The sequence below is a fragment of the Ambystoma mexicanum genome, chromosome 8 (assembly GCF_040938575.1).
Source record: "Ambystoma mexicanum isolate Mex_15411 chromosome 8, UKY_AmexF1_1, whole genome shotgun sequence".
NCBI lineage: Eukaryota > Metazoa > Chordata > Amphibia > Caudata > Ambystomatidae > Ambystoma > Ambystoma mexicanum.
The window spans coordinates 1,445,172,604-1,446,326,036 of NC_090929.1; the positions used below are offsets into that span (position 1 = coordinate 1,445,172,604).

General features: G+C 45.8%; 1 protein-coding gene and 1 non-coding gene across 12 annotated transcripts; one reads left to right on the forward strand and one right to left on the reverse strand.

Moving 5' to 3' along the window:
* Positions 1–245,184: 245,184 nt before the first annotated feature.
* LOC138474934 (U1 spliceosomal RNA) lies at positions 245,185–245,346 on the reverse strand. Its single transcript, XR_011269152.1, has one exon. It is a non-coding gene; the product is annotated as a U1 spliceosomal RNA (small nuclear RNA).
* An 83,250-nt stretch (positions 245,347–328,596) lies between these two features.
* Positions 328,597–918,934, forward strand: LDB1 (LIM domain binding 1). 11 transcript variants are annotated; one of them, XM_069611602.1, is made up of 12 exons: positions 328,597–328,868; positions 741,115–741,217; positions 775,067–775,111; positions 806,523–806,598; positions 831,380–831,482; positions 831,691–831,863; positions 881,574–881,711; positions 882,302–882,385; positions 886,521–886,644; positions 910,843–910,869; positions 911,058–911,200; positions 915,955–918,934. In XM_069611602.1, exons 1-12 carry the CDS (start codon positions 328,844–328,846, stop codon positions 916,183–916,185), a joined length of 1,272 nt encoding a protein of 423 aa, XP_069467703.1. In that variant the 5' UTR covers positions 328,597–328,843; the 3' UTR covers positions 916,186–918,934. The 11 variants fall into 11 exon arrangements, with proteins under 11 accessions (XP_069467703.1, XP_069467707.1, XP_069467702.1 ...); XM_069611601.1 differs by having other exon boundaries at positions 328,600–328,868; positions 911,058–911,206; XM_069611603.1 differs by having other exon boundaries at positions 328,603–328,868; positions 881,574–881,696; positions 911,058–911,206.
* Positions 918,935–1,153,433: the final 234,499 nt, after the last annotated feature.

Genomic DNA, 1,153,433 nt, shown 5'->3' on the forward strand with positions numbered 1-1,153,433 from the left:
AGATGTATATGCCCTGCACAATTGTAGATTCTAGGGAAATTTATTTTGAATAAACTTTCACAAAGTTTAATTTACTGGTCCAGGCCCCCTTCTCAGAATTCTATAGTTAATGATATTATATTTAAATACAGTCGGGCATTTTGCACTTACATTTCTTTGGTTTGTTGAATTAAATCACATGTACAGGTCAGTCTCTCGGAGGTCTCAGGGCTTCTCTCTTGTTGGCATTGCCCACTGGTTGAAATGTGATGGCACTAAGTCTCCAGTTTATCTAATTCATGTGAGAAACCTGAGGGTGTTCTCATTCCTAAAACCCTCTTCTCAGGTGGCCAAGCAAAGGCCATCACTCTTTTTTTTTTTTAATAAAACATTTTATTGTTTTTCATAACATGGTCGAAACAACCACAAAACAAGAAAACAAAAACCAAAAGAGAATGACAGCAAAAGCATTTCAGAACAGCATCTCCAGTCAAAACTCTGCGAAGTATTAGTGTCACCGGCCCCCAACGTTCTTCTCCTCAAGCCTGCTCTCCAGCCGACCATACAATGATTACCAGCGTCTGGCCCTCAAGGCCCATATTCTTCCCATTTCCCTCATATTTTAGATGCTTTGGTTGGGCATCCTCTCGTACTGTAGATCCGTCATTCCATCATCATCCATATCCAGTACCCACTGCTCCAGTGTTGGTGGGTGCGGGACTCCCCACTTTTGTGCGATGTTACGTTTCATTAGGGCCGCCGCAGTATTCAAAAGCAGTTTTTCCCATTTATTGGAATCGGATTCGTCAGGCACCCCTAGGACTAGGACCCTCGGGTCCAGTTCGATAGAGCGAGTGAGTGCCCTGGACAGTTCTGTACAGCAAGCGTTCCAGAAGGCGCGGATCTGGGGGCATGACCAAAGGATATGAAAGAAAGTTCCTTCTTCCTCTCCACATCGGAGGCAGTTCGAGTTTGTTGCCCTCTTCCAGCCATATAGAGTGGTCCTGGGGTAGTACAACCTATGCAGGATCTTAAGCTGCACCGGCCTCAACCTGGAAGAGATGGCCACCTCCTGTGGGTGCATTAAAACCTGTACCCAGTCTTCTGGATCTATTTCACCCACATCTCTTTCCCATTTGGTCTTTAGTCGCAATAGTTTGGGGGTAGCAAAGGATGTGATGGCGTTATAGAGGATGGACGTGCATTTGGCGGGAATGTACGCTGGGAGTATATTACGTTCTATAGGTGTGTAGTCGGGGATTGCCTCCTCCAGAGGTATGTGGGTTCTCAGGGCATGGGTCAATTGTATGAAGTGGTACCGCTTGGTATTTGGCAGTTGAAATTTGTCCTGCAAGTCTTCGAACGAGATTAACTTCCCGTCTCTCAGGATATCTTCTACCCTCAGAAATCCCGCTCTCACCCAGCACGGCCACGGTTCAAAATCCTCTATTTTTTTTAGGTTGCTATTATGCCATAGGGGTTGCGCTGAGGTAATCTTGTTCCCCCACCCCACAAACACGTGTGCCTGCCTCCAGACGATGGTGGTGTGGGACCCAATTGTCGGGAGAGAGGGCCGCTGTGGGGACTGGTATAATAGATGTATTGGATCTGTACCTTGCATGGCATCCACCTCGGCTTTAATGTGAGGCAGTGCCCAGTCACCGTGAAGCAGGTCGTTGACCACTACGAGTTGTGAAGCCCAGTAAAAGTCTGGAGGCGGGGTACTCCTATCCCTCCCTCCCAGATAGATCTCTGCAAAGTGCTCAAAGCTATACGTGACTGGCCACCCCCCCAGATGAGTTCCCTGAGAAGGGTTTCTATACAGTTGAATTCGGAGGTGGGGATCGTAAGTGGGGCATTCTGCAAAACATAAAGGAATCGTGGAAGTGGCATCATTTTAAAGAGTGCAGCTCTGCCCATGGGAGTCAGGGGGAGAAGCTTCCAGTGACGGACGTCGGCAACAAACCGGTCCATAATCGGCTGGAGATTGTGCTTTGCGCAGGTGGTAAGGTCACTCGTTATCCAGATTCCCAAGTATTTAAAGCCCTGCCTTTCCCCCTAGTACAGGCAGTCCGGTGGGCGGGCTTGCTCTCCCCCTTTCACCGGGAAGAGTACAGATTTCTTCCAGTTAATATTCAATCCGCTAAACTCCCCGTAAACCACGAGCATCTGGGTTACCAGAGGGCGGTTCCGAGTCGGTTCAGCCAAGTATAGCAGAAGGTCGTCAGCTTTCAGGGATATTCGATCTTCGTGTCCTTCAGGCCATCTAAATCCCGTCCAAGGCCCGCTCTGATGGAGTCACACGGCCAACGGTTCAATCGCGAGGGCAAAAAGGAGGGGGGAGAGAGGACACCCCTGTTGCGTACCCCTGCCCAGGGGGAAGGATCGAGAAGTCCACCCGTTCACCCTGACCTCTGCCTGTATATTTGCATATAGCAGTTTCACCCATCCCAGAAAACCTTCTCCAAACCCCATGCGTGCCATAATTTCCCAAAGGCTGTCCCACCCTATTGAATCAAATGCCTTTTCAAAATCAATTGCTAAAAGGGCCAGTGGAGTGTCAAGGATAGGGGCCCGTTCTAACGCCAAGTGGAGTCAGCGCAGATTCATTCGGGTTGATTTATGAGGCATGAAGCCACATTGATCTGGGTGTATCAAGGTGTCCGCCACCGGCTGGAGCCGTTGGCTAAGAGCTTGGCCAAGACTTTGGCTTCACCATTAATTAACAAGATCGGCCTGTAAAAGGCACATTTCTCCGGGGGTTTGTCCGGTTTAGGGATAACTACAATAGTAGCCTTACATAGGTCCTGTGGGAGGGAACCCTGGTCTCGGGCGCTCAACAGTATCTGGTGCAGGGGAGGTTCTATGTTATTACTTCCTAATTTCTGCCAGATTTCGATCGGGAACCCGTTAGGTCCCGGGGTTTTCCCCGGTTGCAATTGTGCTAGGGCTTCTACTATTTCGGCTTCCGTGAGCTCGGAGTCCAGTACCTCCTTCTGTTGCTCTGACAGGGTAGGGATTTCTATGTTATCAAGGAGGGTTGGGTCAAACGACAAAGTCGGGGCCTGATATAATGCAGGGTAGATTTGGGCAAAGGCTTCTGCTATGTCAGTGTCTGACTGGCATCTCTCTCCCCTTAGGGTGAGGATCTCCCGGACACATCACTGACCCTCATCCCGCCTCTCCAGCCAGGCCAGCAGTTTCCCGGCTTTGTCCCCAACCTCATATATCCTTGCTCTGGATTCCCAATGGGCTTGCTTGGTATTGTCCAACATAAGGTCCCGGAGGCGTTCAGTGGCCCATGTGAGGGATGTTTGGGTCTGAGGGGTTGGGTCAAGGATATGGTCGTTCTCCCGTTGGGTCACTTCCTCCTCTGCCTCACCTATCTTCTGAAGCCTCTCCCTCCTCCTATTCACCGTCCAGGGGATTATTTCTCCTCGCAGCACAGTTTTATAAGCCTCCCACATCACTATTGGGTCGTTTTCGCCAGTGTTGTTAATCTCGAAATATTCAGTCGAGATTTCCGTGAGGTGATCCACCAATTCAGGACAGCCCAGATAATAGTTGTTCAGCCGCCAAGTCCTAAAGGGGGTTGTACCCTGCAGCCGCGTCTCCACCACCAGAGGCGAGTGGTCCGAGATTCCACTGGGAAGTAAGTCTGCCGAGATTATTCTAAAAAGCTCTGTATGCGGAACAAATAGATCGTCAAGCCTAGAAAGGGAGCCATGGGCTCCCGAGTGGAATGAGCACCCTCTGGTTCCCCGGTGCAATTCCCGCCACACATCACACAGACCCAAGGCAGATACAAAGTTGGACAGCCTCGTAGTGGTATTTGGGTTACGGTGTCTAAGGTGGGATCGGTCCATGGTGTTACACATCACATCATTAAAGTCTCCACCCAGAAACCACTTATCGGGTTGATACTTGCCCATCAGGGTGGTCAGCTCCTCCAGGAGTTCCTGCCCGGGACCCGGTGGGGAGTAGACCGAGACAAACCCAAAGCTCTCCATCCCGAGTGTCCCCAAGACCAGCACGTAACGGCCCCTAAGGTCCCTCTCCACTTCCTGCAAGGCAAATGGGACGTGCTTATGTATAAGAATAAGAGTGCTCCTGGATCCCATGGTATACCCCGCATGAAAGGCAGCCCTGTAGTTGGTCTGCTGGAAAAAATTACAGTGTGAACCCGCTAGGTGTGTTTCGGTAAGCAGGGCCACATCGGGCGAGTATCTACTGAGTAGTTGCTTAACTAAGCGTCGCTTAATCGCGGACCCCATCCGTTCGCATTCCAGGTGAGGACCTTAAGGGATCTGGGACGTGTAGTCAGAGGCAGTTGAGATTGGACAGGTGCCATCTAGCAAGAGTGTGAGAGGGACTGGCGAATGAATTACGGGGGTAGAATCCCGGTGTGTGCTGGTGTGGTGTAGAATCAACAATGATTGGTGACTGAGATGCTGTCCGAGTGTGCTATGGTCCCAACTGACCAGGAACCACGTAATTCCCTGAAACCTACAGGAGTAAACAGGCCCTGGGCTAACTAAAAACTCCTCCCAACTAGTCCCACCCTCCCCCTCCCCATACTCCGCCCCCCCTCCACATACTCCACCCCAACACGAAGTACCTGTCGCCCAAACATTGCTGGCAATTAAAAGGGGTAGGGTGCCAGCTTTAGTAGACCCTACTGTAGTTCTACTAACAAAAAGTTGGGAGGGGGTTAATGCCCGAGGTGTGAGGGTAGCAGCCCTCTGCCTACCGCCATCTTCCGTCGGCCACAGAGGCCCATATTGGTGTTGTCCATGAGTTGATTGCCTGCAGGCAGGAGGTTGAGCCATTGTCAGGAGTCAAGGTGGGGCCCTGTCTCCCTTGTCCCTCGGCGGGTCTGGTAGTGGCCGCTGATCAGGTTCCCGATGCCGCCCCGGGAGCGGTCCAGAGTTTTTATTGCTGTTACTTCAGGGATTCGACCAGTCCCCTTCAATGTGCTGTTCCGCCCAGCGCCATGCCTCACCGGGGTCGTCAAAGTGGACCGTTGTGCCTTTATAGTATATTTTCAACTGCGCAGGAAAGAGCAGGCCGTACTTGACTAGTGATTGTAGTTGTCTTTTCAGCTTTCCAAAGGATTGCCTTGCTTTCTGTACCTCCCTTTTATAGTCTGGGAAAAAGGCCAGCCTGGACCCGTTGAAGGTAGTTGTGCCCTTGGATCGAGCCAGTTGCAAGAGTGCGTCCCGGTCCCGATAGTTCAAGAACTTTGCTATTACAGTTTGCAGAGGAGCGCCTGGCAGTGGCCTACCCATGGGTATTCGGTGTGCTCTTTCTATAGAGCAAAATTTTGAAAAAGGTTGCAGGTCTAAGAGGTCTGTTAGTAGTTGCTCCAGGAAAAGTTCCATGCAGGGCCCCTCCTCTTTTTCGGGAATGTCGAGTATACGAACGTTATTACGCCTGGACCGTCCCTCACCTTCCTCAAACCTTGCTTCCAGCGTTTTTAGCTTGGCCGAGACCCCTTGGAGTTGTTGGTGCACGTTTTGTAGCCCATCCTCTGTATTTGAAATGCGCTGTTCCGCTTCTCCAGTGCGCGCAGACAGTTTCTGTAGGTCGTGCCTGAGTAGGGATACATCCACGCTTATTTGGTCTATCTTCTGCTCCATAGATGTACGAGAGTCTGCTATGGTGGCCATGACGTCCCTTAGGGAAAGAGCGTGCACGGATTCCATGTCCCCAGAGAGCTGCGGCTGGGGCTCGGCAGATTGCGATGAAGGAACAGTGTATTGTTTGATCCTGTTCTGTATGGTAGGTTTTTTCATTTTTTCCTTGCCCATGGTTGCACCCCGCCCATGCAGGTGTGATCTTATGTCGGATTCCCGCCCAGTGGAGTCGCCAAGTACCCCCGAAGCAGTCTTCCTTCCCCAGTGCAATGTCAAACCATCGGGGTAATCCCAGTGGAGGGTGGGGGGGCTGGAGTATCGCTTGCCACTTGTGGTTGGTCCTTGGATGCTTGCTGGTTTCGGGTCAAACCGCAACCAGCGCCATGCAAGCCGGTGTTTCCTTTATCGCGTGCTTGCCCGCCACTGGAGTTTCGGTATTTCCCAGATGTTTGTCCTCCCGGTATTGCTCGCGCGGGCCCCTTCGATGAGTTATTGACCAGGGCGTCTTGAGGGGATGCGCAGTGTGTTAGGTCAGGACACTTGGTCCCTTTCGTGGTACAGGTAGGGTACTGTCATGATGCCTACCCCCGGAGCACCAGGCCAGCCCCAGCACCCCCGGGAGCAGGCATCACACCACCGGGTAAAAGCCCAGCGGCCCTTTATAGGGGCTCTTTGGACTCTGTCCTGGCGCCGTTGGCACCAGGCTCATGTTGGGCATCAGTCCTGGCGCCATAGGCGCCAGGCTCATAAGGGGAAGTGTTTGGTGCACTTACCTGAAGCAGACCATGCTGCACACTCACCTGATGCAGACCATGCTGCATGAAGAACCAAGCCAAATGAGGCTTAGGAGGGACTATTTTTCTGAAGGAACTATTTTGTTACTTGGGTGGGGCTGTGGAAGAATACTCACCTGGAACTTCTTCCAAAGCTATTTAAGCCACGCCCGGACAGCCACACGTGCTTCGCGTCGTTCTGCATCCCAGCAGCTGAACGCTCACCGTGTCTGCTCCTGCACCTGGACGCCAGCCACGCCCGCCTCGAACCTGGAACACCTGTAAGGGAATAAGAGAAGAGAAAGGTGAAAACCAAGAACTTATTCAACCTTCTTACCTGCATCCGGAATCTTCAGGCGAGCATTCCTGAAGGAATACTTCCATTTAAAAGCACCGCGTTGCTCGCTGCAGCGCTGCGCTTCACTCACCTGTTCCCGAGACACCGCCCGGCTCCATCGCGGCTCTCAGCACCGGTCGCCACATCTCTGCACCTAGGGGGAGAGAAGAAGAGACAAAAGGTGAGCAAGGGAACACAAGAGGAAAGCCGAATTTGCAGCCATATTACTTACCGGCTTTTCTTGGTGAACCATTCCACATCTCGGGTCGGCGCCACATCTTTGGCAGGTACCGCACCCCGGCCCCTATGGGGAAAGGACAAAAGACATTACTGGGGAATTATAAAAACATTTAGAGGGGTCGCCCTCATCTCTAACTCACCTGATTTTACCACCGGCAATTTAACCCCTCAACGCATCGCCTTCGTTCTGCACCTGAAATAAAGGACAGAAAAAACAACATAAAAGGAGGCTCACACTTGAACTTTTGCATCTTCATACTTACGGCATATCGCTCAGAAAAATCAAGTGGATGTGCCAGCGCCATTCTGAAAACCAGTGAAGTAACTGGACGAACGCGCGCCCCTGCACCAGAAGCAGGATGGAGAATTCATCCTTCCAAACCATAAGGTGAGCTTAAACCGGGGGTTTTGGAGGAAGTCAGAGAAGAACGAAGGGGGAAAGAGCGGAGCAAGCACACTATTCAGTGGACAGTTAATCCCCTTTCTCATCTGCAGAAGGATATTCCTACGGGCCAGACAAGCAAGATTTGGGGGTCCTGTTCAATCGGTGGTCCGAATTCTGCGCATCACGCTTGAAGAGGCCAGAGCAACCCAGACCAGACCAGCGCCTCCGTGGGAGCCAGGTGAGCATTACAGAACGCAAAGCCTTCCTACAAATTCCCACCCAGGCGCTATGGAAACTTCCGAGATTGACCAGTTGGCCCAACTACTGGGGGAATTACGGGCCGAAGTACACGCCGCTCGTCAAGAGACTAATGCTCTCAGGAGGGAAGTGATTGTAACAAAGGAAAGAGCTGATGACCTGGCTAGACAGCTTTTGCAAGGTCAAGCTGGACAAACTCCTTTACCCGGTTCCGGAGGGAACCCCGCTCCTGTGCTTTCCAGTAACCCGGTGCAGATTAATCTACCTGGAAACATGCCGCTGGCCCCACCCGAAGGCTTTGCTGGGGACCCCAAACGATTCGCCGTATTCATGAATCAGTGTTGTTTGCATTTCCTGTGCAGAACTGGGGCCTTCCCTAACGACCAGACCAAGGTAGCCTTTGTATTGTCATATCTCAGCGGCAGTGCTGCCGATTGGTCAGTTCCACTGGTAACTCAAGATGACCCGATTCTTCGTGATTTCCAAGGATTTCAAGCAAGCATGGAAAGATTATTTGCTCGTTACTCCCAGGGGCAGGCTCTAGATGACAAACTTCTATCTCTGCGACAGGGCAATCAAGACCTCCTTTCCTACATTGCAACCTTTAATAGACTAATTGTGGAAACTGGGTGGCCAGAGGATAAAAGAATCACGTTATTTTATCGAGGTCTAAGCGGAGAACTTAAAGATGTCCTGGCCCAAGAATGCTCAGAATATATAGACTTAGTGGTCCAATTGGATCACAGACTGCAAAACAGAAAAGCAATCGGTCCAAGTTTGAGACGCGGGTGTTAGTCAAGACCCACGCTAACCTCAAGGGGGCTGAAGCCTCTGAGCCAATGCAAATCGGAGGAGTTAAAGGACCTTTAAACCAAAAGGAATGTGAAAGAAGACGGCAGATGCACTTATGTCTTTATTGTGGATCCTCTGGACACTTTCTACGAGATTGCCCGGCAAGGCCGCCCAGGCAAGTGGTAGGAGCCGCTGATAAAATCCATGAAACCTCTGTATCGGGAAACGACCCCGCCCGACAAGCGTAGGGGTCTGCTTGCCGAGCTTGAAAACAAACTCTCAGACCTCGCATTTCACTGTGCCAATGGTCCTCGTAGATCCGGAACAACCTAAGCGGTTGCATGCAATAAAGGCATACATCGATAGTGGGGCTATAGGAAACTATGTGGATCGTGAATTGGTCTCCAGGATTAACCTTCCCCTGCGTCCTAAAACCAGCAAAGATGTCATCACCACAGTTGATGGAACCGAAATTGCCTTGGGACCGGTAACACATTCCACAGCTGAGGTGACACTTGTAGGTCCGGACGGCCATCGGGAGGCAGTTGTGTTTGATGTAATCAAGGCTCCACAGTTTCAGGTTATTCTCGGAATCCCTTGGTTAGAGACACATAATCCTCGAATTGATTGGCGAGCGAAGAGAATAACCTTTCCGGAGTGTGCACGAACCTGCTACCCAGAAAATCTGAAGATCAGTCTAGCATCAGTAACCTCTGTCTCCATGCAACTACCTCCGGAATACCAAGACTTTCAGGACGTCTTCCAAAAGGAACAGGCCAACACGTTACCTCCTCACAGATTGTACGATTGCCAAATCGATCTGGTGCCCGGTGCACAACCCCCTTGTAGCAGGATTTATGCCCTTACTGAGCCGGAGAATCTGCATTTGAGACAATATTTAGATCAATACCGAGCCAATGGTTTCATTCGCCCGTCAAAGTCTCCGGCATCCTCGGCTTTGTTCTTCGTGCCAAAAAAAGAAGGCGATCTTAGAGCTTGTATCGATTACCGCGCATTGAACCAGATAACTGTTAAAAATCGTTACCCTCTGCCTTTGATCCCTGAACTCCTTGACCAGGTGAAGGACGCTTGCATATACACCAAGTTAGATCTCCGGGGGGCTTATCATCTGGTACGAGTAAAAGAAGGCGACGAATGGAAAACGGCCTTCCGTACAAAATATGGACTATTCGAATACCAGGTGATGCCTTTCGGGTTGTGCAACGCGCCTGCTGCCTTCCAATTCTTCATGAACGATGTCCTTCGGGAACTCATCGATGTCTGTGTTGTCGTGTATATCGATGACATTCTGGTGTACTCCTCTTCGGAATCTGATCACAGAAAACATGTCAGTGCCGTCCTAGAGAAATTGCGCCAGCACAAACTGTTTGCAAAGCTGGAAAAATGCGTTTTCCATACCACCGAGGTTGAGTTTCTTGGATTCATCCTGACACCTAAAGGGGTCCGAATGGACTCACGGAAAGTGGATGCCATCCTCAAATGGCCATCACCTAGTTCGGTGAAAGGTGTCCAAAGCATGCTTGGTTTTGCCAATTTTTATCGCAGGTTTATCCCGGAATTTTCACGGGTGGTGCAACCCATCACTGCACTCTTGCGGAAGAATAAATGTTTTGAATGGACCGAGGAAGCTGAACAGGCCTTTCAGGAATTAAAAGCTAAATTTACGTCCGCACCTATTTTGAAACACCCGCGTCCTGATCTCCCATATATAGTCGAAACCGACGCATCCAGCTTAGCCATGGGAGCTGTCCTGTCTCAGAGAGACCCCGAAACCAACCAACTGCATCCCATAGCATTTTGGTCCAGAAAGTTCTCGCCGCCGGAGATAAATTATGCAATCACCGATAAGGAATTATTAGCCATTAAGTCCGCCTTTAAGGCTTGGCGGCATTATCTTCTTGGCGCCAGGCATACCATCATCATGATCACTGATCACCGAAATTTACAGTATTTAAAAACTGCCAAGGCTCAGTCTTCACGACAGCTCCGATGGGCTTTATTCTTTGCTGAGTTCGATTTTGTAATCACCTACCGTCCCGGCTGTAAGAATGGCAAAGCGGACGCGCTATCTCGAATTGGAATGGGAGAAATGGACACAAACTCAGAACCTGTGCAGATAATTCCCGAACAAAGAATCTTGGGGATAACCACTTTACAAACCCTTGATGACATTCAAGCACGGGTAAAACTATTCCTGGACGCTTCAGCCTTGCAGGATTGGATCAAAAGGGGGTCTGCCTTTTCAATCAACGATGGCTTACCTTACTTCCAAGGACGTTTATTTTTGCCAGAAAAGGAATTGCAAGAACTGGTTATTTCCCGTCATCACGATACTCTGATGGAAGGACATCCTGGCATTGCCAAAACAGAGGAAAAAATTAAACGACAATTCTGGTGGCCGTCCTGGCGAAAGGATATTAAATCTTTCGTGATGTCCTGTGAAGTTTGCGACCAAAACAAAGGTCAAAAAACAAAACCCGCCAGTCTTCTTCAACCCTTAGACATTCCACCAGCACCTTGGCACACCTTGTCACTAGATTTTATCACGGACCTGCCCTCTTGTAATGGATACAATACTATTCTGGTTGTGGTGGATTTATTTTCCAAGATGGCCCATTTTATTCCGTTGAAAGGATTACCTTCAGCTTTTGTTCTTGCCAAGGAATTCCTCGAAAATATCATCCGTCTGCATGGATTCCCGTCCATGCTAATCTCCGATCGGGGAATCCAGTTTATTTCTCATTTTTGGAAAAAGTGTTGTCAACTGGCACAAATCGACGTAAGACTCTCAACCAGCCACCACGCACAGACCGATGGTCAGACGGAGAGAACGAACCAGACCCTTGAACAATATCTACGATGTATGTTGCACCAATCGGAGGGTAATTGGAAGGATATTTTATGGGTGGCTGAATATGCATACAATAACTCGATACACTCTGGAACTGGTCAGAGCCCCTTTTATACCCTATATGGACATCACCCTCATACTTCAGACTTGGACTCACCTTTGAGCCTCGAAATGCCCGCAGTGGACCATTTTCTTCTACGATTACTCAAGCCTTCAAGGATGCTAGTGCACACTTACAACATGCGAAAGGGAAATACAAAAAGAATGCGGATCTGCATCGAAAGGAGGCGCCTCCATACCAAATAGGGGATCAAGTATGGTTGGCTACCAAACACTTATCGCTCAAGGGACTTCGGACCTTTAATCCAAAGTATTTAGGCCCTTACTCGATCAAAGCTATAATTAACCCAGTGGCAGTCAAGCTAGATCTACCAGCTAAAATGCGGATTCACCCCGTTTTTCATGTGTCGCTTTTGAAACCAGTGCAACCAGGAGCCAGATTAGTTAAGCCACCAGAACCAATACAGATAGATGGCGAGCCTGAATTTGAGGTGAAGAAAATTTTGGACTCTAAGATCTCAAAATCAAAACTTTTCTATCTAATTGATTGCAAGGGGTACGGGCCTCAGGAAAGATCTTGGGAACCCAGCGACCACGTACATGCACCTCGGCTAGTAAAAAGGTTCCATCGGATTTTCCCGAACAAACCGAAACCTCCTGGGGAAACGACCTTGGGAGGGGCCTTGGGGGGGAGTGCTGTCATGATGCCTGCCCCCGGAGCACCAGGCCAGGCCCAGCACCCCCGGGAGTAGGCATCACGCCCCCGGGTAAAAGCCCAGCGGCCCTTTATAGGGGCTCTTTGGACTCTGTCCTGGCGCCGTTGGCGCCAGGCTCATGTTGGACATCAGTCCTGGCGCCATAGGCGCCAGGCTCATAAGGGGAAGTGTTTGGTGCACTTACCTGAAGCAGACCATGCTGCACACTCACCTGATGCAGACCATGCTGCATGAAGAACCAAGCCAAATGAGGCTTAGGAGGGACTATTTTTCTGAAGGAACTATTTTGTTACTTGGGTGGGGCTGTGGAAGAATACTCACCTGGAACTTCTTCCAAAGCTATTTAAGCCACGCCCGGACAGCCACACGTGCTTCGCGTTGTTCTGCATCCCAGCAGCTGAACGCTCACCGTGTCTGCTCCTGCACCTGGACTCCAGCCACGCCCGCCTCGAACCTGGAACACCTGTAAGGGAATAAGAGAAGAGAAAGGTGAAAACCAAGAACTTATTCAACCTTCTTACCTGCATCCGGAATCTTCACGCCAGCATTCCTGAAGGAAGACTTCCATTTAAAAGCACCGCGTTGCTCGCTGGAGCGCCACACTTCACTCACCTGTTCCCGAGACGCCGCCCGGCTCCATCGCGGCTCTCAGCACCGGTCGCCACATCTCTGCACCTAGGGAAGAGAAGAAGAGACAAAAGGTGAGCAAGGGAACACAAGAGAAAAGCCGAATTTTCAGCCATATTACTTACCGGCTTTTCTTGGTGAACCATTTCACATCTCAGGTCGGCGCCACATCTTTGGCAGGTACCGCACCCCGGCCCCTATGGGGAAAGGACAAAAGACATTACTGGGGAATTATAAAGACATTTAGAGGGGTCGCCCTCATCTCTAACTCACCTGATTTTACCACCGGCAATTTAACCCCTCAACTCATCGCCTTTGTTCTGCACCTGAAATAAAGGACAGAAAAAACAACATAAAAGGAGGCTCACACTTGAACTTTTGCATCTTCATACTTACGGCGTATCGCTCAGAAAAGTCAAGTGGATGTGCCAGCGCCATTCTGAAAACCAGTGAAGTAGCTGGACGAACGTGCGCCCCTGCACCAGAAGCAGGATGGAGAGTTCATCCTTCCAAACCATAAGGTGAGCTTAAACCGGGGGTTTTGGAGGAAGTCAGAGAAGAACGAAGGGGGAAAGGGGGGAGCAAGCACACTATCCAGCAGACAGTTAATCCCCTTTCTCATCTGCAGAAGGATATTCCTACGGGCCAGACAAGCAAGATTTGGGGGTCCTGTTCAATCGGTGGTCCGAATTCTGGGCATCATACTTGAAGAGGCCACAGCAACCCAGACCAGACCAGCGCCTCCGTGGGAGCCAGGTGAGCGTTACAGGTACGAGTAGTTATTGCCTCGGAGGTGCCCAGCGCCTCCCTTGTCCTCGCACCCCACTCCTTACAGCAATGTCACGGATGGTATGTGAGGAGTGGTTGCCCTTGATGCCTATGGGGCCACTTCTTTCCCCCTCCGTGACGGCTCCAGAGCAGCCTGGTGTGTGTTTCCTGTTGCCCTCCCAGGCGGGTTCAGATCTCTCGCACAGACCCCAGCTTTCCACCCTGTCCGAGGCCCCAGGGGACCAAGCCGGACCGCACCGTACCTTATGGCTGACAGGCCGCTTCTCCTCTGGGCATCGACCGCTTTGCCCTGCTGGGCCCCCGACAGTCTGCTCTGTTAGGCCCTGCTGTGTATTCCTCGTAGGCACCGAGCAGCCCTCCAGCTCCCCGGGCAGAGCATGGGCGCCGCAGGCGGTCCTCTCCAAGACCCCTTCTCCCTCACGGCGCTGTGGTCCTTTCCTCCGTCCTCTCCAGGCAGCGCCCTCTGGAGCGATCCGGAGGAGCCGCTGAGCACGGGCGTGGAGCGCACAGTCCGCCCGGTCCTTCAAGGGCTCAACCCCCCAGAGCGGGGACGGGCACCTCACTCCTCTCCCCTGAAGCACCTCGCTGGTCGCCTCGCTGGCCGCTGCACCCTGGACCGACCTGCAGGGTCACCAGGGCCCACGGATCACCTCCGCCGCTGGTCACAAGAGGGTGATGGCCGTCACGACTGTGCCTTCTCGTGGTGACGCTGCCTGCCTGGGTTTGCTCTTTTCCTTGACCGCAGCGGTCAACCCTGTCCCACTCCCCTGCGGTGTGTGGGAGGGCTTCCTCGGAGCCCCACTGGCTGCGCGAGGTCACTCTCAGTACGTTCGGGATGCTCGAGTCCCAGGCCAGCCACCGTTAACCAGGGGTAGTCTCCTTCCCAGCCGCACCTGACCGCTCCGGCGCGACTGCGCCTCCGGCGCCCCAGCAGCCCGATCTCACAGCCTCCGCGGCGGGCGCGAAAAACCACCAGCGGCCATCTTGTTTCAGGGGCACAGCTCACGTCCCTGAACTTCAGACTGCCGGGGTTCCGTACAGCAGGCGTCCACGGCGCTCTAACTTCACAGAGTTGTGCACAATTAGGTTAGCTTTCTGCAGGTCCCTTTTGGTGCAGATAGGGATCACAAATCAGGCTGTAGTTTCAGGATGTATGAAGTGGCAGCGGGAGCTGAAGAGCCTCACGTCTGCATCGCCTCGCAGTTGGCCACGCCCCCCAAGGCCATCACTCTTGTTTCCTGACCCTGGGGGTGGAGAAGCGAGGGAGTATCACCTGGGTGGAGGGGGCTGGGGAACGTGGAGACGGATACCCGTAGGAGATACATGGTAACCCCCTTATCCTGTTGAGACTTCAACAAATCCTTCCACAACTTTTATGGGTTATTGTAAGGCTGTTCCCCTCATTTTCCCATATATGACACTTGGCAGTATTGGGACGAAGAAGAGGCAACTAAGAGTAAGGAAGACTATCCCCTTTGACCACTTTGGCACTGGGACAAGGAAGATGTCTGCAGGAAGCTATAATTGTCAGGCATGTCCCTTTAACTATGGTCAGGCTTGTCTCATTAGAGGTCCACACCTGCAGCCTGTCAAGGGGCTGCAGGTGTAAAAAAAGAGGCCACTGGAGCAGAGCAGTGAGCAAGAAGCAAGCCTCTGGGGAAGAAACCAGCAGGGGAATGTGCTTCGGAGGAGGTAGCCGTGGTGGGACCAGATGAGGAGCCAGGATGCTGACATACTCCCCAGAAGACTTACACAGCCTGTAGCCAGTGGGCTGTGTAAGTACTGGCAGTCTGGAAACCTCTGTGAAACATGTTCAGCAGCTGGTGCTGCGAGAGGGCACTTAGAATAAAGCACGCTGTCTGCGTCCAGAAAGAAGCATTCTAGATGCCGGCGTGCAGAGGAAGGCACATGTCAGGCAAGCGATGCAAGACAGGGTGAGAAGCAGAGGGAAGCACCGGACAGAGATGCTACACGCTGGTGAGTGTCAGGGGAACACGTTCGAACAGCAGGGCACACCTACAATGTTTTTGAATGACGAATGAATGAAACTTTAAAAATTAAGCGAAGCAATTCTTATGGAATACTGAATTGAATGGAACTTTAAAATACAGTGAAACCAATGCTCATTGAATATCACACTGAGAGGAACTTTACAAATAAGCGGCATGAATGCTTATTGAATATTGAATTGAAAGAAACCGTGAAATTTATCATTCTAAGTGTTGAATGGAATAAATCAAGCAAACACAGTAAATAACTAAAATTCCCAAGTGAAAGCAAATTACAGAAAATGGGTATACAAGAGAGTCATAAGAAGGTGGGTGTGAGCAAACATCCTCAACTGAACGTTTACGAATGAATGCAGAGTGACAAGGCCCAACGATTAGAAAGGATGTGTGACAAGTGTGGCAAAGCCAAGAGACTGATAAGGAAAAGCCAGAAGATTGTAAAGCTACTCATCAAAGCCAAAGGGTCAAAAGTCAGAGCTCCTGGTTGCATGACCTGTGATGGTTGGACCATTTGGTCCGACAACTGTGCCTAGACCGTTGAGCCCTAAATGTTGAAAACCCAAACACATTGTGATGTTGAAGTGAAAGTCTAGGGGAAGGGAATCCTGAGACTTGAGGACCTATATTGTGTGGTCTTGAGAACAAAGCCTTAAGATCTTTTGTTTTCTGTGAACTGTGTTGCTTGGAACTTGGAAAAGGAACCCTGAGGATTAGTTTTGAACAATATTGAACTGTATTACTGTGAACTGGAGAAAGGTAATCTTGAGACTATTTCATGGAACATTCTTATACTTGGGGAAGGGTAGCTGAAAGGAAGCTGCAGCTTGAAGAAGCTCAGACCATTCAGTTGAACCTTATTTCTTTTGATTTTGACATCTCTACACATTGGTTAGCTTTAGTTGTTAGGGCAAGGATAGGTTTTGAATAAAGACAGACTTTTACGTTGAGCTCTTTGACTCGTACTTTCCTTAGTTTCATTCAGGTAGAGAAATCCCACCTTAGTATAGGGCAAGTTAAGACTTCTACCATCCTCACATTTGATTTAATTATAGTATCTCACTTTGGACTTTAAGTCTGTTGTCTGTGTCTTGCTTCATGATGCCTTCACATTCTCCACAGTCCCAGTGGATAAGGTTAGAATATATCATCTTCTTTGGTCCTTTTGGGGCTCAGTTGGGTAATCATTTTGGGCACAGCCTGCCTTGCTTCTGCCAATTTAGGTATCAGGTTCTTCAGCCAAATTGGGTGTATGTTGCAGGCGATGAGAAAATCCAGTCTGCCCCAATTTTGTGTGAAGTTAGAGCTTTGATAAGTTGTGGTTCCTACCTACCATAGCACCATTTGACACTGCATTTTGAATTGGGGATTCTATGTGATTGATTGGCTCCTGTCTCTTTCGCACACCCGGTGCAAGATCGAACCCTTTCTTGGATTGGTTCATTTGTACTTGATGCCTCGTAAGGTGATATTGTGGCTTAAATCTGATCCCCTCATTTATAGTAAAAACAATATTAAACTAGAATATTAATTTCTGAAATAATTCTATACAAGGACATGTGATAGTGATAACAGCAGCATGTTTAGATTTTTAAGAATATTATGCATCTAGAGATATATTTTATGTTTCAGTCTCTTCATGAATGGTGGAGTTATTATGCAAATGATCCACATTATTCATTTTAATATATAATTGTTCATATGAATATGTTCTGTGCTTTTTTGCTGAATTCAGATCTGTGTTCATTTTTCATTGAGGCAATTGGTTCAGAAACTACAAATGATAATGAAGTTCGATTGTCATCTGTTCTGCACCCTTTTTGAAGTCAACTTTGTACTGCTAATTGCATCTGTGCGTGGCTTGACCATTATCAGCACAAAAACATCTGTTGTTTTGGGAAAGACATTCCGTTGAACAGAGGATAATTTTAATATACTGTGATCCAGGCATACTTGATATAACATGCATACTTCTTTCTGAAACATAACATCCTCCAAGGTTAAGGGTTGATTCCTCTCCCTACACATCTGCTTCTTTGGGATTACACATAACTGGTTGACAAGGTGGCCATTAATCAATTCAATAGTTGTCTTTCAAATTAGCTAAAAAAGCAAGACCATGTTCTGGCATGAATTGTGAATATAATGCTTGCATCTAAGGGTATTTTTGAAGTTTGGAAACATGGCTCATTGCCTTAAATACACAAATCTGATCTTCCAATCTTTGATGCATTGATGTAAATGGTATGTTAATGGGATTTGGAGATTCTTGTAAAGAGCTAATCTTATGGTTTTGTCTGCATGAACGCATGGTTTCATGTGAATTAGAGTTCCCAGAATGTCAATGCAGCATGACAGGTATATGCAATCCCATGTAACAGAAACATTTGCAATTTAAACTATTTTTACTTATACTAGGTATCTGACAATATGTTGGTCTATCAACATATTCTATAATTGTTACTGTTACCGTCAGCTGTAGGTTTACCAAAATTATCTAGATATTATGCTAGGTAGACTTTAGAATCTATAGAATCAATAGACAGTTCACTGTATAAATTGCAGCTGGACTAGATTAGGTTTCTTGGTTAAACGTAACTATAGGCTTGTTGATTGCTCAGTAGCAAGCTTTGGTGGGGCCCACCTTTAAAATATGAGTTCCTAAATGATGTTGCATACATTGTTTCTTTTATATAGTGGTCCCAAGAGAGTTATCTTGTGTAGTACTGGTGCTGAAGTCAAGGTAACATTGGCTTCATTGTCAACAGGCTCCTTCAGTTGGAGGGCTAACAGGAAGTCAAACTGAATATTCTGTTAGGGGGTTGGAGCAAGTACTGAGGTCAGACCTTCTGGTCTGGCTTAGAAAAGGTCCCAAGCGAGGAGGTACTGTTGGTGTTACAGTTGGCTCCTAGCCAGAAAGAATCAGTATATAGGTATCATGGAGCAGTGTTGACCTTACTGAGAGATAACACCGGTGATAAAATAGACTTACACTATGGGAGAGGTAAGGGTACCACATTATGGTGTTCTTAAAAGCCTGCCCTGAACTTTTAGTGCAGTTGCAGGCCTCTAGCACTATCAGCCGTAGAACACTGTAGTTCTTGGCTGGTCCTTTCTTCTGTCCATAGGCTGTGGCAATGTCAGATGCCTAACCCCAACTTAACATCCAGAGAGGTCTCTGTAGGCCAGGAAATGTGGCCTTGACCATACCGAAGACCCAGAGAGAATTATACAGCCAAGGGAGCCAACCTACCACAGCCTTGTTGCCAGAGCCATGAACGACATAGAAGAGGTACAAGGTTGGCGTTGTACTTTCTGCTCATCTTATCCCTACCCCAGCGGCAGAGCTGGCAGTAGGTTTGGGAGTGGTCAACCACCCTGGGCCTCGTCCAGTTGTCCGATGCACTGCCCCACTGTCCACTTCCATCTGGCAATAAGAGACATTGCATTTAGCAGATATGTGCAGAAAGGTCTGTGTTTTTGAAAACTACAATGTATGCAAGGCTTCAATCCCTGTCCTATTCTTTCGTTTAATCTAGGAGGAGTGAGCAGGGACACTTTACTGTTGAAATGCTCAGCTTTACATTTCTCTATTTAAAGGCACCCTAAACTCCACTTGTGTTCTCCCTTACCCCCGCCTCAGGGGTACTAACTATCTGTGTGCAGGTGTGCTTGCTTGTACTGCTGGCACCATTATCTTTTATATAACATTCCATTTCCCCAGGCTCCTATGGGGCTCATTACAAGTTTGATGGTCTGGTAATAAAGTGTCTGCAATAACATATAATGGCACTATTACCAAACCGGCAAATCATTAGTGATACAGAAACGATTTGCCAGAATCACTGGTGCCAGTAACACAGGCAATGTAAATACCAGCAATGCCGGAAACATGAGTCGGTAATACCGGCAGAATGGTATTACTGGCATATTATGAGAATGGACTTGCCGATAATACAGGTAGAAAAATGCAGGTGTTACCGGCAAATCAATGCCGGAGACACCACCACCTCAGAGTTGACGGTAAATGGACCCGGTGGGGGAAATAAGGCCACAGGTGCACCCAATCCACCCAGGTGCACACAATACTCACAGAAACAGTACTAAAGGGCCACACCCACTCCAAGAACACTTCTCAACACAACCATGCTGCCACTCATTGTTGCTGTCATAGACCTGGTGGCACTGCATCCTGATGTGCAGCTAATGGAGCTGGAGCAGCAGCAGTGGTGATATGAGGACAGGGACAGTAGGAGGAGGATGATGATGCAAATGCAGGTGGTGAGGCGGGAGCAGGCTGTGATTCCACGCAAAAGGGCCACACCCTGGGCCGTCACAGACAGCCAGATACACACCCTGTACTGCTTAAACAGGGAGATGATTTTTGACCTCTTGACCCTTATCCAGAATGACATTGGGAGCAGGATTGGCATTAGGACAGCCATACCACCACCGTTGAAGCTGGTGCCAGTCCTGCACTTCCTGGCCACTGGCACGCTCCAGCACTCTGTGAGCCAGCTGCATGGCAGAGCGCAGCCTGCTTTCTCCAGAGTGCTGGTGAAGATACTGGAGGGCCTCCCTTGCCATGTGGGCCAGCACATCACCCTCCCAACCACCCAGGCACAGGTAAATGCCCCCAAGGCCCTATGCGATTGCGGACATGCCCAATGTGTTGGCAGCATTGGATTGCACACAAGTAGAGCTGATGGCCCCACACATCTCAGAGGAGCTCTGTAGGAACCAGAAGCAGTACCATTCTCTCAATGTCCAGGTGGCCTCGGACGCCGACCTGACCATCACTCACGGCTGTGCTCAGTTCCCAGGATTAACCCACAAATCCATGGTCCTGTGGAACACCATCCTGCCAGCTTACATGCCGCATCACATGCCGCATCACAGAATACAAAGGACCTGGATGTTGGGTGAGTACATGTAAATATACACCTACATTGCAGCATGTGTGACAGGCAAAGGGGAGTTAATGCCACTTATGCATGTCCATCATTCACCCTGCACATGCAGGACAAACCAGTGCATGCCTCAATTGACGGGTCACAACTCACAGGAGTAGCACATGACTGGAGAAGTACCAGTGACTCTCCAAGACATTTCAAATCCAAAAGGACATCCACATGCAATGCACTACAGGTACCAGAATGCAACACTGCCACCCCTCCAAAGCAAGTGTATCAGTACACTGTGCCCCCAAGGGCCATGACACGTATGTCCTAGTGAGACATGGGGCATGCCTGCACAGACTGACTGTTGAGATACTGCTATCACAGGCTACACCACTGCCGAGCATCATTACCCACACATGTAAATGTCAATGTAAACAGCAATGGGTCCTGTACCGCGCACTGTTAACACTTGCATAGTCTCTTCGTGCTCTGGTGGGTCTGCAAAGGAAGCATTGCTGAGCTGATTGTTAGTGGGATTGAGAGGGAGAAGAACAAGCAGGATTTGATGTGCTGTTGGCAGCTTCATTGTCGCTGGACCAGTCACTGAGCATTGGGGCCTTCTATGCTTTTTCGCTGTCATGTGGTGTTGATGCATGAATGTGTACGGTTTCTCCTCATTGAGGGTGTCTTGAAGTGCGTGCAGTCAGTGATGTGGTAGAGGCATGGTAATGTTCAGTTCAGACTATGAGGGTATGTCCTCACTATGGTCAGTTAGTGGAAACACATTTCCTACCCTCAACAATCCATCTCAGAGAGCAGAACCCAGCCTGATACAGATGAAACACAGTGCCTGTCTCAGGGGGCAGCAAGGAGCATAAGGCACAGCCATACCATTAGACCAGAAGCATGATGTGGCTAACCGACACAGACAGGCTAAGTGTAAGACATGGCAATGTTCTGCCACATGCAAGATAAGGCTAACCATGCGTCTTACCAGTTGCAGGTGACTCTGGATACCCACTACCTCCATGGCTGATGACTTCTCTGAGGGATCCCCAGATGCTGGAGGGAATGGCATGCAACAGGGCGCATGTGAGGACCATGCAGACCATCAAGTGGACTCAGATCTGGACATTCCTCCGCCAGAGGTTGATGATGATCATGACGATGTAGCACCAGCCGAGGCCAGGGATGGGTGCATGGCTCATTAAGAACTCATTGATAACTTCCTGAGTATCCCTTTCACTGTGCACTTCCATTGAACCTTACTGCATATGATGCATACCCAAAATAAGTAATGTCCACTCATTGCTCCAAGTGAAAACTAGTGTGCATTGATCAGAAAATTTAAACTGATAGACCCTGTGCCCCCACACACCCTGTCCCCACTGAACCCCCTCCATCTCCCAACATGCCATATCACCACTCAAGCCCCTCCCTCTCCCCACACACCCTGTCCACACATGCCCCAAACACCCAAACATCCCAGTGACAAACACAGAAGGGTCACTTCTTAGGCTTCTTTATCATGGGGCCCTTGGCTGGCCCAGATGTGGCTGTTTGCCTCTGGGAGCGGCGCCTCGGACTGCCCGGCTGCAAGCTCACTGGGGTGCTCACAGAGGAGGGCCGGTCAGACCCCTGCGCCCACAAGGGCTCCACGGTGACCTGCAGGATGTGGGAGAGGGACTCTGCCATTGCTGACACCCCCTCATTCCCCTCCCGGACCCTTTTGGCAAGGGTGACAAGAGCAATGGTGGTGCGCCCCAGGGCCTGTGCGCATCTGCGGCTGCTGGCTTGCACGCACTTCCTCATGAGGTGAGAGTCATTCAGCTACTACTGTACCATCTTGGCAATTGCCCCATGTCGTTCCTCCATGCCACGGATCCGTGCATCCATGTCCCGGATGTTGGTCATGGGTGGTGCAGAGGGGCTGTGTAGGGTGGCCGGGCTGAACCATGGTGTTGGGTAGGGTGTCTGCTGGTAGGAATCATCCTCATCTTTCTCTTCCACCTCTTCCTCCTCCTAGATATACCTGCCAGGATAAGGCAGTGACTGGTGTGGCATCGGTGACATGTAGCGCAAGGGAGGGACGGTGGGACACTGGAGATGTGTGTCGCCAGTCTGGCAGCTGGCAGTGGTGGTTGTGCAGCCTTCACCACAAGTGGAAGTGGTTGTATCACAGGTTTGGGCTGGGTCACAGGTGTTGGTTGTTCCACAGGAGTTGGCTAGGCCACAGGTGTGGGTTGTGCCATAGGAGTTGGCAGGGCCACAGGCGTTGGTTGTACCACAGGAGTTTTCTGGGCTGCAGGTGTTGGTTGAGCCGCAGGAGTTGGCTGGACTGCAGCTGTTGGCTGGGCTGTTGGTGGCGGTGCAGCCTTCCCGCCTGCCTCTTCCCAGCCAGGTGAGGTGCCAGCTGTGTCGCTGTCAGAGGATGTGCATGTTGGGGTGAAATGAGCATGCAGTTAGCCTTCAGCGAGTCATGTTTGCGGGCATTCATTACACTGATGCTACATTGTGCGTGTCCTGCTCCTGTCATGCTGTTTGGTTGGACGGTTTGCTCTGATGCATGCTTCTACATGTGGGTGGTGGGAGTGCACATTGGCTGTTGGTCTGCTGCAGTGGCTTGTTGTTGTGTGTGGGTTGGCACTATGCTTCCTGTCTCGTACTCCCTTGGCACACATGGGCACTCCTCATGTGTCCATGTGTGGGACAGTGAATTTTGTCTACGGTACTTGTGCATGGTTACCTCTGCCCATAACCCCTGGCATAAGTGTGTGAGGCTGGCCCATTTGCTGTGACTGATATGTGTCAGACCCGTTCCCTTGGCCATGTTTTGTTTCTCTGTTTGGGGATTCATTTATTTGGACACATGATTGGCATTTACCTGGGTTTTGTTGTACTCACCGCCATTGCCTTGTGTCCTGGCTCCAGCCTCTGATGCCCCAACTGTCTCGATGCCCTCCATGTGAGGTATGGAGCTGCACATCTCCTCCCAGGGTATCAGGGTCGGGGGTGGCACCGTCCCTCCTCCTGTGGCTGCAGATTCCCTGCGATGGGTGGCCAGGATGTTCCTCACCCACAGCCACAGGTCGTCCCACCGCTTGTGGCAATCACGGGGCGTGCGTGGGATGAACCCCACTGCAGTGACCATATCCACCACCTCCTGTCATATGGCTATCTTCCTCCTTTGGCTGGTACGATTATTTCTAGACCCAAATAGTACCTTGGCATGTGCAGGGCAGTAAGTTCTGGTTCCGTGAAGAGTGGCTTGCCGAGCCGGACCTCTGGCAGCTTGGATTTCTACTCCGTGGCATGTCTACAGTGTTGTTTGGGGTGGATGTCAGCAGGAAGTGGTGATTTTCAATAGATTCTGGCTTCGGAATTACCGGCAACAGTGATTCCGGCAGTCTGGCTGCAACTACCAGTTTTTCCAGCAGATGTTTGCTGCAATCATTGACATTTTGATATATTTGCCAGTAATTCTGGCATGACAGTAGTACCGTTTCTGGCAAGGGGGGGAGAGCATGTCCGCAGACCTGGAATATGCCAGTAATTCTGGCAGACAGTTTGCCAGAAACAGTACTACCGGCACAATGAAATTACTGGCATTTTACTGGCTGACTCGTAATGAGCCTAATAGTCTCCATCAGAGAGTGGAGTTCAGACTGGGGTAAGCAAGGACATTTGACCATCACAGGAAAGGTAAGTGAACCTGCAGGTCCTTTAAGACGAGGTAACACTCTAAAGGTTGGATGGGGATGCAGAAATTATTCAAGCATCAATAATACAATGGACTCAGGAAGTTGGAAAAGGTTTGGCTGTTTTATTAACAATTATCTAAAATAGGGAGTACAACAGACGTCAACAGATGTCTTGCAGTAAGATCTCAACGCATTTCATAAAAAACGCATACTAAAAACTTGTCATCCATGACGTCATACTACGTGGCAAACTAAGAAAACATATGTGGAACTGTGATTCGGTAACGGGAAACATCTTGGTATACTTCCTATGCGGTTTAGTTGTTGTGATTGGGCATCTACTGTCAGGTGGACAACTCTGCCCACCCCTAGTGCAAGTCATTGTGAGCGTCATCAAATACACAATGTCTCATTGGGTGTCTAACTATAGGGCTCTTATAGGGCACCGGGAAGTACAGCAAAGTGCTGTTTGCTGGGTGGAGACTGCTGGAGCTGAATCTCGCCTTCGCCGTGGTTGCTGAGGATTTTTGCCCGACGCTGTGTCGCGAAGACGTCTTTGTACGGAACACTCTTTGCCTGACTCGGAAGTGGAAACCGAGGTGACTTTTGCATGAACTTGTGTGTGTGAGCACCTGTTAGACTCTAGTGTTTTTGTTTTTTTCCACTTTGTGGACGGTGCGCTTTACGCACGCTGTGTTTGAGTTGCAGACGTATAACGATGTGCTGTGCAGGGTCACGCACAGGCTAATGCTTTGGTAGTTCCTGTCCAGAAAATGGACCACTGAAATCTGTATACAAGACTGCTTATATTTGTTTGGTACCTTTGGGCATACTAGTCTTTTACTGACTATCATTATCTGCTCTCTTTTAGGGCGTTAACGTTGTAAGCAGCCCCTCCCCTGCATCTCTGTGACATCATCTTGGCCTCCATAAGACCCGGGGCTCCAGCGCACCCGCACGCGCACCGGGAAGTACAGCAAAGTGCTGTTTGCTGTTCGCGGTGCGCGCGTGGGTGAGTGGTGCCGCTTTTATCGGTGGGGCAGCCTTGGCTTGTAAGTTGAGGGGCTTAGCCCTAGCGTAACTTGGGATGCTTGTCGGCAGCTTTACCAAGTTAAGTGATTCACCCTGATAGGGAGAGAGAATCCCGACTTTAGGGGGGCCCATAAGATAGCGTTGATTGTGTGTTAGTGGGTACTGTACACGAATTATGGATTCCACATTGAGAAATGGGAAAAAGAGGAAGGAGTGTCCTTCAAAAATGCTTCCCACGTTGGAATCCCCAAAAAACGCAAATAAAAAATAAAAAAATGAGGATATTAGTCCCGCTATTTTGTTGAATGGCAAGACATCATTCTTGTCGATGTCTCTTCACTCGGACGAATACCCACTACTTCCATGGCTGATGACCTCTCTGAGGGATCCCCAGATGCTGGAGGGAATGGCATGCAACAGGGCGCATGTGAGGACCATGCAGACCATCAAGTGGACCTTTGGCCTCTTGAAGACATGTTTCAGATGCCTACACAGGTCTGGGGTCACGCCTGGAATGAACCTGGCACCTGAAAGCCACCTGGTGGCATCGGACATTAAAGAACTCTGTTCCATAAAAGTAGCGAATGAAAACATTACTAACGATCCATTGGCTATTGATGAGCACACAAATGAAGTGCAAAAAATCATTGCTGACATCCATGCTAATAAATATTTGCCTATTTCGGATATTTCTATGCTGGCGCCGGTGATTATGTCCGACCTCGATAAAAGAGTTAGGCTGTCCTTGGGACCTTCAACACCGGTGTCCACTCATGGTCCATGGAGAGAGCATGTACACTTTCATAAACCTAGTGAGTTGCCTGCTGGACCAATTAGTCCCGACAGGGGAAATACTGATAATCTTGTTAGCCAAACTCCTGTAACCAGCTCTCCAGCTAAGAATGTAGCTGACATTAGTAATACGCAGAAAAATACATTGGAACAGAGACCCTTTAATACGTCTATACCTATATTCAACTTTTCAAATGTCCCTGATGTGCCCCCATCTCAAGACATAATTGAGGATGAAGGTACAGAGCAAAAATTTAACGACTTACCTATCTTTACGAGAGTTCTAAATTTGCTCGATCGCGGCCATGAATATTCACATCTCCTACTACAAGAGATGAAAAAGGAGCTTGCAAATAATAAGGCACAACTCTCAAAAATTGACGGTTATATGCTAGCACAAGAATCATGCCACGTATATCATTCAGAGAGCCACATCAGAGCAGCCTCAATAGTAACAAAGGATTTGCTCCATGCCACTCATCTTGTGGAAAACAAAAATGCCGCTTCTCAGACCTCAGATGAACAGTTTCTGTCCAATGGAATTCCGATAACTTTCACACAAATACTTCAGCGCAAAGACAACAGCGGAACCCAAAAAGCCAATTTCGTAACTTGCGACAACATGGACTATTTGGAAATAGCAAAACTCCAACATGACAGACTCTGTGAAATCGAATCAATTTTGCTTCAAGCCAAAGTGAATGAGAAGCTTGAGAAACCGCTCTCGGAACTTGAAGACACTGCATTAAATGTAAGCCTGCCTGTCAGTTCACCAGACAGTCCTTTGAATTTGATAAATCTGATCGAAAAAAAAAATCTCAATGAAACTGCACTGGAGCACATCAATGTTCAAGTAAAACTTTATTTTCTGTCTCGACGAGTCAAAAGAAATCATTTGAAAGCATTGAAAAGAAGACATAAAAATAAGGGGCACTCGGTAAGCGCGGGGATAAAAATGTGTGAATTAGCCTCTGAACTTGCAAACGATAATGTGGCAAAATCGTCATCTAACAAAATAATAATACCTCCAGAGCCGGTAGAAAAAAAGCTGAATTTAAATGAATTAATTGACGAAAGCAAGACCGCTCTACAAATTAGACCTACAAAGGCTCAGGAAATTAGCTTGCCAGTAAAGCCTAATTCACCAAAAAAAAAAAAGATTACACTGAAATCCCATATTCAAAAGTGCGTAGTGGTAGATAAAACAATGACAAAGGAAGCCGATCTACAGCCCATCATTGAAAATATGATTCAATCACAGGTAACAGTGTTCTTCAAAGATCTGTCTTCGAAAAAATCCGATAGCCTGTTGCGAAACGCCAAAAGCATATGCAATAATGGTAGTACAGATTATGCAGAGACAACGGAGATGGGCAAAGATTCTGAGAGAACGATTGTGCTGGACTCTGACATGAATGAAAAACTCAACGCATCAGTGGAAGCATGTATCAAAAATGGAGGAAACAAACCTGAGAGACAAATGCCACATGCCCAGAAGAAGGATCAAGAACAGCTGCAATTTATGGTTACCAGACATTTCATCGAAAAAAATTGGTCGACTGGACAAATGGTCGAACCAATTTCGTCGAAAACCAAATGGTCGAATTCTTTTATTTTTTATTTTTACCACCCTTTTTTTTTTTTGGGGGGGTTCCCCAACCCCCCTTTTTTTTCTGAAAAACCCTTTTATTCCCTAAACTACAACCTTAGAAATATATATATAAATTTTAAAAAAAAATTCGACCATTTGGTTTTCGACGAAATTACGTCGACCAAATGTCCTGTCGACCAATTGTTTTTGATGAAGTGTCCGGACACCGCAATTTATGCCATGTGTCTCATCTCTTGAGAAAGTGAAGCATCCACTGCAAAATCCATGCAACATGAATAACAACCCGGAACCATGTACCCTCTCGATAGATCAGCAGCAGGGGGAAGGGAGTGCCTCTAAAGGAAAAGACAAGGTGGAGACTGAAAACAAAACGCAAGATCTATTTAGGGAAGAGCAAGTCTCTCAGATAATTGTGCAATTTTACAACATACCAGGAGAAATGCAAAACATCATCGACTGGAGAAGCGATCCCAAGACCAACGGCATGGTTCGTATTAATCGATCATTTCTCATGAACTCACTCTACAAAATCCCATCTTTAAGAAGTTTAGTGACAAATGACATAGAATGGATTTGTCTACCAGCAACGAATAACAACAGAATGTTATCAAATATGATATCACCAATTATTATCAAACTGATCTGGGAGCATCGCAGTGACCTCGCGTTACTTGGGCTAGAAATGGTGGGGGTTGATCATATAAAGACAGCTATGGAGTTCATGGAATTCCAGCATCCACCATCTGTAGTGATCTCTGAACCCAATGCTTACAACCCGGGACAAACGAATTCCCAAAATGCCATGATGGAACAGCTCACCGCCCTAACAAATGCCCTTAATGGGCTGAAATGGCTAGAACCTTTGGTGAAAACAGGTGTTAACACATTTCCCCCTGTAAATACGTCATAAAATGATGATCTAGTCATCACCTCATGGAAGTGTTGTGGCATAGGTAACCTTTTAAAATGGAGAGAAAATCTTCATTTAGAGCAGGTTCCTAACATCGTGCTTGTCCAGGAAACTATGGCACTTAATAATGTGGAAATGTGGAAATTGAGGGACTCACTGTATGTTCTCATTGTGCAAAGAAAGGCACAGAAGGAAGACCCTCTGGGGGTCTTATGATTTTGATTGATACCAATTTAAAGTTTATCATTAATAATATATATCATACTGATTTATTTATTATATGCAATATTTCTTTGGATGTGAATTTACATGGTCACCTACTTCTGATCTCCCTTTATTGGAATCCCTCGCAATTTAGCATAGAAGAAGCATGGGAACTTTTTGGTGAGAGCCTCACCGTTGCCATTTCTAAGGCACCTCTGGCGGAAATATTTATTGGAGGAGATTTCAATGCAGCTTGTGCTTCCTGTAATGGCAACAGGAATGGTATTTGTCCTTACTTGCAGGGTTCAATTAGTAAAGGAAAAACATGGATCAAGTGCTTTGAAGCTTGGAACATCTATCTAGTTTCAGTGTCAGTATCTCATGGAAAATGTACGTGGAAAAGAAGTAATAGGCAGTCTTGGATTGATCACATGTTTGCATCTAAAGAGTTATCGGGTAGACTTTCCCCAGTTAACTCCTCTAAAATTGTATTTGGGGATCATTCCATGATTACATCGTCGATAGCAAACTATTTTACACACTGTTTACCTTCATCGCAATTGGCGCTCATTCAATGTGACAGACCAACGCTCTCTATTAACTGGTCTTTGAAAACATGTAGGTTGCTAACGGCACTAGAAAATAGAGACCTCTGGAAAACCTACAGTGGAGATTTGATGATGACCTGATTACGACTGCAGTGGAACTTCCTTATCTTGAACTTATTCTAACAAAAAATATGTCATTTAAAATAATTAAGGAAGTGTTTACTATCAAGGCAAATACCCTAAAATGTCAAATGAAGGTGCTCCAATATATGATCTGTAAATTTTCATTAATACCTCTGCTAGAGTTTTATCTAAAAAAGTAGAGGCAATATTGCTGTATGGCGCAGAGTTATATCTTTACGATTTGGGCCCGTTACTAGATCAATTGCAGGGGCAGATGTGGAAATACACCCTTGGTCTACCTGCGTCCACGCCAAACGCGATCGTTAGACATGAATTGGGACTGAATTCATTATCCGCCAAATATAACTGGAGATTACTTGTGAACTTTGCGAAAATTTTAAATCCGCCAAAGAATTCACTATACATAGATTTACATATTATGATGTTGAATAATAATCCACTCTCCATATTGCAATTCAAAAACACATGTTAGGGATTATGGAAAAGATTAACCAATCATGTGAGGATCTAGAACTCTTTCAGGAAAAGATCAAAAAATAATTGTTCCAATCTGATTGGGAGGACACTTGCACGAAGATTGCTTGTTATTCTTCGTTTGCAGAATACTATAAATTTGTGCACAAACAAATACCACGCATAGCGTATTTAAATCTATGTCCTTGTCCCAAGGCTCGCCAAACTTTTATGTTGTTTAGACTTGTTTAGACTTGATTTGCTTCATAAACGGGTTAGACAAAAGCATTGGTTTAAGCATTGGTTTAAGCAAGTTTCAGATGTTACTTGTGAAAGATGCCGCTTTTGTACGTAAACAGTAGAGTCCCTTAAACATCTTTTCTTATACTGCACTTACTTTGAAAATGCGCGCTGTAGAATGATAGAATCATTTGCAGATGCAAATACGATTGAAGGTAGGGAATGGATCTGGCTTAGATGCATGTGGGTGCTACAAACGCCTCGATAATTCAAACTACACGACTAGTAAAGACCATCGAATCTGAATTGACTCAATTCCTCAATATAATACCTGACAGATAAAAAAGTAATGCTAATTAAGTGTTTTTCACACCTGTATGTAGATGTTTTGTCTTGGTTTAATAGATCAATGTTTCTTGAGAGTACGTTATTGTAGGTTTATGGAGCCTCTCTTTTTATGACTTTTGTAGCTGTATTGTCCTGTTGATATCTAATTTATGTTCTCTGTAATAGGTGATTCTACCTGATTTATCTCTTAATGTGTGAACTGTAACGTGTGAATTTTACAATTGGATACGTATGTAAACACGTAATATTTGTAAAGGTCTTGATGTTACTTTAAAAAACAAAAATAGGGCTCTTTGATACGTGGCCCCTTATGATTGGTTGCCATGCTTGTACCCTTCTGGAATATTCCACTCGTTAGCAGCATGCAAGCTGGTACCCCAGGTGCTGGTGGGTCGGATCATACCGCCACACCCAATTAGCCCATCACTCATCATCACTCAAGCTGTCTGACATGTGAATAGTCTTATGAACATGGCCTTGCAAGTATCACTGCTCCTGGGAATAAAAGGGAGTGTGAGCATGTCCTTATCTTCTGGCCTTGGCGTAGCCTGCCCAAAGTCTATTTTCATCTGACCATGTGACTGGAGACCACGTTTTGAGCTCCTCACTTGTATTTAATGGTATTCATTTAATAAGACTTGGTACTCATTGTCCTTCCACTGCACCTTAACAGAAGCTCAGCTCTTCCCTCTCGTTCATTGTATCTTTCCTTGATAGATAACCAGTTTCTTGACTGCCCTAATCCTAGACACTGGGCTAGGCAGACCTTCTTGACTCTCCTTCCATCTCCAGCTGGGCGTATTCTACTGCGCCACACTGTAAGTTCTTCTATTTACAGGATTTTCAGTTTGCTAAAATACGATGTGGGACTTCCAGCTTCCCATGCATATATACACCTTGGGGGCACCGCCTGCAAACTAGTCACTACGTATAGCCAGCTTTCACAAATACTTAATATGCTTGCGTTACTGCATCTGTACAATTATAAAATGGTTGTCATTTTCTTCCGTGCTCTTCACACGTGTAATCTTCCTTTTGCATATGAAATTTTACTCAATTCTTAACTTCGTCATCAGATTCTATATGGTCTATTCAACTTCTCTTTTGTCATCTCTTCTTAGGTGAGTCACTTTGCCTCGTGTGATGTCACCAGTCCCTTCTTTCGTCCATCTTCTCATGCTCTTCAGGGAGCTTTCCCAAGAGATTATCAGCTTTTCATGGATATATAAAGAATGGTCATCTTAATGGATACATTGCTTCAAAGGCTGCTCGTGATATAGGCATCATTGCAGGTGTCACTTTGTTTTTATTTCCGGTTCCCAACAGATAGGTAGGTTAGGGGTGGGAATTCAGTAAGAGGCTTTTGGCTCCTCCTCTACATAAGTATACAAAAGAAAAGGGAAGATAAACTGTGTATGTGAATGTTGTGAATGCCGTGTGTGTGAATGTAAGACAGCTTCAATGAGTGTGTGTGAGTGAGTCAGTTTATGTATGTTAGTGATTTCAGATTTGTGTGTATGTTAGAGACACGTGTGTGTCCGTATAGGGGTGCAACTGTATGTTTGTGTGTGTGTGTGGGGGAGGGGGGTTTGTATATGTTTGAAGGGGGTACCAGCACTATGAGTCTGAGAGCCCACACTGCCACCATGAATGTGTGGGCCCTCACTGGCACCTTACAGTGACAATCATTGTGGGATCCATTTTGGAACGCCTTTACATTGACAATACTGGAGCATCTTTGGGCACAGGCATTTAAAACAGGTGCCTTATAGAGGAGGTGTTGGCATGTATTGTTGGGAACATCATGAAAGTGGTTCACAGTGAAAAGGTTGCCATATATTTAGACACAAAAAGTATGACTGTTTTACAGGACAATGCTGCTATATAGTATGAACAGGCATGATGAACATGTGCCTTACAATGGCTGTGCTGGCATATATTTTGGGCAAATTAATGAAAGTGTTTTACAGTGGAAACTCTTGCTGATATTGTGGCGACACGCATCATGAACATGTTATGCAATGTTCCTGTGTATTGTTGGTAAACTCACACCCATCTATTGGATTTGTGCATGTGTTACTCAAGAGAACCGATTGTACTTTTTTAGGTATCTTTACCCAGTTTTACTCTGATTTTGTAATAAATATGCATGTTTTTAATCCAATTTTTCAAAATGTGTTCTCAGTGCAGTAACCCTCATTCCCTGAACCACCCTTCATTGGTTCAGGCTCCCTCACTACACTCGGCCACATACGCTAACTTGGGGAAACTACTAATGCACATCAGATTGAACAATTCAATATCTGATACTGACCTAGAATTCTTCATATTAGAGGTGTCCCTGCAAAGCCTGCCACCGAAAGCTGCTTCTGCTGGACCTTTCCCCAATCAGAGCGACATAGTTTTAAGAGCTAAACTATGTAGATGCATATTACGCCTATTCTCAAAGGTCTATTATCTAGTAATACAGGAGGCCTTGGGAAACGGGTCCTAATGTCAGTGCTATCCCTAGGTTGCCAACTTGAAATCAGTCCACAACGGATCCCATCTTTTAGGTGGGGCCATTGCAGAAGTTGTATCCAAAGGAAACAGAAGTGAAGTTGAAAGACTATGTTGGTGTTGCTGCAGTTCATGTGCAACAGGGGGAACTTTTGTGGAAAAAGGCACAGAAGACCAGAGGACTGAGATGACTGAGCAGACCAAAGGACTTAGAGCAGAGACAGAGAAATATTGGACCAAACAGCTATGCTAGGTTCTGTCTCACAGTAGAGATCCTACTGAGACCTTACCAGACAAAGTGGAACATCTACAGTGCGGCGGGACAGCAATGTGACCAGAGACAGCAACAGCGCCCAAGAGCCATGAACCACAGAAACAATGCCAATTGAGGAAGGGAGGACTTCCACTGTGATCAAAGAAGGCCACTGAGGCTTTTCAAGCCTCTGGAAGCCTCAAACATGCATTGGGCGGAACAAATTAAGGAATTGAGGAGTCAAGCCTATCTGGAGGCCATGCACAACAGGAACAGCATTCCTACAAATCAGAGGCCTGATAGGGTCCATAAGAAAAAAGGCCCATATAAGCTTGTGGAAGAACAGTGGAGAGGGGACAAGCAGGATGGTGAGCACCAGGCAGACCTCTGGGAAAATTGACAGGTATTATTCTACTAGAAGAATAACACATAGCAAGCTGAGATCTATATCTCTGTGACTATGATTTGGGTAAAGAAGCAGTTCGGTGCTGTACCCCTGTAACTGTGATTTGTTGTGGGTAAGAAGAGGGACACAAACTCCTGTTAGACATTTCTTAATGTATGTTTTTTAAAGAAAAAAGGTAAACACCTATTTTTCCCTATTTCCATGGGGTATTCCCTACCTAATAAAACTAACTAAGGTGCTCACCAGTCATCAGTCTTTAAAAAATCTGTCCACTGTCCCAAACTAACCCTAGCTGACCCTACCACTATTGATAACAACTAAGAACATGAGAATGGCTCCAGAATCTTCAAATAGTTATTTGTGAGCTCTTTAATTAGTTCACACCATTTATTTTAGTGCTTTACCATTCATATCCTTCTCGAAATGGAACTCTCTTGATGTAATACTGATATCTCTCCTCTTATCATCTTATCAATGTCTATTCTTGGTTGATTACTTTCTTCTTTGATTCTATTTCCAATATTTTACTTTTTATTATTTAGTGTTTAATAGTTATTACATCTTTTCACACAACGTACACGTTATGAATAACATCCTACATATGATATGTATAAACATAAAACCATCTAAATGAGCATGTACAATCCAACTTAATTTTAAAATAACATATAATATATTCTAATAATGATGTTCAACTACTTCACTCCATACTCTATCGTAAACTAGTAGCCCTCAGATTCCTAAAACAATTGCCAAATCATCATCCACAACTCATCGATAACATTGTAGATGTTTCCATAGAGGCCTGATGCTCTAACACTGCTTACCTAGCCACCTGTACAATCTTTCACGCTGGTATATACCCCCAGTTTAGCCTCTACCATCTGCCACACTCTAGTGATGGCCAATACTAGGCAGAGGATATATCCAGATACACATTGCAACAACAAAGCTTCAATCTGAATAGTATTCAAAACCTCCACATGCTTCCCATAATATAATTCATAAGTATCTACCAATACATTACACTGCGTTAAAACATGCCTGCTGATTCCAGACAGTATGTGTCCTCACACATTCTGCACATTCGTTCTTCAATCAGCACACAAAGGCATGCCCCCCTAATCGCCAGAATGTTTAATTTATTCAACCTGATTAACATGAATATTCTCTTCAACACCGGTGCGGGAAATTGGTACAAATACTGCTGCGGTTTCCTATAAGCAAAGTGCAATAGATAGGAATTATATTTTCCCCACATACTCGTGATTAGAGGCCCAATCCCATTTTTTAGCTTGCCTTTTAAACATGTACAATAACACTCCAACACCATCTTGCCAATTTGGGAACCAAGCAATCAAATCAAAGAACCGTTTGTTACTGTCCCTGAAATCTCAAAGGTCGATAAATACCAGTAAAATTGAGTTACCTTCAGCAGTCATTATTTTGATATACAAATTTCCTCTACTGATCTTAATGTTCACTGCCAATGCAGCAAGCCCCAATTCTAATCTTATTGCCTTGATTGGGGTAGCGTTTGTTAAGGCCAAAATTCTTCACCATATTAATCCCTCTATCTTTTTTGCCCAGGTCTATGTTCGCATATGAGGTCTCCAGGGCACATATAAAGAATAGGACTGCAAGAGTTATCCTTGGCCTAAAGCCCAGGGACCGCATCTCACAAGCCCTAAAATCTCTCCACTGGCTCCCGGTTTCTGCAAGGATCAGGTTCAAGACCCTTTGCATCATCCACAAGGCCTTCTGGGGCCTAAGACCACGCTATATCCAACCCTTTCTCCCTAAACAACTCCCTGCTAGAACCCTTCCGTCTTCTAGCTCCAACTCTCTGCAGATCAGACGCTTTTTCAAGCAGAGAGTAGGGGTAGATCTCTCTCTTCCACAGGATCCTCCCTGTGGAATGGCCACCTTGCCCCTGTCAGACTTGAACCGCATCTCCTTAAGTTCAGGAAGCTTCTCAAGACCCTCATTTATCTTCTTCCTTCCCTCTCCCCCTCCCCTGCTAATGTTCCCTTCTCCTGCATTTTGACTGGCTGCCTGGTTTCTTCTGATTCATAAAGGGCACCAGGCCCCTCAACCAGTCTACCCATGCACCTCTGCTCCCCCGAGCTCCCCCCAACCTGCACATGCTCTTCAGGGCTCCCTCCCCCTGCACTAGCCTGGCTGGGCCTGCACTCACTTCTTTGCACTTAGCATGTGGACCTCATTCCCCTGCACTCTCTGCCTTCCCATGGCACTTATCCACCTGGCCTCCCCTTAGCAGTGGCATAGCCCAGGGGCCCATCCCGCCTTTCCTCCTTCACCCAGCACTTTCACGCCCTCCACTCCCGCCTACACTTCCTTTTCCCTCCTTAGCTTTAGCGCATTCCACTCTGACCGGCACACCTGTCTCCCCACTCCTCTATACTTCTTGTTACTGCACTTTCACTATCCAAATGTACGAATGTCTCAAGACCTAGTAGGACAGTTTTTGTTATTCTTCTTCTGTTCCCCCTGCCTTGTTGCGCCTTGAAACACCTTTTGCTGTATAGGCGCATTATAAATACCCTATTAATAAATCAAATATATTGTCTGTATCTCTGGACCCAAACCTATTAGAGAACTCATTTAGGTGTCGAAACATTCAGCAGCAAATTCTCAGTTAGATGGATCAAAAAAGGTGTTCTTAAATGTAGTTTTGATATGAAAATGAGGCGAGTTTGCATTTTGTTGAAAAGAATGGGTGCATGCTAGTGTGTAATATATTCTAGCATCCGCAGGGACAAGCCTGTTATGTTGAGATTGAAAAATAATTTGAGTATAAATGTAGAAGTGAGTTAAAGGGAAAAATCTATAGCTCAGATATTATTCGTAGTATAATGATAAAACGTGCACCAATTGATTTATGCCAAAGAGATACATATGATGAGCCTACTTGTAGGGAAATTACACATTTGGATTGTGGAAATATTTAATGCAAGAAATCTTTGAGATTTCATCACATTAAATGGGAGAGAAACTGAGTTTACAAGTTACACCTATCAGACTGCCCTATTCATTAATATGCCCAATGACTGTTGAGGTATAAGTGTGTAAACACTTGTGTATAGGCGTATTATAAATGCCATATCATATCATACTGTAATGTCATTTTTGGAACACTGTCCAATCACATACATTGACCAATTTAATTGGGAAATGTTTACACACCTCAACAAGGTGGGGGTTTCTATGCTATAAAAGGTCAAACACAGACAGACACAGGAACATTCACTCATGGCGAGACACTAAGAGACTCACTTGCTCACTCACTTACTGATGGAGAGAAAAAAGAATTGGTAGCAATGGGAAAGAGAAGGAATCCTCTCCTTTTTGGCCCATTGATGGATTATCAGCAGACACTGCAAGTGAGACTAGCGTGAGTTAAAGTCCCAGGCCTTCTTCAGTCGAAGAGAAAGCAGACAGGCTGTAGAAAAAAGCTGTGCCTATTTTACTGGATGATGCCCACCTGTTCCTGGGGGGGAGAATTGAAGCAGTCATTAAAAGGGTGCCCACCTGTCTGTGTCACATTCACCATTCGATATAACATCACCCGACTTCTCACCTGTATCAGCGGGACTGATGGCAGGATTCTTTTTCCTTCCGTAAGTCTTTCTTTTGATGAAGGTAAGGTCTACGACGAGAAGCCACCACCGTGAGTACTTATGGGACAAGTAGTCCAGTAGCGGATCTCCCGGGATAGCCAGCAAGGGGAAAAAGCCTTCTCGGCATAACAAAACCCTGATGAAGATGAGCACAGTCTACAGGTAAGCAGACTCCTTCTATAGAACGGACTCCAGATGACCCAATGTTATGGCAATCCTGTAGAGGGCCAGATGAATAACAGTAGCTCCAGACGAGGACTCCAAAGGTAGAGCAGTAATACCAGGCGTGGATTCCCAATGAAGAGCAGCAGAAGCAGAAGCAACGAGCCGACTGTAGTTTAATTTATGGTGCTTTGAAGTATAGCGCCTCACTGAATGTGATAGCATTCTATTGACAGAAATAATGTGGCATACACATATAGCCAGTCCTATGTTGCTAGCATAACATATGAGTATGCTGATGGATACAGGCTGCTGGTTTAAAAGTGCACCAGATTTCTTTTTCTTTATTTTTCTCTTCCTTGAAAGGCCTCATACACAGGAGACTACATTATTTATCTAACTGACTGACTTAATTAACAAGTACTAATCAGTAGTGCTAACGTCATTAACATTATAATGTAATCTCTATGTGAAAAATGAGGTGAAAGTACATGTTCTGAAATTCGTTTTCAAACGTTTATTTTTTCTTTCTGTTCACTGTGTTTGCAACAAGCAGAATCTGCATGCCAGGAAATTATTTTAGTTACAGTTTCTTACTTTAAAAATGGGCTATTGTGTGGAAGGAAGGGTGATGCGGCCTTTTTAATTTGATTGGTGCAAAGTATCTACAGTGGCCCCACGTAGGAAAAGGGGAAGGTGCAGAGGATTGCTGGGAAAAGTATGACAGAAGGAGTGGCAGTTTGCTTTTGCTGAGCTCGAGAGACGGATGATCTTGGTGTCTTAGCACTGGCTTGAGAACCAAACACACATCAGACACTGAGATTACGAAGGCAACCCATGTCGACTGGGCCACTCTTCTGAACAAGGTCGCCTGGGGGAGGAAAGCACAGATCTTTTGGTAAGCAGCCAAGTTCGAAGTGAGGTCATTTTTTATGTGATTGTTTGGCAAATGTGTTCTAAAAATACTAGGCAGTTAGGATAGCAAAGCAAAAGAAAATCAGTTGCATTTTTATTTGTCATGTGTTGAATCCTAGTTTTAAAAAAAAAGATTTTTTGCATTGTATCTGTGGTTTTGTTTTTCTCTTCCCATTTTGTTACAGGTAGAGATGAAATGCAAATGGTAAAAACTGTATCATGGCCTTGTAATTGTTTGCAATATAAGATATGTATATATACATGCCTCTGAGTTTTAATTGTTTTGGGTTTGCCTAATGTGGGGAAGATTCATGTTCTTTGTCACCCATTTGTTCATGCAGATGGAATAATAGCTAGAATTAGCGGTGATAAATAGATGTATGCGTGTGTTCCCCAGTGCATGGTGTCTCGGGGAATATAATATAATATATAGATTACTGGGGGTCCATGAACCAGTAATGAATCAGTAATGGGGCCTATGGAAGCATAGTTCACTGATGTCGATAAATCAATGATAACACCACATGTTATTGGTGATGCTCTATGTGAAATCGTGGTGTCTCTGAATGTAGGTCCAAGGCTCTCTATAGATCACAAGAATATTACAAGAATAAGGAAGGTTTTGTGTATGATGGGGCCATAAATAAAACAGGAAAGTTATGCTCACCACTAAGTAATTTACCACTAAGTAATTTACCACCAATAGTGTATATTACTAGATTATCCAATATAATGTAACAAAAATGATCACTGGAAGGAGGTAAGGTCAAACCCAATCTAGATGCAAGGACAAGTTATTACCAAATTTTTTGGCAGTAACAAAATACTGCCAGACCCCAAATCTATACAAAATATCCTACATATATGGTGCGTTGGCCGGGAAAGTGATCATAGGGCACCTACTGGGCGTGGCAAGTGTGTCTCACACTACCATCCGTGCATTAGAGGGAACCCATTTCATAATAGCAGTGTGACACTAAAAGTGAATTTCAGAATGTCTCAAATAGAAGCCACATTCTCAGAACAAGTGCAATATCTGGAGGCAAAGTTATATGCACATGGGACATGGTCATCAAATAATGCCACAGAATGGCATGACCGCATTTATGGTGAAGTACAGAAAGAACCACTAGACAGCGTTTTTGCAGAAGGCAGCATAATTCAGGTCTGTCTTCTGAGATTATTAAATGAAGCTGATAAACATGCAGAGAAAGATTGTCTGATACGGATATGCGTCAAGACATGGTTTATCTTGAATAGGCCCCTGCAAATGCAAGAAAATGATACTAAACTGATTAACAGGTTAAAAGCTGATCTAGATGGGGCAAGTAAAAAGGAGGAAATGTTAAGAGCAGAATTGGAGGTATGTCAAAAAGACATGCAGTTAAAATGTAGGGATCTTGATACTCAATTGTCTAAAAGCAAGAAACAGTTTGAGGATAGTGAACAATAATTGGTACATTTAAAAGCGTTGGTAGACCATATTAGACAAGACAAAGATGAGGTTGTTTTGGAAATGCAAATTTCACAAAAAGAACATTGTGAAAAAGAAAGTGATCTTCAAAATGCTGAACAGGAAATGGTTAAAATGTTTCAAGAAAGAGACAAGAGAAACAAAGAATTCAATGAATGCCAAATGCAAATGTGCAATTTGCAGGAGGTAATTAATAAAATGAGTGATGAAAACAACTATTTGCAAAAAGAGGCAGACAGGCTCCTTAAGAAGTGTAAGGATTTGGAACAGCAAATGTGCATTTCCAGGTTCCAGGATAGACGGCAGGGCACCACATTCAATGGAGTTGAGGTAAATCCTATTTCTCCCCAAAGAGCTAGTGCCCCAGTGAGTGGGCCGGTGACTGAAATTGGTTGCAGCGCCCTTGGGGGATTTTATACACCCATTGGAGGGCCGCACACCAATCCCATACACCTGAAACCAGGGTTGAATCCCCAAGTAGTGCAATTCCGAGCATTGCAACGAGTAGCCCCATAAAGATAATGAAATCCATCAAAGCTCTGATCAAACCATTTAAAAAGGGAGGGGAGTGTGTGCACCTCGAAGCGGTGCATGACATATTTAAAGCCCTCCAGATACCTAAGGAACAATACAGACAGTATTTTCATTTAACCCTAGATGCTCCCACAGCCAGAATCATAAGGGGATTAAATGAACAGCAGAATATGACATGGGCTGAGTTTGAAAAAGAGATTAGACGTCATTTTTCTCCTTTCCAGTAATTACAGGAGGCGAAGAAAGTTGCTTACACAATCACTGCTGGGCCTAATACATCCCCTCGCCAGTTTTTGCAAGACTTAAAAGGAGCTTTTTCTCATTTTGATGTATCTTTTGACCTCAATTCCAATGAGTTTAAAACTGCCTACTTCTATGGGCTACAGAAAGACATCATATCACAATTGGTCCGTGAATTTGACCATGACAAATCACTTGAATGGATTATGCACCAAAGCACAAAACTATATGAGGTACTCTATTGTCAGGGTAGATAAAATGATAAAATAAAAGACACTAGACCAAAATCTAAAGAACCCTCAGCAACAGCGAAGGAAATCAGGTCAGCCAAAATGTCCCTTGAGTCTGCTCAAAGTCCAGGTAATAATAATTTGACACCTGAACAAAGGGGTAATCAACAAAGGTCATCACTTCCTGCACCAATGTTTCAATCACATGATCCCAGTAATAGGGAGAGCTACATCAGTCCTAGGTACTTAGGAGATAGGCCCCGGGAATGCTATCGGCCTGATATGTCAGTTATGAATAATAATTAGAGACAAAGTCAGGATCAAAGAAATTATGGTCCCTACCAGACATTGGGGACACAGAGCAGATTTGATCCCAACACCATGATATATGGTAATCAGGATAGACCCCGATATGTGGATCGATTTACTGATAATGGGAATCAACATAGGGGTCAGTACCCACAACATGAGAGACATGACATGAGGCAGAATATGAATTACGCTCCACGTCAGTACAATGATTCGCCACCAACAGGGGACTACAACCAAAGGATGGGTGCACCCCGCTCCCCTCCACATATGAATCAAGAGTTCAGGAACAACCCCAATAGAATTCATTCCCTTGAGAGGTATCAGAATAGATCCAAACAGGGGGAAAACAACCAATATCGATCTAGGCCACACAGAGAGGATTCTAGAGAAATGGAAAGATTCCAGTGTCTCGAGGCCCAAGTGAAAATGTTGGCTGAGCAATTAGGAAAGCTCTGTACAGCACAAAAACAGTCATCAAAGGAGGGGGCAGATGGCCATAGCACTGACCGGGTGGTTTCTGATAAGTGACTAAGTATTAATGATACCTGCAATGCTAAGAAAACAGATTGCTCTGATATGATTTTGCATAATGTCTCTGAGATGTCTAAAGATTCAAAAATAAAGATACTGGTAAATGAACATGTGACAGAAAGTGCAAATACTTATAAAAAAGAAGTTCGGTTTAACATAGAGCTAAATCAAACATTGGAGATTTGTACAAATGAAACAGGAAAACCTGAAATTCCAAAAGAACAAAGAGACAGATTTAAGAAAAATGACTCATGCATGGGGAATACCAGTGAACAGGGAGTAAGTAGGGATGTATAACTCCTTCCCTGGGAAATCAGAACAATAACCAAACACGGGCAGAAAAAATAAATACTCAAAAGGAGGGTACAGTTCAATCACCCGAAGAATTCTTTGAGCCACATATTTTTAAAGAAGTTAAAAGCTCTAATACCATACTAAATATCTACAAATGCACAGAGTTAGACAATGACAAATTCCCAAGTGAGGTTGTTACACATGTTCAGGTGGAGGATTGTAATGTGACCTCTGATGATACCTGGATGGATAGGCGAACAGTGGCCACACTCCAAAAAACCTCTGAACATGGGGAAATGAATAAAGTCTCTCACACAGAAATGGACAGAAAGGAGGGAAAAATGTCTTTCCATTTACCAATGTGCTTAGCCAAAAGTGAAAAGGCCTGAGAAAGGTGAGTCCTGAAATCAGTAAGAATTTGCACTTCTTATGTGTATTAGAGGAAGTTGAAGACAGGTGTTATGCTCCCATCACTGTGGAAGAAGAATGCAATACATTTGCAATGATTGACACTGGCGCACAGGCCACAATTATGTCCAAGGAATTGGTAAAAAGTATTAATGAGGGGAGATCTCCACAGAATCAGATCACAGTAAGGCAAAATGAAGATCCCGTGCATAATTTTAACGGGGAGGAGATGCCTATTATAGGCGTTACCGAGGTTGACATAAAGATAGGAAAACACAGAATGAAACAGGAGATATTGATCACATCTATTTGTGAAATTACATTTCTGATGGGGACAGATTGCCTGAAAAGATTGTCTCCTCTCATAGATGGGGTGAATGGAGTACTGTGGTCCTTAACCAAAAAACCATTGAGACCTAAGAAACTAAAATCACAAAACAGCAATATAAATGAATGCCATACCATTGCCAAAACAAATGATGCAGTAAAGGTATATCTCTAGAATAGCTGTATACCTAGCGTCACTGTTATCTTGATATGTCAAGATAAAATGCAAAGTGAAAATGAGAAACAATCTGTACAAATTTATTTAGACCCTAGGAAAAAATGTCAAACTGCAATAGATGAGCACACATTACGTTTTTATTTAAAAGAGAAGACATGCAAACAGAATACTACTCCTAAAACAGGCACAGAAAAACACATTACTACTCTTGCTGAAATACACATGGAAGATGAGCAACCATGGGTTCACATTGGCATAAATGACTGTTCTAAAGTAGTAAAAGCCATACTAGCGCTTGAACAGGAAAGAAGCTTTATTAATGAGAAATTACTGCAGAAAATAATGGAGATGGAGGAGATCCCAAAATTTAGAATTGAAAACCAATATGCCTCTGGTTTGGACAGTCCAGACTTTGAAAATCGAATTGCAGGCAGCTGCATGCTGAAGATTAGTATTGGACAGAAAACAATTCACCATAATGTGTGAATAGTGAATGGGACACAAAATGACTTTTACATGGGCAATGATATCATGCGCAGAATGTGTATGGTGTTAGATTTTCTTAATCAAAAAATATGGTCACGGCTAGGTGGGCCTCCACCTGAATTTGAAGACAAAAGAAGGGCTTATCATTGCGCACAGCTGCTCCCATATGCAATTGAATTACAGCTGAGGAAGAATACCATTATTCCTGCATTCACCAAGCAGGTTGCCATAACACTAAAATGCAAAAATGGACAACAGGTGAAGGATTCTGATGCATTTGTGTGCTTGAATGAATCCATAAAACAGCAAGGCCTGGATTATGAATACATTCCATTAATAGATGTTGGTAAAGGGTCTGTAAAGATTTTGGTGAATAATAAAGGGTGTCAAGATATTCATTTAGAGGAAAATTCTTCATTAGGAATGGCCATACAAAAATCACATTATACTGCAGATCTAAATAACATGGTGATTGGAAATATCCCTGAAAGGTATGTGGATGCCAGGGGTGTGTTGCCAGAATACCTGGATTCTCAGGCCAAAGGAATCTTTAAAATTCAATCTGAGTACCCTTATGATTCAAATGAGACAGTGTGCTGTCATCAAAAGGATTATATAGTATTTGACTTAAATGAAAAGGAAACAGAAAATCAGCACATTGAAGTGGAAGCTGATATGCCAAAATATTTAAAAGTGGCAGCTTTACAGAGAGACACAGCCACACAGTTAGAAGAAAGCAGAGAGATTCCTCCACTGGAAGATTTCCCTGAATTTTCAAAAATGGTAGAGGAGCAGATTTTATCAACGCATGCATGCGATAGCGATGAAGATAAAAATATTTATGAAGTTTAAAGATGTCTTTGCTAAAGATGCTTATGATTGCGGCCTAACTAATTTACATTTTGCCATACTACCGGAAGGGTGTAGTAGAAGCCCAGTATTTGTGCGCCAGTATAGATTACCACTGGCATGTTTAGAGTCATTGGCAGAGATCATTAAAAATTTGGAGTTTCAGGGAATTATCAGGCCTATTTATAGCACATCCAACACACCTATTTTAGGTGTGTTAAAGCCAAATGGTCAATGGCGTCTATGTGCAGATTTGCGAGAATTAAATAAAAGAGTGCCAGTGTCCAGATGGCCACTGCCATTCATTGATCAAGGCCTGGCTCAGGTGCATGGGTCAAAAGTGTTTACTACATTATATCTCACATCTGGATATTGGTTCGTGCCATTGGCAGAGGAGATTCAGAATTTATTTTCATCTTCATTTGATAAGACCCAATACGCATGGGTTAGGGTTCCATTCAGGTACGTCAATAGTGGGAGTGAATTTGGAATATTTTTGAGAAAGGCTATGCCTGATGCAGCGGAAAGAGGAACCATAGTTTACGTGGATGATGTCCTTATAAAAAATGAAAGCTTGAAAAGCCATTTTGATGAAATAAGACATGTTCTTGGCCAATTGCAAAAGGCAGGTGCCAAAGTATCTTTACAAAAAGCACAATGGTGCAAGAAAAAAGTGAATTTTCTAGGCCATGAAGTGACTGAACATGGACTAAACCCACAAAAGAAGAAGGTAGAGGCCATACAAAAGCTAAAAGATCCTAAAAGTGTGAAAGGATTAAAAGGTTTATTAGGAATGACGGGCTATAACAGTAAGTTTATTGAAAATTATGCTGAAATTACTCAACCATTGACTAAACTACTAAAGCTGAATACACCATGGAAATGGGAAAAAGAGCAGTCTGAGGCAGTGGCTAAATTAAAGGAATGTCTTATAAAGGCACCATGTTTAGCATACCCCATAAAGGATAGAGGTTTCTTTATAGAAATAGGTTTCTCTGAACATTGTATGTATGTCAGCAATGTTATCACAAAAACATGATTTGAATCACAAAACCATTGCCTATGCAAGTAAGGCATTTTCCCAAGTTGAAATTAAATTCAGTGAATGTGAAAAGGCCCTTTTGACCACTGTGTGGGTGCTACAGCATTTCCGCCCCATTGTTCAGGGAGAAAAGGTAATTATTGAGACAAATCATCAACCTTTGCAGTTTTTAGAGAGCAAAAGAATTAGGTCAGGCAACCTAGCACAGTCCAGAATTAATTCATGGACACTGGCATTGCAAGGTTTTCCTGTAGAAGTGAGGCATAGCCAAAATAAAAAGAGCTCAGTTGCTCAAGGTTTGGCAGATCTACATGACTGTGCAGCTGAACATGTATCAAATGAAGAAGAAGTGGAATCTAGTTTACAGGAGTTTGGGCAATCACCACACAAAGCTTTTGATGAAAAGACATGCAAGGATTTGCCAACTGTATATGTTGACGGTTGTGCTTTTCACATTGAAAATGACAGTAATAAACAATTGGTGTCAGGAATAGGAAATGTCTGGTTGAAATGTGAAGGCATTCCCAGTATAGGGATGGGAATTGGGGCTAGGAGCAGTCAAGTAGCGGAACTGGCAGCCATTTATAAAGCAATTACTACTGCAGTTGATAATACATTTATTGAAATTGTCGTGGTGACTGATTCTGATTATGCAGGAAATAGCTTTGTGGAATATTTGCCTGGCTGGAAAGCAAGAGGCATGATTACATACAATAAAAAGCCCCTTAAACATGGAAAAATGATACAAGCCATAGACAAATTGGTGTCAGAGAATGATTTGACAATATACTGGAGGAAACTTCGTGGACATTTAAAAACTCCAGGAGAGGATAAGGAGGGAAATGATGAGGCAGATCATTTAACTAAAATTGGGGCTGTGATGGGAGAGTCGCTACCTATTGAACATTTACTTGGTGAAATACAAATTGATGCAGTTACATGCTCTAACGCTCCAAAAGAGGTGGATCAACCAGTAGTACAATGGAGTTATGATACACCAGATCAAGATCTGATTAAGGCACAAAAGGACGATCCAATTTTGGGAATCTATTACAATCATTTGATAGACCCTGAACAAAATCCTTTAACAGAAAATAATTGTGTGGGAACAGAAGAGTTGAGGGTGCTATTAAAGAATAAAAAACGAATTAGACTACAGGATGGACTCATGATTAGGGAGTCCATAACCAGACAAATACAGTGGGTGGTACCCCTTTCATTCAGAGGGCTAATGCTACACCATGCACATGATGCAATAACTGCAGGACACAGAGGTTCAAAAAAACATTAGAGCTACTGAAAGATTATGCTTACTGGCCACATATGTCCCAAGATGTGGAATTCTATACTACGGGATGTCTAGTATGTGCCCAATTTAAACCTGCTTCACCAATGCATAGAGCCCCATTAATGAAAAGAGGCTTAACTATTCCATGGTCATATTTACAAATAGACTATGTAGGGCCTGTAAAAAGGTCGAGCAGGGGGAACCGTTATATTTTGAGTGTGATTTGTTTAATGTCAAAATGGATAGAGTGTATTCCTGTACCAGATTGTAGGGCGCAAACAGCAGCTACATTACTGATAAATCATATATTTTCAAGATTTGGGTTACCACAAAGAATAGAATCAGGCAGAGGAAGTCATTTCACAAGCGCTCTAATGAGTAAGGTGTGGCAAATACTGGGAGTGAAAAGAAAACTACATGTTGCATATAGACCCGCCTCTTCTGGTGGAATTGAACGTTGTAATAGGTCTGTTGTGGATATATTAAAGAAGTTTGTAGCCGAGGCAGATTCCAGTTGGGATTTACGTTTACCTCTGATTTTGATGGCAATCAGATCAACTCCTGCCAAAGCCACAGGCATCAGCCCTCATGAAGTAGTGACAGGTAGGAAAATGGTGTTGCCGCAACACCTGCTATACAGGACACATGGGCAGACACTTAGCGCATCTACAGTTCATGATATATGAAAGAACTGAGGAAGCATTTACAACATGCATTTGCTTTTGTGCAGCAGAATTTGGAAAGGGCTGCTGACAGTGCAAAGTCATATTATGATAATAAGACATCGGTGAAAGAGTATTGTGTGGGGGATCAGGTGTATAAATTTCATTTTGGAAAGGGTAAACAGAAAAATGCTAAATTTCTGGCTGCCTGGCAGGGGCCATTTCAAATTATAGATAAGGTATCTCCAGTGGTTTATAAAATTTTGAGGACTGAAAGTGAAACGGTAACAGAGCAATTTGTTCATGTTAATCAAGTTAAGCCCTGGCATCCCAAACATGAGGTGAGGAGGCTTGAGCGTATAGAAACAGATCAGGTCCCTTAAATACATGAAAGAAAACACATGAGTCTATTTATAGGGCCCCATAACAGAGAAATAAAAATAGAAGTGATTGTTCTAATGGAATAGATGTGAATAAAAAGACTATATGTGATGATCATTAAAAGGGGGCTGAAACTAATGAAATTATTTTATTGCACGGTTGAAATATGTTAAATGATCAATGATGCTTTATGTATGTTTGTTTTCTCTCTAACATGTGCTTAATTTCAGAAAGCGAAAGAGAAAGGGCGACATACATTTTATTTTTGGTAAAGGGGTGAAATTAGTATTGTGCCATGTACTTAATCTGTTTCTTTTCTATTTGATTTAGAATCACTAACCTGTCTTTTGAGGTCGGCGGTCACAGGACCGCAGGACACGGGAGATGATGGAGTCCTGGAGTCCACGGGATGAAGATCAAGTGATGCCTGCCTCCGGGTGGAGGTGAAGACAAAGTAACCAGGATGCCAAAAGAGATGACTCCTATGGAAAAACATCCAAGAGTGCCAGGATGAAAGATTTCACCGGATGAAGCAGATGATGTGTTGTTGCTGGTCGGGACGTATCAGAGGTGGACATAACTATTGAAACAATATTTGACTGAATCAACAGCGTTGTGGGTGCATTAATTCGGATGCATCCTGGAAGTATGGAGTTCCACATCTTTATTATTTTATTTCATTATTTTAATTTGTTATATTTATTCTTTGTTTTAATTATTTATTTTATTTCATTATTTTATGATTGACTTCAAGTATTGATAAAAAAACATTGGACTATGGACACTTCAGTTGAGAAAAAATATGTACAATATTTTATAAGAACTAATGGACTCATTTGAGATGAATCTTGATTTTATGGTGGTTAAACAGTAATTTATTGTGAACAATTTGAACATTCATATTTTTGAGTTTCTGTAATGGAAAGAAAAAGAGGAGCGTAAATTGGGTTTCCTCCAATTGTGGCTTGGACCACTGCCAAATTGTCAGAAAAGGAGGGATAATGTAGTATAATTTATAGTGCTTTGAAGTATACCGCCTCAATGAATGTGATAGCATTCTATTGACAGCAATAATGTGGCATACACATATAGCCAGTCCTATGTTGCTAGCATAACATATGAGTATGCAGGTGGAGACAGGCTGCAAGTTTAAAAGTGCACCAGATTTATTTTTCTTTATTTTCTCTTCCTTGGAATGCCTCATACACAGGGGACTACATTATTTATCTAACTGACTGACTTAATTAACAAGTACTAATCACTAGTGCTAACTCATTAACATTATAATGTGAAAAATGAGGTGGAAGTACATGTTCTGAAATTCGTTTTCAAACGTGCACTAGGATATTTATTTTTTCTTTCTGTTCACTGTGTTTGCAGCAAGCAGAATCTGCATGCCAGGAAATGATTTTAGTTACAGTTTCTTACTGTAAAAATGGGCTATTGTGTGAAAGGAAGGGTGATGCAGCCTTTTTAATTTGATTGGTGCAAAGTATCTGCAGTGGCCCCACGTAGAAATAGGGGAAGGTGCAGAGGTTTCCTGGGAAAAGAATGACAGATTTTGCTGAGCTCGAGTGACGGATGATCTTGGTGTCTTAGCACTGGCTTGAGAACCAAACACACATCAGACACTGAGATTACGAAGGCAACCCATGTCGACTGGGCCGCTCTTCTGAAGGAGGTCGCCTGGGGGAGGAAACCACAGATCTTTTGGTAAGCAGCCAAGTTCGAAGTGAGGTCATTTTTTATGCGATTGTTTGGCAAATGCTAGGCAGTTAGGATAGCAAAGCAAAAGAAAATCCCTTGCATTTATATTTGTCATGTGTTGAATCCTATTTTTTTAAAAAAGATTTGTTTGCATTGTATCTGTGGTTTTGGTTTTCTCTTCTGATTTTGTTACAGGTAAAGATGAAAAATTGTATCATGACCTTATAATTGTTTGCAATATAGGAGATATATATATACATGCCTCTGAGTTTTAATTGTTTTGTGTTTGCCTAAGCGGATGTGGGGAAGATTCATGTTCTTTGGTAATATAGTCGCCCATTTGTTCATGCAGATGGAATAATAGATAGAATTAGCGGTGATAAATAGATGTATGCGTTTGTTCCCCAGTGCATTGTGTCTGGGGGAATATAATATAATATATAGATCACTGGGGGTCCATGAACCGGTAATAAATCAGTAATGAGGCCTATGGGAGCATAGTTCACTGATGTAGATAAATCAGTGATAACACCACGGGTTATTGGTGATGCTCTATGTGAAATCGTGGTGTCTCTGAATGTAGGTCCAAGGCTCTCTATAGATCACAAGAATATTACAAGAATAAGGAAGGTTTTGTGTATGATGGGGCCATAAATAAAACAGGAAAGTTATGCTCACCACTAAGTAATTTACCACTAAGTAATTTACCACCAGAAATTACCACCAATAGTGTATATTACTAGATTATCCAATATAATGTAACAAAACATGGTCACTGGAAGGAGGTAAGGCCAAACCCAATCTAGATGCAAGGACAACTTATTAACAAATTACCACTTTTCTTTTGTCGTTAAGAAAATACCGCCAGACCCCAAATCTATACAAAATATCCTACACGACCCAGGAAAAGGACCGGGAAGCAGGAGGCTGCAGAGGTAAGCAACAGAATGCAAAGACTGGCAGAGAAGAGCAAAGTGAACACGAAGAAAATAGGAGGTAGAAAAAATCAGGTAAGAGAAAAAAGCCTGCTGAGAATAACCAGAGAACGCTAGTGGAGAGAAGAAAAGGGAAAGGGACTGAAAGAGATCTGCATGAGAGGAAGAGTACAGTAAAAGTGAGGAAAGGCAAAGAGAGAGAGCAGGAAGGGGGATTCAAAAACGGGACCACCGGAAAGCAGAGCAGCGGACGCCGAGAACAGAAAAAAGGAAAAGAAAGATAGCAAAGAAGGGCCCAGCAGAGCCAAGAGAACACTGGTAGCGTTGGACCCAAAGAAGACAAGGAAATGACCGAGTTGAAAGGCGCCAACCGTCGGGTAGTACTCAGTAAGTACTTTGCCGGCGGCGGCGGCGATGTTGGACAACAGCTAGAACGCTGAGTATGTTCCAAGAAGAACGTGATGTCCCAATAATGGCGCCTAGAGTTCCATCTGGCCCACAACCGCTAGGAGCGGCGGAGCATGACAGTCTGTGATTCAGCTAAAAGAAATCCTGATGTGAGCATTATCTAAAAGGGGAGTCATGCTGAGGAGAGAGATCCTAAAAAGGGGACTAGATTAGATCCTGGCCCTGTTCTTTGTTAGTAATGAGGGATGGGAATGTATACATTGATTGTGCATCCCAAGAAGTTAGGGAACATTTCAAAATGAAAAAATTAGTCATGGCCGCCCCACTATGAGAACGAACACAGCAAAAATGGCCTGTTTTATGAGATGGTACCCACTCTAGAGTCTGCAGCCACATTCTAGCTCACTGTACCTTTCACAGATGGGAAAAACACATTTGCATATCAGTCTTTGTCCCACCCACATGGGCAGTCCAGCACTGAAATGCCATGGCAATTCCCTTCTGAACACGAGTACCAACAGCAACCCCATACACGTGTTTTAGCCTTGTTGGGCATCATCAGTGAGGTGGAGCTGTGCCTCTGTGAGCACTCTTAGCAAGGGGTCCACGTCTGGATGAACCTAAGACACTTAGGGTGACTAAACCTAAGGCCCTTGAAAAAAATAAAAAAAATAGTAATGGGCGCCCCTCTATGAGAACGAACATGCCAAAAATTGCCTTTTCTATGGGATGGTACCCACTCTAGAGTCTGCAGCCACATTTGAGCTCACTGTACCTTTAACAGATGGGAAATATCCATTTGCATATCAGTCTTTGTCCCGCCCACATGGGCAGTCCAGCACCGAAATGCTATGGCAATTCCCCTCTGAAGAAGAGTACCAACAGCATCCTCATACATGTGTTTCAGCCTTGTTGGGCATCATCAGTGAGATGTAGCTGCGCCTCTCTGAGTTCAGTGAGCGAAGGGTCCACGTCTGGATGACCCTAGGACACTTAGGGTTACTTAACCTAAGGCCCTTGAAAAAAATCAAAAAATTAGTCATGGGCGCCCCTCTATTAGACTGAACACTGCAAAAATGGCCTGTTCTCTGGGATGGTACCCACTCTAGAGTCTGCAGCCACATTTTTGCTTACTGTAGCTTTCACAGAGAGGCACAGCTCCACCTCATTGATGAGGCCCAACAAGGCTGAAGCATGTGTATACGGTTGCTGTTGGTACTCTTGTTCAGAAGGGAATTGCCATCGCATTTCGGTGCTGGACTGCCCGTATAGATGGGACAATGACTGATATGCAAATGGATATTTCCCACCTGTAAAAGGTACAGTGAGAATTCCTGGGTATACCATGAAGCAGAATATTGTGGTTTATGCAAGGTTGCTCAAGATCAAAGGTAGAAGGTGCTTATTCGCTGTCCATTTCTTTCTGCTGTTCAAGTTGCCTATTGAAAGGAAGAAAGGTACATTTTACACAGTAATTGAATAGCAACATCCCTGAAGGGAATTTTTCCAACATACATGTAGAACATACATTTTCTTTTCTACAAGCCATTCACATACCCGAAGGTCCATTCGTTTTTTGCAATTGAGTTTAAAATGCTTTTGAAATTCTGACATGTTTATCGGGTAAACAGGCTGTTTTTAAATAAAGGGGAAGTATCTATAAGTAGATAGGCAGGGATATTTTAACAAATTTGTTGTTTTCACAAAAGAACGATTCCTCCTGGACACTCATGCAACACACCTATGGTGCCTGCGTGCTCATGGTGAATGAATTGCATAGATACTTAAGGTGATGTTTGTATTACTAAGTCTCTATTTCCATAACTGAAACACTGACATCTAAAGTGACTAGTGTGTTTATTATTTCTCATCATTGGCCTTTGAAACAATTTGTTTATCTTTATTCTGATGCCATTATTTCTGTTTTGAGACCTTCTGTGCAATCCTTTGTTTCGTTTCTCAAAAGGGGAGGGAAGCTGTAAGGAATCCATTCTATTAAATTGGGCATCCCAGATTCATAAAAAATAACTTTATTAAATAAAGGAGAATTGTGTGTACCTGGTTTGGGGTGGGAGGAAAGTTCCCCTGAATTAGATATCGCCTGGTTAAAACATCCTATAGCTCTTGAAGTGTTGTTAGAGGCTCTTTAGGAGGCTTCTATTCTTCAGGTCACCTTTGTCTTCCACTCAGCTGCAAGTAAGTGAAGAAGGCCTTTCATGCATGAGCTCTGCCAGGATATGCCAACACCTAACAGACAAGAGAACCTCCTTGCTTCAAGGGTTCCCCTTTAGCAAATCACAAGCCTTTCATATAACCACCCATAGATTAATTTCAGTACTTCCCGATAAGTATTACAAATTGCCCACATAGGTATATGCTTGTTCGCAGGATCATTAAGCATTTGCCTTTTTCTGATGAATGCTGTGCTTTCATCATTTTACGCTGACTTTGTAGAGTAGCACAAACTCCATTGCTACCCAACCCTTCATTGCATGAGTTTTCAGGTTTGCAAACTAGCACAAACTCCATGCCCACCTCTCACTCCTGTTCTTATGTGTACAAATGTTTCTTGTGCTTTTTCTTTTTTACTTTATTTTTGGTTTTTATATAACACAAACTTAATAAAATTGCACCGTTACAGTCCTCGACCCCCCCGCATCACCAACCCACACCCTCTGGCCCCTCAGCGATCGGGTCCGCCAGGGGTGCATTCACTTTATGTTCCGCAGACAGTGGTTGTGATGTTTCGGTGACCTCAAGGGGCTGGCCCAGGAAATGGGTTCTGTGATAAGATCGAGTCAGTAGTGGACATCAAATATGCGATCTATGGATCCCAAATATCTGGTGGCTGTGCGTGAAGCGGCAGTGTCTTTATAAAGTTTGTTTCTGTATACTGGCAATATGTTACATCCTTTAGCCAGTTTTGTAGGATGGGAGGCGGACCCCGACCCCATGTCATTGCAACTATTCTCTGTGCTAGGACCAGTAGCAGGTCTGCCAGTTTGCGGCCAAGGGGCAAAACCCCAGAAGCGCTAGGGTTGGGTCTGGATCTAGTTGGGTTCCGATTATTGCTGAGATTTTTCCTAGCACTAAGTTCCAGAATCTCGATATGCTTGGGCATGTCCACGCTAGGTACAGGAAATCTGCCTCTGGTATCTTGCATCTCTCACACACTGCTGGAGTCGCTTCTCTTTGCAAATGGAGTTTTTCCGCCATGCAGTATATCTGGTGAATGAATTTGAAGTGGATTTGTTTATAGCGTGTGTTGAGCGATACTTTTTGCATTTGATGTACAATATACAACTAGTCTTCATCTGTTATTGAGGTTTACAAAAGTTCTTTCCCATCATTTTTTTGGTGCTTGGGGCGTAGGTGCTGTGTCGGCTAGGAGCGACTTGTACATTTCCGATACTAGTCTTCCATTGCCTTGCGATTGGATTACTCTGTGGAGCAATCGCCATGTCTGCGGGAACGTGGGTAAGATACTTTGTAGTGTGTGGAGTAGCCTAAAGTATGTGAATAGGTCCAGGGCGTTGTCGCCTCCTTTGTCTCTGGCTTGTTGTGGGGTGATGAATGTACCATCGGTAAAGAGGTCTTCTAGTGATTTTATTTGCAGCTTGTCTGTCCACCTTAAGTAGGTTCTCTCGGTGGTAAGAGGAAGTCCTGTTATAAATCTTGCTGGAATTAGGGGGGAGAACCTGATCTGGATGTTGCTTTTTTGTGCAATCTTTTTCCAGATGTTGTATGTAACATGAACAATGTTAAGTGTGGTATGGGGTACGCAGAGATTCCCTAAAATTGTTGTTCTGAGGAGGAAAGGGGATGCCAGTGCTCGCTCAATTTGGACATGAGGTCTAATGAAGTCTGTAGCGTACCAATGTCCCAGGAACTGGGCTTGGGCAGCCCAGTAATAGCGTTCTGGGTCTGGAAGTGCAAGGCCCCCTTTTTTTACATGTTGAATAAGTGTGGAATATGCCACTCTTGCCACTTTGCCCGCCCACACTAGGTCCATTATCACGCTCTGGATGTGTCACAAGAATTGTTGTGATAGCAGTATGGGGATGTTTGTAAAGAGATATAGAAGCTTGGGAAGAATCACCATCTTTACTAGGGAGACCCGGCCCCAAAGGGTAAGTGGGAGGAAGGAGTTTCCATCTGTTTATTTTACTTTGTAGTGTCTCGATGATCGTCCCGTAGTTATCTTGCATAATGTCTGAGTGGGATCTGGACAGTGAGATACCGAGGTATTTGACTTTTGATGGTTGCCAGCTAAATCCGAAGTCGTCTGCAAATATTGTTGTTCTTTCGGTTAGGGGAAATATAATGGATTTGCAATGGTTGATCTTCAAACCTGAAAATTTGCGGAATTTGATAACCTCTCACATAATTGGGTTTAGGTTTTCGGCAGGATTGTGTATAAATAGGGCAATGTAATCTGCATAGAGGGAGATTACAAATTTGTGGGGTCCAATGGAGAGGCCTCTTTGAAGGTGACGTGCGCGAAGATCAGATGCTAGGGGTTCCATCACTAACGCAAATAGAATTGCTGATAGTGGGCAACCTTGTCTGGTCCCCCTTTGTAGTTGTATTTCTGAGGATCTGGTGTTTCCCATGGTAATGGTGGAGGTTGTGTCTTTGTATAGAAGGGCAACCAGTTTGAGGTATTAGTTGCCTAGTCCCATACAGCGTAGAACTTCCAAAAGGAAGGCCGATTCTACTGAGTCGAATGCCTTTCTGGCGTCTAGCAGAGCTGCTATTGCCTGAATCTTGGGGTCGAGTGCCGCCATAGCTCCAAACATTCTTCTGATCCCAAAGGTGTTGCGTCCGGGTATGAAGTCCGCCTGATCCGCTAAGACTAGGCGCGGCATGAGCGGGAGGAGTCTGGTGATTAGGATTTTGGCGAGTATTTTGTCCAGATATATTAAGGAGATCGGCCTGTATGAGGCACAGTCTTCGTGTGTTTTTCCTGTTGTATGAAGGAGAATCATGTTCGCCTGACGAAGGGTTGAAGGCAGTGTTCCAGACTCTGTTGCTTCTTCATACACCTGTAGTAGGAGCGGGACCAGAAGTTGGGCATGGGCCTTGTAAAATTCAGCTATCAGACCGGCAGGCCCTGGGGCTTTGGTGTTGGGGAGACACTTGATCGCTGTGAGGATTTCTGCGAGGCTGATAGGGGTAGTCAATGGTTCTCTCAGCTCGTTGTCCATCCAATATAGTTCAATGTTGTCTAGGTATTGGGAGAGTTCTGTGGGGTTAGCTGCGTATTTGGTGCTGTAAAGTTCTTGGTAATATATGCGAAATGTTTCGACGATTTCTTCTTCTGTGTAGTCCCCTTGTTGGTTTTGTATCCTTTCCACTTGAGTGAGTTTCCTCTCAGCCGCTATTAGTCGTGCTAGTAAGGTGCCAGGTTTCTGGCTTTCGCCATATTGGTGGATTTTATGGCCTCGGGATAGGAACTTTATTTCCCTTTCTGTTATTGATCTGAAGTTATCGAGTTCTTCTAAAGAGCAGCCAGGGAGCAGCGGTCTTTCCATTGGGTGTGTTTTCATTCCCATTCTTTCACTTTGGCTTTGTTGGAGGTTAATTCCCTTCTGATGAGCTTCAATATACCTTGTTCTTCCGCTAAGCATATTCCTCTAATGTAGCATTTCATTGTCTCCCAGAGCGTGCCGGCGGACGTGACTGATGGTTGGTTTATCTCCAAGAAGGATGTTATTTCTTTACGCAATTCGTCTGCAAAGACTTGATCTTGCAAGAATCCATGTTTGAACCTCCATTGCGATCTGTTTTTCCTGTTGTTGTCTGGGTTACATTCAAGGGTGATGGTGGAGTGATCTGAGAAGGTCCTCGGATGGATTTGGCATTGAACCCATTGGAATTGGGCCCGTGTAGATACTAGGAAGTAGTCCAAACGTGAGTCTGTATTGTGGACCCATGAATGGAAGGAGTAATCATGGGTTTCCCAGTGGGTATGTCTCCAGATGTCTCTGAGATTGTAGGCGTTGCAGATTTCCTGAATCTGGAGGCTGGCCTTGGAAGGTGAGGTCTTCACACTCTGTGATTTGTCTTTGTGGGGGTCTAGTGGGGTGTTTAGGTCCCCACCCTAAATAATTGTGGCTGATCCTGTGGTTGCCAGGGGCGCAATCACCCAGTCGAAATTGTTAGGGCTATCAGAGTTCAGCCTGTATGAGTTCACAAGAACGACTTCTTTTCCATCTAGGATTCCACGTAAGAGGAGTGCTCTGCCCTTCGTGTCTTTTTCTGAGGATATTAATCTGAATTTTACTCTTACTTATTAAGATGGCAACTACTCTTGCAAATGAAGAGTATGATGAAAAGTACCTGTGACATCCCCAGTCACGAGTCCAGCTGTTTTAAGAGCTGGGGAGGAGGTGAGTTTCTAGGATCAGGGCCACATCTATCTTGTGTCTCCGGAGGTATTGAGATATTTTTCACGTTTTAGCTGGTTGATTGCCCCCTCTAATGTTCCATGTAGCTAAGTTAACCATAGGCGTGTGATGACTTCACTCTTCTGGATTTGTTCTGTGTTCCTAGTGGTTGTGGTGATTTTGGCATTTTTCCTCCACTGTCTGCTGGGTAATGGTGGATGGTTATGCTGGCGGAGCTTGGGATGGTCGGCTCCATGTGGCCCGAGGTGGAGGGCAAGGGTAGAACTGAAGGGCTGGTGTCGGTACTGCTTCCTGTGCTGCCCCATAACTGTATGTAACTTCCCACCCTCACACAGGCAACCCCCAAGTTGCCTGTAAATATACCCTCCCTTTTAGTCATGTTAAAATAGAGTACTGTGCTTGGGGCACTAGCACCTGCGCGAAAGCCACGGCTCCCGTTTAGGTCAATTCTGTTGCTGTGTTCCGGTGTGATATCTGCTTTACAGGAGAACAGCGGTGGGTGAATGCATCTACGCGTCGCGGCAGATTTCTTCTAGCTCAATCCCTTCTCGTGATCCCTGCAAGTTTTCTGGTTTTCTGCAGCCAACTCCGTCGAGGAAGGAGTTTGCCTCTTCAGGTGAATTGAAAAAATTGCGTTTTCCCAAACTTTGCTGGATATAGCATGGCGTAACTCATATGATTGACTTACAGACATCGTTTGACACCTGCAAAAGATCTTCTCAATGTTTGCACCGCCGGAGAGAAGTCAAGATAAAGCTGGATGCTGTCTTAGTCGTATTGCAGGTCTCCCTTTTCTCTTGCCAGTCGCAATACAGTGGGGCTCATTCCGAGTTGGCGGTAAGGGTTAAAGGTCACTGGTAAGGAACCTGGTGCTGGTAAACCCTTACCGCCCAATTCAGAGTTCCCTTAGTAGGACCCGCAAAGGACGTGTGACCACACGTCTTTTGCGGGTCCTGCTAAGGGACCAGGGCGCTAATAACGGGCCTGTAATTTACAGGCCCGTGATTAGAGCCTTGCCCATTCCCATTGAGCCCTATTGGGGCTCAAATGGGAATGGGGAATGGTTGGTTGAATGGGGACTTACTGGGTCTGCACTGGTAGGAATGTCCCGGTAAGTCCCCATTCAACCAGACCGGGCACGGACCCGGGTTTGGAGGCAGCCATGGCGCTAATAGTGCCATGGCAACCGCCAAACTCGGAATGAGGCCCAGTGTCTCTATCTTTGTAATTGAGGAGCCGGGCAATGATTGGGCGTGGAGTTGCACTTGGAATGGGCCGGCCGGAGGGCACTCTGTGGGCTCTTTCCACTACGAAGAGTTGGGACAGGGCTGTGGCTCCAAATATTTCTGTGCATAGTTTCTCCACAAACTCCTCCATCTTCTCAGGGAGTTGTCTTTCTCTTATTACAACCAATCTAATATTGTTGCGGCATGAGCGGCCTTCAAGGTCTTCGTTTTTGGCTATAACTGTCTTCATCTGGGTTTCTAGTGATGAGACCCTGGCTGCGAGTGGGGTTGCACCGTCTTCTAGGTCCGATACCCTTTGTTCGGCTGTGTCTAGCCTATCGCCGTGCTTGTCAAGGCTGTGTTGTAAAAGGTCTACTTTGGACGATAGTGTATCGAGTTTGGAGTCTAGGTTACCTACTCCTGCTTTCAGATCCAGTAAGATTTCCCTGATGTCTACGGAAGCAGGAAGGGTCTCGTCATCTTATCCTTCTTCCATGATTGGGGGATCACTTTGGTCAGTCATTTTGGGGGTTTTACTCGTGGTTTCTGAGTCGAAGTTCAGCTTCCTTTGGGACTTGTCTGTTTTCCCCATCTCTTCTTGGTTGTGTATCAGGTTGGATGGGTGAGGAGGATTTGAGCTGGTGGGGGAGGTCCACCATGTCTGCGTTCGGGCAGGGGGCCATATGTTGCGGTGGTATTTAGGGGAATTCGTGGCCGGGTCCGAGGCCAGGTGTGGGTTGGTTTATGGTCTCTTACTTCGCAGTTGTTTGTTACAGTTGATTGCTCCGGACTGGGCGTAGGTGAGGGTCTATCTCTTCTGCTGTTCTGTAAAGGGTGTTCGCAGGCGGATTCTGCAGTGATTTGGTCTGGCTGGTTATTTGTTAGGTAGAGTTCCAATGGATCTCACCCTTTGTCTCGCAGGGGGATCCGGCCCAAGGGATATGTCTTGTCTTTGGCTTTTGCGGGAAGTTTTTGGGATCTGTGCTCCTTCTTATGCTGGGTTCTTCCGGTGCAGCGTTCCCGATCTCCAAGGTTTTAGAGGGGTGCTGATTGGTGCCCTGCTATCTCCTGGGGAAGGTAATTGTCCTGTTTTGCAGCGGCCGGGGGTCTCCTCAGAGACCGTTCTGTGTCAGTGATTAGGTCCCGGGCTCGTCCCAGCTTGATGCAGTAGGGTGCCTGTTTGCGGGTCCCTCTGTGGATGCCTTGGGGCCTCATTAGGACCCTGGCGGAGAGGGTATTACGCCAGCGTAGTGCATGGCGTACCTCTCCGCCATACTACGAGTTCCCGTAGCGCCATGGAGGTTTTCTCCGCCTGGTTTTACCAGCCAGAGAAAACCATGGCGCTACGGGACCTCGTTGTTAATTACGCCACCGTATTTTACGGTGGCGTAATTAACTCCTTCCCCACTCCCATTATACCCTATGGGGCGAAAATGGGAATGGGGAAGGGCAGAATGGGGATTGGGGATTTACCGCTCCGCCGAGGTCGGAATGGGGCGGTAAATCCGCCAACCCCCATGGCGCTATCGGCGGCTTTCCGCCATGCTTCGCGGTGCATTTAGCACCGCGAAGTCCGCCTGGGTCGTAATGAGGCCCTTGGTATAGTGCTCTTGGCTCGTGTGGCCTTGAGTTGTGGATCGGCCCGGTCCTGGGGGGCTCTGAGCGTCACATGGGGAACACCCGTTGCTGCTGCCAGAGAATTCATTGTTGTGGGTCTATGTCCGAGCCAAGGGGTCTGTGCACTCTGTTGGTTCTGTTTGTTGATGCTGTTGCTCCATTGAGTCGTTTCGTGGGTGCTCTATTGCCCTAGTGCATTTGCCGGTGGGTCTTCGCCGTGTCCTAATGGCTATCTGTCTCTTCTGTACTTGATGAAGTGCTCGAGACCCCCAGGCCACGGTGAAAAGCAGCCACACTGCTTTATATTTTGGGTGCCCCGTTCGCCAGGTCCGGTGCCGGTCTGCCCAGTTGGGTCTTGTTGCTAGTACTGTTCCCTGTTCCTTCTCACAAAATCTTCCTGTCGCCCCAAGGGGATCTGGTGTAAGTGGGTGGGGGGGTTAGCCACCCCACGTGATTGAGTCTATTATTGTGATCAGAGGCCCTTCTTGCGTTATTTATGGTATTGTTTTATGTGAGGGGGCGCAGGATGAAGCGGACCTGGGGTCTGGATCGCTTCGAGGAAATGGGCGGCAGGCCCTTTGTTCTCTGCATCGTGGCTGCTGGGGTGCTCCCTTTCCAGTGGGGGCCGCAGCAGGGGTATGGTTATGAATGATGGGTGATGGGGGCACCCCCATTGGTGGGCATGGCCACCCCGTCTCACCGCCGCTCTGCCCAGAGTCCCAGCTTCCAGACTACAGTGCCGCCACAGGGCAAGGGCCGTCGCCGCAGGGCAGGGAGGCTCACGCACTCACATGCTGCTCTGTATGTTGGCGCCGTGGGTTTCTGCCTCTTCTCGGATGCTTCTGGCTATGTCCCACGATCCGATGGAGGTGTCTGCTGTGAAGCCTTCTATTCGTGATCTGCTTCTGCACCGCGACCGCTGCTCCTCCTCCCCTGCTGCAGGGTCTGCCGCGGGGCTGTCGGCGCTCTTCCTTCTTGCGCAGCCCGCGGGGGAGTACACCATCCTACACGGGGCCTTTCTCTGGATCTCCAGCTAAATGCGCAACAGTGAGCCTCAGGGGGTGTTTCTGGGCCAGCGGGGAACTGCTCTTAGGTTGAGAGTGGTCTCAGCGCTACCTTCTAGGTTCCCGGCCTGTGACCCTGCTCCTCGCCCTCCTCGAGGGCAAGATGGCGTCAGCCCGCGGCGATGGGCAATCTCACCGCAGGATGGGCCTGCTCTTGCTCATTTTGGAGTGTTTGTTTGCCCCCCCGCTCCTCATTTTGGAGTGTTTGTTTGCCCCCCCGCTCTTCACAGCTGCTACTGCTGATCTTGACGGCCTTATCCGCCGAATTAAGTACAAATGCTCACTTGAGGAACACTCGGATGTCAGGATTCATTCAGGAGCCGTGGCAGCGCTCACAGGGGAGCAGCCATCGTGGTCAGCACTCTAGCACCCTCCATGTTTCTTGTGCTTTTAACCTTTCTCCCCATTGGCACTACCCCTTCTCTGCTGTCCTCGTCTATTCTTTCGCAGAGCAAGATCTGGATACCCCTGGCAGGAACAGAACCTCATTCCAACCCAGGCGTTAAGGGTTTAACAGCACCGTCGGCGCCGTTAACCCTTAACGCCTGATTTCCACCTTAACGCTTGCTTTTAGCAGGCGTTAAGTACCAAGGCGCTAAGCATCCTTAGCGCTAATTACGGCACCGTAATTTACGGTGCCATAATTAGCGCCTTCCCCACTCCCATTATGCCCTATGGGGCAAAAATGGGAATGGGGAAGGGTAAAAGGGTAAATCTTTTTTCCCATTGAGCCCTATGGGCCAAAAATGGGAATGGGGAAGGGGCCATGGTGAATGGGGATTTACCGCCCCGCCAACCTTGGAATGGTGCGGTAAATCCGCCATCCACCATGGCGGAATCCGGCATGGACCATGGTGCTAAGAGCACCATGGTCCAACGCCAGGGTTGTAATGAGGCCCAATGTGTTTTTGTACTGCACTCAGTCACCACTGTAGTAGTTTCAAAGCACTGATCCTTGTCGGTGGCGCATTGCGGACCCGCCTGGGGAAATCAGACTTTGGTCTGCAGGAAAAGAGAGCAAGAGTGAAGTGCGAGGAGAAAAGCGGGGAAGGTGGTTGCCGGCGTCAGGCGGGATTCATTCATTCATTCATGCATCCACACCTAAAATAAGAGTAGGAGTTAGAGTTTCTCAAAGTGGATGCTGCAGGTCTTCGTGAATTTCTCATTCATGCAGAATGGTGACTGCTAGCAAAGTCTGGAATCAGCTGATAAAGCTACACATGTGGGACACATGAAGCAATTAACAAGCCGAGTTGCAGCAGGAAAAGGGTGGTAGGTAGCAGGTGGCATGCGTTCTCGAGCTCAAACGTCTCTGGGGATGATAGAAGCCTACCGGGATGTCAAATTTAAAGCCTATTTAAGTGATGTTTTATTGCCTTTGGAACACTGGTACAAATTCACTTCAGCAGCCTCGCTTTTTTCCTGTGGAAGATGAGGTGTGGTTTCTATTTACCCCTGAAAAGGCTCTGATAACATTAAGTGAACTCATGAAAGAAAGCCAACGGAAGCATGAAAAAGGGCTTTGCAATTGTTACATAAGAATTCATAACTGCTAATTAGAGAATTAGTTCAAAATCCCCACAGCTGTTTAATATTACACTGCTGTAGCAACACCAGTAACTAGATGCCAGACGTTGGCACGCCCTGATACACAAACTCTGTCCTTGGACAATACTCTTATTCCTCACTGGTAATCCTCATTACACCTAGTGCTAATCTCTCTCATTGCAGAGTATACCTTTTGAGGTGTACCAACAACCAGAGCTCAGAGAGGGATAATTCCATCATCAGCCATAATCTGTCTGCTTAATTACCTATATAGTTACCAATATTTAAGAGACAAACCCACCCCATTGACAGCAGGTAGATGCCAGTGTAGATACTGTGACGAGGAAGCATCGGAGAAGGAGTAATGAAGAGAACCGGCAGATAATCAGTCCTTACCTCCACATCTATCTTTACCGTCCTAGTCCTTACTTTTGTTTCCATGCCAAAGCCCAGGTGGATATAAGCTTCACAAGGCACCATCGATCAGGCCATCCTACTGTAAAACTGGGGCAATTCTGACGAATCCTTTGGGCACTCCCAACGGATGCAGCTTGCAATAGTTTTAACTGAATGCTTTAGAGGGTTGAACCAGTTAGCTGAAGAGGGTAATGAAGAAAACTAAAATTGCATAGAGGCCTCACTGGGTCAGAGTCCTGCATACTGCAAAGCAAAGCATTCTAGTCCCTATAATTTAATCTCACCACACTCCCAATAGAGCTGCCCTAAACCTATGGAGCCAAAGTGGAAAGAAGATACAGTATGTTTATAAATCAGTCAGTTAGACACCCCCAAGAAGTCTGCCCCCTTACTTAAGGAGTAATCTCATCTAAGAACTTATCACACGGAGAAATACTTCCGTAAACAATAAAATGTGCATGCAACACATTCCATCCCTAGAAAATGAAATAAATATCATTCAACTCTCTGAGCTTGCAGATGATAAAATCACTGACAAGACAGTAACAGCTATAGGTATGCACTGAGTCCGAGAGATGAAGTGTGCCCCACTCTAACGAACAAGCACGAGGAGGGGAAACTCAAACCAAAATGAATCGTCAATTACAAGGCGAGGTATCAACAGAACAATTCTAAGTAATATGCCCACCATAACTACTTCATCAATGCCTCCTCCTCGGACTTTCGAATGCACTCAACTGCAACTCCCTAATATATGAACCGGAAGAAAACTGCTCAAACCAATCAGTAATCACCTTGAAGAAGGTAAGCATGACAAAGGAAACAACGCCCTTGATATCAAATCACAGCAAGAAAGAAATCCACAACTTGACTCTATATGAAACACAGACAGCCATCTTGACTGAGGCAGCAAAAAGCCATTGTCAGAACCTACTTGGCCCGTTCTTCCTCTGTATCCGCATGCCAGCCAGCACCACCTGTTGTCCTGCAGGAAATGAGTAACAACATCTAAGACAACATTAGGGGATCGCTAGAGCCATAGCAATTCCCTGAATAAACTAACTGCCCTGGACTTTGGATGAAAAACAAGGGAAAGCAAATCAAATCAAGCCCCATTGTTGTTTGTCCATGGTCATTCCAAGTAAGGGGGATAGGACCAGGGGTGGACTGGCCTATAGGGAACTCTGGAGATTTCCCGGTGGGCCTCTGCACCCTGGGCCTCTTTTGTGTGGTATTTCCACATTTTCTCATAGGAAAAGCATTGGGCTGGCTGGAAATGTGTCATATGGGGCCACTTTGAACGTTATTTCCAGGGCCTCTTTTAGTTCCCAGTCCAACCCTGGATAGGACCCCTGCTTATATGAGGGGTGTTCCAAAACCTGGCGCAGAGGTCGAGGAGTAGCTCATTCACCTGAAATGCTAAAGAAACCATAAGTACTTGAACACATTTCAGTTAGAACTGATGAGAAAACACTGGCCGATGAGGCATCTCCTAAAATTCAGGAATATAGTAGCCTCCTTCTTCCCAGCTGAAGATCATTTAGTCTACCTGGATACCTCTCCACCCTGAATTACGCATCTTGGCGTATGCCCCTCAAACTAAAATGGTTAAATAGGCTGCAAGTGTCTGAGGCAGGGTAGCATAGGACAGGGGACCCTAGTTATGGGTATGCTGAAATGCAACCAGCACTTGGAGAATCTTGTTTGTGAGACGGCAGAATGAAAATCTGCAGTCAGAATTCCGTGAACCTTGGCTTTTAGCATCCCAGAGCTACAACACATGGCCCACCGAGAAAAGAACCCGTAAGGGAAGAAGTAAACAAATTCATAATATCAAACTGGTTTACCCAAGTCAAAGAGGTTTTTTTATACCTGTATTAACTGGTACGTGAAAGTTGCATAAGACAGACTTGTATAAAAGTAAAAATCATTCCCCTTCTTTCTTCCTGACACTTGACATCAGTCCAGATGGAAACCCCATAAGCAGAACTTATGTATTTCTATTAAATATAGGAATTGCATCTGAGGGTATAGGTAACAAAGTTCAGTACCCATTTGAAAGGAGCAAAGGAGTTGAGTGGGAGACCGATGAGGTGGCTGGCGCAGCAAAAGGTGACATGGGGGCAGATTTTACCAATGTCCAGTAGGTTAAAGGTAATTAAGTGCTGAGGTTTGAGCAGAGAAGAAGACTCAGAAACAATGTAGTCATAATTGTGAAATGTACCATTTACACTCAACTGTTGAATGACTGTAACAATGACGTGGTTAATAGATGATGTGATGTTCATGCGCCAATTTAAATAAAGTTTTTTTCTTTTTAAAAGAGAACCTCCAAGATTGTGAGCCTGGGTGGATGGAGTTATGTGGTCGGGGGAAGAATAAAAGTGAGTTGGGAAACTAGTGTTTGGCATTGGAGGCTGTTGGAAAGATCACATCAGTGTGTTAGGGGAAGGAAGTATTAAGTAACTCAACCCTATTCAATGACAGTAGAAAAACGGGGATTTAATAGGGCTGATTAGGGGTGAACAATGGCAAGGAGAGAGAAAGAGATGTGAGCGCAAGCAGCAAATAGATGCTATCTGTCGCCAGAGAAGGAGACAAGTGTAGAGGAGCATCCAAATGCCTCTGCAGGAAGGCCCTCCCCCTTACTGCCTGTATGCTGGAAGGCTGAAACTGCACCATGCTTGACACCAGTAGTTGTGCCTATTCCACGGAGAGTGTTCGAGAAAAGATATCCATTAAGAAAGTCATACCTAATGTATCCCTGTAGAGATGACAATCTACTGGAAGAGATCCCCGAAGAAATATACAGAGAAGCTGATGACATCACACGAAAGGAGCGTGACACACTGAGAAGAGTGGCTGAAGAAGAGGATGTATGGAACTTATAGAAACTGATGACAAAATAAGGAATCGATTGAACATCCTTATGCAGAAATGAAGATTGCACGTGTCAAGAGCACTGCAGAAAATGCAAACCGTTTAATAACTGTACAGATGCAGCAACGCAAGTAGATCAAGCAATCTTAGAATCTAGCTATACGTAGTGAATGGACTGCACACAAGGCTGCCATCATATAGTGTCTGGACATCAGTGCCGTCATTTTAGTAAGTACAAATCCACAGAGAAAGAAGGATCGAGAGCTGTGTGTGTCGCAGCAAAGAATTAGCTGGAGATCGCAGACTTGAAGGGTGAAGCTGTTTGGCCTGGTGTAAAAGCTGAAGCAACCAGGAACTGGTTATCTATCCATAAAGAACAGAAACCATGAAGCATTGAATCATCTCATGTTAAGGTGCAAAGAAAGAAAACCCTGATTGCCAAGTTTATTAATTAAAGACAATTAAATGCTGCAAAACAGGCCAAAATACGGTCTCCTGTAACATGAGCCAAGGATGGAAATAGGAGTTGGGCATGCAAACCAGAACAGTGATAAGCGTGTGCCTGTACTCCCTTTTATTCCCAAAAGAAGAGAATCTACTGCAAGGCCAAGTTCAAAGACAGTCTGCATGGCAGAAGGCATGGGTGATGAGAAATGAGGGGCTAATTGGGAGGGAAGCAAATGTCATGCCCATGTCCTGGCACCTAGGTATGAGCTTACGTGCTGCTAAGGAGCCAAATGTTTCAGATATGGCACGAGCGTGCCAACCAGTTATAGAAGGTGGTATAACAAAGGGCCTTAAGGTTTGAGAGCCAATAGTATTCTGTGTACTTAATAAGTGTTGAAGATTACTTGCACTAGGGGTGTGCATAAGTTGTCCACCTGACTGTAGAGACCCAATCACAACCCGTTCCTATATAGAAAGTTTACTTAGATGTTCCCCTTAAGCCAACCGCAACACCCTGTAGGTTTCTATTATTTACCACGTAGTATGACGTCACTTATGACGAATTTTCAGTACTTAAGTGTAATTTTTAATGAAATACGTTGAGAGCTTGAGTGAACGTCCATTGATGTCTGTTGTAACTCCTTGTTTTAGACAATTGATATTAAAACAGTCGTATGAGACTTTTGCCAACTTCCTGAGTCGGTCTGATTATTTGGTGTAAGAGTTATTCTGCATCCCATCCATGCGTCACATGTTAATGATTAACGACCTTATGTTCAAGTCGTAGCAATGGCGGGCGGTTAAAAAAGACCTATCGACCTGTTGAGCTCCAGAGCGCCGGAAGATTAAACATCCTCCGCCATCTAGCCAGAAGATCACAGGGTTTCCTGTGGAGAGCTGCCAAATAGAAATCTTGCAAGAAATTGAGACGGTGGGCAGGGTACCTCTTTGACAAAATCCCTACCTGGTTTCCAAAGGTGCTTTGCGGACAAAAGGCGAAAGTGATCGGTTGGAGGGGGATACAATACTGAAGGCCTCGAGCAAAAATGACCGAAAGTGGAGTAGATTGAGGGGAATGGCAAATTAAGGCAACAGGGTTATGGTCATTTTAAAAAGTAACGAAAAAGTAACAGGACTAACGGGAAATTGTGTATGAGGAAAAGAAATAGTGCCTAACAAATCCTGATTCAAGGGAGTTCTAGAAGAACTAGTCTTATACTCCAGTCAGAATCTCTAGGAGACGTATGAACAGGTTCTTATAAGAAGACAGGTTAAACTCTGTTATAGAGTATTGAATAGAGTATTGATTAGAGGCAAAGAGGAAAAAGGGTGATCACCAAAGTTTTAAATATGAAGAGTCGACTAGTCTGTCTGTTTGTGTATTTGTGTTGAATTAAGGTGCAGAGGAGCGACACAGACAGTTGTGAAGGAACTAAGAGAATAAGTCAAGAAGTTACATTGTCTATCTAGGAAAGTGGTTGATACCAACATAGAGGTAGAAAGAGGCTTGAGCGGCGATTGTTGGAGCATGCTCATATTTGTTGTTTTTGGTGAAGATAGTTTTATAAGATCTAGTATTGACAGTCAATTGAGACTTGTTACAATGGGAGATGTCACTCCTCTGATGCATTTATGTAAGACATTGCCAAACACATGCCCAAGCTCAAACAGTATAGTGCGGAATGGGTGAAAGGTACAGCAGATAAGATGTTCATGCCATGACCACTTGGGGGTCGCTGTCAAAAGCAGTATTGCAACACATAACACATACTTGCACGCTGTGTTCAAGGGGAAGAAGCTGGAGAAAAGGTTAGCTATTTTAGAGCTTTGGAAAATGTATCAGGAAGAGAGGGAGGATCCGCCACCTGAAGAGTGGATGCTTAGTCAATGCAATGAGGAAGGTGTCCTTGCCTGAAGTGAAAGGCATTGATATGGAAGACGTAGTGTTATATCCATTAAAGGAACTGAAGGCGATGGCAGGGTATAGTAACCGATGTACGAACCGCCTACTAATAGCAGTGATGATAGCCCAGAGGGAAGTAAGAGAATAGAGTAGATCTTTAAGATCATACAAGATAGGATAGCTCAGTGGCAACATGCTCACCTTGGAAACAAGATGACACAACGCAACACCGGTTCGATCTCCCGGTCCACGCTTAGAAACGTCTGGGTGTTAAGTGCTTTATAAGTAGGCAACTAAGACATATTCCTGTAACAGCGCCTCGACGCCCCCGGACTGTGTGAGCGCTTTAAAAACAAAAACAAAAAAAAGATACGGTAGAGAAAAGTGAGCGATCAAATATATCAACAGAAATAGAACAAGAGATTAAAAGATGTAAAGGAGAGAAAGGTAAAGCTGACGAGGTAAAGCTCGTACAGAATGAATGGATGGGAGGGCAGATATTACTCAAGCTAGATGCAAAAAGCATTGAGGAAGTAAGACAAAGAGAAGATAAAGACAGAAAAGACAGGGAACGGAAAAAAGATTGAAGAAAGACAAGCATAAGAGAAAGAGCAAGGAGCGACGAGAACAGATGTATCAGGAGGAAGAGAATAAGCAAGAACGGGCAGAGGAGCAAAAGAAATATGACAACAGGCAGAGAGCAATTGAAGATAAGAACAGACAAGAAAAGAAGAGAGAAGATGAAGAAGCACAGAAATTAAGGGACAAGAGAATACAGAGAAGAGGAAGAAAGGAGAGCAGAAGTAAGGAGAGAATTAAAAGAGAGGCAAGAAAGCGAAGAGAATTAGATGAAGAATTAGAATGTAAGAGGAGACAATGGGAGCTTGATATTAACCGCATTCAAAATGAGCTAATGGAACTAAGTCCAACAATACGATGGGACAGAATAGAAGAGTTTCTTCCTATGAAGAAGGCAATGTCAAGAGCCTCTAAAGAAGCGTTAGATGAAGAGAATATGGACATAGGAAGCATCGGAGATAGGATTGTTGAGGCGTATCAAGAATTAAGGAAGGTAGCAAATCGTGAAGCCGAGGGAAGATATCATTCCCTAGTATTTCAATTACAAAACAAAGAAGAAACTCTATTTCTTCTATAAAGTATAGAGCCTTGTCCTTGAGCAGGCTGAATCTAGACCAGGGTGAAGGGGATGAGAGTCACACTAGCATGTCAGACGAGGAAAGAGAATCATTCTGTGGGGAAGAGGGAGGAGGTGCATGTGCCCCAGAGGGAAGCCTGCAGATTGACAAGGAAGTAAGATGGTCTGGTCTAGAGCAGCCTAAGGAAAGGACACCAGATCCCATACTATATGCAGAACGTCCCAGAGGACAATCGTATAGCGAGAAGGGAGAATCACCTCCATATGTGAGCAGGTTAAGATCATTGCCAGGAAGGAGAAGGTCAGAGATCATTGTCCTTGTCCCTATCATGGACAGGCAGACGATGGAAGCGTATTGCGGGTTCGGGTTTACATATTTTCCCGTATTGGAAAAAGGGGGAGCAAGACTGCAGTATATTCCATGGCCACAGATGGATAAGGATAATTTAAGATGCAAACTGCCCAGTTTGACATCGGTTGTGGGAAAATGGATTTACGAATTAGAAAAAATGACAGGAGGATCTAAGTTGGCCATTGGGGACATTGGGTGTCTTCTGGCAGTCATTTTTGGGGAAAGAGTTGATGACATATGGAGGAGAGCAGGCTATTCAAGTGTGACAGCACAGAACACAGTGCACAATGGAGCACTGTTTAATAATTGTAGGGCAGACGTGTGGAGGGCTCTCAGGGTGCAGTATCCTGACACGTCAGATATGGGTGCATCACTGTCGGCTATTACAGGAGAAAAACAAGAAGAAAGATGAGGCTAGGAAAACTGGGGAAGCTAAATTAGTTAAGAAGAAATTAGCAAAATATGCCATAGAAGGGGCGGCATTGACTAGCGGAGAAGGACTGGGAATACAGCAAGCAGTGGGTACATCGCAGGCAAATAATCAGCACCCGATGGACCAAGGAGGGAATGGGTTCATGCCACGAGGTAGATGTATGGGATATAGAGGGAGGGGTGGATTCCAAAGCAATCAAGGTGGGTTTCAAAACACACAGAATGAGAATCAGAATGTGCAAGGAGGATTTAACCAAGGGGGACTAGTCAGACAGTCTCCCCCTTTATGTTGGACCTGTCGGATGACAGGGAACATTGCACGCCTATGTGGGAGCCATGAAAATGTACAGAATGGATAATTCACTAGAGGGGGGACAGCTTATCCTCCACCATATAGCACACAAACTAGGGAAGGTTTTGCCCAAGACCAGACAGTGTATCTGACACAAGCACCACAAATGCAACAAGCACAGCAATCACAGCAAGTACAAATGAATCCACGCAAGGGCAGTCGCAACATTCCCCCATGCAGACACAGCAGTATGCAAACACGGGACAATTATTGACACCTAGAATAGGAGGTGCCACTGTAGTGGGAGGGAATCCTTTCACAAGTACAGGGGTATGCATATACCCACAATAAGACAGCTCATAGAATGACTTGATGTGTTCAGTACTATCTGTGACACCAGGCCCCCAAGAGGAACCAAGGGTCGATGTGACAACAGGAGGCACATCTTTTTCTTTTCTAGTAGACACTGGTGCTACACATTCATGTATATGAGAGGGAAAATACCCAATGTCGGGAATTGTCATGATTGCTCAAGGTTTCTCTGGAGCTACAAGTCGAATTCCTTTTACTGTTGAATTACCAGTCTCTGTAGGAGAGTGTGACATGTCTGTTCCATTATGTTATTTACGGCAGACACCAGTTAACATTTTGGGAAGAAAGATATTGGATGACAAAACTTAACGCAATTAATTTATTTTACTGAAGAAGGGATAGTGTGTTCCACTCCTGGGATACACTACATGAATGTGGCTGAATTTATACTGTCGTTCACAGGGGAAGTGGCTCTGCAAGGTGTTCCAGTTGAGCCAGAGATTTTCCTTTATGGGATGAGCATTCTATTAACATGGTTGCATGGCTTAGGGGGAAAGATTGGGAGAATACCTGACAAATGTGTGTTTAGACCACAGATACCTATGGGCGAAGAGGGGACCAGACAATCCCTATAGAACTAGAAGCAGACATAGTACGAAGGGAAATGGCAATGCTCAAAGGAATGGACGATGAGGGTAAACCATGGAGGACAGTGATAGCTATCGAAGAATGGTATAGACTGACTGACATAACTGACAACAATATGTTTAGAGATGACCCAACAGACGATGAAGTAGTGGTCTTTATGAGCATCACATACTGGATAAGGATAGAGAAAAGGGAAGTCCCACAGAGAATGGCTATAGTGCGACAGAGGACAGCATTTTTTGATGAAGACTTGGAGAAGGTACAAGTGTCTTATGGACCACAGGCCCTTATGATGTAGGTTTATTGAAGGGGATAGGAGAAGTTAAAATAAAGGTGAAGCCAGGGGCAATTTCACCTCAAGCAAGACGGTACCCCATGTATCGAGAGGCTGATGAGGGTATATTCAAGACTATATCAGCACTGACGGAACAAGGTATTTTGATACTGTCAGAATCATTGTGCACCACCACAGTGTATCCTCTGAAAAAATCAAAGGGAGGGCGGTGGAGATTCATACAAGATATGAGACCGATTAACCAGATTGTAGAGGCAGAGTTTCCTTTACTTCCTAACCCGGCAACGATACTATGAAATATCCCGGTAGAAGCACAATATTTCACTGTGATTGATTTGAAAAATGTGTTTTTCTCAATCCCGTTGCACAAGGACTCACAAGACTTGACTTCATTTATGCTCTGTCAGACTCGTCTGAAACATACTCGTTTTCCCCAAGGGTACTGTGAGTCTCCATCTATCTTTAACAGAGTCCTCCAGATGGACCTAGGCAATATTGATTTGAAAACTGCAGTGATACAATACATAGATGACATTTTAATTTGTATCACTACAGAAGATGAGAGCAGACAAGACTCGATTCGATTAATGACTATCCTAGCTGACAAGGGATACAAGGTAAAGAAGGAAAAATTGCAGTACTGCCAAGAAGCAGTGGTGTACATAGGACAGTTGATTTCACATGAGGGAAAGAAGGTGACACCTGAAAGGGCTGAGGCACTTATGAAAATCGCAAAACTGCACACGGTAAAGCAGATGCAACAGTTTTGGGGATTATGTAATTGTGTTAGAGCCTCGATTACAGTTCATACACAAGACCCATTTTGCAGGCTTTAAAAAAAGGCACAGGTAGATACAGTCACAATAGAATGGACTGAGGAAATGGAGGAAGGATATGAAAAGTTGAAAAAAGCAATTTGTACAGCTCCTGTTTTGGGAATCCCCAATTATGCTGAGAAGTTTTTCTTATTTTTGCATACAAATGGGACAGTCATGACTGCAGTGCTTACACAGAGGACCACATTAGGGTACAGGCCTCTAGCGTATTACAGTGGGATTCTAGACCTAGTTATGAAAGGACACTTTCCTTGCGAACAGTCAGTGGCAGCCACCACATTCACAATTGAGAAGTCTGCACGCATTGTAAAGGGTTGTTCTATGTCTCTTTTTGTGGAGCATGCTGTTTGCCATTTTAGAGAAACCCAAAGTTACATTGACTTCTCAGAGAGCTCCTGCTTACGAAGTGATGATTTTGAACCCACTGATTAAAATTGTCAGATGTAAAATAGTGAATTCTGCCACGTTTATAGCTGAGCCAGTGACAGAGAGTGACCATGTGCATGCTTGTGCAAACTACGTTCAGTTCTATGATATACCTTGCATCAAAGAGAGCGCTTTATCAGGAGGGGAAATTCTCTTTATTGATGGTTCTTGGAAAATTGATAAAATTAGTTTAGAAAGGCATTCTGGTGCAGCTGTAGTGAGGCATAGAGCAAATAGCGAATATGAAGTCTCACTTTTCGGCACAAGCAGCAGAATTTGTAGCACTCATTGTCACGCTCGAGAATCACGTAGGGCAGGTGATGGTATACAGTGACTCCGCCTATGTGATTTCAACTGTACATGCGGGGTTAGCACGTTGGATAAGGAGGGGCTACCTCCGAGCAGATGGCACTCCAGTGCAGCACGCATCTTCATTGGACAGGCTTATTAATGCACTATAACTCCCAGTCGCCATAGCGGTCGTTAAATGTGCTGCTCATACTAAACGAACAGACTTCATTTCTTGCTGCGGGAATGACGCTACAGACGCAGAAGCCAAGAGGGTTGCATATTCTCCAGATATTTCAAGTTTTGATACCCCCTAATATAAAAGAGAAGGTAGTCACAGTTATGGTGTTGCAAGAAGGGTTTAATAAATTGCCAATGACCCAATTAATGGAGATTGAAGGAAGTGCACCACACGAAGAGCAGGAATTATGGAAACGAAGAGGGTGCTCCTCATCCCCACAGAAGCATTATGGCAACAGGACAGCACTGAAAAGCCATTGATGCCAGTAGCATTATTAAAGATTGTGCTTAAACACCCGCATTATCCCACACATGTAACTAGGGAAAGTCTTGCTGTGACAATTGCGGAAGACTGGTTTATTCCAAATGTGTTAGAACACATTGCATTTTATGTAGTAAATTGTATCGTATGTCAAATGATTACTGCTGATCATACACTGAAAACAATCAGAGGAGTAATTCCTCGACCAAATGGTCCTTTTCAGATTTTACATATTGACTATGTTAATATGCTGCAAGTGTGTAGTGGATACAGGTATTTGATACTGGCAGTGTGTCCCTTCTCCAGGTGGATCGAAGCAGGTCCGTGTACACACCCTGATCACAGTTTTTAGTATGTGAAGTATTTCCAAGATGCGGTGTGTGTCAAGTGCTGAGATCCGATAATGGGCCACATTTCGTCAATTAAATATTTGAACAGATAGGGCTGTTATTGAACATTAAATATAGATTTTCTTCTACTTATCACCCGCAAGCAAACCGGTTATGTGAGAGACTCAATGGCCTCCTTAAAGAAAGGATTGCCAAGATTAAGCTAACTTTGAAGAAGGGATGAGTAATCAGCCTGGTTCAGACCATCACCTCACCCCCCATGAGCTAGTAACAGGGAGGCGAATGAGAATGCCTCTTACTCTTCCATCGAGGAGTAGAAGTAATGCCCAGAGTACAACAAAAATGTTAGGAAATTAATTGAATTAATATTTGACATGTATGACATCTAGCATCGCTCTTATTTCAGATCAACTCAAGCATCAAGGAGGACAGTCTCAGAACACAGATGAAAACCATTCACCAGCCGGATCAAATGAACTATTATCGGCACCTAAACTATTTATTGGAGACACTATATTAATTAAAAATGTTACCCGAACATGGCATGAGCTACGATTCCATGGCCCCTTTATCATTGAAAACATAACCCCATCAGCAGTAAATGTTCAAGGCAGGGGAGCGTGGCTTCACTTAATGACACTAAACGATATACGGGTGAGACTATACCTCCCACCATTGCCGATTCAGAAGCAACACAAGAAGAAGCATTTCAGCATGTGCAGACTCGATCGATGACGAGCAATAAGCACAATAAAGCTACTAGTTGATAAATGCAGATTTGCATTTGGACGGTGACTCCCCTTGGACACGCCTTATAGATATTATAGCAGGCGTGCAGTTCTTTGCTAGAGTCACAGCAATCTTTGAAAATGAACTTTAGAGAAATGCTGATGTATCACAATTATGCGTAAACGACAACACAACACTTGATTAAAAATTGGAAACGAGAGCAGTACCACGACTTGTTTCTTACTGAGCATTTATTTAGCTAGCCCTATGGTCCTCTCAGACAGTGATGTGCATCGTCTTGTGCTTGCTATTTTGTATTTATCCTTCAAGCTTATCCTGCTCTTGTCAGAAGAAACGTGGACTTTCGAACTTTTGTACAGGATCCTAAAAATGGGTCAGTAATAAGAAGACTGTTATTCGCAATAATTGAACATGTGTTGCAGCTTTAGGAGTAAAGTGTTTTTTTCCTTAATAACTGAAGCAAAAATGAGGAATGTTGAAGCTAGTACGATTTCAGAGAATGAGCAAGCCCAAGAACTTCCAGAATGGCACAAGTGGTGGGGATGAATATGTTGGTTTGTGATATACATATCCACAATTATGCTTTGTGTTTTTCTGTTTCTTCTGATTTGCCTTTTCTATTTCATTGATCCAAACAAAGCAGATCTCCCTTTAATCCTTCCAACTCCAGGAACTGCTGTTGATTTGCCCATTACAGACGAGACAAACCCCCTTGTGTTTTCTTCCTGTAATAAAGCTGCTTTAGAGTTGTTTCATTGTGCTGAAACCATTCTGTTAGGGAGACACAAGAAAAGCACAGAGGAAGATAATGATGGAATAAACACATATATAGATAGTACAGCACACTTGGGTAATAACATGTGGTACCAGCACATGAAAAAGGAGGTATAGAGAACATCTAAGGAGGGTTGCTATTTATGTCCCCTCATACCTTATGCTTTAGAGATCATTGCCTGACGCACCTTGCATTCTGCATGACAAGAGGACAGTTCCAGGGTCAAACAGCATCCATAGTGTGGATGAATAAGGTGACAAATCAAAGAGAAGATAATTATGTGCAAGATTTGAAGACAAGAGAGAGGCCAGAAACAAGGCATCTAGTAATAAGATATGAACAGCCTGGAATGAGTGGAGCAGGAATCAGGATTGAAGAAAACAAGATGCTAAATTGCCCAGGTAAGAATGAAGAAGAAATACGGATATGTTGGGAAAGAGGACAACTACACATTAAAGGAAAAGTACTCACTAATGAAGGGTGGGCTGATGGATTGGTTTAATGCAAAGCATCACAATGTTGCACGGGTCAAATGTCAGGTTCTGGAAGTGATTGAAGACAAAGGGCAACATCGAGACAAAAAGAAAATAAGACAACAAACAAAGGGAAGCCTTTTGGATAGACAGATTAGACAAAATGATGCCCAACGGCATGAAAAAAGATTGGTATCTTAACTGTTTTCTGTATGTCATGATGCATGCCTCCAGACATCAGGATCAGACCAGCCTTCCCCAGTTGCAGGGTCCCATGGGGACCTTTAAGGCCCCAAAACGTTGTCTGAAGACTTCCTGGAGTCAGTCCTGGCACCGCTGGCGCCAGGCTCATATTATTTCCTCATGTGAACAAGGATTCAGTGGACATGGAGGCACACATAGCCCAGTCTGGAGGAACTGAGCCATACAGTCTAGCTTCCAGGGTCTGGCTGGGCTTGGGACTACTTTACCTGGGACTACTTGTTCTAGGCTATAGAAACCACACCCAAAGGACAGAACAAGCTTTGCGTTATTCTGCGCTCCTGCAGCGTAACGCTCACCGTGTCTGCTCAGCTCCAGTTACCCGGTCTTCAGCCACGCCTCAGGAACCACAGACGACCAGCACCTGTCAGAGAAAAGGAAAGGAAAGAGAGAACAAGCAGAAGAACAGCAGTTGTATTCTTACCTGAGAAGCTGTCCATCCGAAAAGGCCTTCTCTTCTGCTGTTCTCGGGAACCACCGCAGCTGCAGAAAGAACAAGAAAGGAGAGCTAATACTCACCCGGAGGCTACAGTCTTCCAGCAATCCATCAAAGCGGTTCACGCGATCGCCACTCCGGAGTCACACCGCACCTGCAGAATAGAAAAAGAAACATCAGGTTAGTCGCGCAAGAAAAAAAGAACAATTTCTAAATACATTTCTGCGCTGCGCTCTCGCGCTAAAACTCACCTGCCAGAATACTGCGCAGCTTCGTAGTGAGGAGTCTAATTCTTCATCTGGCACCTCCAAAACCGCACCTGCAAAGGAATAAGCACAATATTGAAAACTTTGGCAACAAAAGAACACTTGAGCAAAACTGATACCAAGAATCGATTGGTACAAAGACTTACCTACGGAGTCACAGCTGTTCAGGACTCCTCTACAGGCCGCAGGATCAGTGACGCAACTAGATCTAGAGAAAAGCCTATGAACATTAACGCGCCCCTGCATTGAGACGCAGGACGGAGAGTCCACCATTAAAACACCCATACATGCCAACATTGTGTCATATACCTGGGAGGGAGATTTCCCCAAGGAAATCGGGAGACATGCATTTTCCCATAGGAATGCATTGGGGCTAAGGATATTTTAGGCAGGAGAGCATGAAAAATAGCAATATTTTTCACTGAAAAATCGGGACTCTCCCGCCTAAATCGGGAGGGTTGGTGTGGTGTCACGTGTCATCCGCTGGGGCACGTGCGGATGTACGAGGCAGAGGCAGGGCCTCGGGCCGATGCTCGCGCTGATACACGGTGCGCGGGGGCGGCGCAGTACACAAGACGCGACCACTTTCTTGGTTGCTTAAACCCGGACTGGCGTTACCCCGCCAGTTCCGGTGATACCTTTATTTATATTCTTCGCGCGCTGTGTCACGTGACTCTGTCCGTCCGGACACGTGACACCACATTCCTCCCCAACTTGGAGGCAAATTTACTACGGCTAACAACAACACAATTCACTATGGTTAACAACAGCACTAATGCTCAGTCTTACTTCTGAACAGGTAGGTGTCTCTGCTTCAGTCTTTTACGACGTATTCTATCCACCACGTATTCTGGAGGCGGGATGACGGCTTGGGTCTTTCTCTCAGATTGTATCGGGTGTTTCTCTCCCGGGGTGGCTCTTCGGTGACAACCTCCGCTTCTATCTCTTCTTCTTGCGGTGCCTCTGCGCTCCGCTGTGGTGTGAGTCTTTGGGGTGTGCGTGTTACTTCTCTTCTCTGGGGTGACGGGTATTCTTCCCACATTTCTTGGGGCACTTTCCTGAAGTGGGAGACGTTCCTGGTTACGGTTTCTTCTCCTCGGGTTGCTGTGATCATGCTATGGTTGGTGGTCTTGACAGTCCATGGGCGAACTTCGAAGTTGAGGGACATTTTCTTTGGCGGTGCCCGGTTCCTGACGAGGACTGTATCACCTGGATTTAGTTCTCTGTGGTAGGCTCGTCTGGCGATGCTTTCTCGTTCATTGTGTCTTTCTCGCTTTGCATCCATCTCGAGGATGTCTGGATCTGGCGTTGTCCAGTTGGGGTGCACCGGTAGTTCCGCCTGTATAGGCACTCCAAACATGAGGGCGGCTGGGCTGACTCCGGTGGCTGAGTGAGGGGTTTGCCGGTGTGTTCTCAGAAACCGATACACAGTCTTCAACCAAGGGTGTCCTTGTTCTTTGGCAATCCTGATGACTTTGTTCAGTGACCCCATGAAGCGTTCAGCGTCACCATTTGCCTGAGGCCATCTTGGGGTAATGCGTTGATGCTTGACGTTTACTTCCTTGAAAAATTCACACAGCTCTTGACTGGTGAATGATGGCCCGTTGTCACTTTTTATTTTCCTCGGGATCCCATGTGTTTGGCGAACATTTTCTCTAGTGTGAGGATGGTGGTCTCGGCGTTGGTCGAAGCTACATGTTCCACTTCGGGGTATCTGCTAAATTCATCAATTACTACTAGCAGGTATCCTTCCCCTGCGATGGTGCAATGGTCCATGCTAATGGCGTCCCACCGTTTTTGGCTTCGTGGGGCGTTGCTGATTGGTTCTGGGTTTGCTGGTCTCCGTGATGCTTGGCAGGCTGCGCAAGACTCTACGAGCTCGGTTATCCTCTGGTGCATGTTTGGCATCCACATTCTGGATTTTAGGTAAGCTGTTGACTTGACGATCCCTTGATGTCCACTGTGGGCCAGCTTGAGCGCTCTTTCTTCTAGGGATTCTGGTAGTATGATTCGGTGTCCCTTCAATATCACTCCTTCTGGGGCTACTGAGAGTTCGTGTCTAATACCGAACAGGGCCCTGAGTTTGGCTTGGGCTGTGGCTGTTCGGTGAGTCATTGACATGAGGTAGTTTTTCCAATTTCCTGATTGGATGGCAGCGGTCGTGTGTTGCAGGACGGTGTCTTCTTCTGTTTCTTGCACTACTTCCTGCAGTGTCAGGGCTCGCGGTCGGGCACACGCTATTACATGACAGACGTGCTCGTCTGTTTCTGTTGCATGGTGTTGCTCTTTGTCTGTGGCCGGCCGCGGATGGCGGGACAGGTAGTCTGCCGGGTTGTCTGATCCTGGGCGGTATTCTACCTCGATGTTATAAGGTTGCAGTTGCAGCATCCACTTCTCTATGTGGGCTGGAGGATGCGGGGCAGAGCCCCGGAATATCGGGATTAGGGGCTTATGGTCGGAGAAGACCTTTGCTTGTTTTCCTAGCAGGTATACTTTGAAATGGCGACACCCCCACAGGATTGCCAGGGCCTCTATTTCGATGTGCGCGTAGTTCAGTTCGGGTTTCGTGAGGGCTCTACTGGCAAATGCGATTGGGAATATTCTGCCATCTCTATCTGTTTGGGTCAGCACTGCTCCCAGGCCAACCGGGCTGGCGTCGACGAGAAGCTCGGTCTGTCGATCTATGTTGAAAAACGCCATGGTGGTGGAAGCGGACAGGGTGTCTTTTATTAGTTGGAACGCCTGTTGGTGTGTCTCCGTCCACTCCCACTTTTGGTCCTTCTTGGTTAGTTCCCTGAGTGGGCTCGCAATGCTTGCGAGATCAGGAATGAAGCGTGAACAGTAGGTGGCCATCCCCATGAAACTTCTCACTTCCGAGGCGGATTGTGGTGGTTCAAATTCTTTTATGTCCTGTACCTTGGACGGGTCAGGGGATACACCTGCTGCGCTGAATATGTATCCGAAGAAACATAGTTCCTTTTTGTTGAATTCGCATTTTTCTGCGTTGAGGGTCAGGATTGCATCTTCGAGCCTCTTTAGAACCACTGCTAAGCGTCGATGGTGTTCGTCCTTGTTCGATGCGTATACTAGGATATCATCGCTGATGTTGGTGGTCCCTTCGAGCCCTGTGACGACTTTGCGGATTTCGTGCTGGAACACTTCCGCAGCAGACGATATCCCAAAGTTGAGTCTCTTGTACCTCATCAGGCCAAGGTGGGACGAAAATGTAATGTATCTGGATTCTTTGGATAGTTTCAGCTGGTGATAGCCAGACCTTCCCATCCTGGTCGCCAGTGTGATGTTCTCATCCGCTGGGGCACGTGCGGATGTACGAGGCAGAGGCAGGGCCTCGGGCCGATGCTCGCGCTGATACGCGGTGCGCGGGGGCGGCGCAGTACACAAGACGCGACCACTTTCTTGGTTGCTTAAACCCGGACTGGCGTTACCCCGCCAGTTCCGGTGATACCTTTATTTCTATTCTTCGCGCGCTGTGTCACGTGACTCTGTCCGTCCGGACACGTGACACCACATTGAACATCACAGTTGGCATGTATGAACACCTAAGGTGAGGCATAAACACAGAGGGGAGCGCGAGGAGGCTAAAGGAGGTGGGAGTCTTGCCTGTCCAACGCAGCAGGTTAACATCTCCATTCAACATTCTAGGCAAACGCCCACTCGTGAAAGAAGTAGTGCGACAGAGAAGGACACGTGCAGACGTTCATCGCTCAGCTTCATGCGATGCCCCCGTGGAGACCAGGTGAGCGTAACACTGTAGCTATGATAAATGTTCCTTGGTCTATGGACTTTGGAGTCCAGTGAAAAAATTATGCACAAAATGAAGAATATGAACATGGTTCTAACAGGACCTGCATGTATAGTACATAGATCACTATAAAGACTGTTTCCATTCAAATCATCTTTATATCATCCAGATTAGGCCTTTGAATTAAACAACAGATGAATATGAGCTTGAGAATTTGAGAAGTATATAGGAGTTAGAGCTAACTCTGCCAGTATTAGCACATTCACCTAAGCTAGATGCCATGAAACATAATATGCACAACGGTACGGTGTAGACATACAGACACATTAAAGATTAATCAATACCATATTTTGGCATAATTATCTCCTATTATGTCATTGAAATGCACACGGATAGCATAGCAATTCACCTAAGAGTCATATTTACGGGATTACACATCGTACCACCCTAAAATGGCCGCCACTGTCTAAGTTGAACTGCCATATTGTCAGGCAATGCAGCGTTTTCATTTCCATGACAACGCAAGTACCCAAGTAGGAGCACACATGACAGCTTGGGCTGCTGCAATGTAGTCTGTCGTGCTGCGCGCGTTATCGATCGAACACTCAGGTAAGTTTAGAGGCATACATAGATGATGAACCGACCGCTGGGTCTGCATCTTACACAAACATATTTTAAACAATTATGTTTTCTATAGATTGAGTAGCACGAAGAATACGAGACACGGGCATCATACTGCAGTACGCCGGTCAGTGCTTTTAAGTCATCAGCAAACCATGTGCTTTATAGAACATTAATAAAAGCCACTGGCACGAATATTTGAGACACTCACAGACAAGCATACCTAGTTCAGAACATACAGGAAATTTCGGATGCCGCACAGTGAAACAATGCCTAACCACCTTTATGAGTGGGCAATAGGACGAATACTAACTAGCATGTTCTTGATGTATTTTCTTTGCCGCGTATTGGCTCAATTGACACAATTTGGTGAAAGTAATACAATTTGGTGAAAGCATCACAGTAACGTATGAGCTACCTGTATAAGCATTATTAACTAATGATGGCAGAAACGAACATGACTGACTGTGTTTATTTGCTCTGTTATGTTTATATGTAATATGTGTTTACCTATTTTGTTCCACGTTGTGGGCGCCCTGTAAATATTTTTGTTGTTTGTAATGTACCTTGATACCTGAAACTAACACGCACCATGTGCCGCTGTATTGAATAATAATATGACAAACGGGACAATTGTTTAACAATATGTTGATAACATTTACTGTTGGTTTTACAAGATGATAAGGATTGTCGCCCCATCAATCATTGGTTCGAAATGCATAGGCCTTTTTCTTGCCCTTTGCTTGAGAAATAAGCACCTGATTCTTCGTGTAATTGATTTTGATTAAAAATAATGACTTATTGGAAAAAAAGATTTTGAAAAGAATTTCATTTGATTAATCTGAGATCCTGTAAAAAATTGGACTAAACTCAGACAAAACAGATTAACCATATTTGGGCATAAGGGTGTGCGATCCACACCGATGGTTCATAAGCCACAGGGCCTCATCACGAGTTTGGCGGTAACCCTTAAATCCGCCGGTCGTGCTATTACCGCCGGATTTAAGGGTCCGCCAAATCCGGGCTTTGGCTGATTTCTCCCCAGCTCTGAGCTGGGGGGAAATCCGTGGCAAAATTGCCAATTTTCGGCACGATTACCGCCGGCGGGAAATCCGCATATTTTCCCCATTGGGCCCAATGGGGAATGAGGAATTCCGAATGGGCCCAATGGGGAATGGGCAATAACCCGGTAGGGCTATTAGCGCCCAACTCGTGATGAAGCCCACTGTCTGGTGTTAAATGGGAAACAATTCATGTCACTTTCAGATGCAATATCCCTTAAATTGGAGCCTTCATTCTCTCTAATTGTGAGGGCAGTGTGTCTTGAACAAAGCCCGAATGGCCTCTGCAACCCATTGGCCTAAACTGAATGCCTGCCATATGTCTGAAAAGGAATTTGCAAAGACTGAACCCACGACTTTGTCATCATTTGTTGGACATAGTCAAGACTTCCAGAATGTCCAGAAAGTGTGTGTAACATATATTTTTACTGGTACACTAGAGCTATAGTCCCCATCATACAGGCTATAAAACGTTCACTTTCCAGCAGGGAAGGCTGAGCTTTTCGAGGGATGTCAAACACCTAATATTACAGGATGCACAAGAGGAACCTGTCAGGACTCCCCAAGAGTTCAAACATGCATTGTAACCATAGATGACCTGAGAACCCCTTACCTCATATGGACACCAAATGTGCCCTGACTAGGTAGCAATGCATTTCTCAGGGTAGCATTCTTAGGGAGAATGGACTTTATGGTCATTATCGGTGGCCTTTGGTTCTAATTAGCAACCCACATCTGTTGAATGCCAAAATAGAAGAAACTCTTCCTCCTGGAATACGACTTCCAGGATAGGTTCATAGTTTGTGCCCTCATCGATAGAATCATAGAAGTGAAAGACCAAAACTGGGAGGCATAGTTAGCGTACATGGTAATTCCATTTAAAGGTAGCGCCACATACAGAGTCTGCTCCAGGGTAGTGCGACAAATGCCAGGAGTTTCTTTCTTCTCCCCAAGGAGGAGCCACCCCCTTTTGGACTCGGGAGTGAGCCACTATGCAATACCCTTCTTTGTGGACCAGACAAGCAGGATCCCACTAGGACTCCCCCCCGCCCCCTTTGGGCACAAGGAATTCCCTAATGACACCAACATCCCCATCCCCTTTTCTCATAGTCTGACATGTTTGTGCGGTGTATGGGAACTGATCAGGACCCTCATTTACAAGGTCCCTTTAAGGTGAGAGGCTAGGTTTCTGATCTGCATATGGTGCTTCCTTTTGCAGAACGCCAGGACCAACCAGATTGTTCCTTCCCTTCTAGGGAGGAACTTAAAGCCAGCTGGATGACAGAAGGAGACAAGAGTATCCTCTGAGGAGCGTGAAGCATAAGTGTGCTGATCCGTGCCAGGGAGGAGTCCCATTCAGGACAGACACTGAGGTGGGAGAAGACCTGAGGTCTCAGGAAGGCAGGGTCCCCAAGTACTACGGGGCTGCTGAAGCAGTAAGCACCACGACCAGAGGTGAAAGGAAGCTCAGTGCAGCTACCCACATGGGGAGGTAACAGAGAGGCAACAGACACTGATAGCCCACAAAGGGCTAACCGAGAAACCACAATAGCGAGGGGAGCCCATAGCCCAAAAAATGTAAACCGGGAAGCATGTAGCCCAGTAGGGACCAACGAGACAAAGAGAGTTAATCATGCTGGAGAAGCCTGTTACCTACCCGAGGCCCAAGAACCAGAGAGCCCAGAAAGTTTCAAAGACCAAAAGATGGGATAAAAATCAGGCACTGATCACAGACCTTACTGAGAGAAATTTTTTATTACATTTTTGGTTTGGGGAAAAACTGTTTCCTTTTCCTTTGGGACTTTAAGAAATCTTCTGTTGGTTTTAAGAAACCACAGTTATGAACTTTTAGGGACTTTATGCATCATTGGATACGGGTCAGAAACCAGACTGCATCAGGTTCCCTGGGTGCAGTAACCCCACTAAGCACATGCACAGGATTGTTTTCTATCTTCTTTCTACTAAAATAGGTTAGTGATAGGTCAGCTTAGGATTTGGACCCAGCCTGGTGCTTGTTTTGTGACATGACGCTATTATTGTTTTGTAGCATAGGGAATCCATCTTAGTACTATGGAATAAAGAAAGTTTTTCTTTTTTACATTTACCAACAAAAAGCTGGTTGAATCATGTCTTCGTGTTTGTCTCTTATGTCTGACTTACCTCAGTACACTCTACCTTCCAGTCCACAGCATCACTCAGGAAGGCATTCTCCATTGCCATTGATGGATGCTCAATCAGATCAATCAACAGGTATGAAATAGTTAGAACCTTTAATATGAAAGATTCATCATACAGACACTGTTCGGAGTTGGGACTTTAGTTCCCAACTCCGACGCGGGGTGCATTGTTTAGTGCATAACGTGGAGGCGCCACAGGGCTTAACTGACTCGCATCAGCGCAAAGTGCTGACACGAAACCTGTTTAGACCTGTTTGCAGCCGTTGGCGGAAGTCGGCAGGTCACACTGCCAGATTGAAGGGTGAACTGTGTGCCTGCAGGTAGGGAGCAACAACTCTATATTGGGATATAAGTATGAGAGGGCGAGGATATCCTGCCCAGGCTTTAAAAGAACTAGAAAATGAGATGGGTTGTATCACCCTTAGAATACTGGACAGGATACGATCTATGGGAATTTGCAAATCAATCCCGGAGGACCGAGTGCTGGAGGTGGACAAGAAGATGGGGTCATCCAAGCTCAGAGCAACACTGCTCAATGCCCGTTCAGCAGCGGCCCATGCGGTGGAAGTGGCTGAATTTATTAATGTTCATGACTTAGACCTTTTATTATTAACTGAAACCTGGCTGACTGGCGTGTCTCAGACATTGTTTCATTAAGTCCCCGAGAATTATTACATACAGGTCATCAATCGGGTGGGCAAAAGAGGGGGAGGCATAGCAGCAATCTACAGATCTTAATTGCACGTTTCCCATCTCGAGCCCCTATAGAGGCCAGATGATTCCCAGATGGGTCAGATGTCTATTGAACTGTCCCCATGCGATCTGTGAAAGTTATTCTAGGTTATAGACCACCAATACCGGCTGGGAAATTTTGGAGAAACTAGATGTTTTTCTTACTCTAGCTAGGAGCAGATACAAGGAACTCTTTTGTCTGGGAGACTGTAATATCTGGCTGTATAGTACCACACATTCCGACTCTAAAGAGCTATCTGACCTATTGGGAACCACGGGCTATCAATACCGATGACTGCCCCATCGCATTTCAAAGGGCTCTGTTTGGACCTGGTGTCGGCCAGGGGGTGGTGCGTGGTATTTAATGAGGAAAGTGGATGGGGGAGGAGCCTGCCAGACCACCTGCCCTTACTCGTAAGGTTAGTGATCTAGCTAAGATTCTAGGCGAAGAAGTACAGATGAGGTTGGCAAGTGTCGACAATATGTTGCTAAGCAAGGAATATTTTAACATGGGTACCTCAATATTGGAATAGATTTGTTCCAATTATGCCCCCTGGAGGCCCAAGGGCATTCGGGTCTCCAAGCCCTGGTTTACTCTCACGCTGGTCCCACTTTGAAAGCAGATGCGGCTAACTAACAAGTTATGGAGAAATAGTAAGTTAGCAGACGACGCTAACAAGGCTAAGATGGCGTTGAAGACCTACAAGCTAGCCATCTTTGGGGCTAAAAGGGATTTTCTCCATGGTGAGATTGATCGGGTGCGGAACCAGCCAAGGGGAGTGTTTTCGGTGGGTTAATAACTTCTGTAAACCAAATTGCATAGCAGCACCTCTTGGTCCCTCACAGATACAGGCCAACGCTTTCACTCTCTTTTTCAAGGAAAAGATTGAAGCATACAGAAGAGTATTGGGGCATCGATGGGGGGATAGTGCCGCCAAACCCACATGTAGATACTGTAGCACCTGTGAGCCGGGGGGCCGAGGGTTTTGAGTTCCGACCGGTGTCAGAGGAACTGGTATATTCCCTCATAGAGAATCTTAAGCCAACCAATAATATTGCATATGTTTGCCTGCCTGCACTGCCAGGCGGTTAGCCCAGAATATTGCACCCTGTGGGATGTTTTAACCCACTTTTGCTCTGCTAGGCGGCATCACTGTGTTATGATGGTGCCGGAAACATCAAAATGGCCGCAAAACCCTTGTGCGTGCCAAAACCTCTGAAAATCGCGCTTTGTAACGCACAAAAAGATGGCTGCCCAATCTGCTACGCATGTTGTCAGTGGTGGAACAGAGATCTCACTCCTGAAATATGTCACTGGGCCCCGCAACAATTGAAAATGGAGTACAGAAAGAGAAAGCAGTGCTTTGCTAAATGAATCTTACTTTAAACCCCTTTTTCTTTGTTGCTGAACTGCAGAATGCCGGTACAAAACACCCTCAAACATCCAAAATTCTTGCTGGGTGCTACAATTCACTTAGTCTAAGAAATCATTGTGAACTTGCAAGGTCCTGAAAAGCTGAAAGCATAAAGGGATTTCCACAGCAAAAGTGGCCTGTCTGTGGATGTCAAAAATCTCTGTGCAGCAGAGGACTGCAGGGATGACAGCTGTCAAGAGCCTGCCGGATTAAACTTTAAACATGTATAAACTGAAATCATATGTTTGCAATCTAAGAGGCCTGTTGCTGATAGTAACCCATCTTGTAATTGTTTTGATCCCATGGTTTACAATCTTGAATGAGAATTATAGCTGCTATTTTGAAATCACAAGTTTGTTTTAAGCTAAGGGAACATGCAACAGAATTAACAATTAAATCAAGCATGGCTAAAAGCTACCAAACTGGAATATCAGGTTTCTCCACAGAATGATGGCCTTTCCCCTCACTGGGAAATCACACCCAAGCGGTAATTATAGGGTTTGGAAAGAACTTGCCTACAGAGGCAAAAGGGAACAATGAACAGCTGCTGCTAAGGAAATGTGAGGTGTGAGGACAGTCGTAAATGGCCTCTGCCAACAGTAAACAGGGAGGAGACTGCTTCTGGACTGCAGTGAGACAAAAAGACGAGGATTCAAACAACCATCTGTGGCTGAACCTTCACAAAGAACATTTTCTAAAAAGACGGATAACTTACTGTTTAAAATTGTGAAAACTATGAAAATAACAGATTTGTGAATCTAAATTTTGGCTGCACGTTTCAAGAGGCGGCAAAATTGTGTTACATGTTCTGGAAAGAAATGGCAGGAAATGTGATTTTACACAAAATTTATTTCTGCTAGAAGCATGAAACATTATACACTTATGTCCATGTTAAACATGCACACTTGTAGAAATTGGCTTAAGAATTGGACATTGTGTTCCGGATGAAAAGGGCAAAATTCTGTGAAAAGCCGAGACAAGATCCCACAGCTATGGGGTTTTGAGGGATAGCTGCTATATAAAATATGTAATCTGCATATGTGATTGTTATAAAGGTTGCACATGTGTAAATATGTATGATGCCAAAAGTAGATTTTGTGTGCAAGGGGCCAGGGTGGATTCTCAGCCTCATAAAATCACACCATAAAGGTGACACACTGTTTCTCTCCTCCTATCAAGGCAGAGAGGAGACTCTGACCCAATCACCTGTCAAAAGGGGCAAGCTTAGGTGAAACGAGCCCACACACCCCCTTTATCATAGCATAAATAGAGACAGCTCACTACTTAGAAAAACAGACAGATTCACTCACTATCCTGATACTGGCTGAGCACCCTGCTGCTGAACACTACATCTTCATTGCTCCAGACTCCAGAAACTTGGCAAAGCAGAAACCCATTGCATAGCTGAACCATTTTCAGCTAGGCCTCAAATTCCAGAACCAGAACCCCATAAACCTAAGGGGAAGCATCATACTACCGCCGTGCTGTGCTGTTGCTTGCCTGCTGAAAATCAAATTCATCCTAACCAAGAAGGGCAGATCGAATCCAGTCCTGTGCCGTGCTGTGACCAGAGTGCTTTGCAGATCCAGTCCAGTCCTGTGCCGTTCTGTGACCAGAGTGCCTTGCTGATTGCAGATCCAATCTGATGTGTCCGGCTGTCTGTCCTAGAACCAGATCCAATTCCCTGACCAGAATTTTGACGGACCAGAATCCTGACGGTTCCGTTTAAAAAACATATCTAGTGAGTATCTATAGATAGAACTGTGTCGTAGCATATGCATCTTGCTTTGTTAATCCCTATATTAAACCCATCCTATCTTGTATTCAGAACCTGTGCTGTTAGGAGTATTTTTGAATTGTCTGAACACTCTATCCAAACCATCTATCTTCCTCTGTACTAGTATTGCTAAAACTATCTTTGCGCTGATCTTTTCTCATCTGAAGAAGGCGACTTCCTCTGCAGGCAGTCATTCTGATCAAGTGGCTGTGTTCCTGTGGGGTATTCATTTGGTTCATAGTCATCCTCTAGTGTAAGAAATCCATTTGTCATTTTAAAAGTGCATTCCTGTTTTCCATTCTTGCGCCTAACTCGAAAAAACGACCTCCTCTAAAACGTCTATAACTCCCTCCGTTTTTGTGCTAGAAACAAAATGTCAACTTCTGCTTGTATCTAACATCCACAGCTTCAAACCACATCTAAATCCATACAGTTCTCCCATTATCGCGATTATCGTGCAGTGAAAAGTTTGCCGTGAATTTCGTTTTTGAGAAATTCTTACACTTGTAAAACTGCTTTTGATTGCTTACGACTTGAATTTGAAGATTTCAAATTGTTTCTTGGTATCAAATCATTGTTTGTGCTTGTGTTTGTGTGCAACTATCCAAAGCGGCTCCCATAAGAATTTATAGCAATTTCAGCAAATGTAACCATATTGGTGTTTTTGCCCAGTCCATTCTAAGGATAACTTTAAAAGCTATTCTGACAGCTTGACAGTCATTTCAGTTTTTCTCTTGTGTTTGCTGGGGGAAAGTGGGATTGATATTCTGTTTGAATTCTGCCATTCCTGAATACCTGCTCTCTCCTCCTATCTCTTTACATTGCCTATTGGGGTTGAGGGGTGTGCAGGGGGAGCCTTTAACCACAGTGCTATCTGATCTGAAAACACACGCAAAAGTATTATATATGTGCGGAATTGCTTTGCTCACTACTACTTCTTGTGTATTAAAGACATTATTCAGTGTTACATCACCCCATTGGTAATTATTGTGCACCCATTAAAACATAGTGTGATTAAATTGTAAATACATAAATAAATATTTTAACTTTGCAAACCAGCCTGATTCCTGGTTCAGTGTGACCGGGGGGGTTCCAGGAGAGGGGACTGATATGAGTGGTATATCGTTCAGAATAAATAACTTTTAGACAAAAATACATGAGGATTTCAGTTGTGCATTACATGCTAGGCATTGACTTGGGTGTGTGCCGGATTGAAATCACTTACAGCTTGGGGGCTCATCCGGGATCCTGAATTAGACATACCACTTGTGACAGTCTAACACAGCGTGCTAACTAACAGGGTACGTACACCTTGTTGGGCTACCACGCTGTGCTACACTGTAAAAACACCCTTCAATAGAAATACTCAAATGAGTTGGACCTGTTTTGCAAAAGTAAAATAACCCTGAGATAAGTCAGAAGGAAATTAATATTTCCGGAATGGCGACCTAGTGGAAATCAACATTGCAAAGGAACACCTACTGCACACATTTTTTGTCAGTGGTGAATGGGTAGAGCAGGATGAGAATGTTTGGCTGCAGGAAATCAAACAACAAATCAATGCCATAGAATTAGATATATGGCAGGACCAAGGTCCATTACACCAGGCACTTAGTGAATTGCATATGGCCCCAAAAGTAAAAGAAGAGCAATGTTAAATTGCCAAAATAGCGGCTTACCTATACCTCCACATTGGAGTAATACAGGAAAAATATGCCGAAAACCTAGATCTGGCAAAGAGGCAAGTACAATCCCTAGAGAAAACCCAAACTGATTTGGACTCTGCAGAGCAAAGGCTACAAAAGAGCCAAGAATCAGAGAGAGAAACCAGACAGTACCTGACAAAATTAAAGGAAGATCTGGATCTCCTGCAGCAAGAGAAGGTAGAGCAAGATACCAAATTACTGGCATTGCAAAAAGAGTGCCAAGAGTGCCTCTTTAAAACAGAGCCAACCGAAACTGGCGCAACAATTAACTTTTAACAGAGTCTGTGCAAAACAGCTCCACGTCTTACAAGACCAGATAAACCAAGTAAAGGAGGAAAATAATAAATTAATAGTGAAGGACCTCCACACTCAAACAGATTTTGATGAGGAGTGCCAGAAATTATGTGCCATTAAAAAACAAAGGGACGACCTGGCTGCACAGAGGGGTACTCTAATTCAGGAAAGGGAATCCTTAGGCCAGGAAGTCAGCCATTTAAAAACTAAGGTGGAAGAAAATCACTGGGCCCTCAAAATGGACTACTAAAAGCTGGTAGAGCACACCAGGAGGGTGGAATTTGCTCTGGCAAAGAATAATCAGGTCAATAAGGATCAGACTCAGGAGGTGAGTCTCCTGCAGCAAATTGACCCAATACTACCAAAGCAGATAGGAAGCACAGAGAGACAATGGTGCTTTCTGTGAAAAGAAATGACAGGCTCCATAGACAGATAGCCATGCAGGAACAACTAATAGAGACCAATAAGGCCTTAATAGAAGAACAAAAGGGTCAGATTCTTGCAGGCCATCAGGGAGTAGGGGCTGAGAGAGATGAGGTCAGATGGGAGAGGGAAACCCCTGAGCATAACCTCAGGAACCCTGGCGCCATAGACGTTAATCCCTTCAATTCCATGGACTCTACCACCCCCATGTCCACTGGCTCACATGAATCAAGGGCCACGGGATGGTAGACTTCAACCCAATGGGAAATATGGGGCTAATAGGTCAGCGCCTCCCAGAAATGGATGGGCGGGCATCTCTGTACAGGTTCCCAAGTGCTAGGGCCATCTTCTCTGATCAGGGAGACTCCAGTGAGGAGAGAATCAGAGAAATGGATCCTCAGAAATATAATTTACCAAGAGATTAGACAGTGAAATTTGGTGGGTAATTCCACGAGCCTAGGCCCACCAAGAGCATACTAAAAACCTCTCCCCAGCTAGGACCGTGGGGGGGTACTCAACCAATCCTGGGAGCAAGGAAGAGTCAGAAGACTCTTCTGAGCGCCACAGGTCCCAAGAGACTAGGTCCATACATTCCGCCAGCCATTCCCAAGCTCGCAGAATCTGGAAGAGCCTAGAAGATCAGACAGCCACCTCTGGTAGCAGTGCCTCTGAGTCAGAGGATGAGTGGACCAGGGTGACCAGAACTAAAAAGGCTAACAAAGTTAAGAGGGCCTTACACAAGGATCCCCTGAAAAAAATGAAAGCTATTAGGAGGGTCATCACGCCGTACCACAAAAATGCCAAATATTCGGTTTGGGAGCACCTTGAATTATTTGAGCAGATGATGGAGACTTTCCATCTGAAGGACAGCCAAAGCTGTATTCAGCATGTAAAGTGGGCGTTTTCTCCTGAGTAGTCCAGCTTCTTTGCGGGGCTGGAGGATCAGAACCATTCCAGATGGTCCACCTATAAGGCCATCCTGAAACATTTTTCCATTCATAGGAACCCTCAAGAGGCTTGCAAGGCAGCCTACTATTTACAATGTGGGGAAGACCAGGCCCCACAAGAATTTGTTCAGGAATTGAAACGCGCCTTTGCGCAGACTACTAGAAGGGTGCGCACTGACAGTAAGGAATTTTTGAACACCTTCGTTCATGCTCTCCCTAAGAACATTATGACCCAGATAGTGAGGGACTTTCATGAGAAAATATCACTAGGCTGAGTCATTGAACAAGCAACGCGCATCTATGAAGTACAGAAGCCGTTGGAAAGTAAAAATATTACCAAAAGCTCCAAACCAAACAACACCCCTGCTGCTGCTAAGGTGGCGGAGGTGAAGGTTTCCCCTATTGTAGATCTGGAGATGGGGGGCCTAAAAACCTCCCCGTGCAGAATCCGACCAACCCCAGATCCAGAAGGCCCTCGGCCCAATCCCAAACAGGGAGCCAGGGAGGTAACCCCACAAATGGGACCCCTAACTCCCCTGATTACATCAGCCCACGCTACAAGGGAAATAGACCCATCCTGGTCTGTGTCTGGACTCCTCCAGCCCAAGGGGGGGAGGGTGCAACCAGACAGCAGGAAACCCAGGAAACTTCCCTCCTCATTTTTCCCCTGAGGGCAGTAATCCCCCAAATGTCGGACCAAATGTGTTTCCCCAGTACCCACCAAACTTCAACCCCCAAAACAACCCATCCTTCTTTCCCCGCTTTCCTGAGCCCAGACAGCCCAATCCGGGAGAGGGGAGGCCAAGGGTGGAGGGTTACCCAAACTATCCTAACCAGGGGTATTATGCGAGAAGGGATAGTTACCCTTCCCGGGATCAACCCAGGGTAGACCTGAGGACCCCGTACCAGCCAGAGCGGGTGTCCCAACTAGAGCGCCAGGTCCAGAACATGGCACAGGATCTGGGTTGCATGCTGAGGGCTCAACAGAACCCTCAGATGAGCATGGTGGCTCGGAATTCCTCAAATCCAGGGTCTGGTGCTCCAGAACAATGGCGAGGGAAGAACCCCGACAACCCACTGGTTCCCAGGGAGGAGGCACAAGGGGAAGGGGGGTGTAATCCCTTAAAGGAAGCTCCCTTCCCCACTTGTGAAAAGCCCCTGGAAACCCAGGAGCCGGAACCAAAATCTCCTGCCCCTGAAAATCTTCAACCCAAGGAGCAGAGAGTGGGGAGGAGAAATAAAGAGCCTAAAAAGGCCCATTTTGTGGAGGAGGTGCAAATCGTCCAGTTTGAAGGAGAGGGGTCCTCAGAGGATTCTGGGACAATGATCTTCTCCTTCAGGGATGGGGGAACTCCTCCCAAAGAAAAATGGGTCCCAAAGGATCCAAATGCAGACTGGGTAGATGTGGGGACCGAGTTAAAACCGCCCATCATCAGTACCCAGAATGACCAGCACGAAAATCCCCTAGTTCAAACCCATCCTGGTGACTGCCTCCAAAAAGGGGGGGCAGCGCAGAATCAGAACCAGGGGAACCCAAAACTTGCCCCATATCTAGCTGTCACCTTTTTCTTACAGATTCCCAACATCCCAAACAGAACCCTGCCCAAATCACCTCTCTGTCAGTATCCAAAGCAAGGGAAGTAACCCACCAATTGGCCAGAAATGTGCATTATCTTCGCCACCTTGAGGAAAAGGAGGGATGATTTTATGCCCCGGTAAGAATACAGGGGCAATGTACAATTTTGGCACTGGTGGACACTAGATCCCAAGCCACCCTTCTGTCAAAAAGGGCCTTTGATCAGCTGAATTTGGGAAGGGGGGAGAAATACCAAATTGCTCTCACCCCTCTTCCTGGACAACTTCAGAACTTCAATGGGAAGGAAATTCCTGTTGAGGGGACTGCGGATTTAGACATTAAAATTGGGTGACACAAGGTGAAGCACCCGGTCATAGTTGTGACTCCAGAGGACACACCATGTTTACTAGGGAATGACATCCTGCGTAGATTGTCCCCCCTCTTAGATTGTGTAAACAAGGTCCTCTGGACCCAGACTAACCGACCAATAAAATTGAAACATAGTGTCAACCATATTAGTTTAAATGGCACATGCCACATGGTTGAACAAAAACCTGACCAAATTGAATTCCACTTCCAGAATAATCAAATCCCAGATGTGACAGTAATTGCAGTAGGACAACAAACTGGTGATGGGGAGTCCTCTCTATTTCTGAAGATCAACCTTCCTTCCAGTTTAAGGTGGCAATACACACTGGAAGGAAACACTCTGAAATTCTATACAAATTCACAATCAGAAAATTCCATTCCTATAGTCCAAAAAGATGAGAAATCATCTAAAAGCTTGGCTGATATTCAGAAAATTGGAGAGCAGTTTTTCATCCCTATTCAGTTAAATGAGGGGAAAGACTCTGTTCTCGCCCAAGTGTGTGTGAACTACGGTAAGAGCTTCATCAGCGAGGCCATGTTCCGCAAACTCCCAAAAGATCCAGAAATTCCCACATTTAAACTGTTAGACAAATGGTAAATAGACCTGGAAACACCCAATTCCAAACATCTCCTGCCTAGCAGGTGTATGCTCAAAATTTCCATAGGCAACAAGAGCATAGTCATTATTTTTGGGTCGTGCCAGATGTCCCTGCTGCATTTTATTTAGGCAGTGACATTCTCAATCACTTTGCCATTAGTTTGGACCTAATAAACTTCAAATCTTGGTCCTGATTAGCGGGCAATGCCATGGTCTTTGATGAACCAGAGAAAGCATTTCGGTCAGCTCAACTGCTGCCATATGCAGTTGAAATTCAGATTGGAGAGGAAGTCACCATCCCAGAATGGACCCGACAATTCTCGCTGGAAGTAAAAATTAAAAGAGGACATAAACTGAAAAATCCTGACGCCTATATCCATCTCAATGCTCATTTCCAACAGCAAGGGTTGGGGTTAAACCCAACACCACTAGTCAACATAGAACACAACACCATTCCAATAGAGGTGGATAACAGCGACCTTAAGAGTATCAGTCTGGGCGAAGGCACCATTATTGGAATGGCGGTTGATGACCAACATCTTTCCATAGATTTAGGTAACTAACTGTTAGGACCAATCCCCAAGGACTGCTTTGACAAAGATAGCGACGATGACACAACACCAGACAGGATCTTCACCTGGCATGGGGGGAATTTCCTGGTGTACTTTTCCTGCCCTTATGGTAAGGAAGATGTGACTTCAGGAGGGTTTAGGTGATCTTTCAAGTCCACAAGGACTGCATTCCCCACCTGAAGCCATTAGTCCAAATTAGCACTCTGTCCAGGGACTTCTCCACCCAGCTGGAGGAGGCCACTGAGATAGCCAAACCGGAAGTCTTTCCAGGCTTCAGGCAGATGGTTGAAGAGAGACTGTCAACCTAGCTGATGCCTGTGAGACTCAAAATTGAAACAGGTTTTCTTAGATTTTCAAGATCTCTTTGCGGTGGACTCGTATGACTGTGGTCGCACCGACATTCACACAACAACAATTCCCACGGACCCTAGCATGACTCCAGTGTTTGTGAAGCAATATCGCTTGCCTCTCACATCAATGGAGTCCCTTATTGAAATAATTAAGAACCTTGAGTCTGGTGGGATAATTCGTCCAGTCCACAGCACCTTCAATAATCCGGTGCTGGGGATTTTGAAACCGAATGGCCAGTGGAGACTCTGTGCTGACCTGAGGGAGCTCAACAAACGGATCAACACTTACCGATGGCCTCTTCCCTACCTAGACCAAGGGCTGGCCCAGATCCAGGTGTCACAGGTATTCACTGCCATTGACCTGACCAATGGGTACTGGACTGTACCTGTCAGTAGGGAGGACCAATACAAGCTGGCCTTTACCTTTGCGGGGCAGCAGTACACTTGGACCCGGACTCCCTTCGGATACATCAACTCCGGCAATGAATTTAACATAATTCTACATAAGGCCATGCCCGACCTGGGTGAAAGGTGTAACCTGGCCTACGTAGATGATGTTCTAGTCAAAAGCTCAAAACTGTGGAGGAACACGTAGCGGAGATCCGTTATGTTCTGACACAGTTGAGGGCTGTCGGAGCAAAACTCTCCTTTCAAAAGGCACAGTAGTGCAGAACCCATGTCAATTTCTTGGGGCATGAGATAACTCCTCAGGGTCTCTGTCCCCAGGAAAAGAAAGTAAAAGACCCCACAACTCTGCGGGAACTAAGGAGCCTCCCTGGACTAACTAATTACAGCAGAAAGTTCATTGAGGATTACGCAGAGATCGCAAGACCCCTGATCCATCTTTTGAAGGGGGGTCAAGTGGGAGTGGGGTCCAGAACAAGCTGAGGCAGTAAGACAACTCAAAAGAAGCCTCTCACAAGCGCCTTGCCTAGCTTACCCTGTCAAAAACAAGGAGTTCTTCTTGGAGACAGGGTTCTCAAATACATGGGAGAAAGTTGGCAGAGAAAGGCCCCGCGAGATTCAGCGCAAGGACGTACATTTTGTGGGTTTGGATGGGTTGCGGGTTAGAGCGGTATTGGGAACCTGCCAGATTACCCACAAGGAAGTGAACTGAACAGAGAATGGATTTGCTCTCACGCTGCGCACACAAACAAAATATCAAGCAAGGTTCGCTTTTGTTCACAGTTTTAATCAGCACTGTTGCAGCCTGACACGTGTTTCAAGCATCCCGCTCTTCCACTGAGGCTGCATTTTTAGTAAGTATAGTTGATAGAATTACAAAATTGAACAAACCATTATGTATTTGCAAGACAATCCCTCTGATGATCTGGAGCTCACCACAGAAGGTGACCACCCAGTAACTCCACAACCAACGCCTTTTTTAGAACAAATACGCAGGTACAAAAAAGGCAACCGTCAGGCAGCCTTAGCAGCTATGAAAAAGGTCAGATTCCAAATTCATTTGGTAACAAATACTACAATCCCATACCCAAGCATCGGGGCACAAGGGGTGGCCAGTCAACCAGGCGCAAACGCCCCACCAGTTCAATGCAGAGTCAAACGGGCAACGTACCAACAGACTCTGAGGAATCAGATAAGGTAGATTTAATACACAACTTGAGTAGTTACTCACTCTCTTCTGATGAACGTGCTGTCCTCAACAGAGGACTCTCCTTTGCACCCACTGGATTTAATGAATATGCCCAAATTCAGATTGATTTGTTTAAATTCATATGCAAATTAAAATTAAAAAGAAAATGTGATACGCAAGTTAAGTACTTTAAAACCAAGCCGCATGAACCCCTACCATCTGACATTACATTACAAACAATGTTAAGTACCCATGTATTAATGTCCATCAATGACTGTGAACTAGATCCCAATACAAATGTGATGGACCTCTTACAAGATCTATATATACAACAACAGAGTTTGAAAATAAAAGAACTGTCAAACAAATCTAAATGTATTCCTTTATTTCCAAAAGACAACCTGATCGTTACGTTTCACCAAGCAGTGATTCATGATATCCACAAACTACAAGACTCTCCTAAGTGCAAGGCCACAAGATATAATCTATCTAGTACCGAACAAAGAGCTTTACACAATTTGACTACCATTGACACCATTATTATAAAGGAGGCAGACAAAGGGGGAATGTAGTTATCATGGACAAATCAGACTACACAACAATGGGACTCTCCCACCTTAACTCCCCGGGATGCTATGAATCCTGCCAGGGAAACCCTTGTTACAATTGCGGGAAACAATCAAATCAGTGGTGTCAAAATAGTACACACATGGCTTGATAACTGATGTGGAAAGACGATTTCTAATGGTGGATGGCCCCACAATGCCCACCGCATATTTTCTTCCAAAGATACATAAACATTTTGACAAAATACCAGAGGGAAGACCAATCCTGAGTGGTGGCGGAGGCATTTTTGAGCCCATCGCCTTATACAGTAATGACTGTTTGCACCCTTGGTTAATATTATACCTACATTTATTTGAGCCACTATGCACATTCTCCAGACACTTGACCAACTCCCAGTACTACCGAACCTGGTGCTAGTTACACTCGATGTGAAAGCTCTCTATACGTCTATCAATCACCAACTGGCAATCACCAGTATCGATTATATCCTCCGAGAATATTCAGCTTTGTTTTTTGAATATGTTGAAATGATTAAAGATTTACTTACAATTGCCCTTTCTAATAATGTGTTCCTTTTCAACAACACCTACCATAGACAGCTTATCGGTATTGCAATGGGGTCAAGTTATGCCCCTGCCCTCGCAAATATCTTCATGCACAACTATGAGCAACAGTATCTCTTCTCAAATCAGTTATTCCAACCACACATCTATATGTGGAAAAGATATATTGATGATGTGATTTTGGTTTGGCAGGGGTCCATTGAATGTTTGAATGAATTTGTATCTTTTCTGAATTTGAATACTTGGGGCATCCAATGTACACATGCTTTCAGCTTTATGAGTATTAACTTGCTAGATCTTACTATCAGCATTTCTTAAAACCAGTTTGTTACCAAAACATTTCGAAAGTCAACATCTGTAAATGCAGGAAAGGAGAGTGTTCTCCTGGCTATCTTGCTTAATTGGTTCCAAGAAAGGTTCTAAAACAGTGGTTATTGCGATACAATTTTCGCTTTATTTGTGCTAGTGATGGGTTAATTCTTCATACAGTTGATATGCATCTAGTACATTTGGGGCAATATTGTCCCCTGGTTGTCAGCCGACACGTGTTTCGACCCGTGGGTCTTTATCAAGGCTGATCAGAATTCAAAATCATGTGAGGTGCAAAATTTGTGACATGTTTGTGACATACATGGTTAAATTGGTGCACAGTGAGTGGTGTTGGGTGAAGTAGTGTGTTGGCAAGTAATGCAGAATGATTGGGCACATACATTAAATGCAAATGGAAAATCATTTGAAGCATGAAGAGAGAAGAAAAAGCAGATGAAAGGTTAGCAAGAAGTCTTGTTTGGTTTACAGTAAGTGGAGTTGGAGGGTGGATGCCTCTTACCTATTGGATGCGGTCTGCAGTCCCCTTTGGGGTCCTGGTAAGTGATGCTTGACTGTCTTGTGGGGACAGTGGCTCCTGTTGGGCCCTGTAAGAAAAGTGGAGAAAATACGTGTGAGGCGTAATGTCGGGTGCCATGGGTAGGGGCGATGTCCCCATATGGGCTCGTAGGTGGTCTGTACCTCGTGTTGAAGTCCTTGCGTGTTGGGGCAAGTTGGGGTGTGGCGGATGCGTCCCAGTATGGGGGTGGTGTGCCCTGATTGAGAAAAGCTAGGGTCCATGTTGCCGGGACCGTGGCTGGGAGGATGATGGTGGGGGGTATGGTGATGGTTTGGCGGGTTGGGGGAGCATCATAGATATCATGGCGTAAGGGGTTGAGCACCCCAGTGGGGTGGGGTGCTGTGGGCCGGGCTTTGTGGGAATGGTGGAGCCCGGTGGGCAAAGAGCGCCGTGAAAATCGCCGTGTTTGATACACTTGGTCGGCCGGATCCAAGCGCCGCCAGGGAAGTGCACATGGGTGCATCTTACCTGAGTGCTGCTTGAGCGGTTCCGTTGAGCTCCTGGTCGAAGTGTCTGTGAGGTGAACACCTCTTATGGCACTGCGCATGCGATCTGAGTTACAGTTGGTGCTCTTGACGCATGCGCAGGGGATCAGTGTCCCTGATGGGGATCAGGCATGTGCATGGGTGATACCGGTAGACTGGGTTGGGCTCGGGGGTGGCCCGGGATGGGGATTTGAGCGATGGTTGGGCCAGTTGGGCAACCTGGGGATTCTCGCTTGTGGATTTACGTCAAGTTTTGCAAGATATAAAAGAAAGACACGGAATCTACAATCAGATTCGTAACCAGATATAACAAGGACAGCAAAGAAATCCAGCAAATCCTAGTCAAACACTGGGACCTGTTGCTCATGGATGAGCACATCAAACCCAGTCTAAAAGCATACCCCAGTATGTCATTCAGCATAGCACCAACACTAAGGATCTTACTCAGCCCATCCTTTCTACACGAGAAAAACATCTCGGCCCAGGACTGGCTAAGCAGATATGCACCAATCGGCTTCACCAAATGTGGAACATGTTCCATGTGTAAATATGCCACCCAAACAAAATGCGCAAAATTTACAGGCTGCCCACCATTCAAAATCATGGAGCACCTCAATTGTAAAAGCAAGTATGTGATCTATGCACTAAACTGTGTATGTGACAAGATTTACATAGGAAGTACCATCCGGGAAGTACGAACTCGGATAAGGGAACACATGAACAGTATCCACTCACAAGACCCAAAGCTGCCTTTGGCCAACCACTGGCAGAAGAACCACCAGATGGAAGATAAAAGCTTGAAAAGATACATTGGACTGAAAACAGTGAGATTGGGACCCAGAGGAGGAGACAGAAATGGCCTAAACAGTGATCACGATTTCAATGTGTTTCTGTAAACTCTTCTGTCTCGACACATTGACCCCCTGCTCCTTGAGATCCAGTGATTGGCCCACACCACTCCTATGTAACATCCAGACACCCAACAATTGCCAACGTAACCACCAACACTGACAACCACCACCAGCATTAGGGGCGCATGCCCGCCTATCAATGGAACCCACATGTCCAAAGAACAGGCCCGTTTCGCGGGCACCCCAGGTTGCCTAACTGGCCCCACCATTGCTCAAATCCCCATCCCGGGCCACCCCCGAGCCCGGCCCAGTCTACCGGTATCACCCATGCACATGCCTGATCCCCATTGCGCTTGCGCAAGGGAGTACCACTGCCCAATTGCCATCAACATGCGCATCACACGCAGGGACACTGATCCCCTGCGCATGCGTCAAGAGCACCAACTGTGACTCAGATCGCATGCGCAGTGCCATAAGAGGTGTTCACCTCACAGACACTTCGACCAGGAGCTCAACGAAACTGCTCAAGCAGCACTCAGGTAAGATGCACCCATGTGCACTTCCCTGGCGGAGCTTGGATCCGGCCGACCAAGCGTATCACACACGGCAATATTCACGGCGCTCTCCGCCCACCGGGCACCACCATTCCCACGAAGCCTGGCCCACAGCACCCCACCCCACTGGGGTGCTCAACCCCTTACGCCATGATATCTATGGCGCTCCCCCAACCCGCCAGACCATTACCACACCCCCACCATCATCCTCCAGGCAACATGGACCCTAGCTTTTCTCAACCAGGGCACACCACCCCCAATACTGAGACGCATCCGCCACACCCCAACTTGCCGCAACACGCAAGGACAACAACACGAGGTACAGACCACCTACGAGCCCATATGGGGGACCTCGCCCTTACCCATGGCACCCGACGTTAGGCCTCACACGCATTTTCTCCAATTTTCTTACAGGGCCCAACAGGAACCACTGTCCCCACAAGACAGTCAAGCATCACTTACCAGGACCCCAAAGGGGGCTGCAGACTGCATCCAATAGGTAAGAGGCATCCACCCTCCAACTCCACTTACTGTAAACCAAACAAGACTTCTCGCTAACCTTTCGTCTGCTTTTTCCTCTCTCCTCATGCTTCAAATGATTTTCCATTTGCATTCAATGTATGTGCCCAATCATTCTGCATTACTTGCCAACTCACTACTTCACCCAACACCACTCACTGTGCACCAATTTAACCATGTATGTCACAAACATGTCACAAATTTTGCACCTCACATGATTTTGAATTCTGATGAGCCTTGATAAAGACCCACGGGTCAAAACACGTGTCGGGTGACAACCAGGGGACAATATTGCCCCAGATGTACTAAATGCATATCAACTGTATGAAGAATTAACCCATCACTAGCACAAATAAAGTGAAAATTGTATCGCAATAACCACTGTGTTAGAACCTTTCTTGGAACCAATTAACAAGATAGCCAGGAGAACACTCTCCTTTCCTACTCAATAATTGGGGTACTGGCTAAACCCCAAAACTCTCCTGTGATCTTGCGACTTATGTATCTTACGAATATGCGTAAGTAACAATAGAGCTTAGCACGGTTGCTTCCGAACCTAGAGCCAACCACGATTCTATCATCTGTAAAGAGGTTACGACCTCAAATCAGTAGACAAGGCTAAACAGGACGTGAGAGTCATGAAGCGATGTGATCTACTCACACCAAAAGCTCGCAAAGATACTGCACATTCTCAGAAATTGAAATTCATCACCAGATATAATGCGGATAGCTCTGTCTTCCATAATATAATCAAAAGGCATTGGCATATTTTACAACTTGATCGTGACATTACCTCATGGGTGGGTACCACACCCAGTTTCATTTATACTAAGGCCAATCATCTCAAGAATATACTCTCACCCTCCTTCATGTCAATCCCGTTACATAAACATACTTGGCTGCATCAGCCTCAACTTCAAGGCTTTCGCAAATGCAGGGGCTGCTCAATGTGTGCCCATACATATGAAAATCCGTCATTGACTTTGGACATTTGGGTACACATAAGATCAACTCTTTTATCAACTGCAACTCCAAATTTTGTATCTACTGTATTAAATGCATATGTGGCCTCTATTACATAGGGAGTACCATTAGTCCACTTAAAATTCGGATTAGGGAACGCCTATCATCCATTCCTGAACCTGATTCTAAATACCCCTTAGCCACACATTGGCAACAAGTCCACCAAATGGACGACAAATCCATGATCAGATTTGCAGGAATGATGAAAGTTTCCCTACCCCAACGGGGAGGGAACTCGGTTCTTAAACTTAGACAATTGGAAGCACGCCTCATTTGCCAATACCGTACTGTAGAGAATGGCCTCAATACAGACCATGAATTATCCGTTTTTCTGTGATGAATGTGTTATTATGAATATTTAACTATACTGAGAACAGAACCCCCCCCCTTTTTCTTCTTACCAGGATGGTATTTCAATATTGATTTCGCTACCTGACCCAGTGGTGACCACCCAAACAGTGCTTATGTGTCAACTGCTATATACATAGCTCAACTAGTAATAATTATGAGGATACACAGCTATGACCCACTAGCATGCCTAAGCCCTATTGCGCATTATTACTATATCTCTCTCGCCGATTCACTTCTCACTATATTGTGCTTGATGGAACCCCTATCTGTGCGCATTAGTTCACCTCCTTATTACTTCACTATTTTGTAATAGTGACCCATTCGAAATTTCATCCAATATATATAATTTACATAATACAGTTAGTCCAATTACTACTTCACAATGTGTAAATGACTTAATTAAAATTCTTCTTTTTTCAAGCTCATTCAATATATATATTTTTCGCAATATAGTTACCCTAATTACTATTGGATTCTGTCTGCAAATAGGTCTCAGTGTATCTCGCGGCCATCTGTACACCCAAGATGGCACCCGGGTTTACACTGCCTATACGTCTAGCGTTACGTGACCATGCTTTCAGGTTGATTTATACAGAGCACAGAGCCCTGCGTGTTTGGCTCCTGTGCTTCACTCGGCAGTGAACACGCTGGTGAGTACCACACTTTGTTGCTGAGCCCTGACTTGAAGGGGCTCTTCAATTTCAGCTGCGAGTCTAGACGACCTCAGCAGCATAGCATGCTAATTGGTCCCACCTTTTTGTCTCCTCTCTCCTTTTTGCGCACAAATTTGGTTTGGATGACTCCTCTACCAGCACGAACAATAATTTACAATCTAAGTCGATCCTGCAACTGCTAGTAATTGGTATGTTCCCTTGCCTTCATTGGATATTCTTATAACTGTGAGTTATTAACTGGATGTGATTTGACCCAAATAGATATTTACTTTATTATAGCAACATTTTTGGTCTTTTCAATTTCTCCCTACAGTGGAGCCCACGGTCAATGCCAATATTCCCCAATCTAAAATACATTAACTCATGGGTAAGTGAGCTTCTTCTACATTTAATTGGTGCCTGTTTGGCTGACTTATTTTCAACTAATCTGACTCAACAAAGGTCAAACTAATTAAATCCAATTCCTATAATTGCCAGCCCTATTTAGACTGTGTCATTTTTAATTTGTACTAACCAGTCTAACAAGAAGCCAAGATTAAGGTACAGCATACATTCTTTACCAATTCTTTTACACATTTACTGTGTGGTTGCTCACCATTGGTACCAGGATTGTTCTCATGGTTTGCTCAACAATGATTCTTTGTTGTTCTTTTCCCTTTCAATATCCTTTTCTCATCAATTGATGGTGTTACCTTACAACTTCACATATCCTTTGGAATCAGTTGACGCATTATACAACCTGTACAATTGGAAAACAACTGTAAAATGTTGATTTGATTTTGGCTTGTCTGTTTCGCCTCATTTGCCCTCTTTCCCTTGGGTCTGGACGTTCACGCTTTTACTGTTTTTGTCTTGCAATTATATCATGGTTTGTTCAATTGTGTAATTCTATCAACTATACTTACTAAAATGCAGCCTCAGTGGAAGAGCGGGATGCTCGAAACACGTGTCAGGCTGCAACAGTGCTTCTCAAATACATGCTTGACAGCAGTATTATATCAAAAGCATGACAAGGTCAATAAAGTAATCGCCTATGCGAGTAAGACTTTATCCTCTGTGGAGGAAAAATTCAATGATTGTGAGAAGGCATTCCTGGCAACGGTGTGGGCATTGAAGAAATACCGCCCGTTTATCCCGGGGGAACAAATCATAGTGGAGACTCCACACCAACCTTTGCAATATCTTCAAAGTGACAGAATCCGGGCCGGAAATGTGAGTAATTTCCAAATTACTTCCTGGATTCTGTCAATGCAAGGCTTTCCTGTGGACGTCAGATATGGTCAAAACAAGAAGAGTCCCCTCGCGCAAGGTCTGGCTGACTTGCATGATTGTGCCAGAGAAAACTGTCTCGAGGACGAAAGTCTTAAAATCAAGGACAACAAGGAGGCCTACCTTAATTCCCCACACAAAGTCTATGAATAAGACCAGTGTGAGGGACTGCCCACTGCCACTTGTGGCCGGCGTAGGGAATGCATGGGTGAATGATGCCCCAGAACCCTCCGCTGGGTACAAAATCGGTTCCCAAAGTAGTCAAGTGGCAGAGCTGATGGCTGCGTATCAAGCCAACCTCACTGCTATCCAACACCAACTCCACGAACTGGTCATAATCACAGATTATGTACGGAACGTGTTCGTGGAGCACCTGCTTATTTGGAAAACAAGAGGCATGCTATGAGCTAATAATAAACCTTTGAAACATGGAAAATGAATACAAAACATTGATGAAATGGTCACCTCGAATGGGATGACCATCTACTGGAAAAAGATCAAGGGTCATTCTAAAGTAGAGGGACCAAACAAAACTGGAAATGACCTAGCTGATCAGCTGGCGAAAACCAGAGCCATCCAAGGGGATCTACTTGAGATCGAGTCCCTGTTGGGGGAAATCCAAGTCACTGCTATCACTAGGTCCCAGACAAATGCTCACAATTAACTCTCAACTGCACAATGGAGTAAGGAGACCCCGGATGCTGATTTGATTACGGCTCAACAAGGGGATCCAATAATTGGTAAGTTTTATCAACACATTGAGGACTCTGAGAACTTTCCCCTGATGGATACCGATTACATAGGGAAAGAGGACCTCAGAGTGTTGATGAAATGTCCAAAAAATGTTCTGAATCCAAGACGGTTTGTTGGTGAGGAGATCCGTAGCTGGCCATGACAGGTGGGTGGTCCCTACCTCATTCCGAAGCCTGATGCTAAGTCACGCCCATTATGCGGCCACAGCCGGTCATCGGGGGTTTCATACAACACTAGAAATCTTGCGATAGGTTGCATACTGGCCACACATGGGGCAGGACTCCGACCAATACTTGAAGGGGTGTCTTGCGTGTGCACAATTTCAGCTAACATCACTCACACACCATACTCCCCTCTAAAAAAAGGGGGATGACACTGCCTTGGTCATTTGTACAATTTCAAAAGGAACCAAGCGCAAATTCCTCCCAACTTGGCGGGGTCCTTTTGAAATTGTAGCCAGCATCTCACCAGTCGCCTACAAAATCTGCATCCCCAAGGGCAGTTTGGCAGAGGGGGAAGACAAGTGGGTCCACATAAACCAGCTGAAGAGTTGCCATCCCAGGCATACTTTGTGGCAAATAGAGGAGCCCACCAGAAAACCAGAGGGGGACATTCCGGCAACCTAAAAGAATCCACCTGTTAAAACTATTAGTAAATATAGGCGGGGAATATTGTAAATTGTATTTCAATGTATGCATCTGCCCCACTACATGAGTAGTAGTGGGGAAATTTCCATAACCATGCTCTGTTCTGTCTCATAGCACTGGAACCAAGAATTTCTAAGTACCAAGGAGGACCACTCGGGGACCGGGAGGAAAGACCCAAGGTGCCCGAAGTATCGCTCCATGCTTCCATCCAGAACTGGCGAGGAGAGCATGTAGATCCAGCATTGATGGGAGAAGCAGACGACTTTCTCCACCTGGACCAAAGAAAGAAAGAACATCCCAATCTCCCGACTTCCCCTTGACGGGCGGTCAAACGCAAGTCGTGAGGGGGGCTCTGTGGGATGTTTTAACCCACTTTTGCTCTGCTAGGCAGCATCACTGTGTTAGGATGGTGCCAGAAACATCAAAATGGCCGCAAAACCCTTGTGCGTGCCAAAACCTCTGAAAATCGCACTTTGCAACGCACAAAAAGATGGCTGCCCAATCTGCCACGCATGTTGTCAGTGGTGGAACAGAGACCTCACTCCTGAAATGTGTCACTGGGCCCCACAACAATTGGAAATGGAGTACAGAAGGAGAAAGCAGTGCTTTGCTAAATGAAACCCCCAAATCTTGCTTTAAACCCCTTTTTCTTTGTTGCTGAACTGCAGAACGCAGGTTCAAAACACCCTCAAACATCCAAAATTCTTGCTGGGTGCTACAATTCACTTAGTCTAAGAAATCATTGTGAACTTGCAAGGTCCTGAAAAGCTGAAAGCATAAAGGGATTTCCACAGCAAAAGTGGCCTGTCTGTGGATGTCAAAAATCTCCGTTCAGCCGAGGACTGCAGGGATGACAGCTGTCAAGAGCCTGCCGGATTAAACTTTAAACATGTATAAACTGAAATCAAATGTTTGCAATCTAAGAGGCCTGTTGCTGATAGTAACCCATCTTGTAATTGTTTTTATTCCATGGTTTACAATCTTGAATGAGAATTCTAGCTGCTATTTTGAAATCACAAGTTTGTTTTAAGCTAAGGGAAAATGCAACAGAATTAACAATTAAATCAAGCCTGGCTAAAAGCTACCAAACTGGAATATCAGGTTTCTCCACAGAATGATGGCCTTTCCCCCCACTGGGAAATCACACCCAAGCGGTAATTATAGGGTTTGGAAAGAACTTGGTCTACAGAGGCAAAAGGGAACAATGAACAGCTGCTGCTAAGGAAATGCGAGGTGTGAGGACAGTCGTAAATGGCCTCTGCCAAGAGCAAACAGGGAGGAGACTGCTTCTGGACTGCAGGGAGACAAAAAAAGGCGGATCCAAATAACCATCTGTGGCTGAACCTTCACAAAGAACATTTTCCAAAAAGACAGATAACACTGTTTAAAATTGTGAAAAATATGAAAATAACAGATTTGTAAATCTAAATTTTGGCTGCACGTTTCAAGAGGCCGCAAAATCGTGTGACATGTTCTGGAAAGAAATGGCAGGAAATGTGATTTTACACAAAATGTATTTCTGCTAGAAGTATGAAACTTTATACACTTATGCCCATGTTAAACGCGCACACTTGTAGAAATTGGCTTAAGAATTGGACATTGTGTTCCTGATGAAAAGGGCAAAATTCTGTGAAAAGCCGAGACAAGATCCCACAGCTCCGGGGTTTTGAGGGATAGCTTCTATATAAAATATGTAATCTGTATGTGTGATTGTTATAAAGGTTTTACATGTGTAAGTATGTTTGGTGCCAAAAGTAGATTTTGTGTCCAAGGGGCTAGGGGTGGATTCTCAGCCTCATAAAATCACACCATAAAGGTGACACATTGTTTCTCTCCTCCTATCAAGGCAAAGAGGAGACTCTGATCCAATCACCTGTCAAAAGGGGCGAGCTTAGGCAAAACCAGCCCATACACCCCCTTTATCATAGCATAAATAGAGACAGCTCACCACTCAGAAAAACAGACAGATTCACTCACTATCCTGATACTGGCTGAGCACCCTGCTGCTGAACTCTACGTCTTCATTGCTCCAGACTCCAGAAACTTGGCAAACCAGAAACCCATTGCATATCTGAACCATTTTCAGCTAGACCTCAAATTCCAGAACCAGAACCCCACACACCTAAGGGGAAGCATCATATTACAGCTGGGCTGCGCTGTACTGCTTGCCTGCTGAAAATCAAATTCATCCTAACCAAGAAGGGCAGATCCAATCTAGTCCTGTGCCATGCTGTGATCAGCGGGCTTTGCAGGTCCAGTCCTGTGCCGTGCTGTGACCAGAGTGCCTTGCTGATTGCAGATCCAATCCGATGTGCCCAGCTGACTGTCCTAGAACGAGATCCAATTCCCTGACCAGAATCTTGACGGACCAGAATCCAGATGGTTCCGTTTAAAAACATATCTAGTGAGTATCTATAGATAGAACTGTGTCACTAGCATATGCACCTTGCTTAGTTAATCCCTATCTTAAACCCATCCTATCTTGTATTCAGAACCTCTGTTTTTAGGAGTATTTCTGAATTGTCGGAACTCTCTATCCAAACAATTCTATCTTCCTCTATACTAGTATTGCTAAAACTATCTTTCTGATCATTCTGATCTTGATAGGTTTTTCTTAGGGCAACTGAAACATAGTGTTCCTTTAACAATATTTTTTGTCAGTGAACTGCATAGCTTTTTAGTAGTGCAACTTACCCAAACGTCCCTTTAACAATTTTTTGTGTGAGCAAATTGCATAGGTTTTTTCTAGTGCAACTTAACCATAACGTCCCTTTTACAATGTTTTTTCACTACATTCAGCAACCTCTTCAATCAACGGAACAACCCTAAACAAGCCACGTTACCCAAATGCATGATGCCGTAGTGCATGACGACTAAATTGACTGTTGCAAAATTGTCCAGGTCTCTGCAAAGGGCATGCATATCGGCGCAACTCTGGTCATACACAGCGCATCACAATGCGTCCACACCTTCCAAACCGAAATTACCATCAAAGTGTCTTTCCAGGGCATACATGTGCAGATCTATCACAAAGGCATCACCCAAAGTTAACACAATGCGTTTCTCCATGTTAGCTAGCCTCACTACGCAGAGTAATGTAAAACAGTTTGACCACCCCTTCCTGTGAACCACACCCTCAGTACCTGATTGGATAATTCCCACAGTCCCATTTTCATTGGGCAGCATGGTGAGAATCACAGAATGTGGTACATGCGCTTCCCAAAGTACTGCGAGGGCCATGCCTCAGTAAAGCAGGAGCAGTCCTTCTTCCCCTTCCACTATTTCTTGTCCACCACTACCTCATAGAGTACGGGTAAATAGTCACACATGCATCTCCCAATGCCATCGAAGACATTAGCATCTAACACTGTCAGCTCTGCACAACACTTCATATGTACCGTTACAAATTCAGCCTGCTTTCAAATGACAAGACAAGACACTTGTGTCTTGTCATTTGAAAGCACGTCTAGTAGAAAGTTCAGTAAAAGATTGCAAAATTTGTGCATCCACATTCATCCACATGAGGGCACATCACCACAAAATAGAGGTATGAATACTTTTTATACAGTATGTTTACAACTCTGTTATAAGTGTCTCTGCACACAGTATCTGCCACTGAGCGTCCATTACGTTCTTGAAAAGCATACTGTTTTTTCTCCCATCCCCTACCATCAAGTGGCACTTCAATGGTATGTGCTTGCAACATTGTCATTTACCCATATCATACATTGTAATATCGAAACAGAAACTGTCTTCTTTCTTTCCGACAATGCAGTGAATTGTTTTCCCCACTAACCCATCTCCTACATAAATCATACAAATAAGGCACCAAAACCAGCACTGAATGTATCTTAACCTAAAGCAAGTTCCCAAAAGGTCACTGTCTACACAGCTGCGGTTCTCTCTAGGCTGGACTATTGCAACAGCCTCTTAAATCTGCCCGCTTCTACTCTCCGCCCTCTGCAACTCATCCAGAAGAGGACTGCACAATTTGTCCTTGGCCTCAAGCCCAGGGATCGTAGCTCTCCTGGACTGAAATGTCTGCAATAGCTCCCAGTGGCTGCGATGAATAAGTTGAACACCCTCTGCATTATGCACAAGCCCTCCTGGGCCCTGGGACCTCAATACCTTCAACTCTCACTTCTTAAATATCTCCCTGCTATAGCTCTTCCCTCATCCGCATCCAACTCCCTCAGGGTCAGTCACTTCTGCAAGGAACCAGTTGGTATAGATCTCTTTCTTCGGCTGGGGCTTCCCTCTACAACAGCCTCCCTGCCTCTCTGAAACTTGAGGCGAAACATTGCCGGTTCCGGAAGCACCTCAAAGCCTTTCTCTTTGCGTCTGCTTTTTCTCCTCCGCTCCCCGGCTGACTTCCTGGCTGCAACTAATTCTCCACTGGTTACCTGGCCACTCTCTGATGTCAGGCCCAGGCCACTTCCCCCCCGCCAATAGCACCCCTGCACTGCCTTTCTGGCAAACCCCGCACTTGGGGACTGTTTTCTGTATCGCAAACAGTTCCACCACCTCCTGATGTCTGCACTTGTCCTTGCACTGAGCACAATCGGGCCGTATTTCTACTTATTGTCATTTGATCTTCTTCCCATGTACTGCACTTTCCCCTCCCCCTACCCATTCACTTGGACGATCAGAGTGACACCTGGCCTGGTAGGTTCGTTGTCTCTGTCTCCCCTCTGTTCCCCCTCCCTTGCTTCATTGTGCCTTGAAAAACTTGTGTATAAGCGCATTATAAATGGCATATCATACAATTTCACATCATATGATACCATACACACATTGCATTCATAACAACAGGATGCCTGCCTGCCACTTACCTTGTACACTTTACAGGTTTCTTTTTTTCCACAGTACCCCACTTACTACAAACTTTTCAAAAATGATCGCACAAAAGCAGCATTGAATGCATGTTACCAAGTACATACAGTGCATGCATACAAGCAGGATGCCTTGCCCTTATGTTGCACACTTCCACCATAGCCTTCTGCACTTCTTTGTGCAAAGAAACATTCTGCCACAGTTTTTGCATACACACCACAACCACAAACCTTATTGCGCAATGCCATAGCCTCCACAGTCCCATTTCCATGGCTCCCATCCTGAAAATGGCCAGATGTGGCACGGGTAATCCTGAAACTACAGTGGAATTCGTGCAGTTTTCATGCTAGAAAGGGCTGGGGCTCGGGGGGAGTGTGAAACAGGGTAGGGGATTGGGTTGCTAGTGGTCCCTCTGAAAAGTGTTGGTCTTATTTTTTTTTTTTTTCATTTTGTTACGTGTTTTTTGAAGTGCTTGCAAACAACCGTTTTTGTTTTTTTCTCTTTGTATGAGTTTCTGTTTGTTTCTACTCCTTCAATTTTTCCAGAATTATGGTCAACGCTTCTTGCACAGTGTAAAAGAAAATGGTATTGCCAATGGCGTTCAAAGAAATGGCATTTGCGTGGAAGCAGTGTATATTTTGCAACCTCATGCTCTGATAGTTGGTGGAGAACATTCCATCAGTGCATATGAATGCAGACATGCTTCTGTTTATAAGGCACCTTTCGAGCTCTGGCTGGGGACAAATTACACCAGCATAGTCCCACACTCCACTTAGTGGAATGGTTGAGAAAACGACCTTGGCAGTGGGAAAAATCCACATCACTGTATTCATCAACTTCTTCAGGTGACGGAGCAACTGTCCACATGACATAACCCAAATGTAGAGCTGCATAATGCACCACGACAAATTGACCAGTAACAATAGAGGCGACATACCTGCAAAGACGAACCATCCCGCCAAAACTGCACGCATAGAGACTGGCCCAAAAACGTCTACTCCTTCCAACCCGAAAATAGCAGCAACACTTCTTTGCACGGCATACCTGTGCAGATCTTGTACAAATGTATAACCCAAGAGCAGCACTGTGCGTCTTTCCATCTCTACCAACCTCACTACACAGAGAGTATTCAGAAAAAGTAGTACCGCCCCTTCCTGTGTACCACAACCATGACACCTGATTCCATAATCCCCACAGTTTCATTTTGCTTGACCACCATGCTGAGAATGGCAGGATGTGGCACGTGCACTTTGCCAGCTACAGCGAGGGCTACACCCCACTGAAGCAGGGACAGTCCTTGTTCCCTCTGCACTGCTCTTCTTCCAGCACTCCCTCATTGAGTACTGTGAAATAATCATGCATGCATGCAGCAATCACAGCCAAGAACTCTGCAGCCAACACTATAATTTCTGTACAGCACTCCATATTTACTGTTGAACACTCCAGGTACACGTTGCGTGTGCTACCAGAGCACCTTCAGTGCAAAGGTCTGGAAAAAAATCCACAATGTCAGCATCCAAAATCATCCAAAGTGGCACCCAGCATGCCTTTGACCATGCACGCAAGAGTCTACTGCTTGCCCACACCCAGCACAACATAATGGAGCCATGCATGCAAACATGTGGCCAGAAACCACAATCCACTAACGTAACATAGCCAGTGGCACTTCTATCGAACCCCAGCACCATAAGACACCAATGCATGGAAACATGTAACAGTTAGCAGAGTCCACAAACATCCCACTGCCTCTGCCACCTCTACCCACTTCCATTCACAAAGTATTGTGTCACTGCCAACCAGACCACACAATCTTCACAACATTGGGAATACTCCCAGGAATCTACACAAACCAGAATATCCAAGTGCCTAGAACATTCACTTCAAGCCTACCCTCTAGTATAATGACAGTGTTTCAACACTGCACCCAATGGGCACAATGCAGGACTTTTCAATGCACAATCTCCAGCCATACACCGAAAACCGTAGGATGTTCTAACATTGACCGCACACATGAAAGCAACAATATATGCATGCCTGTGCACTTCTGGTGCTCTATGAAGAGTAAAATGTGCTTCACAACCATTACGTAAAGGTGAGCACCCTCTGACAGATGCTGTCTAAACTGCATTTCTGCGGTGGGTGTGGGCAAGGCCTAGACTATTGGGTGCATGGTCTACGACCTTTGGCCATGCACCCAATAGTCTAGGCAAGGCCCACACCCACTGCAACGTAATGCAGCGATGTATGGAAACATGTGCCCAAGTACCACACTCCACACATGTACCACAGCCACCGCCACTGCTACCCAACCTCTGCACCTTAATACAGCTATGCATGGAAACATGCAACAGTTAGCCGATTCTATAAATATTCCACAGCCTCCGGCACCCATACCCACTTTCTTTCACACAATATTGCGTTACTGCTAAGCAAACCAAAAAAATGTCTGCAAAAGTGGCCCTGCTTCCAGCACTCTATTCAGTACACAATAGCAATACCTCATAGTGCAGTATAGTAGTCAGCACTCCGCGCAATGGACACTACACAAACCTATGAAATATGAAGTTCACCCCTATCCACTTCTCTGCACACACTATTTGAGTATTGCACCCACTTCACACACTGCAGTATCCATGCACATAGAAGATGCACTTCAACCCTACCCGCTTCTATACTGAGAGTATTCCAACAATGCACTCAGTGGACTCAGTGTACACACTGCAGAACTGAGTCACAGCTGAATCTTAGCTGTCTGACTCATTCAAGTGCTACTCATTCAGGTGCTACGAGAGTCTTTTCCCCATTGCTGTCGGCGTTGGAGAAGGAGGGGCCAGCTTTTCAAAAATCTGTTCGTGTGCGCGGAGCGCACAGCAGAGTCACAGCTGAGTCTTAGCTGTTTGACTCATTCAGGTGCTACAAGAGTCTTTTCCCCATTGCTGTCGTCGTTGGAGAAGGAGGGGCCAGCTTTTCAAAAAGCCTTTCTTGTGTGCGCAGCGCACAGCGGAGTCACAGCTGAGTCTTAGCTGTCTTCGCTGGCTGACGGCTGTTGGCCCTCGAAAACACATTGGCACAAAGATCAAAATCAATGCGACCAGAACAAGTAAGCGGATTGACGTGCTAATAAGTTGGCCACAGTCATTTCAGAGGAGCTGCAGCAACGTTCCATGCACTTTCGTTGTGCACTTTAGTCTGAACTGAACTACTTGCCAACCTGAGCCTCATGGAGCGATCAGGTTGATTGTCGGCCCTCCCTGCACTGCGGAAACAATAGAACGCAACTTTACTTAGTAAAGCGGTGTGACCAAGAGCCACGGGTCACATGAGGTGCAGAACGAAGATGACGTCCCCAGCATCTTCAAAAGGATCGAATGTGGAAGGTGGTCCTCTTACAAGAAGAATGACCCTGCAACACCGGTGACTGCTGAATCCATGGTCTGTAATGAAAGCTGGAGCTCTTACACCAGAGGTAAGAAATCCTATCATACAATCGACAGTCCAAGCGAATGACGGTAATTACTTTAATGTCTCGAATTCGTGTGTTGTCGCTAGTCCTGAAGACTCACCATCCCCACAGGTGACCGACATAGATAACCTAGCGGACATCCTGAACACTAACTCAGATGCTGCCTTAACTTGGACTAGCCTCACCACGATTGATCTAAATGATTTACTAACATTGAAAGGTCTTGGTCTGGCTCCAGAGGTTTCCTCTGATATAATTTCTTCTGACTTAACTTCAAACTCACTGCCCCCTCCTAGTGGGGAAGACCCCAATTCAACCTAGTTCTATACCCCCTTCGACATAATGGATAACGAAATATTGGATATTACTGTTCTGTCAGAAGGACCCCAGAGACTATTTCCCAACTGCTCAAATGAGGCGATGCACAAGATCGGTGGAAATAACTCAAATGACTTACCAGCTAATTTGCCAATAGGTCTTGAAATCAGTAAACTCCAGGGCACTAGTAAACCATCTGTAATTCAAGATTTAGTGTCTGAAGTAATAGAAATGGCTGTTCTCCAGTACCGAACCTTCTCAATCTCAAACTATCGAACAATATGATAAAACCAAAAGAGCACCGGACAATTTTGACAACGACTTAAACGCTGCACTCTCACCAAGGGATACAAGTCGGATGAAAGAAGTTTCAAGGACAGGGCCGGAACTAAGGGAATCAATCTTTATTCCCCACGAAGATGTAAACTTTGATGTTGCAGCCCGTGAAGCAAGATTGGCAGAGCGTTTGAAAGCTGATTACCTGATGGTCATGGAAAAACTATGTGCAAGCTTTTCTAATTTTCCACGGATTAGCGACAAACAAATATCCAATCTTTCAGACTCAGCCGAAAATTACAATGGTAACTCGACGCTGTGGCCTCCGAGTCAAGTGCCATCACAAGGTGTAAGAAGCTCCTCATCATTTGAAAAATCGGGGCGTGTAGAAGCAGGAGCACCTGCACAAAGAACACAAACTGACAAACGGAACTCAGGAAGACGTCAAAACAAAGAAAACTCGTCTACAAGTGGGTTAGACCACTCGCTTGACTCTGGCCACAAGAAAAACGTATCCACTGCTGCTGCTATACAAATCCATAATAATGTTCTGGCTGCTACATCACTAGCACTCTAGCACTCATTCCCTTTGTTAAACTGTATGAGTCGTTGAACGAGGCTTCCAGAGACCAGGCAACAATGCTACAGAATCTTACTAGCAAAATAACAAAAATGGAAAGCTTCACTGGATTTCTTCAAACTCAGCTGGAACGCGAAGCTGAGCTAACCTTGCGTTGGCAACAGAGACTTAGTGAGCTGGCAGCTAGAGATCAAGCATCTAAAAACGATCTCACTGAAGGCCTATTGGTAGCTGTTAAATGGATGAGGCACACTGAGCATTAGCAACCAGTTCAAATGTGCTGTAAAAGGAGTGTTCCCCCTAAAATAACAATTGCAAGAGCAAATCTGAATAATCCGTCAAAAAAACAATCTAAGGAATGCATCAAAGCATCAGAAGGGAACCAAGTAAAACAGTCTTCCCAAACACCTGTTTCTATTGGAACCACAACTGAACAGGTAGTTATAGTAACCGATGCCCACGATCGTCAACCTCCACGAGCAAACGATCATCAATCTCCACGAGCAAACGATCAAAAAAAGAGCAAGTCCAGTTTAGTTGACAACGAAACATTAAATATGGACCATGTGACAAAAAAAGATAAAAACATCAACGAGTTTTCAGGACCCACACCAACAGATGCTAACACCAAAAAGACACAACAGTCCTTCAGTATTTTGTTCGGTATTTTTTCGGCAAAAAAACAAACAAGTGAAGAGCTGGAGAACACACGCAGTGTTTCCTGGGAGCAGAAGAAACCAAAACAAACAAATAACCCAGTGAAGAGACAATGCACAAACATGAGAAAGTTTATACAAAATGTGTCCACTCCACCAAGACCTGGCCTCTTTACCAGGCCTTCAACAAAGAGTGGTGAGTCTGCAACTGACGAAGATTCTAAAAGTGAAACATCACTGAAAGTTGGTAACACAAACTCGAGCAAACACCTGCGAGATGAGCCGGAGGATAATGACACAAATTCATCATCAATCTCGGTAAACCAGGATAATGACCCAAATTCATCATCAATCTTGGTAGACCTGTGTGACCTATCGACCTCGAGTCAGGGCAGCAAGACCTGGGCGTTGAACTAAAGTCACCTGTTAAAACAATTCTGACTAATAGTCAACCGAAAAAAAAGTGGGGTTTGCTCCTAAATTGGGTGCAGAAGGAAAAGGATTGAATGGGCCTTTGAAGACACACAAGCAAACTAAACTGAATCCAAAGCTGACAACAAGCAAACGGAAGAAACAATCTTTCTCGAGTGATAAGGATACAAAAAACACGAAGGGAAGCTGATTAACGAACCACGAAAAATTGCGTCTGCAAAATATACAAACAGATGGCAAAGAAGTAAACCTAAACAGTGGAAACATCATAAGACTATTCAAGTGTATTCTGACCTTACGAAATATTGAATCTGAGGACATCAAGATTGTGGAATATGCAACTGAAAAGTGTTCTGATCAAGTATTACTACACATAAAATCTCGAGCAGTTAAGCAAACGATCCTCAATGCCACTGATGAATTACTGTTCTTGGGGTTCGAGATCCCCACCGAACCCCACAAGCGAAACTCTGAAGAGAACGATTTAAGCGCATTGGGGTACTCAGAGGCAGTAACTAATGAAGAAAGGCAGGAATCTCTCAGAAGTATGATGACTTGTCAACCCTAAAATCCAAGAAAAACCCATGGATCAAATGCCAGGGACAGAAGCACAGGAGATGATTACGGTCATCAAAGACAATAGCCATGAAATACGGTAGCCGAGGAAACCTGTGTGTTAATTTCATGGAACACAAGGGGCTTTCAGCATCTATTTAATGACTTCGCAGTGAGCCTAAAAAACAACTTTGCGATTTGTCTACAAGAGACATGGCTCATGTATTTAAACCCAGCAAGAAAAAATCACTTGGGTCGGCCATATTCAGGGTTACTAACAATGATAAAAATGAACAACTGGTGGTCAGTCCTTGAGTCAAAAAATCCTAACTTGTTTTTGCAGGGAACCATATTGGAGTCAAGGGAACCCAACTTTGATGAGTGTTCCCATTTGTTGTTGCTGAGCTGTTACTGGAACCCTGACATGATTGTCGCAGAATGGTTTATCAAATCAGTCGCTACCATAATTGATGAATACATGGAAATGTATATAAATCTATTGATAATAGTTTGTGGAGACTTGAGCTGTTCTTGGTTCAGGAAAAAAAAGAAGCTGAAAATCAACATCCCAATGATGTGGAATGATCTTCATCCTCGAGGACAAAGATGGAACTCTGCTCTTCAATGCGGAGACTGCTCAATGCTAAATGGTAATGTGAAGGGTGACGTCCCAACAAACTTCACTTGGAGCAAAGAACAAAATCGAAAAATCTTAGATTATATCTGGGCTTCAAACAATCTATCCAAAAAAATAGTTGAGCTCCAGGTGCTTTACGAGAACAAAAACGACCATAATGTGCTGCGACTCTCTTGGTTTATGAGGAAAACTGTCAAAGTTCAGTTCTATGATGAGCCAGTAACAGTAAATTCTGGAGGCAACAGATTACGAATTCAAGATCATCAAATACAAGAACTAAATGATAAACTCTTCGACGAACAAAATAATGACATCAATTATGCTTCTCTGCTATTACAATATATGGTGAATATGTCACGATCAGGAGTTGAAGGACACAAGCATAAACACATATACAGCAGCGAGGTGCAGCTTGATAAAAGAAAGCTTTGCAAGGACATCAGACATCTAAAAATAAAATAGCCCAAACGACGAAGTGGAAGAAGCAATAAATAATCGTTGCCAACAATTTCAAAATTGGCAAAAATCAAATGCCATAATTTGAGGCCAAGAAAGAGGCGAACATATGCTGAAACTCATTGCGAAATACAAGTCAAGAGAGGTCTGGGCAATATTGAACAAGGCAAATTCAAAATGTCATCCCGGCATTGTAAATCAAATTTCAGCTGCCGAATCAGAATTCTACTTTGGGGTAGTATATAAAAAAACAACGAGACTGGAGTCTGCCGGTACAACCATTTGTAACAAGTCTTGGAATGTACAAGAATCTGCAGAGGACATCTATGACGCCATCAAGCACCTGAAAAATGTGTGGCCTCCTGGTCCGGATGGCGTCCCTAATATGATGCTAAAACAGAATAAGGAGAGCTGGACATTGTTCTTTGAAGCTTTGTTCACAAAGATCGCAGCACTTAAAGCTGTCCCGAGTTCCTGGTTGAAAGTTGTGATTTTCCCGATCTTCAAGAAGGGCAGTCGGGCAGAGCTGTCTAACTATCGCCCGATTGCCCTTCTGGACACGATTGGACAGGTCTTTGCATCGTTCCGACAACAGAAGTTAGCGCACTGGGCAGTTACTGCGAAAATGTGTGACGACCGGCAAACTGGGTTCACAAAAGGAGTGGGGAACGAGGTGAACCTTTTGATATTAAACATACTCAAACTTGAAGTGATGAAGGGAAACAAAAAACTATTCCTGGCATTTGTCGATATGAGTCAAGCATTTGACAATATTAATCGAGATTTGCTGTGGCAGAAGCTTTCTCGATGGGAATGTCCAGACGACTTGATGGCCCCTGTGCGTGCCCTACATACAGATACCTCTATCCGTGTTCATGTGAACAAAGAAGGAGAACTATCAAATGAGATAAGAACTGGAAAAGGTGTAAAGCAGGGGTGTCCATTGGCAGCACAGCTGTTTAAGCTTTTTATAGCTGACATACCTGCAGATCTGGACCAAGCCCAGTGTTTCCCTCCATAAATAAATAACCCACTAGTGAGCTGTATATCCTACGCCAATGATCTGGTACTGTTAGATTGTACTCAGATAGGTCTTCAGCGCCTGCTAAACAAGTTGCATGACTATCTACAACAAAACGATCTTGAAATAAAGACATTGAAAACAAAAATAATGACAATTGGCTCTCAAGCGGGCTAAAAAACAGAAAGTTCCGATGGTATGTAGCAGACGAAACCATCTGCAGGACCCCTTCAATAAAATACTTAGGAGTGGTTTTTAACACCTCGATCCGTGGTACCAAAACTTGACAGATCGTATGATAACATTGGCTCTCCATGGCACAAAACTACACAGAGACTATGGAAAATTCTCGACTCATCCAATACTGACTTTTTACTTACAAAAAGTAATACCTACAGTAATATTTGGTGCTGAGGCAGGGTGGAACCTTGACCAGAAGATATGGAGAGTGCTTGAAGGCAAATTCTGGCGTAAGGTCCTGAGAATGCCTCAATATGTTTCAATAACATCATTACGATACAAACTTGCAATAAATTCACTGTACAATTCAGAGTTATGGAAATCTTTAGCAATTATGAGGAAAATGTGCCTTGTCCAGCCGGCTCCACCGTATCAGATCCTCTCAAGTGTAAGAGAAAAACCTCAAACAGGTCTACTAGAGAAATGGAAGACTAAAATGGAACAAGTACTAGCAGCAGCTGATATAAAAAAAGAACTGCTAATTGCCTGTCTGCAATTGCCAACAAAAAAAAACGGGAAAAATGGAGCTGGATTGTCAACTTAGAAAAAAGAGGAAATTTACAATCTGCTCTCGACCTTGGTTCTAGTGGAATTAATCTGAACAAACAACCAAAATATCTAGTAAGATGCCCATCAATACATCACAGAGACCAGTTCTTAAGACTAAAACTAAATGCACTTAAGACTAAAGAGATGATGTGGTTAAAACGCGACAAAAACACAAAAGATGACTGTTGTCGCCACTGTAAGCAACATCCAGAATCAACAAAACACTTGTTAATCGAATGTGCGGCAATCGCAACAGTGAGATTTAGACTATTGGGACGGTTTGCTCAAAAAAAGAATAATATGGAAGAGTGGTGGTTGCACGTGATTACAGGCAACAACATCAAACTCACATGTGCGGTGGTTGACTACATGGATAAAATCCTTGAATTGATTGCGTAATAAGAGTTGGAATCGAATACAAAAGTGAAGTAAGAAGACTAAAACTTGAACAATGATAGCCCTCGAAAATCAGTACCGTGGATTTAATTTGAATTGACATATGGTAGAAAGTGATTGGATTTATTTTTCTTGCTACTGACTGGACTTTGACAATCCCTGTATATCTATATATTGGTTTGAATGATGTTTTTCCTTTTTTTTTTCTTCTTTTGTTAACGGATGAGACGACGAATGATGTTTAAGTTTAATTGGATGTAATAAACGTTTTGTAAAAAACTAACATTACAATAAAAAAAAATAATCGTTCACTCCATTAACTGCAGCCATGGAGTAAACACTGTAGGATGTTCTAACAAGCACCACACTCATGGCTGCAACAATGTATACAATACTGATGAACCCCACACAGAAGGCAACAATGTCAAACCTATTTGCACCCACGGCACATAGCTGTCGGTGCAAGGCCTCCATCCGTGCGTCGAGTGGGTTACGGGCTTACCACATGCAACACACCGGGGTGCACGCTATCTTACAATGTGCAAAGTGTGTGCAATGCACTCCCCTTCTGCAAATGAGCTCCCAGCAGTCACCATGGAAAGAGGTCTCCGCACCAGCTATCGTGCCGTAGCGCAGCTTGCCTGCATTCAGCACACATGGTAGTTGCCTGTGCAGAGACCCCGAGAATTGGCACTGTATGGACGGATACTGCAGGCACATCAATGTCTTTGTCCACCTATTGACGTAGCTCAGATGAACCACTTCTCACTCACCCACCCTTTCCATCCCGTCTTCCCACCACCACATGGCATACTCTATGCAGTACACAAAAGCAATACCTCATAGTGCAGTGCAGTAGTCATCACTGCGCGCAATGGACACTATGCAATCCTATGAACTATGCAGTTCACCCCTATCCACTTCTATGCACACACTATTTAAATATTGCACCCACTTCACACACTACAGTATCCTTGCACATAGAAGATGCACTTCAACACTCATTGCACACACTGCAGAACTGTTCACTCCATTAGCTGCAGCCATGGAGTGAACACTTTGGGATGTGCTATCAAGCATCACACCCATGGAATCAACAATGTATGCAATGCTGATGAACCACACACAGAGAAGGCAACCATGTCAAACCTAATGGCAACCACGACACATAGTGGTCGGTGCAAAGCCTCCATCCGTACATCAAATGAGCTTCGTCCTTACCAAATGCAACACACCGGAGTACCCGGTATCTTACAATGTGCATGTCATGTGCAATGCACTCCCCTTCTGCAATTGAGCTCCCACCAGTCACCACGGAAAGAGGTCTCCGCACCAGCTGTCCTGCGGTACCGAAGCTTGCCTGTATTCAGCACACATGGTAGTGGCCTGTGCAGAGACCCACGGATTGGCCCTGTACGGACGAATGCTGCAAGCACAACAACGTCTTCGTCCACCTATTGACATATCGCAGATGAATCACTTCTCACTCCCCCACACTTCCCATCCCTTCTTCCCACCACCACATGGCATAATATATGTTTTCAATGCACTCCCCTTCTGCAAATCAGCTGCCACCAGTCACCACGGTAAAATGTTGCGGCACAAGCTATTGTGCCATAATGAAGGCTGCCTGCATTCAGCACACATGGTAGTCGGAGCGAACAGGGAAATGGGTCAGCGGAGCGGAGCCAGAGATCACTAATTTCTTGAGACGTACATTTCAGTTCTTTGCAACAAAAGTACTGGTCGGAGTGCAACCAAAACACACAAAAGCACGTTTTCGGACCCAAGCCGCCGCTCCTGCCGCAAAAATTTGGTGAAAATCTGTCCAGCGGTTCGGCTGAAGCCCTGCAAAAAGTTTTTGCCCATTCAGTCTATGGAAAAAAAACATGTTTTGGGATCCCCCCTATAAATTCACCCTTACTCCCCCGCACGAAACATCACCAAACTTGCCGAAAAAATTCAGATCGGGCCATATACTTTTTTTGCAAAGTTTGGTGAGGATTTCTCCAGGGGGAGCAAAGTTATAAGCTGCCGAAAAAGTGGTCTTCCTATGGATTTAGCAACTTAACCATAACTACACAGCTGCTACTGCAGGCCGTGTAATTCTCTTAAAAAACTTTGTTAAAGGGACGTTATGGTTAGGTTGCACTAATAAAAACCTATGAAATTCAATGGAAAAACTTCTTAAAGGAACGTTATGGTCACAAGTAAAACCGAAAACCCCAGAAATTCACCAGTTAAGGTAAGCTAAGCAACTATAACTAACACCACCACTGTGTACTGCTAAGACTAACACCCATAACATCAAAGATGACATCACAAATGGCATTGATGACATCACTGATGACATCACATATGTGGGCCACTTGTTTTTGTTCAGTGACATATCTAGTCCCGTTGTTTTTGTCCACTGACAGTGAGAATTGTATAATTCGAAAGGTGATATATATGTTGACGTTAACCTTGTCCTATATTGTTAAGGTACTTTCCTTAGGGTTAGGTCTCAGCTCATGGTACTGTTATATGTGGCAATGAGTAGGCCTCAAACACACAATTCATTTGTATCATGATAATGAATTTTGATGTTATTGACATTTTCTGGCGATGTTGTTTCTTTTTTCCTTACTTTATTTTCCCTGTATGTGCCTCTGATTTGTATGCATTGTGGGTCGTCATATGTATTGTTTGTACTAACAAACGTATGTAGTAATTATTGAATTATAAGCTACTGATTCCATGTTTAACATTACTCAAAACTCTGATAAAGTAACATTAATTATTTTACTATCCAAAATTACCAGATTAAAAATGTTGTACTTCTATGGTACATGCTGCAGCCATTGCCCATGTGTATGTATGATTAGGTTCCTGTATTAACAACAAGGCTCCAATATGTTTTGTTTAGATGACTACATTCTTTACATTTAGTAGTTCATAATAGGTCTCCCGATCACACCTGACATATTGTTACCAACATTATAAACACAGCCCCTTGTAGGGACTTTTCATCAAAATCAATTGCATATGTGATGTCATCAGTATTGTCATCAAGGACATTTATGATGTCATCTTTGATGTCCTGGATGTTAGTCTTAGCACTGCATTGTGATGGCGTGAGTTATGGTTGCTTAGCTTACCTTAACTGGCGAATTTCTGGGGGTTTCGGTTTTACTTGTAACCATAACGTCCCTTTAACAAAGTTATTTTATTGAATTTCATAGGTTTTTAATAGTGCAACTAAACCATAACATCCCTTTAACAATACATTTTCAGTGAATTTCATAGGTTTTTATGAGTGCAACTTAACCATAACGTCCATTTAACAATGTTTTTTCAGTGCATTTCATGGGTTTTTACCAGTGCACTCTAATTTCCTACAACTAATATCATACTTACCCCAATATAGCAACAGTTGTGTACCATTTACAAAGTTTCACCTTAAAACTCTTCCATTGCCCAGATTCTAGCATCAATTTTAACACTTCTAAACACCTTTTGCAACTTTTTCGACAGTTTTCATGTTCTCAGATGTTCGGGGACGTCTGACTTCATCACTGACTTTCCGGACAGTGTCACGTGACCGCATGCGCCATTATGACGTGTTCACGAATATCGTCCGTACTTCGCGAATGGGTCTGTGCTTCTCGAACAGTAGGGAACTGCGTTTTCAGCTGATCTAGGAACTTTGAAGCTCCAGATTTACACTTGCACAGCTCTCTAATGGATACTTACTCATTACACATTAACAATCTAGCGCAAAGCACATACTTGGAAGAATATTAGCAAAACTGCTATTTATTTTAAAAATGGCATCAGCTATTGCCACCCCTCCTCCCAAAGAGCCACCAGCTGGAGGACCTACATAAAAAGCGCAGTACTTCAAAAGTTAAAGAAGAGAACCAAGAAGATGAGGTAAAGGAAGTGCCTACCTCTAGCACCCAGAGAAAATCATAGATGTGGCAGTTCTTTACCATTGTTGGGAATGTACCAAAGGCTAAAGCTACCAAAGTGAAATGCACTGAGTGCAACATTGTACTCAGTCATGGACTACCTGGACAGTACTCCTACGGGACCACCTCCATGCACCGCCACACCAAATCCAACCACCACAATGCTTTCAGAAAGGTTGTTCCTTTCTTACCAAGTAGTAGGCTGTCTTCCTCCACCTCACCTTCCTCAATCAATACTGTAACCATGCAGCCTACTTCTGTGGGACACAAAATCCCACAAGCTACCTTGCAAGTGATAAAAGAGCCTGTTGATCCATAACTTTCGAAGACAACAGTACCCGGTATATACTGCAACACACCACATTGCAGGAGGGAGCAATTTCAAAGTGCTTTTGAAGCTGTAATCAAAGAGCATGAGAAACAATGCCCCTACTTAGAAGAAACACACGGGCAACATCTTCCCCTGTGCACCTGCCCCTCCATATTTGTGGTTGGTGCCTCTTCCCTCATTTCCCTCCCCAGCTTACTTTCTGGCCTCTCCTGCAAAAAAAAAACACCAAAAAGGGTTCCTTTAAGAACCACCTTTTACAGTTAAAAAATAGAACAAAAAAAATCTTATAGACTCCATCCACTTTACATTTCTTATTAAAGTAGATAGACTCGATAAGATTCTCCCGTATTTCCATTAGCATTTTGTGTTATGTTAATGGGAATAATGGACAATTGTATACTAGAGAAAAATATAGAAAGACAGAAACAATTTTCTGTCCCAAATGCTTTTCTCTAGCATACAATAAGGACCATAATCAATTAACCTTTATAATTATCCGGGGTTTCCACAGTCCCCTTTCCAGGCCATGGATCATTAAAAGACCCAGATTGCACGTATACACCATTGCACAGGGCAGCCCTTCTGCTCTTTTTAATCTTGTTTCCTGCTTTCAAACAGTCACGCATCCATCCACCAATCACTTCCAAAAACTGTATATATAACCCTATCAACATATTAAGCTTCCACACACTAGCTGCCACTTAACAATCTTCTACACATCTTTTGCACCTGTGGTTCCCTTACATATACAAAAACGTGTACACAGTGCTCCTATAAATGCACATATCCATTGTGCAGTGAAAGAAGTGCATAAATAGAAGGGGCAGTGCTATGTGCAAGTGCTCATGAGAACCCAGGAGGAAAGTGCCTAGTGATGCCAAGGTGGGACGCCATTGGCTAACTACTGGAGCAGAGGAGTCCCAAGTGTGGGATGCATCTTAACCGTAACATCCCTTTAACAAAGTTTTTTCTGTCAATGTCAAAGTTTTTATAAAAGAAAATGTTTCATGGTGTTATTAATAATTCCTCTTTTCATATATATGAAAGAACTATAAACCTCCTTTAAGAAACATATTTTTTGCAACACATACTTATGTCTGTCATAATCAGCAGTGTATGCTGGGGATGCAAATCATTGTTCAATTGCCTACGGCATAAGGGTCCACCATAACCTCAGCCGAACCAAACCACCCCTATGACTCACTGCACCTACCCTGTATCATAGCTCAATGCCCACTGTACCCTAATAATGTAGCCAACGGCCAGTGCTCATGGCTTGCAGTCATGGCCAGCCTCCAAATCCATGTGGTATGCACTTCGGCCATGCCGCATTCTCCAATAAGCAAATTACAATAAACATTTCTCCTTGCTGACGGCCAGGCCCATTACCCAGACACCAATGTTATATCAATGTGTTGTGTACTTACATTTTCACACTTTCAAAAAAATCAAACACAGGACATATTTGCAATACCATTATTTGAAGTTCTTGCTGACACTCCTCTTGCATATTTGCTGCACTCCCACCCAGAGCTTCAACCGGTACCCACAAGCCGATTTTCTTTTCCCTTTCAAACCTATCCCAATTTTGAAAAATGTTACCACGTAGGCGGTCCCTGGTGGCCGTCAACTTTAACCCCATTGCTAGTCCGTCGTGGTCATGGCCAGTAGCTCGATTGTCAACATTGCCTTAGGCCATGATCCAGATAATCTGCCCACTAACCATGGCCACAGGCTATACTTCAGTCACCAAAGGTATAGCTCTATCTTTTGTACCTACATTATGAGACTTTAAAAAAAAATAAAACACAGACACATTTGCAAAACCATGCTTTCAGGTCGTTGCCAATGATCCTTACATGAATTAGCTACAAATCTGTGCACATATACGTACAGAAAATAGTCATATAACTTAGCCCCCACTTGACAAAATACTTTCAGATGTTGAACAAACATTCAAGGTTGGGTCTATAATCTTTCTGAAAACATTTGTCCACATTCATCAAACGGCAACAAAGTAATAAGCCATCTACAAATGTTGACACCCTGCCTCTAATTTTGTGTATCTAGGTATACAATATTTTTACAAACTGTTGTGCTTTTTGTGCAAATCCGTCAAATGGCACTACATTTATAAGCCTTTAAAATTATTTGGGACATCCCCTCTTATCTTGTTCGCTCACCACAAAACTAAACCAATCAGAGTCAGGTCGAGAATTAATTTCCAAAATTTCATGCAGTTTCATTGAGTGGTGCCAAAGTTATAAGCCATCCAAAAGCTGCTTTTTGCCAACCCTGTAATGCAGTACTGGGCATAGATGTCCGTGAACATCTGAGATGTTCGCGAACATCACAGGACTGTTAAGGATTTCAGTCAGGCGACACACACCTTGGTCTCAACCTAGGATGTAGCGCTCAATTGATATGCCTTTCTCTTTATTTTATGTGGATTCAATTTGACACTCCTTCATTTATGTTTAATTACGAACATTTCAGGACACCGCTTGTGTTCTTAGAACAGTTTCAACTTGCTAGCGAACAGTATGGACAGGTATAGTGTTCTTCAGGACACCTTCATTTTCGTTTATTTACGAACATTTCAGAACACCCGCGCTGTCCGCGGACATCTACATTAATGGGAAGTAATTACAACACTAAATACAAATTTAACTTTATTTCACATATGTTAATAATTTATGACAGAGAGGGTTTCTTCAATCTGTGAGATATTGTTTCACCCTTTTAATACTTTTTACAATTCCATAACTTTATACACGTGTGTGGATTATCACAAGGGATGTAATTATGCAAATTTGCAATGGCATCATGGATACTTTCCTTATAATCCCCAATTATTTGAAAGGGACAGTGAGCTAAAGACTTGGTAGAGTCTCTCCCAGGGGTTATTCACCCAAGAACAGGTCATTGGGCTGTGTTCGTGCTGGTAGAGAGATTCCCAGACCCCCCTTTGTATTCAATTTGGGATGGTACACAACTCGTATCACACCCCCTTTTTCAAATACCCCGGGTTACAATGGACCATGAACCAGGCTGGTTGGTGAAAATGCAATATTTATTTACTTTTGAAATTCAAAGGAAATCATAAAATTTTTAATATGGGGCAGCTATCACCAATGGGGTGATAATAACAATGAAAATGAAAGCAATGCACTTAATTAACCTTCTCCTAGAACATATACAAAGCACGCGTGAATAGGAGCACTTTTTGGATTTAGGAACGATAGCACCCATGTTAAGGTTTCCCCCTGCAATGTTCCCTCAACCCAGGATTCTAAGTGGATAGAAAGGAGCAGCAGGTAATCAGGAATAAGAGGCAGAAAACAGATTCAAAACCCGACCTTCCCCCACAGAATAAGAGGCATAAACCCTTAGCAAAGGCCTAAAATAACACTCAAATTTTACAATTAATTAATTAATGTGTGGTTGAATTATAATACACATATGTTTTATCACAATAGCATGTATCTTCTATCACTGGCAATCATACGGCAATGGATCAGCAAAAGGCATACAATTCGAAAATGAGTGGAAAATTGTGCAATTTTCTCAATTCCCACTTTAAATTACCCAAATGGTTTTTAATGAAAAACGGGTGAAATACTCTGATTTGGAGTATCTAGATATATATCAGAGGTACAACATAGAGATGAAACTAGGTCTCTAGCTGGTGAATTGAGAGAGGTCCAGGATGCAAAAGGTACCACAGCTTTCCCCTTTTTAATGGGAGATTAGTGGGTTGATTTTGGATCAATGGCCTTGCTGGGAATAGGATCAGCAGTGCTTCGCTTTGCAGTGGGTTCTGGAGTAGGGTCTGCAATGCTTTGCCCTTATAGTGGGGTCTGCAATAGGGTCAGCAATGCTTTGGCCTTGTAATGGGGTCTGGAATCTGGATGGAGCAGGTCAGGAACGCAGAGCAGGAACTTCAGGAAGAGTGTGTGTCTGGAGTCTTGTTAGGGACTCTTATTTATAATGCATAGTGACATCATCAAAGTATATGGCTGGGCAGGTTTAACTAAGCACACCTCTAACCGACTGGATTGGTCAGGGGTGCTAGATCCGCCTCAGTCTCAGCTGGTTGGATTTCAAGGGCAGGATGTTAGATTTATGATGTGAGTTTCACAATGTTCAAAAACCTCCCACAGTTACTTTAGCTAAAATCCAATTTTGCCACAAATGGTACATTTATACAGTTGAAGTCTTTTAGCAACTTTCATAAACAGGTTACATATTTTATGCAGACCATTCCACTACAACTCTCAAATCTGTGAGATATTGTTTCACCCTTTTAATACTTTTTACAATTCCATAACTTTATACACGTGTGTGGATTATCACAAGGGATGTAATTATGCAAATTTGCAATGGCATCATGGATACTTTCCTTATAATCCCCAATTATTTGCCATTTCTGTCACCAAGGTGTCAGTGAATTCTACAATGTCTCAAGTTATAAACCACAAAATCACTTTTAAACTGCGAGATTATCACATTTTTACAAAGTCCTGTTGCAGAGATAAAAGTCTTTACATTTTTTATTAATCAATACTCTTTGGAGGCAAATGTTCAATCTGTTCCCCATGTCTGGGCCTAGCTTCCAAGCTACCCCCCTTCAGGGGCAGGGTAGTCAGGGAGATTCCCTTGAAGCTTCCTGTAGAATTCACGAGGAAGTGTGACTTTCTTTTCACATGTCCTTGTCCTGGAAGTTCCATTGTCAGAGGGTTCAGCCTAGACCAGATTCTCTCCAACCTAATAATTATCACTGGTGTGTGAGTATCTACTGAGAGGCCATTTTGTTTCTGTCATCCTCTCAGCAGAAACCTTTTTTTTTTTAGCTGACATCCCCCCAGCAGCCACTGAAGTTTGATTTAATTGTATTTACTTTGGCTCTGAATTGTAAGAAAATCTGCTAAATAGAACCATTTCCTTCATTGTATTTTCACATCACAATCCCGATCACATTGCTTATCCAACATGCCCTTTTAAAATCTGGTTTTTCTGTCTAGATTCCCACATTGTTTTGCAGCCATAGTTAGTTTCTCTTGTAGGCAGGAGTTTGTACCACGTAACAACCACCACTGAAATGGACATAACCCAGATAGCTGGAGTTTCTTTGAACTACTGATCTTTGATACTTTGTAAAACAAAATGAACACGTTTCCTGTGCGAGTAAAAGTGGTAGTTTCTTTGTTGATTTTTCTCAGATTTGGTTTGACAGAGCCTGTCATTCAGGTGTCATGCTTGGTTTTGCTGAAACAAAATGGGATATAACTAGGCATGGCAGGGCCTTATTCATAACAGTAGTTTGAGGAAGAACAGATGAAAATAGCATCAGAGCAGCATTATTTTAACAGTAAAATACCCCCTTTTGAATGGGGGCTGGCAGCAAAGCAGCAGTGCTTTTTCACTCTATTTCTTTTGTATATGGAACACACTGGCAATCTCCCTCAGTGTGCCCCCTTGTCCCATCCTGCCCAATATGTGCTTGGCAAGATGATGCAGCCATCTTTTTGCTGCAAAACACAGTTTTGAGGCCTTGGTGCTCACAGGAGCCAGCGCAGCCATGTTGATGTTTCTGCTGAGATGCAGCTTGGTGATGTGGGGAAGCACTGCTGAGTGGGTAAATATTTCCCACAAATCCCCCCGACTCTTCTGAGATTCCTTGTCGAGGGAGAGTAGGGGAAAGTGGGATTCATCACATTAGGTACACAGGGTTTATCAGGTATGAGTCCTTCCATCATCAGGGAGCGGTTCACCACGATCCTCTCGCTGTCTCTCGTTGGAGCGTAGAACGACACCCACAGCTTTCTCTCGGATCTTTCTTTATGGTGTTGAGTGACACCCCCAGATTTTCTTTTATTTCTCCCCTCCAGGTTGGCGGGGAGGTCCTCCTTGGTCTTTGAATAGGCGCAACTAGTACGAATCTATTAAATAAATAAGAACTGGTTACTTTATTACTAACTGCCTTCCAATAGGGTTGGCAGCAGTGGGACATGCATGCATTCAATAATGCCAATTGATAATGAAGAAAAATACTCCCTGTTACATAATTATACCTATAAATCTATCTCCTTCTCGTTCTTTTGCTTCAGATGTCTCTTTAGCTGATTAATATGGACCCATTTCTCATCTGTCAGTTTTCCTTTGGGGATGCAGATTCTGTAGGAGACATGTGAAATTTTATCTACAATTTCAAAAGGACCCTGCCAGCATGGCAAAAATGTACGCTCTTTGGTCTGGTTCCTTTGGAAATTGTACAAGTTGACCCTGTCTCCTACCTGGTATTCCTTTTTGATCATTTTTAAATCATATTGAGTCTGCATACCCTCTGCAGATCTTTCCAGACTCCGGGGAGGGTACGCAAAAGCATGTTGGAGGTGTTTTCTTAGATTCTCAACATACTCATGAGTTGTGGAGGCATTTATCAGTGTATGCTCTTGGTTTCTATAGAGCAGATGCTGAGGTAGGACCATCCTTCATCCAGTCATCCAGTCATCAGCTTAAATGGAGACACCAAGCAGTTATCGGATGTCCCAACTTGGTCCAGAGTCTTCCACAAACTTTTTTAGAATGCTCACAATGGTTTTATTGTACCTCTCAACTCCACCACCAGAGGACAGCGGTATGCAATCTGAAGTTTCCTTTTTACCCTAAGTATCTCCCACATCTTTGTCATCACTTCGTTGGTGAAGTGACTACCCCGGTCTGACTCAATCCTTTGGGGTAGGCCAAAACGATGTGGTTGATCATCAGGACAGCTGCTGTTTCTGCCTTACAATTTGGGGCCAGGAGGCATTCCACCCATTTGGTAAACGAGCATGTTACGGTTAACATGTACTTGTTCCCCCTAGAGGAGTGAATCACAGGCCTGATGAAATCTACTTGTAAATCTGACCAAGGCAGTGTCATCCCCCTCTTCTGAAGGGGAGCTCGGTATGTGAGTGATGTTGGCTGAAATTGCGCACACACAAGACACCCCTTCAAGCATTGGTCGAGATCCTGCCCCATGTATGGCCAGTATGCAACCTCCCGCAAGAAGTGTGAAACCCCTGATTACCAGCTGTGGCCGCATCATGGGCGTGACTTAGCATCAGGCTTTGGAATGACGTAGGGACCACCCACTGGTCACAGCCAGATATGGATTTCCTTATCAACAAACCGTCTTGGATTTGGAACATTTTTGGACATTTCATCAACACCCAGGTCCTCTTTGCTCATGTAATCGTTATCCGTCAGAGGAAAGTTCGCAGGGACCCAATAATCGGATCCCCTTTTTGTGCCGTGATTAAATCAGCATCTGGGGTCTCCTTACTCCACTGGGCAGTTGAGAGTTCATTGTGAGCATTTGTCTGGGTCCTAGTGATAGCAGTGACCTGGATTTCCCCCAACAGGAACTCGATCTCAAGGAGATCCCCCTGGATGACTCTGGTTTTGGCCAGCTGATCAGCCAGGTCGTTTCCAGTTTTGTCTGGCCCCTCTATTCTTGAATGACCCTTAATCTTTGTCTAATATATGGTCATCCCACTAGAGGTGACCAGATCATCAATATTTTGAATTAGCTTTCCATATTTCAGCGGTTTATTGTTAGCACATAGCATGCCTCTGGTTTTCCAATTAACCAGGTGCTCCACGAACCTGTTCCGGACATAATCTGAATCGGTGATCATGACCAGTCCGTGGAGTTAGTGTTGGACGGCAGTGAGGATGGCCTGATGAACTGCCATCAACTCTGCCACCTGACTACTACGGTGACCGATTTTGTACCCAGCGGAGGGTCCCGGGGCATCATTCACCCAGGCATTCCCACTGCCGGCCACCAGTTCCTTTTCCCTGTTGTTTCTCAACATGGTAGGAGCACCCGTCCACATGAACTGTGGGCATTCCCTCACACTTGTCTTCTTCATAGACTTTGTGTGGGGAATTCAGGTACGCCTCCATCTTGTCCTGGATTTTAAGACTTTCGTCCTCGAGACAGTTTTCTCTGGCACAATCATGCAAGTCAGCCAGACCATGCGCGAGGGGACTCTTCTTGTTTTGGCCATATCTGACCTCCCCAGGAAAGCCTTGCATTGACAGAATCCAGGAAGTAATTCTGGAATTACTCACATTTCCAGCATGGATTGTGTCACTTTGGAGGTATTGCACAGGCTGGTGAGGAGTCTCCACTATGATGTGTTCCCCCTGGATGAACAGGCAGTCATTTTTCAATGCCCACACCGTTGCCAGGCGTGCCTTCTCACAATCGTTGAATTTTTTCTACACAGAGGATAAAGTCTTGCTTGCATAGGAGATTACTTATTGACCTTGTCATGCTTTTGATATAATAGTGCTGTCGAGAACCCTGTCTCCAAGAAGAACTCCTTGTTTTTGACGGTGTAAGCTAGACAAAGCACTTGTGAGAGGCTTCTTTTGAGTTGCTTTACTGCCTTGTCTTGTTCTGGACCCCACTCCCACTTGACCCCCCCACTTCAACAGATGTTTCAGGGGTCTTGTGATCTCTGAGTAATCCTCAGTGAACTTCCTACTGTAATTAGTCAGTCCAAGGAGGCTTCTTAGTTCCTGCAGTTTTGTGGGGTCTTTAAGTTTTAAGAGTGCTTCCACTTTCACAGAGGCGACAGAGACCCTCAGGAGTTATTTCATGTCCCAAGAAGTTGACACGGGTTCTGCACCACTGTGACTTTTGGAAGGATAGTTTTGCTCCAGCAACCCTCAACTGTGTCAGAACATAACGGATTTCCGCTATGTGTGCCTCCACAGTTGAGCTTTTTATCAGGACATCATCCACATAGGCCAGGTTACCCCTTTCGCCCAGGTTGGGCATGACCTTATGTAGGAAGATGTTGAATTTGTTGCTGGAGTTGATGTATCCGAAGGGAGTCCAGGTTTACTGCTGCCCCCCGAAGGTAAAGGCCAGCTTGTATTGGTCCTCCCTACTGACAGGCACGGTTCAGTACCCATTGGTCAGGTCAATGGCAGTGTATACCTTTGACCCCTGGATCTGGGCCAGCCCCTGGTCAATGTAGGGGAGAGGCCATCGGGACATGTGGACCCATTTATTCAGTCCCTCAGGTCAGCACAGAGTCTCCACTGGCCTTTGGGATTAACCTCCCCAGCACCGGATTATTAAAGGTGCTGTGGACTGGACGAATTATCCCACGGGACACAAGGTTTTTGATGATTTCTGTCAAGGACTCCATGTATGCGTGCGGCAAACGGTATTGCTTCACAAACACTGGAGTCATTCCAGGGTCCGTGGGGATTGTTGTTGTATGGATTTCAGTGCAACCACAGTCATACGAGTCACCCGCAAAGAGATCTTGGAAATATAAGGACACCTGTTTCAACTTTTGCTTTTGCTCCGGAGTCTCACAGGCATCAGCTAGGTTGACTCACTATTCAACCATTTGCCTGAAGCCTGGAAATACTTCCAGTTTTGCTATCTCAGCGACCTCCTCCAGCATTGGTGGAGAGGTCCCTGGTTAGAGTATTGACCTGGACAGAGGGTTTCAGGTAGGAGAGGCTGTCATTGTGGACCTGGAAGATCACCTCCTCCTGCCTGATGTCACAGGTCACCTCTTCCTCACCGTAAGGGTAGGAAGAGTACACCAGGAAATTCCCCCCTTGCTGGCTGAAGATCCTTTCTGGTGTTAGGTCATTGTCATTATCATTGTCAAAACAGTCATTGGGGATTGGTCCTATCAGTTCATTACCTAGATCCATGGAAAAATGTCGGTCATCAACCACCATTCCAATAATGGTGCCTGCACCAAGAGTGATACTCCTAGAGTCGCTGTTATCCATCAATATTGGAATGGTGTTGTGTTCTACATTGACTAATGGTGTTGGGTTTAACCCCAACTCTTGCTGTTGGAGATGTGCATAGAGGTGTACATATGCGCCAGGATTTTGCAGTTTCTGTCCTGTTTTAATTTTTAATTCAAGTGGGAATAGCCGGGTCCATCCTGGGATGGTGACCTCCTCTCCAATTTGAATTTACACTGCATACGGCAGTAATTGGGCTGACCGAAATGCTTTTTCTAAATCATCAAAGCCCATGGGATTGGCCCCTAGTCGGGACCAGGCTTTGTAATTTATCAGGTCCAAATTAATGGCAAAACTATTTAGAATGTCACTGCCCAAATAGAATGCAGCAGGGACATCTCACACAACCCAACAATTATGTTCTATGCTTTTGTTTCCTATATACATTTAGAGCATACACCTGCTAGGCAGGAGATGTTTGGAATTGGGAGTTTACAGGCCCATTTCCCACTTATCGATCAATTTAAATGTGGGAACGGCTGGATCCTTTGGGAGCTGCCTGAATGTGGCTTTGCTGATGAAGCTCTTACCGATGTGCACGCACACTCGGACGAGAACAGACTCCTTCCCCTCATTTAACTGAATAGGAATGAACAACTGTTCTCTAATTTTCTGAATATCAGCTAAACTTTGAGCTGGTTTCTCTGCACTTTTGACTATAGGATTGGGGTTTACAGATTGTGAATCAGTATAAAATTTCAAATTATTTCCTTCCAGTGTGGAATGCCACTTAACACTGGAGGGAAGGTTGATTTTCAGGAATGGAGAGGAGCTCCCATCACCAGTCTGTTGTCCTACCGCAATTACGGTCAAGTCAGGTATTTGATTGTTCTGGAAGGAAACTCAATATGATCAGGTTTTGGTTCAAACATGTGGCATGTGCCATTTAAACTAACATGGTTGACACTCTGTTTCAATTTTATTGGCCCGTTAGTCTGAGTCCAGAGGACCTTATTTACACAGTCTATTAGGGAGGACAGCCTGCGCAGGATGTTATTCCCTAGTAGACAGGGTGTGCCCTCTGGAGTCACGACTATGGCCAGGTGTTTCACTTTGTGTCGCCCAATTTCTATTTCCAAATCCACAGTCCCCTCAACAGGAATTTCATTCGTGTCAAAGTTCTGGAGTTGTCCAGGAAGAGGGGTGAGAGGGCTCTGGTATCTCTCCCCCTTCCTGAATTTAGCTGCTCAAAGGCCCTTTTTGACAGAAGAGTGGCTTGTGATCCAGTGTCCACCAGTGCCGAAAATGTACATTGCCCTTGCACCTGGACCGGGGCATAAAATCTACCCTCTTTCTCCTCAAATGGGCAATGATAATGTGCACTTTGGGCAAGCTGGCTGGTCAATTTCCTTATTTTTGATTCCGACACAGGGGCAGTTTGGGCATACTTCTGTGTTGGAGTTTGGGAATGTGAAAGAAAAATTTGACATTCTGATATTTGGGGAGTTTTGGGCTCCCTTTTTTCTGATTCTAGGCTGCTCCCCTCGACCCCCCTTTTTGGAGGCAGTCACCAGAATTGATTCGGGAAGTTTGCGAATCCAATTTTAATGCTTGATTTCCTGGATGCTCATTCTGGTGTTCCAGGATGGGCAATTCTGAATTACTTCCCATATCCACTCATTCTTCATTTAGAACTCTTGGGATCCATTTTTCTTTGGGCGGAGTTCCCCCATCCCTGAAGGAGAAGATGGTTTTCCCAGAATCCTCTGAGGATTCTTCCCCTTCAAACTGGAGGACACTAACTTCCTCCACAAAATGGGTCTTTTTGCTGTCTTTATTTCTCCTACCCACCCTCTGTTCCCTGGGTTGCAGATTTTCGGGGGCAAGAGATTTTTGTTCTGGTTCCTGGGGGTCTAGCGGCTTTTCACAAGTGTAGAAGGAAGCTTCCTCTAGGGCTTTACACCCCCCTTTCCCCTGTGCCTCCTCCTCTGGAACCAGTGAGTTGTCAGGGTTCTCTCCCCGTCATTGTTCTGGGATGCCAGACCCATGGTTTGTGGGGTTGTGAGCCACCATGTTCATCTGAGGGTTCTGTTGAACCCTCAACATGTGATCCAGATCCTAGGTAAGGTTCTGGACCGTGCGCTCCAGTTGGGACACCCGTTCCGGCTGGTATGGGGTCTCTGTTCAAATCTAGGTGGGTCACGGGAAGGGTAACTATCCTTTCTCCCGTAGTACCCTGGATATTGTGAATTTTGGTAACGCTCCACGCTTGGCCCCCCTCTCCCGGATTAGGTTGTCTGGTTTCCTGAAAGCGGGAAAAGAAAGGAGGGTTGTCCTGCAGGTTGGGGTTTTGTGAGTACAGTGGGAAGAAACTTAACCCAGCATTTGGGGGATTACTGCCCTCCTGGGGGAAGTTAGGAAGGAAGTTTCCCGGGGCAGTACTTAACTGATTGGATCCCCCCTTGGGCTGGGGGAGTCCATACATACCCCAAGATTGGTCGGTTGCCCTTGTATCGGTGATTGATATAATCAGGGGAATTAGGGGTCCCATTAGTGGGATTACCTCCCTGACTGCCACCTGTTTGTGATTGGTCTGAAGGCCTTCTGGGTCTCTGATTTTGCTAATTGTGTGTAGGTATATTTTTAGGCTCCCCCATCTCTAGGTCTAAAATGGGGGAAACCTTCACCTCCGCCACCTTAGCAGCAGCAGGGGTGTTGGCTGGTTTGGGATTTTTGGGCAGATTTTCTATTTTCGGCAGGTTTTCAGACTTCATAAATGCAGGTCACCTGCTCTATGACCCAGTCCAGAGATCTTTTCTCCTGGAAGTCCCTCACCAGCTGGGTCATAATATACTTTGGGAGTCCATGAAAGAAGGTAGTTATAAACTCCCTGCTATCCGTGTGCACCCTCCTGGTGGTTTGTGCAAAGGAGCATTTGAGCTCCTGCACAAATTCTCGTGGGGCCTGATCTTCCCCGCACTGCAGATTGTAGGCCGCTTTGCGATCCTCTTGGGGGTTTCTGTGGGGGGAAAAGTGTTTCAAGATGGCTGCCCTGTAGGTGGACCACCTTGAAAGGTTCTGGTCTTCCAGTCCAGCAATGAAGTTGGAGTACTCAGGGGAGAAGGTCAGTTTAACATGCAGTTCTGGTTGTCTTTAAGGTGAAAAGTGTCCATCATCTGCTCATAGAGTTCCAAGTGTTCCCAGACAGAATATTTAGCGTTCTTGTGGTATGGGGTCATGAAACTCCTAATGGCCTTAATCTGCCTAACAGGGTCTTTTGTCATAACTCTCTTGAGTTTATTTACCTTGTTTGGCTTAGTCACCTGAGTCCACTCACCCTCAGACTCAGAGGCGCAGCTACTTGAGATCCCGTCGTGATCATCTAGACGCTCCCTGATTCTGTGAGCTTGAGAGGGGCTTGCAGAATGGTGGGGCCTAGTTTCTTCACTCCTGCGGTGCACAGGAGAGTAGTCTTCTGACTCCTCCCTGTTCCCAAGGTTGGTGGAATATTCCTCCCACTCCCCTGGTTGGCTGGTGGTCTTCAGGATGCTCTCCTGGGACCTCTTTTCCTGTTGTTCTTTGTGCAAATTGAACCAACTGGTCCCTTTGGAGGTAGTGCTCCTGTAAGTCTGATTCCCTGACTTTCTCCTCATAGGAAGTTTCCTGGTCAGAGACATCAGCCTTTATATTTTTGTACCTGTACAGAGACGCCCTTCTATCCGTTTCTGGGGGGCGCTGACCTGTCAGTTCCATCGTGCTTGGCTTATTAAATTCTGATAGCCTTATGGTTTCCGGCTCATGTGAACCAGCAGCCATGAAGTCAGCAGTGCACAAAGGATTAAATGGGTGTGAGTCTCTTAGTAGAGAGGTCATCATACTATGATCAGGGGTTGCCCTGTCCCTCTCTACCTGTTCGGGGTCCCTCCAGTTTGTATTAAATCTAGCACCCTCTTTCTCCAACCTCGCTAGTTTTTCTTTTTCAGCCCCTATCTCTTGATAATATGCAGAGATCTGAGCCTTTTGTTCGGCTATCAGGGTTTTACTGGCCTCTATGACCCGCTCTTGTGCTGCCACTTATTTTTGAAGCCCATCATTCTCTTCACAGAGGGCCTCGTTATCTCTTTGTGCCCCCTGAGCCAATTTTTGTTGTAGGAGACTCACCTCCTGAGTTTGTGCATTTTTGGTTTGGGTGTTCTCTTCCAGAGAACCTTCTACCCGTCTGGCGTGCTCCAGTAGATTCCCATGTTCTGTCTTGAGTTCATTTAGTTTCTGGAAGCCTAACTCACTTCCCTGTAATTATGTTATTAATTTGCTTACTTCCTAGCATAGGGCGTCTTTCTCCTGATTTAGGGTGCCTCTCTGTGCAGCCAGGTCATCCCTTTGTTTCTTGATGGTATTTAATTTCTGGCACTCCTCAAAAAATTCTGATTGACAGTGGAAGTCTCTCATAATTAATTTATCATTTTCCTCTTTCAATTTCTCTATCTGATCTTGTAGGGTAACTATCTGCTTTGCACAGACTCTATTATAATTTATTTGTTGATTTACTTCTGTTGACTCTCTTGCAGAGAGTCAACCTTTTCCCTACAGTCCTCTTTCAATGCTCTAATTGGGTCTCTTGGTCTGCATTATTCTGCTGTTGGAGCGCCAAGTCCTCTTTTAACTTTATGATGTAATTTCCAGATTCTACCTCCAACTCTTGGCTCTTTTGTAATTTTTGTTCTGCTAAATTTAGATTGATCTGGATTTCATTTAACAGATTGATTTTAGCCAGAGTTGTATTGTCCTCATGCTTTTCCCGCATCACTCCCATGTGAAGATACACGTAGACCGTGATTCTAACAATTTTGATTTGCTTCTCTTTAATTTTTGGGGTCATATATAACTCACTCAATGCCTGGTGTAATAGGCTGCCGTCCGGTCCAGGTTCATGGCGGTGACCTGTAGTGTTATTTCGGCTAGCCAGACATTTTCTACTTGTTCTGGCCATTCACCTCTGACAAATAGCTTGTGCAGAAGGTGCTCCCTAGCCATATTAATTTCTACTGTGGTCATTTTGGACATGTTCTTTCTTTATTAATGTATTTATTTATGTAAGGGTAACCTGTATTATATTGCTTTCTGTCTATTTTGGGGTTGATTTAGCTTAAATTATTAGACACAGGAATGGTACTTAGAGTATTTGTTTTTGGGGAGGCGCTTGTACAGTGTAACTCAGTGTTCCAACTAATCAAAGTATCACTACCTTGCAGGTTAGTCTGCTGTGTTAGACTGTCATGGGTGGCAATCAAAACCCAAATCCCGGCGACGAGCCCCCAAGTTTGTTAAGGATTTCAATCAGGCGACACACACACCTTGGTGCTCAATTTAAATGCCTTTCTCTTTATTTAAAGTGGATTCAATTTGGAATGGTACACAACTCGTATCACACCCCCTTTTTCAAATACCCTGGGTCACAATGGACCATGAACCAGGCCAGTTGGTGAAAATGAAATATTTATTTATTTTTGAAATTCAAAGGAAATCCTACAATTTTTAATATGGGGCAGCAATCACTAATGGGGTGATAATAACAATGAAAATGTAAGCAATGCACTTAATTAACCTTCTCCTAGAACATATACAAAGAACACTTTTTGGATTTAGGAAAGATAGCACCCAACTTAAGGTTTCCCCCTGCAATGTTCCCTCAACCAACAATTTATACAATTCTAAGTGGATAGAAAGAAGCAGCAGGTAGTTAGGAATAAGAGGCAGAAAACAGATTCACCTCCCCCAACAGAATAAGAGGCAAAGGCCTAAAATAACACTCCAATTTGACAAATAATGAATTAATGTGTGTTTGAATTATAATATCCATATGTTTTATCACAATATCATGTATGTGCTATCAGCGGCAATCACAAGGCAATGGATCAGCAAGAGACATACAATTCAAAAATTATTGGAAAATTTAGAGCATGCAGCAGTCAAATGACACGTTGGAAAATTTGCAATTTTCTCAATTCCCGTTTTAAATTACCCAAATGGTATTTGATGAAAACGGGTGAAATACTCTGATTTGGAGTGCATAGATATATGTCACAGGTACAACATAGAGGTGAAAATAGGTCTCTGGCTGGTGAATTGAAAGAGATTTGGAAGGTAGAGTGAGGTTCGTTTTTAGGAAAATAGAGCAGTTGAAGTGAAAACGTTCAGCCTGATTCATGGAATTATTTGTGTGAAAAACGCAGATTTGCACGCCTTTCTGCCTGAACATCCCCATACTTCAAACAGGGATTTTCAGGCAGAAAGGCACGCAAATCTGTGTTTTTCACGCAAATAATTCCATGAATCAGGCAGTTTGGTTTTAAAAGAAAGGCAAAGGTTACTTAAAACTACATTATCTAGACTATATTGTTGAAGAGGAACACAGTAAGCTCCAAGGTTGATTTGCGAGGTCAACCTTGTCCCCCAGTGCTAAACCCCAACAACAAAATATATGTAAATTAGTTTGATTACTCCAAAAATAATTAAGGGCTTATAATTTACACCAGACAAAATTGAAAATAGATGGTGCTAGCACTTAAACATTAAGGACAGTATACAAGGATAATTCTAACAGTTTCAACAAGTTACCAGGTGTGGGATATTTTTACCATGCCGATGCACCCCTTTTCCAATGGGGAAAGAAACAGCCAAAAATGGATGCGCTAACCCCACAGCGCGAAAACATCTGTAAAATTGCGCATTGTTCATAAATCACAAAAGGCTGCACACCCCTGCCTCACACAGTCAAAGTTGGTGTAAAACAGAACTCACTGCAGAAAAATGCCAGTGGGTGCTGTACATGAAGCAAGGCCACAGGAGTGAGCTAAAAACCGAGAATGCCCTTTAAAATGCAGCTTCCCCAATCAATTTCAACCTTCAAAGTGCTGTTTTGGCACTAAATTCAGTCATTTTCCAAGTGAACTATTGAAATTAAAAGTGTGATGAAACCACAGATCCTCCAGTACAGTCAGAAGAAACCGGGCCTCACTGACTGACAACAGTTAAGAAAAGTATTTCATGCAAAACAAATCCCAGCACTCAAAGACAGAATAATGCTGAGTTAAATGTGTGTATGCTGCAAAGGAAACCCTGATGTAAAATGCTCAGATTAAATGTGTTTTTTCTCAGACGAAGTGCAAAATTTGCCTGTTTAAAGCATGTTTTTTGGCAAGGGCTTAATTCCTTTAATTGGCAAAATCCATGATAAACTCTGTTAATTTTATATCTTTTAAATAAAAGATGATAGGTGAATCTAAAAGTAACCCAGTAAAGTTAACTGGTTAACTCTGATTGGACAGTGCCCAGCCTGGGAAAGATGACACTTCATGTTGACACTAAGCTGCTCCCAGGAACGCTTCATGGATGCTGGAGGTTCCCACATATTCAGACAATGACCTCATTAGACATTCGTCTTTGGCTGACCCAAGGACAAAGGAAGGCTTGGACACCCATCCTCCCAAAGGAGGGGCAGGATGTGGAGGAGGTTTCTCAGTGAACTTCAAAGGACTGGCCATTTGCTCACTTGGGAAGTAAGAAAAAAAAACTGGCATGGATTATGAAAGGAAATTACTTATTTTGCCTCAGAACTTTGACATTTAACATGGCAGCCAAAATAAGTAGACGAGTGAAAAATACATACTTATGAATTTGAACTCATGCTAGACATTTGAAGATTTGGTAGGAGTTCTTCCTACATAAGGAACCAAAGATACACCAAAACACTGATTGCGCCAAAATGATTGATGCTGCAAATATGATATTGTATACCCAGGTTCTAGGGGGCATCGCCCAGATGTGTATTCAATTAGGAATTGTAAGGCCAAACTATTATGATTAAAATTTATATAATTCCACAGAATGACAAAGACAGCTCTCACAGAGATGGGAATTGGATGCCAGCATAACCCATAAGATATGTAATACATGTGTCTGATTTGAGTAGAGGGAATAATTACAAAAATGTGTATTTATGGGAAAGTTAAATTGTGGTTCAAATCAATGTGGGAGTTCCTAAATCGTATCATAAAATATGACAGCTCTTTCTGGCTTCCAACCAGAACAAGGCAAGTGCCTTTCACCTCTTACAGCCGTGGGGGTGTGGTTTGAAATTCTACCCATACCATAAACTTTGTGATGTCACTTGGTAGGATAAATATAGGAACTTCACCAAACTGCTTCCTGACCACATCTTGATTTCCGTGCAGCGCTTTGTTCCCAAACTCTTCATCCTGCAGCTGATTCCAGACTTCTTTGCAAACCCAGGCCTTAGCATTTGCTGAACTCTTTTTAGCTATGCCCAAATCCAATCATCCCAAAACTTCAGGGAAATAATTCTGATCCAGTCTGGCTTGCAACCATTCAAGCTTGCCTACTGAACGCGCAATCCCGCTAATCTACCATGTCCAGTGACCAGAAGGGCCAATCCAAATCCAGTTTGAGGTGCAGTCCGAATTGACCAGAACAGCACCGCTGATCATCCCGCCAGAAGTGCCCTGCTGCCGGTAGACCTGACCTAATCCGATGACCAGAACCCTGACTGTCCAATCTCATTTTACAGTGGACTGTAAGTATTAACAGGAATCTTAGTAACCCCTAGTATATTTGCATTGTCCTATCCTAATCTCAACCTATCCCATCTTTAACTTCAGAACCCTAATATTGTCAGATCCATTCTAGTGCTGATATTTCTCATTGTTTCATTAAACCATAACCCATTAGTGATTTGGATTAAATCAAGTAATTCCCATACAGAACGGAAATCAGAGTATCATACGTGAAGAGTTACAGGCAGCCGTGTGTAACTGTGGAGATTCACGGGTGGCATTCTCTTTTTCATAGTCATGAATATAGTTTGAATAAACCCAATCTATCATTGTTAAAACTGCATTTCTGCTTTTCTCTGCTCTATTTTTTTTTCAAAAACGCCTCTCTCTAAAACTTCCATAATTTCTTCAATTTTATAAATAGAAACGTAATTTCGACTCTCAGTTAAACCTAAGACGCTTAGATACATCCACAACTAAAAACTGCATCGCTGCATCGCGCAACAGTGTTTTTGACCCGTTTTTATTCAAAATTGCATAGTGAAATTTTACTGCGAAATTACATTTTACAAAAGTTCTACATGTGTCTTTTCCCATCCAAAGTGTTTCTTAACTCCCATTCTGATCCAAAGTGTGTACTGTTCTGTTGCTCATCTTGTAGCTCATGTTTGTTAGGACCTGTTTAGTGTTGCTCTCATAAGAATGTCTATCAGTTTAAGCATTTTGCAAAATTTTTCCGTTTCACAAAGCCATTTTCAATCGTCAGTTTAAAAAGTGTCAATTTCCAAAAACGTTTTTCTCTCTTGTTTGGGGAGGGAAGATTGCATTAAAACTCTAGATACTGGGCCTAATCACGACTTGGGCAGTAACGGTAACGCTATTAGCGCGGGCGGGATTAGCCCTACCGCCGAACTCCCCGGCGCTAATAGCGCTGAATCACGAGTTCGGCGGTAATGTAAGTCCCCATTCCCCACTGAGCCCATTCGGGAATGCCCCATTCCCCATTGCGCTCAATGGGGAATCTTTGCGCTAATACCGCTGGTGGATTTCCCACCAGCGGTAACAGCGTGAATTTTAGGCGGATTTCCCCCCAGCTCAGAGCTGGGGCGAAATCCGCCAAAGCCCTGATTCGGCGGACCCTTAAATCCGGCGGTAATAGCGCTACCGCCGCATTTAAGGGTTACCGCCGAAGTCGTGATGAGGCCCACTGTTTTTCATTCCTGAATACCTGCCGCTTACTTAAATCTGTGTAGGATTGCTCATTTGTGCCTTAAGAACTTTGCAGGGGGAAACCTTAACCTGAACGCTATCTGTTCACAAACAAAAACTGTTATTTTTCCTGTGTTTTCTATTCTGCATTACTATAAGTGAATTCAATTGCTTTACTTATTTTCTGAATTGTACTGTCATCACTTGGCGATTGCTGCCCATATTTATATATTAAAATGTGTGTTTGATGTGAATTTTAAATAAATACATTTTTACTTTTACCAACTAGCCTGATTCCTGGTCCACTGTGACCTGCGGGGTATTTTGAGATGGTTGTGATATGAGTGGTATATCATTCAGAATATTGAACCTATAGACATAATAAATAAGTATTTAATTTATGCATTACATGGTAGGCGAGACCCGGGGGTGTGCCTGATTGAAATCCTTAACAGATGTTGGGGGCTCGTGCCGTGATTCTGAGTTCGAGATACCACGCATGACAGTCTAACACAGCATACTAGCCCACAGGGTACAGGCACCTTGTTGGTTGGTGTACTGTGCTACACTGTACAAGCACCTCTCAAAATAAATACTCCATAAATCGTGCCTATTTGTAAAAGTAAATGAACCCTAAAATAAGTCATAAGGAAATTGATATTTCTAAAATGGCGATCCCAGTAGAAATTAATATTGCTAGGGAACACCCCCTGCACAAACTGTTTGTCAGGGGTGAGTGGCCAGAACAGGATGAACAGATATGGCTGCAGGAAATCAAAGAACAGGTCACTGCCATCGATCTAGATACATGGCAGGACAGGGGCCCATTACACCAAACGCTTAGTGAACTGTACATGGCCCCAAAAGTAAAAGAGGAGCAGTGTAAAATTGCCAAAATAGCGGCCTACCTGTACCCCCACCTAGGAGTAATACAGGGAAAGCATACAGAAAACATAGTTCTGGCAGAGAAGCAAGTGGAAACACTACATAAAACCCAAACTAATCTAGACTCTGCAGAGCAAAGGCTACTGAAGAGCCACGAATCAGAAACGGGGGCTTGGCAGTATTTTACAAAACTAAAGGAAGATCTGGCTCTCCTAACGCAGGAGAAGGCAGAGCAAGATACCCAAGGTCAGGTACTGAAAGATGAGTGTCAGGAAAGGATTGACTATTTACAACAGAGTCAACAGAAGCTGGCACAACAATTAACTTTTAATAGAGTCTGCGCAGAACAGGTGGTTATCATACAGGACCAGATAGACAAATTAAAAGAGGAAAACAATAAATGAATTATTAAAGATCTAGAATCTCAAGCAGAATTTCATGAGGAGCGCCAGAAATCCCATGCATTTCAAAGACAAAGGGACGACCTGGCTGCACAGAGGGGCACTCTAAGTCAGGAGAGGGATGCCTTAGGCCAGGAAGTCAGCCAATTAAAAACTAAGTTAGAGGAAAGAAAGCTGGCCCTCCAGGAGCTTAGTGAAGTTAAAACCGAATATGAGAAGCTACTAGAGCACAGCAGGCGGGTGGACGATGCTCTGGAAAAGAACGCCCAGACCATTAATGACAAAACTCAGGAGGTGAGACACCTGCAGCAGAAATTAGCCCAGTATTTCCAATTCAGGCAGGAAGCACAGAGAGACAATGAGGCTCTCTGTGAAAAGAATGATAGGCTCCACAAAAAGATAGCCATGAAAGAGCAAATCATTGAGACCAGTAAGGCCTTAGTAGAGGAGCAAAAGAGTCAGATTTTGGCATGTCACCAGGGAATAGGGGCTGAAAGAGAAGAGGTAGGGAGGGACAGAGACACCCCTGAGCATAACATCAGGACCCCTGTAATCAGGGACTCTAACCCCTTCAGTACCATGGACTCTGCCACCTTCATGTCCACTGGCTCATATGAACCAAGGGCCATAGGGATGGCAGACTTCAGCAGAATTGGCAACATGGGACTGACGGATCAGCGCCTCCCAGAAATTGATGGACCGTTGTCTCTGTACAGATCCCCAAATGTTAGGGCTAGCCTCTCTGATCAGGAAGATTCCTGTGGGGGGAGAATCAGGGAATTGGATCTTCAGAAATACTGCCTACCAAAGGACCAGTTAGTAAAATTTGGTGAGGAACTCCAGGAAAGCAAGCCCAAAAACAGTATCTTAAAGACCTCTTCCCAGCTAGGGCAGTCCTCTTCCCAGCTAGGGCAGTGGGGAGGGGGGTAGTCTGCCAATCCTGGGAGCAGGGGAGAGTCAGAAACTCTTCTGAGTGCCACAGGCATCAAGAAACTAGGCCCCCACATTCTGCAAACCATTCTCAAGCTTTCAGAATCAGGGAGAGCATAGAGGATCAGATAGCCACCTCCTGTAGCAGTACCTCTGAGTCAGAGGATGAGTGGACTCGGGTGACTGAAACAGATGAAGGCCATTAGGAGCGTCATAACTCCCTATCACAAAAATGCCAATTATTCAATTTGGGAGCACCTTAAGTTATACGAGCAGACGATGGATACTTTCCATCTGAAAGATAGCCAGAGTTGCATCCAATATGTCAAATGGACATTTTCCCCTGAGTACTCCAGCTTCTTTGCGGGGCTGGACGATCAGAACCACTCAAGATGGTCCACCTACAGGGCGCCCATCTTAAATCATTTTTCTGTCCATAGGAACCCCCAAAAGGCCTGCAAGGTGGTCTACAATCTGCAGTGTGGGGAAGATCAGGCCCTACAAGAATTTGTGCAAGAACTAAAATGTGCCTTTGTGCAGACCACCAGGAGGGTGCACACAAACAGCAGGGAGTTCATTAACACCTTCTTTCATGCACTCCCTAAATACATCATGACCCAGCTGGTGAGGGACTTTCACGAGAAGAGATCACTGGACTGGGTCATTGAACAGGCGACACGTATTTATGAAGTGCAGAAACCTGTAGAGAATAAGAATCCAAATAAAAAACCCAAACCAGCCAACACCCCTGCTGCTGCTAAAGGTGGCAGAGGTGAAGGTTGCCCCCATTTTAGATCTGGAGATGAGGGGGGGCTAAAAATATTCCTGTACAGAATCCATCTTCTAGCCAAAGAATCAGAAGGCCCTCGGGCCAATCTCAAACAAATAGTCAGGGAGGTCATCCCACAAATGGGACCCCTAACCCCCCTGATTACATTAGCCCCTGTTATAAGGACAACAAACCCATCCTGGGATATGTGTGGACTCCCCCAGGCCAAGGGGGGATCAAACCAGGTAGCTACCAACCCAGGAAACTTCCCTCCTAACTCCCCAGGAGGACGGTAATCCCCCAAATGCCAGGTTGAGCTTCTTTCCCCGGTACCCGCAAAACAACCCTCCTTTCTTTCCCCACTTTCCTGAGCCCAGACAGCCCAATCCGGGAGAGGGAAGGCCAAGGTGGAGGGTTACCAGAACTCTCCCAACCCCGGGTATTATGGGAGAAGGGACAGTTACCCTTCCTGTGATCTGCCTAGGATGGACCAGAGGCCCCCGTACTAACCAGAGCGGGTGTCCCAACTGGAGCGCCAGGTCCAGAACTTGTCACAGGATCTGGGTCGCATGTTGAGGGCTCAGTAGAACCCTCAGATGACCATGGTGGCTCGGAACTCCACAAATCAAGGGTGTGGTACTCCAGAGCAATGACGGGGAGAGAACCCCGATAACCCACCGGCTCCAAAGGATGAGGCACGGGGGAAGGGGGAGTATAAAGCCTTAGAGGAAGCTTCCTTCCCCGCTTGTGAAAAGCCCCTGGAAACCTGGGAACCAGAACCTAAATCTCCTGCCCCCAAAAGTCTGCAACCTAAGGAACAGAGGGAGGGTAGGATAAATAAAGGACCTAAAAAGACCCATTTTGTGGGGGAGGTTAGTGTCCTCCAATTCGAAGGAGAGGGGTCCTCAGAGGACTCTGGGAAAAGATCTTCTCCTTCAGGAATGGAGGAACTCCTCCCAAAAATAAATGGGTGCTGAGAGATCATAATAAAGGCAGGGTAAATGTGGGGACCGAGTTCGGACCGCCCATCATGGAACCCCAGAATGATTGCTTGGAAAACCACACTGCCCAAAAATATTCTGGTGACTGCCTCCAAAAAGGGGGAGTGGCCCAGAATAAAACCAGGGGAGCCCAAAACTCCCCCAATATCCAACGGACACATTTTTCCCACACAGAATACTGCCCAAACTACCCTTGTGTCAGAATCAAGAGTCAAGAAATTAACCCACCGATTGGCCCAAAATGCACATTATCTTTGCCCCCTTGAGGAGAAGGAGGGAAGATTTTATGCCCCGGTCCAAATACAAGGGCAGTTTACATTTTTGGCACTAGTGGACACTGAATCCCAAGCTACCCTTCTGTCAAAGAGGGCCTTTGAACACTGGAATTCAGGAAGGGGGGAGAGATACCAGATCCCTCTCACCCCTCTTCCTGGACAACTTCAGAACTTCGATGGGAATGAAATTCCTGTCGAGGGGACTGCGGATTTGGAAATTAAAATTGGGCAACACAAGGCGAAACACCTGGTCATAGTTGTGACTCCAGAGGGCACAACAGGTTTACTGGGGAATGACATCCTGCGTAGATTGTCTCCCCTGATAGATTGTGTAAACAAGGTCCTCTGGACCCAGATTAACCGACCAATAAAATTAAAACATAGTGTCAACCATGTTAGTTTAAATGGCACATGCCACATGGTTGAACAAAAACCTGACCAAATTAAGTTCTACTTTCAAAACAACAAAATCCCTGACGTGACAGTAAGTGCAGTAGGGCAACAAACTGATGATGGGAATTCCTCTCTATTTCTGAAAATCAACCTTCCTTCCAGTCTTAAGTGGCATTCCACACACTGGAAGGAAATACTCTGAAATTCTATACCAATTCACAATCAGACAATCCCACTTCCCTAGTCCAAAATGATGAGAAACCAGCTCAAAGCTTACTGATATTAAGAAGATTGGAGAACAGTTGTTCATCCCTATTCAGTTAAACGAGGGGAAGGACTCTGTTCTCGCGTGAGTGTGCGTTAACAACGGTAAGAGCTTCATCAGCGAAGCCATGTTCCGAAAACTCCCAAAACATCCAGCCATTCCCACCTTTAAATTGATAGACAAATGGGAAATGGACCTGGAAACTCCCAATTCCAAACATCTCCTGCCTAGCAGGTGTATGCTCAAAATGTCTATAGGCAACAAAAGTATAGTACATAACTGTTGGGTGGTGCGAGATGTCCCTGCTGCATTTTATTTAGGCAGTGACATTCTGAATCGCTTTGCCATTAGTTTGGACCTGATAAACTTCAAAGCCTGGTCCCGATTAGCGGGTAATTCCATGGACTTTGATGAGCCAGAGAAAGCATTTCGCTCAGCTCAACTACTGGCATATGCAGTTGAAGTTCAGAGTGAAGAGGAAGTCACCATCCCAGAACGGACCCAACTATCCCCACTTAAAGTAAAAATGAAAAGAGGACAGAAACTGAAAAAATCCTGACGCATATGTTCACCTCAACACCCATCTCCAACAGCAAGGGTTGGGGGGGTAAACCCAACACCACTAGTCAATACAGAAAACGACACCATTCAAATAGTGTTGGATAACAGCAGCCTTAGGAGTATCACTCTGCGTGCAGGCACCATTATTGGAATGGCGGTTGATGACCGACATCTTTCCATAGATTTAGGTAATGAACTGATAGGACCAATCCCCAATGACACACCAGACAGGATCTTCACCCGGCATGGGGGGAATTTCCTGGTGTACTCTTCCTGCTCTTATGGTAAGGAAGAGGTGACCTGTGACTTCAGGAGGGATGAGGTGATCTTTCAAGTCCACCAGGACTGCCTTCCCCAACTGAAGCCATCAGTGCAAGTCAGTACTTTAACCAGGGACTTCTCCACCCAGCTTGAGGAGGCTGCTGAGATAGCCGAACCAGAAGTCTTTCTGGGCTTCAGGCAAATGGTTGAAGAGAGAGTCAACCTAGCTGATGCCTGTGAGACTCTGGAGCAAAAGCTAAAGTTGAAACAAGTTTTCCTAGATTTTCAGGATCTCTTTGCGGTGGACTCATATGACTGTGGTTGCACCGAAATCCATACAACAGCAATTCCCATGGACCCCAGTATGACTCCAGTGTTTGTAAAGCAATACCGCTTGCCTCTCGCATCCATGGAGTGCCTCACTGAAATAATTAAAAACCTTGAGTACCATGGGATAATTCGTCCAGTCCAGAGCACCTTCAATAATCCGGTGCTGGGGTTTTTGAAAACAAATGGCCAGTGGAGAATCTGTGTTGGCTGACCTGAGGGAGCTAAATAAACGGGTCCACACTTCCAGATGGCCTCTTTCCTACATTGACCAAGGGCTTGCCCAGATCCAGGGGTCAAAGGTATACACTGCCATTGACCTAACCAATGGGTACTGGACCGTACCTGTCAGTAGGAAGGACCAACACAAGCTGGCCTTTACCTTTGTGGGGCAGCAGTACACGTGGACCCGGACTCTCTTCAGATACATCAACTCCAGCAATTGATTTAATATCTTTTTGCATAAGGTCATGCCCGACTTGGGTGAAAGGGGTAACCTGGCCTATGTAGATGATGTTCTGATCAACTGTGGAGGAACACATAGCGGAGATCCATTATGTTCTGACACAGTTGAGGGCTGCCGGAGCAAAACTATCTTTCCAAAAGGCACAGTGGTGCAGGACACGTGTCAATTTCTTGAGGCATGAGATAACTCCTGAAGTTCTCTGTCCCCAGGAAAAGACAGTAGAAGCACTCCTGAAACTAAAAGACCCCACAACTCTGCGTGAGATAAGGAGTCTCCTTGGACTGACTAATTACAGTAGAAAGTTCATTGAGGATTACACAGAGATCACACGACCCCTGATCCATCTGTTGAAGGGGGGTCAAGTGGGAATGTGGACCAGAACAAGCCGAGGCAGTAAGACAACTCAATAGAAGCCTCTCACAAGCGCCTTGCCTAGCTTACCCTGTCAAAAACAAGGAGTTCTTCTTGGAGACAGGGTTCTCAAATACATGCTTGACCGCAGTATTATACCAAAAGCTTGACAAGTTCAATAAAGTCATCTCCTATGCGAGTAAGACTTTATCCTCTGTGGAGGAAAAATTCAACGATTGTGAGAAGGCACTCCTGGCAACGGTGTGGGCATTGAAGAATTACTGCCCGTTCATCCAGGGGGAACACATCATAGTGGAGACTCCACACCAGCCTCTGTAATATCTTCAAAGTGACAGAATCCGGGCCGGAAATGTGAGTAATTCCCAAATTACTTCCTGGATTCTGTCAATGCAAGGCTTTCCTGTGGAGGTCATATATGGCCAAAACAAAAGAGCCCCCTCGCGCATGATCTGGCTGACTTGCATGATTGTGCCAGAGAAAACTGTCTCGAGGACGAAAGTCTGAAAATCTAGTGGTGGAGTTGAGAAGTACAATAAAACCATTGTGAGCATATTAAAAAAGTTTGTGGAAGACTCTGGGCCAAGTTGGGATATCAGATTAACCCTTGTCCTGATGGCCATCAGATCTACCCCTTCTTCTGCAACAAACATGTCTCCATTTGAGCTGATGACTGGACGAAGGATGGTGCTACCCCAGCATCTGCTCTACAGAACCCAAAAGCAGACATTGATAAATGCTTCCACAACTCATGAGTATGTTGAGAATCTGATAAAACACCTTCAACATGCTTTTGCGTATGCTCAGCGGAATCTAGAAAGATCTGCAGACAGCATGAAGACCCACTATGACCTTAAGACAACCAAATAGGAATATCAAGTAGGAGACAGGGTGTACTTGTACAATTTCCAAAGGAACCAAGCCAAGGAGCGCAAATTCCTGCCAAGCTGGCAGGGTCCTTTTGAAATTGTGGACAGAATCTCACCAGTCGCCTAAAGAATCTGCATCCCCAAGGGCAATTTGACAGAAGGGAAAGACAAGTGGGTCCACGTAAACCAGCTAAAGAGTTGCCATCCCAGGCATAATTTGTGGCAAATAGAAGAACCTACCGGAAACCCAGAGTGGGAGAATCCGGACATCTAGAACAATTATAAAATTTTCATTGATTACATGCAAGGAAATTGTTAAGACTGTCATTAGATACATAAGGGGAATATTGGCAATCGTTATTGCATGCATGCGTCTATACCACTGCTGAAATCCTCCTGGGAACAGTAGTGGGAACATTTTTCATAACCATGTTATGTTCTGTTTTCTAGTATTTGCACCAGCTTCACCTAATCACCAAGGAGGACCTCCTCAGGGACCCGGGAGGAAAATCCCAAGAGATCCAGAGTGTCGCTCCTGACAGAACCGGGAAGAGAGCATGTTGCATCATTCGCTGACGGGAGAAGTAACCGGATTTCTTAAAATGGACAGAAAGAAAAATCCCACGTGCCCGACTGCCCCACGAATAGAAGTCACACCGAAGTTGGGGGGGGCTTTGTGGGATATTTTTACCCATGCCGATGTGCCCCACTGCACCCCTTTTCCAATGGGAAAGAAACAGCCAAAAATGGATGCGCTAACCCCTGTGCGCGGAAACATCTGTAAAATGGCGCATGGTTCATAAATCACAAATGGCTGCACACCCCTGCCACACAAAGTTGGTGTAAAAACAGAACTCACTGCAGAAGAATGCCAGTGGGTGCTGTACATGAAGCAAGCCCACAGGAGTAAGCTAAAAAACCGAAAATGCCATTTAAAATGCAGCTTCCCCAATCAATTGCAACCTTCAAAGTGCTGTTTTGACGCTAAATTCAGTCATTTTCCAAGTGAACTATTGAAATTAAAAGTGTGCTGAAACCACAGATCATCCAGTGCAGTCAGAAGAAACCGGGCCTCACTGACTGACAGCAGCTAAGAAATGTATTTCATGCAAAACAAATCCCAGCACTCAAAGACAGAATAATGCTGAGTTAAATGTGTGTATACGGCAAAGGAAACTCTGATGTAAAAGGCTCAGTTTAAAAGTGTTTTTTCTCTGAAGAAGTGCAAAATTCGCCTGTTTAAAGCATGTTTTTTTTGTGAAGGGCTTCATTCCTTTAATTGACAAAATCCATATATGTTTTAAATAAAAGATGATAGGTGAATCTTAAAGTAACCCAGTGGAGTTAACTGGTTAACTCTGATTGGACAGTGCCCAGCCTGGGAAAGATGACATTTCATGTTGACACTAAGCTGCTCCCAGGAAGCCTTTATGGATGCTGGAGGTTCTGCATATTTAAAAGATGACCTCATTAGACATTCGTCTTTGGCTGACCCAAGGACAAAGGAAGGCTTGGACACCCATCCTCCCAAAGGAGGGGCAGGATGTGGAGGAGGTTTCACAGTGAACTTCAAAGGACTGGCCATTTGCTCACTTGGGAAGAAAAAAAAACCTGGCATGGATTTTGAAAGGAAATTACTTATATTGCCTCAAAACTTTTTGACATTTAACATGGTAGCCAAAATAAGTAGACGGGTGAAAAATACATACTTATGAATTTGAACTCATGCTAGACATTTGAAAATTTGGTAGGAGTTCTTTCTACATAAGGAACCAAAGATACACCAAAAAACTGATTGCGCCAAAATGATTGATGCTGCAAATATGATATTGTATACCCAGGTTCTAAGCGTCATCGCCCAGATGTGTATTGAATTAGAAATTGTTAGGCCAAACTATCATGATTAAAATTGATAACATTCCACAGAATGACAAAGACAGCTCTCACAGAGATGGGAATTGGACGGCAGGATAACCCATAAGATATGTAATACATGTGTCTGATTTTAGTAGAGGGCATAATTATAAAAATGTGTATTTAGGGGACAGCTAAATTGCGCCAAAACTATTGCTGCTGCAAATATGATATTGTATACCCATGTTCTAGGGGTCATCACCCAGATATGTATTAGAAATTGTTAGGCCAAACTATTATTATTATATAATTATTATTATCCATCCAAATCAAGGGATAGGAAGAAAGAAGATAAAGAGAAGAAGCGTTCGAAAACTCCACCTAAAAGCTACAGCTCAACCAGACGATCTAGAAGCACAAGCAGGTAAACATTACATTTTTCGTGATTCTAAACCTGCCAAATATCTATAGCTTATCTGTAGACACCAGTAGTCTATCTCATTTTCTTTTGTTTGAAGTTCCCAATTTTCCATTGCCTGCAACAGGTTAGGTTCCGAGATCACATTTTCTGGCTTAAGTATTTCAAACTTAAATGTTTTCTGTTGCTTATTTGTCCCCCACTTTATAGAGGGAACGGTCAATCACGTCTAACCAATGTGACCTGACAGTCGGTTGGGGTAGTGTTGCTAGAAAGACTCATTTTTAACTTGTGTGTTGTCTGCACAATTTGCTGCCTTTTCTGGGTTTTGGACTTCCAGCCAAGTTCAACGCAAAGCCTGACTGTTGCTCAATTTGTGTGCGGTTAGGAATGTTTTTTTTTCTTTTTGCTGCTTTCCTCCAATAGACGCCTATGGGACACCCTTTGATTGTGCTTTGACCGCTGACCTGACTTTCAATGCAGTCTCTTTTTATGGTTGATGTGTAGTTTTACAACTGCACACATCAACCTTTAGTTAACTGCAGTAAGGCTAATTTGTATCTTTTTTTGCATGTATCTTTTGGGTTACAAATGGAATGTGTTCAGGAGGGGCTCATGGCAGCATATATTTTAACTACCATGTTTTTCATTGTTTAATGATGCACCTTTTGCATTTCACAGCATGATTTATTAGAGTACCAAGAGATTTTGATTTGTTCTTTGGCTTTCTTTCTGTCCACTCGGGTCTGGATTTGCCATGTCCTTTGCCTAGGAAAGCAGAGACTTTGCTTAGGAAAGTGGCTGTGTGTGTTGCCTGGTGAGAGGACTGGGACTGTGGTCCCAGTCCAAATCAGAGTTCCTGAGTGTTACTTGTTGGACAATGTTTAGTTTTGTAGGGGTCTTGGCTCCTGCGGATGGCTGCAGGAGTCCTGCATTGATCTGGGATTCAGGCAAAAGTTGCTCCGAGCTCTCATATGGCAAGGATGCACCGTTGAAATTGGCAGGGCTGTCCAATCCTGCTCCAGCTTTGGCCACTGCATCTGCCCAGCAAAGGACGGACACCGGGCTTGGATGTAGACTGGGTGCAGACAGACCCGCCCCCACAGCCTACTCAAACAGACCACCTTTTGACCACTGGAGCTATCCCTGCATAAGGGCTCGCCATCAAATATCTCTTTTGACAACTTCCCCTCCAGTTTCATAACCTTAATCTTTTTATTTATTTAACCTTCTCTGACTTTCTGGACGGAAGTAAAATCCTTAAGCTTCACTTCCCTTTCCCTCATTTTATAATAGGGAAAACTGATCAGCCCTTCAGACCATCAGTGCTGGGAAACTGTTTCCCTTTGCATTGTATAATGCAGTGCAATGTGGATACTTTTCTATCACCCGAACTGTTAGGGAGAATTTTTATTTCTGTGCCAATTCCCTTGAACCTTAGAGAAGGCCCACCCAACTCTTTTGCTGGACTTGGGGCTTTTTAATTTTTTCTCCCGAGTGAGTGGGACCACTCCCCCTACTCCCTCATGTGTTTTCTGACTGAGACTTTGTGTTTCCTACTTCTTAATGGAGTCTGGTAAACTCCATAGACATCTGCTTTTTGCATTGTGACACACAGCACCTTTCTGTGCAGTGCTACTGAGACGTCCTTTGGACTTCTTTTAATGTTTAACAGCATTTTCTTGGGTGAACTACTTTTCCCAAGAATAGTAAATGACTTGTCTTACCTTTTCTTTTATGGGTCCAGCACACACCACCTTATGTGGAGTGCTGGGGGCAGGAGTGGGGGTTTTCATAGTAAGTCCTTATCCCACTTCTCATGTAACATTTTGTTACACTAACTTGAATGGCTGGTGGCAGAGGTTTCTTTTTTACTACAGTTGTGCCATGTAGCTGCAGGCTGATTTATCACCTGCAGTACAGCATCCAAGGGTGACCATTTACCCAAAATGGCTTGTCTTTTTTGCCATTTCTTATCCGTCAATTCCTTCTGGGCTTTTACTCTGTTGTTTGAATCAGGTTTGAGCCCTATGTGCATTTTGCCTTTGGCGGGCTTCAGCCCTGAAGCCCGCCCAGGCTCCAGTGTGTCTGGAAAGACAGGTAGTGAGGGAGGGTCCCGAATCTTCCCTGTCCTTTGTCTACAAGTGTGCCTGAGTAGAACCAGTTTTGATTGGCCGGCTGGCTGTCCGGTAGGACAGCCACCCTGCTGGTGATTGATAGCCTAGAGCTGTGAATGAATGGGAACTTGCTTAAAAGGTGAGGTTTTTGGGACCAGAGGCAGATCGACCACTGGAGGACATGTGACGAAGATGTGAAGAGATGCCAGCAGCACTCTCCTGGCCCAGTGAAGCCCAGCAGCTGTGCTGACCCAGTTTCCGGTTCGCCTGGGAAGATCCGCACAGGGCGACTTTCTCCCTTTGGCCGGTGGGACCAACTAGCCTTGAGACAAGCTTCATTTTGGTACAACCAAGGCTGCAGAATCCCAATGCCCAGCGACCATATGACCATCATCAAGTGCATTGTCTTCAGAAGTGGGAATCTGGCTGAAACTTTTAGGCATCCAGAAGACCATACAATGCAGGAAATCTTCATCCCGTGTCCACTCGCAGAGTCCTGTACCGAGGGATACAGTAACTTCCAACCGGAGATTGCCTGGAAAAAAAGTACAGGGTGCCGGACCGTGTACCTCCGGGCCCAACCGTCTCCGGACTCAGTGGTGTCAGCGGCAGCCAAGAAGAAGTCCTCGGGTGGCTCTTCCTCGGCAGCAGCCACTCCTCCAGACAGCGAGGGCAAGAAGTTAGATGCCATCGGGAGACGGGTCATCTATTCTGCAGCGACTACCATCAAGGCTACCAATGCCCTTGGCATCGTAGCGCGCTATGACCGGGAGCTGTGGTTCAAGATAAAACCCCTCCTGGATTTCCTCCCTGATGACAAGAGGTCCGAGGCGCTGGAAATTCTACAGAAAGACGTGGTGGTGTCGTACCATGCCATCGTGGTGGTCACGGACATCGCTGATGTGGGGTTCCACCAAATGTGCAATAGCATTTGCCTTTGTCGTGGCTGGCTCAGGGCCACCAGCTTTTCCCAGGACGTCCAGTCGAAGGTGTTGGACATGCCCGTCGACAGAGCTAATCTGTTGGTGAAGGCCGTTGATGAGTCTTTGCAAGCCATGAAGACGGGCACGGAGACGGTGCATGCTTTGGGCACTCTTCAACAATGGAAGCTGTCCTTTCAGACCTCGGACGGCAAGTCTCCAGGATCCTCCAGGGGATTTGGCGGGGGCTCCTTCTCTTACCGCCAACCCTCCTCTTCTTGGAGTGGATGGAACGGATGTGGAACGGATGTGGAATGGATGTGGAACGGATGTGGAACGGATGGAGTGGATGTGGAACAGATGCAGCGCATGGAACGGATGGAACGCATGGAACGGAGGGAGCGCATGGAACGGGCAGAATGGACCGAACGGATAAAACGGATGGAGTGCATAGAATGGAGGGAGTACATGGAATGGATGGATACCACCATATTACACCACCACGCTTACTCTCTCCTACACACCACCACTCAATTAGAACACAGCGATACTATGGCAGATTTGGTATAGCTGTTCTCATACTAACACCCACCACATACTCCTCATCATCCTAATTAAAGACAGCTAGCTGAGTACACACCACTAACCTAAGCGTCTCCTCAGGCGTAATGCAGGAAGACATCAATATGGGGATCAACCCACCCGAATGAACACATATTCCTGACCTCCCAACCACCACACCTACCACTAAGAAGCAGCTATCATACAAGTGCCACACCAACTGCACACATAGCCGGTGCACCCACGCACCTTATGACTCTCTGTCCCTCTCTCTGCTGACTTGAACTGCGGTTCCCGAGGGCGTTCAACCTACCAGCGCTTTGAGATCATACCAATGATACATAAGGCGCTACATAAATGCACAGTAACATAATATAACATAACCTAACATTATGATTAAAATTGATAAAATTTCACAGAATGACAAAGACAGCTCTCACAGAGATGGGAATTGGACGCCAGCATAACCCATAAGATATGTAATACATGTGTCTGATTTTAGCAGAGGGCATAATTATAAAAATGTGTATTTATGGGAAAGTTAAATTGTGGTTCAAATCAATGTGGGAGTTCCTAAATTGCATCATAAAATATGACAGCTCTTTCTGGCTGCCAACCAGAACAAGGCAAGTGCCTTTGACCACTCACAGCCGTGGGGGTGTGGTATGAAATTCTTCCCAACCATAAACTTTGTGATGACACTTGGTAGGATAAATATAGAAACTTCACCACACATAGAGACTGCTTCCTGACCACATCCTGATTTCCGTGCAGCGCTTTGTTCCAGAACACTTCATCTTGCAGCTGATTCCAGACTTCTTTGCAAACCCAGGCCTTAGCATTTGCTGAACTCTTTCTAGGTAGGCCCAAATCCAATCATCCCAAAACTTCAGGGAAATAATTCTGATCCAGTCTGGCTTGCTACCATTCAAGCTTGCCTACTGAACTCGCAATCCCGCTAATCTACCATGTCCAGTGACCAGAAGGGCCAATCCAAATCCAGTCTGAGGTGCAGTCCAAATTGACCAGAACCGCACCACTGATCATCCCGCCAGAAGTGCCCTGCTGCCGGTACACCTGACCCAATCCGATGACCAGAATCCTGGCGGTTCAATCTCATTTTAAGTGGACTGTAAGTATTAACAGGAATCTTAGTAACCCCTAGTATATTTGCATTGTCCTATCCTTATCTCAACCTATCCAATCTTTAACTTCAGAACCCTAATATTGTCAGATCCATTCGTGCGCTGATTTTTCTCATTGTTTCATTAAACCATAACCCATTAGTGATTTGGATTAAATCAAGTAATTCCCATACAGAACGGAAACCAGAGTATCATACTTGAAGTGGCCGTGCGTAACTGTGGAGATTCACGGGTGGCATTCTCTTTTTCATAGTCATTAATATAGTTTAAATAAACACAATCTGTCATTGTTAAAACTGAATTTCTGCTTTTCTCTGCTCTATTTTTTTTCAAAAACGCCTCTCACTTAAACTTCCATAACCTCTTTAATTTTATAGATAGAAACGTAATTTCAACTCTCAGTTAAACCTAAGACCCTTAGCTACATCCACAACTACACCCCGCATCGCGTCTTTTATTTAAAATCGCATAGTGACATTTTGCTGCTAAGTTACATTTTACAAAAGTTCTACATGTGTCTTTTCCCATCCAAAGAGTTTCTTAACTCCCATTCTTATCCAAAGTGTGTACTGTTGCTCATCTTGTAGCTCATGTTGGTTAGGATCTGTTTAGTGTTGCTCTCATAAGAATTTCTATCAATTTAAGCATTTTGCACAATTCTTCCTGTTTCACAAAGCCATTTTCAACTGTCAGTTTAAAAAGTGTCAATTTCCAAAAACGGTTTTCTCTTTTGTTTGGGGAGGGAACATTGCATTGAAACTCTATACACTGTCTTTCATTCCTGAATACCTGCTGCTTACTTACATCTGTGTAGGATTGCTCATTTGTCCCTTAGGAATTTTGCAGGGGGAAACCTTAACCTAAACGCTATCTGTTCACAAACCTACACTGTTATGTTTCCTGTGCTTTCTATTCTGCATTACTATAAGTGAATTCAATTGCTTTATTGATTTTCTGAATTGTATTGTCACCACTTGGTGGTATATATATATATTCAAAGGAACTGGCTGACCATCAGTTATTCGAGGAGCACTCTCCTTCATACCATGCTTGAAAAACCAGACCGTCACCAGCATATCCGTAATGGCCTCTTTATTAGTTAAAATACATCTTTCAGTCTTCCCAAAAAAGTTGACGCGTTTCGCGGCGTTACTTGCCGCTTGCTCACAACACCCTTATTCCGCCACCATAGTGTTTAAATACATAAAGCATGCCTGCAGACATCGAAATGGGACATGGGGATCCAACAACCATGAACATAGAAGAAGGGACTTAATTGTATTGGTAATGCCGGCGGCCATCTTTGAAAAGGGCTTAGTCCCTACATAATTAAGCTACTTAATCCGTGATTAAATAATCATGTCGGAGTCTTCTCTTCACTCAATATGAATTATCCACACAGCTAATACATTACATTAGTTCTAATGTGGTCCCTTCATTGAAACACGGTCCAATCGCAATAATGTCATGTGGCTAGCAGTGACAATTGCACATTCTCTTTATTTAAAGTGCCCCGTGCCTTCACACATAAAGTGCATAGTGCATAATAAAGTGACTAGTGCTAGCAGCTTGCTAAAGTGCCTAATGCTTCAGTGCATATCAACCTCTGATTTTCATAAAGTGCTTAAGTGCTTTCAACTTCAATTCAGTATGAAGATCTATTTTTACTCTTGGACCAAGGTCAGTAGTCTGCAGTAATGTCAATTCACAATAATAAAAATAATAAAAACAAATCCTACATGGTGACTTATAAAAAGTGCATAAAAACCCAAAACACAACAACATATTATCAAAATGCAGTTAAAACTATGCAACAATAATGGATTTTCACTTATTCAAACCCAATTATGAAATCACTTTATATCAGTCAGTCCTTATTGTTAAGAATATATTAAAATTTGTGTTTGATTTGAATTTTAAATAATTAAATAAATATTTACTTTTACCAACTAGCCTGATTCCTGGTCCACTGTGACCTGGGGGGTATTTTGAGACAGGTGATATGAGTGGTATATCATTCAGAATATTGAACCTATAGACATAATAAATAAGTATTTAATTTTTGCATTACATGCTAGGCGAGACCCGGGGTTGTGCCTGATTGAAATCCTTAACACAGGGCATGAATATAGACTACTTAGAGAGTGGGATAAGTATAAAGGCAATGCAAGGTAGGCTATGGGTGTCCGTGGGGTGGTGATTATACTCACAGTCCACTTTTTAGTTTTGGGATTTTTGGACAGTCAACAGGGTCTGGTCATCACACGGCGGCGCGCCTTACAGCAAACAGGTGGGCAGTTCTGGTCACTGGATTGCAAGGACAACTGGATGGCAATTCCGGTCACTGGATACTAAAGGTCAGCTGGATGGCAGGACTGCAGCGGGCATGCAGTTAGTGGGCAGCAAGCCAGGCTGGTTAAGGATGCAAAAGGTACCACAGCTTTCCCCTTTTTAATGGGAGATTAGTGGGTTGTTTCTGGATCAATGACCTTGCTGGGGATAGGATCAGCAATGCTTGTCTTTTGCAGTGGGCTCTGGAGTAGGGTCAGCAATGCTTGGCCTTGTAGTGGGGTCTGGAATCTGGATGGAGCATGTCAGGAATGCAGCACAGGAACTTCAGGAAGAGTGTGTGTCTGGAGTTTTGTCAGGGACTCTTATTTATAATGCATAGTGACATCATTAAAGTATATGGCTGGGCAGGTTTAACTAAGCACACCTCTAACTGACTGGATTGGTCAGGAGTGCTAGTCCCTGCCTCGCTCTCAGCTGGTTGGATTTCAAGGGCCGCATGTCAGATTTATGATGCGAGTTTTACAATGTTCAAAAACCTCCCACAGTTACTTTAGCTAAAATCCAATTTTGCCACAAATGGTACATTTATACAATTGAAGTCTTTTAGCAACTTACATAAACAGGTTACATATTTTATGCAGACCATTCCATTCCAACTCTGAAATCTGTGAGACATTGTTTCGCCCTTCTAATATTTTTTAGTAATTTTGAGTATGAAAGATTTGGCCTAAAATTCCATAACTTTATACACGTGTGTGGATTATCACAAGGGATGTAATCATGAAAATTCGCAATGGCATCATGGATACTTTCCTTATAATCCCCAATTCTTTGCTATTTCTGTCCCTGAGGTGTCCGTGAATTCTACAATCTCTCCAATTATAAACTACAAAATCACTTTTAAACTGCGAGATTATCACATTTGTACAAAGTCCGGTTGAGGTAAAAGTCTTTCCATTTTTATTACTCAATAGTCTTTGGAGGCAAATGTTCAAGCTTCCAAGCGACCCCACTTCAGGGGCAGGGTCGCCAGGGAGATTCCCTTGAAGCTTCCTGTAGAAATCACGAGTGTGACTTTCTTTTCACATGTCCTTTTCCTGGAAGTTCCATTGTCAGAGGGTTCAGCCTAGACTAGATTCTGTCCAACCTAATAATTATCACTGGGGTGTGAGTATCTACTGAGAGGCCCTTTTGTTTCTCTCATCCTCTCAGCAGAAACCTGTGTTATTTTTGGCTGACATCCCCCCAGTAGCCACTGAAGTTTGAATTCATTGTATTTATTTTGGCTCTGAATTGTAAGAAAATCTGCTAAATAGAACCATTTCCTTCATTGTATTTTCACATCACAATCCCCTTTGCATTTCTAGATAAGGGTAGATAAGGGTAGGGCCTTATCCAACATGCCCTTTTAAAACAGATATTTTCCTTTATTTTGCAAAAATACATTTCACATGTGGTGACTGAAAGTTGCATTTTTCTTGCAAATCCGGGTTTTCTTTCTGGATTCCCACATTGTTGCAGCCATAGTTAGTTTCTCTTGTAGGCAGGCGTTTGTTTGAACCACCTATGCACTGAAATTGACATAACCCAGATAGCTGAAGTTTCTTTGAACTACTGATCTTTGATACTTTGTAAAACAAAATGAACATGTTTCCTGTGCGAGTAAAAGTGAAGTTTCTTTGTTGATTTTTATCAGATTTGGTTTGACAGAGCCTGTCATTCAGGAGTCATGCTTGGTTTTGCTGAAGCACAATGGGATATAACTGGGCATGGCAGGGCCTTATTCATAACAGTAGTTTGAGGAAGAAATGATGAAAATAGAGTCAAAGCAGCATTATTTTAAAGGTAAAATACTCCCTTTTCAATGGGGACTTTGGGGCTGGCAGCAAAACAGCACTGCTTTTTCACTCTATTTCTTTTGTATATGGAACACACTGGCAAGCTCCCTCAGTGTGCCTCCTTGTCCCATCCTGCCCAATATGTGCTTGGCAAGATGATGCAGCCATCTTTTTGTTGCTGCAAAACGCAGTTTTGAGGCCATGGTGCACACAGGAGCCAGCGCAGCCATTTTGATGTTTCTGCTGAGATGCAGCTTGGTGATGTGGGGAAGCACTGCTGAGTGGGTAAATATGGACGGTTCGCAGACATCGGAGTTGAAAAGCCACACGTATTTAGGGCTTTTCAAGACCATTTTCCATCGCATCCTCATCACCCCTCTCCACCCCAGACATTGTTTCATTAGTTTGACAAGTGCAATGTTGTGTTTTTTAACATGTTTTCACCACGATGTTCACAGACAACGGCGGCTGTCCAGGAATCCAATATGGCAGGTGTTTCCAAAGATGTAACTCACCTCACGCTTTTCACCATCCAATCAACAAGCTTGTCTGATGTCCGCGGACATCACGTCGCCCTCTAGGCCAATCGAATATTCGTCTGCGGACCAGATAGGGAAGTGAGTCCGCCGACTGAACCCAGATATCTCTAATTTAATTTTACCTACTTTCTGGTTGTTTTAAAAAAACTACTGAACGGATTTACACCAAATTTGCAAAAGCATGCTTTCGAGACCAAGCCGCTGTCATTTGATGAAAATCTGCCCAGCAGTTTGGCCTGTAGGCATGAGCAAAATTCTTTTCCATTGCATCTATGGAAAAAATTACACATTTTGGGGACCCCCTCTATAACTCCTCCCTTCCAGGAAACCTCACCAAACTTTGCAGAATGAATCAGACGGGGCAAATTTTCATGAGTATTCGTCCAGGGGGGAAAAGTTATAAGCCGCCCAAAAAGTGCTCTTCCTATGGGTTTAACAACATAACCATGACTACAGGGCCACTACCGCAGGCCCTGTAATAAAAGGGAAAATGTGTGTGTGTCTGTTCAAAATGTTCAGCATACTCCCAACATGCTACAAACCTGAAATTTGGCATGTGGTTAGGTTCCATGGTGTAGACAATGTAAAAAGTATAAAATATACCTTTTTTTTAATTTTCTTTTTTTTTATCGGTCTGCAATGCTTACCCATGCCATATGTGGGTATGTGTGTGTGTGTATCTTTGAAATGTTCAGCATACTTTCCAACATTCTACTAACCTGAAATTTGGCATAGGTACGTTCCATGGTGTAGACAATGTAAAAAGTATAAAATATACATTTTCTTTTTTTTTTACCGATGTGCAATACTTATCCTGCCATATTTGGATATGCATGTGTGTGTCTGTTTGAAATGTTCAGCATACTTCCCAATATGCTACAAATCAGAAATGTGGTATTTGGGTAGGTTCCATGGTGTAGACAAAGAGCGACCCTAGGATCATATCTCTGAGAGTAGGCGACAAAATAACTGGCACTCAACCAACGATAAAATCCTTCTAAAAACGGCATCACTCACCCACAAATCACTAACAAATGCCGCACCTACGTACCTCTCTGAAAGACTCCACAGATGGACATCTTTAAGACCGTCCAGACTAGTTAACCTGAACTGTTTGTCCGTTCCCAGATTCAAACTATCCAAGATTGGAGGTTGTAGTTTCCCCGTAAAAGCGGCCCAACTCTGGAACTCCTTGCCCCCATCACTCAGAGAAGACCAATCCTACCTGAACTTCAGATCAAACACTATCACATGGCTCAAATCCTCTGACCTGTAAACCTGGCTGTGTAACTTACACCCTGGGATGACCCTGTGCCTCTGTAACTAAGATGTAATTTAGCACTACCTACTTCTGATCCTTTGTAAAAAAGCTAATTCATGTACTGTTTGTCATATCTGTAAATCCGCCATTAGTTCCTCTACTCCTCATTGACCCATGTATGTACTGTATTTCACTCTTTGTAACTGTATTTCACTCTATGTAACATTGTAACTAAGCTTTGCATATTCTTGTAACTGTTGCACCCTGATACCCACGGGTCTGGTGCGCATTACAAATAATAAAACAAACAAACAATGTAAAAAGTATAAAATATACATTTTTTAATGGTTTTTTGTAAGCATCTGCAATGCTCCTCAGTTGTTTTGATAGTGGCAGGGAGAGGTTAGATTAGTTTTCGACAGAGTACAGATCTTTTGGACTCACTGATGAGCACCCTGGTTAGATTGTATTAGGTAGGAAAAACCCGTAGCTTAGGGAAAGGTAGGAGTTTTGCAATTTTCTTTAATTAAAACATTCCAAAATGGAAGACACTAGTCCTTGTCCTTCTTCTGCCCCGCCACAGTACCAAGACCTCAGTATCTTCTTCTTTCACAGCGCCCTTCCCTTGCACATAGCCGCAGGTGGCTCTTTAAAATGTACATGTCCTTGACCCATAATCCTCACTCTCCAGGGAGACATTCTTCCTCCATCGAAGCCATCTTAACTCCCAAATTCATGTTCAAATAATGTGTCCCATAAGGGAAAACCAGACCATCTTTCTCCAAAATCCCAGGAATGACAGACAAGCCATGCCCCCAGTGAATCGACCCAGCAGGGGGAACCATGATAACATTCCTCCTTAGTCACATAACAGAAGGCCTTTTAAATATTAGGTGAGTTTGTATCAATGGAAGAATGCAGGAATGAAGGTGCAGGCAGATAGACTCTTCGACAAATGCAGGGGCTCATCAAAATAAAGGATTGTCCCACTAAGTTAGAGTTATTGATGTGCTCTTATTTATTTTCACATGTCATAATGATATCAGGCCGTAATCCACCGAATCGTCCGTGCAGTGTTTTCCCACTGATACCCTTGCAGCTTCTTGCTTTCCCTGCGTGGTAGAAAAGTGCTGCTCCTACTTGCACCTTGACTCTGTCTTTTAACCCCAAGTGTGGTGATGCATGCCACAACTCTTGAGTGATTGTGTCATCATTACATCACCCTCCTCCCCGGGGAATATGTTCTTACAGAGATGACTGGTTAGTCCCCTACTAGTTCATAGGGCCTCATTAGGAGGTAGGAGGTAGCCATGGTGCTATTAGCACCATGGCTACCCCCTTACCGCATCCCCGGTCCGGGTTCTTGGAATAGGGACTTACCGGGTCATTCCAACCTTGGAGGACCCGGTAAGTCCCCATTCTGAGAACCATTCCCCATTCCCATTCGAGCCCCCATACGTTATTAGCTCCCTGGTCCCTTAGCGGCTCCCACTAAGGGCGCCTGGTAAAACCAGGCGCCCATAGCGGGACCCGCTATGGGACCTCGTAATGCGGTGGTAAGGGGTTAACAGAAACGGCTCCCTTACCGTTGCTGTTAACACCTTACCGCCGACCTCGTAATGAGGCCCATAGTGTCTGTACTTGTCACGACCTTAACCCCTGGCCTGGGAACTCAGGGCCTCTGGCCCTCGCCACAGTATTCCTGCAAGGCCCCAAGGGCCCAATCATGCCCGTCTCGGCTGTCCTGGAGCCAGTCCTGGCGCCGTTGGCGCCAGGCTCATAGGGCTGGTAGAATTTCCATTGGGCAATGGACCAACATGGCTGCTCCCACAAGGATCAACGTGGAACTGCATCATGCAGTCTAGCATCCAGGTCATGGTCCGCCCTGAAGGTACCTGGGTTACCTGCTGGCTATTTAAGCCACGCCCGAGCTGAGGCACGCGCTTCGCGTTGTTCTGCACTAGCAGCGTGACGTTCACCGAGACCTGCTTGCAGCATCCTTGGCCTGCATCTCCGGGGAGAAGAAGAACACCATTACTCACCCTACCTGTTCTGCCTCCAGCTCCTTGATCAATCCGGAACCTTTCCTGGAGCTCATCTTCTTCCTCTAGTAACAACCTAGAGAGGAGAGACAAGAAGAGGACAGTTAGTAAGCCTTCATCTTCCTATTCTATCGCCTCCAGGCTCCGCTTACTTACCGAAGCTCTCCTGGAACTCCATCGCCGACCGGACATCTTCTATTCTACACTCTGCTTCCATCTGGCCACGTTCATTCCAGGAACTTCTCGGTGACCTGCAGGGAAGGATAGCACAGGTTAGCCTATTTCAAGAAGCTCATAGCGCTGCGCTTTGCGCATTCTCTTACCTGCTCTAGCACTGCCCTCTCCATCTGCTTGACGTCTCCATCACCCCTTCTGCATCAACGAGAGAAAGAGAAGGTCAACAGGGCGACAACTATTGCGGACACTTATTCTTTAAAAAGACTAAAGACTTACCTCAAGAGTGGAGTCATAGCCGGCCTGGACTCCCAGGCCCACACCAGTGAAGTAACTCGGCGGAAAGGTGGCCAACCACAACACGTCCCTGCACAGAATGGCAGGACGGAGAGCGCACCTTATCGAAATACAAGGTGAGAGAGGCTCCAAGAGGGTCACAAGGGGACACTTGAGAGGAGGGCCCTGATAGAAAGTGTTTGTGGCTAAAACAGAGCTCCTGTCTTCCAGACTAAGCCCACGGCAGCGTGAGTCCCCAGGGGAGGTGAATCCATCACAGAAGCGCTCCAGACCAGTCGGGTGGCGTCCCTGTGGACACCAGGTGAGCGTTACAGAACGCAAAGCCTAACATAATAATCCACCCGGGCGCCTAGTATGGAAACCTCAGAAACCGACCAGTTGGCCCAGTTGTTGGGGCAGTTACGTGCGGAGGTACATTCAGCCCGACAAGAAACCAACGCATTGCGGAGAGAACTAATTGTGGCCAAAGAACAAACTGATGATCTTGGCGGACAACTCCTTCAATCGCAGGCCGAACAAGCCCCATTGCCCAGAATTAGCCCATCCACAGCCACACCCACGAGTAATCCGGTTCAGATCAATCTACCTGGGACAGTTCCACTAGCTCCACCAGAGCGTTTCTCGGGGGATCCCCGAAGATATGCGAGCTTCATGAATCAGTGTCGCCTCCACTTTTTGTGTCGATCTGGGGCGTTTCCCAATAAACAATCCTGAGTGGCTTTCGTTTTGTCCAACTGGAGTGCTAGTGCACCAGACTGGTCGGTGCCGTTCATCAGCTGGGATGATCCACTGTTACACGATTTCGGGAGCTTTCAGCAGGAGCTGGAAAAACTCTTCACCCGTCGCTCCCATGGCCAGGCCTTGGATAATGAACTTTTATCCCTCCGACAAGGAAACCAGGATCTGTTGGCATACATCACCACCTTTAATAGGTTAGTGGTCGAAGCAGAATGGCACAAACAAACCACCTTGTTCCACCAGGGCTTGCGAGGAGAGTTAAAAGACGTACTGGCCCAAGTAGTGAACCCAGCCAAAGACTGTGCCGCGTTCATTAATCTGGTGGTGCAACTTGACCATCGGTTGCAGGATCGGAAAATAGACCGAAATAAGCTGGATGCACGCCCCATGTTTGCGCGTCCCAAAGAGCATGCCCAGCGGGATCTGAAAACACCATTGAACCAAGTTATGCCTGTAATGCGGAAAGGCAGCCCATTTCCTATAGGAATGTCCAGTTAAACCACCAAGAAGAACCGTTGGAGCCACAGTCAAGGAGAAGTCAAGTGAGGAGTCAGAAAACTGCCAAGCCCAGCAATTGTAGGGGTCCAATTGTCGGGCGAAGAAATCCAACTACAGACCTCCCATTTTGCCTTACACGTGATCCTAATTATCCATCAGCAGCTATCAAATATGCATTTGTTAGAAGCTTACATTGATAGCGGAGCAGTGGGGAATTACATGGACCAGGTGTCATGATGCCTACCCCCAGGCATCCGGACCAAGCCCATCAGCCCCGGGAGCAGGCATCTAGACATTTAGTAAAACCTCAGCAGCCCCGGCTAGAGGCTATCTGGGTTCAGTCCTGGCGCCTTAGGCGCCAGGCTCATAGTAGAAATCAGTCCTGGCGCCTAAGGCGCCAGCCTCATAGTCATTACTTACCTCAGGCAGACCATGCTGCAAATGACTCCAATCCAACATGAAGCCTGAAAGGGACTATTTTTCTACAGGGACTATTTTTTACTCGGGTGTGGTTCTAGGGACTTCTTACCTGAGACTACTTTTGAGGCTATTTAAACCACGCCCGACCAGCAACGCACGCTTCGCGTTATTCTGCATCCAGCAGCGTAACGCTCACCGTGCCATCATCCCGGGAGACAGACTCTTGGGCATTACAACCACGATGACTCAAGACGAGTTGCTGTATGAAGTTCGGCAAGTTTTAACTCAGGAGCAATTACGAGAGTGGGGTTCAAGAGGAGAACACTACAGCGTTAAGGACCAGCTGCCTTACTACAGAAATCAGCTGTTCGTGCCTGTAAAAGCACTTCAAGAACAGGTCATCTCGGAATATCACCGTGCCTGCAGCCTGCATCCAGTCTTCTGCCACGCCTGCCTCAAATCCGGAGCTCCTAAAACAAAGAGGAAAGAAAGGGACAAGGTTAGAAAACGAACTTATTTCTATTCCATACCTGATTCTGGATCCATCTCATCTCCGGACCTGTAAAGAACATCATTTCTGCACACGCCGCATCTCCAGCTGCAGCGCGGCGCCATACTCACCAGTCTTCACAGCATCCTTCGGGTCGGCGCTGCCTCCATCATTTCTTCGCCGAACTTTGGCACCTAGGAGACAAAAGAAAACCATAAGGTGAGCCGAGAGAACCAACAAATCTAATTCTTACCACCATAGACTTTACCTGATCTACCACCGGAGGCATTCTTTTGTGACTCTCCATATTTTCACGTGGCGCATCTGTAAAGAGAGACAAATCAACATGTTTTCCACGTGCAACATTTACCGGACAGCGCCGGGTAATACAGACTCTTACCTGAGTGCCACCAGCTGCCACAAGAGCATCTTTTCACGAGCCAGCTTCAAGACAAGAAAGGAAGGGGGGAACAAGAGTGAACATCGGACATATTGAACTCTATGAACTTAATACTTACTGGTCCTCACCAGGAACCTCAGAGTCAATACTCTCCGGAACTCTCCCGAGCCTTCAAACCAGTGAAGTAACAGGAATCGACGTGCCCCTGCAAATCCACACAGGATGGAGAGCTCATCTTTCAAGAATATGGTGAGATTGCTGTGAGGGCATTTCAGAGGTGATTAATCGGGGAGGACTGTGGGGGTGCCATCACTTGAATCCACAAGTGGCTAAATCCATCTCTCCACTTGCAGGAGAATATTTCTACGGGTTAAGCAGACAAGATTAGGAGGGCAGATCCAGTAAGTCATCGCTGCACTACGCATCACGTGGGTGGAGACCGCAATTGTCCGGGTCCGACCAACGTCCCTGTGGGAGCCAGGTGAGCGTAACAGAACGCAAAGCCTATCTAAAAATCCCCACCCGGGCGTTATGGAAACCTCAGAAATCGACCAACTAGCCCTATTGTTAGGGAAACTTAGGGCAGAAGTGCACTCCGCGCGCCAAGAGACTAATGCCCTCAGGAGAGAACTGATTGTGTCAAAGGAGCGCACTGATGATCTTGATGGACAATTACTGCAAAACCAAGCTGGGCAAACACCATTACCTGGATTCGGGGGGAATCCAACTCCTGTTTCATCGAGCAATACTGTGCAAGTGGTTCTACCAGGGAGCACTTCTTTAGCTCCACCCAAACGTTTTGCTGGGGACTCAAAAAAAGTTCGCTGTGTTTATGAACCAATGCCGCTTTCACTTTTTATACAGACCTGGAGCTTTTCCGGACGACCAAACCAAAGTAGCCTTTGTACTATCATATCTTAGTGGCAGCGCAGCGGATTGGTCAATTCCATTAGTTAACCAGGATGACCCTCTTCTTCGGGATTTTCAAGGTTTTCAATTGAGCATGGAAAGACTATTTGCCAGACATTCACAGGGACAGGCCCTGAATAACGAACTTTTATCATTACGACAAGGTAACCAGGATCTACTAACCTATAACGCCACTTTCAATAGGTTAGTGGTGGAAACCGGATGGCCAGAGGTAAAACGAATTACATTATTTCATCGTGGACTTCGGGTGAACTCAAAGACGTTTTGGCCCAAGTTGTGAACCCACCTCAGGATTGTGCAGAATATATAGACTTAGTGGTCCAGTTAAACCACCGACTTCAGAATAGAAAGGCTGATCGAGCTAAATTCGAGAATTGGGTATTGGTGAAACCCAATGTTACCCTCAAAGGAACAGATGTATCAGAACCGATGCAGATCGTGGGGGTCAAGGGACCCTTAACTCAAAAGGAAAGAGAAAGAAGATGGCAGATGCAATTGTGTGTGTACTGTGGGGCCTCAGGACATTTTCTACAGGACTGCCCTATAAAAACATCTAAAAGAGTAGTCGGAGTTGCTGATAAAAATCAAACAGAGCCTGATTCCGGAAACGACCACGCCCGACAAGCATAGAGGTCCGCTTGCCGAGCTTGAAGAAGGATACTCAGACCTCGCACTTCATCATACCAATGGTCCTTATAGATCCAAGGCAGCCATCATGTATGCACGCAGTGAGGGCATACATTGATAGCGGGGCCATAGGAAACTATGTGGACCACGAGTTGGCTTTTAGGATGAATCTATCTCTCTGCAAAAAGACCACTTCGGATGTCATCACCACAGTCAATGGAACTGAAATTGCCTCTGGGCCTGTAACTCATTCCACCGCAGAGATGACACTATTGGGTCAGGATGGGCATCGAGAGACTATTGTGTTTGATTTAATCAAAGCCCCGCAGTTCCAAATAATACTGGGGATACCTTGGTTGGAAACACATCATCCTTGTATTGATTGGCGAGAGAAGAGAATAACCTTCCCGGATTGTGCACATACTTGTTACCCGAAAAAACCCTTGAACCAAGGCCTGGTCACAGTCGCTACTCCAGTCGTGCAGTTACCTCAGAAATATCAAGAATTCCAGGATGTTTTCCAAAAGGAACAGGCAAACACCCTACCACCTCACAGATCATACGATTGTCAAATCGATCTCATACCCAGTGCACAACCTCCGTGTAGTAGGATCTACGCCCTTACGGAACCTGAAAACCTTCACCTACGACAATATTTGGACCAATACCTTGCTAATGGCTTCATTCGTCCATCCAAGTCCCCTGCATCTTCAGCTTTGTTCTTCGTGCCTAAAAAGGAAGGTGACCTCAGAACGTGCATAGACTACCGCGCATTAAATCAGATCACGGTTAAGAACCGATACCCATTGCCTCTCATCCCCAAATTACTAGAACAAGTAAAGGACGCTTGCATCTACACTAAGTTAGATCTCTGAGGGGCATATCCTCAGGTACGTGTAAAGAAAGGTGACGAATGGAAGACTGCTTTTCGCACTAAGTTCAGGTTATTCGAATACCAGGTGATGCCCTTCGGGTTGTGCAATGCACCAGCAGCCTTCCAGTATTTTATGAACGATGTCCTTCGTGAACTCATTGACGTCTGTGTTGTAGAATACATAGACGATATTCTAGTGTACTCCTCTTCAGAATCAGACCATGTGAAGCACGTTTGTGCAGTCCTTGAGAAATTACGCCAGCACAAGTTATATGCAAAATTGGAAAAAATGTGTTTTTCATGCTACGGAAGTTGAATTCCTTGGATTTATCCTGACTCCAAAAGGAGTCTGAATGGACTCTCGAAAGGTGGATGCAATCCTCAAGTGGCCATCACCCAGGTCAGTTAAAGGGGTACAAAGCATGCTCTGATTTGCTCATTTCTACCGCAGATTCATTCCGGATTTCTCACATGTTGTACACCCTATCACAGCACTTTTGCGAAAAAACAAACGCTTCTTGTGGACCGAAGAAGCTGAAAAGGCCTTCCAAGAGCTGAAAGCGAAATTCACGTCTGCACCTGTCTTAAAACATCCACGCCCCGAACTTCCATACATAGTGGAAACTGAACCAGTTTAGCCATGGGAGCTGTCCTGTCCCAGAAGGATCCTGAAACCGGTCAACTTCACCCAGTAGCATTTTGGTCCAGAAAGTTCTCGCCACCCGAGTTAAACTATGCGGTTACCGATACAGAATTATTAGCCATCAAATCCACCTTCAAGGCTTGGCGGCATTATCTTCTCGGTGCCAGGCATACCATTATGGTAATCACTGATCACCGGAACTTGCAGTATTTAAAAACAGCCAAGGCCCAATCGTCGCGTCAACTTCAATGGGCATTGTTCTTTGCCGAGTTCGATTTCGTGATCACTTATCGACCAGGTTGTAAAAATGGCATGGCAGATGCCTTATCCCGAATAGGAATGGGAGAAGCATATGCGAACCCGGAACCGGTGCCTATAATTTCAGAAAAAAGAATTCTTGGCATAACCACTCTACAGACACTAGAGGATATTCAAGTAAAGATCCAACAACTCTTCGATCCAACAGCCCTGCAGGACTGGTTGAAGAAAGACTGGGACTACTCAGTCATCAATGACCTACCTTATTATCAAGGATGACTATTTCTACCACACAAGGAACTACAAGAACTAGTCATCTCCAATTATCATGACACCCTGATGGAAGGACACCCAGGTATCGCAAAAACTGAAGCTAAAATTAAGAGACAATTCTGGTGGCCCACCTGGCGAAAAGACGTAAAGTCATTTGTAATGTCTTGTGGCATTTGCGCCCAAAACAAAAGTCAGAAGAAAAACCAGCTGGCCTCTTACAACCTTTGGATATTCCACCTACACCATGGCACACCTTATTGTTAGACTTTATTACAGATCTCCCGCCATGTAATGGATTTAACACCATTGTAGTTATTGTGGATCTTTTTTCCAAGATGGCCCACTTTATTCCTCTAAAGGGATTACCTCTGCTTCAATTCTGGCCAAGGAGTTCCTCGAAAACATTGTTCGAATACACGGATTCCGTATTCCGTATTGGTCTCTGGCCGAGGTAGTCAATTCATTTCACATTTTTGGAAGAAATGTTGTCAACTGGCGCAAATCGACGTGAGGTTATCAACCAGTCACCATCCCCAGACCGATGGTCAGACGGAGAGGACCAACCAGACCCTTGAACAGTACCTGCGTTGCATTCTACACCAGACCGAAAGTAATTGGAAAGATATTTTATGGATTTCCGAATATGCATACAATAACTCTGTACATTCAGGAACCGGAAAAAGCCCCTTTTATTGCATATATGGATATCACCCTCGAACCTCAGAACTAGATTCGCCTCAGCATTTAGAAATGCCTGCAGTTAGTCATTTGCATTCTACTATTACACAAGCCTTTAAAGAGGCAACAGAACATTTGAAACAAGCAAAAGAGAAATATAAGAAAAATGCTGATCAACATAGAAGTGAAACTCCACAATACCAGATTGGGGATCAAGTTTGGCTGGCTACAAAACAAATACCTCTGAAGGGAACTCAGACTTTTAACGCTAGATATTTGGGACCTTACACTATTAAGGCCAATATCAACCCGGTAGCCGTCAAATTGGAATTACCCTCTAATATGCGCATTCATCCTGTCTTTCATGTTTCACTTTTAAAACCAGTTCAACCAGGAACAAGATTAACCAAACCACCCGGCCCCATCTTGATAGATGGAGAACCTGAATTTGAGGTAAAAAATATCCTGGACTCCAAGATGGTTAAATCAAAACTTTTTTATTTAATCGATTGGAAGGGCTACGGACCACAAGAAAGGTCATGGGAACATAGTGACCACGTCCATGCACCTCGGTTGGTGAAAAGATTCCATCGGAACTTCCCAGACAAACCAAGGCCCAGGGGAAGAACAACTTTAGGAGGGGCCTTGGGGGGGAGTGCTGTCATGATGCCTACCCCCAGGCATCCGGACCAAGCCCATCAGCACTGGGAGCAGGCATCTAGACATTTAGTAAAACCTCAGCAGCCCCGGCTAGGGGCTATCTGGGTTCAGTCCTGGCGCCTTAGGCGCCAGGCTCATAGTAGAAATCAGTCCTGGTGCCTAAGGCGCCAGGCTCATAGTCATTACTTACCTCAGGCAGACCATGCTGCAAATGACTCCAATCCAACATGAAGCCTGAAAGGGACTATTTTTCTACAGGGACTATTTTTTACTCGGGTGTGGTTCTAGGGACTTCTTACCTGGGACTATTTTTGAGGCTATTTAAACCACGCCCGACCAGCAACACACGCTTCGCGTTATTCTGCATCCAGCAGCGTAACGCTCACCATGCCTGCAGCCTGCATCCAGTCTTCTGCCACGCCCGCCTCGAATCCGGAGCTCCTAAAACAAAGAGGAAAGAAAGGGACAAGGTTAGAAAACAAACTTATTTCTATTCCACACCTGATTCTGGATCCATCTCGTCTCCGGACCTGTAAAGAACATCATTTCTACACGTGCCGCACCTCCAGCTGCAGCGCTGCGCCATACTCACCAGTCTTCACAGCATCCTTCGGGTCAGCGCTGCCTCTATCATTTCTTCGCCGAACTTCGGCACCTAGGAGACAAAAGAAAACCACAAGGTGAGCCGAGGGAACCAACAAATATAATTCTTACCACCATAGACTTACCTGATTTACCACCTTTTGTGACTCTCCATATTTTCACGTGCCGCATCTGTAAAGAGAGACAAATCAACACGTTTTCCACATGCAACATTTACCGGACAGCACCGGGTAATACAGACTCTTACCTGAGCGCCACCTGCTGCCACAAGAGCATCTTTTCACGAGCCAGCTGCAAGACAAGAAAGGAAGGGGGGAACAAGAGTGAACATCGGACATATTGAACTCTATGAACTTAATACTTACTGGTCCTCACCAGGAACCTCAGAGTCAATACTCTCCGGAACTCTCCCGAGCCTTCAAACCAGTGAAGTAACTGGAATCGACGCGCCCCTGCAAATCCACGCAGGATGGAGAGCTCATCTTTCAAGAATATAAGGTGAGATTGCTGTGAGGGCATTTTGGAGGTGATTAGTTGGGGAGGACTGTGGGGGTGCCATCACTTCAATCCACAAGTGGCTAAATCCATCTCTCCACTTGCAGGAGAATATTTCTACGGGTTAAGCAGACAAGATTAGGATGGCAGATCCAGTCAATCATCGCTGCACTACGCATCACGTGGGTGGAGACCGCAGTTGTCCGGGTCCGACCGATGCCCCTGTGGGAGCAAGGTGAGCGTAACACCAGGAACTTGCAGCAAATATGGGGCTTCCACTCTGTTCTAAGCCTACCACAGAGACTGTAACTACTGTAGATGGCACTGAGATCGCCTCCGGTCCTGTGTCCTAATGCACCACAGAACTCACCCTCCTATGTGAAGATGGCCACCGAGAAATCATCACCTTTGACCTCATTAAAGCATTGCAGTTCCGATAATCCCGGGGATGCCGTGGCTGGTCGCGCACAATCCACGGATCAACTGGCGTGCCCGAGAGTTGGTCTTCTCCCATGACTGCACACACACCTGTTATCCCAAAGGAAGAAAGGGGAAACATGCCAATTTACCCGTTCAAGAAGGTACGATAAGTGTCTTAGGTGTGGTTGCTACCTTACCAACTCAATACCAGGACTTTCAAGATGTGTTTCAAAAGGAGCAAGCGAATACCTTGCCACCCCACAGGCCCTATGATTACCAGATCGATCTTATACCTGGAGCCTGAATTCCATGTGGCCATATCTACGCGCTCACCGAACCTGAGAACCAAAATCTGAAGACCTACCTGAAGCAATACCTGGCCAACTGGTTCATCCGTCCTTCGAAGACATTGGCAGAGTCTCCCTTGTTCTTCGTACCAAAGAAGGAAGGAGAATTGCGAATGTGCATTGACTACCGTGCATTGAACCAAGTCACCGTCAAGAACCGCTACCCCTTAGTCAAGGAAGCCCAAATCTACACGAAATTGGACCTTAGATGTGCCTACCATCTTGTGCGCATTAAAGAAGGGGACGAGTGGAAAACAGTGTTCTGTACCAAGTACGGCTTATATGAATACCAAGTAATGCCATTCGGCCTGTGCAGTGCCCCAGCTGCATTCCAATACTTCATGAACGATGTTCTAAGAGAGCTGATTGATGTCTGCCCCTTAGTTTACATCAGTGACATCCTGGTGTATTCGGCTTCTGAACAAGATCATGTCAGGCATGTACGGGCTGTTCTCACCAAGCTCCGTCAACATCACCTCTACGCCAAGCTCGAGAAATGCTCATTCCCCGTTACGGAGATAGAGTTCCTGGGTTTTGTCCTCACCCCAAAGGAAATACAAATGGATGTACACAAGGTCGATGCCATTCTCAATTGGCCAGCTCCAACCTCAATCAAGGGAGTCCAGAGCATGCTAGGTTTTGCGAACTTTTAGCGCTGTTTCATCCCAGGATTCTTGCAAATAGTACACCCGATCACTTCGCTATTAAGGAAGTGCAACAAAACGTTTCGATGGACTGAGGAGGCCGAAAAAGCCTTTGAGGAACTCAAGGCGAAATTCACCACCGCTCCAATCTTACCACATCCATGCCCAGACCTTCCATATGTGGTGGAGACAGATGCTTCCAGTATGGCGATGGGTGCTGTATTATCGCAAAGGGACCCGCACACTGGCCAGCTACACGCGGTGGCTTTCTGGTCACGAAAGTTCTCACCACCTGTGCTCAACTATGCCGTCACAGATAAGGAGCTGCTGGCCATAAAGACCGCTTTCAAGGCTTGGCAACACTATCTGTTGGGAGCCAGACACACTATCTCTGTGATAACGGACCACCAAAATCTGCAATACTTGAAAAATGTGAAGGCTCAATCTTCTTGACAACTACGCTGGGCCCTTTTCTTCAGGGGGTACGACTATGTGATCACGTACTGACCGGGAGTCAAAAATGTCAAGGCTGATGCCCTTTCACGCATGGGCACTGATGAGGTGGTGTATACACCTCCTGACCCCGTGGCCATCATCCCGGGAGACAGACTCTTGGGCATTACAACCACGATGACTCAAGACGAGTTGTTGTATGAAGTTCGGCAAGTTTTAACTCAGGAGCAATTACGAGAATGGGGTTCAAGAGGAGAACACTACAGCGTTAAGGACCAGCTGCCTTACTACAGAAATCAGCTATTCGTGCCTGTAAAAGCACTTCAAGAACAGGTCATCTCGGAATATCACGACTCCCTCATGGAGGGCCATCCGGGAATTGCCAAAACCCTGGCCAAGGTGAAACAAAGTTACTGGTGGCCAACGTGGCGCAAAGATGTAATTTAATTCATCACTTCCTGTGGTATCTGTGCTCAGAATAAATCATCAAAGCAAAGACCCGCTGGGCTCCTACAGCCATTGGACATTCCGCCGGCTCTGTGGCACACGTTGTCACTTGATTTCATCACTGACCTTCCCTCCTGTCAAGGTTACAACACTATCCTTGTGATCGTGGACCTGTTTTCCAAGATGGCCCACTTCTTCCCATTCAAAGGTCTACCAAACGCATCTGGTCTCGCCAGAACCTTCCTTGAACATGTGGTCCGGGTGTACGGGTTTCCATCATTCTTGATTTTGGATCGAGGTACCCAATTTGTGTCTAACTTTTGGAGGAAGTGTTGCTCAATGTCCCAAATAAACATCCGATTATCCACCAGCCATCACCCCCAAACGGATGGTCAAATGGAGAGGACGAACCAAACGCTCGAGCAATATTTGCGCTGCATGCTTCACCAAGTGGAAGGGAACTGGAAGGATCTATTATGGATCACAGAGTATGCCTATAACAACTCACTACACAGCAGCACTGGACAAACTCCGTTCTTCACAGTATATGGCAGACACCCATGCACGTCAGATTTCAACATCCCTACGACTCTGGGAATGCCAGCAGTCACAAATCTACACGCAACCATTTTGCAGGCTTTCACGCGAGCCAAAGAACACTTGCATCAAGCCAAGGCTCGCCAGAAGAAGTATGTGGACCAGCATCGCATCAAAGCCCCTGACTACCAAATCAGGGACATGGTATGGCTAGGCTCCAAGCATGTACCTCTAAAGGGAACTCGGACATTCCACCCGTGGTTTTTAGGGCCATATCCCATCAAATCCATCATAAGCCCTGCCGCAGTAAAGCTGACGTTACCAACCCACATGCGGATACATCCGGTAGTTCATGTATCCCTTCTGAAATCAGTTCAGCCTTGAACCCGAGTAACTACCCCACCAGGGCCTGTAATAATTCATGCAGAACCAGAATTTGAAGTAAAGTACATCCTAGACTCCAAGTATGTTAGAACGAAACTTTACTTTCTAGTGGACTGGAAAGGGTATGGTCTGCAGGACAGAACATGGGAGCCCAGCGATTACATTCATGCTGCATGCCTGATTCAGCGTTTCCACCAGGAGTACCCCACCAAGCCGGGCCCAGACAGAAGAAAAACCCTGAGAGGGGCCTTATGGGGGAGTGCTGTCACAACCTTAACCCCTGGCTTGGGAACTCAGGGCATCTGGCCCTCGCCACAGTATTCCTGCAAGGCCCCAAGGGCCCAATCATGCCCCTCTCGGCTGTCTTGGAGCCAGTCCTGGCGCCATTGGTGCCAGGCTCATAGGGCTGATAGAGTTTCCATTGGGCAATGGACCAACATGGCTGCCCCCAAAAGGATCAACGTGGAACTGCATCATGCAGTCTAGCATCCAGGGTGTGGTCCGCCCTGAAGGCACCTGGGATACCTGCTGGCTATTTAAGCCACGCCCGAACTGAGGCACGCGCTTCGCGTGGTTCTGCACTAGCAGCGTGACGTTCACAGAGACCTGCTCGCAGCATCCTTGCCCTGCATCTCTGGGGAGAAGAAGAAGAACACCGTTACTCATCCCTACCTGTTCTGCCTCCAGCTCCTCGATCAATCCGGAACCTTCCCTGGAACTCATCTTCTTCATATAGTAACATCCTAGAGAGGAGAGACAAGAAGAGGACAGTTAGTAAGCCTTCATCTTCCTATTCCATCGCCTCCAGGCTCCGCTTACTTACCGGAGCTCTCCTGGAACTCCATCGCCGACCAGACATCTTCCATTCTACGCTCCGCTTCCATCTGGCCACATTCCTTCCAGGAACTTCTTGACAACCTTCTAGGAAGGATAGCACAGGTTAGCCTATTTCAACACGCTCATAGCGCCACGCTTCGGGCATTCTCTTACCTACTCGAGCACTGCCCTCTCCATCTGCTCGACGTCTCCATCACCCCTTCTGCATCAACGAGAGAAGGAGAAGGTCAACAGGGCGACAACTATTGCGGACACCTATTCTTTAAAAAGACTAAAGACTTACCTCAAGAGTGGAGTCGCAGCCGGCCTGGACTCCCGGGCCCACGCCAGTGAAGTAACTCGGCGGAAAGGTGCCCAATCACGACGTGCCCCTGCACAGAACGGCAGGACGGAGAGCGCACCTTATCGAAATACAAATGAGAGAGGCTCCAAGGGGGTTGCAAGGGGACACTTGGGAGGCGGTCCCCGAGAGAAGGTGTTTGTGGCTAAAACGGAACTGCTGTCTTCCAGACTAAGCCCACGGCAGCGCAAGTCCCCGGGGGAGGTGCATCCATCCCAGAAGCGCTCCAGACCAGTCGGGTGGCGTCCCTGTGGATACCAGGTGAGCGTTACAGTACTTGAAACACTTGTATTCCCCTACCACTGTCTCAGCTCTCTGCTTTCATATTGGGATTCTGACCTTTTCTTATTTTTCAATGTGCTGCATATCGTCATGGTCTTGGATACTCTTGTTTTTACGGATTTCATGCCCTGTTAAGGGTTTCTCTTCACACTGAGGTCTTTGTTATGGGTCTTTGTTATGGACAGAAGACTGTATCTTGATCATGGTTGTAAGTTGGGTTCCTCTCATAGAGGGCGATCCTGTCCACTTTCCACATTCTTCCTCATTCAATTTTTATGGTGCTACACTGATGATTCGGATTATTCTGTATTTGTGTGGGTTGTCGATGAGTCACCCAGTCACTTACATGGAATTTGGGAGATTTGGTGGCTTTTCTGTTTTCATGTACTATACCTTCTTTCCCAGTGTTGCAAATGAACTCTTTTCTTGATTTCAGTGTAAGTACAGTTTCTTTGAGGTTTCAAGTCAATGTTTTAGAGAGCAAGTGAACCCATTCCCCCTAATCAACACCCCGCCACTCCACCCTATCACAGTAACATACGAGGAGCTATAATTGGGAATCTATGTACAAGTTTATGCAACATTTCTCTACCACATCGACTGTATAAAAAACGATATGCACTCAGGCAGCCGTTCAGAAGATACCCTCACATGGAAACAATAGAAGAAACTTTGCAAGAGGGATGTTCCTTACCGAGTTGTCGAAAAGTCGCCATTAATGAAATGATGCACGACATAAATGTATGTTAAACAAGGTCTTATAGCAGCAATATAATGCTATGCTGAAACAATATGAAAATACTTAAGAATGACAATATAACTGAAGCAGTAATAGAAACATATACTTTACTAGCTGTCCCTGGCCACGCGTTGCTGTGGCTCAGTCGGGTTAAAAGGAAAAGAAAGAAAAGAGAAAGCACACGTTTCTAATATGTTTAATTTCACAATACTTGTGGGTAGTTTTTAATGGCTCTGGCGGTTCTCCAAGTTGAGGCAGTTTAATCTTCCCGGCGGCACAACACATTTCTTTTTGTTTCTCCATTAAATTTCAGAGCCTTGCAATAAGGACATACTTCAGTCATGGTGCCTATGAGAACATGCTGGCTCAAACTATAATCATCAGCTGGGTTGTACCGGAATGCAAGGCGATTGTAATTGCGTGATTGCTGAGCACAGAGTCATGTTTGATGCTGATCTGCTTTTCTTGTTGACATCTTTCAGGCACTCTCAGCCTGTCATGTTCATTCTGTTAAGAACAAAGCAGATCTGAAGCTGCAGAACGCGATCGCCGTGCTCGTAACTGTGCATCCTGAAGTCTGGCTGCACGTCGCTCTGCTGCTTCCTCGGTACGTATTTGAGCCATTCTAAATCAGAAACATTGAAATGGAATCGTAAAATATTTAGTATAGCGTGTGTTGCTTTTACGTCCAACAGATGGCGCTGTTTTTCAGAAAAGGCAGTAGGCATGTAAAAACGTGCGCCTATTCGAATGCAACTTTGTGTCAAAAATTCAAAACAATCGGTGAAGAACTTTCAGAGATTTGAGATTTTGAACAAACAAACATTTACATTTTTATTTATATAGATAGATGATGCAGTAGTTACAAATAAAAAGAAGAATGAAGTCACCCTCTGGTCAATAGCTGTAAATACGCTCAAATGCAAGGTAGAAAGAATGCATATAAGCTTGCTTATGAGAGGTATCTGTTCAACGTTTAGAACTAACATTAGAACAAGATGGACGACGGCTCATATAAATCAACCTAGTTACCTCAAAATATAAGGCCAGAGTTTAATATGAAAAGTTGATGAAGAAGCTGTTTTCCTTGCGAAATAGGGGAGTACATTGGATGTGAACCAAGGATGCTTTTTCAAAGGATGAAGAAAAGCACAAAGGGAGTTCACGAGCAGACAATACGCAAGGGCATATTTTCTGAAGATTGTGAAGAAAACAAACATTTACTGATGCCAAATTTTGAGTGATTTAAAAGGCACAAAGTCAGTGTGGTATAGAGTAAGCAAATCTCTAAAGGACACAAGAAGAACTACACCCAGCAAAAGTTGAATCAAATAAGGGTAAAAACACTGCTGAAATGGATGAACTCATGGTCTTACAACATGTGATGAAGAACTTGCAAACAAGGGCTAGTCATTAGGTCTGAAGCTAAGATAGCGGTGTACCTACACTCCCTCGGATGTTCCGAGACTGTGCTGAAGGCCAACCTTCAAATAGAAGACACTGGCATGAGGACTACCGATGAAAGAGTATGGCCTTATTGGGAAACAAAGAAAGAACTGATGTATCTCCAACCACCTGGGGTTCATTTCTCTGTGTGTTCTGCTAGCAAGTTGAATGTTAAACGGTTGGATTTAGGTTGCCAACCAATTAGAATAGCCTGTTATGCGCTTTTACATACAATGTTGCAAACTATTATTCTGCTACTACATTTTCTGCTATGACGCGTGCCTTACACCACGTGTTAAGAAATAGATCAGGGTGTGTCTCACAGATAAGAAACCACCAATGAGAGACTAGCATGCACATGTTCTATAGGTAGAGATGATTCCCTAATCTAATCCCACCACTCAATAGGTTTTTACTGTCTGTCACGTAGGATGATGTCATAGATGACGCATCTGGCATTATATAAGTTAAAAATGAATGATAAGACAGTGTGATCCTGCATGAGTCTAGTTAATGTCTGTATATTCATCCTGCTTTATTTCTAGAGATTAAAGCACTATTTTAACATCTCCTGTGACTCTGTCCGGTTAGTGGGTTCCAAGTATTTTGCATGGTAATTCCATCTAGCGCAACAAATGCTTCAAGGTGCCACAGCACATTTGGTAGCAGAAGATGGTTCTGGTCTAATTGACATAGAACTCAGACCTAGAACACAGACCCAGGTTCCCAGACGATCGACAACTCCCGACATAAGACAGACTAGCATGGAGCTTCCTGTGGTGAACGGTGCTTATAATTGAAGTCACGTGATTGATATATGGTTGGCAGGTCCCCTTTTGAAGAAATTCCTGTTCGGTCCCCTCATGTGCCCCGCGGATGAAAGGCATACTGGTTGATTAAGGGAGAGTCGATGCCGGGAGACTCGAGCTGAGGACCAGGTGTAAGTAAACCATTGTAGTTGGTAAAAGCATATGGGGGGAGAGATCGTAATTATGTTATGTTGCAGATAAAAAGTATAAAAAGTTACTTGATTTGTGGGGATTTTACGAAGAAGAAAAGATAAGGGTACCTCGAAATCACAGGCTCAAGAGAGACAGAAAGGGCACACACTATAATAGTTCTATACCAGAACTTTAAGGATTCCTACTGGCAGAGCAAGGTAGAAGAGTGAGTGTCAAACCCCCAGAATGGGCAAATAAAAAGAGAGGAGAATACACCCACTAGTGTAGTGGGAAGAGATGTACGTAAAAGGGAATATATATATATATATATATGTATATATATTACAAGTGCACATATATAAAGAGTATAATATGATTGTATAAAAAATAATGTGTCAAAAATAAACGGTAAAAACAAAGAAAGAATAGATTAAGATAAAATAAATACATTTAAAAAAAATTCTTTCCACTTTTTGTTATAAGGTTCAATGTTGATCAAAAAGTTAGAATTAGAATTACATAATACCAAAGTAGAACTAAAGGAGATAGTCTAAAGATAAGAAAAAAACAAGAACGATTTCAAAATAATTAACAGAAAGTATAAACAAAGCGGTAGAGAAAATAGTGTTAAATAACTCTTATTAACAAAATAAATAAACAAGATAGGGGGAAACATCTTGAACTTTTGGAATATGAGTGGTGATTGATGGTGCCTACTCAAAAATGTTGAAACAATATATATTTAATTAATTTGGAAATAAGAAAAAAAAATTTGAGTAAGTATTGACAGCCTGAATCGACTTGTCGTAATGGAGGAGACACCTCTCACACACCTATGTAGGACATTGCTAAGATATATAGCCAAGATTATGCAATGCCATTCTGGAATGTATTAAGGGCACGGTCAATAAAACATTTATGCCCCGGCCTCCAGGAGGTTAATGATCAAACATAGCATTACGAAATTTGACGACATATCTAAACGCCACTTATAATGGAAAGAAGCTAGAGAAGACATTGGCAGTATTAGAGTTCTGGAAAATGTATCAGAATGAGAAGGAAGACCCAGTCTATAAGGCATGGATGCTTAGTCAACACAAAGGTAGGTTACAAAGAAGGCAGGAGCAAGAGGAATCAAGGGAAATTAGGAGATGGGAGGAAGAAATGAACAGAAGCAGGGGATTTAAGGATGATGAGATTTTAATATTTAGGCCGTAGAAGCATAATACCCATAGAAACGCAATAGCGAATTGAAGAAGAGAGAGGATCGTAACCATCCCATGGGGGATGGCTAGGACCATTAGATATGCCAACATGGAGGGAAGCAGATACAGAAAGTATAGGAACAAGAATGGGGAGAGTATATAGACAAATGAGGGATCAGGAAGGCCATAGAACTCATGAGGGTGAACAAGAAGCATCCTTCAGGGGTATAGGAGGAAGCTTACATGATGCCAGGATAAATGATCATAGGATTATACCCTTAAGCGGGTTGGATCTTGAGGATGTGGAAGAGGATAATAGTCATACGAGTTGGGGTACAATGATGTCAGATGAGGAAAGGAAACAAAATAAAGAAGGCGCGTATGGATTTTCAAGCGAATCAAGCGTAGATAAAGAGGTAAAATGGCTAGATCTGGTGAACCCTATAAGAACAGTATCATATACTGAACGATCGCAGAATAAAGGGGATGCGTTCCCGTCCTATGTGAGTAGACTAAGGGCATTACCAGGGAAAACAAATAGGTGATGATAATGCTGTCTGGAAGACAAGGAGTGTGGGTAGGTATGACAAGGGATCAGGGTTTTCACAGTTCCCACTATTAGAGAAAGGAGGGGGTCGGCCACAATATTTACCACGGCCCCAGATAGATAAGGATAATTTAAAATGTACACTGCTGAGTTTGACTTCCGGTGCGGTAAAATGGATTAAGGAATTAGAGAAAAGGACATCAGGGATGAGGTTAGCTATAGGTAATATAAAAGTCCTATCGTCGGCTATTCTAGGGGAAAGATCTGATGATTTTTGGAAAAGAGCAGGGTACCCAAAAGTAAATGCACAAAATACAGTGTATGATAGAGCGCCATTCAATAATAGGAGAGAAAATGTATAGTGAGGGCTTAGAGTACACATCCCAGATACATCGGATATTGGGACGATATTCATATTTTGTTTATTCAGGATAATCAAGATAAATGGAGTGTGCAGATGCATGAACCATGGGATACAACTGTTGCATTATTTTACCACATATTAAATCAAGGGCTGCCAAAACCAGTACAATGGCAGTTAAAGAAACAGGTGGGAATGGAAGCAAAACCATGCCCAGAGATTCAATTGGCAATCGTGCATTATTGTGAAATATTAAAAGAAAAGGATAAGAAAAAAGCTGAGGGAAGAAAACAAGAAGAGGTGAAGTTGGTGCACAAAAAATTGGCAAAGTATGTCATAGAGAGAGCACTCCTGACAAGCAATGAGGGAAGTACAGTGCTAAAAGTACAATTCCTGCAGCAAAATAACATAGCCAATACTCAAGATCAGAATGGGAACAATGATATGCCAAGAGGAAGAGGGAATGGGCCTCGAGGAGGAGAATGAGGAGGATTTTAAAACCCTCAAGGGAGTGGAGGATTTAATGGTGGACAATCATTGATATGTTGGAATTGTGGAATATGAGGGCATATGGGTAGAGTTTGGAGAAGTAGAGCAGCTATGCCAGAGCAGAATTGGGGGGGTGAGATATGCTCCACAATATAACACAGATTCATAAGGATATTATGCCCAAGATTACACGCGAAATCAGGCACACACGCTGTAACCACAGCAGTTTCAGCAATTTCAGCAAGCGCCAACACAAACACAAGTGTCACAACCACAGCAATTCCAACAAATACTAATGCAAATGCAATCATTAGAAGGGCAGCAACAGCAAGCACCCATGCAAATGCAACAAGCACCCACTCAACAGGTACACTATATCCCAATGCAACAGACATGCACATCACAATGGCATATGGATACAGGAGCTACACAGATAGTCAACCCCAAATTAGCTTGACTGTGGTTGGAAAAAAATCCTTTCACAGGCACAGGATGAATTTACATCCACATAAGGACAGCCCACAGGAAAACCTAATGTGTTCAGTATTATCAGTAACACCAGACCCCCAAGAGGAACCATGGGTTAAGGTGACGATAGGAGGCAAGACATACTCATTCCTTGTAGACACAGGAGCGACTTGTTCCTGTGTCTGTGAGGATAAACTTTCAATGTCATGCATTGCCCTGAATGTTCAGGGACTTACCGGGGCTACGACTTTAGCTCCATTTACAGACAAATTACCTATTTCTGTAGGAGAACACGACATGTCTATGCCATTGCTATATTCTACACAGACACTAGTGAATATATTAGGACGTGATTTGATGAGAAAACTCAACATGACTATATCTTTTACTGACAAACGGATAGTGTGTTCAACCCCAATGAATGCATTATATAAATATGAGGGAACGTATACTAGCTTTCGTAGGAAGAAAAGCTTTATGATGAGTCCCTCTAGATGAGGAAGTATTCTTATATGGAGTACATGTCTCACTATCCTGATTACCTAAATTAAGAGGTAAAATAATAAGGTTGCCAGATTCATTTTTGTTCAGGCCAGAAAAACCCATGGATGATGAGGAAGGGCAGATTATTCCTTTAGAATTAGAAGCAGCAGTGGTAAGAGAAGAAAGGGTGAACCTTCATGGGACAGACGATGAGGGAAGAGGATGGAGGACAGTGATAGCCATCAATGAAGGATATAGATTGAATGATCTGACAGGTTAGGAACTATATAAGGATGAATATTCAGATGATGAATTGGCATTCCTTAAAAGTCCCCCTTATTGGATTAAGGTTAAAGGCATAGAGGTACCACATAGAATGGCATTGGTGAAAATAAAGCCGCAATTATTTCAGGAAGACATGGAAAAAGTGCCAAGTATTTTATGGACCATAAGTCCATATGACGTGGGTTTGTTGAAAGGAGTAGGAGCAGTAAAGATTGAGCTTAAACCAGGAGCTACTTTGCCACACACAAAACAGTATCCAATGTCCAGAGAGGCGGATGAGGGGATATTTGAACATATCCGCACTAATGAAACAAGGCATTCTAGTACCATCAGATTCACTGTGCAACACATCTGTGTACCGTATTAAGAAATCGAAGAGGGGGTCATGGAGATTTAACCAGGAACTTCGCCCTCTAAACCATAAAGTCAAACCAGAGTTTCCTTTAGTTACAAACCCTGCAATAATATTATGCGATATTCCGCCAACAGCTAGGTATTTTACCTTTGTCGATTTGGAAAATGCATTTTCCTCAATTCCTTTACACGAAGACTTGCAGGATTTGATTTCCTTTTCATATAGATCAATTCACCTGAAACATACTAGGTTATGTAAAGGACTCATGATGGCAACAATCAAGACAGATACAAGTGATCACAGTTCAAGGGTGTTTATTAAACTGTTTGTGCTGGTTGGAAAAACGCCTAATCTAAACCTAATATAAGATGGGAGTAAGCAACTACCATCATATAATAAATAAGGCAGTCTTAGTGGCGTCTTCTCAAATAAAAGGGCCTATACTAAGAAAAATATATTGCCAGTCCTTACGCTAAATACAAAAAGAGTGTGGGATTATGTTCATAAGAAAGAAAGAAGTGTTCAAAATTATAAGTTGGGATATGTTAGCCGCGGGTCTATCTTCCCCACGTTTTGAGCACAGGACAAAGTGGGACTCCAAAGCGAAAGAACACGGATGTATTTCCTCAAAATAAGAAGACTTTCTATGTGCCAATAAGCCACAGATTCCACAGTTCTACACCCATCCTAAGATACATAACAGTTAAGAACTACCTCCAGGGAGGCCCATCGCATCGTGTGTTAACTCAGTTCTTGAACCACTTTCAAGGTTCACTGATTTCTTCCTGCAACCACTTGTATGCAAAATGAATTTCTACGTACAAGATACGATCCAGATGATTAATGAAGTGGAGGGTTTACAGTTCGATTCAGGCTGTGAGATTCTAGTGGGTTTAGACGTGGTAGCTCTACTACCATACCGCAAAGAGCATCATTAGATATGCTTGAAGAGAGACTACTGCATGAATACCCCACCTCAACCACCCCCATGTCTTTTGTACTTTAATGTGTCCAGATGGCGTTGACCGAAAGTTATTTTTACTTTAATGGCGACTATTTCAAACAAATACAGGGTACGGCTATGGGGGCTGCTCTAGCTCTGAGCGTGGCAAACCTGTATATGGAACAATTTGAAGTTAACAAAATTCTAACTGATCATAATCCTTATAAATCCAAGATTAGAACATGGAAATGATACATAGATGACATTTTTTGTCATCTGGAATGGTAGCCTACAACATCTTAAAGAATTCTTCAGCTGGTTAAATACACAAGATCGGTATCTAAAGTTCACCCTTACAAAGAGTACGAATGAGCTTAATTTTCTAGACATCACGATCGGTGCACAAGAACTGAGTGTGAAACCTTTCCATAAAAGTACTGATAAAAACTCTCTATGGCATTATGGAAGCTTTCCCCCCGACACGTTAGGGACAACTTGCCACTGGGACAGTTCCTGCATTTTAAAAGAAATAGTACACACAAACAGGACTTTAAGAGAGAAGCAGATGACCTGAGTGAACGTTTACACGCGAGAGGTTACCCTGAAAAACTCACACATCTTGCGAGGAAACATGCAAACAATAACAACAGAGAAGCTCTACTGGAATATAAAACCCATTCCAAGAATAGCGATAGCGACAAATTGGTTTTTGTGAATACCTATAGTCACAAATCTAACTCAATTAAAAAGATTATGTTAATAAATTGGAATATTCTACGACAAGGTACCAAACCACTTGAAAAACCTATTGTCGAGTTCAAAAGAAGTTCAAATCTGAGAGAACAAATCATGCATAATGATGTGGGTTTGAGACCAATAAAACAGAGCACTCTCACTGAACAATGGGGCTTCCCTAAACTTACTGGTCACTTTCCTTGTGGACAGTGCTTTTGTTGCAATTCTACGTCCAAAAGTACTGAACTTAATCTAGGATTAAATACCATGTGGCGACAACACAACCTCAATAATTGTAACTCAAGCATGGTTCTATATGGGATCTGGTGTCCCTGCGACTTGTTGTACATTGGCAAAACCAAACAGAAGGTTAAAATTGCATTAGCGAACATAAGAGTTGCATCTGTAATCGGACACTGAATGCCGCCCACTGGTAGATCATTGAGTGGAACAAGTACACAAAGTAGAGGACTTACGGTGGAGTGTCATTTGGAAATTGAATCCGACTGGTGATAGTAATAGAGACAAAATTAAACTATTGCAAAAAGATCAGCAGTTAATATTTGTGGCCAAAAGCTCTTTGACTGGGCTCAATGATAAACTGGATTGCACAATCTAAAGCCCAAGAGTAATATGTTTCTTCTTTCTGAGAACATGAGGAGTTGACATGCTTCGATGAGTGTGTAAGGGGAGGGCAATTCAATAATTTAATGAGAAATCAATAGCTTAGCTTCGTCCTCTTCAGATAAGAAAAGGATACTTGATGGCACTCATACACCTGCCCTACGTAAAACATGAGGTACGAGCAGGGTTGCCTGCACGATACCTTTTGGTAATAGTAGCTCTTTGTATGCACTGTCGCTGCACTGTTTCAATATTCACTTGGATTCTAAATGATGTTTTTTCAGCTTTCACATTGGTGTTTATTTGAAAATACGGCTGTTAGCATGGCATCCACTTGAATACTGATGTTTTAGAATGACAAGTTGAGCATTTTAGCAAAACTATTACGACAAGGTGTCTCGGTTCTTTAGATTTTGGCCAGTCTAGCACGGCAGTCATGTGTATCCTGATGCAGTCGAATGTTAATTGGAGTAGCACTTAAAAACCATAATGACCAGGAGTCCTGGCCTTTCGCACTGCGGCCAGTTAACTACAGATTTTGGTTGCACAGCAACAATTTGCCACGTGATGGCTAGTGAGGTATTTATTACCATGGAAACATAGGATGGGCTACCAATTGTCAATTAGACACTTGGAGTCGATTGGCATAAGTCAGCAGTCAAGCCGCGTTTACAGCTGAGACACACGAGGGAGAGCTGCTCGGTGTTCGAGACTTTCTAACGGACATACAGTAAGCAGCGTTAGGGGCCCATACGGTTTGAAACTTGCAGCCAAATGTTGGCTTGCTAACGTTAACTGCTAGTTGCGTTCTTGTTGGCATGTGTCTGTAGGGGGTATACAGTTCTTTTTTGCAGCAGGATTTTTCGTCGCAGGACTTTTCATCGCCGTTTTTTTATCGAAAAAAAAATTATCGCTTTTTTTTTGGGGGGGTTAAAAATTAAATAAATATTTGTGGGTGAAAGGGAATAATTAAAAAATAAAAATAAAGGGGGGTTACGGGGATAACCCCCCCAAAAAAAAGATTTTTTTTCCAATAAAAAAAGGCGATGAAAAGTCCTGCGACGAAAAAATCCCGCGGCAAAATAACGTAAAACCTCTGTAGGGCTGGGTTGGCTCCCCATATGAGTATTTACTTGATTTAATCAAGTGTCCTCTGGGTGTTTAGAGGGTCTATTTATTAGTCCTCTTTTGGTTTTGAGGTTTATTTTGACCCTTGTTGTCTAAACCTCAGCCCACTTCTTTTTTTGTTGTTCGCAGGTGTGAACCCTTTACCTCTCGCTTGACCAAAGTTAAAAGAACTGCTGCAGCAGGAACGAGTGACTGCCGCTGTTCATTGGCAATATCTATCGGTAATTTATAGCTGGGATTGTTATATATGAGACTATTTTAGTCATCCAATAAGTTGTTATAACTCTTTGTGAACTGTTTATAGGTGAATGAGCATGCCCCTGAAGAATTTCCCTTGATTTGTGTGTGATAGCAATGTGTGAGGAATGAAACAGGTCGGGCTGAATGGGAATGAAGTAGTATGATAGTTATTCGTCAGTTGAGATTTTAGTATGGTCTTTGGTCAACCCTGTAATTTCTAGGATTGACTCAAGAGTGTGATTAGCCACATGCCCAATTTGTAAACCCTCTTGAGTTTGGTTTGCATATTTTATATCCCTGTGTGTGCTTTTTCTTTCCCCTTTTTTCAGTCTGTTAATTACTTTAGGAGTTATAACATATGTTGAATGTTCATTCTAGAACTGTATGATTATGTAATTTTATGTGAGCTATTATAATAAACTTGATTTTTATATTTTTCTACTTTCTGTGTGATTGAGTGGTTGGCTTAACTTCCTCCACCACATAGTGGTTTATTAAGTCCATAGTTGAAGGTTTTAGTACCTTCTTCCTCTTGCCTTGGTTTAGGAACAGAGAGAGGAGGGTCCCCACCTGTGACGACACACTGCTCACCAATATTGTGTTGTGTTAAATTTATAGGGTTGCCTATTTTGGGGGGTGTAATTGGTGTAGCAGTATAAATATACTTTTTTCTTCCCCATACCTCCTTTGTGTTATAAGGGACTCCTGAGCACAGAACACGCTCAAGCTTTCTCAGCACGAGACGACAGTTCCAGCTTCAGCTATTAGCACCTTCAGTGGTTAAGTCTCTTTTCTACAAAACGTCTCTTGCCTCCGAGGACATGATGTTTTAAAAAGAATAACAAATAAAAAGTTCCTTTTCACATGGATGTTGGGTGATGACTTTTCACCCATGGGTCCTCCCTCTTCCGAGCTCGGATCCAAAAAAAATTCTTAAAGATATGAGAACCTTCGGTAGTTACGTTTTCTTGTTTCCGAGGGCCTGACAGGTTCAAAATAATAAACAACAGTTCTACAAAAGTTCCTTTCAGGTTGCACTTTGGGTGGTGATTCCTCACCCTTTGGTCCCCCCCTTTCCAGTCTCAGACCCCTCTCGAATATCAGCCTCCCTCCGTCGGGTTCACTCTGACTTGTGTTGGATTTTCCCCCCTGGATCCTCCTCTTCCGGGCTCAGACCCCTCTTGAACGTCAGTCTTCCTCTGTCAGGTTCACTATGGCTTTGCTTGCATTCACGGGTCTTAATGTCTTTTTAAACAGTTTACTGTGGACATCCCTCTGTTGGGTTCACCTTTTTCAACACACTGTTCATCAGGACTTTAGGCTTTGCCCCTTTCCATCGGCATCCTCCATTGGGTTCACTCTTGCCAATTATTATTAATCGCTCAATTTCTTCTACTTTCTTACAAGTCGGGATTCACTTCCCTTAGCTTTTCAACTTCTGCTGGTCAAAGACGTTCGACTGTACAGAGGATTTTACTAAACACCTGTATAACCACTTTGACCCCTTTCTCGCCCTGTTCCCAAGGCCTTCTGGTAACAGTAGTTTCAACAATAGGGTAATCGCCCAGAGTCTCTCGAGTGAGCACCGACGTGGTGCCAGACTCCTCTGCAGCCAGTTATTCCCTCTAGTATTAACAGTTCTTTGTACTTTTCTTCAATTAGCTTTTTGCTACTTTTGTTCAACCCAGTTCGGTTTCTTATCGGCTTTCCCTTTGACTCACCAGCTGTGATCAACTGCTTGGCTTTTCTTGTCTTTGGAGTCAAGGATGATACCACGGTAGCAAGTGTCTCTCTCTCTCCCTGGTTTGGTTATCAGCGGAGGAGGGCCCCTTGTACCATGGACATCTGCTGCAACACACGCTGGCTATTGTTTGTGTGTCTTACAATTCTTTCCACAGAAGTTTTGTGGGCTTGGGTCGGAAAGGGCAAGGTCACCTCTTTCCTTGTCACTCTGTCGGTTCTCGCTGCCTTTCTCCTCTTGAACTGCCATACTTGGATAGCTGAGTCATTGTGTGGTCTGTCTTGCTCGTCTTGTGCTCTCATGCTTCACCTTTTATCCCTGTGGGGAAATGAAAGCACTGTGAGGTGTGAGTGCTTCTGGTCAATTGCCTGACCTTGCCTGACCCTTGGGTTGGGGCATGTCAGGTAAACAGCTTCAGTTTTAGACCGTTGGCTTTTGTGTCGGGAGAAAGTATTTGTGTTGGATAAAGGGAGGGTGTAGAGTTTCTGAGTATTCCACATGGCAGTACAGAGAGAAGGCCTTACAAGAACGGGGAATTATATTCTTCATCCTAGGGGGGGTAGGTGAATTCGGAAGGATAAGTTTGGTAGGGTTTGTGCAATGAATAGGGGGGACGGTATTGTTCTGTTAAAGCAGATTGGGAGTATGGGAAATAATAACCAGAGGGGTGTGAAAAAGAATGACCGGGTGTATTCTGGTGGGTAACTAACAGAAAAACAAGGATTCTGAGAGAGGTTATTTCCTACTGTAACGGGTTTGTGCTTTTAATTGGTTTACCAGAGGTGTAGGGGTGATAGAATCCTAGTAACAAAGCTTCATTGGGAGGAAGGGAGACAGATGTGGTACAACATACAAAGGTCTTAGTGATCTTGTCCTCCTCTCCTTCTTCCCCGGTATAATACCGTATGTCACTTGGGGTATTGCCCCAAGCACAACCCTGGTTCCGCTACCCAGGTGATCCTCCCTCGCTCGTCCACCCCAGGGTTGGGAACCAAGAGCACCAGCCCTTCCCTGCCCACCTGAATAAGGGATTCTCGAGGTCTATTTGGGAGAATAGCCTCAGGTTTCTCACAGTAGACAAAGAAAAATTACAATATTGTCAAGAAGAAGTATTATCCATAGGATAGTTAATATTGTATGAAGGAAAAAGAGTGACACCTGAAAACGTAGAAGCTATTATGGGAACCGTGCAGCCAAACACGGTGAGGCAAATGCAACAATTCTTAGGCTTATGCAATTATTGCAGGGCTTGGGTTTTTGATTACATATATATAATATATATATATATATATATTAGACCACTTTTAAAAGCGCTTAAAGAAGTGCAGGTGTCTAAAACTAAATTGGTGTGGACAGGCGACATGACTGAAGGATTTAGTGAATTAAAAACTGCGATCAGTACAGCTCCTGTATTAGGGGTTCCAAATAATAGTGAAGAATTTTACTTATTTTCACATTCAAATGGAGAAGTCATGACGGCAGTCCTTACAGAGATGACAACATTGGGACATGGTCACAAACCATTAGCCTATTACAGTCGGATTTTAGATCCAGTTATGAAGGGACACTACCCTTGCAAACAATCTTTGGTAGCCGCTGTATTTGCCATAGAAAAGGCTTCAAGTATAACTATGGGATGTTCCATAACTCTGTTTGCGGAACATGTGTTATTTTCAATTTTAGAGAAGCCCAAGAGCATGTTAACCACTCAAAGGGTATCAGGTAATAATATCCCCATATATATGGTCACCGTAAATAATATTGCTGGGAAAATGTTGTGGCGATATTATTTGGGTGACCATATATATGGGGACAGGGGCAAAAAAAAAAAACTTTAAAAAAAAAAAGTTTGGGGTTGCGGGGGTGTCCCCCGCATGTTCCATGCAATAATGTTGCCACAAAAAAACGGCCATTTTTCGGCGATATCTTTGCATGGCGAGATTTTTGTGACAACATTATTACATGGAACCACTCAAAGGGCATCAGGTATGAAGTAATTATCTCAAACCTGCTGATAAAAATTGTTAGGTTTAGTGTAGTGAATCCAGCAACATTCATAGCTAAACCAGTGGGAGAAGATGATGATGTGCATGACTGTGTTACATACACTCAATGTTATAATGTTATTCCTCATGTTAGAGAAAATGCTCTGGGAAGAGGGGCAGTTGTTTTCATTGATGGTTCATACAAGATTGACCAACAAACTGCGGTGAAACATTCAGGATCAGCAGTAGTAAGGGTGACCAAAAAGGGCACCTTTGAAGTATTAATGAGTAGGTGATTACCATCAACCTATTCAGCTCAGGCTGCAGAATTAGCTCAGCTTATTGATGCATTGTGAAGTTTTGAGGTGGAGTAAGTGATGGTGTACTCTGACTCCGCCTATGTAACGTCAACAGTACACGCAGGCCTAGCATGTTGGAAGAGGAGGGGCTCCCTCCGGTCAGACGTCACTCCATTTCAAAATGCTGGGCTATTAGACAAACTTATTGAAGTCTTAAGCTTTTTGGCAACTATAGCCATCGTAACATGCACAGCGCATTCAAAAAGAACAGACTTCATCTCTCGCAAAAAAAAGCCACTGACATAGAGGCCAAACATGCAGCATATTACTCAGCTTGAAGAAAGCAAAAGGGTCAGTGCATGTTGGTTAAAGAAGGATTTAATATGATGTCCATTGTACAATTAATTGAGATACAAGGGCAGGCATTTCAGGAAGAAAATTAGTTATCGAAAAAGCGGGGGTGTTGTTAATCCGCCACTGATGCAATTTGGAGGCAGATAGATCAGCAAAGCAGGTTATGCCTGTAGCATTGGAGCAGCTTCACTGTCACACGCATGTGACTCAAGAGAATCTAGCTGCTACTATAGCAGAAGATTGGTTCATTCTGAACCTTAAAGAGCACGAGGCACAGTTCATTGTAAATTGTATTGTGTGCTGAAAATGTACAGTGGGGCACATCCAGCGAATGGTGAGAAGAGTAATCCCCAGACCTAATGGCCCCTTCCAACATTTGCACATAGACTATGTGGATATATTGCAAACATGTAATGGCTATAGATACATGATAGTTGTAGTTTGTCCCTTTTCTAGGTGGATTGAAGCAGGACCTTGCGCACATCCTGATGCTGCATGTGTCACAAGGTTTTTGAATCGTGAGGTTTTTCAAGATGGTGGGTGTGTGAAGTTTTGCGATCTGATAATGGACTGTAACGCTCACCTGGCTCCCACGGAGGCGCTGATCTAGTCTGGGCTGCTGTGGCCTCTTCAAGCGTGATGCGCAGAACTCGGACCACCGATTGAACAGGACCCCCAAATCTTGCTTGTCTGGCCCGTAGGAATATCCTTCTGCAGATGAGAAAGGGGATTAACTGTCTGCAGAATAGTGTGCTTGCTCCCCCCTTTCCCCCTTCGTTCTTCTCTGACTTCCTCCAAAACCCCCGGTTTAAGCTCACCTTATGGTTTGGAAGGATGAACTCTCCATCCTGCTTCTGGTGCAGGGGCGCGTGTTCGTCCAGTTACTTCACTGGTTTTCAGAATGGCGCTGGCAAAATCCACTTGACTTTTCTGAGCGATACGCCGTAAGTATGAAGATTCAAAAGTTCAAGTGTGAGCCTCTTTTTATGTTGTCTTCCTAACCTGTGATCTGTCCTTTATTTCAGGTGCAGAATGAAGGCGATGCGTTGAGGGGTTAAATTGCCGATGGTAAAATCAGGTGAGTTAGTGATGAGGACGACCCCTCTAAATGTCTTTATAATTCCCCAGTAATGTCTTTTGTCCTTTCCCCATAGGGGCCGGGGTGCGATACCTGCCAACGAAGCGGCGCCGACCCGAAATGTGGAATGGTTCACCAAGAAAAGCTGGTATGTATTATGGCTGAATATTCGGCTTTCCTCCTGTGTTCCCTCTGCTCACCTTTTGTCTCTTCTTCTCTCCCTTAGGTGCAGAGATGTGGCGACCGGTGCTGATAGCCGCGATGGAGCCGGGAGATGTCTCGAAGACAGGTGAGTGAAGCGCGGCGCTGCAGCGAGCAACGCAATGCTTTTAAATGGAAGTCTTTCTTCAAGAATGCTGGCGTGAAGATTCCGGATGCAGGTAAGAAGTTTGAATAAATTCTTGGTTTTCACCTTTCTCTTCTCTTCTTTCCTTACAGGTGTTCCAGGTTCGAGGCGGGCGTGGCTGGAGTCCAGTTGCAGGAGCAGACACGGTGAGCGTTCAGCTGCTGGGATGCAGAACAACGCGAAGCACGTGTGGCTGTCCGGGCGTGGCTTAAATAGCCTTGGAAGAAGTCCTATGTAAGTATTCTTCCACAGCCCCACCCAAGTAACAAAATAGTCCCTTCAGTAAAATAGTCCCTCCTAAGCCTCATTTGGCTTGGGTCTTCATGCAGCATGGTCTGCATCAGGTGAGTATGCAGCATGGTCTGCATCAGGTAAGTGCACCAAACACTTTCTTTTATGAGCCTGGCGCCTATGGCGCCAGGACAGATGTCCAACATGAGCCTGGCGCCAACGGCGCCAGGACAGAGTCCAAAGAGCCCCTATAAGGGGCAGCTGGGCTTTTACCCAGGGGCATGATGCCTGCTCCCGGGGGTGCTGGGCCTGGCCTGGTGCTCCGGGGGTAGGCATCATGACAGCACTCCCCCCCCCAAGGCCCCTCCCAAGGTTGTTCCCTCTGGAGGTTTCGGTTTGTTTGGGAAATTCCGATGGAACCTTTTTACTAGCCGAGGTGCATGTACGTGGTCGCTGGATTCCCAAGACCTTTCCTGTGGCCCGTACCCCTTCCAATCAATTAGATAGAAAAGTTTTGATTTTGAGATCTTAGAATCCAAAATGTTCTTCACCTCGAATTCAGGCTCCCCATCTATTTGGATTGGTTCTGGTGGCTTTATTAATCTGGTTCCTGGTTGCACTGGTTTCAAAAGTGACACATGAAAAACGGGGTGAATATGCATGTTAGCTGGTAGATCTAGCTTGACTGCCACTGGGTTAATTATAGCTTTGATCAAGTAAGGGCCTAAATACCTTGGATTAAAAGTCCGAGGTCCCTTGAGTGATAAGTGTTTGGTAGCCAACCATACTTGATCCCCTATTTGGTATGGAGGCGCCTCTCTTCGATGCAGATCCGCATTCTTTTTGTATTTCCCTTTCGCATGTTGTAAGTGTGCAATTGCATCCTTGAAGGCTTGAGCAATTGTAGAATGCAAATGGTTCACTGCGGGCATTTCAAGGCTCAAAGGTGAGTCCAAGTCTGAAGTACGAGGGTGATGTCCATATAGGGTATAAAAGGGGCTCTGACCAGTTCCAGAGTGTATCGAGTTATTGTATGCACATTCAGCCACCCATAAAATATCCTTCCAATTATCCTCCGATTGGTGCAACATACATCGTAGATATTGTTCAAGGGTCTGGTTCGTTCTCTCCGTCTGACCATCGGTCTGTGGGTGGTGGCTGGTTGAGAGTCTTACGTCGATTTGTGCCAGTTGACAACACTTTTTCCAAAAATGAGAAATAAACTGGCTTCCCCGATCGGAGACTAGTATGGACGGGAATCCATGCAAACGGATATTTTCGAGGAATTCCTTTGCAAGAACAAAAGCTGAAGGTAATCCTTTCAACGGAATAAAATGGGCCATCTTGGAAAATAAATCCACCACAACCAGAATAGTATTGTATCCATTACAAGAGGGCAGGTCCGTGATAAAATCTAGTGACAAAGTGTGCCAAGGTGCTGGTGGAATGTCTAAGGGTTGAAGAAGACCGGCGGGTTTTGTTTTTTGACCTTTGTTTTGGGCGCAAACTCCACAGGATATCACAAAAGATTTAATATCCTTTCGCCAGGAAGGCCACCAGAATTGTTGTTTAATTTTTTCCTCTGTTTTGGCAATGCCAGGATGTCCTTCCATCAGAGTATCATGATGACGGGAAATAACCAGTTCTTGCAATTCCTTTTCTGGCAAAAATAAGCGTCCTTGGAAGTAAGGTAAGCCATCGTTGACTGAAAAGTAAGACCCCCTTTTGATCCAATCCTGCAAGGCTGAAGAGTCCAGGAATTGTTTTACCCGTGCTTGAATGTCTTCAAGGTTTTGTAAAGTGGTTATCCCCAAAATTCTTTGTTCGGGAATTATCGGCACAGGTTCTGAGTTTGTGTCCATTTCTCCCATTCCAATTCGAGATAGCGCGTCCGCTTTGCCATTCTTACAGCCGGGACGGTAAGTGATTACAAAATCGAACTCAGCAAAGAACAAAGCCCATCGGAGCTGTCGTGAAGACTGAGCCTTGGCAGTTTTTAAATATTGTAAATTTCGGTGATCAGTGATCACAGTGATGGTATGCCTTGCGCCAAGAAGAAAATGCCGCCAAGCCTTAAAGGCGGACTTAATGGCTAATAATTCCTTATCGGTGATTGCATAATTTATCTCCGGCGGCGAGAACTTTCTGGACCAAAATGCTACGGGGTGCAGTTGGTTGGTTTCGGGGTCTCTCTGAGAAAGGACAGCTCCCATGGCTAAGCTGGACGCGTCGGTTTCGACTATATATGCGAGATCGGGACGCGGGTGCGGACGTAAATTTAGCTTTCAATTCCTGAAAGGCCTGTTCAGCTTCCTCGCTCCATTCAAAACGTTTATTTTTCCGCAAGAGTGCAGTGATGGGTTGCACCACACGTGAAAATCCGGGATAAATCTACGATAAAAATTGGCAAAACCAAACATGCTTTGGACACCTTTCACCGAACTAGGTGATGGCCATTTGAGGATGGCATCCACTTTCCGTGAGTCCATTCGGACCCCTTTAGGTGTCAGGATGAATCCAAGAAACTCAACCTCGGTGGTATGGAAAATGCATTTTTCCAGCTTTGCAAACAGTTTGTGCTGGCGCAATTTCTCTAGGACGGCCCTGACATGTTTGCTGTGATCTGATTCCGAAGAGGAGTACACCAGAATGTCATCGATATACACGACAATACAGACATCGATGAGTTCCCGAAGGACATCGTTCATGAAGAATTGGAAGGCAGCAGGTGCGTTGCACAACCCAAAAGGCATCACCTGGTATTCGAATAGTCCATATTTTGTACGGAAGGCCGTTTTCCATTCGTCGCCTTCTTTTACTCGTACCAGATGATAAGCCCCCCGGAGATCTAACTTGGTGTATACGCAAGCGTCCTTCACCTGGTCAAGGAGTTCAGGGATCAAAGGCAGAGGGTAACGATTTTTAACAGTTATCTGGTTCAATGCGCGGTAATCGATACAAGTTCTACGGTCGCCTTCTTTTTTTGGCACGAAGAACAAAGCCGAGGATGCCAGAGACTTTGACGGGCGAATGAAACCATTGGCTAGGTATTGATCTAAATATTGTCTCAAATGCAGATTCTCCGGTTCAGTAAGGGCATAAATCCTGCTACAAGGGGGTTGTGCACCGGGCACCAGATCGATTTGGCAATCGTACGATCTGTGAGTAGGTAACGTGTTGGCCTGTTCCTTTTGGAAGACGTCCTGAAAGTCTTGGTATTCCGGAGGTAGTTGCATGGAGACAGAGGTTATTGATGCTAGACTGATCTTCAGATTTTCTGGGTAGCAGGTTTGTGCACAATCCGGGAAGGTTATTCTCTTCGATCGCCAATCAATTTGAGGATTATGTGTCTCTAACCAAGGGATTCCGAGAATAACCTGAAACTGTGGAGCCTTGATTACATCAAACACAACTGCCTCCCGATGGCCGTCCGGACCTACAAGTGTCACCTCAGCTGTGGAATGTGTTACCGGTACATAGGCAATTTCGGTTCCATCAACTGTGGTGATGACATCTTTGCTGGTTTTAGGACGCAGAGGGAGTTTAATCCTGGAGACCAATTCACGATCCACATAGTTTCCTATAGCCCCACTATCGATGTATTCCTTTATTGCATGCAACCGCTTAGGCTGTTCCGGATCTACGAGGACCATTGGCACAATGAAATGCGAGGTCTGAGAGTTAGTTTTCAAGCTCGGCAAGCGGACCCCTACGCTTGTCGGACGTGGTCGTTTCCCGATACAGAGTTTTCATGGATTTTATCAGTGGCTCCTACCACCTTCTTGAGCGGCTTTGCCGGGCAATCTCGTAGAAAGTGTCCAGAGGATCCACAATAAAGACATAATTGCATCTGCAGTCTTCTTTCACGTTCCTTTTGAGTTAGAGGTCCTTTAAACCCTTCGATTTGCATTGGCTCAGAGGCTTCAGCCCCCTTGAGGTTAGCGTGGGTCTTGACCAACACCCAGGTCTCAAACTTGGACCGATCTGCTTTTCTGTTTTGCAGTCTGTGATCCAATTGGACCACTAAGTCTATATATTCTGAGCATTCTTGGGGCGGATTTACAACTTGGGCCAGGGCATCTTTAAGTTCTCCGCGTAGACCTCGATAAAATAACATGATTCTTTTATCCTCTGGCCACCCAGTTTCTACAATTAGTCTATTAAAGGTTGCAATGTAGGATAGGAGGTCTTGATTGCCCAGTCGCAGAGATAGAAGTTCGTCATCCAGAGCCTGCCCCTGGGAGTGACGAGCAAATAACCTTTCCATGCTTGCTTGAAATCCTTGAAAATCACGAAGAATCGGGTCATCTTGAGTTACCAGTGGAACTGACCAATCGGCTGCACTGCCGCTGGGATATGACAATACAAAGGCTACCTTGGTCTGGTCATTAGGGAAGGCCCCAGGTGTGCATAGGAAATGCAAACGACACTGATTCATGAATACGGCAAATCGTTTGGGGTCCCCAGCAAAGCGTTCGGGTGGGGCCAGCGGCATGTTTCCAGGTAGATTAATCTGCACTGGGTTACTGGAAAGCACAGGAGCGGGGTTCCCCCCGGAACCGGGTAAATGTCACGCTCACCTGATTCCCACAGAGTCGCAGGTCTGGCGTCGAGTGCTGATGCTTCTTCAATGGTGAAGCGCAGGACTCTGAAGATGGACAGGAAGGGCCCCTCTACTCTGGCTTTTCTGGCTTGCAGGAATATTCCCCTGTGCGTGAAAAGGGAGTATTACCTTAGGGTCTGGAAGGATGAGTTCTCCATCCTGCTTCTGATGCAGGGGCACGTTGAAACCCAGTTACTTCACTGGATTGAGGTTTGATGGGAGTTCAAAATAAGCTTGACTATTCAGGTGAGGCGCTGTAAGAGTTCTGTTGCAAGTTCAAAAGTTCAAGCTTAATAATAATGTTCATTGTCTTATTGCAGCAAGCGCTAATGCTTATGTCTTTTTCCCCTTAGGGGCCGGGGTTCGGAATGCCGGAGATATGGCACCGACCCGAAGTGAAACGTGCAGTTCCAGTAAATGACAGGTAAGTTCTGGATGAGCATTCAGGTAATGTCTTTGCTTTCGCTAATTCAATGTCTTTGTCTTTTTTCCCCATAGGGGCCGGAGTCCGGAATGCCAGGAAGCGGCAGGACCCGAAATGAAATGGGAATGACCCAACAGGTAAGTCTTAGAAGGAAACTGAGCTTTTCCTATTTCCCTTCCTTCTCTCACCTTGTTTTCCTGTCTTTCTCTCTAGGCTCTGGGAAGTGGGTGCGGATCCGGATGATCGCTGCTGAAGATGGAGGCGCCCAGGAAAGGTGAGTGAAATGCAGCGCTGCAGCGATCGAAGCGAAATGCTTTTAAAATGATGTCTTCCCTTTCAGGATCGTCAGTGTGATGTCTCTGTGATGCAGCTTTAGCAGGTAAGGTCTTCTTTCTCTCCAATTCTCTCTTATCGCCCTTTGCAGGTGACCCAGGATGCTGACAGGTGTGGCTGAAGTCCAGATGCAGGAGCTGACACGGTGAGCGTCCAGCTGCGAGGAGCAGAACAACGCGAAGCGTGAGTTGCTGATCGGGCGTGGTTTAAATAGCTTTGGAAGAAGTTCCAGGTATGTATCCTTCCACCGATCAGGTATGTATCCTTCCCCAACCACACCCAGGTGGAAAGTAGTCCCACAGGTAAAGTAGTTCCATTCAGGCCTCAAGAGGGCCTGGATGTAGCAGCATGGTCTGCATCAGGTAAGTGCACATTAAAACACTTGAACACATGTCTAGCTTTATGAGCCTGGCGCCCCAGCTTGGGCCCGCTGGCACTTCCCTGGGGGGAATGATGCCTGCCTCTGGGATTGCCGGGTCGGACCTGGCTCCTTGGAGGTAGGCATCATGACAGTACCCCCCTCAAGGCCCCTCCCAAGGTTGTTCCCTCCGGGGGTTTTGGCTTGTTCGGAAATCTCCGGTGGAACCTTTGTATTAATCGAGGTGCGTGAACATGGTTACTAGGCTCCCACGATCTCTCCTGAGGTCCATATCCCTTCCAGTCAACAAGATAGAAGAGTTTTGACTTTAACACCTTGGAGTCTAAAATGTCTTTAACTTCGAATTCTAATTCCCCTTCAATTTGAACTGGGTCTGGAGGCTTGGACAGTCGGGTCCCTGGTTGTACTGGCTTCAAAAGTGATGCATGAAAAACTGGATGAATACGCATGTTGGACGGTAAATCCAGTTTAAAGGCAACGGGATTGATTATAGCCTTGATGGGATAAGGTCCTATGAATCTGGGATTGAAGGTTCGCGGGCCCTTGAGGGGTAAATGTTTCGTTGCTAGCCATACCTGGTCTCCTACTTGGTAAGGAGGAGTTTTACTTTGGTGCAAATCAGCGTTTTCTTTATACTTTTTCTTGGCTTGCTGTAAATGAGTTGCAGCTTCTTTGAAGGCTCGGGTTATTGTGGAATGCAGATGATTTACTGCGGGCATTTCCAGGGTCAGAGGTGGATCTAGGTCAGAGGTCCGAGGATGGAGACCATACAAAGTATAAAAAGGAGTTTGTCCGGTTCCAGAATGCACTGAATTGTTGTATGCATATTCTGCGATCCAAAGGATGTCTTTCCAATTTAACTCGGATTGGTGTAACATGCACCGAAGATATTGCTCGAGAGTCTGATTGGTTCTCTCGGTTTGTCTTTCGGTCTGGGGGTGGTGGCTGGTGGATAACCGCACATCTATTTGTGCTAGTTGGCAACACTTCTTCCAAAAATGGGAGATAAATTGACTTCCACGATCCGAGACTAATATGGAAGGGAAACCATGTATGCGAACTATATTCTCCAGAAATTCCTTGGCCAAGGTGGAAGCTGAAGGCAAACCTTTTAAAGGGATAAAGTGGGCCATTTTGGAGAATAGATCCACAATTACAAGAATAGTGTTGTAACCAGCACAAGGAGGCAGGTCAGTTATAAAGTCCATTGACAAGGTGTGCCATGGTGCCGGTGGAATATCCAAGGGTTGAAGTAGGCCGGCTGGCCTTTTCTTTTGACCCTTGTTTTGGGCGCAAATTCCGCAAGATAATACAAAAGACTTTATGTCTTTTCTCCAAGAAGGCCACCAGAAGTGGCGTTTGATTTTTTCCTCTGTTTTAGAGATACCAGGGTGTCCTTCCATTAATGATTCATGATGATGGGCAATAACAAGTTCTTGCAATTCTTTACTTGGCAGAAACAACCGCTCCTGGAAGTAGGGTAAATCATCCTTAACGGTGTAATGAGGACCCTTTTGACTCCATTCCAGTAAGGCTGAAGAGTCTAGAAGTTGTTTTACTTGCGTTTGGATGTCCTCTATACTTTGCAATGAAGTTAGGCCTAAGATTCTTTGTTCAGGTATGATTGGCACAGGTTCTAAACTCGAACTGGGTTCTTCCATGCCAATCCGGGATAAGGCGTCGGCTTTACCATTCTTGCAGCCAGGGCGATAGGTAATTACAAAATCAAATTCCGCAAAGAATAGAGCCAATTGGAGTTGTCGTGAAGATTGAGCTTTGGCCGTCTTTAAATACTGTAAATTTCTGTGGTCCGTAATTATGGTGATGGTGTGTCTTGCCCCGAGAAGGTAGTGACGCCAAGCCTTGGAAGCAGATTTAATAGCCAGTAACTCTTTGTCGGTAATTGCGTAGTTGATTTCAGGCGGAGAACATTTTCTGGACCAAAAGGCGACAGGGTGTAGTTAGTTAGTTTCTGGGTCTCTTTGCGACATGACAGCTCCCATGGCCGAACTGGATGCGTCGGTTTCCACAATGTAAGGGAGATCTGGGTGCGGGTGCTTCAATACAGGTGCAGAGGTGAATTTGGTTTTCAGGTCCTGAAAGGCTTGTTCGGCCTCAAGAGTCCATTCAAAGCGTTTGTTTTTCTTTAGGAGAGCTGTGATGGGTTGGACTGTTCGGGAAAATTCCGGGATGAATCTTCGATAGAAATTGGCGAAGCCGAGCATGCTCTGAACTCCCTTCACCGAGCTAGGAGATGGCCATTTGAGGATGGCATCCACCTTTTGCGAGTCCATTCGGACTCCTTGAGGTGTCAGGATGAATCCGAGAAACTCAACTTCTGTGGTATGAAAAACGCATTTTTCGAGCTTTACAAATAGTCTGTGCTGGCGCAATTTTTCAAGAACTGCCCTAACATGTTTTCTGTGATCGGATTCTGAAGAAGAGTACACCAGGATGTCGTCAATATAAACAATGACATAGACATCGATTAGTTCCCGAAGAACATCATTCATAAAGTACTGAAAGGCGGCAGGTGCATTGCACAACCCGAAGGGCATCACCTGATATTCGAAGAGCCCAAATTTGGTGCGGAATGCAGTCTTCCATTTGTCGCCTTCTTTTATACGCACCAGGTGATAAGCTCCTCGGAGATCTAACTTGGTGTACACACAAGCGTCTTTCACCTGGTCGATAAGCTCAGGGATCAGGGGCAGAGGATAACGATTCTTAATCGTTATTTGATTTAGGACGCGATAGTCTATACATGTTCTAAGGTCGCCCTCTTTTATCGGCACGAAGAACAGAGCTGAGGAGACATGAGACTTGGACGGGCGAATAAAACCATTGACTAGGTACTGATCTAAATACTGACGCAAATGCAGGTTCTCAGGTTCCGTAAGAGCATAAATCCTACTACAAGGTAGTTGAGCATTGGGTACCAGATCGATTTGGCAATCATAAGACCGATGGGGAGATAACGTGTTAGCCTGTTCCTTCTGAAAAACGTCTTGGAATTCTTGGTATTCTGACGGTAGCTGTACAGGGGTGGAAGTTGCTGAGGCTAGACCCATAGCTGGATTTCTTGGATAACAAGTTGGTTCACAATCAGGAAAACTTATCTTCTTTGCTCGCCAGTCAATTCTGGGATTATGTGTTTCTAACCAAGTAATTCCAAGAATTACTTGAAATTGTGGGGCCTTGATCACATCAAACACGATTGCTTCCCGATGTCCATCCTGACCCACCAGTGTCACTTCAATAGTGGAATGCGTTACAGGCCCTGAGGCTATTTCGGTTCCATCTACTGTAGTAATGACATCTTGGGTTACTTTCGGGCAGAGAGGGAGCTTAATCCTGGAAGCCAATTCACGGTCTATGTAATTTCCAATAGCTCCACTGTCGATGTATGCTTTTATAGCATGCAACTGCTGAGGCTGTTTTGGGTCCACGAGCACCATTGGCATGACAAAATGCGAGGTCAAAGAGTTTGTTTTCAAGCTCGGCAAGCGGACCCCTACGCTTGTCGAGCTTAGTCGTTTCCCGAATCAGGTGTCAATAAATCGTTATCAGTGGCTTTAACTGGACAATTTCGAAGAAAGTGACCGGAAGTCCCGCAATACAGACAAAGTTGCATTTGCCGCCTTCTCTCTCGTTCCTTCTGCGTTAATGGTCCTTTAATACCGCCGATTTGCATAGGTTCGGATACGTCGGTACTCTTGGAGTTAGCGTGGGTTTTGATCGGTACTCAGGTTTCGTACTTGAACCGATCTGCTTTTCTATTTTGAAGTCTGTGATCAAGTTGAACCACCAAGTATATGTAGTCTGCGCAGACCTGGGGTAGATTTACTATCTGAGCTACAACATCCTTAAGGTCTCCGCGCAGGCCTCGATGAAACAATGTGATCCTTTTGTTTTCTGGCCATCCAGTTTCCACAACCAGTCTATTAAAGGTGGCAATGTAGGACAGGAGATCCTGATTGCCTTGTCGTAAGGATAGCAGTTCGTTATCAAGGGCCTGTCCTTGAGAGTGTCGAGCAAACAATCTTTCCATGCTGGCCTGGAAGCCCTGAAAATCCTGGAGAATGGGATCATCCTGATTTACCAATGGAATAGACCAATCGGCAGCACTGCCACTGAGGTAAGATAGTATAAAGGCTACCTTGGTCTGGTCGTTAGGGAAGGCCCCGGGTCTGCATAGAAAGTGTAAACGACATTGGTTCATAAAGACAGCATATTTCTTGGGTTCCCCCGCAAAACGTTCAGGCGGGGCCAAAGGCATGTGTCCAGGTAGATTGATTTGTACCGGGTTATTCAAACCCATTGATGTGGAAGTACCTCCGGAATTAGGTAAAGGAGTGTGCCCTGCCTGGGCCTGCAATAACCTTTTGGCCAGGTCATCTGTTCTTTCCTTGGATAGGATCAGTTCTCTTTTGAGAGCGTTAGTCTCCTGGCGGGCTGAGTGCACTTCTGCCCGTAATTCCCCCAAAAGCTGGGCCAGCTGATCTGTCTCGGAAGTCTCCATAGCGCCCGGGTGGGAAATTGTGGGTAGGCTTCGCGTTCTGTCACGCTCACCTGATTCCCACAGAGGCGCAGGTCTGGCTTCGAGTGCTGATGCTTCTTCAATGGTGAAGCACAGGACTCTGAAGATGGACAGGAAGGGCCCCTTTACTCTGGCTTTTCTGACTCGCAGGAATATTCCCCTGTGCGTGAAAAGGGAGTATTACCTTAGGGTCTGGAAGGATGAGTTCTCCATCCTGCTTCTGATGCAGGGGCGCGTTGAAACCCAGTTACTTCACTGGATTGAGGTTTGATGGGAGTTCAAAATAAGCTTGACTATTCAGGTGAGGCGCTGTAAGAGTTCTGTTGCAAGTTTAAAAGTTCAAGCTTAATAATAATGTTCATTGTCTTATTGCAGCAAGCACTAATGCTTATGTCTTTTTCCCCTTAGGGGCCGGGGGAATGCCGGAGATATGGCGCCGACCCGAAGTGAAACGTGCAGTTCCAGTAAATGACAAGTAAGTTCTGGATGAGCGTTCAGGTAATGTCTTTGCTTTCGCTCATTCAATGTCTTTGTCTTTTTTCCCCATAGGGGCCGGGGTCCGGAATGCCAGGAAGCGGCAGGACCCGAAGTGAAATGGGAATGACCCAACAGGTAAGTCTTAGAAGGAAACTGAGCTTTTCCTATTTCCCTTCCTTCTCTCACCTTGTTTTCCTGTCTTTCTCTCTAGGCTCTGGGAAGTGGGTGCGGATCCGGATGATCGCTGCTGAAGATGGAGGCGCCCAGGAAAGGTGAGTGAAATGCAGCGCTGCAGCGATCGAAGCGAAATGCTTTTAAAATGATGTCTTCCCTTTCAGGATCGTCGGTGTGATGTCTCTGTGATGCAGCTTTAGCAGGTAAGGTCTTCTTTCTCTCCAATTCTCTCTTATCTCCCGTTGCAGGCGACCCAGGATGCTGACAGGCGTGGCTGAAGTCCAGATGCAGGAGCTGACATGGTGAGCGTCCAGCTGCGAGGAGCAGAACAACGCGAAGCGTGAGTTGCTGATCGGGCGTGGTTTAAATAGCTTTGGAGAGAAGTTCCAGGTATGTATCCTTCCACCGATCAGGTATGTATCCTTCCCCGACCACACCCAGGTGGAAAGTAGTCCCACAGGTAAAGTAGTTCCATTCAGGCCTCAAGAGGGCCTGGATGTAGCAGCATGGTCTGCATCAGGTAAGTGCACATTAAAACACTTGAACACATGTCTAGCTTTATGAGCCTGGCGCCTAAGGCACCAGGAGAGGGGTCCAACATGAGCCTGGCGCCAAAGGCGCCAGGACTGTGTCCAAAGGGCCCCAGCTTGGGCCCGCTGGCACTTCCCTGGGGGGAATGATGCCTGCCTCTGGGGTTGCTGGGTCGGACCTGGCTCCTTGGCGGTAGGCATCATGACAAGTAAAGGAGTTTGTCCAGCTTCACCTTGCAAAAGCTGTCTAGCCAGGTCATCAGCTATTTCCTTTGTTATAATCACTTCCCTCCTGAGAGTAGTAGTCTCTTGACGAGCGGCGTGTACTTCGGCCCGTAATTCCCCCAGTAGTTAGGCCAACTGGTCTGTCTCAGAAGTTTCCATAGCGCCTGGGTGGGAATTTGTAGGAAGGCTTTGCGTTCTGTAACGCTCACCTGGCTCCCACGGAGGCGCTGGTCTAGTCTGGGTTGCTGTGGCCTCTTCAAGCGTGATGCGCAGAACTCGGACCACCGATTGAACAGGACCCCCAAATCTTGCTTGTCTGGCCCGTAGGAATATCCTTCTGCAGATGAGAAAGGGGATTAACTGTCTGCAGATTAGTGTGCTTGCTCCCTCCTTTCTCCCTTCGTTCTTCTCTGACTTCCTCCAAAAACCCCGGTTTAAGCTCACCTTATGGTTTGGAAGGATGAACTCTCCATCCTGCTTCTGGTGCAGGGGTGCGCGTTCGTCCAGTTACTTCACTGGTTTTCAGAATGGCGCTGGCAAAATCCACTTGACTTTTCTGAGCGATACGCCGTAAGTATGAAGATTCAAAAATTCAAGTGTGAGCCTCTTTTTATGTTGTCTTCCTAACCTGTGATCTGTCCTTTATTTCAGGTGCAGAACGAAGGCGATGCGTTGAGGGGTTAAATTGCCTATGGTAAAATCAGGTGAGTTAGTGATGAGGGCGACCCCTCTAAATGTCTTTATAATTCCCCAGTAATGTCTTTTGTCCTTTCCCCATAGGGGCCGGGGTGCGGTACCTGCCAACGAAGCGGTGCTGACCCGAAATGTGGAATGGTTCACCAAGAAAAGCCGGTAAGTATTATGGCTGAAAATTCGGCTTTCCTCCTGTGTTCCCTCTGCTCACCTTTTGTCTCTTCTTCTCTCCCCTAGGTGCAGAGATGTGGCGACCGGTGCTGACAGCCGCGATGGAGCCGGGAGATGTCTCGAAGACAGGTGAGTGAAGCGCGGCACTGCAGCGAGCAACGCAATGCTTTTAAATGGAAGTCTTTCTTCAAGAATGCTGGCGTGAAGATTCCGGATACAGGTAAGAAGTTTGAATAAGTTCTTGGTTTTCACCTTTCTCTTCTCTTCTTTCCTTCCAGGTGTTCCAGGTTCGAGGCGGGCGTGGCTGGAGTCCAGTTGCAGGAGCAGACACGGTGAGCGTTCAGCTGCTGGGATGCTGAACAACGCGAAGCACGTGTGGCTGTCCGGGCGTGGCTTAAATAGCCTTGGAAGAAGTCCTAGGTAAGTATTCTTCCACAGCCCCACCCAAGTAACAAAATAGTCCCTTCAGTAAAATAGTCCCTCCTAAGCCTCATTTGGCTTGGGTCTTCATGCAGCATGGTCTGCATCAGGTGAGTATGCAGCATGGTCTGCATCAGGTAAGTGCACCAAACACTTTCCTTTATGAGCCTGGCGCCTATGGCGCCAGGACTGATGTCTAACATGAGCCTGGCGCCAACGGCGCCAGGACAGAGTCCAAAGAACCCCTATAAGGGGCCGCTGGGCTTTTACCCGGGGGCATGATGCCTGCACCCGGGGGTGCTGGGCCTGGCCTGGTGCTCCGGGGGTAGGCATCATGACATGGACTACATTTTGTGTACAAACATTTTGAAAATATAGTCTCACTATTGGGCATTAAGCATAGATTTGCTTTGCCCTATCACCCACAAGCTAGCGGAATATGTGAACGATTAAATGGACTTTTGAAGGAGAGGATCGCAAAGCTAAAGTTAACACTAAAGAAAGGATGGCCACATTTCCTGCCTCTTGCATTATATGTATTAAGGAATCAGCCCAGAGCAGATAACCATTTAACACCCCATGAGTTGGTGACTGGATGCCGGATGAGGACTCCTCTCATCCCCCAACAAGAGCAAATGCAGAGGACCACAGTATAGCAAGGGCACTATGCAATAAAATACATGCGTATTTATTTTATTTCTCAACAGATCAAGCGCCAACAGGAGGGGTCAAATGTAAACAAAGAGGGCAATTAGCTTAACAATTTGGGAAACACATTAAAAGCACTATCAGTGTTTATAGGGGACCAAGTGTTACTATGCAAATTTGAACGTACCTGGAGCACCCATCGATTTGAAGGCCCATTTGAGGTGGAGGATATAAGCCCTATCGTGGCTAAGTTGAAAGGAAGGAGGGCTTGGCTCCACCTTCACAATATCAAATTATATAAAGGTGAAGCAACATTGACCTTTCCTGCACTTGTTTCCAGCGAAGCAAGTACCCACAGTGAAACAAGCATTTCCAGCGAAGCAAGTGCCCACAGTGAAACAAGCATTTCCAGTGAAGCAAGTCCTCACAGTGAAGCAAGAGAAGGACAGCAAAGGATGACCACAAGATCGATGACTAAAGATTAGGATAAAGAAAGCAAAACATTTTTAGATTAGAATTGATTTATGGATTAATTCAGTTACCATAATATTGAAATATTGTTTCTAGAACTGGAATAGAGAAAACTATGGAATAATTAAAGAGGGGACCCAATATTTAAGTTTTTATGTTGCAAGTTGTCTATACATTCTTACTTGCTGTTTTCTCTACAGTCTAGCATTGATAAGACGGAACACAAATATAGTGACTTTTTTGGGCATCCAAAAAATGGTGTCATTGTTTTAAGAATTGTTTTGCCAATAGTTTCTAAGTTCTTGTTATAGATGTGACTTACAGTTAAAACGATAAAAACGAACATAAAGCAAAAAGAATGACAATGGAAATGTTTCAAGTAGGAACTGTAGCTTTAAGAAAAAGATGTACTCCACAAAGAATAATTTGTAGAATTGTTTGTGGTATTCTGATCTTGACCATTCTCCTTATAACATTGCCAGTAACAAATATCATAAGCAGTGACAAAGAAGAAAATAAGACATCCCCTACAAGTCCATTTATTCAAATTTTCCAGATTAACATACCAAAAACTTGATCATGTTCTGATGTTAAAAAATCCTTTTCCCAAATGAAAAGAGATGATGGAGAAGATAATGAAAGTATTCATTCCTATCTAGATAAGTTGGCTCATTTGGCAAATAATGTATGGTATCAGCACATGAAAGAGGTGGGAGAGAGTACGTCAGAAGAAGGTTGCTATGTCTGTATCTCTGTTCTATAATACCGTATGCCATGAACTCAGTGAGGACATTTATGACAAGAGAAATGTCTGCACATGATACCAAATGTCTCAGTCATTTAGCAGCCAGCACTACAACTCAAAGTTGTTGATCAAGACACACTTTTCCAAGCAAAGACACGTATATGAAGACAAAGAAGATGGAGAGTGGATTAGGATGGACAAACAGAAACATATGTATCCGTCCAAATTTAGAGAGAAGATACAAGTTGTTGATATAAGAGAATGAATTGTTCTGATATGACTGAAAAATCAGAAGAAGTAGGATTTTGGGAAAGGTAACAGCTGTTGGTGTATGGGCGTGTAGCAACCAGTACTGGATGGGAAGATGGTTTAATATCATGCCCTGCACACTTATTGAAAAAGCATGAATTCACAAAGTGCAAAAAGTGAATGATGAATGCCTAAAATCATGGGCCAAGCATGCAAGACCATTAACCTGGGTTGAGAATAAAGCAGGACCCGTACATATATTACAAGTGAAGAATGCAACAACCTGCTTCAAGCATGATCGCAAGGTCTATGTTGGGAAAAATAAAGGATGTGGAGAAATAATTGTAGTACCGGGGATGAATGGAGGAACTGCAGTTCTAATAGATCGATATTGGGCTTGTGGATCCAGAGCCTACATGAAGTTGCCTAAGGATTGGGGAGGAGTGTGTTCCATCGTAAATGTACATGTCCCAGCACTAGTGATTCCCCAAAGTGACCTCCAAATTGCAGAGTTCTCGAAAATTAATGAATATAATAGCAAAACTGCTATGATAATGACATCTATATTCATACCAGGACTTCAAACGGCAGTAAATGCCAAGTGGCTCCAGATTACAAGATGGGAATTGTTGCAGACAATCAATGCAACAATAAAACAATTCAATGCAATAAAGGAAGAACTGAGAGCCATCAAGCTGATGCCTCTCCAGAACAGGTATGTTCTGAATCTGATAACAGCAATGGAAGGAGGTGTGTGCGCCAAGGTCAGACCTTCTTGCTGTACATTCATACCTGCTCATGATGGAGAAAATGGGGCATTGACAGAAGCATTTACGATGCTGATAAACTTGCATACACAGATGGAAGACGAAACTGATAAAACAGCAGGAGATGATTGGTTTTCATCATCGATTGGATGGATTCCATCTTGGTTGGCAAATGCTTTTAAACTACTTGGAGCAATATTATTGTTAGTAATGTTGGTATTCTGTCTCATAAGGATCATCTTGGGACAATGTCATAAAACAGCCAAAAAAGCTATTGGAATGAAAATAATGATTGACATTAACAAACATACTGGAGAACAGATGCGAACAGAAAGAAGGTACCTGAGAAAATATAAAAAAGAGTTATCTGGCACCTCCAGAACAAAGTTCTATTATCCCCGCGATCAGAAACAATATGTGGGACGATGGATATTTTGTGCACCAGCAGGAGATTGTCGATTGATGACCTGGAGTGTGGATGAACACATAAAGAACGCAGGGGGTGACAAAAAATTGGGGTTCTGAAAAAAAGAAAATATGATGAGATAATTGAAGAAGATGAAGCAGGAATTGCACAAGAGGCAAAGAGTCTGGTCGAAAATGCGACCAGAGGGGGGAATGTAGAAGCGGCGACGTTTGTAAACCGGAAGCTTACGTAGCTATTCTGTGACGCTTCTTGGCTCCGCCCCTTGCATGGATCGTGTTGTAGTGGACATGGAAAGGACGCCATTGCCGCCATGGAAACCCCCAAGAATAACGCCCACGTGACAAGGAGTGTTTGAAAGCAACAGATTTAGGCGATACATTGGAAATCGGAATACGTGATGACTTGTGCACAAAACTAAATAACTGTGGGCATGTCTTGGGATTTGCTAACAATGACAGAGCACATCCATGAGGTTGCTTAATAAACACAGCCCGCAACCTAATCCTGCCATCAGCATATGCTGAAACAATATGAAAATACTTAAGAATGATGATATAACTGAAGTCAATATGGGATAGAGTGAGCAAGTCTCTAAAGGACAAAAGCAGAACTGCACCCAGCAAAAGTGGAATCAAATAGGGATAAAAGCACTGTTAATATGGTTGAAATTCATGGTCTTTTAACACGTGATGAAGAGCTCGCAAACAAGGGCTATTGATTAGGCTTGAAGCTAAAATCGCGGTATACCTACACTCCCTCTGATGTCCCGGGACTGTGCAGACTGGCAGGGCCAACCTTCAAATAGAAGACACTGGCATGAGGCCTACCGGTGAAAGAGGATGGCCTAATTGGGAAACAAAGAAAGAACTGACGTATCTCCAACCACCTGGTTTTCATCTCTATGTGCGTGCTGCTAGCAGGCCGAATGTCCAAGGTTGGATTTGGGTCGCCAACCAATTAGAACAGCCTACCATGCACTTTTACATACAATGCTGAAAAATATTATTCTGCTGCTACATTTTCTGCTATGACAAATGCCTTACACCACGTGTTTAGAAATAGCTCAGGGTGAATCTCTCACAGATAAGAAACCACCAATGAGAGACTAACATGCACATTTTCTTTAGGTAGAGATGATCCCCTAATCTAATCCCACCCCTCATTAGGGTTTTACTGTTTGCCACGTAGGTTGACATCATAGATGACGCATCTAGCATTATATGAGTTAAAAACGAATGATAAGACAGTGTGATACTGCATGAGTCGAATTGATGAGTGTCTATTCACCCTGCTTTACTTCTTGAGATTAAAGCAATATTTTACCTTTATCTCCTTTAAATCTGTCTGGTTATTGGGTCTGAAGTATTTTGCATGGTAATTCCATCTAGCGCAACAAATGCTTGAAGGTACCAGAGCACAATGTGATAGTCCTTTTGGTCCTCTTCCCTCTCATCAGAACCAATAGGCTCCCAGTGACTGTGAAGTCTTTTAATGTGCTGAATGACATTTATGACTGTGTCTGCAGTCAATGCGGGTAGCAAGTTCAGGTGCATCATATGTTTTATAAATCTCTTCATGCGGGTTTACTTTCCCGTTGCCTTTGGGGTGGTAGAGGGCTACTTTTATGTGGTAGATCCCCTGGTGTTTCAGATATTCTCGCATCTCGTTTGCCACAAATTGAACTATGTTATTAGTCACCATTTGGGATGGTGCTGAACACCTCCTTGGAGACCGCTATAGCCATGTTGGTGATTATGTTGTAGGCATAGTGGGTAAGGACAATGGCAAATCTCTTGTCACGTGCATGCACTCCATCTGAATAATGTGTTACGCGCACGAAGGGCAAGCACTCACCGGTCCAACACGGATGTTGGTGGGTTTACTGGCATTGGTGGCTGCTCCCCTCACAACTCCATAAGCGCCTGGTGGCGCATACCACAGGCTATTGTTGTCGGCGGGTGCACAGTGTTGCTTCTTGCGCAAACATTTCCCCGTCAGATACCATGGGGATGGTTGGGCTTCCTTGGCCCTGTCAGCATCCGGCAACGTCAGCACGGCATCTGCGTGGTAACCTAATTGGCTGTTGCCATGGTTCCCAGCACACTACTTCTGCCTTGCTTGGACACCGCTCTCTGTATAAAGGCAATCACAGCTCTGATACACATGCATCTCAATGCTCACCAGTTCTTAGTTGTTCTTACTCTCTGCATTCTATTTTCCAATCTGTCTGGTCTCCTTCTGCCTTGCCAGTACTTGCCTTGATACTCTGCCTTTTCTTTGCTTCTGCAAGTCAGGTTGGGAGTCTTGCCTTCCTTTTGTCTCCCTTCTCCTGACTTCTCCATCCTCTCCTATGCTCTTCCCCCTTCTCTTGTTGGGGTTCAGCCTGACTCCCTGGACCCTGTTCATCTGATCTTCTTGATCGTCATTGGATGCATCATTTACCTCCCAGTACAGTGCTTCCACTGTCCTACCACCAAGCTAATACTGGGAGGTGAGTCAGTGGTGTTGGGGAATTCAGCTCTACTATCTCTTGTGTCACAGTCCATGAGAGGTGCTTGAACTGGACCCTTGGCATTCACCTTGTTCACTCTGGCGCACAACGAAGACAACGCTTCGCCGAGACTGATACAAGACCAACATCGAGGGCATCTAACGTCAGATTCATTATGGAACTCAGGTATTTCACACATGAAGCTGTGCTTAACATAATTAAGCCATCTGATACTTTTTTTTCATTACTTGTGTATAATCAAAAAGATTTTTACAAGAATATCTTCAAAATCTCTTCAAAAAGAAGAAAAAACAGGTCAGGTAGAGCTGTCGACAAAGTATGGAATGTAAAGTTTAAAATGAGAAAGTTCAATTTCTAATTTTTTGCGGCTATGGATGTATTGGCTGCAGCGACGCAACTGTCTCATCAGCCGTTCTTTCCGATGTTGTCTGAGCTGTAATCATCTGCATGGCTGCTTCCAGAATCTTAACTGCCGCTATGGTGTATCTTGTAGTTTCCCCTGCAATCAGGCGATACCACCAGATTTCATCGTCTCAGATTGTGAGTCTGCGAAGAGCGGGGTCAAAAATGAGACCCGCAAATGGCTTGTTTTTTTGCAGTACATTAGCAAATGCTGAATTGTTTCTCGTTCTGAGTCCTCTTTACATAGTCTACACTTATCTGATGTTGAGAGAGCACGCTTGCTCGAATTTCTTGAGTTGGCAGTAAATTTAAGCGTATCCTCATAAACATTTTCTGAAGTGGTTTATTTGGGAATTTAGAACAATATGCTAACAGGACTTTCAGCTTATTTGTTCGTGGCGGTAGGTGAATCAACAGACGGTTCGCAGATTTTTTCTCACATGTACGTATCCAATCGTCAAGTCCCAATTTGGTTTTTATTCTTTCTGGGTTGTTGATCAAATCTTCATGGGAGCATGCCAAGTCATTCAGTCTACAGTCCAAGTTATATTTCCATGTGTTTAAGACTTTACGTCAGCCACTTTGTAGTTCTGTTTCGCTGTTTTACATTGCTGGTAGACTCTACTTATAAAAATTGCCCACTCCTCCGGGTTCTGTTTGAGATCTATATTTGTAAATCCGTCTGGTCCTGGAGCTCTTGATCTTTTTAGTTTTGAGATTAGGTTTTTGATGTCATCGATATCTGTAAAATCCACCCAAGTGTTTTCGTCTGACAAAATTGGCATTGTTGCATTTGTCTCTGGGAAGGCAAAGAGGTGGAGGAAATGGTTTATCCAATCTTTCTCCGAAACCGCATTGACTAACTAGGTAGAGGTCGAAGAGTCTTTGCTTTTTATTAATTGCCAAAAGTCTCTGCTCTTTTTGCTGTCTAGAATTGTTGGCATTTTCTCAGCAACATTTTGATAGAGGACTGATCTATACCCTCATAGCCATTCTTTGTAGATTCTTATGGCCTCGGTCAGCTTCTTTCTTCCTTCCTCTGAGTCATGGGCATGTATATGTCTTTTTAGTTTTCTTAATTCCCTTCTTTTGACTACTACAGTTTTGTCATATTCATGGTTTCTGTTTTTCTTTGGCCCCCGGCCTGTGGTAGCATCAAGTTTGAACGTTAACAGCAGGGGTAGATAGTTCAAACTCGCTGATATTGTTGCTGAGTGGTTATTTGCCAGAGCAGAGTTAAATTTGTGGGTTATAGATATTACGTCTGCTGTTGTAAACCGCAGACGCGTCTGTTGAGCGTGTTGTTCCAGATTTAAATTGTAGCTATTTTTTTGCTGACAGGCCGAGGTTAAAGTAATGTGGAGTAAGTTGTGATCACTTTGAGTAGTGCGGTAAACCTCAAATGATTCGACATGTTGGACTAAGTCCATTGAAACGAAGATATAGTCTAATGATGCTGCCGAATTCTCACGCTCCCATGTCAGAAGGGAGGGATTTTTTCCACACGTAGATGCAATATTGTGGAAGTTTCTGTCCTTCGTGAGGGTCATCCATGCCTGCCCCCTATCTGTCCTCGTAGAGCTGGCCTTTTTTTGGGCGTTAACGGTATAGATTGTGTCACAGGTTGCATTTAAGTCACCACAGATGATGATTTTTGTGGTTTCTAATTCGATTTGAAGTTTGTCTAGTGCATCAGATACTGCCGTACAAAAATTGGCAATTGTGACCCTCTGTGGGTTCCAATAGAGATTCATTATACCCAGGTTCTCGGAACATTGTGTTGGTGTTCTTATAGTTGAGTTAGTCCATGATGCTAGAGATACCAGCATGCCGTAAGATTCAATCACCTTTTTTTCCAAGGCAATTCCTGAGCCAGATCGCGTTGCCGTTAGAATGCCAGACGAAGGTCTCCCTAGAAGGCCTTTTACTGCGGGCAATATCTGGATTTGTTATCCGTCGAGAGCTGGTTTTTCCTGCAGCCAAGTTTCTTGGAGGCAAATAATGTCCAAAGTCTCCAAGTCTCTGGCCTCTGGTTTAGACAGGTGCTCGTGGCCACGTGTATTCCACGATCCCATTGTAAGTAGATTTCTTAACGGACGATTTCTCTGGGTGCAGATGCCGATTTCGTCTGTAATCTTTTTGGCTCCTGACTGCTATGTTGTAGATTTCATTTTCAAAGCGTCTTTTATCCAATTCCAAGGTCCCGAGATGCCGATGGTATTATGAGAGATCTTATTTATTCTGGTTTCGTCCGGTGTCGGGCTGTATTTCTTGTCACTCTGGTCGTCCTGTTGTGTTGTTCTTGCAATGTCAGATGACTTCTTAAAAGTGTGGTCACTTTGGGTAGGTCGTCTATTTGACCACCATCTCTCTCTTCTTTCATTATCGAAGTTTTCAGACCGGAAATGGTGAATTTTATCATGTCTGTGGGTATCCGGTTCAATCTACTCGGGTATATCTGGGATCTTGCCTCGTAGTGTTGTCTGTTTCTTCTGGGCTCCTGGTATTTCTCCGTCTCAGATCTGTAGTGTACTTTTCCCAAATTGCTACTTTGTTAAGTAAATGTGTGTTTAACTGACGGAACGTTGGCGTTTAGAAGTTCAGATATTTTGAACCCAAGATGTTCCAGGTCTGCGTATACTTCTTCTTTGATGTCAAAAAGCACCGATGCTTTTATGTGTAGATAGGCTTTCGCTATTTTATCTTTATGATAAGGTTCAATCAGCCTGAAGTCTTCGGTGTTTAATGAACTGAGCTTTCAAACTTTTCCCAATATTTCCAGGACTGATTTCCTGTTTAGCACCATGTAGTTTCTGCCTGATGTCAATTGCTCCATTTTGAAAGTGCAAGTTGTATTTGAATTTGCGGCTCGCCTGTTGCGTTTGATTTGGATATCACTTATTTTCGGGTCAAGTTCTCCGGTGTGCCGATTTTGTTCTCTTTGTGACCTTTGTAAAGGGAGTTGCTCATGTCTCGTGTCACTTTTATTTAGTGTTTGGGATTTGTTTTTTTCCGATTGGGTCGACGTGTGATTTGGTTTTTAGCGTTAGACCTGTTTGTTGTTGCTGCTGGTGTTTGGTCTCTTCGACCTCATCTGTGGATTCATAAAAGAAGACTGCGTCATCCACTTCATCAGGATGGACTGTTAAATTCATTAATGAGGAGTTGGCCATGAACTCTTTCGATGTCACTGGTGAATTGTCGAGTTCTATTACTTCCTGGTCAGCCAACTGTGAATCTTTCATACCAGTTGTTTTTTTGTGAGATTTGTTTTTGACGCTTTTATGACGCTTTAGTTAGTAATTGCATTGAAGATCTGACTAGTTTGAATATTGCAGGAGTTTTAATACCAGTTGTTTTCGGAGGTTCAACCATAGGAGGAACTGTAATGTCCTCCAGGTCAGTTATTGAGTTGGACATGAGAGGCTTCTTTGCAGAACCTTCTGACGTTGCTGTACCTGTTGTTATTTCGGCCAGGGACCTTTTCTGTAATTCGCTGTTTATCTTGACCCCTGGTCGTCTCTCTTTTCCAAGGTGTATTTGTTCCTTACTGTGTGGTGTCAATATTGCGTCTTGCTGATAATGTTTAAGTTTTTCTTCCATGGTCATTAATCTTTGATCCCAGAGACGTTCTCGCTCTGACATTGTATGTTCTAAGGCTGTGATGAAGCCTTCAACAAAGATTAATTTGGTGTGCATCATTACGGAGTCCTTAATAGAGTCATTGATAGACTCGTATCATTTTCCGAATGGTGCTAAGGCGATGGTGATAGCCGACATTATAGACAGCATATCCGGGTGTTTGGATGATTTATCTTGAGGAGTACTTGAGAACGTTTCACTCGCTCTCCTGTTTTTGGTCGGTGTTGTGACCTCTTTGTGATGGTCATATATGTGGCCAAACGGATCTCTTCCTGATGGTGAGTCTTTGTGATTCTTTACGTCAACTTTTTCAGATTGTGAACTCAGAATTGGGGGTTCTTTTATCTGTGGTTTACAGAAGACCTGAGTTGCTTTGTTAGATGTGCTAATTGGGTTTGAGTCCACGTACCATGTTTGAGCGTTCTTTGGATAGCCACAAGATGTTTGAGTCCGTGTGGCAGAGACTGGTGGAGTGGATTGGACGATCTTTGGAATTGGTGGTTCGAGTTGGTCCTTTCCGTTTGTGGCTTTAAACCCTGCTGTCCCAGTAGGTTTAGAAGTTGGTGGTGTCTTTGACTCATTAAGTGTTTCCAAAGGCTTCGGTTGCGTGTTCGTTTGTTTTGGATCATTTAGCAAAGATGGTGGTTTGCTAGGTCTATCCAGTATATAAGATGGTTCTGTACTTTCCACCGCTACTACTTCTTTATCATGAGATTCTGATCCTTTTTTGCATTGTTTTGATGCCGGCGAGATGTCGTGGACAGCGTCCAATATCTCTGCATCCGACAATTCCGCCTCAGTTTCTAACTTTCTTTTCAATTGTTTTGTAAAGAAGTCCTTCAGGGCTGTTGACATAAGGGGGGTAGGAAAAATGCCTTTCCCCATTTCTGCTTTCCTGATCAGGGCCAGCTGTTTTTTTTCCTGTGCTTTTATTGCCGTTGGATCTATCAAGTCTTTAGACCTTTTTTTATGTAAGACTTTTTTTTTTGTATATTGCCAGTGCTTTGTCTCTTTTTTGCTGGTACAGATTAGAATGCACCGCGGTGAGTTCTGCCTGTTGTGGCGGGACACCCACCGCAACCTCTTCAGCTCCACACAGCCCTGGGGTACCTGTAGTCCGAGCCTGCCTTCCCTCCACGTGTTGTGTAGGTAGATTGTTAAGTTGACTGGTACCTTTGTGATTGGGTTCATTGTTGGGTTCGTTGTTACAAACACCTTCTATATGAAGCACCGGCTCCTTGTGTTTCAATGCCAGAGTTATCGGCTTAGTTGAAGAATTAGCAGTCTTGTTGATTTCGGGGTATGATGAGGCTGTATTCGTATTATCCCTTGATTGCGGGATTACTTCATCCGGGGGCTGCGTATCCATTGTGGACAGTTCATGGACCGTGGATTTGGTCCCGGCCGGCTGACTGGGATCCAGCTGGAGGCACCCTTCGGTACCAACAGACTGGGCTCCATTCGCCACGGTGGAGGTCTGCAGGTCGGGACACATTGCGTGCAGTGGTACCAGTTCGAGTGCTGTTTCTTCATGTGGCCCCACTCCGGGGTGATAGCTGAGAACTTTGTTTACGAAACTCTGGTGTTCCTCGTTGATGGTAAGTTGTACGGTGCAGGCTACGCTCGGGGAAAGATGCGTGCAGGCTGCAGTGTGCGGTCTTAGAGTTGTCATAGTAGGACCGCTCTGTGTCGTCATACTGTTATCGGGGTCGGCGTCAGATGTCGACTCCGGGTGCTCAGTTTGATCCGACTGTTCGGAACAAAAGTCCTCAGGGTCCTCGTGATTAGAGCCTTGAGTGATTGGGATCTTGACATAGCCAGAGGTCGCTGGTGTCTTGGATCCGTCCATTGCACAGGGTTGCCTGGTATTTCGACTCCGACTTCTGAGAATCCGCCCAGAGGGACTTTCTCGTGAGTCTAGTGGCGGACAATGCCTCCTTCCCCTGTCCTTTGATTTGATACGTTGTACCTGATAGCCCTTTGCGGTCTGCTCCATTGGCTCCGTGGAGTCCGTGGACTGCCGTAGACTGCGGTCTAACTCGGCGGTCCCAACTCCGCGTACCGCTTTGCGCTGGCTCCTGGGTAATGAGGGCTGGCCTCAGCAGTCAGAAGGGTTTCAGAGTGTTCGTCTGCGCAGTAAAGGAGGCCCACGTGCACGTGAGATTGGAGAGTGTCAGGATCTCCCAGGGCTGAACCGGCTTAGCAAGTAGCCACAACACACAGGGTGTCAAAATCGTTGCACTGGCCCTGGTCGGGTTTATGGAACTGTTCCCATACTTCTCCCCATTCAATGTTGTGCAGGTTGTGCAGTAGTGCCTTTCTGTTTGACAGGTGTGTATCACATTTTTGGCAGACTTGGTAATATTCTCTTGTCTGGTCAACATCCTGTTCATGCCTGGCCACTATTAATATTCTCTTAAACCATGTTTGTGTGTTCTCCAAGTGTCCTTCCTGGGCTATTTTTGTTAGTGTTCCACGAGCGCAAGCTGGTGGCACTCGTTTTGTTGTTCTTAAAAGTGTGTCAACATGTGTGTGCTGTTGGCATGCATAATGCAGAAAAGTTGTATCTCTGTGATATGTTTCTCTCAGCTGGCCATCGGTTTTGTACGAAACCAATGAATGCTTCCAGAGTGTTGTAGTCCTTTTCCATTTGCATTTCCTATAGCTCTTAGGGGATGACTAGCTGTGTCTGCTCTTGCATATCGTGAGTGCTTGCACCTGTGAGATAGTGTGTACCTTCTTTGATGTCAAGGGACCATCTTAAAAGACAGTCGACTTCAGTGTTTTTCCATTCCGGAATATATTTAACGGAGTAATTGAATTCCTCTATTTTGTAGGTCAATCTGTTAATTCGGGTGGGAGGTTCCCAGAGCTGGAGGGCCTTAGATTGGTCACCAAGGGCATATGGCCTGCCCCATAAGTATGGGAGCGGTTGTGTGGATGCCCGTATGTAGGCCATCATTCCCTCTTCCTGAGTCGGTGAGCGTGTTGGACACAAATGCTATATAGTTATTGTTGCTTGTCCTGTCCTTTGCTTGAAGGCACCCCAACCCATAGATGCTGAGGTCGACAGAGTGTAAGTGTGGTTCATTCGCTAGTAGTTCTTTGCTTTTGATAACGGTTTCCTGGCAGCTATCAGACTACTTGTACTCCATGCTTTTTCGAAGGAGCGTGCTTATGCATTCTGTGGTAGTGGAGAATATTTTTGATGAATTTAGCATACTATTCTGCCATGACAATGAATGATTTTAGTTGGTCTCAATCTTTCGGCAGTGGTACCAAAATACTTTTCATCGAGTGGTCTTTCTGGACTTTTGATAGGGAACAGTCTTAACAATCAATCTGTCATTGTCCGAATGAGTATTTTTGCCTGCGAAATCGCAGGCCACAATTATCTAGTGTTGCAAGAACCTTGTCTAATGTCTCATTGTGTTCATCCTTCTTCTGGCAATATATAGCAGTACACAGTGGTTGAACCTTTTGACTAGCAGTATTCCTTCCACTGTGATTGCCAAAAATCGGGCTCGGTCTTTCTGTTGCTTTTACTCTCCCTGTCACCACTTTGTTGAGTAAATCTTCCGATACTGCTTCAAAATTCTGCCGTGGCAGTCACTGGTACTTTCCTCAACTTCAAGCTCATTTTACAGGCCGTGTTCACCTCGCTCTGTAAAATTCCTGCATTTACACTGTGTGCAAAACGCAGTGTTAAAGCCTAATTTCCGTACTTTTAGTCTTTAAGCAGTGTCACATTGGAGCAATTAGTATTTTGACGACGGGGATGTGGTACATTTGCACTCAGGAATAGTCAGGTACTTGCTGCCAAATTTTCATTTACATGGTGGAGTGCAAATGTGCAGGGTAAAAAGCGGCCTGCATTTATGTATGCTACCTTTTGCCCTATACTTTTGCACTGAACCCGTCAACGTGAGTTACAAATCCTGGCATGCTCGCATGCCAGGCAGCGTTTACTTTAATTGTACACCCTGCCTGCCATGCTCACATGCAAGGCCAGGCCTGCAATGCTGCCTGACATGCTCGCACCTGATGCAATGGTACAGTCTCGGTGCCTCGCGATCAGCTTAAAATCCTTGTGGAGGGTGTTTTGAAGGATGTAGTGCTCCTCACAGGTCCAGGCCACCAGAAGATGACGGCACACCAGAACAGCAGGATCTGTGAATTTGCCCTCACCATGGTGAATGTTGTCACGCCCACGATGACCCGTGTCCCTGTTCCAGAAGCAGTGGCAGAGTCTAAAGAGGCATGTGTGTGAGCTAGTTGCAGACCACCAGAAGGAGTACCTGGCCATAAGAAGTAGTGGAACACCACTAGAGCTGGAGCTGCTATCATGAGAAGAGCCGCCCATGACTTTGAGAAACTTCAGTGGACTAGAGGGAATCAGAAGAGTTGAGGCTTCAGTTAAGGATGAGTCCAGTGCCTTCATGCAGTAAAATAAAAAGCCATGCTGAGCCCTGCAAACCGTGTGGAAGAAAAAATTATACAGCAAGTGACACAGAACAAACCAACCACTTAAGTAAACAACAACAACGCGCTCTGAAACACTTGCGTATGAGCGCAATACAAATAAAATATCAATATCAATAACCCGCCAATGTTTCAGCTAATACACCAATGACTACTTCATCCTGTTTCCATGCACGTTGTTTGGGACTACTACTGCCACGTGTTCATGGCAGTTTGCTAGGTATTGACTCTAAATCCATTAGCAGGCCTTTTGACACAACCCACAACAATCATGCCCTGACCAAAATGATTGTGGCATCTAAGCTATTTCAGTGTTGAAATGTGCACACCTGAAAGGGCAGAAATATTGCAAGCAACAAAATACATTGACACTTATCACTGGACAGTGTTCCTAGGATCATGGAAGAAACACGTAAACCATGCTTCTTCAGGGTTCATGATTGTGTGCATGCCATCACCAATACATTGTAGTGTCCATGAAGAGAAGGTGAGTGGTAAGTTCATGGGTGGTGTTTGGAGAAAGACTGTGCACAGCTGATAGTGGTCCCACACCACTCTTCGCAGAAGCACAATGTTCCAGCACGGAAAGGACGTCACTTTCGGATCATGACCCTGAGAGTGGCTATGTGAGGGAGGATCACCTGGGTGGAGAAGACTTGGGAGTGGGCATGAGGCACCCTTAGGTGAGGCATGGTATCCCCCATTTCCCTTTCACATGGAGTCAAACATACCCCATGCCTTTATAGGGAATTATCAAGCTCAACCCTATTATGCCAGAAATCACTCTCCCGAACTACCCCAGCAGGTTCTGAGACGAGGAAGAAACAACCCAGAGTTATACATACTCTCTTTATTAATACAGATAGGCACAAACACCACAGTGATACTGGGACGAGGAGGAGGGATGCAGAGTACCATGACCGTTACTCAGTAAAGGATTATTACCTGGAGCCTGGAGGGTGGAATAAATGGCCTGCTCAGGTGAGGCTAATCAGATCGCCTGTGGAACGCGTGCTGAAGTACCCGGAAGAATAACCAGGGAGATGCATGCCCAAAGCATCCAGGTGCTGCAGAGTGGCTGCAGCTGAAGCGGCTGTCACACTAGGCCTGACAACATTTCAGATAGTGCTGGAGGGTGGCTGGGGAGAAAAAAAAAGGTATGGGAAGGTGGAGGAAACAGACGAGGTTGCTATCATATTAGGTCCAGGGACAATTCTGATAAAGTTATTGCATAGAAGAAAGTAAGGGGAGGAGATAGGAAAAGGGAGAAGGGAAAGGAGAAGAGAACAGAGAGTAAGCAGTCAAAAAGAGTGGAGAAGAAAGAGGGGAGAGCGAATACAATTGCAGAAGTCAGTAGTAACACATAATGTTGCAAGCCAGGATACAAGATGAAGATGGGAACAGCATGATTCAGGGCCACCATGAGTAAAAGATGCAAAGGAAGTCCAGCATGAGAGTTGAGAAAGGGTGACGCACCGTGAATGAAGTAAGTCCATAAAAGTCAAATCCAGCATTGGCCACAAGACGGTGATGGTGAAACCAGAATGTATCAGGACAGACTCCTGCAGCCTGTAACCAAGGCACGCTGACCTGGGAGCAGCGACAGCCACAGAGAGCCTGCCGACGCGGAGAGCAGTACCCGCAGACAGCGTACCCGGTGAGTCAAGGGAATTTGAATGACTCAGGGATGCTGTGGGATACACCTTGTGCTCTGTGCAGGGTGGACCATTTGCAAGTGAGCGAAGGACAGTTTAGGCACTCTGAATGCCGGTTTAACTTATATAAAGACTTTTGACAATACGAAAGTTGAAATCTGTAATGTGAAGGCTAAGAAAAGCAACTAGAAGGATTTGTGAATACCGAACTATGAATCAGATTAAATTAAGAAGGCCAAGAAAGGGCTGAAGAAATTGAAGTTTTTGAAAGAGTGAAAACGCCGGTGAGGAGGGTGCAAATTCCCAACAGGAGAGTAAACTAGGAATTTGATGACAAGTTATGCAATGTACTTGAATTGAATGAAATGAAGCATTATGTTTCAAATACCGAACCAAGAGAAAGCAAATGCAATTGAACTCAATTTGAATTGCAAACAGTTGGTGATGTTCCTGATACAAAGGAACTGTGACTAATGTAAACTGAAGAAAATAAGTGTTGGCAAGTGCCATAAGAGAGTGAAGAACTGTGCACACTCAAAGAATATGCAGTGGCAAAAGCTTTAAGAATATGGAAAGTTATATCAAGTGAATGGTGGTAGGTGGTAAAATAAGTCTTGAAATAGTATCAAAAGGAAATCCCAATGCCACTTTGAAGCTGAAACAGTGGCAGTGTAACTGTGAAGAAGAAGCAAGTAAGGTGTGTTGGTTGCATGACCTTTAATGGGTGGGCCGTGTGGTACGACAACTGCGTCTATTTATTTATTTACTTATTTTTACATTTGTATAGCGCACAAAGCCCAGAGGCATCTAGGAGCTTTTACTTAAGAAGGTGGTTACAATGGTTACTGATAATGGTGGAAAGTTACAGTCATTACATGGTAGCAAAGTTACAGTCTTTACATGAATAGTTTGTTTATGAAGTGGTTACAGTGGTTGCTAGCAGACATAAGTTGGTGTGCATACTTTGGAAAGCCTCGCCTCATGGTGCAGGGAGCTACATCAAAATTTGCAGTTACAGGTAGGTAAATGGCGACATAGATTTGGGTGCATAGTTTGGAAAGCCTCACCTTACGGTGCAGGGAGCTACATCAAAGCATGCAGTTACATGTAGGTAAATAGCAACATAATTTTGGAAAGCCTCACCTCATAGTGCAGGGAACTACATCAAAATATGAAGTTACATGTAGGTAGAGAGAGACATAGGTTTGGGTACATAGTTTGGAAAGCCTCACCTCATGGTGCAGGGAGCTACATCAAAACATGCAGTTACAGGAAGGTAAAGAACAACATTGGTTTGGGTGCACAGTTTGGATAGTCATAACTCATGTACAAGTGCTAAATTGAATAAGCAAGTGCTGGTGGGTGCAGGACCTGCACATGGCAAACTGGTAATAGGTAGTGCGATGCCTAGTCCGCGTACACCCACCTAAGGGAAAAGTCAAGTAATTCACCCATAAATCTGTGTTTGACTGTCAAGGAGAAACTTTGTCGATTTGATATTATTGTACTGAACTTTTGTGATATTGGTGAAATTGATGAAAAGTAAAGCTGCCAGAAAAGTTGAGAAGTATCATAAGGAACTGTATTGGTTTTTGGAACATTGAAAGCGTGGGGAAGGGAAACCCTCCTTTTGACCAAGTGAACCATCCTGGATCTTGGGGAAGGGAAAACCCCTTTCCCATCAACAAGCTGGAAGAAGCTCTGAACTTTGATTTGAATATTTCCTATTTTGAAGCTGACAACCCTACACATTATATCCGAGTAGTTGTGAGGGCAAATATAGCTTTTGGACACAGACAGATATTTGCGTTGGACATCCTGACAAAGACTCTCATTCGTTTCAGTTAGGTAGCAAAATCCCACCTTAGCATAAGGCACGTTAGGCATTTTGCCAACCTTTTTGATGCCTTCACAAATGGTGGCAGAGTGGGATGTGGCTCAACTGATATAAGTTGGGGAACCCTACAATTTGAGAAATTAAGTTCCAAAGCGTCAGACCCCTTAGTAGCCACAGAAGGCTTGATTGCTTTTAACATCTGCAGTAGTAGAGAAGAGACCATTGCCCCAGGTGAAAGAAGATTAATACTCACTGATCTGGTCCTGAATCCACTCCACAGACATACATCAGGTTGTCTCCCAATTCAGGGTTAGCATGGAGATTTAAGTGCTACTACAGAATCACGGAAAGATCCCTTTCAGATCCATCAAGGGGATAAAACTGCAGAGGGGATACCCAAAAAAGCTATGCTTACTAGGGTAAGGCAAGAGGCCGGGAAAACAGTAACAGAACGAGGTACCCAAGGCTTTGGGGAAGTTGATGAAACACCTGACAACGCACAAAAAACCCGAGCCCCGAACGGTCATGGAGGAAGAAACAGAAACTCATACCGACATAGCCTTTGCCCAAAGGAAAGACCCACTACTAGCTGAAGCCTTCTTACAAATCACCCCAGAACGAGAAGGCAGTGAGAAAGGTGGACCATTTTTATTTTTGATTCATGGATTGATGTACAGAGAGGACACCACTCCAGAGGGTCTGGCTAGAACCCAGTTAGTCATCCCTAAGAGCCATAAACAGGTTGCCCTGGAAATAGCCCACTCCCATCTGATGGGTGGTCACTTAGGGCATACTAAAATCCAGGCACAAATCCTTAACACATTTTATTGGCTCAGGATTCATGCAGACATTGAGACCTTTGTACAATCATGTGTTATCTGCCAAAAGACCAGTGCGCACATGCCACCTTGAGTACCCTTACAACCACTCCCAATAATGTAAGTTACATTTTCTAGGATTGATATGGATATTGTAGGTCCCCTGGAAACATCAAAATTAGGGAATAAGTACATTCGGGTCATAGTTGACTATGTCACTTGATATCCAGAAGCATTTCCCCTTAGAACTAACACCACGCAACAGATCCAGAACCACCTGCTCCCTTTCTTTTCAAGGGTAGGCTTTCCTAAAGAAATCTTAATGGATCAGGGCTCTAAATTCATGAGCAAACTCATGGGGGAAGTGAAACAACTACTACATATTACCACCCTTAGAACTTCAGTCTACCACCCACAAACAAGGTTTAATTAAACCCAGAAGACTATTTTACTGAGGTTAGTGGACAAGACAGAAGGAATTGGGATCAAATGGTACGTTGGGCTTTATTTGCTGTTAGGAAGATGACCCATGTTTCTATAGTGTTCTCTTCATTTGAATTACTTTATGGAGGGTAACCCTGAGACATCCTGGACATGCTAAGAGAAACCTGGAAAGAAAGGGAGGAAGCCCCAATCCCACTTTCCCAAACCGCACATTGTCCTAAAGAACATATTACTCAAGTAAGATCTTTAGTCCAAACCCATATGGCTAAGGCCCAAGAACAACAGAAAACCTCATAATCGGAAAGACACTTTAATATCTTTCTTGGTGGGACAAAAAGTGCCGGTATTATTACCAACTTCAGAGAATAAACTAATATCTAAATAGCACGGGCCATGGAGATGTTAGAAAAGACAGGACCTGTAACTACAAAGCTTCTCAACCTGACTGCTGATTGAAAACCCAGGTATACCACATAAATCTCCTACAAAAGTTGAAAGAAGCCCCTGCACATGAACCACCACCATTTTGTTTAATAACTGATGACTCTGATAGAAGGGTATTTATACCTCTTGAGATTTGTAATGTTAGACATTAATTCCATCCGAGACATGCCTTGCTCCTTCCAGGCCGCATGTAGCTGCCATCGCTAGGTTTTCCCATTCCACATTGTTCGTGGAAAAACAAACTGCCACCTCCAAGATGGCCACCCTGTTATATCATGCTCCCCAAACCAAGATGGCCACCAAGTGGGACCATGTTGCCCAATCCAAGATGGCCACCGGCATCCAGTCTCATTTGGCAGTCGTAATCAGTAAGCAGTCCGTATGAAAGCAGGACAAAAGCAAGAAGCAGTGCCTTGCAATGCAGATCTTGATATGCGATTCCGAGCGTATAGGTATTTAGCCTTCCTTTAGCTTTTTTATCTGTACAGACTGCTTTCCTAAGTGATCTTTACTAAGCCCTTTATGTGTTTATCTGCAACCCTGGACCCTTGACTCTAAACCCTTTTTCTTAAACTGGAACTCAGTTTCCATACCTTTTCGAGATGTTTCAGCCTTGTTGAGCCTCATCAGTGAGGTGGAGTTGTGCCTCTCTGAGCACAGTGAGCAAGGAGTCTACGTCTGGGTGACCCTAGGAAACTTATGGTGACTAGACCTAAGTCCCTTAAACAATCAAATAATAGTCCATAGGCACCCCTCTTTGAGAACGAACATGGCTAAATGACCTGTTCTTTGGGAAGGTACCCACTCAAGAGTCCAAAGCCACACTTTAGCTCACTGTACCTTTCACAGAAGGGAAATATCCATTTGCATATCAGTCTTTGTTCCGCACACATGGGCAGTCCAGCACTGAAATTCTATGGCAATTCTCTTCTGAACAAGAGCACCATCAGCAACCCCACAAACATGTTTCAGCCTTGTTGGGCCCTCGCTGAGCACAGTGAGCAAGGGGTCCATGTCTGGATGACCCTAGGAAACTTAGGGTGACTAAACCTAAGTTCCTTAAACACTCGAAAAATAGTCCATAGGCACCCCTCTTTGAAATGGAACACGGCTAAATGGCCTATTCTTTGAGAAGTTACCCACTCAAGAGTCTGCAGCCACACTGTGCCTTTCACAGAAGGGAAATATCCATTTGCAAATCAGTCTTTTTCCCACGCACATGGGCAGTCCAGTACCGAAAGCGCTCGGGGCGCATTAGGATTTATTTGGTTTCCCGGGCCTGGCTGTTCCTCCCACGTCCCGCCCACTCTTTTGATTGGTGGGCAGAAGCAACCCTGCTAGTGATGCTTTAGGCTCTGTTTTCTTCGTTGCTCCGGCATTTGTTGTGGAAGCTTGGGCATGGTAAGGTGTATTTTCAAAGGCCCTTTCAGATTTCGGCCTAGTAGCTTGGGCATTTGACAGTGCAGCACTCAGTGCGCATTAGGATTTATTTGGCTTCCCAGGCCTGCCTGTTCCTCCCACATCCATGCCCCCTCATCTGATTGGTGGGCAGAAGCAACACTGCAAGTGAGGCTTTAGGCCCTGTTTTCTTCGTTGCTGCGCCATTTGTTGTTGTCGTTTGGGCAAGGCAAGGTGTATTTTCAAAGGCCCTTTCAGATTTTGGCCTAGTAGCTTGGGCATTGGCGGGGCAGCGTTCGGTGCGCATTAGGATTTATTTGGCCCGTTCCTCGCACGTCACGGCTCCTCTCCTGATTGGTGGATTCACTGCTCATAACACACCACCCCAGGGCAGCCCTCTGCCAGTGCAGCCCCTGCGGCTAAGGGCCCTAAGGCAAAGGGCGGCTCCCACAGAGGCGGCTCCATATCGTGTCTGCAGGTGTCAGCAGGAGAAGCCAGTGGCCAGCTGTCAACCAGCAGCGACTAGTAGGGTAGGAGTGGCCTGGGTGAGGAATAGAGCAATCACTCTACCCTGAAAACCCTGCCACATAGCAAATTTACCTACACAAGATTAATACTGTGATTATTAGCCTGTGCCATGTTGGAATAGTGCTGTGCTTATTGGCGTGCATTGCACCCTCAGAGACTTGATGACAGGACCGTCAGTCGCAACTCAAGAGTTCCACACTTAGATAGTACTGCTGAATTGTAGCCAGTGTCATACTAGATAACACTATAGTGATTGCATAGTTAAACCTAGGCCTTTCTCCCACTATACAGGACTCTCAAACCTGGGTGTGTTTTCTCCCGTATTGAAACTGCATTGTGAAAGTATTTAAACTGCATTGTGAAACCTAGGCCTCTCTCCCACTATACAGGACTCCCAGACCTAGGTGTGTTTTCTCTCGTGTTTAAACTGCATTGTGAAAGTATTTAAACTGCATTGTGAAACCTATGCCTTTCTCCCACTATGCAGGACTCTCAGACCTAGGTTTGTTTTCTTCCGTATATATAAAGTGCATTGGGAAAGTATTTAAACTGCATTGTGTAGAGGAGGAGCCAAGTATCCCTACTCCAACTGCCCTGCCTCTATTACCTATAGAGTAAAAACCAGAGTATGTGACGTACACGGAACAGTTCAACAGACAAAGACCAGACCATAGACTCTGTGCAATACCAGTGAGAGTACCTTTACCTAATGAGATCTGGGAGGCAAGGTATCCATTGAGAAAACCATACCTGCATACAAGACACTATGATGCCATTTAAATAAGATTCCTGAAGAAGCAGAGCAGATGAAGGGCAAAGATGAATAGTGATGTCACAATTTAGCTGAACTGATGCATGTAGAAGAGATGCAGAGACCAAAGAATGCAGATATTCTATAAGGCATCAAGAAAGTATCAAGGATAAGTGACATCTTGGGATCAAGGTGAAGAGGTTTATGCCACAGAAACAGATGAAGATTTTAAGATAGTTTAAACCTGCACAGATGCAACAGAACCGCAAGCAGCAAAGTAATCTTAAAAGCTAGCTTCAAGCTTAATAGTTAATAGATTGCGGTAAGCGCCAATATATATAGATGCATACGAACGAGTAAAGGATTGATGTTTCCACTACGCATTACAAAGCAGTGCTGAACTTTAACAAGAAGGCCTCATTTCAGTGTGTCGCAGTTAAAAAGCAAATTGACTTTACAAATGAATCTCGGCAGAAGGAGTTGGATGAGCCAAGAAGCCAAGGTCTTATCAGAACTGGAATTGGCTGACATTGGATACAAATCGTATGAAAGAACAGAGACTCCTGTTCGGAAGGCTTGAGCAAAACAAAAGACGTCAGAGGAATATTAGAAAATAATATTATATACATGAAAAAGGCTTGATTTCATGGTGTCCAGTCATGTTGAAGAAGGAAGTTGGCCAATTGAGGTGGTCACACCTACGCACAAGGGAAGGATGTGCCGCACTCCTTAAAATTCTCAGAGCACAGTACAAACTCAAGGCCAAAGTTTAAAGCATTAATTTACACTGGACCATTGAGGTGATGATGGATTGATACATTAATTGGTGGGAAGCTAGTGTTAAGACGAGCCCACCAGCACCTGGAAGTTCAGTCTACATGCTGCTAGACGTAGGTGGAAAAGTACTGACAGGGGTTAGAAGCCAACCAATTATAGAGGACCATGTAATCAAGGGTCTTATAGTTTGTGTACCCAATGGAACGTTGTGTATTTAGTGATGTTTATAGTGCCATTTTAAGGGGAGGGCTTAGTTACACCACCTGATCTTTAGTACCCTGTCACTCTCCTTCACTGTTCTATACTGATATGGAGCTTATACTTAGATATTCACTTAGAGGCAATCACTCCCTCCGATAGATTTTATAGTTTGCCATGTAGGATGACGTTGGTAATGAAGCAGGTGAGCACTTCACTGATGACGATTTTGCAAGATTAAATCTCTGTTTTTACTAAAGATGAGTGGAGTAAGAGGATCGAGCGAATACTGATGTTCGTTGTACTCCCTGTTTTAGATTCTTGATATTAAAACGGGCTCGCTTTTGCCACACAACCTGAGTCATCTTGATTATTGACGTATGAATAAAATCTGCATCCCCATCCATCTCCAGGGTATTGCTACTCATCCTAAAGGGCTGAGCAACCCAGTTCACTTGGTAGCAGAGAGATGATGATTTATTAAAAAAATCCATCGATCATAGATATAAGTAAACTTTAGAGTCTTGGTAATATCACACAATCTTTGCCATTCGGCTGACAGGACGTGAAACTCCCCATAGATGGTGGTTAGTATAATTGAAAAAATCCTTGCAAGGAGGGTGTGACAGGTCCCCTTAGTTTCCATAAGAACCCCCTCCCACGTCTACGTGAAACAGATCGGACAACAGTCTGAAGAGGCGGTAAACGGAAGCGTACGATCCTGAGGGTCCGAAGAAGAAAATATGCGAATGGTGAGTAAAAACTGAGGAGTATGGCAAATTGATGCATGCGTAGTAAAATAAAGGAGAGTAACGGAGGGAGGCAAGATAAACATAATGTAAGAGTAAGAGTGTAATATATATATATGGGAAATGAGATATTGACTTGAGTGTGGCCGAGAAATATAAAAAGGAATATGATGTGAGAGGCCAATATAAAGAGGATACGCACATACCTAAGTTTTAAAGAAGTTAGAAGAAATTTGAACCTAGAGTCCCATAGTGGAACAACGTAGAAAACTGATCTGATTAAAGGCAGATCTGAAGGGGTTAATTTACACTTCGTATGAAGTATTTTAGAGGGCACGGCGAGTCTTAAAGAGAAGACTGTAGGAGATTTATGTAACCGGTTAAGTTTGTCTGTTTGTTTTATGTGGTTTTGAAAAAATGATGATGTCATAGTTAAAGGATAGTTCCGGGACTTTTTTTTTATTGTCCCTACGGGTCGGCCATGTGTTTGTAAGCATAAATCGGTAGATCGTAGGAAACTTTCCTATGGACCTTACCCGACTTTTCGCCCATTATCGCACTCGAAATCAGCCTCCATTTTGTGATAATCCTATCATTCCGCCGCATCGACCTGGCTCACCTGCCTTTGCGGCACTAAATCAAATCCCCCGCCCCTGAAACAGACTTTATCAAAACATTCATATTCCCCGCCTCTATCCGTGACGTGACTGAGCTGCGTAGGCAAACGCGCCCAGGCGTCTTCTACGCGACTCCACACAGACCCCGGAAATCAACACAGATCAGCTCACAATACAGCGCACCACAATTCGGAATATGAAACTGTACTTTGAAATCAAACCGCAAGATTGTAAATGTGGTAAAGTACATTTATTTGACATCAAATGTTTAGAGAATATTCAGCGATTTGCATTTTTATTTGCTCATGTTCCAAAAAGTTCGTATTGAGGAACGCGATGGTCCTTTGCTGTACACAGGGTCTTAGAGCATCTCACAATACAGCACCACAATTCGGAATGTGAAACCGTGGTTTAAAAGCAAACGGCAAGATTGTACATTTGGCAAAGTACGTTTATTGGACATCAAATGTTTAGAGAATATTCAGCGATTTGCATTTTTATTTGCTCATGTTCCAAAAAGTTCGTATTGAGGAACGCGATGGTCCTTTGCTGTACACAGGGTCTTAGAGCATCTCACAATACAGCACCACAATTCGGAATGTGAAACCGTGGTTTAAAAGCAAACGGCAAGATTGTACATTTGGCAAAGTACGTTTATTGGACATCAAATGTTTAGAGAATATTCAGCGATTTGCATTTTTATTTGCTCTCGATCCAAATTAGTTCGTCTTGAGGGAAGCGATGTTCGTGTGCAGTACACAGGGTGTTGGTTTACGATAAAAATAAGCTCTTCTGTCGCACTGATAATCGCATGGCTGTTCCAACAACGAGGCACTAGGCCACCACAACGGTAGGTATGTTACATCTAACCGTTAGTACCGCGTAAGGGCATACTTGTACTTGGCGATCGTCCCATAAAATGGTCAGGGTGGTAACGTTGTTCACGCGGAGAAGCAACTGGCGGCTGTAGAAGCCGTCCGCCGGTGTCTGGTACTCGTGACACAGACAGTGGTGAATGATGTACCTAAAAACATAAAAAATGAAATTAGTCTCACCATCAGATCCTTATTAAAATTATTCATTTCATAGCGAGGACAGCGCTACTGGGTGTACACAAGTGTTTAAAGGCGTGGCGAGGCATGGAGGGGGGGGGAGTGGAGTACAAGGTAAGTAGCATAAAATAATAAATAAATAGGGCCAGCTGGTGGCAAGTGCAAGGTAAGTGCAGAACAAGTGCTGGGAAGGGGGGGCTGTAGGATACTGAGACAGTCCCCCAGTGCAGGGGTTGACAGGGAGGCAGTGCAGGTGGAGAGTGGAAGGGCCCAGGACCGAGGTCGCAGACAGTGGACCAGTTGTAGCAGGGGAGAGGGAGAGAGAAAGCAGAAGCAAAGAGGAAGGTTTTGAGGTGCTTCAGTAAAAGCAGATGTTTCTCCTCCAGATAGAGCGCGGTAGAAAACACTATGCCACATAGAACGAACAAGTACAACTGAACCCGTCTTTAAAGCCACTGTATAGTAATGAAATTGCGGTATAAACTCATCAAAAGTTACTTACATTATATTTGCATTTTCCATTTTGTCTCTGTGTAGGGCAGACCCGAAACACCACTCCTTCTTTGCCGACGTTACTTCTTCTAATGAACGTGGCTCATCGTTTCGTTTCTGAAATTTTAATCATTATCTTTTCTTAGTCTTTCAGGATGGTCCCGGCCTGTCAAGGTCAAATCACAATAGAGCCTTATATTGGGTCGTGGGCCGTTCCGCCACCCGAGCAAAACATCAAAGCAGCTGACCTTCACTTTGAGCGAGCACACATTTCTAGTTAGCTCCAGTTAGTGTAAGGGCATCTTGTCTGCGTGCCTTTTTTTTTATTGTCCCTATGGGTCGGCCATGTGTTTGTAATACGGAAACATTCTATAATTTTTGTAAAAATGATTTATATTACTGTTTGGTTTAATTGCAATGGGCCTGCAACATGAGGAGACTCGAGAGAAGAGAGAACAGACAATCGAATTACAATCATTTAAACCGTGATGTGTATTTCTCAATGAGCTCTGCTTTAGGTGGACATGGAACAGAGGCAATGTTGGGTGGCAATGCAGTTGTCCCCTGCATAGGTTCGTTCACCACTCCATGTATGTGCCTATCGAGGACATCTACGATAAGTCTCTCAATAAACTCATATTGCATATCCTCAAACACTGGTTTGATCACCCATTGTTTACTTCTTTTAGTGAAGGCCTTATTGTAGCGAAGCGTCCCTAAAGTTCCGGTCGTCCTACTTTGTTGACGGCCAACATTATGGTTATGTGCCAAGACCGCTAGAAGAGTCCGATTTATCATGCCTTCCATGCCAAAATGCAATCTTTTGGGCCTGTACTTGAGGCACATATTGTGGAACACCTCCAAATCTCCTGTGTGGCAGAATTCCGTGAGTCCACTCAAAGCTTTTGTTATAGTTTTATCAAATACAATCTTTTCAATGGCCTTGTGAGTGGGTGATGAAGGAATCAACCACTTCTTCTTCCGTGCCTCCTCTGTGGACAAATGGCCATGTTCACATTTGTGGAAATGCTCATTTGTCGACCATCGATGTACGTTGCTGCAGTGCAACATTACTGACCGCCATTTTTCCAGTAGAATTTCCAACGACCCTTCACATGTTTTTGAGCTCCACCAAAGATGGTTGCTGATTGACTTGGACCACTGTGAAATACCTTGCATATCTTTTTTTTTTCCTGCAGCCGACAATTTTTTATTGATTGATTTTGCAAGATGCCAAACGTCAAATTGGTGATTTATATTTTTGTACTGTTCTCTCATTGTCTTGGCAATTGAAACGTGTCTGTCCGTGGCTATCAGGTCGATCACCATTCCCCGCGATTGTAGTTCTTGCAATGATGCTACAAAGCCAACTTTCTCCATGCCCACTGAGGATGTACTTTGTGACACCTGCACGACCAACGAACTCACAATTTTCTTACTTTCCATGTCCTGAAAGTGGTAAGTGCAGTACTTGGCTGAAAATCCTGGACTGTCGCATTGTCCATCACCGGCTAGCCTGAAGCGTTTGCCCGCGAATGTACTTTCCATTGACATTTTTTCCATTCTCCAAGCTTCGCTGATGGCTGGAAATAGATAATCGGTTTGGTATTTGTAGAACTGACTTTTCGCAATGAAATGGATTCCCACAAACTGAAAGAAATACTGTAACTTTTTAAAACTTGAACCACTAAAAAGTGCGGCCGCTGCACAAAGTAGATTGCCTGCTGGCAGTTGCCCCAGCATGGGTTGTGCAGACCAAGCGAACGGATGATATTGTGTACAGGTGGCATGTATTTTAAGGTTAGTGCCTCGAATTGCACGAGTCACATTAATCAATGGCTCCCCACATACTTCCCCACCAACCCAATGCCCACATTTCATCATCATAATAATATCCATCAAACAGCTATCGAATACAATGAATTTGGCCTCTTTCCTTATACTGTCACTCTGCATCCCAGCTGGTTCGGCCTGTAACGTTGAGGACATGTCACTCGCATGAAAGGTACAATCTCTGATATCGTCTTCCGCTATGCTGAGTGATATTGATGGTGTTTCATTGTCGTCCACTTCATTCTCTTCCATTGCAACATCTGTTCCTTGTCCGGAGATGGGAGAAAAAAACAATGTCTTCAACTTTCGCGCGCTCTTATTTTTTGCGGGTGTGGATTCTGTGAATTGATCTACGACTGCATCCAAACTACCAGGAGGACATTCACTATCAATGGCTGGTGGTGGTATAGCTCCGTTGTCAATCACTTCATATTCTTCCCATTGGCACGATGCATCTCCAGTCTCAAGTCCCTGCCAAAAGGTTTGACAAGCAACATCTCTCGTTCGCTTCACTGTCTGTGTAGATCTAGTTCTTACACCCACTCGCAACTAGAGGACAGATTAGAAAAGGGATGTTCAGTTTAAACACAACTTACAGTATTGAACTATTGACAGTGAAAGACAACATAATATAGTGAACAGGACACTAACCTTCTTTTGCTTTCTTTTCTTTGAAACTTTCTTTCCTCGAACTTCAACATCTGGACGCTGTTGCTCCGACTCGTGTGTGCATGTCTCCACTTCCTCTCGCGCTGCAACGACTATACTTTCATGATAAGCACATCCATCACTCACTGAGGCTCCATCGACTCGCTGAAACATAGAACTTTCATTAGTATGTATAATAATATTGAAAACACAAAATGTACTTGGGGACCAATACCCATACGTACATCTCAATAGCAAAACACGAATGAACGCATTGTGTAGAACATTCAAACGACAATAGTTCACGCATTGTTGATCTAGTTAGATTGAACTGTCAAGATCCATACCTCGGGCTCCGCATAGACTTCCATTGATGATATTATTGAAGATGAGGCTTCAGCAACTCCCTGAAACACAGTAATTGCATTAGTATGGTTTTGTATTTTGTTTAAAAGAACATAAACTTTCTGCAGGCGTCAACGGCTCATCTAAATAGACCTGCACAAATGATCAGTTGTCTAAAATAAATAATGGATATCTAAATATGATTCGATTTGCTCCATCGTTGGAAGTGTCACCACCCAGAGATCTGCATCAACTACTAGGGGTGATGTTCTTGTTGAAGAAGCTCCGTCAGCTCCCTGAAACATAGTACTTGCGTTAATAAAGAAGGAAGTATAGCGGATGTAATCACGTCATTTGATCTCGCATGATTGATCTGTCAGTATCCATACCTCGAAATGCATAAGAACATCAAGGGACGCTGTAACTGCGGTGCACACTTCTGCAAGCTGTTGCGCCGACCCGTAACTGCATGCTCCCCCTTCCTCTTGGACTAATGCTCCATCGACTCCCTGAAACATAGGACTTTCATTAGTAATGAACACAATATTGAAAAAAGAAGACACATAGGAGGGCGACGACAGAAGGACATACCAATGGCTAAAAACGAAAGAAACATTGTGTGTAACAATCACGCTACAAGAATGCAAGATCTGATGATCTCCATCGATGGAACTGTCCGGAAACGTACCTCGAGCATCTGAGTGACATCTACGGTTGTCGTCAATGCGTTGGACTCCTCAGCATCTCCCTGAAAGACAGTACTTGCATTATTTTGGATAACAATAATTATAACTGAAAACAAAGACTAGAGGACGAGTACTGTGGTGTACCATTAGGTAAAATAATTACACGATCAATTAAAACTATTGATTTACATGCCTAAAACAAGTCAGTGTCAGAATAGCTAAGTAAGATTACCCGATAGGCGCTTGAAGTGGCTGATGACTGCAATAACGACACGGATGGAGAATCTTCAGCCTTCATATTGAGTGGATACATAAATGGGGAAATTATTGTTAGCTAATGCTACACACTACCGCAATGCCGAGAGATAAATACGTAAACTTGACTCACCAGTGGAGGGATGTGGACGAATAGAGTGGGAATAGCGGTTGAGAGCAATTTTCGCCTCGCTCGCGGTGTTTTCGTCCTTATTAGCAATGATGTGGAGTACATGTCTGGGCTAAAGTGCCTGCTGCAGATGCGGTATCGATCACCCCTCTTGTCCGCAAAGACTTCTAGGACTCTACTTTCTATCTCAGAGGCTGGATATCCGCAATATCGGACCCATTCTCTTATCTGATCTATTGTCTTAGGGAAAACATGCATTATAGTACCTTCAGATTTGTTATGGGTCTTTGAAGGGCAACCGCCAATGGAACAGGCAGGCATTATGGAAAGTTCTGAAAAGTAAAGATCAACAATTCTCTATGAATACCAATGTGTTAAAACATTAAATGACACATAAAAGGTTCAATGCAAGGTCCGTTTTGGTTCTTGGAACTATACACGTTATTCACATGCGGATAAGTATTTCAATAACTTTCAAAAAATAGAAAAAGTAATTTGACTAAACTCAGAACATGTGACTAGTTCCTTGCATGTACTGTCGTGAACGAAAAGAAAACATGGATGCAATTTGATGACTACTAGCAAATAGATATAAATCAAAAAATAGGACGCAAAATGATTATGGTACATGGACTTACCTTGACGAACAAACAGTTAGATGCAGGGATCAGAGTAGTTTCTTGTCGTAGAACAGGGAGCAGTTCACAGGTTGCAAACTGACGAGTTTGCTCAAAGTGGTCACGGAAGTTCACAGAGACGAAGAGCAGATAACCAGCACCTTCACGGGTTGACTAGCAAAGCGCAAAGAAGTTCTCATTAGAAATATGAAGTGGGTTATAAAGAATTCGAAACAGGGGTGTGTTTGTGAATGAATGACGTGTATATGTCGTGGCATTATGCGGTCTGCAGGGGGCCGTCCAGCGTGAGGGGGGATGCTTGGCAGGAGACACGGGGTCTGTAGGTAGACATGGGAACAACAACCCATGCTCTATAGACCACTTTGAAGTGTACATGGTTTTTGGCACCTCTTGGCCTTTATCGCTCCCTGACAGCTCCACTTGCCAGCACAAGTACCCCGGTGCGAACTGCCTTTGATAGGGCGGCGGGGGGTGGATCGGGGCGGTGGTCGTGCAGACAAGTCACAGGAAGACTCGTGAATGGAGACACACTTATGTGGATTGCAGGGGGGCGTCCAGCGTGAGGGGGGATGCTTGGCAGGAGACACGGGGTCTGTAGGTAGACATGGGAACAACAACCCATGCTCTATAGACCACTTTGAAGTGTACATGGTCTTTGGCACCTCTTGGCCTTTATCGCTCCCTGACAGCTCCACTTGCCAGCACAAGTACCCCGGTGCGAACTGCCTTTGATAGGGCGGGGGGGTGGATTGGGGCGGTGGTCGTGCAGACAAGACCCGTTTGCCGCAGGGCCTCACCAAGGAGAGGCCATCTAACTGAATGTAAGAGGATGGCTGCAGGATCTACTACATGGAAGGCAGGGGGGTGAGTTTATAAATACCTCACCCTCCCAGTAGAATATATGGCGGTCATCTCTGTACCCGGTGCCCAAAAAGAGGATTTATTATGATCAACCATATTTATTATTTACCTATAACCATGTTTTGTATCAATAAAATCCAACAGCTTTTTATTGCCAACGCTTGATGCCAACCCACAAAATAATATATGTATGACTGCTGCATATATGGGTTCAACGGTTATGTGGATTGAAGGTGTGCGGCCAGCGTGAGGGAGGATGCTGGCCGGAGACATGTGGTGTGACAAGACAAGGCACTGGAAGGCTATTCAACGGAGACACACTAGATTCATTTAAAAAATCAAAACAACCATTGTTAAAATATATGTTGGGCTTTATTTTAGATTTTAATTAAACATAAATAATAAACATTACACATTGTAAAGTTGAGGTTGCAGCACATCGAGGGAAAATCCGCGGTATTGTCCACTGTCACTGGGGAAATGTTGTCTAATGGCAAGTACCGCACAGGCAGGTATTACTCTCCGAACGCGGTGTCCGAGCCTCCCGTGAAGCCACCAAGTGAAGCAACGATAGGCCACCAGCCTGTACCACCTGTGAAAAAAAAAGATGCAAACTGTATTAAACTGACCAAACTTTCTTATCAATGTCGATTCAGGTAACACATGTCATTTTTCTTAGAAAAAAATTATATCTAGAAAATGCACTATATGGAACCAATTTACATGCGTTCGAATGATATGTAAATGTAATTTTATATGTGGGAGACGACCATGAAATAGTGGTGGCATCACTGACATCACAAACAGAGTATACTTACTCGTTACTCGGATTACGCGGACGAACAGTGCCGCGAAGTTCGTGCATAAGCACCATCATCATCCTCAACACTGTCCGTGAGAGGCAGGCTTCCCTGAACTCTGGCAGCTCGGTGATGCATTGCGGACTTTGCTCGCCTTCCTGCAGACTTTGCTCGCTTTCCGAAATGTAGGCCAAGCACCCGGAATTTTCACGGCAGCAGCAGTTCTCCTCCTCAGTTGGCATTAGCTCGCACCGATTGCACGTGCACCAGGTGGAGACGCCGTCCATGCGACATGGTCCAGGCTCTTCATCCGTTGACTGGTCCTCCCAACTGCCGTCCGAATCCCCATCGTTTTCGCGTGCTTGCCTTTCCAGTAGTTCCTCCTCGGTGTACTCGGGCTCGTACATATACGGCATTATTGTGGCCATTGTGCGGTAAAGATAGTAAAATAATTTACAGAGATGGTACAGGTGTTCACACGGGCTACAAGCGGCGAAGGTAGCTGACCAGAGCACTGAAACGAGTCACAGAATACTCAAAGTAACACAGAGAGAGGAATGGAATCGAAAATCTGCTGCTGTATGTTGTGAAACGGTCTGTTTATACTTATTGGGGAAAGAGGCGTCCTGCCATTTCCATGGCAACACGTCAATAGCTGAGGCGCAGCGATTGTTGACACGAGACGTGCTTGAAATGGGCAGTACGCGTCTGCTGATGTCAGGCTCAGGGGCGGGGGATTTGATTTAGTGCCGCAAAGGCAGGTGAGCCAGGTCGATGCGGCGGAATGATAGGATTATCACAAAATGGAGGCTGATTTCGAGTGCGATAATGGGCGAAAAGTCGGGTAAGGTCCATAGGAAAGTTTCCTACGATCTACCGATTTATGCTTACAAACACATGGCCGACCCGTAGGGACAATAAAAAAAAAGTCCCGGAACTATCCTTTAAAGAAAAATTGATGATAATTAGAGAAGCATGAAGTTGAAAAGGAAATGGATTGCTTTTTAAATTGCACTTGATGGTTGTGTTTTAGCAAGATTAAATTAAAACTGTGATTGACAGGATTGGAGCTTGCGACGGTTGGTGCTCGCACATATTGCGTTGTTTTCTTGAAACAAGTTTGTTAAACCTGTGATTAAAAACGAACGAGTGTTAGCAAGCTAAGAGTAGACGAATCAAGAATGGAGGATGTTACTCCATTAGTGCATCTCTGCAAGCAATTACCAAAACATGCACCTAAACTTAGACAGTACAGTGCAGAATGTGTTAAAGCAGGCTTGTCCAACCTTTCTGAATGTGGGGTCGAAGCATTAACTTTTTGTCACCCAGTGGGCCGGCGAGCCAAAAGTCAACAACCTTACCCGAAGCAGTATATTAAAAAGCGATTTTGTGTGACCTTTGACACAATAGCAAATCAGGCAGTGATAGCCATGCAGTCCCAAAGATAGCTTTTGGTGTCATGGGCAGTGATCAAAGGTTATTTGCTTGTGATTTCTTTCAGTGTCTATGTGTTCATATTTTTCTGAAATAGTGGGTGCGACCGAGCGTAGCGAGGGAGCTATAAGGTTCTAGGTAGGGGTTGGGGGGGTTCCCCCCCAAGAATCTCTTTTCAAATATGGGGTTGAAATGGTGCATTTTATAGCAGAAAAAGTGACCAAAAAGCCATAAGTTTACAATCAGTTCTAAAGGGGAACATGAACATTCCATGTCACCAACAGCAGAAAAGAACATTTTACAACACAACACATTTTAATGATCAATGTGTCCACAGTGTAAGACAGCACTGTCACTGATGTAACACATTGTCATGCTGGTTGTACCCATAATATGCCTCTGTAGCAACATGTCTATGCTGGCTGTTCCCAATTTAGGCCAGCATTGTCCTGTAAAAAGCACGATTGATGCTGCCTGAACATGTGCAGTGTGCCCAATACATATGGTAGCTTATCTCTGTAATACACATTACTTCTGTGGTGATGAAAGAAGCATAATTCAATTCAACAGATAAAATACGGAAAAGCGATCACCCAAAAGTGAACCTAATTGAAGAAACGCAATGTGAGCACAATCTTAAAGTATGCAACCTAGCAGGCCTAGTGCACACTTTACCTTTTCTTTCACCAATAAATCGAGGGAGAGCGCAAACGCAGTCCCCCACTACCAGAAATAATGCAGTTGTATATCCTGCATTTGGGAACATAGCAGGGGTCAGCAAATCCGATGTGCAATGGGTAAGCCTCACCCTGGGAGATCTGCCCTTGAGATCAGATTCTCCCCTGCCAGCTAAGTATGAGTTGCATGCAAAAGGGCAGGGGTTGGGTCAGTTCTGGGAAGCCCCACTAAGCGAGGGTGAGAAGGCAGGCCCTGACCCAGCCCCAACCCCCCACACCTCGGAAGCTCTGAGCATCTGCAGAGCTGCCTGTCCCGCATGTAGGGGGAAGCTCCAGCAGGCAGAGCACAGCAGAAGAGCAGATTGTAGCGCAGTTCCTTTCTCCCATCAGGCCCTGCTCGGCCCAAGATTTGTATAAATAGCAGGATGGCTCAAGCAGGCCTGTTGCAGTCTGCCCACTGGCCTGTTGGCCCCACACGGGCCAATGGCTCTCCTGAGCGGAGCTGCTCAGCGCTGGCCCCATTGACACCATCATAATCATCCTGGACCTCGACGCTCCACCACCCCTGAATCTCAAAGTTCTGCTCAATGACAATGCTGAAGCTTTGTCATTGAACAGAACTCTGAGACTCGTAACCATATGCCGTGTTGTGTCAGCCGAGCCTGCACAGCGCCAAAGGCAAGTATTCCCTTGTCCGGGCCCAGAGGTCACTGAGTCTTCCAGTGCCATCCACTTGGCACGGCCTACTGTTCCCAGCGTTTTCTACCCGCAAATCAGCACAACTGCCAAACAGAACTGCATCATTGGGGCCCATCGCTGCTGCTCTCTGACTTGACCCCAGCCCAGCGCAAAGGCACCCATACTTCTGGTCTGATGCTGAAAAGCCTGGCTCTGCTGAGATCCGAAAGACAAGAACTAAGGTATTTTGGGAACATAGTACTATTGTTATTTGTGTTGCAACTGTATCAGCTCACACCTCTCCTGAAGGGTATAGGCTGCCCTCAGACTGCGCAACGAAAAGAGTGAAAATAAGTTATACCTGTTGGGCTTGCTTTTTCACTTTTATGATTGGGATCACTGCTGCATGGGTATTAAGCACGTTATAAATAACCTATCATATCAGATCATATCATAGATCACAGATCAAGATCATAAGCAACTTCCAGAAACCTTGGCAGGTGGTCCACTGAGGCCCAGGTTGCAGTGTGTTATTGGGGCACTACTAGGCTAACATATTGTGCTGCACATGTGGTATTCGCCATGCTTTGATATCCCACTGGCCACATCTATAATATCCAATGTACTTGGTATAATACATGGACATTTTCATCAATCTGCACTGTGCTTAGAGGTAAACATAACTGAGCTCCCGCTGTTCTTCTTTGTCTCGAGACGAGGAAAAAAAGCACTGCAAAGGTTAAGTTTCTCAGCTGTTAAAGGTTCATCTTCTGTGGCATTCGCAATTCAAAAGAAGGATTTTTGGGGCAGACAGGCTGTGTCGCCGCAACCCCTGCTAAACATATGTCCAGAGATGACAAACCTTGAAAATAACTCCGCACAATGGCCCTCTGAGCAGCGGCCCACAGCTAATCAGGGGTTCAGGAATCCGCTGTGCTGCCCAGGTCGAGAGGAACTCCTGCACAGCACCTGTCCACATAATCCTTCGCCCGGGCCAGCACTCTCTTCTCCTCACCTCGCCACCTCCTCCCTTCATCTCGGCTCGTCTTTTGCCCCTCGGAGCACCATACAAGAGAGGAACGGGCATGTCTGGGCCGGAGCCCGTTCCTCTCTTGCATGGTGGGTCCTACTTGGCTGAAATGGGATATTTAAATGCAAAGTAATTGCTACTATATTAATCCCATTGTTCATAGTTTGTGGGAGTACTGGGCAATTGTATGGACCCACGCTCACTGAAAATGAATGGTATTCCCGAGGTAACCCTCACTATGCCGTGATACAAATTAGTCTCTCCTTCCTTCATCATCAAGGTCCAAGATCTTCAGTAATTTATTTATTTCTGCAATGTTTGTCGGATATCCGACAAACATTGCATAAATAAATAAATTAACGCTTCGTGGCTGAGGACTGTAACTACCTCTGTTGACCCCATGGGGTCACCAGAGGAAGTTACAGTTTTGCGCACAGGCACATTTAAAAAAATGTTTTGTTTTTTTTTTTTACTAAAGAGTTGTCCAACATACGGCCTCGCTGGCCACAAAAAATGGCTTGGCGGGCCGCATTGTGGCCCGTGGGCCGTATGTTGGACAACCTTGGGTTAAAGGAACCGCAGATAAAATGTTTATGCCGTGGCCGCAAGGAGGGTCACTATCAAAGGCAATCTTGCAGCTATGACGACATATTTGCATGCAGCATATACTGGGAAGAAGCTAGACAAGCGCCTAGCAAGCTTGGAGCTCTGGAAAATGTACCAACAAGAGAAAGATGAGGAGCCTCCTATAGACTGGATACTTAATGTATGCAAAGAGGGGGGTGAAGAGCCTCTTCCTTTCACTGAAGAATTACCAGTTTCTATAGGAGAATGTGACATGAAGGTGACACTGCTATATTCGAGGCAAACACCTGTCAATATATTGGGATGAGATTTAATGACTAAGTTGAATAAGACAATCTCGTTCACTGATGAAGGTATAGTGTTTTCAACACCAGGAATGCATTACTTAAACGTGTGCGAAATGATTATGGCATTCGCAGGACAACTAGCTATGAGAACAACTCCATTAGAACCAGAGGTTTTCCAGTATGAAGTACGCATTATGTTGTCATGGCTACCAGGCCTAGCAGGCAGAACAATGAGAACTCCAGATGAATTTTTATTTAGACCAAGAATACCTATCCTCTAGGAAAAGGGACGAGTTTTTCCCTTCGAGATACAAGCAGCCATAATGCGAGGGGAAATGGTTTTGCTTGATGGACATGATGATGAAGGAAAACAATGGCATGCAGTAATCGCCATCGGGAGGGTTACAGATTGACCAACGTCACTGATGAAGATCTGTTTTGGGGATCATCCATCTGATGACAAAATAATATTTGAGATGTGCATTACATATTGCATTACATAAGTGTAATTAAAAGAGAAGTTCCTCAGAAAATGATGATAGCACAAAAACGTCCCGATTATTTTGATGGTGACATAACCAAAAGTTCCAATTTCATTATGAACCACTGGGACCTATGACGTAGGCCTACTAAAGGGGGCTGGAGAAGTCAAAATTGTATTGAAACCAGGAGCAATTTTACCTAGAGCATGACAGTATCCTATGTCGAGAGAGGGGGAAAAAGGTATTTTTAAGATGATTTCCGCCATGATGGATCAGGGCATCTTAGTGAAGTCAGAGTCACTGTGTAATACATCAGTGTATCCTGTGAAAAAAAGGAAGGGGGGTTGTGGCGTTTAGTGCAGGACCTTCGCCCAATAAACCAGATTGTAGAGGCTGAATTCCCTCTAGTTCCTAACTCGTCTACGATCCTATGTAATATACCTGTTGAAGCACGATATTTCACTGTGATTGACTTGAAAAATACATTTTTCTCAATCCCATTGCACAAAGACTCACAGGATCTGACATCATTTACGTTCAGACAAACTCACCTGAAAAGCACTTGTTTACCACACGGGTATTGTGAGTCTCCATCGATTTTCAATAGAGTTCTTCAAATGGACTTAAGCAATATTGCTTTAGAAAGCATTGTGTTGCAATACATAGACAATATTTTAGTTTGCAGCAGCTCAGAGAAAGAGTGCAGACGCAATTCTGTCCAGCTGATGATCATACTCGCTGACAAAGGTTATAAAGTTGACAAAGAAAAGTTACAATATTGTCAACAAGAAGTGTTGTATATAGGCCAATTGATATCACATGAGGTCAAAAAGGTTACCCCTGAAAGGGCTGAGGCTATTTTAAAAACAGCAAAGCCACACACGACAAAGCACATGCAGAGGTTTTTGGAATTATGTAATTATGTCAGAGCATGGGTCTTTGACTACAGCTCATGTATAAGGCCTTTATTGCAGGCTCTTAAGAAAGTACAGGCAGCGCAGGAAAAAATTGTGTGGACTGAGGAGATAGAAGAAGGGTTTGATGAATTGAAAAAAGCAATTTGCACAGCTCCAGTTTTAGGGATTCCTAATTATGCTGAGGAATTCTTTTTGTTTTCACATACAGATGGCACTGTTCTGACAGCAATGCTCACACAGAGAACCACGTTGGGGTACAAGCCCCTTGCATATTACAGTGGAATCTTAGACCCAGTAATGAGAGGTAATTTTTTGTGTGAACAAAGTTTGGCAGCCGCTATGTTCACCATAGAGAAAGCTGCATGCATAGTGATGGGATGCTCCATGACGTTGTTTGTTGAGCACGCATTATTTGCCATTTTAGAAAAACCAAAAGGCGCATTCACATATCAAAGGGCTTCTACCTATGAGGTCATCATATCAAACCCAGCAATCACAATAGTTTGATGTAAAATAGTGAATCCTGCCATGTTTGTAGCTGAGCCAGTAACAGAAAGAGAACATGTGCACGATTGTCCAAACTATGAAGTTCTATGATGAACTTCCTAGAATAAAAGAGAATGCATTAGCAGGAGGAGAGATTGTTTTTATTGACGGTTCTTCAAGGATCGATCAAAATGATGGACAGAGGTATACAGGTGCCGCTGTGGTAAAACACACAGCAAATGGGGCATTTCGGGTGCTTATTATTACTTTCTGTCTCATTATTCAGCACAGGCAGCAGAATTATTGGCTTTGATACTCGCGATCGAGAATCATGCAGACCAGGAAGTAACAGTGTACAGCGACTCCGTCTATGTGATGTCAACAGTGCACGCAGGGTTAGCACGTTGGAAAAGGAGGGACTACCTCCGAGCGGATGCCATGCCAGTGCAGCACGCTGCCTTATTGGATAGGCTTATTAAGGCACTACAACTCCCAGTAGGCATAGCAGTCATTAAATGTGCAGCCCACACTAAAGGGGCAGATTTTATCTCACGTGGAAATCAAGCAGCAGATGCTGAGGCCAAGCGTGTGCAATTACAGATAAAGAGATGATGAATGTTGAAACTCCTAATGTGAATGAAAAAATGATTGTTATGATGACTGTATCTGAAGGATACAACCATTTGTCAAAAACGCAGTTAATAGAGGTCCTCAAGAGTAAAAGAATTTGTGGACGTGAAGAGCATGTTCTTTAAACCCCTCTGAAGCATTGTGGTGACAGGACAGCACTGGTGAACCGGTGATACCTATAGCCTTGTTAAGGGTAGAGCTGGAACAGCTACACTATCCCGCGCATACATCAAGGCAGAATCTCGCTGCAACTATTGCTGAGGAATGGTTTGTGCCAAATTTAGAACATGTTACATTTTTTATAGTGAACTGTATTGTGTGTCAACAATTCACGGCTGGGCATACAATGTGCATAGTTAGGGGAGTCATTCCGAGACCTTATGGCCCTTTTCAGCACTTGCATATCGACTAAGTTGACATGATACAAGTATGTTATGGATATAGATACCTGATCGTAGCGGTGTGTCCTTTCTCGAGATGGACAGAAACAGGTCCATGAAAACACCCAGATTCCACCTCTGCAGCAAAATTCTTAGTGCAGGAAGTATTTTCTAGATGGGGAGTATGTGAAGTTATGAGGTCAGATAATGGTGCTAATTTTGTGAACCAGGTATTCGAACAGATCAGTTTGTTGCTTGGTATCAAGCACAAGTTTTCTTTGGCTTATCATCCACAAGGAAATGGGATCTCTGAGAGGCTCAACGGCCTGCTAAAAGAAAGAATAGCCAAGTGGAAGCTTACCTTGAAGAAAGGGTGGTTGCATTGCATACCACTGGCATTATATGCTTTAAGGAACCAACCGGGTTCTGACCACCATCTCACACCTCACGAAATAGTGACGGGGAGGCAAATGAGAACAACCCTAATGCCTTCATCTAGAGGTAGAAGTGATACTCAGCCAACTGGAGAACTGTTAGAAATGGAATTGCATGATTATTTGAACTGTATGACTTCCAGTATTTCTGTCATTTCAGGACAGCTGCAGAGACACAGGTGTAGAGCAGTACAGAACACAGAAGGAGATGCTTCAACAGACCAATCTCAGAAACTTTGTGTTCCCCAAGTATTCCCTGGAGATGCGATTCTAATCTGCAACCACGTAAGGAAAAAGTGGGACGAACCCCGTTTTAACAGTCCGTTCATTGTGGAAGACTACACGCCGCCTGCTGTCAAAATGCAGGGCCGTCGTGCTTGGATTCTTCTTGGGGACGTTAAAATCTTTGCTGGAGAAACTCCTCTGCCCGCTCCCTTAAACGAAGCAAATACAACATTGAGGAAGAACCAAAGCATGTGCAGACAAGATCGATGATGAGGAAGAAGGACGCAGAAGCTGACAAGTAGAATGACAAAGAGTTAATTGGACTGTGGCTTGGTTTGGGACACTACTTTTAAGCCATTTATAAAAAGGTAAAGGAAAGTAAATTCGAACACTCTGGGCATATCAGTTGCAGGGTTAAGGGAAGATCTGTATTTGTGAATCCACAGTAGCTTATTGACTTTGGATTTAGGCATGCTTAAGCCTTGATAAGAAAGGATTATGCCAGATTTTGATCGTGGACAAAACAATTGGAAAAAGGTACAATACCCATATTTGTTTAACACTGAGTTCCTGTTTGGATTTACCTATGGTGTCACCCAGTGATGACCATTCTTATTTATTTTGAGTTGGTGTTGCACTCTTTCCCTTTGTTGGTGGGGAGCACTACTCGCATACCTGCTTTCTTGCGAGATCCTAAGTATGGCCCAATTATAAGAAGATTGCTCATAGTTATCATTGAACAATTCTTGCAATTTGGATTTAGGCATGCTTAAGCCTTGATAAGAAAGGATTATGCCAGATTTTGATCGTGGACAAAACAATTGGAAAAAGGTACAATACCCATATTTGTTTAACACTGAGTTCCTGTTTGGATTTACCTATGGTGTCACCCAGTGATGACCATTCTTATTTATTTTGAGTTGGTGTTGCACTCTTTCCCTTTGTTGGTGGGGAGCACTACTCGCATACCTGCTTTCTTGCGAGATCCTAAGTATGGCCCAATTATAAGAAGATTGCTCATAGTTATCATTGAACAATTCTTGCAACTACCTGAGTACAGGGAGGAGAGTACAAATACCCCTATCAACTGATGCAGCTCATAGACAAGTCAGTGTGGTGTTTTTTTCATCTGGTTGAGGAGTACCTGCATCTTGTTGGAAGGCACACTGATGTGCTCACCTTTCTAAGGGATCCGAGAAACACTGCAAATCTGAATGTGATCTTGGAAGGCATTATTATCCAAATGGCAGATCACAAACATGATGAATAAATTATCATTCAAGAGAAGAGACATTTAGAAGGAGAAAAGTTTACTGTATAGGAATACGATTGTGTTTTTGGCTCAAGTTCATGTATTCCTATTGCTCCAAAAAACCTTCTAAAAAATCTTTAAACATTTGAAGAAACTATTCTTTTTTTCTCTTTTTCTTTTTTGATTACTCATTTATTTAATGTTTTTCATTTGTGTGTATTGGTTTACATCTATAATTGTAATAATCATTTTACTTTCAACCTTTTGAAATTTGTCACTGTAGTATGCATTTGTCACTAATTATTGCATTACTATAAATATGGAACAAATCTAGACATGTTCTATGTCCTTTTCTTACATGTGACTTGTTTGTAAGCACAATCCATTTCTTGATAAATTTTTTAATGAATAATGACAGATAATGAAGCTGTTACCAAGTGTGGTTTCTACTTCTTGTGTGTTCTACATTATTATCTAAGTGAGCATTTATTTTGAGCGAAATCACAGGTTGGTGTAGAAACATTCCTTCGAGGGACAGATCGAAAGGTTGCTGATGAAAAAAGGACTCTCGATTCATGCTGAAAGAAATTCGACATGTCATCTGGGCTGAAGCAGATTCGAGGCATAGATTGGGAGATAATCTATGTCGTTGAGTTTGTTTAGACTTACTGAAGTCATTTTTCTTCATAATAAAGAGCCATCTACAGTTCGGCTGGTGAAAGACTGATTCTAGAGATACAGAGAAAGTTGTTTTGTCATCCAGTAAGCAGACAACTGATCGAGAACGAGTTGCTGAGTAAAGACAGCAGCTTCCAGAAGCAGTTCACAATGCTGATATATTAAAGCTTGAGTTTTTCCTTCCTTAGGTAATCAAGATGGGTAATCTAAATAGCAACATAATATTACCACATGAAGAGAGACGCTCACATTGTCCAAGAAGTAAATGTTGTAGGCGTTTTTATTCATTTGCAAAAGCAGCTTTTCTTCCACCATGCCGAAGGTTCTGAATTGATCAGCGGACCACAGCACTGCGAGTCAGCACGGACTCTTGTTGTGTGAATTTCTTTCCCTGGAGGGGGCAGAGCTAACTGGTGGACACGTGACCCATCACCTGACCAGAAGGTCTTTTAAAACGCGCCCGCAGTCAGGCGAGCGGTGCGTTTTTATTCATTTGCAAAAGCAGCTTTTCTTCCACCATACCGAACGTTCTGAATTGATCAGTGGACCACAGCGCTGCGAGTCAGCACGGACTCTTGTTGTGTGAATTTTGTTCTTTGGAGGGGGCGGAGCTAACTGGTGGACACGTGACCCATCACCTGACCAGAAGGTCTTTTAAAACACGCCCACATTCACCCTTGCAGCGTTAAGCCCGACGGTGTCAAGGGTGCTGACTGTTTTATGGCTGTTTGGTGCTGGGGTGCCATATAACCTAGCTACACTGGGCCCTATACAGTCGAACCAAAACATTAGGAACTTCAGTGGAGGTAAGGGCTGTGAAGCTGAACTTTACTATTCAATGAAATATTGCTAAGTAAGCAAATATACGTGTGATCAGGAGACTGCGGAGGTGTTAACAGCCTCTTTGATCCTGGTTACTTTTTAATCGTTTAAATCGCTCAAAATGGTTAATCCTAAAACTTCCAAAACCCGCTACAACTTGAGGAGGGGTAACGGAGCAAAGGACGATCATACACCCACTGTTAAAGACAATAAGATTGTGTATGAGGGGGAGAAGTCCGATAAAGGCACTATACCTGCGTTATTCCAAAAAGTCATCCCTAAAAAAAAAAATTGGGCACTGACCTTTTAGGTGATTCCCACGAATCTAATCACAATGGGAGTCAACCATTGGATGTTTTTAACTATGAGGATATTGACAACAACTCGCTGCTGAATCTCTGTCTCTCCATACAAAAATCCATGACCCCTCTTCCAGGAGGTGGAAATCCTGCCATCAATGGTGGCCAGACAGTTGAAGCCCAGGTTTTGCGTGCGACGGATGCATTGGCGGCATCATTCGCTGAGCCTCAGGACCTGATACCAACTGGTGGCACTATCCCTAGCAGAGTTGAAGACCTACAATCACCTCTCCCCGCTATTCCATCATCTACCTCGGAAAGGGACCGCCTTTCGGCCTCACCCAATCTGTATATCGACCTGGAAGGGTCAGCCGGGGCTGATGAGATCAGGGGAAACGATAATTCCCATTCCCAAGCAACATCAATTGCTGAACTCCAGACTTCGATGGGCACCATGCAATTTGCCCTAAAAATTCTACTCAAACTTTGTGGTAGAATTCATGTTAATACAGTCCTCCATCTGGGTCTACCCGACCCTCGAATCTTGCAAGACACCCCCCATCTGGAACTTGTGAGTCCCAAAGAAATCTCTACAACTGAGGCTCCTCCTATAAATGAAGAAAGTGCATCTGCTTTAAAGGAAGAGGAGGTGGCTCCTATATCCAAGAAGCAACGGAGACTGACCAGACAGTTAAAGAACCAAAAGGCTTCTGTGATTATAGCCTCCCCACTCCCAGCAACAGCACCCGTGCCAATAAAATCTAGGAAAGCACGGAAAAGAGCCCGCAGATCAAAGAAGCGCCTGAGTGCACAAGCAGGCAAACTAACTAGCTGGTTACTGCCTGATAAACCTAATGAGATCTCGTATGTCAGTAGCAATGATCAGGAGCCAGGATCACCAATCTACTTGAGGAAGAATCCAATGTATATTCTACACCACGCAGGAAAGATAAATGTCCACAGAAATCTTCATCAGCTGTGAAACAAAATGATAAACCTAACAATACTCTATTGAAAATATGCTACCTTAAAAATTTTAATCAAAGGAATGCAAATAAATGACTGACCAGACCTCAAGTGCTGGCCAAACTTCATCTAATCCCACAACTGCGGGTTATACGGTCCGAAGATTTCTCCTTTGTGAAACCTTTGAAAGTACCCAACTCCAATGTGACTGCGCTACACTGTGAGGTACATGAAACGATCGAGCTAATTCGTGCTCATAAATCTAGTCTATCACAGGTGGGATTGGGGGTTGATGTAAACAAAGAAGAAGAGGACCCATTAATTCCAAGCGCAGATAGCACCAGGAAGACCAGTCAGGCCATAATGCCTAACCTCCCTACTAACAAGAAGGTACAACTAAGTGATATTCAAAACACCTTGAAATGGCTGGCTGACTCACTCCCTATGGTCCTCCAAAAGAAATGAACTTGTTCTCTTTTGTCTTGGAATACTCGAGGCTTCACTCATCTTCTTACCTCTCAGGGTTCTCTTCCGCTTATTGGTACTCAAGATTTTTTCCTACTTCAGGAGACTTGGCTCATGTCACCACTTCTCATGGACGGTTATGCTATACACAACTGTCCTGCTAAGAAAGGACCCAGGGGTCGCCCATATGGTGGATTATTGATTGGAGTGAAGAATACCATCCCTAGTGTCAGACTAACCACAACCTATGAGGACTATATTTGTGCAATTGAAGCAGTATTAGGGATGGATGTCACAGCGATAAAAGTGCTCATAATCAATGTCTACAACCCCCCAGGTGCTAAGCATCGAGAACTAATACAGGAAGCACTCCACGATTTAATTGGCAAATGGAGAATGAACACCGGGTCTAACCACATTATTCTTGCCGGCGACTTGAATTGTCATATTATTGGGGACCGGGGATCTGTTCACAATAATGGCCTACACCAAGACAGCAGAATGGAGACTGTATTAGAGGATACCCAGGGTGAATGCTGGCGTCTATTCTTCAAATGTTGGGACTTGGAGAAAATGAATGGTCGAACCCAGAGTGATAGACCAGCAAAGAGTATCTGGCATCAGGGACTGCACCAGAGTACAATCGACTATATTTACACCAGTACCGAAGTGGCAACTAAGGTCCTCGATATGTCAGTAACCCAGAGCCCTTGGAGTGCTCATAATCCGCTTATTTTGACCATAGATACTATTCTCACCATTGCTCAGAATACCCATAGCAGCGAATTAACTGTAAATTATCCAGCAAACCGAATTATCTGGTCTGACAATAATATTATCAAGGCCTCTAGGGTTACTGACCAGTGGAACTTAGATTATGCAACAAAACTAGGTGCCATGTCGCCCGATGAAATTGAAAACTGGATAACCAGTTTCTCGGGGGAACATGCGATATGCAGACGCCCATTGGCACTGAAGGAAATGTCCTCGAATCCCCCATTTGATAAGATAATTCGTAATGCAAAACGTAAACTTAGGGGAGATATAAGGAAACTCAGAACCACTAATCATTCTTTAAACCTAATTGCCCTCAATACCCGAAAATTAAAAAATAAATACCACACGTGGTTAAAACATTATTAAACAAATCTGAAATTGGGCAACTGGTGTAAAACAGTAAATGTGCTTTGTTCCAGAAATTCCCGTAACATTTGGCCAATCCTAGGGGGAGCAAAGAGTAAAGGGAGAATCCCAATGCTGAACCCAATAGGTGCCCAGGAATGGGTTTCCTTTCTTGAAATGCATAATGGAAGTGGCGCTGGGTTCGAAGAGTCATCTGGTTATATCTCCCTGATACCTTCCCCCTTTACAATCACTATTAATGATCTATTAAGTAATATCAAGAACTTAAAAGCTTCTCGTGCCCCGGGACCCAATGGACTTTCCAACGCAGTCTTAAAGAGTAATCCTCTATTTTGGGCACACTTAATGAAGTTACTGTTCGAGAAAGTAATAGCTGACGGTAGAGTGCCGATCACATGGCAAAGGGCCATTCTGATACCAGTTTTTAAAAAGGGTAACAGACTGGACCCTTCTAATTACCGACTCCTCTCAATGCTAGATAGCACTGGAAAATTATTTGCTTCGTTCCTACTAAAAATGCTACAAGCATGGGTGGAAAAAACGGGGATTTTAGACCATTTTCGGAGTGGCTTTAGACCTGGTTACTCAACGTCACTTAATTTGTTAGTCATGGATTAATTTAGGAACAAGGCATTACAGCCCAATAGTCCACCTTTATACGCTCTTTATGTTGACTTTGGGGCAGCTTTTGACACAGTCAATAGAGCTCTACTCTGGCACAAACTTGGTCTTGTCCTCCAGCTCTCATTTACTATTTGGAGTTACTTCACACAAACACCTTGTTACAGCTACGCTTAGATAATGAAGGTAATTTAACACGCCCAGTTACACAGTTAAGGGGTGTTAAGCAGGGCTGCGTTACTGCTCCCCTGCTTTACAACCTCTTTGTCTCAGAGATACCTGAATACCTTCGGGGTATACGGAATTGTCCCCCAAAAGTGGGTAAGACCCAGTGTACTATCTTGGCCTACGCCGACAATGTTGTGATTTTTTATCACACATTCAGTGGACTTCAGAGATCAACGGTTAGGCTGTAGCAATATGCAGAGGCGAATGAATTGACCTTCAATCAGAATAAAACCGAAGTACTTCTATATACTGCAGGTAAAGTTGCACGCCCCACTATGTATGTTGGCATGCTTGAAATTAATTACACAAACTCCTATAAATATCTAGGAGTGGAGTTTGATAATAGAGGTAACTATACACTCTGTATCCAGGCAAGAAAGATAAAAGCAGCTCAACTTACAGCTTTAATATGTAGGTTTACCCAGGATCAGAGTGGCTATTCAATCTGGGTTGCAAGACAGCTTTATGTGTAGTGTTTCATACCTATGGTCACCTATGGGCTAGAATCATTGACTAACATGAATCTAGACTGGCTTCAGCTCTTTGAGGGGAAATTCTGGAGATGTATACTTGGTCTCCCCCAATGCATCCCGGTGGCAATATTACGTTTAGAACTAGGGCTTCTCTCCCTTAAATCTATTGTATTGCGTAAGAGAGCTGAGCTTTACATTAAGATTAAGAACAATCCAACTAACCCCTTATTGAAATGCGTAAAAGATCATATGGGAGGCTGTAAACAGTCTAAATTGGAGAAGGATATGTTGGCGCTGAGTGAGGCAAGTGGCTGGTCCCCGTGTTGGGGCCAAGATAACCAAAAGATGTTTTACTGTCTGCAGAAGTCTATCGCACTTTGGGACTGGCAGGAGAATTATGTGCATTTGGCTACCTTGAAAAGTTATAGTTTTGTGACTTATGTCCTCTATACTTTCAAGAAGAGCCAACTATATCTCAATCTCTGTCCTTCCCCTGCGTTGAGACGTTTCATTTTGCTCCTGCGCATCAATTATCTACCCACATTAGTAAATAGGCCTTGGGTTGATGTGTCTTGACAATCTATAAAAAATTGCAGAGTTTGTGGTATTTCATCTAACCCTGAAACAGCAAGGCATGTGTTAACACAGTGCTCATCGATGAGTCACCATTATTTCAAGTATTTCAGAACTTATGTACACAAAATGGATCATCCGGGATCTCATGAGTTCTGGAACTATTGTATTAACACATTTAATTCTAGGCTCTATATCGCACTATTTAACATCTGGTTAATTGCCGAAAAACTAATGAGTAGTTGTGATCAGTAAGAGGTATCATTCTTCGCTCTGATCTTAATGACCTGCCCTAAGATCTGGTTAATTTGTATACCCCCTTCTGGGAAATTTGCTTATTAAGTGTGTTACTAAGGTTCTCTTCTGTTAATGTACACATTAAGTATATGTATTTATACGAGAAAGTCCAATGAATTGATTGACATTTGATGTATTGATGTATTAATTATTAAGTAAGTATTCTAATTTCTTGTGTCTTTCTGTAAATCTGTGTTAAATGTGTAAAGTTTTAATTTCTTTAAAACTGTATCACATTACAATAAATAAATAAATAAATAAATAAATAAATAAATGTTGAAGGTTAACTTATCACTATGTTTTTTACACTTGCTTTGTGTTCATAATCGTACTGCTTTCATTGACTGTATGAACAGCGTTCTGTATTGGTGCAAATGGCGCTCAAACTCCTGTGCATGCTCCTGAGCAGAAGGAAAATGTACACATGGAAACTAATAGGCAGCATAGACCCTATGTAGTCATTCCTGTTCCAAAGAAAGATGGCAAATTGCCTGAGCTTGAGATGAATGTCACTAACAATCGTTCACAAGCAAAGAGTGTGTCAGAACTTATTATTGGACACCAGAAATAGGCTTGGCAAAACAGGCTTCACAAGGGTTTTTTAAAGGGTGAGCCTACACAAGTAACACATGCAAATACACCTGGTCTAGTGACAATAGACCCAAAAGCAGTTTTGAAAAGAAGATCACAGATGGAGATTATGCAAGACATTTTTATGCCTAAATAGGCTGCTGAGCAGATGAGACGTTCTGAACTTTCTCCGACTCATGGAGCACATGTAAGTGTACCCCGTCCACGGATAGATGTTCCTGTGAATAATTCAGTCAGAAGAAGCTGTATTGGTACACTTCATGATATGATTATGGAAGCTCACATGAAAAGAATGAGACCTAAAAGAAGCACACAGGAAGATAATTATGAATTAAATGATTGCCTGGACAGCACGGCACACTGGGAAATAACATATGGTACCAACACATGAAGTAAGTTGAGAGAAGAACTTCAAAGGAGGAATGCTTCATATGTGCACTCCTGCCATACAACATGGGGAAGTCGAAAATCTTCATAGCTGTTAAAGTAGTTGTCCAAACAGCACATTGTCTTTCACATGTAGCACTTTGCAAAACCAGAGGCCAGTTCATGGGTCGTGATGTTTCTCTCAAATGGGCAACTGAATGGACAGATCCAGATGAAGATGATTATATTCAAGATATAAAGACAAGAAAGAATGCCAAGACGAAGAATCATGTGATCAGATATGAACGAAATGGAGTAAAAGGAGCTGAAATCAGATGGGAAGTGAATAAAAAACTAAAGACCACAGGTAACTCTGCAGACGACTTTCAAATTTGGAAAAACAGAGGTCAAATGCAGATCTGGGGATCAGTGTTATCACCAGAGGGATGGGGAAAGGGAGTGGTGATCTGCAGAGCCTGGATGGTAACTAATTGTCCTGTATCAACTATTTTGAATGCACAAGAGCAGTGTAAACCGTTATGGCCAAGACTTTCTAAGCTGTTAACTTGGGTCGAAGACCGAGGAGGACCCTTGCAGATAGTGCCTTTGGAAAGTTCAAAGCTGTGCTTTAGAAGTAATGGTACATGAAAAGTTGGAGAAAATCAGAAATGCGATTGTATCTTTGACACACAGGGAAAGGTGCATGGAACAGCAGTAATCATTATTGGGCTTGTGGATTCAAGGCCTACATAAAGCTACCTAACGACTGGGGAGGAATATGCACATTGGTGAATGTCCATGTTCCAGCATTAGTGATTCCAAAGAGTGATCTGAATCTCAACAGTTTTCCAAAAGCAGATGTTCACCTGAGGAAGAAGAGATCTCTGGAGCTGATAAGAGAGAACTACTTTTCAGCCAAGTCAAAAGATGCTTTTGACTCTATCCTGTATGAACACAGACTGTTCAGCCAGACCTCTTCAGTGTTCACGTTGATCTTCATGGCAAGAATCCAGGTTGGAGAAAATACCAAGTGGCTTCAGATAACCAGATGGGAATTGCTGCAGACAATGAACACTACTATAAAGGTATTTGGTGCAATCAGAGAGGAGATGAGAGCCATAAGACTGATGACTCTCCAGAACAGAGACGTCTTGGACATAATCACCTAGCTATGGATGAAGGTGTTTGTACAAAAATTGGAGCATCATGTTGCACATTCATACCTTCTCATGATGACGAGAATGGAACCTTGACAGAGGCCGTAGACATGCTGACAATGATAGATGAAATAGAAGACATTGCTGATGACAGCTGGTTTGGATCACTCTTCACTTGGGTTCCTTGGAGCCCTGATCGTGTTGGTATTACTTGGATTTTGTGTGATCAAGATAATAATCTCGCAGTGCAGGAAAACAGCAAAGAAAGCTATTGTGATGAAGATTATGATTGATGTTGAACCAGGATGGAAGCCCAAAGACTTGACAGATGAAGAAATCAGAGACTTTGTGAAGGCCAGTATCCATGCACCTGAGGGAACAAAGTTCCTGTACCCAAAGAACCATAGGAAATATGTGGGAAGATGGATCTATTGCCGTCTAAGTGGACAGTGCATGCTCATGACATGGAACAAGGATGAGCATGTGAAATCAGCAGGATGCCTGAAGGGAGTCATAAAGATATGGGTCCCTAAAAAGCCCTTTTTCATAAGAGGATGTCTACATGTGAAGGATGATGAGAAAGTGGTTGATGAATTGCCTAGAGGGTAGAGTGTAGAGGAGGAGCCAAGTACCCCTACTCCAACTGTCCCGCCTCTGTTACCTATGGAGTGGAAACCTGAGTATGTGACATACACGGAACAGTTGAAAAGACAAAGAGCAAAATGTGGACTCTGTGCATTACCAGTGAGAGTACCTATACCTTAGAAGATCTGGGAGGCAGGGTACCCACTGAGAAAACCGTAGCTGCATACAAGACAATTTGATGGCCTTTTAAATGAGATTCCTAAAGAAGCAGACGAGATGAAGGGCACAACTGAGCTGAACTAACGCACGTAGAAGAGATGCAGAGACAAGAGAATGCAGATAGTAATCTTAAAAGCTAGCTTCAACCTTTATAGTAAATAGATTGTGGTAAGCGATTGCGGTAAGCGCCAATATATATAGATGCATATGAACGAGTAAAGGATGGGTGTTTCCACTACACATTACAAAGCAGTGCTGAAGTTCAACAAGAAGGCCTCATTTCAGTGAGTTGCAGTTAAAAAGCAAATTGATTTTACAAATGAATCTCAGCAGAAGGAGTTGGATAAGCCAAGACGCCAAGGTCTTATCAGAACTGTAATTGGCTGACATTGGATACAAATTGTGTGAAAGAACAGAGACTGCTGTTCGGAAGGTGCTCTATTTGCACCTAGGGGTAGCACTGATAACGCTTTTAAGAGTAATTTTTCAGTACCTGAGACTCTTAAACAAAAATTTGTTAAACTTGAACGCTTATCAAAAAAAGAAATCAACAAGTATTGGGAACAAGCATCCCTTACTAATTACCTTGAGAATAACCTTATCCCTAGAGGCTTGCGGATTCTAACATTCCCTAATTTTGACCATGAAGAGGATGCGGATGTAGCAAAACAATGGGTAGAAAATCTAAATCAAAGTTCCAAACATATGTTAGAATTATTAATCTTACATGCTACTAGAGAGCATAAACGAGTCCTTTCTCAAATTCAAGACATCAAGGAGCAAATTAGTAAAATGCCTAATGCCAAAGAAACTAAGCAAAAGAATTTTGAGAAAATGCATGATATCTTAGTAGAGTACCAAGATGAAATTAAATTACGGAAATTTCGGAAGTATTTTCGTGACAACAAAGATTACCGTCAGGATAGAGTTTACACTTTTCAACCAAAGTATGACAACATCAGTACTAATTCTAAACCACCTTCTGCTAATACTACCCCTGTTAGTTCTGATCCCGATTCAGAAACAGAACCAAACGAATCAGATGTTAATGAGGCCCAATCGGGTGAAATCCCCAACTTGAAAGGCAAACTTTTTTTGGGCAAAATCAGGCGCTACAAAAAGGGCAATGTCAGATTCGCCAATACCAAACAAGTCAGATTTACCAAAAACCCAACTGTGTTTACTCCAACCATGCCAAGCATACCAGGGGCAGGAGGGGGGGTAAACGGCAGCAGAAGCGGAAGCTCGGACGAGGGCACGACCCGTCCAGGGATCTTGACTCGCTCAAAGAAACATTTGGATCTATAGTTGATCCAGACCTAGTGATTAATCTCTCTGATCGTCCTCATCTCATGATGAAAATTCTGCACTTAATAAAGGCTTATCTTTTTCTCCAAGTATTGGCACTAACTTTGTGAATTTTCAGGTTGATTTATTTAAGTTTTTGAGGAAATTAAAGTTGAAAACGTTTTTAAAAACTCAAGTTACAATGTATAATCCCCAGCATAAACCGGATCCCCCCAGTTCCTTCACCATTGGGGATTTAAATGTTATTGAGACTTTGGTCAGTTTAGACCATGAGGCCTGTTCACAATCATCTAATGTTGCCCAAGACTTAGACATCAACTCACTTCATTTGAATCTTAAAGAACTTAAATCCAAGACTAACTTCACTCCTCAATTTTTTGCAGATAATGTCATTGAAACCTTTAATCAAGCACTGACACAAGATATTCATGCGTATTTGGATAAGCAGACTAACCCACACAGAAGAAGTAATCTTACTATTAACCAAAGGAAAGCATTACAAAACCTCGCAGAAGACCCCGCTATTGTCATCAAAGAGGCAGACAAAGGGGGTAATATTGTCATTCTTAATACTTCTGACTATATTACTATGGGCTGCAATCATTTGCATACCCCTGGCTACTACAAAATTCTCAAATCCAATCCTACTAGGCGTGTGGTCACAGATCTTCTTGAATTAATTGATACCTGGCATTGTAAAGGTTTTTTAACTGATGATAAGAAACAGTTTCTGTCTAACACTGATCCCACTATACCTACCATGTATTTTCTCCCAAAGATACATAAACCTTTTGAGACCTTACCTGAGGTACGGCCCATTATGAGCGGTATCAACTGGGCTACTAAGGCCTTTGGAAATATTTGGACGAGGCTCTTAAGCCTTTTGTTGTACAAATGTCATACTACATCCGTGACCGTACTCACATTCTACAATCCCTGCAAACTATTACTTGGGAACCAGACTACATGCTGGCAACAATTGATGTGGTTGCACTTTACACTAATATCAATCATGATTTAGCCTTGCAGACAATTGATTATGTGTCTAGGAACACCTCAGCATCTTATTCTGATCATGTCTTTATGCTTAAGCAATTCCTACAATTTGTACTTGCGAACAATGTGTTCATTTTCAATGACCAGTTTTATCGGCAAATGAAGGGTGTGGCCATGGAGGCAAAGTTTGCACCCTCTTTGGCTAAACTTTTCATGGCTTTCTATGAAGAAACACATATTCTTAACCAAGCGCAATTTGTGTCTAACATTGTAATGTGGCGACGTTATATTGATGGCATTTTTTTGATATGGAAGGGTTCTGAAGCCTCCTTTCTTACCTTTTTAAGCTATGCTAACACTAATGGGTTTAGAATTAGCCTTATGGGTCTTTGTAATCCATGCCAAATTGATTTTCTGGATTTACATATCTTTCATGAAGGTGACAATGTATACACTAGCACTTACAGAAAACCTACTGAAGTAAATTCAATCTTGGCTGCTCAGAGCAACCATCAACGCGCTACCATTGATAATATTCCAATGGGCGAATTCCATAGGGCCAGATGCAATTGTACCTTATCTAGAGATTTTGAAAGAGAATGTAATATCTTGAATCAGCGTTTCCTCAACCGAGGGTACAAGAGTTCTGTTATTTATAAGGCATATTCCAAATTCACTCAAATGAACCAACGCGACCTCCTGACTAATGTGACCAGGTCAAAAGAACATCCCCTTATATTTCTCTGATTACACCATTCACATATGATTCTTTACTTCTGTACAAAATGGTTGCTAAACACTGGCACATTCTGAGACTTGACAAAGAATTACATCATATTTGACAACCAAACCAAAATTTACACTCACTAGAGCTCCTACGATAAAAAAATTTAGTGAGCCCTTCATTTTTTGACATTCAACCAACCACTTCCACGTGGCTACAACAACCAGGTGGTTTTCACAAATGTGGCCATTGTAACCAATGTCCTTGGGCTGTAACCAAATGCAAAACCTTTTGTGACAAATTTGAATCACGAATTGATATACGTGATTTCATTAACTGCAAAACTACCTATGTAGTCTATGCCATTATCTGTACCTGTGAGAAATTGTATGTGGGCAGCACTATCCGTCAACTTCGTGTCCGAATAAGGGAACATCTGTCCAGTCTCAGGATGCCCGAACCGAAATCACCTTTGGCCATTCACTGGCAATTGGCACATCAGCTGGACAATATTGCTGACTGGTGTTTCATTAGTTTAATGAAGGCACATAGGGGGAAAAGGGGTGGTAATCTTCAACTGAAATTACGCCAAATGGAGGCCAAACTTATTTGTTTTTTACGTTGTACCACACAGGGTCTTAATACTGATCATGAGATGTCTCTGTTTTTATAACATCTTCCTGTTTATATGTATAATTAATTAACATGACCCTCTATCAGTGACTGGAGTCGCACTATGCCGGAGCCCCTCCATCTTGCTTGCGGCACTAGCACCTACTACTCCAAATTCGTTTTGTTTTTTCTTACTTCTTTTATTGTGTGGTTTTTATGCCTAATTTCTTGCTCCACCTAGTTCGATTAGCATATACCATACCATGATTATGATTCGATCCAGCTTCATCAAATCTGTGTTATGAGTCTTATTGTTATTTGGATTCCCACTATTCATATTATTGCTGCATATTTACTGGCACTTCTGCCTTTTTCTCTTCTCTATATCCCTGTTTGGACCTACCATACTACGTGCTCTCCCTTTGTACGGTTCACTTTTATGTCAAGTTTTGGGTTCATTTACCATTACTCTCTGGGTTTCCTCTCCTAATGCAAACCCCACTTTTTGAGACATACTAATTCGGGCAATAGTTCCCGCTCATTGTTCTCACCTTTAATTATTGTACCGTTTTATCTGTGTCGTTTTAGCTCCATTCCTACTTACAATGCAATTGTTTGTTTACCTCTGACGACACACATGCAACGTCCGCTCCGTGCGACGCCGCTGACATCACCAGTGTGACGTCGGCTGCAATCCTGTATTTCTTTTCTTCCTCGCGTATGGATGGCTGCTTTCTGGGATTTCCCTGTGATTTCTGACCGCTCGATTAAACGAGTAAGTATTGTCCCTCTCTGGTTTAGCAGTAGTCTAATTGCTCGTGTTTACTCCGCCCTTAATGTTAAGTGATATTGTTGATTTTTTGTAGGATATATACTTGCTACGGCCATTACGTCATGACTTTTTTCAACGTGTCCTGTCAGTGTGATATTTACACCGCTTGTTTCTCCATGTGGTATGTGGATTTGAATTTTTGACCCAAATTTCTCATCTTTGCACAATAATTTGATCCGCTTTCTAATTTGTGCCACTACATTTAATAATATTGGTTATTTTGTACAGAAAGCACCCATCTACCACTTATCAACGCAATTGTTTTGCTTATGGTAAGCTTCATTAACTATTCATAATTTGACCTTTTACTGGATCCTAGCCCCTTCTTGTTCGAAACTTCTCTTTCTCTCTTAAGTGCCAACAACTTTTGGCAAACTACCGGATTTTTCCAAGATATTTATTTCACTGATTGGTAGGTGACTGATGCTTGCTATGCATGACTGGTGGCTCCGGTGTTGTTGTGCACTGCCTAAGGGGATCTTCTTTCTTCTGTTGACCTACACCCTGAGTGATCTACACCTTAAATGTGATCACCAACCTTGTATTACATTTACAGACTTAATAGCTTTAAATGTTGAGACTCATTGCATATTTCTTGCTTTGTTTTGTTTTATTATATGCAACTGCCTCCACCTCGCTTGTCCCACTCTCCAACCCTGGTTCATGGTATGCCAACAACTTTTGCATTTTTTAATGTGATGTGCTAATTTTGTCTTATATCAATCACTATTTTCTGCTTTGTGATGATGCTGTTAATGTTCATATCCAACTCGGGTGTGACATTTCGGAATTTGGTTGTGCTTGTCATATCATGATACATTGATTATTCAGCCTTGAGAACGACCTGTATGTCGAAACACGTGTCGGCTGTTCCCTGCCACAATTAAAACATCAACAATATTACTAGTGTGCCTTATTGTTGTAATGTCTAGCACATCTCCACCTCACCCTCCACTTTACTGCTGTTCGGAAGGCTTGAGCAAAACAAAAGACGTCAGAGGACTATTAGAAAACAATATTAAATACACAAAATGGCTCGATTTCATGGTGTCCCGTCACGTGGAAGAAGGAAGTTGGCCGATCAAGGTGGTCACACCTACGCACAAACCCAGTACAAACTCAAGGCCAAACTTCAAAACAACACTAATTGACACTGGACAATTGAGGTGATGATGGATTGATACATTAATTGGTGGGACGCTAGTGTTAAGACGAGCCCACCAGCACCTGGAAGTTCAGTCTGCATGCTGCTAGACGGATCTACGTGATTTTTCCATCTCGGAAAAGTTTGCATGAGAAATGTACGCACCACAAAAGGTTTGTACATTTCCCATGCAAACATAATTTTAGAAACCCTACAAAATCCACACCCCCACCCACACCCACAATACACCCACAGCACAAACATAGCACACCCCCACCCAAAATCCCAACACACCCCCAGGCACACCCTACTTACCTTTTAGAACGCTCTATGTCCCATCAGCGCCAGTTCCCTTTCACTTCTGTGATCGGAAACCGGCACAGCAGGGTCCTTTTCTTTTTTTTTTCGGGCGGCTGCTGGAGTTTCCCCTCGCAACCCCTGCTCACTATACTGAGCAGGGTGTTGCGGGGGACACCCCTGCAGCCGTTTTTTTTTCTTTTTTCTTTTTTTCGGGTGTGCTGCAGGAGTGTCCCCCGCAACCCCCACTCACCATACTGTATGGTGAGCGGGGTGTTGCGGGGGACATCCCTGCAGCCCTTGCAGTGTTTATTTATTAAATGCCTGCCACCAAAGGTTCGTACTTTTGGTGTTCGAACCTTTAGTGGCATGCATTTATGACCTTTTTGTAAGGTAAAACCTTTTTTTTGGTAATTTCTACCGATTCCTGCTAGACGTAGGTGGCAAAGTACTGACGGGGGTAAGAAGTCAACCAATTATAGAGGACCATGTAATTAAGGGTCCTAAAGTTTGTGTAGCCAATGAAAGGTTGTGTATTTAGTGACGTTTATAGTGGCCATTTTAAGGGGAGGGCTTAGTTGCCCCACCTGATGTTAAGTACCCTATCCCTCTCCTTCACTGTTCTATACTGATATGGAACTTATACTTAGATATTCACTTAGAGCCAATCACTCCCTCCGATAGGTTTTATAGTTTGCCACGTAGGATGACGTTGGTAATGACACAGGTCAGCACATCACTGATGATGATTTTGCATGATAAACCTCAGTTTTTACTAAAGATGAGTTGAGTAAGAGGATCGAGCGAATGCTGACGTTCGTTGTATTCCCTGTTTTAGATACTTGTTATTAAAATGGGCTCCCTTTTGCCAAACTACCTGAGTTGTCTTGATTATTGATGTATGAATAAAATCTGCATCCCCATCCATCTCCAGGGTATTGCTTCTCATCTTAAAGGGCTGGGCAACCCAGTTTAATTGTCAAACCTAGGCCTCTTGCCCACTATACAGGACCCTCATATCCCAGAAGCGTTCCATCATAGGAGTCTGCTAACCACACCCAGATTGTAGCACTCAGTGAATCCTAGCCTCATCTGCGCAGCTCAGCCAATTAGTGCCATAAGCCAGATAGTTAGCATGCCACACACTGGCCAAAGCAGAGCAGCACGCTGGTGCACCAGTAAGCCAAATGAGACCCACTGCAGTCATTCCCTACACCCACCATCAGACAGCCCACCCCCTTTCCCTGTACACCCTCAGCGCGCAACTATCACCCCTCCTTTTCCCCACCCTCATCACACCAACCCTCCTCAGCCTGTCCCACTGTCCCCCACCCGTAGATCCCGCTCTGCGCAACTAAGAACACAGCGGAGGATGCAGCAAGATACCTATTATGCCCATCATGCTCCAACCCCGCCAGCAACCACCCACCGACACCTCCCACTCACCCTGTCACCAATCAACTACACAACACCCCCAACTCCCACTTCCCCTGCCTTCAGCAGCAAGACCAGCTCTAACCCCAAACACCAGAGAACCTCCCACTCTCACCCACACACCCATGACTGCTCATATTGCAAGGAAAGGACATGTCCACAGGTATCCAATGCCCCCGCTAGCATCACCCATCCTCTGACACAGTCGCAACCATTGCCACCGCAATGTAGGAACGAAACATCACTGCCCACACCTAACCCAGTGCTAGCTCTAGCCCCCTCCTCTCCAGCCTTTCCAGTTGTCCCTTCATCTCCACACTCCACCTCACTCCTTGTCACTCCTTCCGCACTCCCAGCCCACACACCGGACCCCGCTAGTCCCCACACCTGTACCCACCCATTACCCACATCAGCATCCCACCAAATATCCTGCATCCTCATCAACGCCGGGTCATGTTCCAAAAATAAACTCCACATCTATGACCTCATCACAGATGAAAACCCAGACATCCTATTAATTACTGAGACCTGGTTCTCTGATGGCTACGAACCCCTTGTGCACGAGACCTTCACACCTCGCTACATTCTGACCATCCGGAACAGATCACGGGGAGGGGGGCTCATAATATTACACAAAGACCAATACAAGCTAATAATCAAGGACACCTCCGCCAGCACCACAAACTACGAATCCCTCCTGGTAAAACTCCAACTCGCACCCTCCAACTCACACAGCTTCCTACTCACGTATATACCCCCCCCGGCTATAACAAAAACTTTGCAGACACATTTGGTGAAGCACTGGCCGCCAACCTCATCCTACACCCAACTCTCACCATCCTAGGGGATTTCAACATATGGTTCGACTCCCTGTCAAATTCTATGACCAGGTCGCTCACAGACATTCTAGAACCACTCAACCTGAAACACCACACCTCCCCTCCCACCCATACGAGAGGCCACATCCTCGATGCAATATTCAGCACCACAAGCAAATCTACCCATCCCCACGCCCCCTCTCATGGACTGATAACTCAGCACTGTATTTCTCAATACCACGGAGCACTGCGACCAGAGGTCAAGGCCCCACACGACCACCGCCACCCTCCTTCTACATTCACTCTATGTAACAAAGTGATAATCACCCCAGATCTAGAACTCTCGCTCCACACCTCCCTCAACTCACTTTTCTTCTTGGAAGGACCTCCAACAATAGACTCCTTCGACCTCTGGCTTACAAATGCCCTCACCCCCCTCACCCTGTCAAAACATACCTTGCAGAGATCTGGACCAATGCCAAGGTGGTTGACCCCCAATCTCAAACCACTCAAAACTCTCAAGCACCGTCTGGAACGGGTTTGGAGAGCTGACCCATCACCCCATAATGAAACCACTCTGTCCAGGACAACCAGAATATACAGATCGGAAATCAAAAAAATAAAAAAACATTCTGTGGGAAAAGAATCCAAAATGCTTGCAACCTGAGTAAGTAACTACATAGAATCATAGCAGAATTCCAATCCCCTGCATGCTCGCGCTTGCCCACTCCAAGTTCCCAAGCCTTATGCGACACCCTCTCACTCCACTTCCACAATGCTGCCATTGAAAGACACTCCACCATCATCACCTAACTAAAACATTTACTGCCGCCTCCCACTCGCCCATAGACCTCTGCCAGAAACCCCTCTCAGACACTTTCTCTTGACACGTTCTCTCCCACCACACACCAAGAATTCCTCTCACTTGCAGCAGTCCGCTGCCCATCAGGCTCCCCTGAAGACCCCTGCCCACCCTCATTGTTCAAACAATACTAACCTCCACCTGCACAGGTAACATTGCACGCACAATCCTTAATCACTCACTCACATCAGGATCTTTCCCAATAGCCCTAAAAACATCCTACATCAAACCCATTCTCAAAAAAACGACTTGTGACCCACTCTTCCCCCAAAACTACCCACCAATCTCCAATACGCGTTTCATAGCCAGACTGATGGACTGCATGGCATACAAAGAACTTGGCCATTTTGCCGACGCTAACAACCTCCATGACTCAGCGCAATCAGGTTTCAGACCACTAACGGGAACAGAATCTTCCCTAGTCTCTATCTGGGACGACCTAAAAAGAACTGCTGACACAGACGGCTGTGCAGTTCTCATCCTGCTAGACCTCTCTGCAGCCTTTGATACCATTGATCACTCCATACTACTAGACAAACTACAAACACTAGGAATCAAAAGCTCAGCCCTATCTTGGATCTCATCCTTTACCTTGAGTCAGTCACAAATTGTGCATCTCGCCCAGTTCACATCCACATCATGACTAGTAAGTAAAGGTGTTTCCCAAGGAGCATCCACATCACCCCTAATCTTCAACTTCTACATACAACCTATTGCCGCAATCACCCGTCCTTACAAGCTTACCTGCTAAACTACACAGATGATACTCAGATCATCCTCAAAATCCCAAACTCCGAAGGCTCTGGCAGTCCGGACCTGTCATCATGCCTCTCTGATATTGACCAATGGATGACAACCAAACACCTCATCCTCAACCCTGGGAAAACTGAAATTCTAGTCTGCAGGAAAACAGCGTTCCTGCCCCAACCAACCTCGTGGCCCAAACCACTAGGACAAACACCAGCACCCTCTCACGTTGTAAAAAACCTTGGATGCACATTGGACTCAGACTTATCCCTCACCCAACACATCACTAGTGTATGCAAAACCTGCTGCTACCACCTAAGGATTCCCAGGCGGATCTTCCCCTACATCACCTATCCGCACCGTTTCTCGGCCATAAATTCCTTCATCCTGTCCTGCTTAGACTGTGCAAACTGTCTCTACTTAGGAGCCCCAGGATCCCAACTAAGGAAACTCCAAAGAGTCCAAAACGCGGCAGCACGCCACATTAACCTGCCGCCCAGAGAACACATCACCCCTACCCTAAGAGTACTCCACTGGCTCCCGATTGCTCGATGCACTACCTTTAAAGCCATGTGTATCACCGACCATGCAGTCCACAACACTGGTCTGAATTCCTTTGAGAAAGAATCATCCCCTACCCCAGGAACCTCAGATCTTGCACAGCATTTCACCTAGTGATCCCACTCCACGGCTCCATAAGGCTTGGCGACGCCTCCTTCTCAGGCCAGGCACCAATCATCTGGATTTCCCTACCGCTGCACATCCGCAACACTGAAAACCACCTGAAATTCAGGAAGGCCCTTATAACCTGGCTTTTCCCAATACTCACATGATCCATGGCACCCTGAGACTACACCACTGAAAAAGCTCCCCGCATCAATCACAACACAGGGGCTGGCAGCCCTCACAGCAGTTTCACCTGACACACCACCACCACATGCACAACAACACTACCACCTGACTAGTACTCCAGGTATGCCAGCAGCCTTAGTTATGGCACACCTGAAACGCTATCACCCCACCCATGACATCGCTCCCACCGACAAGTTCTCCAGGCATGCCAGCAGCCTTCAATGTGGCACTCCCACAATGTTATCACTGCGTCTCCCATCCACCAGACCCGTCCACAAGAGAGACCACGAACAAATGCCCAGGGTAACCCACACCCATCATGATGACACAACACAATATACCCACCCACGCTAGCGCATCCTAGGAACCTTTTCACCAGAGAGACTATGAATGATGAGACCACCCTGTCCACCCGGAACAGAGATAGCACCAGCCAAACAACTCCGAAGACCACGGTACGTATATTCCCTGAAGACCTCCGCTATGTATACCTACACCCCATCTGAGGACACAGGCCACAGGCACGACCAAGCACCCAGGCACCATAGACTGAAGCTACGGCTATGCTTTCTGGTCTAGCAGCGCACATAACCGTACACACTGAAACACCAGACGTACCTCAACACCTCTGCCATTAGCATATGGCGACTACCAACAAAAAGAAATTTGGTATAGCCGGACACACATTGAATCGCTCAACAATAATTCTCCATCTCAACCCCCATCAGCGCCCTCCCATGTGCCTGGACCATTGAGCTGCTTAGTCGAGCCTAGCCAGCCACCCAAGTCTTATACCAGCAAACATGCCCACACGCATCACCTAAAACTAAAAACGTCTAGCACTTTCCTTTGACACATTGACTATTGTCACCAAGGGCGTCCAACCAGGAAAAAGCGCATTGAGGCCATACAAATGGGGAAAGAGCAATATAAATAACTAAATACAATACAATAAAATACAATAGGTGACCATTTTGTAAAAATGGCCCCTGTCTTCTGTTTATGCCGTTTTCGGTTTATGAGGTCTTTCTTGGGTTTTACTCTGTGCATTGAGACAGGTTTGAGCCCTTTGTTTGTCTTGCCTTAGAAACCTGCTTAAAAGGAGAGGGTTTTGGGACTACAGGCAGAGTCTACAGGCAGAGTCGACCAATGGGAGAAACACCCAATGATGAAACTGAATAAAGCTTACTGCAGCAACCACCTAGACCTTTGAATTGCCCAGTGAAGCCCTGCTGCTGTCTGAACTCCTTTTTTCACCTCGACAGAGAAGCTACGGATGGAACGACTTCTCCCATTGGGTTACTGGGACCAACTAACCCAGAGACGAACTCCAATGGACCACCATCCCCCAACCTGCTCTGCCTCTCCGTTGCTTCGGATGCCCAATGCCAGGGGTCGAGTGTCCGTAGTCAAGTGCAACGTCTGCCGTGGATCAAATCTGGCTAGAAGCACCAGGAGACTCCTAAAGACCCTCCAGAAGCAGGACCTCCACATCCAGAGTTGCCTCACCATAGTGCAGGACTGAGGAGACAAAGAGTACAATGGGTGTCCAAGATCGGCAGCAGTGCTGAAACCGGGAAGTGCTGCTGAATCGAAAAGAGCCTGTAGCTGCAGACAGCCTCCCAAGTACTGTTGCAGGAGCCCCCCAGACGTCCTCCCTCGTGTCCCCACAACTGAGGCTCAGGAACAACGATCTGCACCGCTGTAGCAAGACAGAAACCAGCTGGACCACTCTTCTTCAAACCAGAGGTACTGTTTAGGCTGGGGTACTTACTTCATTGTCTTTTAGCCGTGCTCTTCTCAGTTGGGAATTGCATTGGCTTACCTTTTAGAGTTGCTTTCAACTCTAATCACAGGCTTAACAGCTTGTGACCCTACAAGTGATTTTTCTAACAAACTCTCTAACTTTGCAGAAGTGCAAAAGATCCATGGACTGTGTCCCAATTGACTTTGGCTGTCCTGGCTCCCTGAATACTCTTCTAGTCCATTGACTTCGATACTGTTATCCCTCATAGGTGGTAGCTTGTTGTATACTGTTACTGCTGGGAAAGGCTTATCTAGATTTCATTGGAAGATTTTGTTGTCCTCACATATACTGAGAAACTGTTTAACTGTTTTCCTTCCCTAACCTTTTCTTTCTGCAACCTCAGGATCTACAAAGTATACTAGTGAGATATATAAATGCCATTACTGTCCTTGTGATTGAAGTCACATAATGGTGTTGAAATTGTGTAGGAAGCATATCCAAAGATTATCCACTGCCTTGTTTTGATTCTGAAAAATAATTTTAACGTATCTTGACATTGTTACAAAAAATTGTCTTTTAAAAGAATGCTTATTTAAAAATGGATGTTAATTAAATAAATAACTATTTATAACAGACACGTTGCAAGTGTTACTTGGCTACTTGTATTTACGGATTTAATTTGTACAGCTCTACAGCTCACATTTACCCCTCTTGAGATAGGCCTGGCTGCTCAGTTACACTACCAACTTGTGTAGTACAGACCTATACCAAAAGGTGGGTTACCTAATACCAAGCAGATACGTGCTGTGTAGTCTCACACAGTGTGACTGCATCAATTCTTACCTAACAGGAGTGGAGGAGGGAGAGGTTAGCTTTCTATCCTATTGACATCTCCAGACAGGGAGACAGAGTGTGTGTGAGACCGCAAGACAAACTGTGCGTGGGGGTGCATGGGTGTCAGAGTGAGAGATTAAAAATGGGAGCCATTTCCAGAGTTCAAGGGGTCTGTTAGGAATGGAGTGAGAGGAATTGAGTTGGTGGGTGACCGGGATGACAGGTAGCAAAGGTGGTCGAAATTAAGTGGAAATCACTGCCCCCTGCTCCAATACGCACATTTAAATGTCCGAAATGCTGTTTGTTTTGATGTTCTACATTTACGCTTACTGGCGTTTACCACTTCGTCTAAATAACAGGCACGATATTACTCACACCCTACTCTGGGATATGGTGCCCTGCTCACCCTTCCAATATACCCACACTCCCTATTCTCACACCCAACTCACTTCTCTCCTGCACCCTTCTCATTGCCCCCCACTCCTGCACCTCTTGCTACTATCCTTACCCTCTCCCAAATGCCACTACTTCTCACTCTACCTCCTACCATGAACACCTTACTCCTATCGCCCAATCTTCCCACCTCCACTGCTACTTCCACCATCACCTTCACAAACACGTTCATTCACTGCTTCACTCTCACAAACTGATACTACTCTCCAACACAAATACCACACCTGCACTCTGCTCCAATTCTGCCACCACGTCCTCAGCACCCCACTCCTTCATCCGTCCTCCACTTGGTCTCTCAGTCTACCTCCACACTTCCTTACCACACCTCTGCAACCTACAATCTGCATTTCACCAGCTTCTGTTACACTGTGCCTCTACTGCTTCTAGCCTCCTCTGCCCCTACCATTGGCCGCAGCGCTCACCTGACTCTAATGGACAATCTGTGTCTGTCTTTTCCTCGCAGGCTCCGTTACACAGCTGAAAAGCTTAAAAAATAAACCTCTAAGCCCCCTCCCTTTTCCAGCACGTTTTTGTTGATGGTTTGCCTGCTCGTTCTCTGGCGTGCGGTGGTGTGGTGTGTGACTTTCCTAAGTGTGTTGCCCCTTTAAGGGAATGTGTCCCTCCCCTGTGTATTGCCATTTTAACATGGGCCATGACTGTCATGGCCCAAGCTAATAAAAAGAGCCCCTGCAGGCATGTTAACCAGAACGGCTGCAGACTCCCAAAGAGGAATGACTGGTCCATCTCTCATTTACACTGTGTGTGCAGGGGCCTGCAGGCCATGATGCCGTGGAACCCTCGAGCAAGCAAGGTGGCCAGACCATCCCCACTAAAGACTGGGTGTCCCACAGCAACCCTCTATGGTGCTGATGCCCCATAGCACCTTGGGGCCTGTTGGATACCCATAGCAGGCCCCCCTATGCAACAGGTGTGTAGGAAGTTCGTTTTTCTGTTGTTTTAGTCCGTTGTTTGCTTTTCTGAGATGTTGGGTGCTTTTGGGTTGTAGTGAAGGTTAATATTTCGTATTACTTGCAATATTTTCGCTTTCCCCTTTGTTTGGATCCAGTTTACATAGTCACGGTCCTAAAAAAAAGAAGAAAAAGAACACCAGCGAAAAAGTATTGGGAGGCATGTTGCAACAGAGGAGGGCAACAGTAACAACATGCACTGCACATGAGGGGGTCTCAGGGACTGGGGGACCCATCTCCTCCCCTTGCCCTGTCACAGAATCCACAATCAATACTCAAGATGTAGGGAGGCTGCTCGCTTTCTTGAAGAGAGAAGAGTTTCTGGTAATCTTTCTTCCTCTTTTTTCAGTGGTAATTATGTATCCCTTCAGACTGGCTACAGCCAAAGGTCCATGGTCAAAAGAAGACACAGCCTTTTTCAGGCCTAGCCTGTCTCACTAGCCCAGCATTGCCCATAACCAACTCTGCCAAACTGGCTCGCCTCTTCTTACCTGCATATTGCTTCCTGATTGCCTTATGTGAAGTATCTCTCTTTCTGAGGTCGTGATCATCCATAGGTTGTTCTGCCATGGAAGTCATGCACGAACTTTCTTCCTAAACATTAATGACGATGGCCATTGTACAGTTGTTCTGTGGCGTTTCTTACGACAATGCCATAATAGTTGGCATAGCGCTTGCTCAATTTATGTCCTTGTTATATATCAGATTTGTGGGTCCCTCTTTAGAGTGCCCAATAATCATTCTATTTCTCCCTTTGGTGGAGGCCTCAGTGGCATCACCGAACGATGATGAAAGCTGAAACATTCTGCAAACAATCAGAAATCTTGACCACCAAAAGGTAAGCCATTAACGGACTTCACTACTTTTGATACCCCATAGGTTTGGGAAACTCTTATCAATAACAGGTCTCGTTGAAGTAGCAGTGGTAGATTAGATAAACTGTACATCCTAGTATCTTGAATATTCATCAGGTACAGCCATGGTATATGATCACATGTTAATTGGGCCAAGCAAGTCAATAGCAACTATTTTCCACAGAGGAACAGTGTCATTTTTAGTGGGTCTGAAAAAATGTGTGGGGCAATTTGGAAACCATACTTTTTGGCGCAGTAGTCTCTTTGTGGTCGCTATGCCTCTATGTCCTTCATGTGAAAACACTATTGTCTTGTGCTGTAGGGACGTAGGCATAATTAAATGTTTACTTTTGAGCAAGATGGTAAAGTCAGCTACGGAAAGTTCATCTTTCAATAGTGGTAACACAAGCAAACTGTGATGATCAATATTCATGCTCTTTTGTTGCCTGGCCTGTTTCCACTTACCTTATTTAAAGCACTTCACAGTGAATGATAATGATGGGTAATTTTCATCTGATCATCTGATCGTAGTAGCTTGGCCATGAGGAGTCCTTTGTACTGTGTTTCCATTCGATGTCAAGTCAAGATAAATAATCATCCAGATTAGCATCCTTCCCGGTTTGAGAATATTAAATGTATAAACTCTTGAAGTCGCTGTATACCCACCAAGCTATCCTAGGAAGAATTTTTGTCCTGGGGTTGCCATGGATGGTAGTGAGAGCTTGATATTCTGTAAACACGGTGGGTAATTTTCCATGTAGGAACAAGTGACAATGTTCAGAGGTCCACACTACCAGCAAGCCTTTGCTTTTCTTCCTACGAGTAGGCTTTGGTGGTTGTACTTAGTCTTCAATTAGCCTGAAGACATGATTTGATGTGATGATTTGAAGCACAGTCTGTATTGAGCAAGTATGACTCCCAGGCTCACACTGCTGGCATAAACTGGGTGCACAAGTCTGAATCAAAATACGCCATGCAAAAGGCTGTCTCAATATGTTATAGAATGTATTCAAACATGTCTTAAGATGTTTGCCTCAAAGCAAACTCTTGATTTTGCTTGGTTAGGATTCAAAGCAGGGCACTGATTGAATATGTTGGGATGCACGTACAGTGTCCCAGCCAGACAAAAAGGTTCAGGCTGAGAAATACCTATTAGGAAGTGCTGCAGTGTGAGCAGTTTCAGTTTTGCGTGGCAGAAGGCGCATGTATCACTTGGAGTTAGTTTTGACACATAATAGATATATCATATAGTAGTTCGTTTTGACACATAATAGATATATCAAATAGCAACACAAAAAGAGCAGCAAATGTATTGTTACGTTTGCAGAGGTTATAGATACATATATCCAAAGCATATAAATCCCTGAAATTCAGACTCAAGAGTGGTACCCTGGTCACATCATCACTGAGCACCAGGGGTTTAAAGGAGATAAGGGAGGAAGGGGCCTTGTCTGGAATGTACCAGGATTTGGGATAGGAGGAGCAGAGATGATGCCAGTAAATTTAGTACAAGGTTTACATTCTTACTTTGAACACACTTGTGTTGGAGGGGTGCACATTACGTGACGGTCAAGACTTATTAGTGTAGCGGTGTACTAGCGAACAAATCATGTATTAGGATTCAATAGTGATGATGTAGTGGGCCATGTGCATAGGGGAATGGGCTTAGATAAGGTGAGTGTGGCCAATAGGTCTAGGGACTATAAGGGGGAATTAACATGTCATATAGGTGGTAGCCTATGAGGGGGTGGGATGCCTTTGTAACCTATGTATGGAAATGTATGGTTTTCCGTTATACAATTGGTAACTTCTTGGGGCATGATGAGCTCCGTGTCAGTTCGGTTCTATGGGACCATCTGAGACCTTTGCATATAATAAATCTTGTTTTCCCTTGCAAAGCGGCGAAATGGTTATTTGGCCATTGGATTATTTTTTTATCATACAGGGTTTGGGTCACATTCTTCTATATAGAGAAATCTTGAAGTTGCATCATACTGTAACTGACCATTTCTAAAAATGAGAGTGGCATCGACAGGTTCTGGGGATGAGGGGCTGATCTGATTCTATCCCTTTATCAGAGAATATGTGTCCAAAATAATTTTAGTGTATGCTTAGCAGTTTTGTATTTCTCTATGTTCAGGGTATGGCTAGGCATTCTCGGGGGCCATGCATACCCTGCGCAGCGGGGTGTTATGACTGTCCTGAGATCTTACAAACGCTAAGATAACTATTCCTATAGTTGAGACATTTAGGGATGTGGCGTATGACCATGGGAATTTAGTCTTGGAATAGTTCTGCTGCAGAGAAAACACCAACAGTCAGCCTCTTGCAGCGGTAGAGGCCCAGGTGAGTAGCACACTTTATTACTCTGGAAGCTGGGCCTAGTTCTAATCACTGGTAGCATTTATTTCTGTTAAGCTTTGAAAATAATGTAGCACCATTAAGAAGGTGCAACATGCCTGTTATTCTTGGGACTTGGTCACTTTCTCTTTGAATTGCCTAATTGGGGATTCTCATGTCAACGCAAATATGAATGCGCTGGTCGGATCCGTTCTTTGAGACAGGCACAAGGGGTGAAACCCATGAAGTAGGTACTTTTGGAAGCTCGACCATATCCTGATCTGTCAAGGGAAGCAGCACATCCTCAACGTGTCTTCGATTGTTGAACATAATGCCTCTATAATGTTGTGCAGTGGGCTTGAGGCTGCTGCCGATATGCAATTTTACTTGGAGAGTCTTTCATTTTCTGAAGCCCTGAAATAAAAAAGGGAAAAGCTTCCTGATAGTGTCCACTCACTGTGTTGCATTGTTTGTGTGCCATTTGGTATAAGGTGTGCACTATACCCGTGTGCATTGCAGTTTTAAAACTGAGAATGTGCCACAGTGAGCTTCTGTGCTGACCATATGAATATTGATTTTATACACATGGTTCTTATATGAACATGTCGCTGAACACATGCCTAGAAATGATGGAGCTGTTTGTGATCCAAATGGGTATATGTCGACCTCATATGAGTGTGGACTTGGTTGCTTAGTGAATGCAGTATATTATTTTCACCCATAATGCTTACTGTGGCTCCAGGATCTATGAGAAGTTCTAATGATGTCTGGCTATTTTTAGTAGCATTACTGGACTGATGGTCAATTGCCTTTTATTCCCTATGGAGAATGCATCTACTTTCTTCCTGTCACTAATGGATGATGAATCAAAATGGCAATCTTGTAGGGATTTGGCTTGAAATAATGTCGTTTCTGGCGTGATTTGTACATGCATCGGGTGAGTGATACATCCATTGTGTTGACCGACTGCGGCACAGTCACATGAATGTCTTCTCTCCTTTTCTCACTTTGGTAAGGGTCCTCTTGGAGAGTGTGCAGGTATTCTCCATTGAGATTTGCAAAGCATAGAATTGCCGGTAGGTTTAGAAGCACGACACAACGACTTGAAGTGATTCTCATGACAATAGACGCTACAGGATTAACCCACGGTAGGGCCCACGCCAACATGTGTGAAGTTATATCCACATCTGCAGCACTTTGTTCATGCAACCTTATTTTGTTTAGGAATGGTACTCAAGTCTTGATGTAGAGGAGAGGGTGTTGACTGTGTAACCATACGTTTGTCCATGGTTTCGATTTATAGGCCAATGGCCATGACGGTCTGTGCCATGATTAAGATTTCATCTGGTGTGCAGGCTTCGACAAGAGCTTCTTCTGGTAGTCTGGGGATTTGCAGCCTGCAATCACTTGTGTTTTTGAGTCTTCTCCATTGGAGTGTCAGTGGAATTCACAGTGTTTTACCCACGTTGGTAAACGCATTACAAAATTGTCCATTGTTTCCCCTTTCACTCGCATGATAGTGTGGAATGTGTGTCATTCATAATCCTCATTTTTGTGCGTTGGGAAATAGCCATTTAAACTCCCTTCTAAGTCTGCAAATGTGGCTGTATTGTCTTCAGGTAGTTCATAAATGATATCACAAACTGAGGAGTCCACTGACTGCATCAATTAACCCTCTCGTGAGCTTGTCATCTTGAGGGCCAGACATCAAAATCATGCATCGAGCGCACCTATCTTGGTCCCTGGCTGCTGTAATCTGAGATATCGAGAGGCAATGGCACTTCTGGGTATGGAGGTGCCGCACGAGTCGGCGTTGCTGGGGCGCAACTAGACGAAGACACTTCCTCATCCTACATACTGGTACTGATATGTTCTTTAAAATGTAAATTCCTTTATTTATCATATTAACATGGCACATTGTTATCCTGTAAGGAACTAAGTTTAAAAACACATGGCATTTCCTATGAGCAAATTAACATTATCAATACAGCAAAATCTGCTGTTAAAACAATCCACATTTCCTATTGTTTATAAAACCCCCCACTCTCCCCCACCGCTAGCAGTATTATTATTTGTCAGCAAAAGAGAAAAACATATGCTTGTGTCGATAGCAGGTCAAGTTTTTTAAGTCTTTTAGGGATGAATAGTTCTTTGCAGTGTCTAGTAACACAATTTATAAAAGGTTGCACAATTCCGTGAAAGACTTTAAGGGAGTCTGCAAACAAGCACTGTCATCCATTCTAAGCCAAGGAAATGCCAGGTCTCGTGGTACCATTGAATGTCCGATGGCGAAACCTTTTTTACCAATTTCTTAGCTACATACCATGTGTCCCTTAGGAGTATTTTAGGAACTTTTAGAGCACCCACCCACCCTTCAATTTTCCTTTATCCCAAACAAAATGAAGATGGGATCTTCTGGAACTGGTCTTCACAGCATTCCTTTTATCTAAGCTCCCACCTCAGGCTAGAAGTTCCTTGGCCGTGGGCACCCCCACCAGATATGGAGGGTGGTTCCAAATTATCTGCAGCCCCTCCAGCAGATATTTAATCTATTTGAATCAAATCTATGAAACACAACTGGGGTATAGTGCCATTTGTGGATTAAATTAACTCTTCTGCCCATTTGCCCCTCCAGCTCGAGCTGTTGCTAACTCAGTATTATTTTATGTATAGCTGAAAACAACCCTTTCGAAGTCTCATTGCTGACAACTAAGGCCCCCAAATGGGGTCAGCTTCCATAATCCTCCTTTTTCAGTGATTGGGTTCTGTGCCCAATGTCTCATTTGGTAGTATAGTAATAAATGAAAGGGCTCCAGGCACTTCTCTGTTCCATACAGGCTACAAGGTAAGCACAAAAAACTGATGATCAGGGCGAGCCTGAATATATTTTGACCCAAAAACAGGATTTTAATGAGTTAACTTAATTTAAAGATCTCAATGCCATTAATCAGTTTGGTGTAAAACATTCACATGTAATTGTTAAACAAAGTGCATCACAGGAAAGAAAATATATAGCAATAATACAGTGTAACCATTGAAAAGTAAAGGTATAACGGCTGCAAATGATAATTTGTACAAATGCAAGAAGGTCCCTTTGCATTTTGTAGGAACCACACATCATTATATTTGCTGAAAAAAAAGCATCTTAATAAGCAGTATGTGCAATCAATACTGTATAGAGATTTGGTTGTCAACACAACTGTGTTTCGGCCACAGAGAGCCATTGAAATGTGCTGTGGGTAGAACGGCCTTCATCAGGGCGGACAAAATAGATGGGCATTCACTTAATAGATTTTCTTTTGTAAATCGATAAACAATGAAGAAATGTCTATGAGAGAAAAGGGTCTACATTCAAGTAGCTTTAAAAACAACAAAATATCTAATAAGCTTCAACTGCTTTGTGATATTTCAAAACAAGGAAAAGTTGTCCCTTGAGGGCTTACTGTGCAAGGAAGTTCATGCACGATAGTCGAGAAACCAGTAGTATGTAAGCCTGTCCCTTTCTTCTAGGCTCCACTCCTCTTTTCAGGTTTGGAAAAATGTGTTCTTGGCTTTATGATACATGTTCCCTAATTATGGTACATGTTCCCTAATATCCTTGCCCATCCTCATTCATTTTTGGAGCATCCAGTACTTAAGAAAGAATTCATGTGGACCTCTTTTGGGAGAGTTGATCTTTCCAAAGTCCTCAAACAGTAAGGTGAAGGAGTGCTCCAAGGCAGAGGCAAGCTCTGCTCCCTACCAACTCTCATAACATATTAGGGTGATTCTTCCTCAAGACCAAGAACTGCCGCTCTGCTTGCAAACCTCCCTAGGCTGAGACAGCAGAACCTGAAAGGGTTCACCTTGTCCAAGAGCCCACTGCAGTGGTTCTCACAGCATCCTGAGAGCCTGAACAGCCAGGATCCCTGTTTTCACTGCATCAAACCGATTAGAGTCGTGTTCACCAGATTAGAACTAGAAGGGCCCCGCTGCTGCTTTTGGCACTCACTCACTCAAACTCAAACTCTGAACTGCTGCTGCTGCACCTTCGAAACAGCTTGTCACCACATCGTACCAGGAAGAGCACATCACGATGATACGGATGGTGCGGACAGTGCAGATGGTGCGGATGTTGCGGATGCTGCGGACGATGTATCGAACCGACTCAACCTTCGAAATGATCCTGGTGGGCCATCCGAACTGCATCCCTTGACCGCCGCCTTTCAACGGCACCGAGCACACACTTTCAAAATTACTCAATGCCATCTCATCACTTGGACCAATACAACTCATTGCACCCAAACTTGGTTTGACCCACATCAGCAGCACCTCAGAGCTTGGTTTGACTGCACCAAACCACCTAAACTTGGAAACAGGTACTTTGAAGTGACCCTGTCCCCTGGTCCATCTTTTGGTGTCCTAGAGACTGGTTAAGCTCCTTTTGCACCTTTTTCCTGCAAGGCATATTGTTTTAGAACTCCTTGTTGCACCTCTATGCTCCCTATCCAGAGTGCTGCATCATTACATTCTGCCTTTCTCTGTCTTCCTTTCAAAGGGGTGTGTTTTTATAGTGTTTTTGATAATCTGCTCCCCAAGCGGGTGAGTTTGCGTTCATCCTTTGCGATTTGTATTGTATCAGGTTATTTGTTGGGGCGGGGGGTGTACTGTGGGTACAGTTGGATTTGAGGGCACGTAAGGGTGCATTATTCAGTAAACCTTGAGCATAAGTCAAATTGAGTTTTTGCTGGAATAAAGGGTGTTCCAGCATCTCCACATACACAATATTTGGAATTAAACACAAACGGAATTTTGGCTGTGCCTGCAAAGCCTTTTTTCACATCAGAATTTATGTACCTAACTATTTGTTTAAACTGGCGTCCCGCAAAATCTGGTACAATCTGTATCTAAAGGAGGCATAAAAGCGCTGTGAAGCGATATGCTATGTGTGCGCTTTATAAAACATCAATACAAATAAATACACTAATAAAGAAATAATGGCTACCTAGAACTTGTGTCACCCACTTAATTTCCCCACACCCCATATAAACTACGCATGCAAACACTTAATGGACTGAAAACTCCCAATTATTACCCTTCTTTCGCTGGTTGCAAAACTCTAGGTTTGTGGTCCGTTTTAACTATGCAAATAGGATGTTAAAACGATGAGGGCAAATTCTGTATTCTAATGGAATACATTAAAGTGAGAATGCTTAAAAATGCAGCCACAATTTCCACTGTGTTGAATGGTCCTCTGGGGGAAGAAAGGGAGAAGAGAAGGAAAAAGGCAACCAATAAAGTTGCCATTGGCCTCAAAGCAGAAACATCAGCCCGTTTCCTCCTGAGTCCTCAGCATCAAGCTGGCCCAGTTTAACAGCGGGTGTGGGGAGGGGTCGGGGGAGAAAGGCAGCAGGGAGGGGAAGTCTGCAGTTCATTAGTCCTCCCTTCTCCAGTGACTGCAGGGCTGAGGGCACCTTTAGGGAATCACAGATGCGGTGGAAGGGAAAGCGGGGGTGGAGAGAAGAACAGCCCCACCAAACGCGGTAGCAGCAGCCGCGGTCACGGTGTCAAGCCGCAGTGTCTCGGTCTCTTTCCCTCATGCGCAGGCTGTAGCCGCCGAGGAGGCTTCTCTTTCCCGCCATTGTCTTCCTGCCTGAGCAGGATGTGAAAGAACGCCGTGTTTTAAAAGCCACTCGCTGCAGCAGCTTCACTCTGGTGTGCAGTCCAGGGGAGTCAGGTTTCATGACTCCAGAGAAACCGAGAAGTTCACAGGGCAGCAGGCACAAGCATTTTCACAAACAGGAAAGAGCTATTTGGATGACTAAACCTGTCCCTTTTATGCTGATGGCAGATTCCAATCTTCTGGCCTTGTTTAGCATTGCAAAAGTCTGCCTCGCGTATACACGCAGCAGAGTTCACGTTGTTGTCTTATATGTGTATTTTACAGCGTTTGTCTCCGAAACAAATACGTGGCTGCTCGGATTCCATTTACCATTTTCTAGGCCCAGTCTAGCAGGCCTCATGCGAGTTTGGCGGTAGTAGTAAAAACAGACGTTACCCCCTGTTCTACTCATCCACCTGACAAGGGGGGTAATACCTCAAAAACGATAGTGGTAATGGTGCCAGTGGTATTACCATCGTCGATGATACAAAACCATTCAATCCAATCGAATTTTGGAATGGGTAATTATGCTAAAGTGAAAATGAGCAGCGCAAATATTACCGGCAGTGGTAACTGTGAGTCTAGTTGGAGGTATTAGCCCCAGTAATACCTACACACTCATAACGAGGTTTCTATTAGTTCTTCTTAATAGTATCATAAATGGGCCTCATTATGACCCTGCCGGTTGTTGTAACTTGCTTATAATGAAGACAGGAGTCGCAGGGCTTGTCACGCTGTGTTTATTCTCTTATAGGTTTCATGCACAGTGCACGCCAAGTGCGTGCCTCAATAACAAATGCCAACGGGCCTAACGTGGCTTGGAGATGCAGCCGTAATGTCCGTGTCCATGAGTGTGGGCCGCGGGCCCCGTTCTCGGAGGAGCCGGCAGGACGCACCTTATCGCGTCCTTGGCTCTTCCCGTAATGCGCGCAGAGCGCGCGGGGGCGGAGCTATAGTTTGCGGCGAGATCTCGCGAGAATGAGGGCTCTCGCGATATCTCTACACATCTCCCTTTTTCAATGCACAGCACAATCACTGTAAAACGTAGTCATTGTATCTCACCGGTCTTCTGTGTTCTCTTCTGGGCCGATCATCAGTTCCGGCACAATCTTCCTGTTGCTCCTGTTCGGGATCTGCACTCTGTGCTTCCGGTTCGACCTCGGTTTCCACCCTCTCTCTGTCGTCTCCTTCTGGTTCTCGTTCTTCGCCTGTTCCGTAGTCTCTTTCGGTTTCCGTTCGTGATCTCTCCGGAGTCCTCGCTCTTCCTCGAGTCTTCTGGTATAGTGCCACTCTTTCGAGGTTCCACGCTCGCCCGTCTTCCGTGCGAACATGATTTGCTCCTTTGTGAATCACTTTGATGGGTCGGCTAAACCGAGACCCCGTGACCTGATCTTTCTTCGGTAGTCTGATTTTAACCAAGTCTCCTTTTCCTATGTCGGACGCTTGCTTGGTTCTTCTTCTCCGATCACTCCATGATTTCATGCGTGTCTTGCTGCTTTAAATTCTCCAGACTACTTCTGCCATGTCCACCGCTTCGTCTTCTCGTATTTTCGACAACCATGGTGGAATCAGCGTGGATGCCCACTCCTCCCTCTTAACATTTTGAACGGGGATATTTGCGTGATCCCATTTGGAGTGAGTCTGTGGGCCGCTATGGCCTCCTTGGTGGTTTTGAGCGGGTCCATACCCAAAGCCGTTGCCAATTGGATGGCGCCCTTTATGAACCTGTTGGCCCTCTCTACAAGCCCGTTGGCCTGGGGGTGATATAGGGCCGTTTTCTTTTGTTTAATGTGATTTCTTTTTAAGAATTCTTCCATGTCCTTAGAGACCAGTTGCACCCCGTTGTCTGTAACCACTTCCTTGGGGAGGCCTTCCCTCTGAAAAATTTCTGTAAGTACTTCTATAACTGTTGCTGTAGTTATGTTTGGGACAAACTCCGCCTCCATCCACTTTGATAGGTAGTCAACCAGTACTATGCCGTACCAATGTTCAGGTGCCATTGCTTCCAAAGGCCCTATCAAGTCGATGCCAACCTTTGACCACACGGCTTCTGGTATTTCCGTGGGTATTAGGGGTGCTTGGCGGACCTTAAGTCTCTTGTCGCTATTGAGGCATTCATGGCAACGTTCTATCATGGATCGAATTTCCTGGTCCATGGATGGCCACCAGTAGGCCTCTCTCACTCTGCGACGGGTCATCGTGTTTCCCAAGTGGCCCGCGTGGGCTCTACATAGAATAGTATTTCTCATTCCTGTGGGGGGAATAATCTGATCGGTTTTCATAATTATCCCCTCCGCTTCAGATAGCTCGTCTGACACCTTCCAATAGGGTCTCATGCCCTCGGGCAGCGTTTTTTCACTTGGCCAACCTTCCTTGATCTATTTGCGAATCATGGCCATGGTGGGGTCTTTCCCATCTTCCACTTCCCAGTGTCTCTCACTGAGTTCTAGGTAATCTAGTGCTCTCAAGTCTGTGATGGATGCAACTATGCATTCTCCATGAAGGAAAGTGGTGGCTTTATCCTTACCCTCCGGCAGTCTCGACATGCAGTCAGCTTGCAAATTTTTCCAGCCTGAGATGTGCTGGACCTCAAACGTGTACTCTTGCAGTTTGGCTGTAATGCGTGCTAATCTGGGTTGGATACTTTAGTGCCTCCCGGGCTGAGCATATGGATGAGGAGCTTATGATCAGTCACTAGTTTGAATTTTGTGCCCCATACGTATGTCCTGAAATGTTCCACTGCCCGTGCGCAGGCCAACATTTCTTTTTCTATGGTGGAATAGTTCTGTTCCGCCTCCGATAATGCCTTCGAAGCAAAGGCCACAACATGTTCCGTGTCACCTTTCTTTTGTGTTAGTACTGCTCCTAGTCCATATGCACTGGCGTCTGTAGTGACGACTGTTTCCCACACCGGATTAAATGGTTGAAGGCATGGTGCATCTATGATATGTTGCTTTATATTCTCCATCGCCGTCTTTTGGGGTTCTTGCCATATAAATTCCGAGCCCTTTTTGAGTACGTCGCAGAGGGGTGCCGTGGTCTCGGAAAACTTCGGTATGAACTTCGCATAGTACTCAGCCAGTCCAAGAAATGACCTCACTTCCTCTTTGCTGGTGGGTTCCGGTGCTTTAATGATTGCTTGCATGAGATTCTGTTTGGGACTGATTCCTTTTTCTGAAATCTTATACCCTAAGTATTCAACTTCTTTCACCCTGAACAAACATTTTTCATGACGTAATCGCACACCTGCTTCTTGTAGCTTGTTTAGGACAATTCTCACCGTGGCATCGTGCGTTTGCTCATCCTCCGCATACACGAGGATGTCATCCTGGAAGTACACCACATTTTTAACTTTCCGTAGCAAGATATCCATCATGCGTTGGAAGGCCGATGCTGCTGATGACAACCCGAATGGCATTTTGGTGAATTGCTATGTGCCAAATGGAGTGATGAATGCCGTGAGGGGTTTCGACTCTTCATGTAGCTGTATTTGGTGGTATGCATTCCTCATGTCCAGTTTCGAAAATATTTTGGCTTCTTTCATTAACAGAATGAGTTCGTTTATGCTTGGAAGGGGGTAATTATCTGTGATGACTTCGAAGTTTAAACTGCGCAGGTCTATGCACACTCTGAGTTCCTGTGATTGGGGTTTCTTTATAAGCACGACGGGGCTCAGCCATTCGGATGCTTCGATTTCTTTGATGACTCCCTCAGTTTTCATCTTTTCCAACTGACTTCTAAGGATGTCCCTTGCCGTGGCTGGTACTGGCCTCACGCGGTGCTTTACGGGGACTGCATTTCTTTTGAGCACTATTTTGTGCAGAAAACCCTTAATGTGCCCCGGCTCCTCCGAGAAAAGTGTTGGGTAGTCGCTTTTGACGACGGGTCCGCTCGTCACCCTAACCGACAGGACCTGATCTTCGGTGCTGGGATCCAGTCTGATTTTCAGCTTGTCTTGGTCATCCCAACCTAGCACTGCTGGACCTTCGTGACTGAAGTAGACTCTGGTTGTGGTTTCCCTTCCTTTGAATTCTACTTTGCCTTTGATGTATCCTAACAGTTCGACTGACGCCCCTCCAAACACCGTGGGTTTATGCCTCGTCATTAACACTTGCACCTTTTCTTTTCCCACCATGTCTTTATAAGTCCGAAGGGTAATGATCGTTAGATCCGAACCTGAGTCTGCCATGACCCTTGTTTCCATGCCATCAATTTTGATCGTGCAGTGAGGCTTCTCTCTCCTTGCTCTTGTGCTGTTCACCATAATGACTGTGGGTCTTCCTTCATCTTCTGAGGAAGATTCTTTCTCCGTATTGCGATCTGCATTGAGACTGGAGACTTTCTTGTTTCTCCACCGACACACGATTGAGAAATGGCCAATACGTTTACATATGGAGCACTCCTTGTCTCTGGCTGGGCACTCCCTGTCGAACGCTAGGTGTTTCGTGCTGGTGCACCTGTGACACTTGAGGGGTTCTTTCCTGCTCCCTCTCCCTTCTCTCGTGTCGGTTGCCGGCCTTCCTTTTTTTGCATGGAAGCCCACTGTTTGTATTTCAGCGGAACTCTGGGCCCCTGTAAGCTCCTTTCGTCTTCCCGCCGTTTCTTCGACTGCTCTGGCGATCTCAATTGCTTTCTCCAACTGCAGTTCCTTTTCAACAATGAACTTATCTTGGACTTTCCGACTGTTAGTGTGAACGACCAACATATCACATATGAGGCTCTCTGCATTGTTGCTAAAACTACACAGCGCCGCTAGTTCCCTCAGTTTGGTGACGTAATCGTCAACTGGTTCAGACATTTCTTGCCTTCGAGTGTAAAACCGTATCCTGTGGAGCACTGTGTTCTCTTTACTGGCAAATCTTTTTATGATTCTCCTGACCGCCTCCTTGAAAACATCGTCATTGTCGCCAGCCACCGGTATCGGGGTGAGACTCTCGAATACTCTTTGTCCTTCTACTCCCAAGGCATTGAGTAGCATGGCCCTGCGCCTTGCCGCTGAAAACCCTGCTCCTCCTAGAGCCTCCACATATGTTGTGAATAGGGGTTGCCATTGTGGCCATGGGATGACAGGCCTTGTAGAAAGGGTGGTGGTGGCGTTGCCCCTTGCATGATCCTCTGTGAGTTCTGGTGGTGATCCTCGTCGCCAATTTATGTTGTAACTTGCTTATAATGAAGACAGGAGTCGCGGGGCTTGTCACGCTGTGCTTATTCTCTTATAGGTTTCATGCACAGTGCACGCCAAGTGCGTGCCTCAATAACAAATGCCAACGGGCCTAACGTGGCTTGGAGATGCAGCCGTAATATCCGTGTCCATGAGTGTGGGCCGCGGGCCCCGTTCTCGGAGGAGCCGGCAGGACGCACCTTATCGCGTCCTTGGCTCTTCCCGTAATGCGCGCGGAGCGCGCGGGGGCGGAGCTATAGTTCGCGGAGAGATCTCGCGAGAGTGAGGGCTCTCGCGATATCTCTACACCGGTCCGGAAACAACAGTGATGGTAAACCCGCCGCCACCATTGTTCCCGGACCGGCAAACTACGTGTTCTGCAGGCCGGGTAACGCCACCCACCTGCAGACGGAAATGGGAACACCGGCACCGTTAATTACAGTGCCAGTGTTTCCATCGTCCCCATCCCAATGGAGTCCATGGGAATGGGAAGTAACGTTATTCCTCCTCTGGAATTTCCCGGCTCACTGGGGCTGTAATGCGCTGGTAAATCCAGCAAGTCTGGAGGCATTTTCGGGTCCGGCGGCAGCCTGCCGGTTTTTCCGGCATGGCTACCGCCAGACTCGGAATGAAGCCCACTGTCTTCATATGTGTTGCAGCCATTAACATAGTTCCGGCCTTCTAATGTTAATGTTAAAGGATATGTGTACCACGCACTATCACCACATGTTTTTATCTTGTTTTCCTGCAACGCTCAACATGTCTTCAAAATGGCCGCCTCAGAGTGCGTGCAGATAATGGGATGTGGAAGAGAGATATAATCTCGAGGTGGACTTTATGTAGTGGGGAACTGGGAAGCGACCATCTTTCAAAATCATTATACCAGAAGTCACAGGTAGATGGAAAGGGGAATGTTTTCCTTCTGAACGTTATCCGATCAGGCTCTTGGCAAAGGGATTGTCGGAGAGTATTCCAGCGGGAAAAGACTTGATGCATCAATGACTGCTGGATTACATGTGGAAAATTAGGTGTATATATCCGGGTTGTCATTGATAATGACCTTGAGATCAACTGGATATTCCTAGTAAACCTGCAGACAAATCCAAACGAGATAGTCTGCTTCGCCCAAACCATTTTTTGCTCACCAGAACCTGGTACAATGTAACCTGTACAAGCGAATATGAAGTGTCGTTCCACTAGCATAACCGAAACAGGAAAACCTTTGCACACAAGAGGAGGCGTGACATTCTCACAACACTCTCAAAATATGCTTTTTATGACTGTTAGAAAATAAATATTGAAAACCTGGACTTTGAAGGAGCTACAGATAAGGTTCATCTGAAGGACTGTGTACAACAACATTTGGGAACATTGAAGGCAGAGCTACATTCCCAAGAAAATACCAATTCTCTCGGTATTTCCTAAGAGACTAGTAAAATGTGGAGTGGAATTCTTCTATATGGAAGTGTCTTCGGGTGCAGCTGCTACCCACTCAGGTGAGAAGCACCCTAGGGAGAAGCCTGTCAGCGAGCATTGGGAAAGGACTTGTGGTGTGACATGAAGCTGGGATTTTCAACAACGCATGGTTGAATTAGATTCTGATCTAGTTGCAGTTTTACATCAAAACAAACCTCCTCGTAGTTTAGGATTGAATTTTTTTAAAGTAAGAACCTGACGTTGTCAGCAATCCCCCCAAGACTGTGGAATACATTACCCCAGGACTTACGAAACATTGCAGACCACATGCAGTTCAGAAAAAGACTAGAGGGTGTTCCTGTTTTAAATCCAAAATCTGTGACACTGACCACAACATCCCTACACCAATGTACTCTTGCCAATGGCAATGTTTGCTGACCCTCCAGCTAGGCAATGCACGCAATGTGCCACCTCGAGCACCCAATGCCTTTCAGTGAATGCCACTTTGTGCCCCCTTGTAATGTTGAAGGGCCAAGAAGCCATTACATTGGGTGACAAGCATGATGCAAGTAAATAAGAATAGAATGAGTAAATAGAAAAAGTAGGTGCTCTGACCGGATTTGGGTTGTTTTTACCAAAGTCGAAAGAATCGCAGCGAAATTTACCGTAGTCGATTTTGCCGCAATTGGACTTCAGTAAAACAACCTACAAATGATTAAACAATCCAAATCCAACCCCCATCCTCTCCTACTTACTTATTTGCTGGCCGCAGTCGCTTCTCCTATACCCCTGCGGCGCCAGTTCCGTCCCTCTAACGTCGGTTGGATCTGACTCTGCAGGGGCCCTTTTTCTTTTTTTGCTATTTTTTTGCTCTTTTTTTGGGGCGCCCGCCATCTTGTATTCGCAGTCGACCGCGTACAGCGCAGTGAAACGTGGATAAAAAATTGTATTTAGTGCCGTGTGTTGGTGTGTAAGAGTGTTTGGGGAGGGTGGGGGAGTATGAGATAGGTTCAATGCTTTGTTTTTTTATGTGCTAGACGTTTTTGTTGCGTTCGATTTGTCCGCGGAGAACACGGCTGTTCTGACATTTTGTAAATAAACTAAATGGTGGGGTGTTTAGAGGATGGAGTATGTGTCATTTTTGTTCGCAAGGAAGGTAAAAATGAGCTATGAACACTCGCGGTGTACTTGATTGTTCGTAAATACACAAACTGGGGGTGTCCTCAGGACGCTGTCCGTATTGTAATCTGTCTAGTTGAATGTGTTCCAAGAACACTCGCAGTGTCCCGAAATGGTTGCAATTACACAAAATGGCGTTGTTTGTATTGTTCGTTGTCAGGGTGAAAGTGTTTTAAGAACACTCCTTTTGTCCGCTAATAGTACAATTTCCTAGGGGCCTCAACCGACTTTTTGTCCACTAAAGAAACAATAAATCCGGCTGGTGTGCGTCGACATTATGTGATAATCCTATGACTGGCGCTATTGACCTGGCTGACTTGCTTTTGCGACACTAAATCATATCTCCCGCCACTAAGCCTGATATTATCAAAGCATTCATATTCCCCGCCTCTCTCCGTGACGTTACAGGGTGCGTAATGAAACGCGCCCAGTCGTCTCCAGTACTACGCGACTTTACACAGAACCCGGAAGACAACACACATTATGTCACAACACAGCGCGCCACAATTCAGGATATGAAACTGTGATTTAAAAGCAAAGAGCAAGATTGTAAATGTTGTAAAGTACATTTATTTGACATCAAATGTTTAGAGAATATTCAGCAATTTGCATTTGTCTTTGTTGTCGATCCGCAAAAGTTCATGTTGAGACACGCAATGTTCCTTTGCGGTACAGAGAGTGTTAGATCAGGTTACAACTCAGTGCGCCACAATTCGGAATATGAAACTGTGGTTTAAAAGTAAACAGCAGGATTGTACACTTGGTAAAGTACATTTATTTCACATGAAATGTTTAGTGAATATTCAGCGATTTGCTATTGTCTCTGCTGTCGATCAGCAAAAGTTTATTTGGAGCCGCGCGTTGTTCCTTTGCGGTAGATAGGCTGTTGGTTTATGATAAAAGCAGTAAATGGTCTCTCTGATAATCGGAAGGTTGCTCCAACAACGAGCCATTAGACCACCGTATTGGTTGGTATGTTGTTTGTAGCCGCTAGTACTGCGTAAGGGCATATTGGTCCTTGGCGATTGTCCCATAAAATGGTGAGGGTCATGAAGTTGCATATTTGGACTTGCACCTGGCAGTTGAAGACCCCATCCGCTGGAGTCTGTAAATCGTGACATAGACAAAACGGGGCCACGTACCTGTTTTAAAAAACATAAATTAGTCTCACCAGCCGATCTTCATTAAAAATCATCCTTTTATTTATTAGGGCGTGAAACTATTTGCTATCGAAGATAGTGCAACAGAGTATGTTAATAATAAAATAATAATATTTTCCCATTCATATAGTGCTAAGAACTGTGAGGTATCTAAGCGGTGCTTATTATTAACCACGGTGTGTGGTGCTCATTTATCGACCACGGAAGGATGAAAGGCTGAGTTTGGGCTTGCCGGGATTCAAACTTGCATTAGCAAGCTGTGCATGGATGTCAAAGCGAGCGCTGTACTCGCTGTGCCACTTGACAGGCTACAGTAAAGTGGCACAGCGAGTAGAGCGCTTGACCGCCTATAGACCGGTTAAATTATTTCTATTAACCCACTCTGTGTCGTCTGCCTTTTTCAGAGCCCTCTAAACGACAGGGGATCAATTCGGCGGTGATAGTACGCGGTAGAAAACATTATGCCACTTTCAACGAACAAGTTCAACTTCAGCGGTCTTTAATGCTACGCTATTGTAATTATATTTGGTATAAAGTAATGTAAAGGGTTACTTACAGTACAATTGTAATTTCCATTGTCTACGAGTGGTGCAGTCCGAAAATACGACTCCGCGTGTGCCAACGATCTTTCGCATGGTGATATAATATGTAAAAGTGGTTTCGTTTCAGAAATTTCATCTTTATCTTCTCTTACGTTTTAGCAACACTCCTTCAAGAGAAGTCTTTCATCACAATCTCTGTCTGTCAAGGTCAAAACACAATACAACCTTATAGTCTGCTTCGTGAGCCTCTCCGGGGCCCGAGAAAAAAATGAAGCAGCTGACCTTCACTGTGAACGAGCATAAATTCTTACTTTGCAACATTCTGTGTAAAGCCATCTGTAGAAGTTGGTTTTTGCACGCCATGTTTGTATATTGTTTGCGTGATATTAAAAAAAGTTTGTTTAAGGGGCGTTATGGTTCTAAGTACAGCCGAAAGACCCCTGAAAATAGCAAGTTATGGTAAGCTATGACAAATAACTCGCGCCATCACCATGCACTGCTAAGACTAACACCCAGGACATCAAGGATGACATCGCAAATGTCATTGATGAAATCACTGATGACATCACATGTGTATGTACTTTTCATGGAATTTGTGTACTAGGGATTTTCATTATAATGTTCCGAAAAAAGTGTCAAGGATATTGCAATAAATATCATACCGTTATTAGTGCTTTGAACGATGCATTTATATCAATAAATAGCATTGTATTATGGGATTCTATGTAGTATACTGAGCTGCTAATGGAGAAAGATAGCATTGTGTGCAGAGTACAAGATAAAAGTATAATATTTGTAATGTTAATATGTAGAATAATGAAATGATAATTATCCTGAAATGTTGGAAAATTCACAAAATGGGGGTGTTCTGAGGACGTTATTCGTATTGTATGATTGCTTAGCTGTATGCAATGAGGGAATGGTACAGAGAGTAAAGTGGACGCCGTCCGCGGACACCGCGGCTGTTCATGGACAGGGCGTGGTAAATCCGGGTTTTTCCAGGAAATCCAACATGGAAAGAAGACTGTACGGATCAGCCAATCAGATGTCGAGGTTGTGGATTTGTGTTGAAAGAGACTGTGTGTGGTGAAGATGGCAGAAGTGGAGAAAGTCAGGGTGTTGGTGCTCGGAGATATGTTTGTGCAAGGTTTACAGCAGTACTCTGAATGCAGGCATGTTGCAAAGAACTTTGATGTCAAAGGAGTGGAGGTGGTGTGGAGCACTGTGCCTGATTGCAATGTACAGGGAATTGTACAAGTTTGTGCGGATATGGCCACGATGAACAGTCCGCATGTGGTAGTTTTGCACTATGGTGCTTTCCATTTGGGCAACGTCAGTGCCCCTACTTTGTTGGCTGATTTGGAACGCTTGGTTCAAGCCGTAGTGAAGATCCTTCCAAATGCGAAAGTAATTTTTTCTGGATTACTACCTAGGGCAGTATGGGACAATAGTTCAGTTTTTTGTCCTCAGCAAAACATTGCTAGGTGTGTCATCAACCGAGGCATGTGTGCCTTCATGCTTAGAGCTGGTATGTTCTTCTGTAACAATGAGAATATTGATGCCAGTAATGCTGTTAATTTTAAAGAAGATGGCATTTCTTTATCTTTTACCGGAAATGCCTTTTTATTTTGGAATGTAAGGGTTGCTTTGGAGAAGGTTATGTGAAGATTTTAGGAGTAAAGTAAGAAAAAAAAAACAAGAAAAAAAATATAAAATAACAGGTGTCTGTCAAGCATCTGTAAAAAAAAAAAAAAAAAAACGGCTCTTTTTAGAGCCAACTTCAAAGGGGAAATGGGGCACACTATTTAAATTTACATTCACCACGCTCAGATTTTCGATGTGTCCGCGGACATGGCGGTAGTCCACGGACATGAAAATCACTACCAGGGGGTTAGTATGTTCTATGTTACATGTCAGGGATATTATGGTTAAGTTGTGTTACTAAAAACCTATGAAATTCAGTGAAAAAAACTTTGTTAAAGGGACGTTATGGTTAAGTTGTGCTACTAAAAACCTATGAAATTCAGTGAAAAAACTTTGTTAAAGGGACGTTATGGTTCCAAGTAAAACCGAAAAACCCCTGAAATTCGGCAGTTATGGTAACATAAGCAACCATAACTCGCGCCACCGTGCACTGCTAACACTAACACCCAGGACATCAAAGATGACATCACAAATGTCATTGATGACATAACTGATGACATCACATGGCTGGCTCTCCCTTTTTATCCTTTAGTGACATATCGAAGCCACATAGTTTTCTACAGTAACAGTCAGGAAGTAAAAATTGAAAAGGCACTATATTTGTAGACTTGGGTTCCTGTCACATCATATATGAAACATGTACGTAGCGGAAGATACAGGCTTGAAAGAGAGGAATCCTTTCTGTGCATGAAGATAATCATTATGGTATCAGCACTTTGTCATAGTTTTATTTTTATTACTCTACCTTCCCTCTATATGCTCATATTTGTATACATTATAGTCACTCTCCATAGAGTGAATGGGAAAAAAATTTTGCTCGCGTCTACAGCCCAAACCGCTGAACGGATTTCCCCCAAATTTGGACCAGGAGCAGCGGCTTGGTCCCGAAAGCGTGCTTTTGCAAATTTGGTGAAAATTCGTCCAGTAGTTTTTTTTTAAAATGACCAAAAAGTAGGTAAAAAAAATTAGTGATATCTGTGTTCGGTTTGCGGATACACTTCCCTGTTCGCTCCGCGGAAAGTGTCCTGATTGGCCAATCGTCTTGCGTGATGTTCGCGGACATGCAAAGTGTTCGCTGATTGCACGGCGTGGAGCGTGAAGTGCGTCAGATTTTTCGGTGGCGCCCGCCATATTGGATTCGCGGACGTCCCGGACAGCGCGGTGAAACTTTGTTCAAAATGTGTATTTTGTAGAGTGTGTTGGTGTGTAGGAGTGTTTGGGGAGGGTGGGAGTGAGTGAGATAGGATGAAAGTTGTGTTTTTTATGTGTTAGACGTTCTTTTTGTGTTCGATTTGTTTGCGGACATCACGGGTGTTCTGAAATTTTCTAAATAAACTGACTAGGGGGTGTTCTAAGGAGTCAAAATGTGTCCATTTTGTTTGCAAGCAAAGTGAAACTGTTCTAAGAACACTCGCGGTGTCCGGGGAGTGTTCGTAGGTGGTGTCCTGAGGACGCTGTCCGTATTGTTCTCTGTCAAGTTGAATGTGTTCTAAGAACACGCGCGGTGTCCTGAAATGTTTGCAAATAAACAAAATGTGGGTGTTATGAAGACGCTTCTAAGAACACTCGCGGTGTCCGGGGAGTGTTCGTAGGGGGTGTCCTGAGGAGGCTGTCCGTATTGTTCTCTGTCAAGTTGAGTCTGTCCTAAGAACACTCGCTGTGTCCTGAAATGTTTGCAAATAAACAGAATGGGGGTGTTCTGAAGACGCTTCTAAGAACACTCGTGGTGTCAGGGGAGTGTTCGTAGGGGGTGTCCTGAGGACGCTGTCCGTATTGTTCTTTGTCAAGTTGAATGTGTCCTAAGAACACTCGCGGTGTCCTGAAATGTTCGCAAATAAACAAGATGGTGGTGTTCTGAAGACGCTTCTAAGAACACTCCTGGTGTCCGGGGAGTGTTCGTAGGGGGTGTCCTGAGGACGCTGTCCGTATTGTTCTTTGTCAAGTTGAATGTGTCCTAAGAACACTCGCGGTGTCCTGAAATGTTCGCAAATAAACAAGATGGGGGTGTTCTGAAGACGTTTTTGAGAACACTCCCGGTGTCCTGGAATGTTCGTAGGGGGTGTCCTTAGGACGGTGTCCGTATTGTTTGTTGTTAAGTTGAAAGTGTTCTAAGAACTATCGCGTTGTTCTGAAATGTTCGTAGGGGGTGTCCTGAAAACGGTGTCCGTATCGTTCGCTGGCAAGCTCAAAGTGTTCTAAGAACACTCACATTGTTCGCGGACATTAAAAGTTTCCCATAGATCATAGTTGAAATGTTTGACTCTATGGATGTGATATGCTGCGGTGGTTGTTGCCAGGGCATAGAGTCTTGGGTGCATGGCCAAGACTCTATGCTGAAATGGAATGGATTCACATTTGGCCATGCACCCAAGACTCTATGCCCTGGCAACAACCACCGCAGCATATCACATTTATATTTGTTTATGACTGTGGGTGAAAAACAAATGTATAAGGAACAAAGGTATTAGATACTATGGATGTGATGTGCTGCTATGGTTGTCCTTATTATTGTATACTTACTGTTTGGTCTAGTAATGGGAGTCCATGTTTTTTTTCTTCATTTCTGTGATAAAAGAAAATAGCATGTTAGTATTAGTATTTTGTAATGACTTATTACATTGTATAAGCAATATACTTTTATTTTTTTTCAACCCTCATATTTAGTCGAGTACAAATCAGAGAACTGTGCAATTTGCTCAGTTTCTATATTTGTTGCTAAAATCATTGGGTCTGTGGGAGAAAATAAAATCCATGTTGGATTTAAAAAAAAACCTTTTTCTGTTATGCTACAGTTTATTTGTTTGTTTGTTTTCAGTGTTCACTTGTTGTTTCTGGCTAATGCTTTATACTTTGCTTTGTTGTATTTCTTTTGGAACAGTAACAGATTCTTCATTTGTTTTGATATTATAAAATTTTGGAGCAGTTAGATACCAATTGGCGTATTCTAACTGTCTATTTTTTTAATATATTGTAGTGGTTTTCATTTACCTATTTGGATATTGTTAAATTTTGGGACAGTTAGATACCAATTGGCGTATTCTAACTGTGTATTCTTTGGCCTAATTTAGTGGTATTCATTTATCTGATTAGTTGTTGTAGAATCTTTGAGCAGTTAGATAGCTTTTGGAGTATTCTAACAGTTTATATTACTTTAACACACATTTATAATTTTGGGACAGTTAGATACCAATTGGCGTATTCTAACTGTGTATTTTTTGGTTTGGTCTAATTTAGTGGTATTCATTTATCTGATTAGTTGTTGTAGAATCTTTGAGCAGTTAGATAGGTTTTGGAGTATTCTAACAGTTTATATTTTTGTAACACAAATTTACTTAAAGGTTTAAATACAGTTTATTTATCAAATTTTGGTTTTAAGAACATCAAATAAGCGTTTGTAAGATTTGCTGGTAATCTCTGCTTTAGAGTAATGGTACTATCATTACATTCAAACCATCCACATTTCTTTTTTATGTATGCAGTGTAGTGCCCTGAATTGGTTGTGGGTCCTGCGTGGTAGATTATACCTATTGTTGTGAAGGTTTTCTTACCAAGTGATATTTGACCATGTGTGAATCCAGTCAGCTTGCAGTTGTTTTTGGTACCATCTGCATTGTAACGTAGAAGCATTAATATTACGTATTTACTATGTGTTTGTATTACTAACGTGGAGCGATTATCTGAATTGCAGGTAGAGCATAATCTACCACGGTTTGCATTTTGTACAAGTTGCTGAAATGGAATGGATTCACAATTTGGTATTGATATATATATGAAGCGTTCATTGGGGATTTCTTCTTGTGTCACATTGTTGCAGAGAGTGCATATATGTTTCCACATGTATGAAATCTGAAAGATTTCATTTACAGGTATGTTTTTGTTTTCCAGTACTTGTAGTAAGTACATTAGAAATTCTTGTGGATCTTCCTGTGAGTTTATAGTGAATTTCACCATTCCAGCACAGTAGTCCAATTGTCGTCTTATTCCAAAAACACTATATGTGTTGTCAGGATTGTTTGCTGCATTTCTGTGAAGTACTAACATTTGCAAACACAATGGGTTTGTACTGTGTGAGTAAATGTTGTCAACAATTGGTGGTAATTGAAATAGAATATTCATTGCTACATTTGCATAGCAACTTACACCAACTATATTTGAGAATTTAAATGGTCCAGGTAGTTCTGTATCTAACTGCTTTTTTTGGAGTTTGTCTTCCTTCTTTAAAGAAGTACCTGGTTTACTTTCTCTAATTGATTCTTTTTTGTTTGTGGTACTTGATGGAGTATTAGTTTCTTTTACTCTCTTTGCATTTCAGTTTGATTTAGTTTTCTTTTACAACGTTTTAGTTTTTGTGGAACAGAATATGTGTTTAGATGGGGAGTGTATAGTGAGCGAAGTCTATTATATTCTAAAATGCAAGGAATATCAGCGTTTACTTTACTTGCATCAAAGTTGATTAGAAATAGACCGTCAAGTGTACGTAAGCGTGATAGTGCTACGTAGCTCATGCCTTCTTTAAAGACTGTGTTACCAATATCTATCATTGCTTTGTCTAGGGTAAAACCTTGTGATTTATGAATTGTGACTGCGTATGCAAGAGTTAGAGAAAATTGTTCTCTGCGTACATACATATCTTTGAAGAGAAGGAATCTAGCTGTTGAGCGTCCTATCCGTTTTACTTCTGAAAGTTTGTCAAAGAGTATATTGACAAACTGAATTTTGTTGTCATGTGGGTATGTTTGAAAGCCAACAACTGTACCCAGTGCTCCATTAACTAGTCCTTGGTCCACGTCAAGGTTACGTTTAAGCATTACTCTGCAATTTAAGGATAATTTTAACATCTTTTCTAAGCCTGCTGTGTTTGAGATTGATTTTTCTAAATTATTTAGTCTTGTTGTGGCTTGGTCACACATGGGTAGTGTCATACCATGTACATCTAGTTTGTCTGTGACGCTAATTTCCATTATTGGTTGCATTTCTTTACTTAGCATGATTTCATTGAATTTGAAACAGCTTGCAAGAGTTGGCATTAAGGCCATACAATTGACATTTTTGTGGGCTAATTGTTCCATAACATCTGTAGCACATGCATTATCGCCATAAAGTGCATTAATGTGCCGGGTTTTCAATGTTGCTTCTTCTTCTTTAGAAAGTATACCAACTCTCAAACTTTTTAAAATGTTGGCATAAGTGAGATCTGCAGATTGGCGCATGTTTTCTGTTAATTCTCTGTATTGGAAATGTTGCCAAAGGTTGACATTTCCAATGCTGCCAACAGTTTTACGGCAGAGTTTGTGCCCTAATGTTTTAAAAATAGGTTCACCTTTTACTGGTGTTAATTGAAGCAGATCTCCAAAAACAATAATGTGTTTTCCTGCAAAGAGCTCTTCATAGTCTGTTTTGAGTACTTCTTGTAATCAGGTTGGAGACCATTCTCACTTCATCTATTGGTAGCATTTTCATTTGTTTCAATACTCTGCGTAATTCCATTGCAGCTTCTGCAGAAAGTTTGTAATAGTCTAATTTGTTCTGGTGTTCTACTGGTAATAGTAGTAATCGGTGTAATGTAACACCACCTATGTTGTAGGCAGCTAAACCTGTGGGGGCAGTGACAACAGCTGACAGTTTGTTGTTTGTCAATTGTTGAAGGAACTTACTAATGATTTTGATTAGGAATGTTTTGCCAGAACCAGCTTCACCATTGACGTACAGTAGTATAGGTTTATAATTATGGCAGGACATTCTTTATTTTCATGTTTTACACCATGTGCAATTTGTTTTGTTACTTCTTGGAAAATGCTACTTTGCTCATTGTTTAGTTTTGATTGTAGTATAGTTAAGTCTTCCTTATCTTCATACTGACACATGGTGTTTTCTACTTCTATCATAGCTAATTCTGCCTCATTTGTTATTAGTGGTTCTCCCAGTGGTTCTTGGCTTCCTGTTACAGAAGGTTGACTACTGTCAGGAGTATCCTTATCTAGTTGAGCTTGGAGTTCTTCTTCATGTTGCTGTTCATTGCGCAACATTGTTTTGTACTGTGTAAAGTTTACATCAGTTATAGTGCTTTCATTTGCTTTGAAAGCATCCTCATATGAGTCATAGTTATCTAGTAATTGTTCTTCTTTTCTCCATGGTTTGAAGAGTTGTAGCAGGGACATGTAATATACTTCTTTATGTTGAGGAGTCTTCAATGACAATTTGATATGATTAATTAAATTTGGTTTAGTGAGTTTAACTAAGCTGCCTTCACAGTCTGTCACTCTATATTTACCTTTTTTTCATCGGGTTTCATATTATTTTAGTATGTGTAGTTTTGGGCTATTTGGTATAGACACATGTTTTCCAAAGTATTACTTCTGTTTGGGTAGTATCTGTCACAATAAATCGTTTTTTAAAATGTCTTGGCTGTTGGGATCATGTTTGGCTACTGTTTCTATATCTTCATATGATTTTAGAACTCTTTTTCTAGATTTAGCTGGACCAAGACTTAGCCATACTATATTTTCAGATTTACCATACAATGAAGTACCAGTTAAACGATCAGCTGCTTCATAAGATCCACATTCTCTATGGGTGAGCATTTTTATGCCCAAGCTATATAATTTCTGAGATACTGTTTTATCTGATGACAGGTCATTCCAGAGGTCTTGGAGCTCTGTCTTTTCTGCTTTAGTTAAGTATGCTGTGACATATCGTGCAACTGCAGTAGAATTGTCTGCAATGTACTGCACATCTATGTTTGCATTCCATAAGTGGGCAATGATTGCATTATAATCATTGATATATTTTTCTTCTTCTTTTCTTTTTATGTAATATGTATTTTTAGGTGACTTTCCTTTAACAGTATGTCTAACTGAAGACATGAGGTTGTTTACTTGACCTGTATTTGTAACTGGTCTAGGGAAACCAAATCAGCATTTGGTGTAGTATTTGCCTTTGTTTTTGTATTTGCGACGACAATATTTTCCACATTTGTGTCTTTGAAATTGTAAAATTTGTGCACAAAGATCACTATTTGTGGCTTCTGATGGAATTTGACAAGTGACATATTTTTCAATAAACTGTAAAACAGTGGCATCACTGTCTTGACCAAATTTAGGAGCATCTTTAATCCATAAAGGCATGTGGATATGTGGTGCTCCTCTCGCTTGGTATTCTTTTCTCCAAAAGAAGTGTTGCACTTCTCCAAGGGGAGGAACAGTTTTATTACAAATAAAATGTAGCATAGCAATGAAGCGATGGTGAAAATATCTTGAAACATTAACAGGATCCAAAGAACAAAGTTCTCCAGGTGTTAGAATATATATGTTTGTTTTGTTTTTATTTGATATGCGTAGGAAATCATGTAAATCTTCCCATGCATATTCTGCACAACTTAATGTAACAAACCAAGTGGGTGGGCCAAGGTTTCTGATCATACAACGTACATCTCCATGACGTCGAAACCAGTACTCTTTAGTACCACGCATATTTGCTAATAGATTTGTAATATTTGATTGTAAAATCTCATCCTTTTGTTGCACTTTCTCTAATAATTGTGTAGCTGTCATATTTTGAAAGTGTGATCCTGATTTTAATATGTGTGCAACTCTGTAACATAAAGTTGCTAGTTCACTTTCAAAGAGTAGGTGGAATATGTATTCCACATTTTGTCTAAGTCTGGGATCTTCAGAATACATCCGTAATGAGCGGTATTCTGAAGCTGATATTTGAATAGGTCTATCATCATATCTTCCTCCTTTGCCAGTTGGAAAGAGTAGAGGAAAAGCATGTGCTTCTATACTTTTTTCCCATATACTGATTGGCGATGCTTTTGTTTGACGCATTTGGTAAGTTTCCAGTACATCTTGTACGGTGTCATTACAGTGCAAAGGATGAATTGTATACTGGTCTAAAGTATTTGATATTGTAGCAGGATCTAGTAGCTCAAATTGACCAGCTTCTTGTGTTTCTTGAATTATTTCAGTTGTATCTTTCAAGTTTTCTTCAATATTAATTTCTTTGTAATATTCATTATTCTCTTTAAGATATTGGAAGGCTTGTCTAACTTTATATAAATCTACCAGCTGTTGCCATATTTTTTGTCTTTTGTAGGTACTCCATTTAATAATATAATTAAAGATTGGTGCATTGGACGTTGCACTCCTAGAGTATGCACATTTTCTTTTAGATTTAATGGTAAATAAACTACTTTTCCACAAATGCCTTTTACCAATTCAGAGGGAGGTAATTTTGCTGTTTTTGGTTGAAGGCGTATTATTGCTTGAAATGGGTGTACTGTTTGAATTATGATTCTCTCATATAAATTAAGTTGTTGTAGAGGTTTTGGTACTGGGTATAATTCCAAATTATTTGTGATAGAACGTGAAGGAGTTTGGTTGTTGTCAAGTTTTGTGGTGCAATAACTGCAAAGTATTAAGGGCTCAGTTATTTCATATTTGTTTTCTGCTAGAAGGTAGAGAGCTAATTCAAACCATTTAGAATCTTCATTGTCTTCTATTTTGTATGATAGGTCCACAGTTTTTGTGTTACTTTTATAAAAAATTCTACGGCAACATACACATACATGGTTTGGTACTTCAGCTGATGTACTTTTAAATTTTAGTATTTCTTTTTTGTATGTGTTTAGCAAAAGGTTGCCATGTGTAGAATTGTTGCTTAATTGGTTTAAAGCTATTTCATTCTGTAAATGGCTTTCACTTCCAAAATATTTTTTCTGGATATAGTGAATTTCTTCAAGTAGGTCTTTTGCTGTACCATGTAGAAGGATGTTATTTAACTTTGCTAGTGCTAAAGCAGGACTTTTAGCATAGTACAGTTTATAGACTAGATTTCTTATAGTTGAATGATGTGTTGATATCCTTTTGATATCATGGAAAGTGGTTTTACAAGTAGGTCCTGTAATGCAGGCCAATGAATGTCCTTGTAGTCCTGTGTAATTGCGCACTGGACAGGTATCTATATTTTTAGTAATTTAATTTTGATTTTGTCTTTGCTTTTTACATATTTATTGAGGAATTGGTGTAAAGATTTGAAACATTGTTTGGGAATGTTACACATTGACGTGCATGGCCATTTGTACACAAGACTTTCTGATTCAGTTGAATGGAGGGGTAATTCTAAGTTTTCAGGGCATATTTTTGTAAGGAGTACTTCTTGTTCCATTATGGTATTATTCACTTTTTCATAACCTCGACCACTGCTATTTATGGCAATTGTATTCGTTTGCTTTTGTTTGTACGCTTCTTCATTAAAATATGGTTCTGTGCTCGTAGTGTGATTCCATTCACCTCCGCAGATACTTAAGAAGTTCTTTCTGTTGACATTTCGCTTATTGAGAAGTCTTTTTTGTAATTTAGTTATTAGTTTTGTTAGTGGTTTCATTTTGTTTAACAGTAAAATAAATAAATTTCTTTTGAGAAGAATTGCACTGTCCATCAATGCTTCTAAGATTAATTTCCTACGATAGGTTTTAAGCTTTGAACCTGATTTCTCTCCTGTTTTTATAAGATTTTGAAGGACTTTGTGACGGTATATTTTGGCTAAAATACTTTTCTTGGTATGCTTACTTTGCACTATATTAAAATCTGAAGAAGTAGTTTTATCTGTACTGATAGGTGATTTTCTGTTAATTGTTTTTTGGTTTGTTTTACATTTTGATAGAGGAAGCGAAGTTGTTGTACTTGAAACTTTTTGTGTTTCACTAAATGATTGTATTAGCTGTTTTGTTTCAACTTTTTTTACAAATTCTGCTAGAGATGGATGCTTATGTTGAACAGCTTTCTTTTCATTTGCTCTAATTTTGCGTTGCTTTCTACGGAGTTGTCTTTTGGTAGGCATTCTTTAGGGTCTGTTGAAAAAAATACATTTGCAGTGATGATCTATGATGATGTAGTTAGATGTAGAGGTCTTGAATGTGATTGGTGCATGGTCATGTGATTTTTTGAGGTACATCCAATGAGGGAATGGCAGAGAGAGTGTAGTGGAAATGGTAGAAGGGCTGTTCATGTTACGATATGTCCGCGGACATGGCGGTAGTTCCAGGACATCGGGAGTTACATCCGGGGATTTTTGGGTTCAGAAGTCATGCAAATGAGAATAAGCACTGAAAGGGATTGGTCAGGAAAGTTTGGTGGGTGTGTTGTGCCAGGAGAGAATTTTTGAGATACTCTTTTTGCTGAGAGAACAAAAGATAGCTATGGCTGTGTGTTTCAGAAAACAGATTGTTTGGATTTTAGGAGATTCGTGGATACATTGGTTGAAGGTGCATGCAGAAAGCTGTGGAGTAGCTGTAGATCTTGGATTTCCCACATGTGGAAGTACACTGGCATGGAGTACGTGGAATGAAGTGGTTGGATTTGCTACCTCTCTGTGCTACTTTGGAGACAGAGCAACATCCAGACATAATTGTAATTCATTGTGGAGGGAACAGTTGAGGGCATGTGACTGGAAATTGTTTTGCAATTTGCTATGAAAGAAGGACTGAGGAAGGTCATGGACATGTTTCCTAATTCGCAAGTGATATTTTCACTGATTGCGCAGAGACAAATGTGGCTTCGTTCTTCTTCATTTGGTCCACAAATGGAAAAAGCAAGGCACAATGTTAATAAGGCTGTTTGTGGCTTTCTAAGAGATTTTGGCATGTCTTCTTTTCACAATGAAAATATTATGTTTTGTAGTACATACATTTTTCGCAGAGATGGAGTCCATCTTACTTATGCTGGCAATTAGATTTTTCTGAGAAATGTACAAAATGCATTGCGACCTTTTTTGGAATTACAACAACGATTTTGAAGTAGATGTTAAGCATTTACAATTTTTGACTTACAAACACCACCCAAAGGCTCTTTTCAGAGCCACCACTTCTTTCCAGAGAAAATTACAATGTTTGTGATGGAGTAGTAACCCAATTTTTTTAATGTTCGCGAACTGTTCGCGGACTTCTAAAAAATATAAAGAGCCCTGCTTCATTTATTTTCACTTCTATTTTTTAACTGGGAAAGGCAGCTCTGAAAAGAGCCTTATTTTTTTTGGTTTTTGTAATTTTGTATTTTGTTTGGTTTTTCAGACACGACACAGTAGGAGAGGAGGGTAAAGGAGGGTAAAAGGGGGACACCAACCACAGGGATAAGAAAGGGCGAAAGGGCGAGCTGAGAGAGGAAGATGTAGAGTGGGTTTTATTTGGGTAGTGAGCAGGTCTTCTCGTGCTCTGAGACGATAGTCTCAAAAGCACTCCGAAGTCGCTCCCCCCTGCAGAGTACTGTGTCACAGTACATACATACAACTGTGACCCTCGAAAGGTAAGGGTCATCAGCATTCTGTATGGCGTGTGAGGCAGCTTCAGAAAGACGCCGTCCCACAGAGGTGGTCCTTGTGGTGACAGGATCAGAAACAGAGGATGAAGTAGAGGAAATCAACCTGCTACGTTCTTCGCAAGGTACAACCCTGCGAATAGCCCCAGAGTGAAATGACCTCAGGTGTCGCTTCATAGTAGTGGTCCCAAAGCTGTAGTTACCGTGCTTCCCGCGACTGAGTATCATTTTGCACTCATTGCAGGTAACATGGTTCGCACGAGCCTTAGGACCATTCCCATGAATGGTAAATAACCGCCATACCCAAGACTCACGCCTAGTGCGGGTAGTATGGATTTCCTCTACCTCATTCTCATCATCCTCTTCTTCCTCCTCCGCATCCTCACTCCTGTTCCCCTCTTCAGGCCCTTGGGGAGGTGGTGGTGGTGGAGGGGGTGGTGGTGGTGCTGAAGCAGGTGCAGCACCAAGTGGCAGTTCAGCAGCCAAGGATGCCATGTCGATGATGGTGTAGTCTGCAGGTGGCAGCAAAAATCACTGTGTTCTGAAGAATAGCCAGAAACACAATGGGAATAAGCTCTTGGGTGTGGTCTTTTATAGGGGTGCTTGTGCGCGGTCCGCGGACATGCACATTGTGCGCGGACAGATCGAACACAAAAAAAGGATCGGAAAGTTTCAAAACGTATATAGAAAGTCAAGATTGCTATGCGGGACTTGTGGAATGGTGAGATTTTATTGAAAAATATTATGGATTAACTGAAAATGTACTTTTAAATTGTTCGGGGACACGAACAGTGTCCGCCTTTTTAAGGACACACGATGAGCGTGGGCGCGGTCATATGATCTGTTTGCGAACTAGTCTGCGAAGGAAGCGCCTGTCCGCAGGACACCAAGTGCACGGAGATTGGTTAGCGCATGCGCATTGATGTCCTACGGACACTGTTCGGGTTCTGAAGTAATTAAAAGTGCGTCACACGTGAAACGAATATTTCAGGACACCGCGTGTGTTCTTAGAACAGTTTAAACTTGGTAGCGAACAGTAAGGACAGATATAGTGTTCTTCAGGACACGTGTAATTTAGTTTATGTAGGAACATTTCAGGACACCAATTCTGTTCTTAGAACACTTTCAATTGGGTAGCGAACACTACGAACAGTTGTACTGTTGTTCATGACACATCATTTTCGTGTATTTAGGAACATTTCAGGACAGCAATTGTGTTCTTAGGACAGTTTAAGTTGATAGCGAACATTAAGGACAGATATAGTGTTCTTTAGAACACTTTAATTTTTGTTTCTTTACGAACATTTCAGGACACCACGTGTGTTCTTAGAACAGTTTCAACTTGCTAGCGAACAGTACGAACAGGTGTGGTGTTCTTTAGGACACCTCCATTTTCGTTTATGTACGAACATTTCAGAACACTCGCACTGTCCGCGGACACTTTTATTGTTTTTTAAAAAAAAACAGAAACTGTTCACAATACAATATAAAAATTAAACTTAATTTAACATATATTAATAATTTATGACAGAGAAGGTGAGGCAGAAACAGAAACAAAAACAGGAGAATTTGGGGTTTCAACACGATTGGTATAAGGTGAGGAAGGGATGGAAATCTCATCAAAACGTTTTGGATTATGGAGAGGGTTTGGGGATAATTGACTGGGATGTGGTGAGGAGGGATAAGTACATGTGGGGCAATGGTATGACGTTTTTGTTTTAAAATGATCTTCAACAAAAGTTTTTCAATTATTAAAATTGGTCAACAGTAAATCAATTTTTTCTTTTATGTTGTCAAGCGTGTTTTCCATAACAGCTTCTTCAGAGGTAGTTTCTATTTTGTTATGCTCTGTATAAAAAAAATATATATATGTTAAATGTATACAAAATAATAATATTTAAATGGTTTATATTATAAAGTGTTTACCATTAGTTTTACTATCTTGTGACATTTCTTCATGTGGGAAATTGTCCTCTAGCCATTCCAGAGTACTAGACATTTCTGTGAGAAAAAAAAAGAAAAGATAATATATTTTTTAATCTAATACAGAAAATGTATAAATATATGAGTAAAATGAAGTACACTTACTATTTCTGGTAAGATAAGTCATATGTATTCAGTGGGTCTGGTCTTGTTCTCAGTTCTGTTGTGTCTGTGAGGTAATTATGTTGGAAGCCAATTTATGTTCTTGTGGTATATTCCATTTCAGAACATATTGTATTTAAATGAATGGTTAGTGTGTTACATATATGGGTTACATTTCTTATGTATTACTATATATGATGTGTTTGTGTGCTGCTTTTTGAATTTGTTAAATGTTTTTATATTATGATATAACAATCAAACATACCCCCCCCCCAAAGTTTTTAGGTAGTGGTACTGTTCACCGAACATGTCCGCGAACATTAAATAATTTCGCGGACATCAAGTTCATAAGAAGAGATCTAGTCAGTTCCATATGACATGTATATAAAGTGAAAGTCATTATTGTTAAGTTTTGCTACTAAAAACCTATGAAATTCCGTGAAAAAACTTTGTTAAAGGGACGTTATGGTTAAGTTGCGCTACTAAAAACCTATGAAATTCAGTGAAAAAAACTTTGTTAAAGGGACGTTATGGTTAAGTTGTGCTACTAAAAACCTATGAAATTCAGTGAAAAAACTTTGTTAAAGGGACGTTATGGTTCCAAGTAAAACCGAAAAACCCTTGAAATTCGCCAGTTATGGTAAGCTAAGCAACCATAACTCGCGCCACCACCATGCTCTGCTAAGACTAACACACAGGACATCAAAGATGACATCACATGTCTGGCTCACTATTTTTTCTTTTGCTGACATATCTCTATCTCTAGAATCTCTATTCTATCAGGGGTCAATTTCTCACCCTCTGTAGAGATATGCTTTTAAATCAGTGACTTCACTCTATTTATGTTGGCAAGACACTTTTCTGCCCTAGCACAAACACCTATATTAAGTTTACTTTTAATACTCCTCTGCTTTAAGGCAGTGGGTGGGCAATTGGGATTGGTTGGGACTTCATTTTTATGCACCCCTCCCTTTCCGTAATTTTGGGGTTGGCAAAAAGAAATAGGAGTTCCCAAATACTTTAACAGACTATGGGCCTCATTACACGTTGTCCGTTAAAAGTCAACATTTACCGGCATGGCGCTATTAACGTGTCCGCCTTGGCAAGAGGGCGCTAATAGCGTACCATTACGAGTACGTAAACACGAGCATAGTGCCATGCCGGTAATGACCCTACCGCCATGCCGCTAAAGACCCCAAAAAGTCCCTTACTGGCTTCGACGAAAGTGCAGATAGCACCTCCACCCTCACTCTACATGCAAATAGCGGTCACCGCTATTAGCGATCACCGCTATCAGCGGTGACCATTAAATTGCGGAACCGGAAATAGCGTCATCGCACAGGAACGGGAAGGAGCACGGCGGCCATCTTTAAAAACACAATCCATTGCCATCCTCTGCATTCAGGACCTCTTTCCACAAGACACCAACACAAAATCATCCAGGATAGCGTGAAGATGCCCAAGGCCGTCAAGAAAGGCGCTGATCGCCAGCAAAAAGAAAAATTCAGCGACGAGGAGCTGATCATGCTTACTGAGACACTTGCGGCAAATGCCAATGTAGTATTTATAAATGACATGCAGCGGGAGACCCTCGTCAAGAAAAAGGCCATCTGGGCAGAGGTTGCCCACAAAGTCAGTGCGTTGGGCACAACCACCCGCAATGTCAAGGACTGCCGAAAGCGGTGGGACGACCTACGGGTCCGTGTACGAAACATCCTGTCCGTGAATCGCAAGCTGGCAATGGCCACAGGAGGTGGCGCTGATTCCCCTATAAAACTCCGGGAGTGGGAGGAGACCTGCGCCGCCACAATTGGTGTGGAATCGATCGAGGGTGTCGGAGACATGGAGCATGGTGCGCCCACTTCATCAGATGGAGGTGAGTGTATACATCAAACAATGCACAGTGAAGGGTGATGGGCCCCCCAAATATGAGTCCATAATCAGGCCATCGATCCAGCCACAAACCTACATGCACGCATCACCACATACACGTGCAACACAGACCCATTCATGCATGACCCACCCGACATCCCCATTAGCAGAATCAAAAATAAAGAGGCCCTATTGCATAGAGCGGCATGTTGTAAACATTCTGCATAAGGCACGTAGAACCATAAACGATGGCATTCCCTATTTTTGTCCCCTACAGGGTCACAGACAGACACTGATGACACCTGCTCCACCAGCTAAGAAAAATCCCAGGACACATGAAAGAGGGGACACCGCCAGCACCTCAAGGGGAACCGGGAGGAGTGATCAGCAGCAGAGGGGCAAAGGCAGCAAGAGCACCAGTTCTACACAGCCTGAGGCCACGGCTGCTGCAATTGTTCCACCCACGGCAGTGCACCCCATGACAGTGGAAACCAGCACAAAGGGCCTGCACTCTGCGACCACCAGTTCCACTGGTGAGGCAGCAGCCACTGCCCCGCTTTCGGACATGGAGGAGGCAATTGACGTCCAGAATCAAAGCCAGACCCCCAGCCCACCACGGTCCATTGAGCCAAGCCCAAGGCCATTATCACGATCAGGTAACCATGTAGAATCAGGCGACGAAACTGTGGAAGGGCGATGGAGCCCTCAGGTGTCCTCACCGGATGCCAGAGGCATGGAACAGGGCGCAGCAGCCACCCCAACAGCTGGACCCAGTCAACACGACCTTGCAACCATCAGCCAGAGGCAGGTTGAAATCACTGCGCTGGTTGGCCAGCATGTGGCATAGGCAGCTGTCTGAGGGATGACCTTAGGTCATATGCAAGCCACACAAGGGAGGACATGGAGGCCTGCACAAACAGGATTTGTGAGGAAATGGCCCAACTTAGGCAGGCCCTCACACGTATTGCGGACGCCATGGAGCGACAATACCCCCCCACCACAGTATCAACCAGGCACCTCCTCCTCTGCGAGTTCCTGACAAACAAGCCCCTCTCTGCTCACCATGAGGCGCACGCCATCCCAACCACCCAATGCCGGAGGAGCCCATGAGAATTAGGGCCAGCAAGAACTTGCTGGCACATGTCGAACAGGACACCTACACACTATGAGCCTCACATGGGGGTGTTGTGGGGGGAGGGGGGAAGGGGTGTTTTTGGGAGTGTTGTGGGGGGAGGGGGGAAAGGGTGTTTTTGGGAGTGTTGTGGGGGAGGGGGGAAAGGGTGTTTGCACAATTGGGGCCATGCACTTTTTGTTCACATTTTGATCACAATACACTGTTGAAAATTTGAAACACAGGCTTGGTCTTCATCATTGTGTATGTGTACTTCATTGGGGACAGCGTCCTTTGTGGGCCTCACCACATACATCAGGGCAACAATACCCATCTCCATCCATAATAGTTCTCCCTTGTATCTCATAACATTTGATACATCAGATGCTGACGCTCATCGTGTCCCTCCTGGCCATCGCCTCTTGCATGTCCTGGCGGACCATTTCACCCATCCTCATCCCCATCAACGTCATCCTCATCTGGTGGTTGCATGTCAATGTCAGGTGGCATAGGCACATTCCGTCTGATGCACATTTTGTGCTGCATTACACATGCCATGGTTATCTCCGGCACTTTGTCATGACCGTACAGGAGAGCCTCACCCGGCCCGCTTAGGCACCAGAGCTGTGTCTTCGAAAAGGCCAAATGCCTGTTCTAGCACGACGCAGGTACGGGTATGTGCACAATTGTAGTCCTCTTCATGCCGGTTCTGTGGGTTCCGTACAGGGGTTAGGAGCCATCTCTTCAGGAGATAGCTGGCGTCGCCTGTATGGGCTGAAGAATTGGTACCTGTTACCGTTCACCTCAGGGGCGGCCTGTACATGTCACACAAATCGACTTTGCATTGTGATTCAAAATCATGACTACCAGCATGCATGTAGACGATCTGCGTGACTGCAATGTGCAAAGGTGAGCTTGACCCTGCAGGTGGACATGCCGAATCATGCCTCCGACAGCCAATGACATGTCCTGGGGGAGGCCAGGTCTTAGGTGTCCCTGGGCCCAGGCAAATTTGGTACCACACTGCTAGTGTACTGCCATTCCGACATAGATGTTGCCATGCTGTGTGGCATCACTTCAGTGGTGCTATAGGTGTGTGGTTCAATGGTATGGCTAGGGGGGTTACCTTTGCATGCATTCAAGGGCACATTGCTGTCTTGATGTTGTGCTGTGCTGATTCTCTAGTACCATCTTGACGCCAATGATGCTGACTTGTGTGGTATGTGGTGTGGCATGATGTGCAATGTGGATGGATGTGCAATATTCGGAAACCTTGATTGTACTCTATGTTGTGCAGCTCATAATTGCATGTGGGTTCTCCTCATGGACATTGCGGCCTTCCCTGATGGACATTGGCCTACATCTGTATGTCTATTTGTCCTACAGACGACAGTCAACACCCAGTAGGAGTATGTATCTCTCCCCACCACATCACACTGCCATGTGCTTGCCCTGCTGCTCACCAAGTAGCCAGGAACGTTGACCGGCTTGTCGCTCAATGTAGCGTGGCATGTTTGAGTTACGCAAGGCCATGGAATCATGGGTTGATCCGGGAAATCGGGCACAACAATGTGTGATTATCTTCTTAGCGTCAGATACCATTTGCACTTTGATGGAGTGGAATTGTTTTGTGTTTTGGTAGACTACTTCATTGTGATCTGGGACCACCAATTCCACATGGGTAGAGTTGATGGCCCCGATGCAACTTGGGATGCCTGCCAGTGAATAGAAGACAACTTTGGTGTTTGCGATCTCCTGGGCAGTCCGTGGCAGGAATATGTGTTCCCGTGCATGCTTCAGGAGGGCATCGAGTACCTGATTCAGCGTGCGTGAGGATACTGTTGTGAGATGCCATGCATCTGCCCCACTGTATGCTGGTAGGTGCCTGTGGCCAGGAAGTGGAGCACAGTCACCACCTTCAGTAGAGGGGGGATTGGCAGTTCTGATGTCTGTGAGGCTGACAATGTCATCATGTGTCATGTACACGATGCTGGTGATGGTATCCCGGTCCAGACGGTACAGGGTATGTATCTGCTCAGGGGTTAGGTTTAATGGACTGGCTCGGATCCTGGGGATTGGTGGCTGCCTCTGTGGTATGGCTAGGTGCCCTGGTGGTGCTTGCTGCGCCTGTCTTGCCATCCTCCTCCTTCTCCTCCTGCGTCTCCTTTGTGCTGCCTGTTGTTGTTGCTGTTGCACTGCAATCATGTCCTCCAGCCCATGTAATGCTGCTAGTATTGGAACCATCTTGGTGTGGGAATGGGTGTGTGAAGGGGTGTGGTGTGCCCCTTTTGTGCTGCCACAGTCTCCATTGCCTCCACCTGTGCTGATTTTGTCCGCCTGTGGCCGGTGGGAACACTGCTAGGTTCTGATAACGGGTGGTTCGCTATGCCGATATTTGCGCCATGCCGGTAAGGGGTTTTGTGGGCTTTTCCATGCCGCTATTAGCGCATCTGCCTAGCTTGTGATGATGTGCTATTAGCGGCATGGCGTTATTTACGGAATCGAGGGTCGCGCGTCCGCGGACTAGCCGCTGTTAGTGGCACCGTACTTAGCGGTGCCGCAAATAGCGGTGAGCCGGGTCGTGATTGGCATGGGGATTTAACGTTACCGGTATTCCCTTACCGGTAACGTTAAATCCCTACCGCACAACGTGTAATGAGGCCCTATATTTCTATCCACACTGGAAGCAATGTTGTTGATTTCGAATTTCAACAATATCACCCGGTGTCAGTTCACTATAGGAGAGTCCATTTAATTATGAATTCGTAAAAAATATTAAGGATCTACTTAGTCTGCCCACCCAATCAATAAGGGAAGATATTAAGTCAACCATATCCCCACAAGAATTGGTTTGGCTGGACAAGCTACTTACAGAAAAAATATCTTTGGGTTTTGTGCTCAGGAAAAGTCATCAGGGCTCCTGAATCATTTCATGGGCCACATAGTGACTTGGTTAAATGGCCTCTCCAGGTTCAGTCTTGGATGCTTCCAGAATCCAACCCTTTATTTGCCTCTCCAGGTTCCCTGCAGATATTGGTTTTAGTTTTACTCCTGGTCTAATCCACCTCCCAGGCAATGTTAGTTCTCCAGGAACCTTTTTCAGCAGTTCTAACTCAGATGATTTCAGACGGCTCTCCCCTTCTCTCCTTGTAACTCTTTAACCACTCCCCCAAATTATCTAAATTATCAGGTGCCAGTTTACTGTCTCTTGATCTGGATTGGATATCCCTTTGAGTCATAACTCCACCATGTTGAAATTGCATTTTAGAGCACTTGCGTTATGCCTTTAAAAAGTACAACATGCCAAAATGTTTTAATTTACAAATAAGAGTCACAAACTATATGTTTCTGAAATGGTCCAATCATGCCGGACTTAATGAATGTGCCTCATTTCGGCCCGATGTTGCAGGTGTTCAAATGGCAGATTTATTTAATTTCCCCAAACAAGACAAAAGCCAGTGTCACAAGTTTTGATATACAGGTATCTAATTCAATAAGATGTCATCTCGCTGAATCTCCACTGTGTGACATTTTCTGGGAAGCTATCATCACATTTTAGCTGATAATTCTTGTTACCATGGTCGAATGTTTAAGGGTGTCAGATGGGGCTTTTCGTAAGCTTAACAGTGATATTCGTCCGATTTTTGAAAATGTCACGGTTCTATAGATAATGGACAAATTATGATCCTCCCTAGCACCTATGGTAATCTCAAGTCATATCCATAATTTGAGTTCTATAAACATCACATTTCTTAGATGTAGATCCAGCCATCTACTTCTATTTTGAACCTACCTGCAATCAAATCAGTAGCTCCTTTCAAAGTGAATAGGTCATATTATCTCTTGAAGCAGATGGGATACCCCACCTCTTTACTCATATGACTCCCCTCTGGTGTTTGTCAAATGTCATGAGCTCAGGGAGAGGGCCACACATTTACTTGAGTTTTCGGGAATTATTAAGAATTCCCATCCATCAGCTGGGTCATTGTTTTTACAGGGGCCATCTGTTCACCTCATAAACTCTTATCTGGCACAAACTATGCCCCTTTTCATGACTCTGTTAGCTTCCAAGAGATCCTTAGGTAAATAGAAGAGCAGATATTACCCCTGCATATGATGGGGGAAGGTAAACAGTTCTTGGTCTTGGAATCTCCTTGGAAAATGTCTTTTGAGCTGAGCCCAGCTTTTCTTCATGCACAGAAAACTGGTATTTCACAAAGTTACAATTCCTTTACACATGAGGCCTGCTTTAATATCTTGCATCAGGCCTTCACTGTCCAACTTCACATTATACTATACATTTAAATGGTTCAGTACAGGGAGTAAACAGTTCTTTTCAAACCAAACTGCAAACTGTATTCATGTTTCCATAATGTAGTGAACGGTAGACCTCATTTCTTTTCAGCCTTGTCAAATGCACACATGGCACACTTAATTTTAGTCTTCCTGTTTCTGACAACACTGTTTGTGTATTTGGCGGTGTTGATATTTCCGTGCTGGCCTTCCAGTCTGTCAAAAGTGTGCTTTCAAATTACAGGAAATATTTCTGCATTTTTAGGCCCACAGCAGTTTGTTGGTCTTGTGGATATATTTAACACCACATGTATGTATGTATGTATGTATTTATATATTTATGTATGTGCGTACATATTTGTATTTTGTATTTATTAAAATGTATATAGCGCTTTACGCCAAAGCACTTTACATAACAACAACAGGAATACATTAGAATATAATAAAATAGAAGCTTAATTGCAAAACATGAGACAAACCATCAAAAACAGTATGTAGAACAATTTACCTAAGACAATAAACGAGAAATAGAACAGAGGGAGAGCAAGAGGAAAGGATGAAGAAGAAGACATTTCAAGGGGGAGGGAAGGAATCATAAGAGGAAATGAAGAGGATAGGGAGGTGTGAGTGAGAAGGAAAAGAGGGAATTCATGAGGGGTGTCAGGACGGGGGATGGAGAAGATGAGATTTCAAAGAGGCACGGAAGGAGGAGTAAGAGGAAATGGAGCGAATAGAGAGAGGGAGAGAGTTCCAGTGTAGGGGGGCAAGGAGCTGAAACGATTGGAAATGAGAAGAGGCACAAGGAGCTGGAGGAACAGAGAGCAGGAAGAGATCAGCAGATCAGAGGGAGCGAGAGGGATCGTAGAACGAAAGGAGAGAGGAAAGGTATGGGGAAGCGAGATCATAAAGAGATTTAAAAACAAGACAGAGGAAGTAAAATTTAAGTTGCGAATGAAAGGGAAGCCAGCCAAGATAAGAAAGCGAAGAGGAAATGAAATCATGAGGAGAGAGAAGGCAAAGGGTAAGGATGGCAAAGTGGTAGAGGGATTTGAGGGGGGCAAGATGAGAGTCAGGGAGTCCAAAGAGGATAGTAGAGCAGTAGAAAAGGTGGCAGGGAAGAGATTAAGAGTTTGGCAGCATGGAAGGTGAGGGAGGAACGGATTTTGCGAACATTGAAGAGGTGGTAGCGACAGGCGCGTGCAGTAAGAGCAATGTGGTGGGTAAAGGAGAGGGTGGAGTCGAAGTGGAGACCTAGATTGTGAGCAGAGATAGGGAGATTAGTAGGGGGAAAGAGAATAAAAGGAGGAGGAGAGGGAGGGGGAAGCGTCTAAGAGGGAAAGAATAATACTTCAGTCATATCAGTGTTGAGGGAGAGAAAGTGGGATGACATCCAGTTTTTTACAGCAGTAAGACTGGAAGAAAGATTAAGGTGGAGGTCAGAATGAAAGAGGAGAAGGAGAGCAAAAGCCGGGTGTCATCAGTGTAGAAATGGTGGGAGATACCGAAGGAAGAGATGATGGGTGCAAGAAGGGAAGTGTAAAGTGAAAAAAGGAAAGGGCCAAGTACAGAGCCTTGGGGAATACCAAAGTCCAGGGGGAGAGTAGGGGAGGTGTGACCGCCCCAGGAGACAGCGAAAGAATGATTGGAAAGGTAGGAGGAGAGCCAGTTGAGAACAGAGCCTTTGAGACCAAAGGAAGAAAGAGTATTGAGAAGTAAGGGGTGATTGACGGTATCAAAGGCCGCAGAGAGGTCAAGGAGGATGAGTACAGAGGATTGCTTAGAGTAGCGAGCAGTGAGGAGGGAGTTGAGAATGTAGTTGAGGGCAGTTTCAGTGGAGTGTTTAGGGCGGAATCCAGATTGAGAAGGGGGGAGAAGAGAGAGATTGGTTACAAAAGCTGAGAGTTGAGAGTAGACTAAGCTTTCGAGAACCTTAGAAAGGAAAGGTAGAAGAGAGATAGAATGAAAGTTGGAGGCAAGGAAGGCGTTAGCAGGGGGTTTCTTCAAAATATGGATGATAGTAGCATGTTTGAAGACGTAAGGGAAGGTGGCGGTGGAGAGACAGATGTTGAAGAAGGAGGTGAGGTAAGGAATGAAAAGAGGGTAGGTCTTGGGAATCAAGGGGGTAGGGGAGGATCAGAGGGGGCGGCAGTGGGGTGAGTTTTGGGCAGGAGGAGGGAAACATTGGAAGGAGTAACATGAGAGAAGTTAGACAAGCAAGAGGAAGGGGAGGTGAGAGAAGGGAGAAGAGGGGAATAGGAAGGGGTCCGAAGAATGTCTTGGTGTAGACAGAGTACGTATGTGCATACGCATGTATGTATGTATATATGTATGTGATTTATATAATGCAAACCTACCTAGAAAGCAATGGGTGCTGTATGAAAAGGGTGGCAAATACATGCTCCTATAGCTCCTTTCTGACACCATTGTTCCTTTCATATGGCAGGCAGTTAACAGCTGTTTTTAATGGTTGACGTTTTGTTTTGCTTGTTGGGGCATTGTTGTTACAGTGGCTCCTGTTGATACCCCGATGTCTCTGTCATTCCAGCTGCTGTTGGTTATTCCTTTGATTATTCCTTGTGTGCCCTGTCCCTTCCCCCAAATACATTATTTATTCTATGCAGAAAGTATGGCAGACTTGTCTGTATTTGTCTCCCCATCACGTAGCTCTGATGGGCTCTTGTAGTACTGCTTGTTGTATTGTCTGCTTTATTGTGATCAGGAATCACTCTGCCTCCTAATGGCCTGGGGCTAGAGGGAAGTTATCTTCCTGTGTTCAAAGAGGTGTTATTCAGCCAATTTTGTGGATTTAAAAGGCACTGAATGAGTGTCTCTGTCTCTGGTATGTCCTATTTTGGAAAGATACATTCTAGTGCAGATCGGGAAACAAGAGGGCTACTAGGATGTATTTCTCAGATGATTAGAAGTCTGTAAACATCTGCAACTACTTTCTCTCATATTCTATTGGGCAGGAAAGACATTTGCAGGGGTTATGACTTGCCTTCTCTGGATGTACTTTGACATATCTTTATAACTTCCTCGACCATGTTGCCTATCAGTGGGGAACCATTTTCGATCGCTCAGGAGCATTTTAGTCACTAGCACCCCTCAGTGCCCACCATGTGCTATTGCTACTAATTGCTCTCATTAGCTCCTAAGTATGACCATTGGGTTGACCCACAGGATGATAGCAACTTCGCTCAAGCACAGTTCATCTGCAATGGCTTTGAGGTCACTTTCTCTTGCTTCTGGTAGATGCATTGTATGGAAGTGTTGTGGAGGCGTTGCAATTCTTTTTGATTCTTTTACCATTCCCATAATAGCACTGTTTTCACTGGCTGATATTATTTCTTTTAGAGATATTGCGGGTGGGACAGTATTTTGTATTAGAAAGCACACGTATCCATTTTGATTCCCTAATGGTTGTCAACCTCAGTTTGAGGGTGATGTAAAAAGCAGTGAGATGTGATGTGGACATGTCGAGGCAATAGTAGCCATGCTCTTACATTGGTATGCCCCATTTTTCAGGTATTTTGGTTCAGATGTTACTGAAGATGGTGAAAAGAACTAAATGGGCTGTGCCGACTGTGAAGTGTTTTCTATCCCGAAAGTGTTTAATGTGTTTGCAGGCCCACACTATGGTGAGACCTTATTTTTTAGGCTGAGTGTAAACTCTTTTGGTTTCTGAAAATGACCTAGTGGCATGGGATACAATCTTCCTCACATAGTCCCTGAAGGGGCAACGCCACACCTTACTGGGTTGGCATTGACAGTTAGTTAAGCAAATTCTTATTTGATTTTTGGGGCAGATTCTTCACAGTATATGGACCATTTAAATGGGCACCCTCTTTGCGCACAGCAACAGGAAGTGGTTCTCTTTGCTGTACATGTTGCAAGTTTGCCCCATGCTGTCCATCGTTGTGGGGGTATGACGCCCGGCATGTGTAGCATGTATGTTTCCTTCTGTCATTGCCCTTTCTTCCCTTGGCTCTCTCTCGAGTCGTGTCTTTCTGGATTTCTGGGGGCTTTCTGCAATCTGTTTCTTATGGTCATGATTGCGACGTATCCACTCTCTCTGGCAAACAGTCTAATCTACTTAATCTGGTGGCAGTGGCTTTTGGAGTACATATTTACGTAATGAGACGGATTGACATCCTTAAATTCCTCTCAGATTTTTTTCTTCATCACTGGAGAATGCGTGACACTCAGAGAGTGCCAACAGACCAGGGTGGTGGGTCACGAATGTGCCGTTTTCTCTCCGGATTGGTGACTGTATGGGCCTCATTACGAGTTTGGAGGCAGCCATGCCCTTACTAAGGGCATGGCTGCCTCCAAACTCGGGTCCGGGTCTGTGGTCCCTGAATGGGGAAATACCGGCCCATTCCAACTGTGGAGGGCTCGGTATTTCCCCATTCAGGGAACCCAATCCGGACCATCCCCATTCCCATTTGAGCCCCCATAGGGCTCAATGGGAATGGGGAGCATGCTAACAACGGGCCTGTTAATAATGGGCCCGTTGTTAGCATGCTGGTCCCCTCGCGAGACCCGCAAAGGACGTCTGGTCTGACCAGACGCCCAGAGCGGGTCCCGCGAAGGAACCTCGTAATGAGGCGGTATGGGGTTAACGGCACCAGCGCCGTTAACCCCTTACCGCCTAACTTGTAATGAGGCCCATATGTGTTGAAGGTGTGGCATTCATAATCAACATTGCAGTTTGACGAATTTGGCATTTAGAGCTGCTACTATGTTGGATCATGTCATGATCTGGCTTTGAGCACCAGGCCCGGTCTCGTCTATAGGGCAATAGGGCCATGCTGAAACAAAAATGCAAAATACTAGTGTGGTGCCGTTTTTTGGGTCAAAGTGCACCACTTTTTTGGCCAATGTGGGCCAGTTTGATGAGTTACTTCACTATGTGGCTAGTAGTTTTGACCATTGATGCTGACTAAATATTCTTTAAATTGTACAATTTGCATCACATTTTATCAAAACACTTCCCCTTGGTGTACTTTTCAAACAGTATGTCACTAAAGAAATGAATTGCCATTTTTAACTGTGGGCCACTTTTTCATTGGTGCCTGAGACAGAGTTATGCCCCAGTCCGACCCTGCTCTTCACCTCCATTGCCACAGCGTTAATGAAGATGTCTAGCTTTCGATCTGGGGTTTTCTCCTCTGCTGATCTGAGGAAGTCATCAAAGTCTGTGCCCATTGACTCCACGGAGCTAGACCGGCAGGCAGCGTTAACAGGATGATAACGCAGAAGACTCTCGTTTGTACAAGACTGAAGCCTGTTGGGATGTTCTGGACTGGTTGGTCACCTCGGTTGGACGTGGCAGGAGTGCCACTTTGGCGAACATAAATGGGGCACTGGAATCAATGGTGGACTTAGGTTTATGTGCAATGAGTAATGATGCCAGGAGGAGGTTGTATGGGTTGAATGTCAGTAGGGTCAGTCTACAACACCCTCCACACGGTGAGCTCTTACAGTAAGCATTTTCCTCTTTCGATCTCCCACCTGTGTACAGAGTTGCCTCTTGAGATTGGTCAGTAGATTATGAGTGCTTGGATTTGCAGGTTGGCACTTAATCAGAATTCACTGTTTCCAAATCTTTTGTGTTGGAAATGAACTGCCACATTCAACATGCTTGCCACCCGAGGGAGGTGTGTATATTGTGGTGTTATCTCACCTCAAAATGGTTGCCTACTATAGGCGATAAGGCCCATAGTTCCTTTGACAGTTGGCCACAGTTGGTCACTAAGCAGTGTCAGGTGGTGCCAGTGCACTATGCAGGGACGCACATACACCAGTGGGATTTTAGCAAGCAGTGCTCAGCCTAAGTGACCTTCCAGTAGGTGTACCACAGCCAGCCAAAGTAGATGGCGCCAGCAGTTCTTGTGTGACTGTGCATTGAACCTGCCAGGTCCAGTGGTGTGGAGGGGGACAACAGTGCTATGTGTGAACCTCCCAAGTGTATTGCTCTTTTAAGGACAAATGTTATGTGTGACCCTACCGGGTGAATTGCCCTTTTAAGATGGGCCATGACTGCCTAATAAAAGGATTCTCTGCATGCACGTACCTCATAATGGCTGCAGACTCCAACAATGGAAATCCTGTGTCTGTCTCTCAATTCGGGCCTGCAGGCCCAAACCATGTGAACATGGTCCTGCAGCCCTGGCCTGCAGGTCCCTGCTGGTCTGTGACCCCCACATAAGCCTGGTGCCCTGGGTCCACCCCAGGCACTCTCCATCTGAGATGCTTTTTGCATCCATGGTGCCCCCGGCACCCATGAGGTGCCCTGCCCTACAATGACTGTAAGTCTGGGGGACTGCAGCAAGCCAACAGGGTGCTGGGCCTCCCAGCATCCATGAGGCCGGCCTGTGTGCCCACCGCCGGCGCCACAATAATGGCAACGAGGAAGAAGGACTCCTGCGGTGTGGTTGCCTGCCTGAGGGTGAAAAAAGGTAAGCAGCATCCACTGCCACAAGAAAAAGTTGAAAGTGGCATCCATTGCTGTGAAAAAGGGGGAGGAGATGCCCAGCGCCCTGCCGGCAACGTCACCCCGGCTGCAGCCCTCAGTCAAGAGGGTGCTTGTGCGGTGGATGTGAACCTGCAGCCGTTGTGGCATCTGCCGCCACATTGTTGGTGTTGCTCCCACCAGATGGAGAGAGTGGTTGGCTCAAACAAATATGGGACAAGGAAGAAGAGTGCCTGCCCCAGCACCTCAACAAGCGGCAGTGTAAGTCTGCATGTTGCTGCCGAGACGATGATCCCAGGCAGCCGGGTGGCAAAAGGGGATAGCGCTCCATGTCAGAGCAAAGGAAAAGTGAACACGAGCCTGCCGGCGGCATGCCTGGGCCCAACCGGCGGTGAACACGGGTGAAATGACAGTGCGCGTGTGACCTGCTTCCCCACAAACAGCGGCATACGCCGCGGGGCACTGCATAGGCCCTGAAAAGATTCTGGGCACATCGGGGGTGAATGAGACTTAGTGCTGTGAACCAGCTCAAGAACGAGCGTACACCTGCTGTCCCTACAAGGACCTGGGCCGTCAAGGCGCTGAATAGTGCAGTGCTCCATGTCGGAGCGTGCATAGCAAAATGCACATGACTATCCCCAGATCCCGGGCCCATCGGCAGTGAAGTGTGCAGCAGCTCCACGTCATTGCATGAAAATAATATAAATGAAGATGGCCCACTGAAAATCCCAGGCCGCTGGCGTTGAAAGCATGAAGAGCTCCATATTTCTGCTGACTAAGCCCAATCTTGTTATCAACAAAATCCTTGTTCACAACCGACACACCTACCACCACATTCAACCCGGATGGGCTCAAATTACTGTTAGGTTCTCTACCTCTCATCAGCCTAAAATGAGAAACCCCTGTAGTACTATGTGGAGTTATTCTCATACTCCACAACAAATCGCCAAGATGTTCCTTCCAGTCCAATCCATTTGCCAATGCCAATTGTGCACAATCACCAATCACTTGTTCAGTCTCTCCACCATTTCATTGCTCTCAGGATGGTATACAGAAGAATATTTCCATTGGAAACCCACTTTATCAACATATTCAATAATTTACTTACTACAAATTTGTGACCCTTTGTCACTTATAACTACTCTCGGTACCCCTTCTTTTCAGAATTTGTTTCCCAAAAACTCAATGACTTTTTGTTGTCGTAACACAGTCCATTACTTCCACCTCTGGCCATTTAGTATATCTGTCTTTCAAAACCAACAAAAATCTATTTCCACGTCCAAGCCCTTCATAAGGACCCAACACATCAATGGCAAATTCTATCCAAGGTCCATCTGGAACTGGAATTGGAGTTAAAGGTTTCCTTTTAGTGACCATGTTCTTATCACAATTGTTACACGCTGCACACAATCGCAAACATCTCTCCACCTGTGTATCCATAGCTGGCCCCCAATATTTCTCTCTTATCTTCCTCTTGGTTATAGATAATCCAGGGTGACCTTCATGAGCTAACATAATAATCTCTTCTTTCAATATTTCCGGTGGTATCATCTTACTACCTTTCAGTACTAAATCGATTTCGATTGGTTAGCTCATCTATGACCACAGAATAACCCTTGAATTCATCTTCCATTTTATCCGGCCAACCATCCACTATGTATTCAGCTACTTCACTCAAAATGTTATCCTTTGTACATTCCTCTGTCCATTTTCCATTATTCATCGCTTTGAGTTCTCCACATACATGCTTATCGAACTCACCTTCAACCACACCACACACTTGCTCATCTAAATCATTCTCCAATTCAGTTCCTGTAGAATGTCCACTCTCTATACGTTTTCGACTAGGCATTCTTGCCAAAAAATCTGCAATGCATTTTCTTTTCCCTAGAAAGTATTCAACCTCACAATTATACTCTAATAATGTAAGACTTAACCTAGCAATTTTTGGTGTAGCCTTAGACATACCTTTAACAGTTATTACTTCGAACAATGGTTCATGATATGTTTAGATAATGAATGTTTCTCCCCACACATACTGTCTAAAGTGTTCTACTCCCCGTCAACATGCAAGTAAGTCTCTTTCAATCACTGCATATCATGCTTAAGTATCCTTTATTACTCTTGAGGCAAACATTATGATTGTTTCTCTTTCTCCCTCAAACTGAGATAAAACAGAACCCAATCCCTTGCCACTAGCATCAACCGTGATGATAGATTTTCTTCATGGCACACATCCACCCAACAATGGTGCTTCAATAATGCATTTTTTAATGGTGTCCACACAATTCTCACGCTCGCTATTCCAAACAAATTTCACATTCTTCTTCGTCATCTTCATCAAGGCTTCATCGATTCTAAAATGGTGTTTGTGTTCTCTTCTGTGACTCCAACCCAAGTCAAGCTCTTTGTTCCACCTTTTGGCGGGCTTCTGCACACAAGCCTCCAAAAGTGGTGCCACTCTGTCTGGGTAGCAGAGGGGGTGTGGGAGGGGGTTTAGGCACCCTGGACTGAGTTACCGTGGTAACTCAAGTCGCACTCTTGTGTGATTGGCTCAAGTGGTGAGCCGGCCGGCTCACCACTTTGCATGTTTGAGTGACAGCTAGGCTGAGTGAATGTGGGTTTTCTGCATAAAAGCAGGGCTTTGGGGACTGGAACTGGTCTCCTGCAGTCCTACAAGTGCTCGAAGAAGACTAAGTAAAAATGTGTTTAGATGCTGTGACCCTGCATGTAAATTATATGCTTAAAGTGGTCTCAGTAAAATGGATGCGAAGCTGTGCTCCGGTAGTTTGTAGGCTTGCTCTAAATGGAGCCATCAGCTAACAATGGCTTCATTTCATGGTTGAAGTTCAATTTACTCCAGGTTAATAAAGGGTCTTGTAAAGTGTGGTAGAACTGCCAACATACCACCAGCAATTCACCAACTCCAACTGTCACCTGCTAAATATCAATAGAGTGTTCGATATGTGTTATATATCTGCAACTACCTGAGTCCCTATGTGTATATCATTGGTCTATCCTACGATTCGCCTACCCTACAATTCCCAAGAGGTATACGTATTGTCATTCTGTGCCTGGGGTGGGGGGTCATTTATGTTTCAGAAACATTTGTTTTGTTCGTTATGAAAAAGGAGTGTTATGTGTGACCATCCCAAGTGTATTGCCATTTAGGGAGAAGTGTTATGTGTGACCCTCCCGAGTGCATTGCCCTATTAAGATGGGACATGATTGTGTCATGGCCCGACCTAATAAATGGAGCCCCTGCAAGCATGTGCCTCAGAACAGCTACAGAGTCCAACAATGGAAGTCCTGTGTCCGTCTCTCATTTCGGGCCTGCAGGCCCACACTGTGTGATCACGGTCCTGCAGGTCCCTGCTGCTCTGGGCACCCCAGATCAGCCTGGTGTCCTGGGTTCAACCCAGGCACCCTCCATATCGGATGCTCCTGGCGTCTATGGTGCCATAACACCCAGGCCGTGTCCCCACGGCCTATCAGGGTCCCGCTCTGCAACTCAACAGGGTTCTGGGTCCCCCAGCACCTGTGAGGCCGGCGGTATGCCTACCGCCGGTACCTCAATAAACAGAAGATTACAGAATTGCTGGCAGGGCTGCGATGTAACATTGCAGGTCCCTGGTGGGGTCATGCTCCCACTGTAGCCAGTTTTTGAGTATGGGAATAACAACACACAAATAATCAGACGCAATGCTGTACACACCCTGGCATCTTTATTTGCACACCTCCTGTGTCCATCTTCCTGCCACCTGCTTCAACCCTCCCCGTCTTAATGCCAGGCAGCTACTATGGGTGTCTTCACAGACACAAAAGTGTGGTATCCACTTTTTGAAGAAAATGATGTTTCAGCTTCAATCAAATATGTCATGTCACTAACATTCTCTGCATTAAAATTAACCTGTGATGATGATACTGATCAAACATGAAACGGTCTATTTTATATTTAAAAAAGGAATGTGGCTTGTAGAACCCGAAGGCCTGGTTTCTAATACCGCTCCTCTGCCTGACTGAACTGGAAAATCACCTTTTCGGCTCGTTTGTGCTCAGTTCTCACGTGTGGCAAAACGCGCTTTTCAGAGTTCTTGGAAAATGCTAGCCCGACGTGAAAGGGGGTTTCACTCAGATGGAGAGTCTCTTCTCTGCGTGTCACTGTCACACTTCCTAATGGCCACCGAATGTCACCAGCGGCTACTATATTTTTCTTTTCAACTAGAGGGTAGTAGCTTCTGTTTATTGCCCTCTGCCACTTGACCCGCAGTGAAAATGTTCCAGAGACAAAACACACATAAGACCCAAGTGTGTCTGGCAAGGGACACACACGGGCGGTTAATGTCTGTCAAGGGACTCGCTCGCTCTGTTTACTACAAAGACAAAGGCTTGCTCACGGGGAAGTGGCAGGCATACTGTCTCCGGCGTAGTTTGCCTTCCCCTCGCTCTGTCTGTCAGCCTCTGTTACAACACGGAACGGGGCTGTGCATAACACAGGCTGATGCCGTGTGCCTAGCTCCAGCCGCGCATGCCGTCTCTCTCCGCTTTCCCTCTTCCTTCCTCTCTTTTCTTCTTAACAAACATGTCTCAGCTATCAAAAGGACAATCACCATGTCAAAGATTTTTCTTCTTTTTTTTTTTTTAAATCTGCGTCACATGCTTGTTATTCCCTCAACCGAATCTCTCTTCCTTGCTCTCTCTCCCTCTCCCTCACTCAGGTCACTTTGACAAGCTCTCTCTCCTCCCACTAGCATCGCAATTAGCATATTAATAAACCACAGCACTGCCAGCCGAGAGAGCGAGCGAGCCAGGGAGGGAGCGAGCGAGCAAGCGAGAGAGAGACACACACGCACACATATACACACACATACACAGACAGAATAAAATTCCTTCTTCCTGCCTCCGCGGAGGCCCGCTTTCTGCTGTTTAGGGGGGCTTGTTTTTCCTCCCAGAGCCGCGCACACGGACAGTTAATGCCAGGACCCTGTAAGCTGGGAACCCCGAACCCTCTCTGCTCCAGGCCAGGCATGTGAAGATGTCAGTGGGTTGCGCATGCCCTGGTAAGTGCTTTTTTACCTTAATTAACTTGAAATACATTTGGAATGGATAATATGGTGGGTGCACGCAGCAGAGGGTCCTTATCTCCATTTAAAGTACGGGCTACTGTGTGTGTGTGCTTTTTTTTTTTTTTTTTAATTTGTCGCGGACCAAGCACGGCTATTCAAGCCACCCCTTTTGGGAATGCTGGGGGAACCAAAAATACCCAGAATCCCTAAATGCGAGCCAATCAGAAGTGCCTCTGGACTTTTGACCCGAGGTCATCGGAGACTGTGATTGGCTGATCCTAATTTTAGGTTGCTGGTTGTTGACCCGGCGTAGGGAATTTGATTTTAAGCTATTTCCAGTGAACGGGGTTGCAAGAGGGTTTTGCATTGGTGCTGCTCCGAATGCTGTGTACGCTGCAGCCCCACAGGCTCGCAGCTCCTGCACCCACCCTTGCCACCAACAGGAGGGTGTGTCTGGGGGAGCGGCCTGCCTTTTAGACCCCCCAGCACGTACATAATCTGTCAGAAGCTGCAAGATGTTGGGGGCGCTGGCTGCAAGCTGTGCAGTCTGAGCCCACGTCCCTACTCTCTGGTTTAAGTTTGTTTACACGTTAGATTGAGTTTTCAATGGTAGGCGTGTATGACGGAGCCTAGCTCCTTAACAAGAGGTAAAACGGGCAGAGAGGGCATGCATTTAACAATAAAAGGACGGGGAACCCCGGCAACCCCCTCCTTTTTGCCGGCAATTCAAGTGCATTGTGCTTGTTTTCAATCTATGCATGTATTGTTTACAAATGGACGTACTGACCGCACGCAAAGCTACAGTACCTGTTTCCAGGGATCACATATTGTCCCACGTTAGGCGTCAGTAGCTCGTACTGGCTTCTTTTTTTTAGTTGCACTCTGGGAATGTACTTCTGAACTTAAAATAAAATCACAAGCAAAACTAAAATTTGCAGAGGAAGAGCAGTAGCCGGTGAATTGCTGCTACGGAACAGCTGTTATATCAGGTGCTTGCTGTGACTCGTGGATAGCATGTTAACCCAGCTGCCAAGTGATCGCATATGATGGACACATTTGTCTGGTAATGGATTTTTAGCCGGCAATGCTTTGCATGATGGGACTTGTCGTTTCATCCTTAGAGTGACGACAATCCAACTAAGAGTTACAGAAGTAACATTTACAGTGGGTAAAAGTTAGACCGTGGAGCTTCAATGTGTTCCAGGTCGTACCTGAGCAGCCTTTAGAGAGCTCATGGTTTTATTGTTTGTATTATTCTGCCTCTCATTTTGTCTGTCACATTGCAAATTCAGGACTACAAGTCCCAGAATTCAAAGGTAAAATACAGAACCCGAGGAGCTGCACATGCAGGACTAGAGACAACTCGAGAGCTCTGCAAATGACGGAAGGTATCACAGGGACACTTCGTGGCACTATGCCAAGAAAATTAAACTTTCAGAATTCAAAACGATCATGTGGGAGCCTCTGCAGTGCAACAAATCACGCCTTACTGTCCAATTGGTTTGTCTGCCTGAAAATTCTCAACATGTGGCCCAGTTCTGAGGAATTTGGGTGTAATTTCAGTCTCATCTGAGCCTTAGCACAGTCTCTAAAGATCCTCTGTATTTTCTCAAAATCCATACTGTCTTCTTTAACTAAGTTTGTTTATGTTGTACCTTGCACCCCAAACTTGAGTGTATCCATAAATATTTTGTGGTGGGAATTTACATTTTGCTGAATATTATGTTTTCGTGCAGAAATGTATTAATATTCAAAAGAATGTTGGCAACACAATGTAGTTTTGTTTGGAAATCCGTGTTTTTTTGTGCTGTTCTTGTCCAGGTCAAAGAAGATTTGTTTTTTGTGTATAAATTGGATTGCTTTGGATAGGTCCGATCACAGCAGCTCGTCTGGAGAGGCGTGCTAAACGCTTGTGCAGGCCGCCAGTTCAATGTAAGATACTGGTCAAGAAAGTGTACACAGTGTGGAAAACCTCAAATGGTTGCGAAGCCGCTGATCTTGCGTTCTGGTTCTTCTGATCATTTGGGAGAAAGTGTGTTCGCCAATGGAGCAGGTCTGGCACATCAGACTGGTCGTCTTGCCCCAATTGTTTTCATGGAGTTTTTCCACTTGTCATGCCATCGTTTTTCCACTTGTCATGCCATCGTTTTTCCACTTGCCCTCTTTGTGAAACCTGTTCCTAACCATCTTTAAGTCAAGTTCTAGTGTTGGCTGTAGATGTTTTGTAAAATGAAATAATGGAATAGGGAATACTGGTTGCCTGCAACTCATGAAATGATGGGTGGGTAGGGAGTAGAACTTTTTTTGTTATTCGTCATGAGTCCAGTGCAGAAGCACTTTTTTCAGAACGTTCGGCACAGGGATTGCTTGTTTCGCAAGGTGAAATGTGTGATCAATCAGTTTTTGGAAGATACTGGTTGAGTGTGCACCCCTAGCCTATTTGTATGTGTTGGTTCTGTTCCAAGGTGTTTTTGTGCTTTTATTTGGTCCTATAGCCAGAATGGCCCCACTCGTACTGTGGGGTAAATACTAAGCTTGAGATTGTAGTCTGTTTTGGGAACACCCAATTGTCTGGAAGGACCTTATGAGAGTATCTCGTATGTATGTCTAATGATTAGTTATACCTTTTGATGCTTTCACAATATTTTCATTAAATAAACAAAATGGTGATATTCAATGTTTGTAAAAAATAAATAAAAATGAAGCATTTATTCTTAAGACATAGGCGGCATTCAGTTTCTAGTGCCCACCGGATCCTGTTGACCAGAGACAGCGGCGCCACTAAAATAAAGAAAGATAAACCAACCAGTTGACAGGAAATCACAAGTACTGGAGATGTGGGTCCATACCTTGCCATCACAAGGACACCACTAGACACTGCAGAGATCTAGGGAATAGATCACAAGATAGCGCCGCAGCGCCAGGGATTGACCAAGATATGAAGCATTGTAAGGAGCATTGGAACCACAGGCAGAAATGTGTCCCTGGAGATGGTCCATGAGACGGAAATGCATTGGGCAACAAAAGGAATGCCTATGTCATAAAAATAAATGCTTCATTTTTTTTTTACAAACATTGAATATCACCATCTTGTTTATTTAATGAACATATTGTGAAAGCCGCAAATGTATAAATTAATCATTAGACATACAATACTAGATACTCTCAGAAGTTCCTTCCAGAATGCTGGCTGATCCCAACCAGACTGCATTCTCAATCACTTGTCGGAAACCATTTGAACATGATGATATTGTTCGAATCATGTGACAACGCGCCAAATGCTTCATTCTAGGTCCTGCTCATCATTTTGGGTTTTTTGGAATAAAGTCAGTGAGTTGTGTTTTTCTTTTCTCTTCTGGACATGTTATTCGCCTATGGTCCTCTTCAGGGCCCAGAACTGCATGCATTTGAACTTTTTCACATTTCGTAGAAAAAAGTATTCCCGCTAGACCTCCATGATGTATAAGTAATCAATCCACAAATGGAATTAATTTAACGCAGAAGTATATGACTATTTGGTTCTCTGCAGGTTTTTGTTTTTTTTCTTCTCCCTCTAATTTTCTTCAATGGTTGTTTTGTGTTTATCATAGATGTATTGTTTCAGGCAATGTAATTTGCCTGCTATTGTAACATGTTTTGGAGCAATTCTTTCGACATTATATGTACATGTAGTGTTGTAAATAAGGTGCTCATTGTCATTATGTATTATCCCAGTATCTGAGTCAACATTTGAACTTTTCTTTTCCTCCGATTTCAATAATGAGAAATATCAAAAGTATTTTTTAAGATAGCCCACCAAGACATCCAAGGACAAAAACCTCTGCTAAATGAAATCAAATTCCTTATGAGCGTTTTGAGAGTTGCGAAAATTGCTAAAAAGGGATGGATTACATATATTACATTTTTTATGAAAACCTTTGTAGCAGTTTGTGTTGACAGTTAACATTATTGAAAGAATGTTTCCGTTTCTGCAGTGGGATATGCTCACCATTGACGGTATGTGTACGTGCATTTTGTGTTGTATTGAAGCAATTGTGTGACAAGCTCAAGACGACTCTAGCTGTGGCTCTAGAGCGATCTTAATTGGGCCCCCAGCTAAGTGGCCTACGCAGTTATTTAACTCCATAATATCAGGTATGTCGCTTGCAATTCCAGCAAATGAAAAGAAGCATTTATCTTAAAGGTCCTCTATAGAGCAAGGCCCAAAAGACCAATTCAATCACAGATGTTATCTTTATGCATATTCTGTTGCGCCTTCATTTTTTTTAAAGGTTTTGGCTCATAGGCCTTGTTTTAGAAGTGCCTCAAGGAACAAAAACGATTGGTATGGCCGGTGATAGATGCAAATAGGTATTAGTGCATTGTCATGTCCTTATGTCCTCCTTTTCTAAGTTGCAGGCTTTGAGATTTTCTGAGAGGTGAACATTTTGTTTGACTTATAATGGACTATGCTGGCAATTTAATGGAAAGAGACCCAGATGTCCAATGCTTGACAGAACAAAATACATTTTTCTCTTAAGTGTGTATCTACTTTGTATTAAATACGTTAATGTTGTCTATCATACGTAGTGGTGTGAACTTTATTGATCTCCTTAATTCATGGCGTGCAGTTTATCGGGCCATTTGAATCCGTACCTTACATATAACAGTCTAAACCTATTTGTTTTGACAATGTTTGTTTTGGTAGTATTGGCCCGATATTTGGATATAAAAATAAGCAGGCAGGCGCATCACTGATTTGTTTGTATTAAGGCATTGGTGGCATTGTAAAAATGCCTAAGTGTTGCCAATTTATTTGGTGAGTCATGGCTTTCCACACCGGGGTTAATGTTCTTTAAAGTGTACATCGCAGTTTCCCGACTACTTGTGTTCTTATGTGCACTCGCTTTCTCTCCATACAAATGATATTGTTTGGACTACGAAGTGCAATACGTGAGCCCAAATCCTGGTGGATCTAGGTTTATGTTCACTGTTTGCAATGCATAGTGCAAGCAAGTGTAGATGTCTTCCGCAATGCACTCAGTCCGGGAGGCATTTGACAAGGATTCCTTTTGGAATCGCAAACTTTTAGCAGCTAGTGAAGCTTGCAGATCCCATTGGAATCTTTTGATTTTCCGCTGGCATGAAAATGTGATGCTGGCATAAAAGCATTTGTATTTGGCAGGCGGAATGGATGGGTGGCCAGCGGACACATACATTCCATTCGTCCCCCTTTCCGCCTGCCAAACTGAGGAAAATGCCTCCGAATGCTAAAATGGGTGTAAACCATGCAATAGCGGCGTGTCCAGGGTGTAGCCTGGGGGTGGCACGTGCTAGCCCTGGAATCTGATTGGTCACCTCATTAAACTTTAAACACAGGAATGTAAGATACTAATGTTAGTAAGTAAGGGAGATAGGGGTACTGGAGACAAATAGTACATTAATGCTTTCAGACATACGTGTGTGTATAATGTTTGCGCGCTCTACTTCATGCAACCCCTGCACAAACTTCAGCCACCCCAGTCAAGAGTCTGGACAAGCCACAGAAACCATGCAAAATGTTTTTGTACGCCTGGTTTTTAAATGTTCCCATAGTATTCCCGGGACTTCCAAAACGGGCCTCAAATGTTGTCTGGAACCATTGTGAGGGTCAAAAGAAGTTCAAGGGCGGTCCTCGGACAGCTTACAGCTGCGTGACAAGTGTGCTTGTTACACCAACTAACAACGTGACCTATATTGGGCAATCTATCGCACGTGTACACTGTTTCGTGTGTTGATGGAATAGAGGGAGAGGGCAGCAACATGTTTGAGTGTCTGCCGATAGGCTGAGCTGCAGCACCCCAGTTGAGGCTCCATTGCTTTGGCGCTTTCCTGGCCGCTGCCGTGTGGGCCTCATCCTTCTCGGTACGTCAATTCACGGATGCTGCGTGCACGGCCTTGAGTCACGTGTCTTCCGCAGGCAGGCCTCTCATGACTCACCCAGCCCGGGGAGGAATAGACTGGACGCTGCGTCCCCAGAACCCGAGAGCCGAGCTCCCTTCAGCCGCTGCCACCTCGAGGCAGCGCAGATGAAGCCGGAGGACTTGGCGTTTAGCCACGGATGTCACGACGTTCTCCTTCAAATTGCACCCCTGCCCCCACCACGAGAGCAGGGATACCGCACGTGCCATGAAGGCCTGCCAGAGATGCACTTCCAAAATAAATGGCGCATTTCCTTGATTCCATCCTTCGCCCCGCACCACCCCGTTGCCCACCCTTTCTACCCCTTGATTACCACAGAATAGATACAATTCTGTGTATTTTTTCAGCAGCTTCGTAATCATTACATGCATAGATCTAATATTGTATGTTGCAACGTTGGTGACACAGTGATTTAGTTGCATTATTCTAGGACATGTTGTGCAGCGTCTCCCACGTGGAATTGTCTGTAGGATCACACGTGCGCAGCTTCCACGAACTGCGCCGAGTTAGCGTCTCTCCTTTCTTCTTGTGTCCTGAACATGAGGTATCTGTGCCACCATTGTGTTCACCCTTGTGCCTCGGCTTCTCTAGATTTACAGGACTCGTAGCTTCTATGCGGTAGGTTACGTTATATCCGCCATGGTACGTTTGGAGTATCCTGCCTGCTTCGACAATGTGTGAACTTAGGCGTTGGCCATAGGTCACCTTACTGCATTCAAATGGTTCCTAGTTCTGTGTTTCTTCCTGTGCTCTCCCATCTGCTTCCCCAGTTTGAGCGCCCGCAGCCCATCTTCTTACATTAATCCTTGGCATGCCCTTAGGACAGTGCCCTAAGTGGCATGGGAAAACGAGCCGGGGCTCACCTGCTCCCATTGGGCCACACCACCTTAGTGGGCCCTGGTTTAGTGGCCTAATGGGTTACGGGTGACCCCTGCCAGGCAGGCAGCCTTTGCAGCGATCAGCCGCATCTCCCCCACTGGTTCAGTTTCTAAATACATTTCTGTCTGTAAATAAATTAGTTTCCCACTCAGTATATAAGCAATTCTGTGAGTAAATCACCTTCATTCGGTAGAGGAGAAATGACCCAGGCCCCAACTGGTCATTTATGGTTTAAGGGCCCCTGCTGGCACCCTGCCATAACCCCCTGGCCCCACTGTTTTAACTACGATTTTGCCACATTATGAAGCCATCGTGAAGGACTAATGGTATGGGGGCACCAGTCTCCTCCGACTAAATGCTGTCACTTTCAGTGTGCTTTTCTGGTAAAAGATAGACCTATTGTAAAGGTGTATCGCTGATCTGTTTCACTTTCATCTTTTTTTTGTGGGAAGAGAATATGATTGTGGATTAATGCAGTTCAAGGTGGACCATGTTTTGCCCCATCCATAATAAACCCGGGGAAATCATCCATTGGAGTTTGCATTATGAAACGTCTCCGATTTAATCTTGCGCCACACAGTTGCCTCATGAGGGTTAGGGGGGTCCTCAAATATAATTTTGAAAGGCCCCCCCCCCCTTCTGAGCACCATTCATCTTCCACAGGCCCTGGAGTCCCCTATGAGAAAGGAGAGGGGGACAAAAGGACCAATTTAAGCTACTCTGCATAACCTCTAAAAAGCATTTTGGGTACAAAAGAATTCGCACCGATTTTTAAAACAAAATGTTTTTTATGACATATCTGTGACAATGATTCAAGTTTGCAACCTTGCTAAGCCAATGCACACTGGCCAGGCTATTAGTTTGATGTGTGATAATACACCAACAGTAAAATTATTGCAAACAATGGTTCATACAGATACATTTGGATGGCTTCACCATTTGGGAGTCAGGTTTTGTCTGTCAGGGGACAGTTTCCCTGCACATGTTCCATTAAACAGTGTTAATCACTTGTTCATAATTAATACAAGTCGGTCTTTTCCCAGGGCTCTTTAAGCATGTAGTTAATACAGTGCCAGTGAGCCCCAGCTGAGAGAGGGATTTTGGAGACTGCAGGGCTTCACCCCTTAAATGAGTGATCTCGGTTTGCCATAATACATTCAAATTCAGGGGCTTAGGAGGCCAGTAAATGTTGTTTGTACTCCAATTGAGTCCCAGGGACCCGCTTTACTACACCAATGGTGCGTGAACCTGGAATGGGTAGCAGGCGCTGTCCTTCAATGAACAGCCAGTGGGGTCATTGCTCCAAAATCATAGCGGTAGCCAAAGGGATATTGTGTTACCCTTGAACTATGTATGACATCCCATGTCCCTCCAGTGTATCTCTTATTGAAAATGTTAAGCTGCAGTGATTGATAACAGGGTCTAACATAGAACTGCTAAAACTAGCAAGGCACGCTCACTTCAACAAACCAGGTCCACCCCCATGTTTTTCACTATTTGTAGTTAACAATCCATCCCAGATTTGTTTACATATGAGCCACACTTTCTGTGCTGTGATGTCTAGCACAAGCGGCTACCTTGAAATACATTTTGGGATTTAATTGGTCATCTGCTTCAATCAATGCAGTCCTCCTGTGAATTGCAATCTTTTATTCCTCCTCCTTGATCTGTTTGCACCATTGGCCAACTCGCATCTAAGCAGGATTATAAGGGGGAGCGTTGAGGCCTTTCCATGGATGTTGTGAACTCTTGCGCTTTCGCTGTGATCATGATGCCCTTGGACTGTTCCTTGAATAAATAACCTCCTGAAATGTGTCTTGCTCTGCTCGCTGCTCCTGAGCAAGAGAGCAGCTCTTCCAGACTTAAATCTAGACCGACTCATTCTCTCTTAGTTGGTTCCTGAATGTTTTCTTGCATGTTACTTTATATCACATTCTTCTAAACCATACACTAGGCCTCATTCTGAGGCTGCCGGTATCTTGGCGGCTCAGGGAAATGTAGATATCGTTTCCGGCACCCGGTCTGGCGGCATTGCGTGTGCTGAAGTGACGGTGTAAATCACCATTCAGGGAGTCCCATAGGCTGGAGGTAGCTCTTAGCTGGAGGTATCCCAGGCGCCCCACCGGCAAACCTATAGTCTGCCGGTCTGGTAAAGTACCGGTATCCATGAATATAAGCACTTTTACCAGACCAGCCCACTTGGAATTTGCCACACTGTATGGTTTTTGCACTGCGTATTGTGGTTTGCTTTAGCTTCAGTCGGGGTGAGCCAAAGGGGGGAATTTTAGTTCAGAGATTCGATGGTGGGTTCACAACAAGGTTTTTTTCATTTTTGATGTACATGTATCGAGCGAACATGCATTGAGCCCTCAACTCCAACACAGCCCTCCCATGGTCCGACCATAACTGCCTCCAATTCTACATCCCCATATCCTCATACTCCAAACCACTTATACCTGCACCAGCTAAGATGGCCAGAAGTGCCAAAAAACTTATAGCAGACAATATACGTCCCTTTCTCAACAACCCGTGCCTAGCACCTCCCTTCTCCTCTGACCCCAACATTCTAGCAGAGATCTTCAAAGATACACTCACTCATGCCATCAACACCGCAGCCCCTCTTGAAAGCAAAAAAGAAAAAAAATCGTTTCATTCCAACTCATGGTTCACAGAGGACCTATTAAACCTACGCCAGTGCAAGCGCCAAGCCTTCAAAACATGGCAGGCCAATCCCTGTGATGCCACCAAAATAGACTTTCTGCATATTTCTAAAAAGTACAAAAGTGCTATATTTCAGGCTTAATCTGAAACACACAATAAACGTATTCTGGAAGCCAACTCCCACTCAAAAGAGCTTTTCACCATCTTTAAAGAGCTCACTATCCCCCCAATCTGTACAGATGAGATTGTTAAGGATGAAGCCTGGTGCAATAGCATCCAAACAGCGATGTTAAATAAAATAGACCTTCTTCAAAATAAAATAGCAGAACACTTCAAGGCTCTGCACCCCCAACAGACCCCTGTCGCCAATACCGCTAACGACCAGCACGCCTCCAAATTTAATTTTTCTCCAATCAGCGAAGCAGATGTTCTCCAAATCCTTAAACAGCTTAAACCATCTCAATGCAAAGGCGATATATGCCCCCCTAACATCATTAAAGAATGCGCAGCACCCCTCACACCGATCATCACAGCATTCATCAACGCCTCATTCAAGACGGGCATAGTCCCTGACAGCCTTAAAGAGGCTTGGGTGCGTCCGCTCTTAAAGAAACCTACTCTGGATCCTGCCCAACCTAACAATTACCGACCCATCACAACGGTCCCATTTCTTCTGAAAATCTTAGATAAAGCGGCACACATGCAGATACAGTCCTACCTGGAAAACAACTCTGTCCTAGGTAAAAGGCAGTCCGGATTTCGCAAAGGTCATGGTACTGAAACCGCCCTACTAGATCTGAAGAACAAAATTACCCTAATACTAGACAAAGGGAAATTGGCCCTTCTGCTCCTCCTAGACCTCTCGACGGCATTTGATCTAGTTGATCATGCCATCCTCACGAACCATCTCACCCAGGCCGCACATTTCTCCATCCAAGCCACAAACTGGATCATCTCCTTCCTCGAAGGAAGAGTAATGAAAGTGTTCTCCAATATAGCTAATGCAGAGCCTACTACCATCAAGCATGGAGTCCCGCAGGGCTCATGCACGGCGCCTACCCTCTATAACTTGTTTACCAAACCTCTCTTTGATAAGCTGGATGCACTTGGGATCACATACACCAATTACGCTGACGATACCCAAGTTCTCCTCCCGCTCACAGGACTCTACCATCAGGACGCAGCCACCCTCCAGAACATATACGCCACCATCCAAGCTTGGATGGCCACAAACGGCTTATGTCTTAACGGAGACAAGACCGAAATTCTCATCCTTGGTCAAAAATCCACCTTCCTAACCTCGACCCACTCTACACCAACTTCTCCATAGACAATTGCATCATCCCAGTTCTACCTTCTGTAAAAACACTAGGAGTACACATTGACACCTCACTCTCCATGGACAAACAAGTCAACTCCATTGTTTCTGCTTCCGCTTTGAGCACTAAGCTCATCAATGCCATCAAACTTTTTCTAACCAAAGATAATTGCCTCTCTATCGCCAGAGCCACCATTGGAGCCAAACTAGATTATTGTAATGCGTTACTGGCTGGCACCTCCAATTCCAATCTCATTAAACTCCAAACAACACAAAATAATGCTCTAACAGCAGCTCTCAATATACCAAAAAGGGGCCACATTGCACAAGCCAGAAAGGCAGCACACTGGCTACCTGTCAAAGATCACATTACATTCAAAATACTTACCACTGCGCACAAATGTATCAACCTATCTGCACCCTCATACCTGTCTGACACCCTAGTCAGATCTCGCTCCTCCAGACCAACTAGGCAATGCCACTCCAACCAGCTCAAGGTCCCACGCATCAAACGAGCTAGAGCAGGGGGAATAAGCTTCCCTTATATTGCCCCTAAGCTATGGAACACACTACTTAGCACGCTCAGAGCAGAAACTTCTCTCATTGCCTTCCGAAAACAGCTGAAAACCACCTTGTTTAACTAATTCCTCTTCTTCTAGTTCGCTACGCTCTCCTCATCTATCTCCTCTCCTCTCTTCCTCTCCTGTAGCTATTTCTCGTTCTCTTGCAACTAAGTAATGATTTCAATGTATGTACAACAAATCATATCTGTAACAAGCGCCACGATGCCCCCTGGGCTGCATGTGCGCTAAACAAATGCGAATAAATAAATAAATAAATAACTCGTGGATTAAAGTGTCTTTTGGCTAGGTGCAAGATTAGCCTCTTTGGAACTATTACAATTCTTTCAAGTTTTCAAGATCTCCCTATGTATGTGATATGTATATTCTCTCGGTTTCCCTTTCACAATACTTACCAACAAGCCACATCTGCTCTCCAATACAGGCACCTTGCATATGAAAAGAAGAACATCTTTCTGTCGCTTTCACATATGGGGCCTCATTACAAGGTGGGAGGTAAGGGATTACCGGCACCGGTAAGGGCACTGGTGCCAGTAATCCCTTACCTCCCTACTACGAGTTCCCTTTGCGGGTCCTTCCCTAACCCCTGGTTTTACCAGGAGGTAAGGACGGGGACCCGCAAAGGGACTCTAGAGCTAATAACAGTACCGCAATTTGCAGTACTGTTATTAGCGCCTTCACCATTCCCATTGAGCTCTATGGGGGCTCAATGGGAATGGGGAATGGCCCTGGTGAATGGGGAATTACCGGTCCCTCCGACCTCGGAATGGACTGGTAATTGCTCCATTCACCAGGGCGGAGTCGGAAGGGTTTTGGAGGCAGCCATGGCTACCTCCAACCTCGTAATGAGGCCCATGGACTATTACAGTAAGTAGTTGCAGAATTCAAAGCTCCTGTATCACTTGCTGGGGAGATGAACTGAAGTAGGTTTAAGTGTTGCAGCTAATAAATGGCAAAAATGCATCTTTGACTTTTGCTCTGACTTGGAAATTTAGTGTTAGTTCACTAACTATACATTCCAAGAAATAATTTCATTATACTACTTTACTTATGTGGGTTTCCCATAAAATAAACTCAGTAACTTTGGTGATTCCTTTGATTTCTCGGTGCAATTAGAGGCGTCCAGAGAGGACCTACAGTATTCCATCTAGGGTTCTAGTTAAGTATTCCTCCTATATTGATCTGGATGGTCATTTGAGTATCTCCAGTTTTCATTTCACAACTTAGTTCATTGGCAGTAATAATATTTAACAGGTGCATCCTGTAACAATATTTTTTAAAACAAGTAAGGTGTTGGTTGAGCTCTTTGTTTTTCCCAATCAAGTGAATCTGACTTAAAATAAATATTGAAACCTGCTAAGTGTGGCGGAGGGACAAAACAGGATACACACGAAAGGAATTCCTCACTTATTTTTAAGTCCTGGTTGAGCTAAATGCCTAAGGGGCTCAGAGGTTTAGCTACATCCCCTCTAGGCATGGTCTAAGCTAACATTGTTAGGATGGGCCAAAGAATATAGTGTCCAGGCTCCTTTTCCCATGGGGATACTGGTGTCACCCACATTCTCCAAGTTCAAAGGTCTTAGGGATACTGTATAGCACTGAGCTGCTTTATTGCTCAGGTTACAGTCATCAGGATATAGTACCCAGCTGACTTTTTGTTGTCAACCCCAGGTCAGTGACTCTATAAGGCCTTTAGCAGCTCGTCAACCTGAGCCTTCAGAAGGGCCTCAGCGGGGGCTCGGAGCCATTAGTGGCCCTACAACCCTCCACCCCCTGATGGGGTAATAGCTATACCCCAGTGTGGGAATTATTTTCATGTTTTTTCTCAGAAGATAAGGATCTGCACGAGCCAAATGTCCCATGAAGAAAAACAAGATGACCACCACCACAGTAAGTAGAAAAGGTACCAAGAGGCTTGGGTGGCCGGTGTAATCATACAAGCAAACCCTCCCGGTTTAGGCAGGAGGCTCCCGAATTTCCTTTACAAAACGTTGCTATTTTTGACTTTCTCCCTCCTAAAATAATTCTTACCACTGTTGAGAAACCCCTCAATGCTCCCACCAGAACAAATACAACCCCCTAGGGAAAAAGGCCCATCACACCCCTTGCAAGGAGAACAAGGTTTAATCTCACCCAAATACAAGTATGTGCCAACCAAGAACTGCTGCTACGGCCTTTGACCTGTGGGTTTGCCCTTGAAGATTCATTCAGGCCCCTCTTGGCATATTCCTGCTGGGTTTCATGCACTACTGATAAAATACAATAGAGAACTATGTGTGTGTATTTAGAAAATTAACCTTTGGCAGAGCTGTCAGGGCTGCGAATAAAGAGCGCACACACACACATCTAAACCTCTGGAAGCATAGCCATAGCATTAGGCCTCAATTTCTACCTTCTAAAATGGGGTTTTGATACACACATGGTTCTATTGTTACAATTTGCTATGTTTATATTACACTATAACCTCTGTAAGTAGGTCCTTCTCGATCTCGAAACTCTCTTCAAATGGTTCCTTCTACAACTGCATTTTCCTGAATCGCTGAGGGGTTTGAGACTTTCGCCCCTGCCTCCCAACATTCCCCCCTTTCCTTAATACTATACTAACAAACTCTCTTGCCATCCTCCCAGCTTCCTCATAGCTACACATACCTTCCTTAGGCACCCACCCACACTCTACATACTGAAGGCAGACTTTCTGCTATTTGAGGATTTTGGTCTGGGGTGCAGGTAAGATATATGTAGCCCCCATCTCATTCTAAATCTACCAGTGCTCTACATAATTTTATGGGCCATGTGGGGCCTTGGTAACTGTTCCAGGGGGGGATCAATACTATTTTCACCATACGTGGCTTATTTGGGTCAGCTGTTTGTACCTGCCCATCTTTTGTACCGTGAGGTGCATTGCTTACCCCAATCGAAACCATCATCGTCGCACTATTAACCACTATTAGGGTTCGCCTTAGCACAGCATCGAAGTATCAACTGGCACGTGCAGAGAATTACCAACACGAACACCACCACTGCCACTAGCATCTTAACAATTGCTTCCATCCACGACGATGCCTATGAAAAAAGATCATCGAACCAGTCACTCTTCTGTATTCCAGCATCCGTTTGCATATGTTCTCTGAGAGTGTGCACAATCTCCATTATTTGCACGAGAGAGCCATCTGCTGCATCGTTTGTGGGCATGTAGGTGCAACAGGATTCCCTGAATGCAAGCTCCTCCTTCCATGGATGTAAGCAGATCGAGCACATACTGGCTCTTAGTTCAACTTTGATTGTGTTGAAGCATTGTTCAGTGTCATTTGCTAGCTGTATTAGTTCATAACTATTTGCAGCCGCATAGCATTTGGCTGCTGCCTCTATCCCTGGCACTAACAAGGAAGCACAAAATGTCTCTTCTTACTTGTACAGTCTGTATTGATCAGGTATTTCTTTGAGCAATTCAGCAGAGTTTGAAAATAGATAGTTGGACCTTTTCCTCCTCTTCAAAAGTATGTTTTTCTTCTTCGGCTGAATTTGAAAGGCAGGAGGCTGTAGTGGGGATGCAGAAGCACTGGGCTTTGGTATAAGCTTTCCGGTTTCATGATTAGGTGCACTTCTGCAATCACGTGAAGAGCTGAGTGCAGCGTTGTCAACTCGCATATGCCCGTCAATGATGGGGAGGTGGGAGGTGTAAGAATGCCTGCTGGCTGCAGATCCAGTAGGTATCCATCACTGTGGCTGTTCTTTTCTTGAGATCTGGAATGTTTGTCACATTTCACTTGTAATTGTTACCCACAGAGTCACCTCCTGCATTATAGAAGCATAGTTTATATTATTCCTATTTCTGCACCTTCACCGGCTTCTTTTTTGCTTTGACCCATTTTAGCTTTGCCACGTGCTTCCCCCAGTGTTCTTGACATGCTTCATTCACCCTCTGATTCACTACTTTTTTATGTCTGTCCTATAAGTCCTCCTGCCATACAGCTGAGCACAGTCTCTTACCACTGATTGGCCACAAACCTCACTCCTCTAGCTGCATGTATGGTCTTTTCAAGCACTGTACGTTTCTGGCATTGCGGACACACTGCTGTCATCTGGATCTATCATCAAAAGACGTATACTGTGCCCTTGGAATGTGCTACACAATCTACATAGTACTAGATGGACAAGACATTGAGCATCCAAAAATGGAACCTCTTGTGGTATTAATGCCTTAGTTGCTCCAGACGCATGTGGTATTAAGGAGGAAATATAACAACTCCCGTTTATCCTCTGTTTTCCCACCAAGCTCATGTCCGCGTACCAACTGTTACTCATCTCTGGTTGGTGCACACCCTCTTATCATATCAAAACCTAAACCTCTATACTCGTCCTATCTCTTCTTATAATGTTGTGTGAAACGTTTTAATATACATCTATTTGGCCCGTGTAACTTTGCATCTGATGATATATTATTCATTGTTTGTAACATCACGTCTCCCCATATGGTTATGTATTAGTATGACTTCCCTGTATTGTGTTATTGTCCCCGTTCTGATATGTGCACCCATCCCTTATACACCTCCCTCGGATATCCCCTCCTTTTAAATGCTCCAACCATGTAAAATTGCATACTAAATATACTGCTCAACCAAACATAAAGATGCTAAATATTTTCAATGTGAAATGCATCACGCACATATACATAGATAAAAACATGGACATATTATATTGCTCTTTGGTTGCATGTTGAACATTAGAGATCGGGTCTTCAATGAGCAATATTACTGACATTCTGAAAGAGAAAGCACCAGAGTATGCAAAAAGGAAGTACTAAAAAATACATAAAGGAAAAGAGGGAAAAAAGAGCACTTCACTGAAAGACAACAAAAATATACCAAACCATATGTAAAGCTGATAAATTGCTCTGCAAATATATGTGCACTTTTTCTCATGTACTATTCTCTTGCTCGTTAGTGGGGATGCGGCATCAGGAGCCCTCCGAACATCAGAAAGGTGCACCCAATATGGGAGCCCGTGGACATTCACCGCAAATGAAGTGGCATAGACTATGAACAACGGGCTGTTATACCTTGGTTCACTCCACCTGTGTACGAAGTTCCTCACAGAGATCTTATCACCATGTGACAACCGGAGAGGTTGTTAAGTCGTTGGAGTGGATGCAGCGCTGGTTGGTTCTTCAGACTGCCGTGGTGCTGAGATGCATTTTATTGATCTAGTCAATGCAGTTAGGTAGTCCTTAAATTCCACCCCAAAACTCATGCTGCCCTGTGAGCATCGGAGGCCACCCTTACCGGAAACAAAGGCGTATGCATTTGCTTGCCTGTTAACACCTTATGTGGTGATAAATGATGGTCCGTACAGGGCGATGTCCGCAAACTGAACAATTCGAGGGGGAGGCAGTGCACCCAATTTCTCTGTAGGGTGGCACATAACTCAGAGAATGTTGCCTTTAACAGGCCATTGATAATTTCCACAATCCTGTTGCCTTGGGGTGGTAAATTGTGCACATCCAACACTTGATGCCTAGCAACATGGTCACTTCTCTGAAAAGTTAATTAAATAAATGGGTGCTGTTATCAGACCGCAGCACATCACAGACACCCCCACAAGGGAACACTTCCCTAACTAAAAACGTGGCAGCACATTTAGCATATGGATGTGCACAAGGACCAGCCTCGACCTACCGGGAAAAGGGACATACAACGACAATTATCTACTCCCATTACACCGTTCTTCCATTTTGGCATAGTCGATGTGGAGTTTCTTAAATGGCCCAGTAAGGCGAGGCAGGGTGCCTCGCATTGTTCTCAGGATGTGACCTGTACTGTAGGTTTGACACGTAATGCAGTTTATCACCAACGTAGTAAATATTTCCTGGCGATTGGGAAAAACCAGGACTCTTGTATGTCTGCAGCAATGTGCTGCTTTGACAAATGAGAAGCATAGTGCAGCTGCTCGAAAGCGACGAGCAATAATGAATGTGGCATGACAACTTTACCTGTACTTTCCTTTCGCCATAATAAATTGGTAGGGGACTGTGTGCATCTTCTTTTCTGCCACAAATCTTTCTTTTCTTGTGGGGTTTGGCCTTGTATTTCAATGATTTGTGCTATGGGGAGTGAATTGTAGGGTTCTGGCAACTGCTCTCATCCCTGTGGTGTTACTTGATATTCAGAGATGATGGGTAATGGAAGATAAGCTGCTTGTTTGGCCATCACGTCCACAGCGGATTTGTCAAGGGAAACTTGTGTCATTAGTATGGGCAGTGCACTTAACCACCGCTGTCACAGAAGGCTGGGAAAGTGCTTTGATCAGTTTATCCAATAATGCTGCATGTTGGACTGGGGACCCGTAAACCCTCTACTTTTCCACTGTGCTAGCCTTGAATGCACAGTTGTGGTGAAATGGGCAGAGTCAGAATAGACAGTCAGGAGCACACCTGGGAGGCGAGAAGCGCTTCAATGAGTGCTACAAGCTCTGCCGCTTGAGCGGAATAGTGCATGGGTAACCTTTTTTGCAGCACTACCTCATACCCTCCGTTCACTAGGCGCACAACTGCGGCACCAGTATGTCTCAGGCGTGTCACCTGGTCAATAGTTGCTGACCCATCAATGAAAAGCACTTCTCCCTCCCCCCTCCAGCGGGCTGTCTCCTGATTTTGGTATGTCTCCCTCCTTCTCCCCTTCAAACGTTACACAGTCATGTCTAGCGAGGTCCCCATCAGTATACGGTTCTGTCAGAAAAGTAGCAGGATTTACTGTCTTGCACTGCACTATGCAAAGGTTTGGGCTAGATAAAATTACTTCATGCTTTGAGGAAGGCATATCATCTCAACTACAATCTCACTATGAATAGGCAGGTCAATGCCAATGCCTCTTCCTCGGCCTACTACTCCAAACTGATCAATGCAGCAAGACCCTTCTTAACCACACAGAACTGCCTTACCATTGCTAGGGCTACGATTGGTTCAAGACTGGATTGTTGCAATGCTCTCCTTGGGGTACATCTAGCAAAAACATTGCTAAACTCCAGCTGGTCCAGAACAATGCCCTCAGGGCCGCCACAGGATTCTCAAAAAAGGATCACATCTCCGACCTGAGAAGACGGGTACATTGGCTTCCCATTAAGGAGAGAATCATCTTCAAAATCCTTTCCCTTGCGCACAAATGCCTCCATGGTTTGGCACCCCCTTACCTGGCCCAGCGCATAGCCATGCCATCATCCTCTAGGCCGTCCAGACTGGCATATACCAACCTGATTTCCATGCCCAAAACCTGCATGGTGCATGCAGGTGGCTCCAGCTTCCCAGCCATTGCTGCCACACACTGGAACGCTTTACCTATGCACCTCGGGAATCGACTCTCACCTAGCCTTCCGTAAAGCCATCAAAACTACGTTATTTGTCTGATCTGTTAACTCCTAGTGCTCACTCCGTACACCCGGAAATATACCCAAGTGTATCTTGTGTATTTTGTGACCTAACACCTCCCTATTGTAACTGAGTAACCACATGTTGAAACCGTAATCTTGCCTACGTACACTTTCATGTAAAAGCGCCTCAATGCCTTTGGGCTGTAGTGCGCTCTACAAATGTAAAATAAATAAAATCGAGCAGTAGACACGGACACAATGGATACAAGTTTCGAAAACCTTTATTTACACTTTTGATTGGGATGAAAGAATTCCTAACGGGCACTAACTCTAAAATGGGAGTAATCATGACCATTAAACAATAACAAATACATCCAAGTCAGTCTGGTCAAAAATAAAAAAGGCCTATACTATCAAAACCTAACCTCGCCCTCCTTAGAATAACAATTGTGTTAAGGCAATACAAAATGAAAATAGTGTCTTAAAAAGAAATGTCAGAATGGCTTGAGCACCAACTCCCTTCCCCAGGTTCAACCCAACCGGATCTAGAGAGTCTCTCAAAAAACAAAGGATGGGTGGATGGCACAGTTCTGTCAGTCTTGCACACTTTGGCTTACTGGTACAGTTCGAAAGTTTAATCTCAGGCTTTCAACTTCTGGTAGTTCAGTCACTTCTTTAGGTTTTGCGGGCCTTGCCATAAATACTCAATTTTTCACAGTTCTGTACAGGCTTCCCACTGCTGGGCTCGAGCTTTCACCTTATCCCACAATTTTTTCCCAGTTCTGCACAGGCTTCCCTCTGCTTGGCTCAAGTCTGTTTCTCCTTTGTGGGGGTTCCCTTCCCCACGTTTTATCTCGTATATCTTTTCACTGTCAAAGACTTTCGAGACTGCAAGGAATTTACATAGACCTCTGCATGACCACTTCGACCTCTCTTTCAGCAATCCTTCAATTCACAATCGATATCATCTTGTGGCACCAATTCTTCCTGGTACTTATGATTCCCACTCTATTTAGTCTGCCCTCTTGGCCTTTTCAAAGGATCATGTGTAATACCAATACCTCTTGGCATTTGTAGTTCTTTTTCTCCTTTAGTCTTTTTCAAAGTTCATATTCAACACAAATTGCCTCTTGGTACTTGTAGTTTTTATTCATAGTTCTTTTTCTCTTTCACTTGACTTCTTGGCCTTTTTCCTGAAGTTCTTATATTTTACTTTTGCCCTTTTGGCATATGTAAGGAACGCATGGTGACAATAGTAAAGACAGACACAAATGATCACAGTTCAAGGGCGTTTATTAAATTGCAAATGCAGGGTGGAAAAACGCCTACCGTAAATCTAAGATGGGAGCAAGCTTGGGCCATCAAATGAAAAATAAGGCAGTCTGTGTCGCGGCTTGTCAAAGTAAAAGGCCTATACAAAAATAAAACATAGCCAAATCCTTACAACTAATTACAGAAAGAGTGTGGGATAGGGGTTTCAATAAGGAAAGAAGTGTTCACAAAATAATAAGTCAGGATGTGATTGCCAGGGGTCTCCCCCCACCCCCCGTTTTGAGCACAGGACAATGTGGATCTCCTGAGCACAGCACACACTCAAGCTTTCCCAGCACGAGCCGACAGTTCCATACCAGCAATCAGGCTCTTCGATGGTTAAGTCTCTTTTCGGTGATGACTTTCCACCCCCTGGATCTCCCTCTCTTGGGGCAAACCCCTAGACTTCCCTTGATCAGGCTCAGGCCTTTCTTTCGGGGCTCTCCCTCTGCCGGGCGGAAATCCCAATGCCAAAGGGGACAATCCACTTGCCCTGGTGTTACAATACTTCTGGCATTCACAAGTCTTACTGCCTCATCACGAGTTTGGTGGTAACCCTTAAATGCAGTGGTGACACTATTACATTTAAGGGTCTGCCAAATCAGGGGTTTGGCAGGATTTACCCCAGCTCTGAGCTGGGGGCAAATCCGCAGTGGTTTTGCCGATTTTTAGTGCTTTTACCATCACGCTAATACCGCCGGAGGTAGTAGCGCCGAAAATTCCCAATTGGGCTGAATGGGGAATTCCCGAATGGGTCCAATGGGTAATCGGGACTTACCTTTCCGCCAAACCCGTGATCCGGCGCTAATAGCGCTGGGGGTTTGTCGGTAGCGCTAATAGCCCAAGCGGTTATACCACCAGGGATACTGCCCAAATCGTGATGAGGCCCTTGAGGGTTGTTTCACTGTGGACAACCCTCGGTCGGGTTCACTCCTGTCACACTGTTCATGCACTCATTTCACTAAGCAGGATTATTTCCCTTTTCTTCACAATCATCTGTCGGTCAAAGACTTCTGACGTTACAGAGGATTTTACAAGACCCCTGAATGACACATCGACCTCTTTTTACCTTTTCCCAAGGCCTTCTGGTTATGGTAGATTCTACCTTCGGGTACTCACCCAAAGCTTCCTGCATGAGCACCTACATGGTGCCGGACTCTTCTGTTGCTGGTTTTCCCTCTTTTTCATCAATCGTTCTTTCACAGTTTCAAATTAGCCGTATGCTACTTTTCGTTCAACACAGTTCGGTATCCAGCTGTGATGAACCGCTTGGCTTTCTTTCTGTTTGGAGTCGAGGTTGGTACCACAGAGACAAGCGTCTCTCCCCATCTTAGTAATCGGCAGAGGAGCGTCTTGTGTACCGTTGACATCTGCTGCAACACACGCTGGCTATTGTTCGTGGGCTTCTAATTCCTTCTGCAAAGGTTTCACGGGCCTTGGTCAAAAAGGGCAAGATTGCTTCTCTCCTTGTCACTCTCTCGGTATGTGTCGTCTTTCTCCTCCTCTTGAACTGCTGTGCTGAATTAGCTCTCATGTCGTGCAGCCTGCATTGCTCGTCCTGTGCTCTTGTGTGCCACCTTTATTCCTGTGGGGAAGGGGAAGGGAAAGGCCAACAGGTGTGTGTGATTCTGATCAATTGCCTGACTTTGCCTGATCCTTGCATTGGGACATGTCCGGTAAACAGCTCTGGTTTTAGTCCGTAGCCTTTCATTTTGTGCAAAGGTGGTTGTGTAGGAAAAGGGGGTGGGCAGTGGTTTGGAATATCCTAAGTGGTAGGATGAGGAAAGGTGCTGAAAGAAGGGGGATACTGCATCTCACCCGTCGGTGTCTCACTCCCCAACAACCACCCATCCAGGTGATCCTCTCTCACTGGTCCACCCGCAGGACCTGTATCCAATAGCGATGGCCGTGTCCTGGCCACCTGGATGACAGATCCCCGGGACTAGCTAGGGAGACGCGTTCAGATTTCTCACACATATTTCACAGTTCACAAATGTCGCTTTCCTCTTATTCAACTTTCTTTCCTTATCGTGATTTCCTTTGATCTCTGCTTCCAATATCTTTCAAAATTCAAAACATTTCATGGAGGCATTCGAATGTGTGACTTCATCTCACAGGCACTCTGCTACTTTCTATCCTTGTCTTTCAACAATTGTTCTTTTCATTTGCGATTTATAGGCACACGTGCAACCTTCAACTTTCAAATTACAGTTACAGTTTCCCTTTAACATCAACCAGACTTTTGTTTCCCTCAATAACTCACCAACTATGTTAATTGGATTTCTTTCATCTCTTTCCTGCAGCTCAAGGCCGTTACCAATGCCTCTTCTGCTCCTCCCCAACTCCGCTGTTCACCCGGGCGGGTCATGGACCACTTTCTGGCAACGTGAAGGTTTCTTTCCTCTGCTCGCTTGACTTTGCTCTTTGAATGCTCACAGCCTCCCAATAACATGGAAATCTTGCCTGGCTTTCTCTTGATCCTCTCAACTGTTGATCAGCCGTTGACTTCCACCTTCCACACCCTGGTTCGCATCAGCCTCAGAAGAGCTGCTCCTTCTCGTACCCAGCCTCACTCTGTGTGCGCTACCTTTTATCTTCACAGAGAGTGTTAATAAATGGCACGTGTATTTTGTAGAGCTATGTGCCTGACCTCATGACACGGACAGGGCCAATGCAAGTCAGGGGAAGTAATCCTTCTAACCTCATTCCTCATCTTCCTCAGTGCAGTCCTTTTTCACAACAAAGTGGGGAGGAATTATGAGAGTTGTAGTTTCCCATAAAATAAGCAGGGAAAGGGTTAAATGGGTGGTGGGAAAAGAGGGGATACCATGTCTCACCATTGGGTGCTTCTCCCCCACTCCCGGAGGACCTCCTACCCAGGTCATCCTCCCTCGCTTGTCCACCCGTAGCGTCGGGATCCAAAAGCGATGGCCTTTCTCTGGCCACCTGAGTACGGGATCCCCGGAGACTAGGTTGTGAAACACCCTCTGGTTTTTGACAATACGCTGGTGCCTGCTGTGTGGTTAGGATTGACTTGGATCTTTCAAGGATGGCACATACTGCATGCTCCACGTATAGTGTTATATAATGATAAAGTCCTTCTCAATTGCAAATGCAGTGGCAGAAAGTGCCTGTTCGCAAGGGAACTGGCCCTGAATTACTGAATCTAGCACTTCACTGTAATAGACCAATGGCCTGTGGCCCGTGGTACTTTTCTGCATGAGTACCACAGTTATCATCTGACCATTAGAATGGGAAAACAAGTAGGAATCTTGAGTGTAGCCAAGGGTTGCTAACACTGCGGCAGATCGTAAGCATGCCCTTCGTCCATGTTATCTTGTTGTCTGCCTTTTGTGCTTCTTTGAGGCCCTGCAGCAGGGGCCTAGTGTCTGCTGCATATTCTAGAATCCATGCCCTGTAGTTATTTCTGCATTTCCTTGACAGTTTTTGGCTGGGGGCACTGCGCACTGATGCGGCGCATTCTGGTATTATTTTCTTTCAATGGGCAGATATCAATTGTCCCAAATAGAGAACTTCTTGGAGGCAATATTGTAGCCTTGCTTTGTCTACCTTGTACCCATTATATAGTAACGGCTGCAAGAGAGTGACAGAGTCCCTTCTGCACTGTTGTTCATTGCCACTGCACACTAGTAGATCGTCCACATTTTGGATGATATTACTGGGCACTTGGATGTTCCCTAAATCTGCATGGAATATGCTGTTAAAGATACTAGGGGATTCACAATACCCTTGTGGAAATCTTGTGGGCTTGAACCGTTTTCCGCCATGCGTAAACGCAGTGAGGTACTGAGAGTCTGGATGCAGGGTTATGGAAAAGAAGGTGTTTTTAGAGTCTACAACAGTAAAATGTGTTGTTTGCTTACGGATGATGCACAAAATGGTTGCAGGGTAAGGATCTACTGGAAATTCTGCCTGTACAATGTAATTCAAGGGGCAGAGATCCAGGATCATTCTCCAACTTGCCCCTTTCGCCAAATAGCTGTGTTGTGTGGGGAGTTTGAGGGCAAAATAATTAGAGGTGCAGAAATGGTATCTCGTATTCTCTCCTCTGCTTCTTTGGACAGTGTTAATTGTTTTACATGGGGTAACACTGCACCTGGTTTGAGTGTGATTCGTACGGGTGGTACTCCCCGCAGAAGCCTTATATCGTGGGTACTGGTTGTCCACAACCTCTCGGCGACCTGCTCTAGATCTTTCTCACTGAAGGGGGGATGGAGTGACAAGGGCCATTAAGGAACACTTCACCCTATGGTATTGCACAATCGCACAGGCAATGCCAGTAGCGAGCACTATTTCTCCATCAACACGATCCTCAAACAGTTCTGCATCTGTTACTTCTTTTAGGGGTACTGTCGGCACAATACAGTGCGCCACTCACACCCATCTGAATCAGTTACTACTACAACAACCCTTTTCAGTGACACCACCAACCTTTGCAGATTCAGTGAGAGTACGTACCTGCTACAAGCTGTGGGGGTGACGAGGCCTGAAGATTAAATCAGATGGTATCTGCCAACATGCCTTACCACAAATAAAACTGTGATCCTGTACACAAACATATCAGGGTTGACGGGAATGCTGCAAACTACCACCTCCCCTCCCCTTGCTTGTATTATCGCCATCTTTCTCATGGCACATATCCCTGGGGTAGCACATATTATTGCCAATCTGTAAAGGAAATGGTCATGTTTAACTTGCTCAGGAGGTCGCGGCCTAACTAATTCACTGGGGAGGTTTCTGAATATGATAGAGTTGCACGCACCACTTTTCCTTCTGTTTTGGTGGCTACGTCGTCTGTAAACGGTACTGCTGCCACAGCCCCAGAAAAGCCTTGTGAGTCGAGAGTTTCACCTGATAACGGGAAATTTCCTTCACTAATGCATGATTTAGTGGCACCCGTGTCGACCATAAAGATGAATTGTTTGTTTCCTATCTCGGCGATTACCAAGGGTTCCTCATCAGGGTGGGTAGTCATGGACATGATCGGGCATGCAAGAGCTCTCTGTGGGCTGTCCTAATCAGTATATATGTTGGTTCTCGGGAACGTAAAAGGGTTACCTACTAGTAGACTCACTCCCCGATAAGGTACCACTGTCCATAGGAGCGCCGGATGATTGGTTCGATGGTGCAGCTTGAGTTGGGGCACTGGACATGGCCGGCAACTGCACCTGTGGGGTCGTGGTTGTAGCTGTGTGTATGCTTGGTGTATTCCGCATGGTATGGACGTGAACACCGGTGGTGCGGGAAAGTGTTGCTTCTGTTGTACTAGATTTGTGGGAGTGTATGAATTGTATCCCGCTCCCATCCTACTTTTACATTCCCTTGCACAATGACCCTTCTTTCCGCCTCCCAACACTGATCTGGTTCCACTCCTACTGTATGCCTCACCCCTCCAAATCCACCTCTGCCCCGCCTTCCTCCTTGAAACCCTCCTCTTCCATAATGCTGACTTTTTTGGTATCACTCAGGGCACTGTGGCTGTGGCTTACTGTTCCACTGCGCTCCACCGGACCAGAACGCGGCTATTCTTGCATCCGTTTGCGCTGCTGCCTGTTCTGCTGGCTCAGTTCGAGCCGCTGTCTCCACCGCCTCTTCAACTGCTATTTTAGCCACTTTTTTCTGTACCATTTTCACTTCTTCAGCCTGCCATATTTGTGCCATTGCCTTTTCTCTTTCTTTGATCCGCTTACAGTGGTGTATAAATATAGTCTGTATTTCGGCTCGCCCTTTCGCTTCTATGCCCACTATCTTCTTGAGGGCTTTCTGCAGCTCGTTGCGAAATCCCCTTTTGATAACAAAACGGAAAAGAGGAACTGATCAGTCCTTCTGTTCCCCGCCCCCCGACTCCACCCTTCACACCTCCCATCTCCTGCTCTTTCAAACTGTACTTCATCATTCCCATTGTATACTGCATTATGGACTGCAAGTCCGGTGTATCTGGGTATGCCCGCCGCAGTGCAACCCACACCTGCGCTTTGATATTATTAAATGGTGCTCCATCATGTGTATCGTCTATTTTCAATCCAGGATATCCGGCCTTTACCCAAACGTCTCCAGCCTGATCTCCCACGAGGGCTGCAAGTTGTCCCCCACTGCTAAAGGGATTCCACCTGTTTGTTTTTTGAAAGCATATATCTATTTCCCAGCCCCCACAGTGAGGGGTGGGAGCACTTGAATCAAATTGTTTTTGTCCATTTGGGCCCAGAGTACATATTGTGCCCTCCCGGAGCCTTTATGCAATAATGGCAACTGCATGCTCATCCTCTGTTTTGCCTTTCTGCCATCATTTCCCTTTTTCCTGGCCACTGCTGACCGCCTGATCCTGTTCCTTAACTGCAGACCCTACAAGCTGTCTACCCGTGGGGTAACTGCTGGTGGCTCCTTCTCATCCTTCAATTCATCCATTGTATCCCACTGATCCTCCCGCAGTTCTCCGTTTGTACCTCCATCCGACTTCACTGTCCCGTAGCCTACACTCCAGCCCCTCGTTTGTCACTCTTCCCTTTCTCAATATGAACATCATTGATTGCGATGCTGTGTAATCTAAACAAGATGTCTCTAGCCCTGCATTCGTCCAGGCCACACCCCGATTTCCCTTCTTCTCTGAGGGCCCTCAACCATGTCAATTCCACTTGCGCTGCCTCTAAAACCTCCTCTAACTCCTCTGTGGTTTACCATCCCGTGGTACTGCAGTGTTAGTATTCGTGTGATATGGGGGTGGTGGCAGAGATTGGGGTAGTGCTGTGGCGGGTGAAGGCACATATGTTGGATTAGTATATCCTGCAGCTGGAAGGGTTTACTAAAGCCCTACTTGGTGCGGGGGCACCTGTGTTGCTTCAGACGCTCCTGTTTTAACTACGCTCAGGGTTAGGCTACTGTTGCATTGGGATTGGCCCTCATCATTGTCCTCTGTCCTCCTCCACCATTTTCTATAGTTTTAAGATCTCTTTCCTCCTTTGAAGCTTTTTACCTTTGTATTTGGCAGCTAAAAATGTGTACATGTGTTCCAATATCACCCTATTATTTGTACGCTGCTCTGGCCATGAGCGAAACATTCCTCCTTGTGTCTCCACCACCCACTGCTTATGGCATTTCTCAATGTTATCTTTATACAACGGCAATGCACTACACATGTACTCAATGGAGTCATTACTCCCATGTTGACAGCTTTTATATACGAAAAAGATCAAACCGTATACAAAATGCAATTTGTCATAGATGTTCCTACCAGTCCTTGGTTCTCGTTCCCCTGTCGCCCCGTAATCACACTCTCTCTGCACACACACGCCCCCCCACACTATTTCTTCCACAGGCCCTCCCTTGCTACACAATAAAAATGTAAAATACTAAAACAACAAACCAAACAATACACTAAAACAACAACCACTACTTCATCGTATTCCCCACTCGGGAAATATTGTGCACAGGAATCCAAGCTCTCTAATTATACAGAGCCTCTACTTCTGTATTCTTTTTTTCACATTTCAAAATATGGTGCCATCTTCTTCCCTACCTCAAAAGGATCCCACTTCTCTAGTTCTCTTCTCATATACTTATAACACTATAACAACAAAAACAAACACTGTCATGTGGTCTTTACAAACTACCCAATTCAGTTACACACCAATTTACCATACACTCTCGCTCCCTCTTCTTCAACATACGAAAACCTATACACTGTATTCCCTGTTCTCCCAACTTCCCTCTCAACGTCAATCCCCGTTGTTGTCACCCGCAAGAGGTGTACTTACATCTGTATGTTCACCCGACTTCCTCCATCACAGGGTTCTAATAACGGCCTGCACGTTCCTAGAAGCCACGACCCGCTCCAACAAGCAGACAGGAATTCTGTGAAAACATCTCCTGTACACTACTACGGGTTGCACACTTGGGACTGGTCCCTGCAGGTGGGCACGGCCCCTCGAGATGTGCGTCCTGGAAGCCTTAGTCTTTGCGAAAAACCTGGGATCACGTCGGGGTCACCAGAAATGTAGAGAAACCTCTCAAGGCTCCCATCAGAAGAAAATAAAAACACTAGGGGAAAAGGCCCAATACACCACCTGCATGGAGAACAAGGTTTCATCTCACAAAAATACAAGTATGTGCCAACAAAGAGCTCTGCTGCCACCTAGCGCACTGATGAAAACAGCATGAGCAGTAGCTTTTAAGGATACACAGTGTCACGAATGACGTACATCATATAGGTTACAAATCCAGGTGACTGGTTGATTCGACCCTATACACATATAGCCTGCTCCATTCAGGATGCTGGGCATCTTCTTGCACTTGGGGGTCTACTTCTTTCGTCAGCAAAGTACAAAGCATTAATTGGCAAGTGAGACACACACACACAATTCATTATTTCTCAGTTCTACAGTGCACCTGGTACCAAGGACATGACTGAGGTGGATACTTTGGAGATTGTGATAGCTATGTGTACCCTGCTCCTTTCCCAGACACGTTGGCACCTCCACATCTTTCCCACTCCCCATTTGTCACCATCCCCCCCCCCCCGGCCCCTCACAGCACAAATCGCATCAACTGGGGGCAGCCAGTCCTTGTTCTCTGATCTGCCTGATTAATTGATCACTTTACAGTTTTATGGCCAGGGGTCTTGGGCTGGTCAGTGTACTTGAATGTTTATGTCTGAAACTTGGGGGGGGGGGCTCAGGTCGCTATAACTTAAGGGTCCGGATTGGTGAGGGCCTAAAACCCTCACCTTTGTCTTGTGGGATTGCCCTTTGAAGATTCATTCAGGCCCCTTTTGGCCTTGCTGGGTACATTCCTGCTGGGTTGCATGCACTACTGATAAGATACAATAGAGAACTGTGTGTAGTCAGAAAATTAACCTTCAGCGAAGCTATCGGGGCTGCGAATAAAGCGTGCACGCACACCCTTCTAACAATCTGCAAGCATGCTAGCATAGCCATAGCACTAGGCCTTAAATTCTACCTTCTAAAATGGGGTTTTGCTACACACGTAGTTCTAATGTTCGCCTAGTTTCCATTACACTATAACTTTTAGAAGTGGGTCGCCCTCCCCCCTCAATCTCCTAACTCTCCTGCAACGCTTCCTTCTACAACCACCTTGTCCTGAATCGCCATGGGGCCTGGGGCATTCGCCCCTGCTTACCAACACTGCAAAGCAATCCAATGAGAACCTTCTGTTCTCCCACTTTCTGTGACAAAATCTCCCTCCGAGGTTCTCCAAAATGTTGGCATGTATGTGGAATTCGGGCGGGATACTGGAAGTTGTCACCCACTGGGAAGCTGCCTTGAACCTGCGGTGTTTTCCCTTTATTTCCCAATTATCAATGGCAAGTGTAAGCCCTGTGGCTTAATAGTACATGAAACCAATGTCCTGACATCTTTTAATTTTCAGAAGACATGTCGGACAGAATTATTAAATGCACTTCTTAAGTACCAGACATTTATGACCATATGAAGCAAACATAATTGCATTGTAGTTCCACCTACATGACCAGAATCTGCACTGGAGGGTGAATGGGGGGAAAAGCCACAACAACATCACTTTCTGCATGACCTCAAAGGATACCCTTAATGTGCAAACTTTATTCCGCAGCATTGTGTTTACCCCTCTTACACAATTGGGTTGTAAAAGCACCATCAAAATAACATGAGTGCTGCACTGAGGTTACTAAGAGCACAGTGGCACATTCCTGTGCAAACATAGGAGTTTGATCAAAATGTATTCTGTTATCAAAACATGTGCAAAAATACGAATAGTACAAAAATACAACTCCTCCAATGATCCCCAGCACACAGATACAACACCTTAACTTTTCCCAATACACCCTATCATTGTATTAGTCTAATTTTGTTTGGTGGGGCTTTTACATTGGTCAAGAACCTTAATTACATGTGTTGCCCCTCCCTCTGTGGCTTCTTGGGCTGCTAAATAACTTGGTGACCCTCTTACTATCGGGCAGAAGTCCTTGCTTTTGTGCCAGCTCTACCTTGCTCCAGGCTTGCAAGCTGAACTCCATAGCAATGGGATCTCTTTTTCTCTCTCTCTCTTTCTCTCTCTTTCTCTCTCTCTATTCTGCGCGCCACACCGGGGGCTTGTTTGCTCAGGGACCCACTCCGGGATATAGGGTGTTGCAGGGTTGTATTTTTGGGAACATTATTTTCCATAAAACCTTGTCCCATCACATGAGGTGATGTTACCGTTGGTCCCACAGGATTCAGAGGATTTCTTACTAAATGATCTCCCATGACACAAGTATTGCATAAGTCCATGTGTTCATTACAGTTGGTGTCACTTTCTCCAGCCTGCATGTAAGAGCTAAGGACAGGGTATTGACCATAGTGGAATTGTAGTCTGCTTTCTATGACTCCCAGCTCTGCGGCCACATCACTGGGGCCAATACGTGGCCAGGGCTTTGGAGGGAAATTATGCATCTCCCACCCTAGGTCACCAGGAAATGGCAAAGGGCTGGAGATGATGTAGAGATTTTGCCATGATGGTGACACACTTATCAAACTGATTCAGGAAGATCAACAGTATGGAAGGTGTGGCCTAGCAGAACTGGAATGCAGGGGTTCCTGATCTACAGATGAAAGCCTCCACAGACTCTTGGTAGGGCAGTTGCCATCTCACCGACTCAATCTCTGTTGTATGGGATAAAGACGATTGAATGTTTCTCAGGTTACCAGACTTCTAAAGAAGTCTATCTTGTTCAGCAACGTGTGTAATGCTATATCGAATTACTCTGCAAAATGATGAAATTTGCGTTTCGTTTCACCTAGCTTTAACTTAAATGTTCAGGTACTGAAAATGCTAGCTTGTGTGGCAGTGACTCTGCTATGTCCCTAGTCCAGGCTGATGTCAATCGTAATGAAATTGATAGGGTATTGAGAAATGGGAGCCTGCATTTTTTATGTTGCATCTTTTTAGTGGAATGCTACATCAGATACAAACTATATATGTTATATATGCATTGAGATCCTTCACCTTTGAACAAGTATCTCAATTGTTAAGTGCAAAGGTGTCCAGTCGACCATCCCAGGTTCAACTTGGCCCTTACCTTTCCCCTATCACACTCTCTACCTGCAGTGTCCCTCAAGGCTCTATCCTCTCGCTGTGGCTTTTCAACATCGACCTTGCCCCTTTGGCCCACTTGATCTCTTCCTTCTATTCTCACTTCCAGTGTTATGCAGACGACCTGCAACTCTCTTTCAAGCTTCCCTTCTCTTGCTCCTCTCTCATCTCTGACTGTGTGACTACTATTCAGTCATGGTGCGCTGCCAATGATCTCTGCCTTAATGCCACAAGACTGAGATCTTTTTCATTGGGACCACAGCTCCCACCTTCCCTGCCTCTGGCCGCCCTCTGGGTCTTGTCCCCTCACCCTCTTGTGATGCAGAAAACCTTGGTGTCATCTTTGATACCTCTCTCTCCTTCTCTCTTCACATTGTGGAACTTGCCAAGAAGTCCCACTATCCGCTGCATCTCCTCAGAGGTATTCTCCATTCCTCACCTTCCCCCAGAAACTCAATGTCTCCAGAGCTCTGGTCCTGTCTAGGCTTGACTACTTTAACAGCCTCTTCCGCAATCTTCCTCCCTTTGTCCCCTTCAACTAATCCAGAATAGGACTGCAAGACTTATTCTTGGCCTCAAGCCTAGGGACTGCCTCTCGCCAGCCCTAATTTTTCTCCATTGGCTCCCGGTTGCTGTTAGGATCAAATTCAAGACCCTCTGCATCATCCTCAAGGCTTTCTTGGGCTTAGGACCCATATACATCCAACTCTCTCTCCCTAAATATCTCCCCGCTAGAGCCCTTCGGTCTACTAGCTCCAACTCTCTGCTGATCAAACGCTTCTCTAAGCAGAGAGTGGGGGGTAGCTCTCTCTCCTCCGCAGTAGCCTCCCCCTCGAATGGTCTCCCTGTTCCTCTTAGGCTTAAGCCTGATCTCCTTAAATTCCAGAAGCTCCTCAAAACCCTCCTTCTCTCCTCCTCCTTCACTCTCTCCCTCCCTAACACCTTCTTCTGCCTCATTGACTGGCTTCCTGGTTCCCTCTGGGGGGACTCCAGGCCCCCATCCAGTCCAACCCCTTTCCTGCACTTACCTGCATTCCCTGGCACTTGCCTTCTGGCCTTCTGGCCTTCCCTTAGCACTTGCCTTTCACCCTTTCCCTTCCCACCTTAAAACTTTTTTTTGCGCAAACTGATCTCTCCCCCGCACTCATTGTTCTGCACTTGCATTATCCAAATGTCACAAGGCCTATTAGGACTGTTATTTTTCTCCCTTTCCACCGCCACCTTTTTGTCTTGTTGTGCCTTGAAACACCTTTTGTTGTATAGGCACGTTACAAATATCAAATAAATGAAATGTGTTCATTTTTTCAGTCATGTCCTATCAAAAGATGAGGGTCCGGGGTTATCGTGAAGGAGGAAAGGGGCTCTTTTCCAGCTTTCGCCACAAAGAAGAAATTGTGCATCGCCACAGATTCACAGCTCACTCCGCTTCTTCTTGAAACTTCACATAAACTCAGCCTCATGGTGAATTTGGGTTCACTGAAAAGATCTAACCAACACATTGGATCTGCTTATAGTATAACCCTTAGTGGATTTCTCTTCTTAAATTCCTCCACAAAGGCTTGAACTGTTGTCCTTTCTGTGACTGTGTATGACTCAGCATGAAAGATTATTATGAGCATGACAGGCTGCCAAACTGCTGCCTGAATCTTAAGATCGAACATCTCCTTCAAGAGTGTGACGGTCCTGTACCTTCAGTGTAAAGATCAGTACCCATTTCCCCACGCATGAAATAAAGAACACGCCACAGCAGCAAGCTTCTGTCTCCACTTCCTGAAAATGACCCAGGCTGCCCTTTCACCCATTGATCACCCTGCCACATTTGTCATTCGGGACTCGGAAATGGGCGTGGGGCACAGGGTCAACAGCCGCAAGTCCTCATTCATTAACCTAAAAAAGTAATAAACAGCCCACGTGAGATCTCAACAGTTGGAACTTTTTTATGCTATGAAAATAAAGCCCTGATGGAATATTTTATGTTGAGTACAATTCTGACAGGAATATTCAATCAAACTTTATTTAGACATTTTAATTTCATAAAAGTACACGATACGCACACGCAAATTACAAGAATATAAAACAGAGAGGAATATTCACAAGTGTTCTAAGTGGAAGTTCCTTTAGTCTAGTGAGTAAGGATTTCGGTCATGGTGATCCGATTTTGAATCCTGGTCTCGAGAACAAAAGAAGATCCGTTACAGTAGTTTTCCCTGATCCGAGACCAGGGGAGACATTTTCTGTTGTAGCAGCGGCAGAACCGTCTGCTCTTAATGTATCCAATGCCATAGAAGTGATTTCCCCTTGTGATCATACATGCAGAGCACGAGAGTTTTTAGGGGTTGGAAAGTGACATGCATATCGGAAGAGGTGGTGTTTTTGTACTGTAGATCACCCACATCTATGTTACCTGATAACTCTTAACACATTGGGACTGTTTTGGAATTAATTTAACTTCCTAACGTAGGAGTTTGCAGCCTGGGACTCCCCCCGAGAATTTGGACTACAATCCCCATGATCCCACCCACCCTGTTCACTGTGCTGGGTAGGGTTGGCATTCTGAGAGCTGTAGCCTTCTGTAACTTCAATTGTAATGTACGAATTTGGCCTAGACGCCCAACAGCAATATCTTAATAAAATAAGAGTAGTGAAATATAGTGTCCCGTGGCATGTATTCATCCAATCACCATACTCATAGCAATTATCTGCAGCCTGGTGTCCAGTTCTAGAAGCCTTATTTCCTGGAGGATAAAGACAGGTTGGAGTCCATAGATGCTGCCAAGAGACATTATTGTAACCTCGAGTGTTTAGAGGAGAGCTTTTGCAGTCTGCTACTGGACACCCTGATGGAAAGAGGGAATGGGAATTCTTTAATGCAATAAGGGTGCTACAAGCAAAGCGAAACCAGGATTTTTCTTTTTTTTTTTTGTTAGGCAGAAATGACTTGTTAAAGTTGGAGTCATGCTGTCGGACTGGAATGGGGGAAACTCGGGCAGTTTTAGAAATCATCATTTCACCAAAAGAATAGTGAATGGTACAGCCTTCCAGTATCTGTTATTTTTTGATCTTATTTGCCTTTTATACTGCGCACTCCACCGCAGTAGTGAGCATAAAGTTCTGAGCCATGTCTAAGAATATAAGAATGAGATGAAAACGGAACGGCTGAACATAGCACTGAAAAAACATGGGAAATCATAAGGCAAAGTTCCACCTGTAGTGTCAAGGTCAGAGCAAAGCCAGTATGGAGGCACCTGACAGTCCGCATCTGCCTCCAAATCCCGAGAGTCTTCTCTGCAAGCCCACACCACCATGAGACTTCAATAATGTTTAGAGGTTCCACTTCTGGCCGTCATATCATCCTGTATTTTCTTATGGGTTCATACAACAGGCACATCTCACCGCATGCTTCCTTCAGAGTATGTCAAATTTAGATGTTCAAGTGGAGGCCTGGTGATGGGAACAGAAACCAAGTCAGGAAGGAAGTTCAGTGAAATGATCTCCATAAACCGTTTGGAAAAGGATACTGCGAATATTCCCTCCAAAATTATTGTTGGATCTTGTTTTCAGTTGAATCAAATACACACTGGAAAAACACCACCGGGAGAACTAGTGCCTCCTCAGTTTAAACCAAAAGCACTGCCCCCTCCCTCCCAGTGGTGCCTTAGTGTGAGTAAGGATGGGAGGACATTTTGGGGGTGAAAAGGTGGCTGGAGTGGGGGGCTTGGCATACAATAGAAAGGTCTTCCTCTCACCCCTGCATGTCTTCTCCCATTGCTTCCTCTCAATGTACCTTATTAAAAACAACACTCTATGTATGTTAAATTATTTTCTTTGAAAATAAAATAAGAATATTTGGCAGTGGTCAGGGGCTGTTTTGAGGAACTGTAGGCAAATCTGAGCCATTTTTGTGGCTGTGGATTCACATCTCAAAATAGGACAAAATTCCTCAAAATAGCTCTTAAACACAAACTAATATTTGTATTTACAAAAAATTGTTTAACATGGATTTTTCAGTGTCTCTGTGCCCCCTGACCCTCTTTTTCCCTGCCCTAAATGTAGGGTTTGAATAAGATTTGCAGCGACACCAAAACATCTATGTTACATTGTGTTGTAAAGGAAAGAATGGGTTAGTGAGCAGGTGCTTCTTTGAGCAATTGCAGGCAATTTCGGGCCTTTTATGTGACCATGAATTCACGCACCACCAAAAATAAACATCTCAAATGTTGCAACAATTCCTTAAAATAGCCTTAAACTAGTGAAAAAGACCTTTTTTCATTTGTTTTTTTCAACTAAACAAGATTGTAACGTAGATTTTTCAACATATGCATTTGTGCCTCTAGGCTGTCTTTGTTGCTTTCCATGATACCATCAAGTATCCAAACCTTATGTCACTTACTATAACATAATTTTCTGTGATTTCACAATGATGTCCATACATATACAAATTTGGGCCCCTCCACATCCTTTATCACACATCATAGAACCTGCACTTACATTGATAAGGGGCATCAATCTGTACACACATTTGCCTCCATCCTTTCCAGTGGCAGCAGCTCATTGACATTTGTTGTCGGCTTTCTCGGCAGAATCATGTTGGCTACCCCTTTTGAGAGACTGTTCCCACTTTAGCCCCTCCATTGACAATATTGCATATCCCACGATATTTCTACTCCAAAAAGTATGTATGTTTCTAAATGCATGTTTTTCATATACACTGTAAAAACACTGTTGCACTCCATTATTTTCCGCAAAAAATGTATAAACACATATTGTTTGATTTTGCGAACACACAGGGAAAACACCTCTGATAGTGACAAAAAAACACTGAAAACCAGAAACCTTAATTATGCCCAATGCTTTCTGTGGAGTTAAAAGATTGCATACCCATAAATACTCTTGGTTTAGCCCAGAATCTAAGTTTCATGGGACATCCTGTCTAAATGCCATATACATTTTTAATATTCTACATCATTTTGCAGTGTAGGTTATCATTTTCAGTATAGGGAATGGTGGAGATATATTTTTATTTCACTAAACACAACTGTGCCCATTAATTTTTAAGAAATTGCTTGCTCGCCCGACGGAGCTCCAGGTTAGGCAAACCCTAACTATCCAGATACAGTACATGCACACTCTGTGTATTATTTGAGACAGTTGATAATGTAGATGCACCATCCAAGGGGTGCGGTCAACTTCCTGCCAAGTCAGTGTTCATCAACATGATGCATCCACGTAGAGAGAATGGAGTGTGGTGTGGGGCCCTACAATGGGTTCTGACTACTCGCACACCCCGAGTTGCCTGCATGGGTTTATGACCTGTTGGCATCACTGGCCTACGCACGAGACATAGTCCCCTGCATGTTCTAAAAGAGCCTTAACTTGGCGACAATGTCCCCTCATTCAATCACTGCCTGACTGGCTTTTGAGGAGGACGGGGGTTACGGAATACCGCGTTGCTTGAACTTTCTTGTTATAATAAAATTAAGGTCCATGTAGACGAGATTAGACCCAAAAGCCTGTTGGTTAGGAACGCCCAACTATTTATATACTAAAATCCGGGCTGTCAAAATTATTTTCGTGAAAAATGCTATATTTATGTCATTTAATACCATAAGCTGGCCTTCTTCATCATCACTTTAAGAACTTCCTTGTTCAACACGCTCAATGTTTACATGAAAAGAGCAATGTCAACATACAGCCACACAGGTGTAAGAACAAGATCCAAGTAGGAAAAAAGCCATTTGGCATAAGTATCTATTAACCAACCAGCTTGTCGCCGTGCTCTTTCCAGTTCCCTACCGAAGAATGGCCTGGATCATGAGAACAGCCTATAGCCGGGTCAGGGGTGAAGAATTCCAGGCTTTTCCATTGGCTGGCCTGTGAGGACCCTAGATTCTGCAGCTCCCAGTTCTGAAAGGAAAGACTACTTTTCAAAAACCCTGGTCGCAATCTAGGTGGCAATTCATATTGGCAACTAGGGCAGAAGTGGATGCACCCAGTACCTTTCTGGGAGACCTGGACAACATTTCCAAGTACAAGTTGTGGGCATTTAACGGTTTTGTCTAAACTATTGTTGGTGCATATGAATAATAAGTGTTACGCATTTTATATTTTGAGGCTACTGTCAAACCAGTTGGTTCTGCGGGTCTTGTAAATTAATGGTACCACTTCAGCCAGGCATTTATGCAGGACCCAGATAACCACACATCGCCCTGAAGTGAACGTGACCGGAAACCAAAAGCCATTAGGGTGCAGGGTCACACTGCAGTCCACGGCCCTGGATTACACCTCCCAGAATTCTTTCGTGTTGAGGAACAGGAGTTCTAGCCCAGACGCCCTTCTGTCTCTTGCAAGTGACACATGTTAATGCAAAAACCCTAAGCTCACAAGAAGTCAGGAATGAGAAGCCACAAGATATCTTACTTATCCTGCCAACAAAATGTGAAAGGTTGTTGGAGCTGAATCGGCCACTCACAGCGCAAAGTTGCCTCATATGGACAGGTTACTTACAGGTAAGTAGAGTCAAAGATGCTGCAAGTATCATTGAGAGAGCTGTAACCTATGGAAAGCCATGTGCCAGAGGGTCCTCTGCTGCAGCACGCGTAATGCCTGGGAGGTGCTCCATTTTTTGTGGTGTTTTAGACCTTTGCCGCCAGATTTTTTCTGGCCTCTCTGGGCCATGTCACAAATGGCGATGTGGTTCAACTTGAGATGAGAATTATGACACCTCAGCTTACCTGTGCCAGTTCAGAAGGTGGTGACTCCCTCCAATGCAAATTACACTGCAGGTACAGCGACAAGTGTAAAATTCCCCATAAGAGGTTACCCTCTTATGGGGACTGTTACACTAATAGCCCTTGAAGCAATTATGATATATGTCATTTATAACGTCCCTGTGCACAAGTGTTTCTAGGCACGATAAGACAAGGGAAGGAGGAGGGAGGACAAGACAAACGATCTTACTAGGCCTTGTGTCATTCAGATCTTGCAAGTGTGACAAATGCAAGGTTCAGGGGGAAGGGGGCAGTGCCAGGGAGAGGGAATGGGGAAGTGCAATTAGGGCAGCATAGCTCTGAGTAAGTGCAGCCAGGGCAGCGCGGCTCTGGGTACGTGCAAGGAGGCGGGGGGGGCTGTAGGGTTACAGTTACGGCCCCCAAGTGCGCAGCAGGCCCGGAGGCAGTGCAGGGGAGACTGATCATGGAGGAGCCTGGTGCCCAGCAAGACTCTAAGGGTAGCCAAGCAACCAGTCAGCACAGCAGACAGGTGGGTCAGCAGGAGAGAACGAGAGAAAGCAGAGGAGAAAAGGAAGGTCTTGAGCTGCTTACAGAGGTTCAGGTGGACCGGCTCAAGTTTGAGATGAGTAGGGAAGTCATTCCAGAGGGAGGCACCTGCAGAGGAGAGACATCTACCCCCACTCTGCCTGGAGAAGGGTCTGACCTTTGAGAGTTTGAGGTAGTTGAACCAAAGGCTTGGAGAAGGAAGGTATTTTGGAATTGTGTCAGAGCACATATTTTTGGGACTGCAAGGCTGTTTTTCTTTTTACGACTCTTAATTGTTGCTTATGACCCCACAACTGGACCATTGCTTTGCTCCATCAATCCCTCTTTCAGCCACTCTTCTTTATTTGCTAAGTCCCTTTTTTAGTTCTTAAATGTGTGCGCAGTAGAATACTTTTTTTTCTGGGCTTGCTCCTTGTATTTGAAATTGCTTACTCTCAGGTGTGGTGGCTCATGTTTGCGATACATTCATGCTTGGGCTGAGTTTGACTGATACAATACCTTTGTTTTCGTGCTGTAGAACGAGCTTAACGAAAACAGATTGTGATTTGTTTTGAGAACAGCACAGCCACCCAACGAAAACCAAGACCTGCCCAAATGATCGCCTTTGCCACTGTTTCAAAGACAATTTATCATATTATTTATATATTTTTTCTGCCACTCGTCGTCTGGTTATTGCTGCAGAATTCCTGACAATCTTCTTTCTATCCAGCCACCACCGTTAATTTTGGAATAAGCCACTTTGTTCACAGCCCAACTCACTGAATCCGGTTTTACCGCTATTTTTACAGCAAATATGTAGATGGTAGGTTGGAGTAACTCATATAGAAAGATGGGGGTTAGGGAGTGGGTAAGGAAAAGTGCGGCAGTGTCTCCTCCCCATTGTTTTGGTAAAGAACTCAGTAAAAAAATGCAGTGAAACGGGATTCGATGAGATGCGACGAAATCTCGTAGATCCCCCAAGCCTGAGGCATACTGTAGACTTGTTGGGGAAATGGGACAGTTTCTTGGATGGCTGCAACCTATGACCGACGTGGAAGTCAAAAGGAGACCCATTCATATGCCAGAAAGTGACTGCATCGACGCATGGTCTAACATCCATCTAGACGCATCAATCAACCTGCTGTGATGTTCCCCAATTAGCATAAACAGCAGTTCCCTAGCCTCCTACTAATCCATCTCGATTGAGATCAGCAGTGTTCAAACTTTTTTGAGCAGAGCCCTCACCCCATCTTGAGTAAAAATATTGTTAGTGAAGCACGCCCATTGGCTCTTGGACAGTAGGAGCGAAGACTGGGACATGGCACTGGGCGTGTAGCCTTCTGGGGTTGTGTCGGGGGTCTGTACAGAAGCTCAACAATGGATTATTAGCACAGGTGGATAGGTCAAGGGTCAACTGCTTGCTTTAAACATGGGGCAAGTCTGCAATTTCTCGTTCGAATCTCCTGACTGGGACGCTTCATCTTTCTGATGTCAAATTGAGTACCATTAAATTGGCCTATAAACCCCAGTCATTGCAGTGCTTAGAAGTGGGAGGAGTAGCTATGAATACATTTTTATAACAAGGGTTTACATCATCATTGTGCCAGTCTTCTGAATTTGAAAACCCCATCGCTTAACTATTTGCCATTGTGTTTCACTTTATAGCAGCCAGGTTGGCACAACGTCTTTCCTCCTTCCCTCACGTATCGTTGTATTATATATCCAGTCATGTCTGGGGTCTGGGTTGTGGGTTAGGCGGGTGGGGGCTGGGGAGAGGGATACTGGAGACAGCCCAGTCTGGAAGGAAAGCTCCAGTGATCTTAGACTGCTGCAGAGTGAGTGTTCTGCCATCAGAAATCTTCACCCGGGGCCTCTTTACTAAGTGCAGCCACCCCCGCCTGTCCACCTTAGTGGGAAGTGGGGGCAGGCAGCACACCCGATCGTGCAGGGGTACACATGGCCCCCTTTTGAAACGGCGTGAATCCCCAGAATCGTAAACGGCGCCCCAAAATGTCATCTGAAGGTAGCATGATCTTGACCCCTTCCCTCCCTCCCTCCCTCCCTCTGACAAGCAGAGATCGTTCTCTCTCTCTCTCTCCCTCGGCTCTATACTGCTCCCATTAAGCAACCCCCTCCCCCACCGCAGTCTCCCTCCCCCTCCTCCATCTCCCACTGGAAGCTGCCAGAGTGCTGCTGCTTCCTCAAGCAGAAAGTCACATGACCCTCCTTCCAAGGCAGACCAAAAATTTAAAGCACTAGCGTCAGCCGAATGACACATCCCTCCGGTGTTGTGTTTGTTTTTTCAAGCCCTCATTTTGGGAGAGCTTTTCCAAAGCCACTGAGCAGTATCCCGGATTCAATTCCCTCTTGTAACCCAACCACCCCCTTTCGAGATGTCCTGTTGGTTGTGTTCGGTAGAATTGTGGAAGAAGCAAGAAAGGTTTTAGGTTTAATATATGTTCACTGCATTTGAATCTCTCTCGTGCGTGTTGCTAAGGATACGGGCAGATGTTTGTTTAGTGCTGCTCACTTTCATCTCTGATCCTGCTGCACGCTTCCCACAGACACCGTGGTGATGTCACAAGCAGATTATGCTTTGGGTTGAGGCAGAAGCATGTGGCGGCACGTTAATCAGTGCGTAAGAAAATGTTGGCATGTCTACAGTAGCGTTGGGCAAATACATTAGTCCCAGTAGCCCTATTTAAAATTGTGCCCGGACGAGTATCATGTTCATTTAATTTCAGGAGAATGTACTGCTAGATAGGAACATGTGCCCGGGCTGTTTATAAGGGCGGGTCGGCGTGCTGATACACGGGGCATCTGTTTCTTGACGTTTTTGTGCAGTTCAAATTGAAACGTTCCTCTCTCAAGGTACTGGAACTGTATTGTCCAATCCGTTATAACCAGAGGGTGCACTGAGCTATGGTGGAACCGGGCTTCTGAGCGCTGGTTCGCTGCGGATAAAATGCACTGCCCCCTCGATGCCCACTGTATATCTATGTTGAGCAATTGTGCCCTCATTTGTCACGGGTGTCACTGGGCTCTTCCCTGAAGTATGGCACACACATGTCTTCGCGCTGAAGCTCCTTTATTGGGGGCTTCGGGCCTATAGCAAAAGGAAAAGGAAAAAAAACGACTTAAAGTCCCTGGTCGCTAGATAGAAACCCTTGCCCTCTTGTCTCGGATCGGATCCTCCTTTGATCGGATCGCTCCTGGGGTAACCTTTGCTGTCATATGTCAACTCTCTAGGACCGCCATTTCCAGTGGACCCAGATGGTAGAATGTCAATAGGCCAAAGTGCTTTTTGGGTTCATTCTCTTCTCCCAGGTTAAGTCTTCCATGGTACCACTTTTTCCTCTTTGTAATTTAATATATTTTAGGTATTTATACACTGCCCAATACTACCGCAGTGGTCCCTGAGGGAGTCATGGGAAGCTGGTACCTGTCCCCTATAGGGTCTAATTATTCTCAGAACCACCAACACCTCATTTACCTTGGCTCTGCCCACCCCATCTTATTCAGCCCCTTCAGCATTCTTCAACACGCGGCCACCATCTTCTTTTTCCATGTGGCTGCCGATGGGTGAGAACCATCGATAAATCGAAAGGTTGTGGGCAGAAAAGCTGGCATGAAGGGACAACTGTAGGAAGCTTGATGTTGTGCCCCCCCCCTCCAAGTAATCACACTGAGCCAAGGGAGTTTGGTATTACAGATTTAATTTGCCATCCAAACACAATGGAGCCAATCAGTGTAAACACTGTGATATAGGCATGTATATTTAAATATGGGATGGGGCTGAAGTCTTGGTGAAGGAGAGTTAAGTCCAGGAGCCGGATACGTCGACATCGCTTTGTGCTCCTGTGTTCTCGCGAGAGGTCGGGCTGCCGACTGCTCACGAGGCACTGGTCTCTACACTTGGTATATGCCTCCATTGCAACCGCAGACATTTTCAACACACAGTGAATGAGCCACATTGCTTGGCAAGTCAGATAACCTAATCCTATGAAAAGCCCTGTGTATGGACGGCCCGATCTCTGTCAGCATCTCTCCCTTCCTGCATGCGTACCATTGACGTCTTCCTCACGTTAGGATCACTTCTCCCATGCAGTCCCACAACTTTCATGTACACTACCACTGTATCTCTTTCATATGGATCTTCTTCTCCAGGAAGCTGGAGCCAATACACCACAGAGATCGAAATAAAGATCTGATGAGAGGGTGCCAAAAGAAGCAGCTCTGTGTAACTGGCATCACCAGGAGCTCCCTCTGGGGTACGAGGAGCTAGAACAGGCAGGTGTTCAGGAGAACAAATGCAAACTAACTTGTATTCCTATATTATTTATTTATTTTTACATTTGTAAAGCGCCTAAGCCCGAGGGCATCAGGGCGCGGTTGCAAACCAGTTACATTCAAAGGTTGACAGTACATACATAAGAGACATAGGTGGTTTTGGGGGAACAGTTCAGATGAACAGCCAGGTTATCAGGGCTTTGCAGAAGGCTCCATGGGATTCTTGTGCTCGGGAGGCCTATGGGGACAGGGCGTTCCAGTGGTGGGCAGCAACTGCAGGGAAACTCACTCCGCCCCCCCCTTGGCTCTCTTCACTCGTGGGGTGGTGATTTTAAACACGTGGCCTGATCTCGTGGGCCTTTTTGACTGAGATCTTTCGATTTTCTGGTACAGGTACTGAGGAACAGTGTGACTCAGGCATTTGTGCGTGATGGCAAGTGTCCTTTCCCTGATAGGGAGCCAGTGAACTTGTTTTCTCGCCGTGGACATGTGATTTCTTTTCGGGATGCTGAGTGCTGCTCTTAGGGAATTGTTCTGTATTAATTGCTTTTTTTTTAAAGTTGCCCTTTGAAGTTCTTGCAAACAGGCAATGGTGAGACTGCTTTCTATGGTTAGGAATTGTTTGGATGCATTAATGAGTTTGGCCGTGTAGGCTGCAGAGGAGGAGGTGGCGTTCACTTGTCTGTCAAAGGTGAGGGAAGCATCAAGGTACACCCCTAAGGTTTTGATTACTTTGGAAACTTGGATTTTGATGCCATCTATAAAGAACACTGAGTATTGTGGGTTGAGTTTTTTATTTAGTACAGTCGGGGATCCTACCAGAAGGATCTCAGTCTTGTCGTCGTTGAGGCATGGGTGGTTAGTTGCCATCCATGCCTGAATTGATGCATATACTTTAAGTAGCTGTGAGTCTAAGTCATAGTTGCCCATTAGTGGGAGGAGTACTTGTGTGTCGCCCGCATAGTTAGTGTAGGTGATGCCTAAGTCATCCAGGAGGGGGAAACGCAGGATCCCTGGGTACTGCGCAAGGTATGGGGGCAGGGTCGGCGCTGGCTGTGTCTGAGAAAACTCTCTTCGTTCTCCCTTCTAGGAAGGAAGCGATCCAGCTAGTTGCTTCCGGTGACAAGTTAGCAGCTGATGTGAGGTGGTGGCAGAGTGTACTGTGGTTGACAAAGTCAAATGCCGCTGACAAGTCCAGTAGGAGCAAGAGGGCTGGTTTACCTTTGTCTTTGAAGGTATCCATTTGTATTTTCAGATCCAGCAAAGCAGATATAAGAATTGGTATGCTTTAAATGTCGTCTAGATGTGTTTTAATGGTCCTAGAGACAGTGTCAGGGCCTTTAAACTGTGCCAGTTGAAATAGGCCCATGGGGTGTCTTGTTGGCAGTCTTGTGACAAAAACATATTCCTTTAATGCGGGACATTAAACGTGCCCAGCACGCATGTTACAGGCTGTCTTTGCTGGCGCCCTCAGGCCGTCATCTCCACCTCCACCTTGCAATTAGCACTCTGATGTCAAAGAGCAATTACTAGCTTTTCAGCAAGACATTTAGTGTTTTGGCCCCCTGCTGACTGCCTTTCCCACAGTAATCTGCAGCTATTTACCATCTGCTGCATTTTGTTTACTTCATTACAATATAAACACTGCACAGGTGCCTCCCAGCTTTAAGACAAGTGGGGGAGGGGTGTGGCAAAAGTCATTTTGGAATGGGGCCCCACCAGCTCTGACCCATCTTCAGCTGGCCCTGAATGCACCTTTGTACACAAGTGCCATAATGACACATTCTGTTTGAACAATTCTTGTCCAGTCTTGGTTTTCCTTAGCATTCTGGGACTTGCAGTTCAGCCATACCTGCCTATATTTGCTAAAGAAAAACCCCAGAGGATGACGTCATTGGATGCCTGCCCCCTTTCCCTGAGACTCCACCCACCGGTGCCGCCCACATTTTTTAAAAAAATCAATGTCAAATGATGCCAATCTGAGCGAGATTTATGCTCATCTGCTCATACCTCGATGTGATTGGCTACTATCGGGCTGTTTGCAGTCAATCACATTGAAATATGGGCAGAGTTACTGGAAGGGCCGAAAATTCCTGGAGATCCAGAGAAGAGCGTTAAAACACAGAGACTAGGCAGGCATGAGTTCAACATCAACCGCCTCTGCTTTCTGCTCTCCCTTTCAGTTCTTTCTGCACTTTTGTCACTCCTTCCTCTCTTCTCACCGCCACCTCTGTATTCACCTCCTGTGCCCGCTTTCTCTCTTCTCCTCCCCTAGCTTGCCCCTGCTCCTCGCCTCTAATCCATCCCCATGCTGTCTTATTGCAAACATGCATTCCCTGCATTATCAGGTGTGGCTTTGAGGACCAAACACACAATAGGGGCACACTACACCGCTAACCACTGTTGCTAGTCTTCTCCGCTGTGCCTGTTCTGGGCCTCTGGCCCCCACGAGTGATTTCCATGCAAGTTCACTCTCTGCCAGTAGAAGGTACACAGCAGTTCTTTCTATGTGAAACCACTATTGGCTTTCCGTTTTTTCGGAGTGGACCTACCCAACGGCTTCTGTTCCAATGTGGCTTTGTTGAAACAATGCAGGCGACAAACACAGCTTGACAAGTTTTCAATGTAAGTTTGTTGAGGCCCAGGCATCATATCTTTAAAAGGTCACTGGAATTTCAGAGTAGTGGGAGTTTTCAGATAAAAGGGGTTCTATACATTGTGCTAAGTAATTTCTTGGTCCAGGGTGATGTATTTTAAATTAACAGTAAGTGTTCTGTATTTTTCATGGTTTTATAAGAACAGCTTAAGTGACAAGTGGCTGCATGTGCTTGCAACAATGCTATGTAGCTTCAAAACTCTCTTCCTGTACATAGCTAGTATAGAATGTATGTCTCTCCATTAACATGCTATTCTTGGGTGTAAAGTGCAATAACAGTCTTATCAACATTTATTGAAAAACATCCTAAACATTCCCTCCTTATTAGTTCTTGCGGGTCGATGTCGGTGTGCCTGTGGTTGGTTGTCATTTCTGAAGCACTCATCTTGCATTGGTGTGTGTTTCAGACCCAAGATACTTTATCTGGGAAAGGGCTTGCAAATTCTATTCGGTCACTCACATTGGCAAGGCGATTTTATGAAGGACGCGAACCATTTGCATGGTATTCGATCCTGCTGGTGAGTATGCGGATGTTTGAAACTTTTATTTGACAATTACTGCAAAGTTGTTTAAAGGCAAATAAAAGTTTTACTGTGCGTGGTGTGCCCTTGGGTGGCAGCACTGCACCACATATGAAGTTTGCTTATGGTGATATGCATAATTTTACAGAAAGCACTGGTGAGAATGTGGTCACTTGTTAACATGGGGCAAGTGCATTTCTCTTAGGTCAAGTGTGTAAACTAAGGAACTCGCCCTGAAGGTCTAATTGGATTTTGTAAGACTTTGCAAGGCCTGTAGGTGGACTTCTTGCTTCTGGCTGGTTAGTTTGTGACCATCTGTGGCCACCAAATAAACATCCTCCACTCTTTGCATTGGGATTGGTCATTCACCTGACCAATAGAAAAGAAACTTCATCATTAGGAAACAATGCTTGAATAGCATAACGAACAAGAACTGCATATATTTTTAAATATGGACCAAATATAGAGCATGACCAGACACCTTTTACTGAATCCTCACGTTGCCTTGCAATCGTCCACTCAAGCTGTCAAAAGCATGGCCTTTTTTGATTGCAACTAAACGTGGCCCTTTTCCTTGCTATGCTCGGGGCCTTGCACACCAGGGTTAGAGTTCTGGTGGCATTGCATATAGTAGTTTTGCTACTCACTGTCTCACTTACTGTTTCAAAGCAGTCACGTCATAATTGTTGCCTGGTATCTACCGTTTATGGTCCTGTGTTTTACAGATACTTTTGGGCCTTTTGAATTCCTCAGAAAACCAAAGGCATATGGCTAATCTACACCTGGAATTGTATCTTTGCAAGTCTCGTCCAATCAAAGGAGACATTTCCCTGGCTTTCCACTCGTTACTCTTTGTTGTGCAACTAAAAGGGTGGAAAGCTGCTGTTCCAATTACATAGGACGTGGAACACATCTGCATGCTATGTATCCTTACTCTTATGGCACAGGTCCTCCTTCACAATACAGAAGAGCCCGACTCACTTAAGGGTTTCCGCAAAGCACAGCAACAAAGTGCAAACCTCTGGAAGATGGGACACTAGTCCTAAGCAATAGCTCAACCTGGGTATTTGGCCCACTTGGGCTGGTGGTTAGCGAGAAGATGCTCTGATTCACAGCTTCCGCTTTTGTAGCACCAGTAGTACTGTGCCCATCCTAAACCGTAAGGCGGTACATTTTACTTGGTTAGAGAAGTGTAGCCGGCAAACCTCTTAATGAGCTATTAACCGATCTTTCACGGACAGTGCACACGTCTTTATGAGAAAACTATCGTGTCTTGAAAAATGTGCACTCCTCGGTCTTGCTGCGACTGTAAAGGTCTTGTGTAACCCTGTGAGGATGCCTTTGTTTCGATTTGGCTGGCTTCGGAACACTTGCATCGCCTTTAATCTGTTGGGAATCCAAAACGGGGGCATTCTGGTGTTTTTAGAAAGTGATTGCATTGAAGTCAATGAAGATGACCAATGAAAGTCTATTGTGGGCACGTGGCTTGTACATGGTGAAAACAATTCAAAGGAGGGCGGCAACCTGTAGACAAGTAGGGTGACCAGATGGGCCGGTTTTGCCGTGGCTGTCCCGGTATTTGGTGCTCTGTCCCCCTTTCTCAAGATTTTGTTCCCATTGGAAACTGCAGTGGTCCCAGTTTTTTGTAGGTCTTGATAGCTGGCAGGCAGGAATGCACAATCTCGCACGGAAGAAATGCTGCATTTTACAACTTAATGTTAGTTTGGGATACATTTAAATTAAACCCCCTTCTCCTCCAAACGCTACTGAAGTGTAGTGCCTTGACAGCCACTTTCAAGAGTTCGTCTTACTTCTATGTTAGTTGCCTGCTGCCGGTTTTTTACTTTTTAAATCTGTTCACTCTGATAGGGGAGTGTCAGTTGTGAGGTGTGCACCTAACATGCAAGTGCCTAGAGGTCTCTGCATCTAGGCGATATGCAGAGATGGCTTCATCCTCAGTAAGAATTCAGTCTGAAGTATCGGTCATTTTGCAGGGTGCCCCCAGAGATGTTGGTCGCTTCCCTGTAAATGGTAGTCACAAAGTGAGTGCGCATAGCTCACGTAACTTGGGGAGTTTACATGTGGATTAGCATTTGCATATAAATAAATATACTGCATGTCTATTCAGTAAATGAAGCAGCACAGAGTTTCTTGGTCTATTATTTTTCTCGCGCTGCTGTAAATACTAACTAGCGCGAAAACAAAGCAAATCAGAAATATATATTTGTATCTTTAAATGTCCATCTGTTTAAACCTTTGCAAAATATTGATCCGTTGCAAAATGTTTGCCATCTCGTCCTCGACAGGGGGCACAAAGCACTGCGTTTGGTTTTGGAGCTGGCTAAGGTAGAGCCAAAACAAGCCCCACTCATAAATTGTCACTGGAGGCTGCTCAAAGTTCTACCACCCGATCCAGCTGCGGCCCGTTTCCATACGTCCTTCAATTCCGGGGGCTCTCGGACTTCAATTACACACAGTGCGGCCTTTCCCGTGCTCCATCATTTGGGGGAAATGCGTGTCATGTGGGCGGAAGGCGGAAACCGTCCGGGTCAGTTGTCGAGACGCCGCCGCCCACCCCCTCAAGCTGCCTTCGAGGCTGCGCTCACTGATGGGTCAGTCTGGGGCTTCCCCATGATGTATGAGCGGCGCGCACGGGCCTCGGTGGCACGAGCCCCGGATGCTGGCGCCGGATGTCCCCTTTCCTGCTAGTGCCCCACTGCTCGAACTTGGATATGCAGACGGTTTACACGTGATCTTTCAGACCTCGAGGCTCCAATTGTACATTTCTACTGTGAAAAAACTCTGGCCCATGACAGCTAAGAGGATCATTGTGCGGGTTCTGGGCAACACCAGCACACACCATCTTGAGGAGTGAAACTGTAGATCGAGGTGTGATTGTACAAGGAAGAAGCAACAAGATGAGAAATTGACATTTGTTTGACTCAAAGCAACAGTACATCATGCAAATGGCAGCCGTGCTTTGTATACCAGTAAACACGTAACGTAATTAGCCAATACAGACAGAGATTCATGCCAAGGTCAAGATCAGTGGTCAAGTCCAAAAAAAAAGTGGGGGGAACTCATTAACATACCAATTGAATGTGGTAACACCAGAAATTACCATATCATGGTGCCCTCAGAAAAAAGTGGGGCGACTCCATCCACCCACCCGTACCTACAACTTGAGCCCTGGTCAAGTCTTCATTTTGCGGGAGGTGTTGCCTCCCTCCAAATGCAAACCCCTTACTCCCGCTTCACCCCATGAAAAGACATGATTTTCGAGGTTTACATTTTGGAACATTTCTCACAACTTGCATAAAGAGAAAATAAAAAGGAAATGCAGCTTTCAGACACACGAAAACTGGGTAAGCGTTATCTATCTGAGACTTACCAAAATATAGCCAAATGCATATATCATATGGAATAGTTAGCTGCATATATGCAATTTTACAATACTTGCTACATTGCTTTTCTTCTGCCATCAGAGCACGGCCAGCAGCCATTCATTTTGCGACAGGATTGTGTCTCTATGCGGGAGTGCTGGAGTTTGTCTCCCTCTGCTGGGTTGCAGGAGATGGGGCATGTCTGTATAAACTGAGCAGTGGAGGCAAAGGTCAGAAGCGAGGGCTTTAACGTTAGCCCCGTGGCCTTACCTAATTGGTAACGCCCCCACCGTCGCAAAGCTTATACTGCTATTAGTACCCTAGCACCTTGTACCAGGGTACTGTTTTTTTTCTCAAGTTGAGAAACAGCGCTTTGGCCTGTTATGAGCCTCCTGTTTGGTTAGGAGGCACCCCCCACCAGGTACTAATAAAAAAAGAGTGAGACATGTGACCCTTATGCTATCACAGCAGGAGTAGTTGGTACCTAGCCCAGATGTAGACTGGGTATTATTATCTAGGCATAAGTAGGGAGTGCACTGGCTAGCCAGAGGGCGCTAGGATACCTAGGGGAGGAGGTGTATAGATTCCATTTACAGGGTGGGATGTGTTACTTAGAGACTGGTGTGCAATTCACATAAAAACAGCCAAGAGTCTGGCCCTCATTAAGAATATGCTGGTATCCTGCCGTTATTACCAGCAGGATATCGGCAAACTGCCCCTACCGTCTCCGTCACCCAATATACTGGTATTACCAGGATATTCCGGGTGGCAGAGTGCTGGTAAATTCCCATTCCCATGGAGTCCAATTGGACTCCATGGGGATGGGATTGCCTGAATCACAGGCACTGTTCGTATCAGTGCCGGTGATTCAGGCATTTATTTGCTGATAAGGGCCTGAACTCCTGGAAGGTCAGGCCTGCCAGGAGATCCATGGCCCCCACCGGCAAACTTGAAGTGTGCCGGTCTGGAAAAAATGCTTTTTCCAGCATTTTTTTCCGGATCGGCACACTTGTAATGAGGCCCTCTGTGAGGTAAGTAGGCAAGGGGGATACCCTGGACAGAAATACTTTTTTGTCTTATCTAGAAAGCGGTGTGGGTGCGTTAACCAGAAGAATAAAGGAGCCCTATTTATCAGGAAGAAGTTAGGAAGTGTCCTGCCCGACAGCCGGGGATGGCTGCTTCTGTGATAGATACAAAGTGGCTTGTAAAGTGAGGTATATGTTAATTAGGGGAGTTAGGGTAGGCATAGCATAAACACCAGATGTAGGTTATAAATGGGTGTGTGTGGGGCTGAGGTATGTTCTGCACAGACAGCAGTTGCCATCTTATCTCGGTGGAGGTAGGGTATGGCCAACACATACAGACAGTGGGTGCTAGGGTATCTTGGGAAGACAGGTAGGCTCTACATAGACCAACAATGGGTGCTACATTGTCTAGAAAATTAGAAGGTAGACCTTCAGCCTGCAAAGGGAGTCAGCAGTGCTGGTTTTCTAGGGAAAGGTAGGGTATGCCTTGTGCCTGTACAGATGCACAGCGGGTGCTAGGTTATCTTGATGGAAGTGGTGTACACCGTCGCCCTACATGGTAAGGACATCCATTGATAAAATATCTAGGCAAGGGTAGAATATACCATTGATAGGCAGACGCTAGGTTATTTAGGATGAGACTGCTTTTCCTCAGAGGTGCCTGGTACTTCTATGGGACACTAGAACATATCTAGAATTGCATCAAGATCCCACCATAGAGATCATGAAATTGATTGTAGAGACCATCTCTAAAGCTGAAGACCCGAGTGGATAACACCCCGTACGGGTGAATACTGTCTAAAATCCATAAGAATCCCACTCATCCACCATTCAGTCCAATAGTAGCGGGGACTGGAGTGTATTTAATCCACTAGTCATGTACTTGGATACCACATTATAACCCTTGGTACAGTCATCTCCCACTTACCTCAAAGATACCTCACATTTCCTACAACTATTTGGTGAAATAAAGCAGTTGGAACCGGACATGATTCTATTCTTGCTGGATGTGACCAGTCTATACACCACGATCCCACATGGAGAGGGGATTGAAACCCTTGAACGGTTTCTTTTGAACCACGAAGATGTGATGATACATAAAGTACTTGCCATCGAGTTAATAAACCTCATCCTCTACAACAATTTCTTTCACTACATGGGCAAATACTTTTTACAGATTGCAGGCACGTCTATGGGTTCACCAGTGGTCCCTACGTATGCAAACATCTACATGTACCACTTGGAGTCTACACATATTCTCAACAATGACACCTGGATCCCCAAACTAGTGTTCTGGAAATGGTACATTGAGGACGTCGTTGGAATATGGAAAGGAAGCAGAGAGGTGCTACAGCAATTTTTTTGAATATCTCAACCATTGCAGCTAAAACATCAAGTTTACTCTGGAAATAGGAGACCCACATTTACATTTCCTTGAAGTGTTGGTGACCTTGACCAACATTGAACTAAACGCTACGATTTACTGCAAACCTACTGATGTCAACAACACTCTGCATTTCAACAGTTTTTACCCGAAACACCTCAAAGAAAGCCTACCCTATAGCCAATTCCTCAAGCTTTAAAGGATAGTGTCTAACACCAACACACTCCAGACAGAATTTCAACTGATGTCTGACAGATTTAGGATGAGGGGTTATCCACCTGACATCTTAAACAAGGCCCGTATATGAGTGGAGAGCCACCAGAGAAGAGAAATTCTACACGCTAAACCTAAAATGGAGAGTGAAAAGTTAATACACATGTTTAACATTTTCAGCACAGAGCCATCAGGTTGCAAGAACCATCAAGAAAAATGTGAACTACATCAAATTGGACCCTTATTTGAACAAACTGATCCCAAAACCGCCGATGATGGCATACAAAAGAGGAAAGAATTTCAGGGACTCATTGGTCAAAACTGAACGGGTTAAAAAAACCATCACCGGCATTACTGCACAGAAAGAAACCAGGCACTTTTGCATGCCTGAATTGCCAACATTGTTTGAATATCATTAAAGGGGACCATATACATCACCGAAAATGGGTAAAAAGATCATCAATTTATGTGATTTCGCAACTTGCAACACACAAAATGCGATTTACGCTCTGAAATGACCTTGTGGCATTTACTATGTTGGGCAAACCATGAGGCACGCCAAAGACAGGTGGACGGAACACAAATCCAACATTAGGACACAAAACAGTAAATCACCAGTTTTACACTTCTAGGAAGCCAGACATAATGTTGCATAAATGAGATGTTATTCTTGAAGTGGTCCACCCCCAACTCATCAACTAAAGAGACTCTCACAAAGAGAACTTTTCTGGAATTACCAACTTCACTCCATCAGCCCTTTGGGCATGAACGAAGAATTCTACTTAGGACCCTTCTTATAATGCTACATATATCTTCTCCACTACTTTAGTTCCTCCATTTGGACTCCGACTTACGGCCCTCATACAGTATCAGATCGACATAACTTCATAAGACACATTAGCCAACTTACCCTTAGTGAATAGCCTATATTCTTTATCTACAGAGGAGGTAAAACATAGTTGGCTCCCATTATTGGGTATACTAACTGCTGCCTACCTTGTATTTTGCAGAATGTAGAACATTGGAATGGTTTTCAAAATGTGACGGCATATGCACTTTTATTGAGTACATACATGCTGACTGACCAATTCTATCAGGTACCATGTGAGACTTCTAGCTTGACCACTTTAGCTTCGCCCATTCCTTTGATTCAGAATACTGTAGAGCATTGTAATGGTTTTGAAAATGTGATAGTATATGCACCTTTAATTAGTATATTCATGCTGACTGTCCGATATAATCGGGTATCTTGTGAGACTTCAAGCTTGATCAATTTATTCTAGCCCATTCCCCTCTCGTCTGCAGGAATATATTGATCTGATCACACTACTCTTACCCATAAGGTACCATAGCGGTCTCATAATCTGGCTCCCTTATTAAGGCAATTATTATCAGCAATTCTACAGTGACTGGCCACCTTACATTTACCCTCGTATGAGCCTTATCTACACAATATATCCTTTTTTTTGCCATAGAGCTGGCGCTTTGCATACTAAGTGTTACCTAGCAGAATGAACTCGCACTGTTACTATAAACAACTTCCCCTAGCAACATGACCACTCGCACTGACTCACCTAGCAGTTTCACTGCGCACGACGCACACGAATACCTCATCACATTGCGCGCACAACCCGTTGCGAAGAACTGAATGACCTAGCGACGCAGTCTACCCATTCATACACAGCACGTCCGTGAGAAGAAACCTTAGAACATCTGCTCCGCCTATCGCTCGGTGAGTAACAGCACCCACATTTTCTTACAATTCCATTTAACCCTTTAGGGTAAGCACTGCTTACTATATTCCTCACTTTCCAGATCGCTTCGGCTGGGGACTGATCACGCACAATTTTACTTGCGGCAAGAATCCATTCCAAGGCGCCACACAGCGCTGACAAATATCACACCCCATGTAAGTGACTAAACCTCTGTAATTCTTTTTGCTATCCCTGCATTGTCATTACCATACAAGAGTGGCAGCTTCCACTCAACATCCATGTATATCTCTAGCCCGCAGATGGATGATTTCTGGAGGCCAGTGAACTCCGATCCATACGTGGAATCTAACATTCCAAGTGTTCACTCTTCACATGACCTGGTGAGGTGAGAATTAGCACGTCTCACACGTCAAACAAGGATTTTGGTAACATACACATAGCGTAGACTTTTTTTTACAACAGTCCCTGCTTTTTTCTTTACAGTTCCATGAATGAATTCCCTTGGACATTGTCCATATCATAGACTTTGATGCCAGGCACTTTGGAACTTCATTTTCTGAAGGTGATTTATCAAGCTTCGAGTACCTCTATATTTTGATCTACCTCACTTACACTTATTGAGCATATTATTTTTAATTGTCATGTCAAAGCTATATGGTACTAATATGAACCCCTGTTGAAGAGTGTTCAAGCTCGAAACGCGTTGGGCATCTTATTAAAGAAGAATTTGTGAAAACCACAGTACCTTGTGGAGAAAAAGTTATTTTACTTTGAAAATTAATTAATATTTATGGTTTACTATATATTATTGCCTTTGTATATAAAGAACTGCATCTTTTATTAACTACCTTAGTCTACATTAACTTAAACTGAATCAATTGATACTTTTTCCCTTGAATATTTGGCTACCATTAGCCACTGACAGTGTGCAGGGGACGGGAGTTCCCCTATTGTGGGAATCTTTTCTTCTTGCTTTGCATATTTCTACGATCCATGTGCCAGGACCGTTCTATTCTCTCCTGCACCTTAAGACTCTAAGCCTATTTTCCTAAGGAACAATATATTCCACTCACACTTAGTCTACTGACCATAAGGATAGGTCTGGGGTACATACCATTTGCTTTTTGCTTGTCCTCAGTCTGCACAGACAGACAACGGGTGTTGCTAGGATATCTCGGAGGAGAAAGGGTACACAGTTCGCAAGTATATGGTTTTCTTGGTAGATGTAGGGTATTGCCTACACAGACATACCGTGGGTGCTAGGTTGACTTGGGGATACACTGTACACCCTACATAGACTAGCCTGTGAGCGCTAGGTTGTCTAAGAAAAGACAATGTATGCCATTGACCTGCAGAGGCAGACACACATCAGGTGCTGGCTATCTAGGGGGTGGGGAGTTAAGATATGCCATTGGCCTGTAACTATAAGCAGAAAATGCTGGTTATCTAGGTTAGTTAGGGTCTGCCCTCTGCCTTCACGGTTAGACAGCAGATGCTAGTTTATCTTGGTGCAAGTCGTGTAAGCCCTTGGACCGCATAGATAGAAGAACAGTTGTTAGGTTATCTAGGCAGAAGCAGAATATGTCATTCACAGACATGCTCTAGGTGCTAGGTTATTTAGGCTAAGGCTTTGCATGCCCACGGTCTGCGCAGACAGATAGCGGGTATTAGGTTATCTATTGCGAGGTGGGCCTGTAAAGCTGTTTCTAGGTTATCTAGGAGGAGGTGGGGAAGGCCCTGCTGCAGGTACATGGATTTCTTTGTAGAGGTAGGGCATTGCCTACAAAGACATACAGTGGGTGCTCGGTTACCATCAGTGCGACGCCGGTTATCCTGCATAGACTAACATTCGGTGCTTGGTTGTCTATGAAAAAGCAAGGTATTCAATTAGCCTGTACATACAGACACTCAGCCCTACAAATAAGGGGTGTATCTGCCACGTATACTCCCTAAAACTAGGCAAATAGTCCCCAAAAATAAATATAGGGTGTAAAACGACTCCCAACAATAAATAGGAAACGTACCATGTGCCTCTTCTTTTACTGCACAGCTCTGTGGATATGTTTGGACCAGTAATGCATGTAGTACCACAGGAAGAAACGACTACTGTTATAACTGCCTGATCAGAAGAAGTAAAGCTGTATCTATTAATGTGCATGAATAACTAGGTGCAAAGAAATAATTATTACAAAACAAAATTAATTTTCCAGTTAAAACATATTTTTTTCTTAAAAAAATACTCCCATTGGGAATTCGAATAACATTTTGAATCCCTAAAAAAATATTTTTACTCCGACTTTAAAAAATAGGGAGTAAAATACTTCCAAATCTTATCTGGAGCACTGCAGACACTGGGTGTGTGTTATCAAGGGGGAGGTTGGGTATACCTGTATCTTGCACAGACAGAACAGCAGAGTGTTGCAGAGAACCGAAGCTGTGGGAGCCTCATAAGATTCCAGATGCTGGCATAGAGTGCAGCATAGAGACATGCATAGAGGGGACGGAATGGCTGACTAGGTGTGCAGTAGGAAAGACAGCGATAACTAAAGCAAGGTGAAAGGGGTAGCTGATCATTGATTATGTCTCCCCAAGGGGTTCAGGTATGGAGAGCAAACCAGATACAGAGCAAATCGACACCAGAGAGCCAAGAGGGGTGACATGCACATGGGTATCATGGAGAAGGACCAAATTGCATAATAGGAAAGCTACTGAAGTGAACAAGAACCCATGGACGTAGCAAGGGCAGGGGATGACTTTGTGGTTTCCTTCGGCTCTCTGGCACCAAAACCTGCATCTAACACTGAATGAAACCAATGACATATGGTGGAGCTGCCGGAATTAACCATATTACCCCTTGAAAGCAGGAGTGTGAGAACTAGCTAAGATTGAGAGAGAGTTGATGCATGCTCGGATATGCAGTCCTAAGCCAAGGGCGATAGGCAGGTTTGTCCAACTTCAGGCCACGAGGCCTGGATCCATGCCGGGTTTTCAGGATCCTCCTCGTTAATATTCATGAGATACAATGATTCTAAATGTATGTAAAATGTTTCCTCATGAATTTTAATGAGGGATATCCTGAATCCCCCTCAGGATTCCGACCCTCAAGGCCCGGAGTTGGCCAATAGACAGACTTGAACATTGATTGCAAATTGAAGTCCAGTTCCCAAAGCCAGATGTAACAGAGATTACGAGAGAGAAAGAGATGATGCGTGTTGAGCCACACAGTCCAGAACTAAGTAGATCAGTAAAAGAAAGCATATAAAGTGTCTAGAACATTGAACGTATGGTGGCTATGAAGTCCAGCATCCCAGCTCGAGTTGAAAAGCAAGCAAAACGAGAAGGAGATTCAGTACCTGTTGTTGGGAAACACTCTCAGGGTTCGAAATTGAGGAGAGATGGGAGCTATTTAGCTCCTGCTTGTAGCCTAGAAGAGTCAGGTCATCTTGACACGAACAGCTATCAGGAGCTATGTTTGTCTCCCCCAAGCCAAATGATGCAGACCAAACACATATTTGTGAATTTAACAGTGTGTTTGGGATATTAGAACACATCTAAACGACAGTTCAAGGATAAGGGGTTATAAATAACGGACAAAATGATATGTTTGCATCTCATGCAGAAGTTAGATTTACGGAATGTTAAAATAGCTCCTTGTTCCCCAGTGGTAGCTCCTGGTCACTGGTTAATGCTGGATAGGCAGGAGCTGCTCTTAGCTCCTGCTTATCCAATCTTAATTTCTATCCCTGACTCTTACAATAGAACCAGTGATATCAAAGTCAGACTTCCCGTGGGAAACAAAGTAAGTCAGAGCTGTTTTCAAGATGAAAGATCTATATGAAGACTATACACTGTATGTTGGATATTAAACCGAGGCATGGAACACTTCAGACAATTCAAATGTAAGACCACTCGTGAAAGTGAAGGTTGATCCGTGGTGGGGAAAGCCACTAAGCCTGTGGAAAGTTAAGACCGTTTGTTTAATGCAGAAGCTGAAGAACAAGAGATCAACTTCCATTCATCCCCCTTCAGAGTTGGGCTTTCGCAAGACCTTGAAAGGACATCGTTTTTTTCTAGCAAATCCATAATGTCTTTGAATCATTTCTTCATGTTCTGTTCAGAGTATTCACTGTTTAGATCTACTCTCCTTTAATACTTTATAGTTTTATCTGTTTTTATGAATAGTATTTTTTCTTGCACTGCACAGAGCCTCGTTACCTTTGATTTTGGGCTCACTTTATAACATCTTTAAATAAAAAAAGACTGGAAACAAAAAAACAAGGAAGCCTTACCTAAAGTGTGGAGTCCTCTCATGAAGGAGGAGGAGCAGAGGGGGTTTTCTCTGCCTCTTGCTCACAGATCATGCCTTTACAGTACACACCGCGCATAGACTAGAATGATGGGGAGGGACTTGTGGTGCAACATCTTTCCTGAGATTAGGAACTAGTATAGTTGAAAGTCCTGGTATCATGATGGACCTGGTTATGCAGGTTCCTTTGACGTCCGTTTTGTTCTGTCTCGTTTCCTCTGCACTGTTTCGTTGCTCGCTGTGAGCTTGTTCTTCTGAGCCTTGACCTTGTTGGTTATCGAAGTTGTATTCACTGGTGCTTTGTTCTATTTTTATTGGCCTTTATCATTGTTCACTATTTGGGGACAACCTGTTTTTTTAATTGTCTGTTTGTACTTGTTTACTGTTACTTGAGCTTCATCCAGACTATGATTGATGTGATCATGGACAGTGGTCGTCAGTGGTTTGGTTCTATGTTCCTGTCCTATTTTCACACATTTCTAAAGTGCTACCTTAGATCTAAAGTTCCACTCCCCTCCGACCTCCCCTCAACCACTAGGGAATGGGGCAACATGCGTCGGATTCAAAGGACTCACTGAATTTAGAAATGAAATGCTTGCTTTTGTGGTGTAAGTTAAAAAGGTGGAACTGGCCAAAATGACTGAGCTTAAAAGCACAAATGCGTAATTTGGTCGAATGTTGGCCGTTCAAAAATTCTGAGCGGCCAAAAGGTTCGACCAAATCACGCATTCGGTGCTGGGTGCTGCGGGAGTGTCACCCGCACCCTTGCCGTTGTAGTATGATGCTCATTTCCTTTGTTCTTGCATGACTTCAGCTCTGATGGCTTACATGCCAGGGGTTTGCAGACCCTTGCTGGAACAATTGTAGTATTTGCAATTCTTCCTCTTAGCCGGGAGAATGGGTTGACCCCTGTCGTCATGTTGACTTTTGGCGCTAGGATATGCGCCAATGGTTTAAAGGTTTGTTCTCGGGTGAAATCAAATTCCCCACAGCTACGTGCTGAAATGCTTGGTAGCCCCAACGCACGCAAGCATTTCTTTCTCGATCAAAGAGTCATTTTTGTTCAGGTCCGTGAGCTATCTTGAGGCGAATGCAACAGTGTGTTCTCCTGTACCCAAGTTTTGTAACATGACTACATTGAGCCTGTAGGCACTGGCATCTACATGTATTGTTGTGAGAGCTGAGGTCTGAAATGGTTGCAGGTATGTGGCATGGGAGATGTTGTTTTTAATATCCTGAAACACTGCTTGAGCAGCTGGAAAGCATTGAAATAGGGCTTCAAGAGAAGACTTAACATAAGGGATATTTAGTACACACCTATAAACAAGGAAATGAAACAAGTGAGAACCAACCAACCGTGTGGAATTTGCCAAAAGCCACAGGCTACACACCATGCGGCACCTGTGCAGCCTGTCCATTTACTAAACGTTCAACTTCAATTAAAATTGGGTGCAATACACCATGGGAACAGAGGGTGTTGACAAATTGTAACACCACAAATGTGGTATATTTGATTAAATGTCCCTGTGACAAAATCTACATTGGGATGACAACTAGAGCGATAAAGATAAGGATCGGGGAACATAGATCCAATATCAGGATGAAGCAGACCACTGCCCCACTAGTAGAACACTATCTACAACTAAAACACTCAGAAAAATAGATGAGTTGGACCATATTGGAAAAGGTGATAGCTCCGAAAAGGGGTCGAAACTTGGGAGCAATGTTGTTAAAACGAGAACACTTATCGATATTCCGATTGAAGAGCCATATAAATAGCCTGGACGAAGGGATATGCTAGCAAACCCTAGCAGTCCTGTAGACAACTACGGCAAGCACACATGGGATCTCTGAAGAGGAGTCTGATTTATGACTTATTCAATTATTAAAATCATGAGATTGTGCCTATTGTATCTACCCGATGTGCTACTCTGGCCCGGTCTCCCCCTGTATAGAATTAGGAAATATAGGGGGTAACATCCAGTTAGTACGTGTATTCTCGTGCAATGCCATTAAAACTATTTTTGAGATGGGAAAGAAAAGGAATGGAATCCGGAGTGCTGCTCAGGAGCCCGATGGAATGATACAGTTACACAGAATTACAACTAAACACAAGATTCTATAACAAATAGATAGATCTCGAATAGCAGTGAAAATAATGTGTCTGCTGTGGTTACATAAACATACATCGATGCCGAGGATGCATAAAAGTTGGTAATAGAAGGTGTGCTTCACACTTCAAAACATCCGCGAGAATATGGGCAATGAACATCAAAAAAGGACTAGGGACGCACTGGAACAATCAGGCAGATACAAAAGGGTCTCCTTCCCAAAATGGCGCCTGATATCGAGTTCACAGGAACAAGGTGACGGGCTATGCGGCACGCCAGTGGCACTTCAGGTAAATAGAAACAACTTAACCTGGCGGGCGTCCTTACCGTTGTGTGAATGAGTTCTGAACACACTATATTGCTAGTTAGAAGAAACGAACACCAACAGCAAGGAATTGCTGCCGGTGGGAGGACTTGTTCAAATACCACGAGATCCGATTGTATACACATAGGATTTAGATTACCGTCAAAATCAAGATGACCTTGTCACGCACCTTAATCCACCCACGCATTGAGCGCTGGAACCACATCAGAAAGTAATGACATGTAGAAGGGCACAATTAAATGTATAAGTACATATGGATTGTACCTATTTGAAAACCCAATGCAGGACATAGTAGATTGCCCAGAGTAAGAACTGGGGCGCCTAGCCCCATTGAGTAGAAAGTGAATTATTTGCAAATACGGAATGCTGGATAGAAGATTGAAACATAAAACCGCTTCCCTTTTTTAGGCACGGCAGACCTCATGCAGTTATGAGTCTGTAGAAATGGAACATGCATAAGAATATCCTAGATTGAGGCAACCATAACCAGACAAGGAGGGTAAGTGGGTTGAAAATGTGTATTCGAGCAACCTTGACACTCCGTAGATAGAAACACAATAGCAAACGATGTAGGCACCACTCTGATCCTGGATCATCTGTTTATAGGCACTCAAGATCGCCTTCAGCAGAAACTGATGCCATCGGGCAATCAAGTTTGGTAAGATCTAGTAGGTGTAAGGCCATATAGATGTGAATAGACATGTCTTTGAGGTTCCTGACATGTGTATGTTTTCCCTTGTAGGGAGTGGATGTACTGACGAGACGTCCCAACAATTTGGAAGATGCCCTCTCCAGACAAAGAAATTTGGAAGATAGTTGAATGATGTGACTGTCTTTTTATGTCTATGTAGAGTGTCCTAATTAGGCACTATCTATAGTCCTGAAGAAAGCAGCAAATTAGGTTCCCTGCTGAAACCGGTTGACATAGGTTGGTTCAGGGTGAGGACCTGACTCACTTGGCTTACAGAAATAGGAAAAGTGAGCTTGGTTATAGGACATCCTTTTATTTTTTTAGAGAAATACAGCAGACTTAAGACCACTAGTGGGTGGCTGACCGCCTGTGTAATTTTATGATAAGTCACACTGAGTGGAAGCAACACGATTAAAGAAGATTGTTGACTTCCAAACAGTGTGCACCTCATTTTAGAGTACTACGAAAGTAGTGAGTCAGGATAGGGCGAGCTCTCTCTGCTATCCCCTCACCTAGACAGGCGATGCTAACACCTAACTAGGGACAGCAAACCTAAGGGTAAAGAGATTCTCTTTATAGGGACTTGAAAGTAGCTGTAGGGGCTTAAGCCAAAGGTATACACTTTTAAAATAAATTGATTCTGCTTATGATGTGGTAATATATGTATGGGGGAGACAGAATCCGGAAACCTTTGCGACTTCAATTGTATTGAACTTCCCTCCATAAGGACCAACCTCAGCTGTTGCAACCAGAGCTTGAGCTTGTTGCAACCAAAGTCTTGCCTTCTTATCCTTGTCTGCAGGAAGTGAGGAGGGGGCACAGGAAGTGTGTGTGGCCTAGGACATTATAAGATGTTGGAATCACTTTTAGTTGTAACGTCTCTCTTGGTTCACCCTAAACTTCCCTTTCCCCTGTCTGCCTTACCTTAAAGAGACTCCAATAATTGCCTCCCTGCTGTGACTTCCCCATTGTACTGGTGGGGCTTCCTTTGAAGCATTTATCCACTTTTTTTTTCCTGGGGAGATATCCTGTCCTCTGAGGAAGGAGTGCAATGTACCCAGAAGAGAACAAAGGGTATTTTTAGTGCTGGTCCCCAACATCTTGTTGTGGGTGAAAATCGTCCCCACGCAAGGATTGGTATGAGCCACTAGAAACCAGTTTGACAACAAAAAATCAGATATAGTTTTGGCAATTCTAACTGTATATCCCCGAGGTAACTATATCAAACTATATACAGATATATGTTTATATTTTACCAATGTGTCTGCCACCAGGCCTTTGGGATCTACAGTTAAAAATCAGTTTGTTCATTGGCGGCCACTGTTAAGGGCGGCGTATGTATGGAATTCATTTTGATTTCAGCAGGCTGTTTGTCAGAAATGTACATGCTACGCTATGGCTGCCATATAACCAAACTATATGACAGTTGCTGGGGTGTCAGTAGACCAGGCCCAAGAGAACACATGGGCACTGTACATTTTCAGCATATAGCATTAAGAAAGGGCGGCCCGATTGGCAGAGCTGTCTGAGGAGACCAAGTTAACAGCATCATTTTGTGTTACAAAAAGCTCTGGATTGCTTACCTGCAACAATGGCATCCTGTCACACAGGTGAAAATGTATTGGGAGATTTTGGGTCCGGATACAGGCGTGTTTGTTGATCAGTCTTCTTAAAATCAAGCTGTGTAGAGACCATTGCATTTTGAAGGAGGAACACATGTTCTGTGATGTTGGGAAGGGGTAACTGGAAAGACTGGAGGGAGGGTTATCTGTACTCCTGCCCTCTATAGTAGAAGCACAAAGCCCCCCAGTCAAAATTCTCTATGTGGTTGAATGGACAAGCAACAAAGGATTAAGCTTTCAGGAGGTGATGTAGGCTGGTTCTTAAGTACATTGTAGCCCCCAAACCCCCCACAAAAGAATGTCCACACTATGTTATGTGCTAACACACTTCTTTATATAAAAATAAGGTTCAAGGTCTATACATCAATTACTAACAAACTTTGTACTTTGGAAAATCTAATATGGCAAATATATACAATGTCTATGTGGTACCACATTTCCTTCTTTGAAATGCACCAACTGCTGACAGTTTCTAATGGCATACAAGTCAAACAGTAATGTGTATCAGCATAGGACATAGGAAGGAAGGCAGGTTAAGTTAAACAATGGCAGAATGGTTCTCTTGCTACTAAGACACAGTTCTGTGTGAGGATTCCCCCACGTAGGCAACCTGTAATAAGGTGTATTAACAAGCCCAGTCCATATGTGTTAAAATAGTCTCGTTTCCTGGTCAGAAATGTTACACTACCCCAATGTACCTGAGTTAGCAGAGTTTCTTCGACGGTTTGTCAACGGATCCCTCGAGGGTGGACTCCCTTTAAAGCAAGGGCAACAGGGCATCGAAGAATGTGAACCTTGGTGTCGAGATTCCTCGATGAAGAGTTTGGTGCAGCAAAGAAGGCTTGATGAAGAACGTAGGCCCGGCAGTGGGCGTCAAGGGTCGGTGTCGGCGATCGGGACTCGACCACGGCTGGATCTTCACTTGTCGGCGTCTTCGGGTGGCGGGAAACACGCCGCCGGATTCTCCTCAGTCGTTGACGATCTTGACTTTCTCCGGCGGGACAAAGCGGTCGATGGTGATGGCAAGGGAGCCCTTTGTTTAAATGTTCTCAGGCAAAGGTGGAGCGTTGCAGCTCTGGTCATCGAGCAGCATGGCATCAATCTGTCCCCACTTCTGGGCAATACAACTCGACTGGCTTGCAGTGGTTCCGAACCCCGTCAACGGCAATTGACTTTGACGGCCTCGATGTACGGGTGCTTTACTTCAGATTTCTCAGTGCACCCCGTCTCCTGTCGACAGCCTTTCGGGACTGACTTCCCAGGTGCCTCGATGAAGATCAGCTTCTGCACGATGTTCCCTCTGAGCTCGGGAGAGTTATTCTAGCCAGGTCCTCTCTCGGATCAGTCCTTAACAGATTCGACGGCTTTCGGATCGGGACGAAGGAAAGCAGCAGCAATTCTTCTTCCAGCCGGGCTTCAAGGATAAGCAGCTTCAAGTTTCAACTTCAGCTTCTGAAAAAAGTGATAAGTGAGAGGTCCCCAGATATACACATCTGTTCCTCATTCACACTGCTGGGCCAAGCTCAGTCAGCCAATCCGTCAGAAGGGCATTCATGCAGGCAGACAGCCAATCAGGATCACAGTGCATTCAGGCCATTCACTTCCACCCAGACACCCATAACAAGGCATGTGGATTGGGGCAAGCACCCCGCCTTTCAGCACACCACACTGCATTCATGTCAGTTTCGGGCAAGGCTGTCTCATTCTTTGTGTCACACACACAGATACCAGACACCCATAACATGGAATGCATATTGGTCACCCACTCCATTCACCCAGGTCCCACCCCAAGTGTGTAGCCACAACATACAGACACCGGGAAGGCTCCAGCCAGTCTGGTCTGGACTTCCCCACAATACCATATATGGTTCTTACACCCAACAGCCAGTCAGGGGAAGGGACAGAGTCAAGGCTTCCCAGGACCTTGGGAAAACAAGGTAAAAGGTAGTAGAAAACAAGAGGCCACAGGGGCCATCTTGTCTCCTATCAGGAATCCACTGATTCCTATGGCAGGGCCTGGGTATCCCAAAATGGAGGATACTCAGAGCACCTGTCAAATTCAGCATGGAGCTGCCACCAGCCTATTCCTTGCTCTGTCGCCACTCACCGGTGCCCAAAAACATACACTACGGGTACAGGGTTGTACCCCCACCCATGGGTGCCATAAGGGTATCCCAAGGGTCTCTGTTCGCCACAACCAAAAAGAGGAAGAGCTGCCCCGTCAGGAGGCCCACATGGACTCCTGTGCAGAAAACACAGACCACACATGATAAGGGAATACAGGACAAGGACATGGAGTCCCTGTTCTCCAATGCATTTCCAGCATCACAGTAACTATCTGTAACTAACATCACTGTTCAAGCTTCAGAGGTCGGCACAGAGTCAGAGACTTTTACCATTGGGTTTGCAGATGAGGACAATGTGGCTAAGCCATTTAATAGCCTCAACTGGTAGAGTGATTTGGTCTTTGATGAATTGAGTACTTCAAAAAGTTTGCATTGTGCTGTAAGGGGAACAGGTTCAAGGTTGTGTTTGATGGGCCATGCACCTTGGCATAGTATATTATTTTGCCCACAGAGCGTTTTAGTGTCCCTGGGTGCTCACGGAATGCTGGTCCATATTTGGTTAGTAAAGTTTCGCTTGACGATTCAGTCCACTATTAACGCACTCTATGCCGCGCAGGGAGTAAATCTAATATTTAATACGTGTTGTTCTTCCAAAGCTAGGACAAGGGGGCCCTTTCCAGCTACATAACCTTTCCCACAAGCTTGCTGGTCTTTGGAGAGGATGAAACCATATCAAGGAAAGTCTGTTGCCCCTAGAGAGATGTCGGGGATAAGAGTGGTTCTTTCTCACTGGAAACCACGGAGTGGTGCTCCATTTCTAGGATTATCGTGTAATCTGACCCTGAGTCAGCGACAAGGTTTGTCATTTTACCATCCATTTGCAGGTCAAAATAGGTTTCTTTGTGCTAGTAGAGGGGTTCCCAGAATCCACACGAAGAACTATTTTTGGGTTGCATGATGTGCACACTCCATCAACATCATTGTCTATGGTTGCCTCAGTCTGGGGATGTGTCGACTTGCAACGATTAGCCAAATATCTGATTTTCTGCACTTTGAGGATTCAGCATTTCTGGTAAGGCAGCTGCAGTGTTACGCAAGGTGAATGCTGCTACCAGATTGGAAGCAGCAACAGACTTGCCCATTCTAGTGGCAGATTTCACTGTTGGCAGGAGTATGCTGCTTCATCCAATGGCGTATGCTCTTTTCATTATTGACCCCACAGCGAATTGTGCATGCTTCACTTTTTGAATTAGGAAGGCTTGGACTGGCCGGTAGGGCAACAGGGCAATGCCTGAACCAAAAACGCAAAATGCTAGTGTGGGCCAGTTTGTTGGGTTAAAGTTCACCACTTTCTTGGCCAGTCAGCCAGTTTGATGAGTTACTTCACTATGCGGCTAGTAGTTGTGATCATTGTTGCTGAATAGATATTCTTTAAATTGCACAATTTGCATCACATTTTATCAAAGAACTCCCCCTTGAGTACTATCGAAACAGTCTGTCACAAAAGGAATGTGGGACTGGGACATTTTTTCATTGGTGCCCGAGACAATTGTATGCCCCAATCCGACTCTGGGTGTGCCTGCCTCTTTTATATAACCCTGGAAATGTGGAATGGTTTAAGCAATAGTGATTGCTTCCTCTAGAGAGCGGTGATTGTGCATCCACAATGCCTAGTGAACATTGGAATTTCAGTTATGGAAAACTAAATAGTCTCTACAGACTTGGTCAGTTATAGTGCCAAACGCACACTTGCTGGAAAGTTATGTGAGTGCTGTAACAACGTTTCTGATGATTTCTGTAGCAGACTGTAACCCGTTTGACAAAGCCTAGCAGAGCCAGTCACTTTGAACACTACGTCTCCCAAAATTCTATTTAGGTCAAAATCAAAAACAGAACTGGATCGAGGCAAGGCAACTAGGGATTCAGGAGAGAAACATCCAGGAGGAAAGCCCAGTAAAGCCCTATAGATCCAAGTAATCCCTAGCTGTTTCCATAGAGCAGTATGGGAAGGATCATCAGTCCCGTCTCTGGGATACTCCATGAAACTCTGGACCTGGAAACCCTGGTCCGGGAGACCACACTCACAGTCAGAGGGGCAGGAGGGGGTAGTGCAGTCCAACCCTCAAAGGTACTTTCTTAGACCAGTGGAACCCAAATCCCTTTCACATGAGAAGGGACACGCCGCCTCTCTCTCTTCAGAAGTTGGAAACATCCATTCTGACCTGATGAAAGCAGGAAAACACCAAACCACAGGGAAATTCAAAAACAACAGAGCTACTCTCCCACAAATACCCAGGGAGAGGATGAATGGGCAGGGGATCACAGAGAGTAAAGTTAGAAGTCACTACTCGCTGTGCTTTCAGCAAGTGGAAGGCAACAGGCAGACAGGGAGGAGTCAGGGACTTTAGTGGAGTCCAACATGACTGCCCCACCTCTCATAGCTTAATTCCCAGTGAAACCCACCACCATGCAGGCACAGAAGATAGTACAAACGTTCAATCGGAACAGATCCCTCTGTGGCGAGTTTGAAGCAGGACACAGACTCTCAGATGATATTTTTCAGGATGGTTTATTAAAGTAAGAATGATAAGGTCTAACTATCCATATAACTATGGGTGGTCACTACCTATCGTATTAACAAAGGTGCTTGTCAGTCTGTAGTGGAAGTCCAGATAAAGAAGTCTGCAAAACTATCCTCACTGAACTTACCACAATATAAACTAATTTATGCTCGGATAATGGTTCCCTTCTTCTTAGAATACTTCTAGTATTAGTCTGTAGATTAGTATATGATCCTGAAATAGCCACTTGTGACTTCTCTGATCAGTTTCTGTAACTCTTCAAATGGGCTACTGTATTGTTCCCCTTCTTTAGGAATCTCCTTCAGTGATCTCTTATAGGTGTTACACTCCTGGTTGTGGTTCTCAGTATATCCCTGGATACATTTGTGGTTTGGGGCCTCTCCCGCTTAGTTTATTATAGCTCGGCTCACTGGGGACTTCTTGACCTTGTTTCTGCTGTACTATTATCACTGGTTCTTTTTTCTCTTTATTCAGCTTCTCAGTAATTTGCTCTTTTGTGCTTTTTTAGATTTTAAGTTCATCACGTTCAAGTGGAACTTGACCTCTTCCCTTTTACCAGTGTATTGGCATTACTGGCTCTTCTCTTTTCAATAATCCATTCTTGGGTATTATCACACTTTAAATTTACTTGTTTCAGGATTAGCTCTGTTTCATGACCAACACTGAGACGAGTTGGCTGTTCGTGTCAGGTAAGGACAAAGGCAGTGAATATGGCAAGGGAAATGTGCACAATCACACAGTGAATAGCTTTGAGTCAAAAATGCACACAGGAACTAAGACTCATGTATACTAAAAACCCAGGAGTGCAAAAGAGTGTGACAACAATACAAATATATGAAAAGGGATGTGGGGTAAGCACTTTGAAGCTCCTTATGACTGCAAGGAAAGTCGGCAAGCTCCTTACCCACAATTGCTATTCCAGGTACTGATGGCGCTAAGCCCACGCAGAGGCCAAGCAACGACAGGATCTGTGATCTAACACTCTTGATGGTATTGAATAAGGAAACTTAAAAACAGTACTCACGAGGACGAGAAATGCCACTTGAATGTCAGTGAGCCCACAAACCCTGTTGATCAAACAGGGACCCAGAAAGGCTATAACAGCAATGGGAGGATAACTAAATACATAAGACTCAAGACAAGGGGCAAGAAGGAATAGTGATTACAGAATAGTGAGGAAAACATAGGCATTCACACAGGAGCTAGCTACAACAGCACACCACACCTAATAATCAATGGGAAATAAATGCAGAAGTGCAAGAGAAAACATGGAATGGATTCCAAGAGAAAGTAAGGAACAGGAGCAGGGAAAAACGAAATTACAAAGGCAAACTTCCCCCACCCATCCAAGGAAAAAGGCAGGAAGCTAATCTATGAAGAGGAAAGACTAAAGCATCAAGGTTTACAGCAGCAAAGGACAAAGTCAAAGAAATATAGAACACAGGCAAACTGGGCTGCACCAAAAGGGAAAGCACTGAGAAATGCTGCCTGCAAACAGAGGAAGACAGAAAGGGAATCTGGGAAGCAGAAATCAATTAAGCACATACATTTGAAATCCCGGGATAAGGAACAAGGAATAGAAACTTGGAACTAGGCACAGGGCGAAGAATCAGGAACAAGGGACCAGTCACAAACAGGAACACTGCATCAATGACCAGCGCTGGACTGAAGCAAACTGAGGCTTTTAAACCTGCTTAACGAGCACATTCTGCAGGTGTGCAGCTTGCTGCACCTGCAACCACCGGTGTTGCCTATCCTCCACCCAGCCTTGTCCTGTAAGGGTGGGGATGAAGCTGTGGGCCAGGCATTCTGGGAAGCATAGTCATTTGATTAAAGCAGCATACTGGCTGCCAAAAACCTGGAATGGATCCGGAAGGGAAGTAGCTTGGAAAATAAGGATTTAGCACTCCCAATTCATCACAGCACTGTAGCATAAGGTTCGGAAGGAAAGTCCAGTAGGGAATAAACCCCAAATCATGCCCCCAAGTGATGGGAACGGGCGCGAATTGTGACAGTTCGGTATAATGATTTCCTCCTTGAGGCCACCCGTGACTCCCGTCCTTCCGGTTACCTTTATTTTTGCCAGGAAATGTCTTCGGAGTCGGGTACCTCAGAATCCTTTTTGCTTGGTCTGGGCCGTTAGTGCCTTTCCTTCTTTGGCGCTCGCTTTCTCGCGGTGCCTCCTCTTTAGGAGGCACCGCGAGAAAGCGAGTGCCAAAGAAGGAAAGGTCTCGTCTCTTCTCGGTGCTCGGATATGGGAGCGGATACCCTGTGGCATTTCTCTCACGGTGGTATCAGCAAAGTGGTGTGTACCAGCAGTCCACAACAGATTCTCCTTCGTGGTTTTGCCACCATCTATTCTCGGGCTTCGGCCATGATGGATTCTTGTGCTTCGGGTTTGCTGCTGCTGACTAGTGTTGAGCAAGTTCGAAACTCGCTGGCTTTCTCGTTCCTGCTTTCTGCAGTTGTTGTACAGCTCGGAGCCTTCCCGGCCGATGTCATATATATATATATATATATATATATATATATATATATATATCTCCCTCTCTCTGATCAAGGTTATGTTAATCAACATACTCATCTCAGTAGATTGGTTATTATCATTTAAAGGGACACAATCTTTTCCAGTAAGATGATTGCATCGCTGCAGAGCTTCTTCGACAAGTCTTGATGTGAAAAGGTTTCTGATATTTGGGAGCATCCCAGGTATGCCATAATGTGTACAGCTTTGGGGAGTTTTTCACGGGAACGGGAGTCCTTACCCCATAAGATGGAGTCATGCCCAGTGAGGGCCCACTTGCCTGTACTCCCAGCCTCACAGCAAGGGGCTTCACCTTGGGGAGAAGGGAAGAATTCCCCCATTTCGTCACACCTTCCATGTTGTCACAGCTGCAGCCTGTTACTCTGCCATCCCAGGGAGGGGTCAATAACATATACAGGCAACGCCCAGCACAGTCAGTTGATGGAGAGCTGGTGAAGAGAGCAGGTGGTGTGAAATTAGAGATAAAGAGAAGGAGGTGAGACGATGGTATGAAATACGCTGACTCAAAGTAGATGGCTTTCTAACGGAGGACAAAGAACAGCATATTTTATGATGAGACCTAATCTTGTGACACATTAAGGAAAACACCACATAAAACAGAGAAGAAAAACTGATGAATACGTACATTTGGAAACTGATCTATCAAATGACGACCTTCAGAAGTTGATTTGTAATGCAAAAACAAATGGTTTCAAGGGACTGTTGAAACATTAAATTAATTTGGTAGATAAATCATGTTTCTGGTTCACTTGGAATGTTAACTTCAGTTTTTAAGATTAATCATGAGGATGTTAGCCTGCTGAAGAGGTTCCGAAATTGTATGCAGCATTTTCGGGAAATTTTAAAGTTGTCTTTCCTTTCCTTCCGGTCAGTATTTTATTTTCAGGAATTTGTTGTTTAGGCACAGCAATGCACTCTCCACAACAGCCCATGTATTCCTCATGAATGATTTTGTAAAATTTGTCAATGGGTTTTTCTAACAATGCAAATGTGTATGTATGTTAAAAATGTGCAGAGTTACTGTGGAGGAGATTGTTGAGTCCATAAAAGCTTTATCGAATGGTCGCTCTCCTGGCTCTGACGGCCTGCCTGCGGAGCTATATAAAGAGTTCAGTGATGAGTTGGCCCCGCTGTTGTTGAAGGTATGGGGGGAGGCGATGGACCGGCAGGTGCTCCCGGAGTCGATGAGGGAGGCAATTATTACTGTTCTTTTGAAACCCCGCAGACATAGCACAAGACATGGCGTCCTATAGACCCGTATCCCTAATTAACACTGATGCAAAAATGTTTGCAAAAGTGCTGGCCACTAGACTCCTCCCGTACATGTCGATCCTTGTCCAGCCCGACCAGGCGGGCTTTATTCCAGCCCGATCTACTGCCCTGAATTTGAGGCGCCTCTTTAATGTCATGGCACAGATAGACCCGGATGCCAAGGCGGCTGCAATCGCACTAGATGCCGAGAAGGCATTCGATTCAGTGTCCTGGACCTATCTTTTTCTGGTGTTGGAGTGGTTTGGCCTGGGTCACTACTATATTAACTGTGTGCGTTTATTATACACACAGCCGGCAGCTAAGGTCTTGACTAACACCACTCTTTCCCCCGCTTTCCGCCTATATAGGGGGACTAGACAGGGATGCCCCTTTTCACCCATACTTTTTGCTTTAACCATTGAACCAATGGCGGAATTCATACGCCAACATCATGCACATAGAGGGCTTAGGATGTCTGGGCCTCAGATCATCTCGCTCTATGCGGACGATACCCTGTTATACGTCCGAGACCCCATCGAGAATGTAAAACACATCATGGCAGACATTCAGGAATTCTCGGAACATTCTGGATACAAAATCAATGTGCCCAAGTCCGAAATATTCCCCCTTACGGATGCCACAGGGGACCTGGCTGGTATAGAGGGTTTTCGTTTTGCCCCCTCCAAGGTGAGGTACCTGGGGATACTAGTGGCTAGAGACAAAGACCTGCTCTACGCACACAACCATGGGGAATTGTTGTCAACCCTGGTGACTAAGCTTCAGATGTGGGCTAACCTGCCGCTATCACTATACGGGAGAGTGGCGCTACTAAAGATGGTGGTTCTCCCCAAGCTCCTATATTATTTCAATAATATCCCTCTCTGGCCTGGTAAGCCTTTTTTCGCTAAACTTAAATCTCTTGCTTCCTCGTTCATCTGGAATGGGAAAACGGCCAGGATGGGTTGGGATAAAATGGTGGAACCTTTCGTTAAGGGTGGCATTGCTGCACCGGACTTTGAGTTATATTATCTATGTGCACAAGCACAATTCGTAAAACATTGGTTTGATCCTGAGGACACAGCTCCACACATACCCATTGAAAAACACTCGGTCCGCCCTAACGACGTACGTGCAGTCCTCCTTAACCCGCGCTATGGCGGCATATGCCCATTTGACCCGGTATATACAACGACTCAAGCTTGGGCCAAGATATACAGAAGAATCGGCGTGGAGTCCCCCTATGACCCGGAGGTTCCCTTATGGGACTTCCCTGGCATCTCCCCCACATTTGATCGGGCCCTTCAGCAATCCTGGGATCCTAACAAGCTTTTTACACTGGGCGATATGTTCCCTGAAGGGGAATTCTGTGATCTCACAGATTTCATTGCAGTGGTGGGCAGGGGTCAACTTAAACACCTCCAATACTACAGAATGAGGGCGGCCTTCCTGGCTAAATGGCCAACATTCCCACAAGAACCCCACTCCCATGAATGTATTAGATCAATGGTGTCCACGGATAGCTGTGGCAAGGGGGTCTCCATGTTATACACCCTGGTTCAAGCCCACTCCCCGTCACGCAACATGATGAGAGAGGTCTGGGAACGAGACACAGGCACCCAGATAGATGAGGTCCGTTGGGCCCAGTACTGTCAATTAACCCGATCGGTGTCTATGAACTCTGGGTTACGTCTAATCCAGTTCAAAGTGCTGAACCAACTCCACTATTCCCCCTCCAGGGTAGCTAAATTTATGAATACTTGCACGGGCGCCTGCCCTAAATGTGACTCCCCTGATGCAGGGCCTTATCACATGTACTGGACGTGTCCCAGGGTTGCTGAATTCTGGAGAGAAGTGGCAGTACTCCTTGAGGACATCACAGCCATTCCGGCAGATCTCTCACCCCTGAAATAATTTTTGGGCGACATAGGGAAGGTGAAGGAAACTACGAGGAGGCTATTCAATATATCATGCGTCATCGCAAAACGTTGTATCCTTAAATGCTGGAAATCCCCCAATGCCCCAACTAGGGCCTCCTTCCTGAGGGAACTATGTATGGTACATGATGATGAGGAATTATTTATACTGTCGGTGCCATCGCCCTCTCGCCCCAAGGACATCTGGTCTTTGCTTCGCTTCTATCTATGTGACCTGGATTCAGACTCGGATGCAGCATCTGAACATACACCCTGATTTGTGTTATCTGCTTATCGTGCCAGTGATGTTTTTTGAACTTATAATTTGGATACTGTGACGTCCCACTTTTGAATGCTCCCTCTCTGTATACTAATGGTACTGTATAAATTATTGTTGTGCTTGTGAACTGCTCTCTTAATAAAAATATGTTTTAAAAAAAAAAATGTGCAGAGTTTTATATAAACAAACGAGTAAAGCATAACGACCAGGCTGCACTGTTTAGAAAAATATGTATCTGCATCATAAATGTATGGCCATGAGTCTGGAGAGGAGCCAGATGAAAGGTACTAGAGAAGCAGAGCATGGAGAATATATGGCAAGAGTGTAGAACGGGAGAGAGAGTTTAGTGAGCAATACACCATTACCCTGGGTGTGGTTTTAGTGAGTAGGTGTCTATATTCCTGGGACCAATTTAGTGAACACAGCACTATATTCCTGTGTGCGAGTTAACTGAACAGGGTACTATGTCTCTGGGGCTAGTACAGTAGGCACAGCACTATATGCCTAACAAAGTTAAAGGATGGAACATTTGAAGAATTGTTGGTGATGGTGGGAGGGGAGCAGTTTAACTATTGACGGAAGAGCTGGGTGAAAGTCAGTAAGGTTAGTGAGTCAATAAGGAGGCCAAGGAAGAGATTGGAGAAGGAAAGTGGATTAGAGGAAATGGTTAAGGAGGTAGTGAAGGACAGCAGACAGTTAGAGGTACAGATAAGGAGCGGATGATAGATGATCAGAAGTGTGTCGAAGAAACGGAGGCGGGGTATAGCAGCAGGGGGTGGATAGAGTTATGTTTAAAGAGGAGGAGGTGCATCATCAGAAGGTGGAAGAGGAAAGTAAGAAGAAGCTTGATGAGGAGGTTAGTGAGAACACAAAAGAATACATTAGGAGGCAGTGACCCCAGAAGGGAGAGGAGGAGGAGGAGAGGAGGATGTTAGGAGATATTAATTATTATCCAAGGAAAAGATGGAGGTGGTTGTGAGACAGGCATGGTATCAACAAGACACAGACTCAAAGATAAGTTTCAAAACCTTTATTTTACTAAAGTTATTGGGTTGGTGTAATGCCTAACTGGCCTTAACACTAAAGGGATGGTTCCCTTAACTGATGTTTCTAAGGGCCGTCGAAGTCTTGAAGTCCAAAATAAAAATCTGTCTGTGTCCAAACCTATGATTGCCCCCCCCACTCTAACTAAAATGTGTTCAGGAGTCTTTTGAAACTAAAAGGTAGTGGTTCAACAAAAACAGGAAAACCAGGGTTGGTTCTTGGTGGTCTTCTCACCAGTTTGTAGGTTGGTCAGCTTCAAAAGATTGAGCTTCCTCAAAGTATTTTTCATAGGATTACCATAGTTAAAAAAAAATGTCAATGTTCTTTAATGTCTTGCGGTTCACTTCCCCAAGCTTAATCTCTTTCAGTAACACGAATAATCAAAATTCCTATTTGACAGGCCTCTTGCGGTTCCCTTCTCCAAGCTTAGGCGTCTTCTAAGTTCAAATACAAGTTCAGCTTTTTAGGCCTCTTAGGGTTCCCTTCCCCATGCTTAGGCCTCTTCCAAGTTTCAAATACAAGTTCAATGTGTCAGGATGTTCATTTCTTTCATATACAGCTCTTTAAAGTTCTTTAAAAGGAGTAGCATCAGAGACTTTCGAAACGCCAGGTTCTTTACTCTTCCCTAGCGAGACCACTTTGAGCTTTAACCCCTTTCTGTTTTCTTGACTTTTTTCTCATGCCCACTGGTACCTTTCTCACATTTTTGTGTCCACTGGTACCTTCTTTGAATTTCTCTGTGCACAATTGCACCTTCTCCAGCTTTCACTTGGACACTTGCACTCTCTTTCCATTTTCCCGTTCCCACTGGTGCCTTTCCAGCTTTCACGTGCACACTTGCACTCTCTTCCCACTTTACTGAGTCGCTTGCACCCTTCGCTCACTTCGGGTCTCTTTATTTAAAGTTCGTGCACTTTGCACCCATTGCGCGCTTTGCTTTTCAGACTTTATTTTACTTTCTCTTTATCTCTTCATTCAAAGTTTCAGTCCATATATTTTCACTGGTTTCTTTACATTTCTTTCCTCTTTCCTCTTTGTGCCGCTTTATGCATTTTCTTTCACCCACTCTGTTTCAATCAGCTGCATGCTCCAGGGTCTCTCTCTGTCTTTTTCGTACTTTCACAAGACTCACCCGGGCAGCAACGCTGCGATGAGCCGTCCCTTTGAGTTATGCGGTCCTAAGATCAGGGGCTCGCTACCTGCCCCTCATACATGCTTCGGGCCGGTACAGGTCCCAAGGGAATGAGCAATGTTCCGACCGCCAATAGCAGCCTGCAGGATGCTTCGCTCTGGCTCTTTGGAGACACGGCTCCCTAGCCACACTGCAGCCCCTCAGAAACACTGGGCTAGCGTCTTGGCTCGTCCTTCTCCTCTGGCCCGTAGATCCTGCGGCCCTCTGCTCTGTGGCTCCTCTGGTCCAAACAACGTCCCCAGCTCGCTCAAAAACCTGTGTAGAACCACACCTATTTTAGTTTTAAAGCAGTCAAGTGGAGTCAGGTGTGAATGATAATTGGTAAATGCCTGACTCCATCAATGGGACAGCGTAAGTTCTTTCTATAGCCGTTTTCCGTTATATTCCCCATATTATTCGTATGGAAAAAATTCACTACTCCCGGTTGCCTCTTACTCGTCCCAGTATTTGTTGGAACTGGGGAGGGGTGATGGTATGGGTTTGGAAATACCCCATTAAAGCTGAGGGAAAGGTTTTTAGGTGGAATGGGAAAAGGGGGAATACCATGTCTCGCCCTTGGATGTTCTCCTCCCAATCCACTGTGACCCTCCACTCTGGTGATCCTCCCTTGCTTGTCCACCCCTAGGGTTGGGATCCAAAAGCGATGGCCCTTCCCTGGCTACCAAAATGGAAGATCCCGGGGGAGTAGGTGGGAGAATACTGTCAGGTTTCTCACATGGTGTACTGAAAAAAGTGGCAGAAGAGGGGCGAGGTTTACCCGGTTCTACGTTATATCGTCAAAGTACTTTTCATCATGGGACTTTTCATCGCCACTTTTTCATCGACCAAAACGCAAGACCCCCCCCGCTTACTTATATAATCTTACCCCAACTGCAAAAAAAACCCCACAATTTTTTTTTTTTTTTTTTAAAAAAAAGAGTTTTGGTCGATGAAAAAGTGGCGATGAAAAGTCCCACGATGAAAAGTACTTCGATGATATGCGTGTATACCGGTTTACCCATAGGAGGTAGAGGACGGTAAGAACTAGAGAAATGGAGAAGGTGGTAAAAGGAGGGGGCCCTTGGCTGGCAGGGGTGGGTTACATGAGGGTCCCTGATCTGGAGGTGCATACCGCAAGGCAGGTGTAGGTCAGAGCATATGGTGTGGTTGCGAGGAAGGTGGGCCCTCCACTCTCCTGGACCCTCGTCCTGGCCACTGATAAGACCATAGCAATGGCGAAGGAACGCAAAATGTCTGACCGTCACCTCAACATTGAAGAATTGAACTACACCATTCTCTGGGTTTAGGATAGTGACCCATCTATTTGTGTTTGAAGTGGGGAAGGAGTGAGCAGTGAATTCCGGACCTCCCCCAGGAAGCACACGCCTAGAGATTTTCAAGTGGTGGACACTGCTGGGATGTCCTAGAGTCAAGGTGTTCCACTCCTGAGGTGTTCAAACTCTTATTCTGTGAAGGAAACTCTATTTTGTGCTCTACCAGTTTTTTCCTGAACTCTTCAGTTGTATTACTTTAATAAAAGTCCTTAAACTTTATCATGGTGTCCCATCGGTTTGTTGATCTCAGTGGCCACCCAGACATCTGGTACAGAATTTCTTCTGTTCGTATACAATGCGAATCCCCTTACCAAAGCGCACTTCTAGGCATGCCAGGACTTTTTGTATGCGTCTCCATGCAGGGTGCCATCTTTGTGGAAAGGTGGTGGTGCTAGTGGAAATAGTTGCTAACCCCCAGAGCCCAGTGAGTAGTGAAGGAGGGAACACATACAACAAAGAGCACCATTTGAACCATCAATGGCTTAACATCTATGCTTTAAATGAGTCTTTCCACTGGGCCCGTGAAATTGCCATGCGACAGAGTACTGCATACATGGAACGGGGATAAGCTTGGTGCTGTGGGCCCAGGTGGAAGGTGAAGCTTGTGGGAAGCAACAGGTGCTGCGGGGGTAGTGCATTGTAGAATGTGAGTGCGAACATTCAACTCATTGCCACTTTGGTGGTTAATAAATTAAGCTTTTACTCCCTCTTTAGTATGATTCAATCGCATAATGGATTGCAGCCCCCTTGGGAAGCAGTAGTGAGGGTTGGCTGCTCTCCTTCCTCTTGACATGCTCTGCCACTTGCTGGCCCATTACGCACACGCAGTACACCGCATGCGTAGTGGGGAAGGGTGTGGCGACCGGTGCTGCTGTCTCGCTGTCGCCCATTCGCACAGGCACCTCGCTTCAAGAAAGAGACCGCAAACCTATTCTTCTCAGACCTACCGCAGGCCTGGACGTGTAGGCAGTGAATTGTGGTGTGCCCTCACCTTCAGTGGGCTGCAGCAACTGTGATGCCAGGCATGGCAGTCCTCCTCTCCACCATGTAAAGAGATGGGATCCATACGGACCAAATTTGCGGCCTTCCGGGGTGGGGAAGCCATGAGGATTCCAAAAATGTGCTTGGAGTTTCTCCACAGCACGTGGGTAGCGCACGAGCACCCTCATGGGCCGCAACTACGCCACACGCCGAAACCAAAATGCCCGCCCGCTATCGAGTCGGGTCCGGACTGCGTCAGAGAAAGGGTGTGGGATTGATGCACTTGCGTGCACCAATCATCCTTTTCGTGGCAGCCGTTCCTCGTCGCCAATGTTGCAGGCTAACCCGTGCCTCGGGCTGCCTCATTCACGCATCCACACTCGCTCGCACACAGAGACACAGAAACGCGTGTAGTGCTGATGAGGTTCCGGCGGCAACTGCCGTACGGGACGTCTTTATTCCATATGCGCATGCGTGGCCATAACGAGGTTCGCGCATGCGCACTTAGTGCTTGCAACGTAACATACAGGATGCTACACATGCTGCGCCTCCCACCCACTATCAAGTAATTGGTGTCCTCCGTAAGTAGTTAGAGTAGTGCAAAGTGGAAGTATTGTATGAACTGTTTGATTCCCCAGCAGATGCAAATAAAGGTGGCCACCAGACGCTCTGCTGTGTGCCTTGTGCTTCCTTGAATGCGAGATTGCGGAATACCTGCTATGGAAACAGTGACATTGGCATTGAGAACCAGTTAACCCGGGTAGACCTGAAGTCGCCCTGAGACCAGGGAAAGCAAACCAGCACTGCAGAGAATGATGATCACGGAAACGTGGCGATACTGTGAAGTACTTATTTACCCATCACGCTCTAAGAGGCGCTTCAGGTGCTGACGATTAAAGTGCGTTGAAGTAGCCTCATGGTGACAAAGCAGAGTGTAGAACACTCAAATATATTTTTGCATTATGTTACGTTAAACTGTCAAGTTTACAAAATAAAGATGAACTTGTGTTTGGAGTGAAGTCTGTTCCTCCGCTAGTAAATCTTCATTCACAGATATGTGGTGATGGCTCGATTAAACATGTTATCACTTGAAGCCAGGGCACCTTGCTACATTGCTTTACGGTCTGCAGGTTTTTAACCAATCTAAGGAAGTAGTGGTTTATGCCTCACTTCATCAGGGACAACATAAGGACATGTGTAGGGGCTAAGACCTTTGTATGTATAAATATGAGGTTACATTCTTATTGGATGCAGGAAAGTTTATCAAGGATGCCTTTATAGAAATTTGCCAAAGAAGGGATGCTGTAATATAACTTTGTCGGATCGCCTAGAGAGTATGTTAAACTGAGTGATGTCTAGTATTTTAATTGATGGTTTGTAATGATAGTTTTACTGTGCATTTACTATGTTGCACGTGGTTTGTAAATGGATTATGTTTTTCGAATAAATATTCTTCTCAGTCCTAAAATAGAGAAACTCTGAGACATAGACATTCTAAATGTCACTCTATCTAACTTTCCCCAAAGCTCAGCCTATACACTCACTCCCCTGAAGGCTGTGTGGGACCTCTTCCCGGAATGCATGAAGAAATGTATGATAATATCATTAGTATTAATCATGCATATTGTAAAGAATTACTGTGGCCACATCCTGGCGGTCACCAGGAAATGAAGTAGGATCGCCTGTGCGACTGTGTCGATATTTAGCAATTTTGCTTTCATCGGACCTTACAAGCGGGGATTAAAGTGGGGTAAATAATTGAGGCGTCGTGGCTTGCATGATGGGCATGGGCTGAAAAGTACACAAACCATAGTAAGGTGTGCACATAAATATATAAATGCTTACATTTATAGATTTATTTGCGTGCCTTACTATGGTTTGTGCACTTTCCAAGCCTTCTTTTTTAAACAGCAATATGTAACATATTTCTAGGTTTATAAAAGATGGCTTGAAAAGTACACAATTCAATACATCTTTTATAAAGCTTGGATGACGGACAAAGCCCGAGGTGTTTTTGTCCATCGGCAAAGCTTTATAAAAGATGGCTTGAATTGTGTACTTTTCAAGCCATCTTTTATAAACCTTGAAACCTCGAAATATGTCACGAAGTCCCCAGTTTCGCCGAGCGTTAAAGACACCTCTGTGACCTGGGGAGGAGAAAACAAAAGGACTTTAACTTCTGCTGATGACCCCTCGCACAAGGGTCACCAGAGGAAGTTAGTGACTGACAGAAGTGCCAGCCAGCCACAGCGATTCTGTGGCTGGATGGCACTTCGTTTAGCTTGCCTGGCTCAATCCCGTCGCAGCAGTGGTAGGATAATGTGTCCCTCATTCATGTGGTGGGACTTGGGGGCCCGGCCCACTTAAAGCACTGCTTACAAGCGAGGAATGGGCCCAGAGCAAGGCAGATTTTTTCAGATGTCAGTCGTTTGGGAAATCTCACCTTGTCTAATGAAGGCAGCTCTGGAACAGGACGTTTGTGATCAGGGATTGCTACAAAGTTATTTATTGTTGGACTGACACCTTACAATCTTGAAAAAAGGTTATGAAGACTGTTGGTGGTGGAATTGGCAAGAAATAATTTGTTTTCCCTCGTTAGTCCCTAGCACTTTGGTCTTCATAACGTGATGCTAAAACCGGTGAGATATGGGAACCCATTCACTTTCATCTTTCTTTTTATTTATCACAGCATTTATCCTTTTGGATTTAGTGATCAAATGTAAAATAATGCTAAAACGCATGATTTGATGAAAAGGTTATGCATACTTACATCGTTAACTCTTGAGTAAGTGTGAAAAGGGAACGTAATTTCATGAGAACAAGTCCACCTTTAGAAGATCAACATTTCACGACTGTATTTTCTTTATTTTCTGGGAGAACATTCCATAGTCTGGAGCAACGGAATCCAAATCCCTGTCGGCATTTGTTGAGTGGCTGCTACTTCAAGCCACATGCCTGGGGTTGTGTGTCCTATAGGCTGCTTTGAATTTGGGTGAAGTTGCAATCACATTTTGTCTCTTGCCTAAATACCGTACTTACTTGCACTTTTTAAACTAACTTCAATTTGACCACGTTTTTAGTTCTTGGTGGAAGTTAATGCATGGGAACCAAGCACAAACCAAGCAGTATAGCAGCGGCGCTCTGTGCATAGGTCACACACCCACAGGGTTAAATGTATGATGCAGAGGGCAAAGTGGTCCTGGATTTGAAAACTGCATACCTGTAGGATGTTTTAATCGCCCGACATCTAATTCAGGGGAGCTTTCCTCCTACCCCAAACCAGGCACACACAATTTTCCTTTATTTACTCAAGTTCTTTTTATGAGTCTTGAGCCCCCAATTTGATAACATTGATTCTTTACAGCTTGCCTCCCCTTTTGGGACAAGGTAGGGTTGGACAAAAGGTTTAACCAAATAGAAATACATGAATCTATTTAAAGACAAACAAGTCATAAGTGCACGATATTCTAACGCCAAAGATGCAAAATAATCAACATGCTAGTCACCTCAGTTTTCAATGTTAAGGTTATGGAACTAGAGACTTTTGTAACATTGAACATACGGGGACACCCCCACAACCACAGACTTTTTTTTGTTGTCTTCGTTTTATTTTGTTATTACAAGGGGAACAGGGAACATCCCTGCAACCCGTCCCAAACATTTTATTTTTTATTTATTTGTTTATATTTTTAAAGTGCTCACACAGCCCGCAGGCATCGAGGCGCTGTTACAGGAATTGTTTTTGTTTTTTAGTTGCGTAATTGATATTTTTTGTCTTAGTTGCGTATTTATAACGCGCTTAAACACCCAGGGGTTTCTAAGCGCGGACGCGGGGATCGAACTTGTGTTGCTTCGTGTCGTCTTGCTTCAAAGGCGTGCACGTTGCCACTGAGCTATCCTCCCGGGACATAATGTACATATGTCCCCATATATAATGTCAGCAATGGTTTTTCCCGGTGACATTATGTATGGTGACATTATGTATGGGGACATTATTACTTGATACCCATAGGTGTCTATACATTCAATTCTCTGTGAACCTGCATGCACCACAGAAAGAATGCACTAGAGTTCAAGATTAATCTTTCATTTGTTAAAAATCAAATTAACTCAGAGTATCCCTGCCTCCCCAATTCTCACTACTTCTCCTTTATTCAAAATAGATACCACCCCCTTACTCAATGGACAGGTCAGAATTTCAGCAGCATTTTAAAACCAATTCTAAAAAATGACTGGACCTTCAGGTGTGTAAATGGCTTGTAAAAAGGAAAATGTATGCTCAACATGCATATAGGCTAGATTCTTTTTAATTATTGTGTAAAAATGTACCTTTCTCACTTTCAATGGGAAACTTTAAACAATGAGAGAATGGGTAGCGAATAACACCCTCTCCCTTTGGTCTGGAATACTTGGCTTTAACAACAGCATTCTGCTTGATGGCGTATTCAGGAAATTACTTGAATTACTTTTATTTGTCTAGATATGCACACAGTGAGATGTCCTATGCTGTTCTGTGCTTTTACATTGCACAGAAAGAGTCAAGGGACCACTCTGTATACAAACCATAGGTACTATTTAATTGATCTTTAATTCCAGAAGCATGTACACTTATGAAATATGTATTTATTTCCCGGTATTTTAGGTCAGTTTCTGTGCCCCACCCTTAAGTACTTACGAATAACAGGGCCAGGGTTTAATCTAATTCTCTTTATAGTATCACTCCCCTCTGAGAAATGTTTCCATTTTAGATCATACTTGCATAGGAATTGCTTTTGTACTTTATTACAGGCTAGTGGGCACCGTTTTAAGGACTGCTTCAATTATCCCCCTCCATGACCAGGTAGGCATCAATCAGCAAAATGGGATCAGCTTTCCCACACAACCTGTTTGCTGTCTCTTCCACTGTAGAAGGCCTGGAGTTTTAACACCTGCCAGGCCTCACTTTCAGGGAACTGGTAATAATCCAAAATGGGTCCAAACGGGGAACAATCTGTTCCTTCTACGTCCCGTTGTTGTCAATTCTTCTTTCCATCAGTGAGTGAGTGAGTCTGCCGGTGCATCCCTCCAGTGAGTGTTTTTTTAATCTTCTGTAGAACAGTCACGCCACCTTTTTGAGGTGTGTATGCTTTCCCCAATCTGTTTGGTCAATGTATTTGATTGTACAGTGTTCCAAAAGTGACATCACAGTAGACATATCCCTCTGCAGTCATTGGGAATATTAATGAAGAGTCTGATGGGAGTAACTTCGAAATACCAGTTTTCCTCCCATTTAATGTGATGTTATCTCAGGGATTTCTTTCATTAAATATTGCCAGCTTCTAAATTTGTAATTTGCACACATATGATCACTTGACTAATTTGCTCACTTATTCCTCTCCCTGAAGCAAATCAAACAATGCAATTCTAATCATAATAGTACGAATGGGTACTGAATAACAGATTTTTCCATTTAACTCACCTCTACATTTACATTCCAATTATTTTCCCATCTCAAAGTGGCAGGCTCGTCCCTGCAGACTCTATGACATGACATTTCTTTGCGACAAAATCCAAATCTGACTAATTTGCATAATGAAAATTACCCCACACACATTTGAATTCTAACATCTACTTGAGTATTTCTAGCTGAACACTGAAAAAAGAACTTTCTACAAGTTTCTGTTCACAAATTATTTTGTATTATGCAATACAGAATATTAAATAGCATCTGCAGTTGGGTCTGTCACCAACAGATCACCTGGAGTCTTCAGTTCTTTAGCTGCTAGTTCAGGGGTAATATTTACAACCCACAGGCCTGGCAGTGATAATGTCTTTAAAGTTCTAAGTGCTCAGGGCTTTATGACAGTTGTCCCTGACCTCTCTACCCCCTTGCACAGTTCACAAGTGTTAGGGAGAATTCTCAAAATGTGCTAATTCCTCTCTACCTTAGAGACCCCCAGCTCTTTTGTTGAACTTTGGGACTTTGTAATTTTTAATTCTAATTGTTTTCTGTGTTTATTTCTTTTGGTTATGGGGTTTTAGACAACTCCATAGGCATAATCATTTCAAATGTGTCACACAGCACCCTCAGTGCAGTGGCACAGGGAATCCTTTCCAGGCTTTCCCAAGGTTTAAATACCTTTTCTGGGATAAACTACCGTTTCCCAGAGAAAGTAAAGTGACCCAGCACATCCTATCTTACTGTAAAGTGCTGGAGGGGTTACTTAGTATCCCCTAAGTCTAGATAATTATGTAGGAGTCAAATGCTACCCTTTCCTCTCGAAGTGGCTGGTGGCAGTGATTTTTCCCGACCGCGAACACCGGTAGCATTAAATCGCAGAAGCCATGTTTTTCAAGATGGCATCTGAGCCCCCCTTGTTTAAACAGGTCCCGGTCTTCTGTTTTTGCCATTTCATTGTGGAAAGGTCCTTCTAGGGTTTTGCTCTGCACGCCAAACCTAGTTTGGTTCCTTCGTTCATTCGCCTTTGGCAGGCTTCAGGACTGAAGACTGCCGCTGGTGCCAGAGTGTCTGGGGTGGGCAGGAAGTGAGGGCGGTGCCCGAATCTCCCTGTGCTTAGTCTCCTAGGAGACACAAATTCACTCTGGTATGATTGGCTGGCTGGCTGTCCGGCAAGGACAGGCACCCTGCTGGGAGAGTGACAGCTAGGCTGGAATGAATGGGACAGAACTGAATAAAAGGCGAGTCTCTTGGCTTGGAAGGCAGAGTCGACTACTGGAACAAAAGAACTGAAGGCGAGCTTGAAGAAGACGGCTGTTGCAACTTCTGGACTGTTGGTTTGCCCGGTGAAGCCCTGCTGCAGGTCCGAATTGCTAAGTTCATCTCGACAGAGAATCCCTGCAAGGACGACTTCTCCCTTTGAGTTGGTGGGACCAATCAACTCGACACGAAGCCACCTGGATACCATTCTCGGAGCTGGTTGTATTTTCCTCTGAGTGCTGCAGGAAACCGAATAACCAGGGAGAGGGACAACAGTTTGTGTGCTTTACTACAGCTACCGGAAATTGAAGATTTGCCAGTGCCAGCTTTTTGACCAGTCCCAGTGCAGGAGTCCCCTGACGTCCTCCCTCTTGGCCCCACGGCCAAGGCTCAGGAACAGCGAGATCTGCAGGAACTGCCAGGAACAGAAGTATTCAGCTGCATCTTTTTCTTCATTTGTAAGGTACTGTGAAACGAGACTGAGAGTACTCACCTCTCGCAGTGAAAGTGCTTGAAACGTTCGCAACTAGCAGGCCTAATCAGCTTGTGACCCAACATATTATTCTTTTTACAAACTACTTCTGAGAACTTCTACAGAGACTTTACCATTTACTTACCAGAACCGTTTCATCCTTTCCAAGACTTTAAGCACACTGACTTTGGCCTAGCCTATTGAATTGAATTGACTCTTCTGGTCTGCACTGTCTAAGAATAATTGTAATCCTTTTATGTCCTGAACCTATTCCTTTTTGCTCCTCTTTCAAAGTATTCTGAATGCCATTTTGTTCCTTCTTCAAAGTAGTCTGCCTCAGAAACGTCACGAGTATAGTACTGAAGTATATTTGTGTATGATGTTTAACTGCCTCCTTCTAGTTAATGTTTTATAACTGACTGTTGAATAACTTAATAAGTGTTTAACCAAGAAACCTTAAGTGTAAGAGTTTATTTGAACACCTGTGATTGTAGACCTCTGTGTAACATCATTACAGCTCACATTCCCTCTTGAGATAAGCCTGGCTGCTCAGCTCCGGTACCAGAAACTGTGTAGTACAGACTTATACCAAAGGTTGGTTTTGCTTACACCTGTAGTCATAGTTGTGTGTAGTGGTCCCAAATGGTACTGCATACAAACTCTGTAAACAACAGGTATATAGATTTTTCAGATTATGTTATGTTATGTTATGTTACCTGAATTTGTAGAGCGCACGGTCGCCCAGGGGCATCATGGCGCTGATGAGGAAGCTATCAAACAGAGAGAACAGTAATAGTCGGAGGGCTAGAATAAAGTAGTTTTCAGGGCTTTCCTGAAAGCCAGATGGTTGGAGATAGACTTTAGTGGCAGTGGAAGGGTGTTCCACAGCCTTGCCGCAGCAATGGAAAAGGCTCTGCCACCGAGTCTTTCCCGGTTATACTTAGGAACCACCAAAAGGTTGGTGTTCAGGGAGCGAAGATTGCGTTCCGGGATATAACGGACAAATTTGGTTTGAAGAAACTCAGCGCGTAGGCCCTGGATTGCCCGGTGGACAATGCACAGTGACTTGAACTTAACTCGCTGGGCCACCGGGAGCCAGTGGAGTTGGCGAAGCACTGGCGAGATATGAGCTCCATAGGGGGAACCTGTGGCCAGTCTGGCTGCCAGGTTCTGTGTGCGTTGGAGACGTTGGAGAAGGCCCATTGGCTGGGCGAGGTATAAGGAATTGCAATAGTCCAACCGTGAGAGGACTAATGCAGCTACCACAGGGGGGCGCATAGCCTCTGGGATCATAGGGAGGACCCTCTTAAGTACCCTAATCTGGTGATGGGCAGATTGGCAGACCGTAGAGACCTGGTTTGTCATGGACAAGGAAGTGGAAAGAATGACTCCTAGGTTCTTTACTTTGTCCACTGGACAGGGCAGGGGGCCCAGTGAGGTAGGCCAAAAAGCAGGGGTCCATAGTGACGGGCAGGGGGGACAACCCACCAACATCACCTCAGTTTTGTCGCCATTAAGCTTGAGCCAGTTTTGGTCCATCCAAGCGCCGACTGATGTCAAACAGTCATGAAGAGAAGCTGAGGCCTTGGTATGATCCTGATCTAAACGGATCAGGATTTGAGTGTCATCCGCGTAGGAATAACAGTTAAGTCCATACGAACGGATAAGGCAGACCAGCGCCCATATGTAAATATTGAATAGAATAGGGGAAAGAGAGGATCCCTGGGGAACACCGCAGGTGAGGGCACAAGGGACAGAAAGGAAAGGGGGCATAGCAAGGGTCTGAGTGCGGTCTGCAAGAAAGGAGGTAAACCAAGCCAGGACTGATCCAGAGATCCCGATTTGTGCTAGACGTGAGAGGAGAATAGGATGGTCCACTGTATCAAATGCGGCGGACAAATCCAGCAGAATCAAAGCTCCGACTCCACCTGCGTCCGCGAGTCTAGACATGTCATCTTGCACTGAGACAAGCACACTCTCCGTTCCCCTACCAGGTCTGAAACCTGCCTGGGCAGAATTAAATATCTTAGAGGATTCCAGAAAGGAGGAGAGAAGGGGCGTGACCAGAGATTCCAAGAGCTTAGACAAGAACGGGAGCAGGGATATGGGGCGAAAATTAGAGGGGATAGTAGGATCAAGGGACGGCTTCTTAAGCAGGGGAATAACCCTAGCCGATTTGAGTTCCGGCGGGACCAGACCCGACTGGCATGAGTTATTTATAGCCATTGTGACGTCAGACAGGATGTCTGGGGCAATAGTCTTCATCATACTTGCCGGAATGGCGTCCTCTGGAGAGGAGGACTTAATTTTAAGAATCGCTGCTAAAACCTCTGCCTCAGTAAATAGAGGAAAGGTGGACCAGCTGGCCGGGGGGTCAGTGGAGGTGAGTGGCACAAAGCTAGTAGTGCCGAAAGGTTGCGTGGCGAGAGATGTGGCGATGTTAGATCGTATCACAACGATTTTCGTAATAAAAAACGATGCCAGGTCATTGCATAGCTTTTGCGATGGTTTGACCATCGAGGTGAGGGGTTCAGAGGAGGAAAGTGATTGAACAATAGAAAATAGTGTTTTGGGTTTACACAGAGCACTTTCAATTTGTTGAGCGAAAAAAGTAGCTTTAGCCAGCTTAACATTGGCTAGGTAGGTGGAAAGACTGAGCTTGTACAGGTCTTTAAGCAAAGGGTTGTAGCTAGCCCGCCATTTGCGTTCGGCTTGTCTGAGTAGCAGGCGGGCGCTTTTTAGCTGATCAGTAAACCAGGGCTGAGAGAGTAATCTCCGACTCTGGGTAAGTTTAGGTGGAGCGAAAACATTAGCGGCGGAAAGCAGCGATGTTGAGAGCGTGGATAGAGATACCGGTCCCAAGGAGGTGCACTTGGAAACGATACAGGCACCGAGTGCCTTGGGGTCAACTGATCGCCAAGAACGGAGTAGCGTCTTGGGGGGGCGAGCTTTACAGACAGGGGTGGCTAGAGTAAACAGGCATAAAATCAGATGGTGATCAGACCAAGTCACTGGCTCAATAAGGCCAGGGCCAAGTAAAGCATCATTGGCAAATACCATGTCTAGAGTATTTCCATGCAGATGGGTGGGTGCATGGATCAATGGGCAGAAATGAAGATCGGAGAGGCTATCTAAAAGCAAGTTTAGTTCATCTGATCTTGGAGGGTTAAAATGCAAATTAAAATCACCTAATACCACAAGATTGGTATACTGCAGGTTTAGGGCGGCAATAAGGTCAGCTAAGTCCTTCCCAAAAGTTCCCATAGGGCCTGGGGGGCGGTAAATAAGCAGGAGGTGGGTGGCACATGATGTCGATAGCTCGCATCGGCAGAGGAGGGCTTCCATATTAAGTGTATGCGAGCAAGGTATCTGGCTCACCGTGTATTTGTCTCTGAAAATAACTGCAATGCCTCCACCGCGCTGGGGGGGGGGGGGCGATCATAGTGAGTGATGCGGTAGTTGGGGGGGAGAGCTTGCACTACTGTAGGTGCCGAGCTCGGTGTCAGCCAAGTTTCAGTTAGGCATAAAAGAGCTGGTTGCCTATTAATTAACAGGTCCCAGATTTCACCCGAGTGAGCAGGAAGGGACCTTGTGTTAAGCAGGCACAGAGTAGGGTTATCCAGCGTGGGCTCGCTGCTAGGAGTGCTTCTGGTGGGAGAGGGGGTGGGTGGGGTTGTGTTATGGTTCCAGCCAATTGGCCATCTGGTGCTGGGGTGGGCTAAGGAAATTAATAAATTTCTATCTAGGTAGCCCTTCCAGCACGCCCCTGCACGGACGGGCACAGGCGGGCTTGCCTTAAGCGCGGGCGGCCGATCCAGCACATCAGTGCCTGGAGCGGTATGAAAGCGAGGCGGGAGGCGGAGGCTGAGCCCAGGACACAGAAAAGAGGACTGGTGGGTCGTCTGAGCCCAGAGGATCCCCTCAGCACTGCCGGAGGAATAAGCAGTCGCTCAGAACCTTCAGACATTCAATACCTTCATACATCCAAACATGTCAAAACATACTGCTGCACAGTTGTTATGCCAGGAAAACAATAATAAAATCAAAGCACAATACTTTAAACAGATGGTTAAAAACCGATTTTGGGAACTGTCCTCGAGTGGAGCAGCTTCCTCAATGTTTTTCCATGTATTTTCTTTTTCTGATTCATGGTGGGCCAGGGAGATGGAAATATCAGATTAGGCACCACAGATATGCTGAATACCCATTAGTTCATTATCTTAAGCCCATCATACAGAGATGCAACCCATAAAAACACTGGCTTAGGAGGTATATCAGGTCCAGCTTTCCTGGGACTAAGTTGCAGGCCAGTTGTTATCTTTATGGCAGAGCCTACACCAGTTCATCTGTGTGAGAAATCATGCTATCTGTTTTTACATCTCATTTTGAGTGAGGTGGGATGGGTAGAATACAGATGTCAAAGCTCAAACCTATAGCTGATTCTTGATTCAGGTTTTGGTTTTCTCCCCATTTCTTCTTTAAATTACTTTTTTCTGTGCCCTTGGATGTTACATTTTCCATATGACATTTTTTATGATTGCAGTTTAACCATTTTTATAAGAGTTGCAGGATGCTTTTTTATATTTAGACATCTTCATCTCGGGCTTTGTCAGTTATAACTTTATTTCAATGACTGCAGAACATTGCACATGTGTTTGCGTGTGTGTTTTCTGATTGCTGTGCGCAGGCCGGAGCTTACGTGTTGTTTTTAAAATGATGCCTTGCCCTGCATCTTTTCAGTTAGACTTTCCTACTTCTCCAACCATACTTCGTCAGTTGGCAAGTTTGCTGGTATTCCAGTCAGAATACATTCAAGTGCGTCCTCGAAGAAATTGATATATTTTTGCTATCCTGCTTACCCCAAGTGAGGTTAGTCTTTATTCACTTTTCGGGCCATGTTTCTCCTTTGTTTTTTGCTCGGATGGGGAATTAGTGAAAGTATGGGAATAATTTGAGGGGTGACTACAGCAAAACAAAAGAGGTGATGGCTGGAAGGTTTAGAATTAATCTTAACTTCTGGCATTGCTTTGGGCAACCCTACAGACCTTTGTTCTTCGCCTGCCAAGATACTACAAAAGGTAAAAGACCATATGCAAATCAGACTTGGTCCCACCCCTAAAGGGGCAGTCCAGCCCAAACTGCTTGGTCACATCTCTTCTGCACAAGACCACAAGCATCCCCAAACATGTTTCGGCCTTGTTGGGCCTCATCAGTGAGGAGTAGCTTGGGTCTCTAGGCCCAACGGGCACGGGACCCAAGACCATATGCAATTCTGGGACAGCAACACAAAACCTTTCTGCAGTGGCTTGGCAGGCGACTAACAATAGTCTTGTGCAATAACACCTTGACACATTTAGTATACGCAGAGTGTAATTACCTGTCAGACTCTGTGTTCTGTATATCCGTAGAGGCCCAACTCCCCTCTTCTTCCCCCTCCTCACCTGTATTACAGCTGTCATTGTCCTCAGGACTGAGGGATCTCCGGGATCTGTAATCCTTCCCCCTCTTCGTTGGACGTGTGTGTCTCACACGAGAGGAAGCCACAATGAAGGCTAGTGAAAGGCACCTCACTGTGATCCCGTTCCTGGGAGGGACAATGAGGGGGGAAAAAGCCGTAAGTGGCAGAAAAAACTCCTGCTGGTGACAACGGGATCCTCCTGGAAACTGGGCTCCACTTTGAATGGTAGTAGCACAAGGGTGCTGATTGAGGAGAGAATGGGATGCAGTGGCATAACTAGGCACCAAGTTAGCAAAGGGGAATCCTGGGAGAAAGAAATAGAAGCAGACCAAGGAATGGAGAGAAGGTAAGGCAGAGGGAGAAAAGGAACAGAAGGGAGCAGGAACCAGGCAGACAAAAAAGTAAGCAGGAGAAATAGAAGCGCGCTCCAGCCAGAACAGTGGGAGAGAAAGGGAGAAAGCACGAGTAGAAAAGAGCAAACAGCGTATCGCAACGGGCGACAGCGAAGCGGGTAGCTGGCCGTAGGAGGTTGCAACGCAAAGCGTTGTGAAGGGGGAGCGGCTAAATAGGTCAGCGTATGTCCGGAGTGGAAGAATAGACCATGCGGACGTACGCGACACCATACGTGAAGTGTCAGCGCGCATCCGGAAGCGGCCGCGCGCAGCACCTTACTTACAAAGTTACCGTGAATGGAAACGGAACCTTGGCCAAATACGCCAAGATGCAGTGCAGCGCATGACATTACCATACTAAATGACCCCAGACTCAAATAACCAGACCGACCCAAATAATATGGCAAAGTACTACTCTATTGTCCCTTCAAAATAAAGTAAGGCAATCTGCAAACCACAAGCAGTAGTCCTCACACACACAATTTTAATTACACAAAGGCTTTATACCTCAATATGCGTCAGCAATGACGCCATCCTATGTGGCAAACTTAAAACCTCTTGAAGGGATGGGTTGGTTATGGAACATATGTACCTATAGTATATGTGTGCTAATAATTTCATTGGCTTTCCCTTATCTAGTAGGCATACCTTGAACTACCTGTTAATACTGTTAATGCTGATTATAAACAGAATATAGTAGCGGATTGGCCTGTGCAACTTTGTATAGCAGGTTGCTACATGGACCCATATGATTGGTTGCCATTCCCTCCCAACCTTGGACTTTCAGCTCGTTAGCAGTGCATAAGCCAAATGAAACCCAGGTGGAGAGAACAACGTCGGATTACTACCAACTTGCTCCAATACATCCATCATTTCTCATCAACCCGGCCCTTATCCAAAGTTTCTCTTTTGTAGTTGACCTTGCAGCCTGTTTTTTGCTCTGGGATCTTTGAGGGAGTGTGGGCACACCCTTATCTTCATCCTAATGGCCCTTGTTTTCACCCTCTGAGTCACGTGTGAGGAGACCATGAATTTGCCCATTTCTACCTCTTATTTACTGCTATTTGATTTAATTGTACTAAGTTTTATTACTCCTCTTGGCCTCTGGAGACTTAATCACTCCATCTCACATATGGTTTCTGTATTTTTCATTATCCAATACTTAGCACTTGTGGATGTTTTCTTCTTAGCTGAATCTAAAAGAAATAAGTTTCATGCCCACGGCTTATCCTCTTGACTCCCTCTGTGCCTTGCAATTATTCTGTGATCGGCGTCCTTGATCCCACGCCAAGAGGCTTCTCTCCATCCTTCATACAAAGCTATTTTTCCAGCGTCTCCTGTCTCTGCGGCCTTGGTTGGTTTCTGAGGTAGCTTGGTTAGATTTAATACAAGACTGATGTCCATCTTTTCCCCATGGCCGCTTTAGTCACATTATAGTTTATATCGCAGCAAGCTTCTATATGTCTCCTTTACCTTGCATTTCCGCGTATATACATTTACTTCACCTCTTCCCACTTGTTTCTTTAATACTCATGAGTTCCTCAGACTTCATTACATGTTTCTCTTGTTGCTTCAGTTACATCTTTTATTCTTTTGAATATTCATAGATCGTTTCGGTGTGTCTGTGTCTTTACTTCAAGACGTCACTCTGCAGCTGTTAGATATTCTTTACAGTTCTTCAATGTTCATTGCGGTATGTCAACATCCGTCTACTGTCTCAGTGGGAGGGTACATTCGATATAGTTGTCTGAGTGCAACGCGTCTCTCACACACTCCATGTAGCATCGGGACTATGCTTTATGTCAAACATACAACCCTTTCACTGTCGTTCCAACATGACAGAGGTGAGGGGGCAGAGTTTAACAATGACGCATTTGCCTGTTCCTCTTCCCCCTCTGGTCGAGTCCTCGACCACTTCCTCTTCCTCAATTTTCTTCTCTTCTGTCCATCTTGACTTCTTCGGGATGCACACCTTTGTCATCCCCCCTCAGGTCACCTGCATTCTACATATGCTTATCCACACTCCAGGTATTGCACACAACATTCACTGGTGGGCTGGCATACTACCCAATGTCCAATATAGTTATTGCGATCCTTTGGGTAGTAAACCTCATTCCTGTGCCAACAAACTTTTCTTTGTTTTCACAGGTGGTGTCTTCAGTCTGTGGTGTGTGACCACCTTGCACATCGATCATTATCTTCTTGCCAATAGCTTTCTTTGCAGTTTTCTTACATTGTCCTATAAGCATCCTTATAAGACAGAATCAATCCTAGCAATTTCAATACTAGTATTGCTCCAAGTAGTTTGAAGGCATACGTCATCCAGGTCGGAACCCATGAAAACAAGGATGAGAACCAATCGTCTTCATCTACCTCATCAGCTTCTTCTTACATTTTCGTATGCAGGATTGTCAATATAGTTATCGACTCTATCAGGGTTCCAGATTTTCTCCAGCGTGGGCAGGTATGAATGTGCAGCAAGAAGGCCTGATTTTTGCGCAAATGCCTCCTTTCATTGCGGTAATTATATCCAAAACATACCTGTTCTGGAGGGTCATCAACCTGATTGCCCTCAGTTCTTTTCTGATCGCGTTACATCCTTTTATTGTCATACTGATCGTTTGTAGCAACTCCCATTTGGTTATCTGTAACCATGTGGTGTTCACCAAAGTCTGTAGTCCTGGCATGAATATAGACGTAAATATCACTGCTGTCTTGCTGAATAATCTATGCTCTCCAGGAATGTCGGAATGTCATCAAAAGCGTCTTCTACGTGACCTCCTCTTCCTTTGGTGTGCATCCTTTTTTGGAAACTCATCAATATTTAGCTCATGTATGATCACAATAGAGCATATTCCTCCCCAGTTTTTAGGCAGCTGCATATAAACTCTGGATCCACAGTTCCAATAACGATCCAGTAGCACAGCAGTTCCAGCATTCATTCCTGATACTTCGAGCACATGCTTGCATCCTTTATTTTCTACAACTGGAACAAAGCCTTTGTTCCTAAAGCACATTGTCGCATTCTGTATAGATTATTATGGACACCGGTCCTGGTTCATTGTGAAACCATTATTGTATCTTAGAATACTTGGCCCATGACTTTAGGCATATGTTGTTTACTATTTGCACTATGCTTACTGATTCCTTCATCATTAAATGCGCAGTGCATGATAACAGTCTTTCTTCCCATCCTGTGGTGGTGGCGGCAACTAGTCCATATACCAATAGATGAGGCCTCTCCCAGCATTGTGGTAATCCTGTTGTTTCTTGTATATCTGAACATCCCAGCCTCCTCATTTCTGAAATATTTACTTGTTCTCCTGTCAATTATGAATATATGAGCATTCTGCTCAACCAGTCTCTCTTTCTCCATCTTCTTACATACGCATCTTCATATGGAAATTAGTTTTGATCACCATCGTAGGGTTGTCTGCCCATCTTCCTTCAAATTGTCCTCTTGCTGTGCACACTGCCAGATGGCTAAGGCACTTTGCATCGTGTGCAGGTATTTCTTTTGCAATAAATGTTTTGGCAACATTCATGGCATAAGGGATTGGGGGAGCATACGTAGCAGCTTTCATTCGATGTTCTCTCCCCCACCCCTTTCATATGCTGATACCGTGCTTTAAATTGACCTTATTATTAAGATATGTATTTATTTTTTCATGATCTTGTTTGGATCGATCAATTTGTTCAAATATACCACGGAAAATATTACTTGCACCTTTGTTACGGAGAGAAAGGGATGTCTCATTTTCAGGTTTTCACTTTATAAAACAATACCTGATGAAATACGTAAATCATAAACAAATGTCATAAAACAAAGTGCAACTAGAAAATGAAATGCCATATTATTCAAATGCCACGTAATCTCTTGTGGAGTAGCTGGTCTCCTTGGGAATGTGCGTTTTATATACTGGAAAATTCCCGTTTTTTTAATTGTTTATTCACTTTCGTTTATATTTTAGATTTTATGTTTGGCAGCATCAAATACTCGATTAAAACTGCAACAACTATTCTGCGATAAATAGGACAGTTTTTAGGATCCTTAAAAAATGTAGCCGAATGCACGGGTTGTCTTGCTAAGCCGGATAAGACTGAAGAATATAGGTGTAAAGTACATTCAGAAGGGTGCATCATGTTATAATTCTGGGCTTCATGAAAAGATATATACAGATATACTATTGCTTTGCTGTTGACTCTTGGTTCCATTATCACTGTAATATCTCAAGCAGTGTAAGATGTGCTCTGTAATTGTCATTTCTCCTGGTTGTCGTATAGTCTGTTTTGAGTTTTAATTGATAAAAGGTTTCTCGAACGGCGGCAAGTCACTTCACTTCCTACTTAAACCTTTTAGGGAGCGTCTAATTGTTCCAGAATGTTTTTCTTTAATCTGTGAATTCTTTAACCTTTCCCTTGGTAACCGATTTGGTCTGCATGCACAGAACTTCTCATCCTGCTTTGCAGTCAGCGGGTCTCGGAGGGGTTGGGGTCTCTCCTTTGTAGGTCTTCACGTCAGTCAGGTGTAGCAAGTCTCTTATTCCCTTTAGTTTAATGGCAGTGGGTGTGACCTCTTCTACTAAGTATGGTCCTTCGAAACGGGGCTTATTCAAGATACGCACAAAGCTTTGTGCTAACACCTGGTCCCCTGGGTACAAACTAGGCTGCTTAAGTAAAGTGTCAATATCACGGGGTTGGCCATTTTCTTTGACCCTTCCCTCCGATGTTTGATCTGTTGAGAAATGAGACACTAGCAGTCATATTTGTTAAATAAACATGCATTTCATCACCCAAAGCCTTCGCTACACTGTGGGTGTCAGTTTCCACTTGTGTGGGAGGAGCAAGGGGTATTCTCATTCGATGTCCAGTCAGCAACTCATGTGGAGTTTGGTGGTGATCTGAACAAGGCTGGTTCCTCAGGGCAAATAAAGCAAGGTGCAGACAATGCAGCCACCCTTTCTTCAGCGTCATTTTAATCTTCGCTATCCTTTGCTTTAGGATTCAGTTTCATCGTTCACAAATTCGCCTATGGGTTATAGGCAGAAGAGAACCTGTGCTTTATGCCTAATAGGAGAACTATCTGCTTGAACAACTAATTTACAAAATGTGGTCCATTGTCAGACCGCAGGACTTCGCACACACCCCATCTTGGAAATATTATGTTAGAGGCATAATTGGGTTTCTAGTACTATCTTGTCTCCATAAAGCTTCAGTGGGGGATAAAGAACACCCCTGTTATTTCCAAAGATATTGTTCTTCCTGTGGTGCATGACCTTGTAACTCAATTAATTGTACAATGGATACCATATTAAACCCTTCCTTGATTATCGTGCACCGTCCTGACCATTGTTTCAGACTCTCTGTAACAAAATTAGAAATGGTTGGGAAATACGCTGCCTTTTTTCGCTTATAAGTCTGCGACTTTGTTACTGTGAGAAATCATGTCTGCCCTTTTAGTATGGGCTGCACACTTCATGACTGCGATAGCCAATGGAAGCTTTAGTACTTTAATAAGCTTATCCAATAGTGGCGCACGTTGCACAGCCAAGCCGTCTGCCCTGAAGAAACCCCTCCTTTTCCAGTGATGTCACTTAGCCGGAGTCAGAGTACAGCGTCACTTCCTCGTCCTCGTATCTCTGGAGTGTGGCGATGAGCACCACTAACACTGCAGCCGTTGCTGATCAATGCAAAGGCAATCTCGCACTTGTCACTAGCTCAAATTCACCCTCCTGATTCAATTTCACTACTGCTGTTCCAATATGCCTTTCACCAGTCGTTTGATACATTTTTGAAGAAACATCGCTAAATAGAACCTCCCGCCCACAAGAGCATTTTCTCCAACATGGGGAATATCATCATAGAATTCAGTATACGTTGTATAATCATGCATATTATGCTCTTTCCCTACTTATTCTGCTAGAAATGTCACTGGATTCACTGCTCTACATCTAACCATTTTAAATCACTGGGTTTGAAATGATGACCTTATAGCCTAATGCTATTTGTGTAGTGTGAGAAACCAAAGGATGTCTTACCCGCTAGTCCCCAGGGATCTCTCTCGAAAAGTGGTCAGGGCATGGCCATCGCCTTTGGATCCAGACCCTGGGGGTGGGCCAGTGCGGGAGGATCACCTGTGTGAGGGGTCTTTGGGAAGTGGGGGTGATACAGCCTGTGTTGAGACATGGTATTCCCCCCTTTTTTGTTCATCTCCCCCATCCTACTTTGTAGGATTTTCCGAAGTCCCCTCTCACCTTTTTTTACACAAACACTGGGATGAGGAAGCGGGTGACTAAGATTAACCAGACTAACTGTCTCACATCATACTGGACAATTCCTGTTAATATGGTCAGGCAAAGTTAGCCACTTTATCCAAAGTGCATACACCTGATACCCGTTAGCTCTCCTCACAAGAATAAAAGGCAACACCTCAAGACACACTATGAGCAAGGCGGAACACAAGTAAGAACAGAACTTCCGGGACAAAGGCACCCCCCCTGGAGCAGAGCAAGGGACCAGGGGATGAAAGCAGCAGGCCAAAAGCCCCAAGGGTTCCCTACTGGAGGTTGTTGCCTGCAGACCGCGAAAGACATGTGGAGAAAGCCAGATACCACAAGTGAAGATTGCATTGTGTTTCAAGGATGCCACCGACACTCACGGGTGAACGGCAGAGTTGGGGAGGCGAGGCCAAGCCTCTGGTACTAATCTAGACTTGTGAATTGGAAGTAGCAAAACAAGAAAGAAGCGTACATAGCCGGTGAGTTGGTAAGCAACCTGAGACCGGTTTGTGTCAAACTGAATGAAGTAGCAACATCATATCACAAGTGAAGACTGCATGCGCGTGGATGAGACGTGAAGAAAGGCGAACCTGTTAATGTAACTTTGAAGTAAAAGGCATCTGGGAGATCAGCTATACTAAGTAACACAGCGGTCCGACGAAAGGAAGTAGCCCATTCGAAAGTCTCTGTGAAAGGTACATTGTTTGAAGCTATAAAGCAGGCATGAATTAAGCAAGGGTAAACATGAACGCTGAATCGAAGTGGTCCTGCGGTGGTCTGTAACAACCACGCACATTTGAAAGTCTTCAACATCCGAAAGGGGTCTGAGTCCGATTGAGGGAGACCCGAAGTACAATAAGCTTGAGGGAAGGGAGTCCTGGGAAGTTTGTGTTGAATTGTGACATGAGAGGTCTGAGCCAGGCAGAGGGGGACCTACGTGAACTGCGTGCTGGAAGGTCTGAGCCCGGCAGAGGGGGACCTTTGTGAAATTTACGTTGGAATACAATTTTGAGTCATGAATGAGACTTTAATGTGGAAGGCCAGGCGAGCCTCGATCCATAGTTTTGAAACTGCTTAGTGTGTTAGAAACCGAGCCAGAGAGTGTCATCCTGCCTACAATGACAGCCTTACTCTGTGAGGTTTAACGTGAGGAGAGATGGTTCAACTACCTTTTTATTCTTTTGAACACTGATTTTTCCATTGCATACATTTTTCCTTTTTACACTTTATGTACAAGAGATAGGGCAGGCATTAGGTGTTTGTTAGCATAGGCCATTTTGAATTGACGGACTCCACTAGGACTTTTTTGTTTATCGTTGGATGGTTGCGACTACTCCCATCTAAGTTATAGGGCAGAATAGGAGTTCTTCCAACCCCAACATTTTCAATAAAGGTTTTACAAATTGTATCAATTGTGTCAGTGCCATACTTGTGATACCATGCCTTCCCTACAGTACATGTACTTTTAGTTTTCTCTAATATAGCAAATACGGAGTGTCCGACAAATAACGCCATTGAGCATCCCATTGTAATACTTGCAGCGTTTTCAATTGCAAATGCGGCAGCAGCTAAAGCTTGTTCGCAAGTGTATTGTCCCTGCATTACTGGGTCTAAAATTCCACTGTAATATGCTAGTGGTTTGTGCCCATGTCCTAAAGTTGCTTTCTGTGTCAAAACTGCTGTCATCACTACACCATTGGAGTGTGAAAATTAATAGAACTCTTCATTCTAATCTGAAATTCCTAGCACAGGCACTGTACAAATCGCCGGTTTTTAATTCTTCAAATCCTTCAGTCATTTTCTCTGTTGTATTATCTTTTTCTTGTCTGCCTGTGCTTCCTTAAGTCCCTTTAAAAGTGGTTGAATATATGTGCTGTAATCAAAAACCCAGGCCCTACAATAATTACATAGGCCTAAAAATTGTTGTATTACTCTTATGGTTTTTGGTTGGGGAGTCTTCTGAATAGCCTTTGCTCTTTTGGGTGTCACTTTTCTCCCCTCATGAGGGATCAACTGTCCTATGTATACAACCTCTTCCTAATAATATTGTAATTTCTCTTTGTCCACTTTATATCCTTTCTCAGCTAATATAGTCATGAGCTTTTCTGCATCTTTCTTCTGCCTCAATGCACACTAAAATTTCATCTACATATTCAATTATCGTACTCTCAAGCTGTACATTACCCAGATCCATTTGGAGGACTCTGTTAAAGATCGAGGGGGACTCACAGTACCCCTAGGGCAAACAAGCATGTTTCAGTCGGATATTTCTATATGAAAATGAAGTCAAATCCTGTGAGCCCTCATGGAGGGGAATTGAGAAGAACACATTTTTTAAATCTAATACAGTAAAATTCTTGGCTGTTGGTGGGGTATTGCATACTATTGTAGCTGGGTTTGGAGCCAGAGGAAACTCTGGTACAACAATATTATTAAGAGGGCGGAGATCCTGAATAAATATCCATGACCCCCCCTTTCGATTTCTTAACAGGGTACACAGCCGTGCTGCATGGAGAGTCTGATGGTACCAATATTCCTTGCTTCATTAAAGCGGAAATCTTTTGAAATATACCCTCATCAGCTTCTCTAGACATGTGATACTGTTTTGCTCGTGGCAATTTAGCTCCAGGCTTGAGCTGAATTTTGACTGCTCCAACCCCTTTCAGTAGACCTACATCATAATGACTACTAGTCCACAAAAGGCTTGGTACCTTTTCTAAATCCTCCTATAAAGTATGACGGTTTCTGTCTCCCAATGCCATCCCCCGTGGGATGCCTGTGGTTTCTACTTTAATCCAATATGTAAGGCTTATGAAAAATACCAATTAGTCGTCTGAATAATTGTCTCTGAATAATTCCTCATCTTTCAAATCTGTCAATCTGTATCCTTCCCTGAGAGCTATTATTGCTCTCTATCCACTTCCTCCATCATCTGTCCTATGAACAACCACACTTTCCTCTCTGACCACTGCTGCTTCTAACTCTAGAGGAATTATCTGCTAATCTTCACTATGCAATGGTATTTCTGGCATGAACAAAAATTCGTCAGATATTTCAATACTTTACCCACTAGTCTGGGGAGCGATGTCAACAGGACAGTTACTCCATACAAAAATACTTCCGGATCTAGAGGATCCTCTCAATGCTAATATAAGTTCTTTTATATTCATGAAATGTTTTGCTTGAGTAGAACACACAATCCCTTTGTCCGTAAAAGATGTTTTCATGTTTAATTTTGTCATTAAGGTCCGCCCTAATATGTGAACTGGCGTTTGTTGGGAGAGCTATGGCATAGATACGCTGTGTTCCCCTATAGAAATTGGTAACTCATCAGTGAAAGGAACAAATGTCGTCCCAGAAAATCCCTGTGCATTCATGGCAATACCAGACATTGTATATTTACCCTCTTGAACACAGCGCTACAGTGTCTACAAGAAATGGAAATGTCTTGCCTCCTATCGGCACCCTGACCCTTGGTTCCTTTTGGGGGTCCGATGTCACTGATAGTACTGAACACATCAGGTCATTCTGAGGACTGTCCTATTGTAGGTATAAGTTCATCCCAGTACCTGTGAAGGGATTTTCTCCTACCACGGTTTCACTCCCTATCGTGGGTATAGATGCTGTTTCCTGGGTTTGTATAGGCGCTTGCTGAAGATACTCTTGTGGCATCTGCACTTATGCTGGGTTATGTTGTACTTGCTGTATTTGTGGTGTATGCCTCTGATTCTGTGTGTGATCGTGGGCATAATATTCTTGTGATTCTGGATTATACTGTGGAAAGTAGCCCACCCCCCCCCCCCTCTTGGAACCTGCCAGTTTTGTTGCATGCCTCCTCCTGTGCTCCTACATGTTCAGGCTGTATGCCCCATTCTCTCACAATTCCAACATTGTTGCGGCTGTCCTCCATTACAGCCTCCTCCTCCTTGGGCATTCTGAAAAATCCCTCTCGCCCTCCTCTGAATGCATTCCCTCTTCCTCGTGGCCAAAGGTTATATCCACTTTGATCCATAGGATACCCCACGTTACCTGTCTGTACTGGCTGCACCCCTTGTGCTACCACACTTTCACCACTTGTCAATACCGCTCCTCCTATGGCAAACTTTGATAATGGTTTCTGGGTTAACTTTACTTCCGCTTGCTTTCTACCGTCAGCTTTTTCCTTGTTCTTCTCTTGTAATAATCGACAATGATCAGATTTTCTTGCCTCCATTCCCACCTGCTTCTTCATCTACCTTTGCACTGGCTCAGACAGACCCCGACATAAAAAGTGGTAAAATAATGCCACAGTTTTGTCCCACGGTTCACGAGTCTCCAGCCTCCAGCGTTCTTGAATCTCTTGAATAAAGGCAACAGGGTCCTCATCCTCCCCCCATTTTCCTAGACATAATTGCACCCATGTCTGATGTGTCGGGATACTGTACTATAAGCTCTCTTCATACGTCTGCCTAACAGTTATTAAATGGCACTCCATCGTGTCATGTTTGGTGCTGTTACACATGTATACCCTGCTCACTTCCAAATGTAATCAGCTCCCTACCATAGAATGGCTGCCAATAGACCTTTTATGTCACCCACTGCTAACGTCATTTACGCAGTAATTAGTTCTAACTCATGAATCCATTTTCCTGCACCTGCCGTCAAACTAGGCAATTTACGCTTTAAATGTTCCTTATCCATCTGTGGCCATGGAATATATTGTGGTCATCCTCCCTCTCGAATAATGGGAATTGTGAAAACCCTCGCCCATAATCATACCCACCTAGCCTCTTCATTCTTCAATTGGGGCTAGTTTTGCCTGTCTGTCTTTGGCCTGGCAGTGACCTTAATCGGCTCACATATGGCAGGGATATATCCCCTGCACTGCGCAATCGTGCTGGTGGTCGTTCAGAATATGGTGTTGGTTCCGCTGTTTTTTCTTTAAGGTCTTCTACATTTGACCATTTTGCTCCTTTTTCCATGCTTGGGTCTATTGAAAAACTGCATGCACCTTCTCTTTGTGCCCTGTGGTTTTGTTCCCTCTCTTCGTCTGACATCATTTTACCCCAACTCATATGATTAGTAGTAGTAAAATAAGTTGATTTTCAGCACATGCCATAAAAGCACAAAATGTCAACACTCAAATACAATATAAACATATAAAGCACAATAACAACAATAAAAGCAATAAAAGAAACGGATGCATGCATGGCAATTCAATGACGAGGTGCATTTCTTTCTTAAGCGGCAGTCACTTTTTAAACAGTATGATTGAATTGGAGGCACAGCATTATTTTGGGTGCTTAAGAAAATGTTTTAGGCATCTTTAGTACCATTCAGATTATAGGTTTTGTAGGTGGGAACACGCCACTTAGTGCGCAGGCTCCACCAGGGACATATAAACAAAAAGTGACTAAGGTCTTCAACACCATTCCCACCGATTGTACACAAAAAAAATCAACTCTGCCCCAAGAGCTAACGACTGGGGCAAAAAGAAGTTTCCCTATGCTCGCTTTTCACAATAAGGTACAAGTCTCCTTATCTCGAATGCAGGATAGGTATTTGTCATGGCCAAATGAATGTTTCAGCTCAAGGTATTTTGCTTTTGTGCCTACCAAACCAATCTCCAAGAATTGTACCCTGTAGTGCCAGTCCTTGTACTTTTGCTTAATGCAGTCTTTCTTTATCATGCGCTCTTGATTGTTAAAAGCAAATATTGAGTGGAAAACCAAGTTTCCTACTTAAACTGAATACATAGTTAACCCATGGTAATGCAGTGGCCCCTTCTTGTGCAGGCACATCCAGGAGGGATTATTTGTAGGTGCCAAGGGCAAGTGAAGTACACAGTTTATGATAACCCAAGGGGACGCAGTCTGGCGTCAAAGACCACTCCGTCCACCCCTAGCTTTAATTTTAAAGGGAGAGACAATGCACTCTTTAAGACAGAAAGGAACTCTTTCAACATAATTATTTCCTTCTGCTCCAACCTCCCATGGTCAGAGCGACCCCATATCTCGGCGCCATACAGGGCGGACGAGTTGGCACAGGGCCTCAGAACCTCCAGTGCGGAAAGCACTGCATTCCCCGTAATAGTGCATGAAGCCCTGTACAGCCACCCCTTGCCTTGTGTAATTAATTGCAGACATTTCAATATGTTTCCCCCAGTGACCTCTTGCATCAAGACAAACCCACAAATAATCATAGAATTGTACCCTCTCTAACACATTAGTCACGAATTGGGGAAAAGCAATACTTGGACCAGACCCACATCTCTTGGACCAGAGCATAACCTTCATTTTACGTAAATTGATTTCAATCCCCAGCCTTACTGATATTGAATCAAACAGGGTCTGGGACTTTGGGATGCCAGTTCCTGTTTTGCTAATCAAAATATCGTATTGTCGGCATATAGGAGGATTCCCATTTTCCTCCCTCCCAACAAAGGGGCATCCTTGTCACTTTGTTCGATCTCAAGGGCTATCTGGTTTATGCATAAACTAAAGAGAGCAGAAGTGATAACACAGACTTGCTTAACACCCTTAGATACAGGGAAAGGTTTAGTCAACCGCTTAGTATCTACGGAGACCAGCTTCCAAAATACAAAGAGTTTTTGCTTCTAATTGCTAATTGGAGTGACTTCCATTTCTTTTTACAGAACATCTCCCTTTTTTTGCCCAGTTATCATTTATATTCTCATTTTACAGATCTAAAATCCTCAGAACTCATACGATCCATCGATTTCACCAGTGACCGTAATTCTGACTTCTTTTGGTGACAACTCCTAAGCAAACCACCCGGCTTGAGATAAAGCATTCTCAGACCTCTTTGTACCTGGCGTTGGCAAAATAGAATTTAACAAACAAGCCAACTGCTGCCAAAAATCACTGGGAGATAAAACCAGTCCATTCTACAAATGATATAAGGAGCAACACTAATAATGTATATATTCTACTAATATAGTTATTTTTTACCAGCAATATTCAGAAGATCCTCCTCCTGTCCCCCTGGATGTCAAACTTTCTGGTCTCGTATGCTTGTCCAGGATTAGGGGTACGACTAAAAGATATCAAAAGGGGGTTGTTGTCAATTTCGATACATTGGATAACTTGAAAATCAACCACTAGCCACCAACTTTCTACATGTAATAACATGTAATCAATATGGGTCTGGCAATTCCATGAGATGTATGTGGGCCTTGGGGGAATGTCACGGGAGAGCCTACCATTACAGGCCATATACCCCCTAATCATATTCGTAGGGTACACGTCGATGGTCCTAGGGGTACACGGTTGACTGTGAGAGGGGGAATCCGCCATAGCTCATCATCGTCTTATAAAGGAATGTGTACTCTTTGAAAATTTCATGCTGTGTATTAAAATCACCTGCTAGCACTATATGAAACTAATGTGGGCTACATAGATGCATCATCTTTTCTAGCTCTTCAAGGTGAGTTAATAGGACACCTGTAGCTTCCCCCTAGGGTCGCAAATAAATATTAACAATAACAAGAGTATTTTGCGTATCAAGCTCCCATTTCACAGTAAGAATGTCAGATGATGCGGATTGTACTAAAGTTTTGGCTCCAAAAAGTGAGTTTTTAAAACATGTCAGCAGGCCCCCACTTGGCCTTACCCTTATTGACTTATTTTCTGGGGAGCTAAACACTTTATAGCCAATTATCCCTTCCGGTTGCAAGAGCCATGCCTCTTGGAGACAAATGATTTTCAGAATTATTTAGAAATGGCTGCCATTCCAAATCCTCTCTCTTACTCTTGAACCCGGCCAAGTTACAGGATAAAGGTTTTACAAGGGCTGGAGGCATCAAATGAGAGTAGCTAAAGGGTGGACCTGCCAGACAGGCCAGCTTACTTTGCTGAGGATCCCCTTGCACTGACTCACAAGCGACCACCCCTGGGATATCCATACCCCATTTAGGGGCAAAGGTATCAACTCTACTCAGAGTCCAGAGGGGGCAACAAGTGACATGCAACTGTAAACCGCTTCAGTAGCGCGCTTGGACAAGCCACCTTCACACAAGGCAAACACTTTATTAAGCTTACTCTCTCATTCTGATTTTGTAAGATCAAGGATCAGGGGGGCTGAAGGACATAATTACTTTGCCTCTCCTCACTATTATTTGAATCAGCCTCATCGAGTGATGGGAGGGATGAGTGACAGGTGTCATAAGTGGCAAGGGAAGTGTTTGGAGTCTTGATACACTTCAATTCCTCTGTTTGAAAGGGCAGTTATACAATTTAACACACAAGTATGAAAATATAGATTAGAAAGACTATACGTACACCCACCACAAAACTACAATCTAATAAAATACTTGACACTGTAAAAACCTTAAAAGATATGTCAGACACACCCAAGATACCACTCAGACCCTTAATTAAAGTTCTCTTATATAAATTCTTGTTACCATGAATGAGACCTTTAAAACGACAGATGATATTATGTTTTCTCTAGGGGGCTAAGATGTCTGGTTGATCAAGTTCTGTATCGGCTGTCCTCTCCTCCTTCCTAGTTACTAATGGGCAGCATAGGTTGGACGTAAAAGAGGATTTTGGGCCACAAACGGCTTAAAGGGCAGTCCTGTGTTGTCCAACCTGTTAGAAGGGAGGCTGTCACAGGCCGATCAGGTTTACTCGAAAACAGCAACCTCCTGTCCCGGGAGTCTATTGCTGCGGGGCTCAGGGGTAAACGGATAGGATCAGCCCGGCAGTTATATCTGAAAAAGCTTGAGTGACGCCCCCTCCATGAGAAATATACTCTGCCTGGGAGGTTTGTGGCTTGCCGCAGCAAATAGTGCCCTCACGTCTCAGTTGACAGCCAACATTAAATCTCTTTGTCTTCACAGCTGCTGCCACAGTTGTTGGCAGAGAGCAACATAGACCTTCAGCCATATGGATAATAGCATTTAAAAACTTGTCAAAGCACAGCTCATTTTTCTGCTCATTTCGTTCGTAGGTCAGTTAATTCTTCTTTAATAAATAACAGAGTGGACATGGTATGACTATCATCCTTTTCTTCATCATCAAAATCCAACCAGCTTAAGGTTAATGCCCTATGTTCATTTGCCACTGTGGCCCCCAATCTGCTTCCCACTCCTTCCGGCAATGTCCCTTCATTATTTCCCTTAGTTTTGTAAAACTCCTTGTCCCTCGTTTGTCTATATAGATCTCCAATCCTTTACCCTATGTCTTCTGCCCCATGCTCATCAGCCCATGTCTGTAGTCTAAGTATTCCCTGCAGCTCCCTCTGGGGCTGCTCTTACCCTCTCTCTTCTTCCCATCGTTCTCTTGCTTTAAATGGCACCATACATTGGTTAACCAAATAGTCTCCTTCATCGTCCTTATGCTCCCTGCTGCTTCTCATTTGCTCTTCTTTTCTTCATTTCTCTATTCTCTTCTTCCTCTCGCCTTTTTTGCAACATATGTTTTCCTTCTCTGAGCTTCTACTCCACTATGTTTCTTCGCATCTATTCGCTTTTTCTTTTGCTCCTTATACCTTTTTAGTTTTTCCCTTTGTTTCCTCTTTCTCCTCTTTGTATGGTTTCTTGTTCCTTCTCTTTCTCTTCCCATTGGTCTCTTTCTTCCCTCTCTCTAACGGAGTTGATGCCCTTCCCATTTAACCTTAGTAATATATGTCCTCCTATCCATTTGTTTTGCACTACAACCCCTTCCTTGACTCTGCCCTTCCCCTCCTTTTGTCTCTTGGCTTCCTCCTTTATTTCTGTGTCCTTTGTTCGCCACGCTCCTAACATTCATTGCATGTCGATATGTTTTTGCTCCTTAACCTTACTTTCTTCCATACTGTTTTCACTATCATAAGCAGGAGGTGCATATATTGGATTAACATACCCCGCCGCTGCCTTCAGTTTCTTTAAGGTATACATTCCCTGTTTCTCTTCTGTGATGCTATTAGCTTTGGGAGGAGTGAATTACGTCCTCCTCCTAAGGATGATTAAGCATCCACTCCTTGTCTGCCGGGTCTTCCTTCTCATTCTGATGCATTTTCCACAACTCTAAAATGTCTAAACTTTTCTGCAATTTTTTCCCCTTATAGTTAGCATGCAAATACATTGTCATTTATATGTTGCAATACTATTTTTGACAACTAACTTCCTTGAGGCCACGGCACTAGCGCTTTATTCGCTGTATCCTTGTGATACTGTTTTATCTTAGCCGTATAGCCTGGTAATGTCCTGCATAGGTGTAAGAGAGGTGTATCTCCCATAATGACAAATCAATTTCGATTATCGATACTTTCCATGTTGGTGGTGTAATGCCTGACTGGCCCTCACTCTAAAGGGGTAGTTCCCTTGACTGATGTTTCTAATGGGCGTCATTGTCTAATAGTCTGAAATAAAAGTCAGTCTGTGTCTAAACCTATGCTTGCCCTTACTCTGTACAAAATGTGATAGGAAGTCTTTTCAAAACAAGAAAAATAGTGGTTCAACAAATAATGGAAACCATGGTTGGTTTCAGGTGGTCTTCTCACTAGGTGCTGTTCGGTCAATATCACACAAATGAGTTCAGTCAACAGGGCTGTTCGTAAGGACTTCTCCACAGGCCCCTTGTAGTTATCCCAACTACATTCAGTGTCTTAAGTTCCTTGAAGTTCCCTTCCTTCTTTCAAAAATACCATGGGATAATTGTAACACAGTTCCTCCTATAAGATTCCCGGGGTTCCCTTCCCCACGCTTCAATCCTTTCAACAGTACAACAAACTTGGTTGGGCCTCTTAGGGTTCCCTTCCCCAACAAGCTCAGGCCTCTTTCCAACCTTTAAACACAAAGTCACTGTTATCAGGATACCCTCTTTGACAGGCCTCTCAGGGTTACTTTCCCAAGGCATTAAGACTCGTCCAGCTCTCAAACACAAAATATAACCTATCACAATTCTTTCTTGATTTCACAGGGCGCCCTTGCCCAGATTGGGGCCCCTTCAATTCACAACACAAATTCTGCTGGTTAAAATGTACATTTTCCTTATTGATAGTCATTTCCACATACCATGCTTTCATGGGGTAGTGACCGAGGCTTTCGAAAAAACGCCAGGCTCTTCGCTTTTCCTAGGTACGACTACTCCAAACCTTTTGCACCTCTGTTTGTTTTCTTGCTCTTGCTTTTCCTGACAGCTTTTCGTTTCTCTTCAGATGCTTCCTGCATCCCTTTGTTTCTCTTCAGATGCTTCCTGCACCCTTTTCTTCTTCTTTGCTTTCCCGCGCACGTTTGCACTATTTTACACTTGCTCATCTTCTCGGGCCCCAGGTACCTGTCCTTTATTCTTTCTGTGCTAGTTAGCACCTTCTTTTCTGTTTTCTCATATGCATGCCCCTGCCACCTTTCTTTCCCAGGCCCCTCCCTCATTACGGGCGACTCGCATCCTTGGGTTGCCTTTTCCTCCAGCCCTTCTCCCTTGGGCTTCTTGTCCCTCTCTCTCTCACTTTCTACTTTGATCAGTCTTTACTTGCTTTCCGCTCCGATTTGCTTTTCAACTTGTAACTTTACTTTGTCTCTCAGCTATGCTTTCCGCCTTTTATGCTTCGGTTTTCACCTGCTCTTTCAACTTTCACGGTCTCTGCTTTTCTTTTTCTTTCAGCGGCGCTTCCGCTTTCATCCTTTCCACATATCAAAGGTCCGATCTCTGGGCCTTGGACCTCAAGAATATTTGGCTCTTGGATTGAAGTGACTGTAGAAGCTCTTTCCCATACCCCAGACTCCACCTGCTTTGCTGCTGTACGCTCCCCTAATAGGATGCCTTCATACAGGAAGTAGGAATCGGGGAGTGGTTTCAAAAATGGGCATGCAGTAGCCCAGCCAGCATGCTGAATGGGCCATGCAAGGCTGTGGAAGCAAACTGCTGCCACCATTGCATCTCCCATTGTGAAAGGAATGGCAAGGAGAAACCAGGTTCCCCCACAACATGGGCTGTCCCAGGAGCTCCTTTCAGCCGCTTGGTTCTCCAGCATGGGGTCTGGCATGGATTCACATGCTCATTAATATTCCCCGTCGTCAGGCTGGGAATCCTCTGTAAAGAAAAAAATCAGTTTGTTTCGTTTCTTTCAGTTTCGTTTCTGAACTGACTTTCTACTAATAACCAATCATTGGTCTCTGGGTCATACTGCCCCCAGCCAATGACTGCCCTCTACCTAAGCTCCTCCTCTGGCAGCCATCTTCAGATTTTTACTGCACGTTCAAGTGTTGGGAGTCCTCGTGCTTTAGCTCTCGAGATTTTACTGCATGTTGCGTTTTTTCGAAGAGTTTACTCTTATTTTTTAGGTTAGTTCGAGCCTCAAGCTCCATCGATTCTTCTTCCTATTAACGGGGACCCATTTTGGAATTTTCTACGCCCCTCAAGGGCGAATTTTCATTGAGTTTTCACTTTTTGGAGGATTCCAGAAGATCTTTGAGGCCTACCCCGCGTGGTCATGGCCCAGGACAAAGGAGACGCCTGTTGGATCCAAGCTGTCTAGGATCTGCCCTGGATGTGAATTACAGAATGTCTTCAAGGAGGACTAGCACTCCCGGTGCCTCTACTGCCTTCACGACGACAAATCACTCGTGGAGAAGGACTGTGCGTTCTGTAAGAACATGTCTATCTGGACAATGAAGGACCGTCGTATTCGGCTCACCAACTGGCTGGAGGGGAAGAGCCCAGCAGCAGGTGAGAAGAAGAAGTCCGAGCAGTCTTCTAAGACCTTTGAGGGCGCTCCGCCGACGGGGGCCCAACAAAAGGCTAAGCACCGCGAGTCTTCGGGCACCGGAAGCGCCGTTGGTTCAGGCTCCTCGGCTGCCAGGCAGGGCGCAATATCACCGATGCCATCATCCACGAGCCAATGCTCTGGTTCGGTCAAAATGCAGTCGGACAACCCGGGTAAGCTCCGGGAGAAGCCCCGGTCGATCCCGATGGAGACAGCCAAGGGGGGGCGAGGCGGTGACCCTCCCCCTACGGTGAGGGCCTTAGACGCGCTCAAGGTCATGAAGGCCCAGATTCACCCGGCGAAGGCCTCAATTGAAGGAGTCGTGGCAGCCCTGGCAAAGCCTGCGGAGGCTACCCCAGTTTAGACAACCTGCGGGCCTAGAGTTTCCCTGCCACCCATCTTTCCAGCCTATCGAGAAGACTCCCGTGCCGTGAAACCCCGGGATAAGAAAGAGGGGGGGGGGCACGGTAGCACTAACTGACACAGATATCACCTCCGAGGATGAGCTGGCTGGCGTCAAAAAGACCCTGGACAAGAAGTTCGAGGAAGCTAGGGACTACTGGAGGGATCCCGACGAGGCAGACGTAGAGAGCAGCGGTGGGTCTGACAAGGAACCGTGGAGGAAGCGGAGGATCCCGCACCCAAGCCTTCGCTCCCATCGCAACCGATGCCACAAGACAATTCAGGAGCAATCATGATGGCTTTGCAGGCCCTGTGTATGGAGATAAGGACAAGGTTGCCCTTACCACCAGCAGGCGATCCAGTGGCGCCTGGACCGTCGGGGAGCCCACCGAACAAGCGGAGGCGAGTCCATCCTCCACTTCCCTTCCAGCCTTCACCTCCATCCCCTCTTCCGAGGGACGAGACGGGTACGGAGACTGCGACGACGGGGACGGACGACGACGTCGACGGTGGTGGTGATGACGGGACGGAACTCCCATCACCCCCTGCTCGGGCCTCCCCGCCTGACGAAATTGGCTCCTTTCACGCCATGATCGCCAGGGCATCGGAGCTTTACCAGCTATGCCCCGAAGAGCAGAAGAAGGAAGGGTTCCTCTACCAATGACGGCAGGCCAAGAGGAAGACCGTTCTCTCAGTCCCCCTACTGGACGACATCTGGGACGAAGGACTGTCCCTTCTGAAGAACCCCTCCACGGCCCCTGCGAAGAGGGACTGGTATGAGAAGATGTACCGGGTTCCGGACTGCGCTCCTGTGTGCCTCAGGGCACAGCCGTCCCCGGATTCGGTGGTACGGTGGCGGCCAAGAAGAAATCGGCAGGGGCAACGGCATCAACTTCCACTTCCCCGCCGGACGCTGAGGGGAAGAAGCTGGATGCCATGGGATGACGGGTCATCTCGTCGGCATGCGACGACCATCAAGGAGGCCAACACCCTCGCAATCGTGGCACTCTGACAGGGAGCTGTGGTTCAAGTTCGCTCCCATCCTGGACTTCCTCCCAGATGACAAGAGGGCAGAAGCCCTTGAAATCCTGCAGGAAGGTGAGGTGGTGTCGGACCATGCCATCACGGTGGCCACGGACATCACCGACACCGGCTTTCGCCAGATGGGCAACAGCGTTTGCCTTCACCGGCGTGGTTGGCTCAGGGCCACTGATTTCCATCAGGACGTGCAGACCAGTGTACTGGACATGTCCTTCGACGGGAACAACTTGTTCGGCAAGGCAGTGGACGAGTCACTGCAGGCCATCAAGGCGGACACCGAGACAGCCCGTGCCCTGGGTTCTCTCCATCAGCGACGACCGTCCTTTCGGACTTCCGGAGGCAAGTCTCGAGGTGTGTCCAAAAGATTTGGCAGCAGTTCCTCGGCGCACCGCCAGGCAGCCCACTCCTCGTCGCAGGAATCCTACAGAGGCTGCAACAAGACAAGAGGACACCGTCGTCGTCGCCAAGGTGGCAAGGCCTCGGCGAAACAAGACTGAACCGGCCGTGACGTTGGGCCCCCACCTGAGCACCCCGGTGGGAAGCCGGCTGGCGAAATTCATCAGCGTGTGGCAGTCCATCTCCACCGACCAGGGTGAGGTCCATCAAGTCACTGCTCGGCATGATGTAATTGTGCATCTACCTCGTACTTCTGTGCAGGTTGCAGATGCGGCCACTACAGGAGTTCCTCGATGCCCGTTGGATGCAAGCGGCGGGCAGCTTCGAAGACAAGATCTCCCTCAACGAGACTTTCCGCCAAGCAATCCGGTGGTGGGGCAACCGTGTGCATCTACCGGCGGGCATGGACTTCCAGACCCTAGCACATCAGGAAACGGTGACGACGGACACCTCCCTGGAGAGATGGGAAGCGCACACCAGAGATCTCCACGCAAGAGCCCTTTGGCTCCCAGAGCAGAGGTCACTACACATCAACGTCCTGGAACACCGAGCCGTGTTTTGGGCCCTCAGGTCTTCCCTCCCTTCCCTCAAGGGCAAGGTGGCGATGGTCTTCACCGACAACACCACCACGATGTTCTACATCCGGAAGCAGGGGGGCACTAGATCCCCAGCCCTATCCAAGGAAGCGCAGGATCTGTGGCACTGGGCCGTTGCCCACGGGATGTTACTGGTACTCTTCCATCTGGCAGGAATAAAGAAAACCATTGCCGACTCACTCAGCGGGGAGCTGTGCTCTTGCCACATGTGGGAGCTTTGGCAGGATCAAGTGGATCTCCTATTCCGACGATGGGGCAATCCCCAGGTCGATCTATTTGCGACGGCGACGAACACCAAGTGCCGGAGGTTCGCCAGCAGGTTTCCCCAGCCGGGGAGCATGGGCGACACATTCTCATTCCCCTGGGACGGCCTGTTCCTGTATGTGTTTCCACCGTTGCTGCTGCGACTCATCGGTCAACTCAGACGGTCCCGGTGCAGGATGATCCTCGTCGCACCTGCGTGGCGGAGGCAGATCTGGTTCCCGGACCTTCTGGACATGCCAGCGTCCCCCCCAGTCAAACTGCCGACGGACGCGGATCTTCTTGCCAGGGAAGGAGGCGCCATCCTATATCACGTCCCGGGATTGCTGAACCTGCAGGCCTGGCTACTGCAGCACTAGAGTTCAGAGGCTACGATATCCCGGCGGACTGCAAGGAGGTGCTTGAAAGTCCAGGGCATCCTAAGTGCTATGGACACAATTGGAAGAGGTTCTCTGTCTAGTGCCGTGCACAGAAGATCAACCCTCTGTGGATTATGGGCGCTCAAGTGCTGCCGTACTTGCTATCGCTGGAAAAAGGTGGGGCTGAAACTTGCCTCCACCAGGATCCACCTAGTAGCGATCTCCCGCTACACCAGAACTCCGGGGCGGTCGTCTCTGTGGTCTCACCGCCTGGTGAAGGAGTTCAGGAAAAGACTGTTCTGCTCGTTATCGCCGGTGAAGGCTCTGGCCCCGGCGTGGGAGCTAAACCTGGTGCTGATCAGGCTCATGGGTCCCCCATTCGAGCCCTTGCACTCGGCACCGCTGAAGTTCCTATCGTGGAAGACCGCGTTTCTTGTGGCCATCACCTCCGCATGACTAGTGGGAGAGATCCAGGCCCTCTCCTGTACCTCCATACCTGACATTCCACGAGACAAGGCTAGTGCTGAGGCACACCCCTCCTTCATGTGCCATCGGATTTCCATCTCAACAAGTCCTTGGTGTTACCTGTTTTTTTCCAGTTGCCTTTGTCGCCGGCTGTGAGGACTTTGCACTCGCTGGATATGGCTAGAGCGCTGAAGTTCTACGTGGACCTGTGAACCAAGGGAAGGCCCTCTCGAAGGCTTCCATTTCCAGATGTCTCTCCGGCTGCATCATGCACAGTCACCGGTTGGCAAACCGACCGTTGCCGGGCCTTCCGAGAGCCCATTCAACCATAGCGATCGCTGCTACCACGGCGTTCCTGTCTGTTGTGCCCCTGCTAGACATCTGCAGGGCTGCTACGTGGAGGTTGACACACACCTTCACGAGATTCTACTGCGTTGACCGGGATTCCAAGGAGGAGTCCAGAGTCGGCCAGGCACTGCTGCGCAACCGGTTCGCTTGACTGTGAGCCTGGTGAGGAGCTAAGAGATGCTTAATGTTGAGTTGTTGAAATGCTTAATGTTGAGCCTTGCCACCTCCCGTGGTTGTGCATGTGTGTACTGCTATGTATTCTTGTATTCAAGAGCATGTGAATCCATGCCAGACCCCATGCTGGAGAAGGAACAAGTTACTTACCTGTAACTGTTGTTCTCCAGCATGGTTCTGGCATGGATTCACATGCAACCCCTCCCTCCAACCCCTCTGCGCTCTTCTCTTGGTCCTACTGCCACTTTACGTGCTACCAAATCTGAAGATGGCTGCCAGAGGAGGGGCTTAGGTAGAGGGCAGTCATTGGCTCGGGGCAGTATGACCCAGAGACCAGTGATTGGTTATTAGTAGAAAGACAGTTCAGAAACGAAACTGAAACTAATTTTTTTCTTTACTGAGGATTCCCAGCCTGACTACAGGGAATATTCATGAGCATATGAATCCATGCCAGACCCATGCTGGAGAACAACAGTTACAGGTAAGTAAATTGTTCCTTTCCCCACAACACGGGCTGTCTCAGGAGCTCCTCTCAGCCGCTTGTTGCAGCTGGGGTTATGCTCATGTTTCACTGGGCCCGCCCTCTGGCTTGCCCATAGTTGGTGACATGGCACCATCCTACCGTCCACTATGGATGTGCTGCCACTGCGAGGCATCCTCTAAGAATAACCATACGCGGCATTCACTATTTGTGACAATATGGGTGTAAACAATTTGAAAGGATAGCTACCCAAGCAATTTAAGATCCTTCCAGCCATAATCCCATGGAAGACCAGCAGTTCCCCCTCCCTAGTATTGGTCAATAGAGCGTTTCTCAGCGGCAAGAGATCTCGCCAGTGGTAGTTGTGCTTCTATTTTATTTTTAAAATGAAAATAGCATGACTTAGCCCAAAAACAGCGGCCATGTCTAAGTAATACTGGCCAGTTGACAAACTGCCCAGTTGACAAAGTTAAAAAGGTGTTGTTTTTTTGTAATGGCACCCACGTCACATGACGCCATGCAGTCCTTAACATTCCCACTGTTCTAATCCTACTTGATCTCTCTTCTGCCTTTGACACGGTCAACCATACCATCCTGCTCAACCGTCTCCGTGAGAACCTGGGTATCACTGATCAGGCTCTGGCCTGGCTGACCTCTTTCCTCTCTGATCGACCCTCCCAGGTCCAACTTGGGTCCTTCCTATCCTCTATCTTCCTCTCTACCTGTGGTGTTCCCCAGGGGTCTAACCTCTCGCCCTGGCTTTTCAACCAATACCTGGCAACTTTCGCCCACTGCATTGCCACACAATGCTCAAATTTCCAGTGCTATGCTGACGACACAACTCATTTTCAGGCTGCCCTCGGCCACCTCCTCTCCCTCTCTCATCTCTGACTGCCTAACTGCCAATCAAGATTGGTGTGCCGCCAATGACCTTTGTCTGAATGCCAGCAAGACAGATATCCTCCTCATCGGCACACCTTCCCCATCATTTCCGATCTCTCTCTGGCTGGCCTCGCTTGGCCCTGCTCCTACCCCCACCTGTGAGGCTAAGAACCTCGGGGTCATCTTTGACTCCACATTTTCCTTCTCCACCCACATCTCTGAGGTCTCTAAAAAGTCAAACTTCCTTCTGCACCTCATCATAGGTATTCTTCCTTTCCTCTCCTTCCCCCAAAAGCTCATGGTATCCCAAGCTCTGGTTCTCTCTAGCTTGGACTATTGTAACAGCCTCTTTATAAATCTACCTGCCTCTACTCTTCGCCCTCTGCAACTAATCCAGAACAGGACTGCGAGACTTGTCCTTGGCCTCAAGCCCTGGGATTGTATCTCGCCAGCTCTGAAATCTCTCCATTGCTCCCCGTGGATGCAAGGATTACATTTAAAACCCTATGCATTGTCCACAAGGCTTTCTGGGGCCTGGGTCCAAAATACCTTCAGCTATCCCTCCACAAATACCTCCCCTCTCAAGCTCTTCGCTCCTCTACCGCTAACTCCCTCAGGGTCAGTCGTTTTTCAAAGAAACGAGCTGGGGGTAGATCTCAGTCTTCGGCGGGGGCCTCCATCTGGAACAGCCTCCCAGCCACTCTAAAACTTGAGGAGAACCATCTCCAGTTCTGAAGCACCTCAAGACTTTCCTCTTTGAATCTGCCTTTGCTCCCCCTCTCCCTTGCTGATCTGCTCAATCCTGGCTCTGTGCACCTAGCCACCCTCTGTCCCCTGGGCCCAGGTGCCTGCTCACCTTGCCACCCTTTCTGCACTGCCTCCTGGCCACCCCTTGCACTGGGGACTATATCTGTACCCATACAGTCCCCAAATCCCCCTTTTTCTTCTTTCATGCACTTATCAGACTTACCCAGTTCTGCTGGCATAAGCACAGCACTTGCCACGTGTTGGCTGCACTACCCCTATTTATTTCTCCATTATCTATTTTATCTGCTTTTATTATTTATCTGTCTCCCCTCTATCCACTCTCCCCCTTCCATGCACTGTTCCCCTTTCCCTTGCACTTCAATGTCACTGGGCTTAGCAAGATCGTTGTTTTGTTTTCTCCCTTTTCCCCTCCCTTGCCTTGCTCTGAAACACTCGTGTAGGAGCCCGTTACAAATAAAATATCATATCATATCATGCCAGCTTGCTCCATAAACCGATGCCTACATTCTGAGGTGGTATATATTGGGTGCTGGGAATGGCTTGGTGGGCAGATATTTGGGGATGGTGTTAGGTGGAAGAAACTCAAATAACAAGATTGGAAATATTTTTGGTGGGAAATTTGGCGTTAGTAAATGCCATGGAGTGTTCATTTGGTGCGCACACATTTGCCATGTGCCTCTCACTGGAGCAGGCCTGTGAGCAATCATTTACCTGACTGTGAAGGTGTTCTATTATTATTATTGACATGCCATACTGTAAGTGACAGCCGGTTAGTCCAGGGCTGCTTCTCTCTGGTATTCAATAAATCTAACGACGCAGGAAGATAATACACTGGGTGCGGAAAGTCCCCGTGCGCCGTTCAGTTCAGCCTGCTGCACAAGCCCAGGCATAAGCCGCCTCTTCCGGTGCCGAAGCGGCTGTGGTGGCTTTGCCAAACAAAAAAAAAGAGAAACAAGGTCTAAAAATAAATCGGAATCTGCCTCGCACGCATGCGTGCCTCTCGCTCGGTGCATGTTTGCCATGCAGATTTTACGATTCTTTGCATCAAGGCCTTTGAGCTGCCTTTCTTTGATATGTCCTTAAGCGACTGTTTCTGTTCGGTGTGTGTGTGTTTAGTGTGCGCATCTGCTTGTTTGCCAGCCTGTTGGTTCCTGAATTCCCAGGACGGGCGAGCCGAGCTGAGCTTTGCCGCCCTGCGCCTCGCGGCTCACATGCACTTGGCATGTGACACCACTGGGAGCAAGTTAAGCATTAACTCCTGCTCCATTTTAAAATGCAGGCAGAACCAACAAGCCGAGCAGCACATCAGGGGTCGCCGTTTTAGTGTGTTTCGAATGGAGAAGAGGGGGGTGCCTGTAATTACTATTATGGCCCAAATAAAACACGTTAACATTCTTCCACAGAGATGCACGGTAGGAAAATAACATAGTAATATTAATTGTAACTTGTTTTTTTTATATATGTGATCGCGGCCCGTGATAGCCAAGTGCTACAAAATATATGTTCCTATTATGCAAAAGTGCTTCTTTTATTGTCTTTGAAAGGTCAAGGGCTGAGGCAGCCCTGTCGTTGTGGCAACTACTGTTCTACAGGTTACACAAAGATCCCTGCAGCGGCGGCATTGATCCACTGTGCTATCTTTCTCAGCAGCTTCCCTAGTAGCTAAAATCACACCCAAATGTTGGTCCGACTGGTGGCTCCTTTTAAGCACAATTTATACCTTGTATGATTTTGAGTGATACTGGGGCAACCGGCTGCGAGTTATGCGCCCAAGTGGAAGATTCCAAAGCCACAAAACTGCACCAGCATAATTGCTATCTCCAGCTATATCGTGTGCCCCCCAACCATCAGTGGCAGATATAAGGCAAAGGGCCCAGGGGAAAGACGGAGGACCCAGGGCAGGTGGGATAAGGGTGCTGTGCCTAGGATAGGTTTGGGTAGAGGCTGAACTTAAGGGACACATGTTCCAATGATTAAGTTGTCTTTTTCTAATTTGTGTTTAGGGGTCTGACTCTGGCTGTAAATAGCCTGTTCACCACACCAGGTTTGGCTGACAGCTAATGGTTTGCCTAGGATTGCTAAATGTTCAAGTGGGAATTCTGCTTTCCCTAAATCACATGCTTTCTTGTGCTCCTTCCTAATTCTTCTCTCCTCTTCTCCGCTTCTTGGTCTCCATCCATAAGACCTCCATTTCTTTCACCTTCCTTTCACTACACTATTAATCTTCCATCAGTCCTCAGACCTACTACCCATTACTATTTTCCCTTCCCCATGAGGAAAATGATTGCCACAGCATGAACAATACAAAGTATACTCTGCAGACCCTTGAAGAGGAGCCTTACGGGGAAATCCAAATTGACCATGCTCTAAGAATAAAAGTCATGTACCATTTATTCAACATACATGCATTGAGCTATAAAAAAGTACAAACCCAGAGCAAAAGAGAAGCAAGAAAAGCGTGCATCAATCTACCAAGCTTCCTGTTCCATCTGCTCTCCCCTTTCTATTCCATCCACTCCTCCTTCCCCCTTTCACTCAAGTCATCGTCTATCTGCTCCTTCTTACCAACATACCGGTTTACCACCACTCCCACACCCTGCCATGTCTTCATGTCCTTGCTGGAGGGCATCAAGGACGATTCCTCCTCTCCCATGCAAGGACTGAGAAACGACACCCAAAGCCCTTATTCCATCTCAGTGTCAGCGTGGTCCAATGATGCCCACAGGACACTGTGGCTACCTACTCTCAGCAGGTGCGGTGGAAGAGCTAGGTGTCCTAGCATCCTTTTGTGAACGAGAGACCCCCTGGAACACTGCAGCATGGAGTCGGACATTTAGTGGCTTAAAAATGATATTTTAAAGCACAAAATGTTCTTTTCTTTGGTGGAATTTTTGCAGCACATTTTAATTAAGTTGAGGGTGCAAGGGAATGCTGGTATGCAGGAGAGACCGGGTGCAAGAGCAATTGTAAACATAAACCATACATTCAGGGTGACATGCACATTTCAAATGATCTGCTCCTTTGTATTTTGAACATGGAGGTTCGCTGTTATTATGTATGGCACCGTACTAGTCTATTAAGCCATGAGCGATGTGTTTTTTTGGTAGATTTGTTTTCTGGATTCAGGTGTACAGGGTTGAATCTCTCTAGAAAGTACCAGTCTGTAGCAGCAGGGAATTCTGGTAGAGCCAGCCAGGTAAAATTACCTTTACGCTTCACTTGCTCATGGTGTGTTGAAAAAGTGTAAATGCCTCCCGTAGTTAACAATTGTGGGAGCCATCTCCAATGGTTTCCTTTGGCATCTGCCTGCTTTTGCCAGGTGTAAAAGCCAGGTGGATCCCATTGTTTTTTCCAGCAGCACTGAAATATATGCTGGTGGAAATCCAAGCTGATTTGGCAGGTGGACCTGGACGAGCAAGCAATCATGTTAATCATATAAAATCACATAGGACATAAATAAGTGGCGCTAAACGCTTTTACTGCCACTTTTTGCACTTCACAGGACTTGGAAAACAACCACCTCTGATTGTAGTTGAGCAAACTTGAATGAAGGCTTACAGGTTCTAGTTTACACATTTAATGAGAACGTCCAAAAATCTCCTTAGAAGTCAAGTAAAATGCACAACACAGGTCATTCTTTCACTCAGCTTCCAGCCTGTTCTGTATCACCATTTAAAATCATCCAATAATCACACTTGAATGTTTATGAATCTCTTATATAATTCAAAATATAAAAAGTGCCACAGCGATTGTCACTGCCAGTTAATTCCCTGTTCCCTTCACTAATCACTTCCTGTTGTAAATGGTCTGCTGCTGAGTGGTTGCGAAAAGGTAGGGCCTCACTGGGAGGATGTGTGCAGCCCTGGCTGCTTGCTCTTGTGGTGAGAGAGGCGGAGCAGGGGGGGGTACAACTGTTAACTCTGCCTCTGCCCGGTGCCTATATACACTGCGCTAGTGTTCGCAGGATGAGAGTGGACAGTGCATGTATTTTTGACACCCGAGGAAAAGGGACATTTTGCTCAAACCCACCGCGCCGTCCAATCTTTGGGAACAGTTTGGCACCCCTCAGCTGGCGGTGCCCAAGGTAGCCTCCGAGCATTACCTCGCCGTACGGCCCTGGAGCCAAGGCTATATTTAGCATTCTCTTTCTGCGCAGTTGACGTAGCATCCGGTTGGCCCAAGACGGACGTCGACATTCAGACTGAGACGTTGAGGCTTGGGGATGTGAAAGCAAGCTGCGTTTTATTACATGTTTGGTTATGTCTCTTGACCAATTCTTTTTTCAGCGCCCATAACATTTATTCGTCACTTTAAATTGCAGCTGATATGCTGGCATTTCTTCATGAGGCTGATCTTGCTAAATTCATTGCAATACTTAATGCTTGCTGTTTCCTGAGCCTGTCCTTATTTCGCGAATGGGACTTAAGAATCAATAAAAGAGACTGTGTAGTGGCCTCCGAGGTCGCATGGTATGGAGCGACCTGACAAGTGAACTCGAGGATTCGGTGATAGAAAATCACCAGCACGTGTAGCAAGTAAAGATGCAGAATACAGCCACCTTCCAGCGGGAACTTTATATAAGGTTCAGGTAAGGTGATTTATGAACAAGGACATCTGCTTCGACAGCAGACTTTCCCGGCCCATCTTCGTGAGCTGAAGTATTGGAGAGAAGGACTCTTCCTTATAATACTGGAGTTTCCATTTCTAGAATGTTCCTAGATAGTTTTGTTTGTGTCACGAGGACAAGGCCTATAAAGGTGGTGGTCAGGTGGGTGGGTCATGTGATTGCAGTGATGGTCATCCAAGACTATAAAGCTCTCTTTAACCTTGCTGCTATCCGAGAATGACTTTGTGAGCCTGATTTCGCGAGCAGGGAGATAGATCCAAGTCAACATTTTGGAATTCCCAGCCGAACTCCACTGCACCAAACATCAAGTGGCCTTACTTTCGGTTGGCCACTTGCGGCTTTCGGCTCGTCGAAGCTTCCTTACTGTGTCATTATGCGCTTTATTGCACACATGCATTGGGATCAAGAGTATGAAAGCTATATTTGCTTCCTGGCTGGAAGATGGTGTGTGCAGCCAACATGAACAACTCTTTTCCTCACTAACTATATAAGACGTGTTCACCCCCTCAGCCAGACGACTATACCACAGGTTTCTCGTGAACTCGGGGCCACTTTGCACATATAGAATTTCCCACAGAGGCTGGTATTTTTGAGGATAGTGCAGTGCAGAGAGGGAAACTAAACGTGGCAAGTGCTGGGTTGGAGCAGGCACTGTCAGAGTATGAGATGCACCTTTGCCTGTCTCGCTGAATTTCTAACCACACTTCTGAGGAGCTATACCAAGAAAATGCATATTTCCATACTTGAAAGTTACCCATAGACCCAGATTCCTTAGTTGCTTATTGCTCTTCCACAAGTGGAATACTAATGTACCTTTTAGGAATCCCCATTTATATTGACATTTATTAGCCTGGGTCAGCTGTGATTGCATAACCCCGATTTCGCAATTCTTCTGCTTGGCCGAACCACCAACGCTCACAGGGAAGAGCAGTGTAAGTTGAATGTCATTTTGTGTCTGGCCCTTAAAAGGACCTTGACATCTTCAAGTAGGCCAGATGTGTTGGATGTGGATAGAGTGAGTAGCAATGAAGAGAAAAAGAAATGGCAAATGGGGAAAATCATCCAGGCCATATAGAAATCTCCAAGAGGGAACCAACCATAGCCCAAAAATGTATGCTAATCAATTGAGCTTTTTCACTCTTTACAATCCCCTGCTGCGAAAAGCAGGCATGGCACGCCAGGGTAATTTATTTATTTATTTATTTATTGATTGGACATTTGTAAGGCGCCTGTACACAAGTGTTTCTATATCATGGCAGATGCACGGTTCCCGGCTCAACAAGGCCAGTGAGTCTCAATATTAGGACAGGCCCTATTAAACAGAGGCTGCTGTGAAATATGGCATTAGAAATGGTTTGCCTACAATGCCCACTCAAATGAAAGAAGACTGGGTGGTACGCTTCCCCAGTGCAAACAGCCCAAAGTACCCTGAACTGAAAGCAGTCATAACGTGTGCTGGTCATGCAGATGAAACTTCCTGAGATGGATCTAATAATTTTAAGACTTGCCAAAAAGAATGTGGGCCCAAAAGACCTAGGTACATTTTTACAAAGGTCCTGAAACCCCAAGCCATAAAATGTAAAAAAAAGTCCCAATATACCCCATTACAACCCATTTCCTCTCCAACTACCAGCCCCCCCTTCAAATCTCCTGCTTTTATCGGCATCCATCCACAGGCTTTACCATGGACCTTTCCTTTTCACTGTGGATTAGGTTTTATGCTTACCTTTTTGCTGTATGCTGTGAGTGCGAGTGCGTGTGTGTGTGTGTTAGAATGCCCCAACCCTGGGGTTCCACTAGGAGTCGGGTGAAAGTATGTCACCTGGGTGGTCGGCACATAGGGCCCTTCATCTAATGTACTGGACATACTGGATAGATGAATAGAGTAACCCTTGTATGGAACTTACCTACCATTCCAGATGTCTTATACTACAACATTCCCCACTTATTCCCCCGTTGGCCCTGCAGCTTACTCTGTCCCTGCTCGGGCAGCTCACCTTGCTCTCCCCAACAAATCCACCTTCACCTAGGTCTAATGCAGGCTCTGTGACACCCCTCCCATAACCTGCGCTCAGTTCCTTCGCACTCCAGGAGTGTTGCTAGGTCTGGAAAAGGTCCGGGGCTACGCTAATGTTGGGACTTGGGGCTAGCTAACCGTTTGGTTGCAGCCCCCAAGCTTCTATCCAGGGCTACAACCAAAAGACCGAGGGCTATAGTTCCCCGCGCCCCCAGCTACTACCTACAACGCCTTTGTCACACACTACTACAAATAATAAAAGAAGTTGAAGAGGTCTCGCGCAGCTTCGTTGCAAAAAACAAAACCTGGTCATAAAATACACAGCCATAGCACCTTATAATAAACTTGATTCAACGCCTAACTGTGACATTCACACTTCTGCCGTAGGATTTTATACTCTGTGCTCCAGCACAACCAGCCATACTTTCTGCACTAGTACCCAGCCATGTTGTCTGGTCGGAATAATGTTACGGCAAGGAGAGGTTGCTTCATGTTAAAATGCACACTAAAACGGAACTTATGTTCAATGGTTGCAAAAAGGCCCTAAACAGCTTCTAAAAGCGTTTGGTCTTAGAACTGTTTCTATGTGTGTTTTTTTAATTGAACAAATATTCTGTCAGTTTGTTTTAGTAGCATTGAATCAATTTGCGAAAAATACCCTATGGTTTTTATATCTAAAGAACGACCTCGCTGCCAATGGGCTTTGTGTATTATGGGGCCAATCTGAGCTGATGTGCACTTCAAGCAAGCCGGAGATCAAAGGAGCCCTCACAGTAAAAGCAGAACTAGAATACAAATAGCTATGATTAATGCCTGTTTTAAATAGAGACTGTTGGGATTGGGACATTTTTGTATTTCATGTGTTTTAATGCGTATCACTGTCTCACTGTATGTTTTCTCCTTTGATTGGAATTTACCATGTAACACAGCACTTTACAGTATTTATCTAAGCACATTGCACTTTCTATTTTATTGATGATCAATTAAAGAATTCGCCCGTTTCAAAACGTTGAAATGGTTGCTTTATAGTACCATGGGAATGGATGTTTTAAGTATGGTTTTATGGAAATGTCTTATGCATGGAATTGGTAATTTTTAGGGATTTGTACATTGTTTTGTTCAATGCTATTGTATTTGTGTGTGCTTTTGTGGCAGGATGGCCGAAATAAAGCTGAAATTAAATGAATCCATTTGCAAAAAAAGACATAAAATATATTAACAGCCTGCACTCTTGTAGAAACCTGAGGGTACTCTCACGTCTACTCCCCAGGGATATTCTGTTCAGGTGACTATGGAAGGGCCATCACTTTTGGATCCCAACCCTGCGGGAGGATAAGCGAGGGAGGATCATCTGAGTGCAGGGTCTTTGGGGATTGAAGATAGGGTGCCCAAAGGCCACACATGGTATCCCCCCTTTCCTGATATTGGATGGGTCAATTGGACTGTGTGTTCTCCTGCAAACATGTGAACAGAGGAAACAAGCTGGTGAACGGCTTGAGTACCTGACATAGATCTGTCTAAACTGTTGGCTTTGAGAATGATCGTTTCCGTCAAGGCGTGGGGAGGTTGCTTGCAACAATCCTGCCTGTGCAGCAATGAACGCCACTGTTTTGTAGCCATCTTTAATCTTTTTGGGGCATTATATATGTGTCATAACCATCTGATCTTAGTCACAGTTTAATGCAGGCATGCAGCATGATATGCATACAGGTAAGGGACCACACGCCTTTAATGAGAAGGGGCACCACTCACAGGTCAACTACCTAATACTATGCACTGATCAAGAGACTGCCTACTTTAAACTATAACAGTCACAGCTCAGCTTCAAAGTGCCATGCAACCCATCACGCACAGGAATGGTCCTGAATGGAAATAAGGTGAACCCCTTTTGAAATGACAAGCTCCTAGACCCGTTTCCCCGTGCATCTTACTGGATTAGCACCAACCGGTGAGCCCACCTCCCCATGGCAACTTCAACGTCTTGTAGTAAGCCGAGCCCCATCTAGGAGCAAAAGATCCTGCCTCAAAACGTTCAGTGTATAATATTTTACAATGTGTTAAACACCACCACACTGAACCAGACTCTACTGGTTGGGGGCACTCCTACCACATGGGCGCAAGTGGCACACACCATGATGTTCCTCTCACTGCAAAGAGAGTCTCGTGAAAGGTATTATCTCATTGAATAATATGTCCGTTTCTGCCCTAGGCAAATGCAAATCATCCTTGTGGTACATATGCTGGCTCCATACCTGTTCCTGATGCATAATTCGCAAACACCCACAACTCGGTGCACTGGGACATTTCATTGTTCAATCTCCATGGCAACACATCAGCGTGTCTTGCTGGTAGTCGTTTCACCCCTACCTTCTTCTTATCATAAGCGACTTTGCCACAATCACTCCTGGGAGTAACCTTGGGACCCATTCCAATTCTCTGACCAAATATTCACGCAGGAGCTGCCAACCCATTGATGTCAAATTGTTTGCTTTCAAATGTACAATGACCAAATCTGGTAGTGTGAGCCTGTCCTTCCCATCATCTTTCATCACTACACACTTCAGTTGGTGTAAACGCGTTCCCCTGCAGGGATCAAAATACGAATTTTATGAGCAGGAGCTAAAGAGCTCCTGGGTTATCGTATATTACGAAGTTAGTTGAAGATATCGCTGGGAATGTGGAGCTACCACCTACCATGCCGCAAATCTACCTTTCTCATGAGATGCAAGTCATAACATTGTCAAGAATATAGGACTCGCTATGCTACACGTCTTCTAAATGTGCCCCAAATACCATTATACCCGTTCCAAACACACAATTAACGTCACATAGTTATGTGGGTAAGGCACCAATTCACCTGGGGAGTCAAAAGTAGCTCTTAGTAACTGTCGGTTTCAAGCCAACCACGTCCTCTTCGGATAAAACCAGGCACCAAATAGCTTCCATCTTCCAGCAGTTTGTAACCCTGACACGATGCCAATCCAAAAGAGGTTCCAACCGTCAACACCGCTCTTTTCGTGTGCTCCTTATTCCTGTATTCCATGTAGGGCATGCTTTATGGAGGAATGTCCCACGAGCCATACCATGTAACTATTGAACGTAACGACACATCACAATGCAGGTGGTCATGATTAAAAACGGTCGTCCCCCATCTCCCTTTCCCTAAACTAACTCTGGCTTTATGTACCCAAAAAAAAAAGTTGGATTTCCAACATCCAATCCTCTTGACTTGTTTAGACCCCATTGAAGTCCCTGCTGCTGCAATGGCAACACCAAATCTGCGAAGAAAGGAAAAAAAACCTATGTCACAGAATGGCAGCCTCCACCCTGTTAAATTGTAACTTTCATAAAGGAGAATCATCCAGCTGTACCAAAAATGGACGCCCTACCTCTGCTGGTCTACTAAAAATGCAGTCACAACCACAAAGAGGCATGTTTGCTGGCCATGTGCCTGCACTACTTTAATCAGTACCCCTGTCCCTCCCTAATCGAATTTGGGTCTTTCTGCAGGTCTTTCTTTGAATCGGGCACTAGTTCCTCAATCCAAAAATCCCCAATATATTCCCGGTGAGGAAGCTGCCCAGAACATAGCCTTACGTCTGCAAATTCCCAGCAGGGCATCCACTATTCTTCCCAATTTAGGAGCACCAAAGTTTCTCCTGCTGTCCGGTTGTGGCTATATTTCCATTACAACCCTGCTAAGGCTTTGTTCACCAAACAATTATCATTCCAAGTTGGGGCCCCCTCCAATTTCCAAATAATGTTGCTGCTGGCAAGTGTGCGGAGGCTAAGGACATTGCCTTGCCATATGATGCAAATATCCGATGTATGCCAACACTATCTCCAAAGACCAGGCCTACATCATCATAAAGGGCTTTGAAAGTTCGGAAAGCTCTCTCAAAGACTAACTCAGTTTTCTGTGCCAATGACGACACTACTACCTGTGGGAGTGGAAGACAGCAAGCCTCCACAGAACTGCTGCTAAACTAGTAATCTACACAGGGATTGAAATTAAGATCGGCCAAGCAGGCACTAAAAGCAGCTCCTGGGATTCCAGCATTAACTAGTCACCAGGAGCTACCCCTGAGGAATGAGGAGTTAGTACATAGCATTCCACAAATCTAACTTCCATATAAAATGCAAACATATAATGTTGTCCATTATTTATCACCCTTCTGCTTTAAATGTCATATAGATCTGTCCTAATGTGTATTGATAGATTGTTTGAAACGCAGTGTTATATTCCCATAGGTGTTTGTTTGGCATCAGTTGACCTGAGAAGCCAAATATCGCTCCTTGTAGCTGTTTGTGTTGAGAAAACAAGGCTCTCTTAGGCTACAGGCAGGATCTAAATAGCTTCCAGCTCCCCTCAATGTCGAACCCTGTCCACATGTTTGCTCTGTGTATGCCTCTAAGCTCATGCATCTTAGACCGAGAACAAAGATCAGGCACATTTTTTTCACCCCTGGTACATGGTTTGCTTTAAGAACTGTATTCCCCTGAAGACATGTAATTACTAATTCCTTTAACAAACTTGATGCCATTTTGCCATAGACCCACTGATAATGAATCGCTTGGACCACTGACATGACTGACCAAAGCATGACATTCCGGTTCCTATTTTCAAAAATATGACGACCCTTACCAGGCAAATATATTCCACTCTCTGACATAGCTGCCTGCTCCATTTGTTTCCCAGTATCACACAAAACCCTACACTACCCACTGACACTGTGTACCGCACTCACACCCCATTTCATATATCGTATGCCGGACATACCAGTGCACGATACAAATAAAACTTCATCATACCAATAAATTCAGCCAGGAAGTCCGCCTATGTGCGAAGGTCCCCCTTCACTTCTCTTGACAGCTGTGTCCTGTGAAGCTCATCCAGAATTTTAACATTACACCAAACTATTCGCTGGCATACATTTGTGATTAGGTTTTCACTTCTAACAGTCAGTAATCCCCTATTCGCACTGGCAAGTTTAAAAGTGGCCTCATGTCCGCTTTTACCATCAGAGCCCTCAGACGCTCAATTCCTGATATAAGGAAGCATATTTTGACTAACTTACTCTGGATCAATAGTGACATTGACTGATTTGCCTTTTAGGAAATATGTCATATTTCAGTCAGCAGTGTGCCCCCTGCTCCTTTTTGGGTACCAAACCTAATGGTGGGCATATTAGACACTGTAAGGTGGGACCAGGAATAAAGCAGAGACCTGTGAGGAGTCAGAAATAAAAGCAGACACAGGTTTGGCATGTTTCTGGTTAAAAACTTTTATTGAAAATAAAAGGGCTTGGGAAAATGCCTCTCTGACCCTGTCCTAAGAGGAATTGTCCTACCTAAACCAAAACTAAGGATCTGTCTGCGTCAGGATGTCCAAATCGAATTGTCCTGTGTGCAAAGTTCTTTTCTGATCCTTACACGATAAACTTAACACTAAAGGTCTTTAACCAGGGACGGTTGATAAAAAGTGTTCATAAAGAAAGAATAAATGTCTCTAACACAAGTTCTCCAAGAACAATATTCCTTGTTCTAGAGGGTGGTTCCCTTCCCCTGGATTATTCCTTGTTCTTGATTGCTTCACAAATAACAGTTTGCTGGGCCTTTCTTGGCCCACATTCACTTTTACAAAAATAACTTTGTTGACTTTATAACTCCTTGTTAGCACAATTCCTTGTCTAGTCCTGATATTACCCCTCAGGACTTTGTTGGGTCTTGTACACTTCTTGTTATGACCTGGTATACTCTCCTGCAAAGGCTTTTTATTCTTATGCCATGTAATTGCCTGGTATACTCTCCTACCAGGACTTCTTATACATGTACACTTGTAATTGCCTGGTATACTCTCCTGCCAGGACTTCTTGTTCTCACACAATTGTATTCATGGGCTTTTAGACCTTTTCCAGAATTGCATATCAATTGCTGTGGATTCTTGATATATTATCCTACTCTGGTTTTCTATGTGCTTGCATTCCACCCATTCATATGTTCGTAAGAGTTTTGTTCGTGGTTCCAGTCCTATCGAATAATACGTCCTTTCTCCCTCTCCGTTATGTTGCATACAAATCTGTGCATTCAGCATGCTCGCCGATACGCCCCGGAGTCCCCACTGTTATTGGGCAAACTCACCGGCTCTGAATGGCTTTCCTGGATTTTCCTGCAGTCAGCTGGTAAACGATTCCTTCTGGTTTCCTTGTTGAGAATGCTTCTGCTTCTTTCTTCCATCTCTCGCGGCTTCCACAAGTCTGGTCTGCTTCCTTCTCAGCTCCTGAAGTGCTGCCATTGGTCACCTTAGAATGCTTAGGAGACCCTCACCGGGTCTTGGTGTTCCCGCAGCGAGTCCTGGTGCAGCAGCTTCTTCTTATTTTGTCGGCGAGCTTCCTGGCTCCACCACTTGTCCTTCAGCCTTTCTCCTTCTCGGTTCTCACTGAGAGGTTCAGCATTCTCCCGCCAGCACAAGAACTCGCAGACTCTCTACCTCTGCTTTTTGAGCTTCCCGGGTCCAGGTGAATGCGAGCGAACACTAGAGCGCTCGCTAGACTTGCAGCCTCTTTCCATCTGCAATCTCTGATTAATCTTCTTCGTCCCAGTATTTTGATAATTGACATGAAGTCCATTGTTGCAAATTGATTCTGACAACTTGAATAAGTATTTTAAAAGGTTTCGCAAAGGTAGACCAAAGGTGGAAAATTGGTCTATCGGTTTGGCAGAGGGGTTTCCCTATTCCCTAGAGGAGAGTGAGTGGATTTTTGACAGTAGGCCATAAGGGTATAGATATGGGAAGGGAGAATGGGGGATACTATTTCTCACCCGATGAATCCGTGGCTATTCCCTGGAGGTTGTCTCCACCCATGCGATCCTCCCTCATATAGCCGCCCCCAGGGCCAGGATCAGGTAGCGGCCACCGTCCCCTGGTCACATGGGAGGAGGTCGCTGCCACAAAATCAGTGATGACTCCACCGGGTTCATCACACATACCCTAAACACTCCTTAATATTTTTGCAGCTGCCAAGGGGTTTTAACAATGGGGGTCTTCAGGAGTTGGGCGGAGCGGTATAAATGCGGTAGTAACTATATTACCGCTGCATTACAAGTTTCCATTCTCAGAGGGAGGGCCTGTGCTTCATATCAAATCAAGCACATTGGTGCCAACCGACCGGAACCTCATAGTTTGCTCTCTAACCCGTGAGCCTGTGACTTGAATGGGATTGCATTTTGGGGGACCTTACTCCCATCTTTTAAGCACATTTTGGGTTATCAGCATTTCTTGATTGAAAATTGTCATTCATATATACTGCACCTTTTGGGCATACGTGCCATTATGCATGACATTATCAGATGCAACATGCAAGTGAAAATACATTTGCATGGAAGAATTGCCTGTAATAGTTGTAATTTCAATACATTATGTTTCAGAATGCTTTGCTTGTATTAGTCTTGTACCAGCTAAAGGAGTCCCATATTTTATCCAATGATTTTTTTAAGGTGCTTACAACTTGCGGTGCAGATTGTGCAAGCTATTACAGCATTAGTAATAAAGATTTGGTAAGTACAAAAAAAATGTGCCCCCCTCTCGTACTTATATATTAAGTCGGCACCCATGGGCACATTAACCCACCAAGCTACCTTACTCGGAAGGGATAACATCGTAGGAGAACCAAGGCTTCGCATACGTGACTGGCTGTAGTATTACTTCGGCCAAGGGAAACGTTTTACAGTTCACCTGTTGGAAAACTAAACCTGTACGGAAAAAACGTTTGTGATAGCTGTGTAATTTTTAGAAATGTCGGTGTATGAGAGGGCGCACCTTGAGACCATGTATGGCGTGTGTGTATCAAAACTGCACAAAGAATAGGCCTCGCTTGCGCTGTGTTTTTATAAGGCATCAAATGCTTCTGGCCCTGGTCCGTTGCCAGATCCTCCTTCCCCGTTGCATCATTTTGTAAAGCTCGCAGAAAGTCATGGAAAATGCCACACACCAAGGTTTCCATAGCAACCCCCCGAAACACCTTTCATTTCCGATTTCGCATTCTTGTAAACTAGCCCTTCAGGGCCGTCCGGCGTTTAGCTGTAGTTCAGCAATTGTCCTTTTCCGGGTTCGTTCTACTTTTGACAGGGCGAAGCCAGCCCCGTCGCCGCCCCCGGGTGTCTTCTGCTGCAACGGCGAGCAGTTCTTTATCTAACCAGACTCCAGAGTGACATAAGAAAGAGAACTCCAGTCCAGGGTTTGCCTTTTCACCACGAGAACAACAGTGTGCGCTAATGAGTCAGTTCATCCCCTTGGAAGGAACAGTCCCCCAGCCGTGTGCACCTGGGGAACCTCCCCAGAGGCGGGGGAGGGGCGGGGGTCTATTTCCCACCCCCACTGGCAAGTCTCCCGGTAACATAGGGTGGTGCAGCAGGAAGAGACAAGCTCCTGTCCACCGGGGAATTATCCAGAAGAACATGCAACACTAGGCAGATGCATCTGGAACGAAGTGTGCATTTAGAAAAACAAACATATTGCGTTGGGTTTTGTCACCGAAGAGCAGAATGAAGCAAAACGTAGTGAGACGAAACGTACAAAATAAGTTGTCTTCCAATTGGTTCTCCCGTTACATGTTGGGGGGAGGGGGCGAGGGGATGTGGCGGGTCTGAGACGCTTCTTCTGAGACACGGGTAGATACTGCTTTTTACACGATGTTCGTGTTTTGTGTTTACACCCAGCTGGTCCAGCATTTAAATCACAGAGTGGGCTCAAGCTGTCGAGTGCTGCCTGCCCGTGTTTCGTGAACGCAGCCTTCTTAGCGCCTCGGAGCAAAACATGCGCGCACCGCGGGACAATAGCTCCTGTGACGCCGCTCTTTCTGAGTGATCTTGAAAGGCGGTCCGTGTGGTGTGCGCAATTACTGTGCTTGTGTAACTGTCTGCTTGCCAGCTGCATGGCAGAGGGTCAGTTCCCTCACAGCCAGGGCTCAAGCCCCCTCCCCCCACCGCACTTTTTCAGAGGGCACCTTGATAAGCTCATTTCTGGTGACGCCAAATTCAATTGGTATGTTACGGAGTTCCCCACTTTTTTTTGGAGGACTTGACTCCTGCACAGTGCTCATGCACAGTGCTCACTCCTGCACAGTGCTCATAAATGCCACCAACACACAAAAAGAAATGTTCCGTATCATTAAAGAAATGAGAAACCCACCAGGCTGTGACAACACCCCAACCCCCTCGGAGAAACTATGCAACAATCTTGCAGACCACTTCAAAAAGAAAATCAACGACATCCGACAAACCATCCAACAGAGACCAACTAGCAGCGACATACAACCAAACGAACCCAAATCAGAACAGCAGCACAAACTCAATAACTACCCCGAAATATCAGCACAGGCATTCGCAATGCTGGTAAAACACAGCAAGAAAGCGGGTTCACCGATGGATCCCTGTCCCCCGGACATCTACAAATCAATCCTCGCACAAGGAACACCAGCAGAATACTTCAGAAACCTTCTAAATCTATCACTGGCAACAGGAACAGTACCAAGGATCTTCAAATCGGCTTTCATCAAACCACTTCTGAAAAACACAAGCGGGGACGTAGACGACCTCTCCAACTACAGACCAATCTCCAACATCCCCTACCCAGCCAAACTCCTCGAAACCTAGGTATACAAACTAACCCAAGAATACGCTGAAGAACACCACCTGCTAGACCAAGCTCAAGTCGGCTTCAGACCCACAAGAGGTACAGAAACAGCACTACTATCCATCTGGGATGACCTAAAAACAAACGCAGACTCCGACACAACATCTGCCCTTATCCTGCTCGACCTCTCTGCAGCCTTTGACACAGTTAGCCATGACACCCTAACCAAAAGTCTAGCAGACATAGGCATAACAGACACAGCGCTACGCTGGACTAAATCATTCCTAGCAGACAGAACTGAAACCGTCTGGATCAAACCATTCAAATCTACCCCACGAGTCAACGACTGTGGAGTACCACAAGGATCCTCACTATCACCACTGTACTTCAACATCTATCAAACCCCAGTAATCAGAATCTTCAAGAAACACAACATCAAATGCTACAACTACGCAGACGACACTCAAATCATCTACAAGATCGAAGACACCCAAGCCGATCATTCAAACTTAACCGACTGTCTAAAAGAAGTCTTCAACTGGATGAATGCCAACAACCTGAAAATCAACCCAGGTAAAACCGAAATCTTGATCATATCCAAAAACCAACAAAAGGAAACCGCCATCCCGTGGCCAACGGAAATGGGATCTGCACCATCACCATCTAAGGTAGTAAAAAATCTGGGAGTCCTGATGGACAACACCCTAACCTTAGAACCGCAAATAAACGCAACAGTCAAGAAATGCTTCTTCCTCCTCCACACGGCAAGAAAAATACTACCTTTCCTCTCCTTCACACACAAAACACTCACCATCGTCGGCCTCATCATGTCAAGCATCGACTATGCAAACAGCCTCTACCTCGGTATACCGGAATACCTACTGAAGAAGCTACAAAGGATCCAAAACACAGCAGCCAGACTACTCCTCAAACTATCCAGAAGAGACCACATCACCCCGGCCCTAAAAACACCTCACTGGCTCCCAGTAAAACAGCGCATCATCTTCAAAACAATGTGCATAACGCACAGGGCAATCAGCGGACAAGGAGCAGAATTCCTACAAAAGAAAATAACAATCTACAAGCCAACGAGACCGCTCAGGTCAACCAATGAAATCCGACTGGAACAAAAACCTTACATCAAGAAGAAACTCGGAGGAACCGCTTTCTACCACCTAGCCGCGAAAACCTGGAACAGCATCCCAAAAATAATAAGGAACACCAAAGATCACCTCAAATTCAGAAAATTACTAAAAACCTGGCTCTTCAAAACCAGAGACTAAAACCGAAACAACAATAAGACAAATGACTCAACAAAAAGGACCTTGACACAGGGGTCCACCTGCGAGACCCAGGGAGACGGAGGCAACGACTCCAGCCAACCCTCACCATCCCCCATCACCCGTACAGCCACAACTAGGTACCACGAGCTGTGGAACGGACAAGACACAACTAATCACCACACAAACGGAAGTATGGACACTAGCAGCTGCGCTAGTCATGTGGGGGGGTGAGGAGCATGCAAAGTTATTAAGGGAGCGGGCGGAGGGGACAGCTAAATCCTCAAACGGCCTCGAATTGAGGAAAAAAAAAAACGAGCACGTACCTCCTGAGGCACAGGGTGTACAAGCATCCCGTCGTGTAAGATTACACGAGCCCAACCGGCTCAATCCAGGATAGAGATGCCAACTAACCAATACCACTAACAACTTCCTTCTCTGCATACACCTCTCAAACTCCAAACCAAACACAACCACAAACCTCCAGCACAGCAAACCGCACGAACTTCACTACACTGCAACAACAAAACAAAAACACACAGACTCGCACATCAGCACACGACGACTACCGGCCGCATACACCCCAGGCCCAGCCGACGGAACCACCAAGCTGAGGCTGCCAACAGCACATCACTGCAATCTTGCACTTTTCCAGCCTCCACCCACTAACCCACCCCTCCCTCCCTCTTTCAGAGCCGCCAGAGCGCCAGGGGACCACTCCGGTGGTGATAGTGCGCGGTACAAATGACCTTTAACATTAACATTAACATGTAAGTGGGGTAACTTTGGTGAACATGTGTGTGTGGGGGGGGGGGTTGGATATGTCATCAAAATGAAAGTGGCTTCTGCCAAATGAGTGGCACAAAATGGTGTCTCACAAAAGTTGGGGGACAACCACCCTTGCCCCTCTAAAATTACACATGGGGGATTGGCATGGGCACATCTTGACAGCGATGGTATGGCCAGGTGCTTTGCCAACCCCAAGTCTGGTTTCGGGAGGTAGCATGGCATCAAACCTGAAGCCTGGATGATGACCAACACCCCCCCCCCTTCTTTTATTTTTGCACTGTGCTGTGACTTTGTTTTCATCCACGATCGCACTCTTGTACGGAGATCTGATGTGAATTGTTCCTTTCCTTGCACCCTGAATCCATCTCACTGACATTTGGCACTCTACAAAACCTGTAAATAAAATGTGCCCTTGATGGGTTCCTGGTTCCCTCCTTACCACTTCCGAAAGACTCAGGACGCGTGGACCTTCTGTGCCTCCCATAGGGGTGCCTTTGGCACTCTGCACATTCTTGATAGTAGAGACGTACTCTCGCGAGAGCAGGCGGGAGGAAGCGGAGCGCAGCATGCTCCTGGAATCATTCACGGCACGGGCTAGAAGCGGATAAGACCACACCCACAGCGCCCCTGCAAAGGAGGCAAACCCCCAATCTCCACTTGCCATCCACCCCGATCATAGACCCTCATGAACACTTGTGTGCTGCCACATTCTATGACCCACAACTGTGCTGTCCTGACTGAAAGCTGGTAATAAAGGCCACATTCACTCCAGCTGGTGTCCGAGTAATCATTGTGGGGCCACAACACGTGTCTTTGCACATTCACTGATTTGCATGATTCATGCCACTGCTCTCGTAGATCCGGAGCACCATGCACATCGTGCAATGACATGTTTGTGCAGGGAATGACATTTTAATAATGCCTCCCCAAGTTGGCTGGCTTTCCACTCTGGCATTTGTTCATTGTATGCAAATAATCTGATTACTGGCAGTTTTGGTATATTATTCAAAATGCTGCACTTTAAAACTGAGAACCTTATAGGATAAAATAAATTGAGGATGTGGCTTCAATGAAAATAATGTTAAGAAAATGAGAAAAAGCTCCCTTACTTTAAAAATAGGTTACGACATCCAATCTGGAACGGGAAGATACAATACTTGGGTGGGTGCAGAGAGACGGGTTAGTTAGCGGTGATGGGGGAAAGTCTAGAGGTTGGGGGAAACCCCAATGAATGCAAATGGGTGCGTTACAAATGTCTATAGACTCAAAATTCAAAACTTTGTAGAAACCTGCTTCAAAGTAACAACACTGGTTCAATCAGAATGCCCAGTAAGTGTTTTTCTTTGCCATATCATAAAGTCATGAATGGAGTTTAAAAAGATGATGGCGCTGAAAGCAAATAGTGTGGAACAGGGTTACAAGCTCACTTTTCGAAAGCTTCTCGAGAAGGTCACCTGGATCAACTGCAGTTATTGAGTGTCCATTTTCCATACTTGGCACTGAATAAAAAGAGCTTTTTGAATTTGCTGCAGGCAAACATATTCTGGAGAAAACAAAGCTACTTTCAACCACGTCCAATCGGGCGCTGTGGGAGCTACAGGTTGTCTTCCCGCGTGTGTTGTTTTTCTATTTACCACTCTGGTGGTGATAGTGCGCGGTACAAATATCCTTTAACATTAACATTGAGCACGGTTTATCTATGCATTTGTTGAAAGGAGAGCGGGATTTTTAAAACATTTAAAAAACATTTTTTATTGGTTAAAACAAATTCCACCTTAAAACATTCAAGAATTAAAAAAAAAGAAATGAAAGATCAAGTACAGTAATAAAAAGCATAAACGCAATTAGACAAAAAGACATTTCATAATGTGGTTAAGCCTCAATTGCTTGTGCCAAAAGAAAACCAATGTACTCAATCCATAAAACCAGTTCATTTGTGAATACAAATGTAAGCCATAATGCAATCAAAATATCAAATTGTGTATCCCCAAAATTAAGGGGATTATAATGCCCTGTTTATGCTTGTTCAAATTAATTCAGATCATTTAAATTCAGGCTGTTACTAAAAGTAACTACGCAGACCACCATTGACACTTGCATACCCTCAATGGATTTTCCCCAAAAGGATTCCTGATGCAAACAAAAAACCGAGTGAAAATATTTTTGAAAACAACTGTACCTCTGTGTGACACATTCTGTGAGCAGGTGCTTCAGGCTTTCGGTTTTACCTGCCTGTTTGCAAAATCTACATTCAGCTTCTGTCACCAAGGGCCTTTTCCATCTAAGCAGAACCTCCTCAGCTGGAAGAAGGTTCCAACGGAACCGCAGGTAGGTGTCCCTGATCTTGGCACCTGGAAATTTCACCCGGTAAAGAACCACAGTCCCTTTGCTTCTATGTTCATATTGCAAGCGGGACAAATGGGAGCAGTATTTACCACATGAATCCTCAGCAAATAGTTATTTCATAGTGTCACTGCCACTAACTGATAGGATTAACACTATACATTCCAAGGGAGGAAAAAGGAGTCTGTCTAAACTGCAATCTCAATACATGTAGATTGATGGAAAGTCACTTGCCAAGCACCTTAATTGCCTCAGTCTCTCTCTCTCCACCCTCCCGAACCCCAATAGGTTTGCATGCATGGTGCGAGTTACACGCCGGCTGCTTGTCCCGTTTGCCTGGCCGCACAGGTACAGCCTTAGCCGGGACCCATAACCAAATGGCACTTCAATGCTTCTGGCAATTGACTCCACTGCTTGCTACTCTGGCTGGTCCTGGCTGCCCCAATCCTTCCTCTTGCTGGCCCTGACTGCTCCCATCCTCTGCCCCATGACTGGTCCTGGATTGCCCCTCCTCTTACGCACTCGTTTCCACAATCCTTTCCTCATGTCACTCATGCAGTTGCAAAATGGAATGTCAAACCAAACTATTCCTCTCCGGTTTTCGCATCACCCCTGCCTGCCCAACAGAAATGGATTTGCTACCACCATTCCTAGTACTTTTTTTGAGGTCACCAATAAATAAATATATACACAAGTTCCCCAAACCTATTTAGTTATTATCCTTCAGATCTGTTTCTCGTTGAGGACCTGCATTTCCCATCACCTCCTCCCGTTTGAGCTGGCGAGTTCTGAAATCCACCAGTCTAGTTTTGGTCCACTCTTGTGTTTGAGCCACACCCCCGTAGATTTCCTCCATCTCGTTAGAGTAGGTTAGATCTCTTAGACATCCATTGAAACCAAATGGGTCTCGGCTGTAGCCAGAACAGACCGATTTCGTCTTGATCGCCCAAATATGTGCCAACTTTGCACATCTGCTCTGCTACGCAAAAACTCCCTGGGCAGTGATCACAATGTCCCCATTGGGTCTAGCTCACTGAGGCTTCCAAGAACTCCGTGAATTATGTGTTTAGCAGTTGGCTGGCCAAACTAAAGAGGTCAACAATTCTATTGACGCATGGAATAAAGGGTACGATCAATCCACCAGAATTTCAACCTGAGTTGTGGATCGAAGTATAGCTTCTAATCCGTTTTGTAAAGACTTCACGTGAGAAATGTGCATTTATTTATATCTTTGTTTATTTCTTGACCATTACTCATCATTGATATCTATATCCATCTCCAAAGCCCACTTATCCTTAACTTTAATATGTTCGGCATGTATATTTTCCTGCAGCGTTACATAAATGGAAGAAACTAGTTTCCCACAGCCACCCCCTATTAACCCGTATCCCAGTAACACGTTGGGCACAGGGATCGTGCTTCTCAGCATTGCACGGACTACTAGAGAATGCTGGAGAGCTGGGCAACCCGCCATCCACCTTCTCCCTAATTACAATCTATTCAATAGTGTACACATCTCCCATTGTCATAAACTTTGCATTCAACCAGCTGGACAATTGTTTTCAGTTCGTCACCCCCATGCCGCCCCTGCTTCATGGTGTGACTTTGGGAATTGAATTTGGCTAATTGCCTTCTGCTGCACTGTCAGTGTAGAGTCAACCGGACCTCTCCCCAATGACGTCCATCTCTTTGGGAATGTCTGCAGTGCGACTGGGATAACGTTTCTCTATTTCCACGTGGGTGCATGGACTTTTAAGTCCCTCCAGTGCAAGGCATGCTGCAGCTCTGCTGCAAGAACGTGCCGTTGCATACCCAGTAAAGGACCCTCCTCTTAAATCGATCCCTAGATGTTTCAGAGGGTCTATGCAGATGCACCGAGCCCACTTTTGCACACTTTGAAAGACTCTTAATTAGGAATCAAAAGGCCATCAAAGCTATACCGTAACCTTGGGACAATCCGAAGGGCATGGAAATGGGCGTCCCAATCCATGTTCAAGCCTTTCCTTAAACCTGTTCAGAACGGTATGGACCCAAGTTTCAGACGTTCTGCTGAAATTAGAGCACTTGGATTTCCATGTATGCAAGATTGTTTGGGGCCCAAATAAAGGGGAGACCTCTTTTTTATGGATTCAGCTGTATATAATAGGAGCACTTACAATACCTCTTTTTAATGCAGAACCCTTCTACTTCTCCCAACCGATTAATCTTGTCAAGTGCAGTGTGTAAATCACAATTTAGATGCCTAAATATATCAAAATATTGCCTGCATACATGTATACTGGATCAGACCACACGCCATCATCCTTGCCTTGACTGTCTACGGCAATCGTTCCATAGGAAGCGACAAGAGGGGAAGCTGCATCCATACTTGGTCCTCTGCTGTAGATTGGATATAATCACTTCAGGCAGAGAAGTCGGTACCCATGCATCATGCCTCTATTGTGCATCGTGTTCGTCCCCTACTCCAGGCATCTGAATGATTCAGAAAAGGTTGACAGACAACTCTTTGGAAGTGCCATGCTGGTTAACAGCCTGGGCCTACTTGTGAATCTAGCTCTCACTATATTCAAAATGGTGTTGAAGTTCCCCTCGACCAAACTAACATCCACCAGGGCTTTGACCGAAAACCATAAATCCCCTCAAATTTGTAGCTGTTCGTATTGGGGCTGTAAATGTTAATCCCATCTTTCTGATGAGCACCATAAATACTGCAACATCCCCTGTGATTCTCCCACGAGCATCATCAGCCAAACGTCCAGTGTGCTTTGCACCATTGTCATGACCCCTTTGGAACCTGAAGCATGTGTGAAGCAAAGATCTCAGGATCTTCTTACCATAGGCAGAGCAACAACAATAACAGTAGGTTTTTCTCACAGAAATAAAACAAATGCTTTGTTCCATTTATCTAGGCTAATCACTTTCCTGCCTTTGACCACATTCTGTAGGCTGAGCACATTAGAGACCACGTACCTAATCTCTTGGTTGGCCACATCATTGGATGTATAAGTAGCACCAGACCTGGTTGAGACCTTTCTGTTGCACTTATAATCGCTGGAAGAAACCTCCAACACTCATTGGTAGTCCAAAACGTCTTAAGAGTCAAAGGTTGCAGACCTCTGATATAGTTAAAGCTGATCTAACCCCAGACGCAGTTTATAAAGGATTGTAGGGATTTTACACAGCACCGATGGCCGACGGCTTCCCCTCCTTATTTGGAGGCTCACCAGACTCAGTTTCTTATCACTATTGTTGACAGTCCTGCTTTGGCAGAACCATGCCTTGTGAAGTCCAGGCCCCCAGTCCTTACGACAAACTGGCCTCATTGCTCACAGCACTTAAGTTTATTTAACCATTACTCTATGGGTCCAATCCAATCAGTCTATATTTATTTGATGCATCACATTTTAACTGGGCTGCACAATACATATCAGGAGGATTTACCAGAGAATGTTGGGAGCTCGGGCTGCAACACACCTTTAGCCTTTTAGAGCAGGGGTCTGCAACCTGTGGCTCTCCAGATGTTTTGGACTTCTCCCATGATCACTATTTCCTTTGCTGACCTGATTTGTGTAGTCCTAAATATCTGTAGAGCCAGAGGTTGCAGACCTCGGATTTAGAATGGAACCAATGGCACCCTCAGCCACTCTGGTTACCCAGTGATACTCGCTCTCTCCACAAATATACATCAGGAAAGACGTATAAGAGCATACCAATGCACCTCCTTTGTCCTGTGCCAATCTGGGCTGCTTGTGAAAAGCCTTGATAATACGTTTCAATGATTGATATCTGCTGTCTGTGATGGCATGTGTGACCAAGTGCCCATAGTACCATACGTGCAAGCTCTTGGGGATGCATAAACCCAGCAAGTCACTCTTGGTAAACTAATAGCACAGTGGGTATTTTCCTCTGACCAAATTGCTCCACAGAGAAATGGCAAGATAATGGCTTGCATCTGTTTGGTGATGAGGGATTGCATACTTGCTCTGTCCAGCAAAGTGGTCATAGTTTCACTTTACCACCATTTCGCTGGTTGGTAACCACTACCAACATGATTTAATTTGGTTAAGTGGGAAAACGAAAAGATGGCGATTTTACGAAGATCAGGACATTTGGCAAAGTGGGGAAGTTGACAACGTACCCATTATATCACATCTGGGAATGTGGTTGACAGTGGTCCTAGGCCTTCTCAGCCTGAAGTAAGGTTCAGCACGTTGCAGGGTCATGGTCAATTTGTTTGTATCTATTACTGCAAACTTAGGGCTTGTTTTTAAAAGCCACTCCATATTTGGTAGATGAGAGAGCATTGGTAGGTGAAGTATCCTGTATCACACTATTTAGACAAGTGAAAAATCCGGAGAGACAATAATATGCCAAATAAATGTTCAAGCCAAACCTAGTGGGTTCACAGTGGGTGATGAGAAGGTTAAACAAAGGTCTCTGCAGCAGACATATTATGCTATGTTCCCGCTGCTGGAGCCCGTCACCCGCCGTTGCTTCTAGAGATCTGATGCAAGTGCCTTCAATCACTGTGTATCTACAGTGTATGGAGACCTGCTATGTACACCAAAAAGTGATGAATGGAAAGCTTTGTATTAACCATAACTACTGGGAATTTCTCTGAGACCCTTTCTAGTCTATCGTCCTTTGTGCCAAGCGAAACTGACTTTCTTACCCACAAAAGAATCAGACCAGGACAAAGTGGCAGACAACATCATCCCTGCTTAGTAGGACAAGCAATGTTGCAGCGAGTCCGGTGAGCAAGCACCCCAAGCCATATTTTGGCTGGGGTATAAGCCGATGTGGGTCCCTGCTCAATGTGCCTAGGGAATCAAGGTCCCACTAAATAGTGGAACCCAGGATAACGTCCTAGGTTGCTTGTGCTCCCATACAAAGTCGGCATGGCCCCTTCAGAAGCCTGGCAGAGCACATCAGTTGGGTGAGGGATCTAGCTCAGAAGGACATGCTACTCTGCCCCTCCCTGAGGTCATGCTCCTGTTGCATTTTTGGATACCCTCTTGCAAGTTCTGTTTGCTGGCATTGCCCTACTTCCTTGTCCCAAACCAGAAAGAAGGAGAAATTCTGTTGTTGCGGAATTTGGTCCCCATCACTGTGGGCAATGTTTGCGCTTGAGGATGCATACACTGTGTTAATGACTGCACTTCAATCACAGAAAACACTGAGTTGGCACGGACCAATCAGATTGACTTTATGCTTTGTCGTTCTGCTGGTTGGCAGCAGAGTCCTTGTAAGAGTGCTATGCATTTGGTCTGTAGGAGTGCAAACTCTCTCTAGCCATTCTTAATAAGGTGCCTATTTGGCTCTAGGAAATGCGCAGCAGGATCAGAGAATGGAACAGGATACAGTGGTAGTACCGACACAGTAAGAACTGGTACAGTAAGATTCAGGGAAACTCCTGTAGACATATGCTTTATGCAAACAACTTGCTCTTTAAGCCTTGCAGGCTCGTTTACAACCTCCTTTTTATTTGGTTTAGCAGCTTTTTTTATTCATCATCTCCTGTGGATAAATATATGTGTAGAGTAACCCTGAAGTTAGCAATTCATGAATGTTTGACTTATAAGCGCTGTGCCATTGCAGAACAGGAAGCAACAAGGAAAGCTCAGTTGTGCTAGTTGGGGGTTGTAGGGTTGAGGGTGAAGGAATAGAAAAGATGAGAAAGGGTATTCCAAACCCGAGCAGCGACTCTCCTACATACCTCGGCAGCAAGAGGGGCGGCCTACACACCAGTGCTGCGGGCACAGCCTATCACCAGTGGCTCATGGAAGCTACACATGTTATTGGCAAGTGCCTGCAGCTGGTCTTATTTCTCAAACTGGCAAAATTTACAAATAAATACTTGCTAGCCTTAAATTTGAGCCATTGGTTGGCTGACTGAACCAGTGAACGCAAGTTGCTGGAGATGTACGGAGGCCTGGGGGTTGCAGCGGCAAACAGCAAACGATCCAGGAGAGATGATGATGATGAAGATGATAGTGAATTTATAGAGCGCTCGTTCGTCTAGAGGCATCATGGCGCTTTAGCAGGAACCACCACCAATAAAGTACAAAACTGACCTATATCTTATTGGAAGAGATTTTTCTTCAATTGTCTATGAAAACAAAGTGATCATGTGTGCCCCAAAGATGGAGAGGAAGCAAATTCCACAGTTCAGCAGCGGTCACTGAAAAAGCACGCCCTCCAACATGAGAGAAACGCACCCGCGGTACCGAAATACGGCATGACGTCACAGAGACCGAAGAGGTTGATTGCGGACATAGGGGTAGAACTTATCCCTTAACTATTCGGGACCGAGCCAGTAAAAGGCCCTGTGCACAGGGATTTGAACTGAACCAGTTTGATCACCGGCAGCCAGTCAAGCTGGCGCAGAACAGGAGACATGGGTGTACAATAGGGAGTACAATCCAACAACCTTGTTGCAGAATTTTGCAGGACTTTCAGACGATTAATCAAATACAGAGGTTGTGCTAGATAGAGGGAGGTGCAATAATCAATGGTACTAAAGACGAGTGCCGCCACAACTAGTGCATGGAACTGGGAAGCAATAAAAGGCAAAAACCTTCCACAGGATCCTCAATTTGAAGTGGGCAGATTGACCAACTGATGCCGTTTGGGCTTCCAGTGACAATGAAGAGGACATTTTCACCCCTAAATTCTTAACAACCAGTGCTGGACTGAGCAGGTCCCGAAAGAACCAGGCCAAAAAGAAGAAGTCCATAAAGAGGCAGCTGAAGAAGAACCTACCATCAAGATCTTGGTCTCATCCCCATTCAGCTTAAGCTCATTTTGGCCCATCCAGCACCCCACGTCCTCCAGGAAACTCCTCAGCTGAGAAGCAGGATCAAGATTTAACTGATAGAGTCCCACAATAATGTGTATATCATCAGCATAGGAGTAGCACTGGAGGCTGTGGGAGTGAATGAGCTTAACCAAGGGCTGGATGTAAAAACTAAACAAAATGGGGGAGAGAGCCGAGCCCTGAGGGACCCAACAGGTGAGAGAGACAGAAGCCGAGTGAAAAGGTGGAAGAGAAGTCTGTGAGCGTCCCTCAAGAAAAGAAGAGAACCAAGATAGCACCCGACCAGTGATCTCCGCTACGGCAAGCCGGACCAGCAGGGTGGGATGATCAACCCTATCGAAAGCTGCTGAAAGATCTAATGGCACCAGCACTCCCATCCCACTCTGATCTGAGAGTCGAGCCAGGTCATCAACCACAGGGACCAGCACGCTCTGAGCGCCATGGCCGAGGCGAAAACCAGACTGGAAAGGATCAAAAATAGAAGCCTCTTCCAAAAAAAGAGCCATTCAGAGGTGATACCAAAGACTCCAGAAGTTTCATTAAAAAAGCGAGAAGTGAAATAGGCCAAAAATTAGACGGACATGATGGGTCCAATGAAGTCACCAGAGCATGCTCCAAATGAGAATTAATGGTACCAGACTGACAAGAATGGTTGACGTCCTGAGTCAAGAAGGGGGCAATCACAGGTAACATCTCCTTACAAATAGTCAGGGGAATAGGATCTAAAGCTGAAGCAGATTTCAGCTTTAGTGTGGCCTTTTTAAAATCCCCAACAGAAAAGAGGGGAAAAAGAGAGCACTGTTCCCTGGGAGAGAAACTATAGCCGTGAAGATACCAGACCAGTGCCAGAAACTGAAAGTGAGATAGAATTGCGAATAGTTGCAACCGTCTCCACAAAGTATTTAGAAAGGGAGTCACACAGCTCCTGCGATGATATGACCTCTGCATGTGCAGCCGCAGGAGGAGGCAGTGATCACACAAGCCCAAACAGTTCTTTTGGCTGATTCAAAGCAGCCTCCACTTTCCCAGAGTAATATTTACCTTTAGCCGCAACCACTGCTTTATGGGAAATCAGCGTTGCTTGCCGTAACAAAAAGCGATCAGACCCACTATAGGAATTCCTCCATTTACATTCCATCTGTCTCCTTTTGATGCAAAGCTGTTTCAGAGTATCATCAATCCAGGGTTCAGACGGCTGGGCACGCTGCTCATCCATTTGACTGGTGCAAAATGATCAGCAGTGTTCGTGAAAATTCCAGTGAGTGTTAGCAAATTTAGCTCCAATGAGCTATGACAGCCATCTACTATCTCCTGACTGATGAGGGCAGTATCAACAAATCTCCAACAACGTTTCAGGACTGAAGGCCTGACAACGGTGGGAGGGGAGATTGCAACCTTCAAAATAAAAGGAAGCACAACATCAGTGCAATGCAACTGAAGAGTAGGACAGACCATCACAAGAAAGGAGGAGACCAACATCAAAATCAAGATTATTACCACAGCAGTAAGTCGGAGAGCGTTGCCCACTCATTGAGGGCTGGAAAATATGCTGCAGGAGAGCGGCAAGAGCTCTTGTGGGCACCATAAGGTGGTGTGGGATATCTGAAGAGCAGAGTGCGCTCGGTGAGAAGTCAACTTTGTTGAAAGTTCACTTGAAAACACACAGTGGAATGAAAAGGCAAGGCCAAGTGAAAGAGGTCTTGCTGCATGAGTACGTCAGTTGGGCTTGGTGCTGCTTGTTGGGAAATGTAGTTCCAGTACTGAAGTGTCCATTAAAGAGTGTGAGAAAAGCATTCCCACCAAAATATCTCCAAACAAAAAGACAGCTATAAAAAGGTAGACATGTCACAAAGGTCGAAATGTTATGAAATTAAGGGTAAAAGACCTAAAGCAAGGTGCAGAAATATAAGTTGCAATTTACTAGCCAGCCATAATAAAGCCATAAAAAAGCCACTCACCACCAGAATTCTTTAAATACACACAGCACCCCATTTCTAACTCGCCAAGAGTCAAATATCACCAGCCAGTGACTAGTGCGAGGGGAAATATTGCACCCTGACTAATGGTCCACATTAAGTGAAATGTCAATAAAATACAGCAGAATAGAATATTTACATTATTAAGATTCACACTCTAAAAATGTTTCTGACAATGTAAATAATATTAGATAGACTTTAAAGAAACAGACATGGACTAAAGAAGAATAAGTATTCAAGTATGTAAATAAAATATGGATCGAGAAGTAAATGCAATACGATTAATATAAGGACAAGCTAGGGCTGGCACATTGGGAATATTTTATTACATATATTGACATATCGTACAAATAGTGGTTTAAGTATTATTTAAATAAAATTAACATTAGAAGAAGTCATTCATGGAATACAGAATACATTTGTTTCTGACATGATTGTTTTAGTAATGTAAAAAGGCTAAAACATATTTGTATTTTTGATACTAAAACATCCTAAAACACAGCCAAAGGAAGTCCACTAGCAAAATGGGGGAACTCTTCTATGTAAAAAAAAACAAACAAATGAAAACAAAACTGCTTCTCCAAAAACCATTTCCAAAGGAAACCGCACAAATCCAGTAAATACTTTTCAACCACCACCAATCATGACAATGTTCAGCCAAATAGCTAGAACCTGGACCCAAAAAGGAGAAACAATCATTAGCTTCCCTTTTTAAGCACTAAAGAAGAAAAAACAGCTAATCTTTTTTGTGTGGTATAAAATATTGTAATATTTAATGTTAATTTAAAAAGTTTTTCTTTTTACCTAGTTGGACTTTTAAAATGAGTAGAATACAATTACTAAATCTATGTATGCAATAGAATTGCCATTAATGCATGTAATGAGGCATAGCAAATCATGTAATCATGCTGCATTAAAGTATACTAATAATACGAAAAGAGAATGGACAAAAACCAACAATTTTGGCTTTTCCGCAGGCATGGTATAAGCATATACCAGGCGCTGCTATAATGTTACTACCTACCCATAAGAAGACAACAGCTGAAAAATGGTGTGATTACCAGGCCATATGATGGCATTGCCTGGCAAATGCCTATCTCATATCTATAAACACGCCAAAACTGTTGGCTTTGTCAGTGCTTATTTTTAAAAGGACTTCAGTGCAATGAACAGATATAAATCAAGGGGCTTAAGACACACTTGGATAAGATTTATTTCACACCAGTCGCGAATTTAGCTGTAATTAAACCAATATTTCTCAGCAGATTTCTTAGAAATAAAACTGGCAGGCCTGAGTTTGATGTTACTGTTTGATAGAGCGGGGAGGTGTGGGTATTTGGTGGGAATGGCCATAGGAGATTAGCATGTCCATGAGCAGTCAGTGGGTGGGTAAATAACCAAACAAATACATCTCTCCCCACATGCCATCTCGCTCGTGGTTGTTCTGTAATGCAATGGTTTAAGTTTACACAGGTGCTGCTCAAGCCCCCTGTCAGAGGCGTTGCTGGGGGGGGGGGGCTAAGGGGGATATAGCTCATGGTCTTTTGGTTGTAGCCCCGGATAGAATCTCAGGAGTTACAACCAAAAGGCCAGCTAGCCCCCAGTCCCCACAGTTCTGACATAAGCGTAGCCCCGGATCTTTTCCAGACCTAGCAACACCCCTGCCCCCTGTAATAGCTAAAACTGAAAAGGGACTGATTAGACTTTTTTGTGAAATACATGCACGGATACAAAAACTGGGGGGTGGGGGCAGCAGGTCGAGAAAGGTGACATAATGCATATATCGGGCTAAGTGTATGGGGATTTTCAAACGACTATGCTTTTCACATTCCTACATTTAAGATGTCTTCCTTTTTGCTCCATACCCTCTGCACGGTTAATAGGCAGAGGCAGTGCTGGGGGGTTTGGTTAAAAAAAGGAGTATGAAGCGCCTAGACGAGGTATGGCAGCTGGCACGTGGAAGTACTTCTTTTTGCTCTCCCTGGACTTCTGATTATGTTACAAGTGTACTAAAACACATCAGCCTGCACAAGCTAATGTAGTATTTATTAAGAATGTGTTGTTAAATTAACCTGGATCGTATGGATATAATTTAGGCTTACTATTAGTGTCACTCATAGGACTTCCAGGATTTATAAATTGGCCAAACGATGCAGTCAAAAGCTTTGACAAATTTGTCGATGGAACCAAATTTGATTAGGCAGTAAGGCAAACTGCAAAACAAGTATGATCATTGGTGAACCCATAGTTGTGTCCAAAGAGTTGTGTCCCAGTGGTGCCCGGGGTTCCTGCTCTGCATTTGGGCGTCTTGCAGTTGTCCGGATGCTGAGGGAGAAATGAAATGGGTTCGTTGGATGCTGAGTTGTTATGGAGAAGAGCAATTTCTGCATCACTCTTCGCTTTGGAATCCATGGCTGGTCTCTGACAATTGCTTTAGTTTCCGGGGGTAACATTAAAACAACGTAATCACAAACGGGGCACAATATGTCCCGGTGGTAGTAACTCCTACTAGAATGTTTCATGTGTAATAATTGAAAATGTAATAAGCCTGAGCATCCGGTGCGATTGTCAAAAATAAAATGCAGGACTGGATTGCATGAAGCATTGTGTAGCGAATAGAGATGGACAAGTGAGGGGTTCCTCTTATATGTTATTGATGAGGCCACATTTAGTGTACAGGCCCTGATTAACAAACCTTTTCGTTAGCTGTGTGTGTGATTTGTGGTAAGGGGTAGGCTTCTTGAGTACTGCCACATTGCAAAGTGCACAGCGAACCACAAAGGGATGCTTGCTGAAATGCAACAGTCCCTTACATGGCAAATCCCAAACGGTTGCTTGCTGAACTGCAGCAGACCCTTGCATGGTGAATCCCAAAGGGATGGTCGCTGAACTGCAGCAGACCCTTGCATGGTGAATCCTGAAGGATTGCTTGCTGAACTGCAACAGATCCTTGCATGGTGAACACAAAGGGATGGTTGCTGAACTGCAGCAGACCCTTGCATGGCGAATCCCGAAGGGATGCTTGCTGAACTGCAGCAGACCCTTGCATGGTGAATCCTGAAGGATTGCTTGCTGAACTGCAACAGATCCTTGCATGGTGAACACGAAGGGATGGTTGCTGAACTGCAGCAGACCCTTGCATGGCGAATCACGAAGGGATGCTTGCTGAACTGCAGCTGACCCTTGCATGGCGAATCCCGAAGGGATGCTTGCTGAACTGCAGCAGATCCTTGCATGGCGAATCCCGAAGGGATGGTTTTTGAACTGCAGCAGACCCTTGCATAGGGAATCCCAAAGGGATGCTTGCTGAACTGCAGCAGACACTTGCATGGTGAATCCCAAAGGGATGGTTGCTGACCCTTGCATGGTGAATCCCAAAGGGATGCATGGTGAATCCCAAAGGGATGCTTGCTGAACTGCAGCAGACCCAGGGATGCTTGCTGAACTGCAGAAGAACCTTGCATGGTGAATCCCAAAGGGACGGTTGCTGAACTGCAGTAGACCCTTGCATGGCTAATCACGAAGGGACGCTTGCTGAACTGCGGCAGACTCTTGCATGGCGAATCCCAAAGGGGCGGTTGCTGAACTGCAGTAGACCCTTGCATGGCTATTCACGAAGGGACGGTTGCTGAACTGCGGCTGACCCTTGCATGGTGAAACCCAAATGGATGCCTTTTGAACTGCAGCAAACTCTAGCATGGTGAATCGCAAAGGGATGGTTGGGATTCACCAAGCCAGGGTCTGCTGCAGTTCAGCAAAGGGATGCTTGCTGAACTGCAGCAGACCCTTGCATGGCGATTCACAAAGGGATGCTTGCTGAAATGCAGCAGTCCCTTGCATGGTCAATCACAAAGGGATGGTTTCTGAAATGCAGCAGTCCCTTACTGCGTTTAGCCATACACCTCATTTCCCCTGTTAAACGCAGACAAAGGAAGCACAATGCCAGCAGCGGCCTGGGGACACCTATGATAATTTCTATTTCCCAAGAAGAAACTTTCACGTTTGAATTCGCGTTTTCATTCTTTTCACATGTATGCTTATGAAACAAAGGAGCAAATGTGAAACTTGAATATGGAGTGACTGGCCCCTTAGGCCACTCTCTGCACATGCGCTCACTGAATTTGCGTGCTTCGGGTGCTTATGCAATGCATGTGTTGGGAACAGACCCACTACTTGTGCATAGGTCCCTTGCGCCCACAACCAGGCCCACCTTCTACAAGCAAGTCTCTGTTGTGAATCAGGGTCTTGCATGCAGGTGAATGCGAGGCCACCAAGTGAGGGGCAATTCCCATCCCATGCCTTTGTGAATTGGAGCCTCTGTGTTTAGTGCGGAGTACCACACCGACCACACCATAGAAAGACATGTTTAACGTTTCTCTGAAGTGCCTACATGATGGAAATGCTAGAGAGTAACTCACAGATGTGTACATTCTGTACGGAAACAAAAGATTTTAGGAATGAAGCTGAAAATAAATGACAAATCACTTCCACTGCATCAACATTGAAGGCAGACTAATGACTAAGAAGCAAGTTACCTTTAGCGATATACTAATGCAAGAGATGCGATGTAAACATAGAAAATAGAGAGCTTAAGTATGAAGATCGTTCTCCCCATAAGAGCAGTTTGCTATGGAAGATGGTTGCTAGCGCACCCCAGAGCAACTTTGGGGGAGCACTGATGCTGGAGTGGAGGCAGTGGTACAGCAAAGTCCCAGAGGACAGCAGGGGGCCTGGTGCTCTCCCTTCTCTGCACTAAGGTGATTCAATGACCCACCTGTGGACCACTTCACTACCTCCTTTGGTCAGTGGTTTGTATGGCTGTTTGCAGGTTTGGTGTATGTGTAGTAATGCTCCGTACACCCCGCAAAACATTACAATTGGAGTTGCAATCCATCCATCCAACCTGAATTATTAGCGGTTTTTGTTTTGATCAGCTGTACATTAGCAATAAAACAAATTCCATGTTCAAAGAGCTTCTTCGAACAAATTAAAATAAAGAATCCATCGAACCGAATACAGTATTGCAGAATATGACATTTCTATTGCCTTTCTTTTTTATTATCTTTCGATTATAAATTAGGTTTCCTCTGCCGTTTGTTTGGAATGCAGAACAGATACTGGAGTCTATATTAATGTGACATTTCAATCACAAAGACCTATTCTGCCCCAGGCTATTCCTATTCGCTGACATTTCGTTGTTGTGTGTTTCTAAGAAACATAAAACTGATTATATGTGCCCAGAGAACCCACCAGCATACCTATGCAATGAGGCACTGCTACAGGAGTTGACATCTGCCCCATATATTCAATGCTGCACAGCAAAATGGCTAAGGTATATTCCACCTAAGTAAGTGATATAATCAAATCTGAATTGTTGGGAGTAAAAAATGTTCAGAGGAGTAAAAACAGCTGTAACACAATGAGTATTATTTTTTTGACCTATAAAAGGTCAGACTTGCATTTCTACCGTGGGTTTTGAATACATGTTAACACACTATCACGGTCTGTGGAGAAGTAATTCTGCTAAACATATTATATATATGTGTGTTCAATACATCATATACTCGTGGCAGCACTTTTTAGCGGGCCATCCCTAGCATGGGGTATACCACCGCTTGTGACGAACAGTAGAAAGGAAAGAAATTATTCCCTTTCCTACAGATGAACATTTTTTACGAAAATTTCAGTCCCAAGTGTTTTAGTAACCACTGAATAAGTGGGCATTTTACATTAGACAATGCCCAGTTCTAGATTTTTCTAGAGATATCTGTGGACAACGTAGTATACTACTTTATTGACCAACGTGGTGCCAGCTACTAGAAGAATCTAACACCTTGTACTGATGTAACAACACACATAAGGTTCCTTAAATCATATAGGTTTCACAAACAAAATCTTTAAAAGACCTACTACATCACTCAGGTCTAGTTAAATTCCTTCAGTCTATGCCTGGTTGCTTTTTACATAGATCATAAAAGGGCATGAGACCAGCTCATGCTCTATCGGGGTCGACCGGTTTCATAACCATAGTTTGTTCAGGTCATCTTCTTCAGGACGTAATTCACATCAGAGGGGTATTGGCTCCCTTGTGGGAAATGCATTTCTCCCATGGGTGTGGATTCTTACTCCGCCACACAGTGTTTCAGGCGCAGACTCTTGATGCCCATAAGGGTGTACAGGGAATGGAGCTCCTATATAGGTGCGGCCTGTGTATGTCTTCACGTCACACTGCACATCTCTGATCAGTGGATCTGGCAACGTCGAAATGTCGGCTATCACAAGGGGTCCTGTTTATAAACAGAGCGGCACAGCCACCAGGAACCGCTGTGTAAACAGGTCCCCACAGACACCAGGACCTCGGGAAGGTTACATGCGAAAGTGAAGCAAGAGAGATCCAAACACATACGGCAAATTAATTAATGGGACTTGTGTTGTAGTAATGTGATGGTTGATTAAAAAAAAGGTTGGCTTGAGATTGCTATGCACCTGCAGTGTTGGAGATCATGCCATAACCCGTCTATTTCGGTTCCAGGAGAGTCACATTCTGATCCGATGGAACCTGTTCAATGTTCTCCTTGCCTTGCTTTGCCTAACGGGTGATTTTTCAGCACAGGGCTTTGGGCCAGAGATGCAGACATGTTTACTTGTTGACCTCTGGTCCTAATCAGGCCGATGTCATAAATGGTCAAAGTACTAGCACATTAGAGATTTGTTCAGTTGGTTATGTGAGTGGCTAGTCTTTGGTTGGTTCCAGTGGTGCCCACGTCCCACAGAACCTCCACCATAACTGTCACACATAGACAGTTCACCAGAGATGCCAAGTAGTGAAACGGCTTTGTGCCCCTTCAGGCTGGTTTGTAGGTTAGATCTGTTCTGTCTGCTGCGGAGAACATCAATACCCACACTCAATATGGCGCTTTTCACAGGCACTAAAATTCACAACTTTGGAAACACAGATTATGAGAGGAAATAAGGGTCAAATGTCACCTCTAATCATGCTGCTTACTGTTGACAAAGTATATATGGTGTTTAGCATTAATTGTATTTATGCCTAGTTATGTTCCATTTACCTACAAAACATCGACATCATTCTTTTCCATGACATTTTTCTAATGTTTGCTTACACTAACCTCTCCATTCTCATATTTTGGCCGCTAGAGTACCAGACCACGAAAACAAGCCTGCCTCTTACAATGCGATTGTTCCCAACACAACTATAGAAGTCCCTCTGTTATCCACTTGTCCCATCTTTCCTTCTGTGCATAGATGTTTCAATTCTTCAGCCTGCATGGGAATGCCGCACTGCTTTGAGATTCCCATGGGAAGGAAAGCCATAGTCATTGTAGCTCCAAAACAAAAGTGACAGCAAAATGCTAAGTGCAACCAAGTAGCACTTAGAGGTGAGCAAAAATGTCACCCACAAAGCGAAGTGTGTTGAATCCGGGATGAATTCCACTTCTGCCTGTTCCACGAATTAGCATTGCGGTTCTCCCGCCACTGAAGTTTCTCCTGGTTTTCTGCAGTTCCACACGGAACATGGTGTTTCGTTTCCATGTTAGTTTTGTGTAGCGCAACAAGAAACTTTGCAAGAATCTTTTTTTTTTGTGTTAGTTTCGTTCCGCGACACGAGAAACTCTGCAGGTTTTTCCATACTGTGCTAGTTTTGCACAGTGCCACAAGAAACTGCATGTTTTTTCAATTTGTGCTAGGTTCGTGCAGCATCGCAAGAAACGTTCTGCTTTTTTATTTTTCGATCCGTGCTAGGTTCGTAACATGAGAAACTGTGTGCAGGTCTTTTTTGAATCATGCTAGTTTTGTGCAGTGGCACGAGGAACTGCGCGCAGGCTTATTTTAGATCAGTACCAGTTTTGCGCAGCGACATGAGAAACTTCATGCCGTTCTTTTCGATTTGTGTTAGGTTCGCATAGCGACACAAGAAACTTTGCACAGCTTTTTGTCCGATTCGTAGTATGTTCACGAAGCAGCACGAGAAACTTTGTGCCGCCATTTTCGATGCATGCTAGGTTAGCGCAGCGGCACAAGAAACATTGTGCTGCTCTTTTTTCGATTCATGCTAGGTTTGCTTATTGTGGCAAAACGGATAGAAATCTTACAGATTTCGCTTCTGCAGCTGGTGGAACGGAATTTCAAAATTTCGCCGAGCCCTGGTAGCACTTTTCATGTCACACATAGGCAGTGGTCGAAGTGTACGAAAAGTAGTAGTGGAACTATGTTCCCCGCCGGTCTGCACCCACTTCCCACAAACCCCATCACCACGTCCCCTCCCACACACAATACACCCCCCAAACACGTGCACCTGATGTTTAAGGGAATGTTCAGTGCATTGCACTGAGACTGCAAGTTTCAACTTCTTCCTACACTTCTATTTTAAAACGAAACCATTCCAGAACAGTTTATTTTTAAAATAAAAGTGTAGGAGCTGTAAAAAGGTAATTTAAAAAAGTAGAGGAGCTCCGCTCCCGCTCACTTCGACCACTGCACATAGGGTGCTATGTTATCTTGCAAAGGTTCTGTACTGCACCAAATCACTGCTGTCCTAGTCTCCGAGCACCTAGGCTTCTTGAGAAAGTGGCGTGTTGTATGCCTGTCACTGATCTTCAGACCCTAATCTGTGGGGGAGGGTAGAAAGGGAAAGGGGTAGCATTAAAGATAAAAGAGGGTCAAAGGACGATCAGGGATAGAAAGCTGGTCAAGTTAAACGGAGCAGGGAGGGATGTACAATAGTTTGGGTGCATGTTTCTGCAGTTAAGCATTGGACGTGAATCAAGTGTGTAGAAAAAAGACCCAGACTCATTCCAAAAGAGGCCTGGGGGAGTTTACTTCAGGGCAGAGTTAGGAAAATACTATTATAACTTGCAGCGTATGGCTGAGTTACAGGTTTGAGGTGTGTTCAAACGATCCCGTGAAGCATAGAAGCTTTTTGTTGTCGGCGAATGCATTTAATTTCTCTAACCAAATAAATACCAGCATTATTACAATGGTTGTGGTCAGTGGCCAGATTCTTGGGTGCATGGCTCTGTTATTCTGTGGTGGTTGTGGCCAGGGCCTAGATTCTTGGGTGCATGGCCGTAGGCCGTAAATACTGGGATTACACAGCCAAAAGACCAGGAGCAGCCAAGTCCAGCACAGACGGTGATATGTGAATTGGAGCTGAGGACGGTCAGATGGGGGCTCATCCTACTGTATGCAATGCAAGCCCTGGCACCCTAATTGTATGAAATGCTTATTGCATATTGTATTGTACGCAATCAGTAGAGTAGTTTAAAAAAAGTACATCCTTATTATCCATTTCCCCAGTGCACAGGTCGTATTTATTCATAACTGCAAAGTAGCCTTTGCAATTGATATTGCCTGGTAAACGTTTTGCATCCACCATCATGTTATTTGATATCTGCTGAGTGCCCAACCACTACCATAATGGCCTCAAAAGGCCCCCGACTGTCCAGGAGTCCCGAGGCTGCAGTCCAAGCATACAGATAAACAGCACATTGCACTACAGAAACAAGACAATATATGCCTCCACAGATATGCTGTTTTACTCAAGTTATGATGAGCAACACTGCAACATCATATCAATCAGCCTCATGGGTTGGGCGCAGAGGGCACTCTGTGGCCAGGGGTGGACTGGCCTATAGGGAACTCTGGAGATTTCCCGGTAGGCCTCTGAACACTGGGCCTCTTTTGTGCGGTAACCTATTTAATTTTCACATTTTCTTATTGGAAAAGGGTTGGGCTTGCTGAAAATGGGCAAAATAGGGCTACTTTCAAAAATATTTCCAGGGCCACTTTTGGTTCCCAGTCCACCCCTCTGTGCGACCCGCTACACCAGCAGACATGTGGTTGCTGGCATGAACCGAATTCTGTGCGACACTCAGCTAACTAATATTGGTATGACAACCCCAAAAAGGTAACGCAAGCAACACACACAAATGTGGCTACCCAACCGCAGGGCAACCAAGTGCATTTGAAGGCTCTGTAGTAATTTACATGCACATTTTATGCACCTCTTGGCTTGGACACCTCTGTCGGCGGGTTCAGCGTCACCAGGCCTCTTGAGGACTCCTCATAAGGGCACGTATTGGGAATACCTGGTTGTTAAGCCCACACAACTCACAGAAACTCTTGAGCACATCTCGGGCCATTACACATCTATACCGCAATTTAAAATAAAACCAACAACACGTTGCGCTGCTCACTGACAAGAGAATTGACTTGTATGATATAGAAAGTTCCTGATTCTTTTCATTACCTTTTATGGTCTAAACCCTCACTACTTATATATGCATCCAAGCAATCACTATCACTCAATCTTATGTTAACCATCCCCTTTTCTTGTGATCTATGTCTGTCTGTTTTGTTCTCATTCGCCTTATTGCCATTCCTCGCCACCCTCCCCCCCCTTTCCTTTTCACCCCACAGAACACCGTCAGGTTTACACCCTGGATGGTGGGTGGGATCCCAGTTTACTCATATGGACAAGGTTTCAGCACTTTAAGACCACAACGGTGTGGTGACGTGTGCAGTATAAAAGCACATTTGCATAGCATAAAATAACATAAGGGGGCAAACATTCAAGTCCCAAGTTAGGAGCCAGCTATAAAAACTCACTTGCCACCTCCATTCTATAGATACGCACAGAGCACAATTTCTTACTCGCCAAGGTTTAAATATCACTAGCCAATGGTAAACATTATATGTACAGGTTGCATGCATACTTAATCAACATGACATGCTTAAATGATAGGTTACCGTGGTCAGCATTACATATTTAAACGGTGCATTACCAACTTCTGAACATACATGATAAACAGAACATCGCGTTGCAGGAGAAGGGCACGACATGATACTGTGCATTTGCTATTGCATGACCCAAGACATTTTTTTTTTCTCACAAGGTGCCACGTTTCCAAAACCATCAATGTATGTTCACCTTTACGGTTTACTGTCCAGCCATGGTATATAAGAGACCAACACATGCGGGCCAGTAAGCAAAGGATGAATATTGAGAACCCTGAGGCGAGTGCATTGTTATGTATACAACCATGTGGTTGTTGCTTCTGAGCTCATGTGGAGAGATGCCCTACCTCTGTACCTTTATTTATTTATTTATTTTCTTACCCTGTGCTCTGCTAGATGTGTTAATGGTGGCTTCAGAGTTGTAAGATAAAGTGACCTCCAAGACTGGGACTTTACAACCCAAAAGTGTTATTGAATACAGGTGTGGCTATTTAGCTCTGGGTGGAGATGAGGCACAGGACAAATAGGCGAGTTAGTACACAGAGCTTTAGTCCTGCTTCTTGGGGCTAAAATGGGGGCAAGAGGCTGCTCATACAGATAGATGTGTGTCCCACTGTCAGTTTTAAGCAGAGACCATATGGTGTATGGTTGTGTGTCTAAGGATCATGATGGAGGCTCTCAGTTTAGCAGAAACAGCAAACTAACTTGTGGACAGAGATGGCACTGACCATTGAACAAAAAGCATAACCCATAGTTAGCTGTAGGATTGTCCATTAGTTGCTGCTGGGATTTTGCGCTTTTCTAGAGCCATAACACTCAAGATATGGATTTGTATGCATATGGTGTATGAGGCCCTTCCATACTGTTGGCACAGTTCATGTTCTGATGCACAATGACTGGATTGGATTTCCCAGTCTGCTGGAAGGACCTAGGTGGGCTTACCCACTATTTATTACTTGAGTTTGTCCAATTGTGTATAAATATTCATCAAGAATTCTTGACAAAACTTGATTGATTCAAACATAGGTATACTTGTTATCCAATTACACTTTATAATAGGCCTCTTGCAACAATTGTATTGTCCAATGCATTTCGGGCTGTATAACTTCATGTTCTATCATAGAAAATGTCAGTGCAAACATCTGGATAGAGGTGAGCAACTCAGGCCCTTTAAATGTGATTGGCCACAAGCTGACTGTTGATCGGCGGTCGCATTGGAATGTGGGGGGAATTGCAGGTGCCTGTATGACTTTGGTCCACGTGGGGGAGGGAGGAGTTTACTGTTATTGCTTGGTTCTGGCGGGATCCCGGCAGGCTACTGCTAACTGCTGTCTAGCAGACAGTTCCACTTGCGAGGGAGAGGGGATCTTGCTGTCGGCTACTGCTGGGACTGTCCAGGGTTTTATACGGATACTGGCAGTCACCTCTGGCTGGTTGAGGGAAGCCCGTCATAAATAGCTTGGCTCTGCCTGACACTAAAATGGCAGCCTGTGGGACGTTTATTAGGCCCTTTTCCGCTAAGCTCAGAAACAGGAGTTCAGTCATTCCTACAAAAGGATCTAAATTCCTATTTCTACATTAGACAAAGGATGGCCTAGTCTATAAACATAGACCAAATTGGTATTTTTAAAACAAAATTCGAAAAGCCATATAGCCATATGATTGCATAGCATAGCAATTGCTTCCATTTGAAGAGTACTGTTGAGTGGGGTAACAACACACATTTGTTACTTGTCAATAGCGCCAAGATGACCCCTTGGCAGCGAATGTGTGCTCTGCAAATATCTGTTTTGTCTTGTTGATGGACCGCTTGAGGGATTATTGCTATTATGGAATTAAGAGATCATGGGAAGTGGCTTCGATGTGAATGCCTCCATACTTTAGGACACAATGGAGAGGACAATCTACATTTGAAAGAAGATGCAATAAAGAACAATTGTCGAAAAAATCCATCGAAAAGAGCATTTTGAAACAAAGAAAAAACTTGTGTTCAAAAAGGCTTATGTCGGACATCACATCCAGCAACAAGGAGTGACTGGAGACGATAGTGATTGACTTGAGCAAAACAGTGCAGTGCCAAGGCGAAGATGTTAGATGCTCAGGTGTCTGAAAAATTGCCTTTGACACCTGATTTCCCCATGGATATTGCAGTAGCTGTTGCATGTCTAGAGTGAAAGCAGGGTGAAGTGCCGGCAGCTGTATAATGCATGACTTCCTTTGAAAGGGAGCTCCCGAGGCCTGAGACGCGATGGGCGGATTGACAACTGCATAGGATTACATACTTCTTCCTCACAATCACATCTGAGCACCTCCATGACAAGGTGATGTGCACTCGGCTCGAGAATGAAGGAAATGCTGTCCAGCGGGACATCCGTAAAGCTAAAGACCCGACTGTGCCAATAATCCACACATAAAGTGCGTGTTTGCTGAGACCAATGAGTGCTTGTGGAGTGATCTGAGACAGTCCATGGGCCCTTCTGGGATTTACAGCCCAAAGACCAAGCTTGGGGACATGCTAGACTGCTGCTCAAGGGCGGCTTGCTTGTACCAGACATTTAAACCCCTTAGTCCTCCGGTGGTTTTTGGGCTCTTTCTTGCTGAATGTCACTTTGATGCTGCCCTGAGGCAGGAAGGCTTATCTGTGGTTCCAGTGCTTTGGTGCCATCTGAGTTTGCGCCGTATTGTGGTTGTTAAGTCCTTCACTCATGCTAGTTTACATCTGTGCCCTAAACAGCTCTTTAGCTTCAGTGTGGCCGTTGATTTCGATACTCTATGATATGATATAGAATTTATAACACGCCTGTACACAAGTGTTTCTAGGCGCGACGAGACAAGGAGGGGGAAACAAAGGGAGGACAAAACCACCATCTTACTAGGCCTTGCGTCATTCAATTCGCGCAAGTGCGTGGAGGAGGGCTCAGAGCCAGGTCTTGTGCAATGAGGCTGGTAAAGGGAAGATTTATTTTAAGGTTGGCTGCCTTTGCCTGGCTGGTCCCACTTGGACATGCCAACCACTCTATAGAGCACCCTTTCTTTCACGCGGACTCCGTCCTAGTTCACCACATTCATTTCCCATAGGTTGGCATGCTGCACGATATCAAAAGTGTTTTCTCCCTTGGGTTTTGTGGACTATGCCATTGAAGGAGGAAGCAGCCATCTTGAAATTGCACCTTGGTTACAGGCAAATATTAGACTGTCCTATGGCATCTCTCCGCTGCTGGAAGCTCTGCACGCTTAGTCGTGAGGTCATGCAGTTTGTCTGATAGCTCTTCCTGATGCCCAATGCTTGGGTAAACAGTAAATGGCGCCCACTGATCCTCTTGCAAGCTGCTCGTGGGACTGAAGATGTGAGCACCACTTAAGAGTCCTCTGGAATTGTCCATACTCTTACCTGAGGGCCTTACGGGGGCCCTGGACCAGCATGCTACACATGCACAACCTTAGTTCGACACTGTATGGTCAATGTATGCGCCTGCCCGGTTCTTGCCCTGGACTCAGCTGTGTGGTTCAAAAACACTCATGAGCAGAACAGGCACCTGTGAGGTACAACTTTCTACTGCTTAGCAAACCTTTCCAAAAGAAAACGCGCCACGTCTGCCTATCCACGGAAATGTACACAGCAGCGCATGACGGTGGAGTTAGTTTTATAGAAAGTTCAAATTGCAGGACTAACTTGGAGTGGCAATAAATGTGTCCTCGGAAAAGCCGCCTGTTTGCAGCAAATAAAATCCGTGAAGGAGGTGCTCTTGTGGTAACTGAGAAGCAGCAGGTAGACAAGGCTATGTCAGACTACCAGGGATTCATGAATATTGGTTAATGATCTTGTTAGAAAAACCCGCGTGTGCAGCATGCATTTCACACCAGCAAGCGATGCAAAACCTGCCAATGCCTTCAGATCAAAGCTGGCGCGCCCTCACTAAGATCCGTCTCGAGGTTCTGCATGCGTGCAGTGGGAGTGGTTTTGGTACAGACATCAGGTGGCAAGTCAGCACTCGTTTCATACCTGTGCCAAGCGCTGTTGGTGTGTTATTGCCTAATATGTAGCTGCGTCATAGACCTGGCGCAGGGCAGGTTTGTTGATTAGGCAGGGCGAACACAGTGAATGCAAGTGCAGCGTTCTGAGTCTAGATTACAGAAACTCATTAATAGTATGCTGATAAAACCATTCGTAGTTTCAAATGTTTAACAGACTGTATTTGAAGTTCAGGGCCAGAAATTAAAAACCAGAGGCAAGACAGGCCGTGTAAGAAAGGCAGGTTTCTCGTTCTCATTTTTAGTTTGGGCTATTAGGTGGCAAGTGCCAACTATAAGCCGTAACTATTGCATTAGAGTACAGCTAGGGAGAAAAGGCATATGAGGAGGGACACGAAGCTTCTAGGTGTTTGGTTATTTGCCCACCCATTCACTGCCCATGGCCATGCTAATCCCTATGGTCATTCACACCCAGTTCCTGCCCAAAACACCAGCTCATGTGAAGTCTTTGAGCCCCCTTTAATCAAGACTTTCCATCAAACTTTGCTCTCAAAGTGCCTGCCAGTGTTTTTTCAAAGCATTGTTATGAGAGTTAATTACTTAATTTGAGCTGCAAGCATGCTACTGGTGTAATAAGCGGTTGTATACTAATTGACCTTTTCACAATAGACCTCGGGAGAATTGACCTAATTTGGAAGGTCAATTAGGACATATATGTGGGGAGAAACCCCCCCCGCAACCCCGCACCCAATCCAAAACCCCCTGCAATACCCCACCCAATCCCCTTATATTATTTATAATCCAAAACCAACCCAACATATATATAAAATAACAAAAATAATGTAAAGGTCAATTGTGCAAAAGATCAATTGTAAAAGGTCAATTTGGGTAATACCTAATAAACATGTCTTACCAGGCCTGCCACTCGATTTATAAGCACACTGAAGTCCTGTTAAAAACACACAATAGTTTTGGATTGTGTATAAGTATAAGCCATTTGCCAAGCACTGCTATTAGATACCAAGGTACTCGCACCATTTTGCACCTACTACATCAATGGCCAGTTAATACCTATACAGCTGTGCCTGGCAAGTGCCTTTCCCATGCAGGGTTCGAAATTGAGATTTGATGAGCGAGAGCTAAAACCAACTCCTGGGTGTCGGGCATTACCCTAGGCAGGAGCTACCTACCGCAGGGGAACCAGGAGCTACCAGAAATGCTCCTTAAACTTTTTGTCCATTTTGTATGTACCATTGTGTTTAAATGTGTATTAGTATTTGTTCTAATACCTCTTTATTAACATTCTCAAATACTTAAAGTTAATGTCACATTGACATGTTTGGAAGGCACCAGTTTACCCCATGAGCCAAAAATAGCTCCTGGTAGCTGTTTCACTCTAACCCACCTCTCCTCAATTTTGAACCCTGCCATGCCTACACAAAAGTCCAAACTGTTGGTGTTGCGAATGCTTGCTGTTCCTGGCCTGGCTCCCAACAGTGCAGCTTTGAGGCTTCACTCCCCAGTTGTTCAGTACAAGTGTAATATTTATTGGATAGGAGTGCCGTCCTGTTTCCTTCTCAGGCTTCGTTATTGCAACTCAGTCAGTGGCATACTATAGAAATGCAGTCGCTGAATGACTGACCACGATTGTTGTTCCTGGCTGTGTTGTCCCTGTAAGTCCTTAGCAGTTGACAATCTTTGATAGTAGACAATGCCGTCATTCGCTATGCTTAGTACATCCGGTTTCTGACGCGTGCTGGATTTTGGTCCATCCAAAACTTTGTTAAAAACAAAAAGGAATCTGATGGCCTCATAGCGCTTTGGGCCTATCCTCCCACCCATTGACCTGTATTTTCAGCAATGCTTCCCTTTGACACAAAGGTACGGTGAGGATATTATCATGACCCTTTGCTACCAGAATGCTCTTGTAATCCGTTGGAGGATTAGATGGGGAATCTATTAAATGGTTTACCATTAAAAGCTCTTTAGATTATAGACTAGTGCCACTACCCCTGTAAATCTCCACGTTAAAGCTCAGTACAACCCATTTTGTTTTCTACACTTTCTTCACAAAAAAAGTACTACGAAAATGGCCAGTCACCTAGAGTTCAAAATGTACAATCGGTTCTGTAGTGTAACATATAAAAAAAATCGAATAAATGCAACAGGTGCATACTCCAACACATTGTCAGGATGCCCGTCCTCACAATATATGTCAACATTGCTACTGTAAGGACAGACTCATGGTGGCTGTGCCCGATATTAGCAGTATTGCTAGTGTAAGAAGTTGGGTTCATGCTGGCTGTGCCAAAATAGGCCAGTAGCGCCACTGTAAGAAAACATGTGTGCTTGCTTTGCCAATATTGCCAGTATTGTAACTGTAAAAACACACTTGTTGGCTTTGTCCAATTAAGCCAATATTACCCCTCAAAGAACATGTTCTCATTGTGGCTATGCCTGTATTTGCCAGTATTGCCATGTTGCTTTTGTCCAATAAGGCCAGTAATGCCACTGCAAATATACAGTCATTTTGGCTTTGCCCGGTAATACCAGTACTACCACTGTAAGAAGACATGGTCCTGCTGGCTGTGCCAGTATATGCCAGAACTGCCATGTAAAACTTGTCTAGTGGCCATTATGCTAAGTATGGCAGGTTTGCCATACGAATCTGTGCTGTAACGTAAACCACACCCTTTTCCCACCCCTTCCACAATCCCCAGCTCTCCGCCCCATCTTGCACATTACATAACACATACACACTGCACTCACACATACATGCACACACATAAACAGACACATGCAACCCATTACATGAATGCATAAATACATACCCAATGTTCTTTTGTTTTTTACTTACCTGCTCTGTTGGCTACCTCAGTTTCGGAACGTGCCACAGACTCGGTCTCTCTTGGATGGCCTGACCTGTGCACTTTGCACGCAGGGCTAAGGCAGAGGTGTCAACACCTCTCCCTGAATCCTGGTTCCTGGCATGCACAAGCACCAGGATCTCACCACCCTGACAGGTGTTCAGTGCAGGGATGCACAGGAGCACCACCTACACAGTTTTGTGCATGCAGTATCCCCAGATGTCATGTCCAGTGGGCCATGTAGGGTTGGGGAAGCAAAACACCCCCTGTCTTTCACAGCCCATTGATCATGTACAACTGGGATACTCCATCCCCCCCCCTCCAATGCTGGAAGGCCCAGGAACATTGTCTCCTCCAAAATGGGTGTAAGGTAAATGCATGTCGCCCATTATGGACAGGCTGCCGCCGTCACAATTCCAGGCAATCATGGAACACATTAATTTGAACAGAAATGCGTTCTGCCAATCTTGGAATATGGCCCTCATTATGAGGTTGCCGGTAGGCTGCCGGTAACCCCTGCTTACTGCTTCAGCCGCCTGATATCCCGGTAATACCAGGATATTCCGGGCGGCAGAGAAACATTAAGTTCCCATTGCCCTTAGTAATGGTGCTGGTGCTTCAGTGAACAATCTGCTGGTAGCGGCTTGAACTACCGTCAGCTCAGGCCTGCCCCTGCTGGCAGACTTGTAGGTTGCCAGTCCAGAAAAGGTGTCTGTAACCGTTGTTACCAGCACTTTTTTCCACACCGGCAAACCAATGAGGGCCTATGTCTCTGTAGTAGATGCCGTTTTTTGTGCTGTGAACAGTCCCTTGTGTTTTCTTACTGCTTGGTGTGCAGTGATCTCTTCAAAGCCTTAGGACTTCACCGAGAAATTCAGAACTCTGCACTGTCTATAGTTTCGTTCAGAGAGCAGTTTGTGATGTGCTCCGTCAAAAAATTATTCATGCAGGATAAAGATTGCAACCCTGCACTTACTATGTTAATTTTACTAGTCGTACGCATGCTCGTAGCAATCACTGCAGTTTCTGCAACAACTTCTCTGGAAAAAAGAAATCAAGTATTGTTGCTCCTGGCATTTGATCACCTCCATTGCGGCGCCCTTCCCAATCCAAATACGCAATATTCCTTGAGCCTCTACAACCATTAGGCAAAAGGTCCCATCTTAATTGTTGCAAGCTGTAAGGTCTCACAGAGTGTTCCACCCCATTTTGTTAATATTATTGTCAGGATATTTATTGAGCGCACACCTAGCTCCAGGAAGCAACAGAGCGCTTTACAATCATAGGGGGGAAGAACACAGTGAGGGAAGCAGAGCTAAAAGGATTAGGGAGCTAACAGGGGAGGGTGGGCAGTTGGCAGCATGTGGGAAGACAGTGGGGAGCTGATCACTGAGTCTCAGGTCCACACACCCTGCACTTCCTGCCCTAACCAGGTGTTGAGGAGGAGCCATTTCTTGAAGAGGAATTTACCTTACATGGGTATAAATGCAGTGGCAGATTACTACGTCCTTTCTACATGGCCAACAGTAGTGTTTGAGTGTTGAATACATCCATGCAGGCTCCACACCTGGCGAGCTTGGACTACAAAATACAGTTGAAATATTTACGCAGTCCTGCCATCCTAATCTGCTAACTTTGTTCTTTTATAAACGTTTCATTTTGCAGCTTCAAGCCCGACACCCCTTTCGAAATAGCAGAACGGTTACGTAAACAAGCCAACATCCTGCAGCTTTGCTTGAATGCTCTGACCATATTTAGTATCAGAATCCTCCACTTATTTTTAACTCTACAACCCATGTCTTATTCGCAGCTTCTCTATTCACGGGGCTCATTCAGGTCCACCATCTACCCTTTTAAGTCTAGCACAGAAATACTGAATTTGCGAGCCAAGAAAGATTACCAGCCCGGCTAAGTTTCTGCAAATGCCATGATCTGTTCCTAACACCAAATGCCCTATTGCACTCTGGCTAGGACCTCACCCCACCACACTATTGCCTATATAATGCATGCATTTAAATGTCAGTGGAGAAGAAACACGTGTTTAAAGAGTGAGGTTACTGCCTATAAAAGGGTTAAGTCAACAAATGTGTATGCCAACGTAAAAGGGCAAACACTCGGTGCAAATAAAGTATTTCTCCAATGCAAACAAAACCCATCACACTACAAAGGAAACCTAAACCCACACTACACCACTGCTCCACAGCACTCAAACATTAGGCAGCTCACATCCTTGCTATATGTAACCCCCTCCCTTTAAAAAGGGGGGGTTTAATTATCAGCACATGTGTTTACCAACATCAATAATGGTAATAATGTTGTCATTATAGTAATAAAGCATGTAGGTTTTTAAAATTAATTGTGCAGCCCAGGCTACCGTCTGCTGCCGCATAGACCCACTCTGCATGGAGTTTTTCAAATGTACTCAATGTGAGGCCGGATACAGGCTCTAAAATGAGGCACTGTTGCAGCAGTTGACCTGGACCCTCCTACCTGGAAGGGCATGCTGTCAGCGTTCCATTGAGGGATTAAGGCCCCCCACTCCTCAGGCGGGCCTCGCTATTGAACCCCAGAAGTGCCTGGTTGATCCTGCCATTGAGGATCTGCTTGGATCACCAATGTCTCTGAGGCTGGTCTCTGCTCAGCATGGTGCTCCTGTGTCAGTGGGAGCAGCGTGCCCAATGACAAGCTCAGGCACGCACGGGTGCTCATGCAATGTAGCCTAGGACTTCCTGACACCCGCTGGACCGTCCTCTGCAGATCTTCTTCTGGGCCCCCTCCCGTACCCAGCCCAGGGACTTGAACAACACCTGGGCCACTTCAATAATGCGGCCCAGTGTTAAATGAAATTCTGGACCTGAATCCCCACGTGACTACAAATCGGGCGTCCCTTCCAATGCCGACAAGTTCCCGCAACCTGGGACACATGGCATTCCAGGCTAGGCCCCCCTGCCTATCAGAGCTGACTCCTTCTGCTTCCTCTCCAGCAGTCCTCCTGAATGTCACGTTGGCCCGACACCATCAAGAGTTGTGATGGTGTCATGTGGTTGCACGCGACGGAGTGACGTAACTCCACTGCATGTAATAAAAGCCCAGTGCACAAGCGGAGCCATCACCAATTGGTTGAACCACACTTTTGTACTATGGTACTGATTTATCATGGTGCTAACACCCATGCAAAGTGACAGCGTTGATAACCTGTCTGCATGGCGTATCTGCGCTTCTTACGCGGTGCAGGGCACTTGCAATCTGTTTTATAAAACAAATTGATAGCACGGGCTTAATAAATGCATAGAACATATTGGTTAAGAGGCTGGCTGATCAAGATAGATGCTGTACAGTCTTACCTTAGATCGAAGATCGCAAAGTGTGAGGAGCACCTGTGCCGCGGTCTGTGGTGGCGGCGCCGGGTGTCTCCGTGTATTCTTAACTTGCGTTGTCAAGGCAACGTGAACTCAACAAGATGGCCGCCCGCATCCAAATGTGTCAACCATTTTGGAACAGGCAGTGGGCATTATTAAGAACATGTAAAACTGGATCAACAGAGACGTTGAACATACTTATGGAAATACGGGTGTGCGGCCCACATCGAAGCAAAATACTGTGCCACTGTACACCCCAATGCAAGACCTAGGAATATATGGGACCCGCACAGATCGCATTTGGTATCCAGGGCACAAGTAGACTCGGCTGAGTCAGGAAGGTCTGCAGACGGTTCAACATAGTGCTATCATCCATGATGAAACAATTACTGATATAAGTTGTTTAAGTTTGCTGAATGTGATGCTGTCTTGTTTGTTTGTTAAAATACAATAAAGAGTATTTAAAGAAATGAGTCATGCCACTTAAACGGGCATTGGCAACGCCAACAGTGTCGGCTTTTGAGTAAGCATGGCATAGGCATTTGGTAGGCACTGCCCTAATGGTACTACCTGCACATTAATGGTAGCAGATGCAAAATAGCGCGAGTATCTATGTATGTGATGGCAGTGCCGGCCAAATGCACATCTAATTCATATAAACAAGACAAAGCTGTTTGCTTTGCTGTTGCTTGTTTTTAACGGGACTTCAGTGCAAGGACAGCTTATAAATCAAGCAGCTGAAGGCGCAACTTCTTAAGATATTTGTATTACACTAGTAGCACATTTACCTGCAATAAAGCTATTAACTCTCAGAAGACTGCATTGAAATAACACTAGCAAGCACTTACCAGCACAAAGTTTGATGTTACTGATTCCAGCAGGATGTGTTCTGGGCTGGAATGGGCAGGTAGAGGGTGCATATAGGGATTGGGCAGTCAATGGGTGGGTAAATAACCAAACACCCATAAGCTGTGCGTTTCTCCAAAACTAAAAACGCTGCATTCATGAACAGAAAAAGCAGGCCATTGAAGAACCCCTTTATGACAAAATTAATGCTAAAATGCCTTTGGTGTTGGGATGTGTATCATTCTGTGCGACCTTTGTTGTACAGTGCATGCTCAACCTTGCTGGCAAACTGCATTCTAGCAAGAATGTAAAGGATTACACTATGCCCGCCACCCCCGGGCTCTAAATCCGTGTATAAACCTTGCAGTGCAGAAGAAAAGTAAGGACAGCCAGCTGCTGTAATGGGTTCCTCCAATCCGCAAAGGACAGGAGTGCAAGAGTGATGCAAGGTGTGTGCTGCAGGGTGTGCCTAGTGGTGTTTGTGTAATGGGGCTCAGCTGCCGCCCCACAGGTTCTTTTGTTCTCTGTGTGGTCTGTGAAGTGGGCTTGCCTTCGAGAGTTGTGTATTCTGGTGTGGATTTAGTGGTGGGCCTTATTTATAACTCTGCTTAGTCCGCGTTCAGGAAATGTCGATGCTGGCCCATCTTTACTGAAAGGGCTCCTTGGAAAACAAAGCAATGTCGACTTGGGAGCCTGGCTGAGCTGCGTTTCTCTGCACTGTGCGTTGCAATTCCTGTTCAGAACAGAATCACCCGAGTATGAGCTCCCATCACTGCCTGAACCATGGCATTCCTAGCACTTGATCACCAGGGTTTGCCCCTCCCTATTCCATCACACTGCCTGGTATGTCTTCAGTTTTTATATGAAAGTAGAATACGCTATTTGAACCAAGTCACCATCACTGGAAATTCACCTCCAGCTCAGAGCCACATCAGCAAGGCATTGTAGGTATGCAAATTTAGCCCAAATACAAAAAAGTGTGTGTGCTTTCCTTTAACGCTTGATCCTGCAAAATTAAGACTTTGAGTGGAACGCATTTGGACGTGTAAGGGCGTCTTGCTATGCTGTCCATCCTGCGGAGGCATTCTTAAATGGTCAGCAGTTACACAGCAGATTGCCTGTTGCATGCAGAAAATCCCAAAGCTTTTGAGCATGCGTGTAACTAGTTTATTTCCATTTTGTGTGTTTTTGGGTAAGAAATGCATATTTGACCTTTATAGAGACGTATAAATGTACAGACTAATTAAACACCTGTCCTACGCGTTCCCATATGTGTAGATGGCCCTGATATATATTTCATGGGTGGTGCAAAGACTGATGTGCAAATTAAATTATTCCTTTTTGAAAAGTACAGTGAGCAAAAAGCGATGGCTGCAGACAATCGAAGTGGGAAAAACCACAGAACAGGTTCTCATGCCATGTACTTTCTAGAGAGGGGCACCTGCTACCTTTTGTTGATGCTGGTGGGAAATGATTTACCATAGAATACCATATTTGGGAGGATGTTTCAAGACTGCATGGGAGGGAGAAAGACCCAGAGGGTAAATAGCCTTCTTGCTACAGACATCTTAAGATATTTTGCTGGTATTGGATCCTGGGATGCACAATTGCTTGCAAAGTTCCCCAGCAGGTGCCTAGAATAGATGGGTTATATTCTGTGTTTTCAAGACTGTTCTCTAAACACTGAAAGGTGATGCATAGAAAGGCATGAATTAATCTTCCATTCCACTGTCCTATGTGCCATTAGAGACTGGAGCAGCCATAAATAAATGAGTCTTGGTCCTGTACCTAATGGAATGAGCCCAGCATGCCACGCCACATCCCTTCTACACTGGAGGGCATGCAACTCTAGGTTTCATCCAGCAAGCAATCAACTCAAGAACTGTTTTCCCACGGGTATACCCAGGCATGGATCCATTGCACACCATACCTTAGAAATCAAGTAGGAACCAATTGCTATGGACTAACAGAGTGCCAAGATATGCCGGAGGTTGGGTTTGCCCCATCACGGAGGGCAATCTAGCTGTGAAGGGTCTGGGGAGCCTCCTGTGCCTCTGTCCCCCTCCACGAGGCCCAGCCCGCTACCTGTGCCGGGCCCCAGTTATTTGTTCTGCTTTTGTCAGCATTGCAGCACTTATGGCACTCACACCTGACCCTACCTCAAACCCGAAAAAAAGTAGAAACGAATTTCCTGCTTCTGCCCTTTGCCTTTTTCATTGGAGGCCTGCATGCATGATGCCCTCACTCCAATCAGGGAACAACTCTGAGATACATTGGATCAATCAGATGGCCTTTATTTTTTGTCATTCTCCTGATTGACAACAGAGTCCATGCATGATTGCTTTGCATTATGTCAGCGAGTAAGCAAATCCTCTCTAGCCAGACCCAGAATTGTACTCATTGGACTCCCGGAAATGCCTAGCAATTACTGGAAATAGGCAGTGGCAGCACGGGCATTTTCAACTTAAAAATTCCTGGAGAAGAACGATTTGTCGGGGCAATTATCTTCCTCCTGAGGACTTGCAGCTTCATTTTTCACATCTTTTGATTTTAATCAGGGTTTAGCCTGCAAGGCCACCAATAGTGGCAGAAGTGAGATATACAAGACGCTTACATTACGTTACATACAGCCGGAGAATAAACATGCATGTGGTTTTACTGTACATTCTATGTGCAGAATTAGCACACAAGGGCTGGAGTCATTGTGGAAGAGGAGCCCATGAGGACTGACCAGTACCGCCAGTTTGGGCTGTAGATAGCCTGCTGCTAAGGAGAAAGGGGCCTCCCAAAACCGAGGTCTTTCATGTCGGTAGTGCATCCACGCAGCACCGGTGACCGGCACAGCAGCAATGCACATACATGCGCAGCTCTGGCGACTTCGGTAAGCTAGAAGCTTAACTGGCAAGTATCTGCTACCCAGCATCTTGCCAGCCTTCAATGTGAGACTTGCTTTAAAGCACGTGTATGTTGCACCACACCCTTACCACCCTCCTCCACCACCCTCCTCCACCACCCTCTTTACACCACACATTTACAGACCCTTTTACCTCACTCATTCCACACTTCCACCCACGACACCTAGGCGTGATGTAACTGTGTTCTTAAAAGTCGGTAAGACAACGTTAATCTTTGGCGAAAGCATCCATTTGCCATTCACACATTAACTTGACTCGCCCACAGTTGCCAGACTCGCTCACGTATGGCCGTGGCGATGGCCGTGTTTGCTGGCCGGCTCCTGCCTTGTCACTATTAGGGCTGGTTCACAGGTATACCTATGGGAGGGATAGTTTTGTGAACAGGTCTAACAAAAGCTTCAGGTCTCGGTCCCGGAACAGAGCGTAGTGCATTCTGTGGCCCAGACAATGCGAAAAGAATCTTACATTTTGATTGGTCAGATGTCACTGGGCCTGATCAGCTGGAGAAAGCATGCTAAGCAGCCAAGCTTACAATCTGTGGGGGCTTTTTTTTTCATTGTAACAGTGATCCCTGACGGGGAGGGCATTCTCTGGAGAGTAAATTCCTTATTTGTATAATGAAGCTGTTTGTGTGTGTGTGTGTATGTCTTATACATTCATTATGCCCAACCAGCCTATTATCTTCGTGATCATGCCTACATCATTGATTATTTCTTAAAGATAAGCAACCAATTGACCAGATAGCTGCAGGGTTTATTCTTTGTGTTCTGGTACTTGCAGTATCACCATTTCCATTGTAAATCCCTTATCACATCCTGTAGGCCAAAGAAAAATGCACAGATAGATGACCTGATGAGACGTGTGTATTATTATTTATAATGCGCAAGCGTACCCGAGGGTATCAGGGCGCAGCCTTTACAAGAATTTGCAAAGCTTGGTTACAAGTCATAGGGATACAAAGAGACAGTAAGGTACACAGATATTATATACAAATCAACAATGAGGTACTATTATAGGATATTATATACATATAAACAAGAGGGCACACATGGTTACGTTGTGTGCGGGTAGCATGAGAAGGGGACAGCCTGGCACTGGAGTATCTTTGACGGCCTACGTTTTCAGCCATGAAACTACCTTGGATCGGAAGTTCTGGTAGGGCAGGTCCACTCTGAGATTAGGCGTAAGGAGTTCCACAGTTTGGCTGCTTTCACTGGGAAGCTGTAGCCCCCTATGGTGGCACGTTTAAAGTTAGGGACAGAGAGGCCGTCTTTGTAAGCAGTCCTGATAGGTCTCAGGGAGGACTGTCTATGGAATCTATTGATCAGGTAAGTAGGGGCCGCATTATTGAGGGATTTGTGAGTGAGCGATGCAGTTTTTAAGAGAATTTTGTCGTTGATGGAGAGCCAGTTGTTCTGTTGACTAAGTCCTGAGATATGCTCTCTTCTGGAGATGCCCAAAGCCGCTCTGAGAGAGTTATTCTGAAGAGTTTGTAGTTTGCTAGTGGTAGCCTTGGGGGATCCCAGGTGGAGGGCGTTACAGTAGTCCAGGCAGGACAGTATAAGGGCTCTAGCGAGGGTAAGGCAACTGGTGTCAGACAGAAATGGTTTAGCTACGCGGATTAATTTACACGTATAGGCCATGGAGGAAGCCAGGGAACTCATCTGTCTTCTGAAGGAGAAATTAGAGTCCAGGTAAAAACCCAAAGTTTTGACCTCTTGTCCAACCTTGATGTTGTTACCATTGATCATGAAAGAGTTGTAGGCAGGGCCAAGTTTCTTTAAAATGGACGTAGTGCCTAGGATGATAGGTTCCGTTTTATCATCATTCAGGCATAGTCCATGTATGGCCATCCATGCCTGGATGATGATGTACACCCTATTTATATAGCAAGGCCAAATCCTTTCCATAATCTCCAGAAAGCGGAAGGAGGATCTGGGTATCATCTGCATAGTTAGTGTAGGTGATACCGAGATGATCCAAATCATCGAAAAGGGGCTTGGTAAATATGTTGTACAATGTGGGGGAGACACAGGAGCCCTGTGGAACGCCACAAGTGACTGGTATGGGGTCTGCCGCCGCAGTAGTGTCTGCATGTTAAAAAGTGCTTGGTGCACACCGTTTCAGGTTTTATGGGCCTTTCACTTTATCAATCGAAATGGGTGACACACCTTTTGGGGGTTCGGTGGCTCTGACTCAGAAAGCGTAAATAGCTGTTTAAGTGGTCAGAGTTTCAGCGCGCTGTTGACTGCCTTTCTTTGATCTGCAGTGCATAGGCCAATAAACCTGTCTATTGATAATCTGCTGGTAATCACCCTCTCACTTTATTGCTTTACCTAGGAGTTTGCTTCAGAACAAACCCTTAAGGTCGGGCTGTTGCTATCCACACAGTCCCTAAGGAAGCATGAGTCTTAAACTAAAGGCTGTGTGACTTTAAATGTGTACTTGTCGCCAGCAGTAGACTGTTTTAAAGGTGTTAATATATCACATACATGCTTTACCCTGCTTTCAGCTCTTTGGTGTGGGATAGTGTATGCTTGGAGATTATTGGAAGTTCAGGGTGGGGCTCATGTTATTCATTCCCAACAGGGATGGAGCCAGCCTCAAACTTTTGTGGTAGGAGGACAATTTTTAAAAAGTGGCTTATGACTGTGGTCATGAATTATCACCCTCTTGCCAATGGCCTTTCACGTGCCTGCATGCCTAATATACATTGTGCCTTTGTGAACTTTGGCCTTGTTCATAGCCGGTCTGTCTAAGCCCAAATGCCCTGAAAAAAAGCCTGCCTTCAATTTCCTCAATTTAGGAGGGCTTGAGCCCTCCGTAGCCAGCGACGGGCTCCCCACTGACCCTCAATTATAAAACCAGAGAAAATCACTCACTTGGGTTTGCATTAGGAAACTATTGTGAGGCCGGCGGCAGTTACGTGACCGGCCTCACACCATGTTGGTGTGCCGGGGACACCAGACTTACAGATCGTTGCAGGGCGGGACCCTGATAGGCCGTGAGGACACGGGCTTTGGTGCCAGGGGTACCATGGATGCCGGGAGCATATATATGGAGGGTGCCTGGGCGGCCCAGGCCAGCAGGGCCCTGCAGGACCGCGATCACACAGCGTGGGCCTGCAGGACTATGATCACACAGTGCGGGCCTGCAGGCACAAAGTGAGAGATGGCGACAACACTTCCATTGTGGAGCCTGCAGCCGTTCTGAAACACGTGCCTGCATCAGGGGAGTTGCTAGGTCTAGAAAAGACCCGGGGCTAAGCTGATGTCGGAACTGTCAGGACTGGGGGCTAGCTAGTCTTTTGGCTGTAGCTCCTGAGATTCTATCCGGGGCTACAACCAAAAGATCAGGGGCTATAGCCCCCTTAGCCCACCCCTAGCAACGCCCCTGGCCTGCATGCTCCTTTTATTAGCTCGGGCCATGGCCCATTTAATAAAGGGCAATACACTGGGGAGGGTCACACACAACACTCCCCATATTAAAAGGGAAACACACTTGGGATGGTCACACATAACAAAACCTCTCCTTTATAAGCTATGCATCACCCAGCTGACTCAAACGGGTTTTCCCAGCTACAGGCGAAGGGGTTGGGAGGGCGGCAAATGCAATTTTGAAATGGACTGTAATGACCCCGGTGCTTTTTCAACCAGCCCACCCTTGTATGTTGCTCCACTCATGAACTTGTGCGAGAAGGTTATGGCTCTCGCGCACTGAGTGTTCTATAGTGCAGCGCGCCCTGGCCCTCGCTCCTGGTGTGCCAGCCCGTCGGCGCGGTGCTCGGATTGGCGTGCCTTCCGTGTAGTGCAACACTTTCCAGGCAATTAAGAGCCTGAGAGTCTGCAGAATTGTTCTTGATCTCGGCAAGAGCGCCTTTCTGGTTCCCGGGCTCAGCCCAATCGCTCCCTATAAATGAATGCAGTAATTGACATAAGCCTTCTTGGAGTGGCCTCTAGTGGCACAAGTGAGAAGAGTCAAAGGGCGACGCTGCCGCGGCCGCCTGTGAGAAACGCAGCATTTAATGCCTCTTCACGATCCCTATTTATTAGTACTTTTTTTGTTTTGTTTAAACATGACGCAGTTTACCAGGCAGTGCTGTCACAGCACGAATTGCCAATGCCCAGCCTGCAGTGCCAGGTTTGAATGCACAGCGCGTCATCCTTCCTTCTGATGGCGACAGAGTACATCAAATAGGATATCAAAAAATCCAGCAGAGGCTGATCCGAGATGAAGTGTTATATAAAACGACGCTTACTATGACTTAAATACATGTCGCCGAATACCCTGCGCGCCCACTCCCATACCATACGCCATGCCCAACTGCTTCTGGGGGCCCGTGCAGTGCGCCGGTGCCCGATGATTGGGCGGCGTCCGCCTTTTAGCAGGAAATGTAAAAACAAAAAAAGCAAGACCTCTGGCCCGGTTTGCTCATGGTGGGTGTCAAGTTTTTACAGAACTAATGAATATCAAGAAAATGAACCTCCTCTCTACTAAAAAATGTAATGATTAATATAGCAAATTAAATAATTCCGTAAACACAACTTCATTTAATGTAAACGTTGACCTTTCATGTCAAAAAATGAAACTTTTAGACATTTTTTAAAAACCGCAAACCATTCCATTACAAAATAACCGAATGCATTTGAACAAATAATCAACGAATCGTGCAAACGGAAAAAGCATGAATAAAAGAACAAAAATATACAAGGAACATTGACAAACAAATCGTACTACATTACTCCTCAATAACCTACATAACACAATAATTAAACATAACAGGTGATTGCACTTTTAACTACTTAGTTATAAAAAGAATTATCATAATTTTAACAATCACTACAGAAATGATTCTGAAATTGTTTTAATGTTAAATGCTCCCTATATATTATGTTATGTTAAAGGTTCTTGCACCTTGCACTGTTGCTAACGGTGTGGTTTCTTGGCGCAAGGGTGGAGGGGGGTAATTTAGGAGTGAGTGGGAGAAAAGGGCAAGAGAGCTGTTGTTGGTAGCTTCAGTTCGGTTGGCACCGTTCACTGAGCGTAGGTGTGTTTTTCGGTTGGTAGCTGCTATGTGCTATGCTCAATAACCATATATGTTCTCTGAATCCTATATGCTTTAGGCCGAGGGCACCTGCTTTAAACCAAGCTTTCCCACTTGCCCAGATTGTGCGATTCTTGACAGCTGTCTCTCTATGACTCACATTCCATAATTCCCAAAATGGTAAACGGGCTGAATACTGCTAGTTTGTGCTAGGGGTGACTGGGGGGCCTATGGGCCCATGCAGTGGCGTCAACACCAGTTTACCCCATTTCCTGTCTGCTCTTGAAGCCCAAGTACTTCCATGCCTAAACGTTTTTGAGGAAATTACCTGAGTGACAAAAAATAGAAGTCAGTGGTTGGCCTGGAAAAATGTTCCTGTCTTCTTTGTCTCCAGGTATGATTTTAATAAAAAGTAAGACAAAGTAGCAATTAGACCTATACAAGCCCAAATCAAGCCACCTGGAGTGGAGAAGGGGACGTAAGGTGACATTTGAGGAAAATAAAATTGCTTTCAGCATGAAATCTTTCAGGGCTGCGCAACTAGAAGTCCATTTTACAGACAGTTCGAAGCATGAGAATATTTAACTTCCTGGTTCCGATGGTAGTTCTGGGCTTCAAACATCAAAATGGCTTCCATGAAGCACTGGCAGGTCATGTTCACCGCCTTCAGTTGGTTTTGGATTATTCTGACATTTCATAGAAAGCTTGCCCCTCCCTTTAGCGAGACTGCAGACATGGCGAGAGCACTGGCATTCATCTTTCATTGGGCCACTGGAATTCTCAGGTAGGTGGGAAGAATTAAGTCTGATGGAGATTTTGAAATGGTAAAAGGGCAGGACGAACATGTTTTCATGTAATCTCTCCATATAGAATCGAGAAGGGTGTTTTTCATGGGTCTATATATGTTTGCTGATGGTACTATGCTGACCGCAAGTACTTCATGCTGGCTGTATTCTTCCAGTAAAATACTGCCGGCCATTCTGGTTTTCCTACAGAACAATGGTGGGTCTCTCTGCTGCTGGCTCTCCGTCCTGATTTTGGGGGCAGCCCCCCTGCTTGCATCCACTGTTTTTATTTACCCGCACCATGCCACGCAAAGCCCTCCTCCAAGCCCTCCACCACACACACAAAGGAGAAATTACTTACCAGTAATGTTCTTTCTATGGATTCTTCTCGCACAGATTTCTCATCTTAATGGATCGCTATCAATATGAGGAATCTGTAGGAGAATGCAATCCATTGAACACATTTTACCTGTCTCGTGGTCCCACTGTACTACCCCACTTGTAGCCACATGCAACACACCACCATCCTCTGGCCTTTGACAATGACTTTGTATTGTTCCTAGGGGACCTTCCACCAGTGATTTGCGCACCTGCACCACCCTTCAGGCGTGTTGTCAGATTATGGGTTTTTCTATTGCTTAATTCAGAAAGGAATTTTATGCAGAAAAAAAGCAGTTTCCTTTATGAACCTTTTCAGATCAAAAAACACATTTGCAGAGCTTCTCTAATGTGGCATGTTCTGCAGTCACCACTGGCCTGAATATAGTGTAATCGCCATTATATTGGTGAATGGAGGCCCAGCTGCAAGATTTCTCTTGAGTTTGGTTGTTGCTAAAGTGGACCCCACAATGTGCAGGCATGGGACTAGAGTGGGAGGAACAATTTTCAACAGAGTTAAACATGCCAGTGGGATAAGATGTCAACAAGCATGTTCCTCTAGTTCAGGGGTATGCAACGTGTGGCTCTCCAGATTTTTTGGACTAGGACTCCCATGATACCTCACCATTGATTATGCTGGCTAGGACTGGTGGGATTTGTAGTCCAAAACCTATGGAGATCTAAAGGTTGCAGACCCCTGAGTTCACATGCTTGTGGATGGCCAGGATGAAAAGTGCCCAGTTTTTCACCATATCAAATACACAGACATCCAGTAGCATTCACAGGCTAATACTTCCACCAACAGCAGCTGTGGGATGTCCACAACTTGCAAAGTAGTCACCTCGATACTGTGCACTGGTCGGCATCCAGACTGGTACTATTAAAACGGATCCCACCAGCCAACAGGTTAGTGAATAAGTGATAAACTTTCGATGCACTTCACACCTCTCCTCTGAATTCGCTACGCAAGCACATTGCGTCAGTGCATAGCTGCACCCACAAAGGCATTTCCGCATACATATTTTTGGGAATGTTAAAATATTTCATTTTCCCTAGTTGAATGCACAGTTGGCATATATGTGTAATGAAAAGGTTTAATGAAACTGGCCCATCATTTTAAACTCATTGACCCTGAAAACACAAAAATACTGGCAGTCAAAGAGGAAGTGTCATCCCGTAATGATTTATTTTGGGATAGTGTACTCCTATAAGGTCTCTAGGAGGATAGGACAGATGCGACTTGTGTGCCAAATACTTGCGGAGCAACAGTATACATTTTCGAGATTGCAGCAAATACAAACCGGATACGAAAAACAGAGGGAATCCAATGAATCGGCGGATAACTACAACTTTTGTTACAGCAGGAGGGAGGCCTTTTGGATATTTACACTAAAGCACCACATGATACACAACAGTGTTTAAACACAAAAATGTGTATTTGTTTGTGTCTATTTGAGGGGCAGGAATGTCAATTTCGATCAGAATCGACTCACAATAACACATTTACTGATGGCAGAGGCGTGTCTCACAAGTGTGCCCTGTACGTTAGCACAAAGATGAGAACAGTTGGCGAGCCAGTTTATGAGGGTGTGAACAAAGTGACATACTCCGGGGACAAAAAAACAGAATCAGGTGACTTACACAAGGGGAAATTTACTGACCAGCAAGTGCTTCAGACCTAAGAGGAGTTTCGTACATATATACAAAATGGTACTATGAAACGGCACTGATGGGAGTCGTGGGTTCACGTAGGGAGGATGGGGGAAGAGGGCTGGGGAGGCTCCTCTTTGGCAAGTAGGTGAAGTTTAAGATGAGCTTTCAAGAGATCCTATCGGGCTGGCGTTTATTGTAATGGACAGTGGGTTCCAGTGGAGTTGGGCAAGTAAGGATAAAGAGTGGAAGTGAGGGACGGCACAATGTGGTCCTGGGACAGAGAGGTGGAGTGCAGAGGATGAGCGGTGGGAGCGAGATGGTGAGTGTTTGGAGATACAGGAAGCCATGTACTGAGGAGCAGAATTGATAGGTTTGTAGAGAAGGAACGTGAAAAGGGAGCAGTTGTTCAGAGAGACAGCCAACAGGCCGTTGGTAGAGTCAAAGGGGGGTAGGATCTGGGTTAGTTGGAGAGAGTGAGGGTAGTGAAGTGGAGGACTTTGTTGGGAGGTAGGAAGGAGTAGGTTAGAAGTAAGAGCAGAGGTCCAAGGACTGGTCCATGTGGGACACAGGGAGGTGGTTTCAGGGGTTTGTGAATTCCAGGAGATTTTAAAGGAGTGACCTTTCAGGTAGGAGGCAATTTAGGATAGAGCAGATTTGAGAAACTCAAAGTCCTGGGGAGTGAGGGGGAAAAAGAGGAGTGGTCGACAGCATAAAACATGTCAAGAGTGATCTAAAGGGAGTATATAAAAGTGTTTAGAGTGGTGACTATTAAAGAGGAAAATTTGAGACATGCATGAGTGCCACCTCGGTAAAATGTTTACTATGGAAGCCAGATTGAAGTGGATCTCTAAGCCTATTATCTTCAAAGTGCAAGGGTGTAGAAGCCCTATTTATTTTCAATGTTTGTTAATTAATACCATTTTGTGGGTAATTCCATCTGAGAAAAGGTGATCTACTAACCAGATCCACTTTTCATAAGCTCAATGCCAAAAGCACAGTGATACATGCCCTGTTGCATCAGTCTACTGATCTGCAGCGCCTGCTCTCTAGTGGCACAGACCTGGTTCAGAAGTCACATGTGGCCTTTTGACAGCTGATGTGACAGCAAAGTCACTCTAGCACAGTTGCTGCATTTAAAACCTGCACATATGCTACAATAACACAAAATTGTGAGGAATTACTATTCTGGTGGAGTGTATGGTATGGCGGGTAGCAATTCACATAGCTGGAATAAGCCAGATCAGAATAATATCATACATGTGTCAACAATGTGAGCCCAGTCATGCTGTGGAAGGACTGTTTGTATGCTGGTTAGACAGTCTGGCCCTACCAGCCTGCAGGACAAAAGACAAAGACTGTATCGATCCTTTGTGAGGTCTGGAAACACCCCTCTGTGGCAGGACAGCCTCCCAACAGGAGCTGTCCTGGTAGACAGAAATCAAAAGGCATCCCTGCACAATAGGCCAAAGCTCACAGTAAAGTGTTACATACCAAAAGGCCTTTGAAGCTGTGGGTCTGAGAAGGGAGAAGAGTTAGTGTAGTCAGGGAGAGCTCAGCACAGTGAGAAGATTTCCACTATCTTGTTTCTCTCCATACCTTGCCTTCACAAAGCACTTCGGGTATGATGCAAGATCGCAAATGCAACTTGTCACAAGGACAGGGATTGGATCCCTTAAAACGGGCTTGCTTTTGTCCAAGCACATGTGGACTTTTGCCTTTAAATGAGGTGGTCCTTAATTAATCTTTGGATTGCAAGAAGAATTTGTTTGGGTGCTGTTGGGAGAGCAGTTCTTTTCAGGGTCCTCCAAATGTGAAGTGAAGGCAGGTGTTCCAAGGCAGAGGTAAGATCTGCTTCCACTCCATCCCCAGGGCAAATTGGGGGGTTACTTGCTACTGAAGCAAGACTTGCCTCTCTACCAGCTACAACGTTACCCAGGACCTCACAGGGTATCCATGTGCCGATTAATAGGGGCTCACAGCAATCTGATAGCCACATCAGCTGGTATCCCTGTTTTTCACGAAACTGCTTCAAGACACGTTTTGAGCCTGCTCAACAACTTTGAACCACCAGGACCCACCAGTGCAGCTTTTGGCACTATCTTGATCTTCAAATCGCCCAAGAAGCCTGATTCTACGCTATTGAACTGCGAGAAGGTATTATTGACTCCTAACTGCCCCTGCGGTCTAGCTTTGGACCCTAGAGACTTGTTGGGTCACCTTTGATCTATTTTCCCCACACACGACACATCATTTACAAACATTGCAGTTATTGAATGCCTTTCCCCCCCCATTTCATTATCCACAGTGCATCCTTATATATGTTGCATATTCTGTGTTCTTTCCACAGTGGTGGGTTTTATATAGTGCTGTTCTAGTTAGTTTTTGATTATGTTATGTTCAATTCAAACATATATATTTTTAGGAGGTTCGAGTCAGCAGAGGGTATCTTCAAAAGGGGTATCACAGTTGCAGATTTGGACGAAGGGAAGAGTCCAGCAGGGAGAGAGATGATCTAATTAAATTATAGCACATTTGAATAGGTCATGTTTTGTGTGAAGCTGAAGAACATCTATACTGGTTTACGCAGGCAATCACTTGATGCCAGATATGCTTGGAATATGGCTTGCTTTCTGCAATCCTCATCTATTTTAATCGATGAAAATTAATCCAAGCTATCACAAAATATTGTTTCACCTTCTACATCACCACATCAGTGGCATTTGGCCCACTGTCCCATCCTCTTATCTTCTCCCTGGTCATTTATCTCCACATGTTATATGTCCTGGATATCCCACGGGGGCACAGTATGCCAACCACCAGACGAAGCAGACACTCCCAAATCCCTACTGTAGTGATTTGGTCTAGTATGAAAGCCTTATAACATAAGAAATCTGTAGCAGTGCATTATGCATTCCATGTATTATCAAACTATAACAATAATTGTTTTAGTGATGAGGTGTTGCATTGCGTTAGACCTGTAGCCGTTGTGTATATTTTATTTTCAAATCTATTAAGTTGATCATGTTATAAATACTGCGACGCCATACCATATGATAGAGCAAATTCTTCCCACATACTAAGAGTTTGTCTTTTCTGAATATGAATAGTTCTATGCATATATAAACATATGACATAGGTTTAATTCTTGCAGTCCGCATCGCGCACGTGTTTGCCCAGGCAAGCTAGAAGTCGCTCACATTTAACTAGATGTATGCCTCTGTGTGCCAGCACAATAGAAAAGTGTCTACACGACATTATTGCTTCGTGGACATTTTGAGAGTCTATCCACTAAAGGGGGGCGGGCGGGTGTCCATTAACTACATGCAGAGAATATACCGAACCCCTATATACGGTATCAAGCACATGATGGAGCTCTAAGCATCACTACTGCATAAGTATGCACCTCGCATGTCCACCAAGTATCACAAGTAAACACATACGTGCACTACTTTCATATGTTCTCAAACATGCTGTTTGTGACAAACATTTTCTGTAGATTTAAAAGTTTTGGATTTGTTTATAACAATTGCCCCTGAACTAAACGGGGCCCGTTTTTTCACCTATGCCCGTTCTGCATTTCCACCTCACACATGAAGCCATGACATGATTAGAGTGAAATTAAAGTGATGCGTAGTCCGCTTGTTATTTCAGTGCCAGTGCTAGTTTCGATGGCGTGTTTGAGTGAAAGCATGTTGCCGTAGTTACCTAATCGATAAGTTATTGGAAGCGCCAACGATCAGTTCCAGATTAGTTACACAGTGGAAGTGTTGGCATATATGGCCTTGAATGATTGGGATGATGTGGGGGGCCCGTTCCTTCAATGACTTCATGAAATTAAAGCGGGAGGAGCAGTTCCTTGTATTATATACTAAAAAGCTTCCTTCTCACTCGTCACTTCCGAGCGTCCATGTATCCCTTCACACCCCTCTACTGACAGAGCTGCTGCAAACCTTCTCGTTGGCCCAGTGGCAGCTGGTACATTTTTGAATGTTCGTGGCTTAAACATATCCCATGGATGTGTGCGAGCGCCTGAGCATAGTGAGGGTGCCCCAACTGTCCAAGCAAGCTTCAAACGGGAGCGGGGTACCCCCCTGAGATTTTTTAAGTGTTCTGTTCAAATGATTAATTTTACAACACACTCTGTGAATAATTATATGAAAAGCCACACAATTTACACTCACTTGTGTAGGGTAACACAGGAAAAAATCCAGTAGCTGCTAGATCACCAACAGTGCACACAAGCATTTTCATGATGCCTTTGCCCACAATATATACCAGTGTAAAAAGCACTTTTATGCAGGATGTGCCAAACATGTATGCCGATATTCCTACTTTATAACACTCAAGTTGGCTTTGGCAGGAACAAATGTCATGCCACTGTAAGACAATGGGCCACATTACAACTTTGCAGGTCCAGAACAAATAGCGAAAAAAATGTAGGTAATACCAGCCGTGGCATTTTTTCCGGACCAGCCAAGTCTGTCAGTGGGGGCCACAGATCTCCTGGCAGGCCTGACATGCCGGTAGATTGGCCCCCCACCAGCTGATAAATGACTGAATCACTGGCAACGGTAATGCCAGTGCCGGTGATTCAATAGTTCCCATCCCATTGAGTCCTATGGGACTTCATGGCAATGGGAACTTACCGTCACTTCGCCACACGTAATATCGGGCAATGGAGACGGTAATGCAGCTTTCCCAGTATCCCACTGGAATTACAGGCGGGACACCGGGCAAGTTGTAATGACCCCCAATGTCCATATTGGCTACCCATAGTAGACCCATACTCCATCATAGGGACATGAATCATTCCGGTTTAGCCCATAATGCCAGCAACAACAAAAAAGCTATGCCTCGGTTTAAAAATGTTCTTTCTGGCTACCCCAATGTAGGTCCTCTCCCCGTGTAAGAGCATTCATCGTGTTGGCTTTGCCCATAAGGCCAGTAAAACATGGCATGCTACTGTAAGAAAACATCCACATTGGTGCACCAATGTCCTCCTCCTATCCCACGCTCCCGTAACATCGTTGGCTTTCCCTGCAGCTTCTCATCTCTGTAGCTACGGTCCGATTTGTGTGCAGCTCAGGGACTCAGGCTCCCTCATACGATCTGGTCTCGACATCCATTACTGGCCTACTGGCCAACCACAGCTTGCTTGTGGTTGCGCCACCAGAAGCGATGTGGGCTTTCGCTTCTCTGCTTTACTCTACTCTGACCTCAGCTCCTCGGCCGGGTAGAATGCTAACCCCCTGTCGTTTGGCCCTCTGCTTGCTCTCCCTCCTCGCTCTCACTGGCTCTGCGGCCCAGCATGGCTCTGTACCTCCTGGACTTCAATGCTGCAGAGACTCGCCTCTGTGTAGTGGTTCTCTTTCCTCCGTAGGCGTTTCCTCTGTTATACAAGTCACAGGAATAAAGATAACTGTCTTTCTTCAATGACAAGGGCATTCAGGCTGTGTTCAGCATTGCCTGTAGCCAATACATTTAAAGAAGAATCTTGGTAGAATATAGTCGGTGTAGTGGATATTAGTCTTTTACACATCCATATATGCAGACTAGGTGGTTTGGACTGGGAGTTCCGCTCTGGAATGGGAGTCATTGTCCCCAAGAGGGGAGTCACTTCCAGTGAGGCCCCACTTGCCCCAACCCTTAGTGAGGGTGTTGCATTTTCAGGCTCGTATCAATGGCGTTGGCTCCCTTCTGGGGAGAAGGGGTGAATTGTTCAGATTCGTCACAGCTGACAAACTAGTAAGCCTGCTCCTACCTGGTGTGAATATGAAGCCACTGCACCCGGATCATCGCATAGTGATGCATGCAGACTGTCGTGGTGGATCCTACCTGGTGCACCATGATTACGACAGGGGTGGGGGGGAACTCTGGTATATGACTTGCATGCGTTCATATTCCACTCAGATGCTCCTCCCAGTCCCCCCACAACCCCATTAAATGCATTTTTCTTTATGTTGCATTAGATTGTTGCTATACAACTGACAGCTTTGGACTCTCTTTATAGCAAATGAACAACTTTTCCAGGAGATGCCGCTCATCCAGGTGTGTTGCAGCAACATAGTGTACAAATAAGGCCCTCTAGAATGAACATGCATACATCATCTGCGTGGATGAGGAACACTGAGACAATCTATTGCAGAAGAGTGCTGAGCTCAGTGCTCTGCAGCATAACAGATACATCTGCATTACTCTTAAGACATTAGATGATGCGCTGCCTAGAGCTTTACTCAACCAGTAAACTACAGATCAGCGAAATGAAATGGTGGCAAATGCTTTAATAAGATTCCTTTCTCTTCTCTTTCCTGGTGGAGACTCTGCTATTCAACCAATTTAATGTCCTGCATTTCTGGAAGACATACGATACTCTCTGCCTACGATAGGTATAAGGTTAATGTGGGCATTAACAATCACTGCAGTTTTATTCGTTACATGATATTATTTTATATGTATGTGTTTTATTTCCAAAACGTATAAAACGATACCTAAACCTGCTATGAGTGTGTACTGCGCACTAAAACATAGGAAAATGTAAATAAAATGCAAAATATAGCTGAATACACTGCCCCGTTAGGCTCTTTTCCGGCCGGCTTTGCCAGCAGAAGATGGGGCGGAAGGAGCATGGAGGCCAGAGAAACAGCAAGATCACACAATGCTCCTCTCTAGAGTATTCCTCCTCTGCCTTCTAAGAAACAACTAAAATCCCAACTATTCTGGAAAGACCTTAAAATGTTACTCTTCAACCGGGCTTTCGATCACCTAAATCTTCTTTTTCTGTTAATGGACCAATGACTGGGCCATCTTTTGGCCATCGATTATGGTCCGAAAATCAAACGCCTCTTAGACAATGCAGCAGCGTTAAAAAAAAATTGGCTCTCAGCTCCCCCAAAATGCACCCACATAAAACTTAACTCTAAATGTTTATATGTTTAGCACAGAGAAAACTTAGCTCACATAATGACGGTTGACACAAAGTGAAGGGTAAAAATGGAATATCAAAACACTGTGATTAAACAGTGGCCATAAGGGCTTAACTTGAGTAGAACAAAGTTACCATTTCATTGCCGGCCCTCTGAAATGTTAATGGAACCTTTTGGACATGACCTACTTTCATTAATCCAAATTGGACACTGGTATTACTGAACAATTGTTCAAATTCTCCATCACTACAAGTCCAAATTTCATGAAATGACAATGTGGGCATTAATGAGCTATGTCACACCAGGGATAAATCACCAGAGCTATTTTTAAGCAGCCACCCATTGATTCCCCACGATTGGGAAAATAACATTGATTGAAGGTATCAATTCAGAAAAGGTTGCTATTGCTTAATCTGAAACTGTGAGTCTATTCCAGGTGGTTTATATAAACCATGTCTAACGATAGCCTGGATTAAATCTTTTCTTAGTGGAAGGTCCACACGAGTGGATTTAGGGGACTTGTCAGCCAAAGCCATCCCAGCAACATTAGGTGTCCCTCAAGGGTCTTGCCTTTCGCCCACCCTAACACTTATAGAAAACCCCTCTTTGTTCTACTGGATGCCAGTGGTGGTATGTATACCAACTTCACAGACAACACACATATTCTTGTCCCCCTCTTAGGTGATCATGCTGCTCATTTTCAACAACTATGGGCGATTCCAGGGACTTTATTTACACAGCAAGAACATTACCCCGGGTACACAAGATTCCAAAAACCTGCAAACCTACCTGGACTGCTAGTATAGGCAATGACCACCAATTTTGTACAATGGAACATTTAATATTCATATTCTAAAAACATTTTGACATTCCCCCTTTGATTTTCACTTCAAGGTTTAGTTACATAAAGAAACAGACAATTTTGATAAATCAATATACTCTCACGCCTTCTCCTAAAACCAAGTGCAATGTGCTAAAGTGACAAAAGTGTGCAGTGTAAATCACAATGAACAACTGTGCAAAACGTGCAATTGTTAGCTAGATCCTCTTCCGGGTCTGCAGAACCATCATGCGCCCAACATGTTCTGTTCTATACCACTTCAGAAAACTCTCTAGAACTTCTTCAGCGGCTGTAGAGCAACCAAACACTTTGATATTCAGCTATAAGCGGGGGTGGAACAAACTGCTTGCCTCACTTGTAAGGCAAGTCAATTGATTTCCTTGCTACTGAGAGCCGTACAATCTGATGACTTCTTCAAGCATTGTAAGCATTTGGTACTCTTATACCTATACACTCAGAGAGTCCTTATTAATTACCCTTCTATAATTCTGCTGACTACCAAGATGGTCTGCTTAGATTCAGTCCTATGCTTGTTTTGGGAGGCTCTCGCGGTCGGCCCTGCACTCTCGCTAGGCGTCCAGCACTTGCTTGTCCCCACCTGTGACTTTCTGGGAACCAAATAGACAAAACATTGGTTAGCAATTTCTAACTTATGACCTTAACAACTTTCAAACACCTTACTTCTCTTTACTTGCTTTATATTCATGAACTTGGCATTCCTGGGTGTGAGCTTCCAGTGCACCTGCAACCACATTCCAGCATCAGTTACGATCTCACTCTTAAGTCTCATTTTAACTACTATGCACTCAGTGCCTCCTCTTACTTATATGATAGCTGCTGAACCTCCTCGTATCTTACAGAAGTGCTCCGTTCTTTCTTCACTGCCAGTCTAAAAATTAAAAGCAACAGACTTCTTAAGCTTTTGCTGCTGCATTATCATACAGTTGTGATATTAATGTAGAGCGGATATATCCGTTTATGCCACCAGGCACCCTTTGTCATTTGAGCATAGACACATGTAATGCATTGTAATCGGAAAGAAGCCATCATGAGCAACAAGCGTGGGTACACTGAAGCGGTTAATTTGCTGGTAGACATCACACTTTCGTCTAGACCGGCTTTCTCGTTTTAATGATTAGAAAAATAAAAAATTGGCAAGAGGCGTCTGGCACTGAGCCATGCCACAGTTACACACCAGACATACTCCTGGTTGTATTCTATCTGAAATAGGTATTCCTCCCATCTTCTTTAAATTGAAAATTGCAGCTGCTCATAAAATGTTACCGATATTAATACATGATGTTGGCCATAGTGGTAATGTTTTTCTAGTTTTTGTGCCACTTGTACAGTTGCTACACCTTTTTGTCCTATGTTATTCTGATTTTTCACTTTCATGTATCAAACCTCTTTTGTTTTTTGATAACTAAAATTCATTTGTGAAACTTCATAAGAGTGGTATCTATTATAAAAATCATTGAATCAATGGGTCTTGTGATTTCGTTTGGTTGCCCTGATCAATTGTGTTTTCACCACTTGACCTACCTGCATAGATCAGGGAACCACCAGGAGCCCTATTGATTATACTATAGTTAGAACCTGAAAGCCCTGCTAAACGTGGGTCTTCTAGATTGGAAACAGTGCAATACAATCAAAAGACCCTCCTTTGTATTTAGGGGCATGTAACAATGTCGTCTTTTCAAACTTTGTTGCAGGTTCTAGCAGCTGTTAGGTTACACTTAATTGTTTAACCCTGTGTCACAAGTGCTGTCATGACCCTTCTCTTGAGCGCTCAAACTGGAATCTTCTTGCTTGACAAAAAATATTTCATTTCCCTAATCCACCTGGATTCCGGACTGCAAAGCACTGCTTTGTTTTTTGGTAGTGAATGTACTCTTGGAACCTATTGGGTCACTGAACAGGCAGAATGCCTACTTTTTTTAGTTGTCCCAGAACCCTGTAATTCACATGATCTAAGGAAGGAGGACACGGTTGTATAAAGGGCAGGAGAGCTGAACCATTCTGTGCAGCTTAAAGGTAACTTATTTTTCAGCTGTGTTATGTGTCTTCCTAGCTAGGCAAAGATGTATTAATGCCAAAGATAGTAATTACCAAAGCTAAATATCCTTTAAGCTGCTTCCTAGTAAGTGACCCCAGATATAATGACCAGTGTAGAAGCCCATGTACACGGGCAAAAGTGTAGGTTTACATTGACACAGTAGGGCCACTACATATCCTAAGGCAACATCTTCCTCTAGCGGTGACAACAGACAAAGCTCCTGCTTCGCACAAACATACAGAACAAACATACATCTGGCCTTTTATTATATTGTTAGATTAGATATGAAACTCTTTTTGGTGAGTGCATTACTTGTAGAAACAAGGGGACTAGGAATCAAGAGGATCTCTTGTACTGGCAAAAGATGAATGGACTGGACACCTCTGCACTCAAACTGGACCGCATGCCTTGTGTGACATTGCACACTATTCCTGATTTATTATCCAACGGTGTGTAGCATGCCACCATGAGTAGGCCTACTCTTACAATGGTGAAACTGAACTAAAAGTACCACAAGGAAAAAACGCTGGTGGTGAAAAACGTCCACCTCCAACAGTTTGTGTCACGTCTGGGATGTAAGTAGAGTGATGTTACTGGTTCTTGTATAAAAACATTTCTGCCTTTTTGACTACATTTTGGTGCTATGTCCCGCGATAGAGGGAAACTTCGGGTTACAGATCAGAACCCCACCAGCCCCCAAACATCTCCCTCCATTCTCTATGTGCTGGTAATTTGTGATAGGCTATATGGGAATTGTGTTGCCAGAAGGAAAGCCCAGGTGTAGTTATTCTGCTCAGTTACTTGTTCACGTGTTCCTGCTTGCAAATATGGGTGGTTGTGTTAGGGGCCATACTGTGGTGGATTGACCGGCGAGGTGCGAGTACTTGGCAGCTATGCAAGGCAACTGAGTATGAGCGCCTGTTGCAGAGATCCGTTTGAAACCTGCAGGTCAATTCTCGGCAGGGTGGACTTCAACCTGGCATGGTAGCTCATTTGTTTAATGCTCCCAATACAAGGAGCTGTCTGTATTCTGAAGACAATTGGGTTTAATACTTGCAGGGACTACTTTGCGTTCATCCTTCCAAGATCAATGAAATAACCTGGCTGTAACTGTCTGATCCAGCAGTCTCAGTCTCAGTCTCTCTCTCTCTCTCTCTCTCTCTCTCTCTCTCTCTCTCTCTTTCTCTCTCTCTCTCACTCCCCCCAGCTCTGTCTCGCTCTCTCTCCCCAGCTCTGTCTCTCTCCCCAGCTCTCTCTCTCTCCCCAGCTCTGTCTGTCTCTCTCTCTTTCTGTCTCTCTCCCCCAGCTCTGTCTCTCTCCCCAGCTCTGTCTCTCTCCCCCAGCTCTCTCTCTCTCTCTCTCTCTCTATCCCTCTCTCTCTCCAGCTCTGTCTCTCTCTCTCCCCAGCTCTCTCTACCTCCCCCAGCTCTGTCTGTCTCTCTCTCCCTCCCCAGCTTTGTGTGTCTCTCTCGCTCTCTCCCCAGCTCGCTCCCTCTCTCTCTCCCCCAGCTCTGTCTCGCTCTCTCTCCCCAGCTCTGTCTCTCTCCCTCTCCCCAGCTCTGTCTCTCTCTTTCTCTCTCCCCCAGCTCTGTCTCTCTCCCCCCAGCTCTGTCTCTCTCCCCCAGCTCTGTCTCTCTCTCTCCAGCTCTGTCTCTCTCTCTCTCCCCAGCTCTCTCTCCCTCCCCCAGCTCTGTCTGTCTCTCTCTCCCTCCCCAGCTTTGTGTGTCTCTCTCGCTCTCTCTCCCCAGCTCTCAATCTCTCTCTCGCTCCCTCTCTTTCTCTCCCCAGCTCTGTCTGTCTCTCTCTCACTCTCTCTCCCCAGCTCTGTCTCCCTCCCTCCTCTCTGAGGGTGTGTCGTGTGTGCGGATTCGGAAATGCCACTGAGATATTCAGTGACAGTTTCGTGCCCAGACAAAAACACAGATATCTCGAAGAAGCTGGTGGCGTGACAGGTAGGGATCAATGGTTCATACAGAAGTATCCCCTGAGGTGGGGCTGGCCTGGTATCTGTAGACCTATGATGGCATTGTGTGTGCCCTGCAGGAATATCTTCACCACACTGATGCTGAATCGTTTGAACAGGGGGGGGGCAGGGGAGCGGAGGGGGGGGGGTAGGGGAATGGAAATATGCTCTGCACTTGTGGGTGCTGGGTTTTGTTAATGATTAGTGTTTGTAAGATGAAGGGCAGATTGGTTGTTAGGGAGAATTCCTCAAGTAGTGTATAGCACCCCCACTTTCCCAGCACTTGCATCTTCACTGTCTTTTGAGGGATACCAATCTGGCTGCTGCCCTTTGTGTAACACTGATACAGTTGCCCTTCTGGTGGTGAATGGTTGCTTGTGCACACTGGATTCAGGCGGTGCCTGTCTCCTTGTTCTAATTGATCTCCCAGCTGCATTCTAAGCTGTGAGCCTTTGTCTTCATGTATGGGTTTCAGTGGCCCACTTCTTGCTTGGTTCTCCTCCTTCTCGTCCCATCATACTCAGTCTGTGCAGGTAAGCTCATCCAGGTCCAACCCTTCACCCCTGAAGTGTTCAGTTCTGCCTGTTTAACACCTACATGGAACTGCTGGGAGACCTGGTGTTCATATACTGAGGAAACTCGATACACATTCCAGACAACACTCAATTACATCTTAAAGTGCGGTGTCTCTGTTCCACCTAGGACTGGATGGCTTTACTTTCTTTAAAGCCAGAGTTTCTTTTGGGCTCTTCTTCCTCCAGCATTTCGGCACCTATTTAGAAGTGGCCTTCTCCACTCTTCTTTCGGTATAAACCTGAAGAAGGTATAAAGCCAAATAGTCAATTTTTTTAAAACCGTTGTTGCACAGAGTTTTAGAATACTCACTTGAAATCGAAATTCGGTAAACCCCTACTTTATGCATGTTTGTTTTTCTGTCCAAGCATTTTCATCTGCTGCACCCCGTGCTTGGAGCCCTTTGCTCCCTTTTGTCCATCTTCAGTCTTCTCTTTTTAATTTTAGAAAACGTCATAGTTTATTTCTCTAAAATTCCTTATTTATGTTCAGTTGATTAACCATATTTCTGATCTAATTTAAGTTATTTTGTGTTTAATATCTTAATATCTTTTATAGTATGGTGTCAAGGATTGTGCTATGTCCCACCACCTTTGCTTCACGGTTCTAGGCTTTAAACATTTTTAAGAAAAAAAAATGAAAAAACAATCAGTAGCTAGAATACAAAATTAAATGTTGCCTTGGTGCTGACAGGACAAACAGATCACTGGTTTTAATTGGAGCATGACATTGAGAAGGACATTTAAAATCCTGTGCATTTGTGGCTAAAGAAGCTTTTTTTAAAAAAAAAAAAAGGAATTGCATTTAATTGCGCTGACATTGTAAAACAGCTCTTTTTAAAATGTTTACAATGTTCATGTGTAATGATCACTTCCAGTAAATGTTGTAGTCATAAGAGTAATACAGTTGTTTTAATGAGCAAAGCAGTTTATAAAAACCTAGCATAACCATCTAAATAATTATCTGAGGTTATCATCCCCAGATGTACAGTCAGTTACCCTTCTAGTGTCATCTTTCTAAATACCCCAAGGGTGGTTTGTGGCTGCTTACCATAAAATCAAAGACCATTTTGGGAACATAAGAATGAGCACAGACCTACACATTTGACAAATGTGTCTGTGGTAAAAGGGTTGTATGCTTGAATCATTACGTACATATTCCAGATTAGACATGGTACTCATTTTATTTTTTCCTAAACATTAAACTGTTTGTAACCATGAACCACATATATTCATTCGGACAGCTTCAAGATTTAGATAGGATAACATGGCTGTGACATCTATCACTCCAGTGACGATGTACCATATTTGACCTAAAGTTTGAACCAAACCAAAAAAAACTAAAAGCACTTGGTCCCTGCCCTCCTTACATTGGGGGGGGCATAATTGAGTGAGCCATTTAGAAGAGGAAGCGAATCACGGTCTCAGGATAAGCCTGACTGTTCACATGGCCAGCCACCAATGCACAGATAGCCATGGAGAATTATATTTAAGCTTTGCAGACCCAGTCTAAGGGATGTACTGGGCATTATGGGCCCTGTAAACAGAGTAGTAGAGTGAAAAGGCCTGAGTACAGCAAGGGCATGTAACAAGATTTACGGGCCCATAATGTCCAATACTGCCTGAGAGTGGAGTCTATAAAGCTATTCCAGCTTCTGTAGCTCTTGTTACTAAAGAGAATGGCTATTCATTATGTGGGACTCTAGATGTTTTGCACTTCACCAGCAGTCACTGGAGAGGGATAATGGGAGTTGTAGTCTTAAACATATAGAGGACTACATCATAAACCTAATATGTAAGCCCATAAATCAGCCTAATAGGTCACAGGGATTTGGCTGGGTGTACGTCTGTTGTTCCGGTTATTATTATTGGATCTTTATTGAGCACATACCTGGCTTTGAGAAGCAATGGAGCACTTTACAATCCCAGGGAGAAGAACATGGTGAGGAAAGCATAGATAAAAGGGAGTGGGAGCTAACCAGAGGGGGAGGATGGGCAGTCTGGTAGCAAGGGATCTAAAGGCCATCATGGGAGGAAATAGTGGGCAGCAGATCACCCATTCTCAGGTAGGGTGGGAAGTGGAGGGTGTGCGAACCTAGCTGTTAGGAGGAGCCCTTCATTGAAGAGAGGGTCTTGGGCTCATTTGGGAACTGTAGAAGCGAGGGGCGAGTCTGATGTTGATGGGGAGGAAGTTCCAGAGTGTTTGGGTGTAGACCAAGAAGATCTGTCTTCTGGTCCTTTCCTTCCTACACTGGCAGAGTTCAAGTCTGCACATGTTCTTACTTCTGGTGGATTATAGGCCTCCAGGGATGCTGAGCTTCACAGTGATGTAGCTTGTGAACTTGAGGGCGCTGGCCTTGTAGAGGATGCAGCAGGATTCGAAGATAATACGTGCTTGCAGCAGGAGCCAGTGCAATTTGATGAGGGTCGGGAGGATTTAGTTGAATTTGTGGAGTGCTTTGAGACGTGCTGCAGCATGCGTGACCCATCTCAGGCGTGCCAGGGTAGTCGCCGGTAGGCCTTCCAAAAGGGCATTGCCACCATCCCGTGGGAAGAGTCCCGTGATGTCCACCCTCCCATTACTGTTTTTTCCTCCCCACAACCCCTCCAGCACTATCTGAAATGTCGTCATGTCTAGTATGATAGTCGCTTGTTTTGTTCCTCCCCTCCCCTTCTGCACCCCTCACCTTTTGTTTTTCTCCGGCTCTAGAAATGTCGTCAGGCCTAGTACGGTAGTCGCCTGGCTGTTTCCATTTCCTTCCCACTCTCCCCCTCCCTTACTTATCTATGTCTTAGCTCTTGCACTATCTGAAATGTCGTCAGGCCGAGTATGATAGTTAATTTCACATCCTTACTGTTCATGACCTGTAAGAATGTCATTGTATTTTCCCTTGTTCCCTCCCTTGCCTTGAAGCGCTTTGAAACACATTGTGTATAGGCGCTATATAAATAAACAATCATGTATCATATCAAGAGGACCGAGCTTGGGCAACAGATCTTAAGTTGTTTTCTGGGATCAAGGGCTTGACATTCCAGTAACCTTATAATTTAGGATTGTGAACAATCTGTAGACTATTCTGGCTTGTAAAGCTTGAATATTCTTAAGTGAGGAGTGGATGCCCTTTCATCATTCCAAAGGGTATAATATGAGATATTAAGTTGGGAATCTTCAAACGCTGCAAGACTATAAACAGAAGGAAATATTTCAATAGAAATATTAAGTTATTAACCAAAGACAAAAAGGTAATTTGGTTTCCGGTGTGTACATTATGAAAAGTCAATATTGTGTTAACAATATATTGGTAGCAAGTCTCCTTTGGCGTGGAAACCATACATGTGTCCAGACTTATTCATCACACATATGATTTAAAATACACTGACACCCAGAAATGATCACGGTTCATATATTGGATCAAACATCACACCTGGTGATCGCGATCATGTCATGTTCTTCCTACTGAGAGATTACAAAAAGGAGGTAGAACATACAATATATGACAGATTCAAAAGGTGACCCACAGTTTTCCCAACTACATACGGTAGCGAAGAACACCAAATGATTAATGCTGGGTAATTTTAGTATAAAAATACAATATACCTTTATTTCATTTCATAGAACAATTACAAATCTAAAAACTGTTCCACACACCCAAAACAGCAAAATGTCCTACAAAATCCGGACACAACACATCTATCAACATGAATATTGAACAATACTATACTGTAAATATGACATCAAAAAATGAGACATCAACTAACACATCAATCTAATGTTTGTGTCTACAGAAAAAGACCCAACATGTTACTGTCATCAACACCGCTTTGGTTGGACATTCATCAGGTGGTAACCTGTTCCGATTCTTATTAGAGATTTCCACACTGGTGTGTCTTGGGCAAAGTTTTCTTTCTTTTTTTTTTTTAAATTGATTTTTATTCACAGTAGAATTCTGTTAAATGGACGAGAACAATTCCTCAGTTCTTCCGAATAGGACTTTCACTTCTGCACTGCCCAAAAAAAATGGGCCTGAAAATTAGCACTCAGTGGGTGTTCATCAGGTAATGTTTCCCAATGGTCAAAAGACCGAGATGTCTTCGTTCCTCAAAAAGTAAGGTAAATGTTATCACAGAGTTGAGGTGCCAGCATTATGGGCTCTAGTTCCTCTGTATGTAGCAACGAATGCTCCACAGTCAAACACAGGAGGCAACTTCAAACAGTAAGCCTTGGTCCGTTATGTAGCCCTACTCTGCTTGTGGAACTGCGCGCGAAATAACACCCGTAGTCGGGCTTGGTCTCGGAGTCAGCCGACACATGCTTATTCATTCTGTTTTTCTTCTTCATATTGCGACACGGGCATTGCATGTCTTAAAGCACCTGCTCATCTTCTGTGGTCACCTGTGTGGGACTCGTTGGAGTGTTAGAGCGCAATTTATCTGGGCTGCCACCACTTTTGTGCATTGATGCCCCTCGGACTACTGTGGACAACGGACCTCTTCCAGTGGCTAACAGTGTCAGCCAGTTGTCATGAGCCAATTGTGTTTGATATTGTCCCATTCTCGCCTCCCAGTGCAATGTGACTAGGGCAGTGCCTTCCCGCGGAGTCGCCCACCTCAGCGTAGAGCCAGATGTAGCAGGACTAGGATTAGGGAAAACGAATCAAGAAAGGTGCCACCGAAACCGGCAGAACATTTGTGCAGATACTGGAGCCCTTATTTGCTCCTGGCCTTCCTCGTCAGTGTTACGTGGCCCTCTACCCTCAGCAGGGCCGGCCTTAAGGGCAGCAGCGCCCTGGGCGAATTGGCGCCCCCCCTCGCGCAAAGCGCCCCCTGGTTAACGGGGCGGAAGGGGACGGGGCAAGGAGGGGCCACTTTCTTTTTTTTTTTTTAACCTCCTCGCTTTGGCGAGGAGGTTAAATAGGGCGCGTTAGCACCCCATTGCCATTGAATGAGCCCGCCGCTGCGGGTTCATTCAATGGCAATGAGGCGCCTGCCACACCTTCTGCCACCATGCCAGCTCGGGGGAGCCCTTGAAAGACTCCCCGGAGCTGGCGTGGTGTGGGGCTAATGGTGCCTTTTCTTGTGAAAAGTGCCCGCGGCAGAGGGGCGCATTTAAATGCACCTCCCTGCCGCGGGCACAATTTACAGTAAAAGGCCACCTGCTGCGCCTTCTCCCACAACGCCAGCTCGGGAGAGCCCTTTAAAGACTCCTCCGAGCTGGCGTGGCGGGGGCAAAAGGCGCCCTGGGGGGCGTGGCGCCCCGGGCGGTCGCCCGGCTCGCCCCCCTAAGGGCGGCTCTGACCCTCAAACTTGGAAGCATGGGGTGGGGGCGCGATCGGAAATGCTACATGGGAAAGAACACCAGTGCTTATACATAGCTCGCGACTCAGACGCTTTTGGCAGGTGTCATCCACCTAGGAAATAGATCAATCACCCGCCAAGACCCTTACTAGCCCCTATAATTCAGCTGGCTCTCACCAGCCCAAAGCAACATCGTCAGTTTTCACCCACCGAGGGAGTCCCAAAGGTTCAGAGGTAGGGCTTAGACTGGCATCTTGCATAAGGGCGCTGCAGCACAACACAGTCATCAGATTTGAGTGTCCACTGTTAAGTAAACCGTTTTCCAAAACAGTGGATCAACAGGCCCGCGCCTCTATTTTCCTCCTGTGTACATACCATGTGGAAAGAAAACCAAGGTAGAGGTCAGATGGCGTGGTTTTCTGAGAAAGCACACTTAGAGCCCTTATCATATGAGTGACGTGGCCTCGCGCAGTCACGCATGGACGCATTTCCTTTGTAACCACGTTTCCGTCGTGCCAACCCCCCCTCCGCCTCTCCCACACACTTAGTTTTTCGCCTAGGTTTACCACTGTTCCTTTCCAGGCCGCCGGCAGATGGCTGTTCTCTTCAAGACCGGTCTCCCATGCATCTCTCCATTAAGTGGGGGGTGGGCCCTGTAAGCCCTAGCATGTGCTTCAGAAGACGCTGAAATGTTAAGCAAAGAACCAAAGGAAAAATAACACTTTGCAAAGTAATTGCGTGTAAAGGCTGCATTTTGTGCCTTCCCCTCTCCTTTTAGCATCTCAGCCATCAGGAAAACGGGTGCCCGCGTTGCATGATGGGTCACGAATTAACGAGCAAACACCGAGACAAGTGTGACCTTTGCATTGTGCTCGGTAGAAACACGTCTAAATTGTACTCATTCTGTCAGCATGATTGGAGACACAAGCTAAGCAATAACGTTAGTTTAAGGAGGAGTAAGAGATGGGCGGCAAAAATCATCCAGTAACGATTCAAATTATTTTGTACACCGACCTTCGTGTCATTATACTTTTTGATTATTTGTATTTTGATTAATATTACCAGAACAATAATTCATCAGAAAATTAATATTGCACATGGCCCCCTCTGATCATTTTACACCTCAGTATTTGCTAAAAGGAACAGCCCACCGTGCTATTTGTTTTGGGGGCCGGCGGGGCCAGACCCCGTACTGCAGGTTAGCAATGAACATATGCAGGAGCCAGTGAGTTAGTTGGTAACTGGCGCACCTCTGACTTCCTCTTTCTCTCTGCCAGAGATAGTCTGCCAGTGTGTTTTTTGGATGCCAAGGCTTTCGCCTTATTACTCCAATGTAGCTGGCTGAAGTTTTTAGTCGCGTTTAGGAATGCACCTTGGTCTGCGTTACATCGCTACGTTAGACCTTGGTCTGCGTTACATCGCTACGTTAGACCTTGGTCTGCGTTACATCGCTACGCAGTGGGGATGCAGTAGTTCACAAGTTCACTGATGCAATTGGCCGTGGGTAGTCAAGTGGGTTTGTGGGGATACCAGCAAGCTGTGTGCCCCTTTTATTAGCGACATGACGCAGTGTACCATGTGTCATGTAACCACGTGATACTGCAGGAGCCAGAAGGGGCTTAAATTACAACAGCCCAAGCCAAGGGAATAGCTTGATACAAATGACGTGCAGCAACAATAAACATAGCACCAAACGCTTAGATTACATTTGTGTTTCTTTGATCACATACATATAACACTTTATTAGTCCAAGAAAGGTGGATTAGCCAAGACATGTGCTTTTACTGGGTCTGTAGCTTTTGCTGGGTCTTCTTGAATACATGCGAGAGCCCAATTTGTACTGTGACCAATTTAATCCACTCGTTACATGCAGGAATCACAGCATTCAATAGTTACCCCATGGGTCTCTGGGCCATGCACTGTTCGGCAAGAGCACTTGCATTAGTCCAGGAAAAGATGGTAGTGTCCTCGTTCATGCTGGGGAGCGGTCCTCTCTGCCCCTGTGCAGGCAAAGCCGCACCCGATGATGCCGGGGGCCACATTTGCAGTACGGATGTCAGGTCCATCGAGGCAGCGGTCTAGCGCGGCTTGACCTCATCCCTCTTGTAGTGGCGGCTGCCTCCTCTCCTGGAAATGGCAGTGGTAGAGGCTGCACTGGGATATCACTCCGCCACAAGCAGGACCTTCATTTTTGTTCAGGCGGCACAGGCCACGTCGTAGTCTCTCCCAGAGGTGGGAGCTTTCTTTACGAACTGTGGCGACGCGCCACTTTCGTCTACGCCGCGTACCTCCCCTATGCGGGAGCTCTGCACATTCATAAATGCAGCTGATGGCATCCGGCTGCACAGGCACCCATTGAAATGAGGGCCAGGGGAAGGTTGCGGGTCTGTGACGCTCTTCTATGTCCAGTGGTGATTGCCACGGTAGCATCCGTGCTGTTCCTCCCTTTCGCCACAGTCAGGAGCTGTAGTTCATTATTGCAGCCAACACGCCGTCGCCGCACACTTCTTCATGACGGCGATGGTGACCCTGTTACCTCTTCCTCGATCGTGGAGACGCTCCAGGCTTCTCCGGCAGTGCCAGCCTGCCTGAGACTGGACCTCGCCAGCAGTGCCAACATGCTCCATTTCTCCCTTGTTAGCGCGGGACATCTCCCTCGCCAATCCTGCACACCCTGGGCTCTCTGGTGTGTGGCATTCTTGCCGGTGGACCGGAGGCCCTAAGGGAGCGCATGACAGTTGCATGTAGGCCCACGCTGGGAACTCCAGCAGCCAGGTGCCCGTGCACCATGGGACCTCGCCAGCAGGCTGACGGTTGTTGGACAAGATACGAGAAGGGATGCGAGAGCACGCATGGCAGATACTCCCCCAGGCCTGTTCCGGCATGGCCAGGGTGCACGCTAATTGCTGTAGTCCTCGTCGCCAGCAGTTATGGGGGCCGGCAGGGCTGAACTTTAGTAATAAACACACGCAGGAGTCAGTGAGTTAGTTGGAACTTGCACTGTGAGCTCCTTTTATTAGAACCATGACATGATGTACCTCGTGTCATCTAGCCATGTGATACTGCACAAGCCTAGGAGGTGCTTAATTTACAACATCATTCTTATTTTTTTTACCCTTTTTTATTTTCTGTTTTCTTTGTTGTTTAAATGTGGGAGTGGTCAGTTTTAAAACAACAATAACATTCACCCTTTTATGGAAGTGTAAACATTATAGAATGTCATTAAAATATTATGGATATATATTGGATGTTGATTAGACTGAATAGTTGGGAGGAAAAAAAAATGTGCGCCCGGGGAAGGGCCATTGGCCAATCCGGTGGTTGCAACAGCGGGCGAGAATATACATTTTCTACCTGCTGTTCCAGCCACCCGAGGCCCTCCCCCCCCGGTGGCACCATTTTTATTAATTTGTTTTTATGTGGGGAGGCAACAGGGAGTGTCTCCCTGCTGCCTCCCCAAACCCAAAAATACCTCTCCCCCCACCTCCTCCCTCGCTCTACTTACCTGCAGGGCTGGAGCTTTGACCTCTGGTCCGCCGCACCTGCCGCTCCGGCCACCATAGAAATGAAAATGGGATTTAATCCCTTTTCCCAATGGAAGCAGCCATCTCCCCCACCCTCCCCTCCCCCACTCGGGAGATTGGCTGTGCAAGCAACACAAATCTGCCGGGGGAAAAAGGAAAGCCATTTGCATCCTGGATGAACCCCGGGGTGTGAATGGCTTCGCTCATTCCTACTATGGCTTGGGCTGGTGGGCCACGTCCGCCCACCGCCGGGGAGTGAAAGCCATAATCTTTCCAGGTCTTTGATTGTCATTTAAGCACTATAACATTGGAATGTTGGCAGTTCCATCACAGACAATGCTGTGACAATGGGCAAAATGGTAACTTCTCCTTTGTCTCTCCCTGTTTCAAACAGAACATTCTCATCAGGTTGAATGTTCTAATAGCTTTATAGCTTTTCCACCCCAGGCTATACTGGGTTTAAATGCCTTCCCCACCATTATAGGCCTTTGCTGGAATTGTGAGGGGGGCCTTTAGAGCTGATATATATTGCGTCATAATAGTAAATGCTATCCAAGTACTTCGGTCCAATTTATTAACTGGCTGCAGGAGCAGAGTGTGTCATGCTCACAGCAACCCTCCTCCCCAAACCACTGGCAGCATTCGCCCATTACCCAAGGTGTCAAATGGATAAAGGGTGATGGCTGCTTTCAGTTGGGTGTAGTGCTCTGTGTGCTGCTTTGGACTGAAGACATCGTGGGCAGGCTGAACAATGAGTCCAGTGAGTTGGTAAGCAGTTGTCTCCCATTGATTTGGCCGTGCAGGAGACTAGGGCTTTGGCTGGCATAGGAACCAAGGTAAAGAGAAGTAAGAGGGTCGAGATAGAGTTTAAGGGAATCACAGATGGAACCTTCCCAGTTACCACACAACCAAATATCTAGATAGAGATAGGGCAGTTGTGAACTTAGATACACCAAATGTGTCGTAGATGTCTCCGTAGCTGGCCCACCTGGGTCAAATGTCCAAACACAATTTGCTGTTTCATCAGAAAACTCTTTAGGTTACCCCATCTATAAAATAACTGTCATGATCGCAGAGTCCAGAACAGGGGAACTCCAGTCCCCTGCACACTGTCAACACGTGTTGGACAAAGAACATTTCTTAATTATATATACATGGCGTGTAATATATGTACTGAATAATCCTATCAAATTACTTCTGTAGTTCCTATTATAACAATTGAGACCTTGTTTTCTCAGTTCTTGGCTGTTCTTGACCATTGAGAGTGTGCAGGGGACAGGAGTTCCATTCTTGCATATCCACAATCCATGTGCCAGGACCATCTTTCTCCCCTGTACCTTAAGACTTTTAACTTATCTCTTGAGTACATTCTATCAATACAGTCAGAAAAAGGTGTGCAGTGTACACCAACTATTCTTATGATCGCAGAGACCACCAACCATGCACAAAACACAAATGCATAACATAACCACAGCAATGAAATGTCATAGAATAGAGTGCCTAATTTACATAATTGTCAGAAGTATCTCCCAGGCTGGTTGTTAAGGGCGTTGGAAGCTACCATAGTAGTGCCCAGGAACCGGAATATAGCGGCCTTCCCCTGCCGCACCATTGTGTGGCTGCTGTGGCAGGTGCGTGTGTCGGTGGGAGCACACCTTGGGATGCATCAACATCAGGATGTAATATCCCCAAGCATAATGTGCCTGGATTCTAGAAGGGGCAGGATCGGGTGGTCTAGCCACAGATGCCGTGATTGAGGGAAGAGGGCTCGAGCCTGGTGATATCACCAAGACCAGATTGCTTTGACTTTGGGCTACTCAAGACGTGTGAGGGGAACCAAAAGAGGAGTTATGGCTCTACAGGGTTCCTGGAGGGCACAGGTATGGGCCGGAGGCAGAATCCTTTCTGTGGAATGGCATTTGGATGGCAGTACAGACATAATGGGAGGGACAAAGTACCTTTTGCATTTTTCCCCCACATCTACAGCTTGCAAGCCCATGATCCATTGAGCGGATTTGCTTGCAGGAGCAGGGAATGGTTGCATGCTCAAGGACTCACAACTAGACCCGCCATTAAATGTAGTGTCGGTGTGCACCCCCACACTGACCTTGGCCCTCCACTTACGCATGTCTGTACATTGTAAATGACAGGCTTTAAAGGGCCCATCACAACAAATGCTTTTTATGTTCATATCCACCCGTTTCAGTGATGGACAAAACAAAATAAGTATAAAACCTTTCATGCTTGGCTTTGTACAAGTGCTTTGAACTGGGGCTGAGCCATGCAGGCAGTGATCCGTGCAGACCTCCTCTGCACCACAGCAGGGTGGACCAGGCATGGGGGAAACAACCAGCAGCTACATCCCTTCATTAATCCAGGATGTATCCGGCACAATGGCAGCCCCCACAAGAAATGTGATGGTCGGCAGGACTCTGCTGGCACAAAGACACTTGCACAGGCAGGTTCACTACTGCTAATGTTGCCACTGGCAGAATTGAGGCTTTCCCCACGATTGTATATACAAGTTTAATTTCAATAAAAATTGAAATTGATCAAATGATAAGCAGCACAAAAATACCGTTAGATGGACAGTTGGTAATAGAAGGAAAGTGCCTTTGGAGAAAAGAGCTGATTTAAATAACATGTCCTGTTTAAGCAGCAGAGTATGCAGTGGCAGTTTAATATATGGAAAAACAACCATATGACATAAGTTGATTGTGAATGATTTCACTCTGTTCTAGCCAGGGTAATTTTTTATACACCCTGGTTAAAACTTAACCCACAGGTACAACTGTTTCCCTGTTGGGCCTCCGCCTTTTTTCATTAACTCTTCTTTTGCATAATATTATATTCCATCCCTTGAGGAAATTACAAAGTACACATGTTATGCTTTATGTTTTTTCTTTCATTCATTATGTTTTTAAACCTGTGTTGAAAGCCTTTTTGAAACTCTTTAATTATATGTTTGTTTGTATAATAAATCCAATTTCATGTACTCCTAGGATTTTCCTTTGGTTTTGTAATTTCTGTGATTTTCTTTGAAAACACACTCATAATAAATATGGAGATTTAATTGAAATCATTGACAGAATTCAGGACTGTCACTAACGCGGGTTCCCTTTTTAAGGTCCTTTGTTTTGAATGTTTATACAGCCCGCGCATGCACACTGGGGCACACCTATTGTTTGTATTCATAAGCAGCAGAGTATGCCATTTTCTCTTGCTCATTGAAATAGATGTTGAAGAAGGCTGTGCTGCACTAAGCACATTTTTGCCAACTGGCCTCCTGTCATTGGCAGCCCCATTATCTAGGCCGGCTTTGGTGCCGCTCTGACAGCATCCCGGGCGTGTTCCAATTCACATCAGAAAGAAGTCGGCCTTTCTTGTTTGGTAAAATACAGACGATGTCTGCGATTTAATGTTTTCCTGGATGTGCTAGGAAGACCACACACGCTCTCTCCCAGGCTCGGGGCCCCTGAGAATGGAAACTTGCTAACCGGAACCTAAACAGGACAAAGACAACCCTGGTACTATACCCAGTGGACAGGCAAGGGCCTTCCAGAATACAATACCTACATCCTGGTGCACCACAGGCCTCGCCCACACGAGGTGAAAGTCTCCAAGCCCCACATTGTGAAGGCACGCCAGCAAGGAGCAACCTCATGAGGGCCATACAGTTCCAAGGTGCATTAACAGCTATTGCGATAGTGAGGTCAGTGGTCAAGGCTACGCTAGTGCCCCCCCTCCTCCCCCACTACCCTATTTCTAAACCTGCCAGTGACTAGGCGTAACAGATTTGTCACACGAGCCCCGCGCAATGGTCCCATCCCATTATCGTCAACATCTTTGTAAAATGTAGCCACTGGTATGTTTTTGGGCAACACAAATCAGAACTAGTCACTGCACCAAGGAAAACGAGCAAGAAACGTGAGAAGACATGTATGAAAATGGACACGCAATGCCTGCACGTATACCCTAGAACCCCCCCACGCCTCCCACATCCCCCACAAGCAGCAGTGTCATCTCTTTGAGAAGCCTGCCTTTGCAATGGCCTGTTGCGCAGCCTACAACCTACGAAGCAATGGAAAACGGTCCCTTTAAAAGCAAGTTTGGCAGAATTCGAATTTCTCTTGGTCTACGTTAAATGTGGTTCAGAACATGAATCGGCTCCGATTGCTGAGGTCTCTGCGTGTGGTTCGTTTGATTGGCCGAGCACCTAGTGTTGAATAAACAATGCATACACCCAGTAAGAAAGGTGACTAAAACAAATCTACTCCCAATGCATGAACTTTCCATGTACATTGGCACAGCGCCAACTGCAAAACATAGTTGCTTTGTGGTGCCCCAAGAAGGCGAGGGGATAGGAGGGAAGCATATAACTAAAAGCTGACCATTCGCAGGCCTTGGGCCACTCAGATCAGGGTAAGTGCAACATTGGTGGAACAATGAAATATTTACAGGAATACAAAAGAGCCCACATTGTGTTCCCAGCAGCAACTATCCATGGTGCATTGGTACGCTTCGTGTTCATCGACGGGCACCTCCTTGCCATTACATCGACGAGGAGTTCACAAGCAGCATTTCGAGTGCCTGAGCTTAAAGGTGGTCTCTGGTCTGAAGAAGGCAGAGGCAGGTCCAGAAATGCTTTCTGTCTGAACATAGAAAACATTGGGGCGATGTAATAAAGCCGTTCTGGGCTAGAGAAGTTCTTCTGTGGGGGGGGGGGGAAGCAGGCTGTGTTCCCATTTGGATGTATCCTGAGATGGAAGCTCCTAACGGAATCAGCAGAGAAGAGAACACCCTAAAATAGAAGATCAATTACACTGCTAAAAAAAGATTCAATTTACGTGGTCCAGAATATGTCTGGAAGATAAGTTACTTCTAGAAAAATGGGTTTGATGGAAGTGCATAACCGCAGCAATGTGGTTCGTAATGATCAAGGATAACGGGTCATTGACCTAGGACAAGGTCCTGTGCTCTATGACGCCCAATTGTTAGGCAGGGATCTGATGTCCTCAGTGTAGTGGCAGGTGTGCAGGTGGTGTGGTGATTTTGAGAGCACTGGAACTGGGTGTAGCAGATCACAATAGTACCTAGAAATGCAGTGATCCTCTTAAAACATTCTCAACCGCGACAATACTGCTTCCTAGGCCTTTGGCAGGTGTCAGTCATCCTTCAATAACATTAACAATCAGGGGGTGGAGGGACCCTGAAACTGGTGCTTCATTTGTGTTTGAGGGCTAAACACAGCTGTTCTCTGGAAAGGAGGGGACACCGAAAGCAAGCTTTAGTGTGTCCAAGAACTGCACCGGCCCTAGCACCTTCCCTAGAAAGGTGCTGTAGAGGTGGGTGCAGACCCTTCATTGACAGGTTGCATTTCCCTTAGATGCACTGGGATAAGTTGCACATGAATGGCCCAGTGGCCAGTTCAGCTTCACATGAAGGTTTGATAGTGGAGCCGCCAAGGCTCAATTCCATTTGTAGGGATCAGTCTAATTGCTGAGTGATTTTGGCAGACGGCGGAGTCCTGCCTTGCCTAGCCCCGAATTCTTAAAAGAATCTCGGGGGAAGAGAGAAGTTGGGGCAGGGGGGGAGTCTTGGGGGTGACACCCTCTCTGTCATGCGAGCCTATGTTACAGTTCTTTGTTCACTTTTCCCTGGGGTCAAAGCGGCCATGTTTGGTGAGGATTTTCTTCCCTCCAGGAAAAATATCGTGCTCACAGCAGTCTGTTTTTGGAGAGAAGAAATCGCTATCTGCGCCCGGGTTAACAGTTTAGGGTACTAACAGCAATAATCACCAGCTTCTCTGGTTGTACCGAATTAATTCTCATTATTAAATGAAACAACCAACCTAACGGATGCAATTGTTTGGTAACACAAAAGAAAAATATTAGGATTGCACATAATATAAGTCATACAAGTCAAAATACAAAATTAACCTGCTTGTGTTTCTTTGCGCCAATTTATCTTGGTGTCAAGATCTTCATTAAAAGAAGATACCAATAACACATGAACATTTCAGAATGTTATTTTTCTTAAGAGTGTATTAATTCCAACTTGAAAGTTAACAATGTATGGTTTGCATTATTTTACAAATTAACAGACATTAGTAGAATACTAGCTAGCCGACACATCCATCGCCAGGGTTTCCCCGCAAAGAAGCTCTCTGAAGGCTGATTTCAAGTGCCCATTAATTCCATGAGTGATATTCAGATTTCAAAAAGAGAAAAACAGTCAAACAGCTGAAGAAGGCAGAAGGCGTCAAAAGAAAATGATTAGTACGGGTGCCTTGTCATATCAACTAAACATTTCAATTTAAAAGCAAGGAATAATGAGTCTGGCTATGCAGAGCAAAATCCTATGTTGTCCCATTTTAACTTTAAAAAATGGCCCAAGAGTCTTTTACAAAGCCAAACCTATTGGCTTTGGCAATGCTTCTGTACTGCTGGTGGAGTGTAAATTGGGCAGTAGGGTTTAGAGAAATGCAACCAATCCACGTATTTCTCCACTAAGCTCCCTATTTTATAATACGTTTTGTAGTTCTGCTACCACATACATGGTTCCTGTTATTCTCTACGGACCCCGTACAGCTGCTTATCCATGCACTGTGCCATTTCGCAGTGGACAAATAGATTATTGTGCCTGAGCAGCGTGCATGCCCACAAAAACAGTGGGCATGTTTTTCTTCCGCATTCATGTAACTGGCACACTGCCCGCCGCTGCATTTTGTGGCTAGACTTGTGCCCATGCGTGTTTGTGTCTTATACTTAAATCAGGGAGCAATAATTCAAGTTGCAAGCTGCTAGCCAGCCCTAAAAATGTCACTTGCCATCTAAATTCTATACATGTCTTACTCGCCAAGAGTCAAAGGTCCTCCAGCAGTTTGACACTGTTGAGTTGTCGCGTTTTAAGAGATGCTCTTGGTTCACACAGCCTGTGGTATCGCAAAGTAGAGTCGAACCAAAATGAGACAGACACACATCTAGAGGTTAGACAAAGGTTTATTGGGGTTATTTACAAGGACCAACATTATTAAAAGACAACACAAGTCTCCAATAACAAGATATCTTCTCCTCTAGTAGACCTGTGCCACCCAGTTCTCCTCCCTGGATAGATGGTCCACTCACTCACTCACTCACTCACTCGGTAGCACCTTGTAGGTTTTCCTCCCCTTCCCCGAGATTCTCTTCCCCTTCTGCTGAAAATCACTTCCAAACACCCTTCTTCGTCTTTCACTCTCTTTTTTCCCAAGCTCCTCCTTCCTCGTGTTGCTTTTTCCAGCTGTCTTCTCTCCTCCTTTCACCTCCGCCAGGAATGTCAAATCATCAAGATGCTAGGGTTAGGAAGTGGCTTCCCATACCTAATGACATCACATGACCCATGACCCTAACAGCATTACGGGAAGGGTTGTCATATGACCTTTTTCCTCTGGTGGCATCGCTGAGAAGTGACATTGCAAAAGTAAAACAAAAATCAGTAATTGTACGATTTATAAAATAACAAATTGTACACAAGCGGACAAAAGGATATTTTCGTTGTTAACGCTTGTTTAAATAATGCACTGTCCCAATGTGTAATGGGTGCAGTCATGATATGCCATGGGGGCACACCCAGCAGGACATCATAGCTCGGGAGCCCTGTTTTTATATGCCAGCAGTGTCTCGTATATCTAGTTACTGCCATATATTATTTGTTAAACCTGAGGTGCCAGGTATAGCAATAATGTCATAAATACTCTCTTGCATGCTAGGCACTACTATAAAATGATAGGTGCAACCTCATATACCCTATAGTGCCATCCATACCAGTTTAAGCCACATACACTATTTAGATTTTCCAGATGTCCATCTGCACTCTCCTGCATGATGACAACAGCTGTATCAATTGTGCACCAGCCATCCCTGGCATGAGTGTTGCCAGCCTGTCTTCAATCTCTTGGTAGCCACACAAGGGGGCCATACCTGGCTGTGATATAGTGATTCCAGCATAACCTGGGCAAACCCCGTAAAGAGGGCAGGGGAATGGAAGCTGCAATGCTTGTCACAGCCCCCTGCCTTGAGCATGGGCAAGGTGGGGTGGTCCGGAGGATCCTCATGAACCTTCTCCAGGCCCAGTATTGCACAGCTGGTTGCCACCGATGGCCCCTCCATCCACGACCCCCAGGCCCAGACAGAGGACGTCTTTGCATAGGATATGTCCAGGATCCATTTTTTCTCCAAGCAACAGCTTTTCTGTGGGGATAGCCTAGCCCTATGCATTCTCTCCATACCCTCCTCCACAGGCAATATGCAGATGCTTTTATACCACGGTACACTCGGCCTTCCAGCGAAACCATTTGTGCACCGCATTTCCATAGGATATTAATAGTATAGCCAGGCCACTGTCTTTCATGGTGCCTTAGCCACTTTCTCGACCCCCTGGATGCACCTCTCGCTAGTATAAATTAGGGGAGGGTGGATCAGCTCTTCTCTCTGGTTTCCCCTCTTCATTCTAAAAGTTCAGCCACTCCTGAAACAGTTCCAAAAGGTGGCCATACATTTCCGCCACGTTTTGTGGCTCCTGTGAGGTTGGGACTGTGGCCTATGGACACTTTCCTCTCTTGGAGTTCGTTCTCGTTTTCTCTCTTTCTCTCTTTTTCTCTCTTTTTCTCTCTCTCTCTCCTCCTCTCCTCTCCTCTCCTCTCCTCTCCTCTCCTCTCTTCTCTTTCTTCTCTCTCTTCTCTCTCTTCTCTCTCTTCTCTCTCTTCTCTCTCTTCTCTCTCTTCTCTCTCTTCTCTCTCTTCTCTCTCTCTCCTCAAGAGGGATGAGGGCACAAGCGTTCAGACTCTCTGCTGATACGTTCCTTAGCCTCTCTATGGTGTTTAACAGGGCTAAAAATCCTTTGGCCTATTGTCATAGGGATTTTGAGGGAACAGTCTGAAAAATGGACAAGAGAGACTAATACAGGTATATCGAGGGGAGGGGTGGGTGGGTAGGCAGGTGTAGCTTTTATTTAGTGACTGTAGTATGTGGGACATTCAGCTGTGAGAATTCTGGGTACCCAGAATTCAGCTGCTAGAGGGCCTTGATTTTAGGGCATAAGAGGGAATGAAGGGGCAGGCACTGGAGACCCAATCTACTCCTGAGGCTGAAACATGTTTGCTTGTGGTCTCGTGCAGAAGGGATGTGACGAAGCAGTTCGGGCTGGACTGGCCCCTTTTGGGGTAGGACCAAGCCTGATTTGCATATGGTCTTTCCCCGGGATGGAAGGTCTGGAGGGTTGCCCAGAGCAATGCCACAGGTTAAGATTTATTCTAAACCTTCCAGCCATCACCTCTTTTGTTTTACTTTATAAAAGCAACCCTGGTAGACAGGGAAATAATTGGCAGACCGGTCTACCGGCCATTTGGCACCCCTTGTATACAAAGTCGACATTTTTGTTTATGGAAAAGGGGAGAAAGGTGCTAATGCAAGATTGGAAACAGTGCTAGAAAGGACAAAGGTCTAACCCTAGAACCAGTGACATGTAAATTGAGAGTTAAAGAAGTAGAGTATTGGCACACATGATGAATGGGAACTTGTCTAGGCCACAGCAAGACCTAAAACAAGTCATTAAAATCTCCCCAAGTCCCAACAATACCCAGGAGCTGCGGCCGTTCCTTGGCTTAGTAAAATCCTAAAGCAACTTATTAAAATGTTTGTGGAAATAACACATCCCTTGAGAGTGATCATGACAAAGAACACAGTCGTTCTGGTTTGGAGACTGAATAACCACTGCGAGATTAAAGATCAAATCTGTCAGGCCCAACCTTAGGGGAGGGTACAATACCAATGACTCTGTGGGTGGTAATCACTCTTGGCACCATTAATAAACGTAGAAGTGCTGTTTTGCCTCAAGAGAATAGGGGCTTGGAATGTATTGTGCATTTTGCATTGGGAGCAGTAACCGAGATGGAGGCTTACTAGTCCATAGTAGGAGAGTTGTTGGCCTGTGTTTGTGTCACTGAGTATTACAGGAAATACATTTGGGGCAGAAAGGTCCCTTTAGTAGAATTCTTGACTGTGAGAGGGATGGTGAAGGCCCCTCGCAGGACAGGGAGGCGGGCCCTTTGGTTACCAGAATATGACTATATGGTGAAGCACCTTTTATTGTTTTATTAGGGTATTAGAGTGCAGACCTAACTTGGATAAATCATGGAGCGTTTTACAAGTCACAGGGCAGGGGGTCTGCAACCTTTGGCTCTCCAGCGGTTTTGGCCTACAAGCCCCATCAGCCCATACTAGTATAGTCAATGGCGAGGGATCCTGGGAGTCACAGTCCAAAACATCTGAAGAGCCACAGGTTGCTGACGTCTTCATAGGGGCCCAGGGAGAGGACACAGTGAGGGAAGCAGAGATACAAGAGAGCCAACAACAGGGAAAGGAAACGGCTGGCAATTACCTTCCAGGTGAACTAAACAAGATAGCAGACTTATCATGTTTGCCCCTGGTTAGTAGCAGATAACCTAAAGAGGATAGTTGCAGTATTTACAATTTCTGGTTTGTAATGTTTGTTTGTTTGTTTGTTTATTATTTGTAATGCGCGAACGTACCCGAGGGTATCCGGGCGCAACATTTTCAGGAATATGCGAAGCTTAGTTACAATAGTCATAGAATGTACAGAAAGGCACACCAAAGTTAAATACAAGTCAACAAAGATTTACATAAATGAAATATACATATAGGCCAGTATGCACGTGGTTACAGTCTGTGCGGGTTGCATGAGTATCTTAGACAGCTTACGTTTTCAACCAAGAAACTACCTTAGATCGGAAATTCTGGTAGGGTAGGTCTGCTCTGAGATTTGGTGGCAATGAGTTCCACAGTTTGGCTGCTTTCACTGGGTAGCAATTCATACTGGCGGTTAATCAGTATTTTATTAGTAACTTTTTGGAAGATCAGGGAATTAATTCACAGAGTTAAGGGGGTTGACCCAAAATCGCAGATTTCATTTAATGGGGTAGCTGGCATGATGGCTTCTCTTTCAAGCGCCCTCAGTTTAAAATGTAGGTACCAAAGCGCACCTCCTTCCAATATAAACCCAATATAAACTGCAACTCTCCTTGATCATGACATGCTCAAATTGCCCTGAATTTCTCCTATCCCCATACTGGCCTCCAATTTCCCAGAAATGCATAAAGGAATGGAGCTTGGAGAGGCAGTTCCAATATGGACACATCTACATTGGGATGGAAGTATTCTATTGGAAATGCCCTGAAGTATATTTTCTAAGCACTCACACCTGCTGTGAGGGGCAATCCAATCAGCACATTCCAGAGCAGTGCTGGAGTCCCCAGTTTGAACGAACATTCAGAGGGAGCTGGCTGCTGCTTCTCTTTACCCCGAGCTCTCTATGGTTCTTCCCACTGTCACCCACTCCGACTCCCTTCTCCTCGTTGCTACCGCCAACCCTGTCGCCCAGCTGCTGCCCCTTCCTCCTAGACTTAACCAAACTCCTTTTTATAATCCGAAAACATGATTTTAGCACCCCGGAATGCATGCTGGGTTGCTAATTGTTAAAGACTGCATTCGGAGGGGGGCAATGGGGCTGGGCCTTAGCTCAGGCTGGCATGGGCTGGTGGGCCGTTACCAGCCAAGCCCACCCCAGAAAATGGTGATTAACCCTACAGTGATGTCAACTGTTTAATCGCAAGTGAGCACATTATTTTCCCCCCTCAAACAAAATGGCTGCATATGCCACTCTCATACGAGGACCGCTTGTACTGCGTATGGATTGTAATCATGAGATTGTACACCTGCTGAGGGTAACTTGCGATATACAGTTTGGAAGGTTTGAAACAATGGTTTGTATGGCAATGACATCCTGAGACGGATTTGGATGACGAAAGACAGTTGCCAGAATTTTTTCATAGTTGAAAGGAGTTGCAGATGATTCATTCCCACCTTGCCTCAACTGCACAGCACGCAGCAGAGTAGTTACTGCACACTTCTAAAATATCAGAATCCCCCGGGCCCTCTCCTTCTCTCAGGGTCTTACTTGGATCATATGCTGCTGCCGCTTAGCAGAAGATAGCTTAAAATAGTCTCATTTAATATCTTATCAATAATTTATCACACTTGTTCCTTTTTGTCAAATGCAGTGCGTGTTCGCGCGCGTATGCTTTTATGCGTGTGTGTGTGTGTGTGTGTGCATTGCTGGAAATGCTACCGCATAGCAGAATGCCTGTGATGCACACAGTCAGGAGCTGTCCGTTTTCAGAAGGGTCCACCTCGGTGTCCTCAAGAACCGGGTTCCAATAATGTGCCATGCATGAGAACAGCACCTGATGCACCAGTTACTCATACACTCTAGGACCTCATCGGTTGTCAGATGCCTTATTTGCCTATTGGGTCTGTCATGCATGTTTTATGCTTTATTGCCGCCCATGCTGAATAGATTCTTCAAATGTGCCATGCCCGTTACAATGTTCGAAATTGATGGGAGCCATTTCGCTCCTGCTTCTACCGTAGGAGAGCCTGGTTACCTTAAAATCAACAATAACTAGGAGCTACATTTGGCTCCTGTGACGATTCACAGGATCTCGTCACTTCTCCCAGAGGTGAATCCCTACCCTGTGACACTAGGGCGGTGGGCCCGCTACCCAATCGTCCCCCTACGGATGGTAGGAAGCGGGACCTCAGAGAGAGAGACTCGTCTTATGGGGAAAAGGACTCCTGTACCATGAAGGAACTTTCCCTTTTGACCAAGACCCTGTCGGAAATCCCTGATAACACTACTGTCTGTTATGGTAATGTCTCTTCAGTCTTTGATTTATCACTTAATACAACCAGAAGTGCCAAAGAAGCTGGCAGAGTAAAAACAGGTTGCATGAATTTACCACAGAGAAGAGTTGGCCCCAAGGAGGCATAAAGATTTCAGTAAAGAAGAACTCTAACTTTACTCTGGGGAGGAGAAAAGACTGGCAAATAGAGAGATGTCAAAATCAGAAGCCCATGGACCCTTTGGTCTGCTTGGCGCTTAGCCCCACGTCTGCGACGTTCGCTGACTTCCACCAACATGGTTTCTCATTGCTCTGTGCAGCGGTCTAGTTTTCTGGATGCTTGCAGCCCTACCAGTTCCATTTCTGGTATTTGTTCTCCAATACCCACCACAGAGACTGATTCCTTGCATTTCAACACTAGGATTAGTTGTTAGCTCAGCCCCCAGCTTCAGGTATTTCCTCTCTCTGTGTTTCTCGCCACTTGCTTTGGCGTGAGTAATTGTTCACTTTCCCTCCCTGACACTGTGTTCTGTGTAGCCGCTCCTCTGCTTCCTCCCGTTCCTATTCTGCCTTTTCCTTTCTGTTTTGCCCCATGGTTCATTATTCTTCAGTTCCAGTTCCTGTGCTCCCCCTTGTTTGTTCAACTTCCTACAACATTTCTACCTTATTGGTTTGTCAGTGCTACGTTTTCCTCTATGTAGACAACTTGCACTACAAGTTGATCATTCCATGCTCTACACATCTATCGTCTTGGAGTTCTGTTTGCTTCCGACAGCCAAACCTTTCCTGGACTATTGTGTTCACAAGCCTAGACGTATTCCAGGTCAAGAATCCAATCACCCTGTACTGCCTTGGATCCACTTCGCTCAAACAAGGACCTCAGGTTTTTTCCCCTCAGCTGGAGGGTGTTTCCTGAACATATTTGATGGTATTTTCCACGGTTATTCTGCCAGTGCTTTGACCAAACAGGCAGGGTGGCGTAGAGGCTCGCCCCAAGCTACAGTATTCCAAATCAAAGAGAAGGTCACGAAAGACCCCTTCTCCTACTTTTTCCTCACAGCAGAAACCACAGGCGAACCATTCAGTTGACGAATCTGACAAGAGCAGCCGGTGTGAAGCCAGCCCAGCAAGTTCTAACCTGGGAACACTAGGCTGCAAATACGCTGATCAATGGTGGTGGGGAAATCCAGGAACGGTCAGCGGAGCTCTACGGTGGAGGCCAATCTCTCTAAGAGTTGAGAAAAAAGGCAGCAGTGACATGCCGTCAGGGAGGTGGACCGTGTGGTCCTGCAACTGCGCCATAGCCGTGGGGCCCAAGTCTCCACAGAGCAGCAAAGATGAAGCAGGGGGCAGAGTGAAGGAAACAGCGTGGAAGCAGCACGAGACTGCCCAGCATCCCAGGAAGAACTAACAACGATGTCCCAACATGCAACAGATAACGGGAATAGTGGGAGACCTGGTAGGGGCATGAGGCAGCTCAAGAACCAGGACAGCCTCAGTAGTAACCTCCCTCGTCACAGTAGTGACACCCGGAGAATCAATAACCAAGAAAGCCTCAGAAGTAATCTCCCTCATCATAGTAGTGACACCCAGAGAATCAAGACCCAAGAAAGCCTTGGAAGTAATCTTCCTTGTCACAGTAATCCCCAGAGAGGTACAGAGGGTGGAAGTTACTTTTGGAGTAATCTCCCTCGTCACAGTAGTGCTACCCAGAAAACCGAGAGTTTTCTGCACAGCAGTTTGCCTTTATTCTCTGTCCTGGGTATATGTTTTTAGGATCTTGACCAGATAGATCCTTCATCTGTTGACATAGGAGGCTGCAAAAATTAATAGATTTGACCTAGGGTTATATATTTGGTATTTGTGGATAAGGCGCAAGAGAAACCCCAAAAATGAATCCTTGCATTTTGCATTTTTTCCTTCTACTGTGGGACACATTTTTCTAGATACCTTTCTCATCGGGCCCCTAACGTTGCTTGTTGCATCAAGCACTGTTTTGAACCAGTATGCTGATTGTTATACATGCCTGCAGCACATATCACCTTAGATGTTGGGAAGAAGGTATTTGCTAGTGGCGATGCCTTGTATGCAGCAACTAGCTCTTGCCTTTCTCTCACAGGTTTGTGGGCCATGGTCTAGAACTCAGCCTCAGCACTCTCACTAACTCACCTGACTCAGATTAAGCAGTTGGATCTAGTTGACGGGTTGGTGGGATGGGGCTCTATTTTTGCATCCGTTCCCGCGGGGATACACTCCAGTACCACCGGCATCTTCAGCCCAGTCAAAGTCCTGCAGACTCAGGCAGGTGTCCACTTCAGAATGCTCGTCTAATCCAGAGTTAAATACACTGACCCCCATATCAAGACAGCCGGAGGCGATGGCCTGAACCCCTTCCTCTGCGATCGCTTGGATGGGAAAAAACCTCTATCCCCTGTTGAGAACGGACTTCGTAAGGTCAGTACCTCTTTTGCAGGTATTCCCTTGGAAAGCAAGTGGGAATTTACGAAACCCGTGCTGGACTTTATATGATACTTACCAAAGTCCACGTTATCCAATTAACCTAGATTCCAGCTATCTTGTGCACACACCATCCATATATTGTACTGTGATCATTATTACTAATGTTTACCTGATGACTTGTTAAATTCTTGAATCCAATGCCTCGCTCGATGACCCGTACAGTGGCCCATTGCTCCCGAGCTGTACGCCATCTGTATAGTTGGTGAGAACCAAGTCCCTGAACACAAATAATCTGTACAATTTCCACAGCTGTAACTTTTCATATTAAAAGGTAAGTGCACCTTCTGCCTAAACAACCTGCACACCCAATAAACCAAACCCTGGGCTCTAACTTGTGTCTTTATCAATGTTGGTATCCAAGAAGAGTTACAATACCCCTCACCCCACAAATTGATAATTTGGTATGTGCATTTAGAGTATTCCAGCAGGCAGAATCTCTGTGGCATGCCACGTCGTAGGTCCTAGCTAAATTATTTCTAACACCCATGAGTGATATCTGTGATTTGTAAAAAGAAATAACAAATTAAGATTCTTTGGGCTCTTTTATGATCCTAGAACTATGGAATACTCAAGCAGGATCATTTATTGCTGGAATTTACCTTTAATTAGTGCTGGGCTTGTCGACCCACCGCGTCCAGTTGATTTGTCCGAACTTTGCCAAAAATGTAAATTATTTATTCTTAGAAATGCATCGTAGTGTGAGTAAAATGAATTGACTGCATTTTTAGTACTCCAGGGGTCGGTGGGTTGAGACCTACCTTAAATATACCATGTGTAATAAATGGTCATTGCAAAAGGGTGTCTGCCACATAATACTCTACGTCACTTTGTTCGCAGTAATTCACGCAGGACCCGTTTACCCACCTCTTAGGAAACAATAGGTTCTGTTTTTTAGCAAGTTTGTGCATTTCATCTTATTGAAGCCAAATAAAAGTTCGAACTCAAAACCACCTTTGTTCAGAAAGGTGTGTGTATAGACCAGCTGTCTTTTTTTTGTCAATATTAACATGACATGTAGTGGCATTGCCTGTCCTCAAAATGTAAACTCTTACCTTAGTCGGTGTTACAGCATTTCTGTATCCATCTGCCCTTAAAACACAAGAGAAAAGTACAGAACCAACAAGTAGTATTTACAAAAGAAGCTTTTCTCAAATACTTTACGCAGGCGCCTGACGAACCCAAGATCAGATCTCTAAAAATACAGATCACCCGTGTTTGGGCGTTTTTGGCGGTGGGCGAGCACGTGTTTATTTGCATGTTTCGATAGGATAAGAACTCACTTGGCCACTGCAATACGGGTAAAAGTCCAAGGCTGTGAGCAAGGCAGGGTTTTGTGGCGTAATTTTATATTTTTGGAAGCTGCTAATAAATCTTATACTTAATAAAACATGCAGGGGCTCCCAGCCTCGACTGCACCCCGTTACTTCATCCTTGTGCCTGCGCTCTCCAGAAAAATTCCTTCCTTCATGCACAAAGTTGTGAAAGTGCAATGGTTAAAGCATCCAAGGAATGGAGTTGCACACTGACACTGCTGGCGACATCTGTGTTTCCAAGAGTGAATGTTGAGAGCATCAACACAAGAGTTTGCGTATTAAGTGACATGCATATTGAGTGATAGTTGTCTACTGTTTCCAGCACTGTGGAGGCGCCAGAGAATGCATGGCTAGAACCAAGCCAGTGGGATCTACCCCCATTGTAAAACTGGGACTATATATTCCAGAATGCAGAGGAGAAAAACAGGACTTGGCTACCAGCTCCCAACTGCAATGGGGCATGTTGGCATATAGGCATACCAGTCACCCTGCCTCTCCAAACCGCACAACACAAATCCCATACCTGGCCTCCTGCCTCCCCACATCCCAGAACAACACACCACACCATTTTCTGTAGATGGGCCACAGTGAGATAAGTTGATGATTTAAGTCTAGTCTGCACATTTGACCACACATCTACCTCCAGCTGATACAAAGATGCATTTGGCTTCCTAGAGATTCAATCAGACCTGACAAGTGCAATCTGGGCAAAAGGTACAGAATCAAAAAAGCTCCTATTGTACTTCCAAGCATACTGCGCGTACCGGGCGGTTCCAGTGGCTGGTGTGTACCATTCAAATACTAGTTGAGTCACAGGAAGTTAGTTACACCTGCCCACTAATTGCCCTAACTCCCTAAACTCTGCAAGTCAACCGTGCATCAATTGAAACTGAATTCTTGGTGAGGTGATCCACAGATTTTAATGTATGCGTTGCTAACCTTTTGGAACAGTCACCACGCCACATCCCAGAATTCAGTGATTGGCGTTTGCAACTTACTTGGTGCAAATATGTTTGCTTAGCTTTGCTAGATTCTTTAGAAATGTTGATTAATTCATATGGCGCGGCTCCAAACCCACAAAAACAAAAGTAGTAAGAACGGTTTCCGTAGTGAAGTCAGAGGTGCTGGTAGTTTGTCTGAGAACGGTATGCCGCTGTTACGCAGGCGATCTATTTGGTGGAGTTAACCTTGTATGGGGGTGAGGAAGCGGGGAGGTGAGGTGGCAGGGTGGGATGCTGCGTCTGGCAAGGTTGCGGTACGTGGGACCCTCCTAACAAAAAGGAAAAGCGCAAAATTAGGTGGACGAAATTGAGTTGACCAAATTGTAGACTGGCAGCCTATGTAACAACGTGGAACCCTGAGAAATCTAGGTTATTGACACCAGAACTGAGAGAGAACCCACCCGTTAACTCGAAATGCCAAAGGAAACAGGTTTCCTAGAGACAAAATGCTTTAAGTACAAAACAAGTTTATTTGTTGCTGTATTCTGTACGTAAGCTAGTAATGTAGCTAGTAAGAGCTGTGTTATTTAGCTGAGGCCTTCTTTAACTCTGGGAGTTTGGGTGCTATTGCTCCTTGTGGCCGGTGCTGCTTACGCCCGCCCCACCTCTGATCAGCTGAGTGCATGCGGACGCACCGGGCCTGATGCAGGGCCGGTTCTACTAGATGACAGTTGTAGGGGGCTGCTTGGAGCGCCACAAGCAGTGGGGCACCAGAGGGCGCCATCTTGACCCCAAAAACATCATGCATGATCCCCTTGTGAGGCGGAAGAGTGCCAGCATAGTATTTAGCATGGGGAATTATACATTATTTCCACTCACCTCTCATCACCTCTCATCGTCTTGCATGCCCTATTTTAGGGAGGAGCGATATTTTTTAGGGGGGCGGTAAGGGTTTTATTTTCGATTATCTGGAGCACAGGTTTGTAAAACCCCTAAAATGCATGTATTGTTCACTCGCTGTGTGACAGTAACATCTATACAGGTAAGCTTGGAAGAGGAGAGGCCGGGGCTAAAATGATGTTTTAGGGGGTTCTAGCAATCATGCTATATGTTCATGAACAAAACGCGAGGTGTGCAGATCCCTGTATGTTCCAATATGTTTCAACCCCCCTGCGCTTGTCTTCCGATCCTCTCGACTCGTTCAGTGCTTTATTGTTAGTGCAGCGTTCTTTTAACTAACTCAGCCCATGTTAGAAAACTTTCAACTATGGAAGTGGAGGCAGCGCTTTCTTCTCCACACGGGAAAGCAAACAGGTACATGGCCAGGTATTTACAGGCACATACACATGTTCTCTCCTCCGCCCTCCCCATCTATGCAGGTGCCGATGAACGTGTGACTGGCTACGTAGATACTTGGCATCATCTTTTCGCAGGGGTGCTGAATGCACAGCCCCGAAGAGATGCAGTCTTGCAGCGATTTGCATGCAATGCTCACTTCTGCAGACCATGAAAGGCATTCTCACCCAGCAATTGGGAGACAACTGACCCCATCCTAGTGTCTCCCAATTACTAACACGCAGGGGTGGCCTGGGAGCCAAAAGAGGCCCTGGAAATAATGTTCAAAGTGGCCCCATATCAGTAAGGGGTAAATCGACGGTAAACTAGCTCAGTGGGCTGAGCGTTTGTTGCTGCAATCTGTGTGTGACGTGCAGGTTGCAGGCTCGAATCCTGGAAACCAACTCCGGTTAGGGTGATATTTATATAGCGCTTACGCCTAAGCGCTTTACAGAGATACACAAAAAATAACACCGTATCATTATATATTACACATTTTCATCAAGTAGAACCCTTTTTCCTATGAGAACATTTGGAAATAAAATAGTTTACCACACAAAAGAGGCCCAGGGTGCAGAGGCCTCCTGGGAAATCATCGTAGTTCCCTATAGGCCAGTCCACCCCTGCTAACACGCCTTTGGGCTTCAAGCTGAACGTTACGTACTTTCATTCTGCCACAGGCGGCTCGTCCATAATGGCTGAGGGGGCGTCGAGCCACCTGGTCTTGAACCCCTCTCACCCATTATGGTGGAGCCAGTCCAGTAAAATACGAGCACTTCCTCGGCTGTTTTTTCAGCTGAGGGAGTGCTCTTAACTGTTTGTTTCCCTTTCGCAGTTACATTTTACCCAGCTGCGCAAGCTCAATGAGCCATGCAAGGCTGGGGGCGTTTGTTTCTCCAGCCTTGCTTTGTTTAAGTAGCGAAACCAGGATTCTGTTCCAGGTGGAGATGTAAGCACTTGACCACATATGTTCCCACCCATGTATATTCATATCAGTATTTATAAGGCTTGGTAATCAAAAGGGTAAATAATTGTCTAGCGATGCCTTGAAAAGTGCACAAATCACACAATAAATTCACCTTACAATATATATAAATATATATATACATATAGAAACAGGTCAAGCAAAATAATGTGATTCTACATTTGTTTTCCCCATCCTGGATGCCAGGTTTTCCTGTGTAAACCAAGAGAATTTTGTGGTGTGAAATATATGAATGGACACTTTATTATTGACATCTTCTCAGTGCATTGTTTCATGAAGCTTAGCTGGCAACTGTGTTTTTACTTCACTTATTGCACAATAATGTCTATAAAGGAACTGTTTTGTACTGCGAAATGTGTACTTATTAAAGACATATTTCGACACAGTGTTGTACCTTTGTGAAACATTGCCACAGTTGTAATTACAAAACTTTGATCCAACTGGTTTTCTTAGAGCAATTTTTCTAGGAAATGGTGTGGTCTTCTGTAGGGCTGTAATTCTCTTTCGCCCTTAGCCTTGAAACATGTTCACTTCCAACATTGGTTTCAGGCTTCATCCTCCAATAATACCATTGATAGCAAAGTCTGCTAAGGAGGCCTACCTGTTTCCAGTTAGTCAGAACCCTAGACACAGGTAACTGTAATAAAGACAACTTTATAAAAAATTGCTTTTGTCCCTAAAGTTTGCAATTTTGCACTGGTGAGCACAGTTAATACGTCCACCCTAAGCTCCACCTCCTTGACCCACCCACCTAGGGCCCTGAGTCAGGTGCTGCCCACAGAGCTCTTTGCCTTAAATCTGCCACCGATGCCAGTCCACGACTCGGCCCCAGCCTATTTAATGTTATAGCCCGGCCATGCATAGATTCCAAAAGGAGTCTTTTCAGGCATACACTTTGCCCTGTAGTTTAAGTACTTTTGTAAAAACTTATGATGAGTATGTCCATAAATGGCGCTTTGACTCACAAATCCGGTGTGAACGCTTTGTAATAAACAGGGTTGGTCGGCGCGGGCCTATTGCGGCTTGATCTCACAATTGAGGCGAAACTTTAAGCAAGTTCGTCTCTTAAGCGCATCCCTTTCTTAATTACCGTATCTTTTCAGCGGAAAATTTGCTTCTCGCAATGCGTAGCCACGTGATCTGTGCTGCTTCTTCCCCGGGCTCTTCCCGCCCCCTCTCTGCCAGTGGCCTACACCGACTAGTGAATTTTCAGAGCGGAAAAGCACGAAATCAAGGGGAGCCTGCAGCGCCACCTAGTGGCCACAGTGGATATCTCGCAAAGTCAACTGGATCTGCCCGCTTTCTGCTTCTGTGTTGTAAGGATTCGAATATCTATCGCTTTATTCTGCAAGGCGCGGCGTAGCCTTGCAATGGTTTCATTTTACAAGTTACGCGGTGGAGACATTTAACTTGTTAAGGCAATGTATGTAGCCTGAATTTCGTTAACATAACCATCTAAAAAATAGTTTCTCTTCTGAAAGGGTTTGAAATAGTTGCTGTTTAAAATTTGTGTGCAACGTTGCCCATGCTTCCGTTCTTTGGTATTCCCCGATCCTTCTTCAGGGCGTGCCTTAAACCTGAAAGGCAGATGGTGTTGCCTAGGGCTTTGAGGATTTCGGTGTGTACCAAGGAAGCGAACCATTAATTCCAGAGGAAAAATAAACCTTACCCTTTTTAAAAAAAAAATAAAAAATAACAACAGGGGACATCATTTTGCAACACTTGCAGTTGCAATAGGGAATAGAACAACCAGGTTTTGTTTGCTCCATCCCACATGATCTAAATCTATTTTTTTTTCTGCAAAAATTAAGACTTTTTAAAATTAAGGGCAAAGCCTAGAGACCACGAATGTTCTTAAATGGGATGGATACATTTGTGCAGCCAGAGGTTTTCTTACAGTGTCGTGGCATTTAACTGGCATGAAAACACACATAGAACAGGAACATGTTCTTGAGTGGGGATACTGGCATATATTGGCAGAGCAAGCAGGACGTTTTCTTACTCTTGCTTGTCTTTTTTACTGGAATTAACATCAAAGCCAATATGAGTACAACATGAGTGTTCTTACATGGGGTGTGGGATGGGTGTGCAGTCTGCAAGAATGGTTTGTTATTGTGGCATTGCATTTTTTTACTGGCATCAAGGGCAAATTCAACAGGGGTATGTTCTTACTTGGGGATACTGGCATATATTGGCCGAGCCAACATGACCTTTTTTCATATAGTATAATAACTAGAATTGGGGGCAAAGTGAGCAGGGGTATGTTCTTATAAGGCAATACTGGAATATATTGGTGCAGCCAGCATGGACATGTATGGGCAAAGTCATCATGAAAATGTATTAGACGATGCCCCAGTGCACTGTTGGTGACTTGACATCCAATGGATTTTTTAATGTTTTATCCGACAAAACCAATCCTGAACTGGGTGGGCTTTTTTAGTGCAATTCTTCACAGGAAGTGTTCTGTAAATTACACCAGTCCAACCCATTATTTACAATATTTCTCAGGTGGAAATCCACCTTCACGAGCGCCTCTTGGTTGGTTCAGGCTCCACTGCTTCCCTCAGTCGATCCTGCATAGTCATGAAACGTGTTGATGCCTCTCAATTAAAAATACAGCCACTACCGTCACTCAGTGTGAAAATCTGTTCCATTTTATTTACCCAGGAAAAGCAAAGATTAAAAGTCCTACTTACAGCGGAAATGGTCTCGTTAGAAAATATGTTCATATAATCTTTTTGAAACTATAGTTTTGATGTTTTATGGAAATATGATTTATATTATATGGCTTAATATTTGTTCACTCCTCTTATTAGATACACAAGATTCATACCATTTGCAGATGCATTATTTTAGCTAAAAGGTGCAGTTTACAACCACAAGTGCACAATCTTTCCTAAAAAGATCTCCAGGGAGGGGATAACAAACCCCCTTGACACTGCGGCCTCCCTTTGGGTATGCCCCAACCACATTAGCTTTGGGCCCTACTTGTTAAACAATCCTGCTTACGGCTCTGTTCTCCACTCCCATGTGCAAATGAAACTTAGGATTTCATTTAAAGTTTTATTTTGACAAGCAAGTTAGTAAAATTATGAAAGGTTTTGTAGGGAAGAGATTTTTGAAGGATAGGGTTTCTGTGCAATATTATGTTTGAACATGTTGTAGAAAAGGAAATGATGGAGAACTGTTTCATTAAAGTGCATGTGGATTAAAGTCTAGTGTGAATCAGAGGCTCCAAGTGCAATCGCTACTCTACACCGTATGTGCCCAATTCATATTTGATAATTATTGTACAATTTGCTTCCTGTGATTCTACAAGGTTTCAGGTGACCGCTACGCCATTCTCCTCTGTTATAAACATGCTCTTGTGCAGCTCCTTACTTCAGCAATGTAGCTGCTGCTTCCAGCCACCACTTCCTCAGGGCTCGTACGTAGGGTTCGACGAGCAGGAGCTACAACCAGCTCCTCTGTACCGGACATCTCCCAGTAGTAAGGAACTACTGCTGGAGAACCAGGAGCGAGTGCCAGGCGCACCACAAATCTGACTTCCACACGAGATGCACACTTTAACTTTTTGCCCATGATGTATGATCCATTTGCTTAAATGTGTACTGGATGTGTCCTAATGTGTCTTTATTAACATTCTCAAATACTCTAAGTTAATGTCATATGTACATGGTTGTAAGGCCCCAGTTGGCCTGGGGAGCCTAAAGTAGCTCCTTGAAACTGTTGGTTTCAAGCTTATCAGGCCCCCCTATGCTTGAAGCAAAGGTAAATACCTCCCAGCTCCTAACCATTTCACACCCTGTTCCTCCTGTAACAGGTGCATTGCTGCCATGTGCTGATGCCACTTTCTGACACCACCTTGCTGTGGTCCACTATTTCTGTAAATGTAGCTGTTACTCCACAGGACGCTGCACAGTTTTGAGTCACATTGACATGGAAAATGCATGTTCAGGTCCGTCGGAGGAGAGCACAAGACTTTAACCCTTCGTGTGATTATAAAACTTAAGAGTTACGATAAGATATCAATACAAACTACGCACAGTGTGTACCTCAACAAATCTTTTCATTATGGAGGTTTTCACTTGTGAAGGAAGCGGCACAATTAATAACTTCGTAGGTCCATAGGGAGCAATATGTGGGGTCTTTGTTCACCTCTTGTGAGCGGGCTGCCAGTGGAAGGGAGCAAGACCATCAACAGCCCAGGCAAACAGAGGTAACCTGTGGACGCTGTTTGCCAGAGAGTTGATTCAAACAAAAAAAGTGTCACCACAGCAGAAGAGCTTGATGGCTGATACACTGGCTGTGAGTTCCGAAGAAGACAAGATGGAAATTCCTGCTAAGTGGAAAATGGCCTGAAAGAAAGCGGTTAGTTGGCAAACTGTGTGACCTGGCTAGAAATGTCCCACTACGCAGGAGATGAATGACTTGGAGACCAGGAGCCTCCCCATTGCTGCATAAGGGAAGAGAAACCCAGACGATGAGGTGCCTGACTCCCAACGCCCAGCGGCGACTGACAGAAGAGTCTGAGAACCCAAATATAAAATCTAAGCGTGCAAGAGAGCATGAGAAGAGTAACGAGAGAAACTACGTTCTTTAAAATCCAGAAAATGAACATGTTTTTTCAGAAATGCCAACAAGAGCTTGGTAACCACATTTTAGAATCGCACATCAATTGCAGACTTTAAATTTCCGAATTTGCATAAACGTCATCAGGATCTAAATTTTAATCCACTTGACAGATATTGAGAATGCTCATTATTCATCTAATCTAAACCGTATCATTAAAAACAAATCACAACTTTCTAAAATACAGCAACTCGCCTGTATCGCTGTAATGAATGATATCTGCATTATGGTGGGTTTAAAAAAAAAAGCTAGAATGAAGACCCTCCTACCTCTAACGGGCAAGTAGACTAGGCCATTTGAGCTAACAACACATACACAACAGCACAGCACCACTAAATAACTATCAATGGAAATTCACCCCCACATCAGAGTCAAGCATTACTGCATTAGGGCCATTAGCTGAAAATCTTGCTTTATTGCTCAGTGCAAAATATTCTCATGCTCTTGTATATGGCAATGCTATTTAATGCATTGCTGTATCGACCCTAGGCTGATGACTATCATAGATACAGAGAACCACCTGATAGGGGATCATCAGTGTGGTGCAGTCTGACATCCTTGGAAGTGTGGCCTTGGGGCATATTTATCAAGCAGCACCAACACATCCTTCTGCTTGTAATGTGGGAGTAGAATTGGCAAACCTATCTGTCAATTCTGTGTCTTCACCCAAAGAAGTGGTGGGAAAATAGGGGAGCGATTGGAAAATATCCTAACGTGCATTTAAACAAAGTTATAATCGCCATTTTTTATTTCTCATAGTGCATTATTCTATATCTCACAAACGTTAAGGAACTCAAAATAATTCCTAGACTTGTGCACCTTGTAAATATGGAAATCATGCCAGGTGAGTGCTTATCTATTTGTCGGGCCAACTGCCAAATAAACATTTCCAACATCAAACATGTAACATATTGAACTCCTCTGAGTTATATAGCCCACACATTAAACTTTTTCTGGGAACTCGAAGTGGTTTTAAAAAAGTAAGTTTCAGTAAATTCGTTCTCCACTGGTAAAATGCTTGAAGGAAGATTATCCATACAAGGATCATGAGTGTATGAAGATCCCCCTAGCGCCCCCCTCTTCCCCCACCTCAGGTCCTTTACACAGGATAGGGAGCTTAGATCAGTAATAACCCCAGCTGGCCTTATAGTGGGACAATGCCTGGTGGCAAGAGGTAAATGGGGTTGTCAGGCGCTTTCTAGGGGAGGTCACAGTTGTATGGGTGCGGCCTGTACCGGCTTCCACATCCCATGTGGTGATTGTTGGGAGCCAATAAAGTTGCTTAGTGCAGAAGACGGATCGCTGAGGTGAGACAGGTCTAAAGAGGACCAAGGTGGAATTGCACCACTGAGAAGACCGTGTGGTCACCAGAGCTACTCTGTGGGATCGGTGACGCAGGGAAATTGTAATAGTTCACACTAGGCATCTAATGATTTTGGGATCACTTCATGTGGTGAGGTTTTAGGGGTGCATGGGGTTTGCGAGAGGAGCAGATTCTGTGGCAGGCTGTGAAGAGTGCACTGCAGATGGCGTGGCATTGCAGCTGGTCCCCCCCTCCCCACTCTGTCATCACAGGTACCTCAGAATTATTTCACCCTGCACAACCACACATAATTTAGTTGGGCACCAAGCTTGCTCAGCACCAACATTGGTACCTTGGACTTGCTCACAGCATTTGAAGTGACGGGCTCTTAGCTGCAGGGACTGCCCTTGCTTGTGTCTCACTAAGAGCGCTTTGAGTGCTGTGATTAAATCTCCCTGTCCCCACCTCCGTAGGAGCTGGGTACATGATGGCAGGCTCCGCTATAAAACCTTTCCAGGGGGCAGTTCAGACTTGATAGCGGAGGAAGCTCTGGTATTTTGTGGGATGCTTCCCTAGTCCTTACGGTTTCCTAGGAGGAGCCCACCATGTTTAGACTAATCTTTAGCTCAATAAGGGCACTACCAGAAGACCCGCATCCTTTTGGCCTGGGAGATAGGATTCACACAAATCTTTTCAGGGCAGCAACCCTTGAGGCATGCCATTACATCGCATCTCAGTCTGCCAATTAAAATGGAAGTCTGATACATGCTTAGTGGCATTTCTAGAAACCCTTCATAGCCCATTATGTGTTATTCATAAAAAATGACCGCCCACATTTTGCAGTAGAATGGCCACAAGGATCTCTCGAGATGGTTGCCTTGCGGTAGCCAAAATCACTGAGTCCATTTCCTACTGAACCACCATAATAACGTGGCCCCTTTCTGGGAGAGGCCTAATTGAATGCTGCCACGGACACATTAACCAGCTTTCACTTGAGCATTCGCAATAGCGAACTCCTATTTTACAAATGACCACGCACGAGTGACCAAGAAAGAAAGTGGCCATGCGTCCTCAGGTTAGCGAGTACCTTTTGGGCGTCAGATGGCAAAGTCTAACATGCAATGATGCATTTTGTCTTCTATTCAAACTTTAAATATTCAATACAGTTTTAAAAGATTCAGTTCAACCCTTGTACTTCTGAACCGCTGCCATTACATGTAGTTAATGGGTAAGTAGAAGGAGAGGTGGATGGCATGGCCTGTCCATGAGTTGGAACTGCGCAGCAACATACACAATTGTGTTAGTGTGGCTGGTGGTCTGGGAAGTAGCTAAGGCCTTGCATGGGTTTCTCAGATAAAAGGCTGGGACCCAACCCCCTCGCATGCGGCTAAGAGAGGAAGAAGAATCGCATACACTTCTGTTCTTTGAACTATCAACTCACGTTTTATTTTCAATACATTCTTTATGCCTTCTTTTATTTTTCATAATAAACACATGATCTAAAGGACATGATTACGCTGCTGCCAGCCCCTCATTCAAGAGGCGGCAGAGCTGCAGCCAGCCTCTCCTCAGTGACGTGGCATGGCAACTGCCAGTCTCTTTCTGTGGCGCAATGTGTCAGCCTCTCTTCTGTCACATTGTATAGCTGGTGTCAGCCTCTCTTCTATGATGTGGCGTGCCTGCTGCCAAACTCTTGGCCAGGACGAGATGTGGATGCTACCAGCCTCTCTTCTGTTACGTGTTATAGCTGCTGTCAGCCCCCTCATCAAGTATATGGCATAGTTGCTGCCAGCCTCTTGTAACAGAGCATCGTGAAGTCCCAGTGCTAGCGGAACTGACAGGCCGGGAAGCTCCGCACCTAATGACAGAAATAGTCAAAGTAAATGGCAAAGGCCGATTTTATTAATAACAGGGACAGCAATACGCATCCATGTCTCCAAAGCTCTGAAAAATTGCAATACAGGACAATGGGCCTCATTACGGCTTTGGCGGTAGTCCTACCCTTAATAAGCGCATGGCTGCCACCAAAACCGGGTCCGGGTTCCCTGAATGGGGAATTACCGGGCCATTCCGAGTTTGGAGGGCCCGGTAATTTCCCCCTACAGGGAACCCGGGCCCGGACCTTCCCCATTCCCATTTGGGCCCCCATAGGGCTCAATGGGAATGGGTGCAGGGAGCTAACAACGGGCCAATTACGACCGGCCCGTTGTTAGCTCCCTGGTCCCCTCGCGGGACCCGTTAAGGACGCCTGGTTTTACCAGGCGTCCTTAACGGGTCCCGCGAGGGGACCGCTTAATGAGGCGGAATGGGTTTAACGGGTCCGCATCCATTAGCGGCACACGTTAACCCATTCCGCCAGGGTCGTAATGAGGCCAATGAGTTATAAACGAGAAATGCGTCATAGTTGATGAAATACCACAATTTCTGTTACAAAAACATACATGGTTGGGGGATTGGTTAAAGGAATTGTCTGCATATACAATGTATAAGGGGTTAGTCTTTTCATTGGACATAACTATCTGATGGCCCCACCTTAGACCATCCCCAAATTGATAAAGGTAAAAAAGACAACATCTTAGAAACCTGTAATTGGCTAATGCAACAGTTACAAGGCGCTATCTTATTGAGAGTTTTGATTGGTTGGCATCTCTATTACCAACCTTGAACACTTGGCTGGCCATCAGGACATGAGAAAAAATAGTGGTAGGGGGAGTGACATCAAGGAACTGTGCCTTCCAATTAAATAAGAAACCATCCATGATTTCCTAGGCCACACGCAAGGGAATCTAGCTTTGAACTTGGCCTTGTTCAGCGCCTCTCATTCTGGGAATCTATTGGGAGTCAAGGCTGGTGTCTAGCTTAATGAATGACACTTCTCCAATCATAGGTCACGGGTCACGTATGAGGGGACCATCTTTTGAAATATTCTGCTTGGCTTTTATTAGGATTTAGCTCATATTAATATGGGTGTCTTTACCCTCACAGGCCACTGGAGCTATTCTTCTTTCAGTATTAAGCTTCCAATTAATGGGCACATGGCTTTCAAAGGCTGTTCATTCTTTTACCTAATCTAAGAAGAATATGCCCAACACTTGGGGATTATTATCTTCTGCTCTCTTGGAGCCATCCAAACCTCCCCTTTCGCCAGAACATGGGCAGGGGCAGTGCAGCCACTGACTGGCCTGCATAGGTCTATCATTTCAGCTAATTCAGCAAGTAGTTGAATCTCCCTGCAGTTTCGAGGCTTCACAATCCATTTTATTCAAGATGGCCCCTCGTTACCATTGGATTTCTACATTTATCAAGCTTATGTGTGTATCATTTGTCTTGCTTTTCAGCGTATACATTATGTTATGTTCCTCATGTCTATATGGTGCAGGTTATATTCATCACGTCTAAATTCAAGTTTGATCTAGTGTCTGCGTTTCTTCATGGCGAGTGCTGTGGAAATGTACATTAAATGAACACCAGCTCGCATTCTATAATGTGTCACAACAGTTTTCTACTTGTGGTCCACAGGCAGCAAAACTCCCAAATGACCTCTATGTGTTAAGTTGCAGGCATTGCTCTAAATAACCTATGGTTAAAACAGCATGCACAAATACAAGCAGGTGATGACCCTGCCCATTGAGCTTGAGCCAAGGATAGAGAAGAACACATGTTTAGCCTTCCCCCTCCCTGCATGTCTATTGTATTTTCCTATTTTTACTCACCAAGCTTTCTGTTCACCCTGTCAGTGTGTTACATTTCAAGGACCCTTTGTTATTTGCACGTCATGCTACTGCAGCTAAAAAGATGTATATAAGGACTAGAAGATGCTGTGAAGACAGAGAGCCTTAGCGAAAAAACTGTTATCGCCTCTCCCCGCTCAAGTACTTTGTTTGATGCAACTAAATATCTATGTGACTGTTATTCCGTGAAAGTGTCTCATTCTTGGTTTATATTCCAGGCGGGAAGGACGTTTTAAGAGGAGTTTACAGCTATGCTCCAATTTGTACCTTTTGATAGTGCATATTTGCTTCATGTCTATTGTATCTTCGTGTGTCAGTTTGGTAGTGATGTTACTTGCTCTCATCGGTTTCAGTTACAGCATGTTCATTTCTACTTGAGTTTGCAGGTTTATCTCTTCTTCTATTCTTCCAAGATAAGGTTGTCTTAGTGAATAGCCTTTCTCATACTTGCGGTATAGAGCCGGGGGAGGCACAGACACCATAAATGACCTACTCCGGTTTCTACGATATAGAGGCGGGGAAGGGCAGACACCATGAATGACATATTCATGTGCCTCTCATCACTCTCCTGCAAGGTGTGACATGCCTGCTGTGAGACTCTTTTCCGTGACGTGGATGCTGCCAGGCTCTTTTCAGTGACATGGCATGCCTACTGCCATCGTCTTTTCCATCACTCAATTCAGCAGTTTCCAGCCTCTTTTCAGTAATGCGAGATGGTAGCTGCCAGTTAAATTTCTGTGGTTTGACAGTTATGTGGCTGCTCTCAGCCTCTCTTCCATGACATGACATTGCTGTTACCAGACTCTTTTCCATGCGCGATGTGGCTGCTGCCAGGTGATGTGGCTGCTGCCAGACCCTTTTCTGTTACGTGGTCTGGCAGCTGCTAGGCTCTTTTCTGTGGTGCCGTTTAGCTGCCACTGGCCTCTCTTCATCTTGAGGCTCACCTGACCACAGCTTCGGATTTATGTCAAGATGTGTGGCCGCCAGGCTCTCTTTGCCATGACTCTGCCAATACACATAGTGACTAAACATACATGTATCAATGACAACCTGCCCTAATTGTCTAATTGTCTGCCATTTCTTTATGATTTAGAATCTTTTTTTCGGTTTCTTTTTACTTTGCCAACTCGAATTGGAATTTAGTGGTTTTAAAATGAAGGCCTATATTTCCCCCTCTTTCTTTTCAGTTAGAATTTGTACTGAGGGTTCCACTGCTAATGAGAATTTTTATTTAAATGATGGTGTGGAGGAGATACCAATATTTGACAAGGGGCTCGAGGGTCATTTATTTTTATTTTTAAAATTTATTTAGCATTTTTAAAGCGCTCAAACAGCCGGGGGGCATCGAGGCGCTGTTACAGGACTTTTTTTGTATTAGTTGCATATTTATAACGCGCTTAAATACCAAGAGGTTTCTAAGCGCGGACTCGGGGATCGAACCTGTATTGCTTCTTGGGGATCGAACCTGTATTGCTTCTTGTCGTCTTGCTCCCAAGGCGCGCACGTTGCCGCTGAGCTATCCTCATCTATGCAGTGACCTCACACACCTCCACCCAGCCTCTCATGATCACTATTGCATGCCCCCTCTGAAACATTGCATATTCAAATTCTTTGTATGTCAGAGTCATGCGAAAATTCTGCTCTGACCCTACAAAGTAGTCCTCCGCTCCAATGTACTTGATATGGAAGTTATCGTTAGGCAAGCATGTCCATGTTTAATGACCCTAATTACAACTTCCAAATGTTCATCGATGTGAAACAATTTGTACAAGTACATGTGAGACCGCTGCCAGCCCATGTTCCTCAAATGTCAGCATGTTATCGCACAGGCTATATCTGAATTGGGAGGAGTGGCAGATTGAGATCTGCAAATGACAGGTTTCCTTGCCAGGCCCCCACTCAGTCGTATTTCTCACCCATTTAAAAAGTGACTTCCAGCCTTTGACACCATGTCTGACTGTTGGTGTCTAAGGGTCAGCAAAAGGAAAAAAAGAAACCTGGAGTTAGAGAAAAGTGCTTGGCAGAGAAGACCGTGAGCACAAAAGGTCAACTGTGACAAATGCTGCCTGCGTCCAACACTTTCCATATAGATTCAGAGCAGCTCTCTCGCACTGCTCTGGCGATTCCTTGCCCTCTGCCGATCCAAGTGTTTTCAGATGCTATTTGATGTAATGAGTATTTAAAGGCGTATAATCTGGGGAATCACTTTAAGGGTTTGTGAAAATCCAGCTCTTGTAGATTTAAGACACAAAATGAACGGGGAGTGCAGGTGTGTTTGAAAGGAAATTGAGGGTTCTAATAACTCTACTTTTTGGGCTTTATTGAAGGCCAGTTATACCTCAGTGTTAGTTATCCCCAGATGTATCCCTTGATGATTGGCTGGAGATTCGGTCGCTAGCCCCTATCCCCCAGTGTGCTCATTGGCCAGGCCGCGGGCCCCTAAGCCTGGGACCGCCTTTGTTCCCAGCCTGCAAGACACCTGCTCTCGTCCAATGTGTATCGACAAGGTGCGACTATGCGACAGTGTGTAACAATGGGGTCTTTGCTAATGCCATGAGAGCAGCCCAGTCCCATCGCATGTTGTAGATGGATTGTTGCAATTATGTTGCAAGGCTCAGGCCCAGACATAAAACGGCTGCACCTTCCCAGCTTCCAGGCCTTGGCATTAGGTCAGGCTGGCCAGATCACGTGTGAGGAGACCACTGGTGAGGCCAAATTACTTTGATTTGTATTTTAGCATGGGGTATTCTCTTCTGTAACTGGGCTCATCGTGGCACAGTGGATGAGGAATGTCACTCGCAACATCGTGGCCTTGACGGTGGCAGTTCCTGCCAGGGCTATTCTGCTTGCTCAGCAGCTTGCAGCATCGGGATCTCTGCGAGATGAGTTTAAGATGCTGGATTGGTCTGAGGCCTACGTCAGCTGCGGTTATACTTTAAACATAATTGTTCATATGTTAAAGGCAGTAATGGGTGGTCCGGCCCCATGAGTGCTCCTATTCATCCATAGGGTTAATAGCAGGTAGCATCTGCAAGCCTATAGACAAGCTCTTCTGATGTTTCTGCAGTGCAGTAGCGAGCCTATATGGAAAATAACATATGCAGGCAGTATGTGTGTCGCTGTCATCTAGCGCATAGAACTGTATGTGTATGTTCTTCGTGTGGGTTGGTGTGTGAGTGTCCCGATTATGCAGGCTGCATGTGTGCTTCCTGTCTAACGCAGCTATGAAGTCTCTAGCGACCCACAGCAGGGCTTGCGGGAACGTCAGTCGATTTGGTCCATATAATAGTCTCCAGCTCGGTCTTGGTTTTCAATGCTTGAGTTGGACAGAGCTTGTGCCATCATGGGATTCTGTGGTAGAATGGCTGGAAGCTGTTCGTGATGTGAGCTTATGCTGGGAGCGATGGGACCGGGTGCAGTCTCGTATGGTCAAGAGTTATTCTGTTAGGAGTGCTTCCTCCGGTTGGGGGCCCCCCATCAGGAGGGAAGGGACATTCAGATTTTTCCTCTTCAGGTTCATTATGCTATGCCCCCAATATATGCTGCCATTGCCACTGTAAATCACTTTGAAGCAGCGTTCACAACCTATGCGAGCATTGCCGTTGGAAATCACATTAATGTTGCTAAGTCCACAATATATGCTTACATTTCCACTGCAAATCCATTTTCTGGCATGCTCAAAATATCTGCCAGCATTCCGATGTAAATTATGTTCACGATGCCCAAAACCTATACCAGCATCGTAGCTGTATTTCAAAATATTAATACTGGTGTGGTTTCTATATCCTACCAAACATTAATTGGCATTGATTGTTTGGTGGTATGTTGTTGCGGCTACATGAATAGGTGTAAACCAGTAGTGCACTTCGTACCACAGGAAGAAACTACTGTTATTACTGCCCGATATGAAGATGTAAAAAAAATGTATCTTTTAATGTGCATGAATAAAGTATCCACAGAGGTATTTTTTCCAAAAACATTTTGCGTTTTTCTGTAAAAACATGTTTACTCGCTTCTAAAATACTTCCATTGTGAATAGGACTTAATTCTCTCTAAAAAAATCTTCCCACTTCAAAATCTTATCTGCAGCACTGCGTCAAACACTCCTCTGACATCTACCACCTCCTTGAAGATCTCAACGTCCTCGCTCTCACGGAGACGTGGTTCACAGCCAGCTCTGTCATGATTTTTGACACTCTCCACCCAGAGGCCTACAAGATCCTCTCCAAGCCCAGGCCTAACTGGTCCGGGGGCGACGTGGCTCTGATTTGTTCTGAATGAGTCCCTGCTACTATCATACCCTCACAGTCCGACTCCCTTGAATGCCTCGTCTGCAGGCTGGGTGTCTCTGCTATCCTCTCGCTGACTCTGGCCACCATCCACAGGCCCCCTGGTCCAGTCTCCCTCATCCTCTCAGAGTGGTCTGATCTCACCTCTTCTCTCCTGTCCTCCTCCTCCAAGATTCTCCTCCGCAGAGACTTCAATATTCACCTAGACTCCCCTGATGCGGCCTCTGGTCTCTTCCACTACCTCTGTGACTCACTTTCCCTCTCCCTTCGTCCCTCCAGTCCAACGCAGCCAGACACACCTTGGATGCGCTCATCTCTGCTGACATCCCCATCTCCAACCCTCTACCTACTCCTCTTTCATGGTCTGGTCATGCTCTCTTGCCTTCGCACTTTGGCCTCCTGGGTCCCCTGGCTAAACCCCAGCCCGCACTGTCAGTCTCCCTCTGTCATTCAACATATGAAGATAATGTCAGTTGCTGCTCTTGCTGCCACCTTCATTCCCCCTCCAACTACTGCCCTTCACTCTATTAACCTTCAACTCTCCGTCTTCAACACTCTGCCCTGTCATGAGGATCTGCATGAAGCCTGCCTCCACCCGCAACACCTGGTAGGACTCTGACTTGGCCACTCTGAAATGCAAATGCAGAGCGGAAGTGGCAGGCTGAAGCACATCCTCTGACAAACTGGCCTGCCCCCTGCTCCAAAGGCAATACAGACTTTCCATCTGCTCTAAGAGGACCTATATCCAAGCCTGCATCTCTGCAGCCTCTAACAACGCAACTGAACTTTTCAAAATCTGCAAGGGACTTGCCATACCTACTGTAGTCTCCATGTTTCCTCTGCCTTCCCAGGCCCTCTGCACTGGCCTCCCACTTAATTACTAAAACTCAGGACATCCTGTCCGCACTCTCCTCTGCTCCACTCCATTCTCCCTCACCCGCTGTCCTGTCTCCCTGCCCCCTTTCCTCCTACTCTCGTCTTTCTCTCTCATCTCACCTGATGAGGTTTCTAGACAGGTCCGCTCTGAGGGTCTCATCCAAACAGGTGCTCCCCTGCTCCTCTAGAACTATCAAGGACAACATTGTCTCCCTTGCTCCATTCTTGGCTGATTTCTGCAATCACTCCTTTGCCACTGGATCCTTCTCGTTACTCCTCAAGCACTCCCTTGTGCACCCTCTCCTCAAAAAAGTCTTCTACCTACCCTTCCTGTCTGGCTAGCTCTATCTCCATCACCCCCTTCCTGGGCAAACTCTTGGAGAAACTGGCCATCTCCCTGCTTATCTACTACACCAAATCTGTTGGTTGTCTCCACGACCACCAGTCTGGCTTCATAGCTGCCAGAGGCATGGAAACTGCTCTCCTGAACACCCGTGAAGACGTGCTCTCTGATCTTGATTCCATCTCGCTTTCCGTTTTCATCCTTCTTGACCTTTCCTACCTTGGTAATGCTACCCTTATAAATCAGCTCTGTGATCCCCTTGGCATCACGGACCTGGCTCCGGACTGTCTGACTTTCCTCTCTGAATGACCTTTCCAGGTTCAACTGGGCCCTTTTCTCTCCTCCATCTCACTCTCCACCTGTGGTGCCCCTCGGATCTGTATATGCTCACCTTGGCTTTTCAACATCTACTTTGCCCCTTTAGCCCATTTGATCTCCGCCTTCACTCCTAACTTCCACTGTTATGCAGACGACACACGGCTCTCCGTCTAGCTTCCCTCCTCTGCCTCCTCCTGCCCTTCCTCTCTCATTCCTGACTGTCAGCTATTCAGGCACAGCCAACTATCTCTGTCATAATGCCAGTAAGACTGAGATCCTTCTCATTGGGACCCCCTGCTCCCTCTTTCCCTCCTACACTCTTGTCGCTCTCCATGGGTCCACTCCCCTCACCCTCCTGTGAGGCAAAAACCCTTGGTGACATCTTCAACTCCCCTCTCTCTCGCTCCTCACATCATGGACCTTGCCAAGAAGGCCCACTTTCAGCTACACCTCCTAAGCGGCATTCTCCTTTCCCTCACCTTCCCCCAGAAAACTCAATGTCTCCAGAGCTCTGGTCCTCTTCAAGCTGGATTACTGCAACAGCCTCTTCCTCAATTTGCCTAACTCCTCCCTACACCCCTTCAACTAACCCATAATAGGACTGGAAGATGTATCCTTGGCATCAAGCCCAGGGACCGCATCTCTCCAGCCCTAGATTCTCTACATTGGCTCCCGGTTGCTGCAACGATCACGTTCAAGACCCTCTGCATCATCCACAAGTCTGTCTCTGTCTCTCTGTGTCTCTCTGTCTCTCTCTCCTCCCCCCCCCCGCTCCCCCAGTGGCTTCGGCTTTGTAGTTCCAATTCTCTGTAGATCAGGCGCCTTTCCAAGCAGAGTGGGGGTAGATCTCTTTCCTCCGCATGGGTTTCCCTCTGGAATGGCCCTCTAATACTTGGGCCGGAGATACCTAAGTTCTGGAAGCTTCTCAAGCCAATCTTTTCCGCTTCCTCCTTCCCCCTCCCCTGCTAATGTCCCCCCTCTGCTTCTTGACTGGCTGTCTGGCTCCCTCAGATTCCTACAGGGCACCTGGTGCTCCTTGTGCAGCCCACCCCTGCACTTGGTCTCGCCTGACCCACCCACACCCCAGCCTGCACTTTCTCTCCTGGGCCCCCTGCCCTTCCGTGCCCCCTTCCCTGCAGTAGCCTGACTGGGCCCTGCACCCCTTGAGCCATTCCAGCCCCATACGTCGCTATTAGCATGTGGACATGGACCTCCCCTGCACTCTCTGCATTCCCCTAGCTCTGTCCACCTGGCCTCCCCTGGCACTCTTTAACCCATGGGTTCTTACGCCCTGACTGACACTTCCCCTCTCACCTGCACTTCTTGTTACTGCACTTACACGATCCGAATGTTACAAGGCCTAGTAGGACCGTTTCTGTTTTTGTCTCCCTGTTCTCCCCGCCCCCTTTTGTCTTGTTGCGCCTTGAAACACATTGTGTATAGGCAGATTATAAATACCCAATAAATAACATAATAAATATTGGTGATCCCTATCCAGGCAGTGCCCCTGGTTATGGTAAGTGTCCTTGAGATAGCATTTTCAAGGGTGGCCCATTTCATGTGTGAATAAATATTTTAGGTGAGCTGATGGATCTAGATTTTAGATTTGTATGTTATGGCTTTGTATAGTGGAAACCTTGGTCAGAAGCAAAGGAGCACTGTACAATAGGCGTACCGTGGTAAAGCAAAAATGATCAGGTTGCTTGGATTCTTTTTGAGAATGTGAGGAAAGGAAAGATTCATATCAGGGTTTTACGGGTGTAATGAAGATGCTTTGACTTCTGATTGTGTGTGTCGGGAACAGATCAGTGCTCGAGATGACCCTCTGTGTTCTGTTACCCTCTTGGACAGAATAATAGGGGGCACACTCTAGTGGCAAGTGGAGCTGTTCAGATAATAGGGGTTTGATGCCACAGAATCCTGTGAATAGAAACTTTGGTAAATATGCCCAATGGACAGCAATCGGAGCATGTTTGGCTTACACGGTTACTCTGTGGCATGCATCCACAAAGAGGGTTATCTGATGTATGGCCGAAAGGGCATGTGAATCAATGATAAAGGCCAACGTAAATCAACAGTGTCCTCTTCTGCAATCTAAAGGCAGCAACAACAGTGTGTCCACAAGCACCATGCCCCACTCTGCCTAGGGACTTGAAGAGGCAGGATTGCAGATGGATAGCAGCCTGCCCCAGACATACCTTTTATTGTGTTTAGCAGAATCATCAGCTTTTTACAAAAAACAAAAGATATTATATGTTAAAATGTACAGACGTTACAAAATTAAGACACCCATACAATTCACCATGATTACAATTAGACCTAAAAAGAAAGGATTATTCTGATTGCTGGATTCATTAAACGTTTTATAACGTTATTTGTTTTGTCTCAATCTTCAACAATTTAAGGACCCCCAAAGTTAATTTGATCTCACAAAACCAGGAGCTGCTCTCTCCCAAAATTCATCTGTCTGGAGCCAGGCTTCACAGTGAACAAACTGTCTTGGGAGGATAGCTCAGGGGCAACATGCTTGCCCTGGAAGCAAGAGGACACAGAGCAACGCAGGTTCGATTCCCGGGTCTGTGCTTAGAAACCTCTGGGTATTAAGTGCATTATAAATAACCTATCATATCGGAGAAATCTCACTCTCTTTTCTTGCAAAGCAACACATTCAATATAGATATGTTTGAGTGTTGGAAGTTCCCCTTTCCCACACAGTAAACACTAATCCTCTTCCAGTCGTAGACTATTACGAGAGGCCCTTATTTCTCCCATCGAGATTACATTAAGCCGGAACCTGAGAAATTCATGCCTCTGATGTGGATCTAGAAATGTAATCAAGTATCTTGGAAGTGAGCCTCTGGGTTTATCCAGGATAGAAAAAGGTTTTGCTCATTTCAGTTTTTGAACAGTCAATTATTTGTATCCAATCATGGATTTGATTATTGTAATGTACTACTCCTAGGTACCTCTACCACTAACCTCAATAAATTACAGCTGATGCAAAACAAAGCACTGAGGGCTGCCCTTGGAATAAAAAAATCTGACCATATATCCAAAACCAGAAGAGAATACCATTGGCTACCCATCAAAGCCAGAGTCACATTCAAAACGTTGTGCATCACCTTCAAATAGTTTCATGAAAATGCGCCCATCTACTTAAATTAGGTAATAACCAAAAATACAAGCACCCGATCCTTAAGATCTAATAACCACGCACTACTGGCAATACCTAGATATAAAGAGACCAGAGCAGGGGGCGCTAGTTTCCAATACTTAGCCCCCAAACACTGGAATTCTCTTCCCCACTCCATCAAAAATGAGGAAACTCAACGGTTTCAAAAAGCTGCTGGAAACTTGGCTATTTAACCAATAAATATAGCCATCCCAACTCCCTGTAAAAATATGTCTTCTCCTATGGATATACCTCTGTTAACAACTGTGTTTGCATGTTCTCTGTTTCTATATTAGGTATTGCTTGCCAATATAACTGTGCCACACCGCCCTCCTTAATGCATGCATTTTTAAGCTGTCTGTAACCTCGCTGTGATACCCAAGGGTCTGGGCGAGTAACAAATAAAATAAAATAAATAAATGGATTAAATGGCTTTTGTAATACTTTCCGGGTTCCCCACCAATTCTTTTGGGACTTTATCTAGGCTATTTGTAGCTAGGCCCTTTAGTTTAGTCAAATACAGGGAATTATCTTGGTTCATATAAGTGGCCACATCTTCATAAAAACAACCCACCTTCAACACCAGAATAGATTGTTAAAGGGAAAGCATTTTTTTGTTCGAGCAATGCTTACAGGGAACTCGGGCCCAGTTCATACCTTATGCTGGAGACTGGAAGTGACTGGGGGAGATTTTAATACCTTTTTCCAAAGTCTCCCCTCAGTCCTTGTCCAGTTAACTGACCAAGCCTGAAAGTTTGAAACCAGATCGTACAGAACTTCAGGAATCACCTTTCCTTTATAAAAAACAGATCAAAAGGGACCAACGAGAATTCACAATACTTTAAGATCTTTCTCATCTGACAAGATAACTGATCTATTATGCCTTCCAGGTGCACAGGCTCCTTCAAAATGGATGCATTTGCATACAAAATCAGTCCCATGTATCTTATCTCCGACTTGACTGAAATGCGCACGCCATTCAGCTGCCATTTGTGAAATTTGGAATTCGCCTTCCTGGGGTAGATAAACAAACCATGTTTGTGTTTGCCGTGTTGATTGTTAATCATTACACGCTGCATATTCTTCAAACCCCCTTATGAGGCCTAATGGGGTAAAATCCACCAGTGCCACATCATCCACATAGGCATGCCAACTCAAGGGTTGGCTCCCAATCGTTGGGGTGGCGAACGCACAGTGTTGTAGAGCCTTGTTGAAATCTGCGAGGTAGAGGTTAAATAGGCAGGGAGCCAACATGCAACCCTGCCTAACTCCTCTACCTTTTGAGATTGAACCAGATAGGGAACTGCTCCCATCCATTCTGACCCGGATCTTAGTGTCTGTATCCAGATGAATGATGATAGCCAGAAGCCCAGGAGGAATGCCCCATTGCTGTAATTTAAGCCACAACCTTTTTCTGTTAATTCTATTGAATGCCAGAGACAGATCGATTCAGGCAGCATAAAGTACCGAACGTTCCTTTGACCAAGAATTACCTATTGGCGTATGCAACACCACTCCATTCAATGAGGTGAGAGGCCTCTCTTAAACCCGGTCTGATGTTTCTGCAGGATTCTGCTACCCTCAGCCCAAGCCTGAACTCAACCAGAATTACTGAGGCAAAGATCTTACTATCTGCGTCAAAGAGAGCGATTGGGCGGTAGGTGAGCGCCACCGCACGATCGCCCCCTTGGAAGATTGGAACAACAATGGCAGAACTCCACGATGGGGGAGTTTCCTAAAGTTGGAGAATATTCTCGAAGAGATTGTAAAGTATCCTTGACCACACAGGAGCCTTCAATTTAAATATGGAGTTAAAGAGGCCGTTGGTCCACGGCACTCTAGAAGGTGATGCCCTTACTATTAGAGCCTCAACGTGCTACCTCGTAAGAAGAGGCAGGATTGCAGCTGCATAGCAGCCTGTGCCGGACATATATAAGTGGATGCCCTATGATCTTCCTTACCATCTTTAGCAAGCTTCCTGTCTTGTGACACCACGCAATCCCTAAAGCAGTCACAGGAAGATGGGACGCTGGTCTCACAACACCCATTTAGCGGTACACACATTCTGCAGTTCCAAAAAATGCAACATATGGCACTGCGAGCAGCAAACTCTGTATGGTCTTTATAAATTTACTAAAAACAATAAAAAGATGAAATACTGCATACCTGCATCTGAACCCTGAGCGTCACAGAAAGGATCCATGAAAAATGTGTTTTCATAGCCAAGAACACATCTGGGGCTGATTCACTGGTTCTATGTCCTTTCATCGTCAGGCATTTCAAAGCCTGCAATTTAAACACGTATGAAATGAAGGAAAAGTTCTTCAAATTTCTTATTTTTCTTTTGTAGGTTCCCCTCAGCCCGTCCTCCTGCACCTATTTTTAAATATACCCAACCCCCCACCACTTATCTGCCCTTTCTCAACCCCCCACCTCAAATAAAATTCAATTAACTTTAACGTTATTTTGTACACATTTAAATTGCAAGCTTTGAAATGCCTGGTGATGAAAGCACGTCGTACCTGATTTACTAAGCTAAATGAGTGGCTTATGTAAAACAAAATTTACTAAACTCAAACAAAATAGTGTAAGTATACCATAAGATATATTTTTGTGTAAGATGAGCTTAGTAAAATAGCCCATTATACATATATGTGTGGGCTGATTGACTAAGCTAAAATAATAGCGTAAGTATAACAAAATGTACTACGCTAAAACAAACAGGGTAAGTAAATACACCAAAAATTGACTTAAGTTCTTGCTTAAGTCAGTAAATCAGCCACATGAATATATTTCAAGCTTGTGAATCTGCTTAGATCACATGCATTGCATAGGCCGACATCAAGTAGTAGTCGCAGAGTATTCAATTTTTTTTTTTTTGAAAATCAAAATGGGACATTGACATGGTGTGTCAGCAATACTATCCCTAGTGTGACGTCAACTGTACTCATCGTCCTCACATCTAGAGGTCCCTCAGATTGCGCTACTTTCGTCCGACTGTAATGGTCAGAAAAAAACAGTTCCTACTTTCTGGCTAATGCCGTTGGTTATACAAGTTTTAAAAGTTTGATTTCTTCCTATCCTTTCGACTGCCGTGCCAGCAATGGCTTGCAAGGACAGATTCTTCGACGACTACTTCGACAGGCTCGATGAATTTTGACTGCGGCCTACTTAGGCCTCAACACGCCTTGGCCCTGCACAGTAGGGATAGTGGGGGTAGGTCATACATTCTTTCCTTTATAGATTGCCTATTTCCCTATTCTTCCTTTTCCATTGCCGGGCTGCCATCTTTCCATGCTATGGAAAACCCACCATTTAGATGTTTCCCTTCCTGTAAAAGGACGTTTCCCTGGAAGGACTCACACAGGGTGCGTAACCTCTGCCTCTCCAGGGACCACCCTGACAAACCTCTTTTTCGGCCCAAGATACTAAAGGACTGTAAAACTAAGCGCTGGGCTCGTCGCGCCATGCAGGCTTAGGCCGCTATGGACGTGGAGGGAGTCTCCAGCGATGTCAGCGTCCTTAGTGACGCTGAGGGTGATCGGGACCAGAATTCGAGCCCACAACTCCATCAGGCAGGCCGGTGGTTCTGCTACGGAGACAACACCCGGTGGCTCAAGCACCCTCACTGCACCCAAACCGACAATCGACCGCTTTGTTGACCGATAAGCCACACGCGGTGTTGAAGGGAAGGTCAGGAAAATCCCCATCCTCTGGGCCATCGCAATCACGTTGAAACACCAAATAAAACGGACAAGCTTTCCAGTACTGCCGAACGTGTGTCGAAAGATGCTTCAACCGCCCTTTCCATTAACTCCAAAATGAGGGAGCTTAATGTCCCTGGCACTCTCCTCAAATCCTAAAAATCAGAAAACACAAAATCTTCGACACAACTACTCCCTAGATCCCCTATTTTAAAGGCTTAAAGAACCCTTTCTCTCTAATTACACCCTTTCTGGGGCCATGCAGCACAAACAACTCTCTACATCACAGAGTATCTCTACCGCTGTTCCCACAGGTTTTCCAAGCTCCACCCAATGGACCCCTGAACAATTCACCAAAGTAATGCAGACAATGTCATGCTTGTTTGACTTTTTTTGATCGCCACTGTGTATAACTAGAAGGTTTCTCATCCACTAGTCCCTGGGGATCTGTCATCTAGGTGGCCAGGACAGGGCCATTGCTTTTGGATCCAGTTCCTGGGGGTGAACCAGTACAGGAGGATCACCTGGGTCAGGGGATCTTTGGGGAGTGGGACACCGGATGGCGAGACGTGGTATCCCCTTCCTATAACAGCTTTACCCCATCCGATCAGATAGGATACGTAGTAACTCTACCCCACCCCCCCCCCCACCTCCATCTTTGAAACACGAACACTTTCACACGGACAGCCCGCTCTGGGAGAAAACAGACGAACACCTGAGCAGTATACCTGATGTGTCATTATACAATGGTCCGGCAATTACTGACCATCACTCGCACCATACTTCCATTAAGCTTCCCCACACGGTTAAAAGGCGCAGGATGAAAGCACACTCTGAGTGAGGCAAAGCACACAAGGAAACAGCAGTTTCAAGACGTCAGCTGAACGAGAGAAGAAAGACGTCAAACCAGGAGAGGATCGCAAGGAGGGAAATTCCCTTGACCTTTCCGACAAGACAGTTACTTTCACGAGCCCTCGAGATTAGAAAGCGTAGGACCAGGAAACCAGGCTGAAGAACCTTGTATTGTGTGTCACAGATACCCAGGGTCCTCCCACATCAAACTAACATTGTTAAAACGCGTGTGAGAAAAGACTGCTGATGAGTGTTTGTACTTTGAAGAGACTTTGATACGATACCTTTGACAGAGTGGTCCGGCACCAGGTGGGTGTTCAATCAAAGGTTCCTGTAAGCTATGCAGCTGAGAAGTGGTATAAGTGAAAGTTAAAGAGTTATTTTAAGAAGAGAACAAATAATTATGAATGGAAGTGGTCCTGCGACGGGTCAAGCAAAATCCTGCGCACAGTCGAAAGTCTTTGATTTTGATATAGTAAAGAAAGTTTGGAAAATGAGATACAGTTGGTCCGAGCTGGCGGAGGACGACTATTTGAAGGTTTTGTGTTAAAGTGGGTCTGAGCGGGACCCGGGTTGGACAGTGAATTACCGGAGAAGTTGTGCATATGAGAATCCTGAGGAGAAAGGAACTGTGAATGTTTGTTTTTTACGCATCAGGCCTTCTGAAATAAGAGACTATGAATGGCAAAGAAACTTTGGCACAGAAGTTCCTGATACTGAGGTTTGGAACTGCATGCCTGTGTTACAAAAGCCAGAGTATGTGCTAAGCTCGAGTATGCCTCCTTGTCCAATGCTGAAGAATGTCGGAAGGGAAGCTAACGGCTCAACTATCCTGACATATTTCTTGAACACTTTTCTTTGGTATAACATTGTTTCCCACACCATTTGTATTTAGAAGGATTGGCAATACATGTATTAGTATAGGCCATTTTATTTTGACCAGACTCTACTAGGATTGTGTTATTATTTGATGGTCTTTGCTTGCTCCGATCTTTAGATTTAGGATTAGATAGGTGTTTTACAAACCCAATTGAAGTTCAATAAACACACTTGACCTGTGATCACTTGTCTGTTTTCACTGTTTTATACCATGCCTTCCTTACACCACCCTGATCAATTGTCCAACCTCCAAGGGCCTTCACAAGGGGAGGCAGCTAAAAACCAACCTGCTGCCAAAGGAGAATGACTAGACACTGCCCAGCCAAGTACTTCACAGGACATACCCGAAGACCTACACTACATTGACACTTCAGGCTCTCTAGATCCTGGTTGAATAGCAGACCAAGGAGACCTTGATGAATCAGACCAGTATTATGCGGACGTCAACATCATACAATCTCTGGACCATCATGACCAATCCATGGCTGACTCCCCTATGGATAAATCAGCTGCAGTATAATGAGTTCCTTTTAAAGGCTGCCAAACATTTTAAAATTGATACCTAAGAGGCACAAGTCAACAAGGACTTTGAAAATGACATCCTTGGGGATGAGGTCTGCAGCACCTTTTATACCACTCCTGCAGTCCATCCAGATACGCATTCAGCCTTCTTTACTTACCCCCAACCTTACAAAGGGAAGTTACCCCCCCCTATTGAACAGATGTTCAGACCAGCCCCCTTTAACCCATTATACATGAGGGGTCAATTAAAGTCCGATTCGCTCGTCTTAACTACCACAAGGAAAAGAGCGTGCAAGCCCTTAGCCTCTGCTGAATCCCCTGCTGACAAGGAGAGCACACACATATACACTGCGAAGAAAAATAGCTTCCTCGGCTGCATACCAAGTAAGGATAGCTAATAGCACCACGCTCTTGGCAGTTACAACAGCCATAAATGCGACAAGCTCTCAAAAGAAATCGACTATGTCCCAGAGCCCCTTAAAACACAGCTTTTAAAAACAGTGGCTGAGGGTAAGCAGGTGGAAATCTGCATCTTGAAATCTGGACGCAGCAGATAATGCAGGCCGTATAGTAGCAGAGGGTACTCTCACTAAGCGCCATGCACGGCTAAAAAAGTCTGGAGTTAATCAGGAAACTCAAGCCACCCTACTTAATACGCCAATCAAACCATATGCTTTATTTGGGAAAGCATTTTAGGATGCACTGAAAAGTGATAACGTAGAGTATGGCACCCTCAAGTGCCTGGGACAGCTTACTAACAAACCTTTTGTGCAATGAGGCACTTTTAATGCATGCCGATTCCGAGGACAAAACTCCCAACAGTCCTTTAACTATAATCAGGGTGAACAAACTTCATTTTAGGGTTCCTCTCAGGGGCAGTCCTTCGAGCAAAATGTTCAAAGCGGGTACAGAAGGTCTAGAAGTAGAGGCATAGGCTCCACCACCAGAGGCTCCACCCCCCCCCCAAAGCAATGACCACCCGCAAAAGGTCTCCTCCCATGCCTCTCCAGTAGGAGGTCACATTTCTCATTTTACCCACGCATGGGATGGAATCAAGTTAGAAAAGTGGGTACTTTCCACCGTGGCAGGAGGCTATTGCATTGAACTCATAAAGAGACCTCCCAACCACCCGCCAAGACAAATAACGCAGGAGGAACAGTGCATTCTGCTAGGAAAAGGACGCCATAGAGATCGTCCCAGCGAACCAGGTAAACAAGGGTATCTATTCAATGTACTTCCTTGTGCAAAAAAAAAAAGACTTTACAATGCGCCCTGTCCTAGTCCTGCGCCCTGAAAACAAATATGTCAAGCCACAAAGGTTTTGCATGACAACGTTACAAGAAGTAATCCCACTGCTAAAACCAGGGGACTACATGGCAACATTAGACATGAAAGATGCATACTTTCATATTTCAATGTTTCCCAGCACACAGAAAATTCCTCTGCTTCAAAATAGTAAATCAACACTGCCAAGTCAATGTGCTCCCCTCCGGCATAGCCTTGGCTCCAAGGGTATTCACCAAGGTATTGGCAGTGGTGGTGGCACACTTATGCAGACAATCAATCCCAGTGTACCCGTATCTTGACGACTGGCTAATAACAGGGGAATCCCCTTAAATTTGCAAGCAAAATACCCAAAGAACAATCAACCTTCTGTTACAATTTGGGTTTCAATCCACGAGAAAAGAATCAAGCTTCAATCCAAGCCAAACCAAGCAGTTCCTAGGAGCTATCATAAAGACAAAAGAGGGGCTAGTCTCCCCCTGAATCGAAAAAAGGAGTTCAAAACATACTGCTGCAAATCCCGCATTATCTTGCCGGTCGCCAAATAACCGTACGCAAGGCAATGTGCCTACTCGGGATGGTGGCTTCATGCATTTGTCTAGTGCCACTCGCATGGCTGGGCATGCGCCCAATGCAGGAGTGGTTTGAAAAACAATGGGCTCAGGCAAGCGGACAGTGGTACGATCTAGTGCTTGTTTCACTAACCCTAGTACAAGCACTTGGCTGGTGGTCAAAGGAATATCTATGGGAAACCCCTTCACAATCCTCCAATACAGGCGGTAATTATAACGCCTCACTCTCCGGATGGGGAGTCCATTATCTTCACCACACAGCGCATGGCCTGTGCTTCAATGAAGTCTGCTTACCATGGCTGATGTGTCCGGCAGGGTCCGACCTGTCGGGCACAGCGGCTCCGGGAGGCAGACTCGGAGTATGCCGGTCCAGAAACAACGGTGCCGGTAAACTTACCGGCACCGTTTTTTCTGGACCGGCAAACTTGTAATGAGGCCGATCTCTTTTCCCTCTAGGGTTATCCTCCTTTAGACTTGTTCACCACAAATCTAAACACATAGTGCCCAGAGTTTACATCCAGGTTTCCCAAACGCAGATCCAAGGGAAACGCCCTGTGGACGAGCTGGTCAGGAAATGTGCTTACGCTTTTCCACCAACACCACTCCCGAGCAGGATAGTGCACAAGATGCACCAGGAACAGGCAAGTCTAATCCTGGTTGCTCCTATGAGGGCAAGACAACCTTGGTTTTCACCTCTGCTCAAAGTAGCAATGTGCGAACCAATCAAACTCCTGTGCCCCTACAACATGCTATCCCTGCACGGGGGACAGCATTCCACCCACATTCTCAGTCTATGACCTTGGCTCCGGAAGTCATAGAGTTTGTGCGATTACTTCTAGTTACCATTTGGCAGTTAAACAGGCAAAACAATACTTCCCAAATTGAGAACGCTATTAATCAGCCTAAAGAGCCGTTTAGGGTTGTTCGCTTTCTCTCTGCCAAGGAGTCTCCTGTTGATTCTACTCCTCCGACCCAAGAGCTGTGCAACTCTCTGGCTGACTTCTCTGTGCGTAAAATTGTTAATATTCGGGATCATATTTTCGCCACTCGCAATCCTGTTGAGGTGACGCATGGTCTATCCTCTGATTCTTTGCCGGGTCTTATGCCTCCATCTGGTCTTCTATGGGACTCTTGTCTGCTTTTCACAGCTGCAGGTATTATTTCACCGGTGGAGAGAATGAAGTCTGCTTCTCCTACTGATGCCGCTCCCTTGAGAATGGTGAAAGCCATTCTTCCTCTGATTATGTAATGTTACGGCTGCAGTCAAATCATCTTGTTTGACCAGGACCATTACCTCTGTGATGAAATGTGCCACAGTAATTCCTTTGCTAAAAAGAAACCCTCTTGACCCCTTGGTTCTCACTAATTTTCTCCCAATCTTGCTCCTACCGTTTTTTAATGAAGGTGTTGGAATCCCTGGTCTCCCTGCTGCTTGGGCAGTTCTGTGAAGATACGTCCTTGTTTGATGCTTTTCAGTCAGGTTTTAGGCTGGGGCGAGACACCGAGATGGTGCTGGTCTCATTGCTTGATGGTCTGACACTCATTGCTGATCAGGGTGGAGTGGCGGCATTGATTCTGTTGGATATCTCTGCCGCTTTTGATACTGTCGATCACTCCATACTGATCAGTCGTCTGTCAGCAACTGGGGTATCTGGTTCTGTTCTTTCATGATTTCACCCTTTTTCTTTCTGATCTCAATCACAGCTGCTATCATTGCAGTCCTTTCTTTCTTCTGTTTTTGCTTTGGTGTGTGGGGTTCCTCAGGGTTCTGCCTTATCTCCCACTCTACAATATTTACATCCAACCTCTGGTTGCTCTCCTCCACTCCCATGGCTTCAGATGTTACTTGTATGCTGATGATACTCAGATCCTGGTCAAACTGGACCTTTCCCATCTGGCCCATGCCAGTCAGCTGAGAGATTGTCTGTATGCTCTGGGGTGCTGGATAAGCGACAATTGGCTCAAGTAGAATGGGGATAAGTATGAGGTTGTGGTTGTTGACTCTGCAGTCACGTCCCCCTGGAATTCGTCTTTTTGCCCTCTTCTTTTGGCTCTGTTCCTGCAGCTTTTCCTGCTGTTAAGAATCTTGGTGTAAAACTGTCTGCTTCCCTTTCTATGTCTTCTCAGATCAGCTCAGTCTGTCAGGCTGGTCACTTCCAGCTGAAGATACTTAGAAAGGTTCTGCAGTTGATTCCTTCTCACCTCCGGGCTCCGGTGGTCTCTGCTTAGGCGGATTGATTATTGTAACTCCCTTTATCTGGCTCACCCTGACTATCTGTTACGTCGCCTTCAAATTCTACAAAATTCAGCCGCCCTCCTTGCCACTGGTTCCTCCTAACAGGAGCACATTTCTACAGTTCTCAATGCTCTGCACTGGCTGCCAGTGGCCAAACGTGTGCACTTCAAATCTCTCGTTTTGGTGCACAGGGCCTTTCATGCAGTAGGCCCGGAGTATCTGCAGTCGACGTTTCGACCCTATGTCTCTTGCTGTGTGTTGTGTTCTAATGATCGTTTCCTTCTTGCTGTCCCAAGGTTCCGCCATGCTAGAATTGGCAGCCATTCATTTTCTGTTAGGGCTGCTATGTTGTTGAATGCCCTACCTATTGCACTTTGATCTGTGGCCACCCATTTACAATTTAGAAGGGCTTTTAAAACTTTACTCTTCTAATTTCCCTTTGTCCTTTAACAGTTTTAGTTCCTGTTGGAGTACATAGCTGTAGAGATTAAGTAGCTGTAGAGATTACATTGTTTTTTTAAACTGTTGCTGCTCCTAGCTCCACCAGGCTTAAGAGGACTGGAGATGTCTCCCATAGCCCGTGAAATTTTAAAATGCATTTTTGGAATATACTCTGCTTCGATTGTGAGGCGTGTTTCAAAAGCACGACATTTCCACTTTTTTTCCAGAACTGACCTAGGATTAACTCCCCCTCTTTTGCCCGCCCTCTCAGTTCATCACTGCCAAAACTAGGTTCTCATGCCCCACCCAGAATTATTTGCAAAATGACTCCCTGTCTTGCATTTACCAGTATCACAAGAGCTTTAGCTATGACAGATCTGCTCAAATTATGGGCCCAGTTACCTGCCCTAAAACTGGGGAGGGCCTCCCGTTCCCTAGAACAATTGCACTGTCATGGTCAAGCTCAGTGCAGTAAGACGGCAGATGAACCAGGGATAGGCACTCTTGGTAGCCCTTTGTGTGGGAGGGAGGAAGTCCAATCCACTGCTAGGTTGCGGGGCTTCTCCTTAGATGTTTGCCTCTCGCAGGGGTTAGGTGGTGGAGCAGACTGAGACCAAACTCTTCATCGGGAGAAGGGTGGCCAAAAATGTTCAGTGCATACAACAACACACAATGACGGATTGTCGCCTCTATGTGGCGCAGAACATGCAGTGTATTACAGAATGTAGGTGTCCGTCTTTGTTGTTAGTTCCCCTTCTGAACTTGGCAGATATGGGTTGGGGGAATTCCGACAGGGTCTGTGGTATGTGTATTAACACACAATATTGAGATACATTCTAACAGTGTCAGAATGGTTTTAATAACAAAACAAGTGCGAGTGTAATCTATGAGAACCTAGCACAGCAGTCCCAGTCCAAATGCCAAAACTACCCCACTGGCTGCCTCCAGGTCACTCGGTTTTGGGGTGTTTATAGCACCCATACATGCTTCCTTAGCGTGCCTTGGTTGCTCCTGATCGCATGTACTCTCCTTGCTGAGTTTCTGGGCTCAGATTGTAGAACCCTCGTGGCTGTGTGACACTCTCGCAGGCTCATACAATGTAGACACAGCACACACCGACCAGCAAGTACCTCACATTCTGCCTTAAGGGATACCCAAACCATTACTGACAAAAATGCCCCTTTCCCAGCCTGGCTGCTTTTCAGACTGATGATGTTCTTACCTACCAGCCATTGGTCCCCCTCCAGGTTTACTCTTATGGTGATTTAATTAATTAATCTTTTGTAGCCTACTAATTACTGGAGACAAGTCTCTAAAGGAGGCAAGACCAGGGTCTGAACCCATGTTGCTCTGCGTTGTCTTGCTTCCAAGACAAATGTGTTGCCCCTGAGCCAGCTTGCCCGCCCTGAACCCACCTGGTTATCTGAACCCACTACAGACTCTGTCCAGTCTGCTTTTCTTTAACAGGTGCACCGCCTCAAATCTAATCTTAAGCCCACTACAGGCTTTGGATCTCTTTTTTTTCCTCCTTGTGGTTTGTTGACTCCAGCTGTTGCCCAGCAAACTTCTTTCTTCGCTTCTGATTAGTGGTCGAAGTGTATGCAAAGAAGTAGTGGAACTATGAGCCCTGCTTGCCTGCCTGCTTTCCCCCCAAAAAATGATCGCCATGTCCCCTCCATCACGCAATCCAAACACCCAAACAAACACAGCTGCTGTTTATGGGAATTCTCATTGCAGTGCACAAGTTTCAACTTATTCCTACACTTTTGTTTTGAAACGAAACTATTCCGGAACAGTTTCTTTTTAAAATAAAAGTATAGGAGCAGTAAATTAGACCCTCCCCCACCTGCGATTTCCCTTAACCTGCCTTACCTTTCTAAATCTCTGCCCTAACTCCGACCCTACCTGCAGCCTACTGTCTAACCGGATATTGACTCGTCAATCTTGATTGTCTCGATAACCCCTGTGATGTGTTGGGCCATCCTCTTGCTATCCCTGGGCCCCCTAATTGGTCCAGGCTGGTATTTTCGACCTCTATATTCAGTTGGTGCATTGTGTTTGCTATTCACATGATTTGCAGGAAGAAAGCAGGCAAACGGCTTAAAGGCTGCTCCCGCCATTTTGGAGTCCAGCAGTGCGGTCATGGTTGCTCCGCAGCCTAGTAACATGTACCGTGCCTTCAGGTTGGCTCGTCTCTCCGTGTTACTATGCGATTGCGGCTCAGAAGCTGCTATGTAGCTGGCAGCGAGTGAGGGGGAAAAGAGGCTTACCAGATGCACGCCTGATCTGGGATCCTGGTGAAGCGCCAGCTTCCCACGTGCTGCTCCATGGGTTGCACGTGTTTTGACACTACACAGACGTATGCTGCGTTTTAAAGAAAGTCCCTATCCTCGTTTGCACATAACTCGTGCATTTTTTCCGCAGTTTTTTAAATGGTTGTGGGGGTTCTCCTCAAAATTCATCTAACTCACCCCCCAACCCTTTATCAAGTACTGACAGGTGGTGTTGTCCCAGGGGCTGTCCATTTGGTTTTTCTTCTCACTGCCTATGTATATCTTAGATTTTAGCTGTACACAAGCACTATATATATATATATATATATATATATAAAAAATAAAACCAGCAAAGGTGGGTTTATAAAAGTTTGAATAAAACCCTCTCACCTGAAACATGTGTCACACATGCCACAGCGCTGCCCAGTAGCTGGAAGTTTGCCTTCAGTACAGCGCCACACGAACAATGCAAATGAGCTGAAACAAGTGATGTGGTATTACCCACAAAGATCGAGGGCAAAAAGACTGAATATGGGATGCCCAATTTGACCGCATAAATATGTGTGGGGGGGTAAAGTTAATTAATAATGTGAAGGGGTATGGGAGGGGCCTGCAAGGGGTCTCCCCCCGCATATACATATGCGGTCAAATGGGGAGGAAGAAAAAAAAAAAAAAGGTCTTTTGGGATTAGTTAAAAAAAAATCTTTGCTGTAACGTCATATGGAATGCACATGTCCTATAAGTTTCCTGTACGTCCCAGTTTGCCCAGAGTCTCTGTGTGTGTAACACTGTGAGGAGCTGCAGCGACTTTTGAGTCCCTTTTCTGCCTTTACTAGTGGATTTGCATAAAGACTGCATTGCCGCGCGGAGCCCCGGCTGAGTCCCAGTTTGCCCAGTTCGCCCGAGTGCGTCCGAGGGCTGGGACCAACTCTATATTCAAGGGCCGATGGCTGCAATGCAGAAGGCTCCTGCGTCGGGGGGGCCTCAGACACGTCATAAGACTTTGCTACAGCGTCGGATGCTTAACCCATGGACTCCCCTGACAAACAATGCAGTGGTCGGCCAGAAGACACAAGGTAAGCCGGCTACTTGCTTGAAGGAGGCCCCCTCAGCGCTTGCGAATCCTTCGGCAGCGCCTATCCAATTGATACAAACAACTGCACAGGTCCATCATGACGTTGCCCCTTTGGTTGATAGCTGTGCGGTCAATGTCATTGATGCAGCGGTGTCTGCAAGCACTAGTCTGGACCACAATACACTTAGTGCGATTACACATAAGCCCTTGGTAAAACCACGATCTATGCTTTCTCTTGTGCCGATGCCACTCCCGCTGCTGAAGTCGCCGTCAACAGAGCACGTGTTATCAAAAGTGGCCCCAGCCACGCATTCTCATTCAAAATGTTCTCGCCATTTGATTTGACGGATGCAGAAATAATAAATGTGATTTCGGCCACACAGGAAAAGCTCAATGCTAATGAGAGCTCGCCGGTTCGAGTACATACTTCAACCATGCGACTAAAGACTACTGGACACGCTGTCCCTCCAATGCAGATGATCGCCAACTCCATGGGAGGTCGCTCCCTGACTGACTCTGTCCCTAGTGCCGCAAGCACTGGAGTCTCAAGTGTCCTCAGTGAACATCAGGAAAGTGGAACGGCCTCGCTGGAGCAATCTGGGGTGGCTCCAGAAAGTTCAGTGCCATGCCTAACAAGCACAGAAGGTGTCGATCACTCTGAACTCAAGCTCAATGCCCCTTTAATTTCACAAAAGTCAACTCTGACGACACGGGTTGATAGTGCCTTGAGCAAAGCCCCTGAAAGGCTAAAAATGACCGATGAAGACCCGAATCCAACGTCTTCCAGCGACTCCTGCACTACCTCAACACGGTCCCCTAATAAGCCTGCTGGCGCAACCGCCCAAAACAAGATAGCACATGATACTTCTTTGCTGCAGTTTTCGATCAATGACCGTCTGAAGTGCAGTGCCAGTCCGTCCTGCCCGTCGCAGAAAAAGCAGGTGCTTTTGTCTTCCATGAGGTCAGCGCAGCCATCATCAAAATCACGACTGGAACTTTCTGGAGCGCAGGACCAAGGGTTAGTTCGCCACTCTTTAGGAACGGCGATCTTATCTGAAGACAACAGCACCACAAAAAGGCACAACGCAACCGATATCCTGCTAAAAAAGAATGCTCCATTAACAGCGCCACCTACTCCGGCAAAAAGCACAACTTCTGTGAATGAGTTCTCACTAAATCAAACTCCGGGCAAAGACCTTTTGAAAACACCGACCTCGAAAATAAACCTGTCTGCAGGTGCAGCCATTCAACTACACACTAATGTTCTCGCTGTATCATCTCAAGCGATGATTCCGTTCGTAAAGCTCTACGAGACCTTAAATGAGACTATAAGAGACCAAGGCGCTCTCATTCTGAATCTCTCGACGAAATTGGATCAAATAGAGTCTTTTACCAAGCTTATCCAACTTGATGTTCAAGCCGATAAAGACACAAGTTCATTCTGGCAATCTCGTCTTAATGATCTAGTGACCCTGCAACAAGAACGACATGACTTACAGCTAAAATGTCTTTTAGAGGTACTGTCCGAACTAGTACCTCTGTTAAAGTCCGGTTATAGTCCTAACCGGCCCAAATCTGATGTACAATGTTCCGCCCCATTACAAAATGCTGAGCAAGGGTCCAAGCCTACGATGCAGACTATCGAACAATTGGTCACAACTACAGGCCAAACGGTTGGTGCAACACATAAACCGACGAGCTGTCACAGCGCCAAACCATCGTCTGTGGTCTGTGATGCTAATTCATCTGATTGCGTCCTCCTACATGTCTCCTCTGACATAGACATCCCAATAGGCGCCGCAATGGTACCCTCAGCTGATGTTACTCAGGCACATAAAGCAACAACACAAGCTCCTTCTCAGGATGGTGCGCCGTCCACATTTGGCATCTTTGTAGGTACGGCTAAATCTTTTGCACCGAATGGTACGGCCAAGTTGAAGGAGAAAGTGAACCCCACCAAAACGACGTCTACAACCAAGAAAACAAAATTAGCAACTCATACTGCAACAAAGAGCTTTATAAGAAACATGTCGACTCCACCAAGGCCGGGGCTGTTCAAGCGCCCATCGAACGGAGCAAAGGTGCCCCCCCCATCACAGCATAATGATCCATCTATATCTCTGAACCACGGTGTCAAGCGTAGACGTTTAAATTCGAGTGACAGCACGTCAGCCAGTAGGGTGGCAGCTGACGTTCATGACTTGTGTGACATTACTATATATTCCCACCGTAGCGACGAGGAGTCATTGCAACATTATATGGAAGAACAGCCACTGGATTTTAATCTGCCTATGAAATTTGACAATAGAAAACTAAGCTCCCCGACCTCAGAGTGGCAAGTAAGTAGTCCAAGGTCGCCGTGCCTCTACTATGAAAAAGGAAGTCATGCCTTCAAAGGATATTTCATCAAAACTGAACCCAAAATTCACATCTAATCAACGTAGCAAACAGCGCTGCTCCCCACCGAGGTCACAAGAGCAGCTGCTGCACCGCACAAAGGACAACAGATGTAAGTTGAGATTGCAAAACATACGTAAGGATGACAATGACTTGAACCTCAACCGTGCAAATGTTTTGCGGTTATTTAAGCATATTCCACCTCTTCGACTGATTGAATCAGATGACATTAAAATAGTAGAGTATGTGACAGAAAGCGCCTCTGACGCGGTGCTCCTTCATATTGATGCCGTTGGGGTACGCAACACCATTCTCAAGGCAGCTGAAGATTTTCTGTTATTCGGCTTTGACATCTCCGTTGAACCAGACGTGGCCAGGAGAAGCTCAAATCCGGTGCAGAAAACTTCTGGTCCAAAATCGAAAAAACAAACAGTTGTGACATCTGTTCGTCACAGTATGTCTTCTGAAACACGTCAAGAAGACTCTCGTCGGTCCGAGAAACAGCTGGGGCGGCAGAGACAGTCGAAGCAGGAATAGCCATGATTGGACTTGCAGGAATCAATCTGCTCGATCCTATCATGGAACACTCGTGGCTCTCAACATTTGTTTCGGGAATTTGACATCCCATTGGATGATGTGTTTGTAATTTGTCTGCAGGAGACCTGGTTAGTTGATGTGCCAATCAGAGATGGCTTCAATATTTTTATCAATCCTGCAATACAAAATACTCAGGGCCGACCCTCGGCAGGACTCTTAACAATGGTTCGAATCTCACGAGTATGGTCTACTCCTATTTGTCGTAATCCTAATCCCTACGTCCAAGGTTTAATTATGCAAGCATGTTCAGATACTCTAAATACAATTGCAACTCTGTTGATCATAAATTGTTACTGGAATCCGGCCAAAATAAATGTCAGAGTTTACCACAGCAATCAGCTGTCTAATGGAAGAGGCAGCCATGCAACATAATAACTTAAGCATCATATGCTGTGGTGACCTCAATGGCACGTGGTTTAATTATGATCTCCCCAATCAAGTATACAGCCAGATTCCATATGTAGACTTAGGCGAAAAAGAACAACGTTGGTCAGATATTATGGAGACGTTTGACTGCGTATTGCTGAACGGCAATGTGCGTGGTGATATTCCAGCTCAGGCCACTTGGCATCGTGAATCCATGCACAGTATAATTGATTATTTCTGGGTGTCTAGTAACTTGGGGTCAAAGATTCTGACACTGCATTCACTGACAACGACTAAGAGCGATCATTCGCTGTTGAAAGTGAAATGTCTTCTGGCGGTGTCTGATACTTTGTCCCCATACCGAGGAGCAGTCGAAGTAAATATGGGTGGAAATCGATTGAGACTGAGCGCAAATGAGATCCGTGCTCTAACGGTTAATCTAAGTGAGCTGACTGATGATGTGGAATACACTCCACTGTTACAGAATCATATCACCTCGATCAAAGACGACGCTCAGCAACATAAGCTGTACACCCACCCTTTTAGTAAAGTCCTGGATGCTAATAAGAAAGTTCTAAGAAAAGATGTCCGCAAAATAAAAATGCAAAAAAATTTATCACCCAAGACAATGCTGGAGAAAGTGAAGGCCAGACGAGCTACCTATAGAAACTGGTTGAAATCCCACAAAGCGATTGTAGAACAGGATTCCGCCGAGATTATGATGAAACTGATGGTTACTAAGAACACACGCGACATCTGGCGAATATTAAATAAGGGCCCCTTCAACGGTTCCAATTCCACGCAGAACACAATTTCAGGGGATACCTGGTGCAAACACTTTGGGTCAGTATTCAATAGCGTGCTGAAGGTTCCTAAATGGAAATCAGTGGATAGAATGGGTTCCTGGGATGTCCAGATGTCGCTGTCAGACATCATTGACGCTATTAAGGCCTTAAAAAACTCTCGTGCTGCTGGTCCGGATATGATAAGTAATGTCAGACTAAAAAAAAATCCAGAGATCTGGGCACCTTTCATTGAGTGTTTGTTCCACAAAATCGCAAAATCTAAGTGCTTGCCTAAATCGTGGCTAACAGCAATTGTAATTCCAATTCATAAGAAAGGCTGTTGGGACGCACCTGAAAATTATCGTCCTATTGCCCTATTAGACCCCATTGGAAAACTCTTTGGTTCCAATTTGAGATGCAAATTGGTGAGTTGGGCTAAAAAGGCGGGAATCCTGGACATCCGGCAAACTGGATTCTCAAAGGGTACAGGTGTGGAAGTCAACCTTTCGATCCTGTCAGCTTTGAAATATCACGCATTACAGAGTAAAACCAAACTGCATTTAGCCTTTATAGACATGAGGCAAGCTTTTGATGGAGTCAACCGGCAGATGCTATGGGCCAAACTAATGAAATGGAATGTCATATGGCCCTTCTCAACCCAATAATGGCACTCCATACGGAGACCTCTTTTAGGGTACGCCTTAATAAACAAGGCATATTATCTGACAGTATTCCAATGACAAGGGGCGTTAAGCAAGGCTGCCCACTGGCCGAGGATTTATTCAAACTATTTTTGGCAGATCTCCCACTTTTCTTGGAGCAAGCACACTGTTTTCCTCCACGTCTAAACGGAACTCCAGTTCGGTATATTGCGTATGCTGACGATCTCGTGCTGATTGACAGAACACAAATCGGCCTTCAACGTCTGCTAAACTGCCTGCATGAATACATAGTTGCAAATGAATTGGCCATTAACCCAGACAAAACTAAAATTGTGTCGATTGGTTCATTAATGAGTAGAAGAGATCGTGCATTTAAATGGACGGTAGGTGGTCAAAAGTTAACGTCTGTTAATTTGATTCGCTATTTAGGCATCGAATTCAACAGCTCAATCGGGGAAGTCCAATGGCTAAATGTGCTGAAACTGAAAGCAGTAAGACTGGCACTACAAGCAGCCCCGATTAATAAAAACTTTGGTAAATTTTCATTATCGCCGGTGAGAACGTTCTACCCTCAAAAGGTTGTTCCTATTCTAACGTTTGGGGCAGATGCGGGATGGAACATCAGTGAACAAAATTGGAATACTGTAGAGGGTCTTTTTTGGAAACGGGTTTTTAATCTCCCAAATTGTATTCCAATTATTGCAATACGCCACGAACTTTCGTTAAATTCTCTTTTCTCAAATGTGGTTTGGAAGTCCATCTCACTTTGGCGTAAGATGAGAGAAGTAGGTGGTGCGCCAGCATACAGAATACTCACCGCCCCCGACGATTCGCAAATTAGTATCTTGTTGGCACAATGGAGCTCAAGAGTGCAAGAGTGGATTGTAGCAGCGGACATCAATTACTTCGACCTGTTCTCACGCCCAAAAGTGGGAAAAAGAAAATTTGAATCCTGGGCATGGATCATAAATGTGGAAAGATACTCAAATCTTGATCTTTCCAATAAGATAGGTAACGTTCAGAAAAAATTAAATTGTCAACAACCTTACCTCCTGCAGTGCTACAATCGCCAATATCGAGAGCAATTTCTTCGTTTCCGCTTAAATACGTTGACTACGAAAGAAATTCTTTTCCAAAGAAGGCAGCCTGCTATAAACAACAATCTATGCCGTTTCTGTGAGGAATCGGTTGAATCACTGGAACACCCGATTATAAGCTGTCCAGCAATTGCTAATTTACGTTCTGTCCACCTAGGCGAATATGCCCCGCTAAATGATGATATGAACACCTGGTGGTGCCTGATAACCTCAGGCCAAAACATTAAACATGTCTGTGCGGTTGTAAATCTTATGAACGCTCTCCTGAGATGTCCCCCGTAATCAAGTGGGGCGATAGTGTCACGACTCGCTCCCTTCGCTCCCGTTCCCACCATTTGGGGGCATGATTTGGGGTTTATTCCCTACTGGACTTTTCCTCCGAACTTTATGCTACAGTGCTGTGATGATTTGGGAGCGCTAAATCCCTATTTTCCCAGCTACTTCCCTTCCGGATCCATTCCAGGTTTTTGGCAGCCAGCATGCTTCTTTAACCAAATGACTATGCTTCCCAGAATGCCTGGCCCACTGTTCCACCTCCATCCTTGCAACACAAGGTTGGGTAGAGGATAGGTAACAGCTGTGGCGGCAGGTGCAGCAATCAGCACACCCGAGGCGTGTGCTCGTTAAGCAGCTTTAAAAGCCTCAGTCTTACTTCAGTCCAGCGCTGGTCATCGATTGCAGTGTTCCTGTTTTTGACTAGTCCCTGGTTCCTTGCCTTTGTACCTACTTCCTTGTTCCTGTTTTCTTGTTTCCTCCGCCCTGAATTTCGGATTCATGCGCTAATTGATTTCTGCTCCCTTGATTTCCCTTTTTGTCTTCCTCTGTTTGCAGGCAGCAATTCTCAGTGCTTTCCCCTTTTAGATGCAGCCCAGTTTGTCTGTGTTCTATATTTCTTTGACTCCGTCCTTTGCTGCTGTTACCCATTTGCCTTAGCCTTCCTCTTAGTTTAGTTTCCTGTCTTTTCCTTGGAGGGGTAGGGAGAAGTTTGCATAGGTTATTTAGTTTTTCCCTGCTCCTGATCCTTACTTTCTAGAGGATCCATTCCATGTTTTCCACTGCACTTCTGCATTTATTTTCCCTTTGATTATTAGGTGTGGTGTGCGGTAGTAGCTAGCTCCTGTGTGAATGCTTATGTTTTCCTCACTATTTTGTAAACACTATTCCCACTTAGGTATTTAGTTTTCCTTCCATTGCTGTTCTAGCCTTTCGGGGTCCCAGTTTCTTCAACAGGATTCGTGGGCTAGCTGACATTCAAGAGGTTTATCTCGTCCTCGTGAGTACAGTTCTTAAGTTCCCTTATGTAATACCATCAAGAGTGTTAGTACACAGATCCTGTCATTGCTTGCCCTCCACGTGGGTTTAGCGCTGTCAGTACCTGTAACAGCAATTGGGGGTAAGGCGCTTGCCGACTTTCCTCGCGGTCAGGTGCTTACCCCACATCCCTTTTCATATATTGGTTTTGATGTCACACTCTATTTGCACTCCTGGGTTCTAGCATACCTGAGTCGTAGTTCCTGGGTGCACATTTCCCTTGCCATATTCGCTGCCTTTGTACTCACCTGACTAATCCTGACAGATAGGTTGATGCTCAAAGTGCGTAACTGTTTAACTGATATGTCGACTGTTTATTTGACTTTGTTTGTCTGTTTGCTTGACTATCAAGTGCCTTATATGTTACGCAGAAGAACCTTGTGGAAAGCATAATAAGACATAATGATGATGTTGTAACAATAATATGTATTGGAAGTTTACACGATTTGAAACAAAAGTCTTCTTTTCTTTTCTTACTTCCACCCTGGTGTTGGAGGGAGAAAGGAGAAGAAACTGTAGCTTTTCAATAAAAAAATAAAAAAAAAAATAAGTTTCCTGTATGTATGAGCACTCACATTAAAGTGACGTTTGACTTTGATGTGAATTTTTAGATGTATAGAAGGAATATGACAGTTTTACACTTCGTGTATGTACACAATTTACATCCCCTATACGTCTCATATTCATATGAAAACACACAAAGTCAGTCCTAACTTGGATGATAGTATTCATACGTATAGTAGTGTATTATAAGGGTATTTATTGAGCATGAACCTAGCTAGGTTGTGTGGACCTATTTGTTTTAATTATTGGGTTTTTATAATCCACCTATACAGCAAATGGTGTTTCAAGGCGCCTGGTGACATTCGGATTGTGCAAGTGCAGAACAGGAAGTGCAGGGGAGTGGGTGGGATGTGAAGGCCACATGAAGCAAGACTCGGACAACAGATTCATATTTCAGATTAAATGGTTTATCAGCTCAAATGTCAGGGTGGTTAAAGGCTTAACTTGCCCCAACCTGCCCTATGCCAAGGTGGGATTTCCCAACCTGAACAAAACAAAGGAAAGTCTGAGTCCAACAGTTCAATTTAAAAGTCTGCCTGGTGTCCAAAACCTATCCTTGCCCTCACAACTAAAGCTATACAATGTGTAGGGATGTCAACAATAAAAGAAACAGTGATCAAAACAGTTCTGAGCTACTTCCAGCTCCTAGCTTCCTTTTCAGCTTCCCTTCCCCAAGTTCAAGAGAGTTCCACAAAAGTCTCGAGATTACCTTTCCCAAGTGCAAACACCTCCACAAATCCTTGGGGTTCCCTTCCCCAAGTTCAAAGCAATACAGTTCCAAAGAAAAGGGTCTTGAGGACTCTGTGCTCAAGACAGCATTGAAGTTAATAATGTCTCTGGGTTCTCTTCCCCAAGCCTTCAACTTGATCTCAGTCTTTCAACTTTGAACACAACTTCAAATCCACTTGACACTCCTCCTGGATTGAATTTACAGTTCACGGAAATTACTCCATATCGTTTTTTTCCACAATGTCTTTGGCTTTCACAATTGAAGGTTACCTGGTCTAGGTGCAGTTGTCAAACCACACGGTCCAGCTATTACATGTCGCACAACCAGGAACCCTACACTCTTCTTCTGACCACAGAGGTTCTTCTGTATTTGCCCCTGTGTACAGATTCACACTTAGTTTCTTCTTTGTTGGCCTCCTGGTTGTATATCAAAGATCACACTCTTTTGGCTTCTCCTGGTAAAAGGCTGCAGCGCCGTTAACCCATTAGCGCCTGATTACGAGGTCTACACCAGCCGTTAAAGGAGGGATCTGCAAAGGGACCTTGGTGCAATTTGCGGTACCGTACTTAGCGCCTTCCCCATTCCCATTGAGCCCTATGGGGCAGGAATGGGGAAGGGCCATGGAGGAAAGGGGAATTACCGCCCCGCCAACCTTGTAATAGGGTGGTAATTCCCCCTTTCTCCATGGCGGAGTCGGTAAGTTACCGGCATGGACCATGGTGCTATTAGCACCATGGTTTTCTGCCTGGGTCGTAATGAGGCCCATAGTCTCTATTGGGAGGAATTACTAACTGTCAAACTCATCTACCCATTCCTTGCATCGCTGTCCTTGGTCATCTTGTGGTTCTAGGCTGAATGGGTTTGGGCGGCATATGTAATTGACTTGATTTGTAGGTGTCCCCAGCATGCTTTGTGTTATCATTGTATCTCCACTTGCATTACCAGAAGACAGGTTTGCCTGTCTTTTTTCTTGCTTCTTGTATTTGTGTAGATTTCACTGCTTTAAATCTAGTATATGAATGGTGATGTTACTTGGGAAATGGCTTTTTCTGTTGCAGGGTTTTATCAACATCTTTGAGATCTCAGTCTGTGCAGTGGTTTGGCTACTCTGTGTGCAGCCTTGTAGCTTTTATATATTTATTTATAGTCTACGCGACTGCCATACTTTGTTATTATTTTTTTTTTCTAACACTGTTGGCTTGTATAGTTTTTAATTGGTTAATTACATTTGCCGACTTTGTGCTGTGACGTCATACCGGCGTTGCAACGGCCTACATGTTTTCTTCTCGTTGTGTTGCTATGACAACGTTTGTATTGCTTTTAGGTAGACCCAGTATGGCTGCATGTTTTATTTTACGTTTTTTAGGTCCTTTCTTGTAAAGTAAAGGGTGTCGTGTCCTGCCAGCCGTACTGGTTTAGAATCCTGGCCTCACGCGCGGTGAGCAGCGTGACTTTTAAGTATTTTTTAAAAAAATGACAGCTAATACATATCTGTGCAGCAGCATATTATTAATTTCTTTATACTGCCATGCATGTTGCGGTATAATGTTAATATTGCAATAGCCAGACAATATAGCGCAGTTCGTCAGGCCTGGTCACTTTTGACTATGCAGTGGCGCAGCACGTTTTACCGTCTGCTTGAGGTTTTCTTCTTTGCTTGGTGGCGCAACAACCTTCCTTACGTTAACTTTGTGTTGGTTTTCCAATTATCGGTCTTGGCCTCTCCCAGCGGGTCTTTCCTTTATCTCGTTTGTGTTTCTCTTAACATCTTGCTCTTGACCTCCTCCTTAGGTCAGTCATTGTCTCTCTTTTTCCAATGTCTTCTTTTATTCCGAATTCAATTAGCCACCTCCACAGGGTGTATGCTTACATTGGTCTCCTCCACAGGCTGTCATTCTTTCCCCAGTTGTGTTGCTTTGGACCCTTTATTTTCCCTTCCTATGTGTGGGTCATCTCCTTGTCACCAATTGTTGTGTTGTCAATCCGATTAAATGAGTCAACATAACATCATCAATAATGACTGAGACTCAATGTAGCTCCTTTTATTGTCAATCTCTTACTGCCTAACCGTATTCCCTTGCCTCCCTCTGTCCCCTGCACATTCCATTCTTCCCTCAAGCCCCGTTCCACATTCCGCCCATCCACATTCTAAATTCCACTCCGCCACAACAGACACCACAGGTGGAGAGTGTGATGGAGGAGAGAAAAGGGCCCCGTTGAAAGTGGGAAGGTCAGTCAGAGAGGAAGGAGTTCAACCAGTCCAGAGCCAGATCTGTGATCCACTGGTGTCAGAGAGCAGATGTATACAGGTATTTGTATTTTATTTATTTGTATAGTGCACAAGGCCCGAGGGCAACCGGGCGCATTATTTAGTTACAGGCAGGTTATAGTCAAAGTATTTACATTAAAATATACAAAATATACATGTTACATAATCGAAGGTATGCAGGTTACACAGGCTGAGCATAATACATAGGGAAGAAATAATGCAAAAGTCCTATGATGCTAAGATTAATGTTACAGTCAAAGTCTTACATAGTCGTGAGTGGAGCCAAGCTTTGGCATTACGCTTCAAGGCAGGGAAAGAAGATTCAGCTCTGAGTGGATTAGGTAATGTGTTCCACAACTTGGCTGCGAGGACTAGGAAGCTGCGACCTCCCAGATTTTTTGAGGTTGAAGCGTGGGATGACAAGGCAGTTAGAGTGTGCACTTCTAAGAGGTCTCGCAGCTGAGTGAGATGTGAACCTGTTGGATAGGTAGCTGGGGGCTTGGTTAGCGATACTTTTGTGTGTGAGTACCAGAGCTTTAAGAGAGACTCTTTGGGTAACTGAGGGCCAATGAAGGTTCCGTCTGTATTCGGAGATGTGTGAGGTCCTAGGGATATTAAGGGCTGTTCTAATAGCATTATTTTGGATAATTTGAAGTTTTCTGATATTGCATTGGTTGGTACCCAGATAAAGGGCATTGCAGTAATCAATTTTGGGGAGGACCAGAGTCCTGGCTAGAGTTGTACAGTTGGCTGGAGATAGAAAGGGGCGGCAGGCAGTGATAGCTTGCATGTGTAGGATGCGGCTGAGGAGACTGCATTGGTTTGTCTAGATAAGGAGAGGGTGGAATCAAGGTAAATACCTAGTGTCTTGGTGTCCTTCTCCACTTTGATGGAATTACCATCCATGGTGAAGGACTTGAATGAAGAGTCAAGTTTACTGAGTTTTTGGGGTGAACCTAAAATGAGGAGCTCAGTCTTCTCGTCGTTCAAGCACAGTTCATGCTGCGCCATCTAGGCCTGGATGACTTGATAAATGGCATGGATAGCTAGGGAGTCAGTTTTGTGATCACCTGTAATAGGAATAAGTATTTGGATGTCATCAGCGTAATTCGTGTACATGACGCCCATGCGGTCCAGGATGTCAAATAGGGGTTTTGTGAAGACATTGTAGTGTGTCGGGGACACACATGATCCTAAGGGGACTCCACATGTGATAGGGGAAGGATCAGCAGTGGTGGGGGAGGAAAAAACCCTCATGGATCTATTGTCCAGGAAGGAGTTAATCCAGGCTGTAGCTTCCTCCGAGAAGTTGGCAGCAGTTTTGAGGTGGTGGCATAGGATTTGATGATTGACTAAGTCAAATCCTGCGGAAAGGTCTAATAAGATTAAGAGAGCCAATTTTCCCTTGTCTTTTAGGTCCTCAATTTCCGTTTTTAGGTCTAATAGTGCTGTTTCTGTGCCATGGCAAGGGCGGAAGCCCGATTGCCTTAGACCCAGGAGGTTGTTGGTTTCGAGATAATCTTGGATCTGCAGGTATGCCGCTCGATCAAGAATTTTTAAAAGAAATGGCACCGTGGTGATTGGTCTGTAATTGGTGGGAGTGTTGGCGTCCAAGGTTGGTTTTTTCAGAAGAGGAATAACCAAGCATCCTTGAGGTTGTCAGGGACGATCCCCGACCTGAAGGAGGAGTTTGAGTGTGGTAATGAAAGGTGCCAGGTTATGTGAGGCCTCCTTTATGATAGTGGCAGGGCAAGAGTCTCCCTGGCAATTATTGGGCTTAAAGCATGATGTGTTCAACTTCAGAGGTAGAGAGAGGTGAGAAGCAGAAAGGTTGCAAGGATGCAGTATTGTGTTTGTAGATAGCCTGAGGGGCAAGCTGTGATATAAATCAGTGGAGGCTGTTTTTTTTCTCATCAATTTTAGTTTGGAGCATGGTGATTTTCCCAAAAGAGCCTCTTGGATGTTTGTACATCAAGTGCTGTCTTTGCAACAGGTGTCTGGAGGAGTGGCAGGGGATTCCAGTTCCTTTAAGATTTTAAATAGCTCCCTGGTGTTGGATTGGGCAAGTTCAATACGTTTATTACATGTCTTTTTTTTAGCAGACAGTATGGCTTCTTTGTAGTTTAGAGTAGCTAGCGCCATGCTTGCTTTATTTGATTCCGTAGGGTGGCTTCTTCAGCGAGTTTCAAGGGTCCTTTTTTCCCTTACGTAAGGTTCTCAGCTGAGGCATGAACCAGGAGTAAAGGTGAGCTCTGGGTTTAGGTTTACGTAGTTTGGAGGGAGCGATAAGATCAAGTGCTTTTAGCATAGTTTGATTGTAAGTGTCAACCAAGACAGTAGGATCCGAGCATGCAGAGGCAAGATCATTGAGGGCAGGGAGGATGAGTGGGATCAGTTTGGCACAAGTTATGTTGCGCTTGTTCCTGGTGGATGTGGCAGGTGCTATGTTAGGGATGGAGTGGATGGTTTTAGTGGGGATGCTAAAGGTGATAAGGTGATGGTCCGTCCAGGCACATGGTAAGTTGGAATTGACCTTAGAGTCACAGTTAAGGTCAGCTATCCAATCTAGGATTTTGCCCTTAGAGTGAGTAGGTGCGATAACACGTTGTGTGACGCCTAGGTTGAGTAGTAAGCTATTGACAACATGGGCAGATGCATCGTTAGGGTCAAGGAGGCCTAAATTGAAATCACCTAATACAATGATTCGAGAGATAGTCTTGGTGCTTTCAGACAGGGTGTGGGCGAGAACCTCAGTCAAGGTGGATATGGGGCCAGGTGATCTGTATATAATGTGGATAGTGATGGTCTGGTTGGGGGGGGGTGGTAAGCTTAGCTGTGAGGGATTCTGCTGATTTGAATTGGCAAGGAGTGGAAAGATGGAGATTTATCGCGATTTTGTAAATAATAGCTATACCTTCTCCTTTAGTTTGAGCAATGTTGCGGTCACTTCTGATGATAGAGTAGCCTTCAGGGATTGCAAGGGATAGCAGGGGTCCTGAGGCTGCATGGAGGTCATGAGTAGTGGTAAGATCAGCCATGTCAAGGGCATGGGCAGTGAGAGACCTGGAATAGATCAATGCTGCTTTGATACTTGTTGAAGGTTGTGAAGTGGGCGGTAAGGTACATGAGTCAGGGGTGGGGTCCAGGAAAGGTGTGTTCATAGAAGAGGTGGGAGCATAGTATTGGGTGGCTGCTGTAAGCTTGATGTCGGATGGTTTGGCTAATTGGGCACTTAAAGAGCGATGGTAGGAGAAGTGAGGCAGTCTGGACCCTAGTCTAGAGTTTCTCAGTGAGACAGTACAAGGTTGGTTAGGTGTAGGTTTCCTGGCAAAATGTTGTAGCCAGAGAGTAGGAAGGTTGAGGTAAGGGTTAGCCAGAGGGACGTCCATGGTTGAGTAAGAAGGAAGTTGTTGGTGTACGTTGTCAGGGGTACTGCTGAGGCGTTGTAGGTGCACGGTAGGGGGCGTGTTGAATATGTGTTGTGAGGTGCAGGAGGGTGTCAGGACGACATGAGTGTAGTTCTGTGATGGTGCTACTAAGGCTACTGTGGGGGCGTTAAGGCAAGGTAATGCTGAGTCTAGATGTGCTATAAGGTTGATTAGGAGGCAGAAGGCAAGTTGACGGTAGGTGAATGCTGCACTCTGGAGATGCAGAGTAGCGGGAGAGTAGGCAACGGGTTATGAGGCACTCAGTATACGTGCACCCGGTAGATGATAGTGCAATGCAGTGTCAAATGCAAAAATGCAATGCATATGGTCAACATAGCAGTTCTGGGCAATCACACAGTGTATGTACTGCAGGCAAATAACAGTTCAATGAATTGAAGTTGGAATGATTGACTGTATCAAAGGCAGAGGAAAGGTCAAGGAGGAGGAGAATGGAAGGAGAGTTGGAATCGAGATTAGAGAGAATGTCTTCACAGTTCAGGAGTGCAGTTTCTGTGCCTGTGGCTGCTCTGAAGCCAGACTCGTGGTCGTAGAGACAACCAAGAGATTCAGAGTGATGGATAAGCAGGGAGATTGCCAGCTTCTTCAAGAGTTTGCCCAGAAAGGGGGTAATGGAAATAGAGTGGTAGTTAGCCAGACAGGAGGGGGTCGGCAGAAGGCTTTTTGAGGAGAGGGTGCACAAGGGAGTGCTTGAGGAGTAGCATGAAGGAGTCAGTGGGAAAGGAGTGATTGCAGAAATCAGCCAATGCTGGAGCAAGGCAGGCAATGTTGACCTTGATAGTTGTGGAGGAGGAGGGGAGCACCTGTTTGGATGAGACCTTCATAGAGCGGTCTTGTCTAGATACCTCATCAGGTGATATGGGAGAGAAAGAGGAGACTAGGAGGGAAGAGGAGATGGAGGCCAAGGGAGGTTTTAAAGCGGGTGAGGGACAAGGGAGTGGTGTAGAGGAGAGTGAGGACAGGATGTCCTGTGTTTTAGTCATGAAGTGAGAGGCCAGTGCAGTGCAGATTGTCACAGAAGGCAGAGTGGAAATGGAGACTGCACTAGGATTGGCAAGTTCCTTTCAGATTTTGAACAGTTCAGCTGTGTTAGTGGCCCTAGAGATGCGGGCTTGGATATAGGCCTTTTTCTTCGAGCGGATGGTTAGTCTATATTGCCTTTGGAGCAGGCCGCAGGCCAGTTTGTCACAGGATGTGCTTGAAGCCTGCCACTTCCGCTCAGCAGCTCTGCACTTGCGTTTCAGAGAGGCTGGGTCGGAGTCATACCAGGTGTCGCGCTTGGAGGCAGGCTTTATGCAGATCCTCATGATAGGGGCAAGGATGTCCAGAGGGTTGGAGATGGAGAGTTGAAGGTATGAAAAGGTTGCGTCAGTGTGAGTCAGTGGCAGGAGTTGGAGGGCGAATGAAAGTGACCTCAAAAGCAGCAACTGACACTCGCTTCTTTGGTCGAATGACAGAGAAGGAGACTGGCAGTGCGGGCAGGGGCTTGGCCGGGGGACCAAAAGAGGTCCAGGTGAGAGGACAGGAGAGCATGATCAGACCAGGAGAGAGTTGTAGTGAGACGGTTGGAGATGGGTATGTCTGCTGGGATGAGAGCACCCAAGGTGTGTCCGGGTGAGTGCGTCAGAACGGAAGAAAGAATGGAGAGGGAAAGAGTCAGAAAGGTTGCGGAAGAGTCCAGAAGCCGCATCAGGGGAGTCGAGGTGAATGTTGAAATCTCTGAGGAGGAGAAGCTTGAGGTGGAGGCCAGGAGTGACAGAGGAAGAGGGAGACTGGACCAGGGGACCTGTAGATGGTGGCAAGAGTCAGCGAGAGGATAGGAGAGACACCTAGCTTGCAGACAAGACATTTGAGGGAGGAGTAGGACTGAATGGGTATGATAGTAGCAGGGACCCATTTGGGGAAGATATGGGCCACTCCACCCCTGGACTGTTTAGGCCTGGGATTAGAGAGGATCTTGTAGCCCTCCATGAGGAGAGTGTCAAAATTCGTCACAGCGCTGGCCGGGAATCACATCTCGGTGAGAGCGAGGATATCAAGGTCAAGGTCTTCAAGGAGGTGGCAGATATCAGAGGAGCGTCTAACTGCAGAGCGAGAGTTGAAGGTAGCTAAGTGGAGCTGGTTGCCACTTTGGAAGCTCTTCCAAGGAGAGGTACAGTAATGTGGTACATCCATCAGGGGAAGCAGAAGGAGGAGTGGCAGGAGGAGATGAGAAATGAAAGACACCTATCAAGAAGGAGGAGGTTGGGCTGAGAGCCCTGGACCATGACCGTGCCATTAAGGTAGCCATTAATGAGTATGGGAAATATGGCAAGAGTACTTTCCAACGGGTACCACCATTAATGGGTGAGGGAGAGAAAGGGCAGAGCACTGAGACCATATGGGAAATCCAAAGGTCTGGAGAGGGAACGACAAAGGGGAGGTCAGTGACCGTCTGCTTAGAAGAAGCGTTGATATAGGTGTCGGTGATGGGCAGGCCTGGATTGGAATCCAGGAGATCCTTCTTGAACTTTTTCCTTCCATACTTTGAAAGAGTGTGCAAATGTATACCAGAGGATGGGGGGGCGTTCACATCAACAATACCACAAGTTAACAGAGTTTCTGGGACCCAACCAAATCCTTTTCCTTAGCAATAACGGAGACGTCAGCCAAGGGGCAAGTAAACCGTCTTTATTCTCCAATAGAGAGGGATCATACAGGAAACAACAAAATCTCTGGCAATCTCAGCGTTTGAGTCTGTCACCCCGTTCTGTATCGTGGCGACACGTAAACATTGACACCATCCCCAAAACCAAAGGGACATCCCCATTGGGTGGCTTGGGTAGTATAAGTATTGGGTCTCGTGCCTGCTGGGCCTAGAGACCCAAGTTACTCCTCACTGATGAGCCCCAACAAGGGCGAAACATGTTTGGGGATGCTTGTGGTCTCGTGCAGAAGGGATGTGGCCTAGCAGTTCGGGCTGAACTGTCCCTTTTGGGGTGGGGCCAAGCCTGATATTGCATATGGTCTTCCCCTTCTGTAATGGCTTGGCAGGCGAAGAACAGTGGTCTGGAGGGTTGCCCAGAGCAATGCCAGTGGTTAAGATTCATTCTAAACCTTCTAGCCATCACATCTTTGTTTTTGCTGTATTACCTATGGATCCCATATACATCTAAATCCCCACTGGTCTTCCCACGTCAGGTGATTTCGCCTGAGACTTCCCCACAAGACTATCTATTACCTTGTTGCATGGTCGCACAATGACTATTGGCCCATGTAACATTCTATACCACCCTATGGTCTGAGCGTCTGGATTGGCCGCAGCGGGTCCCCCAGGCCTGGGACCCTCTTCTGTCAGCCCGAAGTGAAGTTTGTGCGGTTTGTTGTGCTTTAGGCTTGTGGTTGTGTTTTGTTAGAATTTGAGAGGTTTATGGAGAGGGGTGAAATTGTTAGTGTGTTGGCTATTGGCCCCGCTAGCTAGATGTGATATGTGCTAAATTTCCATGTTCTTTCCAGATGAGGTGTGTGAATATCTCCGTATTTCTAGATCCGGCACTGGCCAACATTGACAATCCTGTCCATATAGGATGCATGCTAATATTCACAATTATATCCAAATGTGGGACTGGCCCACCTTCAAATCCCGTCTAGATGTGAAGTAATCCAGCATTCACAATTCTATCTAAATGTGGCATTGGTAATATTCCCAATGCAATCTAGGTCTGGTAATGGCTAACATTTGCAATTCTATCTAGGTGTGGCACTGGCTGACATTCACAATCCTGTCTAGTTGCAGCGTAGGCCAGTGTTCACAATTCTAAGTGTAGCATTCGCTAACATTCACAATTCTATCCAAGTGTGGTACTTGCTATCATTCGCAATTCTATTTGGGTCCGGCACGGGCCCATGTTCAAAATGCTATCTAAATGTGGCAAGTGCTAATATTCACAGTTCTATGTGTGGCACTTGCTGATATTCATAATTCTATCTAAGTGTGGCACTTGATAACATTTACAGTCCTATCTAGATGTGACACAGGCTAATGTTCACAATTCTATCCAAGTGTGGTACTTGCTACCATTCACAATTCTGTGTGGGTCCGCCGCAGGCTAACGTTCACAATTCTAATGTTCACAATTCTATCTAAGTGTGGCATTCGCTAACATTCACAATTCTATATAAGTGTGGTGATTGCTATCATTCACACTTCTGTCTGGGTCTGGCGCGTGCCAATGTTCACAATGCTATCTGAATGTAGCACCTGCTAATATTCACAGTTCTGACTGCGGCAGTAGCTAACATTCATGATTCTATCTAAGTGTGGCACATGATAACATTTACAATCCTATTTAGATGCGACGTAGGCCAATTATCACAATTCTATCTAGAAGGCACAAGCCAACAGTCACAGTACTATCCTAGAGGGCACAAGCATCGATCACAGTACTATCCTAGAGGGCACAAGCTATCAATCACAGTACTATCCTAGAGGGCACAAGCTATCAATCACAGTACTATCCTAGAGGCCACAAGCTAACAATTACAGTACTATCCTAGAGGGCACAAGTTATCACAGTACTATCCTAGAGGCCACAAGCTATCAATGACAGTACTATCCTAAGGAAGGAAGATATTCCCCCGGACATTGGAGCCCTTAAGAGACATTTTCAAGAAACCTTTGAATCCTCTGTCCAGAAGAATGGAGTCATTCTTCTGGACCCAGCAATCAAGCGTTATCTGACTGGACTGGCATTTTGCTTCAGCCAGTCTAGCCATTTCTTTAGCATGACAATTTTTTACTGGCCATCTATAATAAGGCAAGATTGAGAAGTGATATTATGTGGCAAGACTGGTAATAAATGCCATGCCAAATAAATGGCTAAACTGGCTGCACCAAAATGCCAGAGACTGGTTGATCTGCTTCCCACTGTTTCCTCCCCTGATTGCTTGTAGATCCCTTGCTACCAAACTGCCCACCCTTTTCCTCCCTGGTAAACTCCACGCTTCCTTGTTTCTCTGCTTCCCTCACCATGTTCTTCCCCTTATGAATGTGAAGTGCTCCATTGCTTCCCAAAGCTAGGTCAGCCCTCTAATACGCCAATAATATTAACACTCATTGTTAATGGCCATCTATAATAAAGCAAGCACTGTACGTGTTATTGCGTTGTTAGATTGGCATTTTGGTGCAGCCAGTTTAGCTATTTCTTACTGTAACATGCAATTATTTTACTGGGCATCTATGAAAAAGCACAAGTGGTCTTATATGATATGGCTCTATCTGGCCTTTTGGCGCAGGCAGTTTTGAAATGTTTTCATCCTGTGGCATGGGATATTTAATGGTAAAGCCAACAGGAGTTTGCTGCTGCCTGGGGATACTTGCATACATTGGTAGAACCCGCTGTCGGTAGCTGAGTGTCAGACCGGCTTGATCTTCCACAGAAGGGTGTAATTGTAATAGACCCAACCAGGGACAGGAACTCAGACTTGTTATGAGTACAATCCAAATAGCTGTTCCGGTCCAACACTTGGTTATTTGATTGGGTTGGCAGCAACTTGTCAGGATCTAAACAAGACAAAAGTATATATAAGTAGGGAATTTACAAGTGTTCCTCCCCTTTCTACTTGGGTACCCATGGTATGGTACTCGCATGACTTGTGGTGCACCTAGCAGTGAATCAATATGGTGGAATCTCTGGGGGTCTGCCTGGCTGTCCCTAATCCTGTAATAAACTTTCAAGTAAGTTGTAGAATCAGGCATTGCTGGTTTTGGGAATCTCTGGTCAGTTGATGGGAGGCCGTGGAACTGATTCAGTTTCCTTTTATACAGCACCGCTAAACGTCTTGCACTGCTTCCTGGTGTCTGTGGTCGTCAGCTTAAAGTGTGCGCTATCCTGGGCCTGACCCTGTCCCACAACCGCCATTTTGGTTACAGACGCCAGCCTCTGGGACGCTTTCTAAACCTCCCCCTGGGACTGGGCTTGTGGGGATGTTTCAGGTGTAAAGCATGGAGGAGGTCGGGTGCATGCAAGAAGGAAGAATGTTACCAGGTGTGATCTTCAGGCCCATACCCTTACCAGTCTAATAAATACTACAACCTGTTGCCCTGCCACCGAGAATCAACAATTTGTGAAACCTTGTATTAGTCATCGGCCTCCACGATCACCGGCGGAGGGCGAGGAAGTCTCAAATGTGGGGGACACTTTTGTTGATATGGTTGCAAAAGAGAAATATGAAACACCAAATGTATTTTTAATGTGGCCGGGAGTTTCAGTTGAATGGCCACTGGGTTGATGATCCCAAGAATGACTTAGGGTCCAATATAACGGGGCTGAAATGTATTAGAGACTTCATGTAGCTTTAGATTCTTGGTAGAAAGGCAGGCTTTCTGTCCAATGACGTAAGAGGCATCTTTCTGTCTATGACGATTAGCGTGAACTTGACTTTGATGAAGATAGTCTTGGATGGTTCGATATTCTGCTTGGAATTTTTGGATCCACACATCCGCAGTGGGTACCGGTGAAGCGTCAAGTGTGTGCATTGGAATGATTTTTGGATGATGGGCGGAATATCTAAAAAAGGGTGACATCACCGTGGAGGAGGGTATTTGTGTTGTTGCAGGCGAACTAGGCCAGAGGAAGGCAACTTGCCCATTCCTGTCCCTGTTGGCTGCAGTAGCAACAGAAATATTGTTTGAGATTCTGATGGAGTCTGTCAGTTTGCCAGTCACCCTGTGGATGATATGTTGTTGACAGATGTAAATGGACTCCTGGGTGTTTATGCAGTACATTCCAGAAATGGGAGATTGTGATCCCGGGTCAGAAATTATTGTCTCTGGTAACCCATAATGCCTAAAGATGGTAAAGAAGGTGGTACAGGCTAGTTTGGCAGCCAAGGGTAATCCAGACATGGGCTCAAAGGGACCCATTGTGGTGAATGAGTCTACTACTGTCCAAATGGTATTGAAGCCGTTGGATTCGGGCGGATCTGTAATAAAATCCATGCTGATGAGTGCCAATGGTATGGCGGAATGGGGAGAGGTTGTAATAAACCTACAGGTTTTTGCCTTAAACATTTGGCCCAGATGCACATGTCGCATCTTTAAACGTATTCCTTATCATCTTTTTCCATATTCTTCCACCAGGCATATCTTTTTACCAGGTCATAGGTTTTCATTTGTCCATAATGCCCTGCAAAAGGGCTCTCGTATCGCCAGACCAATAACTGCTGTTGTTTTGGCTGGTAGGGAATCCAAAGCGGTTTATCATGGTATAAAAGACCATTGATGTCGGTCAGCGTGCAAGAATTGTAGGATATAGGCTTCCTGGTAAGAGTCTCGAAGCTTGTGTAAGAACTCAGACATGGGTTTGGAAAGTGTGCAAAATCACTTTTTCAGGTAATATGAAAGGTAATTCAGTTTTTTCTAGTATTATCGTGTCAAGAAGAGTGGAAGGAAAAACCACAGGGGTAGGGTGCACACCAAAAATATCATGACTATATGGATTATGTTAGATTCTTGTTTGGTGACAATATTAGTTTATTTAAAGGTGCACGGGAGGAACTACGGCCTTGGCACAAAGCCCTATATAAAAGAGGAACCAAATACGGACCCTCCCGTCCCATGCACACTATCAACAAGCCACAAAAAATGTGGTAAAGAAAACCTTAGTTTGTAGGTCAAATGCTAGTTCACTGAAAACAAATTTAGAACGAGTTTTTCATTTGAATGTCAGAAAAATTATTTCTCACACAGAATTTAAAAGCAGAAAAACATTCATTTTAATTAGCGATAACACTCAATGCAAAAAATCAAGACAGAGTGCTTTGTTCAGTAGGTACAATATTGATGGCTAAACGCGTTTCGAGGTGGAAACCTCTTCATCAGAAGCCTGAATTGCTTTAGGTATTTGGAGACATTGCAGTTGAAGTACATGTAGATGCCACAACAGGGAATAGAAAACACAAAGACTACTTGTAATTGGACAAATTAGCCTTAGACCACATTGACAAATGTGAAATACTCTCACATACTAACTTATGCGGATTTGCATTTGAAAATCATATCACAAGGTATAACAGGTTGATCTACCTATATGGAAGATCCCATTGGTTAGTGGCCTAGAATACGGTAGAGTAATCCATCTGGATGTCCAAACAAAACCTTTTAAAATGCATAGTCTCTAATTGTGTAAAAATAGAGATAGTAGTATAAGTGCATATAAATGAAGAACATCTAAACTGCCTCATCAGTAACAGTTGGAATTAATGAACCCTATTGGTGTCAATCAAATCAAAAGTCTATTCACTCACCAATGTGTGCACTCTATTCTGTCTGATGTATTACTCAAACTAAGAGACTGACCAAGAGACAGTGAGGAAGCTTCTGCTGGTGTTCCGAAAATCAAGATGCAACTAGGATGGACAGACCTGGAGTGTATAAGAAAGCATATATGTGCGGTAAATGGCATTGTTCTATAAAGTAGAGCCAGTAATATAAGGTAATTAGACGTAGCCAGTCACATACCACAAATGGTGGTATGTTCTTGTTACTATAGTAATTCTTCTATGGCGCCAAAATCAGAAGTACGCGGATAGAATCCAGTCTATAATTTCTTTATGATTCCTGTCCATAGGCACCCGAAAGGGAACTAAAATAGCATATCATAAGTTATAATCGAAATAGGGTGAGTCTCATCCCTAACGGTACTAAAAAAAACTCTCTTAATCTTGGATGGAAAAGCTACGTACCTTATGGCTGCAGATTTAAAGAAAGCCATTAAATGCCGTTGCTGACAGAGATGGGAGCTCAGTTTCCTGAGATGCTAAGTCATTCAATGGGTCGTCATGGACGCCTCGCGTCCTGCATTGTAGTAATGGCGGTGAATATAATGTAGTTGCCAAGTAGTGTGATCAATCGGGTCACCTATAAGGAGCAACGGTTACGAGTGAGTTAGTAAATGCGAAATGCTCCGTGTGACTGGACGCGAATACTCGAATCAAGTTGCATTGAACATTAGAAGTATTTCGATTACTGTACTGGGTGTCGGTGTATCCCAAGCGAACTGCGCGGAGGGAGTTCGAGCAGGAATGAAGCCGAGCTGGCGTTCATAACAACAGTTGTCATGGAAACCCAATCCTCATGTAGGGAGAGGGAACAGAAAATAAAGAGTGGACTAGGAACAGAAATAAAGAAAAAGGATCGGCCATCTTTGACTGGTCATCCTCAGTGCCGTTATATGTTTATTTCAAGTAGCAGGACGAACCCATGTGTACTTATCGAATTCCTCTTGGCTTAAGAAGAAAAGAAAGTGAATTCTGAAACGTGGAAAGGGTGTGCTATTCCTAATAAATGAAAAATGAATCCATCTATAAGGTACCATGTATACATATCAGTATGTTATATTCACAAAACCACGCAAGTAAGCATTGCCTAATTTTCAATACTTGACATCATATTCAACAGAAGTCACTGTGTGTACAATAACAATATGTATGCCAATCCATTATGGATGAGCACAAGGATCGCTAAGCCTTTAAACGGTATGTTCAACAGTAAACGTTATGTATACACTTACAGTTTGTCTGTCAATTCATTGTATATGTGCACAGGAGTAGCAAAGCATGTACAAGACAAAGGAACATGGGAAGAGCATATTCGAATTGAATATAGGAAAAAAGTTAACATCCAGTTATGTATCAGTGACATGAAGGATGGTTCAAGTGTATGCACTACATGAATATCAACTTGCAATTCAGCTACCTATTTACAATCTACTAGTGTCGATACGGGACCATATTTCACAGGTAATGGAGATTTACAATGGTAGATAAAATCAAAGAGAAATAGACACTTTAAAGAGAAGTAAAACAAACCATAGAATCAACATTGTTCAATTGCCAGAAAGATCATAAGCCCATTGTTAGGTCATCCTTTGAACCCAGGATGTTGTTGTAGCACAAGAGCTAACTCATTTAAAGTAAAAAAAACGTCCCTTGATAAGGAGAAGAAAAAAAAAGAAAACCTAAATAAAACAACTTAATGAAAACTCATCATGGAGACCCCTTGGTTGTAGAGTGTCCAGTTGGTTAATCCAAAAATGTTCCCGGCGTGAGAAGGGATAGGTAATCACCACCTCTATGTGGCCTTTTCACTACTTCAATTACCTGGAACTTCATTTGTGCTACGGTGTGCTGATGTTCTGTGAAATGACGTGCTAATGGAGATCTTAGGTTTTTGCATCTAACTGTGGACTTGTGTTCCCTCTCCCTCCACCTTTCCTCAACTGCCCTTGTTGTTTGTACAATGTAGAGTTTACCACAGGGACATTTAATGGAGTAAATCACACCTGATGAAAGACAGGTAGCAAAATCCCGGATCCCAATCTTTTTCACTGTGTGGGGATGAGAAATAGTATCCCCCTTTGTGATGTTGTTACAGTGCAATTAAGGCAAGGCCAGGGAAGGTTCCTTTTCTCCTAGTTTCTAAAAGGAGTGTATCTTTATTGGGCCTTTCTGCTCTTACTAGCCTATCCTTCATGTTTCTACCCCTTTTGAACGCCATTGTTGGGGGTTTAGGAAAGAGTTTAAGGAGTGGAATCATTGTGCAGGATGTTCCAATTCCTCTTGATGGTTCTGCTGATTTGGAAACTCTGTCTAGAGAATTTAGAAATGTAAAGGAGAGGTGTACATTTAGTTTTAATCTTTGGTGTCAAAGGTTGCTCTATGCTCACGAGAGTTGTTCTTGCCATTGCTGTGTCTAGAATGTCTGTAGGGTAACCTCTTTCCTCAAATTTATCCACCAATTTGGAACACTCTAGATCCAAACCAGCCGGATCAGAGATTATCCTCTTAAGGGTAGACTGCAGAGCATGGGTTTTGGATGGAAGCTGGTATAGTGAAATAAGTTATTGGCATCTGTAGGTTTGTGATATATAGATGTGGAGATCCTACCCCCATTGATCTTAAGCTCAACGTCAAGGAAATTCAAGGAGGGTACACCTACTTCGATTGTGAATTTAATCTTTTGATGCACCTCATTAAGGTAGCTGAAAAAATTATCCAACTCGTCTCTAGGGCCACACCAAATCCCGAAAATGTCATCAATATAACATTTACACATCAATATCTGTGGTGCTGAGTGCTGATGTCCTAAAATGTATCTACTCTCAAAATGGTACATGTATGTGTTTGCATACACTGGTGCCATCGCAGACCCCATGGATGTACCAGAGATTTGGCCAAAGTAATTCCCTTGAAAGCGGAAGTAACCATTTCTTAGGATTAAATCAAGTAGTTCCACTGCAAATTCAGGGTTCCCCTGAATATCTTGTGAATTAGATAGTAGCGTAGTACCGATTGGATTCCCTCAGCATGGGGAATGGACGTGTAAAGGCTACACACATCCATGCTGAAGAGAATGCAGTCTTCACTAAGAGCCGATATTTCCTGTAGGCAGTTAAGAAAATCAGTTGTGTCCCTTATATATGTCGGGATGGCCTGTACTAGTGGTTGTAATAGTTGGTCAATATATATAGCCAGAGTGTCAAAAAATGCTATCAGTGCCAGCCACTATCGGTCTCAACGGTGGTGATGTACTATTTTTATGGAGTTTGGGCAGGCCGTAAAACACAGGTATTATTGGAAGTTTATTCTGCAAGAACTGACTGGTTTTATAGCTAATCCAATCATTTTCAAGAGCATTGTTTATGGTTTTCTCAATCAGAAGGCTGATCTTATGTAGAGAGTCACTGTCAAGTACGGTGTAAGTAGTGGTATCGTTAAGTAATTCAAGGCATTTTGCAGTGTAAAAACAGGTATCCATTACAACAATTGAGCCCCCCTCATCGGCAGGCTTAAAGGTTAAATCTTCATCTCTAGCTACTGATTCCACGTGTTCTACCTGGCTGTTCTTGATGTTAATGGGAGTAGTCCTTTGATAGTTGATTCTATTCAGGTCTTTTAGTACACTTTTTTCAAATAAATCAAGAATAGGATTCTGGATATGTGGGTCAAAGCGACTTTTGGGACGTAACTCTAGATAATCATCATTTGAGTCCATTACAGAATCTTCAGGCTCTGTAGCGAAAAACAATTTTAATCTTAATTTCCTCATTAATCTGTACAGGCAGGTTCTTTCTTTAAAGAGGGAAGTATTACAAATGGGTATAAATGAAGCCCCTGGTTTAGTGTATTTAACTGACCACTCGATAATGTCTTGCTAGAAATATTCACCACCAGCTTCTCGCTCATTTGTTCATTCCCGAGTTTTTTTGTTTTTGTTTGATCGCTTTGTCTTTCTTTTTGTTTGTCGTGCAGGCCTAAAAAAGCCCCGCTTGGCGTATCCGTAAAATCACCTGTATTTACTTCAGTTGGCCGTGAAAGTGGGTTATGTGCAGATTCTTCTTGATTTGAAGGTTGGGGTTGTGGTTGAGATTTATCTGGTCTATTATCGTGTCAAGAAGAGGCCTGGGTAGAGCATCCGCTTTTGTGTTCTGTGTTCCTGGTTTGAAGGGGAAGGTGATGGGGAAAAAGGCTCCTTCCAAGTAGTGTCTCCATTGAATAAAGGCTTCTCCGATTGCCAACAATTCTTTATCAAAAATAGTATAATTTATTTCTGATGGTGTGAGTTTGAGGGATGATTAAGCCACCAGGTGAAGATCATTAGTGACTTTTTTTCTTTGAGATAGTATGGCTCCTACAGCAGGTCGGTCTTGACGATAAAAAGGGCATCAGTCCTGGGTAGACTTAGCAATAGTGCCTTGATAAATGCCTCTTTTAAATGTGTGAAGGGTGCTTCTGCTTGGGTGTCCCATCAGTATTTTGTTTGTTTTTTTAACAGACGTGCAAGAACTTGGGTTGATGGGAATAAGCTTGATGAATCGCTGATAATTAGCAAACACAAGAAACCTCTAGAGTTCTTTGATATTTCTTGGAACAGTCCAGGTTTTAATACTTTTTCCTGATCCAGGTCTACTTCGGTGAGGCAGAGTACATGTCCTAAGAAGATCACGGTGTGCTGGTGGAAGGCACATTTACTTAGCTTGGCATAAAATGTATGTGTACGTAGACGATGGAGGACCTCCTTCACATGTTGTACATAATAATATTTCATCCAAGTAGATGACGACAAAGGAATCCAGGATGTCTGTGAAGATATCATTTACAAAGAACTGGAAGGCTGCAGGGGCGTTACAAAGCCCAAAGGGCATTGCTAAGTATTTGTAGACCCCAGTCTGTGTACGGAATGCAGTTTTCCATTCATCCCCAAGATAAATTCGAACCAAGTTGTAGGCACCTCGGAAGTACTTGTGTAGATATTAGCTCCTTGCACCTGATCAATGAGCACTGGGGTAAAGGGCAGCAGATATCAGTACTTGATTGTGATGTCTTGCATCTGGCGGTAGTCGATGTATGGCCTCGATTCATCGCAGTCTTTTTTAGGTATAAAGTAGATCAGGCCTCCTGCAGGCGAGGTGGAGGGTCTAATGAATCCTTTTTCCACGTTTTCTGTGATGTAGGGGTCTAGAATTTGTATTCCCTTGGGAGTGAGAGTGTATGTTTCGGCGTACAGTATAGAGGCTCCTGGAAGAAGCTCTATTCGACAGTCATAAATCCTGAGTGGAGGCAGGTCGTTCGCTTCTTTGTAATCAAAGACCTCATGATATCCTCAATATTCTTGGAGGATCGACATTGTTGCCGCGCTTTTTGATGGAATCCGATTGTTGGTGAGGTCTGGTATACCAGAAGTCTGGGGGACACTACACAATCACCCGTTCAGATCCCAAGGGCCCAAAAACCCCTGCCCCTAGAACAAACAGAGGACTCAGCCAAGGGCAAGTTAGAACTGTCGTTTGTTACAAAAACTGACAGGGATCATACAGGATATTCAAAAATCTCCACAGTCACCAACCCCATATAGATTGCCCTTATAGATCTTACTCAATTGGCTCTTCCATGTCAAGTGGCTGGTCTACCCCTTCCCCATGAAACTATTACATTGTTGCAGGGTCGCAGGATTACCATTGCCCCTGCCATCCACCCCTGGAATTCTGTCCCCTGATTGGCTGAAACTGGTCTCCTCAGACCTGGGACCCAGTTTGGTTCTCAGTGCACCTCTTCAAGGTGATGTGAATGACTATGTGTGCCCAATGTATCTGTTAGCCGTACCACTTTGGACTGTGAGAGTGCTCTCCATGAACAACGTTGCTAACTTGTTCATGTTTCACTTCATGTCTGAGAACTGCTCGCTTTCCCACCGCAGGTGAATAACCATTTTCTAATTCGGCTGCATCACATGGTTGAGGACAACAAAATTGAGCTCTTCTAGTCTGCAATATGAGGAATTATTCTATTTTTCTGCAGATGGCCCCATGCCATCCTAATTTTGGAATGTGCCGCTTGTCTCTGACATTGGCTGTGAGCCCTGGCCTTCCTGCTTTGTTCAGCCTGGTTCTGCTTTCCCCTTGTCGTCTCATCCTGCGGCTTGAGGCCTTATGTGATTTTCATTATACTTATACTATAATTTCTGCACAGTTTATAGTGCTAGGTTTCCTATAGGTTAGTCATACTGGGTCCTGCCAGACGCCTTACCTGATCCTGTAGTTCCATAGGGTTAGTTGCCATAAGCATCTGCAAGCTTGTTCTGCATCTCTTTGTTGCCTTGCATTCAGCGTTTCTGCATTTGGATAATGGGATAAATAAAGGTTTTATATATCCACCCTCCATCTACAGAACTGTGTAAGCATGTTCTTCGTGTACACAAGTGCGTGTTTGTGTAAACTTGTAAATGGTTGCGACTGTACTTCATGACTAACGTGGCTATGTCGTGGTGTCACTAATGATGTCAGCACAGTGGTTCCTCTGCATTTAGTCAATGTCATCCATCATGGCATTTGGGTCTATGACCACTGTTGAAGCACCTGTATCCATAAAGACATTCACTAGAGAAGGCTTAAATGGCTGTCTGGGAGAATATTTCTCTGCATACGTCTCAGTCACTGGTGCTCTTGGGGGCTGTCCCAATAGTGAGTGACTTCATGCATTCTTGACTCTTCGGGCTGTCCTGTTCATTGGGATTATGGGGGGGCATTCTTGGGACCCTCTCTTCGGTCCCCCCTCTGGTCGACAGGTCGCCCAAACATCCATACTTTGTCACTCATGATTCTGGTAGCCATATTTTCATTACTCCTCCAAGATGTCCATAGTAATTTACATAGTCATCGAAACTCCAGGTCATGTAGCTGCACTCTCCTTCTGCACCATATCCATTTCCCTCAGTATCTGTTATTGTTGAATGGCTAGTTGAATCTTATCTCAGCTGGGAATATCTGACATTCCTTTATCCTTGCTCTCAGGCTATTTTTCTTCCACTATCTTGTCTTTCTCCTTCCACTAATAGTTTCATCCATATTGTCTTCTTAGTAGTTTTTCAGCATTGTGTAATGCAGATCTTAACCACACACAGTCCCACTAGTACTAATATTAGTGCTCCTACTAACACCTTCAGTCCGTCTGCTAACCATGATGGCATCCATGACCATATGTATGGCAACCAGCTGTGGTCCTTTCCTGTACCTTTTGGCTGCCTCCTCCATCTTAGCATGCATTTTCGATAATCCGGTCACTGCTTCTGTCAGTGTGCCGTTCTCTCTGTCATTTGCAGGTACGAATGTGCAACAGGAAATCCGATCTTGGCGCAAAATGCTCCTTCCATTTCTGTGAGAAGGTCTAGAACTTATCTGTTTTGGAGTGCCATTAATCTTACTGCTCAGAGCTCTTCCTTTTTTGCATTGAAGCCATTTACCATAGAGTTCATTATCTGCATCTGCACCCATCTGGTTATGTGTTTGTGTAGGTCTGGACAGCTCGAACTACTGACGCAAAGAACATCTCTGTCCTGCTGAAACACCGATGCTCAGATGGTACATCGTCTAGTGAGGTTTCTAATTCTGAGGATAAATGATCTTTTTTCACTCTACTCGCTTCTGATGACTGTTTCCTTCTTTTCTTCCCCTTTCATCGACCTCTTCTTTCTCTGGTTAGTATCCATTTTAGGGAAGTCGTCATCTTCACATCCTTTTGTGGTACTACGAGTGCTGGCATATTGATGTGCACCAACAAGCAAACTCCTCCCCCTTGGGTGACAGCTTCTCGTATGCCTTGGATCCAGATGCCCAATAGTGGTCCATTAATAGTGCTGTGCCAACCTTCCTTGCTGAATGCTGCTCTGTGTACCTACACTCTGTGTTCTCTCCAACCTTAACTGCATCTTCTTTCTGCTGACATAATGCTGGTTTCTTCAGCGGTATTATGGATGTTGTTGGTCTAGCTTTGTCTACCCAGGCGAGCATTTTGGTGCTTGCATCCCATTCTTTCAGGTAATTATCGTTCTATCGTTGGACTGTGTTTACTGGTGCTTGCACTAGGGGGTGTACTTTGCTTCCTACTACTCCCTCTTCCCATCCTTCTGCTGTGTATACTTGACCATACACAAGCATCTGTGGTCTTTTCCAGCATCCTGCTTCTCCTCCTATTTCCTTAACACCCTCCTCCCCCCTTCAGGAATGGTAATTCCTTCAGAGTTATTGTTTTTGTCTCTCCTTTCTGTGGCCCATCAGTTATGTATTCCTTCTCAACGTTGTTTTCCCTTGGGTTGTAACCATGAATAGGTACATGAGGCATTGTGCTCTTGCTGCTGGTATTTCAGTTGCTATAAACGTTCTAGAGGCACCCATGGCATAAGGGATTAGTGAGCAGACATAGTAGCTCTCCCTAGTGGTTTCTTTACCTACTTTGGTCATGTGCTTGTACCACATATTTTTAGACACTCAAGCAGTGTCAGTGAGATATAGGTCCACCCCTCCCATGTCTGCGTCAGAACTGTGCTTAGCTATATTTACTGTGCTCCCTTGTCCACCCAACATGGTCGTACCACCTGCTGAAGTTGAGGTAATGTTAGTATAGGATACAGCCGTTTCACTAGATACAAGAGCTATTCGCCAAAAGAGTAAAGCCAAAACACCACTTGGAAATAAGAGACGAGATAAGCATATTTTTCATAATCCATTCCATTACCGGTGCTGCTTGGGTTCGGATGCAGCGTGAGGATATCAGTTTTTTGCCTGAAATGCACAAAATTGAGGGTTGTGTTAGTGTTGTAGTAGCTCAAGCCCCATTAATCATGTAATCTGTCATGGCAAAGATGAATAGTTGGTCCCACACAGCCTTAATTCTAGGGTCTCCGAGGACTGCAAGGACAGTTGGATTTCTGCCTTCTAGTTGTGGGTAAACGTGGCCCAGATATGCTATTAGGACACGGTAATGCACATTAGGCTGGCGTGCTCGAGACCTGTTGGATCGTCTAATGAATTGGACAAATTGGCCTTGGAAGGTATCAGGTTGAGGATCAGTGGGAAGCATGGAAGAAATGCAATAAAAACAGGAGCGCTTTGACAAGGATTGTGAGCTGAAAGAAAAATAAAACAGACAGTGTGCCCCAACTCTGCTGCCCATGAGCGGGTAGCCATTGGGTGTCCTCTGCTCGGCAGTGATGCTTCCAACTTGCCTCTTTGCTCTTCTCGTTGAGGATCGCTGGCCCCGTCGATCCTCGTTGACAGGCGAGGCCACAGCTTTGTAGGGCTTGATGTCCTCTAAATGATTCCAAACATTTTTTCCAATTAACTTAACAGCTCTTTTAGTCACTGCTTCAATGGTGTGGGGACCCATGAACCTGAGAACCTAGTCTTCTGGGAATATGGGTGGCTGCTTAAGCAAGCCTGCGCTGTTCGACATATTTTCTTCTCTGACTTCAGAACCCTCCTGGTTTCTTTGCAGCTAGTGAGAAATAAAAGCAGCACTAGCAATCAAGCAAGTCGTATATTCATATATTTCCTGACCCAATACATTTGCTACACTCAGCATCCTTAACTACAATTGTAGGAGAAGTTGCATGCACCTTACGGTCACCACCTTATGTGGGGTTAAATGGTGGTTGGACCTGGGCTTGTTGCGCAGTGTAAACAGGGCTAGGTGTAGGCAATGCTGCCAACTCTTATTCAAAGTCTTTTTAGTCTTGGCTATAGCTTCTGTAAGCAAGCCGTTAAGGCATTCACACACACCATTCGCTTAAATACAGGAGAATTTGTGTTGGATTCCTAGCAAAGTTGTCATATGCTGAAACATCTCATCAGCGAAATAAGGGCCATTGTCAGACCGCAGGACCTCACACACGCTCCATCCTGGGAATACTCCCGGACCCGGAATTTTGCCGCTCTAAGGGCATCAGGATGGGAACAAGGACCAGCTTCAATCCAACGGGAAAATTGACACACAACCACTATTATGTAGCAGTACTTTTGGCAAATTCTAATTATGTCGACATAGTTGAAGTGGAGGTGTTGTAATGGACCCACTGGGTGAGGTATAGCTCCTCTCACTACTCGCAATGAATGACCTGCAGTATATTGTTTATATGTAAAGCAATTAACCATGAATACACCCATGTGTTCCGCCAAGTTCGGGCAGAACCATGTTACTCCAATATGGGCAGCAAGCACCTCCTTCCCTGTATGGGTTGGATAATGTAGTGTGTCAGTGCTGTGTGTAATGAGACAGTGGCATTACCACCTTCCTGGTTGTTTTGCCACCATAAAGCATCTGTTGGAGATACTGTGTATCCCCTCCTGAGCCACAGTTCTTTTTGCTCCCTGGATGCAGCTCCCTGTAGCTCCATAATTTGTTTACTGGCTATACCTCCGAGTATCAAATTGTTGCATACCTGCACGCATGTGATGAAGCCTCCATTTCTAAGATGTCCCCAAACTAGGCGGCGCATTTTGGCTCTGCGTCTGCTGCTTTTGTTTCCCCTTGAGATGGGATCCTCCCCTTTGTGTGTGCTTGGCATTTCACGATTGCTAATTGCTCTGGGAGACCTATAAGGTCTACCAATCTGCCCAATAACTGTGCACGCTGTACCGGTGACCCATCAGCATGTCTGAAGCCTCTCCTCCTCATCCAACATGACAGCCCAGAATGCACTGTGGATGTTGCGTAAACTGAATCTCAATAAATCATCACTTACTTCCCCCTGCCTGTGTGGGAATGCCAATATTAAGCTCACAAATAAATTCTGCTGCTTGTGCTGAAATGGTGTGATGGCAGGAGTGCACTCACCACTACCTCACTCGTCCCGTCCTCTCGGTCTCATGACTGCTGTCCTAGTAGGTCTTTCCCCACTCATCTGGTCAATTGTTGAAGACTCATCAATATAGAGCAAATCTCCCCCTCTAGTGCGCCCTCCTGTACCTTGCGAGTGTCACAGAATTCTTCTATGTAGTCGTGTGCATAGTCACCCTTTTCTAGAACACTGGCGATGGAAGTCACTGGATTGACTCTGCACCTCAGTATCTTGAGAGCAGTAACACCTTATACCCCAAGGCCCTTTGTGTTGTCAGTGTGCTCTTTGGTTTTTCCAGTATCGCAAAGAGAGCATGCTCCATGTAAAGAGTGGTGCTGCATCCCATGGTAATACTCCCCGATTTGTCGACTTCCAATGCAGCCGCAGCCCAAGGCTTGTTCGCATTTATATTGTCCTCATTACTGGGTCCAATTTCCCAATGTAGTAAGCTAGTGGTGGCTTGTGCTCCAAGCTAGTCTTCTTTGTCAGTACTGCTGTCCTGAATACTCTGTTGGGGTGTCAGAACAGAAATAATTATTTTTTTATAGTCTGGGATTCCAAACACTGGAGCTGGGCATATTGCTTCCTTCAGCTCATTAAATGTCTCAGTCATTTCTGTTGTCCATCTTATCATATTCTCCCCTTTCTGTGCTTCATTTAGTGCTTCTAATGAAGGCCTAATATAAGTGCTGTAATCGAATACCCATGCCCTGCAGTAATCACATAGCTCCAAAAACTGTTGCATTTCCCCACCTGTTGTGGGTTTTGCTGTCCTGCATATTGCCTCTGCCCTCTCTGGTGTCACTTGTCTGCCATTTTTGGGAGCTCATCTGCCCAATGTATAACACTTCTGTCTGGCAATATTGTAATTTGGCCTTGTCCACCTTGTATCCCTTGTCTGCTAGTACTGCCAGCACATGTACTGAGTCATTTCTACACTGTTCTTCTGTCTTGCTGCAAATCAATATGTAATCTATTTACTGTATAACCATGCTTTCCATCTGTACGTTGCCTAGGTCCATCTGAAGGACCCTATTGAATATGGAAGGTGATTCACAGTACCCTTGAAGAAGTCTTGCATGTTTCAACTTCTTATTTCTACATAGAAATTATGGTAAGTCTTGAGAGTCTGGGTGCAGTGGTATAGAGAAGAAAGCATTCTTCATATCTATGACCGTGAAGTAGGCAGCTTCCGTGGGGATGCTGCACAAAATATGTCGCTGGGTTCAGAACTAAGGGATATTCTGCTTCTACAATATGGTTAAGAGAGTGCACCATGACCCCGTCGCCTTTTTGACAGGGTACACTGCAGTGTAGCATGGTGATCCTGATGATACTAGGACGCCCTGCTTCATTAGTGCTGCAATGGTCTCTTAGATACCTTCGTCTGCCTCCCTTGAAAGTGGTCATTGTTTAACTCATGGTAAAATTGCTCCTGGCTTCAGTTTCAATTTCACTACTCCTATCCCCCTCAGAAGCCCCACATCATAGGTACTTGTGGTCCATATGACTTGGGACCTTTGCCAAATCCTCCTTGAGAAAGATCAGTGGTACTTCCAGCGCCATCGCCATTTTCTGCTGTACCTCTCTGTAGTGTATTTTCACCCAATATGTGATGCTCACTTCGAACACCATCTCGTGAGCCAATCTGTTGTCTCTAAATAGTTTGTCTGTGGTCAACCTGTACCCCTCAGCTGTGGCGATCACTGCTCGCCATGGTCGCCCTATGTCATCTGTCCCATGCACAGTTATCCAGTTGTCTCCCACGATTACTGCCTCTAGTTCTAGTGGCATTATCGTCCCTTCTTCCTCATCTAATAGTATCTATGGCCTGAACAGGTACATGTTTGGAAGGCACCACATTTTCCCCAGATCCCTGGAAGCCACAATTTCAGTCCCGTATTGGAACAACTCCACGTCCACTGGCGCCCCCCTCTGTATCCTTCGTCCACAATAAGCTTGAAAGATTTCCCTCACGTTTAGAAGGTCTATTCCTGGTGTGGAACACACTATCTTCCCATCTGTGAATGAAATAGGCATGTTAAGTCTGCTCATGTTGTCTCTACCCAGTATATTTGCAGGTGTCTGTCAGGAATAAAGTAGGGGCAAGGATAGATATACTCCCCTATAGAAAGTGCAATTTGGTCTGTAAAAAGGAACCACTTCTGTCGCCCAGAGAATCCTTGAGCATTCATGGCATCACCTGACATACTATATTTCCCTTCCCGGTTGCAGGATTTAGTCTCCCCTGTGGCTACAAGAAAGGAAAAAGTCTGGTCACCTATCATCACCCCTATACGTGGTTCCTCCGCAGGGTTGGGTGGAATCGATAGGATGGAACACATCAAGTCCGTCTGTGAGCTGTCCAATTGAGGGTATAAATAAATCCTGTTCCCCGAGAATGGGGTGCCTTCCACGACCACCCGCCCGACCCCCCAAGATCTGAAAGGGAGTCATTGTCATGGAGCCCATGCGTGCCATTGTCCCGTCATTTGGCTGCGTGCTGTTCTGCATCTGTGGTATTTGCTGTGTATGCGTATTGTGTGTGGCCCTGCATCTGGTGCCTGTGAATACTGCTGCACAGGCACTTGTATGTGCGGTGCATGCGTCATGGGCTGGTGTGCCTGTGGGTAAGCATTCAATGCCTGTCGTTGTGGTGTCTGTTCCATACTCGTCCTGTTCCCCCTGGTATGTTGGCTTGTATTGCATTCCCTCATCTGTTGTGCTCCTCCCCTGTTCCTGCACACCCTCGAAATATGCCCCATCTGTCTGCACACCCAACACTGGGGTGGCTCTCTCACCTGCCCTTGGAACCCCCCCTCCCCCAGAAAATCCCCCTGGGCCCTGCTGTGTTTGTTGCCCATATACTTGCAACCCCCCTGGAATATCTCTTGGTTCTGCTGCACCCAATGCCCATACCCGTGTCCTCTAGGTGGCTCCCCTCATCCTACAATCCCATGATACGCATTACCCCACCCCATAAATTCTCCTCCTGCGGGTGGTGGTGCGTGCTGCATCTGTGGTGCCCATTGTACTCATCAATACGGCTCCTTCCAAGGCATGTTTAGATAGCTTCCCTTGCACTAACTCTGCCTCCTCTGGTTTTCTTTCCTTGCGTTCTCTTGCAATAGCCTACAATAGTGTACTATTGGGAGTTGTATTTCGGACCAAGACTTTGCCTCGATCCCCACCAACTTCTTGAGTTGCTTTTGCACCTGCTCTGGCAACCCTTGACATAATAAAATAATGCTACTGTTTTGTCCCACGGTTCTCGTGTTTCAAGGTGCCAAAGCTCTTGAATTGTCTGAATGTAGTGTAAGGGGTCTTAGTCTTCCCCCATTTTGCATGCCATAATCGCACTAATGTCAGGCATGTCTAGGTACTGTGTCCTTAGAGCTTGCTATATGGTGGCTCAACAACTTGCAAGTGACGCGCCATTGTGCACCATGTCCTGGGTGGTTACTCCTGGGTACCCAACTCTTTTCCATAAATCATAAGCGGCCTCCTGAGGATTCTCACTAGTTGTCCCTTTACGTCCTCCACTGCTCATTTCTGTCTCGCCGTCATCCTTTCCATTATGTATATCCATTTCCCTGCACCTGCGGTCAACAAGGGTAGCCTACACCTAGTTTTCCTGGTCTATGGGCTTTCATGGTGTGTATTGAGGTTGCCCCCTCCCTTTTCCAGTAAAGGCAATTGTGTGAACCCAAACTCCTCATTCGCTCCTCCTGTCAATTGAATCCGCCTATCTGGTCCCCCAGAGTCTTTAATATCAGTACATTCCTTGGCCGTCTTCCCCCTTCTTTCGCCCGGGAGATTCCCATGTCCCTGCACGTATGGGAGCAAGTCGTCCAGACTGTGTGATGTGTCTCTGGTCTGTTGTGATTGATAGTCTGTCACCCCTAAATCCCCCTGCATCTTTTCCTGATTTCCATGCCATGCTTTTCTTTGACCAATGCTTGGGTCACCCTCTTCCCTCGTCCTCACTTCCCTCTATGTCCCAGTCTCAGTCAGTGTCCAGATCAGTGCAAATATCATCCTCAAAGCTCAGCCTCCTTGAGGTAGTGTCTTTGCTGGGCTTTCTTCCAAAGTCAATCAAGTCCTTGCTACCCCTTCCCCCACAGGACCTCATGTCTGTCCTGTCTGATAGTGTCATTTCTGACCTGTGTGGTAGTGCTGTCTTGCCGTGTTCGCCTACCTCCTCCCATTTTGTTGTGTCCCCTGCCCATTGGCCATGTTGTCCTTACGTCTCATATTGCACATTCCTCCAACTCTCACAAGTGTCTATTTCCCACTTTCTCAGTTCCCTTTTCATTAAAACCTGCTTTGCCTTCCCGTCATCTTCTCTTAGTGCTCCCTCCTTCTCTCTTGCCATTCTCGTTCTTTATCCTCTTCACTTTGCTTGCCTCTACGTGCTCGTGTCTCTCCTCTTCTTCCTTTCCTTTTTGTTCTATTTCTTCCATTATCTCCACCCAGTCTCGCTGCTCACCTTATGACCCTCCATTTCCTTGATCGCCCCAGATGCTTCTACCCATCCAATTTTAGGAGTATTGTCATTGTGCATGCTCCAAAACCCCTGGAGCTGTTGGGCCCATCCCAGTCCCCGCCAACCAGAAGGACTTGGCAGGCCCCAAGGAAGTGCCCCAGAGTCTCATGGACTCAGTCCTGGCGCCGTTGGCGCCAGGCTCATGAAATGGGCTGAACTTATGGAACTACTTAAACTGCCTGTGAGGCACAGTCTTCTGTTTAATCCAGGGTGTGGCAGAGGGACTATTTTCTTAAGAGACAGGGTGTGGTAAAGGGACTACTTTACCTGGAACTACTTACAAGGCTATATAAGCCACACCCTGCAAGCAGAACACGCTTCGCATTATTCTGCACTCCTGCAGCGTAATGCTCACCGTGTCTGCTTTGCCTTTTGAGCTTCTTCAGCCACGCCAATAGGTGCTTTCCATCCATTGGTGCCTGGAACAAGATAAGGAGAAGAACAGGAGTTACTACAGCGATAAGCCTGTACCTGCAATTCCGGCCATCGGTCTCATCTCCGGCTGGTTCTCTGATCGCCACCCCTGTTGGAAAAGGACTCACACGCAGATTCCCGATACTCACCTGGGATTCTGCATCCTCCGGGTTTCTTCGGAGTGGTTCTTCCAATCCTCATCTTGGGGCCGCGCCTGCAAAAGGGGAACAGAAAACAGCAGGTTAGTCACGCACCATACAAACGAACATTTACTCTGTCATCCGGCACCACTCATTTGCACCTATACCTCACCTGGAGGCAACCAGCTCAGCATCCGAGGAGGGCCAAATCTTCTCCCGGACAACGCACAAAACTGCATCTGCAAGAAAGACAAATACGTTTAAAGCCTTGGGACAATATGAGCATCTATACCAAGCCGTTATTGAGATAGAGACTCACCTGATTATCTAAGCATTCCGAAAAAGCAGCACTCTGGAATAATGAAGTAACTGCGCCCAGAGAAAGACTGAGCCTACCGAGCCCCTGCTGAAGGTCAAGCAGGACGGAGCGCCAACCTCACCAAACTCATAGGTGAGCAGGAGAGGAGTTGGGCACCAGGAAGGTGGCATGTAGTGGGGCCATTCAAACCCACTCATAGCCAACTTCTTGTTTCAACATTACAGGCTAACGCCTTCTGGGGAGATAACAAGGGAGAGGACACCGCTATACCATCAAAACTACACCAGTGCAGTTCCCGGTCATACGACTGCGTGCTACGCCCCCGTGGAGACCAGGTGAGCGTGACAAGTATCTACTCTCCTACGCATTTGTTAGAGGATATGCCCTCTAGCCCCTCCTTGGTGCTAGTCTGTGTCTTGCCGCATGCTATCATCTGTCGTTGCAGCCCCCTTATGCCCCTACTCCTTGGTATATGGTGGAGGTTGAAATACTGGATTTGTGTACCCCTCCCGCTGCCTTTAGCTTGTGTATAGGTATAACCGTTGCGCTTCCTCTGTGTCCCCCTCTTTTTTGCTAGCAGGAGAAGGTGGGGGAGCAGAGGGCGGGTATGCTGGCCCCAGTGTCTCCTGTGGGCTAAGCATCCATTGACTACTTAACTCTCATTCGCCAGAGTTCAAATATTGCCATACGATTGGCCAACTTTTTCCCCCTTATAGGTGTCCTGTAGGTGTGTCTAATGGTTGCTGCACATTTTTGGAGAAGCTTCCGCATTGTGGCCACGGCCTAGTCAATTTACCCTCTGTACTTTTCGTCCATTCCACGCTATATTTACAAATCTTGTCTTTATAGCATGGAAGGGTCTTACACAAGTGCTGTAGGGGCCTGTCCCCCCACTCCCCGCATTTCCCTTGATACATTGCTTTTATACTTACTTGACCTCTAGGTTTTTGACACTCCGTTATTACACAATTGAAATTAATATTTGCAGTTCAGATTTACAAATATTACAATATCAGCTCTTAACAATTCTTCTTGAGCCTCTCTGGCCCCAAAACAATCATCAGGTGTGCTCCATGCACAAGCCCTTTTGCACCTCTGCGCCTCCTCAGGCACACCCATCAATCTCTCGCATGAGCCTTCCGTGCGCCACCACTGAACAGCCTCCTCTGACAATTTCAAGTCTCTCAATACCAGTTTCTGTAGCTCCTCGTGCTTTCAGAGTCCTATGCACAAACATAATGGGTGACGTCACCAACTAGCCAAACAAGGTAGTGCTAAAGGTCACCTACAATGTTAATGTCCTGTTACACAAAAATGTACACAACCCCAACATGAACCCACAGCTCTCTTCCTGCCTCTAAACAGGGGATACCAATATTTTTTGTGTTCAGTCTGTATGTACAGCGTCGCCTTGCAGATAAAACAGCCCCTCGAGACTTAACCAGGCAAACACCTTCCGCAATCTAGGCCAGCTCCCTTTGCTAAACCTTACACGGGAATACCATCAACCATGACCCGAGTTAAAATAACCAATCCACAGGAAATCCAAGGTTCACATAACTTCTGTCATCGTTGGCCTTAAGTAAATAGACTAGGTTATTCACCAGAACCTTTTCCCTGAAGACCGAATGTGCCCTAACCACAGAAATGACATCTACCTCCGCTCCTTTCCCTACTATGCTTCACAATACTTGACACTACTAGACAATACTTCAAAGGATACTCAACAATGCTCCATATTACCATCTCACCCCCCGTTACTTTCCCACTTCCCTTAGTTGCCATGTGGCTGAGTCAGTACTTACACTCTGCGATCCACTGATGCTGTTCGGCTCTCCCAAAGTTGCCACACCACCCTTCTGGTCTGCTGGACTCCTCACAGATCATGGGCAGTATATTTCCAAGCTTGCTCCCGACGGCCTTTGTACGGGGGTGCACCACCCAATCGTCTCAGGTCCTACAAGTTGTCCTGCAGCCCGCCAGGCGCGTCGGCGGAATAGGTGGCTTTATGCCAAACGGGCATAGTAAACACCAACTTGTTGGCGAGGTCTGGGGGTTACTACAAGCTCACCCGTTCAGCTCCCAAGGGCCCAACAACCCTGCCCCCAGAACAAACAGAGGACTCAGCCAAAGGCAAGCTAGAACTGAAAAACTGACAGGGATCATAAAGGACATTCAAAAATCTCTGCAGTCACCATCCCAAAATCATGTCAACCCTTTTTGATACAGAATTGCGTTAATCTGGGCCCTCGCCAAAAAAACCTATCACGTATACTCATTGGCTGCTCGGAGTGGTATACCCTATAGATTGCCCTTTTAGATCTTACTCAATTGCCCCTTCCATGTCAGGAGGCTGGCCTGCCCCTTCCCCATGAAACTATCTATTACATTGTTGCAGGGTTGCAGGATTACCATTGGTCCTTGACCCCTGCCATCTACCCCTGGATTTCTGTTCCCTGCTTGGCTGAAACTGTTCTCCTTAGGCCTGGGACCCAGTTCAGTTCTCAGCGCTCTGTACACCTCTTCAAGGTGATGTGAATGACTATGTGTGCCCAATGTATCTGTGAGCAGTACCACTTTTGTCTGCAAGAGTGCTGTTTATGTTGCAACGTTGTTAACTTGTTCATGTTTTACTTCATATCTGCGGTGCCGAGAATGGCCTGCCTTCCCATTGTGGGTGAATAACCATTGTCTAGCTTGACCGCCCAACGTGTTTGAGGACCACAAAAGGAAGCTCTTCTGGTCTGCAATTATTTATGAGGATTTATTCAGTTTTTTCTGCAGATGTCCCCTTGTCGTTTGGAATGTGTTGCTGGTCTCTGACATTGGCTTTGAGCCCTGGCCTTCCTGCTTTGTGCAGCCGGATTCTGCCTTCCCCTCATCTTCTCGTCCTGCGGCTTGAGGCCTTATGTGATTTTAATGATTCTGCACACTTATATCATGCTAGGTTTCCTAGAGGTTAGTTGTACTTGGTCTTGCCAGGCTCCTTACGTGATCCTGTAGTTCCGCAGGGTTAGTTGCAATAAGCATCTGCAAGCTTGCTCTGCATCTTTTTGTTGACTTGCAATCAGCGTTTCTGCATTTGGCTAATGGGAAAAATAATAAAAGCTTTTGACAGTATGTATATATATATCCGTTCTCTATCTATAGAGCCATGTAAGCATGTTCTTCGTGTACACAAGAGTGTGTTTGTGTAAAGTAGGGCATGGTTGCGTGTGTATTTCGTGGCTATGTCGTTGTCTCACTAATGACGTCAGCACAGTGGTTTTTAGGCATTTAGTCAACGTCATCCATCGTGGCATTTGCTTCTACGGCCACTGTTGAACCACCTGTATCCATAAAGACTTTCACTGGATAAGGCTTAAATGGCTGTCTGAGAGAATATTTCTCTGCATACGTCAGTCACTGGTGCTCCTGGGGGCTGTCCGAATAGTGACCGACTTCATGCATTCTTGGCTCGGGCTGTCATTTTCATGGCGACAAGAGGGGGCATTCCTGGGATCCTCTCTTCAGGGTTGAGACGATGTACTTTGGTTTCACCATCGTTTGACATCAACGATTCAAGGTGACAATGTTTTGTGCAGTTAGGAGATTGGGTCTTCACCGCTCCTTGACTCCAATTTATGGAAGGGTTGTGTCTCGCCAACCATGGCATACCAAGTATGATCTGAAAGTAGGGGGCATCTATGATATCAAAGGAAATATGTTTTTGGTGATGCATCCTGCAAGTCATTCTTAGAATCCCGGTTTGTTGGATAACCGGTCCAGAGGTCAGAGTAGATTCATCTAGTGAATGTATGGTTTCCACAATTTCTTTGTCATAGATATGCTGATTTACAAAGATTGCCTAACTGGTATCTATAAAGTTTCCAGTTGCTCCGCAGTCTATAAGGGCCTTGGTTTCTAGGGGGGCTATTCTTTGTATATACAAGGTGACCGCTATGTAGATATGTTTTCCTACAGGGGGGGGGGGGGGGGGAGGTCGGTCCACCTCAGGGCTTGGTTTGGGGTGCCCCAGACCCCCATACTCCCTGCAAGCCCAATTAGTTTCCCGCCTTTTTCTGGCAGTTTCAAACAGCATGCCCTGTTAATCCCCAATAGTAACAGGTTATTCTTTCTCCTTATCTCCCTTTCCTCAGGATTTACAGGACCTCTGATTGATCTGCATTGGTTCGGAAACGTCTTTGTCCTCTGCAGTACTGACTTGGATATGCGTTGGGGTTCTATGCAAATTATATTTTTTACGTTCATTCCGTCGTTCCCCGTGTCTGTTCAATTTGGAGGGCTAGTTCTATAAGTTCCTCAATGTTCATGGGAGTGGGTGTACTGGGGGGGGGTTGACTCTTTGAGGTCTTCTTTCAGTCATTTGTAGAAAATGGTGCTATGTACATGGTCCTCCCATGCAATTTCTGCAACCAAATACTTAAAAGCGGGATATGTAGGATATAAGATCCTGGTTGCCTTGCATGATCTCTATTAGCTCATGGTATAGGGTTTTCTGACAGTTCTCTCGAAAATATTTCTGAAGGACCTGGAGGAAGGATGGTCTCTAACCTTGGCTCTGAGAATATAATACCCCCAAAAATCATATTGCAAAATAAGGGAATCTTCTCACCAGTCCTGACCATAAAAGTTATCATTTAAAGAAGGCACTGTGCCCAAGTGCACAAAATCAGTTACCCAAGGACCCAGGAAATCTGCACCCCATCACTAATTGCAATTTCATACTCAAGGTCCTGGACAAAATAGCAACATCCCAACTCCAGAAGCATGTTGAAGCCAACGCCATCTTGCACGACCGGGCCGACGATACCCAGCTGTTGGTAGAGTTGGAGGGCGACAACCTGAAGGATAGCGCCAAAATCTCAACTCTGTACAACATCATAGAGAATTGGATGGAGGGCAACTGGTTGTGCCTCAACAGTAAAAAGATGGAGATGATCTTCGGTTCCCGTCAAGCCCGTGCCAAGCTAGGGCCAGACTATGAGTCCTTTCACATCAAGAACACATGCATACAAGTGTCATAGCATGTTAAAACCCTCGGAAGGATCCTGGAGGAATCATTGGGAGCAGAGGCGCAGGTTCATTACGTACACAAGAATAAATCTTACTATCTCTGTTTGCTTAGATCCATCCGTCTGTTCCTGAGCGAGAAAAACACTGCCATGATCGCCAGGGCTACCATTTTGTCCCGTCTGGATTATGGTAACTCTCTTGTGCTCGGGGCAACTAAGAGCAGCATAGAGAGATGCCAAATCATGGAAAATAATGCTGTACACATTATCAAAAGGTATGAAGAAAAGTGATCACATTTCCACGGAAAGGAAAGCAAGAGCGAAGATCAGATCCAGTTCAAAATCCTGACATGAATGCATAGAAAAAGATTTCACAATGCATCCCGAATTGCTCACTGAGATCAGAGGTGCAAGGCAGGATCACAGTGCCTCACCACAGCCGAGCAACTGACTCAGGTGGAGCTTTCCCTCTTCTGGCAGCAAAGAACTGGAACAATCTCCCCCTAAGCCTCCGACTCGAACCAAGTTACCAGGGCAGCAGAAAGAGCCTCAAAACACGCATTTTTAAATAGAAAATCCCAGATTCCGTATTTCGAGTCAGCTTAGGTCAGAGCGTTTTCAGTCTGTTTTTTTTACATGTTTTACGTTACGCGCCCCGATGCCTGCAGGCTTTCAGCACTTTGTAAGCACATAAAAAAAAAAGTTTTTAAAAAAAGCGTTTTAGTCATCTAGTATGGGATCTTGATTGTTAATCCACGGGGTAGTCCAAGTAAAAGCAGGTCCATCTAGATACATTAAAAATAACGCTACCTTATGTAAGGAAGGTATGGTATCAAACAGTAGACAGGCACGTAATCACAGTTTAAGGGTGTTTATTGAAGTTCAATTGGGTTTGGAAAATGCCCATCTAATCCTAAATCTAAAACTGGGAACAAGCTACGACCATCAAATAATAGTCCAGTCTGTCAAAATAAAAGTGCCTATACTAATAAACCTATTGCTAATCCTTACTTATAAATACAAATAGTGTGGGAAACAATGTTATGCAAATAGAAGTGTTCAAGAAATGATGCGTCAGGATATTCATGGCTTCCCTTCCCCACGATTTCAGCACGGGACAAGGCGGCATGTTCGAGGGAGCACACTGTCTGGCTTCTCTAGCACAAGTATGCAGTTCAAAACCTCAACATCTGGGCCTTCTCTGCCAAGCCTCTTCGCCATTCAAAGTCTTAGGGCCTGATGCAACACAACAAACATTAAAGTTACTTTGTGCTTAGGATTTCACATATACAACTTCTCAAGTGATTTACTGTTCACCCCGGGTCCCTATCCACCGGGCTCAGACCCACTTTAGCAAAACATCTTCAATTGGTTTCCCTCTGCCGTGCTCGGACCAAGTGTATCTACTTTTCAAAACTTTCTTTACTTTATCAAAATCGAAGACTTTCGACTGTCCGCAGGATTTTGCTTGACCCGCCGCAGGACCACTTTGATTCACAATTACTCACTCTCTTCCCGATATAACCTTTTTCTCACTTTCACTTTTGCCTCTTCACAGCTGGATATCTTACAGAGACCTTCGATTGAGCACCCACGCAGTGCCAGACAACTCAAGTCAAAGGTATTTTATCTTGTCTTTAAAGTTCAATCACTCAGCAGTTCAACTTCACTTGCATTTCTTATCAAATGCGTTTTAACAATGTTCGTTCCAGCGCTCGCCATACAATGTTGCTGCTTGCAACCTTGGCTTCAACACAGATCGGTCTTGCATCAACCTCCCCAACTCACCGCCTGTGTTGATTTTACTGACGCCTCTTTGTTCTTAGAGCCAAGGATGGTGCCACGTGGCTGCTGCTTCTCCTTGCCTTGATTATTGACGCAGGAGGGTCCCAGCTATCTCCGACACACAATGCAGGATTCTTCAGCCTGGTTTCCTGGTCTTATGCTTTCTATTTGAGGTTTCTGGAAAGTAAGGGATCCTTTTCGAAAAGGTCAAGGGAATTTCCATCTTTGCGATCCCCTTTGGTTTTTCCTTCTTTCTTATCTCGTTCAGCTGCTGTTTCCTCGTGCGTTTTTGCCTCGCTCAGAGTGTGTTCTCGTGCTTCACCTTTTGTCCGTGTGGGGTACTGTAATGGAAGTCAGGTGTATGTGATGGTCAGTAATTGCCTGCACTCGCTTGACCATTGTATTGGGGCACGTCAGGTATACTGCTCGGGTGTTAGTCTGTTTTCTCCTATAGCAGGCGGTCTGTGTGAAAGTGTTTGTGTTGTAAAGGGGGGCATGGAGTTCCAAAATAGTCTACCTGGTAGGATGGGGTAAAGGTGTTATGAAGAAGGGGATACTGTGTCTCACCATAAGGTGTGCCAGTCCGTTAAGACCCTTCACCGAGGTGATCCCATGGCACTGGTCCACCCCCAGAAAATGGATCCAAAAGCGATGGCTGTGTCCTGGCCGCCTGGATGACAGGTCCCCAGGGACTAGGACTAGTGGGCGAGACACCTACTGGTTCCTCACACTTATGGTCAAATTGGCGGATCATGAAATCTAGTAAGCATTGAGTCATGAATTTATGGAATCCATTGGGGTTCCCTGTATATTTAGTGCGCATAGAGGGGCAGCGGGATTATGGGCCCCTACTAAGATATATCAGTGGGTGGAGATTTGTTTTTATTGGCAGGGGAAGGGTTAGACAGATTAAGGTCTTTTGCGTGTTTTTTTTTTTAATTATTTCTGATGCAGTCCCCTTTATCTTTTTGTAAGGTATGGACGGTTTGCTGTAGTGATGTTACTTGAGCCGCTAATGCAATGTCATCATGGCGATAACGGGTCATCGGCTTGCATTGCGTGTATGACTGCTGCTTTTTCCATTGCACTCTGGGGCAGAAGAAAAAAAAAGGTCAGATCAATCTGTCAGTACCCGAGTCTCCGACCGGTTTGAGCTTCCACAGCAGGGTGCAATTGTAATAGATCAAACATGGGACAGGAACTCAGACTCGTTAGGAGTACAATCCAAACTGCTGTCCCCTGTCCGGTCCACAACCTACAGGACAATCTGTGGTGATGGTTACTTGATTGAGTTGCCAGCATCTAAACAAGACAAAAGTCTATACAAGTAGGGAATTAACTAGTGTTCCTCCTCTTCTACTTGGCTCCCGAAGGTATGGTACTCACATGAAGTGTGGTGGACCTAGAAGTGAATCAATATGGAGGAATCTCTGGATGTCAAGTGGAAAATACAAGAACTCTCTATGAGACTTTTTACGCAAGGTCTGCCTGGCTGTCCCTAACTTACTTGGAAGTTGTAGAATCAGGCGTTGCTGGTTTCGGGTTCTGGTCAGTTCGGACGCCGTGGAACGGATTCAGTTTTCCTTTATACAGCACCCAGAAGCGTCTTGCACTGCTTCCGGGTGTCTGAGGACATCAGCGTCGAGTGTGCGCGATCCCGTGCCGGACCCTGCCCCACAACCGCCATCTTGGGTACAGGCGCCAGGCTCCAGGACACTTTCTGCACTGTGGAAGCTGGCAACCCCATGGTTCTGCTGACGGAGTGGGGTGCCTGTCAGCGTCTCCCCCACATTGCATTGGGAGACACCAGAGCAGGCATCCTTGGGATGTGTTTTTGCTTAGCGTCAGGTAGGGGGGTCTAACACCAGCATGGACATATTTTCTTATCATTTTATTACTGGCATTATGCGCAAATCAAACAAAGTCTATGTTCTTACATGGGAATATTGGTGTATATTGGTGCAGCCAGCATGAAAATGTATTGGTACAGCCAGCCTGACAATGTTTTTGTACTGGCATATATTATGGGCAAATGCATCATGAAAATGCATTGAGAAATGCTCTTGTACACCGTTGTTGACTTCCATCTGTTGCATTTTTGGATTACAGTTACCCTACAAAAACAGTGACACACTGATTTCTTTTTTTTTTTACTCAATTTTTCACGGAATGTGTGCTGTATAACGCACCACTTTAACCAATTATTCAAAAAAATTCACGGGGAGAAACCCTCAGTCTCACCCTCGCTCTGACATTAATGGGCAATATTTCTGCCCATTCACTTAAAGAATGTGCCAGCCGCCATGGATTTCTGACTGCTTGGTAGAGCGCTTGACGACATACGACACCATTGACCACAATCTATTAGTTGAAAGTCTTGGTTTGGTGGCATGAGTCGCCGGCTTGTCTTTAGAATCTTGAGCAGGGAATAAAAATGGACACTTACCTCTAGCCCAGCCATTACAGATTGATGTGTCACAAAAGGATCATGCCTATGGTCTTCCTATTCTGCATCTTCTCTCTCCTGTACCTGCATGAGGACAATGTCATCATTTTGCTCTTACGTCGATGATGCACAGGTCTATCTGCATGTCCAAATCCCAAAAGAATTTCCCAAGATAACTGGGCCCATGGCAAAGGTTGGCCTCTGGCTTGGAATGAATGGGATTAAATGCAATGCTTCAAAAAACGATATGCTTCTGCTGTACCCCATCATCTGCTAAATCAGCTTGCGAAAATTCTGTCCTCTCTGGACCTATTTAGTTTACACACAACGTTTTGCCTCAAGTTAGAAATCTAGGAGTGGGTTGGGTGTCTAATTCTAGTCTTAAAGCTCAAATCGGCATAGGTACTCGCAGTGCCCACTTCGAAATTCGGCAGCTCAAATGGATACTACCCTAAGTTTCTTCAGATTCCCATTGTATGATTATGGGGGCCCTATTCGATTTTTCCTTGTAGTACACAAATGCCCCTTGTGTTGGACTGCCTTCTTAACTCCTGGATCTCCTCTGGGGTTCAGAATGCTGCAGACCACCTGATGTTTGGCAAATTTAAGCGATTATATTACTCTGCTGTGCCACTTTCTTCACTGATTGCCTGCAAGGTGCTGGGTGCTGTAGCAATCCTTTTCCTGCCCTTCAAGTGTAGACAAGATTTGGTCCTCCTATTTAACAGAGTGAATTATACCCTAAACTGTCAGCCAGGACCTGTAATCCTTTGACCTGCCCCTTCTGTCAGTTCCCCACTTCAATTTCCTGATGAGGGGCGACAAGAAGGTTGCAGTTCATGGTCTGCATCTTTGGACATCTCTCCTTCCGAGGATCTGTAGCTTTACCATCTTTTTGGCACTTAGAAAAAACATTGAACGTGTTGTTTTGTCATGTAAATGTCCTTACACACTTAAGAGTGTTTATATTTTCTCCCTGTGTATTTTCATTACCAACTGTTCACATTTTGCACCAGGATTATATGTAGTTCAGGGTGTTGCGCTTAACAAATCTGGTTAGGAGCATCCTCTTTCCATTTCATATAATTTCCTGCTGGCACAACAAACGATACTTCTCAGTGACTCGTAGCCAGATTGGTAGGTCTTGAGCTAAGATATGCACCATGGCGCAACTTTGGGTCAAAATTGGCCATGTGCCCAGCAGCCGCAATAGCTCTTTTGACCACCTGGAATGCAGCTTCACATTGACCATTTATAAACTGAAATCTGGTCTGGCAAGTTCTTTTATGGGTGTGATAGTTGTAGCCAAATCTTTGAGGTATCTTACCACACCCAAAAATAACTGTACATCGCCAGCATCCGTTCCTGTTTATTCAACTCTCACATGTCCTTGTTAAGGATGATTCCTGCACGTAATAGTGCAGTGTGTATTCCCATCAATGCAGCTTCACGTGTCAAAGACAAGTGGGTCATAAAAATGCAGACAGTGTAATTTAAAATTCTCAGGTATAGTTTATTTCCACGAAACTGATCCCTCCAAAATTATGGGTAGCAACCACCAACACAAAATCTCAATCTTGCCTTCTCCCTGGGTGGTTAGCCATGTTACCGTGGGATTTCCGGGGTCTACTACTCCATCACTCTCTACAAACACAAAATCCCAGCAGGAGCTTCCCAACCCAAGGAGCACAGTTCTGTTAGATCCAGAGTCTCTTTTTACAAAGCACAGAAGTGTTCAGCTTACTACTCGGCTCCCACATTCTCCACCAATCATCAGTCTCTACTTGGAGGTTCTGAGCTCTTCCAGGGTCTTGATGTCAGTGTCACTCACAACCTTCCTGAACTTGGAATAAGCTTCCTCACCCTTGGTGAGACAAAACAGACCCCTTGTACCTCATCCCGCCCATAGGTCCTGTCGAAGACTAACCAGCCAGCTGAAACCATCCTACTTTTACTCCCTCTCACTCCTCGGTTTGCTGAATCTCTGGGTGATTCCTTCTTCGCCTCTTGATGTTCACCCTTGAACCTTGCTCCACTGCCTCCTTTGCCTTTTGACTCTCACCCTCCAATCTTTCTCCACCACCTCCTTCTCTTGGAGGTTTACGCTCCAGTCTTCCACTCTATCCTTCGCCACTTTCCTCTCTGTGCTTCTCCTTAATTTCCTTTCCACCTTCTCTCCCCTAACCAGCAGTTACCAAACTCCCCTTCTCCGACAACACAAACTGCCAGACTGAGCTGCCTGGCTTGTATGCTGTGACCTATCCACCTCCTCAGTGGGAATCTGATGAGGGTCTGCATCCTGTGTGGGGGCTGGGCTGTGCCAGATAATGTGACCAAGGTTATTTGGGTTGGAAGGGGCTGAGCCTTTACTTTAGGGCCTGCCACCATCTTGGATTTCATTTCCCCCGTCCCCCATCGGTGATCCTCTGGTGTAGCCTATAATCAGCTGGAGTCTCCGGTTTCTCCAGCGTAGATTTGTAAGTCCAGAAAAGCGTTGGTAAACCTAAAAAACGTTTCCTTTGAGAAGTCTCTCCGAGTGAGGAAACTGGATCATTTTGTATCCGGCATACAAATCCTTTCCTGGGACATAATGCTTCAATAGCTCTGTTTCTCAGGTCTTTCCTTCATGTGGGGAACCATGGGTCTGAAATATTTTATCCGCGGCAAAGCACACTTGTAGGTTGCAGGTACTTCTATTCATCGAAAATGACTACACCTTTTGTTGTTATTATCAAAACCCTGGTTACAATTGCAGAGTGTCCGGAAAGTATCTCCCTTAGATGAATATGCATTTATTTATACTCTGGTGGTTTTGGGTCTGGCTATTAAATTGTATTAGCACTCCTATGTTTTCACTAGTAGGCCTAATGTATTTGCGGATGGGGGTTTAGTTTGCATGTCCTTTGCATTCAATGAGGGTGGTCTTGGGATCCCACTTGTATAGTCTGCTGACTCTGCATCCTTTAGCTCAGACTGGTACCCTGCCAATTCGATCACCCTCCTGATACTTTCCAGAGATAGGCAAGAGTTGTTTTATACATGCTATAAATACTAATGTACTGATCATATAGTTGAAACCGTGTTTGATGACTTTGCTGATTGCCTACTGAATAATGTCAGCTGCAGATGATATGCCAAAACCGAGGCACTTATAGTGATACCATTATATGTTTTTGGAAAGTTGTTATCTATCTAGTTCGGCGATTACGTTCAATCTGATGGTGGCTCTTGTGCAGGTCTAACTCGGAGAAAGCACGTGCATCGTTCAAGTAACCAACCATATCCTTGAACGTGGGCTTCGATGCTGTGCCCTTGAAATGGCTGTCAGCTTGTCTCGTGTCTACACATATGCAAGTCTGGCTATTGGAACTTCCTTTTGGAATGTCACTTTATGGAAAATGTATGATATTGCCCCTTGTGAGAACTCGATATCTATTGCCGAAAGGGCAGTGGTTTCTTCTACTAGTAACTAGAGGCTGCACGTGTATTGTTGCTCTGTTACTGTTGTGCATCTGATCTCCCTGACGTGTCAGTGTTCCAAGATTCCTGCACGTCCTTCAACTTTACATAGGTTGGGGAAAGAGTAATTCCCCCCCCCCCCCCCCCCAAGTAAGAATTACTCTTCCTGGGGTCTGTACGGCTATCGGCACATAGTGGTAATAGCAATATACGTTTTGGAGGTTAGGTAGTGAAGTAAAAAAAACCTTAGTGTAATAGTAAAGTAAATGCACAAAAAGTTTAGTAAATTAATTTTTTTTTTTTTTAAAGATTGCAAAAAAAAAAAAAAGACACGTTTGCCTTTATAAGGTGTTTTAATTATACATTTGGTTTAACTAGAACAATTGTAACCACTCTTCCATGTTTTATCTTTCTCTTGGATGTGTTCAATTAGATTATTTCCTATTACGTTCAAGGTGCAATGAAAAAGATTAAATGCAGCGAAATGCCTTCCATTTATCTCTTTCCTTCTGAAGTCTGGAATACATCGGATACCAGTAGTTATTGCCCGCTTTCCAAACATGGGCCTCCATATGCTTATAATAACGTAACCCTTAAAATGTCCCTTTTTTTGCTAGACCTGGGTGCAGCGTCTGTTGTGGAGCTCTGATCCTGGGCCTTGCGAGCAAATCATTGCGCATAAATAATGACAAAACGCAGTGTTCCTTATTTCACAAGGTTCAGCTCCGCTCTGTCTAAAAGAGCGCAAAGCCGTCCTCTTTATTTCGCCATGCGCGTGATGACATCACATGTCATCATGCTATTCACGTGATACCACACTCCTCCCCATTATTATATCGGCAAACTTTGACTTGTAAAACCTGTCACAAACCACGGTAAACCACATATTGAAGAACAGACTCAAAACGCAAAGTGTTTAAAAACTCACGGTTACCCCGGGCTGGGGTAATTCACTGGGCTTTAGGTTCCCCTAGCATCCAAATTTCAAGTGCTAAGATCATAGTCCCTCAGTCGTACCGGGGGCCCTCTTAGGTTACGGGCTGGGTATCGTCTTTCGCGCTCAGAGGCTGGGGAAGGTTCCGGGTGATGTCCGTCTCCGTTGGGTGCTGGATCGGTCATCTTTTCCGGGTACGGATCTCTCAGGTTGTCATCCTCCATGTCACTCAATTCGGAGAGCTGGGTTGTGTTGTCCAATCTCTGCTTGTACCAGTCAGTTTGCAGTCGGGGTGGGCCGGAGAGTCTCCAAACGAAACTGGAGTTCTGTGTCACTAGCCCACGATCATCTGCCGCTGTTACTTGCGATCCTTGCACTCAGACGACTTTGAGAGGTGAGGGATCATGTGGGAGAGACTATTTTCCTGCTGGGTGGCGAGCTCTCACCAATACGGTCGCCTACTGCTAGGTCAGGCTCTCATAGGGCTTGTCTGGCGTTCTCCTTGTAGATCGCCGTTTTCCTCCGGGAACACACGCTTTCATTGTCTATTGTTCCTTGAGTCCTCCAGTCTAGTTTGGGTAGAAATGTGCGTTGGCACCTCTTAAATAGGGCTTCTGCAAAGGCCACTCATGTGGAGCAGTGTGGGGTGGTTATATATTGAAATAGGAACTGAAATGGGGCTGTTTTTTCGCATGCCGCCTAACCATGTGTTATGCAAACGTTTTTTGAGTGTGTGCATGAAGCGCCACACCTCGCCATTTGCGTGTGGCCATACGGGTGGGATTTTTTATTGTTCAATTCTTCTTTTGGCCAGAAACTCTATGCCAGTGCTTTGGAACGGGGAGCCATTGTCCGAACATACTGCCTTGGGGAATCCGTGAGCAGCGAACAGTTTCTTCGTCACTGGTATTACTTCTTGTAGAGCTAGGGACGGGACAAACTCTACTTCAGGGTAGCGAGACCACTGGTCCATTATTACCAGGAAGTGGGAGTCTCTGTGTGGAGCAAAAGTCCATGTGAATGGTTTCCCACTGCTCTTCACTTCGAGGCATGCACTGGATGGACGGTTCTTTGCTTTTCGGAGCAGTTGCTTGGCACCATTTGTAAGTCTTGCAGGTTAGGCATGCCAGATGGGCGATTGCTGATAATAAGACCTAAATATTTATATTTGTGAACCAACTGTATCGGCTGCCCTTGAAGCATTAATTTGGGGATGGACTTGTTCTTGCATCGCTGATCACGATCAATCAAGATCTTACATTTGGTTTGATTTCTACATTGTCGCCCAGTTGGGTGAGGAGAGCTTGTAATCCCCTAGGAGTTTTGGCCAAGAACACCAAGTTGTCGGCGTAAAACAACCAGGGGATATGTTGCTCTCCCAGCTTAGGTGAATCAGATTACTTTTGCAAATCGATGCTGCATGTCAGCGATGAAGAAATTAAAAAGTGATGACACAAGGATGCACCCGTGTTTGAGGTCCCTGTAGGGGAGATAGGTTCCCATATAGAGAGAAATAAATTTGTATAGTTGTTTTAAAATGTAGCTGGTTAATCCAATATATCAGGTAGTTGGGGCAAGCTGCTCTGGTTAGTTTGTCAATTAATAGCTCTCTAGACACTGAATCGAACATGGCCTGCAAGTCTATAAAAGCTGTATAAAATGGCTATTTTCTTTGGCGTTCCTGTAGTTTAATAGCATGTAGAGTGTGGAGGTTTATCGATGTTCACAGGCCCGACACAAAGCCAGTTTGATGTGGGTCCTATAGGTCTTTATGATCCAGGAATGGAATTCTCTTAGAATGAGTCTGGCAAAAAGTTTACCAGGCACCTCTAAGAGGTTGACAGGCCTATAGTTTTCAGGGGACTTGTGGTCTCCTTTTTTGTATATCAGAATTACGATAGATTGCAGTTAGGCAGAATCCTGTGCAGTGCCCTTAGGGACCACTACACACAATTAATTCTACAGGTGGCAATACAAGTTTTACCTTTGGTACAAGCCTGTACTACTTTGTCAGAGAGGTAGCAGTGGCGGAGCAGCCAGGCTTCTCAAGAGTATATGAGCAGTAGCAGAGATTACACAAAGGGACCACAATTACTGTGACTCAAGCAAACACTGACTCAAGGTTTCAGGTAGAAAACTATAAGTACATTTATTTTTAAACCATTCGTTATAAACACAACACTTCTATTCACTTTGTACAGTATGTCTCAAGGTAAGTACCCTGTGTGTAAGCGATATTCAATCAACACTACAGCTAAGTCAATGCCTAGTCTGGGATGCTGAGGAAAACCCTTATTAATGTATTTTTATGTCCAGTTCAGTACTCTGGATGACAATCCTTGTATAACACCCCCCTCTTAGAATCCCCCTGACCCACTGAGCCAAGAAGTAGGTTTGTTTTTCAAATTAAAAGGTTTATTTGAAAATTTAAACTATATATATATATATATATATCACACTTCTATAAATAAATTGATAATGGATATTACACTTAAAATATGACAGTGATCAACAATGGATAAGGTTCTACTGGTAAACTGATTTGGTTACTTAGAAGTAGTATAGAGGATGAGGTAGCTGAAATGCTTTATGGTTTCAAGGAAATGCAAGGTGGAATAAATGCAGTACATAAAATAAACGGATATGGTTTCACAAGAGATAATATGTTCACTTTTCCCCTGGTGGCAATTCACCCGCCCCCCCCCCCTCCCCCTATGTGCAATGCAAGGAGATGGAAGTAACACACAGTCTTCAGGAATACAATCAAATACAATACGGAATTCAGTTCCCCCCCAGCAAGCTTAGACAACAGGTATGCTTTTTAAAACACAGGCCCAAAATGTTTTTAAATGTGATGGCAATGGATGGGAAAATGTGCTAACTGATTTTAATTCCCTCTAGAGATTCAGGGTGAGTGAGAGATGCTTGTTGGTATTAGTTCAGGCTCACTTTAGCAATGCTCTATGAGTTATTACCAGGTTGAAAACGGATTTTAACAAAGGAAAGAATGGAGCTGCTATTTTGACAAGTGGAGAAATTGAGCCAAATCGCAAATCGCGGTAAATTTCGCGAGTGCGTAAATCGCGATTGCGGTAAAAATATAGGGATTAGGATGTCGGTTCTAGTTGGAAAGCCTAGAATCACAGCTCTAAAATGAAAGTTAAACCACGTTCCTAGCCCAAACGGTTCAAGAGATACGGATGATTTAATAAAGGTAGATTTTCGGATTTAAAGTAAAACTCAAAATGACAGTTTGCAGCTTTAGAATGACAGAATTACTAGGAGGCAGTTCTACTTAGGTTAAAATAGTTTGGATTAGATTATTTTAACTAAGAGATTGGTTCTGCACAGTTCTGCTAGGTACTCACAATATAAATTTGAAATAGGCCTCGTCACGGATCTGGTCAACACGTCCACCGGCGGTTCTCTCTGCTCGGCAGGTCAATCAGGCACCTGTTCTGCTCACAGCAATCCGGATATCTGGTTCTGCTCACCGCGGTCTGGGTCTGGTCTGCGGTTCCGGCAAAAGTTCTTGGCACAGAATTCAAACAGCTCGCCCGGCTGTGGAATAGTTTGCAGATGATTAAGGATGCTTAGGCCTGCTGAGAAGAGTTCTCAGTTTGTGGGTTTAGGCCCTTGCTTTAAGTTCTGAAGTAAAGTTCTGGTCTTTGGAGATTGATGGATGTGAAGTCTGGAGTCTCCCGGCATAGCGTCCCGCAGAAAATGGAATTGAATGTCTCTACCTGTCCCAGCAGTCTCTTTTTATGTGTTTTGGAAGTGGGTGTGTGTGTGGCATAACTGGGCCTGCCCCTTTCTACTTGTCATTGGCCCAATTCTCCCCTCTCCCATGATTGGGGGAAGGAAATGGATTGTCATCATGATGAGGTCTCTTTATGGGTCAGAGGATCCTCCCCTGGTCAATTTGCCCACAAATCTATATTTGATTCAACTATATATTTCCCAGATACACAATTTGTTGAAATTACATGTACACATTATATATTCCTTATGGTCTAGGCTTGTCCGCCTCTGATCTTCCTGGGGGCTTGCATTAAAAAATGACAACATTTTGCGCTTTTTGACTGGTTTACCAATAATCGGACATTTACCAAAAATTACACACATGTGTGCAAGGAGTATGGACATTAATTGATGAAGTGTCAGATTTTTAACATGCAGACATTTGGAGTGAGACCCTATTTTCCGCTAGCAACCCCCAGAATACAACACAGGGTCCTAATGCCTCTTAAAACGTGCACAGAAAAATCACAAGAATAATGATATTACTTATATCATTTTGACCAGTCCGCACTATATGTATCTTTTTAACTTATGCCCTGGTCAAAAAGGGGTGTGGCTTCCCACATCACATGGTGGAAGAACTGGTTTATCCACTTCCCCCCAAGCTCAGCTGGCTCTCACAGGCACTTCTCCTCCCACTTCTCCCAAGAGGAAGCCACTTTACGGCCCCCCCAATATAACATTTGCCTGAGTCCATTGTTCAGTTTCCTGCAGTCCCCAGGTAATTCAATCAGAGAGGTGTCACCTCCTTTTTGTGGGGGCAGCAGAATGCAGCCAGGCCTGGGAACACAGCTGTTGATCCAGTTTCAACTCTTGCCGGGGGTAGTTGTCAGACAGAATCCATTTTCATTAAGCCAGGTTTCAGCTAAATGTCACTTTTTGTTCCCAGTTTTCTACATTCAAATCAAACTGACAATTTTTACACATGCAGCTAGAGTGCTGATTCTAAGTTCAAAACTATGATATTTCAACAGTTACAAACTATGTGACACTCAAAAGTAGGTCCCTCATTTACTTTAAGCATTTCGATTTTAGTGGTTTTCAGTTCAGTTTAACTTAAGCTGCTGACCTCCACAGCTCAGCCAGTTTTGTTATGAACATTGTTTTGGGCTCTTTTTCTTTCCAGATTTTGTATGCACACAAAACTTCATTCTGCCACATGTCTGCTGGTGTTCAGTGAGATTTTTTAATATCCTGCAATGTTTGACATAAGCATTTTTAGCTTGCATTCATAGAAACCAAGGTGATTTCAAAGGGCTTTTTAAGCTAACAGGCACTGCTGTTTTTCCTTTGGCACACATTCCACTCATGGCACCCCTGGCCCATCACGCTCGCACTGGTGGGTGGAAGGTTAGGCGACCATTTTGGTGTGCGCACAAACTGCGCGGTTCTCCTGGATTCTGGCGCACATGTGGGCTTTTTGGCCATCTTGGATTTTCTAAGCCCACAGCACCAAATGTTGCAGCTTAATGACTCTAACGTGGGTCAATACACCTGACATGTGTTTGAATGAACCGGTGTTATGAACAAAACATGTTACCGTGAATACGATTGCAATCACTTTTTGAAAGTTCGGTCTACTAAATAAACACGTATCCGTGACATGAAATGCTACCGGGGCAAAAACACACTTAGCACCCGAGATACCCAGAGGGAGTGGAGGCAAAAATCACAGGCAAAACTTTGGTTAGGCAGACCGAATCGAGAAACACTCAGACAAGAGTTCGTAAGTCAAAGGGCCGGAGCCAGGGTCAAGTGACACTGGGGGCCTGTCGCCGAAGATCACACAGTCAGATAGCTCACGATTCAACGTAGCCAAGAGAACTTCAATATTGTCAATGTTCGGAAGCAAAAGTTATAAGAAGGAGGGAAGACAAGGGCAAGCCTTGGAAATGAAGAAAAGTGGTTCACCCAGTTTCCTCAAGCAGAACACAGTACCTTATTCCAATGATGCAGCTGGTACCCTGGCAGTTCCTGTTGGTTTCCCGCAGACCCACGATTCCTGGAGCTTCGTTGTGAAGGAGGACGTCTGAAGGGGGTCTGCACCACACAGGGATGAAGCCGGCAGCAGCGACAACGAATAAAAGGTGCGCTCCTTAAAAACAAGAGAGGCTCTTCAAATGGCTATCCGGACCACTACAGCGGTGTGCAGCGATTCCGACCAAGGAAGAGGATCCTCTGGCTGTGGAAAATGAGCTGGTTATCCCCACCAGGCTCAAGGGAAGAAGACTCCGGACTGGATCTTCTCTTAGCTGTTGAAGGGTAGATAGCTCAGGGCTGCAGCAGGGCTTCACCGTTGCAGCAGCCGTCGTTCTCTGCGCTTCTCTTTGGTTTCTTGTAGTTCCAGTGGCGACTCTCTGACTTCTAGCCCTAAAGACCTGCCTTTTATGCACAAAATCCACATTCACACAGCCTGGCTGTCAATCACCCATCAGGGCGGTTGTCCAGCCCGGACAACCACCTCAGCCAATCATGGCAAAGTGCGACTTGGGTTTCCTAGGATACCCTGTGCAGGGGGTGACTACACCCCTCCCTCACATTCAACCCACGTTGACACCCAGCCGCCTGGTGTAGGGCTTCTGAGCAGAAGCCTGCCAAAAGACGGTGAACAAAGAAGGTGAACCTAGTTTGCCGCGCAAAGTAAAACACAAGAAGGACTTTAACAAAAAGAAATGGCGAATAAACCCAACCGGAGCCAAAAGAAAGATGATTTGGTCAAGTGGGTTTATGTTCGAGGCGAATATAATAGCCAAGAACAATACCACGTTTATCTAATATAATCGCGGTAGGAAATGTAGGGTAGATACCACTGCCACCAGCCAAGTCTAAATGTTAAAAGAGCGAAACAATGCTCTAGGACGTACAGATAAAAAGGGATGCGAATTAACCCTTTCCAGTACTCCATGGAAGATGGGGTGTACTGGATCTGTGGTAGATTGACTAAGTAAAGTTAATGGAAACTTTACAATCCCGTAGTCAGCCTCAGAAGTGGAGTCGGGGGAAGTCTCAAAGACAACCCTGTGCCACGGCACTGAAGGTGCTGGGTGACACACAAAAAGAAGGGGGCTACTGAAGTGGTGTACTTCAGAGTCCACAATCATAAAAACAGAGAAATACACATGGCAAAACATAGGTAAGAGTGGGGGGGGGGAGAAGGTCACACTCTTACCAAGTAGAAAAAAAAAATAACCTCCAGAAGTCCAGCAAAGCTGCTGGGGGACTCACTAGGTGAGGGAAATTAGCCATAAATGAGAATTCTCCCTAACAATTGCCTCCAAGAGGGAGGAACCGGGCGACTTTGGACGGTGTGGATGAATATTACCATTAATATTCTTGCCCCTACACAAAGATGTGCTATAATCATCCGGTTGGAAAGGCAATCAGGGCCTGGGGCCCGGGAAGAGCTCAGTTTCATAATGTAATGTAGAATGTCCTCTATGTCAAAGTGAAAGGCAAGGGGACCATTCCAGGAAAAGCCTCCAAGCTTGCCAAGGAAATGAGTGTCCGCATACAGAGTTAGCCCCCAGATTAGGGTGGAGTTATTTGATGCCAACGATTCAAGCATATGTTCAGCATCATGCTGATACATCAGAGAAAATATCATATCTTCATCCCCTATGCTTCCACCTGCTTGTTCCATCTGAGACTCTGCGGACGTGGTCTGGGCCGTCCTGTCTTGCAGGAAACCTCTGGGACGTTTTTTCCTCTTGGTACACTGGCAGGGGCTAATGCTCTGCACACCCTGGCGAAGTGATTTTGATTTCCACACCTTGTGAAGGTGTGTCCTTCCGCAGGGCAGCCTTTCTCGTGGCAAAGATCATACCCACACGGAGGGCAGGGGGCTGGGGTCGAGGTGTTTTGGTGTTTCTTCTGTCACCAGGTGCTCCTTGGGTTTTCAGGGTGTTAGGGGACTCCCAGGCAGGCAGAGCCGTGCTCGGAGTCCACGGACACCCAGCTCAAGAACGGCCCTAACTCCTTCCCTTATCCCAAGAAGTAGAGGTCCACACAAGTAGCAAGATAATACTGTGGTTCATTCGCAGACAACAAAGTCATATGCATAGAGGGAAGTCCAGACACATCTCACCGCATTCAGACTCGCAGGCCAGTTTTCATGATATGTGATGTCATGTCCTGCATCACTCGTTAGGCTCCCTCCCAAAACCTATTGCCACTCAGGATAGGCCACTGAGTGGTAGTTCCATTATAGGAACCTGTAGAAAGATGATGTTAGTGGGCCCGGCTGTGTCAGGTGGTGTACTTGGATCACCCCCCAAAATTGTTACTCTGAAAATGTTACAGTGAGCAAGCCCTGTGATTGGTCAGTAGCCCCCACCATCTGCCCCTAGACCAAAGGGTCCCGATTGGCCAGGCCGCGGGCCCCCAAGCCTGGGACAAACTCTGTTCTCAGCCTGCGAGACACTGGTTTGTAATCCATTATACTATGTGTCAGCGAGGTGCAACTATGTCAGCATTGTAATATAGCCCGAGACCACAAAGATCAGCTACCTATGGTGGAGCAGGAGCTCCATCTGGGCACTGCAGGAGCAGTGTTCTGCCCAGGAGGAAAGAACCCCTTTATAGAATATTTATGGTAAGCAGACTGCCATGCTGCACCCATTTTATACAGCCGCTCCAAAAACAACTTGAGCACATCCAATCACCGATGTGTGTGTATCCTGCAAATCTGATCCCATTATTATTCGAAAAATTCTGCCAAAACTGTATTTTGCCACCTGCACACCGAATCCACCATTAAGCACCACGAGGAGTGCACCCTTCAAGATGGCGACCGGGACCTGCTCGCCTAGTACCTACACCCATCCAAGCTCAAGACCAGCTGCCTGGAATCGGATTGGTTACTGGTGGCTTCATCTTGCCCTATTGGGCGCCAGCAGGCATAAGCCGGCCCACCTCTCCAAGGCCCAGGAAACAAGGCTGCTTCCTGTACTCAGCCTGTCACCAGCCGTCTATGCTGTCTGCAGGAACCTCTGCACGACCAGTCACCGTGCACGACTAAAGTAACACTACCCACCTCCCTTCCCGAATGTCTTCCCCCACTCTAGGGGCCTCTCAATCTGCCCACATACCGACGTCCACGTTGTAGTTACTTGCACCACCCAACAATCCTCAGAACAAGTGGCACTTCAGGCTCTCCCTAGTCAGCCCGATCCACTGACCTTTAAACTAAGCTGTGTACCTTACATACTCTTGACGCTTGACAAGCAGCTGCCATGAGCACACTACCTGATCACTCAAGTGTGGAACCGGCATTTCCATTATTCATTATCCTTTGCAAGTGCTCTTGCTCCGACAAAATTACAAACATTGTACACACACGCTGTTTTAACCCCACGACCCTCACTGTCTCAATGAGCCTGTTCTTGCCCAGGCTCCTGCAAGCGCACTAGCCCAGAGATCATAACACATTATCCCTAATGTACTGTTATGCTCATACCGTGTAAATGAGCCTGTTCTGGCCCAGGTGCCTGTTTGTCTGACACGTTGTGCCATTGCATCTCGTTCTGTGCCACTGCATTTCGATCTGGTCCAGGTGCCTGCTTGTCTGCCTCACTGTGCCAATGCATCTCGTTCTGTGCTATTGCAATTTGCTCTGGCCTAGGTGCCTCACTGTGCCAATGCATCTCGTTCTGTGCTATTGCAATTTGCTCTGGCCCAGGTGCCTCGCTGTGCCATTGCATCTCGTTCTGTGCTACTGCATTTTGCTCTGGCCCAGTTGCCTCACTGAGCCATAGCATCTCGTTCTGTGCTACTGCCTTTGGATTTGGCCCAGGTGCCTGCCTGTTTGCCTCATTGTGCCACCCCATTTCGTTCTGGTCCAGGTGCCTAAGTGACATTGCATCTCGTTCTGTGCTACTGCATTTCGCTCTGGCCCAGGTGCCTCATTGTGCCATTGCATTTCGTTCCGGCCCAGGTGCCTCACTGTGCCATTGCATCTCGTTCTGTGTTACTGCATTTCGCTCCTGCCCAGGTGGCTCATTGTGCCATTGCATCTCGTTCTGTGTTACTGCATTTCGCTCCTGCCCAGGTGGCTCATTGTGCCATTGCATCTCGTTCTGTGCCACTGCTTTTCGTTCTGGCCTAGGCGCCTTCATGCGCTCTCGCCCAGTGCCCTTCATGCATTGCCCATATTGAGTATCGATCTGGGCCAAGTACCCGTAAATACTACCTCACATTGTGCCATTGAACGGTGCATTGGCCTAGGTGCCTCCACGCACACTACCATACTCCTGCCAATTAACCACGAAAGATGCTAAGACCAACAATTCTGTTATGCATAATGGCCACCACCCTATACTCCGGTCTGAGTAGCCATGTCCATCTTACTAAGATCCCGCCAGGCCCCACAGCTCCCGCTAGGCCAGTAGCTTTTGCCCTACCTAACGCGATCATAACAGCCACTAATAACTCCACCTCTCCCCTCCTTTCCAAATAGTCCAGTGGCTCTGGGTCATCAACCCATGCCTCAACACCCTATGACACGTCCAACACCAACAGAAACTACAGACTCTGCGCTAGACTTGCCAAACTATATGAACCCCCGAGAAGATCTCTACACCCCACTAATCGAAAAACCAACTATCAGCATACTACAAGACCCGGCCTCTCTAAATCGCCACCAACTCATCCTACCTCCAACACTAACATCCCCCAAACCAATCTTATCAAGCTCAATCCTATTGATTCCAATAAAGCCAAGCCTATCCAGGTCAAAGATGTCACTGAGGCACTCCCCCTCAAAGGAGCACTCCTCAACGTGAGCTCACTTGTCGCCCACGCTCTCGACATAGCGGACCTAATCTCAGAAAATAACTTGGATTTCCTTGCTATTACCGAGACATGGCTACACAGCGCAGCAGGACCATCTCTCATGTTAGCTATCCCTGACAGCTATACAATATCCAGAATAGACTGAGAAGGCGCACGTGGAGGTGGCATTGCCATTATATCCAAAACATGTCTCTCTCTCTTAGACTTGCCCCCAACCTCTCATCACCATCCTGTGAATCTTTATTGGTTAAACTTCAGATAAACTATTCACAATCACTCACCATTCACCTAATTTACAGACCCCCTAGGTCCCCTTAGTACTTTCAAAGAGGATCTGCACAATATACTCACCAACAACCTCAAACCCTCCTCTCAACTACTCCAACTAGGGGATCTAAACCTAGGTTTCAATGACCCTAGGGACAAAAACGCCACAGACATAGCCAACTCCATTAATGCACTAGGTTCGTCTCAAAAAGTCAACCAACCCACCCACCTGAAGGGGAAAACTTTGGACTGGATAGCGGAACACAACTGCACAGCTACTAGCTCATCCATCATGCCTCTACCCTGGACAGACCATTCACTGGTGTCCTTTAACCTACCCACCGCTAGGCCCACTCCCTCGGCCCCTTTACTAGCGCCGCCATGTTTAACCAGAAGCAAAAAGAGCATCACAGTAGAGAAGGTAATCCTGGCTATCCTACCCACTCTAAATGCTCTGCAAGAAAATCTAGATCCCAGCATGCTTGTCCACGAAATTCAACATCATCATGCTCACCTCCTTGGATAAAATTGCCCCCCTTAAACTCAGATCCAGCAAACCCAAAGCCCACCTAAACAGATGGTTCACACCACAACTCAGAGGCCTACGCCTCCTGAAAAGAAAAAGTGAAACCAACTGGAAACTATGCCCCTCTAATGACAACAAAGCCAAACTATCTTCTCTCTCCTCGCAATACAAGAAGGAAGTTTGCCTGGCCAAACGCAATTCTTACGATGATCACAGAGCTAAATCAAACTCTAACATGAAAGAACTCTTTTCCATTCTAAAAGAACTAGCCACTCCCGATATCTGCACCAAGGACAAATCCTGGTGTACAGACATTCAACAGGCACTAGCAAATAAAATGAATATGCTCCAAGGTAAAATTCAGCTAAAAAAAAGAAACACAATCTCCAGCATTCGGCCAACTCCTTGCCGGTCAATGTTCCACCTGCGACTTGCAATAACAACTTATTTCACTTCACAAACATGTCCACCCTAGAGTAGAAAAAATGATTCTCTCACTCAAACCATCCAATTGCAAAGGTGACCTCTGCCCACCACAACTTATAGAAGATGCTGCCAGAGACCTATCCCCTTTCATCTCCAAACTAATCAATGCCTCCTTTACCTCAGGAACCGTCCCAGCCAACCTAAAACACTTGTGGGGGCTCCCACTCCTCAAGAAACAGACATTAGACCCCCCTCATCCCCACCAACTTCTGCCCCATTACTACGGTGCCCTTTTTACTTAAAATTCTGGATAAAGCTGCCTATATCCAGATCCAAAAACACCTAGAAGGGCATAAACTCCTAGGTGACAGACAATCTGGCTTCCGTCCACTACATGGAACGGAAACTGCATCAATTGACCTGAAATCCCAAATCGATGAGCTGAGAGACAAAGGAAAGACAGCACTTCTGCTCCTACTTGATCTCTTTGCGGCATCGGATCTTGTGAATCGCAAAATCCTCTGCAAACACCTGGACTCGGCGGCCCACTTTTCATCTGAGGCCATTAGATGGATTGAATCGTTCCTTAGCGAAAGAACCATGCAAGTATTCTCTCCTTCGGCAGCCGCAGACCCCATCCCCATCACATGCGGGGTTCCCCAAGGCTCCTGTGTCTCACCCACTCTATACAACATCTTCACCAAACCCTTGTTTGATGATCTAGACCATCTAGGTATCACCTACACTAACTAATCAGATGATACACAGATTCTACCCCCGCTTTCTGGGGATCACAGTAAGGACTTAGAGTTGGTCAACAGGGTATACCTTATCATCCAGGCCTGGATGGCCACTCACGGCCTCTGCCTGAACGATAAGACCGAGCTGATAATCATGGCCACTAATGCCAACATCAAAAAACTAGGCCAGGAATTCTCCTCATTCAACAGACGGAAATATCATCAAAGTCTCCAAGGAAGTAAAAACCCTTGGTTTCTACCTTGATTCCACCATGTCCTTTGACAAACAGGTAAAATCCCTGGCCTCCACAACGGCCTACACCTGCAAGCTGATAGGAGCTGGCAAGCCATTCCTCTCCACTGACAGCTGCATGATCTTAGCCATACAAACACTACAAAATAACGCCCTGAGAGCAGCACTCGGCATAAATAAAAGAAATCACATCTCCATCCGACGCCACCACAAATGGCTCTCCACCAACAACAAAATACAATTAAAAATGATGTCTCCCACCCACAAAGCCTTAAATAACGCTGCCCCTAGCTACCTCCTAGACAAGATTCATAGAATAAATTCTCTCAGACCCACCAGAACTGGCAATGTCAACTGCCTGTCGGTACCCAGATTCAGGCTTACCACAGTCGGCGGCAACAGTTTCCCAGTGAGGGCGGCCAAAACCTGGAACCTACTGCCACAACATCTGAGAGCAGACCAACCCTACCCACACTTTAGGAAAAACACTATCAACCCCATATCATCTCCTCATACCCGTAGTGTCCCCTCCTCTAGACTGCGACCCTGTCCTGCCATACACCTTTCGCTTCCCATTGCAATCCTTGCTCATGACTGTCAACAAATGCATACTGGAATTTACTCTCATCCTACTTTTTGATGACTCCACAAGATGTATGTACTCTATTCTTAACCCACTTTTGACCTGCAGTAATACTCTATGCCTGTACATTTTGCTGTAATATTCTATGCCTCTATATTTGGTAACCATGTAAGCCTTGCATTTTCTTACTGCTGCGCCCTGCTACCCCTGGGTCTGGTGCGCATAAAAAGTGAATAAAACAAACAAATTATTGCCATGAGTGTGTAGAAGACTATTGCCATGAGAGCGTTCCATTCCCATCGTACAAGGTGGTCTGAGAGCAGCGAGTTTGTTGCGAACCGCTGTCTAGTCGTGGGACGGCTGCTCCTTCCCAGCCTCCGAGTCTTGGTCCAGTATCAGCTCGGCCAAGTCACGTGTCTGCGGACCACTCTTGCAAGCTCAATTGCTTCTAATTAATGTGTATTTTCCAGGGAATATTCCTTGCTGCAGCCGGTGTCACCTTGGCTCTGTGTGGAATGTTTGCAACGTTGTGGCCTTGGCTGCCGTTGCTCCTGCCGTGGCGGTTCTGCTTGCGCAGCATCCTGGGGCTTCAGATTTCTTTGAGACGATCATGGCCTACTGTATTTTCCTAATCCCTGCTCTGTCTTCTATTATGTGTTTTCCATAGTGTCCATAGGTTAGTTTGTGCTCCATAGGTTAGTTGTGCCATGGCTGGTCAGGTCCCTTGAATGCTCCTGTCCTTCCATTGGTTAAGTCGCATGTAAGCATCTGCAAGCATGTACATGAGCTCTTCTTGCTCGTTGCATTTCTGCGTGGCGGTAGAAAGCCTAATGGCAAAATAATAAATGTGCCGACAGTATGTATATGTCACTGTCCTCCAACTCCTAGAGCTGTACGCCTGTGTTCTTCGTGTAGATTGGGTGTGCGAGTGTCCCGAATGTGCGGATTGCACGTGTGCTTCCTGTCGAACATGGCTATGTCATTGTGATGTCTAACTACTTGAGGCATGGCTACTTGGTGCTTTAGTCGATTCTGTCCATGTAGTCATTTCCAGCTCTGTCTCATCCACTCTGGGTAGAGTTTGTATTACTGCAGGGTTGTATTATCTGCTGGCAGGGTACCTTTTGTGGTAGTTGTCCATGGTGGGGGCAGTGGGGATTGGTGTAGGCTCATACGATTGGTGGCCATGTTGTTGTTAGTGCTTCTTCCGATTGGGGTGGGGGGGGGGTCTTTCAGGACGGAAGGCATATTCAGATTTTCCCTTTTCAGTGGGTTGTTTCCCCACTGAGTGAACATCTCCTCAAGTTTGACTGAGTTCAGTGCCGACTCCATCTTGGACGCCCCGACGTCTGCCAGTTCGTGGGAGCATCCCAGCTCAAGGATCCTGGGAAGCTTAATTCCTCATTCATGAAGGATTTGGCTTTGTAGTCTGACAGAGTGGCACCCAATAATAATTTGGAGTCTCGCCTCATCCTCCTCTTTTTCACAGGGCAGGTAGCAGCCAACTGTCTCAGGTGACTGATTTTTGTCCAGACTTTCCTCGCTTTATTGCTTGGCTATGCTCATGACAAACTTTTCGTAGTCGGTATTCACCATGGGAGCGAAGTAAACTGACAGTGGTTTGACAGCTGCGTTGTATGAATTAACGGTGGAGTGCAGGGTCTTGAAGAGCTTGTGGACCGCTGGCCCTGCTGAATAATCCGCGTATATGTTTTTGTTAGGTCATCTTTCTCCTTTGTGGCAGTAAAGCACATGTCCAAACGTTCTCGCCATAATTCCCATTGTGGTCCCCAGTTGGCCGGGGCTCTGTCCACATAAAACTCACAGATGTGCAAGCGAACCTTGCTGTTGCGATGTTTCCCCTTGCGGTTCTGGTCCCACAGATGCAGCAGGGTCTTCAGCCGACATGTTTGTGTACAGATGATGGGTCCGTCACGGGTATGGGCCAGGGGCACACAGGTACTCCAGGAGTCGCTGCTACCCCCCCCCAATCTGGGCGATGGGATGCTCACCAGGGCACAGCAGGTGCACAGGCTCTTCCTCTGAGGGGAGCCGCAGCCTGCCGCGTGTGGTGAGGGTGTCATTGCGCATAAGCACTCTTGGGTGAGAGACGCTCTTGCCCCTTGACAGTGGCGGCTCCACATGGTGTCCCTTGCCAGGCGACAGCAGGGTTTCCAAAAATGTTGGCAATAGCCGATTATCAATGGTGTGAGGAGTGGTTATGATGACTAGGGAGTATGGGGTCTTTACCGGCATGCACTGAGCACGTGGCAACCTAGTGGTGGGCTGAGGCACAGCACACTGTGTAGATCGATAATCCAGGCGCCGCTGACTTGTCTGACTGGCGGGTGCGTGCCCTGGATTCTTCGTCGCCAATGTTGTGGAGCTCTGAGCCTGGGCCTCGCTAGAGTGTCCAAAGTGTGGTGTCACGTGCCCGGAGAGAAGGGTCACGTGACACAAGGAGTGGGAGGAGAAATAAAGGAATCACCGGAACTGGCGGTTTCGCGCCAGTCCGGGTTTATGCACGCAGCCAACGAGTCGCGTGTCTTTTGTTGCGCGGCGCGCTGCATGCTCCGCGCGCTGGGATTCCTTGCTGGGGGCCGCGAACACGCCGCTACCGCGGCCCGCTCCAGAGGCGTCGGAGCGGACATCACACTGGCGACGAGGCGGGTGTGGACTGCACGCCTCCCAGCACCAGAGGGAGCCGAGGCGTCCACAGACCCACGACAACTCCGCGGAGGCCGGTAAGCGCTTAGCCCGGCTCCGCCCACGCCCAAAAAGAGAAAAAAAAAAATAAATTTCTCCGTCTTTCTCTCTCGCTTCCCACACCAAACAAAAAGGAAAAGAGATATCTGGCCACGCCAACAAACCCCAGGATAGCCACTGCACGGCCCACCACAGCCCGAGACCGCAGCGCTTCACACGAAGCCATGTGCCGTCACACCAGGCAGCCAAAATAACATCACCAGCTACGCTCAGCCCCAAGAACTCATCCCAAAAGGACAACATGTCGAGCCCAAACACCAGCCCAACAAGAATCAGCACCGGCTCCTCATCATCGAGGAGAAGCATCACCGAGGAGCGCAGAGACCCCTCACTGACAACGTTCATGCCACCATTCGATCCTTTCACCAGTGGAGCAGCCATCCGGTGGGAAATATGGATTCAACAATTTGAGATGCATCTAGAGGCACGAGAGATCGCCGCACCCAAAAAGATGCGCACCTTCCTCCTGCTCAACGTAGGGTCGGCTGCCCTGCGCCTTTTCAACGCCCTACCAAACCGCGGGGGCGACATGGACTACGCAGCGGCGAAGGCTGCGCTCACCAACATGTTTAAGCCTGACCTCAATCCAGACTATGAGCGGTTCCACTTCTGCATGGCACGTCAACGCGAGAGGGAGACAGTAGACAAGTTTCACGCTCGCCTTCGCGAAATGGCCGTAGGCTGTGAATTCCCGGACGAAGAATTCGCCATTCGCCTCCAGATCATCAATGGAATCTCTTCTGAAAAACTGAGGGCAATCCTGTCAGAGAAGAACATGCGACTATCACGCATTCTCGAGACTGCACGCCTCCGGGAACAGACAGAAGACCAAGTAGCGGTAATGGAAGCCGCCATCCAGAGACTACCGTTAGACAGCCCCGGACCCGCAGAAGACGTAGCAGCTATCTCCAGACAACAATCAACTCGCCCGAAACAGTACCAGAAGCCGCACCAAGCACAAGGACGTGATCAAGCCTGCAAATGGTGCGGAGGCCCATGGCATAAAGGCGACTCTTGCCCCGCCTGGGGGTCCACTTGCAGAAAATGCAATCGCCTCAACCACTACGCAGCAGTCTGCCTGAATCCGCCAAACAAAAATGACAAAGACCCAAGCTCCCGCACAGCGCAAGAACAACGGAGGAGATTCGCACCGAGAGAACACCCCCGCCAACAAACGAGGAGAGGTAAAGCGAGGGCAGTCGACGAGTCCCAAAGATCCCCGAGCTCAAGCGACAGCGATGACAGCGACAGCAGCTCATCCCCCGACAGACAGACCAAAGGGAAGAAGAAGAAAGGGAGAAAACCAGTACACCGTGTACACTTAATATCGGCAGTCAAATCAGGCCGATCGCGCCAAAAGAAGAGACCGTCGTGCACAGTCCTATCCAACGGAGACCCACTCAAAGTGATAATTGACACCGGCGCGACAGTCAACGTCATGCCCGTGACAGCTTTCAACAGGATTCACCCAAAACCAAAACTCCACAAGAAGAAAGTTAGACTATACGCCTATGGATCCAAGAAACCCCTACCAGTGCAAGGGTCGTTTAAATCCAACTTTGCGCACAACAACACAAACTGCCGCGCATGGATCTACGTCGTAGATGCTGGTTGTGAAACCCTACTGAGCTGCAGAACTGCGGAGAAACTAAAGCTGATACACTTTGCGTTCAGCGTCCAGCACGACGAACTCAGCAACATCCTAAGTCGGCATAAGAAACTATTTCAGGGCATCGGATGCCTGAAAGGGAGGTCTATCAAGCTACACATAGACCCCACCGTCGAACCCAAGGCAGTGCGCCATCGACGGATCCCGTTTCACCTGCGAACAGCCGTAGAAGAAGAGCTATCCAAACTCGAGGATGCTGGAATCATCGAGAAAACATCAGGCCCGACCCCGTGGGTCTCGCCTATGGTGGTAGCCCAGAAACCGAAACAGCAGAACGCGGTGAGAATATGCATCGACATGAGGCTCCCCAACGTAGCCATCGGCCGAGAACGACACGTGACTCCCACCATTGATGAGCTTATCGTAGACCTCACAGGGGCGAAGGTATTCAGCAAACTCGATCTCCGATCAGGATACCACCAGCTAAGACTATCCAAAGAATCCCGGTACATCACCACGTTTTCGTCCCACCTCGGCCTCATGAGGTATAAGCGGCTGAACTTTGGGATTTCATCCGCCGCAGAAGTTTTCCAGCACGAGATCCGTAAAGTCATCACGGGACTAGCTGGTCCCACCAACATCAGTGACGACATCCTGGTATACGCCGCAGACAAGGACGAGCACCACCGACGACTAGCAGCAGTCCTGGAAAGACTCGAGAAAGCAGGCTTGACGCTAAACGCTGAGAAATGTGAATTCGACAAAGATGAACTAGGTTTTTTCGGATACATCTTCAGTGCCGCAGGCGTATCCCCTGACCCATCCAAAGTACAAGACATCAAAGACTTCAAACCTCCCCAGTCTGCATCGGAGGTGCGAAGTTTCATGGGGATGGCAACTTACTGCGCGCGTTTCATCCCGGATCTCGCAAGCATCGCGAGTCCCCTCAGGGAACTAACCAAGAAAGACCAAAGATGGGAGTGGACCGAAGTTCACCAGCGAGCATTTCAACAAATCAAGGATGCCCTGTCGGCTACCACAACCATGGCGTTTTTCAACGTAGAGCGGCAGACTGAGCTCCTCGTAGACGCCAGCCCCATAGGCCTAGGGGCCGTACTAACCCAAACAGATAGCGAAGGCAGAGTGTTCCCCATCGCATTTGCCAGCAGGGCCCTCACGAAGCCAGAACAAAATTACGCCCACATCGAAAAGGAAGCCTTAGCAATACTGTGGGGGTGCCGCCACTTCAAGGTGTACCTATTAGGAAAGCAAGCGAAAGTCTTCTCGGACCACAAACCCTTAATACCGATATTCCGAGGCTCTGCTCCACACCCCCCGGCCCGCATAGAGAAGTGGATGCTGCAACTGCAGCCGTACAACATTGAGGTAGAATATCGGCCAGGTTCAGACAACCCGGCAGACTATCTGTCCCGCCATCCACGGCCCGCCACCGACAGCGAACGACATCATGCTAAAGAAACAGACGAGCACGTCTGTCACGTGGTGGCGTGTGCCAGGCCACGAGCCCTGACGCTGCAAGAAATAACACAGCAAACAAGGGAAGACACAATCTTGCAACACACTACCTCGGCCATTCAAACAGGAAGCTGGAAGACTTCCCTCATGTCTGCATCTCACCGCACCATACCAGCTCAAACCAAGCTCAGAGCACTGTTCGGGATCAGACATGAACTCTCGATAGCACCAGAGGGAGTGCTCCTGAAAGGCCACCGCATCATCCTGCCGGAGTCCCTCGAAGAGAGAGCACTCAAACTAGCACACAGTGGACATCAAGGGATCGTCAAGTCCTCGGCGTACCTCAAGTCCCGGATGTGGATGCCAAACATGCATCAAAGAATCACAGAACTAATTGAGTCGTGCGCGGCTTGCCAAGCGTCCAGAAGGCCAGAGAACCCAGAACCGATCGCTAGCGCACCACGGAGCTGCAAAAGATGGGACGCGGTCAGCATGGACCACTGCACCATCGCAGGTGAAGGATACTTGCTTGTAGTGATAGACGAATTCAGTAGATACCCCGAAGTGGAACATGTACCATCCACCAATGCAGAAACCACCATCCTCACGCTGGAGAAAATATTCGCCACGCATGGGATCCCAAGGAAAGTGAAGAGTGATAATGGACCGTCATTCACCAGCCAGGAGCTACGAGAGTTCTTCAAAGAGGTAAACGTGAAACATCAGCGAATTACCCCACGATGGCCTCAGGCCAACGGAGATGCGGAACGCTTTATGGGGTCGCTGAACAAAGTCATCAGAATTGCCAAAGAGCAAAAACACCCCTGGCTGAAGGCAGTCTACCGATTTCTGAGGACACACCGGCAAACCCCACACTCAGCCACTGGGATCAGCCCGGCAGCCCTTATGTTTGGAGTACCAATACAGGCGGAACTCCCCATACATCCACACTGGGTCGCACCCGAGTTAGACATCCCAGAAATGGATGCGAGGAGGAAAAGGCACAACGAACAAGAGAGCGCCGCCAGGCGCGCACACCATCGGGAACTAAACCCCGGGGACACCATCCTCGTCAAGAACCGGGCACAGCCAAAGAAGATGTCCCTAAACTTCGAAGTCCATCCATGGACAGTTCAAACCACCAACCACAGCATGGTCACTGCCACCCGTGGAGGGGAAACGGTAACCCGGAACATATCCCATTTCAAGAAAGTACCCACGGAAATGTGGGAAGAACACCCCCTGTCCCAGAAGGAAAAGACTGTTGAGACGCCCCAAAAACCCACACAGCCAACCAGCGAAAATACGCCGGAAGAGTCTAACAGTCCGTGCCCACCAGAGGTCGAGACAGAAGAAAGAACCACCACCGACACCTCGCCCAAAGAACGGAACACCCGCTACAGCCTGAGAGAGAAACCCAAACCATCATCCCGCCTCAAAGGGTATGTCATAGACGGGGTATATTGTAAAAGGGACTAGCAGAAGAGACAATAATCCATACTAAAATGTATTCTGTGGGATATGTGAATTTACCTCCAATTTGGGGAGGAATGTGGTGTCACGTGCCCGGAGAGAAGGGTCACGTGACACAAGGAGTGGGAGGAGAAATAAAGGAATCACCGGAACTGGCGGTTTCGCGCCAGTCCGGGTTTATGCACGCAGCCAACGAGTCGCGTGTCTTTTGTTGCGCGGCGCGCTGCATGCTCCGCGCGCTGGGATTCCTTGCTGGGGGCCGCGAACACGCCGCTACCGCGGCCCGCTTCAGAGGCGTCGGAGCGGACATCACACAAAGCTCATATACTATGAATGGGAGCAATAAGAATATATGGCTTGTTAGCTGGATGTACAAACGGTGTGATAAATGGTATGTGTTTTTGCAGAAAGGCAAGTCCAGTAATGCATGTTGCAAGTAGACATGTCCTAATGCTGCCTCCAGACTCCCTCGCCCAACCAACCTCCTATTCCGACCCCTCAGCAACAATGACGTCTCCTCTGGGCGTTCATTTGTGGAATTGAAAATAAATTCCACCCTCCGCCCCACCAAAATGCGATTCTAATAATTAATTGCATATCAGCAATTATTAAAACATGTTTAATTTCTTTCTTCATGCGTAAAGTGATTATATTTCGTTTTTCTTAATTTCTTGTAAGTATTGATATGGACACAAAGACACAGGTTGGGGTGAGATTTGGTTTGGAGAAAGAGGCAAAACGGAATTGTGTTATTTATATTTCACTCAATGACCATTTCGTCTATTATTTGAGTTCCATGATGTAAGGGAGGTACGAAAGGGTTTTCCTTGTTATGGTATTCCTTTTTGCCCCTGGTTGCATTGTGCATTGGTAAAATGTTTACTATAAAAAGGATTACAAACAAAAAGCATATGTACCGCAAAAAAGCTTCCTTTGACGTTTGAATGTGCTTTTTATATGTATCACAAAACTAACGTGTTCCACAATGTGCCCCAGTGTAAATATTTAAAGAGGGCGGACACTATGAGTGACAGTAAAACACTGACATATTTGGAGAATTTTTTTTTTATCCAAACAAAACTCTCCTGTACTTAAACTGCTGTTTTCTATCACTCAACGGCAAAACGGGCACATTCTCCCCAATACCAGAGCAAGTCCCACTTTCATACAGCACCATGGCTCTAGCAGGACGAGTAGCGTGAACCTTAAGCACATGTACACATCCCCATTGTAGTGTGTGTAAGGCCACGAACTGAAGGGAGAGAGCAAATGAGTCCCTCCCTCTCCCTTTTGTGTCTCCTCCTTGGGCCTATGCGGCTTCAGTCCCCTCCCAGCTCCCCCTTTCTTCCCCGTCCTCCCCCACCCGCGCTCAGGCCGGTGGGGGGAGGGGGAAGGGGAAGGGCTTCCTCGGGAAGGCAGATTCTTTTCTCTCAGACACAGTGTATGTGTATATGAGTGAGAGTCTTCCTCCGTGCCCCCACAGAGGCCCTGCACACAACAGTAGCAGTCGCCTGAGCCGCTGCTGAGGCTTCCACAGGAAGGGGAGCTGTGAGCAGCCGGCGGCAGCAGCCATTGTTCAGGGCATAGAGCGTTGCAAACAAAGAAAGGGGCTCCCCCACCTTCCAAGAAACCCTGGCCCCCTCCTCGGGGTGCACACTCCTGTTAGGCTCCAGCTAAACCCCCCCCAGCCTGCCTCTTCTCTTTGGTACAGTCTTCCAGCCCACAACCTCTGCCTGTGTAGTCTACAACAGCAGCGTATCTGTGTATTTACACTGTTTTCCATTCCTCTCTGGGTGGAAGGGATATAGCTTGAGAGACATGTTTTAATTTTTATTTTCAAGTCCTTTGAGGCGGTCCCTTAAAACGCAAGATCCGAATACTTTTTTCCTTCAGGTGAGTGTCTTTATGAATTTATTTTCAGTTTTAAAACTAATTCTGCAATTGTGTTCACATTGTGCCTTCGCTACCGGCTGGGCACGTTGTATGTGCGTTTTAACGTCCAGAAGAAGCCCGCGGATTTGAATTAACGCGTTGGAGTGCATGCATCCTGGGTTTCAAAGGCGAATATGTTTTGTTTTTATGGGGCGAGTGTGCGTTCCCGATAGCAGAGGCGCACACTACGAGAGCCGCTGATAAGCTGGAAGGTGGTGGTGGTTACACTGCTGTTGTATTTACACTTTGAAAGCGCGCAAAAAGGGGAATCCAAGGGAAACAAACTCCAGTTCGCCTACACTTCCCAGCTTTCTAAGCGAACCCGAGTGGACCATGGCATGCTCTTTAGTTGAAAACCTGGCCAGGCAACTTTAAAGTTGCTGAGCGAAAGACGGGAGATAGTGCAAGCATTGTTGAGTACTGGCGTGTGGCTAGCGTTTAACTATACATATGCACACCGCTTAATCAAAATAACAATGTGTTAATTTTCCCGTGTACCTGGTCCAGCCTAGGACCCGTTGGCACCTCGAACTGTGTGAACCGTGCGTTATGTGTGCATTTGAGAGACTTTCTACAGTCTGATGGATTCTCGTGCTGTGCGCAGGTCTCTTGCTGCTTTCATGACTATTCTACACGGGGAATATTTCTTTATAACCATCGGCTTGCCAGAGCCATAACTAATGTTTTCAAACAAGAGGTCCTGTCTTGTCAACGAGCGACCATTGACCACTTGGGGATCTCCCTATCTGCAAAACATGTTCTAGTATTGGGTCGGCATGGGGGTGAGCAGTTGTTCTTTGTATCTTGTGCGTGCCAGAAAGCAATATACGTAGTCAGCACAGTTTATTCACCCCTGACGGCTTCAGCAAGTTTAGTCATTTAAACCAGCATTTTTTTTTTTTGCACTGTGCGATATATATTTTCGTTTTTATTATGGCATGCGAATTCTGTTGGCCTAAAAGCCAAGCAGACTGCTGGTGTGTCAACAACCCCTAGGGGCAATTGTCCGGCAGCCTTCTACCATAACACATACCAATTGGCGCTGCAAAGTTTCTCACCTTCAGTCTGCTCGCCCACTTCCTGCTAGGAGCGCTCACCGCACCGCCCCCGTTAAGAATGCATCCGGTGTGTGATGGTGATCACGTGACATCAGTGTGTTCATTGTAATTTCACTTCTGACTCTAGCAGACATTGTATGCCCCTCTGCAGGGACTAAAAGACAAGTCTTACTGAGTAGGTCCTGGGGAAATTCTAGATGACCAGTTATTAATTTGACACTATTGGTGGCATGTGTATTGATTATTTGTTGGTACGCCTACTGAACTTTTATGGGCAAGAGTTCCACTTCCGTATAGGCACTGGTTACTGACAGGGTAGTTTTATTGCAGTTGATTTTATTTAAAATAGTAGCGTTTCCATTTGTTCACCCACCTCATTCCATGCAGTCTAATGACCAACAATCCTATATGTTCCAACTGTATCCAGTAGAAACCATTTAAAAGTCGTTAACATGCGTAATCTCAACCTTAAAATGAGCACAGTGGGGGGGAGCAAAAACGGAACCAAAACCTGGTTCAATGCCACGTTTGTTTGGGTCCTGTGCAGTCTGGTTACCATTCCTGTTCTGTTTTTACTTTGATACGCATGTTGAATTTTACCCAGTTTATGTCTGTTCAATATCAAGTATTGTACACTAATACACAAGGAAGTGTGTGTGGCCAGCGATGTTGATACTAGCAATGTCGAAAAATCGTTTAACAAAGCTCCTCCTGTAGGAGGGGTGTGGAATCTTCATGGACCTCGCTATATCAGGGGGCGGCCTACTAAGCACTCACTCACACACATAGGAGGCGAAGGCAGGAGATGGTGTTCAACACGTCTTTATTTGTTATTTATATGTTGGTGACATTGTCTCACATATGCAAATGTCCGATGAGTCTCTTTTGGGTGAATGTACTATGGGGGACACCCATGGTGTGGGACCTTCCGCTGGCTCAATGATGTCGGCTTCCAGCAACTTATTCAATTCGTCCTCTACTTGTTTTTGTATGTTAATGATGATTCCCCCCGATAGTGTTGCGGCACTGGAGTGGCCCTGGTGTCAATGTGCAGTTCGATTTGGCGGCCTTTCAACTTCCCCAAGCCCTCGAAGAGTACTGAAAATACTTGTTCAGTGTTTGCGGTGGGATCAAGGTATTTGTGGTGCACCATGAGTCTATAGAGGACATGGATGAGGCCCATTTCAATTGCGGCCTTGTAGCTCAAGATGCATTCGCTTTCGGTGGCAGCCTCCAGGACATGCACGGGGATGTCGTTGGCTTGTCCCTTGTAGCTGCATGATACGGCGAGAAAACCCTTGCAGGCCAGGGGTTTCTTCGAGCCGTAGAGGAAAATTTGTGATTTGGCAGGTTGAAGACGGGGGGGGGGGGGGATTGGGAGGGCATGTGGTATGTTGTTGTATACCTCTTCACTTATTACATTAACCGTGGCTCCAGTGTCCAACAGGAATTTGGCCACTGTCTTATTGACTTGTATGACTAGAGTCAGACTGTGCTCTTTTGCTGTGGGTTGCCCAAAGCATACAGGTATCCCTTTTTCTGTGGCTATTCCCTTGGTTTCTCGCTTCTCTGGGCGTTGTCCTCCGAGGATGCACCTGGGGCGCTTTCTGACTGTGAGTGTTCAACAAGATATCGGACGTATCTTCTGGGTCTCTTCCTTGGTCTGGATGTGGTGGGTTTACTGTCTCTCCAGTCACTCGAGGTTCGTTCCCTTCTTTTGTCTGGCTGGTCGTCCCTGTACCTGCGGTGAGCGGTGTCGTACGACTGGTTTGTCATTCGGAGTGGGCTTTGTGGTGTTTGGTCCCTTTCTGTGTTGGTCGTCCTCTTCTTCCTTCGCCCCGTATCTTGCGTGGTATGAGGCATACCGCCCTGTAGTAGTTCTCTCCCCCGCACCACCACAGGCGGAACATTGTTGACCAATGGCTGGGCATTGTCCTTCATGCGGGTATTCGTGGCCGCATATGTAGCAAAATGGGTCGGTGTTGCCTTTTGGGGCTCCTTCCAGTTTGTTGACACACTCTGGCTTCCCATGCCTGATTTTGATGTCGTCCAGTCCCTCTACCTGTGATGTTAATGCAGCGTCTGATCGAGCTAGGCGTAGGATTTCATCCAGATTTTGTGGCTTCTGCAGCAGCTGCTTTCTAAAATCTGCACTCTCGCACCCAACTATCATTTGCGAACACAGCGCTTCTTCGTTGGAATAATTGTTGAAATCACAGTGCTTCATTTTGAGTCTCAAACGCAAGCGTCCATGGCCTCACCTTTGATTTGTTTGGTATGGAAAATGTGTCTCTCGTAGTCCACGTTCGCGTGTGGCGTAAAACAGTCTGCGAGCGTCGTCTTCAAGTTGGTGTAGGTGTCTGTGACACTTTCAGGGAGCTCATCCACGATGTCTCACATTTGAGCCTATTGAGAAAGTTAGTAAACTGCTTTTTATCATTATCAATCGGGCCAACTGCTTTTAGACTCAGCCACCTTTTCCACCATGGGCCCAGGGTGCTGGTGTCACTGAGGTCAAAGTTAGTGGGCAGTTGGGTTAATAGGATGTCAGACATCCTAGGTGGAAGTGCCCGAGCCTGTGTTATTGGTACGGTCAATGATTCGTTCTCCTACATTCTGTTAGGATAATGAGGGTGATTTTGGCTTGTCCTTTTCTCATCAGGCTGACTTTGTGTGCACTGAGATGACTTCAGAAGTCTTGCCGTGTACACTTCGATCAACAGGCTTGGGATGTGGTGAAGCCCGCATGCTCTGGTGGCTTGAGCAGGCTTTGCTCAAGGGAATGCCTGATGTTTGGCCTCCGTGCGGCTTCTGTGCCACGTGCAGAGAGTCAGTGCACTTGACTGATCCTTGCGCAGTCCAGGCGGCACCTTGATCTTCTTGCGCCTCTGTGATTTGTGGCTTGTCGGGCTGCCTGCTGTGGACCGCGATGGCGGGAGAGTGGCACTGATGCTGCGCGGCCTGTTGTGAGCAGTGAGGGCCCTCGCGTTCCAGTTCGCGCTGCAATGGGCAAGGTGGGCCCCTGCCGTTTGCGGGAGAACATTTCTCTTACCGTCCGGATGTTTGGTGCAGCAGGGAGTCTTCGCGCTCTGACCCACTTGTAGCACGTCACCCTTTTGCCTTTACCGTTGCTGTTGGCGGGAGAAAGATTCTCTGACTGCCCGGATGTTTTGTTGAAGCGGGGAGCCTTCACGCTCCTATCCGCTGGTGTGGTGTGTTGCCGTTGGAGGCAGATGTCTCTCTTACTGCCCGGATTCTCCTGGTGCTGGTGCGCCACCTGCAGCCCGCTGGTGGGAGCTTACAAGCTCCCACCCACCTTTGCCTTCACCAGTGCTGGGGAAAGTTCTTCCCGCCTGAACTTTGTCCGTGGTGCACGCGCGCAGCTCCAGTGGCATCCTTTCTCGCAGCCATGAGCGCGGGGTGCACTGAAGAAAATAGGAAGCGCGATGGTTCAGAAACACGCCTCGTCGCCAGTGTGGAATCTTTGTGGACCTCGCTATCTCAGGGGGCGGCCTACTACGCACTCTCTCACACACATAGGAGACGGAGGCAGGAGTTGGGGTTCAACAAGTCTTTATTTTATGCTACAGCAAACTGGAACTGAGGCCTTTCCCACACCTTGCCCGCCCCTCCCCTTCCCATGTCCCTCTCCACGTGACGACACCACAAGGGGCTTCTCACCTAGGGCACCGTTATTCATTTAGTGGCCCTCCAGAGGTCTCAAACGTCTGCTCCCATTAGCCATAGCCAGCATAGTCTGTGATGAAGGGTCGCTGGAGTTCCAAACATCTGGAGGCAACACCATTTTTAGTAATGCTTTAGTACCGGATTCTGCATGTGGCTGTCCAGATGTTTAGGACTACAGCTCCCATGATTCCCCACCATTAGCTAAGGCTAACGGGAGGTGTAGTGTAAAACATCTGGAAAGACGAAGGGTGTAAACCCTTACTTTAGGACATCCTGAAATACATCATGTCATGTGTACAGCGTGCTCCAATGCTGTGTCTTGTTTTCAATAGAATTATGCTGACATTCCCAATCAGTCACCTTTTCGACTTGAAGTGCTAACGTTCCCTCTTTTCCATATCTTTTAATGTGTCAAGCTAGTAACATGCGATTGTGTTGTGCCTGGACCTGAAACTGTACAATCGGTGCCCTTTTGTTGTCAAATGACCCGATCAGGACTTTTCAGATAATGTACAATAATAAGGCTACCCGATCGTTTGGTAACACGTCCCCTACCCCTTACATACAAGACAATGCTGGTGTCCTTCTCATCATCCTTTTCAAACGTGAACAAACATCAAAGCATGACCAGCAGGTGCTTTGCATTATAATTCTGTGAATATTATAAAAAAAAATAGTGGGTTACATTGGACTGTAACCTTCCCCAATAAGTAATAAGGACACCTACAGGTTTTTATGAGCTAATAAGGACACCTACAGGTTTTTATGAGCATCTTGTTATAATCTATGGTTGGGCTTGATTATGGCTATGTCTTGTTATGAGGGTGTGGTGTCACTGTTGAACTTGGGAGGTGCCTGGGGATTCTAAGAATGGCAGTTGGTGGTGCTGCTCTGGATGGGAAATTTGGACGGTATTTTCTCTACCTGTTATCTTGGATGTGGCAATAAACTCAGGTACATCAATTATATCACTGGCGACGAGGATGTGATGCTGCTGGGAAGGGGCAGCTGTTTGAATAATACCGCCCTCCAGTGGTGACATCTGTTCCAGATCCTGCCTGCCAGAGGAGGTTGGCCGGTGGGTCTCTGCTAGCCGGGCGGTGGCAGAGGGCAGCAAGGGTGCGGCGTCGGTGTCCAGGAGGAGCGCTTTGGTGCAGTACAGGGATCAACGGTCCAGTGGTCCTTGTGTTGCCAGGCAGGGCAGCAGGGATCGTCATCTTCGCAGGCTGTCAGGAGGCTGAGGTTGCCGCTGCTCGCAAGGGAAGGCCTGTGCAGAGTGTCGGTGGCCCGGTTGTGCCTGGGGAGGAACGGGCCGGTTTCGTGTTGCCTGGAGCCGAGGCAATGGAGATTGGAGAGCGCCAGTCAAGTGTTGCATGGTTGCGGTGGCCGTGCTCGGGGGGCAGTCGTTGGAGGCTTCATGGTGTCTCGGATGCGGGCTGCGTTCTTTCTGAGTCGGATGCCCGTTGTGGACATGTCAGCCTCTATGTGTCAGCCGAGGGGGCTGTGATGGCTGTTCAGGTGCAGGGCTGCTGGAGCCAATGCTGGGGAGCAGAGGTTTTTGCTGCTCGTAGCCGGCGCAGGGAATGATGACGTCGGCTAGCAGAGAGCGTGTGTTCCAACATAAACAGTTGGAACGCAGCGCTGAATCTGAAGGCGACGTTCAAGTGGAATGCACCGTGGGTGTTGTAGGTGTGGGCCTGCATGTTTTTTTAGTATCTCCAAGGGAGCCGGGCTCACTCGTTGATGAGGCGCAGCCTGTTGCAGGTACGGCGGGTGTGAGATACGAAGCCTGGATGACTAAGGGCGGTTGGAACGAGTTTGGTGCTATGTGGGACTTACAATGGTATGGTTTGGAGGCCAGTACAGGAATGGAAAGTTCGTGCAACGATGTGAATGGATGGCCACTACGGTGACTCTGCTAATTACGCGGAGGTCTGCTCCAGTGGGCGCAGGATCATGTGCCGTGTGGTTGCGCAAAACCTCAGGGAGTTGGATCCCGATCTATGGGGGTCTATCTTTGAGGATGAAGGCACTCAGGAAATCGGAGGACTAATCAGAGGTAGGCGTTGGGTGAGGCCGGTTTTGCTGTAAATGCTGTTTGTGTATATGTTGTGGCCTCCGGGGGAGTACATGTACTGGTTTGGTCCTGGGTCATGTTAGTTTGTTTAAGGCCTGTGATAATGAATTGTGGACGGTTGTCTTCATGTGGTGGCCTGTTTTGTTTAGGACTTCTTTTGGGGTGATTTGTGGACTGGTGGGTGCAGGGTTATGGATCTGCAGTGTGTATATATGTTATTCTCTTTTGCAGGGGGGGTGGTTTGGACATTTTCTGCGGGGTTGGCTCATTGTTGTGTTTTCTTTTCCTGCATCGTGGACTTGAGGGTGTGGGTGCAGCGCTGGACTGTAGCGCAATGGACATGGGGTTAAGGATATACTTATTTGCATCTCTTGATGGGACTTCAATTCTGTTTTGTTTATCTGTTTGTGTGTGGTGTTTGTTTGTAGGGGAGATTTCCCCTGGTTATCTCTGGGGTGGCCGAGTGGGCCCTGGAGGAGGGGGGGCAATGATGCCTATTTTAGGTTGACAGTTTTGTGCTGTTTGGCGGTTGACAGTGGGGTGCTGTCTGTTTATGTTATAGTTAGGTGCTTCCTGGTTAAGGACTGTGGGGTCTTGTCTAGGTTAAGGACAGTGAGGGGCTGTGAGGTGCTGTCTAGGTTAAGGGGCAGTTGGGTGCTGTTTAGGTTTAGGGGCAGTTAAGTGCTGTCTATTGTGCAGTTAAGGAGCAGTTAAGTGTTGTCTAGGTAGGTTGTGGGGATAGTGTGATGATGTCTGGCGGTAGGTACATAGTTTTGTTTTTGAGTTTGTGGGCCATTGGTTTGGAGTTTTCGAGTTGGACATAGATATGGTGGCCACATGTCTGTGTGGGGCTTAGGAGTTGAGTGGGTTTGTTTGCAGTTGTGGGGTGCGGGGTCCCCTCCGGGGAAGGATCTGTGTTTGGTTTCTTCCATTGTTGTTGTTCATCAGCGGGTTTTCTAGCTGGTGTGGGCGTTCAGGCTTTGGGGTGGTCTGTGGTTTTGTTTTAGTTTATCTTGTGATTTCGGTTTAAGGTCTTTGTGATTTATTTTTTTTTGTGGCGTGGCATTTTGTTTCAGTGGTAGTTATCTCGAAGCTAGTGTGAGCCGCGTATTTCTCTTTTGACAATTGGGTCTTCCATCTTTGTGGGTTGGCGCTTTGTTGCAATCAAAGTGTTGTGTTCTAGCTTATGCTGTGTTAGCTGGTGTAAGGTAGGAGGTGGGTCGTAATCTTTCTTGCAATATTGTGTCAGTGGTAAGGGGGGAAATGTGTCATAATCTAGGGTTGGGCTTGATTATGGCTATGTCTCGTTATGAGGGTGTGATGTCACTGTGGAACCTGGGAGGTGCCTGGGGATTCTAAGAATGGCAGTTGGTGCTGCTGCTCTGGATGGGAAAGGATGTCCCAGTATTTTCTCTACTTGTTATCTTGGATGTGGCAATTGTGGTACAGGTTTTTCTCAGATGGTTTGTACACCCATTTATATTTTCTGACTGGAATGGGAGGAACTGGGTATGTTGATTGGAATAAACGGGTAGTAAACAGGATAATGCCATTAGGTTTCTCACACTACATACTGGGCCAATCTATAAAATAGTATCAAATTTTGCCTATGGCTGACAGCCCCCTTCTCAACTGCAAAAGAATATTAGGATTGTTTCAACTTATCCCAGAGCTGAGTATGATCGTCTGGAGTGACATTGAGTGTATTGATCTGCCCGATTTGTATTGTAGTGATAATTTGTATCTCCTATTATAGTTGAAAATATAAGACGATACCATTTGGTGAGTAAGGGTTTTGAAAAATACATGAATGCTAACGTTACTTGCCCCAGCCCCTGATTTATTCTCCTGTGATGCAAAATAGTTATCCATTAAAGAAAACGGGTCAGTCTATGGTGGATGTTTGCCGACAGTTTTTACCTGGTGAAAAAAACAAAATAGTATCTTGGCACACAGAATGTTTGCATTATGGTGCCCAATGAAGACTTTCAGTAAAGGATACAATTTCCCTTTTATCATGGAACACACAAGGCTATTGTTCCTTAGTCTACAGATATGTATGGCAATATCCAGTTGTGATAGCTTTGCATTACAGGAAACCCTGATTTGTAGTATAATCTTAACAGTCAGGTTAGTCAAAACCTTAAAACCATCTGATTATTCTGGGCTTGCCGCCCTTTTGGAGGTTTATGTATTGGGGTTTCTAGTAAGTCGACATTAAGTGAGTATTATAAATATGGAAGTTCCCCATATGTCCTCTGTGGTATCATTTCAGGATTGTGTTCCTTTGGGGACTTACTTTTAATTACTGTGTATTCTCCTCCTGGGGAAGCATGGGTTGAATTTATATTGTAATTGGTTGGTGATCCATGGAGGGATGGATTGAGGAGTTTCCTAAATTCCACTTGATAGTTCTCGGTTAATTCCTACTGCAATGTGGCCATGATTGTGATAGTTGAATGGGGGAAGTTTGTGAACCGTACACTCGGATAGGTCCGCAAGATCTTATTAAAAAACACAACAAAACTAACTAAAGAATGGTATGAGTTGGTTAGAGATTTTTTAATAAGTATGGTTTAAAATTGCTTAATCCTACAAAATCTAATGATGTGGATAATTGGGATACATGGTCTAATGGCACTGTATCGTCTAGAGTGGATTATATTTTTGTATCCGAAGGGGTGATTGATACGGTAACAGACAAATGTTTCATGTATCCACCTGCCCGAGTGACAATGTTATTTGGAATCTAACCCTAAACTGCAGAATGTACCTACCTCAAATACACAAGAATATGCTTTTTCAAGTTAATGCTGGTGGTAATAAGATTGTTTCGTTGTAAATAGTAGATTTGCGAGGCTGTTTTTGTCATTGGAATTAGATAGTGTCTTGTGTCTTGCTTCTGTGACTATTATTGACAAATGCAGGATGTTGGAGTCTATTCTCGAGTCTTTACCTAAATGTCATATTGATTCACAGCCAGGGAAGAAACCTAAGAACAATTATGATTGCACTATATATTAAACGAGAACATTGCTGAAGAAAAATATTTCAAGAATCATAATGCATTAATGCGTGATTTGGAGGTAAAGAGTGCATGGACTAATCTTCGCACACAATATAAGAACTGGTTGAGTTATTATAAAAGTGATAATAATGCCAACTGGAAAATAATTTTTTAAAATATTGAATACTAATGATTCTAAACGCTTTTAGTATCTCTATAGGCAATACCTTGCTAAGGACCGCTACAAAGAAGCAAATGATATTAGTATTGACAAATGGACTAGATATTGATGGGTAATATTTTTATGAAAATTTGAATTTAGATACACACCTAATATCAGATGGGGAGGCTTGATATATTTTCCTTTTGATATTGTTGTGGTAATCCGAAAACCTAAAGTACCAGGCCCCGCTGGATTTTGCGAATGTCGTGATTAAACAGAACCCCCTATGATATGGGCCACTTTGTTATTCAAATTATCCTTTCCAATATGGGAAAGTGGTTAAATTCCGGAAAGTTGGAGAAAGTCCATTTTGATTCTTATTTTCAAAAAAGGATCTCTATCTTTTACCTTCTAATTCTAGATTGTTAGCAATGTCAGACACTATTGCAACATTTTTAGCCCCTAAATTTTGAAAAATGATCAGTGGATCGAGGATCACAATATTATTCCATATCAGCAAACTGATTTTAGGTCGGGGCATAGTACTTTACATAATATATTTACACTTAATTACCTCATTTCTGATATTTTAAGACCCCTGAAAACAGTCTTTATTTGTGCTTCATAGTTTATAGCAGGGCTTTTGATTGTGTGAATTGTGAAAGACTTTGGTTGAAGTTGCAAAAATTGGTCATTTGCCCTATGGTATTATATATTTATTAGGGCAATGTATACTGCGACAACTGTCACTGTTTATGTTGATAGAAGAGGATCCCTCATGGCCCGGTTTATACAAACAAAGGCTTAAAACAGGGATGTGTTCTTTCTCCTGTCTTATACAATTCGTATGTGGCTGACATAAATTCTAGTTTAACAATGCTTCCAGCAGTCTTTGAAGGCCAATGGCAGTCTTAGCCATTATAACGGTATCATCTGCAACCACCTTATACCAACATCACCTATTTGGGGTGGTTGGCCCAAATAGGTGATGTTGGTATAAGGTGGTTGCAGATGATACCGTTATAATGGCTAAGACTGCCATTGGCCTTCAAAGACTGCTGGAAGCATTGTGCGCCTATGCAAATGTTAATTATGTTGTTATTAACACTCAAGTCTAAAGTTATGATAATTGGTGCTCAATCAAAGAAAAAGAGATCACCCTACCTCTGGAAGATTATGAATGTCTGGAGGACGTGTATGTTTTTCCGTATCTAGGCATGCCTGTTAACAACCCCCCCCCCCCCCCCCCGATTTTATCATATCATAATATATTGTCCTGTAGGATGATTAGTGGACTTTTATCCGAAGGTATCTTGGAACTGGGCTGATCATTCCATCAAGGAGTTTATTGAAATATACAAAGGTAGTATTACACGGGGAGCCTTGTATGCATTGCAGTTCCTAGCAGAGAAATGTGTCCATTGGTTGGACCGACTTGAAGGAAGGCTTTGGAGACCAGTACTTAAACTTCCCGGTGCAGTTCTGGTTGAAGTAATTAGATGCGAGTTGGGAATTGTCTCATTATCCAGCTTGAGGAAAATGTGCTGTTAAATTGTATAATAATGTTTTGCGAACAGCTGAACATGTGAGCCTTTTTGGCATTCACTGTGGATATATAAATACTTGCATAAACACATTACATCAACGTGCTTGTAGCTGCCCGCCATACCTTGAGATTTGCTCCACATTCTTGCCCGTTGTTTGTACTCATATGCACTTGCCACTGTCCAATAAGGGATTGGCCCCATGCTATTCTATGTTCACACTAACCATGCATTCATGTGCAGCTTGCTCCTTGTATTCTGTCCCGGACACTATGCATTTACTCAGTGACCTGACCACGCTTATGTGTTTGCCGCCTTGCAACTTTTGGTTGGCACCTATGTATGCACACTAATTCCGATCACGTAACTGCTTGTAGCTGCCGCCCTGCAGCACGATGCTCTTACTTACTGATGTTGACCCTGCAACTTTATGTAGCTGCCGCCATGTAAGATGTGGCTGGCACCATATACTTGCCCACCAATCTATGTAACCACTTATTCGTACTGTATGAAGCAACATACATGTATGCATGTCCGCTAATGCACTTATGTAACTAAGTAAGCCTTCTTAACAGCGCCACGATGCCTGAGGGCAGTTTGGCGCTCTACAAATTCAAATAAATAAATAAATGTGAATTGTTTTCTCTCCAATATTAATTTAAAGAACGTTGATCATATTAATGAGGTTCCCTGTTTTGTTGTAATAATGAGAAAGAAAGTAATAGATTGGGACATGATTAAACCTTAGGATTATTTGAGCACAAAAAAAGATATGCTTATCATACTATAAAAGGTTTTAACTTGGTAATCCATGTGATATATAGTTTCCATAATTTATGGAAACTGATTTTAAAATGTATTAAGGTTTTACGTTTTAATATACTTCCTTGTAAAGAGTATACTGATGGTTGGAAATCTTAGGAAATGTCGCTATTGTGGAAACGAGGTAGAAACTGTGAGGCACTTTCTCACTGGGTGACCTAGATTAACTAAACTCTATTTCAGGGGATACTCGGAACTGATAAGCAATTTGGCTATGATAATCTCTATACCTGTGATTTAGCTGCATAAATAGGATAAATAGCAGCCCAAAATTGGTCATATTGGTGCTCCCTATTAAATGCGGATGAAAATGTTATGTAATGCTGTTCTGTGATGAATTTGGATGTAATTGTGTTAATATATACTGTTGAAATTGTATGTTATGTTTTTCTCTAATATGATCTTATTAGCAATGTGATTGGTTTTGGCATTTTATATATGAAATCTGTTTAATTGGTATGTTCCAAGTCTGTGTATAAGGTTTTCATGAAACAATTTGCACAATAAAAAAAATGGCCTCTGAGCAGGCCTTGTGTTTAGTCCTACTTTTGTTTTCAAATTGTACCTCTATACTCGAACTAGCCCCAAGATGTTCTTATTGGCCAGGAGCTTCCCAGCTCCTGGGAATCTGGCTTACATATATATATATATTTTTTTTTTCTAGAAGCTCTAGGAAAGCCGAACTGTGGGACAGTAAAAGCCCTTCAAAGCGGCAGCAAGCCCATGGTCCCTTATGCTAAACAAACTTTGCAACGTTTGATATGCACTAAATTCTTCCTCGTTGCTCAGTCTTTTTTCAAGTAAAGACGTGCTTAAGGCCTCTGCAAACTAAACAGTGGGATTTGCAGTCAGGAGCTTTGTTATTGACTTCAGTAAGAGCAGAACTGTACCTTACTTGCTGACTGCTGTGGCCTGTCTGTCCACATTTTCTAAGTATTTAGTGCAAGAGCAAGGCCTTAGATGAGCCCATGATTTTGTTTTACTATTTATTTCAGTCGCCCACATATTTACCCCACATATCCTATTTTGGGTTGTTTTTATATATTTGTAAACGTATTCTTTTTTTTGTGTGAAGTAGTTGCCGATCATTGTTACACAAACGATGGTTTGCTTTTTTGTACAACTTTAAATGTTCTTCATATCGTGAACATACATGATGAATAGCAATCTGGATCACCATGCCAATCTGACTAGACACTGGTGGTCTTAATATTGTTTCCTTTGTTGGGTGCAGTGCTCCTATAAGATTTTGAGGTGGGAGTATTTTACTACCCATTTTTAAACTTTGAGAGTAAATGTGATTTGAAAAGAGTAAAAATTACTTTTCTTCTTCGCAAGAGAGTAAAATGTATTTGACATCTAGCTGACATGTGCAAAAACTGTATGGAAACCAATGCCATGTGGTGGCTTTCTGCACTGTGATAGAATCCACCTTGCATTATCTCTCTAAGGTCTGGCCATTTGATCTCTCCTGTTTAAATTTAAATGTTGAAAACACAAAATCCTAGCCAATTGCAGTAAAGCAAACATGAATAGTACTCAATGTTTTGAGGTTCGATAGCAGAATTGTCTTTTGATGTTTAAGGAAAGTAATTTCATGGAGCTATTACTACCCAATGGTATGCCCATGTTATGATACAACAGTGTAGGGAGGCAAGGACTCCATGCTAAATTCTACACCTAATCTCATGGTCCAATGGTTATTTTGTTTAAATATTTTTATTGATTTTAACATGAAGCATTACAATCAATTATGTTAACAATTAAGACCATTTTGTTCAAACCAAGAACTCTCATACCCCCACAATATCTCGATGTTTTCCATATTTGACATAGAATAACAGCGTAGAGTATAGATTCTGTGATGCAATATGTCTTCAGTTGATTAGTCAGGGGTACTGAGAGAAACTGAGAGAGAAAGTAGAAAGAAAAGAAGAGAAGAGAGAAAAAAAAGGGGGGTTAAGATCGTTGGGTCAGTTAAGTGCATTGGGTCAGTAATCTCTCTTTTAACCAATCGGAAGCATAAATTCATTAAACAATATCAGGTATTAAGAGTCCACAAACAGGGCTACCATTATTGGTCATTCTCTGTCAAGAGTGCGTAAGTGCAAGGTTAACAAATCTACTGGTAGATCAGGAATTCATGAAATGCTTCAAGGGCTACAGCTGAAAGAACATGTGTTCTTTGTCTGAGACAAAGTCCATAAAGGGGCGCCAAATCTTCTGGAATCTCGAGAGCTTTCCCTCCAGTATTGCTGTAAGTTTCTCCAGACCCAACAATTCCCACAATTTCATCCACCAGTAGGCTATCTGTGGGCCCTCTATCCTTTTCCAGAAGCGGGCTCTAGTAATGCGACCAGCCACCAGCAAATGCGAAATCAGGATTGCTTTATGCCCTGACATGGGGAAAGAACCATCTTCAGGGGCATCCCCGAGTAGAAACACCCTTGGGTCCATGGGGAGCCAAGAACCTGTGATTTCCTTGATTCTAGATCTCACTTCCAGCCAGTATGACTGAATTATTTGACAGTGCCACCAAATATGCGGCATATCCCCTCGCTCACCACATCCGTGCCAACATGTATCCGGATTAATGGAGTGGAGTCTGCTGGGGGGGCGGGGGTGAGTACCACCTGAAACAAATCTTGATGGCATTCTCTTTCACCAGAGCACAGCGGGAACTGGTCTGAGTTCGGATTCGCTGCCAGGATTCCTCTGGGATCTCTAAGGACAGTTCTCTCTCCCAAGCTTTCATATATGGAAGTTTCTCATCCATCGAGGCTTTCTCTAAAAGTCTATAACGCAGTGAAATTTTGTGGGATTGCTGACCTTATAGAATTTTAAGTTCAATTCCCAGGGGGGCCCTTTTAACTGCTCTACGGATGTCCATATTAGTGAGCCAGTGAAGTAGTTGTATATATTGAAAGCGTTCCGTTTCTGGGAGATCAAGCTTTTCTTTGCAGTCCTGGAAAGTTAAAGGTTCCTGATCGGCATATAGATCTCTCAGGCGCAAGGGTTTATCACGACACCAGATTTGGAACGTTATGGGTGTGAAGCCAGGGGTGAAAGGCGGGTTCTGAGTGATAAGGGAAAGCGGTCCTAGCCCCAAGGGGATGCCCCTCTGCGATCGCGCTTTATCCCAGTGCAATAAAGTGGACATAGTGGTTGGCAATATGCCACCCTAGTAGTTACGTGCCTCTTTCTGAAGAAGCAGAAAGTGAGCTAGAGGGAGGGAGACAGCTGCTTGCTCAATCTGAAACCATTTAGGAGGGTCCGGGGAATCTCCCCAAGAAAGCATTATGGCTACTTTTGCAGCTCTGTAATAACGTGGTATCGAGGGGAGGCCTAGGCCCCCTAACATCTTTCCCCTTGTCAAGAGTTTACCAGGAATGCGGGGGTTTCTTCTTCTTACAAATAAAACTGTATATTTCCTTTTGGAGGTTTATGAGTTCGAATTCAGGGATAACAATTGGCAAGGAGTGGAATGCATATAGCAACTTTGGAAGAAGTGTCATCTTAACCGCATTAATACGGCCTAACCATGAAATTTCCTGGGAGTCCTATCGCTGCAACCACTCTCTTAGTTCTTTAGATAAGGGGGGGGAATGCTTACCTTGTAAAGGCCCGCAGGTCCAATGGTTATTTATATAGGGCTTTTGGCAAAGCGCTGTACATAGAACATATTTATCACAATTATCACCAAACCGAAGTTGGTACTCCTTTATCGACCATGAAAGGCTGAGTTGGCCTTGCCGGGATTCATACCTGCAACCTACAGATCACGCACAGATTGCAGCAACGAGCGCCCAAAGGGCTGAGCTATGTTATTGGCTAACATCCTTCAGTGGTCGGTAAACTAGGAGTATCAACTGAGGTATAATAATCAGTGCCTAGATTTTGGACGAACCATGTATGAACCGCTACATGAAGTTAAATACCTATCTGGATTATCACAAGGGCAGGTTTTGCTGAGTTTCAATTTCAATTACAAATGTAACGTTAGTGTGTTCATTTTTGAACAGCGCGTGCACTTCCTGGAAGATTTAAGAGGCTATAACCCCTGTGATTGGTGTAATGACAATCACTCACCCTTGAGCAAAGACACATTCTGTTTCAGAGGCTTTTCTCCTTGGCTTGCAATTACATGCATGTACATGAAAATCAAAAGAAGCATTCTGGTTTCTGTCAAGTAACCTGACCTTTGCACTGCCCTGTGCTCTAAACCTGTGTATAAATGTACACAGGAAAATAATGAATCTGTTGTATTTATAAGATTTTCATGCAGACAAAGGCTGGTACAAACCTTATCTGGAGGCCTGGTTGGGTGTATTGCAGGCTTTAAAATATCATAGTAAAACACAAATTTTGTTTGTTAAAAAAAATAAATGTAGGCTCATATTAACTAGTGTTCTGGTACTTCCCTTAATGAAAGAGGAAATAAAGCTGCAGTTGAATCGGAATAATTCTACTTGTGCGTAGTCTATTTCTAGACTTTTAATTGTCATGTGGGGGTTATAATGTTATTTCTGTGAGTTGAAAGTCAGGTAGGTCTTCAAAACGGTTTTATTTTTAGTTCATGAAAGTCCACTGTTGATAAATAATTCCACCTTGTACAAAAATAACTCAAACAATGTAGTAAATTGACAACCAGCGGATCTTGGGCTTCCTTCCTTTTTTGGTTTTGTAGTGGAGGGGTGAAAATAGTCCTGCCCTGAAAAGTGGGAGAGTGTCAGTGAAATTTCCTACTGGGATTAGAAAGCATATGTTACCCTGTGGATTTGGTTTGTGGTCTGTGGAATGAGGGCATCCGGTCACTGCTTAGTTGGAACGAATAAGTACTTATTTATCGGCACCTTTTCTGGGAAGGAGGCCAGGCTATCCCAGAGAGTGAGGTAGAAAGTGTGGTGCATTGTGGAGAGATTAATGCCTGCGCCGCTCCCTTTTGCGGTTGCTGTTGATGGTGATTATTTCACCCACAGGTGGGATCTTTTTTGGTGTACATATGTTTTGTGGTGTGTTGTTCTGGCATTTTTGACTTGAAGATGCACCTGGGTATCCTTTGCTTTTTAGCAGGTTTCTTCCATCTTGCAACGTTTTGACTTTTTTGATTCTGAGAACTAGGGATGTTGTTGTGTCGACCCTTTGGCTCCACTATCGAGTGCATAGAATTCAGCATGCATTCAGGGCAGGGCCCAGAATCTCTGACCGCCTGCACAGTGCCTGTGTGCAAAGTACTTTCCACCGTGCAAGGCCAGTTGAGGGTGGCACATAAGAGCCATCTCTCGTGGGTGGGCACTTTTAAATGGATAATTATGAAATAATTGTCCAGCTGTGTTGTCCCCACTAGCATCTTATTAGAATATTCTGTTGTGTTAATATCTGCATTATGGTCCAGCTGCAAGTTACAACTATATGATTGAGGGTCTGCTGTATTCCCTTAGCATATTTCTAAACGTCCTCACCCTTCCTTCAAACAGACACTTCTTGCGGAGTGTATCGATGGTCCGTTTCAATGTTATGTATCTTGTTTGCGTATGTTTCATGAATCCGTGCATTGGGGAGGAAGGAAAGCTCGGGCAACATGTTTGTCTTGGAAAGACAACGCAGCACAATATAGGTTTGAATCCCGATCCAACGCTTAGAAACCACTCGCTGGTATTAAGCCCGTTATATAATAACAATTATAATATATCCCAAGCAAAAATCCATTTCACCTCATCCCTATCTGTTCTGCTACATGTTTAACTTGGAGGCTGCCTATATAATTTCAGAAGTGAAATATGAATTTCTACCCCCCCCCCTCATCCCCTTTCCTTCTACTTGGGTCTAAATTCACAAAAATGTTCTATTCCCCAGCATGTGCACAGGGCACTGATTCTCGAGTGAATCTGCCTGCACGTGCAGATTAACTTTTTTTGGAACAGTGCACCCGTAGAATGCAGGTTAAGAAGCTTTTGGAAAGGGAGTGGCTTAGTCTTCTTCCCTGTTGAAAACTAGGAACAGGAGAACCTGTGATACTAGGGATCTATTTGTGCTACTGTAGGATTTCCTGACCTAAATACAAATGTTTGTGCTTGCCATGGGTATTGCTACGTTTTTTGTTGTTGTTGCATTTCCCCCTAATGGAGATGTAAACATGTAATTTGCCTTGATCAGCAATAAAAGGCCAGACACTACAAAGGCGCTTGCTGGTCTCGTGTGGTTGGGGGGACTGGGGGGTGTTATGGCCACTTTCCCCCAAACCCCCACCATCATAAGGTCTATGATCCAGTGCCTTCTCAATTGTTGGGCGCGCATCTGCATTTCAGTCCCTTCTACACCTTACAAAAACCCTGTGGTGAATGTGGGCCTTTGTATCGGAACAAGGACAGGACTAAAGAGTTCATACACTGGAGCTGTGAGTGGATTGCAGGGATTTATTTGCACATTAATCTGATCAACAAGGAGGTATTCTATATGTTATGCAGCAAATCTAACTCTTAACTTTAACATGACAACAAGCAGTTCTGTATTTTCTTCAAATATGTATTGGCCTGTTTCCCTTTTTATTTTAAAACATTTTTTTACCACATTGGTCATGGGGCAGAAGGGACAACCTTAAACCCTCATTTATACCTACCTGCATGTTTTTATTTTTCTCACTTCATTGATTTATTACTACGCAATTTTCGGTTTAATGGAGTGCTCCTTTCATCGCCATTACTTTCAGGTAAACTGGGTAACCATCTTCAAGGACTTTCCCCATCAAGTGTAGGTACAATATGATTACATATTAAGTTTTGGAGTACTTTTTTGAGGCCTCAAAGGGTAGTACTGTACTCATCTAAATATGCACAGTAAAATGTGTATGAAGGGGTACCTGGCTGCTGTTATGCCTATCTAGGATCGACCCTCAATTGAGATTTACAAAAAAAGCATACAATGAGACATTTAACCCTACTGCATAATTGTGCATAGTTAAAACCCAATTTGAAAGATGATTAAGGTGCATATGTATGGTCATCCAAAATGGCCAACACGTGTAGTGATAGGGCATCAGTTGTGCTAGAGTTCTATAGTAACTATACATGCTCTAAGATACAAGCCAGAACCAATGGCGTCCGGGTGCTAGATCCCTATCCTTGTCTGCTATTCCTGGGCTTCTTACTGGTCTTGTTTAAACATAACTTGTACTAGATGTGATCAAAATAGTGGGTTTGATGGTGGAGTCCAGAGTCTGTCCCTTGCGCCATGTCTTCTGGTTCCACTTAGCAGCATGCAGTATTTTCTACATGCTTGATATCCTACCTTGGTTTTGGACCTCCTGCGTCTTTTCCAGAGGTTTCACTGAAGAAAGATGTAGAAATTAAATGTTGGACCATGCCTTCTGTTTTTGTCCTGCACCCTTTTTAGTACATGTAAAAGAATGCCCTAATATTAATTACCTTGAAACTTTGAACAGTACACGATTGAAGAGAAGGACTTCATGAGAACCTGTTAGTTGAGGAATCCTACCTTCTCTTTGTAGAATGTCTTCTGTTAACACTGGTTTGTGCAGCATTCACGAACACTGATGTAAAATGCCGTGGTTTTGGTACTTGATAGTTATTAGCCGATGAACAGGGTTCAAAATTGCTGGGAGCAGTTCAGCTCTTGCTTGTAGCCTACGATTGACACCCAGCAGCTGCCTTTGACTCCCTGGTCTAACTGGAGCCACTTACTATTTGTCATTGATTGTGTGTAAATGAGCATTACTGCACATGTGGAAGATATCAAAAGCCTCATGAGGGGGGTTTACTGTCCTCCATTAATTTTTAATGGGTGTATGCAGTGTGTGGATATATGTGAATGGCTGGACTGTGGAGATGAGCGGAGCCTCTATGTTGGCCAACAGAGACCTTTATCCAGATAAAGTACCAATTCCGCCCTAGCTTCTTGTATGCATGTATCCGTTTGACACTGCGCGATATAGGTCAGTTTTATGTTTTACTTCTCATGATGAAGTTATATTTGTAGCTTGCTGGTCCAAGTTCCTGCTCATCAAAATGTTTCTATCCTTGGATCGGTGGTCTGTCTTTAAACTGTGGGGTATCAACCCATGCCCCCCCCCCCCCCCGCCCCCCACGCCCTCCTCCCAGGGAAGAACAGAGGTTGCTTGGGCTGCAAGACTCTTTTTTTTTTTTTTTTTTTTTTTTTTTCGTTTTTTTTAAGGCAGAAGGGCGACTGCTTTTAATAGAAATTGTAAACAGTTATCGCATATTGGGGCACCTTTGCCAACATTTTTATTCTAAGGGGGAGGGGGTCGTTAGAGTGTGTGGGTTTGGGTGCAAGTAAGGGTGTTACTCGGCATATAAATGTGGAATCCACTTCCTTAGGTTTGTATTTGTTTTTATTTGAAGAAATGGTAGGTTATTTTCAAACAGAAATGACTTGCAAAAAAGCATTTGCAGATTGTGCAGGTATTTTCACAAAGGCTGCCTCCTCAATAGAACAAAGATAAGAACAGTTTTGAGCCATTTTATGAGGGTGTAAAAATAAATAAATAAATACAAGCGAGACATATACCATGGGCAAAAGAAAACAGAAAAAAAATATATATATGTGTGTATATATGTATATTAGTCTCAGAAGGATAGCTCAGCGTGCTCGCCTTAGAAGCAAGACGACATGGAGCCCACAGGTTCCATCCCCGGGTCCGCGCTTAGAAACCTCTGGGTATTGAGTGTGTTATAAATAACCTATCATGTCATATATATATATATATATATAATATGAAAACGTGTGACTTACAAAGGTAACATTAACCTAAGGGGTCAAGTGCTTCAAACTAAAGACAATACCATTTAAATATACTAAATTGCATTAAGCATCACTAGAAGCAGTGGTAGGGTCAGGTAGGGAGGACATAGGGGAGTTCCCTCTTTAGCAAGGAAGTTTCAAGCTAAGGTTTTAAGAGATCCACAGTTGGGCCACCTGTGATTGTTCTGGGCCGTGGGTTCCAGTAGAGCAAGGCAAGTCAGGAGAAAGAGCGGAAATGATGAGAGGAGGGTATGAGATGAAGGGGAGTATCGGCTGGAACAAGATGTTCAGTAAACTGAGATCCAATCAGACAGGAACTGAGGCGTAAGACCATTGATGGCTTTGTAGACTAGGAGAAAGAACTTGAAAATAGAACAGTTGCGCTTGCGAAGCCAACCAGCATCTTGTCGTTGGGTGGAAGTGGGGGAGGATCTGGGTAGGTTGTAGTCTGGGTAGCAAAGTTGAGAGCTTTGGCTAGAGGGAGGAATGAGTAGGCTTGCACAGTAGCCCAGTTTGCTGTAGAATTGTTTTTTTTGTGGTGTGGAAAGGGACGAATGTTGAGGTTCATAAAGGTAGCGGAGGTAGTGGTAGTTATGAATTGTTGCAGTCACAGGTTGCTATCAAGGAGGACCCTAGGATAGCGAGCCTTGAATGAGGTACTGAGCAGGTGGGGGGGGGGGAATGGGTTAGGGTTGGCATTGGAAGCCAGGATAAAGTGGACTTCTGTTTTTGAAGAGTTCAGCATGAGGCAGGCAAGCCATCCAGTGACAAATTGCAATGAGACAGTTCATACTCCATTCCGAGATGGCTGGGGTGAAGCGGGGAAACGAGAACAATATTTAAACTTCAGCAAAAAAGTGATTGTGAAAGCAAAATGATGAGTCCTAAGGCAGAGGTATAGAGAGTGAAGAGCAGTGGTCTAAGGCCTGATCCTTGGGTGTTGGGCAGTGAGAGGGGTGGCATCAGAGGTTTGTGTTCAAAGATATTTTAAAGGATCAACATTCCAGGTAGGAGGCGATCCAGCGGGCAAGAGCTGATTTGTGAAATCCAAGATCCTGAGGAGAGAGGAGTGGTTGACAGTGGCATAAAGATCCAAAAGGAAGAGTAGAAACTTGGAGACCTGCACAAGTGCTGTCTCTGTGGAGTGTTTACTACGGAAGCCAGATTGAAGTGGATCTCCAAGGCAGATTTCCTTAAGGCAGGGTGTAAAATTGCTATAGATATTTGACTCTTGGCGAGTAATAAATGGTGTGCTGTGTTTGTGCATAGAATTGTGGGAAACGACTTTTTATGGTTGGCTAGTAGCTTGCAACTTACATTTTTGCCCCCTGCTCAATGGGCATAGTGATACGGTCAAAGATCACCTTCTCAAGGACTTTTGACTTATGGGGAAGGAGAGAAACTGGGTTTGCTGGATGTTTGGGCCAGCAGATGGTTTCTTGAATGGGGGTAGGACAGTTGCAGATTTGCAAGAGGCAGGAAAGAGAAGTTAAAGAGCTCAGAGACGAGGGCAATAACTTATACAAACATAGAAGTGCAAGGTAAGGAGGGACCTGTTCTGAATACCTATCGGTGCAACTAAGAATGATGGGTCGAAGGTTTTGAATCAATCGTACCACTGGCATTTGTTTTTCATTCTACTGTGCCAGTACTGAAGGTAAAGAAACACGTAAATTGGTATTGACTGTTAGGCAAGGTTGTATGCACCTTACCTTAAAGTACCTTGTGGGAGACTGCACCAGCCTTATCCTCTTGGCAATAGTTAACCCAACCCTTGGTATAAGCATGTTCTACACAAGTTGGTGGAGTGATTGAGCAACCAGGCTTTTCTCAAGGGGAGTCAATGTGAGCTGTATGTTTATCACACAGACAAGTATCCAAATAAACACTTACACAAGGTTTCCTGATTAAACAATTATTTATTAATTTAACAGTCAGTTGAATAAGCCTTCTAAAGAAGGGAGCAAAAACATGTAACACAATAATATACTTCAAAATTACACAATCTCGGTTTCACTAAATCAGTAAATGCCCATTTGGATGACACACAGACACTTCCTACACCCTGAGGTGACTTAAATAACTAGGACACTGATATATCACTGGCACATTTAGAGCAATACTGAGGTTTACTGTCAAAAGGAAAAGATGAGGGAATCAAACAATGGTTAATAAATATTCTTCAGCAGGTAAGTGAACCCTCCAATGCAAAGTAAAGTAACCCTTTCCCAGCTACACAGGTTATCTAAAGTCTGACTTTTGTTAAGGGGTAGGATAGTTAAAGCACCGAGTCGGAGGTAAAAAGAGTCTTTCAGGGAGCCAGGACAGCCAATGTTAATTGAACAGAAGTCTAGGTGAGCTGAAGCACTTCTTGTAGGTACGTAAAATGTTTTGCACAATGTATTAGAAATGTTTGTAGAAAATGAAATCGCTGTAGGGCCACAAGCTGGGAGGCTTGTGAGGGGCAAAGCTGCAAGCAACACTGCACCAGCAACCAAGGCAAGTCTCAACTGAGAGCTAGCAAGGCACCCAACAAGTGGTAAGCAACCCCTTAGTTTTACAGTACCTTTTGGTTTGAAGACATTGGTTGCAGCTGGCTTCTGTTCCAGTTGTAGGTCTGCAGATCCTGTGTTTCTGAACCTCAGCCATGGGGACAAGAGGGAGGACTCTGGGGACTTGTGCACTACGAATTGAAGGTCAGCGGCAGCAATGGGCAAACTTCAGATCAGCAGCACTTTGCGGTTTCAGCTTCTCACGGCTCTCGCAAACAGCACCACCACGGTTCTCGGATACCTTTATGGACTTTCCTCGCATCTGGGGTCCTGCACTCTGTTGAGGTGGCTTAGGTTTGGTCAGTCCTACTTCGTGGGAGTCTGGCGGATCTTCCTGGAGCTCGGGTCCGACTTAAAAACGATGCACTCAATCTGGTGTTCATCTCCCTGGCAATTGGTTCCTGCAGCAGCAATGGAAGTACAGCCAGCTCCGAGAGGGTGTCCAGATGAGTTCGCTTTGGGGTTGATTGGCCCCACCAACCAAAAGTGAGAAGTCGTCCATTGCCGGGTTTCTCTAGTCAAGGCGAATATGGAGCTTCAGCTATGCAGCAGGGCTTCACCGGGCAAACCAATGGTCCAGGAGTTGCAGCAAGCGTCTCTTCTTCGGATTCCTTCGTCCAGTGGTTGACACTGCCTTCCAAGCAAAAGAAATCGCCCTTAATACAGGTTTCTCGCATTCATTCACAGCCTAGCTGTCACTCACACAGCAGGGTGGCTGCCCTTCAAGGACAGCCAGCCAAACACCTTTGGTGCATTCCTGTCACCTAGGAGAGTAAGAACCTCCCTCACTTCCTGCCCTGCCAGACAGGCTGGAGCCAGAGGTGGGCTTCACCAGTGAATCCCGCCAAGGACAAAACTAACAAAGGGACCAGACCTGTTTGGCGTGCAGAGTAAATCTCAAGAAGGACCTTTCCCATTGACAAAATGGGCACACATGGGTGTTTTACTGCAGCTGTAATTGCAGCCCGTGGGAGAAACACACAACGGTAGGAAAAAGTAAACCACTGCCACCAGCCATTAATTGTAGAAGGTTAACATAAAAATGTTACATGTGAAACTAGACAAAGGGGATACTAAGTAACCTCTCCAGCACCCTATTGTAAGATAGTGTGTGCTGGGTCTAGAAAGTTACAATGTAAGTAAAGTCAATTTCACTTCACTGCTCTTGGAAACAGTATCTTATCCAAGAGAAGGTATTTAAACCTTTGGGACATCTGAGCGACTGTCAAGTGCAACTGCACTGAAGGTGCTGTGTGACACAATGTAAAAAGATGATGCGAATGGAGTTTGTCAGACTCCAAAATCAAAAGAAACACAAAGTTCAAATTAAAGAAAAATATATGAGAGAGTGGGGAAACGGTCTCACTCGCTCCAGGTTATACGTGAAAAGTCCTAAAGTCCGGCAAAAAGTGCTGGGGGTCTCTAAGGTAGAAGTGAATTAGCACATTTCTGAGAATTCTCCCTAACATTGACACTTGTCTCAAAAGGGACAGTTCATGCTAAATGCTAGGTCTCACCATTTATACACAAGACCACAAGCAACCACAGTGTCCAGCCCATCGGGCACCATCAGTGAGATGTAGCTTGAGACTTTAGTCAGTGCAAGGCCAGCCAACTTCATCTTGACCGGGATGTTTTCTATCCTTCCCCAGCAAGAAGCAGCCGTTCCTGCTTTCCAGTTTATTGCATAGCTCGATAGTTGCAGTGTAGTTTTTCGAAACTATACTTTATTTTTTGGTACTTATGCCACACAAAATAAGAATCCCCAAAGTGCCAAATTCTGAAAACGTGTGATTTTTTAAAAATGATTTTGTTCTTTTTTTCTAAAAACCATTTTGAACGTTCTGAGAACTTTTTTGAGAAAAAGCACAAATTGAATGGTGAAAATTGCTGTTCCTTAATGCATTAATCGGTCTAATTACAAATTGATATACCAGTTAATAATACTTGTTGATGGAGACAACACGTGACCAATGCCGTCTTTAGAGAAGAAAATGGCCATCCAATTCAGCTGAAACCTACTTGCAGAGTTAATTCACAACTCTGCACGAAAGAATACTTACTTTACTAGTGGCCTTTCTGCTGGCCCGAGCGTTGACTCACTTGCGATACACTAATCCGTCTCGATAATTGCGTTACTAAAAGTGTATCTTATCTTGCTGAGCGGACCTGCAACAAGAATAGTCTGGGGACAGCACATACCTCTCTCTCCCCATCATGGCGCATTTGCACATTGCGTCCATTGGAGGCCGTGTAGGAGATTGCCAATGCAATCCCCTCCCATCACGTCGAGCACCTGGTGCTCTCACGCGCCCGCACTTCCCAAAGTGTAATATCAGAACCGTGTAGTCTTCCTGTTTAACATCACCGACATCTTGTATAATTCGAAAAGACTGTCCATTACGTTGTCCCAGATGTTCAATTCGCCTTCCCTTCCCTATAGGAGAAGCAGCGCTTAACATGCATATTTACTTTAGACCTCTGAATATTGCATGCATTGGACAATGCCCAGTCGGTACCAAAGACAATTTCTGCTGTGTGATGCGATTCCCTATTTACTTGCAACCACTAGTCAAAACAGACAACTGAATTCCATTGCACTTTCTGATCTGATTTAGACCTGCACTACGTACGTCAGCTGCCCAGGTAATGTGTCATTGCGTTTAATAATCCCACAACTCTTTCCACCTACATCCCAAATCCCAACCCCACCCTGCACCAAGCTTCTGTGAACTACCCGTGCACAGTAAGGGAATGCAACAACTGCATTGACAAGGAGCCTGCCAAGGTTGGAAAAGTGTAGCGTTGCTGCACTCCTCTGGCCCTTCTGGCCTCCCCATTCTCATGGACAATAGGAGCTGGTAGGGCCAGCTAGGCAAGATGAGCTGTTCTTCCTCCCACTGCCCAGGTTCTATGGCGACATAAGTAGCCTGAGAAAATACTCTGGTGTAGCCGCATGGGGGAGGCTAGCAGTCCTCTTCTGTTTCCATGGCATGATGGAAAGAGAAGAGTTCAGTAGTCTTCTTGCAGTACCTACAAAGATCAGTGCTCCAGATATGATTTTGACCTGGGAATATTTTACTTTACATTTTGTTGAGCGTAACAATTATATTTTGGGGAGTAAATAGGTAAGTGCCTTTCCCAAATCGAGTATTTTATAATGTAGTAAAAGTATGCTTTAAATATAAAACAGACACATTTTGGAATAAACAGGTCTTTGCACATAGTTGTTCGTGAACGATAAATGTTTACCTCTTTGGATCAGTCAGTAACTGTGGTAGTTTCTTCCTGTGACACTACTGGTTCAAACGCATCCATGGAGCTGTGTGCTTGAACACCAGGAGACAAGCTTCTACTTGTCGGTTTCCTATTTTTTGTTGGGAGTATTTTTAACTCCCCGTTTTTCTTTTTTGGGAGTATTTGACAATTTTAGGGATTGAAGTGCCCAATACACCCCTTATCTGTAGGGCTGACTAAGACTGATTTGCAGTTTACCGTTTTTGCTCCTGAAAAGTATACATGTGGTGTACTGTGGATGAGCAAATGGAATAGCAAGTTGTGCACTGTCCAGTGCATGCTACAGCCCTCTAGGTGGGATTTTCGACACTTCCAAAAGGAGACAAAAAAAATGAGGTTACATGAAGGGCCGTTCTACTGTTTTTATAAGTTGTATAGTTACCAGATAAATTATACCTCAAAAATTGTATGGGTTGAGGGATTTTTTTTTAAAGTAATGGTGGGTTTTATTTGTGTAATCGCCCATGCCCATCGTGAAATCACAAAGGCAGTCCAGAAACATGCTCTCGAATCTTTGACTCATTTGTCAGTAGCTCTCTATTACAAAAGGCTATTGAATGATGGTTCTGGCTGGAAGTTTAGTATTTTTTATCTTTGAAACAAATGATTTGGAGACGGATGTTGCTTACAAATATAACGTTGCGCATTCCTGCGAGCCCCCGATATCTTCTTTCCTTGCCTGGCGTTTTGTTGTTTTCATCCGGCCTTCTGTTTCCTCTCACATGTTTGTCCTCTTCGAAAGACAAAAGGCGGCACTGTCTTTGTTTTGCGCCAGCTGATAGCGCCTCGCAATGTTCCAACATCTGTAGGCGGCTGGCTGGTCCTTGTGCTTCCTTCTTTTCATAAGGGTACCGCCTGCGCCTGTCAGTTCCTCTGGGCAGCCCCTTATCGACCTTGCAGTGTGCAGGCTTTTTTGGCTCCGGCTGCACTTGCGAATTAATCTCTGGTCAATTAATTATTTTACATTTAGAAACATTTATGGTAGCTATTGGATGCAGTCAGCGCTCCAGATACGATTTGGAAGTGAGAGTATTTTGCTCCCTATTTTTTTTTTTGAAAGTTGGGAATAAGATTATATTTTTGATTAAAAAGGTAAATCCAAATGAGAGTATTTTATACGCGATTTAAAAAGGTTGTAACTGATAGACCGGTTTTTGACATCTTTATTTCTGTGCACCTAGTTCTTCATGCATACTAAAAGATGCATGTTTACTTCTTCCAGTCAGGCAGTTAAACCGGTAGTTTCTTCCTGTGGTACTGCATGCACTACTGGTCAAAACCTATGCATAGAGCAATAAGGGTGAAAGCGGGGACACGCAATTCTACATGTCTTTCCTATTTTTGTTGGGAGTATTTCTACTCCTTATTTTTGTTTTTGGGAGTATTTGCCAATTTGTTGGGAGTAAAAGTGTCTGATACACTCTTATCTGTACTGCTGGATGTGGTTTACCCTGTTGTGACTTGGACACGCCATGTAACAGAGCCCATTTTATAGCTATTTTCATACAGGAATTTCACAGGCGTCGGGCATCAAAATAAAGCTTCCCATTGGGATATGCGTGTTACACGAGGGTGGTCTAATAACCAGTTGCTTCTTTTTGTTTTTCTCTGACTCTTTTCACTTTTTTGTTGGTCATGCCATGTTACACGTGCCGTGATTGTATAAATTGTGAACTATGCTCTGCTTTTCTGAGGTTGCGTGCGTGGTTGGTGGGAATTTTTCTTCCTCCAAGGGAGGTGAGGGGCAAGTGTATGCCCTATTTGAAAGTTGTCATAAAGCATAGCCATCGATGCTGCACCACAACATCTGAAGGATATACGTGGAGGCATTGGATGCAACCGTCAATTTGTTTGTTGCAATGCAGTGCATGGGAGGGACATATGTTTTGATGGGACGGGATAGGTTCATATAGTCTCAATCAGTTTAAACCTCATGTCACTCTGCTGTCTGCTGAATGGGGCGGGACCGGCAATGTACTGGTGAATTAGTGCTTTCGCTTCCACAGCCGCATGCCATTCTGTTTGGCAAAATACTTGATAGCCGTATTTTGCTGTGAGGAATAAGGATTGTTTTTAAATTGCATAACCTATTAGTTAACATAAATACCAACTAAATCAGCATTTCAATTCACACGACATTTTTTTAAATAAATGAACATTTGATGAGTGTAGACCAGTCTTGACATACACAAACAAGGATAGTGCATAAGTTGCAACTCCCAACATGCAAATGTTTAACTATGCAATGTAGGATTGCTGAAACTCGATCTCCTTGAAGAATGTCCTATAATGAACTGAGGAGACACGCATGTCGGCGGCTTTTTTTGAAATTTTGCCTCATGTATACATGGCTGTTATGTGTATATTGTTTCTGATATTTTAAAGAATTAATAAACGGTCCTTATTGTTTGGTATACGTTTCTTCACAAGAATATATGCACCTTATCTTTATGAAATATTGTTTGAAACAAAAGAGATCAACTGTTAAAACAAAGACTATGAATTGGAATACAGCATTTTATAAGTGATTATTTCTTGTATTAGTTCCTCATCGCGTAAATTGTGTTTGTATCACTTGTTTATTTGTAAGGCCCCTCCCCCAAAGTTGCGTATATATATAACTTTACGGTTTTCAGGGTATGAAGTACCAGCAGTGTTCTGGTATGAGTCTGGCTTATATTTCACAGATTGCCGCTGCGTCTCAGTTAGTCCAGACTGTTCTCGCAAAGTCCGTCAGCCTTTAAATTCTGCTTCTACTTGGATGTTTGAAGGCATGCGCCTGGTTATATATTTATTTGCAATGTGCTTTTGTTTACGATAAGATCATCGTGGTTCTAGGTGTTTAATTCGACTTCTGTTACTTTGAGCATGGTTTGAATCTTGTAGTCCGCTTGAAAGTCATGATTTAAAAAAAAAAACAATTTTTTAAATGGGGTATGTCCTCCTTTCAACCCCATAGGCCCACTAAATGAATATGTGTGTGTGTGTATATATATTATACGGACAAGATTTGGCAAAACCGTGGTCGAAGTAACCACGTTAATACGGATCCTCCTGTGAAAGGTGTGGTGCTCGCCTTATACCAAGCCAAAGATAGGATAACCAGTTGCTTAATGTTAAATTGGGGGTTTTTCTCCATCGTCGTTTGAAAACCTCTACAATTTTTATTTGTCATTTTTCAATTTGAATGCATTAAGCTACAACAGCTATACTTTAAATTGTTAGCCTCTTAAATTTATTTTGCAGAAATTGTGAGTCCGTGGCTGCCCATTTAGTAATACCCCAAAAATGCACAAACCTTTTCACCGAGACCATTCCCCCTGCCAAAGTGGCTCTTTTGTTTACATGAAGAATATACTTTTGTATCTACCTGTAACTCTCCTTGTAGAAAGTGTTTGAGTGTGTTTCATTATGTCCACCCTCCTTTCTCATTTCTATACTAAAGAGCCAAAAACCCTCTAGATGTAAAGGGGACTTTTGCCCAGTCACCATCATCAAAGGCTGTTCAAAGACCCTGGCCCATTCATTGCAACATTTATCAATGCCTCTTTCACAACGGGCTTAGTCCCTAATAGTCTACAGGAAGCATAGGTACTGACACTTCTTAAAAAATCGTCCCTGTACCCTGCTGTCCCGAATAACTAGCATCCCATTACTACAGTCCCCTTCCTCCTAAAATCCTGGATAGGGTGGCCTGCATCCAAATTCAACACTACCTTGAAACTAACCATATCCCGGAAACATGTCAATCTGGGTTAGCCCAGGCCACGGAACTGAATCTGCCCTGCTGGATTTAACAAAAACAGCTTGATGACACCGAGGATGAGGGAAAGCCGGAACTCCTTCTGTGCCTGGACCTTCCTGAAGCATTCAATCTGGTTGACCATAAGATCCTCTGTCAGCACCTGTACTTAACTTCTGGCTGGAAGCCACTTCTTTCAATACCTCATTTCTGGAGGACAGATATATTTGAGACCATGCCAGTGTCCCACCCTCACCCATCTCCTGTGGAGTCTATGTAGAGGGAGCACTTCACCTCTTCCCCACCCACTACAATATCTTTACAAAGCCACTCTTTGACCTCCTAGACTCGATCAGTATATCATATACCAACTACATCGATGACCCCCAAATTCTCTTTCTCCTTTCAGGCGACTGCTCACAGGACTCTTGAGACATTAAACACAGTTTACCTAAATAACCAGGCCTGGGTTGCAAGGTCTCTGCCTTAATGACAAAAACACTGAGATCCTCCTTGTGGGACCTGCGGCCACGATTAAGAAACTCGGTCAGCATGATGCCGCCTTTCCCATAGATGGAATCACTATCCCGGTCTCCCCAACAGTGAAAACATTGGAAGTCCACCTTGATGCCACACTATCCCTCTCAAGGCATGTCAATGCCATTGCCTCCTCTGCCGCCCACACCTCAGAATTGATCAAAACCTGCAGGCCATTCTTATCTCCTGGCAGCTGCCTTAGCATTGCCCGAGCTGTCATTGGCTCTAGTTAGGCTTGACTATTGAAATGTTATTTTTGCAGTCACATCCTCATGTAACATTTACAAGATGCAGCTTATCCGAAATAATGCTCTCCGAGCGGTCCTCAACATCCCTAGACAAGAACAGATCTCTACAATTAAGAGATGTACACTGGCTCCCGATACCAGAACGTATCCTGTTCAAAACCTTGTCCATTACTCACAGATGCGCCTCTAACACTGCTCCCCCTTACTTCACACAGAAAATCAAGAGAGCTCAATCATTGAGACCAACCAGGTTGGCCTACGCTCATCGGCTTCTCATGCCCAAATTTAAATTGCCCGATGGTGGGAGCTCAAGATTCCCTGCAGTAGCAGCCATAGAATGGAACACTCTACCAACTACCTCATGCTCCGAACAATCCTATTGAGCCTTCCGGAAAGCCTTAAAAACGTGTATGTTCACTTAAGCATTTATTGACGTTATCTTACGCATGTAACTGGTACTGTAACATCACCTTGATGCCTCAGGGTTTGGCGTTCTTTATAAATGTAAAAATAAACTGAATTTATCCAGGTTATAACTTCAAGTGGATTATTGAAATGTAGGCTCTCCATTGAAGTCAGTGGTAGGTCGGTCGGTTCTAGCAGGTGTAAAAAGAGAAGACCCATCCCAAAACATTCTTATGTTAACTCTTTGTACCTTTGCTACTCCTCATAAGATTCTCAGCTTTGACACCTGCAGTCTACCCAACTCTTCGCCCACTGCTCTCATGCCAGCTGGCTCTCTGTACATGGCCAACGCAACCCTTGTAAGAAACTGTCTACCACAAATGTACAAAGTCCCTCATGCACCCCCAGTTCCTGTCTGGTTCTCTCGTTACTCTCCATCTGTGGTGGAGGCAGCTTTTGGTGCCAGGGGGAGGGGGGACTGTGGGGTGTGGTTGGTCATCAAGGGGCTCTAAGATTTATGTATGAGACCTCAATGGGTGCTAAAGGTTTTCATTGAAGGGGCCTACATTTTTTCATAAATTAGCGACTGATTGTAGCAAGATCGCTCTAAAGAATAAAGGGTTTTATGGAAGGTTTGTCACCCCCCAGAACCTCCCCCCACCACGAGACATTGTTTTTACATAATGTGCTAATGCATTTTGCAGCAACACTTTTATGAAATATGGTATGAAATGGCATGCAATTTTAAATTGTTTTTCTACTGAAACAACGAGCATATCCAGTAAATTTCAGTATTTGTGCCTGGTGAATATGTAGTGGAGGGGCCTAAATATTTCCTAAAATGTAGTGTGCATGACCGAACCTAGAACTATTAAGTGGGGAAACTTTGTTTTAAATGTGCCAAAATAATCAATTTTGCTGTGCAATTTTTGGACAAAGAGGTAGCAAGCCATACAATTTCCGTTCGGTTCTCTAGGGTAACACATGAAAAAAATCCATTAAATGCCATGTCTCAAACGATACATTACATAGTAGTTCTTTATGAGGCTTCAGCCACAACCTATCTATGCCGGTAATGGTCAAAAACACACATATTGTATTCACGAACAATCCTGACTGAGCGCCAGCCCAGTGGGTGCCATGGGAATGTGTGAAGATGGGGAGCCAGGAGGGGTGACCATCCTCCTGGCTCCTCCGCTGTTCTCACTTTTGCACCAATACCCTCATCAATCTGTTAGTCCCATGGCCTCCTTGTGCATCTTCTTTCTTCCTCACTGCCCCACCCCACTCACTGCCCCACCGCCGACCCCTCCACTCGCGGAACTCCATACTCCCGTCATCAAAGGCACCATCAACGATTACCCATTTTATTTCCACCCTGTAGCTCCATCACCTATACCTAGATGGGACACTTTCCCTCTCGGGCATCATTATGCCTCCCTGGTGAAACCCCCTGTCCCTACCATTGCTCTATGTAGACTGACATCTCCATGTGAATACTCCTCCCTTTTTGTTAGGTTATCCATAGTTTGTTCTGCTATTCCCACTTCGGCAGGTTGTGTCTTTGCTCATTACTCTTTCTTTATAAGACACTTGCCTTCAGGGCTGCTGAAAGTACGGTATGTTACTTTGGGTGGATCTGATCTAGCCACCATGGTCTAAATAAATAAAAATGCACAATGTTCTAATATTATAGTGCAATACGAGTCGTCATATTCCATCACCATCGTTACAGCCCCTCCAGCAGACCGGAACCGAGGCAGTGCCTGGACCACCACTCTCCAAAAAGTGCAAACTTGCCCCAGGTCACTTTTATGCGGGCCAAACAAAATGTCTCCCAACCCTTCACCCCACGGCTTCCCTAGTCCCCAAAGCATCTTAAAAGTACTGGAAATGGAGAAACTGATTTCAAGCCCCAGTAGTGAAGTGGGCCATCAAATATGCCCCTCTGGGGGGGTCCTAGCATGCAGTCCTCTCTTGCAACTCTCATTTCTTACCCCCTCCCCTTGCCCCATCCCCACTGAACCTCAACGTTTCTGGACAGATACGAGTTAAAAGTTTGAGGTCTCTACCGGAGAGGAAGGCTGGCTAAATTCACATGTTTTGCTCAATCTCGCCCCCCTGTCTAATCATGAGTCACGATTAATTAGAACTTCTGTTAACTTCTCAGAAAAGGGTATTTTACTAGCACATAAATTGCACTTCTAAAGCGTATGCGAGTGCTGTTTTAGCATCAAGTATGGGTTCCCATTACTTGTTGGTACTGAAGAGTTTAATTCAAAGACACAGCGGCAAGTATTATGCAATGACTTCCTTTACTTTTTCTTCCAGCAATAGAAAACATGTAACATATAAACTACCTTTCATATCAAACCTCAGATTTTTTTCTGTACTTTGTGAGAAGTGTTCGAACGCTTAGTCGCGAGTCCTTCCACCAATCCAGACCCCCTCACCCGGCCATCATGATCTCCTTTGCTCGTAGTGCATTGCAAAGAAACTGGAGCTATACGTGTCAAGGGATACACTTTTAGAGAGTTCCAACTCTCTCCCACCCGAAACTTCTTTTGCAGGAGATGAGACATAGTAACATTGGCAATTCGCTGGACCATCTTCAGATCTAAGCCACTGTCCTCAAACAAGTATTCTAAGTGACACAGGACAGCATTAACATTCTACAGAGAGGACTAGTGGGATTCCCTGTAAGTGAATAGAGCACCCTTCCGGAGTTGATACTAGTGGGTGCTGGCCCACTGCGGAACCTTCAATGTACTCCTGTCCAGCAGACATTTTTCACCTATGTATTCCCACCATCTGCAATGCTTTGCAGTTAGCTTTCCGATTGGCCTGAAAGTTCATGACAAACGCCACATATGCTGAAATGGAATTGTAATTTGGTTCCATGCACTAACTGTTCCACACAACCCACATTGCTACTTCACAGCCCTTTGGAATGGAGGGATTCCAGAACGCCTTGATGAAGGGTGAAGCCTACAATTAATGTTGTGGGATAGCCCAACAAGACCAAAGCCTTCCATGCTACTAGACTTTGTGACCTATACCTCCCTATGTTGTCCCCTAACTGGTTCTTCCAAATCGTTGAGCCAGAAATTATGCTTGCGAGGACCATTAGGAGTTCACTAGCACAAGCATCACTCCCTTGCATCTTGCTTTCGATGGTCTAATTGATCATCATGAAGTGAGTGAAGGAGTATTACTTGCCTGTCTTTCAAGGTTGAAGGAGAGTATTCGCTACAAAGGGGTCCTGTCTCCAACTGAAGTAGCGGGGCAGATGAGCATTGAAACAGGAGGCAAAAAACATCTGTCTGAAAGTGTCCCCATTTAGTCTGCAACGACATCTGGGCCTGGTTGCTGAGGTATGTGGAGATCAAATTCACCAGTACATTGGCAAGCTCTGGGAAGTTGTCTGCCATTATGGCTAGCCATCTCTGAAGACTATCATTCTAAAAGCCCCTTACCAGCAATCTCAATCTTATGCAATCCAGGGTGTTTCTATAGCAGATCATGCCCGGGGGCTTATTACTGCAGAATTTGTTTCTTCATGGCCCGGAAGTTATGCTGTTAATCATAAATGTATATGCGTTATGAGTTATGTATGTGTTTGGACTTTGATGGCCTTACGGCCAAATAAAGTTAATACTGACTGATGTATCGTACTGATGAGCTGTACATTTTCAGTGGTTTGAGGTATGCACCTTCAGAATGCTTGGCTTCATGTGGTTCAGACACCACCAAAGCTCTGTGCAGGCCTCCCAAGTTTAAAGGGGCCGTTTCTCTGTATGACCCTTTGCAGAGATGACTAATTTTCTCATTATGAAGGGTCCTGTGATGCAGTCACCCCAGGAATTTGGCCAGTTTACTGGGGAAGACGTTGAGACTGAAAAGGACCGTCTGTAGCTCTCTTGATTACCTGCATCATGCAGGTAGGTAGTGAGTGAGTGTCAGTATGAACTACAACTTTGAGTTTGGGGGAATGGGGAGTTTAATTCTAGCTCCCCCCCCCCCTAATTGATAAGAAACCTAGAGCTTGAAGCAACACCATAGCGGATGCATTTTGCAGCCGATCTTGTTTCTGAGATGCGAGAATCTTGTCTTGCAGATAGATTGTGTGCTCAGAAGGCTGCTCCGGCTGGTTTCAGCCATTTCTTGAAGCACCATGGGGTTGAAGGACAAGCACAGGCGTGTGAATTCCCCAGGCTGGCCTTTCCAATGAAAAACTCCAAGGAAGGCCTGTGAGGCTGGGAAACTGGAATCCTCTAATATGCATGCTTGTGGTTCAGGAGGGCCACCCAAGGAGGCATATCTCCTGTATTGCATCATACCTGTGTGCTAACCATCGCTTGAAATCCCCAACTTCTCCAGCATGGGGTCTGGCATGGATTCACATGCTCATGAATATTCCCCGTCGTCAGGCTGGGAATCCTCGGTAAAGAAAAAACCAGTATCAGTTTCGTTTCTGATCTGTCTTTCGTAGTAATAACCAATCACTGGTCTCTGCGTCATACTGACCACAGCCAATGACTGCCCTCTACCTAAGCACCGCCTCTGGCAGCCATCTTCAGATTTTTACCGCACGTTCATGTGTTGGGATCCTCGTGCTATTGCTCTCGAGCGTTAGTGCTATTTTTTCGCGCTTTTTCACAAAAACTTCGATTCTTTCGGTCAAAAGAGCCTCAAGCTCCACCGATCCTACATCCGATCAACGGGGACCCGTGTCGGATTCATCTGTGCCCCTCAAGGGTGAAGATTTCGTCGAGCTACACTTCGGAGGACTCCAGAAGCTTCTCAGGCCCGGTCTCGGAGATGGCCCAGGAGAAGGGAAGCTCGACGCCCGGAAAGCTGTTCAGGGCCTGCCCTGGATGCCAGCTGCAGAACGTCTTCAAGGAGGACGAACACTCTTTCTGCCTTTACTGCCTTCATGGGGACAAGACGCACGTGGAGAAGGACTGTGCGTTTTGCGGCAACATGTCGGAACGGACCATGAAGGACCGCCATCAACGTCTCGCCAGCTGGCTGGAGGGTAAGAGCCCGTCTGGCGAGAAGAAGAAGAAATCTGAGCGGTCTTCTAAGACCTTTGAGGGCGCCCCGGCGACGGGGGCCCAACATAAGGCCAAGCACCGCGAGTCCGCTGGCACCGGGAGCGCCGAACGGTCGGGCTCTACGGGCGCCAGGCAGGGCGCACCCTCCCCGGCACCATCAACCACGAGCCAACGCTCTGGGTCGGGTAAGAGGAAGGCCGAGCACCCGGCGAAGCTCCTGGAGAGACCCCGGTCGAGCTCTAAGGCAGAGGAGGAGCGTGGCAGTGCCCCCTCCCTCAAGGATAAGGCGGTGAGCGCACCTAAGGTGGTGAAGGCCTTGATCCATTCGACCAAGCCCTCTATCGAAACGGTCGCGGCGGCCCTGGCCCAGCCTGTGGAGGCTGCACCAGTGGTGGCGGCCTCGGGGCCCAGAATCTCCCTGCCTCCTCGGAGGGAGTCTTCTTTCGTGCCCATCGATAGGACCCCCGTGAAACCCTCCGTGGGGAAGAAGGGGGGGCAGGGCGTCGTCGTAGATTCGGCCTCAACCTCAGAAGAGGAACTGATCGAGGTCTTAAGCCACGGCCTAGGCGTGGAACAAGACCAGCCCGTCGGAATGGGCCCCGACGCAGGTGACGACGACGACATCGTCGAGGATACCGACGGGGCCCCTGCTCGCCCGTCGGATTCCCCTCTGCCAGCGCCGCAAGACAACTCAGCGGCCATTTTGTTGGCTATACAGTCCTTATGCTCCGAGATAAGGACGAGACTACCGTTACCGACGGAGGAACCTCTCCCGTCGGGGGATCCAGAACCGGGACCTTCTGGTGTTCCCCCTACCAAGAAAAGAAGGATCCATCCACCGCCTCCTTTTCAACCGTCGCGCCCCGTCCAGCCCTCCTCCCCGTCCACCCGAGGGGATGATACGGGGACTGACACGGCAGCGACGGGTACGGACGACGAGGCATACGACGAGGATTTTCCGTCGTCGCCTCCCACCAGGGCTTCTCCGCCCGACGAGATTGGATCGTTCCACTCAATGATCGCCAGGGCATCCGAGCTTTTCCAACTCTGCCCTGAGGAGAAGAAAAAGGAAGGCTTCCTTTACCAACGGCGCGAGACAAGAGGAAGACGGTCCTCGCAGTGCCTCTGTTGGACGACATTTGGGATGAGGGCCTTTCCCTCCTCAAGAACCCTTCCACGACGCCAGCGAAAAGAGACCGGTACGAGAAAAAGTACCGGGTCCCGGACTCGGCCCCCCTATGCCTCCGGGCGCAGCCTACCCCGGACTCCGTCGTCTCCGCGGCAGCCAGGAAGAAAGCGGGGGGGGTGCGGCCTCCACGTCGACTTCCCCGCCGGACGGCGAGGGAAAGAAATTGGATGCCATGGGGCGCAGAGTCATCTCGTCGGCGGCGACGACGATTAAAGCGGCCAACGCCTTGGCTATCGTGGCCCGCTACGACAGGGAACTCTGGTACAAGATAGCTCCCCTGCTGGATTTTCTGCCGGACGACAAGAGGGCGGAGGCCCTTGAGATCCTGCAGGAAGGTGAGGTGGCCTCGGACCACGCCATCACCGTGGCGACGGACATCGCCGACACTGGGTTCCGCCAGATGGGCAACGGCGTTTGCCTTCGACGTCGCGGATGGCTCAAGGCTACGGACTTTCGGCAGGACGTCCAGACCAGGGTCCTGGACATGCCCTTCGACGGGAACAACCTGTTTGGGAAGACAGTGGACGATTCCCTTCAGGCCATCAAGGCGGATACTGAGACGGCCCGGGCCCTTGGAGTACTGCAGCAACGGCGGACGCCCTTTCGGAGCGGCGGAGGCAAGGGCGCCTCCAAAGGTTCCGGCGGCGGTTTCGCTTCCTACCGTCAAGCGGCCCGCTCGTCGTCGCAAGAGGCCTACAGAGGACGAGGCAAGTCTGGCGGACCCCGCCGTCGTCGCCAAGGAGGCCAAGGCGGCAAGGCCGCGTCCAAGCAGGATTGAACCGGCCGTGGGGTCGGGCCCCCACCGAAGCACCCCGGTGGGAGGCCGGCTGGCGGACTTCGTCAGCGTGTGGGAGTCCATCTCCACCGACCGTTGGGTGCTGGACGCCCTGGCCCGGGGCCACGCGCTCGAGTTTCAAAGAAGGTGCCCGCGCGTCCCCCCCGTGGCCAGGAAAGAACTTCACGTCCCTCAACTTCTCCTGGAGGTAAAGGCGATGCTCAGAAAGGGCGCCATCGAACTCGTCCCAAAGAGGCTTCGGGGCTCCGGAGTCTACTCGCGTTACTTCCTCGTGAAGAAGAAGACAGGAGGATGGCGCCCCATCCTGGACCTGCGACGCCTGAACAAGTTCATCAAGGCGCAGAAGTTCCGGATAGTCACCCTCCAGCACGTCCTGGGTCAGCTGGAGGAAGGAGACTTCCTATCGTCGTTGGATTTGGAGGATGCCTACTTCCACATTCCCATCCTAAAGGGGCACCGAAAATTCCTCAGATTCGTGGTCCAAGGGCGTCATTACCAGTTCAAAGCCCTTCCCTTCGGACTGCGGTCGGCACCCAGGGTTTTCACCAAGTGCCTCGCACCGGTGGCGGCGCAGCTGCGCCGCGAGGGGATTCACGTCTACCCCTACCTGGACGACTGGCTCATCCGCGCCAAGACGAGGGAGCTCGCCGTGGTCCACACGGCAAGGACCGTCCAACTCCTCACGGACCTGGGATTCTCCGTGAACTACGCCAAATCCCACCTGGTGCCCGCGCAAGTCGCACTGTTTCTGGGAGCGAGGCTCGACACAGTGTCCCTTCTGGCCTCCCCGTCGGAGGAGATGACCAGGACCATCTTGGGCAAGGTGCAACGGATGTTGGTGGCCGACGCGGCCAAGGTGAGGTCCATCAAGTCCCTCCTCGGGATGATGTCTTCCTGCATCTACCTCATTCCCATGTGCAGGCTCCGGATGCGCCCGTTGCAAGAGTTCCTGGATGCGCGCTGGATCCAGACGACGGGCAGCTTCGAGGAAAGGATCAAGCTCGACGAGAGTTTCCGACGAGCGATACGGTGGTGGGGCACCCGCGCGCATCTGACGGCGGGCATGGACTTCCAGACCCCAGCCCACCAGGTGACTGTGACCACGGATGCCTCCCTAGAAGGGTGGGGAGCGCACACCGAAAGTCTGCACGCAAGGGGACTCTGGCTCCCGACGGAGAAGTCCCTGCATATCAACGTCCTGGAGCTCCGTGCAGTGTTTTGGGCCCTCAGGTCCTTCCTTCCGTCCCTCAAGGGCAAGGTGGTGAGGATCTTCACCGACAACACCACCACCATGTTTTACATCAGGAAACAGGGCGGAACCAGGTCCCCAGCGCTGTCCAAGGAGGCGCAGGACCTGTGGCATTGGGCCGTCGCCCAAGGGATTCTTCTGGTGCCGTTTCATCTGGCAGGGATAAAAAACACCATCGCCGACTCACTCAGCAGGGAGCTGCGCTCGTGCCACGAGTGGGAACTACGGCAGGATCTGGTGGATCGCCTCTTCCGACGGTGGGGCACACCCCAGATCGACCTGTTCGCGACGGCGACGAACACCAAGTGCCGGAGGTTCGCCAGCAGGTTTCCCCAGACGAGGAGCATGGGCGATGCTTTCTCGTTCCCCTGGGAGGGCCTGTTCCTCTACGCGTTCCCTCCCTTGCCTCTGCTAATCCGGCTCGTCAACCAGCTCAAGAGGTCACGGTGCAGGATGATCCTCGTCGCACCTGCGTGGCCGAGGCAGATATGGTTCCCGGACCTTCTGGACTTGTCGGCGTCCCCGCCAATCAAGCTGCCGGCGGACGCGGATCTACTCTCCAGGGAAGGAGGCGCCATCCTCCACCACGACCCGAAGTCGCTGAACTTGCAGGCCTGGCTCCTGCAGCGCTAGAGTTTGGAGGATACGACATACCGGCCGATTGCAGAGAGGTTCTTGCAAAGGCCAGGGCGTCCTCGACTCTTAAATGCTACGGACACAAATGGAAGAGGTTCTCTGTCTGGTGCCACGCACAGAAGATTAACCCTCTACGGATTACGGCTCCCCAAGTGCTGCCGTACCTGCTGACGCTGGCCAAAGCTGGTCTGGCACACGCGTCCATCAAGATTCATCTTGCTGCGATCTCCCGATACACCAGAACCACGGGCCGGACGTCCTTGTGGTCTCATCGTCTGGTGAAAGAGTTCATGAAGGGACTGTTCAGATCGTTCCCGCCGGTGAAGGCTCCGGCCCCGGCGTGGGAGCTCAACGTGGTGGTGACCAAACTCATGGGACCTCCGTTCGAGCCTCTGCACTCGGCCCCGTTGAAGTTTCTATCGTGGAAAACAGCTTTTCTCGTGGCCATCACCTCCGCACGACGAGTGGGAGAGATCCAGGCCCTTTCCTGCAAGGCCCCGTACTTGACTTTCCACGACACGAGGGTAGTGCTCAGGACGCACCCCTCCTTCATGCCCAAGGTACCGTCGGACTTTCATCTCAACGAACCCTTGGTGTTACCTGTGTTCTTCCCGTCGCCTTCGTCGCCGGCTGAGAGGACTTTGCACTCGCTGGATGTAGCTAGAGCGCTGAAGTTCTACGTGGACCGCACGAAAGGTTTTCGGAAGACGTCACAACTCTTTGTGAACTTTGGACCTGTCAATCAGGGGAAGGCTCTCTCGAAGGCTTCCATCTCCAGATGGCTCTCCGGCTGTATCATGTACTGTCACCGGTTGGCAAACCGACCGCTGCCTGGCCGTCCGAGAGCCCATTCCACCAGAGCGATCGCAGCTACCACGGCGTTCCTATCTGGTGTGCCCCTGCTGGACATATGCAGGGCTGCTACGTGGAGGTCGACGCACACCTTCACGAAATTCTACTGCGTCGACCGGGATTCCAGGGAGGAGTCCAGGGTCGGCCAAGCAGTGCTGCGCAACCTGTTCGCCTGAGGTGAGCCTGGTGAGGAGGTAAGATGCTTAATGTTGAGTTGATGTGATGCTTAATGTTGAGCCTTTGCCACCTCCCGTGGTTGTGCATGTGTGTACTGCTATGTATTCTTTATTCATGAGCATGTGAATCCATGCCAGACCCATGCTGGAGAACAACAGTTACAGGTAAGTAACTTGTTCCATGTTACTCTGGCTTATCCTTTCCTCTCCAGTGCACCAGGAAGAAGTTTCTTATGAAATCATTTGGGTTGCTGGAACACAGGGACTATAGCACTTTTTTGGGGTTTTTTGTTGTTGTTAGGCAATGGTCACCAGAGGCGGTGGGTGGAGGGAGGGCTGAGGGGGCGTGGCGATCTATGCTTCATGACGTTGTACAATTCTGGGTGGAAGGCTTGGATAATTTGCAATACCCAAGCATAGTCTGATAGTGCTTTCCAGTTGTGGATGACTTTGGGAGTGTGACACCCGTTTCCCAAGTAGAACCAGGAAAAGGTTCTACTTGGGAAACGCCTGCTTTAAAGGCCGGTTTTCCTGTGTTTCTCCATCTCCAGTTTTAGTAGTCCCGACCTCTGCTGGGGGAAAAACGTTTGTTGGTGGGTTTCCTAGTATCCCATTGAACCCTATCTTTGGGACCAGCGGAAGCCACAATGGGCTCTGCAATATAAGCTGGGACTCCTTCGCACGGCTCTCAAAAAAGGCAAAAACCCTCCTAGTTGGTAGCCTGTGTTCTATCCAGAGAGGTGAATGTCTTCAGACTTGGTAACTTTCCCTTGAAAAGTGGTCCGCAAACAGTAGGATGCCTGCCTCTGGCCTGCTTCCCCGGAAGCCAATTCACTCAGCTCTGAGTTCATTCTGACCAGTATATCTCTCTGCAGTGCTCGGCAGAAACGGTGTAGTTTGCGCTCAACAATAGGCAAACGGTCCTCTGTTCCCAACCTGCCAGGATTTTTCTTGGGTTCTCCGTTGTCCATTGCTCTCTCTGAACTGAAACCTCTTTAACATTAGCCCAACCCATGCAATAACGTGCCATGGCATCAACGGCCAGAGAAAATGATCCCCCTTCTGCGTACGTTTGATTCTTGCAAATGTCTATGGCCAAAACTCTATTAGGGTAACTGGCTCATCTCGCTATAGTAGACCCTTTGTTGAAAGTCTTGCTGTTCATTCACCTCTTCGCCATCAGGTCACTCTGGCGAATCAGATACAGGGCCTGATTCACAGAACATTTTCCTATGGGATTGCACCATTATAACGCACTTCCATGAATCGGGCCTTTAAGGCACAGGGAGGTGGTTAGATGTGCAGGGCATTAATGAGGCATTGGACGATGGGATGGGAGAGGCACTGTGTTAAAAAGAAATTGCATTATGATATGGTCCGCCATGTGTCTGCAAACCGTGCAGGCCTTGAATGCTGTCCTGCAGGCAGGAGGTGGTGTGGCTGCGGTCGGTTAGGAATGATTGCAGGGATGGGGAGCAGATGAGCGCCACGTAATGCTGTCCCAGCCACGTGTCCATTGTGATGTCTGGGGTGCCCACACATGTTTGTACGCCATGGTGCATGACTCCACATGGAATACTCTTGAGCAGTAGAGCCTGTCGCCATGCGCTCATACTGTGTGTGTATTACTGAGGACGCTCTGAAATTCATACTGGAGAGGGAAAACTATCCAGCAAGGGGGAATCCCGTTTTCCAAGCCAGGTGTCCACTTGCTAGATCATTGATGTGGGATGACCAGATGTCCCGCTTTTGCTGGAACTACTGTTCCCGGATTTGGCCCTCTGTCCCGAGGGTTTTTTATTTTTTGTTATTTTAAAAACCAAACCCGCGTCCCGGTTTTGGGGAAAGGGAAGGAGGGTTGTCCCAGTTTTTTTTTTATTGCTAACAATTGTAAACTAAATTAAACAATAGATTTTCAGAATGTTGTATTCTGAGGATGGACTCGAACCCCCAACCTTCCAGGCACCAACTGTATGATTTAACTATTTGCCCCACAGGGACAGGTAGAGAGACAAGTTAATAGAAAGGCATGCACTGGCAAACAGAGCACCAGCTCTGTTATATGCACGCTTAAAAAAAAAATATCGTGTCATAGTTGAGATGCTCAACTTTTCACACAAAAAGGAACAATCAAGTTCTTAAGATATTTCATGCTTGTTATTTACGTGCTTTTATCAACTGCCGAAACCCCCCAATGTTTAGGGTGCTGGGGTGTGAGGAGGGGAGGGGGCAGGTCGGGTTAAGGGGCGAGGTTCTTCCTTCTTTTATATTGTTGGTCGTCTTATTTTTTATTTTTTTTTGTCTTGAACATCTCGCCGCCCTACACTGAAGGCATGCAGCTCATTGAAATGAACTGCATCTGAAATGTGGCATAGTAGCCGTATGCGAAGTGGGCATAATCCAGGCCGGAAGTCCTGCCATAAACCTACTCAAGAGCTGAAAGGGCACCAAAGAAAGGAAGGGGCTAGGCTGTTGGCAGGAAGTGGGGTACGAAGGATCAGGGCAACCTGATTGGTGAAGGACCATGCGACTTTGTGTTCGAATATTGTCTGACAACTACAGAAATAGCCAGGATTGTTCAGAGAGAGGTAGTTAACAGGGTTGATGTTTTTTTTGCAGCTGAGGGAAAAGTAAATGAGGTTGAAGCATTACACCCACCTCCATGTCTTGTCATAGAATCGGCATTGCAGCACTACAATCGGAAACAATCGTTGAAGTGTGTGTTTTTTTTTTTTTTTTTTTTGGTTTTCTTTTCTTTTTTTTTCGGGTTTACGTAAGCCGATTCCAGTTAGCTGGCTCAGCCTGTATATCATTTCTAGCTGGAAAGTCCCAGTGATACGCAGTATAGGCTAGATAAGTAAACAGTTTGAACCGGTCTGTGAGGGAGTGGGAAGCGACCTACCTTCCATGGTGATTAGTGGTTGCTATTTATGCTTTGGGAAGTCCGCAGGAAGTTTCCTTGGCCACAATAGCCACTGCTATTTAGAAGGTAGGCTGAAATGTTTCGCCTTTTCCGGGCAAGATGCTTGTTGCTGATATAATGAAAGACTACAAAACAACACAAAATAATCTGGATTCTAATTTTGTTAGGAACCGCCCGTTTGTCAACATCTGTTAGGAAGGAAGATTATCAGCTGGTTTGTAAAATAGCTCAGTGGATTAATGCACCCTCAGCAACGGTGTATTCACTCTACAGGTCACCGCTCACATACAGATGCTTCCGATTGCCCGTTACACGTTTTGGGTTTGTTTAAATCTAAGTACCATTGAGGTGGGTAAATGTAACTCTGACTGCAGCTTTCAGATCCCTGGGGCAGAGGGACACATTTCAAGCTGTGAGCTACTTGCCAGCCATAAAAAAAAAACTCACTGTACACTTCAAGTGTATAATTCTACACAGCACACAATTTCTTAGGCCCAAGAGTCCTTTATCACTAACTAGCCAGTGGCTGGTGGCGAGTTATCAGGGTGTGAGCACTACTATTTCTATTTAAAAAAAAGTTAATGTTCGGTGTCGTGTAAAAATGTTTTATAACCTGCTCAAAAGTCTTAAGCTGAAAAGCCACTTCAAAATGACCATTATCTGCCTTATTGGAGTAGCCTGCCCCTCGCCCAGAAGCTTGCTTTCTGAAGCAGTCCTGTTCTGCTCAAAGTTGTTCACGTGTTGTAACGCTGTTTGAATGGCATGACTGTCCACTTTGAGTGTTCTCTCTTAGACTTTGAAGATTACTCTTGCTCTTTTATACTACTGGACTGTATCAAAACTGATTCTCTCTGAGCCGCGAGTGCCTCGCCTCCTCCCCACTTTTGAAAACATTGCTTCTTTATGGCGTCATGCATTCTTTTGTTGTCAAAAGATTGAAGGCATTATCAGTGATGCTTTGGAGGATTGCAATTGACTGTCTAATGTGCAAATTCGTCCTCAAAATGAGCTCTGAAATGGAGGCAGCCACTTGAGCATGAATAGTTTCCACTCTGACGCAACTGTTACAAGTCTATGGAGCATGTTATTGTTTTATTGTGTGTAGTGTGGCGATGCAACGTGCCCTATCGTTTATTTCAGACTGGATTTAAGGTCATGTGAACAATCTGTACTCGCTTCATTGTAACAGTTGCAGAGTACATACAGAGTGACAAAAAAGGGCTGCTATCGGCGCATCGTATGATTACGTTTAAAAGGGTAATTTCGAGGCTAATTTGCATGATCAATTGCAGTTCTCCAAAACCAATGATACTGATGTTTGTTTCCATTTTTTGGGAAGGCAAACGATGCATGATACCACTGCTTTCATATTCCTTTTCCAAAAATGATGTACTCTTGATTCTGCTCGTTTTAGTCATCTACAGTCTGTCTTGCTCCAACTTCTTGGATATATGGACACTCTTGTGTTCTTTTAACAAACAAGAATATATTCTCAAATCCATACATTAACATTGTAACATTGTAATGGGAGGTTAACGACAAGCAGCCCAGTTACTGGCCAGCCACTTACCAGGTGACCCATTTCTCCTTTTTCTTAATGGGTTCCATCATCAACCTAGTTTTGCTCCAATGTACACTGTTTCACAGGATAACAGGACATTTCCTCCTGTTTGGTTGCTTACTCTATTTGATCACTTAGGCTTCATACTAACTTCTGAGGATGTTGCAAATTGCTTTCTATTGACTTACTCCACTGTTATTGCCTATTTCATGCTTTGTTTTAAAATCTGTACATTTAGGCCCTCATTGGTGAACTATGTACTGAATGAACAGCTGGAAGCTGGTTTGAACTATTCATTCTATTATACCCTCGTATGTGCTGGGCCAGCCCGTAATGCCATTGTGGCACTGGATGAGCTACCAGTGCTGCACATTTTGGTGGTGAAATTTGTTCTCTTGGGTTCTGGCCACAAATATCCCTGGCTGCCGTGTTTTGCAACTGCTGGTATTGTTGTTTGGCTGCATAGTGCTTCTTTGAGTAACACCAGAATTGATTGATTGGTGAATACATATGCCAGTGCAAGCCCTTTCAAAAGAAAGCTACCTCACTATCATGATCCAGATGTGCATTCCCAGTTGAGCGTTGTTGAGGCCGGTCCATAACTTAATCATCCGTATTATTTTGTAAGTCTAGCCCATGTCCTGCGATTGCCCTGGCTTGCACCTGAACTAATGTTGTAAACAAGGCGGGGGACAGGGCTCAGCCTATTAGGTCGCCACACATTTAAGATGGACTTTTCTTTTTTAGTTCATTCTGTGTGGCATGATGGGCTTAATCCACTCAAGGGTCAGCCTGTGTTTTGTCCCCATTTGAAATGAGGTTATGCAGTATCAATGCATGAGGGATGCTCGCAGAAGTTCACAACTGCCCAATGCTGGCTCCAGTGGTGCAGAAATGGGGACTAGGCTATTGGTGGCCTATGCAGATCTTGTGTGGTGTTTGCCTGCACCGCTGCGGGCTGTGCATTTTGAAGTGGGAGTATTTTGCTGCCTTGTTTTTGTTTAAGTTAGGAGTAAAAGTATTGTTTAGGGAGCAGAAATGTAATTCCAATTAACAATGGAAGTATTTTATAAGCGAGTAAAAATGTTTAAGCTGGGAAAAGGAAATGTTTGCAATAATTATTTCTTTGTACCTAGGTAGTCATACACAATAAAAGATGCATGTTTACTTCTTCCAATCGGGCAGTAATAATAGCAATTCCTTCCTGTGGTACTAGGTGCACTACTGGACCAAACTTATCCATGAACCTGTGTGAGTGAAAGCAGGGGCACAAGGTCATATATGGCCATTTCCCATTTTTTTTCTTGGGAGTATTTGTACTCCTATTTTTATTTCTTTGGAGTATTTGCCTATTTTAGCGAGTAAAAGCGGCCGATACTCTCCTGCTCTTTAGGGCTGGCTGTGGGTTTCCTTAAGCTGTTTTAAGGCCCAGCATTTTTAATTGTTGTTTTACACATTGTAGCTAGTCTTTTTTGGGTCCATTAGTACCTTAGCAGTTAGTGGGAGTTGTTAGGGAGAATGTTTGTTTATTTCAGTGCTTAATTCCTCCCACCTTAGAGACCCCCAGCTCTTTTGCTGGACTTGGGCCTTTTATATTTTAACCCTGGAGTGAGTTAGACCCTTTTCTCACTCTCATGTATTTTGACCTGATTTGGATTATATGTTTCCTCTGTTTTTGGAGTCTGACCAACTACATAGGCATCTACCTTTTGTTTGGTGACCCACAGCACCTTCAGTGCAGTGTCACTGAGAAATCCTTTAGATTTCTCATAAGGTTAAAATACCTTTACCATTCTTGGGAACAGTAGTTTTCACAAGAAAAGTGAAATTGACTTTACTTTCCTTTTCTCGTTGTGGGTCCAGCACACACCATCTTATGTGGAGTGCTGGGGGGTTACCTAGTAGCCCCTTATCCGACATTCTCATGTAACACTTTTTTTTATGTTACCCTATTTTAAATGGCTTGTGGCAGTGGTGTAATTGTTCTACCATTTTGCTTTCCTACCGCAGGCTTAATCTTCAGCTGCAGTATAGCACCCATGGGTGACCATTTCGTCAAAATGGCCCCAGTCTTCTTTTTTCGCCATTTGCTCTTTGTGAGGGCTTTCTTGGGTTTTACTCTGTGCATTGAAGTCGAGTTGAGCCCTTTGTTAATTTTTTGCTTTTGGCGGGCTTCAGCCTTGTTGCCCGCCTCTGGCTCCCGTGTGTCTGGAAAGGCAGGATGTGAGGGAGGTTCCCAAAACTCCCCTGTTCTTTGTCTCTAGGAATGCCTTAATGCAACCAGACCTGATTGGCTGGCTGGCTGTCCTCAAAGGCCACAAGCAAGAGCTAAATAACTTGGGATTTATTTTGAACCCTGAAGCTGGGTTGCACAACATAGGGTGATTCTGTGCAAGTTACTTGGGGCAATTGAGGCACATCTACACTATCCGCAAGGCAGAGCAGAGCGCTCAGCAATTCAGGCCGGCACCCGAGAACCGAGTCCAAGTAGCTGGACACTCTGGATCCAGTGAGGCCTCAGAAACTTCATTGAGAGAAGTTCAATGGATGCAGCTCGGGCTCCTGAATTTGAAGTGCCTTTTTTTCTTCGCTGAAAATAATTTTCGTTCTTATTTGTCAAAAGCATCCTTTTCCCCTATTTAATGCAGCATTTCAGAGGCATGTCTGAGGAGATGCATTTTGTTGTTAAGGAACACTTTTTGCCATGGAGATGCCTTGCTTTAGTCTCCCAAGACCTCGCTCTCTGTATTACATTATCGGAGCGTATGAAGCAGTGCTCTAGGCACTGGGAGATTTTATTATGCACTTTCTTCTTCCTTTTTCTTTTTGAAAGTGACTGAAAGTATAATTGCATACCTTTGAATGTTATTAAGGCTTTGCATCCAGAAGATTTCTAACTTCACAGGTGTTGTCCCAGGTCTCCAATGGTAGCCAGATGTGTAGGGGTCATCTGTGCTATTTACCATTCTTTCACTCGGCGAGGGCATTGCAGCTACACTATCAACCATGTTAACAACCTGGTGTGTACTTGATGCATTGCTCTTGACACATATATAGAATATTCTACCCCACTGTAGGGATATTAAGTCACAGGGGAGTGATGCCCCATGTAAAGTACAAGGCCACAACGCGGATGCTTTAAAAAGGCACACATGTCAGAGGTGACTATGAGCGTCATTATATGCATGTTTATCTTCCAGTATTTTAGGTTAGTTGGAAACACAATGACAATTTAATTGAACCAGAATTTTACATACCTCCTTACCCTATCGTGGTGTAGGCATGGGCCGCAGGTGAGCTGTCTTCTGTATATGATATTAGGGGGACAGGGTGTTTTCCACTTTTGGAGGTCACTGACCTTTCGAAGTCACCACATTTTGCAAAACTGATTTTCATAGTTCTCGGCTTGTCTTTAAAAGAGCCGGGGTTGCTTTCTCCATAGAAGTTCTGGGGAGACCACTGCAGTGATGGGCATTGGACTGGAATGGGATGGCCTGGAATGGGATTGCATAGGGTGGGGATTTCAAGCAAAGACTGGCCTCTGTGTAAGGATTGGCATTGGGACAGAATGGCCCTCAGGAAGCAATCGAGATTATGCTTTGGTTATTTGCAGTGACATGCCTATAGAAGAATGTTTGATAAGGTTAACTTTGGTAAAGGGGAGCAGTGTCTCTGCTATATAAAGATGTCCGAACTAACCAATTATAATATTGACTCGTTTTTTCTGATATTATTTGCTGGCTATATGATTATCCTTAATTGTAAATTATGTCTATTTTTGGCATTCATTTTACAGTTCGACTGGTGGCCACCTGGCATGGAAAGTCTAGTTGATAGAGTATTTCCAATGATCTGCACTTGATGAATATTTTGGAGGGCAACAATTAGAATCTCATAATGTGGTGCTAGGTTCAAATGTGAGAATGCGATAAACTTCCACTGTAAGATGTAGAATATTTTTATGTTAAGCTCAAAGCACCTGCTGTTCCTTGGATACGTTCTGTCTCATTTATTTAGACCATTCTGTGTGTTCTCTGAAGGCTACATTTTCCAAACAGGTAAGGTGTACCTGCCACTTGTACTTCCTAAAAGCTGGCAATACTCCCAACCAAGAAGAATGGAGTACAGCTACCCGCCCACCCCCAAAAGATATTGACTGCCTTGCAGATGCATGCCCCCAGCTTCCATCCACAAAGCTCCATACTTCAATTGGAGCAATAGGACGAAACTGAAGAACCAAGTTAAACCTCCATCTTTTTCATTTGCATGAATTATCGGTTTAAAGAAGAATGGACTAAAAAATATCTACTTTATTTGCCTAAAAGGGGCCTCCCTCCCCCTTGTAAATGACAATTACTTTTTTACTCTCTGAAAAATCTTTTACTCTGAGCTTCAAAAAAGAAGCCAGTAAAATACTCTGGTTGGCTCCATTTGATCTCATCGATGTGTCTCCCCTAGGGGAGACAGGTATTGGAAAGATTTTATCCCCGTTATCCAAGGTTTTCCTACACCAGAAAGCGTGGCATGCAAGCCAGTCTGTAATGTGGGCAGACTCTGAAATAATGGCTCTTAAACTGGTGGGATTAATATTCGGCCCTTCTAAGGAAGGCAGCTGGGTTGCAGAATGCAGTTACGCGGTTTATGTGCAGACCTAAACAAGCTCCAATGTGGTGAATAAAACGGTTCATTTATAATCTCATTGGGAAGGTTAGCAGACAAATTGCTCTCGTTCACCAAAACATAAATGTCTTCTGATCTTGTTAAGATCAAAAAGTGTCATTTCTTGATCTCCAAATTTACATCTTTTATTATTTATCCTATAAAACCAAAAAATAGTACTCATTTATTCAAATGGAAAGATGTGTTTTGTGTAACATGCGCGCAAATGGAGGCAGTTTCTTCCACATGAGACCCAACTCCATGTTTGCCTTGAACCAGTGGCGTCGCCAGGAATCAAATTTAGGAGGGGCACAGAGGGGGCCAAAGACAAAAGTAGGGGGGCACAGACAAAAGTAGGGGTAGAACATGGTCACTGCTCGTCTTAGGTGGGGGGGCACAAGTGGGGGCACAGGGTTTCACAGGGGGGGCCCTGCCCTACCCACCCCCCCCCCCCGAAGCCCCCCGCCTAGCGAAGCCACTGCTTTGAACTGGTGCTCCTGGGATTGCCGCTGACTTTAGAATATACTGGCCTCATTTGGACCTCGAAATCGACAAATGTGTCCAGAAATGTAAACTGCTTCAGGTGGCATACGTCCTCCCATTTTTGGACACCTGGCTTGAGAGGCATTTATGTACAAGCCGAGGGAACCAATCCGAGACCTTACATTTTGTTTTTTTCACGATTTTGCAGCTAAATACAGATGGAAAGGCGATTCCGCTAAACTCCTTTGTAAAAATGGAAAATGCAGAGGTTTTATTTTTTTGCGTGACTTAAGAACTTAACAAACGAATGAAAACGGTAATTGATTTTCGTGTGATGGGGCATGTGGTAGAGTTTAAGAAAATAATCCATATTCAACTGGTAAATTGGCAGGAATATTCCAACCCCAGCACCTCTATCTATAGCCTGATGGTAATCCAGGCTGCTGTGCTCCTCTGTTCCGTGCAAGACTAAGCGACTAATCTGTGCCACCTTTGGAGATTCTTAAAGCTGCAGAATGATACCTGGGGGCTGTGTATGTCTCCGCTCGTCGCCTCTACAAATGTCGCGTTTTGTACAGCATACACGGTTCTGACCGTTTGTAGCTCAGAGTTCTCTTTGGTGGTTCCCTGCTGCAACCAAGTAGTTTTCGACATCAAATGCATTGAATGCGCAATGATAGTGCGACTGTAGGAGACCCTCCTATGGCAATTTTAGCATTCGACTCGATGGTCCAGAGAAGATTTCGAAGTGGGAGTATTCTACTGCCTATTTTTGAAAGTTGGGAGTATGAAGTCCAATTCCCAATGGGAGTATTTTTATAAGCAAGTAAAAATGTTGTAACTGGAAAACGGAAATGGTTTTTGTAATAATTATTCCTTTACACATAGTTATTCATACACCGGTTTACTTCTGATCAGGCACTAATAATGGTAAAACGTGCACTACTGGCCCAAACATATCCATGGAGTTGTGTGTTTGAAAGCAGGGACACCATGTCCTACGTTTATTTGTTGGGGGTGTTCTTTTGTTTTTCTTTCAGCAGTTTTACATTTATGGGGTGTTAGCGTGACCTGTAGACCCTTAGCTGTAGGACTGATTAGACTACAGGTAACGCTATGTGTATCCTTGATGTGGCCTGAGGGAGGCCACATCTCCTGCTTGTGTTTTGTTTCTTGAGTGGTTAGAAATGCCTCAGTGAATGAAACTCCAGTGAGAGATTGAGCATGACACTGTGCAAGAGGAGCGAGTATTAGGTAGGTGGTAGTGGCTTGCTACCTGGACAATTTGTTGACATTTTTGGCTCGAAATAATTTCAATTAAAAGGGTTAAATAACTAGAGGATAACCAGGAAACATATGCAGGGCTTTCACTGTCCTGGTGTCATCATCTGTGGGGTTGGTGGGAGTGGAGATTGGAGAGAGGCCTGTGTCTCGTGGTAGGTTTAGTGGTTGAGCGCAAAGTGAATGGTTTAGTCATTGGTGCATTGTGCCCCTCAACACACGTTTGACTAGGGCGTCGGGAGCCTTTTAACTGAAATACAAAAAACGTGTGTATCCGTGACCATTTGCGCGTACACCACAATTCTTATTAAAAGTTTGTAATGTCCTTTTTAAGCGTTAACTTTTATGTTATCAATTGGTCTTTTTTTAATGGTAGTATGCCGGTAGTGTGCCAACATGCGTTTCAACCTTCCCATGAGGTCTTCCTCATGGTTACACTACCAATACATATTTATTATTATTTTTTTTTTTATTTTCATATACATTTAGCCAAGAATTGACTTTGTATATACAAACAAAAAAGAACACAATTCAATACATATTCGAAGACAGACCTCTATAAATAGTGAATATACAATCCGATTCTTTAGTTCTATAAAAAGAATCCTCACAATAAATAGTACTTTAAAACAATAAAAATAAATTCAACATATACCACTGGATAGATCACTTAGAAATATTCTTACAGTGCCAGTAAAATGTAATAATATAATAAATAACATTGATATCATTCCCATCCATAAATTTGCTCCACAGATCCACTAGATCTATCACATTATTATCATTTCGATATGACGACATAAGAAAGCTTCATGTTAGCAAGACTTTTGCAGTGCACTAAAATATGTTGAGTGTTTCCATGTTGCTATTACCACACAAACGACAGAGTCTCCTACTCCGAGTGATCCTCATGCGTGCCCCTCTAATCTCTAAAACCTCACAAACATGAAACTTTAAGAGCAGATATTGTCGCACAATTGCACTTTTGGGATAGGCTATTATATAGACAGGCTTAATTGTACACTGCATTCTATATTGAACATAGGGTCCACTGTTGCGGTTGGTTGCCAACTGAATGAGGTCAGTTTCAAGACTGTAGTCTACTACTTTCCTTTTAAGCCAGCGTTTACCTAGCGCAGGATTTTATACCGTGACTGAAACCCTCCAGCCACCGTTGATGTAGCATTATTATGCACCCCAATGTCCCCTTTCTAGCTTGTTTGTCTAGTTTACAAATGCATCAAAGTAACTATTATTGGGTCGTTACAAAGCAGTCTCACTTTTTCGCACCACATTACCGTTTTTTTGGTCATTACTGCCCATGTACTTTTTAAACTCAAGTCTGATGTATTCAACTGGGAGAGATTTTGGCATGCAGATGAAAATGTAAATCTTAGCTTCAAAGTTGCACACTCCGTCATGGAATCAAAAACCCAAACTTCAACAGCATACATAAAGGCGGGAATGATCTTATAGGTATATAACAGCACAGTGATAATGGAGCATCCCCCATTCCTCCCGAAACATGCACTAATATACTGCACAATGTTCATGCACTTGAGTTTAGTATCAAGCCAATGCGTTGTCCGATTTAAGTTTTCATTGACTGTTATCCCCAAGTATGTATAGTTTTTGACCTGCTCCATTTGTTTGTTATTAAATGTCCAGACTGGCCTATTTTTCGGCTTAGCCTTGCCAGTGAAAGCCATTATCTTTTTATTTGTGATGTTAACTCTTAATCCATTCAATTTCGCATACACGGATGGTTCATCTACAGACTCTGTAGTCCTTTAGGTGTAAGCAGGAGCAGGTCGTCGGCGTACCCAAGCCATTTAATTTTCAGCAAACCAACTTTCACTAGATAGTGATTGGCATTGTTAAAGGCTGTCGCTAAGTCTGCCAACTATATATAGGTTAAACAATGTTTCTGCCACAGTACAAACTTGTTTCGCTCCTTTACAGGTTTACATATTTATTATAGTTGCAACAACCAAAACAAATCAAATTCATACATTACCTTAGGTAAAAGATTTCATCCATTTTGTATACCAATTCCACCACAACGATACAGTATCATCAGATTCCAGCATTATAAAGAGGAACAAGAAGAGACGTAGAACAAACTGTTACACATATATAGCCCCATACACTTTCTGGACCCCTCACCTAGCACCTTTACCTTGTTATGTATAACTACTCCTATATAACTGGGACCCTTCACCTTCCACCATTACCATGTGTTCACCACAACCAACGTGTGCATGCCTAGATTAATGCATTGCATACTGGTATCCTACACCAATTAACAAAAACTGCAAAGTGCCCAACCCTCTCCATGGCACTTTGTAACCTAACTTTTTCATTACCGTTTCTTGATCCTAGCTGTATTCACGCTCTATGCAATTTTCTGAAACTCCCTGTATAAGAAAAACCACAAAACATACCATGTTCTAATTACAGTATCATTCAAAGCACCCCATTTCCACAACAGCAATACTTTACCTTGCTAGTTCCAGCTGATTACACATCTCCCTTCTGTTTTCCAGGCACTTGTGTGCTCAATATTCTGAAAATGCTCTCCAATACCTAGAACGTTATTCACGGGCACCATCATTACCTCTCATCTCTGTGACCACTTTCAAGCACTTCGTCTACTAAGAACATTCATGGCAGCACATCAATAAGTATCCTTATCGTACTCGCTGGCAAGTTCCCCACACGGTTTTAGTCCCTACCATTCTCGTACTTGTAGTCTGTCCATATACACCATAACAAACATTGCCACGTCTCACTTACTATTCCATGTGAGCCTTTTAACTGAAGTTTGTATCTGCCTTTGGGCCAGACACACGTTCCTCTCTGCTCCTGTAGAAGGTCAATCTCATTTGGTTGAAAGGGTGGGCCGAGCTGCTGGGTCTGTGCAAGAAATGCAAACTTGCATTGGTACATAGACATATGCGTAAGTCAGTAAAGACAGGATTTTTCTTTAAACAAAACCAATAGCCAAGTCAGGTTTATCGGTAGCTACTGTAAACAGCTATGTGACAGTGCAGGGTGCTTGATTGCAGTGGAGAAACTTTGCTGAAAATGTTGGGGGGGACATGACCTCTGAAGAAAAGGTGCCCCATTCAAATGAATGGGGACAAAATAGTGTGCCATGAAAGTTGGGGGGGGACAAACACCCACCGTCCCCCCCTTAAAGTTACGCCCATGCTTGATTGCAAGTGGAACATAACCTGATCAGTGCCATCTATTTTGCAACGGCGGGGGAACATGAACAATGTTGGTGTGTTTTTCTGTTTACCTGAGCTAATACTGCCAAAAAATTTACATTTTTAACTGCAATGAGGACAACGTTGCACTTCAGGCAACTAAAGCAAACTGAGTGACGGTCAGTGCTTTTGTCCTAGGTGCCCTGCAAAATAGGTGCACCTCTTGGGATTTGGATCGAGAAGAGGGCCTCTGAAACATACGGGACGCTGTGCAGTAGCACCTGGAGCGTTCCAAGTGCCAGGTGGGAATAGCAATAAATGATCTCCTGCCCAAATAACCGGACAGACTCAAAGAATACGGCAAAATACTACTTTATTATCAGCTCAATAAAGTTGGGAAACCTGGTTAACAAACACATTGCAGCTCACACACTCTGGAATACATTTTGGTCACACAAAAGCTTTATACCTCAATGGACGTCTGCTATGATGTCATCCTATGTGGCAAACAGTAAAAACCTATTGGGTGGAGAGATTGGTTAGGAGGACATGTATACTTCTAGCTTATTTAGGTGTTCATAACATTATTGGCTGCCCATTATCAAGTCAACATCCCCTGAACTACCTCTTACTGCGTATAATACGGGTAATAACGGAATAACAGCAGCGGATTGGCTTCTGCAGCAATGTATAGTCCATCATTGGATAGGCCCTTATGATTGGTTGTCATTCTCTCCCACCACTGGACATCGGCTGGTTACCAGCATGTAAGCAAAATAATACCCAGATGCTGGGAACGGTGTCGGACAACTGCACACATGACCAATTTACTACCATCACATCAGTTGGGCCCCCTAAGCCTAGGCTTCTTTTTTGTAGTTGACCTTGCTGACTGTTGTCTTCCTCTGAACTTTAAACGGAGTGACGGTACATTGCTATCTTCGTCTCAAGCTTTATGAAGAGGCCTTGTTTTCTAGTGGGTGAGGAGACCATGATTTAGTCCATCCTGCCCTTCTATTTAGTGCTATTTGATTCAATTATACTGGTCACTCCTCTTGGCCTCTGGAGACTTGGTTGCTTTGTCCTGCATATGCTTTCTGCATCTTTGATTGTTCAATACATGGCACTTGCACATTTTCACTGCTTTGCTTAATCCAAGAGAAATATGTTGTGCGTATTTGGCTCATCTTCTCGGCTACTTTTGTGCCTTGCAATTGCTTCTTGCTGTGGAATTATTGATCCCAAGCCAAACAAATACCCTTTGTTCTTTGTACGAAGCTGTTTTCCAGTGCCTGTTAGCTCTGCAGGCTAGGTCGCTTTCCAGCCTTGGTCTCTCTCCTTCAGGCTTCTCACTATTTATAGAGTCAATGCCCATTTTCTCATCATTGCTGCTTTATCCATGCTATATTTTCTACTGCAGCAAGCTTCTATGTATCTCATCTACTTTGCATTTCTGCCTATGTACATCTACTGCATCTCTTCTCACTGATCTTAGTGTACATGATTTCTTCGTATTTGCATATGTTTACTTTGTTACTTCAGTCCCATCTTCATTCTTAAATTATTTGCATGTCGTTTCAGTGCGTCCTCGTGTCTTCTCTTTATGACATCATGTTGCACCTGTCAGACTTCACTTATAGCTCTTCTATGTTCAATGGTTTCTGCAGGCATCCTTCTACCACGTCAGTTCGAGGGTACATTCGATACGGTTGTGTGAGCGCATAAAGTCTCTCATATCTTTGATGCAGTATTGGGATGATACCTGATCTCGTACACAGTGTCTTCCAATATGACGCAGATAAGGGGGGCAGGCACTATAGATCTACATCTGCCTCTCTACAACCCTGTGCCAGGTTCTATCCCGCTGACGAGCCTTTGTGCAAACAAATGCATCATGCTGTCTTGCACGGCGCATTGGTGCAACTGCAAATGAACTTTTTCTCAACAATTATTGGAACATGACTTTTGATTTACACCACCTACATGTAAACGTTTAATAATCCGAAATCATCCCAGTAGTACAATTGTATCAAGATGGTGCACAGCCCATAATACGGACCACTGTGTCTGAACTGGACTGACACTGAGCAGAGGAGCTGGTGACTTCCTGTGCTGCAGAGCCTGGCACTTGCCTACCTCCACTTTGTAAACGATGAGCAGCGTCTGTGTTGCTTTCTAAACCGTGAGCCCCTCGCGGCAGCCAGCGTCATGCCGGCGAGCATCTGCAGGACGCGGGGTGCAGGAGTGGATGCTGGAGGTGTGGGGGCGGGGGAAGCGGCATGAAGTTGATTAATGCTCTGGCTAAGTGTGGGGGATGGAAGACTGGCAGAAGCAGAGGCTCGGCTGAAATGCTGAAGAGACGCCGGGGAATTGGAACAGGCCGTGTTTGCAGGTGACATTAGTCATAAGGTGCGGCTTAACCCCCCCCCCCCAAGCTAATGACCCCCCTTTCTGTTAGCTGGAGAGACCAGTGTGTGCTTCGCTGCGCGTTCATTTATTCGTTTCCTTTGTCCTCTCTCTCCCGACAATATGTAGTCCTCCTTCCACTCAAAAGGAAAGCCTACAGTGTAAGGCACCCCATGTGAAGTGCTGTGCTATTGGCAAAGCAAAGGGCAGGCGAGTGGTTCTAATCGCTGGAATTCGGTAGCGAGCAGCGTTACAGAAGTAATGTGGCAGAGCAGATACACGTCACGGTGCATAATAAAGAACAAAGTGCGGCCCGCAGGGAGGCCCAGCTAGTAAGCATGCCCAGTAACGGTTTACTGAGCTAGATTCAGCCTTTCATTTTTGGCTAGCGACTGCTCATATGGAGAAAACTACTTTACAAATGTAACTTCTTTCACCCAATTAATTAAACAAGAATCTTGAGCATGTTTCAGATATCTTTTGAGCGTAAATACATGTACAGCAGCACAATATCATACACACTAACTTTTTCCTTTTGGGAGATGCTTGTGCAGTTATTTTTTTAATTTGCATTCTGGGAGTTGTAGTCGTAGATTTATACTGGGGAAATCAAAGACTAAAATCTCAGAATGTAAAGAAAAAACCTCAACTGGACTCGCATCACCTGCATGGAATGGGGCATGTTGGCATGTATGGGATACTGGCTATTTCTAATGGGTGTCGTCTTCCCACAGATGCCATATTATGTTTAGGTGGTTACTGGAAGTACCCCAAATAAGATTTCGAAGTGGAGTATTTTAAATCTGATCTTTTAAACTTGTCTACAATTATTGTTTTTTGCCTGGTAACATATATTTGAACTCTTAATACAGGCATCCTTTTGTAATCCACACTTTGAAAGCAGTAATTTTATGACATTTTAAGATGCAGGTTTACCTTTTTGAAGTTCCTTTTCAGACCAGGCAGTAATACTTGAAGCCCTTCCTATGTCATTGCTTGCTGCTACCCCAGTGTTTGTATTTATTGAAGAACAGGGCGTCGCTTTTAAAGGAAATGACTTGCACAGTGGGAAGTGATGGAGAGCCGAGGCAGTCATAGTTAGGGTAAGGTGCCTTTAAAGAAGCATTGCTGGTTTTAATGACGTGCATACTCGGTTCTTAAGGGGCAAGAGTAAGAACACAGCTCGGAGGATAGCTAACGGGCAACGTGTTTGTCTTGGAAGCAAGACAACGCAGCGCAGGTTCAAATCCCAGTCGCGTGCTTATAGTTCTTCAGCATTACGTGCGATTATAAAAGCTCAAATAATATGTACCCAGGACAGGAACTTGAAAACGTAACAATATTTCTAACGTTAAGAGCCTGGTGCCAATATTTACACAATTAATCTTTTATGACACGCTTAATACCAGAGACCAATCTCTAAGCGCGGGTCCGGGATTTGAACCCGTGTTGCTCTGCTTGCTTTAACGACAAATGCGTTGTCCCTGAGTTATCCTCCCAGTTCATATTTACATATTTCATTGAATAGCCGTGAGGGAAAAATGCAGGAGAGGTGGGTTGGATAGTTGGGTCGGAAAGGAGAAAATCCCTAGCAATCAGGCTGGCAGTATAGATGTAGCCACCATTCAGGTTTTAGAAAATGTACTCTGTTTTAGAAAATATTCTCTGGGGGCATTAGTGGGACTCCTTCCATTGCTAGCAGGTGGAATTTCAGCTTCATTTTGAAGAGATGACTTTGATGGTGGGGGTGTGAAGAGTGTCTGGATTTTATTATCTGATTTTCATGTGTGTGGGTGCTAGTCTGATGATGGGTATGTGGTTTCACAGGCTTGGGGCATATACATCGCGAACACTTGTTTTAGGATTCGTTCCTTTTTGTATTTCTGCAGTCCTAGCCAAGTCTATCATACTGGTGAAGTGCTGACTGCCAGAGATGTTGACTCTGGCTGCCAGGTAGGAGGGAGGGTGTGTGGTGATAGCTCTGTGTATGATGCAACTGGCTGCAAAGGTGACATAACCTTGTAGGGGTTTCTCAGCATGTATAGTCTTATTTGCAGTGACCCTTAATGAGGGGCTGTGTGTAGTGGTGTGTACACCAGTGAGCAGGGTGTCTCCTCTGGCCAGGTGAGATTGGGCCTGCGATAGTGTGGTGGAACCAAAGCTGGCATTTGGTAGAAAGGTTGAATTTTCACAGGAGTGATGGTTGGTACAACGAGGAGGGGATGGAGTTATCCAGCTGAAAACATGTGCAGGTAGGATGAAAAGGATGGAGCACTTTCTCTCTGATGCCCATGTAATATGTTCAAGAGTCTACTGTGTAGAAGACTAAGCAATTGAGCAGTCCCAGGAGTGTCATTTTAGCGGATGCAGAGTACTTTTTCTAAAACCTGAATGGTGGCTACATCTATGCTGCCAGCCTGATTGCTAGGGATTTTCTTATGGAATAGATGTAGGTTCTGACTGAACTGAAATGTTTTTAAAGCTACCAGCGTTTCCCTGAATGCAGCATACTTTTTTACTCAGAACTTTAAAAAAAATAGGGAGAAAAATGCTCCCACTTCAAAATTTTATCTGGAGCACTGGCCCCTCTGCACTTCTTCTGAGCTCATTTACACTGATCAGCCCAAGTACATTTAAAAGGAAGCAATATGGAGGAAGGCCACTTAGCACGCAGGGATCAATGCTGTTGCGCAGCCTGGACCAGTACAGAAGTCTCAACTGAACCATCGATATGATTCTAGAAGGCGCTAAAGGCCTTCATGTGAAGACGTCGGGCTGTAGAGAGTCTGCGACAAGTCTTCCGGACCCGTACATTAAGATATCGGACCGTAGTGGCTTCTTTGCTACCTGCCTCCTACTGGCACAGTGCCCCACTCTACACAAGCTGGATGTCTCAAAAAGGTTTGCCGTGGCTAACGGCGACCAAGTGGGCCCTCTGACATTGCAATTTCCTCTGTCTAGGTTGCTAGCCTGGAACCCACTCCAGCAACCACGAGCAGGACTGGTGTGCTTTACAAAAGTCTGAAATTCATCTACAGATTAAGAGAGGCAAACGAAAGAAGAGCAGGGTCCACAATGCATCTGTAAGACCTTTGTCAAGTCCCTCCCTGGTTCATAAATAAGTTGTACGTATTTTACCTGTAGTGAGTCGATTGAATGAGGTGGGGGAGGGGCGATGAGCAGGCCATACTTTGACAATGCACTCCACGCTGGCGTCTGTGTCTCAGTCATACTACCCAAGGCAATTTCAGAAACGTTACGAGAGCTGCGTCATTCTAATGTCAACAGGCAAACATTGACACGACTTTTATTTTGGCAGAGTACAGCTAACGAATTGAGCAAAGGGACTAAACATTCTAGAAAGCTTAAAAAGCTGAATGGGTGACTTCAGATATCCACGCGGAAGAGGGAGGCATGATTCGGTTGTCATTTTGCAGAAACGGGCAGCGCTTTCTTGATTTAATCGAACAGTTATTAAATACAAGTATGAATGTAAACAAAGAAAGCAACGTTCACAACTCACTGTCAGACTTGAATAATGCTTAAGAACACGCCTTTAACACCCAGCATGCAATCCTGGAAGCACTTCCACATTGGGGAGAAATCTGACACACTGTGAACCGCTACACCGAGTCGCGACACACTGTGTACTGGTGATCACCAGATTCATTGGTAATTTCCTGTACTGGGCTTAGAAACTACAGCAGACCCAGAGCTGGTGCCTCTGCACTGAAGTTCAGGTAGGTTCGCTGATCTGGAGGGACACCATCTTGTAAGGTGGGGTCCAATCAGGGGTGGACTGGCCTATAGGGAACTCTAGAGATTTCCCGGTGGGCCTCTGCATCCTGGGCCTCTTTTTTGTGGTAATCTATTTTATTTCGAAATGTTCTCATGGTAAAAGGTTTGGGGTTGCTGAAAATGTGTGATATGGGGCCACTTCGAGCATTATTTCCAGGGCCTCTTTTGGTTCACAGTCCACCTCTCGCTCCAGTCGTCTCTCCATTGTGCTAATTACTGCAAGGTACAAGAATACTTTGCCTATATATAGGAGTTGGTGGGTTAGCGCTGTGTCATGGGTCATGGGTTTGAATCCCAGCGAACTTGTGCTTCTTTTTACATTTTTGAGGTCGTAATTTGAGTGCTTCCCGTAATGTTACAGGACGTTCACAGTCCTTTGTGCAGACTATTGACAAACACTTAATAGTTATGGAGGAATACTTGCATCAATCCTTGCTTTTCTCTGAGCTACCCACCACACCATCGCCTTACAGCCTGCTATGCTATTACAAAAGGCGAAAAACCATACAAAATTCAGACCTGAGGAGGTTAAGCCACAACTGCTTGCTCACATCCGTTCGGCAGCATTTCATTTTAGCAAGGCTCTGGAAAACCCTTAGTAGACGGTATTTGGAGTGCCACAGTGTGTAATATGGATTTTCGGGTTCCTGCCTCATTCTTGGTTCAGAATGGCCCCTCTATGGTCTGCCTCCTTTGAGAGGTCCCCAGAAAGTGAAAGCAGTTAGCTTAAGTATCTGGTCCAGGCAGTGATATTCCAGGTACAGCGGAGCATACAGGTATGCACAACTCACCAAGTCATGCTTCATTTCTGCAAATACACTTGAACAAAAGAGGGAGGTGGCAATATGATTGGTCACAAAGCAGGACGTTATTATTACTGTCCCAAAAAGAGTATGTACGCCTGACACATCTTTTTTTGCAACTCAACAATTTCTTTTTTATACTTGTGGGGTTCTGAGGATTCTTACATCACTTCCTCCTAGTAGAGACAACAAATAAGTGGACCATGAAGCGTGGGGAACCTATGGGTGGCATAGAGACCAATGGTGCAGGGATTTGCAACTGTTCACTCTCCAGATGTTGCACTGCGACTCCCATGATCTAGCACCATTGACTTTTCTGGATGGGGTGGATGGCAGTTGTACTACAAAACATGTGGAAAGACAAAGGTTGCAGACCCCTGCTTTAGCCACATCGCCTCCTCCCTACTTTCCATTGCTGTATCCTGGGGAAGACCTCTGGAGGACATTACTCCCCTAAAGGGACCACCTCTTGTGACTACTCTGTGCCTTCATTGGGACCGCCTGCTAAAACCTCCACCAATGGCGAATTTGGTTTGAACGGCACTCTCTCAAAGAAAGAACAGTCGGGCCATGGAAGCCGGCTAGGAAGGCACCATCACAGAAAAGTAGGAACACAGAAGCCGGCACAAGAGATCAGCAAGCTCTGGGCTAGGTAACTGCCGGCTCGACCACAATGGCCTAGCAGCCTCCCTTGTGCCAACAAGTTGGCCATGCCCCCCAGCACTCCAATCCCAATTCCCGTGACTCCAACCCTAAGACTTGACATCTCTATAATCATAAGGCATGACCATGCAAGCTCACTGCCACCCCGCCCAGACAAGCACCACGCTCGAAGACCAGGAGATGTCTGTCTGTGTATATCAACCTGGAAACGACTACCCATACTCCAAACTAGAGCCCAACAGCACCCATGTTCTCTGCCATAATTGAGCCTAATCATTATCTTCCTCTTATTTATTTATAACGCGCCGAAGTTCACGAGCATCAGGGCGCGACAAAGACACAAGGACAATGAGATCAACAGGACTACACAGGAAAAGGAGAAGAGAAAATGAGAGAAGAGCAGAAAGAGTATAGCCCAATGCAGGAGTGAAGGCTACGTGGTTATTTAAAGAGTTGGTCTTCAACTTCTTCCTGAAAGATTGGATGTTGCGTTCCAATCTAATATTTCCAGGCAATTTATTCCAGTGAGAGATTGCTAGGCTCGACCTAAGCCTGTGGATTTGCCAGGAGCATTGGAATTGAGTAATCCTTGTTTTGTGGATCGCAATCTGCGGTTTGGCTCATACCAGCTGAATTCTTTTTTTAAATAAGTTGGAGCTGTGCCTTAGAGGCAACGGTGGACCAGAGTCGGTGATTTAAAAGTAATACGTTCCTTCAGTGCCAGCCAGTGAAGGTCCTTTCTGTCTTTAGTAATATGCTCCCGTTTGGATTTACCTGCAATGGAACGAACTGCATTATTTTGAAAAATCTGGCATTGTTTCAGACAGCTGCTACTGGCGCTTAGCATTAAATCGTTGCCGTAATCTAATCTGCATAAAATGGTGGCTCTCGCGATCGTGGGACTGTTTTTAGTGTTAAGAAGTGGTCTGATGCGGCAGAGAAGTCTTTGGCAATTTCGCTTTAAGTAATGAGTTTGAGCTTCTAATCAGTGAAGATTGTAAATAAATCCTGAAAGTTTTGACCTTATGTAAGACAGTGATGGAGAAGTCACATCTAAGCAAGCACGTCACTATCACTCCAGGAGATGCCAACTGCTATCATACAAAACTATTCGCAAACTCCTCACAATCGCAGAGCGCAATAGCTCCTCTGACAGCCTATGTGATTGGACCGGCTCTTGTTAACCTGTGACAAATTTGCCCATCTGTGAATTAACAAGCAGAGCCACCATCGCAAGTTCCTCTATCAGTAAACTGTTTGCCACTGTTTCCTGTTAAACCTGTGTCAAGCTCAAACTATCTGGGAATTAGCACTCCGAGCCACTACCAGCGGAGCCTTATATCACTTATTTTTTCAAACATTACGATTGGGCCATATTTCACCTATCGAGCACACAAGACGGTATATGCTTAAGTCAGGCTTGGCGCTCTTATTTTACAGCAGGTTCATAACGTCATAGCGAGCTTGTTAAACAGATAAAAAAAGTATTGCCAACAAATGGGAAGTATCTTTCGTTGATTGAGCGCAACCGTGCTCATGGGAGATTTGACACAGATTAATAATTCCCAAAAATCGATTAATGCCATAAATAATTGTTTTTAGAATAACACTGTCTCTAGGCGTAAGAGACATGGCCTTCCCTGATAAGGGGGGGAATTGTACAGTCCTAGGGTAAGATACCTCTTCAAGTGTCAAGCTTCGAACAACGAAAGGCAGAATTGCATGCCTTATCCCATGTGACTGGGGTGCAAGTAGAACTTTAGTTTGCATAACATGGGATGCCGCATACATTTTTCTGCCACATGATTTTTGAACAATGATTCCACCTCCATCTTATATTTCATATTCGCTTTTGCCTTTGTAAGGTGAAATGTTAGACATGCTACTCTTTTGCCAACGCGCTTGCCCAGTTCAAGGCAAATGACTCCATTACGTTTTCAAGAGGGATGCTTAATTTATTACTAGATCAATGGAGTTACGCTTGTGCATGTAAATGTGTCTTTGCAAAACGGATTTTCATTTCTGAAAAGGCCAAATTGGCATTTGGCCTAAAACGCAAAGAATTGCATGTACCCGCATTGCAGTGGTTTGTGCTGGGTGCCAAATGCAAATACACCTAAAAGGTGGTGGGCGCATGAGGTTTGCTTGCATGAACTGCTGGTACATACCTGATTCCCAGAAGGATATGCTTATGACTCACATTTGTTTTTCACCCATTCCTTTGCATCTGCTGTGACCACACAGGGGGGCAAGGCTGAAGCCTGGGGTGCGGCATTCTTTTTGCTTTATGCATTTCTACTCCTTTTATTAAAGGTACAAAAGTAAAACGTGAATTTCAAAAGTCATTTTAGGCTATGCCTCTACAATCTGCTCCAGTGCTCATACATGGGTTGAGAGTTCAACGTCTGCCCAAATCATTAAGTTCCGTCCCTCCAGCCATGGGACTTCAGGGAGCTGAAACACAATGACTTATTGGGTCTGTGCCCAATACCTAGTGATGCAGAGTGGCAGGGCTGTGATGTGCGCCAGGCTCTACTACTAGTGCAACTCTCAGGCTTGTGAGTACGAGTCAGTGCTGTGTGACTGTCTCGTTGTATGGGCCACTTGTGAGGGACTCCGAGGACCGCAGGATGCCCAACAGCTTGGTGAACAGCTACTCCGCGATTGTGTACAGGGGTCCCATCAGCCTCCTGCCTCTATTCCCAAGCCCTCATGACTGACGATCAGGGATCTGTACCGTGGGCCCTTTCATCCACATTCCTAAGCAGGAAAGGAGGAGAGGTAAAGGGCCCCCCTTGTCCCAGACATCCCCTGTAGGTCGACTCTTCCTTAATCTCCAGAACCTACAATCCCTGATGTCGGGAAAGCCTCCCAGTGAAATCCACTTCCCTTTCAGAAGGCAGGTTTGGTTCTCGTATGCATAACCCTTTGAAACCTCAGAGGAATCCACAGAGAAATGGATCAGGCCCTTTCACGAGCGGGGCAGGAAGGGCACCAATTGGGCATCTTGGGGAATAATCCCAGCAATCTGGGGAACTAAAATACTCTGGGCAACAGGAGGTAGTGACACTTTCCAATCTACTGACCTGGGAGCAAGAGGAATAGGGAAGGAGCCAGAAGACTATGGAGAGTTGCGAACTTGCTGAACTCTGACCATGTCAGAAATCTGATAGAGGAGAGCTTGCTGAAGGCTATCTTGACATGTTCGCTGAGACCACAACCAAAGGAGAACTTGTTTCATGCCGGCAGTAGGCTACATCTCATTCCCTGGCAAACGCAAGATAGCAAGGATGCAAACCCCAAAGCTTATTGAAGGCTCAAGGCTTTGGCCAAGGAGGGCGACCTATGGCTGCTGGGAGAGAATATCACAATCTAATGACAACCCTAAGACAAGGGAAGCAATACTTGCTTGTAGGAGTGTGTACAGAGGCAATTCCCTACAGCAAGGGGAGAGGAAATACTTGTTGCAAGGAGCTGGCAGGATGTGAAAAGGGAACTCAAGACGTCAGCTGGGTGCTATGATCCAGAGACTAGGTTTTGAGACCAGAGGCAAGTTGTGCACTTTTTCCCAAGACTGCGTGTTTGAATAGGGAACCCCATTAAAGACAGGTGTTCCATTTTGTAGGCCTGTACACAATTTTGAATAATAGTTGACTTTTTGAGTTTTAATTTAAACTCCTATGCCCTGTAGGTGTTCTTTAAACTCTTGTGTGAAAATAAAGGCGATGAACTTTACTTTGCCTCGTGTGTTGTGTGTTCTGTTGATCATTTGTCAGAGTTGAGAATGGATGGTTGCAAACATGTGTCCTACACTGAACTGCCCAGCTTTGCAGCCAGCCTGTTGCAGCTTTATCGGCACCTCAGTGAAAAAAGCATGAGAAAATAAAAACGAGAAACACAAAATGACAGGCTTCTACGTTCTAGTTTGAATTGTCATGGAAGGATTCCCAAACTTAAACTACTTCAGTCAACGAGATCACAACTCTATTTTGGATAGAAATTGTATCAGAAATCTGATCAGATGGACTTGGGTAATTTTCACCGTTAAGAAGTCACTTATCTTGCCTTCCCTCCCTCTTATTTTCTGCGAATGGTTGAGAGAGCCTGCCTTCACAACTATAAAGCTACAGCCATTGTCCTGCATTGCTGATGGCACTACCTTTTGCGTGCACTAGAAATCAACTGTGGCAGGTAGCAATTATGGGCAAGCATTGTGAGGTGCAGTTGGGATCAAAAATTCTAAGTGTGGCAATAAAGATAGATGGTGCTTAACTGCTGTAGCTCCAGCTAAGATTCCATTGTGTGACCCCCGGATGCCTTAAACCATTGAGCTGTTGCACCGACACATGGATGTCCTCAACGGTTAACCCGCATGTCGCGAGGGGCCCATCATACATTCAGCATATGTATGACATGGAGTATGCATGTAGAAGACCTTGCATTGCATTTGATTTGACGGGACAAGCTACGAATAGGCTTCCACGCCTCCTGCAATGCAAAAACAAAGCCCTGCTACTTAACTGGACGGTGCACACCTGCTTAACAGAAAAGATTACAAAGCTGATTGTAAGCTTCCGCTGACTTGGGCTGGAAAACATTGTAGTTTGTGTAGGCAGTTATCTAATATTCTGAGTTTTGTTTTCTTCTCCCGTGACTTTTTCTGTATGTGTAAGAATATATTTACAAGCACTTGTGGGGCGGCACCACTGCTCTGTTTGGATTTGTTCGTTTTTTAAATTTCTTTTTTTTTAGGGGGAGGGGGACTTAGTCTGTACATATAACCAGTTCTAGCAATTTCATCTACCAAATTACTTATTTTTGGATTTCAATAATTTTATCAGGAGGCATGAAATGGGGACGAGAGAGACAGAGAGAGAGACAGAGAGAGAGAGAGACACAGAGACACACACTGGGAGACACACACTGGGAGACACACTAAAAGGGTGCTAATGGCGATGTGCCCCATCGCTAAGGCCCTTAACTTGGGCAGCAGGCTGTTACCGACAGGGTTGGCCAGCCTCCTTATCACCTCCGTGTTTATATAAACACAAGGATCACAACATGTCATTTTCACTCCATATTTCATGGATAAAACGTGTATTGGCCACTACCTGTGATGCAAACACAATACCTGTCTAGCACTGCCTACAATTGCCCCACTTTTTAGATCCTTTCTCTGTTTTTATCCCGGTTTCTGTCCCTCTCTCTTTATGTATATATGAATCTTCAGTCTCTGCTAATTCAACTATGCAATATAGTTAATTTGGCACAGACTTGAGATCTGTTGGCTGCAACGCCACGGCAAGGCCCTTCAAGCATATATAATTGTATTCAGTAGACTACATATTCTAATTGCTGGCACTGTGGCTCTTGGGCCACTGTGTACCTAGCAGCCATTTTTGCAATTCCTGACTTCCTGGTCTGTGTGAAAGGCAGAAGCAGCTTTAGCAAAGCAGCTGCAATAAAGGGAAAAACTCCAGTCTTGCCAGCTCCTTTTTGCCCCTGCCCTCATCTACCCAGGATACAGAGCTCAACAATAGGAAAAGTACCTTTGAGCTCCCAACACGCTGCTGTTCTATAGCCCAGCTGACACAGAGCCCTTCAGATACCAATCCTTACCCAACAGGTGGGCACAAGCCCTGCAGCCTACCAGCACTAGAGGAGACTAGACATACGGTTCACGGCTGAGTCCCACTGTCTTGTTTTCAGCTAAAACCAATTTAAAACTAAGTGACGTGATACTCTTCAAAGGTGGTGTGGGTGTTCCACTAATTGTTTGCATAAGTAATAAGTATTTTAATCAGTATTTCACCATTAACTCCAGCCAGACCGAACACATATCCCTGATCTCTCAACCACCACACCTACCGCTAAGAAGCAGCTACCACATGAATTCCGCACCAGCTGCACACATACCGGTGCGCACACGCACCTTTGGACTCTCTCTAAATCCTTCCACTGACCCGAACTTCGGTTCCCAAGGGCGTTCAACCTACCAGCGCCTTCAGACCATACCAATGGTATATAAGGCGCTATACAAATGCAAAATAACAATAACAATTAACAATAAATATAATTTCACATAAAATCAACATATTTATAAAAACACAATTAAAATGTTCTTGCCAAACATTTAAAAGCTTCAACAACATTTACATAGGTTGTTCGTAAAATGCACATCTATTCATGACAGAACAAAATCCATAGCCTCTGCAACATACCTGATATTTTGAGCCTTAAAACGGTTTTTCAGCCTTAAGTGTCAAGTAGTGCAATTTTGGGCAGAAAATAAAAAAATGAATTAAATCTTCATCAGAACCACTACCACATGTACAAAACGCCCCAGAGGTGGCGATTGCATTAAATAATTTAAGCAAGACTGGTGACCACCAATCCGGGAACCACCTGTATATTTCAGCTATTATATTGTCAGGACCTGGTGCTTTGCCCACTTGAATGCCCCCAATAGCCTTCTCCATCTTCTCTAGCGAAAAAGTAAGATCCATCTCGGCCTTCGGAAATAAGAGAGGTTTTGCACTCTCGCCATACATAATAGACCTAAAATGGTCAGACCACTCGTCAGCTGATATGGGACAGACTGAGTCGGGTTCACCCTCGCGAAAGCCACATGACACCCAAATTCCAAAATCCCTTTGTGTCTTCATCGTGTATAGTGGCTTCGGGTTTTTCCCATTGTGATTCATAGAATAATTTCCTCTTTTGCTTCAGACGATTTGTAAATACCCTCTTAGCCATAAACCTGCCCACCGCAGTAATATATTTGGCTCTTGTGTTTGCCCATAAAGCAAACGTAGCTCTACAGCATTCAGAATCAAACCACTGAGAATCAGAGGGAGCCACTGCATTCCGCCTTGCAGAAGGTTATCGCCTATGTGGTAGACTTAATTCATTTATTTCCATAGGCCACCCCCACTCCCAATACAAAGTACTTAAAGTAATAACCCTGATGGATTATATCATCTACAGCCACTTTATGCTGTTTCCCAATGTGGAGGTTAGACTAAAATTGTCGTCTGTCGATAATGAAAACACAAGTCATTTTTCCTAGCGAAGGACTAGATATACAAATTAAAACCTCACTTTACCAGGTTCTGGAAATATGTGCATTCGTAGCTATCATTTGTAATGGGGTAGGAACATCATTTAGGTGGTTATTTGAAAGAACGTTGGTTGCATACATTTTACAATGTGACTTTGTAATGTACATGGTTTAAAAGGCACCTATAGTTTAATCAGTTATATGTGGTACATTTATAAGTCTGCAAAAGACATTTTCATGAGATAAATGTAAACCCATGTTTTGAAGGCTTTCTGAGGGAATGCAACACGTTGCCTTGACTTCAACAGTATCGAACAAATGCAACATTCAGAACGGTTTATTAGCACGTTCCACGGTGACTGTAATGTGCTCCCAGATCAGCAAGGTGTTTATACTGCAATGCTGTTATTGAATGTGGGTGAACGATTTTGATAATTTCACAAAGCGATATGTAAACCGGCAGGCAAAGTTGCAAGCCTTGGTTTTAAGTGGAAATCGCATCATTTTAGCTGTATTTCTAGGAGAGCTGTGTCATTTTAAATTAAATTACAATCATAATTACAAAGCAGCTTGTTTTGGCCTCGGAGATTGCCGTGTGTGGTGTTTTTGAGGCTTTACCCTGCGCTCGCCCCCTTCCATTAGTGAATCAAAATGCTACCGTTTTTCCGCTTCTTGTTTTGGGTAGTTTTAATGCTGCCCAGATGGCCATTAAACCACCCTTAATCCACTTCCCCACTTCTGAAACCTCTCTCAATTGCCTCGTTCTAGCAACTTTTCATGGGTAACTAACTCTACTGGCTCCTTAATTTGTTTTACAATGAGGGATAACTTTAGGTCCAGGTTTCTGCATGCTTGGCTTTTGCATAAGCTAAAAGATCGCTGCTGGCCTCGCGAAGAACTTGGAGAAACAACCCCACCCCATTTTCAGTGCTTACTTCTGTATTGTACACTTCAGCAATGCACTGTGTTGGCACTCTGTCCCTGTCGTCTTGTATCATCGTGTTCCTGCCTGGCCCACTCGGAGAGCCCTGCTCTGTTTGGAGGATGTCCATGCTATGACATCCGGCCATGGTAACCAGCGAGAGCTGCGATTCTCCCCCTCCAGAGGTTGTGTGGTAATAACCGTGGAGAGTAAAAGCAATAAAACTGGCTGTAGCTCTGTGAACTGCTAGCACCACGTACGCCCCACAACCACCCACCCACCCACCCACACACACCCATTGTATAGCGCAAACATTTTATTATGACAAGTCAGACCGGTCTTGCCAAAGTAAGCAAACTGAGCACATACAATAATAGCAATGAGCACTAGTGAAACAATGGTGTTTTGTGTTCCAGGTTACTTTGTTTCTCGCCCTTCTGCTGGCATGCACAGCCATTTTGCATGGTTTTATTGCTATACTGTTTCTGGTAATCCCACCCCCCATCCTGCAAGCTTCTTTATTTTCCATAGAAAGCAAGGAAGAGGGCTTTCTGTTTCTATGACTCCTGGGTCGCACCACTGTGTGCCTTTTCAGGGTTTCTTGTTCGCTCCGGAGTACCACCACAGAAAAAAACTGGCATGGGTGGAATCGCTGACGGGCATTGTAAAGGTGATCAACGCTACCCAATGTAGCGGGGGCCAGCTCTGAAGAGAGTGAACCTAATCTCTGACAGAGACGCACAAGCCTGGTATGACTGAGACACTTGGGTAGTAATGGAAGAGAGTCAAGAAAGCGGGGAGCAGTTCGCACCTATTGCTGGGGACTGCTAAGCCCTTATGTCCACGAGCCAGACCTTTGAGGGAGCATTCAGTGAGAGGGGCGTGTTTTGGGTAAATCTGTTTTTTGTGTTAGGCGATTTGAAAGCTGGTTTTGATCTGCACGGGTTGCTCATTCCAAATGTTGAGGCATGTATAGCAAAGTGCAGATCGCATCTCCTGACCTATTTTGAGATTTGGGAGTGACCACCAGGTAGTGATTTGCCAAACGAATGTCTTCATTGGAAGGTACCATTTATTGTTGGTGCACACAGAATGTTTAACTTGGTTCATCCTTTGAGGGGCAGCCACTGCTGCCAGGCTAGAGCAGAGTAAGTCTGTTTGGTCTTTACTATACTCGCCAGTCTGGCAATGGCATTGTGTACTATTTAGACCCTTAACCAGATGATATTTGGGCGATTATAAGACTTTTGGACAATCCCAAATTTGCATTTGCAGTGCTGCTAAATGCTGGGACATGGAGCGTACGATCGATTTAGCATGGGGGCGGTGGGCATGACTTGGAAAACTGCTTACGGTTGGCACCAATTTGGGCTGGCAGCTCAAGTTGCTGCCGAGGCAGACTGGGATTCTTGCCATGGGAGAAAGCATAAGCTGGGTTTTGAGGAAAGAGAAAGGGTGTGGCAGCTGAAAGGACAGTGAAGAGGCTTTACGGGTGCTTGCAAGAGCACTTGAACCTTTGACCAGTTTAGCTTCCTGCTCATCCATCCTTCAGCGGTGTCCATCTTCTTGGAAGTAGTCTCCAGGGCTGCAGACTTTGATGAAGAATTGTCGCCTAGCTCGGTATTAGTCTTTTGAGGCTGCTCATGATGACGAGCATGGAAATGTCAAGCATGGGAGTGAGTGGTGAATGCCTTTGTGGTGTATGCATAAATATTGTGTGGTTGTTGGTTGAGGAAAAGGTCTACATGGACTTCTTCAGGAAGCAGGTGGCCATTCAAGGGTGTGGCGCCTTCAGGTGTGTGGTTTGTTTGATGTCTGTTAGAGTGTGAGGTGGGATATTGTGAAATTCAAGTGGGGGTGCAAGGGTGGGGGGTGTTCTTGAATAATCGGTTGTGTCATGGTTTTGAAGCACGCTTGGATATGGATAGTGTTGTAAATGAGGTTCTTGTGCTTTCTATGCTCTGTGGGAGATGGTAGTCTGGTTTGTGTGGATTTAATATTCTCTAATCTTCAGTAAGTCATAGTTGTATTCTACAAGGATGGGGTTGTGTGCAAGTAACTTGTAACATTGATCTAGATTGTTGTGTTGTACAGAATTGTCTCCCTTTGCGTGGTACAATTGTTACACGTTTGTGAATTGCCTTTTTAGTATGCACTTTCTCATCTCTGCATGTTATGAGTAGTGATACTTCTGTGAGACTGTAGCGCTGCCACATAGGACCCAGTAACATTTTGGGGGTTTGTGGAGAGAGGTTAATTAGCCATTTGGCCTATCAGTATCTGATATTAGAGGGCAGTTGACTTGCTTTTCCTGTTTGGCATAACCTTTGAATTGGACCTGTTCAGGCTGCTCGACTTGGAGTAGCCTTTCTCTCCAGTTTTGCACTGCACTCATGTTTGGGTGGTTTCTGTGCACACGTGCTACTTCTTTCCATACTTGGTGCATGCGTTCTCTAAGAAACCTTGCCTTTCTATGAGAAACGTGCTTCCTGCTGCGTTTCTCGCCCATACACTAATGTGGAGTAATGATGCTATGATTTTTTTTTTTATTGGTCAATTACAAAATAAAGTTTTTCCTGTTCATTTTCTTTATGGCTCATATTGCAAAGAGGCTTTTTTAATGTGGCCCTTTTAATTGTCCATTTAAATCGTCTAGGCACACTGTGAGCCTCCAGATAGGGATGTGGTCAACGTCTGCACCGTTTCATATGAAAGATTTGTTTTCTTAGCAGGGCTGTATCTTGCCCTTTTTTTGTTATCCTACCCGGTTACGGGCTTGTTGCTATCGAGGTCTTCTTTGATAATGCCGGTTCAGACACTTCATCTCTGTATCGCGAGACCGAGACCAAGACCCTACAATTCTTCTAGTATTGATTGGACTCGGACATCGAGTTTGCACATATTGTTTTTGCAGCCCAACTTCTTCCACACATCCGGCCTCCTAGCCTATTTTTCCCCTGCTGTTTTCTGACTCCTCTTCCCTGTGAAGCGATTGCCAAGAAACTGTGGTTGCTGCACTTCGCTTATGTGCTGGGGATGGAAGTACGACCTGATTTAACCTATCGTAACAGCTTCCTTTCTGACCATGAGCCTCCCTTTACGGCTAGTGGATGGGACTGGGCAGCACCCTCCTGCTGTGCATAAATTGTAGCTAGATGCCAATGCCACAAAGGCCGCTATAGGACTTCATAGTAGGTACCTAGGAGCTGCATAGCATAACTAGAACCCAAGTTTCCCACTAGCCCTCAACCATGGGTTCAACACTTGCCCTCAAATGGTGTAAACAGCCTTAAAAAAATGTGCACTTGCTACTAGTGATGTGCTTAACTCTTGGTAAGAAATTGTGTGTGCTGTGTATGTAGACAATTGAGGTGGCAAGTGACTTTATAGCTTGCAACTTGACATTTGTTTAACCCCGCACAACAACATACAGTTGAATTTTTGCCTTTATTCCAAACACTGTTTGGTGAGGCCTGTAGTGTGAGACGTTACAAAGAAAACTTGAATCAACATCAATGGTTTTAAAGAGAAGTCTTAAAAGGGATCAGCCGCTGATCATTCACTGTCCCTCTCTCGTTTATCAGATGCCTTTTAGAACCTCAAAGTTGCTGATGGCTATTATCCCGGTCCAGGAGGACAGCCTGAAGGAGGGGTCAAAGATGTGCAAAGTAAAATTGTGGATATCCACCGATCACCTCAGGGATGCATTTCACCTCTGGTTTGGAGTGACCTCAACCACTCTAGTTTTTCAGATACCACTCGCAACTCCCATGTTGCTTTTTTATTCTACAACTTTGAATATTGGCAGTGTATGGTTGTGTTTTATTTGTATAGTGTTTCATCATTGAGGTTCTTTTTATGTTTGTATATTATAGGCATATATATACGGTACCAAATCACCACCGTACTAGTTGGAGAACCAAGGTGTGTCTGCGGAGTGGCATACTGTGCCCCTGCCAGTTCTTAGTCTGCGTAAGGAAACGCAATGAGCAAGGGGGGAGATAAGAAGATGGGAAAGCGGGAAATTGATGCTACAAGCAAGGGCAGGAGGGATTCATCTGGAGAAGATGGTTTTGTGATAGCCTGGGTTCATGTCAGTCCTGTTAATTGGAACATAGTTCTGCAAAAGCGAGGAGAAGGATATGTCCTAAAGTGCTGTGTTAACTGATTGTGATTCCAGTGAAGATTTGGAGAATTGCAGGTTAGTGCGCAATGTAATGTTGGAAGCATGAGAGGGATCGAGGGCCTGCTCGGGCAATTCTGTACATTTGGTGGTTTATTTGCATCGGCATCTTTTGTATGTTGTTACCCCCAGGTCAAATTCCAGAATGCCCATTCTGAGGCTTCCAAGCTTGAGCCAAGAGTGGCCTAGTTAATCAAGGACTGTGTATGAACCCCTACAATAATGTCTTATAAGATTCTTAGAAGCAGCTAATATGAGACACTAGTTTGATTTTGGGAACAGTAAGAACCTATGACCCCAAAATACTTATTGAATTCTTGCAAGTTTAAAGTAGGAGTTATGCAGGATCATATAACTTACTGATAAGATCCTCATAAGGAAATGAATGGAATGGTACATTTTGCCAATCTGGTATGTTAAAATTGAAACGGGATACCCCCTTGATGTCAAAAGACTTATTAAGAGGTTGTGAATGCAGTGTGATTCTAGAGTGCACACTATTGCTTTCATATATTAATCAACCACCTATCTGGCATCTAGACTTGTCATATTGGTCTGCACTCTTTATCAACGGTCTGCGGTCTTCGACAGCATCATACTATTGCCATAGCTCTCAACCCACGCTTTTGGCGGGTGTCACCCGCCAAGCCTCCTGCACGCCATTCGTTTCAATGGGCCTGTCACCCGCCAAAAATAAAATCTGATGTTTTCACCCGCCTTTGCGGCACAAATGGTTGAGGCTAGAGTTATGCTATTGCAAATCATTGTGCTTTTGAGCACCACCCTACCAGCTTATCATAGCCACCCTCCCTGATGTACACTGGTTGGTGTGGGACTACACGTGCCATCCTTGTCTGGTGGGGCATGGCAAGGGGCAGTGCTAAAGGAGAGAGCCCCTCTGACATTACCATGGGGCGTTTACTGTGCCTGTGCAATAAAGGGGGAGGGGGGTCTCTGTCTGGATGATTGCAGTGCTCGTCACTCGCTTTTGGCTGTGTTTTTCCCATCTTCCGTCATTTTTTGTCATTTACATGCGCCCTATTGGCATCAATGTTTCTGCGCTGCTTTTCTGAATTCCCATAAGGCAAGTGTTGTTATCGGCTGTCACTAATCCGTGAAAAACACAGAATGAACAACCCTCACTGAGCACTGCGTGACCCTGGGCCGTGAGCGAGCACGCCTCTGCTCGGTATTCTCCCGTGTTTGCCTAGCTAGCTCTCGTCCGGGACTGGGGCCCTTGTGGCCTTCCCCTGGCCTCTCGATAACAGATGGAAGTGTTACGGTTGGGAGTTGTTTGGGCCTGCTGTGGAGGCGGGCCGCTGGCATGTGTTCATTTGTGCTCTCCTCCTTCCACCCCTCCCCCTCGTGTCAATCACCCTGCGTGACTAGGCAGCGCATGCGCAGAAGGTGGGTCGCTTCTGAAGGCGTCTCCCTTTTCCTAGGTTCGCGGTCAGTGCAGTTCTCGCGACAGCGTGCTGCTCGTGTGTTTCTTTAATGCCTTTCTTTAATGTGACCCAATATGCGATGCTCTCAGTAGAATGTCTATTTAAGTAGAATCTATTCAAGTGATGCGATATTACAAGAACTCCTGTGTACAGTGTATATGGCAGAAAAGATGGCCTGCAAAAGGCATTCATGTTTTACATTATGTTTAGATACTTTTATTGGGGTTTTTGTAACGAGCTACAGCAAGACGTAGTCGCTTCCAATTGCAAAGAGAACATCTGTTGCAGGGAATGAGAGAGTACTGAGTAATTGGAATCATTCATAGAAATTATTACAGATGTTTTACAGATATCCACGTTTATGATGAGAGCATGTGCAAGAAAACTCGAGCCCCTCTTGATGGGGCATTTTAGTATTTTAGTGTTGTGAAAGGCATCCGTGCTTGGAGGAGGCCTTACCCATCCTTCATTGATGGCCTTAAACTGTAACAGTCTGGCTACTTGGCACTATTGCAAGTGAACAGCCTGTGCAGGGGTCTCCTGGGCTATTCTCTATTATACTCTCTACTGGCGACTCACCCTGCTACAGCTAGCTTGGCGAGTTAAGTGCTTGCCCTTTAAACTACATACAGACTCTCCCCTCCATTCCCCCCCACCAGTCAGCTTTATTCTTATTAGCAACAGCCTCACCACATTAACGGGGGTGGCACCACTCATAGCTCCTTGCATGCGTTACATCATTAGCTCTATTACATATCCTTTCCCCGCTCCAGTACAGTGGTCGTTGCAGTGCTGTTCTCCAATAGATCCCAGGGTTTTCTATTCTGATAAAACCTGTGCCCAACGCAAGCCACATAGAACCATACAGGCACCCAGGAGTCTGTTACTACCGGGCTACATTTATCACTGCAGGTTTCACATCTTCCCCTACCAATTATATGAATCCGTCTCTAGACCATGATAGGCTTGCAGGCTTCAGTCTACTGCATGTGGCTCCTGTTCAGCTCTATGATGTTATAAGTACACCTTCTCGACTCGTCAGTCGTTCTGTCTTCTCCCCCTTCCAGCCTTCAGTCTTTAAGTCCTTCCTTCTCTGGTCTCCTTTGGCTCCCTGCCTTCTTCCACAATCTCCACTGTACACCACGATTGGCAACCCTCTACTGTCACAAGCCCCTCCCTACACCTCTGCTTGCCTCACGAACACGCACAACGCCTCACCATGAATTATGGAAGGAGGCACTATACAAATGAAAGCAAACAGAACATAACATACCCCTGTTTTTCACCACTCCTTGCCCCACAATTCCCTTACATCATTCCCAAGACTACCCATACACGCTTCTCCAGCATCTTCGCTGGGTAGGGCAGGTTGGACATAGGTCTGTAGTTGCTGGATCTTCTGCACTTTCAGTTTCCTTTCAGTGGTTTGTTGTATACCGATTTGAAAGCGTTTGGTACTATTCCTGTGATTAGCACCAGGTTCATTAGGTACCGGAAGTGTGACTCTGGGGTTTTGTGGTTGAGGATTTCTTTGTAGATGTCTGGAGACAAAGGTCACTTGCAGATCCTGTGAGGTTAGTGTCCTTTATAAGTGTGGAGAAAGTGCCTTTTGGTTATTGGTTCAAAGCAGGTAAGTCTTGCTGTTATCAGCGTTTCGCCAGTTATACGTCCTTCAGTGGTTGTGTTTGTATTAGCGCAGTTTGTGTTGATGGTCTGTTGGATTATTACTGTTTTTTCTCTCAAGTGGTTGGTGATGTTGTTAATAGTGCTTTTGTTGGGATGACATCTTTGTTGTAGGATGAAGGTTGTTTTAGCCCTTTGATTCTGAAGAGTTCTTTTTGTGGGTTGGTTTTCGACTTGCGTTTTTGTGTTTTTTTTAATTTTTTCGCTTTGAGTACTATTGATAATGTGAGTTGGTTTTGGTATTTTATTTTATCCAGCTGGTTGTAATGTTCTCACCATATATTTTCCATTTTGTGGTTGTGTTTTTATTTCAAATGACTTTCAGCTCATCAATGATCCATCTTGCAGTGAGTTTTCTTTTTTGGTTGTGACTTTGAAAAATTATGCTGGTGCTAGTCTAAGTCCTCAGTGATCCAGGTGCTGAGTATGTTGTCCGCTGACTCCGGGGTCATTTCGTTCAGCTCTGTGGTATTTGGTTACGTTGATTCTAGCAGATCTGTTAAATATTTCAGGACTAGACTCTTCCGGTTTCTTTTCCTAGTGGAGTGTAGTATTGCGTTTCCGGTTGTTAAGCAAGTTTTGATTTTGATGTAGAATGATATCCGGTAGTGATCACTCCATACCATTGCTGTTGATGGGGGCGGATGCCCAGAGTCCTTCCCTGCCGAAGATTGCGTCCAAGGTGTGTCTGGCATTGTGGGTGGATCTGTTTATTATTTGCTTGAAATTGAGTGTTTCCAGGAATGCAAAGAGTGAATTAATTAGCTGAGGTTTCTTTCAAACCAGATGTTGAAATCTCCCAATATGAATAGGTCGTCATGGTAGGTGGATAGGATTGTAGGATGGCGGTCTGTAGATCAGGAGGAAGACAGTTGGCTTGGTCGTTAATTTTGATTTTTCACGAGGAGGGATTCAGTCTTCAATGTCTGTTAACGGGATTGGCAAGGCGCAGATATGTTCTTTGTGCGCAAATGCGATTCCGCCTCCTCTTTTATTTTGTCTGTGTATTAATTTGAGGTTGTCCGTTATGGCTTCGTGTGCACGATAGTTTGGTAGTTGTCAGCCATGTTTCTGTGAGAGACCGCGTCTCTGCCTCCCTTGCTTGGGAGGTTGGGGACTTTTGTTTTGCCAGGTATTTTACGTTGAGTAGGCTGCAGTGTAATTTGTCTATTTTCCCCTTGTGGGTTGTTGTTTATTATGTTTTTCTGAGTCGGTGTGTGTAGGTTGGGGTTTCCATTGCTGGCGGTTCTCCACTGGTTGTGCTTGCTAGGTGGGATTGTTTTGGGTGTTCCGTCTCTTCATTGAGTTGTCTAATTATGTTGATGGTGGAGTTGCTTGGTTTTGGTTTGTGCAGGTTGGTGAGTTGTGTAAACCTGTACATCTAAAAATCATAAATGCATGCAACATTTCATATACCATGAAATTATAAAATAGACCTACACTGTAACACTAAACGTCACATTTTGTCCTGATTTACATGGCTTTCCGGAAAGGCACTAAAAACCTGGCTGTTTCCCAAAAACTCAAGAAACCGCCCTGACCACTTGACTTCCAACTATCTGGAGCCAGTGCCCTAGATGTGAAACTCATATCCTAGTAGCACTTGGGTACCTACACCTCAACAGAGTTGAATCGCTGCCTCCCTCCACCAGGCATACACTAGGCTCTGAGACCAAGAGATATCCTTATCCAATATTCTGGATCGACTGTCCTAGACTTGTAACCCAAGCACTAATAGCACTTATGTACCTTCGCAATGACTGGCCAAGATCATCAAACCCCCACCCGACATATGCACTTTGCTATCAATGATGCCCATCCTCGCTAATCTTACCCATCTGCAATCGAAGCAGCACTTATGTTCCTTCGCCATGACGGAGCTGATTCATTCCCTTAATCCACCAGGTATACACTATGCTATGAGGCCAAGAGGTATTGGCCTCCATGTATCTGGACCAATTGTGCTAGACTCTTAAACCAAGCACTAACAGCACTTATGTACCAATACGATAGCTGAGCTTGATCATAACTCCATCCAAATATGCATTACGCTAACAGGCGAGGAGATGCCCATCCTTGCAGATCATTCCCATCTGGAAATCTGAGCAAACTTCATACCAAGTGCCTAGCACTTATAGCTTCGCTAATCCTACCTATGTGGGAATGTATTTAGCAAGATTACTGATCGAGGGCCTCTACAGCACCTATATTGAAACAACATGATTCGGGCCAGATCTGGCTGTCATTATCCAACAGACAACGCTAATAAGAAATTACAAACCCAGCAAGACACAGGGAAGCCCTAGCTTAATAGCCGAACCCTAAGGGAGATGCCATCTCCTGTACAGGCACTGGAAACTCCTCTGGAGCAAGGTCTGCCTCAAATCCACACAAACACCCTAAAACAACAATATGCACATTCTTCCCTCTGCACCAACAAAGGATAGAAGGCATCTATACCCCTTGATTTATTTAGCCTAGCTGCACACATACTTGTACACCGCCATGATCACCTCAACAGTCGTTGGAGCGCAGTTATACACACGAAAATTGGACTAGTTGCACACATAATCCTTTTCACAATCTCCTCCACTGCCAGAATGCAGCTACCTAAGTCCACTGGCCTTGATGCACACATTCTACTGATCTCGCACAACCACTGCACCACGCCTATCTCTAGACTACAGCCACACACCACTTAATCGCCCTGGCTGTACACATGCCGAGTGCACCCAAGCACTTTACTACACTACTCTCTCTACTGACCTGCACTACGCTTCCCGAGGCCGTTCAACTCACAGCGCTTTGGAATTATACCAACAGTAAAAGGCGCTATTCAAATGCCCAGTACCATAACGTATATTCCATTTTTTTGTAAGGCTGCCAATTTCCACTTTTCAGTAAGATGGACAATTAATTTGCAAATCCGAAAAATATTATCGGGGATAATGACCACATGCATCCCTTTTGTTTATACTGCGCAGTGATAGTGCAAGACAAAGGACACTAACCCAAAAAAAAAATGGAGTACTATGTTACGAGGGCCTTTTGTCTGGGTTTTGCACTTTTAATATCCTTTGCTTGGTTATTCCAAAATAATATTCTCCCTCTCCTCACTAGCCGAACCCACCAACCTCTCTTTCAGATCAGCAAGAGCACCTGGAGACCAGGCAAATGGCAGAAGTATACAGTATTAATCCCAGTAACATACCTTCATTGCCCAAAATAAAACATCCCAGCTATCGGTTGTGGGACACAACGGTAGAAATGCATAGTGCTTCAGATTCTGGACAGACACTATCAGAGTAAAAATTGCATGTTGCTAGCCAGGCACACAAGTCGCTCCCCCCCCCCCCTTGCATGAGTGCGTGCGAGTTCACATTTAATAACACTTTTTTTTGGATCTTGGAATGTTTTCTTAACTGGTCAAAGGTTAGCTGTCTTCATGGCATTGTTTAAGAGGGTGTGATGTAAGCTAGTGAGAGTTTTAGTCCGGTCCCTGTGAGAGGAGCTGAGGCTCGCTCATGGGTTGACAGGCCAGTTAACTGCATGCATTGTATCTCAGAAGGGTTCCTCATGGGCTGTCCAACTGTATGATGCAAGGCCATCCACCACCCCAGACGTTATAAGGGTGCAGTAATCTACTGGCTGCCCTGGAGGGAGACTAGGGCAGACAAGTGTTGCTAAAAGTCCTACATGTTACCTGCTGCTCTGCTACCAGCCCTACAGATAAGGGGTGTATCTGCCACTTTTACTTACTAAACATAGGCAAATACTTCCGAAAATAAAAATGAGCAATACAAAAATGGGAAGGAGAAACATCGGAGCATGTGCCCTGCTTTTATCAACACAGCTCCATGGATATGTTTGGACCAGTAGCGCGTGTAGAGCCACAGGAAGAAACGCTACTATTTTACTGCCTGATCTGAAGAAATAAAAATGTACCTTTTTGTCAATGTGGTCCTTGATGGTTCTGGAGGAGCAGGGGAGCACCTGTTTGGACGACACTTTCATAGATTGGACTTGTCTAGAAATATCATCCGGTGATGTCGGAGAGAAAGAGGAGAGAGGAGGAGGAAAGGGAGACTTGACCAGAGGGGGGCCGAGAGGGAGAGGGAGAGGTAGAGGAAGAGGAGAGTGAGGACAGGATGTCCTGGGTTTCAGTGGTGAAGTGAGAAGTCTGAGCCATACACAGGGCCTGGGAGGGAACAGGTGACATAGAGACTGCAGAAGGATTGGCCAGCTCCTTGCAGATTGTAAAGAATTTCTCTGTGCTAGGCTCTTCTTGGCAGGACAGAAAGTCTGTATTGCTTTTGGAGCAGGCGGCAGGCCAGTGTGTCCGAGGATGCGCCCGAAACCCTCCACTTCCTCTCAGCCTTCCTGCAATTGCATTTCAGGGCGACGAGGTTGGAGTCCTACCAAGAGCTGCACTTGGAGGTAGGCTTCAGACGGATTCTCATGACTAGGGCAAGGCTGTCCAGAATGTTGGAGATAGAAAGATGCAGGTTAGAAAGGGCTTTGTCGGCCACAGGAGTAGGAGGAGCAGAGAAAGTGAAGGCAGAGGCATTCACTGACACACGCTTCATGGGCCGAATGACCAAGACGGTAGGTGGCAGTGCTGGGGCGGGCTTTGCCTGAGGGACAGAGTTTTTGGTGAGAGGAAAGCAGAAAGTGGTCAGTCCAAGAAAGAGGAGTGGTGGGAGGGTTAGAGAGGGGGATGTCGGAGGAGGTGAGAACATCCAAGGTGTGTCCAGCAGAGTTTGTCGATCCAGAGGGTAAAATGGAAAGAGAGCGAGTGTCAGAGGTGGAAGAGCCCAGAGGAGGGATTGGAAGCATTCAGGTGGATGTTGAGGTCTCCGAGGGGGTAGAGGCAAGCAGAGAGGAGGAGAGGTCAGCCCACTCTTGAGAGGAAGAGGGCATCCTGGCCAGGAGGCCTGTAGATGGTGTCCACAGTCAGAGAGAGGCCAGGAGAGATGGAGAGCGTGCACACCATGCATTTAAAGGAGGAGTAAGCCTGCGTAGGAATGACAGAAGCAGGGACCTACTCGGAAAGATCAGTGCTACTCCACCTCTGGGTTGGTGGTTGGTTCTGGGCGCAGAGAGGATCTTGTAGCCATCAGGGAGGAGAGTGTCAAAACTCGTGACCAAGCTAGCCAGGAATCATGTCTCGTTGAGAGCGAGGACATCCAGGGCAAGTTCTTCGGAGAGGTGGCAGATATCAGAGGAGTGTTTGACAGCAGAGCCAGAGTTGAGAGTCGCGATGTGGAGCAAGTTGCCACATTTGAGCCTTCTGGGGAGGGGTACATGCTTGAGGTGCACCCAGACTAAATGTTAGGGCCCGTGAGTGGGCAGAGGAGGTAGCAGTTGGTGGGATAGTAGCCAGAGGGGTAGCAGAGGTGGTAGTGGAGTTGGAGAGCTGCTAGTGGGAGTAGCAAGAGAAGGAAGGAAGTTGATAAGATGCAGGAGATGCCTATCGAAAAAGGAGGAGATTGGGCTGAGGGACTTGGACAAAGACGGTGCCATCCAGATAGACATTAATGATGGTCTTGGAGGAGTGGAAGGAAGCTAAAAGGACATCCCAATTAATGCCGTCATTAATGGGAGAGGAAGAGATAGGAGAGAGACTGAAGACCATATGAGGGATCCATAGGTCTGGTGCGTGAACGACAGAGGATGTCTGTGAGAGTCTGTCTGTAGGAAGCACTGATGTAGGTATACGTGATAATGAGGCCTCGGTTGGAGATCAGGATATCCCTCTTGAACTTCTTCCTTCCAGTCTTAGTGAGGGGGATAGGATTGGAGATAGAGTAGCCGTTAGAGAACATGGGAGAGACGGAAAGCACCATAGAGGGTGCAAGGAGGAAAGTAGAAGGGAGAGCAGGAGAGACAGCGCTGTGGTTTGGTGGTGAGGTTGCCAAGGCTAGAACCTTGAAGACTGGGTCATAATGCCGGAAATAGGGTGTATGTAATTTGAAGGCTAGCAGTTTGAACTGCAGCAGGTCGATTTAAGCCTCTTTTCCTAAGAGGAAAATGGAATGGTCAGTTGCCATTCAGTTTGGTATTCTCAACATGTGCTCTAGGTCCACAGCCCATGACAAAGTTGCGTATATACATTTGACTGATATATATATATTCATGATGGAATGTCAAGGGTTTGATTGGCTCGGTTAGACTACGAAAAACAGTGTGGGACTCCTTTTCAAGCTCAGGGAGTTGAATCGACTCCGAGGAAGCATTGTTTTGTTGCTATTGTCTTGTTACCTATTAGTCCCTCTGTACATGGTGGCCATGTAGAACTTTCATCAATGACGTGTCTGTGCATTGCTGCTTTAAAAAAAAAATGTCTGGACTCCTTTTCGTTAGCATTCTGTCTTCAGTGCTTCTCTTCATGGTACCTCTGTTGTGGTGTCAACTCGCCTTTTCCATCCAATGTGTTTTTCTGCAGTCGATATGAAGGTGGGTCAGAGGATCTCTTTATTCTCTGGTCCCATTAGAATAGTATGTTTTGGGCTGTCCTTGTCCTTCCTTCATTTCTAAGTCCTGTGGAGGCAACTCCTCATCCCTAATCCGGAGGCCGATTCAAATTCTGCTCAAGAGTTTGATGGGACTTGCCACATTTGCTTATTGTCTTGTTTATTGTACTTCTGCAAGAAATTAGTTTGTTAAATGTTCTCCCTTACTCTTTCAGGCTGTTCCTCCAAGTCATTCAAGCTGTACTCTCCAAAGGAGCCCCCCAACGGCAACGCCTTCCCCCCGTTCCACCCGGGTACCATGTTGGATCGAGATGTGGGGTACGTTTGATGTTTTGGTGATGTCGTTGATTGTATTGTTGCATGTGGATCTGCGTGAATCCTATTGTACGTTTTAGTAATTTGTGCATGTTGCTGGATCAGTGAATTCATATTTTTTCTTTTTTAAATGGGTGTTCACAATTTCATTTCTTTTGGTGAAATGTCACTGTTTTTATAATTCTGGAATGTTGAATATATTTTCAGTTACTCTAGTGAAAATTGAAAATCTAAAATAATTGAAATTCTGTTTAATGACAAAAAAAACTATGTTTATTGAAATGCAGCACTGTAACATTTCACATTTCAGATAGTTATCTTCTATTTAAAAAGGGAAAATATGAACAGTTTTTGACAGTGACCTAAAATTCATTAAAATTCCAACACACCTTGTTTTGTGAGACTTTTAAACTATTATTGCAATCCTTTTATAAGTGATAGGAAATGAAAGTACACCTTTTATTTAAATCCCAATAAAATCATAAGCTTATTAAACTGTATAGTTTTGGGACCTTAATCTAATTTTTTAAAAGTGCAATCTCGTAAGCAACTTGTATGTTTATCGACTTCTCCAGCATGGGGTCTGGCATGGATTCACATGCTCATGAATATTCCCCGTCGTCAGGCTGGGAATCCTCGGTAAAGAAAAAACCAGTATCAGTTTCGTTTCTGATCTGTCTTTCGTAGTAGTAACCAATCACTGGTCTCTGCGTCATACTGACCACAGCCAATGACTGCCCTCTACCTAAGCACCGCCTCTGGCAGCCATCTTCAGATTTTTACCGCACGTTCATGTGTTGGCATCCTCGTGCTATTGCTCTCGAGCGTTAGTGCTATTTTTTTCGGTCAAAAGAGCCTCAAGCTCCACCGACTCTCCATCCGATCAACGGGGACCCGTGTTGGAGTCGTCTGCGCCCCTCAAAGGTGAAGATTTCGTCGAGCTACGCTTTGGAGGACTCCAGAAGCTTCTCAGGCCCGGACATGGCCCAGGAGAAGGGAAGCTCGACGCCCGGAAAGCTGTTCAGGGTCTGCCCTGGATGCCAGCTGCAGAACGTCTTTAAGGAGGACGAACACTCCTTTTGTCTCTACTGCTTACATGAGGACAAGACGCACGTGGAGAAGGACTGTGCGTTTTGCGGCAATATGTCGGAGCGGACCATGAAGGACCGCCATCAACGTCTCGCCAACTGGCTGGAAGGGAAGAGCCCGTCAGGCGAGAAGAAGAGGAAGAAATCCGAGCGGTCTTCTAAGACCTTTGAGGACGCCCTGGCGAAGGGGGTCCAACACAAGGCCAAGCACCGCGAGTCCGCTGGCACCGGGAGCGCCTAACGGTCTGGCTCTACGGGCGCCAGGCAGGGCGCACCCTCCCCGGCACCTTCAACTAGAAGGTGCCCGCGAGCCAACGCTCTGGGTCGGGTAAGAGGAAGGGCGAGCACCCGGCGAAGCTCCTGGAGAGGCCCCGGTCGAGCTCGAAGGCCCCATCGGAGGGGGAGCGAGGCAGTGTCCCCCCCCTCAAGGATAAGGCGGTGAGCGCACCTAAGGTGGTGAAGGCCTTAATCCATCCGGCCAAGCCCTCTATCGATACTGTCGCGGCGACCCTGGCTCAGCCTGTGGAGGCTACACCAGTGGTGGCGACCTCGGGGCTCAGAGTCTCCCTGCCACCTCGGAGGGAGTCCTCTTTTGTGCCCATCGATAGGACCCCCGTGAAATCCCCGGCGGGGAAGAAAAAGGGGGGGACAGGGCGTCGTCGTAGATTCGGCTTCAACCTCGGAGGAAGAGCTGATCGAGGTCTTAAGCCACGGCCTTGGCGTGGAAGAAGACCGGCCCGTCGGTATGGGTCCCGACGCGGGTGACAACGACATCGTCGAGGGTGCTGACGGGGCCCCTGATCGCCCGTCGGATTCCCCTCTGCCAGCGCCGCAAGACAACTCGGCGGCCATTTTGTTGGCTATACAGTCCTTATGCTCAGAGATAAGGACGAGACTACCGTTGCCGACGGAGGAACCTCTCCCGTCGGGGGATCCTGAACCGGGACCTTCTGGCGTTCCCCCGCCCAAGAAAAGAAGGATTCACCCTCCACCTCCTTTTCAGCCGTCGCGCACCGTCCAGCCCTCCTCCCCGTCCACCCGAGGGGATGATACGGGGACTGACACGGCAGCGACGGGTACGGACGACGAGGTATACGACAAGGATCTACCGTCGTCACCTCCCACCAGGGCTTCTCCGCCCGACGAGATTGGTTCGTTCCACTCCATGATCGCCAGGGCATCCGAGCTTTTCCAACTCTGCCCTGAGGAGAAGAAAAAGGAAGAATTCCTTTATCAACGGCGCATGGCCAAGAGGAAGACGGTCCTCGCGGTGCCTCTACTGGACGACATTTGGGATGAGGGCCTCGCCCTCCTCAAGAACCCTTCCACTACGCCAGCTAGAAGAGACCGGTACGAGAAGAAGTACCGGGTCCCGGACGCGGCCCCCCTGTGCCTCCGGGCGCAGCCTACCCCGGACTCCGTCGTCTCTGCGGCGGCCAGGAAGAAAGCGGGGGGGGTGCGGCCTCCACATCGACTTCCCCACCGGACGGCGAGGGAAAGAAATTGGACACTATGGGACGCAGGGTCATCTCGTCTGCAGCGACGATGATTAAAGCGGCCAACGCCTTGGCTATCGTGGCCCGCTAAGACAGGGAGCTATGGTACAAACTGGCTCCCCTGCTGGACTTCCTACAGGACGACAAGAGGGCGGATGCCCTGGAGATCCTACAGGAAGGTGAGGTGGCGTCGGACCACGCCATCACTATTGCGACGGACATCGCCGACACTGGGTTTCGCCAGTTGGGCAACGGCGTGTGCCTTAGGCGGCGTGGATGGCTCAAGGCTACGGACTTCCGTCAAGACGTACAGACCAGAGTCCTGGACATGCCGTTCGATGGGAACAACCTGTTTGGGAAAACAGTGGACGATTCCCTTCAGGCCATTAAAGCGGACACTGAGACGGCCCGGGCCCTTGGGGTTCTGCAGCAACAACGGACGCCCTTTCGGAGCAGCGGAGGCAAGGGCGCCTCCAAAGGTTCCGGCGGCGGTTTCTCCACCTACCGTCAAGCGGCCCGCTCGTCATCTCAGGAGGCCTACAGAGGACGAGGCAAGTCTGGCGGACCCCGCCGTCGTCGCCAAGGAGGTCAAGGCGGCAAAGCCTCGTCGATACAGGATTGAACCGACCGTGGGGTCGGGCCCCCACCCATGCACCCCGGTGGGAGGCCGGCTGGCGAGCTTCGTCAGCGTCTGGGAGTCCATCTCCACCGACCGTTGGGTGCTGGACGCCTTAGCCCGGGGCCACGCGCTCGAGTTTCAAAGAAGGTGCCCGCGCGTCCCCCCCGTGGCCAGAAATGAGCTTCACGTCCCTCAGCTTCTCCTGGAGGTAAGGGCGATGCTCAGGAAGGGCGCCATCGAACTCGTCCCAAAGAGGCTTCGGGGCTCCGGAGTTTACTCGAGATACTTCCTCGTGAAGAAGAAGACGGGAGGATGGCGCCCCATCCTAGACCTGCGACGTCTGAACAAATTCATCAAGGCGCAGAATTTCCGGATGGTCACCCTCCAGCACGTCCTGGGTCAGCTGGAGGAAGGAGACTTCCTGTCGTCGTTGGATTTGGAGGATGCCTACTTCCATATTCCCATCCTAAAGGGGCACCGAAAATTCCTCAGGTTTGTGGTCCAAGGGCGTCACTACCAGTTCAAAGCCCTCCCCTTCGGACTACGGTCGGCACCCAGGGTATTCACCAAGTGCCTTGCACCGGTGGCGGCGCAGCTGCGCCGCGAGGGGATCCACGTCTACCCCTACCTGGACGACTGGCTCATCCGGGCCAAGACGGGGGAGCTCGCCGTGGAGCACACGGCAAGGACCGTCCAACTTCTCACAGACCTGGGATTCTCCGTGAACTACGCCAAGTCCCACCTGGTACCCGCGCAAAACGCACTGTTTCTGGGAGCGAAGCTCGACACAGTGTCCCTTCTGGCCTCCCCGTCGGAGGAAAGGACCAGGTCCATCCTGGGCAAGGTACAGCGGATGTTGGCTTCCGACGCGGCCAAGGTGAGGTCCATCAAGTCCCTCCTCGGAATGATGTCTTCTTGCATCTACCTCATTCCCATGTGCAGGCTCCGGATGCGCCCGTTGCAGGAGTTCCTGGACGCGCGCTGGATCCAAACGACGGGTGGCTTCGAGGAGAGGATCACACTCGACGAGAGTTTCCGCCGCGCGGTCCGGTGGTGGGGCACCCGCGCGCATCTGACGGCGGGCATGGACTTCCAGAACCCAGACCACCAGGAGACAGTGACCACGGATGCCTCCCTGGAAGGGTGGGGAGCGCACACTGAAAATCTACACGCGAGAGGCCTTTGGCTCCCGACGGAGAAGTCCCTCCATATCAACGTCCTGGAGCTCCGTGCAGTGTTCTGGGCCCTCAGGTCCTTCCTTCCGTCCCTCAAGGGCAAGGTGGTGAGGATCTTCACCGACAACACCACCACCATGTTTTACATCAGGAAACAGGGCGGAACCAGGTCCCCAGCACTGTCCAAGGAGGCGCAGGACCTGTGGCATTGGCCCGTCGCCCAAAGGATGTTTCTGGTGCCGTTTCATCTGGCAGGGATAAAAAACACCATCGCCGACTCACTCAGCAGGGAGCTGCGCTCGTGCCACGAGTGGGAACTACGGCAGGATCTAGTGGATCGCTTCTTCCGACGGTGGGGCACACCCCAGATCGACCTGTTCGCGACGGCGACGAACTCCAAGTGCCGGAGGTTCGCCAGCAGGTTTCCCCAGGCGAGGAGCATGGGCGATGCTTTCTAGTTCCCCTGGGAGGGCCTGTTCCTCTACGCGTTCCCTCCTTTGCCACTGCTAATCCGGCTCGTCAACCAGCTCAAGAGGTCACGGTGCAGGATGATCCTCGTCGCACCTGCGTGGCCGAGGCAGATATGGTTCCCGGACCTTCTGGACTTGTCAACGTCCCCGCCAATCAAGCTGCCGGTGGACGCAGATCTACTCTCCAGGGAAGGAGGCGCCATCCTCCACCACGACCCGAAATCGCTGAACTTGCAGGCCTGGCTCCTGCAGCGCTAGAGTTTGGAGGATACGACATACCGGCCGACTGCAGAGAGGTTCTTGCAAAGGCCAGGGCGTCCTCGACTCTTAAATGCTACGGACACAAATGGAAGAGGTTCTCTGTCTGGTGCCACGCACAGAAGATTAACCCTCTACGGATTACGGCTCCCCAGGTACTGCCGTACCTGCTGATGCTGGCCAAAGCTGGACTGGCACACGCGTCCATCAAGATTCATCTTGCTGCGATCTCCCGATACACCAGAACCACGGGGCGGACGTCCTTGTGGTCTCATCGTCTGGTGAAAGAGTTCATGAAGGGACTGTTCAGATCGTTCCCGCCGGTGAAGGCTCCGGCCCCGGCTTGGGAGCTCAACGTGGTGCTGACCAAGCTCATGGGACCTCCGTTCGAGCCTCTGCACTCGGCCCCGTTGAAGTTTCTGTCGTGGAAAACAGCGTTTCTTGTGGCCATCACCTCCGCACGACGGGTGGGAGAGATCCAGGCCCTTTCATTCAAGGCCCCGTACTTGACTTTTCACGACACGAGGGTAGTGCTCAGGACGCACCCCTCCTTCATGCCCAAGGTACCGTCGGACTTCCATCTCAACGAACCCTTGGTGTTGCCTGTGTTCTTCCCGTCGCCTTCGTCGCCGGCTGAGAGGACTTTGCACTCGCTGGATGTGGCTAGAGCGCTGAAATTCTACGTGGACTGCACAAAGTGTTTTCGGAAGACGTCACAACTCTTTGTGAACTTTGGACCTGTCAATCAGGGGAAGGCTCTCTCGAAGGCTTCCATTTCCAGATGGCTCTCCGGCTGTATCATGTACTGTCATCGGTTGGCAAACCGACCGCTGCCTGGCCGTCCGAGAGCCCATTCCACCAGAGCGATCGCAGCTACCACGGCGTTCCTTTCTGGTGTGCCCCTGCTGGACATATGTAGGGCTGCTACGTGGAGGTCGACGCACACCTTCACGAAATTCTACTGCGTCGATCGGGATTCCAGGGAGGAGTCCAGGGTCGGCTAAGCAGTGCTGCGCAACCTGTTCGCCTGAGGTGAGCCTGGTGAGGAGGTAAGATGCTTAATGTTGAGTTTGATGTAATGCTTAATGTTGAGCCTTTGCCACCTCCCGTGGTTGTGCATGTGTGTACTGCTATGTATTCTTTATTCATGAGCATGTGAATCCATGCCAGACCCCATGCTGGAGAAGGAACAAGTTACTTACCTGTAACTGTTGCTCTCCAGCATGGGTCTGGCATGGATTCACATGCGAACCCTCCCGCCTACCCCTCTGCGGCTCTTCACTTGGTCATACTTCCACTTCATGTGCTTCCAAATCTGAAGATGGCTGCCAGAGGCGGTGCTTAGGTAGAGGGCAGTCATTGGCTGTGGTCAGTATGACGCAGAGACCAGTGATTGGTTACTACTACGAAAGACAGATCAGAAACAAAACTGATACTGGTTTTTTCTTTACCGAGGATTCCCAGCCTGACGACGGGGAATATTCATGAGCATGTGAATCCATCCCAGACCCATGCTGGAGAACAACAGTTACAGGTAAGTAACTTGTTCCTTATTGTAATATTCACCAAACCATCAATAAAAATGTTTAAGTGCAGCTGTATCCTTTGCTATTAACTTTTCTTTTTTTAAAATACTTAGAAAAATATATTTGCGTGCGTCTCTGCATTGATTTCTTACACATGAATTTCATGTTGTCTTTCTTATTAGTGAGTTATAACTTTTTTCCCCAAATATCCAAAATGTTTAAAACATGAATTTAATGAATTTTGTGTCGCTTATACCCCAATGTTTTATTTTGCTCAACTTTTTCCAGTTTGTGGAATTTGCAACATATAATGCACAATTTCACAAAATTGAAATTGCCCTGTATTATGTCTAGGATTCCATGCCCGAGTATTTTTTCCAGCTTCTTTACAAATGTTGTTCTATCCTGCAGAACGGATTTACCAACTCCCCACACTTTTGTTTGTTCCTGAGATTTTGCTGTTTGCAGCCTTTAATAGCTTGCCGACAAGTGCATGCAAAACCAAAATAATGACTGGGTTCGCAAAATCTACTAGCCCACTTGAATAGGTTGGGAGATTTTATGACTGGTGAGTACAATTTCCTTGATACTCGATCTTCATTGTGAGTGTGGGATGTTAGAAACTTCTTTGCCACTTACTGCAAACGCATTTTTGTAGTAGATGGCAAATAAGTTTCACTCTGCGTTGCTGCCCATTGCGTGATGGCCTTGCATCAAATAAATTGTGCTTATGGTGCATGCACCATTTCCAGAAAGCACTAGTCCATATTTTGGCACCCGTCACCATGGTCCAAATGCATTACTCTTAGCTAGAGTATGGAAACTAAGGAACTCACTCTGCAGCTCTAGTGGGATATTTAAGCTTTTGCGTGGGCTGAAATCCCAAATGGAAATACAATTAAGAACCTGTGACTGGCAGAATGTTCCTAAAACCATGTTATAAGTCATCAGGTGACGCCTTGCAACCAGGAAAACATGTTTCCAGAGCCTGGCGCCTCTTTACAAATCATGTGTCGCCAAAGCTTATGACCTATTTGTTAAAGTGAAGTTAACATCTGCAAAATCTTCCAGAAAGTTTTAGTTTGTTTAGGAATACTTCAGAGTGTTGTCATGTGCATGGTGTCTTCTAGTCCTGGCGGGTGGGGAGGTTTTAACGTGCCTGCCTTGCAGTGGAATGCCTTTGACGATCCATTGCACTCTGCCCAAAGCATGCAACGGGGCCCTAAGTGCTAGAGCAACCCTGCAAGAAAAATTGCTAATTCCAAATTATTTAAGAATGGGTTGTGTGCTTTTTTATTCTTTTAGCATTTCTGCCTAGTGTTTGCTTAAATGGGGTGTATACAAAATGATGTTTCTCCCCATTGGCACCTGGGATATATGCACACTTAATCGGTGCAATGCTTGCAGGGTTTTGTTAGCATTTGCTTTGGCAAGGGATGCACTAGCATTATTAAAGATTATGTGCAAATAGTCTTACCATAAAGTCGCAGTTATCGGAAGAGGATCTTCTCCTCAAGAGTTGATTTCTAATGGCTTGACTATTATTTTGGGTTGCTTGGTTGATGTGTTTTTACAGCAAACTTCTATCCTATGTATAATTTTCATAGGATGTCTCTGCTTTGGGGATTGGACATGTGTCCATACCCAGCCATTTTTCTTCTAAAATTCAGTGCGGCTCCTCTCTTTTGGAAGAGGAAATATGATCTCCAGAAGCAGGACAGTGCAACATTTTGTTCTAGCATCAAACCCAGAGCCTGCATACCAGACTATTCCTCGCCTCCGTCTATCCAGCTTTCATTCTACTTGAGTGAGCAAGAACGAGCGAATACTCTGGAGAGAAGGATTAAGAAAGTATGCTACACAAGGCTTCATCTACCCAATGTTTCTTAAAGTTCTGCTTCTTCCCATTATATCGCACCAATGTCTCAGAACGTCACATTTTGATGTACCAACACACACATCTATATCCTTGCTGCACATGGACCAGTTAATTACAGAGTCCGCAGTAGTGTTGGCTGGATCTGGGGGCACGTTCTGTCTAATGGAAATGTGCTCATTGGGATTAAAATAACTTTGGTGTTGGTTAAACATGGACAAAACCTAAGACAAAAAGCAATCACTTGCTTTTTCTGAAATGTTTTGATATGGCAAGGTGGCAGACGTTATAGGGGTAACAAAAGTTGATTCCCTTTCAATCAAAAAGGTGAGCAACATTTTCCCAAATGTGTGGTTTTGGAGCTTGCCAAACTTCTTATCCTTTTGGACTTTTCTGAAAATTCATCCAGCAGATAGTCTGTGCCAGAGGCCATACTGTAGACTGTGGCTCGGCCATGGCAGAAAATTGAGCATTGGGCAGAGCACGTGCTGATCATACACAAAGCCCATGCCCTGCTGGCACTGTATCTCGGCCACTGTCATAAAAGCTACACCCATGGACTTAGCCCTAGGCCATGTAGCTGGTTATACCCTACATCCGGGGTCTCCCACTTGCAGCTCCCTTGATGTTTGGATTACAACTCCATTGATTCCTCAGCTTGGAGATGCTGGCCTGGGTTGATGGAAATGTAGTTGAAGACATTTGGAGAGTTAAGTGTTGCAGACACTTTCCCCAGAGGTGCTCTCGCAAGGGTTACTTTCTGTGTGATGTGGATAGAGGCACTGGGCTTGGGCATAGCCTGTGGTCATGCCAGTGCCACTGCCAAGGTTAATTCTCCCCAAAATAAAGTATTTTAAAGACATTTGCTGAAATAACTTTGCAAATCTATGGTGTTTAACTACGAACAGATGGCAACCAAAGTTGAAACCTCTTTTAGTGGAGAATGTTGTTACAATAAAGAAATCTTCACCTCATTGATAATTGGCAGTGATGGTTCGCTACATGCAACCATGTGTGGACATGCCACCCCACCACCAGCATACTCGATGTACATGCTCAATGCACATACCCTTTCCCTTGCAAAAGATCCCCCTACCTGTAAACCGTGTTCTTTCCATTACATATCCTAATATCAAAATATGTCAATTCTCTATAGTAGTCTCTACCAATGTGGAACACCGCTTGCCCATATGCTGCCCCCTTCAGCTTCACTCACAACTATTTCCAGGCAAGTTGGTGTGTATCGTGCTCGATGAAACTGTACAACAAGGTCTCAAGCAGATCATTGCTTCAGCATTACTGTGACAGGCCCTTTTTTCATTCACTGTTCACAACTCTGTTATCTCTTGTGTCCCCTCGTCAAGAGTGAGATTATGCACTTTTAAATAGAAGTATTAACCGGCTTATTCTCAAGTAAAGTATCATACCAACACAACATACCAAGACAGTGTCTTATGTTATGTTAGCAGGTTTTATAAAGCGATCGTAGGCCCGTAGGCATCTTGGCGCTGAGCATCAGGACAGCTACACAGCACACCATATTTCGCTCAAGTGTTTTCAGAGAGTGCCTACATTTCAGATGATTCAGATTGCTTCTCAGGGCAAAAGGGAGAGCATTCCATAGCTATGCGGCTGCCACCAAAAAGGCACGTCCCCCCCCCCCATTCTGGGAAGGCGTACTCTGGGAATAGAGAGCAGACAGGTGTTGGCTGAGCGAAGAGCTCGAGTTGCAAGGTATGGGGAAAATATATAGAATGCAAGATGGACTAGGCAGAGGGACTTGAATTCTCTGCGCACAGCAACAGGGAGCCAGTGGAGGGAGTGGAGAACGGGGGTAATGTGGGTGCCAAACGGAGTGTTAGTGGCCACCCTTGCCGCCAAATACTGCAGTAGCTGAAGCCGGTGGAACAGCCCTACCGGCTGAGCCAAAAACAAAGAATTGCAATAGTCTATATGGCTCAACACCAGAGGCCTAAGATGGCATGGCAGAAAAAGGAGCACCTTCTACAAAATCCTCAAATTGAAATAACCGGCCCTACACACTAACCCGACCTGAACGGCCATGGAGAGTGTAAAAGATAAGGTGACCCTGAGATTTTTGACCGCCGACGCAGGGAGAGGAAAATCACCCGGTGCCATTGGCCAGAAAGAAGAAGGCCAAGAAGCAGGATTAAGGGGGGAGCCCACCATCAGAATCTCAGTCTTGTCCCCATTCAGCTTCAGCCAATTGTTGGTCATCCAATCCCCCACCACACCCAGGCACTGACTCGGGGGCGATGAGACCTCCGCCTGGTTCATTTCTAACTGAACCAGGATCTGGGTATTGTCGGCGTTAAAGTAGCACCTGAAGCCCACGGAGCGGGTGAGGCGGATCCAGAGGCTGGATCTCCCCTAAAGTCACTTTCCAACTTCCACTTGCAACCCACTACCTACCGCTCCTACACATATACAACATTGTAGGTTAACAAGACTGATTGCACCCTCGCTGGGAAGTTGATTAATAAAACATCTAGTAAACTGTAGTCCTATCATACGTAGTCGTCTATCATTGGCACCCTGTAAGGAGGTGCTGGCAAGTCTGGATGCTCGGAACACAGGCTGTACTGTATGGTACAAGCCTGCATTCCGAGCAGCCTGGGTAGCCAGTTCCCCCTTCCACACTCCCCAATTCCTTTACCTCTTAGCAGCCGCGTAGTTCCCTATGTGGGTGCCAGAGTTTTTTTTTTTTTTTTTTTTAAAAAAAGCAATTTATCTCAGGGAGGAGAGCACTGTGCGGCGTCTGTAGCGCAGCTAAGTTAAGTTTCTTTTAAAAAAAGGAAAAAACAAATACCATCAGTACGCATGCAGGCAACTACATGGGTGCTAATGGCGATATTTTCCTCGGCGGCGGGCCGGCCCTGTCGGTAACTGGACAACCTCTCACATTAAGGGACTCTCTCTTTGCTTGGGCCCTTAACTTGGGCGGCAGGCTGTTACCGACCGGGTCGGCCCGCCGTATCGATTATTCTGATGCTTGTGAATCTGCTTAGAATAACATGCTGTGCATATAGTCCAACATCTAGCGGTAATCGCATAGTATTGCATCGAGGATCGAAAGGCGACGTTGACATGGGCTTGCCTGTAACACTATCCCTAACATGATGTGTAGTGTACCCAAAACCCCTCACGCGTCGAGGTCCCTCAAATTGTTTTTTTCCGCCCAGCTTGCTGGTTGCCTTATGCAGAGCTTTTAAATATTTCAAATCGACCTCTGGTAGTTCATATATATTTGTCCCCTTAATTGATGACTATTTATCTAAGACAGCGGAAGACCACCACATAATTCGACGGCTGGTGTTCCTGTCGACTGCGTGGCCGGGGCTTCTGGCCGGCCTATACAGTAGGGAGAGTGGTGTCTGGGGGTTTTCTATTTCTTTTCAAGAATGTGTTTCCTTCTCCCCTCTCTTTACCCCTCTGGTTTTGCCGTCGCTATAAATCTGAGCTATGGACAGGACTCATTTCAAATTTTGACCTTCTTGTAAATGCAAGTACCCTTGGAAGGACATGCACCTGAGGTGCAATAAGTGCCTCCCTCGCGATCACCACGAGGTGTACTGCCGGTCTTGTCCGCACTTGCATCCTAGGACGATTAAAGAGCATCGAGTTAAGCGTCGAGTTAAACGATGGGCGATCTACGCCATAATGCAGGCAGAGGGTAACTTCCCTGCTCCCACAGGCAGTGACAGTGACGAGTTGAGCGACGCCTGTGGCTCCGATAAAGATGCCATCAACCTATCATCGGAGCGACAACGCTCTGAGCCATCCGGCCCCGGCAGGCAGACCGACGGCTCTGCTTAGGGGCAGTGTACATCTCTGCGACAGGGACACACCCACTACACACAAGGTAAACCCACAACCCCCCCACGTACCGCCTCAATGGATTCGCCTCGACGGTCCAAGACCCCAGGGGGTACGCGGATTTCTTCGACGGAACCTTCCGATCCATGGGCTCAGCAGCCCTCCCTGCAACCACGTATGCGGCATGCGTCTGGGCATTCCACTGACGAGGGCATCAGCACCAAAATCCAGAACACCGTAGAAACGCCACTCGAGCGCGCCGACGCAAAATGTTCGGGCAATGTTAAAAACGACGGCGAAGCCAGTAGAACAGCCGAAACCCCTCACAGAGACGCCAAACATCCGCGAGAGTCTCACAAAGATTGTTTCTGCATCCAATAAGCTCAAAGACAGGTAGAAAGACACGTCCACATGCCGAGAAAGGCAGGAAGACTATTTTAAAAGCCCCCAGCCACTAGATAAATCTCGACGGTCTAAGCAGGTATATCCCCAGGAAGAGCCCTTTCCCCCTCTATACCCCACTGGTTCCTCCTTATGGACCAGGGATAGGTTTGAAGGGTGTATGAATAGGCTTGTAAAATGTGTGGACTTCTCAGAAAGGTTTACCACGCCTAAAAGGTCTAGTGAGGAGGACCTTTACTCCACTGTGTCAAAAATGTCAGAAGACTTCCTGTCCTCTTCATGAGGAGGTGTTTGATTTGACGGATCAGGAAGAGGCTCCTCAGGACCCATTTTTACGGAGGATGATCCCTTTGAGGACCCCACTGACCAGGCCCCAGATTGGGGATGGATGAGCCACCAGTGGGTAGCCCACCTTAGATGCCACCTACTAATACCCCAGACTCATACACGATATGTATGGATTCTCCCGCATATCCACCTCTAAGACCGGCATCTCCCATAGATGACCAGATGGCATTTAATGCCATTTTGAAAAAAAACAGCCGAACATTTCCAAATTACCACGCAAGAAGCAGTGCAAGACTTTCTTTCTAAAGGAAAAGCCACCTGCCAGTCAGGCTATACCTTTACTGAACTCCATTAAAAGGCGTATCGCCCTTTCTTTACTGACACCATCACAAGCAAGGGCTGTAAACGCATGGGTGGAGAAACCTTTTTGCCCCTCCCCTACAGATCCTCTCTACATTCGGGGACATGCCGCTCCAGATTCCCTCGTTGTCACTACAACTAGAAAAAGAGCGGGGGTACCTTTCTCCACAGGTGAGGCACCGCCGGACAAGGACTGCAAAAAACTGTATGCCCTGGGAAAGCATGTCACTACTGCGGCAGCCTATTCCACCAGAATTGCCAACAATACCACACTGTTGACCACCTATTGGAATGTTCAGTGGAACCTGCTCCTGGAGGGCCTGCAGGAGGTCCCCAAGCCAACACGTTCACGTTTGGTCACGGTTGTGTCAGAGGGGAGGCAGGTAAATCCCAATATCCTTAATGGCCCAAGGTACCCTTTTGAAGAGGCATGCATGGTTAAAGAACTCGGGGTTCACGCCAGAAGTGCAAGCATCTCTCATAAACAAACCAGTGGAAGAAGCTAACCTGTTAGGTAAAGCTGTAGATGAGGCGCTAGAAACAGCGACAAAAGAACACGAGACTTTGAAATCTTTAAACCAAATAACTCAAAGGCCCTTTCAGCAGCGAGGTGGGAGTTCTCACTGCTTCTTTCGTGGACAATCCTACCCACGTTCCCCACATAACCAATACGGAACGGGTAACACATGGTCCTCAGGACAGGGGTCAGCTGTCTCTAACCAGTATCTACCTAGAGCACAGTAACGTGGCAAAGGAAGGGGTCGCAGTGCCACCCCTAGAGGCTCCCCAGCCTCCAATCAGAAATGACACGAAGATCCGGGTCTCCTCCCATGCCTCGCCAGTCGGGGGACGGATAACCTCATTCTTTCCCGCATAGGAGGGGATTACCACAGATCAGTGGGTGCTCAAGACCATCAGCGACGGTTACTGCATCGAGTTCAGACGGCCACCTCGATTCAGACCACCAAGGTCCAGGCGTCTGACACAGTAACACCTCAAGATCCTACTGCAAGAGGTCAAAATCCTGCAGGAAAAGAGCGCAATCGAAGTCGTCCCCGTTCTACAGGTAAACAAGGGTATTTGTTCAGTGTGCTTCCTTGTACCCAAAAAGGATCTCACCATGCGCCCTGTGCTAGACATGCTCACAGCGAACAAATTTGTGAAACCACAAAAGGTTTGAATGATAATGCTGCAAGAGGTAATCCCCCTATTAACACGGGGGGATTACATGGCAACATTGGACATGAAAGATGCATACTTTCATATTTCAATGTTGCCGGCACACAGGAAATACCTAAGGTTCATGTTAGAAAACAAACACTATCAGTTCAAGGTCCTTCCCTTCGGTATTACCTCAGCCCCAAGGGTATTTACAAAGGGGCTGGCAGTAGCGGCAGCTCACCTGCGCAAGCTATCCATCCCAGTTTATCCTTACCTCGACGACTGGCTCATAATAGGGGATTCATACGCAACATGCCTCTCAAACACCCAAAGGACGATAGACTTACTCTTCAGTCTGGGATTCAAGAAGAAGTCCAGCTTAGACCACAGCCAAGTTGAGCAATTTCTGGGGCCCTAATTTGGATAAAAGACGGTCTTATCTTCCCCTCCAACGAGAGGGTTCAAAACATGCCGTTTCAAATCCCTCCATATGTAGCCAGTCGGGAGGTAACGGTACACAAAACCATGTGACTGTTAGGAGTGATGGGATCCTGCATTTATTTGGTCCCTCAAGCACGTTTGCGCATGCGCCCCATGCAAGAGTGTCAGGCCAGCGGACAATGGGATAATCTAGTGGTTGTCTTGGCAGCCCCTGTTCTTTCACTGCAGTGGTGGTCGAGGGAAAACCTCTTGAAGGGGAAGATCTTCACCACCCCGCAGTAGAAGCCACTCACTACGGACGCATCTCTCACGGGGTCGGGGGGTCTCACCTCCTTCAGCAGACGGCGAACAGCATTTGGTCCCCAGCAGTAGCATTCAACCACATAAACCTGTTGGAGCCGTTAGCGGTGTTCAAGGCTCTAAAAGCTTTTCAGACACAGTTGCAGGGAACGACAGTACTGGTCCTCACGGACAGCACCACAGCCATGTATTACCTGAACAAACGAGGGGGTACACACTTACCAGGGCTTATCCAAACTGTCCCAGAACACTTCAAAGGGGCTCTCAAACACAAGATGTTCCTCCTGTCTGAACACTTTCCAGTGGAACTCCATCTTCTGTCGGACGTGCTCAGCAGAGACTTCCCTCTACCCACAGAGTACGAATGGCGACTACACGAAGACATCGTCTCCAACGTTTTTGCAGAATGGAGCTTCCCAGAGATCGACTTGTTCGCAACTTTGGAGAACTCACAATGCCCTGATTACGCCTCCCAGGTACCCTCTAAACCGCTCCAAGGGGAAAGGTCTCTGGATAACATGGTCAGGGAAATTTGTTTACGCTTCCTCCTCCCCCGAGTCCCCTACTCAAAAAGATAGTGGACAAGATGCACCAGGAACCAGTTACCATGATATTGGTGGCCCCGATGTGGGCCCGTCAACCCTGGTTCTCTCATCTGATGGAGATTTCAAGGGGGAAACACTTCATCCATGCCTGCAAACTCTCAACTTGGCGGCCTGGCTCCTGAGATCCTACAGTTCTGGCACCGCCACCTTCTGCATAGATGCCTGGATATACTTAAAGAAGCAAGAAAGCCTAACACCAGACATTGCTACTCCAATAAGTGGAAACGCTTTGTCATCTGATGCAATTCCAAGAGCATCAATCCCATAGATTGCTCTCCTACTCATATTGTCCTATACCTGAATCACCTCCTTGACTCTGGTCTGGTTTTAATTCTCTGAAGGGCCACTTAGCTGCACTTGCAGGCTATACCACGTCCCAGCAGAAGGTGTTGTGGTGGAAGATGCCAGTAATCAAAGCTTTCATGGAAGGGATTAAGAGACTTCATCCCCCCCATTTGAAACCCAGCTCCCGGATCGGACCTAATGTGGTACTAACCAGACTTATGGGATCTCCCTTTCAACCAATGCATAAGGCTAGCCTTAAGGTACTCACTTACAAGACCGCTTTCCTGGTTGCAGTCACTTCTATCAAAAGAGTTAGTGAACTGCAGGCCCTTTCAGTTCCAGACCCATTTGTCACTATCCACAAAGACAAAGTGGTTCTGTGCACTCGCCCACGGTTTGCGCCCAAATTCATTTCACATTTCCATGTGAAATAATCAATAGAACTACCCACTTCTTTCCAGAACCCCACTAACTTGGCAGAAAGAAGCCAACACACACTAGATGTGCACAGGGCACTCATATATTATCTGGAAAAGACTAGACCACTAAGAAAGACCAACCAGTTTTTCGTCTCAGTGGCGGCTTGTAGAGAAGGGGACCCTGTCTCTAAATCAGCCATCTCTTAAGTGGATTGTCAATTGCATCACACTCTGTTACACTCTTGTCAAGAGAGATCTGCCCTTCAAGCTTAGAGCACACTCTACGCTGGTCACTGGGGCTTTCATAGCATTCATTGCAAATGTCCCTCTCGAGTCCATTTGCAAGGCGGCAACCTGGAGTTCTGTACACACCTTTACAAAAACACTACTGCCTTGATACTCGCTCTCGGTCTGATTCTCAGCTGGGACAAGCGGTATTAAGACCTCTTTTCACTACTGTTGCTTCTCACCTCCCTCCTCCAACTCTGTGTACTGCTCGCTAGTTTATGCACAGCATGTGATCCTAAGTAGATTCACAAGCATCAGAAGACATGTATTACTCACCGTAATAGCATTTCTAATGATTGTATCTGCTTAGATTCACATACCCTCACCCTTTCTCCCTGCTCGGATGGAAGGAACATAGAATCTTACTACTACTTCTCTCTTTCTGTACTCACTCACGAGTCATAAGGCTCCCTCACAGCAGAAAAAATACAATCGGAGGGACCTCGATGCATGGGGGATTTTGGGTACACTGCACGTCACGCACGTCAAGTTGGGGATAGTGCTACAGGCACGCCAATGTCGACGCCCCCTTTCGATCCTTGAAAGACAAGATGCAATACTCCGCAATTACCACTAGATGTCAGACTATATGCACAGCATGTGAATCTAAGCAGATACAATCATCAGAAATGCTATCATAGTGAGTAATGCATGTCATATCGCCTCAGAACTCCTGGTGATGTGTAATCCTACTCCTTTTTTAAAAATTGTTTGCGCTCTATACTTGGATCTAAAAAGTTTCATGTACTGAATTGTTGATGGACAAATGTTCTTTTAAACCCAAAAATGTGTGCCCAAAAAAACGCGCATTAATACACAAAGTGCCAAATCCGTGATTAATGAACAGAGCCCCTGCACATGTTTCTATCCTGTGGGCTTTTTGACTGCAAATCCTACATTAAATGTTTCTAATTGTAAACGCCATAGTTTAAAAAATAAAAACGGAACTGCAGACCCCTTTTTTATTAATTCTGTAGCAGTGACTATGCTCCTGGGGGGCCTTGCACGTGAATCTATTATTGAATTGTTAATGCGCACACATGACACTGAAGAAGGGAGAGGGTTAAAAGCAGAATTGACGCTCCAGTCCTGCATGTGAATCTAAAGTTCTATTTATTTACACCAAGACACATGGTTTACTGAAAGCTTAATCAGCTCTCTCTCCCTTCTCCAAGTGTTCGAATTTTTAGTTTTGACCATTCACACCACCTAAGTGGAGTGCGGCTAGGAGGGGGGGGGTGACACGTGAGCAGGGACACACAGCTTGTGGCGGTGTTTTGTTATTTATGCCACCCACAAGCTTGTGTATCGGTATTGGATAGGCATTTGCCAGGCACTGGCATGCCTATCCAAAAGCCAAAACTGTTGGCTTCTCCAGTACATGTAGGACTCCACCCTCTTCTAAGCTGCGTAGAGTTAGTGTTATTACCCAATTTATTGGTGCTTGATTCATCTGCGTGTCTGCAGCACGCACACAAATGTATGAGCATTGCTTGCAGCTTTAGAATAGATTTATAGGCATCAGTCTTTGTCACCTCCCCCAATCCCCCAATATCAAATCCAACCAATGGAAAACATTAGAATTAGGAAAATTGAAAAAGCTGCTGGAAATCCAGACTCCAGTCTATATGCATATATCGATTGAAAACAAAAATAAGCATTCAAAAGATTTCAAAAACTGGATAGTTAGGGATGTAGCGACTAGGAAACTTAAACATTTGTAGTGTGGGGGTGTATGGCGTCCCTTTTCCCTGCCTTTCCCCTGTATTTGCATTTTTATTTGTTTGAAACCTCATTGGCCTCCTTAGATAAGGGTGAGAGTGGATAGAATGCGATGCAGGAGGGGGGTGGGAGTCATGGAGGCTGGTTTCTGCCTCTTCCCATATTAATCTTTAGTCCTTTTTCTTTCCAATAGAATTATCATGCTATGAACTGCAATTACTTTTGAAATGTATATCGGCTTCTCCAATAGGGTAATTGTGACCAAAGTTCTTTTCTAACAGTTTTCTAGAAGAACATCACCAGAATCTGTATCGTTGCGCTCTTTTCATTCGGCATGCACAAGTACTGTAGAAGAGGACGACTTTGAAAGTCCTCGTTCATCTATCTATACTAAGGCTGCGATTGAGTGGCCCTGCGGGTCTAAGAACCAATCTTCAGCTTTCGGCTACAGGCACTTTGAATGAAAGTACAACACAGCAGGTACTGGTTGTACCGCAGGATGTGCTAGCTTCTAAGATGAGCTATTACTTGAGGCTGAGGTCTGACCATGACCAAATGTGATGTTTTCTAGCACTCGCACCTGAAAGCGCAATTTATAAAATGGACACCGAATAACAGGACGCACAAAAAAAAGACTTGTTATTTTTTAATATAGCGCTTTCGCCAAAGCGCTGTACATGGAACCTATTTACATTCAATTATCACCCAAACGAAGTTGGAACTCATTTATCATCCTAGGATGGATGAAAGGTTGTGTTGGAGTTATTACAAATTATTGTGAAGTGAGGTAAAAAGGTGACCCCATAACAGTGGGTGCACTTGAAGGTGACCCCATATCAGTGGGTGCACTTGTTTCAAGACTTGTACATTGCAATGCAATCAAATTGGTTCACTTGTGTACAGTTCCCAGTGTGCATTAGGTTGTCAAATAAAAGACCAGGGCTGGAGAGTTATGTCCCTGGTGACACAAAGCCATCTGGTCACCATATTATGGATCATCTCATGTATATTGGACATTGATGAATCTAACAAATTCGTCCCCTCTGCCCAAGGGGGCGCCACTCCTTATGGGTGGTGAGCCAGCTAAGCTTAACACCCCCTAGAGGATCGGGTAAGCTTGATCCCACTTGGGGTGACCCCCCCCTTAGAGTACAGGCAATCCTAGTTTGGTGTCTGTTATGCTTGCTTGTCTACAGAAACTAACAGATTTATTGGTTATATAGGAGTTGAACCCTTTGAGAACTGGCAAATGCTCATAGGAAGGGCTGATGTGTTTTCTGAGCCCTTTCAGACACCATCCATATCGGAAGTGAAAGAACAGAGAATTGACACACCGAAGGTTGCGAGGATCATAAAACTCCAAAAACATTTTACAGCAGGAAAGTGTGTGTCGGCCATGAAGCAGCAGAGGCAGGAAAACCTCCTCCTGGCAAGTGTGGCGGGAAACTGCAAGCACCTACCCTTTGTGCCGAAAAAATGCCAGCCCTGCCAGAAACAGAGTGGAAAGGTCTGGTTCCAGAGAACCTCGAGTGGAGCATAACGCACGCGCAAGAACAGCGACTGGAGCCTCGCAGAACGAGAGTGGGAAGGGAGCAGTGGCTCCAACCAACGCAGTACCAGCGGAGAAAGCAGAGGGAGAAAAGCTGCGTCTCCCTAACGGAAAACCTGCCCGGAGGAGTCCCGCTCAGAAACAAGGTACATGGCTGCTCGAACCCAGGGGAAATACCCGGTATGGACAAACAAAGCAGGATGTGTCCCAAAGCCTGATTGCAGACCGTAGACTGGGACAAGAAAATACGTTAAACAGAACCCGAGGCTTGTCGCCAAAGCACGGGGAAAATCCTAGAAGGGGAATTTGGTGGCCTGAACAGAACTGTACACGCGCTCAAGGAGCCCAGAACGAGAGAGTTTGATTGAACCAACCACCATTCCTCAGTTTGGGCAACTGCCCATCATATAATCCTTGTTTTGTTAAGAGTTGGTTTATTTAGTTTGTGTAAAGTGGCAGGAACTGTGGCGAACCAGAAGAAGGACTCTTGTCTACATTGGGTCATGGTTTACCGTTGTTTATTTAAATTAAAAGAGAAATGCTCTCAGTGAGGGAAGGTCCCTACTTTCTAAATCAAGAAATATTGGTGTTCATTGAAGTCCAAACCATAGGTAACTAACTGCCCTGCCACTTTAAAACCTAACTTAAAGGAAAAAGGGAAGCTTACATAATAGCCTCAGAATGGGCCTCTGCCTGGCCCAACTCCTAGGCGACTTCTTCTCAGTCCCAGAGTTCCTTGGAAATTTATTTACACAGTTCGGAGTCTTCCTATAGAGTTTGTTGGTAAAAAAAATACTTGGTTATACGGATATGAAGTACTTATCACTAGAGTTTTTTATGCATTTGCACTTTATGAAAGGATCATTCTTTGTCGGACCGTCATTATTAAAGCTATTGCCTTTACGGTATTTGCTAAGCACGGCAAGTCGATTTGGGTGGAAGATAGCTCTTAGTAGTACTTAGTATTTTGGCTGCAAATTGTACCCACGGTAACTGTTCTTAGTACAATTATAAACACTGCGATAGTCCGTCCCTTTCTTATACATTTCTCGTTTTTACAAAATGCTGCTCATGTTAAATATTTCATAGTGCTGAAAAACACGAACTCCACCACCTCATGTGAATTTTTAACAATCTCCATGCAAATAATAGCAAAAATACTTTTCAGAATGTCAGTGGAAGGGCAGACGTATTGGCTTTTCAATCGTAAAGGCTAAACCTCATGCTTGTTGTGCAATAAAGCCTTTACTCGGTAACGCATTGTTTCTCGGGCAGAGTGTCAGTCAAGTGCATGCATGGAGTGTGGCTAACACATGTTCACATTTTGCTACCACAGTAGTTTATCCTATGCAGCTATGTTTGTTAACTGCTTAAGTGTTTCTGAATTATAATTGAATCCACAAGGTAGTTAACTGTACTTGTATGCTTTCCTAAGCTTTGCGCAATACTCTAGTGGAGAGAAATCAGTGAGCCTAATGTCTGCAGGACTTTGAAAGGCCAGTTACCCCAGACTGCAAGCTCAAGACTCAGCACTTATCGAGAAGCACAGCTACTTAACACAAATTGGCTCTGTGTTACGAGGTTTGATTGCATCACTCTTGTGATAAGTTAATATGGATAATTTTTAATATCATTCATTTTGTATAAAATATTTCTTCTGAATAGTACACCCACGTAACTAAGGCAGTGTGAGATTTATATGCTGATTTCAGCACCTCATAATCTAATGTTTAAAACCAACAAAAACGTAATTTAACACTTTAACAGTAAGGTGGATTTATTTTAAAACAATGTTCTATAATTAAACAATTCAAGCCATTTAATGCATCAGCAAGGCTTGCCGCTGCAATTCATGCAGCTCTGCCTTACTGCTTAATCCTAGGCAACAGGGGCATTATCGAGCAAACGCAGAAGATGGAGAAAACTGGCAACAGCCACAGCAAGAAGGGTGAGGTGGCAAGAGAGGCAAATAAACAGGATTACTGCACACAAGTCCGCCTACAGCACCAGAACATAGCTAAGAAGTGAATAGAGGGCGGACTCCGATAACTGGAGCAGATGTGATGAGGAGATGGGGGCACAGGATAAGAGTTGGAGTTGTAGGATGTTTTAATCAGGCATTCTCTAATTCAGGGGAACTTTCCACCCACCCCAAATCATGCATGCCCAATTCTCGTTTATTTAATAAAGTTCTTTTTATGATTCTAGGACCCTCTATTTAATAGAATCTATTCTTTACAACTCCCCTCCCCTCCCCTTTGAGGACAAGAAACACACAGGGTTGCACAGAAGGTATATTTTTTAAACAAATAAACATAATTGGATCTGATTACAGATAAACACATTGTTTCTTCATAAAAGGCCAATGGTGAGAAATAATCAACACACTAGTCACTTCGCTACAGTTATGAAATAGATACTTAGTAACACAAACATCACCATAGGTATCAATGCATTTAATTCACTAGGAGCATGCAGGCACCATGGATTGAATGCATGAGAGTCCAGAAGGAATCTTTCATTTGTGAAAACAGCAAATTAGTTAAAATATCCCTGCCTATCCAATTCTCGCTATTTCCCCTTTATTCAAAATACCCCCGCCCCTCGATAAACATGTCAGCATTTCAACAGCATATTGGACTAAATTGCAACCAACTACTGGACCGTCAGGTATGTAAATGGCTTGTAAAAAAAAAAATGAATGCTCAGCATGTATGCAGGCTAGATTCCCGTAATGTTTAGAGTTTTAATTATCGTGTAACAGCATACCTCTCTCACTTTAAATGGGCACCTTAAACAGAAAGAGAATGGGTATTAAATAATCACCCTTTGGTCTTCGGTTTTAACAACAATATTCTGCTTGATGGTATACCTATAATTACTTCAATTATCTTCTTTTTTCTAGGTATGCCCATTTAACTTCCTGATAATTGTTACGTGCTAGACATCATTACACAGAGAGAGTGAGGGGATCTTACTGTAGAATCACCATGTCACCTAATCTATGAAACATATCTTTCTCCAGAAGCACATACAATTCTGAAATGTTTCCTAACGTCTTGGGATGCATAATACATTTATATATTCCCACCCCTCACTACTAACAAAGAACAGGGCCAGGATTTAATCTAATTCCCTTTTTCTGATCTCTCCCCTCAGGATTACTTCCCTTTAGATCATATTCCCATATGAATTTCTTTTGGCTTTATCACAGACAGGTGGGCACCCTCTTAAGGACTGGTTCAATTCTCCCCCACTCAACAGGTGGGCATCAAAATAGGATCAGCTTCCCTCAACAGCCTGTCTGCTTTTTCTTCCACTGAAGTAGACCTGGGGCTTTAACTCCTGTTAGGCCTCACTCTTTCAAGGCACTGGTGCTAATCCAAAATGGGTGCAAAAGGAGAGCAATCTATTCCTTCTCTTTCCTGTTATTCTTCTTTCTCTCCATTAGTCAGTCAGTGAGTGAGCGAGCGAGTGAGCCCGTCTGTATCTCCCCTCACACTTTGAGTGTCTTTTGAATCTTACATAGAAAAGTAACCCCACCTTTTTGAGGTGTGTATACTTTCCCCAATCTAATTGGTCCATGTATGTGATTGGACAGTGTTACAAAAGTGACATCACAGTGGACAACCCCCTCTTCAGTCATTGGGTGTATTGAATGAAGAAGGCAGTCTGATGGGAGTAACCTCTATGCCTACTTTCCCTTCTATTTAATTTGATGTCATCTCAGTTATTACTTGCATTAAATATTGCCACATTCCCATATAATTCATTCCACACATATTACCACTTTACTCATTTGCTCACCGGATTCCTCTCTCTGGCATGAATCAGTTGATCAAATTTGTATCATTATAGGAACAATGATCAATTACTTAAACATTTTGTCTTATAACTTATTGATACTTTTCTGTAAATTATTTTCCATCTCAGTGACAAGCTCGTCCCTGCGCGGACAGTGTGCCATATACCACACTAATGTGTGCCATTTCTTTGCGACAAAATGCAAATGTGCCTAATGTGCATGCTAAAAATTACCTCACACAAATTCTACCACCTAATGGAGCATCTCTAGCTGAGCGTTCCAAAAGAAAAATGTACTTTCTACAAGTTTCTGTTCACAAATTATGGGCGAAATAGTGAAGCCCATGTTGTATTTGTTTTACAAAATATCCCTTGGCATCCACACTGGGCAAACTTACCAAGTATCACTCCTTCACCATTGACAACATCCCTATCATAGTTTCCCAAGCGATCAAGGCACTGGGCGTGTACCTTGAACCTAGCCTTACCATGGATAGGCAGGTCAATGCCATCGCCTCCTCAGCAGCATATCACTCTCAATTGAACAATGCTGTTAGGCCATTCCTGTCCCAACAGAACTGTATCACCATAGCCAGGGCCATCATTGGCTCTAGAGTGGATTATTGCAATGCCCTCTTTATTGGAACTTCCCCCAAAAAATCTGGCTAAACTCCAGATTGCACAGAATTGTGCCCTAAGGGCCGCTACAGGCATCTCGCGCAGGGAACACATTTCAGCGGTCAGGAGGCAGGTACACTGGCTACCCACCAAGGAAAGGGTTGTCTTTAAAACACTTGCCCTCACACATAAATGTCTACACGGTCTGGCAGCTATGTACCTAGCTCAGAGTATCACCAAACAAGCACTATCCAGACCTTCAAGGTCCGCCTATGTCAACCGTATCACGGTTTCTCACACGCGCAGAGTGCATGCTGGAGGCTCCAGCTTTCCAACCATGGCTGCTACCCTCTGGAACAACCTCCCAGCCCAGATCGGGTCAATCGACTCATGCAGCCATCTGTAAGGCTTTAAGAACTAGGCTGTTTGTTCGAAAGGGATTGTCCCTACGAGCTGTGTATTGCATATGTAACCTCCTATTACCCATTCACTGTAATTGGATGGATATGACATACTTTACTGTGCATTCACTGTACTATGTAATGAAACCATTGAGTAACTGTAACCTATCAAACTGTCTTTAAGCATCTATTCATGGGCTGCTTATTGTAACCCTCAAGCAAGCCTTCTTAAATCTCCTTTATAGCGCCTCGTTGCCTGTGGGCTGTAGTGCGCTCTACAAATCCAAAAATAAATGTTTGGTTTTTCTACCTGGTATCTTTTGTCCATGCTTTTAATGCAGAGCAACAAGGTGTTTGACTGGGGACTGAGCATGGCAACATCCCTTGTAGTTTGCAGTTCTTGGGGAGCCGGGGGGGGAGGGGGTTATGACTTCTGTCCTGCAGCCTTGGACAGTTCCCGGGCTTGTTAGATTTTCAGATTAACCTTTGTTTTTACAGATATTGTTTTCTCTGCCTTCATGGTGGCCTGGGAAATCAGATTAGGCTACACAGATCTGCTGAACCCCCATTAGTTCATTATCTTAAACCCACCAGACAAAGATGCATCCCATAAAAATGCTGGCTGAGGATGGATTTCCATTTTGGCCTCTCTGTGACTAAATTGCAGGCCAGTCATTATCATTCTGGGTCAACCCCCATTAATTGTTCCTTTTTTATTTTTTATATTGGTTATTTGTAATGCGCACTATACAGCAGAATTGTATGTGAAGGCGCATCAAGATAAGGGGCGTGAATAGGCATGGGGAAGAAGGTAGAAAAGGTCTTGAAATATTAGAACATGCAAGAGGACAGGAGAGGAGGGGGAAGTGAAGGGAGGGAGAGAAGGTGAAACAAAGTGCTCTGAGTTGGTCATGAGAAGATTTAGAATGTTGAAGTTCTCAGACATAAAAAAAGGGTGGTGGAGGGGGAGGAAGAGGGCAGGAGGGGAAGGAGGTGAGAGGGACAGTAACAAAACAATTCATAAGTGCAGGAACAAGTAGGTAAACTGAATGTAGGAAGCCCAACATGCAATTATGACGAGCAGCTAAGAGTGACTGTAAAATGGAAAAGCCTTGTCTCATGGATTGAGGGACTACATCAGGCATGAAGACAGCAATTAAGACTAAATGGGTATGGGTGACTACAGGTTGGAAAGCCTTGCCTCAGGGAGTGCTGGGCTACATTCGGCATTTAGGCAGCCAAAAGGCATCACAAGATGTCAAGTCAATCAGTGGGTGCAGGTCAGACTATGCACATCAGAGCAAGGGTCCAATGTCAATAAATGGATGCAGGTAGGTCACTGCACAACTCCAATGGCAATTGGGGTTGCAGGTGAGTCAGTGCAAGGCATAGCAAGGTTCCAAGGCAATTCAGGCATGAAGGTGGGAGGTGCAGAAACCTGCTAATGTATGAATGAGGGATGAAGGTAGGCAGAATAAAGCACAACACAGTGCCGTGAGCCGGAAGTCAGGATGGTGGAGGTCGGTTAAAGGTGAGAAGCAGCCCAAGCTGCGGAATCCAATACCAGGGGTGCAGGTAAGCAAAGCAGACACAGCAGGTCAGAGTAGTGGTTGCAGATATGAAAGGAAAAGGGGTGACAGTGTAAGATGGCAGATGGAAGAAAAAGGGGGGATTAAGGCAAGTGGTAATTAAAGGCAGTCCACAAGAGTGTTCTCGATTGCTGGGTCAGAGAGGAGAGGTAAAGTGGCCAGGGATGGCGAGCGGGCAGGGCAGGGTAACGTGAAGGAGCAGTGCATCACAGAAGGACTGTGGATGCCCCAGCTGAGCACAGAGGGCAGAGGTGAATCGGGTAAGAGTGGACAGCAGGGGAGAGAAGAAGATGAGAGCATAAGACATGAACACAACCCACAGCCAGTAGAGGCGACGGCGGAACCAGGGGGCAGGAGGAAGAGTCCTGATTGAGGGGGTGGAGGGAGAGAGGTTATGGGGAAGAGTGACGGTAAGATTAAAAAAGAAGACTCTTGCTTTGGAATAACCAGATTTCTCAAGGCAGCAGAGGAGGTGCAGAGCAAAAGAACTAAGTCATGCAGAAAGGCAGCAGCATCAATGAGGGTCGCAGTCACGCTTCAGCAGGAAGGTGAGAGGCAGAACGTAGGAGTGCAATGAGACCCAGTAAGTTCGAGCGATAAACAGTGCTGGAATGAATTCCCCGAATCTAAAGAGTAGGGGGAGGAATCCATAATCTGCAGGAGAGAGGGTGCAACCATGGGGCAAAGCACAAGCATGAGAAGGAAGGATTGGTCAGGAGGAGGATGGGGGGGACACCGGAGACAAGTGGAGGAGGAAGAGAGCGGAAGGGGTGGGCGAGGGAGAGGAGAAAGGTGCCGGCAGCACCCAGGAGAGCGGATGCAAGGGGGGAGAGTAGGACGGAAATGGCGGCGTGGGGGACTGGGGACTGCGCAATAGCGCAGGCATAGGAATCTGCTTAGTATAGGGTAATGACGAACATGGGGAAGGGAGATTAAATAGTAAAGGGCCCAATCCAGCCCGGGCAGGCACAGTCAGGACTTTTCATGTCCTCTGCCGTGGTTCTTCGCTTGAACCGGCTTTACCTTCCGGTCCCCGGCCAATGATGAAAAGGCATCTGGCAGCTAATCCTGATGAAGGGAGCAGGCACAGGGCTGGAAAGCGCCCTCTCTTTGCTATGCTGACAAAGCACCCGCCATTTTGATGGAGCCGGTGCTCCGGTGGCAGCAATGCAATGCAGGGCATGGTGGGCCCTCGATCCAGGCAGATCCACCACCATGGCTCTGGTGATATTGAGCCTTGCGGTCGTGGAGCTGTGGAGAGGGCCCAGTCCAAAAAGGTGAGATGTGAGAAAGCATGAGTTTCAGGGAGATGGCATGAGCAGATTAGAGACGTCAAGAGTTCAGCTATAGCTTCCATTTTATTGTGGTGCCATTCACAATTTCATCTTTTAAATTGTACATTTTCTTGTTCCCGTTGATTTTACATTTCCCCCAAAACACAGCAGCATTAAAAATTCGTTTTTCTTTCTTGAAACTGCTGTTCTATTTCTCCTCGGGTGTCAGTCTGGTACTTGAAAAGTTCATCTCAGGCCTTGCCAGTTATGGTTTTGAGTGGCTGCAAAACATTGCACATTTTTTCCCCTTGTTTCCCCACTGCTGTGTGCCTCAGCTTAAATATTGTTGTTAAAATGATACCTTGATCTGCACCTTTTCTTATGAATTAAACTTATCTACAGAATATGCCTGCATACATCCATATAATTATCTTACAATGTTTGCACGTGAGAATGTGAATGGCCATCCTTACTGGGAGGCTCCTCTAAAATTCAGGCTGTGCACCACGATGCACAGATGGTTTTTTCAGCAATTCTATCCTCGCTCTGCATCCAGAGGCTATGAACATCCACCCCCCCACAAAAATATTCTCTTTGTTATGCAGCTGTCAGCAACGAAGGTGAGATGGCTTTAGCAAATAGGCACTATGACATGTGCCTCTCACCACATAGAAACGGAGGCATAGAGGGAGTGTGTGTGTTCATCTGATCATACACCGTTTTCAGCTAATACGTTATTTTCCAAATACTAGTAGAAGTGCCTGCCCCCCGTTCCGGTTAATGGTGTACTTCCATTCCATTGTAGGACTTTGAAGGGATAGGCAACTTGTGGGGTAAATGGCATGGGCCTTGGGAATTGAAAAATGTGCTATTTGGAATCTCGCTATGCAAAACAGGTCCCTTGTGATTACTATTTTGCTCCAAAGGGAGAATGTGAACATACACAGTAAAGATTTTAAATTTGTATACCGTTTTCAAAACTAACTGTGTCTCCACCACTGTGTGTGTAAGGAAGAGGATTTAGGGAGAATACTGTTGAGGTTAAGAACACTCCTTATTGGGTAGGTAACTTCTACATTTGCGAGAGACACCTTTGTTGGGCTTATTTTTCTTTTATCACAGGATATTTTAAATCCTTTCATCCTGTGGTAAAATAACTCGTATGATTGTGGCTGGAGTATTGATGGTTACTGTGACAAATCAAAGGTGTTCATCCCTTCTCCCCAAGAGGGAGCCTCCCCCTTTGAGGCTATGGAGGTGAGCCCACTCCGCAAGAACCCCATAAGAACTTGGGGTGTGTCAGCAATTTACAAATAACAAGTAAAGTGCAGGTCTGGGCAAGTGGAACCTCACTGGGAGAGACTTCCCCCTTCGAGAACAAGGACTCCTGTTCCTGTGAGGAACTCTGTAAGCCACAGAGCTTAGTAGCATAGATAGCTTTAAGTGTTTTAAAGACTAATGTATCATATATCTGTTTGGCTGAAGGTAATGCTGGAACCTTCCATCATGAAGAAGGAAATGAGAATATCTCTTTAAGAGGTCATGCATACTTAAGTGGGACGAGTGGAGGAAGTTGGAGTAACAGAGTATCCTATGTTGGGGAAGCTCCCTGACGTGAGCATGCCTGTGGGAGATGGACCAGAGAACAGTCTGCGACTTTTGAAGAACGGCTGAATGCCCGAGAGAGACGCTGGACACCCGGCGTATCCGACAAGTGAACTGTTGTACCTCTGGAAAGCAGAGTCCTGCTGCAGGTGGTGGCAAGACCAATTCTCTTTTGTGGTAGGCAGGGCACCCAACTAAACATGTCGAGACCATTTGAGACAGTGGCTGGAAGCGTGAGCAGCTTCCAAGCGGCAGAGCCTGTATACAGCGTAAGGCAAACCGAGAATGGGAGATCGAGTACACAGAATGAAAGAGTCAATGGAAACGCAAGCAACTTCCCAATCTCCCACTGTGCATACGGCAGTAGGACAGCCGGAGACGAGGGCGCCACAAAGAGAAGGAGAAACCCAGTACCTGAGAAGAGCACCTGAGCGAACGCAAGTATCCACAACTTTCCCCAGCCTGCAGTGACGTAACTGGGAGAACTGGAGAAGCGGGAGGTCGCCGGGGCAATGGAAGATGAGAAGAGGAACTAGTCCCAGTACTCGCAAAGAGTTACTTAATATAGGCCTGGAACTATATAAAGCTGAGAAGTGAGGGAATTGAATAATCCTAGGTGTGTAATCTAAGAAGGTTCCAAACCAGAATCCAATAACAAAGGGAAAATTATATTTGAGCAACAAGCTTCAACGATAAGAAACTGTGACATAAAGTCTAGTAATAGAGGAGGACAGACAAGTTTGACAAGTACAGAAAGTGGGGGAACTATCAAGTGGGATGAAACTTCAAGCAAGCTGAGAGAATCTTGATCAGTAGACTGCTGAAGGCCTAAAACCTCCAACCAAAAAGTGAGAAACTATCAAATCCCAAAATGTTGTAGAGGAATTACAAGAGTTAATTCAAGAAACAGAGAGACTATTACTGAATATTCTGCTAAATAAATGACCAGAATAAAGACATTGATATAAAGAAGCCGTCAGAAAAGACTGGTTTATTGGGAGAATTAAGCCAATCTCCTGGAACAGTTTTTTAAGTTTAGTTTCTTCGTGGTAGGGTCAAGGTAGAACTAGATTTGGACAGAGAACTTTTATTTCTTTGGTACTACGAGCACTTTTTTGTTCCTTTTAGATAGTTTGGGAAACCCCTTTTAAAATAGGGAAAGCTAGGCTGTTCTCTTATCATTTAAATAAAAGTAGTTTGGAAATGTCCTTCTTCCGACCCACCACATTGCACACTTCATTTTAAATATCAGTTAGCGGTTCAATTTACGGCTTAGTCAGTTTATTTATTCACACATCAGATTTTGCTAAAATGAGTACTAATAAATTTGTAAATGGCACCAATAGGAGTCCTTGAATGTCGGCGGAGTTGTTAATATTTACACATTAATAGATTTTTTATGCAAACTGGGGGGCTGGTGACACAATTAAACTAGTGTGCCAAATTTGTCATCATATATTGCTTCCTCCTTTTGCCATTGAGTTGTGCATATTAATTACTACCTTGGCTTTGCTAGTATGTGCTGAAAGTACAGTGTCAGTGCAATTGAACCAGGATGTCAGCCCACTGTCTTGGATTTAGAGGAAAAAATGTGAAGTTAAAAATATGTACCCCATTCAGATTAGACAAAGAATACTAAACTGGGTAAACTCCCATTAGACTACATCTACTATGACTGATTGCTTACTTGTATATTAAATTCAAATGTATGGTATGTGACGAATCGTGGGAATTCGTCCCTTCTCCCCAAGGAGGAGCCCCCCCCCCAACCCTGTGAGGTTAGGGAGGTGAGCCTGCTCTGCAACACCCTCAATAGGGGTTGAGGCAAGTGGGACCTCACCGGGAGACTGGGACACCCGTTCCTGTGAGGAACTCCCTAAAGCTATTCACACCATGGCCTACATGAGATGCTCTTCAATTCCAGAAACTGTTAAACACCAAAACTGGGACGAAGAAACACTTACTAGACATCAAAAAGAAAAAGAACATGTCCCTTTAAATCAAAATACACAATCCACTGGGAAGAGTACGTTGAATAGCGTGTGTTTGAGCAATGACAAAAGAGAGGAACGCAGGCAAGGAAAGGCCCTGAGCTCTCTGAGACCTCGAAGGCTGGGATCCACGCAAGGTTCAAACTCGCATGATATTGGCAAGCGGGACACCAGCGATACAGCAAATCCACAGTGTGAGAAACCGGAACAGCAGGAGCCTGAAGGAAGGTCATGGTGAGACAGTGAAGGATCCGTGGTGGACAGGCGGTCCACAAACCATTGCCGATACCACCATTGGTATACAACAGCACGGTAACCGGTCACTCATTGGGTCACTGAGACACTGCAAGGAGAAGAGTAAACTTGAGAAAGCCAGCAAGCACAACCCGACGGTGGTACAGGACAAGAGGGAAGGTCCCAGATTTTCAGGGCTCTCCAAGAGGTTCACCTTCCAAGTTGAAGGTAACAGGGAGAACGGGAATAACGGGAGGCCCGAGGGAATCCATATACTGTGCACTCAACTCTTCTCAGCAGAAACTATGAGGCAAAGTCACGTCTAAAGCTGTTGTGATGCAAAAGAAAAGATTCCTAAAAGTCTGCATGTTGGGAGAAAAGAACAGTGGATAACAATACCCTGGGGGAAAAGAGAAGGAAACTAACCATTCTGTATAAGAAGAATATAGTAAAAGAGAGAGTAAACATTATGAGGAACTATCCAATTGAATCATGTGCAAAAGAAAATGGAGCAGAACAAGGTGACTAACAATTGACCTGGAAGGAAAAGTCAATAGTCCATTTGAAGTTACAGAGACGAACCCATGAAATCACAAGACTATCTGAGGATTGTGTATTAATTATGCATCCTACATACTGATACTATAAGTATCCTAAGAAGAAGTGAGACATTCTCCTGATCTGGGTTAGTTTTTCATAGTAGTAGTGGCACTAAGATTAGTTTGGACAGCGGAGTTATTTCTTTGGACATTCACGCATGACTGACGAGCACCTTAGTTAGCAACACGCATAGGGACCACCCATAGTGATAGGGGAAAATCAGGCCTTATAAATTTACATTAATAACATGTCCTCACAGTGTCCGTGTCCAGAGGCTCGCCACTGGTCGGAATGGCTTTCAAATTGACTCAGACACCTACTATTGGCATGTAATTCTTCCTAAAAGTCCTATTATTTATACCCAAAAGAATGTAATCCATAATGCAATCTTGGAAGTTTGTTGAAAAAAAAGAGTAGGTATAGTGCAAAATGTAAAAAAGCGCATGTTAAATTTGTTTTCTTGAAACCGTTGTTTTCCGCGTGCAGCTTAACAAAATTGTTGCATACATTCCTTTTGCGTTGATCACTGGCGCCAGTGTTGCCACATCGCACCCAGAGTTTGGCAAGGTTCAGCTGAGCATGTTAGCGCTGGCCTGATAGTTGGCAAAAGTTTTATTAAATGGCGTTTATAGCCTGCAGCCTGTTTATTAAACTCCTTATTTTGTCAAGTTTGGAGGGTGCTTGTCTCCCTCTGCCCTTCCAGTGTATGTGTTTCTTTTCCCGTCAGTCACTGAGCAGGGACTGGGTTTGAGACATTGAATGCGTTTTCTCTGTGCACTGCACAGTGATTGTAATGGTGGTACATCTGTGTACGACTGGTAGTTTTTATACACATGGTCCCAACAGAAACCACATTGTCTTGTTTTCAAACGTTTTGCTCAATTGGACTGGAGTCCACCTGCTGAAGTTAAGTGGGCAGGAATCCAAGCCCATGACAATTCAGCAAAAATTGCCAAACACCTTTGTAGGAGCATGTACACGCACACACATGCACTTATGCTTCTAGGAAGATATTGCATCTGTACAGCTTCTCATAGTCAGAGCCCTTGAATGGACGCCTCAGAGACCATGGCTATTGTGTTGATGGGGGCTCCAAAAATAACGGAGGTAAGCTTCATGGCAATCCTTTTGAGCTATAGTTTCATAAAAGCCTTCACTGCCTTTAGAGGTTTTTTGTTGCTGTTATTAATCAACAAGCTCGGGTTTATTAAATAATAACCACATGTTCCCTTTGGCATGGAACTGCATTGTGTATTGTCTTCCCGCTTAGCGGCGCCATCAGCGACCGTGCCAACCGGATTCCCTGCCCGCTTAAAACGGCATTCAGCTAAAGCAGCATTTACGGAAATACTTAATTTGGTCCGAGTCCCATCACATCCCTGGGGAGGTTTTGATGTCTTAAATTGAAGTTTGAAAGTGCACTGTTCAGTGTATGAATGCTCTGCAGTCTTGCTGCATGGGCCAGGCCGCAACGTGTCTCAATGCTGTTCATTTTACATTTCATTTTCTTTTGCTTCGGATGGACTTTTGCACTTCAGTAACATTACCTTTATTGGTTTGTTTCTCTACAGTCCCACTCCAATGTACCCTCCGACGTATCTGGAGCCTGGGATAGGGTAAGCGCTTAAAATGGGTTAAAATGTCCTTTAATCGCTACTGTCCTTTGCAATGCTATGCCATGTTGCAGTCTCTTCATATCACAGACAGAGCCAATGCATGATCATGCTGGGGGCCCCGTCGGTAGTTGGTGTCTCATGGGTTCACAGGTGGTGTGGAGAAACTGCCATGTATTATTTGAAGTTATTTTTTGACTCATTCTGCTAGCCGCCATTATCTTTTGCTCAATTTACGAGCACTAGAGCATACGTAATAGACCAGTGAATGCACCCATACACTAATGTTCCCTGCCTTAACACCTGTGTAAATTCATTATTTGAACAAATAACCATCACTTAATTCCAGTAACAACCTTATGCTTATCCTTCTGAATGATTTGTAATGGGTGTTTGCAAAATGTAGTGGCGCCTTCACTGCAACAGACTGAATTCAAATTGGTCTTGCATGCTGTGATTTCCTTTAGGGAGAGGGATCTCTATTGCAACAGTAAGATTACCCAACCTAAAATCTGTTATGACAGACACTTTACTCCTATACCCTAGCATGTTATTTGGAAACCTGCATGATGGTCAACAACCTAGAGACTTGCCTGGAAACTGCTTCTGATAGCCAAGGTGGGACTGGCTAGTTTGGCAATGGATGAAGAGCCTGCGTGACAGGCCAGTAAAGGCCACCTTTAAGTCCAATATGAGCCAGTTTGATGACTTGGATTCACTGTGTGAATCTGGCAGATTTGACCAATGTTACTCTCCCAAAGAGATTTGAAACCTGCCGCCGATATTCCCAGAATCATGCCGGAAGTGCTAATCGCAGTTTTTGTAAAAATTCAAATACAAATTGCAAATCCCGAACTGTTGCCTGCATTTTCTTAGTAGCCAGCCCTATATTTCATCGAAGTTCCACCTTTCTGATGGCTGATTAAAACTAAAGTGATGGTCAATGTGCAACTGAACAAATTACCAAGTGGGCAGGCCGATTCTGCTGCCAGTTTTCTCCCACCCCCCACAACTTAGACTGATTTCCCTCCAACAATCCTCTCTACTTAAATATCACGATTCCATCGCGGGCCCGGGGGTGGAATGTCAGGAGGAGGGGAGGACCCTCTTCTAATATGGTAGGGAGACGGTGGGCAGGTATGATGGCTGGCTGGCGCGAGCGTGTGGGGGGCCGCAACACTGCTGCAGCCTGTAAGGAAGTGCCTACCACAAAGGATGCAATGCCCGGCACGAACCAAGGAGCTTTGAGCACGTGTGAGCCCGGCACATGCAAAGAAACACCTAGCACGTGCGTGAAACCAACGCCCTTGCACATCTAGCCCTGACAGGGTCTGGCTCCGGGCTATGAAACCGCGCCCCGGACCACACCCTGTGCTTAGTGTTTTGTCTGCTCCTAGCAAGAGTAGTGTTCTGCTTACCGCTCCTGTTGTCAGCATCCTTCAGCATCTATTCTTTTACCGTTTCAGCCTTCAGCGTCTCTGCGTTTACCGTTTTGGCCTGCAGCATCATTCAGTATCTCGTTCTGGTCTTCAGTACTCTTCCGCAGCCTTCAGCATCCCGGTTACAGCAGTTAATCTGTGGACTTCTGGTTCTTCGTCGCATCTCTGCTTTGGACTTTAGCTCTTCCTTTCGCCTTCGAAGACTGCCTCGCCCGCAGTGTCCAAGAACTTGGAAAAGCAAGCAACTGGTGAGACTCTGCATCCTGCTCCTACCCTCGCCCTATCTCCCTCCTCGAGAACTCACCTGTGCCTTGAGTTATCCTTCTCGGGCTCTCCACTTCGGCTCCTCAGTTAGCTGCTCAGCTCCTGGTTGGTGCAAAAGACAGTTAAAGGCAAGCCAACAATCGTGGGAAAGCCAACTCCTGTTCCAGCTCATCGTGTTACAAATAGACTTACCTGTTGGCCACTGTATCCTGTGCGCTGCAGTTGTCTGACCACGCGTCTTCTGTGAAGTGACTGGAGATCGATACGCCCCAGACGCCTGGAACCATCATCGCTACAAATGAGATGATCCGTGCCCACGCGCTGCAGTCAGCCACGTCCTGGGGAAGAGAGCGAAGGGGGGAGATCCCTCTAATTTGCAGAAGATTTACCCTGCGTTCATGTCCAGATTCACCTAATACCCCCAGGACACCACAACCCAGAAGTCCCGAAATCACCCAGGCCCCTCCCAAACTCACGGTCCCTTGGAGGTTTAGCCCCAGTCGGCCGGTGGGGGAAGGTGTGGCTGGGATAAACGTCCGGGCAAAGGTCACCAGTAAGGGGGCTACTCTGCATTACAGACTGGACCAGGCACTCCTGAAAGGCACCAGAGGTAAGCGTGACATTAAAACAAATTCCTTGCATAACATCTGTGACCGTTTGGACAGCCTCTGCTGTAGATGAAGCCTTCTATGTCAACCAAGCTTTCTGTACTTGTAGTAATATGCAGCAGCAGCCCTGCATAAGTGCTTTCACCAGCCTTCAGCACAGTGTGATAAACCTGAAGGTTTCTCACCTGCTAGTCCCAGAGGATCTGTCATCCAGGTGGCCAGGACACTGCCATCACTTTTTGATCCAGTTACTCGGGGTGGACCAGTGCCGAACGATCACTTGGATGGGGAGGAGGGGTCTTCATGGAGTGGGACATCCTACCAGGTAGGATGTCTAGGAATTCACACCACCCCCGTTAACCGGCACAAAAACATTCTCACGGACAGTTCACCGTGAGCGACAACGGACTAACACCATGGACAGGCAAGGTCAGGCAATTACGGATTATTACACACACCTGACTTCCATCACATCTCCTCAATCGGATAAAAGGCGGAGAATGTAAGCACACTCTTTGAGCAAGGTAAACCACACAAGGAAACAACAGTTCGAAGATGTCAGTTTAATACAAGGAGAAAGACAGTTAGACCAGAGAGAGTCGCAAGAGGGAAGTACCAGTGACCTCCAAAGACTGTTACTTTCGTGAGCCTTGGAAAGTAAGAAACTGAAGACCAGGAACTAAGGCTGATGAAACCTGCACAGTGTGTCGGTGGTACCCGGGCCTCTCCTGCCTCGATAACCAATGCGGGGAGGCCCGATTGCTGCTGTGGTACTGTCCTTGGCTCCTACAACAAAGCCGGTTCAGAAAAGGCAGCACAGCTGGTGAGTTAGAGAGACTGATAACAAATCAGCGTGTGTTGTGAACCAAGGTTGCAAGCGGAAACATTGTACAAAGAGAACAGTGTGTAAGGCGTTTGCAAAGAGCGACGCAGATGTAATTGGAAACCAAAAGAATTAATTGAACTTTGTGTACAGTATCTGGGGTTGTCGCCCAAGTTCAATCAGAGTGTTCCGGCGCCACGTGGCTGTTCATTGGAAGGTCTCGATTAGGTATCAAACTGATGCTGAGTGTGAGAGAAAGGAATACTGAAATCGAAGTGGTCATGCAACGGGTCTTGCTAAATCCTGTGCACATTCGGAAGTCTTTGATAGTTAAAAGTACACCGCAGTTGGTCCGAGCCCAGCTGAGGGAGACTAATTGAGTGAAAAAAAGGAATCTGAGACCGACTGAGGGGGATCCAGGGCGAATGCCCAAATGGAATACTGGTAAAAAGGAAAAGAAGCTTTACGTGTTGTTTTGTGGACACCAGGCCCTCTGAGTCAAGAGATTTGCAAGAAACGGGGAGCCATGGACACAGTATGTACTGAACTGTGAAACTAGAACTGTATCCTCATGCCACAGATGCCAGATTGTGTGCTTTGCTCGAGTGAAATGTGTTGCTCCTGCAGGAGAACGTGGAGGGAGACCACCAGCCCAATCATCCTGACTTATCATTTTGTGAACACTTCTTTCTCCAGCAAGGGGTCTGGTATGGATTCACATGCTCATGAATATTCCCTGTCGTCAGGCCCGGAATACTTGGTAAAAGAAAAAAGTTTCTTTTTCACTTACAAACTGTGTTTCTCCTCTAAACCAATCTCTGCACACCAGCCAATTACTGCCCTCTCCCTAAGCCCCTCCTCTGGCAGCCATCTTCAGATTTTTACAGCACGTTCAAGTGTTGGGAGTCTTCGAGTGTTGCTCCGTGAGCTATTGTACAATTTTTGCTCTTTGTTTTGTGACGGTCCTATTTTTGTCAAACGGAACCCGTGTGCTCTTCTCTTTATCGGCCAGCAAGCAAGGATCCATTTGTCCGTGAATTTCAGTGCCCCTCAAGGGCAGGGATCGTTAAGTTTTCGTCGAAGTTTCCAGAAGGACACCGGGCTGAGAAGGAGGGAAGTTCCCTTTTTCAAGCTCTGCTCCAGCTGCGGACTGCGGAACGTGTTTGCGGAGGAAAAACACCACCTTCAATGCCTCGAATATCCTCACCCAAACCACAAAGAAGGGGATTGTGAGATCTGTATCGAGTTCTTCAAGGGAACAATGAAGGATCGCCAAGGCCTCTGTCCCGTTACCGAAGCAGGGTCATGCCTCACCTAGGACCGGCTGGTCCGATGAGTGGGCTTCTAAGTCCTTTGAGGATGCTCCATCCGTGGGGGCCCAAGACAAGGCCAAGCACTGCAAGTCTGTTTACGTTGGGGTCGCTGCGCGAGCGGATCCCGTGATGGGCAGGGCGCGTTCAACCTCACCATCTGCCTCCATCTACAGCCGTCAATCAAGTTCCTCCTCAAAAAGGAAATCGACCGACCCGGCTAAGCTGCGGGAGAAGCCTAAGGTGGAAGAAAAGGCTGCCGACCTGCCCAAGAAGGCTCCGGCGGTACAGGAAAAATCGGCGTCCACGATTGAGATGGTAGCAGCGGCTCTCTCAAAGGCCAAAGGGGCTGACCTTGTGAAGGTACCCTCGAATGCGCCCAGGGTGTCCCTATCCCCGAGGTGGGAGGCCTCGGCAGGGGTGGTGGCAGTGACACCGGAAAAGAGGATGCTGTCACTGAGCCTGACGGAGACCACCCAGGATGCAAAAAGGGGGCGCAATGAGGTCCCAGGCCACCCACAGGCCATACCCCAAGACATGGATGTTTCTTCCTCTGGTGAGGAGGACCAGGAGTCCGTACACATGATCCACCAGGACGTGGAGGACGACGGCAGAAACAGCGCGGGGCCTAGTAGGCTTACTGCCCTGACCCCCGCAGAGAGCTACATCTCTGGACATCCTTTTGACCCTACACACGTTGGTGTCTGAAATCCAGAAAAGGATGCTGCAAGCCCCTGCTCCGGTAGCTCCAGATCAGCCTCTTGCAAAAAAGAGAAATTGCTATCCAACGCTGCCGCATCATCCTCCACACCCACGCCAAGTGCCCTCTGGGGGACCCAGACACGGTTTGCCACAGCCGAGGGCATCCCCACCGGATGAGGTGGGATTGTTTCATGCCATGGTCGCCAGAGTTGACACCCGAGGAGATCAAAAAGGAAGGCTTCCTCTACCAGAGGCGCGAGGCCAAGAGGAAGTCCATCATGGTGGTGCCCCTCCTGGATGAAGTATGGGAGAAAGGCCTTGCCCTGTTGAAGAATTTCACCTCGGCCCTGGCAAAGTGGGATAGACTACAGTAAAAGTATTGGGTGCCGGACTCTGCTGCCAGGTGCCTACGGTCACAACCGTCGCCTGACTCTGTGGTGTCGGCGGCTGCGAGGTAGAGATTGTCTAACCCATCGTCATCGGCCTCAGTCCCTCCGACAGCGAGGGGAAGAAGTTGGACACCATGGGGAGAAAGGTCATCTATTCTGCAGCCTCTTTGGGGTTCCTGGACGCCCGTTGGATACAAGTGGCCGGAAGCTTTGCAGACAAGATCCTGCTCAATGAGGAGTTCCGTCGGGCGGGTGGAGCCGACACAACATCGTCTGGGGCACATGGTTTCAAAACCCCCCCTCATACCAGGAGACGGTCACCACGGACGCTTCCCTGGAGGGCTGGGGAGCCCACACCAGACATCTGCACGCCAGAGGCCTGTGGCTGCCGGAGGAGAAAGATCATCACATCAATGTCATGGAGCTGCAGTGAGTATTTTGGGCCCTCAAGTCTTTCCTGCCATCTCTGAAGGGCAAGGTGGTGTAGATCTTCAGACACCACCACGGTGTTCTACATCAAGAGGCAGGGGGGCACCCGATCACCAGCCCTCTCCAAAGAAGCGCAGAGGTTGTGGCAGTGGGCCGTCAGTCAGGATATGTTCCTCATCCCCGTTCACCTGACGGGAGTCAAGAACACCATTGCTGACTCCCTCAGCAGGGAGTTGTGCTCCTGCCACAAGTTCGGCAGAACCAGGTGGATTGCATCTTCATTAAGTGGGGCAGGCTTCAAATCGATCTGTTTGCGAAAGCGGCGAACTCCAAATGCCAGACGTTTGCCATCAGTCAACTCAAACAGTGTTGATGCCGGATGATACTCATCGCCCTGGCTTGACCGAGGCGGATTTGGTAACCAGACCTTCTCATCCTGTCAGCCTCGATGCCAGTCAAGCTGCCGGTGGTTGCGGATATACTCAACAGAGAAGGAGGCGCAATGCTGCATCACGACCTAGGATCACTGAACCTGAGGGCTTGGCTCCTGCAGCTCTAGAGTTTGGAGGATACAAGTTGCCCGTGGACTGCAGGGAGGTCCTTGCCAAGGCCAGAGCATCATCGACTCTTAAATACTATGGTCACAAGTGGAACCATTTTGCTACGTGGTGCCAGTCGCAGAAAATCAACCCTCTGAGGGTCATGGCACGCAGAGTCTTCATACTTGTTGTCCTTGGCCAAGGCGGGGCTGGCACACGCCTCTATTAAGGTGCATCTGGTGGCTATCACCCGCTACACCAGGTTTCCAGGAAGATCTTCTCTTTGGTCTCACCAAGGAGTTCCTCAAAGGACTGTTCAGATCTTTCCTGCTGGGAAAGGCTCCTGCCCCAGCGTGGGAACTCCACGTGGTGCTGAGGAGGATCATGGGAGTACCCTTCAGGTCTATGCATCAGGTCCCTCTCAAGTTCCTCTCATGGAAAACAGCTTTCCTTGTGGCCATCACCTCTGCCAGGAGAGTGGGTGAGATCCAGGCACTGTCCTGCAAACTGCCATAACTGACTTTTCACGAGTCAAGGTCGGTCTGCGGACGCACCCCTCCTTCATGCCAAAGGTTCAGTCGAAATTCCACCCAACAAGCCTTTAGTGTTACTTGTGTTTTTTCCGAAGCCTTCTTCACCTGCCGAAAGTGCCTTGCACTTGCTGGACGTTGCTCATGCTCTGAAGTTCTACATGGCACGCACAGAGTTTTCAGATAACGTCTCAGCTATTTGTGAACTTTGGTCCTGTTAACCATGGGAAGGCCTTGACCAAGGCTTCCATATCGAGGTGACTTTCCGGCTGTATCCCAGTGTCATCGGTTGGCCAACCGACCACTGCCCGGCTGTCCGAGAGCCCATTCCACCAGAGCGATCGCTGGAACAACTTTGTTCCTGTCTGTGTGCCCCTGGTGGACATCTGCAGGGCCGCTATGTGGAGGTCTATGCACACCTTCACAAGGTTCTACTGCGTCGACAGGGATTCCAGAGAGGAGTACAGGGTCGGCTAAGCAGTGCTGCACAACCTGTTCTCTTGAGGTGTGTCTGTTCCAGAAGTAATAGTTTTGCTTCCGTTTAGCCTTGCCACCTCCCGTGGTTGTGTAATGTGGTACTGCTATATACTCCTTATTCATGAGCATGTGAATCCATGCCAGACCCCATGCTGGAGAAGGAACAAGTTACTTACTTTTATCTACAGCTCTCCAGCATGGGTCTGGCATTGATTCACATTCAAACCTCTCTCCTACCCCTCTGCGGCTCTTCTGGTCATACTGCCAATGCATGCGCTTACCAAATCTGAAGATGGCTACCAGAGGAGGGGCTTAGGGAGAGGGCAGTCATTGGCTGGGGACCCAGAGTGCAGTGATTAGTTTAGAGGAGAAATACAGTTTGTAAGTGAAAGTGAAATTGTTTTTTCTTTTACCGAGTATTCCAGGCCTGACAACAGGGAATATTCATGAGCATGTGAATCCATGCCAGTCCCATGCTGGAGAACAATAGTTACAGGTATGTAACTTGTTCCTTCTTTTTCATGAACTTCACCCCACACTATTTGTAAATTAGTAGTAAGGATTGGCAATAGTTATTTTTTAGGATAGGCCCTTTTATCTTGACAAGACTCCACTAGGACTGCATTCTTTATGATTTCATGGTCATAGCTTGCTCCCATCTTTAGATTTAGGTTTAGATAGGTGTTTATCACACCCTTATGTGAGTTTAAAAAGCACCCTTGAACTGTGGTCACGTGTGTCTGTCTTACTGTTGATACCATGCCTGCCTTACAACAGCCACCCAGGTCAACCCTGTACGGCTCTGTTCCATGATAACAACCACACACCCCAGAAGTGTTTCCTGTTTAAACAATTCAAAACGTATTTCCTTCGGGAGGCATTGTTGTACCCGATTTCTTAAATCTCCGGTGTAGCGCACCAATCCCAGTGACTCCCCTGTGTTGTTCCATTACTGAAGGTGCAGTCCGCCTCAGTGAGATGGGCACGTCTGAGCACTACCATCTATGGTGTGCGACCTCCATGGTCCCTTGGTCTGCATTGATTGTGCGCTCTGGGGACCTCTGTTGCCTTCATCCAGGGTTCCATTCCCCTCTGCCAGCATCATCACAATGTACAAGAGATTTGAGACTGCCCTAGATTTGAGGATTTCTAGAGAAAGGTACTTCCTTTCGTAAAGGGGAAGTTCTTCAACTCCCACTATGGGCCTGGTTCACAGAGCGTTTTCCTGTGGGATTGCGCGATTATAAAAACATTTATGTAAATCATGCCCTATGTCTATTCAGGAACTGTGATGGGGTTTTCCATTTTTATTTGACCTTTACACCCTTATCCGGTTCCTGCCTCTGCACAAGGTTTGTATCTAAACTCTGGTTCTGGTCAGAGGTAGTTTAGAATATTTCCATTCTCCCTCCTTGAGATCGCTTTCAACACTTCCAAATCCGTACCAATACCAGGCAAGCCCCACAGGTAAGAATACAACCCCATGGTTCTTAGACAAAATGTGGCATATGTTGAAGGTTTATTGAGGCTTCAGATGTTATTTTCTTCATACTGTAGCAACTGCATTGTCCAATTATCGAGCATTGAATTAATCCTATTAATTCTTTTCAATGTTGGCTTCTCTGTTAAATTCTCCCTCCTTTCAATACTGGAATGTATATTAATTTATTTCAGGGGCTGTGAATATTTTTTATTTTTTATTTGCCATTCAGTGTGCTGTGTGCCATCTAGACGTTGGTCCAGAGTATTATAGATTTACTGAAGCCGGGTAGTAGTCAACGGGGCCTGTTAATTACCCCTGTAAGTGCATGTACAGGCTACCTAAAATGCTCCTTCAATTTGATGACCCTCGGTTTATTTCCACCATCGGTTCAGTCATGGAGTGGAGGCACTGAAAATAGACCTGCAGCATTGGTCCAGTTGAGATTTCGATGCAGTTTATGCATAAGTACGGGTGCAGGTCATATGAGAATTAACTTTAACAAATTTAGCATGTTGGTGGTCTCGCGCCCCTGGCTGCATTACCTCCATGAAAAAGATAGCTTTTCATTTTTGTCTGAGTTGCAGCTCCAGATTCCCCTAGATTGGCGCACATAAGGTGTGTAATCAGTCTGCCACATAACCAAGTGCAAATAACATGGGACTTATAAATTTAAACAAAAAACTTTGACAAGTAGTAAACAGCACTGTGCCATGGAATTCGGTAAGGAAGAGACTTCTGTAGAACATGTAAACAAAAGATTACAAGGAAAGAGTCCAAGGAGACTACTCAATTAGCAATGGCTTACAGGCTCCACAAATAGTGATGCACACCAATCCCTCTCAGATGACACACCATGCTCCTTCGAAGACTCGCCAGATTTCTGGAGGAACATTTAGCAATGCGACCTGGGAGAAAAGGCAACATGACATGCAAAAGACTAAGGCAATAACTGCTTGAGATCCAAAGATTCTCCTTTGTCTAAAACTCCAAATCGGGTTAGAGTACAACCCATTTTCAAGCCACTAACAAGGTTTCTGGGTCCAAAAGGCACAAAAATCACAACACCGAAGGTTTGGCCTTGCAAAGGTGTGAGACGGCGCACAGTATGCACACCATAGTGCCGATAAACAAGTCACTGGCAAACATGGCACAGAAAGTTGCCATCATATTGTTCAAGCACTGAAGTTGAAGAAGGATGCTAAAAAGGGGCCTATGCAGAATTCACACAAGCAGAAGACTTTTTGAGTGGCTTATAAGGTAAAATCATAGCAAACTTGGACCTATTTATGAAGGAAAATGAGGCTATATGGAAGCGAAAGAGCCAAGAGTACCCACGTGGACCTTTGGGAACCAATCCAGCTATATTATCCCTTACCAGCATTGTACATACAGAAGAAGTGCAAGGGTTGTAGTGCAAATTGCATGATTGAGAGGAATTGCCAAGCAACAACAGGGGTAGCCTGTGTGCTGGTACAGGTGTAGCACAATTATTAAATTGAAAGGCAAGACCAAATATGTTGGAGATATAGTGTGAGGGAGATGGCAATCCTGTTTGACGAGTGGGGGCAGTGAGTCTGTGTTGTTGCGAGTTTAGGAGAACAGCTGAGTTTTGGGAGCTTTCCGAAAGATCCAGTAGGATTTCTCAGCCCTCAGGGTGGGTGGGAAGCCATTCGTGTTTGGCTGCAAGGTAGGGGAGGCTTGAGCCTCCAGCTTTGTAGCTCTTGACTTTGGGAATGACATGTCAATCAGTGTAAGGAGTCCTAGTGGGTCTTGTTTGAGCTTTCATGAATCTTTGGATGAGGTATTGGGACGCTGTATTGGATAGGCACTTATGGGCAATGGAGAGCGTTTTTAAAGGAGATACGCTCTTTGCTGGGGAGCCAGTGTGCTTCTCTTCCAGCTTTGGAGATATGTTCCTTTTTCGGAATGTGGAGAGCAGCTCTCAAGGCATTGTTTTGGACCACTTGCAGTTTCTGGATATTTCCAGAGGAGGTGCCTATGAATAAGACATTGCAATAGTGAATCTTGGAGCCGATGATGACACAGGCAATAGTGAGGCAGTTATTTTTGGTGAGGAAAGGTCTGGCTGTGTTGAGGACCTTGGTGGCGTAGGCTGCCGATGAGGCAATGGCATGTGCTGGTCTCGACATAAGGAGTGAGGCGTCTGGGTAGACTCCCAAGTGTTTTAACAGAGGTAGGGACGGGTATGTTGCAATTGTCAATCTGTAAGTCAGTGTAGCTATTGTGAAGAGATTTAAGGGCATTTGGTGAACCGACAATTGGTATTTCTGTCTTGTCGCTGTTGAGGCATAGGTGATTAGTTGCCATCCAAGCCTGTATAGTTGAGTAGATGTTGAGTGTGGCAGAGTCGGCCGAGTAGTTGCCAGAGAGTGGGATAAGGATTTGAGTATCATCAGCATAGTTGGTTTAGGCTATGCTGAGGGAGTCTAGGATGTTAAAGAGTGGCCTGGGAAAGATGTTATACTGGGTAGGGGCAATGCATGACCCTTGAGGGATGCCACAGGGTGAGGCATTAGCTGTCTCTGAAAAGACCCTCATGACCCTACCTTCCAGGAAGGAGGCAATCCGGGCAGTGGCGGGTGGAGAGAAGTTGGCATACGTGGTGAGGTGGTGGCAAAGGATTTGGTGGTTCACAAGCTCAAAATCCGCAGATCGGTCTAGGAGGAGGAGCATGACAGTGTTTCCTTTATCCCTTATCTCATCTATCTGATTCTTTAGTTCTATAAGAACAGATTCAATCCTGTGCCCTGTGCGAAAACCGCATTTGACGCATACCTAGTAGTTTGTCCTCCAGGAATTAATAAACTTGCAGATAGGCTGCACAGTCTAGGATTTTTAGAAGGAAGGGGACAGTGGTGATTGGCATGTGGCTGGATGGAATGACTGGGTCTAATGAGGTTTTTTTGGGAGAGAGAGTACACAGGCTTCTTCCAGGTAAGCTGGAACGGTGCTTTTTGCAAAGGATGCGTTTTATGAAGGCCGTGATTACGGGGGCAAGCACATCATTGCAGTCTTTAATGAGTGAGGAAGGGCAGATGTCACACTTGCATTTGGATGGTTTCAGCTTTTGATCAGCTTTAAGACATCACTTACAGAGAGGTCTCTGTAGAAGAACTGGGTGGTGCTGGGGGACAATAGGGGAGGGGCGCAGCTGATACTAGTAGTTGTAGAGAGTTGGGAGAAGGACGCTTGTTGAGAGAGGATTTTCGAGTTCAAAGTATTGATTTTACGTAGTAGTGCAGCCTGGATGTTCGAACACCATGGTATGTCTTTGAGGGTGGTTGGAGGTTAGACTGAAGATTCAAGTTCTGTGAAGATGGTGAACATTTCTTTTACATCAGAGTTTGCGTTGCTGATTCTAGAATTGAAGGAGTTTGATTTTGCTGCGATAGTGGCTGATTTGAAGAGTCTTCATATGGTGTTGAACTCCTTTTTTAGGGAATCAGTGGGATCCTTTCACCAGGTTAGCTGGGCATGTCATTTCTGTGAGCCTTGTTCCAAGAGGTTGTGGGTAAACCACTAACTGCTTTGGATTTATGCGGGGCTAGTGAGGCAATGGTGTTCCCCGCTCTAGACAGCATGGCGATAAGTGTCCACTAACGAATTTGGGTTGGAAGCGAAGGGGGGCGGGGGGATTGGAGACCTGGAGTGTTGAGGAGCGGCTGGATGTTGTCTCTGGTGAGCGTACGTGAGCTTTGTGTAACAGCTGGTGGGACAGGATTGGGTGTGGTTTTGGGTTTAGATGGCTGAGGTATGCAGAAGTGAATGATTTGGTGGTCTGACCAGGCACAGGGTGTGTTGGTGCTGGTGGAGATGTTGCAATTGTGGTCTGCAATCCAATCTAGAATCATTATTTTCTATTTATGGGATTGGTGCTGCGCTGATAGAAGCCTAGTGTGTCGAGGGCATCAGAAAGTGAGCTTGCTTGGGGATCATTTAGGTCATGAAGACCTAGATTGAGATCTCCAAGCAGGATGATTCTTAGAGGAGACTTTTAGATTATCCTGGAGAATGTGAAGCAAGTTCGACTCAGAGGTTTAGGGTCAGGCCGGCGGGCTGGGGGCATTAGATGAGCTGTAGGGTGATGGTGCAGGTTGGTAATGGTGAAAGCTTAAGTGAAAGCTTAAGTGAAAGCAGGTTGGTAGTGCTCTTGATGGAGGTGTTGCACTGTCTGAAGAGCAAGGACTTTCTGGCTATTAAGGCGATGTCACCACCTCTAAGGGTAGGTCTGTCATTCCGGAAGATGGGAGTACCCAGATGGTATTGCTAAGGATAGGGCTGGGCCGTCAGTGAGCGGTCGTTGATGGACACCTCTGTGGCTGCCGGCATCTGCACACCCAATGTAACTACAGTAGTAGCTCTCATGGTTGTGCAAATCAGAATGAAATGAAGGCACTCATCAAACTATTTCCCTGGGACGACTGCACACCTGCTCAGGCAATTGTACAGGTGACATAATTAGCCTCTAAAAAGATAATTGAAAGCAGCACAAACATGAGGCAGACAACACTACTTACTGCTCCATACATAGCATGTTAATCTAAAACTCATTCACAAGTCCCAAAAATAAAATATTACTTACTAATAACAGTCCTTCTGGAGCTTGAAGGTTATATCTATTCTGTATCTTTTTCCTAACTTTATTATTTCACCGTAGGACTTCAGCTATGCATGATCAGCGTTAGTACTTCATTTACTCCTGGACACAAAAGGGACAGGCTCTAGACACAATAAAAACAGCCACCCACTATTCAATTACGCACTTTATGGTAGTCATCGGCTTGTATCAGGCAATCATGGTATATGACTTCTGGTATGTAGGCACTAACACATGAAAACAGCAAATCTAAATCACAAGTACAAATCAACATTTACTTGGGAACGATATTCACAGCACATATCTGTTAGAACCATAAGCAACCCTCCCCTGAATACATTTGTTATTAAAGCGATAGAAAAACATTTGGATTTCAGCTTTCTCTGATCGTCCTTTCCTTACTTATGATTGGATGGATCGCTATGCCAAAAAAAAACCTGCACGAAAGGGAGAAAATCGCACTACGATATGTTGATTTCAGCTTACTTCAATAACCTTTGGTACCATAAAAGCTAAGGAAATATTGCGTTGTGTCCAATCTGACACCTTTCCAATTATCCTACTAGGGGGATTCTACATATCTTTTTAAACTCGCCATCCAAATGATTTCGTTTCCTGCAGCTAGGCTTGCCTCAATGCCCCTGATTTGGACCCAGATCTTCCCCAACCATAGTCTCTACCGAACTCCTTGCACAGATGCCAGCCAGCACCAACTCCCACGCAGCTACCAGTCCCGAGCGCGTTCCACCCAGAAGGCCCTTCAGTCAGGATTACACAGAGAGCCCTTCAACCAAGTTCGCCTCCTGGCAGACATTGCCTTTTTCCTTTTTTCTCGCCCCCATTTTTCCCTTTTTGCCCCCATTTCAACCCTCCTCATTCATTGCCGCCCACTCTATATGCTTCTGTAGGTGTTCTTTACAATTTCCCAACCTCCTTCATGTCACCTCTGACGACGTTGCACGCCAAAGACCTCCAGCACCTACCTCGCCCCCTCGAGACTTTTGAGCAGCATTCTGTCGTTTAGCACACACTCCTAATAATGCTGCGATTCACTTCCACCCTTTTCCTTCCTTCCCTCCTGTTTTTACACAAATAACAAGTGTTCCTTTCAAGGCCCATCTCACTTCTGTTACATTGTTCTACGCACTCTTAATCTTCCCTTCACGCAGCATTTCTTTTCACCTTTTAATTGTGCTTGATTTTCTGAACCAAACTATGTTCATGCACCTGCGGTTATGCTTCTATTTGCACGGCCCGAGTGAAACTAACCCACTCTTCTCACTTTCTGATTCTAAGCTGAAATGTTAAAGCACACACTGCCCCAAATTCTTAAGCTCTAACGAGGTCAAATGCTCCCATCCATTTTCCCCTCTTTCCGGTAAGTGATTGAATGTGTATATTATGTTTTATTTCTTGGTATGTTTGAAGTACTTTGAATTGATCTAGATGATGAATATGATCATAAAACCAGCTAGGCTCATAATTAACACCATACAAAATAAAGAAATCTGAGAGTATATTAACTTTAATGAATTTATTATGCCCATCCATGGACTCTGGGGCTTGAGGGCGCAACAGACAAACGAGCAACATTTAGCAGCTATATCAATATAAGGATAGCCAATTCATGTAGTAAACAAGTCTTATTGCCTACGTAAACAGGCAAGTGTTCAGTTTCTTTTTGAATATATCTACAGAATCAATACCTCTCAGCTCCAAAGTGAGGTCATTCCAGGCCTTGGGCGCATCGCAAAGAAAGCTGCCTTCGAGACTGACTATTCTGCATTTAGGAATAACTAAGAAGTTCTGGTTATTCAATCTCCGTGATCTACCACAGATTCTCGTAACCAGAAGTTGTTGGAGATATCTGGGCATTTTACCATATCTACATTGCTGTATAATAGTCAAGATTCGGAAAAGAATTCTATACTCCACAGGTAGCCAATGAAGAGTGTGTCTTGCTGCAGCGAGGTGGTCTCTGCGCGCAAGCCTCATTACCACTCTTACAGCTCCATTTTGGCAGACTTGTAGTCTATTGCAAGCCGCTTTATCAATGACAAAGAGCAAGCTGGAACAACAGTCAATTTTCGCCCCTATGATCGCTCTAGCGATAGTTTGTGCATTGTCTCAGGAAATAAAAGGTCTTAAGTGAGCCAAGAGCTTTATGTAATAGGCGCAAGATGGCACAAAGCTGCTTGCATGACGTTTCATGGTGAGTCGTTGGTCAAATATTACTCCCAATGTTTTAACTTTAAGTTGAATAATATTTTCCACTCCCAAATGGAAGCTTTCAGAAGGTCCCAGTTTCTGTAATATGTTGGATGAGCCAATCACCAGCAGCTCTGTTTTTCTTTATTAAGAGCCAACTTGTTATAAATCATCCATGATTCAATGAGGGCAAAAGTCTTATTAATCACTGCTTGATCATGATTGCCAGACAACGGGATAACACACTATGTGTCATCGGCGTAGTTGGTAAATATCACACCCTCGTGAGCTAACCTGGCGAATAAGGGGGCAATGAAAATGATTTACAAAAAAGGCGACGTGCATGCCCCTGGTGGTACACCCAAACCAACGTTACTAAGAGCAGATTCGGCTTCCCTGAAAAAGACCCTGCTTTCTCGAAACGAGGACCGAAGTGATCCATTGGGTAGCTAAAGGTGAAAAATTAGCAACCTTGCTCAACCTAGTAGACATGATGGAGTGTTCCACGAGATCGAACGCTGCTGAGAGATCACGCAGCATCAATAAGTAAGCTTCATTCTTATCCATGTGTGTTAGTAATTTTGATTTAAGCTCTAAAAGCGTCGTCTCCGTTCCGAAATCCACACAGAAGCCTGATTGATGGTCATTAAGGACAGGGTGAGCTTTAAGGTGCTCTGATATTTGGCCGGGCCACTCGGTCCAGGATTTTCAGGAGAAGGGCAGTGTTTATAATGGGCCTATAGTTTTTAGGCAGATCAGCTGGTAGACCTGTTTTTTTCTCAAAATGGGCATAACCCAGGCCTTTTTTAAATCCTGTGGAACAGTTCCTGATTTCAAAGAAGCATTAATAAACTTGCAAATTGCAGTTAGCAGTGTGGGGGGCAGGTTTTAATCAGCATTGCCATGTGGACATCATTGTTCTTTAATTATTCCATCCAATTCGTTTACAGATGTTAGGGAGAATTCTCAGAAATGTGCTAATTCCCTTCTACCTTAGAGACCCTCAGCTCTTTTGCTGGACTTTATAACTTTTTATCTCTCATGTAATTTTAATGTGATTTCATTTCTGTGTTCTTTTTAACTTTGGAGTCTGACAAACTCCATAGGCATCATCTTTACATTGTGTCACCCAGCACCTTCAGTGCAGTGGCACAGGGAAGTTGCTCAGATTTCCAAAAGGTTTAAATGCCTTCTCTTGGTGAAACTACTGTTTCCCAGAGCAGTGAAATGAAATTGACTTTACTTACAATTTGTAACTTTCTAGACCCAGCGCACTCTATCTTACCATAGGGGCTGGAGGGGCTACTTAGTATCCCCTTTGTCTAGTTTCTCAGGTAACATTTTTGTTAACCTTCCTACAATTTATGGCTGGTGGCAGTGGTTTACTTTTTACTACCATTGTGTGTTTTTACCGTGGGCTGCGTTTGCAGCCACGATAAGGCACCCATGGGTGCCCATTTTGTCAAAATGGCCTGGTCTTCTTTTTTTGCCATTTCTTGTCAGGAAGGTCCTTCTTGAGATTTACTCTGAGCGCCAATCCAGGTTTGGTCTTTGTTCGTTTTGTCTTTGGCGGGATTCATGAGTGAAGCCTGCCTCTGGCACCCGTATGTCTGGCAGAGGCAGGAAGTGAGGGAGGTGTCTGAAACTCCATGTGCTTTATCTCCTTGGTTACAGGAATGCACCCAAAGGTGATTGGCCGGCTGGCTGTTCGGCAAGGACAGCCACCCTGCTTTGTGATTGACAGCTAGGCTTGAATGAATGGGAGAAACCTGCATACTGCGAGCAGCAAAGAGGATCTTACCGTTCCTATCGTTTGCCAACAAAACAACCACCATCATCACCCTCGTCATGTCCAGAGTAGACTACGCCAACAGCCTTTACTTGGGCATGCTTGAACGACTCTTAAAAAAAATACAATGCATACAAAATGCGGCAATCAGACTGCTTCTGAAACTACCCCGAAGAGAACACACCACAACAGCGCTGAAAACACTACATTGGCTACCAATAAAACAACAAATAAAATTCAAAACAATGTGCATCACGCAAAGAGTAATACACAACCAAGGCGCTGTGTTCCTGAAAGACAAACTGTCTACATCAACCAACAAGAACGCTCAGATCAAGCATTGACATCCGCCTGGAACCGAAACCCTACAACAAAAGAAAACTTGGAGGATCCTCCTTCTCCCACCAAGGGCCGAAAACATGGAACGATCTCCCAAAGTACATACGTAACACAAGAAACCGCCTACTATTCAGGAAACGACTCAAAACCTGTCTCTTCACGTCATAACTAGAAAGCCGGGCCACAGCAAACCACTTCTCCCTGTTAATGGAAAGAAAAATGAATTGATTACAAAGGTTGGATAGTAGGCCTGTAACTCCTACTACTCCAGAAAATGTGGAAATTGATATTCAGGATGATAATTCAGAGTGTCCTGTCTTAGAAGAGGGGAGGAGTCCCAGGATAGGAACCCCTCTATGCCTCAGCTTGCCCTTTTACCTCAACCTGCGTCCACTGGGACCCCACAAGGGCCATCACTGAGTCCAGAATATGTGTCTCTTGAAAAAATGAGACTTAAGTTGGAATTCAAAAGAATACAGGCTCAAGCTGAAGCCAAACATCATGACATCAAACTCAGGGAACTAAAAATGTAACCCGCTCTTGAAATGAAAAAAATGTCTCTTGAAAAATGTTCTGTGCCGTTTGTCCTCTAGGCCTTCCAGCCCAAAGAGGCCTCGCCTGCCCAAAGAAGCAGTTAGTATGTATCATGCAAAACATGACATTTTGGATTGGTTGAGTGCTTTTGAATACAATCATGGGATTCAGGGTCTCATGGGGAATGGGCTGATTCCTTGGCTTTTGTCTAGGCTTCCCTAGGTTGCAACTGATGATGTAATGGAGGTGGGGGGGGGCCTTGAAAGATTGCATTATGAGAATGTGAAACTAGCGTTGATCGCTAGATTTGTGAAAATTCCTTCCCAGTACCTGAAGAGGTTTAGGGCCCTCAAAAATACTGATAGTACCTCTTGGGCTACCAGGGTGTGTGAATGTTTGAAAAACTTAGATGGATGGGTTAAGGGTTACAGAGTAACTACCTTTGAAGGAATGAGAAATCTGTTTTTGTTGGAATCTATTTTTGATGCCTGCTCTCCTGAGCTGAGATGGCATTTGGCTGACTCAGACTCAAGAGATTAATCCCAAGAAACTAGCAAAGGCTGCTGACTTGTGGGTTGCCAACAGGGCTACTCACAAGGATTCTGGGGCCACTCATAAAAAGGATGAGGGAAAGCACCACAAGAAGGATGACAAAGAGAATTCTAAGACCTCCCACCCAAAAGAAGGCCACAAACATAAAAAGGCTAAACCATTTGGGAAACCAGGTCAGTCTAGTGAAACCTCTGGTGCCAAACCAGAGGGAGGTCAGCAGAAACCCCCATTCCAGAAAACATTTGGCAACTGTTAGGCTTGTGGCTCTACTGACCACGCGAGAAGGGATCCCAGATGCAAGGGTAAACCTTCTGGGGTCCACACTGCCTCCTTAGCCTTCATCCCTGAGGGAGAAGTACATATGGCAAGTGGAAACTTTCATCTATTGGCTGAAGACCCCATTGGAGTCTCAGTGTTTCTTTAGTGTCCCTGGGTCTGTGGGAACAGCAGAATGTAGATGTGTATTACTCTATTCCAGACAACACCAAAGAATATTACAAGGACAGTGTACTTGTTAATGGACAGGAGACCCCTGCCATTAGAGACACTATGTCCAGCATTACTGTAGTGGACAAAACCTTTTTCAAACCTGATGATGTTGCTAAGGCACCCCAAGGTCCCTCTAAGCTTGCTGGAGACCCTGTCCAGATGGTTCCAATACTACCAGCTCTCATCCAGTGCAACTATGACTATAGAAATACCTGTCAGTGTTCAGAATGAGGTGGCTGGGAGAGTCCTGTTGGGGAATGACTTAAAAGCTCTTGGAGTTGTATCAAACACCCACAGGCCTCCCAGTAAAATGAAGCAGGAGCGGACTAGGAAGACCAGAGAGCTCACTTTAGATGGCTCTCAATGGGTTTTTACAGAAGCACCTATAACACCTAGTCCACATGAAGAACAATCTTCTAATTCCAAGAAGAAAGAGACTAAGGGGAAACCCAAGGTCTCGGGAAGAAAGAAAAGTATCACCCCTGTGAACAAAGCAAGGACATCCCGAGAGGACAGTCCAAGGTCACACCTATGACCCCTCCCCAGCTGAGACTGAGTGGGAGGACCAACCAGAGGATGGTGAAACAGTTGCTGGTGAAACAGAACTGGAAGAAGGCCTTCCCCCTGTTGGAGATATGGATCCTAAAGACCATACTGAGCTGCAGACTTTTCTTGCAGCAGGTGGTCCCTGGAGGGCAGACTTCAGCAGAGGTCAAATAGAGTGTCCTACTCTTGAAGGACTTCGCCAACAGGCAGCTTTGCAGCTGGATGGGCAAGAGCCAGGGAAGCACAGGCTGTACTGAGCGGATGGCCTCCTTTACAGTGAGCCTATAGAGTCCATCTCAGGACTACAGAATACTTGTAGTGCCTCAGGAGGTGAGACCCCAGTTTCTACAGTTGGCCCATGAGATTCGTTTAGCTGGCCACTTAAGTTTTAAGAAGACCAAGGAAAGGATCTCTTTATTTCTACTGGGCCAAGATTGGGTCTGATGTAGATCAGATCACTCATAACACCAAAACCAAATCCCAAGCCTCGATATTAGGGGACTTTACCCTGGGCCTCACTGATCCCAATGACACTGCTGCCATGACTATTGATAATATGCTTATGAAAGCAGGATTCATACAGCTTATCAACCAACCTACCCACGTTAAGGGCAGAACCCTCGACTGGCTAGCCTCCCACAATTGTCCTATCCATATCATCTCTAACCAACAGTATGCATGGACTGACCACAACTTAATTACGTTTAACATTCAGTCCATACCTGCCAGCCTCTCTCCTACCATTGCACCGGCTACTGCCACCCGCAATAAACGTGACATCACTTGCAACAGACTCCTCCCCCTCCTCCTCCCGGCTCTCAATGGCCAGGTTCGCTCATGCTCCGACCCCACGGCTATGGTTGACACCTTTAATCTCGCTATGCAAAAAGCCTTAGATATCATCGCCCCATCCAAATTGAGAAAACCCAAACCTCGAGCCCACCTGAACTCTTGGTTCACACCCCAGCTCAGAACCCTGCGCAAAGAAAAACGAATTGCGGAATCACATTGGAAAAGCAACCAGTCCACAGCCAACAAATCGTGCCTCCTCCTGGCCACCCTTAACTACAAGGAAGCCATATTCCAGGCTAAAAAAGACACTTACAATAAACGTATCGAACAAGCCAAATCCAACACCAAAGAATTGTTTAGAATCCTAAAAGAACTTGAAACCCCTGTCACTGCACCAGACAATTGCATCAAAGATAGCACTTGGTGTACCAAAATCCAAGAGTTTCCGAAGTGGAAAAGATCATCACCAGCCTTAAACCGACCAATTGCCAAGGCAACCTCTGCCCGGCACCTATAATCAAGGAAGCAGCTCATGACCTAGCGCCATTCATTACTACGCTCATCAACTCTTCCTTTAGCTCTGGGATCGTACCCGACAATCTAAAGGACGCGTGAGTCATCCCCCCTATTGAAAAAACCTACCCTGGACACTAGTATACCCACAAACTACAGGCCAATCACCACGGTCCCGTTCTTACTAAAAATCCTCGACCGTGCAGCATATCTACAAATTCAAGATTACCTTGAATCTAACAAACTCTTGGGACTTAGGTAATCTGGGTTCCGGCCACGTCACGGCACTGAAACTGCCCTCATAGATTTAAAAACACAGATTGAAGATCTAAAAGACAAAGGCAAACTTGCTCTCTTACTCCTCTTGGACCTTTCGGCGGCCTTTGATCTCGTCAATCATGAAATCCTCTACCGTCACCTTAAATCAGCTGCACACTTCTCCGATAAAGCTACAACCTGGATTAGCTCCTTTTTAGACAATAGATCTATGCGTGTTTTCTCTCCACTAGCAGCCGCCCCACCTGCACTTGTCTCCTGTGGTGTGCCACAAGGATCTTGTGTTTCACCCATGTTGTATAACGTGTTCACCAAACCTCTCTTCGATATCTTGGACTATCTGGGTGTCACTTACACCAACCACGCCGGCGACACCCAGATACTAATCCCTATCTCAGGTGACTACACGGCAGACTCCATTGCTATCAATGTCATCTACCAGGTCATCCAGGCGTGGATGGCTCAACACAGACTCTGTCTTAATGATAAAAAGACAGAGCTCCTTATTCTTGGTTCGCCACAAAAACATACCAAACTCGACCCTGCGTTCAAGTCCTTCATCATCAATGGGAATATTATCCCAACCGATAAGGACACAAAAACCCTGGGGATCTACATTGACTCGACCCTATCCCTGACCAGACAAACTAACTCAGTCTCTTCCGCAGCGGCATATACCTGCAAGCTTATTACAGCCTGTCGCCCTTTCCTCTCCGCAACCAATTGTGTCACCCTGGCTAGAACTCTTGTATTATCCAAGATTGATTACTGCAATGCACTGTACCTAGGTACCAATTGCTGCAATCTAAACAAGTTGCAAATTGTCCAAAACAATGCGATTAGTGCTGCCCTCAACATTCCCAGGCGCCAACACATATCCGACACCAGACGCAATATTTGCTGGCTCTCAGTCCCACACCGTATCTCCCTGAAAACCCTGGCTCTTACCCACAAATGCCTTCATAACCAAGCTCCCTGCTACCTGGCCAACCGATTTGCCCTCCACAACTCCATTAGACCCCGCAGAATGGCTCATTTAAACTGCCTTGAGGTTCCACATCTCCAAAGATCAGGTGGAATTAGCTTCCCTATCTTGGCAGCTAAACTCTGGAACACGCTTCCTAATGAGCTTAGAGCAGAACCCTCATTCCCGAGATTCAAACACCTTACTGGCTGGCCGCCCAGAACATTTAGCTCTGGGTTCTCTGCTTAATTTGTACATGTATGTATAATCTGCTTGTCCTCTCATTGCTATTATTATACCTGTAAATTCTGTATTATACTTGTAAACTTTGTAATTATGGTTCTGTCTGTTTTTCTTATGTTGTAACTAAGTGATGCGCCCGGTTGCCCCTGGGCCTGGTGCGCTATACAAATAAATAAAATACAAATAAGTTCTGACTTCTGGCATTAGTGGAGCCAAGAACGTGGCACTTTTTTGGTGCCTCTCCCAGTGGTGGGAGTTCCTTTTGCGAGGGTAGGAATCGACATTGTTGGTCCTTTAGACCCTCCTACATCTTCAGGCAACTGATTTATATTGGTTGTGGTAGACCATGCTACCAGGTATCCTGAAGCCATACCTATGAGGAATGTTATAGATCAGGCAGTGGCTAAGGCCCTTCTTCATAATTCTTTTACCAGGGTTGCTTATCCCAGACAGGGGATCCAATTTTATGTCCCACTACATGGAGGCCATGTGGAAAAACTGTGGAGTGACCTACAAGTTCTCAACAGCCTACGATCACCAAACCAATGGGTTGGTGGAGAGGTTTAACAGAACAATGAAGAGCATGATAGGCGCTTTAGAAGAACCCCTTAGAAGAAAGTGGGACCTTCTACTGCTATGCCTTCTTTGCTTATCAAGATGTCCCTCAAGAAGGGGTTGGCTTCAGCCCCTTTGAGCTTCTCTATGGTCATCCGATTAGAGGTCCATTGCCCTAATCAAAGAGGGGTTGGAGAGTGCCCCTTCCCACAAGCCAGTGAGAGTCGCTGACTTTGTGTTAGGTCTCCAAAGGAGAATGACACACATGATGACAGAAGCTTCTGATAACTTGAAAGCAGGTCAGGCTCTGGTCAAACATTGGCATGACCAGAAACCCAACATGGTTGAGTTTACTCAAGACTAGCTAGTTCTAGTTATGGTACCTACAAGGCAGCAGGCCTGGCAGGAAAAATGGATTGGACCCTTCAAGGTTGTGGGAAAACTTGGAGAGGTCGATTATTTGGTGGACTTGGGCAATCCTAAGGTCACACCAACTGCCTAAAGGCCTATGTCTCTACACCAGGACTGGGTGCTTTGCTTCTAGTCTCTGTTCATGAGGAGGAGAGTGAGCCTCTACCTGACCTCCGCAGGGGACAACCTTTAGATGGAAAGATAGTCAATCTCTCTTCTGATCTGACACGAACAGGAGGAGTGTAAAATTCCATTGAATCAGTTTGCCCCTCTGTTGGAACTCAGGGTAATAGAGTCCCCTACCAGTCCTTTGTCTAGTCCAGTTGTACTAGTACCAAAGGCAGGATCCAAGGAGTTGAGATTCTGTGTGGACTATAGAGCTCTTAATGCAGTCGCCACGACGGATGCCCATCCTTTACTTAGGACAGAGGAGGTGGTGGACAAACCTGGTTCAGCCAATTTCCTCAGTACATTTGACCTAACATCAGGCTATTGGCAAATAGCTCTGACTGACCATGCCAAGGAGAAAACTGCATTTTCAACCCCAGGAGGCCTCTACCAGTTTAAGGTTATGCCTTTTGGACTAAAGAATGCACCTGCTACATTGCAAAGGATGGTAAATCATGTTCTGAATGGGATGGAGGACTTCTGCATGGCATACTTGGATGACATTGCAGTGTTCAGCCCTACTTGGAAAGCACATATTGACCACTTAGGCTATGTATTGCAGGCTCTTGAGCAGGACAATCTGACCATAAAGGCAAGTAAATGTCAAATTGGCCAGAGTAAAGTTGTCTACCTTGGACATGAGGTAGGAGTAGGTGAAATAAGGCCATTACCTAGCAAAGTACAAGCTGTACAAGACTGGGCCACCCTTACTACTCAAACCCAAGTGAGAGCCGTTCTAAATCTCACAGGTTACTATAGGAACTTCAATGAGAGCTATGGGACCATAGCTTCTCCCTTGAATGTGATCTCCTCACCCAAATTTCCCAACAAGGTCAGGTGGAATGAGCAGTGCGCTAAGGCATTTGAAGGACTTATGAAAGCCCTTTGTCAAGCTCCAGTCTTAAGAGTTCCTGACTACAACCAATTCTTTATTGTACAAACTGATGCTTCCAATACAGGTATAGGTGCAGTTCTTAGTGCGCTGAATGAGAAAGGCAGGGAACACCTAATCTGCTTCATCAGTAGAAAACGGAAGGACCCTGAAACAAGGTGGGCAACCATAGAACGTTAATGGTTTGCCATTGTGTGTTCTTTGAAGTTTAGACCATATTTGTATGGATATGATATGATAGGTTATTTATAACGCGTTTAATACGCAAAGGTTTCTAAGCGCGGACCCGGGGATCGAACCTGTGTTCCTCCGTGTCGTCTTGCTTCCAAGGCGAGCACGTTGCCGCTGAGCTATCCTCCCAGGACTACTTATGTAATTCAAACAGACCACCAATGCTTGAGATATTTAATGCAGATGAAGGGGGACAATCCTAAATTGTGAAGATGGTCAATCAGCCTTCAGGGGTTTGATTTTACCATTGAACACAGTTCAGGGTGTAATCCCCAAAATGCTGATGGTCTTTCCAGAAAGTATGACCGACTGGAGTAAGGAGATTCATCCATGGGTGGATTAAATCCTCCTGTCCCTTAGTCTGGGGGGGACAAGTGTTAGGGATAATGTTCAGAAATGTGCTAATTCCGCTCTACCTTACAGACCCCCAGCAACTTTTCTGGATTTTGAGGACTTGATGTTTTTACCTGGAGAGTGTGACCCTTTTTACCGACTCATGTATTCTAATATGATTTTGAACTCTGTTTCTTTTGGTTGTGGAGTCTGACAAATTCCATCAGCATCATCTTTTACATTGTGTCACACAGCACCTTCAGTGCCGTGACACAGGGAAGTATTTCAGATTTCCCAAAGGTTGAAATACCTTCTCTTGGATAAACGACTGTTTCCAAGAGCAGTAAAGTGAAAATGACTTTACTTACACTTGTAACTTTCTAGACCCAGCACACACTATCTTACAATAGGGTTCTGGAGGGGTTACTTAGTATCCCCTTTGTCTAGCTTCTCATGTAACATTTTTATGATACCCTTTCCTAGATGAATGGCTGGTGGCAGTGGTTTGCTTTTAACTACCGTGGTGTGCATTTACCGCGGGCTGCGTTAGCAGCTGTTGTAAAGCACCCAATGGTGCCATTTTTATCAAAATGGCCACAGTCTTATTTTTACGCAATTTCATTGTGGAAAGTTCCTTCTTGAGATTACTCTGCGTGCCAAACCAGGTTTGGTCACTTTGTTCATTTTGCCTTTGGCCGGATTCACGAGTGAAGCCTGCCTCTGGCTCCAGGATGTCTGGCGGGGTCAGGAAGTGAGGGAGGTGCCCGAAACTCTCTGTGCTTAGTCTCCTAGGAGACAGGAATACACGCTTAGGTGATTATCCGGATGGCTGTCCGGCATGGACAGCCACCCTGCTGGATGACTGACATCTAGGCTGGAATGAATGAGAGAAACCTGCATAAAAGGTGAGGCTTTTTGGCTTGGAAGGCAGAGTCGACCACTGGACGAAGGAATCCGAAGAAGAACTTGAAGAGGACGCTGTAACGCTCACCTGGTATCCACGGGGACGTCACTCAGCCTGTTCTGACCTCTTACGACCTCGAACCCTTCCCTGGAGGCTATTCGACTGGACACTGGGCCTGAAACACAGGATTGGTAGAGTTTAACTCCCTATTGTCTCTGTGTGCTTGAACCCCTTCTTCCCCAGGGTCCAACCCTTCCCTTTGATCCACAGCTCACCTTGTTTTCTTGGATAGTGTGCTCTCCATCCTGCCTTCAGCTCAGGGGCGCGTTGATTGATCGCTCGTTGTTGCCTAGTTACTTCACTGGCAAGAGTCCGACAGGTAAGTATAATGAGTCTTTTGAACAGTTCTCTAACTTCGTTCCTTTCCTTCCTTAGATGATGGCCGGCGTCCGGGGATGGCGGCGTGCTGCTGAGATGGGTAGCGCTGAAGGTGAGTGAGAGCGCGATGCACCTCTTTCGTACTTGCGTTGAACTGAGTTATTTTTCTGTGTCTTTTAGGTGCCGCGACGTTTTCAGCGTGGATACCGGTTATGAAGAACAAATGCGGTGGGTATGCAGCGCCTCCTAGATGTTTCCATGCTAACCTGGAGTGTCTTTTCCCTCTTGCAGATGGATGAGAAGTTCCGGAGACGGAGTTTCCCCAGAGCGGCTGGGATTCAGGTAAGAGGTAAGCGTTTGAAGCTCGTACAGTGTTTAAAAATAAGCGAAGATTTGCAGAATGCTTACTAATGCCTTTTTTCCTGTTCTTTTCCCTTTTCCTTAGGAAGCGGCGTGCCAGGATGGGAATGACACCGCCGAAGATGCCCGCAGAACAGAAGGAGCGATGACTGATGGGCAGAAGCGCCGCAAGGTAAGGCTGTTCCTAACGGTGTTCTTGTTCTTGCAGGAGCTGAGCGCAGAAGAAAGATACAGGCCTACTGGAGACCGATCCGAACACGGTAAGTGTCACGCTTCAGGTGCAGAAAACGCAAAGCATGTTTCTCAGCCTGGGTGTGGCTTAAATAGTCTCTGGGTATCCCAGGTGCCTCTGGGATGAACCACACCCAAAAGACTCGACCGCACATGCAGTTCTGGGAACCGAAATATGTGGGGGCATCCATCTTGTCCCCATCAATGCACTAAAAGTCCAATCCACAATGTTATCCTATGGGAGTGAGTGAGTCTGGTGCCACAAGCGCCAAGTCTGACTCCAAGTGGGTCTTTGGAGGGATGGAGAGGCCCTTGAGGGCCATGTAGGTGATCGTGGCCTGGCTCCAGCCTGACATCTTGGAGGGCTGGGGATATGAGAGGCAGGAATCATGACAGACGCCTGCTGCAACTCCTGGACCATTGATTTGCCCGGTGAAGCCCTGCTGCTGTGCTGAAACTCAAATTTCGTTTCGACTAGAGAAGCCCTGCAAGCACGACTTCTCCCCTTGAGTTGGTGGGACCAATGAACTCCAAAGTAAGCCACCGGGACATCCTCTCAGAGCTGGTTGAAATTCCACTGCAGTTGCTGCTGGAACCGAATAGCCAGGGAGAGGAACACCAGATCATGTGCGTTGCTTTTAAGCTGGCCAAGAGCGCCAGGAAGATTTTCCGGACTCCCAGGAAGCAGAACTGACCGAGCCTGAGCCACCTCAACAGAGTGCTAGACCCCAGATGCAAGGAAAGCCCATCTCAACAGCCAGGAACTGCGGTGTTGCTATTTGCCGTAGACGCGAGGAGCTGAAACGCCAAAGTGCTACTTGTTTGAAGATTGCCGGTCGTGTTCGGTGACCGTCCCATTGCAGTGAAGGAGTTCCCAGACGTCCTCTCTCTTGTCCCCACGACTGAGGCCCAGGAGCACCAGGATCTGCAGAGCTGCACAGGAACAGAAGCCATCTGCTGCACTTTTCTTCAACCTAAAGGTACTATGCTTTCTAAGAGAACTTACCTCTTGTTGTGTAACTGCACTTGTTCTCTGTTGGTGAGACTTGTTGTAGTTGCTCTGTAGAGTGGCTGACAGCTTCTTTACTTCTAGTCTAAACAGCTTGTGGCCCTGCTTTGATTTCTTCTTTCTACAAAGACTTTTAAAGACATTGTGCAAGACCTTTATCTACCTCTGAGAAGTGCTCCAGCTCACATTGACTTTTGTCCAATTGACTTTGGCTTAGCCTGTCTCCCTGATTGACTTTTCTTCCCTCTGTTAGTGTTTGGTCTTGCTCCCAGGAAGGGGTTAACCAACTTTGCATTGAGGGTTTTACAAAAGTACTTAGCTGCTTTGCGAATATTTGTGAGATCTCTTGTTTTGTCCTAATAACCTTTCTCTTTGACAAACTCTTAAGTCTGATTCTGAATACCAACAGTAGTATATTATGTAGTATATTGATGTCCACAGTGTCCTAGTTATTAAAGTCACCTGAGGGTGTAGGAAGTGTCTCTGTGCCATCCCAAAAGGGTACTTACTGATTTAAGAATATTGAGAGTGGGTATTTCGGAGTGTATGTGTGATGCCATTATATTGCCCCCTTCTGAAGAAGGCTTACTCTAACTGACTAAATTAATAATTGTTTAATCAAGAAACCTTGTGTGTAAGAGTTTATTTGAATACTTGTCACTGTGAATCTCTGTGTAACTCCCCTACAGCTCACTTGAGATAAGCCTGGCTGCTCAAACACGCTACCAACCTGTGTAGTACAGACTTGTACCAAAGGTTCCTCTTGCCAGGAGTTCAGGGTTGTTGTAGTGAACCCAAAGGGTACTGCATACAATCTTGCCTAACCACCATCAAGGGAACCTGTCCTGGAGCAGCTGCTTTGACAGCGACTGGAAGGATGCTTGTCTTCACCTATGTGCAAAGACTGTTGCTGGAACTCTCCTTCCTCCAACCTGTGAAGTGTCCTGAAGGGTTCTGCATCGGTGAATTCTGCCCTTCTCCGAAAAGGGTTGCATCTTGCTTTTCCATTCAACCGTAAAAAATCCTCAAACCTTAAACTCCCAGGAACCTCTCACTGGATCAAACAGAGGATAATTGAGCCCCCAGCAACACCCCTCTCCCCCCTGCCATACCCCCTCTTCTCATACACCCCCAGGCGATCAGTGAAGTAATCTGGGAAAATGGAGACGGGTATGGGGGTCGGGGGGATTAGTCAAGTAAGGAAATGCAGTGTGCCTGCACGCCATAAGATGACATTGGGAACAGGTGCCATTTTATTCCACTCACCTTTTGATTATCGAACCTGGGTCGGGTATCCCGCCCCTGGTTTAGCCTTGGGTCTGGAAGAAAGGAATACACTTACATCTTGTAAAATTGTTGTACAATTTTAGACTTATTACCAATGCAATCCTATGGAAACATACCCACAGAGACCTCATTCTAATGAGAAGAATTGTGGCTCCTGTGACCTTTGGGCACAAGAGCCCATTCCTCTCAGGGTTTGGTCTTAAGTTGAGAAATTGCCTTGTGATCGGGTTCCATCATTTACCGCATCTAAATACTTAATTGCTTTGCCGTTTAAGTAATTGAATGTATACTTGAACCTATGGTGACCATATATATTTGTATGATAGTGTTGTACGATATATACTACCTGTTGTTCAGTGTGTTCAGAAGGCCTGTAATATGTGTTATATGATGATTGTTCTCTTGTTTTACATGTTGTTTTGTGGTTTTATATCATTCTAAATGTATTGTGGCGTTTGTATACTTATGATGAACCTAAAGGCGTAAGCTGAATAAAGGTTAAAAACAGAAAATAGGTGTATTTTTATACATGACTGTCTAAATTGAATTATTGTGTGTCATACTGTGGATTCATTGAGAGCCCATGACCCCACTCTTTCTTCTGAGACTAAGGGCCTCATTATGAGGAAGGAGGTAGCCATGCTGCAGTTTGCGGCATGGCTACCCTCCTTCCGGGTACCGGGTCCAGGTTCCTGGAATGGGGAAATACCAGGCCATTTCAACCTTGGAGGGCCCGGTATTTCCCCATTCCAGGAACCCAGACCCTGTACATCCCCATTGCTATTCGAGCCCCCATAGGGCTCAATGGGAATGGGGAGGATGCAAACAACGGGCCCGTTAATGACGGGCCCGTTGGTTGCATCCTGGTCTGCTCGTGGGACCCGCTAAGGACGCCTGGTAAAACTAGGCGCTCTTAGCAGGTCCCGCGAGGGGACCTCGTAACGAGGTGGTAGGCGGTTAATGGGGCCGGCAGCTCTACCGGCCCCGTTAACCCCCTACCGCCTTCCTCGTAATGAGGCCCTAAGTCTTGAAAGCTCATCTATGTACTAGGCTTTTGGCTAACCTCTCGGAGCTCCCTTTTCATCATAACTAGTGTGGCCTCTGTTATGTCCACCCGACCAGACTCTAGAAATCCATCTTAACAAGGCTTGAAGCCAGGTTGTGTTCTTTTTGCTATTCAAATTAAAGGGGGTACATGAAACAAAATGCAAAGATTTGGAAGGGCAAGTAGACATAACCTGGAACAGTAAAACCTTTTGATACCCCATAGCACATTTCTTTGAGTGCATCTTTTTAATAAAGAGGAAACCTGTGCATTCAGAAGCCAATGATTGCACAGAAGATAAGGATCTGTGCAGCAGCATACACACTGTATCAGAGTACAGATTTAAGACCAACAGGGGTGGGGGAGATTTGATTAATGTGTAAATCAAATCCTTGTTTTGGTTTTGTAACAATGGCACCCATATATAAGGACAAATTGTGCAATACTACGTGGGTTGCATAACATGTTTTAACTTTGTATATATGGCCACCCGTTAAGTATATTTTGTAAATACGTTGAACGAAAAAATCATTGCATTAATGAACCATTCTGGCCCTACTCTTCTTTGCATGCACGATCGCCCTCATCTTAATCTGGGCTTTCAATAAAGACCTTTCTAAGAGTGAAGTAACCTGTGCAGTGTCACGTTTGCAGTCTATTGTATGTCTGTTGAAAGATCTGGCAACCCCATGATCGGAAAGTATCACCAATTTTCTGAAATGTTGCTGTTGGTCATTTTTGTTTCATTTTGTAGGAGACACACGCCATATGGGAATCAGACGGACTACAGAATATTTGAGTTGAACAAACGTCTTCAGAACTGGACGGAGGTATGGTGACTTTTGCCAATGCTTTCATTTATGTGAAATGCCTATGTGTCGGCTCATGATGAAAATGTACTCCTATGCTGTTGGCTTAATCATGATGCATGTACATGGATATGAAAATACTGAGTCCCTTGGCTGCCCCTATGAGGTGCATTATGCAAAGCCAGTGTAACAAAACATGTACATGCATCCTCATTTTATTATGCACTAGTATGTTCTTCTATCACGCATGTCTTTGCAAACGGACATGCCCCATGTAACAAGTTTATAGTCTCTGCACAAGGATCTGGTCCCTAGTAGGTCAGCACAGCTGAGGTTCATAAGAGTGCATGCCACAAGCGCAAAACTCTGTATAAAGAAATTGAAAATTATAGAAAGTTAAAAAAAAAAATCTACTGTCCTTAGAATTAAATATCGGATCTTGTCTAAACGTGGCTCAAGTCAGACTTACCTATAACGTATGTTATGGACTGCACTTGCAAAAACCACACCACCCTGTGTACTTTATGTTCCATTTATTACATTAATGAAAAGAATTGCTAAAAAGTACTCTCTGAACCTCCCTCTAGAAATGGGTTGATAAGAGAATATGAGCTTTCTTACTGAACTAGGAGCATGTTTATTATTTCATTTATAAAGTGCACAGGCAACCCGGAGGCATTGAGGTGCTGTTACATGTACACGTCAGGCAAGCGTAGTTAGTCAGACCGCTGGCGGGGAATTACATCAGAGTGAAAGCAGTAGATCAATTATCAAGCAATGAAGATCAATTTTGTTAGTGAGCAGCGTACAGTTAGTATATGTACAGCTCTGGGGGGAAGAGTAGGGGGCTTGTAATACGAGAGGAAGCAGGTTATGAGAAGATCTGTGTTTTGAGCGCTTTGCGGAAAGAGCCAGTAGGATTTCTCAGCTCTAAAGGGGGGCGGGGGGAGGTTGTTCCAGAGTTTTGCAGCAATGTAGGGGAAACTAGAACATCGCTTGACTTTGGGCACGACTAGGCAGTTGATGTAGGGGGACCTAGTGGGTCTAGAGGTAGACGTCTTGGTGATTCTGTGTGTAAGGTACGGGTCAGCTGTGTTAGATAGGCATTTGTGAGTTATGGAGAGGGTTTTAAATCTGATGCGCTCCTTTATGGGGAGCCAATGTGCTTCTCTTCTAGCTTTGGAGATGTGATCTCTTGTCGGGATGTGGAGGTCCGCTCTCAGGGCATTGTTTTGTACCACTTGTAATCTTTGTATATTACTTACTGAGTTACCAGTGAAAAAGACATCGCAGTAGTCCATCTTCGAGCCAATGATTGCGCGGGCAATTGTGAGACAGTTTTCTTTGGTGAGGAGGGGTCGGGCTGCGTTCAGACCTTGGTGGAGTAGGCAGCTGTGGAGGTAATGGCGCTTACTTGCCTGGACATGGTAAGAGCGGAGTCAAGGTAAATTCTTAAGGCTTTGACAGTAGATGCGACAGGAATTGTGTAGTTATCTATCTTGAAGGCAGAGTACTATTTGTCCAGTGATTTCAGGGCATTTGGAGGGCCTACAATTAGAGGGCTTCTTTGAGGCTGACTGGGACGATACTCTAAGTGAAGTAAGCATTTATTAAGGCAGTGATGACTGGGGCTAGAATGTCAGCGCAATCTTTAATACGCGTAGCTGGGCAGATGTCGCCTTTGCAATTGGAGGGTTCTAAAAGTTTCATCAATTTAAGGACTTCATTTTCAGTGAGATCTCTGAAGTAGAACTTTGTGGAGGATGAGGTGAGAGGAGAGCAGCTGATGTTGGTAGCTATGGGCTGGGTGTTGAATACGGTTTGTTGCAAGATCATTTTAGCATTTAAGGTATTGATTTTACCTAGTAATGCTGCCTGGATGTCCTAGCACCATGCAGCATCTTTGAGTATAGTGGGCTGTGTGGCCTCTAGTTCTCTGAAGATATTGAAGATTTCTTTAACATCAGAGATTGCGTTGCTGATTCTAGCGTTGAAAGAGTTAGATTTCGCAGCAGTGGTGGCAGATTTGTAAAGTCTGGCAGTAAAACTGAAGTCATTTATGTGAAAGTCTGTTTGTTCCTTTAGCCATTTTAGCCAGGCTTGTCGTTTCTGTGAACGCATTTCAAGTAGGTTGGGGGTGAACCAAGAGTTAGTGTAACCTTTTTTAGATTTGTTGCGGGCTAATGTGCTATGGTGTTCACTGCTTTAGAGAACATGAGTGTATGTGTCCACTATAGAGTTGTTTGGAAGCTGAAGAATAGAACCTGTGAAGAAAGTAACAATTTAAATTCTCTTGATGAAGCTTTCATTTTTCATCGCTTAGTTCCTGCTGTATGTTTTCAGTGACTGTGTTGGGTAGGATTGTCATATTTATGATACATCTTGCTGACTTAGGCCAACCCCAGAACATTGTGCTTGGATTTGCTAACTTTTTTACCTTGTCCCTATGTGAAGGGGAATCTTTTTCCCCTCTCAACTAGTCTTGCACTTTTTTTTATGGCTGACCTAGTTTCCTGTAACCTCTGGGTTTAGGCTGGGTTGCCCCTTTGGGCTCCCCTGTTTCTCTTGCATATACTTGGATGAACTACTGCTCCCAATTAGTAAAGAGGGATTTTCAAATCCTTTACTTTTTGTATAAGTGAGCCAGCACACCCACCTTATGTGGAGTGCTGGGGGGGATACAATGTATCCCCTTTTTTACTTACCTGGTAATATTTTGTTAAAATTGCGAGTTTACATGAATGGCTGGTGGCAGTGGTTTACCTCTGACCTTTAGTCTTTATTACTCGCAGGCTGTTAATTCAGCCTCGGTTATGCATGGAAGGGCCACTGCTTTTCTAAAATGGTGGGCTCCTTCTCTTTTCTCCATTTCTTGCGGGTTTGCTCTTTCTGTGGTGTTCCCCGGCTATTCTAGGTGGGAACGACCAAGTGGAAGTTTTGTCTTCGGCGGGAATGCATTGGATGCATTGAAACCGTATCAGAAGATGAAGAAAAGACAGCTGTAGCGATTTCCAGCGACCGAAGAGCCTTCTGTGTAACCGTAGCCTGCTGTTATCCTTCCTTCCAATTGACCTGCGGGTCCGCAAATGACACCCCCGATCCAGAGCCTGGTGAGATCCACTAGACTCAAGAAGACCTGCATTTGGAGCCATCCCATGCCGTGCTGCGACTTTACGGGGCTGCAATACCCTGCAACCTCAAGCCATTGCGCGGTGCATGGTGTTCCGAATTTCCGAATCTTGTAGAATCCTTGGTGGCAACCTGCTGGACCTCCGGAGACTTGATTTGAGTCCTTGCAGTCCCCTCACCAGAGTGCTGGACCTGATTAGCGACGAGAATCCGACCAGCGATATTCAGTCTTCTCCTGGCTCCTTAAAGGGGTACCAAAACCAGAGCCACATCCGGCCATGAAGAAACTCTTGCCTGGAGCCTTCCCTGTTGATCCCTGCTGCAAATTCCTTTCTAGTGTCCTTTCTTCAGTCACCACGAGAAGGAATTGAAAGGCTGGCTTTCGGGTGCAGATCCTGATGACGTCTGCTGCAAACTCTTCTTCTGTGCTGAGGTACTGTGCTGGCTGGGGTATTGCTTACCTTAAGCCTTGTGTGTTTCATGTGAAGCTTTGGGGGTGAATCATGTGATTGGGAGTCTTCTCATCCAGTTCACCCAGGCCCAATGCTGGGATCCCTCTCAGGTGTCTTCTCTGAATTCCCTGGACCCTAACTCGAAAGTGAATTAATTACTTGTTTTGAAGAGACGTCCTCAGGAACTCTGACTTTTCCTGCAATTGAACCCTATCTCAACCTGCCTACAGCTGGCACCTAAACCACTAAGGTCCCTCTTCTGCCTCTGAGAGAACTCATGCAACACCCTAGGGATGGACTGCATCAGAAAAGGATTCTGCCTTGAAAATTATAACAAGTATTTAAAAGTTACATCTGAAATAGTTGGTTGATCGCTGTCCCTCCTGAAATATGAGCAGTTACAAAAGTTCTTGCTATCCTTTGAATGTGTTTTGCCTTTCCTTAAAGTATATTTAAGGTTCTGATGTTTGTCAATCTGCTTAGAATCACATGCTGTGCATAGTCCGACATCCGGTGGTAACCGCAGAGTATTGCTTCTTGTCTTTTGAGAATCGAAAGGGGACGTTGACATGGGCGTGCCTGTAACACTATCCCTACGTGACATGTAGTATACCCAAGATCCCTCACGAGTCAAGGTCCCTCAGATTGTTTTTTTCTGCCCAGATAACTGGTCGCCCTTATGCGGAGTTCGTAAAGAACATTGCTATTGTCCAACGACCTTTTCTCGTAATATTCTATAAAGATATTTAATATCACCACTTCCATCCCTTGTCTCGATGGCTGTTCCAGTTTCCGCAGAAGACCTGCGAGATTCAATGGAAGTTGATCCTGTCGCCGTTGCCGGGCCTTCTGCCGGCCTATACAGTAGGGAAAGTGGGGTTGAGTGGACATTTCTTTTCAAACTGAAAATGCCTTTCCCTTTCTTCCCTCTTTCACAGTTGGTCTCCATTTAGATTTTGCCCTATTTGTAGGAGCAAATTCCCATGGAAGGATAAGCACAGACGGTGTAACCGGTGCTTGCCGCTCGATCGTAAAGAGGAAGGGTGTGCGGCCTGTAAGCTCCTCCACCCTAAGACTTTGAAGGGGCGTAGAGTAAAACGGTGGGCGGCCTACGTTATGTCCAAGGCCGGGACTTCTCCCACAGCCGCTTTCACCAATGTGACGACGGCGAGAGTGACTATCAGGCCTCCGAACCGGAGGTTGTTGACCTTTCCACGTAACGCTTGCGTTCCGCATCGTCTGTCCCTGGCCCGATAAGCACGGCGTAAGCTCTGCTATGGAGAAGTCACACCCCGGCGAAAAAGACAGACACGTGCATGACACTAAGTACACAACCCCTAGCCTTACTTTGACTACGTTGAAAAAGAGTTTGGCGTGCACCAGTAATTCCGGTGATAACCGCCGATCGACGAGATAGGCAGCCCTCCCCGCAGCCGCATGTGCGCCTATTGACTGGTCAATCCAAGATAAAGGGCACTATCCCCAAAACACATAGTTCCGTCGACACGCATCACAGGAAAGCGTACGACGACAAAGGACTCAAGACAAGGCCTTACCACCGCTGAAAGTTACGGCATTGCCGGAAAAGGTGGTCGATGGGGGCAAACCATGATTCCGCCGAAACAAACTCCCTTACAGCTATCAGATGTACCTACACGCCTCCCCACTGGTGACGACGTTGAGGTCAGTCTGGCAAGAATTGTGGCCGCCGATTCCCATAAACGGCAGGCTAGGGACTCTCCGAAAGATCCGCTGAGATCTAAGGATAGCATTCAGAAGTCGAGGGAAGGGCACAGGGATGCCCCACCTTCATCGGTCCTGCCAGAGGACTTCTCTGAGGGAGAGGAAGGACTTTCTGCGGCGCTAAGGCACAGAGCTCTACGCTTTTCAATGGAAGAGAGTGCTAGGGACTCTCTTTCGACGGAAGACTATGAGAGAGACACCTTTCCACCTCTAGACCATTCTAGATCGTCATTCTGGAATAGGGAAAAGTTTGAGGACTGCATGGAAAGGCTGGGCAAGTTTGTTTCACGTGCAGAACAACCTATACCAAGAAGGCCAAGGGAGGAAAGCCCTGCTAACACTAGATCTAAATTCGCAAGGCTTTTTGACCCCTCTTTAGAAGAGGACATATATAATTATGACCTTACTGAAGAAAACATTCTACCAGTTAAGGTACAGGAGAATCCTTTCTATAACGAGGAGGAACATGAGCCCATTGGAGGTGAACCTATGAAAGGCTGGGGGGAGGACCCAGATGTGGGTGACCCTCAACCATGGCAGTCCCCAGAGCCACCACACCCAGATATTCTGGCCTTGGACTCTCCTCAGAACACACCTACAAGAAATCCTTCTCCTATTGATGATCAACTAACATTTAATGTAATGTTACGTAAAGCAGCCAATCACTTGAAAAATTGCCACTGAAGAGGCAGCACCTGAAGCTGACTTCATTGAGGATATACTCAAAGAATAGCTGCAACCAGCCAAGCCATCCTTTACTCAATTCGATTAAAAAAGGCCTTGCTCCATCTTTGTCTACACCGGCTCTTACGAGAGGTGTAAACCCAAGAATTGAAAAACTCTTCTGCCTTTCTCCATCAGACCCTCTATATATTAGAAGTCATTCCACACCAGATTCTTTGGTAGTCACTACCACAAGGAAAAGAGCAGGGGTTCCTTTATCAACAGGCGATGCTCCCCCTGACAAAGAAGGGAAAAGGCTTTATGCCCTGGGTAAAAAGGTTAACACAGCGGCAGCATACTCCACGCGTATCGCCAATAACATCACTCTATTGGCCAGTTACGCAGATGCGCAATGGGCTTTAATACAAGAAGGCCTTCAAGAGGCTCCAGAACCTCTATGGACCCGCCTACTTACTACAGTCTCTGAACGTAGGCAAGTTAAGCAAAGTATTTTAAATAACACTTTGGATTCTGTCGAGATGCCAGCCGAGCCCTCGCTCAGGGCATTCTGCTCAGAAGACACACGTGGCTTTGAAATTCAGGGTTTAAACCTGAAACGCAAGCGTCTCTTATAAACAAACCTGTGGAGGAATCCAACTTGTTTGGAAAGGCGGTTGATGAGGCCTTCGAGACCGTGAAAGAAGAACATGAAACCCTAAAGAGTTTGGACCAAATTACTCAGAGACCTTCCACAAGGCGAGGATTTGGAAACTGAAGGTTTTTTCGTGTCCAACGTTCCACTGACCAACAATACCCTTCAGGAAACATCTGGAACTCTCCACAGGGAACCAATGCTTACAATACCCAGTACCCCCAAAGGGGACAGCGGCGTGGGAAGAGACAGGAACCCGACCCCCAGAGGTTCTCCTGCCTCAGGCTCCAAATGACTCGAAGATTCGGGTCCCCTCCCATGCCTCTCCGGTCAGGGGCCGGCTGACAACATTCCTGAAAGCATGGGAGGGAAAAACCAGGGACTAGTGGGTGCTAAAAACCATAGCCCACGGGTACCGTGTAGAGTTCAACCAATCCCCAAAATACAGACCTCCACGTCAACGCAGACTAACACCAGAACATCTTTGCATAATTCTTCAAGAAGTCGAGATACTGGAACAAAAAGGAGCCATAGAGATCGTACCTCTATCACAGGTAAAGGAGTGTATTTATTCAGTGTACTTCCTTGTACCCAAAAAGGATCTAACCATGCATCCTATTCTAGATCTGCGCTCAGCGAACAGGTTTGTAAAACCACAGACCATTTGCATGGTCACCCTGCAGGAAGTAATTCCTCTGCTCACACAGGGGGATTACATGGCAACTCTGGATATGAAAGATGAATACTTTCATATTTCGATGTTGCCAGCGCACAGAAAGTACCTCAGGTTTATGATAGAAAACAAACATTATCAGTTCAAGGTACTACCCTTCGGCATCGCATCTACACCAAGGGTATTTACAAAGGTACTAGCAGTAGCAGCAGCACACCTGCGCAGGCAATCAATTCTAGTTTATCCTTACCTCGATGACTGGCTCATTACAGGGGACGATAGATCTTTTATTCAGCCTGTGTTTTTCTATCAACGAGAAAAAATGCAGCTCAGACCCCAATCAAGTCAAACAATTCCTAGGGGCTCTAATTTGAACAAAGGACAGCCCCGTCTTCCCCTCCAACGAGAGGGTTCAAAACATGTTATTTAAAATCCCTCACTATGTAGCCAGTCGAGAGGTAACAGTATGCAAGGTTATGCGTCTGCTAGGAATGATGGCATCATGTATCTACTACATGCGGCCAATGCAAGAGTGGCTAAGCAACCAGTGGTGTCATGCCAACAGACAGTGGTACGATTTAGTAGTGGTCTTGCCAGTCCTAGTTCTCTCGTGCGGTGGTGGTCGAGGGAAAACCTCTTGAAAGGGAAATCCTTCACCACCCCTGCAGTGGAAGCCACTCAAGTACGGAAGCCTCCCTTACAGGATGGGGAGTTCACTGGCTCCAGCAGACAGCAAGCAGGGTTTGGTCGCCAGACATAGCGTCCAACCACATAAACCTGCTACAACTGCTGGCAGTGTTCAAAGCACTGAAAGCACTCGAAACGCAACTACAGGGAAAGACTACCCTAATCCTCACAGACAGCATCACAGCCATGTACTATCTCAACAGACAGGGAGGCACTCATTCTCCAGGGCTGTCCAAACTGTCTCAGAACATTTGGAAGTGGGCTCTCAAACGCTCTCAAACGCAACATGTTGCTGTTAACACAACATGTTCCTGGGGAACTCAATCTTCTGACAGGCGTACTCGGCAGAGACTTTCAGTTGCCCAGGGAGTACAAATGGCGATTACACGGAGACATCGTCGCCAACGTACTCCTACGTCCCGTCCCCTTTCCTCCATACCTGTGGGACATCTCTCCGTCCTGTGGGACGGGACCGGAGCACTTTGTAAAAATGTGTCCCTCCTCTCTTTCCTGCGCGGGGCCTGGCACGCGGCTGTAACCCCGCCCACCTTGGCTCCGCCCCACGCATCGCCCATCAGTCCTTTTCTCCGCTCGATCGGGGCCGGACACACTTGCATCCTCAGAAGATTTTCTTCCCTTTTTTCCTCTCTGGCTCTCGCTAGCGTTGGTTTACTAGTCTGTCTGTCTTTCAAGTTAGACTTTCCAGATTATTCATCGTGTCACCGTCGCCTCGCGAGGGCGGATCCCCATCCTCTTGGTTTAGAGTGTTTGGGTCCGGAACACCATTGGGACTCGTGTTTTTACTGTGACTCCCTTTCGGTCCGGGTACTTCAACGTCGGTTGGAGCGGTGGGAGGAGGTTTTCCGACGAACTCCTCCTTCGCATTTTCAGGCGTTCATCGACGAGAAACGCCCGGTAAGTTCTTTACTGTTCAGACCCGGCCGGGGGATACCTTTCCGGGTTCCTCTCGGTCCGGGAGGGGCGTTGATCGCTCTGTCACCGGGGTTCGCCCTGAGGTGCCCGTTGGGCCTAATAATTCTACCAGAGTTTTCTCCAAGGGTCTCCTTAAGGGGCCTGTGAACACCGGAGTACGCTGTGAGGCCCCTCCTGTCGGCGTCCCTCAAAAACAAGACCCGGGTAAACCCTGAGGCCTTGGCTGGGCAGTTGTTACCGAACGGATGTTCGAGCCCGTGCAGATAAGGCTGTTACCAGGCCTGGGTCCAAGGTCCCTCGTTCAGAGGCTAAAGCTACCAACAGTTCTGAGATGCCGGACAAGGCTTTGTCGGTGAAAGCGGTTGCTCACCGTTCCCGCTCTTGTGGTGATACCAGATCTGTTGAGGGGGCAAAGAAGCAAAGTTCTTCTTTTACCGGCAGTGCCGAGGTCCTTCCTTCGAAGGCTAATTTGGTGGTTGGTATGTCACAAAAACATTCCAGGCCTCATGGTACCGGCTCGGCCGAGGTTCCTTATCTTAAGACTAAGATTAAGACCCCTGATCCATCGACGGGGTCCCCTGCCTCACTTCCTCACGTGCCGCAGTTCCCCTCAGATGAGGACAAAATGGCGCCCGTTCCCACCACGGCCGCCATTTTAGGTGCTACTCCTACAACTACGCCATCGGCCTCTGGTGTAGGGCGCAGTACCTTAGGTGAACCTAAGGTCCCTTGTGCGCATCCTTACCGGCCGGTTTATGATTGGAACACCCGGATGCCTCTTCCGCACAATGTTTTGTTGCCCGCGGGGGCGGCTCCTTTGATTTATGTGGCTACGTCGGTGGAGGGGCCGGTGTGGCACCCTTCCCCGTTACGTCCCTGAATTTGTCCACCTCATGAGAGGCCTCCTCAGGTTCCGAAGCAATCTCCTGAGGACGCTTTTTTCGGTACTTTTCAAGCACTTATGCGCGCGGACCCCATGAGGGCATATTTCAAAGGGCTTTTCAATGAGATATGTCCACCTGCGCCTCCGGCTCCACCCGTTCCTCCGGTGGTTCCGCCGCCGCCTTCCTTGCCTGTGGTGCCTCCCCCGGCTCTTCCGCCTGTGCCTCCATTGTCCCCAGTGGACAAGGAAGTGCCTGACACGGCTCAGCAAGATCCTGACCTGTCAGATGACCCTCAAGGCGATCAGGACAACGAGGACCTTTGCCACTCTATCAGAGCCTTTCATGACCGGGTACTGGACATGATGAATTTCTTAGATGTTCCGGTGCCCGAGGCACCCGCTCCACAGGAGAGCGTGCTTTCTGGGGCGTGCACCCTGTCTCACTTGGAGCGTACCGGCCTGTTCCTGCAGAAGGATGTTCTGGCTGGGGTCCGAAGAGTCTGAGAAAAGCCACACTCAGGACTTTTTGTCAATAAGAAGATTGACGCGAGGTGCAGGCTGCATTCTTCGGAAGAGGTGGCCCTGTCGTCTTGTTCGCCTCCCTCCTCCACAGTGGTGGGTGCGGCTACGTTGCAATCCAGACCTGCAGCATCCTCTTCCACGACGGCTACTCAGGTCTTGGGAAAGGAGGACAAGCTCCTGGACTCCCTAGGGAGGAAAATCTTTGCCAACTCAGCCTTGCAGCTCAGGCAGGCCAACGCTGAGTTGATATTGGCGGGAGCTAACATGCGAATGTGGAAAGGTCTGTTGGAGTTTGAGGAGCACATCCCGGTCTAGAAATTGGAAGACTTCAAAGGAGGCCTTTCCGATGCCAGGGTCTTGGCCCAGGATCTCCTGGAGGCTGCGGCTCACCACGTAGACACCTCGGCACGGGGCCTGATGCTTGGGGTTGATACCTCACGGCAGGCGTGGCTGCATGCCACTAAATTTTCTAAGGAAGTGCAAGCCAAGGTGTTGGATCTTTCATTCGATGGTGAGGAGCTTTTTCATTCTACTACTGATGTAGCGCTCACCAAGACCAAGGATAGCACTCAGACGGCTAAATCATTGTCTGTTCTGGTCAAAGCTCCTTTCAAATCCCAGAGACTGTTGTCGCAAAGTCGACCCTCCTTTGGTTTTAGGGGCTTCCTCGACCGCAAATCTCGCAGAGTGGATACTCCTGAGGGGAATAACCGCCGTAGACAACAACGCAGGCGGTTTTTCTCCCGCTCCTCAGCCTCCTCATCAGGTTCAGGTGGCACTGCCACCTGATAAACCTGCCAAATGAGGGTTCTCCGCGCTCGCACGAGACCCCGGTGGGAGGACGCATTGCGTCTCATTGGGAGGCGTGGCAGACCATCACAGAAGACAGATGGGTTTGTCAGTCGCTCGTGCGGGTTTCTGCTTACCTTTACCCCCTACCCCACCCCTCAACCCTCCTTTTCAGCTGTCGGGCTCACCCTCACTCAAAGGCCGAAGTTCAGAAACTTCTGGACCTCAGAGCTGTGGAACCCGTTCCCCTTGGGGAGCGAGTGGAGGGCTTCTACTCCCGGCTGTTTACGGTGCCCAAACCCAACCAGGCTGGCCTGCGCACCATCCTAGACCTTTCCCAGTTCAATCTTTTCCTACCCCAAGAGAAATTCAAGAGGATCATGCCCAGCCAGATATGCTCCTCCTTACAGATGGGCGATTGGCTCAGCGTTGTGGATCTTCAGGATGCGTATATGCATATCCTGATTTGGAATCCACACAGGCGATATCTCCGCTTCTCTTTGGGAGAGGAGCACTTCCAGTTTCGGGTGCTTCCTTTTGGCCTCAGCTCGGCGCCGCGCGAAGATGATGCCGGTGATTGCGGCCTATCTTCGTCTCCAGGGTATCCATGTGTATCCTTATTTTGACGACTGGCTCTTAAGCAGCCCTTGTCTGCTGGCAGCAGCGGGCAACCTCCAGTCTCTCCTTCAGCTCCTGTTCTATCTTGGGCTGTCGGTGAACTGGCGGAAATCCTCCATGACGGTCTCACAGGACCTGATCTTCCTGCAGAGGAAGATCGACCGCAGAGTGTATATGACCGAGGACAGAATGGCGGATCTGTTAGCCACGTGTCAGATGTTTGCGCAGTCGGAGAGCATGTCAGCCTGGTGGTTCCAGAGGCTTCTGGGTCTCGTGGCCTCGTGTGTACTGGCTCTTCCTCTTGCTCGTCTCAAAATGAGACGGACCCAGATGGCTCTTCGGAGTTCATGGTGTCAGTCAGTGGATCCGGATTCCATGCAGATAATGATTCCGGATTCCATGAGTGGACCTGGATTGGTGGTCATCTCTCAGCAATCTGTCTGGGGCGTGCGGTTTCAGGACCCGGTCCCCATGGTGACGATCACAACGGACTCCTCCCTTCTAGGGTGGGGTGCGAAGTTCGATCTTCTTCAGGTTTCGGACCTCTGGTCGCCTCAGGACAAGCTCCTGCACATAAATCATTTGGAGCTTCTGGCGATCTTCCTAGCGCTCGGGGCGTTCAGACCGCTCATTGTCAACAAGGTGGTCCGCATAAGAACGGACAATGTGGTGTCAATGTATTACATAAACAAACAAGGGGGAACAAAGTCCCCCCCACCACCCTCGTGGACCTGCCCATCCAGATTTGGGAGTGGGCCTTGCTTCATGGTGTCTGGCTGCTTGCAGTGCACATCCCGGGCCAGCAGAATGTCACAGTGGATGCCCTCAGCCAGCGGACAGTGGTCAGCTACGAGTGGGAATTGAAGGCGGAGGTCCTCTCGTGGATTTTCCCGTGCTGGGGCACACCGGAGGTGGACCTCTTTGCTACGGCGGCGAACAAGAAGCTTCCTCAATATGCCTCCAGAGGGGGGCTGGGAGCCTCCTCTCTGGGGAATGCTCTCGAGAGTCCATGGCACAACATGAGACCTTACGCCTTCCCGCCTCTGCCTCTAGTTCACCGTGCAATTTGGAAGTTGAAGAACTCGGCAAACTGTTCCCTTCTACTCATAGCCCTGTGGTGTCCGGCCAGGTTTTGGTTCTTAGAACTCCAACACCTGTCGGTGTATCCGCCGATCAGGTTACCAGTAACTCCTGATCTTGTTCACCAAGGGGAACAACAGATGTGGCACCCCTCCCCACAATCGCTCAGCTTGGCGGCATGGTGCCTGAGTTCAAGTCTTTAGAGCATCTGAGTTTGTCTGCGGATAACATGCGCATTATCCAGGCAGCCAGGAAACCCTCGACCAGATCTCAATACAAGAGTAAATGGGTCATGTTCTGTCATTGGTGTTTGGAGAAGAAGTTGGATCCGAGGGTGGCCACGATTGACACAGTGTTGTCCTTCGTGTCCTCCCTAGCAGAGTCAGGGGTTCATGTCCTGCCATGCAGGAGTTCTCTCTCAGCGGTTTCTGCTTCCCGCTTCCCTTTCTACAGACCTGTGTTCTTATTCTCTAACTAACCCAGTGGTGAAGAGGCATTTTGCTGGCTTGACACGCCTCTACCCTGCGGTTTGTAATCCGCACCCGCCATGGGACCCAAATGTAGTCCTGACGGCGCTGTGCCATAAACCCTTTGAACCAATGGCTACGGTGGACCTCAAGTACTTGTCTTGGAAAGTGTCCTTTCTGGTCGCCGTTACGTCAGCAAGGAGAGTGAGTGAGCTCCAGGCATTGTCAGTGGAGCATCCTTTCTTGGTCTTTCACAAGGACAAGGTAGTCCTTCGGCCAAACCCGGCTTTTCTACCGAAGGTGGTGACCGAATTCCATCTGAATCAGTCGATCTCCCTTCCGGTCTTTTTTCCGAACCCTGCCTCGGAGGCGGAAAGGGTTCTACACTGTCTTGATGTCCGAAGAGCTCTAAAGTTCTACCTGGACAGGACTTCCGAGCTTAGTTCTTCTCAACCTTTTTTGACCTTCGGTAACCCTCCGGGCAAGCCGGCGTCTAAGGCAACTATTTCTAGGTGGATCGCCGACTGCATCACATGCACACCTGGTGCGGGGCAAGGCAGCCGCGGTTGCTTTTCAAAAATATGTCCCCTGGGAGTCCATCGCTAGGGCAGCTACTTGGGCCTCCCCATCTGCTTTCTGTAAACATTACTGTCTCGACATGAGCTCAAGAGCTGACGCTCAGTTTGGTCAGGCTGTGCTGAAGAGCCTGTTTCAGTAAGGGGTATTTCCATCCACCCGTAGTTCCTGTAAGCAGTGCTTGGGAATCTCCCACAAGTATGGAGGAAAGGGGACGGGACGTAGGAGTATTAGCAGGTTACTCACCGCAGTGACCACCTTACTCCTGTCCATAGTCCCCTTTCCACCATACGCCCGCCCGCCGTCCTCTCTAATAAGGTTCCTCTGTTATTGCTAATGGGTCTTTGACCTGGAGATAGAAAAGGACAGGGCGGAGCCAACGTGGTCGGGGTTATGGCAGCGTACCGGGCCCCGCGCAGGAAAGAGAGGGACACATTTTTGAAAACAAATGTGGATGCTTTTTACAAAGTGCTCCGGTCCCGTCCCACAGGACGGAGAGATGTCCCACAAGTATGGAGGAAGGGGGACTATGGACTAGGAGTAAGGTGGTCACTACGGTGAGTAACCTGGTAATTTTTTTCGTACAATGGGCTTTTCCAGAGATCGATCTGTTTGCGACCCTGGACAACGCCCAATGCCAAGACTACGCCTTCAGGTACCCCCAGAAGCGATCCAAGGGGAACGGACTCTGGATAACATGGTCAGGGAAATTTGGCTACACTTTCCCCGCCCTCCCTCTCCCGGACTCCCCTTCTCAACAAAATCGTGCACAAGATGCGCCAGGAACCAGTCATGATGATATTGGTGGCCCCCATGTGGGCCCATCAACCCTGGTTCGCTCATCTGATGGAGATATCCCCATCTCCTCCAGTCAAGCTGCCTTGCCCGTACAACATGTTGTCGCAAGAGAAAAGGAAGACGCTTCACCAATGCCCGCAGACATTGAACTTGGCGGCCTGGCTCCTGAGGTCATAGAATTTGGACACCTGCAGCTCCCTCAAAGATGTATGGACATCCTCGGGGAGGCAAGGAAACCTAACGCTAGATATTGCTATTCTAGTAAATGGAAACGATTTGTCATCTGGTGTAACTCAAAGAGCATCAACCCAATCGACTGCTCTCCCACTCACATTGTCCTATGCCTAACTCACTTACTTGACTCAGGCCTAGTCTTCAACTCAATAAAGATGCACCTAGCAGCACTTTCAGCATATACAACATCACAACAGAAGGTGTCATGGTGGAAGATACCAGTGATTAAGGCTTTCATGGAAGGGGTAAAAAGAATTCACCCTCCCATTTCTAACCCGGCTCCTAGATGGGACCTAAATGTGGTGGTAACTAGGGTTATGGGAGCTCCTTTCGAACCCATGCACAAAGCAAGTCTTAAGAACCTAACGCTCAAGACTGCTTTTTTAATAGCAATCACCTCCATTAGGAGGGTAAGTCAACTGCAGGCACTCTATTCTAGATCCCTTTGTAACAGTTCACAAAGACAAGGTAGTTTTGCGCACTCACCCTAGATTTGCCCCTAAATTAATTTCCAAGTTCCATGTGAACCAGTCAATAGAGCTACCAACATTCTTTCAAAATACTTGAAGCCTGGGGGAAAGAACCCTTCACACACTGGCTGTACGCAGAGTTGCCATGTTCTATATGGAAAGAACTCGTCCACTAAGGAAGACTAATCAGTTTTTCGTGTCTGTGGCCACAGGAAAAGGAGAGGCAGTCTCCAAATCCACTATTTCTAGATGGATTGTCAATTGCATTACATTCTGCTACTATCTTGCTAAGAGAGAACTGCCCTTCAAGCCTAGAGCACATTCCACTCGAGGCACTGGGGCGTCCATAGCATTAATTGCAAATGTTCCCCTTGAGTCCATTTGCAAAGCGTTAACTTGGAGTTCTGTACACACCTTTACAAAACACTATTGCCTAGACGCTCATTCTAGGTCTGATTTTCAGGTGGGACAGGCAGTATTAAAACATCTTTTCACTACTGTTCCTTCTCACAACCCACCTCCAACTCCGGGTACTGCTCGCTAGTCTATGCACAACATGTGATTCTAAGCAGATTGACAAACATCAGAAGACATGCATTACTTACCGTAAAAGCATTTCTGATGGTTGTATCTGCTTAGATTCACATGCGCCCACCCATCCTCCCCGCTCGGATGGAAGGACCATCATAGACGTCTTAATACTTTCTCTCTTTTCTGTACTCACTCATGATAGTCATAAGGCTCCTTCTTGGCAGAAAAAAGATAATCGGAGGGACCTCGACGCGTGGGGGATCTTGGGTACACTACACGTCACGTAGGTATAGTGTTACAGGCATGCCCATGTCGACGTCCCCCTTCGATTCGAGGAGGACAAGATGCAATACTCTGCGGTTACCACTGGATTTCGGACTATGCACAGCATGTGAATCTAAGCAGATGCAACCATCGGAAATGCTTTTACGGTAAGTAATGCATGTCTTATTTTACTCACCTGTGAATTGGTTCCCCCACTTCCCAAAAGTAATGCTGTTGGTTTCACCTAACTATTTCATTCAGAATATAAGTCTGTAGGTTTACCAACTGGGTCTTGCTTCCCCTGACCTGTTGTATAGCCTGTCTAGAATATGTCTGCCTTGGGAGTTACCTACCTTGAATAGCTGTGGGCCATTCTTAATAAGTGTACTGTGGGTTTTACTTAGCTTGGTCTGCCTTGTGCCATCCTAAAATAGTGTAAAGAGTTATTGCTTACCTTAGTCTGTGTTGCACTGATCTGAAAAGCAAGTGTAATAGTTTAGTTTTCGAAAATGTAACAAATCCTCAGATCTGCTTTGTTAAAATCATTTATTGATTCACACAGGTAATTTAAAAAAAATGTTTTATTACAACATTAGGTCTTACCTAGTATAACTGAGTGTTATCCTGAACGTAGTTCAGGTTTCTACTGTTCCATGAATTTGTGTTCCACTATTCATACAAGTATCCTGGTAACTGGGTTGGTTAACTAAGTCATTTCTTAACTGAGTCACTGTATGACTGACAGGGCCTACTACCTTTGACTTACTGTAAAGTAATCTAAAGGTAACTTGTGGTTTTACTCCCCCTGAATAGATGTGTCCTTTTCTGTTTGATTAGGTCTGACTTGCATAGAAATACTGTTAGTGATTCTGAACAAGGTCTATACTTTGGTCTGTGTACCTTTTGAGCATTGTGGTGTGTTTTTATAATGTGTTTATGATTCTATGAAAAAGTTACCTTGGCCTATTTGTATTTATAGTAAACCTTTATTTTTATAACACTTTTGGGTGTAAGTGTTTCTGTCGAACCATGTGTACGCTACAGGTACTTTACCTTCCTACAGCCCTCTCTTCCTCCCAAGATAAGTCTGGCTGCTCTGTCTACGCTACCAACTGCTATGTTGGCACAGCCTTATGCTAAGAGTGGAGTTTTGTACTGTCTCGGTTGTATTCTTTTACTAAGCCTTTAGTTGGACTTCAGAAAACTTGTCCTAACGCTATGTATGTGGTTTTCATTTTGCATTCTTATTAATTTCAAATACTAAAATCACAAATCTATTGGGCATGGTTGCTCTGCTTCCAGTGCAGTGCACTGCCCAGGTCTTGAGTGCACTGTTAGGGAGAATTCTCAGAAATGTGCTAATTCCCTCCACTTTAGAGACCCCCAGCAACTTTGCTGGATTTTGAGGACTTGATTTTTTTTTTTTTTACCTGGAGAGAGCGAGACCCTTTTTCTCACTCTCTCATGTATTTTAATGTGGTTTCTGAACTTTGTGTTTCTTTTGGTTGTGAAGTCTGACAAATTCCATAGGTATCATCTTTTACCTTGTGTCACACAGCACCTTCAGTGCAGTGGCACATGGAAATCTTTCAGATTTCCCAAATGTTTAAATACCTTCTCTGGGATAAACTACTGTTTCCCAGAGCAGTAAAGTGAAATTGACTTTACTTACATTTTTAACTTTCTAGACCCAGCACAAACTATCTTACAATAGGCTACTGGAGGGGTTACCTAATATCACCTTTTGACTAACTTCTCATGTAACATTTTATGTTACCCTTTCCTCACTGAATGGCTGGTGGCAGTGGTTTCAGTTTAACTACCGTGGTGTGCATTTACCGCGGGCTGCGTTCGCAGCTGCAGTAAGACACACAAGGGTGCCATTTTTGTCAAAATGGCCCGGTCTTCTTTTTTCGCCATTTCTTTGTGGAAAGGTCCTTCTTGAGATTTACTTTGCGTGCCAAACCAGGTTTGGTCCCTTTGTTCGCTTTGCCTTTGGCAGGATTCACGAGTGAAGCCAGCCTCTGGCTCTAGGGTGTCTGGGGTGGGCAGGAAGTAAGGGAGGTGCCCGAAACTCCCTGTGCTTAGTCTCCTAGGAGACCCAAATGCACTATTTAGCGATTGGCCGGCTGACTGACTGGCAAGGACAGCCACCCTGCTGGGTGACTGACAGCTAGGCTGGAATGAATGGGAGAGAACTGAATAAAAGGCGAGGCTTTTGGCTTGGAAGGCAGAGTCGACCACTGGATGAAGGAACCGAAGAAGAACTTGAAGAGTACGCATGCTGCAACTCCTGGACCATTGGTTGGCCTGGTGAAACCCGGCTGCTGTGCTGAACCTTCAAATTTGTATTGACTCTGAAAGGACGACTTCTCCCCTTGAGTTTGTGGGACCAATCAACTCCAAAGTAAGCCACCTGGACATTCTCTCGGAGCTGGTTGCTTTTCCACAGAGTTGGTGCTGGAAACCAAATACCCATGGAGAGGAACACCAGATGGTGTGCATTGCTTTTAAGTTGGCCAAGAGCTCCAGGAAGATCCTCCGGACTCCCAGGAAGCAGGACTGACCGAGCCTGAGCCCCCTCAACAGTGTGCAGGACCCCAGAAGCAAGGAAAGGCCATCTTGACAGCCAGGAAACGCGGTGTTGCTATTTGCGTTAGTCGCGAGGAGCTGAAACACCGAAGTGCCACTTGTTGGAAAGATTGCCAGTTGCAAGCGGTGACCATCCCATTGCAGTGCAGGAGTCCCTAGAAGTCCTCCCTCTTGTCCCCACGTCTGTGGCCCAGGAACAGAGCGATCTGCAGAGCTGCACAGGAACAGAATTCATCTGCTGCACTTTTTCTTCAATACAAAGGTTCTGTAAAGTCGAGAGAGCTTACCTCTTATCATAGAGTTACTTACATCTTATACTACTCACAAGTCTAATCAGCTTGTGGTCCTATATTTGATTCTTCTCTTCTTCAAAGACTTCTAAAACATTGTGCAAATACTTTTCTACTTACCGACCAGAGGTGCTTCATCCTATATAAGACTTTTCCCCGTTGACTTTGGCCTAGCCTGTTATACTGAATGACTCTGCTGCGGGGATCCAAAAGTATTTGCCTGCTTAAGAATATTTGTGGTTTCTTGTTTGTTCTAATAACCTGTTCCTTTTACCAACCTTTAACAGTATTCTAAATGCAAACAGTCAGATATGAATGTCCCTAGCACCCTAGCTGTTGAAGTCACCTGAGGGTGTAGGTTGTGTCTGTGGGCCATGCCAAAAGGGTCTTCACTGGGTTTTAGAATATTAAGAGTGTGTGTTTTGAAGTGTATTTGAGTGTTACTTTTATATTGCTCTCTTCTAAAGGCTCCCTCCAACTGACTGATAAATGAATAATTGTTTATTCAAGAAACCTTGTGTGTAAGTGTTTATTTGAATATATATCACTGTGAATCTCTGTGTAACTCCCATACTGCTCACATTGACCCCTCTTAAGATAAGCCTAGCTGCTCAACACACTACCAAACTGTGTAGTACAAGCTTATACCAAAGGTTGGGTTTCTTATTACCTGTAGTCAGAGTTGTAGTAGTGAACCCTAAGGGTACGGCATACAAACTTTGCCTAACACGAACACCATGAAGAAGTGGTGCCATTGCCCAGATTTTATTTGTCCCTGATGGCAGAACAGTAGGAGGGACCGCATCAAGTCTATCCCCTCTTTGAACCAGATTTGGGATGGCGGGCTGAGGAATGCAAAATGGCTGACAAACTGCAATGTTAGATCTTGCACTGTATGGGTCTCTATAATGTTTACTTTTCCGTTGCGTGGCAATGAAATATACTACTCTGACTTCTTTCTTCTTTATCATGGCCTTTTGCTCTACTGAGAGGATGACTTCTCTGCGCAGATAGGTAAGCAAGCTATCCAGAATGACTCCTGCTTGGCCATTTACTTTTGCAGAAGAATCATTCAGCTCATGCTTTTTGTATCCTACCACACACTGCAAAGTTATATTGTTTTATTATACACATCCACATTGTTGATCATGCACTGGTATTTCCCTTCAAGCATCTGATGTCTGTGTTGGAGAGATTTTTTCATAGTCTTCTGGAGAGGGGTGTGGAAAGATCTATCATAAGGTTATACAGGATTCCGAACACAAGATAGACCAAAGGTAAAGTAAGGGAGGTGTTTCTGCAGCCCTAAGGGAAAGACTGGATTCCAGCCAAAAGCTAGACAAAACTCTCTTTAGTGATGGCTATGGCAGAGAAGTCTGTCATTACTTCAGGTAGGAAGGGGGGGGCTGGTGCTGAAGTATATTTGGTCCCAAGAGAATACACTGCACAGATCTGTATTTCAGCGGCTTGTGAATCAGCTTAGAGTCACATACTTTGCAGATGCTGCTATCTCGTGGTTTGCTCTGAGCCTTATACTTTCTGCAGTATCACTTTTGAGTGTTCTTATGCGCAGAATGGAATTACCATGATAAACAATCTTGGACCCAAATAAGCAGACAGACTCACGAATATTGCAAAATACTACTTATTATCAGCTCAAAGTAGGGAAACCTTGCGAACACCAAATCATATCCCACACACTGTTCCATTTCACGTACACAAAGGCTTTACACCTAGATGTGTGTCAGCTATGACGTCATCCTACGTGGCTAATAATAAAACCTATCTGACGGAGGCATCTTTAATTGTCAATACTTGGCATTCGCAAATGTTTGCTCATTTACTTAACCTGTGGGAAATATGACCTGCGTATATTGCTTATCCTCGTTGACTCCCTTTGTACCATCGAGTTACTTCTTGCTGTGGTATCCTTGATCTTTGGCCAACAGATATTCTTTGTTCATGCATGAATTTGTATTTCTAGCGTCTGGCGGCTCTGCAGCCCTGTTCTCTCCTTGGAGCTCTTCACTTACTATTATTCAAAGCCGCCATCCATCTTTTCAATATGGCAGCTTCACCCAGGTTATATTTTCTACTACAGCAAGCCTCTATACGACTCATTTACCTTCCGTTTCTGCGTATATACATTTACTACACATCTGGTTACTTATATATAGTTAGTTCTCACTTGTATGAATGTTACTTTGCTTCTTCAGAATATATCTTCATTCTTTAAATCGTTTGTGTGTCATTGTATCTTCTCCTTATGATGTCACTCTGCACCTGTCAGATTTTCTTTACAGCGTTTCGATATTCAGTGGTGTCTGCAAATCTCCTGCTACCACGTCAGTTTGTGGGTACATTTGGTACTGTTGTTTGAGGGCATAACTTCTCTTACACTCAATGCAGTATTTAAATAATGCCTGGTGTCATGCAAAGTGTGTTACTGTTCATCTAATAGGTCAGAGGTGAGTGGGTAGGGTCTTCCAGTGACGTACACATCTGCTCCTCCACATTCCCCTCTCTGGTCACGTCCTCGACTGTTAGGTAAGAATTGGTGCAATCACACGGTGAGAGACTACAAAACACTCTGCTTGGTATTGGGTAACCCACCTTTTGGTATATGTCTGTACTACACAAGTTGATAGGCTTGGCTGCTCGGTCACACTATCTCAGGAGGGGTACATGTGAGTTGTAGAGCTGTACAAATGAAATCCGTAAATATAAGTATTCAAGTAACGCTTACACTCAAGGTTTCAGTTCTAAAAAGTTATTTAACAAAAACTTTTATATGAGCATTATTTAAAAAGGCAATTTTGTTGTAACAATGTAAATATACTACAAAATTACTTTTCAGAATAGAATCAAAACAAGTTAGTGGATAATCTTTGGATATGCTTCTTACACAATTCCTACACCCGGAGGGCACTTCAATCATAAGCACAGTAATGGCATTTATATATCTCACTAGTATAATTTGCAGATTCTGAGGTTGCAGAAAAGAAAGGTTAAGGAAGGAAAAGGGTTAGACAGTTTCTCAGTATATGTGAGGACAGCTAAATCTTCCAATGAAATCTAGATAAACCCTTCCCAGCAGCAACGGTATACAACAAGCAACCACCTACGAGGGACACACAGTATCAAAGTCAGTGGACTAGAAGAGTCTTCAGGGAGCCAGGACAGCCAAAGTCATTTGGGACACAGTCTATGGATCTGATGCACTTCTTAGATGAAAGTCTCGCACAAGGTTAGAGAGTCTTTAGGAAAAAATCACTCATAGGGTCACAAGCTGTTAAGCATGTGAGAGAAGAGTTTAAATCCACTCTAAAAGATAAGACATTGCAATTCCCACCAACTGAGAAGAGCACGGCTAAAAGGCAATAAGGTAAGTACCCCAAGCCTAAACAGTACCCCTGATTTGAAGAAGAGTGGTCCAGCTGGATTCTGTCTTGATACAGCGGTGCAGACCCTTGTTCCTGAGCCTCAGTTGTGGGGACACGAGGGAGAACGTCTGGGGGGCTCCTGCAATGGTACTTGGGAGGCTGTCTGCAGCTACAGGCTCTTTTCGATTCAGCACTTCCCGGTTTCAGCGCTTGGCAAACAGCACTGCTGCGGATCTTGGACACCCATTGGACTCTTTGTCCCCTCAGTCCTGCACTATGGTGAGGGGACTCTGCATGTGGAGGTCCTGCTTCTGGAGGGTCTTTAGGAGTCTCCTGGTGCTTCTAGCCAGATTTGTTCCACGGCAGACGTTGCACTTGACTACGGACACTCGACCCCTGGCATTGGGCATCCGAAGCAACGGAGTCTGCAAATCGGGGGATGGTGGTCCATTGGAGTTCGTCTCTGGGTAAGTTGGTCCCAGTAACCCAAGGGGAGAAGTCATTCCGTCCGGAGCTTCTCTGTCGAGGTGAAAAAAGGAGTTCAGACAGCAGTAGGGCTTCACTGGGCAATTCAAAGGTCTAGGAGGTTGCTGCAGTAAGCTTCACAGTTTCATCATTGGGCGTTTCTCCCAGTGGTCGACTCTGCCTGTAGTCCCAAAACCCTCTCCTTTTAAGCGGGTTTCTTCCATTCATGCACATCCTAGGCAGTCAATCACACAGCGAGGTGACTGTCCTTTGAGGACAGCAAGCCAGCCAATAAGGACTGGTTTCACTCATGCACACTTGGAGACAAAGGACAGGGACGCTTCAGGACCCTCACTCACTTCCTGTCTTTCCAGACACACTGGAGCCTGGGTGGGCTTTGAACTAACAGAAAATGGTGAACAAAGAAGACTGGGGCCATTTGGGGAAAATGGTCACCCACGGCTGCTGTACTGCAGCTGATGATTCAGCCTGCGGTAAAAATGCACACTGGTAGTAAAATTAAACCACTGCCACCAGCCATTTACAGTATGTTAGTGTAGCAACACATGTCACATGGGAAGAGGGATGGGCAATTACTAAGTAACCCTCCAGCACTCCACATAGGGTGGTGTGTGCTGGTCCCACAAAGAGAAAGGTAAGTAAGACGGGGATCACCTTACTACTCTTGTGAACGGTAGTTCACCAGTTCACCCAAGAAAATGTAATTAAACATTAAGAGAAGTCCAAGGGACTTCTTAGTGGTACTGCACCTGAGGTGCTGTGCATCACCATGCAAAGGCAGATGCCTATGGAGTTTATCAGACTCCATACAACAGTAAAACACAAAAATCCTAGTCGGGGAGAAATACATGAGTGAGAAAAAGGTCCCACTCTCTGAGGAGGAAAAAAATCACTAGCCCCAAGTGCAGCAAAAGTGCGGGGGGGTCTCTAAGGTTGAAGGGAATTAGCACAGAAATTAAAATCTCCCTAACACTGTCTACTCTCAGCACTTGCCTTGGCACACCCTACGCCTCGGTGGCTCGCACTTAGATCCAACACGGCTCCAGGCCGTCTAGCGCTTCCCCTACCTTGCACTTCATCTGTTGCTCACCTATGAGCATGGACACTCTAGCACCTACCCCCTCTACCCACTTCCTTGCTGCACTTGCACATTCTGAATACTCACAAGGCATATTAGGTTCGTCCTTTTTTCCTTTCCCCTCCTCTGTTGTGTATTCAATATGTATCACTCCCTTATACCCTCCGTTTGCCCTGTGGGCGCTTTGAAACAGTATGTACTTGCTATATAAGTGCATAATAAATGATATTTATGAATGCACGTATTTGGTGCCTACTAATGGCGCTGCCGCTTTCATTTCTACATGGTGTCATTGCTATACTGGGAATGGCCTTTCTTCGAGGAACTATGGCTTTGGCTCATCTTGGCCTGTGTTGATCACATGAGGGAAACATTTCGTCTTTGATGGTGTCGTACCGAATGCATTTCTTCACTTGTCCCAAAACTGTGAACTTTCTGATTACATAATCCTATTTGATGGGGATGCAGTGCAAAACAAACCATGAATGGTTTGCGAACCGAAATACCCAATAAACCCTGAACTCCAATTAACCTTTTGCTTTGTCTACACTGGATTTTGTGCATGGTCAATCTCCCCACACTGTTATATCGGATAGGAACGGTTTTCTCAGAAAATACAGCAAGAGTTGATCTGGGAGACTTTCATGTGCTGTTCCAACAGCAACCTTCCAGTCAGACCAGTAGTGGAATGCACATTCTAGCTTTGAACTTGGTAACAAACCATGTGATGGGTGGGGCAGCCTCCTGGTAAACCATTTTCACCTAATTATAAATATATAACACAGTCGTGTTTTCCGTTATTTTTGCAGGATTGCGACAACTTGTGGTGGGATGCTTTTACTACAGAATTCTTTGAGGATGATGCCATGCTAACCATCACGTTTTGCCTGGAGGATGGACCAAAGAGATACAGTAAGCGCCCCAGGGCATTGCGTCTCTGCCACTAATGTGAACTATTTAATGTGACCAATAATTGCCTTCTGAAGTGTTCCTGTTTTTAGATGACTGTAATAAGCCCGACATTTAGTGTTTCAATGTGATGTTTGCAGTATATTCGTATAAATAAATGTCATACTAATAATGTTTTTTTCATAATCCTTGTGTTTTTTTCCTGCTCTAGCAATTGGGCGGACGCTGATTCCTCGCTATTTCCGCAGCATCTTCGAGGGAGGCGCAACAGAACTGTACTACGTCTTGAAGCATCCCAAGGAATCATTCCATAATAACTTTGTGTCGCTGGACTGCGATCAGTGCACAATGGTCACACAGCATGGCAAACCAATGTTCACTCAGGTATGTTAGCTGGGCAGTGAGCGCACCGTTGAACTCCTTCATGGTTTTAGGGACCAAATGCAGGTCTGTAAAGTGCGTGATGCAAGCTTCGTTTAGAAAATATTATGATGATGAATTTACTTATAGTGCTTGTTACTGCACATCCAGTCCTGGTGTGCTTCCAATGATCTCTGCCTCAATGCCAGCAAGACTGAGATCCTTACTATTGAGACCCCTGCTCCCTCTTTCAGTCCCTCACTCTGGCCATCTTCTATGGGCTCTCCCCCTTCAACTGAGGCCAGAAACCTTGGCGTCATCTTGTACTCCTCTTTCCTTGATCCCTCACATTCAGGACCTTGCCAAGAAGTCCCACTTTCAGCTCCACCTCCTCAAAGGAATTCTTCCTTTCCGAACTTCCCCCCAGTAGCTCAACGTCTCTATAGCCCTGGTTCTCTCTAGGCTAGACTACTGCACTAGACTCTTCCTTAATCTACCCTCTTCTTCTCAACGAGCCCTCCAGCTAATCCAGAATTGGGCTGCAAGACTTATCCATGGCCTTAAGCCCAGGGACTGCATCTCTCCAGCCCTAAAAACTCCACTGGCTGTTGGTTGCTGTAAGGATCAAATACAAATCTTGGCACCCACCGGCCGATGCCACTACTGGCCTGCACTTATTTATTCTCGGCTGGCCACCCCACCTATGCACTTAGAACTACTTACTGTCAGCACTTACCCCTTTTACAGCCAGCACTTTCCCCCACCTGCACCTTCCCTGATAAAACAAAACCTTCCCCCTCCCTCTCTGCTCTTTCGCGTTCTGAATGCTCACAAGGCCTAGTAGGTCCGCCTCCTTCTCACAGTGTCTATTTTTTTTCATTCCCATGTTCCATCCCTGCTTCTCTGTGGGCACTTTGAAACATTATTTCTGATGTTTGTTAATCTGCTTAGAATCACATGCTGTGCATAGGTCCGACATCCATTGGTCACTGCGGAGTATTGCATTTTGTTTTTTGTCGTCGAAAAGGGGACGTCGACAAGGCGTGTCTGTAACACTATCCCTATAGTGACGTGCGTTGTACCCACAATCCCTCACGCGTCGAGGTCCCTCAGATTGTTTTTTTCCGCCCAGCTTTTGGTCGCCTTACGCGGAGCTCCTAGAGAGACATTGCAAAATACTTACTACGGACCTTGGTCCTTAATTATACTTATTATATTGTTAAAGATCCCTCCACTCGATGTTAGCTGTGAAGCTGTTTCTCCGCCGAGCAAGTTTTCGACGGAGGGGAAGAGACGGAGGGGATCCTTTGGCGCTGCCGAACACGTGGCCTGGCCTCGCCGGCCAACATACAATAGGGAGAGTGGGGGTTTGAACTTTTATCTTCTCTTTGAGCATGTCGTTCTTTCTCCCCTATCTTTCCCTTGGGGTTGTTATCACCAGTTATTATTGCCTCAGCTATGGAGAGGACACCTTTTAAGTTTTGCCCACGCTGTGGGGGCAAATACACTTGGAAGGATAAACACAAGCTCTGTAATCGTTGCTTGCCCCTCGATCATAAGGAGGACAGCTGCGCGGCCTGTAAGCTCTTGAAACCAAGAACTCTTAAAGAACGAAAAGTTAAGAGGTGGGTGGACTACGCTATGTCGAAGTCAGTTTCCTCACCCGCCGCCGCTGTTACAGAAAGTGACGAGGAGGGTGATAACTCGACGTCCGTTACGGAAGTCATTAACCCCCAGAAGGAGCGCTCGCGCTCCTCGACGTCCATCCCCAGCCCCGACGGGCTCGGCTCACGCCCTGCTTATGGGGATGAACACCCCGGCGACAAGGACGCACATAGACCCCATAGGCCTAAGCACACAACCCACGGCTCTTCTTCGTCGAAGACGGATCCATCAGCGCCGAAGGGGACGCAGGGCACTCCGGCGTCTACCTCAGACCATAAGGGTCTCAAGCCCCACCCGCAAACGCAGCCGCGACCAGCGATTGGGCTTTCATCAAACACGGGCGCTACCTCAAAATCATCCGACGTAACGCTCCATAGAGCGGCCGTCGAGAAACAACGCGTAACGCAGGCAACGTCGACACCAGAGCCCTCTACTGACGAACTCGTTGTCGAGAGCCTGGCGAGAATTGTTTCCGAAGACAAAAGTAAGCGGACGACAAAACAGACGTCGAATACCGCACAAAAAGCTATAGAAACGCCGAAAAAGCACAAGAGTAGCCAGGAACGGCCCCCTTCATCTAAGGGCACTTCTGAACTACCGGAGGGCTTTTCTGAGGGCGACGGAAACCTTTCTTCGACGTTGTGGGAGCGTTCTAAGCGTTTGGAAGGTGAAAACATTGATTTCCCCCCTCTAGACTATTCAGGGGTCCCCCATGAGACCCTTGAAAGACTCCATTCTTGTATGGAGAAAATGGAAAGGTTTTTGGGAAGCCAAAACCCACCCACACACAAAAGACCAAGAGAATGGCCCCAGGATGACCCTAGGGTCAAGATCCCTAGGCTGTTTCCCCTTTCTACAGACGTATATGACCTCACTGAAGAGGAGCAATACCTCCAGGAAGATGAGGAGGGTTTGGGTGGAGAGGAAGAACATGAGGAAGAGGGGTTTGAAGAAGATCCTTACACTAGTGCAGGAGTTTTTGAAGAAGATACAGCTACCTCGCAGCCCTGGCAATCCCCATCAGTGCAGCCTTGGCAATCCCCATCAGTGCACTCAGACCCGGATGCCTTTCACCCTTCTCCTCCCAAGGATTCACCTATTGGAAACACCTCTCCCATAGATGACCAACCTTCACTTAATGCACTATTGTGCAAGGCAGCAGCGCATTTTGAAATAGACACAGGGGAAACTCTTCCTGACATAGACTTTGTAGAAAAAGTTATTAAAGAAAAAGCCCCTGTTAGTCAGTCTATTCCGCTCCTGGCTTCTATAAAGAGAAGAATAACTCCTTCCCTTTCCAATCCTGCATTAGTCAGAGGGGTCAACCCTCGGATAGAAAAGCTCTTCAGCCCTTCGTCCTCTGACCCCTTGTACATCAGAGGACATTCTATTCCGGACTCCCTTGTAGTTACTAATACAAGAAAAAGAGCGGGGGTACCACTATCCACTAGTGAGGCACCACCTGACAAAGAGGGCAAGAAGCTCTATGCACTTGGGAAGAGAATCACGACCTCCGCAGCCTTCTCAACTAGGATTGCAAATAACAATTCCCTACTAGCTAGCTACGCAGATGCACAGTGGAGCAAGCTGCGCAGCGAAGCAGAGGACGCACCAGAACCCCTGCGTTCACGCCTGTTAGCTATCATCTCAGAGGGAACTCTTGTAAACCAGGGCATCGTAAAGAACTCCTTAGATGCCGCAGAGACGGCTGGCCGTTCCCTGGTTCAGGGAATACTTATCAAACGCCATGTCTGGCTGCGCAATTCGGGATTTAAGCCGGAAACCCAGGCTTCCCTGATAAATAAGCCCATAGACCAAACACATCTGTTTGGGAAAGCAGTTGATGAGGCCCTAGAACATGCGAAAAAAGAGTTTGATACCATCAAGACTCTTGACCAAATTTCTAGGCCCCCTAACAGACGCGGCTACGGCAATAGACGCTCCTTTCGTGGCCAACGCCAGCAAAACCAACAGCAATTTTACTCTGCTACCAACTGGCCCTCTAACCAGGGTACCAACCAGTTCAGTCAAAGAGGCCAACGCCGTGGCAAAGGAAGAGGTCGCGGCTCCAGCCCCAAAGGTTCCACGCCCAATACCAACAAATGACCCGAAGATTCGGGTCCCCTCCCATGCATCACCGGTCGGGGGCCGGCTAACATCGTTCCTATCAGCATGGGAGGGAATATCGTCAGACCGCTGGGTTTTATCCACCATGGCCCACGGATACTGCATCGAATTCAACGGTTCCTCGAAGTACAGACCCCCACGGAACCGACGCATGACACCGGAACACCTCACCATTCTTCTTCAAGAAGTAGAAGAGCTACTGAAAAAAGAAGCTATAGAGGCTGTCCCCCTATCTCAGGTAACAGAAGGTATTTATTCAGTGTACTTCCTTGTACCCAAAAAGGACTTAACCATGCGCCCTGTATTAGATCTGCGCCCAGCGAACAAGTTTGTCAAACCCCAAAAGTTTCGTATGGTGACCTTGCAGGAAGTAATCCCACTGTTATCACAAGGGGATTACATGACAACACTAGACATGAAAGATGCATACTTTCATATTTTAATGTTGCCAGCGCACAGAAAATACCTCAGGTTCAAGATAGAGAACAAGCACTACCAGTTCAGAGTACTACCCTTCGGGATAGCATCTGCACCAAGGGTATTCACAAAAGTACTGGCAGTGGCAGCGGCCCACCTACGCAGGTTATCCATCCCGGTATACCCTTACCTCGACGACTGGCTCATAACAGGGGATTCTTAAGAAACATGCTCCAATACCCAAAAGACCGTGGACCTTTTGTCCCAACTGGGCTTCTCCATCAACGAAAAGAAGTCCAGCTTAGACCCCAGCCAAATCAAACAATTCCTAGGGGCTCTAATTCGAACAAAGGACGGCCTCGTCTTCCCCTCCAACGAGAGGGTCCAAAACATGCTGTTTCAGATCCCCCATTATGTGGCAGGTCGAGAGGTGACGGTACGCAAAGCAATGCGCTTGCTAGGGATGATGGCGTCATGTATTTATTTGGTACCTCACGCGCGCCTGCACATGCGCCCAATGCAAGAGTGGCTCTACAGCCAGTGGTGTCAGGCCAGCGGACAATGGGACGATCTAGTGGTGGTCTCGCAGGTCTTGGTTCTCTCGCTACGGTGGTGGACAAAAGAAAACCTGTTATTAGGGAAAACTTTTGTCACACCCGCAGTGGAAGCCACTCTAACCACAGACGCATCCCTTACAGGATGGGGGGGCTCACCTATCCCATCAGACGGCTCACGGAGCGTGGACTCCGAGCTTAGCATCCAAGCATATAAACCTGCTGGAACTACTAGCGGTGTTCAAAGCACTGAAAGCCTTTCAGGAACACCTACAAGGAAAGACAGTGATGGTCCTCACAGACAGCACCACAGCCATGTACTACCTCAACAAGCAAGGGGGCACTCACTCCCCAGGACTGTCCAAGCTGTCCCAGAATATATGGAAGTGGGCTCTCAAACACAACATGTTTCTACTATCACAACATGTACCAGGGGAACTCAATCTGCTAGCAGACAAACTCAGCAGAGACTTCTCCCTGCCCGAAGAGTACGAATGGCAATTGCACAAAGACATCGTCTTAGACGTCTTCACGCAATGGGGGTTCTCGGAAATAGACCTGTTCGCAACTCTGGAGAACTCACAATGCTAAAGTTACGCCTCCAGGTACCCCCAGAACCAGTCCAAGGGGAACGGTCTGTCGATTCAATGGTCAGGGAAATTTGTTTACGCCTTTCCCCCGACTCCCCTTCTCAACAAAGTGGTACACAAGATGCACCAGGAGCAGGTTACCATGATACTAGTGGCCCCAATGTGGGCCCGGCAGCCATGGTTCGCTCACTTGATGGAGATGTCCCTATCCCCCCCAGTGAAACTTCCCTGCCCGTACAACATGCTGTCACAGGACAAGGGCAGGACACTGCATCCATGCCCTCAGACCATGAACTTAGCAGCCTGGCTCCTGAGATCATAGAATTTGGACATTTACAACTCCCGCAGAGATGTATGGACATCTTCAGGGAAGCCAGAAAACCTAATACTCGCCACTGCTATTCTAGCAAGTGGAAAAGATTTGTCATCTGGTGTAGGGGAAGAAACATCAACCCTGTTGACTGCTCTCCCACACAAATTGTTCTGTACCTGACCCATTTACTAGACTCGGGTCTAGTATTCAATTCTATTAAAGTCCACCTAGCTGCACTTTCTGCATACACCACTTCCCAACTTAAAGTGTCGTGGTGGAAGATACCAGTTATCAAGGCCTTCATGGAGGGGGTAAAGAGAATACACCCTCCGATAGCTAACCCAGCTCCCGGATGGGACTTAAATGTGGTACTTTCTAGACTCATGGGCCCTCCTTTCGAACCCATACACAAGGCAACTCTTAAAGACCTCACTCTTAAGACTGCTTTCCTAATAGCTATCACCTCCATTAGGAGAGTAAGTGAACTACAGGCTCTTTCTGTACTAGACCCCTTCGTAACAGTTCACAAAGATAAGGTGGTTCTACGCACACACCCAAGGTTTGCACCAAAATTTATCTCGAAATTTCATGTAAACCAGTCAATAGAACTACCAACGTTCTTTCAAAACCCTTCCAGCTTGGGAGAAAAAAGTCTGCATACACTAGATGTACGCAGAGCTGTCATGTTCTACATGGAAAGAACCAGACCACTGAGAAAGACTAATCAGTTCTTTGTCTCTGTGGCAGCAGGAAGAGAAGGAGATGCAGTTTCAAAGTCCACTATATCTAGATGGATTGTTCAATGCATCACTCTCTGTTACACTCTTGCTAAGAGAGAACTACCCTTCAAGCCAAGAGCACATTCCACTCGAGGCACTGGGGCTTCCATAGCATTCTTTGCAAATGTTCCCCTTGAGTCCATCTGCAAAGCGGCTACCTGGAGTTCTGTGCACACCTTTACAAAACACTACTGTCTAGATGCACACTCTAGGTCTGACTCCCAGGTGGGACAGGCAGTATTAAGACATCTTTTCTCTACTGTTCCTTCTCATAACCCACCGCCAACTCCGGGTACTGCTCGCTAGTCTATGCACAGCATGTGATTCTAAGCAGATTAACAAACATCAGAAGACAATGCATTACTTACAGTAAAAGCATTTCTGATGGTTGTATCTGCTTAGATTCACATGCGCCCACCCTTCCTCCCCGCTCGGATGGAAGGAACATAGACATCCTCTAATATATTTCTCTCTTCTCCAGCATGGGGTCTGGCATGGATTCACATGCTCATGAATATTCCCCGTCGTCAGGCTGGGAATCCTCGGTAAAGAAAAAACCAGTATCAGTTTCGTTTCTGATCTGTCTTTCGTAGTAATAACCAATCACTGGTCTCTGCGTCATACTGACCACAGCCAATGACTGCCCTCTACCTAAGCACCGCCTCTGGCAGCCATCTTCAGATTTTTACCGCACGTTCATGTGTTGGGATCCTCGTGCTATTGCTCTCGAGCGTTAGTGCTATTTTTTTTTCACGTTTTTTCGGTCAAAAGAGCCTCAAGCTCCACCGACTCTCTATCCGATCAACGGGGACCCGTGTCGGATTCGTCTGCGCCCCTCCAGGGTGAAGATTCGTCGAGCTACGCTTTTGGAGGACTCCAGAAGTTTCTCAGGCCCGGTCATGGCCCAGGAGAAGGGAAGCTCGACGCCCGGAAAGCTGTTCAGGGTCTGCCCTGGATGCCAGCTGCAGAACGTCTTCAAGGAGGACGAACACTCCTTTTGTCTCTACTGCCTACATGAGGACAAGACGCACGTGGAGAAGGACTGTGCGTTTTGCGGCAACATGTCGGAGCGGACCATGAAGGACCGCCATCAACGTCTCGCCAACTGGCTAGAAGGGAAGAGCCCGTCCGGCGAGAAGAAGAAGAAGAAATCTGAGCGGTCTTCTAAGACCTTTGAGGACGCCCCGGCGACGGGGGTCCAACATAAGGCCAAGCACCGCGAGTCCGCTGGCACCGGGAGCGCCGAACGGTCGGGCTCTACGGGCGCCAGGCAGGGCGCACCCTCCCCGGCACCATCAACCACGAGCCAACGCTCTGGGTCGGGTAAGAGGAAGGCCGAGCACCCGGCGAAGCTCCTGGAGAGGCCCCGGTCGAGCTCGAAGGCCCCATCGGAGGGGGAGCGAGGCGGTGCCCCCCCCCTCAAGGATAAGGCGGTGAGCGCACCTAAGGTGGTGAAGGCCTTAATCCATCCGGCCAAGCCCTCTATCGAAACTGTCGCGGCGGCCCTGGCTCAGCCTGTGCAGGCTACACCAGTGGTGGCGACCTCGGGGCTCAGAGTCTCCCTGCCACCTCGGAGGGAGTCATCTTTTGTGCCCATCGATAGGACCCCCGTGAAATCCCCCGTGTGGAAGAAAAAGGGGGGCAGGGCGTCGTCGTAGATTCGGCCTCAACCTCGGAGGAGGAGCTGGTCGAAGTCTTAAGCCACGGCCTCGGCGTGGAAGAAGACCGACCCGTCGGGATGGATCCCGACGCAGGTGACGACGACATCGTCGAGGGTACCGACGGGGCCCCTGATCGCCCGTCGGATTCCCCTCTGCCAGCGCCGCGAGACAACTCGGCGGCCATTTTGTTGGCTATACAGTCCTTATGCTCAGAGATAAGGACGAGACTACCGTTGCCGACGGAACCTCTCCCGTCGGGGGACCCAGAACCGGGACCTTCTGGTGTTCCCCCTACCAAGAAAAGAAGGATCCACCCTCCGCCTCCTTTTCAGCCGTCGCGCCCCTTCCAGCCCTCCTCCCCGTCCACCCGAGGGGATGATACGGGGACTGACACGGCAGCGACGGGTACGGACGACGAGGTATACAACGAGGATGTACCGTCGTCGCCTCCCACCAGGGCTTCTCCGCCCGACGAGATTGGATCGTTCCACTCCATGATCTCCAGGGCATCCGAGCTTTTTCAACTATGCCCTGAGGAGAAGAAGAAGGAAGGTTTCCTTTATCAGCGGCGCGAGGCCAAGAGGAAGACGGTCCTCTCAGTGCCTCTATTGGACGACATTTGGGATGAGGGCCTCACCCTCCTCAAGAACCCTTCCACGACGCCAGCTAGAAGAGACCGGTACGAGAAGAAGTACCGGGTCCCGGACACGGCCCCCCTGTGCCTCCGGGCGCAGCCTACCCCGGACTCCGTCGTCTCCGCAGCGGGCAGGAAGAAAGCGGGGGGGGGGGGTGCGGCCTCCACATCGACTTCCCCACCGGACGGTGAGGGAAAGAAATTGGACGCTATGGGACGCAGAGTCATCTCGTCGGCAGCGACGACGATTAAAGCGGCCAACGCCTTGGCTATCGTGGCCCGCTACGACAGGGAGCTCTGGTACAAACTGGCTCGCCTGCTGGACTTCCTGCCGGACGACAAGAGGACAGAGGCCCTGGAGATCCTGCAGGAAGGTGAGGTGGCTTCGGACCACGCCATTACCGTTGCGACGGACATCGCCGACACTGGGTTCCGCCAGTTGGGCAACGGCGTTTGCCTTAGGCGGCGTGGATGGCTCAAGGCTACGGACTTCCGTCAAGACGTTCAGACCAGAGTCCTGGACATGCCCTTCGATGGGAACAACCTGTTTGGCAAAACAGTGGACGATTCCCTTCAGGCCATTAAAGCGGACACTGAGACGGCCCGGGCCCTGGGAGTTCTGCAACAACGACGGACGCCCTTTCGGAGCAGCGGAGGCAAGGGCGCCTCCAAAGGTTCCGGCGGCGGTTTCTCCACCTACCGTCAAGCGGCCCGCTCGTCGTCTCAGGAGGCCTACAGAGGACGAGGCAAGTCTGGCGGACCCCGCCGTCGTCGCCAAGGAGGACAAGGCGGCAAAGCCTCGGCCAAGCAGGATTGAACCGGCCGTGGGGTCGGGCCCCCACCGAAGCACCCCGGTGGGAGGCCGGCTGGCGAGCTTCGTCAGCGTGTGGGAGTCCATCTCCACCGACCGTTGGGTGCTGGACGCCTTGGCCCGGGGCCACACGCTCGAGTTTCAAAGAAGGTGTCCGCGCGTCCCCCCCGTGGCCAGGAAAGAACTTCACGTCCCTCAACTTCTCCTGGAGGTAAAGGCGATGCTCAGGAAGGGCGCCATCAAACTCGTCCCAAAGAAGCTTCGGGGCTCCGGAGTGTACTCGAGATACTTCCTCGTGAAGAAGAAGACGGGGGGATGGCGCCCCATCCTGGACCTGCGACGTCTGAACAAGTTCATCAAGGCGCAAAAGTTCCGGATGGTCACCCTCCAGCACGTCCTGGGCCAGCTGGAGGAAGGAGACTTCCTGTCGTCGTTGGATTTGGAGGATGCCTACTTCCATATTCCCATCCTAAAGGGGCACCGAAAATTCCTCAGGTTTGTGGTCCAAGGGCGTCATTACCAGTTCAAAGCCCTCCCCTTCGGTCTACGCACCGGTGGCGGCGCAGCTGCGCCGCGAGGGGATCCACGTCTACCCCTACCTGGACGACTGGCTCATCCGAGCCAAGACGAGGGAACTCGCCGTCGTTCACACGGCAAGGACCGTCCAACTTCTCACGGACCTGGGATTCTCCGTGAACTACGCCAAATCCCACCTGGTACCCGCGCAAGACGCTCTGTTTCTGGGAGCGAGGCTCAACACAGTGTCCCTTCTGGCCTCCCCGTCAGAAGAGAGGACCAGGACCATCCTGGGCAAGGTGCAGCGGATGTTGGTGGCCGACGCGGCCAAGGTGAGGTCCATCAAGTCCCTCCTCGGAATGATGTCTTCCTGCATCTACCTCATTCCCATGTGCAGGCTCCGGATGCGCCCGTTGCAGGAGTTCCTGGACGCGCGCTGGATCCAAACGACGGGCACCTTCGAGGAAAGGATCACACTCGACGAGAGTTTCCGACGAGCGATCCGGTGGTGGGGCACCCGCGCGCATCTGACGGCGGGCATGGACTTCCAGACCCCAGCCCACCAGGAGACAGTGACCACGGATGCCTCCCTGGAAGGGTGGGGAGCGCACACCGAAAATCTGCACGCAAGGGGCCTTTGGCTCCCGACGGAGAAATCCTTACATATCAACGTCCTGGAGCTCCGTGCAGTGTTTTGGGCCCTCAGGTCCTTCCTTCCGTCCCTCAAGGGCAAGGTGGTGAGGATCTTCACCGACAACACCACCACCATGTTTTACATCAGAAAACAGGGCGGAACCAGGTCCCCAGCACTGTCCAAGGAGGCGCAGGACCTGTGGCATTGGGCAGTCGCCCAAGGGATGTTTCTGGTGCCGTTTCATCTGGCAGGGATAAAAAACACCATCGCCGACTCACTCAGCAGGGAGCTGCGCTCGTGCCACGAGTGGGAACTACGGCAGGATCTAGTGGATCGCCTCTTCCGACGGTGGGGCACACCCCAGATCGACCTGTTCGCGACGGCAACGAACTCCAAGTGCCGGAGGTTCGCCAGCAGGTTTCCCCAGGCGAGGAGCATGGGCGATGCTTTCTCGTTCCCCTGGGAGGGCCTGTTCCTCTACGCGTTCCCTCCTTTGCCACTGCTAATCCGGCTCGTCAACCAGCTCAAGAGGTCACAGTGCAGAATGATCCTCGTCGCACCTGCGTGGCCGAGGCAGATATGGTTCCCGGACCTTCTGGACTTGTCAGCGTCCCCGCCAATCAAGCTGCCGGTGGACGCGGATCTGCTCTCCAGGGAAGGAGGCGCCATCCTCCACCACGACCCGAAATCGCTGAACTTGCAGGCCTGGCTCCTGCAGCGCTAGAGTTTGGAGGATACAACATACCGGCCGACTGCAGAGAGGTTCTTGCAAAGGCCAGGGCGTCCTCGACTCTTAAATGCTACGGACACAAATGGAAGAGGTTCTCTGTCTGGTGCCACGCACAGAAGATTAACCCTCTACGGATTACGGCTCCCCAAGTTCTGCCGTACCTGCTGACGCTGGCCAAAGCTGGACTGGCACACGCGTCCATCAAGATTCATCTTGCTGCGATCTCCCGATACACCAGAACCACGGGACGGACGTCCCTGTGGTCTCATCGTCTGGTAAAAGAGTTCATGAAGGGACTGTTCAGATCGTTCCCGCCGGTGAAGGCTCCGGCCCCGGCGTGGGAGCTCAACGTGGTGCTGACCAAGCTCATGGGACCTCCGTTCGAGCCTCTGCACTCGGCCCCGTTGAAGTTTCTGTCGTGGAAGACAGCGTTTCTTGTGGCCATCACCTCCGCACGACGGGTGGGAGAGATCCAGGCCCTTTCCTGCAAGGCCCCGTACTTGACTTTTCACGACACGAGGATAGTGCTCAGGACGCACCCCTCCTTCATGCCCAAGGTACCGTCGGATTTCCATCTCAACGAACCCTTGGTGTTGCCTGTATTCTTCCCGTCGCCTTCGTCGCCGGCTGAGAGGACTTTGCACTCGCTGGATGTGGCTAGAGCGCTGAAGTTCTACGTGGACCGCACAAAGTGTTTTCGGAAGACGTCACAACTCTTTGTGAACTTTGGACCTGTCAATCAGGGGAAGGCTCTCTCGAAGGCTTCCATTTCCAGATGGCTCTCCGGCTGTATCATGTACTGTCATCGGTTGGCAAACCGACCGCTGCCCGGCCGTCCGAGAGCCCATTCCACCAGAGCGATCGCAGCTACCACGGCGTTCCTTTCTGGTGTGCCCCTGCTGGACATATGCAGGGCTGCTACGTGGAGGTCGACGCACACCTTCACGAAGTTCTACTGCGTCGATCGGGATTCCAGGGAGGAGTCCAGGGTCGGCCAAGCAGTGCTGCGCAACCTGTTCGCCTGAGGTGAGCCTGGTGAGGAGGTAAGATGCTTAATGTTGAGTTTGATGCAATGCTTAATGTTGAGCCTTTGCCACCTCCCGTGGTTGTGCATGTGTGTACTGCTATTCTTTATTCATGAGCATGTGAATCCATGCCAGACCCCATGCTGGAGAAGGAACAAGTTACTTACCTGTAACTGTTGTTCTCCAGCATGGGTCTGGCATGGATTCACATGCGAACCCTCCCGCCTACCCCTCTGCGGCTCTTCACTTGGTCATACTGCCACTTCACGTGCTTCCAAATCTGAAGATGGCTGCCAGAGGCGGTGCTTAGGTAGAGGGCAGTCATTGGCTGTGGTCAGTATGACGCAGAGACCAGTGATTGGTTATTACTACGAAAGACAGATCAGAAACGAAACTGATACTGGTTTTTTCTTTACCGAGGATTCCCAGCCTGACGACGGGGAATATTCATGAGCATGTGAATCCATGCCAGACCCATGCTGGAGAACAACAGCTACAGGTAAGTAACTTGTTCCTTTTCTGTACTCACTCACGTCTAGAAGGCTCCCTCAGGGCAGAAAAATACAAACAGAGGGACCTTGACGCGTGAGGGATTGTGGGTACAACGCACGTCACTATAGGGATAGTGTTACAGACACGCCTTGTCGACGTCCCCTTTTCGGCGACGAAAAACAAAATGCAATACTCCGCAGTGACCACTGGATGTCGGACCTATGTACAGCATGTGAATCTAAGCAGATACAACCATCAGAAATGCTTTTACGGTAAGTAATGCATTGTCTTACGTGCTGTATAACCGCCTAACAAATGCACAATAAATAAATCTTTGCTATTTTGTTTAGGCATATGGGTAGCGCTAATCCAACTCAAAGGTTTTCCAATCTATTAACCTCGGAAAAACGAATGGGCAATATGCCCCTGCAGTAAGTTCGACCTATGACCTTGCCAGTTACCGCAGCTGTCCGAAGCATTCCTTCAATTTATTGAGCGGCATTCCCAGTTTATAGGGTCTTGGCCCATAAAGGTAACTGCAAAAAAGCAGGGACACACACAAGATGTCATTTGTGTTGTCCACAAAAGACCATGTTGGCAATGGAAACATGTGTTGCTGTTTGGTCTTCTGTGACTTACTTCAATTTAATGTGATGTTTTCCACAGAACCAAGGCAAGGCAATCTATTGACGTATATGGCAGCTTGCTTCAATTTTTCAAACGCTTAAATGATATTTTTTATATAGAGCTTTAATGTAAAGCACTTTACATAAGACATATTTACATACATTGCTATTATTACCCAACCCCTTCATCGACACGCACTCCCTGCCCCAAAAAACAGCATGATACCTTTGTCCCTTATCAGTCTTGCCCAAAATGAATTTTGGAAGCCTCACAAATGGGCCCATTATTAATTCGCTTGACACAGATGTCTGCACATGTTTTTGGACCCATGGCACGGTCCATCCATGTCATACTTTTTTGGCATTTGTTTCAGATCCATGTGATTTTGTTTCTGGGCTATTATATGTTAGTTTTAAAAACAAATATTGAAACTTAACCTGTTAAAAAGCAAAGCCAAAATATAATGTAACAACTTGTATTACTTGGGTATTTTCACCTGTGCGTTTTACATTTTGTAGTCCAATAAATAACTAGTTATAAGTTACTATTTCTCAACTCAATGGTATTCTTGTTTCAGACCTTGTAAGAATAAAGGGCAGAGTCGGCACCAGGGGTGAAGCGAAACCTATATTTCGAGGGTGGAGGGGTAACTGGTGATGGGAGGGACCACTTCAGAAACTGGGCGGGGCAAACCTGGAGGCCCACCCTCTGTTTTACTTGGGTTGTCTGTCATGGGGCACAAGTATCATATGATACATTTTAAAGTGTAATATGTGTTTGGATGCACATTCAAACCATTGCCCCTCCTAGACGATTTAGATTGCGAAAAATATTTCCAAAATATAGAGATGAGCACATGACGGTGTAGGGGGGGGAGGGTGTTTGCTATGGATGGGACAATAGGTGGGAGTGGGAAATCACATATGGGATGTCAACTAGTGGTGTTGCAATCAAATTATGTAGGATATAGTATATATGCATATATAATAGTTATACCACAAACTATTACTGCGTTACGAGAAGACCTGAATCCTTGCAGGCTGTATTTTAGAACAATACAGAACAAGGCTCAATCCTTTTCTTTGCCATTGCTTTCAGATTCCCAGACGTGGCAAGGAACACGCATATACGCTCCCCCCCCCCCACATCAGTTAGGCCTTTGAACCAATTAGGCTGGAGTATGTGTGAGCCCAATACGAAGGTTGTATTCCTGGGAGCAAAGGCTGAGGTCTCAGAATGCCAAAACACAAACCAAGATTTAAGACACAAGCGCCCCTAGAATGACAGCTACTCTATTTGAATTACCAAGTGTCGGGGAAAATGGAGCCTTAAATCCTTTGTGAACTGGATTGATTAGTGGGACACTAGGTTTACTCTCAGAGAGGGGAACTGATAAAGGGGAAAGCAGGGGATGACATGATCTATCATTTGTGCCAAGGAGAGCTAAGCATGGTGCCCATGTAGTGGGGAGGGCAAGAAGGGGGCGCCAACGTGTCCGGGATGAGAAAAGGGTTGCTTCCTCTGCAAGGACCAGGCTGATCTCGATTTGCCCACTGAGTACATAATGATAACCAGGTGTATGTCACGTGGTTAGGATTGAAGGTACGGTGGTGCCAGGTGAAGTTAACCCAATTACTTTACAGTATTCCAAGATGGACGAGGACATAACCCACGTATGGTGAAGATGATAGAGGGTGGCGGAACCAATTGAAGGATGATCTATATGTAACCATTAGCATGTGTATAGGTGGCAGCCCATGAGGGTGGGGGATTTGCACTGTATGTGGACTACGTCATGATTGACGGTTTTTGTGTTTATAACCTGACTCTTGTACAATAGGAGACAGAGAGCTCTATGGCAGTAGATTTGCAATACCCTGTTGGTTTTTTCTTATATACAAAATAAAGTTCTAGTCTTTCTCGAATAAGGGTGCATGCACCAAGCCTTTTTACCTAGTGGGTTGTATTTTCTTGGTCTGATTGCTGGGTGTTACCCTACATTTTTGGTGACCCTGACGTCATCCCAGTGACCCCCGCGAAGACCGAGGATTCCTGGCCATGCATCCGGAGGGGTCGTGTCCACCTGCAGCGGCCAGTTCCTCTTGCGCACAACCTTTTGAGAGGTTTACAGGAGCCGTGTTATCAGAATTCCAGTCTGTTTGGAGTGGGGTGATGTCTCCGGATTGTGCAGGCCATTGACTGGACCCTGTGATGGAGGACTGTGGGTGAACACACAGACGTAAGTGCACCCACTTTTGTAGAAAAATAAGTGAGGCATGAGAGGAGAATAGGAGTGTTGGGAGGTGTGAAGGAGAGTGGGTATGCATGTGTGGTGAAGAGATTGGGTTGACACGTCAGAATATCACATGGTGTTGTGTATATATTATTCATGAGGTTTTTTTTTAAATTATAGTTAGTGAAGTAATGGGATCCTTTCCTTGGGTAATAGGAGAGAAGACAACTGTATAAAGGAAGAAAAGAGAATATGGATAGGGGCTCCGTATATTTAGTGAGTTTGGGATCTCTCAGTCTGGTATATAGGGGGGTCGTGAGAACGAAAAAGTAGTTGCAGTAGAGGCCCCTCATGGCCTTGGATCGCCTCACCCGAGATAGTGGGAGTGTTGGAACGAAAAGAACAAGTTACTTTGTTACCTGGTAACGTTCTTTCGATGGGATGGTCCGATGACGTATTCCGTATCTATGACAGGTAATCACCACAGCTGTGCTGCTTCGGAAACTTTTTTCGGCGTCTGCGTCGATGCGCCGTCGTCGAGGACCACCTCCGACGTCATCCGATGTGATAAGTAGGACGCACGACGCCCGTAGCCTCAGTTGTAGTTTTTTCCCCCAGAACGTGTGACATTAGTCTACTGCCAGTCAGACACAAAGCCTTGCGGAACGTAAGCTGCAATCGCAAAAGAAATTCTGCAGCGGGGAAGGTAGGGAGGGAGTGATATGGAATACGTCGTCGGACCATTCCATCGAAAGAACGTTACCAGGTAAGAAAGTAACTTGTTCTTCGAGGGGATTGGGTCCTCCGACGTATTCCATATCTATGACAGACTCCCAAAGCAGTACCAGAGCAAGGAGGAGGGAAAGAATTTAGAAACAAAATTTAGAATTACCAATCAAATAGCAGAGCAAAGGACCGCCTTGCCAAAGGCCAGATCCTGTCCTCGGATGGAATCGAGGGAATAGTCACGTACAAATGTATGCACTGAAGCCCAGGTGGCTGCATCACAGATGTTGCGAATAGGAACACCCCTCTGCAGGGCAGTAGATGCAGCCATACCCCTGGTAGAATGGGCCCGCAAGCCAGCCGGTGGGTCCTTACCCGCCAAGCGGTAACACTCCGAGATGGCCAGAATAATCCAGCGAGACAAAGTCTGTTTCGTCACAGCTTGTCCCAAACGCTTTCCAGCGTAACCAATAAAGAGTTGATCGTCCACTCTAACCTGGGACATGCGTGAAACATAAAAGCTTAAAGCTCTCCTAGGATCAAGCCTATGGAGCCTCTCCTCTTCCTTACCAGGATGTGAAGGAGGATAGAACGCTGGAAGAACAACCTTCTGGCTCAAATGAAATTCCGAAACCACCTTAGAAGGAAAAGAAGGACGAACACTAAGGACAACCCTGTCCTTATGAAATACAGTGAAGGGCTTAACTGAAAGTGCCTGTAACTCACTCACTCTGCGAGCGGAAGTAACCGCAACTAAAAACACAGTTTTCAGAGTTAACAGCCTCAAAGGGCAAGAATGTAAAGGCTCAAACGGAGCACCCATAAGAAACTTAAGAACGAGGTTTAAATCCCAACCGGGCACCAGGAAAGGTGACGGAGGGAACACATTAGTGAGCCCTTTCAGAAACTGTGAAATTAAAGTGATTTTAAAATGGGAACACTCTTCAGACAAGCACTTAAAGATGGACAGCGCCGCCAGGTATCCTTTAATGGTACCCACTTGCAAGCCCCTGTGGGCCAAAGAAAGTAAAAAGGACAGAACCATGGGGATGTCACATGCAAAAGGATCCACATTCTGAACTCTGCACCAGTCGCAGATCTTACGCCAACGGTACAGAGACTTCGTTGCCGGCCGTCGGGCCGAGAGCAACACCTCCATCACGTCTTCAGGGAGGTCCCAATCCTTATACCTCAACCTTTCAGAAGCCAAGCGTGAAGGTTGAGGGATCTGACCTCTGGATGGAGAACCTGACCCCCCTCCCGTGAGAGCAGATCGTCTCGGTAGGGAAGACGACGTAGAGGACAGATGGACAAGTCGAGAAGGTCCAGGTACCACGTTCTCCGAGCCCACGCCAGAGCAATGAGGATCATCCGGGAACCGAACTTCCGTAACCTCCGCAGCACTTGCGGGATGACAGGGACTGGAGGAAACGCGTACAGCAGTGGGAATGACCACTCCACCACGAACACGTCTCCTAAGGCTCCTTTTAGAGGAAATTCCCGCGAGCAGAACCTCTCGCACTTGCGGTTGACACTAGAGGCAAAGAGATCCACTTGAGGAGCCCCCCAAAGGGCGAAGATCTCCAGGAGAATCTCCTGAGCCAACTCCCACTCGTGAGGGATCGTGCTCTGCCTGCTCAGAGCGTCCGCCGTCACGTTTCGTCTCCGGCCAGATGAACTGCCGAGATCGAAACTTCCTGCTGGATGGCCCAGAACTCGAGCTGCATCGCCTCCCTGCACAGAGGAAGTGACCCTGCCCCCCCCTTTTTGTTGAGGTAGTGCATGGCCACTGTGTTGTCCGTCAGGATCAGGACATTCTTTCCTCGCACAGTCGGCAGAAAAGCCTTCAGGGCTAGCCTGACGGCCCTCAGCTCCAACAGATTGATATGGAGTCTGGACTCCGACGGAGACCAACGACCGCTGACTGTCAGCTCGTTGGCATGAGCTCCCCATCCCGTGAGGGATGCATCCGTCGCGATCGTCACCTCCAGCCAGGGAAGCCAAAACGGAGCCCCCTTCATCAAGTTGTCTTCGAAGGCCCACCACAGAAGGTCCTGGGTGACCGAGGGCGGCACCTGAATTGGGTCCGACATCCTGCCGGAGGACTGCAACCATTGCATCTTGAGTGCCCACTGCAAAGATCTCATCCGCAGGTGAGCCTCTGGCACCAGAAGAATGCAGGATGCCATGAGGCCGAGCAACCTCAAGAACTCGAACGCTGGGAGCCTCTGGGCATGCTGAAACTTGTGTACCATCTGCTGAATGTGAAGAGCCCTCACCTGGGGAGGAAAACACCGCCCCAGGGAAGTGTCGAGCACTGCTCCAATGTACTGGAGCCGCTGTGTTGGCGTCAAATGGGACTTCTTTAAATTGAGGGAGAAGCCCAGCCTGCGAAGGGAGTGGCAGGTGACGGACAGATGATCCAGGACTTGCTCGGGAGAGCTCCCCCTGATCAACCATTCGTCCAGGTAAGGGTAGACGTGAATCCCCCCTTGCCTGAGATGCGCTGCCACCACCACCACCATGAGCTTAGTGAAAACCCTCGGGGCGGAGGTGAATCCGAATGGCAGGACCCGAAACTGAAAGTGCGAGTCGCCAACCGCGAACCTCAGGTACTTCCTGTGCTTGGGATGGATCGGCACATGGAAGTAAGCATCCTTGAGGTCGAGAGACACCAACCAGTCCTGAAGCTGAAGGGCCTGGAGGACTTGAGAGAGAGTAACCATCTTGAACTTGCCCTTCCTGAGGAGTTTGTTCAAACCGCGCAAGTCCATGATGGGTCTCAATACCCCGTCTTTCTTCGAAACCAACAAATAAGGGGAATACCATCCCTTGTTCCTCTCCGCTACAGGCACCAGTTCTATGGCGCCTTTCTCCAGCAGGGCTTGAATTTCCTGCGCAAGGAGCGGATCCGGACTCTTCAAAGAGAGGTTCCCTGGTGGATTGTCGTGAGGCCTCTGCCGAAAGGGAAGACAGTTGCTGTGGGTTATGATCTCCAGAACCCACACATCTGAAGTAATGGCACGCCACTCTACAAGATGCTGCGCCAGCCTTCCCCCCAACCGGCGAACCATGGGACCTGGCCTCATGACTGAGCGGTAGCGGCTGCGGCGTTGCCTGAGGGCAAAGAGGCAACTGCCCGAGCGGCCTTGGCACCACGGGTACCCTGTCGTCCACCTCTGGTACCCCTGCGTTGGCCTCTTTGACTGCCAGCTCCTCTCGCTTTACTGAAGGACGAGTAATGGCAAAAGGAACCACCCCTCCATTGCTGTCCCCTAGGACGAAAAGGCGGAGGTTGGCGAACTGCAGCGCCCAACGACTTCGCTGCAGCTTTGGAGGTCTGCAACCTCTCAAGGCTCTCGTCAGCCTTACTGCCAAAAAGGTGTTCACCGTCAAAGGGCATGTTGAGGAGCCGGGACTGCACATCAGGAGCAAACCCAGACTTCCGCAACCACGCAAACCTGCGTATCACGGTGCTCGCTGCCATGGACCTGCTGACGCATTCAGCCATGTCCAAACCCGACTGAACGGACTCACACATGGCATCCTTACCATCCTGGACCATAGCAAGGAAACCATCACGTTCGTCCCCTTCGGGAATATGTTCAGCTGCTAACGCAACACAGTTCCACAGAGTGTGTGTGAAACGAGACAAGGCACATATGGAGTTGGCCGCCTGAAGCGCCATACCCCCAGAAGAAAACACTTTCTTCGCCCAGTTGTCAAAACGTTTGTCGTCCCTATCAGGAGGGATGGTAGGGTACGATGCCTGCTTTGCCGGGGCTGTGGCCGCCTGCACCACCAAACTCTCCGGAGTGGGGTGCCTGGTCAATTAGCAGCGGTCGCTACTGGCTGGATGGTATTTTGGCGACAAGGACCTGCCTACCGCCGGGAGACTCTCCGGAGCAGTCCAAGCCGCCGCCACCCTTCTCTGTAGAGCCATATGAAACGGCAGTACCGGGTCAGTTGGTGGACCAACATCATTGATGTCCGTGAGATCATCCTGCACAAACTCCCCTGGGGGAGCAGACCATCCCAAGTACACAGAGACCCTAGCCATAAGGCGCCGGTATGAGAAATCGGCATGAGAGCCAGGCTCAGGCCTACAAAACTCCACCTCCGGAGAGGTGTCCAGTCCACTGGCATCATGCAGTGACTGCCTCAAATCGTCAAATTGGCTATGGCCCGAGACCATCTCATCTGGAACCTGACTAGGAACCAGGCCATCAGGATCCTCATCCACCTCCGAAATATATTCCAGGTGGTGAAAAGAAAGCACCCGAGAGTGCTTGCTCTTAACCAGAGCCTTTCTAGGGGGTTCCCCCGTGCCACTGGGTAACTCCGATACCCCGGCCTCGAAAGGCGTCGAGGGTGTTGAGTGAATCGGCGCCGGCGTCGAGAGAACAGGCATCGACGTCGAGTAAATCGACGTCAGATGCAGCGCCGCCAGCATCGACGGCGTCGACACAGTCCTCGAAGCTGGAGCTCCGAGCGTGTCCTTCGACGACCTGAGCATCGATAGCTTCGACAACTTCCTCAGAGCCTCGAGAAAGCCTGTCGAGGCCCTTGACGCCTCAGGCGTCGATGTCTTCCTCGAAGACATCACAGGTGCACACGGTCTCGAACGCGTCGAGGACCGGGACCTGGAACAGGTACGTCGAGAACGAGTCCCCTTGTCCGAACGGGACCTCTCCCATGACTCGTGCCGACCACTCTTGCGAGCGGTGTCTCTCGACCTCTCACGGCCGACCCCACTCGGGGGCGTGGACGGCTTAGTACCCTGCGACTCAAGAATCATCAGCATTTTCTTCCCGAAGGAAGCCCATTCCTCTGGCATCGCACGGCTGGTGGGGTAAGCGACGTGCCGGGCAGAGTCCTCAGAAGAGGACCTGGAAGACGACCGCTGTCGGCGCTTCCGAGAATGCCTCGAAGAAGCCGAGGAGTGGTGAGACCGACTCCTAGAAGGAGACCCACGAGACTTCCGACGACGACGCGGAGAGTCACCTCTCGAATCATCCGTCGAAAGCCCCGCAGACTTCGACTTCCAGGGCTTGGACACCTGACCTACCGACAACTTCTTCTAAGGCTTTGGACGTGAGCGACTGGCAGTCGATAAGTCATCCGTGTCGTGGGCCTCCCCGAGGCACCAGAGGCAGGCGTCGTGCAAGTCCGTCACCGACATCTTGGATCCACACTCCCCGCAGTTCTTGAAGCCTGGACGCGGGGTCGAAGACTAAGTAGAAGACCTCTTCTTACGAAGGATTTTCGCACAAAAACGAACAGGTTCGAAGAACCGAGAAGAACAGAACTCCAAAGAGTCGAGATTCACGAAGCAACACGTTCGCGGAAAAAACGGAACTGAGGCTACGTGCGTCCTACTTATCACATCGGATGACGTCAGACGTCGGAGGAGGTCCTCGACGACGGCGCATCGACGCAGGACGCAGACGCCGAAAAAAGTTTCCGAAGCAGCACAGCTGTGGTGATTACCTGTCATAGATATGGAATACGTCGGAGGACCCAATCCCCTCGAAGTAGGATTTATTGTGATTTTATTGTTTGAGACTTTTTGTGATATGATTAGTAGTAATTGAAGTAAGGCCAATTGAGATGTGACTTAGGAAGAGTGTGAGTAGAGTGTTTGTTAATTTATTTGCATTTATAAAGCGCATATCTTCCCTGTGGCATCTTGGCGCTGTTACAGAGTATTCACTTTGCAACAGGCATAACCGGTTTATAGTGATATTTTCGAAACCCATATTTTCGAATGCCATTTTCTCGACACCATATTTGCAGAATGTTTTTTCTTTTAAAAAATTGTAATTTTATTTTTGAAATGGGGGATTCTCCCCCAAACCTGTTTTTTCACCTTTTTTTTTTTTTTTACTAATGAAACCAAACAAAAAGATATAAAATAAAAAAAACATTTGAAAAAAAAATGGCATTTATTATTCTGAAAAATGGCATTTCGGAAATATGTTTTCGAAATATTAACCGGCATAACAATGAACAGGATTGACCATATATAGAACCAGGCACAATAGTACAGAGAGTGGCATGTTAAGCTGTTCCTAAGGTTACAGTTGAGCGGCTTGTCTATACATATTGGTTTGGTCTATCGGAACAGCATGGTTTTCAACATTTTGCAGAAGGCAGTATAGGGTCTTTTTCGTTTGGAGTGTGTTGGATGTTGTTTAATGATTTTGGTTAGTGGTGTTTATAGCAGTATTCTTGTTTTGGTAGGATTTTTATTTTACATTTTTTTTCCATTTGATTTTTCGTTTTTTTAATGTGTTTTTAAAGACTTTTTTGATGTAGTATTGTGTTTTTTCAGATGACTAGATTATGGAACAGTATTAAAAATGTGTCTTTTAAACGCAATTGCGGTACCATGTTCTTTCCACTCGTGTAGGTTTGCGTTAGGGTTGTTTATGTATATCTTTAGTGTAGTTATATGGGTAGGCCACATAAGGGGAGGGTTGGAATGTAGTAGTAGTAGCAGTAGTAGTAGTACTTCAAAGGAATGTACATATGTTCAACTTTTTGACAATTCTTTTTGAAACTACAACACCAAATGATGAAAATCTAACCACAGTGGTTAATTTTAAGCGAATTGAAAATACAGGATACTTTATCATGGGATTTACAAATACAAATGAAAAGGGGGTTGGAGGAAGAAAAGGAGTATGAACAGGTGTAATATTTGATACAATGGATTGAAATTGGTTGATATCTTATTTGTATTGCACTAGTACACAAGTGTTTCAGAGCGCAACGAGGTAAGGGAGGGAAACAAGGGAGAAAAACAATCTTGAGAACGCGCAAGTGCATGGGAGAGGGGTAAGTGCAAGGGACGGGGTAGAGGTGGAAAGTGCTGAGAAAAAGTAAATGCAACATGATTAAATAACAAAAGGCAACAAACAGTGAAGTGCAGTCAGCAAGTGGCAAGTGCTGGGATTAAGGCAACAGACGAGGTGTCTCTGAATAAGTGCAGAAAAAGAAGGGGGGGCTGTAGGGGTTACAGATACAGACCCCAGTGCAAGGGATTGTCCGGGGGCAGTGCAGGGTGAGTAGGTACCTGGGCCCTAAAGACAGTGGGAGACCAGGTGCACGATCCAGATACAGAAAAGATCAAAAGGGGAGTGGAGGAGAGAAGGCAGAAGCAAAGAGGAAGGTCTTGAGGTGCTTCCGGAACCGAAGGTAGTTCTCCTCAAGTTCTAGAGTGGCAGGGAGGCTGTTCCAGAGGGAGGCCCCAGCTGAGGACAGAGATCTACCACCACTTGTTTCTTAGAGAAATGGCTGACCCTGAGGGAGTTAGAGGTGGAGGAGCGAAGGGCTCGAGGGGGAAGGTATTTACGGAGGGACAGCTGAAGGTATTTTGGACCCAGGCCCAAAAAAGCCTTGTGGACAATGCAGTGGGTCTTGAATTTAATCCTTGCAGCCACAGGGAGCCAGTGAAGAGATTTCAGGGCTGGAGAGATTCGATCCCAGGGCTAGAGGCCAAGGACAAGTCTTGCAGTCCTATTCTGGATAATTTGCAAAGGGCGGGGAGTAGAGGCAGGTACATTTAGAAAGAGGCTGTTGCAATAGTCCAACCTGAGAGAACCAGGGCTCGAGAAACAGTGAACCTCTGGGGGAAAGAGAGGACGGCAGAATACCTTTGAGGAGGTGCGGTAAGAAGTTTGACTTTTTTGAGACATCAGAGATGTGGGCAGAGAAGGAAAGCATGGAGTCAAAGATTTCCCTGAGGTTCTTGGCCTCACGGGCCTGGGTAGGAGGAGGGCCAAGGGAGGCCGGCCAGAGGGTGACAGGAAAGGAGGGTGAAGATGTGCCAATGACGAGGATTTCAGTCTTGCTGGCATTCAGGCAGAGATCAATGGCGGTACACCAATTCTGAATGGCAGATAGGCAGGCAGCTGGAGATGCGAGAAGAAGAGGAGGCCGAGGGAAGCCTGAAAATGAGGAGTGTCGACCGCATAGCGCTGGAAATTTGAGCAGAAAATGTTCAATGTGCACCACAGAGTTTATATGTGGTATAGCTATATGAACTCATGGGTGGAAACGGATGCAAGAGAAGTTATGTCTACTCCCTCATTCCCCACTCATCGGGAGCACCCAAAATGTTGGTACCCAGGAGATCGCTCCATTGGAGGCCCAGTGTTTGGTGCACTTAGCGCTGTCGGTTTGCAGTCTATTCCAGGGGCATAAATTACAAGTCGTACTAATGGACAAAGATGAAGGGAAGTGTGTCAAGGACAACGGTTCCCCTCAATGCAAGCCCCGGCCCATGTTGAAATTGGATGGAGTATTGCTTGTATCAAACAGATGGGGCAGGGGGCAGTGGTGAGCTGTGTGGCAGGGAGTTGGCAGGGTTCGGAGAAGAAGTCATAGGGAACATTAATAAGAACTGTTTTGAGATATGGTCTGCACATATATCTAAATTAACATGGATTGAAGCATGCGAAACACCATCAAAAGTACAACCAGAAAATGAATACCAGTTTTGTTTTCGAGGGCATGGGAGTAGGCACTAACACCAAGTGCAATAAGACAATGTTCATTCCAGATCTAACAAAAGGAACAGCAACATTGATGGACATGTACTGGGTATGCAGTCAACAAGCATACCTGCATCTTTCACCCTCTTAGCGAGGCACCTGTCACTGACAACCCTGCACTCAGCTATCCTGGTGGTGCCAGAAGTACGCTTGACAATAGCATCCGAACATGGGGTTCTGCAATCTGTATCACATTCCATCCAACCTCCACTAAGTGAAGAAGAACAAGCGGTCGTTGAAGTTGAGAAGGAAGAGATTGAACTATCTGTCGGAAGAGTCATCCAAGCTGCTTAAAGCAATTCCAGATAAATACTCACTGTACACCAAAACAGAAGTATTATTTGCGTCCCTCCATGACCCCAGGAATCCAGGCAGTCGCAAAATCCAAGTGGCAGCAGATGGTCCGTTGGGAGATGATCCAGTTGCTGAATTATACTGAACAAGGTGTTAATGATATCAAAAGTGAATTGAGGGCGTTTTGGTTGATGACACTTCACAATAGATATGTCCTTGATCTCCTGAGGGTAATGGAAGGGGTGTGTCCAAGAAGATCTGGTTGTCATGTTGCACCTACATACCCCCAAATGACACGGAGAACGGGTGCCTGACACACATCATAGGGGCCTTGCATAAGTTGAAGACTGAAATGGAAAATGAAGCAGGTGTGCAAGCAGATGATTGTTTCGACACGTTGTTCTCATAGGCGCTGTCCTGGCTTGGAGCACTGGTGATGTTAATGGTTCCGATCGTGGTGCTCCTGTTAGTGGTGTTTTGGATGTGCCACATGATGCTCCGATGTACTGTTAAGACTGTCCGAGCAGTACAAAATGTATGGTTACTATTGGGCCAAGAATAGCTCTCCAGGGCACAAAAGAAGGGCAGGTTCAAACTGAGGATTTGAACAAGTCACAACCTCTTCACCCCCCATGGACACTAACATCACCCCAACCAGACCCTGAGAACTAAACAGAGCCACTGGGTAGATTTAGCGTGTGGTGGGGATTACATATATCTTGCATGCACCCTGGAAAGGTACGCACAAGATGGGGTAGTTTGTGCCATGTGTGTAGGGCATGGGTTTTTAAGGATGAAGCGGATCAACAGGGAGAAAGAGAAAACTTAGTTAATGGAGGATTAAATAATGAGGGTAATGTTGGCTGTACATCAAGACTATTGCCCTTCCTAGACAATTTAGATTGCAAAAAATATATTAAAATATGGAGATGAGCACAGGAAGGTGTAGTGGGGAGGGTGTGTGCTATGGATGGGGACAATTGGTGGGAGTGGGAAATCACATAGAGGGAGTCAACTAGAAGTGTTGCAATCGAATTATGTAGGATACAGCATATATAATAGTCCTACCACAAATGCAGCGTTACGAGAAGGCCTGAATTCTCACAGATCATGTTTTCGCAGAAGCTCAGGACGACAATGACTCATCCTTTGCTTGACCATCGCATTCCGATTCCCAGGAGCGGCAAAGAAGACGCCTATACCCCCACATCAGTTAGGCCTTTGAACCAATTGGGCTGGAATGTGTGTAGCTGAAGAGGCAAAGGGCTGCGGCCTAGTACCAAGGTCATATTCCTGGGAGCGAAGGCAGAGGTCTCGGAATGCCAAAACACAAACCGAGATTTAAGGCACTAGCGCTTCCCAGAATGACGGTCACTCTATTTGAACTACCAGATGTGCAGGGAAATGGGCCTTAAATCCTTTGTCAATTGAATTGATTAGTGGGACACTAGGTTTGCTCTTGTGGAAGGGAACTGATAAAGGGGAATTGAGGAATGACCTTATCTGATTTGTGCCAAGGAGAGCTAAGAATGATGCCCATGTAGTGGGGAGGGCATGGTGGGGGCGCCAATGTGTCTGGGATGAGAAAAGGGCTGCTTTGTCTGCAAGGACCAGGCTGACCTCGAAGTTCACCACTGAGTTCACAATGATAACCAGGTGCATGTCACGTGGTTAGGATTGAAGGTAGGGTGGTGCCAGTTGAAGTTAACCAATTGCTTACAGTATTCCAAGATGGATGAGTACGTAAGACACGTGTGGTGAAGATGAGCAAACGGTGAAACCAATTGAAGGATGGGTTATATGTAACCATTAGCATGGCAGCCAATGAGGGTGGGGGGGGGGGATTAACACTGTATATTGAGTGCGTCATGAATGACGATTTTTGTGTTTATAACCTGAATCTTGCATGAAAGGAGATGAAGAGCTCTATTTGTATTTATTTTATTGGACATTTGTATGGCGTCTATACACAGGTTGTTTCCAGGTGCTGTCATTAATACCCTGTCACTTTTTTTCTTTTGTATACAAAATAAAGTTCTTTCTCAAAAAAGGGTGCACCTAGCCTTTTTCCCCAGCGGGTTGTATTTTATTGGTCTGATCGGTATGAGTTACCCTACATGTGCCAGTAGTGATGGGATTTAACGATCACACACATTTAGTTGCTTTGATAATTTTTATATGTAAAGCCCAGGTATCCGATCAGGCATCATCATTGAAGGAAAACCGACCACCAGGGAACCAGGTGGAAGTACATTGTGCCACTGATCCAACTTCTGCATGAGATACAAACCGTACATTTCTGCTCATTATACCATTATATGCCAGTATAAACATTTTCTCGCTGGCTGTGCCCATACATTTCCATTCAGACTACACCAAAATATGCCAATATTCCCATATATGAACATACTCATGTTTGCTTTGCGCATAATGCCAGTAATGATACTATAAGAAAACATGCCCATCCCAGTAAAAAAAATGTCGAGCCACAGGAAGAAATGGTAGACTGGCTGCACCAAAACGCCAGTCTAGCCACGTAATAACACGTCATGCTTACTTTGTTATTTTTATAGAGGCACAGTAAAAAAAATGGCATGCCACAATAATAAAAGACAAGAATGGCTGCACCCAAATGCCATTCTAATCACATAACACATATCATGCTTACTTTATTATGGATGTCCACTACAATGTTATGTTTAGCAAAATCCCTTTCCCCATCCATCCCTCTCCCACCAACCACCACGTTCCCACACCTCCCACCCTCTACGTGCCAGAATACGCTCCTCTGCCCAGCATTACACAAGCGCGCACACACACAATTACACCTTTGCCCATTTAAACATCCCATTCACCATAAAGTCGCTCATTCACATGCGCACCCAGCTCCCATACATCATTCACACATACATTACATACACACTCCTTGCACACAAGCATACATGCATAATGAGCTACCATGCAACGCCCTTTACCAATGCCAGTTTCCTAAAGGGCTTCCTCGCCTCTCTGCCCAACAGAAAGCAAGCGTGCACACCAGCCCCCTCCACCGAATCTGAAAGAACACTGACCATTGTTATATGTTGGCTTCCATCCGTGGGGAGGGGACTGATGTGTGCATTTGATTTTTCTGAGGCAGAGAGGCAATGGAAGCCTCTCTTGAAACTAGCGGCTCTGAAGTTTTTTTGTGTTTGTGTGAATACATTTTTCTGCACAAACACAGTAAAACTTTAACGCTGCCACTGTCAGGAAATGCGTCCTTCGCTTCTCTGCCTACCAAAAAACAGGTGCACACATCAGCTCCCTCCCATGGATGTGAAGGAGCACATCACATTATTATATATTCGCTTGCATCGCGGGGAGGGAGCTGATCTGTACTTTGGATTTTTATAAGGCAGAGCAGCGATGGAAGCCTTTCCTGAAAAAAGCAGCTTTTAAGTTTTGCCTCGTTTGTGCAAATACATTTTTCTGCACAAACACAGTAACACTTTAAAGCAGCTGGTTTCAGGAAAGGCTTCTCTCCCCACTCTATCAAAAAGCTATGAGCAGATGCTCCGCAGCTCACATTTCGGGAAGGTCGGGAGGCTTGAGTCCGATTAGCTCAATTACGTTGCGCGCCTGGTCAGCACGGATTACATGACCCTGTACCATTTAGTTTTAACTCGGATGTCTGCAGAGGTCACCTTTTTCTTTCTTCAGCCATTTCAGAGCACTTTATTGAAATGAAAGTTCAACATACATCAACTGAAGAGCCATACCACCTACCTGAAAAGCTAGCCATTTCCACACGGTGCAGCATTGTGTGACTGTAAAATAACAAATGGCGTAATGAGACAACCAGCAAACGTGCTGTCTTCTTTTACACAATGATGCCCTCGAACAACCTGCCACGCCAGTGCAACTCTTTTAGGACTGATTTTCTATACTCTGGCCTGGTGGACAGATGTATAGACTGATACTGAAGCGCTGCCTTGCTGGAGGAACGTCTACTTTACCTTGCATTTTCTACAGCAGCACTGCGAGCCGTGTGGGCTCTTGCTGCTCTTGCCTAACGCTTCCTGGAGGAGGCGTGCACAGTCACGATCACGTGACTTAGCACGCGACTTTGTACACGGCATTAAAGCGAGGCTTCTCCGCCCGTGTGGGGTTTTTTACTGATACTGAAGCGCTGCCTTGCTGGAGGAACGTCTACTTTACCTTGCATTTTCTACTGCAGCACTGCGAGCCGTGTGGGCTCTTGCCTAACGCTTCCTGGAGGAGTCGTGCACAGTCGCGATCACGTGACGTAGCACGTGACTTTGTACACGGCATTAAAGCGAGGCTTCACCACCCTTGCAGCGTTAAGCCCTGGAGGCAGCAAGGGCTGGAGCCGCTGTTGTGCTGTTTGGCTGTGACCTGTGAGTAACTTGAACTTGGGTCTTGTGCTGCATAACCCATTCTCAAGCACCTCTTCAGCTCTAAGGGTTTGGGGTGGAGAGTCGGACTCTGGCAGCTCCACAAGCTGTCGGGCGTTCCCTACCCTGAGACTGAGCGCTCCTCTTGATGATTGTGGCTTTCCTAAAATCAATATATTTAGATTATGTATTGACTAAGAAAATTATCAATTCTGGTTCATAGTACATCTGTTCTTACTATTTTATTTTGGGGGCGGGGGCTGCATAGATCCATTTCCTTTTGTACTTTTAATCCAAGAGTGTTTTTGGGACATTTGTCATTTTTGCCTGAGGTTGCCTCTGGTTTTTTAGTGCTATATTTTTAGATTGCAGTGTTCATAATTTTATCGACTGTTGTGTACGTTCTTTCTGTGTATTTTAAGGAAAAAATTAATCATTGTAACTCAGGTTTACTTTTAGCTTAACCCAGTATTGTTATTTTCTTAAGTCCCCTGTATTTCCCTCCTGGGTCTTGGTTCTCTCTGAATGACACGTAAGGGACTGCGAAGTCAGACAGCTATGGAGGCCTCACTGGCTTCGACTCCGTCTGCTACTGGTAATTTACCTTCTGTTTTACCAGTTACTACTCTGGTAGATGCTCCCTCCCCGGCTATACTGGGGAATTTACATAATGTTCCAGTAGATGCCCCCTATAACCCTTTACTCCTTAAAACCCTGGCCCAGGCTCAAATTCATGTCAGCGATAGGTCTGAGGTACTCAATGCTATGGGTATTATTCCACGCAACACAGCTTACAATAGCTGTATTTTTAATGGTTCTCATGATATCTCGATAGATACACAGGAAGAACGTCTAGCAGCTACCTTAGCCTCTAATCTTGCGGAAGGTGCTATTCTTCAAAAGGATAAGGGCCATTTGGATTACTCTAATAACAATATGGTTAATATTGTTCTTTCAACACCTGCCCACCCTCATCCCAGGACGCCTATATTATCTGTTATGGCGGCTGACTCTATAGCTAATGCCTCTGCATTACCAATGGTGACGGCCAATGGGAACTTTGTTTCTGATGTTTGTTAATCTGCTTAGAATCACATGCTGTGCATAGGTCCGACATCCAGTGGTCACTGCGGAGTATTGCATTTTGTTTTTCGTAGTCGAAAAGGGGACGTCGACAAGGCGTGTCTGTAACACTATCCCTATAGTGACGTGCGTTGTACCCACAATCCCTCACGCGTCGAGGTCCCTCAGATTTTTTTTTCTGCCCAGTTTCTGGTCGCCTTTCGCGGAGCTCCTAGAGAGACATTGCTATACTTGCCACGGACCTCGGTCCTTTTGTCATAACTTAATATACTGATAACGATCCCTCCCCCTCGACGTTGGCTGTGAAGCTGTTTCTCCGCCGAACTGATTTTCAACGGAGAGGAAGAGCGGAGGAGATCCTTCGGCGCTGCCGAACACGTGGCCTGGCCTCGACGGCCAACTTACAGTAGGGAGAGTGGGGGTTAAAACTTTGTCTTTTCTCTTTGAGAATGTCTTTCTTTCTCCCCTTTCTTTCCCTTGGGGTTGTTATCGCCAGCTATTATTGCCTCAGCTATGGAGAGGACACCATTTAAGTTTTGCCCACGCTGTAGGGGCAAATATACTTGGAAAGATAAGCACAAGCTCTGTAATCGTTGCTTACCCCTCGATCACATAGAGAACAGCTGCGCAGCCTGCAAGCTCTTAAAACCCAGGACTCTTAAAGAACGTAGGCTTAAGAGGTGGGCGGACTACGCGATGTCGAAGTCAGTTTCCTCACCCGCTGCCGCTGTTACTGAAAGTGACGAGGAGTGCGATAACTCGACGTCCGTTACGGAAGTCATGAACCCCCAGAAGGAGCGCTCCCGCTCCTCGTCGTCCGTCCCCGGCCCCGACGGGCTCGGCTCACGCCCTGCTTATGGGGATGAACACCCCGGCGACAAGGACGCACACAAACCCCATAAGGCTAAACACACTACCCACGGCTCTCCTTCGTCGAGAACGAAGGATCCATCAGCGCCGAAGGGGACGCAGGGCACTCCGGCGTCTACCGCAGACCGTAAAGGTCACAAGCCCCACCCGCAAACGCAGCCGCGACCAGCGATTGGGCTTCCATCTAACACGGGCGCTACCCCAAAAACATCCGACGCAGCGCTCCATAGAGCGACCGTCGAGGTACAACGCGCAACGCACACAACGTCGACACCAGAGCCCTCGACGGACAAAATCGTGGTCGAGAGCCTAGCGAGAATTGTCGCCGAAGACAAACGTACGCGGACGACGAAACAAACGTCGAATACCGCGTCGAAAAAACATAAAAGTAGCCAGGAACTGCCCCTTTCTCCAAAGGACGCTTCCGAACTACCTGAAGGCTTTTCAGAAGGAGACGGGAACCTCTCGTCGACGTTGTGGGAGCGTTCGAAACGATTCGAAGGCGAAAACACTAATTTCCCCCCTCTAGACTATTCAGGGGTACCCCATGAGACCCTTGAAAGACTCCATTCTTGCATGGAGAAAATGGAAAGGTTTCTAGGAAACCAAGACCCACCCACTCACAAAAGACAAAGAGAATGGCCACAGGATGACCCTAGAGTCAAGATTCCTAGGCTGGTTGACCTCACTGAGGAGGAGCTATACCTCCAAGAAGATGAAGAGTGTTTGGGTGGAGAAGAAGAGGTAGAACTTGAGGAAGAGGGGTTCGAAGAAGATCCTTACACCACTGCTACAGGGTTTGAAGAGGATACAGCTACCTCGCAGCCCTGGCATTCACCGTCAGTGCAGCCTTGGCAATCCCCATCAGTACATTCAGACCCTGATGCCTTTCTCCCTTCTCCTCTCAAGGATTCACATGGGAACTCCTCTCCCATAGATGACCAACCTTCCCTCAATGCACTATTGCGCAAGGCAGCAGCGCATTTTGAGATTGATACAGGGGAAACTCTTCCAGACATTGACTTTGTAGAAAAAGTCATCAAAGAAAAAGCCCCTGTTAGCCAATCTATTCCACTCCTGGCTTCTATTAAAAGAAGAATTTCTCCTTCCCTTACTAACCCAGCTTTAGTAAGAGGGGTCAACCCTAGAATAGAAAAGCTCTTCAGCCCCTCATCCTCTGACCCTTTATACATCAGAGGACACTCTATTCCGGACTCCCTTGTGGTTACCAACACAAGAAAAAGAGCAGGGGTGCCACTATCCACTAGTGAAGCACCTCCAGATAAAGAAGGCAAAAAACTCTACGCACTGGGGAAGAGAATCACGACCTCCGCCGCCTTCTCTACTAGAATTGCTAATAACAACTCACTTTTAGCTAGCTACGCAGATGCACAGTGGAACAAGCTGCGCAGCGAAGCAGAGGAAGCACCTGAACCTCTGCGTTCTCGCCTGCTAGCTATAATATCAGAAGGCACACTGGTAAACCAGGGCATCGTTAAGAACTCCCTAGATGCCGCTGAGACGGCTGGCCGCTCCCTAGTGCAGGGAATACTTCTCAAGCGCCACATTTGGCTACGCAATTCAGGTTTTAAGCCCGAAACCCAGGCCTCCCTCATAAATAAACCCATTGAACAGATGCATCTGTTTGGGAAAGCAGTAGATGAGGCCCTAGAACATGCTAAAAAAGAGTTTGATACCATCAAGACTCTTGATCAAATTTCTAGGCCCCCTAATAGGCGAGGCTATGGTAATAAACGCTCCTTTCGTGGCCAAAGACAGCAGCAGAACCAACAACAACAATATTACTCTGGCTCCAACTGGCCCACTACCCAGGGTAACACCCAGTTCAGTCAAAGAGGCCAACGCCGTGGCAAAGGAAGAGGTCGTGGCTCCAGCCCCAGAGGTTCCACGCCCAATACCAGCAAATGACCCGAAAATTCGGGTCCCCTCCCATGCATCACCGGTCGGGGGCCGGCTAACATCGTTCCTTTCAGCATGGGAGGGAATCACGTCAGACCGTTGGGTATTATCCACCATAGCCCACGGATACTGCATCGAGTTCAACGGTTCCCCGAAGTACAAACCCCCACGGAACCGACGCATGACACCGCAACACCTCTCCATTCTTCTTCAAGAGGTGGAAGAACTACTGAAGAAAGAAGCTATAGAGGCCGTCCCCCTATCACAGGTAACAGAAGGTATTTATTCAGTGTACTTCCTTGTACCCAAAAAGGACTTAACCATGCGCCCTGTATTAGATCTGCGCCCAGCGAACATATTTGTCAAACCCCAAAAGTTTCGTATGGTGACCTTACAGGAGGTAATCCCACTGTTATCACAAGGGGATTACATGACAACACTGGACATGAAAGATGCATACTTTCATATTTTAATGTTGACATCGCACAGAAAATACCTCAGGTTCAAAATAGAGGACAAACACTACCAGTTCAGAGTACTACCCTTCGGGATAGCATCTGCACCAAGGGTATTCACGAAAGTACTGGCAGTGGCAGCGGCCCACCTGCGCAGATTATCCATCCCGGTATACCCTTACCTCGACGACTGGCTCATAACAGGGGATTCTTACGAAACATGCTTCTCCAATACCCAAAAGACCGTAGACCTTTTGTCCCAACTGGGCTTCTCCATCAACGAAAAGAAGTCCAGCTTAGACCCCAGCCAAACCAAACAATTCCTAGGGGCTCTAATTCGAACAAAGGACGGCCTCGTATTCCCCTCCAACGAGAGGGTCCAAAACATGCTGTTTCAAATTCCCCATTATGTAGCAGGCCGAGAGGTGACGGTACGCAAAGCAATGCGCTTGCTAGGGATGATGGCGTCATGTATTTATTTGGTACCTCACGCGCGCCTGCGCCCAATGCAAGAGTGGCTCTACAGCCAGTGGTGTCAGGCCAGCGGACAATGGGACGATCTAGTGGTGGTCTCGCAGGCCTTGGTTCTCTCGCTACGGTGGTGGACAAAAGAAAACCTGTTATTAGGGAAAACTTTTGCCACACCCGCAGTGGAAGCCACTCTAACCACAGACGCATCCCTTACAGGATGGGGGGCTCACCTATCCCATCAGACGGCCCACGGAGTGTGGACTCCGAGTTTAGCAACCAAGCATATAAACCTGCTGGAACTACTAGCGGTGTTCAAAGCACTGAAAGCCTTTCAGGAACACTTACAAGGAAAGACAGTGATGGTCCTCACAGACAGCACCACAGCCATGTACTACCTCAACAAGCAAGGGGGCACTCACTCTCCAGGACTGTCCAAGCTGTCCCAGAATATATGGAAGTGGGCTCTCAAACACAACATGTTCCTACTATCACAACATGTACCAGGGGAACTCAATCTGCTAGCAGACAAACTCAGCAGAGACTTCCCCCTGCCCGAAGAGTACGAATGGCAATTGCACGAAGACATCGTCTTAGACGTCTTCACGCAATGGGTATTCCCGGAAATAGACCTGTTCGCAACCCTGGAGAACTCACAATGCCAAAGTTACGCCTCCAGGTACCCCCAGAACCAGTCCAAGGCGAACGGTCTGTCGATTCAATGGTCAGGGAAATTTGTTTATGCCTTTCCCCCGACTCCCCTTCTCAACAAAGTGGTGCACAAGATGCACCAGGAGCAGGTTACCATGATACTAGTGGCCCCAATGTGGGCCCGGCAGCCATGGTTCGCTCACTTGATGGAGATGTCCCTATCTCCCCCAGTGAAACTTCCCTGCCCGTACAACATGCTATCACAAGACAAGGGCAGAACACTGCATCCATGCCCTCAGACCATGAACTTAGCAGCCTGGCTCCTGAGATCATATAATTTGGACATTTACAACTCCCACAGAGATGTATGGACATCCTCAGGGAAGCCAGAAAACCTAATACTCAACACTGCTATTCTAGCAAATGGAAAAGATTTGTTTTCTGGTGTAGAGGTACTAGCATCAACCCAGTTGACTGCTCTCCTACTGACATTATTCTATACTTGACCCATTTACTGGATTCAGGTTTAGTGTTCAATTCCATTAAAGTCCACCTAGCGGCACTTTCTGCATACACCACTTCCCAACTTAAAGTGTCGTGGTGGAAGATACCAGTTATCAAAGCCTTCATGGAGGGGGTAAAGAGGATACACCCTCCGATAGCTAACCCAGCTCCCGGATGGGACTTAAATGTGGTACTTTCCAAACTCATGGGCCCTCCCTTCGAACCCATGCACAAGGCAACTCTTAAAGATAGCACCCTTAAGACTGCTTTCCTAATAGCTATCACCTCCATTAGGAGAGTAAGTGAACTACAGGCTCTTTCTGTACTAGACCCCTTCGTAACAGTTCACAAAGATAAGGTGGTTCTACGCACACACCCAAGGTTTGCACCTAAATTCATCTCGAAATTTCATGTAAACCAAACTATAGAACTACCAACGTTCTTTCAAAACCCTTCCAGCTCGGGTGAAAAAAGTCTACATACACTAGATGTACGCAGAGCTGTCATGTTCTACATGGAAAGAACCAGACCACTGAGAAAGACTAATCAGTTCTTTGTCTCGGTGGCAGCAGGAAGAGAAGGAGATGCGGTCTCAAAATCCACTATATCTAGATGGATTGTTCAATGCATCACTCTCTGTTACACTCTTGCTAAGAGAGAACTACCCTTCAAGCCAAGAGCACATTCCACTCGAGGCACGGGGGCTTCCATAGCATTCATTGCAAATGTTCCCCTTGAGTCCATCTGCAAAGCGGCAACCTGGAGTTATGTGCACACATTTACAAAACACTACTGTCTAGATGCACACTCTAGATCTGATTCACAGGTTGGGCAGGCAGTATTAAGACATCTTTTCTCTACTGTTCCTTCTCATAACCCACCGCCAACTCCGGGTACTGCTCGCTAGTCTATGCACAGCATGTGATTCTAAGCAGATTAACAAACATCAGAAGACAATGCATTACTTACCGTAAAAGCATTTCTGATGGTTGTATCTGCTTAGATTCACATGCGCCCACCCTTCCTCCCCACTCGGATGGAAGGAACATAGACATCCTTTTATATATATTTCTCTCTTTTCTGTACTCACTCACAGCTAAAAGGCTCCATCAGGGCAGAAAAATACAAACAGAGGGACCTCGACGCGTGAGGGATTGTGGGTACAACGCACGTCACTATAGGGATAGTGTTACAGAGACGCCTTGTCGACGTCCCCTTTTCGACTACGAAAAACAAAATGCAATACTCCGCAGTGACCACTGGATGTCGGACCTATGCACAGCATGTGAATCTAAGCAGATACAACCATCAGAAATGCTTTTACGGTAAGTAATGCATTGTCTTCTCCTCCCACTGAACCTTCGCCAGAGGTTAATTCCGCAACTAGGGGCATTAACCATACTTCGACTATCCATGTTAATCTGTCTACTAATGTGGCTGGAACTCCATACACTCCTACAGGGAAGTCTATACCTATTTTGTTCAAAACTCCATTCAACAAAACCCATAATCCCACCCTCAAAACAAAATCCAATCTGGGTACCCAAGGGAAACCAATTCAAGGGAAAAATATTTCACTTCTTTGGAAAGAGGACTACATCTAGTACCCTTGTAAAATCTCTACACTCACTTCCAACAGTGTCTTCATCTAGTCGATGTAGCTAAGAAATTGGAGATTGAAGACCCTTTAGCTCAGGATATGGATGACATCAGCATTATAGAATGTGCAGATAAGGCAATTGCTGATAGTCACCTGGGCCCCAATTGTAATAATACAAATAATGTCACCCAGCAAATTTGTGATGATTCCTTTGCAGGCTCTCCATCTGATCTCATCAAATTTATTGATGAATACACAGAGAAACAAAATTGGTTGAAAGAAAGGGGTCTACTCCCAGACTCAAAAAAGGATCAGGGCAGCAAATCTATCTTACATCATACTCTTAAAGAGGCAGATGAAAGAATTAAACTTTCTCAACCTACTATCTCGGCTCTGAATATGGTTCTGAGTTCCTTTGTGAGTTTGTATGATAATATATGGTCTGAGGTCAGATCTCACTCTCTCCTCCTATCGGAAATCTATTCTAGGTTAGAGGGCCTTGACAGATTTGAAGAGCTAGTTAAAATTATTAAGGAAGAACATCCACTTTTGTCCACACACGGTCCTGACCCAATCCCTCCTAATCAACTACCGTCTGAAGCCCATATCGTACATAAAGGGCTCACTGCGACCACGCCAAGTACACAAGATGTAGTTTTAGTTAAGGGCCTGGCTCCTACGGTCCCTCAAGGCCCAGCTTCGGATTTTTGTAGCCATCCTTCTATGATTTCGACAACTATTCCCGAGGGTATGCGAGAGGTCACTGGATCGAAGGCAGTACATCCTACCCCTTACACCAAACTCACTATGGTACTAATGGAGGAGAAAGTCCAAGAGGAATCGGTTGGTCCGCTTCCTATTCTTATTGTTCAAGGTCTTCCCCTTGTGGGTAGGTCTTTAGAACCAGTAGATACTCTTAAGGGTGCCCTCATTGCTTCCTCATTGGATTTCATATCTATTCCGACTTCAGAGAATCCATCTGTTTCCACTGAACACATCAAAGAAATTTTACATCAAAAAGTTTTGCCTTGTATAGGAAGGAAAAGGAAAATTACTCAACAAATGAAGAAAACTAAAAATCAGAAGAACGTGAAAAATCAAAATTCATATACGAACCAATTTTTCAAAAATCTCTTCCTGGCAAATACTTTAGCTTCTTCATCTACTACTCCCGTTCCAAAGGGGACTGGGAATTCTGTTGAACCAGTGGTTTCTCTGACCCCTATTCCTACTATGGTGGCTAATGCGGCCACAGCTGACTTACTTCCCATTACAGCAGCTTTATCTCCCTTACCGGATGGTTTGGTTGATGGTCCCTCGACTAACAACATTCCTTCTCTAGTAGTGGGACCCAATATTGAGGGGGCTGTGGAATCTGTAGCTCCTAGTACTTTGCTAACAGCTCCAACTCCACTAGAGCCAACCTCCATCAATGCCACTACGGTGCTAACCACCAATATCATTGTCAAAGCAAAGGATTCCTCTTCTGCTGTAGTACTCCCTATTATTCCTTCTCACTGTATATCAGGGATAGATCAGAGCCATTCAGAGACTACTCTGCCAACGATTGCTGCAAACTTGGTTAACATTGATATGGTCAAACACTTGTTCCGGGAGATATTGGTTCCTAAAACTGTATGTGGGGGCAGTGCCTAAGTCCAATATATGCCCGTCCCAGGATGGGGCTTCTTCTACCCAGCCCCTACCTTTGGTGCCATCGCTCATTTCTGTTACTGAGGGTTCTCCTGCTAATATTGAGCTTATAACGAGGGACAGTGATATGGGAGCTCGACTAGAGAGGGATTCGTCTGCCCCTCTCTCTTTTAACCCATCCTTTTCAAGTTTGCCTATTGCTGGCCCGACTTTGGGCCGTGAAGGTGTCCCCTCTAGGCCCGACTCTGTTCATTACAATACTCCTTTCAAATTATGTGAAAGATTTCCTGTGGGTCCAAATGTTATTCAAAATAGGACTATACTAAGAGGTGCTAGGGGCCCCGACTTGCCGGTTGATTCTTTAACTCAGTTTACTAAAAAGATCTCTGATTCTCTACCTGTCTTATCAGAATCGAAAGTGCCTCGTGACATTATACAGCTTACCAGCCTTTGGGGTCAAGATAAGCCAATCTGTTTAAATCGTGGTAATATTTTAAAGATTTTCCATCAACTTCCCTCGCTCTCGCTCATCTCTAGCTATGACATGGAAAGCATTTTTTTCCCCATTCAGGATCGGGTAGATGTAAGTAATATCATTCTTAAATCAAGAGTGGTTCTGGACTTGATCATGGGGCACAGGGAAGGGTTAAAGCAACTTGGCTTTGAAGCAAATTTAATGGAACCCACTCAGTTCTCCAGTAATAATGGAGGGGCTGCAGAATATAGGGGTAATCTCACTATGGTATATCATCCGGAAAGAACCCCACAGCCCCAACGCAGGCAATTTATGCCCAAATCAAATGGAAACTTTCGCAACTGGGCACAGGTTACCGCAGGTCTGTGGAAATGAGTACCCTCTGATTAATTCAGAACTCTCTCCAGATGTTCCTCCCGTGAATAGCTTTGGGTTTCTCTCCTGGAATTCTAGAGGTAATTCTCACCTCTTTACGAACTCAGACACTGTCACTCTGATTAGGGCTTCACATTGTTTCTTTCTCCAAGAAACCTGGATGCTCTCAACTTCCGTTTTAGATGGGTTTGATACCTTTTCTCAAAATGCTAAACCCAGCTTGGGAGGGAGGCCATCGGGTGGTCTTCTTATAGGATTAAGAACTTCTCTCTTGATCTAACGGTTATTTTACTTCTGGTTAATGTACACTGGCACAAGGGAATTTCTCCTCTTGAGCCGTTTTTGCAAGAGTTAACGGATATGCTTCTTTCTTGGAGATCTTTGTACCCCAGGGGTAAACTGATCCTGGCAGGTGATCTTAATTCGGATTGTTCTATCTCTTCCGAATCCAAATATGACGACTTGGGATTGGCTATGGAGGATGATTCTCGCCTAGGCTTGAAATTCGCACGGGGTCGTGGTTGGAATTTCGCCTTGGATTCAGGGGGTCTAACTTGTCTCAATGGTTTTTATGACGCTATTAATTTACCTCGTCCCACATGACGTAGTCCTCATCAATATCTACCTTAGACTACGTGTTTGTAGATCACTCTCTTATTTCTTTCTCGTCTAATGTAGAGGTTTCTTTCAATTCATGGAGTGATCATGGTATCCTCTGGGTCTCATTTCTCTGTCCCTTTCCCACTAAGCTTTTGCCCGTGGGGGGTCCTACCCATCTCCAAACTGTGGGACAAGGGACAGGGGTACGTTGGACTCCTCTTAATATCCGTGTACTTAATCGTAAACTGATTCTTTCTTTTAACCATACTTCTCTCTGTTGGAAATTAGCAGTTTTTAATACAGTTCATTTTGATAGCTTTCTCAATGCTCTCCAGTGTAGTATTCATGGCCAGCTCAGGAAAGTTGTCTCTAAAATATCTCACCCTCATAGATTTGACCAAGAATTGGCCAATGTAAAGGGTCTCACTAGGAAACTCATTAGAGATGTACAAGCCCTAGATATTGAATGGGCCGACAAAAAAACAAAAAATTAAAACTATCCGCCAAAAATATAAAAATTATTGTCTAGAAAAATTATCTAGTCTAGAAAATCTACTATGCTACAAAATGACGCGGAGCATATGCTTGCAGTGCTCATAAAAAGAGATCTGAGGGCATTTTGGGTTACGGTATCTTAGACAATGTGGCGGTGGCCGACCAGCTGAATGCCATCCCTGAGGTTCAATGGGTTGAGCATTACACTAAACTCTTTGACATTGGGGGTGAGGGATTAGTTTCCGGTCTTCTGGGGAACAACCCCTCTAGGGACTTATGGAAGCCTCCTACTGATTCCGAGACAGTACTAGGACTCATCTCCAAAGCCAAGAAATCTAGGGCTCCGGGGCCTAATGGCCTCACTAATAATACATTTAAAGCTGAGCCAGATCTCTGGGCTAACCTTTCTTTGCTCTTTCAAGATGTCGTTAACTCTGGGAAGGTACCCATTAGTTGGCAAACTGCTCATATTGTTCCAATCTTTAAAAGAGGCTTGCGTAACGAGGTCAAAAATTATAGGCCTATTTAGCTTATTGATGCGGATTGTAAGCTTTTTGCCTCCTTGTTGCTTTCCCACCTTAACGTTTGGATCAGGGAAAATCATATTCCCCCCAAACATCAAACTGGCTTTAGCAGAGGCCACTCAACTAATCTCAATGGTCTTATTCTCAGCGCCCTGCAGACTTCCACCTGGGGTAAATATGATGGTTCTCTTTATGTTGCGTCTATCGACCTGTCACATGCATTTGACCTGGTTATCAGGTCAAGACTATGGGAAAAATTAACCAAATGTGGCATTCCGGCCGGGCTTTTAACTCTTATCATGGCTATGTATGAAAATTCTGGGGTCCATATCAGGCTTGACTTGGCAGGAACCCTCTCCAGAAGGATAAGGACACGTATTGGGGTGAGATAGGGTTGTTTGTTAGCTCTGTCTCTTTATGCTCTATATGGCTGATGTTGATGACTTTCTGAGAAATGCAGGCATGGTGAGTGCTAAACTAGGGGATATGAGGCTCTCATGGCTGGCTTATGCCGACAATTTACTTCTTTTTGATCAAACTAAAGTGGGCCTGCAGAGGCTCATTTGCAAATTTGAAGAATATGCCACTCTTAATGGGCTTAAGATTAACCCGAGCAAAACCCGTACTATGGTCTTCTCAAAGGGGAGAATGGGGAATAACAAAGTATGGAAAATAGGTGGTGAAAATATAATCAGAGCAAATAAAATCGTCTATCTTGGTTATTTGATTTTGGCCCAACCCTCGGCGATCGAACTTAGACGATTTCTTAGACACAAATTGCTCCCACTCATCTCCCAATCCCTTAGAATAGACAATAAATATGGCATGTTCTCCCTTAAGCCCGTAGTTGACTTCTTTAAGGGTAAGGTTACTCCAAAGCTTCTGTATGGAATGGAACTCCACTACTCGGCACTTTTAATTTTCTGGGACTCTCTAGAGGGTATCTATTGGAGGAAAATTCTGTAACTGCCAAATTCCATTCCATCAGTGGCTATTAGGTATGAACTAGGCTTAGTCTCATTCCGAGCCAGGATTCTCTGGAGGGTTCTTTCACTTTTTTCAGCTTTGCTCTCTCCTAAACCTGATACTCTATGTTGATGTGGGCCACATGATTTCTCTCAGGGACCTTTAGTCCAAAATCTATATCTTAACGCTCTTAGTGATCTCTGTGACAAGACCTTGCTGGATATTTCGTCTGATAGGGATACCCTACTAACGAATCCCAACAAGGTCAAGGAGTGTCTTTTCAGTCATGACTGGAGTAACACTATTGAAAAATTACATTCGTATTCCTCTTTGAGTGATTTACAATTTGACCATAAGAAAAGAGGCCTGCTGTCTTTTATTCTGAATCAATTTCCCAACAGATATTATGGCTCCCTTCTCATTAAACTCAGATGTAATCTCCTTCCGACTCGGGAAGTTCTACATAAAAGGAAGGAGTTTTTTTTATTTAGATCCTATCTGCCGTTTTTGCAAAACTCTGGGGGTGATTGAAACTGCTCGGCATCTCTTTTTAGACTGTACTGCTCTGACATATTTAAGGGACAAATATTTAGGTCGTTTTAATGTAATGGGGCAAATGGGGGCGGACAATCTGATCTGGTCACAGTGTCTCTCTATTTCAAATATTAAGGAAGGACTTGCTGTGGCTGGTTTTATAAAAGCTTTAGATTTATATGCCCCGTTGTTATGATTATGCCTGTTATGATTATGCTTGTTTTTATGAATTTTTTTTAGTTTCTGCAGCTTCATTTCTATTAGAATTTTGAAAATTTTAATGTCGGTATACTCTTTAATGTGGCACTGTATTTCGCACTGAACCTTTCAAATCTAAATTCAAATCTGTCTCTTATTCTCTGGAAATTTTAATTGGAAATTTGATCTATGTTTTAAGGCCTGTTAGTATAATTGAAATTTAAATGTAATGAATGTCTTTTTACTTCTTAAAGTCTTTTTTTTGTAAAGGTTTCTTGCAAACCATATACAATAAAAATAAAAAAATAAAAATAGAAGGCCAACCTAGTACTGTGACAGGGACCACTCTGGGAGCTGTAGCCAAACCATGTCAAGGTAGCTAGTCGAGTGGTCTAGGCGAAGTCTCATGAGGTGGTGAGCTTGTAAGGGGTCCACAATGAGCACACACAGTGAAGCAGTCAAGGAACACACGTAGACAAACGGGTATAAAAATATGTCTTTACTTATGGCCAAATAACACATTGAAAAAAGACTACTAACAGGTAACATTATCAAACACTATAAATATGATACATATGCACAATAACTAGGGTAGGGCAAAAAACATAGCAAGCCCCTGAAAAGGAAGGTACAGATTAGGATTAGCACTACAGGTCCACAGAGATTCAATTCTAACTTCAGAAGTCCATCCCTAAAATGTATGGGGCATTGTGCACAAATGTTTAGCAAACTTCCATACAGTTTGGGAAGCTGGCAAAAATTAAGGTATGGTCTCTGGGGTCCAGTGAACAGTTCCAATGGTCCCCTTGATGCTAGGACCACAAGATTTTGCAGAGGTAAATCTTGTTGCACAAACTGAGGATCCCCCAAGTTCCAAGCCTCAACTCGGAACAGCGACATCTGCTGCGCGGTAGCCCAAACTCAGAGCTGGTCAGCCAACGGCAGTCCTGGGGCACTTCCGAAGGCTCTCCCTCATAGGACTCAAAGCTAACCTTGAGAATGTATGTTCCCTCCACTCCAAGGGTCGCAGCTCTCTAGCAGTTCTGCGAAGGATCTTCCACAGGACAAGGCTCTACCAGGGCAGTCGCAGAAGTTGGTCGCCAAGCCTTCATCCGACAGGTCCACAGTCTCCTTGCTAGGCCTGTAGATGGACAAGAGTCTTGGCTCCTTCAGTTTCTTCCAGGATTTCTCCAGACTAGATGCAGGGTTCCTCTTCTTATCCTGAAAGCCAGGTAAGAGCAGCAGCTCCCACTAGCCAATGACAGATCTCCCCCCCCCCCACACATACACACACCCCAGCAGTGGTCCAATAAGGACCACTGGCAGCAAAACTCATTTATTCTACTCGGACACACTGGCACCAGGTTGTGGATTGGGACCAGACAGTCCCAGCCCACTTCCTGACAGCAAACATACATAGCCCTCCAGTAGCACGCCAAAAGCCTCTGCTTTCCCGGGCACTGGAAGTCCTATAAGAATTTTCCTGGCCTCACAGGCTAGGAAAAAGGCTTAAAGACAAGATCGCCAAAGGACAAGCGTAAAAACTTGTGGCATGGCCATGTTTGACCACTAGTCAGTTAGTAGCCAAATACGGTAAGGCTACAACGGAATGCACCAGAAAATGGTAAAAGGTCACTGCTGCCACTAGCTTGTCTATTTAGCACACCTAGAGCACCCAAAAATAATCTGAGTGTTAGTCTAGGGCAAAACAAAAAGTGCACCCCATTGTACTGCATTGTAAAATGCATTGTACAATGGTAAAAAGTTATTAAAAGTAACTAGACTAAGGGAAACAATGTTTCCTAGTACTGACAGTCTGAAGGACATGTCAGTTTCCCCATAACAGATGAGCAAAATACATTGTAGTGAGGCTTAAGGCTTCATTGCATTGTAAAAAGAGCAGGCCAAATACAAAACTAAAAGCAAAAAGCTTGGGGGCTCATAGAAATGGATGGTAAAGAGCAGTAAAGAGGTATCTTTCCTAACAAACTCCAACACTATTTATGTATAGGAAAGAACAGAAGGCTCTGCTGTTCAGGAGATGCTCCTCGGGGACCTTAAAGTGCCTCCCCAGTCACCCTAGGAGACTGTCACAATGAGTCCCCTCTCGCGCAAATCTCGTATTCATCATTGTGCTGCACTTTCTAGCTTGTTTTGCGCTTTATAAAAACGGCACCGACACACAATATTCGATGAGTGGATGCATAGTGCTATAATCCATAAAACTAATATGGTAGTTGGGGAGAATAACAGTCCTCACCATCCCCATGAATTTCCTTGCCTACTCTCTCAGCACAGATACATTTGCCAGCCTTTACGATGTGTGGGGTATCATCACATTTGTTCTGGTCACATGCAAATCTGTGAAACTGCCTATAAGCCTTTTCTGTCTTTTGCTGTCCATCTCCTGGTTTCAGCTCCTTCCCTATCATCATCCAGTTTAATACATTAACGGCAATGGGACTGCTCCAAACCTCAGTCTGCCCTTTGCACAGTGCTTCTTTACACAGTATTTTTAATGTTCATTAAAACAAATTGAAATTATGGAAAAAGGTGAAACCAACCTACTCCCCCTACTCCATCCATACACTGTGTTGCCAGTGACCGGTTTGAGTGTGACTGTTGTTGTTATGAATGCCCTTTTTGGATGCATACTTGAACTCCGAACCCATATTACTTTGACTTTTTTCCAACAGGCAGCCAATGTAGTGCCCCTCTGCCAGAAGCTGAAATTGTATGTGCCCCCATTTGTGAGAAACCTGAAGGTGTCTCACCCGCCAGTCCCAGCGGATCTGTCACCCAGGTGGCCAGGACATGGCCATTGCTTTTGGGTCCTGTTCCTGGGGATGGACCAGTGTGGGAGTATCACCTGAATGAGAGGTCCTCAGGGAGTGGAGTGGTCCACCGGAGGGTGAGATGCGGTATCCCCTTTCTAACACCTTTCCCCATCCTACCATGTAGGATACCTTGGAACTCAACCCTCCCCCCTTTCCCGATACGAACACTGTTTTACGGATAACTCCCTGTGAGAGAAAACGGACTAACACCTAAGCCGTATACCTGACTGTTGGGACAGTTTTTCTGAAGTTCTACCCAACAAGCCAACAGCATTACCTTTGGGAAAGGGGCACAACCAATTCACAGGTGAGTAAAATAACCTTATATCTACTTTCCAGAATGACAGAACATTTCTAAGGTAAGTAAACCAACCTTATGTATACTTTCTAGAAATGTTAGAACATTCTTTCTTATAATGTGAAGATACTTTGAATCCTCTAATGAAATCTAGGTAAGCCTTTCCCAGCAGTAAAAGTGTTCAACAAATTACAACCTATGAGGGGACAAGCAATGCCAAAGTCATAAGATGTAGAAGGGTGCATTTCAGGAGCTAGGACAGCCAAAGTCAATTGGGCTACATCAATAGTTCTGATGCACTTCTTTAGTTAACGTCTTTCAGATAGTTCAGGAAAACCACTGGAGGAGCACAACTGTTAAGCCTGTGTAAGGGGAGTTGAGATCAACTCCAAAAGTTAAGCAAGTGCCCACTCAAGTGAGAAAGCATGACTTATGGCAATAAGGTAAGTACCCCAATTCCCCACAGCACCTCCGGTTTGAAGAAAGTGTTCCAGCTGGATTCCTCCTTGCTACAGCCAAGCAGACCCTTGTTCCTGTGCCTCAGTAGTGGGGACAAGAGGGAGGACTTCTGGCAGGCTCCTGCGGCAGTACTCGGGAGAGGACTTTGTCAGCTACGGATTTCCTTCGATTCAGCGGCTCTTTGTGGTGTCAGTGCCTATCAAACCGTACCGATCAAGAACGAATGTCACTGGTCGGATTGTCGTTGTTGCAAAGGTCCTGGTCTCTGTTGAGGAGACTATTCAGACTTGAATTGTGTCTCTGGAGTTCCAGCAGGATGCCCATAAAGCTTCAGCGAGATTCGAAATACGGAAGACTGTGCACCGCTAGATGGCTCAAGGTCCCAGGGTATTGGGGTATTGCAGCCCCGCAAGGTCGCAGCATGACGTGGATGGCTCAGAATGCGGGTCTTCCTGAGTCTAGTGGGTCACACCAGGCTCTGGGTCAGGACCATCGTTTCCGGAGTCCCCAGGTCGATTTGAAGGAAGGGCTACAGCAGGCTCGGGTTCCACAGCAGGCTCTCTGGTCGATGGACATTGTCTCAGCCGCTTTTCCTTCATCCTCTTCGGTTTTGGTTCCAGTGTTCGACTTGACTTCAGCTTCCAGGTTTGGAGTATTTAAAAAGAACTACAGCACAACTTCTGCATTCTCTCCCTGCGTTTTCCAACAAGGGTGGTCTGGTTGTCCAATCGGGACAGCCAGCACCCCACTGGGATTTGTCCCCATTCAGCCAAGGAGGAAGACAAAGGGCTGTGGAGGTTTGGACTCCCCCCTCGCTTCCTGCTTTCACAGACTGACTGGAGCCTGGGCGGGGAGTCCAAGGGACTCCTGGCAAAGATAAAAACCACACAAAGGAGTTTCCCATCCTGGATGTCAGTAGACGGAAGAAGGAAGGACAAGAAACACTAAAATGGTGAAAAAAGATGGGCCATTTTGGTAAAATGAGCACCCTCGGGTGCCTTTACCGCAGCTGTGCAAACAACCCACAGTAAAGGTGCACCGAATTAGTAAAAGGTATCACTGCCATCAGCCATTAAATGTAAGCTTGTCCCTGTAACAGAATTGTTAGTTTCAGTGTGAAAAGGGAATAGATTGAATCTTCCCAGCACTCCGCATAAGGTGGGGTGTGCTGGTTTCACCTAATAAAATCTAAAAGGGAACCACAGATCCTTTCTACTCTTGTAGTTCTCATAAGGGTAGCTACAGAAAGTTAAAAGTTGAGCCCAAAGGGCAACCCAGCAACAAAACAGTATGTGCCAAAAGTTGTCAAAGAGGATACACTTAAAAAGGTACTATGAAGAGTCTAAAAAATGACACCCATAAAAAGAGTAAAAGACTCGATGAGTGTGGAAAAAGGTTCCCACTCACTGAGGTATAAGGAAAGATAATGCACCAATAAGGCGATTGATACAGGTCAGGAAGATTTATCATTACTATGAAAATCTTACCCAACACTGACATGTCCCAACACAAAGGTCAGGCAATTACTGATAAATACACACACACCTGTCTTCCAGCACACTTTCCCAAAAGGATAAAAGGCGGAGCACGCGGCACATTCTGAGCAAGGCAAAACACACAAGGAAGCAGCAGTCCCGAGATGGCAGTTTAACACGAGGAGAAAGATGGCATGACTAGAAAGGGTTGCAAAGAGTGAATTGCCCTTAGCCTTTTCAGAGGAAGAAAACTGCTACTTTCACGAGCCCTCGCGAATAAGAAATGTAAGTCCAGGAATTAAAGCTGACGAAAGGTGCGGTTCTCCTTCATCAATAGCCGAGGCGGGGAGTGGCGAATGGCGCCGTGGGACTGTCCTTGGCTCTTACAACAAAGCCTCTCCAGTAAAGTCAGCACAGCCAGTGAGTCGGGGATACTAATAGCAGACCGGTCTGTGTTAGAAACAAGGTTGCAAGCAGCAATATTGTAGGAAGAAATCTGCAAAGAACAGACTGTAAGGCATATGTGATGAGCAAACCGAATATAATTGAATATCCAAGGAGTGACTGAACTTTTGAAACCAAGGTACATGCCATATACAGAGTGGTCCGGCGCCACGTGGGTGCTCATTTGAAGGTCTCTGTTAGGCATCCAACTGAGTGTAAAATTGTGAACTGTGAAATCGAAGTGGTCCTGCAATGGGTCAAGCCAAACCCTGTGGACATTCGAAAGTCCTACATAGCTGATACGAAATGTAATTGGTCTGAGCCCGGCTGAGGGAGACTAATTGTGTAAAAGGGATCTGTGCCCAGCTGAAGGGGATCTGGGGAGAACCGCAAGTCACCCCGAGAAAAGATATTCTATAAGCATTGGAGAAGAGGATCTCAGCCCAGACGAGGGGGATCCAAACTAAAGATTGTGGTTGAAAATGGATCTGAGCTTGGCTGAGGGGGATCCAGGGTGAAGAGTGAATCGCTCTACTTGAATACTTGGAAAGGAACTTTTTCGTTTGTTTGATACATCAGGGCCTCTGGATCAAGAGAATTTTGATAGCTTAACTGGTTTCACATAAAGGGCCCTGATGCTTGTAATTGTGTCCTCATGCCCAAGTGTGCTATGCTCGAGCGTACCACCTTGTCCGTGATGAAAACGTGAGGAAGGAAGGCCCACGGCCTGAACATCCTGACTTATCATTTTGTGAGCACTTCTTTCTTTTTTTAATGAACATTACCCTGCACTATTATAGCGGTAAGGATGGGCAATACGTTTTTTAGTATAGGCCCTTTTATTTTGACAAGACTCCATTAGGACTGCATTATTATTTGATTGTCATAGCTTGCTCCAATCTTAGATTTAGGTTTAGATAGGAGTTTATTGAACTTCATCAAGGGTGTGATAAACACCCTTGAACTGTGGTTACTTGTGTTTGTCTTACTTTGATACCATGCCTTCCTTACACACTCCAGAAGTCATTTATCTTCCTATATTTTATTCATGCCGGGCTCTTCTTTTGCAGGTGTGCGTGGAAGGGCGCTTATATCTGGAGTTTATGTTTGATGATATGATGAGGATAAAGACGTGGCATTTCAGCATTCGGCAACATCGCGAGCTCATCCCACGGAGCATTCTTGCCATGCATGTGAGTGCTCTTGAGGTAGTCTCTCTCTCTCGCTCTCTCTTCCTATTTGTTAATTGCTCTTTATTTCATGCCTTTTCTAACCTACATTTGTCTCACTAATTATCATCCATCTTCTGACTCCTATTTACCCCACTCCCATCACTGTCATTAATGCACTTCCAAGAAACTTCTGTTGTCCCCTCCTCCCATAAGATCGCCAATCTATCCAAGCTAGGCTAAATGATGTTTTGACATTGGTGTACATTAATGTTGGGTTTGGGGAGCTGGCTAATGTTTGCAGTACAACTGGAAGTGAAGGGTTCTGGCTGGGGTGAAGAGAAAATGAGTAGGTGGTTGGTACAAAAGGCAACTAATGGAAAATGCACTAATAAGCAAGAACTGCACAGAAGTTTATTTTTGATGCACACATTTAATCTTCCAATGCATGAAACCGATTTTAATGTTGTATATTAATCAAATACATAACTGGTGTAAGGTAGCATTGTGCGGTGTGTTACCGCAACAGTAAGGCAGCGCTATGCTTGGATAATGGATGTTTCATTGGATTATGGTGCATGGATTTTACACTAGTCAAGATGTGGTGCTTGTCCATTGCTCCTTTGCAGGCCCAGGATCCCCAGATGCTCGACCAGTTGTCAAAGAACATCACGAGATGCGGTCTTTCAAATTCCACGCTCAACTACCTCCGGGTAAGTGTATCACACTTGGCCACAGTGCCTGCCTAGCAGAGTTTCTTTTGCTCATTTATTGCACGTAGGCACCAATGGTCTGTTTCAAGAGAATTCCGTTGGTTATCGACTTTGTATGGGGGTTGTACATAGGACAGATTGCATGCAAGGATTGATCATGTAGTGAAATGTGTCCTTAATGCTATGCACATTCGTCTTGTACACACTGAAGTGGTGAGAATCTGCAAAGTAAACATTACGGTGCAATGTTCTTGTTATAGAGTGAACTTTAAACCCCAATTTGCCACGTTTATTGTGCAGAGCTTTGTGGGACCCGTTCCCTGAAAACTTAATACACAACAAATTCAGTTGCAGTGGATTGGGGCTTTAATAGGAACCATGAGTGTGACTCCTCTTTACATTGGTGCGAAGTCATCTATGTGTGTAGGCTTCAGTGTATTGGGTTTGTTTTCAAAGTATAATGTATTGTTAACACAAGAAATACATGAATTGAAAAAAGGGCAGCAGAATAAACGAGTAAACACCCATTTTGTAAAATAAAACAAACCTTTAAACACAAAGCCCTTACACTGCTTCAAAGAACACTGTCAGTCTAGCTGTCAGAACATGAAACCATCAGAGTTGAAGTCCACTGTGGTTCTGCCCTCTGCAGCCTAACCACAAGAGATCTTACACTGTAGATATGTTCCATCAAAATACCCTAACAATAAATGATTGTGCACAAAAAGGTCTGGGAGCCCCTCTACCGAGAACGAACACGGCCAAATAACATGTTCCATGTGAAGGTGCCCCCTCGGAGTGTCTACAACCATGTTTTTGGCTCACTTTACCTTTCGCAGAGGAGAAATACCCATTTGCATATCAGTCTTTGTCCCACCCAAAGTCATTCCGTCCGGAGCTTCTCTGTCGAGGTGAAAAAGGAGGTCAGCACAGCAGCAGGGCTTCACCGGGCAATTCAAGGTCCAGGAGGTTGGAGCAGCTTCTCTTCTCAGTTTCTTCGTCGGATGTTTCTTCCAGTGGTCAACTCTGCATGTAGTCCCAAACCCTTGCCTTTTAAGCAGGTTTCTCCCATTCATGCACAGTTTAGGCTATCAATCACACAGCAGGGTGGCTATCCTTTCAGACGTGTCCTTTCAGGACAGCCAGCCAATCAGGTCTAGTTTCATTCAGGCATTCCTAGAGACAAAGGACAGGGGAGTTTTGGGACCCTTCCTCACATCCTGTCCATCCAGAGGCACTGGAACCAAGAGCGGACTTCAGGGCTGAAGCCCGCCAAAGGGAGAGCAAACAAAGGGCTCAAACCTATCTCAACGCACAGAGTAAAAGCCAAGAAAGACCTCACCAACAGAAAATGGCAAAAAAAAAGAAGACGGGGACCATTTTCAGCGCCTCGTTGCGCAATGGTTGTAGTGCGCTATACAAATCCCAAAAATAAATAAATAAAATAAAATGGGTTCTGGACTGCAGCTGAGGGTTCAGCCTGTAGTAGAAAAGCACAATGGTTGGAACAATGAAACCACTGCCACCAGCCATTTAAAGTAGTGAGGGTAACAAAACATGTTACATGGGAAAGTAGGATAAGGCGCTACTAAGTAATTCTTCAGCACTCCAAATAAGATGGTGTGTGCTGGACCTACAAAGAGAAAAGGTAAGTAAAGTCAATTTCACTTTACTATTCTTGGGAACTGTAGTTAACCAAAGAAAAGGTATGTACAATTTAAGAGAAACTCGAAAGGATTTCTCAGTGACACTGCACTGAAGGTGCTGTGTGTCACCATACAAAAAGCAGATGCCTTTGGAGTTTGTCAGACTCCAAAAAACGGTGAAAACCCAAAATCCAATCAACCGCACAAATCAAGCAGAATCGATCTGGATAAACCCGCCAGAACAAACACATACTCCTGGTCTCCCAACCACCACACCTAAAGCTAAGAAGCAGCTATGACACGAATACGAATGGCACACCAGCTACACACATATACGGTGCTCACACGCACCTTTGAATCTCTATACTCTCTCTACTGACTTGAACTTCGGTTCCCGAGGGCGTTCAACCTACCAGCGCCTTGAGACTATACCAATGGTATATAAGGCGCTATATAAATGCAAAGTAACATAACATAACATATAAAAACACTAGATAATAGGATTAAGAGTCTGGTTGTATATTGACAGTGTGATTGTACATTGCATGACTAGAATCAATATGCACGTTTCACTCCATGCTGAATGCTGTTGTTCTCTTCATTGGTCTGATAGTTTTGATGCCGTCACATCAGTCTTTTATTGTTTTCACTTTGTACGTGTAAATATATTATCTGAGTTTGTGAATCTGCTTAGATCGACATGCGATATACATAGCCCATAATCACGTTATTGGCTCTGAGTATTATATCGTTTTTCCACTTTGAAAACAGGGCGTTCATGGGGGGCATTCCTCTTAAACTATCCCTATCCTTCGTGTACAGGAACTTGCAATCCTTCACACAGCGACGCCCTGCGATTATTTTCTTTCCTGCCATCGGTTGGCAGCATCTTTGTGATGGAGGAGAACTTTTCAGTGTTGTTCGATGCGCCAATCAGCAGACAATCACAGATTAGAAGCATCAGCATCAAGGCTACAGTGGGGGGAGGGGCAATATTTACTCTTTTAAACTTCTTAGAAAATGGATGTTACTCTGTTACTCTTTCCTCCTCCCCATGTTAACCCTGTCTAATCCCCAAAGCCCAGGTGGAAGAAATCCTGTTCAAATTGTGTCTCCTGTAGAATTCAAATTGTAAGTAGAGGCAAAGGCATTGAACGGTGGGGAGCAATATAGAGTTGCTCACAGTTGCTACTGAACAAAGAATAAATATCTGTGAACGTGCCGACTGGTAAAATATGCATGTAAATTATGTAAATTGTTGTACAATGTAAATGTATACCTCGCTCTTTGTAACTGCTTCCTTAAGCGCCCCTTCTACCTATGGGTCTGGAGCGCTATACAAATAAATAAAACAAAGAAACATAAAACAAACAAATAAGTGCAAGGACACTTCACAGGTGTCAAGCATGGTTGGCCTCCTCTCCGATAAAAACAAAGCACACAAAAGCATAAACATGCTAGGGAGGGGGTTTCCAAACATATTTTCACTTCCACAAAACAAACTCGTTAAGTTGGGTTGCACAGAGGGGAAAAACGCTATCTGCGACTATGCAGCAAAAGACTGGTAGATATAACATACTCCGCAGAGGAGTGTGAAGAGGAAAGCAGTGCCAGCATCAAAACAGTCAAAGCTGGAACCTCAACACCAAAAATAGTGATCCATGATGGATTTCAAGGAAACTAGGTCAAAAATGGTCTCCTTCCAGGGACAACCTCTAAAAAAGAAGCGTAGGCAAGAGGAACAACTTGACGTTCAGGATGACACGTACTGCGTCCATGAACATCAGGAGGATGCCAATACGCAATCAAGTGCAGATGCGCAAGTACTGCTAGCGGTTCTCAAACATGTATTCTCTACTGTTTCTGCTGCTAGCCTATTGCCTTCTTCAGTTACTGCTTGTTAATCTATGCGTGCCATGTGAATCGAAGTAGGTTTGCAAACCCCAGAATATAAATATTATCTTTCTCTGGCATGTATCTGCTAAGAATCACATGCACCCACCTAACCTCCCAGCACGGGTGCAACAGGACAGCACAAAATATCAGCTCCATGATCAGCTAAATGCACAACAATAATGTTCGGGGCAGAAAATAAACAATCTGGGGACGCCGATGCATGAAAGATTGTGTCTACCTGTACACCTGAGATCATGATAGTGTGACGGGAATGCCCCTTTCGATGCCCTGTTTTTGAATTAAAAAACAATGCAATACTACGAGTCAATCATTAGATGTCAGATTATGCATAGCGTGTGGTTCTAACCAGTTACAAGCCACAGAAAAACTATTACTGGGTAAGTAATATTTGCCTATATGTGTTATATTGCATGCTATTAAGTGTATCGCTGATGTAATTCCGTTACTGAGTTTGCTGAAAAGTCGTTCTGGCCCCTCTAGTGGTCGTAAGCCATGTTTTTCGAAGTTGCCATTCCTGACGAAATCATTCTTTCCATTCACCTTTCTTTTCCCCACCATTTATCCCTGTGCAGCTGTGTGTAATCCTAGAACCCATGCAGGAGCTCATGTCCCGGCATAAGACCTACAGTTTAAGCCCCCGCGACTGCCTGAAAACATGCTTATTCCAGAAGTGGCAACGGATGGTGGCACCGCCAGGTGAGGAGACGCCCACTCTTGAAAATGTTCACCATCTGAGTTAATGGTTGCAATTGGGTGCATGGCATGTGTGTCATTGAGAGAGTAGGTTTCATTTATTTTTCAGCATTTAATGAAAGGGAACATTACTGAAGGCTTCTCCCACAGAATGAGAATGATAATGATGCATGTAGTGGCTTCCTCGTCTTACTCGCCTACATTAACATTTCTAATAAAACTATATTGCTTATTGTGAGTTTTGCTAGTGAAGTTCATAACCTTTCAAACCCGATAAAGAGATGGCATTCCTTTAGAGTGCTTGTGTGCCCAACCCATTCTGTCCAGCTTTTTACAAAACCAAATTAATATTCATGCAGACTGCTTTATCTAACCAGTGTTGGCTTATTTCTTTAAGCTTAACACAATATGTCATTAGAAGCAATGCTATCTTCTGTGATGTTGGATCAACAGAACACGAGTCTGAAACACGTTCTCCTGCAAGCTTTATTAACTTTCAGGGTTGGTAGTATGAACGCCTTTAGGGCAGAGGGGTTTCAACCAAAAACAGTAAACTGGATATGGGGTTACTTTAAATGGTGCAAAGGCTTATCTAGGGAACCCTGAAAGGACCGGCAATGCCCTAATATAAGCCACTGTTTTGGGGATATATCGCCCAGCTCGCCACTAATGATTTTAGTCTTTATTCTTTTCCTCCCTACTGTCTCTCATTCCACAATTTATATTACTAAAGGGTGTATGGATGAATGCAGACTGTTCTGAATACTAAGGATTCTGGAGGCCTGTCAAGGTGCAGACCGTGAGGCTAGAGACACGGAGCCAAAATGTAGCAGGGAAAGCGATAGCTCACAGAGGGCGCAAGTGACTTGGCCGTATGGAGGGATGCTAATTTGCTGTACACCAAGCAGGTCCCCTGGCAAAGTGAGAGATTTCTGGGTGTAACATTGGTTGACCTTACCTCATTTTGTTAATAGACTTACGTATGCAACTGTAGCACAGAGGGGGCTGATAGTGGGAAAACCCTTGACTGCACAGCTGGTGAGAGGCCCTGTACTTCACGCTGTTTCCAGACTGATTCATTGTCTCCTTTTCCTGGATTGGCCTGACTCGTGATTGGGGCATCCTAAAGACACTGCTCCGTGTGAGGCGTCTTGCACAGTTTGTTGTTACTCGCTTTGGTTGGTAGCAGACTTTACTCAAAGGAGGTTCTAGCGGTTACTCCTGTGTTAGTAATCCAACAAGGTTTACTACTAAATCATCTCCCTTTTGTGTAAAAGGAAATGGATGAAGCCATATGGGTTGTCTGTGCCTAGGAAGGGCATTGGGATCCAAAGAGGTTTGTTTCTGGTCCTTGTGAAATGTAGTATAGTACTATAAGGGTTGCACAGGTGTGTTCTGCATGCTGCTGTTGGGATATGCGTTGATTTGTCCTACTGTTGCACGTTTGCTTACTGCTTACTTTTCATCCAGAAAGATGATCATAAACTTTAATGTTTTTTGAGGAACCGTAGTTTTGATCTGTTTTTAAAACCTACATTTTAAGTAGTATGTTGAATCGTCTGTACTTTTATGTACATTTTTGATTTTCTAAATACAGTAGAAGGCAAGAAAAACCTCTGCATTCCCCACAGACTAGTGCACAGTGAAACAAGAAGGGCGCAGGTATACTATATACTCAGTGAGTACCTCGAGGGTGAAAGAGGCTCAGCAATTTAAATAATACCCAAAGGACCATCAAAAGGCGGGATATGTCCCGTGGTTGACAGTAAATTCTCTAAAAATTCACAGGTAAACTCTACAAATCCAGTGTTTGAGAGACTCAAGGGGGACCCATCAAAAATGTTGGGTCTGGTAAGTACCCTTCATATTCATTTTGCAAGAATAGGGAACCCCTGAACGCAGTTCTGATGAGTATATTTGGGACTCCAGGGCACTGGGACATGTACTTGGACCATTTACAGAAGGTTTGTTTCAGAACCGACCACAGAGTGTTGTAAGTACAAGGCTTCTTTTTTACAGGACAGGACTCTTAGACTTAAGCCCTAAACGATTGAAGACCCAGATTGATGAAAAGACGAATGGTCATTTACAGGATGCCAACCCCCCAGCAGCAATGGAGACAGTGCCAGGAAGATGAAGAAACGAGAACACTGGTATCCATGATTCTTGAGGGGCATGATGGGACAGCCAGCAACAAGGAATGGTACCATGACTAGAACAATAGATGGAGTTGACCCAGGACGATCCAAGACAGAGCTATGGTGGAGTAGTGCTGACCCACCACTTTTCTAGGCGGGTGAGACAAGGCTCCCTACCTTAAAGCGTATGTTCTAGGAGGATTTAAAAGAAAGGAAGCATAGCAACAACCGAACAACTGTCCCATCATGGGGCAGCCAATCCCGCCAGCAAGGAGGGACCTGGAGGATGGAAAATCCCAGGATGGGATTCCAGCAGACAAAGAAAAATGCAGGAGCAAGGACAAAATAGTGAAAGACTAGCCAGTAGAACGAAACCTGCTTCTCAGAAGCAGCAGCCTATCTTTGGGGTAATCATCTGGCAATTCAGGTTAGAATCTACTTCGCTGAGGAATGTAGAAGATCTCTCTAAATAAACACATTTCTGATGCTTGTGAATCTGCTTAGAATCACATGCTGTGCATATAGTTTGACATCTAGTGGAAATTGTGGAGTATTGCATCTTTCTTTCAAAGATCGAAAGGGGACGTTGACATGGGTGTGACTTTAACACTAACCCTAACGTAACGTAACGTGACGAGTAGTGTACCCAAAATCCCTCACTCTTCGAGGTCCCTCAGATTGTTCTTTCGCCTACCTAGATGGTCGCCTATGCGGAGCTCACAAGAGTTTTACATTGCTAACTTGTTCCCACGGCCTATGGTCGTCAAGTCTCCCGACTAATCTTCTCAACTACTGCCTCGTAGGTTTCCTTCCGCCCAAGACATCAACACCTGCTCAGCGACTATTCAACTGTTTAGGATCCCGGCACAACGAGATACAACATATTTTCACTCCATCTCATGCACCTGCCTCTGTTCTCGGTGACACTGACACACCTAACTCTCAGGTCCTTTCATCAAGGGCGCACTCATCAACTCTAGGTCTCACATAGCTCATGCGCTTAACATTGCTGACCTCATCCTGACCAACAAACTGGATTTCTTAGCTATGTCGGAAACCTGGCTGCTGTCCCTCTCATTGGCCATTCCGGAGGACCATACCATCCTCAGAACAGATAGAGAAAATTCTAGGGGTGGTGGAGTAGCACTTGTTGCAAAATGAACAATTTGACTTAAGAGAAATCCCTAACCAACTCGGGGGAACTCCTCTCTATGAAACTACCCCTCACCGCCTCCTGCACCTTGACTATACACCTCATATACAGACCCCCTGGTCCAGCTTCATCTCTTGATGAAAATATCCCACAACATCTCTCTAGTAATGCCAAACCAGGTTCAAAAATTATCTTACTGGAAGACCTTAATCTAGGTCTTAATGACCCCAAAGATGACAATGCCACAGCATTAGCAACACGATAACCGAACAAGGCCTTCTGAACCATATTACTAACCCTACCTATAATAAGGGTAGAACACTTGATTGGATAGCAGATCTAAACTGCAACATAAAGATTCTCTCTAATACCCCTTGCGCCTTGTCTGACCACCATGTGATATCCTTCACTATTCAGGACAACCCCATCCCAGACGGTGGCCATAGTACGGCACCGCCTGCCGTCACTAGAAACAAACATAATATTACAGCGGAAGGATTATTACCACTACCTCCCCCTATCACTAGCCAGTCTAACTTTGACAAACTTAGACCCTGCAGCGATGGTAGTTGTATAACCAGACCTTCTCACGGGCGGTAGACAAAGTGGCTCCATTGTGAATGCACAAATCCAAACGGATGGCCCACCTTAGCACGTGGTACACTACTAACCTAAAAAACCTACGTAGCACCAAGAGAGCAGCTGAAAGGAATTGGAGAAAAAAAACCTTGATAATGAATAAAGAGAAACTCTATACCGCTTCTAATAGCTATTATTTTTAATTTTTAACATTTTTTATTGCCATTTATAAATTGTGCATCTCAGGTTATTCTTTCGTGTTTATCGTTACAAATACCATTTCTTGTCATTATACTACAACTTCAACAATAAACAATAACTGTCTTAATTTACTTCTTTGGAGAAACAGTTCAAGAGGAATCCCGGTAGGTGCCCTCCCACTAATAAGTGGAAGTGGGCTCTACTCCGTCTACACCCGGGAGGGAGTAAGAACCAATATATAAGTATTACACAGCTGTAAAACACACAGGCGCACTACACAGATGGGTCAGATAAAAATCTAGAACCTATTAAAGTCAAACAATTCACAAGTTTAATCTATATTTATACTGGTTAAAATAAGCATTAAATCAACAAAACAAGTCACAAAAGAATACATTTAAAACATCACATAAAACATAGGAAACCGTGGTTAACAATCAATGGTATGTTCACTAAACATTTGTGGATACAGTTCACAAAAGTCAGACACTGTATCAATTTCTTCTTATTGTCTGATAATATTAAACAACTTTGCTCCCTGTCCATATCCAGGAAGGTGTCTGAACATGTTTCTGTTCTTAGAATCAATCAGAGAACATTCATCAGGAGATTTGCTAGGGTCAACGGTAATCCCAAATAGTCGTATCCAATGTGAAGACAAAAAGGACTGACTGTGCAACCTTTATTGGCGCTCATAGGAGGCTCCCAACCTTAAGAATTGGGGTTGTGGTCGGCTGTCGTGTAGCTTATGACCTTTATATCATGCATTAATTAATCTGAACATCGATGGGCCAGATCCTTGTTGTTTATCGATGGAGTTTAATCCCCCAAAAATGTTTTGGTCAAACAATCTTGGGGTTGGTAAGGTGTAGATAGGAATGTAACATTCAACCGTATCTCACTCAGGTAAGAATATTGCGTTACAGGACTGTTTAGTTGCAGCATCAGTCTCTGATTGCCAGAAAATAAGTCCCTGTAGAGTATCTACATGTCTAGGCGTTAACGACCACGTAGTGTGGCAGTAACCGATTCGATGCAGGAACGCTGTAATGTGTGTCTACACCGATAAACGACAAGGAAATGGGCCATCGATGTTCAGATTCATAACATTTCTTTCAAATGCATTGGTGCAACCAGATCTCGGCAACAGTCTCGTTTCCACAGTAACCTCATCTGATAGCCATGTAGTTACATGGCTCATTTGTGCCACTAGGTAGTATATTTCAAAGCCCGGGAGTTGTATACCCCCTTCCTTTTAGGATAGTGTTAGTGTGGTCAGTGGTAGTTTGTGGCGTGTCTTCCCCCAGAGAAATTCTCTAACCAATGCTTCCAAAGTGCGAAAGAAAGATGGCTTAATGTAATAGCAAACGTTTTGAAAATAGTATAGGGACCTCAGTAATATGATCATTTTAGCTATCGATGCTCTCCCCATCATTGACCGTGGTAGTTTGGACCAGAACTTCATTGAGTTGCGCAAACTATGTATCACAGCCACTGTGTTGCGTTTGTGCGTGAGTGTTGGTGTATGCCTAATTTTAACCCTGAGGTATCTGAATGTGTCTTGCTGCCATTGTAGTCCAACCTCTGGTAATTCCTCAATTCCTATCCCACTCAGGCCTGCAAGTGGAAACATGCATGATTTATGTCTACTGAAGTGCATTCCAGAGTAGCGTGCAAAATTGTCTAATACTTCTAGAATTGTGAATGCATTTTGTTTTGGGTCCCTCAAGTAGAGTAGTACGTCGTCTGCATAGTGATTTTATGTGGTATTCCCCACCTATTTTTATCCCGGCGTCAAAAAATTGCTTTATGATGTAAATCGCAATGGGTTCCAGTCCCAGGATGTAGAGCATGGGTGATAGTGGGCATCCCTGTCTGGTACCTCATTGTAGGTCCCAGGCCCCTGACACCATCTTCCCTGTCTTTACTCTTTCCTTCGGGTCATTGTATAGTACCTGTACCCACCGCACAAAGCCCCCCCAAACCCGAATTCCCTAGGACCATTACCAACCATTCCCAATATATAGTCGAATGCCTTCATGACGTCGAGTGACATCACTGCTAGGTGTTCCCCATCCTGTTGTGTCTGTGCCATAACATGTTGCAATCTGCGTAAGTTAGCGGTTGTGTTGCGTCCTGGCACAAAGCCACTTTGGTCCTTGTGTAACAGGCTCTTTATCACTATGGACAAGCGTTTGGCTATTATAGTGCTTAATATTTTAACGTCATAATTTAGCATGGCTAAAGGTCGGTATGATTCACAATCATCCATTGGTTTATTTGGTTTGGGTATCGGGACTATCAGTGTTTCTCTCATGCTTTTCGGTAGTTTTCCAAACTCATATGCCTCCCGGAACACTTTGTGGAGTACCGGTGTTAGCGTTGATTCATATGCCTTGTAAAACTCAGGAGGGAGTCCGTTGCTACCTGGGGTTTTGCAAGTGGACTGTGATCGTATTGCGTCTGTCACATCCTCGGGAGTGATTGCCTCATCTAGGGCCTCTCGTTGTGACTCGCCCAGTTTGGGTAGTCCAATTTCATCTAACGTGTCTCTTATGTCTGCCAATGGTACCAGGGTGTCGTGGGCATATCATTTAGTGTAGAAGGCTGCAAAAGTGTCATTAATTGATTTCTGTGTCTTACATAATTCCCCATTTTCTCCTTTGAGCGTTGTCGTTGGATGTCGAGGGTGTTCCCGCCTGCATAACCATGGCAGTAGTCTGCTGGGTTTGTCCCCCTCTTTGTGTGTTCTGGTGGTGCGTGTTACATAATCAAACTTGGACAGTCTTCCCCCATGCCTCTTGACAAGCGGTTCTGGCCTCTGCTAGTTTCATTTCCTCGACCCTGGTGCCCAGGTTAGTTTCCAACTGTTGTATACCTTCTACCTGTTTCTCTAGCTCCCCCTTCAGCATCCTCCTGATGCCTCCCGCAATGACCTCCCCACGTATTACTACCTACAGGGCTTCCCACATCGTGCTCCAATGGTCTCTGCTACCTTGGCTAATCATAATGTACTCCTCCAGTTTATCCCCTAGTTCCCCCTTGAAGGAACTATCGGTGAGTGCTTCCGTGGGCCTTCGCCATAGCGGTATGGGGGGCCAGGGGCCTGTCATCGCCCAGTGCATTAGCAGTGGTGAGTGGTCGGAAATTGATCTGCCCATGTATTGTATTGATTCCACTTGAGCCATATGTGCTCTGTCTACGAAGAGGTAATCTATTCGTGTATGCAGACCATGTGGCGAGTAATAGTGCGAGTAGGCTCTGACCATGAGGTGGCATTCTCTCCAAGCATCCACTAGATCTAGTTCTATCATGGAGTTCAGTGCCAGCGGGGCTGCCTCTGCTCTGTTTAGTGGCAGCTCAGATCTGTCAAGACCATGTGGCTCACACAGTTAAAGTCCCCTCCTCCCCCCCAGACATATAAACCCTCTCGGTGTTGGAATAGTTAAGGATAGAGCGTATGGATGTGTGCAGGTATGCCATGGTTGGGAAAGTATGAGTTTACAATGCAGATCTCAACTTGTTCAATTGCACCCCATAATACCAGATATCTACCCTCTGCGTCTACTTCCATCCCCAACAACCTGTAGGGTACCCTCGGGCCTATCCAGATGAACACTCCTCTAGCGTATTTAGAGTAGGTAGCCCCATGACCCCAGCCCCCCCCCCCCAGCAATCCTTCAGTTTAACCATGGCTTCCGCTGTGAGATGGGTCTCTTGGAGTAGTGCAATGCGCACTTTCTTTCTGTGGAGGTAGGATTTGATTCTGTTTCTGCGCATGTAGGTGCCCATCCTACACACATTCCATGTCTGGACTTTTAAGTTGCATCGCCATGGTCGCAGGGATAACCCCCTTGGCCCCACCCCACCGTACTCCCGCTCAGACGTGGTCCATGAACGTAGACATCAGCCCCTGCCTTATCTCATTGTGAAGACATTGGAACAGCGTAAAAAAACAACAATAACACAAATAACACAAGCCCAGCGACTGCATTGCAACTGTTGCGCTCGGGCAACCCCGCACTGTTTTGTCTCTTCCAGGTCGTCCAGCGTGAGTGTTTTCGTGCCAGCAACAGGTCGGCACCAGTCATTCCGTGGGGTAGGCCTCAGTGTGTAGGCTTGCCAGCTGAGCATGTCGTCCGGCCCTTCCAGAAATGCTTCAACGGTTGATTCATTAGTGTAACTTGTTTCGTCAGTGCTGATCGCAGGCGGCCGCAGTTTACCGGGCTTGTTCATGTCTCAGTGGTGTTATCTTTCATGTGCCCTGCTCTTTGCCCTCTGCCAGATTATGTTCCAGCCACATATTGGCTGCCGCTGGTGTCTCAAGAAATATGGGCCGCCCTTTATGGATTATCTTCAGTCTAGAGGGGTATAGCAACATGTATTTTACGTTCAGCTGCCTCAGTCGTGCCTTCATTGGGACATAGGAGTTCCTCGCTCTCTGTACAGCTGGTGTGTAGTCAGGGTATATAGTTATCTTGGAGTCGCCTCGCCCTATTACGGTATCAGGTAATATTATCCCCATATATATGGTCGCCGTAAATAATATTGCCTGGAAAAGGTCGCGGCGATATTATATGGGTGATCATATATATGGGGACAGGGGCAAACAAAAAAACGGCAATTTTTCGGCAATATTTTTGCATGGCGAGATTTTTGTGGCGACATTATTACATGTAACCTCTATTACTCCACCCCCTCTGCAATACTTAAGTATAATCTCCCTATCTTGAAAATTAAGGATCTTTGCAATTCTCCAGCATGGGGTCTGGCATGGATTCACATGCTCATGAATATTCCCCGTCGTCAGGCCGGGAATCCTCGGTATAGAAAAAATCAGTATCAGTTTCTGATCTGTCTTTCTCAGTAGTAACCAATCACTGGTCTCTGGGGTCATACTGCCCCCAGCCAATGACTGCCATCTCCCTAAGCCCCACCCCTGGCAGCCATCCTCAGATTTTTACCGCACGTTCAAGTGTTGGGAGTCCTCATGCTTCTCTCTCGAGCTTTTGCTGCGTTTTTGTGCTTTTTTCAGGAGATTTTCTCATTTTTTCGGTTAAAAGAGCCTCAAGCTCCACCGTTTCTACTTCCGATCAACGGGGATCCGTTTCAGAGTTTTCTACGCCCCTCAAGGGTGAAGCTTTCGTCGAGTTACGCTTTTGGAGGATTCCAGAAGTTCCGAGGCCTACCCCAGACATGGCCCAGGAGAAAGGGAGCTCGACGCCCGGGAAGCTATTCAGGACCTGCCCTGGATGCCAGCTTCAGAATGTTTTCAAGGAAGACGAGCATTCGTTATGCCTCTACTGTCTCCATGAGGACAAGACGCACAAGGAAAAGGACTGCGCGTTTTGTGGAAACATGTCGGAGCGGACCATGAAGGATCGCCACCTCCGTCTCGCCAACTGGCTGGAAGGTAAGAGCCCACCAGGCGAGAAGAAGAAGTCCGAGCGGTCTTCTAAGTCCTGTGAGGGTGCTCCGGCGACGGGGGCCCAACAAAAGGCTAAGCACCGCGAGTCCGCGAGCACCGGGAGCGCCGAACAGTCGGGCTCCTTGGCTGCCAGGCAGGGCGCACCCTGCCCGGCGCCATCGACCACGAGCCAACGCTCTGGCTCGGGTAAGAGGAAGTCCCGGTCGATCTCGAAGACTCCGGCAGAGGGGGAGCGAAGGTGAAGGCCCCAGGCGTACAGAAGGTGACGTTGCCCGTGATTCACCCTGCTAGGACCTCGATTGAGGATGTCGCCGCGGCCCTGGCTCAGCCTGTGGAGGCTACACCAGTGGAGGCGCCCTCAGGTACCAGAGTCTCCCTGCCACCACGGAGGGAGTAGTCTTTCAGGCCCATCGAGAAGACCCCCACGAAGTCCTCGTTGGAAAGGGGGGGGGGTGTTGGCCGTCGTGGATACGGACACGACCTCTGAAGAGGAGCTCATCCAAGTCGTGGAGGAGACCCAGCCCGTCGGGAGGGATCCCGACGAGGGCGACGGTGACGCAGATGAGGCTCCTCAAAAGCCCTCGCGCCCGTCGTTTCCGGCGCCGCAGGACACCTCGGCGGCCATTTTGTCAGCCATCCAGTCCTTATGCTCGGGGATAAGGACTAGGTTCCCCCTTCCCCCCGACGGAGGAGCCTGAGCCAGACCCGACGGAGGATCCGGAGCCAGGACCTTCGGGGAGCCCACCGCCTAAGAGGAGGAGGACGCATCCTAGGCCTCCTCTCCTGCCTCTGTGGCCTTCTCTGCCTTCCCCCCGGTCCACTACCCACGGGGATGATACAGGCATGGACACGACTACGACGGGTACAGATGACAACGGAGGCGACGACGGGACGTGCCCCCGTCGCCCCCTGCCCGGGCGTCCCCGCCCGACGAGATTGGATCCTTCCATGCAATGATCTCCAGGGCATCCGAGCTCTTCCAGCTCTGCCCCGAAAAAAAAGAAGGAGGGGTTCCTTTACCAGCGGCGCAAGGCTAAAAGGAAGACGGTCCTCGCCGTACCGCTTCTGGACGAAATCTGGGATGAGGGGCTCGCCCTCCTCAAGAACCCTGCCACGGCTCCTGCGAAGAGGGACTGGTACGAGAAGAAGTACCGGGTCCCCGACGCTGCCCCCTTGTGCCTTAGGGCGCAATCTACCCCGGACTCGGTCGTTTCGGCGGCGGCCAAGAAGAAAGCGGGGGGGGGGCATCGGCCTCGACTTCAACCTCCCCTCAGGACGGTGAGGGTAGGAAACTGGATGCGATGGGACGACGGGTCATCTCATCTGCAGCGACGACCATGAAGGCGGCCAACGCCCTGGCCATCGTAGCCCGCTACGACAGGGAGTTGTGGTTCAAGATCGCCCCTCTGTTGGACTTCCTTCCGGATGCCAAGAGGGCTGAGGCCCTGGAAATCTTGCAGGAAGGTGAGATTGCCTCAGACCACGCCATTACGGTGGCTACGGACATCGCCAACACTGGTTTCCGTCAGTTGGGCAACGGCGTTTGCCTGAGACGACGAGGATGGCTCAGGGCGACGGATTTCCGCCAGGACGTTCAGACCAAGGTTTTGGACATGCCCTTCGATGGGAACAACCTTTTTGGCAAGGCGGTTGATGAATCCCTTCAGGCGATCAAGACGGACGCGGAGACGGCCCGTGCACTGGGTGTGCTCCAACAACGACGGCCGTCCTTTCGGAGCTCCGGAGGCAGACAGGGTGCCTCCAAGGGAGCCCGCAGCAGCTCCTCTACTTACCGTCAAGCGGCAAGGTCTTCGTCGCAGGAGGCCTACAGGGGACGCGGCAAGTCAGGTGGATCCCGCCGTCGTCTCCAAGGTGGTCAAGGAGGCAAAGCGGCCTCCAAGCAAGATTGAACCGTCCGTCGGGTCGGGCCCCCGCCGAAGTGCCCCAGTGGGAAGCCGGCTGACTAAGTTCGTCGGCGTGTGGGAGTCCATCTCCACCGACCGTTGGGTGCTGGACGCCCTGGCCCTGGGGCACGCCCTCGAGTTCCAGAAGAGGTGCCCCCGTATTCCTCCCGAGGCCAGGAAGGAAAATCACGTCCCTTAACTGCTGTTGGAAGTACGGGCGATGCTCAGGAAAGGTGCCATCGAGCTTCTCCCGAAGAGGCTTCGGGGCTCCGGAGTTTACTCAAGATACTTCCTCATGAGGAAGAAGACAGGAGGATGGCGTCCCATCCTGGACCTGCGACGACTAAACAAATACATCAAGGCACAGAAGTTCCGGATGGTCACCCTCCAGCACGTGCTGGGACAGCTGGAGGAGGGCGATTTCCTGTCGTCGTTGGACTTGGAGGATGCTTACTTCCACATCCCTATTTTAAAGAGGCACCGAAAGTTCCTCAGGTTCGTGGTCAAAGGGCGGCACTGCCAGTTCAAGGCCCTCCCGTTTGGATTAAAATCGGCGCCCAGGGTGTTCACCAAGTGCCTAGCACCGGTGGCGGCGCGTCTGCGCCTGCAGGGGATCCACGTCTACCCCTACCTGGACGACTGGCTCATACGGGCAAGGACAAGGGAGCTCACCGTGGAACACACTGCGAAGTCCGTCCAGCTGCTCACAGACCTGGGGTTCTCCATCAACTTTCCAAAATCCCACCTGGTCCCGTCGCAAGTCGCCCTGTTTCTGGGAGCAGAGCTCGACACAGTGGCGCGGCGGGCCTCACCGTCGGAGGAAAGGATAAGGACCATCCTAGGAAAGGTGCAACGTCTACTGGCCACAGACGTGGCCAGAGTGAGGTCTATCAAGTCCTTCCTCGGAATGATGTCCTCCTGCATTTATCTGGTGCCCCATTGCAGACTTCGGATGCGGCCCTTGGAAGAATTCCTCGACGCCCACTGGATCCAGACGACGGGCAGCTTCGAGGACAGGATCTCGCTCGACGAAACGTTCTGTCAGGCGATACGATGGTGGGGTGTCCGCGCTCATCTGACAGCCGGAGCAGGCTTCCTAGCCTCGGCCCACCAGGTGACGGTGACGACGGATGCCTCCCTGGAAGGTTGGGGAGCGCACACCGGGGGCCTCCACGCGAGAGGCCTTTGGTGCTCGGAGGAGAAGACTCTCCACATCAACATCTTGGAGCTCCGCGCAGTGTTCTGGGCCCTCAGGTCCTTCCTTCCGTCCCTCAAGGGCAAGGTGGTGAGGATCTTCACCGACAACACCACCACGATGTTTTACATTCGGAAGCAGGGCGGAACCAGATCCCCTGCCCTGTCCAAGGAAGCCCAGGATCTGTGGCATTGGGCCATCGCACAAGGGATGTTTCTGGTACCCTTTCATCTGGCAGGTATAAAAAACACCATCGCAGACTCACTCAGCAGGGAGCTGCGCTCGTGCCACGAGTGGGAACTGCGCCAGGATCAAGTGGACCGATTCTTCCGACGATGGGGCGAACCCCAGATCGATCTCTTCGCGACGGCAGCGAACTCCAAGTGCCGGAGGTTCGCCAGCTGGTTTCCCCAACCAAGGAGCCTGGGCGATGCTTTCTCGTTCCCCTGGGACGGCCTGTTCCTTTATGCATTCCCGCCGTTGCCATTGCTACTCCGGCTCGTCAACCAGCTCAAGAGGTCCCAGTGCAGGATGATCCTCGTCGCACCGGCGTGGCCGAGGCAGATCTGGTTCCCGGACCTTCTGGACTTGTCAGCGTCCACACCAGTCAAGCTACCGACGGACGCGGATCTTCTCTCCAGAGAAGGAGGCGCCATTCTTCATCACGAACCAGAGTCGCTGAACTTGCAAGCCTGGCTCCTGCAGCACTAGAGTTTGGAGGATACGACATCCCGGCCGACTGCAGAGAGGTTCTTGCAAAGGCCAGGGCATCCTCAACTCTCAAGTGCTACTGACACAAATGGAAGAGGTTCTCTGTCTGCTGCCGGGCACAGAAGATTAACCCTCTGCGGATTACGGCCCCTCAAGTATTGCCGTACCTACTGTCTTTGGCCAAGGCTGGCCTATCTCACGCTTCCATCAAGGTACATCTGGCTGCCGTCTCACGTTACACCAGAACTACAGGACGGGCATCCTTGTGGTCTCATCATCTGGTGAAGGAATTTATGAAAGGACTGTTCCGATCATTCCCGCCGGTGAAGGCCCCTGCCCCGGCGTGGGAGCTCAACGTGGTACTAACTAGGCTCATGGGGGCCCCATTCGAGCCTATGCATTCAGTGCCGTTGAAGTTTCTGTCGTGGAAGACAGCATTCCTCGTGGCCATCACCTCTGCACGACGAGTGGGAGAGATCCAGGCCCTGTCTTGCAAGCCTCCATACTTGACTTTTCACGACACGAGGGTGGTGCTGAGGACGCACCCCTCCTTCATGCCCAAGGTGCCGTCGGACTTCCACCTCAACGAGCCCTTGGTGTTGCCAGTTTTCTTCCTGTCGCCTTTGTCGCCGGCTGAGAGGACTCTGCACTCGCTAGATGTAGCTAGAGCGCTGAAGTTCTACGTGGACCGCACGAAGAGTTTCCGGAAGACATCACAGCTGTTTGTGAACTTTGGACCTGTGAATCAAGGGAAGGCTCTCTCGAAGACTTCCATTTCCAGATGGCTCTCCGGCTGCATCATGCACTGTCACCGGGCGGCAAACCGACCGCTGCCCAGCTGTCCGAGAGCCCATTCGACCAGAGCGATCGCTGCTAATGCGGCGTTCCTGTCTGGTGTGCCCCTGCTCGACATCTGCAGGGCTGCTACGTGGAGGTCGACGCACACCTTCACGAGATTCTACTGCATCGACCGGGATTTCAGGGAGGAGTCCAGAGTCGGCCAGGCAGTGCTGCGCAACCTGTTCGCCTAAGGTGAGCCTGGTGAGGAGGTAAGAGTTGCTTAATGTTGAGTTGTTGTATTGCTTGATATTGAGCCTTGTACCACCTCCCGTGGTTGTGCATGTGTATACTATGTATTCTTATATTCATGAGCATGTGAATCCATGCCAGACCCCATGCTGGAGAAGGAACAAGTTACTTACCTGTAACTGTTGTTCTCCAACATGGGTCTGGCATTGATTCACATGCGAACCCTCCCGCCTACCCCTCTGCGGCTCTTCACTTGGTCATACTGCCACTTCACGTGCTACCAAATCTGAGGATGGCTGCCAGGGGTGGGGCTTAGGGAGAGGGCAGTCATTGGCTGGGGGCAGTATGACCCAGAGACCAGTGATTGGTTACTACTGAGAAAGACAGATCAGAAACTAAACTGATACTGATTTTTTCTATACCGAGGATTCCCGGCCTGACGACGGGGAATATTCATGAGCATGTGAATCCATGCCAGACCCATGCTGGAGAACAACAGTTACAGGTAAGTAACTTGTTCCTTGGGAGTCCTCTCATCCAGTTCACCCAAGCCCACTGTTGGAATCCTCCTAGGGTGACTTCTCAGAAGTCCCTCGACCCATGCAACCTCTCTAAAGTGTAATACTTACCTGTTTGAACAGTCTTCCTTAGGAACTCTGGCTTTTGCTACTTCTGTGCCTTCCTGAACTGTTTGTTGGATACTAGAGACCTAGTGACCCCCCATTCTGCCACCAAGAACACTCATGCTCCAAGAATAAGGGAAAGATTTTCTATGGCTTGGGCCTGTTGCCTAGAAATGAGAAGTGTTAGTTTACTTACTTGTAAATGATTTGGTTGGTAACTCTAAGAATAAGCCGTTAAAAACATTCTTACTTGCCTTGAATGCGTGTTGTGCCATTCTGAAATAGGTTATTTGACTCACATGTGAATTGGTAGCGTCTCTTTCCAAAAGTAATGTTGTTGGCTTCACTTAACTATTTTCATCCAGAATATTAGTGTGTAATTTCACTAACTTGGTCTTGCTTCCCCTGACCTGTTGTATAGCCTATCTACACTAAGTTTGCCTTGGATTGATTCACAAAGTGTAACATTGGGCTTTGCTTTCCCTGGTCTTTTTTATACAGATGCTAAAACAGTCTTGGATTTGTTATACCTACCTTTAAATTGCGGATAGCTGCTTTAAAAAGTATTTGGGTTTTTCTTATCTTGGCCTGCTTTGGGCCATCCTAAAATACGTTATAAAGTTATTGCTTACCTTAGTCTGGGTCGCACTGACCTGAAAAACAACTGTAATAGTATATTACAATATTAGGTTTTACCTGCTTAGAATAGCTATGTGCCATTCTTAAAATGTTCTGTAGGTGTGGCTGAGCTTGGTCTGCCTGGTGCCATCCTATATGAGTGTAAGGAGTTCTTGCTTACCTTGGTCTGTGTCCCACTGAGCTGAAAAGCAACTGTAATTGTATATTACACCAACAAGTCTTAGTCGCCTAGTATATAACCGTGTGTTTTCCTGAATGTGGATAGGTTTGTACTGTTACTTGAATGAGTGTTCCACTATTCAGAAAAGTATACTTGCAAGTTGGTTTACTAAGTGATATCTATAACTAGGCATTACAGTACAACTGCTAGGGTCTACTATCCTTGTATTACTGAAAGTAATCAGGAAGTAACTTACGGTTTTACTCCCCATGAATAGGTATGTCCTACACTAAATATTTTTCATATGGTCTGACTGGCCTAAAAATACTGTTAGTTTTCTGAACAAAGTTTATACTTTGGACTGTGTACTTTAAAGCATTGCGTTTTTTTTTTATAGTGTGTTAATAATTCTATGCCCAAGTACTTACCCCCCTGATACCCCGCACCTCCCTCTGAGATTTATCTTGGCCTAACTTGTATTTATAATAAACCTTGATTTTTTTTCTAATACTTCTGGTTTCTGGTGTTTCTATTGAACCCATTGTATACTACAAGTTCTTTGTACTTTACTACAGCCCTCTCTTCCTCTTAAGATAAGCCTGGCAGCTCGGTCTACACTACCATATACTCAGGTGGTACAGCCTTATACTAAGAGTAGAGTCTTGTACTGTCTCAGTTGAATGCTTTTACTTAGCACTTACTTGGACTTCAGAAAAGCTGTCCTAACAATCGGCACAACTGGCATTTTAGGCTGCCAAAACACAATGACCAGGCATAGAGCTTACACATGCATTACTACATCAATGGTTATCACACTGGTATATCCGACAGCACACTTGTAGGCTTATAGAATCACCATGGTGCCTGAATGGAGTCTTTTTTAGCACCCTATTTGTCTTAGGAGCCATATTGACCATCCTAGGACAGCACATGAAGGAGATGTGCAGTGGCAGGGGGCTATGTAGAAGTCCCTCTGGCCCCAAAAATAAAGTCCAAGATGCAGAAAAACCAACAGAGGCAGCAAAAAAGTTGAGCCTCACCGACACCTCATTACTTTGCTATGTGCTTGTTTCTCCACCCTATACTGACTCTCCATTTTCAGTCTCTGGGTTCATCTCACTCCATCATGCCACTTTAACGTTGCCATGGTCCAACGTATCCTCCTGGTAATACTTCTCTACTGCCTCGCCAGTCACCATTCTCTTTAGTGGCTTTCTCCTCTTCTGGCACCCCTGAGTCATGTACCAACTTCATTATCCCCTCCTTCTCTACCCAGCCTTCTGGGTCTCTCACTTGCCTCTGACTCCAGCACCTTCTGGTCTCCTACTCAGCCATCTCCAAATGATCTCCTTCTCCAAACTCGCCAGCCTCGCTCTCTTTTCCCCTCCTTTTGTATGTCTTGACCCACCCCTAAGATGTTTTGTGTCCCTATTTGTTTTGCAGCTTGGTATTGAGATCAGGGGTGGTGTTTCTGTGCCTGGGTGGTGATCTCCCTGCTTGCTTACACCATAAACCAGCCTTCAGGGAAGACTAGTTGTGTTCTGGCATGGCTAATTCTACTTGGCCTTTTGGATTGTCTACCTGGTTCCTGGGCTGCACTCTTGTGATTTGCAGTACTTTGCCTCTCCCCCCTCCTGCAGCAGTCCAAACCTCTTTACAGGCTCTCTTCATATTCAGTGGGCACGACTGAGGTGTGCCGCACATGGTTCTCTTTCTCGCTCCCAATGGTATTATTCTCATTTAGGTAAGTGTCCATGCATACCACGGCTTGCAAATGCAGACCCTGGCTCCCTTCCCCCTGCATGGCCGTGGTGACGTGGACACCTCTGTGGGGGGCATAATGCACTGAGATCTATGGGCCTCACGCAGTGTATTCTGAGGAGGTGCTCATGATTTACTAACTCTGATCATCCTTCCTTAAAAGGATAATCACCAGTGTTGGCCTTCTGCAGTGATCCCCTGCCTCCTGCTGGAGGCAAGTTGGGGCAGCTTGGTGATCCTCCCCATATTGCCCTAAGGCCTAGTATTGTACGACTTGTGGTGGCACCTAGCCTTCAATTTGATCCCCACCATCCACCCTTATGGTGAGGCACGGGACCTTGTGATAATCTCCAAACAGCAGTTGTTAACTATTTTTGACAAGGCACAATACTGTGGAAATGTCAATTCTTTGTAGCTGTCACTGTACAGTGGGCTCAGGCGCGTTGCGAGATAGCGAGCGCAAACCCCCTTTTGCGAAGACCAAGTGAACATTTAAATACACTTAAGACAGTTTGTCACTGTGGCGTTATGGAATGTGGAGCCTGACCAAATGGATGTATAGTGGTTGCTATAGACCTTTATTGAAAGAATAAACCAACCTATCCCTAACTAGATACAAACTAACACAAAGGCAGTCAGGAAGTCTGTGTAGTCGAAATCAAAGGTTCACCATCCTAGTACCACTTAAACAAAATCCTAATCTAAGGGATAGAGTTCTTTCTAAAAACCTAGGAGAATGAAACCCAAGCTTGTTAATTGCTCTTTGGTCTCTTGAAGATAGTATCTCTCGTACCAGGTTGGAATAAAAACATCTCTTCCCGTGGAGTGTCCCGTGAATTTCAAAGGGGCAGTGACTCTTGGTAGGAAGACAAGCTCTTGTGTACTGTTGTGTGTCGCAAAAGCTATCCTCTGGCTCACAGGAACTTGCCCCGTAGGCTGGCAGTTTCCGGCCTGCACACCACAGGGATACTGTTCTCACCAATGATGCTCTCGAAGACCCCTTGGTGTGCGAGTTAAACTCCTTGAAGACTGCGTCTTCGATGCTTGGGGGCCAAATGTTCTAACACCAGGCCAGGGCTCCAAGTTAGTCTTTTGTATGGGCTTCGACTTTCACTTACATATCCTGCGGCTCCCTCCCGGACTTTCTTCAATTCACGTTAACTCCTCTGGGCGGGGGAACGTATCACTGGTTCCGTCTGTGGCTGTTCTGTGATGTCATGTTTCTTCCCTCCTCTTTCGTTGGGGCCCGCTGGGTTTCGCAGCCCTCGGTCATGGGCGGTTCAGCCGTTTATTGCCAACTTGACCACGCAGCCCTTCCAGGTACAGGTAGACTATTGTTCACACTTCTGGAGGTTTCTCGTGTAATGGCCTATGCAAGTCGGCGGTAGGCCAGTGGTGGAGGTTTCGTTCTTGGACCGCACGGTTCACTCACCACAGGTCACGCCACCACTGCACTTTCTCTTGGTTTCAGTTAGGCCGACCCCTGGTCGACTATCAAGATGCTCTCGGGTGTCCCACGCTCAGTCTTTGCCACTTCTCTCGACCTCCTATCGATAGGTTCACCTTCGTATCGCCCGTCTCTCTCGTGGGCTGTAAGGGCGATGGACCCATTTTGCCTTTCCTCTGTCCCTCGCTCGCCATCTGGTTTCTTCGAACACTATTACTACTAGTACTACTATTACTACTGCTGCAGACGTCGAATTTCCGCTTTCTACCTCTTCCGCTTTCTACTGCTACTGCTGACACCCCTGACATGCTTGTGTGGACCGACCGGCTACACCCTGCACATCGGTCTCCTCACAGGCTCTCTCGTCCGATCTCCCCTTCGACCTCTAGCAGAGCCAGACCTAGAGCTCAGTCCTTCTTTGCTGTTTGGTTTAAATAGCAGGGTTTTTCCCAACGTGCGCGAGTTCGATTGACAGCTGGTCGAGCACTCTTCCTACTTTGTGCTTGAGATCTTATTCGTCCCTGTACTCATTACAGCGAGATTGTCTGACAGTTTACACTAACACATGGTTTCAAACTGTATCATGAGTAGAGAAGATGTGGGTGTTATTACCCTACTAGGTTGGTAGTTAAAGGGGCTCACATCCTCGCCAGGAGGCAAGTTCCTCCCCATGAGGTCCTCCCTCTAGTTACAACCCTTAGGGGGAATATTGGTTAGCAGCCGCACCTCCCTAGCCTCATGGAAAGGTGCTCCCCTCTGGGGAGAAGTGATGCTATCTGGAGGATCGTCACATCCCCTACATAACCTACATATTGCCACAAAATGTATAAACAGCAATTACATTTAGTTCAGTGCATACTTTTACTATTACTGTATTGTGATCAAATATGCACAGTTATGCAGGTGGGATAGTAGCATTTAATGAAGTAATTCGTCACTGTGACATTTTCACATCTTTCGTTCCTACACAAGGCTTTAAACATTACTTGGTAATCTATAGCAGGAATGCTATTCTACACAATATTTACATTGCAAAAATCTGTAGTGTTGGGTAAGAATTGGGCAGTCGCACTGTGCTTGTTATTGGGTGACCCACCTTTTGGTATAAGTCTGTACTACACAAGTTGGTAGTGTGACGGAACAGCCAGGCCTATCTCAAGAGGGGTAAATGTGAGCTGTAGAGCTGTACAATGTCAATGTCAATGCAAGTAGCCAATTAACACTTAAACACTCATGGTTTCAGTTATAAATAATTATTTATTTATTTAACATCAGTTTTAGCATTCTTTAAAAAGTGAAAAGGCAATTGATTGTAACAATTCAAGTAAACTTTGAAATTACTTTTCATAATTAGTAAAGCTAGTGGATAATCTTTGGATATGCTTCATACACTTCTCCTACACCCTGAGGTGACTTCAATCACAAGGATAGTGTTTGCATTTATATATCACACCAATACTTTGGTAACATCTGAGTTGCAAAAAGGAAGGGTTAAGGGACGTAAAACCGGTTAGAACAGTTTCTCAGAAAACGGGAGGACAACGAAATCATCCAATGAAGTCTAGATGAGCCTTTCCCGCAGTAACAGTATTACACAAGCTACTACCTATGAGGGACAAGCAATATCAAAGTCAATGGATTTAGAAGAGTGCCTTTAGGGAGCCAGGACAGCCAAAGTCTTTTGGACAAAGTCTGTAGTTCTTATGCACTTCTTGGATAAAAAGTCTTGCACAAAGTTAGAGAGTTCAGAAATAAATCACTGGTAGGAACACAGGTTGTTAAGCCTGTGCAAAGGGCGTTGAAATCAACTCAGAAAGTAAGCAGGTGTAAGTCTCAAGTGAGACAGCATGAGTTAAGGCAAGAAGGTAAGTACCCCCAAGCCCGAAAAAGTACTTTGGTTAGAAGAAAGGGACCGGCTAGATTTCATCTTGCTACAACCAAGCAGGCCCTGGTTCCTGAGCCTCAGTTGTGGGGACTAGACGGAGGACGTCTGGAGGGCTCCTGCGGCGGTACTCAGGATGGTCATCGGCAGCTACAGGTTTTCTTAGTTTCAGCGGCACTTCACGGTTTGGGCGTTCCGTAAACAGAACTGATGCATAACGATGGACACTTGTTGGACTTTCCTTGCTACCTCGGTCCGGCTCTCTGGTGAGGGGACTCTGGATCGGGATTTCCTGCTTCTGGAAGGTCCTTAGGAGATTCCTGAAGCTTTTGGCTGGATTTGTTTCAGCGGCAGACATGGTACTCAACTATGGACACTCTACCCCTGGCATTGGGTTTCTGCAGCAATGGAGAGGCACAGCAAGTCGGGTATTGCACCAAAGTGGAGTTTGTCTCAGGGTTAGTTGGTCCCACTAACCCAAGGGGAGAAGTCGTTCCATAGTATCGTCTCTGTTGAGGTGAAAAAGGAGGTCGGCACAGCAGTAGGGCTTCACCGGGAAATTCTAGGTCCAGGAGGTAGCAGCAGACTTCTCTTCACAGTTCCTTCAGATGTTTCTCCCAGTGGTCGACTCTGCCTGTAGTCCCAAGAACCTCGCCTTTTAAGCAAGTTATCCCATTCATGCACAGCCTAGGCTGTCAATCACACAGCAGGGTGGCTGTTCTTTAAGGCCAGCCAGCCAATCAGGACTAGTTTCATTCAGGCGTTCCTAAAGACAAAGGAACGGGGAGTTTCGGGAGCCTCCCTCACATCCTGTGCTTCCAGACACACTGGAGCCAGGGGCCGGCTTCAGGACTGAAGCCCGCCAAAGGCAGAACAAACAAAGGGATCAAACCGGTCTCGACGCACAGAGTAAAACCCAAGAACTGGTGGTCTGTAAGATTGAAGGGCATTAGCACAGAAATGAAAATAAAATTCTCCCTAGCACCACGTATGTAGCATTATAGATATCCTATTTCCATGCAACCCACCAGATTTTCCCCCTAAAGTTTAAACTGTGAAATAAATGTATACGCAAATATCATACCATTTATTCTAGAATACAGAGGTAGAAAATGCAATTTAAAGATGGTGCCCAGTTGAGGAGGGTATTATGTGAGGCTAATTATCATTTGGGAGGGCACACTTATGTAAGTAAACCGATTTGTCCTGCTCCTTATTGGACTAGGGATGACCATCTTCAAGGACGTTGTATTACCCCTCTGAAATTCCTTGAAACCCTTTTCAGGTATTAAGTTCCCCTTCCATCTGTCCTGATAGAACTCATGTTAAATTGTGAGACCAGTGCAAATAATTCAGTGTAAAGATCTATCTAGTATTGACATTGGCTTATTACATCTGCAACCATGTACTGAGATGAAGAAGAGGACTGCGAGGATGAAGATCACTTGGGTAAACGGAAGTGAGCAGTCTAGTCCTTTAACAAATCTGATTAGTTCAAGACAAAGCTAGAGAAGAGTCCATTCGAGCAGGTATTGATGGGAAAGCGAAGCTGTCGGCTTTGAAGCAGAGAACGGAGACGTGAGACCGACATGGGAACAAGATGCCTTTTTCCGAGGAAGGAAAAAGAACGAGCATAGAACGGGAACCAGGTATTCTGAAGCTTGCATACCGAATATATGCAGGGGTGTTTTACCGCATCCACAGCAATGCCAAGGCAAGAGCCGTCTGCAAGAAGGACGCAGGATGCTGTGGAAGAACTGAACTGACAGCAACTGTAAAGGCTACTGGAGCCTCGAGACCGAATTCTGCCACCCAGAAGGCGCAAACCGAACACAAAGGTACATAGGCTGGGTCGAATGTCGGCTGGGAAAGCACAGAAAGGACCAAACAAGAATCAGGGAATATTTGTGACTGATACACTAAGAGAAATACAGAGATACAGCGGGGGTAGATACCCCAGTCATTAATAAATGCATAACAAGTGAAAACGTAGCTTGGCAGGAGAGTTAACCCGGCTATTGCAGACAACAATTGCTAGTCTGGGACCCACACCCACATGAAGTAGAAAGTATAAGGGAGTCAGAGACTCTGGGTGAAAGCAAGATTGGAAAAGAGGAACGGTACATTTGGCAGGAAAGTGAACCAAAGGTTCCATTGCTACTCTGAGACCTGCACCCCAAAAGAGAGACCAAGGATTGAAGGGTCTGGGGCCCTAAAGATAACCAGAAATAAGAAGGGCTCTGTACAAGAAAGAAAGATAATATATGAGATAACCAGGTCTTGGCAGGGTACACAAAGACCCCTCAAATATTGTGAGTCTGGCAATCGCACCCAAATAGAAGGCTGGAAACAAAGGTGTTTAAAACCCTAGGGCTGAGAACGTGTTGTATTTCTTTGGAGAATCCCTTTGTGTTTTGAATGAGAAGAGACTGGAAAGACATTTGTCCTTTTGAAGTGTAGGGGAAAGGGGCAACACCCTAGTATTGGAACATTATTTTTCTTGAATCCTTTGGAAGTCCACCTGGGTGAGAATTTTTTGGTTGCCTTGATGGACACTATCATTTTGTGGCTGATAGTGCAAGGGACAGGGTTAGGTTTTGTGAACGTGACTGGGACAGAATTTATACTTTTGGACATCCTGACTGTTTTTGCTTGTTCTTTTGAGGCAGGGCAAACCCCTCTTGGATTTTGGGATAGAGAGGCCTTTTTCCAAACCTTTCTTGATCAATAAAGGTCTATATCCCAAAATAGGGCACCCTTGTGTCTGAGCCTTACTACTGGTACCCCAGACTATGCAATAAAGTGAATCTCTAGAAGAGATCCAGGTGCCAAACTAGCCTTACAGGTAAGTAACTATCTTTGGAAAAATGTTGAAACGAGTCCCTGTATGTACCCACTTTACCACACCTTTGATGTCATTTTTTTGCCCAACTTGTTTTGCCTTGCGTAAATCGAACATGGAACAGCTAGCGTTCAGTCTACTTGTGCAGTTTCAAGTTGTACATACGGAAAAACTTTACATCAGTTTCCATGCATTATTATGCCGGGGACACCCAACACGAGCATGCACAGTTTGATGTTTTATCCTCTGATCTTCTCCCCACTGTACTTTCTGCAGTATGGAAACGGAGTGGTATAGACAGGCTAGGTTGGCTAGAGATTTAGGAGTAGACTTTCACTGTAGAAATTGCAGGACTGGTGCATGATGTTGTTACACTGACGTTTAGGGGTTTTTAGGCTGAGAACCAGTGCCTTTTTATGGGTAAGAGAGTTGGGGAAATGTAGTGCACCTGAAATGGTGTCAGGTAAGTTTACGAGCCCTGGAAACTGAAGTCCTCCTTTTATCCACAGATCAAGCACCACATGGGAAGCGGCAGGGTAAGCTCCCCAGCACTACACCGCCAGTGAGCCTCAAATCTGCTCTGGAGGGATCTCTAGGGGGTGAGAGGGTGCTTGGGTGCCCAATCCCCATTCAGTGCTTGGCCTTTTGTGCTGAAGCAGCCAAACGGGCATAATTTAATTAAGCTTGTTATGCATTACATTTTTCTCTTTTATTTTCTTAACAGCTGAACCAGCCCGTCAAGCACCCAGCAAGCGCAGGAAAAGGAAGATGTCCGGTGGCAGCACAATGAGCTCTGGAGGGGGAAACACCAACAATAGCAACAGCAAAAAGAAGAGCCCTGCCAGTACCTTTGCCCTCTCCAGTCAGGTACCTGTAAGCATCCAAGTTTGATACTTTTTCTGGACCCCTCCATCTCATTGTCCCGTTGTTAAAGAGGAACTCTCATGGTGAGAGTTTATTCTCCCTACCCCGCTGGAGACTGCCCTTCTCTCGCAGAGTTGCTTCTTTGGAAGTAGAGCATGTGATGCCATCAGCACAGTTCTCTTCCTCTAGCCTATCTGTGACATACGCCCAAATGGAAGACTCTTCCTGATGTACCCTGTGACAGACAAGACTAGCTAGACCCTTGCGTGCCAAGCTTGTGTGAGACTTGCACTGCGGAAATAGCTATAACATTGTTTATAAATTGTACAGCTTTACAAATCTCACTCCAGATTTATAAACTGTTTTGCATGTAGATGCACTCTTCTTCTTACTTGCTGTTCTCTTCACAAGTTCCAAGTGTGGTTAGTAGCATGGTGCCATTTTAAGGATCAGCACATCTGATGTTTATGAAAATAGACGAAAATCTAAGCACACATTAAGACTTTCCTTCCCTCAAAATTCACCTTTCCCAGGTTATTTCGCAATGATGTGAATGCTCTGCCTCTTTGATCCATCACAAGCAAATTTTACTTTAAGATTTGCGATTGTGTGTGGTTCACTCTATATTGTCAGTTTCCGTCCTTTAGATTGGAGACCAGCTTTATGGTCTGCCAACCTTTTGGATCTTGGATGCACCCATGTTCCCCTCACACAGTCTAGATCACAAGACCATCATTGCTAGTCAAAGGCTCATTGGTGTACAGAGGCTTGCATTGCCTGTATGATTCTGGGAAAAAGCTTAATCACTATTCTCAACAATAGAATTCTGATTGCTTGACTTCCTGAAATGAAATGCTAGTTATGTGTTGGGAAGGAAACTACAAAACCTTTTCCATTACTCTCGATGCAAAAGGACCATCACGTTATTTTTCAGCACACCATGGGCCGCTACCAAATTCTCCAAAATGTTCAATGTTCCACAGCAAGGCCACAATTTAAAGCCATAAAGTGTGGGTGGTGGTGACATCCCACCTTTATAGGTGAGAAGACGTGCAGTGGTAAGAGGGCATGCCCATTATCTATGCTTCCCTCCTCGTGGGTGATGCACCCCAATACCTAGGTTTATCTGTGCCTATCTGTTGGACAAAAGATCTCATTTGTCTGGGTGAGGTTGACTGGCTACATTGTCCATTTATCCACCAAAATTTCTCAGATCAGTTGTCAGAAGGGCACAATCTCCGGTCCAATCCCACAGCAGATAAACCAGAAAAGTATTAACTTCTCGGGTCCAGTGGACACACGTATGCAAATATTTTCAGGCCTTCTGGTCTAAATCTTCGGATGTTTTCTCTCTGTATTCTTTGTGAAGAAAATAGGGTAGCAGCCTATCAACGTCCTTGCGATGAGGAGCCGCTTTTTAATTATCTGCTGGTAGGATTGAATTATGGGGAGAGAGAGGACCGATTTCTAACCTGATATAATGAAACCCACCCCTGCAATTCTGTAATCTAGCCTTAAATGTTTGGGCACTGGCATGGAAAGTTTATAGGCTTCAGAATGGATTTCAAACTAGTGTCTCGTGTTTTCTTTACTGTCCCCTTTTCAAACATTTGACTGCTGTCGATTTCCAGCCGGAGCTCTTGTACAACTGGAAGTTCCATCCCTTCTAATCCCTACCTCTTTCAAGTCCTTAATTGTTTGCCATTCTCCAGACTGTTTGCTAATCTCAGTAAGAGTCACATTGTCTACCTGAATGCATGACTAACTTTTAAAAACATTTTAATTGAAACCCTCCAATCTGTGATATGCACAGTGGAGTTTTCAATGAAGTCTATTTTTAATATTTCTGGTGCAGCGACTGCAGGTTCTTGGGTGCTTCTACAATCCACACTGGATGAAGAATTCCCAATTTATGAAGGAATCCCTGCTCTTCCAAGTTGGGAGCACTGGGTCTCTCAAATGCCTGAACTTTGATCTTTGCATCAATTATGCCTATGCAAGGTCACCAGGTTAACCCCAAAATTGAATCTGAGCAGAGACATTTATATAAATCTAGTGTTGCACATGTTTTGGGGACCACCGTTTGGTGGTGCACACTGACACAGATGACCACACCTCTTTAAATTTAGAGCCTCTCGATTGGGCATTTTCGGTGCCTCAGTCACTCTGATGCCTGCCTGCTTGCTTGGAAGAGCATTAACAAACTTCTCCTGCTTTCCAGACCAAATGCAGCACAACTGAAAAGACCTTCTAGGCTGAGGGATGCTGCATCTACTGTTAATACCCCTGAAATGGGAGCAATTACCTGAGATCATGTCCCGTCAGATAGTCATCTTGAAACCTGCTGCTCTTTGCCTCTCATGACATGTTGCCCAAGTTCTGTCCTACATGTGTTTGCACCATATCCATCAGGCAGCTCAGAGCGTGGATGCAGTTCTTTGATGCTGATCGTCATCCGGGATGAGCCTGAATGTCGGTGTGCATCCTTTGTAATAGTCACAAGCGCACCAGTTCTAGTTATCCCAACTGCTTCCCTTGGCTCTGCCTGTAGTCTTTGACTAGCTCATTGCCTGTACACAGCCAACATCGTGTTCAAAGAAAGGGTGGCTTGAAAGCCTGGAAGTATCCTTTTCTCCTTCATCAGAAGCCATCTGCTAGGTAGACTCAAAATTGGCTTCTTGCTCTTCCATCATGGGCCACTTATGATGTCAAGTTTTCTCTTACCTTTCTTTCTCGAATTGCCATTGCTTCTGTAGCATGTGCAGTTCCCTTGTTGGATATTTTTCGTATATTCTTGCTCAGATCCTGTTCCTCTGCCTGGATATTGCTTGATGATTTGTTGATTATTTTTTTGTTTAGCTGCTGGGCATGACCTCAATAGAATATGGACCTCATTACATGAAGAGGCACCTTCAAACTGTAACTGCGAAATTGCTGCATGCACGGTGCCTCAGACCTTTTCCCGTCTACCGTGGATTTATTACCAGATCATTTGATTCTAATTATGATCTTTGGCCCCTCCCGTATGCCAGCTTTTGTTAACCTCTCCATTTTGTGAAGCCTGTTCCTTCCAATACCCGCCCCTTATGTGCCCTGGCTTTTTCATTCATCTGTCTAGCCCATCCCTCCTTCTTGCCGGCCTGATTCTGTTGTCTAAACACATTTTCATTCAAATACATTTAAATATGTGACATCAACACTATTAAGACGCAATCCTGTTTCCCAATTATTCTACCACTCGTCCGTGTACTCTTGTTGTAGTGGCTCGAAGTAAGGAAGCCCATCTCCTTCGACACCAGTCTCATTCATCAATACATCCTACCCTTTTTTGGTTAATTGTGTAAATCCCGTACCTAGAAGACGAATACGAACTATTTGAAATGCAACAATGAGTGTTAATTCACTATTGATGTTTCTGATCCATGTCCACGTTTACCTTTTTACATGTCATCATTTCGAGCCCAGCTTTCAGTTTTATTGCTTTATGGACTTCATTAATTTTAAGCCCACTCACTTTATGCATTCATAGTGGTGTCTACCAACCCTCTTTATTTTGGTAATTTCACACTTAAAAGGAAAACTGCACTAATCTTCAATACATTTAATGCACAGCTTCATTTCCCCTTGACACTGCATTTTAGGGCAGGCAGGACGAGGAGAAATCATTTTGCCCTTAAGTGAGCCACCAACCAGTTCAACGGCACCCCCCAATAAGAGGTTGGGAACTACTCCCGACGACTAGCTACGGAATTCCAGCATTGACCATGCAAACATATGTATGCAGTTGCCTCCCCACTTGTCATATTGTGTTAGCCTCGAACATCATATAATTATGCCAGTCATCAGAATCTATAGCTTATAACGGTAGCTTATAACGGTTTTGCTCACAATTAGCTGTGGATTTCTGTTTACAAAATAAAGTGCAGAGGCAAACGTTCCCCACCCTTCCAAATACTAAATGGTGCTTGAAAGTTGTATTGAAAAAATAAAAAAAAGCAATGCACATTTTTAAAAACAAACGCTGCTTATTTTTGCCCATTATTTTATTACCCCTCGGTCTCACAAACACATGCCATATGTGTGGCAATAGTGCCCAACACCTAACGCACCGGTTACATTTAATCTGACTTGGCAGCAATGCAAACCATACCACTATATAATGTAAGCATTGACCTAAGTGTGTCTCTCTTATCTTAGTCAGTACTCTCATTTTGTTTCCCTGAAAAATCATCATGTTTTGCTCCTTCATAATGTCACCATGGTACCCAAGCAGTGGGAAGGTGTGGAGAGAATCAAGAATGAAGCACCCTACTGTTGCAGGCTTTTGTAGTGTTCTCTTGGTCCTCAGAGCTGTAGTTGAAGAATTGGAGCTTTACTGAATGTTATTATATAACAAACCTCTAGCTGAGAGATAATTGTATTGTCTTCACAGATCTGCTAGAATGCTTACTGACATTTTAACCAAAAAAGAAAAAAAATAATTTCAGAACTATTTCTTGCCTATTTTATGTTTTGCCACATAGCCGACTAGGATTGAAATGGAGTGTATTTGCTCTGTTTGTCACATATGAGTAATGTAGTAACTGCGCATGAGCACGCCTGTCACGTGATTAATTAGCACGCTGCTATCCTTCAATGATTGAGCAGCTGCAGAGTAGGCTTCAGCGAGTTGAGCAGCACATTTGTCTAGACGGTTGCACAGTAAAGGAGGGACACACCATTGCCTTGATTATGTTTCGGGACCTCTTCCCTTTCAGGATGTAATGGTGGTGGGAGAACCAACCCTCATGGGAGGTGAATTTGGGGATGAAGATGAGAGGCTGATCACACGGTTGGAGAACACACAGTTCGACGCTGCCAATGGCATTGATGACGAAGACAGCTTCAACAATTCGCCTGCACTGGGTGCCAACAGCCCTTGGAACAGCAAACCACCCTCCAGCCAAGAGAGCAAATCTGAGAACCCAACATCGCAGGCGTCGCAGTAAACTTCAGGCCATGTGGGAGCGGTCGATGTTTAAGATGGGGAGAACATGTGGGGTGGGGTGGGGGAGACTCCGACAAGTTGTAACGTATCTACCTGTAAATTAAAATAAACCTACTGCAATGAAAACTGCGAACCTGATAGTGTAAGGTGAGAGGTACTGGTGGATTCTGGACTGCAAGTGAGCCTGAGGACTGGAGCCGCCTATACCAGTCGCTAGGTTTGTCAAAGAACCAGAGCATGGGTGTTATGTGGCAGGAGTGGGTTGAAGTAGTGTCACAGTGGATCTTAAGCACTATTGGGAATCCTCTTGGTTACCCAGACACACAACTTGTCCTGTCCAGACGTGTCTCCTTTACCCAGTTTAGCTCCCCACAGGTCCCGGTTTGCAAACTAAAAATGTTTGTCTAAATATGAATTTCTGGTGAGGCGTCTGTCGTTCCTTCATTTATTTTTTTATTTTTTTTGATGTTCTCCAACTTTTCAAACCGAGCTACAGAATCTTATCCCTGTGAAAACTATTTTTTGTTTGTCTCTGTATGTCCAACTAAATGTTTTATTCCTGTACAAATTGATATTATTTTATACCGAGCATTATTTTAAAATGTCCAGTAGCTAGTAGATGTGAGGGGGCGCAGTGGGTCTGCGTTGATCTTTCCCTTCACTTTATGCAGAGTCTGCTAGAGGAATCCCCGTCAGCCTTTGGGACAGAACTTTTATGAGAACACATCGCCATTTTCATAACGAATGCACATAAATAGCATTCCTTCTGGAGGGGAGGGAGAGTCATGTATGTCTTGTTGAGGCCGTGTCTCCATCTTCTATTATACCTGTAACCTAAACGTGGAGTTGATGCATGTGAATTGAAGAACCGTACATTCGCTTTTTCACTGTAGAAATGAGGACCCTTCGATAGCCTTTATATATATATTTTTTGCTGTTAAACTGAGTGGGAAACAAAGTGCAAATTAGCGTGGCACTCCATGCACACTTTAAACAAAATGTAAGTAATCCGCTGTTGAACCTTGGAGAAAAGCTTAATTCACATCAACGTGTTGTGCAATTTGCCTCTGTGGGGAGCCATTGTACAATTAGTCTCTCTAACTGTTTCAAATAACGTCAGAATGTGTTACAATGTATCAACACATTCTTCAATTCTGAAGTGCAGTGATGCAGATCAGTTGGATGGGTTTCCTCTGGTGAAGTCGAATATTGATACATTGGAACAACAGAACCTCAGACGGAAACTGAAAGAATATAGACGTCTAAAATGGGCCCTCCTCCGAAGCAAACTGGATTACTTGGTTTTGAGGTCCTTTAAGATATGTGTACAAATATTTTGCTGTAACCTAAGGTTCAGCTGTTGATTGCATTGTTTAAAAAATGTATTGGCGTGCTCGTTTAAGCGAAATTCCAAACACACCTTTGATCTCTGCATCAATTCACCTTGAAGGTCCCCCATTGCAGTTTAAATTCATTTGGCGATGATTTAACATGCTGGTCATTATTTAAATAAAAAATAAGAAAAGAAATTGAAAGAATTTAAAATACGCGTCTATGCTTTGCTGTCACTTTATAAACAAAATTAAACACCTTTTCAACAAAAGTTGGTTTAAGGACAAACTTGGTAAAAATTTTAAAGTGGTGTCATGTGATGAAACTGTAGTGTTTTAGCATATTTTTCTACCATTTTTAGGAACTCCCTTCTCTCCGAAACATGCACGCCTTTTAGAGCGTCTCTGCTGTACATGGATAGCCTTGCCAGGCAGGAGTAACTGTCTGCTTTCCTCACTGTCCCTTTCTTTTATTGCTGTCCCAGGATCCCAGTACCTCCATTGACATTGTTCTTGTTTTTAAATATTATTATTATTATTATTAAAAAAATGTAAGTTAAAAAAGGTCACTGTCCTGATTTTGGTCTGGTTTATTCTAGATTTGTGCCGGGGAGGGGTGTTTTATACAGTTCAGAAAGCTTCAAACCAAGGATAGACTTTGCAAAGTTCCTTTTTAATCCCTCAAATGAGGCACACAAATACACATTTTTAATGCTAATTTCTGTTTTTCCACAAAATGTAAACGTATGTGCTTGTTGGCTTCCCCCTTCACTGCCTACTCTGCCTGCTCCATTTGGGGTTGTGTCCCCTCCTCTCCCCCCCCTAACCCGCCGAAACTGCTTGTGAATATCCGCTTGGTAGAATCCGTGTGTAATACGGGTCTTATTGTGCATTAAAAGCAATGCTTTCTTTGACGTTTTGGGGGAATTCAATGAAAAATGAATGAATTTTCCCCTTCCCTTTCTTGGGGCGCTTGGGAGTTGTTTAAAAATTGGCAGTGAGGTGAGAGGTCGTATGGTCACCAGTTTGTGCCATTGTCATGGGGTGGACAGACCCGTCGTGAAACTCTTAATTCGTTGCAACCAAATGCTCGGTGCTCTCATCGAGAGGGGCCAACACCTCACTTTTTTAATGTTCATGGGTGAGGCTGTTTATTCAGAAGGAAGCTCTGGGTTGTTAAACATTTATTTATATATATATGCACATGTATATATTTTTTGTTAACTGAAGGTACGATTTTAATCCTATTTCTTTTTAAAGACTGTGGTTCTGTTTCTTTCTGTGAAATGGTGATGTGTACACCCCCAATCACCCTGTGGACTCTGCCAACAATGGAGTTACTCAAAGGACTTCTAATTTGCATAGTTTGTGCCATTGAGTAATGTACGGTACCAATAAAATGAATTTTCATTTTCCTGACGTCCTCTTCGAATCATTAATTCTTCTCCTCCTCCATGTGTTTGCTGCTGTGTAAAACCCAATACAAACTGGCAGCTTTGACTATCGGTTCACCAAGGAGAAGCCAATATATATGTCGGACGCATTGACGTATATAAAAGGGGTCTGTGAATAATGTAATGTAAAACAATTTATTAAGTGCAAAAACCAAGGCCAAAAAGGCACCTGGGCACTAGCCACCAAGCAAGAAACATCAAACCGAGAGCAACCCTCTCAGAACAGAAACGTCTCCAGTGCCGTGCGCATGCCCAAATGATATGGGAATCTCTCTCTCAGGAGCGTCGGGACGGAGTTCCACAAGGTAGGGGCTACCAGTGAGAAAGAACGGCCTCCAGCTCAGGCTTTACAGAAACGGGGCACTTGGAACGGGGAGCAAGAAGGTGTTGCTCATTGATGTTACTTGTTTAATGTGGATATCTCTGCATCACAAATTAACTCTCCAACCTACTCTGGTTAATGTATTTGGTCTGCTGGCATGCCATTTAAGATCTATCCAGAGAAACTGGATGAAATGGCTGTAAAATTGAAATTTACTCCTTTCAATTTCTGTCTCCTGATCTTGTTTGATGGGTAGGTAAGTTAAAGTGGGCAGGTTTTTTCACTTAACGTCAATTTTATACATGCTTTACTTTCAGATTCACTGTGGTTCATAGGGCGCTGGAAGTCTACAATGTGTTTGCGGCAAGTACTACTAACATAAAAAAAACAACCCACGCCTGCCTCTGCACATGTTTCATAAATCACATATTAGGATAGATCTTGTGGATCATCACAAGTTGGGGACTCTACAGCCTATGTGGGGAAGGGCTCTGCTCCCTACAGGGGCGGGAGTTGTACTGCTTCTTATGGAGTGTCCTCGATGGTTACTCTGGGGTTCCAGCATTACCTCCTCCAGGCAGCACAGGGTACCAGCCTGACTGCCCAGGTAGGTTGGCTTCCCTGGTTGCCAGAGTTGTACTTTACTCTTGGGACTGGGTCAGGTTGTGTAGTATAGAGCTTGCTGCAGTGCATCACTGCAAGCTATAGAATGTTCACCCAGCTAGAACATTCATGTGTGCTGAATGTTCCAGGGTTGTCAGTTGGGGATTACAGGATGGGAGATCAACTGGAAAGGATGTGTTTCATATAGCTCCTACCTTTCCTACTTGTACCCTGAAACAATAAAGCAACTTTCATATTTATATTTCTGATGTTTGTTAATCTGCTTAGAATCACATGCTGTGCATATGGTCCGACATCCAGTGGTAACCGCAGAGTATTGCATCTTGTCTTTCGAGAATCGAAAGGGGACGTCGACATGGCCGTGCCTGTTACACTATACCTACGTGACATGTAATGTACCCAAGATCCCTCACGCGTCGAGGTCCCTGAGATTATTTTTTTCCGCCCAGCATACTGGTCGCTTTATGCGGAGCTCTTCAAAGACATTGCTTATTGTCCCCTCGACCTTTGGTCGAATAGTTATATAAAATAATTCGGATCACCCTATCCGTCCCTTATTTCGATGGCTGCCCTAGATCTTTGCCGAAGACCTTCAGAACTTCGACGGACGGTGATCCAGTAGGCGCTGCCAACCACGTGGCCGGGCCTTCCGCCGGCCTACACAGTAGGAAGAGTGGGGTTGGGGTGGACATTTCTGTACAATCTGAGAATGCCTTTCCCTTTCCTTCCTCTTTCCCTTTTGGTCTTCGTCACTCTACCTATCCTCAGCTATGGAGAGAACTCCATTTAGGTTTTGCCCTAATTGTAAGAGCACATTTCCTTGGAAAGACAAGCACAGACGGTGTAACTGGTGCTTGACCCTCGATGACGAGGAAGAAGGATGCACAGCTTCTCCAGCATGGGGTCTGGCATGGATTCACATGCTCATGAATATTCCCCGTCGTCAGGCTGGGAATCCTCGGTAAAGAAAAAATCAGTATCAGTTTCGTTTCTGATCTGGCTTTCGTAGTAGTAACCAATCACTGATCTCTGCGTCACACTGACCACAGCCAATGACTGCCCTCTACCTAAGCCCCGCCTCTGGCAGCCATCTTCAGATGGCACGTTCAAGTGTTGGGATCCTCGTGCTATTGCTCTCGAGCGTTAGTGCTATTTTTTCACGTTTTTTTCTCAAAAAACTTCTATTTTTCGGTCAAAAGAGCCTCAAGCTCCACCGTTTCTTCATCCGATCAACGGGGACCCGTGTCGGATTCGTCTACGCCCCTCAAGGGTGAAGATTTCGTCGAGCCACGCTTTTGGAGGACTCCAGAAGTTTCTCAGGCCCATCCCGGACATGGCCCAGGAGAAGCTCGACGCCCGTAAAGCTGTTCAGGGTCTGCCCTGGATGCCAGCTTCAGAATGTCTTTAAGGAGGACGAACACTCCTTTTGTCTTTACTGCCTACATGAGGACAAGACGCACGTGGAGAAGGACTGTGCGTTTTGCGGCAATATGTCGGAGCGGACCATGAAGGACCGCCATCAACGTCTCGCCAACTGGCTGGAAGGGAAGAGCCCGTCAGGCGAGAAGAAGAAGAAGTCCGAGCTGTCTTCTAAGACCTTCGAGGACGCCCCGGCGACGGGGGTCCAACACAAGGCCAAGCACCGCGAGTCCGCTGGCACCGGGAGTGCCGAACGGTCGGGCTCTACGGGCGCCAGGCAGGGCGCATCCCCCCGGCTCCATCAACCACGAGCCAACGCTCTGGTTCGGGTAAGAGGAAGGCCGAGCACCCGGCGAAGCTCCTGGAGAGACCCCGGTCGAGCTCGAAGGCCCCATCGGAGGGGGAGCGAGGCAGTGACCCTCCCCCCAAGGAGAAGGCGGTGAGCGCACCTAAGGTGGTGAAAGCCTTAATCCATCCGGCCAAGGCCTCTATCGAGACAGTCGCGGCGGCCCTGGCTCAGCCTGTGGAGGCTACACCAGTGGTGGCGACCTCGGGGCTCAGTGTCTCCCTGCCACCGCAGAGGGAGTCCTCTTATGCCCATCGACAGGACCCCCGTGAAACCTCCGACGGAGAAGAAAAAGGGGGGGCATGAGGTCGTCGTGGATTCGGCCTCAACCTCTGAGGAAGAGCTGATCGAAGTCTTAAGCCACGCCGTTGGCGTGGAAGAAGACCAGCCCGTCGGGAGGGATCCCGACGTAGGAGACGACGATAACGTTGAGGGTGCCGACAGGGCCCCTAACCGCCCGTCGGACTCCCCTCAACCAGTGCCGCAAGACAACTCGGCGGCCATTTTGTTGGCTATACAGTCCTTATGCTCGGAGATAAGGACGAGACTGCCGTTACCACCAGCGGAGGAACCGCTCCCGACGGGGGACCCGGAGCCAGGCCCTTCTGGGAGCCCTCCCCCTAAGAGAAGAAGGATTCATCCTCCACCTCCTTTTCAGCCATCGCGCCCTGTTCAGCCCACCTCCCTGTCCACGACTCGTGGGGATGATACGGGGACTGACACGGCCGCGACGGGTACGGACGACGAGGTTTACGACGAGGATTTGCCGTCGTCACCTCCCACCCGGGCTTCCCCGCCTGACGAGATTGGATCGTTTCACTCCATGATCGCCAGGGCATCCAAGCTTTTCCAGCTCTGCCCGGAAGAGAAGAAAGAAGGAAGGTTTCCTTTATCAACGGCGCGAGGCCAAGAGGAAGACTGTCCTCTCTGTACCTCTACTGGACGATATTTGGGATGAGGGCCTCGCCCTCCTCAAGAACCCATCGACTACGCCGGCTAGAAGGGATCGGTACGAGAAGAAGTACCGGGTCCCGGACGCGGCCCCCTTGTGCCTTCGGGCACAGCCGACCCCGGACTGGGTCGTTTCCGCGGCGGCCAGGAAGAAAGCGCGGGGGGGCGCGGCCTCTACGTCGACCTCACCGCCGGACGGCGAGGGAAAGAAATTGGATACGATGGGACGCAGAGTCATCTCGTCTGCAGCGACGACGATTAAGGCGGCCAACGCCTTGGCTATCGTAGCCCGCTACGACAGGGAGTTGTGGTACAAACTGGCCCCCCTGCTGGACTTCCTACCGGACGACAAGAGGGCGGAAGCCCTAGAGATCTTGCAGGAAGGAGAGGTGGCGTCGGACCACGCCATTACGATTGCGACGGACATCTCTGACATTGGATTTCGCCAGTTGGGCAACAGCGTGTGCCTTAGGCGGCGTGGATGGCTCAAGGCTACTGACTTCCGTCAGGACGTGCAGACCAGAGTCTTGGACATGCCGTTCGACAGAAACAACCTGTTTGGGAAAACAGTGGACGATTCCCTTCAAGCCATCAAGGCAGACACGGAGACGGCCCGGGCTCTTGGGGTTCTCCAGCAACGGCGGCCGCCCTTTAGGAGTGGCGGAGGCAAACAGGGTGCCTCCAAAGGTTCCGGCGGCGGATTTTCCACCTACCGTCAAGCGGCCCGTTCGTCGTCGCAGGATGCTTACAGGGGACGAGGCAAGTCAGGCGGACCCCGCCGTCGTCACCAAGGAGGACAAGGCAGCAAAGCCTCGTCGAAGCAGGACTGAACCGGCCGTGGGGTCGGGCCCCCACCAAAGCACCCCGGTGGGAGGCCAGCTGGCGAGCTTCATCAGCGTGTGGGAGTGAATCTCCACCGACCGTTGGGTGCTGGACGCCCTAGCCCAGGGTCACTCGCTCGAGTTTCTAAAGAGGTGCCCGCGCGTCCCCCCCTGTGGCCAGGAAAGAACATCACGTCCTTCAACTTCTCTTGGAGGTAAAGGCGATGCTCAAGAGGGGCGCCATCGAGCTCGTCCCAAAGAGGCTTCGGGGCTCCGGAGTTTACTCAAGATACTTCCTCGCGAAGAAGAAGACGGGAGGATGTTGTCCCATCCTGGACCTACGACGACTGAACAAATTCATCAAGGCACAGAAGTTCCGGATGGTCACCCTCCAACATGTCCTGGGTCAGCTGGAGGAGGGCGATTTCCTGTCGTCGTTGGATTTGGAGGATGCCTACTTCCATATTCCCATCCTAAAGGGACACCGAAAGTTTCTCAGGTTCGTGGTCCAAGGGCGTCACTATCAGTTCAGAGCCCTTCCCTTCGGACTGAGGTCGGCACCCAGGGTGTTCACCAAGTGCCTCGCACCGGTGGGGGCGCAGCTGCGCCTAGAGGGGATCCACGTCTACCCCTACCTGGACGACTGGCTCATCCGAGCGAAGACGAAGGAGCTCGCCGTGGAGCACACGGCAAGGACCGTCCAACTTCTCACGGACCTGGGATTCTCCATAAACTACGCCAAGCCCCACCTGGTGCCCGCGCAAGACGCACTGTTTCTGGGAGCGAAGCTCGACACAGTGTCGCTTCTGGCCTCTCCGTTGGAGGAAAAGACGAGAGCCATCTTGGGCGAGGTGCAGCGGATGCTGGTTGCGGACGCGGCCAGAGTGAGGTCCATCAAGTCCCTCCTCGGAATGATGTCTTCTTGCATTTACCTAATCCGCCTGTGCAGGCTCCGGATGCGCCCGTTGCAGGAGTTCCTGGACGCGCGCTGGATCCAGACAACAGGCAGCTTCGAGGAGAGGATCACACTCGACGAGAATTTCCGACGAGCGATCCGGTGGTGGGGCACCCGCGCGCATCTGACGGCGGGCATGGACTTCCAGACCCCCGGCCACCAGGAGACAGTGACCACGGATGCCTCCCTGGAAGGGTGGGGAGCGCACACCGAAAATCTGCACTCGAGAGGCCTTTGGCTCCCGACGGAGAAGTCCCTCCATATCCATGTCCTGGAGCTCTGTGCAGTGTTTTGGGCCCTCAGGTCCTTTCGTCTGTCTCTCAAGGGCAAGGTGGTGAGGATCTTCACCGACAACACCACCACCATGTTCTACATCAGGAAACGGGGCGGAACCAGGTCCCCAGCCCTGTCCAGGGAGGCGCAGGATCTGTGGCATTGGGCTGTCGCCCAAGGGATGTTTCTGGTGCCGTTTCATCTGGCAGGGATAAAAACACCATCGCTGACTCACTCAGCAGGGAGCTGCGCTCGTGCCACGAGTGGAAACTACGACAGGATCTAGTGGACCGCCTCTTCCGATGGTGGGGCACACCCCAGATTGATCTGTTCGCGACGGCGACGAACTCCAAGTGCCGGAGGTTCGCCAGCAGGTTTCCCCAGCTGAGGAGCATGGGCAATGCTTTCTCGTTCCCCTGGGAGGGCCTGTTTCTATACGCGTTCCCTCCATTGCCATTGCTGATCCGGCTCATCAACCAGCTCAAGAGGTCACGGTGCAGGATGATCCTCGTCACACCTGCGTGGCCGAGGCAGATATGGTTCCTGGACCTTCTGGACTTGTCAGCGTCCCCGTCAATCAAGCTGCCAGTGGACGCGGATCTTCTCTCCAGGGAAGGAGGCGCCATCCTCCATCGCGACCCGAAGTCGCTGAACTTGCAGGCCTGGCTCCTGCAGCGTTAGAGTTTGGAGGAGACGACATACCGGCCGAGTGCAGAGAGGTTCTTGCAAATGCCAGGGCGTCCTCAACTCTTAAATGCTACGGACACAAATGGAAGAGGTTCTCTGTCTGGTGCCACGCACAGAAGATTAACCCTCTACGAATTACGGCTCCCCAAGTACTGCCGTACCTACTGACGCTGGCCAAAGCTGGACTGGCGCACGCGTCCATCAAGATTCATCTTGCTGCGATCTCCCGATACACCAGAACCACGGGGCGGACGTCTTTGTGGTCTCATCTTCTGGTGAAAGAGTTCATGAAGGGACTGTTCAGATCGTTCCTGCCGGTGAAGGCTCCGGCCCCGGCGTGGGAGCTCAACGTGGTGCTGACCAAGCTCATGGGACCTCCGTTCGAGCCTCTGCACTCGGCTCCGTTGAAGTTCTTGTCGTGGAAAACAGTGTTTCTTGTGGCCATCACCTCTGCACGACGGGTGGGAGAGATCCAGGCCCTTTCCTGGAAGGCCACGTACCTGACTTTTCACAACACGAGGGTAGTGCTCAGGACGCACCCCTCCTTCATGCCCAAGGTGCCGTCGGACTTCCAACTCAACGAACCCTTGGTGTTGCCTGTTTTCTTCCCGTCGCCTTCATCCTTCATCGCCGGCTGAAAGGACTTTGCACTCGCTGGATGTGGCTAGAGCGCTGAAGTTCTACATGGACCGCACAAAGTGTTTTCGGAAGACGTCACAACTCTTTGTGAACTTTGGACCTGTCAATCAGGGGAAGGCTCTCTCGAAGGCTTCCATTTCCAGATGGCTCTCCGGCTGTATCATGTACTGTCATCGGTTGGCAAACCGACCGCTGCCTGGCCGTTCGAGAGCCCATTCCACCAGAGCGATCGCAGCTACCACGGCGTTCCTATCTGGTGTGCCCTTGCTGGACATCTGCAGGGCTGCTACGTGGAGGTCGACGCACACCTTCACGAAATTCTACTGCGTTGATCGGGATTCCAGGGAGGAGTCCAGGGTCGGCCAAGCAGTGCTGCGCAACCTGTTCGCCTAAGGTGAGCCTGGTGAGGAGGTAAGAATTGCTTAATGTTGAGTTTGATGTAATGCTTAATGTTGAGCCTTTGCCACCTCCCATGGTTGTGCATGTGTGTACTGCTATGTATCCTTTATTAATGAGCATGTGAATCCATGCCAGACCCCATGCTGGAGAAGGAACAAGTTACTTACCTGTAACTGTTGTTCTCCAGCATGGGTCTGGCATGGATTCACATGCGAACCCTCCCGCCTACCCCTCTGCGGCTCTTCACTTGGTCATACTGCCACTTCACGTGCTACCAAATCTGAAGATGGCTGCCAGAGGCGGGGCTTAGGTAGAGGGCAGTCATTGGCTGTGGTCAGTATGACGCAGAGATCAGTGATTGGTTACTACTACGAAAGACAGATCAGAAACGAAACTGATACTGATTTTTTCTTTACCGAGGATTCCCAGCCTGACGACAGGGAATATTCATGAGCATGTGAATCCATGCCAGACCCATGCTGGAGAACAACAGTTACAGGTAAGTAACTTGTTCCTTGTAAGCTCCTCTGTCCTAAGACATTAAAGGAGCGTAGAGTCAAGCGGTGGGCAACCTATGATCAGACCTCCAAACCGAAGTTTGTTGACCTTTCGACAGAACGCTCGCGTTCCGCATCGTCTGTCCCCGGCCCGCTAAGCACAGCTTAAGCACTGCTATGGGGAAGTCACACCCCGGTGACAAAGACGAACATGTACATAGCACTAAACACACAACCCCAAGTCACTCTTCGGCCGAGTTGAAGAAGACTTCAGCGCCAATGGGTGCACCGGAAGATCCGGCGGCACCCACCGACCGTCCGGATCGGCAGCCCTTCCCGCATATGCGCCTAGCAACCAGGCCATCAAAGACAAAGGGTGCTACCCCTAATATACCAGGTTCCGTCGAGACGCATCACAAGAAGGCGTCCAGCGACGATACGGTTCCGGTTCTGCCGAAGATGGCACTGCCAAAAAAGGCTGCCGCTGAAGACAAGGCCCCAGCTCTGCCGAAAAAGACTCCCTCGCAATCGCAGGCTGAAGCTCCGCGCCTCCCGTCTGCGGAGGACATCGCCGACAGCTTGGCAAGGATTGTTTCTGCCGATGCTCAAAAACAGCAGTCCAGGGATGCTCCGAGGCCTACGGAAAAGGCCAAGGATGGCCTAAGGGGTGTACCAGAACTCACCCATAAGTCGAAAGAGAGGCACAGGGACATCACACCTCTGTCGGTCCCTCAGGAGGACTTCTCTGGGGGCGAAGTAGGGCTATCTTCGACGTTGAGACAAAAATCTGACGTTTTACGACAGATGAGCGTGTTCAGGACCCTTTTCCACCTCTAGACCAGAGGTCGCTCCACCCCAGACTCTCTGGTGGTGCACTGCGCCCATGAGGCAGGAGCCTCTCCCAGCTAGCCATCCGGCCCCGGAGGAATAACAGCTCCACGCGTATGAGACAGGAGCCTCCCTCAGCTTGCCACGTCCTGGCAGCAACCCGACCCCAGAAGATCTCTACCGTGCAGGCATCCGCTGCGCACTTAGGATGAAGAGCATTGGAGCCGCGGGTAAGCACTAACTGCAACCGCAGCCCGCTCCCTTCATCGCTATCACTCTGAGATCCCAGCCTCCCAAACATCTGCCATACACGAGGAGCGTAATGGCGGCTCCCTTATCGCTTTCTGCTTAAAGTTGCTAAGCAACGCAATGCCGATTGGCCGCTGCACGCTACTTCCGGGCACCCGTGTTGCCGGAAGGCGTCAGCCGGACCATCCACCAAGGGCCTACACAATGGGCAGCGCCTGTCTGTGCCCATTCGTCTGCACTGCGCCCATGAGGCAGGAGCCTCTTCCAGCTAGCCATCCGGCCCTGGAGGAATAACAGCTCCACGCGTATGAGGCAAGAGCCTCCCTCAGCTTGCCACGTCCAGGCAGTCACCCGACCCCAGAAGATCTCTACCGTGCAGGCATCTTCTGCGCACTTAGGATGAAGAGCATTGGAGCCGCGGGTAAGCACTAACTGCAACCGCAGCCCGCTCCCTTCATCCCTATCACTCTGAGATCCCAGCCTCCCAAACATCCGCCATACACGAGGAGCGTAATGGCGGCTCCCTTATCGCTTTCTGCTTAACGTTGCTAAGCAACGCCCGCAATGCCGATTGGCCGCCGCATGCTACTTCCGGGCACCCGTGTTGCCGGAAGGCGCCAGCCGGGCCATCCACTAAGGACCTACACAAAGGGCAGCGCCTGTCTGTGCCTGTCTTGGCCTGACTCGGCCGCAGGGCCCTCAGTACTGCCCAACGTATCCCCAACTAGCACCACACGGCGGTCAACACTTCTGCACTTTCACTTTGTGTCCGCAAGGTCAGTCTGAACTACCACTTGACATTTACCATGCATAGGCATGCTATGTACCTGGATTATGCTGTCACCTGTCTATATGCATACGTTTGCTTAAAGTACAGTAGCAGACCGCATAACCCGCTTTTAGATGAACCCTGCCTGCATATGTATCTCAGTCCTAGTGTGTATCTTGCATCTAGGTGAACCTTGCCTGCACATGTATCTCAGCCCTAGTGTGTATCTTGCATTTAGGTGAACCTTGCCTGCACATGTATCTCAGCCCTAGTGTGTATCTTGCATTTAGGTGAACCTTGCCTGCACATGTATCTCGGCCCTAGTGTGTATCTTGCATTTAGGTGAACCTTGCCTGCACATGTATCTCAGCCCTAGTGTGTGTCTTGCATCTAGGTGAACCTTGCCTGCACATGTATCTCAGCCCTAGTGTGTATCTTGCATTTAGGTGAACCTTGCCTGCACATGCAGCTTAGCCCTAGTGTGTACCTTGCATTTAGGTGAACCCCGTCGGTATTTGCATCTGGCACTCTGCAACCAACTAGCATGCCTCCCCTGCTCAGTAATTGCCTGGCCTGCTCCCCGTTCCTCTTAATCACCATAATTCTGTCCATCATGCCACCTCAACATCCAATTACCACATGCGCGACCTTACCCAGCGCCAATTTATCCAATAGCTCACAACCAGTGATAATTGAGGCACCTCTAGTACTACTGACTAGCATCCCTTGCCCTACTATAGACAGGAATACAAGACTCAGAGCTCGATTAGCCAAAATCCACGAGCCACTCGCCCGTTCCATACCTACCTCCAAGAGGCCCAGAACCATTCCCACTAGCCCTAATACCCACAAACCCAAATTACCTCTGAACCACCATACTAAACATCCCCCTCATCCTACTAACCAGAGAAGTACCAAACTTACCCAGAAATTGTCGGCCGCTATCACTACTACATCCATAGTGAGCCCCCAAATTAAGGGAGCTCTAACCAACGCTAGATCACACGCAACTGAAATTGCAGACCTAATCATCAATGAAAACCTGGACTTCCTTGCAATCACAGAGACCTGGCTCCATCCGGCAGCAGGCCCCATGCTAAAATGTTAGCAGTCCCTGATAATTACACTATCCTGAGACAAGACCGTCCTAACGCTAGGGGAGGCGGTGTCGCCATCATTCATAAATGTAGCCTTCCGATCAGAGCAGCTACCACCATCAGCGTCCCTTCTTGCGAACTACTCTCAGCCAAAGTTCCCATTAACAATACCCAAACCCTCAACATCCATGTGATCGCCCTCCTGGCCCATTAGGCACATTCGATGAGGATCTCAACACTATCCTATCCACTAACCTAAAAAACGCCACACAGGCGCTCACTCTAGGAGACTTTAACATGGGTTTCAACGACCCCGAAGGCCAAGCTGCCATTACCACGACACCCTCACCGAATTAGGATTTACTCAAAGAAGCCTAAAACCCACCCATGACAAGGGTAGCTGACCACAATTGCCTAGCCAACATCACTGACATCTCACCATTAGCCTGGACCGACCACCACTTGGTATCGTTCTTGCTGTCCACCACTAGACCTCCTCCCACGCAGTCCATTGGGGCCCCACCCACACTCACGAGAAACAAAAAGAGCATCACGGTGGAGAGACTTATCCCCAACCTACTCCCCACGCTCAATTCTCTCCCTGACAATCTGGATCCTGAACCCCTGGTCGAGGAATATAATAAAATCATGTCCACTTCCTTGGACCTTGGCCCCTCTCAAACTCAGGCCAAGTAAGCCCAAAACACGCCTGAACAACTGGTATACACCATTCCTCAAAAACCTCAGACAGCAAAAAAGAAATTGTGAAACTATCTGGAAAAAAGATCCATCAGTAGCCAATAAAATCAAATTCTCAAAACTAGCGGCCCTGTATAAAAAAGAAATCATACTAGCAAAACGTACCTCCTTTGACTCCCGTATCACCAAAGCCAGTTCAAACATGAAAGAACTATTCTCCATTCTAAAAGAAATAGAAACCCCCATAGCACCACCAGACACCTGCATTAAAGATAAGAACTGGTGCACCGACATCCAAAATGCCTTGGCTAACAAAATCGCCACAAAACAAAATATCTTGCAAAAAAGCATCCTTAAACAACCCTGCCTTGTCCAAGCCACCCGAGAAGCAGACCACAAATGAACATACACGTTTCAATTTCACCAAAGTGACCATACTTGAAGTTGAAAAAATCATTTTGTCATTGAAGCCTTCCAACTGCCAGGGAGATTTATGTCCAGCACAGCTCATAAAAGACGCGGCCCGTGACCTCTCCCCATTTATCACAAAGCTAATCAATGCCTCCTTCTCCACTGGGTCCATCCCTACCAACCTAAAACAATCTTGGGTATTACCTCTATTAAAAAAAAAACACTCTTGACCCAGCTACCCCCACCAATTACAGGCCCATAACAACCGTACCATTCCCCCTGAAAATCCTGGATAAGGTCGCCTATGTTCAAATACAGAAGCACTTGGAGGTGCACCACTTGCTAGGGGCTAGACAATCCGGCTTCCGACCCCAACACGGGACTGAGACAGCTCTCATCGACCTTAAAACACAGATCTATCTGCTTAGAGATAATGGCCAAGCAGCATTACTCCCCCCCCTGACCTCTCTGCAGCATTTGATCTGGTCGACCACTCGGTCCTTTGCTCCCACCTTCACACGGCTGCCCACTTCTCCCCCGAGGCCATTACATGGATAAGATCTTTCCTCGATGGCAGAACCATGAGGGTGTTCTCGCCTACAGATGCTGCAGACCCCATACCCAACACTTGGGGCGTACCTCAGGGCTCTTGTGTCTCCCCTACACTGTATAACATATTTACCAAGCCCCTTTTTGATGATCTGGATCATCTCGGTATCACCTACACTAACTATGCAGATGATACCCAGATCCTCCTTCCGCTTTCTGGAGATTATGGAAAGGATTTGGCCTTGGTGAATAGGGTATACATCATCATCCAGGCATGGATGGCCATCCACAGTCTATGCCTGAATGATGATAAAACTGAACTTATCACCCTGGGTACCACCGCCAGCCTAAAGATACTAAGCCCAGTTTACTCATCCTTCATAATAGATGGAAACACCATCAGAGTGGGACATGAAGTCAAAACACTGGGCTTCTACTTGGACTCCAACTCTCCTTTAACAGACAGGTGAATTCACTAGCCTCCTCCACGGCTTACACTTGTAAACTGATCCGTACAGCCAAACCTTTTCTATCCGTCACCAGCTGCCTGACCCTTGCCAGAGCCCTCATACTATCCCGTTTAGACTACTGCAACACCCTTTATCTTGGGTTCTCTAAGGCCACTACCAGCAAGCTACAAACGCTCCAGAACAATGCCCTCAGAGCGGCCTTGGGCATCTCAAGAAGAGACCACATTACAGCACATAGCCAGCAGAACAACTGGACCCCTATCCTAGATAAAATCTCCCTAAAAACTGCTTCACTAACCTACAAGTCCCTCAATAACGTGGCCCTCACCTACCTGACCGACAGATTTCACAGACTGACATTGTTGAGACCGACAAGGACAGCATACAGAAACTGCCTCTCAGTCCCTAACTTCAAACAATCCACCACAGGTGTTAATAGTTTCCGAGTAAAAGCAGCCAAACTGTGGAACTCCCTACCACCCACACTCAGAATGGACCTACCCTACCAAAACTTCCGCTCCAAGATAATGTCTTGGCTGAAGACAGCCGCCGTTTGAAACATAGTGGGCTAGGCTCCGCCTCTCCCTTCTGCCACCTGACATACCAGAACACACATCTGCTAACTGTATATATGTACATATTCCTGCTTTCCTTCTTTATTACTGTGTATATGCCATGCTTATATTTTATTGTCTTTAACTAAGTTTCGCAAATTCATGTATCTGCTGCGCCTTGTTACCCTAGGGTATTCTGGCGCATTACAAATAATAAACTAAACTAAACTTCTACAAGAAAGAGGGCAGGGGTCCCTTTGTCAACGAGGCACCCCCCCGATAAGGAAGGAAATCATCTCTATGCCCTTGGGAAGAGGATCACGGTCGCAGCAGCGTTTTCAACATGTATTGCCAACAACACAACTTTGTTGGCCAGCTACGCTGATGCCCAGTGGCTCTCACTACTGGAAGGCATACAGGAGGTTCCCGAATCTCTACGTACTCGTCTCCTCACCACTGTCACTGAGGGCAGACAGGTGAACCAAAGCATACTTAAGAACACTTTGGATTCTGCCAAAACGGCTGGTCGATTCCTGGCTCAGGGTACACTCCTGAAGAGACATGCGTGGATACGGAACTCTGGATTCAAGCCAGAGATGCAAGCATCACTTATAAATAAACCTGTGGAAGAATCCAACCTGTTTGGGAAGGCACAAAAGGAACATGACACCCTGAAAACACTGGACCAAATTACACAAAGACCCACTACAAGACGAGGATCTGTGTCCAAACGGCTTTTTCGTGGCCAACGCTTCCCTCAACAATACTCCTCGAGAAACCATTGGAACTCTCCACAGGGAAACAGCGGATACAACACCCCGTATCCCCAAAGGGGTCAGCGTCGTGGGAAAGGAAGGGATCGGTTCTCTACTCCTAGAAGCTCCCCGGCCTCAGGTTCAAAATGACCCACGGGGATAACTACAGACCAGTGGGTGCTAAAGACCGTGGCCCACGGGTACTGTATAGAGTTCAACGGGTCCCCAACATTCAGACCTCCACGAGCAAGACGACTGACACCAGACCATCTTCGCATCCTTCTTCATGAAGTCGAGACACTACAAGAGAAAGGAGCCATAGAAATCGTACCTCTGCCACAGGTATAAGAAGGTATTTATTCAGTGTACTTTCTTGTACCCAAAAAGGATCTAACCATGCGCCCTGTTTTAGATCTGCGCCCAGCGAACAAATTTGTAAAGCCACAAAAGTTCTGCATGGTCACTCTGCAGGAAGTAATTCCACTGCTATCACAGGGGGATTACATGGCAACACTGGACATGAAAGATGCATACTTTCAGATTTCAATGTTGGCAGCGCACAGAAAATACCTTAGATTTATGATACAAGACAAGGATTATCAGTTCAAGGTACTACCCTTTGGCATAGCAACTGCACCAAGGGTATTTACAAAGGTACTAGCGGTTGCAGCAGCACATCTGCGCAGGCAATCCATCCCGGTCTATCCTTACCCCGACGACTGGCTCATAACAGGGGACTCTTACGAAACATGTCTGTCAAATACCCAAAAGACGATAGATCTTTTATTCAGTCTGGGATTCTCTATCAATGAGAAAAAATCCAGCCTAGACCCCAGGCAGGTCAAACAGTTCCTAGGGTCTCTAATTCGAACAAAGGACGGCCTTCTCTTCCCCTCCAATGAGAGGGTTCAAAACAGGTTTCAAATACCTCAGTATGTAGCCGGTCGAGAGGTGACGGTACGCAAAGTTATGCGACTGCTAGGAATTATGGTGTCATGTATCTAATTGGTTCCTCAAGCGCACTTGCGCCCAATGCAAGAGTGGCTCAACAGCCAGTGGTGTCAGGCCAGCGGAGAGTGGGACGATCTAGTGCTTGTCTCACCGGCCCTCGTTCTCTCGCTGCAGTGATGGTCGAGGGACAACCTCTTGAAGGGGAAATCCTTCACCACCCCCGCAGTGGAAGCCACTCTAACTACAGACGCGTCTCCTACAGAGTGGGGAGCTCACCTGCTTCAACAAATGGCGCAGAGTTTGGTCGTCACACATAGCATCCAACCAAATAAACCTGTTGGAACTGTTGGCAGTGTTAAAAGCACTAAAAGCTTTCCAGACACAACTGCAAGGGAAGACGATCCTGATCCTCACACGGCCATGTACTATCTGAACAAACAAGGGGGCACTCACTCTCCAGGGCTGTCCAAACTGTCCCAGAACATTTGGAAGTTCTCAAACGCAACTTGTTCCTGCTATCACAACATGTTCCAGGGGAACTCAATCTGCTGGCATACGTACTCTGCAGAGACTTCCCGTTGCCCATGGAGTAAGAATGGCGACTACATGGAAACGTCGTCTCAAACGTTTTCGCAGAATGGGGCTTCCCAGTGATAGCTTTGTTCGCAACTCTGGAGAACGCTCAATGCCAAGATTACTGTCACGTCCACCAGGGTTCACACTGATGCAGGGAACAACCCGCAGTCACTCGCAACCCAACAGAATCTCAATCACTCACACGCTCACACACGACTCCACAGGCAAAGGCAACAGTTCCCTACCAGTACGCTTGGTACTTCAGGCGTTTATCGACCCTCTCTCCTCTGGCAACTGAAATGGAGGTACCCTTTCCTCTGGCGCCGCTATCGGCGCAATCGCCACGGCAAAACGGACTAGGTGTCACGTGACCAGCAGCCAGTATCACGTGACTCTCTTGCACGTCGACCGTGGCTTCCTGGACCTGTCATGTGACTGCTGTTTTGTATAAAGCCCGCTGAGAACTCGGAAACGGTGCTTCTCAGCTGCTTATTCAAGTACTGCGTGGCGCTTTGGATTCTACCGGTAACTTTGGAACTTACGACTACGGATTGCTTCTTTTGGATTTGTTACTGGACTCTGCCCCTGAATTGTTACGCCTTGGACCTTTGGATTGCTTTTCCCCTATTTTGATCCGGACTTTGCTTATGGTTTTCCCTACGGATTCTGCTTCAACGGATACCACGTGGATTGACTCCTGTTGATTCTGGTGTGTGTGTTTCTATGGTTCGCCACTCGATTGGGTCCTACCAGACTGCAACATAACCCCGTCCATTGGTTATCATTTAAGACCCCTTTCACGTCTCCTATCTGGTGCCAAGTCCCCTTTACTCCTTCGTTGCCAGTTCATACACATCCTTAGGTAAGCAGTGTTTATATAACCTGTATATTCAGTTTGCTTATTTTGCACTGCTTGATTACTTGCCTATTGCCCTGCAGCGTTCAAGGGGTCTCTTCGGCAGTTCCCGGTTCCACCTCGACGACCTACCACTCACCTGTGGCCGCAAAGACTCCACAGGCAGTGATTACATTCTGCCTGTGGGGGACGGAGGTATCATATAATCTGCACAACCATCAAGGTTACAGAACAATTACGCCTCCGTGGTACCCCCAGAACCGTTCCAAGGGGAATGGACTCTGGATAACCTGGTCAGGGAAATTTGTCTTTGCTTTTCCCCCCGATTCCCCTTCTCAACAAGATCGTGCACAAGATGCACCAGGAACCAGTCACGATGATACTGGTGGCTGCCATGCGGGCCCGCCAACCCTGATTCGCTCATCTGATGGAGATGTCCCTATCCCCTCCAGTCAAACTGCCTTGCCCTTACAACATGTTGTTGCAAGACAGAGGGGACACTCTTCACTCATGCCCGCAGACATTGAACTTAGCGGCCTGGCTCCTGAGGTCATAGAGTTTGGGCACCTGCAACTCCCTCAGAGAGGTATGGTCATTCTCAGGGAAGCAAGAAAACCGAACACTAGGTATTGCTATTCCAGTAAATGGAAACCGTTTGTCATATGGTGCAACTCAACAAGTATTAACCCGATCACTGCTTTCCCACACACATTGTTTTGTGCCTAACTCATTTACTTGACGCAGGCCTGGTTTTCAACTCCATAAAGGTGCACTTGGCTGTGCTTTCAGCCTACACGTCGCAACAGCAATTGTCATGGTGGAAGGTACCAGTTATTAAAGCTTTCATGGAGGGAGTGAAGAGAATTCACCCTCCCATTTCTAACCCGGCACCCGGATAAGAACTAAACGTGGTGTTGACTAGGCTTATGGGGGCTCCCTTCAAGCCCATGCACAAAGCAAGTCTTAAAGACCTCACCGATAAGACTGCTTTGTTAATAGCTATTACCTCCATTAGGAGAGTAAGTGAACTACAAGCACTCTCAATCCTAGATCCCTTTGTAACAGTTCACAAAGACAAGATGGTCCTGCGCACTCACCCTAGGTTTGCACCTAAATTAATTTCCAAGTTCCATGTGAACCAGTCGATAGAAATGCCAATGTTCTTTCAAAATCCTTCAAGCCTGGGAGAAAGAACCCTGCACACGCTGGATGTGCGCAGAGCTGTCATGTTCTACATGGAAAGAACTCGACCACTAAGAAAGGCTAATCTGTTTTTCGCGTCTCAGTGGCAGCAGGAAGAGGAGACGCAGTCTCCAAATCCACTATCCCTAGGTGGATTGTCAACTGCATCACACTCTGCTACAGTCTTGCTAAGAGAGAACTGCCCTTCAAGCCTGGAGCACATTCTGTCGAGGCACTGGGTCTTCCATAGCATTCATTGCAAATGTTCCCCTAGAGTCCATTTGCAAGGCAGCAACCTGGAGTTCTGTACACACCTTTACAAAACACTATTGCCTGGACACTCATTCTAGTTTTGATTCTCAGGTGGGACAGGCAGTACTAAGACATCTTTTCACTACTGTTCCTTCTCACAACCCGCCTCCAACTCCGAGTACTGCTCGCTAGTCTATGCACAGCATTTGATTCTAAGCAGATTAACAAGCATCAGAAGACATGCATTACTCACTGTAATAGCATTTCTGATTGTATCTGCTTAGATTCACATGCTCCCACCCTGCCTCCCTGCTCCGGTGGAAGGAACATAGACGTCTTACTACTTTCTCTCTTTTATGTACTCAATCACGTTAGCCTTGGGCTACCTCATGGCAGAAAAAATACAATCGGAGGGACCTCGGCCCGTGAGGGATTTTGGGTACACTACAAATCACGATAGGGATAGTGTTACAGACACGCCCATGCCGACGTCCCCTTTCGATCCTCGAAAGACAAGATGCAATATTCTGAGGTTACCGCTGGATGTCGGACCATATGCACAGCATGTGAATCTAAGCAGATACAATCATCAGAAATGCTATTACGGTGATGAATGCATGTCATATAGGATAAAATGTGTTTGGCTGCACGCAGATGAAATGATATTGCATAAAAGTACGCAGATGATTGCATGGAGGGTCTTATATTGCAGAAGGGGGTGCAAATGTATTTATGCTATTGTGTTTTGTAAGGTATTTTTGGAATGATATGCGTGAGTGCATAAAGGGTTTATGATATGAGGCACAGTTCAAATTGTATTGTGTATGGGCATACAAATGATTTATTGAATGTTAGAGCACATTTGTTGTTTATGAGATGAGGCGCAGTTCAAATTATATTGTGTATGGGGGTGCAAAAGTATGTATGAAGTGAAATGAAATGTTGATGCGCAGTTGGTGTTTTTTATAAAGCCCAATGAAACAGACATGTTTATTGAAGCCCAATGGGATGGAGATGTATATTGAAATATTACTGATGGATGATAAGGTAGGGTGCACCCGGATGTTTATACTGACCCGTGAATGGAAAGGACAGAGTGAAAGCATTACACGTTTTTGATGCGCAAGTTGAAAGCATGCATGCATATTTCTTTGACTATCACTCTGATGAGGCTTGATCAACCTTGTCACTCTGTTTTTCTAGTGTTCTGTTTCTCTGGCAGTGCTTTGTACTTTGTGTTGTATGTGGATTTTCTTTCATCTTCCTACTTTTATATGTTTCTTGGAGGTAGTGTGTTGAGTGGTTGTGTTGGGTATAGCAGTGATGGTTGATTGGTTGCTTGGTGAGTCTCGGTATGGTGTATGTTGGTGGATGGAGTGAGTTTATGCAGATTAGTTTTATTGGTATGGTTACAGATAGTTTGTGTTCTGGGATGGTTGAGCGTGTGCTGCGGGTGTGGCAGGTTCGAGTCCCTGCGTGGCAGGCGGGGTGGAAGGCGAGTACGATTAGTTGATGAATGAAAGTGGTTTTGGTGTGGTTTGTGCTCGGATGTGGCAGATGTGGGACCCGGGGGTGGCAGTCCGGGTATGTGGTTGTATGGCATTGTTGTGTTGGAGTTGGAAAGTTAGTTATGTGAACGTTGTTACGCATTGAGGGTTATGAATGTAGTTAGTGCTTGGTGGATGATGTGTAGTATAGCTGATGGCGACTGTGCGTGTTGAGTTTAATGTGGATTTTGACTAAAGTGTGTTTGTTGTGTGTGACGATGGGGGATGTATAGTACAGTGCTTGCTGCAGTACATCACTGCAAGCTATAGAATGTTTATCCAGCTAGAACCTTCATGTGTGCTGAAGGTTCCAGAGTTGTCAGTTGGGGATTGCAGGATGGGAGATCTGCTGGAAAGGATGTTTCATATAGCTTCCCACCTCCCTTTCCTACTTGTACTCTGAAACAATAAAGCAACTTTCATATTTATATATACAAGTGTCTACTTGCCTCCTGCTCACCACACCAACTAGGACACTACAAGATGCTAATTTGGTTGCACTTGGTTCTTCGCCACAGCAGACAATTGTAATAGCATTGTTTCGGGCTGCATGCCAGTCTGGCAATACCTACCTACCTACATGCTACGCTTTGCCCAGGCATTAACTTGGTTGTGATACAGTTCTTAAAAGACTTTCTTGCGTAGCTTGCAGTGCATTGTCCCACTTCTAGGACACATACAAGCTGCCTCCACCACTTGCTGGACCTTCCCCAGCATATGCTGGACAGCGTCCTTGAATGTGTTACCACCGTACATGGCACAATGACGCCACAGCATGGTAAAGAATGAGGTGATGCTGCCCTGCCAGCAAGCCAGTGACAATAGATTCACTTGTGCAAGGTGCTAATATTGTTCAAAGAGTCCACTGTCAGGGTGAGTCATGAGGAAGCACGTCTGATAAACTGCCACCCAATTACGTTTTGACAACATGCACCAGGCAGATGTGGTGCAAGGTGATTCACTCGGGACCCTGGAAGCTTCTGTGGCAAAGTTTTCCTTTGCTTGTAGGCTGGGCTGTGGGATGAGAGAAAGTGGGAACCACTTTGTGGTGCCATTTCTGGATACTCTTATGGAACTGTGTCCATTCTTTTCCCTGAACTGCGAGCTTCAGTAGTTACTGGGCATGGCAAAACCATTTTGCAGGGCAAAATCTAAGAGACGGCTGATGTCTCAGCAGTTGGATCCACCTTGCTTCCGCATGGATACATGTGGGAGTGGATACAAATTGTGGTGCAAATGTCCGTTATCTTGTGTGGGCTTCTTTGACACTGATATTTTGCAAAGACATAGTCTGAGCGCTTCAGTCATGGTTAGGGCATTCCGGCAGGGCTCCTGCTGTATGCGTGCATTGGGGGAGCCACTTGTGTATTGGGAGGACAGAAAATCAGTGGAACTTGTGAGTGTCCCTGCGGAAATGTCCATCTCTGCCAGCATGTGTCCAAGCGGAGCGTGTTTTCAGTGCCAGTGAAGGGATAGTGTCAGATAAGGAGATTGATACTTTAAGAGGGTTTTCAGAACCGGCTCTGGTGCGATGCCAACCCACAGGTGGCCACAGCTTCACAGTTAAGTCTCAGTGGTAGGGTGGCTGAGAGATTCTGGAGGAGGTATGCTTGCTCTGAAGTACAGTCAACAAGCAGTCTGTTAAACATATCTGCACAAAGGTAAGTACAAAAATATACTAATTATTGGAAACAGGCAGTCAGTAAAATCAAACACACTACTGGTAAGTAAACATACACTTTGATGTTACTAAACTGTGATGTTTGTTACCTGCCACTCTAGATTATAAAACAGCTTTTAGCAAGACAATGTACACTGCAAATAGTGGGGGAGTTTAAGAATATTTTCACAAACATAGTGTTCTCCATTATTTTTTTATAATTATTATTATCTTTATTGTTTTTTTTTTTACAAACCTTTACAAATTTTTTCTTGAGAATCAATCAATTACAAACTTCTAAAACACAATTTTAAATCCATACAAACTATCATTATATGTACATTCGAAACCTAAAAATATCTTAAAATCTATTCCAAGATTAAAACTCTGTTTATACAATTCATAATTTCTTTCTTATACTTTTAAAACCTAATAAAATAAACAACATTTACAATGATATCCAGCAATTATCAGCAATTTGTGACGTTATTATAATAGACTGGAGCAAATTCAAACCTCAAGATACATCACATACGATCCTCAAGAATTCACTAATGCGTATTTTCAATATCGTTGAATTTCCATGCATCATCTCATACCATACATGTTCCCTGTTTACTTTTGAGGTATCATTAACAAACTTTGAAAAATATTCTATTCGTTGTTTCAATAATCTAGGACAGATCAATAACAAATGTATTAAGGTATGTTACAATGTCTACATGTTTTAAGAGTCACATCATTTTTCGCTCTGATACTCTGTATTTCGTAGGTGTTCAGAACATTAAAACGGAATCTCATTGTTGAGTTGCGGAAAGATCTAGAGGGATATTTCATTATGTATTTCTCCGGAACTGCATACCATTTCCAGAAGGAAATCACTTGATAATACAGGGCAGAATTTAATAGCACCACGTTATTCTCTAGCCAATCATAGGCTTTTATTAATTCTTTTACCTTCCGCGGATTTGTTAGTAAAGTCTCGTTTGTAAGGCCTAAATCCAGTAATTTCTTATCACATATTTTTTTTAGTTCTTTCATGAAAACTCCCTCTAAATCATTTCCTAGACATTGATACATTGTGTTCTTTTTATCAATGAGACATTTAGGCATTAATAGAAGCTTTTTCCGGTATGCAATACGTTTCAGTGATGTTGAACCTAATTCATATCTTATTGTTTCTATGGGTAAACATTTTGGTAGATGTCTTAGGACTTTACGCCATATGCAAGCTTCAATCGTTTTCAAATACAGTAACAGATCATTTGAACATAGTTCGAGGCCATAGGTCAATCTTGGTATGGGCTTTGGTTCGATAAAAGATGATACATGCACTTAATGTAAACTTTCCATATTGTTTTTCAATTACCATCATTTGGTTAGCGATACACAAGGCCTTCCTTTTAAGTTCCTTTATCATGTAACTAAGTGTGTATGTATTGGTATAGGTATATCCTAAATATCTAAGTACGGAATTATTTTTTATTTTTACACCATCACAAAACATTACCAAAGAATCTTGTTTTAATGGTTTCACACCGGTGTGAAAAATCAGTTTTGTTTGGATTTACCAACAGTTTTCTCTCATTTATAAAATTTACAAATGAGCTCATCATTCTCTGCAGACCTACTTTCGTCCCGTCAAACAGAAGAAAGTCGTCTGCATATGCTATCCACTTTATAATAGACTTACCTATCTTTGGTGAAACTAACCCACTTACATCCAATGTTTTTCCTATCTGAGATACGTAGAGATTAAAAATAGTGGCTGCTAACCTACATCCCTGCCTCAAACCATTATTTGCTTTAATTTGTTCTGAAAGTGAACCCCTGTTACTTAAGCACACTCTCATTACAGTGTCTGAATATAGCTTTATTATGAGTTCTAATAGACCTTTATCCATTCCCAGGTTGTCTAAGGTTCTCCATAACGTACCTCTATCTACTTTATCAAAAGCCATGGAGAGGTCTATTGAAGCTATATAGAGTGTGTGGTTGCCTTTCACTTTAGCCTTCGCCTGCAGACTTGCAACTATCAAGCCTCCTATTTCTGTTCCCATGGCTTGCCTAAATCCTATTTGTCTCGGGTCCAGTATATTGTTATTCTCAATCCAAATATTTATTTCTTCTAATACTATTGCAGTAAATATTTTTGATTCCACATCTGATATCATTATGGGTCGATATTTTATAGGACTTAAGCGGTTACCTTTTTTAAATATTAAAATTATGTATGCCATCTTCCAAGAAGTTGGAATTTGTTTAGTTGTTGTAATCTCTTTAAATAAGCAGTGCAAAATGTTAGCCCATAGCTCGATGTTATGCTTTAATGTGATATTGAATAAGTTATTTGGATCTGGTGTAGTTGAGGATTTGACCTTTTTGATATATGTCAAAATCTTCTTTATGGAAATATCCAGCAACCAAGCCTGATCACAATTATAGTTATTCAACATTTGCACCTCTGAGCTCTTATATAAATCTTCAAAGTAGTTTACCCATATATCTCCTGCTATAGGATTCAAAGAAAGTTGCAGTTGCGTAGTTTCAGTGCCATTGATCAAAGACCATGTTTTACGTGTATTACTATCCTTAAGCACGATATATGATCCAATTTTTATATATCTATTTACAGTGCTTAATTTTTTGTGTGATTTCAACTAAATTGCCCTTCGACTTGTTCAGACTACGCACCTCTTTACGCAGTTGCGCCTTTCTTTTTTTGACATCAATGTCAAATACATGAATGTTTTTAGTTACAGGTACTTGGTCATATGTTTTCTTTACATTACATTTGTCTAGCGTTTTTTGTATGTAATCTTTAAAGACCCCGCCAGTGTATGTAGACATTTTCCATTCAATTGGAAAGGACATATAGTCCTGTAATAACAAAGTGTTTACCTTTTCTAGGTTATACGGTGTCCATTTCATTCTATTGCCTGCTACATTTATTTCTATACGTATATCACATAACTCTTCCATCACTTTTTGTTTATTCCAAGGAAACTGTATTGATATCATTGCATGATCGCTTTCCTTACAGCTTTGCACTTTCATATTGCAGCTATCTAAGAAAAAATGGTTACTGACTATTATGTAATCTAAAATAGAGCTCAATCCTCTGGCTTTCCAAGTAGTACTTGTGTTGTACATAGGTTGTAAACCCCAACTCGATGCAAATTCCATCCATAGACTACCTCTATTGTTTGCTAAATGCTGCTGCAGAATTAGGATTTATGGATGTTAGTGTCCATGAGATATCTGAATGCCCTAAATCACAATCTGCATTCAAATCTCCTGCCAATACAGGTGCACCCATAGGGTATTGCTCTAACCAGGCCGTAATTCTGTTATTCAACAACTCCAATACATCAACCAGCTCGTCGTTTGAGTGAAGGGCTGCATTCCAGTATATGTTTATTATCATGATGTATATTATCTTTTGTGTAGTTCGTATTTTGAATGTACCAATTATTACACATTCCAATAGTTGCTGATTAGTTAACATGGTAATATTTACATCTGATTTGTACGCCATAAGCATCCCTCCACTAAGTCGACCAATTGGTCCTTTAATCGCTTTCAGGTTTATGATTCCATAACCATCCCATAGCAGGTTGTTAGTTGCCCATGTTTCCTGTAGTAACACAAAGTCATATTCTTCAAGTAAACCCACAATTGTTTTGTTTGCCACGATATGTGACTATCCCCTTGTGTTCCAGGAAACTAGACTAAATGGGATCACTTTGTCAAAGTGATATTTTTGCAGATTTCAGATTCTCTATGCAGTCTCGCAATGACATAGCAAGTGACCTCCATTCCTGCATGTCAATCAGCTGGGACTTAGCAACGTCTATTACTGATCTATCTTGCATCTTAGTGGTTGTTACCTGGGATCCAAGTCTATCAGTGCTATGTCCCGTTACTTCTTGAATGTTATATTCTTGTTTTCTTAAACCATCTTCCCTTTGCGTAAATTCTTGATCTTTTTGTTCATCAAAGCATCTCTTCTGTAGGGCACCCGCCTCCTTCAGTATCAGAGCCTTTAACAGTGGAGATGTTATGATTAGTCTAACATAGTCATACCTTTCATTGTGTATGAAGTCCACAAGTTGAATATCTGTTGTTGTTATTAAGCTTAATTCAGGTATTTCCCCAAATAAGGATAGAAGGTAGTGTCTATTGAGAAATCGCGGACCACCCTCATCAAACACATAATAAATTATAAGGCTTGGTTCATTTGGAAAAGCTGGCCTTCTTAAATTTTGCATAACTGATCTCTTGGCCTCTTTATTCCATTGATTCGATTCATACGAAGCACCTAATAAAAACCCATCCTTTTTTGATCGAAGTACTGGTGGGTTGTATGATTCATCTGTAGATCATTACCTTGAGTTACATCATCAGCTTTTGGTAGTTGGCGTTTGGTTTCATAGAGTTTTTGATATATTAATTCTTCTACGAGCGTGCTTAAGTCTGCTCTATTTAACTGGGGGGCCTTGTTTGTATCATAGCTGGCTTCCTCTAGATCAGTAATTGTTTTTTCCTGTATTTCTGTCAAACTCACTTGTTCTCGGGCAATTATGTTATGCTCATCTTTTCCTCCGCCTTCAGGTTGTAGATTACTTCCATTATTTATATTTTGATATATCCATTTGGCAATGTATTTAGGACATGCAGCAAGCTACTTATGTTTCAGTAGATTTTCAATTAGCAGGCTTATTGCTTCGCTACTCAATTGTGTGTCTCAACACTTGCCCATTGGACTCATCTAAGGATTCCTTTGATTGTTTAATTTCCTGTGACTCTTTAGGGTGAACTAATGAGTCTAATGCCTCTTTAGTTCCTTGCAGTGTACTCTTTACAGTAGTAGTAGTAGAATTTAGCAGTGACTTACTGATTGAAGGCTCAAAGTGTACCATTGAAACAGGTGTATTTGGCCTTGAAGGAGCATCTGGATTTTTAAAAATGTCGAAAATATCTTGAACTCCTCTTTCTAAGGCTCGAAGATTGCTGTCAATCCTTTCAGATGTTACTTTATTTTTCAGAACCTCTGAGAGTATGGAAGAGCCTTCACTATAACTAGATCTATCAATACAACCATTGCCAGCATTACTGTCAATCTCTATTTCGTTGACTATCTCATTGTTTGTATTATCACTGGATTTATTTTGTTCTTGATCTTTCTTACTTTTGTCAACAACCTGACAGTCAGGCCATGCCTTACGTATATCCACATTTCTCAGAAATTTTCTTGAGGATGTATTACTCGCTTTAGCCATTTTTGCCTGTTTTTGCCTGTTTTTTCCTTTGTTTTTTCACTTTCCTTTTAGAGATTTTTTTCAACAAACATGGAATTATCATCATCACTTATTACAGTCACTGCGGCAAGTTTTTTATCCGCTTCAGTATTTGCCATAGTTCCTACCAGAATTGGATACATATTTGTCTCTGGCATATTGCAGTTTTGTACATTTACCAAAGGTATCTTGATAGGCAACACATTAGATTTTGCAACCTCACTATTCAATTCATTATCATGTATCGGCTCTCTGTCTATAACATCAATCCTAGTGTATGCTCCTTTATGAGCAGGCACGGAACTTTGCATATTTTCTATTGTCTCGTTCCGTGTCCTGTTCATCAGGTCATTAATAAAATCTGGTAATGCTATAAATGCCATCACCATTTCTTTTAATAGATTCGACTGAGATTTCAGTTCTGATATTATTAGTAATTGTGTCTCATTACTTGTGGTCTCTGATATGTGTATTGTATCAGCATGATGCTCACTCTCCAATTCATCCGGCATGTTCTTATCCAAGTGCTGTGACAACACCAGCAGCGAACTATCAACAGTATGAAAGACTTGGGGAGTGTCAACATTCTCACTGCTTACACTAATCGCTTTTTCCATATTATTTTCTAGGTCAACAATCTGATTTAACTCATTTAGATCCCCGTCTTCTGCAAACAATGATTGTGAACTTTCAATCAACTCCACATTACAACCAGCCTCTTGAGCTATCTCTTCCATTCTCTGCTCTAATGAACACCGATTAGCACATTCAATAAGGTCCTCGGTTAAATATGGTGAGCCTAGATGACACGCCGCAGCAGCACGAGCTACGCTCATCCTAGTAGCCATTTGTTTAGTAAACGGCACTATAGCCAATTGCTGCTTGCTTATAACAGATTTCTTTACACTCATTTTCCTCTAGCCACTTCTTAAATTCAAGTAAACAGTGACTATATTCGTTCGTAAGCGCCTATCACGGTGCTTACAGACAGTAGGGAATCAAACATAGAGAAATCAAACTTCCTACTTATCCCACTAGACTCACAGGCGAAACAGGCCACTTGAGAGGCCACTTGCTGAGGCGCACACGCTGATGGCGCGGGGCCTCATACTTTTATGGATACTCCCCCTTAGTGGGCGTGACCTATGGTAACAAGATAATATTATGTTACTATTACATCTATATCAGGTTTGTATATATCCAGTGTCCTCTGCATATATATGCATATATATATATATATATATATATATATAATCACCAAGTCTCTGTGTCACGTGATCCAGGAAATGCAGAACGTTACTTTTCCATAACAGATAACGATTTGAGGTTGCCGAGCTCTAAGACGCTGGGAACAGACGCAGAGTCCACAGGCGAAACAGGCCACTTGAGAGGCCACTTGCTGAGGCGCGCCCATTATTTTTATCATGATTCAGAAGTCCAACCCTGACCTTGTTATAGTGCAATCCATCACAGGCAGGTGTGCCTATCAAGCAAGTGCTTATACAAAGCCACTGTACCAAAGTCACAATTAGTCTTCCAGCTGTGGAAGAGTTAGACTAGCAGTCTCCAGGCCCTAAGTGACCAATGCTCCACCACCTTTGGTCTAGTAATGTAGCTACTTTTAATTTAAGGGCGTTTCACCCAGTGCAAGTCAGAGAATAGAGACTCGTAAAGGGAGATGCCTCATCTCCGCCAGACTCTGACTTGCAATTCCACGGGACAGGGAATTAATGGGTACATATGCTTTGCTGTAGAGTCCCACATGATGCGGGTTGGAGGCTTCCAGTGACTGTTAGGTCTGGTTCAGCTACAGACTTCAGGACAGGGTGAAGACATCTCAAAGTAAGTTCCAGCAGCACAGAAGGAGCCTTCTGCGGGAGTGGGGTGTGACCCAGGCAGGTCTTCGGGAAAAGCACGTTCAGACTTGAGGTTCAGAACAGGGGTGCGGGGCTTCCTTGTGGTAAGAGACTGCAGCAGCAGCAGGTTGACAAGCTCCTAACAGTGTTCCTAAGAACGCAGCATAGTTTCCAGCAATGAGACAGGAAGGCCCATGCTGAGCCGCAGTGCCAAATACAGATCCGGGGATGACTTGGACATTGAAACAATGAAGCATGCAGAGCAGGTCTTCAGGCAAGTTGGTCCGACGAGTCCAGTGGAGGAAGGCACTCGATTGAGGTCTTCCCTGCCTATTTGAAGACCTTGGTCTGAAACGTGGTGGATGGCTTGGCAAATACTGGTCACTTCTCTAGCAGTCCTGCTGCTTTAGATACTTCGATCTTATGGTCCATGATCTTGGGCGGCTCCAGGTCCTCTACATGTATTCAGATGTTGGGCTGGCGCCTGCACCAGCCCACCTATGGAAAAAAGATGCAAGAAAGAACAGGCGGGGCTTTTACCTTTTTAAAGAACAGCTAATTTGGGTATAGTGCTCAAAAAGACATCATTGCAGTGAAGAACAATGGTGCGCATTTGGGCAGCGGGAAAAACCTGAAAAGCAGTTTACTGCCACCAGCCTGTACAGCGCACATCAAAAAAGTAACTGGAATCTTTCTTAAAGAAAAATGAAATGGCACAATGTCCCTGCAGCACTCCAGTGAAAGTGACTTGTGCTACACTAACAATAATGAACAGGAGACCCCCCTCCCCCCCTTCCCTGCATTGGTAGCTATTTTTTATTAACGTTTGGTGGAGTTTAAATTAAACTTTTCATACGAGTCAGACAGGACTCATAAAATTGGGGTAAAAAATAACTTTCTCAAAGATAAAAATTCACAAAGACCAGCTGAAATTAAAAAACTCATTGCATTCAAAACCCCCATTTTATGATCTCCAACTGTGCTTATTTCATTTTGAGCATTTACATTGTATCTTTAGATTCTACTTTAAAATGAATTAGTCGAAGAAGGCCAGGTTTGTTTTACCGTGATTAGGTTAATGGCATCCAGATTTCTAATCACTGCAATTGACAGTGGGAGACCCTTTCCAGCTAGTAATCGCTGCCAAAAACTGTAGGTATTTAACCAAGCCCTATGGTGGCATATTTGTCAATGGTATTACGCCTTAAATCATTTAAATCCAGATATACAATCAATAAGTGAAAAAGGTGATTCTATGTTATTTTGACAGTTGCAATGTTTACAAATGCACAAAGCATTGCAACCCTTGTTTCTGAGGTCATTGATTTCCCCCATAGAAAGGAAATTTATTTTAAATCTTAAGAGCTGAGTTCTGCCAGTGGGAATTTGGCATAATCAATAGATTTTTTGGAGTAGTTGATAAGTTGTATTATCCCAGCATAAATTCTTATACAGTCTGTACTTTGTAATTCCTTCTTTTGTGTCCAATCGTTTTCAAATAACAGATTTTCATGTTTTGCTTTGAAATCTTCCAATGGATCATTTAATTTATGATTGTTATGTGATCCAAAATCCATATAAAACGAATTGGGGCTGGGGGTATGTAATTAGAAAATTCCTATAAAATTGGAGTCATTTTCAAGAATACTAAGATCTTAATGAAATTAAACCCAATTCATGTTTAATTATCATTGCAGGGACACATGATTGTAATACTTTTCTCAGCAATTTTCCCTCAATCTTTTTTAAATCAATTTTGTTAGCAAGGTAATTTATTTTGATACCCATACATTAATGAAGGTATGAAGGCTAAACCACTTTAACTTATCACTGTCAGTGGGGAAGAGTACCGCAGGCATTCAGATTTGCCTACATCAAACCACTCCTCAAGGGCACAACGAGTGATGTGGAAGACCTCTCAAACTTCGGACCGATCACAAACATTCCCTATCCAGCTAAACTATTGGAAACCTTTCTCTACCAACAAACAGTAGAATACATAGAAAATACCCAAATACTGGACCAGGCATAGGTCGGCGTCAGACCCATGAGAGGGACAGAGACGGCACTTCACTCTATATGGGATGACCTAAAAACCAACAAAGAACACAAATTTGACACTGATGCTACTCGACCTCTCCACAGCATTTGACACAGTCAACCACAAAATCCTCATCAAGAGATTGGAAGAAATCGGGATCACTGACACAGCGCTGCTCTAGATTAAATCTTTCTTGTCTGAAAGAACAAACCATATGGCTAAAACCATTCAAATCCACACCATGGAACATGGCTAAAACCATTCAAATCCACACCACGGGACACCACCTATGGAGTACAAGGATCCTCATTATCCATGCTCCTCTTCAACATCTATCTGACAGCACTAATCAACCTCATCAAAAGAGACAGCTTCACCTGCTACAACTGATACCAAAATTTACAAAGAACAAGAGAAGAACACAATGCTAATGGACGTTTCAAAGAACTCTACCAATGGAAGAGCCCTAACATACTCAACCAGAAATCATGATTACATCCAACAGCCAAGGAAGCAACTAGTACATCCAATTGCCCACAGATATGGGACCAGCACCCACACCATCCAAAGTTGTAAAAAACCTTGTAATCCTAATGGACAACAAGCTAACCCTAGATCCGCAAGTAAACACGATAATTAAGAAATGTTTCCATCTACAGACTATCAAAAAGATTCTACCATTCCTCTTCTTCACACACAAAACACTGGCCATCATCTCCAATACAGAATGCGCCAACAGTTTATACCTCGGAATGCCAGACTATTTACTGAAGAAACTGCAACGTATACAGAACGCAGCTGCCAGACTTCTCTTCAAACTCTCACGAAGGGACCACATCACTCCAGCGCTAAGGATGCTACATTGGCTCCCAGTAAAAAAAAAGAATCACCTTCAAAACTATGTGCATAACCCAAAGAGCAATCCACGGCCTAGGAGCAGAATTCATACAAAAAAATCACCATTTACCAGCCGACTAGACATCTGCCCAGAACCTAAACCATACACAAGAAAAACAGTGGTGGATCAGCATTCTCCTGCTTAGCCGTAAATCTTTGGAACTCCCTCCCCAGAGAAATACGAACTATATAGGACCACCTAAAATTCAGAAAACCTCTAAAAACCTGGCTCTTCAACTCTGCACGGGACGAAAACAAATGAACAACACAGATGTACCATGAAATTAATGCACAACTGAGAAGGACTGGGGAATAAGCCGGACCAGAGACGAGTGCAGGGAAGAAGAGAGTAGTCTGATTGGGAAAGAGACCTAGGTGTATCCTCACTATAAGGGGCCAAACTGGAAACGGAAAAGAGAGGGGTCAGACTTAACTGGACCACTGATAGAGAGAGAGCCTTAGAAAAAAAGTGGAATGAGAGACACACCGATCTTGGAACTAATGGACCATAGGGCACGGAAACACATCCCAACATTGAGAAACCTGTGGGGGTGGTAATTGCGGCACACCAAAATTATACTAGAGGGGAAGTTGTAGCCTATTGAGGACCCACTCCTCTGATCACAACATAGGAATGGTAAGTGTAGCACACCAGAATATATGACAGGGGGAGGGACATGAGCCACAGTCAATCAAAACAGACGGTGCAGGATAGGGTACAACCACTAACAAGCCCTACTAAAAAAAAACTCATCCTTCTGCATACACCTCTCAAACTCCAAACTAAATGCAACCGTACCTCTACAGCACAACCAACCACACACACTTCACTGTACCACAACAACGATACACGTCACACACAGCCGCGTACAACAGCACATGGCGGCTGCCAATTGAAAAACACCTACGCTCAGCGAACAGTGTCAACCAAGCTGAAACTGCCAACTGTACATCACAGATCTCTTGCACTTTTCTCCTGCTCAGTCCTGCTAACTTGCCCCCTACCCTCTTGCTTTATAGATAAGCTAGAGTGCCAAGAAACCACGCAATTTGCGACAGTGCGCGGTATAAGAACCTTTAACATACCATGTTACTTTCCCTTTATAGTAATAAATAAGTGGACGAATTGTAAATGTCCCAAATCTAAAGTTACTCTGCTTCACTTGAGCATCAAAGTCTATTACCTTCGACATTAAATCTGCCTGTAAAATAAATCTTTAGTCGGACTAGATCTAAAAGGGAACCCCAAGTAGATCCGATTGGTTGTAATTTCTGATGTACATGCATTGGCCTTCCATACAAATCTATGATTCTTTTTATGATTTCTCAAAAATGTCATGATCTTTGATTGTCTTGGATTCAGTTTAAGGCCATTGTCAATTGTATATGATACAAAAGAGTTTATCAAGTGTTGTAAACCCATTTGTGTATGATCTAGGAGTATAACATCATCCGCATCAGAGAGCCAGCAGATCTTTACAGATACTATTCATGGTGGAACAAAGTCTGATTTGTCTAAAGTCTCTCCCATGTCAGGGATGTTTAAATTAAAGACAAGGATGTTATATAGATATGGATATTATGGTAGCTATTTGGACTGACTAACACCCTAAGCAGAATGTGAAAAGCAGGTGAGGGAGGCAAAAGGACCTCTCTTGCCCAAAAATAATTACGGGCGAAGACATAAAAGACCTACTTGGCTACGCCATTAAAGTCAATGGGGGAATGTTGCAAAAAAGAGTTATCCTAATATTGAGTCCCCCCAATGGAATGAAGGGGGGGAAAACACCATCAGGCGAATGTAAGACTGTGAGGACGTGACATGAGAAAGTAAAACATAATTCCTGGTTTCCTCTACTTCTGCTGGCCTGCCAAGTGTTGCTCTCATTGATGGCCTAGTCCTCAGCCCCTCTGCCTCAGATTTATAGTGCTAACTCCCTTGATGTGCACACCATAGTCCTGAGGATTTTCTGTCTCACAGATCCCTCACATCAGCCCACAGAACTGGTGGGTTATTGCAAGAAAGCAGAGGAAAGCCATGTGGGCCCCCTCAAGCTGGTACTCTTGCACCGCTTCCCCCACAAAGCAAGGACTGGACGAGCTGGTCTCAAGTGTGTGCTCGCAACCTGTTGCTGTTGACCACGAGCTAATGCACAATTAGTGGCAGCCAATGGCAATGGTGTTGATGCACAGGTTGCTGTTCTGGCGATCCCTGCCATGCTGCTGGTGGTCTCTGAGTAGAGTTTGATGTATTGGCTTGATGTATCACCATGGCTGATGTGCCAAGAAAAAAACCTGACACTGGGAATCCTCTTCCAGACAAATTGGATTCACTTTTTGCAGATCTAGTTGCATGTGATAATTGCTGCATCGTTCATTGCTCCTCCTTCTGGAAGTGTGAAGTAACACCTTGCTGGTGGTACTAAATGGTATGCTGCTGCAGATGCTGGTGATGTTCATACTAGTGCCTATCTGGGAAGTGCTGATGGATGCTGTCCTGGTGCTACTTGCCTCTGATTGTGTGCTTGCTGAGGGTACTCCTCACCAGGTATCCATCTGCAGTTATGGCTCAGTTGAGCTTGTTGTCAGCGGGACTGACAGAGTGTGTGTCCATCCCTCTCCTCTGAAATGTCAATGGAGAGTAGAGCTGGGTTGAAGAATACTGATGGATTGATGCAATCTTCTTGCAAGACTTGCATCTCCTTGACGACTGCTGCTTTCTCAGTCATTGGCCTGTGTGCATATGCTGTGAGGTCTGGAGGAGGCTATCGCTGAGGTCAATCTGTGATGGCAAAAATTCCAGGCTGAAATCTGCTGTGGTGGTCAAACTGGTGGTGTCCTCTCCTATACCCCCTTTTCCTTCTTCCCTAGGTGGTGCAAAAAGAAAAGGTTAAAATGTGTATTATTATTATTACAGAACTCTCAGGTCCATAGCTATGGGTCAACGCTCATTCTGCTGCTAATGAATTTATTTTAGATTAACATGCTGTGACAGTCCACCTTCTAGAGATTGGTCCGGAGTAATTGTTTTTTTTACTGAAATTAAAAGCTGGGTGTCATCTGGAACATTACCCCTGTACTGCTTGTACAGGCTATTCACAATGTTTTCCTCCATTCTTTTGGTCACGAGGCAAGAACTGCAGAAGCTACTAGGAGGCGAATTTGAGCCAGGGTAAGTACAGGATGGATGAAAAAGCTACAGAACATTACTAAAATGAATGCTGTGTAACATTTTTGTCACATTATGGTCTCTAAACACTGGTGGTGATTAGCCTTTTGGCAAAGGTGCATTTTAAATTCTGACCAACTTGCAAATCAAAATTCACCTTGAATGATCATTATTAGATGCCTAATCACTGCCTACCATGCGGCCAAATGGAAGAGACTTGCAAGGCGTACAAAAAAATGCAAACCTAAAACTTTGAGAAGTTGTATGAAACAGTTTCCCTGTCAAACTGCCCAACTTTGGAATCCCCCCACCCCTCCTTAGGGCAGACCAAGGCTACACTAACTTCAGACTAAACATCGATTGGTTTAAAGAAAATGATTGTTCACCTCAGTACGACCTTTCAAATCCTAATGCCTCTCATTTTATGGAGCCTGTCAAGGTATAAATGCACTGTTTATAGCCACAACTGTATCCCACTTGCATTGTCACCTTTGACCATGTATTTGGCAACTTACACTCTGTATCGTATGTGATGCTTACCTTTCTGTGTGTCTTGACTATCGAATTGTTATCTACGCTGTATCTCGTATTGTATCTTTGTAACGTGAAAATGTCCTTGTGCCCTGATACCCTCGGGTCTGGTGCGCTTTATAAATAAACAAACGTTTCTGGCCAGCGCATACAACATATGCCATAAAAACTGATAAGAGAGTAGTCCTTCATGTGGGAGAAATTGTCCCTGATGTTGGTGCTCCCCAGGGTCCAACGTGGGGCACTGGATTACATCTGGAGGGGGAGCCTGCGGTCTCCCTGCGCAAGTTCTTTGGAGCTGGGGCCCAGCTGGAGCTGTTGTGGACACTGGAATGTGTGGCGGCCCCCAGTGAGAGCTGAGGAGGTGCCTGGAGACTGGGTGCATTTGGGAGGTGTGGGCCCCCTACCTAGGGGCGTGTGCACGCCTCCCTGCCACGGTGGACTACAGGCCCCACACAGGAGTGGCTGTGCTCCTGAAAAGACTGGAGGGTTGGGAGATTGGTCAGAGAAGAGGAGGATTAGGGTGCAAAGAGGGGTGAAGATGGGACCCGGAGTTGACGACTTCCTTGGCCCTCTGAGGACCATATGTCTAAAGCACCCTTAGCTGCCTGGGGATTGCCATTTGGAGTCCAAGAGGTGCCTATAGGCTGACGACTGGGGCACAGGGTACCTCACAAGGTACCCACTGGAGGGCAGGCCGGCCAGGACAGAAGTGCTCCTAGACAGCACCACAATACGCCTGCCCTTAGGGGGGGGCACATGGGTGCGAAGACCAAGCTAGCCAGTTTTGAATACACCCAGAGGAAGAGCCGGAGAGGCCCTGGCGATGAGGACACCATGTTGGCTGGAGGGGATGAGTCAATGGCAACGAAAAGTGATGTTGCAGCACTAATGGAGGAGAGCAGGAATACGAGAGCCGACATTGGGGGAAGGGTAGATAAAATCACCCATAGGCTAGACATGATGGAAGACAGACTTGAAGAAGTGGAACATAACCAGTCTCCCGGGACACCCTGGAGATCCAAATGGATGTGAGAATGGCTGAAATAGAAAGGAGAGGCGCAGAGATCACGTTGAAGATGATGACATTGAGAATCGAGAAAGGCGGAACAACCTGAGACTCTTTGGAATCCCGGATAAGGAAGGAGAGACACAGACAGACCTGAGAAGGACCCTCCATGAAGTTACGAAACTCATCTTTGATTCCACAATTACCCAGACAAGCAAAAGATTATGGAGAAAGCAAGGGAGAGGGGTCCCAGTTATGTATGGTAACTCCAGGGTGACCATTTTCTAAGGCCCTTACGTTGGCCAGGAGATGGCTGTGCTCACCCCTTATTAAGTGACTGAATGAGAGAGGGGTCCGGTACAGGTGGGGATTCCTGTTTTCCATCCCTTTTGAGGTGGCTGGGGACAAATACAAACTGTCCACCGAAGAGATATGCAAGGCCATGGGGGAGTTACTTGGAGACTCTGGGGCCCCTCAGTGTTCCAACAAGGAGGCCGGCATATCAAGGGACCTAAGAGACGGCGAATACCGGAAGCACAGGAAGTTGAACGCATCCCCGGCCGCTGAGACCTGAATGAAGCTGGTGGTGTATCTTTTTCCTTATGTAACTGATGCTGGTAGACTGAGAGCGGGTGGAATTTGAGATGTTACTCTGGTAAGACAAATGGCCGCCTGACACCTAGAGAGAAAGTGGAACTAAAGAGGTGATATAGGATAGTAGGCGTTATTTGTTAATAAGGTTGGGGGGGGGGGGGGTTGGGGCTCTGAAGGAAGGTGTTTTTTTTCGTGGCGGGGACCCGAGTGACTGGGTCCTCTTGGTGGTCTGGTATCAACCTAGTATTGGCAACTGGGGAGGACCGGGCGTCTCTTAGGGTTGGGGGTGGGTGGAGGAAGGGGTTGGGGGGGGAAACCTAGTACAAGTTTTTTCCAATGAGTGTTCTTCCTATGACAAATTTAGAAGTGGTACGCAGATGTTTGCCTGGCGGCAGGAAGGAGGAGTTCAAAGCAGGGTAACATGATGGCAACCCCAGGGGAAGGGGCTAAAGGGGGCCGATTACAGATTGGCACACTCAACATCAAGGGGCAGAACTCCCCAATAAAGAGATCGCTTGTGGCAAGGGAATTTAGTAGGGCTGGACTGGATGTCATGTTTCTTCAGGAGATAACATTTTGTAAGGAAGAGGATCGTACAATTCATGGGGGCCTGGCTGGTCAAGTATACTGAGGCTCTGGTCCGGTGAGAAAAGCAGGGGTGGCTATCCTACTCGGCAAAACACTTAGATTTGAGGTGACTTAAGGACTGGTCAGATGTGGAGGGAAGGGCCTTGGTGGTCTCCGGTACCATTAGAAAGGTGCTTTTTACGTTTTCCATGATTCATGCACCCAACCAGGGTCAACTGAGCTTCCTAAAACATATTCTTCCTTAAATACTGGTTGAGGGTGCAGGTCACCTCATCATGGGTGACAAGTTTAATATATGTGAGGGGTTACAGGACAGGGAACAAGAATTGCTGGGACCGGCCTACGGGGAGGTTCAGGAGACTCTGAAATTGTATGGGCTGTGGGATATGTGGCCCACGGAGAGGGGATATACCTTTTATCCCCCCAACCACCCCCCAGAACCTTTACCAGGATAGATTATGTATATGTCTCAAGGGATCTGTGGGAGGAGGTGCGGAACTCAGAGATTCTCCCGATCACCTGGTCAGATCATGATATAGTCATATTGGATCTGGACTGGTCGAGCATGAACCCTAAAGGCACTAGATGGAGATACGAGTCCCTATGGAAGGACTTGGTATTTCGCCAGAAGAGCAACCTGGAGGGGTGTTCTTATTCGAGAAGGTGCACAGGAAAAAAGGAGCAGACACTTATTGAGAATAGGCTGCGGGAAGAGATAAAACACCTTGACAAATGGTGCATAGGACAGGGGCAGGGAGGGAGGAGAGTATTAAAGAAGTGGGGGGATAGATGGAGGAGCTACAGCTCCTTCAGGAAGGGAAGATAATGCGCAACCTGCAATTTCTCAAACAGAAATTCTACGAGTAGAAAGCTGGGTTGCCAAAATTGAGGGGACTGGGGAAAGATATGAGTTCTCAACAGAAGGGATCCAGGAGACATTTGCCTCATTCTACGAGACCCTATACAAATTTGAGTGTATACTGGGGGGTGGAGGGGATTGAGGAGTACCTGGCAGACTACCCCACCACAGCCGGACTTATGGAGGTTGAGCCCGCAACACTGGAGGCCCCTATAACGGCAGAAGAGATTAGAATGGCAGTAAGGAGACTGCTGATGGGGAAAGCTGCGGGGGAAGACGCGTACGCCGCAGGTTTCTATAAGTCCTTCCTCAAAGTATTGCTGCCATTTATGACAGAACTCTTCAACAACATATTGAACACAGGCAAAGCCCCAGTCTTTCTCAAGGGCGCTCATGACGGTGATACCCAAAGAGGGGAGGGACCTCAAGACATGTAGCGCATATCGTCCTATCTCCCTCCTTAATATAGACACCAAGATATTCACCCGGGTGCTGGCGGCTAGACTTGCCACAATTAATCCACCCAGATCAAGTAGGCTTCGTCAGGGTCCAATGGAGCAGACACTATGAGGAAAACGCTACACTTGATGTATGAGGCCCGGGGTGTAAAAAGGGGATCCCACACTTCTCTCGGTGAACACTGAGAAGGCCTTCGATAGGGTGGAGACGGAGTGCCTCAAAGCTGTGCTAGTCAAATTTGAGATAGGGGAGGTATTCCTCCGGGGGATCATGGCGATGTACACCATACCGAAGCGTTGCCCACTCTCTCCCTCATTGTTCGCACTCTCATTAGAGCCCCTGGTACAGAGGATTAGAGGAGACATTAAAGTTGAAGGATTCTGAGTAGGAGGGGTGGAGTACAAAGTTGCATTAAATGCGGATGATATTCTACTGCACATAGTGAACCCCATGGCGTCCGTGCCAGCTGTGGTCCGTCAGATCGAGAAGTATGGCTCCATGGTGGGCTTTAAGATCAATAAGTCTAAATCAGTCCTCTCCCCCCTGGATAGTGAAAGAGTTGGAGAAACGGGGAGATTCTCACCCCTGGGGATGAAGGTCAGTCTGGGGATTCTACGATACCTAGGAATCAATGTCATGAGGGAAATGGGGGAATTGTTTGTAGCGAATACCCCCGCCCCCGATGTCCAGGCTTAAGGAGGACTTAACAAAGTGGGGAAACTCACAGTATCCTGGTTGGGTCGACTCATTGCACTAAAAATGGCCATTCTCCCTAGAATACTGTACCTGTTTCAGATGCTCCCCGTCCCTATTCCAGCATCCTCCTTTCAGGAGGTGAAGAGCACCCTAGTGAAATTCCTTTGGCAGGGGAAGAAGGCAAGGATAGCCAGGGGCGTTCTGGTACTTCCCAAGGAAAAAGGAGTCATGGGCTTTCCAGAAGTGAAACGCCATTAAAAGGCCGCCCAGTTTAGAGTCTTAATACCCCATTTTAGCGCTCAAGAGGATCTTCAGTGGATTGCACTGGACAACCAGCACCTACAACTGGCCACAGTCGGGCAATGGCTCTGGGTACCGAGATATAGGATCCACCGTCATATTCAGGAAGACCCTCTAGTAGGTACCATCTGGGACATTTGGAGAAAGGGGCGGAAATGAAGGGAGCCATGACACGGCCCTCACAGTTAGGTCACCTGTTTGTTCCAGGGGGTCAGGGACTCTATCCTGAATCGGGAAAGATTTCAGAAATGGTTTGAAGCGGGATTGAAGAGGATTGGCCAATTGTGGAAGGGGGATAGGTTCATAGAAGTAACCAAGTTGGGTCAAGCACTGGGCATAGGTACACTTTCAGTATTCCTGTACTTACAACTGAAGGGGCCAGGGCCGACAGGGGTTGGAGTGAACGGATACGGCGAGACCTCACTCCCTTTGAAAAAATCAGGACAGAAATGAAAGGCCTGATTTCCATAATGTATACTGGGCTACAGGTTGCAGCTTCACAAATCATAGCAAGTTGGATTTTAGCTAGGGAAGAGAGCATTACCCTTCTGGCCATTATGTGTGCTCTTCCATTAGTAGGTTAAGGCACAGAATGTCTGGGTGCCTCGAGACCATATTGCAATACATGCCATACTGATTATAGAGCACCTCCCTTATCCAGCTACAAAGAAATTAATAATCTTTCCGACAGCTCATGTTGAGGCCGTTTAGAGTAGGACTAGCCTGCAAATGTCCATTCCATGTAAAGTTTTCATTTAATCGCTGGAATCACACAGAGAACATGCTGCACCTAATAACCTTGAAAGAAGGTGGCAAAAAGACAAAGGGAGAAAATAGATCTTATTAAATGAAATCAGGATCACAGAAAATATATTAAAAGGATTGAGCAGTATATTTAAAAAAAAACTCCATAAGTTATTGGACGAATGCTTTTATGAAATATACAATGAAGTAACTTCAAAGCCTCAAAACAAGTATAGAAAATATGGAATAATAAATAGAAGAAGCCCTGAAGAAGCTCACTATTAGGTCGACGACAATTATTGGGGAAACTAGAAGTGAAACATCTGTAGGCCTTGGTTTGAGGAGCACCAAAAGCCACAGGACTAAGATATCCTATGTCAACTGTGAAACTGCACATTTCTGGAACAATTTGGGTAAAGTGGTGCTTATTGCAATACAACCCAGAGCTAATTTATAACTTAATTTATATGCAGAATAAATTAAAAACGGATTAAAAGATACACAGCGCAAGTGGGCAATTCTTGAAATGAATTAATAAGAACGCTACCTTGTAATGTAAATGCTTTAGTAACCATTTTGTGCAAAGGGTGGCAGCATGAGTCTGTGCAGCAGCGTCGAGTCCCACAATGGTTCTGGGACAGACACTGCTGGGCATGTTCTTTTTACCTACTGGCACTTTCCACCATATGATCTTGTGATGTGTTCTATGCAGCGTGTAGACACAGATGGAGTGAGTTTTACAGTAACAGGTATATGCAACAGGAATTTGATGGCCGCTGATTGCACAGTGCATTGAATGGATGGCCTGCCTTTTTTATACACCAGATCACGTCTCACTTCAATTTATTGAAATGTACTTCTGTTGCCGAGCTGCAAACTTCATCGTTTGTGGATTTTGATGTGTGATCGGTCCATGCTGCTGTGTTGGCAGGCATGGGCTTAGAAGAACAAGTTACTTACCAACTGGTAACGTTCTTTCGATTGGATGTTCCTCCAACGTATTCCTCATCTTAGATAGACGTATTCCATCCAGCTTTAGCTGCTTCGGAAACATTTTCGGCAGAGGACGTCGTGTGTCGATGTCGTCGAGTCGATTGTCCCTCGAAGGCCTCCGTCGAGGGTGACGTCATCGGGTGTATAAGTAGCACGTGCGGTGCCCGTTGGCCTCAGTTCTGTTTTTCCCCCCTTCACTATTGATTTTGCACTGTGTAGATTATGCCGGCAGACAGGTATTTGCCTTGCGAGAGTTGAAGTGGCAATAACCCGGAAAACTCTACAGAGGGGTAGGTTGGGAGGGCGATGAGAAATACGTTGGAGGAACATCCAATCGAAAGAACGTTACCAGTTGGTAAGTAACTTGTTCTTCGAGTGGATTGTGTCCGCCAACGTATTCCTCATCTTAGATAGACTCCCAAAGCAGTATGGACAATTTCTCTGGAGAAGGAGTTAGATTTTTCGATACCCTTAGATGGCTGAATATAGTACTGCTTTACCAAAATTCAGCTCCTTAGAGTGGGAAGCATCCAGACTATAGAATTTTGAAAAGGTATGCAGTGAAGACCAAGTTGCTGCTTCACAAATGGACCTTATAGGAACACCTCTTTGTAGGGCTGTCGAAGAGTCGATGCCTCTGGTAGAATGAGCCCTTAGACCTTCCGGTGGGTCTTCTGTAGCATTCTGAAATGCAAAGCACAATCCAGCGTGATATTGTTTGCTTTGTCACCAATTGACCCAATTTCCTTCCTGTGTAGCCGATAAACAGTTGATTGTCCACTCTAAGCTTGGAAAGCCTAGAGATGTAAAAGCTTAAAGCTCTTCTTGGATCCAACCTGTGTAATCTTTCCTCCTCCTTACTAGGATGAGGTGGAGGATAGAATGCGGGTAAAACAATTTTCTGACTTAAATGAAAATCAGACACCACTTTAGGTAAAAATGAGGGTTTAACCCTCAATACCACTCTGTCCCTGTGGAACACAGTATAGGGTGGCCCAGAAGACAGTGCCTGCAATTCGCTTACTCTTCTTGCAGATGTTAAAGCAACTAGGAAAGCAGTTTTCCATGTCAGTAATCTTAATGGACACATGTGCAAAGGCTCAAAAGGAGCACAAATTAAGAATTTTAGGACTAGATTGCGATCTCAAATTGGCACTTGAAATGGGTAAGAATTGCACTATCAAACGAATTTTGAAATAGGATCATTCTTCCGACGAGCGCTTGAAGATGGAAAGCACCGCAAGGTAACCTTTAATGGTTCCAACATTTAGACCTCTATGTACTAGGGACAGGAGGAAGGACAGTACTTCCAGAATAGAACATAGAAAAGGATCAACATTCTTTTCTCCGCACCAGTTGCAAAACATTTTGCAACGATATAGAGACTTTGTTGCTGGCCTTCTTGCCAAAAGCAACACCTCCATGACTTCATCTGGAAGGTCCCAATCCTTCTATCTCCGCCTTTCAGATACCAAGCGTGAAGGCTGAGCGTTTTGACCTCTGGATGGAGAATTTGACCCTCCATTTGTGAGAGAAGGTCCTCTCTCTGAGGAAGACGTACTGGGGGACAGATGGACATGTCTAGAAGGTCCGGGTACCACGTTCTCCTGGCCCAATCCAGGGCAATTAGGATCATGCGGTTCCCGAACCGCCTAAGTCTCCTGATGACCTGAGGAATGATGGGAATCGGAGGGAACGCGTAAAATAGTGTGAAATTCCACTCCACCACAAACGCGTCCCCAGGGCTCCTCTCTGGGGAAATTCCCTTGAGAAATACCTTTCGCACTTCCAGTTGATTCCGGTCGCAAATAGATCTACTTGAGGGGTTCCCCAAAGGGCGAAGATCTCTTGAATGACTTCCTGAGCCAGTTCCCATTCGTGGGACACCGTGCACTGCCTGCTCAGAGCATCTGCCGTCATATTGTCCTCCCCAGCTAGATGAACTGCCGTTAGGGAGATTCCTTCCTGAATCGCCCAATACCAGAGCTGCATTGCCACTCTGCACAGAGGTAGTGACCCTACACCTCCTCTTTTGTTTAGATAATGCATGGCCACCATGTTGTCCGTCATTATCAAGACATTTTTTCCCCTGACAGATGGCAGGAAAGCTTTCGCCGCTAGTCTGATTGCTCTCCGCTCTAAAAGGTTGATGTGTAGTTTGGACTCTGATGGAGACCAACGACCGCCGATTGTCAGATCGTTGGCATGAGATCCCCACCCCATGAGTGAGGCATCCGTCACTACTGTGATCTCCGGCCATGGTTGCCAAAAAAGTTCTCCTTTCAGGATATTCTCTGTCCAAGTCCACCATAGAAGATCTTGTCGAACCTTGTTCGGAATCTGGAGAAGATCCGTCATTTGACCTGAGAACTGGGACCATTGAGTCTTTAGAGCCCATTGAAGGGATCTCATCCTCAGGCGTGCCTCCGGTACCAGGAAGATGCAGGTTGCCATGAGGCCGAGTTACCTTAAGAAGTCGTAGGCCTGGAAATTTTGGCCATTTTGGAATTTGGAAACCATCTGAAGAATGTCTTGAGCCCTCGACCTGGGAGCAAGCTCTTTCCCAAGGATGTGTCTAATACAGCTCCTATGTACTGGAGCTGTTGAGAAGGTGTCATTTGTGACTTCTTGAAATTGAGGGAGAAGCCCAGTCTGTGGAGGAAGTGGCAGGTGACTTTCAGGTGATCCAATGCCTGTTCGGCAGAACGTGCTCTGATCAACCAATCGTCCAGGTAGGGGTAGACGTGAATCCCCCCTCTCCTGGGGTGCGCTGCCACTACTACCATCAGTTTGGTGAAGACCCTCGGGGCGGAGGTCAATCCGAATGGCAGGACTCGAAGCTGATAGTGTGAGTCGCCAACTACGAACCTCAGGTATTTTCTGTGCTTGAGATGAATCGGCACATGAAAATAAGCATCCTGGAGGTCCAATGACACCAACCAATCCTGAAGTTGAAGGGCCTGAAGGATCTGAGAAAGGGTAACCATCTTGAACTTGTCCTTCCTGAGGAACTTGTTCAAGTTTCTTAAGTCCAAGATGGGTCTCAGTCCTCTGTCCTTTTTGGAGATCAAAAAATACGGGGAGTACCATCCCTTGTTACTCTCTGCTGCAGGTACTGGCTCTATAGCACCTTTCTCCAGCAGGGTTATAACTTCCTGCTGTAGGAGCGGGTCTGAAAACTTCAAAGGGTGTCTCCCTGGTGGATTGCTTTGAGGTTGCGTTAGAAAAGGAAGGCAGTAACCTTGGGCTATTATTTCTAGAGCCCAAACATCTAAAGTAATGGCTCGCGATTCTTGCAGATGCTGTGACAGCCTGCCTTCTACAGGTGTCTTGTGATGCAAGTCCTCAAAGTGGTTTTGTGGCGGTTGCTGCAGCCGCTGATGGCAAAGAGGCTGCAGCTGGAGCTGGCTTTGCACGTTTTGCTCGTCCACCGTGAGTGGCCTTTCTCTGGCCCCTTTGACTGGCCATTCCTCTCGCCTTTCCATATGAGGAGTAGTAATGATAGGATCGTTCCCTCCAACATTGACCTGGCGCACGAAAAGGCTGAGGTTGACTAATAGCAGCCCCCAAAGATTTGGCAGCTGCTTTTGAGGTCTGCAACCTCTCAAGGCTCTCGTCAGCCTTGCTGCCAAAAAGGTGAGACCCGTCAAAGGGCATGTTCAGAAGGCGGTTCTTTACGTCTGGTGCAAAATCAGACTTCCGTAACCATGCAAATCTTCGCATTACCGTGCTAGTGCCCATGGACCTGCTCACACTATCTACAGCATCCAATCCAGATTCAAGGGATTCCTGCATGGCCTCCTTCCCATTTCTAACGATGGCTAGGAATCCTTCCCTTTCGTCCCCTTCTGGTATGTGCTCCGCTGCCATTGCAATGCACTCCCACAGAGTGTACGAAAACTTTGCCAAGGCACATGTGGAGTTGGCTGACTTTAACGCCATACTCCCAGCTGAAAATACCTTCCGTGCCCAGCTATTCACACGCTTATCGTCCCTGTCCGGAGGGAAAGAAGGGTACACAATTTTGTTCGAAGCTGTGGCTGTCTGTATAACCAAACTCTCGGGAGTGGGATGATTAAACAGATAGCCGGGGTCGCTACTGGCAGGGCGGTATTTTGAAGTGAGGGATTTATTCACTGGCGGAATAGAATCCTGAGTCTCCCAATTTTTTGGCCACCCTATTTTGCAAGGCCACGTGAAAGGGTAGTATTGGATCTTCAGTAGGACCATGATCCAATATGTCTGTCAAATCATCTTGGATGAATTGGGTTGGTGGTCTGGTCCATCCTAAGTAATCTGTTAGGCAGAAACCTGTGCAGTTCCCTCTGGGACCACTGCAAAAGATTTAGGACTACAGGTGTTTGGCAGTAAACCCACTTGGTAGCATTCTGTACCACACAGATTCACTTGGTAGCTGTGGCTGAGCAGTCAGGCTTCCCTCAAGAAGAGTTAGGCAGTATACAGTGTATTCACAATAGGTCAAGAGAACACAATAGAACAAGTAAACACTGATCAGGGCTTGGTGTAAAAGAGATATAATTATTTATTTAAAACCACATCTAGAAAAACACAGGCACTAATACTAAGCAATTCAAAAACACGGTCACTAAAAGATATACACTCCCTTAAAAGAATATTAGACAAGTCTTAAGTAAAGCCCCACTTCTTTTCAGACAGCGGTGAGCGCTTAACGTAGATGGCACTCTAATCATTTGTTTTAAAAAGGGAGAGAAAAGCAGAGAATAAATTGAAACAGATCCCAACACTTTTTCACGAACACAACAAGAGAAGAAGGCAAAGTAACACCGTGAATTCAGAGTCAGTAGGCCGGATCCGCTTTAAGAGGATCAAAACGAAATGTGTCCAAGGTCACACGGTTGCAGTGCAGAAAAGTCTTGTAACGGTTCAAAAAGGAGTTGGACCAAAGAAAGGGACCAGTTAGAGGGTCAAGGCGGCCAGCCCAGTCCAGAAGGTTAAGGGGTTATTATTACCTTGTAGCAATCTTTAGAAAGGGAGGCCTGGCGGACACGGTACCTTAAAGTGGTGAGAACACGCCAGCGGGGGCAGTTGTTCCTGGCAGTGGATGCAAGTCGGTGCTTCATCCGGGGGAAGAGAGGATCTCGTCGGGGAGGAAGACAGGAATCCGTTGCACTGCCAGGGAAGAAACCAGCCGCAAAGTTTCTCAGGTACAAGGAGCGGTCCATTGATTCGCGGTTCAGTGGTAAGTGGCTATCCGGCCGCTGGGGTGCTTGGCACGGGCAGTTCGACCACAAACCGGTCTGGGGTGCGAAGAAAAGAAGGTAAACTGGTTGTGCCCACCAGTCAGGGGAAGAAGCCTCTCCAGCTGGGAGATCTTCACTGTCATCGGGAAGTGGTGAGTCGGTTCCGCAGGGCTCCACCGGTGGTGTCGTCGTGGTAGGTCGGCTCAGCTTCTCCCTCGTCGGATTCTCCGGTCCTGTGGCGACTTCTGAAGTTCCAGTCCTCAAAGCCCTGCTTTTATGCAGCATACCCCCATTCACTCAGCCTAGCTGTCAATCAAACATGCTAAGTGGTGAGCCGGCCGGCTCACCACTTGGGCCAATCACACAAGAGTGCGACTTGAGTTACCAAGGTAACTCAGTCCAGGGTGCCTAAACCCCCTCCCACACCCCCTGTGGTACCCAGACAGAGTGGCACAGCTTTTGGAGGCTTCTGTGGAGAAGTCCGCCAAAAAGTGGAACAAAGGGCTCGACTTGGGTTGGAGTCACAGAAGAGAACACAAACGCCATTTTAGAATCGAGTCCTGGCAAAAAATACCAACCGGCGAATTATATAAAAAGTAGTATACACTGCCACCAGCCAAAACTCGATCAGGGGGGACGGAGACGTGCCCCCTCGACTAACAGACCTCGGGGCAATCGAATTGCCCTGACCAGTACGTCCACAATATGATGGTTTGTACTGGTTTCTGTTAATAATTTGGGACTAGTAAAGCCAATGGTGACTTTACATGCCCTGGGAGACAGTAGTCAGTCCCAGGGTATGGAGTCTGTGGTGGGCGGGGTCACTATGACACCCCTGTGTTACTGCACGGAGGGTGCTGTGTAACACCCATAGTAAAAACACATGAGACCCTATGGAGTAAAGGACCCCATAGCCCATAAAACACATTAACAGTCAAAGGAACACCATAAATCATGTCCAAGAGTGGGAGAAAAAAAGTCTCACTCTTGGTAGGAGAAAAAAAACAAACTCCAGAAATCCAGCAAAGCTGCTGGGGGACTCACTAGGTTAGGAAATTCAGCCTAAAGAGAGAATTCTCCCTAACACTCTACCACCTTTGTCATTAGCTGACGGTATGATGGACTGGCATGCTCTCCTGGTTCTGGCCTACCAAAGTCATTTTCAGGAGATGTATCAATGCCACTTGCATTGTGTAGTGATTCAACCAGATCCCTCATCCAGCTTTCTTCTGAAATCAGACATTCTGGGACATTTGGGGTGCCATATTCCAGCCCAAAGGGTACATTCTCCTCATCAGATTTCTCCTGTTCTTCAAAGATTGAGGTCAGGGACTTGAAGAATTCCTTCCTAGGAAGAGGTCTGAAAACCTTTTCTGTGAGAGGTGGAGGAGGAGTATTAATGGGTCCTGAAGGCATTACAGGTCTTGTAGCCTTCTCTTTCCCTTTTCCTGGCTGACTTGGCCGAATTGGAGCCTTTGGCGCCAAGGGCTTCGGGGTCGACGTCGACAAAGGCGTAGATGGCGTCGACGTAATACCTGTCGTCGGCCGCGCCGGCTTCGAGGGCATTGAGGCGCTCTTCGAAGACTTGCCCTTCGAGGTGCGTTCAGTCTCGGACCACGTCAGTGACCTAGAGCGGTCGACTCGACTCGAGCGGCTTTTCTCGCTCGGCGTCCTAGAAGGTTCTCTACCCTTCCTTTTTCAATCACCCGGGCTTGAGGGCGTGCAAGTGTCGGAGCGATGATGCTCCCGGCCGCCTTCGGAAGAAGGCGCAGACCGAGACTTCGCTTTCTCGAACACCTCCATCATTTTGACCCTGAATGCTTCCCATTCTTCGGATGACGAATGTTCAGTGGGGCATTTCATCCTTTTTGGGGATTCGTCTGAGGACGAGGTGGAGGGGGACCTGTGGTGGTGTTTTTTGTATTTTTATTTTTTTAGAAATATTAAGAGCGATGGGAATCGCTTCGGCACCTGGACCAATGCCTTTCGCGTAGAGGAGTCTTCTCCTCACACGACCTCGACTTGACGCTAGAGTCTTTACTGTCAGATTTACGACCTACCTGTAGTTTTCCCCTCCTCTCTCGAAAGGCCTTACCCGTCATCGCCTGACACTCCGTACAGGCCTCCGTGTCGTGGCCTTCCCGAGGCACCACAAACACTCTCGGTGCGGGTCTGTGATAGACATTTTTGAACCGCACGATTTGCACTTCTTGAAACCCGATCTCGGGGTCGTAGTTGGCATCGATGACAAGGACATATTCGTTATATTGTTAGATTTACTATTTCTCACAGAACTCGAGGCGCGCCGAATCTCTGAAGGAACGCATACTGCAGAAAAACGGAACTGAGGCCAACGGGCGCCACGCGTGCTACTTATACACCCGATGACATCACCCTCGACGGAGGCCTTCGAGGGACCATCGACTCCATGACATCGACGCACGGCGCCCTCTGCCTTAATTTTTTTCCTTAGCAGCTAAAGCTGGATGGAATACATCTATCTAAGATGAGGAATACGTTGGAGGACACAATCCACTCGAAAGAGTTTTATTGGTGGGTTTAATGATGATTGTAGTAGATGCAGGGGTTGGGGCGATTTCTCCATACTGGCTCACAGTATTTGGCATTTTCCCTCCCATTTTATCAAAGCTGGCTCTTTTTGTTCGATTAGGCTTTTTTCAAGCATGAGAACCCTCCTCTCCCCTCCTCTTGAATGCATTTTCTGTAAAAGGCCAATACTTTCCAATCAGCTATTGCCCTTAGGGAGGTACGGCCTAGTTCCATCCTCACTGCTTGTATTGGGGTGCTTCTCGGAAGGTTCAGTGCCCTTTTCCAAAAGGCTCCTTCTATTTTTGCCCAATTCCCAGGATGAATTGAAGGGAGCATTCTGCTCCATAAGTTAGAATTGCTGACACTTTTAAACGGTAGAATCTGATCAATGGGATCAATGAATAGCCACCATATTTTTTTAAGTAACACCTTACCATGGCCTTCTAGATTCAGTGCTTTCATTATAAGAGACTCGTATCTCGGTGCTTCGATGGAGCTATTGTTTAAACATACTCCCAAATAGGTAAGGGAGGCAACCACCGGTATCTTCGTTCCTTTAAGGTTCCATGCGTAGTGTTTTTGCTCAAGCTTTCTTTGTCAACATCCTAAAGGAAGAATAAATGATTTCTTCGGGTTGACGATCAGCCCATTTATTTCGATATAAGCCTGTAAAGCAGCCAATTTTCTCTGCAACCCAACCGGGGTTTGGTCCATAAGAACCATGTTGTCAGCGTAAAGAAGTCTCTCTACTTCCATGTTGGCTATTCTTGGAGGAAAACAGATAGTGCCCTTAAATGCAGAGTCGATGTTTGATGTAAAGCGTTTGAAGAGCTCTGGGGCCAAAGGGCACCCCTGCTTCAAGCCCTTATTTGTGGCTATTGCTTTTGTTAGCAGCCCGCTCCATTCAATCTTACTTTTATCGATGTCTCACTGTGCAGATCTTTAATTGGGGCCAACAAGGAGTAAGGACATCTCCACTGATGTAATTTTGACCATAGTAATGTGCGACTAACTAGATCAAACGCTTGCGTTAGGTCTATAAATTCAATGTAGATTTTCTTGTTTTTGTTGTTTTCAATGCAGGCTTTTAGCAAGTTTATTATAAAGAGGTTAACACTTGTGCCCATACCTCTTTCGAATCCAGACTGCCAAATATCCTTGTGGCCTGAAGCAGTCGCCCAACTTATTAAGGGCTTCAGTATTAGCGAAGCAACATTTTTTCCAGGAATGTCTAACAGGGCTATCGGGCGATAGTTCACAGGATCTGCCCTTGCCCCCTTGTGGATAGGGATAATAATTGACACCTTCCATGATATTGGGATCTTCCGGGATTTGATTATATATCTAAACAAGATAGACAGAAATATCGCCATTGGTCTATGTCTTGTTTTAGAAGTATGTTGGTTAGACCGTCAGGCACCGGAGCTCTTGAATTTGAAGATTTAAGAATGATTTCCGCAATTGCACCGGGATCACTTTCAATCATATCCCACTTCGGGTTTGATGGAGAATTCACCCAGACTTTCTCTGCATCGACCTCACAGAATGAGCTAAAATAATGTATCCAAGTTGCTGCGGGGATTGAGTTTAGAATTACCGATTCCCGTGGAGTATCCTGCTGCTTTGTTATTCTCCACATCTCTGCCATGTTTTTATTGCTGAGCACAGTTAGCATTTTCTCTGCCTCATTCCTCAGCAATGATTTCTTATAGCGACGTAGCCAGTTGCAGTAGTGTTGTCAAATCTTTTTTCGAAGAGTATCCGCAAGCAACAAGCTATCATTTCTGAGAAAAGCAATCTTTTTTCTCATGTTTTTCTTCTCTTTTACAATAGTTCTGTCATAAGCATGCCAATGTGGAAGGGGTTTTTAATACAAAGGCCCGGTTTAACCTCGAAAATGTTAAATATGCCCAAATAGTTAATGGGTCTCAAAACTCCATCCACTTAGGCATAATCAATGGCCGTTCTCAGTTGGTTAGTTAGTGGCACTATGTTTTGCGGAGCAACTTTAACTCTGTCCCACCCCATGTTTACTTCCACATCCGTGTGGTGAAAAGACCCCTGTTTTAAATGAACAGGGATCAATTTTGCTGACAGTAGGTTATGATCGCTCTCGACCATGTGCTCCACTGTTAACCTATTTGCCCCATCTACCATCTCTCCTGAGACGCAGATGTAATCAAGCACCTGACCCCCACACTTCCCCTTTCTTGTGATCTTCGCCGGAATGTCACCAATAGTATTTCCATTCAGCATTGCCACATCTACTGGTTCAATTGTATCCCTCCACGTGAGTCCTCTTTTTTCCGCTGCTGTAGCTTTGATTGGGTAATGTAAAATTGGGGCTCCAAGGTTGTCCACACAGACTGCGTTCAGATCCCCACAGATCATGTACCAAGGATCATTCCATTTCAACCTACATTTCTCAATCCAATTAGCCACTTGGTTTGGAAAATTCATACTTGCTATACTTGCCAGATTCCAGTACAAATGAAAAAAGATCACAATTTTCCCCTCTTTCCAATTTTGCCATTCTATTTTCCCCACCACTATTTGGATAAGCGGGAACGGCAACAATTCTTTCAATACTGTATATTGGAGTTCATTTTTGATCAGTATAAGTAGACCAGACATAGGCAAACCTTTCTCTCCTTTGGTCGCCAGATTGAGATGCGACGAGTAGCCATCTATCAGAGGCAATACTCTTAATGGGGTTTCCTGAAAAAAATATATGTCGTGGTCTTTCATTTTGGCGCCCCTTTAGTCAGCAGATGTTCAAAACCCCTTGTGTTCCAACTTGCCACTGTAAGGGGTTTCAGATCACTAAGTTGTTAATTCTATGGCTTATTGATTTTATCGGCGACCATGTTCATCAGCCATTCCCAGTTTTCTTCAGATCCATGTACTCCCCCTTCTTCTTTTTGTAAAGTTGTTCTGTCTCGATCATTTCTCCTGTTGTAAGGGCTCTGTCTGTGGCTAGTCCTATTGTCCCTATTAGTCTCTCTCCTCGGGGATCTTGATAGTAAACACACAAAACATTATTGTAATGATAAGCCAACCAGAGCGTACTCTGCAGTCAGTCGGGCAGTACTGCAACATTTGCCATTGTACCAAATACAATGCTTCCAGTAGTGAATAATTCTGCTTGCTAATATATGCATTTCAGTGGATCGAAAACAGATAAATAAGCCCTAGAAGACAAATGTTTCCAGCAATATTCCTTATGGAGCTTGTATTGGTTTTTGGAATCGCATGTCCTTGTATTCCCGGCCCCCTTTTTGAGGCTCAACACTTCATGTAAATATCACGGTTTTCTCATGTGTGAAGCGCTTTACAGTGTACTAGATGATCATTTCGTATTTGAAAAAGATATATGTACACACTTCCCTCAATTTGCACACAGGCAAGAAACCAAACTACCTGAGGGAGCGTCACTTGGAGGATTGCAGGTAACCTAAACACGTAGTAGGGAGTATTGGAGGTAACCTATACACGTAGTATGGAGGAATGGAGGTAACCTAAACACGTAGTATGGAGTAATGGGGGTAACCTACACACGTAGTATGGAGTAATGGAGGTAACCTACACACGTAGTATGGAGTAATGGAGCAGGACTGCCCCTGAAGAGGCCTCTTTTTTATTTTATTTTAGAAAACAAGATGGACAAACCAATAGTTGGTAGACTGAATAGGTTCTGATTCTCAAACCATTACAAGCTGCGTAGAGACTATTACTGGTAAATAATGTTTATCTTATGTACAACAACATGGGTGTGGGTAACTCCTGCAGGAACCTTGAAGGTCATGCTTCAAATCAAAAAAGAAATGTAGAGACCACTAAGGGGCGTGGGACAAGATGAATGCATGAGAGCGCAGCTCTCGCTCCCTCGAGCATATTAGAGAAGAAAATATGCATCCAGACCTAAGGAGGCTCTGTAGGTGAAAGCCGCCTGCATCGCAATGACGGAGGCACCCGCTGTTGTGGTCGCAGCCCCAACCGCCGCAGGGAAAAGTGGCAACACGACGGAGCGTTAATCCAGCGGACTCGGCGAGACCAGGCCTGCGTGGGGTCGGCTCTGCGGCTTGATTTGGTGTCTTACGGTGGCGGTCCGTGACATCGCCGCGGAGCGGGAAGGAAGATCGCAGCGTGCTGTGGGCACCCCAGGTCACGGAGCACTGGGGGGCGTGCAAAGTCCTTGATCAGCCACGCGGACCCGGCAGCCCGCCCCGCTGCTGAGCCTCCGTCAGACATCGGCTGGGCTGGCGGCAGGCGTCGGCCCATATAGGCAGCGGAGGAAGGGATGCACCATACAGAAACAACCAGACAGCAGACCTGCGCAGGAAGGATAAAGCTCTCGGAGGGGCACAGCAGACGGAGGGACGAAACAAGCAGCATTAGTGAAGCCATTAGAGGCGGAGTGCCTGCGAAGGAGCGAGATACCAGTAAGAGGAGAAGACACCCTCCAGAGCGCACCCAGCCCGGGGAAGCACAGGGAATTCTGAACCCTCCTTTTCCTTTGAGTAATTTATTCTCTCCTACTGGCAAGTATTTCTTAGTCCTTCGCTAGGGTCTTTGTCAGTCAAAGTTTTTATATCTCATCAGCCAGAGGCCCGTTCCTTGTTCTGTGATCTTTTTGGCTCTCTATGTGCCAGGCCTCTTCCTTGTCATTGGAAGGTGGACCACAAAATGTTTTTTGCATTTTCTCCCCATTTGTATACCGGGTCTTTGACAATGCCTAAGATACTGACCCTCTCTTCTTCCCTCCATCCTCTCTTCTCTCTACTCTTCCCTGCTTCTGCCTCCATTCCTTCCTCTAACTCCCTGTTGCCCCTACTCTCCTACCCTGACTCGACTCTCCCTCTCTGACACGACTCTCCCCTGTAACTTGACTCTCCTCCGTGACTATCCTCTTCCCCCCTGCAACTCTCCTCCATCCCCCCAAATCCCCCACGACTCACCCCTCCTATCCCCCCACTTCTTCACTGTGACTCTCCTCCCCCTCCTCCCTGTGTGTGTGACTCTCCTCCCCCAATGACTCTTTTATCCCGCCTCTTCCTCTTCTTTGCCAGCCTGCTCGGTCGCCCCACAGTCTGCATACTCTGTCCCTGTCTGGATCTGGCTTTCATCAGTCTGAGACAAATCCTTCACAGGCTCTTGGCTTTTTTTCTTCTCTGTTTTGGTTCATGCCAGCGTCCCACATTTAGTCCTCAGAGGTACTTGGCTCTTACTCATCTGAGTATGGTCTATTTCAGTGTTTGAGATATTACCCCCAGCAGACTCTGTGCTTCCTCTACCCCTGATTTGGGAGTAGGTCAGACTTTGACATCTCTCTCCCAGCAAGCATTCTGCCTCAAAAGCCCTCACATGGTCTTTCCCTAGTGACTGCTTCCCTCTGTCTCTCAATCATGGTTTGCATTCACTCTGCACCTTTATATTGGGTAGATGATAATTGTGTATCCATAATTCCCCACGGTGTTGCTCATAAGTTAACATCCATTTCTTCCTAGTTTGGGAGAATGCTTAATTGGCACTTCCACTATGGTGACCAGAGGCTTAAACGTCTGAGCTAATGCTGTGCACAAAAATTGTACAATTTTGTGGGTCCTTCCTAATTGAGAGAACACATATTCTAAGTCAGAGGTCTGCAACCTTTGGCTCTACAGATTTTCTGGGCTACACCTTCCATGATTCTTTACCATTGCATCTGTTGGTAGGGCAGATGGGACTTGTAGTCTACAAGATCTGGAGAGCCAAAGGTTGCAGACCCCTTCTCTAACTAGTCGGATCCAAACAACTTTGTTTAGAAGTCTGCTTCTGTTGCCAAAGCGCAAAACCCAAATGCTAGTACAGTAATTTTGGGCCATGTTGCCCATAGCCAATAGGAACACCTCCCTTAGCTCCTTCCCTATCAGACATATTCAGATTTTTTACAGCACGTTTGTGGAGTCCTAAAAAATCTTTCTATTTATTATATCTGCTATAACATTGTAATATATATAATCTTTGTCACGATAATTGGTTTTTACCATCGACAACCGTCACAGGCGGCGATGGTGCAGAGTCCATGGACCATTTTCCAACACCATTGACTTTGAAATTCATTGTCTGCGTATTTGGGCCTACCTCATGGCTGAGTCCACAAGGAAGAGCCTGTTTAAGGCATGGGCCCGCTGTGGCCTGAAGAATGTGTATGTTGAAGACCACCCCAACGATTGTCTATATTGTCTGCATCCACATCATGTCATACAAGACTGTGAGATCTGGCAGTCTTTTTACAATAAGACACTGCGTGATCATCATCGATGCCTCGTCGAATGGCTCAAGGATGCTGGTTGGGCCTCTGACTCCACTTCTGTACAGAGCCATGCCTCTCTGTGGCAGGGCAGGATGCCCCAGCAAACCACCTCAAGTAAGAGGTCTAGGTCGCATGACGAGCACGCCAGCCGTAGAAAAAGACACAGGGAGGCGTCCGAAGACGAGCCAATGGCATCTTACAAGAACCAGTCCTCACCACCTAAGAGCAATGGCAATCAAGGCCTTTTCCCCCACCCAACTGAGGCAAATCCGTCCAGCAAGTCTACTCATTCTTCAAAATCTGTTGTTCACTCTTCATCGTTGACTGTCAAATCTGCCCCATCAATGTTGTCAGCCAAGTCTGCAGTGGCCAAGTCCTCATCGACGCCCAAGTCTTCCTCCGGCTTGTCCACACCCAGGACCATCTATTCCATCGACGAGTGCCGCGCAACAAAGCCGTTCAGGACAACAAGCAAGCGGGCTACCCTGTTGACCAGGACAGCAACGACGACACTGGTACCTCCGTCAACGACAAAAACTGTCATCTTGCATGGTCACAACCATCGCTCCATCAGCTGTCACAACAACGTCAGCAATATCCACCAACATGGTGTCGGCACTGGCAGCACTCCCATGACCATCATATCCTGATCTCGGAGATGGGTTACTCCCAAAAGTGACCACAGTCGTGGAGCCAAATCTTTCTTCCTCTGATGAAAGGGAGGAAGGGGAAATGGAGGCCGTTATGTTCCCTGCAGCTCAGGACCCCACCTTCTAGGGGACAACCTATGTCACCAAGTGGGAAAGTAAGCCTGATAAGGCTACCAGTCTTGGCACCCTTGCATCTAGCCTCTGCAGGGGGCAAATTACCTCCAGTGCTGCCAGCTCCGCAGCCAGCTCCACCAAGAGACATAGCACTGGACATATTATCCACCCCACTACACTGGTGGCCACTGTTGGAATAGATTTCTAAACTCTGGCCTGATAGACTGAAGTTTAGGAGGCCACCCCAGTTTAGTGAAACAGGGAACCTTCTGGACAAGCCAGACCAATCATTGTAGTCTCAGGAGGGGTGAGAGTGATCAGAAGCCCACAATGAGTGCAAACAGTAAAGATACCACCGAATACTCTTAGAGAGGGGTATATCAAAAATACATATACATTTATTTTAGGCCCAATAAAACAACAAAAATAACCAAACTAATAATGCAACAGCTACCACTCAAGCATTTCACTATGTGACATAGATACAACAACTGTAGCCTAATGCGATAAAGGGAGGAAAACATCCAGAACCTGTAACAGAAGGGGGGGTTAACACTAATTATGGGGGGACGTGGCTAAATGGCCGCAAGCTAAGACGTGTATGTCCTGAGATCCTGCTGATCCGACAGTAATCCGGTTGAAAATAGGCGTTCCACGTTGCCTTCGAGAAGTGACTTAACAGCAAAAGCTTGGGGAAGAGAAAGAGCAGGCTCCGGTGCAAAGCGAGGATGAAACCGGACACAGGAAAATGGAAATCGAAATAAGCAGAAGTTTGCGAATTGCTGAGGACAAAGGGAAATGGCGACGGCCCGAGGACTGCATGAAGGCTCTACATAGAAAGCCCAGAGGAAGGAAGCGGAGCCCCATGCACCGCGATTAACTGCCTGTGGCACTGCTAAATGCTACAGAAATAAGCCAGCAAGGATACATTGTGACCGGAGCGAAGCGGCAGCCGTAAAATAAAGCAATGAAGCAGATACAACATATCACAAAGCATAAGTGTGAAAGAAGCAGGCGGCGGGGAGAACATATCCCCTACAGCTAACGAGGCGGCAAGGAAGATAGGAAATCGGAACCCACAGCACAAAGACACAGGAGAAGGCAGTGCGCCAGTGAGGCTGACGGTGCTCATGGGGACGGAAGGAGCACACAGGACACGGATGTGCCCCTGAACATAATAACCAGCACCGCAGGCATTACACAGCACCCAGAGTTATAAAGCTGCAGAAACGTTAACAGAAACTATAAAGTGCCCCCACCGGTCTCGCACAGGCAGGTACGGATAACACGAAGCACTCTCAGCGCAGGACCTTGCAGTCCATGCAGGTTAGAACTAATAAACATTAAAAGGCTGATACAGAGCGGCAAAATTTGAGGCCAGTAACCGTGGCTGCTGGCAAGGAACCTTCCGGAGATCAGCTGACACCCAACTAGGTGACACAACAAGCCGGGCTGCAGACAGACAACTGCACTCAAGCTTCATAAATACCTGGAAGTAAAAGGCACACTGGCGTATGGAGGAGCAAGCAAGAAGGCAATAAAGTGACCTGTGCGGTGACTCAAAGGGGCCCTTCTTGTACAGGAAGACAGTTAAACGCTGGGTAAGAAGAGGAAACGCTGGGAAAGAAGAGGAAACGCAGATTTAGGGACCCCAACAAGTATGTAAACCAGTGGCTACTGACATCCTGAGTGCCCTTGGACTGCTGGGAAGTGGAGTTAAGTAGGCGCCACAGGAACATGGAAAAAGCCCAAGCACACAGAGGCGCTGAATAAGGCCACGTCGCCAAGTGAGACCAACGGGCCTCGCGGAAGCAGTCCCTGTGCAGTCTCCTGCCAGGAGAAAGAAACAGGAGCGCACAGCGCACTAATGAGGAGACCGCAGCCCGGGGCCCTGCCAAAACCAATAATAGCCAAAAAACTGAATTATAAGGACAGGGAGAGGATACTAGAACATTTACGGAAAGGCGGCACCATCAGCAGAGCATCGGTATCCGTCACAGAGAACCCGCACTACACCTTTTTGGTACAAAAACAACAAATGGACTACAGAGTAGTCAAAAGAAGACTGTGAGCGGCCCAACTCAAGTTTATACTTCTGTATCCTGCAAAGATGAAAGTGCTGCATAAGTATCAGGCCCTGTTTTTTTAAACCCCAGAAGAAGTAAACAGTTGGATGGACTCCCAGAATATGCCATCAGAGCACAGAGATTGTGACGGCGAGGAGAGTGATAAGTGATACGCCGAAGGGGACCCTAAAATATAACCCCGAGAGTGGAGGTATTGATAGAAGGGCTGGAGATAGAAACACTTAGGGCCTAGCGCTCCCGTAATGAAGGGTGCCGGTACGGGACCGGCAACCTTCATTACGGGAGCGCCTTTTTACGAGGTTCCCTTTGCGGGACCCGGAACAGACGTCTGGAAAAACCAGACATCCTTTCCGGGTCCCACGAGGGGAAGAGGGAGCTAATAACAGGCCGTTAGTAACGTGCCCGTCATTACCTCCCTCTCCATTCCCATTGAGCCCTATGGGAACTCAAATGGGAATGGGGAATGGTTCCTTCAAGGAGGAATTACCGGGTCCTCCAATGTTGGAATGACCCTGTTATTCCTCATTGAAGGAACCCGGTATTGGAGCCTGGTATGGAGGCAGCCATGGCGCTAGTAGCACCATGGCTACCTCCATACTCGTAATGAGGCCCTTAGACTATTAGAGAACCGAGCCAGGAGGCCTATGACTATTAGCAATATGCAGGAGTCATACAGGAATCGCTCTTACCCCCAGTAGGTTAGCTAGTTGTGATACTGGTAGCACAGTATCCACCTGTTGCGTTCTTAGTAACGGCAACAGGCCGTGAAAGGAGGAAGAAACAGGGGGGCCTGAGATTCGGTTTTGAAGCTGGGCAAGTGTTGAGGTTAGGTTAGGAGGCGTGGGAGGGAGTGGAGTTTGGGGAAGTTGCAAAGGGAAAGGCCTACTGACAAGCATCAGGATGACAGAGAAGGGAGGAGGGAGCAGGGATGAGAAGGCTGAACAATGAACAAAATGGGGGAGCTGAAGATAGTAACCTGTAATGTGCGCGGGCTGAACAACTATATCAAACGCAATAGGGTCAGCCCATACATTGATGGAGCAGTGATCTGGGGCGGGGATTTTAACTGTACTCTAGATCCGTTGATGGATAGGTCAGACAAGAAAATGATACACCAGAACACGGCAGCCAAGGCCCTTAATACCCTGCTACAAGCCTTTCACTTGGCAGACACATGGAGGGAGTGCCATCCACACGAGAGAGAATACTCACATTATTCCGCCCCACAAAATCTTTATACAAGACTGGATTACATATTCATAGACACAGACCTAATACGGGAAGTGTCGCAAGTGGAATATAAAGCAATGGTACTATCCGATCATGCTCTGCTGGTGATGACATGGCAGATCAGGCCACCCAGCTAGGATCGCCACATGGAGGCTCAGGGCGGAATCTTTAAAAGATATGGCGTTCCGTGAAGACCTGAGGGTGGAGAGGAATATTTAAACACAACACAGGAAGTGTAGACTCTGCTGGGACACTATGGGAGGCATTCAACGTGGTGATAAGAAAGGCGGCAATGGCCAAATCCAAGGGGTTGCGAAATGTAATAGCAGGTGAACTGCAAAACGCAGAACGGAAATTAGAAGAGATGATGCGGAAGGGCACAAGAACCCCACAGGAGGCCGAGACCATGACCCAATTAGAGCAGGATTGCAAAAATCACTGGGAGAGACTAGGTAATTTAAGCTACCTGAAATATTTGGAGAGGCAGCATGCAGAAGGAGATCAACGGACAGATTGTTAGCCTGGCTATACAAAAGCGAAAACACATAAGGCAGTCCATTAGAGCAATGCAAGGGACAGACGGCCAGCTGCATGAGACACAAGAAGGAGTCAATTCATGTTTTTTTAGAATACTATAAGCAACTGTATGCAGACTCCAGCGTAGATGAAGAGATAGACACGCAGGAAGCATTCACAGAGATCACACTACCCAAACTAGAGTAGGCAGAAAGAGAAAGCTTAGAACTTCCGAAAAAAGCGGAAGAAGTGGAGCATGTCATTAAGTTATTGCCGTGTGGCAAGACCCCAGGGCCAGATGGACTCGCTAGCGAATTTTACAAAACGTAGAAGATGGTGTTACTCCCCCCATTAATAGCGATGTTCAACGAGGCGCTTAGCCAAGGTACATTGACTGTGACCCTGCGGGAAGCGATTATCACCCTGCTCCTGAAGCCCAATAAACCAGACACAGAATGCGGGTCTTACAGACCCCTCTCATTACTCAACCAGGACAGCAAGAGCCTGACGGCAGTGATGGCTGATATGCTAAAACCAGTCATAAGCAAGCTAATACACCCAGACCAAACTGGGTATGTTCCACATAGGAATATAACTAATATCTTGCGGAGACGCCACCATGTCATAGACCACAACCAAAAGAACTCACAAGCGGTAGCAGTCGTCTCATTCGACGCAGTAAGAGTTTGACTCGGTTAAATGGCCTTGGCTGCTGGAGGTCCTGTAGGAATATGGGGTAGAACCCAAGTACTTGAGATGGGTGAGATTGCTATATAGTGAACCGGTAGCACGAGTCAAAACAGGCTCTAATATCTCAGAACAATGGCAGCTAAGTAAGGGCACTAGACAGGGATGCCTGTGGTCCCTGATGCTCTTCATTCTAGCACTAGAACCCCTAGTAGCGTACCTGAGGCAGCAATATGGAGAAGTTGGGATCAGCACCAAGGGTGGGCAGCATTTGATATCACTGTATGCGGATGACATGCTGTTGTATCTGTGTTATCCAGAAGAGAACCAGCAATATATTTTAGAAGTGATGGAACGATACGCAGGACTATCCGGCATAACGGTCAACCCAAAAAAATCGAGAATATTCCACTTAGGAAGATATGTAGGCACACCCAAACACGAGCTGCCGGTATTGATACGTTTAGATATCTGGGTGCAGACATTTACCACGATCCTGCAGAAGAACACAAACATAACACTGAAAAGGCTGTAATCAAAATAGAAGAAAGCATGGAATTCTGGGTCAAATTACCATTGTCTATGGTTGGGCGAGCGGCTTTATTAAAGATGGTGGTGCTCCCAAGGCTATTACACTACTTTGCAAACATACCACACGCCATACCCAAAAGATTCTTCTCGAAATTACAGAGCATATGCAGGGGGTTCCTCTGGCATAACTCAAGGAGCAGAATTGAATTGTGGAAGCTACAAAACCCATACGAGCAGGGAGGCATTAGACTGCCTAACTTCGAGGTGTTTTACCTAGCTAACCAGCTACAATATGTAGTGAAATGGCTGTCGTAAGAGCAGACATCGGAATCTAAGTTGTTGAGCGCCGAAAGCACCCCGTACTTTCTGAATGAAAGAATGTGGTTGCCGAGACAAAGAGGGCAGACTGTTGGGTCTAGGGAGAGAAATGTGGTGGAGGGCATGCCAACTAATTGGCAATCCGACCCTGTGCTCACCGCAGATACCGCTGGTGGTTCTGGTAGGAGCAGACTAACAACTTAGGCTGAATATTAGAAGGAAATGGAAATTGGTGGGCATAGCGCTAATGGGGGGTGTATGGGTAGATGGAAAACCTAAGGAGTTTGAGGAATTGATGGCGGAAACAGGGCTACAACGGTGACAGCATATCACATATCTAAGGCTGGTAAGGATAATAAAAAGGAACTGGTCAGAGGGGGACCTGGCACGTCATCCAGATGTAGTGATAGATGATGTATCAGAGGGAGGACACAAAGTCTCCCGTATATATGAGTTACTGATGTCTAAGATTGAAAAAGAAATTGTGCAAACGAGATCAGACTGGGAGGAGGAAGTGGGTGAAGTGATGGAAGATGGGTTGTGGATTAGAGTGCAAAAATACTACGAAAGGGGATCGAGAAACGTGCGCGTACAACAGATTCAGTTATATGTAATCCACAGAGCATACATGACACCTAAGAAAATAGAGAATTTTCAACACGCAACGATACAGACATGCCCGAAATGTGGGGAAAGGGAAGCAGGAATGCTACAAATGTTTTGGTCTTACCCCAAAATCGGTAGATTCTGGAGGGAGGTGGCTCGAATCCTGACAGAAGCGAATATTAACCTGGATATGAGGACCCCCTGGGCCTGCCACTTAGGTGGATTCCCTAGACCATGCAGAGCTAAACACATAAGCAAACTAAAATATTTCTTACAGTTTGGGAAACTAATGGGTATGTGGTGGAAGGGATTGAATCCCTTTGTGTAAAAATGAGTATGAATGCTGAAGCTACACTGAATGTGCTCACAATTTATACACCACTGACTCCACCTGGAGACTTGTCAGCCAATCTTTCAAGCTTCTTACTCTCCTCCTTGAAACCTACCTCTAACTATATGATTATGGGGGATATTAACCTATGGCTAGACCATAAGGAAGATACTATAGCACACAAATTACATTAGAACACACCCTTGATTGGGTCGCCTGTCATAAAGAGTTAAGCCCCCACGTGTGAAGGGCGCACGTTTATTTTGCTGTTTGGCTGTTTGCTGGGAGCTGAATGCTCCTCCTCCTGGACTTGTTTGACACCAACAAAGATCGAGATAAGATTTAAGCTTACCCATCTAGAAGGGCCTTTACTTTTGCTTCCATACGCCACAGGCAAAAACATACAGAGCGTTAACTAAGTGCTTGTTTCACGGCCGGTGTCGTGGATGAATCCCACCCACTTATTCCGATGAAGCTTGATTAATCCTACAGCAACCAGAGACTGCAGGCCTTGTGCCTTTGATCCTGGATTGCTATTGGAAATTGCCATCTGTGGAATAAGGTCAGCATCAGATCAATGACTGACAATTCTTGCTACGATCTTAGCTGTGCTGTCCTCTGACTGGAGACATACTGACCTGTGTTGATTTGATATACTGACCAGCAAGCTCTGCCCTTGAGGATAAGATCAATACAAGACCAAGAGCTCTTAGTGAGCTGTGTTTCGCTGTGTCGGTGCTCTACTGTTCTGCTGAAAGTGGTCTGTCCAGTAGTGTCATCACTTTTTACAAAGGACACTACTAGCTCCTATCCTAAACATGAACTGGGTAGTATATACCCTATGCTCTGAAATGCCGACGATGGGGCGGGCACAACAAGTGGGTCTAAAGCGCAAGCACATACACTTTCAAAGCAGCCTCCACAAGACCTTGCACACTTCATCTACTCCAGCGGCTGTCCAAATTGAAGAAAAATAGCAATGGGAAAACCATTGTGAATGCAAACATACATTCTTTCTGTCAAGATAAGACCCAGAAGCAGCCTCCCAACAAGGATGTGGTTCCTTCAATGGCAGTGAATGGTATGTCTGACGCTCCTTCGGAACCAACTGAAAATATCACAACAAAACACCCACAACACATTCAAATCTCAGGGAAACCGAATGTTCCGGCTCCTATGAACCCACATGATACCCATTTCTAACATCCACTAGATTTGGATAACCCTTGTGCCACCCCTTGTGATGGTAGCTTAGCTCAGTCCACCAAAAACTATGCTGAGTTTTTGCCGCTTTTGTAAAGATACCAAGCACAAAGAAACTATACAGTATTTGGTAGTAGAGTGCTTGGCATTGAAGACCGAACGAGAAATGTATTTAAAGAATCTGATGGGATTGATACGCATTGATAGTAGTGACGACATTTGGCAAGCTCTTTTCACCACTACAAGAATGTTGGTTAAAATCGCCCTAGTACAGTTCTTGGATATGGTTCTATCACCAGTAATTATTCAAAATAATTATCAAAAGACTGTAACCAGTGGCAAGCTATCTATTTAGATGGTGACTAGTGGACTCACTCCATTCTATTCCATCACAGTCTGCGTTTATCTGCCATTTTATTCTTTCATTTTATCTTATTTGTTGTTGTAATGTAATCATTTTCGTTTAAGACTATATGTGAATGTTTTAATTTGATACCAAATGATATGTCAATATGAATTGTATGATATCAATTTTTGAAAGGTTGATTTTGTCAGCCAACCAAAATAAATAAAAATAAAAAAGTGAAAAACATGGATGAAGCAGTCTCATCATGTCCCTGGTCGGATCATTCCTTTGTGGAATTTACTGTAATTTCTAACTCTATTAAACTACCTAAATCCAGCATGGATAAATAAGCACTTACAAAACATCACAGCTACTAAGCTAGAACCTTTAATCATGACACTGAATAAGCTTTCCAATAGGGACACCCCTGAGGCCTTAGCAAAAGCCATATCAAATAATCTGTGTATAGCCGCCAATACCCTAGCACCGCTAAAGAATACAAAGCAGAAGGAAGGTATCAAACGTAATTCGTGGTTTTCCCCTGAACTCCAAAGCTTAAAATCGCGAACTCTTAGACTTTTCCACCCAGGATTCCTTCATAGAATACAAAATAGCAGCCAAAAAGTACAGAGTCGCCACTATCGATGCAAAAAAAGCTCTTTTAACAACAGTATAACACAGGTCCAATCAGATCCAAAATATTGAAGGAGCAGGAATGCACCATCTCTGTGAACTCAGATCAAGTCAACAAGGATAACACCTGGTGCAATACCATGCAAAAAGCCATGCAAGACAAACTTCATAATATCTTAAAGGACATAGCCATAAAAGCGATAGTCAAGGTGACAGTGCTACGGGAATACAGGAGTCTTATATAAGATGTCCCTCTATCCTTGTCTTTGATTTCTCACCAATTACTGTAACAGAATTGGCTAATATAATTAATCATCTTAAAACTACCAAATGTAAAAACGATATTCACACAGCCATGATGATCAAAACATGTACCCCAACATTGCTAATTGCGATTTGTACTTTTATTAATGCCTCCTTGGAAGCTGGGAGTGTTCCTCAGGAATTGAAGGATGCCTGGGTTATGCCTATCTTGAAAAAACCAGGCCTAGATGCGGATCTGGCTGAAAATTCTAGCCCCATTACTAACACCAGTTTCCTTCTTAAAATGTTGGATCGTGTAGCCTATGAACAAATAGGCAAGCATCTTTAAACATATCCAGTCCTACATGACCATCAATCAGGTTTTTGAGTGGGTTTTGGAACGTAAACGGCCCTTTTAGAGCTTAAATCTAAGCTCCTAGCGCGTATGTTCAAACAGGAAGCCTCCCTGCTGATTCTACTTGATCTCTCAGCCTCCTTCGACCTGGTGGACCATTCCATCATGTCCACCAGGCTGGAGGAGGTGGCTAACTTTTCCCCTCTAGCGGTCCAATGGATCTCCTCAGTTCTCAGCAATCGAGAAAGTAGGGTCTTCTTCAGGGAAGCAGAGTCGGCCCCCATTCATGTTACCATGGGTGTACCACAGGGTGCATGTCCATCACCCTGTCTATATAATATATTTACTGCCCCCCTATTTGCCAAGTTGGTTCATGAGGGTGTAATATTTACGAACTATGCTGATGACTTGAAATGTGTCATTCCTCTATCTGGCAACTATGAAGCAGACCCCATAGTGATTAATAATGTCTATTCCCTAGTTGAGTCATGGATGATCTGTAATAAGTTAGCGCTTAATAGAGAAAAAAATGAATTACTGGTGATTGGCTCTCCTCATATGATACAGAAATTAGGTTCTATCTACAAGAATAGGCCTGGCCTGACTCTATCTCTCATCGTCCAGGCCTTCTGCGATGAAGATTGTCTTTGAACTTGGCCTTGCAAAGTATCCTTGTCTCTGGGAATACATGAGATTACATGCACTCACTATGGCTGTTCTAGGGCTCCAAGTTCCACTCTATTTTCATCCTTGGCTCACGTGACAGGAAACCACGATTTGGTCCATTATGCAGGTTTTAAAAATCTGAAATAAATAAAACTTGGCACTCTTGGTGTTCTTTCTCTACACCTTAACAAGGGATGACTCATTCTTCACACGTTCACTCCTTTCATGAATAGATAGCTGACCTTGGCTGCTTCAGTTTTGATACCAGGCCAGACAGCCTTGCCAAGCAGCTCCACAATATCAGCTTATTCTTGCTGCAACACAATTCTCCCTTTCTTCTTCATGGGTCCTGGCTTACTAAAATTCATGATACCGATATCCAGCTTCTATACAGTGGCAGATTTGCCCGCATTCTATTCACTACATATAGCCAGCTTCTATGATGACTTAGTCTACCTTACGTTCCAGCATCTGTACAATTATTGTACGGTTGATTCTCTGCAGCACTTCATGCACATGTAATCTTCTTTTTCATATTTAAAACTTCACTTCTCTCTTTATTACGTTATTTGTTTCTGTAGGATCCATGCATCCTCTTCAGCCAGTATCTCAGGACGTCACACATATCACGTGTGACATCACTAGCTTCTCTCTTTGCTCTTTTTCATATTCCTTCAGGACGTACCTCCCTCAGATTGCCATCTCTTCGGGGATAAATTCAATAGGGTTGTCTCAATGGGTATCTTCTTTCGAATATACACTGCAGTATTGGCACAACTGCTGGTGTCAAACATGGCACAATCTCAGTCTTCCAACATATAGGAGGGAGGGAGGTGGGATTTCCTGCAGAGGCATGCAACTGCTCCTCTACATTCCCTCCTCTGGTCGAGTCCTCGACCACCTTCGCAATTGTTTCCACATCCTGGTACTTTCTCTTGAAGTGCTTCTTTGGTGTCCCTGTCTTCAACATCTCCCTCAGGTGCCGGCTGATTTGACATGTTCATCTACACTAGAGGTCAGGTAGTTACATTGCCCATTCGGATTGCAATAGACCCATTGTCCCACGTACGTCTTACAATTCTTTGAATACAGGAACTTCGTTCCTTCAGGTGTTACGATGCTGGCCTCTGTATATTTTTTGACAGCTTCATCATTCAGTTCCTTGGTTTTAAATCCTGATTCGACATCAATCATGATCTTCATTTCTACTACCTTCTTTGGTGTTTTCTTGCATTGGGCAATCACTATCCTAATTACACAGAATCCAAACATCACAAGCACTAATATTACTCCAAGAATCTTGAATATATTTTCCAACCATTGCGGAATCCATGAGAACAGGGAAGCAAACCAACTGTCATCTTCAATGTTGTCTGTCTCATCTTCCATCTTGTTATGCAGGTCTGTCAACAACGTTATGGCCTCTGTCAAGGTCCCATATTCTTCATCATGAGAAGGTATGATGGTGCAACATGATGGCCCGATTTTGGCACAAACTCCTCTTTCCATCACTGTGATCATATCCAGGGGATACCTGTTCTGGAAGGTCACCAGTCATATGGCCCTCAGCTCTTCCTTAATAGCGTCGAATTCCTTTATGGTAGCATTGATGGCCTGCAGAAGCTCCAATCTGGTTATCTGGAGCCACTTGGCGTTTACTACTGTTTATATCCCAGGCATAAATATAGTCATAAATATTGTGGCAGTCTTAATGAACAACCTGTGTTCATCAAGAATTGAGTCATATGCTGTTATTGATTTGGCTAAGAAATAATTCTCTCTTCTTGTTCAATGGAGAAGTTCAAGCGATCTTCTTTTTAAATGAGCATCCACTTTTGGAAATTCACCAATATTCAGGTCGCTTTGTGGAATCACTATTGCTGGAACATGAATGAGCACCAAAAAACACACTCTGCCCCAATCCTTGAGCAACCTTATGTATGCTCTACATCCACAAGCCCAATATTGGTCCATGAGGATGGCTGTCCCTTCTCCCATCCTAGGAACGTCAATTGTAGTTTTGCATTCTTTGTTATATCCCACATGATTCTTCCTGTGTCTTCGGAAGCACAGTGTCGCATTAGCCAACGGGATTACAACTAGTGGGCCTGATTCATCTTCTACCCATGTCAGTAGTTTGGCCTGTTTAGCCCATAACTTTAAACACCCATCATTCACCCTTTGCACTTCTTGTAAGTATTCTGTCTTCAGTAGATGAGCTGCACAGGACATCATTCCTTCTTCCCATCCTTTCTTGGGCTTCAATCATCCATAGATCAAAATTGAGTTTGTTTCCACCATCCAGGTGATCCAGCTATTTCTGTCACATCAGGGCAATTAATTCTCTTTATCTCTTCAATGATCACCTCCTCCTGTCCTACAGCAGGATACACAAGCATCTTACTCTTCCATCCAGGCTCTAATTCCATTTGTAATGTTTTGATGTAGTCACCCTGGTATGGAAACATCCATTTCGGTCTCCATCGCAAAGTTGCCCAGCTTCCTTCGAATTGTCCTTGATTTGTACATGTTGCAAAATGACTGAGGAACCATGTATCGTGCTCAAGAACCACTCATGCAATGAAAGTGTATAGTGTATTCATGGCATAGGGCATGAGAGAGCAGACGTCGCTGCCTCCTTAGATGCTTTTTCCCCACTTTTCTCTTGTGCTGGTACCACATGTTATTCCCCACGTGTGCTGTGTTATCTAGATAGGTATTTATCCCTTTGCTTTCTTCTTCTGCTTCTCTCTTGTGTCTCCCAAAGTCTGTATAGAAGTGATAGAGTAAATCAAAAACAGTTTTCATAGTAGGGAGAATCATAGGGACTTCTCATGCAGTGGGAGTAATAACATGATGGAAACTGTGTAAAAAGAGGAACAGAATGACAAAGAGAACAATCATGCAGGCATATATTATGCATAACAACATAGGCATCCATCTCTGACTCCATCCTACTACTCGTTGCACTTGTTCACCTTCTAGAAACATGCCACTCTCTTTATTAATCATTTTTAATACAATCATCAAATGTATGTTTGTAACTGTGAAATCTGGTCAATTATAGTAATAAGAAGTCTTCTTATCTCTGGGCTATTCTTAGGATCCTGCAAGAAAGTGTGAATATTAATGTCTCTTCTAACAAGAGCAGGGTAAGATCGAAGTATGAACACAAAGACAGCTAGCACAAGGCGATGAATGTCCCTATCGGCAGGTACCATATGTTTAATCACTTAAAACAAATATTCTTCATGAAATGAATCTGGATACTGATCTAATTTCCAATTTCTGATCAAGAACTGCCATTTAGGCATAACTCTGATGCTTCAATATGTATTTTTAAAAGTTAATTTCAAAATTCCTGGAATTCTCCGCAAGCCTTTGCACTCTCTGCTAAAATATCTATAAGGAGTGTCCATTGAATTCCAGTCCAATATAAAATCTGTATTAATCACTCATTGTTTTGTCCTTCTTCTTTGTCATCAATCGGGTCTGCACACGCTGAAATTCTTCTTCTTGTCTTGCTGCTACATAGGAGGGCAGGTCTTTCCTTTATAGATCTTCACATCGCCCATGTGTAGCCAAGCTCTTCTTCTCCGTACTCTAATTGCAGAAGGGGACACTACTTCGGTGGCAAAGGGGCCATGAAAACGTTGCTCATGCAACTTTCTGGTGAAATCTTTAATTAAGACTATGTCCCCAACATATAACTTAGGTGATGTCAAAAGTTCACTTGGATTAGTTGTTGAATGATCATCTTCTTTGTTCTTAGACTGACCCCCCCTGGCACTTGATTTGATCTGAAATGAAAGAAATGCTAGAGGTCATACATGTCAAATAATCATACATCTCATCACCTAACATTTTAGCTACACTCTGGGCCTCACTTCTTCTCCTAGACAGAGGTGTAAGAGGTATTCTCATATGAATCCCTGTAACTAACTCATGCGGGGTGAGGTGGTGGTCTGATCCTGGCTGATTCTGAAGGGTATATAAGGCTTGGGGTAAGCAATACAGTGATCCCTTTTCAAAGTCAATTTGATCTTGGCAATCCTATCTTTGAGGGGGCCATTGAGTCCCTCACATATTTTGTTCACTTGTGGGTGATAAGCAGAAGAAAACTTCTTCTGTCCCGTCCCGGGAGGATAGCTCAGCGGCAGCGTGCGCGTCTTGGAAGCAAGATGACACGTAGCAACAACGGGTTCGATCCCCGGGTCCGCGCTTAGAAACCTCTGGGTGTTTAAGCGCGTTATAAATACGTAACTAAGACAAAAAAAACAACACAATTACACAACTAAGAAAAACAAACAATTCCTGTAACAGCGCCTCGATGCCTGTGGGCTGTGTGAGCGCTTTATAAATGTTAAATAAAATAAATAAATAAATTAATAGAAGCCCTATATGTTCAAATAACTCATTGACAAAATGCGGCCCGTTATCGGATCTCAGCACCTCACACACACCCCACCGTGGGGAAAACTTTGTGCACTAAAAACTTTGCTGTGCAAGTGGCATAAGGATATGTACACAGACTTGCTTCGATCCACCTAGAAAAGGGACACACCACCTCTAATAGATACCCATATCGATTACATACCTGCAGCATATCGACATAGTCGATATGTAAATGCTGAAATGGACCATTCGGTCGAGGTATTACAACCCTAATCATTGTCAGTGTATGCCCAGCAGTAAACATTTGACACACGATGCAGTTAACCATAAATAGTGCAATGTGTTCCAACAGATTAGGAATGAACCAGTCTTCTGCAATTGTAGCCTCAAGACTCGCTCTAGTTACATGTGTGGGGTAATGCAGCTGTTCGAGCGCGACCTTTAATAAAGTCACCAGCACCACTGGCTTTCCAGTGCTGTCCTGTCACCATAAAGCTTCCATGGGGGGATAAAGAACACCCCCTTCATTTCCATAATTCTTGCTCTTCCTGTGGTGCGCTTCCTTGAATTTCTAATAATTGGGGTATTGAAAACTTATTTAACCCCTCTTGGACTAGCATTGTTGTAACTACTTTTTCCTTAATAGTGTCAAAACCTGACATTTCTGGAGAGTATGCAACCCGTTTGGCTTCTTCGTCTGCGGCTTTGTTCCTGCAAGAGATGAAATCATTTTGCTTAGTGTGTGCTGCGCATTTAACGACCGCTATGGCCACTGGGAGTTGTAGTGCCTTAATGAGCCTATCCAATAAGGATGCATGCTGCACTGGGGAGCCATCTGCATGGAGGTAGCCCCTCATTTTCCAATGTGACAATCCTGCGTGTACGGTTGAAGGCAGGTAGGCAGAGTTACTGTACACCGTCACTTCCTGCCTTCATGTTATAAACGCTACTAATTCTGCTGCCTGTGCTGAAAAGTGAGACTGAAGTCTTGCACTTGCTGCTACTTCCAATTCTCCATTCAACCTGTATCTATTACTGCAGCGCCTGAATCCCTTTCCCCACTAGTCTGATCAATTTATGAAGAACCATCAATAAAGAGAATCTCCCTTCCCGCTAAAGCATTCGCTTTCATACAGGGGTATATCAACATACAATTCTACATAATTAGCACAGTCATGCACATGATTGCCTTCTTCTACTGGCTCAGCTATAAATGTGGCAGGGTTCACTATTTTACATCATACGATTTTAATCGCTGAGTTAGAGATCATTACCTCATAAGATGAAGCTCTTTGGATGTCAATGTGCCCTAGGGATTCTCTAAAATGGCAAACAGAGCATCCTCCACGAAGAGGCACGTAGATCTGTAGATTTCTCAATCACGAACATGGCAGCTGCCAAAGATTGTTCGCAAGGGAAATGTCCTCTCATGACTGTGTCTAAATTTCCACTGTAAAACGCCAAAGGTTTATACCCCAACATGGTTCTCTGTGTAAGTACTGCTGTCATGACTGTCCCATTTGTGTGCGAAAATAAATAAAATTCCTCAGCATAATTGGGAATTCCTAAAACAGGGGCTGTAAAAATAGCTTTTTTCAAATCTTCAAATCCTTCTTCCATTTCTTTAGTCCATTCTAATTTTGTTTTACCAACTTGCGCTTTCTTTAATGCTTGCAGAAGTGGTCTTGTGTATGTACTATAATCAAACACCCAGGCTCTAACATAATTACTTAGACCCAACAACTGTTGCACCTGTTTCATTGTGTTTGGTTTTGAGGTTTTCATAATCGCCTCAGCTCTTTCAGCTGTCACTTTCTTTCCTTTATGCAAACTTAACTGACCTATACATAACACCTCTTCTTGGCAGTATTCTAGTTTCTCCTTGTCTACTTTATATCCTTTGTTTGCTAGAATAGTTATCATTTGAACAGAATCAGGTCTGCACTTATCTTCTGTGGTGTTACAAATCAAGATGTCATCTACGTATTGTATCACTGCACTTTGAATATCAATATTGCCTAAATCCATCTGTAGGACTCTGTTAAAGATCGATGGGAACTCACATTACCCCCGAGGAGGCCTAGTCTGTTTTAGTCTTTATTGGCAAAACGTAAATGAAGTCAAGTCTTGTGAGTCCTTGTGTAACAGGATTCAGAAAAAAGCATTTTTCAAATTGATCACTGTAAAATATCGAGCTTCCACAGGGATACTGCACAATATTGTCGCTGGATTAGAAACTAGAGGAAACTCAGCGTCTACAATCTGGTTAATCGGTCTCATATCCTGAATAAATGTCCACATTCCCCCTTTAGATTTCTTAATCGGATACACTGCAGTATTACACAATGATTCCGATGGCACCAGAATTCCCTGATTAAATAGTCTGGAATATACTCTCATCATCTTCTCGAGACATGGGGTACTGTTTTGCTTGAGGTAAAAATGCTTCAGGTTTAAGCTTTATTTTAACCTCTCCTATCCCCTTCAATAAACCTATGTCATAAGGGCCTATGGTCCATAAAGCACTTGGCACCTTTTCAAAATCCTCCTGAACAAATGCTGGTCTTTGCAGCATGATCGCCATTCGCTGGGTCACTTCCCTTTTCTCTATCCTTATCCAGTATGTAATGCTCGGGATAACTATGTTAATGAATGCCTGAAACAACTGAGCAACACCACCTACTATAAGAAATTGAGGGAGGATCCTAAAAGAAATCTACAAGGTATGATCACACTTAAAGCTTCCAAGGCACAGGACAGGGGCTGGATTTCAAGACAAGAAGCTGAGTTCCTTACAAACAAAAAACCCAATATACTAACATTCTACTGTCTGCCGAAGATACATAAAACATTGGATAGGCCACCCGGCAGACCAATTGTATCTGGCATTAATTTGGTTCTAGAACCCCTTTCGAAATATGTAGATCACTACCTAAAAGGAGACGTAAAAGAAATGCAGCCAAATCTAAAAGACAAAGCAGCAGCCATCAGACACTTTGAAAACCTGGAATTCAACAGTGAACCCTTCCTACTGGTTGGAATGGATATTGTGGAGTTCTTCGAAAAGAAGTATATCTACCCCGCACCAATCCATTCAGGAAGAAGATCCTAAAATGGGCTAGAAACATTGGCGACATCTTGATCATATGGGAAGGCTCTATACAAGACACGGATGCATTCTTGCACTGGATCAATGCGCTCAACCCACACCTACAATTCACAATGACAGTAAACAACAATACTACCAACTTTTTGAACCTGATTATCTTCCATCAAGCAGGGACCTTACAAGTGAAACCTTACAATAAACCTACAGATAAAAACTCCTTGCTAGACTACACCAGTCATCATGTCAAACATCTTCGGGATAACTTATCCTTTGGCCAGTTTCTCAGGCTCAAAAGAAACAGCTCCCAGAACACACCTTATCAGGAAGAATCTGAGATCCTGTGCAACAAACTATGAAGCCTGGGCTACCCTAAGAAAATTATTTAAATGCGGCTAAAAGAGCAAGCAATAACAACAGGGAAGCACTGCTGGAAACTAAAAAAGCCAAAGCCCTAGAGGAGAGACTAGTATGTGTGAGTACCTTCACAGACCTGAGTTTGGAAATTAGAAACGTGATCCAAAAGAATTGGAAGGTGTTTAAAACCTGCAAAACACCACTAGCAAGCCCTATATTTGCATATAAAAAAGCACTTCCATCATAAATAAAGTCAGCACCAGTAAACTGAAAACCAGGCAGCATCAGAACTATAACAACTCTACCCTGTGGAATATCAGGAAACCAAAGGGACATCACTCCTGTGGTACCTGTGGTGTTTGCAAAATGCCTAAGAAAAGCCAATGAGTGGATATTGGTAGCAGCAAATGATGGATGCAACAGAGCTTCTCCAATTGCAACACTACTCATGTTATCTACTTGATAAGCTGCCCTGTGATCTACCATATATGGGGAAAACGAATCAGAAGATCAAGACTAGAATAATCGAACATCGAAGCTGTCTAAAAAATAAAATAGACAAGGCCCCCATGGTCAAACATGTCCAGGAGAAAAACCTTACCTTTGAAGACTTCACCTTGACGGTGCTGCAAGTCCTAAAAGGAGAAAACACAGGTCACCTGGAAAATATACTGTTAAAAAAGGAACAGGAGATGATCTACATCATGAACAGCGACACGTAGGGGCTGAATTAAGCCATCGAATGGCATAAGATCAAGTAATAACACCCCACAGGAGACACCAATATATTCCTCGGCAAGTCAATAATCAGAAATTAATATCCGTGTTGAGCCCAACTCCCATGGTAGCACACATATTGCTATGGAGGCATTACACAGTAGCACTATCTTCATAGTAATTCTTTGGCCTCTACAGGATATATTGTTTCCAGTGCAGTCCCCCAGTTGCAGGCGGAGCCAATTTTATCCACCATAGGGGCACAATCATTTATTAGAACAATGTATAACATACTTGTGCAAACGTCTGGGAATGCCCAAATGTATGGATTGAGACTTGCATTGAGGTTTTATATAAATAGTGAGTAAGGTTCCATCCTAATTTGGAGTATCTATGTTTCCAGATTGAGGCTACTCACCCTATATTTAAAATGTGGAAAGGGACAGGCAGTACGAACTTGGCACGATACCACCTAGCGAGGGCACGCATACTTATAGAGGGGGTATGGCTTCTATGTAGGTATAGGTGTTACTGCACCTAACAAGAGGAGTACGGTGTAGAATAAGACCATTGATTCCATTTGAAACCAGGAACACATAAGTAACACAAAGGATACAAGCCACTCTAAGATGGCGCACCATGCTGACTAGAAGGTTAACAAAATAGAATAAGTCCACTCGTCCTTAAGCATGGATGTTGCCATGGCAATGGACCAGGAGGGACACGGACTGTAGACCGAAGCTACAGCCGCGCAACACACGGGGACACAGAGCTCAACAGACATCAAGCATCATGCAAGGTGAGATAGTAAACAGCAGCCTACCGACAGATAAGTGCAGATGACCCCACTATGTACATAGGACTGACAATGCACGTCCTACTGTATTTGTTTCCCACAGCCACACCATCAGTGCACTAGAGTGCTCCTTATCACCCGCGGATCTGACACACGCTGCAACGCATCTATCCATTAAACACACTTAGCTAGAGGGTGCTCAGGATGTAACAAACGACTACTTGTTCTCTCCATAGATACACCCACCCTACCAAGCCCTGAGTAGACAGACCAGTGAAGATTCGGACCGCACGTTCTTAGGACCACTAAGTCCAAGGACACGAGAGTAATGACTACACCTCTATTTTCACGATAGGTGAGTTTACACTTTCACCTTTTTTCGACACTCGAACAATGATGTCTTTTGTAACGCATGAGGCTATCTACCCCTTTGGTATTGTTTATAGCAAACTTTAAAGCATACATGCATGCTTGTCTATTAACTAGGTATGAGGAAGGATGCAAATGAGCCCTGACCTCCATTACCCTAAATGGCTTCAGCCTCAAACACACCAACGCAGGTAATTATCAACCTACAAAAGTGTTACACTCATTAAGAGAGTTATACAAGATAATCGATGACTAGCACCTCACCCTAGTTCTTTGTTTGTGTTTTATCTCATAGGGGAAGGATGAATAGAAACTCCTCACTGATATCTCCACAAGCACCTTAACACCATCTACACACTTGTACAAATACTGGGGTCTCACTCCTGACGAATGTTCCGGATTTCTTACCATTATGAACTGAAACTTGTTGAGACAATAGACTGTATAATTGCAATGCATTGACAAATTGATGCAAAAGAACACAAGGTTTCATGTATACATCCTAGGTTTCTCATAGTGTATGAAAACCAAAAGACAACAGTGAATTTATTATTAATGTTTGTCAAGATACCCTGGCCACTAGAGTGGCGCTTTGCAAATGTGCTGGACCAACGAATAATCCATCTATGCTTTGGTCTTTTATCAAGGTTTTTAGACAAATTCATTTTTGATGTTTAATGCTCATGTTTATGATGATTAAATTGTTTTTTAACTATTGAAAAAAAAACATTTAGTTCTCCACCTGATCAGATCTGCCTCCATCTTCTCTTTGTTTCATGCTCATGAAGAACATCACTTCGGTCTTCCTCGAACGTATCGTCATCAGTTATGTCAGTCAATCTATGCCCTCCCTCAAGAGCTATCACTGTTCTCCATGGTCTACCCTCATCATCTACTCCTTCAAGCATTGCCATTTCTCTTCGTATTATGGCTGCTTCAAATTCTATAGGAATAGTCTGTCCACCTTCCTCAACCATAGGTATTTGTGGACTAAACAGAAACTCATCAGGTATTCTCACAGTCTTTCCCACAAGGCCAGGTAGCCTTGTCAGTAAAATGCTCACTCCATATAGAAAAATCTCTGGATCTACCAGAACGCCTTGCAGAGCCACCTGCCCTGTGAACGCCAGTTTGAACTCTGCCACGTTTAAATAGTGTTTTCCTGGAATGGAGCACTCTATTCCTTGACCAGTAAATGAAATCGTCATGTTTAGTTTAGTCATTAAATCTCTTCCCAAAATATTAACCGGTGTCTGTCCTGAATATAGCAAGGGAACGGACATGTCATATTCTCCTATGGAGACTGTTTATTTTATCAGTAAAAGTAACTCGACTTGTAGCTCCAGAGGATCCTTGAGCATTCATTGCAATACACGACATTGGATATTTTCCCTTCCGTATACATGAACAAGTTGCTCCTGTGTATACAAGAAAAGAAAAGGATTTGCCTCCTATCGTCACATCGACCCTTGGTTCCTCTTGGGGGTCTGGTGTCACAAATAGTACTGAACACATCAGGTCACCCTGTGAGCTGTTCTATTATGGATACAGGCTCATCGCTGTCCCTGTGAAAGGATTTCCTCCTACCACAGTGACACCTCCTATTCTGGGTGTCATTACTTGGCCTGTGTTTGCATATTGCTGTGTCTGCATAGGGGATTGTTATGACTGTCCTTGTGGCGGATTCATTTGTGCTTGTCCATGCTGTGGTACCTGCTGTACTCACAGTGCTTGTGTCTGGTAAGAGGTGTGATACTGGGCAAAGCCTTCCCTGGTCTGTGTGTTATATAGTGGGGGGTAAGTGGTCCCCCTCTTGAGAACTAACTGTTCATTCTGTACATTCCCTTTGCTCCGACATATGGGTGCAATATGTCCACACCCTGATTATTTTGAAATCCGCCTCCTCTTCCTCTACAACCCACACCTCTGCCTCATGGTGTAAACGCATATCCACCGTGATTCATCTGGTGCAGATTATTCGGCTGCGATGTACCCATTATTTTCTGCCTGCATTCCCAATCCTTCTCTGCTTGTCAATACCACCCCTTCTATGACACATTTTGATATCGTCAGCTGTATCTCAGCCCATGGCTTCGCTTACATCCCTACTTGTTTTTTCAGCTGCCTGTGTACTGGCTCAGGCAACCCCTGACATAAAATGTGGTAAAATAATGCCACTGTCTTTTCCCACAGCGATTACTCCTGAATATCCTGAATGTAAGCAATAGGGTCTTAATCTTCCATCATTTTACGTGTCATAATTGCACCCATATCTGATGTGTCAGGATACTGTACCCTGAGAGCCCTCCACACATCCACTCTACAATTATTAAATGGTGCTCCATCATGCGCTGTGTTTTTTGCAGTCACACTTGAATATCCCGCTCTCCTCCATATGTCATCAGCCCTCTCCCCAAGAATAGCTGCCAGGAGAACTTTTATGTCCCCTATAACCAGTGTATTTCCTCCTGTTATTTTTTCTAATCCATACATCCATTTCTCAGCAGCCAAAGTCAAACTAGGTAGCTTACATCTTAAGTTATCTTTGTCCATCTGTGGCCATGGAATATACTGCAGTCTTGCTCCACGTTTGTCTAACAAAGAAAACTGCGTCAATCTCATCCCATAGTCGGATCCCACTATTAGTCTGTCCAAGGCACGGATAATCGTCCCCATCTGTCTCATTGTGAGTAATGACCTGAACCTGCTCACATATGGTGGTGAGTCTCTCTTCCAACTATGTGATCGCCCTCGGGGATGCTCAGGATATGCTATAGGATCTGGTGTTCTATCTTCAGGTTGTTCCAGATCCAACCACCTCACTTCCATATCCATTTGCAGATTTCCCTCAAGGGCGCACGCGCTCCCTCCTTCTGCCCCAAGACTGGACACTCTTTCCTCATCTGACATCGCTAGTCCCCCACTAGTGTGACTATCAACCCCTTCACCCTTTTCCAGATTCAGTCTGATTAAAGACAATGCAAGATATTCATCACTGAACAGGCTTCCCTCCTCACTTTGTGATTGAGGTACTGGGGACCGATCATCGTTCCCTCAGGTTTAATACTTGCTATTTCTCCTTAACTGTTGCTAGACCTTATCTATCCTTTCTCCGATGCTTTCCGCATCAAAGTTTTCTTCGTCTAATGCTGCTCTAGATGCTGCTGGTACTGCTTCCTTTATGGAAGAATCTATTCCATTCTATCCCACTGTATGTCTGTGCTCGGTCTCATTTGTTCTTTACAAATGAGACTGGCATTGTGACCTTGCTGTCTCCTTTTCCGTTCTATTTCTTAATCTATTTCTCTTTGCTTTCTCGCATCCCTTCTAATTCTTTCTTCCTCTTGTATTTGGTCATCTCCTCTTCTTACTCCTTCCCTTCTTTCCTCTTCTTCCCTTCATCTCTGTAATATATTATCCCTTTAGTCTTTGTGCTTCTTCCTCCTCTCTCTCTTTCCTTTCTATCCCTTTCTTCTATCACTCTGTCTATTGTTGTACTTTCTTTGTTCTTCTGCCCGTTCTTCTATTTTCTCTTGCTCCTCCTGATACATCTGCTCTCATCGCTCTCTGCTTTTCCTTCTCTGCTTGTCTTCTTTCAATCCTTTCTCTCGTTCTTCATCTTCTCTTTGCCTAACTGCCTCAATACTTTTCCCATCTATCTTCAGTAATATGTCCTCCCATCCATTCGTTTTGCCCCGAGCGCTATCTAGTCAGCCTTATCCTTCTCTCCTTTCCATCTCTTAATCTCCCTATCTCTGTCGACAATTTTGACCATTCACTCTTCTCTTCCTTGTCTTGTATGATTTTATAAATCTCTTCCTTTCAATCATTCTCCTCCGGACAATTGTCACTACTATAAGCAGGGGTTGGGGGGTTCCTATATTGAATTACTATACTCTGTTGCTGCTTTTAATTCCTTTAGGGGATACAATCCTATTTTTCTGTAGCAACACCCTTTGCTTCAGGTGAGGAAAGGGGATCTGAGGGCTCAACACCTTCCTCCATGCTGATTAAGCATCCACTCCTCACGTGGCGGGTCTTCTCTTTCTTCTTGATACATCTTCCAGAGCTCTATAATCCCAAATCTTTTCTCTAATTTCTTCCCTTTCTACACAGCGTGCAAGTATGTGGTCATGTGTTGCAATACCGCTTTTGACAATGATCCCCTTGTGGCCATGGCATGAACATTTTATCTGCAGTTCCTTTTACCCATTCCGCACTATACTGTCTGAGCTTGGGCATGTGCTTTGGCAGTGTCCTGCATATGTGGATGAGAGGAGTGTCCCCCATAATGACAAGTCTTAAATGACTGTCAATACTTACCAGACTATTAATTGAACTTTATACCTTGGCTTAAATCACCACTTTTCATTGTTTTTTAAAACAACAAATATGAGCAAGCACCATCAATTGCTGCTCAAGCGTCTAATTTCAGCAGGCTATCTATTCTTTGGCTTGACATATCTATTCTCTTGATTGGCGCCAATCACTTTACTGTACTCAATCACTGTTGCACCTCAATTTTTTCAATGTTTCACAATCTCTATCGCTCTTTGATGTTTTTACTCAACAAACACTCACACTAGTCAAACATTACACATTTATAAACACTGTGCTCACCTTATCTCTCGCCTTTATTCTATACCCTATAGAGGGTTTGAAACATCATTTTACGTAATCCCGATTACGCATTATATTTTTCCCATTGGCGTTTCAGATGACTTCTTCTGGCTCCCTTGAGCCAGGGCTTCTAGGCGCTACTTTTTCTTCACAATATTTACTGTTACTCAAAAATGATTACAATGCCGTCCCCTTATTTGCCATTCCCCTTAGTCTACTCACTATTCATTAATTGACTCGAGGCCTTCGGTATCGACAACTCCTCCAATCTGATCACTTTGCCTACTATCCGCAGGGCGCCCGTGGAAACAGTGCCTGGATTTTGTCAAAGAGGGACCTGCCCACAGTCTCAATTCTTGTTGCAAGTTTATTTCTATTGTCCGCTCTCCAGAGGAAACCCCGCAATCTTCCAGCTAATGGCAGAGGATGCCCAATCGTCCAAAAATCTGGAGACAAACTGGTTTTGATTTTTAAACCATCCGCACTGCTACCACGTGAGATTAGGGCCCTTTAGTAATGTGCAAAATAACGGGGGTTCTGGGAGTCTCTCTACCAGCACGAACACAGCCCATTGACCTGTTCTTGGGTGGATGGCCCCTGGGAGAGTCTCAACCAAGTCTTTAGCTCACTGTCCCTTTCACATGATATGATATGATGATATGATATGGCATTTGTAACGCGCCTATACACAGGTGTTTCAAGGTGCAACGAGGCAGGGAGGAGGGAACAAGGGGAAGACAGACAACGATCCTACTAGGCCATGTCTCAATCAGACCGCGCAAGTGCAGGGGTAGGTGAAGGGAAAAGTGCAAGGGGAAGGGGAGGGGGGAAGTGCAGTACAAGTAAGTAGAATAAAAAAATCAAAAATATAAAATAAATAAATAAATAGGGCCAGCTGGTGGCAAGTGCAAGGTAAGTGCAGAAGTGCTGGGAAGGGGGCGCTGTAGGGATACAGAGACAGTCCCGCAGTGCAGGGGTTGCCAGGGAGGCAGTGCAAGTGGAGAGTGACTGGGCCCAGGACCGAGGTCGCTGAGAGTGGGGCAGTTGCAGATTCAGTGCAATTTCAATGAAGAATTTAGCAGGGGAGAGGGACAGAGAAAGCAGAAGCAAAGAGGAAGGTTTTGAGGTGCTTCCGGAACCGGAGATGGTTCTCCTCAAATTTCAGGGAGGCAGGAAGGCTGTTCCAGAGGGAGGCCCCTGCCGCGGAGAGGGATCTACCCCCAGCTCGTTGCTTTGAGAAGCGGCTGACCCTCAGGGAGTTGGAGACGGATGAGCAAAGGGCTTGGGAAGGAAGATATTTAGGAAGAGAGAGTTGAAGGTATTTAGGCCCTAGGCCCCAGAAGGCCTTGTGGACAATGCAGAGGGTTTTGAACTTAATCCTCGCAGCCACTGGGAGCCAATGTAGAGATTTCAGTCCTGGAGAGATACGGTCCCTGGGCTTGAGGCCAAGGACAAGTCTTGCAGTTCTGTTCTGGATGAGTTGCAGAGGGCGGAGAGTGGAGGCAGGCAGATTAAGATAGAGGCTGTTAACAGTAGTCCAGCTTCGAGAGAACCAGGGCTCGGGAGACAGTGAGCTTCTGGGGGAAGGAGAGGAAGGGAAGAATACCTCTGAGGAGGTGCAGCTGGTAGTGTGACTTCTTAGAGACGTCAGATATGTGAGGAGAGAAGGAGAGTGTGGAGTCGAAGAGGACCCCGAGGTTTTTTGCCTTGCAGGTAGGAGCAGGAAGAGGGCCAAGAGAGGCCGGCCAGAGCACTGCAGGGAAGGAGGGAGTGGGTGTGCCGATGAGTAGAATCTCAGTCTTACTGGCATTAAGGCAGAGGTCATTGGCGGCACACCATTCCTGGATAGCAGACAGACAGTCATAGATGAGGGAAGGAGAGGAGGAGGCCGAGGGTAGCCTGAAAATGAGCTGGGTATCGTCCGCATAGCACTGAAAGTTGGGGCAGAGGGCGGCGATGCAGTGGGCAAGGAGTGCCAGATACTGGTTGAAAAGCCAGGGAGAGAGATTAGATCCCTGGGGTACACCACAGGTGGAGAAGAAGACGTCAGAGAGGAAGGACCCAAGTTGGACCTGGGAGGGTCGATTGGAAAGGAAAGAAGTCAGCCATGCCAGAGCCTGACCAGTGATACCCAGGTTCTCACGGAGACAAAATGTCCCTGCATATCAGTCTTTGTCCACCTCAGGGGCAGTCCAGCACCGAAATGCTATGCAATTCTCCTCTGAACAAGAGTACCAACAGCAACCCCATACACGTGGTTCAGCCTTGTTGGGCAACATCAGTGAGGTAGAGCTCTGCCTCTCTGAGAACAGTGAGCAAGGGGTCTACTCTGGATTCCCTTGGTAACTCACGGTGAGACCCAAAGTTACTTAATATGCAAAACAAAGGGTGTTCTGTGAGTCTCTCTACCAGCACGAACACAGCCCATTGACCTGTTCTTGGGTGGATGGCCCCAGGGAGAGTTTCAACCAAGTCCTTAGCTCACAGTCCCTTTCACAGAGAAGAGGGTGGCATTATACTACGTGGCAAATAAGGAAAAACCTACTAGGGATTGTGATTGACTTAAGGGGAACTCCTTTGTATACATTATATAGGCACTGGAATTGTGATTGGCTGCCCACTGTCAGGTGGACAATATATGCCTGCCTCTAAAACATGTTGTCTTCAAAACCATTAAGTACACAGTTTTCAATTAGTCTTCAAACTATAAGGTCCTTAGTTATATGGACCTCTACAATTGGTTGCCACGCTTGTGCCATGTCTGGAACATCCGGTCACTTAGCGGCACATAAGTCCAGACCCAGGTGCAAGGAGGTGGGCCTGACTTTATCTCCCCAACCAATTAGCCCAACCTTTCTCTTCGCCCATGCCTTCTGCCATGAAGATTGTCTTTAAACTCGGCCTTGCAAAGTATCCTTGTCTCTGGGAATACATGGGAGTGCAGGCACTCACTGACATTGATCCAGGACTCCAAGTTCGACTCTATTTTCATCCTTGGCTCACGTGACAGGAGACTACGATTTGGTCCATTTTGCAGGTTTTAAATGTCTGAAATGAATACAACTTGGCACTCTTGGTGTTCTTTCTCTGCACCTTAACAAGGAATTATTCATCCTTTGCATGTTCACTCATTTCAAGAATAGATAGCTGACCTGGGCTGCTTCAGTTTTGATACCAAGCCAGACAACCTCTCCATCCAGCTCCACGATTTCAGCTTATTCTTGCAACTAAATTCTCTCTTTCTTCTTCATGGATCCTGCCTTACTAAAATTCATGATACCGATGTCCAGCTCCCATACAGTGGCAGCTTTGCCCACATTCTATTCACTACATATAGCCAGCTTCTATGATGACTTAGTCTACCTTGCTTTTCTGCATCTGTACAATTATTGAACCGTTGTGTAATCTTCTTTTTCATATTTAAAAGTTAACTTTTCTCTTTACTACGTCATTAGTTTCTGGAGGATCCATGCATCCTCTTCAGCCAGTATTTTGGGACGTCACACAAGTCTCTTGTGATGTCACTAGCTTCTCTCTGCTCTTTTTCATATTCCTTCAGGGAGTTCCTCCCTCAGATATCTTTTCGGGATACATTCGATAGGGTTGTCTCAATCGGTATCTACTTTCGAGTATAAAGAACTGGAAATAGGGTGGAGCGGCTGTACGCACTTAGCCTTACAAAATGAAACATTGAAAGTCGAGATACTATAATGTAACTACTTCTTTAATCTATTCGGTGTTCAGCTGACACCTGTTTCGATATGCGTCTTGTTCACAGCAAGGCGCACATGGGATGCAAATTGGCCCAGGATAATTCCTTCGATGGAGAAAGGCAGTCAAGGTCTGTGCTGTAAATGACAGCACGTGTCATCAAATCAAAATGTAGAAATCAGAGGCATAAACAGGTTGGTGCATAAAGCAGATTTGTCATAACATAGATAGCCTATATTGGCAAGAAAATCTAGACACATCAGTCAGGTCTATGATATCACAATAGGGGGATGTTCTGGAACTTTGGAGAAATTAAATATCCAATGACCATGTTCTATGACAATTAGGCTGACGGCTCTTGCACAAATTCTAAGGGTGCAAGCGTGCCAACCTATTATAAAGGGCCACGTATCAAAGAACCCTATAGTTCAGTGATCCAATAAGACGTTGTGTATTTGACAGTAGAGACCCAATCACAACCCCATCACAACCCCAACCCCCATAGAAAGTATACCTAGATTTTTCTCATTGCCCAATCATAGTCACACATAAGTGTTCTTAGTTTGCCACGTAGTATGACATCATTGATGACAGGTTTTTAGTATTTAAGTGTGTTTTTTTTTATGAGATGTTTTGAGATCTTTCTGCCTGACATCCGATGATGTCCGTTGTGCTCCCTGTTTTAGATAAGTGTTATTAAAACAGCTAACATCTTTGCCAACTTCCTGAGTCGGTTTTATTATTGATGTTTGAGTAATTTCTGCATCCCTATCCACCCTGTAAAGTTTTACCTTGTCTTAAAGGACCAACGAGTTAAAAAAAATTGAAGTATATGGTCGAACATCCTCCAGACAACCTCATAGGGAGGAGGCATGTCAGAGGAGAGAGCAGACCCGAAAGAGAAAGATCTCTTTGGCTCACCCGGGTCTAGTGAAGGAGGGGAAAAGAAAGCCTCCTGAGGCCGTCGATGCATTCAAAAATCTTGAAGGGGCTTTCATGAAGCAATTAACCATGCTGATTGTCTTAGCCCATTCCCAAGGGGTGCAGAATAGGGGACGGTGACTCCTCACTAGAGACTGATGTATCAGATGCAGGATTCTCACAGAGGCCCAATATTGGGAGCGTAGATGCAAAGAAAAGCACCTGGAAGTACCCAAGGAGGAGCCAAAAGACATATTCGACCCTGAGTCGATAGGTCACACTAGATTGAATGACTGGTTACTGTAAGGAAGGCATGATATCTAACAGTGAAGACAGATACAAGTGATGACAGTTAAATGGTGTTTATTGAACTTCAATAGGTTGATAGAACGCCTATCTAAACCTAAATCTAAAGATGGGAGCAAGCTACAACCATCAAATAATAATAATGCAGTCCTAGTGGAGTCTATCAAAATAAAAACACCTATACTAATAAACCTATTGCAAATCCTTACTACTAAATACAAAATGATGTGGGATAACAATGAATGCAAAAGAAAAGTGTTCAAGAAATAATATGTCAGGATAGTTGAGCAGTGGCTTACCTTTGCCACGTTTTCAGCACAGGGCAAGGCGGCACGTTCAGGCCTCACACACACTCTGGGTCTGGGCCACGAGGTAACAGTTCAACATATAGGCATCAGGGCCTTCTGCCAAAGTCTCTCTCGCAATGGCAGTCTCTTATTGCAGAAGACCTGATGTAACAAAAAACCCCACAAAAATTTCTTTCCTTTGTCAGGGCTTTCACTTTCAAAAGTTCAAGATTGGCCTCCCTCCTTCGGGCTCAGATCCCTTTTCTACAATGCTCACAACTTGGTCTCCCTCATTCGGGCTCGGACCATGGATCCCCCTCATCCGGGCTCAGATCCTGTTTGATACCAGAATCAAAGTCTTTTGAATGTGCGATGGGTTTTGCTTAAGCTGTCGCAGGAACATTTCGATTTACTTCACACAATGTATGCTTCACATCATTATTCTACTTTCATTCCTCTTGTCAGGGTACCTACCGTACAGAGCCTTTCGACTGAGCACATTCACAGTGCCGGACCACTCTGTCAACGGTACTGTATCTTTCCTTTTAATGTTCAAATATTTACCAACAATTTAGCTTCACTCACGTCTTTCATCACACAGGTTTAACAATGTTCATTTTCACAATGTTGCCGCTTGCAACCTTGACTTTAACAAAGACCGGTCTGGCATCAGTCTCCCCAACTCACTGGCTGTGTTGTTCTCTGTCAATTTTTTGTTCTTGGTGCCAAGGCCGATACCACAGCATCTGTTGCTCCTCCCCACCTTTGTCAGTTATGCGGAGGACCCTTGGTATCTCTGACACACAATGCAGGATTCTTCATCCTGGTTTCCTGGTCTTACGTTTTCTGCCTTGAAGTTTTCTTGAGAGTAACAACTTCCTGCCAAAAAGGTCAGGGGTGTTGCCCCACTCACAAACCTCTCGTGCCTGGCTGTCTTTCCCCCTTCGTTCAACTGCTGACTCGAAACTGCTGTACCTTCAAGTGTTTTGCCTCGCTCAGAGTGTGCTCTTGTGTTCTGCCTTTTATCCATGTGGGGAAGTGTAATGGAAGTCAGGTGTGAGTGATTGTCTATAATTGCCTGACCATAGTTTTGGCACATGTCAGGTACATAGCTTGGGTGTAAGTCTGTTTTCTCCCAGAGCGGGCTTATTGTGTAAAAGTGTTCATGCAAGGAAAGGGCGGTGGGTGAGTTTTCTAAATTTCCCATTGGGAAGGATGGGGTAAACGTGTTACAGGGAATCCCATGTGATCCTCCCGCACTGGTCTATCCCCATGGCCTGGATCCAAAGGCGATGGCCGTGCCCTGGCCACCTTAGAGAGAGATCTGCAGGGACTAACTGGTGGGATACCTTCTGGCAATCGAGAAAGCTGTCTTTCTTTATCAGGTCCATGTACGGGGACCTGCCAATATCCCTTGGTCAAGTCTAGGGTGGATAAAAAGACGGCACTTCCTAGGTTTATCAATTAATTCATCAATGCGCGGCATGGGATAGGCATTGAAGGCAGAGATGGTGTTAACCTGCCTGAATTCTATACAGATCCGGTTTGGTTACCAATACAATAAGGAAGGACCATGAGGTGGAAGAGGGCTCGATAATGTTTGCCCTCAGCATCTTTTTAACTTCCTCTACCAAAAAGGTCAAGGGTGTTGCCCATCTACTGAACCTCTCGTGCCTGGCCGTCTTTCTCGCTTCGTTCAACTGCTGACTCGAAACTGCTGTACCTTTGTGTGTTTTGCCTCGCTCAGAGTGTGATCTCATGCTCCGCCTTTAATCCGTGTGGGGAAGTGTGATGGAAGTCAGGTGTGAGTGATTGTCGATAATTTCCTGACCTCGCCTGACCATAGCATTGGGACATGTCAGGTACACGGCTCCGGTGGGAGTCTGTTTTCTCCTCGAGAGCGCTGTCCGTGTATAAGTGTTCATGCAGGAAAAGGGGTGGAGTTAGTTTCTAAATAGCCCATTCGGTAGGATGGGTTAAAGGTGTTACAGGGAAGAGAGGCACACCACATATCACCATCTGGTGTCCCACTGCCACTCCCTGAGCACCCCTCTCCCAGGTAATCCTCCCACACTGGTCCACCCCCACGGTCTAGATCCAAAGGCGATGGGCGTGCCCTGGCCGTGGAGAGAGATCTGCGGGACTAGCGGGTGAGACACCTTCTGGTTTCCCACATTACCCTTGTCAAGAGTAGCAGCATACATATAAAGATTACGAAAGCCAATTCAGAAAGAGGTCAGGCTGCGGAATGGCCCCGCCCAGAACTACCAGAGAAAGTTGCAGAAACCCTAGAGCTTGACCCCAAGATGATTACCTTTATATATAAGGTCTCAAGAAACCTCAGGAGAGGAATGGACCTGGCCTGAAAGGGATGTCAATAAGAGGTTCTAGATTAATTGGGGCCAGTAGCGAACATCATGAATCTAGTGGAAAGAGCCACTGACACCGAAGAGCCTGTAGACACCAGGATTCTAGCCAGCTGGACTCAAAGGGCAGTGTGTCTACTGGGGAATGCAAACTGGGCCCTATCGTCCAAGAGAACGCGATGCCTGTTATTAAAGATTGATCCTAAACTCAGCGACTTGGCTTCTTAACGAAGTAGGGGAGGCTGCCCAACGACTGTTGTTCTGAGAAGCATTCGCAAAAGGAAATGGGGAGAATCATGGGCACGTACACTCCCCTCGAGAAGGCACAATCCTCTATTAAGAACATTTTCCCTGCCAGAGTTTTTGCAGGGACCGGCCACAGTAGAGGTCATGTGTCTGATCGCTTTCACTTGCAGAAGAGGCCTCAAAACCCAAGATAGCACTATTGGGAGTCTTATCAGCAATACGCCTTCTTCCCGGCGTGAGGTCATGGCGGTAGAGAACGCAGAGGGTGAGGCTACTACTGCCACCAAGGAGCCAATCAGGTGAGGAAAGTGGTGCACTATCCTCCAGGAGAAGGCAGGATGCTATTGTGCTAAGAACATTGGCGGAAGCTTTCCAGCGATGCATGGCTGCTGGAAGGGGTAGCAGGGTTCCATATGAGTTTACAGCAGAGCCCGTCCAACAGAGCAGACTACGGCAGTAAGTGCATACGCAAGGGGAATGCAAGCTCCTGGGGAAGGTACTGTGTCAGCTAGTGAGAAAGGGTACAATTTAGCACAGCAACAGCACAGCGGAAGTGTTCATAAGAAGCATGTTACTAGTGCACAGAAAAGAGAAGGTGAGAGCCATCATCAACCTGAAGAAGCATAATGGGTGGCCGGTTTACAGGCACTTCAAGATGCAGGGAGTGCACCTCCTCAGACACATTCTCCAGAATGGAGATTGGCTGGTGAGACTGCATCTGAAGGATGACTATCTCATGATCATGGTACCCAGGGAGCACCACAGATTTTTGAGCTTCCAGTGGAACCAGCAAGTGTGGCAGTTCAGATGCCTCCCGTTCGGTCTCACCCCGGTTGAACTGAGGCTTACAATTGTCTTGGGCACCAATGAAATAGTGGCCCACAGTTGCAAATGGCAATTCATTCCTGTTGTGAAGTTGCTTATTCAGAGTAGTAATGCATAATAAGCATGAATTAGAATGCTATGTTAATTTGGTTCAATTAGCTCTGGTGATGTCATAAAACCAACCTGCAAGTCTTTATGTTGTTCTCAATGTTCTATGTTTGGCAGTTGGTGTCTTTGCACTGGAGCAGAAAGGTCCTCAGCTGTGGGGGGTCTTTTCATCCTATTTCTTAAATAAACAACTTAATTGAAGACTATCCTGAGACCCATTCGTCTTCGTAACAATGGCGATGAGGATGGGATGACAGGAGACCTCCCACGACCTGTCCACAGTGTGTAAGTCGCTCCACTTCTTCTAGCGTTGAGTGACCTCCGAGGGAGCGATAAGCGTCGTGCTCTCAAGTGCCGTGCCTCCCCTGCTGACCTCGGTAGTCTGGAGCTCTGGGCCGCCCGACCTCTTGGCTGTGCAGGAGCGGGGCCTGTGAACGAGGTAACCGGATGCTATTCCCCAGTGTGAGCCGGCCGCCTACTGCCAAGTAAGTGACGCGCGCGTTGCCCTGCCAGCGTCGTCGGAGGTCCACAGCGCTGTCGTATTGATCCGAGAACTTTTCTGGGCCAGACATTAACTCCCTGTGCCGTACATTACGGGCAGGAGTGCGCGAGTCCCAGTAGTACTGTGTTGCTCCGAAGTGCAGAGGCAAAGGATTAGCTCAACCGTGGGTGTCGAGGAGGCTCACAGCGCCGGTGTGTGGCAACGATTCTGCGTTGTGAACTTGCATACGCCCAGTGGTTGACGGGCAGGCAGTGGGCAGGGCACAGAAGAGAACAATACCGTATATATGGTAAAGCGCGCACGGCACAAATAAAAACGCAAGTTCCAGCGGACACACATTAGTATTGCAACCTACGTATGGTCTAGTGTAGGTTCTAGATGCAGAAGAAAATGGTGGTGGATCATTAATACTCGGTGAATCCCTTTCCCGGTGCAAAATTTTGTTTTCAGTTGCAAAACCAGGAGATGTACTTTTCGAATTTTGCTGGGTACTTATTGCAAATATACGAGTGTGAAGAGCCGGCCAAGAGTTTTGTTTCTTCTTACAGCAAAAGGGGTTCATTGAAGCTGTATATTGTTCCAGTTAGGAGCGTTTCTCAACAGCATGGCAGGATTACCGGGCATCGCAGGTCCACCAATTTTTATGCCAATTCCAGGACCTGTTAAGATTTTATGGGCCCAATGGCGCAAGGGGTTCTTGCACTATTTGAAAGCAGCTGGGGGAACATCTTACTCAAGTGAGAGAAAATTAGCTTTGTTACTGCATTTCTTGGGATATGAGGGTCAAAGAGTATATGAGACACTCCCACAACCCCATGGTGATGGCTCTGGAGATGACATGAACGAATTTGACGTGGCTTTGATGAAGTTGGATAAGCACTTCAACCCAAAGACCAGCACTATATTAGAACGTTATAATTTTCGCATGCGTGTGCAGGCTGCTGGAGAATCGGTTGAAGAATATGTAACAGCACTGAGACATCTTGTTTTGTCTTGCAAATTTCAAGTGAAATTTGATGAGCACATACGCGATCAGTTTATGACACATTGCAGGGCAAATAAAATTCGAGAGGAGATATGGCTGCGAGATGAGCCTAATTTAGATGAAGTGTTGGACATTGCAAGAAGAGTGAAACATTCTTTAGCGTGTGTGGCCAAGTTATCTAAGAATGAGATGGGAGATCCAAAGGAGAACAAATCTGAAGTCTTAAGTGTGACTGATGGGAAGCCAAAGAAAAAGTCCAGGACTCGGCAGTCAAGTCGTGGAGTTGTAGAGGAGAAAAGAGGTCAAGAGACAGTGCAGAAGATTGAGAAGAAGGAGGAGAGACTGTGCTTCCGTTGTGCTAGCAACACACATTTTGCATCATCTGTTGTATGCCCGGGTCGCAGAGCTACATGTGCTAGGTGCAAAAGGAAGGGGCATTATGCGAACTGCTGTAAAAACTTTCAATTTGGACAGAGTAATCAAAGGAAAGTCTTATATGTGAATGAAGAAGAAGATGGAAGATCGTCTGAGGAAGAAATGTCCATTCCTTTGCAGAATGTTGTTATTAACACTGTTAATGTTGTGTCTGAGAGCGAAAACATGGATGATTGTGAGCGTCCATATGCATTAGTCAAAGTGGATGGCCATGAGATATCCATGATGGCAGATTCTGGGTCTAAAATTACTTTAGTCCCTAAAAGTGTGTTTGAGAAGGACATGAAAGGAGAAGTGTCCAGTTTATCCAAACCTGATATAAATCCAGGTGGTTATAATATAATCAAGATAAGATCGACTTGTTGGGGTATGTCTGGAGCGAATTTGAGTTCAAGGGACGCAAATGTAATGGCAAGGTTTACATAACAAAAAGGGGTCAGACATTATTAGGATGGAGGGAGCAGAAGAATCTTGCCATCAGACTGGATCCCAATAAAGTTGAGCAGGTTTTCCAGGTGTCAGAACCATGTGTAGGGTCATGCAAATATGTGGAAGAGCACAGAGGTGTGTTTAATGGGAACATGGGGAAAGTGAAAGGGTTTATGCACCAAATTGTACTAAAGCGGAATAGTATACCCGTAGCTGCAAAACTCAGGCCAGTACCATTGTCCTTAAAGGAAGGGGTCAAAAAGGAGTTGATGAAGTTGTTACAGTTGGGTGTAATTGAGAAGGCAGGAGGTGTTGAATGGGTGTCCCCGGTGGTAGTTGTTAAAAAGAGTTCAGGGGATCTAAGATTGTGTATAGACATGCGTGAACTCAACAAATGCGTCATGGTGGACAGGCACCCGTTGCCTAACATGTGTGAAATGTTAACCATGGTTGGGCGGGGAACATTTTTTTCAAAATTGGATATGGCTTCAGCTTATCACCAGATTGAGTTAGAGGAGGGATGTAGAAAATGTACTGCTTTCATCACTCACGAGGGAGTTTTTCAGTTTAGAAGGATGCCTTTTGGATTAGCATCGGCCTCGTCGGTTTTTCAAAAAGTGATGGATCGATTGCTCAGATGTGTGAAGGGGGTGTTTTGTTTCCAAGATGATGTTTTAGTATGTGGGGAAACGCTGGAAGAACATGACAAAAGAGTGTTTGAGGTGTTGAAAATTTTTGAAGAGAGAGGAATTACTTTGAGACAGGAAAAGTGTAAATTCGCTGTTTCTAAAGTTGATTACTTAGGCCATGAAGTTTCACATGAGGGAGTGAAACCCAAGGAGAGCATAGTAAATTCGATAAAGGTGATTGAAAAGCCAACCAATAAAAGTGAACTGCGTTCATTTTTGGGCATGACGGAATTCTATCAAAAGTTCGTCATGAATTATGCATCAAAGGTGTTGGAAATGAGGAAGATTCTAAAAAAGGGTGTTGAATTTATATGGAACAAAAAGTGTGATATGGAATTTGCAAGGATCAAACAAGAGATTGACATGGCCCGGCTGTTAGGGTGTTTTGATACAAGAAGGTGTTCCATCATAACAGTAGATGCCAGTGAGGGTGGTCTGGGTGCAGTACTTTCACAGAAACAGGATGGTGGTTCAGAAGAAGTGATAGCACATGCATCACGTGGCTTGAAAGGTGCAGAGTTAAGGTATTCCGTGTTTGAGAAGGAAGCTCTAGCATGTTATTGGGCAGTTGAGAGGTTCAAGAATTTTGTGTGGGGTATGAAATTCATTTTACGTACGGATCATAAGCCCCTAAAGGTTATTTTCGAAAGTAAAGTTTTGGATAAGGTGTCACGCAGGGTAGCCGGGTGGGTTACCAGGATGCAAGCGCACACATTTTCGATGGAGGTGATTCCTGGGAAGGAGAACAGGTTAGCAGACAATCTTTCAAGGGTGAAAGTTGCAGACCAGGAAGGGTCAATTGAGGAAATGGAAATGGAAATGGTATTTGTGAACACTGAAGGAATCGTGTCCAAAGAAGAGTGGTTAGCAGAGATTGGAAGGGACGTAATTATTAGCAGGGTAATGGCTTACGTATTAACGTCCGTGTGGCCCAACAAATCTGAATTGGTCGAGGAGGAAAGACCTTATTGGGAGGTTAGGGATGAATTATCTGTTAACCATGGGTTTATGTTCAGGTGGGAGAGAGCAGTTGTGCCGGCAGGGATACGGAGAAAGATTATCGACCTAGCTCATACTGGTCATATTGGGATTACCAAAACCAAGGGGGTTTTGAGATCGGATTATTGGTGGCCGGGATTTGACAGGGAAGTTGAGAATCGACTGGCAGAATGTCAATTTTGCATCAAGAGTGGGAAGGGGGTGGAAGCTAGAAAACAACCTCTTATTGATGTAGGTGTTCCAACCAAGGTTTGGAGTGAAATAGCAATGGACATTTTAGGTCCTGTTGATTTAGGATATGGACGAGGAAAGTATGTGGTTCTAGTGGTTGATTTATTTTCTAGGTGGGTAGAATTGAAGGTTGTCCGTGAAATATCAGGAGAAAACATGGTGAAGGTGTTGCAGGAAATTTTTGCGAATGAAGGTTTACCCGAAAGCGTTCTCACGGATAATGGAACTCAATTTGTGGGAGGTGTATTTCCTGCATATCTAAAGAAGTGTGGAGTAGATCATAAGAGGGCAGCATTATATCATCCCGAAACTAACGGAATGGTAGAAAGGTTGAATAGATGTGTGATGGAGAGTGTACGAATGGGTGAACAGTGTGGTTTCGACAAGTTGGTAACCATTCAAAATAGAATGTGGGCTTTGCGCATGGCGCCACACTCAACTACTGGATTGTGCCCTTTTGAACTAATGAGGGGTAGGAAACCGTCCTCTATGGCATGTCCTCCATGGTTAGGGAGGAGCAAAGATTCGGATGTGGTTATTGATCAAGTGAGACATGTTTTGAAAAAGAAGAAGAGTGAATGGGTTGTGAGAGAAAACAAGAAGAGAGGAAGAAAGGAATTACATGTGGAACGAGGCGACTGGGTAGGAATAAAAAAGGGTGTGGTAAAGAGGAAGGGAGAGCCATTATACTCTGACCCAGTTAGAGTAATTGCTGTTATGAAGGGTGCAGTGCGAGTAGATGGTGGTCAGGTTTGGAACAAAAGTAGAGTTGCTACCGTGAAGAGAGGTCTGAGGTGAGGTGAGAAAAAGGTGAGGAAATGGGGTTATGCATGTGCGTCTTTTAAAAATAAAAAGGGGAGATGTGTTGTGAAGTTGCTTATTCAGAGTAGTAATGCATAATAAGCATGAATTAGAATGCTATGTTAATTTGGTTCAATTAGCTCTGGTGATGTCATAAAACCAACCTGCAAGTCTTTATGTTGTTCTCAATGTTCTATGTTTGGCAGTTGGTGTCTTTGCACTGGAGCAGAAAGGTCCTCAGCTGTGGGGGGTCTTTTCATCCTATTTCTTAAATAAACAACTTAATTGAAGACTATCCTGAGACCCATTCGTCTTCGTAACAATTCCTTTTGTGAAAGACTGTTTTAATAGTACCCATGTAATGAAAATTGTGCAATTTAAAGAATATTTATTCGGAATAAATGGTCAAAACTACTAGCCGCATAGTGAAGTAACTCATCAAACTGGCCCACAGTGGCCAAAAAAGTGGCTTACTTTGAGCCGAAAACTGGCCCAGATTAGCATTTTGTGTTTTTGGTTTGGGCATTGCCCTATAGGCCAGTCTAAGCCTGGTTTTGCCTCAGAATCTTGGCATTCACAAAGATCATGAGGCTGTTGGCAGCAGCTTTGAGGGAGAGAGGAATCCGTATGATAATTTACCTAGATGACCTTCTTATGCTATCGGACGACAGGGGAGTACCCGTCCAGCAGATGCAGTGGGCATCTCGGCTCCTGACATCTCTGTTGTTAGGGAGAATTCTCAAAAAGCTGCTAATTCCCTCCACCTTAGAGACCCCCAGCAACTTTGCTGGATTTTGAGGACTTAATTTTTTTTTTACCTGGAGAGAGTGAGACCCTTTTTGCCACTCTCTCATGTATTTTAATGTGATTTTTATACACTGTGTTTCTTTTTGGTTATGGAGTCTAACCAACTCCACAGGCATCATCTTTTACAATTGTGTCTCAAAGCACCTTCAGTGCAGTGCCACAGAGAAGTCTTCCAGATTTCCCAAGGTTTAAATACCTTCTCTGGGATCAACTACTTTTTCCCAGAGCAGTAAAGTGAAATTGACTTTACTTAGCATTGTACTTGCTAGACCCAGCGCACCCTATTTTACAATAGAGTGCTGCAGGGGTTACTTAGTATCCTGTGTCTAAATGTTCATGTATCATTTTTTATGCTACCCTTTCCTCAGTTGACTGGCTGGTGGCAGTGGTTTCGTTTTGAACTACCTTGGTTTGCATTTACCACGACCGTTCACGGCTCCGGTAAAGTAACCGCGGGAGCCATCTTTTTCAAAATGGCGTCCAACCATCTTTGCTAAAATGGTACCTGGTCTTCTTTTTTCGGCAGGTCTTTGTAGAAAGGTCCTTCTGGAGAGTTTCTATGCACGGCAAACCAGGTTTGGCCTCTTTGTTCATTTTGCCTTTGGCAGGGTTTCTGAGAGAAACCTGCCTCTAGCTCCAGAGTGTCTGGGGTAGGCAGGAAGTGAGGGAGGTGCCTGAAAGTCCCTGGGCTTACTGTCCTAGGAGACCCAAATGCACTCTGTGGTGATTGGCTGGCTGACTGTCCGGCAAGGACAGCCACCCTGCTGGGTGAGTGACAGCTAGGCTGGAATTAATGGGAGAGAATTTAATAAAAGGTGAGTCTTTTGGCTTGGAAGGCAGAGTCGACCACTGGACGAAGGAACCCAAGAAGAGCTTGAAGAAAATGCCTGCTACAACTCCTGGACCGTTGGTTTGCCTCGTGAAGCCCTGCTGCAGTGACTACTTGCCAAGTTCGCATCGACAGAGAAGCCCCTGCAAGGACGACTTCGCCCTTTGAGTTGGTGGGACCAATCAACTCCAAAGTAAGCCACCTGGACACCCATCTCGGAGCTGGTTGAAATTCCTCAGAGTTGCTGCAGGAACCACATCTTCAGGGAGAGGGACACCAGATTGTGTGTGTTACTTTTAAGCTGGCCTAAAGCTTTTGGAAGATCCTCCAGACTCCCACGAAGCAGGACTGACCAAGCCTGAGCCCCCTCATCAGAGTGCGGGACCCCAGAAGTGAGGACAGTCCACCTTGACAGCCACTTGCTGTACTGCAAGGATCTGAAACGCGAAACAGCCACTGAAAGTAAAGTTTGCCGGTTGCCAGTTTTGACAGTGCCAGTGCAGGAGTCTCCCGACGTCCTCCCTCTTGTCCCCACGACTGAGGCCCAGGCACAGTGAGATCTGCAGAGCTGCACAGGAACAGAAGTCACCAGCTGCATCTTTTCTTCTTTACCAAGGTACTGTAAAACAAGTCTAAGAGAACTTACCTCTTACTGTAGAAGTGCTTGTAACTTCCACAACTCACAAGTCTAATCAGCTTGTGGCCCTATATTTGATTCTTCTTTTCGTCTTAGAACTTGTGCAAAGACCTTTCCATTACTTACCAGAAGTGCTTTATCCTATCCAAGCCTTTTTGCCCATTGACTTTGGCCTAGCCTGTTGAATTGAATGACTCTTCTAGTGAGTTCTAAAAGTATCAGCACTGCTTAAGAATATTTGTGGTCTCTTGTGTTCTAATAACCTTTACCTTTTACCAACTTTTTAAGAGTATTCTGAATGCCAACAGTAAGGTATTAATGTCCCCAGCACCCTTGTTACTGAAGTCACCTGTGTGTGTAGGTTGTGTCTGTGGCCCATCGCAAAAGGGCCTTGTCTGATTCAGGAACTCAAAGTGTACAGTATTGAAGTCTATTTGTGTTTTACTATTCTATTGCTCTATTCTAAAGAAGGCTTTATAACTGACTAATAAATACATTCATTAATTTTTTATGCAAGAAACCTTGAGTGTAAGAGTTTATTTGAATACCTGTAACTGTAAATCTTTATGAAACTCTGCTACAGCTCACATTTCCCCTCTTGAGATAAGCCTGCCTGCTCAACACGCTACCAAAACTGTGTAGTACAAGCTTATAACAAAGGTTGGGTTACCTATACCTGTAGTCATAGTTGTTTTAGTGTTACCAGAGGGTGCTGCATTCAAGCTTTGACTAACACCTATGGTTTCTTATAAACCAGATGTCTGAGCTCATACCCATGGAGTTACTGGGGTTCATCGTAGACTCCATGAAGGCAACCCTTGAACTTCCAACTCTGAAGATGAGAGCGATAAAGAAGGAATTGAGAGCAGCGCTGGCAAAGACTTTGTGATCCTTGCAAGTTCTAGCGAGGATTGTCAGTCTCTTAGCAGCCCCCATTCCGGCGATCTTTCCCTGCCCCTTGTACTACAGGGCACTGCAGAGGCTGAATCTTCGACATCTGCAGGAGGGTCTGGGGTACCATCAGTAGATTCCCCTGGATCAGGAAGGGAGGCCAGTGCTGGAATGATAGCTTCAGAATATGGAAACCTGGAACGGGTGGGCGATCTTCAGAGACGTGCCGTAACTAGTCATAGAGTCCGATGCAAGTGGTGCAGGCTGAGGAGCAAGATTCAGCCAACAGGAGACAGGGGTCAAGCGGTCGCAGAAGGAGCTGTCCCTCCACATCAACTGCCTAGAATTGCTTGCAGAATAATTTGCAAAAGACAGAGCGGAGTGCTGCATCCTACTCAGGATGGACAACATCTTGGTGGTACATTGCATAAACCATTTAGGATGCTAGTGGAACTGGCAAAGGACATCTGGCACTACTGCTTCGACCATGGTAGCTCTGGCACGACTCCTGCAATTGGATGCTGCACAGGGAGGTTTTTGGCTGGATAGCGGTCTTCTGGGGCCCTCTGGACACCGGCCTATTCATGTCCAGATTGAACAGACAGACAAGTTCTTCAGCTGGAGACTGGATCCGGAGGCTCAAGGGGCAAACGCTTTTCTACAGTCATGGTCAGGCATGGCACTCTACGCTCAACCTGCCCCCTTCATGATGCTAGCGAAGATCCGTCAGTAATGAGCAGAGGTCATCCTGGTAGCCCCAAACTGGAAGTCACAAGCGTGGTTTCCAGTTCTGGTGGAACATTTTGGGGATTTTCTGCGAGTGATTCCTCTCAGGCAGGGTCTCCTGTCAGGAAATTGTCATCCACTGATGAAGATGGGCCAACTACAGCTGCTGGAGTGCCAGGTGTCGGAAGCAGATGGAGTCTGCCAGGCATTTTCGGGATCAGCCGCAGAGTTTATTAAGCAGTCTTGGTCCCCCTCTAGGAGCTATGACAGAGCGTGGGAGAGATATGATATGACATTTATAACAGTTTCTGAACTATTTGTCTTCCCTAGCAAAGGGAGGCAAGGCTTTTAGGACCGTACAGGTCCACAGTTTCTGCAGAGTATGAGCCAGTGGATGGGGTCCCAGTTGGGAAGCACCCAGTGTTAGTGAGACTGTTGCGGGCGTGAAGATTTGAACACCCCCCATGCCGAAGTATGCATACATGTGAGACATTAACATGGTACTGTGTCTATTTGTGGGGTGGCCACCGAACAGGGATTTATCAGATCAGCTGTTTTCGGGGTAGCTAGCTATGATTCTGTGTCTGGTATCCTGTTGAAGAGTAGCATATGTGAAGGCTCTCAAAATAGACAGAAAGACTTTCTACCCAGAGGGAGTATCCTTTTCTATCTTGAAGAGGACTAAATGCCATTTTAAAATGATCTTGGCCCTCATTACGACCCTGGCGGAAAGTAACTGACCTGACCGCCATAGCGTAAATAGCGTTTCCGCCATTGCACGACGGAGTAAAGTGCGGCTAATTCTGACCCATCGGGCACGAGCACTACGCCATGGCGGAAGTGCAAAGTCCGCGATGGCGGAAATGTCCCCAAAACGCCCCTCACCGCATTCGTATGGCGCCCTAGGTGCAATTCCGCCACCCATCATAGCGGTCACCGTAATGAGCGGTAATCGCAAAATACGGTGACCGTAAATATACGGAAACGGAAGTAAAAACATGGACCCGGAACGGGAAACAGCACGCCGTACACCTATAAAATCAGAATCCCAACACAACCATCAAAAATCCTACCCTGAGACACATCGCAACCCGTTAGCCACCCTAGTGAAAACAATAAAAATGGGAAAAGTTGCTAAAAAAGCGTGCGACCGCAAGCGGCAGGTCCACTTCTCCCATGAGGAACTCACCGTGCTCACAGAGACCCTCCAGGAGAATGCTGCCGTCGTCTTCTCGACACAAATGACCAGGACGGCACTTGCGAACAAGAAGGCCATATGGGCCCTGGTGGCACAGCGGGTAAGTGCGGTGGGGACCGCACCCCGCAACCCACAGCAATGCAGAAAGCGATGGGACGACTTGCGGATACGCGTACGGAGCATACTATCAGCCAACCGTAACATTGCCACAGCTACCGGGGGAGGATCGGAATCACCCATCAAGTTGACCCCCTGGGAAGAAATCTGTGCCTCCACCATTGGAATGGAGAGTATAGAGGGAGTCGGAGGGATGGAGAAAGGAGTGCAGACATCCGAAGAATCAGGTAGGTGGGCCAAATAAAACAATGCTAAATCCACAATGTCCAATCATGTGAAGTACCATGTGTCCACATAGTGCAACAGAAACACATGTCCAGGAGAACGTCCACATACATTGGCCTGATAGCGCACTTTAAAAGTCACTTTAAATACATAAATAATTAAAAATCCTAAAAACACCCTCTACACGTGCAGCATGCACACCCTAACTGCAGGCTGCAAAACAACTGCATCCTCAATCCACTCAAAAATGAAACCACCTCCAAGGCCCTGACCCAAATCACCCTCAGGTACCACCCCGATGCATGTGATACATTGCCATTCCAATTTCCACAGACCCATAAATAACGCTCGCCCTCCTTTACTCCAACACAGGGTCCGATTCAAACGACGAGCTTCAGGACACCCCTACCAGCACACCTGCAAAGAGGGCCAAGACCAACGGCCAAAGACCCTCCACCTCAGCTGCACGGATCAAGACACGGCAGCAGCACAAATCAAGTGGCAGCACACAGGAGGGGACTTCAACAGGCACCCCAGCAGCCAGCATGCCCACAACAGCAGCACCACAGGTCCCCCCAATGGATGCCACAGAAGGCACTGCTTCTGGTGGCAGCAGCACCATAGGTGACACTGCATTAATGGCAGCATGCTCCGACACAGAAAACGGTGCTGTCGATGTAGGATCCATCCATGACCTGTCTCAATCCCCCTGTTTGTTTCATCCCGTACACCATGAGGATACCACGCAGGGGCACCCACAAGACGACGACTGGCCATCCCCCACAAGCCCTGTGGCAAGGCAACATGAGGTGATCAGCCCCTCTGTGACACCACCGCAAATGGGCATGGCCCAGCAGAGGCAACAGTCCCTCGACCAGGTGATCGTGCAACAGCAGCAACTGGCCACGCTCCTCAAGGAGCATGCTGATGAATGTGGGGGTACTAAGGCAGCCATAGAAACATCAACTGAGACACTTAGGTCAGAAATGGAGAGAAGTACAGAGACACTAAGGGCACAAATGGAGAGAAGCACCGAGAGCCTGAGGGTACAAATGGAGAGAAGCACCGAGAGCCTGAGGGGGGAACTGCATGCGACGTCCAAAGACGTATGTGCTGAACTTGCCGCTGTGCGCCGTGTGCTCACTGAGCTCTCACAAACCCTTAGGGACATGCCTGGACGTGAGCAGGCAGAGACATCATCCGTTGCAAGTTCCGTCCAGGGCAGCCCCCAACGTAGATCTGGGAGGAACCTGCGCTCCACAGGCAGGGGTGCCCCTGATACCCGGAGAGGGGGCTTGCAATAGCGTCTGCCCACTGACAATGAGCATCTTTGGACACTGGTGTTCGGGGGGGAGGTAGGAGGGTGGAGGGGGTGTGTTGGGCTTTCTTGGGTGGCGGGTCGATGGGGTGTGTAACATAATTTCACATATGCTATAAACATTTCACAATCATCCAATGAGATGTGTGGACATTGATCTTTGTGTACGAGGCCTTTATAGGCGTACAGTCCATATTGTGCATGTTCCAGACACACACAGTGCCACAAGTCCCGTGTCCATGTATCAGCCACCAGGCGTGAGTGCTAGAAGCATGAATCTATGAGAATCTGACGAATTTCACGGCCCTCCTGTGCCTCGCGGACTCCTTGAGGTGCTGCCACATCCCCACCCTCATCATGTGCATCTTCAGGTGCTTGCAGTTCTGCGTCAGGGGGCATGGGCACATTTCTACGTACGCACATGTTGTGTAGCATGACACATGCCATGACCATCTTTGCAACCTTCTCATGGCGGTACAGGAGTGCCCCGCCAGACCTGCTGAGGCAGCGGAAACGAGCCTTCAGTAGGCCGAATGCCTGTTCTATGACTACACGGGTACGTGAGTGGGCATGGTTGTAGTCCTCCTCATGCTGGTTCTGTGGGTTCCGGAGTGGTGTAAGGAGCCATCTCTTCAGTGGATACCCGGCATCACCTGTATGTGGACAATAAAGGATGTTTGTGGAATGACATTGCTACGTACGCATCCCCCCCCTTCCTGCCAGGTCATTGCCGCATCACATACCCCACATTATCATGCATGAAATGAGACTCACCGAGTAGCCAGGATCTGTTCCCTGCGTGTCGCTCCATGTAGCCTAGTATTGAAGAGTTCCTCAAGACCATAGAATCATGGGTTGATCCAGGAAATCGGGCACAACAATGTGTAATGATCCTGTTGGAGTCACACACCATTTGTACATTAAGAGAATGATATTGTTTTCGGTTGCGGTACTGGGCCTCCATGGCATGTGGGACAACCAATTCCACATGGGTGCAGTCGATGGCACCAATGCAACCCGGTATGCCGGCAAGTGCATGGAATCCCACTTTTGTGTTCGTAATTTCCTGCTCCGAGCGTGGTAGAGAGATGTAGTCGTCTGCGTGCTTCAGGAGGGCATCGAGCACTTGCAATAGTGTCCGTGACAACAGTGGCTGTGAAATGCCATGCAACTGTCCGACTGTGTGCTGGTAGGTGCCTGTGGCCAGGATGTGTAGTACAGACACCACCTTCAGTAGGGGTGGGATGGCGGTTGGGCTATCTATCATGCTGGCAAGGTCAGCGTGTGTCATGTCCACAATGGCGGTTATGGTGTCCCGGTCCAAACGGTAGAGGGTGTGGATCTGCTCATTAGTGAGGTTGAACGGATGAGCTCGGAGGCGTGGGATTGCGGGCTGCCTGCGTGGTGCTAGTGGCTGTGCTGGTGGGCCTTGCTGGCCCTGCCTTGCCCTCCTCCTGCGTCTCCTCTGTGCGGCCGGTTGTTGTAGTAGTTGGTGTTCGTCTTCTTCTTGAAGTTGGAGTACTTGCAGTGCTATCAGGTCCCCCAGGGCCAACATCGCTAGTCCTGCCGGTAGCATTTTGGAGTGGGTGTGGTTGTGGGAGGGGGTTGGGTGTGCAATTTATGTGTTTTCAGGCAGTATAGCCTCCACCTGTGGTGATTCATTCCACCTGTGCAAGCTGCAATCCCCTTTGGGCGAGCACGTCCCGCACACAACGCTGCAATTCGACGCATGGCATCTTGCTATTACAATCATGTATTTAATCCCGATGGCAGTGGAATATTGGTTCATATGTTCATTCTGCTATGGTCCCAATGTTTCACATACTATCTTTACAGTCGCGAACAAACTTGTGAAGGGTCAGTGGAATGTAGTACTCGATTAACGGTGGACCCTCATGCAGCACTGTACCGAGGTTCACCGACGGGCGGGGCGTCCCATTTGTGAGTGAAGGCAGTTGCCATTTGCACACACTGCCGCACTACATGGATGAATTTGTGATTTCAAGCGGTCACAGATGCCTTTTCGACGTGATGTTGCAAATGAGGAATTCGAAGGACAGCGCTTTCGGTTTTCAGCTAGCGGCGAGGAGACGCCCACAGGTCTGACTGCAGATATAAAGTTCTATTGTTTAATGTCCTTCGGACAGGGTCCATGGCGAGAATGCAATGATTGATATGAATAGTATGGGATGCGCAATAGCGTAGTGGACGATAAGGCAGGACGTTCCCAAATACATGTTACTTCACAACACTAGAATTCCGGGCTGGAGCACAGTGGATTTTGCAGACTGCATTACGCACAGACTCAATGGAAATTTCACATGTTATGTGAGTAAATAATCAGGCGTTTTCATACCGGGATGAGGGAATGATGTATGTATGCAGGGACAGATGATTTAATTGAAGTTTACCATGTACATGGTTTTTTGGAATCTATCCACTTCCCCTGCGCTATGTGATGCAGAGCTGCCATAGTGGGACCATCGTCTATCTGCCCTTGTTGAACCCTCCCTGTCTCGACGCGCCTTCAAACACTTGTGTCTATGCACGTTACTAATCCCATCTAATGGATTCTGTTTTAACAGACGCATGCACACAAAGACTCGTTTGTAATAGTGTATTCACCTCGATTTATATAGTTATGATTCGCAAGTGATTTTTGGGTGGGAATAATCCTTTTGAGTGGGCTAACATGCATATGGCTGTAGATTTAGTGTGATCATTGAAGTGAGTAATTCAAATTAAGTTCTGATGCCCATACCATTCTTTTTCATTTCATTTGGGTTCATTTTGCCGCTGCCATCTGTATGCCACTCCTGCAGATGGTTTTTACTCCCGACACCTGCTGCTTCGTGTTAATCAGTGGAGCACCATTACGATCTTGTGGGACGATCGCCAATGGGCCACATGCCCTTACGCAGTACTAGTGGCTAGGAGCAACATATCGACCTTTCAGCTGGACTAGTGCCTACCTAATGGGACGGCCCTGCGGTTCTAGGCGCTTCCATGTTGCCTTTTTGAACGTGAATGTAGCCCCTGTGTACCATGAAGGAACAGGGCGTCACACAAGAAGAAGCTGGTCATTTATTGCGGATGCAGCCCACAATAATGAAATATATTTTGGAGTTCATGACCTAATAGCTGTATGGGCTTGGTGATTTTGTTGTGCATTAAATTTCTATTATGATATTAACCGTGTAGCGTTATTCTTTGCAAGTAATGTAGCATATTCCTATTTGTGGAGCGATGTATTGTGAGAAGATCTGCATTGGGTTCCGGCTTCTGAGTATAGTTGCGTGCTACTGTACTTGGCGCGTTTGCCTACAAAGCCCAGTGAGGTCAGGGATAGGGGCTGCCATTATGACTGTTTTAATGATGTCATGCTCAGGGGCGGGGGATTAGCTTTTGTGTAACAGATGCCGGTCAGCCAGGTGGATTGGTGGAATGATGTGATTATCAGAATATGGCTGGTCACAGGTGCCTGTGTTTGCGTGCGTTTCTTGGAGGGAGACTGAGGTCATGTCCATTGGAATAGCTTCTGTATTCGTGCCATCTGTGCCCTGCAGCTCCCATTGGCCCCTCTTGAGATGGGCCTGGCTGCTCAGTCACTCTGCCAACTTGTGTGGTACATGCTTATGCTGATGGTTGGTTTGTTTACTGGCAAGAGTACAGGGCTGGTGCAGTCTCCCTCAGGTTACTGCTTTGAATGTTGCCTTACACTGGTGTCAAGCGATGGGGGCCTGTTGTTGTTTTGTCTCATATTTCAGTTCATATTGCTGTACTTGAACCTTCACATGCCTGTGCTGCATCAGTACGGCAATGGTGACATGGCAAATATGGATGGAAACTCACAAGGCACTTGGAGCCCCTACATTCATTTGTTCGTTGGCATGCATGGGTGACTTGTACATTTCACTGGTTGCATTGTGTGACTTCATTGCACCTACGAGGAGTTGTGCAATGTGGCCAGGGAGTGGTGTACAGGCACTCAGTAGGGCCATTTACGGTTGGTTCGCGTTGCCATACTTCTCACCATGGCGGAATGGTACTTTACGCCATGCTTGATGGCGTTAGGTGAATGTCCGCTAGGGTCAGAATTCGCGTACCGTTGCGCCATGGTGGTAATTACGGTTTCGCATGGCGCGCGTGCGCGTACTTGGTGCAGTTAGCGTTGGCGTACACTACGGTGTCGCTAATGGCATCGTACTTTACGGTGACGGGTCATAATCGCACCGAGCGCTATTCGATGGCGGTATTGCATTTCCGCCATCGTTTTTCGATTTCCGCCAGGGTCGTAATGAGGGCCCTTGTATCCCTATTTTTAGGGGCAGTCGCAACTGTGCGTAGCAAATTGTATCAAGGAATACAAAGGAATACAAAGCTAGAATGAGAGAGGGCAGACCTGTAGGTGTCTCGCAGCTACTGATTTTGCGCAGAAAACCAAATCAAGTGGTGGCGGCAGCGACCATCGCCAGATGAGTACGAGAGGTCATAGCCTTAGCGGGCATAGAGGTGATGAGTTTTGGGGACCATTCAGTGAGGGGCGCCATGCATCCAAGGCCTTTGTTGCCGGGTCCAGTCTTCAGGACATCTTTAAGGCAGCGGTTGGGTCCAGCGATACCACTGTTAAGTCCTTCTATTTTAAGCCAATAATAAGCGTAGCAGCGACCGTGGTGGATAGCTTTGAAAACACATAATGCTTGCCACCAGTCTTGATATAGAATAAAGATTACCCCTGCTATAACGATGGGAGTCTTGGTTCTATTAAAGACACAGAGGCAAGCATTATCCCACTCTTTGACTCAAGTACTGGCTCCTTTGTACTGTGATGATGAATGTCAGATAATATTATTGTACAGTGCTTCATAATGCCCTCCCTAATGTGCTTTCTTGCTTGGCAGGTGATGACCAGAAGGCAGGCTGAGCACCAAAGAACAAAAGTGTTAAGCGGTCATTGATGGAGTGGTCAGCAAAAGCCGAGGGAGTTTGGTTCAGATCAGTTTCGTATCTGCTTCAGCTTGGGGACTGCAGGAGAGTGTTTCTGTTTTCGTTGTCCGGATGTCAGTTGGAAGGCATCAAAAGAAGAGGAAGCAATCTGAGGGACTACCAGAGATTCTGGGGTTCATGGGATGTGTAGTTTCTATTTGGTTTTTTAGGTTGCGTTGAAAAAAAGAAAAGAAAAAAGGAAAGGAAATATAAAGATTTAAATCTGCTATGAAGAGTAGAATAAATATGTTGAAGCATAATGCGTACCTCCATGTCTTTAATAAACTCAAGACTCCCTGCGCTATAGAAGGGGTAATCCTTATTGTAAACCTTTGTAAATCCCGGATGTGGGGGACATAGGCGGTAAAAGCAGGGTGAGACGGATGTGGGATTCTGGTGACTTTTGCACTAACCACAGAGATCCAACTCTCTCCAGATCCTTGTATTGTTTATTGCACAGTTCTCTGCCACAAAACCTAACGCAGCCCCAAGTGGACATTTGGACCATGTCTGGGGTGGAGGTTAGGCTCTGACAAGAGGAGTTATTGTGCCCACAGTATACTAGTTATAGGAGATTATACCTGTTACCATTTTTGAGGGTCTCTAAAGAAATATCAATCAAGGATGCATTGAAGTCTTGCAAGGAAACCCATGATCAGAGTGGTGGAGAGCAAAGTAGCAAAAGATATCCACACAGCGTGTCTTCTTAGAATGAAATTTATAAAGTCAACCAATTGATTACATATTGCTCTGTGCAATGTGCAATCTAGTAGTTATATTTTTCAATGTTTTATCCTAACGAAAGCTGTTGGTGTGCGTGCCTTTTTAGTACTTACTGTTTTTAAATTGTAGATGTGTTTTTGTTCGGCTGGGTGAGGGTTTTACCTATGTACTTCATATTAATTTGTATAATGTGTTTTTGTTTCGTTTCTCTTTCTTGTATATGATTTGTTTTATTGCTGAAACATGCTTACCTATTTATTTTATATCGAATAAAGGTTATTGATTGACTGAAATATATCGTACAGCATTTCCATGTTATACGGCCATGAAATGCTTTTCCAAAATTGCAAACCTCTGAACGTTTGCTTTAGAAGACACACCATGAGCCCAAGACAATTAATTACAACAAGATCGAATATTTGCATAACTAATAAAGTAGGATGTTCAAAGGATAGCCTCACAAGTTAGATTGGTGTATGATTATGTAAAGACTGGAGGGGGTATCTGTACTTCTGGCCTCTATATGGCAGAGTAGAGGCACAGAGCACCCCAGCCAAGGTTCTCTATGTGGTAGCTATGGATGAGCAACCAAGGCTTAAGCTCTTAGCAGGTGATGTGGGCTGGTTCTTAAGTACAGTGAGTCCCCAAGGCCCCACAAAGGAATGTCCACACACTATGTTATGGGCTAACACCGTTTATCTATATAAAAATAGGGTACAGAGATATATACACAATTAAATAACACACTTTGTACTCTGGTCATTCTAAAATGGCAAAAGTATACATTGCTATGTGGTACCACACTTAGGCTTTAGATTCCTTTAAAATGCATCAACTGCTGGCAGTTATAATAGAATATACACATCTTTTAGTAAGCTGTATCAACATAGACAATAAGGAAGGTTAAAGTTAAACAATGGCAGAATGCTTTCTTTAGATATAGATGCACAATTCTGAATGAGGATCCCCCCCCAACTGGGCAACCTGTAATAAAAGGATTAACAAGCCCAGTCCATAAATGTTCAATAAGCTTTGCTTCTTGGTTAAAAAGTACAACTACCCAAATGGACCTGAAGTGGAAGAGTTTCTTCAACTGTTCGTTGGCGGGATGCTTTGGGGGTGGGGGGGGGGGTACTCCCTTTCACGCAGGAGGATCTTGAGGAAAAATTGAACACTTGGGTTGATGCTTCAGCTTCGGCTTTCACGGTGCTCTTGTCGCCAGGCCTAGTACGATAGTTGCTTGTTTATTCTTCTTCCTTTTCCCTGCCCCCCCACCTCTCATTAAATTCCGTCACTGCCTCAATTGTCGTCAGGCTTAGTAAGGTAGCTGCTTGTCTGTCTCATTCTCCTTCCCATCCCCCTCCCCTCCTTATCATGGTCAAAGCTCTTACTCTATCTGAAATGTCTCCTGACCTTTACGATAGAAGCTTGTTTGTCACCCCCTCCTTCATTTTTTTCCTCCTTCTCCCCCTACAGCACTTTCTGAAATGTCGTCAGGCCTAGTACGATAGTTGCTTGTTTTGTTCTTCTCCTTCTCCCTGTTCCCCCCACCTCTTGTTAAATTCAGGCACTACCTCAATTGTTGTCAGGCTAGTAAAGTAGTTGTCTGTCTCATTCTCCTTCCCACTCCCAGCCCCTCCTTATTATTTTCAAAAGCTCTTGCACTATCCGAAATGTCACCAGGCCGAGTATGATAGTTAATGTTTCATTCTTAATGTATTAAGGACTTGTAAGAATGTCACTGTATTTTTCCCTTGTTCCCTTCATGCCTTGAAGCACTTTGAAACACATTGTGTATAGGCGCTATATCAATAAACAATCAATAAATCATTTGACGATCGATCGTGGAAGTCCTGGGAAGATGAGGTGTGCAGTAAACCTCGATGCAAACTGTTTGGTGCCTCAAATAAGACTCAGTTTTGGATGCAGGCCTGACAGCCGGTGCCGGGAGTCGCGGTCAGTTGTCCTCTGGCCTCTTGGTGCTGCAGCAATTACATTGGGATAGCTTCAGCGATCGGGACTCGACCACAGACTGGACCTCGAATCTTCACCCAGTCAGTGTCCTCGGAACGTCTTGGTCAGCTTCTGGTGGCAGGAAACCCACCGGCGTATTTTCCTTGGTAGCCGGTGACCTTTCTCTGGCGCTGATGGCAAGGGGAGCCCTCATTCAAATGTTCTTAGGCATTCTAGAGAGTTTTCGCCTCCAGGCATCGAGCAGCACGGCGTCAAAGTGTCCCTGCTTCTGGGCGACACAATCCGACTGGCTTCCAGCGGTCACGGAAATCTTCCGACCTCCAGCCGATGTCATTGGACTTCGATGTCCAGGCGTTCTCTTTAGGATTTTCGGCGGACCCCTTCATCGGACGTCAGACTCACAGAACTGGCTTCCAGGGTGCCGCGATGAAGATCAGCAGTTTAGGCACAACGGTCCCTCATAGCTTGGGAGGGATCTCCTAACCAGGTCCTCTCTCGGATCAGTCCTCGACAGACTCGACAGCTTTTGGATTATGTCGAAGGAAATGCAGAAGCAATCTTCTCCAGCTGGGCTGCAAGAAGGAGCTTCAAGTTTCAACTTCAGCTTCTGAACAAATTGGTAAGTGAGAAATCCCCAGATATACACATCTGTCCCTCATTCACTCTGGCTGAGCCATGCTCAGCCAGCCAATCATACAGAAGGGCAATCATGCAGGCAGGTAGCCAATCAGGCTCCCAGGCATTCAGGCCATTCACTTCCACCCAGACACCCATAACAAGGAATGTGGATTGGGACAAGTACCCAGCCTTTCAGCACACCACACTGCATTCATGTCAGTTTCCGACCCGATTGTCTCATTCATTGTGTCACACACACAGAAACCAGACAACCATAACATAGAATTCATATTGGTCACACACTCTATCTTCACAGGTCCCCCCCCCACAAGGGTGTACTCACAACATACAGTCACTGGGAAGGTTCCAGCCAGCATGGTCTGGACTTCCCTACAATACTATATATGGTTCTTTCACCCAACAGCCCGTCAGGGGAAGGGACAGAGTCGGGGCTTACCAGGATTTTGGAAAAACAAGGTAACAGGCAATAAAAACCAAGAGGCTGCAGGTGCCATCTTGCCTTCTATCAGGAATCCACTGATTCCTTTGGCAGGGCATAGGTATCCCAAAATGGAGGCTACTCAGAGCTCCTGTCATATCAGCATGAAGCTGCCATCAGCCCATACCCTGCTCATTGGGCAACACACAGGTGCCCAGAAAAATACACTAGGGTTACAGGGTTGTAGCCCCACCCATGGGTGCCATAAAGGTATCGCAGGGCTCTCTGTTCACCACCTACGAAAAGAGGAAGAGCTGCACTACCAGGGGTCCCAACTGGACTCCTGTGCAGATAACAACACAGAACACACATAATAAGGGAGTACAGACAAGGACATGTATGCCCTGTCCCCCAATGCATTTTCAGCATCACAGACAACACTATACAGACTTGTCAACACCATACATGTTTGGCTTCTTTATTCTGCTCAGGTAATAGTGACATTAAATTTAGTAGTGACTTGATATGTTTTCCACACGTCTCCACTATGCCAAATACACTGTGTACATTGTCCTTTCTGCCACCCATAACTGAAGAATGAATAATGGAGGGGCCTGAATCTAACTGACCGTATTTTCCAACAATGAGAAATGGGAATATGTACAGTAGAAACTGGTGGCACATATTTCATTGGATTTCTGCCATCTCAAGTTATTGTGGCAGTGGCCCATCAACCTAAGGTCGCAGATAACGACTGTAGGCCAAATTTTCATCATTTCATTTGATATTGATCTAAACTAGATCCTTTCACTTCAAATAAATCCTTAACTCAAATTGTTTAATTCCCTTTTCAACGCTGCAGACACCAGTGCGGCGAAGTCGCTTCTGAAACTCATTGTGACCCACTCTGAGAGCCATTTGCAAAGTATTTGGGGTTTACCTTTCGTTTCTGGGAGCAATCACTTCACCTGTCCTTTTCGTACTCTCTTCCCCAATGCCCAGTCAGATCCCTAGACGGTGGTAGGGTGGTGCTGGAGCATGTGCCTCTCCCTGGTATCCACCACTGCTGTGGGATTCGGCATCTGGCACTACAGAAAGAAAGTTTGGGTTTCTCAGGATTTCTGCTGCCTTTGGAATACTGGGATAGTGAGGTCACTCTCAATCACCATTTTCAAGGAATCTGGTTCACCCTCTCACCGCCCCATTTCAATGAGTTCACTAAGGAATAGATTTAAATTACTTTCACTGTGACAGACACCAGCCATAGAATTTGTTTTTCCACGTTCATTTTATAGGAGAAAATCCTAATGAAATTGTGCTAGCTAAGGTTTCAGTTTTAATTATAAATCGCACAGCGCATACACCTTGCCTTATTTTCCCTTTTTTAGTTATTTAACTTTAACAGGGCTTTAAAAATACTATGCTTTCTGGGATTTCATTTATTCTCACGGAAATGTCTAATATTGTGGCATACGTACTGGCTTGTTGCTTATCTTTCAAAGTCCCAAGACAGTGAAGGACACTGACTGACCTCCCGCGGAACCATCAGGCATGCTCTGCCTTCCAGCTGTGCACCTGCACCAAAATCCCTTTCAGGTACTCTGGTCCTTCTTTGGGAAAGGCATCTGCATTTGGTCCAAACTGGATCAAGGAAAATCTCCCTTTAGGGATATTTCCTCATCAGCTACATCAAGTGGAAATGCAATTTGCTTTCTCTCCTTGCTGAACACTGTTAGGCACACTATCTTCCTTCTGTTTTTCCTTAACTCTCTTTCTTTCTTTGTGTTTGAGTTTAAATATCAGTCAAACTCCATCAACAAGGGGGAAATTAGTAAAGCGGATTCCTATTTGTACATGTATTTGATTTGTCTCTAGACCCAAGGGAAAGTGACACACCCTTCACTGACTCCTTTCCCATTGGCTCTTTCACATAAGAAGGCTGGACCCAGGGGTGTCTGTATTAGATTCTGGTTTAATTTCCTACCAAACCCTCCCAGCATCTGTCATCACTGAATCACAGACATTAGGTCGAATCATTTGCAATTTAATTAATATATGTGCTGAGCATCACTCAGTTCACACAATCGCCTGCTAATGGGTCTCTGTATAAAGTACATCCTAATTTGTCCCATTTCTCTGAGTTGCCATTGCAAAGTTATGATTATTGCAAAAAACGAGTTGACTTTGAATAATGAATGATGCAACACGTCACAATAATACATGCACCTTTATTTTTGTTGTAGGACATTGAGAGGCTGAGAAGTGTTTCAACATTTTAGGCAGATTCAAGCAATCACTTTGAACACTATTTTCAAAGCAATATCTCAAGGCTTAGTTTAATTTCTCAAATCAACCTCTATGTCTAGGAATAGTCAATGATTTCAAATTAAATGTGTGTATTCGTAAGCAATGGGACATTATCTCATGTCATTTATGGCAGCATGTGCTTTGCCACTGACTCTGTTAGGCAGTGAGATTGTCAGTTCCATGTTGCCCAGTATGCCATCCACATCACTCTACAGCATAAGGTCCTTAAAATAGCTCTTTCCTTGAGATAAGGTTATTGTACAAAACACTGCTTGCTTTCCATATTAAACACGGTTGATTTTGGCTGTGCATATTCCAATACCTATACTTGAAGTTACCTTATTTAAACTTTCACTTTACAAACACCTATGTACACTTAATATGTACATGAAATTATTTACATTTTTGAAAGCACAAGTATTTGTTTTAAATCTTTTAATACATTTTATATTCTGTGGAGAACAAAAACTCACTAAACTCCAAAGAAAAATGCATCTCCTGACCGTGGTAGTGGTAGCACCTGTAAACATTTGTATCCATTGTTACTATTTGTTGCATAGCCCCCTGTGCTCACACCAGCTGACTAACTTGTTCCCACCCTTAAGGAGTGTTTGGATTTCTCCCTCCCCCAGCCTTGCACTTAATTTGTTAGGAGGATGCAAATGATCAGATGATCTCTTCATTTCTCCCTTCCCACTCGGTGGGCTGTGCAGCAACTGCATTCACAGCTGGTGCCCTGCCAATCACCACTCAATGAATACTTAAATGCATACATTAATAAAATGGTAAAGCTATTGTGATGAATCACAGGAATTCGGCCCTTTTCCCCAAGGGGGATCCCCTCCCCAGTGTGAGGCTCCGGAGGTGAGCCCGCTCGCAATACCATCCCGAGGGAAATGAAAGCATCGCAGGTGGTGGTGTGACCACTGGCAAAGCGTGATGGACCAGGAATCTCCCAAACAATGCCGAAACCACCCAACAAGCGAAAGTAGGAAGCATGAGCACCTTAGTTGTGTCAGGTAGGGAAGAATTGGGAAAGTTAGACTTTTTTCCTTTTCTTTAATATAAAAACAAATGTAAAATGGTGCATCAGAGTCTGCATCCTTCTTCGGACCCGTCACACCATACATACAAATTGGCATCTATTTATATGCCTTAAGTTTGCTCAATAATGTTGCTTCATTAGTGTGCTTCCCAGGATGCATGCTTATAGTTACACTCTCATTGGGCACTTGCGATGTTTTCTGGGCAAGTGTGAAGTGAGATTGACCAGAAATATGAGTTACAGTGCAAGGCCCAAACATGGAACCCAGCATGGTGGAGGTGGCTTGTGAGAATCTGGTGAGGAATGGAAGAATACTACTGGGTGATTTACCATGGAAGACCGCCATCCCCACTAGCCTTATGTTGTCGTAGTCAACCAAAACAACCTGTACAGGTTCTATAGTCCTCCCCAAGTGAACATCCAGAAAGTCAATAGACATTGGAGAATAAGGAACATGCATCAAGTAAATGAGTGAGGGGCAGTACAGTCATGTGTGGTTGTGTCCAGCCTGTGAACCCACAACATTAGACATATATGCAGATGGTGGGACAGTGCCTCTGGCACTGAAGGGTGTAGGTCATACCACCTTGCATTGTAAAGAGAAGACTGACCCCATCAAATTCTTTGTGATGTCAGCTGGTACCAACACACTGCTCAGCTACACCATACCTGAGCCATTGGGGCTCATCAACTTTGCTTTTGTGGTCATGGTATGACTTGCAGATGTTCTTCATGAATAGGGCTATGCCAACTCTGTGGAAGTCCGAACTGTAAAGAGATAGGAATACACATTGATGAAATGGTGTAAATAGTTGCTCTGCACTGCCGATTAATCCTGTTTCATCTAAGCTCCAAGTTCAAGGATGAATGTGAGGTTATTGGATGCTGACGTCAATGAATGGGTAAAACGCCCACTCCTTACGTCACTCTGTGACTTTAATGGCCCCCTAAAACCAAACATGGTTTTGAGGACTGACTTCTTGTTCTTGTAAGCCTGTGCTTCCCAACAAACAGATAGGACCACTCCAATGATTTGGGGCATTCAGGCTGACCTCCCTGGTCACCCCAACTCCTCCTTCAACCAGAGTGCAGGTATATCACCACATTTTAAACACACATAGGACTACCACCACTCTGAAGGTGTTTACGACTGCATCAGTGCCATTCTCTCTGCTGTGGGTGGAGGCTATAATGTCAAGGATATCATCCTGAAGTGTTCCGGCGACAGCGTGACCCCAACCTTACTCTGCATCACAAGAAGTGCACTATCATGAAGGCAGAGTTGGAATTATTTAGATCAGTGTTGTGAGAAAGGCAAGATGCTCAATGGGAAGACACAGATACAAGGATACAAGTTTCGAAAACTTTTATTTATAAAAATGGGGTTTGAGGAATGTCTAACTTGCCCTATTTCTAGATGGGAGTAGTCTCGACCATTAAAATAAAGAAGGAAGAATAGTTCAAAAGTATGTCTGTCAAAGGTAAATCTGTGTAAAACCTATGCTTGCCCTCACGTTCTAACTTAACAATGTGTAGGTTATGTGATAAAATATATGTGTCTCAAAAGAATATCAGGATGCTCATGGAATTTCTTCTCAACTCCCTTTCCCAATCTTGAGTCACTCGGGATCTCCAAAAGTTCAATTTGTTCCAAACAGTTCACAAAAAGGAAGTTCAATAGTTTTCTTATTCGTCACAGTTCATGCACTTCTTTCAGGCTTCCCTCACCTGATTCAATGCTCTCTAGTATAACACAGTTCTTCTTTAACAATGTTCTCTTTCTCAGTCTTTCCTTGCCTGATGCAATGCTTCATAGTGTAACACAGTTCTGCTTTAACAATGTTCTCTTTCTCAGGCTTCCCTTGCCTGTTTCAATGCATTTTAGCATAACACAGTTTTACCTTAACAATGTTCCTGGGTGGATCTTTCTGACTTTCCTCACTGGAGCTTAGACCCCTTTTACTCGTTAATTACAACATGTCATCATCTTGAAACACAGGGGTTTCTTCCCCAATCTTCCTGCTTTCCTCATGCGGTGTATGTCGAAGACTTTCGAAACAGCACAGCTTTACTTATTCCCATGCCTGAACACTCCAACACTGTTGTATTCTGGTTATTGTACTCCTTATACCCTATTAGTCTTTCCTCAAGCATGCCTTCTAACACCACGACAAGTTCTACTTTCTTGTCTCCATCTCAAACATGCTCCTTAGCACCTCGACAAGTTCCACTTTCTTGTCAATTCATTTAATCACTCAGTTCCATTTCATCCAATCCCCATTGGGATTTTGATTTCATTGAATATTCTCTTCCATAGCCTTTTCCGTCGGCTTTCACTTCCATTTACTTTATTCAACTCACTTTTCACCTCAGCGATACTTTGTTTACCTTTCGCATTTCACAGAGACTTTCGACATCCCAGCGTTCCACAGGACCACTCTTACTTTGTTTCATCACAGTTCTTAACAATCAAAGCTTTCTTAAACCGCGTCTTGTTTCTTACACATCACCTTGCTTGCAACTGGGTAATAATTCGCATCATCACAAACCAGGCTCTCTTATCACTTTGAACTCACTGGCTGTAATTTAACAATCTGTCCTTTACGATTCTTATATCCGAGGTCAGGGTCTCTTCCCTGCCTCAGTCCTTCTGGGGCGGCTTCGCTGTCTCAGGGAAACAAGTAATCTCTTGGCACAACTTTTAGAGAGATTAACCAGCTTCTCGGCTTCCTTTGATGAACCCTTTCGGCTTCTTGGAGACACGGCTCCCTCGCTTTCTCCTGCTTCAACCTGCAGCCTTGTAGCGTCTCAGCATCCCATTCTCTCAAGCCTGGTTCTCAATAGCCTCTGCTCAGCTGCTCGCCATCTTGCCTGCTCTCCTTCTCAAATTCACCTTTGCCTTCCTGGCTTTCCGTGCTCCTTTTGTGAATCTGGTTTCCACCTTTCATACTTAGGGCCTCATCACGAGTCTGGCGGTAACCCTTAAATGCGGCGGTAGCGCTATTACCGCCGCATTTAAGGGTCCGCCCGATCCTGGCTTTGGCGGATTTCCCCCCAGCTCTCAGCTGGGGAGAAATCCGCTGCAAAATTGCTGATTTTCGGCATGATTACCGCCTGCGGGAAATCCGCCGACGGTAATAGCACAAATTTTCCTAATTGGGCCCAATGGGGAATGAGGAATTCCTGAATGGGCCCAATGGGGAATGGGCAATAACCCTTCCTCCAAACATGTGATCCAGCGCTAATAGCGCAGGGGGGTTTGGCGGTAGGGCTATTAGCGCCGGCACTAATTGTGCCGGCCTTATCGCCCAACTCGTGATGAGGTCCCAAGTTCGATTGTCAATTGGATTCAGGTGTTTGTGATCATAGCTAAGTGCCTGACTTTGCCTGTCTTCATTAGAGGGACATTCATAGAAAGAGAAAAGTCATTTTGAGTGTAGGTGTTCCATCGTAAGGTTATTAAGACGGAGAAGCATTGAGGGTTCTGGGAAAACCAGGGGTCTGGCTGACAGTAGGCTGAGGGGATGTCAGGTAGGGGGAGATTTGAAAGTGGGGATACCATGTTTCACCCTTGGGTAATTCCTCCCCAATCCCAAGGGACCCGCCACCCAGGTGATCCTCTCTCGCTAGTCCGCCCCCAGGGTCGTGATCCAAAAGCAATGGCCCATGCCTGGCCACCTATTTGGAAGATCCCCTGGGAACAGGAAGGGAAAAACCCTTAGGTTTTTCACATACCCTTCCCCTATGCGATTTGGGCGTGACTTCTTCACAGGGGAACCTCGAAAGGAAGTCGACGTTACCTTGTTCATTAGCCCTTCAGTGTTCCACTGAGAAGCAGTAGGCTTGAAAGTCCAGGAACCATTGCATAATTCTAGGGTTGGACTCCTTACGTTGGCTGATCCAGACAAGGGGAGAATGGTCAGTGATCAGTTGGAATTGCTGCTCTAGTAAATAATACTTTAAATGGAGAATAGCTCATTTAATGGCCAATGCCTCGAGTTCTCTCACAGAGTATTTCTTCTCCCTAGGGAATAATTTACAGCTAGTGTATACTATGGGGTGTTCCAAGCCATCAACATTTTTCCATAGGATGGCACCTAAGCCTGTCAGGGAGGCATCCGTCTGTAAAATAAATTCCTTAGAGAAATCGGCCACCCTTAGAATTGGACTTTGACATAGGGTTTGCTTGAGAATGTTATAACAAACTTCATCTTCCCATTTAATGTTTTGTGGTTCAGCATTCTTGAACTTATCGTTAGTCTTGCAGTTTTATCAGATAAGTTAGGAATGAAGCAATTGTAGTATCCCATTGTTAGGGAGAATTCTAAATAATGTGCTAATTTCCCTTACCTTTTGAGACCCCCAGCAAATTTCCTGGATTTCTAGGATTTTAATTTTTACCTGGAAAGAGTGTAAGCCTTTTTTCCCACTCTTTCATGTATTTTGATGTATGTTTTACTTTTGTGTTCTTTGGATATGGAGTTTTACGATTACTCCATAGGCATCATCTTTTTCTTGTGTGTCACACAGCACCTTCAGTGCAGTGGCACAGGGGTGTCTTTCAGACTCCCCAAGGTTTAAATACCTTCTCTGGGACTGACTACTGTCTCCCAGAGCATGTAAAGTTAAATTGACTTTACTAGTCTTTTTAAATTTACAGACCCAGCATACACCATCTTGCTGTGCTGTGCTGGAGGGGTTGCCTAGCATGCACTGAGTCTAAATACACATGTAACAGTCAAATGTTACCCTTTTCTACTTGAAATGGCAGGTGGCAGTGGTTTTTAACAAACTACCATGATTTTTCCCGACCGCGAACACTGGTAGCTAAAAATCGGGTCAGCCATGTTTTTCCATATGGACCCGAGACCTATCTGTAAAAACAGACTCCGGTCGACTTTTTTCACCGTTTCTTTTAGAAAAGGTCCTTCTTGTGTTTAACTCTGCACGCCAAACCAGGTTTGGTCCCTTTGTTCATTGACCTTTGGCGGGCTTCAGTGCTGAAGCCCTCCTCTGGCACCTGAGTGTCTGGGGTGGACAGGATGTGAGGGAGGTGCCCGAAACTCCCTGTGCTTAGTCTCCTAGGAAACCTGAATGCATTCTGGCATGAATGGCCGGCTGGCAGTCCGGTCAGGACAGCCACCCTGCTGTGTGAGTGGCAGCCAGGCTGGAATGAATGGGGGAAAACAGTTTAAAAGCAGGCCTCTGGGACTTGGAAAGCAGAGTCGACCACTGGAACGAAAGAACCGAAGACGAGCTGAAGAAAGACGACTGCTGCAACTCCTGGTATACCGGTGAAGCAATGCTGCAGGTTCGAATTGCCTGAAACTCCATAGACAGAGAAGCCCTTCAAGGTTAACTTCTTCCCTTGAGTCTGGTGGGAACAACCAACTCGCAAGTCACCTGGACACCATCCCTATACTGGTCGAAATTTCTTAAGAGTGCTGTTGAAAACCGGATAGCCAGTGGGAAGGATACCAGTTTGTGGTCTTTAAGGCACTCGCACCTTAAACCGACGTTTCGCCAAGCTTGTGGCCTCTTCGCAGGCAAGTGCAGGAACCTCCCAACGTCCTACTTCTTGTCCCCATGACTGAAGCTCAGGAACAGCGAAATCTGCAGGAACTGCCAGGGAAAACTGCCTCAGCTACAGCTATTCTTCATTTAAAGGTACTGTGCAAACGCGGTCAGGAAAACCTTTCTGCCGTGGTGAAAGTTTGTGAAACTTGCCCAATTTCGAAGGCTTGTCCTTCCCTAAACCAACATCTAACGTTTCGTCTGACCAACTACTTCTAAAAACCGTGGCAAAGACTTCACCGTTTACTACCAGAACTGTGCTATCCAATTCAAGACTCTGAACCATTGACTTTGGCCCAGGCCTAATTAATTGAATTGCTGGTTGTAGTGAACTGAAACTTTTTGCCCTACCTCTGAAATTCTTTTTGCTTTTGATTCTTATAACCTTGTCTTTTTACCCCTTTTTAAAGTAACTTAAGTGCCATTTTGCTCCCACTTCAGGGGAGCAGAACTTGTTCAGAAACTGATTGGTTTTGTATTGTAGTGTATTAGATTGTGATATTGAGCTGCTCTTGCTAGTGAAATGTTTTCCAAATGATTGTGTAAATAAATGTATATTCTTTTACCAAGAAACCTTGAGGAAGTGTTTGTTTGAATCACTGTGATTGCTAGTCCTTTGTGTAACCTCTTGTACTGCTCACTTTACTCTTGAGATAAGTCTGGCTGCTCTGCCACTGCTACCACATTACTGTGTAGTATAGGCTTGTACCAAAGGTGAAATTGTACTGACACCTGTAGTCTTAATTGTGTGTAGTGTTCCCAAAGGGTACTGCATGTGATTCTGCCTAAAACCCATTAGCCCTAAAAAGGCCCTCAGATCTTTGTTGGTTTTGGTCATGGGGTTTCAAGGAACACTTGAACCTTTTCATGCTCGGGTTGGACATTTCCGTTTCTGAGGAAAAAACCCTTATTTTACCGCAGGTTGGGCTAGTCTACACTTCTTCGGATTGGCTGTTTGTCCAGTTTGGCATAAGGCTCTCATGATGGTATATCATTGGTATTGGTTTGTCTCCCAGGTTTTGCTGTGTATGATTAGATCGTCGATGTATGCTCTGCAAAATTTGGAATATGGTCTCAAAATTCAATCCATTAACCATTGGATAGTTGTAGCAGCACCAAACCTTAAAGTGGAACAATCCTATAGGAGTTGAAAATGCAGTTTTTTCCTTGTCTGGTCCATGTAATGGAACCTGCCAGTAGCCCTTTGTAAGATCTAGAGTTGACAAATAGATGGCACTACCTAACTTGTCTATCAAATCATCAATGCGGGACATCGGGTAGGCGTCAAAAGCTGAGATCGAATTCACTTTTCTAAAATCTATACAGAATTTCCAGGTTTGGCCACAGGTATGATGGGAGAGGACCATGGACTAGAGGAAGGCTAAATGATGTTAGATTTGAGGATCTGCTCCACTTCCTGAATAACAATTTCCTTAAAAGCTTCTGGCAAGTGATTTGCTCTTAAATGTACCACTTGCCCTGGTGGGGTACGAATATGATGATACGTGCCCTTCACTCTTCCTGGTTTATCACAGAATACTTTGGGGAACTGACATATGAGATCACTCGCATCTTGTTTCTGATTATTTGTGAGCTCAGGGGATATTAGTGATGGTTTGTCTACTTCACTTGGTACTAAGCATGATAGAATGGCAGCCTGGGATTCTGAGGGGTTCCCCCTCCACTCTTTTCACGTAATATATACTTGAGTCTTTTGCTGACGATCCAGCTGGGCCATTTTATAATTACAAGGACCCATTTGTTCTACTATTGAGTAAGGCCCATGCCACTTTAAGATGAGTTTATTATCTGAAGTGGATAAGAGGACCAACACCTTCTGTCCAACAGAGAACGTTCCGAGGGACACCCTTTTATCATAGGCTAGTTTTTGGTGTTGTTGCGCCTTTTCCATGTGTGTCTGATCCAAAGTCCTATCTGTAGCCATATGCTCTTTAAGCTTAAGGGCAGTCTACAAAAGTGGTATTGATGCTTCCTCCCGTTCCTCCCAGGGTTCCCGGAGTATGTCTAAGACATCACAGGGTTTCCTCCTATAATTCAAAAGGGGAAAAACCAGTGGAAGCTTAGGGGTTTTTCGGACTGCAAATAGGGCCTAGGGGATCATCTGATCCCAGTTTTTCCCGTCATCATCTACCAATTTCCTTACTATGGCCTTCAAAGTCTTATAGAAGCATTCCACAGGACCATCTTTTTGGGGATGATACACAGAGGTTTTTAATGTGGAAATATTTAGTAACGTCTTTACTTCTCCCATACGTTTACACATAAAATGAGTGCCTTGATCCGTCAGAATTTCTTTAAGGAACCCTACTCGTGAGAGAAAAGGTAACAGGTGTTTTAGGATCTGTTGGGTGGTGTTGGGTGGTGTTGTTTTTTTAAAAGGAAGGTCTCCGGATACCTCGTGGCATAGTCCACAATCACCAACCCACACTTGTTACCTAGTTTCAAAGTCTTGAGTGGACCAATAATATCCATTCCTATCCTAGAGAACGCAACCTCAATAATGGGTAAGGGAGTCAACGGTGCTGGTGGTGGGATATGAGTGCTACTGTGTTGAGAGATTGTGCATGCCTGCACAAAGGATTTAACATCTGCTCAGATTCCTGGCCAATAAAATCCATTATTCACATGGGCTTGTGTGTTTGTCCTAGATGGCCCCCGGTGAGATGGGAATGATGGGAATGAGCAACCTCAAGCACAAAGGATTCATGGCTATGTTTCTATCATCCTTTGTCCATGTAAGGTTTCTCCTGTATCTTAGTCTTGTCCTTAGTCCTTGTTTTAGAAAAAATATAGGGCTTCCCCACTCGTTTCCTTCTTGTTCCGATGTTACCGATGTTACTTGCAAGAAGGTCTCAGCTAGTAAGGGGTTGTTTCTTTGTGCAACGGCTAAGTCAGGAAGGACACCAGGTTCTTCTTCACTGATCTTTGGGGGTTTGGGTGTCTTAGATCTTTCATCAGCTTCTCCAAAACCTAGATTCCCTCTTTCTGTTTCCTCCTGAATGACAGGTAGCACTGTTCTTTCGAGTATCCATTGGGCTATTTTGTCCCCAGGTCAAATGTTGGAGGTTGTTTCCCCATGGGTCTGTAAAAGGATTTTAATATCTCCTCTAAAGTCTGGGTCAATAAACCCTGCTAGAACACTGAGTCTTATTTTCCAAGCAGGCCCCGATATGGGAGCAAGTCTAATATAACACCCAGGAGTGGGGGATCAGGAATAGATCTGTTGGTATTAACCCTTGCTCCCCTTGAGGGATAGTTGCTTCTCTACTACTACAGAGGTCAGGTCCAATGGGCCCTTTTGTGGCCACCACTGGAGCTGACGCTCACTTACTCAACTTTTCATATTTCAGGGTGCCTCAACTTGTTTCAGTTGAGCTGCATCCCGCTTTTGACACCAAAGGTGAGAAAGGCACGGTGCTCAGAGGTAGACACAGACACAAGTTTTGAAAACCTTTATTTATTAAAATGGTGTTTGAAGAGTGCCTAACTTGCCCTATTTCTAAATGGGAGTAGTCTCGATCATTAAAATAAAGAGAATAAATAGTCCAAAAGTGTATCTGTCAAAAGTAAAGAATCTGTCTGTGTCAAACCTATGCTTGCACTCATGTTCTAACTTAACAATGTGTAGGGTATTGGATAAAATATATAAGTGTCTCAGAAAAATATCGGGATGGTCATTGAGTATCTTCTCAACTCCCTTACCCAAGCTTTAGTCACTCAGGATCTCCAAAAGTTCAATTTGTTCCAAACAAAAAAAGGCAGTTCAATAGTTTTCTTATTCGCCATAGTTCATGTATTTCTCTCAGGCTTCCTTCGCCTGATTCAATGCTCTCTACTATAACACAGTTCTACTTTAACAATGTTCTTGGGTGGATCTTTCCAGCTTTCCTCACCAGAGCTTAGACCTTCTTTACTCGTTACTTTCAACTCTTTAGTATTTTACATTACAACATTTCATCATCGTGATACACAGGGTTTCCTTCCCCAATTGTCCTGCTTTTCTCATGCGGTTTATGGAGCAGACTTTCGAAACAACACAGCTTTACTTATTTCCATGCCTGACCACCCTGACACTGTTGCATTCTGTTTATCATATTCCTTATACTCTGTTAGTCTTTCCTCAAGCGTGCCTTCTAGCACTACGGCAAGTTCTACTTTCTTGTCTCCGTCTCAAAGGTGCTGTAGGAAAACCAGTTGCCTGGGAAGAGTTTATCCATGTCTTCAGTGCACAGCCTATTTGTGAATATGAATGAGCTTCTGGCCACCAACCACAGACTAGTTCTTAAATACACCCAGATTGCCTTTCGGCAGAGTCTAATTCATTGAGTTATTGAGCTGTTGCGCATTGGTGATCATGTCACTGATGATGCCACGTCCTGTCTGAGGCAAAAGATGTGGTTTCCAGATGTAGACAAGGTTGAGGACATAGTGGTTGCCCAATGCATGCCACAGGGAGTGATGGGCACCCTGGGTCTTACCAATCATCAGTGAAAAATAACAATTCATAGCAGAGACAGAACCTGGATTTTGGGAACCTTCCTGACGGATCAACCTTCCCAGTAATAATCATTGAAGACTATTAACACTATCCAGAGGTGAAGCTTGTGTAATCCATGGAGGCCATGTGTCTCATTCCAATGTTGGAGAAGATAGTGAAGACCCATTGCCTCCGTATAATTGGACAATGATCTGCTGTTACACGGGTGGGAATGTTTTTGAGCAGTTGGGCGTGACACATCGGCCACAGGTCAAACGAAATGTGGAGCACTGTGTGTGTGTGCATTAAAAAAACAGTGTGCTTTGCCAGCTCCCAGGTCAAACATAGGACACAGGCCACATTTCCAAACCTAGCACCGGATGCCACTACATTCATCAAGTGGGCAGCAGTCTCCCACGGAAGCACTGCTGGAGAATATTGTGCAATCAGTGGTACCATCAGACCTGTCATGACAAGTCCTGATAGTTTGGGAGGGAGCAGTCGGGACATTGCATGGGAAGCAGCCACAGAGAGAGAGAACTAGAGCCCGGAGGCACCATGCACAGGAACCAATCATCCATGTAGAGTGCTGATCCGAAAATGGGAGGGGCAGAACCGCCTAATGCTACCGCTTTGAAGCAGTACCCTTCACTATCACTGGAGTCCAGGGAACAATGATAACCGGGAAACAGAGAAACACCATAGCCACATGCAATGTTGGACACTTTAGTAAACTTAGTGATGGTGATGAGGAGCCAGGTTGCGAGCAGCTGGGAACCCCCGAGGGTTGGTTATTATCTCCTCTGCACCTTAATCTTATTCAAATATTTTACTCAAAAATATCAAAACTTCATACATTTTTGGACAGTAATACAGGAGTGCAGGTTGATTTTTCATTTAGTTGGTTGATTTATATAAAACCCAGATGCATCAGGTGACATGAGTGAAAGGAAAGAACGTGTGCGGGTCACCGAGGTTATAATGAACAAGGTGTGCCCCACACCATTGCAATCAAGGACTATGGTGTCACATAACTGTGAAGTGACCCATGGACTTTGCCTTGGGCGGGTGGGTGTGGAGACATTACTGCCTATGGTCATGCTGTAAAATGGCCCCTGACATAAAGACTAAACTAGGAAGCCACAATAAAGGGTTCTGGAGCACTGAATATTTGTTTGGTCTAAGAGGGGGAGGGATGCCACCAGGGATGGCTGTTTCATTTTCAAAATTATGTTTGAAGGTCCTTGAATACGGCTGGCAAAACCCACCCGAGGCAGCTGTGCACTACATAGATTATAATAGAGAAACTTCCTAATTCAATTTCCAGTGGGCGATTTCCCTGGTTCTTTCATTGAGGTTTCATACCATATGTCGAGGGGTTTAAGTGGGCCGGGGCTAGCCTGGGAAGAGCCCCAACAGGCTCTGAAAATAGTGTCAGAGACGTGGCTCTGCCGGCGCTCCCTAAAGTTGCTTGCTAACCTCAGCCCACGAGGTTCCTAGAACCTTTTTTCTAAAGCCTGAAGCTCTCGCGTGTAAGCGAGAGCTTCAGGTTTTAGAAATAAAAGCCTTGCCTTTTCATTGTATCGCCGGACCAATCACGTGCCAGTCACCTCTTTCATTAGAGATGCAGGGGCGATGGTCCCTGCATCTCTAATGAAAGGGGTGTCTTAGGGGACGTGGCCTAACAGGCAGCATTCAGTGTCTCCTCTTATTTGTGGCACCAACCCCCGCCAGGCCACGCCCCTAAAGAGCCATGCATCAAGTTTGAAGGCCACTTAAAGCACTGCATAAGTCACACCTTGAAGTTTGATCTCAAAGCATATTCACTGTCCCACACCAAAGAGCTGAGAGGGGTCAAAACATGTTTGAAACACTTGACAAATCTTAGACAAAGCTAATTCAAGGACTCTCAGGTCAAGCAACCAGAATTTACTATTTTACCCACGCTGCAAACGTAAGAAGGTGGAGAAAGGGGCCTTTTTTTCTCCTGCACCCAAACTTTGGAATTCCCTCCCTTCCATGCTCTGGCAGCAACCCTCGGTCTCCTCCTTCAAGAAGACCCTCAAGACTTTTCTTTTCTACTGATCATTCACCTCTCTGCTCTCTTTACTGGCCTAGCCCCCTGCTATTAGAGGCTTGACCTCTCTGTTTTCTTTGTCATCTTTTCATCTGTCCGTTATGTCTTGCGCCCCCATGCCTCAGGGTTCATGATAGGCGCGTTAGAAATTGAATTGAATTCAATTGTGTAAAGGCGCGTTATATTTGCCATTTCATAAATGCCATATCATATCATTGAATGCCTTTTGGTGCTGTCCATCTTTAGCTGGCACATACACGTTTACATTGACTAAGCCTTTAGTTTCTGAAGAGCGCTGCTTCATTGGGGAATATGTGTATACCATCATCCTTACCTTGTGGCTTCATACGTTGAAAAAAAATGTTTGCTCAGCTGAAGTTGCTCCCTGTACCATGAGGCGAGGCTTGGCAGAATGTGCACTCATACTTATTTTGTCACGCATGTTTGCTCAGCTGAAGTTGCCCCCTGTACCGTGAGGCAAGGCTTGCCAGAATGTGCACTCATGCTTATTTTGTCACTCATATTGGCTCACTTACCTGAAGTAGCCCTGCACACCTTGTGGCGAGGAAAGGCTTTACTGGAGTGTGTTTTTCAAGATATTCCCTCTTGCTTATGATATGATATGGCATTTGTAACAAGCCTATACACAAGCGTTTCAAGGCGCGACGAGGCAGGGAGGGGGGAAACAGGGGGAGACAGACAACGATCCTACTAGGCCAGGTGTCATTCAGATCGCGCAAGTGCATGGGTAGAGGGGAGGGGAGAAGTGCAAGGGGGAAAAGGGAGAAGGGAAAGTGCAGTACATGGTTAGTAAATACAAGATAAATAATAAGGGCCAGCTGGTGGCAAGTGCAAGATAAGTGCAGATAAGTGCTGGGAAGGGGGGGGGGGCTGTAGGGATACAGAGACAGTACCGTAGTGCAGGGGTTGCCAGGGGGGCAGTGCAGGGGAGAGAGGCTGGGCCTCGGACCGAGCTTGGTGAGTAGCCCAGTTGCAGATTCAATGCAGATTCAGTGATTTAGCAGGGGAGAGGGGGAGAGAAAGCAGAAGCAAAGAGGAAGAGGATGGTTCTCCTCAAGTTTCAGGGAGGCAGGAAGGCTGTTCCAGACGGAGGCCCCTGCTGCGGAGAGAGATCTCCCCCCAACTTGTTACTTGGAAAAGCAGCTGACCCTGAGGGAGTTGGAGGCGGATGAGCGAAGAGCTCGAGAAGGAATATATTTGGGAAGAGAGAGTTGCAGGTATTTTTGATCCTTTGCATGGTCCTGCACCATGTGGACATTGCTATTGTACTTACTGTAACTTACCACATAACTAGCGCCCAGATGCCTGAGGGCTTTGTGCAGTTCTATAAACACATAAATAAATAAATAAACTAAAGCAATGGCAAAAAGGGGTGATGGGCAGATTATGAAGGGACTTGTTTACTGTTGGCTGTAGAGCGAAACAGAACTAAGAGGCAACCAATAGCGAGGCTGAAACCATTAAAAAAACCTTATGGGAACAAAATCAGCTTTCTTTGTCAGTAGGGGCACCGGGGGATGGAGAGGTATGTGGGATCCCATTTCAATTACAAAACCCGGAAGGCCCTGGTGCCGGGTCTGAATGCCATGTTGCCGTCTGCCAGACCTATATGGTTGGAGTTGCGGTTTAGGCTCTCATGCACGCATGTGAGTGCGAATAAAGAGGAGAGCAAGCTGCTCCTGCACCCAAGCAGAAGGCATCATGTATGCCAGTTTGCATTGTCTTTCTTCACTACCCAGCACTGAATGTTAATCAGTTTTGCATGATCACAGGCCTGGCGTCTGGTCCTTTCAATTTCTTTTGTGACTCAAAAGAAAGATTAATAGCTTTTCTCAAGTGGTCATTAAAGGTTTCAGCTGCCCCACTGCTGACCTTTCTTTGTTCTGCTGTGCAGAGACCATTAAGCATGTCTGAGATTATATGCATCCACTCTTGCATAACATGCATCCATTGTTATACATTGCTACATCTAGGATTTTTCCACATAATGAAACCACAGTGTGTGGGTTATGGTAGTCACATATTGTCTAAAGAGGCATCAATGTTGGCAAACAATAGGCTATGCCACCATAAGCATGCATTTTCTGGCCAAAGACAGACCTCTCCAAAAGATGTTAAATAATCACAACCATATGTGACTGTTCCCAGTTCTTTGGTGTGGAGCTGCGAACGTGGTCGGAGAGCAGGGACGTAATTTCACCAAAATGCCAGGGGTAGCGGAAGTGATACCACACGAGCCTTGACCTCTGATGACATCACAGGAAGTGGAGTAATTTGACTCCACCCTGAAGTGACATCACAGGAAGTGATGATACACAACCTTTCACCCCTTGACAAAACAGGAAGTGGCTTCACATAGCATTATTGCTCAGTACGCTATGTAAAATATGGTTACATCATTAATGTGATATACATTTCATAATGGCCCGACCTTCCTGGTTGCCGCTCTTTTTCTCCACTTAGCAAGCACCGCCCACATGGTGCCTTCCTGGTTGCCACACTTTTTCCCTGCTTAAGGAGCCCTGCAGCCTCTTTTCCTTTGCAGATGGGGAGCAGGTGTAAGTGGATCTAGGTCACCTGGCCTAATCACCACCCACCTTCTTAGCCCTGCCTCTTCCTTCCTGCTCTTAACTCTTAGATCAAGGGCGTCTCTCGCCAGGATTTGAACCTGCAACCTGCAGATCACACACACATATTGTAGCAGCAAGTGCTCAACACACGGAGTTATCTTACCGGTTATAGTAATATGAGCAATTATATGTCTAAATGTTCTCAAAGTCAGAAAGCAACTTACACTGTGTGGTGGATACCAGTAAACTGGTAACTGAGATTTAACAGCAGGCCAGTTCATCTGCAGGTCTGGTGCAAAGTTGGCCGCATGTCAAGCCTGCATGGATCTATTTTTCAGGTTTCAAAAGTTGGCAAAATGGGAAAGCAGTGCACTCACACAATATCCCAGACTCTGGGAACTCATTACCTCATACATGCAAACAAACATCCCGGACAGCATGACAGGGAGATGGGAAAGATAGACACATTACTACAGAGCATTCATTGTGGCACAAGGAATTCAATAGCCACTTGATGTGCTATGGTCAAACATTTCTACACTGTACACAAGCTTTTAGGCACAAGGATGTTGTCAAGTGACCGAGGACACCGAGATGGAATGTCTTGTGATGATCGTAACAGAGACAACGGCAGAAAAAACATGCTATAACTGCAACTTATGAAAAGCAAAATACATCATCCTAAATGGATGCTTATTCTACTCTTAATGCTTTTTGGAAGTGTTTGTCTGCATTGTGAATTTGAGGTGTTTATTAACAGTGACTCTCCCCCTAAAGAGTGCCTGATATAATCCTTTAATGAGTCTAGCAATTATTGTATAGAATTCCAGAAAGACAAATTATTTGTTATTCCTATTCTTTCCTATTGAGCGTCCCTTCTCACAGTGTTGCTTACACTTGTGGGACCCCCTGTTTTTTTAAAAAGGCCTGAACAAGAATTCCAGCCACTCCAGAAACAAAGAGCCACATGGTGCTGGCCACAGTCTAGAAGCTTCAATTAAAAAAAATAAAATCCATGTATATTTATGGGGTAGCAAGGGGGACCACAGGGGTAACAAGGGAGACCTCACGGGCCGCAGTTGCGACCCCCAAATGACGTCGTTGTTGGAGAGGAATGAAGTTTAACGTGGGGCGCATGCTATTCAACATTAATGATAAAACCAGGATAATAACCCACTGGAGTTTGCATTCGCAGCATGTTTTGCAATTGATCAATTGTTCCCATTTGGGATAGTTGCCATTTTTCTACTGCCCTTTTGCATTGAAAACTTCAAACTACACGAGGCCATTGCATTTCTGTTGTTAACAAATGCATGCAGGTTTTCCTATATGTAGGCATAGGGGCCCCTAAACATAATTTTGCAGTGGGCCCTGACATATCTTGTGATGGCTCTGGCTAATCACCATTTAATTAATTGCCCCTCCATAACATTTGCCATGCCAGTAATAATAAAACAAAATGTTCTCGTGAGTGCGATGCAGACTGTGTAAAGGGGTTTGAGTGGCCACCCCTGTGTCTGAGCTTGCAGATTTTTTTTTACGGCAGACCAGTAGTAGTTTCTTCTAATTTTGAGAAAATATCAAATAGAACTTTGCTGAGAGGTTACACATAGTTTATTTATTTTATTTATTTATTTGCATTTGTTAAGCGCGCTTGCAGCCCATAAGGCATCGAGGCGCTGTTACAGAGGATACGCAAACTTAGGATTACAGACAGGTGCCAGGAGGGCTCTTAGTTACAGATTGGCAAGCATATATGCAGTGGAAGATAGTACTTCTATAGGCTATGTAAAGTCTGCATACACCTGCTGACCTCATTTCTATTTGATACAACATGAGTTATGTATGGCGAGAGACAACTTTCTCTTGCTGACAGTTTTGATCCGTCAGTGGGGGATGTTGGATACCGAGGCTGTGCCTTATTTGATATGATATGATGTGACATTCATAACGCGCCTGTATACAAGTGTTTCTAGGTGCGACAAGGAGGGGGAAACAAGGCAGGACAAAATAACGATCTTGTGTCATTCAGATCGTGCAAGTGCAGGGAAGACGGAAGGGGAATAGTGCGAGGGGAAGGGGAAAGTGCAGTTAACTCACAAGTGCAGCCAGCGGGTGGCTCAGAAGTGCAGAGAGAAGGGACTGTAGGGTTGCAGATACAGACCCTTAAGTGCTGAGGGAGCCTGGAGGCAGTGCAAGGACAACTGGACATGCCGGAGCCTGGGCCCAAGTTCAGAGGGTGACCAGTTGACCAGTGTGCAGAGCAGTCAGGTGCATCAGCAGGGGAGAGGAAGAGAGAAAGCAGAAGCGAAAAGGAAGCTCTTGTGTTGCTTCCGGAACCGGAGGTGGTTCTGCTCAAGTTTGAGAGAGGCAGGGAGGCTGTTCCAGGTGGATGCCCCAGCCGAGGAGGGAGATTTGCCCCCCCACTCTCTGGTTGGAGAAGCGTCTGACCCTCAGAGAGTTGGAGGTGGAGGAGCAGAGAGCTCGAGAAGGAAGATGTTTTGGAAGAGCAAGTTGGAGGTATTTCTATGGTTGAGAGTGTAGTTGTGGTTTGAAATGCTTCTTGATCTGTGTTCTTGAGTTATGGTTGCAAGTTGTGCAAAAACATTCACATATGGACTTAGTTTATGGTATTTGTAATTCTAGTACCTTCATTTGAACACAAGGAGGAGCCCTTATCCCTTCATATTTCCTCCACATCTACTACAAAGTAATTGACAAACCAAGCGAAATCTGTCAGTTCATAATGAGCGAGGGTTTTAGGCTCTCTAAAGGCGAGAGTCCTTGCTAGAGGGCTGAGGGGGCTATATCCCCGTGTCTTTTGGTTGTTGCCCCTGATAGAAGTTCAGGTGCTACAACCAAAAAGCTACGTAGCCCCGAGTCCCAGTGGTATTACATTTGCGAATCGTAATACCTGTTTTTTTAAAGAGTTGGAACATGACATAAATAGTAGTGTGTGGCTCATTTATAATGGGCTATGGAGTCAGGGCTGGCCTGTGCTCAGACAGCACGTGGGCGCGCCTCACACCCCCTCCTCTGGCAGAAAAAGCAAATGCACACACACATCTGAATACCTCTTTATGGCTGCATAGCAAATACGTTGTAATACAAACCTACAAACATGATATTGAGCACATTTCCCTTACGAGAAGTGTCTGCTATTGGCCATTGTTTTAATAAAATATGGCTGTCACATGGTAAAGGGCTGATCAGATCAACACGACTACTGCCCCAATACATGTTGTGCTGTGCATATTTGTTGTGTGCTCAGAATGCAAAGTAGTGTAATGCAAAGGGGGGACACACAGCATGGAATGCTGTGGAGTTCATGCTCTTTGGATCACAGGGAGATCAGGATATGCAATCATTGAATCATTGGTGGAGGTGAGCAAGCACTCTGAAAACTCCATCGTGTTACTCTCCCCCCAGCATCACATCTGGTAAATGATGTCTTTATCTGGACATTTTCTGAAAGTCCACGGTGAGTGAGTGAGACCATTTGATGGAAATATCTGGCAATGGTGTGACCGTAGGATTCCGATTACCGAGGCCGGAGCTGCTTACTTCTCCACAAACATCACGGCAGCCTGTAACAGGAGCAACGTCCGCTTTCAATTAGTAAAGCATTGTCCCAACACCTCACTGAACCCGAAGTGCCAACTAATCAGGAAAAATGTGGCTCAATCAGCAACCTTTTTTATTGAAAATAAGTAAAATCAAACAAATCAGTCAATGAACCTCCCACAGCATTACCCCACACCCCAACCCCCACACACCAAAGCACGCACACTTCCCCCTCTGGACCAAATTCTCTCCTCTCTCTCCCTCAGACCTCCTAAAAACAATCCCCACCTTCAAAGCTACTTCCTACCCTAACAATATCATCCCAGCCTCCATCATTAAACAACTGATAAGCCCGGTGCTCAACGCACTCCTCAGAATCAGTAATGGCTCCCTCGAAGAAGGCTCATTCCCCAGACACCCTCGAGACTGGTCTCATATGACCTCTTTTTAAAAAAAACAACCAAAGACCCAGGCGACCTGGTCAACTACGGGCCCATTGCGAAATCTTCAATTTCTTGGCAAAATCTTGGAAAAAGTGGTCTCCACATATCTACTCACCAGAATCAAACTACACCACATAAACTATCCAAGTGTAATTTCGATTCAGCCAGCATCCAGGTGGTAGATGAAGCCTTCCAAATCATAAATCCATATCCTCTTTGAACTCTTGGTTGCATTTGAAACTGTCGACCACTGAATCCATCTCTCCCTCCTTGTAGACGGGATGGTATTCTCTGTTACTGTCCTGAATTAGTTCATCCAAAACAAACGATGGGTTTCCCCTACTTCGCTGGTTGAAGGGAAGCAACAAACAATAATACATGGAAGTCAAGCCAACAGAAAAACAAGAAGGTTCACTCAGAGGACATCATTCAACCATGTAGACATGGAAAAAGGCTCCCCCAGCTGCCCCACAGATCATCATACATAAAACAAACAATTGATTTGCGATATTATTTTTATTACGAATAGAGTCTTAAAAAAGTATTAAATTGTCTAAAGCTCTAGTACAATAAACATAATTGTATCTTACAGTTGACTAACAAGGTGCATACTGTTTAAAGTTCTAATAACGAATAATGACTGCTGCGAAAGTTCGCAAGCCAGTCGATCACATGGAACCTAAGAATTAATCTGGGCATGCCGTGGGTGGTGCCCCAAGCGAGTGAAGGGAATCACTCAGGTGGGGACCCCCAGTCGCTCTGACCAGACTAATTATTTAAACAATCAAATGAATGTCAAAAACGCAGTCCAAATAATATTAGTCCAGAGAACCAAACAAAGAAGGTTTCATTTCAATAGTCCAATCAGGAACACAAAAAACAAACTATGAGAAAAAAGAATATCAAATTCCAAAAAGAAAACAGTAAAGCACACACACTAAAATCTAACTATGGGATGCTGTGCGTCAACTACTAGGGTGTCATGAAAAAGGAAAAGACAAATGATGAATGTGAATGACATGGCACCATTGAGAAATAGTAGTTTTGACGGAAGTAACACATCTAGCAAGACATGCAGGTGATGTCCATCTTCGTCAGGACATAGCATTCCCTTGAATTTCATAGATTCTGGATCGTTCATCTGTGTTTTTATGAACGTGCCCAGATGTAGCTTAAAGACTTTTTTACCTTCTATATGGTTATACATTTTTAAAAATAAGCAACTTTTTCACCTAAAACGAGGTGTGAAAGAAAAAAAGAAAGAGAAACACATCATAAATAACAATTACATATTGGTTTAAAAAAAAAAAAAGGGGGATGATCTGCAAATGCAGCAAGCGGGACTTCTCCCATGTCAAATGATTTCATCAAGTCAAGTGACATTCGGTGCAAAAAGGGGAGAAAAGGTAATTACCATAATCTCAACCCTATGTGGGGGCTGATTCCGCAATCCTGTCAGTAAGTCCAGGAGGTAACTGTGCAGCCACACCAAAAAGAGATCTCAAACAAATTGGATCTACAACGCAAGGTATAAATGTACAATTAGAATTTTCAATTATCTTATAAAGTACAAAGTGATGGAATGTATTAAATTGTCAAGCAATTCCTCCAGAGAGCAAATTAAATAAAAGAAATCAGATAGATTCATGCTATCCGATTGTCCCAGGGTCCAGGTACAAATAGCCCGAAGGGAGTGGAATCGGAAAAAACAGAGGACTGGGGCAATAATTAAATTTATAGGTGACTGAAGACATACCAGGTCCCAGGATTATTAGAGATGAGTTGGTTGTCCAAATGGAAACCACTTATACATAAAATGTATATGAACTGGAGCTTGAAAATTAGGAACTAGATTTAGGTAGCTCACCTGAATGTTCCAATGTGTGTGTTCAAAAACTTTGAGAGCGTAGCGTGCAAAAAGACAACACGTGTAGGATTCAGATTCCAGTATGGTAATAGTCTTAGTAAGAGCAATGGATCCCATGGTCCACAGGGCTTGTGAGTTCCCCAGTTGGCCAAAAGCAAACCTGATAAAACGAATATGCATAAATGAGTAAATAAATAAATGGATAAATTACGTTTCTAAGACCATATTGGGGTTCCACAATTTAAGAGGATTCTAAAATAAGCCGGCAAATTGATCTTGAAAATGCCAGCGCAACTCGCCCAACTGCATGGTTTGTCTGACATTATTAAATAAAACAACAGAGGACTGCCGTAAATTTGGCCATCTAACGGTTTGCACGTTCTCCAGTTGGCCCCAGAGAAAAAAACTAAATGACTATAAAGCACTTTGATGGCGGACACGTTCTCCCAGCTCTGAAAAGCACAGGCCAGTTCAATAAACCGTGCGAGGGTATGCAAGGCTGATTACCCGTCCATCTGTTTGTTTAAGTGTAGCCTGAAAACGTGGAGCTTAAATCTAGACGCTCCTTGCCCTGTTGCAAACTTCAGGTGTCAAGGACTCCTTATCACCGGGAAACAGAGTTCCAGGCTCCCTCTGACAATTGGCAGCAAAAAAACGGGAAACACTTCAACAAACAAATCAGCAGAGGACCTACATGTTACCTGTCATTCAGTCTGCAGCAAACGTAGATTGTGATCAAGCTCAGCCAAAACCGGAAATGCCGGGCCGTCGTTCCTATGACTTGGCCTGGCTTAAATACGTGACTGCAGGCGTGGTGCATATAGCCTGAGGTATTGGGCAGGTGTTTGAAGTTGCTCACAAGGCTGTAGGCTATTAGGGACGTGTATTGGCTCGAGTATGCTGTGCAGATAAGCACCTCGCCTCCATTATGTCACGTACGTGAGGACCAAGCCTGTCTGCCGTGGCACGAAAATTGATTGCTGGAGAACCAGAAGTGAGTGGCGAGTGGCACTCGTTCATCCTGGTTGGGTGGTGCACAGGGAATGATGTTGGTGAGGCGGACTCAGGCAGGGCGGAGCGGTGTCTGGGTGGAGAGTGCTGAACTCGAGGAGGCGGAGTGGACTCTCGAGGCGGGTGCAAGGGGTGAGTGTGTTTGGAGGAGGTGGTAAGGATGGGTAAGGGGAAAGGTAAGGTTGGAAAGAAGAGGGGGTGGAGGAGGAGGGGGCAAAGAGGGAGGAGGGGGCGAAGAGGGAGAGGACGCTGATTGTGAAATCTATATCTGTGGAGGGGGGGAAGGAGGGAAGTGAGGGGCAGCATCGCAGCAGGTCTCCACAGAGGGATGATGAAGGGGGGCTGGATCAGGGCAACTCTGGGTCGGGGGTCCAGGAAAAGTGCGCTTTGAAGGGGCTGGAGGCCTCAGGGAGCAGTGTGCCTGGGGAGGAGAAGATGCAGTGTGACAGTGTGTGGAAGGTGGTGTTGAAATCGGTTAGTCATGAAAAGACGTTTCAGGGGGAGCATCTGTTGGTGATTGCTGGGTGGGTGAAGGCGGCTGTGGGGGATGTCACTCGGGTGCAAGTGGTGGCTTGGGGCCGGTTGTTGGTGGAAGGAACGGATGCTGGCAGTAAGGCTAAGATTCTGGAGGTGCATTGTCTGGGCGAGCTTGAGGTGCGAGTGTTTGACCAGAGCGGTGTGTCGTGTAAGGGAGTGCTGTATGGAGTTTCGATGTCTATGGATCTGTTTGAGGTGGAAGAGCAGCTGGCGGAGGTGGGGGTGGTGGAGGCATGGAGGTTGGGGAGGAGGGACGAACATGGGAAGGTGATGTCTACAACTGTGGCGGTGCGGTTTGCAAGGGCAGAGTGTCCGGAGGTGGTGATGTTGGGTTATCAGAGGTTTCGTGTGAAAGTTTATGTGGCGTTGCCTTTGAGATGGTATAAGTGTCAACAGTTTGGGCATGTGGCGAGAGTGTGCAGGAATGAGAGGCACTGTGGGAGGTGTGGTGGGGATCATGACATCAAAGAATGCAAGGTAGAGACCCCAGAGAAGTGTGTGAATTGTGGAGGGGGGCATCCTGCTGCATTTAGGGGGTGTGAGAGTCACAGGGTGGCGAGAGAGGTGGTGCAGGTGAGAGCGGCGGAAGGAGTGTCTTATGCAGAGGCTGTGGCAAAGGTGAAATCAGTGCGGGTGGTGAGTGAGGTGTGTAGGAGTGATCCGGTGGTGGGTGAGGCGGTGGAAAAGAAAAGTGTGGTGGGGGCAGTGAAAGGCGTGGAAATGGTGGTTGTCCCGAAAACTCGGTTTTTGTGTTTTATGGTGAGTGTGCCGGAGCTGGTTCAGGGGAATTTTTCTATCAATATGTCAGATCTTACAAAAGGAGTGGTGGAAGCAGGGAGGAGGTTTTTGAATGTTGTGGATGTGAAGAAAGAGGATGTGTTCAAGATGGTTGCTAAAGTGCGGAAGCAGAGTGTGGTATCGGCCTGAGGATTTTGCAGTGGAACGCGAGGAGTTTGTTGAGGAATGGGCAGGAGTTGAAAGCGGTGTTGTGTGGAGAATTGAGTGTTGATGTGGTTTGTATTCAGGAGACATGGCTGAGGGATAATCTGAGGTTTGTGATTCCGGGTTTTGAGTTGTTTCTTAAGGATAGGCTGGTGGGGGGAGAGGGGTGTGGCTTTGGCAGTTCGGAAGGGGTTGATTGCGAGGGAGATTGTGGTGGATGGAGAAGTAGAAGCAATCGGGGCGGGATTCGGGTAGGAGGGTCGGAAGTATTGGTATTGAATTATTATAATCCGTGTGAGGTGGTGGAGGTGGGCGTGTTGTCTGGAGTGATATGGGGACATGTGGGACCTTGTGTTTTGTGTGGCGATTTTAATAGTGCCAATACGTTGTGGGGTAGTGACCGGACAGATGCGAATGGAGAACTGTTGGAGGACATGGCGGATGAATTGAGTCTGTTTTTGCTGAATGATGGTTCAGGTACACGGTCAGATGTGAGGACTGGGAAGTTGTCGTGTTTGTGTTTGGATTTAACCTGGGTGTCTGCTGCGATTGTGGGTGAATGTGATTGGGAGGTGCGTGAAGATGGGGATATGGGGAGCGATCACTCTGGTATTTTGGTGACTGTGAGGGGAGAGGTAGGGATCAGGCCACGGTTGTCTGGGAGTCGGTTGAATTTTAGGAAGGCTGATTGGGAGGTGTATAAGGGAGTGTGTCGGGAATTGATTTTTCCTCGGGGTAGGGATGGGGGGTGGATGAATGGAATGAGCATCTGGTGCAGGGAATGAGAGCAGCGTCTGTGGCGGAAGTTCCGAAGATTGAGAAGGGGAAGGGTGGGAAGGTCGAGGTTCCTTGGTGGTCGGTGGAATGTTCGAGGGCTGTGGCGGCACGTAAGAAGGCTAGGGCCAGGGCGGTGAGATAGGGAATGTTGATGGATTTGGTGGCATATAAGAAGGCTAAGGCGGTGGTGCAGAGGGTGATTAGGGAAAGGAAGCGTGGGTATTGGAGGGGCTACTGTGGGTCCCTGGGGAGTGATTCTGGTGTGGGTAAGGTTTGGAAACAGTTCAAGCGGATGTCCGGATTGATGAGGTCGCAGGGTGGTATGTCAGTGTTGTTGAAAGGGGAAGAGGTGGTCAGTGAGGATGGGGAGAAGGCGAATTTGTTGGGGGAATATTTTGCGGGAGTGCACAGTTCAGGGAACTTCCCAGAAGCGGTGTGGCTAGGTATGGGTGTGGTTGAGGAGGAGATGCGGGAGTTGTTGGCGGATGTTGGGCCTTGGGAGGAGCGGTATGAGGTTCCGTTTTCTATGGTAGAGTTGGATGGGGCAATTCGGAAGGGGAAGTGGTCTAGCCCAGGGGTAGATGGGGTCATGTATGTATTTTTGGAGAAGTTGCCAGTAGAATGTAAGTTGGAGGTATTGGCACTGTTTAATGAGATCTGGAAGAGTGGAGTTTTGCCGAAGTTGTGGAAGAGAGCGATTGTGGTGGCGATTTTGAAGGGTGGCAAGATTCCTACGGAGTGTAAGTCGTATAGGCCGATTGCGTTGACTGTTGTGTTGTGTAAGGTTATGGAACGGATGGTGGTTGAGCGATTGGGGTTTTATTTTGAGTCGAATGGGTGTTTGAGTGATTTTTAGAGTGGGTTCAGATTTGGATTTGGAGAAGGCGTATGATATGGTGTGGAAGAATGGGTTGTTGTTGAGACTGTTGGAGATGGGTGTGAAAGGGAGGATGTTTCGGTGGATTAGGGCATTTTTGGTTGATAGGACCTTTCAGGTGAGAGTGAGGGGGGTGCTGTCTGAGGTTTGGAAGATGGAGAATGGGACGCCGCAGGGGAGTGTGATTAGTGCAATGCTGTTTAATGTGATGGTGGATGGGTTGATTCGGGCTTTGGCAGGAATCGGATGTCAGGTGGATTTCTTCGCAGATGATGGTGTGGTATGGGTAAGAGGGCGGAGTTTGTTGTTGGTGCAGAGTCAGCTGCAAGCTGCGTTAGTGCGTATGGAGGAGTGGTGTGGGAAATGGGGCTTTTCGGTGTCTGTGGATAAAAGTGTGAGTATGGTTTTCTCGAGGAAAAGGGTGCAGCAGGAGTTAGAATTGGTTTTTGAAAGGTGTGAGGGTGAAGAGCGTAGAAGAGTTTCAGTACTTGGGGGTGATTTTGGATAGGAAGTTGAACTGGAATTTGCAGGTGGATGGTGTGGTGGATAAGTGTAAACGTAGGTTGAATTTGTTGCGGGCGGTGTCTGGGAAAGAATGGGGTGCGCAGCAGAAGTGTTTACGAATGTTGTAAAAGGGGTTGATTTTGAGTGTGATGGATTTTGGATGTCAGGTGGCAGTGGGTTTCACAGCGAGTCAGAAGTTGCAGTTGGATAGGGTGCAGGCGAGGGCATTGAGGGTGTGTTCGGGTGTGATGAGGTCCTCTCCAGTCAATGCGGTGCAGGTGCTTGTGGGGCAGTTGCCGTTGGGGTTGAGGAGGGATGCGTTGAATATGAGATGGTGGGTGAAGTGCAGTGCGAAGAGTGTGGCTCATCCGGTGCGTGAATGTTTGAAGTATAATTGGAGGTTTGACTACTATAGGGACCGGTGGAGGAGGAAGGGGGGCACTTTGGGGTTTCACATGTGGGAGAAGGGGGTGCAGTGGGGTGTGGGCGAGTTGTTGGCTGTGACGGGCACGGATTTGATGAGATGGCCGATGTGGATGATGGGGTCTTCAAATGTGTGTTTGGAGTTGGCGAGTGTGGTGTCGAAGAAGCGGGGTTTGCGGGGTGAGATCAAGGCTTTGGTTCAGGCGTAGGTGGCAGGGAAGGAATGATGTAAGGTGTTCACGGATGGTTCGAAAGATCCTGTGTCTGGGAGAGTGGGTATAGCATATTCTGTGGAAAGCACTGGGGAGTATAAAGTGGGGCGACTGACGAATGATGTGTCTATTTGTACGGCTGAGTTGGTGGCGATTGCATTGGCGATTGATAGGGTGTGCGAGTTGGGGTATGTGAAAGTGGTGGTGTTCTCAGATTCATTGAGTGGGTTGCAGGCGATTGTGGCAGGGAATGGTGATAGGAAGGATGTGATTTTGGACATCAGGAGGAAGATTGATCGGTGTGTGCGTGGGGGAATGGATTTGGGGTTGGCCTGGGTCCCCAGTCACAGTGGCCTTTTGGGTAATGAGTTGGTGGATCTGGCGGCGGGTGAGGGTATTAAGAAGGGAGCGGTTGATGTGAGGTTGCCTTTGAGTGTGGATGAGGTGAAGGCTGTGGTGGTGAGACGGGTCATGAATGAGTGGCAGGAGAGGTGGGCGAGTGCGGTGAAGGGCAGGTGGAAGTTTGGTGTCTGTGGGAAAGTGTCAGTGAAGGTGGATGCGGGGAGTCTGAAATGGAGGAAGGGGGAGGAGGCGATGCTGAATCGGTTGAGAATAGGACATGTTGGCCTGAATGACTGTATGTATCGAGTGGGGAAGCGTGAGTCGAGGGACTGAGCAGTGTGTGGGGTGCCTGAGACTGTGGGGCATTTTTTTGCTCAGGTGCGAGAGACATGTTGTAGAGAGAGAATTGATGAGGGTTCGGTTGTCTGCGCTGGGTGTGGCTGAGATGAGTGGGAAGGCTTTGCTGGGAGGTGACGGGGTGAGAGGCAGGAGGAGGAGCAGTGTGTTGTTGGATTTTGTGAGGCAGACGGGGCGGTGGGAGGATTTGTGAGTTTATGTGGGCTATGTGTTGATTTGTGGGTTGGTGCACATCATCCTATTGGATGGGGAAGCGCCTGCGTGGGTCCGCCCATGCTTTCAGTAATTAAGAAGAAGAAGGAGAAGAAGGTCACGTACGTGTGTCCTGGCAATTCGCCGTGAAAGAAGTGCAACTCGGCGTTGCAAAGACGGACAAGAAGCAAACTGTTTGTTGAAGTGTTGCCCGTTTTTTTGCTGGCAATTGTCAGAGAGAGCCTGGAACTAGATTTAAGCTCCACGTTTTCAGGCTACACTTAAACAAACAGATGGACGGGTAATCAGCCTCGCACAGTTTATTGAACTGGCCTGTGCTTTTCAGAGCTGGGAGAACGGGTCTGCCATCACGGTGTTTTATAGTCATTTATTTTTTTTCTTTGGGGCCAACTGGAGAACGTGCAAACCGTTAGATGGCCAAATTTACGGCAGTCCTCTGTTGTTTTATTTAATTATGTCAGACAAACCATGCAGTTGGGTGAGTTGCGCTGGCATTTTCAAGATCAATTTCCCGACTTATTTTAGAAACATCTTAAATTGTGGAACCCCAATATGGTCTTAGAAACGGAATTTATCCATTTATTTATTTATTTACTCATTTATGCATATTCGTTTTATCAGGTTTGCTTTTGGCCATCTGGGGAACTCACAAGCCCTGTGGACCATGGGATCCATTGCTCTTACGAACACTATTACCATACTGGAATCTGAATCGTACCCGTGTTGTCTTTTTGCACGCTACGCTCTCAAAGTTTTTGAACACACACATTGGAACATTCAGGTGTGCTACCTAACTCTAGTTCCTAATTTTCAAGCTCCAGCTCATATACATTTTATGTATAAGTGGTTTCCATTTGGACAACCAACTCATCTCTAATAATCCTAGGACCTGGTATGTCTTCAGTCACCTATAGATTTAATTATTGCCCCAGTCCTCTTTTTCCATCATCATTTATTGTTGTCCACATTGTAGTTTAGACTGTTTTTTCCGATTCCACTCCCTTTGGGCTATTTGTACCTGGACCCTGGGACAATCGGATAGCATGAATCTATCTGATTTCCTTTATTTCATTTGCTCTCTGGAGGAATTGCTTGACAATTTAATACATTTCATCACTATGTACTTTATAAGATAATTGAAAATTCTAATTGTACATTTATACCTTGCGTTGTAGATCTAATTTGTTTGAGATCTCTTTTTGGTGTGGCTGCACAGTTACCTCCTGGACTTACTGACAGGATTGCGGAATCAGCCCCCACATAGGGTTGAGATTATAGTAATGACCTTTTCTCCCCTTTTTGCACCGAATGTCACTTGACTTGTTGAAACCATTTGACATGGGAGAAGTCCCGCTTGCTGTATTTACAGATCATCCCACTTTTTTTTAAAAACCAATATGTAATTGTTATTTATGATGTGTTTCTTTTTCTCTTTCTTTTTTTCTTTCACACCTCGTTTTAGGTGAAAAAGTTGCTTATTTTTAAAAATGTATAACCATATAGAAGGTAAAAAAGTCTTTTAGCTACATCTGGGCACGTTCAGAAAAACACAGATGAACGATCCAGAATCTATGAAATTCAAGGGAATGCTATGTCCTGACGAAGATGGACATCACCTGCATGTCTTGCTAGATGTGTTACTTCCATCGAAACTACTATTTCTCAATGGTGCCATGTCATTCACATTCATCATTTGTCTTTTCCTTTTTCATGACACCCTAGTAGTTGACGCACAGCATCCCATAGTTAGATTTAGTGTGTGTGCTTTACTGTTTTCTTTTTGGAATTTGATATAATTTTTTCTCATAGTTTGTTTTTTGTGTTCCTGATTTGACTATTGAAATGAAACCTTCTTTGTTTGGTTCTCTGGACTAATATTATTTGGACTGCGTTTTTGACATTCATTTGATGGTTTATATAATTAGTCTGGTCAGAGCGACTGGGGGCCCCCACCTGAGTGATTCCCTTCACTCGCTTGGGGCACCACCCACGGCATGCCCAGATTAATTCTTAGGTTCCATGTGATCGACTGGCTTGCGAACTTTCACAGCAGTCATTATTCGTTATTAGCACTTTAAACTGTATGCACCTTTTTAGTCAACTGTAAGATACAATTCTGTATATTGTACTAGAGCTTTAGACAATTTAATACTTTTTTAAGACTCTATTCGTAATAAATAAATATAATATAGCAAATCACTTGTTTGTTTTATGTATGATGATCTGTGGGGTAGCTGGGGGAGCCTTTTTCCATGTCTACATGGTTGAATGATGTCCTTTGAGTGAACCTTCTTGTTTTTCCGTTGGCTTGACTTCCATGTATTACTGAATTGGTTCAACGCCTACCTCTCGTGCAGACGCCAGGCCATCAAGATGAACACGTTGTATTCTAGCCAACTCTCAATCTCCTCTGGAGTCCCCCAGGGCTCCATCCTCTCACCAATCCTTTTTAACCTTTACATGGAGCCTCTGCGCACAATCCTCTAAGATCCTGATATACCCATCCACCAATACACGGATGATACTCGGCTCTACATGAGAGTAAAAAGCCCACAGGACATCAGTTGTCTCGATGAGAGTAAAAAGCCCACAGGGCAACAGTCGTCTCCATGAGAGTAAAAAGCTCACAGGACATCAGTCATCTCAGCGATTACCTAGCCCTCATCCACTCCTGGATGTCGACTTTCTACCTGAAACTTAACCCATTCAAGGCCAAATTAGTCCCCATCGGCCACCCCCATGCTAAACAATAAGTACAACAATGGCTCCATGATATCTGCCTAGAAGGATTCGATCCACAACTCTCAGATTCAGCTAAATCCTTAGGCTTCACCATTGACAGCAGCGTTTACTTCCAGAAACACACAGCCAAGAAGGCTAAAACAGCCTGGGTCCAAATCTCCAGCCTTTCCAAAATCAAACCCTTCATCCCTCCAAAGGACTTCCGGATTGTAGTACAGGAGCTTGGCATCTCGCACATTGATGGGGGAAAATGCCTGACTGCTAGGGCTCCCAGCTGCTCACTTGGCTCTCCTAAAAGCGGTCCATTACGCTGCAGTATGTCTTGATACAGGTGTGCGGAAACTCGACTGAAGCACCTCCATGCTACACAAACTACATTGGCATCCTCTCTGAGCCAGGATCCCGCTCAAGTCTGCATGGATCATTTAAAAGGCAATCAGGAGTAGCACACCAGCGTACCTGGCAGCTAAGCCCCACATATCTAGTGGCACATGCTCCTCGTGCAGCAAATCGACCAATTGGCTTGAATCATAATTCGGCTGCAAAGATAGGACCCATAAACAATCCTTCTCTTGTCACACAGCCACCTTGTAGAACTCGATTCCAGGATCGGCTTGAAATGCCCCCCACATTTCTCCAGATTTGCAAATCTATCAAAGCTTGTAATTTCCAACAATACCTGACCAAAGATTATTCCCAATGGATGATCAGACCGCAACTCACAGAACCGCACTTCTGTTAAAAGTTGCCAACCCAAACGCTGGTTACCCACTCCCTGTACAGCAGTCTGCTACTCTCGAGCTAGGCTAGCTTTAAACAATAAAATAAATAAATACATTCTGCTCCCAATAGATGGTGCATGATAACAGTGCCTGTCATGATGTAATAAAATGATGGTAATACACAGAAATATAATAGCTGATAGAGAATGTTTGGCAAATGCTTATGCAAAAGGCAAAACAATTGCTTTCCAAATGCTTGTTTTTATGTGTTTCTCTTCCCCGTTTTAGGATCTAAATTCCTCTTTGTTTCTGTGCCTGTTTTGAGCCTTTCAAATGGGAGGTGGATGATGCATGACAGTTTATATGTAAAGACTGTCCTTCTATAGTGACCCTTTCTACCTGGCTCTTTCCCTACCAGCTGCCAGCTGCGGGCAAGGCCACTGCATAACCAGTACCAGAGAGAGCCTTATTGTTCAGATAAGCTAAAAGATTGCCTGCAGATATGTACTCAACCAACTGCACAGAAATGCAAATAATTGGCAAAGCCAAGAGTTTTGTCTTTTGTGTAGTCAGGGAATAGGCACTTGCCAGGCACTGCCATAATGGTTCTATATGGCCATTGATAGCAGGTAGAAATTGTTTGCGTACTTGGGTATATAGTGTCAGTGCCTGGTAAAACCCCTTCTGATACCTATACACAATCCAAAGCTGTTTATTTTACCAATGTTTATTTTAAACAGGAAACGCACAGGTTTGGCAGACCAAGTCAAAGTCCACAGCGCTTGTACACTGAAGAAATTAGGGAAGCACTAAAGCTGCAGGTGGCTGAGGGGTGTGGGAGCACTGCCAGATGCCACCCACAGTTAAGAACCTAAATGAACACAGACAGTTCTCAGTCTCACTGCGCTGAACAGTGCAATAGTGACAGGTGTTCCAAGTAATTCAAAGAAGGAGGGATTTCTCATGAGTCCAATGAGTTTAATAACGAAGTAGCCTGACACGTGTTTCAAGTCATCAACGACTTCATCTAAGGCTAAACATAATGCACAACATAATGATGAACAAAAATAGTACAGCACAACATAAACAGTTTGAATGAAAGTCGTCCATTGTGAAAAAAATCAATAAAAAATTGATAAGGACATTAGTAAGGACATTCAACCAAAAGGGCAAACACAAGTGCAGGTAGGCCAAAAAGAACAGCAGTTACAGCATATATATTAAGATAAAATTCAATAGCAACAAACGAAAATAATAAAAAATAATAGATAAATAAGATTGGCACAGTACCATATTAGGAGGGGATTGAATTGAATGGAGAATCCATAGGTTATGGGATGCATGTAAGAAACACAGGTAAAGAAACAAACAAGTTGCAAGGAGTTAGTTATAATGCATCCACGGAACAGCTATAGCAGCGCAGTCAAAGAGGCAAAAACCGTCAAAAAATAAATAAAATTGGAATCATAAATAAAAGGTACCTGAAAGTTTCAAGAGCTAGCCTAACCAATTAAGAATATCGTTGTCAGTGCCAGAGGCACTCTCAAAAAATGAAGAGAGAAGAAAATATGTTTATTTTATATGAAGTGTTTAAATACGCTGTTCAAGCACAAATATGAAATTAAGGGAGAACAAGAGAGTGTGAGATTAAATGACAAATCATACCTCACTGCTTCGCAATTGCGGAACTCTGTAAGGGAAAAGAAATTCCCTCAGCATCACTTAAACATGGACAAATTAACGTAACAACTGTGATTGCTAAAATGCAGCTACCCGGATGCCAGAGGAACCCCAAAACGCAAAAGCATGGCGTGCGCGCACAAATAAGAATGGGCAAAAGCTAAAAATGGACTTTCTCTAAACTTAATTGAGACGTGCTGATGCACTAATTAGAAGTATCATAGCGGCCAGGGGGCCGTGAAAAACCGTTTTACCTGTGCAATGCTGCTGAACTGAATGAAATGAAAGTAAGCCCAGACCATAGAGATAGGAACAGAACTATTTAAATACACAAGGTATTTTAGAACATGGCCGATTAGGTCAGGAAAGAAAACCGCCGTATTGGAATGATGGAAATGAAATGAAGAACTCAAGAGTGAATTTGCCCCAAAAAGTAAGGAGCTTACCAAACGCCGCAAAAAGGCAGAGATTAACCTGTTCCGAATTTAAAAATGAGCAGGGCTGGAATTCCACAAAAATGTATATAAAGTGCGTTGCACAGCAAAAAATGTACTAATTGCAAAAAATTGAGCCCCGGAGGGTGCCAAGATAAATATATACCAGTAAGGCCTGAGAACGTAAGGAAATTTGCGCCTCGTGCACCAATTGCTGTTGAGCTGAATAACCAAAAGAAAAAACGGGTTCATATAGATGAAGGGGATTAAACCGCAGAGAATTGCGACTACTAGAGCATGCTAGTAGGAACCAAATTGGGGAAAGATGTTAAATAAATTGTGCATCTGCCATCTGTGAATGCGCTGCTATAGAAAAATGTGAGGTAACGGGACTGCAAACAGTCATTGTAGAGGGATCACTAGACCCCACACGATTATAAATGACCACTTGGGTGTAAATAAAGTACTCATGTCCACACAAAAAGGGGTTGGACAACATGATACCTGTGTAAAATAAAGAAGAGAACAACAGTAGGTTTTCACAAAAAGGTTGCAAATTCATGGTCTGAATTTAGACCTCTAAATACAGTACGATATTCACAGATGAGTCTCGCTTCTAACTGGCGTAATCTGAGCATGAGATTGCCCCCTCTAGGCGGCAATGACACTTTGCAAAGGCCCACAAATCGAATGTCATCCTTACTATCTAATTGATGCAGTTTTTGCCAGTGATTGGCCAGTGGGTATTTGGATTCCTGGCTGCCAATTGTGGCGAGATGTTCCCGAATACGAGTTTTAAGGGGCCTGATGGTGCTGCCTATATATTGCAATCCGCATGTACAAATAATACAGTAAACCACAAACTTTGAATTGCAATTGAGGAATGTTTTAATAGTGTGGTCTCCTCTTTCTCCAAAGGAAGGAGACCTTTGAAGTTTTCAGAGTGTACTTGCACATGCTGCAGAATCCATATTTGTGAAAACCAGCAGCACGGGCAGAGACTAATCACGTAGATTTAGGAGTGAGTGGACACATAAATGAAGGGCAGAGTTTATTTTTAAGAGATTTCCCTTTGCTAAATGTTATATTAACAGAGGGATCAAGCCAGTTGGCAATGTCAGAATCTAAATGGAGCCGGTACCAATGTTTCCCCAGAATTCTGTGGATCTTGTGACTATCTGAATTGTATCTAGTAATAAACCTGATTTTTTGAGGCAGAGGCGATTTCTTGCGAGTTTTAGAAGTTAGCAGATCGGCTCTTTTCAGCTGACGTACTGACATGAGTGCCTTGTCGAGGCAGCTATGTTGATAGCCCCTCCCCAAGAACCGGGATTTGATAGCGATACTTTCTTGATCAAAGTACAAGGGTTCAGAACAGTTTCTCTAAGCGCGAATATACTCTCCTTTAGGAATATTCGCTATGACATGATTTTTGTGACAGCTGTCCGCATGTAATATTGAATTGACAGAAGTGGATTTGCGAAAAGTTTTTGTCACCAACCCATTTGGAGTAACATCAATTGAAAGGTCCAGAAAATCTATGTGAGTCTGACTGTAGGTCAAAGTAAATTGTATACCCCAATCATTATTGTTGAGATAGGCCACAAATTCAAGCAAGAGTTCTTGTGTACCAGTCCAAATTAACAAAACATCATCAATATGACGTTTCCACAGTTTCATGTAAGGTAAAAAAGCTTCATTCCCAAATACAAATTTTTGTTCAAATGAATGCTTTGGCCAAAGCTGGTGCGAAGCTAGCACCCATGGCCACTCCAATTAGTTGCTTAAAGTACATGTTATTGAAAACGAAAACATTATTCTGTAAAGTAAAGAGCAAAATTCTTTAACCATCAAAATGTGTTAAAAAAATGATGCAGAAAATTCACGGAAAAGAAAGTCCACACTTGCTAATGCTTTGTGATGATCAATAGAGGTATATAATGCTTTTACATCTAGAGTAACAAGCCAGCTGTTATTTTGAAAATCTAAACTGTCAATAATTTGTAAAGTGTGCACGGTATCTCTAATGTATGTAGGAGTGTTAAGCACCACTGGTAACAGGAATTCATTGATATAGACAGAGATAGGTTCCAATGTACCACCGCTCCCACTCACTATTGGTCTCCTAGACACAGATCTTTTGTCCGATTGGGAAACCAATCTCACCACAAGCTCCAATAAAATGTTGGAACTTCTGGTTGATCACGCTACACGTGAACATTCACGTACAATAGCTGAAATTGATAAAAATTAAAGAACAAATTAATCTTTCTGATGCACTGAGTGCTACCATTGATAAAAATTTCAAAACACTATGTGAAATCTTGCGCAAACACCAAGATGAGGTAAAAATGCGCAAATCAAGAAAATGTTCTCGCAATGATCGCGACTATAGAGATAATCACATCTATACATACCAGGCCAAATATGACGAGGTCTCCAGATCCCGCTATAGCAGCCTGGCATCCACCCGAGCTAGTTCAGAAGTAGATAGTGACTCAGAGCCTCAGACCCCATCAACATCTAATTTGGGCAATGCCATACATTCTAATTCTTTACCACATGACATGGTACAAGACGTGTTATTAGACTCTGAACCCAATTCTTCGGTTCCATCAGGCCCTTTGCCTTTTTTGGAGCAGCTCAGATGCTTCAAGAAAGGCAATCGGATTGCAGCAGCAAAAAAGGTGTGTTTTCAAATGCCAGTAGCTTCAAATATATTGGCCCCAGGCATACTACCAGGGGCACAAGGGGTGGTAGGCCAAGGCAGCGGAAATGCTCCACCCAACAGAAGACAGACCCGAGCAATGTCTCAGTCCCTACAACAGTCAATCAATCTGAACCAATACATTTAATTACTAACTTAAGCTCACATCCGCTCTCCTCAGCCGAAACAGCTGTTCTCAACAAGGGTCTTTCGTTTGTGCCATCAGCTACCAACAACTTTGTGGACATCCACATTGATCTTTTTAAGTTTACACGTAAACTGAAGCTTAAACATTTATTTGCAACGCAAGTTCGCAATTATAAACCTTTACCTCCCACTCCTATTCCGTCTCACATCTCTATGCAAACACTCCTTATTACTCATGTCCTTATGACCCTAGATGATGTTGCACCACAAACACAAACCAGCATTTCAGAAGTTCTTAAGGAATTAGATGTTGTTCAACAAAATGTTTTCATCAAGGAATTAACCAGGAAATCTAAGTTTACTCCTACTTTCCCTTCTGATAACGTCATAGATACTTTCTATCAGGCAGTCATTAAGGATAGCCATTCATTGGAAGATTTCGGTGCAATTCGCAAGCCGTGTTATAAGCATAATCTTAATAAAGATGAGTTTCAAGCAATGGTACATCTGTCTGGCAATTCTGAATTGATTATTAAGGAGGCCGACAAGGGCGGGAACGTTGTTGTCATGGATCGTGCTGATTATATAACTATGGGCATGCAGCACTTGAATTCCGCCGGATGTTATTTGATTCTTTCTAATAATCCTTTGAAGACTATTCATGCGACAGCCAATGATCTGATTACCTAATGGCATAAAATAGGCCTTCTTACGGATGTCGAAAGGCAATTTCTCACTGTAGACGGACCTATTATGCCCACCATTTATTTCCTCCCCAAAATTCATAAACAATTCATCAATATACCAGAAGGGAGACCAATAGTGAGTGGGAGCGGTGGTACATTGGAACCTATCTCTGTCTATATCAATGAATTCCTGTTACCAGTGGTGCTTAACACTCCTACATACATTAGAGATACCATGCACACTTTACAAATTCTTTACAGTTTAGATTTTCACAATAACAGCTGGCTTGTTACTCTGGATGTAAAAGCATTATACACCTCTATTGATCATCACAAAGCATTAGCAAGTGTGGACTTTCTTTTCCGTGAATATTCTGCATCATTTTTCGAACACATTTTGATGGTTAAAGAAGTTTTGCTGTTTACTTCACAGAATAATGTTTTCGTTTTCAATAACATGTACTTTAAGCAACTAATTGGAGTGTCCATGGGTGCTAGCTTCGCACCAGCTTTGGCCAACGCATTCATGCATTCATTTGAACAAAAATGTGTATTTGGGAATGAAGCTTTTTTACCTTACATGAAACTGTGGAAATGTCATATTGATGATGTTTTGTTAATTTGGACTGGTACACAAGAACTCTTGCTTGAATTTGTGGCCTATCTCAACAATAATGATTGGGGTATACAATTTACTTTGACCTACAGTCAGACTCACATAGATTTTTTGGACCTTTCAATTGATGTTACTCCAAATGGGTTGGTGACAAAAACTTTTCGCAAATCCACTTCTGTCAATTCAATATTACATGCGGACAACTGTCACAAAAATCATGTCATAGCGAATATTCCTAAAGGAGAGTATATTCGCGCTAAGAGAAACTGTTCCGAACCCTTATACTTTGATCAAGAAAGTATCGCTATCAAATCCCGGTCCTTGGAGAGGGCCTATCAACATAGCTGCCTCGACAAGGCACACATGTCAGTACGTCAGCTGAAAAGAGCGGATCTGCTAACTCCTAAAACACGCAAGAAATCGCCTATGCCTCAAAAAATCAGGTTTGTTACTAGATACAATTCAGATAGTCACAAGATCCACAGAATTCTGGAGAAACATTGATACCTGCTCCATTTAGATTCTGACATTGCCAACTGGCTTGATCCCTCTGTTAATATAACATTTAGCAAAGGGAAATCTCTTAAAAATAAACTCTGCCCTTCATTTATGTGTCCACTCACTCCTAAATCTACGTGGTTAGACTCTGCCCGTGCTGCTGGTTTTCACAAATGTGGATTCTGCAGCATGTGCAAGTACACTCTGGAAACTTCAAAGGTCTCCTTTGGAGATAGAGGAGACCACACTATTAAAACATTCCTCAATTGCAATTCAAAGTTCGTGGTTTACTGTATTATTTGTACATGCGGATTGCAATATATAGGCAGCACCATCAGGCACCTTAAGACTCGTATTCGGGAACATCTCACCACAATTGGCAGCCAGGAATCCAAATACCCACCCGCCAATCACTGGCAAAAACTGCATCAATTAGATAGTAAGGATGACATTCGATTTGTGGGCCTTTGCAAAGTGTCATTGCCGCATAGAGGGGGCAATCTCACGCTCAAATTACGCCAGTTAGAAGCGAGACTCATCTGTGAATATCGTACCGTGTTTAGAGGTCTAAATTCAGACCATGAATTTGCAACCTTTTTGTGAAAACCCACTGTTGTTCTCTTCTTCATTTTACACGGGTATCATGTTTTCCCTCCCCTTTTTTTGTGGACATGAGTACTTTATTTACACCCAAGTGATCACTTATAATCGTGTGGGGTCTAGTGATCCCTCTACAATGACTGTTTGCAGTCCCGTTACCTCACATTTTTCTATAGCAGCGCATTCACAGATGGCAGATGCACAATTTATTTAACATCTTTCCCCAATTTGGTTCCTAATAGCATGCTCTAGTAGTCGCAATTCTCTGCGGTTTAATCCCCTTCATCTATATGAACCCGTTTTTTCTTTTGGTTATTCAGCTCAACAGCAATTGGTGCACGAGGTGCAAATTTCATTTCATTCTCAGGCCTTACTAGTATATATTTATCTTGGCGCCCTCCGGGGCTCCATTTTTTGCAATTAGTACATTTTTTTCTGTGCAAAGCACTTTATATACATTTTTGTGGAATTCCAGCCCTGCTCATTTTTAAATTCAGAACAGGTTAATCTCTGCCTTTTTGCGGCGTTTGGTAAGCTCCTTACTTTTTGGGGCAAATTCACTCCTGAGTTATTCATTTCATTTCCATCATTCCAATATGGCGGTTTTCTTTCCTGACCTAATTGACCATGTTCTTAAATACATTGTGTATTTAAATAGTTCTGTTTCTATCTCTATGGTCTGGGCTTACTTTCATTTCATTCAGTTCAGCAGCATTGCACAGGTAAAACGGTTTTTCACGGCCCCCTGGCCGCTATGATACTTCTAATTAGTGCATCAGCACGTCTCAATTAAGTTTAGAGAAAGTCAATTTTTAGCTTTTGCCCATTCTTATTTGTGCGCGCACGCCATGCTTTTGCGTTTTGGGGTTCCTCTGGCACTCCGGGTAGCTGCATTTTAGCAATCACAGTTGTTACGTTAATTTGTCCATGTTTAAGTGATGCTGAGGGAATTTCTTTTCCCTTACAGAGTTCCGCAATTGCGAAGCAGTGAGGTATGATTTGTCATTTAATCTCACACTCTCTTGTTCTCCCTTAATTTCACATTTGTGCTTGAACAGCGTATTTAAACACTTCATATAAAATAAACATATTTTCTTCTCTCTTCATTTTTTGAGAGTGCCTCTGGCACTGACAACGATATTCTTAATTGGTTAGGCTAGCTCTTGAAACTTTCTGGTACCTTTTATTTATGATTCCAATTTTATTTATTTTTTGACGGTTTTTGCCTCTTTGACTGCGCTGCTATAGCTGTTCCGTGGATGCATTATAACTAACTCCTTGCAACTTGTTTGTTTCTTTACCTGTGTTTCTTACATGCATCCCGTAACCTATGGATTCTCCATTCAATTCAATACCCTCCTAATATGGTACTGTGCCAATCTTATTCATCTATTATTTTTTATTATTTTCGTTTGTTGCTATTGGATTTTATCTTAATATATATGCTGTAACTGCTGTTCTTTTTGGCCTACCTGCACTTGTGTTTGCCCTTTTGGTTGAATGTCCTTACTAATGTCCTTATCCATTTTTTATAGATTTTTTTCACAATGGACGACTTTCATTCAAACTGTTTATGTTGTGCTGTACTATTTTTGTTCATCATTATGTTGTGCATTATGTTTAGCCTTAGATGAAGTGTCGGTGATGACTCGAAACACGTGTCAGGCTACTTCGTTATTAAACTCATTGGACTCATGAGAAATCCCTCCTTCTTTGAATTACTTGGAACACCTGTCACTATTGCACTGTTCAGCGCAGTGAGACTGAGAACTGTCTGTGTTCATTTATTTTAAGCAGAACTTTAGTTCAAGGAACATATGCGAGGGCACACCTATTGCGTATAAATCAAATGGCTGGAGGCACATTAGATGAAGACCTTTTTATTACACCAAGAGCTCCTTTAAAGCTATAAGTAAGTTGTTAACTCTCAAAACCCTACTTACAAATAACAGTGGCAGCTCATATACAGCTCACAGTTCGAATTGACCGCAGAATAAAGCTAGCTCAAGGAGACCATAGAATAGTTTGTTTTGTGTGCGGGCAGGTAGCCGTGGGAATGATCAAAGGGACTAGCATGATCATGAGCCGTCAATCTGTGAGTAGAAGTTCATACACCCACACGCTGTGTGTCCCTCCTCACATTCCAACTCTCTCTCATGTGTACCGCAGTGCAATACATTTGGAGGCATATTCACCTGATACTTTGGTATTCAGGTGTAGACAATTTAATTGTGTTATTTAAACATCTTTTTGATATGTTTACTATAGGTTTATACAACTACTGATTGGAGTAGCTATTGGCCAGTCTTCTCTGACTTGTAATGAGGCTCCTCGACGTTTGTCGGATGGAGAGAAGGTCAGTGTTGTGTTTCCGCCCTGCGTCCCGCTACGCGGTGACGCAGGGCAAGTGAATAAAAGCCCCGCCCCTTAGTGAAGGAGGCAGTTCCGGGGCACAAAGCAACCTCCGTGTGTGCTTCTTTTCTTGTCAGCTCCTGCTGGAGCGACGCCAGAGCGGCCTACACACACGGCCACTCACGTTCGGGCCCAAGCCGGCACTACGCGAGGCCCGAACGCAACAGTCAGTAGTCGATTATGTAAAATCACAAGGGATGCAAATGAGTCTAAATGTGTTGCTATCCATATGCAAGGGTTAGTAGCACTAACAGTATCCCAGTCTCTCCATTATGCAGCTCCCTCATAGTGGCTTCTCTTTCTTTGATTCCGTCTCTCTTTCTTTTATGCCTTTGCTTTAAATATCTTCCAGGTGCTCGAAAACTGCTGCGTCACAGCTTCACCATCGTTTACTTATGTTTCAATTCATGTGTCAGTTGAAATAAATGCAGTTTGTCACTAGCAGAAGACCCACGTGTGGTGTCTGTACCTTTAAGGAGACAGATATGCGACAGAGTGACATAACTCTGCAGCGTGTGTTTGGGGTCGCTCCCAGCGTTCACCGCGACACAGCCTGTTTACATGCCTCTGTGTCCTTGTGACTGAAGACTGTGCAAAAACACCAGCCGGTTTAAGCTAGGCTTTTCTCTTTTTCTTTCTTTTTTTTATTAACCAAGTACTCATTTAAATACTTTGCATCTTTTTAGCCAGTATTTTCGGCAGTTTAGCTAATACTCCAAGAAGGCTGAATACCGATTCTCCGTTTCATAGAGTAGTGTATTCATTTATTTATTTATTGTGTCAACAGTTTACAATAAACCTTACACAGAATTGTAATCAAAAGATATATACAGCTTAATACATTTTCCATAACATTTACAAGATATAATAAATTAGCCAATTCATTAACAGCGTTAAAATGCACACACATTTTAAAAATCAATTTAGATATTCTTATGACAGGGTCTGCGGAAGCAGCCCTGTAGTTCTGGTTCAGTTGCTCAACCCATAGAAGAGAACTTTTTGGGAAGCTTATAACTTCCCCCCACCCTGGAAGAATCCTCACCAAACTTTGCACAAAAAGTATATTGCCCCCTCAAATTGATTCTGCAGAGTTTGGTGAGGTTTCATCAAGGGGGGAAAAGTCATAGGCGGGGTCCCAAAATGTGTTATTTTCCTCATTGACGCAATGGAAAAAAATGTTGCTCACTCCTACAGCCCAAACCGCTGGACGGAGTTTCACCAAATTTGTGCCAGGAGCGGTGGCTTGGTCCCGAAAGCATTCTTTTGTAAATTTAGTGTACATCCGTCCAGTAGTTTTTTTTTAAAACAGCAAAAAATGGGTCCAAAACAATTTGTGATATCTGGATTTGGTCCACGGACTCACTTCCCTATTGGGTCAGCGGACAACGCCCTCTACCAATCAGGGCCTGGTGTGATGTCCGCAGATATCGGATGCACCCGCTGGTTGGGTGGTGAAAAACGTGAGCTGCGTCAGATATTTTGAAACAGTCGCTATGTTGGATTCACGGACAGCCGCCGTTGTCTGCAGACATAACGGTAAAAACATTTTAAAAAACACAACATTGCAATTGTCAAACTAATGAAGCAATTTCTAGGGAGTTGAGGGGGTGATGAGGGTGGGATGGATGGCATATGGCCATAAACCCTGTGATGTTCGCGAACATCTCAAATGTTCAGGAGAATCCATGCCTATTTCTGAATTACAGGGTTGGTGAAAAGCAGTTTTTGGATGGCTAATAACTTTGGCACCACTCTATGAAACTGCATGAAATGTAGCAATATAATTCTACACTTGATTAATGATAAGGTTTTAACCCTGGTTGGCGTTTGTACCACTAAGACATAAAAGAAATCTATTACAACGTTATGATTTAGTTCAGCATGTTTTTTATTGTGTTTGTATCTTCAGAAATTGCAGGTCAATAACATTTCATTTGCTGTTTAGTCTTTGTCAAACATGATTCTGTCTGATAGTTCCACCTGAATGTTACTTGAGTCCTGGTTTATTCAAAAATAACTTGTGAGTAAATTTGTTCTTTGTTTTCTTATGAGCTTTTATCCAGGTAGTCACAGTTACATCACTGAGACTTTTAATTCTAATAGTTACTTTACTAGGGCTTTGTTCCAAGCTAAGATTGTTTACTAGGTAGTCACAGTTACGTCACTGGGACTATTGTTCTAATTTGAATTGCAGTTTTTTGTTGGTCCCAGTTGCCTCACTAGAACTTTGTTGTTGATTAGGTTTATGGTAAATCAAGTTTGATTATACAGATTTCCTTTTGTAGATCCCAGTTACCTCACTGGGACTTTTGTTGTTGGTTGAGTTTGTGATAAACCAAGTTTGGTTGTATAGGAGAAAATGCGTTAAAGACTGTTTCTATTTCCCTTTTAGACTGAAGTTTGGTGCTCTATTATGAAATTGGCATGGTACTTAATAGTTTCAAAGGTATTGGTCCCAGTTGTCTAGCTGGGACATTCCATTTCTCTTGTGTTGGTCCCAGTTTTCTCACTGGGACATCTTGTTTCCCGACACGTGTTTCCCCGTCCCTTTGGGGGAGGTTCCTCAGGGGAGGGTATTTCGTTTCCCTGTTTGTGTTGCTTTAATTTCTTGTTGTTGTTCTATCTTTAGGGTAAAAGATGATTGTATGGGGTACCTAGTGAAAAAGATACGTTAGGTTATGCACTTGGTTGTCGAAATATAGACGTGTGTTTAGCACATTGCTGTTTGCGGTTTGTATAGTTACATGGGTACTTACTCATGGTCTAACATAAACCTTAAGAGGTGTTCTAATGATCACTGTTTATCTGGCACAATTCAACAGATGGTTGTAGCCCTATAAAGAAATGTTAACTGCTGTCAGTTTTTGGCTTAATATGGTGTATTTAAATGTCATCTAGCATAACGAATAATGAGAGAGCTCGACTCACACGCCTGCAATACACATTTATTTGAGGGTGGTACCCATTCTCCATATGGAGCTCAGCTTTAGTATTCAGATTATGAGAATAAGGACGGTACCCAATCTAAATGGCTAAATCCACTTCTGACTTACTTGATGGTCTTGTTCTGTTACCGCTCTCTCGCTGTCTGTGGTGGGACTTGCGTCGTATTGCGAACGCTAAACTTTTAGTATTTAATTCTTTGAGTGCGATCGCGTCTTGTTGTGATATCATCGCGTTGATCCTGTGATGCTTCATTGGCATACCTGGGTCGCGGCCGCCATTTTGGTTTGGGTTTAATCGTAATTCGATGCTATGTGCATGTGTATAAGGCGGCCACCATTTTTGTTTGGGCTTGAGCAGGCGTTCTAGATTTGCTTGCATGCTTTTGTAAATTTGGTGTACATCCGTCCACTAGTTTTTTTTTAAAAATAGCAAAAAAATGGGTCCAAAACAATTTGTGATATCTGGGTTTGGTCTGCGGACTCACTTCCCTATTGGGTCAGTGGACAACCCCCTGTACCAATCAGGGCATGGTGCGATGTCTGCAGATATCGGACGCACCCGCTGGTTGGGTGGTGAAAAACGTGAGCTTCATCAGATATTTTGAAACAGTCGCCATGTTGGATTCACGGACAGCCGCCGTTGTCCGCAGACATTACGGTAAAAACATTTTAAAAAACACAACATTGCAAATGTCAAACTAATGAAACAATTTCTAGGGAGTTGAGGGGGTGATGAGGGTGGGATGTATGGCATATGGCCACAAAATGCCCAAAAACAGGTGTTTTTTCATTTCTGAAGTCCACAAACAGTCTGGATGTTCGGGGGCAACCCTGTGATGTTCGCGAACATCTCAAATGTTCGGGAGAATCCATGCCTATTTCTGAATTACAAGGTTGGTGAAAAGCAGTTTTTGGATGGCTAATAACTTTGGCACCACTCTATGAAACTGCATGAAATGTAGCAATATAATTCTACACCTGACCATGAATTTCGTCCTGTTTGGCCAAGAGGGAGCAAAATTGAGGGGTGTCCCAAAATATTTAAAAGGTGTATACATTTGGTGCCATTTGACGAATCTGCACAAAGGTTTGCAAAAAGATGTTAGACTCAGATTTGAATGTGTTTGCAAGGTTTGGTGGGATTTTGTTAACAGGGGCAAAATTAGAGGGGGCGTCTTAACATTTTTAGATGGCTTATAACTTTGTTGCTGTTTGACACATGTGCACAAACGTTTTCAGAAAGATTATTGACCCAAACTTGGATGTTTGTGCAAAGTCTGAATGGATTTTGTCAAGTAGGGGCTTCGTTGTTTGATTATTCTATGTATGTACATTTTGATACTTTTCAAAAAAATAAAACATGGACGGATTTGCAGCAAACTCATTCAAGGAGCATTGCCAAGGACATGAAAGCATGGTTTTGCAAATGTGTACGTGTTTTATTTTTTGAAAAGTGTCATAATGGTGGTACACAAAATAGTGATATACCTCTGGTGACTGAGGGATAGCCGGTGGCCATGGGCAGTGGCCAGATTGTCCGGGCCATGACCCAGACATGACCACAGAGGCCCGGCAACGGGGTTAAAGTGGGCATGGCCACCAAGCACTGGCTATTTGGTAAAGTTTTTCAAAATCGATATAGGTTTGAATGGGAAAAATAATTCTGCTCATGGCTACAGCCCAAAGTTCTGGACAGGATTGCAGCAATTATTCGCAAGGAGCATAAGCAAGGACCCGAAAGCATGCTTTTGCACATCTGTCCTGTGTTTTACTTTTTTGAATGTGTCAAAAAGTAAGCACAAAAAATAGTGATATAACTTTGCTGCCTGGCCAGTGGGCCTGGCCCTCGGCAAGGACACATTTCTACTCTGATTTGCCTATTGGGGAATGCAGCATGGCAAAGCCCATGTTCCATGGATTGTGGAAACTCATGGCTGCAAGCCATGAGCACCTGCCATTGGTCACATTATGAGGGTATAGTGGACACTGAACTAGGATGCAGGGTAGGTGCAGTAGATAACGTGGGGGCTGTGGGGGTTGTTGGGGCTGGGGTTATGGTCGTGCCTCATGCCCTGGGCAATTCAAACATGAATTTCATCCCCAGCATGCGCTGCTGATAACGACACACATCAGTATGTGTTGAAAGAATATGTTTGTTAAAGGAGGATTACAGTTCTTTTATTTATGTTAAAAGAGAAATTATTAATAACTTATATACAGTGAAATAACATCATGAAACATGATGACATTCACAGAATAATCGTTGTTAAAGGGACATTATGGATAAGTTGCACTTATAAAAACCTATGAAATTCAATGAAAAAACATTGTTAAAGGGATGTTATGGTTAAGTTGTACTAATAAAAAGCTATGAAATTCAGTGAAAAAACTTTGGTAAAGGGACGTTATGGTAACAAGTAAAACTGAAAACCCCAGATGTTCCCCAGTTATGGTAAGCTAAGCAACCATAACTCACACCAACTCCGTGCACTGCTAAGGGTAACACCCAGGACATCAAAGATGACATCACAAATGTCATTGATGACATCACACATACAATTAATTTTGATGAAAAGTCCCTACGAGGGGTTGTGTTTATAATCTCTTTAACAAGATGTCAGGGGTGATTGGCCCTGTGCGAGTGGGGTACGTGTATTACTGGGGTTCGCGGGAAGTTTCACACGCGAAAGGGCCTGTGCGAGTGGGGTACATGTATTACTGGGGTTCGCGGGAAGTTTCACACACGAAAGGGCCTCTGCAAGTGGGGTACGTGTATTACTGGGGTTCGCAGGAAGTTTCACACACGATAGGCCCTGTGCGAGTGGGGTACGTGTATTACTGGGGTTCGCGGGAAGTTTCACACGCGAAAGGGCCTTTGCGAGTGGGGTACGTGTATTACTGGAGTTCGCAGGAAGTGTCACGCGCGAAAGGGCCTGTGCGAGTGGGGTACGTGTATTACTGGGGTTCGCGGGAAGTTTCACACGCGATTGGCCCTGTGCGAGTGGGGTACGTGTATTACTGGGGTTTGCAGGAAGTTTCACACGCGATTGGCCCTGTGCGAGTGGGGTACGTGTATTACTGGGGTTCGAAGGAAGTTTCACACGCGAAAGGGCCTGTGCGAGTGGGGTACGTGTATTACTGGGGTTCGCGGGAAGTTTCACACGCGATAGGCCCTGTGCGAGTGGGGTATGTGTATTACTGGGGTTCACGGGAAGTTTCACATGCGATCGGCCCTGTGCGAGTGGGGTACATTTATTACTGGGGTTCGCGGGAAGTTTCACACACGAAAGGGCCTGTGCGAGCGGGGTACGTGTATTACTGGGGTTCGCAGGAAGTTTCACACGCGAAAGGGCCTGTGCGAGTGGGGTACGTGTATTACTGGGGTTTGTGGGAAGTTTCACATGCGATTGGCCCTGTGCGAGTGGGGTACGTGTATTACTGGGGTTCGCAGGAAGTTACACACGCGATTGGCCCTGTGCGAGTGGGGTACGTGTATTACTGGGGTTGCAGGAAGTTTCACACGCGATTTTGCTGTCAGAGCGGGGTACTGTATCCAGTGTGGTGCGCAGGGAGTCCTACACGTGAATTGGCAGTGTGGGTCCTCCAAGGTGTCCCCTCTACCCCCTCCAAGGCCCCAGCAGGCAGCCCACACCACAGGGTACTACCCTGCACCTCTGGTCATGTCCGGCAGGCAGCCCATCCACCATGGGCATGCCCCCCAGCCAAGCCACATGTCACCTTGCAAAATGATCACCAACTCATGTCCCCCTGCACCCCCAGCGCCCAGCAGTGAGGGGCACCTGCCAGCAGGCCCCCACTCATGTCCCCCTGCACTTCACCACCCAGCAGTGAGGGGCACCTGCCAGCAGGCCCCCACTCATGTCCCACACATGTCCCCCTGCACCCCCACCCCCCAGCAGTGAGGGGCACCTGCCAGCAGGCCCCCACTCATGTCCCCCTGCACCCCCACCCCCTAGCAGTGAGGGGCACCTGCCAGCAGGCCCCCACTCATGTCCCACTCATGTCCCCCCGCCCACTCACCCATCCAGCCGTGACATACCCATCTCATGACACAAACCAAAAGTCAACTATGTACATCAACACGTCCGTCACACACACACACAGGTTACCATGGATTGAGTAAACCCACATGTCAACATGCATGAACCCAATGAGTGAATCACACACATTGAAGTAAAAGATCAAAATGTATTAACATGAAAACCAATTGAAAGTACTTAAAGCATAAAATAATGGCAAACATGAAATGAAATGCATGTCCAAATAAAAAATAAAAAAATCCTCAAAAAAATCCAAATAATCCAAAAGAAAAATGGCCAAAACTCTCTGTCCAACCAACCAAATCCAAATGAAACGCAAAAAGGTAAATCCATGGTGAAATGAAATTACAATGTCCAAATAAATCCAACGTCCAACTATGTACAATACAATTTTCAAGGGTCCATGAGCCCAACAAAACAAATGAAACCTATCTAATAACCTACCTAACAAAAAAACTATTTACAAAAGTGTGGGGCATAGTCCAAAAGCCCCAAAATAAAAAAAAAAGGAAACCTAACACTATGAACTATTTACAATGGCGACGGACAAGTCCTGCGGCTCACTCATTGATGTTTTCAGCCAGGGCATCATCGAACTCCATGTCTAGTTGCTGGAGGCAGTCCTCTGTCCTGGCCACGAGGTCTTGCAGGGAGGTACTCATGGCCTGTTCCAACTCCCTGTGAGTCACCTCGAGGCACTCTGCCCGCCTCAACGCCAGACGCATGGAGAACCCCGCCCTGACCATGGTGAGCTGCGCCTCTTCTGCCCGCCACCGCTCCGCACCTATACGCTGGCCCAACCGCAGCCACACGGAAGACACATTCATTCCAGGGTCCTCCTGCCCTCTGGCCCATGCCTGCCCCCCTGATGTCGATGGCCCGGAGCCATCATTGCTCCCACCTAGAGCCTGCTGCTGCTGTCCATGTGCCCTGTCCGATGATGCCTGCACATCTCCATCAGCTGGTCTCCAGTTGTGGGATCTCCACCAAGCTGGCTGTGTTGGTCAGGCCAGGTCCACAGGGGGCCCTGGTGGATTCTGGGCCAGAAGACCGTAGGGAGAACGACTGGCGCATAGTCTCCACAGAAGAGGAGAGGTCCGCCAGAGTGTGCGTCACATGTAGGAACCCACCAACCAGGGCCCCTCCCAACAGTGCCACGCCGTGACGCTGCTCTTCGTGATGGCGTGCGTTCTCTGCCCAGGAAGTATGCACGTCATCACGAATGGCACGCGTGCGCAACGCAACACCAATCAGGACGGAGCCCATACGTTCATGGGACCCCTCGTCCGCAGGTAGTGTAGAGGCAGATGACATGGCACTCTCCACTACCTGCGGACGGGCCTGGGACGGGGCATCCCTGCTGGTGCATGGTGGTGCAGTCACAGGATCAAGGACAGGGACATGCACAGGCCCCTCCGCGGTGACCTGTGCTGCCTCCTGACCCTGGCCCTGGACTGCACCACTTGCACCAGTGGTACTACCCCCACCAGGCCCCATGTGCGGCTCAGTAGCGGGCTCCTCCTCCTCTGTGGAGACCACCAACCTGGATGTCTCCGTACCGTCTTCCCCATTGCAAGCCCCTGTGGGGGTTCACCCGGCCCTTCCGCCACAACCGTAGTGGCAGACACGGCACCACCCCCCTTGCTCCCGGATGATGGCAAGTCCTGGGAGGGTGGCTGGGCCTTGCATCGCTGCCCAGTGGAGGCATCCCCGCCGCTTGGCTCCACAGCGCCGTCTCTGCCCTCTTCTTCACTTGACGCTGCGTAGAGGGAGACATAGAACACAAGCATCAGGGTACAGTACAATATTCCCCTAGACAGGAAGCAATAACACATGAGTGGCAGTGTCTAACATCACTTCCATCCTGTCCCTCCACAACACATGGGTGAATGCACGCAACACACATGCATAAACAGGCATGGCGCCTGCAATCAACATCAGCATCCATGTACAAGGGCCTCTATTAATCAAAATGTTGCCTTCAAACTCACATGCATCATGGCTCACACTAATCCCATACACACACATCACCGGAGGGTCATGCATCATGCCTTGTACACCACAGACACAGTGGATAGACACAGTGCATACAACGGTGAATCTACACATCATCACGGACATGTGTCATGAATCCATGGCGTATCAAAGTCACAGACACACTTCTCAGACACACACACATGTGCACCATACTTGTACATGACAGCAGCACCCATCCCTCACACCCCCACCATGTGCAGGAACAGACACTGGCATGCTTTCATGTGTGAATTTGCCATACAACTCTGCATGTTGCATTGGAACTCATGCACCAACCATGTGGTTCGCACATTACTGGTCTCACATGCATGACCATGATGTCCCTGCACACACACATCCATAGATGGCCCATGTCACACATACAGGCAAGTATCAGATACCAGCACACTGCAACATGTCCTGTCTCACACACCAATGCTTGGCCACTTACTGCTCAACTCCAGACGGGTCTTCCTCCGAAGGATCTGGGCATGGAGCGCTGGGCATACATGTTCCAGGACCCTCATCTCGATGTCACTCATGATGACCCAGCCCCATCCGCGAGGCGCCGGACCTTGTGGAGGGTCCTTGACCTGAAGTCCTCCCAGCGCTTTTTGACGTGCTTGATTTCGCGGGTGGCCACCCCCTTCGCGTTGATGGCAACCACTACGTCGTCCCAGATCCTCTCCTGTCCTTCCTTGTTGGCACGTGATGTTCCGAAAAGGGCATCATAATGCCCCAAGACATGCTCCACAAGGACACCAACTTCCTTCACACTGAAGCTGGTGGCCCTCTGTCTCTCTGGCTGGGGGTCGCCAGTGGTCTCAGATGGTGTTTACCCCGACATGGCGACCCCTGAGGCAGGCGTGGGTGGGCAACTGGGTCCTGGGGCTGGGCTGTGGAGCGATGGTATCCCAGTCGGGAGTCTTCTGTTCCAGCAGGGGTGGACACAGCAACTGGAACCCTGGCTGATGTGCAGGCACCAAATAGCAGGGCACGTGGGCAGCAGGCAGTCAGGCAGCAGCAGATTGCAGGTGGGAGCGTGCTCGGGGCTCTGGGGGGCAGTAATTCGGCCTTCTGGGCAGGAGCGTGGTCTTCCGTGTGTTTTTGCGTGGCCAGCTTGATACGGAGTGATTTGGCACATGAAAAAATTGCACATCAGCATGTAATTGGAGGAAAGGCCCTTAGCGCGTAAGCGCGTCAGCACACATATACGTTTTCATTGGACCAAAGGCCCTTAGAGCGTAAGCGCTTCTCTGACATTACGCGCACGGGCGTTTCCCTCATGACGTGGGCATAGTGGTTCAGCGTGCATGAAAACACTGCACGTCCGCGTGTGAATGCGTGTAATCCGAGGAAAGGGCCTACACGTGTAAGTGACGTGACGCGCGCATGCGTTTCCCTCAGCACGGGTTAAAGGTGAGCGGGGCCAGCAGTTCGCTGTACGTGCCTTTCATGGAGACCGACGTGTGTAGCTGCTTCATGTTGTTTTGCGCGCCATCACATCTTCACAGGGATCGAGGACGTATCTCTTCTTTTGGCGGGGGTATTGGCTACGCATGTTTTTCATTGTCACGCTAGTCAGACGGTGAGTCGCGCACGCCCTTTTTCCCACTGCGGGTGCCCCTGTATATCGCATCTGTTTTCGAGGTCATAGTAGCCTGCCTGTCCCACGGTACGTGTTTTTTGTGTTACTGGGTGCCACCGCGTACTGCGGGAGGTTGATTACACGCACGTAGGCTGCAGGGTTGCGTGCATGGTTTTACTGCAGTTTTGGGGTGCCTGAGCGTAGCGTGACCCGTCACTACATCACCGGGGTCACATACAGCCTTGCAGGTGCAGGGGGGCTGTTAACATCTTGCATCCCACCCCCTTCACCCCAATTGCCCAGGTCAATTGTGGTGTACACCCCCCATTGGCACTACTCCATCTGTGCCATGGTTGGGAGGCCACCAAAGGTGAGGGGCGCCTCAGCTGGGCATACTCCTCGTGGCGGGCGTGGTCAGGGACGTGGCCGGGGTGACCAGGGAGTCGGGGGACTCCAGGGTGTCCAGGGTGGCCGCAGAGGGGGAAGAGGCAGGGGTGTGCCACTTGAGCACGATGTTGTGCCATGTGTCGGTGCAGTCATGCCACCACCCCCTGTGGTTCCGGGAGATGCAGCTTCTGCATCTGGCACCCGTGTGACCCGGCAGTCCGTTTCATCGACTGCCACGGGCCCAAGGGTAGTGGTAGCTGCAGGTGCAGCTGTGGACACCACTACCCAGGCTCGGGGTCTGCCAGCGCAGGCTGCGTTGGCAATTGAAGAGCCCTTGGAAGATTTCCAACAGGCCCGGAGGGAAACCGTAGGGGCACGCATGGCTGCCCTGACCAAGACACGTGTCCCTGGGGCAGTAATGTCATCTGCTGCCCCAAACAGCCGGGTGTTGGCAAGTGCAGGGGCAGATGCAGCCAACAACACCCCGGTTGTGAGTCTTCCAACCAGGACAGTTGCGGTCAATGACCCTGCCACTGCAGATGTTGATGCACAGGGTCCATTAGAGGACACCCAGCTGCCACTGACACAAGTCAGCCCTTTGGTTGTCCCTCCACCTGCCACTCCCTTGGCTCAATCCACCGGTCCCACTAGCCATACTGATCAGGGTGGCATCAGGCAGCCAGGGTCTGCGCCACAATCCAAGAGGAGGAAGGTTGCACCTGCAGCAGAGGCTGGGACCCCGCACACAGCCACGACCTCCTGCATGTCGAGGAAGAAGCCTTTCTGCAACCACGAACTGAACTTCCTCATGGGCTACGTGCGGGACCACAGCCATGACATGCTAGTGGGTACTAATTGTCAGACTGCGGCTGCCCACCATGATACCCACTGGAAGCAAGTTGCGGAACATGTGAGTGCATTCGGCCATGAGGTGCGCACGGCGCAAGAGTGCAAAAAGCGTTGGAATGACCTCAAATGCAGCGCTAAGGCTAAGCGTGCCTCAAATTACAACTTGACTCTGGTGACTGGCGGTGGGCCTGCACCGGAGGAGGAAGACCTCACTCCGCATGGGTCACTCGTTGCGGAGTTCATACCATCTGAATCAGTCGAAGGAGTGGGAGAGATGCCGGACTTTGATGCCCAGTCCAGTGAGTGTTGATGCGTGTTTGTCGAGGACGTGTGTGTTTTACTTGTGTGATGTGTTGTGCATGACTGCCACTACATGTCACGTGTACATGGTTATAATGTGCGAGTAATGCAATGCTTCCCTGATGCATGTCTACTCTGCTGGATGGTGGACATGTGGAGCAGACGGGGACTGTCCACATCACCACTTTTGCACCCTAGCTACATGCTGGTTACCAGTATGCCCCTCCGGTCCATGTTCCAGCTCACTGGCACTTCTGCATGTAGCGTGGGGTGACCTTCCTCTCAGCCCAGGAACTATGCATAGCATGACTGACGTGCATGTGTCCTCTGCCTGCAAGGGGGTAGCCAATGTAGGCATGCTCCCTTGCCCCTCAACCCCCTGCTCTGCACCCCAATTCCATTTTAGCACTGGTCTGCTACAATATTGCCCTTGGTTACTTCCCTGGTCATGGCTCCTGTGTACATTCTAACATCCAGCGGGAAATCTGCCAGACATATCCATTGAGGTACATCCTTAGTACTTGATGCAGGGTGTTTCACTTGAACTGTGCAGAGGTCAGATGCCCCACAGGGACATGATTGCCCATTCATGCTCCATGTGCATTTCACGCATGCCCATATGTGTCCATGACTGGATGATCAATGTTACACAAGTCCATGATGACCCAAATTGCATGGCATTTCATCTGCCTTCCCGTGTCAACTGTGGCTCAGTACTGCTTTGCACACATGCTTAGGGTCTGACAATCTGTGTAGGTCACAGGCCTCAGCCTGTTTAATGGACAATGACTCTGTCCAATGGGTGTAGTGTCTTCTTCACACGTGGGTGTACTCCAGAGGTTTCATCATGTGTCCTGCTTACTGTCCCATCATCATTTGCAGTGTTGTCACTTGACTCACATGAAGCTGTTATTGCTAGTCAACACTGTCTGTCAATACACAGGACTATGGTCAGCCTTTTGATACCATGCTAGGCATCCCTGCTTTTGCACTTGGGTGGAGGGGTGCTTTGCTTGTAGATATGCTACCCATTGAATGCACATTGCACATGATGTCTGAAGTTGACCTTGCACTGCCTTCACATTTTCTGACACACAGGGTTGTTATCACTACATCAACCCAGCACAAGTGGGGGTAGTGGGGTGGTAGGCCACGAAAACCCCCAAGAGCTACAGTCCATCTTGTCTATGGCTGCCTATGAGTCCAGCCCTGAAGAGCACTCTGATGACCATGTCGAGTTGGATGAGCATCAGGTCCATATGTCAGGGGTGAGTGATTCTGATGTGGACACTCCTCTGTCTGCGACACCTGCACTGAGGGGTCAGACAGTCTTGGAACCTCCGCCCGTGGTGGATCGGGACGCAGGGTCACCCTCCACACCAGTCACTGATGTGCCTGGGACATCACGACGACGGGGGCATGTAGTCGTGCAGCTGCGGGCGGTGCCAACACAACGAGGACACCCGGTCCTTGTGTCCGGCAGGGGTCAAGCCCAGCAACGTGGTCGCCACGCACAACCACAGTATACTGAGTGGGAGCAAGACATGACTGCCAATTCTGAACGGCAGGGGGCAGCAATGGAGAACATCGCTGAGAGCATGGAGCGTGTGGCCCAATATGTGCTCCTCCCTGCTAGGCAGGTGCTTCTCCAGCAGCAGGCGGCACGGTCCACGGCCCGCTCGCTCAGGCTGGGCATGGCGGCCTCAGACAGGGCACGCCAGGCTGAAATGTCGTCTCTGCATCAAGCAATTGCTGCTCACGCAGAGGCATACATGAAGGCCCTGAGGGAGGAGCATGCTTCCCTCTGATCCACTCTGGGTGTCCTTCTGATGTCCCAGAGGGAGCGGGCAGAGGGGAGGTTTGCACAGCTTGAGCGTACCATCTCAGCTGAGCTACATGCTTGCTGGGAGGTGCAGCTGTTGTCAAGCCAGGCCTTGCAGGAGGAACTCTGTGTTACACGTGCTACCTTGCAAGAGGAAGCACGTGTATCACGGGAGGTTCTGCATGCAGACCTACATGTCATCATCACACAGAACCAGGCTCACCCGTCCGGCAGACCTGCTGCTGACGAGGGGCAAGCTGCGGATAGGCGTGGTCATGCTCCTGTGCCACGTCCTCCTTTCCAGGAAGAGCCAGACTCGGACGACAATTTATCCCCCACATAGGTCGGGCTGTGCAGGCGTTGAGCCCATGGAGGTTTATGTTTCCTCAGCATCATCGCATGTGGGTGTTGAGCAGCACCCTGTACCTCCCCCCTCCTGGATGCCTCCCTCCCTCCCCCGGGTCGTATGTGGCCATTTTTGATTTTTCTTTTAGTTTAGTTAGTTAAGTTTCTGTTTGATAGTTAGTATAAATAGGTAAAGTAGGTTTTTCATAGTTAGTGTAATTAGTTAATATATTTTAAAATTGCTAGTCTATTGTGCTTTCATGTGACGGTGTGCTGCTTTGTGGCTTTTGAAAGCATCCACTGTCTGTTCCAGCTGAGCCCTTCAAGCTTGTCTTGTGTATGTGTTTGCTGCTTGGGGTCCTTGACTCACATATGCCACTCCTGCTTCCCTTATCCATGGGCTCACAAGGATGGTTTGGTGTAACAGCCTATTACACAAGGGCAATGGACTGTTATATCTGTGGCATGTCTGCTGCTGTGGAACTTGTGTTAAGACCCCTAGGGGGGATGATTGGGGTGTAATTGTCCACTGTTCTTCTTTTGCTAGATGGGGTGTTTAATGATTCATGTGTACATTCATTGCTATGCATTGTGTAGTATGTTTCTTATCTTTAATGAACATGTGCTTGTTGCAAATCATGCCGTAGATATTGTGTTCCACACTGTTGCTGTGAAAGCCGGACTGATGGTGTGATTTCTGATGTACGTCTCTGACATGGTCCAGTCATGTAATGCCTGAAGATACACACACAGATGAATATTAAGCATTAATCATGTGTTTCATGCACTTTCTGCAGGGGCATGAGCCTCAAGAAGACCTTTGCCAGCAGACATGGGCCATTGGACGTCTGGAATCAGGACACGTTTGGTACTGCCGACATGCGCATGTGTGCGCAAGCAGAGGCACAGGGATTGCGATCATACATCTGAAAATCAATGACGTGTTTCAAGGGACTCCAGGCAAGGTGAGCAGCACAGGGGGGTCACAACACAGCAAACCTTCCACCTGGCCAGTTGAACATGCATGCTTAGTAGCAGCACTGACGGTGAACTTGGACAAATATTGGTGTAGAAGCGCACAATACAGCTCAGATGTGTTAGTGGACTGATGGCTAGTTGATGTGAAAGTTGTCTGGGGCACCTTCAGGGGCAGTGGCACATACCCTCCGGTCCACTATGGTCCATTGAGGCACTTGTATTAGCCATGTAGCATTCCGAGACATGGAATGAAGCAGCTCACAGGGACAGACAGCAAGGGACAGACTTGGGTGCAGTGCATTTCATTTCCAAATAGAAATTGATACATGCACTGGCTACTTTATTTTGGTCATGGTGGTACAGGACTTGTTCTGAAGTCAGACCTTGCTATATACGTCTGTCTGCTTACACAGGGAACATTGCATGTTGTGTGAATCGTGACACATTGGTGTTCCATTTGCCACGTACCCACCGGTGCCTGACTTACTGCATTGACTGTGTATGAACCATCAGAGGGGTAATGTTACGTATGGCTATGAAGCATCCACACAAGTTTGTCTGTTTGTAGTGTATTTTTTTACTTTGGGGCATATTTGGTGGTGTGTTTGTGTGTTTTGGGCACGCACAGATTATTAACTGTGGCTCTCTTTGCAGCATTGAAATGCTCCTGTTACCGGACCTGAGAGTGCGCAGGCAGGAGGCCAGCACTCACCCCAGAGATAAGTTTCTCTTTGACTTACATTTGAGTAATTTGCTGCTATGTACATGTGAACAAGTTTGATCTAATTGTGTATGTGTTAATGTGTGTACTACATTTTGGTGCATTCCCTACTTTCCTGTGTCAATCCTACTCCCCTCTCCTGCCCCTCATTCCGGTTATCCAGTATGCCAATGCCTGTCCCGACTGCATATCCCTGACCCTCCTTCCCCACCAGGGTCTCAGAGGCCTGTGTGAGTTAGACCTTGCAGGCACCCAGACCACGGTGGGGGTGGTTGTTTCGTGCCACTCCTGCGCCTGTACACGGGAGCTGTGACAGTAGACATCCGTTCGTGGTGCATCATTCTATGTTATGTGCCACACATGGTTCAGATCCTGTTGTAAGACTCTGGGTAAGTCTCTCGTAACCAGGACTAATGTCTGGCAGAGGGACTCCCAGGACCCCCCATGTCAATTTGCATATTTAAGTAACTTTGGGTCTCACCCTAAATTACTAGGGGAATCCAGATGTGGACCCCTTGCTCACTATTCTTAGAGAGGCACAGCTCCTCCCTACTGATGAGGACCAACCAGACCGAAACACGTGTCTTGGGATGCTGTTGGTACTCTTGTTCAGAGGAGAATTGCCTAGCATTTCGGTGCTGGACTGCCGCAGGGCAGGACAAAGACTGATATTTTGGGATATTTCTGCTCTGTGAAAGATAGGGAGATAAAGACTCTGGGTAAGTCTCTCGTAAACCAGGACTAATGTCTGGAAGAGGGACTCCCAGGATCCCCCATGTCAATTTGCATATTTAAGTAACTTTGGGTCTCACCCTAAGTTACTAGGGGAATCCAGACGTGGACCCCTTGCTCACTATTCTTAGAGAGGCACAGCTCCTCCCTACTGATGAGGTCCAACCAGACCGAAACACGTGTCTGGGGATGCTGTTGGTACTCTTGTTCAGAGGAGAATTGCCTAGCATTTCGGTGCTGGACTGCCGCAGGGCAGGTGTTACTCACCACTCCGAATAGGTCGAAGATGCGGAGAACACGACCTTGGAGGTGTTGGTAGTATAGAATTCCGAATTCTGCCTTCCATCCCAGCTCCCCTGAGTACAAGACTCAGGCTTCCTCAAAGAGGGGCTCTTTTCCACAATGTACCTCTCTGCTGTTTTAGTAGAACAGACAGAGGTGTCAATTGAGTAAAAGAGCGGGGAGAACACACACCGCCAATACCAATGCTGCAAAAGAATACCAAGATATTAGACAGTGTTGATGTGTTGATGTTAAACAAGTGATTAGAACAGTTAAAATGATTGGACAACTACCTATATGGATATTGGAGTGGAGTTGCGTTTCCCCGGGATACTCTACAAAGAATAACATGAATGAGTGGAATAAATCTAAATCAGTATCGATTCCCACTTTAGCTATAGAATTGATAACAACTGACCTGAGTAAAGATAAATGAAGTAAGAGGAGTCCAGGATTGTAAGAGGAGTCCAGGATTCTGAAGACAACGACAGGAGAAAATAACAAACAGGGAAGTTAGTATAGGTAAGTAACCCCGAACGGCACGAGGGACGCACTAGGGTCGGGTTGGTGCAGTTCAGGAAAGCGTTCATATGCACTGAAAAGCAATTTCACAGGAAAGTCACTCAATGTCCCAGAATCTAACAGAAGACAATGTCCATGGAAGACAATAGATATGTACCTGAGTACACAGGTTTAGTTGAGTAGTTGTTGAGATGATCCGAATGTAGACAACAAAATTGGTGTGCAGAGCGGCAACCAGGGAAGAACCGCAAGACACAGATGAGAAGCGTTCCGAGTCTTAATAACCAGACGATCACAACAAGAACAAGGGAGAAGATGAAGCAATCCAAATTTCAGGCAAAAGGTCAAAACCAGGAGTTCAGATAAGGATTCGTGTAGGGAGACACGAAGAGGAAACGGATGAAACCGCGTGTAGCTGGTAACGCTAATTAGCAGCAACAAGCCCCTTGGAAGACGGTGATTTTATAGTCGTAAGAGGGGCGTGGCTTGCTGTACGTCTTCCACGTACAAGGCGTGTCAGGTGACCTGGAGTGCGTCGACGTTTGTACAGACGCCATGGTAGCTTGTACCTGGACCATAGAGGAGCCTGTAAAGAAGTTGTATTCTGCAAGGATGCCGGCGGGGAAGTCTGAAGTGTAACAGCATCCTCCCCCAAAGACACCGGCAGCCCCCTGGCGGAATGGAAGCTCCTCAGAAGAACCGGACAATGCAAATTGGAGAGTGGCTCCCAAGTACGGTCCTCAGGCCCATACCCCTTCCAATCCACGAGGTAGAACAACGTACCCCTAGACACCCTGCAGTCCAGGATACGGGAGACCTCATATTCCTCCTCACCATCCACCAAGATCGGCGAAGGACGAGTAGGCAGACGGGTCCCAGGGATGAAAGGCTTGATCAAGGAGACGTGAAAGACTGGATGTATGCGCCATGATCGCGGCAAAGAAAGCTTAACTGCCACAGGATTGATGACATCAGTAATGACATAGGGTCCCACAAATTTAGGCAGAAGCGAGCGTTTACCTGCAATTCGCAAATTGCGGGACGATAACCACACCTATAACCGATAGACTGGAGCAGGTGATCGATGTACATCGGCATACTTCTTGGCACGATCTTGAGCTCGGAGTAAATGGCAGCGTACATCCCGATGAATCTTATCGATATCTCTGATGCAATCCTTTGCTGCAGGATTAATGACCGGTAATACCGGATCAAGTGGAAGTGCCCTAGGATGACCACCATACAGGGCGAAAAAAGGAGAAACTCCAGTTGATGCATGCATAGAGTTGTTATATGCAAACTCTGCATAAGGCAAAGAAGTAAACCAAGACTGTTGGTACTGAAGGCATAAACAACGTAGATACTGTTCGATGGTAGCATTAGTTCTCTCAGTTTGCCCATCCGTTTGAAGATGGTAAGCTGAGGAATACCTGTCCTCAATACCCAAAGAAGCTGTAAGAGCCTTCCAGAATCATGACGTAAATTGGGTGCCACGATCGGAAACAATATCCGAGGGTAAACCAAGGAAACTAAACACATTCGTCAAGAACAGTTTTGCCAATTCAGGAGCTGCAGGTAAACCAGAACAAGGTATGAACAATGCGTATTTAGTGAAGTAATAAACGATCACCCAAATAGTGTCATAGCCTTGAACGTCAGGAAGTTCCACAATGAAATCCATAGACAGCATCTGCCAAGGTTTGTACGGCACAGGAAGAGGTTGTAACAATCCAACTGGTTTGGCTCTAGAAGTTTTACACTGAGTGGAAATGGAACAAGTCAAAATGTAATCCTTTACGTCACGAACCATAGAAGGCCACCAGGCCCAACGCCGTAAGGCTTCAAGAGTTTTTTGACTTCCTGGATGTGCAGCAATCATGGAATCGTGAGACCACTGAAGAGCTAAATCTCTAGCTTGACCTGATGGTATATAGACGCGCCCTTGAATGAATGGCATACCCTGAATGATTTCCAGATTGAGGTCAATGATCTCTTTTGGATGTTTTGAAACCCAATCAAGGATAATTGAACGCAAAGAGGGCTGAACCGAACAACCACAAACAACCTTGTTTGGTAGAAGAGGAAGAGCTTCGATCTGTTGAGACTGGCCATCCGCATGTAAACACGAGAGAGTATCAGCCGGAACTTGAGCTTTAGCAGGATGGTATGTAATAACAAATTGGTATTGTGAAAAGAATAAATGCCACCGCGCCTGTCTAGCTGTAAGACATTTCATAGATTTGAAGGCTAACAGACTGCGGTGATCAGAGTATACCGTTACAAGGTGTTTAGCCCCCAAAAGATGATGCCTCCATTCCAAGAATGCGTCTCTGATGGCTAAAAGTTTGCGTTCTGTGATGGAATAATTATTTTCGTAAGCTGTCAATTTACGAGAGAAATAGGCAACAGGATGAATCTCTCCCGAATGCGGACAGGTTTGAGACAATACCGCCCCAATGCATAACCTGAAGCATCAGCTTCAACAAAAAAAGGAAGCTCGGGATCAGGATGTTTGAGGACAGGAGCGGAAGTGAAGGCTAATTTTAATTGATCAAAGGCTCCCTGAGCTTCTGAAGACCATACAAATGGTACTTTGACACTTGTCAGAGAGGTAAGTGGTGCAGATATTTCAGAAAACCCATTGATGACGCGTCTATAAAAGTTTGCAAATCCCAGGAATGATTGTAATGATTTGACTGAATTGGGCACAGGCCATTCCAAGATCGCACTAATTCTGGATTGACTCATGGCACACGATTGTTAGTAAGATCATATCCCAGAAATTCTACCTCTGAGGCATGAAATATGCACTTTTCGGCTTTAACGAACAATCTATGTTCTCTCAGACGTTGGAGTGCTATCTTGACATGTTTTTCGTGGTCTTCCTGGTTTTGAGAATAAATCAAAATGTCATCCATGTAGACAACAACAAATTGATCAAGAATGTCGTAAAACAGATCGTTCATGAAAGCTTGAAAGGTGGCGGGGGATTACACAAGCCAAAAGGCATGACAAGATATTCAAACAAACCATAACGTGTTTTAAATGCGGTCTTCCATTCGTCCCCCTCTCTCATGCGGGCGAGATTGTAAGCTCCTCTAAGATCAAGCTTAGTGAATATTTTGGAAGAACCCAACTGGTCAAGAAGGACAGAAATCAGAGGAAGAGCATACTGGTTTTTAATGGTTGCTGCATTCAATGCACGATAATCTATACAAGGACGTAGATCCCCTTCCTTCTTAGGGACAAAGAAAAGTGGTGATGAAATAGGTGATTTGGTAGAACGAATAAATCCCATGGACAAAGCCTTGTCTATGTAATCTTTAAGAACTTCGTCTTCTTTGAGAGTGAGGGAGTACCCTCTGCTGGATGGTATTTTTACTCCCGGAATTAGGTCTATTGGACAATCATAAGCTCTATGTGGGGGTAGAGTCTCCGCCATCCCTTTGTCAAAAACATCTGTATAATCTGTATATTGCAAAGGTATCACAGAGGATACATTTTTAGAGACAGCTCCGATATGCATAGTAGGTGAAACTAGCGCCCTGACTGGACTATCATGGGTAATACCGAGTAATGTAGTACATCGAGTATTGCACATATTGGAAGGGAACTGAATCTGAGATGTCGACCAGTCGATGGCAGGATTATGAAGTTTCAACCATGGATTCCCCAGAATGACTTTGTAAGCTGGTGCTTTAATAATATCAAATGAAATGTCTTCAGTATGGCCTTCGTCAGTACTCGTATGGAGTGGAACTGTTTGGTGAGTTACCATTCCTGAGACAAGAAGTGAACCATCCACTGCATTCACTGTTTCAGGGATAGTTTTGCGAACTAATGGTATTTTTGACATGGTGGCAAAACATTGATCAACATAATTACCTGTTGCACCTGAATCGATCACAGCTGTAGTCTGGAATGAAGCACCATGATCTAAAGAAAATGTAACAGGTAGGCGAACTAAATGACTCGGATTCTGTACTGTAGAGTCCAAGGGTGAGTTTCCCGACATAGGGACTCTGTCTACTGTCGGGATTTGGCGTTTCCCGCCTTTCTTTTAGGTTTTTTGGTACACTCAGGTAACAAGTGATCAGAGGCCCCACAATACATGCAGAGATTGTGTGATCGACGATATTCTCGTTGAGCAGGGGTAAGCGGTCCCCTAATCACCCCAATCTGCATAGGTTCAGGCGCAGGAGATGACGAAGATGAGGCCTCTGCTGCAACCGAAATTAACAATGCTGTTTTCTTTTCGCCGCGTCTTTCAGACTTACGAGCGTCAATCTGAAGGACTAAATCTAGTAGTTCCCCGAATGCTGCGGGAACCACAGGAACAGTGGAGAGGATGTCCTTTAGTTCATCTGAGAGGCCTTGATAAAAGACAGCTGTCTTCTTTTCTTCAGGCCAGTCAGTCTCTGCTGCCAACTGATTGAATCGTGCCAAATAAACCAATAAAGAATTGTTTCCTTGTCGATGTTTTAGAAGTTCCAGATCAGTAGCTTGAGTAGTATAACGTGTATCAAATACTTTACTCATCATAGCAAGAAGGGCATCACAATTGTAAAGAACATGACTATTAGATTCCAACAACGGGTTAGCCCATGCGGCTGCAGTGCCTCCCAAATGAGACAAAATAAAAGCCGCTTTGGTTGTAGATGTGGGAAATGAGGCGGGGCGACACAGAAAATGCAATTTGCATTGATTGATGAAGGTTCTGTATTGTTTAGGGTCGCCTAGGAAGCGTTCAGGAGGAGCTAGCGGGAACTGGGTTGTAAGCATGATCGGATTTGATTCCTGCTGTGGAGGTGGAAACCCTGAACCGGATGCTGTAGCTCCGGCACCAGCCATCTGTGACGCTGGTGTGGTAACCAAAGACTGAATGGCGTCCATGCGTTGGCGCAGTGCTTCTTGTGCATTGGTCAAGTCGGTACGTAGATCCGTGACCATTTGCACGATTTGATTCAAAGCATCACTGGCCTCTGTGGACATTTTTAAGGCTGCTAATTCTGTTACTCACCACTCCGAATAGGTCGAAGATGCAGAGAACACGACTTTGGAGGTGTTGGTAGTATAGAATTCCGAATTCAGCCTTCCATCCCAGCTCCCCTGAGTACAAGACTCAGGCTTCCTCAAAGAGGGGCTCTTTTCCACAATGTACCTCTCTGCTGTTTTAGTAGAACAGACAGAGGTGTCAATTGAGTAAAAGAGCGGGGAGAACACACACCGCCAATACCAATGCTGCAAAAGAATACCAAGATATTAGACAGTGTTGATGTGTTGATGTTAAACAAGTGATTAGAACAGTTAAAATGATTGGACAACTACCTATATGGATATTGGAGTGGAGTTGCGTTTCCCCGGGATAATCTACAAAGAATAACACGAATGAGTGGAATAAATCTAAATCAGTATCGATTCCCACTTTAGCTATAGAATTGATAACAACTGACCTGAGTAAAGATAAATGAAGTAAGAGGAGTCCAGGAATGTAAGATGTCAGATCCTCACTCCTCTTGACAGGCGCAGAGGCAGCACAAACTCCTCCCTCCCCATTGGGTCTTGGCACCTGGGAAACGAAAACCACAGGCCACCGCAACCCTCTGGGGAAAGAGGGTTAGGGTTCGTTGAATGAATGGGTAGAGGGAGTTCAGGATCACCGGAAAGAGGTTTAGGGAATCACAATGGATGGGAAAGGGGGATTTGGGGAAACATGCTCCTCGGCTCCGGTTCTCCTCTTGCTGATGGTTGTTGGCGATAACTTCGCTCACACACACTCTCTCACTACCATCACTCTCACAGAAATTTTCCTTGGAGGCCTTTGTATTGGAGCCTCTAACCAACTTATACCTAGATCAGTGTTCTCTAGGGCTGCCTTGGTTTTCACACTGCCTTCTCAAATATGAACTCCGCCCTCATTACTTCATGAAGGCAAACACTCCCAACATCACTTCATATTATGGTAACTCCCCACCAATATGCAGATACAAGTTCCCACCTTACCCTGTGCAATAGTAACAACAAACAATAACATGCACACGAGGTGCTAAAACACTTAGCTCAGTGTTCTGTGGAGTTCTAGGTCCTTTGGCCTTTTCGTGTTGATGGGCGTGATATGTCTCACCAGACCGTTCAAACAATAAGCTGAAAATAGCAAAACAAAGTTAGTGCACGTGCGTGCGAAATTGCCGTTCCAAAAGAACGTTCCCTAACGGGTTAAAGATTAGTTAAGGGTGCGGTTGCTTCACCGCCAAGCTAACTCCAACTCTGGGTTAGTATCATGCTCTGCATGCAAATGTTTTACTCGTCTTTTTCGTGCTTCCGACAACGTCAACAGAATTATTCCTCAGCGCGTAACGCGTTTCCCTCTCACGGGATAAATCAGCTGTCTATGAAAAAGACGTGTACTTATCTTTGCATGTACGCGGGGCCGGGGGTTGAGCTGGCGGGTGGTGCCCCGCGTAGGCGTGCCTGCAGGAGCTCGAGGCAAACACGTCCTCTCTGGCCGATGGTCAGGATTACGAGCGCTGCTCCCTGGGCGCGGCTCGCGCATGCGCAGTAGCGCGCGTGTGGTCCTTTTCCTCCCAGCAGGCCCGTGAAGCGCATGGCCTGCTGGGCAATGTAGTCTCTGGGCGGTTCTCCTTCCTTGGGCCTTTGTCCTGCAAAATGGAAGGAGAACACGCCTGGACAAGGTGGTTGGACTCCCCAGAGCCCCCTTAACTCCTCCCAAAACCCCCGAAACACTGCCAACTGCCCCAGCCCTGACAGTACTCCCCCTCCCTCCGGCAGGTCCTGGTTTAGTGGGGTGTAACACATGAAATTGGCGGAGGAGCCGAGGAGCATGAATATGACAAGCGGGCTCCCATGAGCGGTCTTCCGGGCCATACCCCTTCCAGTCCACCAAATACCAGAGTGATCCCTGTTTACGGCGCGAGTCTAGGATGTTGTGGACTTCATATTCTGGAATGCCATCTCTCAAGACCGGTGGAGGTTTCTTGGATGTTATAGAAGCTGGGGCTGGTTTGAGTAATGAGATGTGAAACACCGGGTGTATTTTCATGGATGGGGGTAAGATTAACTTCGCTGCCACAGGGCCAACCAGAGCTTTAATCGGAAATGGGCCAATGAAACGAGGGCTAAATTTGCGGGAGCCCTGTAGATGAAGATTGCGTGTCGAAAGCCACACTTGATCCCCCACCTGGTATGGTGGACTTGGTCTCCTTTTCTTGTCAGCATGGTGTTTGTAAGTGGCTTTAGCGAGATTTAGACTGTGTTGCGCAGCTTGCCAGATGCTTTCCAAATGTTTCTGTCTCTCCCTGACTGCCGGAACTTCAGGCACTGGTTCATGTGGCACAGGCTGAAATTGTGGGTGGTAGCCATAAGCACAATAAAATGGGGTGACCTTAGTTGATGCATGTACGGCGTTGTTGTAAGCCAGTTCGGCCAACCAAATTACTTCTGCCCATTCGTGTTCTTTTCCTTGAGTTAGACAACGCAAATATTGTTCCAATGTCTGATTTAGTCTCTCGGTTTGACCATCTGTTGCTGGATGGTAACTGGTGGACAACCGAATCTCGATTCCTGCTGTTTTGCAAAAAGCCTGCCAGAATCGCGAAGTAAACTGAGGTCCACGATCTGAAACTATCCCATACGGTATACCATGAAGCCGTACCACGTTCTGTAAAAACAAGTTTGCTAACATGCTGGCTGTTGGTGTGCCTTTGCACGGTATGAAATGAGCCATTTTGGTTAAGTAATCCACAACAACCAGTATAGCTGAAAACCCCCGACTTGGTGGTAATTCGACAATTAAGTCCAACGATACCGTGTGCCATGGTGCCGAAGGAGTGGGAAGGGGTTGCAACAGACCTGCAGGTTTTCTGTGCTCAGTTTTGTTTCTCAAACAGGTTTCACATCTTGATATATATTGCTTCACGTCTTTTTGTACACTAGGCCACCAGAAATGACGCATGATTAGCTCCTTGGTTTTCAGTGTTCCCGGATGACCCACGAAAGGGGAGTCGTGGCACCACCTGATGGCTTGTTGTCGAAGCGGTGTAGTAGGTAAGAATAGTGCTGATCTGAAAAAGGGCAACCCCTCCTTGATGGTTTGCTCCTGACTTTTGCTAGCCCATTGCACCAGATCTTGCGCAGACATGGCTTTTCGGATTTTTTCGAATATGGCATCTACCACCACACTTCCGATTATTCGTGCCGGGTCCACAATTGGTTTGGGTTCGTCCATGGTCTTCGATAGAGCCGAATTTGCTTCCGGATACCTAGAGAGTATGTCTGCCTTTCGATTTTCCACTCCAGGTCGATATGTGACGACAAAGTCGTATTCTGAGAACTGCATGGCCCACCTGAGTTGTCTCGGACTAAGTGCCCTGGCGGATTTCAAGAATTGTAAGTTACGATGGTCGGTATAGATGGTAATAGGATGATGGGCTCCCATGAGATGATGACGCCACTCATCGAAGGCCACCTTAATAGCCAACAATTCCTTGTCTGCAATAACATAATTTTGTTCTGCCGGTAGCAATGTTCGCGAGTAGTAAGCGACTGGGTGTAATTGCCCATTGTTGTCCCGCTGCGACAAAATAGCACCCACCGCATAACTGGACGCATCGGTTTCTATGATGTAAGGCTTAGAAGGGTCCGGATGCTGCAACACTGATGCTGTCACGAACGCTTCTTTTAAAGTTCGAAAACTAGCTTCAGCCTTTTCGTTCCACTGAAAAGGAACTCCTTTTCGTAGTAGTTGAGTAATGGGTTGGACCTTCTTGGCAAAACCGTCAATAAACCGGCGGTAGAAATTGGCAAATCCCAACACGGTTTGAATGTCCTTCACTGAACTCGGAGAGGGCCAGTTGGCAATGGCCTGCACTTTCTTTTGATCCATTGTGATGCCTTGAGGTGACAAGATAAATCCTAGGAATTCAACTGTGGTTTGATGAAATTGGCACTTCTCAAGCTTGGCATACAACTTATGTTCTCGTAACCTCTGTAAAACAGCCTTCACATGACCCTGATGTTCCGCAGCATCGCGAGAATAGATTAAGATGTCGTCGATGTATACGATGGTAAAGACATCTAGGTAACCCCGTAACACCTCATCCAAAAAGTGCTGGAATGCTGCTGGGGCATTACATAGCCCGAAAGGCATGACCTGATATTCATACAGGCCAAGCTTGGTCCGAAAGGCCGTTTTCCATTCGTCACCTTCTCTGACGCGTACCAGATGATACGCACCTCGCAGATCTAACTTTGTGTATACGGTGGATCCTCGTACTTGGTCCAACAACACTGGGATTAAGGGCAACGGGTAACGATTCTTAATGGTAATGCGATTGATCGCTCTGTAATCGATGCACGTCCTCAGGTCTCCCGTTTTTTTTGGTATGAAAAACAAAGGGGAGGATACCGGGGACGTAGAATGTCGTATGAAGCCGTTTGCCAAATTGGTTTCGATGTATTCCTTCAGGTGTTCATTCTCGGCTTCAGTGAGTACGTATATTCTACTACAGGGTAGCACAGCGCCCGCTTCTAGGTCTATGCGACAGTCAAATGGTCTGTGTTGTGGTAAGGTCTCGGCGGCCACCTTACTGAAGACATCCCGATACTCCTCATACTCTTCAGGTAAAACTACCTCTGTACTGCCTCCTATGAAGTGGGGACAACACTTCACCACACTACACTTAGCCTGGCAATGCATTGATGAGAATTGCAGCGTTCCTGCGGCCCAATCCACGGCTGGGTTGTGGAGTCTTAGCCAGGTTAGGCCCAAAATGAATCCAAATTGTGGTGCTGAAATCACATCAAACTCAATAATTTCTTGATGTCCCTTCCCACACTTTAATTGCATGGGCTGTGTTTGCTGAGTGATCGGGCCTGAAACCAACGGTGATCCATCCACAGATTTCACTTGTTCTGGCTGTTCTTTAGTTACCAATGAAAGTCCTAGCCTTTTAGCTACTTGATCGTCTACGAAATTACCTGTGGCCCCCGAGTCGACCATAAGTGACACTGGTATGTGCCTTCCTTGTACTTCCAGATGACCAGCCAGCATAATGTGAGCTGACGGAGTGTGGTGAACATTTGCTAGTATCTTTGGGGTATCTTCAGATTCGCTCGCCCTCACCCCCCTCATGGACGAGCTGGGGCGTTTCCCGACTGAGTTCCTTTAATGGATGGTTTATTGGTGCATTCTCGGACAAAGTGGCCCGACTTTCCGCAATAAAGACATAACTTTTCTCTCCTTCTTCTCTCTTTCTCCTCTTTAGTTAAGGGGCCTCGTATGGTTCCAATCTGCATCGGTTCCTCGGTTCCCTTCTCAAATAACTTGGTGTTTTTCTGTTGATCCAGCCGAACCATAGGCCTATTGTCCCATTTACGACGGTCTAGGCGACGTTCACTTTGTCTCTGATCTAATCGTAATGCCAGATCGATCATGGTGGAACAGTCTTCTGGTTGGGGGTCTACTTGCGCAACTAAATCTTTCAGGTCTTCCTTTAAACCCTGATAGAATAGGGCCATTCTCTTTTCCTGGGGCCAATCAGTTTCTACTGCCAATCGGTTGAAAGCTGTGACATACGAAACCAAGTCTCTGCTTCCTTGCCTCAGAGTCAGCAATTCTCGATCCTTAATCAACGTTGCAGCCCTACGGTTAAATATCTTACCGAATTCATCCAAAAAAGTATCCCAGTTGTACAATAATGCATCGTCCTTGCGAACCAGTGGTGTAGCCCAAGAAGCTGCATCCCCGTGAGATAGGATATTACGAACGCTGTGCGGGCTTGTGCGGTTCTAAAAACTCCTGGTTTGGTCAAAAAGTGCAACTGACACTGCATGATAAACTGGTTAAAATTCTGTGGGTCCCCATGATATCTTTCGGGTGCAGCAAGAGGTAGAGTTGGTTCCGTGGCTACCTGCACTTGTACTGGCACTGGCGGGGGTAGTCTGGGCAAGGGCGTTGCTTTGGCCTGAGTCTGGATAGTCAAGGTATGGACTTGACCTGCTAAATTCTGATAATCCTGCCTGGTAGCTGCCAATTCAGCCTTGAGGTCCTGGAGAAGGGCTACTACGTCCGCCATGATTGTGCTGCCTAGGCGCTGAAAGAATACGTGGGCTCGTAATTCTGTCAGATCCTCACTCCTCTTGACAGGCGCAGAGGCAGCACAAACTCCTCCCTCCCCATTGGGTCTTGGCACCTGGGAAACGAAAACCACAGGCCACCACAACCCTCTGGGGAAAGAGGGTTAGGGTTCGTTGAATGGATGGGTAGAGGGAGTTCAGGATCACCGGAAAGAGATTTAGGGAATCACAATGGATGGGAAAGGGGGATTTGGGGAAACATGCTCCTCGGCTCCGGTTCTCCTCTTGCTGATGGTTGTTGGCGATAACTTCGCTCACACACACTCTCTCACTACCATCACTCTCACAGAAATTCTCCTTGGAGGCCTTTGTATTGGAGCCTCTAACCAACTTATACCTAGATCAGTGTTCTCTAGGGCTGCCTTGGTTTTCACACTGCCTTCTCAAATATGAACTCCGCCCTCATTACTTCATGAAGGCAAACACTCCCAACATCACTTCATATTATGGTAACTCCCCACCAATATGCAGATACAAGTTCCCACCTTACCCTGTGCAATAGTAACAACAAACAATAACATGCACACGAGGTGCTAAAACACTTAGCTCAGTGTTCTGTGGAGTTCTAGGTCCTTTGGCCTTTTCGTGTTGATGGGCGTGATATGTCTCACCAGACCGTTCAAACAATAAGCTGAAAATAGCAAAACAAAGTCAGTGCACGTGCGTGCGAAATTGCCGTTCCAAAAGAACGTTCCCTAACGGGTTAAAGATTAGTTAAGGGTGCGGTTGCTTCACCGCCAAGCTAACTCCAACTCTGGGTTAGTATCATGCTCTGCATGCAAATGTTTTACTCGTCTTTTTCGTGCTTCCGACAACGTCAACAGAATTATTCCTCAGCGCGTAACGCGTTTCCCTCTCACGGGATAAATCAGCTGTCTATGAAAAAGACGTGTACTTATCTTTGCATGTACGCGGGGCCGGGGGTTGAGCTGGCGGGTGGTGCCCCACGTAGGCGTGCCTGCAGGAGCTCGAGGCAAACACGTCCTCTCTGGCCGATGGTCTGGATTACGAGCGCTGCTCCCTGGGCGCGGCTCGCGCATGCGCAGTAGCGCGCGTGTGGTCCTTTTCCTCCCAGCAGGCCCGTGAAGCGCATGGCCTGCTGGGCAATGTAGTCTCTGGGCGGTTCTCCTTCCTTGGGCCTTTGTCCTGCAAAATGGAAGGAGAACACGCCTGGACAAGGTGGTTGGACTCCCCAGAGCCCCCTTAACTCCTCCCAAAACCCCCGAAACACTGCCAACTGCCCCAGCCCTGACATAAGAGGAGTCCAGGATTCTGAAGACAACGACAGGAGAAAATAACAAACAGGGAAGTTAGTATAGGTAAGTAACCCCGAACGGCACGCGGGACGCACTAGGGTCGGGTTGGTGCAGTTCAGGAAAGCGTTCATATGCACTGAAAAGCAATCTCACAGGAAAGTCACTCAATGTCCCAGAATCCAACAGAAGACAATGTCCATGGAAGACAATAGATATGTACCTGAGTACACGGGTATAGTTGAGTAGTTGTTGAGATGATCCGAATGTAGACAACAAAATTGGTGTGCAGAGCGGCAACCAGGGAAGAACCGCAAGACACAGATGAGTAGCGTTCCGAGTCTTAATAACCAGACGATCACAACAAGAACAAGGGAGAAGACGAAGCAATCCAAATTTCAGGTAAAAGGTCAAAACCAGGAGTACAGATAAGGATTCGTGTAGGGAGACACGAAGAGGAAACGGATGAAACCGCGTGTAGCTGGTAACGCTAATTAGCAGCAACGAGCCCCTTGGAAGACGCTGATTTTATAGTCGTAAGAGGGGCGTGGCTTGCTGTACGTCTTCCACGTACAAGGCGTGTCAGGTGACCTGGAGTGCGTCGACGTTTGTACAGACGCCATGGTAGCTTGTACCTGGACCATAGAGGAGCCTGTAAAGAAGTTGTATTCTGCAAGGATGCCGGCGGGGAAGTCTGAAGTGTAACAGCAGGACAAAGACTGATATGTTTGGGATATTTCTTCTCTGTGAAAGATAGTGAGCTAAAGACTCTGGGTAAGTCTCTTGTAACCAGGACTAATGTCTGGCAGAGGGACTCCCAGGACCCCACGTGTCAATTTGCATATTTAAGTAACTTTGGGTCTCACCCTAAGTTACTAGGGGAATCCAGACGTGGACCCCTTGCTCACTATTCTTAGAGAGGCACAGCTCCTCCCTACTGATGAGGTCCAACCAGACCAAAACACGTGTCTGGGGATGCTGTTGGTACTCTTGTTTAGAGGAGAATTGCCTAGCATTTCGGTGCTGGACTGCCGCAGGGCAGGACAAAGACTGATATGTTTGGGATATTTCTGCTCTGTGAAAGATAGTGAGCTAAAGACTCTGGGTAAGTCTCTCGTAACCAGGACTAATGTCTGACAGAGGGACTCCCAGGACCCCCCGTGTCAATTTGCATATTTAAGTAACTTTGGGTCTCACCCTAAGTTACTAGGGGAATCCAGACGTGGACCCCTTGCTCACTATTATTAGAGAGGCACAGCTCCTCCCTACTGATGAGGTCCAACCAGACCGAAACACGTGTCTGGGGATGCTGTTGGTACTCTTGTTCAGAGGAGAATTGCCTAGCATTTCGGTGCTGGACTGCTGCAGGGCAGGACAAAGACTTATATGTTTGGGATATTTCTTCTCTGTGAAAGATAGTGAGCTAAAGACTCTGGGTAAGTCTCTCGAACCAGGACTAATGTCTGGCAGAGGGACTCCCAGGACCCCCCGTGTCAATTTGCATATTTAAGTAACTTTGGGTCTAACCCTAAATTACTAGGGGAATCCAGACGTGGACCCCTTGCTCACTATTCTTAGAGAGGCACAGCTCCTCCCTACTGATGAGGTCCAACCAGACCGAAACACGTGTCTGGGGATGCTGTTGGTACTCTTGTTCAGAGGAGAATTGCCTAGCATTTCGGTGCTGGACTGCCACAGGGCAGGACAAAGACTGATATGCTTGGGATATTTCTTCTCTGTGAAATATAGTGAGCTAAAGACTCTGGGTAAGTCTCTCGTAACCAGGACTAATGTCTGGCAGAGGGACTCCCAGGACCCCCTGTGTCAATATTCAGATCCTGTTGTGACATTGTTTTACTGTGCTACCTTGGTTGTTAACATCATTGTGGTAGTACTTGGCCTTTATGTCGTACTGCTACTTAAAGTGATCTACTGGAGGCTGTTCTGGTTTGTTTTGCTGCCTGCAGGCTATTTTCTTGGCTTCTGTGTTGTCCTGCTTTGAGTTCTGTTGGATTTTATGCTTTTGCAAATCTAGGTGGACTCTGAGGGTGCTGGCAACCTTTTACACACAAGGTGGGAGATGGTGACAAAGGGGAAGGGTGATCCTGTGGCCAGGTGGAATTCAAGGATGTCGGATGAATAACCCAGATGCAGTTGTTCAGTGGGTCGTGGTGATTTGTGAGGGAGGGGGGGTGTTTTGTTGTTGATAATTGCCTTGCCCTGCAGTGTGATGGGCACCCTGAAATTGTAATTGTGCTTTCCTATTTACATGATGTATTCTGCTGATCAATGCCTGTTCATGTGTTGTGTTTACCTTTCAGGTGTGAGGTGATAGTTGTGATTTTACATGCTGGGGTATACACATGGTGAATGCTCACATGTGATGTGTAGAGGTCACTGATGGTCACTTGATTTCACATGCATATGTTGAGTGCATGTCCCTACTGACCCACACACTCGCACTATGATCCACTACATGTTCAACCACCCTTACATGTCCACGTGTACACTCGGTTTGCCTTCTGGTGCCCACTGTGTCCCTGCAGCACATGTTCTATGACCATTTGTGGATCCTGTACATGCCTATTTTGTTTTTTTTATGTAGTTTGTCGCTTAGATGTGATGCTCAGGGTGTGCATCACACACAATGGCTGTTCACTGTGCTGTGCGCTGAGCAGTGTGTTGCAGGAGGTGGATACGGCACACAGTAGCTGCAGTGTTGATTTTGCAATGCACATTGTGCATGTGGACAGGCATTCATTGTTATGTTTAAAATACAACTTTTGGAATGCATTTGGGTATGACTTATTTTTGGTGGGAGGTTGTTGGTCAGTCATTTCATCTGATTCCATGTCAGGTATCATTGTCTGATGCTCATTTACATTTTTCATATGACAATGTGTTTTGGTGTATGGCTATTGCTTGCCATGTCATGTTGTGGTTTGGGAGGGTTTGAGTGACATACCAGTGATAGTCATGTCCTGTTTTGCATGTCTCTGTGATTCACACCTTGCATGTGTGTCTTTTGGTCACACAGGATTGCTTGTGTTTACGTAGCTAAGGATGCACACAATGTGGCAATTCCACAGCAACAATCTCAGGGTGGTAAGGTTGTGACAGTTGACTGTCTCTTTGTCATCATCGATTGTCACCTGGTATGTGCCAGGCCTGTGTGCACTCCGCAGGGTTGGGAGTTTAGGTGAAGAATCTGGCCACAAGCTGGGTCCGGGCTTCCTCGCCACGTGCCCTATCCCCTCCCATGGGCAGCGCCTGTGCCTATGGTTGGGAATGTGGGGGCACCACCATGTCCACCGGTACGCCCTGCCGTGTTGCAACATTGTGCAGGACACATGCTGCCACAATGATCCTGCACACTACTGGGGGTGCATAGAGTAGCTGCCCGCCGGAGCGGTCAAGGGAGCGGAAGCGTGACTTGAGCACTCCGAATATGCGCTCCACTATGGCCCTGGTTGCAATATGGGCCGCATTGTATCTTACCTGGGGTGGTGTGGTGGGGTTCCGGATTGGCGTCATCATGTGGTTGCTCAGAGGGTAGGCACTGTCCCCTGGTGAGGTGATAATGGTTGTGATTATTGGGGTTTGTGTATTTGTGTGTGTGTGTGTGTGACATGCATGCATGTGCACGGGCATTTGTACTCACCTAGGAGCCATGTGTCGCCATGCTGCCCAGCTTCCAGGGCCCGGCTCAGGGTGGACATTCTGTATATGAAACTGTCCTGGGTGGAGCCAGGGTAGTTTGCATGGACAGAGGTGATGATTTCCTTTGCATCGCATACCACCTGTACAATGATGGAATGCCAGTGCTTGCGGTTTCGGTAGATGTGCTCAGTGGCCCTAGGTGGACGTAGGGCCACATGGGTGCAATCTATGGCACCGGGCACTTTGGGGAAGTGTGCCACCCTGTAAAAGTCCTGGACAACGGCCTGCCTTTCTGCGGGTGTTCTGGGCATGGATATGTGCCTGCGGACTGAGGGGTGCGCTGTCATGATTGCCAATACCTGGTGTAGGCAGCGTGACTGCATGGCCTGTGAGACCCCCCCCACTATGGCAGTAGTCTGCTGAAAAGACCCAGTGGCCAAAAAATGCAGGACATTGAGCACCTTCTCTAAGAGGCTCAATGCTTGGGAGCAGAGGGTGGGGGATGTTAGGTCATCTTCCCACTCCCTGACCAGGTCTAGGATGATATGGGGTGGAAACCTATACCTGCCATAGACCTGGTCGTCAGGCATCCCAAAAAGGCTTGTCCGTGGTGAAAAAATGCATGCCCTGACTATTCCCCTCCTCCTGCGGTGTTCCACGATCAGTGCTGCGACAAATGGGGCATTCATCGTAGCTGTATATACGTGTTTGTTGTTTGCGTGCACTTTTGTGCTGTGCGCGGGGACGCTTCCGCCTGCCTTCGTGTGGCGGACACGTTGACGCCTGTGTGCGTCTTTTGCCGTGCGTGGGTTTCCCGTATTCGAATCCATGAATACAGGTTGTTTGCATGCGTGTGGGCGTTCCGTGTAGTTCCCTGCAGTACTTCCCTAGTTACGCCTTATTTTTCATGCGTTATTTCCCATTCCGCGTGTTACGCCCACTGTTCCACCCACTTTTGTTGTGTGCGCTGCGCTATGTGCGCACGCTTTTTGCAGATGTGTGTGCCAGCGTGCGCAATGCACGGATTTGGCGCACAACCACTGGGAAAGTAGCGCAGCACCTTCCTTGAATCGCACGCGTGCGCGTTAGCTTGCTTTCTCCCGCTTGCGCCTCATTGCGCCTGCTTGCGCTCGGATTTTCGGCACACGTTTATTTCCATGAATCGGCCCCTAAATTGGAGTGAAGTTGTTAAAACAGGAACCTAATCATACATACAGATAGGCAATGGTTGCAGCATGCACCATATAAATACAATATTTTTAATCTGATAATTTTGGATAGTAAAATAATGAATGCTACTTTATCAGAGTTTTGAGTAATGTTAAATATGGAATAAATAGCTAATAATTCAAGATTTACTACATACTTGTGTTAGTACAAACAATACACATGAAGACCCACAATGCATACAAATCATAGCCACATACAGGGAAACTAAAGTAAGGACGAAAGAAACAACATCACCAGAAAATGTCAATAACATCATCATGTATACAAATGAATTGTGTGTTTAAGGCCTGCTTGTTGCCCCATATGTGTGCACCATGAGCTGATATTTTGAGTCTGATAATTTTGGATAGTAAAATAATGAATGCTACTTTATCAGAGTTTTGAGTAATGTTAAACATGGAATAAATAGCTAATAATTCAAGATTTACTACATACTTGTGTTAGTACAAACAATACACATGAAGACCCACAATGCATACAAATCATAGCCACATACAGGGAAACTAAAGTAAGGAAGAAAGAAACAACATCACCAGAAAATGTCAATAACATCATCATGTATACAAATGAATTGTGTGTTTAAGGCCTGCTTGTTGCCCCATATGTGTGCACCATGAGCTGAGACCAAACCCTAAGGAAAGTACTTTAAGAACATACAAGAAGGTTAACGTCTAGATATATATGGCACCTTTTCAATTCTCATATTCTGGCTGTCAGTGAACAAAACAGCCTGACTTAGATATGTCAGTAAAGAAAAACAAATGGGCCAGATATGTGATGTCATCAGTGATGTCATCAATTACATTTGTGATGTCATCTTTGATGTCCTGGGTGTTAGTCTTAGCAATGCACAATGGTGGTGCGAGTTATTGCTTAGCTTACCATAACTGCCACATTTCTGGGGGTTTCCGGTTTTACTTGTAACCATAACGTTCCTTTAACAACGTTTTTTCATTGAATATAAATATAAAGGAAAATAAGGCACTGAATCATTCCTGATAATAACATGCATCTATAAAACTTGGATATCTAAAATTTGTATCAAATATCTAAGTGTCGCCAAAATTAAAGATATTTGTTTCCCAGTACACTGCGATCCCATATGCTATTTCTGGTTAGACTGTTGTCTTCATAAAAAAAGGTCTCAAAAGCAGCGTGACTGTAAGCATTGACAATCAATTGACAATCAATAATTATGTGTTTTAATGTTTCCAAGGTCGTAGGAATCTTAGTAAAGCAACAACAACAAAGTGATATATTGTTTGTTCTCACACTCAATACCTCACGGGTAGATAATAAATTCTGCTGGAACCTCATGAAGAGTTTTCTCCATTTCGAACAAGGACATTTTATTAGATCGATAAAGTGAGTAGCAATTTAAATTGCGTAATAATAATGATATGATATGATATGGCATTTGTAACACGCCTATACACAAGTGTTTCAAGGCGTGACGAGGCAGGGGGGGGAACAAGGGGAGACAGACAACGATCTTACTAGGCCAGGTGTCATTCAGATCGCGCAAGTGCAAGGGTAGAGGGGAAGGGAAAAGTGCATGGGGGAAAGGGAGAGGGGAAAGTGCAGTACAGGGTTATAAGCATACAGCATACAGGATAAATAACAAGGGCCAGCTGGTGGCAAGTGCGAGGTAAGTGCAAACAAGTGCTGGGAAGGGGGGCTGTATGGATACAGACACAGTCCCGTAGTGCAGGGGTTGCCGTGGAGGCAGTGCAGGGGAGAGTGGCTGGGCCGAGAACGGTGAATGGCCCAGTTGCAGATTCAGTGCAGTTTCAGTAGTATTAGCAGGGGAGAGGGGGAGAGAAAGCGGAGGCAAAGAGGAAGGTTTTGAGGTGCTTCCGGAACCGGAGGTGGTTCTCCTCAAGTTTCAGGGAGGTAGGAAGGCTGTTCCAGAGGGAGGCCCCTGCAGTGGAAAGAGATCTGCCCCCAACTCGTTGTTTGGAGAAGCGGCTGACCCTGAGGGAGTTGGAGGCGGATGAGCGAAGAGCTCGAGAAGGAAGATATTTAGGAAGAGAGAGTTGAAGGTATTTTGGACCAAGGCCCCAGACGGCCTTGTGGACAATGCAGAGGGTTTTGAACTTGATCCTCGCAGTCACTGGGAGCCAGTGTAGTGATTTCAGTCCTGGAGAGATACGGTCCCTGGTATGTAAATATGAGGTATGTGAAACGCTTCGTATGAAAGCGCTATATATGCGCTATATACATATGAAATGATTATTATTAGGATATTTATTAAGCGTGGACCTAGCTTTGGGAAGCAACAGAGCGCTTTACAATCCTGGGGGGAAGAACACAGTGCGGTAAGCAGAGAAAAAAGGAGCATGGAGGTAACAGGGGAGGGTGGGCAATTGGCAGCATGGGAGGAAGACAGTGGGGAGAAGATCACTGAGTCTCAGGTAGGGTTGGGAATGGAGGGTGTGTGCAGCTAGGTGTTAAGGAGGAGCCATTCCTTGAAGAGGAAGCTCTTGAGCTCTTTCCTGAAATGTAGAAGTGATGGGGGAAGTTTGATGTTGATGGGGAGGAGGTTCCAGAGTCTTGGAGCGTAGACAGAGAAGGCCTGTCTTCTGGTTCTTTCCTTGCTGCGATGTCGTAATTCAAGTCTGCACATTTCCGTACTTCTGGTGATTGCAGGGCTCCGGAGATGCTGATTTTCTCAGTGAGGTAGTTTGGGGATTTCAGGATCGCAGCCTTATAGATGATGCAACAGGATTTGAAGGTGATGCAGGCTTATATCGGGTGCCAGTGCAGTTCGATGAGGGTCGATGTGGGTCGGGGTGATGTGGTCGTGCTGCATCATGCAGGACACATTCCAGGGGTGCCAGGTAATCGCCGGAATGCATTTAATCAAATAATTGACATGCCCCATAATGGGCCTCATTATGAACCAGGCGCTAAGTGTTTAACGGCGCCGTAAAAGGCTGCAGCGCTGTTAAACACCTAGCGCCTAATTATGAGGTCCCAGTGGAGAAACTTTGCTGAAAATGTTGGGGAGGACATGACCTCTGAAGAGAAGGTGCCCCATTCAAATGAATGGGGACAAAATAGTGTGCCATGAAAGTTGGGGGGGACAAACACACCCGTCCCCCCTAAAATTATGCACATGCGAGGTCCCTTTGCTAGACCCCACCTTAACGGCTGGTTTTACCAGCCGTAAAAGTAGGGTCCCGCAAAGGGACCTTGGTGCTAATTACAGTACCGCAATTTGCGGTACCGTAATTAGCGCCTTCCCCATTCCCATTGAGCCCTATGGGGCAAAAATGGGAATGGGGAAGGGCCATGGCGGCATGGGGAATTACCGCCCCATCAACCTCGGAATGGGGTGGTAATTCCCCATTCCGCCATGGCGGACACCGGCATGGACCATGGTGCTAATAGCACCATGGTTTGGCGCCGGAGTCCCAATGAGGCCCAATGTCTTTTGTGCCTGGCATTATCTCCATGTCCCTCTTCCTCGTCCCAGACCTTGCTCTTGCAGGTCTACGCCCTTCCCATTAGCAATCCCTAAACTAATCTAAACTATATCTGAGGCTCCACCTTCCCACTACCCCATAGAGTAGGACATACACATGTACTTTCTGTTCTTTCTTCTGGTCCTTCTCAGCAGCAATCCTTGGGGCCTGCTGAGCTGGTTCCATGACAATGGGATGCTGCCAGTGCTGCTGGGCTATACGGTCACAAAGTTTGGCTCCTATATCCCCTGCCGGGTAGATGGGACTAGTGGACGTGAGGCGCAGGAACCTTCAGTGAATAGGGCCCATAAGGGAAACTGAGCTGGGCCGGTGGCCTAGACTGGCCTTGGGGCACTGCACGGCCATAGGCTGACTGGAAATAGTCCCTCCTCAGTGGATCCCTCGTGAATGGCAGAGACCGGGAGATCAGAAGCCCTCACCCAGACTCAGTAAGATGACAGTGAGTTTTTAGTTGGGAGGATGGTTCTGTGGCACAGAAGGATCTGCCCGTTGAGTAGAACTGGTGTGGGGAGACTCACGGTGAACCCCATAGGTAGGAGAGTGACACATGGCTCCATGTTCGGGTGAGCCTCTTGTTAGGGTGGGCTTGTTCTGATGGATACGCAACTGCCTCCACTTCACCCCAGGCAGGGAGGGCCTGATGAGGGAAGACAGGTCATTGGATACCAGTTGTGGATGGCTGGGGCCTGTTTTATTGGAGTCAGACTAGGCTCCTTTGCGGCAAAGACTGCATCCTGTGTGAATGAACGAGAATGGGAAAGCACGCATCACAAAGAGACACCATGTGGAGGATCCCTCCTCCTCCTCCATCACTGGGATTACCCCCCTATGAAGAAGGAGAAGGGAAACTTGGCTAAAGAGGATGCCAGGCTCTTGATGTTTCTAAGAATGGCTTTCTGGGAGGAAAAAGGCGGAGGCAAGAATGCAAATAGAAGGGTGGTCACTTTTTCATCATCCTCTTCTATCTCCTCTTGACTGTCCCTAAAGGGAACCTGCTAGACAAAAGGGGATGGCAAAGGTGTTGAGGCATGCCACTGAATGCATGAGGTTCAAGGAGGGTTCAACTGGGGGAGAAGCAACCCTACTGTTCAGCAATTTGAGGAGGAAGCTAAAAGGGGATTCCCTGTGATCTCGGCCATCAGGAAGAAAGTATTTAGGGAGGGATCCCGAAAGACTGTCTGTCCGCCGGTTCATTAATAAATTATACCCAGTATTGGACAAGGACAAGCTCACAGTAACTTTGAAAGTTGATTCCCCTTTGTCTAGCCTCATGGGAGGCTGTACATGTTATGTTAAATTGACTTATACCATGCACCGTTACCATTTTCATGGTCTACAGGCACTTGCGTGGCTCTGTAAGAAAGGGGGTCGGGTAGGTTAGTGAGGGAAGAGGGGATGGGATAGAGGTCCTGTTCTTCTGTTGCTGCTTGTAGAACCACGAGAAACTGCCATCTGTGCGTGTTGGTTTTCTAAGTGCGTATGGATTGTGTGTACTGGGGGTGTTGTGTCTGGAAGGGTAACATCCAGTCACTGGGTTGTTTCTTTATGGCAGTTGGTTCTTATGGCTGATGTGTGGGTTGTGTTTTTGTGTGAGTTGGGACTTGCCCATTAGTTCATGTGAGATATGTGTGGGGCATGCTGGAGTGGAGCGAGGAGCAGGGAAGGTTAGTGGTTAGTAAGGAGTGTTTGTTGTATTGTTGGTTCCAGAATCCATACTGCAATTTGATTGTCTCGGGTCCCCATTGATATTGCTGGCAGTGCCCGTTTTATGCCAATCACAGTGAGTTGAATTGCTAGGTTTTAAGTCATTTTCCAATGGTGAGGCAGTCTGCTGGGCTGTAGGGTCACAAGGTTTGGCTCCTATATCCCCTGCCGGGTAGATGGGACTAGTGGAAGTGAGGCACAGGAACCTTCGGTGAGTAGGGCCCATAAGTGAAACTGAGCTGGGCCGGTGGCCTAGACTGGCCTTGGGGCACTGCACGGCCATAGGCTGACTTGGAATAGTCCAATCCCCCAGGACAATTAAGTTATCATGATAGGTGGAAAGGTTGGCGATGGAGTTGGTGAGTTTTGTTGCAAAGTTCGGGTTGTAGGATGGCAGTCTGTAGATCAGATGGAACAGTACGTTGGCTTGGTCCTTGAGCTTGATTTTCATGAGGAGGAATTCACAGGCTTCTAAGTCCTTGAGGGGACTGGTGTGGTGCTGATGCGGCATTGTGCACCATTGCGATTCTGCCTCCTCTTCGGGTCTTCTCTGTTGGCGTGCATTAGTTTGAAGACGTCTGGTATGGCTCCATGAGTGATTGTCTTGTAGTTGTCTGATAGCCATTTTGCTGTGTAGAAGATTATGTATTGCCATCCTCGCTTAGGAGGTCATACATTTCTGTTTTGTGTTTTGCCATGGATCTTATGTTTTGTAGGCTGCAGTGCAGTGTGTGTATTTTTTCTTGTATGTTGTTGCCTGTCCTTTCTTGCATCTCAGACGGGGTGGTGTTTCTTTGGTTTTCATTTCCTGAGGTTCTCTTTTGTGTGAGGCTGTCTGCTGAGATTGTGGTTGGGGACTCTCAGGGTAATTCATGGAATTTCGCACAAAAGTGTCGCACGCGGCTGGCGCACAGCGTGCCCGTGCAAATGTCTGCGCCAGCCGCGTGCGCTAAAATCGATTTCCGCGCACAGCGTATTCATGGATTTTCGCATCCAAAAACCAGCCGTGGCGCAGCGTGGCGCAGTGACCCTGCAGCAGCACCAGTTACGCCCCCAAGAACGCCCTTGCGCAAGGAAAAGCCTTCAAAATACCCAAATAATCGCAAAGGGCTGCGCTAACCCTGGACCAGTTCACAGGGCTGGCAAACAGCAAACGCCAAGCGGGGAACGTGTATTTCAGTGGTTCGCGGGAAGTTCCACACGCGATTGTCCTATGTACGTGTGCATCAGGGGTGCGTGGGAAGTAACACACGCAAAAGCAGCAGGGTACGTGTATTTCAGGGGTGCGCGGGAAGTATCACACGCAAAAGCAGCAGGGTACGTGTATCCCAGGTGTGTGCGGGAAGTATCACACGCGATTCCATCAGGGTACATGTATTCCAGGGGTGCGCAGGAAGTATCACACGCAAAAACAGCAGGGTACGTGTATTCCAGGGGTGCACGGGAAGTATCACACGCAAAAGCAGCAGGGTACGTGTATTCCAGGGGTGCACGGGAAGTATCACAAGCAAAAGCAGCAGGGTACGTGTATTTCAGGGGTGCGTGGGAATATCACACGCAAAATCAGCAGGGTACGTGTATTTCAGGGGTGCGCGTGAAGTATCACACGCGATTCCATCAGGGTACGTGTATTCCAGGGGTGCGCGGAAGTATCACACGCAAAAGCAGCAGGGTACGTGTATTTCAGGGGTGTGCGTGAAGTATCACACGCGATTCCATCAGGGTACGTGTATTCCAGGGGTGCGCGGAAGTATCACACGCAAAAGCAGCAGAGTACGTGTATTACAGGGGTGCGCGGGGAGCACCACACGTGAATTGCACGTGTGGGTCCTCCCAGGTGTTCCCTCTACACCCTCCACGGCCCCTGCAGGTGGCCCACACCACAGGGGCCTACCCTGCATATGTCCTGCAGGCACCCAATCCACCATGGCCATGCCCCCCAGCCAACCCACATGCCACCTTGCACTACTGCCCACCAACGCATGTCCCCCTGCACCCCCAGCCACCAGGGGCAGCCTCCACCAGGCCCCCACTCATGTCCAACTCATGTCTCCCATCACTCCCACCCCCCAGCAGTGCAGGGGCAGCCTCCACCAGGCCCCCACTCATGTCTCCCACCACCCCCACCCCCCAGCCACCAGGGGCAGCCTCCACCAGGACCCCACTCATGTTCAACTCATGTCCCCCTGCACCCCCACCGTCCAGCCACCAGGGGCAGCCTCCACCAGGCCCCCACTCATGTCTCCCATCACCCCCACCCCCCAGCAGTGCAGGGGCAGCCTCCACCAGGCCCCCACTCATGTCTCCTATCACCCCACCCCCCAGCAGTGCAGGGGCAGCCTCCACCAGGCCCCCACTCATGTCTCCCACCACCCCCACCCCCCAGCCACCAGGGGCAGCCTCCACCAGGCCCCCACTCATGTTTCCCTCCACCCCCAACCCCCAGCCACCAGGGGCAGCCTCCACCAGGCCCCCACTCATGTCTCCCATCACCCCCACCCCCCAGCAGTGCAGGGGCAGCCTCCACCAGGCCCCCACCCATGTCGCCTATCACCCCCACCCCCCAGCAGTGCAGGGGCAGCCTCCACCAGGCCCCCACTCATGTCTCCCATCACCTCCACCCCCCAGCAGTGCAGGGGCAGCCTCCACCAAGCCCCCACTCATGTCTCCCACCACCCCCACCCCCCAGCCACCAGGGGCAGCCTCCACCAGGCCCCCACTCATGTCCCCTATCACCCCCACCCCCCAGCAGTGCAGGGGCAGCCTCCACCAGGCCCCCACTCATGTCTCCCATCACCCCCACCCCCCAGCAGTGCAGGGGCAGCCTCCACCAGGCCCCCACTCATGTCCTCTATCACCCCCACCCCCCAGCAGTGCAGGGGCAGCCTCCACCAGGCCCCCACTCATGTCTCCCATCACCCCCACCCCCCAGCAGTGCAGGGGCAGCCTCCACCAGGCCCCCACTCATGTCTCCCTGCACTCCCACCCCCCAGCCACCAGGGGCAGCCTCCACCAGGCCCCCACTCATGTCTCCCACCACCCCCACACCCAGCCACCAGGGGCAGCCTCCACCAGGCCCCCACTCATGTCCCCTATAACCCCCACCCCCCAGCAGTGCAGGGGCAGCCTCCACCAGGCCCCACTCATGTCCCCTATCACCGCCACCCCCCAGCAGTGCAGGGGCAGCCTCCACCAGGCCCCCACTCATGTCTCCCACCACCCCCACCCCCCAGCCACCAGGGGCAGCCTCCACCAGGCCCCCACTCATGTTCAACTCATGTCTCCCTGCACCCCCACCCCCCAGCCACCAGGGGCAGCCTCCACCAGGCCCCCACTCATGTCTCCCATCACCCCCACCCCCCAGCAGTGCAGGGGCAGCCTCCACCAGGCCCACACTCATGTCTCCCATCACCCCACCCCCCAGCAGTGCAGGGGCAGCCTCCACCAGGCCCCCACTCATGTCTCCCACCACTCCCACCCCCCAGCCACCAGGGGCAGCCTCCACCAGGCCCCCACTCATGTCCAACTCATGTCTCCCTGCACCCCCAGCCACCAGGGGCAGCCTCCAACAGGCCCCCACTCATGTCCCCTATCACCCCCACCCCCCAGCAGTGCAGGGGCAGCCTCCACCAGGCCCCCACTCATGTCTCCCACCACCCCTACCCCCCAGCCACCAGGGGCAGCCTCCACCAGGCCCCCACTCATGTCCCCTATCACCCCCACCCCCCAGCAGTGCAGGGGCAGCCTCCACCAGGCCCCCACTCATGTCTCCCTGCAGCCCCAGCCCCCAGCCACCAGGGGCAGCCTCCACCAGGCCCCCACTCATGTCTCCCATCACCCCCACCACCCAGCAGTGCAGGGGCAGCCTCCACCAGGCCCCCACTCATGCCCCCTATCACCCCCACCCCCCAGCAGTGCAGGGGCAGCCTCCACCAGGCCCCCACTCATGTCCAACTCATGTCTCCCTGCACCCCCACCCCCCAGCCACCAGGGGCAGCCTCCACCAGGCCCCCACTCATGTCTCCCATCACCCCCACCCCCCAGCAGTGCAGGGGCAGCCTCCACCAGGCCCCCACTCATGTCTCCCATCACACCCACCCCCCAGCAGTGCAGGGGCAGCCTCCACCAGGCCCCCACTCATGTCCCCCAGCCAACATGTCACCACAATCTAGATCCCTGGCCCTTATGGTCAGCCTCCAAATGCCAAATACCCACCCGAGTATTGCATCCACCCACTTAGAAATGGCAAAAACATGATAGAACCACAATTGCTAGTTTGCAAATGAACACATGTCCCTCACATACACCCAATGGGTGTCAGTGAATGTCAAAACCCATATCATGATATCCATGAAACCAATGAGATGATAGTACACATTGAAGTTTGAAGAAAAAATATGTATTAAACGCAACATAAATTGAATCAAAAATAAAGAAACAATAATTGAAATGTTTTAAAAATAAACCAGCAGGTACGTGAAATAATGCAAAACCACAAATCATAATGCAAACGAAAGGTGCCCAAAGTCACAGTCCACAAAAGTTAATCCAATGGAAAATTAAAATCGAAAACCATTGCTCCATGGGGAAATCATAAAAAAAACGATCTAATAACACTACCTAAAAAAATAAACTATATACAAAAATGTGGGCCATTGTCCAAAAGGTCCAAAAAAAATGCTAAACCAAAGGAAACCTAACACGAACTACAGAACTATTTACAAGGGCAGCGGGCTAGTCTGACGGCTCACTTCGGGATGTTCCGGGCCAGGGCATCATCGAACTCCTGCTCAATGTCCCGGAGGCGCTCCTCCTCCATGGCCCCGAGGGTCAGCAGGGCCGTCCACATGTTCCCCCCAAACTCCCTGCGGATTGCCTCGAGGATCTCGGCGCGCCTCAGGGCCCTCCGCATGGAGTTCTCTGCCCTGACCATCGTGAGCCGTGCCTCTTCCGCCCGCTGCCGCTCCGCATCTATGGCGTGGCCCAACCGCTGCCACACGGAAGACACTTCCTGTCCTGGGTCCTCCTGCCCTCCGGCCGATACCTGCCCCTCTGATGTCGAAGGCCCCGAGCCATCATGGCTCCCACCACGTTGCTGCTGTGCCTCTGCCCGTGCACTGCCTCCTGCTGCCTGCACATCCTCCGCTGGCTGGGGTGCAGTCGTTGATGTGGCCACCCCTGCTGGACGTCCGACTCCCGACTGTGGCAGGGATGCCTCCTCCACCAGCCTGGCCGCACCGTCAGAGCAGCTCCACAGGGCACCCAGGTGACTGATGGGTGGGAAGATGGCATGGAGGATGACTGGCGCATAGGGGGTTCAGTTGAGGAGGGGTCTGAGCAAACCCCATCAAACAGAGGAATCCTGCCTGGGTGACCTGTCCCAGAAGGCCGACGCGGTCAATGAGCCATTCGAGATAATGTGCAGTCTCCTCATGAAAAGACTGCAGATCACCTCGCATGGCCCATTGACGCAACGCCACACCAGTCAGGACAGGCTCAACCCGGACCCGGATAGCCACGTCCACAGGCAGAGGAAGGCCAGTTGTCGTGAGCTCATCCCCTGCCTGAAAACAGGTCTGGACGTAGGCATCCCTGCTGGTGCAAGATGATGCAGTGACAGGATCAGGGACAGGATTGTACACAGGCACCTCTGCGGCGACCTGTGCTGCCTCCTGTCCCTGGTCCTGCACTGCACCACTAGCACCAGTGGAATCCCCACCTCCAGACCCCGTCTGTGTTGCTTGCACGGCCTCCTCCTCAACCAAACCCCCCACCAACCTGGATGACTCTGTGCCATCTTCCCCCGTTGGGCCCTGTGGGGTCCCAGCTGCCCCTTCTGCTGCCGAGGAGTCCAACTCCGACCTCCGCCTCTTGGACCTCCCCCCGGCAGCTGCGGCCTGGGACGCAGCACCGGACTCCTCACTCCCCGACGAGATCACAAACTGGGAGGGGAGCCGGGCCTTGCGTCTCCGGCTGACGGTGCGATCCCCGCTGCTGTGCTCCACAGCACCTTCTCCGCCCTCTTCATCAGTTGACGCTGCAGACAGGGAGAAATGAAACACAGGCATCAGCGCACTGTACAATGGACACATACACACATGACAGTTGCACATGAGTGGCATTGGCAAACCTCAGACATGGCATCACAATCGGCAACACACATGTAATTTCAACTTGCACACATGAGCCATACCACAGCCACATCGCAACTGCCAGCACCATCCATACACATACAACAGCATGAGCAGGCAAAGGTGAGCCAGACATCACATGCAACACAGGGAGTGCACTACACATGCACGCACACCACCACACTTGTATGCATGTGTACACCTCCACCAACTGTCGCAGTGTTCCGATGGGCATCCATGTCACATCTGCCAATCAGGCTTCCACATCCCGCTGTCACATGCATCCATGTTGCATCACTGTTGCACCCTTGTCAAATACATGCACATGTACACAGTGCTGATACATGCTGCTGAAAACAACATACATGCGTGACATCACGACCATGCCCACTTACATACACATTCATCCAAACATGTGTTCCCACGCAACTGCATTTGGCATGCAAGCCTACACACACAAGCACCATCCATGTCTCACACATGACAGCCCTCGCATGTGTTAGACGCACGGCCCTGTACACCCCCACCCATACTCGGCCCCATACAAACATATGTGCAACCGGCACACTACTGGCACATCACCACACGCACAGCTTACAATCATGATGCATGTACACTTACCGCTCGACTCCAGACGGGTCTGCCTCTCAAGGACCTGGACGTGGAGCGCTGGGGATATGCATTCCAGGACCCTCATCTGATCTTCCGACAAGTGGCCCCGGCGCCCCTTAGCATCCGCTGCCTTCAAGAGGCGCCGGGCCTTGTTCAGGGTCCTGGACCTGAAGTCCTCCCAGCGCTTCTTGACATGTTGGAAGTCGCGGACTGCCACCCCCTCCGCGTTGATGGCAGTCACGATGTCCGTCCAGATCCGAGTCCGTCCTTCCTTGTCGGCGCGCACACTTCCGTAGAGGGCATCATACTGCCCCAGGACTTGCTCCACCAGGACACCAACTTCCCTGGCACTGAAGCTGGTGCCCCTCTGCCTCTCTGGCCGGGGGTTGTCAGTGGTGCTAGATGTTGCAGTGCCCGACATGACAACCCCAGAGGCAGGAGTGGGTGGGCAACTGGGTCCTGGGGCTGGGCTGTGGAGCGATGGAATCCCAGTTGTGAGTCTTCGGTTCCAGCAGGGGTGGTCACAGCAACAGCACCCCTGGCTGATGTGCAGACAGCAAATGGCAGGGCATGTGGGCAGCAGGCAGTCAGGCAGCAGCAGATGGCAGGTGGGAGCGTGCTCGTGGCTCTGGGGGGCAGTAATTCGGCCTTGTGGGCAGGAGCGTGGTCTTCCGTGTGCTTACGCGTGGCCAGCTTGATACGGAGTGATTTTGCACGTGAAAATCCTGCACGTCTGCGTGTAAATCGAGGAAAGGCCCTTAGCGCGTATGCATGTCAGCACGCATATGCGATTTCATTGGACCAAAGGCCCTTAGCGCGTAAGCGCGTCTGTGACGTGACGCGCGCGGGTGTTTCCCTCATTACACGTGATGACAGAGCACACGTGGATTTCCACCAATCGCGTGTGAAACTTCCTGCGCACCCCAGAAATACACGTACCCAGGACAATCGCGTGTACGCTCACTTCCCTCCGATTACACACGATGACACTCGGACGTGCAGTTTTACCACGTGTGCTCGCATATGCGATTTCATTGGCCCAAAGGCCACCATGCGCAGCTGTGACGTCACGCGCATGGCCGTAGAGAATGGCGCGTGTTAAAAAAAAGAGATACACGTCCGAGTGTCAAAGTGCGTAATTGGTGGAAATGGCCTCATCGCGTATGCGTGTCTGTGACGTGTGTATAAAAGGTACGTGTAGAACGCCATTTCCTTGTACGTGCTTTTCGTGGAGAGCGAGTGGGTGAAATCTGTACTTCTTGTCGGTTCACACGCGATTTACTTCACGGCGTTTCCAGTTCGTACTCCCTGTTACCTCTGACAGCTTTTTCTCTTTTCCTCTTTTTACTGGGCCTGTTTCCTCAAACAGCGTTCCCTTCTACTGTTGTCCTGTCTCCTCAGACAGCGTACAATTCTTCTTTTGGCGGGGGTGTTGCCAACGCGCACACGCGCATATTTTTCACGCTTTTGTTCCTGGCAGATGGTGAGTCGCGCACGTATTTAACATCTGTGCTTGCCCCGTGTGTCGCGTACCCCTTCAGAGGTCATTCTAGGCTGCGTGGGACACGCATACGTTCATTCTTGTGTTTCTGGGTGCCACAGCGTAGTGCAGGTTTATTTTTCCACGCACGTGGTCTAGGAGGGGTTGCGTGCACCTTACTTCCCTTTTTTGGGGTGCCTGTGCGTTGCGTGACCCGTCATCTTTCCCCAGGGGTGACATACAGCCTTGCTAGAGCACTAGGGTACGATTACCATCTGGTACCCAACCCCTTTGACCCCCAATTGCCCAGGACAATAGTTCACATCGACTCCCATACGCACAATAACATCAGTGCCATGGCTGGGAGGCAAACAAGCCGTAAGGGTGGCAAAGGTGGCCGAGCCCCAAGTGGTAGCCGTGGTGGATCCGGTAGGGGACGTGGCCGTGACTTGCACGGTGCCCCTAGCCCCCCATGTGTGGAGGAGCAGTCAGGGACACCCATGCCCCCCCTCCCCCTGGTTGAGGTTAACGTGGCTGACACCATCCATGCTCAGCCCTGGTTGGACCAGCCTACTGTGGAACCAGACCTGGCACAGGGTGACTCCATGGCTGACTTCCAGGTCAGCAGGTCTAAGCCACGTGCGCCGGTGAACGTTGGTGTCATCAGGCCACGTGGATCAGGGGCAGCTAGGTCATCTGCTGCCCCGTGTAGGCAGGCTGGGGAGGCTGCAGGGGAAGCTGCGGCTCCATCCACCCCAACTCTCCCACACCCAGCCAGGACAGTGTCGGTCCAAGTCCATCATGCTGACATTCCCCCTGACACCATCACACTTGAGCTAATGCCTGCACCAACTCCCATGCTGAGTGTGCAATCCCATACTCCTAGTACAGAGTCCACCGGGGCTCCTGCCCCTATTGTCCAGAGCGGCTTAGGACACTCAGGATCCCCACCACCTTCCAAGCGGAAGAGGAAGAGTGCTCGTCCAGTAGAGTCTGATGCCCCAGACACGGCTACACAGTCCGGCCCGTCAAGGAAGCCCAGCTTCAATGAGGCCGAACTGAATGCACTTGTAGAGTATGTGTCCGCACATGACCGCGAAATGGTGATTGTTGCAGGCTCCAAGACCACACCTGCACAACGTCAGGCACACTGGCAGACCATTGCGGACATCATAAGTGCCCTTGGAATCGTGAGGCGCACAGCTACTGAATGCTACAAGCGCTGGAATGACCTGAAGTGCAGGGCAAAGAATAAGCTGGCCTCAAGTCATGCCGCAACTCTAGTGACTGGAGGTGGCTCTCCAGCAGACGACATAGAACTCACTCCACATGAGCAGGTTGCTGGGACCTACATCACGGAGGAACAGATCCAAGGCGTGGGAGAACTGGCAGATTACGAGGCATTGTCCGGTGAGTGCACATGCATGTGTGTGTCATACATGTGCATGGTGTGTGTGGGAGGGCTTCTGTTTGGGTGCCAGGTGAGGGTAAGTGTGCCTGAGTGGTTAGGGTCACCCATGTGCCTCTTCTTATACATTCTGCGCACCAGCATTTGGCTATAGCAGCATCCCTTCTGCCAACATTAGACATCCAGCCCAACACCACGCCAGTTGCCCTTGGAGTGTCATCTTGCCACAACATTGTTGCTTATTTACCTCTGTTTATTCAGGCAGATTGTTTGCATACCACCACTTTTACTCGGGATTTCTCAGTCCTATTGTCACATGTCTGACATGGCTATGGTACAGTGGACTGGCTTAGTTTCCTGGACATGATTTGTTTAGACATGTCCCTGTGCTATAGGACCATTTTGGACTGGCAGCTGCAGGTTAAACATTTGAACCATTTCAATGAAAAAATCAATTACATTAGCAAACTGGACTGAATGAACAATTGGTGACCTCCTCTCCCTCTTCACTTCATGGCTAGGGTACATGCCATCTGTGTGATGGCATGTGTATTTGACCTGCCAATCACTGGCCAATGTGTGATGCCACTGCTAGGCAGCATGCAGCAAATGTGTTCATCTTCTATCTTGGTGTCATCAATGTGTGCCATCTGCCTCCCCTTCACACGCAGTGACGGTGCATGCACGGGAGGGTTTTAGTCATGTGGGACATGTGTCAATCAAGTACTGTTTCTGTAGCCTCTCAGCCCTAATTGTGTGCCATAGTGCTAATGCCTGTTTCCATTTGTTTTCTTTTATGTCTTTGCAGGGGATGACGCACTTGATACTGCTGGGGTTGTGGAGATGGTGCAGACCCAGGAGGGGTCTGAGGGCCGACCGACCACCAGTGAGGGACGTGGTGTGGTGGTGGGTGAGAACCCACAACTGCTGCAGGTCGTGCTCTCAAGGGGTGTCTCTGGCTGCACCTCCCCCGAGCTGTATTCAGGTGTTGATTCGGATGATGAGACCTATGTGCCGTCGCAGGTGAGTGTTCCTGGGAGGGATTCTGTTCTGTCCGACCCACCTGCACCAGGGTTAGAACGCTCAATGGGGATGTCAGTGTTGGCAGGTACACCTTTGGTGGTTACGGATGCAGGGTCACACTCCACGACATCGGATCCTGTTCCTGGGCCAGCAGATCAGAGGGGGAATGCAGTCCTGCAGCCTCAGGCAGTGCCGGCACAGCAAGGCGCAGTTCGCCTTGCCCCAGACAGGTGTGGTGCCCGCCGACGTGGTGGCCGTCAGCCACCTGGCAATACCGCATGGGAGCAATCCATATACGGTATGGCAACCCAACAGGCAGCATCATCAGAGATGATGGCTCAGGCCATGGATACGGTGGCCACTTCCATTGTCCCCCCCGAAAGGCTGATGGAGCGACTACAGCAGGCAACCGACTCCATCTGCCAGTCACACAGGGAGGACATGTTGGCGTCCGACTTGGACAGGCGGGCGGCACTGGCGACTCTGCAGGAAGCCATTTCCATAGAGTCCCAGGGCCACAGGGAAGCCCTGAGGGTGGAACTCCTTCACCTCAGGACGACTCTTGTTGAGTTTGAGGCTTCAACAAACAGAAGGACAGAACAGCAGCTGGAGCGTCTCACACGTACGCTCTCAGCTGAGATGCAGGTAACTAGGGCGAGGGCCGGGCATCCCATGAGTTGTTGCATGGGGACCTCCGCACACTTATCCTCCAGAACGAGACCTACCACACCCGCATGCTTGCAGCCATGGAGGAACAGACTAGGGATTTGCGTGGGCTGCCTCCCATAGTGCCACCACCTCCTGATGCAGCTGCAGAGGGTGAGGAGAGCGACAGCAGTGATACTCCCACAATAGGGTAGCCGTGTAGGCCATGAGCCCATGGCGGTGTTTTTTTTTTGCAAGATCCACACAGGTGGGTTTTGGTGTGCACCCTGTCCTCGGACCTCCTGGGTGGCCTCCCGCATCCCCCCCCCCCAGGCCCATTAATGGCCATTTTTAATTTATTTATTTATTTGTTTGTTTGTTTATTTATTTATTTATTTACTTATTTATTTATTTTGGGACAGTGTGTTGCCTTGTGTGGCTCCCGTGGGCATACGCTGCATTGTGGCTGGGCACATGCAGGCTTGTCATGAATTTGGTTCAGATGCTTGGGTTTTTGTGACACACACCCCTCCTGCTTCCCGTTTCCATGGGCTTGCAAAGGGTGTGCCCAAGTGACATTGACGTACGTGGTGACATTGGACCCCCATTCGATGTGTGGGCAGTCTGTAGTCAATACTGTGTATACATTCATAGTGCATATTGTTGTTGTATTGTACACTGCATGGTGTATTGATATGTGCCTCTGCATCCATCTCATCCTCCTAATTTGCAGGTCCATTCCTCATGTCTTCACAATGCGGTCCACCTTGGAACTGGAGTCCATGTTGTAAGCAGTGCACCTACACTCTTTCGTGGCGCTAACACTGTATACTTGGAAGTGTTTGGAGGGCTGGCATCATCAGGTAGTGAGGCTAGCAAATTTTTAAGTCTGTAATGTCATGTTTAAGGCAGGTTGGAGGTTGTGTAGGTGATTGGTATTCTTGGTAAGTATTTGGTAATGTGTGTTGTAGGTCCTGCATTACTGTGAGCATTTCATGTGTGGACATGTTTCCATTAGGGACACTGTAGCTGGTGACACTTGGGGCATGTTATGGCGATTCATTTGTTTCCTCTCACATTGCATGACATGCCATGGTGTGTTGTGTGGCTGTGCCGGGGAGGGGTTGGGTGACATGGCACTGTTTTCATGTAGTATTTTGCGAGTGGGTATTCATTTCTGCAGCATGGAAGTGTGTCTTTTGATGACACTGCATTGGTGGTGTTTGTGTAGGTAGGGATGCACACATTGTGACACTTCCACATGAACAATCTCAGGCTGCTATGGTTCTGACAGTTGACTGTCCCTTTGTTCGTCTTAATTGTCAGGTCGAGTCATCATTGCTTATCAGATGGTATGTGCCAGGGCTGTGTGCACTCCACTGGGGTGTGATTTCTATGTGAAGTAATTAGCCACCAGCTGCGTACGGGCTGCCTCACCCTGTGCCCTCTCCCCTCCCATGCGCAGCGGACGTGCATGTGGTTGGGGATGTGGGGGCACCACCATGTCCACAGCCAGGCCCCGGCGTGTTGCAACATTGTGCAGGACACATGCTGCCACTATGATCCTGCACACTACTGGGGGCGCATATAACAGCTGCCCGCCAGAACGGTCAAGGGAGCGAAAGCGTGACTTGAGCACTCCGAATGTGCGCTCCACTATGCCCCGGGTTGCAATATGGGCTGTGTTGTATCTTACCTCTGGAGGCGTGATGGGGTTCTGAATTGACGTCATCATGTGGGTGCTCAGAGGGTAGGCACTGTCCCCTGGTGAGGAGGTGATGGGTATCATTAGTATAGTTGGCATATACTGAGGTGATGATTCCCTTGGCATTACATACTACCTGCACGTTGATGGAATGCCAGTGCTTGCGGTTCCTATAGATGTGCTCAGATGCCCTGGGGGGACGTAGTGCCACATGGGTGCAGTCAATGGCACCTAGCACTTTTGGGAATTGTGCCACACCGTAGAAATCGAGGGTGGCAGCCTGCCTTTCTGCAGGTGTCCTGGGCAGGTATATGTGCCTACGGACTGATGGGCGTGCAGTGATGATGTTCAAGACCTGGTGTAGGCAGCGTGACTGCGTGGTCTGTGACACCCCACCCACTATGGCACTTGTCTGCTGAAATGATCCTGTGGCCAAGAAGTGCAGTACATTGAGGACCTTCTCCAGGGGTTTGAGTGCTTGGGAGCACAGGGTGGGTGATGTGAGGTCATCCTCCCACTCACTGACCAGGTACAGTATTATGTGTGGTGGAAACCTGTACCTCCCATACACCTGGTCATCAGGCAGCCCAAAAAGGCTGGTTCTGGGAGTGAAAATTCGGGCCCTCACTATCCTCCTCCTCCTCCTTTGGTAACCCACGGCCACTGCTGCTAGGAACGGTATATTCATCCTGGCGTCTGAGCTTGTTTGTTGTTTGCGCGCACTTTTATGCTGCGCGGGTCGACGTACGCCTGCTTCATGCTGGCGTACGTGTTTCAGGATTGGACCATTTATTTTTCGGCGCGTTGTAGGCGAACGTGTGAATCTTCCCGCCCACCCTGGAATACACGTAGCACGCTCTCCCAGGCCCAGTCGCGAGTAAATATTCCCGCCCACCCCTGGAATACACGTACCCCACTCTCACAGGCCCAGTCGCGTGTGGAAGTTCACGCGCACCCCGAAATACACGTACCCAAGCCAATCGCGTGTGGAACTTCCTGCGCACCCTGAAACACACGTAGCCAGGCTAATCGCGTGTGGAACTTCCCGCGCACCCCGAAGCACACGTACCCAGGCTAATCGCGTGTGGAACTTCCCGTGCACCCCGTAGTACGTGTACCCAGGCTAATCGCGTGTGGAACTTCCCGCGCACCCCGTAGTACACGTACCCAGGCAAATCGCACGGCTGGGGGGTGGGGGTGCAGGTGGACATGTGTGGGCCTGGTGGAGGCTGCCCCTGCACTGCTGGGGGGTAGGGGTGGTGGGAGACATGAGTGGGGGCCTGGTGGAGGCTGCCCCTGGTGGCTGGGGGGTGGGGGTGCAGGGAGACATGAGTGGGGGCCTGGTGGAGGCTGCCCCTGCACTGCTGGGGGGTGGGGGTGGTGGGAGACATGAGTGGGGGCCTGGTGGAGGCTGCCCCTGCACTGCTTCGGGGTGGGGGTGCAGGGGGACATGAGTGGGGGCCTGGTGGAGGGTGCCCATGGTGGCTGGGGGGTGGGGGTGGTGGGAGACATGAGTGGGGGCCTGGTGGAGGCTGCCCCTGGTGGCTGGGGGGGTGGGGGTGGTGAGAGACATGAGTGGGGGCCTGGTGGAGGCTGCCCCTGGTGGCTGGGGGGTGGGGGTGGTGGGCGACATGAGTGGGGGCCTGGTGGAGGCTGCCCCTGCACTGCTGGGGGGTGGGGGTGGTGGGAGACATGAGTGGGGGCCTGGTGGAGGCTGCCCCTGCACTGCGGGGGGGTGGGGGTGATAGGGGACATGAGTGGGGGCCTGGTGGAGGCTGCCCCTGCACTGCTGGGGGGTGGGGGTGCAGGGGGACATGAGCGGGGGCCTGCTGGAGGGTGCCCATGGTGGCTGGGGGTGGGGGTGGTGGGAGACATGAGTGGGGGCCTGGTGGAGGCTGCCCCTGGTGGCTGGGTGGTGGGGGTGGTGGGAGACATGAGTGGGGGCCTGGTGGAGGCTGCCCCTGGTGGCTGGGGGGTGGTGGTAGACATGAGTGGGGGCCTGGTGGAGGCTGCCCCTGCACTGCTGGGGGGTGGGGGTGGTGGGAGACATGAGTGGGGGCCTGGTGGAGGCTGCCCCTGGTGGCTGGGGGGTGGGGGTGCAGGGGGACATGTGTGGGGTCCTGGTGGAGGGTGTCCCTGCACTGCTGGGGGTTGGGGGTGGTGGGAGACATGAGTGGGGGCCTGGTGGAGGCTGCCCCTGCACTGCTGGGGGGTGGGGGTGATAGGGGACATGAGTGGGGGCCTGGTGGAGGCTGCCCCTGCACTGCTGGGGGGTGGGGGTGCAGGGGGACATGAGTGGGGGCCTGGTGGAGGGTGCCCATGGTGGCTGGGGGGTGGGGGTGTAGGGGGACATGAGTGGGGGCCTGGTGGAGGGTGCCCATGGTGGCTGGGGGGTGGGGGTGCAGGGGGACATGAGTGGGGGCCTGGTGGAGGCTGCCCCTGCACTGCTGGGGGGTGGGGGTGATGGGAGACATGAGTGGGGGCCTGGTGGAGGCTGCCCCTGGTGGCTGGGGGTGGGGGTGGTGGGAGACATGAGTGGGGGCCTACTGGAGGCTGCCCCTGGTGGCTGGGGGGTGGGGTGGAGGGAGACATGAGTGGAGGCCTGGTGGAGGCTGCCCCTGGTGGCTGGGGGGTGGGGGTGTAGGGGGACATGTGTGGGGGCCTGGTGGAGGGTGTCCCTGCACTGCTGGGGGGTGGGGGTGGTGGTAGACATGTGTGGGGGCCTGGTGGAGGCTGCCCCTGGTGGCTGGGGGGTGGGGGTGATGGGAGACATGAGTGGGGGCCTGGTGGAGGCTGCCCCTGGTGGCTGGGGGGTGGGGGTGGTGGGAGACATGAGTGGGGGCCTGGTGGAGACTGCCCTTGCACTGCTGGGGGGTGGGGGTGGTGGGAGACATGAGTGGGGGCCTGGTGGAGGCTGCCCCCGGTGGCTGGGGGGTGGGGGTGGTGGGAGACATGAGTGGGGGCTTGGTGGAGGCTGCCCCTGCACTGCTGGGGGGTGGGGTGCAGGGGGACATGAGTGGGGGCCTGGTGGAGGGTGCCCCTGCACTGCTGGGGGGTGGGGGTGGTGGGAGACATGAGTGGGGGCCTGGTGGAGGCTGCCCCTGGTGGCTGGGGGGTGGGGGTGCAGGGGGACATGTGTGGGGGCCTGGTGGAGGGTGTCCCTGCACTGCTGGGGGTTGGGGGTGGTGGGAGACATGAGTGGGGGCCTGGTGGAGGCTGCCCCTGCACTGCTGGGGGTGGGGGTGCAGGGGGACATGAGTGGGGGCCTGGTGGAGGGTGCCCATGGTGGCTGGGGGGTGGGGGTGGTGGGAGACATGAGTGGGGGCCTGGTGGAGGCTGCCCCTGGTGGCTGGGGGGTGGGGGTGGTGGGAGACATGAGTGGGGACCTGGTGGAGGCTGCCCCTGCACTGCTGGGGGGTGGGGGTGCAGGGGGACATGAGCGGGGGCCTGGTGGAGGGTGCCCCTGCACTGCTGGGGGGTGGGGGTGGTGGGAGACATGAGTGGGGGCCTGGTGGAGGCTGCCCCTGGTGGCTGGGGGGTGGGGGTGGTGGGAGACATGAGTGGGGGCCTGGTGGAGGCTGCCCCTGCACTGCTGGGGGTGGGGGTGGTGGGAGACATAAGTGGGGGCCTGGTGGAGGCTGCCCCTGGTGGCTGGGGGGTGGGGGTGGTGGGAGACATGAGTGGGGGCCTGGCAGAGGCTGCCCCTGCACTGCTGGGGGGTGGGATTCAGGGTAATATGAGTGGGGGCCTGGTGGAGGCTGCCCCTGGTGGCTGGGGGGTTGGGGTGGTGGGAGACATGATTGGGGGCCTGGTGGAGGCTGCCCCTGGTGGCTGGGGGGTGGGGGTGGTGGGAGACATGAGTGGGGGCCTGGTGGAGGCTGCCCCTGCACTGCTGGGGGTTGGGGGTGGTGGGATACATGAATGGGGGCCTGGTGGAGGCTGCCCCTGGTGGCTGGGGGGTGGGGGTGCAGGGGGACATGTGCGGGGGCCTGGTGGAGGGTGTCCCTGTACTGCTGGGGGTTGGGGGTGGTGGGAGACATGAGTGGGGGCCTGGTGGAGGCTGCCCCTGCACTGCTGGGGGGTGGGGGTGATAGGGGACATGAGTGGGGGCCTGGTGGAGGCTGCCCCTGAACTGCTGGGGGGTGGGGGTGCAGGGGGACATGAGTGTGGGCCTGGTGGAGGGTGCCCATGGTGGCTGGGGGGTGGGGGTGCAGGGGGACATGAGTGGGGGGGCCTGGTGGAGGGTGCCCATGGTGGCTGGGGGGTGGGGGTACAGGGGGACATGAGTGGGGGCCTGGTGGAGGGTGCCCCTGCACTGCTGGGGGGTGGGGGTGGTGGGAGACATGAGTGGGGGCCTGGTGGAGGCTGCCCCTGGTGGCTGGGGGGTGGGGGTGTGGGAGACATGAGTGGGGGCCTGGTGGAGGCTGCCCCTGGTGGCTGGGGGGTGGGGGTGCAAGGGGACATGTGTGGCAGGATTCAGTAAAATGGCAAGAACGTAGGGTTCCATACGAATTTAACAATGGCAGGGACTCAACACAGTAGCAAACCTCAGAGCGCAACAAGATTTAAAACAATGGCAGATTCCCTATGTTGCACGATTCAACACATTAGCAAAACCTCAGTACGCAGCAAGATTTAAAACAGTGGCAGGTTTCCTATTGTGACAAATCTAGCAACATTGTCACTGAGTCCCTGGAAGGACATTTTTATTATGTGGCCAGGGAAAGGCAGAAGCTACCTGACTCTGACCATGGGGATGTCTATCTGCAGGAGAACCACATAAGGGAGGACATACTCCAGGGAGACAGAACAAAAACAATGGATCAGAATAATCCTTCAGCTGTATTTCTTAGTGACACCCATGTGCCTTTGCATCATTCTTGTAGGGCTATTGTAACGTAGCCAGAGAATTCCCAGGTTTTCATCCCCAACAACCTTATTTACCTCCACCCCCCTTTATAGTACTGAGACAAGGAAGAGGACTGGAGCAATGAGGAAGACCATAAGTGGTAAGCCAATGCCACGTTCTAGTCTTTAAAAAAGGCTCACCAATGCTGGGAAGTTTAGAACTGACAGTTGAACAGAACAAGAGCGAGAGGGAGAGACTGCAGCTGAATCTGACTTGTTCTGACCCTGGTTGGGACACCGGAGGCAAGCAGATTGCAGCACGCAGCACAGAGGCTGACGAGAATGGCATACAGAGAGACCGAGCTGAGAGAAGTTTGCCGCACTATTGCCACAGGCAGCTGTAGCTGCAAGAAGCATAGGAAGGCAACGCGGGAACCAAGCGGCTAACGGGATGCACTCCCAGTCAGCAGGCCGAGGGCAGAGAAGACGGAAAGACGCGTGGAACGCCAAAGCTGCCAGTGAAGAACGCTAAGGCCATGGAGTGCGAATGGGATACCCGGCACTTCAGGGTGAATACTGCCTACCGTTGACAGTGCGATTGAGCCTAATTAAAGAAACTGAAATAATTGATTAGCATTATTTCCAGGATGCAAGAGAGAGTGAATGGAGAATGGACAAGCCTTGGCAGGATAGTGAACCAGGCAAATATTGAGTCTTGTACTCACAAAATAGAAAGAACAGAAAAAGCCCTGGCAGGAAAGCAAACCAGGTAGTGAGCGAGTCTGGGACCTGCACCCAAGGGCGAGAGTAAACCAGGGGTAAGAAGAGAAGTGAGAAAACAGAGGGGTAAAAACCACACTCTTTAATTGTGCAACAGTGGTAACCAGGACAAAAGGGAAGAACCATACCCCTTTTAAGGATAATGAACAAAGTGGCAATACTCTAGCAGGAGAGTACACCAGGGGTAGGAAAAACATTGAGAAATATCAGGTGTCAAAACCCTGCCTTGAAATTGTGGAACAGTGACAATCAATGGAAAATGGAAGAACCATACCCCTCTGAAAGGTAATTGAAACCCAGAGAACAAGAGAATTAATAAAGCTGTGAGTATCCTGGCAGGAGAGTATACTAGGGGTAAGAAAAAGACTGAGAAAGCTAAGTGGTCAAACCCCGTGCCTGAAATTGTGGAATAGTGACAATCAATGGAAAATAGAACAACCATACCCCTTTAAGGATGATTGAGATCCAGATTGAGAAACTAAATATTCAAAAGAAGTGTGTGTTGAAAGGAGACTCAAGGGAAGAGTCTCCGCCCTTGTACAACTCGAACTGTGATAAAGTGACATTTTGAACCACCAGAAGAAATCTAGGGGAAGGAAAGACCCCTTTCCTGGTAGACTTATCTTCCTTTTCTTTTCTGCACCTTAGAACTTTGTTTGGAACTTTGAAAGAAAGCTGATAGTATACAGTTTACAGAAATTCCTGAATTGCACATTACATTGAATTTATCATGTAAGGGTCAGTTCAGGGTTTTGGACACAGGACAGATGATCCTCTTTTGTTTAACATCCTGACACAGACGTTCCTTCATTTTATTGATGCAGGGACACCACATTTAGGATTAGGGATAGATAGGATTTCTCCCAACTCCTCTTATTAATTTGTGATACATAAAAGTCTATAACCAACACTTAACGTGCCTCTGTAGGGGAAGAACCAAATATTGCCTCTGAGAAAACCCTAAATGCATTCACGAAGAAGTGATGGTCTTCTGGAGAGAGTCCCAGAAGAAGTATAAAAATGAAAGTGAAAGGAGACTGAAGACGTCATATGAAGCAGAACTGACGCACCCAGAAAAGACACAAAGGAAGAAGGAACATAAACATTCTATAAGATCTGAAGAGGAGGTGTCGAAGTTAAGCAACATTTCGGGATCGAAATGAACATGTTCGTGGGAAAAAACAATGAAGAAAATGCAGTCATTTTACACTTGTACAGATGCTATAACGCAAGTAGATGAAGTAATCCTGAGGCTGGCTATGTAGCGAATAGATTGCGGTGATGCGCCAATGTATATACATAGGAATATATCGAATCTGGGTGTTCCACAATGCACTTTAGCAAACGTGAACCCAGTGAATGGAAAGGGTTTGAGTGTGGCGCAGTTGGAAAATACCTGATGGCGAAGGAAGGAGAATTTAAGAAAGGCTGGCTGGCCCAGCACCAAGAGTCGAGGCCACCATGAGCCTGGTTGTCTGTCAAGAAGTTACATGAACGTGAGAAAGAAACAAACTTCTGTTTGAGTTAGAATGAAAAAACACTGAAGGCTTCAAGAGTTCATAATTTAATAGTATTATATGCAACAAAGAGCTCGAAAACGTGGTCTCCAGTCACATGGTCAGATTGAAATAGACTGTGGGTCGAGCTACACCAAAACCAGAAGATAAGACCATGCCACACTCCCTTTTATTCTCAAGCACAGAGAGATTCTACAAGACCAAGTTCAAAGCCTAATTGAATGACAGACCGCAGGAGTGATGATATATGTTGGGCTAATTGGGTGGAAAGGCATGACCAAGCCGACACTCCCAGCACCTGGAACCAGCTTGCGTGCTGCTAGCAAGTGGAATATTCCAGACGGGTACAAGCATGCCAACCAATTATAGAGGGCCACATACCAAAGACCCCTATATTTTGTGTAGATATAGACCGTCGTGGATTTTGTGACAATGAAGATGACTTGCACTAGAGGAGGGCTTAGTTGCCCACCTGATCTTACAGACCCAATCACAACCCCGTCAGTATGGAACGTATACCAAGATGTTCCCTTTTATCCTTTCACATCCCCAAGTAGGTTTTTGTAGTTTGCCAGGTAGTGCAACGTCAATGTGATGAATTTTTACTATATAAAAATGTTTTTTCATGTAACACATTGAGAGATCATACTGTGCAACATCTGTTGATGTCCTTTGTAACTCCCTGTTTTAGATAATTGCTAATAAAACAGTCCTTAGTTTTTGGAACATCTTGAGTCGGATTGATTATTGATGTATGAGTAAGTTCTGCATCCCCATCCATCTCTAAGTATTGCTATCTTAAAGGTCCCCAGCCCCCGGGGCTGATGTGGTAGCTTAGGTAGGATGGTTAAAAACCCATCAATAGGCTTTTAAGGGGCTTGGAATATCCGATGTCCTCCGCCATTTAGCTGGAGGACCGCAAGGCTTCCTGTTGATTGCAGCCGAAAAAGTTATTGCAAGACATAAAGAGATAGGTGGGACGGGTAACTCTTTCACAAAATCCCCTCCTGGTTTCTACAGGGAGCTGAGCGGACCGAAAGCAGCGGTTGCCGGTCGAGAAGGAGACGATCCCGAGGGTCAGGAGCTGAAAAGCGAATGGTGAGTAGATTGAGAAAGGTGGCAAACAATGAATGAGCATTGAGTGGGGACAATGATAATGGGAAGCAAGTAAAAGAGGGTTGGTGGGGTATTTAGTTAACGATGAAGAGCGTCACATAGAGGTATATATGATGAGGAGCATCACAGATTAAGCCCATAATGCTACATTCAAGAAATGTTTGGAAGGAGTTATTTCAAAATCCAAGTGGATACATGGGCGACAAGTGAACACGGTTTGCTAAAGGGAATAACTCACACCCGCATCAGGGTATTTTTAGGGGTAAGGATAGCAGCGAGGAGCACTGAGAAGAGATATACGTTGGGACTGGCCAGTTTGTTTGTTTGTGTATTGTATGTATTTTATGTGTAAAGGAAACAATGAGATATCGAAGAGCGATAAGTGATAGATTGTGTTAAGAGGATTGAGAGTAAAATATTTATTTATTTAGTAATTGATGGTATTGACTGAATAAGTAGATTGAATTAAAGTGCGAACTATAGGTTTGGAGTGGCGACGATTGGTGCACGCTTATATTAATTGTTTTCCTGAGAAGTATTTTTGTGTAAAATAACAGTATCCACAGTCCATTGAGACGTGTCACAATGGAGGATGTTACTCCGCTTATGCACCTATGCAAACAGCTGCCAAAACATGCACCCAAGCTTAAGCACTATAGTTCAGAATGGGCTAAGGGCACGGCAGATAAAATGTTCTTGCCATGGCCACAAGGCGGATCACTGTCAAAATCAGTTTTGCAACATATGACCACATACTTGCACGCTGCGTACACCGGAAAGAAGTTGGAGGAAAGGTTAGCTAGCCTCAAGCTTTGAAAGATGTATCAGGAGGAACGGGAAGATCCCTCTCCTGAATACTGGATGCTTAACTAGTGTAAAGAGGGGGGTGTTCAGCCTTCTTCTCCCCCTACCACACCTGAAGTAAATGGTGATAGTACAAAAGATGAAGGACTGTATATATTAAGGATTAAGGGAGCTTAAAGCAGCATCAGCATATAGTAATCCAATAGATGAAATGCCTGCTTATAGCAGTGACGAGAGCCCAGAAAGAACACCAGAAAAGGACCTGCTCTCTAAAGTCTTACGGGACAAAGAGAAAAATGAACGGCGGAATGTGACTCTGGATATAGAACGGGAAATTAAGAGATGTAAAGGTGTAAAAGACAAAGCTGACGAGATAGCGCTCATACAGAACAAATGGATGGGTGGTCAGATATTGCTCAAAATTGATGGGAAGAGAATTGATGAAGTAAGGTAAGAGGAAGAACAAGATGCGCAAGATAAAAAAAGACAGGGAAAGAGAGAAACGATTGAAAGAAGATGAGTGTGAAAGAAAGGATAGACAAAGACGGGAACAGATGTATCAGGAAAAACAGTTAAGAAAGGAAGAAAGAGCAGAGAGCAAAGAAAATATGATAAAAGGCAAAGAGAAATCGAAGAACGAGAGAAGAAAAGAGAAGAGGAGGAAGAACAGGAATTAAGAGATAAAAGAATGCAAAGACACAGAGACAAAGAGGTGCATAGGGCAAATGAGAGGAGAGAAGCGAAAAGACAGGAAGTAGACAGGATTGGGGAGGAAGCAAAGAAACGAAGGGCATTTGATGAGGAAATAGAACGAAAAAGAAGACAGAGGGCATGCGACATTGATCGCATCTAGAAAGAATTAATGGAACCAAGTCCAGTAGTATTATGGGAAGACATAGAGGAGTTTCTCCCATCGCAAGAGGCGATGCCAGGACCCTTCAGGGTAAATCTAGAGGAGAATTATGAGATAGGAAGTATCAGAGATAGACTCAAAAAGGCTTATCAAGAGATGAGGACAAAAGGTGAATCAAGAAATAAAGGGAAAGAAGATCGATCTGAAATTGCCCAGTCACGAGGCAAGGAGGGAGGCATGTTTAGTCTCGTGTTTAACGGCAGGGGCGGGGAAATGGATCTATGAATTGGGAAAAATGACAAGAGAGATACTTTAGCTATAGGGGACATTAAGGATCTCCTAGCAGATATCCTTGGGAAAGGGCTGACAACATTTGGACGAGAGCAGGATACTCAAGTGTAACAGCACAGAACACAGCACATGATGGAGCACTGTTTAATAATTGCAGAGCGGCAGTCTGGAAAGTGCTTAGAGTACAATATCCCAATACGTCAGATACGGGTGCAATTATGGCATGTAAGATCTGCTTGCATACATTCATAATTCTCAGTAGCAGTGGTCATTGGAAACTCGATAGCCTTGGGGGGAAATCAATACCTGTATTTTATCATATGTTGTGTCAAGTATTGCCAGAACAGGTACAGAAACAGCTCAAGAAGCTGGTCGGTATGGAGGCAAAGCCATGGCCAGACATACATGTGACCATTCTGCACCATTGCTGATTGTTGCAGGAGAAAAATCAAAAAAGGGAAGATGCTAGGAAGCTCGAGGAACCTAAGCTAGTTCAGAAGAAACTGTCGAAATATGCTATGGAAGGGGCGATGTTGACCAGTGGAGAGGGGCTGGGGACACAGCAAAGAGCGGGGGTGCCGCAGGTGAATAATCAGCGGCAGTCAGATCAAGGAGGGAACGGATTTATGCCAAGAGGCAGGGAGGCTTCTGAGGAAGGGGAGGCTTTCAGAATAATCAAGGAGGCTTTCAGAATAACCAAGGTGGTTTTCAGAATATGCAGAATGATAATCAAGGCATGCAGGGAGGGCAACTTAGAATAATCCCTCCTGTGTGTTGACATGTGGAATGGCAGGGCACATTGCGCAACCTGTGGGAGCCAAGGGTATGTACAGAATGGGCAATTCTCAAGAGGGGGGACAGCTTATCCTCCAGCATATAGCCCACAAAGTAGGGATGGGTTTGGCCAAGATCAGACAGTGTATCAAGCACAAGTTCTGCAAGCACAACATGCTTTGCAACCACAGCAAGCACTGTTGAATCTGCCACATGGTTCGTCACAGCATGCACCCATGCAGATACAGCAGAGTGCAAACACAGGACAGGTATTGACTCCTAGAGTAGGGGGGGGTCACTATCACGGGAGGGAATCCTTTTAAAGGTACAGGAATATGCATGTATCCACTATAGGACAGCTCACAGGATGACTTGATGTGTTCAGTATTATCGGAAATGCCAAATCCTCAAGAGGAACCAAGGGTTGATGTTACCATAGGAGGCAAATCTTTTTCTTTTTTAGTAGACACTGGGGCAACTCGCTCATGTATACGAGAGGGAAAATGTTCATTATCAGGAAATGCCATGAATGCTCAAGGGTTCTCTAGAGCTACAAGTAGAGTTCCTTTTACTGAGAAATTACCAGTCTCTATAGGAGAGTCCGATATGTCTGTCCCAATGTTGTGTTCAAGATAGACACCAGTTAATATTCTGGGCCGAGATTTAATGACAAAGTTAAATATGACAATTTCTTTTAATGATGAAGGCATAGTGTGTTCCAGGCCAGGAATACATTATTTAAATGTGGGAAAATTTATCATGGCATTTACAGGACAAATAGCTCTGCGAGGAACACTGTTAGAGCCAGAGGTTTTTCACTATGGGGTACACATTTTGCTAATGTGGCTATCCGGTTTAGTGGGCAAGATTATGAGAATCCTTGATGAATTTCTATTCAGGCCACAGATACCTCTGGACAAAGAGAGGGGACAGGTACTTTCCCCCAGAATTGCAGGCAGCTACAGTGCAAGGGGAATTAGCCATGCTCGAAGGATTTGATGATTAGGGCAGACCATAGAGAACAGTGATTGCTATTGGGGAAGGATACAGGTTGACCAACGTCACTGACAAGGATATGTTTAAAGACAACCCACCAGACAACGAAGTAGTGTTCAAAATGAGCATTCATTATTGGATCAAGATAGAAAGAAGGGAGATGCCACAGCAAATGTTGATAGTGCAGCAGCGTCCAGCATTGATTGATGAGGACATGGAAAAGGTGCCAACCTCTTTATGGACTACAGGCCCCTATGATGTAGGCCTGTTGAAGGGGTTGGGAGAAGTCAAGATTAGGTTCAAACCTGGAGCAATTCTGCTCGAGCAAGGCAGTATCCCATGTCTCGAGTGGCAGGCAAGGTATTTTTAAGACTATATCAGCCATGATGGATCAAGGCATCTTGGTGACGTCAGAGTCACCATGTAATACCACAGTGTATCCGATCAAAAAAATCAAAGGGTGGATCATGGCGTTTAAATCAGGACATGAAACCGATAAACCAGATTGTAGAAGCAGAGTGTCCTCTAGTTCCTAATGCTGCAACGATTTTATGCAGTATTCCACCAGAAACATAACATTTTACGGTGATTGACTTGAAAAATGTGTTTGTCTCAATCCCGTTGCAAAAAGATTCCCAAGATTTTACATCATTTACGCTCCGTCAGACTAAGCTGAAAAGCACACGTTTGCCACAGGGGTATTGTAAATCTCCTTCGATCTTTAATAGGGTCCTGCAGATGGACCTAAGCAATATTGATTTACCAAGTTTTGTGCTGCAATACATAGATGATATTTTAGTCTGCAGCACAACAGAGGAGGAGTTCAGATGAGACTCGATTCAGCTAATGATTATTTTAGCAGACAAAGCACATGAAGTGGATAAGGAGAAATTACAGTATTGTCAGGAAGAGGTGTTATACATAGGTCAGTTAATTTTGCATGAAGGAAAGAAAGTTACACCTGAAAGAGCTGAGGGAAACATGAAAATGTCAAAACCGCACACGATAAAGCAAATGCAGCAGTTTCTGGGACTGTGTAACTATGTCAGAACATGGATATTTGATTATAGTTCATACACAAGACCGCTTTTGCAGGCCCTGAAGAAAGCACAGGTGAATAAGGAAAACATTTAATGGACTGAGGAGATGGAGGAATGGTTTGATGAATTAAAAAAGGCAATTTGCACAGCTCCAGTTTTAGGAATTCCCAATTATTCTGAGGAGTTCTTTTTATTTTCACACACAAATGGAACAGTTATGACAGCAGTGCTCACACAGAGACCCACATTGGGATACAAACCCTTAGCATTTTACAGTGGGATTTTAGACCCAGTTATGAGGGATCACTTCCCTTGTGAACAATCGCTGGCACCAGCCGCATTCGCTATTGAGAAGTCTGCAAGCATAGTGATGGGGTGTTCAATGACTTTGTTTGTTGAGCATGCTTTGTTTGCTGTCTTGGAGAAAACTAAGGGTACACTGACGTCTCAAAGAGCTTCTGCTTATGAAGTGGTTATATCGAATCCAGCGATCAAGATAGTCAGGTGTAAAATGGTGAATCCTACCACGTTTGTGGCCGAACCACTGGCAGCAGATGAGCAAGTGCATGATTGCTCAAATTATGGGGAGTTCTATGATGAGATCCAGAGGGTAAAGGAAAATGCTCTAGCAGCTGGGAAGGTTCTCTTTATTGATGGGTCTTCGAAGATCGATCAAGCTGATGGAGAAAGGCATTCAGGATCAGCTGTGGTAAGGAACAGAGCTAACGGGGAATTTGAAGTAGTGGCAAGTGCGAGACTACCGTCTCATTTTTCAGCACAGGTTGCAGAATTGGTGGCGCTCATTGTCACGCTCGAGAATCACGCAGGGCAGGAAGTTATTGTGTACAGTGACTCTGCCTACGTGGCGTCAACCATGCACGCAGGTTAGAACATTGGAAAAGGAGGGGCTACCTCCGAGCGGATGGCACTCCAGTGCAACATGCCACTTTATTGGACTGACTTATTAAAGCACTAAAACACCCAGTAGCCATTGCGATAGTTAAGTGCGCAGCACATACTAAGAGAACTGACTTTATTTCACGCAGAAACCAAGCCACAAACGAAGAGGCCAAAAGAGTTGCCTATTCGTCTGACAGTTCTAGTTTTGATACTCCTGATGTGAAAGAGAAAATGGTTGTAATAATGGTTGGAAATGAAGAATTTAATCATTTGTCAAGAACACAGTTGATGGAAATTTAGGGTGGAGCTCCACAGGAAGAGAAGGAACTGTGGATGCGCAGGGGGTGTTCTTTATCCCCTTGTGAAGCACTGTGGCGACAAGACAGCACTGGTAAACTGGTGATGCCTGTAGCCTTATTAAGGGTGGCATTAGAACAGCTATACTACCCCACGCATGTTGCTAGGGAGAGCCTCGTAGCAACCATTGCAGAGGACTGCTTCATACTGAACCTGTTAGAACACGTTGCTTTTTATGTAGTAAATTGCATCGTATGTCAAAAGTTTACTGCTGTGCACACGCTGTAAACAGTCAGAGCAGTAATTCCTTGACCAAATGGTCCTTTTCAGCATTTACATATTGAATATGTTGACATGCTGCTGGTCTGTAATGGATATAGGTATATGATAGTAGTAGTGTGCACGTTCTTGAGATGGATTGAAGCTGGTCCATACACACATCCTGATGCCACTTGCACTGCAAAGTTTTTAGTTTGAGAAGTATTTCCGAGATGGGGAGTATGTGAGGTGCTGAGATCAGACAATAGACCTCATTTTGTGAATGAGGTATTCAAAAAGATTATCTTATTGCTTAGTATAAAACATATGTTTTCTTCAGCTTATCACCCGCAAGCGAATGGAATATGTCAGAGACTCAACGGTCTTCTCAAGGAGAGGATAGAAAAATGAAATTGACACTGAAGAAGGAGTGGCGGCATTGCCTGCCCCTTGCATTATATGCATTGAGAAATCAGCCTGGCTCTGACCACCACTTCACACCCCACAAACTAGTTACAGGGAAGTCGATGAGAACGCCTCTAACTCCTCCGTCGAGGACTAGGAGTGATGCCCAGAACACAGCAGAATTGTTAGGAAATGAGTTATGTGAGTAATTAACATGTATGACCGCTAGTATTTCTGTCATTTCAGATCAACTCAAGCAGAAGGGGTGTCTGTCTCAGAACACAGATGAAGACGATACAGCAACCAGACCTAAACAGTGTCATGATCTCTGCTTCCAAAAGGTCAGGGTTTTCCCAACTCCCTTGGAAGCAGATCCATAACCCAGGTTCCGAGTGCCAACCAGTCCCAATTGGGACCTTTTGGACCCAGTCCTGGCGCCAGTGGCACCAGGCTCATAAATATGCCCAGTCCCAGCGCTGGAAGCGCCGGGCTCATAATGCTTGGGTGGACTTACCTTCAGCAGACCATGCTGCTTACTTGCCTGCCAGTTGAGCCTCTGATCCTCTTCTGTTTGGAACTACTTTTCCTGTTGGGTGGGGCTGGAGCCACTCCCTAGATTCAGAACACTGGAACTCTTCTGGAAGGCAGGAACTCTTTTCTTACCAGGAACTCTTTTCTTACTTAGGCGTGGCTGTGGAAGGAGACACCTAAGCACTACAGGAGGCTATTTAAACCACACCCGGTGGATGAATCTTGCTTTGCGTTATTCTGCAACCTCTGCAGCAGAACGCTCATCGTGTCTTCTGCATCCGGTCCTGGGCCTAAGGAAAAAGGCTTACCATCCTGAATCCAGTCTTCAGCAACACCTATAAAGACAAGAAAGAACAGGTTAGCATTCCGGCATCTGAAAGGCAAAGGCTTACCATCCTGAATCCAGTCTTCAGCAACACCTATAAAGACAAGAAAGAACAGGTTAGCATTCCGGCATCTGAAAGACAAAAGTTTACCAACTCTTCGCACGCTCCGGAGGCCTTCGGCGCTGCATCCCGCATCTGAAAGACAAAACAAGGTGCGTTTAAAGACATTGGGGGACTTTAATACTCATGTGCCATTACTCCTTTCCACATCTAATCCAGTGGGTATTCCGGCACCCTGCAGCCGCTCCGAACTCGTACCTGCAAAATAAAAAGACAGTTAGAGCGCATAGTGAAGCAGGCAACAAGCGCTTACTTACGTGCTTCCAGGCGCTTCTATTCATCACACGGGCTCCATCTTCAACTCACTTCAGCCCGTCATCCGCCATCGCCGGAACCCTGCAAAACAAGAGACATCATTACTAAAGACTTTAAAGACATTTGAATGACTCGAAACTTACCGTTCGTGCAGTAAACGACGGACAGCAGTCCTCTGAAGTCAAGAGGCCTGCGCTACCTATCCAGTGAAGAAACTGGTTACAGCACCCTGCCCCGAGGCAGATGGAGAGCTCGGCATTCACTTACCTAAGGTGAGAACGTTAACCTTTGGGGGTCTACAGGAGAGGAGAAGAGGAAAGAGATAGGGACACCCCAATAACCCCAGTTCATTAACCCCATATTTTCTATCTGCAGACATCTTACTCTACACGTCAGGCATACAGTGCACAGAGGTCCAGCCCAAAGAGCCAACCGGGTGCTACACATCACCTTTGAAGATACGGTAGTCGCCCAGTCAAGACCGGCGCCTCTGCGAGAATCAGGTGAGCGTTACAGAACGCAAAGCCTACCGCAAAACTCTCACCCAGGCGCTATGGAAACCTCGGATACTGACCCCCTAGCCCGGTTACTTGGGGAACTAAGGGCAGAAGTGCATGCAGCTCGTCAGGAAACGAATGCTCTAAGAAGGGAACTAATTATTTCCAAGGAGAGAACAGACAATCTTGCTAGACAAGTGCTACAGTCACAAGCCGGACAGACCCCGTTACCCGCATCAGGGGCAAATCTTCCTTCAACATCCTCTATGAATCCAGTGCAGATCAACCTACCTGGGAATGTACCTCTGGCTCCGCCCGAACGATTTTCTGGTGACCCAAAGAGGTTTGCAGTATTTATCAATCAGTGCCGGTTGCACTTCTTATGCCGGCCAGCAGCCTTTCCAACTGATCAAGCAAAAGTAGCTTTTGTACTTTCGTACCTTAGTGGCAATGCGGCAGACTGGTCGATCCCTCTAGTTAATCAAGATGATCCGGTTCTCCATGATTTTCAAGCCTTTCAGCTTAGTATGGAAAAACTGTTCGCAAGACATTCACAGGGGCAGGCCTTGGACAATGAGCTTCTTTCGTTGCGACAGGGTAATCAAGACCTTTTGGCTTATATTGCATCTTTCAATAGACTAATAGTGGAAACTCAATGGCCTGAGGACAAAAGGATTACGCTGTTTTATAGAGGTCTACGTGGAGAGCTCAAAGACGTTTTAGCCCAAGTAGTGAATCCCCCACAAGACTGTTCAGATTATATAGACTTGGTCGTTCAAATAGATCACAGGCTGCAGAACAGGAAGGCCGATCGTTCCAAGTTTGATGCTCGAGTATTTTCCAAACCGCCAACTCCTTCCAAAGGAGTAGACTCCGGGGAACCCATGCAAATAGGGGGTCTGAAAGGTCCTCTAACACAAAGGGAGCGGGAAAGGAGGAAACAGTTGCAATTATGCCTATATTGCGGAAACTCAGGGCACTTTCTTCGAGACTGTCCGGTGAAACCTGCCAAGAAGGCAGTAGGAGCTGCAGTTACCAAAGTTACAAACTCTGAGCAGGGAAACGACCTCGCCCGACAAGAATAGAGGTCCTCTTGCCGAGCGTGAAAACCAGTTCCGTGACCTCGCATTTCGTGATACCTATGGTCCTCATTAGCCCTGATAATCCAGATCGATTACATGCAATTGAAGCTTACGTTGACAGCGGTGCCATCGGCAATTATGTGGATCATGAAATGGTTTTGAGGATGAATCTAACTCTTTGTCCCAAGGCTGTAAAGGACGTCATTACTACGGTGGATGGTACGGAGATAGCCTCCGGGCCAGTAACGCATACCACTCAAGAGGTGACGCTAGTAAGTCAAGATGGACACCATGAGAAGATCGTGTTCGATGTGATCAAGGCCCCTCAGTTTCAGATTATTCTAGGAATACCTTGGTTAGAGAAACACAATCCTCTGATCGATTGGCGAGCAAGAACGATCCAGTTTCCAGAATGTGTCTCTACTTGTCACCCTCCACCTGGTGTTGCACTGGCCGCAATTTCTTCAGAGACTCCCCAGTTACCTCCTGAATACCTAGTATACCAAGATGTTTTCCGGAAGGATCAGGCTAACTCTCTACCTCCTCATAGGTCTTATGACTGCCAGATAGACCTGATACCTGGATCTACTCCTCCTTGTAGTAGAATTTATGCCCTCACCGAGCCTGAGAACCTTCACCTTCGACAATACCTGGATCAATACCTGGCAAATGGGTTTATTCGTCCTTCCAAGTCCCCTGCTTCTTCAGCTTTGTTCTTCGTTCCAAAAAAGGAAGGAGACCTTAGAACTTGTATCGATTATCGCTCCCTGAACCAGATCACCGTTAAGAATAGATATCCGTTACCTTTGATCCCTGAACTCCTGGACCAAGTCAGAAAAGCATGCATATATACAAAGCTGGATCTTAGAGGAGCTTACCACTTGGTACGAGTAAAAGAGGGCGATGAATGGAAGACGGCCTTCCGCACCAAGTATGGGCTATTTGAATATCAGGTCATGCCCTTCGGACTTTGCAATGCCGCGGCCGCCTTTCAATATTTTATGAACGATGTCCTCAGAGAGCTCATAGATGTATGTGTTGTTGTTTACATTGACGACATCCTCGTTTATTCTTCATCGGAATCTGAACATCGGAAACACGTGAAAATGGTCCTCGAAAGATTGCGTCAACACAAACTTTTCGCTAAGTTGGAAAAATGTGTTTTCAACGTGACTGAAGTTGAATTCTTGGGATTCATATTATCACCTGGCGGAGTGCGTATGGATTCAAAGAAGGTCGATGCAGTTCTCAAATGGCCATCACCATCCTCCGTAAAAGGTGTGCAAAGCATGTTAGGCTTCGCTAACTTTTACCGCAGGTTTATCCCCGAATTCTCTCGAATAGTCCAGCCCATCACTGCCTTGTTAAAGAAAAACAAACGTTTTGAATGGTCTACCGAGGCGGAACAAGCTTTCCAGGATTTGAAGACTAAATTTATCTCTGCACCAATCTTAAAACACCCTCGCCCCGAACTCCCCTACATCGTGGAAACTGATGCTTCAAGCCTTGCCATGGGGGCAGTTCTATCACAAAAGGACCCGGTAACCAATCAGTTGCATCCCGTGGCATTTTGGTCCCGCAAATTCTCGCCTCCTGAAATCAATTACACGATTACTGACAAGGAACTTCTGGCTATCAAGTCTGCCTTTAAGACTTGGCGGCATTATCTGCTGGGGGCCCGACACACCGTTACTGTGATTACGGATCACCGAAACCTGCAATATTTGAAGACCGCAAAAGCCCAATCCTCTAGACAACTCCGTTGGGCATTATTCTTTGCCGAGTTTGACTTCATAATTACCTATCGACCTGGTACAAAGAACGGTAAAGCCGATGCCCTTTCTCGGATGGGAGTGGAAGAACACTTGGTCAACCCTAAACCTGTACCAATCATTCCCGAACAAAGAATTCTGGGTGTAATCGCCACAGAATCCATAGAGGAAGTTAAGGATAAAGCCAGGCAACTTGTAACTCCAGCAGACATACAGAATTGGCATCTGCAGGGAAAGGACTTTGCAGTAAAGGACAACTTATTGTATTTCCAAGAACGATTATACCTACCCAGCACAGATTTACAGAAAAAAGTAATCTCTTGTTATCACGACTCTTTAATGGAAGGTCATCCCGGTATAGCCAAGACCTCAGAAAAGATCAAGCGCTACTTCTGGTGGCCGTCTTGGAAAAAAGATATCAGAGACTTTATAATGTCCTGTGGAGTATGCGCCCAAAACAAGAGTCAAAAGGAAAGACCAGCAGGCCTCTTACGCCCTATTGACATCCCACCTCGCCCTTGGCATACGCTTTCTATGGACTTCATCACCGATCTACCTCCATGCTCCGGATACAATACGATTCTAGTAATCGTGGACTTATTCTCCAAGATGGCGCATTTCATTCCGCTCAAAGGCTTGCCAACAGCAGCAACTCTGGCCCGAGAATTTCTCGAAAACATCGTCCGACTGCACGGTTTTCCTTCGGTTCTAATTTCGGATCGAGGTAGTCAATTTATTTCTCATTTTTGGCGAAGTTGCTGTCGGTCGGCTCAAATTGATGTGAGACTATCGACCAGTCACCACCCTCAGACCGACGGACAAACCGAGAGGACCAATCAAACTCTGGAACAGTATTTACGCTGCATGCTGCAACAAACTGAAAAAACTTGGAAAGATATCCTTTGGATAGCCGAGTATGCCTACAATAACTCTGTCCATTCGGGAACTGGGAAAACCCCGTTTTTTCTTTTGTACGGCAGTCACCCTCGAACCTCGGAGTTGGATCCCCTCCAAGATCTTGAAACACCAGCAGTAGACTACCTGCATTCTACAATCACCCAAGCCTTTAAGGAAGCTGTTTCTCACCTTCAAAGGGCTAAAGAACAATACAAGAAAGGAGCAGATCAACATCGGAAGGAAGCCCCTCACTATCAAGTAGGGGATCAAGTCTGGTTATCCACCAAATATCTATCTCTAAAGGGGCCACGCACATTCAACCCAAGATACCTTGGTCCCTATTCCATCACTACCATAGTAAACCCAGTAGCGGTCAAGTTGGACTTGCCCCCGCACATGAAGATACATCCGGTCTTCCACGTCTCTCTATTAAAACCCGTGCAACCTCAAACCCGACTAACCAAATCTCCAAAACCTATCCTAGTGGATGGAGAACTCGAGTTTGAAGTCAAAAGCATTCTGGACTCCAAGATCTCCAAATCTAAACTATTCTACCTAATTGACTGGAAAGGCTACGGCCCCCAAGAGAGATCCTGGGAACCTGCTGAATATGTCCACGCTCCTCGCCTAATCAAAAGATTTCACCGAACATTTCCTGACAAGCCAAAACCCCCGGAGAAGCCCGGTTTGGGAGGGGCCTTGAGGGGGGGTACTGTCATGATCTCTGCTTCCAAAAGGTCAGGGTTTTCCCAACTCCCTTGGAAGCAGATCCATAACCCAGGTTCCGAGGGCCAACCAGTCCCAATTGGGACCTTTTGGACCCAGTCCTGGCGCCAGTGGCACCAGGCTCATAAATATGCCCAGTCCCAGCGCTGGAAGCGCCGGGCTCATAATGCTTGGGTGGACTTACCTTCAGCAGACCATGCTGCTTACTTGCCTGCCAGTTGAGCCTCTGATCCTCTTCTGTTTGGAACTACTTTTCCTGTTGGGTGGGGCTGGAGCCACTCCCTAGATTCAGAACACTGGAACTCTTCTGGAAGGCAGGAACTCTTTTCTTACCAGGAACTCTTTTCTTACTTAGGCGTGGCTGTGGAAGGAGACACCTAAGCACTACAGGAGGCTATTTAAACCACACCCGGTGGATGAATCTTGCTTTGCGTTATTCTGCAACCTCTGCAGCAGAACGCTCATCGTGTCTTCTGCATCCGGTCCTGGGCCTAAGGAAAAAGGCTTACCATCCTGAATCCAGTCTTCAGCAACACCTATAAAGACAAGAAAGAACAGGTTAGCATTCCGGCATCTGAAAGGCAAAGGCTTACCATCCTGAATCCAGTCTTCAGCAACACCTATAAAGACAAGAAAGAACAGGTTAGCATTCCGGCATCTGAAAGACAAAAGTTTACCAACTCTTCGCACGCTCCGGAGGCCTTCGGCGCTGCATCCCGCATCTGAAAGACAAAACAAGGTGCGTTTAAAGACATTGGGGAACTTTAATACTCATGTGCCATTACTCCTTTCCACATCTAATCCAGTGGGTATTCCGGCACCCTGCAGCCGCTCCGAACTCGTACCTGCAAAATAAAAAGACAGTTAGAGCGCATAGTGAAGCAGGCAACAAGCGCTTACTTACGTGCTTCCAGGCGCTTCTATTCATCACACGGGCTCCATCTTCAACTCACTTCAGCCCGTCATCCGCCATCGCCGGAACCCTGCAAAACAAGAGACATCATTACTAAAGACTTTAAAGACATTTGAATGACTCGAAACTTACCGTTCGTGCAGTAAACGACGGACAGCAGTCCTCTGAAGTCAAGAGGCCTGCGCTACCTATCCAGTGAAGAAACTGGTTACAGCACCCTGCCCCGAGGCAGATGGAGAGCTCGGCATTCACTTACCTAAGGTGAGAGCGTTAACCTTTGGGGGTCTACAGGAGAGGAGAAGAGGAAAGAGATAGGGACACCCCAATAACCCCAGTTCATTAACCCCATATTTTCTATCTGCAGACATCTTACTCTACACGTCAGGCATACAGTGCACAGAGGTCCAGCCCAAAGAGCCAACCGGGTGCTACACATCACCTTTGAAGATACGGTATTCGCCCAGTCAAGACCGGCGCCTCTGCGAGAATCAGGTGAGCGTTACAACAGCTATGTGTTCCTAAATTATTTGCCGGAGACACAGTTATAATAAAAAATTTCACAAGGAAGCGGCACAAACCCAGATTTATTGGCCCTTTCTTTGTGGAAGACATTACCCCCTCAGCACTTAAAGTCCAAGGAAGACGAGGTTGGATACACTTAGGAGATGTGAAAATCTACGCTGGAGAGCACGTCACACCCCCAACCCATTCAGAAGCAAGTCAAGAAGAAGAAGTTCAGCATGATCAATGATGAGGAAGGACGCAAAGACTATCCAGTAGATAGACGAAAGTGTACATTTGAACTGTGGCTCCTCTGAAACACTCCTTATAGATATTATAACAGAAGGCTACTGTTCTTGAGCCACAGGAGTTTGTTGACATTGAACTTTGGAGTGCTGGAGTAAACAAAGAATGCCCGATCTAGACTTCCTTTTCGACGACTGGAAGAGGGAGCAGTTCCCCGACTCATTTCTCACTGAGTTTCTCTTTGGAGGTTCCCATGGGGCTATCACATGTTGGTTTACACAGACTACTTTTTGTGGTATTCATATTTATACTCCGAGATTACCCTGCACTTGTTGGGCGCAGCACTGATGTGCATACTTTTATCCAAGATCATAAAGATGGCCTGGTGATTAGACGATTATTGGCAGCAATTATAGAACAAATCAGACAATTACCTGACCATCTCTTTGGACGCACAAATGGTCCTGTCGAACGACGATGCCCACAAACTACTTGTCATGGTCTTTTATTATTTACTTCAAGTTCATTTCATGTGTTTATACGAGATCCTATAAATGGTCCTGCAATCATCCATTTACTTGTGGAGATTATAGAGCAAATCAGGCAACTTCCTGAACACCTGATACATTTGCCTGAGTAAAAGGAGTTTTTCCTTCCTCAAAAGTAATTACAGGCAAAAATGTGGTCCAGACAGTGAGCCGAGTCGAAGATGTGTGGAGAATCACCGATGGTGGAGCCTAATCTATTGGTGTATAATTTATGCCTGTTCAGCATCCATTATCATTTTTCTGTTTCTATTAATCTACACTGTTTACTTTAATGGTCCCAAAAGGTAAGGAGTCCTGTTAATCCTCTCCACTCCAGTTACCTTTGCAGAACTAGACATTGTAAGGAGGCCAAGGCCTTATGTGATTGTTCCTACTCCAGCAGCACATGTGGGGGTACCTATGTCTGTAACAAGTGGCCCCAGGCTTCCCTTTGAAGGGAGGTCTGTGTTTGATTTACTTCATGATCATTATGTATGAAATCATTTGCCAAAGAAGAGACCCAAGAGAAGTGCAAGGGAGGATGATTATGAATTAAATGATTATTTAGACAGTACAGCACATTTGGGGAATAACATGCGGTACCAGCACATGAAAGACGTGGGAAAAAAATGTCTGAAGTATTGCTATGTATGTGCACTCCTGCCTTATGCTAGGGGAAAGTCTAAGATATTCATAGCTATTGAGATAGATGTCCAAACAGCTCATTGCCTAACTCACCTTGTACTCTGTCATACAAGAGGTCAGTTCCAGGGTGGAACGGCATCCTTGGTATGGGTGACAGAATGGTCACCCCCAGATGAAGATGCATATGTCCAAGATTTGAAGACAAGAGAAAGAGCACACACCAGAAATCATGTGATAAGATATGAAAAACCTGGCATGAAGGAAGCTGGAATAAGATGGGAAACAAACAGGAAGCTCAACTGCCAAGGAAAAACTGATGAAGTTTGAAGCTGAAAGGAAAGAGGCCAGATACAAATCTAGGAAATAGTACTTTCTCCAGATGGCTGGGAAGAAGACATAATCATGTGCAGAGCTGTGGCAGTAACTGGTCATCATAAGCCAGGTATCGAACAAGTGGAAAATGGATGCAAGCCTCTCTGGCCGAGGCTTGTAAAGCTTCTGACGTGGGTCGGAGACAAAGGAGGAACATTGCAGATAGAGCCTTTGGCTAATGCAGAGCTATGCTTCAGAAACAATGGCATGAGAAAAGTTCGAGAGAATCAACAATGCTGACACATTTTTGATGTGCCAGGAATGAAAGATGGAACAGTGGTGATAATGGATCACTACTGGGCCTGTGGATCCAGACCATATATGAAGCTGCCCAGAGACTGGGGAGGACTGTGTTCTATAATGATTGTTCATGTTCCAGCATTGGGAATCCCTAAGAGTGATCTGAACATTGGTGACTTTCCTAAAGCAGATGCTCACCTGAGGAAGAAGAGATCTGCTGAACTCCTTGATCAAATGAAGAGAGGCAATTAATTCTCAGCCAAGTCAATAGAGGCCTTTGATGCCATTCCCTATGAACATAGATTGTTCAGCAAGACTGCTTTGGTTTTTACTGTTATCTTTATGCCTGGGATCTAGATGATGGCAAATACTAAATGGTTACAGATAACCAGATGGGAGCTTCTGCAGATGATCAACACCACCATAAAGGGATTTTATGCTATCAAGGAGGGGCTAAGAGCCATACTCCTGATGACTCTTCAGAAGAGATATGTCTTGGATATGATTACAGCTATGAATGGAGGGGTTTGTGCCAAAATTGGAGAATCATGTTGCACATTTACACCTTCACACGACCACGAGAATGGTACTTGATAGAGGCCATAACGATGCTGATGAACCTGCACGTCAAGATGGAAGACGAAGTGGAAGGCATTGCTGATGACAGCTGGTTTGCGTCAATTTTCTCATGGGTTCCACAATAGATGGTGAACAAGTTCCTGGGAGCCCTGTTGGTGATGATCATGTTTGGGTTCTGTGTGATCAGGATATAAATCACACAATGCAAGAAGACTGCAAAGAAAGCAGTAGGAATGAAGATCGTGATTGATGTTGAATCAGGATTCAAACCTAAAGAGCTGACAGATGAAGAAATCAGAGACTACGTAAAGGCCAGTATTCATGCACCTGAGGGAACAAAGTTCCTTTATCCAAGGAACCATAAGAAGTATGTGGGAAGATGGATCTACTGCAGTTCCAATGGACAATGCAGTCTGATGACCTGGAGTGTTGATGAGCATGTGAAATCAGCAGGATGCCTGAAAGGAGTCATTAAGATATGGACTCCAAAGAAGCACATTTTCAGACGAGGATGTCTAGATGTAAAGACTGATGAGAGAGTGGTCGACAAATATCCCAGAGAGGGGAGTGTAGAGGAAGAGCCAAATGCCCTTACCAGAAGCTCTGTCGCCATGTTGCCTATATGTTGGGAACCGGAAATTGCGTCATGTGCAGTACCAGTGAGGATGCCTATACCGCAAAGAATTCTTGAGACAAGGTGTCCACTGAGAAAACCCTATATGCATTCACGAAGAAGTGATGGTCTTCTGGAGAGAGTCCTGGATGAAGTATGAAAATGATCGTGAAAGGAGACTGGTAGCGTCATATGGAGCAGAACCTATGCACCCAGAAAAGACACAAATGAAGAAGGAACATAAACATTCTATAAGATCTGAAGAGGAGGTGTCGAAGTTAAGCAACATTTCGGGATCGAAATGAACATGTTCGGGCGAAGAAACACTGAAGAAAATGCAAAGTCATTTTACACTTGTAAAGATGCTGTAACGCAAGTAGACAAACTAATCCTGAGCAGTGAATAGATTGTGGCGATGCGCCAGTGTATATACATAGGAATATATCGAATCTGGATGTTCCAGAATGCACTGTAGCAAACCTGATCCCAGTGAATTGAAAGGGCTTTAGTGTGGCACAGTTGGAAAATATCTGATGGCCAAGGTGGATTCAAGAACGGCTGGCTGGTCCAGCACCAAGAGTCGAGGCCACTGTGAGCCTGGTTGCCTGTCAAGAAGTTACATGAACGTTAGAAAGAAACAAACTTCTGTTTGAGGTGGAATGAAAAAACACTGAAGGCGTCAAGAGTTCATTATTTAATAGTATTACATGCAACAAAGAGCTCAAAAACGTGGTCTCCAGTAACATGGTCAGATCGAAATAGACTGTGGGTCGAGCTACACCAAAACCAGAAGATAAGACCATGCCATACTCCCTTTTATTCTCAGGCACAAAGATCTTCTAAAAGGCCAAGTTCAAAGCCTAATTGAATGGCAGACCGCAGGAGTGAAGATAGATGTTGGGCTAATTGGGTGGGAGGCATGACCGAGCCGACCCTTGCAGTATCTGGGGTAACCAGCTTGTGTGCTGCTAGCGAGTGGAATATTCCAGAAGGGTACAAGCATGCCAACCAAATATAGAGGCCTATGTACCAAAGAGCCCTATAGTTTGTGTAGCCAATAAATCGCAGTGTCTTTTGTGACAATGAGGATGGCTTGCACTAGAGGAGGGCTTAGTTGTCCACCTGATCTCAGCGACCCAATCACAACCTCCGTCAGTATGGAACATATAACTAGATGTTCCCTTTAAGCCTATCACATCCCAAAGTAGGTTTTTGTAGTTTGCCACGTAGTGTGACGTCAGTGATGACACATTTTTACTATATAAGAATGTTTTTTCATGTAGCACGTTGAGAGATCGTACTGTATGATATCCGTTGATCTCTGTTGTAACTCCCTGTTTTAGATAATTGCTAATAAAACAGTCCTAAGTTTTGGCAACTTCTTGAGTCGGTTTGATTATTGATGTATCAGTAAGTTCTGCATCCCCTCGCATCTCTAAGTATTGCTACCTCTTTTTAAAGGGCCCCAGGTTCACCTCTGTGCCTGAGTCATATTTATTTATTTAATTCATTTATTTAGTCATTTGTTTCTGGTGTGGCCAAGTGGCCTGGAGGCATACGGTTGCCCAGGACAGAGGTCCTAAACACAGATGGCAAAGACAATGTCATGATGCCTACCCCCGGGCATCCGGATCGATTCCATCAGGCCCGGGAGCAGGCATCCAGATACTCATTAAAACCCCAACAGTTTGGGGCTGTTTGGATTCAGTCCTGGCGCCTTAGGCGCCAGGCTCATCATAGAAATCAGTCCTGGCGCCATAGGCACCAGGCTCATAGACTTTACTTACCTTATGCAGACAATGCTGCAAATGAGTCCAAGCCAACGTGAGGCCTGAATGGGACTATTTTATTACAGGGACTATTTTTCACTCGGTGTGGTTCTGGGGAACTTCTTACCTGGGACTACTTTGCAGGCTATTTAAACCACGCCCGAACAGCAGCCCATGATTTGCGTTATTCTGCATCCAGCAGCGTGACGCTCACTGTGTCTGCAAGTCAGCATCCAGTCTTCTGCCACGCCCGCCTCAAATCCGGAGCTCCTAGACAAAAGGCAAAGAAAGGAGAAGAGGTAAGATCACAGACATTATTTGATTCCTTACCTGATTCCGGACCCAGCACATCTCCGAGCCTGGAAAGGACATTATTCCAGCACGCATCGCTTTGCCAGAAGCAGCGCCGCGTTATACTCACCAGTCCACCGCATCTTTCGACTCGGCGCTGCCTCCATCATTTTCTTCGTCGAAACCCAGCACCTGGGGGGGAAACAAAAGGAATAACAAGGTCAGCCAAGAAAACCAACAAGGGCAATCTCTTTGGCACCATAGGCTTACCTGCTTTACCACCGGAGGTATTATTCTCTAATTCGCCGCATCTTCCTATGCCACACCTATAAAGGGAGAGAAAACAGCAAGTTAAACTCCTGCAACTTTTACCGGACAGTGTTTGGTAATACAGACTCTTACCTGAACGCCATCAGCTGCCTCCAGGCAATATTCTTTTGGACCCAGCTGCAACCTAACGAGGGAATGGAACAAGAGTGAACATCGGACATATTGAACTCTTTGAACTTTATAGACACTGGAGTCAATATTCCTCCGGAACTCCTCCAGTACCTTCAACCCAGTGAAGTAACTGGTATCTACGCGCCC

Coding starts and splice junctions, on each gene's coding strand:
- LDB1 (XM_069611601.1), top strand. CDS start 328,844: ATGTCAGTGGGTTGCGCATGCCCTG. Junction 806,599..831,379: donor GTCTTCAGAACTGGACGGAG/GTATGGTGACTT, acceptor TTATTTTTGCAG/GATTGCGACAACTTGTGGTG. Junction 831,483..831,690: donor GGATGGACCAAAGAGATACA/GTAAGCGCCCCA, acceptor TTCCTGCTCTAG/CAATTGGGCGGACGCTGATT.